This window comes from Mobula birostris, chromosome 11 (genome assembly GCF_030028105.1).
Source record: "Mobula birostris isolate sMobBir1 chromosome 11, sMobBir1.hap1, whole genome shotgun sequence".
NCBI classification, from domain to species: Eukaryota; Metazoa; Chordata; class Chondrichthyes; order Myliobatiformes; family Myliobatidae; genus Mobula; species Mobula birostris.
Window position 1 is genome coordinate 98,602,828 of NC_092380.1, and position 1,153,433 is coordinate 99,756,260.

General features: G+C 41.6%; 2 protein-coding genes and 1 non-coding gene across 11 annotated transcripts; 2 read left to right on the forward strand and 1 right to left on the reverse strand.

Annotated features, from left to right (window-relative positions):
• Positions 1-191,838: 191,838 nt before the first annotated feature.
• On the forward strand, positions 191,839-195,865 carry dbx1a (developing brain homeobox 1a). Its single transcript, XM_072273181.1, is given in 6 exon segments — positions 191,839-192,211; positions 193,034-193,132; positions 194,904-195,106; positions 195,412-195,611; positions 195,613-195,698; positions 195,701-195,865. Coding segments are annotated over 6 exon segments (1,005 nt in total). The 3' UTR covers positions 195,745-195,865.
• A 28,880-nt stretch (positions 195,866-224,745) lies between these two features.
• On the reverse strand, positions 224,746-747,898 carry nav2a (neuron navigator 2a). 9 transcript variants are annotated; one of them, XM_072272750.1, is made up of 39 exons: positions 747,348-747,898; positions 633,794-633,911; positions 616,594-616,646; positions 576,679-576,751; positions 567,470-567,734; positions 563,250-563,318; positions 561,259-561,407; positions 516,070-517,165; positions 510,967-511,079; positions 492,932-493,040; positions 490,697-491,086; positions 437,818-437,940; positions 356,487-356,625; positions 349,150-349,435; positions 343,315-344,008; positions 333,325-333,780; positions 329,933-329,998; positions 322,118-322,162; positions 317,671-317,831; positions 316,221-316,409; positions 307,497-307,549; positions 298,228-298,251; positions 296,102-296,176; positions 269,545-269,628; positions 268,251-268,362; positions 266,208-266,353; positions 262,082-262,260; positions 260,672-260,825; positions 252,892-253,051; positions 251,729-251,826; positions 249,029-249,124; positions 246,777-246,945; positions 241,739-241,974; positions 235,848-236,002; positions 234,728-234,799; positions 233,036-233,232; positions 232,163-232,281; positions 230,409-230,612; positions 224,746-227,316 (listed from the first exon to the last, which is right to left on the reverse strand). In XM_072272750.1, the coding sequence occupies exons 1-39, from the start codon at positions 747,585-747,587 to the stop codon at positions 227,191-227,193; spliced, it is 7,293 nt and encodes a 2,430-aa protein (XP_072128851.1). In that variant the 5' UTR covers positions 747,588-747,898; the 3' UTR covers positions 224,746-227,190. The 9 variants fall into 9 exon arrangements, with proteins under 9 accessions (XP_072128851.1, XP_072128849.1, XP_072128848.1 ...); XM_072272748.1 differs by having other exon boundaries at positions 266,208-266,356; XM_072272747.1 differs by having other exon boundaries at positions 262,052-262,260; positions 266,208-266,356.
• Positions 747,899-1,004,305: 256,407 nt separating this feature from the next.
• On the forward strand, positions 1,004,306-1,004,412 carry LOC140205628 (U6 spliceosomal RNA). Its single transcript, XR_011887896.1, has one exon. It is a non-coding gene; the product is annotated as a U6 spliceosomal RNA (small nuclear RNA).
• The last annotated feature ends 149,021 nt before the right edge of the window (positions 1,004,413-1,153,433 follow it).

Genomic DNA, 1,153,433 nt, shown 5'->3' on the forward strand with positions numbered 1-1,153,433 from the left:
AGGGAGGATTCAGAAATGGAACAGGTAACTTTAAAAGCAGGATGGAAGTGGGTGCCCCCTTAGGACAAAGATAAGGAGGAATTTCTTTTGCCAGTGGATATTGAATCTGTGGAATTCATTGCCACAAACTGCTCTGGAAGTCAAGTCATTCAAGTCATTGGGTCTGTTTGAAGTGGAGGTTGATGGGTTCTTAACTAGTAAGGGCATCAAAGGTAATAGGAAGAAGACAAAAGATTGGCATTTGGAGGGATACTAAATCAGCCAAGACAGAATTGTAGAGCAGATTCAATGGTACAAATGGCCTAATTTTACTGATATGTCTTATGGCCTTATAGTCATAGTCATAGTCATACTTTATTGATCCTGAGGGAAATTGGTTTTCGTTACAGTTGCACCATAAATAATTAAATAGTAATAAAACCATAAACAATTAAATAGTAATATGTAAATTATGCCAGGAAATAAGTCCAGGACCAACCTATTGGCTCAGGGTGACTGACTCTCCAAGGGAGGAGTTGTAAAGTTTGATGGCCACAGGCAGGAAGGACTTCCTATGACGCTCAGTGTTGCATCTCAGTGAAATGAGTCTCTGGCTGAATGTACTCCTGTGCCCAACCAGTCCATTATGTAGTGGATGGGGGACATTGTCCAAGATGGCATGCAAATTGGACAGCATCTTCTTTCCAGACACCACCATCAGAGAGTCCAGTTCCATCCCCACAACGTCACTGGCCTTACGAATCTTAACACGAGAGAAAAACATACAGTGGGAGTGATTAGGATTGTAATATATTGTGAAAGTTAGTTGTGAAGGCAGATATAATTGTAACATTCAAAAGGATTCTGCATAAGTTTCTGAATGGAAAAAAAGTGCAAGGCTATTGGGAGAGGGGAAGTGAATGGAACTAGCTGGGTTACTATATGGAGCTGGTATGACCATAATGGGCCTAATGGCCTCTTTCTGTGCAATAGCCATCCTATGAAATTCTGTATAACCTAAGGATTTAGTTCATCATGTTGCTCACTGCACAGGTGCACACAAAGTCTATTGACAGTTTTCTGTTCAACAATGTCAGCTTTTTTTTAACCTAACTTGGATGAAAGGCAAATGTTTTCTTGGCATTGCTTTCAGAATAGGACAGAGGATTGAGGCAGCCAGTTTGTATTTACTGTTGGGATTAGATGATAACCCCAGCCGTGACCTTTCTGTCATGACCATGCATTATGAAATGTTTTCATGCTTATTTTGAAATGCATGGACTGATAAATGCACAAGGATTGCACACTCATTTGTTGATTTATCCATTTTGGGTTAAAATCCTCAGTGCTTGAAAAGAATTGACTGAACTAGGAGAGACCAAAGGTTGATGGTCTCGGTCTTCATTTTTAAGCCATATACAGCTGAGGATTTAGAAAGCAGACTCTCCTTTCACTCAACACTGCGAGATTCTTGTCAAATTAATGTACTCATTTATGTGATGATAGATAGCGAGTTAGTACTTACCCAATCACTCTGAGATAGTTCATTTAACACTTCTGTCTTATAACCTTCAATTTAATTTGTTTTACTTTGTGAAACCTGCTACCAGATTTCAGTCAAAAATACTTCATAGGGCTTAGAGAATTACGTTTTGTGATAAAGCTCTCCAGGCTGTAAAGCAAAATGATGTGATACACTTTTTAAATTTACACATCATACCAATTCTACATTGTTTTTCATAATAATTATGAGAAATTATTCAGCCCACAATAAATTTCAAAGTTCAAAGTAAATATATTATCAAAGTGCGTATATGTCACCATATACTACCCTGAGATTCAATTTCTTGTGGGTAATCACAGTAGAGAAAAGAAATAGAATAAAATCAAGCGAAAACTACACACAAAGATTGACTATTCTGCCCTCGCTCAAAAGTTTTCCCCATTTCTTAAACTAGACGGATAGATTACTCCAGTCCTGGTGTAGGTGTAGTTGAAGGCAGTTTTATTAATCACCAACGCATTACAGTACACAAAGAGCCGGTGTGAAAAGACCGTACTTCTCAGTGTTGTAACAGAAGATAGATTCAAATATTGATTGAAATTCTTTTGCTTCTAATCAATGAATGAGTATACAAGCAATTTCATATTGGCCAACCTAATGTCGAAGGCTAATTGCTTAACAATGCAATAATAACAACAATCAACAACAGCTGTGAGCTTACAGGTCTTGAGATCTAGTGATTTGAGATAACCAAACCACATTAGAAAAGGCAAAACACTGACAAGCAACTAATGTAAAAAGAAGGCAAACTGTGCAAATAATATGTATACCTGTAGAGAGATAGATAGGCAGGTGGATGATACTGAGAACATGTGTTGTAAAACCTTGAAAGTGAATCCATAGGTTGTGGAATTAGTTCCGTTTTGAGGTGAGTGAAGTTATCCATGCTAAGTAAATAGTCATAGTCATAGTCATACTTTATTGATCCCGGTGGAAATTGGTTTTCGTTACAGTTGCACTATAAATAATAAATAATAATAAAACCATAAATAGTTAAATAGTAATATGTAAATTATGCCAGGAAATAAGTCCAGGACCAGCCTATTGGCTCAGGGTGACTGATCCTCCAAGGGAGGAGCTGTAAAGTTTGATGGCCACAGGCAGGAATGACTTCCTATGACGCTCTGTGTTGCATCTCGGTGGAATGAGTCTCTGGCTGAATGTACTCCTGTGCCCAACCAGTCCATTATGTAGTGGATGGGAGACATTGTCCGAGATGGCATGCAACTTAGACAGCATCCTCTTTTCAGAAACCACCATCACCATAAGAACTGAATTCATGAATATGATTGACACAAGAGGTACTACAGATGCTGGAAATCCAAGCAAATCACACAAAATGTTGCAAGAACTCAGCAGGCCATGCATCAACTATGGAAAAGAGTAAACAGTCGACATTTCAGACCATGATCCTTCATCAGGACTTGTTTACTCCCGTCCATAGATGCTACCTGACCTGCTGTGCTCCCCCAGCACATTGTGTGTATTGTTCATGAATTTCAAAATATGATATGAAAATATTAATAAGATGGTTTGGCTTTTTGGAATTTCCAATTTGGACAGGTACTTGGATGGAAAAGGAGTAGAGGGGCCTAATGCAGGCAAATAGGATCAGCGTAGAAAGACGTCACAATTAACATATAGATGGTGGGCTGAGAGAAACTGTTTCTCTGCTGTACAGTTCTATGAATGTTTCACTTTAATGAAAGTTGACAGCTGGCAGAAATGTTCAGAAGTGAGTTTATCTGAAAACAAATTTAATGAAGACAAATTAATCTCTTGAAGTGCTATTCGTGGAGAATAGGATACGCACTCCTCTCCTCCAATGGACATTTTTGTAAATTGATAAATTGGTTTATGATTGTTACATGTACTGAGGTACAGTGAAAAACTTCATTTTGCATGTCATCAATAAAGATCATTTCATCACATCAGTACATTGAGGTAGTACAAAGGAAAAGCAATAACAGAATGCAGAATATAACGTAATTACAGTTACAGAGAAAGGGCTGTGTACACAGCTAATAATGGAAAATGCCATGACGAGGTAGACTGTGAGATCAAGAGTCCATCTTATCATACACATGGTCTGCTCAATAGTCTTAAAACAATGGGAGAGAAGTTGTCCTTGAGCCTTATGGTATGTCTTTCAGGCTTGTGTATCTTCTGCCCAATGAAGTCATGTAGTGAGTGCGAAGAGGGAATGCCTGAGATGAAGAGGTTTTTTGATTTTATTGCTTACTTTAGCAAGAAAGCAAGAAATGTAGACAGAGGCCATAAAGCCTGTCTCTAACACTCTGACCTTCCCCAGTGAGCTGATTTTTATTTCACCTTCTGCCTTATCATTTTGCTGACTCATGGTGACAACAACTAACACAATCAGGGCACTTGAAACCTGTTAATCTACTTTCACTCTTCATCTGTATAGCTGACTTCCCAGCTACGTAGTACTGTTCAAAAGTCTTAGGCACCCTAGGTTTTTTTTATATGGCTTCAGATGGCATGGCCTCCACAGAGCCCTGATCTCAATATCATCAAGGTTTTCTGGGATTACCTGGAGGGACAAAAGCAAGCAACACAGCCAGAGTCTGCAAAAGAACTGTGGCAAAATTTCCAAGATGCTTAAAACAACCTATCAGCCAATTTTCTTATAAAACTGCACGACAGTGTATCAGAGAGAATTGAGGCAGCTTTAAATACAAAAGGTAGTCATACTAAATATAGATTTATTTAGTTCTTTTTACTGTTCACTGTTCTTCATAGTTTTTTTTGATATTTAGAAACTTTTCATTTTATTATTTTTGAAAGTATCTTCACTTTACAGATATTTTTTATGTGTCCAAGGACTTTACACAGTACTGTATATCTCTACAATTGACCTCTGCCTCTCCACTGCTCATCTGTACTTCTGTCTTCCCATTCACTAGCTGCTTTGACCTCTTGTCATTCTCCCGCTTTCGCTTTCCAGCTCTGCTTCTTTGCCGTAAAATTTGTCCCTTCATGTGCTCTGAAGTCAACAGCAGATGTTATTTCATTGGCCCTTCACTGAGCTCTGGAACACCTGGACAATGAAGATGCATATATCAGGATTCACTTCATTAACTACAGCTCAGCTTTCAACACTATTATCCTCTCATAACCTACCACCAAGCTCGAAAATGTGGGTTTCAATACCTCCCTACGCAACTGGATTCTTGATTTCCTCACTTGCAGACTGCAGTCATTTCAGATTGCCAACTCCTCCTCTACAATCAGCATCAGCACAGGTGCACCACAAGGCTGTGCTTAGCCCCCTGTTCCATATGCATTAACCCTATGTTTATGTGGCTAAGTACAGCTCCATTGCCATATTTGAGTTTCCTGATAACACTACTGTAGTGTATTTACTATTACAGTAATATTTGAGTAATATTATAAACATATTGTTTGATTAAGCATTCTTCATCTGTTTACATAATTCATTACAAGTTATATGTAAGAACTACGTAAATGGCATACATGATTACATCACCACATCATATTTGAGTACTTCACTAAAGAAAAAATACATAGACAAGTTATCATGGAACCTTTGTGTTTTTATTTTGATTAGATTCTCTAGTTACAAAACAGTGGTGACAAGGTAGTTTTAAAGCAAACCTGAGATTACCACCTACATGTTGAAGTATGGCACTTATTTTGTCTTGAGAAGGGGAGAGAGATGTCTGAGTTTTAAAAAAGGCAGAAAGCAAATGAAATTAATAAGCAATGTGTTCGGACATGGGTTCATAAATAGTGAGTGCCACATGATAAATGTCATAATTTTTTTTAAAAATCAGAAATGGCTGCCTATATCAGAACAATAGACACGTTCAATTGCACAACAGATAACTGGGTGATGTATGCTGAAGGAATTGAATAGTAATTTGAAGCAATGAAATATTCAATGAACAATGAGTACCAGTTTTGCTGAGAGTGATGGGGGAAAAGCATTGAGTTTGCTTAGAAGTTCGATTGCTCCAATGACTCTAGCTGAAATGAGTGCATGCTATGTAGGAACATTTAGAACTGAAACCGCTGATGATTGCAGAACGTTTTAGGTTTCATATGCAAAATCAAAAAGAAAGAGATTCTATGTGAGCTTATGTGCCTGAATTGAAGAAATTGTCCAAGCATTGTCAGTACAGTGATGGGCTTAATAATACACTAAGAGATCGTTTAGTTTGTGGACTCTTACAAGAAAGCATTCAAAAACATCTCCAAACTGAAGCACAGCTCACATTTAAAAAACAGTTGAAATCACTGTATCAATGAAAACAGCAAACAGAGATGCAAATAAGTTGCAGTCAGGAATGAAAGGGACCATGAACAAAATTGCAACGACTATACAGAAACCTGCCTGGCCAAACAAACTGTGTTACCATCATGGCAGGGGCTCACATATGTACACCAGACCAATGCAGGTTTAAAGGTGAAACTTTAAAATGGAACGAAGTAGAATAGAACAGAAAATGGAACAAGTAGCTCATATACAAAGAGCTTGTCAGGGAGACAAAAATAAATGGACAGCATAGGGAAGAGAAAAAGATACAAAGTCAAGTTGCAATTTCAGAAAGAGTATTAATCTGTATGATATTGATGAAAAATGTGTTAATAACACAGGACAGCGTAGTCTTGAGATTTCCAATGGGGAAATTAACAAGAGTTAAGCAATATAGCTTATAGCAGAAGTGAATAGCAAATTAATTAAAATGGAATTGGACACGGACTTGACTGTGTCAGTCATTTCACAAAATGAGTTTGAATGGGATTTCAAAGATACTAAATTGAAGCCTGCAGATGTCCAACTAAGAACTTATACTGGAGAAAAAATAACTCCTGTGGGAATGACATTTGTAACAAATACAACAACCAACAAGCCACATTGGGCTTGTATGTTGTTAAAAACAGCAGGACTAGCATTGTGGGGTTGAGTTTGGCCGAGACAACTACAACTTGATTGAACATCAATCCATCATCTACGTGTCACATTCCTGGCAATAGAGTCAACTGGAAGTGAATTAAGAAAGATACTGGATGATGCTAAAGCAGTGATCAAGTATGGCACTGGAAAACTCAAACATATCAAGGATAAAATAATGTTAAGTGAAAATATCACAACCAAGTTTTGCAAAGCCCGTTCAGTTCCTTATACCATCCATGTTAAAATAGCCGTGAGATAGATCACATGGAGGCAGAAGGAATTCTTTCCAAGGTTCCAATGGGCAATGCCAGTGGTCCCAGTAGTCAAGAAGGATGGGTCTGTCGGGATCTACAGTGATGTTAGGGTCACCAACTACCAGGTACTGAAAATAGATCAATACCCTCTGCTCAGGGTAGGGGATATCTTTGCAAACCTTTCTGAAGAGAAACACTTAGCAAAATGAACTTAGCTGAAGCCTACCTAGAGATAGAGATGGAAGAAGAGTCCAAAGTATTTCTCACCATAAACACCCGAAAAGGGCTTTTATCGCTGTAACAGGCTTATTTTTGGAGTAGGATCTGCACCTGCACTCTGGCGGAAAGCTATGGACCAGGTGCTGCAAAGCTGCCCAGGCACTCAGTCTTACCTGGATGACATCATTGATACCAGTGCAGATGACAAAGAACATCTCCAAAATCTCAAGACACAGGATTATGGGCTGAGTGCACAACGTGGCAAGTGTGAAATCTTTAAACCAAGCGACACTTACTGTGGTCACATCATTGATACACAAGCTTTACGCAAGTGTGCTAAAAAAATTCAAGCAGTGTTGGATGCCCCAAGGCCAAGGAAGTGTCCCAGTTGTGGTCCTTTTTAGAATTTGTCAATTACTGTAACAGGTTCCAGCCAGACCTAGCTACTATGCTTCACCCCTTGAACTCATTACTACAGATTGGGAAGAAATGGCAATGGACAAAGCAGTGTTTGGTGGCTTTTGAAAAGGTAAAGGAAATGGTGATGTCAGACGCAGTACTCACACATTATGATCCACATCATCCAGTGAAGCTTGCCTGTGACACCTTGCCTTATGGTAAAGGTGTAATCATGTCACATGTTATGAGTGACGGAAGTGAATGCCACATAGCCTTTGTATCATGCTCCCTTACTGCAGCAGAGAAAAATTACACACGGACTGACAGAGATGTCTTAAGTCTGGTTTGGGGTGTAAAACATTTTAATCATTACTTGTGTGGGAGAGAGTTTACCCTCATTACTGATCATCAACCACCAGTGTCCGTTTTCAATCCACAGAAGGAAGGGTGTTCCACTAACAGCAGCAGCACGAATGCAGAGATGGGCTCTGTTTCTCGGAGAACATAATTACAAGATCGAATTCAAGAGGACAAAGAATCATGGAAATGCTGATGGATTATCCCATTTACTCTTGAATAAGGAAATACCTGAAATATTTACGAAGGAGGACACTCCTCTTGATATATTCTCCTTAATGCAAATCAAAAGTCTCCTTATTATGGGAGAGGAGATCCAAAGTGAAATCAGAAAAGACCCTACACTGTCTCAGATCTACATGGCCAACCAAAGTGACTGGAATATTAGCAGAAGTTCCAATGCCCCAATTTTTACCAGCGCCGGGATGAATTTGATGTGGGTTACCTTATGTGACAATTGAAAGTTGTACCATCCAAGCTGAGAGCTAAAGTATTGGAGGAGCTACATCTAGATGAAAGCATTGGCTCGAAGCTTTGTGTAGTGGTTTAGAATAGATCAGCAGATTGAACAGCTTGCCATGCACTGCTTGGGATGTCAACATGTTCAGAAGATGTGAAGAGCAGGGTCTCTCCATCCCTGGGAAAGGCCTGCATTGACCTGGCAGAGTGACCCCTTTGTCAAGAAAGATGTTATCCCACAAGGGTAAGATATCCTCAACAGCGATGAGAGGCCCTGAATGGGACAATTTAAAATTTACTATGGTTGTGTTATATAGTATATTGTGTATACATGTGTTGTTTTATATATAGACACATACAATGACTAGAGAGCAATACGTTACATATTTGAGTTGAGATGCATTCTATATTGAGTTGGAGTTTACAGCTAAGCAGGGAGGAGTGTAGTGTATTTAATGTTTCAGCAATTTTTGAATAATGTTGTAAATATGTTGTTTGATTAAGCATTCTTTGTTTGTTTACATAATTCATTATGGGTTATATGTAAGAAGTACATGAACAGCATACATCATTACACTACCATGTCATATGTGGGTGCTTCGCTAAAGAAAAACTAAGTAGAAAAGTTATCCTGGACTCTTGTGTTTTTCTCTCAACTCGTTTCTGGGATTACAAAATATTACAACAACTCGTGTTGGCTGAATCAAAAGGTGTGACGAATCTGGGAGATTGAAGATCTGGCTGAGTGGTGCCACAGCAACTTCTCACTCAATGCTGGCAAGACCAAGGAGCTGATTATTGACTCCAGAAGGAGGAAATTGGCAGTTCATGAGCCAGTCATCATTAGGGGATCAGAAGTGGAGACGCTCAGTAACTTTAAGTTCCTTGGTGTTATCATATCAGAGGATCTGTTCGGGACCAGCACTCAAGCTGCATCACAAAAAAGGCACAACAGTGCCTCTACTTTCTTAGACATTTGTGTAGATTTGGCATGTCACCTTCTACTGTAACTAATGTCAAAAGATGACCAGTGAAAGCTATTCTAACTGGTTACATCATGGCCTGGTATGAAAACGGCAGTGCCTAGGAATGGAGAAGTCTTCAGAAAGTGGTGGATACAGCCCAGTCCATCACAGGCAAAGCCCTCCCCACCATTGAGCACATTTACGAGGATCGATGTCCGATTGAATATTGAAAAGCCGAGACAGAGTGGACATAGAGAGGATGTTGTCAACAGTGGAGCTAGTCTAGGATCAGGGGGCACAACCTCAGAACAATTATAAAGAAAAATTTCTTTAACGATAGGATGATGTATCTGTGGAATTCATGACTACAGACAGCAATGGAAGCCAAGTCATTAGGGTGTATTTAAATTGGAGGTTGATATGTTCTTGATTAGAAGGGCATCAAAAGTTATGGGGAGAAGTCAAGAGAATAATCGAACAGCAGACCAGACTCGATGGGCCAAAGGACCTAATTCTGCTCCTATGTCTTATTTCAATTTTACTTATTTTGATGTTTCAATATCCACGTGACAAATAAAGCTAATCTTTCTTTCTTCCTTTCAATCTAATCATTCTTCTGTCTAAAAGAGTTGCACCTATTCAGCAAAGTGTCTTAAGCTTAGCATTGTAGAATATGAATGTGACCTCCACAGTGACCCCTCTTCAAGCAGCAAATTTTGCCAGCTGGACATAACCTTTAACGAAAAAGAATAGACTGGCTTGAGGAGTTCGGAGGGACTTTCTGTTTCCATGCTGGAATATTAATGATAGTTATTTATGGGGCCTGACAGAACAATCTGTTTCACATTGTCCTGTACGAGGCAGCTACTGATTGCATTGACTGGCTTTAGGTGATGGGAGACAGATTGGTGTAAATGAGAACCTGCTGTGAGGTGGTCTGTGTACAGATGATCCCCTCACTCAGACAGCAAGGATTAGATTAATTAGTGTGACTCTTTCCCTTCAAAGGCAGCCAAGAAAGGATTTATTATATTGGATGAGATTTCATAAATGTAAGTGCTTTTTGGTCATCTGTTTTTAAAGTGGTTGTGACTTTTAAGGTATCATTCAAATGAAACAGATACTCTACACTTACTGCAGAAATATTGGAACTAAAATTTAAAATTTAGTTACTATGAGATGTTTTCAGTTGAATTTATTTATTAGCTATTTTGTTTAGCTGAAACAAGAACTCCAGTGAAAAGAAAGGAAGAACGGAGATTAATAATGTGACAAAACTTGCAAAAGCCTGAATTTTTTCTGAGTGCAGTCAGAGTTAGAGTGACCTGAGGCAATATTGTATCAACTGCCTCATTATATTTTTTTCTGCAGATCTTAATTTTCTTTGGCATTCATTTGAGTGCTATAAAGGCTATAGGCCAGATTATGAAGGAGGGTGCTGGAAAATTTTTTTAAATTATCCAACTTAACTATTATCAAGATGCTAAAGAATTTGAGTAAACAAATCCTGGTAAGTGTCATAATGGGTCACCAATGTCGTCCGTAGTACTCTAGCTATCTCCATTATAGATTCAGAGTTATACAGCAGGGTTGCAACACAGAAACTTTGACCCAGCTCATCTAAGTCAATCAAGATCTATCCAAGATTGTCACGTTTGGCCCATATCTCGCTAAACCCAAAATGAAATATCCATCACACTTGGGATTAGAGGTGCCAATGTCCAGTGGAATTATGCATTAGCAAGAGGTAGCATGTCAGGAAGAGGGCAAAAATAATCAAAGGGTGAAAATTCAAGATTCAAGATTGTTTAATGTCATTTCCAGTACACAAGTGTCAAGGAGAATAAAGTAATTGTTACTCTGGCACCAATTCAACACAAAAAAAACACAATAAGATAAAGAACACAATAATTAAAAACACAATAAATATAAATACACAAGATAGCTTACGTACATAGACTGATTGTCATTCATGAAATGATGCTAGGCACAGGAGTGACTGTACATAAGGTGACTGACAGGAAATGATAAAATAGTGGTGCTTGGGAGTGTGGAGGGGTAGGTTAGGGAGTGTTGATCAGTCTTACTAGTTGGGCAAAGTAACTGTCTTTGAGTCTGGAGGTCCCTGTGTGGATACTATGTAGCCTTCTCCCTGATGGGAGTGGGACAAACAATCCATGAGCAGGGTGGGTTGAATCCTTCATGATGTTACTGGCTCTTTTAGAACATCTTTCTATATATACTGCATATCCTTGATGCATTGGACAGTTTTGACGACCTATTGTAGAGCCTTCCTGTCCACTGCAGTGCAGTTTCCGTTCCATGCCGTGATTGCAGCTTGTTAGGATGCTCTTTGCTGCATGCCTGCAGAATGATGTGAGTATAGATATGCATAGTTCAGCTCTTTGCAGCCTCCTCAGAAAGTAGAGGCACTGTTGAACTTTCCTGGTTGTTTAGAATGTGATCCAGGACCATGAAAGGTTGTGCAAGATGTGCACTTCCAGGAGATTGAAATTGCTTGTAAAGAGGAGTGTGAGTGCTGTGAATTCTCCGGAAATCGATAACTATCTCCTTTGTTGAATTGACTTGAGGAAGAGGTTATTTTGCCTGGCACCAGGCCTCAACTTCTCCTTCCTCCTCTATGTAGGCCATCCCCTCATTGTAGGTGATGAGCCCCATCACCGTTGAGTCATTAGCAAACAATCATGTGATTGCTCGAGTGTTTGGCCATGCAATCACTTGCGAGCCGAGAGTAAAACAATGGGCTCAGCACACAGCCGGGGCTGATATCTAAAGAATTATCATTCCACAATAGGTGCCACAGAAAGTGGAAAACTAACACGGATATGTTAACAAAAAATATTTTTTCCATCTTTGAAATACATTTAGACCGTAAGATAAAGGGGCAGAATTAGACCATTTCATCATGGCTGAACAAATTTTTCTCTCAACCCCAATCTCCTGCCTTCCCTCGTATCCCATCATGCCCTGACCAATCAAGAATCTATCAACCTCTACCTTAAATATACATAAAAACTTGGCTCCACAACTGCCTGTGGCAATGCATTCCACAAATTCAGCTCTCTCTGGTCAAAGAAATTGCCCATCATCTCCATAGTTTCTCTGTTGCCAAACAGTATTTTATGACTTAAAATAGATTACACCAGGCCCACAATGCACCGAGGCTTGGTTGTCAACATTCCTGTCAGATAAGTATCAAGAAGACGGTGCCAGCTCTTTAGAATTCTCTCCCCAAAAGGGTGTGGAATCTAAATCACAGGATTAAATCACTAGATCACTATTTAAACTTGAGATCCTGGTCCAGTCTGACCATAATTGTACTGAATGGATTGACCTCAAGGGGCAGGTAGCCCACTTTTATGTTCACGTGAACACTTCCAACAGGAAAAGAAACAACAATTTTTTCAAGATTTTGAGAAAAACTTTTTAAGTTGACCACTATTACCGAGCCCACTCTTTAGCAACCTATAGATTCTGATTGGGTAACCTATCTATGTATATAAGCTACCTTAAATATTTATATTTATTGTGATTTTATTGTTATTGTGTTCATTGATTTATTGTGTTCTTTTTGTGCTGCATCGAATCCAGAGTAACAATTATTTTGTTCTCCTTTACACTTGTTTACTGGAAATAGCATTAAACAATCTTGAAACTTGAATCATTGGTGAATGAACTTAAACCACAGAAGGTCTGTAGGGATCTGCTGGATAGTGCTCAAAGGAGACAGAAACCTCATTGCATAAAATAAATACTTGGCTGACCATTTATGTACATGACAAGGAGCTAGAACTGGGAAGTGGAATTAGGGTGAATAGTTCCCCTAGGCTACCATGGACATAATGGGCTGAAGGGCTTCTTCTTTGCTGTAAAGAGTTATTAATCAAGAGTCTACAGAGGCTCATGATTATGGGTGCTGGAGTGGAGATACGTCCCTACCAAAGGGGGTGTAAGGCGCTCCATCCTTCCGCTAACACGTAGGTCACCCTTGGGCAAGGTGTAGCACCTTCTTAGCCCCTCCACCCAATCAAGGCTACGTGGAGCCATGGGAGCAGATGGTGGGTGGTCGTATGAGCAGCTGATGCATATCGCAGGTCCTGCTTATGCAACCACTGATGACAGGCACACATTCTCTGAAGAGCATTGATAATGGCTAGGATCACCCATCTTGTAAAGACACTGCCCAGAAGAAGGCAATGGCAAGCGACTTTCGTTTAAAAAATTTGCCAAGAATAATCATGGTCATGAGACCATGATCACCTACGTCATACGACACTGCACATGGTGGCGATGATAGAGGCTAATGCTGAATTTCAATAGAATATTTACCACTTACATAGATAGTTACTGGAGTGAAAAAAATTCAAAAACCTGAATACCAACCCAAAACGAAGCTTAAGAAATGTTTTTGACACTGAAACTAACATCCATTTCCTACATCACTGGTGCATAGTATACCTGATCTACAGAATGTAGTACAGCATCTCAACAGGTTTATATTGAGTATACCTCCCAGGCTTTAACTGTCATGTAGGAAAAGAGCAGCCACATCGTAGGAACACCTTCACCCATTTATCTCACAGGAGCTGAGGTTTGAAGCATAATGCTGTTCTGAGATCCTTGGGCACAGAGCTTGGAAAAAGCGACACAACAGACTTTTAACACCATAAATCGGTGAGTTGATTTGGTATGTCTTCCCTCTCACTGTGAAATGGGGACATCTCTTTTTCCCTTATTAGGGAGAGAGAGAGTCTGTGGTATGTAAAATTACCTGGTGAACTGGGGTCCTGCAAGTCTGTGTCTTTATTGATGCTTTGCTGTGCGCTTGAGTACTTGGTGGAAGGTGCAGATGCTTTTTTACTGGTGGGGGGGGTCGTCACTTTGCAGCTGCGTATGCGTGGGAGAGGGAGCTGGGGGGGACTTTGTCGTTCTAACATTTAACTGTCATTCATTCTTTGGAGCACTCTATTTTCATGGATGTTTGCGAAGAAAAAGGATTTCAGGGTGTATATTGTATACATTTCTCTGACATTAAATATACCTATTGAAACCTTTTTTTTTGTCAATGTTAAGTTTGTAAATTGGAATTCCTTCCTTCTCTCTGAGAAAGCCATGAATACATGACCAGGAATTTTCTCCAGTCTGGAATTTCTGACTTGGCTAGCATCATCCATATTCTGAAAATAGTGTAATTAATTTCAAACTTCTGGTTGTTTTACATGTACAGCATGTGGATTTTGCTGGCAAGGTGAAGATTTTTTGATCAGCCCTAATTGTTCTTGGGAAGGTAGCAGCAAAATGATTTCATGTGTAAGTCCTCCCACAGTGCTGTCGTGGAGGGAGTGCCAGGGTTTCTATTGAGTGATAATGAAGAAAACAACATGATATTTTGAATTCAGGCTAATGTATGACTCATAAGGGGGCTTACTGCTCTTTTCCTTTTCAGTGTGAAATGCTGTGAATTTGTGAGTTGAAATATTAATATATCTATGGCCTGCATGACACTTCCTTTAACATTTGTTTCACAGAATCATGAAGGATTTGTTGGTCATGACCAGACCTGTTTCTTCACGTTCTTTCCTTAACATGTGCAAAACAGCATGCCAGTAAATGCTATCAATCCTTTTCTTGGAAATGTTATATAAATGTGGGCTGGGTTTCCTGGAATATGGCAAATAAAATGATAAATGAATGACATTTTTTTAGATATGATGGAAAACTAATGGAGAAGACAGAACAAAATGGTTCTATTGGTTGGAAGCTGAGAATATGAGGCTTATATGCTGAAAGCTTTAAGACATTGATTTGTTTTTATTTAGAGATACAGCACAGTAACAGGCCTGTCTGGCATAATGACCATGTGACCAATTAACCTAATAATGCGTACATTTTTGGAATGTGGAGGGGAACCGGAGTACCTGGAGGAAATCCACGTGCTCACGAGGAAAATGTACAAACTGTTCGGAGACAACAGCAGAATTAAACCTGACTTGCTGGCACTGTAATAGCTACACTTCCCTAACGTCTATTAATTTTAAATCTGAATGGAGGAAGTTTTATTGACTGGAAAACTTAAAATCAGCTATCTTAAGCCCAGTCATCACCAAAACCATCATTCCATCTGAGACATACATATCAACAATGGTACAAAAGATTACCTAATTAACTGGAGACAAACTGTTCCTCTTTTGAAACAACCCAATTACATGGACAAAAATTGGTGGAGCCATAGATATTATAGAAAATTGTCGACAAAAACAGTGGATATGGATCAGCTGGAAAGTTGGGCAGAGCAATGACAGATGGAATTTAATCCAGAGGACTCTGAGGTAATGCACTTTGGGAGGTCAGATTCTGCTCGGATATTTAATGACAGGAACCTTAGGGGTGTTGAGTTATAGAGAGTTCCAGCCCAACAAACCCAGGCTGTCCAATTTCACCCATCATCAGGGAACCCCATCACCCAGGTCATGCTCTCTTCGTGTTGCTGCCATCAGGAAAAAGGTACAGGATTCTCAGTACTTAGAGCATCAGGTTCAGGAACAATTATCACCCCTCGTCCTTCAGGCTCTTGAACAAAAGGGAATAACTTCACTCAACTCCACTTGGCCCATCATTGAAATGTTCCCACAACCTATTGACTCACTTTGAAAGACTTTTCATCTCATGTTTTTGACACTTATTGCTTGTCTATTTTTTATTATTATTATTATGTCTTTTTGTCCTTGCACAGTTTGTTGTCTTTTGCACACTGGTTGAACACCCGATTGGTGTGGTCTTTTATTGATTCTGTTTTGGCAATTTATTGAGTATGCCCCAAGAAAATGAATCTCAGGGTTGTATATGATAACATATATGTACTTTGATAATATATTTACTTTGAATGTTGAACTTTGATCCTACTAACCAGTACGTCTTTGAATGTGGGAGGAAACTGGAACACTTAGAGAAAACCCATGTGGTCATGGAGAACGAACGAACTCCTTACAGACAATGGTGGGAATTCAACCCAGGTCACTGACACTGTAATGCGTTACGCTAAACATTACGTGCTGCCACAAATCTTGAAAATCTTCAACCCACTACTCATTTGCAATTTGATGTAAGGGCAGCATGCCAAAAAATTTCAGATTTACAATCAGTTTAAGTACTGGATAAATATTCTGCTGGGTGCTGCAGTTTCCTTCCACGTTCCAAAGATATATGGGTTTGTAGGTTAATTTTTCATATGGGTGTAACTGGGTGGCACAGCCTAAATGTTATGCTGTATCTCTACATAAACTAAATTAATTAAAAATTTTCACTGTTAATTAAATCTGAGTCTTTAAACGTGATTAATCTCATGTAGCCTTTCCCCATATGGGACATTGAAAATACAGTACTGTGCAAAAGTCTTAGGCACAAATATATAGCTAGGGTGTCTAAGGCTTTTGCACAGTATTGTATTCGTCAATTATGCAGCGGAGAGCAAAGAGTGTTGGGAATGGCGAGGGTGGAGTGCCGCGTGAGAGGTGTGTGACGGAGAAGGAGTGCCAGGAGCAGGGGTGGCACAGGTGCAGACACACCCAGCCCTGAAACACTAGGCAAGGTTATTTGATTCCAAGCGATTGGTTTATTTGTCATTACAGAATGTCTCTGTGGTGCTTCCCACTCCCTCCACTCTCCCTGCCCCTTTCCCACTTACAGTCCACAACAGAGACCCACATCAGAATCAGATTTATCATCACTCGCATGTCATGATTTTTGTTTTGCGGCAGCAATAGAGTGCTATGTAGCATCTGCACCAGAGCCACCAGACTCAAAAACAGCTACTTTCCTCAAGCAGTAAGGCTGATCAGTATCTCCACACCCTCAACCACCACTACTTTATCATTTCCTGTCAGTCACCTTATGTACAGACACCCCTGTCCCTAGCATCACTTTATGGACATACAATCAATCCATGTATATAAAGTATCTTATGTGTTTACATTTATTGCATTTTTGCTTATTATTGTGTTCTTTATCTTATTGCGGTTTCTTTTAGTGCTGCATCAGATCCAGAATAACAAATATTTCATTCTCCTTTACACTTGTGCACTGGAAATGACATTAAACAAACCTGAATCTTATAACTTAGTGCACTGTTTGCAGCTTAAAAGCTTCAATTCTCCCGTTCAAAGCAGCCATTATTTCTTTGTATTGCTAATGTCCTTCAAAAAATACCTTGGCAGCAAAAATAAGTTACCTCTGTGCTCAGCAAATTTGTTTGCAATTAACCTCCGACCTTTATATTGCCACACTATTGTAAAGCCCCATTCAGCCTTTATCTCTCAAACCAATTGTTGTAGTCATGACCAATACGCCCACACTATCCTTCTTGGCAGGGGATGCTTCTGATATCTCTTTCAAAACTATTCCCAACATTTTCACCTTTGAATATTTTGGAGATAAAGAAGAATTTAAGAATAGATCTCTTTGTCATTGCTCTAGACAATGAGATTGCAGTGCTACTCCAGCCTGTACTAAACAGATATTTACAATCCACGCGGTAAAGCTTAGTTTTAAAAAATCCCAGATTTACATGCAACAAATAAGTAGTCCGTAACACTCAAAGGCCATTGACAAGCCAGGGTGTAACACTATTCAGCTGCATAGCAGCCCTCAGGAAGAAGCTGTTTTTCAGTCATACTGTCCATAAGACCATAAGGCATAGGAGCAGAATTAGGCCATCTGACCCATCGAGTCTGCTCTGCCATTCAATCATGGCTGATGCTTTTTTTCTGTCTCCTCCTCAACCCCAGTTCCTGGCATTCTCCCCATAACCTTTGATGCCATGTCCAATCCAGAACCTATAAATCTCTGCCTTAAATACACCCAGCGACCTGGCCTCCACAGCTGCATGCGGCAACAAATTCCACAAATTCACCACTCTCTAGCTAAAGAAATTTCTCTGCATTTCTGTTTTGAAAGGGCGCCCCTCTATCCTGAGGCTGTGCCCTCTTGTCCTAGACTCTCCCACCATGGGAAACATCCTTTTCACATCTAATCTGTCTAGGCCTTTCAACATTCAAAAGGTTTCAATGAGATCCCACCGTCAACCTTCTGAATTCCAGCGAGTACAGACCCAGAGCCATCAACCTTTCCTCATATGATAACTTGGCTGTCTTGGCTAAGATGTTTCTGTATCTCCTACCAGATGGCAAGGGATTGAACAGACAGTGTCCGGGATGGGTCTTTAATGATGTTACGAGCTCATTGTAGGCATTGAGACCTGTAGATTGTCTCCAAGTCCAGTAGTTGAGTCCCAATGATGTGCTTAGCCATCCTAATCACCCATTGGAGTGTTTTGTAATGTCTTGCTGCATTTAGAGAACCACACTCTCATTCTGTATGCCAGTATGTTCTCTGTTGCACATGGATAAAAGTTGGTCAGCAATTTTTGGGCAGATTAGCTTTCCTTAAACACCTCAGGTAGTACAGTTGTTGTTTTGCCTTCCTTACTATTGAGCTTGTGTTGATGGACCAAGGGAGCTCCTCAGTGATGTTCATCCCCAAAAACTTGAAACTAGAGACCCTTTCCACTATCTCACCATTTCTGAATGGTGGGGTTTACTTGGTGCTTCTTGCTTTCCTGAAGTCAATGATCATTTCTTCCCTCCTATCCAACAGAATCACAGTTTGAACATGCATGTGCACATCTGAGGCATCACAGTAGCGTAGAGGTTAGTGCAATGCTATTACAGTTTGGGGTGTCGTAGTTCAGAGTTGAACTCTAATTCTGTCTGTAAGAGGTCTGCAAGTCCTTTCTGTGAGTGCATGGGTTTCCCTCAGGTCTTCGGTTGTCTCCCACAGTTCAAAGACTTATCGGTTATTAGATTAATTGGTCATTGTAAGTTGTCCTGTGATTAGGCCAGGGTTAAATAGGCTGGTTACTGGGGTGAGAGTGGCTTATTGGGCCAGGAGGCCTGTTCCACATAGTTTATCTAAGTGAAACATATGTGGATATGGTATATCCAGGTTCAGAGATAGTGTATTACAAAAGATTGTTATTTTACTTAGGTCTTTATGTTAAATTCTGTGAATATTTTGGTATAGTATTTATGTACAGCTGTTGTTGGGCAGAGTAAGAAAGATCTCAAGAGCATTAGATGAATTATGAAAGCCATGTTATTAATCCTAAACCCTAAATCTGGCATTCAGAACCAAAAGTTAATTCAGTGGAAACACAAAGCAAGCCGGCCAGCATCTGTGAAGAGAAAAAAAAGAGAGAAGTAGTTTTTAAAATGATTTATTAGACCCTATCATGATGGTCTGGGGACACATATGGATCAGGCTAGGCTTGGAAGAACAGGCATATGAAGAAATTAGAAGTCAGGCCAGAGTCTAAGTTTCTGCTCTGCATTTGAAAGCTAGCAACGTGGATGTAGGACCAGCTACAGATCGGGGCGGAGTGTTCAGCCGTGTGTTGGGCTGGCAGACCAGCGTAGACGAGGGCTGATGCCACCCCACCCGCACCCCGCCCCCTCCCACAGGGTGAGCAAGTTGTCAGAGGGCTTCAGGTTCAGGGTTCCATGTGTGCAGGAGGAACGGGGCTTGTTTTGCTGTTGTTGTTCTGTTGCTTGTTGCATTCTGTGTTGTTTTGCTGTTGTTTTATGGGCATGTTATATCGGCACTGAAATGTGTGGCGACATTTGTAGGCTGCCCCCATCACACCCTTGGGGTGTTGATTGTTAACACATATAATGCGCTTCACTACATGTTTTGATGTACATTGTGACAGATAAATAATAAAGGCTAATAAAAAGCTTTATTCTGTACTCTTTTTCATAGATGCTGCCTGACCTGCTGAGTTACTCCAGCATTCTGTGTGTGTTGCTTGGATTTCCAGCATCTGCAGATTTTCTCTTGTTTGTGATTGGATTACTACACTGCAAAGTTCCTTCCAGGGATGCCTGCCCTGAAGAAGTTTAAATCTTGCCTTTGCTGGGAGTTCAGTGAAACTCTCTCTCACTGCTCCCCCTCTGTGATCTATCCTGCCCTCCGACTCTGTGACCATCTTTTTTTGGCAGTACTGATGAAGAGTCTCAGCCCAAAACATTGACTGTACTCTTTTCTGTAGACGTTCCCTGGCCTGCTGAGTTCCTCCAGCATTTTGTGTGTGTTGCTTAGATTCCCAGCATCTGCAAATTTTCTCTTGTCTAATGAAAAGCTACTCCTTTCCTGTCCCACCATAAAACCACAAGACATAGGAGCAGGATTAGGCCCTCTGGCCCATCGAGTCTGCTCTGCCATTCAATCTTGGCTCATCCTTTTTTTTTCTCCTCCTCAACCCCAGTTCTCAGCCTTCTCCCCGTAACCTTTGATGCCATGTCCAATCAAGAACCTATCAATCTCTGCCTTAAATATACCCAACGACCTGGCCTCCACAGTTGCATGTGGCAATAAATCCCACAAATTCACCACCCTTTGGCTAAAGAAATTTCTCTGCATCTCTGTTTTCTGTCCATAAGCTTCTTATCATTCCAATGTTACAATTTTTATCTCTGTTTTTTTACTATTCTTCCATTTTCGTCACTTCTAGTTAGATCAACCATAAGCTTTTGCCACCCTCTGTTATCTGTCTCTAACCATGTCTGTACCATGTCCTGCTTTTCTGACTTGGTGGATGCTGCAGATGGATAATGAACTAGAAAGGTACAGAGAAACGGTCCCTTCGGAATGCTGCAGGGGATGGAGATGAGATGATTTTTTTGGTGGTGGCATCACATTGGAAGTGATGGAAACTATGGAAGATGATACATTGAAGGAGGAGGCTGGAAAGCCAGAAAGTAAGGACAGAGAGAATGCTATCACTGTTCTGGATTGGAGATGAGGTTGAGAGGCAGCTGTGAGAGGTAGGCAAAAATTATTTAATCACAGTTGATCTGTCTAGGGGAGATTTATATCCAAGAATAAAATCTGAGAAAAATAAAAACGATCACATTGGAATGATGAGTTACGAAATACTGTCAATGCTGGAAATCAGAAAAGAGACTCAGAATAAAAGCTCATGGCAGACTATAACATTGTAACAGTGAGCAGTTTGTTTTTTAGTCTCGCCTCTTGCTGTGGAAGGGGACAACACTGCTCTGTCCCTTGTTAATGAAACAGAGAGAGAGAGAGAGAGAGATGAATTTTCTGGTGAACAATAGGTTTTGTTCGACTGCAGATCTTGATCTCTCTTTGGGTTGGTGTTGGGAGTTGATACTTCCTGCTGATATAAGTGGGAGAGGGAGAGGGGGGCCAGTTGATGCTTTTCTGTTGCTTGTGCATGGGAATGGGGGAAGGGGGCTTTAGGGTTCCAATGTTTTTTCTGTCATTCATTCTTTAGGGTGTTCTGTTTTCATGGATGTCTGTGAAGAGTAAGAATTTCAGGTTGTATGCTATTATACATTCTCTGATATTAAATGTGTAATACCCTGGTTAAGATTCTTACTGCTGTGCTGTAGGTATTTCATTTTAACAGTTATGTAAGAGTAGTCTGTTCTTCTTTCACCCTATTTGGGTTTGAGGTAAAGATAAGAGGCTATGTTGTTCAATTTAGGATTCAGCCAATCAGAATGGTGAAATTGGGAGAAGGTTCTAGAGAACAATGGGCGGAGAGGATTTTGTGATGGACAATGGTGTAGGTCGAGGTCTTTTTAGCGGGAGCTGAGAAGACAGGAGGGAAGATGCTGAAGATGCCGTCCCTGTTGCACGAGGTGCTTTGTGCAGAAGACCCAATACTCCTGTGGGGGAGCCCTTTCGAGAGGGATTTCAAGCAACAGTCAGAAGGTGGTGTGTGCTTTCGTGCAGACCATGGATCCAGCGCGTGAGTTAAAGACAATTTCAAGATGAGCTGCAAATTATGTGCACACTGGACTAGGTTAACTATAATGGGCCCTTTTTACTTTTTTCTTCTTTTTTTTCCTACTAACTGTTCAATAAAGCTGAAAACAACAGGAATTCTGCAGATGCTGGAAACTCAAGCAACACACATCAAAGTTGCTGGTGAACGCAGCAGGCCAAGCAGCATCTGTAGGAAGAGGTGCAGTCGACGTTTCAGGCTGAGACCCTTCATCAGGACTAACTGAAGGAAGAGTGAGTAAGGGATTTGAAAGTTGGAGGGGGAGGGGGAGATCCAAAATGATAGGAGAAGACAGGAGGGGGAGGGATAGAGCCAAGAGCTGGACAGGTGATAGGCAAAAGGGGATACGAGAGGATCATGGGACAGGAGGTCCGGGAAGAAAGACGGGGGGGGGTGGGGGACCCAGAGGATGGGCAAGAGGTATATTCAGAGGGACAGAGGGAGAAAAAGGAGAGTGAGAGAAAAAATGTGTGCATAAAAATAAGTAACAGATGGGGTACGAGGGGGAGGTGGGGCCTTAGCTGAAATATACTTTTGTTATAATTGTATGCAGTGTACGATCTGTTATTTCTGCTGATGGGTAATTCAAAGTGAGCAGCATTTACGTGGTATTCGCTCAGGTTGTGGTGCAGATGGTCAAAACATCCCGACTCTCCCGGTCTGGTGGGACCCAAGTCATATCGACACCTAGATGTATGGAATTCAAGAAAGGTGGTTTTCTCACCGCTGAGTCCATTGGCTTGCGAGCGGTGAGGGGCTAACCAGCTGTGTTTCTGGAGACACTCAGTAAAAAGGGGTTTCAAATGGAATCATTGACAGAATGTTGAGCATACTCAACAGCTTAGGCTGTGCTTGTGGAGAGATACTCATTCTCTTACCACCATCGTCCATGTTATACCCAATCTCTTGGATCACATAAATTCCTTTGGTTCTCTCCATCTCTCTCTCCCTTCTCTGCAACTTCAAACGTGTTTTATTTCTAACTTCTCCAAATAGTTTTTTATTTCAGATTTCTAACATCCGCATTTGTTGGTTTTCCTTAAAATCCATGCTTTCTTCAGCATGGATGGTTGAAAACTAGGATCTCGCTCCAAAGCCATTCAACACAATTCAGCCCTTTAGCTGATGTTCTTGTTTTTCATTTTGTCAATTTTATGGATGTTCAGTGTGCAAGAAGAACTATTTGGCAACTTCTTTACCATGACTGACATCAAGTAGAAAAAGCTACATTTTTCACGGCTTTGAAACATTCCAATAAAATGAACAAGGAACATTTGACATGTAATATAGAAAACATCACAGCCAAGTTGTGCACATGTAAAAAATCTGTCACTAGCAGAAAGAATAGAGATACCTTCAGCATTTGTTCCCAAATTGAGATCATTCCAACTCGTATCAAATGATTTGCTATTTATATCCAAAGTAAGCCAAGATTACTAATTCATTACAGATGAAGTTGATTCTTTCTGCATAAGTTAATAGCAATGTTATGTGATGACAAAATGTCCCTCCCTTTTCTTAATTGGCATCACTTTTGAAGAACCAACAAGTTTTCAAATACGTTTTTTGGACTGGTTCAAAGAAATTTTATTGGACTGCTTAGCACACTCAGGACTTTTCAGGCTGATTAAGAAAAGTAGAGGGCTATGCGGTAGGGAAATTCTAGGCAATTTATAGTGTAGGTTACATGGTCGGCACAATATTGTGGGCCGAAGGGCCTGTAATGTGTTGTAGATTTCTATGTTCTATGTTCTATGACTAATACTTTTAAAAGTCAAAAAGAATTGCAGATTTTGGATAACTGAAATAAATCTAAAGAAGCTAGAAACACTCAACAGGTCAGGCAGTATTCATGGAAAGAAAAGGAGGGTTAACGTTTCAGGCGAAGGACCCTTCCTCAGAATGGGAAAGGATGTATTAAAGATAAAAGTAATTTAAACATGTTGAGAAGATGAGCGGGATGGATGGGTCAAAGATTTGTAATTTTCAGAGTTCTATTTTTCTCACTTGCCTTTTACCAGTTATAGTTTTCATTAGTTGAATGTAACAGTAACCTTGTGAAGCTGCTGGAGTAGAATTCAGGGGCCTACCAAGCGTGCAGATCATCTTACCACAGTGGGAGAATTTGGGCAGTACAGTGCCACAACTCGTAAAGTACTGCCTCACGTCATCAAATATTTGGGTTCAACCTTGACCTCAGGTTTGTCCATACTTGGTATAGCTTGTATCTGATCCCAGACCAAATAGAACACAGAACATTACAGTACAGTACAGCACAATACAGGCTCTTCTGCCCGTAATGTGGTGCTGACCTTTTAACCTACTCTTAGGTCAATCCAACCCTTCCCTCCCACATAGCCCTCCATTTTTCTGTCATCCATGTGCCTATCTAAGAGTCTCTTAAATGCCCCTAATATATCTGCCTTTACCTGCGGAACGTTCCATTCACCCGCTACTATCTGTGTAAAAAACTTACCTCTGACATCCCCCTACACTTCCCTCCAATCACCTTAAAACTTATGGCCCCTCATATTAGCCAATTATACCCTGGGAAAAAGTTTCTGCCTAGCTGCTCGACCTATACCTCTTATCATCTTGTGCACCTCTTTCAAGTTACCTCTCATCCTCCTTCACTCCAAAGAGAAAAGCTCTTGCTCACTCAACCTAGCCTCATATTATTTTGTATTGCAATGTACGAGGGGTGATTGATAAGTTTGTGGCCTAAGGTGGAAGGTGGAATTTTAGAAAACCTAGCACATTTATTTTTCAACATAGTTACATGCACATGCAGTTCAACTCTTTGAGTGAAAATGCAGAAAGTTTGAAGTTAATAACTCATCTCCTTCTACCTTAGGCCATGAACTTATCAATTACCCCTGCTGTGGACCACTTTCTGGAGGTCCAAGACGCCGACTTCTACAAAGAAGGGATCCGTATGCTCCACGACTGCTGGATTAAGTGTGTAAATGTAGGAAAAATAAATGAGCTAGGTTTTCTAAAATTGAATCCTTCTACCGTAGGCCACGAACTTATCAATCACCCCTCGTATTTCTGTTTGTATACAGTATTCATTTCAGGGATGTGGGCGCTGCAGGCTGATCCACTATTTAATTACCCATCCTTAGTTGCTCTTGAGAAGGCGGTGATGAGTTGTCTTCTTTAACTGCTGCAGTCTTTGAAGTCTGGGTATGTCCATGTTGATAGGAAGGGAGTTCTAGGACTTTGACCCAGCAACGGTGATGGAACAGTGACATATTTCCAAGTCAGGATAGTATGTGGTTTTTAGGGCAACCGGCAGCAGTTGTGCCCCTGTGCTTTTGTTGTCCTTAACATTAAAGGTCGTGGATTTGGGAGGTGTTGGCTCGGTGAGTTGCTGCAGGGCATCACAAGCTGTGTTTTTTGTTTTGGTATTGGTCTTGTTTTATTATTGTTACATGTACCAGGTTACAGTTCGCATACTGTTCATACAGATCACATCATTACACAGTGCATTGAGCCAGAATAAGGTCAGACAACATCAATGCAGAATGAAGTGTAACAGCTATTGGAAAAGTGCAGTGCAAGTAAATGATAAAACGCAAGATCATAACGAGATGGATTGTGAGACCAAGAGTACATCTTACTGTACAACAGGAATGATAACAATGGGATAGAAGTTGTCCTTGAGCCTGGCCGTACGTGCTTTCAGGCCATTGTATCTTTTGCCTGATGGGAGGGAGGAGAAGACTGTCCAGAGTGGCTGGGGCTTTGATTATGCTGGCTGCTTTACTGTATCAGTAAGAGATGTGGACAGAGTCCATAGAGGGGAGGCTGGTTCCTGTGATGTGCTGTGCTATGTCTGCAGCTCTCTGCAATTTCTTGCGATCGCATGCAGAGCAGTAATGCATCCAGACGGAATTCTTTCTGTGGTGCATCAATAAGAATTGGTAACTGCTACCACAATGTGATGATTAGTGAAAGGCTGTGGACAGGGAGCCTACCAAATGGGCTGCTATATCCAGTGCAGCATCAAACCTTTCAGTGTTGTTGAAACTGTACTCATCCATGTCAGTGAAGAGTATTCCTTCATACTCCTGACTTGATCTTTCTAGGAGGTGAGTTACTTACCATATAACTTCTAGCCTTTGACCTTTGGGATCAATAAAATATCTATCTATCTACTCTTCTAGGCACATTGCTAATACATAATTTCCCTCGGACAGGTTATCGTAAACCATACATTTTGAGGAAGAGCAGGAATGGCCAGTAAGTGAAATAAGTTCAAAGTAAAGTTCTAAGTAAAGTAAAGTAAGTGAAATAAGTTCAAAGAAACGGCGGGAGGAGAAGATGGCAGCGTGCCTGCGTGTACTCAGCCCTTCGGTGAAAAATGATATCGTATCTGTTAAATAGGGGCCGTGGACAATTCTGATTTGATGGAGAATGGATGTGAAAGCACAAAGGAACATCTGGAAAAATTTCTGAAATGCCCGTTCGCTGCTGTCGTTACTGTGTGGTCGGGAATCTTTCAGAGGGTAGGCCTCAAAATCCCCGGCCTTTCCTGCTTTTGATGACCAAGAAGGAGGTCGAATCATTCGGACAGAGATGGCGCTCAGTACTCAGTGTCGGAGAGCTGATCAGAGCTCGAAGTTTTCAGATGACTCAGAGTCAGATTGTGGTCGGCATGGCAGGGAGAGTTTTTCTTCCTTCTCCCATCTGTGTGAGATGTGCGACATTTGAGAAACTTTGAACTTTACTGTGCTCACGGACCTCTTCATCAAGTTATGGTATCGTGCACTGTTGTAGCTATATGTTATAATTATGTGGTTTTGTCAGTTTTTTCAGTCTGGTCTGTCTTGTGTTTTGTGATATCACACCGGAGGAAATAATGTATCATTTCTTAATGCATGCATTACTAAATGACAATAAAAGAGGACTACGTGTCTTCATAATCTAATTATCAAAATACATATATCGCCATATACAACCTTGAGATTCATTTTCTTGCAGGCATTCACAGGAAAACAAAGAAATACAGTAGAATCAATAAAAAAAACTACACACCAAGCATGACAAACAACCAGCTGTGAAAAAGGAAACAAGCTGTGCAAATAAAAAATAAATAATACTGAGAACACAAGTTGTGGAGTCCTCGAAAATGAGTTCTTAGGTTGCAGAATCAGTTCACAGTTGAGGTGAGTGAAGTTATCCACAGTGGTTCAGGAGCCTGATGGTCGTAGGATAATTGCAGTTCCTGAAGCTGGTGGTGTGGGACCCAAGGCTCCTGCATCTCCTTCCCGATGCCAGCAGCAAGAAGAGATGCTGGCGATCCTTGTTGATGGATGCTGCCAGTGATGTCCACAACCTACAAATGAATGAATAAATATTGGACTAACAATGGTAATATTTTACTAAACCTACTTGCTACCTTCACATAGATGATCATAAGAGGGCATCTTACTGCAAATCCATTTTAAAGCTATCACTTGACACAAAGAAGGAAGTGACACCACCTGTAAGTTCACCTTGAAGTCACAGTCTATGCAGATCTGGGAAATATACTGTTGAACCTCTGTTTCTGCTGGAGGGAAATTCTGACATTCCCAATACATCAACACTGAGTGTTCTCCCACTGAGGAACAGCAACATTGCGAGAAGGGTATTCACCACTAACATCCATGAGCAATGAACAGTAACTATGCCACATACACATACAATCCCTGAGCAGTTACATCACCGCAGGCTATTTGGCCCATCAAGTATTGTTATCAGTCCTTTCTCTCTGTTCTCTTCCTAAAATCCCGAATTATTTCCTCTCTTAAGTAGCTGTCAAAATTTAGAATTATCAAAATATATTTAGTTATGCCAGGTATACAATGTATGAGGTTTAGACTTAATAAAATGGATTTAAAAATCTGCCCAATGCTCTTGACATCCTTTCTTACTCTGCTCAAGCAACAGCTGCACGTCAATACTGTACCAAAATAGTCACAAAAATTAACATAAGGAAAAAATTAACTAACGAGCTTCGATAATGTATTCCTACATTTAGACATGCTGTATCTATGTGCATACTCAAACAGTAATCCCCTTGGATGGGAAAGTGATGCAGCTATCTGCTTGCTGTGATATACAGCATCATTACATCCAAACAGACCTTTCGGCCCAACTCACACATACTGACCAAGCTGCCCATTATTGCTAGTCCTATTTGCCTGCATTTGGCCCATATCCTTCTAAACCAGGGGTTCCCAACTTGGGGTCCATGAACTCTTGGGTTAATGGTAGGCGTTCATGGCATAGAAAATGTTGGGAACCCCTGTTCTAAACCTTTTCTAACCATGTGCCTGTCCAAATTTGTTTTAAATGCTGTGTTGCAGCTACCTCTATCACTTACTTCCTCTGGTAGCTCGTTCCATATATACACGACCTTCTGGAAGAAGTTTCCCCTCAGGTCTCTTTTAAATCTTTCGCCTCTCACCTTAAACCAGTGGCCTATAGTTTTTGATTCCTTTTTTCATGGAAAAGCGACTGTGTGACCCCATATTTGGTCCTCCTGATTTTATACAGCACCCTGTTTCTTCTGAAGGCACAGGTTGTTTCCACCACTCCTACAGGCAGTCAATTCCAGATCATGATCACTCCCTGGTTCAAAGTTTTATTTTATATCCTCTTTGTGTATTTTGCCTCAGTTTCACATCTCTGCTCCCTCGTGTTTGAATTATCTTCTGGTGGGAGTATTTACCTCTAATTTTCTTAACTAAATCGGCAATGATCATGTTCACTTCTGATAGATCACCTGAACTCAAATTACATCCAAGAAAGTAATAAAGATTGTCATTTAATATGAATGAATGTATCCATTTGGCTCAAATACCTTTTAGGACTAAAACTTCCTTTAGGTGCCTTTAGCAATTACTTAATTACTGAGATATTTTACTGATAACCACAATTCAAGATAATAGTATATCCCACCCCTTTTGTTTTAATTGACTCCTGATTTTCATGTTTGAGAAATTCAAAATAAAGTTAACTTTATTTCCAGACAACTGATTTAAATTTTATGCCTTTCCTTTTGATTACAGCAGGACACCTGAGCCCTGCACATTTTAGGGAGAGGGAGCACTTTGAAAAAATTCTTTGCAGCGACTTAGTCAACTTTTGTTCCTCCTTTCTTATCACTTAGATATTTTGAGCTGTTCTAATAAACGTCTGAAACCAGATGATTGTTTCCAGATTATAAACTGCAACAGAGCAAAATCAAACAGTTTTGTATGTGTAATTATTAGTAGCATCGATATTGATTAATATTGCTTGCAATCCCATTGATTGATTAACCTTTAAATGCAAACTGTTTTACACAAAAGCTCTTAGATTAGCACTCAATTGCAATGAATGCAATTAAAGTTTATTGTTATCTCACAGTGGTCTGAATTTATGTTGTGGTTCTTTTGAATGTTCTGCAGAACTGAAATACTTCTGTAATGTATAAGTCTCACAAAAACCCAAGGAATTCTTTCCCCCACAAGGTTTGTATTAATCCATGTTTTTTCTTGGCAGCCTTAAAGGGAGTGTTACACAGATAATTGAATTCCTAAGTAATTAGCACTTATAGGAGCATTTGATTTTAATGATATGGGCAATTTATCAGTTGTTTTGAGTAAGTGAAGTGATGATTTGTGCATAAATCTCCACAGGGCTGTCAGTCATATAGCCATGGCAAGATGCTTACTGTAAAAGGAGTCATGTCAGACCTACCACAGTACCAAACTGGGCTCCCACTGTGCCTGAACACTGTTACAAACAGAAGGCCTGAGTGTACAATCACAGCATGAATGGAACTAAATTAGCCAGTGGCTAATGCCGCTTTGCTAACACCTATATTAGTGCTGTATCACTGTGGGGTGGACTGCTGTTGGACAAGCAGTAATCCCATAAGCTGCCATTTACATATCCCTCATTAGCTGATTAAACGTGAAGGAGCCAGGTTTCGCAGCTGGTGGGCCTATTCCAGCACTCATGCTGCCTGGGTGGTTCAGTAATGAAGTAATGAAAGTGAATGTGAGGTTTATATGTATGGAAGGGATTAAAGGCATTAGAATTTGTGTGAACCATTTCGACCATATTCTCTCTACTAGATAACAGTAATTGGATGGGAGGAGAAATCACGGATCCATTAGTTTTTTCTCTGTTTGCTCTAGAGTTGGGCATTGGATTTCCAATTTTGCCTCCATTTGGCTCCTTACTTTTGTTAAGTAGGTCTGCTTTGTTTGGGCCACCTCTTAGTACCCTGTACACTGAGCAAGTTATGGGAGAAGGCGACTTACCCACTGGAAGACAGTGGGTAAAAATGCAGTCTTGTCTCAAGGGCCTCTCGAGGGCAACTTAATCAGACCTGTCTCAATCCTGGGATAGAAAGCAGGAGATAATTGAAATCCATAAACACTTCTGGAGCCTTTTCTCCCTTTATTATTAGTTCTCTATTTTGAGACCGACGGACCTGGCATCAAAAACGCCGCCTTCCACTTAAAAGAAAATTGAAAGATTTATAATTCTTTAGAAAGAGATGGGATTCTCATAAGATTTACGGAAGCTGAGTAATTCTGTGCTCGTTTCCCCCTTATTATTTACACAGCTGGCCTAGTTACCAGGCCTGTAACAATTATACAGTTTATCGGAATTCCAGAAATGACCTGTAGCTGGAGGGTAGCTACATTTATTTAATGTTTGGGATAATGTACAAGGAGTACAAATCTGAGATGCTATGGAAACTATCATTGGCCAATTTCTTTAGCTGCAATATTTTTATTCAGCAACATACCAGGCTAATTTTGTTCAATTTTAAATTTCCAAATTAAATATTCAGATGAAAAACAAGTGAAGTGTCAGCTTTACCTGACACACTTACGCATCTCAATCAGATGTTCGTGATTTAAGATCCACTTCACATAACAGCATGCATAATGTAGGCTGATATTCAATGCATAACTGAGGAAGTGTTGGGCTGTCAAAGATGCTGTGTTTTAGAAGGGATGGTAGAATAGAAGTTCCACTCAAGCCTCAAACAGTAGTACTCTTCTTGTGTAATGACCAATGCTTACTCCTTACCAAAATTTGAAGAATGTGAAATAAAATTATACAGCAATCATTAATAGTTGGCTGTAAAGTGTTTCTGGATGTTTTGAACACGTGATAGTCACAACGAAAAGAAAGAAGGAAGAATGAGATGGCATTTATTCCATGCCTTTTGGAGGTTTGGATCATTCTGAGACTACCTCACGGCCACTGAGAAATGACTGAACTGTCACTTCCTGCTGAAGGTAAATTTGTCATGCCAACACACCACAGCAAATTCCTAATACATGTAAATGTATATTGTGAATAAAGTTGACATGTATCCTGTATAGTTGATCCTGGATGGTTATATTCAAGGTCCCAGTACAACCTTTGGTCAATTGACAAAAAAGGTTTGTAAAGATCAATATTCAGGGGTTTGGTACAAAACTCATTCTCTACTGGGCAGTAGAGATCCTACTTCTTCTTATATGCTTCTGAGAGCTGGACTAGCTATGACAGGCACCTCAGTGTATTGGAAAAGTACCAGAAAATGCTGTCTGTGCAAAATTCTCCAAACACACTGGGAGGATAAGAGAACCAAAGTCACTTATTAGTCACCTATGATGGGCTGGCCACGCCTTTTGCATGCCCAGCACCAATAGATGCTCTGCTTCAAGCTCTTCCTAAGAGGAGATGACCAAGACGACAGAGGAAAAGACCTAAGGATGTGCCAAGGTCCCTAAGATGAAGTGTAGCATCCTCACTGACTTCTGAGAATGACCGACCAAGGACCATTCAGAATAACAGTGAGAAACTTGGTGCCATGCAAAGGCAGCACACTAAAGTCAGGGTCATCAGTGGAATGAGTACATCACCGTGCGCCGAACACATCTAGAAGGAGCATTGCCCATCAGGGAACCCCACCATCTAGACCATGCTCTCTTCTCACTGCTGCCATCGGGAAGGAGATACAGAAGCCTTAGGTCCCACACCTCGAGGTTCAGGATCTACTGTTACCCTTCAATCATCAGGTTCCTGAACCAGCATGGATAACTTCACTCACCTCAACAATGAACTGATCACTGAACACAAACAATGGACTAACTTTCAATGCTTCTACAACTTATGTTCTCAGTAGTATTTATTTATATATATTTTTTCCTCAGCTCAAGCTCGTAAAACCTGAGGTACAGGCATAGCCAAGCACACTCATTTCTCAATTGCTAGGAACTCTAGCGGTGTTTAGTATTATGGTTTTCTGAAGGAGTGAAGGTGGAGGAGGGGTCCGATGTTTTTACTGTTTGTGTGAAGGGTGGGAGAAGGGGGCTTCAGGGCTTCGATATTGCTGTTATTCTATGGGGTTCCTTGGTTTTGTAGATGTCTGTGAAGAAGACAAATTTCCATTTGTATACTGTATACATGATGGCTGGTTTTTCGCTTGCACAGACTAGGAGGGGAAGAAGAGTCCTCAGAAGTGATGGCATGATTGTTGGTGACTGTAGAAGAACACCTATTGTGTTGCCCCTTCTCCGTCGCTGTAGGACTTTTCTTCCTGCCTGCATGTTTATAGTGACCATTGGTGCACGTGGACTGATTCCACTCTTTAGGCCGAGGAACGTTCCACAATGACATAGCGAACTATGACGACTATGGTGTCCACAAGGCTGTAGGTTGAGTATTGGAGTTTTCCTTCTCCTAGACAGGCTGCCTGGCAAGACTAACTAGTCCCATTTATCTGGGTTGGAATTGAAGTTGTCTTTCTCCCAGGCTGGTTGCCAACCAAGGCTAATGAGCCCTGTCTGCCCACCCAGTTATAGCGCTGGACACTTGGTCATGTCATGACAGAGCAAACTCAGTAAAGACAGGGAAGCCACATGAAGGCATTGCTATGAGCACAGTAGTGTAGGAGAGGTCATATGCAAGTGATCTGCAGTTCCAGCATTGCAAGCCAAACAGTGGTCCTGCAGTAATCACTGCACCTGGAAGGGAGTGGCTCTGAAAGACACTTCACCTTCCTTAAGTAAGTAGGACACATCCAGCCCAGGACTCACCCATCCCCATTGTATACATAAGGTGATATTAAATGTACTTTGAAACAAAAATATTGCTGTGTAGGCCTAATTGTTTAATTGTAGAGACTTCGAGATGATAGAAGTTGTAGATATTACTATTGGGACAATGTATACCTTGTTCACGTCTTTCAATTAACTCTTTTAATTCAGCATAATTCTGGGGTTTTTACTTATTAATATCTGTATGTTATGTGTGTTTGAAATGGCTATATCTATTAAATAAATTGTTCTTGCTTGTTTATCCTGTAATTTCATATCCAGCCAATTATTATGGGTTGTCCAATCTGTAGTAATGGATTGGTTTTTAATATAATTTGTAGGATTCTGACTCCAAAACAAGTTCAGGCTTGTGTTTATAGTAAGGTATGATGTCCTTTAGGAATTAATATTTTAAAGCAGGATTTTGGTGAATGATATTTGCCACTTGATTGCACCAGTGTAAGTAATCAGATTGAGTTAAACTGCAGCAGGATCATGTAATGTGTTGGAATGTTTCTGGTTTTTCTTGGCATTTTCTGTACTTATTGGTTGGTTGAATTTTTTGGTCATTTATAATGTATTTTTGAATTTTTTTGTGTGTTAACCACCTGGTCCTGTATTGCCACAAGGAACCCTTCTGTTTCAGGGAAGAGGATTCCAACCCTGAGCCAGGAATTTGGCGCTTCCTTGTTGACCTCTGGTCTGCTCAGATCATGGAGATTCTTCCATGGGGTGGGGGGTCATGCTTTTCCATTGGTTAACTTTTTCTTCTATAGTGATAATGTCTTCATTTTTCTGGGTGGTGCTTTCAATTAGGTTTAATGGTATGTACTTTTCTTGAGAATTGAATATGCTCATGGAGAGTGCCGAATCTTGTTTTCATTGATGAAAATATATCCTTAGAAATGTTTTCTAACTTTTGTGTAAATGTTTAATGTCTGTAATTCATCTACCCCCTTCTGTCCTAGGTAGTGTAAATCTAAGTGTGTTCGAGTGTGCATAGTCTTTTCTAAAATTTGTCATTTCAGTTCTTAATTTTCTTTGTAAATTTTCCAGATCGGTTTCAGACCAAGATAAAATAACAAAAGAATACATTAATATAGGTATATTGAAAGTGTTTGTTGTCTTTGTTATATTTTTACCATTGAGCTCTGTTTGCCAGATTTTCTTAAGCCATGAAGTAAATCCTGTCAAAAGCTTTCCCTTTATCGCAATTTTTTGAATAATCATTATTTGTTATTTGTATTTGAAGTTTGCCTTCTTTTGCTCATTGTTTGCTTGTCAGTCTTTTTGTGCAGTTTTTCATTGTTTCTATTGTATTTCTTTGTTCTACTGTGAATACCTGCAAAAAAGATGAATCTCAGGGTAGTATATGGTGACATATACATATGTTGATAATAAATTCACCAGGATATCAACACAAAAGACTACTGATGCTGGAATCTGAACTAACAAACAACCTGATGGAGTATCTCAACAGTTTGAGCAGCCTCTACGTGAAGAATGGAATTGTCATTAGGATTCAGTGCAGGTTTTTAACCTGAAATATTGACAAGTCCTTCCACCCACAGATCCTACTCGACCCACTGAGTTTCTTCAGCAGATTGTTTCTTTCACCAGGTTGTTGCCTGGAATGGAAGGCCACACTTATAAGGAGGGATTGAAAAAAAATCCTTCTCACGGTAATGACGGAGGCAGAGGGGTGACCGTAAAACGGTTAGTGAGAGGAATAAATGGGGTAGATACCAGGTTCATTGTCCCTGGGTAGAGGACTCAAGAACTAGAATGCGCAGGTTTATGATGAGAAGGAAGAAATTTATAGGAGGTCTGAGGGAGTATGTTTTTCACAAAGAAGATATTGAGTATTTGGAGTGAACTGCCAGAGGAGACCAGATACAATTAAAACATTTCGAAGGCATTTGGACAGGTAGTTTGATAGGAAAGGAGAAGAGCCATATGGGCCTGATGTAGGTAAAGGGAATTCAAGTAAAAGGGCATCACAATCGGTATGGACAAGATGGGCAGTTAGACACTTTTCTATGATTCTATGATCCTTGATCCTAAAAGACTGCTAAGGAGGAAGAAGACGATTAAACTGCAGTTATTATAACAATGTTGAGAGATTATAAGTCCACTTTCCTTTTCAGGAATTGGAGGGGGTATAACTGATAGAGGTACACAAAATTTTGAGGGACATAATTGGGTTATAACAAAGACATCTAAAACTATAGGGCAGAATTTAATGTGAGGAATATTAGAGTTAGTTAGAGGCAATCTATGGACTTCTTTTTCTGCCCAGAAGGTGGAAGGTTATGGGAAGTAAGAAGGAATATGGGGTGGAGAGGGAAAATGGATCGGCCATGATGAAGAGGCAGAGCTGACTTGATGGGCCAAATATCTAATTCTGCTCCTATCTTTTATTGCCTATCTCAGTTTTGAACATAAATAATAAGTCAGCATTCACAGGTTCCTCAGGTAAAAATTGTCCGGGCAAAGAAATTCCTACTTATCGGAGTTCCAAGGAGTCAACTCCTAATTCTAAAACTATAACTATACTTCCAGACCCTCTCACAAGAAGAAATGTCCACGGAACAGCTACCCACAGAACCTCATAGTGTCATTGAGCAACACGGTATGGATACAGGCCCTTCAGCACAAGCAGTCCAATCAATGCAAACACAGTGCCCATCCAGTTTGTCTCAATGTCTTGCATTCAGCTCATATCTCTCTAAGCCCCAGTCCTCCACAGACCTGTGCAAGTATTTATTAAATGATACTATTGGTGCAGATTGTGCCAAGCTCCTCTCTCTGCAGAAATGCAACATTTCTTCAGGATTCCTTAATACAAGATGATCCTACCTGTAAACAACTTCCAAATCAATGGAATAAGGCTTCTAAAAGTACAAACGTGCAGGCTGTGTTCCTCAGAAACTCTGTCAAAATGTTTCTGTAATGCAAATCATTGACAAAAATCAATGTGTTGTTTCTTTCGTATTTGTGTTTATTTAACTATTTACTCTCACATAAATTCCTCAAGTGTGAATTTTTATTCTCTGTTTTAGATATTTTTAGCTGAGATTTGCAAATTCCATTACCTACACCACAATAGGACAGAGTGGATGGGGCAAAGTTGTTTCCCATGATGGGGGAGTCTAGTACGAGAGGGCATGACTTAAGGATTGAAGGGCGCCCATTCAGAACAGAAATGCGAAGAAATTTTTTTAGTCAGAGGGTGGTGAATCTATGGAATTTGTTGCCACGGACAGCAGTGGAGGCCAAGTCATTGGGTGTATTTAAGGCAGAGATTGATAGGTATCTGAGTAGCCAGGGCATCAAAGGTTATGGCGAGAAGGTGGGGGAGTGGGACTAAATAGGAGAATGGATCAGCTCATGATAAAATGGCAAAGCAGACTCGATGGGCCGAATGGCCTACTTCTGCTCCTTTGTCTTATGGTCTTATAACATGGTATATACTGTACAAAGGTCTTAACTCCTGTTTCTGGTGAAGGCTCCGCAGAATTAAAACTACGGAGCTTCCAACTTGGTAACTGGCACATCCCCGAGGAAAATTGATCAAGGAATAAATCAACTCAAAATATGTCCATCGCATCTCATTAGTTTCCTAAAAATAGCACAAAATAATGTGGAATATACCCTCAAGCTAACTTAACACTTGACCTGAGAAAATAAGTATAAGAAATTCTGTACTTTGTACAGAAAATGAGCATAATTAATACTTCTCCACCTATTCCATAGTAATAGATAGTTTTTTCATTTCAATAAAAATGCTCTTTATCAAGCTAAAACAAGAAACTAATGGAAACACTCAGCAGGCAACAATATTTTTGAGGCAGTGAGAGTGATTACTCTGGGTTGTGGATCAAAGCTGGGAAAAGGAGAATGGAAATTGCACAAGTCTGTGATAACTGAAAGAGCAAAGGCTAGAAAACTGAATGCGCAAAGAACTGGGAACACAATCACACAACCCAGGAGTGGGTAGGCCAAAAGGTCCCTTAAGCAAGCCCTACCATTCAATATGATTATGGCTGATCTATGCTGGCATTAACGCCTTTTCTGTGTTCCATCCCCTTATCTCCCAATGTCTCAATCTTTCAATAGTTACTTGTCTCTGCCAAAAGTATATCTAATGATATGGACTCCAACACCCGCAGGGGTAGAGTGTTCCAGAGATTCAGTACCTTCAGAGAGAAGAAATTTACCTTGGTATTATATGACCAGTCCCTAACTTTTTAGCTATGCTTTCTTGTTCTGTGACTCTTCCACAAGTAAACACATCTCAACATCTACCCTGTTAAGCTGCTTTAGAATCTTTTGGGGTGAACTTCAAATATATGAGATCTTAAAGGAACTTAACAGGATGGATGTTGAGATGTGTTTACTTATGGAAGAGCTTCAGGGAACTTGGACTCAAAGTGGCCAACCTCTCTTGATAGGGCAACACTCTCACCCCAAGAATTAGCCTGGTGAGTCTTCTTTGGACTGCTTCCAATGCTGCATTTAGATAAGGGGGCCAAACAGAGTAGTGTATTCCAGATGTGGCCTCGCCAACACCCTGTACAACTGTAACAAAACCTGCAACTGATCAGTCTGTGTGTTTTTGGGATGAAGTTGTAGTACTGAGGTTTCATAAGTCATTGTTCAGCCTGCACTTGGAGAATTGTGAGCAGTTTTGGGTCCCATCACTAAGAAAGGATTTGCTGGCAGTGGAGAGAGTGGTCTAGAGGTGGTTTATGAGAATGATCAAGGAAATAAAAAGGTTAATGTATGAGAAGCATTTGATTGCTCTGGGCCTGTACTCACTGGAATTTAGAAGAATTGCGGGGCGGGGGGGAGAGTCTCATTGAAACCTATAGAATATTGAAAGGCCTACATAGAGTGGGTGTGGACAGGATTGTTTTCTGTAGTGGGGGAGTCTAGGACCAGATTTGGAAATCTTCTGGTAAAAGAGTCTGTGGCAATTTCTTCCTTTCCTATTCAAACCAAAGCTCTTTAGCTGGAATGGGTGTTTATTCCTGTACATGGAAATGTGATTTTGAGCCCTGCATCAACAATGTGTTAATGCATCAACATTTTATGTCATCGGACCATTGTAATGGTTAAAGCTTCACTCTTAGTCACAAGGAAGCTGAATGTGCAATATAATTTTCACACCTGGTCTAGATGGGAATTTCTGGATCTTTGTATCCTCCAGCACATCAGCATCTGAATAGCCCTGATCATCAAGTTAATCCTTTAATCCCTTCACACCTGTTCAGCAGCATTTTTTCAACCTCTTCGTTATTTGATCCATTCTGACAGATGTTTTTAAATAGCCTTTGATTTCTGTCCCTTTAGTTCTTTCTTCCATCATTTCCATTTACTTCATGAAGCTGTTCACAGTTTTCAGACTATTTAATGTCGCACCATTGGTCAGGGGAGGCAGCAATGTCTGTCTGCTGGGCCAATGTAGTTCAAAGAGGCCAACATCAGTAGAAAAGAAAGTGTAGGATGAATAAAAATGTCCCTTGGGGACAAAAAATACCGAAGAATGTAAATGCATTTATCTTTGAATGTGCATGGCCTGCTTTTGTTTGAGATTGTAAACATACAGACCTGCCTAACCCTGGCCCAACTTGTCACCTTCTCCAGTTTAAGTTACGGGTTGCAAGTCCTAGTCTCACTCAAGAGACTTAAAATGTTTGAGGATGAAATTGAGAAGCTGAAAGAGAGAATTGGAATCAGAATAAGGTTTATTGTCACTAAGTTAAAAAATTGCTTTTGTGGCAGCAACACAGTGTATTGTATCAAATGACCTTAAGTTACAATAGTAAATAAATAGAGCAAAAGAGGAAGAACAAGGAAGTATTGATGAATTCATAAACCAATCAGAAACCTGGTGACAGAAGGGAAAAATGTTGAGTATGGGTCTTTAGGCTCCTGTACCTCCTCCCTGATGGTGGTAATGAGAAGAGAGCATGTATGAGATGGTGAGGGTCTTTCGTGATGGATGCCTCATTTTTGAGGCACTGGCTCATGAAGGTGTCCTTAGTGGTGAGGACAGTCGTACCCATGATGGAGCTGGGTAAATCTACAAACTTCTGAAAGTTCTTGCATTCCTGTGCATTGGGACCTCTATACCACATGTTGATGCAGGCGGTCAGAATGCTCTCCATGGTATAACTGTAGAAACTTGCTAGAGGCTTTGGTGATGTGCAAGATCTCCTCAAACTTCTAATGAAGCATTGCTGCTGGCATGCCTTTGTCTTGAATGCATCACCATGTTGGGCTGAGGATCGATCTTGTGAGATGTTGACACCCAGGAACTTGAAACTGCTCCCCCTTTACACCACTTACCTCACAATGATGGTGTTCTCCCGACTTTCCATTCCTGAAGTCTACCATCAATTCTTTGCTCTTACTGATAATGAGTGTAAAGTTGCTAGTGCAACACCACTTGACCAGCCAGTTCAAACTTGGAGCCTACATAGCCAATCTGAATGGAGACTCAACACATTCTGGTAATTTTTATCAAATACTTAATCATTTCTGCCTTAAAATATTTAAATATTGATTATACTTCCACTATTTTTGAGGAAGTGTGTTCCAAGCATTCAAGACCCTCTGATAGAAAACAATTCATCTTATTTTCATCTTAGATTTGAATAAGATATCAAAGCAAGGACAAGTATGCTCTCTCACATGGACATTAAAAAGCATTTTCTGAAACTATTCTTTTGAGAAGTAGGAGTATGAATACCAGTAGTCATCCCTCCTTTAATCAATACTACTAAAATTAGTTATTCTATCACTGTTCATATGATGAAAGACTGGATCGACTAGGCTTATACTCGTTGGAATTTAGAAGATTGAGGGGGGTTCTTATTGAAATGTATAAAATCCTAAAGGGATTGGACAGGTAGATGCAAGAAGATTGTTCCCCATGTTGGGGAAGTCCAGAACGAGGGGTCACAGTTTGAGGATAAAGGGGAAGCCTTTTAGGACCGAGATTAGGAAAAACTTCTTCACACAGAGAGTGGTGAATCTGTGGAATTCTCTGCCACAGGAAACAGTTGAGGCCAGTTCATTGGCTATATTTAAGAGGGAGTTAGATATGGCCCTTGTGGCTAAAGGGATCAAGGGGTATGGAGGGAAGGCTGGTACAGGGTTCTGAGTTGGATGATCAGCCATGATCATACTGAATGATGGTGCAGGCTCGAAGGGCCGAATGGCCTACCTCTGCACCTATTTTCTATGTTTCTATGTTTCTATGTTTTGGAAGATTTCTCCCTATGAAAATCACCTCCTGCATCACACCTTTTTATTTCTGTCAAGCACCCTGGGATATATAGAAGTTGTGAAAAGTGTTGTATAACTGCAAGTTTTCTTTTATTTATCATTTCATGTAATTTGCATGAGAGGGAAATTGTCAACTAAAGCCGAATGTGCATTTTATTTACTTCGGGAATGAAGACCTGAGTTATGTGATCAAAGTAGAGAAGCTGGGACTATTTGGGAGTAATTTTGATAAAACGATTTCCCCTGCTTTATTTTTGAATAAACATACCTAGTTAATGTTATACTTTATTGAAATGTAATGGGACCTGAATCACTTGGCCATGGCCTGGCTAATTCATTGTCAAATTACTGTAGTTGCACACAAGTTAAGTGGTTCATTTCCTCACTTATATATTACAATGTGGTATAACCCTGGAATGTGATGAAATTGTGACTACAAGAAAAAAAGCACAGGTTAAAATTTTCTATCTAAGCATTGGAATTCCATAGCTCTCTGATTTTAAGACCATAAGGCACAGGAACAGGTTTAGGCCATTTGGCCCATCGAGTCTGCTCCACCATTCAATCAAGGCTGATTCCTTTTTCCCCCTGCTCAGCCCCACTCCCCACTCCCCGAACTTCTCCTCATAACCTTTGATGCTGTGGCTAATCAAGAACCCATCAATCTTTGCATTAAATACACCCAACAATCTGGACTCCACAGACAATAGACAAGAGGTGCAGGGGTAGGCTATTTGGCCCTTCAAGCCAGCACCACCATTCACTGTGATCATGGCTGATCATCCACAATCAGTATCCCCGTTCCTGCCTTCTCCCCATATCCCTTGACTCCACTATCATTAAGAGCTCTATCTCACTCCTTCTTGAAAGCGTCCAGAGAATTGGCCTCCACTGCCTTCTGAGGCAGCTGCCTGTGGTAACACATTTCACAAATTCACCACCCTCTGGCTAAAGAAATTTCTCCATCTCTCTGTTTTAAATGGATGCCCTTCTATATTGAGGCTGTTCCCTCTTGTCCTGGTCTCCCCTATCATGGGAAACATCCTTTCCACATCTACTCTGTGTAGTCCTTTCAACATTCAAAAGGTTTCAATGAGATCCCCCTCATCCCCTAAATTCCAGTGAATACAGAACCAGAGCCATCAAATGTTCCTCATATGATAACCCTTTCATTCCCAGAATCAGCGCTGTGAAACTCCTCTGAACCCTCTCCAATGCCAGCACATCTTTTCTCAGATACGGAGCCCAAAACTGTTCATTGTACTCAAGGTGAGGCTTCACCACTGTCTTATAAACAATAGCATCACATCCCTGGTCTTATATTCTAGACCTCTTGAAATGAGTACTAACGTTGCACTTGCCTTCCTCACCACCAACTCTACCTGCAAGTTAACCTTTAGGGTGTTCTGCACAAGGACTTCCAAGTCCCTTTGCATCTCAGATTTTTGGATTTTCTCCCCATTTACAAAATAGTCTGCACATTTATTTCTTCTACCAAAGTACATGACCATGCATTTTCCAACACAGTATTTCATTTGCCACTTTCTTGACCATTCTGCTAATCAGTTTTAGTCCTTCTGCAGCCTTCTTGTTTCCTCAACTCTACCTGCCCCTCCACCAATCTTCGTATCATCTACAAACTTGGCAACAAAGCCATCTATTCCATCAACTAAATCATTGATATACAGAATAAAAGAAAGCGGTCCCAGCACTGACCCCTGCAGAACACCACTAGTCACTGGCAGCCAACCAGAAAAGGATATTTTTATTCCTACTCACTGCCTCCTACCAATTAGCCAACATCTGAACCATGCCAGTAACTCTCTTGTAATACCATGGGCTCTTAACTTGACAAGTAGCCTCATGTGTGGCACATTGTCAAAGGCCTTCTGAAAATCCAAATATACAGCATCCACAACATCCTACTTGTATCTCCTACTTGTAATTTCCTCAAAGAATTCAAACAGGTTCATCTGACAAGATGTTCCCTGAAGGAAACCTTGCTGACTTTGTTCTATCTTGTTCAGTGTCACCAAGTACTCCATAACCTCATCCTTAACAATTGACTCCAACATCTTCCCAACCACTGAGATTAGGCTAACTGCTCTATAATTTCCTTTCTACTGCCTCTCTCCTTTCTTAAAGAATGGAGAGACATTTGCAATTTTCCAATCCTTCGGAACCATGCCAGAGTCAAATGATTCTTGAAAGATTATTACTAATGCCTCCACATTCTTTACTGGTACCTCTTTCAGAACTCTAGGGTGCAGTTTATCTAGTCCAGATGACGTATGTACCTTTAGGTCTTTCAGCTTTTTGAGCATTTTCTCCCTTGTAATGGTATCTGCACTCACTTCTCTTTCCTCACATCTTCACCGCCTGGTTGTTTGTCCATCGTCGTCATTGATGAAGACCTCGACACCATTGTGATGGTGTCGAGACTAGTGCATGATTTGGATTTAAGTGAGGGAGAGTTGCGCAGCGTCAGCCTCACTCTCTCTTCCCAATTCCCATCTGGATCCATTGGCAAGACAGAGTCAAGATGGGACTAGGCGCAGTGGATGACCAGGATGTCTTCTGTGTCTTGTCATGCTCTACACGTTCCACGACGCTTGCAGAGACTGGCTTCATGACCGTTGGACCTTCCACTGGTCTTGTCTGCTCAATCCGCTGGAGTCTGTCTTCACATGCTGGGATAGACATCTCCCTGTCTCACGGAGGGTTTGAGACCCATTGGCTACCCTCACCTGGTTCAGCTGGCTTGTCGAAGCCATTGACCGGGGTGTGGCCACTGTCACATGCAAACAGCTACAGGGAGCCACAGGTGAGATCTGAGTGCCAGGTGGGGACCAAAGATGGACTAATCACCTTGAAAAGGACCCGACATGTTCCCCCACCAGAGGTGCTACCCCTCTCTGACACCCCATACACCCAACAATGCCTAGTACACTGCTAGTGTCTTCCACGGTGAAGACTGATGCAAAATACTCACTTACGTCACTGCCATCTCTTTGTCTCCCGTTATTGTTTCTCCAGCATTTTCTAATGAGCCTATATCCATTCTCATCTCTCCTTTATTTTATATGTATTTGAAAAAGATTTTCAATCGACCTTGATATCGTTTGTAAGCTTACTTTCATATTTCATCTTTTCCATCCTAATGATTCTTCTAGTTGCTTTCTGTAGGTTTTTAAAAGCTTCCCAATCCTCTATTTTCCAACTAATTTTTGCTTTGTCGTAAGTCCTCTCTTTTGCTTTTACATTAGCTTAAACTTCCCATGTCAGCCATGGTTGTACTATTTTGCCATTTGAGTGTTGTGCTGTTTTTGGAATACATCTATCCTGTACCTTCCTCATTTTTCCCAGAAACTCAAGCCATTGTTGCTTTACTATCATCCCTGCCAGCATCTCCTTCCAATTTACTTTGGCCAACTCCTCTCTCATATCATTATAAGTTAATTTACTTCACTGAAATACTGCAATGTCAGACTTTACTTTCTCCCTATTAAATATTAAGTTTTCTAACTGGTTTTATCCATGGAAGAGTCCAAGAAACTTTATCAGGATAGTGTTCAAGAGGTGTTACTTCAGATGCTGAGTCTGTGACAAGGGAGAATAACCTTGGAACTGGAGAAGTACAGCAATAGAAACTTCACTATACCCTCAGTGGTCACTTTATTAGGTATACCTGACAACTGCTTTTTAATGTAAATATCTAATCAACCAATCATGTGCCAGCAATGCAATACATAAAAGTGAGCAGACATGGTCAAGCGGTTCGGTTGTTGTTCAGATCAAACATCAGAATTGGGAAGAAGTGTGATGTAAGTGACTTTGACCATGGAATGATTGTTGGTGCCAGACAGGGTGGTTTGATCTCCTGACAGGGTGGTGCTGATCTCCTGGTATTTTCATGCACGCCAGTCTCTAGAATTGAGAGAGAATGGTGAGAAAAATTAACCAAAAAAAAACAGTGAGTTGCAATTCTGTCGGTGAAAAAGCCTTGTTAATGAGAGAGATCAGAGGAGAATGGTCAGACCGGGTCAAGCTGACAGGAAGGTGACAGTTACTCTAATAACCATGCATTACAATAGTGACATGCAGAAGAGCATCTCTGAATGCACAGCACTTTGAAGCTTGAAGTGGATGGGCTGCAGCAGCAGAAGGTGAAGAAAGTGCACTCAGTGACCACTTTATTAGGTACAGGAGGTATCAAACAAAGTGAGCATTGCATTGGGTGCAAAGAAGGTTAAATAATTTTGAAAATTTCACCTTCAGTATTTGGCTACTGAGGATATTTGAAGGTAAGAGTGTTGGAATTAGGAAGACATAGGGATTGGTCAGGCAAGTGAACTGACTATAATACTGAATGGCACAGCGGGCTCAAAGGAAAATGCTGCCCCCCCCCCCGCCCTGGCTTTGACTTCTTATGTTCTTATGAATGTAATGCACTTCCTGTAATATGTATCCCATTAAACCAATTTCATTAAAAGCATTGCTGCCATTGTATTAGCCGCACCAGATGTGCCGATAACCAAGTTCAATGAAGATGTCTCAGGCCAGAAATTGGCTTCACAGTTATGATTAAGTTTCAAAGGAATTGCAGATCAGTGAGACAATTCAAAGTGCTTGCCAAAAAAATAAATGGGAGTGATGTGAAAATCCACATGATGTGGGAAAGTGTGTACTTGTTACATAGTGACTGTCGGGCAAAGCGATACCATATGTTATGCACAAAAGTGAAGTCATTTCTACATTAATGTATTTCTGGCTTTAAATTTGGTATCTTTATCCCATTCAGATCCACATGAAGCATCAAACTGAACTGCAGCTGGTCTGAGGATCCTTCAGTAATTGGGCCATGAAACTCATTTTCCTGAGCACCTGTTTTTTAAACAAATCCCATTGTTAACAACATTAATACCTCTTCAACTTTTTCCTTCTGTTGCCTTGCATAATAAACAAATAGAAAATCTGTTTATACTCTGAATTATTTATCATGTTTTTGCACCGTATTTTTGCAATTAGGCAACTTCTTATGAAGGAAGCACCAGGAGACTGGAGCAAGAAACTGAAGGAACTCAGCGGGTCGAGCAGCGTTGTGGGAGGGGAACTGTCAACATCAGAACTGAGAGTGAAGAAGGAAGATGACCAATATAAAGAGGAGAAAAGGCCTGGTCAGACTAGAGCCCAAGGTGATTTTAGAATCAGGTGATTTTAGGGAAGAGCAATTTGTGCCAGATAGTGGAGAGGAGGACGTGGAGTTTGGAGACATGGAAAAGGAAAGAGCAGGATGGAGTGAGGTGGGGTGGGGTTGGTAAAGGAGGTGGAATTTTCTGAGAACAATTTCTCAATATTGCAGCAAACATATAGCAAGAAAATGGAAAAGGTAAGGAAGGAAAATGAATGGCAGTGTGGGTGTCCCCACCAAAAGCATAAGACTATAAGACAATGGATTAGAAATAGGCCATTTGGCCCACAAAGTCCACTCTGCCATTTAGTCATGGCTGATTTACTTTCCCTTTCAACCCTATTCTCCTGCCTTTGCTCGTCAAGAACTTATCAACCTCTGCTTTAAATATACCCAGTAACATGGCCTTCACAACCATCTGTGTCAAATAATTCCACTGATTCACTACTCTCTAGATAAAAAAAAATTCTTCCTCATCTCTGTTCTAAAGGGAATCTCTTCAGTTATGAGGCTGTGCCATCTGGTCCTAGATTCTCCCACTATTGGAACCATATTCTCCGTATACACTTATCTAGGCCTTTTCATATTCCACAGGTTTCAATGAGATCTCCTTCATTCTTCTAAACTCCAGAGAGTACAGGCCTAGAGCCATCAAATCGAAGTCAAGGGAACACACACCAGCCCTAATCAAGTAGAAAGGGTGAGCAGTTTCAAGTTCCTGGGAGTCAACATCTCTGAGGACCTACCCGAGGCCCAACATATTGACGCAATACAAGGAAGGCATGACAGTGCCTATATTTCATTAGGAGTTTGAGGAGAATTGATATGTCACCAAAGACGTTCAATAATTTCTACAGATATACCTTGGAGAGCATTCTAACTGGTTGCACCATCATCTGGTATGGAGGGGCTCTGCAGAGGATCGGAAAAACTGGCAGAGATTTGTTAACAACCAGTTCCATCATGGGCACTAGCCTCCCAGCATCCAGGACACCTTCAAAATGCAATGTTGCAAAAAGGTGGCATCCATAATTAAGGACTCCCATCATCCAGAACGTGGCCTCTTCACATTGCTACCATCAAGGAGAAGGTACAGGAGCCTAAAGACACACATTTAATGTTTTAGCTTCTTCCCCTTTGCCATCAGACTTCTGAATGGGCATTGAACCCATGAACACTACCTGAGTATTTTATTCCCTCTCTTTTTGTACCACTTATTTAATTTAATTTTTTCATCTATACTTTGTAATTTATAGTTATTATGTATTGCAAAGTACTGCTGGCATAAAACAACAAATTTCATGAGGTACGCCAATGATATTAAACCTGATTCCCTTTAGAATACCACTAGTCACTAGCAGCTAATCAGAAATGGCCCCCTTTAAACCAGTCTTTGCCTTCCGCCAGTCGGCCAATCTTCTGTCCATGCTAATATCAGTCCTGTGTCTTGTTTAGCGGCATCATGTGTGGCACCTTGTCAAAGGCCTTTTGAAAATACAAGAAAACAACGTCCTTTGACTCTCCTTTGTCGTTCCTGCTTGTCATTTCCTTAAAGAATTCGATCATTCCTTATGGTTATCCTGAGACAGAGGGTACCCCAACAATGCAGAGCATTGGTACCATCTTGAGGACATTTGGGGAATTTCCTGAACTTTTCTATAGCCACTGCAGCATTGTTTACAAACAGAATCAGTGAAATAAGTGCAAGTAACATACAGAGAACATCAAAACGCAGCCTCGAAGTTGGATGAGTTATTGGAATTTAAATAATTGGTCAAAAGTGACCATGGATATGCACTCCATGGTCCCTTCATTCGGAACTTTGTGTCCATAATAAAGTGGCCACTGAGTGAATCTCTATGGTATCCTGTTGCTGTTGCCCATCCACTTCAAGGTTCAGAGATGCTTTTCTGCACACCACTGTTGAAGCACATTGTTAACTGAGTTACTGTTGCCTTCCTCTCAGGTTGAACCAGACTGGCCATTCTCCACTGACCTCTCTCATTAACAATGCATTTTCATCCACAGAACTGCTGCTCTCTGGATGTTTATCGCACCATTCTCTGTAAACTCTAGAGATTGTTATGTGTGACAATCCAAGGACATCAGCAGTTTCTGAGATACTCAAACCACCCTGTCTGGCACCAACAATTATTTCATAAGACCATAAGACTATAAAACACAGGAGCAGAATTAGGCCAGTTGGCCTAACGAGTAAGCTCTGCCATTGCATCTTGTCTGATTTATTATCCCTCTCAAACCCATTCTCCTACCTTCTCACAGCAACATTCACACCATTACTAAGTAAGAAAATATCAACCTCCACTTTAAATATACCCATGATCTTGTTTCCACAACTGTCTGTGGCAATGAACCCCACAGTTTCACTACACTCTGGCTAAAGAAATTCCTCCTCATTTCTGTTCTGAGGTTGTGCCCTCTGGTCTTAGAATCTCCCACTCTAGAAAGCATCCTCTCCACATCCATTCTATCGAAACCTTTCAATATTCGATACATTTCAATGAATCACCCCTCATTCTTCTAACCTCCTGACCCTGAGCCATCAAGCACTTCTCATATGTTAACCATTTCATTCCCAGAATCATTCTCATGAACCTCCTCCCCAAAGCCAGGGTATCTTTTCTTAGATAAGGGGCTGAATATTGCTCCCAATAATCCTCCTATGATCTGAGCAATGCCTTATAAAGGCTGAACATCACATCCTTACTTTTATATTCTGGTCCTCTCGAAATGAATGCTAACTTTACATTTGCCTTCCTTACCACCGACTCAACCTTCAAGTTAACTTTTAGGGAATCCTGCACAAGCAGTCCCAAGTACTTTTGCACCACAGATGTTTGAATTTTCTCCCCTTTTAGAAATAGTCTGTGCTTTACTCCTTCTACCAAATTACATAACCATACACTTCTCTACACAATATTCCATGTGCCTCTTCTTTGCCAATTCTCCCAATCTGTCTAAGTCCTTCTGCAGACTCCCTGCTTCCTCAACACTACCTGCCCCTCCATTTATCTTTATATCATCTGCAAACTTGACTACAAAGCCATCAAGTCTAAATCATTGACATATAACATGAAAAGAAACACTCCCAAAACTGACCCCTGGGGGAACACCACTCATCACTGGCAGCCAGCCAGTAAAGAACCCCTTTATTCCCACTCTTTTCCTCTTGGCTGTCATCCATTCTTCTGTCCATGCCAGTGTCTTTCCTGTAATAGCATGGAATCCTATCTTCTGAAGCAGCCTCACGTGCAGCACTTTGTAAAAGAGCTTCTGAAAATCCAAGTAAACAACATCCACCATCCGCCGACTCTCCTTTGTCTAAACTGCTCATTGTTTCCTCAAAGATTTCCAAAAAGATTTTACAGGCAGATTGCCTCTTAAGGAAACCATGCTGACTTTGGCCTATTTTATCATGTGCCTCCAAGTACCCCAAAACCTCATCCTTAAAAATTGACTCCAACACTTGCCAACTATGAGCTCAGGCTAATTTCCTTTCTTCTGCCTCCCTACCTTCTTGAAGTGTGAAGTGACGTTTGAATATTCCTGTCCTTTGGAACCATACTAGAAAGTGATTCATGAAAGATAATTACTAATGCCTCCACAATCTATTCAGCTACCTCTTTCAAAACCCTAGGGTGTAGTAAATCTGGTCTAGGTGACTTACCTACTTTCAGACCATTTAGCTTCCCAAGCACCTTCTCCCTAGCAATAGCAACTACACTCACTTCTACCCCTTGACACCCTTGAGCCGCTGGCATTCTGCTAGTGTCCTCCACAGTGAAAACCGATGCAAAATACTTATTCTGTTCATCTGCTATTTTGTGATTTCCAATTAATACACCTCTGGCATCATTTTCCAGCATTCCAATATCTACTCTCGCCTCTCTTTTACACTTTATATATCTGACAAAACCTTTGATATCCTCTTTGATATCATTGGCTAGCTTGCCTTCATATTTTATCTTCTGCTCCTTAAGGCTTTTTAGTTGCCTTCTGTTTGTTTTTAAAAGTGTTCCAATCCTCCAACTTCCCACTAATTTTTGCTCTATTATATGTCCTCTCTTTTGCTTTTATGTTGGCTTTGACTTCCCTTGTTAGCCATGGGTGTGTCAAAATGCCTTTACAATACTTCTTCTTTGGGATGTATCCATTCTGCACCATATGAATTGTTCCCAGAAACTCCAGCCATTGCTGCTCTGCCATCATCCTTGCTAGTGTTCCCTTCCAATCAACCTTGGCCAACTCCCTGCTCATGTCTCTGTAATTCCCTGTACTCCACTGTAATACTGATATATTTGACTTTAGTTTCTCCCTCTAAAATTGCAAGATGACTTCTATAGGAGCCCTCCAAAGGGCTCCCTAATCAAATCCGGTTCATCACACAACTCCCAATCCAGAATAGCTGATCTGCTAGTGGGGTCAACATCAAGCTGCTCTAAAAAAGCCATCTTATAGGTATTCTACAAATTCTCTCTTTGTATCCAAAATCATCACCAACTTGATTTTCCCAATCTACCTGCATATTGAAATTCCTCGTGACTATCTTAACATTGCCCTTTTGATATGCATTTTCTATCTCCTGCTGCAATTTGCAGCCAGTATCCTGGCTACTGATCGGAGGCCTGTGTATAGCTCCTATCAGGGTTCTCTTAAACTTGCAGTTCCTTATCTCTTCCCACAAGGATTTGACATCTTCCAACCTTATGTCACCTCTTTTTACGGATTTGATTTCATTTTTTATTAACAGAGCCATTCCATCCCCACTGCCTTCCTACCTGGTCTTTCGATACAATATATACTCTTGGATGTTAAACTCCCAACTATAATCTTCTTCCAACTACGACATAGTGTGATGCCCACAACGTCAAACCTGCCAGTCTCCAACTGCGCTACAAAATCATCTATTCGGAGTTCTGTATATAACTCCCATTATTGTCTTTTCACCCTTGCAGTTTCTTAACCCTACCCACAAGGATTCTACATCTTCCGATCCCATGTCACATTTTTCTAAATATTTGATTCATTTTTAACTATCAGAGCCACCCCATCCCCTCTACCTACCTGCCTGTCCTTTCGATACAAAATGTATCCTTGGATATTAAACTCCCAGCTATGATCTTTTATTTCTTCAGCAGTTTGATCAGGGCACGACTGCACAAACGTGTGGACGTCAGACAGGTGGAACAGTGAGAAGAGTTGAAGAGGAGACAACTTTATAGAACATGTCCTTCTGGCCCAATGAGCCTGCACCACCCAGTTACATTCATGAGACCAATTAAAGCATTAACCCGTATGTTGTTGGGATGTGGGAGCACTCAGAGGAAACCCACGCAGTCACGGGGGAGAACATACAAACTCCTTATAGACAGCAGCAGAACTGAACTCAGGTCACAGAGACAAGACAATGAAGGTCATGTCCAAGTTTTGCAGCTGGGTGAAAAGTCGGTCCATATTCAGGATAGAAATTGATGGGTGGAAGAAGTTAAAATATTGTGAAGAATAAGGAATAGTGTGGATTAATATGCTTACAATAATTTGTTTTTATGGAGGATAATTAAATAATCTGTTCTGATGAAGGGTCTCAGCCTGTAACATCGACTGTTTATTCTTTTCTATGGATTATGGCTGGCCTGCTGAGTTCCTCCGGCATTTTGTGTGTTGTTTGTATTTCCAGATTTTCTCTTGTTTGTAATTAAATAATCAATCCAGTCAACATCTGCCATAATCATTCTAACCATATGATTACAATCTCATGAAAAGTAGGAAATGAACATAATTTCACCCCATTATAACAATATATATCTACCAGAATTCCGAGGCCAGTTTCAACGATATTGCACTTGCATTTCTTTACACTATTTACTTATGAATACAAGCACTTCTGAAGCTCTGAGAAGTGGGTTATGTAACTTTTGCAACAGCTCACCAATGTTTGGGCTGGGATCTGGCCTGATGAAATCCAATGATGTTTACTTGGAAAGAGAACCAAACTACAGGTGTTTATTTATCATGAAAATAATTTGCACATTCTGGAATATACAGTTCAATGCAAGGATTGGGAAGAGTTGGGAAAGATCAATGTGAAGTGTGAACGATGAAGCATTCCATTCATCAATAATCCTATTAAGCCACAATAGAATTTGTACAACACATAATGGAGCAAATAAGTATACAAGTTGACAGAGTTAACTATTTTCACACATACACAGAGTCAGACCAGTTACTCTCTTCCATATTTATTCTGGACATTCATGCAAAACTTACTAAAGATCCTTTGTAAGTATAAATTTATTGTTAAGCTTCTTTGGTCACCAAGTTAGTATGTGCCTGAAATGAATTACATTTGTAGTTTAAGTGGCATGGATTGCTTTTTGTTTTCTAGAAGCACAGGTTGAAGTACAACTTTTGTGAGGTTTGTTGAATATTTGCACTGAGAATAACAGTTCAAAGAGTAGATCAGAAACTGTTCAGGGTAAATCATGAAAATCAAAGGAGGTGCAGTTTCTGGAAATCCATAAGATAAAAATGCAAATCTTGGAAGCACTCAGGTCTTTGACCTGAAACTCTTGTCTCTTCCATTGATATTTGTTGACCTGCTAACAACTTCCAGCATTTTCTTGTTAATTAAAAACAAGGTTATTGCGGTTTAATCATAAGTGTTTAAATTTGACTCATTTGATTTCATAAGTGTGAAAATTTTACCGCGGCTTCCTAAAAGAGACAAAAGTAATCATTTAAAAATTTATATTGTGCCCTCCATAAACACAGAACATCTTCAGAATTTTTGAAGCAGTCAGTGTTGAGAAATAGAAATTATGTAGCAAACTCCTATATTCAGAAATATAATGAGGAACAGAAAATGTGTTTTCATCAAGTTGATAGTGAGATAAAGATTTTCTAAGATTATATTTACTTTTAAACTTCAATAACTTTGGAATAAACTCTTCTGTAGAATTCGTCTGCCATCTCAGACAGGGAGCTAGTGGATTTTAGTTTTGCGTTTCTTTTCAGGAAAGGACCTTCTTGTAGATGAGGTGACAACGCCAGGCCAGATGCATTAAAAAGACAGGATGTCAGGACCAGAGGTGGGGTTTGGGATGGTTCTGCTCACTGCTCTACGACGTTTGTTGTTCTGCTCTTTGCTGCACTAAGGCTCAGGCTGTGGGCCTACTGCAGCTGCTCTGGGCCTCCTGATGTTTACTCTGCTACATGCTGAACTGAGGCTCAGGCTGTGGGCCTGCTCTGGCTGTTCCAGGCTTCATGTCTGAGGACTCACTTTCATTCTAAATGCTGATGCTTGCTTTTATTTTTTGCATTATGTGTTCTTTTTCTTTCTCTGCACATTGGGTGTTTGCCATTCTTCTTTTTTTAAATGGGTTCTTTTAGGCTCTTTGTTTTGTGGCTGCCTGTAAGGAGATGAATCTGAAGGCTGTATAATGTATGCATACTTTGATAATAAATGTACTTTGAACTTGTGAGCTTTGAACTTTAGGATGTAGGAGAAAACTAGGCCCCGTCCAGAGGAAGCAGTGCTCAAGGAGAAAGTGTGCAAACTCGACATAGAGAGCACCCAATGTCAGAATTGAACATGGGTATCTGAGGCAGAAGGACCAGGTACTTACACCACTGTGCAGATCATTGTCAAATCAGGTATCAAGTTTACCTGGTCAGCTAGCAACAAATCAAAAGAAAATAGAAAGTCATGCTGTTGTATTAGGCTTTCCCAAAGGATTCTAGTGCATGAGGTGTGAGGAAATCCCACAGGCACTTGCTTGGGATTAGAACTAGATCCTCAATTTTGCTTTGTGGTTACGCAGCCCTAACCTCAAAATCCAAATCCTTGCAGAAATGCAAATTTTCTGGTGGCATTAATGTTCATAGAGACTGTGGGGAGATGAAAATACTTATTCATCATTAACAATGTCCACAGATCACATTAATGTAGTTATTTTATGAACTTTACATTTTTTGTAGGTATATACGGAAAGGATTTGTGAATGTATACACTAGGAACAGGTCACTCAGGCCCTCAAGCATATCCTGCCTTTCAATAATATTATGGCTGGTCCAACTCTATCTTCTACCCTTCTAACATAGAAATCTTTCAACTCTTGCTTACCAAAAATCTATTGACTTAAAAAATACTCAAACTCTGCTTTGAGGAATAGGGTTCCTGTACACCCAGGTCATTAATAAAATAAATTTTAAGATATCATCGAAGTATGCATACATTACAATATACTACCTTGAGATTCATGTTCTTGCAGGCATAAACAGTAAAACAAATATTATAGTATCAATGAAAAACTACAAAAAAGACTGACAGACAACTAATATGCAAAAGAAGACAAACTGTAGATAGATGGATAGATAGATAATTAGATAGATAATACTGAGAATATAAGTTGTAGAGACCTTGAAAGTAGGTCCATAGGTTGTGAAGTCAGTTCAGATTTGAGGTGAGTGAAGTTATCCACCTTGGTATAGGAGCCTGATGGCTGAAGCCTGTTCCTAAACCTGGTGGCGTGGGATGCAAGGTTCCTATACCTTCTTCCCAATGGCAGCGGTGAGAAAAGAACATGGCATGGATGGTGGTGGTCCTTAACGTTGGATGCTCCTTTCTTGTTGTGGTGCTCCTTGTGGATGTGCTCAGTGGTAGGGAGGGCTTTGCCTTTGATGGACTGGGCTGTATCCACCACCTTTTGTAGACTTTTATGTTCATGGGCTTTGGTGTTTCTGCACTAGGTCAAGATTCAACCAGTCAGGATACTCCCCACCGTGCATCTCTAGAAGTCTGTCAAAGTTTACATTAAGGAAAACAGTCATCCTAGCTTTTAATTTCTATTGAAAACTCGTTAACTTTAAATAGTATTTCTGATTATTTCTCTGCAAATGCTGCCAAACTGCTAAGCATTTCTGGCATTTGTTATTTTTATTTCAGATTTTTGCCACCTGCAGTTGGAGGAACAACACCTCATATTTCATCTGGGTAGCCTCCAACCCAACGGCTTGAATATCGATCTCTCCAACTTCTGGTAATTTTTTCTCTCTCCCTTCCCTATTCTTCAATTCCCCACTCTGGCTGTCCTTGTACCTCTTCTCCTCACTTGCCTATCACATCTCCTATTGTCTCTCCTCCTTCACTTTCTCCCATGGTCCACCCTCCTCTTCTATTTGATTCATTTGTATCCAGTCATTTACCTTATTACCTCCCAGCTTCTTACTTCATTCCCCTTCCCCACCCACCTGGCTTCACCTATCACCTAACTTGAACTCCTTCACCTCCCTCTCACCTTCTTATTCTGGCTTCTTGCCCTTTCCTCTCTCTCTCGGCCCGAAACACCAACTAGCCTGCTGAGTTCCTCCAGAATTTTGTGTGTGTTGCTCTGCAGTTTTTGTTTACCTTTTCAATAGCTGGATTTTTCTGGCAAGGAAGTATGCTAGAACCTATCTGTGATCCTGCTCTGTGATTAATGCTACGTGATGATCATTGCTGGATGGTGGATTCATTATGATTGGCAGTGAGTGGTCAATTCACTGTCAGTGGTAGGTGGTGGATCCTTTGGGTGGTAAGTGTACTGTGATCAGTGCTGGGAAGTTTACTGTATGTATGAAGACCATTATAGGATGGAATTGCAGACAACTTTGGGATGGACTTTTTTTTTGCATGTGCCTGCATGTGTGTGAGTCTGTGCGTGTGTGTCTGCGTGTCCGTCCATGATGATGTCTTTTTCACGGCTTTTACAAGGCGCGGAGTGAGGGAGAGAGAGAGACTGCGCGGCGCGCCACTCCTCACATAGACATTTTCACAGTATTTTCCCTTTATTTTACAAGGCCGAGTTGCGATCTCGACACTCAACCCGGCATGGATGGAAAGTGTACTCGGGAGCGGACCCGACCTCTGCTCCCGGGTCCGGGTCCGGCGCCGATGTCATTGCGTCACCAACCAGCCAGGGGATGGACTTTTCTAATAGTCATGTTCTACTGACACCCTCTTTCCACTGGCCTTAACAGAACATTCCCTGGGAAGCAAGAGGGCATTTTACCTTGAGTGTTACTTGGAATTAAAAGCTCTCATTTTATTTTGTAGGGACATTTTCCCATGAACTTGCACCCCAAGAATCAGATTTATTTCTATTGACATATGTCATGAAATTTGGGTACCCCAGTAGTGCAGTGGCTAACACAATGCCATTCCAGCAACACACATCAAAGTTGCTGGTGAACGCAGCAGGCTAGGCAGCATCTCTAGGAAGTGGTACAGTCGACGTTTCGGGCCGAGACCCTTCGTCAGGACAGCTTGGGGTGTCGGAGTTCAGAGGTCAATCTCCATGTCCTGTCTATGGAGTCTGTACATCCACCCCACGGAATACATGGATTTTCTACAGGTGATCCGGTTTCCTCCCTCAGTCCAAAGACGTACTGGTTGTTAGGTTAATTGGTCATTGTAAGTTGTCCAGTGATTAGGTTAGGGTTAAATTGGGGGTTATCAGGGGTTGCTGTGCTGGAAGGGCCTATTGCATGTTGTATCTCTAATTAAGTAAGAGAACTCGCTATTTTGTGGCAGCAGTACAGTGCAATATATAAAATATATTATCAGTTACAATAAGAAATATATATTAAAATAAATAAGTAGTGCAAAAAGAGGGCAAAATTGTGAGGTACTTTTCATGGGTTGGTTCATTGTCCATTCAGAAAACTGATGGCAGAGGGGAAGAAGCTGAACTTAAAACATTGAGCGTGCGTCTTCAGGCTCCTCTACGCCAACCTGTGGCATTAACTATCGAAGTAAGTTGTGCAAAATTGCAGCATAAAATACTCATCAAGCTCTCCACCTGAACATAAGGGGCAGAGAAACACTGACGATATCCTGGCAGGTGAACTCGTTCTACTTTGATGCTTGCACACTGAAACAGTGAAGGGTCAAAGGTCAGATGTCGGTGCCTCTGACCTCCCACGCTACAGCATGGAGTCAAGCAGTGTGAGCTGAGGAGCAAGTTGTACTTCACATGCAGTCCCTCGGCATTATGCCAAGGGGAGCTGATATTTGAAGCGTTTCTCTGAATAATGATATAACTCAGATAAATAACTTACTGACCTTTACTTCATCTTAATCTTCTATGATGTTTGGAATTAAACAAAATATTTTCTTTAATAGAATTTATGTATTTATGCACATTTTATTCCATATCCATACTTTAACCTCAAATTTTATTTCATAGTTATTTTTTTCATTATAATTGTTGAATGTTGTTGTTTTTTGTTGCATGTCGTGCCAACACATGAGAATAAATTCCTAATACATGTAAATGTATGTGTCTAATAGAGTTGATCCTAATCATAGCAATCTATTCCTAAAGTTCAAAGTTATTATCAGAATACATACGTGTAACCACATCTATTTCTAAAAGTCTTCTTTAATAAGAACCTTTAAGGATATACCAAGGGCCTCTGGTAGCCTTTGGTACCAACCTTAGGTTTGGACGGTCTTCTTGGTCAATCCTTTCAGATCAAGTTAACGTGGGCGGATTCACACCATAAGTCATGTGTTTAGGTGGCACATGGAATCCAGTTCAATCCAGTCCATAAGCGTTTAATATAGTAATCTATTTGTAGGCTTGAGAAAGATATCTATCGACAATTGGTGTAAATTATAGCCACAGGCATCTGACCCAGACACAATGTAATTTTTCATTTATTTTACATGTACACACAGTTAATAGAATGAGTATGAAGCAGACCTTTCCTACCATTATAACAAAACCTTCCGATGGGAACTAAATTGGAAATGAAAAATTAGCATTGTAATAATGTAGTATGTTTACTTGCCCAATATTTAATTAAACTGAACACTAATCACTTGTAATTAGTTAGATGCCACACAAACAATGGTAAAATTCTACATTGAATCCAATTATTCCATGACTTCTGAAAATTTACATTGTTAAACTTGATTGTATCATTTACAATTCACTTTTACAAACAATTTTAAAATATGTTATAAAAACTGCTATTGTGTTACATTAATTATTTCCAAAATTCAAATCAATCCAATGCAGTACAGAAGCTATATTTAAACCATGTTTTTTTTAATAAGATTATGCTTTCAGCATCAACATAGCATGCTCAAAACTTATTAACCCTAACCAGTGTACCTTCCGGAATGTGGGAGAAAATCGGAGCATCTTGAGGAAACCCAAGGAGTCACGGGGAAAATGTGCAAGCTTCTTATAGACAGCAGTGGGAATTGAATCCTGATCTACTGATCATTGGGGCCGTAAAATGTCATGCTAACTGCTCTTTACAGTATGCTTTGGTGTAGTTTTATGGGATAAACAGGAAATCTCAATGCAATTTTTTTTACGTACAACTGATATGTTTGATCATGCTATTATGATCAAGCTATTGCCAGAACTTTTACCTTTGAAGGGTTTCAACCCTGAGAAGATCTGTGGACAGCTTGCTTTCTTGCGGACAGTGAAGCCTCCTGTTATTTGAACCATAATGTTGTCATATATATCACATATTGAAAGGGTGTCATTTCATCTTGTGCCCATAGTAATTGTAAAACTGATTCTTAACAAATAATTTTATTCTTCAGATATTAAACCTCATTAAGACAAAATATATTTTCATTTTTCAGAATAATGCAGCAATTATTTCTGTCTCAGCTGTACAGCAACAACACCTTCTGTTAAAAAGTGCAACAATTTTTGCAAGTGGTACAACAGTCAGTGTTTTGTTCCATCGACACCAATTATAATTTGTTTCTATCTCACATTTTCCACCTCAGAGCACAAAAGAGTCTAATTCGTGGGCTTTGATAGAATTTTCTGGTCTATTGCCATCATTTACTGGTAAAGAGCTCCTCTTGACCTTCCTCATTATTGACCACTTAATTTCTCTTTTCTTAACTCATCCAGCACCGTCTGGTGCCATGTGTCAGGAGTATTGAAGTTAATGGCTGTCTGCACACACTGTCATGATCGGTTGGACCTGGAAGAATGGAGGAGCAGGTGGTGTGTCTAAGCAGTGTCCTGTTAGGAAAAAGGGGAGCCGCTGGTCTGCCCTGTCCCAACCTGCCACCGCTCCCCTCCCTCACAACTGTTCTACTTCAAGACAGCTGACCTTTGATCTGCCTTCCAATTTACTCAATGTTTTGTAAAGTCACAAAGTCACAGAAATTCCCTTTGCGGAATGAATCTTTCCTTTATTCTCGCTTGCCTATTCATTGATTTTTTTTTGGTTGGCGGTGTTAAACAGATCTTTTCATTTTGATAAATCATTTGTTAATAAAGCTGCTGCCTATTCTTTCATTGATATGGCTAATCACTTTTATGCTGCTACTTTCTGACATAATGCTGCCATGGATAATGATCGGCTTTATTTAAACTTATTGAGAATATTGATTGCAGCATAAATTCTCTAGTACACAGCAGATGTATAAAAGATCGCTGACTTTTGACTGTCAGTCTTTCAGCTTGGCAAATGAGATTAAAGCCAATGCAAATATCTTTTTTTGTAAGTAGAATGGCATTTTTTACATTAACCCTATTAGTGTCAGTCCCCATTAAGAACCACAGAGCCAGACACAGAAATAAAGCCTCTTAAGTGGCACACGAATGTTTGAAATGTTCTTCAAGCACATCTTCTTTACCCTGGTTCCTGTCTGTGCAGCAAAATCATTGTGTGCAATATGCACAATCATTATTCGTATTGAGACCAGACGGGCAGGAGATTGTGTTGCTTGTTGTCAAAATAAAGTTTCAGGACAGTAATCCTTTATTTGCACCTGCTAGCCTAGTACAAAGAACTGCAAATATTACCACCGCCACATTAAAGTGGTAATTTCCCCATGCAGATGCATCAGTCCAATTTAGCATTGATCCTTTGTGAATATTTGCCATCAACCTTGCTCTACAGAGAGGCATCTTTTATTTTAAATATGCTTGGGTTTACCATGCCATTGTCATTATCTTTTTCTAATGGCCTTCACTCATTTCCTTGAAAATGTAAGCTCTCTGAATGCTTGCCAAGAAGCGTTTCCGCAGACAGCACCAACTATTCCACTGCTGGATGTGTATTAGTGGATCCTGGGTCTGTCTCCTGGATCAGCTTCACTTGCTTCAGCGCTCAACTGACTCACTTTCAGGGACTCTGCAGCTCATGTTCTTTGAATTACTTGTTTACGTTTTTATTATGTGCAGTCTGTATGTGAACTTGGTGCTGCCTGTTCAGAACGATTCTAGCATCCAGCCAAAGCTAGTTATCCCTTTGTTTGTGCCTCAGAATAATTTCAAGAGTAACTAGCACTAGCTGAAGCTAGCCTGTACCAGTCAAGTCTGTGTTTCTTAAAAAGAAGATGCATCATTGCTTGAAGAACCAGTGGGGTGTAAGTGCAAATGCAAATATGACTTGTTTGAACTTACATGTCACCGCAGAAGGTGGAGAATGGTCTTGCAGTCCTTCCATCAGGGTTATTGTACATGACTCACAAGGATCCTGTGCATTCATTACAAAGGCAAAAGGAGGACTTAGCTCCAGAGCTGAGTGCCTAGAACTAAGCATATAGGGTCTGAATGTAGAGCAGCAAAAAATGCTATCATGGTTCGTCAGTGCTACATTAACCATGGATTAAAGGACAACCCTTCCACTCGCCAAATAACAGCCTCTGACAATTAGGACCAATATCTTGTATTTGTGGGTGGTGGGTTGAAGGTATGTCTCTATATGTCTCTACCAAAGGAGGTGTAAGGCACTCCTTCCTTCCGCCAGCCTGCAGCTCAACCTTGGGCAAGGTGTAGCACCTGCTTTGCCCCCTGGTCAGGGTCACGTGAAAGCATGGTAGCAGGTGGTGAATGGTCTTATGAGCAGCTGGTGGATATGCGACCACTGACACCAGGCAGGCGATCTCGAGAGAGTATTGACGATGGCTGGGGTCACTCACCTTGTAAAGGCACTGCCCAGAAGGCAATGGCAAACCACTTCAGTAGAAAAAGTTGCCAAGAACAATCATGGTCATGAGACCATGATCACCTACGTTGTACAACATGGCACATGATAATGATGACCTTGTATTCCAAAACCCTATTAGAGCATCACAGAGTTAGCATTGCACCAAACCTCACAGCTATATAATTTTGCTGGACTTGTTTTTATTTAAAACAACACTTTCCTTGTTTTTTTTGCATTATAACTGAGACTTGATTACATTACATTTTTTTGCATTATAACTGAGACTTAATTACATTACATACTTAATGAGCATTACATCGTCCCTGTGGAAGGGATGGCTTTGAAAATAACTGGAGCATTCATGAATAAGTAGTGAGGGGAAATACGATAATACTTTTGCAACTAATCCACTCCCCTCACATCCCAAATTTTCCTCATTCTGCTTTCTCTTGCACATGAAGCAAACATGCACATCTTCCTGTTCTAGCTCCTCTCCCTACAGTCTGACCTTTGCACCGTTCCCCCTTTCAGGTATCCAAGATCTTCTATAATCCAAGATGGTGCCGAGCCGGGACCTCCATTGAGTCGTGGCTCAGATATAGTTGTTTTTTTAAATTGTTTTTAAGGTTTGTAAGGATGATTTTGGAGACAGATGGGGAGGTAGGAATCAGCTTAGGGTTTAAGGACTGGGATATGGGGGAATTAGAGTTGAGGCCAGAGTCTAAGTCTCTGTTTCATTTTCAAAGGCCATCAATAACATGGTTGGATGTTGGGCCAACAGGGCATGGACAAAAGCACCTCACCCCTCCTCCAGGTCAGCAAGATGTCAGTCCTTGCGAGCTGGAGGAGCAAGTTCCAAAGAACCCCTGGGTTTGCAAATTAGTGAAACCAGACTTCGAGACCTCGTGTTCGTGGTTCCACCATCAGCGAGTCCAAAGTTTGGGGCCTAGTGCTCGATGATCAGTGTATCCTGGGATCAATGCCAAAGATCACGGCCTGAGGGTTGAATAGGAAGCCTAGAATTCGAAGCCCACTGGTCGGAGTCAAGTCTGCAAATCTCTGCAAGTCCACCAGGGAAGTCAAAACCCAGTGTCTGCAGGCCTGAGTCTGAGTCTGCTGAAAGCTGGAGGCTGAAGAAGACACCTGTCCTGGGGTAAAATGACTGTATATGTCCATGGTTGGGATGGATGAATGGAGCTTGTTTTGCTGTTGATGAGCTGGAATGTGTTGGGACACTTGTGGGCTGCCCCAACGAACCTCCAGGTGTGTTGGTTGTTAACGCAAATGATACATTACACTGTATGCTCCGATGTAGAGTACAAGTGATAAATTAATCCTGAATCTTGCTAACTGATCAAACACATCAAGAGAGATTGGTGGTGAAGTCACATCATTATTTAATTTAATACTCCTGGTCACCCTTTCCAACACCACAATTTCGAGATTAGCTGACAGCCAGAGAGGGAGAAGAGATTTTCTAGTCCAGCTGCAGAGGACTCTGATGATGACTTTGACGTTGCATTCAACAGAAACCCAGTGTACTCAGCAAAGTGGTTAATGAATTGACAAAATCTACAGGAAATTTGCATACATTTCAGGAGAGTATAAGGGACTGGCTCCAACCTTACGTGGAGGAAGCTTGTTGACCATTCTTTCTGATGTGGAATTGCAGTACTAGTTCACCAGGCCATGTCCGGGCCAGCCGGAATGTAATGTTAAGTATGTTGTACCTCAGCTTCCATTGAAGCACCAGCAGAAGTGATCAGATATCAGAGCAGAGGTTCTAGCTGCTGGATCCTCATGGCTATCATCAGGAAAAGGTGTAGGAGCCTGAACACCCACACTCAGCACTTTAGAAACACATTCTTTCCTCCTGCCATCAGATTTCTGAATAATCCAGGAACACATGAACACTAATTTGATACTCCTCTTTTGTACTATGTAATTTTATTGTAGCTTATAGTAATTTGTTATATCTACACTTTACTTCTGCCACAAAGCATCAAATTTTATGACAAATGTTTGACTCTGATTCTGAATATTAATAAACAGAGTAGCCTGGACTATTACAAAAGCGAACTTTGCTATAATAGATTGCAGTGACTGAAGGGGGAGTCCACAAGGGGCGATACAAAGGCTCCATGGAACATGTATTTCTGCCCAGAATGGCAGCATTCTTAACCTCCCTCTCTGATGTCCTCCATGGCCTGTCTGCCAGCTGGCCTAGACATGCCTCTGATCTTTCTGAGACTGTCATCAGAGGTTGGTTCTCCTCACTGGAAGAGGAAGATGGCAGTCATCTATAGTCTCCTCCAGTGCAAATCAGGTGAGGATCAGGGTTAACTCACTCTACTCACTGGAATTGAGAAGAATAAGGGGTGATCTCATTGAAACCTATCGAATGTTGAAAGGCCTTGATAGAGTGGATGTGGAGAGGATGTTTCCTATGGTGGGAGAGCCTCAGAATAGAGGGTCGTCCTTTCAGAATGGAGATGAGGAGAAATTGCTTTAGCCAGAGAGTGGTGAATCTGTGGAATTTGTTGCCTCTGATGGTGATAGAGGCCAAGTCATTGGGTATACTTAAGGCTGATAGATTCTTGATTAGTCAGGACATGAAGGGATATGGGGAAAAGGCAGGGGATAGGGGCTGAGAGGGAAAATGGATTAGCCATGATGAACTGGCAGAGCAAACTCGATAGGCTGAATAGCCTAATTCTGCTCCTGTATCTTAACATTAGGGTCTTACACTCATTGTGCTGCTGCCGTTTTTCAGATCCCAGATGAAGCACAGGCATGGAAAGCAGGCCTTACAGAAATGAATAAGTTTGATGGCTGACGTTTGCATGGCTCTGATGTATCTTGACATGCAACATCTATGTTATGCTGGTTTTACTTTTGCACAATGGACAGACAGTCAGTGTGATGATCAACAGTGGAGATAAGGTAATGTGCACACTGACAGGAATTGGGATCTGGGCTAGCTTTAATTAATCATGACTGAATCTGGAGATGATATTGTCTCAAAGATTCTTCAACAATCAAGAATGAGGCATGAATCTTATGGCTACAGCCATTGTATTAGGTGGATATAACGAAGAATTCACAGTAATCAACCCGCTCTACTGTAAGTTAGAACCAAAGAAAAAAGACCAAGAAAAGGGGAGAAAGAAAGACAAAGAACAAAGAAGTTGTGGTCATCTAAAACTGAAAACCAGCTCAAACTACACAGATAAGAAAGTTCTGTTGTTAAGAACAGCCAATGAGACAGTTCAGTTTATGCTGGTGTGACACAGGTATACAAACAAAGAAACTACAAAAAATACAGAAGCAACTACACTACAAATTACTGAAAATTTATTGAACATTTACAGACAAACAGGTGATTATACAAGCACATAAACTGCAAGGAAAAGGTAACTTAGGTCCTAATCCAATATCACATAGCTGGACCAGATGGTCAGCGACATTCTGGCATAAAACTACGTGACTGGCCTTCTCCAATGTGAATAAAGCTAGTGGGCATGGATTTAAAGTAAATTGTAAGAGACTGAGAGAGAATTTTAGGGGTTGTGTTTTCCACCAAGAACGTAGTGTGTACCTAGAAAACACTGCCAGAGAAGTGGTGGAAGAGATGCCAACAGCATTAAGAGGTGTGTAAATAAGGACCCGACTTTCCTATTATAGGAGGCCATAGACCAGGTCCCAGAAGATGTGATTAATATTGATGAGTGTAGTGTGCACTGGTCAGCTAGGATGCAATGAGATGAATAGCCTGCTTCCATGCTGTATGACTCCACAACTCGACTGCATTTAAGGTAGCAAAATCTTTATTCATTGAGCTATAAAACGCCACAGCACAGAAACAGGCCTTTTGACCCACCTAGTCCATGCAGAGTTGTTATTCTGCTGAGTCCCATTGACCTGCATCTGGACACAAGCCCCACCATAACCCTCCCATCCATCTACTATCCAAACGTAACACGCTGTAAGGTTTCACTGCTAAGGCTAATGTAAATGCTTCTATGTAATGTTCCACTGTTAAGGTAATGGTTTCTCTGTAGCAGCGATGTTTGGGTTATGACTAGAGATAACGGGACTTTGGAATGCAGGGGCTATCCAATGGGAGAAATATCGTTCATTCTTGTGTGTCTGGGAGCCGGGACTTTAGCGGTCTTTTGTCGGGGAGCTATGGAGAGAGAGGACGCAAATGGAGAGAGTCGGAAGACCACCGGATGGAGTGAACTGAGGAGCAAGGGTCCGAGGGCCGGCTACGCTTTGAGGTTGATGGGAACAAATGAACGAGCAGTGAGCTCCAACGATGCGCAATAGACTTTTTCCTTAAACTGGGCCCATTCACTTTTTATTTTCTTCACTAACCTTCTATCCAGATTAAGATTTATCATTTAATTGCTTATGGAGTACTGTCTGATATTTTGCGGTGCAGATTTGTAACCGGACAACATATCACGCAGCATTGGCACAAACGAGATTTCTCAGTTTGGCGGGGCCAGAAGTTTTCTTCCCCTAGACGAACATGTGCTGGCTGAGCCTGAGGATTACACAAATTTTTCTGTAACATTGCGATTGAACCCGCATCCACCACTTCTGTTCGAAATTTGTTCCACACTCGCACCACCCTCTGAGTGAAAAAGTTCCCCCTCATGTTCCCCTTAAATATATCACCTTTCACCCTTAACTCATGACCTCCAGTTCTCATCTCACCAACCTCAGTGGGAAAAGCCTGCTTGTATTTACTCTATCTATACACCTCATAATGTTGTAGACCACAAAAATGCCAAATTCCTATTTTACCATAATCTTTGATGGGATGGCTTTTATTGTAAGCTCTCGCCCACGCGAGTGTGGAGCAACCTGTTCAATAAGAAGCCCTTGTCATTCTTCAGTTCATTGTGGAAGCTCAAAAATCAGCTTCTACAAGAGGAAAGCTGGCTTGTTAACAAGCATTGATCAAAATGCTTAATACAAGAATGTTGCCAGAACTGGAGGACCAGAATTATAGGAAAAGGGTAAGACTTTATTCCGTAGAGTGTAGGAGAATGAGGGGAGATTAGATAGAGGCATACAGAATTATGAGGGGTACAGACAGGGTAAATGCAAACAAACTTTTTTTTCCACTGAGGTTGGGTGATTCTAGAATAGAGGTCATGGGTTAAGGGTGAAAGGTGAAATGTTTAAGTGGAACATGAGGGAAAACTTTGCTCAGAGGGTGTAAGAGTGCGGAACGTGCTGCCAGCAGAAGTGGTGGATTTGGGTTTAATTTCAATGTTTAACAGAAAATTGGATAGGTACATGGATGGAGAGGTGTGGAGGGTTATGGTCTGGGTGCAGGTCAACGGGACTAGGAGGATTAATAATTTGGCATGGACTAGATGAGCCAAAGAGCCGTTTCTGTGCTGTTGTGTTCCGTGATTCTACGCTGTGCTGTACATAGTCATGCAACAGGCATTTAGAAAGCAGCATCTCTTCTGTGCATGGTCCATCTGCAAACTGACATATAGTACGTCCAAAGTGATAGTCAGCAGCATTCTGCACAATTAGGAAGTGTGGCAGAAATAATTCTGCACTCTTCATTCTCCTGTTTGTGAAGGATTATGATATGCATCCAACTTTCTTGGGGTAGAGAGCAGCTCTGAGCTCCTGCACGCAACAAGAAATCAGAATGACAATCAGTATCAGATTTATTATCACCAACGTACAGTATGTTGAGAAATTTGTCATTCTGCAGCAATAGTACAGGGCAGAACATAAAATATGCTATAAGTTATAAAAAGTATTTATTTTAAGAAAGATTGCTTAAGTAATGCAAAAATGGTGAGGTGTTAGTCCTGACGAAGGGTCTCGGCCTGAAACGTCGACTGCACCTCTTCCTAGAGATGCTGCTTGGCCTGCTGCGTTCACCAGCAACTTTGTTGTGTGTTGCTTGAATTTCCAGCATCTGCAGAATTCCTGTTGTTTGAGGTGGTATCATGGGTTCAGTTATCTGATGGCGGAGGGAAGGAAGCTGTTCTAAAATGATGAGTGTGTGCCTTCAGGCTTCCATAGCTCTTCTCTGATGGCAGTGACAGCACACTTGAATCCAGATTTTAAGAGACAAGTGCAGGTTGATGGACATTGATCTTAGAGAAAACTGGGAAAACAGCTTGAAAGGCTTGAATATCTAGTCTGAGTGATGCAAGAAATTTGCTCCTGGGAGATCCTTGTTGTTGTGTATTTAACATTTCAGTAATACTTGAGTAATATTGTGATATAATGTTTGATTAAACATTCTTTGTTGTTTACATAATGCATTGCAGGTTATATGTAAAAGTACATGAATGAAATACATCATCACACCATCACATCATACACACACACACACACACACACACACACAAGCTTAAAGTAAAAACAAAACCAAGATATGTTACTCTTGGCTCTATGTTCATGATTTCTATTAGTTTAATATTTTGGAGTTAAAAAAACAGTGTGCAGCAAGTAAGTTTTAAAACAAACCTGAGATGATTACCAACATGAGAAAATCTGCAGATGCTTGAAATCCAAAGCAATACACACAAAATGCTATAGGAACTCAGCAGGTCAGGCAGCATCTGTGGAAAAGAATAAACAGTCGACTTACCAGTTGAAGTACAGTGAGACTTCTGAGTTTAAAAAAAGCAGCACAGCATGTTTCTCCTCAGAAAAGGAGACAGAGATGATTGAGTTAAAAAAAGAGAAAAAGAACAAATTTACAGGTTTGTTATCAGTGAGTACTGGGTGATGATAATCATAAGTAAAAAAACAGCAGAGATGTCCGGCTACATTGGAAAGATAGACATAATCAGTTGCACAAAAGATAGCTGGAATATGTGTACAGAATAAATTGAGCAGCATTTTGAAGCAAATAAAATAGCCAATGAGAAGCAAGTGCCGATTTTGCTAAGTGCATTGGATTTAAAGGCATATAGCTTGCTTAGAATTTTAACTGTTGCAACCAAACAGCTTTGCTGACATCATGAAAGTAATGCAGGAAAATTTAGAACCAAAGCTATTGTTGATTGCAGAATGCTTTATGTTCTATAAGGGGAATCAACAGGAAGGGGAGTCCATTTCAGTGTATGTGGCTGAATTGAAGAAGTTGTCTGAGGATTGTCTTTTCAGTGATGGGTTTGAGGATACACTGAGAGATCATTTCATTTTGAAATCTTGCAAGAAAGCATTCAAAAAAAGGCTCCTAACTGAAGCATAACTTACATTTAAAAGGACAACTGAAATAGCTGTATCAATGGAAACAGCAGACAGGGATGCAGTCAGGAATGAAAGTGAGCATGAACAAAATTGCAAAAGCAGAAACCTGCCAGACCAAACAAATTGTGTTACTGTTGTGGCAGGGGCTCACAAAAAAATAAAACCAATGCAAGTTTAAAGGCAAATCTTGCAGAAAATGCAATGAACTAGGACGCATACAATGAGCATGTCGGGCAGACAACAATAAATGGCCTACCCAGGGAAGAGAAAAAGATAAAAAGACAATTTGCAATTTGAAAAAGAGCACTGACCTGCATGCTGTTGATGAGAAACCTGATAATGAGAGTGACACAGGACTGGGCAGCCTCGAGATTTCTAATGTGAAAACTAGCAATAGTAAAGCAATAGGGCGTACACCAGGGGTGAATGGAAAATTAATTAAAATGAAATTGGACACTGGCTCAGCTGTTACAGTCATTCTACAAAATTGAACACCATTTCAAAGATACTGAACTGGAGCCTACAGATATCTAACTCAGAACATATTGGAGAAAAGGTAGCTCCTGTGGGAATGTCATTTGTAACTGAAATCCAACAACCAACATGCCACATTGGTCTTGCATTTTGTAAAAAGAAGAGGACTAGCATTGAGACGACTACAACTTGATTGAACATCAATCCATCATTTGCATGCCATATCCCTTGTAATACAGTCAATTAAAAATGAATTAAGAAAGGTACTGGAAGATGCCACAGTAGAGTTCAAAGATGGCATTGGAAAACTCAAACATACCAAGGGTAAAATAGTGTTAAATGAAAATGCCACACCCAAGTTTTGCAAAGCCCATCTGTTTTCTTATACCTTCCGTGATAAAGTAGCCAGTGAGAAAGTTCACATGGAGGCTGAAGGAATTCTTTCCAAGGTTGAATGGAGCCCATGGCCAATGCCAGCGGGCCTAGTAACCAAAAAGAATTGGTCTGTCTGGATCTGTGGTGATGTTAAGGTTACCATCAACCTAGGACTGAAAGTAGATCAATGCCCTCCGCGCAGGATAGAAGATATCTTTGCAAACCCTACCGGAGGAAAACACTTCAGTAAAGTGGACTTTACTGAGGCCTACCTACAGATGGAGATGGAAGAAGAGTCTAAAATTTTGCTCAGCATAAGCACCCGCAAAGGGCTCTATCATTAAAGGGCTTATGCTTGGAATAGCATCAACACCTGCACTCTGGCAGAAAGCTATAGGCTAGGTGTTGTAAAGCTGTCCAGATACTCATTGTTACCTGGATGACATCAAAATAGTGTTAAAAAGTATAGAGGATTATGGTCTCAGAGCACGATGCAACGAGTATGAATTCTTTGAACCAAGCATCAATTACTGTAGTCACACAAGAATTACTGCTGAGAAAAGTGGCGGATGTCCCAAGGCCAAAGGCTGTATCACAGTTGTGGTCCTTTTTAGGATTTGTCAATTATTAATACAGGTTCCTAGCAAACCTGGCTACAGTACTCCAGCTCTTGAATTCAGTAGTACAGATTGTGAAGAAATGGCAATGGACAAAGCACTGTGAGGTAGCTTTCAAAAAGGTAAAGGAAATGGTGACGTCAGACACTGCACCCATACACTATGATCCACATCATCCAGTGAAGCTTGCAATGTACAGTTCAGGACACCAACACATCCAGAAGAAAGGTGTCCAGAATCAGAATCAGGTTTATTGTCACCGGCATGTGATGTGAAATTTATTAACGTAGCAGCAGCAGTTCAATGCAATACATAATCTAGCAGAGAAAAAAAAAATAAATTAAAAAAATAATAATAAATAAACAAGTAAATTAATTACATATATTGAATAGATTATTAAAATGTGCGAAAACAGAAACACTGTATATTAAGAAAAAGTGAGGTAATGTCCAAGATTCAATATCCATTTAGGAATTGGGTGGCAGAGGGAAGGAACTGTTCCTGAATCTCTGAGCGTGTGCCTTCAAGGCTTCTGTACCTCCTACCTGATGGTAACAGTGAGAAAAGGGCATGCACCGGGTTCTGGAGGTCCTTAATAATGGGCGCTGCCTTTCTGGGACACCGCTCCCTGAAGATGTCCTGGGTACTTTGTAGGCTAGTACCCAAGATGGAGCTAACTAGATTTACAACCTCCTCCAGTTTCTTTTGGTCCTGTGCAGCAGCCCCTCCACATCAGACAGTGATGCAGCCTGTCAGTATGCTCTCCACCATACAACTATAGAAGAACCATTTCCTGCAGTTCCAAAGTCAAGTCCTCCAACTCCCATGGAACAGGCCCCAGAACATGAGATTGCTTCACAGCCACAAGTCTCACCTGCCAAGCAGAGTGCTTCTCCCTTGTCAGGAACAATATTATCCCTCAAGAGTAAGAAATCCTCTACAGCAACCACATCTTTTGGCCTGAATGGGATGACTGCCTTCTCTTTTGCCTTCTATTATGATTTGGAGTGTGTAGCTAAATAGGGAGGGGTGTTGTGTATTTAATATTTCAGTAATATTTGAGTAATATTGTAAATATATTGTTTGATTGAATATTCTTTCTTGAATAGTCCATAATACACTGTGGGCTATATGTCAAAGCATGTGAATGGCATATGTTATCACGCCACCATGTAAATATGTGCACGCCTCACTTAAAGTAAAAACAAAAGTAAGATGCATTATTCCTGGCTCTGTGTTTTTGCTTTCAATTACTTCAATATTTTGGATGTACATACATAATACTTGTCCTCCTGAACAAAGCCATTTTCTCACTTCTCCCAGAAGCATATTCCACTCTGTATGCTCTCTGCTTATCTTCCCTGTCATGAGGAATGGCTAGTACAGGCCATCCCCAGGCAATGAACAGAGCCCACTTTCACTGGTTCACATGTTGATTTTATTCATAAGTTATAAAATACACAAATTTCACTTGATGTGGTGACCACATTCTACAATACTGTAATGAATAGCATCAAATTCACATAAAAAGAATTAGAAAGAAAATTCTTAAATTGGAGAGAAAAAGTAAGAGCGAGAGAGAGAGAAAACTAGTTCTGTAGACCGTAGGAAATTATGTATGTATAATGGACTTTTGAATTAAATTATATTATCTAAACTCAATCATTTGTAGTGGGTATCCATAAGTCAGGAGCTGCAACCTAGAGATTGTATATAAACACTCATATCTAGGAGTAACACTCATGTTCTTGGACCTTGAAGCCAACATAAAACTCCATGAACTCCTGGCCAGTTATCTCTATTATTTACAAATAGTACAAATGATCCCTGGAATGAAAGGTTAACATATGAGGCATGGGCTTGAACTCATTGGAGTTTAGAATGAGGGGAGATTTCATCGAGACCTATCGAATATTGAAAAGCCTAGATAGAGGAGAGATGGAAAGGATGTTTCTTATTGCAGGGGTGTCTAGGACCAGAGGGCACAGCCTCAGAATAGAGGGATGTGATTTAGAACAGAGATGAGGCGGAATTTCTTTATCCAGAGGGTAGTGAATCTGTGGAATTCATTATCACATACATTTGTGGAGACAAAGTGAAGGTTATTAGGTACTTAATTAGTAAGAAAGTCAAATATTACAGTGATAAGGCAGTAGAATAGGATTGAGAGGGAAACTAAGCCCCTCTAATTCTAATTCTGCTCCTATGTTTTATCGTCTTATGGTCTAAGAACCAAGCAACTCTCTGACCAAATCAGCACTCTGTAGGAATTGCTTGCATGTTGGTCAAGTAATTTGTGCACTTGAGAGCAGTTTACCAGTGCTGTCACTAAATCAACACAGTGTGGCAGATGCTATCATAATCAATGCTCTGTTGAAGGATCACTCAGTTGAAGCATTACCTCGATGTGTCTCTGGAATCTGGAGCAGCACCTCACTTCATCAGTGGGGGAAAATGGACAGTCAAAATTTTGGGCTGAGTCCTTTCATATCTCCACAGCCCAACCAGTCACCTTCCCTGGCTTTTAACTTTTCTGAATGCCTCTAATACCCAAAAAACACTTAGAAGTTATTATGTGAAATAAGTAGTTGTAAAAGATTGTAAAGTATTAAAATTCCTTTGAAGTGTAGGAAAGAAATCTGCCACAATTATAGTTGAAACAAAAGCATGGAACAAAATCAGTTGGGAAAAAAATGATTTTTTCACATCTTTCTGCAGAATAAGACTAATATTTTCCATTCAAGTGAAAGGATACTGCCTGCACCAGCGCTCCTGCCTACTGCAGGGTCCAAGTGCAGATTCCCCAGAACTTAAGACCATGGAATCTCTAGTGGCAGAGGTTGGTCAGAAAATTCAGAAATGCAGTGCTTGCATGGGTGTCCTGACACTTACTGCTACTTACAGAGATATAGAGTATAGAACATTGAACACTCCATCACAGTACAGGCCCACTTAACCTAGTCTAAGGTCAATCTAACCCTTCCCTCCTACATAGCCTCCATTTTCCTATGTTTCAAATGTCCCTATATATCTGTCTCTACCACTACCCCTGACAGGGCATTCCATGCACCCACCACTCACTGTGTAAAGAACTTACCTCTAACAGCACCCCCCCCATTCTTTTCTCCAATCATCTTAAAATTATGTCCACTGGTGTTAACCATTTCCACTTTGGAAAGAAGTCTCTGGCTATCCGTTCAATTTATGCCTTTTATCACCTTGTCAAGTCACCTCTCATCCTTCATCACTTGAAAGACAAAAGCCCTACCCCGCCCAGCCAATGCTCACAAGACACACTCTCTAGTCCAGTCAGCATCTTGGTAAATCTCCCCTGCACCCTCTCTAAAATTTCTATATCCTTCCTATAATGACGGATCAGAATTGTGTACAGTATTCCAAGTGTGGTCTAACCTGGGTACGTTGATGGATTTTGTGGCTGGAAGAATTGTTGACAAGAAGGTAGATCTCTGCCCGATTTTTCTGCACAGAACTTTACCCAGCAAATTTCAAGTTGCTCTATTTAGAGGTTGTGGGGGGGGGGGAAGCAATTTGGTAAATGTACTTGCATTTGCCTAACATTCACTGTAAAGCACTCTGTGATATCCAATATGGCGATATACAAATGTAAATTATTTTTCACAATGCACGGCCATCCAACCAGAGTACTTGGTATTAGGTCACAGTAAGGTCAGCCAAAAGGCAGCTCTGTGAATGAGTGCTAACAGGAAGAACTCTGGGCTAAATTTAAAGTTAAGAAAAAGCAAGTTATGAGAAATGTTTATTCTCTCCTAAAATTAAAAGGATCATGCTGAGTCGCTCCTCATGCTTGAGTTCTTTTAAGATACATTGTGCAATTGGTAGTTATCTCTGAGTGAAGTGGCCACCTGAGTAAGCTTACTAGTACTTCAGCATCATAAACAAGAGAAAATCTGCGGATGCTAGGAATCCAAGTAACACGCACAAAATGCTGGAGGAACTCAGCGGGACAGGCAGCATCTATGGAAAAGAGTACAGTCAACATTTTGGGCCAAGACTCTTCAGCACGACTACTTTAGCACCATGTCATTTGTGATGCAACTTTTGCACCAGTGTACACAGTGAAGCAAGTGGTGTAACTGAGACTTGGAGCATTCTCTAATGCCAGGTTAAAACCCTAACATAAATGCATTGCCCTTACTAGCATTTGTTACATACTTATAAGACAATAATTAATTCAGGAATTATGATCCAATAGGATGCTTAGCACTAATCAATTGTTATTTCCAAGTTTATTTGTTTGCTATTTTTAATTTCAGTATTATTTATTACTTTTTATATTTTTAGTATTATATTTTAATTTTTCTTTGGAAAAAAATTATTATTGGCGTAATTTGTCCTTTTATGCACATTAGATATTTGTCTGTCTTTGTTATGTATAATTTTTCATAAACTCTATTGTATTTCTTTATTTTCCTGTAAATGCCTGAAAGAAAATTAAACTCATGGTGACATATACGTACTTTGAACTTTGAACTATGGTAAATGACTATCTGTGCTTGCTTTGTTTCATACCCTATTAACCACAGAATTTTCAATATTGCATTTTAATAATATTGTATTTCCCACCAACCTTGCAACTAAACCTTGGACTGTGGACACGACAGTGTTGTCAATTAATAATAGATATTGAACAAAATGCTCCATTTGGGAAAAGGAAACGATCCTAGAAATTGTGGAAACAAAGGAGCTGCTTCAAATGTAAAAGGAGCTTTTGAACAAATCACGATTGCCAGCAATGACTGAGTTGGTAGTTGAGTCAGTGGAATGACCTTCTGAAGGATTCCCCGCAGTCGTGTCAGCTGCTGTGCCACTGCAGTTTGTCGTTATATTGACACAGCCATTTTCATGGTTTCCCTGTTGTAAATTTGTTGTTACATGGTGCGTCTGCCACAAATTGCACGGTATACGTAAATTTTGTGTGTGGTGGTGCTGGCAGGGGAGGGGGTAGGATGGCCCTGAATGGAGTGCATGATGGGGAAACCCGCAGGAGTTCTTCCCCTGATAAATTGTTTACTTGTTAGCGACGGGGCTAAAGACTGGGCCTTGGGCTACAATCTCAGCGGGACAGAAGTGAAAGGTGGACCAACGCCAATTACTAGCCTTTGTGGAGGCTGTGCCCGTGATTGACACCAGTGTTTCCCTCACCCCATGGGTCCATTTAGTTACACAGGAACCACTGAGTCAAGTCTATGCTTCTACATGCTGTTCCCAATTTTCTGTCTCACTTTTTTGGGGAGGAAATTAACCAAGACTGAAGGCCTGAGGGCTGCAAAAGCAAAAGGCAGACCCAAGACCTTTTTCTTTAAAATGTGACACATTTCTCTGCCATTTGCAAGGATGCATTAGAGCAGGGTTGAGGAGGCCAGACAATTAACAATAGCCAAGGAACAACATTATGTTTGGATGGCTAACTTCAAAGTTAATTATCTTCCACCCAGATTGTTGCCTTCTACTGGTCAATGAAGCTCTTTTCTCCTGTATAAAGGAGCATCACTTTAATCCACTAACACTTTGCTGTCCTTTTATAGAAAATGATCAGTTCATCACTTTAGGGCACTGACTTTATTTTGGGAGGCCTGGTGTTTTAGCCTGACTGATTCCAGGAGTTATTCCTCTTCTTCATTTTTCCTCAGTGACGGTTGAATAGCTATGCAAAAAAATTAAGGTATAATGACCCAGCGTTGGTGACAAAACCCTAATTAGTCACGGAAGCCACTGGTTAATGAGCCGCAAAGCAGCTCTTGAGTGTGTAATAACTGTATTTTTTTCCTGATTTCTTCTCCTTTAGTCACAGCCTTGTGTGGCATTTTTAACAAACTAAAACGACACCAGATGCAACAGGGTTCAGACATTTTAACTTGAATTAAGAAACCATATGTTCAGATAAGTCATGGTTTCCTCTTTCCCACAGGCCAGAGCCCTGCGTCTGTGAGGTAAACTCTGGTGGCCAAGAGAGAGTAGGAACTGTTTAAACTGTCATTTAAATCACTGGGCATACACACTATTGAAATAATCAGCGCTGAGTATCAGTCGACATTGTTATGGTACAGAATTACACCAGCAATCATATAAAGCACTTTTATTTAATTACATCGAAAATGGTGTTTAAAGCAAAGATAGGTAACAAACATCAGCCGCTTCAAATGACTTGCAGTATTGATTAAAACTGTACTTCACTCCATCTGTTACAAAGGGAGACACGCTTATGTGCAAGTATTTTCTTTAAAAGCCAGTGCTCCAAAATAATTCCCGGCACAAATGGAATATTGTTTATTTCATCTAAAAAAAAATATGATATTAATACTACCTGGTTTGTTTTCATTTAACTGGCACCGGTCAGAGAAGTGGAATTTTATATTAATGCAGTTCACTCTTGCTATCGTACTCTCGGCAATAAACAAGTTATCAGAGCAATAATGTTTACTTCCCTCAGTTGGAGCTCTAGATTGCCAGTTAAGACCTTGAAGAAAGTGTTTACCAGCACAGGAAAACAATAAGAGTCTTTGTCAATAATATGGTTATACCCCACGTCTCACACGAAAGGAGAACTTTTAAAATTTGCTCGGAGTAGGAGAGATTTTGAAAAAAAAGGCAAATTTTCCATTTTTGATATTCAACTCTCATCCTTGAGAAAGGCATAATGCACAAGCAGTAGTTCTCCGACCAACTTCCCACTCCAGTATCAGTCTGGGTAACTCATTTGCTATCTTTCAGGCAAGGAATACTCTACTGTTAATTTTTCTTTTCTCTTATTCATTTTGTGCATTTTATATAAATGTTTTTGTTGCATATTTATTTTTTTTCCTAAACAAAAATCTGTACACAATTTATTCATTTACAAGCCTGGCTGCTCACTTCCATTGAGCTGCTGCCCACAGCCGGTTGTGGTTATTATCTTTTTTTTATATACTGCACTTCGTGCCCTTGTGAACCTGTTAAGAAGTGCTGAAAGGAAGTTGAAAGTGCCATTGGTTCTGAAAATGCTGCTGACTATAGGGCAGAAAGGGAGAACTCTGGTTTATTCAGTGCTAAAGATAACACCATACAGAATGATAGACTCCTCAGAATTGTTTGTCCCCTTCAGCTATTGTTCTATTGCTGTGAATGAACCTCTTAGCTGCACTTGAAGAGCTGTCACAGGTAAGCAACCAGTAGAGATAATTCCCACCCTATGCTTGATTGCCCCCTTATAGACACTCAGTCATGACTCTGAAAAGCAGCAGACACTCGTGAATAAACTCCTACTCGCTTCCATAAACTTTTTCTCCCACTGAATTTTCCGGGGATGTGAACAGCTCTCAGCCCGGCGAGAGGATGCTGTTGAATGCATCCCTGTTCTGAATCAAAGACCAACAGCTCCACCCCTCCTTACAACATATTGACAAAACTGGAGCCAGAGTGCAAAAAAAAAAGAAGTGCCCATCCTTAGGCCAACGCACTTTCTTCAGCAGGTGAAGCAAACGGCCGGCTCCACAGAGTTTTGATCGCACCATGAATCATTTGGAAATGCTCTGTATGTGCCAAGGCACCCTTACTGTGCTCACTTCTCCCTTTCAGGTGAAAACAATGGGCTTTTAAGAACCGCAGAGTGGCGTCTACAAAGCCCGTACCCAAGCTGTATCAACCTTTTCCTGCTCCCAAGTTTTACTTACAAAGGGAATCAGTTTATGAATTGGATCGGCATGATTCTAATTAATTAAATTTTACTTGATACGTTTCCTTGTTTACACAGGACATGAATTTAAACAGACTTTTCTCTTCCCTCAGAGGCCGACATATGGACAGTGAAACCATGATTACATCATCCATGCATATGCATTATGATGCATCCCAGACGCAGCATTCAACAAAACCTTCGAGAGGTAACCAGTATTTCAGCTCCAATTTTAAACCTTCGGCTCCAGATAGATTGTATTGAGTTAATCTTGTCTGGAACTGGGGGAGTAATCCCTCTAGACGTTTTGTTGTGACTGTTCTATTGAACCCCGCCGCTGGGAGGTATCAAATGTTTTGGCCGCTATGCATGCCGAAGTTTATCATTCAACCCAAAACGTGCAGAAAATCTGAGTAAAAGGACAATAAAAGATGATTTTTGTAAACAATTCAACTCTGAGATTATAAAATGCATGTTTTCCCTTAAAAAATACGTGGAGAAATAAGCTAGTTCCCTCAGTCACAAGATGGGAATTGGGGTGGTGGAGAAGAACATCTTCATATTAACTGTGATAAACACTTCCACATTACAGTTACAATTCTTCCCTTTTTAAAAGTTCAGGAACTTATTTACCTCCAAAGGTCTTTATCTTAGTAATTGACTGAAATATATTCATTGGCCTCCATCTCATTCTTAAAAACAAACATATCCACTCTTCCTGTCCAAGAATTTCAGCCCAAAACGTCATCTGTACTTTTTTCCATAGATGCTACCTGGCCTGCTGAATTCCTCCAGCATTTTGTGTGCGTTGCTCAGATATCAACTCTTCCTTTCCTTCTCACTGCATCAAGTCACTCTACACTTCAATCCTCGGGAAGATGTGAGGAAAATCTATTCCAGGATACTTTGTGGCTATTTGTTTTCGTTAATGCTGGCCCTGGGAAGGGGAAGTTCTGTAAGATCAGGGTAGTGCTGTGTCTGGAGGCTTCAATGCCAATTCCTGCTTCTTTCTCACTGTAAATCTCTCTGTATCCTTCCTTGGGAGAGTTTTGGAAGAGAAAGCACACCTAGGTGCCTTATTATCAAGTCAAGTCAAGTCACTTTTCATTGTCATTTCGACCATAACTGCTGGTACAGTACACAGTAAAAACGAGACAACATTTTTCAGGACCATGGTGCTACATGAAACAATACAAAAACTACACTGAACTACGTAAAACAACACAAAAACTACACTAGACTACAGACCTACCCAGGACTGCATAAAGTACACAGAGTAGTGCAGGCATTACAATAAATAATAATTAAGACAATAGGCACAGCAGAGGGCTGTAGGTTGGTAGTCCGATGGCTTGGGGGAAAAATTGTCTTCTAAATAAACAGCTGAATGGTGGCATCCGGGATTCCATCCGTTTCTGTACTCCCGCCGAGTATTTCTTTGGAGTTGGATGTAGTCCAATTTAATGTTCATTGGAGAGCAGAATGGACAGGAGAGCCGGCCAGCTAGGGCTTGCTTTTTTCCTGGCACAGACTCCTGCCCGCTCGCCTCGCATCCGCTTCCTCGCACACCGCTTACGACATGACCACCTCCGGCCACTGGCATCAGGCAACTCCAAGGACTGCGGGCCTGATTCTCTCAGCAAGCCGAGATCATGCAACTTAACCAGCAGATCTTCATGAAGGTTTGTTTTTGGGTGATCTCTGTATTGTAGCAGTATCTGACGATAGTAGATCGTTGCTCTGTTATCAAAGAGCATAGAATATAGAATAGTACAGCACACTACAGGCCCTTCGGCCCACAATGTTGTGCTGACCCTCAAACCCTACTCCCATATAACTCCACACCTTAAATTCCTCCATATACTGTACCTGTCTAGTAGTCTCTTAAACCTCACTAGTGTATCTGCCTCTACCAGTGACTCAGGCAGTGCATTCCACACACCAACCACTCTCTGAGTTAAAAACCTTCCTCTAATATCCCCCTTGAACTTCTCACCCCTTACCTTAAAGCCATGTCCTCTTGTATTGAGCAGTGGTGCCCTGGCGAAGAGGCGCTGGCTATCCACTCTATCTATTCCTCTTATTATCTTGTACACCTCTATCATGTCTCCTCTCACCCTCTTTCTCTCCAAAGAGTAAAGCCCTAGCTCCCTTAATCTCTGATCATAATGCATACTTTCTAAACCAGGCAGCATCCTGGTAAGTCTCCTCTGTACCCTTTCCAATGCTTCCATATCCTTCCTATAGTGAGGTGACCAGAACTGGACACAATACTCCAAGTGTGGCCTAACCAGAGCTTTATAGAGCTGCATCATTACATCACGACTCTTAAACTCTATCCCTCGACTTATGAAAGCTAACACCCCATAAGCTTTCTTAACTACCCTATCCACCTGTGAGGCAACTTTCAGGGATCTGTGGACATGTACCCCGAGATCCCTCTGCTCCTCCACACTACCAAGTATCCTGCCATTTACTTTCTACTCTGCCTTGGAGTTTGTCCTTCCAAAGTATACCACCTCACACTTCTCCGGGTTGAACTCCATCTGCCACTTCTCAGCCCACTTCTGCATCCTATCAATGTCTCTCTGCAATCTTTGACAATCCTCTACACTACCTACAACACCACCAACCTTTGTGTCGTCTGCAAACTTGCCAACCCACCCTTCTACTCCCACATCCAGGTCGTTAATAAAAATCACGAAAAGTAGAGGTCCCAGAACAGATCCTTGTGGGATACCACTAGTCACAATCCTCCAATCTGAATGTACTCCCTCCACCACCACCCTCTGCCTTCTGCAGGCAAGCCAATTCTGAATTCACCTGGCCAAACTTCCCTGGATCCCATGCCTTCTAACTTTCTGAATAAGCCTACCATGTGGAATCTTGTCAAATGCCTTACTAAAATCCATATAGATCACATCCACTGCACTACCCTAATCTATATGCCTGGTCATCTCCTCAAAGAACTCTATCAGGCTTGTTAGACATGATCTGCCCTTCACAAGGTCATGCTGCCCTAAACCCTAATTGCGCCTTAAAATTAAACTTAAAAACTAAATTAAAGTAGCACCAGATCTGAAAGGCCGCTGCTGCCGTGCCGCGCCGCCTGCTGGATGCTGGATTATGAACAATTCCTGTCAGTTATACACTCTGCGGCCACTTTATTAGGTACCTCCTGTATGTCGTGCACTCAGAGATGCTCTTCTGCACACCACTGTTGTAACACATGGGTATTTGAGTTACTCTCACCTTCAGCTTGACCCAGTCTGGCCATTCCCCTCTGACCTCTCTATTTAACAAGACGTTTTCACCCACAAAACTGTCATTGTGGGATGCCTTTTGCACTATTCTCTATAATCCCTAGAGACTGTTGTGCGTGAAAATCCTTGGAGATCAGCAGCAATACTCAAACCACCCCATCAGGCACCAGCAATTATTCCACGGTCATTGTCACTTAGATCACATTTCTACACAATTCTAATATTTGGTCTGAAAAACGACTGAGCTTCTTGACCATGTCTGCATGTTATTATGTATTGAGTTGCTGTCACATGATTGGCTGATTGGATATTTGCATTATCAAACAGGTATACCAAATAAAGAGGCCACTGAGTATATATTCAGATGGTTCTATTGGTCAGAGTATTCAGTTCTATACGCAAACAAAAGGTTACCTTCCCCAGCTGCTGAGTATGCAAATGGTTATGTATCATTTACCAAAAAAGTTTCATCTCAACAGTGCATGACTCCCTGAAGGTCAAGGGAATATTCCTCTGAAGGGTCTGTTAGTTATTGGATCAATTATTCTCAGGCATATGATAAAAGAGATGAAGTTCCTCAGAGAAAAGAGCCAGGGTTTATCTATCAGGAAAGCAAATGTGAAGGTGTATATCTTAGGGAATGATGAGTAATCTAGGTGTCCTTTTTTTCCAGGAGACATGATTCAATAGAGGCCTTTAGTGACACAGGGTTTTGATCAAGTGAATACAGACAGACTGTTTCCATGTAGGGAAGAGAGAAGAGTATACAGTACTGTGCAAAAGCCTCAGGCACACACATATATATATATATATATATTGCTAGGGTGCCTAAGACTTTCGCACAGTACTCTATTTGTCAACGTGGAGCGCAGAGAAATTTTGAAAATCTGGCGGGAGCAAAGGATGACCTTAATGGGTACTTTGCATCTGTCTTCACTGTGAAGACACTAACAGTGTGCCAGAGGTCCGTGAGTGTCAGGAAGCAGGAGACAGTGCCATTGCTATTACAAAGGAAAAAACTGCTAGGCAAATTGAAAGGTGGATAAGTCACCTGGACCAGATGGACAACATCCCAGAGTCCTGACAGAGGTTGCCAAAGAGATAGTAATTGCATTGGTCATGATCTTTCAAGAATTACTTGATTCTGGTATAGTTCCAGAAGACTGGAAGATTGCAAATATCACTCCACACTTTAAGAAGGGAGGAAGGCAAAAGAAAGGAAATTATAGGCCAGTTAGCCTAACCTCAGTGGTTGGGAAAGTGTTGGAGTCTATTACTGAGGATGAGGTTTTGGGGTATTTGGAGACTAATGATAAAATAAGTCAAAGTCAGCATGGTTTCTGTTAAGGGAAATCTTGCCTGACAAATCTGTTAGAGTTCTTTGAGGAAGTAACAAGCAGAGCGGACAGTGGATGTCATTTACTTGGATTTTCTGAAAGCATTTGATAAGGTGCCACACGTGAGGCCGCCCAACAAGATAAAATCTTATGGCATTACAGGAAAGATACTGGCATGGATAGAGGATTGGCTGACAGGCAGGAGACAGCGAGCAGTAATAAAAGGGGCCTTTTCTGATTGGCTGCCAGTGACTAGTGATGTTCTGCTACTTTTCACTTTGTTTGTCAATGATTTAGATAATGGAATTGCTGGCTTTGTGGCGAAGTTTGTAGATGATACGAAGATAGGTGGAGAGGTAGGTAGTGCTGGGGAAGCAATGCGATCGCAGCAGGACTTACACAAATTGGAAGAATGGGCAAAAATGTGGCAGGTGGAATAGTGTTGGGAAATGTATGATGATGCATTTTGGTGAAAGGTACAATAGTGTGGACTATTCTATCTAAGTGGGGAGAAGGTTCAAACATCAGAGGTGTAGATGGACTTAGGAGTCCTTGTGCAAGACTCCCAGACGGTTAGTTTGCAGGTTGAGTCTGTGGTGAAAAGGCAAATGCGATGTTAGCATTTATTTCAGGGGAAATAGAATATAAAAACAAGGACATAATACTGAGCTTTTATAAGACACTAGTCAGACCACACAGAGCATTGTCAACAGTTTTGGGCCCCATGTCTCAGAGAAGATATGTTGTCATTAGAGAGAGTTCAGAGGAGGTTCACGAAAATGATTCCGGGAATGAAGTGGTTAACATATGAGGAGCATTTGGCAGCTTTGGGCCTGTACTTACTGGAATTTAGAAGAATGCAGGGGGGATCTCATTGAAACCTACCAAATGTTGAAAGGACCAGATAGGATAGATGTGGAGAAGTTGTTTCCTATGGTGGGGGTATCCAGAACTAGAGGGCAAAGCCTCAAGATTGAAGGGCGACTTTTTACAACAGAGGTAAGGAGGAATTTTTTAGCCAGAGAGTAGTGAATCTGTGGAATGCTCCCTGCTGTGGAGGCCAAGTCTGTGGGTATACTTAAGGCAGAAGTTGACAGTTTCCTGATCAGTCAGGCATCAAAGGATATGGCAATAAGGCAAATGTATGGGGTTGAGTGGGATCCGGGATCAGCCATGATGGAATGTTGGAGTGGACTCGATGGGCTGAAGGGCCTATTTCTGCTCCTATGTCTTATGGTCTTATGAATGTTGGGAATGATGAGGGTGGAGTGCAGTGGGAGGGGTGTGGGACAGGTGGCAGAGAAGGAGTACCAGGGGTAGGGTTGGCAAGGGTGCAGACACCAGGGAAGGCCATTTGATTCCAAACAATTGGTTTATTGATCATTACGGAATGTCTCTCTGGTGTTTCCAACTCCGTCCCCTCTCTCTTCCCTTTTTCTCAACCATGATTCCTACTCCCTGCCCCTTCCCACTCTCAGTCCACAAAAGAGACCCATATCAGAATCAGGTTTATCATCAGTCACATATGTCATGAAATTTGTTTTTATTTTGCAGCAGCAGTACAGTGCAATGCATCAAATTACTACACTACTGTGCAAAAGTCTTAGGCTCCCCAGCTACATATCTGTGCCTAAGACTCTTGCACAGTACTGTACCAGAGACCATCATTATGAGGATAGACACAAAGAAATCTGATTAGATATTCAGCAGAAGCTTCTGTACCCCAAAGAGTAATGAGAATGTGGAAGCTACAACTACAAGAATTGGAAGCAAAGGGGAGGTTAGCATGTACCTATCGAAGGAGGGAACAAAGGTTTACACTAGTACGTTTGTAGATATAGATTAGGAAAGAGGAGAGAAGAATCAAGCACAGCATAAACACTATTGAAATTGGTTTGTTATTGCCATGTGTACCGAGATACAGTGAATACCTTGTCTTGCTTACTGTTCATTCAGGTTAGATCGTTACACAATGCATTGAGCTAGAATGAAACAAAACAGTAGCAGTGCAGAATAAAGTCTAACAGCTACAGAGAAAGTGCAGTGCAGGTAAACAACCAAAGTACAGGATTGTAAAGAGATAGATTGTGATGTCAATCTATTTATTGTATTAGGAAACTATTTAATAGTCTTATAACAGCAGGGCAGAGGCTATGCGTGAGCCTGCTGATATGTCCTTACAGGATTTGCATCCTTTGCCTTTTAGAAAAGGGGATAATATAGTATTTTATGGTAGTATTTTACTTTCATTTGGAGATACTGCTCAGTAACAGGTCCTTCTGGCCCAATGAACTTGCACAGCCTAGTTACACCCATATGGCCGATTAAGCTACTAGCCCATACATCTTTGGAATATGGGAGGAAACCAGATCACCAGGAGGAAACCCATGTGTTCATAGGGAGAATGTACCACCTCGTTACTGACAGCATCAGAATGAACCCAGGACACTGGTGCTATAATAACATTCCACTATTCTACTGTGCCACATATTATGATACATTATTAGAATGGATTCTAACTGGTTGAACCGAATAGACTTTTTCCACGCTATATGTTGCATAGATGAAAGCCAGACCTGACTTTATGTCAAAATTTCAGAGGCAAAAGCATCAAGTGTCAACTTTATTCTCTATTCCTATTTATAGTACATGTATTAGGAAATTGCCGTAGCATGTTGGTAGAACGTGCAGCAACAGACAACAACGTTCAACAATTATAAGAATAAAGAATTATATAAAACATTAACATAGAGCTTAAAGTATGGATATGGAATAAAATGTGCATAAATACCATCATGCATTTACAATGCAAACAACATTATTATAAATGGCTTAAAGTGTTCATAGTGCAGTGACTGAGGTAATAGACAGAGGGGGTGGGTGGGGGCTAACTAGAATGGTTGATTAGATTAAGACGGCATGTAGTTCTTGTTTTTAGAGCACTAAAGCAGTTCCCAGAAGGGAGCTTTTGGAAAAAGCATTTTTCACAAAATCAGAGAACATCATGAAGACCTACATTTTATTTCACATACAGATATGACAATTGCTTGTAAGACCAGTGGTCATTGCTTCTCTATAATCCACAAGTAGCTATTCAGGCTCTTTTAGAGTCAGTAATCAGCCACATTGCCGTGGGTCTGGGATCATGGGATCACATGATCTTGGTAAGAATAATAAAATTATTTTGATAAAAGGATATGCAATGACTGGGATTTTATGACAAGAGGTAGAGATTGCATGAGATGTTTTGGTTCATACAGTACTAAATTTTACAATGGAAGTCTCCAAAATTGAATGGGTATCACCTGCTGAGTTACTCTACTCAGTGCAATATTGGTTATAATATAGCTGTGATGTATTATCCATTTGATTCTTTTTCAATGATTTGTCGATATATTCATTCTTTTAATACAGGAGTCAAAAGTAACGGGCCTGCTCCATCATTCATTAAAATCTTGGCTGATCTTTGCCTCCAAGTTATTTTTCTGCACTACTGCCATATTCATTGATTCCTTTAATATCCAGAGGCTTATGAATCTGTTTTAAATGAACTCGGTGACTGAATTTTCACATCTCCATGGGGCAGAAAATTACACACGTCATCACCTTCTTGAGTGAAGAAATGTCTCCTTATCCTCACCCTAAACAACTTATCCCTCATTCTGAGATGGTGATTCTGATTCAAGACTTTTCAGCCAAAGAAAACATTCCCTACATCCAACCTATCAAACCTCACATGAATTTTATAAGCTCTACTGAGATCTCATAAAATAAACCTTAGGGAATACAGATTTGATATGCTCAATCTTCCCTCATATATTAAATCTGCCACCCTTGGAACCAGTCTAATTAAGCCTTATTGCAATCCCTCTAGACCAGAGGTTCTGAAACTTTTTTATGCCATGGACCAATACCATTAAGCAAGGGGTCCATGGACCCCAGGTTGGGAAGATTAATCCTGCTCTAAGACTAGTCTTTCTTGAAAGAGTGTAGGTCTGTGCACAATACCTCAGGTAGTGTTTCACCAGAGTCCGATAATGAGACGTCAAGCCTCCCGCATTTGTTTACAGATAACAAATGCCAATATTCTACCAACACACATAAAAGTTGCTGGTGAACACAGCAGGCCAGGCAGCATCTCTAGGAAGAGGTACAGTCGACGTTTCGGGTCGAGACCCCTCGTCAGAACTAACTGAAAGAAGAGCTAGTAAGAGATTTGAAAGTGGGAGGGGGAGGGGGAGATCCGAAATGATAGGAGAAGACAGGAGGGGGAGGGATGGAGTCAAGAGCTGGACAGGTGATTAGCAAAAGGGATATGAGAGGATCATGGGACAGGAGGCCTAGGGAGAAAGAAAAGGGGGAGGGGAGGAAAAGCCCAGAGGATGGGCAAGGGGTATAGTGAGAGGGACAGAGGGAGAAAAAGAATGTGTGTATATAAATAAATAAATAACGGTTGAGGTACGAGGGGAAGATGGGGCATTAGCAGAAGTTTGAGAAGTCAATGTTCATGCCATCAGGTTGGAGGCTACCCAGACGGAGTATAAGATGTTGTTCCTCCAACCTGAGTGTGGCTTCATCTTTACAGTAGAGGAGGCCGTGGATAGACATGTCAGAATGGGATTGGAACGTTCTTCTCTGTCTTTAATTGCTTGCTGTACCTGAATATTGACATTCAATTACTTATAGTCATGGAAATCCAGGTCATCTTGAACATCACTGCAGCCCAATCTGCCACTATTTAGAAAAGAGAGGGGTGAGCAAAAGAATTTTTCACACTTTTCCACAACTTACCTACCTGAGAAGTAGTTGTTTTTGCCCACTTGTTTATACCCCTTGTAGCCTCATTATATCCTCCACAAACTTGCCAGGTTACACATCGTCAGTAAGCTTGAAAATAGCACATTTGATCTCCTCATTCAAGTCTTGATTCCACTCTGTGTTCATAAGGATCCTTCTGATTGGTCTCCCTTACTATATACATCCTGGTGAATGTAAGGGATTCACTTACAAGGATGCTGCCAGGACTTCAGGAGCTGAGTTATAGGGAAAGTTTGAATAGGTTAGGACTTTACTACCTGGAGTGTTGGAGAAAGAAAAGAGATTTGATAAAGGTAGACAAAATTTTTGAACAGTTAAGAGAAGTTTAGGTAAGTACATGGATAGGAGGGGAATGAGGGGCTATGGTCCAAGTATGGGTTGACGGGACTAGGCAGAATAACAGTTTGGCACAGACTAGATGGGCCAAAGGGCCTGCCTTTGTGCTGTAGAGCTCTATGATTCTATGACTCTATAAATCTACCCCAATTGGTGAACCACAGAACAATTTTAAACCTGATCACATAAATCATACCTAGTCTGGTGTCCTTTCCCAATTGTGATCAGGGCAATGAGGGAGGAACCTATGGGAAAAGTTGGTGAGTTCCATCTCTCTTTCCACCTTCCCACAATCAGTCAACCAGGATCTAATTGTATATCAAAGATTAGATAACAGTATAATCTGATTCACTGCCGCTAATACTGTGTGATCAAGAATCTCCGGAGGGAAGGCCCCAAAATCCCCGGCTTTGCCTGCTGCTGGCGACCGAGGCTGGGGTCGAAGCGTTCGGCAGAGATGGTGCTCGGTACTCAGTGTTGGAGGGCTGGTCGGAGCTCGGACGACTCAGAGTCGGACTGTGGTCGGGCATGGCAGGGAGAGTTTTCTTCCTTCTCCCGTCTGCGTGAGATGTGGGACTTGCGAGAGACGTTGAACTTCTTTACTGTGCCCATAGCCTGTTCTTCATCAAGTTATGGTATTGTTGCACTGTTGTAAGTATATGTTATAATTTTGTGGTTTTTGTTAGTTTTTCAGTCTTGGTCTATTCTGTGTTTCTGTGATATCACACCAGAGGAATATTGTATCATTTCTTAATGCATGCATTACTAAATGACAATTAAAGAGGACTGTATGTCCTCATAATCTAATAATCTAATAATCTAATCTTCCCTTCGTGGGCAGAAATCTATTATCCTATTCTGCTTCCGTGTCTTGTGACCTTAGAGAGGGAACTGGATCAGCCATGATAAAATGGCAGAGCTGACTCAATGGACCAAATAGACTAATTCTGCTAATACGCGGAATTCTGCAGATGCTGGAAATTCAAGCAACACACATCAACGTTGCTGGTGAACACAGCAGGCCAGGCAGCATCTCTAGGAAGAGGTACAGTCGACGTTTCAGGCTGAGACCCTTCGTCAGGACTAACTGAAGGAAGAGTGAGTAAGGGATTTGAAAGTTGGAGGGGGAGGGGGAGATCCAAAATGATAGGAGAAGACAGGAGGGGGAGGGATGGAGCCAAGAGCTGGACAGGTGATAGGCAAAAGGGATACGAGAGGATCATGGGACAGGAGTTCCGGGAAGAAAGACAAGTGGGGGGGAACCCAGAGGATGGGCAAGGGGTATATTCAGAGGGACAGAGGGAGAAAAAAGAGAGTGAGAGAACATTGACTTCTCTAACTTCCGCTAATGCCCCACCTCCCCCTCGTACCCCATCCATTATTTTTATACACACATTCTTTCTCTCACTCTCCTTTTTCTCCCTCTGTCCCTCTGACTATACCCCTTGCCCATCCTATGGGTTCCCCCCCACCTTGTCTTTCTCCCCGGACCTCCTGTCCCATGATCCTCTCATATCCCTTTTGCCAATCACCTGTCCAGCTCTTGGCTCCATCCCTCCCCCTCTTGTCTTCTCCTATCATTTTGGATCTCCCCCTCCCCCTCCCACTTTCAAATCTCTTACTAGCTCTTCCTTCAGTTAGTCCTGACGAAGGGTCTCGGCCTGAAACGTTGACTGTACCTCTTCCTAGAGATGCTGCCTGGCCTGCTGCGTTCACCAGCAACTTTGATGTGTGTTGCTAGACTAAATCTGCTCCTATATTTTATGGTCTTACCCAGCCTGGTAGTATATGACTTCTGATCTGTTAGTATGTTTAACTCACGAATGCCCTTTGCAAAGCCAAGCTAACAATCCAATTGCACAATAACTGTACATTGTAAAAGAGAAGGAATATAAATGGAAGGACCATCCAATGTTAACCTTGAAACTGAATCCAGACATGGCAAAGTTGTTTCCAGTCCTGTTAATATTGTAAAGACAAGACAAACGTCTGGAGATGGCAACTAAATTAGTGAAGCTTTCACAAAAGATGGTTAAGTGATAGCTTGACAAAAATTATCCTCACGGATTCATACCAGAACAAAATATATGAGACCCTTCCATTATAGTTCCTGATCTATCCTCACCCTCTAGTGGGGTAAACCCACCAAAGATTGGTTGTCCACCCTATCTGATGATGACAGTTAGATTTGTGTAGTTCTGTCGTGCATTTGTAGATGGGTGCTGAGTCTAAGTTGTGAGTGACATAGATGTCCACAAAAAGGACAAGAAACCTATGCTGGATCTGGAAAAGGAGCCACTGCCATGGCTTTCCCTCTTTGCCAGGCAGTGATTAATACTGCTTGGGGTCTCTCCTCCAGATTGGTGGGAACAGTTCTAACCAAGGCTCACCGGCCACTCCAAGCATGCGCGCTCTGCTCCAGCCATTTTTGTACAAGCCCAGTGTGTGCAAAGTTAGCTTTTGTACAGTCTTTGAACCTCTTGCAGGGCTTGCCTTGATTCCTCTTGCCCATTTAGCTCACCATTTAGTAGCTGCTTGGAATTTGGGATTCCTTTATGCGTATGAAATGTCCTGTCCACCAAAGCTGTGCATTTATAATCATCGCCTTAACGTTCGTGGTTCCTGCCCTGTAAAGGACGTCTAGATTTGTGACTCACTCCTGCCAATGGATGTCAACGCACACACTCCTCCCCCCTGTCATCTGATTTCTGAATGGACATTGAACCCATGAACACTAGCTTACTACATTTTATTTCTATGTTTGCATTACTTATTTAAATTAACTATTTAATATACATATACTTGGTGTAATTCATGCTTTTTTAAAATTATTATGTATTGCATCGTACTCCTGCTGTAAAGACAACAATTTTCATGACATATGCTGATGATATTAAAGCTGATTCTGATTCTGACCTCAGGCTACGCATGTGGAATCCCTCTAGCATTTTGAGGTGTTTTCTGCATATGGTCCAGGTTTCACATCCGTACAGGTGACTGCTAAGGACAACAGCTTTGTACATCTAAATCCACCAAGGAGGATGATATTAATATATATACACACACCACACAGTATACAGGCTGGAGGAGGTACCTCTGGCAGTTCTCAATCTTTGCTCCAGATATCATGTAGTCTCATGAAATCAGTTCACACATGGGGAAAGAAACCACCTCCTAATAACTCTCTCAGTTGATAAATCAGTGTTCCTCATCTTGTGTAGATCTTGGAAGAAGGGCTGAAAGCAGTTCAAGATTGTTTTATAGTCATTCTTCAGTACACAAGGTAAAGGAGAAAGAAATGATTGTTACGCAGATATGATGCAGCATAAAAACATAATATGCATAAAAACGCAATAAACATAAGCATAAAAGAACACAATGTCAAGAAACTGTTGACTGTGATTGTGTATACTGTACATAAGGTTAGCATTATAAAGATAGACTAATTGTACGTACATAAAGTGCATGGGGGTTAAAGAGTGCTGAGGGACTGTGGAGAGGAGTGTCTGATGTGTCTGTAGCAGTGGAGGATGGTGGTGGGATGGGTTAATGGGTGGAGGTGTTGATCAGCCTGATGGCTTGGGGGAAGTAATTGTTTTTCAGTCTAGTGGTCCTGGCAAGGACGCCGCGAAGCCTCTTCCCTAATGGGAGTGGGGCAAACAGTGCGTAAGCGGGGGGGGGGGGGGGGGGTGAGACCCTTCATGATAATAAGGGCAGAGAATTTACATCAGGCCAGGCCAAGCTGGCCGTGTCATGAAGACAGAGCTGCCAAACTAGATCTGCAGAATGTGAGTGAACCAATTCAAGGAATAAATCAAAATGACCTTGGCCTCGCCAATGAACCTGTGACAGGTGCACCTGCCCTTGATAACAAAGTGATTACTGCACAGCCCTTAAGGGAACAAATTGTCCCCTTCACTCTAAGGACATCCTATATTGTATTATGGAGTACACTAAATGTGCTCCACAGGAGAGAGAATAAGTCTGGCAACTCAAACTAAAGCATCCGTGAGGGACCGCCCAAATGTACCATCTGTAACCTCAGAACCAAGCATACTCTTCATTCTACCATTACTATCGAGGGATTGGTCGGTTCAATATGAACTACAATGTTGGGAGCAGCGCCAGGCACACTCAGAAATGAGCTGCCAAGCTAGTGATGCCTCAGCACAGGACTATCTGCATATGAAAAGCAGCCAATACAGTGGGCAATAGACAGAGGATAATTATCTCATAACCAATGGGTCAGATCAGAACTCTATGTTCCTGCCACATCTGGTCCTGGTATGGACGATTACACAGCTAACAGTAGAGGAAGCTCAAAGGTCACCCACCCCGCCACTGACAAGGAAGGGCAGGGCTCAACATGTGAGTGTGAAGGGAAAGGCTGCAATGCTTGCGACCAGAAATGCCACCGGATTCCGGCTGAGATCTTTGCCATCACAGAAGGCAGTCTCCAAAAAATGAGATTCACTTAGAAGGCAGTCTCCAGATTTCAGGAAAATGCCAAGAGCATAGGATACAGGAAAGGATATGGGGCAAGACTACCTCCCTGCAATGGTACTGACCAATGAACCTCCAGAATAGCCACTCTCCAGCTGAACTGTTCCAGGAAAGTTACAATGCTGCGATCCACCCAGCCATATAAATAGTTGTCCAGTAACTGTATGTCCTCCTCACAAGTAGTTGAACAAACAACAATCTGGCTAAATAATAATCAAATCTGCTCGTGAACGTTGACAGTGCTAGAATGCATTATACACCAAGCAGCACTGATACACTGACACTGGTAGGTTAATTGGTCATTATAAATTGTCCCTTGGCTAGGCTGGGGTTAAATCGGGGATTGCTGGACGGCATGGCTCAAGGGGCCAGTAGGGCATATTCCACGCTGTTATCCCGATAAATAAATAAATATAAATTTCTACAATCATTCTGGCAGAAGGGATACTGCTTTTAATTTGATATTCAGAGCTTTATTGTACACTAATGCCTATTGAATTATGAGTGAAGATTAACTCTCTGGTGCTTCCTGTCACTTTCAAGAGAGATATAGATGAATCCCTACAAATGTTGGATTTTAAGGTATTTCCTTTCTTCGGCGACAGTTAATGGGTAGACTTGACATGGTAGCTTTCAAACCACTGACTAAGCTCTGAGAACCGGCTTTCTGAAGGCATTTTTGCAAATCGTCATTGTGCCAATATAGCATGACTTGTAAACATTAGTGACAGACTGTGTTTAATGAGGTAATGATTGAGGAGCTCATGCAGCTACATTGCATTAATCAGAAAGAACAAAAAGAGCAGCTAAGCTAAACATTAGCTTTGCTTCACAAACTGCAGTTCTTGGTTTAATCAAATTTTCACAGATTCTCCAGTGTAAGGAAGTTTTCCCTCTGTATTGAGAATGAGTACGCTTTAGCTAGAAATTGGACACGTAACTCAAACAAAATCTACTGCGTCCCAAAAGATAAAAGTTTGTCCCATGTGAAACATTTAAGCAGTGAAGAACCATGTCAAGAAGTGATGTTGGAGAACAAATGCAGAACTAAAGTCTCCATTTTAGCTAAGTTGAATATAAGACAGACCTGGGGGGGGGGGGGCGGGATCTTCTTCACTCAGGGTAGTGTGAGAGTGGAACGGGCTGCCAAGCACAAGTAGTGGGTGCAAGTTCAATTGTAGCATTTAAGAGAGGTTTGGATAGGTACATGAATGAGAGAACTATGGAGCGCTACCATGCAGATACAGGTAGATGGGACTAGGCAGAAGACCAAGCTGAAATGGACGAGGCTTGTTTCAGACCTGTAGTACTCTATGACTCTCTAGCAGGTTGTTGATACAAATCCCTAGTCCTGTGAAGATCATGTATTCCTATACATTCTGATGTATAAACCACCCAAAAACCATTTCCAAAGCATCTTTTGGGCAGGAATAGAATTCATTCCTTGGCAGTCAATGTAAAATTAATATCAGAAAGACCCATAAAATAAAACGGAGTATCTTTGCCCAAATACACAGCAGATTCAAGATTCTATATTTTCTTAACAGTTCAGGTATGACTCAATAAGTGGAAGAAGACCTTATGAAATCACAGAGGTTACCAGCATAGAAACAAGTCCTTCAACAAACAACTGTCAAATACTCGTCTGTAGTAATCCCACTATTCCTCTTATATCTCCATCAATTCCTTGCCTTTTCTTCCTTGTTCTGATACCTACATATAATAGGAATACAGTATACACAAGATGTACTGCAGATGAAGAGTTCTCGGCCCGAAACGTCGACTGTTCATTCCCACTCGTGGATACTGCCTGATCTGCTGAGCTCCTCCAGCACTTCGTGTGCATTACAGTAGGAATGATTTTCATTTGTGACTTAGTCAATAGATACTTGTCATATACAAGGGAGCAGGTGCATTCGGGTGAAGACCATATGGTCAGAGTAAGAATACCCAAGGCTGTGATTAAACTCTTTGATTAAATTCTCTGGAGTTGTGAGACAGCAGAGCTTGTATGTTAAACTTCATCTGCAATGTGTCCATTATGCATATCCAGTCCTGGCACATATCATCGTACTTAACTAGATTTTAGTGTTTTTCACTCATTAAAGGTGAACTGGGAAAAGATTTGATGAGCAAAGGCCAAATATTGATTTGCTAGTTGCTTCATTCCACATCTCACAGTGAAAATACAAAGCAAAATTAAACCAATATCAAGACCAGCTTCTATCCCACAGTTATAACACTCTTGAACAGACCTCTTTAGTGATATGATGGAGTCTTTAGCTGTGCAATCTAGCAAGCTATAATCTCGCACTTTATCGTTAACCTGCACTCCACTTTTTGAGTAGCATTTACACTTTATTCTGCATTGTTTACCATATTCTACCTCAATGCACAATGTAATGATTTGATCTGTATAAATAATATGCAAGACAAGCTTTTCATTGTATCTTGGTTCAATGATAATGATAAAGCAATACAAATTGCATCTCGTCTCTATAATAATAATACAGTATTATTATACAGAGATGAGATATAATTGGTATTGCTTTACCATGTATGTAAACATTGTGCTCTGACTATTTAGTGGATTACCTTGCTCAACTCAGACAAAATTACTCCTTAAGGTCTTAACACCTTCCTGTTTGTGGACTAGACTGAGTTAATGAACTGGAAAATAGATCGAGAAACACCTGCTGATCAAGCATAGAATGAACACTTGAGTCCAACATGGTGAATGTCATGAGTCTGTCTGCTTCTGTCATAAGCACAACACCTGCCATATTGGATCAAATCCTTCTGCAGGCATCCAGGGCACTGTACTCATCATAATTTTTGGAATGACTCCTGTTGTATGTGAAAAGGGAGTTGATGGGTGTTTGACATGTGGAGGAATAGGCTTAAAGGGATTATTTTCAGAACTGGAATGGGTATGATGGGCTGAATAGTTTCTTCTGTGGAGTAAAGATGTATCAACATAGGAGTAATTGTCTTCTGTATCTAAAGCAAATGAAGCTTCTGCACAATTTATTATTAGTCTTTAAATTATGTCTCACAAGAAATAGAGTAAAAAAATCATGAAAAATGAGATCATGACAAAAGAATCAATTGAGTCTCAACCTCAGAGGGCTACCAAATTGGATGAACTTGCAACCTTTGTGGAGTGCAATAAAGTGCATTGTCTTCCAGCACCGAATATATAGAAGGCGCCAGAAGCTTTTATTAGATTCACAGATAATTGTGGAACATAGAATCATAGAATCATAGAATTCTACAGCACATTACAGGCCCTTTGGCCCACAATGTTGGGCCGACCATGTAACCTATTCTGGAAACTGCCTGGAATTACCCTACCACACAACCCTCTTTTCTAAGCTCCATGTACCAACAGTCTCTTAAAAGACCCTATTGTACCCATTGTACCCACCTCCACCACTGTCGCTGGCAGTGCATTCCACACACCACCACTCTGTGTGAAAAAACAACTTACCTCTGACAACCCCCTTGTACCTACATCCAAGCACCCTAAAATTATGCCCCCTTGTGTTAGCTATTTCAGCCCTGGGAAAAAGCCTCTGGCTATCCACACGATCAATGCCTATTTCCCTTGAAAGAAATGCCAACATTGCATTTCCCTTCTTTACCACAGACACAGCTAGTAAATTAACCTTCTGGGAGTCATGCACCAGGACTGCAATGCCCCTCTGATGTTTGAGCCTTCTCCCCATTTAGATAAAAGGAACAATAGTGCAGACTATTACCAAAATGCATTATTGTACATTTCCCAATACTGTATTCAATCTCCCATTTTTTTGCCTAAGTCCTGCTGCAAATGCCTTGCTTCCTCACACTAGCTATCCGTCCACTTATCTTCATATCATCCACAAACTTTGCCACAAAAATTGACAAACAATTTCAAAGGTAGTGGTCCCAATACTGACCCTTGAGAAACACCACGAGTCACAGGCAGCTAACCAGAAAAGCCACCGCCCCCCCCTATTCCCACTTGCTGCCCCCTGACGGTAGGGGAATTGTTGGGGAATGTTTCCCAATCTTTAGTCTTACTGAGCTTTTGCCTCAAAGATGTACTTTTCTCATTTGAAATCCGCTGCTTAAATTCCATCATTGTGCTGATTGTAGTAAGTCAGTACAATTTTCCTCGATGCAGTTTTCTTCTGAGTTTATTGTACACAGTCAGTCACTTCAGTCCTTTCAGCAATCACCTGTCAGCTCTGAAAGGAAACTATTGTACAACATTGGACCTTCTTTGAAGGCATAATGCAGATAATGATAGTTCCTATCAGTCATATCAGCAATTTTAAGTCGCTCAACCGTCAGTTGGTACTGTGAGCCATTATATTGACAAGCCCATCTGGGCTACAGTGCACATTCAGTGGCCACTTTATTAGGTACAGGAGTGGAACCCAATGTGGTCTTCTGCTGCTGTAGCCCATCCACTTCAAAGTTCGACATGTTGTCTGGCCAGAGAAGCTCTTCTGCACACCACTGCTGTAATGCATGATTACTTGAGTTACTGTCGCCTTTCTGTCAGCTTGAACCAGTCTGGCCATTCTCCTCTGTCCCCTCTCACTGGATTTTTTTTTGTTTTTCACAGTATTCTCTGTAAACTCTAGAGACTGTTGTGTTTGAAAATCCACGGAGATCTGCAGTATTTGAGATACTTGAAGCATCCTATTCAGTACACAGTCAGTTACTTCAGTACTTTTAGCTATCACCTGTCAGCTCTGAAAGGAAAGTACTGTTCAACAACATTGGACTTTGTTTGATGGCATAATGTAGATATATGCAGTTAGTGAAGGTTCTTAGCAGTAGCAACAGTAGTTGTAATCAATCAACTGTAAATTGATACTGTAGCCCATTGTATTGACATCTGGGTTACCGTGTACACTCAGTGGCCACTTTATTAGGTACAGCGGTGGACCTGTGATCTTCTGCTGCTATAGGCCATCCATTTTGAGTTTCGATGTGTTGAGTTTTCAGAAATGCTCTTCTGCACATAACTGCTGTAATGCATGATTATTTGAGTTACTACCTCCTTTCTGTCAGCTTGAACCAGTCTGGCCATTCTCCCCTGAACTCTCTCATTAACAAGGCTCAGAAATGCCACTCATTAGATGTTTTTTTTTGTTCTTTGCACCATTCTCTGTAAACTGTAGACACTATTGTATGTGAAACCCAGTTTGATCAGAAATATCTGAGGTACTCAAACTACCCTGTCTGACACCAGCAATCTAGATTCCACTTCTTCCACATTCTGATGTTAGGTCTGAACAACTGAACCTCTTGACCATGTTTGCATGCTTTTATGTACTGAGTTGTTGCCACCTGATTGGCTGATTAGATATTTGCATTAGCAAGCAGGCATGTATATGTACCTAATAAAGTGGCCATTGAGAGTGGATTTTCAATAAACTTATAAGTCTCAGTGTTCATCTCCTTTCCACCCACTTTAAACAAAGTAAATGTGCTCACTATGGTCAGAAGCTGAAACCATTACTCCATGTTTCCTATAAGGATATGCTTTATCATTGAAATCTCAGTATTAATTGGTACATTGGAGGGGGTCTAGAAAAGGTTCACGAAAATGATCCTGGGAAAGAAAGAGTTAATCTATGAGGAGGGTTTGATGGTTCTAGGCCTGTATTCACTGGACTTTAGAAGAATGAAGGGAGATCTCATTGAATATAAAATATTGAGATGCCTAGATAGAATGGATGTGGAGAGGATGTTTCTGATAGTGGGGGAATCCAAGACCAGAGGGAACAACCTCAGAATACAAATATGTCCCTTTAGAACAGAGGCAAGGAAGAATTTCTTTAGCCACAGGGTGGTGAATCTGTGGAATTCATGGTCACAGGCAGCTGTGGAGGTTAAATCATTGGGTATATTTAAAGCAGAAGTTAATACTCTCTTGATTAGTAGGGGCATCAAAGGTTATGGCGAGAAGGCAGAAGTTTGGGTTTGGGAGGGATAATAAATCAGTCATGATGGAATGATGGAGCAGAACCAATGGGTGAGTGGTCTAATTCTGCTCCTATGTCTTATGGTCTTATGATCTAAGGTAACTTTTATCAGCCAAGTCTTTAGATTTCACCAATTTTAAGCAGTGATAATGGTGTATTTCACATTTAGTGATCAACACTGAACTCACTCACTCTCTGTATATTCAGATTCCTCTGTATGTCATCAAAAAATCTGATTCCTCAATGGAGAGGAACAGTGAGTTCACAACCAACATCGTAGGGGTTTGCCCAGCCCTTGATGTGTTTATGTTGCCTCTGATGTTTAAGGGATCAAGAATGTGATATGAATAATATGAAATTGTATGACCAATATAAAACTGTATCCACAACAGAATTAGAGTGATCACTGGTACAGCTATCTGACCTCTTTCTCACTATGTACAAAATAAGCACAGACTACCTTCATACTGTAACTGACAACAGATAATGAATGTGTGAAGTAATGTGTGAACCTCTGCTCTGCATAGCTTAACTAGACTTTGACATTTATTATATTAGCGTATGAATAGCTAAACAGCAGTGACAAAGTACAAGATGGCAATAAATTGAAAATGTATTTGAAAAGGGCGAAGATGAACTTCCACCTCATGTACTTTAAGTTTTTTCTTAGACCACGGACTTCTTCCCAGTCTAATAGTTTTTTATATTCTGCATTATTCCCTTAATCTTTCTCATTTATTTTTGTGTGTGGGGAAGGGGGATTTAGAGAATAATGGGCCTGTTCCCTTTTTCGTTTTTTTTTGTGTGGGGAGAGGGGATTTGGGGGTTTATAATCATGCTGCCATTCTTCTTTTTCTTGGTTTTGTGGCTATCTGGAGAAGAAGAATTTCAGAGTTTGATAATAAGTGAACCTTCGAACCTTTGAAGTAAATTAAAATTCAAATGATATGTATATGTCTACAAGCAAGTAATTAAATTGTGTTTTGCAGTTAATGCATCTTAAAGTTAAGAGAAGGGTAATTTAAAATATTGTAATATGGGAAGCATAGACTATATTTGGCGTGAACATGTTCTATTGAGATAAAAGCAACGGACTATTTTCATATATAGATATATATTAAATACTGAAACCATTCTTCACAATTATGAAATGATTATATTCCTGCTGAAAATGTTAACTTTGCTATGGATGCACGGTATTATCTAATTACTGAGTGATTAATTTATTCAAGACTGAAGAATTCTTAAAAATAAATGAATTTTACACTGTTATGCATGTAAAAAAACAGTGTAGAATACCCAACTCTGACCTGCTGCTATTGAAATGCACTTTTTGTTTTTTTAATGTTGGACTTCATTTGTCAAAATGTTACGTGTCACACATCATTACCCTGATCAATCCTTTCAGATCCTGAATTGACAAAGTAGCATGGTTGCTGGATCAGGGAGTCACATCAGGCACAATGTGATCCTCTTTAGCTGTGCCAGAAGCTCAGTGTTACTCTGCCTTTGTATCACCACTACAAACAGGGAAGACTTATAAACATACACTCGGCGGCCACTTTATTAGGTACACCTGTGGCTGCTCGTCAATGCAAATGTCCAATCAACCAATCACATAGCACCAACTCAGTGCATAAAACCATGCAGGCAAAGTCAATAGGTTCAGTTGCTGTTCAGAGCAAATATCAGAATGGGGAAGAAATGTGATCTAAATGACTTTGATCATGCAATGATTGGCAGTGCCAGATGGGGTGGTTCGAGTATCTCAAAAACTGCAGATCTCCTTGGATTTTCAAACACAACAGCCTCTAGAGTTTACAGAGGGTCAGTGTAAAAAAAAACATCCAGTGAGAGGGCACAGAGGAGAGCACAACGATGGAATTTAAGCAGCAGATCTCAAGTAACGAAAGTATATCATTAAGGCAAAAGCTCAGTATGAATAAGGATGGGAAACATTATCTAACAATTGTTTTACAATTATCTGTGAATCTAATAAAAGCTTCTGGCACCTTGTATAATATGCAGTGCTGGAAAATAATCCACTATATTGCACTCCCAAAGGTTTCAAGTTCATCCAATTTGGCACCCCTCTGAGGTTGAGACTCAATTGATTCTTTCGTTATGATCTCACTGTTCATGATTTTTTTCTATTTGTTTTGAGACACAATTTAACGACTGATAATAAAATGTTCTGAAGGTTCAATTACTTTAGCTAAAGAAGACAATAAATTCTATATTGATATATCTTTACTCCATCAAAGAAACCATTCAGCCATCATGCCTATTCCAGTTCTCAAAGCAATCCCTTCGAGCCTACATGTCAAACATCCATCAACACCTCCCCCCCCCACTTAGAAAAGGATTCATTCCAAAAATTATGATGAGTGCAGTGCCCTGGATGCCTTTGATCCAATATGACAGGTGTTGCACTTTTGATAGAGTCTGGCAGACACATGACATTCACCATGTTGGACTCAAGTGTTCACTCTATGCTTGATCAACAGGTGTTTCTTGATCTATTTTCCAGTTCGTTGACTCAATCTAGTCCACAAACAGAAAGGTATTAGGACTTTGGGGAATAATTTTGTCTGAGTTGAGCAAGATTGTCCACTAAATTGCCAGAGCACAATGTTTTCATGAGACTGTATTATTATACAGAGACAAGCTGTAATTGGTATTGTTTTATCATTATCATGTGAACCAAGATTCAGTGAAAAGCTTGTTTTACATACCGTCTTATACAGATCAAAGCCTTGCACAGTGGACTAAACTGGAGTATGATAAGCAATGCAGAATAGAGTGTAAACGCCACTGATCAATTGCAGTGCAGGTAAATGATAAAGTGCAAGATTATAACCAGGCAGATTGTGAGACCTAAGAGTCTTATTATACAAGAAGTCCGTTTAAGAGTGACATAAATGTGGGACAAAAACTGTTCTTGAGACTGGTTTGATCAGAGTGTAAAGATAGCCTTGTGTTTTCATTCACTGTGAGATTTAGCAACCAACAATTATTGTTTGGCCTTTGCTCATCAAATGTTTTCCCAGTTCCCCTTTAGTGAGTGAAAAACACTAAAATCTGGTTAAAATCATAAGATAATACAATGATATGTGCTTGGACTGGATATGCATAATGGGCACATTGCAGATAAAGTTTGAGATACAAGCTATGCTGTCTCACAGCTCCTGAGAACTTAACCAGAGCTGTCTCTATTTCCTGAGGAGACTGAGGTCCTTTAACATCTAAAGGACAATGATGAGGATGTTTTACAAGTCTGTGGTGGCCAGTGCTATCATGTTTGCTGTTGTGCGCAGGCTGAGGGTAGCAGACACCAACAGAGTCAACAAACTCATTCGTAAGGCCAGTGATGTTGTGGGGATGGAACTGGACTCTTTCACGGTGGTGTCTGAAAAGAGGATGCTGTCTATGTTGCATGCCATCTTGGTCAATGTCTCCCATCCACTACATAATGTACTGGGTGGGCACAGGAGTACATTCAGCCAGAGACTCATTCCACCAAGATGCAGCACAGAGCGTTATAGGAAGTCATTCCTGCCTGTGGCCATCAAACTTTACAACTCCTCCCTTGGAGGGTCAGACACCCTGAGCCAATAGGTTGGCCCTGGACTTATTTCATAATTTACTGGCATAATTTACATATTACTATTTAACTATTTCTGGTTCTATTACTATTTATTATTTATGGTGCAACTGTAACTTTATTTCCCCCGGGATCAATAAAGTATGACTATGACTATGACTATTATCAGGACCTTGGGTTCGCTTTCTGTGACCATGTGACCTTCACCAGGCTCTCTTGTTCAGTATTGTGCAAAAGTCTTAGGCGCATGTTAAAAAATTCTGTAGAGCAAAGATGCTTTCAAAAATAATAAAAAGAAAAGTTTCTAAGTATCAGAAAAATATTATAAAGAGCAGTAAACATTAAAAAACTAAATCAAATCAATAATTGGAGTGACGTCTCTTTGCCTTTAAAAATGCATCTATACTCTTAGGTATACTGTCATGTAGTTTTATAAGAAAATCGGCTGGTAGGCTATTCCAAACATCTTGGAGAACTTGCCACAATTCTTCTGCAGACTTTCACTGTCTCACTTCCTGCTGTCTCTCCAGGTAATCCCAGACACCCTCAATGATGACATCAGAGTTCTATGCAGGCCATACCATCTGAAACCACATAAAAAAATCTAGGATGCCTAAAACCTTTGCACAGTACTGTACATAACAAATATCTGGTAGACTATTATCCCTATTGCATGTAGGTATTAGGAGAACTGGGAAGGAATGGCAAGGAGTTGACAGAGACATAAGAGGAATAGTGGGATTACTACAGATGAGTGTTTGACAGTTGATTGTTGAAGGACTTGTTTCTATGCTGGTAACCGCTGTGATTTCATGAGGTCTTCTTCTCACTTATTGAGTCATATCCGAACAGTTAAGAAAATATGGAATCTTGAATCTGCAGTGTATTGAGACCCAAAAAGCTTCTATTTTATTTTAAGGGTCTTTCTGATATTACCTTTTCATTGACTGCCAAGGAATGAATTCTATTCCTGCTCAGAAAAAAGCTTTTGAAGTGGTGTTTGGGTGGTTTATACATCAGAATGTATAATAATACTTCACCCGAACGCTGTTGGAAACAGTTGTAGTAAGCCATTTCAATTACTGTATCACAAACAAGAGAAAATCTGCAGATGCTGGAAATCCAATCAACACACACAAAATACTGAAGGAGCTCAGCAGCCAGGCAGCATCTATAAAAAAGAGTACAGACGACGGTTTGGACCGAGATCCAAGGGATGCTGCCTGGCCCGCTAAGTTTCTCCAGAATTTTGTGTCAATTGCTGTATCAGTGATTTATTCATTGGCATGCCATGACTAATGTAAATGATGTTGCATATTGCGTATGAGTGATTATTAGATATCATCAGAATCTGAAGTAGCTTTATCGTCACTAGTATATGTCAAATTAATTTTTTATTTGTCAAATTAATTTTTTATTTGTGGCAACAATACAGTGCAAAACATTAAGATTCATGTCAGGCATATTATCACTGATACGTGTCATGAAACTTGTTGTTTAGTGGAGCAGTACAGTGCAATACATAAAATGCTATAAATTATTATAAGGAATCAATATTAAAAACTAAATTAAATGAGCAGATCAAAAAAGAGCAAAAATAGTGAGGTAGTTTTCGTAGGTTGGTTCATTGTCCGTTCTGAAATCTGATGGCTGAGGGGAAGAAGCTGTTCCTAAAATGCTGAGTGTGTATCTTCATGCTCCTGTACCTCCTCTCTGTTGGTAGCTAAATTACTATAACTTAAAATAAAAACAAGACAAATTGTGAAAAAGAGGAAAACGTGAGGTCGTGTTCATGTCATCTGGACTCTTTCAGCTGTTTATTAGCAGGGAATCAAATGTGGAGAGAATCACATTTTGTATATCAACGGAAATTATTCAGCAAATTTTTCACGAAAATCACCTCTCGATGCAGAAGTGTTTTAAACTCAAACAATTGTGTCTCCCTACTTCTTTCTACTGGGAGTAAAGCATGATTAGATAGGGTTATTTTTGGAAGGTTTGCTTTTTCTCCTATTCCTCATATCCTCCCTTGTCTTCAACATTTCATTCCTTGTCTCGTTCTGCAGTATATCACCATCAGGGGACCTAGAAATGCTATTCTTCTTTCTGGTTTTAAACAAAATTCTTTGAAAACCCAAAAACTCTCTTCCACCAAAAAAGACTGTTGTTTCACCACTAAAGTTCTCTTTGCTGATTTTATTCAATTGCTTTGAATAATATTAAAAAGGAAGAACTGGGATTAGAGAGATAACGATCCTTTCATTGGATGTAAATCAGAGGAATTTTCAAAGTCTCAAGTTTAAAAAGAAACGAGAAATGTTATCAAAGTTTGTTTCTGTAATGTATGGTACATTCCTCAGCAATAGAATAGAAACTTATATTCAAATAAAAGAATCTTCAAGCAAGGTCCATGTTAGAAAGAAAGGAAAAATAATTTTTTTTGTGTGTTTGTTATAAACTGTGTACATCTCAAAGAGTTTCACAGCTAATGAACTTTTTGGAAGTGTAGTACTATTTCTGCATTGGCAGTTGTGAACAGTATTCAGCAAAGTCTTGCAGTCAAGAAATGGGATAAATGACAGGAAATATGCTAGAACATTTAAACAGTGCATAATGCTGTAGTTTACCTACAATGTTCATAAGCCACAAGAGTTCTTTGATGCTTATTGGAGCTACTTTGTATAATTGGTGCTTTGACAGAGACCAGATAGACTTCAGGCTTTGCCTCACAATGCAGTTTTTAAATCTTTGAATGACACCATGTCTGAGACCTGACTGCCTGTTAACTGAGGGCCCAAACTACAGTTGATTGACACTATCTGTTACAGGCAATGAACTCTACTTGAACATCCTCCTTCTGCTGCTGTGTAAAGTTGTTCAACTGTGACCCCTCCATCTGTTACAGCTAATCTGAAAGTCATTCTGGCCTGCTTCCTCATTCATCCTGAACAAAATGCACTCTCCATTAACCCTTGTATGTAAAGATACCAGTCTGTCAACAATTAAAACCCCGCCGGAGGAAAATGCAAAATAAAGCTTCTTAATCTAGGAACTCTTGCACAAAGATAGTTTTATTTTTGATGGAGGTCACATTTTAACTTTACACAGTAAGAGAACAAGGCTCATTTGGTAAGAGTTAAAATTAATATCACATTTCAATCAATGGATTTTGGTTCTAATTGTGTTAAAACATAACCTGGAATCTATCTAATACAAAATAATAAAGGATATTTACAGATGATTAAACATAATAAAGAGACATATTTATCTCTAATTTAATTAGAAAATGCAGTATTTAATTTTATTCATGACAAGGTTTTGTAGCAGTCACAACAACAGCAACCAATTATTTACTCTTTCTTTGTTAATGTATTGAGACAAAATACACTGAAATGCTGGTAAATAAAGGAAGACTTATGCTCTTTAAAGTTTTTTTGTGGGGGATTTTATCTCAGTACCTCTTTTTATTCAGACAGACATGGCCAAAATCTCTGCTAATTTAAACAACCTTACAGCTGAACGTGTCCACAAAACCTCAGCATTTGATCATCAGGACTGTTATTTATACCATCACATTCAGTAAAGTTGGAAGATGCCTTGACATGAACCAAATCTCAACAATAATCTCAGGGAGTGAAATGAAACATTTCACCTTTAATTATACAACAAAAATGACTGAAAATTCTATAAAAATTATCTCTAGAAAATAGTAGCATTCAGTAAGAAAGGATATTAAATTGTCTTTCACCCATTATGTTGAATTTGAATGGATCTTTCCTCTTCCAAAGGCATCATGTTCCCTACATTGCAATGGCTGCAGTTTACTGAAGGGAGATGCTTAAATTGTTTTGTCCTTATATGGAATCACACTGCAAAAATCTCAGTCTACCACAGGTATCCTTGCTAATTGACACTGTTGGCAAAATGTGACTGCAGACATTTGGTAATAAAACCCCACTCAGGAAGTTTTAATTGATCATCAGTAAGGAGATACGGTTGAAGTCAGAAATTTACATACACCTTAGCTAAATACATTTAAACTCAGTTTTTCACAATTCCTTACATTTAATCCCAGAAAACATTCCCTGTCTTATGTCAGTTAGGATCACTGTTTTAAGAATGTGAAACGCCTGAATAATAGTAGAGAGAATGATTTATTTCAGCTTTTATTTCTTTCATCACTTTCCCAGTGGGTTAGAAGTTTGCATATAATTTGTTAGTATTTGATAGCATTGCCTTTAAATTGTTTAACTTGGGTCAAACATTTTGGGTAGCCTTCCACAAGCTTCTCACAGTGAGTTGCTGGAATTTTGTTCTATTCCTCCAGACAGAACTGGTGTAACTGAGTCAGGTTTGTAGGCCTCCTTGCTCGCACAGGCTTTTTCAGATCTGCCCACAAATTTTCTATCGGATTAAGGTCAGGTCTTTGTGATGGCCACTCCAATACTTTGACTTTGTTGTCCTTGAGCAATTTTGCCACAACTTTGGAGGTATGCTTGGGGTCATTGTCCATTTGGAAGACCCATTTGCGACCGAGTTTTAACTTCCTGGCTGATGTCTTGCGATGTTGCTTCAATATATCCACATAATTTTCCTTCCTCATGATGCCGTCTATTTTGTGAAGTGCACCAGTCCCTCCTGCAGCAAAGCACCCCCACAACATGATGCTGCCACCCCCATGCTTCATAGTTGGGATGGTGTTCTTCAGCTTGCAAGCCTCACCCTTTTTTCTCCAAACATAACGATGGTTATTATGGCCAAACAGTTCAATTTTTGTTTCATCAGACCAGAGGACATTTCTCCAAAAAGTAAGATCTTTGTCCCCATGTGCCCTTGCAAACTGTAGTCTGGCTTTTTTATGGCAGTTTTGAAGCAGTGGCTTCTTCCTTGCTGAGCAGCCTTTCAGGTTATGTTGATATAGGACTCGTTTTACTGTGGATATAGATACTGGGCTACCTGTTTCCTCCAGTATCTTCACAAGGCCTTTTGCTGTTGTTCTGGGATTGATTTGCACTTTTCACACCAAAGTACGTTCATCTCTAGGAGACAGAATGTATCCCCTTCCTGAGCAGTATGATGGCTGCGTGGTCCCATGGTGTTTATACCTGCGTACTATTGGTTTATACAGATGAACGTGGTACCTTCAGGCGTTTGGAAATTGCTCCCAATGATGAACCAGACTTGACATCATTTTCTGACCTCAATCTGATAGAAAATTTGTGGGCAGAACTGAAAAAGCGTGTGTGAGCAAGGAAGCCTACAAACCTGACTCAGTTACACCAGTTCTGTCTGGAGGAATGGAACAAAATTCCAGCAGCTTACTGTGAGAAGCTTGTGGAAGGCTATCCAAAACGTTTGACCCAAGTTGAATAATTTAATGGCAATGCTACAAAATACTAAGAAAGTGTATGTAAACTTCTGACCCACTGGGAATGTGATGAAAGAAATAAAAGCTGAAATAAATCATTCTCTCTACTATTATTCAAGCGTTTCACATTCTTAAAATAAAGTAGTGATCCTAACTGACATAAGATAGGGAATGTTTTCTAGGACTAAATGTCAGGAATTGTGAAAAACTGAGTTTAAATATATTTAGCTAAGGTGTATCTAAACTTCTGACTTCAACTGTACCTGACATGCCACTATTGGGGATTTCTGCCTGACTCTTAACAACTTTCTGAACTATCCTGGTAATTCAAGGTGATTAGCAGTGGGAAGACAATATTAGCCCTGCCAGCAACAGTGCATCACACAGGCAAACAAACGAACAAATAAGTGAAGTTGAGGATTTAATATATATACCCCTCTGGACGTTGCAGTGTTTCATGGAAGGATGCATTGGAGAAAATAATAAAAATGGACATTTATTAATGATATCTAATGGCCTGCTTACTCTGAGCATCCCATATTTGTGACAGTTTGAATTAACGTGGTGTGGTGGATTCATGTGAAAAGGGGTCAGCTGTGTACTGAGATCAGGTTCTTACAGGAGCATAGACAGCCAGCAGTGGTATGTGAATGATTTTACCCTTCTTCAAAATAACAATAGATCTCTTAAACCACTGTAGTCAGCTGTGGTGTGAACAGATGTTTGAACATTGAATGAAAGTTTTGACTCCAAACAAACGAGAATTTATTTTGCTTTCTTGAAGAATATTCACTGTGAAATGAAAGTTTTACATTTACTTCATAACCTGATAAAAGCTTTGTAGGCATAATTTTTTTTGATGAACTGTTGCATAATTCCCCCCAACTTTGTTTCAAACATATGTAACTTCAAAAGTGCTTTGAATTTCAGTGCACAGGGTGTTAACGAAGGCTTTCAGCATGCTGGACTGCATCAGTCAGGGTACTGACTGACTGGTTCCTAGGCGCTGGCAAGTTATGGTTTGGTTGCACAAGATGGCAGTGAGATGACTTTGGGAATATTGTGTTAGTTTTAGTCACCAAGCTATAGGAAAGATGCCCTTATGCTGGAAAGAGTGCACAGGAGATTTACAAGGACATTGCTGGGCTTGTGGGACTGAGTTATGGAGAGAGGTTATGCAGGTTAGAACTTTTTTCACTGGAGCATAGGAGAATGAAGGGTGATCTTATAGAGATGTATAAAATTATAAGGGGTATATGGGGTAAATGTACAGATTTTTTTCTGGGTTAGGTTAAAGGACATAGATTTAAAGTGTGAGGGAAGAGATTTAATAGGAACCTGAAGGACAACTTTTCACCCATTGGGTGGTCAATATATGGAACAAACAGCCAGATGAAATGGTTGAGGTGGATAATTAACAACATTTAAAAGGCATCAGACAGATACATGGATAAGAAAAGTTTAGAGGGTATTGGCCAAACGCAGGTAAATGGGACCAGCTTAGACAGGAATCTTGTTTGGCATTGACCAGTTGGCCAAAGGGTCCATTTCCACGTGGTACGGCTCTGTAAATCTGTGTCACATTGCTGTAAGGCTGTAATCACATTTAAGCCAGATGGGGTAGGAAGGAAGACTCTCTTCCCTCAAGGACATCAGTAAGCCAATGGGATTTTTTCGACAATATGCTAAATTCTTACCATATTGGGTTTTTAATTCCGGATTTACATGATTAATTAAATAAATTCCCCAGATGTCAAATTGGATTTAGCATCCAGATCAATACCCTAGGATATTAAACCACTAATTTAAGAACTATGCTTCCTTTGCTTAATCCATTCCCATTATATCCTGCCCAATTAATGAAACTAATTTGCCCGGCTGTTGGCGCATGTGAGATTAGCGCCAGACTCCGGAGCAAAGGTTCCCGAGTTTGAATCCAGGTCAGGCCACCCCCGAGCACGCTTTCCATCCGTGCCGGGTTGAGTGTTGAGCTAGCCACTCGGCCTCATAAAAGATACAAGGGTCGAGTCGAGTGACCCAGTTAATCCTGACACCATGTGCCAGACAAGAATGGCTGAATGTCTGGTATGACACGCTTAAAAAAAATGAAGCTATTGCAAATATTGTACAGATCAGGCAGCATCTGTTGAGAGAAAAGGAGAGTTAACATTTCAGGCTAATAACCTTTCATTAGATTTTTCTCTCTTTTTGATTTTGTAGCATTGTTTGTTTGTCTGGACTTTAAAACCCTATTGTTGAATAAATGCAGTAAATTAGTGATACAAAGTAATAAAAGGAAGTATTTGTACAATAATTAGGTTATTTATAATAGAGGTGGATCATTCCGCTAACATTTGTAAGTCTTGAATGTTTATCGTGTTTCTTTTAAGTGCAGCCCCCTAGTAAGCCTCAGGCTCGCTCAACTCGCTTTTGTCTAGGGGGAGCAGCCTTCGGCCCCGCCAAACTGGGTAATCAAGTTTGTGTGGATGCTGTGTGATGTACCCCACCCCGCCAAATAACAGACAATACACCATATGAGATTAAATGATTACAATTTATAGATATTACTGGAACTATGTAATTAATAGAGATAAAATATAGAAGGAAAGTAAAAGGCGCCAAACTTATCAAAGTTCAACCATTTTGTGCACAACAGTTGGAGCTCAAGTAATGGGGTCCTCTTTCCACCAATTGATCCCCTCCGACCCCCTAGACCCGCCGCCTGGGACCAACCATGGTGGTCGACCAGACGCTCCACATGAGTCTGTCTTCATCTCCACTCCTTGCCGAAGACCCTGGGCCTCAGACTCCCACTTGGGATCTGTCCCATCAGCCAGCTTACAGCATCGTGTCACCTCTCTCTGTCCCCTTCGCGCCTTCTCCCCCAAAGCCTGTGCAACACAATAGCTTACACACACAAGAAAGAATAACACCTATCCCAATTGGTTCATTCTCTCTCTTATCAATAATATAACCCAAACAAGCAGAGAGAGAGAGAGAACTCCTTACATCGCAGTTATTTCAGAAAAGTCATTTTAATTATAACATAACAAAGAAGCCATTTGATTAGCCTATGCAGTAACATAAAAGAAGAAACCCCTTACATAAGGAAAACCAAAACACTTCATCGTCAATGGGATAGAGGCTGCTCCTACATTACAAAGGGAATTTTTTGAAATAGACATCCTTCAGTTGATTGTGTACAGAAAATAGAAAATGCATAAAAATCACTTGATATGGTAGCCATACCTCCGTAGTATTACAACAAATGCATCAAAAACACATATGACTGACAAGAAAGAACGATAGACAAAGCTTTCTGTCTCTCTGCCTTTCATAGGAACAAATGGTGTAATATGTTGGACATTTGAATGCAATGATATCATGGGTGCACGTTCCTACATTTGGGTGAACACACATCAGGTGTGTTTATTTTATTTTATTTAGAGATATAGTGTGAAACAGGCCCTTCTGGCCCAACAAGTCACGCCACAGAACAACTCACCTATTTAACCCTAACCTAGATCCCAGGACAATTTACAATGACTAATTGACCTACTAATTGGTACATCTTTGGACATTGGGAGGAAACCAGAGCACCCAGACTAAACTCACACGGTCCCGGGAAAATGTACAAACTCCTTGCAGACGGTGCTGGGATTTTACAAGGCAACAGCCTGTACTATTGCAGGATAGCCATAGCTAAATACAGGCAAGTTGGATGCAGTAGGCCAAGTCTCTGGATGCTTTCAAGAAAAAGATGGATAGAGCTCTTAAAGATAGTGGAATCAAAGGTTATGGGGATAAGGCAGGAACTGGATACTGATAGTGGATGTTCAGCCATGATCACAGTGAATGGCGGTGCTGGCTCGAAGGGCCGAATGGCCTACTCCTGCACTATTGTCTATTGTCTAAAAAGCCACGTTATAAATAGATAATTTGACTCAGTAATGTTAATTGAGGAGAGAATATTATTCACATCACTAGGGTGTCTATCCTGCATTTCTTTAAATAATGTGATGGGATTCCACATCTGTGCCACCCCCCTCCCCAGCCACCCATAAACATACAGGCTTAAGTTAACATTACATTGACTCATTTAATTCAGCAATGATATGACAATCAATGTTTCTGTGTTGAACTTGCAGCAGTTTGAATTGACACCATAGGCCTTTGATTTGGAGGCAAGAGGGCCACCAACTGAACCACAGCTGAAATAACAGGAAGAGCTGTGTAATATTTTCTGCAGACAAAGTTCCATGTCAGTGGGACACACATTCACATAAGCTCCATTCCAAAAGACCAGTATGAATTAGCCCAGGAATGCGTGTGTCTTTTTCCCAAACGCAAACAGCACCTTAATATTTCCAATGGACAATTAGCAAAAAATTAAGGAGAATTCACTCACTCCATATTCCATTTTAACACTAAATATGAAAAGCAATATGAAACTTTCATTCCTACTACCATTTGTAATTTGGCTGGAATTCAAAATTTGGTTCAGACTCCAATGGCCAGTACCCAACAGCTCTGGACGATCAGATAGTTCCAGCAGAACTCTTCGATGAGCAATGGATACAAGATTAAACTGGACAGCACTCAAGACCTTTCCTTCAGGCCGTTGACAAGGTACTGCGCACCGCATCCGTGACGGTGTGAATCCATCAACCAGTCAACCATATACACTGGACCCCTTTCCACCATCCACAGGCTCAGGTGGATTAAGTGGTCCATGGACAACGGGCTTGAGGCAGGACACGTGGAAGGTAGCGAAGCACCTTCAATAACTCCAAAAGACTGAGGTTGGGTAAAATACTGAAAGGTTTTTATTCGCTGTACAATACGACCTCCATTGTGAGGGTCTGCCCCCGGACTGAGGGGGAGGGGCAAGGCGAAACACCTTTATACAGGACTCTGTGGGAAGAGCTACAGGGGCAGTCAGCAGAGGGGCGTGTCCAGACAGTTAACCCAGTTACAACATGTATACATGGTTTACCACTGGTAGGTGTAATCCTGCAGACTGTAAGTGATTAGATTGATGCAATGGTGATCTTGAAGGGACCAATGAACCAGGGGGAAAGGATACAAGAGTCAGTGCACAGGGGCAGATTACAGATGGACTGCCAGGCACAATCACCAGGCTCGAGTCGTCTGGTTGGTCATCTCTGGTGGCTGGCCTGGCGACAGTAGGCACAATTGACAGCTAGGATGGCCATCTGTGCCATCTTCCAAGCATTCCAGCAGTGGTTAAACAGGGCCCTAGCAGACAATACCTCCATCGACGGCTCCTCTGCACAGAACGACAGGGGTTTGGTAGCTATGACACACTTCAAAGTGTGACATATCCGTGGCAGAGGGGTGTAGATTGTGGTCCATTTCAACCCAGAGCAGATATTTCTTCCATACAGAAGGGTTTGAGGCAGTGTTTCGTCACAGAAAATTCTGCACTTGCGGAGTAGCTTTTCCTAACTGACTGTTGGTCTGCGGACGATAGCCAGCGAACAAACTCACTGAATTGAGGAGGAAGAGGGAGCAGAAGGCTCACCAGAAATGGGAGATGAATTGAGGGCCAGGGTCTGACACAATGTCCTGAGGAAAAAAGTGGAAGTAATCTACATACACTCGAAAATCTGCAGATGCCGGAGATCCAAAGCAACACACACAAAATGCTGGAGGAACTCAGAAGGCCAGACAGCATCTATAGAAAATAGTAAACAGTTGATGTTTCGGGCTTAGACCCTTCTTCAGCACTGGAAAGAAGGAGAAGTCAACTACATGTTGGAGAACCTGGTCTGCTGTCTCACTAGCTAAAGAAGTTTGGGGAGGGCAATGAAGTTAGAAAACTGGTCCACCATTGTCATGATCACTGTAGCCCCATTGGAAGCTGTGATGAAATCTATGGCAATGTGGGATCACGAGTGACAAGGGTTGGGGTCTCAAGAGCTCAGCGGTCTGTTGGTTGGAGGAATTGGACTGGGCACACTAAGGACAAGCAGTGATGAACTGACATACATCTGCCATCATGGTGGACCACCAGAACCAGTATTGCAGAAAATCCAAGGTCCATCATGCACCTGGATGGCCGGAGAGGGGTAAATAGTGGGCCCACTGGAGTGCCTCAGAGTGCATGGCTGCCCGCACGTGCATGCAGTTATTAGATGCGTTGTCTGGAGCAGTGCTATAGGGCCTGGTGAATCTGGTTCTCAAGATCCCAGGTGATCAGGACAAAGATCTGCAAGGATGGAATGATGGGCTGAAGGTCAATCTCCATTTCAGCTGGGTCAAACTGTTGTGACAGGGCATCTGCCTTAGTGTTCTTAGAGCCAGGTCATTTGTTCTTGAAGAAGGCCCGGTGAGCCTGATGTGGGTTGAGTTGGTGGGTCAGCTGAATGGATATGAGGTTCTGGTGGTGCGTCCAGACCAGGAAGGGCTCAGTGGTCCTCATCAACCAATACCTCCATTCATCCAGGGCCCATTTAATGGTGAGTAACTCCCTGTCTCCTGCTCCATAACAGCACTATGTGAAGTTGAACTTGCGCAAAAGGAAGGCACAAGGGTATGTGTTCCAGTGCAGTCCTAGCTGGGAGAGTATGGCCTGCTGCCCATGTCAGATGTGTCCACCTCTACCACAAAAGATCCGGAAGGGTTCAGTTGGCAGAGAATGGAAATGGCGGTGAAATGTCTCTTGAGCTCCTAGAAAGAGTGGTCCACGGCAGCACACAATGTTATCTGTTAAGGGAGCTAGGGCTTTATCTTTGGAGAGGAGGAGGATGAGAGGAGACATGATAGAGGTATACAAGATATTAAGAGGAATAGATAGAGTGGATAGCCAGCGCCTCTTCCCCAGGGCACCACTGCTCAGTACAAGAGGACATGGCTTTAAGGTAAGGGGTGGGAAGTTCAAGGGGATATTAGAGGAAGGTTTTTTACTCAGAGAGTGGTTGGTGCGTGGAATGCACTGCCTGAGTCAGTGGTGGAGGCAGATACACTAGTGAAGTTTAAGAGACTACTAGACAGGGATATGGAAGAATTTAAGGTGGAGGGTTATATGGGAGGCAGGGTTTAAGGGTCAGTACAACATTATGGGCCAAAGGACCTGTACTGTGCTGTACTATTCTATGTTGTATGTTCTATTATCTGTGAAACATGCATAAAATGCAGGAGGAACTCAGCAGGCCAAGCAGCATCAATGGAAAAGAGTACTGTCAACATTTCGAGCTGGAAACCTTCAGCATTTTGTGTGTGTTGCTCAGATTTCCAGCATCAGCAGATTTTCTCTTGAATGTTACCTGAGAGAGGTGAGAGGAGTGGGGATTTGGCTGGTAGAAGTTGGAGAGGTCCAAGAGGCACAGTAGCTGTCTGGGGGAGTGCCGTCACAGACATTGAATGTTGTGCGCCCTTTCTCTAGGGTCCATGGTTATGACTTGCGGTGAAAGGAAGGAAATGTCTGAGGTATGGAACTGGCATTTTTGTAACTTGCAGTACAGTTGGTCTTTAAGAAAATACTGAAGGACTGAACAAATGTGACAGATGTAGTCTTGGTGGCCCTTGGAGAAGATGAGGATGTTGTTAAGGTAGACAAATACATACCCTTGTTGCGTGTCTGGGGGGCGGTCTCATGAATGAAGGCTTGGAAAATGGCTGAAGTGTTGGAAAGTCTGAAAGGCATCACCAAGTATTTGTAGTGATACTGCTGTGTCTTCCACTCATTCCCCAGGTGGATGCAGATCAGTTTGTACGTGGTCTGTAGATTCAGTTTGGCGAAGATCTGGATCCCACAGAGTTTTTCAAATGTGTTATCCAACAAGACGAGAGGATAGTGGTTCCTAATGGTGATTTTGTTGAGTCCATGGTAGTCAATGGAGGAATGGAGCCACCCATTATTCTTTTGGACAAAGAAGAATCCTGCACTGGCTGGGGACTGGGATTGTTGAATGAAGTTGTGCTGTAGTACTTTAGCGATGTGGTCATTCATGGCCTGGGTCTCAGGAGGGGAGATGGAGAGCGGGTGGCCTCAAGTACCTGGGAGGAAGTCAACCACAGTTTTGTGATCTGCGAGGTGGCAGGGTGCAGGGTGCAGTTACTGAAGATGATGGCTAAGTTGTGATATTCCTGCAGGAGTTTTGGGAGGTCGAAGATTTCCTCCTTCTCCACAGATTTATGGAGTGAGCTCACCCAAGCTTGCAGGCAGGTGATCCAGCAGATGGGCTCCGAACTCAGAAGTGAACTAGGTGACCAGGTGAAGAGAGAGTCATGAGCAAAGAGTCAGAGGTAACCCAAGGTGAGAGGAGAGCTGGCTGAGTCAACAAGGAGGAACTTGATGGACTCGTGTTGCTCTCTGATGCTCATGTGCACAGGCCGTGTGCACGCTCTGACCATCCCAGACCCCAAGGGACACCTGTTAATGACTGTGTTACAAAAGGGGTTCAAGGTAGGCTCAACAGGGAGCTCAAGCTGCACACAGTGTCTGGTCCAGAACGTTGCCTACTCCACAGGAATCCACCAGAGTCTCCCGTTCACATGGAGTCATTGGGGTGTGGAGGAGGACAGAAAAGCGAGCCAGGCTACGGTGCTGGAATGAGGGGCCAGGGTGAGTTTACCAGGTATAAGGTCCCTCGTCTCTACCTGGTGATACCATTTTCCCAGGGGCGGTGAGAATTTGATGCATGGGTGATCAGCTGCTCCATGCTCTGGTCAAATTCCATCAGGACATATTGGAGAGGGAGGTCCAGTGGGCTAAGGGAGCTCTCCCTAAATGGAAGTGTTGATGATGAAGGTGATACAGCCTGAAATAGTTCTGGGGTTCTGACCGATTGTCAACACGAAGAGCCAGAGTGATGATGCTTTTGAGGTCAGTGGGCAGCTCCTGGGTAGACAGCTTGTCTTTCAAGTACTCTGAGAGGCCGTGATGGTAATGGGTCAGTAGCACTTCCACATTCCATTCACACTCTGCCGTGAGGTCCTGAATTGCACTGTGTAATCCAGCACCGAGCATGAGGCTCGATGTCGGCAAAGTATCCAATCCACTGCAGAGAATTCCTCATCTAAATTGCAGGTGGTGTTTTTATTGTCCCTGTTAGCGATGGCCCTGGTTAGCGCTCACCCAGTCAAGAGAGGGGTGACGAAGGCAATCTGGTTTGTAGAATACAAAGATGGCTGCAGCTCGAAGAGCAAGACACAGTGGAACAGGAAGATATGGCATCAGGTTGAGGATCCTCTGAAATGTTCAGCACCAGAATCTGAAGCTCTGAGGGAGGAGGTTGATTAGCACAGGGTTGCTGTCACGAGATGGAGAGTTGGTTGAAAGGGGCAAGCAGATGGTCATCCAGTAGGGAAATGTAGAGGGGGTTTGACCCAAACACAGAGCAGCAGAGATGAATTAGCAGTGAGCAATCACTTTAGTAACAAACTGCAAAATAACAAGCCATGTCGGGCCACAAAACGAAAGGGAACAGGTACTTAACAAGGAAAAGCAACAAGGTAACTGCAGGGTAGAAGCAACAGGTTGAGGCTTGCTGGTTTGATGGGCGAACAAGGATTGTGGATGAGAGCTGGGTTTAAATTGGCTGCAGGTGATGAGTTGGAAATGAATGGCTGGAGACTGGGAGGAGTCTGCTTGTGCAGGCCTGATAGAGATGTTGCTTCCTCAGACTAGATATTGCAGGGGACTGGTGTTATCATCTCACAAGAAGGGATTAAACATTCACAACTGAGAGGAGGAGGAGGAGAGTGCTCGGTAGGAGCAATTACCAATTATGTCCTGATGCAGGAGCTCGGCCTGCAACAAGATTCCTTTCCTCCCATAGATGCTGTCTAACCCACTGAGTTCCTCTAGCAGATTGCTTGTTGCTCCAGATTCCAGCATCAGCAATTTCGTGTGTCTTTTTTGTAACTGTCTACCCCAGAGGACATTAGATGGTCAACCACTGAGAGGCTTCAAGGCCAAAATCATAAATCTTTAAAAACTAAAAGAATGGGCACTGGGCAAGAAATCCGAGGTTTGGGATTAGGCAAAGTTGTTGGCTGTGCAGATTTAAGGGACTGTGCAACCTATTTGCATTTCTAATTCTTATTTTCAAATAATTCAATTGTAACATAATAATTGTTGAGAAGGCAGCAGTTGTTTTCCAACGTGGAGATCCTACACACAGTAGGGGAGAGGGAAAGGCTAGCCAGAAGTCAGATTTTCTTCATATACCTATCATGTAATATTTTTCATCCACTAATAGATATAAGGTATGGTGCCTGGCCTGTTGACTGCTTTCAAAAATGCACCATGTCTTAGTACAAACAGCAGTGTTTAAGTGCTTCAATTGTGGAGGTTCAAATGGCGCCAACTGTCAGTACAGTACAAGTATTAATTCAGCAATAAATGGATCTCAACATCAACAGAGAATGATAATAGACTTGAGCTGCAGGCATTGGTGCTATTTCACTGTCAGTATCAATCTACAATTGACGAAAAGGATCTACAAGAAAATAGCCAAAAGTTTCCTTTATTACTTCTGTAGAAAAGCACATTATCTTGTCACATTTGTGCTTCACCAAGATTAGAGAAATCACCCTATGTACACCCTATTTGAATATCACTGCTTCAGGTAAGACCGAAAGTAGGAAATTTGATTTGTATTAATTTGCGACTTCTGTTGCACAGCACAAAATGCCATTACATGGGTAACTCAGGGGACACCAAGTGGAATTACTCTGCTTCTGTTTAATAACGTATAATATCAGGTTATTCAGTATAAGCTTCTCTTCCTCTGTGGTCACAGCTTACTGTTTCACTGTTTCCTATTATATCTCCTGCTCACATTCTATGGTAATAAAGACTTCCTGCCAAAGCTGTTAACAAAGCTCACATCTATACGAGTTACTGGCTGTATAAGCAGCCTGGACAGAAAAGCATTCATTAGCATAAAAATAGTGCGTTATTTTACAAATCAGACTTTCCACACCACTAGGAAAGACTATGTTACTGTAAACACCAACTCATTATAACACCCTGATGGAGTATTTCTTAAGAATCTACATAATCCCACTTACAAGTTTGTGTTTCCCAAAAGAGCATTATGCTCAAGTGTGGTATTGGCTCAGGAAAACATGATTTGTCAATGAATTATTTCTCAATATATCTTTAATATGTCTTCAATAAAGAAGAACCATTATCTTATCAGCTACAATAATGTATGTAGCACAAAAAGGAGACCTCTACATTAGCAGACCAAACTCAGAACAGGAAGAGAAAAAGAACAATCTTTACGGGATATGTGTGATTCTGACCCTTTAAAATATCCATAGATTATGCGGAAACCGAGGAAATCTTCAAATTCACAAGTCAGATGAATGAAATCAAGTGTTGGAAATTGCAATGTATCCACATTATTTCTTTTAATAGTGTATCTTACCAATATTGAAAAAATAATGAGTCAAGCTGTACTTACCTGGTGGCAATGCCTCTGCAGACAACTGCCAGCTGGAAGTCACCTTGAGGATTCCATATATGTTACAATATAGAGTCTGAACAATCATGAAGGTTAGTTGCAGAGTTATAACCTCACTGCAGGACCCAACAATGAACTCAGCGTCTTCTCCCTCAACGCAATAGAAAATAGAAAACCTACAGCACAATACAGGTCCTTCGGCCCACAAAGCTGTGCCGAATATATCCTTACCTTAGAACTACCTAGGCTTTATCCATAGCCCTCTATTTTTCTAAGCTCCATGTATCTATTCAGGAGTCTCTTAAAAGACCCTATTGTTTCTGCCACCACCACCGCCGCCGGCAGCTCATTTCACACATTCACACTCTCTGCGTAAAAAAACTTACCCCCGACATCTCCTCTGTACTGACTTCCAAGCACCTTAAAACTATGACCGCTCGTGCTAGCCATTTCAGCAAAACCAAAGAGCTGATTATTTACCACAGGAGGAACAACCCAGAATTCCATAATACTCATTAACCTTTAACTATCTGGGTTCTGAATTACTGTGGATCACATCACATCACCTCAACATTGAACTGTATCTGCAAATTATGGACTCACTTTCAATGACTCTACAACTCATGGTCTCAGTATTCATTCAGTCATTCATTTATTTTTTGTTTTAATTTTGTACATGCATAGATTGTCTTCTTTTTCAGATTGTTTGTCAGTCTGTGTGTACTTTTAAAATTGTTACTATTGTATTTCTTTGTTCTACTGTGAATGCCTGCATGAAAATGAACCACAGGTTAGTACTGTAGATGGTGATACGTATACAGTATATACTTTGATAATAAATTACTTTGAAGCTTGAAATTTGAGGGGCCATGTGCACTTTGCATCTCATCCTGATCTTTATCATTTGGAGGATTGGTGCCTCCATTCATCTGTGGGGAAAGGCAAGACCATGCAAGTATCTAATTTATTTTATTTTAATTTTCATATGTTTAATTATCAGTATTTTAACATGTTTCAACTTAATCATTTATAGATTCTTAAATGTATTTTAAACATTTCTGATTATCAAGTGTAAGCTTCAACAGCTGTCAGACATTCCAGGAGTGAGCTACCTTGTTTGAGGACCAAGTCGGAATCAGAATCAGATCCGATTCAGGTTTATTATCATTGATATACATTGTGAAATTTGTTGCCATGTGACAGCAGTGCAGTGCAATACATAAAATGACTATATATTACAAAAATATATAAATAGCGCACGGACAAAAAGTAAGGTCGCGTTCGTGGGTTCGTGAACCTACTTTTATCATTTAACCTCTTCTGCCCTCCAGCCCATCACAGAGCTTCCCATCTGTCTCTCTTCATCTTCATCCCTCTGCTCCACCCCGCCCATGCTTATCTACATTTTGAAATTTGTTCACGTATTTCATTTTCCCCAGTTCTGATGTAAGACTTGAATCGTTAACTCAGAATCTCTTCTCTCGCTCTGCTGATGTTGCCTGGCTTGCTAAAACAGGTCTTCTGCTTTAGTTCAGATTCCAACATCTGCAGTATTTTGGTTTTGGACATTATGGAGCCATGTTCCAGGATGGCTACATTCTGTTCCATTTTGTTTGTGGTACACCATGGAGTTGGATCTAAATAGTGGGATCTTCTTCCATATTACTTCAAAAAACTTCACTGAACTGCACAGGATGAAGGGAAGCATTCCCCACTGTCTTCTGAAGGATAGGAACAGATGAGCTGACCTGGCAGTCATACCCACATCCTGAATGCAAATAATGTGGCAGGATGCCATGGAAACAAGCACTTAGCCCCTGAGCCTGCTCTACCATTACATTCAATCATGACAAGCCTTATGTTTATAGACAACTGTCTTTTCTCCAACCTATTAATCTCTGACTTGGAAATATTAAGTCAGTATTCACAGCCTTGCAATCAGCATTTCAAGCCAGGATTAGGACTCTGATGAAGAGTCTCAGCTTAAAACATTAACTGTTCATTTTACTCCATAGATGCTGCCTGACCTGCTGAGTTCCTCTGGCATTTTGTGAAATTTGTGAGTAATAGGCAGATTTCTTCGACAAACCTTCACTTATCACAAAGATTAAAAACAAAAATAAAAATGAAATTCTGTCCTAGGGTATCAATAGGAATGTAATGTTGAGGCTTTATAAGGCACTACTGAGGCCTCACTTGGAGTGCGCTGATGTTGGAGAGGATTCAAAGGAAGTTCATGAATTGATTCCGGGGTTGATAGGCTTATCATATGAGGAGCATTTGATGGTTCTGGGCCTGTACTCACTGGAATTCAGAAGAATGAGGGGAGGTCTCATTGAAACCTATCAAATGTTGAAAGGCCTCAATAGAGTGGATGTGGAGAGGATGTTTTCTATAGTGGGGGAGTCTAGTACTAGGTGACATAGCCAAAACAGAGGGATGTCCATTTAGAACAGAGATAAAGAAGAATTTCTTTAGCCAAAGAGTGCCGAATCTGTGGAATTCGTTGCCACAGGTGGCTGTAGAGGCCAAGTCTTTATAGATTCCTAATTAGTCAGGGCATGAAGGGTTATAGGGAAAAGGCAAGTGATTGAGGCTGAGAGGAAAATGGATCAGCCATGATGAAATGGTGGAGCAGACTTGATGGGCCAAATGGCCTAATTCTGTTCCTATATCTTATGGTCTTATGATTTAATAAAAAAAATGAAAACAACAGATAAGCCGGAAAGAGTATGATGAATCATTACTTGGATTTTAGAAAGATCAGCTATGCCAAGTGTTTAACTTTAAGAATTTCCCTGCAAGGTAGAATAATTGATTGAAATATAAAACACCAACATCGAATTGAATGGTGTCAATCTGGAAGAAGGTATGTTGCATTAAATTGGTCCTGTACTGAGACATAATGAAATTACTGTAAACTGATACTATATAAAAGGGCAGTGAAGCACCATATCTGCTTAAGTACTGAATTAGAATTCAATCTGTGACCATGGCTAGTCCAAACTTGACTTCGTCCTACAGACAAAACTCAAGCTAATTCCTGAGACAAGATGGTTGCTACATCACCAGTGGGTGAAGAAATTAGATTTTGTTTTGGAGTTTAGAAGAATGAAGAGTGAAGAATATATTTGTCAGAGTGTACACCAGGTTCAATGTTGAGATCACAGAATTACCAGTTTACCTTTTCTAGATGCAGGGAACCACCCAAACCCAGCATTCACACCTGAGGGCTCCAATTGGCAACTGAGCCTCAAAGAGGGTAGCCCACTCCTGGAATACCTGACAGATGTCACCGTTCACCTTTGGTAGTCAGAGAAGTTTCAAATTGTTCATTAAAAATATTTTCTAGAAATTCTATAAACCAAACGACAGCCAATCCAAACTGGACACAACTACAGTCAATACAAACCAGACAAGAACCACAACCAATGCAAATCTAACCAGAACTGCAGCCAGTCCAAACCCAACCAAACAACAGCCGATCCAATCTTGACTAGACACAGCCAATCCAAACTGCACCCAACCACAACATTCCAAACCGAACCAGACAACAGACAATCTAAATGTGACCGTATCTCAGCCAATCCAAACCAGACCCGACCTCAGTCAATCCAAACCCAAACTGACCACAGCTATTCCAAACTGGAAGTGACAAAAGCCAATCCAAAAGAAGACAGGAGGCAGGCAGGTAGTCAGGGAAACCAGAACGTATCTTTCTCTAAAACCAATTCTCCATGTTGGAAACTGTTGGGATGAGCATCCACTTGAGGAATCCAGCCAGAAGCAGGATCATGCCACCATGGCTCATCTGCACATGGGAGGAGGAAAAGGAGTGCAAGAACACAGGATATTGGAGATTTGGTCTTGAGGAGAACAGGTAGATACTTCTGCAGCCATGGACTGGTGTGTCACTTCTCTGATGCCAAAGTTAAGAATGTCACAGAAAGGTTGCAGGGATCTAAAGAGGGAGGATAAACTATAAGACCATATGATCTAGAAGCAGAATTAGGCCATTCAGCTCCCTGAGTCTGCTATGCCATTCATCCTTTGCTGATTTTTATTTCAACCCTCATTCTCATCCTTACTCTGCATAACGTGTAACTCCTTAATTGATCAAAAGCCTATCAATTTCTGCCTTAATTACACCCAGAAACTTGGCCTCCAACACCCTTCGTGGCAACAAATTCCAAGGACTCACCACCCTTCCCATCTCAGTTTTAAAGGGACTTCCATTTATTCCAAGGCTGTGCCCCCTGATCCTGATCTGAGAACAGCCGAAGATTGCAATCCAAATTGGTAGTAGTGGGCTAGTTAAGAAGAGGTGTGAGGTCTTCTAACATGACCTAAGGTACTTCCAGACCTCATAATCCTGCCTCTTTCACCACTTGCTGATCGCCATGGGACTTAATCCAGGATGTTAGGATAGATTCCCTTAATGGAGACTGCCTGTGCATAACTTTGTTAGAGGTAGCGTGGCTAATGCATGGGCAGCCACCACATAGTCCTTGATATATTGGGGTCAGGGTTCAATGGCACAGAATATAACCATATAACCATATAACAATTACAGCACGGAAACAGGCCATCTCAGCCCTTCTAGTCCGTGCCGAACTCTTACTCTCACCTCGTCCCACCGACCTGCACTCAGACCATAACCCTCCATTCCTTTCCTGTCCATATAGCTATCCAATTTAACTTTAAACGACAACTTCGAACCAGCCTCAACCACTTCTCCTGGAAGCTCGTTCCACACAGCTACCACTCTGAGTAAAGAAGTTCCCCCTCATGTTACCCCTAAACTTTTGCCCTTTAACTCTCAACTCATGTCCTCTTGTTTTAATCTCCCCCACTCTCAATGGAAAAAGCCTATTCACGTCAACTCTATCCATCCCCCTCATAATTTTAAATACCTCTATCAAGTGCCCCTCAACCTTCTACGCGCCAGAGAATAAAGACCCAACTTGTTCAACCTTTCTCTGTAACTTAGGTGATGAAACCCAGGTAACATTCTAGTAAATCTTCTCTGTACTCTCTCTATTGCTAGAATGCTAGACCACTGGGGGCCCTTCACTTCTACAGCCTTCCTCTGCCTTCACTGTTGTTGTGATGTGTCATTGTCTTCTGCCATTGAGGTCTTGGTTGGCTCAGCCTTTGTCTGGCACCTCCCCCTTGACCTTACTGCTATGAGTGACCCTATCAGAAGCTAAGCGCCAAATGGCTTATCTCCAGATGTCATCACCCTCAAGATATCAAGAGCTCACCAGGACAAGGCAACGATCCTCAGAGAAGTAAATTGCATCTATGACTGGCAACGCTGATGAACTTAGTTGATCAGCACCTAAGAATATAATATTGCTGCAATCACAGGGATATAGACGGGACTAACAACTCAGTATTACAGGGCATAGGATCTTCAGGCATCACTTGGGTGGGGATTGGAGGAGGGTGGACGATTGTAAGAGAGGAGGCCGCATTTGCAACATTGAATAAGTTGTCCGTTATTGCAGTAATGAAGGATGAGTTTGCAGGAGATTCTTTAAATGAGACCATATGAGTAAATCTTAGCAACAAAAGGGGCACAATCACTTTGCTAGTGGTATACCACAGACTTTCTAACAATCAGCAGGAGATAGAGGAACAGATATGTAAACAGGTCACAAGGAGATAAAGAATTAATAGGGGACAGGGATTTTAATTTCTTCAACCGGTCTCTATGAAAGGTTCAGAGAGGGTGGAATTTTTAAAACAGTGTGGAGCTTTTTAAGCCAGTGTACATATTTAGCCCTACGAGAAAAGGAGCTGAAATGGAGGTAACTGAGGTGTCAGTGGAAGAACATTTTGGAGATTGTGATTAAAACTTTAAGTCCAATATGTAAAGGAAGAAGGAGTGGCAAGACTTGGGTTCTGGAGTCGGCGTTCCATGTGGGCAGGAGAAACGAGTTCTGATGACTCGCTGGGTTCATGAATCAGTAAGACTGCATTTCAAGGCCTGGTTTTCAGAGACCCATCATCAGCACATCCAGAGGCTGGGTATTTGGTGATTGGCTTGTCCTGGAATCGATTCTGAGGGTCGAATCAGAAGTCCAGGAGTCGAGGCTCGGTAGCCAGAGCTAGTTTGAAAATCCCTGCAGTCTGTTGGGGAGATTGAAGACTGGCATTTGCAGGCCTAAGTCCGCTGGAGTCTAGAGGCCACTCTGGGGTTAAAGGACTGTGTGTGTGCATGGGTGGGAGAGAAGAATAGGGCTTGTTTTGCTGCAGTTGTTTTATTCTTTCTGTGTCTGTGTTGCTTTGCCGAGCCTGGTAGGTGTGCTCTGTTTGCGCCAGAGTGCGTGATGTCACTTGCAGGCTGTCCCCAGCGCAATTTCGGATGTGTTGGTTATTAATGCAAACATCACAATTTCCCTGTATGTTTTGATGTACATGTGACAAATAACCTTGAACTTTTTAATCTTGAATATTGAAGAATTAAGGCTAATCACAATATCATAAGACCCCACTTGCAAAAGCACACAGAGTAAATAGGTCTGCATGTAAAAGATAGGAGTCATTCAAAAGCAAGATAATGAGAGCTCAGGGCCAAAATCTTCTCATAATGGCTAAGGATACAGAAAGCAAGGGATACAGAAGGCTGAATAAAGATAATAAGGAACAATATGGCAGATACAGAGAACAGGAAATAGGAGAGGTGTTTCAAGAGTACAGATGATGTAGGGTGTTATAAAATAATAATCTCAATTTGAGCTTTTATTTTCTGATATAATCTTTGAGATGCATCTAGTCAAATGGCTTCTGGAAATCTAATGCTTCTACTAGTTCCCCTTTATCAATAGCATATGTTTCTTCTTCAAATAACTCCAATATATTGGTGAAACAAGATTTCCCTTTCACAAAACCATGTTGGTTTTGTTTGCTCTCCTGAGCTTTTCTAACTGCCTTTTTTATGAGTGCTACTGCACAGACGATTATTTAGGTCTTCAAACATTTCACCTTGGGGTTATGTCCTTTTGAATAAGCCTTTTCAAAAGATTTACCTATATTTGGAAAGCTGCTATAGATTTATTATGGTAGAATATTGTTATGCATACCAAGACACAGTTAAAAGCATGTCTTGCATACTGTTCATACAGATCAGACTATTACAAAGTACATTTGGCTAAAATAAGATAAAACAGTAATAATGTAAAATGAAGTGTAAAACCTACTAAAAAGTGCAGTGCAGGTAAGTGATAAAGTGCAAAATCATAACTGAGTGTGGAACGAGCTGCCAGTACAAGTGGTGCATGCAAGCTCAATTTCAATGTTTAAGAGAAGTTTGGATAGGTACATGGGCGGTAGGGGTATGGAGGGCTATGGTCCAGGTGGAGGTCGATGGGAGTAGGCTGTTTAAATGGTTCAGCATGAACTAGATGGGCCAAAGGGTCTGTTTCTGTGCTGTATTTTTCTATAACTCTATGACCATAACAAGGTAGATTGTGAGGCCAAGAGTCCATCTTATCCTCCAAGTTCCATCTCACTGTCTGATAACAGTGGGATAGAAGCTGTATGTGAGCCTGGTGGGTCATGCTTTCAGACTTTTGTGTCTTGTGTCCAATGGGAGAGAGGAGAAGTGAGAACGTCCAGGGTCCGCAGATCTTTAATTAGACACAGGCCATAGAAGGGAGGCTGATTTCTATGATACGATTGTGGACGTGACATATCCCATCAATTTTCCATATGCATAATTCTGACAACTGTCTTATAATTATATTTTTCATTACTAATTTGGCACTGAGGTTCTTTGAACTCTGCTAAACACAAAATGCTGGAGGAACTCAAGCTGAGAACCTTCTCAGGTATGGAAAGGAAGAAGCCAGAATAAGTTGGGCGGGGGGGGATGCAGAGGGAAAGGAATACAAACTGAAAAGTGATAGGTGAAACCAGGTGAGGGGGAAGGTACGTGGGTGGTGGAGGGAATCAGAATCATCAATCGGAAGATCTTTGCAGAACCAGGTGAGTGTGCTAAATTGCATTCATATTTGAAAACCAGCAAAGTTAGTTTTTGAAATGGTTAACATTGGAATGATAATTCGCAGGGCATAGAGAAACATAACTGCATGAATATGTTGGTGTCTCCACTCTGTATTCCTATTCTTACAGTGAAATTCCATAAACATTTCAGGTTCTTGCATCATATTGAAAATACACTCACCTAAAAGAATGCAAAATTTAGTGTCCAGCTTCTAACATATCATTTTATTTTTGTGCAGTTCGGTATTTTATGAATGAATATAAATTATAAAATTGTATCACACAGGTGTGTACGTTATGCGATAACTTGTTTCTGGAATGATGATAGCATCACCTCACCACCTGTTTCACAAAATATTATGCACCGTATCTTCAAAGTTATGTATTTTTACAAGCAGAAGTAAAGTTCCACTAAGCTGAATTTGCTTTAGAAAGTTGTAGATATTTTCAGAACCATGGTTGCAAAAGATATTCAATGGCCCATTAACCCATAAGGTATGATCTCTTTATAAAACACATTCCAGTTAAAGAACTCCTGTTCTACCTGAACCTGCAAAGGATTTGGTTTGAGACTGTTCCCAAACAGCACAGCTGTAAACTAAGCTCAGGAATCTCCTGGCAACAAGATCCTTGCTAAGAGTATCACAAGTAAATGGACAAGTATAAAATATATTCAACATCACCAGCCTTGAAGGAGTTAAGAAGGTTCCAACCTGGCAACAGCTTGTTCGGACTAAATCCCCCCATGGAAGGTTTTGTTGAAGTGAATAAATTCTATTTTAAAATCCTTCCTTGATCTAAGCTTGCTTAAGTTCTCACTGAGGTCTAAGGACCCTGGGGTCAAGGTCAATAACAAAAGAAAAGAAAATCTGTCACTTTCCCATATTTCTTTGCAGTGAACGAGAAACATTTGTATCTTGAGAAAAAAATCCATATTTTTTATGACCCTGTCAATAACTTTTTTTTAGACGGCTTCTTCTTCATCCAATCCCTTTGAATTACAAGTACCAAGGGAAAAGGTTTATCAAAAGCAATGTAATAATTTTGCCTGTAAAACTGCAGGGATAATAATGACTTAATACCAGTGCCGTGTCAACTCAGTACTGGGGTTGAAACTAGCTCTGTTTGACCACACTGAGTTCTTTGTGGTAACTAGTTCTATGCATCCGTTGCCAATAACAGGCCTCACAACAACTGCAGATTCTAATTACTTATACATGACTTGCTAGAAGTCTATTATACGTGACATTAGGTCCATTTTGTGAGAGTCTCTGTACAATACATCCTATCTTAAGTTGTCTTTCATGACCGTGTTGTGCCCCCTCAAACAAATCAAGCACTTTCAGAAAGAGAAGGGGGTAAAAATTGTCAATATGTAAATTGCCAATATGTACGTGGTGGACACAGTCTCGATTGTTACCTTTTTAAGAACTGTCACAAAGAAACAATCGTCCATGTAACAATGATGAAAATCCACGAGCTAACCCAAGAAATCACATTTTGGGGAGAGGTACAGAATAATTATACATTTGCTTAGATCAGAAGCATTCATTGAGGCTGACAATATTTTGAGGATTTAAGATGTTGGTGTTGTGCCTGTCTCCAAGAAACCAGGATAATTCGGACATTCAAATGCAAAACTGCACCATTTGGAGAGTGTAATGCAGTCTGTTCTGGTCGGTATTACAAATTCTGGAAAGGATTCTCTGGCCCAGACATTAGACACTTAATACCTAAATCTGTTTCCAAATGTAAAGCAGCAAACAAAAGCGTGCTGTATAGTTGAAATGTGTCTCTACTGGTGTAAAAATAATTACAACAGATATGCCTGCCTCATAGAATTGATAAGCCTCTCTACTGACTGACACACTCAACGCAAGTCATTAAAAACACATATCAATCCCCTCTCTGCTCTGCGCATACAATCTATTGAGCTCGCTATAAAGTCACAATTATGGGATGTTTTTGAAGTAGGTGCATCCTGACCAATTTATTGTACATCAGAGTAATATTAGAGGAGTGATTTCCCACTTACTGCTGAATGTTGGGGGTATTAATTCCCTCCAAAAAATTGAATACAACACCCTCTTTTGTTTACATAGGTTTTCAAATTTTACATTTTTGCTGAATTTGCATCGGATATTGCTGTAGGATAATTGAAGGTTAACAAAGTAAGCCTTCTTTCAAAAAATGCATGAATAAAATTAAAATTGGGGTAAGAAAGTAAATCAAATAACAATGCTCCTAAGTGAAAAAGGAAAGCAAATACAAAAATTTTTTGGTGAGAGTTTTCTTGTCAAGCTTTTCTTTTAAAATTTTTGATGTTATTTATTTTTGACTGGATTGCCCCTCATAGGGATAATCAGACTACTCTCGTTTTTCTCAGATTCATGGTGCCCAAAAAGATACAACATTCCTATTTAGATGATTGTGAAACTTCAACAAGGTTGATTAGCAATGATATGTTAATCAGTTCCTAAATCCTTTAAGTGGAAGTACATTAGTCTTCCATCCACTGTCTAAGTAAAGTTGTTGCATGCTTTCCATCAAATAACTGCTTGTGCTTTAATGTAGTAGTACTAGTGGTACGATCACTCGAGTTGAGTAAGATGTTCTCCTATTGGTGGGTCGTCAGGTGACTGTAGAGGCCAATCTTGGATCCACATGTTCTGGTGAAGTGCTGGCTGTGGTTAGTAGTTGGGTCTTTTGGTTGTTCAGTTTCTCCTTTCACAGCTACTGTTGGTCTCTGCAAAACCCTCTTGAACAGATTTCCTTCAAGTGTATCTATTGAGTGCAATGTGTCCCCAGTGTATCGATGTACAGTAAAGTTGAATTTCATCAGGCAGATTTTGAAGCATTTCCTTTGCCTACCAAGGGCTTACTGACCTTCCTTCAACTGGGAGTAAAGGATCTCTCTTTGGGGAAGCCTGAATTGGACAGATGACAGGACCTATCCATTGGAGTTGCTGTTGCTTTATCGTGATGGGGGTGCTGTTCATGTGGTCTTCTCCAGTACACTGGTGAAAGTGTGTCTGTCCTTCCAGCTGATCCTCAAAATCTTTTGTTAGGATCTTTGGTGGCATTGTTCCAGGGCTTTCCGATGTCTATTGTAGGTGGTCCATGATTCACGCCCACCCAGTAATGTAGAAAGGACGATTGCTCTATAGGTGTGAAGTTTCATTTGACCCTGGAAGGCGCAGTCTTCAAAGACTTTTCTTTCATCTTGAATAGGCTTCACCAGCACTCCTCAGGGGCAGTGATTGATCTCGAAGCTGATGTCTGCTTTTGAGAATAAAATGCTCGCAAGGCAGGGAAACTGATCGATTTCAAGTGCGATATTATCAACTTTTGTGGAGGGCTGGATAAGTGGCTGGTTAGTTCGTGGCTAATATAGGACCTGTGTCTTTTTTATATTCGAAACAAGGTCCAGGGCCCTATATGCCTTGGCAAAGGTGTTCAGGATATATTGGGGTGTGCTGTGATGGCATTGTCCATGATACTGGTGGTGTTGACCTAGTTCTTGACCTTGAACCAGTTGAGGTTGAAAAGCCCGCTGTCCATCCTATACATGACTGGGATTCCCTGTGGCCAGTGAGGTGAACGGTGGCAGCAATAGGGTGGGTGCAATGATGCAAACCTGATTGACCCCTGTCTTGACAGTGAAAGGTTCCCACTGTTGCTGAGTACTATGGCTGACATGCTATCTGGCAGTAGTGTCAATATGCGTAAGTACTTGTCAGGCAATCATGTCTTAGTAGTGTACACCACAAGGCGCGGCTCTCGACTGTATCAAATGCCTTTGTCAAATCAATGAAAGTTAAGTTCGAGGGTTGCCTTTGCTCATGGCATGTTTCCTGCAACTGGTGTGCTGTGAAGATCATGCCTGCGGTATCTCTACATGGGCAGAAACCTCACTGTGATTCAGGGAGTACTTCTTCAGATAGCGGATGCAGTCTGTTGACAAGGATACATGCAAGCGCTTTGCCTGTTGTTGACAGGAGGGAGTTGCCTCTGTAATTGCCACAATCTGCCTTGTCTCTCTTCTTGAATGTGGTTACTATTAGAGCATCCCTGAGCTTAGAGGACAGTTGTTCCTTTTCTCAGACCTTTAGGAGCAGGAGTATGTGGTGCAGGAGTGATGGTCCACCTTCTTTAATATATACAATGTATACAAGCATCAGATAATTAACGCTAGCTCTGAAGAAACCAGTTACCCTTAAAATTCCAATACTAATTGCTATTTTATGTACTTAAAGCTTGATTGGATTACCAAAATAAATATCTGGTCCTTTTACTAAACAAATATTGAGAACACTGTTACGTTAACTCAATGTCAGCTGAACAGAGTTGAAACATAAAATTACCTCGTGTTGGTGATGGTTTCCTTAGCGGGAAAACAAGGTATGAAAATAGCAAACCTTAATAGCATAAATAGGGGAGAAAGATGTCAGCAAATTTTGGTTAACCCTTTAAAGTTTTGACACATTAATTTAAATACCTTTACAATTAATGCTTTACTCTGTGAACCTATGAAGCTGGACTGCATGAGAGATTGGTTTTAGGTAGTTGAATGGTTCAACCAGTTGATTCTCTGCCTGTTTTTCCAGAGACTGAAAGGCTGTAAGGAGAAGCTGCTTCTGAAATTATGAAAGTCCTGTTCATCCAAAACCAGCCTCCCTGCCCCCCACCATTGACTCTGACCTATCATGAAAACCAGCCTCTCCTTCAATATCTCTGTCTAAATTTCCTACAGCCAAAATAATGCAAAACTCCTCCCCTCCCAATTCATTCAGATTTACTTATCTATCACATGTACATTAAAGAATACATATTTGCATTAACAACCAACACGACCTAAGGACTTGCTGGGGGAGCTCCGCAAATGTCATCTCACATCCTGGCGTCAACATAACATGCCCAAAACATTTAGCAAAGCAACACAAGCAACAACAGCATGCCAAGTCCCTTTCCCACACCCCAACCCACCAACCTACTTACACATATACATCAGGCCTCCAACCCCAGGACAGGTCTACTCTGGGCCCCCTACCTCCTGCTTCTGGCCTGGACTTGCAAACATTGGGCCTCTGACCTCTGGACATGCCAGCCTAGGGGCATCAATCTTCAGGACCCAACCTCTGGACTTCATGACAATCTTAGATTTTTGGGCTTCGGCCACCAGTCATTAACCTCTGGACTTTGACCTCTAGCTTCAACCTCCAAACTCACCATTCTCTGGACCTCAACCTCCGAACTTTGCTGGCCTTTGGGTATCAACCCCTGAATTTGCTGGTCTCAGGACTTAGGCCTCCAGGCCTCGATTTCTGGACTCTTCGACCAATTGGTTTCAAGCCCAGTACTCGCTGATCACGGGACTTCTGACCTCAGGATCTGCCAACTGACCTTCTTGTGCCTCAGATCCCAGGACTTGCTCATCTTGGACCTCCAACCCCAGGAATCACTGGTCCTTGTTCTCAGGGTTCACAGACCAACACCCTCAGAGATAGCTGGTCTCCAAACTTTGGAGCACTCCATCCCGAACTCCAAACCCTGGCTCCTTCTCTAATTCTATAGTCACCACCCCAGCCTCTCATTTGCCCCCACCCATCCCTGACCCTAAACCCTAACATGACCCCCAACCTCACCGCCCCCCCATGTTGTTACCAAAAGCCATCTCTACGAACTTAAAAAACTAAGTCTGAGTCACAAACCGGATGGACATTGCAGCTTGGCTCCATCTTGTCATGACCTCTGCACATCCCCCATCAGGCAAAAGATACAAAAGCTTGAGAATGTGTATCTCCAGGCTCATTGATAGCTTCCATGCCACTATTATAAGACTATTGAATGGTTCTCCTGTATGATTCTCTACTTCCCTAGAACCAGACTACAAAGTACTGGATGGTGGGATTACAGAAGGTGGACAAACATAGAACAGTATAATACGTTAGCAGGCCCTTCAGACCACAATGTTGTGCAGAACTGATTAAACAAGTCCCTGCTGCCTGCACAAGTCCATGTCCCTCCATTCTCTCCATATCCGTGTACCTTTCTAAGAGCCTCTTTAAACACTTCTATGAATAGAGGGCACAGCCTCAGAATAAAGGGACATCGATTTGGCACAGAGATGAGAAGGAATTTCTTTAGCCAGAGGCTGGTGAATCTGTGGAATTCATTGCCAAGGACACCTCTAGAGGCCAATTTATTGGGTATATTTCAAGCGGATGGTGATAGGTTCTTGATTAGTCCAGGTGACAAGGGTGACAGGGAGAAGGCAGGATAATGGGGTTGAGAGGGAAAATAAATCAACCATGATGGAATAGTGGAACAAACTCAATGGGCCAAATAACCTAATTCTGCTCCTATGTCTTATCGTCTTGTGATAAGTTGGACACTTGGCCTCATAATCTGCATCCTCATGGCATTTTTCCTATTGTCAGTCTGCACTACTTTTACCCTGCACTGTAACATTATATTCTGCCTTCTGTTGTTGTTTTATCCCCTTTTGTAATAACTCAGTATACATATACTGTACATGGAATGACTGCATGCAAACACAGCTTATTTTTCTGTATGCTTGTACATGTGCCAACAATGTCCAAATTGTGTTAATCCTTTAACGAGAGAAAATCTGCAGATGCTGGAAATCCAAGCAATACACACAAAATGCTGGAGGAACTCAGCAGGCCAGGCAGCACCTATGGAAAAAAGTACAATTGATGTTTCGGCCTGAAACATTGACTGCACTTTTTTCCATAGATGCTGCCTGGCCTGCTGAGTTCCTCCAGCATTTTGTGTGTGTTGTGTTAATCCTTTATTGAAGGCATAGTGGCATAATTCCTATCATAATAGAAATAGAAGAAATAAAGAGGAACATATCAACGTGGTAACATGTTACTGAACATGGTAACGAAGTATTCGGCACACACAAGTTCATCAGGGTCTAGAGTAGGGGTTCCCAACCTTTTTTATGCCATAGACCAATACCATTAACCAAGGGATCCAGGTTTGGAACCACTAGTATAGAGGGAAAAAACTTTCCGTTCAAACATGAGATCATTCCTTGGAGGAATGACCCTGATAACAACAATCATTGCGCTTATAATCAACTAGTATTTGGCTCCCCTCTGCCACCAGAACTTCCATATTTCCATCAAAACAGAGAAGCAAAGTGGTAATGTAAATTATAAATCCAGCTGAAACCTGGAAAGACAGAGTGTCGGGATCGGAGGTGAGAGCCAATTTTGTTCGCAGTTCTGCAATGGTCACTCCTCTCTCCGTGGCGCTGAGGCTATGAAGACTGCCCCGGCTGCTGTGCTCTGTGCCCACTAATATAATGGACTGATATTGGGCCTACTTTGGGGTTTCGATATAAGGACTCATTTTGGTTTAGCATGTTGCTTGGTTCTATTGTTTGCATGATTTGTGTTTTTATCCCCTTTCTCAGTGCATCGGGTGTTAGTCTTTATTTTATTTTTTCTTAATTGGGTTCTTTCGGTTTTCTTGTTTTGTGGCTGTCTGCAAAGTCCTTCAGGAGTCCATAAGTTCCACTATGAATCTTAATCAAATCCCACATATTGTGGATCAGATACACTAATTCTTATGGAATGGACTACTGGATTTTCCTTGTTGTCAAGCATGAAATCTCACTCAACAAATATTTAGCCACCATTCACTATTGAAGAAAAACTATCAATGGCTTGGTCTTTCCCTGTCAATTACTTTTAAAATTTTATTGTGCAACCCAGATATTAAAAATAATATGATGTTGGATGTTTAATTTTCATGACTCATGATTATTTTGTCGTCCATCAACATGATCACTTCTTTGGTTCCAGAAAGCAGCCATTTATTGTTAATTTTCTATATCCAGTTCTCTATACCTAGCAGCAACAACAAATAATGTCACCATATATTACCTTGTCAGGTCACTTGTCTGAGTGCTACTGGTACCATGTAAACCAGTGCTACCTGTCGCATGGTCGGGTGGTCGGCGACTAAACTGGCTCCTCCACCAGGCTTGCCTGTTGAGGAGGGTGGCTAGACACCCAGCAGGACGAAAAACAAGACCTGTCAATGGGCTGATGAACCCTCTCGTAGGGTCAACGGCCATCTAGCAAATACGTGCCGTGAAGCGCGGAAAGGGCATCCCTTGCATCGAAGCTTGGTCTGGCCATTCACTGCGACAGAACTTCCCCCAGCCGTCTTGGACCCCACCATGCAGCTGGATCCGGGAGGGGATGCCGAGAGGGTGGGTCTGGACCTGTGCAACCCCCTACTTACCTAAAATTCATTCACACACGCTGTTCTTTTCTGAGTACTGAAAGGAACCATCATCATCCTTTGGGATGCATAGCCAGAGAGAGAGAGAGAGAGATATTACCTTGAGATTCATGTTCTTGCAGGCATTCACAGTAAAACAAAGAAATATAATAAAATCAATGAAAGACTACACATAAATTTTGACAAACAACCAATATGCAAAAGATGACAAATTGTGCAAAATAAATAAAGATAGATGGCTGATACTGAGAACATGTGTTGTAGAGTCCTTGGAAGTGAGTCCATCAGCTGTGGGATCAGTTCAGAGCTGAGGTGAGTGAAGTTATCCATGCTGGTTCAGGAGACAGATGGTTGAAAGGTGATAACCGTTCCTGGGCCTAGTTAGGTGGGACTTACACCTTCTTCCTGCTGGCAGAAGCAAGAAGAGGGCATGACTTGGATGGTGGGGGTCCTTGATGATGGATGATGCTTTCTAGTGGCAGCTCTCCTTGCAAGATGTGCTCAGTTGGGGGGAGTGTTGTGACGCTGATGGATTGGGCTGAATACACCATGTTTTGTAGACTGTTCCATTTTTGAGAATTGGTATTTCCATGATGCAACTATTCAGGATGCTCTCCACTGTGCATGTATCGAAATTTGTCAGAATTTTAGATGAAATGCTGAGTCTGCGCAAACTTCTAAGGAAGTAGAGGCACTGTCATGCCTTCTTTGAGATGTGAGATAGAGCAGGATCCATCAGAGGAGATCTAACCAGTCATCAGAGAACATGCAAACTGCATATGGCCAGCACCAGAGTTTCTGCACACCTTTCGGCGTCAGGAAAGCAACCTTTCCCACCCTAAACATCCTCAGACCACCCCTCCCCCCCCACCCCAACAAGCAGAAGATACAAAAGTGCTTGAAACCATGTCCTACAAGGTTCAGGGGCAGCTTCCACCTCTCTTTTCTAAGACTTTTAAATGATAAAGATGAACTCCTGACCTCACAGTCTTTCTCGGCTTGATCTTTGCACCTTATCATTTGCCTGCACTTTCTTTGTAACTGTAATACTACATTCTGCTTTCTGTTATTGATTTTCCTTTTGTACTACATCAAGATATTTATGTTTTCAAATGACAGCATACAAAATTAAGTTTTTCACTGTAGCGGTACTTGTGACAATAATAAACCAATTATCCATGAACGGAGGTAGGGGTATTGAACTCGGATCATTGTAACTGTGAGGAAGCTGCTCTATTGGCTGGACCACTGTGTCTTTATTATTCCTATGGCTAAGCGTTTCACATGCTTATATCACTCTCTGTGTAGAAAGATTTAGTACAAATTTCCTGGAATGGATCATGAATGAACTGTTCGGGAGGTGAGGAGGAATTTCTTTAGCCAGAGAGTGGTGAATCTGTGGAATTTGTTGCCACAGGAGGCTGTGGAGGCCAAGTCATTGGGTAAATTTAAGGCAGAGATTGACAGATTCTTGATTAGTCTGGGCATGAAGGGATATGAAGAGAAGGCAGGAGACTGGGTCTGAGAGGGAAAATGGATCAGCCATCATGAAATGGTGGAGGAGACTCAATGGGCCAAATGGCCTAATTCTGTTCCTACATCTTACAATCTTATACTTGACAATTTCTTATTCTTGCCTTCTGCATGAATTAGAACTATGCTTCCAAATCTAATTTCCTATTCTTATTTCATATTTCCATTCCTATTGGACTCTGATTAACAGGAGGAGAATTTCTACATTTTTTATGACACAGCCTAAGAATAATGATTACTTGATTTTGATTCTATGATTACATGCTCCAAGATACAAAATAAATACTTACCAAAACAGAATATTATCCCTAGATTAGGATATTGTTAACACTTCTTCCTCTATTAATTGCACTGAGATATTGAAGTTTGCTTCACCCTCTGAGTTTTACATGGTAAATTCTAAGTTCAATGTGCAAAATACAAACTTTGTATTTGATTGAGATTTCAAAATCAGCCTAAGTGTTCACAGGCTGTTAATTGTTGCAAAACAAACTGTACAAACTTGTTTTAAATCCTCCCAGCCAAAAGAATGTGAAATTCTGGAATTAAGACATAAGGTCATGACGAGCAATTTCCATTCAAACTTTTACATCGCACTCGCTTTTTCCAATGCAACTGATACTGTAAAACTCACAATTTACCCTGCAACCAATATGTTTCCCTTTTTTTAACCAGAGGGCATTATTCATGAAACTTTCAGCCATGAAATTTCTCATTGTCGATGCTTAGATGTGGAAATGTCAAGCATTCATGAAAACTAAAGGCATGAAAAATTGATAAAATTACAGTCTGTTCATGGAGTAAAAAGGGGGAAACAAAACAAATTGGGTTTTAGTCTGCATCTGTGAGCATTCTGGTGGCAGTTTTCAGCAGGTGAAATTCTTCACTGGAGGACTGGCAGATGAATAAAGCATGGTGACCCCAGAGAGACTTTCAATGAAAGGAGTCAAGGTTGTATCAGCATTGTAGTTAGACAGGGGCCACATGTTGTAAAATGGTATCTAAACAGGGAGCTTCCAAATATTTGATGATGTCATGTGATGACTTTTATCAAACACAACAACATTTAAGTATGTTTAAACTTGCTTGAATTGTAATCTTCAGGCTTTCAGGGTATGGCTTGTCACATTTATGTGTCCAGCTCCTTAAGAAACTTAGGACAAAGCATTAAATGGGAGAGCAACTTTAGTAAATAAAAGGAATACACAATCCATTCAGCGATTTAGCAGAATGAAGCCAGTTTTTTTGTAACTTTGTTGAGAGTTACATTTGAGAGGGTTAACCATTCAAACAAGATTCCCGATCAGATTTAACTTTTCAATTTAACTGTAGCAGATCCTTCAATGAATTTTAAATTAGTGCCCTGATAATGAAATCATGTTCAGACTGAGGGGTATGTCGAAAAAGCAGACAGCAATTGACCAGCTGACCACATACAAATGGTGCAGTGTGATTGGTGCGAGAGTTTTTGGTGCTTAGAAAATTGAGGGATAGTCTTACTGAAAAATATAAGGTGTCTGGGAGGCACACTTGATCTATACAGTATTACAGCTTTTCAACCAGTGGGAAAGTCTTAAATGGGGAAGACTGTCACAAGGGAGCAGTCATATAACACTGAGGTAAGTCGGAATTTCTTCACATTGGCATTGGTGAAATCTGAAATTCTCCACCCCAGAAAGTTGTGGAAGCTAGGTGACTGAAGGTATTTCAAGGGAAGGTAGATAGAAGATGATAAGGGGCATAGATCGAGTGGACAACCAAAGTCTTTTTCCCAGGGTTAGGTTAGGTCTTTGTTCCCTGGAGTATAGGAGAATCTGGTGATTTGACAGAGGTTTACAAAATTATGAGGGGTACAGATAAGATAAATACAAGCGGGCGTTTTCCACTGAGGTTGCACGAGACTAGAACTAGAGTTGAGGGGTTAAGGGTGAAAGGTGAAATGTTTAAGGGGAACATGAGGGGGAGCTTCTTCGCTCAGAGGATGGTGAGAGTGTAGGACAAACTGCCAGCAAAAGTAGTGGAAGCAGCTTCCATTTCAACATTTAAGAAAAATTTGGATAGGTACATGAATGGAAGGGATATGGAGATCTCTGGTCCCGTGTGCGTCAATAGGGCTGGGCAGAATAATAGTTCAGCATGGACTAGATGGGCTGAAGGGGCTGTCTCTGTGCTGTAGTATTCTATGGTTCTAAATGGCTAATATGAGGGGCATAATTTTAAGTTGATCGGAGGAAAGTATAGGCAAGATGTCAGAAGATAGCTTGTTTTTACATAGAGTGGTGCGTGTGTGGAACATGCTGCTGGGGTGGTGGTAGTGGCAGATACATTAGGGGCATTTAAGAAACTCTTAGATAGGCACATGAATGATAGAAATATGGAAAACTATGTGGGAGGGAAGGGTTAGATTGATCTTAGAATAAGTTAAAAGACTGGCACAACATTGTGGGTTGAAGAGCCCATATTACGCTGCATTGTCTGTCTTCAAAATGTTTGAGAGATCAGGAAATTGAGAGCTATGTAGACCTGGCATAAGGAAGGATTTCATGCCTTGGGCAGATTGGCCATGACCATTTTGAAGAGAGGGCAGGCTTGAATGACCTACTTCTGCTAAAAGCCTGACAGAGCATGCAAGGGACCCATTATCATCATGGGCAGACACATTTTATAAGCGGCTACTCAAAGAAGTTTCATAGAGTCATAGAACTATCGAAAACCTTTCAGCCCATCTAGTCTGTGCTAAACTATTATTCTGCCTAGTCCCGTCAACCTGCACTCAGACAATAGCCCTCCAAACCCCTCCCATCCGTGTCCCTAACCAGATTTATAGAGTCACAGAATACTACAATACAGAAAAACAGGCCCCTCAGCCCATCTAGTCCATGCCAAACTATTATGTCCCCTCAACTGCCTATACTCAGGATAAGTATCTGTTTAAAAGACATACTCTATATGTCAACAGAGAAGCCTCTACCAATATATTGTGTGGTACATTTCTGGCATTGAATGAGCATGTGAATATATCCCACAATGCTGGGCCCTCGGCAACCACTTGGTAGCAGATTAATTCGCGAACTGATTTATTTACAAAAGATACACAAGCAAGCATGCATAGACACAGAATATGTTTTCTTCTTCTACCTCTCTGCACTTACATTCTCATTTAAGGCCTTTATAACAACTGAAACAGAAAATAAAATCCAACTTCTTGGCCTCTTCAACAGTAATCACTGCAATTGGACCACCTGATGGGCCCTCGGGGTTAATTAGAAAATCCCCATCAAGGGGCTTGGAGGCTGATATCAGCTGTCAAAATCCCACATTTCCCTCATTCACCTCTTTCAAGTGCAAAATAACCTGTGCCTGAAAATGGAGGAGAGAATAAAAGGGCACGCTACCACTGTGGGCTTTTACTTGAGCCCATTCAGAGCAGTGGTATTATGAATACAGCAAAATCTCAAATGAAACTTTTAATCTGCACATTGCATTCAGGCCAAAGAAAAAAAAGGCTTCCTTTTTACAATTTCCCCCACAAACCTTTTGTGTTGTTGTGGTCCTATAAAGCTCAGATTTTGCTGTGACCCAGCAAGAGTTTATTACCACAGAAGGCCCCGCAACCAACCCTTTTGTGCTCAGTCACCTAAAAGCCCCCCGAGCCACTAGTAAGTTATGCAAATAGGACCTGAAAGCCAACTATCAAAATAGCCAACAGAATATTATAGCACTGAGTAAACTTTCCAAACCTTTCCTTAACCTGCTTAATTACTCGAGTAACAAGCAGCTGTACTTCCTCTGCTTCTAATTATGAGATAAATTCTCTTTACTATTCAGTGCATTTTTTGATTCTTTTCTTACACATATATATATATATCTGCAACAGACACTACTGATGTGATCTCAAGTGAAGCATTCACTAAGCCTTAGGAGTAACTAATGAAAGTGCACTTTTTAAACAGGACAGAGTGGAAATAATACTCTCAAAAGAGCACAGAAAATTCCATTCTGGAAAATAGCTCCACTCAAAGTTTTATGAGTTCTTTTAAGAATTTTTCCCCCAATATAGTTTCTCTCTTTTCATCTGAATGAGGCAAGATTTCATGACTGACTGAAAATGAAAACACTTAAAAGGTTGAGCTCTTCCCCTTCAAGTGAGTATTCCTGTTATTTTCACTCACTGCAGTAACACCTACATTGTATGCAAGAAGACAGAGACCATTCAGAGTTCGGAAAAGCCATTCATTGACAGACAGCTGGAAAGGCCAAGCGTTCAGCTCCCACTTCACTCATGGATGGGTTTTGTGCAAAGCCATCCTTGGAGGCTTTCCCTCTGCGGATTCTGACAGAGAGTAAGTGTAGCTGCTGAATTCACTTGAAAAAAAACAAGCAGATATTTTATCTGGTCTGCACTCCATTTTATTGCCATTTGAAATGGGAGGAAGATCCCATTGGGCCTCTTGTTTAGAATGAGACAACAGAGAGAGATGGACAAAGACAGTAGCCAATTGGTTTTACAGCCTTAATTTAGTATCAGTCCTGTCTAAGGGACTGGTGAATGAACTGCACCATTCAAAAGAGATCTTTATAGAGTGGTCAGAGTTCAAAAGGTCCTGACTGAATGTTTAAGACCTTTCTGCCCCGAGACCTGGCCAATTGAGAGCAGGAGCAAATGCCACAGAAGCAATGTGGCTGCTCCCTTCATGAAGCCTAAAAAGATGATCCAAAGCCTTTAACCTCATCTATCTTTCCTTACACCCTGTTATACCTACACCTTCCCTGCCATTGTTCCCTTTATTTACCAATGATTAAATTATCCTAAAGGGATCATTTTTAAGTGTTTAGTCACGATGAACTTACAAATGAGCTCATAACTTCACTTTAATCATCCTCACCAATAAAGATGATATTCAATGAATTCTTTTTTAGTAATTCAATGGTTAGGACATGAAATTGAGCATGATAAACTTTAAACCATTTCTTTTTCAAGTTAAAGATGTGAATTTTAATCTCAACAACAATGTTCACATCTGAATTACAGATATTTAAAAGAAACTGTTCTTGATCCATCTTTACATCTTGATTTTCATGTAACCACTTACTTTAAACCATATCTTAAAGAAAATATTTCTCCCCAAATATGCTCAATAGTTAAAAATATGAAAATCAACATTTCTTTATAATGCTTTGCAAAGTATCTATTGACTACAACATACCTGCATAGAGAATCAAATCTTTCCAGGATAAAGAGGAAGTATTAACCCACTAGCAGCTACAGATGTAGCATTTATTTTCTTTGACCTGCGCACAGAGTGAACTGCCTTTACACCCTCAAAATCAAAGTGCAACATTCTCTCAGGAAACTGAGTGTGGTCTACATTGAGACATTGCCTCTGCTGATTGGTTAAAGATCTTCTTAATTAACATTTTTTTGGTGATAAATTAGGCAAAGTTCTGTCCGATTAAGATAAATGACAAATGAGTGATCTTGCCCATATTTACTTGCAAGTGCGAAACTGTTGGTATAAATTAGAGAGAGTAGCTGTGGAACAGGACCTTCAAGTATCAAGTAAAGGTTTTCCCTATGAGAAAAGTACTGGCTCAGACAAGTGGCTGATAGACATATGATCAAGTCAGAAATGGAAAATAACAAATAAAAGATTTAGAAGATAAATACATTTAATTTTAAAGATTGAATTTAACCAGCCAGCCAGGATAGAGATGATTGAGTAATTAACCTGTCAGTCAGGCTTGGAGATAATACTGCTGGAGTGACTGAGGCGGGGTTCATGCAAGTGATCTATATATAACAGCTCCACTCAAGATTTTCATATGAGATAGAGAAATTGCATTGCTCTTGCTGGTTTTTTCTATTCTTAATACAAATGATTATTTAAGTAACCTTTGATTCAATGGGTACCATGGTGTTTGGAATATCTATTATGCATTTTAAAATTTAATATGTTTTGAGTGAATCTGAGAGAATCAAAAATACATACACATTACATTATTATTTTTTGGGCCAGGGTTTTGCTGAATAGTTACTGTGGTAAAAACAGATGCAAAAGATATTTTTAAAAAACAGAAAATGATAGAAATACTCTGTAGGTTGGGCAGCATGTAAAGTGATGATTTGATTAAGAATCAAGGATGAACTTTATTCAGCATATATATTTACATGCATTAGGAATTTGCCATGGTGATCAATGGGTGACATGGAACAAAAGTCAATAATGATTTAAAAAAATTAAGAATTACACTCAGTGCCCATTTTATTAGGTATCTCCTCTACCTAATAAAGTGTCCACTGAGTGCACGTTTGTGGTCTTCTGGCCCATCCACTTCAAGTTTCTATATGTTGTGCATTCAGAGGTGCTCTTCTGCACACCTCTATTTAATGCATGGTTATTTGAGTTACTCTCACCTTCCTGTTAGCTTGAACCAGTCTAAACATTCTCTTCTGACCTCTCATTAACAAGGCATTTTCACGAACAGAACTGCCACTCACTGGATATTTTTAAATTTTTTTGCACCATTCTCTGTAAACTATAGAGACTGTTGTCTGTGAAAATCCCAGGAGATCAACAGTTTCTGAGATACTCAGACCACCTCATCTGGCACCAACAATCATTCCATGGTCAATGTCACTTAGATCACATTTGTTCCCCATTCTGATGTTTGGTCTGAACAACAACTGAACCTCTTGACCACATCTGCATGCTTTTATGCATTGTGTTGTTGCCACATGATTGGCTAATTAGATATTTGCAATAATGAGCAGGTGTATGGGTGTAGTTAATAAAGTGACCAATGAGTGTATATTAAAAAAATAAAGATTTACAGTATACATATATAGAAAAAACTAATATAGTTAGAGGTTAAAGTACAGATATGGAATAAAATTTGCATAAATAAATAAATACCAGCAAATATTTACAATGTAAACAGCATTATAAAAAGTGATTTCAGTATCTACCGGGCCATTCAGTGACAGGAGTGATAGACAGATGGGCTACCTAGAATGGCTGATCAGATTAACTGCCTGGAGGAAGAAATTTTTAATATGGCATTAAGTTTTTGCTTTAATAGCCCTACAGCACTTTCCAGAATGGAGCTTTTGGAAAAGGGAGTTCACAGGGTTGGTAGTGTCCACAATAATTTTTCCTGCCCACTTCTTTGTCCAGGACTCATGCAAATCCTGCAGTGATGGTACACTGCAGCCAATGAGCAAGAGATACAGGGTTAGCATTTCAAGCCTATTAGAGGCTGTTGATCTGAAATAAGGAGGTCAGAACATGCTCAACACACCCTGGCCCGATGACTGTCTCTTCCTTCCCATCACCCACCTTCTCACATGTCCCCACCCCCACAGTTGTCTTGCAGCCAGACTTACCATTTGAGGCTCTCTGCCTCCAACCGAGCTCAGTTTCTGGCTGCTGCACCTGTCCTTCAAGATGAGGTGGATAACAAATATTGATTAGGCAGGTGACAGACCCTTTAAGCCCGTTCCTGCAATCTCTCGACAATGTAGCCAAAGGCCATTGTTTTTTTAAATGTTTCTTACAGAGACATTTGGAAGCTGATAAAATAAATAAATGGGAAATATAAAAAAGGAAAAAAATACTTCAAATCAACTAAAACTACTGGAAATTAAAAATATACAGTGAATATGAAACAACATCAAGATGAATAACTAGGAACAGGCCTGAGCTCATCTTTTTACTCAAGAACTGCAAACCTATTCAACTAAATGCTACATCCAACAAAGCTACATTCAGACCATAGGTTTCTGATCCTCATGGGCCAACTGAAGGAAAATGGGACCTGTTCACTGAGAGAACTTGGGTACATTTACTTAGAAGACAGCTGGAATCTTGGGACATCCGTCCAAAGATAAAAGTCCTAAACTTGCACACAGTTGTTCAACTTTCTCAAGCCAGCTGCTGTATAACTGCACAGGGAAGAAGATTGAACTTAGGGGGTCTCCTTGCGTTCATGCTGTGAAATCCTCCCAGTTGACTCCCCAACAAACCTGTTAATTTCCACTGGAAAAAAACACCTGCAAAAAAGCATGCCCAAGGATGGAAAAACCTACAAAAATTGGTGGATACAGCCCAGTCCATCTCGAGTCCACACCTCAACACCATTGAACCCATCTACAAAAAGCGTCGTTGCAAGGAAACAGCATCCATTATTAAGGACCGCCCACCATCCATGCCATGCTCTCTTCTCGCAGCTGCCATCAAGAAGGAGGTAGAAGAGCTTTTGGTTCAGGAACAGTTATTACCCTTCAATCATCAGACTTCTGAACTGGCATGGATAACTTCACTCACCTCCACACCTACTGCTTCCACTACCTACACAACTCTATAACTCATGTTCTCAGTTGTATTTATTTATCTAGTTATCTATTCATTTGTATTTGCACAAATTGTCATCTTTTGCACATTAGTTGTTTGTCAGGCTTTGTCTATCATTTTTCATTGACTCTGTTGTAGTTATTTGTTCTAGTGTGAATGCCTGCAAGAAAATGAATCTTAGGGTGATTGGAAACATTGGGTTAAATTGTAAACACAGGAAAACATTAGGAATATGAGCTACTGTGACTATAGAATTATTTCAATAATAAACTTACCTTGAACTGCAAAAAGTCAGAGAACAAATGTTTACCTTTCACTGACCTAATTGAGTTTAATTGTTCTAAACAATTTTAATTTTAGAAGTTTCTAAAAGGGTATATTAATAGTTCCTGAGTTCCTGAATGTTTGTAGATAGGAGATAGGGCATAAATGTCTCTTTATGCATATTTGTGGGCATTAGGTTTAGGTTTCGTGTGAAAGGTAAAATATTTAAGGGGAATCTGAGGGGAATCTTTACTCAGAGGATAATGCTAGCATGGAATGAGTTGCCAGCAGAAGTAGTAGATGTGAGTTCAATTGTAACACTTAACAGAAGTTTGGATAGATACATATATGAGAACAGTATGGAGTTCTGTGGTTGGGGTGCGGGTAGATGGGACTAGGCAGAAGACCAGGCTGAAATGGACAGAAATTCTCATGTTTTGTTTATCATCAACCCATTATTGCCACAAACTTCCCAATGAAAAGAATTTTCGTAAGTCTATAAGTCTTGGGAGCAGAATTTGGCCATGCAGCCTATCGAGTCTGCTCCGCCATTCCATCATGGCTGATGTATTATCCTTCTCAACTCCATTCTCCAGCCCTCCAGCCTTCCACCCCTAACCTTTGACGCCCTGACTAATCAAGAACCTATCAACCTCCACTTTGAATATACCCTGTGATTTGTTCTCTGCAGCCATCTGTGGCAATGAATTCCACAGATTCACCACCCTCTGGCTAAAGAAATTCCTCCACATTAATCAGAGTTAAATAATTCCCCATGTTTAATAACTAGGTTTAATTTGGCCACTGCTATTCATAATAATTGTAACATTTCCTCCAAAAAGATAAATGTGCACCATCCAATTATAATTTTAATTTAAAGTAAATTTATTATCAAAGTACATATGTCATCATATACTGTCCTGAGATTCATTTTCTTGCTGGCATTCACAATAGAACAGAGAAATATGACAGAGTCAATGAAAAACTAAACACAAAGACTGACAAACAAGCAATGTGCAAAATAATTCAAATGGTGTTTAAAGGGAAGTTACAGCTGCAGATTGCAGTGGTAATCTTCAGAAGAAGTCTATCTAGTAGTTTTGTGAGCTTCCCTCAAAACATCATTGTATATCACCAGCATCATCTTGGATTAATTAAACATTTTATTTTAAATCAAAATTAAATTATCACTCACATTTGATAAGTAGGGTTAATTTGGCCATTGTTGTCCATAATAATTGTGACATCTTAAAACCTATGAAAACAAAATGATTAAGATAACCTTCACAAAATTAAGAGTTAAAACAAATTTCAATTTAAATTTTAATGGCATTAAATTATCTTAAAGTATCTCAAGTGAGAATCAAAAAAAACTTATCACAGGGTTAAAAGATAATGACCCACGCTGCTTTAATTCTGCATAAAGGAAGATCAACTTTTGCCATGGTTTCAAATAGAGTTAGCTGGATCCTAAACTGACCAGAGCTTTTCCCAACTCATCAAGAAATGAAGAGCACTGAACTCAGTTAGAAAGTGGGATTAACTTCTGTGATTATTCCTGGTCAAACAAAAAAAAAGCAAAAAAACTGAAGGCACACATTGCTTTTCACACCCAAAGAAGCCAGCAGGCATCTTGGCCTACATAATGCTTAGCGTCACTCAGGCACATGCAGGGGAACCTCAAACTGCTGCTCCCTGATGTGGCTCTGTGTAAAAAAAGATGAAAGAAGATTACTGGCTTGATCTCAAAGCAAAAAAAAATGTTAATAATAACCCATAGAATTCTGCATCTGAACAGTTGTTTTAATCTTTGGTGATTTACACAAGTCGGCAGCACTATTTTATCATGGAACCACAAGAGACTGCAGGTGCAGGAATCTGGTTTGGTGTGTAAACGTTTTGAAGGATTTCAACATTGTTTGCTGCCTGCATAATGGTGAGGTGGAATTTCAACACGTTTGGTCATTGTTTATGGACCGGAGTTGAAACCTGCAGATCTGAATTAATAATTTGAGTTCCGTAAAGAAACAGTAACAGTAGTCACATAGCAGTCATAATACGATTATGATGCACTGTTGAAACTCAGGAAAAAGTTCTTTCACTCTATGTTCATCAGTGGACTCTGAACTACCCAACTGAAGGGGTAAAATAAATATCTAGTTGCAGGAGAGTAACGTAAGATAATTAAGAAGTATCAGCCTCCAATTCACATCTAAGAATAAACAAGTCTGTCTTCCTCTTGGACATGCCAGTAGAACACTGAACCTTTGCTACTGTTTTATACATTCAAAAGGCTTGTTTATATTTTATAATCAATATGCAGTCAGCTCCAAAGAGAAACCTTGCAAATCCAGCAGAATATGGTTAATTTATTTAAGATATCAGTCACCTGACTTCAATTTCTTGCTGAACGCTACCTTGCCTTCATCAACTTTCCTGGTAACTTCCTCGAAAAACTCTGTAAGATTGCTTAGGCATGACCTACCCTGCACAAAGCCATATTGCCGATCCCTAATCAGTTGTCTGTACAATTACTTATATGTCCGGTCCCTTAGAATACCTTGCAATAACTTACCTCTTACAGATGTCAGGGGTCACAGGTCTATAATTTTCTGGCTTATTCTTAGAGCCATTCTTAAACAGGACAACATTAGCTACCTCCAAACCTCCAGCACCCATAGATCATGCAGTAAGTTACACTGGAAATATTCATCATGTCAGGTAGTAGACGTGGAGAGACAGGCGGTGTTATCACTTCCGCTGGATGATCTTTCATCAGAAGGGGAAAAGATTATAGATAAAGCAAGTTTTGAGATGCAGTGGGAATAATTAAAAGTTTGTGATGTGGTGCATCAGGAGAGTTTAAATAATAAAAGTCTTTCTCTGCATTATAAAATTCAATCTATCTCTAAATTTTCTGTAGGTCCAGTGATAGGGCCATCAATCTGAAAGGTTAAGTTTGTTTCCCTCTCTGCAGATACTGTTTGACCTTTTGAACAGTTAAAACAATTGCAGCATTTGCTTCAATAAATGGATGGGCAACAGTCATTTGACACAAAAATCTGAATACCTTATAAATGCAAACCAAGGATATTACACACCAAATGTTATACCTATAAGGGTTTAAAAGTTTGTTTAAGAAAGAGAAGGGGAAACAGTGATAACTTTTAACCTTTAGCCAGCAATGAGAAGGTACGGCTGTGGCTATATTTCATTAGGAGTTTAAGGAGACTTAGAATGTCACCAAAGACTGGCAAATTTATACATGGAGAGCATTCAAACAAGTTACATCACCATCTGGTATGGAGGAGCCACTGTAAGAATCAGGAAAAGCTATAGAGGGTTGCAAATTCAGCCACCTCCATCATGGGCACTAGATTCCCCAGCATTGAGTTCATCTTCAAAAGGCAATGCCTCAAAAAAGCAGCATCCATCACCCAGGAAATGCTCTCTTCTTATTACTACCATCAGAGAGGAGGTACAGGAGCCTGAAGACAGACACTCAACATTTTAGTAACAGCTTCCTCCCCTCTGCCATCAGGTTTCTAAACGGACAATGAACACCACCTGACTATTTTTGCTCTCTTTTTGAACTACTTAATTAATTTCATTTTAATGTATATTTCTTAATGTAATTCATAACTTTTTATGGATTGCACTGTACTGCTCCTGCAAAACAACAAATTTCACGATGTACATCAATGATATTGAACCTGATTCTGATTCACTTCCGATGCAACAGACCTTCTAATATGGCAACCATTAACACTTTATCAACCAAATATTCATATGAGATATTGTAGACTTAAAGGAGACAGGTGTGATTACACACAGATACATTTAAACAGTTGGAAAATACGCCCTACATGGTTTGTTATAAAATTCTAGATTATATCACATTGATCAATTTACAATTAGTACACTCTAACACATATATGGAAGTTACAACGTGTCCGTGCGACTTATTTTCCATTGGCTGAGACATAAATTTAACTCTTTAATGCCAATGATGTGAATTAAATAAATGTTATTTCCAATTGATTCAGCAACAAGAAAATGATCCCAGCACAGACAGCAACACAACTGGTCAGGCTTAATCTGCTCTATTGTCTAATTTGGCAGCAGAGCTGTCAGCGGCCTGCATGTGATTCACTGGAATTTCCCTCTAAAACTCAACTACTTAACCAATGCTCACCCTCTCTCTTTTTAAAACTTGTTCAAAGCCCAGATCTTCAAACACATTCCCACTCTTCCTGGCATTCATTATTCTTTAAGCCTATCTTTTTTTAAATTCATTCACAGGATGTGGTTGTCATTGGCAATAAATGGGTTCTTATTGCCCTTGAACTGTTGAATTTCGCAAATCTGAGTCCAGACAACTACATTACGGCAGGTTATGTAAATTGGATCTGATATTAGACCCAGTGTAAATGATGTACATACATTGGATCAGATATAAACCATAATGTGAATGAGGTAGGTTTCCAAGACAATTCAATAGCCATCATTATAGGTATTGGAATCTTATTACTTGTCTATTTAATTGAACTCAGAGCTCTTAGCCACCCTGGAGAGATTTGAACTCCCTTCCTTAGCTCATTAGTCTGGTGCTCTGGATTACTAACTTTGCAATGTAGCCACATACCAAAGCATCCAGTCATATTTTCACACTGATAACACTTTCTAAAGATAGCTTGTTACCACTTGATCTGCTACAAAATATACATTTTATGCATGAGAGATGTTGCTGTATCAGAATCTCACCTCAATGACAGTGAAGTAAATTCCTTTCATTGCTGTGATTTATTATCAGACCACAAGACATAGGAGCAGAATTAGACCATCCAGCCATCAACACTGCTCTGCCATTCCATCATGGCTGAATTATTTTCCCTCTCTATCTCATCCTCCATCCTTCTCCCCGTAATCTTTGATGCCATTACCAATCGAGAACCTATTAACCTCGGCTTTAAATAAACCCAAAGGCTTGGCCTCCACAGCAGTCTGTGGCAACGAAAACCACGGATTCACCATCCTCTGGTGAGATGAGAAATTCTTCCTCATCTCTGTTCTAAAGGAACGTCTTTGTATTCTAAGGCTGTCCCTTTTGACTTTCAAAATTATCTTTTTTTCTGAAAATCAGTCCTGAAAACTCTTTCACAACTATAACCACCAAAGAGAAATAGAAGTTTAACTTGTAATATTTCTTTAAATTTTTAGACTCCACATTTTTATATTTCGTGATGTAGAATTCCCATTGGGAAAAGGGCTTGTTCATGTTGTCAATATGTGCCATTTTATTCGCTCAGCAAGTTGCAGTGAGAGATGTGTAATCATTTGTAAGCCTAAATAGTGTAAACCAAAAGGATGTTGCCAGGACAGGAAACTACATATGAAGAAAGCTTAGACAGACTGGGGTAGTTTTCTATGAAACAGGTAAGAAAACTTGAATGATGTTATAATTACTCAGGGTCCAGGTAAAGTAGGAATGGCTCTTTACTCCTTGCTAATGAGTCAAAAACGCAAGGGTATATGTTTCAGGTAAATGGTAGAAAGATTAGTGGGATGGGAAAAGGGGTGGAAAAGAGAATTCTTTTCACCCACATTGACAGAGAATTCAGTGTGTGAAAGACTGGCATACAGTATGCAGAAACATCCACTGAAATAAAAAGCAACCCACAAAATTGCTGGAGGAACTCAGCAAGTCAGGCAGCATCTATGGAGGAGAATTAACAGTTGACAAATCAGGCCCAAACCCTTCTGGCATGTACTGTAGGACCCATAACCTGCAAGGCTACAACTCAATCACTGGAGGGTGAGACTGAGTTGGGTAGCTGGCTAGCTCAATTTCAATCATCACAGACAGGATGAGCCAAATGACCTTGGTCACATGGATTTTCTAAGACTCAAAATTCATTCGGTCAAAGCATTTGCTATGATTCTTTCTCTGCAGATGTTGTCTGACTTACTGAGAGTTTTCAGCAAATTTTGTTCCTATTATACTGTAAAGGAACCGTTGTTCCCTCTAAGGTATATGAGTGCATGGCTGCGCAGTAACTGAAATGCCCCCACGCATATTGCCTTTGTTGCCACACAGCTGGAATTTTCTTCCATATAATGCTTTATTAAAGAGCTATGCAGTTTTCCGGCCGTGTGAAAATTTCCTGCTCAGAGCAGTGGTTGGGCCGCACGGCTGTAAAGAAAATTAGAGGGGATGTTCAAAGGAACCCACCTGTGAACACTTTGGTTTTGATAAATATCTTTGTAAGTGAGACATCGCTTTTTGCCGTGAAAGGTGGAATGAAAAATTGCCTGATTGATCACCGTAATGCTGTTTGACTGAATATGTAATGATGTTTCCTTTGCAACAGTTATCAGATTCAGAATCAGAATTAGGTTTATTATCATTGACATATATTGTGAAATTTGTTGTTTTGTGCCAGCAGTACAGTGCAAAACTTCAAAATTATTGTTACAATATAGGATAAATAAATAGTGCAAAAGAAGAATAGTGAGGTAGTGTTCATCGATATATCAACCATCAGAAATCTGATGGCAGAAAGGAAGAAGCTGTTCCTAAAATATTAAGTACTTAGAATCATGTACCATCTCCCTGATTTATTAAAGTTCCATGAATCTCCTAGACTTGGGAGTCTAGGGCTAGAGGGCACAACTTCAGGATTGAAGGACGTCCATTTAGAACAGAGATGCAGAGAAATTACTGTAGTCAGAGGGTGGTAAATCTGTGGAATTTGTTGCCATGAGCAGCTGTGGAGGCCAAGTCATTGGGTGTATTTAAGCCAGAGATAGATAGATTCTTGATGAGCCAGGGCATCAAAGGGTATGGGGAGAAGGCAGGGGAGTGGGGATGACTGGAAGAATTGGATCAGCCCATGATTGAATGGTGGAGCAGACTTGTTGGGCTGAATGGCCTACTTCTGCTCCTATATCTTATGGATTGTAGCAATGAGATGAGGGCATCATCTGGATGGTGCAGATCCTTATGATGGATGGTGAAGTTTTTGAGGCATCACCTTTTGAAGATGCCCTTGATGATGGGCAGGTTTTTGCCAATAATGGAACTGGCCAAGTCTACAACCCTCTGTAGCCTCTATCGATCCTGTGCATCGGAGTCTCCATACCAGATGATGATATAGCCAGTCAGAATGCTCTCCGCTGTACATCTGTAGAAATCTGCTAGAGTATTTGGTGACTTACCAAATCTCATTGGACTCCTAACAAAATGTAGCCATGGAACTTCATATGTATGTCACTTCACAAAATGATTGAATTCACTGAGGTCATAAAGATGCCATAATGCCAATTCTACTTTGGTTGATAATTGTTAAATAACTAAAAATATCCAATTTATTTCTGTTTTTAATTTTGTACGGGTGTCATCAGACATAAATTAATCAATGCCAAAAGGATAGACATCAGGATAAAAATAAATAAAAGTCATGGGACCACGGTTTAATGAGAACCTTGAAAGGAAGAAGGATTGGTAAAGAGGTTTCAGGAAGATGTCCTGCATTTGAGGCCCTTCAGCTATTAATGATGGAGTAAAGATATCAAGTGTACCAAACAGGTCAGAGTTGAAGAAACAATTTCCTCAATATGTTGTGGACTTGAAGAACTATGAGGGGTGTTCAGAGTTTTTGAGGTTCAGACATATAGTCAGTATTGACTTCAGAGACTAACTTCAGATCTGAATTTACATTGAAGATTAAATTTAAAATGCTGTTCAGACCAGTAAAATGCAGACCAGACAGACCAGGAAACAGGGACTTAACTAATTGTCTACATACAGTATGCACAAATCCAATCAATATCTCATTGCATGGATACAACAGCAATTAACACTTATTTTGGGTGTGATCGTGGGAAGATCCAGGCATTTGAAACTGGTACATGTAATTCAGAGGAAATATTGTAAATAATGATTTGTTTGAATTGTCCTGAATTTTTCTTTAGTCTTCAGCATATAAAGTGTGGTCTAGTGCTGGGTCTCAATATGATGCCTGCTGTATCTCCTTTTGTTGAATAAAGAAGTTGCTTTACTCTTTACCAATACTTCTCTCCAGTGACTTCATTCATGCAACAACAAGGGATAATTGAAAATACATGTGGACTAAGATGTTACCTGTCCTGTGCTATCACCAGTGGGATCACCAGTTGATCTGCCACCTGTCTTCAGGAGTTTTGGCGCACTTATGATCAAGACTCCCTCGAGGTGGTGAGCCAGCAGTGCTAAAGCGTCACCTCCCACTGATGAGATAAAAACTTGGCATCTGCCTCTATCAGAGTTGTTGGTCACTTCCATCCAACAGATAGTCTGCTCTTCAGGTGTCTATGCAACTACTGAAGGGTTTGCAAAAGATGGATACACTGTCTGACTATCTGCCCCTCTGGACATACTTGGTCTACACCCATGCTGATCCTTTCTCTGCTGCCTCAGCTACAGCCCTGCTGGTTGACTTGATCTCTCTTCTAGTGAAGCCAAGGTCACGCGGCCACTTCTGGAAAGTGAATACAATAACCCCACGGCAGCCTAATTCGAATGGATAGCATGAGACCTTCCATCCTCTGCCTCTGCACTCTGATCTTAATTCTGCATATTTGGTTAACTTGCGCTCATGGGCTTCATCGATGTTGTCTTCCCAGGGGACTGTGAGTTCACCGATAATCACTTCTCCACTGGTGTCAGACCATACGATTATATCTGGACGCAATGTCGTGAAAGCTATTTGCTCCGGGAAACTGCCTTTCCCGTCCAGGTCGGCCTTGACACACCAATCATTGGCTGAAGAAAGTATGCTTGATCGTGAGCCTGCGCTGTACACCCTTGACTTGGAGCCTTCTTTCACAAATGATATGCGATGTTCTATGCAGCATGGGGCATGAGATAAGTTGTGCTGCAGTACTCTCCGCTCAACCGCTTCTGTTATAACTTTGAGAACGTTGTTATGTCTCCAAGTGTACATGCTGCTGGAAAGATTGACTCTGCATGCACTCAAAATATGCATATATTTTGGATATAGATAGGTCAAATGCAAGCAGGTTTTTTCCCACTGAGGTTGGGTAAGACTGGAACTAGAAGTCATAGGTTAAGGCTGAAAGGTGAAATGTTTAAGGGGAACATGAGGGGTAATTTCTTCACTCAAAAGGTGGTGAGAGTGTGGAACGAGTTGCCAGTGGATCTGGTCGATGTGGGGTCGATTTCAACATTTAAGAGAAATTTGGATATGTATGTAGATGGGAGGGGTATGGAGGGATATAGTTTGGGTGCAGGTCAATGGGAGTAGACAGAATAATAGTTTGGCAAGGATTAGATGGGCCAAACGGCCTGCTTCTGTTCTGTAATATTCTATGACTCCGAGGCTGCGCCTTGCAGCTTGTAGTGGGAATTGATTGATATACTTAACGATGAAACAAGTATCAGCTCTGGGTTGAGTAACTTTGTGTATACACCCGTGTATACATATGCAATATTGCAAGACTGTCTTGCTGTCGGTGATGGGAGAGCTTTGGGATCAAGGAGGATAGGATTTCCTACACTTGAAAATTGTTGGTTTGATGGGGGAAAGGCCAGTACTGGACAGAGGCAGCAGTATCATCATTTGGGCTTGTGAAGCAAAGTCCAGTTAATGAGTTGGATAATCCAGTGGAAATTCAGGCCAAAGGCTATGGTTACCTCATCAGGTAACTGAAGAGATCACCCCGGTGTATGATGCAAGCAAGGACACCCAGGATTAAAATGTTAATTTTCCTCAAGAGCCTCAGTATTACAATTAGCAATATTTGATGTAATTGTCAAGTATTGGGTTACTCACCAATTCCAACAACGTGTGTGCTGTCTCATGAGAAATACATTTGGAGTGATTGGAAAAGAATTTCATATCACACTACTTACCAGAATTTGACATTGGAGTCTGCATAAGCAATAATAGGGGAATAAGAGACAGAAGCAGTTGACATGACCCCTGGAAAGATATTGTTCTTTTATTTATACAGAAAGACATATATAAAGAAAGGTGCTGGAAAAGGGCCAGTAACATCATGAAAGATCCCACACATCCTGCTCAGGGACCGTTTGTCCCACTCCCATCAGGGAGGAGGCTAAGTAGCATCCAGGCCAGGACCACCAGACTCCAAAACAGTTACTTTCCCTAAACAGTAAGGCTGATCAACACCTCCACCTACTAACTCCACCACTACTTTATCACTTCCCATCAGTCACCTCATGTACAGTGTGGTGTCACTTTATTTACATACATAGGGTGGCACGGCTGCCTTGTGGTTATCACAACACTTTGAAGTACAAGCCGCTGCCTGTAAGGAGCTTGTATATTCTCCATGTGACTGCATGGGTTTCCTCTGGGTGCTCTGGTTTCCTCCCACAGTCCAAAGAGGTACCAGTTGGTAGATTAATTAATCATTGTTCACTGTCCCATGACTAGGATAGGATTAAATCGAATGGTCTATTCCACGCAGTATCTCAACAAACAAATAACCAATCTAAGTACAGAAGCTGTCTTACGTATTTATGTTTTTGTGTTTTTCATTATTATCATTGTGTACTTCATCTTTTGTGATTTTTTTGAGCTGCATCAAATCGGGAGTAACAATTATTTCGTCCTCCTTACACTTGTGTAAGGAAATGATGTTACAGGAAATGACATTAAACAATTCTCTGAATTATAATAAGATTAGCATTAAGTCAGAACTGTTGACTGTTTTTCCCTTTTATCAGGTTTTCCTCAACCTGACCAGACCAACTATTGCAATGTAATCCTTCAAGTGTAAAAAAGGTGATAATTTTAATCACAGGCTTGCCAAATTGTTTTACTTTTCTCTGTTTTCTTTTTCACTTAATCACCAAATACCTCCGTGCTTTCTGCTTATTTCTGCTCTTGTCCTTTTTATTGGCAGGCACAATGAAAGATATGTTTGCAATGCCAAAGGTTCGCATGTCATGAAAGCACAGACTCCAGTTTTTGCCCTTTGACTAATTCATATTGACCTTCATACAAAATGTGAACAATCTGTCTAAAAAGACTATTGCATCATGTGTTATCTATGAAAGAACTTGTTTCTGGTGCTTTGGCATTAAGGATAGATCAAAGCCTTCCATTGACTTCTTGCTAAGAGATTATTTTCGTGTCTCTTTTCCAACAGCTGTCCTATTCAAGCTAATTTCCCCAAATGGCATTTGTCAATTCTTCCACTTTAGACCGATTTGGTTCTCTCAGTAGCCAGTTCCATTTGGACTCGGGTCATAAATCTTAAACCCTGTTTGCACGGAGATTTCTCACTCTGGAACAAATCCAACACTAAAGAAAATGGTTCTGTATTACCATGACCACTGTTCCCAAGCTTGGACTTACCCACCTCTCCTGCTGGTGGTTTGATTCAGGATTAAACCAAGAGCAACCACACACAAGCATAACCTAAAATATTCCTGGGAGCTTTTAGCAATAGAGTTTTTCTCCCTCCAGTGAAGAAATGGATTTCTAATTCTATCAGTGGACAAGGAACAACTGTACATTTGCTAGTGATATTTTCAACTATCCATCAATGCTTTATGGGTCTGAGGATCTATCAAAGCACTATGGACAGTCTCTAGGTGTAATGTTTCGGCATGGGCAATATTAATTGACGCAACTACCTTCCTTTGATTTCAGAAGACTTTTTATTAAATCTTGGGTTTAATTCTTATATTTTGTTTTATATTTAAACATTGTATTTTATAACATAGGCGTGTGCAATAATTGAATGGGGCCACCGCTGTTCCTTTTAATTTTAGAATTGTTTGTCTTTAGTTCATTGTAACTCTAAATAACTCAGGTATTACTTTAAATGTAGTCATTGTGTTTTTAGGTATTGAATTGCCAGTCTGCTGTTTTGCAATGAATGGAGTGACACTACAATCTCATTGTCCTCAGCAATAACAATAAAGCTCTAACTGACTAACAATGATGGTATGTACATTTCACTTTTGGTTTGATTGAAAGGTTTCATCAACTAAATTCACATTAGTGTTCACTGTCAATTTCATATTGAGCTGTAGAAAAAATATATAAACATTACCTAAGTCAATTTCTCTTGCATTTTTTTAAGGAACTAAAAAGAGAAATGGTTGGAGGGAATTGTAACTAGTGCAGTGTGTGTTTGTCTAAAAAATTAAGTTCAAAGTTTAAAATAAATTTATTATCAAAGTACGTACAGTATATGGCACTGTACTGTATACAACCCGGAGACTGATTTTCTTGCAGGCAGAAATACAATAGAATCATTGAAAAACTACACACAAACAAATACTGACAAGCTGCCAATGAAGAAATGAAGACAGACTATGCAAATACAAAACCAATCAATAAATAAATAGATAAACAGATATACAATACTGACTACACAGGCTACACAGATTTCAATTTTTCTTTTCAAATCAACATTTATCATCAGAATTGTTCTCATTTTACTGGTCTTTGTTGGAAGCAATGGAATACTGAAACAAAACATTGGAAATTATGGGATAACATTAATGACATAAATAATATTTAGAAAAATGAATTGATTATTCTTTCTTTACTGAAAAGAGTTTATGAAAAGAGTGTACATTAAACCCCAAGAATGTTTTTTTTTCCCTGAAACTGAAGTCCCCAAATGTAGGGGGAAAATTTTCCCTGTGACTTGTTGCAGTTGGCACATGACTGATTTGTAGGGATATTCAAGCAGGTCTCAGTTCAGTATGAACCACAATAACTACTGAATTAAGCCATAAATTATGATCTCTCTCTTGTTTTGTTTGGGACTGTAAAACTATATGACTTGTCATATCATATTTGCAGAAGTTCTGCTGTCCATTTTAGGTAACACATTCCTAATGAAACTTCCTATTGACACTTCATCCTCTCTCTATTAGAATCATCAAAATTCCCCCTTAACATTCCCAACAGCAAGGATTCATTGCAGAAGTAGAAAGATGATTAAAATATCTTCTATGCCAATATGTAAAAGATAACTGTTTGCACAGTTTGTTGTATTTTGCTCACTGGTTGAATGCCCAAGTTGGTGCAGTCCTTTGTTATGGTTATTATTTTTTATATTTATTGAGTATGCCCACAAGAAAATGATTCTCAGGTTTGTATATAGTGCCATAAATGTACTTTGGTAATAAGTTTATATTGAACATTTACATTGAACTTTAAATAGGAGATTTTTCATTTAAATGGAAGAGAAGTGTTGTTTGTAGACAGGAAAACTGGATTTTCCTTAAAATAAATTTAGAAAAACTTTACAATGTCTAAGGGGGGAGATTGCAAACGGTAGTGAGATAAATGGTTTAACATATGGCATTTTAATTTTGGCAATGATGCGATGTGAAGCTTCGTTTTGGAAAAGTATCAAACAAAAACAATAGTTTGAAATCATTACCATTTTTTACTGCCAGCTCTTAAAAAATACTTCTGACATTTCAATTGCCTATCAGCTACAAAGAAATTACTTGGGCTATAAAAGAAAATCTTCTAATCCTTTGGGGGTCTTCAGTCTTCCATTCACCTAGATTCTTTTGTGTCGTGGAAGAATAGGAACTCTGTAAGAAATAAATCTTACATATGTACCATCAGAAACTCTGCTTCCAGGAACACACTGAGAGGGGTTGTCAGAATTGTGAATGGTGCTGTTAAACAGTTAATCCAGTTTGTATTAATGAGAAAGATAATTTTGTACAAAATTGTTTGTTGCTCATTGTTTGCCATTGATTTATAATACTGCCAATAAATGAATTTAGCTAGGAGTTTTGTCTTGTCCATTGTAGCTCACAGCTCAGAAGAATGGATAAATAATTCTTAACTTGAGGCCAAAAAGCACACTGAACCCAGCGCTGGAAGGTAGCAAAACACATAACTTGCATTGATGAACTAAAGATGTCTCAAACCATTTGTAATCAATAAAGTATCTTTGAGGGTGTAGTCACTAGGAGATGTTCCTCAGAGAATTGAGATATATTGGTTTGCAATTATTTTTGAAAAGGGTAACCATTCCTGCGAGTTTGCCTGCCTGTGTTTTGTTTCCCCAGACTCACACCTCTGCTCAGTCCTTCACTTTGTCACCACTCCCTTTTTAACTTGCCACATTAACTTCTCAGTATAGCTAGTCTGGTGTTAGGCTTGTATTAGTGATTAGGTGGAATAGTTTCAATGCATGCAGTAATACAGTATCCCAAAATAAGACAAATAAGAACAAGAAAATCCATTATGGCCAATAAGATTATTTCACTTTTAGAGGCCAAGCTAATCTAATCACCTTCCCCACATACCCTTCAATTCCTCCTCTCTTCAGAAATGCATTTGATTGTCCTTTGATTCCAATATAGTGGAACATTTCAAATATTTTCTTTGTTGCAAACAGACCTTGAGTAACAAACTACTCCGCTCACACCCAGAAACGACAACACGTTAAAAATGAAGCATTCATGAAAATGTTGAAAAAAGGAGAGAATTAAATATTGGGAAGTGATGGTGTGGTCAATATGAGAGAGAAATAGAGGAGGAGGGAAGAAGTTATGGGCAAATTAGGAGGGAATTAAGGAACACACATCAAAGTTGCTGGTGAACGCAGCAGGCCAGGCAGCATCTCTAGGAAGCGGTACAGTCGACATTTCAGGCCGAGACCCTTCGTCAGGACTACCTCTTCCTAGAGATGCTGCCTGGCCTGCTGCGTTCACCAGCAACTTTGATGTGTGTTGCTTGAATTTCCAGCATCTGCAGAATTCCTGTTGTTAGGGAATTAAGGAGTGGGTTTGAATTGACAGGAGTGACAGCATTTCAATCCATATCTTTTAATGCTTTAATTATCGATAAACAAAATCAGGGGGCTAAGAAGAAATAGACGGTTTCTACTCTTCTTCAGGTAACCTGGACTTGAAGTCCCAAGTTACGGAGATAGGTTGATCAAGTTAAGACTTTATTCTCTGGAGTGCAGGAGAATGGGAGGGGGGAGATCTTATAAAGGTATTCAAACTTATGAAGTGTATAAATAAGCTGAATGCATATAGGCTTTTCCCCATGAGATAGGGTGAATTAGGAGAATCGACACAATTCTCTGCTGCAAGGTTTGAGAGCTTCGGAGGCTGTATTGTCTGTCTGGTGCCCAGGTTTGGGATATTATAGACAAACTTGGATTGGAAGGGGAAAGAGCGAGTTGGTGTGGTCTGTGTAGGTACCAATGACATAGGAAGAAGAAGGAAAGAGGATCTATCTGCTGAGGGAATTTGAGCAGCTGGAGACGTTGTGATCAGAACTGGCCTGCCCATTGCCTCTTGTCCCAACACCCTGCCTTTTTAATTCATCTGGCTTGTCATTTAAATTGTCCAAACATCAGATCATTCCACACACTGAGCCTGCTTCCTGTCAGCTTGGAACAGCCTGGCCATTTTCCTCTGATATCTCTCATCAATTAGATGTTTTAGCCCACAGAACTGCCGCTCACTGGATGTTTATCTGCTTTTCAAACCATTCTCTGTAGGCTCTAGAGACTGTTGTGCATGAAAGTCCCAGGAGATCAGCAGTTTCTGAGATACCTAAACCACCCCATCTGGCACCACCAAGTGATAGACAAAGTCACTTAGATCATGTTTCTTCCCCAGCCTGATGTTTGGTCTGAACGACAACTAACCTTTTGACCATGTCTACATGTTTTTATGCATTGAGTTGCTGCCACATGATTGGCTGATTAGTTATGTGCTTTAACAAGCAGGTGTACAGATGTACCTAATAAAGTAGCCACTGAATGCATGGTTCTACATGTGTCCCTCACAATCTAGGTTATTATGAGAAGCCTGCTAAATAAGGTGAGACAGCATTAACTCTATCATTTGAATTGGTTGTAATTGTAATGCCTGGTTCGCTGCCGCTGCTACTGTGCAATCGAGAATCTCTGGAGGGAAGGCCCCAAGATCCCCGGCTTTGCCTGCTGTTGGCAACCGAGATCGAGGTCGAAGCGTTCGGGTAGAGATGGTACTTGGTACTCAGTGTCAGAGGGCTGATTGGAGCTCAAAGTTTTCAGGCGACTCAGAGTCGGACTGTGGTCGGGCATGGCAGGGAGAGTTTTCTTCCTTCTCCTGTCTGCGTGAGATGTGGGACTTTTGAGAGACTTTGAACTTTTGTACCATGCTTATGGCCTATTCTTCATCAAATCACGGTATCGTTGCACTGTTGTAACTAGATGTTATAGTTATGTGGTTTTTGTTAGTTTTTCAGTCTTGGTCTGTCCTGTGTTTCTGTGATATCACACCGGAGGAATATTGTATCATTTCTTAAAGCATGCATTACTAAATGACAATAAAAGAGGACTGCGTGTCCTCATAATCTAATCTAATCTAATTGTTTGATCTGTTAAATAATGCATTAGCAGCCTACTTGATAAAGCTGCATCTAGAGCTCATCTTTAAACAGATACTCCCATCTGCCTTGTAAAGTGCTGAACAGGCATCCCCAGATGTTTCTGAAAACACAAGTTTTCATTTATATAGCAAATCAAAAAAAAAACTTCAGGTGCTAGAATCAAATACTCAGCAAGTCAGGCAGCATCTGTGTAAAGAGAAAAGATTTAATATTTCAGGTCTCTATCTCAGAGGCCGACGTCATGCTGTCTTTCAGGCGGGTGAACCCTAACAAGGTGACAGGCCCCAATGAAATACCTGGTAGGGCTCTGAAAACCTGTGCTAACCAACTGGCGGGAGTGTTCAAAGACATTTTCAATCTCTCATTGTTACAGTTGGAAGTTCCCACCTACTTCAAAAGGGCAACAATTATACCAGTACCCAAGAAGAGCAGAGTGAGCTGCCTTAATGACTATCGCCCAGCAGCGCTTACATCTAAGGTGATAAAGTGTTTTAAGAGGTTGATTATGGCTAGAATTAACTCCTGTCTCAGCAAAGACCTTGGCACACTGCAATTTGTCTATTGCCACAATAGGTCTATGGCAAACATGATCTCATTGGCTCTTCACGCACCCTTGGATCACCTGAACAAAACAAATACCTATGTCAGGATGCTGTTTATTAACTATAGCTCAGCATTTAACACCATCATTCCTACAGTTCTGATTGAGAAGCTCCTGAATCTGGACCTCTGTACCTCCCTTGGCAACTGGATCCTGGACATACTAACCACAAGACCACAATCTGTGTGGATCGAAAACAACATCCCCGCCTCGCTGACAATTAACACTGGCGCACCTCAGAGATGTGTGCTTAGCACACTGCTCTACTCTTTACATCCATGATGATGTGGTTAGGCACAACTCAAATGCCATCGACAAATTTGCTGACGGTATAACGATTGTTGGCAGAATTTCAGATGGTGATGAGAAAGCGTGTAAGAGCAAGATATATCAGCTAGTTGGGTGGTGTCACACACAGCAACAACCTTGCACTAAACATCAGTAAGACCAAAAAACTGATTGTAGACTTCAAAAAGGGTAAGACAAGGAAACACACACCAATCCTCATTGAAGTATCAGGGGTGGAAAGGGTAAGCAATTTCAAGTTCCTGGGTGTCAATATTTCAGAGGAACTAACCTAGACAGCTACAAAGAAGGCACAATAGCATTTGTATTTCATTAGGAGTTTGAGGAGATTTGGTATGTCACCCAAAACACTTGAAAATTTCTACAGATGTACCGTGGAGATACATCACTGTCTGGTATGGGGTGGGTGGGGGATCTCTGCACCAGATTGAAGTAAACTGCAGAGAGTTGTAAACTTAGTCAGCTGCATCATGGGCACTAGCCTCTGTAGAATCCAGGACATCATCAAGGAGCAATGCCTCAAAAAGGCGGCATCCATCATTAAGGATCCTCATCACCCAGACCATGCCTTGTTCTCATTGCTACCATCAGGAAGGAGGTTCAGAATTGTAAAGGCACACAGTCAACAATTCAGGAACAGATTCTTCCCTTCTTCCATCCAATCTCTGAATGGACATTGAACCCATGAACTCTACCTCACTACTTTTTTATTTCTGTTTTTGCACTACTTATTTAATTTAACTATTATATATATATATATTCAATGATTCGTTGGAACTTTCACCACGTACATAATATTTTTCAAGCCCTAATTTGCCCAAAGTGGTATATAAACATCTATAAATGAAGATAAAGATTAGCTTTATTTGTCACATGTACAGTGAAATAGGCAGTGAAATGTGGTGTTTCCATCAAATCCAATCAGCAAGGATTGTGTTAGGCAGCCCACAAGTGCTGCCATGCTTCCGGTGCTAGGATAGCCTGCCCGCTACTTGCTAACCGTAACAGTACATCATTGGAAAGCAGGAGCATCCAGAGGAAGCTCACATGGTCATGGGGAAAACTTAAAAACTTAAAAACAGACAGTGGCGGGAATAGAACCCTGATCAGTGATCACTATAAAGTGATGGTGTAAGCACTATGTTACCGTGCCACCCCATGTAGACATCATGGAACTTGAGAAGTATACACTCAGTGGATACTATGTTAGGTACAGGAGTGGAACCTAGTGTGGTCTCCGGCTGCTGTAGCCCATCCACTTCCAGGTTTGACGTGTTGTGTTTCTATGGATGCACTTCTGTGCACCACTGTTTATTTTTCTCTTTCAATATTTTTATTATTAATTTTACATATAAAAATACAGAGTACAAAAGAAAAATATATATCAAATCATTATACTAAATCGCATATAAAGACTCCTTACCCTATATTCATACAGATTAATTAAGTCATAACATTGAAATATAGCAATTTTGTTATATAAAAAAATCTAACCCACTACCAAAACTGAAGCTGATTAGTAAAGAAAAAATGGGAAAAAAAAATTATGAGTCATCATCTGTGCTCTAACAGCAAATCAAAGGTTTTCAAAGTAGTTCAAATAAGGTCCCCACAATGTTTGAAGGTCTTGGCTAGATTCAGAGATTGAACATCGAATCTTCTCTAAATTTAAACATCACATCACATCACGTAACCATTGAGCGTGAATAGGAGGGGCCGCATCTTTTCGTTTAAGCAAGAGAGTCCTTCCGGCCATAAGAGAAATAAAAGCCAAAGTGTGCTAGTCAGATGATTCCAAAATAGTATCCTTTCCTCCAACAATACCAAATTAAGTGGTCAAAAGATTAGGCTTAAGGTTTACTTTGAAAAGTATCGAGAAAGTTTGAAATACTTCTTTCCAATATTTTCCAAGACTCGGGCATGTCCAAAACATGTGAATGAGTGAAGCTTCTCCATTATTACATTTATCACAATACGGAGATATATCTAAATTAAAATGAGACAACTTATCCTTGGTCATATGGGCCCTATGGACCACTTTAAAGTGTAGGAGAGAGTGGCGGGCACATAGTGATGAAGTATTAACCAATTAAAAAATTTGATTGCAAGTTTCCTCAGAAATTGAAGTCTGTAAATCTTGTTCCCAAAGATTTTTAAATTTATCTAAAGGAACACTTCTCTTTCCCAACAGCATATTATAAATATTAGATATAGATCCATTATAAAAAGGTTTCAAATTAAAAATTACATCCAGTAGATTCTTATCAGGACTTTTAGGAAATGTACTTATTTGAGACTGTAAAACCTCTCTTATTTGTAGGTATTGAAAAAAATGTTTTGGGAAAACTATATTTAGTTGACAGTTGTTCAAATGAAAAGAGACTTCCCTCCACAAACAAGTCCTGAAAGCATTTAATACCTAATCTTTAAAAGCCACATCAATCATAGAGGGTTTAAAAAAATAATTAGAAAAAACGGGACTCGAAAGAGAAAATCTCAATAAGCCAAAGTATTTTTAATTTTATTTATTTAGTTTTATTTCAAGATTCAATGAGAAACAGGCACTAGTGACCCACTGAGAGATGCCACCTAGCAACCCATTGATTTAACCCTAGCCTAATCACAGGAGAATTTACAATGACCAATTAACCTACTAACCAATTCATTTTTGGACTGTGGGAGGAAACTGGAACATCTGGACGAAACACACATGCACAGAGAAATGGACGTACAAACTTGCTTACAAAGGATATCGGAATTGAACCCTGAACTCCAATGCCCTGAGACTTAATAGCATTGTGTTAACCGCTGCTCTACTGTGGCATCTGAACGCATAGTGTAAGGCATGGTTATTTGAATTTATTATCACACTCCTGTCAGCTTTAACCAGCCTGGCCATTCTCTTCTGACCACTCTCACTTACAAGTCAGTCTCACCCACAGAACTGCCACTCACTGGATATTTTAAAAAAATTTTGCACCATTCTCTATAAACTATAGAGATGGTTGTGTGTGAAAATTCCAGAAGATCGACAGTTTCCGAGATACTCACCCCACCCCGCCTGGCACCAACAATCATTCCACAGTCAAAGTCACTTAGATCACATTTCTTCCCCATTCTGATGTCTGGTCTGAACAATTTCTTGCCCATGCCCACATTCTTTTATGCACTGAGTTGCTGCAGAGGGTGGTGCAGACAGCCCAGTGCATCTGTAGTTGTGAACTTCCCATGATTCAGGACATTTACAAGGACAGGTGTGTAAGATGATTGGGGACCCAAGCCATCCCAACCACAATCTATTCCAGCTGCTACCATCCGGGAAGTGGTACCGCAGCATAAAAGCCAGGACCAACAGGCTCCGGGACAGCTTCTCCCACCAGGCCATCAGACTGATTCGCTCACGCTGATTTGGGTGTACTCTATATTACAACGACTGTTCTATTTATTATAAGCTATCATAAATTACTATGATTGCACATGGCATGTTTAGATGGAGACATAATATAAAGATTTTTTACTCCTCATGTATGTGAAGGATGTAAGAAATAAAGTCAATTCAATTCAATTCAATAATTGGCTGTCCAGGTGTACCTATTAAAGTGGCCACTGAATATAGTTACTGCTGTATATAAGGAACAGCTGTTACTTATTTACACACAGCAAGCACCCACAAACAGTAGGATGTTAATGGTAATCTGTCACTGTCACTGTCACTGTCACAATATCTGAGTGCACAGAGAACTGGGATCATATTATTTTTAAAGCCAGTGGAAAGCAAAGGATTGGTAATGTTGGAAATCTTTATTTTAAAACCTGCAATAACAAAATGCTGGAAATATTCAGCGGTGCGGGTGGTAAATGTCACTGAGGAGGAGCCATTTAATGTTTAGACCAGGAACAATGAGGCATAGCGTAGCAGTTCATGCAATGCTATTACAGCTTGGACCATTCTGGAGTTTAGAGTTCAATTCTGGTGTCATCTGTGGGGTTGCTGGAGCAGCATGGCTCGACGGACCATAAAGACCTACGCTGCGCTAATTTGTTAATTAAAAATAAAAATAAATTGCCTTGAACTTTATCCTGATTAAAAGCATTAAAGTGGTTTAAAACAGTGACATTGAGTTCTAGAATGCCTCATGCACCCCTGCTGTCAAAAGGATCATTAGAGAAAATCTTTCCTACCAAATGCAATAAGTGTATACAACAGGATAACACACATCATAGTACAACAATCCTGACGAAGGGTCTCAGCCCGAAATGTCGACTGTACCTCTTCCTACAGATGCTGCTTGGCCTGCTGCGTTCCAGCAGCATTTTTTGTGTGTGTTGCTTAAATTTCCAGCATCTGCTGATCTCCTCATGTCATAGTAAAATAGTCTCTGTTCTATTGTTTCGTACATTATTATTGCACATAATTGTAAATTATTTCACATTGGTAAATTATTGCGTACATTATTATGCTGTATTTTATTATCAGTTAAATCTGCACACTGCTAAGTGTGTTTTTAAATGTTGCTACCATAATAAAAGAATTTCCCACTCGAGTTCAATGAAGTATTTATTATTATCATTATTAAAAATTGGCTCTCTCGTGGAACTAATTTTGGAAACAGGAGGGAGTGCACAGCTGCAATTGCATTGCACTTTGATTATTAATGATTGGAGAAAAAAAATGTAAACTTGAAAACCTTCTGACATGTTGTGGTTTCAAGGTGCAAGTAGCCTTTTATACTGCAATTTAACGTTTGTGCCTTTTAGACAAGATTATGAGTAGGCTCAGACAACGGGTGCCTGCGGGAGGACTTGATTTAGACCTGAGCCCAGTTTATCATTTCTCACTGAAAATGAGTAATTAGAGTTGGACAAAAGACGGGCTGAGCTGTGGCCTCCATCAAGATCATGGCTCGGACATAGTTGCTTTTTTTAAGCTCATAGAGCTGGTTTTGGGGACAGAGAGGGAAATTAAGGGCCAGGTTAGGGTTTAGGGACGGTGAAGTGAGGGGGTCGGAGATCAGATTAGGTTTGAGGGACAGGGATGTGGAGGAGTTAGAGGTCAGGCCTCCCCTCTGTAGGTCCGTGTTCAAAATCCAGCAACGTGGATAGGTGACGAAGAAGATCTGGGTTCGAGGTCTCTGCCCTGCACTCGAAGTCCTGTGATATGGGCATGGTGAGAAAAGATTCCCGAGTCCAGGCCTCTGGTCTGTGCTTGAAGGCCAGGGGCATGGACAAGTGATGAAGGACATCCGTGGATACTAGGCAGTCCCTGGTCGGTGGGTCCTGAGATCGGATGTCCGTGCGAGCAAGAGGCATAAGGAGGCACGAAGGCTGGTCATTCGGCACGACCAGAGTTTGAGCCTAGAGTTCCGGGTCCTGTCATTGACTAGTCCAGAGGTCAATACCGAAGATCGGAGCTCAGTCAGAAGTCAGACCCTGATAGCTGAATCCTGGAGACTGGAAAGAGGAGAATGGAGGCCTGTCCTGAAGTTGGAGGGCTGCCCATGTGCGTGGGAGGGAGGAAAGGAGCTTGTTTTGCTGTTGTTGTTTTGTTGCTTTTGTATTTTGCTTTGTTGTGTTCTGTGTTGTTCTGCCCAGCATTTTGGGCATGCTATGTTGACATTGGAATGTGTGGCAATACTTGTGTGCTGCCCCCAGCACATCCCAAGTTTATTAACATAATCGGTGCTTTTCACTGTATGTGTGATAAATAAATCTGAACTTGAAGATGCCAGTGATACCACTTCTGAGCAAATAGACAAAAATAACGACTGCACCTCCATTGTGGAGCGAGGGGACTAACCACAGTCAATTCTATACAAGGGGGCAACATACGCATTGAGGGGAAATCAAGTGTTTGGAGGACTGTCTCTGTGTGTGTGGGTGGGAGGATGGCAGGGATAGCACTGCTGGTGTCCTGTTATTTTTCCTTTAGTTGTTCTGCTGAAAATTGTGGACATGCTATGTTGGCAATGGAATGTGTGGCAACACTTGCAGGCAGCCCCAGCGCATCCTTAGGTTGTGTTGCTTGTTAGCGCAAATGACACATTTCACTGTATGTTTTAATGTAAATATGATAAAAAAATGAATCTGAGTCTGAATAAGACATCATAAGACACAAGACTGAAGATTTTGAAGCCTGGAGCAATAATTCCTTTTTTCCCAAAGACAGTCTCTTTTCTGACCCACTCCCATTAAAGCACAAGATACAAAAGTCTGAAAACAAGTAGCACCAGGCTCAAGGGATCCCACTGTTATAAGGGTACTGAGCAGTCCTCTTGTTCAATAACATGACCTCTCAAGCCTTGCAAATTATCATCTGCCTGCACTGCACTTTCTCTGCAACTTTCTTTGCATTAAAGTTTTTCGCTGTACTGTATCTCAGTACATGTGACAATATAACAGTTTGACCCACTGAGTTTCTCCAGCAGACTGTTGCTGAACTAAAAGTAACCTTACATGTTTTATAGTTCTTCTCTTAATCAAGGATGCTAAGCACTTTACAAAAGTACTTTTTCCACTGTAGTCACAGTTGAGATTTTGGAAATTTGTTCATAATTAGCACCCACAAACTACTAGAGGATAAAGTCCAAATAAAATAGCAATATTGCAATGAAAAACAACTGGCAGGTCACTGATCATAACTTTCTTTGTTGCAAGAAATTATATTTTATAAATTTTATAATATATATATTTATTAAATATATATATATTTCAATTGTGCATAATATATCATATATAATATAAATACATTATTATATTGCATAATTATATATAAATAATTCATATAAAGCACAATGCTTTACAGTACAAGGTACCCAGACCTACCAGCTGGTAGATTAATTGGTTATTGTAAATTGTCCCATGATTAGTCTAGGATTAAATCAGGTGGTTGCTGGGCGGCATACTCAAAGTGCCGGAAGGACCGCTCTGTAAATCTCAGTAAATAAATAAATATTAAGTATATAAAAATATTATATAAATTATATTTTCTTTTTCAAAGTGGTTATTGGCATTTGGAATTGATACACCCAGAAAATTAATTGAACTTTCTTTTGTTTGCTGCCTGAAACTTTTCATTATTTCTGTGTGCAGATTTTTACTGATGCTGGATCTTTGTTCTGTCGCTTCCCCCAGCATTTTTCCAAAGTATGCTTTCACTAGTAAGGCTACTTAAACTTTGAAGCCATGAAAATTGTTTAGTAGAAAGTGATTAATAGAGGTGCTCTTTTATGAGAGAACTATCAAACAGTGCCTATTTTTTTCAAAGAGTAACGCCAAGGCAATGTTTGCTAAGGGACCCCTGCCGGGCAGCAACACATAATAGTCATTTGACGAAATTCGAACTGACATAAATACTGGGCTCACTTTCAACCTGATTACCCAGCTAAGTCACATCAATACCAGCCCGGTCATGAGACGCTGGCGTCCCTTATTCAAGTCTCTCACTAACAAGTGACAACTCCTCCTATATAAACAAGTGCCAACGCTACCACCTCATGCACCCACGCTCAACCATCAACCTCTCTCAATGGGTTCTATTTGACAAGGTGCTTTGCCAGTTTTTCTTTATCCCCAAATCTGCCTCAAACAAAGTAAAATATTGTATTCATGGATCTAAGTTGCAAAACGGCTTACCAAATACAGCATTATGTTCCCTTAGAAACAGACAAGCGTTAGGGTTTAAAGGGCTATATTGATAGAAAACGGCTCAGTCTTTCGTTTTTTTTGATCCGTTGAATGTTGTTGAGATCTGTTTTTTTCCCTCTTTTGTACCCCCTCATGCCATCAGCCAAACAAAGCTTCAGGTTAGCATGTCCAAAGGTCAGTACCAGCCGAAACCTCAGTTTGTTATGAAGCCAACCTCGACCTAAACTAATACTGACAGCCACGTACGGTTCCTTTCAGTGATCACACCTCAGAGCCTGGTTCCAGCAGGCATTTTTTTTAGAACCCCGTGGCATTTACAAAGCTCAGCTAAACAATCTGCCAGGTGCAGAGGGAGAAGCGTTCGCAAACTTTCAGCACGTCACTGCAGTCATGACTGTTCGCTGCGATCAAATGGTAGATGAATACACGTTTGACTGCTTTGTTATACAGTGAGCTCTGTGACTAATCTTGAGCTAATTAAGAGAAAGATTATTTGTCCCTTGGTTCTGAATCATTTTGACCTTGCTCTCCTTGCAAACGGGTAAGGGAATCTGAACAGAAAGTAGTAGCATTTTACTCTGCAGTTGGTTAGTCTGTACTCTAGATTCCTTTCAAGTGAAGCTAGGAGGATGGCAATTGTACGGGATCTAGGTATAGCCAGAGTCTGCTCTCGAGACACGCTCTTGAGGTTGATGGTAGATAGTATAGGTAACTCACAAACATGAGAAAATCAGCAGACGCTGGAGATCCAAAGCAACGCACACAAAATGCTGGAGGAACTCAGCAGGCCAGACAGCATCCTGGGTCTCGGCCCGAAACGTTGACTGTTTACTCTTTTCCACAGATGCTGCCTGACCTGCTGAGTTCCTCCAGTATTCTGTGTGTGTTACCATAGGTAGCTAAAGGGTGTGGATTTAAGGTGAGCGAGAGGTGATTTAGGGGGATCTGGTGGGCACATTTTTCATATGAAGAGGAGTTACTGTCTGGATAGATTGCCAGAGGAGGTGGTGGAGGCAGCAACAGTCGCAACACCTGGACTGGTACTTGAATGAGCAAGGCACAGAGGGATATGAAGTTGACCCAAGCAAGCCAGATTAATTTAGATTGAGTTGGTAATTGGAGAAGATGTGATGTGCTGAAGGGTCTGTTTCTATGCCGCACCAATCTATCACCCTATAATTTGTAAAGAAATTTTTTAAAACACTATTCAAGATGCTAGTAAGACCATAAGGTATACAAGCAGAATCAGGTCATTTGGCCCATCGAGTCTCCTGTGCCATTTCATCATGGCTGATCCATTTTCCCTCTCAGCCCCAATCTCCTGCCTTCTCCCTGTATCCCTTCATGCCTTGACTAACCATGAATCTATCAAACTCCTGTCTGAAGTATATCCAATGATTTGGCCTCCACAGCCATACGTGGCAACAAGTTCCACAGATACATCACCCTCTGGCTAAAGAAATCCCTCCTTATCTCCATTCTAAAAGGACACCCCTCTATTCTGAGGCTGTATCCTCTGGTCTTAGACTCTCCCACCATAGGAAACATCCTCTCCACATCCACTCTATCGAGGTCTTTCAACATTTGATAGGTTTTAATGAGGTCAGCCCTCATTCTTCTCATTTCCAGTGAGTAGACGCCCAGAGCCATCAAACTCTCCCCATATGACAAGACTTTCAATCCTGGAATCATTTTTGTGAATTCTCTCCAATGTCAGCACATCCTTTCTTAATTAACTGGCCCAAAGCTGCTCACAATACTCCAAGTGAGACTTCACCAGTGCTTTAAAAAGCCTCAGCATTACCTCCTTCCTTTTACATACTAGTCCTCTGAGTAACTATAATGTAACATGATTGTTAAGTACATTGTTCCCGCAAGCTGGATTCAAAAGAAAAATAATTTATCTTAAAAGGTCAGATTCCAATTATAAAGGTGGCCTATCATATATCTCACAATGTCTTGAAATAAGTAAAACTTCTATTTCAGAAATAAACTTTAAAAAGAATTGGCTGGTCTCCATGATAAACAAGGTGACAGTCCTCAGGTATTGCAGTATTCGCCATGTGGATCTCTACAGTGGTGCAGCTGGTAGAGCTAATGCCTCACAGTGCCAGTGATCCCGGTTCGATCCTGACCTCAGGTGCTATCTGTGTGGACTGTGGATGTTCACCCCAGGACTGAGTGGGTTCTCTCCAGGTGCTCCGGTTTCTTCCCACAATTCCAAATACATGTGGAAATACACTGCAAAATTATGCAGATTAGTGGCAGAATCTGGAGGAAGCTAAGGAGAATTTGCTGAGATTAAAAAATAGTAGGAATGTAGAATTAGTGTCAAGGGGTGGTTGATGGCCTGTGCAAAGCTGTTTCCATGCTGAAATTTCCTCTGTCTCTATAACTCTATAGTGTGGCACATGGCCAAGTGGTTAAGGTGTTGGACAAGTGATCTGAAGGTCATGAGTTTGAGCCCCAGCCAAGGCAGCATGTTGTGTCCTTGAGCAAGGCACTTAACCACACACTATTCCAGTCAACCCAGCTGAAAACAGGTACTAGCAAAATGCTGGGGATTAAGCTCGCGATAGACTGGTGTTCGATCCGGTGGGGGGGGGGGAGTCTTGTACTCTCAGTTGCTTCACGCCACAGAAACCAGCATAAGCACCGGCCTGATGAGCCAATAAGGCTCGGGACAGACTTTAATTAACTTTTAACTATAACTCTATACTGAGAGAATCAAGAAACAGATGTTCAGTGCAGGAAAGTGGTGCTGAGTAAAAGTTCAGTAATTACTTAATAGGTTGTGGACATGCTATGATGGCACAGGAAGCATGGCAACACTTGCGGCTGCTCCTAAAACATCCTCGGACTGTGTTGGTCATTGACGCAAAAAATGATGCATTTCAGAATCAGAATCAGAATCAGGTTTATTATCACCGGCATGTGATGTGCAATTTGTTAACTTAGCAGCCACAGTTCAATACAATACATAATCTAGCAGAGAGAGAAAAAAATAATAATAATAAATAAAATAAAATATAGCAAAAAATTAAAAAAGTAAATCAATTGAATAGATTTTTAAAAATGTAGAAAAACAGAAATACTGTATATTAAAAAAAGTGAAGTGGTGTCATAAGCTTCAAAGTCCATTTAGGAATCGGATGACAGAGGGGAAGAAGCTGTTCCTGAATCGCTGAGTGTGTGCCTTCAGGCTTCTGTATCTCCTAACTGATGGTAACAGTGAGAAAAGGGCATGCCCTGGGTGCTGGAGGTCTTTAATAATGGACTCTGCTTTTCTGAGACACCGCTCCCTGAAGATGTCCTGGGTATTTTGTTGACTAGTGCCCAAGATGGAGCTGACTAGATTTACAACCTTCTGCAGCTTCTTTCGGTCCTGTGCAGTAACCCCTCCATACCAGACAGCGATGCAGCCTATCAGAATGATCTCCACAGGACAACTATAGAAGTTTTTGAGTGTATTTGTTGACATGCCAAATCTTTTCAAACTCCTAATAAAGTATAGCCACTGTCTTGCCTTCTTTATAACTACATCGATATGTTGGGACCAGGTTAGATCCTCAGAGATCTTGACAAAGAAGAAATTGAAGCTGCTCTCTCTCTACTTCTGATCCCAATGAGGATTGGTGTGTGCTCCTTCGTCTTACCCTTTCTGAAGTCCACAATCAGCTCTTTTGTCTTACTGACGTTGAGTGCCAGGTTGTTGCTGCAGCAGCATTCCACTAGTTGGCATATCTCACTCCTGTACACCCTCTTGACACCACCTGAGATTCTAACAACAATGCTTCTATCGTCAGCAAATTTATAGATGGTATTTGAGCTATGCCTAGCCACACAGTCTTGTGTATATAGAGAGTAGAGCTGTGGGCTAAGCACACGCCCCTGAGGTGCGCCAGTGTTGATCGTCAGTGAGGAGGATATGTTATCACCAATCTGCACAGACCGTGGTCTTCCAGTTAGGAAGTTGAGGATCCAATTGTAAAGGGAGGTACAGGGGCCCAGGTTCTGCAACTTCTCAATCAGGATTGTGGGAATGATGGTATTAAGTGCTGAGCTATAGTCGATGAACAGCATCCTGACGTAGGTGCTTGTGTTGTCTAGGTGGTCTAAGCCATGTGGAGCGCCATTGAGATTGTGACTGCCATTGATCTATTGTGGTGATAGGAAAATTGCAATAGGTCCAGGACCTTCCTGAGGCAGGAGTTCGGTCTAGTCATAACCAACCTCTCAAAGCATTTCATCACTGTCGATGTGAGTGCTACCAGGCGATATTCATTAAGGCAGCCCACATTATCCTTCTTAGGCACTGGTATAATTGTTGCCTTTTTGAAGCAAGTGGGAACTTCTGCCCATAGCAGTGAGAAGTTGAAAATGTCCTTGAGTACTCCTGCTAGTTGGTTGGCACAGGTTTTCAGAGCCTTATCAGGTACTCCATCGGACCTTCTGCCTTGTGAGGGTTCACTCTCTTTAAAGACAGTCTAACATCAGCCCCTGAGACAGAGATCACAGGGTCATCAGGTGCAGCAGGGATTCACTGTATGTTTTGATGTACACGTGACTAATCAAGCTAATCTTTCTTCTTTAATCTTTAGAGTAAGCCTCTTGGCTTCCTGTACCCTTTAATAAGATCATGAGTGATGTTATTGTAACTTTAACTCCATATTCACCATCTACCCAAGATAGCCTTCCTTTCCCTTTCTTACCAACATCTACCGACTTCTATTTTTTAAAAAAATATCCAAAAACTAATTTGAGGAAATTGAATTCAGTCTGTGTGGAGTTTGGATATTCACCCTCAGACTGAGTGGGTTTCCTGAAGAAAATGTCCTGAAGAAAGGTCTTGGCCTGAAACATTGACTGTTTATTCATTTCCATAGACGCTGCCTGTCCTGCTGAGTTCTTCCGGTATTTTGTGTGTGTTGCTTTGGATTTCCGGCATCAGCAGAATTTCTCATGCTTAAGTCTCAGGATGCTCTGAGAGAGAGGAAAAGATCACCTCAGTTGTGTCTTCAATGGACATTTTTAAACCATGACCCCAGTTTTAGATTCTCCCACTGCAGAAAGTTAAGAAAGGGTAGTTAAGAAAACTTATGGGGTGTCAGCTTTCATAAGTCGAGGGATAGAGTTTAAGAGTCGCGAGGTAATGATGCAGCTCTATAAAACTCTGGTTAGGCCACACTTGGAGTACTGCGTCCAGTTCTGGTCACCTCACTATAGGAAGGATGTGGAAGCATTGGAAAGGGTACAGAGGAGATTTACCAGGATGCTGCCTGGTTTAGAAAGTATGCATTATGATCAGAGATTAAGGGAGCTAGGACTTTACTCTTTGGAGAGAAGGAGGATGAGAGGAGACATGATAGAGGTGTACAAGATAATAAGAGGAATAGATAGAGTGGACAGCCAGCGCCTCTTCCCCAGGGCACCACTGCTCAATACAAGAGGACATGGCTTTAAGGTAAGGGGTGGGAAGTTCAAGGGGGATATTAGAGGAAGGTTTTTTTACTCAGGGAGTGGTTGGTGCGTGGAATGCACTGCCTGAGTCAGTGGTGGAGGCAGATACAGTAGTGAAATTTAAGAGACTACTAGACAGGTATACGGAAGAATTTAAGGTGGGGGGTTATATGGGAGGCAGGGTTTGAGGGTCGGCACAACATTGTGGGTCGAAGGGCCTGTACTGTGCTATACTAATCTACGTTCTATGTTCTATAAAGCAGCATCCTCCCATTATCCTGTCAAGATCCCTCTGGATCATTTATGTTCCAATCAGTTGAATCAGGCATCAGACCAGTGACTGGCATCTGGGTAGGATCTATACATGACAAAACTGAGACTGTCCTGATGTTTCTGCAAATCCCTGTTAATGGTGATTTTATCAGGATCAAATCTTTCAGATGAAGGTCACTTTTATTTCCTTCTAGTTTAGATTTTTGATTTAAATGCTAACTAGTGATGTAGATTGTTGAAATGGCCAACTCACATTGTTTGGGTTTGACTCTGAGCCCAGTTTAGCAGCAAGGCTGAATTAAATAGATTTTTTCAATTTCCTGGGCTTTTGTGCACAGTTAAATCTGTAAGTCTTTTGGCTTTCTACAACAGGAGACTTACATAAAATTCCAAATAGACAGAAAGCCACAGTAGATCATGAAAATGCCCAGTTTTGCCAAGGTTCTGTAAACTTTTCCCACATTGTTCACATGCTGCCTATTACTTGCCTGATACCCAGAGTAATACAAAGGGATTCCACTCCCAAAAATTATGCTATTAGGTTCATGTTCAGCCTCCTAACAACAGTCAATATTCACTCACCTTGAGCTTAATAGTCATAGTCATAGTCATACTTTATCGATCCCGGGGGAAATTGGTTTTCGTTACAGTTGCACCATAAATAATAAATAGTAATGAAACCATAAATAGTTAAATAGTAATATGTAAATTATGCCAGTAAATTATGAAATAAGTCCAGGACCAGCCTATTGGCTCAGGGTGTCTGACCCTCCAAGGGAGGAGTTGTAAAGTTTGATGGCCACAGGCAGGAATGACTTCCTATGACGCTCTGTGTTGCATCTCGGTGGAATGAGTCTCTGGCTGAATGTACTCCTGTGCCCATCCAGTACATTATGTAGTGGATGGGAGACATTGTCCAAGATGGCATGCAACTTGGACAGCATCCTCTTTTCAGACACCCCCGTCAGAGAGTCCAGTTCCGTCCCCACAACATCACTGGCTTTACGAATGAGTTTGTTGATTCTGTTGGTGTCTGCTACCCTCAGCCTGCTGCCCCAGCACACAACAGCAAACATGATCGCACTGGCCACCACAGACTCGTAGAACATCCTCAGCTTAATGTTGACCAGGTTGCTAGATCACGGTCTGTTAAGTGGCAGAAGAGCAGACGTCCCATCTGGGAACAATGAGATAGAACATAGAACACAGAACACTACAGCACAGTACAGGACCTTCAGCCCATGATGTTCTGCCAACCTTAAAACCTACTCTAAGATCAATCTAACTCTTCCCTCTTACACAGCCCTCTATCATCCATTTGCCTATCTAAGAGCTTCTTAAATATGCCTAATGTATCTGCCTCTACCCCCATACCTGGCAGGACGTTTCACACACCTACCACACTGTGTAAGAAATCTAGCTCTGACATTCTCCCTATACTTTCCTCAATTCATCCAATTCCTCCAACTCCAACTCTTGTCAAGAAACAGAATTGAAGAATATCCGATAGTGGAAAAGTATTCTGGTAGCACCTGTGGTACTACTGAGCAGACTGCCTGGTTCATTCAGAAGGACTTCTGCACTACAACTTACCAGATTTGAGGACAACTGCTTGTATAACTCAACAATCCTGCAAAATCTGTTCTTAAACTCAGTGGCCATTTTGTTAGGAATGTTTATGGTCTCCTGCTGCTGTAGCCCATTCAATTCAAGGATTGATGTGTTGTGGTGGATGTGAGATGTTCTTCTGCACACCACTGTAGTAATGCATGGTTACCGTTGCCTTTGAGTTACCCAGGATGGGTATTAGTGGGATTTTTTTCTTCAAAATCTTTTCACATTATGGTTTTCCCAATTATTTCTGTTGACTTCCTTTTTCAAGATAGCAGCCATTATATCTCTATTGTCAAAAACGGTCAATATTTTTAATCTTACTCTTTTTGTCCTTCATCTTGGAAGACTTTAGAATTGATACACATTCTGAGAAATATGTGTCATCTGACACCAATGTTCCCACTGCTGCCATGAAAGTTCAGGTGACTTCATTGATGGTTAGGTGACTGATGTCAACAGAGACATCTGGTGCTTCCCAACACTCCTGCAATCTGTTTTTGACTAGAGCTCTGGGAATGATGAGATGTAGTGCCGAAAGAATGGCATTCCACCTCATCATTTGTGTGTGTTTCAAAGGAGAGACACACAATCGTTGCATCCCAGAACAACAGTAGGCATAGACACACAGCCACAAAACACTCCAAGTAACTCTGATAATACACAATGAGCAGAGTCAAACGGGCTGTACATATGATGAGAGACTACAGTATGTCACCAAGAATTCAATGCCCAGACTTGTATGGGCTTGGCTGCCTCAGTGGAAGTCTAGCAGCCCACCAACTCAAACTGAAACTGTTACCTGAGCTATCTCATCTTGAGTATTAGATCCCACCCTATTAGGTTTAGAAACAGTTATTACCTTACAGCCATCACATTTCTGAACTGGCATGGATAACCTCAGTCACCTCCACTCCGAACTGATTCCAAAATCTACAGACTGACTTTCAAAGACTCTACCTCACGTCCTAAGTAATATTTATAAGTATATATATTTTATTTGCATAAATAGTCTCACTTTGCACATTGGCTGTTTGTCAGTCATACGTATAGATTTTCATAAATTCTATTGTATTACTACGTTTTCCTGTAAATGCCTGCAAGAAAATGAATCTCAAGGTAGTATATGTATTTTGTTAATAAATTTACTCTGACTATGACTTGACCTTGACCCTTGGCATAAGGTTCAGTGGAATGCTGCCTCTTTACCCAGTTATTCCTGCTGGATACCCAATGGCTGTCTGAACAGACTAGACCTTCAAATTCAGCATCTCTTTTTCAGGACAGCAATGATCAACACCATTGGGCAAGCTGGCACCTGCAGCATCCTGTACTTAAGTCCATATCTCTGAAAAACTGGACTAAGTGACCTGGCTTCTGAAGACTCTTCCTCTCTGAACCTTGTTCTCCAAAGTAAAACCATAAAATATAGGAGCAGAATTAGGCCATTTGGCCCATCAAGTCTGCTGTGCCATTTCATCATGGCTGATCTATTTTCTCTCTCAGCCCCATTCTCCTGTCTTCTCCCTGAAACCTTTCACTGCCTGACTAATCAAGGACGTATTAACCTTTACCTTAAATACAGCCAATGACCTGGCCTCCATTGCTGCCTGCGGCAATGAATTCTGCCTCTGACTAAAGTGTGGCACCCATCTGTGTCCATGCCAAGTGATTCTAATCTGTGTCAACTTCGCTATTGACATTTTGCAAAAACTGATTTTAACAAATATGATAACTCATTGATCTATAATGTAAACTCTTACACATGGAAATGAACAGGTTCTTCGTTGGTTAATTATTAAAGCTGCATTAAAGCTGCATTGTGCTTCCTAAACTCCCAGTGGCTGCAATAGTTTTCAGCACACATAATAAAAAAACAATATCTAATGTCTGGATCATGCTGAGGATACACTCAGTGACAACTTTATTATGTAGACCTGAACACGTGTTTGTTAATGCAGATATCTAATCAGCCAATCATATAGTAGCAACCCAATGCATAACAGCATGCAGACATGGTCAAGCAGCTCAGTTGTTGTTCAGACCAAATATCAGAATGGGGAAGAAGTGTGATCCAAGTGACTTTGATTGTTGGTGCTAGACAGGTGTTTTGAGTATCAACTGCTGATCTCCTGAAGTCATCATGCATGATAGTCTCTAGTTTACAGAGAATGGTGCAAAAATCGAAAAACATCCAGTGACCGGCCATTCCGTGGGTTAAAACAGCTTGTTAATGGGAGAGGTTAGAGGAGAATGGCCAGACTGGTTCAAGATGACAGGAAGGCGACAGTAACTCAAATAACCATATGTTACAACAGTGATGTGCAGAAGAGTATCACTGAATGCACAACACATCAAAGCTTGAAGTGGTTGGGCTAAGCAGCAGAAGACCACAATGCACACTTGGTAGCCACTTTATTAGGTACAGGAGGTACCCAATAAAGTGGCCACTAGGTGTATAATGGAATTTGGCTCTGGGAATCACTGGACTTTGGATGAAATTGAAAATGAGAATTAGCTGTGAAGAAATCCTTTGCAAATCACTTCCAGAATCTCCATTCATCAAGCCACAACTCTCCTTCGGCCCATAATGGTTCATATATCTTTTACCCAGTGAGGATGAGATATACAAATGAGCTCAGTCTTCTCCAACCATCACAATCTCATATCTCATTTGAAATGCAGGAAATCTCTGCAATGTGGAGCAGAATGAATTGATGACAATTTTGTGTAGCCTGCTGACCATCATAGAAGAATGAGACATTCAATCTGGGGAAATGTAATTAATTAATTTATTTAGAGATGCAATGTGGAACAGACCCTTCTGGCCCAATGAGCCACACTACGCAGCAACCCCCCAATTTAACCCTAGCCTAATCACAGGACAATTTACAATGACCAATTAACTTACTAACCTATCTTTGGACTGTGAGGGGAAGCTGAAGCACATGGAGGAAACCCACGCAGTTCACGGGGAGAACATACAAACTCCTTACAGACAGCACCAAAACTGAACTCCAAAACACCCTGGGCTATAACAACATCATGCTAACTGTAATGCTACCATGGTTTGAGTGCTACTTCAGTGATGAAAATTGGCAGTCAAAAAGTGAAGAATGTGTAAAAAGAAGAAGATGATGAAGTGAATGACTGTGGAAGAGTAATTAAGTGAGAGGGCAATGGTGTGAGGAGTTGTGCAAAGCGAATATTTATGTGACAATTAAGATTCATGAAATTATTGAACATTTTCCAACACTGCACTAAGGGAAGAATAATAACAAGATTTGGTTTATGTGGGCGAACAAGAATTGTCCAGCAAGTCATAATTCTTTAAATATCATTTTTCTTCTAGGCAAAAGTTGTTGAGTTCTTACACAACAGTTTTAATAATGAGACACAAAGCATAGTTTCACCAATTTTTTTTTCTGCAATCAGGATGATATTACTAATGGCAAATTCCCTTTATTCTTTGATGCTAAACTCTTATTGGGAAGGTTTTGTGCTTCTGAAACTGGAAATGTTTTGACAAAAGGAACTGAAATCAAACCAGTTTACTGCTGGCCAAATTTTATAATTAGATCCAATATTATATTCAATATTATAATCTGATAAGGGCAGCTAACAGTACATTTCCATCTCATCAACAACCCAGTTTGCCTCGGTTTGAGGGAAGTTTATACCAAAAGGAATTGGGACCAGATGAAAGTCAATCAAATGTACTTTGATTCTTTTGTAAAGCAACATAATAAAAGACAGTTTAACATCTCCTATGCATTATGTTTCTAGTGAAGTCAATTGAAGTGAATTCAGGAGCAATGAGGTAGCTGGAATGATACTGCATGTTTTACACAACTACTTAATATTAAAATGAAATTCATTAATTCTGGAGTGAAGTAACACTACCAACTATGCAAATTGGCTGTTCCTTTGTAACACACACGAAATGCTGGAGGAATGCAGCAGATCAGGCAGCATCTATGAAAAGGAATATAGAGTGGACATTTTGAGCTGAGACCCTTCATCAGAACTAGAAAGGAAGGGGAAGGAACCCAGAAAAAGAAGGTGGGGAGAGGAAGGAATGCCTGTATAAAGATGCTACAGCAACAGAGGAGGAGGAGAAGATGGCGGTACAACACAGCGTGCAGCGGCCACTCCGGTGATGAATATCTGTTATCTGCCAAGTAGGGTGCTGTGCACAATCCTGATTTGATGAGAGCGTGGAGGAATATCTGGTGAAACTTCTGAAATGCCTGTTTTGCTGCCGCTGCTACTGTGTGATCATGAATCTCAGGAGGGGAAGACCCTGAGTCCTCGGCTTTTCTTGTTGCTCGGCGGCTGAGGTCAGGGTCGAAGCGCTCAGCAGAGATGGTGCTCAGTGCTCGGTGTCGGAGGGCTGGTCAGAGGCTCAAAGTTTTCAGACAGACTCAGTCGGCTGTGGTTGGGTGCTTCCAGGGTGCTGCATTGGCAAGTTTGCGGCGCTTGGAGGTTCATGGCAGGGAGAGTTTCTCCCTTCTACCGTCTGCGTGAGAGGATGGGCTATCGGGACTTTGAGACTTTTTTTTACCGTGCCTATGGTCTGCTCTTTATCAAATTACAGTATTGCTTTGCACTGTTGTCACTATATGTTATAATTATGTGGTTTTTGTCAGTTTTAGTCTTGGTCTGTCCTGTGTTTCTGTGATATCATTCTGGAGGAACATTGTATCATTTTTCAATGCATGCATTTCTAAATGACAATAAACAAGGACTGAGTGTCCTCATAATCTAATCTAATCTAATTCGTGTACTGACATTACTAGCATTTCACCTGATTTGGAAGTCAGTCAGTACAAGAGCTGCTAACTTACATCACCAGTCTTTGGCAATACTCTGGGTACATACAAAACCGCGGGGCCATTGGTAACTTTTAACTCTAGAGCAATCCTCTTACAATATTGTGGATAGTCCTGCTGGCACTCTCAAAACATTTTATTTGTTAAGTGGAGGTGGGGTGGGGTTGGGGGCAGTGGTAGCGATCTCCCATACAGGAACAATCTGTCTGCTGGTCCTCAGAATCTGATGGAGGACCAAGCTTTGGGTCCAGTTTTGCAAACGACAGGTAGTTGACAGCTATTTAACAGGGGTAATGATCCTACTCTATTTATAATCTTCTCAAAGATCGCTTAGTAGAGTAACCGGCATGGCATTTCATATCTCTGCCAACATCTAACTCAAAGTGGAATAAAATTGCCCTCTTGACTCCCAGGACAGTTTATCACTGAGAGAGAAAAAAATGTGTAATTTAATACAGCGCGTTCTCCAAACGGTGCAATTGGGACCAGCTACAGTTCCTGCGCTGCCAACATGTTGTCACCACCGATCAGTAAAGACATTATCGATGAGAAAGTATACGAGGTACGCCGGGAGACAACCCGCTTCTTACAGGCTTCACCTCAGCAAAGCTACCGCGATCTTTCTCTATGTTGCTAATTCCACGTTCCTCGCCAAACCAAACTGCGGGGAACATTGCTGTCTTTTCAAATATAACTTTCCCTAAATGACTACATTTTCTATTTTAATTGCGGTACCGACGCTAAAAACAAAATCTTGAAATGGACGTACGTATTCATCGTGCTTTCTGCCTGAACATTTATAGGACAACGCGGGATCTTTGGCAGAGTTAACTGGCCGTTTCCATGGGTCCCTTTCAAGCGTGGTTTTCTCATTCCAGACTACTGACAGCGGAATCTGGCTGCGAGCGGATAGTTGCTCACGAATCAAGTACGAATTTTACAAACAAAAATCAAATAGGTAGGAGGCAGAAACCATCTCAAGTCATTCCAGTGTGATATCAAACACTTTAGTGGTCGACAAATCAAAAATAAGATTATGTACTCATTACAACAATAATGAAAACAAGCAACAAATAAGAATATTAGTTCAAATGTAATTATATTAAATGTAAAATGCTCATCAACCTGTCCGATTTTGGCAATTGCTCTATCCTTATTTCCTCGTAAAATCTACTTCAACCGTACTCCAACCGAGGCCGTGAGAAGCACACGATGAATGGGGAATTGTTACTTTATTGGTTACTCAAAAATGCGTATGGCCACGAGGGACTTCCATAATGTGAGATATTTTAATTCGTATTACCTTCTAGGAACAATTAGTGGAGAATCGGCGACATAGATTTTCTCCTGTAGCAGGAGGGAGGGAGGGGTGTAACGCAGGGGTTAGTAATACTGTTGAAAAACTTCTTCCTGGCAAATTGAACGAAAGATTCAAGATTGTTTAACGTCAATTCCAGTACACGATTGTAAATGACACCGAAATAATTGTTACAAATAATTGCATAAAAGACCCACAATGAGATAAAGAATATATATATCAATACATAAGATAGTGTGTGTATATATACATAGATAGATTAAAGTGACGCTAGGCACAGGAGTGTCTGTACATAAGGTGACGCAGATAGGATCTGATGAAGTAGTGGTGGTGGGAGGTGTGGTGGGGTAGGTTAGTGGGTGGAGGTGTTGATCATCCTTACTGCTTAGGGAAAGTAGCTGTTTTTGAGTCTGGTTGTCCTAGCGTGGATGCTACGTAGCCTCCTCCCTGATGGGAGTGGGACAAAGAGTAAAGGCCAAGCACGTTGGATTATCCTTCATTTTTAAGCAATCCGTTTCAAGTGACCTCCGTTTTTGTGGCTGAATATTAGTGGGAGCCCCATGCCCATCCGTGAACGTGCTCCATGTTCTCCAACCCCTAGGCTCCCGCAGCTGAGAGTTCAGAGCAAGTGCGCTATACTGGCATCCCTAGGGAGGCTGGCTCTGAAGTTCCTGTTTGTGGAAGCCATGCAATTTTTCCCTGCTCAGCTAGTCCCGGTCAAGGTCGAAGAGGCAGCATTTAAAAACCTATGCTCCACTAATGATCTCAGAAGCCTGGTGCGCCGAATTTAGAGAAGGAAGCTTTCTAACAGCTCTGTCGGTTGGCCAAAAATACTGTACCACAAGGCTTCTCCCGGACAAGCGAAGTAACAAGGAACATTTGCGAGTAACACATTGTTAAATCCTATTTCGAGTTTAATGATACATCTAGGCTTGAAATGTATGTGCTTTACACAATCCCAACGCGTTAACAACATTATATTATATATTGAATTACACACCTGAACTTCAGAATTTAAGTATTAGCATAAACGCCCACTTCACTCACAACGCCATCCCCCCACTAAAACAAAACATTCACCTGCTCAGGTAACACAAAATTACTCAACTCTCTAATAGGTATCATATCCTGAATTTTGCAACATCATTAAAACCTATTTTCTAATGGGAAATACGACCAAATAAACAAAATTTATCGCTTACGTAGCCATACAAAGGGATTCCAACCAGCCACCAGAACAAAATTAGATATTTTTAAAGATACCGATAACTATTGATAATGCTATTTATCTTCCATTCTGTCTATCAGAGAATGGTGTAAATGCCAATAACATAAAATTGATTAGGATTCCAGTTTATAATTTCATATCGTCCCGTGTTTCTTGGTTTTACAGTTTAAGATGAAGCCCTACTTCCATGAAGTACCTTTGCAGCCACCTTGAAATTAACATGCCGCCTCGCTCTCTCTTTCGTTCTCTTTCCCTTTCCTCGGGGTTACAGCTGGTCAGAGACATTTGAATTTTCTTGGGGGAGAAAAGGACTCTCCATATCGTTCCCAGGACAATAGTGCCGCCTTTTCCTGGGGAAATTATGCAGCGTCGTTAACCATGCTCCGAATTTCATTGTCCCTTTAGCAACACTCAATTCTATAGTCAGAAAGAAAAATTGGCAAAGTGGAAAATAAGTTCATATGAAACACTTAAAAGAATTACCTCAAGGCCACATAAAAATGAGATTAGAACACATAAATACACATAGATTCAATATCCTGCCATCGTTTAGTGTATCGAAACCTGCTTATAAACAAGAGTTTCAGATTTCGTTACATATAGCGCGCAGAAGAAATTCCCGCCGTTCCTTGTTGAAGTAACGGTGGTATGATATTGGCACAGAAAGTAAATGTGGTTTAATGAACTGATAGAATTTAACTCGATGGGATTTTTGTTGTTTCAGGCGGGCTGTCTGGCAATGAAATTACTGTTTAGCTCACACAAATGGAGAGCTTACTTTTGAATTGGAGGAATCTTGGATGTTGGCTACAGTTAAAGTGATGACAAAAAATAGCCTTTATGCACAGCCGACGATGTGAATTGAAATTGGCTAATGGATAATTTGACACCCGTCCAGTTTCCCTAACATGTGTTTCAATATTGTCTTTGATTTGCCCTTAGAAGTTAGAGGAAGACGCCAAGTCGAGTTGCTTTTCGGGTTTTACACAGCAGCAAACACTTCTATTTATGTTACGACTACAAATTTCTTCTCTTGATTTTTGCCCGCTCAAATCCTAATCTTCCGATGCTACCTGGAACCTCCCCTAATCACAAACTATGAAGCGCTAGGAGCAGAAGAAAGCCATTTACGGCCTCTAATCGCAGTCTATCCATCTCCGCTTGTTTTCAGATCTCTTCCTGGGATTTTGAACTAATTCAGTGTTTTGGTGAGTAATCTTTTTTTCTAAAGAAGAGAGGTCGCCGTTTTAACAGTTTTTGGAAGTTAAGATACGTCAGTTAAAATTCAAAGGTTTCCGAAGTTATGTAGAGAGAAACATTCACTCCAGAAACTAGTTGGTGATAAATTAATTGCGTGGATCAAAAACAGTTCGATCTCCTTTGCGTTCAAATTCCAATTCAGAGATTTCAACACAGACTGAAGGTTGCCTCCCAAGTACACTGGGGAAAGCTCTGCGGCAAGAATGGTGTCTTATTTGGGCTGAAACCTGTCGTCCTCTAAAATGATTATTCAAGATTCATTGACAGGATTTAGCAGGACAACCTAGATATCCTTACCAATATTTGGCAGCTTTAACCCTAACGTATTGGCCCGATGCTTTCTAAGGGAACAAGCCATGCGTAAATTGATTGTTCCCTTTCAATCATTGCAATAACGACAATTCTCCAATTAGTTTGGGATGTCTTGAGGTCGTAAAATGTCCAATATGGATATAGCCCTTCTTTCAGTGAATATCACTGCGGAAAAGTTCGGCCCAGCGGTGCATTATTTCAGAATCGTTCTTTTATCCCACCAAAGATGCAATACACGGCGCCCTTCGCAATTTAACAGACTTTTCCCTATATATTTCTGTCAGGTACCCTTCACAGGTTGGTCTTTAACACTTTAAGAGACTTCCAGTCATGCGGTAAGTAAACTAGTCAAGCTACTTTATAAGCTTATGGTCATATATGTCATTCTTGTGCATTGCTTTAGATTACGTCCTGAGACGTGGCTTGATATTTTCAGTTTCTTTAACACTGAAGCGATTGAATATAGTGCCAAACTTAGCAAAGATCTGTAATAGGTCAAACCACTAATAGAATAGAGCGTTACCGTGGAAAACTGCAATATGCGTTGTTCTAACTTTTCTACGGCCAGGGACTTTTAAGACGACGTCTCAAAAAGGCAACATCCATCATTAAGGACCTCCATCACCCAGGACATGCGTTCTTCTCATTGTTACCATCAAGGAGGAGGTACAGGAGCCTGAAGACACACACTCAACGTTTCATGGGCAGCTTCTTTCTCTCCGCCATCAGATTTCTGAACGGACAACGTACACTACCTCATTATTTTCGCTCTCTTTTTACCCTTATTTAATTATATACGTATCTATTTCTTTTTTACTGTGCAGTTTTATTATATATTGCACTGTGTAACTGCCGCAAAACAATAAAATTCATGATATATGCCAGTGATATTAAACCTGATTCTGTAGTAGAAAGGTAAAGACGCATACAGTTAAAGGTTCTTTACCTTCACAATGAAATGAAGAAAATTCTAACTGTTGGACCCTCAGCTTTCATTCCTTCCCCCCGAAAATCCTTCTATTGTGTCAATCAAGCAGATGGTTTGCAGGAAATATGGCTTAGCCTCAGTGACCGAAACTAATTTTAACTAGCTTTCTATCCCTCCGCGTTTGTTTTCTGCTTACCAAATAGCGCAAAACAGCTGGCCGTGCGAATTAAACCCATTAAAAGCACATTTATAATAAATTATATTCGCAAGAATGTTGTCCTTTGGCACTGAAAGGCACGCACGGGGATGGCGCATTTGAATGAAAATGTGGGCAACACTACCTTCTTAACATAGTCTGAAAGTCTTAAAACATTTTACTAAATAGATTAACTTGACGATTGTTTGCTTCACATTTATCAGCTTCATTAAGTGAATGGGCGAACAAATATATTACACATGCATGAAAAGCTCTATTGGCCGCACTTATTGTGCTGCAGCCTGACAGGTGGTTAACTGTTTTTACGCAAAAAGAGAGGGAGATCTTGACGAGAGCGCAATGGAGAGACGCCTGCGTAATTTGGCAAGTCCTAAAGTACCAAGTTTAAATTTATATACCAGATCATATCTCAAGATGATCCCATTTCTAAAATTGACCGATATTGTTCTACATAATAGACATATATAGATGAACCTTTGATTTAAAAAATTTTTGAATTGTGCAAGACTTCTAATTTGTGTTTTATAAACAATAAAATTGACGAGGACCTCTTTAAGAGAGGTTGTTTAAACGTTAACAGTTTTGGTTTTACACTTGTTCATATAAAAGGCACCATTTACAGTGGAGTGGATTCATCAGGTAAGACAGACCATCCTGTGAGCGACTCTGAGTTACCCCGGTTGTGCCTCATCACTGGAGAGCATGCGCCTGAGTTAGCCGCAAGTTCCAGTTGATGATAAGGGCATTGAAGTGTCGTTTGCTGACCTGGCGATTTTCCCTCCCATTTAGACAAGGCAAGACGGCTTCAGAAAGGACTCAAAGAAATTATTCATCACTGCGAGAACTTTCTTAAAGGAAAATGACATGTTTCTAACTAGAATCGTATAAACTGTTGGCTCAATATTTTTTCCACCCTTTGGTTCAATTTCAGTAGTTCTAAATTATTAAGAGCGCGGATAAGATCTAACCAAATTTTTGCAAGGTGTGGCTGTGTCTTCACTGACACCAGCGGACTTTGACATGATTTGCTCTACAGAAACTCTTCGAGATTTGCAGCAAGATGTTAAGGGGCGGTTACGTGAGGGAGGAAGAAATGTGGGGTTGATGCTTCTTAAACTTAGTTTTGGGTGAACAGATGCATAAGGATTTTTAAATGGATTCATTTATAGTCTAATAGTGAGTTCAAATGTATCAAGTAACTTTAGGATTAATTCTATGAGGATTAAGCATACTTTGACGTAGAAACCTCTTAAGACGGGGTGAGAGGAGGTCAATTGGGTCGATAATGCAGGAAATTAAGACAACGGAGAGGGTGCGTTTTCATACGGATAGGACTATCGAATTCAAGGCGACAAATGAAATTGTAAGGAGATATGCAAATATTCAACAAACTGTTCAGAATAAATCGAAAATCACAATAAAGATGTGTTCCTTTCGTATTATGCTGCATCCGGGCTTGATTTGTACCAAATCAAAACGAGAATGAATTGATCCCATGAGATTATCTCATTTCATCAAAATTTATCTCATCATAATTTATCTTATCATATTTACAGACAATGGAATTATAGACGACTCAAATTGCAAAATACTACACTACCAACATATGCTACAGATAAACCGCAAATGAAGCTTTCTGCCAATGTGGTGGGGTTGAGCGATCATACTCCAAAGTAACTTTCTTTTTCCTAACCTCAAGAGGCTGCCAGTTCTAATATACTTTTCATCTTACAGCTTGGTCACGGTTTGGCGCCAAGGTGATTTATTATTAAATGATGATACTTAAAAGTCCGTTAGGTGAATTAGGCGCCTTTAGTTTAATGCGAATGTAAACTGACGGTACCAGTTTTTTCCCCCCTCTGCTCCGACCGTGCGCCTGCCAGACAATTTCATGGGGATTAAATCCAACGGCCTGAATTTTAAAGAAACTGTCTCTTCCGTAAACTCTTCTCTTTTAAAAAATTCTGTTCAGCCCTACAAAGAAACCGAGTGACTTTTTTTCTTTTTTTAAAAAAAAAATGGAGATAACTACCCTCAACATGAATGGCACAGCGAACAAAAAGGACGAGCATAGGTCAAACAACATTAGTCACAGATCTCATCAAGGACCACGAACTTCTAAAGGGAACCTTCAAAAATCTGTCGAAAATAAATCTCAGTCAAATTTCATTGCTGCTTATGCTTTATTTTGCTTTGAATGCTTGTTTGGTGCCTTTTTTTCCCCTCCCTTAGAGATTCAGGATTTTTGTTTTGAAAGTTGTCAAGAGTGTGGCACAGGCCCTTACCCAGAGCGTCTACATCCACGTGTGTCACAGCGTGGGCCTGACCCAACCTCCCAGTTAATGTCGTTATCCTGATTTAGTGCCGAGAAACTGCCAGCGGTTGGCCTATACACAGGCGCAACTGTGGAATTTATAGGTACAATGCAGAGTAAATGAAAGCGCCAGAACCAATGGTTACTGGAAAAACAAAATTATCCGGCAAATGGGGCAAGAGTATTGATCTTTAAGTGACCAGATCGCACTGTTTTGGGCAATCAATCAGACATTATTTTGTCCTGATTTTCGTACAGCTAGTTTACAATGTTAAGGATTCGACGTCGTTCCCCGCCCCCAACCCCCTCTCCCTGTTCACGAACAATCACTCCGCTTCGACCCACGCATGACAGGATTCTGATTTGCTTGATCATTTTAGGATTAGGTCATCCGAATCTCATAAATGTTTCGTCGTTCCATTCCTATTCTTCCCCCTAACTTTTTTCATACACTCCTTCAGTGATTTTCTTCAACTTAGACGGTGCTTGTTGCCAATTGAATGGATCATCGTCATCAATGGATCGAAGCAGAATGATTGCCCGAGAAAAAAAAAGAGGACGAGGCACGTGGTAAAATAGCTGTACGAAGAAGAGACAAAATAAAATGTCTGTTGATCGTTTAAACCGAACTGGCCACTAAAGTCCAATGCTCTTACTCCATTTGTCTGATAATTCTGTTTTCTAATAATTATTGATTATATTGATTATAAATAATTATTGTTTCTTGCAGATCACGTTCCTGTTCCCTTTCTGGCTGACATTTGTAATATACTGGTAAATAAGCAGTGATTTAAAAGATTCAAGGACCGAATCACCCCTCACACACAATTGCATGAGTGTATCTGTAATAGTTTTAAAGGGTCGCTTTTATCAACTTGGAAAATGTACATAATTAGCGATGTCGCTTTGATTTATTTCCCGAGAGATATTTTTACTCCGTTTCATGCTGGATATTTCGGTACAACGTGTTGCACCTGGCCGGGCTCATCCAAATGAATGTGTATCTGGGTTTCCCCAATACTGTTCGATATTACAACGATTAACCATCTTGCTCAGTCAATGCAAGTCTAAGTGCTTATTTGGGAACAGCATCTTCTGAAACTATACGGATTTCAAAGCAGAACTGTGATCCTGCCCACTAACTACGCTATCCCTAGTCAATAAAACAACAAGACCATTTCATGAGCAAGATTTTCTCTTGAAACGAGCATAAACTCGCCAGTCGCAAATACAGCCGTGCATTTTATGGGAACAAAACACCCTCCCGATGTCAAGTTTTTAAAAGTAGGATTTGAGCCCTTGTGTCTCTCAGTTTCTAACTGTATCACCTAAATCCCCGGCGCTCCATTCAGAAATGGGCTGATTTGTGTCTCAGTTTTCCAACATACTTTTTATAATATAAAATGGAGTGTAAAATAGGGCGAAATATCTATTTGCATATCCGAAAAAAACATAACGAGATTTTCGATTGTTAACCTTGGGGCACCTTTTTAAATGCCTTTTTCATTTTAATGTGAATTAATATCTCTTCCAAGTTCCACTGCTGAAGTTCAGTTGCAACGTTTGATTCTCAATGGGTTTACACCAGGGATGCATCTTTGTGTGTTGAAGAAACTACGTAAGGATAATCTACAGCTGATGCCGAACACCGAGCAGCCAAAAAAAAACGTGTTTTATATAGAAGTAAAGCTGCTGAACGTCGGCTAACACGATTTTGAAGCATTGTGTTGAGTAAATAAAAACACAGCTGATGGTGACAGTTGATGCTGTTGCCGCGGTTAATGGGATAACGTGGCTACAGTCCATTTGCCGTCGCTTATTAAGAATAAACTAGTGTACGTTTTTTTTTGCTAATCTTAATATTCTACACATCTGTTATTGCGCTAAAGACCAATTTGATCGATTCTAGACGAGGTTTTGTTCTCCGTTAAAATAAGACTCCACGCCTTTTTTTAAAGCCTATTAACTGTTTATCTATGTATCGTCAAGCACCCATGAAACATGAAACAAAAATAGATTCTGAACTAACACTTTTTAAACTAAGCGTCGGATCAAGATATTTTATAGCATTTTTGTTCCGTTGTAATGAAATGAGCCTAGTTTAATTTTTGAGCTGCGTTCCAATAGAGTTAAATCATGTGTTCAACGTCTCAAAGTGAAACGATCTCTCTGTAAGCGGTGTTTTATTTTCACAATTTGTGTAATTCTTAACTATTGCACAATGTTATTTACTTGCAGAATACAATCAACAAAACGTGCTTCTAGCCGTTTAGGCTTTTGGGACTTTAGAAAGGTTAAGCGCAATAAATATATTTTATTATATTTCAATTAGCGGTGCTTTCGACTGAAATTGCATTTTATATAAATATAATTTGTTTCCATTACTTGCGAACAATCTGCTGTTTAAATGTCTCACTCTGCCAGCCCAAGAACCCTTTCACAAGGAGATTATAGTGTAAGATATGAATATTTATTGACCAGTTTTGTTGGCCCAGCGGGGGTATCAAATAAATTTAGTGCTTTCTTTTCATAATTCCTTTCAAACGAGGAAAATGTCATTGGAAACTTGGAAAATTGTCTTTTAATTAGCCTGTGTGTATTGCACCCAAACAAAACCAGCTCAAATCCTACGGCAGTGTATTCAAAAGAGGCGGTCGGTATTCCGAATTAATGGCTACACCTTCTTTGTTGAAGCTCCATTGTGATTGCTTGCTTATGAAGTCTAATCCAATCATAAATTGCTCTAATGGACCAATCAGCGAGCTAGAAGCTCCGAGTGAAAGGAACTCATGTGGAGAACTTTGTTGAACTTCATTGTCAAAGCTGTCACATCTCAAAAGACTTACCCAGGCTGTCTACTATAAAACACATCAGGCAGAAGGAGGCGATGGTAGAAAAGTGCTGGAGGTGTTAGTTGGATCTTACTGAAAGGGAAGTGGGGGTAAAAAGCTCTTTGCTGAATAGGATTGATTGGAACCTCTCTCCCTCTCTCTTCCTCTTTCCTTCTCTCTCTCTCTCTCTCCCTCTTGTTTCTCTCACTGCTGCAGATATGATGTTCCCAAGTGTGATTGCTCCTTCAGCAATGTACCCGGGGCTTTTGAGGCCAACCCCAACTCTGACTCTCCCCCAGTCTTTGCAGTCAGCTTTTTCCTCGCACGCAATGGGAGCGAGCTTCCTGGTGGAGGATCTGCTGAAGATCAGTCGGCCTGCCAGTTACCTGCCCCGATCTGTTTCTGCCACACTGTCTCCATCAACTTCCGAACCCACCACCAGCCCAAGCCCGGTGACAACAGAACAAGTCAGTACGACTTGCTCTGTTACAAGTGGAATATGCTCCCCTCATACCTCCATTTCTACAAGCAGCGATTCCAATTACCTAAAGTTTGGTGTGCACGCCATCCTCTCGTCAACCCCAAGAACTGGTGAGTGCCTTCTTCCTTAAATGCCAGCCAGAAGAGCAATGCAACCATATATATATATATATTATTTACGCGAAGTGGGTGAAGTACTAACTGCAAACCTCCTATTGAACTTTAAGATAATTATCTCCTTTCTGTAATATCTTAAACAGAATAAAAAGTGTTTCAAGTAAAATAGTCGTCACAAGAAAACTATTTTTAAACAATGCAACTTTTTTTTACTGAAAACTTATTTAGTGTGCTTTCCTTGTTCAATTCACAAGATAGGAGATATTTATAACATTCATGATTTAAGGTTAACATGACAAAGTCACTTGAATATTATTTGTAGTGCAATATAAAGTTACCTAAGTATGGTCGCTCAGGAGGCCATAATGTACTTTGATAATATTATCAAAATACATTTTATGATTAACTAAACAAATCCACGATTATCTAACGGTCTAAATGAGGTGTGTTGTCCAAATATTGCAATTTTACTATCTAGATTTATTTCACTCCAACATTGCTATTTTATAGTATACGGTTAACTAAATATGCGATTAACTACGTTCAAAATGAGTTGATCAAAAATCGATATATAGGTCTCTAAATACGGTAGCGTTTATTTTAATATAGATGGTACAAATTTAATTAAGCACTATATATGGTCATCTAAATGCTGCGTAAAATTATCCCAGAAAACAAAATAATGTATGTTTACCCAGCTAATGGGATAGCTAATTCCGTAATTATACACTGCTGTTTGGCTGAGCGATTATTTAATCACGATTTAAAGGTGTGGTTAAAAGTGCGCGTTCTGAGATTCCTTTTGCTTTCTTCCAGAAACTTCCCCTCCACTGATCCAAGGGATCTCGCCGAAAGCCTTCTTCCCTTACTTCGAGGGATCTTTCCAGCCTTTCCTCCGCTCCTCCTACTTCCCAGGTAAGTGCCCCCTCAGCCACCCCCGCGCGGACGCTCGTGGTCCTCTTGTTTCACGCATATTGAGCCAATATTTCGCAGCCTGTCCCGGGGGTTAGAGTGTAGTTCAGAGGTTGTTAGAAGTACAACGGTTCGAAATCAGTCTCGGTTATTTGATGCCCTATTTAGCACAAGCAGTGACGGCTGACATTCTGCTCTGATTCCATGATCTACAAATTAGCAGAAATTGTCACGCACTAAGTTCGAGGCGGGTCCATTCTCAGAAGGACTGTTGGCTTCGCTGCACGGCCGCGGTTTTCCCACAGGGCCCCGCAGTTCACTACTGATTCCTAACAAAGCTTTGAAGACCGTGACCAATCGCTGCTTCATTTTTAGCAACCACACGCAGTCTTAGCACCGGGTACTAACACCACCCCCTCCCTCCTCCCCCCCCACCAAACACCACCACCCCAATCTACCCCCACTCCATCGCATCCCAGCCCCACAAGCATCCTTCAGGTGAACTTTAAACCAAACTCCAGTGCTGTTAATATAGCGTTCAGAGGAGGTTCCTGTAAACAAATTACCAATGTTTTAACGCTGGAACACTCACACGCCAGTGAACTAACTGGTGCTTTCTGTTGAACCAGTGAGAATCAATCAAAGTACAATCTAATGATTCGTCTTGATTTCATCTATATTCAGATTCTCAAAGCCAGCAGTTACGGGTACTTATGAATGGGAAGATAACTACACCAAACACCATATACGTAAACTATAACTCCGTTTTACAACTAATTTTAACGACAATTAACATTAAATTTCCGAATCAATATGTTATTCATTCCATACTCCCGTTCAAAACACGTTTCCTACTCAACACAGACTGCGTTATCCATGTCCAACTTAAATATGTAAAACTATTGGCTATTTTAAAAAAATATCCATTTTGCATTGGCTATTCACGGCCGCCCCGCCCCCACTCACCTTTGTTACCAATAAAGCATTTCGATTTCAGTCGCTGGTGACAGCCTTCCACTTTTAATTGACACGTCTCAAGCAGCTTAACGTTATGGAAGGAACTTTGGTCCCAAATCGACGACAATTAGACCTTCGCCGCCTTTATTCACAAGCTGAAAGTTTCAACAGAAAAACAACTTGGAGTGTTTGAGCTTTCTAAATGGCTTTTCATCTCCGCTTGTTTTTTTCTGGGGGGGGAGTGAAAGTCTGCAGTAATCAGTATTCGCACAATGATCTTGGCGTGCAATTCTGTTAAGATTGTGAATGTGTAGTTTGCTTTTGTTCCAATAATATATGGCTTTAGCAGCCTGTCCTCAGTCTTTTTCTGTTAGTTCATTACTACACAATTACCATTCACGCTTCATTAGAATTTTTTCTGTCTGCTATTAACACTTTCAGAAGGAGAGACTCTCCCTTTTTATAAATCAGACCATTTGAAACCAGTGAAAGTGGTTTATCACCTATTCCTCTCAGGTTTCACACAATACGCGTGCCAGTAAATTTATTTTATTAAACTTTTTCCAGTTATTTAAGTGGCCAGGTAGAGATAAGGCGTAATAAAAATAACGTTGGAATTAGTTAAAGAATATCATCATGAATGACTTTAAAGTATGCATAAACCGGCTGTTTATAAACGTACGTTTGCGTGCAGTACGCGAACTTTCACTCTACCCGCTGTCCCCAGCTTTTCAAGTGATTTAATACCGTCATATGGCCAATATTATTGGAGACTGCCTTTTCTCGAGGTTAAGTAACTGTACTGTTTTCCCTTCAGCCTCTTCCTCTGTGGTCCCCATCCCCGGCACCTTCTCTTGGCCACTGGCCGCTCGGGGGAAGCCCAGGAGAGGGATGCTCCGTCGAGCTGTGTTCTCCGATGTCCAGAGGAAAGCGTTGGAGAAAATGTTTCAGAAACAGAAATACATCAGCAAGCCAGATCGACGCAAACTGGCAGCCAAGTTGGGACTGAAAGACTCCCAGGTAATTCACAACGCGTATTCACAGATCAGTTAGGCACGGGCCTGTGAAATTGTTCACTTACTTGTTCACCCTTTCCAGGGCAAAATACGGCAGAATATGGGGAGAATAAATGGGATTAGTGTAGGATTAGTGCAAATGGACGGTAGACACAGATTCGATGGGTTCGTGCTCCCTGACTATGAGTTCATCCATGAAAAATTCGAAGTAGCAACAATAGGTTACTCGCGGAGAAAGTACCGTTGCCTGGTTGGCTCATTCTTCCTGAGATAACTTTTAAGAAGTAACTACTTTTGATCACTTATCAGGTGAAGATTTGGTTTCAGAACAGAAGGATGAAATGGAGAAATTCCAAAGAGAGAGAACTGCTGTCTGCTGGCGGATGCCGTGAGCAGACTTTGCCCACGAAGTTAAACCCACACCCCGATCTCAGTGATGTGGGGAAATCGTCTCCCTGCAGCCTCCACTCGGGGGACGAGGAGGAAACGGGGTGCAGAGACAGCCCCAAATCATCCATATGTCAATCACCAGAGTTCAAGAGCATGGACACGCACCTACGTCTCATCTCACACCAGCACACCGACAAACACATGTACTTCTCCGAGGAGGAGGACGAGGACGAAGAAATAACCGTTTCATAAATGCATCTCCTCCGAATCATTCTGTGAATGGACGTGGCTTGTTGCTTGCAGAATAGGAAGGAAACAGTCCAGACTTGCATTTACCAGTGAGGCCAGCTTTGCACGGCTTCAGTGACCTGCACACAGCCTTTGTACAAATAATGAGTTGAATGAATATTTTATACCAAGAGTATTATGAATGACTATACATATAGTTTGATTAGATTCTAATTAAAAGTTTGTAAACTGTTTAATGACTTAACTTGAAAATGTAGACTTTGTGGTCATAACTTATAAAGAAATGTTTTTTTTATTTTGTATGCCGCAGTGTATAGATGCATAATGTTTATATCTTAAATGTTTTGTATAATACCAAATAAAAAAGTAGGTATTATGAGATGTGTTTAAACATATGGAAGTTGTGTCTCTCAGACATTTTTAGTTCTCTTGCCTTGGGGAACAAGTAGTCTTGAAGATCATTACTGGGGGCATCCAAGCATGTAAATCCTGCAGAATCAAAATCAGAATTAGGTTTATTATCACAGTTTCCATTTAAAAACATATGGACATAAGAAATGGGAGCAGAAGTGGGCCATCTGTCCCCTCTAGCCTTTCCGCCATTCAATAAGATCACAGCTGATCTGGCTTTGGACTCAGCTCCACCAACCTGCCTTAATTTTTCTGCAATGCAAGAATTTAACTCTGTCTTGAATTTATTTAATGAGGTAGTCTCTATTGGTCCTCTGGGCAGAGAATTCTACAGATTCACTACTGTCTGAGAAAAGCCGTTCTCCTCATCTCGGTCCTAAATCAATTCCACTGAATCTTGAGACTATATAACCCAGTTCTATCTCACTTACCAGTGGAAACAACTTTCCTGCCTCTATCCTATCTATCCCCTTCATAATTTTATATGTTTCTATAAGATCCTATTTTCATTCTTCTGAATTACAGTGAGTATAGTCCCAAGTGACTCAATGACTCCAAGATTGGGGGTGGAGTGGACAGCAAGGAAGGCCATCATGGCTTGCAGAGGGTTCTGCATTAGCTGAAAAAATGGGCTGAAAATGGCAGACTGAACTTAATGCAGGCAAGTGTGAGATGTTACACTTCAGTAGGAAGGGTAGGGCTTACACAGTGTAGGTAGGGCACTGAGGAGTGTGTTAGAAAAAAGGCAACTGAGAATGCTGGTCCATAATTCATTGAAAGTGGTGTCACAAGTAGTTAGGGTCATAAAGAAAACTTTTGGCACATTGGCCTTCATAAATCAATGTACTGAGTGCAGGAGATGGGATGTTATGTTGAAGTCATTGTTGAGGCCTAACTTGGAGTATTGTGTGCTGTTTTGGTCACCAACCTACAGGAAAGATGTAAATAAGGTTGAAAGAGTACAGAGAAAATTTACAAGGATGTTACCAGCTCTGGAGGACCTGAGTTACAAGGAAGGATTGAATAGCTTAGGACTTTACTCCTTAGAATATAGAAGATTGAGTGGAGATTTGATAGAGGTATGCAAAATTATGAGGGGTATAGAGAGGTAAATACAAGCAGGCTTTTCCCACTGAGTTTGGGTGGAACTACAACCAGAGGTCATGCGTTAAGGGTAAAAGATGGAAAAGTTTAAGGGGAACATGAGGGGAAATTTCTTCACTCAGAGGGTTGTGAGAGTGTGGAATGAGCTGCCAGTGCAAGTGGTGCATGTGAGCTCGATTTCAACATTTAAGAGAAGTTTGGATAGGTACATGGAGGGTCGTAGTTGCAGTGCAGGTTGATGGGAGTAGGCAGTTTAAATGCTTTGCCATGGACAAAATGGGCTGAAGGGGCTGTTTCTGTGCTGTACCACTCTATCACTCTGTGACTCCAAGGAACTATATCAACTTTTCCTTTGTAGAAGTTAAGAGCTGCTTGTCAGATTGACATCATAATATTATCCAGCCTGGCAAGTTTCAGACATGAACCAACATAAGATCATATGAGATAGGAGCAGAATTAGGCCATTCAGCCCATCAAGTCTGCTCCACCATTCCAGCATGGCTGATTTACTATCTTTCTCAGCTTCTTGCTCCTGCCTTCACCCCATAACCTTTGACACCCTTACTAATCAAGGTGCTTCCACAGCCACCTGTGGCAATGAATTACACAGAGTCACCACCCTTTTCATCCCTGTTCTAAGTGGATGTCCCTTTGTTCTGAAGCAATGCTCCCTGGTCTTAGACTCCCCCACTGTAGGAAACATCCTCTCCATATCTACTGTATCCAGGCCTTTCAATACTTGACATGCTTCAATAAGATGCCCCCTTCATTCTTCTAAACTCCACTGAGTACAGCCCCAGAGTTATCAAGTACTCCTCATGCATAAACACTTTCATTCCCAGAAGCCCAGAATCATTCTTGTAAGCATTCTCTGGACCCTCTCCAATGTTAGCACATCTTTTCTTAAGTAAAGGATCCAAATCTACTTACATACTCTGAATGTGGTTTGACCAATGCCTGATAAAGCTTCAGCATTACATCCTTGCTTTTATATTCTAGTCCCCTCAAAATGAATGCTAATATTGCAATTGTCTCCCTTACCACCAACTCAACCTGCAAGTTAACCTTTAGGGAATACTACACAAGGACTCCCAAGACCCTTTGCACCTCTGTAATATAATGGGATCTTATCTTATTAAGCAGCTTCACATGTGGTCCCTTGTCAAAGGCCTTCTGAAAATCCAAGTAAACAAGATCCACTAACTCTCCTTTCTCTATGCTGTCTGCTATTTCTTCGAAGAACTCCCAACAGACTGGTAACGCAAGATTTGCCCTTGAAGGAAACCATGCTGACTTTGACCTATTTTATTATGCGCCTCCAAGTTCCCCAAAACCTCATCCTTAATAATGTTCTTTGACATCTTCCCAACCCATGGAGACAGGCTAGCTGGCCTATAATTTCCTTTCTTCTGCCTCCCTCCTTTCTTAAAGAGTGGAATAACATTTGCAATTTTCCAGTTAAACATAGAACATAGAACAGTACAGCACAGTACAGGCCCTTCAGCCCACAATGTTGTGCCAACCCTCAAACTCTGCTCCCATATAACCCCACACCTTAAATTCCTCCGTATACTGTACCTGTCTAGTAGTCTCTTAAACCTCACTAGTGTATCTGCCTCCACCACTGACTCAGGCAGTGCATTCCACACACCAACCACTCTCTGAGTAAAAAACCTTCTTCTAATATCCCCCTTGAACTTCCCACCCCTTACCTTAAAGCCATGTCCTTTTGTATTGAGCAGTGGTGCCCTGGGGAAGAGGCACTGGCTATCCACTCTATCTATTCCTCTTAATATCTTGTATACCTCTATCATGTCTCCTCTCATCCTCCTTCTCTCCAAAGAGTAAAGCCCCTAGCCCCCTCAATCTCTGATCATAATGCATACTATCTAAACCAGGCCGCATCCTGGTAAATTTCCTCTGTACCCTTTCCAATGCTTCCACATCCTTCCTATAGTGAGGCGACCAGAACTGGACACAGTACTCCAAGTGTGGCTAAACCAGAGTTCTCTGGAATCACTGCAGAATCTGATGATTTTTGAAAGATAATTACTAATGCTTCCACATTCTCTTCAGCTACCCCTTTCAGAACCCTGGATAGCCCATCTAGTCCAGGTGACTTATCTACCTTCAGACCTTTTAGCTTCCCAATTATCTTCTCCTTAGTAATAGCAAGTACACTCACTTCTGCCTCCTGAAACTCCTGAATTTCTGGCATACTGTTAGAGTCTTCCACATTGAAGACTGATGCCAAATACTTATTAAGTTCATACACCATTTCTTTGTCCCCCATTACTCCCCTCTAGTGTTATTTTCCAGCATTCCAGTATCCACTCTCCCCTCTCTTTTACTCTTCAGGTGTTAGACTGACAGGACTAACACCAACAGTCCTGCATTCATCACCTTTTTTGATCCCCACCCCCACCCCGTTGCATTCTTCTGCCAGATCATCCTATTTTTACCCCCACTAATTCATGGTACAGGCAGCAATCCAGAGATTACTACCCCAAAGTCCTGCTTGCCAGCTTTCTACTATCTCCCTACATTCTCTCTTCAGGACTTCATCCTTATGTTATTGGTACCAATATGTACCATGACAATTAGCTGTTCATCCTTCTCTTTTAGAATGCTGTGGACCCGATCTGAGACATCCCTGACCCTGGCACCTGGGAGGCAACTTACCATTCAGGTGTCTCTTTCATGTCCACGGAATCTCCTGTCTGCTCCTATACTAAGGAATCCCCTTTCACAACCGAACTCCTCTTCTCCCCCCCCACTTCTAAGCCACAGAGCCAGACTCAGTGCCAGAGACCACCCCCCCCCCAACAGAGGACTTATTATTGAGGGGAACGGCCACAGGGGTACTCTGCACTGGCTGTCTATTCCCTTTCCCTCTCCTGACAATCACCAGCTACCTGCTTCCTGCAACTTAAGGGTGACTACCTCCCTGTAGCTCCTATGAATCATGTTCTCATCCTCATGTATGAGCTCTAGTTCCTTAATACAGTCTCAAAGGAGCTGCAGCTTGATGCACTTTGTGCAGATGTAGTTATCTGGTAAATTAGTGGCCTCCCGGAGTTCCCATATCTCACATGAAGAACATAATTACTAAACCTGGATCCATTCTCAATGCCCTAGCCATGTACCAATAGACAACGAGAAAAAAAACTTACTACAAATGTACTTAGTCCCACCTTTTCTTGCCAAAGCCTATTGATCCAAAGCCTCCCACTCCCACAATGACTATTCTGCTTACACATTTATTGGCCCTTGCTAAAAATTACTAATAACCCAAGCAATCTCCCACCCTGCAGGCAAATTCCAACAGACCCCATTCATTTTTTTAAACTGGCGTGTAATCTCCAGAAGGAACTGACTGCAACTCTCTATGCGATCTCCCACACTGCAGACAATGAAGTTGCATGCATAGTGAAGTGTGTGTAGTTTTTATTTGCGATGATATGGCTAAATATTTTCCTTGAAGGATGTTCGTCAGGTCTATGATATTTATAACATCATTCATCCCAGTATCCCAGCTGTCGGAGGAGTATGTTGTTCAGTTTGCAGATAGAAGGTTCACTCCAGGTTGTTCATTGTTAATGAAATCAGTCTCAAAGGAGACCCATGGAATTTCTGAACAAAAAGTAGCCATTGGTAATTCCGCTCAATGTAGTTTAGTGGTTGAGGGCAGGTGTTCCCAACCTTTTTGATGCCGTGGATCCCTACCATGAATCAAGGGGTCCAGGGACCCCAGGTTGAGAACCCTTGCTCTAAAGAGATAAACTTCATGTCTCACACATAGATTTAAACATCATAGCATACAGTGAAATGTATTAACCACCAACACAGTCTGAGGATGTGCTGAGGGGCAACCTGCAAGTGTCACCATGCTTTCAGTGCCAACATAGCATTTCCAGACTTACTTACCTTAACCCCTACGTCTTTGGGATGTGGGAGGAGACAGAAGCAGAGGAAACACACTTGGTCATGTGGGGGCTCTGGCACTCAATTTCATTAAGAACTGTCCTTTTTATTCTGCTTAGAAGTATTAATAACGATATTGGAGGCATGACTTATAAGACTTATAGTCCTAAAGTCTGAGCATTTCATGCTCTTACTTTTCTTTGGGATCATGACAAACTCTGACACCACAAAATCTGTTGGCCACTTTCCTGTTCAGTAGATTGTATTGCAAAGCCTCATGATCTCCTCAACCTCCGAGTTATATCGGGTAAGGGTACCTGTGAAGGGGTTTTCAATTTGCGAATGATCATGGAATGAGGTCTAGAAAAAAAAAGACATTTACATGTGCTTCCTAGATTACGAAAAAGCTTTTGACCGAGTCAGTCATGAACAGCTGGTCAATTGCCTGAACTCATTGGGGCTGGATGGGAAAGATGTTCGACTGATTGCGAAACTGTACTGGCATCAGAAGGCAGTAATAAGAAATAGTGGTGGAATTCATCGGAAGTTGAGATCCACAAAGGGGCTCACCAGGGCTGCATTATCTCCCCTTTATTATTTAACATTTATTCAGAGGTAATCTTCAGTGTGTTGAACGATGAAGCTGGTGTCCAAATTGGTGCAGTGATGGTGAACAACTTGAGGTATGCAGATGATTCAGTGTTGTTAGGTGAGACTGAGGACGAGTTACTCAGAATAGTAGATAAGATAAATGCTGAAGGTGAACGATTTGGAATGAAAATAAATGCTGCCAAGATGAAGATTATGGTAGTATCACGAAAGAAAGAAGTCCCCAAAATCAGTAACAAAATTAATGGCATAGGCATAGAGCAAGTCAAGAAGTTTGTGTACTTGGGACAGATGGTCACAGAAGATGAGAAATGTGATACAGAAATTAGACGAAGAATTGAGATTGCAAGATCAACGTTCTGGAGCCTGAATGACGTGCTGTGTGACAAGAGGTTGGACTTTGGGCTGCGTTGTAGAATTTGGAAATGCTATGTCTGGAGCAGTCTGTTGTATGGAGTCGAATCGTGGACCCTATGCAAGGAAGCGCAACGACGACTGGAGGCATTTGAAGTGTGGTGTTTAAGGAGAATGCAGAAAATTAGATGGGTGATGAAGGTCAGTAATATGGAAACGTTGAAGAGAGCGAGGAGAGGAAAGGAGTTGCTGAAGAATGTGCAGAAAAGGAAGCTGGAATATGCTGGGCACTTGTTAAGAGGTGGTGGGCTGCAGAAATTGTTATTGGAAGGGATAATAGAAGGAAAGAAGGAAAGAGGAAGGCAGCAAACCACTTGGTACGATAATGTGAGGCAATGGACTGGGTTGAGTTATGCTGAGGCCAGAAAAAGAGTGCAAGATCAAAGAAGATGGACGTGCATAGCCGCCAACCCCGGATTTGGAACGGCACCCACTGACTGACATGGGGGGGCAGGGAGGAGTACAAACTCCTTACAGACAGTGATGGGAATTGAACTCTGAACACTGGGCACTGTAATAGCATTACACTAACTACTACGCTACTGTGATACTCCATCTTGTATGGACTATCAGTGTACAATACATTCTCCACTGGTAATTATATTCAGAATCAAAAACAGATTTAATACCTTTGGCATAGGTCATGAAATTTGTTGTTTTGTGGCAGCAGTACATGGCAATACAAAAACTATAAAATGACATTAAGAAGTATATACAGGATATATATTATATTAAATTAAATAAGTAGAGCAAAAAGAGAGTTGAGTGTGTGTCTTCAAGCTCCTGTACTTCCTCCTTGAATAGTAGCAATGAGAAGAGGGCATGTCCTGGGTGATGGGGGTCCTTATCGATGGATGCAGCCTTTTGAGGATGTGCTCAGTGCTGGGGAGGCTAGTGTCCAAGATGGAGAAGGCTGATTAGGCAGCTTTTTCTGATCCTGTGCAGTGTCGCTTCTATAGCAGACAGTGATATGACAAGTTAGACCGCTCTCCATGGTACCTTTATAGAAATTTGCTGGAATCTTTGATGACATACCAAGTCTCCTCAAACGTTTAAACAAATATAGCTGCTGTCATACCTTCTTTGTAATTGCATTATTATGTTGGGTAGATCCTCAGAGATGTTGACACCCACGAACTTGAATCCACTCACCCTTTCCACTGCTGATCCCTCAATGAGGACTGTTATATGTTCCCTTTGACTTCCCCTTCCTGAAGTCCACAATGAATTCTTTGACCTCACTGAAATGAGTGCAAGGTTGTTGTTGCAACTCCAATCAACCAGCTGATCTATCTCACTCCTACAGCTTCCTCGTCACCATCTGAAATTATGTCAACAATAGTTATGTCATCCGCAAATTTATAGATGCTGTTTGAACTGTGTGCCTAACCACGAAGTTGTGAGTGTAGAGAGAATAGAGCTGTGGGCTGAGCACACATCCTTGAGGTGCACAGCATTGGATTTACTGTGTAGCATTGCAAGAATCAGAGGATGTTGCTGGGACAAATTGCTTACTGCATAATGATCACTACAACCATTATCCCCGAGACTATGTGTACAAGCTAAGTTGCAATTTCCTATCCCTGCACAGTGGCTGTGTAACAGATTGGGCTCGTTGCAAGCTAGTTACCAATCCATACATTTCCATAAGGCCAGAAGACATAGGGGCAGAAGTAGGCTACTCTGCCTGTCCAGTCTGCTCTGCCATTCCGTCAGGGCTCATTTATTATTCCTCTCAATCCCATTATCCAGTCTTCTCCCTGTAACCTTTGACACCCTTACTAATCAACAGTCTATCAACCTCCACTTTAAATATACCCAATGACTTGGCCTCCAGACATCTGTGGCAATGAATTCCACAGATTCACCACCCTCCAGCTAAAGAAATTACTGTTCATCTCTGTTCGAAAGGGGATGTCCTTGTATTCCAATATCCTGGTCATACATACCCTCACTGTAGGAATCATCCTCTCATTCTATCTTGACCTCTCAATATTCAATTTGACAAGACTTCAATGAGATCCCCTCCCATTTTTGTAAACTCCTTTGATGGTCCAGAGCCTCAATTGTTAACACTTTCATTCTCAGGAACATTCATGTGAACCTCCTCTGGACCCTCTCTAATGCCAGCATATCCTTTCTTAGATAAGAGGCCCCAAACTGCTCACTAGTTTCCAAGTTCCGTCAAACCAATGCATTGTAAAGCCTCAACGTTACATCCTTGCTTTTATATTTTAATCTTCTCAAAATGAATGTTAACATTGCATCTGCCTTCCTTATCACCGACTCAAACTGCAAGTTAACCTTTAGGGAACTGCATGAGGACAGCCAAGTCTTTTTGCACCTCTGATTTCAGAATTTGTTCCCCATTTAGAAAATGGTCTACTCCTTTATTCCTTCTACCAAAGTGCATGGCCATGCACTTCCTTGTACTATATTCCATCTGCTACTTCTTTGCCCATTCTCCTAATCTGTCTAGGTTCTTCTGCAGACTCCCTGTTTCCTCAATACTACCTGTCATTTCACCTATCTTTGTATCATCTGCCAAATTAGCCACAATAACCCCTGCAGAACACCACTGGTCACCAAAAGCCAACCAGAAAAGGCTCCCTTTATTCCCACTTTGTCTGTGCCAGTTTGCCAATCTATCATGCTAGTATCTTTCCTGTAATTGCATTAGCCCCTACCTTGCGTGACAAGCTTTTCACTGTGTCCTCGTACTTGTGACAATAGTAAACCAATACAAATTATCATGTATTTCACAACATCTGGACAGAAGTGAGAGGAGTCTGGGAGTTCCTTGCGCGAATGTAATCCATTGCCTCTGCTCAGGGGAGGCATGACAGTATAGTGGTTAGCACAACGCTCTACAGTACAGGCAGCCTGGGTTCGGTTCCCGCTGCTGCCTAAAAGGAGTCTGTACATTCTCTCCAGCTGTGGGTCTCCTCCCTCCCACAGTCAAAAGACCTACCGGTTGGTAGGTTAATTGGTCATTGTAAATTGTCCCATGATTAGGCTAGGATTAAATGTGGGGATTGCTGGGCGGTGTGCCCTTGAAGGGCCTATTCCGCGGTGTATCTCAATAAAAATTCAAATAGTATATACTCCGCGCTGTATCACTCAGGAAACAATAAGTGGTGTCACATCACTCCGATTGACAAAATAATTAAAGCAATTGATAATCACCATGGCTATTTAACATTGCAGTTAAATTGTACACTAGACCAATTTGCCCGCTGTCTCCGGGTCAGAGAGTTCAGCCTGAAAAAAACTCACTTTCCAACACAAAAGCGCATTTACTCCAAATGAGTTCAGGTTAGCGATTATTTCCAGGTGATCTGGTACACAGCGGGAAACTGGCCCAGTCACTTCTGTCCGAGTCTCACTCGCGCAGCTGGTGCTTTCTCCGCTCTTGCCGCCAAGCGGCCAACGCGTCTTCTCCTACCAGCATAAGATGGTGCTTACACATGCAATTTACAAACCGCGTATTATTTACAACGCACCGCCCGGCGTCGACACTGAGACATATAGTCGAAGGGTTCAGCATACAGTATCCGGCAGCCTGCTCAGGATAGCGGAGCCAACGTTGGCGATACTCCACTCACTGGCCGTGGTCTTTTCCTGCCACCCACAACCAAGTGGATTGATGACAACCCGCCCCTCGCGCTGTGTCATGGGTCCACGCACAGCTCAGGTATAGGTTAAAAGGTCGGCCAGGAATGCATGGGAAGTCACTGTATGTGCGTTCCCTCACTTCCATGGTAGTCTTTATGCCTCTGTTCCGTGGCTGAAACGCCTTTAAGGTGTGCCATACCCCCTCGCCCCGCAACTAGCACTACACTGACATGGTCCTTAAGCGCTATAGACTCAGGTCCGGACTGGAGCTTCGTGCTTCAAGTCTTGGCCTATGTTTTTGTGCGTAAAAACGTCGTATTACCACTTTTAAACTTTGGGGTATGCTGAGAACACGGAGAGAAGGTTACGTTCAATTCCTATAAATTTATTTATGCGGTTTTTCGATTTCACTAATGATTTGATTCAATAGTATTTGAAGAAATGCAATCGTGGGAAAGGTTTGAATATAGAACATTACAGACTATTGGGCCCACGATGATGTGCCGTCCTTTTAACCTACTCTAAGATCAATAAAACCCTTCCACGTTGTTCTCAATTTTTCTTTCATCCAGTTTTTCTTTCTACCAGACTTAAATATCCCAAATGTACTGCCTGTACTGCCACCCCGGCAATGCATTCTGTACACTTACCACTTGAGTGATTAAAAAAAAAGCGACCTCTGCCATCACCCTTGTACTTTCCTCCACAGCATGTCCTCTTGTATTTGCTGTTGTTGCTCTGGGAAAAAAGGCTCTGGCTGTCCACTCTGTCTACACCTCTCATCATCTTATACACCTCTATTAAGTCAGCTTTCATCCTCCTTTGCTCCAAAGAGAAAAGCCCCAGCTTACTTAACCTTTCCTGATAAGACATGCTCTCCAATCCAGGCAGCATCCTGGCAAATCTCCTCTGCACCCTCTCTAAAGTTTCCACATCCAACCTATAACAAGGTGACTAGAACTGAACATAATTCTCCAAAGGTGGTCTCACCAATGTTTTATAGCTTAATTCATTGGTTCTCCACAAACAACTTCCATCGGTTGAGTGGCTAGGTCTAAGACTGCAGGTCTAACACTTGAAGCTAGACCTTACAGGAGTGATGTTGAGAATGACTCCTGTACACAAAAAGTTGGCAAAAGTCTGGAAATCTCTCTGCAAAGTGAAAGTACTTTTAATTTTGCAAGCCAAGGTGAGATCATGGAGTAAAGCCATAGATCATTTCTCATTGTATGATGGCACAGGTTCAAGGGACCAGATGGTCTACTCCTATTTATAGATAGCAAGGGAGGTAGAGATAGGTTAGATAATCAATAATTTTTTCCCTTGGTTAGAGATGTCAAATACTAAAGAGGATAGCATTAAAATGAGAGGGGGACGTTTAAGTTTTTACTGGGAGTGGTAGGTCTCTCTACTGGCCACTATGCCACTGGCACTTAGGGCAGCAATAAAGGTTCTCCATCTCCGTTGGTGTTCAGGGCTTCCTTCATCATGTCAGTAGCTTAGTTTTCTCTACTGTCAGTCATGCATGTTCTGATGGAGACTCGGGAATACCATCACACGGAGATGTAGAAGGATTCTTCATTGTTGTTTCCAGAACAATTTCACTTTACCAGTCAGGGTTGTTAACCCTGAGCTGAACCCCAGGACCTGGAGGACTGGTGGACCACTCTTAGTCTGGCCTCTGCCCTTTGACCTGTTTGGCATGGGTGACCCTACCAAGAGCCAAAGCATAAAGCCCTGATTCCAACTGACATAGCTCTCTGGGTCATTGAGGCATGCAAGCCTCCAAACTACAACAAGGTTGTGGTCCTCCTGGAGGGAGAGTGGGTAGGATCGTAGAGTCTAATAGGTACTTAAACAGGCACAGGACCATATAGAAAATGGTAGAATATGGATCATGTGCAGGCAGGTAGGATTAGTTTGATTTAACATTGTAGTCAGCACAGATATTCAGGACAACAGAACCTGTTCCAGTGCTGTGCTGTTCTAGGGTTGATGTTCTATGGTCTATTCCCATAATGGAAATGTGTGTGTTATTTAAAAGGCTAATTATACTGTCAAATCTTTCTCATGGTGATATGTAATGACACCAACAGCAAAAGAGTCTTGTGCTCCTTGGGGAGTTAATTTTAATGCAAGAAGTAATAATATTTCCAATAGAAATAGGAAAATTGAATAATAATGATACACTGGCCTAGAGATATTAAAATTCATCTTTGTATCAGAAATAATACTTCATATAGTGCAAATTGTTCTCACTTCTTTTACATCTTCTTATTCAGTCAATGTGGTTCTACTTCTGTTGGAGCCCATGATTTACATTTTGGTGTGTTTTCGGGTTGATTCAGCAATCTGGCACTTTGCTGTCTCTGGGGGTGTTCCATGAGGCATGTGGCCTCAAGAAGCCTGGAGCCCATGATCAACTCCATTTCTTGCCAATCTCGCTGATTAAGGTGCCAAGGAAGATTGAAGTCATCGAGGCGAGTGCAGAAGGCGAGCAGGCGGGTGTTCAATGCCATCGACCAGCCTCTGGCCCACTGCTCCCGAAGGAAGTTCCCTGCATTCGAATGGTCTCTCTCACTCCCTGCCGGAGGATTCTTGGTCTTGGGCAAGTTTAATAAATACCATAGACTCTGTAGTTCATGTTATAATGTGGGTTTTTTTTGGTTTCTGGTCATTCCTTTTTATTTTGTTGCTATTTTAGGTGATTTTGAATTGGGGCAGCCCTGCAGATATGAACACTGAGCTGAACTGAATATGCCTGGACTCTTTCAATTTTGTGTTTTACATTCGGTGTTTTTCACTCGTTTTTTTTTGTTGCTCTTTTGCAATGTGTGTTTTCTTTACATTTTTTTTGAATGGGTTCCATAGTCGTCTTTGTGCCATGGCTGTCTGAGGGGAAAACAAATCTCAGGGTTGTATACTGCACACGTACTTTGATAATAAATGTACTTTGAATCATTGAACTCAAACTATTGTGAGATAACCCCATTGTCTTCTCTGAGAGTCACTGGATATGGACTGGGGTTAAAGTGTCATTTAAATACTGATGTCCAACAGAAACCATTTCATGTACTTCATAAATTTTTATAAATGTACAAACCTTTAAGGTCATTCTTGATATTTTATTTGAATTGATCTTATCACTTGTCCTTTAAATAATTACATGATATAATATGTTGCAATTACTTCCTTAATTTTGCCATTTTTTCTTTCATTATTTTGTTTACCTATTTTTGATTTGTTTTCCTCTCTTCCCAATTGGCTCTTTAAAAATTCATAACGGCTTCCTTCCAAAGAGGTCAATTATTGGCATTCCCATTGGATGGCTCCATCATTGCTGCTCTTCATCCCTGTGTAACAATTCCACAATCTATCCACTCTTAGTTTGATCCCGACTAGAGGTTTCAGCCCTCTACTACCACTTCTAAACACCATCATTGCCACCATATGACAGCAGCCCCTTCTACCCCATCCCAGCCTCCATTTCAGTTTTTCCCTTTGAATACCTTTAAAGTGAAATTGTATACCAAGACCTGCTCTGTCCCCCGAGGGGAAAATAAATATTATCTCCAAAAAAGGAACGGGAAGTTGTGTATTGGCCAACCTACACTAACATTACAAAGATCACATTGCTGTTTGTCAGAACTGTCTATCGATTGGTGAAAACTTCTCTGATATTATCACAAGAATGGATCAGGATTGTTTCATTAGCTGGGTAGCACTTCTGCACATAAGGAAATTAATATGTTAAATAAGTGATAGTTTCTTTGCTTTAATTTTGATTTTAATTTAATTATTTTTAATTTTGAATATTTTTCAAAACAAAGAAACTCTTAGCACCTTTAAAAGGCAATGCCTCAAAAAGAAGACATCCATTATTGAAGACGCCCAACACCCAGGATATGACCTCTTCTCATTGCTACCATCAAGGAGGAGTTACAGGAGCCCGAACACACACACTCAACATTTCAGGAACAGCTTCTTTCCCCCCAGCGTCAGATTTCTGAATGAACAATGAACCCATAAACAATAGCTCAGTTTTTTTTTGCTCTTTTTGCACTTCTTATTTAATTTTTATATAGACAGAAGTACCCAAAACACCTCATTGCTGTGGATGTAAGTGCCACTGGGTAACAGATATTTAGACAGGCTACCATGCTCTTCTTGGGCAGCTGGGCAACACACACTGCTGGAGTGAGAGGTTGAAGATATCCATGAATACCCCAGCCCGTTGGTCAGCACAGGTCTTCAGTACTCAGCCAGGTACTCCGTCGAGACCGGAGGCTTTCCTTGGATTCATTCTTTTGAAGTCAGGCCGCGTGTCATCTTCAGATACTGACACCAAATGATCATTGGGAGCCCTTGGGGTCTGCGATGGTTGCTCCCTGTTCTGATGATTAAAGTTATGCATAAAATAGACTTTCAACATTGAGAAGCAATCGGCAGCTTCCATTTCTTAGAAGCTATTCAAACTATGAGCTCAGGCACAAGTGCAAACCCAACCATTGTAGCCCACAAAATTTGAGACATGGTTTATTTAAGAATGTTCCTTACCTGGAGATTTGTGCTGAATGATCTTCAGGAGACTAAAGGTATTTTAGCATTCTCTCTCGATGGTGGACACTGCTTAAATCAGAACATTAAGAACTGTCAAACTGTAGTCAAATTAACAGGGACATTGATTTATATTTCTTGTGGTATATGGGATTTCTCCATGAGCACCATGTATGGAGACAAAGAATTAGACCAATCCTGCTGAGGCCTTTGGTAATATCTATGCCACAGTGCCCTCTAGTGGTTCATTGAAAAGCACAACTATACCTTGGGAAAGAGATCAATCATGTAAGGCTGAAACAAGAGAGAATTTCAAATATTCAAAGATCCAAAAAACTTTATTGTCATTCTAACCGTACATCAGCTCTGCAGGGCAGAATGAGACAGTGTTTCCCAGGAGCAGTGCAATCATAACATAACAAATGCAACACTAAATAATAAACATAACAATAACTAGTAAAACACAACAGCCACATGTCAATTAAAATCAAGTTATAAGTGTCCAGTGCAAGTTAAAAGCTGAGTCAGGTAGAGCAGCTATTTAGCAGTCTGACTGCCCGTGGGAGGAAGCTGTTTAGTAGCCTTGTGGTTTTAGTTTTGATGCTCCTGTAACATTTGCCTGATGGCAGGAGAACAAACAGTTCATGGAGAGGGTGTGAGGGGTCTTTAATGATGTACCATGTCTTCTGGAGGAATCTGCAGAAGCTGGAGATCCAAGCAATACACACAAAATGCTCAGTCCAGCCAAAGGGTCTCAGCCCGAAACATTGACTGTACTTTTTTTCCATAGATGCTGCCTGGCCTGCTGTGTTCCTCCAGGATTTTATGTGTGAATCATGTAAGGCTTGTGCATTGTGTACTTTTCAGAAGCAGGCTTCTTATTGACTTCTGTCATGGAACTTACTGTTTTGTGGCAGCAGTACACTGCAAGGCAAAAAATTACTATTAAGTTACAATAAAAAAAAACTGTGCAGAATAGTGAGGTAATGTTCAGAAGGAAAGGAGGGAAGAAACTGACAGGTCTCAGCCCAAAACATCAACTGTTTACTCTTTTCCATAGATGCTGCCTGGCCTGCTCAGTTCCTCCAGCATTTTGTGTGTATTGCCTAAAACACTGAGTGTGGGTCTTCAGATGTCTGGAGTCCCTCTCAGGTGGTGGTAATGAAAAGAGGGCATGCCCCAGATGGTGAGGATCCTTTATGATGGGTGCAGCCTTCTTGAAGAACTGCATTTTGAAGATGTCCTCGATGGTTTGGAGAGTTGTGCCCCTGATGAAGCTCGCTGAGTCTGCAGCCCTCTGCGCCTCTTCTGACTCCATGCATTGGAGCCCCTCTACCAGGCAGTGATGCAACCAGTCACTGCGTTCTTCACAACACATCTGCAGAAATTTGATGACATACCAATTTCCTCAGGCACCCAATGAAGTCTTCGTGCCTTCTTCATGGTTACATTTTAACCTGAACTTCAGCCCTGCTCTGGGACAAAGCACACAGAACAGAATCACTGTGAAACATCAAAGAGGGTGATACAGAATTAGGAATATTTGAATATGGTCAAGCCCACCATGTAGGATTGAAGATATGTAATTCAGAATTTGTAAACAACTCCTCAGGATAGTGCATACACAAAATGCTGGAGAAGCTCAGCAGCATCTATGGAAAAGAGTTAACAGTCAACATTTCAGGCCAAGGCACTTCACCAGGATTTTATGTGTGTTGCTTTGGATTTCCAGCATATGCAGATTTTCTCATGTTTGTGGAACTTCTTAGACATATTTTCTTTCCTACATCCTGTAACAAGCTTAAAGACATGATATGCTGCAGTAGCTGATCTCAGTATCCAGACATTGCAATGGTAGGCTAGCATGGAGCTCTGGAGTAGCTCTGGAGTAGTTAGAGTAGCCAACTTTATTCAAAGTTGTGAATAACTTTGGCCCATGGGCTAATTCCTAGCTGTAGCCTCGTTAACATTTATTAAGCTGATATCTGTGTCCTTATCAAACAGAATATAGAAAGGCTGCTCAGCAGATCCAACAGCGTTACCACCTTCTCATCACTCGACAGAGCAAGACTGCGACAAGCACAACGAACTGTATAGAAATTTGATCACAGTCAGTCTCGCTAAGAATGCTTTATATTAGCAACTTCACATTGTACTTAACTTCTAATCTTACATTCCACTGACTTCAGAAATACAGACTTTCAGCGTGCTCAAATATCCAGGCTATTCTTTCACACAACGTACACAAAAGCCCTTGGAGTAGGAGCAGCTTCCTCCTACTACGTAAAACACCATAACAGCCTATCACCATATACCAGGCACAAAATAGTGGAGGAACTCATTAGGTCGGCCAGCATCAATGGAGGGAAAGAAAACAGTGGAAGTTTTGTGTTGAGACTCTTCATCCTGATAAAGGGTCCCTGCCTGAAATGTCCACTTTTTTTTAGCCTCCAAAGATGCTGCCTGACCTGCTGAGTTCTTCTAGCATTTTGTGTGTGTTGCACAAAATTTCCAGCATCTGCAGAATCTCTTGAGGTAAAAAGACCTAATGATACCAGCACACTAAGCTTCAGCTGTATAAAGTGTTGTTAATGGTAGGGTGGTGGGACTTGCCTGGTAGAAGATCTATACAAGTGGAATAGGGAAAACTGAGCCAACGTGATATGGAAATAAAAAGGTTGGAAAAACTAAGCAAGTTAGACAACATCTGAAGAATAGAAGCTTGATAACAGTGTTCAGAAGAGGGAAATTAGTTGAATTGTGAGAGAGTGCCTGCCTGTAAGTTTTGGGCAGGCTGTGTAATAGTAAAGATGCAATCCTGCCTGCTCGTCCTCACAACTTCTTGCCCACAGATTTTCACAGGGCCTCTGCAATAATTTGCCTTTATTTTTCTTTAGTAATCGAGATTGTTATGAGATGCTTGCCTCCCATAGCCCTTTGATAATCTATTATCACTATCCTGTTTTCTGACATGAAGACCAATCTGCTGTTTTCTCTTTTCCCCATTATAAATTCTGTAGTCTTATCTTCTCAGGGACAAACAGTTAGTTTAGCTAATCCCTGCCAGTTTATCTTTGTGCTCTATTTTCTCCTATTCATCATCATTTTTTAAAAAATCATCCTTTACTGGCTTCTAAAACTTTCTAAATTCTGTAACTTCCCACTAATATTTGTAACATTGGCAGAAGGAGTGATTCAAAATTTTCTGTTTCTACTTCAGGTTTCCAGCAGCTGCATTGTTTGAGAACAAAGAAAATAGAAAATAGAACAGTAAAGTACAGTCTCTTCAGCCCACAAAGTCGCCTTGACCTTTAACTGACTCAAAGATCAATCTACCCCTTCCTTCCTACATAGCCCTCCATTTTCCTTTCATCCAAGTACCAATCTGATGATTTCTTAGATGTCTCTAATGCAGAGGTTCCCAACCTATTAAGCAAGGTGTCTGTGGACCCCAGGTTGGGAACCCCTGCCCTACTGTATCTGCCTCCACCCGTATCCCCAGCACTCTCTGTGGGGGAAAAATACTCTGGTTTACCACTATACCATCACTTTAAAGTATTAGTCATTTCCACTCTGGGAATATGTCCCCTCTATCTATGCTTCTTATATTTTGTACATCTCTATCAAGTCACTTCATCCTCCTTCACTCCAAAGAGAAAAGTCCAAGCATGCTCAAACTGTCCTCATAAGACATGCTCTCTAATCCAGGCAGCATCCTGGTAAATCTCCTCTGCACCCTCTCAGAAGAAATCTTCTCTCAAGGTCAGTGTCTTGAGTGTCAAAGGAAATAAATGTGGCTTGTCCAAGAAGCACAGAAAATAAGCCACAATTCTAGACCTAGAGGTTCTGTTGGGCTGCATAACCTTTTGTTTTGTATGGTGTAAGAAAATCCTAACCAGAACTTGATCCATACAAACATAGCATGCATACTGTGTACTGTATATTTTGATCATGTCTCCAACCATCTCATAGATGGCTCTAACTTTTTTACTGTGACCATGGACTGTTCTTCATCAAGTTATAGTATTGTTGCACTGTTGTAACTATATGTTATAATTATGTGGTTTTTGTTAGTTTTTCAGTCTTGGTCTGTCCTGTGTTTCTGTGATATCACACCGGAGGAATATTGTATCATTTCTTAATGCATGCATTACTAAATGACAATAAAAGAGGACTGCGTGTCCTCATGATCTAATCTAATCTAATCTAATCTAATCTAGCCTGATGCAGTGACGGCAATTGGCACAGAATGAAGGATTGACACCTAAATGTCTTTTAATCACAAGACTCACTAATGTTGGAGCTTCAACATTGAAGTTACTAAATTTCCGCTAATCATTTTTGAATGAACTGTTTATATCCGAGCTGCTGGCACAGAGTCCAAGGCAGTTGCTAATCTGAAATTCTGGTTTTGCCTGGAGCATCACTGCCACAGCATGCTACATGCGGGATGACCATGGCGGGGAAGAGACAGCAGCTCGCGTCTTTGTGGACTGTGGGTTTGCAAAGGGGGTGTGGAGAAAGGTGAAAGGGCCTGTGTCGCGGTTCATTCTGAGCAGCTGCGTGACCAAGGACTCTCTGATCTACGGGCTGTTCCCAGGGGGACGCGTACAGAGACGAACATCAAGTGCTGCTGGCAGATCATCAACTCGTTGAAGGACCCCTTTCTTTGGCCTGCCAAAACCTGTTGGTCTGCCAGCACATAGCTGTCCGTAGAGGAACGCTGGCGCCAGGTACATTCTAGGCTGTGGGAGTACATGCCGAGCGATGCACCGAAGCTTGGTATAGCCACTGCAAGGGTTCAGTGGGGAAGGACCATGGTGTAAGGTTTTCCTTCTACTGGAGAGAGAGATGGGCCATGGGAAGGAAGACCCTCGGTTATTGCAGTAGCATACCACTCAAGGGGCACATGAGTAGCCGTGGTGTTATTGATGTGAGGGAATGTAATAGAACTGTACTGAATGCATTGACTGTGAATGTAAAGAATGAAAAGGTATTGTGCAGTTTATTTCTATAAATGTTTTCCTATTCTGAATAAAGTTTATTTTGTTAAAAGAAATCAGAAGCAAACACACCTACTCCCAACCAATCTCTTCATGTCCCCTCAGATGTCCACCATTCTTCCCCCCGCCACCGAACTCATCTCCAGTGTCTCCAACTTTCCACTTCCACCACCACACACTTCTCCATTGCCTCTCCCAGCTCCTTCTGCTTCTCATCAACCCAACAGCAACCTATTCTTCTCCAACATCCACCCCCCCCAGCATCACTCCCAATCTTTGCTCTAGTTGACTCTCACAACCTGAAAATCATCTTCACCACCCTAATTTCTACAACTCCCAACCAATTTCCACCCCCCCCATCCCATTTTCTATCTCATCCCTTCATCGTAGAGGACTGATGGAGAAATAACTTGGTGCATAATTGCATATGCCGATTCTACTATGATTGTTGCATAAAATAGCACCCAGACTAATACAGATTGCCCAACCCCCCGCAATTCCTCAACACCTGGAATCATACAATGAAGAATTTTAAGGTTCTAATTTATTATCAAATCTCTCAGGATGCTGAATAGAAACATAGAAACATAGAAAATCGGTGCAGAAGTAGGCCACTCGGCCCTTCGAGCCTGCACCACCATTCAGTATGATCATGGCTGATCATCCAACTCAGATCCCTGTACCTGCCTTCTCTCCATACCCCCTGATCCCTTTAGCCACAAGGGCCATATCTAACTCCCTCTTAACTATAGCCAATGAACTGGCCTCAACTGTTTCCTGTGGCAGAGAATTCCACAGATTCACCACTCCCTGTGTGAAGAAGTTTTTCCTAATCTCGGTCCTAAAAGGCTTCCCCTTTATCCTCAAACTGTGACCCTTCATTCTGGACTTCCCCAACATCAGGAACAATCTTCCTGCATCTAGCTTGTCCAATCCCTTTAGGATTTTATATGTTTCGATAAGATCCCCCCTCAATCTTCTAAATTCCAGAGAGTATAAGCCTAGTCAATCCAATCTTTCATCATATGAAAGTCTTGCCATCCCAGGAATCAATCTGGTGAACCTTCTTTGTACTCCCTCTATGGCAAGAATGTCTTTCCTCAGTTTAGGGGACCAAAACTGCACACAATACTCCAAGTGTGGTCTCACCAAGGCCTTGTAAAACTGCAGTAGTACCTCCCTGCTCCTGTACTCGAATTCTCTTGCTATGAATGCCAGCATACCATTCTCCTTTTTCACTGCCTGCTGTAACTGCATGCCCACTTTCAATGACTGGTGTATAATGACACCCAGGTCTCGTTGCACCTCCCCTTTTCCTAATTGGCCACCATTCAGATAATAATCTGTTTTCCTGTTTTTGCCACCAAAGTGGATAACCTCACATTTATCCACATTAAATTGCATCTGCCATGAATTTGCCCACTCACCTAACCTATCCAAGTCACCCTGCATCCCCTTAGCATCCTCCTCGCAGCTAACACTGCTGCCCAGCTTCGTGTGTCACGTACCCCGTGACAGGAAAAAGAAACCAGCAGAAATGGGAAAAACTTTGGAGTCTCGTATTCCTAACAACTAATAATATTTATTAGTAACTACGCAATACAGTAATATAAATGTAGATAAATCAAACAGGTTAGCAATGATTATATATAAAAGTAAGTATGGAAATATATATGTATGAAAACCAAGCTTCTTTAAGTCTAGGGATAAAAAGATACAGTCTTACGATGTTGAGTAAAGTTCAGTTCAGTTCAGTTCGTGGTATTTAGTTGAGCAGTGATGGGGAGAGAGAGAGAGAGTGAGTTGAGTCTTCAGGTGAGCTGATGCCGTCGATCTTCTCGTCGTCCTCCGAAATCCTTTACAGTCACCGACTGTGACTTTAACCGGGGGACCGGTCTTCTGTGGTGGAGTTATCACCCAGGCGAGGGTAGACACATAGACAAGTCCCCACCAGTCAACCCCTTCTTCACCGATGGAATAGAAATTTGGATCGATCCGCCTGATCGATCCTCCAAAACCCACTTTCTCTGCGGGCACAACAATGCTCATTCAGTGTCCAGATCACGTGTCCTGAGGTCTGTATCATCTGACCTCCTATTTATTTCACCAGGCTGAGCATCAGCTGTCTCTCAAAGAGTCCCTCCCTCCTTTGTCTGTGGAGGAGTACAAGCAGGCAACAAGTCCTTGAAGAAATATCAACAATCTGCCTTTGGTCACCATAGCAACTTTCGAGCTGCTCGGTGCTGTCTCCAACTCCAAACTCAGTAGAAATCCAAAGTTACTTCCAATGCCTCAAAGAGACAGTTCAACTGTTGATCTTCATCTCTATCTCTTTTCAAAAGCAACATATCAGTGGTAGATAACTCTGTCTCTCTCTCCTTTCCAAACAAACCATCAATGATGAATGTCTCTCTCCAAACAGTTAATAGGGGCACTCCTGGATCCCCTCATACATGTCATCCGCAAACTTGGAGATGCTGCATTTAATTCCCTCATCTAAGTCATTAATATATGTTGTAAACAACTGGGGTCCCAGCACTGAGCCTTGCGGTACCCCACTAATCACCGCCTGCCATTCTGAAAGGGTCCTGTTTATTCCCACTCTTTGCTTCCTATCTGCCAACCAATTCTCTATCCACATCAATACCTTACCCCCAATACTGTGTGCTTTAAGTTTGCACACTAATCTCCCATGTGGGACCTTGTCAAAAGCCTTTTGAAAATCCAGATATGCCACATCCACTGGTTCTCCCCTATCCACTCTACTAGTTACATCCTCAAAAAATTCTATGAGATTCGTCAGACATGATTTTCCTTTCACAAATCCATGCTGACTTTGTCTGATGATTTCATCACTTTCCAAATGTGCTGCTATCACATCTTTGATAACTGACTCTAGCATTTTCCCCACCACTGATGTTAGGCTAACCGGTCTATAATTCCCCGGTTTCCCTCTCCCTCCTTTTTTAAAAAGCGGGGTTACATCAGCTACCCTCCAATCCTCAGGAACTAGTCCAGAATCTAAAGAGTTTTGAAAAATTATCACTAATGCATCCACTATTTCTTGGGCTACTTCCTTAAACACTCTGGGATGCAGACCATCTGGCCCTGGGGATTTATCTGCCTTTAATGCCTTCAATTTACCTAACACTGCTTCCCTACTAACATGTATTTCCCTCAGTTCCTCCATCTCACTAGACCCTCTGTCCCCTACTACTTCTGGAAGAATATTTATGTCCTCCTTAGTGAAGGCAGAACCAAAGTAATTATTCAATTGGTCTGCCACGTCCTTGTTCCCCATAATCAATTCACCTGTTTCTGTCTGTAAGGGACCTACATTTGTCTTAACCAATCTTTTTCTTTTCACATATCTATAAAAGCTTTTACAGTCAGTTTTTATGTTCCCTGCCAGTTTTCTCTCATAATCTTTTTTCCCTTTCCTAATTAAGCCCTTTGTACTCCTCTGCTGAACTCTGAATTTCTCCCAGTCCTCAGGTGAGCTGCTTTTTCTGGCTAATTTGTATGTTTCTTCTTTGGAATTGATACTATCCCTAATTTCCCTTGTCAGCCATGGGTGCACTACCTTCCTTGATTTATTCTTTTGCCAAACTGGGATGAACAATTGTTGTAGTTCATCCATGTGATCTTTAAATGCTTGCCATTGCATATCCACTGTCAACCCTTTAAGTATCATTTGCTAGTCTATCTTAGCTAATTCACGTCTCATACCTTCAAAGTTACCCTTCTTTAAGTTCAGAACCTTTGTTTCTGAATTAACTATGTCACTCTCCATCTTAATGAAGAATTCCACCATATTATGGTCACTCTTACCCAAGGGGCCTCTCACGACAAGATTGCTGGGGTACTTAGGTGCTTATAGAAACAAATATAGAAATCTACAGCACGTTACAGGCCCTTCACCCCACAATGCTGTGCCGACCATGTAACCTACTCTAGAAACTGCCTAGAATTTCCCTACCGCATAGCCCTCTATTTTTCTAAGCTTCATGTACCTTTCTAAAAGTTTCTTAAAAGACCCTATTGATCTGCCTCTACCACCTTCGCTGGCAGTGCATTCCACGCACCCACCACTCTCTGTGTGAAAAACTGACCTCTGACCTCCCCCTGTACCTACTTCCAAGCACCTTATAATTATGACCCCTCATGTTAGCCATTTCAGTCCTGGAAAAAAGCCTCTGGCTATCCACACAATCAATGCCACTCGTCATCTTATACACTCCTATCAGGTCACCTCTCATCCCCAGTTGCTCCAAAGGGAAAAGGCCAAGTTCACTCAACCTATTCTCATAAGGCATGCTCTCCAATCCAGGCAACATCCATGTAAATCTCCTCTGCACTCTCTCTATAGCATCCACATCCTTCCTGTAGTGAGGTGTCCAGAACTGAACACAGTACTTGGAGCTTAGAACAAAAGAAATGTCATTAAATTACATTAGAGCAGGTATCGTAGAAAGAAGTCAAGAATGTACAACAGCATCACCACTTCCTGAGGAGACTGAGGAAAGTGAGACTTTCCACTCCCATTCTAACCAATTTCTTTTCCAGGAACACCATTGAGAGTTTTCTGAATAGCTGCATCACTATCCGGTATGGGAACTGCAAGGCATCTGACTGCAAGACCCTACAAAGGATTGCAAGAACTGATGAGAGGATCATCAGGGCCTACCTTCCACCCATCCGAGATATTTATAATAAAAATAAATACTTTAATTGATCCCAAGTTTATTTAAAACGACACCCAGCAGTGTGCAGACTTATCTAATAATAAAGTACAGAATAATATACACAATAATTTACCAATGTGCAATAATGTGGAATAATAATGTACAAAATAATAAAAAAGAGTCTATTGTATTCTGTGCGTTCTCCTGTCGCACAGAGATGAACTGTTGTATATGCTTATTGCATTTGATAGGAAATGCACTGATACACCCAACCACCGCAGAGTCATCAGAGAACTTCTGTAAGTGACAAGACTCAGTTTTGCACTGAAAGACTTAAGTGTACAGCATGAACAGAAACAGAGACAGGCCAATCCCTTTTGGCACTCCAGTGCCACTCACCACCATCCCAGATAGAGAACTACCCAGCCATACAAACTGGGGTCTATCTATCAGCTAGTCAGTAATCCAGGAGATAGTGATTTGTCTACGCCCATCCTTTGCAGCTTCTCACTCAGAAAAAGTGGCTGGATTGTATTGAAGGCACTAGAAATCAAAAAAATGTGATTCTCACAGTGCCACCGGTATCGTCTGGGTGGGAGTGAGCGCTCTGCGACAGGTAGATTTTGGCATCATCCACTCCTACATGAGGAGGGTGAGCAAACTGTAGAGGGTCAATGAACATCTCACCTGTGGTCTAAGGTTCACCTTCATCACATGAGATGTGAGGGCAATTGGTCTGTAGTCATTAAGTTCAGATGTTATCAGGGGAATACTGTGTACCCAGGGCCCCCAGTATTGTCAACGATTCCTCCTATCCATCTTGCAATCTCTCTGAGTGTCTACCATCAGGCAGAAGGCACTGTACCATTAGGACAAGGACTGTTAGGATGGTAAATGACTTCTTCCGCCAGGCTGTGAGGCTACTGAACTCCCCGCCACCACCCAGGTCTCATCATTTATGAAGTTCCAGTTGCATTATACCGTCTACTTTTTAATTTGTACTATAAATTCTCCTTATGCTAAATGTCAATCTGCTGGAATATATTTTATTACTTGTTAATTTATTTGTGCTAATACTACTTTATAAGTTTCATGTGAGTTATATGTATTGTATTGTGCACCTAGGTCTTAGGAATGTTATTTCATTTGGTGGTATATGGTTGGCTGATGATAAATTTGAACTTGAATGAAGAAATCCACAAATCTTCCTCTAGGATACCGTTAACCATGAGTTCTGCATGAATTTACTGGCATCTAGTGGACATTGACATTAATACCACCATCACAAGAATTCTCCACCACCAGTCCTGAGGAAAGGTCTCGACCTGAAATCTCAACTATTTACTCTTTTCCATAGATGCTGCCTGGCCTGCTGAGCACCCCCAGCACTAAATGCACCTCTGCAATAAAATGTGTAAATCTACTCCATCGGAATCAGTGTTTTGCTCAACTGTTATGCAAAAGTAATGATTCAGTCTGTGATTATACCTGGCCTTTGCACCTTCCAGAATCAAATATGTTAACAGTATCATTTGTACTAAAGAATGGTTATTATTTCAGCTCAACAAGGTAACAGGAGAAGAGGAACAAAATAAATAAAAAATTCAGATGCTGGAAATCTGAAATAAAATCACAAAATGCCGGAAAACCTCAGCAAGTCCAGGTTCAGAAGAGATTCAGGAGTGTTACTGGGGTGGGTCATTTCATTGATGAGTGGAGACCATTGTCCTTGAAGTAGGAGAGACTGTGAGGGATGTTACTAAATTGCAAAGCCAGAGATATGCCATATACTAAGAAATCTTTCCCCTTGGCACAACCGTCAGTGACCAATGACGTAGCTTTAATGGAAAGGGTAGAACACGAAAGGAGATTTGAGGAAAATTATTTTCTACCCGGCAGTTGGATAAAACAAAGAACATACTGTTTCAGGGAAACTTGAAAAGTATTGAGGTGAACACTTGAAAAACCATGGCATGGAAGGGTTGAGTGTTGAGAAATGGAATGAGCATAGATAGATACTTGAATGGACATGCTGGGCCAAAGAGTCTGTTTTCATACTGAATGACAAAATGACTATGAGATCTTCAAATTGATCCTCCAGGTAAGTGTGCAGAGTTTTTTTCTTTTTCGGTTCTTGATACGTTCTTGCCTGGCATTAGCATGGGACCCCAAGTGTTGGGTAGCAGATAGATCCTTTCTCACTGAAGAATCCACACTTAGTAGATGACATGAACATTCATGATGTTGTAGATTGCAAGGAAGGTTGAGGTTACGTCAGGATTTGGATAGTAGGTCAGATGTAAAGTAATCCCAACACAGGCAAGGTGATTAAAAAAGTTAAAAATAACGTTCAGCACATAGACAGTAAACAGCAAGGCTCAAAGGAGTGCTGATGAACAGAGAGTGGTTCAGAAGGCATATTGGAAACTTGCATTCATTGGCTGGGGCAGAGAATTTGAGAACGGGGAGATTATGGTACAACGAAACAGGGTGGCATGGTAGCATAGTATTTAGCAGAATGGTTTAGTGATTGGGATTCAATTCACGCTGCTGTCTCTAAGGGCTTTGTACTTTCACTCCATGACTGTGTGGGCTTCCTCCAGATGCTCCTTTTCCCTCTCACAGTCCAAAGACCTATAGGTTAGGTTTAGTAAGTTGTGGGGATGCTATGTTGGTGACAGTTGTGGGCAATCCTCAGCACACTTGGACTGTGTTGGTCTTTGATGCAGACAATGCATTTCCCTATATGTTTCAATGTACATGTGACAAATGAAGCAAATTTTAAAAATCTAAGCAACACACATAAAAGTTGCTGGTGAACGCAGCAGGCCAGGCAGCATCTCTAGGAAGAGGTACAGTCGACGTTTCGGGCCGAGACCCTTCGTCAGGATGGATCTAATCCGAGCTACCTAAAAACTAGTTAGGACAAAGCTGGAATACTGTATACCGTCCTGACGAAGGGTCTCGGCCCGAAACGTCGACTGCACCTCTTCCTAGAGATGCTGCCTGGCCTGCTGCATTCACCAGCAACTTTTATGTGTGTTGCTTGAATTTCCAGCATCTGCAGAATTCCTGTTGTATACTGTATACAGTTTTGTTTGCTGCACTATAGAAAGAGTGCAATTCCAATATTATTGTTCTTTCCCAGGCCCAAATAATACTCAGTCTGCTCTACCAGGCAGGAAATTTTGTTCACATGCCTGGTACCAGATTTGCAAAATACTCCATTTCAAGGTCTGGCACCAGAGGAAGTGAGCAGAAGAAAAGATTCGAGGGCAGTATTTCCACCAACTCTGGGGAATCCTGGGCCAGGAGCACTCCAATGGAGGCAGAGTATTTGCAATGGCACTGAGAATCTCAATATAATATGTTGGAAACACACAGGTGGGCATGGAGGAATGAAGCAACTCTGAAACTATCTGCCCATCTATTCTTCCAAACACACCTTGCCCTCAAAACCTGAGCATCCACAACAGCTTTTTCAGTCACCTCTGAATTGGAACATTCTTGATGTGAATGGACTGCTGAAGAAGGTGATCTTATTATGAATTAATTTTTGACTTTGAGACTCATATTTTACTCTCCTTCTGAAATGAATTGGTAAAACCACTCACTGACTGCCTTAATGTTAAAAATACTAACATAGCACTTCCAGTTTGCCTAGCATAAAAATAACAGGAAGAGCAAAGTACAAAGGATGGCAAGCTTCACTATGTGGGCCTCATTGTACGTAATTCTTGAAACATCGACGTTCAACTGCATTGTGCAAAGAAACAAATGCATATTAAACTAAGGAAAACACGTTTAAATGTTAATCAGCATTGTTTCATTTATTTAGTAGTACAGTGCGGAAGAGGCGCTTCAGACCAATGAGCCACACTACCCAGCAGCTCATCCATTTACCACTCGTCAAATCATAGGACAATTCACCTGCCCCTCCAAGAGGACCACAACATTGTCATCGGGTTTGGAGGCCTGTGTATCTGAATGACTCAGAGAGCTATCTTGGCTGGAGTCAGGGCATTGTGCTTTAGCTCTTGGTAGGGTCACCCACCCCAAACAGGTCAAAGGGCAAAGGCCAGACCAAGAGCGGTCCACCCACTGGTCCTCCAGGTTTGGGGGTTGAGCCTATGGCTAACAACCCTGACTGGTAAAGCAAAATTGTTACAGAAACAGCAATGAAGAATCCTTCTACACTGGAGTTCAAAGGAATTCCTGACTTGCATAACCGTCAGTAGTGAAAACCAAGAGGAAGCTATTGACACAATGAAGGAAGCCCTGAACACTGTCAGAGATGGCGGACCTTCATTGCTGTCCTAAACATCAGGGTCAGATGTTCAGCTGAGGGCAAACAACCCTGACCAGATGTTATGGAAACAGCAATGAAGAATCCTTCTACACCGACAGAGATGGAGCGCCTTCAACGCTGCCCTAAACACGGCATAATGGACAGAAGGTAAGTAAATAACTCACTTTCTAACCGGTATGTCTTTGGACTGTGGGAGGAAACCAGAGCTCCTGGAGGAAATCCATGTAGTCATGGGGAGAAAATACAAACTCAAACAGAGGGTCCCAGAACTGAACTCTGTTCTGAGTTATAATGGTGTCATGCTAACTACTATGCTACCATGGTGCCCACTTTATCACAGGTTAGGAGAAAAAGGATTGAAGGCAGCAGAAGATTGAATAAATAAGCATTCATTTTATTGAATCAGGAATAATTTAAGACTGGCACAATAACTTGATTTCTTCCTCAAATGAGACATGGTCTTGTGTAGGCCATATTGAATCCAATGAGTGACCAGAACTTGATTCAAATGGGATGACACATCATACAGTACACAAAATACTGATTTCCTAGTGTTTTAAAAATGGCTAGAAAATTCATCAAAATGCATTACTGTAATCAACTATTTACAATATATGTTACAATGAAAAAATGTACATCATATTAAACACATTCAAAACACTGAAATCACTAAATCCTACAAATAGTCTTCCATTTAACAAGCATGTGAAAATTATCACAAGTAACAAATATGGGTTTGGTACATTAATCATTACTGTGATCAGCATTTCATCACTGAACAGATTTCTCAAAATTTACAGAAAACACCATCTAGAAATTAAGCTAAAGCCATTTACAAGTCTCTTTCAGCCTGTACAATTGTTGGCAGTTTTGAAAAGAAAAAAGGTTTTTTTTTTTGGCTCCCGTTAAGAATTAGCATGAACATTGCATAGCATCTTAAACTCAGAACACCATTAAACAACTAGACACTGTTGACAGGAAAGGACGTAAAGAAAAAAAAAAATTCTGGAAGCATTTTAAAAAATTAATTACACATTTTAAAGAAAGAAAATTGTGCTCAGAAGTAATTAATTGAGCGTTGGCCCACATTCCCTTCACCCCTTCTGAGCTGAACCATGTCATCACAGTTTTAATGCAACAATGGAAAGATTTTGATCAGAGTACAGTAACGACAGTTTAATGGCAGCATTAACAAACCCATTGAGGTATCGAGAAACACATTGATCAGTCAAAGTGTAGGAACACTGGATTGTGTGATAATACATCACATGGAAGCAGGGGGACAACAGCACTGAACGACAAGCACTCCAATTTAAAAATCTATTACTCAGTCACTGGATGATTTCAGTATTTATACATTATTGTAGTGTCTATCAAGAATTTCTTTTGTGTTGCATTGACAGCATCATGGTCTGGACAGATTGTCAAACTCTGCAGTCCGGTGTTTTATTGTTAGGCACATTTACCCTCACAATATCTAACACAGTGAGCTGCTGTTTGATCACGATCCGAGAAATAACCGATTTGCTTCCTTGTTTGTCTTGCTTATAACATATCATTTGAAACAACACTGACTAAAAACAACTCGACTCTTACTGACGTTTTGAGATGAAATTCCAGCCCTGTTTTTTTTTCCAGAAACAATACAAAATAAATAGCAAAATTAAACAACTGGAAAACCAGTACAAAAGAGAGACCGAGAGTAAGGCATCATTTATTTCCAGCACCAGTCGTTCTAAAAAAAAAGGCTTGCATGGATTTGGCTAAAGGATTGCGTTTCTTTTTCGCTGAGGTACAGCTCAATCCAGCTTCTCTTTCATGTTTTTGCAAAGAAAAAGTGCAACTCCAGAGGAGGTGTTACCAGTCCTGGTGAGGAGACAAGCCTTAGTGACAATCAAGGTGTGTGTGTGTGTGTGTGTGTGTGTGTGTGTGTGTGTGTTTTGTGTATATATGCATACATACATGTGCCTGTATGCATGTGTTCTCAATAAGGAAAGTGAGAGGAGGAGAAAATTGGGACTTCCATATTGATTTCTGGCTCAACCACTTGTTCCCAGAGATTATTTCTCTTGGGTTTCGGAGAGGACCGCCCACGCTTTCGGCAGGCAACCTGTCGGCAAGCAACCCAAGCATGCCCTGCGTGCTCGGAGCATGTAGACTGCTGATGGAACAGAGACCAAAATTCTTGTGCCGGCTTGTCTTTCAAACTCAGCCAATTTCCAAACAGCAACATGATGTGGTGATGTAGCACCAAAACTGCCTTCAGCCGAGGGGGGCGCCGCATCCACCTCCTCTTACCCACCAGCCCACCTCCCCTCCCTCGCTCTCCATTATTGAAGGAGTTGGTTGAAATGTCCAGTGTCTGCTGACTGTTTGGCTGAGAGCAGCATAGGATACATTTTTTCAGGGCAGTACATGGCACAATGATGTTAAGTCTATACCTTTCAAAATCAGGTCTTACTAGTTTTATGCAGAGTACAACATTTCCTCATTGGCTTGGCACAACTGCCTCCAGCAATTGAATGAAGAAATAGTGCAGTTCTCAGTTATATAACAAAACAGGCAGGGTAAAAACCCCAAATTTAGTCTCCTTAGGGTTACCTGCACCCACCAGAGCTACAATATTTAAAATTGAACTAAAGTGTCCTGTACTTGAAGCCCCATCTTTTCTTTATAAACCAAGGCTTCTGTCCAGCTGAGCGGGCGAGAGCGAGAGCTATTGGTCAGTTTTCGTTCCTCTTCTGCGTCCTCGCCTTCCACAGAACTGTTCAGAGAAACGTTGGACAGAAGTGACAGATGATTTTGGCAGAACGCTTGATCAAAGTGTGGACTCCAGAGAGGAATCGAGAATATCGTCGTGATGGCTGTTACTATTCGAGTCACTGTCATAGCTGTGGGGACTTGAGCAGTTTGCAGCTTCTTGTAACCTCATTAACATATTCATCTGCAGAGGGGAAACAAAACAGAAACATAGAATATCGAACAGTACAATACAGAAACAGGCCCTTCGGCCCACAATGTTGTGCCGAACCAATTAAATTAGGCATCAAATGGTGAACTAAATTAATCCCTTCTGCCTACACAATGTCTATATCCTTCCATTTCCCTCACATTCGTGTGCCTATCAAAACGTCTCTTAAAAGAAGGGAATTCTTTCAGTTAACCAGGGAAGTTCTAATAGAAGGAAACATTGCCAGGTGCTAAGAGCTTGGTGTGACACAGTGCAGTTTGTAATTTTCCCTTTCTTTAAAGGAAAGTGCGACCTAAGCATTGGAAATTAAAAACCCTTAACCGATAAGCCCCAATACAGATCTACACTCAGTGGCCACTTTATTAGGTACACATTTTACCTGCATGTTAATGAAAATATCTAATCAGCCAACCATATGACAGCAACTCAATACATAAAAGCATGTCGACATGCTCAACAGGTTCAAATTGTTGTTCAAACCAAACATCAGAATCAGGAAGAAATGTGATCTAAGTTACTTTGACAATGGAATGATTGCTGGTGCCAGATGGAGTGGTTTGAGTATCTCAGAAACTGCCGATCTCCTGGGATTTTCTGCACAACAGTCTGTTCAGTTTACAAAGAATGGTGTAAAAAACAAAGAAACATCCAGTGAGCGGCAGCTCTATGGGCAAAAGAGCCTTGTTAACGAGAGAGGTCAGACAGGAATAGACAAACTGGTTCAAGCTGACAGGAAGGCGACAGTATCATAAATAACTATGGTTATCTCTGAATCACAGTAATGTTGAACCTTAAAGTGATTGGGCTACAGCAGGAAAAAAAACCCTGCTCCACTCCTGCACTTAATAAAGTGGCCATTTAGTGCAGATATATTTTCTAATTATTCTGGGCTTCAAGATTATGAAGTTTATGGTACAAGATGATAGTTCAAATACGTTTTAAAAAGCACTCATTGATTTAACATCTTGATTTTAACATGGTGCACTTCTACAAAGAAAATCAAACCCCAGCTACTGCTGTTATTAACACAATATCCTGCTTCACATGGTAGCTTGGTCCTTAGTGAGGATAGTCATAACCTCTCTTTCATGTCAGTTACCATTAACATGAATATTTAGTACCATGCAAAAGTCTTAGGCACATATACTGTATAAAGCTAGGATGCCTAAGACTTTTGCACAGTACTGTATTTGTCAATATGGTGTGGAGAGCAAGTTTGTAAATCTGGCGGGAGCAAGGGATGTTGGGATTGGCGAGGGTGGAACGCCACAGGAGGGGTGTGGGTCAGGTGGCAGAGAAGAAATGGCAAGGGTGGGTTGGGAGGGTGGCACGTATGCAGACTGCGGACACCAGGCAAGGTCATTTGATTCCAAGCAATTGGTTTATTGATCATTACAGAATGTTTCTCTTGTGCTTCCCTCTCCCTCCCCTCTCCCTGCCCCCTTCCCACTCTCAGTCCACAATAGAGATTCATATCAAAATCAGGTTTATCAACACTCACATATGCCATGAAATTAATATCTTCTTGCAACAACAGCAGTACAGCGCAATACATAAAATTACTACAGTGCTGTGCAAAAGTCTTAGACACCCTAGCTATGTATACGTGCCTAAAACATTTGCACTGTAGTGTATAAGACTATTTTCTGGACATCTTTGAAAGGGACAAAAAAAAGGTTGTACACCAATGTGACTCCCTCTGCAACTGGATCCTAGACTTCCTGACTAGGAGACTTCAGTCAGTCCGGATCGGAAGCAGCATCTCCAACACCATCACACTGAGCACGGAGGCCCCCCAGGGCTGTGTGCTTAGTCCACTGCTTTCACTCTGCTGACCCACAACTGTGCTGTAACACACAGCTGGAACCACATCATCAAGTTCGCCGATGACACGACCGTGGTGGGTCTCATCAGCAAGAATGATGAGTCAGCATACAGGGAGGAGATGCAGCGGCTAACGGACAGGTGCAGAGCCAACAACCTGTCTCTGAATGTGAACGAAACAAAAGAGATGGTTGTTGACTTTAGGAGGACACGGAGCGACCACTCTCCGCTGAGCATCGATGACTCCTCCGTAGAGATCTTTAACAGCACCAAATTTCTTGGTGGTCACCTGGCAGAGAATCTCACCTGGTCCCTCAACGCCAGCTCCATAGCAAAGAAAACCCAGCAGCATCTCTACTTGCTGCGAAGGCTGAGAAAAGTCCATCTCCCACCCCACCCCCACCACATTCTGCAGAGGTTGTATTGAGAGCATCCTGAGCAGCTGCACCACTGCCCGGTTCGGAAATTGCACCATCTCAGATCGCAAGACCCTGCAGCGGATAGTGAGGTCAGCTGAGAAGATCATCTCTGTCTTCCCGCCATTACAGACATTTACACCACACGCTGCATCCGTAAAGCAAAGAGCATTATGAAGGACCCCACGCACCCCTCATACAAACTCTTCTCCCTCCTGCCATCTGGCAAAAGGCACCGAAGCATTCGGGCTCTCACGACCAGACGATGTAACAGTTTCTTCCCCTAAGTCATCAGACTCCTCAATACTCAGAGCCTGGACTGACACCAACCTACTGCCCTCTACTGTGCCTATCGTCTTGTTTATTACTTATTGTAATGCCTGCACTGTTTTGTGCACTTTATGCAGTCCTGGGTAGGTCTGTAGTCTAGTGTAGTTTTTGTGTTGTTTTACATAGTTCAGTGTAGTTTTTGTATTGTTTCATGTAGCACCACGGTCCTGAAAAACGTCTCGCTTTTACTGTGTACTGTACCAGCAGTTATGGTTGAAATGACAATAAAATGTGACTTGACTTGACGTGATATCTTTTACCAGACAGTTGTCACTATTTAACAGACTAATGTATGCATGTTAATGTCTTAATCTCCCCCACCACTCAGCCTTAAGATCTTGCTGAGCATTATTTCTAAAAACTGTGTCTGAAAATAAATCAGCCCTATTACTAATGTTAAATAAGCCACCCATCAGGGTCCAGCAGGTTCTGAATCTTGTTTTGCTGTAGTTACTGTAACTAAATTTTAGACTCACAAGAATTTTACCAACTCACAAGGGGGTCTCCCTCAGCATCACTCTGCTGTGTCTGTTTGCTGGAACCACCATTCCGGGCTAGTATGAAACCATCAAAGCCCACATCTTCTGGCCTTAGCTGTAGTAGAGGGGGCCACTCATGCTGCTGTGGTGTAGCAATCCATGGATATGTTTCCATCACCCATTTGGCTGGGTCCTCCCAAGGAGCTCTTCTTCCGTACAGCTGTAAGACAGAAAGAGAAAAGCACAGAGTGAAAAATCTTGAAAAACTGACAGCATACATTTCAAATACCTTTGAAATAAAAATCCATCAAATTAAGGGTAAATCTTAAAATGAAGAACAGTGTGTACAATGAACTAGTACTCAACAGAAATTTAGAACGGCTTCTTCTCCTCCTCCTGAAGAAGTTCTTTGTGATCAAGGATGATTCGCTTCCATTACATTTCTATGGGTTCTGAGATGTCTAATGGGACCTGCAGATTCTGGCACAAGTGAGGTACAAGGTACTTGATGAGATACCAGGGCAGGAGGATCATCTGGAAGCTTATATGTTCTATAAGCTGTTTACAACAAACTTCAGTGCGCTTCTGGAGCATTAGCTCAAGACTCCCAGTGCCACTCCGATTGCTCTTCTCTGCCTTGAGCGGTCATGAGCCTGGGATTCCCGGGAATCTTCCATCCATCTGGCAATCTGTGGCCGTGGTGCAGCCCAGGTTAGAAAGTCTTTTTCAGGCATGCAAACCATGCATACCCATTTGAGCACAAGGATGGTCTGCAAGAAAACACTGCTGTCGGTTCATTTATCCTGCCAGGGTGTTTTTTGTATTTTGTGGAGAAAGTGATATCACTCCAGTATTTTGAGATGCCTGCTGTAAGAAGTCACATGCCATAAACATACAGGAGGGTATGGCTCCTGTATGCATAGTGCCATGTCTGAGGTGTGTTCTAACATTATTTTCTTCTGACAGTTTTTACAAAAGGCCATCATCCTAAAACACCCCGTCATCGCTCCCTCTCTACTGATTTCCTTCTGTTTTATTTCAGAAATCCAGCATCTGCGGTATTTTGGCTTTGCCTGCTCTCTCCCTGTAAAACGGGCGGGAGTGCTGCTGTTGTGTCATTGAACAGTTCTTCATCTTGTCGTGATGGAGAGACCTTTGAGTTCCTGAGACCCCGAGAACAATGCCGTCTGGAGTTTAGCCAACCGGCGCTAAGTTCCTGGTAGGGTCACCCATGGCTGTAAGGTAAAGGAAGAAATTCTCGACAAAGAGAGATTTAGCCAAGACTTTAATCCTGGAGCTGGCAGAAGATGACGACATCACAACAGCAGTGAAGGCAGAGGAAAGCTCCAGTGATCTTGAACTTCATGCCAATGGAAACCTCCACCCCTGACCCCGATCTGCCAGGCAGTATGTAGTGATGTCCGGGTATCATACTCTCTATGTCAAACAAAGCCACTTACATAGAGGGAACAGAACCACCTGAGAACCCACCAAAAGACAACCTCCTAGGAGGGCATCAGGCCCAACTCAAATGATCACACTTCTCCATTAAACAGGTGCTGCAAATGGAATGGAACTGAATTTGAAAAGCAGGGTTCAATGTGTACAGAATACCTTTCACAACAACAGGTGATGGCCTCTATCACAGCATGCTTTACTTATTCACTCTCTGGTGATAAATAGTAGTGTTTGTGCTCTGGAGGAGTCTATTATATAGTCATGAAAAACTCAGCAGCTTTTCACGAGAGCTCTACATGATAAACGACATACCTGCAATCCCTCTCTCACTGCTTCCAGCAGGTAAGGGATGATAGAATAATTCCACAAATCTGTAAACCAAACTCTTGAACCATCAACATCCATTGGACAGGACAGGAACAGCCGAGGACCTAGACAATAAAGCATTGTAGTGAAAGACTGATCAGTATTTTCATTATATGTTTTTTTTAAAATCAGCTTTTTTTATAATTAAAAAAAATCATTGCACCTTGCATTTAACCACATCTTATTTAGAGATACAAGACAGTAACAGGCCACTCCAGCCCAACGAGCCCATGCTGCCCAACTACACCCATGTGACAAATTAACCTACTAACCCCTATGTCTTTGGAATGTGGGAGGAAACCCGTACAGTCACGGGGAGAACATACAAATTCCTTATAGACAGCAGCAAAATTGAACCTGTGATAGCATTATGCTAATTGCTACACTACCGTGCTGCCCCAAATCTTACTCCACCCCTGCTCATCCTCACCACCGCTCTTCCTTCTTCTACCAATCTATCAACTCCCCTCAACCTGGATCCATCTAGCTCTTCCTCCACCCTTTCCTTCACCTTTCTCTATTGGCTACCTTCCCTCTTATCTTTCAGTTCAGATGAAGCCTCTTGAATCTAAAACATCAGCTGTTCATTTCCCTCTACGGATGCTGCCTGACCTGCTGAGGTCCTCCAGCGGTTTGTCTGCTCCTAGCTAACCATTCTGAAACGTACTTTTTGTTTTAGGTAAAGATATTCCTACCTTTAACATTTAAAATGCTTTGTATATTACATCTGATTTTAACTTGAGAATCCTCATAGGAGAAAATAAAATCCCGATGATATTAAAAATATTAATTTCTTGAATGCTCATATGGTATAATTACCAATAGTAACATCAGATGAGCTGTGAGTCTCCAGGAATCTGTTCAAATGATGCCAGACCTTGGGGATCCAGTCAATGATCCTCACCAGTTCCGTGTTTCTTGTTCTTGTACTAATCTCAGTTTCTATCAGCTTCCGACGAAGGTAGCGACCTAAAAAACCTTTAACTGGCTCAGTATGATTAGCACACAGGACCCACCTGTAAAAGATAAGAGGAAAGTTTAAGTGATCCAAAAGTCTTGACACAACAATTAAAATTAATTCTGGGGTTTGGGGTTTTGATTTGCACAGGGCATACAATAATTAGTGAATTCCACTTTTTAGTTTCAAGTCTCTGATTGTCTAGTCATGATATTTTAGTGGAAACCTTCTTTGGAACATCATCCGTTGCTCACTTATCAAGTTTTCGGAGGTAAGGAATGCAACACACAAATACCTCCACGTAACCTTGAACTTTATGCAGCCTACCCATTACTGAATTCACAAATTACCTGAAACAAAGTTATGCACAGATATACATTGACCCAGATTTTCCAACAGTAGTGTTGTTTGCCATTACTACACTGAAAATAATTGCAACCTTCAGGATTTTCACTTGGGGGTAGATAGATTAACATGGAAATCTTAAAAATGTTGTCAATGACTCATTAGGCTTCCAGACTTTATTTGCAGCTTTCTTCACAAGTTTCAAGGGAATTCCTATCAGTGGGTTTGTGATTTCATAAATTAATCATACAGTAAAATATTCTGGCTAACTTAGGCTTTCTTATGAGATTCAAATGAGATTTTAATTATGTATTAAACCATAATCACAGCTAGTACCTGGCTCCATAAACCCAGTCTTATGTTTAAAGGGACATAGAACAATATAGCAAAGAAGCAGGCCCATCAGCCCATTTAGTCCATCCCAGCCTGGTTTTACAACTTGTCCCATCTACTTGCACCCGTACCATAGCACTCCATACCTCTCTCAACCATATACTATCCAAGCTTCTCTAAAATATTACAATTGGATGTTGGTGTATGATAATCCTCATGAATATTTAAAATTGGTGGATCTTAAAATGACTTTTTAATGTTTATTTCAGTTTCCATTTTAATCATTTATGCAGTGATCTTCATTGAACATTTTGAATAAATGTTTAAATTAGGCCAATACTTCTGTGGGAATTCTTTGTGATTGGCCACTCAGTGAGCTTGGTAACATCATAGCTGCTGGACGTCGGTGTCAACTCGAACTGATTCATGACAAGAGCTGCCACTGGCAAAGGGCAAGTTCTCAACTCAAAATTGCTCAACTTTGTGAGGAATGTGCTTCAGAGTCATGGATAGGTATTGTTCTGTTGCTGAGCACAATTCTAGACCAACAGGTAACATAGAAAGTATCATTAATTCAAATAGGCTTTAATGTTTGTGATTACTAATAATTTAGATATAAACACTGCACAACATCAAGAAATCTTGACCAGACATTTAAGTATGAAGCACCTCCAGATAATTAAATGCTATTAATACCTTCAATCAGTAAGATAGGCTTCTACAAGACCATCTGGATGCTTAAAAGTAGAGGCTAATCATGATAACAGTTGGGTTTAAAAAGCTTGAAGGCAGTTTTAATTGTGCATAAGAAATAAAAATGTGGAACCTTATCAAACATTGAACACGTTCCAAAAGGTAACTAGTTTAGAAAATACCTGAAGTTATGATGAAGCTGGAGATTAGGAGTGGACGATGTAGCCTGGTTCATTGTGCCAATAATGTAAGGGCTGAAAAATATATTTTTCAGTATTAGTAATTACATTCACAACACTTGAATTCAGTTCAAAAGATCTGGAATGCAAAAGAGCAGGCATCAGCAAAAGGTTGTCAAGCACTGCAAAAAATCTACTTAATTGGTTACTAATGTCCTTCAGGGATAAAAGAGATTAACCACCATTATCTGCCCTATGCATGACACCATTCTTATTTGACTCATAACTCTTCTGTGACTTAGCACAGTAATCTATTCCGTTGTAGATGTATACCTGAGATAAATACCAAAAATAAGGACCAGCATCATTTTGAGAGTAGTTGATGAAGGATTTAAGTGCAATATTCACATTAAGCACAAACATGGTCTTTCCTGCAGCTTCAGCACCTCTCAAGGCACAACCTGAAAGTGAGTCCTTTGACCTGACATCCCTCTGAATCAAAACCACTGATCAATTGATCAAACAGATCCTGGTTGTTTGTGGTTCCTTTGCTGTATGCACATTAGTTACTGCGTTGCCCACAGAGCCACAAAGACCAAGCCTTCAAAGTGTTTCACTGGATGGGAAGCATCTTAGGACATTATACGTCCTGAAAGTTTCTTATAAATCCAAGCTTCCTCTTTTGTTTTATTTTGGTAAAAATTGCTTGTGAGTATCAGAACTCTGGAACATTTTACCATGCCATTTTAATAAATACTGAACATTTTTCTTGTGCTGACTTTAGGCAGTTTGATAGTCAAGTGGTACTGTGACGAGCTGAGAAACTTCACATTGTCCGATTATAACCCTGGACTGTCTCTATAATTGGTTTACTGTCTTCTATTATATTCTTTACTAACTTCTCCCAAAATCAACGGGTGCCTACACACAGCCCTTGACCTGACTCCAGAGAACCGTACTGCAGACTGAGCAAAAGACAAGATGGTTACGATATGCTTCTAACATTCGCTGCCAAACGTCCACTATTTGGAGAGAGTCCAGCAGCAGGGAAACCGTGTTGCAGCCTAAATCACCACATTTCGTTGAGTTGTACTGGACCATAATAAAAAAGAAATGCCATTACCATTTGTGGTACTTGCAGTTCAAAAGGCCATTGAAGATCTCGCTAAGGGAGCCAACGTGATGTAGATTGTCTAAGATGATCACACTGGGCATATCGACTGCATTGGCTTCACTATTGCATTGATCCGCAAGGTTTGAAAGATATTGGCGGAGCTCCTGAAGAACAAGAACACCTCATTTGTCAGTCTGCACACTTATATTATCTGCCCAATACAGGCATCTTTCTCATAAACTAAATTCAAAAGCTGATGTAAAGTTTATATAAAAGAGAACACGCTGGAAATATTTGAAGTCTGGTAGTGTCTGTGGAAGGATAAAGTTAAGGTTTACATTTAATGTAAGTCATCAATCTGAAATGTTAATTCTATTTCACTCTACAAATGTCACATCTTCTGTTTTATTACAATACCAAATGATTGCAATACAGATTCGCCAGGCTACAGACAGAAACTGATTTGAATTCCAAATCCGTACAAACTAACAATATCTCCGTGAAAGCAACACACCAAAAGCTGATTCAGCAGGTCAGACAGCATCCATGGAGGGAAATGGACAGTCAGTATTTCATCTGGACCAGGCCTGTTGAGTTCTTCAGCGTGTTGCTCCAGATCGCACATCCGCAGTCCCTTGTGTCTCCGTGAAAACCAACCTGCTACTTGTACCTCATCATAGATATTTATCATGACATCTTCAAAGTTTAAAATAATATTGAATAATTTATCCTGAAAATGTCTGTACTGGCAAACATTCAAGTGTTTAAACTGTGGACTGTTGGAATTGCATCGCCTCTGCTGGCACCCTGGCTTTTTTATAACCATATCCGCGGCAACTGGCTGCAAGTGAGTGAACTTTTGTTTCATTATTTCTGTCTTGTTTGCCCTTGCTGATATATATTTACTTAGAGATACCACATAGTAATAGCCCAACGTTCTGCGTCCCCTGTTCCACCTATGTGACCAACTAACCTACTGACCGGTACGCCTTTGGAATGTTGGAGAATTCTGGAGCAACAGAAGGAGATCCACGCAGTCACGTGGAAAACTTACGGACAGTGACGGAATTCAACCCATTGGCAATACAGAGAATTGCCATTGGCATTGTAGTAGTGCTGTGCTAACCACTACACAACTGACTAAAGGGAAGTTGAAAATTAACCCTAGACTTAGCTCCTGATTGGCTCCAGAGAACTGCAATGCAGACTGAGCAAATTTTGTTTGTTTTTGACTTGTAGATAAGTCCTTTCTCAAAATGGAACTCTTAGATACACGTGGAGTGCTTAGATTTACAACTGAGACCACAGTGTGGGTTTCTCTGTATTGGTATAGTATTGTCACATGTACCGTGATATAGTGATAAGTTTTTGTTTGTGTGCCACCTAGACAGATCATGCCAAATTTAATATATTAAGGTCATAAAAAGAGATAACAGAATGCAGAATATAGTGTTGCAGTTACAGAGAAAAAGCAGTGCAGCCAGACAAGTAAAGTGGAAAGGCCACAATGAGCTACAGTGGAAGATCAAATGTTCATCTTCTAAAAAAACAAGAGGTTTATTTGTAGTATTTGTAAAATTAATGAAGAAATTCTTAATTTGCTAGAAGCACATCAGTAACTGCTGTATAGGCTAGTACCCTGACCAGTGGATACAATGATTACAGAAACATTGATGAACTCCAACCATACCATTGACTTTGGACACTGGCCTATGCTCCACTGGGAGCTAACGACCCAAGAAGAAGACGTCAATAACTGGCACTCCACAAGATCTTTCAAAGTCACTAAAAGCCACTGATTTTCATTTCAGTGTGAGAAATAAAGCGTAAAGAATTAAACCCAGCCTCAAGAGGAGTCTCACTGATCTCCCTCTTGGCACTTATCCTTGCAAGCGGAACAAGTTCTACACCTGCCCTTACACTTCCTCCCTCACTATTCAGGACCCCAGACAGTCCATGCAGGTGAGGTGACACTTCACCTGTGTGATATACTGTGTCCAGTGCTCCCGGTGCGGCCTTCTGTATATTGGTGAGACCCGACGCAGACTGGGAGACTGTTTTGCTGAACACCTATGCTCTGCCCACCAGAGAAAGCAGGATCTCCCAGTGACCACACATTTTAATTCCACGTCCCATTCCCATTCTGATATGTCAATCCATGGCCTCTTCTACTGTTGAGATGAAGCCACACTCAGGTTGGAGGAACAACACCTTATGTTCTGTCTGGGTAGCCTCCAACCTGATGGCATGAACATTGATTTCTATAACTTCCACTAATGCCCCTCCTCCCCTTCTTACCCTATCCCCTATTTTATTTATTTATTCAGTTACTATGTCCCCCTCTTTTTATCGCTCTCTCTTTCCCTCTCACAATCACTCCTTGCCTGCTCTCCATCTTCCTCTGGTGCTCCCCTCCCCCTTTCTTTCTCCTGTGTCTCCAGCTTTGTTTCCCTTTTGTCAATCAACTTCCCAGCTCTTGGCTCCATCCCTCCCCCTCCTGTCTTCTCCTATCATTTTGGATCTCCCCCTCCCCCTCCTACTTTCAAATCTCTTACTAGCTCTTCCTTCAGTTAGTCCTGACGAAGGGTCTCGGCCCGAAACGTCGACTGTACCTCTTCCTATAGATGCTGCCTGGCCTGCTGTGTTCTACCAGCATTTTGTGTGTGTTGCTCAAGAGCAGTAAGTGATTTTTAAATCTTATTCAATTAGATTCAACTTTATTGCCATTGTGCTGAGTACAGATACAAAGCCAATGAAATGCAATTAGCATCTGACCAGAATTGCAAAAGAATAGTATTTTTTTTATGATTTTAAGTGGCAACAATGATTTATAGTCCTCAAACTATCACCTGTTTTCCCACTTTACTTGGCCTGTAATCAAATATTTTGCGATAATTTTCCCCAACATTGGTTGAAGAAAAAATAGGTTTGGTGCAGCAATAACGTGTTTTCCATTGCTCCCGTACCAGAGTTAATAGCTTAATTTAGACCATAAGACCATGAGATATAGGAGCAGAATTAACCCATTTTGGCCCATCAAGTCCGCTCCATGATTTCATCATGGCTGATCCATTTCCCCTCTCAGCCCCATTCTCCTGCTTTCTCCCTGTAGTGCTTCATGCCCTGACTGATCAAGAACCTATCAAACTCTGCCTTAAATATACCCATTGACCTTGCTTCCGCAGCCTCCCGTGACAACAAGTTCCACAGATTCACCACTCTCTTGTTAAAGAAATTCCTCTTCATCTCCACCCCAAAAGGGCTGTATCAGCTTAGCTGAAAAAATAGAATGTGATAACATTCTGCAATATGTTGGCTATGGTTGTTGTTCCGGTTGGACAAATTAGTGAAGACAGCAAACAGCTGAGGGATAATAATCTAAACCCACATACGTGCTTCTACCCCCAGGTGGCCATGATGCGACTCAAGGCTGATAGGTAAATGGTGGTCAGTTAGCTCCATTCCTTCTGTAAAACTAAAGGCCACTGATTTGATCTACAGTGGTTGCCAAACAGTGGAAATATGAACGTTTCTGATAAACATTTCATCCCTGACTGAAATTCCATTCTGGATGAGAAAATGCCATTTGGATTCCTCTATTACAACAAACCCCTGGTGGCATGGGAGAAGTCAACTCTATTTTACAAAAATAGTGCAAAGATAAGACCAGAAGACATAGAAGCAGAATCAGGCCATTCAGGCCATCAAGTCTGCTCTGCCAGTCAATCACGCTGATTTATTTTACCCCTCAACCCCATTCTCCTGTCTTCTCCCCATAATCTTTACCTTAGTAACAGGAAGAAGACAGGAGGTAAGGTACTAATCAAGAACCCAATAGCCCCCGGTTTAAATATACCCAGTCACTTGATCTCCACAGCCATCTGTGGCATGATGGAATTAGACTTCTCAGGCAAGCCTGTTTAAGCTGCGGGACCTTTTAGAGGAAAACAGAAGTTAAAAAGTGGCTAAAATTATTGCCATTTTTAATAGGACAGAGATAGTAAATACACTTCCATACACACACAAGTCTTAAACAATTAATCATGAATAAAATACTAAAACACCAATGAAGAAACTTCATTGGGTGATAAATTGGTTGAAACATTGAAATAGTCATGCTCTCTTCTCGTTATTTCCATCGGGCAGGAGGTACATTAGCCTTAGGTCCCACACGACCAAGCTCAGGAGCAGTCATTACCTTACAACCATCAGGCTCTTGAACTGGCATAGATATCTTCATTCACCACAGCTCTGAACTGATTCTACAACCTACAGACTCTCTTTTAAGGGCTCGTTATAACTCAAATTCTCAGCATTATCTATTTAAATTTATTTGAATGATTTGTCTTTTGCACACTGGTTATTTATCAGTCTTTGTTATGTATAGTTTTCTTGTATTTCTTTATTTTCCTGTAAATGTCTGCAAGAAAATGAATTTCAAGGTACTATATAAAGATCAATAATGCACATGCATTGATGGTAAACTTTACTTTGACTTTGAATGAGTTAGCTCAGTCAAGCAGCAAAGTATATAAGAGGAAATAGAATGGATAGAAGGGCTACATTATTTGTTACACCTTTGTTAATGAATTCTCCTTCAAAAATATATTTCCTTTTGATCAAGTACTCCACTCTGGAATTTTGAGATGATCCTGGCTGTACTACCTGTGTGGTTTTATTACCCACAGCAGCAGGCACATCTTGCTGCATTCGTTTTGTTGCCAGAAGCCCAACATTGTCATTTCTTTGGCCCATGAAACATGCAGATTTCCTTTTCCTTCTTGCAGCAGAGGTTAAGGACATATAAGAAGGCTTCCTCTGTGTTTCATTTGTCGATAACAAGGATGGGTGCTCAGTTCTTGTATCCAAGCTGCTTTCTCCCAACTCATATGTAATATTTGCTGGATTCTCACTCATTCTAGAGATTTTCCATGTCACTCAATTTCTTCAAATTGTTCTCCATTTCTTCACCAAGACAATCTGCTTTTTGGTTTTGTAAGTCTGTGGTAAGCAGCAGACCAGAAACTCGTTCAATCTGTGAGCTGCAGTTCTCTGGTGTATAGATTATGGGAGCAAACTCTTCTTTGAAGAGGAGATCATTCTGCTGAGCTAAGCCAGGGTGTGCTGTGGCATGATTATCTGAATTGCTGCATGTTAACGATTGTTCCAGTCTTCGTCTGGAGGATTTGCAGGGAAATCCACTGTCTTCTGTTTGAATTAATGGTAGATTCTCCTTTGATTCTACTGGCAGTTTTAGTTGATCAGGGGATCTGTCATTCTTGACTTCTACAGTTTTCCTATGTAAACTGCTTGATACCACACAGGTAGTACGGCCAGGACCATCTCAAAATTCCAGAGTGGAGTACTTGATCAAAAGGAAATATATTTCTGAAGGACACTTCATCAACAAAGGTGTAACAAATAATATAGCCAACAGAAGACATTTGAAAACTAGATAGTACAATTGAACCAATGCCGGTTACATAGTTTAGTCTTTCTGACCTGTAATTTTTGACCAAACATAGCCACTATCTTGTCAGATTTAATGATTTAACTTGAACTGTGTTCTTGTTCTATAGAAAATGTAGAATAGAAATTTATTTATTTTAAAATGTGCTTTGATTTCCTTCAAAACCTGTGAGAAATTCACTCCCTTTTTTCTGTAAAATAGTGCTTCATTTCTGATGAATAAAATAATTGTAATATGACTTTAAAAAAAATAATGGATAGAAGGGAGTGCAGATCATGTGAGATGAGGTGACAGGAGACATGTGGGAGCAGGGCATAAGCACTGGCACAGACCAGTCTGATTTTATCACCTGTTGCTTTCATGTAAATATCACCCTTACCATTACATTCCCTTGCAACAAACATCCCTCAGAACTCGTTTGTTTCCTCACCTTGCTAGACTTGTGATCCACATTGAAGGTTGCGATGACCCCGTCTGACAGTTCTCTACCTTCCCTGAGCACCATGTACTCAGCGAGCCGGTTGGCCAGGAAGGTTTTCCCAGTACCACTCGGTCCTGACAGAATGATACGGCGATGGTCCGTCAGCAGGGAGACATAACGTTGCAGCATTGGCTTTGGAATTAGTGTCTCAAACACGAGGGAATCAAAGCTGTGCTCTGACAAACCTGCATGAAGCAAAAAAATCAACAAGTGTAGTGGGAAGAAGACAACCAAAGCAAACTTACACTTCTAAAGTATGTTTCTGTCATTTTTCAATTACAAACTATTCACCATTTCATTTTTTTCTGGGCCCAGAAAACCTCTGAAGAACGAAACAAGGAAAAATTACTTATTTTCAAATCTTTTGGGTTTTGGCCCGCTTTAGGTGTTAACAACTCATTCACGGTGTCAAATTTTACACCTTTCATGCTCACTTCTGGAAACGAGTGTAACAATAATTTCTAAATTGCACACAAAGTTTATAAGAGGTTAAAACACCTGTGAATGTGTCCATGCAGGAATGTTCCAGAGATTGAAGTACTTACAGTACTGTGCAAAAAAACTCCTAGGTACATATATATAGTCAGGGTGCCTAAAACTTATGCACAGTACTGAATTTGTCAATGAGGAGTGGAGAGTGAGTTTGTAAATCTGGTGGGAGCAAAGGATGCTGGGAATAGCAAAGGCTGACTGCCGTGGAAGGGGTGTAAGACAGGTGGCAGTGAAAGAGTGTTACGGGCGGGTGTGGGTGGGGGCAGACACACTCAGCCTTGAGACACCAGGTAAGGTCGTTTGACTCCAAACAATTGGTCAATCGAACATTAGAGAATGTCCCTCTGGTTCTTCCTGCTCACTCTCCACTCCCTTTCCTTTTCCCAGCCATGATTCCCCTCTCCCTGCCTCCTTCCCACTCTCAGTCCACAACGGAGACCCGTATCAGAATCAGGTTTATCGTCACTCACATATGTCATGAAATTATTTTTTTTATGGCAGCAGTACTGTGCAATACATAAAATTACTATAATACTGTGCAAGAATCTTATGTGCCTAAGACTTTTGCACAGTACTGTACATGTCTGAACATTGATCTTTCTTGAAATGTTCTTGTAAACTTCTGACAAGTAAAACGCCTTTGTAATGCAGTTAACAAAATAAGGTAAGCCACTGTCAGCACAAGACAGACTCTTTGGCCTATCTAGTCCATGCCAAACCATTAAACTGCCTAGTCCTATGGATCTCAGCCAAACCATAACTCTCCATACCCCTTTTATTAATGTACCTATCCTAATTTCTCTTAAATGTTGAAATTGAACCAACATCCACCATTTACGCTGGCAGCTCGTTCTACACTCTCACCACCCTCTGAGTGAAGAAGTTCCCCCTCATGTTCCCTTAAACATTTCACCTTTCACCTTTAACCCATGACCTCTGGTTGTAGATCCACTCAACCTCAACGGAAAAAGTCTGCTTGCATTTTCATTAGTATTCATTAATCTCACAGCCTGAGGGAAGAAGCTGTTACCCAGTCTGACAGTCGAAGTCCTGATGCTTCTGTAACTTCGTCCTGAGGAATGTGTCAAAGAGGTGGGTGGTAGGGATCCTTAGCAATGCTTTGGGTCCCTTGTCTACAATACTCCTGGTAAATGTTAGAAGTTGGGGGGAGGGAGACCCCAGTGAGCCTCTCAGCAGTTTTTACGATTGTTATACAACTCTGTCAAGTCTCTTCTCATCCTCCTTTGCTTCCAAGGATTTACCCTATCTATATCTGTCATAATTTTGTATTCTATCAAATCTCCTCTCAATCTTCTACAGCATCCAAAGCAGTATACCTGTTGTTGAGCAGAACAGCCACAGTAGTACTCTGCACTGGCTACCTATCCCCTTTCCCCCACCTGACAGTTACCTGCGACCTGCACCTTGGGTGTAACTACCTCCCTGTATGTCCTATCTATCAACCCCTCAGCCTCGAATGATCCAGAGTTCATCCAACTCCAGCTCCAACTCTTTAACATGGTCTGTTCGAGGCTGCAGCTGGATTCACTCCTTGCAGGTGTAGTTGTCAGGGTCACTGGAGGCTTTCCTACCTCCCTCAAGTAGAGCATTCCACTATCCTGCCTGGCATTCCACTGCTTGAAATGTGCAATAGGAAAGAAAGAATAATTTTTAAAAATATCTACCTATGGCCTACACCTCTCCTTGCCAAAGGATCAATGAAATGGCTAGCAAGAGGCAGCATAGTTTTAAAGTGCTTGGAAATAGGTACAAGGGGGATATTAGAGGTAAATTCTTCACGTAGAGCAGTGGGTGTGTGGAATGCACTGCCAATGACGGTGGCAGAGGTGGATACAATAGGGCATTTTAGAGATTCTTAGATAGGTACATGGAGCTTAGTAAAATAAAGGGCTACATGGTAGGGAAATTCTAGGCAGTTTCTAGAGTAGGTTACGTGGTCGGCACAACATTGTGGGCCGAAGGGCCTGTAATGTGCTGTACATATCTATGTTCCTATGCGTCAAAAACTCAACTCCCCACTCACACAATGGCCACTCCCGCTTAACCTAACTTCTTTTTACTGAATTATTTTACTGAATTTACAAAGTGCTTAATTATGTGCATTCCAATGACTTCTTGGAAACTGTGGTACTCAAAATGTGCCAACTTCCCCCACTTGCTTCTTTTAAACTCTCTCTCCCTCCACACAATCCAATGTCTCTTTGGAAACTCTGGCACACAAAATGTATCAGCTACCCCCTTCACTTCTTTTAAACAGTCCCTCTCTGCACCCAAAGGTCTGCTTGAGAACTGTGGCACGCAAAGTGTGCTGCCTGCCCCAGCTCACCTCTTTTAAACTCTCTCTCAATCTCCACAATCCAACAGATTTTAAGCTCTTTTAAACCCTCCACGCAATCAACTGGGTGCAATAGTTTTTATCACACTCCAGTCTCGTCTTTCTACTAATCATCTTTTTTAGATTTAGTGCTGTTTTTATGATGCACCAGAACTTCTGCATTCCTGTGAAGTCACACACATTGGTAAGAGAAATTAAAAAGCAGGTTATTACCTAATTGAAGAGGTACTGTTGTGTGGCCAGGCACAGCTCAAACGTCATCTATAAATTTGCCAACTACACAACTACCATTGGCAGAATTTCGGATGGTGATGAGGAGGTTTGCCGGAGCAAGATAGATCATCTGGTTGAGTGGTGTCGCAGCAACAACCTTGTTTTCAAAGTCAGTAAGACCAAGGAATTAATTGTGGACTTCAGGAAAGGAAAGTTGAGGGATGAGCAGTGGAAAGAGTGAACAGTTAAAAGTTCCTGGGTGTCAACATCTCTGAGGATCTATCCTGGACCCAACACATTGATGCAATTACAAAGAAGGCATGGCAGCGGCTATATGTCATTAGGAGTTTAAGGAGAATTGGTATGTCACCAAGGACACTCGCAAATTTGTACAGATGTACCATGGAGAGTATTCTGACTGGTTGCATCAACGTCCACTATGGAAGGGGTCACTGCACAGGATCGTAGAAAGCTACAGGAAGTTGTAAGCCCTGGTAGCTCCATTACGGACACCAGGCTCCCAAGCATCCAGGTCACCTTCAAAAGCGGATGGCTCAGAAAGGTGGCTTCCATCATTAAGGACCCCTATCACCCAGGACATGCCCTCTTCTCATTGCTACCATCAAGGAGGAGGTACAGGAACCTGAAGAAACACATTCAATACTTCAGGAACAGCTGGTTCCCCTCCGCCATTCACTTCTGAATGGACAATGAGTCCATGAACTCTGCCTCAGTATCTATTTCTTCTCTTTTTGCACTATTTATTTAATATAATATATATAATGTATATATTTAAATATATTTTATATATACAAAAACAAAATTAAATATATATTTCTTATTGTATTTTAAATTTTTTTCTATTTATGTATTGCAATGCACTGCTGCCGCAAATCAACAAATTTCATGACATATACCAGTGATATTCAACCTGATTCTGATTATAAATGAGTGTGGTGTAGAGCGACCTAGGTACTCTATTACATGAAACACAAAAGTTAGCAGACACGTCCAACACGTAGTTAAGAAGGCATACAGTATGTTTGCCTTCGATGCAAGGGAGTTTGGTGTTTTAAAAAGGGAGGTTTTGTTGCTGTTGTATGGAGAATACTCTGCATAGTTTTGGCCTCCTTACTTAAACAAAGATAATGGTAACTTTGGAATCAGTGCAAAGGATATTCACCAGGCTAAATTCCTAGAATGAGAAGATTCTCAAGAGACTAAATACCTTGGGCATTTATTTCTTGGGTTTTGAAGAACGAAGGGTGACCTTATTCAAACAGGTGCTGGTATTTTTTGTTACAAAGAAACTCAGCATTGCCTTTCTGTATTCTGTTATTTAGGAGGAGATTTTCAGAAAACCCCGTGTCTGAATCTAACAATCAAAATCACAGAGTGCACAGCAGTCAGAAATTCTTATGCAGAAAGGTGTGGTAATGCTCAACAGAATCAGCAGAGGGAGACAGGAATCAATAGATTGTGAGTGGTACCAATTTTTATTCAATGAGGAGTAATCAGTGAAATCAGCAAATCCTTATCACAGTGCATTTCAGTATTTTTCAATGCATTCCTTTTCCTTTTGATAAGTATGAACTTTGGTTATTATTGACCATTGGTTCTGTTTCTAGACCTGCACTACTGTGCAAAAGTCTTGGACACATATATATAGCTAGAGTGCCTAAGACTTTTGCACTGTACTGTACATTATGTCTTTCCAATACCAAATAACACTTAAAACTACTGAGCTAAAACAAAGCTAAGTACTCTTATTTCTGTTTCCCAAACACCTTCCTATTTTAATCAATATACAGTACTGTGCAAGTCTCAGGCACTCTAGCTATATGTGCCTATGACTTCTGCACAGGACTGTACTTTCTTGACAATCATTAAGAGGGCAGAAAACTCCAAAACAAGTAATAGTCATACCTTTCAGTGACATTGTGATTGTGTTGCTTTCTCCTACTAAGTAGCCACAGGGTAACAATTCAGGTGTGTCTGCATTATTAGTGCGTATGATATCTCCAATGCTGTAGCCCAGGACGCTGTCTGAGTTCAGCCCCAACTGGCTTACTGGATCCACGTGGATAATATACTCCTGAGAAAAATAGCATAACTAGGTTAAAACAAATAGAACATAGAGCAGTACAGGCCCATCTTTAGGTTGTTCTCTAAGGCCAACCTATTCCTTACTTCCCACATAGCTTTCCATTTTTCTTTCTTCCATGTTCAAAGCTTCATTTTATTATCAAAGTATGTATGCAGAATACAACTCTGAGATTTGTCTTCTCCAGGTAGCCATAAAATACAGAGAACCATAGAAATAGTTGTAAGAAAGACATCAATCCCCTCCGCACGAAAGAAAAAGAAACAAAAGCTCGCAAACACCAAACATTCCCCAACCCCTCCCTCGCACAAAAGCTAAGAAGATCATCCAAACGTATCTAAGGGTCCCTTAAATGTCCTTAATGTATTTGTCTCTACCATCACCCCAGCAGCATGTTCTATGCAACTGTGTAAAAATAAAACTACCCCTGCCATCCCTCCTGTACTTACTTCCAAACATATTAATATTATTGTATATCCTCTTATATTAGCCATTTCCACCCTGGGAAAAATCACTAGCTGTTCGCGCTAACATCTTAAAGTTCAAGTTCATGTTTAAGGTTATCTGACTTTGCATATACTGTATATAACCAAACAAAAAAAACATTCCTCCGGACCACAGTGCAATCCACACAATATACATCACGCACAGCGCATAAACCAAGTGCTGCCCGAGTAATGAGACCTCATTGGTGGCAGGGCATTTATTAGTCTCGCAGTCTGAGGGAAGAAGCTGTTACTCAGTCTGGTAGGTCTAGTCCTGATGCTACTGTAACTGGGTCAAAGGGATTACGGGATGGGTGATGGGGATCCTTAGCAATACATTGGGTCCTTTCTCCACAATACTCCTGGTAAATGTTACAAGTATGGGGGAGGGAGACCACAATGAGCCTCTCAACAGTTTTTACTATTGTTATACAAGTGCATACAAGTCTCTTCTCGTCCTCCATCACTTCAAAGAGAAAATCCCCAACTCGCTCAACCTATTCTCATAAAATATGCTCTCTAATCTATGCAGCAACTTGTCAAATCTCAAGATCCTTCTGTTCCTCTGCACTGGTAAGAATCCTGCCATTAATCCAGTAGTTTACCTTCGTTCGACCTTCCATAGTGTATCAAATGAGCTTACATTTGTAAAATCAATAAAAGGGGGGAATTTCATTGGATAAGTGTAACAAAAATGCATTTCTCAATGGCTTTATTTTAAAACATGACCCTATTTCTCAGATTAGCATTACGCTGCATCACAGCTTCTTTAGCAATTATAAACTTCTATAGCATTATCAGGAATAATTGTAATATCAACAAAATAGTGCAATTTTAATTGATGACATTTTCACAGTTGACACCAATTTGAGCTACTAAACAGGAAAAGTCGACATGCATGGGTGTCAGTGAGGACTAGAACCACCTATATCGCCATGTGGTTCTTGTCATTTAGAAGGCTGTAAGTTCAAGTTCTTTTCCAAAGAAATGGACTCAAAAAGCTGGGATGGGGACAGGGGGAAATGCATACAGCATTATGTACTGCATAGTAAATGGTGCAAATAAGATGTTCTCTCTTTTCAATGTCATATTGCTACTTGTGGGAGTTTGTTCTGTGTATGTTGGTTGCCATATTTCCTACTTGTTTTTAAGCAATGATTCGACATTTAAAGTCTGTAATTGGCTGTAAAGTACTTCTGGATAAATCAAGGCTCTGAAAGCCATATGCAAATACAAGTCATTCCAATATTAAATGCAGCTGTGGTGTCCTCTGAAATTGCTGCCATGCACTGAAATGCTGTGAGAAGATAGCGCCTGCAGGGAGTCAACAGCTTGAGACAGCAGGGACGAAAGAAAAAAACATGAAGGGAAAACTCCAATTGGAATGGAAACTTTGAAGCCCTGTCATATAATGACATAAAGTTGACGGAACAAAGCATAACAGTCAAGACTATTTTTAGCCCTAAACTGCTCTCCAATATTCTGGTCCATATCTAGCTGCAATGTAGATGCTCAAATTAAAAGAAAACCTTTCTCAATCACAGAACTGGCAATTGTATGTTTCAACCTCATTTTCAATCAGGCCTTACCTTAAATAGTCGGCGTACAACTCCATCCAAAACATCCCACTTCGTCTTACCGCTGACACCAATGCAGCCAACTATATACTGGCGGATCCGAGAATCCTGCATTAATGTGAGAAATAGAAATTTGATAGTTATGTAAAATTGACTAAACCCAAGGGATGAATTTCAGCATGAGGCATCTACATAGACCACACAATGTCACAGCCCATTGCGCTGCCACCTCACATCTCCAACAGGCCAAGTTTAATCCTGATCTCCTGTGCTTTGAGTTTGTACTTTCTCCTTGACCATGTAGGTTTCCACCTGATGCTCTGGGTTCCTTCCCCATCCCAAAAACATGCATGTCTGTAGGGTAATTTGCCGCTATTAAGTTTCCATTGGTATATTGGGGAGCAATTGAATCTGGAGGGTAGTTCTGCCCACACTGAATATGGGGACCCTGGACCAACATTAATGAAGGGGACATCCATCATTAGAGACTCCCACTACCCAGGACCTGCTCCCTTCTCATTGTTACCATCAGGAAGGAGGTACAGAAGCCTGAAGACACACACACTATGATTCAGAACAGCTTCTTCCCTCTGCCATCCAATTTCTGACTGGACATTGAACCCATGAACACTACCTCACTACTTTTTTTAATTTCTATTTTTGCACTACTTATTTAATTTAACTATTTAATATGCATATATATACTTACTGTAATTCACAGTTTTTTTCTAGATTTGTCATGTATTGTATTGTACTACTGCAACAAAGTTAACATTTCATGACATATGTCCATGATTCTGACTTCTATCGCCACCTGAAGACACACCAATAGACAACCTCTTTGGAGAACATCATACTCAACTCGAACGATCCTACCACTACCACTACCACTACTTGACGACATGGGGAAAATGAAATTAGATTATTGGAGGATTAGTGTAAGTAGGTGGCGTGCTCAGTGGGCCAAAGAACCTTTTTCTCCTCCGTTTGGCTCTATGATTCTATGCAAAGCAGAGAACAAAATGTCTGCACAGACTTCTACGTCACCATCAAAAGTTCACTGATCAGTTAAGGATAGTAAAGATGGATGTATACTGAACCTTAGTGGATTGAACAAACACTCCTCAAGTTCACTTTCATTCTGAATGAGGACAACATTCCCTTTTATCTACCCACTACCCTGTTGCTTCACCAGTTAGCATTTTGTCCATCTGCAGCGATGCAAATATTCTGGAAACTCAGGATCTGGCTGGTGACATTATGATTGCTGATTAATCAGGCACATCAATAGCTGCACCCAAACACAACCAACGTTGGAAAGAAATTGCTGGAATTTTATGGATCTTCCAACTCCGTGACGGGCACTTTCCCATCACCACCTATACTTCAGACCATAAGATGTAGAAACAGTATTATCTCATTTGGCCCATGGAGTCTGCTCCGCCATTTCGTCAAGACTGATTTATAATCCCCCTCAACTTCTTTCCCCTGCCTTCTCCCTATAACTTTTGATGCCCTTACTAATCACGAACCTGTCAATCTCTGTTTAAATGACTTGGCCTCCACTGCTGCCTATGGCAATGAATTCCAGATTCACCACCCTCTGGATAAAGAAATTCCTCCTCATCTCCTTAGAACGTCCTTCTCTTCTGAGGCTGTGCCCTCTAGTCCTAGACTCCACCACTATAGGAAGCATTCTCTCCACATCCATCCTACTTAGACCTTGCAATATTTGATAGGCTTCAAAGAGATCCTCCCCCTTCCGTCCAGTTGTGCATCACTTTTAATTACTCCATCCATGAAACTAATATTGCAGAAGGACAGTAAGACCAAAAAGGACCATATAACATACAACATACTAGAAATTATTTGTCATTTAAAGGGGTAGTGGATTCTGCAAAGGATATCTCAATCATGAAGTCCTCATATATTTCAGAAGCAGCAGGAAAAGGTTGCGGCACTAATGGGATCCGAGCCAGCTGTCAAGCTGTCATTGTGTTTTACAGCATAGAAACAAGCCCTTTGGCTCACTGCATCAAAGTCACATTGTTCAACAATACTGCACAGGGCCCTATCTCACTGTGAATGTCTTACCCTGATTTAATTTCCCAAAATGCATCACTTTGCACTTTTGTAACACACACACACATTGCTGGAGGAACTCAGCAGGTCAGGCAGCATCTACGGAGAGGAATAAACAGCAAATGTTTCGGGCCAAGACTCTTCATCAGGACTTTGCTCTTTTCTAAATTAAAGTCCATTTTCCATTTCCTTGCCAACTTTCACAGATGTCCTGTATCTTAGACAAACCTGCTCACTGTCCAGAGTTGCATGACATCAGATTGTTGTTTTCCGGATGGACACAGAAGGAAATTTTCAGATTGGTTTAGAAATGACTTTCAGGAATGTTAACTGGCCATTCCTATCTGAATGGGCTGATGAATGACTCCTGGACCACAATAAGCGGCTAACATTTAATGTCTTCTAATGCACTGAAGCAAGCCAGCCTACAATTAGTAACAGTTCACACTCAATGCAATTGCATGGCCCATTACAATACTGAAAGTTTTTTTCCCCATTTTGGCTTTAAATATATTTTTGGAATCTGGGTTTTCCCAAACAGTCTTTCTCACCGTTTCCTAACAGGGTCACATCTCAGTTACATATACCAAGGAGGGTATTCAGCAATGGAATTGGGAGCATTGGACATACCTCTTTCCATCTCATCTCTTCTTGCAAGCAGACTACAATTTTCACATGTCTGCCTTCTTTCCGGGTTGACCCATCTATGTTGTCATCAAGAAGCATATCTGCTCAAGAGTAACAATAATTAGAAGCGGAACATGACTTTAAGATTCAGATTCAGTTTATTGTCTTGTACACTGGGGTGCAATGAAATCCCTCCCTTGCTCACGTGAAGCTCACAGAGTAAACTGTGTACATGGTAATAATAGATACAACAATAAATACCGTGAGCAGCGTGAAGGAAGTTGCAAAGATGTAGTGCTATCTGAAACAGTGCTAAAAGTGATGATAGTTTGAATTAGGAGTAAGCTATTTGGGGCCTCGAGTGTGCTCTACTCTCCAATGAGATCATGACTGACCTTCTACCTCTGTGTTGTTTTCCTAAGTCCATATGTAATTTCCCCTAATAACAAAAGAGTCTATCAAAAAATCTTACTCTGCGAAGTCAGGTCGAAGTCCAAGTGAATTTAAATTATGTTGCCATATACTACTTTGAGATTCATTTTCTTACAGGTGTTTACAGGAATGAACGAGCTCTTAATTTGTGGAGGTGACCCCAGTGTAGACAGCACATACAGGGGAGATAGCCTACACTGTAAGAACGTTTTCACCTTTCAGGAAGATTATCTGTCTTGGTTTTTGAAATCTGGAATGTATAGGGCTTGTCTGCTTAATTTCTCTTTCCATGTTATTGCCATTCAAGGAATCTGTGTTGCAGTTCCTTTATTCCCAAGTATACCTTCGCTTGATAAGACAGCCAAAAACTGTACCTAGTGTTTCAGCTTCAGTCTCAATGGCACTCTGCCGACTCAGCCAATGACTTCATATTCAGACCTGAATTCGCAAAAATATAAGCTATGCAGGAATTAAGTCCTTTGCTGTTTTGGCATGCCCATTGGAGCAGATGACTTTGAACCCTCCGTGTAGAGAGCTGACTATGGTATAGCAATCAAACACCACCCTACATTAATGTAATTGAAGAGTAACTCATCCAAATTCATTGTCTGGGGTAGATGGTCTAATTTGAACTCACCAAGTTCTCCATCAAAGGTGATGCGAGGGGTTGTAATAATACATGTTTGGATATAATCACTGTAAATAAAAAAAGTTATGATTTCCAATTTGCTTACCAAGACTGCTGGACTCTGTCAGGTTAAGGCTGTGCTGGGAAAGGCCGAGTGACTGGCGTGGGGACGAAGAGATGGAAAGCTGTGACTGGGCCCGACTGCAGCTACCTTGAGTCTCAGACTTCAGTCTGTCATTCTCAGCTTTCAGCTTTTCAATTTCAGTCTTGAGGAAAAAAGAATTTTGAAATTAAAACAAGCTAGGCTCACCTTCTTGTGCGTGAGAAATCATGTAAAAAGCCTAGTCTGAAACCGACACTCAGAATCTTCGCATTAACTGCTGGCAGTCACTCTAGAAGTGTTTCCTGTGACAAGCTGTTCAATGCTTTAATTGAGCTTAATAATTACCATTTTGCATATTTGTTACTTCTGAAATGCAGCACTATCAGTTCAGATGAGGACAGCAACTCCAATCAACAACTGACTACAGAAACACTGTCCAGACTGCCATGTATGTAATTCTGCATGTCAACAGGAAAATTGAAAGTGAGACCGTGAAATATGATTTCGAACAACATCAACAAAATGAATGGAATTAGTACAGTGAAAACTGCAGAATGCATTCTGAAAGCTGAAGTATGATAAGTTTACACTAATGGAGTTAGAGTGAAAGCCTTCCCTTTAATCCAAACCTTCTAGATGCTAATTCTAATCTTTCCCAATTATAAATACAGCGTGGTGTGCCGACAACAATCTGGCCCTTAACACCCAGAAGACCAAGGAGATCATTGTGGACTTCAGGCATGCCAGGAGTCACACTCGCGTCCCCATCTACATCAACGGAACTGTAGTGGAGCGTGTATCAAGCTTCAAATTCCTTGGTGTCCACATTTCTGAGGATCTCACCTGGTCCCTGAACTCCTCCATCCTGATCAAAAAGGCGCAACAATGCCTTTACTTCTTGCGGAGCATCAAGAAAGCTCACCTCTGTCCCAGGATACTGACGGACTTTTACCGCTGTACCATTGAGAGCATACTCACCAACTGCATCTCAGTGTGGTATGGCAATTGTCCCGTATCGGACCGCAAAGCACTCCAGCATGTGGTGAAAACTGCCCAGCGGATTATCGGTACCCAATTGCCCACCATTGAGAACATCTTCCATAAATGTTGCCTGGGCAGGGCGAAAAGCATCATCAGGGATGCATCTTACCCTAACCATTGGCTTTTTACTCTCCTCCCATCCGGTGGGCGCTACAGGAGCCTCCGTTCCCGCACCAGCAGGCACAGGAACAGCTTCTTCCCTGAGGCTGTGACACTGCTGAACCTCTCATCACAGCACTAAGCAGTATTGCATCCGTATTGTACTGTCTCAGTACTTTTATATTTGTGTGCTGTAGCACTTTTTTTATTCACAGTTATTTTGTAAATAACACTATCCTTTGCATTCCTGGTCAGATACTAAATGCATTTCATTGGCTTTCTATCTGTACTTGGCAAAATGACAATAAAGTTGAATCTAATCCAATCTAATCTAACCACAGATATTCCTTGCATGATTTGTGAATAACAGCATGTCTTGTGTATTCCCCGTTTCTGGTTAACATACGGGAAAAATCTGCTCAGAATCAGAATCAGGTTTAATATCACTAATATGTGTGAAATTTGTTGTTTTGCGGCAGCAGTACATTGTAATACATAAAAATAAAAACAATAAATTACAGTAAGATATAGATATAAAAATTAAATTAAGTAGTGTAAAAAGAGAGCAAAAAAAGAAAAAAAAATGATGAGGTAATGGACTTGGGTTCTTTGTCCATTCAGAAATCTGATGTAAGTTAATTGGCACACACAGACCATGTGAGTTGCCTTGGGTGAAGCCTACCAATCACATGTAAAATCTGCAGGTGAAACCCAGAAGTCACACTTGACTGTAGGGTACAGAGATAGAACATGGAATGTGGCTTAGCTGGACACACGAGGACGTGGGAGGTGGATGAGCCAGAAGCACCAGCTTCTGTCTCCACAGTACATAAAATCATCAGAGCTCAAATGAATTACAGCCTCCCCACTGAATCCTGCTCTGCAGAATGCGACATATTGCAACCAGTTCAATATCATATTGATCTGGGATTTTGATGCCAAAGGTTACTCATTCCTGTAACTAACAAAATTTGAGTCTCACACGTCTACGAGAGAAATGAAATCTGGAAAACAGCTCCCCTTCTACCTTCAGTACTCCAGCCTCATGATAACATGAACCAAATGATGGGAAAATCCTGTCCTGAAGTCCAGTCAGCAATGAGCGGAGAAGTGTTCAACAGGGTTAAGAAAGAAAATAATTTACAAAGAATGAGCGACTTAAAAGTTACAAATAACTTTCCCGTCTTTGAGTTGATGGTCGATCTTCAATGAGAAAGTGGTCTTTTTCAAATGGAGATGAGAGGGCGTACAGGAGCGAGATATACCAGCTAGTTGAGTGGTGTCAGAGCAACAACCTTGCACTCTAAGTCAGTAAGACAAAAGAGCTGATTGTTGTCTTCAGGAAGGGTAAGACCAAGGAACACAGAACAATCCTCATAGAGGGATCAGAAGTGGAGAGTGTGAGCAATTTCAAGTTCCTGGGTGTCAAGATCTCTGAGGATCTAACCTGGTCCCAACATATTGAAGTAGCTGTAAAGAAGGCAAGACATGGCTACGTTTCAATAGGAGATTTAAGAAATTTGGTCTGTCACCTAAAACACTCGAAAATTTCTATAGATGTACCATGAAGAGCAATGTGACAGGCTGCATCACTGTCTGGTATGGAGGAGGCTACTGCACAGGACCAAAAGAAGCAATAGAAAATTGTAAAATTAGTCTGCTCCATCTTGGGTAGTAGCCTCCATAGTATCCAAGGCACCTTAAAGGAGTGGTACATCAGGAAGGCAGCGTTCATCATGAAGGACCACCATCATCCAGGACATGCCCTCTTCTCATTACTACTGTCAGGAAGGAGGTACAGAATCCTGAAGAGACACACCCAGCAATACAAAAACAGTTCCTTCTCATCTAACATATGATTCCTAAATGGACTTTGAATGTTACCTTAGTTCTTCAAATATATTTTATTACTGCTTTGCAATATTTTTCATCTAACTATTTAATATACAGTGGCATGCAAAGGTTTGGGCACCCCGGTCAAAATTTCTGTTACTGTGAATAGCTAAGCGAGTAAAAGATGACCTGATTTCCAAAAGGCATAAAGTTAAAGATGACATGTTTCTTTAATATTTTAAGCAAGATTACTTTTATATTTCCATTTTTTACAGTTTCAAAATAACAAAAAAGGAAAAGGGCCCGAAGCAAAAGTTTGGGCACCCTGCATGGCAGTACTTAGTAACACCCCCTTTGGCAAGTATCACAGCTTGTAAACACTTTCTGTAGCCAGCTAAGAGTCTTTCAATTCTTGTTTGGGGGATTTTCGCCCATTCTTCCTTGCAGAAGGCTTCTAATTCTGTGAGATTCTTGGGCCATCTTGCATGCACTGCTCTTTTGAGGTCTATCCACAGATTTTCGATGATGTTTAGGCCAGGGGACTGAGAGGGCCATGGCAAAACCTTCAGTTTGCGCCTCTTGAGGTAGTCCATTGTGGATTTTGAGGTGTGTTTAGGATCATTATCCTGTTGTAGAAGCCATCCTCTTTTCACCTTCAGCTTTTTTACAGATGGTGTGATGTTTGCTTCCAGAATTTGCTGGTATTTAATTGAATTCATTCTTCCCTCTACCAGTGAAATGTTCCCGTGCCACTGGTTGCAACACAAGCCCAAAGAATGATCGATCCACCCCCCATGCTTGACAGTTGGAAAGGGATTCTTTTCATGAAATTTTGTACTCTTTTTCTCTCCAAAGATACCTTCACTCATTGCGACCAAAAAGTTCTATTTTAACTTCATCAGTCCACAGGACTTGTTTCCAAAATGTATCAGGCCTGTTTAGGTTTCCTTTGCAAACTTCTGATGCTGAATTTTGTGGTGAGGATGCAGGAAAGGTTTTCTTCTGATGACTTTTCCATGAAGGTCATATTTGTGCAGGTGTCGCTGCACAGTAGAACAGTGCACCACCACTCCAGATTCTGCTAAATCTTACTGAAGGTCTTTTGCAGTCAAACGGGGGTTTTGATTTGCCTTTCTAGCAATCTTATGAGCAGTTGTCTTGGAAAGTTTTCTTGGTCTTCCAGACGTCAACTTGATCTCCACCGTTCCTGTTAACTGCCATTTCTTAATTACATTACGAACTGAGGAAACTGCTACGTGAAAATGCTTTGCTATCTTCTTATAGCCTTCTCCTGCTTTGTGCACATCATTTATTTTAACTTTCAGAGTGCTAGGCAGCTGCTTAGAGGAGCCCATGGCTGCTGATCGTTGGGACAAGGTTTGAGGAGTCAGGGTATTTATAAAGCTTTGAAATTTGTATCACCTGGCCTTTCTTAACAATGATTATGAACAAGCCATAGCCCTAACAAGCTATTTAAGGTCTGAGACCTTGGTAAAAGTTATCTGAGAGGTCAAATCTCGTGAGGTGCCCAAACTTTTGCCTGGTGCTCCTTTCCTTTTTTTCCACTCTAAAATTGTACAAAACAAAAATAATACACTAATCTTGTTTAAAATGTTGAAAAGAATTTTTCACCTTTAACTTTATGACTTCTGGAGATCAGTTCATCTTCTACTCACTATTCACAGTAACAGAAATTTTGACCATTGGTGCCCAAACTTTTGCATGCCACTGTACATATATATACTTTGAGTCATTGATTTACTTATTTTTTCTTTCTATATTATCAGGTTTAGCATTTACTGCTGCCACAAAGTTAACAAATTTTACAGCACATACCAGTGATGACATAGCTGATTTTGATTCTGATGAGAAGCAATTTTGAAAGTATTACTACTTGAAGTGCAAACTTTGCTCTGGTATTCACTGTTTTCTGATTCTTTCAAATAATGGCTGTGCAGATATGCAGCTACAAAGATACCCCAATTGTTTTGCATTCCCCTGTCAAGTGCTCTTGGCTGCAGCACAAATCTCAGTATCTCCTTTCTCCCCACTGAAATGCAGCTACAGGAACATCTGGGCCTCCACTAAATAAAGAGGCTTTCCAAATGTCCGCTGGCCAAACAATTCCACACATATGACTCTCAGACGACCGTACAATAAGGACATCTTTCCATTTGGGATGAGTTCCATGCATGAATAGGCAGGCGAGGTTGGCTGAGCTATACTGTTGTCTCCCTGGGGCTGCTTGAGTCATGCATAACTAGTGAGACACGGGCTCAACTGTAAAAGCAGCATTAACATTTGAGGCTCTCTTAAAAGATTAAATTGAAAACTGTGATAGCGTAATTGCAGATTGCAGCAAATGTGGGTCTAGTGGTGACCCAGAGCTGTCATTTATAGCCTGCACTTTTTGCTATTAATATTCCTGCCTTGGAAAGATTGCCGATTCAAAGGCACCAATAAAACTTCTCTACATTGTAATTTTGAGACACGCTTTCCCTTACTTTCATGAAAGCACACTCAAGGAAATTTTCAGTGTGTCTGAGAAGGGATCCTGAACATCTAATGAAGAGAATATAAATGTAGAAGTGGTTCTAGATAAAGGAGTTATAGGATGTCCTAGTGTTGTCCAAAATGTTACATATGTTGCTCCTTTTTTCTTAAATACCTGAAGCAAGAGCCTAGCAAAAGCTAAGTAAATCAGCGAAGGTAAGACTGTTCACTCACTGGAGGGACAATTTTCTAGAAATATGATAAATGGCAAGCAGAGAGTAGATGGATTGATGTAACTATTTCAAAGTAATCCATGAGAGGACAGGACACACAAACCCAATCGGAACATCGAAAGATCTTTTGCCTTAAAAATGATAGTTGGGTGAAATGCTTTCATAAGTAGAAGCATAAGCAGTTACACACACAAAATGCTGGAGGAGCTCAGCAGGTCAGGCAGTATCAATGGAAATGAATAAACAGTTGACATTTTGGGCCAAGACCCTTCTTTAGGACTGAGAAGGAAGGGGGAAGATGCCTGAATCAGTTACATATCCAATCCTAATTGGTTTTGAGCAAACATTTCTCTCCTGGTCAGAAGGTTCTGGGCATCCTGTTCAGTATGTGGTACAAGATGCACGCATCAGGTAACACCGAATTCTGCTGTATCTGCCTCTATCACCAGTCCTGGCAGCACATCCAATGCACTCGCCATGCGTTGTGTAAAAAAATTCAGGGTAAGGTAAAGAGAGTGAAGAAAAAGAAAGAGGGGAGTGAAAGAAGGGGTAAAAAAAATCAAGGGAAATAAGGAGAGAAAGAAAGAGGGAGAGGCAGATGGAGGATGAATTATGGATACTTACAGTACAGGACCATAGATACTTTGATCCACAAAGTCTAAGCCAATCTTTTTGCTTATTTACGAATCCATTTGCTCATATATAAGCCTGTATCTTTTAATGCCTTGCCTACTCAAGTGCCTGTACAAATACTTTCTAAACATCGTAATTATATCTAATGCCATAACTTGGTCGCCATGGTAACGTAGCAGTTAGCATGATGCTATTACAACTTGGGGTGCTCTGGGATTGGGAGCTCAATTCCGGTGTCATTCTGTAAGGAGCCTCTGTGCGTCTTCCCTGGGGGAATAGCTGGGTTTTTCCCAGGTGCTCCAGTTTCCTCCCACAGTACGAGGATGTACCAAGTAAGTTAACTGGGCATTGTCAATTGTCTCATATTAGGTCAGGGCTGTGGGGTCGTTGGGGTGGTATGGCTCAGAGGGCCAAAAGGGCCTACCCAACGCTGTATTGCTAAATAAATCAATAAACCTCCTGTGACAAGTGTTCCAGATATCAAAAGTCTATTAAAAAAAAACTCTCCTCTCAGATTCGTTTATAGACTCCTTCCTTTGATCTTAAACCTATGCCCTCATTTTTGATATCTATATCATGAGAAAAAGATTTTGCCTATTTACACTACCTGTGCCTCTCATAATTTTATATTACGTCTTCACTCAGCCTCCTTTGGTCCAGAGGCAACAGGCTTAGCTTAGCCAATCTCTCGCTGTAACTGAAGTCCCCCAATCCAGGCAATGTCCTGCTGAATCTTCTCTGTAGAGACTCACCAGGATAGGGAGAGAGAAAAAGGGAAGGGAAGGACAGAGGAAGACAGAAGCATACAGAGAAAGGCAGGAATGTGTACGAATAACGGAAAAGTGTTAAGGGAACAAAGCTGGCAGGGAGAAAGCATCAGACGTAGTGACAGTGGGGAGCAAATGTGCAGACAGACAAAGAAAGATCACCCAGTGTCAGACTGCGCTGGAAGGAGATCTCAGTATTCTGGCCTTGGTCCAGGTTGGACTTCAATTTTATACCTGGGCAGACCTCTTGTCAGGAATCTATCATTATCTATGCTGCCTGCCTTTATTGCCTTTCCACCAGGGTATCATTGGGATTAAGAAGATAGATACTATACATTAATGTAATTTTGATGAGAAGGCAGCTACAGATCAGTGGCAATTAAGCAATTCTTACAATAGTTAAAAGAACTGATGCTTCTTAGAAATTACAGTGGAGTAGTTAGTCTTCAAGTTTTTGGTACTAATCACCAGTGGATGCTTGACATAAGTGAAATCAAGTTGAACACAAAGAATCAATTGCCCACTGGTCAGTAGATTCGCACTGGTCGGCATGAATTTGGTGGTTAAATGGCCTGGTTCCAAGCCTTATGACTCTGTAAGCTGAATTACTCTGCTGCATTTTGCCAATCTAATTTAAATAAAGACAGACTTTATAGAGATGCATTGGAAGGCAGGCCAGCTCACCTGCATCCTGTTCATTGCCTCCCGCAACTGGTCCAGTTGGTGAGCGGAGCTCAGTGCCTCAAGCCGAATGTCAGTCAGCTTCATCTCCTTCTCTCTCAGCTCACTGCGCAGCTGCATAATTGTCTCAGCCTCACCATCGATGCATTCCGAAATGCTGAACAGGAAGGAGGAAGATGACCATAAGATATAGCACCAGGATTAGGTTAACCTTTAGGGAACCCTGCACTAGGATTCCCAAGTCCCTTTGCACTGTTAAGGACAATGACAACAGTTAAAGATTTCAATGAAAAATGAGGAAATCATCATCTAGTTTTCTTTTCAACCCACACACAAAATGCTGCAGGAACTCAGCAGGCTAGGCAGCACCTATGGAAAAAAAGTACAGTCGACGTTTCAGGCCAAAACCTTTCGGCAGAACTTATTTTTCTTTTGAAATGTTTCCAATTTCTGTTTCCCAATCACAGTAGGTTATGGAGTTTTTGAAATAAAGTCTTTGATTAGAAGTACTTAGCTCACTGATCAATTTGCTTCTTGCTTTCTCCCCCATAATGTGAATCAATAAAACAATATTTCAGATCCGCAAGAGATCCTGCAAAAGCTGGAAACCTTCAGCAACACACACAAAACGCTGGAGGAACTCAGCAAGCCAGGCAGCATTTATGGAGGGAAACAAACAGTCGATATTTTGGGCTGAGACTCTTCATCAGCTCAAAATGGCAACTGTTTATTCCCATCCATGGGTGCTTTCTGAATCGTGCCAGGGAGATTTTTATGGTTTTTAAGGATTTGTAAAGTACAGTAGTAGGCCATTCAGCCCAACTGAGTCATGTCAACCAAGAAATTCTATCTGAGCTAGTCCCATTTTCCTCCATTTGTCCTGTGTCCCTCTAAACCAAGGGTTCTCAATGTGGGGTCCACAGACTCCTCGGTTAATCCTAGGGGTCCATAGCATAAAAAAGGTTGTGAACTCCTGCTCTATCCATGTATCAGACCATATTTTTTAAACATTGCAATTGTACACATCTCTACAATTTCCCTGCATACCCATCACCCTCTGTGTGGAAAAAATTCTCCTCATGTCCCCTCAAGAACTATGGCTTACCACAACATTAAAAATTAACTTACATCTAAATCTACCAATCTTACTGGGAAGTTAGTGAGAAGTTAGTGGATAAGTGCAATCATTTCAATCCTCTTCATGGATTTCAATGTTTTGTCTTTTGGTAAGAATCCAGCATAGCAAAATACTGGAGAAACGGACAACTCTTGCAGCAGCTTTGGTACTCTCACATCTAACCTTTGTCTGTCATTCACACACATTCCAACTAACCATGGGCATTTTCCATTCATTACGCATGAACCTAACTGCATCAAGTTTACCTTTCGGTTGTAAATAAAGCATCTACGTACAGCGAATTGGAGTGCGATGTTCTCATCACTGGGGTGGATGGAGTTGATCCGTTATGAGGGAACTTGGGAGAGGATGGCAAGGATGAATCGGGTGTGTTCATTTCCTCAATGTCTGAATGAGATGAAGCAGACTTTGGAGACTTCTTTTTGCCAAAAGCTTGCTTGAAGGAGCTTCTCAACTAAATAACACAAATAATTACATGAGCTGTTAAAGTCAATAAACATGTCTTTAAATTAAATCCATGTTCTTCAAATAAAAATGCTGAAGTCCTTGAACATCTCACATTGATTCAGAGTCCGCAGTTCAAAGAATCAATGGTTAATTGGAAACATGTTAAGAAAATACACCCCAGTATATACGTAGCTTCAAGTACACCATACAGTTGTATCACTACAATGCACTTAGCCTCTGAAATACATTCAAATGAAGAAAATGAAATGAAATTTTTGGAAGTGGCGTAGATCATGCTGATACAACTGCATAACATGTTAAGCAGGACCAAGAAGGGATAAATATTTTCAATAAATCTGGATTAGAGCTTTCCTTGCTCACACCCGGAGTAGCACCACAGATTCTCACAGTCCATAACATCATGCACAGCTAAAATTCCACCCTGATAGCAAACGTTTAGCTTTGACATTGAAAGATGATCATCGGAAATTCAGAAAAAAGTGGATCCAAGACATTCTCCACTGCATTCGTGGCAGGAACCTCTGCAGATATTACACATGCCAATTTGCCCCGACTAGCTGTGAGCATTTCAAATCAGGCATGATGCAACATTAAAAGTGATAACGTCTTTAATGTGATTATCCTTGGTTAAGTTGCATGTGAAATATTACTTATGAACATGAAGTTCATAAACAGATTATTACAGAAAGTATTTCCTTCCAGGAATATTTTGGTTCATCCCATTTGAAATCTATAACCAGATAGGAAATAATCATATTTAATATGTCATTCAGTTGTTCCATTACTGAAGTACAAAAAGCAACAAACAGCATCCTTTAAAGCTATTTTACACAACATGGCACAATATGCCTTTTTTCTGATGTTGGCCCAAACATTGCTAAAGTGCAATTGTATAATATTTTGTCAAATCAAATCGTTCTCACCAGCTATAAAAGCACATCACAACAAGGAACACAGTACAACAAGACCCAAAAGACAAGAAGAACTGAAATGTCAACATTTGAATAAATAAGAACATGAATTGCCTACACATGGGGATTATTTAGAGAAGGTAGTGTGGAAAGTTGACACATTGTTCACAACTCTTAATAGGCAAACCAGATCTTAATAACTTTACTTCTGAAACCCTTGAATGTAACAATTTTGTAGTTATGCATAAGCTCTGTTATCCAACAGAATGAATGTGGATTCATCTCACAGGAGTTGTACTTTTCTTAATGCCACATATTGGCAAACATAAACATTGAGAAGGCTGAGGGAATTCACAGTTCAGAGGCTAGTAATTCACAGTTGTAATGAAGACAATGCATGGACATTTCTCTCATCCCCATTATCCATGGACATTCTACTTGTCCCCAGGGATCAGTTCATGTGTGGCCACCTGCTTCAGTCAGATGGTTCATCCCAAAATGCAAGTATAACTAAGCACCTTGCAGCCAACCACTGGCGCAATGGTGTACCTCTGCTCCCTCTCCAAATAGCTTGCTCCTTATAAAAACTACCATTTCACTGATATTATGATCCTTATCAGGGGGACAAAACATTTATTGCTTATTATTATTATAATAAAATGCTGTAAGGATTTGAACTGGTAGATTTTCAACCAATGATATGCCCCATGCTTCACCAAGTCATCAGGGTGCTAGGATTCTCTTTGTAGCAACAGCCAGAAGCCCACTTTCAGCTTTGTTCCCATCGTTTAATGCACTTCATGTCAACTGGACCCCTGGATGCCAACAAGAGAGTCAGCTACAATGCCAATGGAAATCTACTTCCTCTCTTTTCAAGAGTACCTGATTGCCAATTCTTCTTTCTAGTGTCCTGCTTGAACAAGAAATAACTCCTCGCTCCAGTATCCCACCATAACGCTACACTGCAGCTGGGATAAGAAATATATCACGTCCCAAAGGGCACTGCAGCCCCCTTAATATTTCCAAAGCAACAAATGCAAAATACTTGCGTGAAATCATCACATTACAATTAAGACATGCTCCACAGCAAAGTAGAATAGGATCACGTGATGGACAAGTGAACCCTTTCTATTTAACTGTTTCCTGGTTTATGTGTTGATGACAAGGGTATATTGTGTCAAATTAGGTTTAAGGTGATGTGCAAGCACGAGGTTATACTTACCTCATATACCTGCCGTGAATGTGCAAGCACAAGGAGAGAGAAGAGAAAACAACAAACTGATTTTAATTTTGAACGAAGTAAGAGTATTTGGTAAAGAAATGCCAATGGTAAGGGCGGCTCTTCACGATAAAGCAAGCCAGACCAGTAGAAGATCGGATTTCTACGCTGCTGTGAAAATTTGAGATCTTTATTTTTGGCATTTCTTCACAGTAAAGATGAAAGGGCAGCTCTCGGTTGTAAACCAATTGTATGGGAAGCAAAATGAATATGTGATTTGCTGTTTGAAATAAAATCATGGATCTTGACCATTATTTCAATTGGTCAGAGCTACTCTTCCAGAAGATTAGAATGGTTCTTAAATTACAAACATCAAAGAAATGTTACTAACAACTATAAGTTATATGTTAGTTATTATTGAAAGCATTTATGTTTACACACAGGCCGGACCTGCCCTAAACAATGTACAGCAAGATCAGACCACAATGTAACTTTTCTTACAGCTAAACTACTTTTGAAATATGGTTGAGTCAAAGTGCTGAAGTCACATCAGCCATTTGAAGTTTCAGCTGCAGACTAAATAGCTAAGTTATACTCAGGACAAAGTTCTACAAAGGTCTCTAAATGCAAAAGGGAGTTGCTTATAGATAATAAAGGATAAGCACTCAATTATCTTCTACTTTGGGTATAACTGGCCACTTTACCATAAACTCTCTTACATGCAGAATTTATACCCATTACTGAACTGAATAGGGTCAGTATGAAGCAAAAGCACACGCAGGCCAATGCCCACCAATAACCATAATAAGGTGCTGCAAAATCAGAACATAAACACGTCTCTCCAAGGCTGGGGAACCTGACACACTCAAAAGGTTGAAAACTAAAGCCACAACTTTTTTGACCAATATGGGGATAAATTATATAGAATTACTGCAATGAGCAAAGCAAATTGATAATCAAAAAGTAGAACATGCTGGAAATCTTACATAAAGTAGAAAATGTTTGAAACACTTCACAGTGCAGACATCATCTGTTTGAAAGTTTCTGGACAAAAACTCTTAACCTCAGTCAGAGTTTCGACTTTCATATGGTTTTCAATCTGAAACGTTAACTCTGTTTTGCTTTCTCTAGAATGATATCTGACCTCATGAGTCTTTCCAACATTTTCTGCTTTGAAACCAAATGAACTACTTCTGAAAGAACAAATTAAAATAGCTTAACAGTCCATAGCAATTCGCAAACTCAATGAGCAAAATGCATTCACAAGCCAGCCATGTGGGTGCAGGGAACTATTGATTATTTTGCAGTTCACAATAATTTAGTATTAAACAATTTTCACCGGATCATGGTGATTCAGCTTCAATGAAGGCAATCAGGATCCATCACGCCTGAAAACAGCAATGCCCCACACACATAATAACTATCTTAACTGGTCTTCTCCCTTTCACTAATTATGCCTCTGTCTCAGTTCATCGATCAGTAGTCAAGAACAAGACAGCTTAATGCCACTAACATGGCACTAAGTGAGAAAGCCGTTTTTATCCCGACTGAAAAATAAGACGGTTACATTGAGGGAAATCCCTCCTGCAGCACAATCTGAATGGAAAATGTAACAGCTTCCAATTATGAACCAACAAAATCATAACTTTTCATTGGACATCACAATTATAATAACCTTCATGTAATACTCTGGGGTCATGTCTTACAAGATGCTTCCAATTTCCAGTCCTGACCCAAAGCACATGCAGAGCACTATGGGCTGAAACCTGGTTTAAACATAAAACTTAAGAGGTTTAAATTTACCCAATTCTTCTTCTTCTTTTTCTTGGAGTCGACCTCTGCACTGCTGCCCACACTGGAATGACTGGTGGCACTGTTAATGCTGGACACACTATCTGATGAATGCTGGCGACGGATTCGTAGGTCTGCTGACTGTGCTGAACCGTTTCCTGCTGTGAAGAAGTTGCAGTGACATTAGAACTTGCTCCACACAATTCATTTGAAGCAGAATCAGGTTTGTTACCACTGACATAATGTCGTGAAATGTGTTATTTTGTGGCAGCAGTACAGTGCAAGAATCATAATAAGTTACAAAACACAAATAGATAAATAGTGCAGTAAAAGGATAATGAGGTCATGTTTAGGAAGTGTTCAAAAATCTGATGGCAGAGGGGAAGAAGTTGTTCCAAAAATGTTGGCGTGTGGTTCCTCAGGACTCCTCTCTGATTGTAAGAAGAGGGCATGTCTGGGATGGTGAGTGTCCCTAATGATGGATGCCGCCATTTTGAGGCACCGCCTTTTCAAGATGTCCTTGATGATGATGAGGATTGTGCCCATGATGGAGCTGGTTGAGTCTACAAGCTCTGCAGCCCCTTTCGATCCAGCATCTTGCATTGGTGATGTAACCAGTCAGAATCCTCTCCACTATAGATTACCTACACAAATTTTCTAGAATCTTCGGTAATATACCAAATCTCCTCAAACTCCTAATGAGGTCTAGCTGCTGATGAGCCTTCTTTGTGACGGTATCAACGTGTTGCCCCAGGATGGGTCCTCTGAGGTGTTGATGCCCAGGAACTTGAAGCTCCTCATCCTTCCCACTGCTGACCACTCAACAGGGACTGGTGTGTGTTCTCTTGGCTCCCCCTTCCTGAAATCTGCGATCAATTCTTTGGTCTTGCAGAAGTTGAGTACATGGTTATTGTTGGCATCACTCAACCAGCCTACCTATCTCAGTCCTTGAGAAAACCTGCAAATGCTGGAAATCTAAGCAACACATACAAAATGCTGGAGAAACTCAGCAGGCCAGGCAGCATCTGTGGAAAAGAGTAAATACTCTTCAAGCCAACACCCTTCCTTAGGACACCAGGTCATCAGGTTCTGATGACAGGTCTCGATCCGAAATGTCGACTGTTTACTCTTTACCATAGAGCTGCCTGGTCTGCTGAATTCCTCCAACGTTTTGTGTGTATCTCACTCCTCTGTGCCTCCTCATTGCCATCTGAGATTCTGCCAGCAACAGTTGGTAAATTTATTGATGCTATTTAAGCTGTGCTGAGCTACACAGATATGACAGTAAGGATGCATCTCTGAGGTGCCTTCTGGTGCAGGTCGACACAATATATACATCAATTGTTGTGGACTGAGACATAATTTTGAGTTACTTTTTAACAAGTCCCTTTATCTCTCTTTATCTTGTTATTTCATGCTCTCATTATTTATTGCTATTTACTTACGGTTGCATTTCAAAAGTTTGTTGTCTTCTTCCCTCTTGCTCTTTCATTGATCTTGTTTACAGTTACTATTCTATAGATTTGCAGAGTATACCCACAGGAAAAAGAACCTCAGAGTTGTATGTGGTGACATGTATGTACTCTGATAATAGATTTTACTTTGAACTTTGAACTTGTATGACACCAAGGTATTTGCATGTTGCGGTTCATGGGCAAGCTGCTTTCTGCAAAAGGAAACCTTAGGTTATATCTCTAAGACATGGAGGGACCAGGCATTTAAAAAGGAGATACAAGTTATTTCACGTTAGTAATAGCAAACCCAACAAATTCCTTCATGTGCAAATAGGAAGGTAATATTGAAGAAAAGCACAGAGCTTCTGAGTGACATATTGTGAGTGGCAATAATTTTCAGTTGTGCATTAAACCAAAGAAAGAGGCCTCACCCTAAAACATAACACAGATAAACTATTTAGTCATAAGTATTAGTCAGCTAATGCCTTCATTAGTTCTCATCTATGTTTAGGAATAAAAATTTAATTGAATAAGTGACTCAGAAATAATTATGATAAGAATAGCAGTTGCAGATATGAGAAACGTGTTTGAGAAACTGTACCTTTACAGGAGAGCTCAGGTGTGTTGATGACTCCATTTATAGCTGCCTGGGCTGCAGCATTTTGTTTCTTGAGCAGTTCAATGGTCTTTCTCAATTCATTAAGTTCAGAATCCTAAATATTATAGAAACAAATGGCAAATATTAAAAACAAGAGGAAATCTGCAGCTGCTGGAAATCCGAGCAACACACACACGTAATGCTCAACAGGCCAGGCGGCATCTATGGAAAAGAGTACAGTCGAGGTTTCGGGCTGACACCCTTCAGCGGGACCTACGATGAAGGGTCTTGGCCTGCGGCGTCAACTGTTTTCTCCTTTCTATAGATGCTGCCTGCTGAGTTCCTCCAGCATTTTGTATGTACTTGTTGGCAAGTACCAAAATGCTGCTTATCAACAACAAATAAACATCTACAGGACAACAAAAAAGAAAATTCTTTTTATCTTCTAAAAGTTCCATCATTTCCCAGTGTAATCTTGATTTACTTGTTCCAACAACCTCTCTTTTGCCCAAAAGCTGACCAAAGCTTTTTTATGTATTTATTCAGGGATTACGCACATCTCAGAAAATGTTGCCATTTACTGTGCATCACTGATTGCTCCTGAACTGCGGAACAAATTAAAAACTAACTAGGTTGATAGGTCTGGAGTCTCATGTTAGTCAAACTGGATAAGGAGAGTAGATATCCTTCCCTTCAGGATATTAATTATTCACATGGCTCATTATAACATTCTATTTTGTTTCTCGGTCCAAAACAGTGATTTTTTTTTGTTTCTCTCCATTGATGCTGCCTGACCTGCTGAGTTCCTTCAGCATTTATTTATTTATTGAGATATAGCACAGAGTAGTAGGCCCTTCCAGCTCTTCGAACCGCGTCGCCCAGCAACCCCTATTTTAACCTGAGCCTAACCATAAGAAAATTTAGCTTGCCCAATTAACCTACCAGCCGATACAACTGGGGGAGGAAACCGGGGCACCTGCAGGAAACCCACACAGTCACAGGGAGAACGTACAAAGTCCTTACGGACAGCGGCGGGAACTGAACCTGGGTCGCTGGTTCTGTAAGGCTTTATGCTTCTGTGTCACCCTTTGTGCTAGTAGCTTCATAGTTCCTTCTACTGATAATAGCCTTATTATTTTTTACCACTTGAATCTAAACTGCCTAGCTGCCCACGCTGAGAGTCAAGCTCATGGCTCCAGAGTAATTATTCAGCCCTGTCCATTAGTTTAACCATACACTTCTCAGTGTAGCCCAATATACAGCAGCATTAGTAACAAAGCAAATGGAAACTACTCACCTTCTGTTCAGCCGTCATCGTCAAGCTCTGCAACCTTCCTGTCATATTTGCTAAGCTTTGCTCAAAGGCTGCTACAAGGTGAGCCTGTGTGAAAAAGCACATACAATGTCTGATAAATCACGGCAAACTGAATGATGGTGTCAGCTGCATAGACCATTCTCCAGCTCCGCTCCAATGAATTCAATATTTGCACTTATTTCAATGCCTCATTATTTAATAGAATCAGAAAATCTGTGCACCACCTTTTCAATCAACAGCCTGATCAGTTGGCTGAAGACTATTACATGGCTTGTTTGATGTTACCAGTTCTTAGTGCTTATCCGTGTGTATGGAATGAATACCAACCAGTCACATGTGAATTACATAATTCATATACACGGCAGAGATTCCTCTGTCTGTTCATTAAAAGACACACTGCCTGACTGAATAAAAAAGATAGTCATCCTTAACTCAAAATCAAGGGAATTTAATTGTTTTTTAAAGTTGTCAAAACACTAATCCATGTCTAGAAACTGAAATGGCACAGACTGGATATCATTTTCAAAACATCACTTGATATTTAGGATCTATTATTATTACTTTAAATGCATTTTTTCAATTTTGTAAATATTTTGACAAACACAATGGAGCGTATCCTAAACAAGAGAAAGTCCGCAGATGCTGGAAATCCGAGCAACACACACTCAGCAGGCGGGCGGCATCTATGGAAAAAAAAGTACAGTTGATGTTTCGGGCTGAAACTCTTCGGCAGGACTGGAGAAACAAAGCCAAGGAATAGATCTGAGAGATGGGGAGAGGAGAGAGAAATGCCTGGCAATAGGCGAAACTTGGAGGGGGAGGGATGAAACAAACAGCTAGGAAGTTGATTGGTGAAAGAGACAGAAGGCCAGGGAAGAAAGAAGAAAGGGTGGGGGAGGAGCACCACAGGGAAGCAATGGGCAGGCAAAGAGATAACATGAGAGAGGGATGGGGGAATGGGAACTGGTGAAGAGTGGGGGGGAGGCATTAAGGCATTACTGGAAGTTAGAGAAGTCAATGTTCATGCCATCAGGCTGGAGGCTACCCAAACGGAATATAAGGTGTTGTTCCTCCAACCTAAGTATGGCCTTATCCCGACAGTGGAGGAGGCCATGGATGGACATTTTGGGAGAGTAATAGGAAGTGGATTTAAAATGGGCGGCCACTGGGAGATCCCGTTTGTTCTGGTTGATGGAGCGTTGGCAAAGCACTGTCCCAATCTACGTTGGGTTTCACCGATATACAAGAAGCCACACTGAGAGCATTGAATACAGTATATGACCCCCAACAGAATCACAGGAGAGTATCCTGACTGATTTAATGATGGTCTAGTCTGGAAAAGCCAATGCCCTTGAATGGAAAAGCCGATAGGAGTTAATGCATACAGCCTAGTCCATCATAGGAAAAGCCCATCCAACCATTAAGCACACCTACAGGGGGCACTATCAGAGCATCCATCATCAAGGACCCCACCATCTAGGCCATGCTTTCTTCTCACTGCTGCAGTTAGGAAGAAGGTCCCACACCACCAGGTTCAGGAATGGTTATTACCCCTCAACTATCAGGTTCCTGAACCAGAGTAGATAGCTTCACTCACTTCAACAGAAAACTGATTCCACAACCTATGGACTCACTTTCAAGGACCCTACAATTCAGGTTCTCAATATTATTTATTATTGTTTTTTTCTTTTCATATTTGCACAATTTGTCATCTTTTGCATCTTCATGTGTAGTTTTTCATTGATTTCGTTGTATTTCTTTGCATCTACTGTGGATGTCCGCAAGGAAATGAACCTCAGGTTAGTGTATGATGATATACTGTACAGGATATGTACTTCAGTAATAAATTTACTTTGAATTTAATAGATAAAATGAAAGTTGGAAGGCAATCAAACTGAGATCCAAGTTCAAATAAAACAAGTGTGAACTTTAATTCAGGAAAATGATTTAACATTGCCAGGTATTAGTTCTGAATTCCCATTAATTCAACTGCTGATTTGCTATTGGCATATGTCAGTCAAGTTTTATAATTCCTGTGTAGATTATAGCTACTCTCTAAAACTTAGTCCAACCGATAACAGAACAGGTATTAACATGTTACATCATTTCTTTGCTTTCAAATGATGAAAGTTTTTAACAACAACCAATAAGAGATTCAGAAATATAGAGTGGAACAAAAAACATCTATGACCACCTGTGCTAAGCACACAGGTGAAAGGGTCAAAGGATTAAAGGATAAGCCTCCAGAATATGAAACTGGAAATAGCCTGATCACTTATCAGACATTATCAAGCTGTCTTTGGGCCTTGTGGTACATGTTCTCAAGCATTTGGATTGTGTGCCCAATGGATGGGGGAAGAAGAAAGAAGGACTGGGGTGGGAAGGGCCATTGATCATTGTCAGGTTATCACTGAGTGACATAACTGAGTAATGGTTAGCCTAATATGACACTGTGCCAATGATCGGGATTCAATTGTGCCACCGTCTGTACGTGGTATGTCTGTACCACCTGTGACCACGTGGGTTTCCTCTGGGTGCTTTGGCTTCCTCCCACATTCCAAAGACACATGGGTTAGAAGGGACTAGTAAGTTGTGGGCGTGCTATGTTGGTGCTGGAAGCATGAGGGCACATCTGCCTCTCCCACGACATACCCTCAAATTGTGTTGGTTACTGAGGTACATTTCACTGTCTTTCTCAATGTACACATGACAAATAAAATTAATAATATCCTCCTTCCCCACACCCCACCTTTTTATTCTGGTGTCTCCCTCCTTCCTTTCCAGTTCTGAAGAAGGGTCTTGGCCCGAAACTTTGATTATTTATTCATTTCCATAGATGCTGCCTGACCAGTTTCTCTAGCACTTCCTGTGTGTTGCTTTGAACTTCCAGCATTTACAAATTCTCATGTTTTTAATATTTCAACTTGTTTACTTTTTTGGTTGTGATAAGATAATATGATTATTTTGCATGCCAATGCAATAATCTTACTGAATCAAAACAATGTGACACCAAATTAGTCTGAATTGCGCAATATGGGGAGATTATGAGACCTCTCACACAATGGAAACCGGTATGCTTCGTTCTCGAGTTGCTATTCTGCTCTGAATAGGATAGAGATTTTTAAAGATTAGCTTGCTTTGTCACGTTTACATCAGAACATCGAAACAGACAGTGAAATTGAATTGCTTTTATGACAAAGACCAACGCAGGGGCAGGCCGCAAGTATCGCCGTGTTTCCGACACCAAAATAGCATGCTCGCAACCTACGAACCCTAACCTATACGTCTTTTTGGACGACATGGGAGGAAAGTGGAGTACCAGGAGGTAACCAAGCAGGCATAGGAAGAACATACAAACTCTTCACAGACAACAGCGGGAATTAAACACCAATCTTCCATTCGCTGGTGCTGTAAAGCATTACGTTAACCACTACGCTACTATCCCACCCATAAATGTTACCTTCACAGGAAGCATGTGACAAAATTAAACGTTTTAACATAGGATTCTGTGAAACCAGTGGCACTCCTCTTGTGTGTTTATTGGTGCCAGAAAGAAATATTGGCCCGGGGGGAATATCTGCAGTTATACAAGGAACTGACGGCAACTTCCGGCTTTCCATGAAAATCATGAGTTCTGAATTCCATCTGTTTTTCACAAATTTAATCTGACAGTGAAGTTCAACAAGAGTGTGCAATATTGCATAGATTCATTGCCTCTTACAGTGGTGAATCCACTGGAACAAGTGTTGGGTCAGACCTGCTGGGGAAGATCTCTGTTGACTTCATTTGAGGAGAATGGCTGGGTGGGATTACATTACGTTTGTAATTTTCATATATAAATAATTTTTTTTGAAAATACAGTTTGAAGCTTTTTTACTATTTGAATAGTTTTAAGGGCTCTTAATAGCTCTTGAATGTTTCAAATGTCAGAAAAAATTAGAAATATTCTTGTTTCTGACAGTTTTGACAGCCCAGAGTGGAATATTTAAGTGCCTACAGGAATTCTCTTTGAATATTTCGGACCAGCCAGCAACTGAGACAAAGAGAATGGAACAGCACAGTTATCAACAATCTGCCACCCTAGGTGGTCTCAGACAAACTGAGAAAATCTGAGACATCCTTCACTTCAAACGTGCAGGTCCAGATAACATACAATGATTGTAAAGACTGTAAGGCCAGATCAAACAAAACTCTGAATTCGACTAATGCAATTCCACACCAATATCATCTCCCATCTTCCTTACACCTTCTCCGGAATAGACACATTTTTAGAGAGGGGACATGGAACAATGAAACTCAGCATTTTCTAGACTTATGTTGTACACTCTGTTTAGAGAGATGTCATGGAGGGAAGGGTGTGAGAGACAACTCGGGCTGATATTCAGAATCAGTTTAATATCACTGGCATATGTTGTGACATTTGTAAACTTTAAGACAGCAGTATATGACAAAATACATGATAAATAAGTTAGAGAAAAAAAACTGAATTACAGTAAATACATATACAAATGTGTCTATTAAATAGTTCAGTTAAAATAAGTAGTGCAAAAAAACCAGAAATAAAAAAAGTAGCGTGGTCGTGTTCAGGGGTTCAAACTCCATTTAGAAATCAGATGGCAGAGGGGGAGAAGCTGTTCCTGAATCGTTGAGTGGCTGCCTTCAGGGTTCTGTACCTCCTTCCTGACAGTAACAAAGAGAAGAGAGCATGTCCTTAATGGTGGACGCTGCCCTTTCCTAAATTTGTTCCTGAAGTAAAAGCTAGTGAACCATTAATTGAATAGAATATACTCTCAATGAATTTATCGTTCAATGTCATTATGCTTAGAAATGTACTTTGCGAAAGTCCTCTGGATAACTACGCTGGCAGGTTATCTTCAATGCTTCTGATTCCACAATTAAAAAATGGATGCCAACCTTAACCAAAACCTCCAAGTTGTGACCCTAAGCTTCCAGTCTTAGGTACATTTACATTCCCTTGGGCCTCAGACAAGCTCTAATTATCAGCTGCCTTCACTCAGAGAGGGTGGGGAGAGTGTGGAATGAGCTATCAGTGGAAGTGGTAAATGCAGGTTAATTTGTAACACTTAAGTTTGGATAGCTACATAGATGGAAGGGGGTTGGAGGTATTTGGTCCAGGTGGGACTAGGCAGAAAATTATGTTGGCATGGACTAGATGGGTCAAAGTGCCTGTTTCCCTGCTCTAAAACTATTTCTTCTCCAAAGACAAAGGTCTGCTCCCAGTCTTGAACTCTCCTTTACCACACTTCTAATGGAAGATAACAATTTCGAGGCACGTAGAGTATTCACGAGTGAGATTCGCAAACTTATCCAATACTTGACACTGAATGAGGGAGGGGCCAGGTGCTACAAATAGTACAAGGTATGGGATTGGATGAATTATCTCATATCAGTGTTTCTGAATCTCACAGTACTCGTGCACATGATAATAAACACGATTTGATTTGACTCATCCACTGCCTGAGGGTGAATAAGAGAGAGGCCAGATGTCATTAGTACAGGGTTGGACGCACCATCTCACGTTCTAAGATTCTTTAACAGAGATCTTTTAATACTTTAGTGCCACATCACAGAATGCTCTCCTCTGCTTGGCTAAGCCATTATACTCAGTGAGATCTGAAATAAAAGAAGAAGATACTGTAAACTATCAACAAGGCAGGCAGCATCTGTGGAGAGGGAAGCAGAATGCCTCAGGTCAGAGGTCCTGTATTAATCTGTAAGATTCGGAATTATATAAGAAAATGAGGGACTAAGACCCACAGGTCATTTTCAATTATGTGATTCAACAATTGTTTTATAACCATTACCTGATTAATATTAATTTTTTATCAATTGTTTTCGATTTTGCTCCACCCAACAATACTGTCTCCATACCAGAGCTATTTTTACACTTAATTTCTTGAAGATACACATCTACATTTTTGGAATGTATCAACACCACAAATGGAGAACTATCAATTCATAAAATGAGAACTTGAACATTCTAAAAATGATCAACTTTTGATCTTTTCAATCCACGGCGCTGCGGCTACGAAGACTACCCCGGCCGCTGTGCTCCGTGGCCGCTAACTGAAATCAAGGCTTTGGGCCAACTCCGCGCTGCTCTGGGGTTTGGATTTTAGGGCTCATTTTGGTTCAGAGTGTTGTTGCTGGCTTTTATTGTTTGCATGATTTGTCTTCTTTTTTTCGTTTCTCTGCGCACCGGGTGTTGGTTTTATTTTATTTTATTGGTTTCTTTCAGGTTTCCTGCTTTGTGGCTGCCGGTAAGTAAACAGATCTCAGGGTTGTATAATTTATACATTCTTTGATAATAAATGTGCTTTGAAACTTAGAAATATTGAAACTTTGATTGTGAGAAACAACACAATTTTCCATCCCAACCCGTATTTTATATCATCACTGCTTGGAATGATTTTTTTGAGGAAGTCACTGAGGGCAGTATTTGAGTCCACAAGATTTTTGACAAGGTCCATTTAGCAGATATAAAGGCAGATAAAATGCCTAGACAGAGTAAATAAGAGTGACCTATTTCTCTCAGCTGAGAAGTTATAAACTAGGACCATTCAAAGTAAGTGGTAGAACGATGAGAGGGGAGATAGGAATATGCTTCTTTCATCCAGAGAGTGGTAGGGTTTGGAAATCAATGCCTGTAAAAGTACTTTATTTATGTAGAGGTACAGCATAGTGACAGGCCTTCCAGCCTGTGCCACCCAATTACACCCATCAGACCAATTAACCTGCTAATTCATGTCTTTGGACTGTGGGAGGAAACCCATGCAATCATAGGAAGATCGTACAAACTCCTTACAGGCAGAGGTGGGAAATGAACCCGTGCTGCCGGCACTATAAAGCATTATGCTAACCGCTACACTACTGTGCTGCCTCATTTCTCTCGTGTGCGATAATGTTTTCTGACTAGCACAGGCACAATGAGCTAAACATCCTTCTTCAAGGTAGTACATTTTCTACAGTCCAAGACAGGTTGCACACTTTTCCAACATGACTTATGCACATCCCGAAGGTAACCACATGAGGGGAGAGGTAAATACAATTTGCTTAAACCAAACAAATTTGAGGTCTGACTTACAAAAATTCAAACATGACTTACACAGCAAGTGGATTCAAAAACACGTAGGCATTGGTCTTATCTTGCCCTTGAAAACAATGGGGGCACCTTCAGAACATGGATAGGGACTTACTATACACCTTGCCCTTAATATCAATTTAGATTTGGAAGCTGCTATGTAATCCCTCGTTGCTGGTACAACTTTGATTTTGTGTCTGCTCATCAGTATTGCTGATGCAATTTGCACGGTCTTTATATTAATCAATTTCCAGTTCAGCCACCGTGCAACACAAAGAACTGCTGGTTCAGTGCCCTGATTATGCTTCCAAACACAGATTTGATTGCGTGAATAATTCTGGTGGACCAGCATGTCTGTTGAACATAAAAAAAACAACTACCACAGAAAAATATGAGTAGGATTAGCGAGGCTGCCGGGTGTCAAACAAATCATCACTGTGTCTATCCTGATATCTATCAAATCTCTTCTATCTTTTATGGGCGAGGGATGCTGTTATTTTGACAAACACAGAGAAAGGTCTGTGGATTAAACATGCCGATAAGCATTGATATGGTTGAACTCCATAAAGAAAACACATAGTTATCAGGCACCGAGAAAGACAAACAACATATTTTAAAATATCCATTGATTTTCAGCAGGCGTAAAATATGGGCTTTGGGTATGCACAAAGCTGTCTCCTTGTAAAATAATTAACTATCAACTCCTACAGTTCGCTGAATGGGACCATCACCCTAGCATTTCATCAAGGGACCAGCCAGCACCAGACTAGGTAACTTTGAATACAAAAGGACACAACATTTCATTTCCAAGTACCAATATGTTTCAAAATGAAAAGCAGCAATAAAAGAGGAACATGTTTATTAAAAAAAAGCATTTTAATTTATTGTTTCCTCTGGGAAGACAAGACTGAAATTAATGTCTTACTTTCTTATGATTTTGTTCCATTAAGGCCATTTTCAATGCCCAAAGGGTTGCTTCACTAATGGGTGTGATTAATGGTTGAGTTTTTTTTTCAGTTGGAAGCCATTAACTGACTCTGTTTGGCTTTAAGGGGAAATTTTGTCCAACAGAAAACTGAGAAAATAAATGACTGACATAATAGCAAGTGAAACCAACTGAAAATAGAAAATTTTTAAGGCTGAAAAATGCAGGTGGTTGATAGGACACAAGGTGAGAAGAGAACTCTGCAATGATAACTGAAATAAAATTAATAAATTTACACACAAGCTGAGAGGAAAGCAGTAGTATTAGCCAGTTCCATGATTTGATGACACAAGAGGTACTGCATATATTGGAAATCTAGAGCAATACACACAATCTGCGGAAGAAGCACAGCAGATCAGGCTATGGAAAGTAATAAACAATCGATGCTTCAGACCCAGACACTTCATCACGACTCCTGATGAAGGGCTTTGGTCCAAAACGTCGCCGGTTTCAGGATCAGGTTTAGTATCACCGGCATGTGTCGTGAAATTCGTTAACTTAGCAGCAGCAGTTCAATGCAATACATAATATAGAAGAAAAAAAATAAACAAATAAATTTAAAGTATACGTATATTGAATAGATTAAAATCATGCAAAAAACAGAAATAATATACATTAAAAAAGTGAGGTAGTGTTCATGGGTTCAATGTCTATTTAGGAAACAGATGGCAGCAGGGAAGAAGATGTTCCTGAATTGCTGAATGTGTACCTTCAGGATTTTGTACCTCCTGCCTGATGAGAAAAGGGCATGCCCTGGGTGCTGGAGGTCCTTAATAATGGACACTGCCCTTTTGAGACATCGCTCCTTGAAGATGTCCTGAGTACTTTATAGGCTAGTATCCAAGATGGAGCCGACTAAATTTACAATCCTCTGCAGCTTCTTTCTGTCCTGTGCAGCAGCGCCGCTCCCCCCCACCAATACCAGACATGATGCAGCCTGTCAGAATGCTCTCCATAGTACATCTGTAGAAGTTTTTGAGTGTATTTGTTGCCATACCAAATCTCTTCAAACTCCTAATGATGTATAGTCACTGCCTAGCCTTCTTTATAACTGCAACGATATTGTTGGGACCAGATTAGGTCCTCAAAGACCTTGACACCCAGGAACTTGAAACTGCTCATACTCTCCACTTCTGATCCCTCTATGAGGATTGCTGTGTGTTCCTTTGTTTTACCCTTCCTGAAATCTCCAATCAGCTCTTTCGTCTTACTGACGTTGAGTGCAAGGTTGTTGCTGCGACATCGCTCCACGAGTTGGCATATCTCACTCCTGCATGCCCTCTCATCTTCAACTGAGATTCGACCAACAATAGTTGTATCATCAGCAAATTTATACATGGTATTTGAGCTATGCCTAGCCACACAGTCATGGGTACAGAGAGAGTAGAGCAGTCGGCTAAACACATACCCCTGAGGTGCACCAGTGTTGATTGTCAGCGAAGAGGAGATGTTATCAACAATCTGCACAGATTGTGGTCTCCCAGTTAAGAAGTCGAGGATCCAATTGCAGAGGGAGGTACAGAGGCCCAGGTTCTGTAACTTCTCAATCAGGATTGTGGGAATGATGGTGTTAAATGCTGAGCTATAGTCGATGAACAGTATCCTGACGTAGGTGTTTGTGTTGTCCAGGTGGTTTAAGGTCGTGTGAAGAACCATTGAGATTGCATTTGCCATTGACCTATTGCTGAGGCAGGAGTTCAGTCTAGTCATGACCAACCTCTCAAAGCATTTTATCAGTGTAGGTGTGAGTGCTACTGGTCGATAGTCATGAAGGCAGTTCACATTATTCTTCTTAGGCACTGGTATAATTGTTGCCTTCTTGAAGCAAGTGGGAACTTCTGCCCGTAGCAGTGAGAGGTTGAAAATATCCTTGAATACTCCTGCCAGTTAGTTGGCACAAGTTTTCAGAGCCAGGTACTCCATTGGGACCTTCCACCTTGTGAGGGTTCACCCACTTTAAAGACAGCCTAACATCAGCCTCTGAGACAGAGATCACAGGGTCACCAGATGCAGCAGGGATCTTCACAGCTGTAGTTATATTCTCCCTTTCAAAGCCGGCGTAGAAGGTGTTGAGCTCATCTGGTAGTGAAGCAGCGCTGCCATTCATGCTACTGGGTTTCACATTGTAGGAAATAATGTCTTGCAGACCCTGCCAGAGTTGTCATACATCCGATGTCGCCTCCAACCTCGTTCAAAATTGTCTCTTCGTCCTTGAAATAGTCCTCTGCAAATCATACCTGGCTTTTTGGTACAGACCTGGGTCGCCAGACTTAAATGCCACAGACTTAGCCTTCAGCAGGTGACGTACCTCCTGGTTCATCCACGGCTTTTGGTTTGGGAATGTACAGTAAGTCTTTGCAGGCACACACTCATCCACACAGGTTTCAATGAAGTCAGTAACAACTGCAGCATACTCATCCAGATTCAAAGATGAATCCCTGAATACAGTCCAGTCCACGGATTCAAAGCAGACCTGTAGGTGCTCCTGTGCTTCTCTTGTCCGTACCTTCTTGGTCCTCATCACTGGTGCTACAGCCTTCAGTCTCTGCCTATACTCAGGGAGTAGAGGTACAGCCAGGGGATCAGACTTCCCAAAGTGAGGGCATGGAATAGCAGGGTAGGCATTTTTGATGGTGGTGTAACGTTGGTCCAGTGTGTTGTTTCCTCTGGTATTGCAAGTGATCTGTTGATGGTAATTGCATAGTGATTTTTTCAGACTGGCCTGGTTAAAATCCCCTAAAACAACGGTGAAGGCATCGGGGTGTGCTGTTTTGTGCATGTTGATCCCATTGCTCAGACTATCTAAAGCCTGCTTGACATTGGCCTGAGTGGCCGGCTGGTGGCGCAGTGGCATCAGCTCCGGACTTCGGAGTGAAGGCTCCCAAGTTCGAATCCAAGCCGGGCCACCCCCCGGTATGCTTTCCACCCGTGCTGGGTTGACCGTCAAGCTAGCCACTCGGCCTCGTAAAAAACAAGGGTCGAGTCAGGAACATTCATATTGTGACATGGTTCATCCGAAAGGAAACCAATCCTGACACTACGTGCCAGACAAGAATGGCTGACTGTCTGGTGCGACACCTAGGAAGGACTGGCCTGAGGTGGAATGTAAACTGCTACCAAAATGACCCCAGAGAACTCTCATGGTAGGTAAAATGGACGGCACTTAATTGCTAGATATTCCAGGTCTGGTGAGCAGAATTGGGACAGCACTGATACATTGGTGCATCAAGAAGAATTGATCATAAGGCATATTCCTCCACCTCTGTTTTTGAGAGACTCTATAGATCTATCCTGACGGTGTATAATAAACCTGTCAATCTGAATCGCTGCATCTGGTACAGAAGGGGTTAACCAGGATTCCATGAAACAAGACAAAGGACTGTTTATTCCCATCCATAGATGCTGCCTGACCTGTTGAGCTCCTCCAGCACATTGTGTATATTGCCCATTGTTTGGTGGTTGGGGTTAAGAGGAGGGAGGGAAGAGATTTATATTTTAGGCTTACGCATCTTAAAATTCCTGAAGCTGGGAACACCTTAAATAGTTGAGATTTACATAATGTTCATGAATTATGGAATTGATGCATCATCACAGGTGCAGTTTTACAAAGTAAGAAACAATCAATAATAATCTGATCTCAGAAAGACATGATCCAGACATCATGCTATGCAATAAATTGTGACATTAATGCAGCTGAATAAATGGCAAGAAAGTGATGTAAATGTAATTAAATGTAAAGAGATAATTCTCTATTGATTATTGATTAGTCAAAATCCAAATTTCCAGCTGCTTTCAATTGACCACAGAAACATATGTTAACAAATTACCAAAATGACAAAAAATTAGGTATAACGCTGTGGCCCGTCACTTCCACAAGGAGAGCACACGGTCAATAGATGAATTGCACGGTGGTACCATGGTAGCATCAGACATACTGCACGAAAATGTCAGCACACTGTAGTCGGCCCTCCATACTCATCCCTTCCATGGACTTATCCAAACTTTTCTTAAAAGTTGAAATTGAACCCGAATCCATCAACTTCTGTTGGCAGCTGGTTACACACTCTCAACATGTGGAGTGAAGAAGTTTTCCTTAAACATTTTATCTTTCACCTTTAACCCATGACTTCTAGTTCTAATCTCACCCAACCTTAGTGGGAAGCTTGCTTGCATTTGCCTTATCCACGCCACTCATACTTTTTTTTATACCTCTATCAAATCTCTCCTCATTCTCCTACTCTCCAGAGAATAAAGATGACTGAAACAACTCAATATCGAACAGTGAACCACAAAGGAGATCATTGTTGCACAAAGATATTAATGACAACAGCAGTCCTGTTTAAACAGCTGTCCACCGCATTTACAAAGTACCCTTCATGACTTACTAAGGTTTCATTGATAGCAATTTCTAAACTCTTGATAATTACCAACAAGGACAAGAGCAGCTGATGTATGGGAGCACCACCACTGGCGAGGTCCCCTCCAACTAACACAATCTGCTGATAAATCAGCATTTCTCTCTTACTACCAACTCAAATCCTGAACACCTTAACCAACAGTTTAGTGAGAGTATCATCACTTGAAAGACTGCAGCAATTCAAGAAGGTGACCCCCTACTTCTCTCGAATAATTAAGGATAGGAATAAACATTAACCACGCCAGCAAATCACATTCCAAAAACAAAATAAGAAATATCACTCCCAATATAATCCACTGAAATGTCAACCTAACTAGATGTTAAATCAAGGAAGGGACATGAACATTCAATAGTCCCTCTGTCAGTCATGTATGAAGAATAATAACTATTACTTTTATCATGCTGTATACCAAAAGTTAATGTAAATTAAAATATAGTCAGCATCGTTTTAAATCCAACTCTCCTCCTCAGCTACCTAATGTTTTTTTTTAAAACAGGTTCATACATCAGCACCTGTGTCTGTCTACGGGAGTAATCTATTTGCTAGCTTGTGGGTTAAACTGCTTTCAACAAGGACTGGAAAGTAAGCCATGAATCTTCATTTCCGTGGTAATTTGCTGTCATTAACCGTTGGGAAAGGTATTATCCTGGATAATGGAAGTTCCATATGCAGCGCAGAAGCAGTGGGAAAGTGACTACTCTTGCACTGTTATCGTAACACGTCTCCATTCACGTTTTAATGGCCTTTGTACCAGAACAAATGTTATTCCTGTCAACTGCCAGCTTGTGCTCCTCCCCCTCCTCCCATCATTTCAATCTGCTTTCTGCCCTCTTCCTTCCCCATCTCAGCTTGAAACAGTGACTGTTCATCTGCCTCCATAGATGCAGTCTGATCTGCTGAGTTCTTCCAACATTCTGTTGTTATCAGTCTCTTGAACTGAGCTCTTCTATGATAAAATGGACTCTCGTCCTCATAATCTACCTCATTATCATCTTGTCCTTTATTGTTTACCTACAAATCACTTTCTTCTGTAGTTTATACCCTTTATTCTGCACTTTTATTTTTGTTTAGAGATACAGTACAGGAACAGGCCCTTTTGACCCAACAAGCCCACTCCACCCAATTACACCCATCTGAACAACAACTAACCTACTAAACTATGTGTCTTTGGAAAGTGGGAGGAAACGGGAGCACCCACAGGAAACCCATGTGGTCATGGGGAGAACGTGCAAACTCCTTACAGACTGTGGCGGAAGTGAACTCGGATCTATGGTGCTGTAATAGTGTTATGCTAGCCCCTATGCTGCCATGATACCTTAAACTATTATTTAGCATTGTTACCATTTTTTTTTACCTTGTTCTACTTCATTGGACTGTGTAACGATTTTCGTCGTTATGAACAGTATGTAAGACTGTATTGTACATGTGACAACAATAAACTTATTCCAATAGCACTTTTTCATGTGTTTTGTTCTCCCGTGCCTCCCTCCTTGCCCCAGTTTCTTTAAGCCACATCCATCTGGCACCCATTACCTCAGTCACGCAAGTGACACCATCTCTTCCTTTAAGCAGTCCCAATAATATTGCTGAATTCATGTCAATGTTCCTCCTCAGCTAACCTGTCCCTCTTTTAGCTTTAGCGTTTGATATATACTGTAAACTATTATCCGCAAGACTATGCGTTGGAATTCTTTTGAAATTACTTCCTCTCCAAGTCAAATAAAAGCATTTTCACAGTGATTTATCACTAAATAAGCCACGTTACAGCAACACTCTTAGGAATTCTATGGTCTAATACAGTTTCTTGTTTAGTCTGGGGCACACTGCTGAACTGTTGATCCTTCATTGCTGCAAGAATTTTGACTGCCTAATACTTGAAACCGCAAAATAATGGTACTGAATTTGTTTATTTACCCAGTGCGCAGTTTTCATTAAAGCAACAGTTACAAATTACACCTCTTGAAGATTCTTCCAGAAATCTCTGGGGAAGATTCTAAACAGCAGCAGTGGAATATTAAAAAAGCACTCCTAACAATTGGCTTTTTATTCCTTCCTTCAGAAAACTTAGCAAACACAATGAAAGACCAATCTACGTGGTTATTGAACAACTCTTGCAACTAATAAATTACCTCATTAAGAAACAAATAGACAGCATTTCACTCTGGAAAATAACAGTACACAGACAATAGACAAATCAGTTCATGTTAAATAAATAGTCCCACCTCATTCATTTCTGTAAATGAATACAGAGTTAGATGCTCTTCTGAAAGGCTGTAACTTCCATTGTACTGCTCAGAAGAATAGAGCCTGCTGCTGGGATCTGATTTCTGAGTGGTCCTTCTGTGCACTGAGGGGTAATGGTTCAGGCTGGGCCAGGGCAGCATACTGGCAGGGCTACTAGCGGAGCTTACGAAGGACATTTCAGTTCCACCTGGTAGCTTAACACCAAAGAGTTAACTGAAAGCACATCGTACTAAAGAATTCATGCTGCTTGTAACATCATCTCTAGTAGGTCTAACCAAAGAGTTCCAGCTTCAGTCTGAAGAGCTTGTTGTGGAATGATTTCTTAAAGTTACTGAAAACTTCACTCACAAAAATCCCACTCGGATTGCTCTCCTCCAAGTTATACAGGAGTGTTCTGTTCTCCTGACAGGCTCCCTTCAGAATCAGGTGAGTTGAAATTTCACAACCTCCTTCTCTGTAACTCTCCCTTAGTAGGTGCACCCCAACCCAGCCCCCCTCTGTATCCAAACACACACAGACAAAAAGGTTCCGATTTAAACAGACAGGGCTCCAGGCATTGTCAAATTCCTTCAGGCAGAACCCAGAGGATCAAATATACAAAAACAGCACCAGGATGCGGGTGATAGGAAGCACTCTCTAACCTCTCTGGTAACACAAAACAGTTTCACAGATGCTGGCAAAGCAATGATTTAAACTTGGCAATTAAAACCTATCAATCATTATGCTAACAATTTACCACCGGGGACTTAAGGCCATTTACCAGTTAAACACACAAATTTATGACCTTATTCACAAGTGAAAGTAAGAAAAAAAACATTAAGCAGTCTCACTAAAGAATTTGGCCAATGTAAGTTCACAGCACAAAATCAAGTCCTTCAGTCCAATGAGTCTGTGATGATCATCGGCACCAATTTCCATCAATCTTAGGCTCATCCTATTTAATTCTCCCTACATTCTCTTCAATTACCCCCAATTCTAACTCACCCACACAACAAGAACAATTTACAGTGGCCAAATTAATTGATCAAGCCACATATCCGTGAGATGTGCGAGAAAACCAGAGTACACAGGGAAAGCCATGCAGTGAGAGGGAGAATGTGCATGCACACCAGACAGCAGGAGAGAACGCAGGTTGCTGGACCTGTGAGACAAGACCAACGAAGAACCTCTAACCAGTGTCTCAGACATGGAGATGAGAGAACTTTCCGAGGTCTGCTAATTAAGCAGCTCACCATTTCAACCATTATTGGAATGAAGCCAAATTAATTAGATATTTCTAATGTTACACAGAGACCAAGAGAGAACCCTTGTGAAGCAAAACCATTGTGTGGACTCCAATGAGACTTCAGCATCTCTAGCCAGTCCTTCAGAGCTGGAGATGAGAGGACTTCCCTTTGTTTGCTAATGAACAGGCTCACCATTTCAACTATTAGTGGAATGAAGCCAAATTAATTTGAAATGTTTAAATTACATGATTTTGGTTGTAGTTTGTCTTTTGAGAAGGAAAACAAAGCCCTGCCATTTAGGGGGATTGAATTCTTCCAGGATGCTTTTTCACATGTCTGCGAGATGTGGGAGAAAACCCTTTGTTATCCTCTTATCTAAGTCATCTTTCTAAAACAGACATAAACTTAATTAGTTTTAATACTTGGCTAAGACTCGAACTAACTTCTTGCACATTAGACAAAACAATCTAATAATTATCTTAATCTTGTCAGAAATGGAGGCAGTTTGCAAAATAGCAGACAAAAGAAAAGGTTAGCAAGTATCTCTGAAAATATGACAATTCCAATTAAATTGTAACACAATGCGAAATGTCTGTAATTGGTGTTTTTTGATGTGAAACAGCATGCTTGGCTTCACTTAACACCAGCACAGGTGGGAACAGACAATTCCTGAAGCTATGGTGGAGGAAGCCAGAAATTGAAACCTGGAATACTATATTTGCACAGCTGCTAATTCAGATATACTAAATCATTCACAAATTTCTTAACCTCTGACGGACGCAGTTGCCCTTTGACTTATGGAAGCACATGAATAGCAATTCTTTCCAGTAAAACAGATTCAATGGTGAGCAGCATGTTCTAATTGTCACTTTTTTCCTCAGCAGGTAATGTTTTTTTTTGGTCTGTCAAGAAATTCAATTAACTTTGTTGACATTTCTCTGGCAAAAGCTTGGTCACAGAAATGGAATGAGGTGTAAAATGGGTTTTTAATTAATCTGGAAGATGACCTCTGCTGGTTTGACACTCTTAGTGTTAAATTGGAAATAAAATATAGCCCTTTGTTTGCTCATCCAGAAAGGACGATTCATTTGGAGGTCCAGAATGACAATGAGCTTGAGGAGCAAGGGTAACTTACTATAGAGCCTCATGACACATATGCATTAGTTATGATCTGAGCATGCTTACAGATTTTTACATAGTCATACAACAGGCTTTTCAAGCCTAGTGTGTCCATGTGGCATCAAATACCTCTCCGTACTCATCCCATTTCCCCACACTCACAGCCTTCTATGCCAAGATGCTTCATTCATTTAAATAAGTGCTACATGAGTATCTGCACCTACCACATCCTCAGTGTGTTTCAGACTTCAAATTATGCTCTGAAAAATGTCTCCTTCAATTCTTCTCTAAATCTCTTCACTCTTACTTTAAAATGTATGCCTTCTGAGTCAAGATGTCATTTCTGCTATGACAAAAAGTGGCACATTTTCTGCACAATTAGGGCCTGATTTAGGTCTCTGCTCAGCCTTCTGGACTCTAAGGAAAATAAACCTGCTATATCCAGGTTTCCTCATGACTGAAATGTTCTATCCCAGGTAACAGCCCGATGAATCTCCTCTGCAATGTGAAAAACACCTACCCCAATAATGCTGTGACCTGAACTGTGACCATATTCTTGCTTTATACCAGACAAAAGTTCCGGACTTAAAACCTGGTCTGTCCACTTCCTTCCAGAGATGCTGTCTCACCTGCTGAATGCTTTGAGTTTCTCTGGATTCCGGTATTTGTGTTCCCCTGTGTTGCCACTGTACCATTGTACAATGCCATGGTTAATGAGAGTGGGTTTGACATATGGGGTTAAGAAATCATACTTCAACCTGTTGTTGTCTTCACAGATGCTTGGTTATGCCACCCAGATCCATCTGTTCTTCAATACTTTTGGGGTTCTAGGTCTCATTATATCTCTCCCATGTCTCGGCCCAAAACGTCAACTGTACTCTTTAATATTGATGTTGCTTGGTCTGCTGAGTTCCTCCAGCATTTTGCGTGTGTTGCTCGGATTTCCAGCATCTGCAAATTTTCTTGAGTTTGTGACTGGATTATATCTCTCCTAGCTTTATTTGTCTGCCCAAAAGTCATCACCTGCTGTTTGCTAGTATTAAATTCTATTTGCCGACTGCTCTATTCTTCTCACCAGCTCAGCAATATTGTTCAATAGCTGAAGACCACCTTATTCATTATCAATAATATGACCAATTTTCATGTCAATTGCAAATAATTTATTATAACCTTCCTCACGCACATCCTTATTGTGACATTATATAGCTGACATCAAATGTTTATATGGAAAATATCAGGCATGGAAATGCATCTCACTGAAATTAACACAACACAATCTTGTGAGCAAACAGTCAGCCTTATTCAGAGAGTGAACTACGAACTAGAGGGCAGACTGCTACCTCTGAGATGAGAATAATGGTTCAATGGATCCATTTAATATCGGGGAATGTACACAGTATACAACCTGAAATTCTTATTCTTCCCAGACATCCACTCAGAAGCCGCTGCAAAGCACCAACTCTCCCCCTCCCCCACCTGCCTCAGCAACAGAAAGCCCCCGCACCACCCACCATGCAAACAGTAGCAAAGCCCCAAAGAGACCATGATCTAGAGTCCATTAAAAAAAACACTGTCCATCCCAACACTTTGCCATCCCACAGGCTCTCTCTCCCTCTCACTAATGAGGGAGGGAGGGGTATCACTCCAAGTTATTGTTAGCCAAGTTATGCAAACCAAACTTGCCATGAAATTGTTTTTGAACCAAATAATCGGATAAAACAGTCAATAATAGAAGGGAACAGATATTGGCGCAATTTTTTTTTGGCAAGAATCAACACATTTTGTCCTGATTCAGACACTGATATTATAATGCTGCTTTGTAACCAAGTCAAAAGTTGTTATCATTCATCTTAGTGTCTCCCGTACTTTTTAAACATTAGATACCAAACATGTTATATTGGCAAGCACTTTGTACCGTGACTTACGATAATAAATGAACTCAAAACCAACATGTCCCGTGGAAGGAAAACAACATTCGCTGGTTTAACTGGTTTGAATTAGTCTTCTTGTGCAGATAGATATGCAATTTGAAAGACAGATATCATCAACATAAGAAACCACTGAACATCCTGGCAGAGCAAATCTCTTTACTCATAACAATTCCCGCATGATTTTTCAACCCCTGACATTCTGCTTTCAAAAGCTGAGTCACACTAGGCATGACTCCAAGAATGACTCAGCGCTCCAGGGCTTTAGCCTGGTGTCCACATATCCCTGTCGGTCTGAATGGTGGATATCAAGAAATATTTGGCTGTGGCAACTATCAAAGTATGCAGCCAATTCTGATCTCACCCCCAAGGTGTGTTCAAAAGCAACATCAGCAGAGTGAATAGCAGCCAAAGCCAAATTATTTTCTCCTCCTCTTCCTCAGAATTCTGACATTAACAAGTTATTGTGCTCAGTGCTGCATATCTCAGCTTATACCCAAGGGCCACTTTATTTGGTACACCTGCTCGTTACTGTAAATATCTAAACAGTCAATCATGTGGCAGCAATTCAATACATAAAAGCATGCAGACATGGTCAAGAGGTTTAGTTGTTGTTCAGCCCAAACATGAGAATAAGGAAGCAGTGCAATCTAAGTGACTGTGACAGTGGAATGATTGTCGGTGCCAGACAGGGTGACTTGAGTATCTCAGAAACTGCTGATTTCCTGGGATTTTCATGCACAACTGTCTCTTGAGTTTACAGAGAATGGTGCGAGAAATTAAAAAGAACCAGTGAGTGGCAGTTCTGTGGGCAATCACCTTGAGAGAGATCAGAGCAGAATGGCCAGTCTGGTTCAGCTGACAGAAAAGGCGACAATAACTCAAATAGCCACACATTACAACAGTGGTCTGAAGAAGAGAATTTCTGAATGCACAGCACGCTGTACCTTGACGTGGATGGGCTACAGCAGGAGAAGACCACAAACATACACTTAGTGGCCATTTTACTAGGTAACTAGGGTGGAGATATGTCTCTACCAAAGGAGGTGTATAGTTCTCCTTCCCTCCGCTAGCCTACAGGTCACCCTTAGGCAACGTGTAGCACCTGCCTAGCCCCCAGATAAGGGTCACATGAAGCCACAGGAGCAGGTGGTGGATGGTCCTATGAGCAGCTGGTACATATCACAAGTCCTGGTTATGCGACAACTGATGCCAGGCAGACAATCTCTGAAAAATATTGATCATGGCTGGGGTCACCCGTCTTGTAAAGACACCGCCCAAAAGAAGGCAATGGCAAACCACTTCTCTAGAAATATTTGCCAAGAACAATCATGGTCAAGAGACCATGATCACGCATGTCATACAACATGGTGCATAATAATGATGGTGAATAAAATGGCCATGGAATGTATACTGGACATTGCACTAGGTTTTGTTTTGCTCTGTTTTAATTGGCCAGAGCCACCTAAACGTGAACATTAAAACAGAAGACAAATCCTGAAGATCCACAATACCCATGTTCACTCCAAGCTTGAATTTGACTACTTAGGAAATGTCAGGAGGTGAGAAACAAATTGAAAACAGGTTGATGTAGCATACAACAGAAGTAATTCAGATGGACCAATGCTTTCAACACCTTCTACTTCTAAGACTATGCTTGCCAAGGGTTCCCCCAGGGAATCAGAAGAGGAATAATGATCAAGAATAAAGCCCATCCTAAAATAACAGGCCCTTCTCAGGAAATGTATACAATGCAAAACATCTCCTCTAGCCAAGGTGCCATCAGCTGAACAATGACTTACTCTAGTCCTCCATTCCTTGTATGAAGTTGACATGAAGAAATACTTCAAGTATTTAATTTCAACATTCCCACTTACAGCCTATTTTATTTTATATTTTCACCAATACAAGACTGAGGGAAATAAATTTAGTAAAACTTTAGTGACTGTGGTTATAAACTGATGCCAAACTGCACTTTATCAACCCTAATATCACTTTTTCCCAGATCCCTTTATTTTTAACAGACACTTGAATTTCCATTACGTTACTCCCATAATCCTTTGCCCAAGTATGCATTATTTTCATTCTTTAGTTGAGAACTATAAGACCAAAGTTGACTTATTGAAATGAGTGTTCTTACAGTTTATGAACTACAATGGGTCAGCAACAGAATTATTAGACTTCAAGCTGTGGGCCTACTTACCTGAAATGGATGACCAACATCAACAATAATCGAAAATACAATATAAATGCTGAACTCTAGCATTTAGAGCTGAATGGAATATGTAGTGAGGTATCCAGGAATATCAGTTTGGAACATAATACTTACACATTTGCACAATGATAGGTTAACATGCTTAAGTCTGCAAATAGTAACAGATCTAGTGGCAAGTGAAAATATCAGCTCAATAACTACATCAAATCTTTGTGCAGAACAAGTGTAAGCAGTCAAACAAAAAGCTTTATTTGCTGAAAAGCATAACAAGGAAAAAAAAATAAGATATGATATTAAACTCTAGTAAGATTCAACCTCAAATGTTTTGCCTTGTGGGTTGTATATCTATACCTGCATAGAGCTAAACTTTAGTGAATTTATAAAGGGCCTGGTCAGACTACCAAATGTACCTCATCAGCTTTATTCTCCTTCTTTACCACTTCTGCCAGACAAACTGCACCTTTGCACAGAAGTTACAAAGAAGAGGAAGTTCGTTGTTTTGAACATCATGTGTTCTCATTGATCTCCCACTCAAGCCATAATCTCGTGCAGTAATTTGCTGTGTTTCACATCCCTTTGGTGCTGTTTCCTTGGACTTAACGCACGCCTGGTCGCTTAACCATCAACACTTAACAGCTTCATAACTTTCATGAAAAATAACCCGCTGCTCTCTAATCTTAAATCAATGACATCTGATCCTATATCTAATCTAGACCTTCTATTTCTTTCTGTTTTTTCATCCCTTCATAGTTCTATACACTTAGTAAATCACACCTTAATTCCCTTTTGGCCTCAGTATTTCAAGAAATTCATCTGGATTAAGCAACACAATATTCTGTTTGAAAATCTCATTTTCCTGCTTATAATTATTTATTTTTCATTTTGATCATTCTTTCTTCTTTTTATTCCTTTTCCATGCTGGTGCAGAAAGTAACATGCCATGCAAAATATTGTTGCATCATGTGCCAATAATCAGTTTCACTGAGCCAAGGCTTGGACTTCTTTTGCATGTTCCACTTGACTGCAACAGAACAAGTTGGTTGTAACATTGAGGGGCAAAGGGCAGGAGGTGGCTGACAGACAACAGGCCCAAATGAGGCTAAGGTGAAGGGGTAAGGTTCCACTGCATGGTGTTTGGAGCCTGGTGAGAAGGTGTGGGAAAAGTGATTGGATCCTAGAGAGATTGTGGCACGAGAGAGATCGGGATTGCGATATTGGGGCTAGATCCTGAGATTCATCGTTAGCTGGAGACACAGGGAAGAGGGGGATATAAGTACACAATAAAATTTACCTCAGTGGAAAAGAAGTGATAGTATAATGCAGTTGTCATGGAAGTACCCATAAACTGGTAACATGGACTCTACCTGTGAAGCAATAGCAAATGTCATGCAAGGGTGATTTATATTGGGAAGTGCATAATCTAATTTCCACAGAGACACAAAATGGTTTGGAAAAGGTGATTATTGTGTTTCACTTGGAAAAGTCCATTTTCAACTGAAATGAACAGTGTTAGATGATTTTATTTTAAGCTGTTAGATAACTCATGTTTCATAATGTTCATGAAATTGTTTTCCTATATCAATTGACTACTTTTATTTTCTTTCATCCGATTGAAAATTCTCACTTCCCTATTTACCTATCCTCTCACTTACTCCCTTTTCTTTAGTTAGCTTTGAAAAAGTAACACTGCTTGTTCAAATATTTTCTAAACATGGAATCAGTTGAAAATTTGGCCTATAACCCTGCTATCTGCAGAACCTATGGTGATGGGAAGCTGGTGCTTTTTGACTGCAAAGATTGTACACTTTCTTAAAACAAAGTTTTCAGGATCACTTTGGTTATTATACCCATAATTATATAACTCAAATTAAATATTCTGAATCCTACTTTAAAAGTCACAACTCAGAATTTTTTGAGAAAAAGCTAGCTAACGACTTAAATAAATTTCAAAATCCTATTATAAAGTTACACTCATCCATTTACAAACTTACCAATATTTTATCTAAGCTTTTATGACCTTGCCAGTGACAATCATATCCTGTAAATCAGTTCAACAAAATGATGACAAATACTCGAATTATTTTATTTGAAGCAGCACCACTGTTTTGGAAAAACATTAAGATATCATCTGGTGAAGGTTTTACATACTGAATCAAAGATACCAAAACAGGAAAGCGTGTGATTATAGATATGGTATTAACGAAAACAACAGTGCATGGCCTGTTGTATTTTTGTTCTGGTTTTTGTTTGGTCTGTAAGGCATTGAAAAGTTTCAACACCATCAGGAGATGAAACAATATTTCATCATGCCCTCTCTTACATTAAGATAATTTTTGCTCAGAATGACCCTGTGGCACAATTGATAGAGTTGCTGCCTTACAATATCAAGGTCACAGGTTCATTTCTGGCCTTGGGAGCTGTCTGTGGAGTTTGCAAGTTCTTTTTTGGGACCGTGCAGATTTTTGGCAGCTGTAAACTGCCAGCAGTGAGTTGGTGGGTATTAGAATCTGAAGTGAATTGAAGAGAATGTGAGTAGAACAAAAAATAGGATTAACATAGGATAAGTGTAAAATGGCTGGCTGGTGGGTGGTGCGGACCCAGTGAATCACCTCTGTGCCATATCTTACTATGATTTTGTAAGTATAGAACTTTTTGCCAATTTTTAACTCTTGTCTTCTTTACATAATCCACAGACTTTATAAAACTCCAAACCAGTGTCAGCTAATCACTAGTTGGTGACTTATTTAGTTTTGCCAACTACTATTTTCAACCACATCAATGTTCTATATTATGGGCCATGACACTTCACCTTAGTACATCACTAAAACAAGCAAAATCCTGATTTATTGTTGCTATCAGAAGAAGGGCCAGAGTGTCCTCATAATGGAACAAGGATCAGCAAAGAGTCAAATGACTCAGGCTCTTCTTCACATCCAACATGTGAAACAGAAAATTTAGATGCAATAGGCAATAAGGAGTCAAACATCAGAACAGTAACATCTCTTGTCAAAGAGAGGACTGTGATTCCTATGTTTTGCCAAACTGTGCACTTAAATATCATATATTTAGAGTACTGTGCAAACTTTTTAGGCACACACACACACATATACATATATATATATATATATATATAGCTGGGTGCCTAAGACTTTTGCACAGTACTGTAATAATTTTATGCAATGCATTGTACTGCTGCTGCATAAAAAAAACAAATTTCATGACATATGTGAGTGATGGTAAACCTGATTCTGATATGGGACTCTGTTGTGGGCTGAGAGTGGGAAGGAGGCAGGGAGAGGGGAATCACGGTTGGGAAAAGTGAAAGGGAGAGGGAGAGGGGAGGGAGTGAGAAGCACCAGAGAGACATTCTGTAATGATCAATAAGTCGATCGTTTGGAATCAAATGACCTTGCCTGGTGTCTCAGGGCTGGGTGTGTCTGAGCCTGTGCCACCCCATAACCAACCCCCCGCCCACCACCCAACATACCCAATATCTTTTGCTCTCACCAGATTTGCTCTCCACTGCACGTTGACAGATACTGTACTGTGTAAAAGTCTTATGCACCCTAGCTACATATGTGTGCCAAACCTTTTGCACAGTACTGTACAGTGGCATGCAAAAGTTTGGGCACCCCTGGTCAAACTTTCCATTACTATGAATAGCTAAGCGAGTAAGAGATGACCTGATTTCCAAAAGGCATGAAGTTAAAGGTGACACATTTCTTTAATATTTTAAGCAAGATTACATTTTTATTTCCAGCTTTTACAGTTTCAAAATATCAAAAAAGGAAAAGGGCCTGAAGCAAAAGTTTGGGCACCCTGCATGGTCAGTACTTAGTAACACCCCCTTTGGCAAGTATCACAGTTTGTAAACACTTCTTGTAGCCAGCTAAGAGTCTTTCAATTCTTGTTTGGGGGATTTTCGCCCATTCTTCTTTGCAAAAAGCTTCTAGTTCTGGGAGATTCTTGGGCCGTCTTGCATGCACTGCTCTTTTGAGGTCTATCCACAGATTTTCGATGATGTTTATTTTGGGGGACAGAGGGCCATGGCAAAACCTTCAGCTTGTGCCTCTTCAGGTAGTCCACTGTGGATTTTGAGATGTGTTTAGGATCATTAACCTGTTTGTAGAAGCCATCCGCTTTCCACCGTCAACTTTTTTTCCAGATGGTGTGATGTTTGCTTCCAGAATTTGATGTTATTTAATTGAATTCATTCTTCCCTCTACAAGTGAAATGTTCAAAAAGTTCTATTCAAAAAGTTCAAAGGAACATATAAACAAGCCTGATGCATTTTGGAAACAAGTCCTGTGGACTGATGAAGTTAAAATAGAACTTTTTGGCTGCAATGAGCAAAGGTATGTTTGGAGAAAAAAGGGTGCAGAATTTCATGAAAAGAACCCCTCTCCAACTGTTAAGCACAGGGGTGGATCGATCATGCTTTGGGCTTGTGTTGTAGCCAGTGGCACGAGGAACATTTCACTGGTAGAGGGAGGAATGAATTCAATTAAATATCAGCAAATTCTGGAAGCAAACATCACACCATCTGTAAAAAAGCTGAAGGTGAAAAGAGGATGGCTTCTACAACAGGATAATGATCCTAAACACAACTCAAAATCCACAATGGACTACCTCAAGAGGGGCAAGCTGAAGGTTTTGCCATGGCCCTCACAGTCCCCAGAAATAAAAAAGTAATCTTGCTTAAAATAGTAAAGAAATGTGTCATTGTTAACTTCATGCGTTTTGGAAACAGGTCATCTTTTACTCGCTTAGCTATTCACAGTAACAGAAATTTTGACCGGGGTGCCCAAACTTTGCATTCCACTGTATATCAAACAGATTTCTGAAGAAAGTCAAGTTAGATAACAGTCAATTTGAATGAAGGTGCAAACTTCAATCTTCAACCGGAAGCATTTTCTGTGTGCTTTAAACTACTTCTCACTGTGTTCTGAAATATTTGGAATTTTTATCAGAATATCACTTTGCAAAAAACAGAATGATTAAAATCAACCAATAAAATGAATGAAACTGAAGATCATATAAAATAGCAATTTCTACCAATAACAAAATTACCATATGGATTCAAACCTGCATTCATGAGCTTGAAGATGAGAGGAATCAAATCTTGCAAAATGAGTAAAATTACTACTGCTCAGCATTAACATTTTAAGTTATCGCATTCCCTTTGGGGTGTAAAAGTGTAACAGAGAAGGCAAATGCTCAGTTAGTCTAAGTGTTATTGTTAATGAAATCGGCATTAAATCACTTGGCCCTTCCCCATTCACCCCTCATAATGCTTACTTACATTGGCAGACAACTGCGTTGTCAATGCTGCTACTTTCTCTTGGGAAACATCCAGCTCTCGGCGAAGTTTGCGGATCTGCAAACCGAAAGCAAAAAAAAACTTGCAAACTTGAAGATAGGAAAAATGGAACAAGAGTAAACTATTCAACTACTGGAGACGCTTAGTGAAATCATGGCTGAACTTTTGTTTAACTCTGCATCCCTAAATGCATAATATTTTTCATTAACAGAGAAGATTTAAAGTTAGTTGAACTGTGTTAAGATCCTGCACTGAAAATTCAACATATCTAAAATAGATGTACACCGCAGTTCTGTGACACCTGCAATAGGATGTTGAATCCATCCACTTCAAGCAACGCTTACACCATATGAGACATAGTGTAATCAACTCTCTTGTTGGTTCCACAGATTTCAATCAACTATTTTTTTACTAAAATAAATTATGAATATGATTCCCATCCACTTTTCTACTCTGCTTTTTTCTCTCTCCTTTATGCTGCTGATTTCAAGTCTACATCCTCAAATTGATATCCTATCACTGAGTTGATGGCCTATACTCCCTGTAAGTTTAAAAGGTAATTTCCTTCCTGAGTTCCTCCAGCATTTTGTGTATGTTGCTTTGGATTTCCAGTGAGTTCTTCCAGCAATCTGTGTGTGTTGCATCCTATTACTGTTACAGTTTTTTGTGTCATAATTTTTGAAAGTGTGTGGAATGGGCTGCTGTGGAAAGTGCTGGAGGCAGATACGATAAGAGACTCCTGGATAAGTACATGGAGCTTAGAAAAATAGAGGGCTATGTGTAACCCTTGGCAATTTCTAAAGTAAGTACATGTTCAGCACAGCTTTGTGGGCCAAAGGGCCTGTATTGTGCTGTAGGTTTTCTATGTTTCTAAAACATGAAAGATCTTTATCAAGTCAAGTTCGGGTGAAGCAAACTTAACCCAATTAAAGAAAACGTTTCAATGTCTTGCAACAATTACAAGTTTCAGTCTTGCTAACATTCTGTGAATCTAAAATGGAACATGTTCATGACCTCAAAACTTTTCTAACCATGTGACATCTACAACTATTCAATAAATGGTGGGACCCTGGTGAGCAATGAGAAGATGAAGAAAGGATACAGACCATATGCAAACAGATGTACAGGTATCATGGTCAGCAGAAACATGGAAGGCTGAAGGGCCTGTTCCTATGCTATATTGTTCTATAATCCATACACAATATTAGCAACAGCCTTTTATTTTACCTCTTGGCTTTACAAAAACGTCCCCAGCAACTTCACAGTAATGCCATGCTGAATTAGGACAAATGACTTTCTCTTATTTGAAGAAGGAAGTGAAGTGAAGAGGTTTAGTGAGAGAATTCCACAGCTTAGGACATGGTAGCTAAAGCTACTGCCAGTAATGATGTGAGTAAGTGATCTGCAGGCATTTGGTGGAAGATCCATTCAGAAATAATATCATGGATGTGGGTCTCCGTCTGAAATCATGTAATACCCAAAGGGTCCTGACTAGGTCCTCCGTAAGTTGATAACGATCTCCTTAATTTTGCTTCCATTGCCACAGTATGCCCGTGTACGTGCTTGCACACACATATACACACACGCACAGAGTTCTGTTTACTTCATTCATGGCTATATTTCTTTCTGTGTCCATTTACAAGGGAACCCTCGTTTCCATCGATTTAATTGATAATTATTCAATAATTATCAAACCAAGATAATTTATTTGCATAATGAGCAACTGTTCACTTAAGGTACAGGATGTGAACTTCTCTCCACAATCCAGGAAATTTCCTTTAAACCCAGCTCTGTCCTATGTCTTTTCCATTTACTTACTCATATAGTTAAATACTTACAATTTCAAAGAGCACCTTAACCATATTTTTCTCAAGTAATATTTTATGCAAAATATCTTTTTTAATCCACATAAACAATGACTCTGTTTTTTATTGATTTCTTGTATTTTATGAAAGCATTTACAAAACATAGGAGCTACCTTATGTAAATTGTGTGCACTGACCCAGTTCATGCATCTGGATGCAGTTCCAAGTTTCATTCTGCATCATGAACAATCAATATTTAACAATCAATTTCAAATGTTTGAATTATATTTAAAGTTATCTTACCTCTGACTGCGACTTTTCCTCTGGCTAAAATAAAACAAGAAAAAAAAAGAGGTTACTCTTTTCCCCAAGAAATGCAAATATAAAAAACACTGTCCAGTGAGGGAGTATTTAAATTTTGGAAAAGTGATTTTGCTACATTTGTGGAGTTAATTCAGTAACTTATTCCTTTACTAGGTTTGATTTAGCAATGACTAAATGATGAAGGACCTCAACCCGAAACGTTGACTGTCTACTCTTTTCAATAGATGCTGCCTGACCTTCTGAGCTCCTCCAGCATTTCATGTGTGTTACTCAAAAAAGTGACTTCTCTGGTTTCCTTTGCCCTGTCACAAATAAGAGAAAATCTGCAGATGCTGGAATTCAAAGTAATACACACAAAATGCTGGAGGAAGCGAGCAGGCCAGGCAACATCTAAGGAAAAGAGTAAATAGTCAACATTTTCAGCTGAGACTTCATCAGGACTGGCCTGTGTTTGGCTAAAAAGCAATAATGATGCACGTTTTCACTTATTGGCAATCTTCAGCTCCCAGGAATTCACCCTTCGTTCACAAATCCTGTACATTAAAGTTATCAGCTTTATACATTCTTCCAGATTGTATGCATCTCTAACTATACACATTTGATGGGTCTAGGGCTGTACTTGTTGGACTTTCGGAAAATAAGGTGGAATATCATTGAAAACTCTGGAATATTGTAAGGCCTAAATAGAGTGAATGTGGAGAGGATGTTTCCTATAGTGGGGAGTCCAGGACCAGAGGGCATAGCCTCCAACTAGAAGATGATGAGGATTTTTTTTTTTAGCTAAAAGGTGGTGAATCTGTGGAATTCATTGCCACAGATGGCAGTGGAGGCCAAGTCATTAGGATATATTTAAGGCGAAGGTTCATAGTGTCTTGATTAGTCAAGGTGCCAAAGATTACGGGGAGAGGCTGGAGAATGGAGTTGAGCAGGATAATAAATTAGCCATGATGGAATGGCAGAGCTGACATGATGGGTCTTATGGCCTAATTTTGCTCCTATGTCTTGTTGTCTTATGTTCTAATTAAAGTATGCTCTCGTCTCTGGTTTTATAGCAGCTCAAATTTCAATAATGTAATCATCCCTAGCATTGTGGATTCAATGTCACGGCTGCTTGATAGTTGGCACGGACATTGTCAGTGAAGGGTTTGTTTCCATGTTGTACGGTTGTTCAAATTCTAAAGAGCTTGACATAATTACATTGGCAGCAGAGGTGTTCATTCTTTTGAGTGATCAAAGTCAATTTCTCCATGTGGTTAAACAATGGGTCAATGGAAGAGAGGAGACAAATGCAATATTCCCTCAAGCTCAGTGTAATGGTGCTGTCATCTGCTCCTGCTGAATGATGAGGAAAAACTAGTCAAATTGAATTATGGCCTTTGGGCAATCAGTTCTGATGGCGGGCAGCAAAAAACTAATGTCGCTGATGTGTTTGAGTTCAGTAAAAATCCCATTATAACCTTCCACGGTCTCCGTAAACCAGTTTTAGTGGACAGTGCAAGGGCACTATCTCTTTCCCCTTTCCCTGATATCAAGCTTATTTTTTTTTTCTCTTACCCAGACACCCAGGAGTACAATGAAGAACACACAAAAAGGAGAGTTTGCTTTGCTACTGTTAACTCAGATTACTGGAGTTTTAATTTAGCCTTTAAAAACCACTTATTGGCCTCCTTCTAAAGGATGTAAAGGACAAGAATCTCGACCTTCCCCCCCCCCCGCCAAATCTTGGCTGCTTCAATGCATTCCAATTTCAATGCACATGAGTCAAACTGATCTGAAAGAATTTTGCCGAATTGCATTACCACAAATTCACCATCATACATGTTGCCACTTGGAATGGCTGAAGGCACAAGTAAACATTTAAAAAATGTATCAATTAATTTGCCCAGACACTCAAACTGAGTTCAAATGTCTAATGATGTGAAAATTAAAATTGCAATCCAATATGTGGGGTGCCCACGTGAAAAAGATGATGTGAGACTTCTGAATGCACATTGGAGTTCTACACAACAACAGCATGCTTCTGCTGGAATTAATATGTAGAGAACTCCAGGTCCCTTCCCAGGTCACCACCGAACAGTCAACAGAGTTGAGATGTGAAAAGTACCTCATCTGGTACCACGACGGACGGCAGCTGATACCGTTACTTAGAAATATATTTTCAAAATGTTGTTGTTCATCAGTTTTATGCCCTTCTCTGTGACATATTGCACTTAAGTCGTACAACAACTTGAAATTATTAGATTCTGAGGTGTTTTACAGGGTAGATCCTGAGAGGGTGGATGGGAAGAGGATGTGTCCTTTGGTGAAGAAGTCTAGGACAAGAGGGTACAGCCTCAAAATAGAGGGACATCAATTTAGAACAGAGAAGATGAGAAATATCTTTAGTCAGAAGACAGAGAATCAGTGGTTGTTAGAGGCCAGGTTACTGGGTGCATTTAAGGTTGATAGGTTCCTGATTAGTCAAGGCATGAAAGGTTATGGGGAGAAAGCAAGAGAATAGGGGAATAAGGGAAATGATTAAATGGTGGAGAAGACTTGATAGGCCGAGTGGTCTAATTCTGCTCCTATATCTTATAGTCTAGGGTGTTTCACTTCATATGGATTATTGAACCAGGAGGCTGTTTCAGAGTAAACAGTTGCCCATATAAGGCAGAGATGAGGAAGATTTTCATCTTTTAGAGAGTCGTGAGTTTTTGGACTCTCCTAAGAGATCACTGAATACATTCAAGGCAGAGATGAATTTTTGCTCTATAGGGTTGTTAAGGTTCATGTAAAACACACAGCAAGTGGAGCTAGTCAAGATCAGATTAACCATGACCTTCTTGAATGGTGGAGCAAGGTCAAGGGCTGTGCAGCTTGCTCTTGCTCCAAATTATGCACATCGCATGAAAGGAACATCGATCGCATGGATATGAAGTTAACTAACAGATAACAGATGGTTGTGGCGAATAGTTGTTTGACAGACGAACATTCCCTGAGGATATGAGTTAGAGCCATTGCCAGATTTGGTATATATTATTATTAATTGGGGGCACAAGTCACAATTTGTAAATTTGCAAATGATTTTAAACTTGGTAGCAGAGTGAACAGCACAGTGGACAGTGACAAATTGCAGGAGAATATTAATGGACTGGTAGATGAAGTTTAATGCAGGGAAATTAGTATTTGGCTGCAGAAAACTGTAGCCATCCAAGACTGCATGACATACAAGCAGCCTGAAAGTGCCCAGGCAGTAGCCAGAGAGGTGGTGTGGTCAGGCTGGCTGCTGTCTCCATTCAGAAGAACTGTTTGTAGACGAAGAGGAGAGAGTCCAAAACAAAGCCCTGAGAAATAGTAACAATTTGGATATACTATACTTATGACTGAATGGATATGGGGAGAAGGCAGGAAATCGGGGCTGAGAGGGAAATGGACCAGCATGATGAACTGGTGGAGCAGACTCGATGGACCAAGATGGACTAATTCTGTTCCTTTATCTTATGGTCTTAAGAACTGGATGTACTACTGAGCTGAACCTCAAAGGTGCAGTGAAAGAAAGGATTACCGTAACTCCTTTTCAGAAATTGACAGGGCAAAGGAGGATAATAAGTCCAGTTGAAGGACAGTGTTGAAACTTCGGTTAAGACCACAACTGATGTGTCAGGGCTTGAAACCCAAATAGAGAAAATTTCACAAAGATGATGCACTGCTGAACTCAGATTTAGGATAGATACCTTCAGTCATGTTGGAAAGGAAAGGGAGACTGATGAAGACATCAGAGTTTACGAGGTGGAAGGACTGGAGGGTGGGAATTGTGCAGTAGGCCGTGAAATAACAGCAACAGAAGAATAACTGGTGAAGGGAAATCATTTTTATTTCAACCAGTATGGGGCCTGGGGTTGTGAAATTGGTGGTTGCTAGTTCACTGGCAATGAGGGTCAAGAACAGACGTGGGTTTTAAGAATGAGAGGAGCTTGAAAAGAAACGTCAGTATAAAACCAGTACAACCGCTAAGGAAGCCGCCACTGTCAATATTATTGCTTTAAAGCAAATGTACAACAAAACTGGTTCCCAATTACAAGATCATTTATCAAACTGTGCTTTGAATGCCAGATATACTTCTCTATTAAGTTTATTAACCCATCTTCTCTTGGAAGATAAGTGAAAAACAAACATGCAGGTATATAAACAACTTCAGGATATCAGAGTGTCAGAGACAATGAAGATTAATGTCTGATGCGTAAGTAATGACTATTGTATAGGTTGTTATGCAACAACCCAATTCTATACAGTAATGGTATAAGTGGATGGATAATCTGTTTATCCCAATATTCACTGTGGGATGAACATTGACTGGGAAGTGTTCCCTTGGTCTTTTTAGCTTATTGCCACAGGAACATTTATCAAATTGTAAGTGATTCCATTGGATTAGCACACTGGTAAGACTATATCTCGAACTCTGCCAAATAACAACTTCTAGGTAACTTTCATAGAATTCTGGTAGAAATAAGGGCTACTTGCTTTGCAGCACACATAGTTCTACTCCTAAAGATTGAAAAAAGACCCTATATAAATAAGTCATTAAAACAAAGTGTAATGTAAATGCCCATTGTAACTTGTATGTGGATTCCAAAAAACACTCATTATCATGGTCATGTACCAACTAGACTATTACAAAACTTGCACACACCCTGATCCGATTATTTTTTCTAAATATCACCCAAAATACCTTTAGGTACTTGGCAATAATAATACATTTGTTTCAAAAGAGAATAAAAAACAAGTATCACTTTTCAGACAATAACAATTTAACAGCATACTAATCGTTACTGGTCATGTTCAAAATTCCAGCTAATGAGTCCACCTGCAAAAGGCATTGCACTCACCTGTGAACTTCCTTCAGTTCAGGTATAATATATACAGTGGCATGCAAAAGTTTGGGCACCCCTGGTCAAAATTTCTGTTACTGTGAATAGCTAAGTGAGTAAAAGATGACCTGATTTCCAAAAGGCATAAAGTTAAAGATACACATTTCTTTAATATTTTAAGCAAGATTACTTTTTTATTTCCATCTTTTACAGTTTCAAAATAACAAAATGGAAAAGGGCCCGAAGCAAAAGTTTGGGCACCCTGCATGGTCAGTACTTAGTAACACCCCCTTTGGCAAGTATCACAGCTTGTAAACACTTTCTGTAGCCAGCTAAGAGTCTTTCAATTCTTGTTTGGGGGATTTTCACCCATTCTTCCTTGCAAAAGGCTTCTAGTTCTGTGAGATTCTTGGGCCGTCTTGCATGCACTGCTCTTTTGAGGTCTATCCACAGATTTTCGATGATGTTTAGGCCGGGGGACTGAGAGGGCCATGGCAAAACCTTCAGCTTGCGCCTCTTGAGGTAGTCCATTGTGGATTTTGAGGTGTGTTTAGGATCATTACCCTGTAGTAGAAGCCATCCTCTTTTCACCTTCAGCTTTTATACAGACGGTATGATGTTTGCTTCCAGAATTTTCTGGTATTTAATTGAATTCATTCTTCCCTCTACCAGTGAAATGTTCCCCGTGCCACTGGCTGCAACACAAGCCCAAAGCATGATCGATCCACCCCCGTGCTTAACAGTTGGAAAGGGATTCTTCTCATGAAATTCTGCACCCTTTCTTCTCCAAACATACCTTTGCTCATTGCGGCCAAAAAGTTCTATTTTAACTTCATCAGTCCACAGGACTTGTTTCCAAAATGCATCAGGTTTGTTTAGATGTTCCTTTGCAAACTTCTGATGCTGAATTTTGTGGTGAGGATGCAGGAAAAGTTTTCTTCTGATGACTCTTCCATGATGGTCATATTTGTGCAGGCCTCGTTACACAGTAGAACAGTGCACCACCACTCCAGAGTCTGCCAAATCTTCCAGAATGTCTTTTGCAGTCAAACGGGGGTTTTGATTTGCCTTTCTAGCAATCCTATGAGCAGTTCTCTCGGAAAGTTTTCTTGGTCTTCCAGACCTCAACTTGACCACCACCATTCCTGTTAACTGCCATTTCTTAATTACATTATGAACTGAGGAAACAGCTACCTGAAAACGCTTTGCTATCTTCTTATAACCTTCTCCGTGCTAGGCAGCTGCTTAGAGGAGCCCATGGCTGCTGATTGTTGGGACAAGGTTTGAGGGGTCAGGGTATTTATAAAGTTTTGAAATTTTCATCACCTGGCCTTCCTAATGATGATTGTGAACAAGCCATAGCCCTAACAAGCTAATTAGGGTCTGAGACCTTGACAAAAGTTATCTGAGGGCTCAAATCTTTTGGGGTGCCCAAACTTCTGCGTGGTGCTCTTTTCCTTTTATCCCACTCTAAAATTGTACAAAACAAAAATAATATACTAACTTTACTTAAAATTTTGAAAAGAATGTTTCATCTTTAACTTTATGATTTTTGGAGACTCACTTAACTATTCACAGGAACAGAAATTTTGACCGGGGTGCCCAAACTTTTGCATGCCACTGTATTCAGCCCAGAATATTGTGCTGAACCATCTAAATAGCAAATCAAAAAACACCCAGACATTACCCACATCAAGTCCATATCCCTCCATCTTCCTCACATCCAACAGCCTATGCAAACATCTCTGAAAAGCCTCCGATGTATTTGCCTGTACCTCCATACCAGGCAGTTCGTGCCAGGCATCCATGACTCTCTGAGTAAAAAACTTACCCTTCACATCCCCCTTGAACCTACCCCACCTTCAATGCATGCCCTCTGGTATTAGACATTTCTACCCTGGGAAACAGATACTCTCTGACCACTCTGCCCATGCCTGTCATAGTCTTGTAAACCTCTATCAGATTCCAACCCCCCCACCCCCAGCTTCCACTGCTCCAGAGAGAACAACCCAAGTTCGTCCAGCCTCTCTACCAGATCCCCCCTCAACCTACACAACTCCAGAGAAAATAACGCAAATTTGTTCAGTCTCTCCTGATAGCACATGCCCTCTAAATCAGGCAACATCCTGGTAAACCTCTTCTGCACCCTCTCCAAAGAAACTAATTCTAACAAACTGAACGAGAATTTACACCGTGCCTTACTCAATACTTTATCAAAGCCTCACTATGTAGGAGGACAGTGCCTGGTGAGTACAAAGCCCCTTCGCAGCAATGCTCCATTATGTATGAGGCCTTCAGGAACAAAGGCAAAGTATGCTTCAACCCTCTAGTTAGCATTTAATACAGCGTGTGAACCTGGGGCCAGTGATAGGATTCATCTGTGCAAAGCTTTTCATACAATTAATGCTGAAATGGTTGTTGCAACATGTGAAAGCCTATCACATGCACGCATAATCCAGAATAACAGTCTGCAAATGGACCACAAGTGGAAGAAGTACCCATTCCCATTTATCCATTGGATTTTTCATAAAACTGTATCGCATAAATTCCACCTGCTGAAATTTCCATATCACTATCACTTTTAAAAGAAGGGGGGAAATCTGTTAGAGGACGTCAGTGGGTTAAGCAGCATCGTTTGAGGGAAAGAAACTGTCAACATTTGGATCTTCCGGACTTGCCCTCCACAGGTGCTGCTTGACACCCTAACTTCCTTCAGTGTTTTTTCAGCTGCAAATTCTAAAAACTGCAGTCTCTTGTGTCCCCTAGAAGAAGAAATTGCCTTGCCAATTATTGCATCAGCTCACTTCAGATTCAACTCTCTAATCCACTTGTAAGCCTGATGCCCATAACTCCTAAATCAAAAAATCTCTCTCCCTCAGCCTTGAGTATACTTATTGACAGCCTCCACAGCTCTTGAGGTTGAGAATTAACAAGACTCACAATTACCAGAGAAGAAAATCCTCCTCATCTTAAATGGGTGACACTTTTAGCTTCACATTATCCTGTCTAATTCTATATTTCAAACGTGCCAAGAGAAAACATCCTCACTCCACTTATCCTACTAAATCCTCTCAGAAACTTATGTTTCAATAAGATCACCTGTCTCCTTGCTATGATCTTTACTCTAGTCTCAATTTGTTCCACCTTTCCTCATATAACTCCTTCGTACCATGAATTACTTAAAGTAAAACAAAACTCCTATGAAAGAACATATACAGGAAAGGAGCCTTCACCTCCTTCTAACCTGAATACAAGCAGCACATCTCAGGCAGTACCTACCAACAGTTCCCAGGCTGCAGAAGTCCTGGTGAGTGTGAATGCTGTCATCATACTGGACTTGCTTGATCACGAACTGTTCTAAAGGTCGAAGACAGCAGACGCCACCCAAGCTATCATATTACTTAATACCTGAGAGCATTGCATTCTTACTGGATGAAAGGAGTTCGGTGCAAGCGAGTTAAACACGTACAACAGCCTACACATAACTAACAGGTAAAGTGACATTGTGGGTGTAGTCCTGAGTTGTTATGCTTGCATGTGCAAAGCAAAATTAAATGCTGCTGGTGTAAGCTTCTGACGTAATAACCTGTTTTTCCAAAACAGCTGCTAAGAATCATGAACCAAAGCGCCGAAGAACTACCTATTATGTTTCTGTAGATTTTAGCAAATTGTTAGCTCTTACAGCGCACTGTTACTGATTTTAAAATTATTGAATAAAGTAGCTTAATTCTTATCAAAGCATGTTAAATACCAGTTGTTGAAAGACAACTGCTCCCTGATTGTTCAGCATAAAACTAAAGTTGCTTTGTGAGACTCTGCCCACTCATCTTACTCAATAATACATGTTGCACAACACAGTAAACCAATAATTTATTACTGGAAATAGTTAAGAAAATAATGTGGCTTCCTGAATTTGTGCTGAAAAGCATGCTTCCGCTTTCAAGTTATTATCATAACTTATTGCGACTTAATTATTGCTTCTGCCTCCAGTTTAATTAGCAGGGTATGTCCAATGATGAAAGTTGGTCTATAAACCAATTTAAATCCATACTTCCAAGTACAATTACATTTTTGGCACATCATGATTTGGAAAAACAGACATTATCAAAATATTATTCACACATCTATAAAGCACAAAAATTAGTGCATCCAATTTCATGCTGAACAGCCACATACTAGATTTTCATGCTGAACACACTACATACTGGATTCACCATGAAATGCTCTCACTCCAAAATCATATTGACAACAATAATGTTAAATTTTGGAGGAAGTATACTTTATATCTATTATACAACACAAGTAATGCGACTTATGTGAACTTACTGTACTTATATTACGAACCTTATTGAACTCTGAAAAATGCAGAGGAAAAGATAGAATTAAACTGGAGTCACTTACTGTTGAGTAAATGGAGGATGTGCTGGAGACCAGAGATAGAGATGATCCATGAACTGCAACAAGATTAATGGACCAAAAGAGAAAGAAAAACAGAAAAGTCAGGTCAGGCCAAGTCTTTGTGAAAAACATTTCATCCCAACAGCTCTTGTGTAATGAACCATCGTAGTTAATAATGTGCTTATCTTTCACTTAAGTGAACAGGAATATTTCTTGTCTGGCCTTTTCAATTGCAAATATGGACCTATGCAGAAGCAGAACCAACCGTGATTGGTAATTGGTTTCTAAATGGTACGTGTATCGAGATACACTTTGCTTTGCATACTATCCATACAGATAATTTCAAATCATAAGTACATCAGGGTGGTACAAAGGAAAAGCAACACAGAATACAAAATATAGTGTTACAGGTGTAGAGAAGGTGCAGTGCAGGTAGCCATAAAGGTGGAAGGGCGATGATGAGGTAACATGTGAGGTCAAGAGTTCACCTTTACTGTACAAGAGTTCCATTTAAGTGTCCTATAAGACTGGGCAAAGCCAGGTAGTGTGCTTTCAAGCTTTTGTATCTCCTGCTTGATGGAAGGAGGAAGAAGAGAGAATGTCTCGGGTGAGTGGGACCTTTAATTAAGTTGCTGCTTTCCTGAGGCAGTAAGAAGTGCAGATAAGAGTTTTTGAAGGGAAGGTTGGTTTTCGCGATGGATTGAGCTGTGTCCACAACTCTGCAATTTCTTGCAATCTTAGGCAGAGTGGAGGTTGCCATACCAAGCTGTAATGTATTCAGATAGGAAGTTTTCTATGAGCTATCAATAAAAATCGATTAGGTTCAATGGAGACATGCTAAATTTTCTTAACCTTCTGAAAGTAGAGATGCTGTTGAGCTTTCTTGACTTAATGCATCTACGTGATTGACTGGGACAAGCTACTGGTGAGGTTTATATCTAGAAAATTGAAGCTCTCAAACATCTCCGCATAATCTTGCAAATTATGAAGAAATATAAAAAAAAATGGCTGCAAGTTGCTCATAATGATCATCAAGGGCAAGAGATACAATTTGGTTGGGTGGAGGATAAAATAAGAAGAATCTCATAAGTGGGAATTGTAAAGAATGTAAACGAGACTGCAAGTGCCAAAATCTGGAACAAAGACAGAATGCTAGATCCAACAGCACTTATAATGTAAACTATCAATTCTTGCAGCAAAATTGAAGAGAATCGCTTTTGAACGATCATCTCAGCACAGAATGATATCCAAATATTGGTTAGCCAGATGCTCTTTTTAACTCAGCTCCTTGGACTTTTCCGTTCTATCACTCCATCATTGGAGGCTGTGCCTTTAGCTGACAAAGTCCGTGTATGGTTATTCCATGTCCAGCCCCTCTATCTGTAAATCTTACAGACAGCTTGCCAAAATGACTCTTTGCCTCTACAACAGGGGTCTACAGCCTGGGGTTCATGGACTCCTCAGTTAATGGTAGGGGTCCATGGCATACAAAAGTTTGGGGACTCCTGCTCTAGAATAATTGCAATTCAAAGCTTGCCTTTTTAAATAGAAGGTTTGCTTGCATCACATTGCTTCAATTAAGTCCCTTGTCTATTCTACTTGAGCATAGGTCCCGGTATGTTTGCATCTGCTTGCTGATCAGTTATTAGCATTCTGGTAAAAGTATCTAGAAGCAGTAGTGATGTTGTGCATCATTAACTGAATTCCTGCAATGCATTCCTCCTGAGTAATTTACCATTGTTAACTAATTTTTTAAAAAATTGATAAGCAATATTTCCAAAGCTCAAGAAGCTAAATCAAAGGATTGCAGAGATGTAGACACTGGAAAGGTTCCAAACCTGTGTTGAGCTGGTGAACTTTGCAGGAAAGTGGTATTCAACCTTAATACTTTAGGTATATTCAGGTTTAATATTACTGATATATGTCATGAAATGTGTTGTTTTGCAGCAACAGTATAATGCAATGCACAAAAAACCTATCAATTAGAATTATATATGTATTTAAATAATCAAATTAATTAAGTAGTGCAAAAAAGAGAGGAACAATTTGTGAGGTAGCGTTCGTAGGTTAGTTCAATGTCTGTCGAAAGATGTGATGGAGAGGACGAGCCTGTCCCTAAAATGTTGAGTGTGCGTCTTCAGCCTCCCTGATTGTAGCAATGGGAAGAGGGCATGTCCTGGGTGAAGGGGGTCCGAAATAATGGATGCCGCTTTCTTGAGGCATCACCTTTTGAAGATGTCCTCAATGTTAGTGCTCATGATGGAGATGGCTGAGTTTGCCTTCTGCAGATTTTTCGAATCCTGCGCCGTAGTCCCTCTGTGCCAGGGACTGATGCAACCAGTTAGAATGCTCTCTATGGTACATCTGTAGAAATTTGCTCGAGTCTTTGGTGACGTACCAAGTCTCCTCAAACTCCTGATAAACCACAGCCGCTGTCTCAGTAACTGCATCACTATGTCGGGCTCAGGATAGATCTTCAGAGATATTAATACTTTGGAACGCGAAACTGTTTACCCTTTCTTCAATGGTGCACTTCAGAAGAATGATGGCTACATTTAAAAAGATTTTTGTTTTGAAGGGTCCTTTGAATAAATTCAAAGGGTTTTCCAGGAATAGTTCATTTTAGTTGTTTTGTTCCTGTTACATCACCAGACAGAATAATTTAAAAGAAAATTTCCCTCATTCCTTAGGAAGACTGCATTGTTTCATATTTGAGGTGACCTAACTGAGTAAGATTAAAGGAATGCTAATCAAGCCTACGTCAGTACAACAGGGTAAGGGAAGTTGGCTTACAATAAACATTGTGTCACGATAAGCACACTTTGAGATCAACCACATTTTTTGGAGCATGTTCAGTGAAGTATTTTTAACTTTGAGGTGGAAGAATAATAACCATCAAGCCATGAGTCACCTCAAACATGAAAGGAGCATAATAATGTGTATTGTTTTTTTTTGTTTTTATTTTACCTGGGCATCATTCTCTTGTCCCATCAAGACAGGCGAACCACTTGGGTATTCTTTGGACTTCACAAGAATAAGGGGCCTTTAGAAGAATAAGGGATGACCTTATTAAAACACAAAAGATCCTAGTGGTCATGATGGATTCTGATCAAGGTTTTTGATGTGAAATGTCCTCTCTCCCCCGCAGATGCTGGTCGACTCTCTGAATTCCTCCAACAGGTTGATTGTTGTTCCGGAGTTCAGCACCTGCAATCTCTTCTGTCTCCATGATAGGGAAGATGTTGATATGATTTTATTAGCAAGAGAGTTTTGAACAAGGAGACATAGTTACAAGATTAGGGGCTCTTCATTTAAAATGATGCTGCGTAGAAATTTCCTTTCACAAAGGTTAGTGAATCTCTTAAGTTCTCTACCCCAGAGTGTTACGAAGGCTAGATTATTCAAAATATTTAAGGTGCAGGTTGATAAATTTTCAGAAGATTGTAGAATTGAGGGCAAAAGGAACAAGCATAGAAAGGCAATTTAGGTCACCATAGACCAGCCACGATCAGTGATTAGCAAGGCAGACTTGAGGGCCTTGGTGACCCACTCCTGCTCCTATTTTATTTGGTGTTCTTGTGTTCCGTGTCCCATGACCACGCATAATGGTAGCCAAAGCAAGCTACAGGCAAAACAGAACAAATCTGTTCTGTGGCCCGTGTTGTCACTCCATTCTCCATTTGCTATAAAGCCGTGGGACTTAATAGTCACCCCAATGCCACTACTACTGACCTTTGAACCTTTGTACATCTCCAAATATAAATTAGTTGAAACTCAATTTAGCCTAGATCAGAAAAAAAATTTGTACTTATTTTTGGCATTGTCACATCCTTCGGGAGATTCAACCAGTGAAGGAGAATTGTTATCTATCCTAAAACTTTTCCTCTGGTGTAGAACTCCCCCAAATGATATCAACAATAGTGGAAAAGTCATAAATGATCTCTTCTATGATACTCATCATCACTAGTCTGAGAAATGACAGCACTTAATCACTCACAGAACAACCAGCTTTTACTAACAGTGCCAATTAAATGGATTAGATGTTTGGCCTCACTGAGATCAACACCCTCAGACACTGGCACATGTGAGTCAGAAGAGCTTTGCCCGTGGCTTGTAGGATTATTCTAAATTCCTACTGATGACATCTGCCATATCTCAGTGCCTGGTGCTCGCTCCTCCATTAGGCAAGTCGCCCAAGCATTAGGCGCCATACTCAAGGACAGAAAACTTGACCTCATTTAGCCCTCAGGAGCAGCCACCGGAATTTCCTTGCATTGCGCGCTTTCTCCAATCTACATGTTCATACTCCTTGCAGAGAGTTCTCCTGCTACCTTCTGCCAGAGCACCAGGCTCTTGCCCTGCAAGGTCCCTGCGGCTCTGTTCCATGAAGAACATCTCTCCTTCCTGAGCACGTCTGGCTTCCCTTGACAACAAAGTGCATGATCTCATTCTTTTTTCCCCTCCCATTCGTGCAATGGCTATTCACTCCCCAGCAACACGCCAAGTTGCTGGAAGAGTTCCTCTTCTGTGGTGGGAGGTTCCTTTAAAGATTGGGTGCAATGTTACAGCTACATGGCTAAATGCTGTCCCTAATGAGAACTTGAAATAAATTGATAGACACCATGCACTAAGAGTGACAAAAATGCAAGGCGATCAAACAATGATGTTCTGAGAACCGCAACATTGAAGACATTGCAATTTGGAATTTTAAATTAATGCAATTTTTAAAAAGAGTGGCAGGAAATGTGCAAGGCCACGACAGTATTTAAGCTTCTAACGTGTGAAATTAAACTACAACTGACAATAATAATACCTGTGCTTTGATCAGCCTGAATTATTCAGCCTGTGGATACTGTGAGAACATTACTGAGCCACCACTGCTCACTTGGGGAATGATTGCAGGAAGTTAGTCAAAAGGAGAATCTTCAATAAGCTGGCACACTGCTTATCAGATGGTTGCTGAAAACGACTGGTGAAGCACTGCAATGTCAGTGTTGTAATTTTGTCAAATGAGATTCCCTTTAATAGCTGTAAATTAATTGTTTTATGAGAAGGAACAGTTGGTCAACATGTCAAAATAAAACTTGCCCAGAAATTCAATTCCAAGATGGAATCTACTTCTTGGTATTTCACTGTCTGCTTTGATGTACCTGGGACAAATAAAGCAAATCTTTATTTCAGTTTTTCAACCATTATACAGCTGAAAAATTATTTTCTTCCAGAAGGTAGTAAACTGGATTGGACACTGGCTTTATGGGAGAAGCCACAGAGTGGTAGTAGATAGTTGCCTCTCTTACTGGAGGCCTGTCACTAGTGGTGTGCTGCAGGGATCGGTGCTGGGTCTATTGTTGTTTGTCATCTACATCAGCCATCTGGATGGTAATGTGGAACAGCAAATTTGCAGATGACATCGAGATTGGAGGTGGAGTGGACAGCGAGGAACACTCTCTAAGCTTGCAGCAGGATCTGGACCAGCTGGAAGAGTGGGCTGAAAAATAGCAGATGGAATTTAATGCAGACAAGTGTGAGGTTTTGCACTTTGGTAGACCAACAAGGTTAGGTCCTGCACAGTGAACAGTAGGGCACTGAGGAGTGCGGTAGAAGAAAGGGAACTGGGAATAGGGGTCCATAATTCGTTGAAAGTGGCATCACAGGTAGATAGGGTCGTAAAGAAAACCTTTGGCACATTGGCCTTCATAAATCAAAGTATTGAGTACAGGATGCTATGTTGAAGTTGTATAAGACATTGGTGAGACCTAACTTGGGAGTATTGTGTACAATTTTGGTCACCTACCTACAGGAAAGATGTAAATAAGGTTGAAAGAGTACAGAAAACAATTGCAAGGGTGTTTCCAGGACTGAATGACCTGAGTTATAAAGAAAGACTGAATAGGTTAGAACTTCATTCCTTGGAACATGGAAGATTTAATAGAGGTATACATGGGTATAGATAGGGTAAACACTAGCAAGCATTGTCTACTGAGGTTGGGTGGAACTACAATCAGAGATCATGGGTTAAGGGTGAAAGGTGAAAAGTTTCATGGGAACATGAGGGAAACCTCTTCACTCAGAGGGCTGTGAGAATATGGAATGAGCTGCTGGTGCAAGTGGTGCATGAAAGCTCTATTTCAACGTTTAAGTGAAGTTTGGATGGTACATGGATGGTAGTTCACGGAGGGCTATGATCCTAGTGCGGGTTGATAGAAGTAAACAGTTTTAATGGTTCAGCATGGACTAGATGGGCTGAAGGGCCAGTTTCTGTGTTGTATGTTTTGTATGACTCTGTGACAACATACAGTAACAAGCATTTCTGATTGTTACCCTACGCATTAGAAAATCCACCACACCTTCAGGCATGAGTCATGCATGCTTTCTGACGTAGAGGATGACACCATTCCCTTGTGTCACCCTCTGGATTTGCACTAACCCCAACCACTTTACTTGATCTCATCCTAGAACAGTTTCGCAGGTTCAAGTAGCCATCCACAACACCAAGATTTCTCCCACCTACCATCCATCATTGCTGGAGACACAAGAGACTCAGCATGTTGGAAAGTGAATTCACCAGGTCGAGCAGCACCTTTAAGGTCAAAAGAATGCTTGATGTTTCAAGTACAAAGTAGAAACCAATACACTATGATGCAGGGTTTTGACCTGAAATGTTGACCGCTCCTCTCCATCACGTATGATCAGGCTCCTTTCACTGGAAATCAACTCTCCAGTCCTCATCCATCTCTCAGATCTAGACTCCTGAGACACAGTGGTCCAAATAAAATTCTAGCCACTGGCTATCCTGATCCCATTTTCCAGTCATAATGTGGATGACACACTGGGCATTGCCCTATCATTTTCAGTCTGGGTTCTCAGGCATAGCTGAAGTTTTCATCACCAGGTCATGATCCTCACGCTCCCTGTCCAAAAGTACAAAAACAATGTCTTCACAAAACAAGCTGCAGTAGATTAAGGCATCAGATCGTCAGTTTTCTCCCAAGGATAATTAAGGAGATACATCATGTCTTATTAAGAGATTTTTGGGTGGTGGGATGGAACTGCGTCTCTATCAAAGGAGGTGCAAGGCACCTGCTTTGCCCCCAATCAGGGCCATGTGAAGCCAAGGAAGCAGGTGGTGGATGGTCGTATGAGCAGCCGGTGCATATCACAAGTCATGGTTCTGTGCCCACTGACACCAGACAGACAATCTCTGAAGAGTATTGATAATGGCTTAGGTCACTTGTCTTGTAAAAACACCGCCCAGAAGAAGGCAATAGCTAATTACTTCTGTAGAAAAATTTGCTAAGAGCAATCATGGTCATGAGACCATGATCACCTATGTTAGGAGAATTTGCCATCAATACTTTCATATTATATATATGCAACCAGGTGACCGTTGAATACATTTTTTATTGTTAAAAGTGCACTTATATATTCACCTTGGTAATGCTAAAATAGCTGTCTGTGCCTTTAAGAGAAAACAATGATGTTATTTTGCATTGGTGGAGTAGAACGAAGAGTTGCCATGTTCTAGAAAGGACGACGTTCGAATGCGTTTCCCGGGTTTGGTGAGGAAAGATATTTGCAAGTACAATTGATCGAATAGCGTGATATCGGCCTACTAGCGTGAGGGAGAACTCATTTCAAGGTCTAGCCTAAATGTGTTTGAAAATTAAGCACATGCGTGTCAAATAATTGCCACTATCATATTGGTTTTGTATATTTTGTTTTTGTTATTTTCATACTGCATCCGTAAAAAGGGTGTGGTCTGAAGTTAAGCTGAGATTGTAACAGTGGGAACTTTTTAAAAAAATTTATTTTGTCATTTTTATTTTGATACCCTCTTTCTGAAAAACATCTAAAATAGATAAAGGAATTTAAGACCTGAAAAAGTATTTGTTGTCCTGCGTGTGTATTTTTCCCCAGGCTACAAAATATAGAGAAAGGAAGAAAGTAAAATACTGAGAAATTCAAATAGAACTTTACCAACTCAGAATTTCCCCAGCTCTCCATCGTGTTATTAAAGCAAGCCAGGGTACCTGCCCCAGGTCATTTCTGGCTCTTACCAATCCAGCTGCTCAGACAGGAGAAGTCTCAGCCTGAGGACAGCATGTCTTCACATACATAAATCTTTGAGTGAGGTATGTCAGGGTACTTGCAATGTTTTCACAGGTCACAAGTCGACAGCAGGTAGGTCTTTAAAACATCCTGCAGTTCTTTCTTTTCTGCTGGCCTAAATATTCACTATTTATTACACTTAAACTGATGAATTGAATTTGAAATGAATATCAATGTACACCACCATGTTCAGGAACAGTTATTACGCTTCAACCAGCAGGTTCTGAACCAACATGGAAAACCTCACTCACAACACTGAACTAATTCTACAACTTATAGACTCACTTTCAAGGACTCTGCAACTCGTTATCAGTTTGTTTGTTTATCAATCTATTCATCTTTTTCAAATTTTCACAAGTTATCTTCGTTTGCACATTGGTTGTTTATTTTTAGTTTATCATAAATTATATTGCAATTCTTTATTTTCCCGTGCAAGCCTGCAAGAAAATGGGATCTCAAGGTTGTATGTGGTGACCTGTACGTACTTTGATAATAAACTTACTTTGAATTTGTTATTCCAAAAAAACGCTTTCACTGACCATACTCACTGATAAAAACATCCATTGTTTTGAAATGCCAGCTTTCCTTAGTATGAAATACATTGCAATAGTTGCTAACCTTCCTCGAATCCATCCCGGAATGATCCAGAGCGGCTCATTGTCCTGTGCTTCTCATCCAATGACATGGAACTGTTCCGAAATCTGGAATCGCTGTACGGATCATGTGACCCATCCTGATTGGATACGCTGTGACATCGTAGCATGCTGGGGTTGGAGAGGCTCATTTGGGCAGCAGTGGTTGGACTCGCTGTTGATAAGAAAAGTCTATTTATGACACTGACCAACAGTAAAACGTTAACACTGTACTCTATTATGTAAAATCTCCTCTCAAAAATATGCAATGAGTGTGGAATATATCCCACTGGAATTACTGTTTTAATTTTGAGGTGTGTTTAAAATGGATATATTACGAGCCTCAACATCTTGGCTTCTGTCTCCTCACAGTGCTCTTTCATTCCTTACAAGGAAACCACTACACCCAGTGAACGCCCACGTAGATCCAGGGAGAATGTGCAAAGTCCACAGACAGTGGGGGCCATGCTTTCTTCTTGTTGCTGCCGTTGGGAAGGAGGTAAAGGAGCCTTAGGGATCACACCACCATATTCGAGAACAGTTATTATCCTTCAACCATCTGGCTCCTGAACCAGCGAAGATAATTTCATTCACCTCAACTCAGAACTGATTCCACAAATATGGACACACTTTCAAGGGCTCTACAATTCGTGTTCTTAACATTGTTTATTTATTTGCATAGTTTGTTTTCTTTTACACATTGGTTGTTTGTCTGGCTTAGTTTGTGGGTAGTTTTTCATTGACTCTATTGTATTTCCCTGTCGTACTCAGAATGCCTGTAAGAAAAGGTGACATATATGTACTTGGAGAATAAATTTACTTTGATCCCTGGTCTCTGGCACTGTGAGGCCACAGAGGGCAGTATAGTGGCAAGACAAGTAGAGTTAATGCCTCAGAGTGACAGAGACCTGGGTTCAAACCTGATGCCTGGCTCTGTTTATGTGGAGTTCGCAGATTCTCCCTGGGATCGAGTGGGTGCTCTGGTTTCCTCTTGTAAAGACTTGCAGGCTGGTAGGTTAATTGCCCCTGGTGTGTAGTGAGTGGTAATATCTGGAGGCTTTTGATATAATAGAGGAAAAATGGGATTAATGTATAACTAAATGAAATGGGCAAGTTGACGGTTAGCAGAAACACAGTGGGCCAAATGCTCTGTTTCTGTGCTGCATTTCTCTGTTTCTTCATTTTTACCGTTTTGGTAACCACTTAATCCATTTTATTCTCAACAACGCCCTTTAACCTGCTGAGTTCCAGTGATTCAAATGTCTCAGGAAAATGAGCAAGGGCCAACCTTCTTGTCCATTCTACATATTCAAGCATCAAGCATTTGCTTTTTCAGACATTCAGCATTTCATAAATCCAGCATGGACATCATTGAAATCTTAGCTGACCAAACGATTATGGTAAGTGTGATAAGAGATGTTAGTTGAAACTCATACCTAGTTGGGAAAAGTTAAACCTTGTTCCGGAGGGTGAGGTGATACTACATCCTGGAGAAAATGGTGAATTGTTGCTGTTATCCTGCAGTCCACCCGCAGAGTGTGAACGCAGCCACTCTTTAGTTTCATCATTACCTCGTGGTTGAGATGAAGGAGTATACCTATGGAAACATCAATCATCAGCATAAAATCCCGCATTAGGACTAAGGCAGGAGCTAATATGCCCCGTGGGTTTCCTACTGTCAGCACACACTTTGTAGTAAAGTATAATTATAGGCAACATCATGTGTAGTACAGCTCTTTACAAATAACTTGTCATTATTGTGCAATTCCTAGAAAAACCTCTTGCACTGTTACATTTGTAATTTACAAAAAGGAGGAAAGACCTCATGCCAATAGTTTGATCAGATTGGTGCAACTTTTATCTTCCAGCTCTCTTTAATATTTCTTCACTAGTATGTGTAATATGGATAAACACCCACATTAGGGCAGCATGGTAATCCAGCGAAAGATTATCACACACAGTTAGAGCTGTGCAGCCATGAGTGTAATGGGATTAGCATGTCAGCCATTGGCTAAACCCATTTTGGCATGCATTACTGTGCCCATTTGGCCTCTCCTGCAATTCCATGCAAAAAGACGCTAATGGAGAATCAGGAAGCACAACAGACCAAATTGCAGTTTCATTGCCAAATTAGGTGCTTCAGGAAATTCTGGCCCATTTTCTCAGCACAATTAATTATCTCTCTCTCTCTCAGTAACAATTAGAAGGGCAATTTGCCATATGGTGCAATATAGGTTTACTTCACTGACACCACTTCAGGATTTCTTTTCTAATCAAGCAGAGAGAGAAATAAAGAGACAGGGAAAGAGACCAGTGCGGAAGGATTAGGCTTAGATTGTCCTACCAAGGTTTGTGGGCCAAATTGCTCTCTTCTGCGTTTCAGCTCATTAACAATGCAGCTGTAAATGATGATATTATCAGAAATAGCTCAAGTGAATAGAAAAGGTGTAATTTAGTCTGAAAACATCAATTAGTTAACTGAATCTAAATTCTATGTCATTTGATTGGTGTATCTCCAGCTTAAAAAAATGTTTGTTAAATGTCTATGGATATACCATCCAGTAAGCGGAACCGCAGCATAAAAGTCAAGACCAACAGGCTCTGGGACAGCTTCTTCCACCAGGCCATCAGACTGATGAACTCACGCTGATTTGAGTGTACTCTATATTACATTGACTGTTCTATTTATTATAAATTACTATGATTGCTCATTGCACATTTAGATGGAGACGTAACGTAAAGATTTTTACTCCTCATGTACGTGAAGGATGGAAGGAAAAAAGTCAATTCAATTCAACTCAATAACTGACTTCCTTTTAATTCAGTCTCCTGAAAGTTCTTAGCCAAACTTAAAAAGAAATTTCAACGCATTTCTAATTCCATGTGTAACAACAGCAAATTCAGTGAGATACTAAAAAGTATTAGAGCTTTTATTTACTAACTGCTATAAAGAAAGTCAAGCATCAAGGGATATTCTGAGTTGCTTATAAAGGACTTAATGAGCTTGTTCACACCTCCGACGGGCTAACATCATCATTTGGATAAAACACCAAACCAGAATCCCTTCTGCCTTCACAAGTTGGATGCAAGATATTCTATAAAAACAGTTCAAAGAAGAGCAGAGGAATTGGTCCACGTGTGTGTCTGTATAACCACATGTTATGTACAAATTTATCCAGTGCCAGCATTAAAACACTAATTCTTATTTAAGAAGCACTTCATTGATTTCGGGATGTTCCAAAGTTTGTGAAGGGTGTTGCATAAATGCAAACCTTTCTTTCTAGGAAAAAGCTCACTATGTATTCTGCTTAAGCACTTTGAAGGTAAACAAAGAGCATATAAGGTGATTTGAACAGAATGATGGTTTGGTGGAAATACTGGGATTTTAACAAATAAAGCTCATTTTGCTAATGGTGGGCAATTAGGAACTGGAGTGGTTGGAAGTGGAACAAGAATGGGTGGCGTGGTAGTGTAGCAGTTAACGTAGCACTATAATAGCACCAGTGACGTGGGTTCAATTCCCACTGTTGTCAGTAAAGAGTTTGTACATTATTCCCATGACCATATGGGTTTCTTCTGGATGATCCAGTTTCCTCCTACACTCCAAAGACGTAATTGTTCAAATGGGTGTAATTGGGCCAGATGGGCCTGTTACTGTGCTGTATAACTAAATAACTTTTTTAAAAATAAATAACATTGCAAACATGGGCAATTTTGTGAAGGTCACCCTGGACAAGATAGAAAAGCTGTTTATTTTCAGTGATTCTTGTAAAACCTAGCTTCATGCACTTCACTGTCTGATGACTAACTGTGCCAGTTGTTGCTTAGAAAAGTTGTACTTGGGTTCCGTCTTTAAACTGCTCCACTGCTCCAACATTTCTTAAGAAACTTTTAAACCTACTCATTTCACCAAGCTTCTTGTCACTTAGCTTTGTGACTTCTTCAAATATTCTGGTTAAAAAAATCTTGGGCTGTTTTACCACAATATATTCACTTTCCAACTGTAAGTTCAAACAAACTCAAAGTTCCAACAAACATAAAATAATTCAGTATAGACAAAATTGTTTCAGATTTTGGCACATGCAACATGCATCTTCAAATGAGCAGAGCCATAAAAATCAGAATACAGACTGATGTGCTCCAGTGCCCCCCCATGCACAAGTTAAACAATTTCTCAGCTTAGTCATCTAAAATAGATTTGCTGGACTGAAGAACTTAATTCTAAGTGAAAGATTATTGACATGCTGCAGACCAAAGTAATTTCATCACACGCAGTGCAGTTAATATTGTGAACTGATTTTGCCATTTTAAAAAGCATTTTTAGATCAAATTTTGCAGTTGAAATAATGTTGAGGTTAAGATCTGGGGAAATACAAAATAAAAATTCTAATAATTCTTCTGCTATGGAGACAGTAACTCTCATTCTCCTCCCTCTACACCAATATTATACATTCTACTCAAACCCTGTGAACAATGCTTGTGTTTACTATCTGAGTGAAGTTTAGATTTATGAATAGCTTGAAAGGTCGGACAGCCCAAATACGGGGGGGGGGGGGGGGGAATGACATTTTGATCAGTACTATCCATGTGGCAGCAACTAGCAACATTTTCGGGAAGGAAGAAATTGGAAATTCTGAAGAGAAACTAATGAAAGAGGTTCACATATTTTAAGTGTATTTCTCACAGGATGTGGAAATTTCAGTCTAGAACTTCCTCTAGGTGAAAGTGGCTTGCTTAAAAAACTAAGAGTCAACCATATAAGTATGTGACCATACACCATATAAGTCTATGGTCACATACCAAACAGGTAGAAATGATGGATTTCCTACTGAACCAGATTGATTTTAATGATATGTTCAACACTAACTCTTCAAACAGAATTTATATCCATCAATTTTCATGGGTGGATTTGAACTCACATCTCTGGAACTTAACCATCTCCTGAAATGTTGTACCTACTGGGACCTCTACTTCACCTCTCAAAATCAGATGGGTTGGAATAAAACAATTTGCTGGGTTGCAGGGGGAAAATAAAAGCTTGGGTATCTGACTAACTTGGGTAGGTTTCAGAATTGGTAAGGATGTGATAACCCCAAGGATTTCCTTCTCTTCTATAAAATACGAAGATCTCAAACTGAAACAAATCATCATATTGAAAAATTGCTTTAAAATTATTTCTGGGCAGATTCTTGCAGTTGTCAGAATGGGATTTTTTTTTGCCTGCTTAATAATGTAAACCATTGTGAGTCAGGAGACCAAAGTTCAAACCGAAAATCTGAATTCTGATTTCCTGAAAATTGTACAATGGATCCAAGACAATGAAGGTGTTCCCTCAGAACCACTACTTTCAAAGCAATGGTGGGGCTTGGGGGAAAGGGTGAATCAAAACAAAATCCTCTGCAGTATTTTTTTAATGTGTTATGCACCAGACATTTGGTTCTTTGACATAATGATGGTCGACTACAAATTGGTTCTTTAGAAAACTAACAGTCTGGTTGAATACTCCAAAAGTAGGACTATTGTTCCACTGTTGTTGTCTCCTTAGTTTTCACTGCACTGGAAAGAATTTGGTTAACTTAAGAGTTAATTAAAGTGCGAAAGCAATACAAGCAAACAGGCCTCAGACAAGCCACCTACATCCACTTTTGTAAAAGCACCTTAGAGTCATGCTCACAAAACAAACATTGAGCTAAGCTAAAAACTGCAGCCGCTTAAAACATTCCATAATCCAGCCTGCGTGATCGCACAAAGCAAAATAGCAAAATGAAGATACTGTAGAAGCTCACAAAAATGGATATATGCCACCCACACCAACAGCCACAAAAACAAAGTGCTTGGTGCCAGAGCCACAAAAGCAATTATCCATGAGGGAAGTACCAATACCTGAATCCTTTCTTAGGCAAGGTATTCCTATTAAGCTGTGGATCACTGTAGGGAAGTGAGAAGAAAACTAAGTCCAAATAGGAGGTTAAGTTGTTTTATGACAAAATAAAAGTGTAGAAATTTCATAGCCTCTTGGACATATACGGTACAATAACTTATTCATCAATCAGATTTGAGAAAACAAAATGGTAGTTTGAAGGTTATAATTTTAAATATACATATGATCTTCAAATCCATTAATGCTAAATCTGTGGTATACCAGGTACAAGGATCATATTCTCAGCTGGTCATTGGTCACAAAAAAATCATCTTTAGAGCTCTTAAGAGGAAAAAAAAGCTAAATGTTTTCCTGATTAACAATTAAGTATTTTTAAAATATTTTCAATTGTTACTAATAAAATATAAATAACAGATACTCTCATAAACATCAGCATGCTTGTTTCCTGGTTCCAGAAGCTGAGGTAATCCATTTCACTTACAGTGTTATGCAGTAAAATTTAACACTTCATGACAAAGTAAATACATGAACAACAATTACTAAGCATTATTCAAATTAACACTTTCAAAGTAATAACAGATCAATGTGAACTTCAATACTGGGTCACTTCTGTGGTTAAAGGAATAGTCTTACACAGCATTTGAAATGTATAGTTTCGATTAAGAAGTAATAAAGATCCAAATTATTTTTTAATGACTTAGTTCATCAACATAACAGCCATTAAACATCCATCATTCAAGGGGTTTAGGAAAACTCTTCCACCTAAAGAGTCCCATCTGCCTGCACTGAGGAAACAATGGCTTTATTTTCAAAGATCCACCTACCAACATCTTCCCAAAATGATTCAGCACACAGAACTACCCAAAACCAAACAAATATTTTATTTGTATTGATTTTATGCCTGAAGCAGTTTGGGCTTTGAAATGTTTCAAGCATAAGGGATCAACTGACCTCACTATGACTCAAGCAAGCCACCAGTAACATTAGCCGTACAGAGGAAACCATATTCCTACTTTGGCATTGTAGAAATGACGCTAATAAATATTGGCAGGCCATGGCGAACAATATTGCACAGTATTGTTAGTGCTGTTCTATGCGTACATAATCCAGACTATTTAAAAGTTAAGTTTGAAGAATACCACTTTTCCGTCAATCATCCAAGCCTAAGTATTTCAAATAGTGGTGAAATGGAGGTACCCTTTTCCGAATTAAATGCAAACAGAGATAGTCAATTATACTTTAATAATTATGACAAAAAGAAGCACCTGTTTACTTACGTTTTACTACCTGAATGTTCAAACGTCACAATGATGTAAGTCAGGGAGGTAAGCGTGCTCTAAAATAACAAACTATAAAGGAGTACCACTGAAAATGAAAAGTACTTAGCAGAAGTAACTTTCCTGTCCAATTACACTGGAATGCATTGTCGATTTAAATGTGAAAATCAATATAATTACACTATTTGCACGTGACATCATGTGAATGAAAATGCCTACAGCTCTATCAGTTCACCCGTTTGCTCAAACAATGGATATGGCAACGATGACATTAAAAGGAATCCTCAGAACTTTCAAAATAATAGAAAATAATCTCCTAAAGGCTGCGGGAAGAAAGGGAATTATTTAACACAAGAAGACTATGCAGGACTTCTAAACTGTTGTTAGCTAAATGCACTGTGCGAAGTTTACCATTTATCTTTGAAGCATCAGCCAAATGCTGTGACAAACTTGGCCAATAAATCAACAATAGTAAATGGAATTTAGAAATAGTCACTATCACAAAGATGAAGGTGTAACAGTAATTGTGGTTCTAGTTGCTCACTTGTCATAGAGTCATAGAAAAGTATAGCACAGAAAAGACCCTTCAGCCCAACTAGTCCATACCTAAAACATTTAAATTGCCTATTCGCATCAGCTTGCACTGGGACCATAGCCTTCCATACCCCTACCATCCGTATACTTATCCAAACCGTTTAAACTTTCAAATCAATCTCACATGGACCACTTGTGCTGGGAGCTGTTCCACACTCTCATGATGCTCTGAGTGATGAAGTTTCCCTTTATGTTCCCTTTAAACTTATCCCCTTTCACCCTTAAATATGACCTCAGTGGGAAAAGCCTGCTTGCATTTAGCCTATCTATACCCCTCATAATTTTGCATACTGTGTTGTTACCCCTAGTGTCCATTAGCGATAACCATTAATTGGAAGGAAACATGAAATTGGAAGAGCAGAGAGGAAGAAGAAAGAACAATAACCAAAGAATAAAAGCAAAGAATGGAGACTTGAGCAAGTCTCCATTTTGAAGGAATATCGTTGGCATGTTTGATGACAATGAAAGAGATGGAGGAAACTAATTAGAAGTTATCCAGAAGACTTAAGTAAAGATAAAAACAGAAATAAATGTCTTTTGCCTTAAGACAATGTTGCTGAACAATCCTTGCGATATAGTTCTTGTTTGTAGGGCAAGTCATTCCACATAGCACAGAGACTGCAATGTAACAGCCTCTGAAATTCATCCCATTAACTCTTCTGAGAGGATTACACATAGAAGCAAACTATATAGAATGCACAGTGCTAAGAATCAATGCTTAAATCTTAGGCAAGTTTTTTGTTCAAGAATTATCAGAATCAGGTTTAATATCACCAGTATAACTTTGTGGCAGCAGTACAATGCCATACATAACAGTAGAGTAACAAAACTGTGAATTACAGTAAGTATATATTTATTAAATTATACAAGTAGTGCAAGAAAAGTTAGTGAGGTAGTGTTCAGGGGTTCAATGACCATTCAGAAATTGGATGGTAGAGGGGAAGAATCTATTCCTGAGTGTGTGCCTTCAAGCTTTTGCACCTCCTGCCTGATTGTAGCAATGAGAAGAAGGCATATCCTGGGTGAGGGGGGGCCTTAATGATGGACATCGCCTTTCTGAGGCAGCGCTCCTTGAAGATGTCCTGGACACTATGGAGCTGACTAATTTTACAACTCTCTGCAGCTTACCTCGATCCTGCTCAGTAGCCAGCCATACCAGCTGGTGATGCAGCCAGTTAGAATGCTCTCCACGGAACAGCTGTAGAAATTTGTACGGAATATACCAAATCTCCTCAAACTCCTAATGAAATATAGCCACTGTCTTGCCTTCTTAATAGCTGCATTGATATGTTGGGTCCAGGTTAGGTCCTTAGAGATATTTAGATTATGAGAACACTCAGTCCTCGTTTATTGTCATTTAGAAATGCATGCATGCATTAAGAAATGATACAATGTTCCTCCAGTGATATCACAAAAAAAAGACAAACCAAAGACTAACACTGACAAGACCACATAATTATAACATATAGTTACAGCAGTGCAAAGCAATACCATAATTTGATAAAGAGCAGACCATGGGAACGGTAAAAAAAAGTCTCAAAGTTCCGATCGACTCCCGATAGTCTCCGATAGCAGGTGGCAGAAGGGAGAAATTCTCTCTGCAATAAACCTCCAGGCACCGACAACTGTCGAAGCATTGGAAGCACCCAACTACAGCTGACTCTGAGTCCGTCCGAAAACTTTGAGCCTCCGACCAGCCCTTCCACACCGAGCAACATCTCTGCCGAGCGCCTCAACCCTGTCCCGGCCACCGAGCAACTAGCGAAGCTGAGGATTCAGGGCCTTCCTCTCCAGAGATTCTGGATCACACAGTAACAGCGGCAGCAAAAAAGGCATTTCAGAAGTTTCTCCAGATGTTCCTCCGTTCTCTCACGTCTGTCTCCATCAAATCAGGATTGTGCATGGCACCCTACTTGACAGATTACAGATATCATTCACTGGAGTGGCCGCGCAAGCTGGGTCACGTCACCATCTTCTCCTCCTCCTCCCAGGAACTTGAAATTGCTCACTCTCTCAACTTCTGATCTCTCTACGAGGACTGGTGTGTGTTCCCTCGTCTTATCCTTTCTGAAGTCCATAATCAGTTCTTTCGTCTTACAAATTCTTACCGTTCTTTGGTTTAGTGGAAGGTTTTGCAGCAACACCACGCAACTAGCTCGTGTATCTCGCTTCTGTACGCCCTCTCGTCACTGTCTGAGATTTTGCAAACAATGGTTGTATCATCAGCAAATTTATCGATGACATTTGAGCTGTGGCTAGCCACACAGTCATGGGTGTAGAGAGAGTAGAGCAGTAGGCTAAGTACAGATCCCTGACGTGCACCAGTGTTAATTGTTGGCGAGGAGAGGTTACTTCCAATCCAGTTGCAGAGGGAGGTACAGAGGCCACCATTCTGGAGTTTTTAAATCAGAACTGTTGGCATGATGGTGTTAAACACTGAGCTGTAGTCAGTAAGAAGCATCCTGGCATAGATACTTGTATTGTCTAGGTGATCCAAGGCAGCAGAGGGCCAATGAGATTGTGTCTGTTGTACACCTATTGTGGCGATAGGCAAATCAGAGGGTCCACGTCTTTGCTGAGGCAGGAATTGACTCTAGCTATAATCAAACTCTCAAAGCACTTCATCACCATTGATGAGAGTGCATTGGACGATAATCATTAAGGCAGTCCACTCTGCTCTTCTTGGGCACTGGTATAATTGTTGCCTTTTTGAAGCAGGTGGGCACTTCTGACTGTAGCAATCAGAGACTGAAAACGTCTTTGAACACCCCGCGAGAATTCATCTTCTTGAAATACTGCCCGACTTCAGCCTCCAAGACAGACATCACAAAATCACTGGGTGCAGCAGGGATTTGCACAGGTGTAGTTTTAGTCTCCCTTTCAGAGTGGGCATACAAAGTGGTTGAGCTCGTCTGGGAGTGAAATTATCACTGCCATTCATGATGTTGGGTTTCGCTTTGTAGGAGGTAATGGCCTGCAAACCTTGCCAGGGTTGATGTGCATTTGATGTCGCCTCACTTGGAATTGTTCCTCAGCTCTTGAAGTAGCCCTCCGCAAGAGTCATACCGAGTTTTCTTATACAGACCTGGGTTGCCAGACTTGATTGCCACAGACCTAACCCTCAGCAGACTACAAACTCCTGGTTCATACACAGCTTTTGATTTTGGTATGTCCGGTAAGTTCTCATCCACACGGGTTTTAATGAAGTCAGTGACAGCTGTAGCGTACTCATTCAGACTTGAAAATGAGCTATTCTTTCAATGTACGGAATCCTCAGTGCAGATTGAACCTAGTCATAGTCATAGTCATACTTTATTGATCCCGAGGGAAATTGGTTTGCGTTACAGTTCAGCTTGTCCACAGGACAACCCAATAGCTTCAACACTAATTTTGCCTGTGAACCAGAACATTTCCTTGGAAGTTTAGTCCAGTAATTAAATACATATTTGTATTTATCACTAGCATAACACTGTGACATGATATTAAGCAATTGTCCCATGTATCAAGGATCACCTGAGATTACTCATGATTAATGGGAAGTATTGTGAGGAACATGCCAATTTTATTTTATTTTTAGATTTTCTTACATAAAAATGCCAGCTTTAAAAGGTCAGAAAATTGATATTTGATGAGTATTTCAGGGCATATTTCAAATGAAGGACATGAAGTAACCTTGCTCTCCCAGCATAGCCCAGTTATTTCATTTAATCTACACCTGTTTCTTTCTCTTTCCTGATTTACAACACTTTCTACATTGTATCTCAGTAACGCTCAAGTCTTAAATGCAAAAATTCTGCAGGTGCTGGAAATCCAAAACAACACATACACACAACGTTGGAGGAACTCAGCAGGTCAGACAGCATCAACGTTTTGGGTCGAGACCCTTCTTCAGGGCTGGAAAGGAAGATGACAGGATAAACAGATGGGAGAGAGGAAGAAGGACAGCCGGAAGGTGATAGGTGCAGCCAGGTGGAGAGGAAGGAATGGAGAGGACAGTGGACTATAGGAGAAAGGGAAGGAGGAGGGGCCAAGGGGGAGGTGATAAGCAGGTGAGAAGAGGTAAGAGGCCAGAGTGAGGAATAGAAGAAGAGGGGAGGGAGAGGGCATTTTTTTTTACTGGAAGGAAAAGTTATATTCATGCATCAGGTTGGAGATCACCCAGACAGAATATAAGGCACTGTTCCTCCACCCTAAGGGGTGGCCTCATCTTGGCACATATCGGAACAGGAACTCCTCCACCCCAATAGTCTTGTTACTTTCTAAGTCTACTAGTTTTGGGGGTGGTACGGGGAGAAATGCGAAGGAAGAGGAAACCTAGGAGGAGGTGACAGGCAGGTGAGAAGAGTTAAGAGGATAGAGTGGAAAACGGGGAGGGGGGGAGGGGAAATTTTTTACTGGAAAGAGAAATCAATATTCATGCCATCAGGTTGGAGGCGACCTAGATGTAATACAAGGTGTGGCTCTTCTGCCCTGAGGGAGGCCTCATCACGGCCCAAGAGGAGGTCACAGACAGACATATCAGAATGGGAATGGGAATCAGAATTAAAATATTTAGCCATAGTCAGTCTTGTCTTTGAGTGTTTTATTATGTGGATAAACAGGTGAGTATGTTCTCTATAAGAGCCGGGGGTAAGGATGGGGAGGATAACATAAGGTTGATTTTATCATGGACTCTATGATCCAGCCTATCAAGTAGCACCTACACGGTGTGGCTTCATTTAGAAGGAAGCCCAACTCTTGGGTTGGAAATAGTTTGACTATATAGCCAGTTATCATCCAATGAGGTGTTTCCTGGTCCTTCTATGTATTACTGGGATGTAAAATCCACTGGCCTGCAGATCACAACATTCAACAAGGCAAGTCCACCAAGATTCTTGGCAAGATTGACAGCTGAAAGGAGCTGAGACCACAAGGTGAATGAGTGGGCAAATACAGAAGCAGGCTGGAATTCTCAAAAAAAAATCAAAAATACTTTTTAACTCCTGTTGCCTGCCAGGGGCTTATCATTAAAGCTCGATAATTTCAAACACCATCCCAAAAAAAAAGGACACAGCTGAGAAATATCACCAAGGGTTTCCACATCAATCACCTGTGAAATGAAAGCAATGGTATCATCAGCACAGGCGAGGGCTGCGTTCTGAAAAATGCCAAGTAGAGTGGAGCTGGAAGTTAGGCAAGCTTGTCAATGGAAAGTGAGGAGGTGGTTTTGGGGATGCAAATTATTGGGTGAAAATCCCATTGGATAATCCAGACCCCCATCTCTGATCTAGAAAAAAAACAAGATGAAAATTACCCTTTTAAAAATTTATTTATTCATGTATTGAGATAAAGTGTGCAACAGGCCCTTCTGGCCCTTTGAGCTGCAGCACTCAACGACCCCTGATTTAACCCTAGCCTAATCACAGGACAATTTACAGTGACCATTTAACCTACCAACCAGTATCTCTTTAGACTGTGGGAGGAAATGGGAGCACCCAGAGGAAACCCACATGGGAAAACATACAAACTCCTTACAGATGGTGGTGGGACCTGAACCCGAGTGACTGGACTGTATGGAACTTAAACAAGTGACATGGCACTAGCTTCAACCTTTACCACGGACACTGGAAGTTTACTTAAAGTATGTACTGTGCCACCAAATAAGTTCTGATCAAATTAAATTCACAAGGATTATTCTCACAAAAAAGTTCTTCTCGAGTATTGTGTAATTTAATATCTATTTAAAAACTAGAATTCCATTTGGAAAATATTTCTGCCCAAATGAAACACTACTCAACTCAAAACATTAGTGGGTAATTTTGAGATTTAAGTAGCTTAGCACCAAACAATATAATTTTAAAAATTCTTTCAGAGTAAGCTTTAAGGTTAATTATAAACCCAGATGATCCTTGAGGACAGGACTGCCTTTGACTGAATTAGTTATCTGATTTAGACTATGAGCATTACCTGTCTTGTTTCCTTGGTAAAGTATTTCTGTTGAATTTGGGGCTAGCAGTTGGGGAAGAGAGAGAGCTACAAGGCGAAATCGAACAGTACAGAGAAAAACAGAGAGAAGATAGATTAGCACTTGGAATAGGAAGATGTGAGAAAAAAATACAAAATGTTAGCAGCTCTGAGAATAAGTACATCTACGTCCATAGCAAAATTAGATGTTCGATTTATTTAAAAATTCTAGTAACACAAAATCTAGAACAAGTACGGCAAAAATAAATCTATAAACCATTGAAAATCTATTGTGGGAAAGAACACAGTAAATATAGAAACAAGTTATTCAGAGAACAAAATATGACATGTGGATCTTGTTACGGGTAACGATCAGCCTGAAATTTTCAAAGAACATTGCCACACGGATGGAAGCTGTGGTCTTCAACACCAAGGAGTGTCAGCAATAGGGAATTCTTGGATGTGGTTGCAAGAACTTCTCTGATATGCATTATAACACCACAGAGAAGGTCTGTTGCTTAGAAAAAGACATAAATCTCAAAAACAGAGCATCTGGTATCACAGTGATGTGGGTTAGAAGGGGGAAAGAATTGGACTTGGCAGCATTAGGGAGATAGCAGTGAATAATCAAATTACTGGAGGGATGGGGCAAGGTGCATACTGCTAGATGGCTACGTCCTGATAGCATTGTACAGGCAGTTTGGAGTCTGTCAGAAACTGCGGTGGAGATGGAGCAAGAGGCCAAGGCCAGTGTTTACTTTCCTTGATAATCCCCTCTCTATAATTTTCTGGTTGGGCAGAAATGCATCTGTGATCACGACAGACGGCTTGATGTACAAGTTCCTACTTTAGTGGGAGCAGTAGAGAGTGACAGAAACAAAAGTGACAGCTTAACTGATACCGCTGTGAACTGAAGTGCTTTGTGCTCACAGCTTCAGAAATACTAGCAAGCTCAGTTAAACATTGGGAAGCTGGTAGAACTCCAGTCAAGCAAGTAACACCAGGAAGCGCTTTGGAGCTTTTTAACATTGATAGATTTCTGATTTCCTGACGAACTCATACTTGTGTTGAGAATTTAATTTTTGCCTGTCTCAATATGCTATTTGTCCGCTGATGGAAATTACAGGCAAGTTTTTTTTTAAGCATTTTACTTTTATTATGTTCCCATGTGGCCCATTGAGTCTCTGTCAACTCTCTGAGAAATCCCATTGGTCTCGTTCGCCTCCTCCAACTTGTTTCTGTGTAAATCTGTTCTCATGTCCCAACTTTCTGGCTTTCCACTTACACCTGGGGCTATTTACCAGTTAACCTACCAGCATGTCTTTGGGATGTGGAAGAAAACAGAAGCACCCTTGGGAAACTCATGTGGTCACAGAGAGAGAGGATGCAAACAGGTAATGGCTGAGGTAGGGATCAAACCCAGCTCAGTGAAGCTATGCATCAGCAGCACTGAATTCTGTCAATTTGATTTGACAGTTTGATGGTTTTTGGTTATTTGTTGATGGCAGCTTGCAAAAAAAAAGTCATTTTGCTAAACTCAAGCAGTTGCTAATTTCATCAAATTTACCTAGGGAATTTAGTAGATAGCTTCCATGAGGGGGGAATAACATATTGTTCCATGTGTGCTAACACATATGAAGTGCGGGTCTAAAAATTCATCCTTAAATATTTTATAAAGTAAAAACACGAGAAAGTCTGCAGATGCTGGAAATCCAAAGCAACACAGACAAGGTGGTGGAGGAAGTCAGCAGGTTCTCTGTGGCAATGAATAAACAGTCAACGTTTCGGGCCAAGACCCTTCTGAAAAGGAAGAAGGAAGACGCCGCAATAAAAGGTGGGGGGGGGGGGTGGAAGGAGGTTAGCTGGAAGGTGATAGGTAAAGCCAAGTGGGTAGGAAAGGTCAAGGTCTGGAGAAGAGGGAATCTGATAGGAGAGGAGAGTGGACAATAGGAGAGGGGGAGGGAGGAGTAGTTATAAAATAGTTTCATTTCATTAACAAAGGAACTGTGATGTGTTCATGTTATCCAACAGAGATTGAGTTTCCAGGCAGTGATGTCATGGAGGGGGTGTTAGTGTAACATTTTATACATATGGATGCGGAGTACAACTGATGAAACATATGGCAAAATGTTGGTACACTTAGAAGATTCAATCCTCTCAGAGATCACCAGAACAGTTCACCTCTGAGCATTAATTACATTCAGAAACTGACAGGGGGAGAATTAATTAAGAGTAGGGCAGTCTTGGACAGGAACACAAAACATTCCATGGTTTCAGGAATTTGTAATTCCCAAAACCTGCCACTGTGTGAGAAACATATAGAAATTCATCCTCTGGTGTATTCACTTATTCAGGATTTGAGTTCAATATGCTTTGACGCCCACAATGTGTCTTTGACATAGACAAAATTCCAGCCCAAGACTTCCAACCTAAAGGTTAATAATTATCACAAGGAAGTCTGGATTTATTAATTTTCCTCATTTGCCAGCCAGGAAATTCTCCAAGAATGATCACATATCCCATCTTCAGATGAATTCATTCATACAGGTCATAAACCCTGCCCAGTCCACTATTTCCAAACTATGGTACCACTTTCCACTTCCTCAGTGAAAGACATTTTCAAGGATCTGGTATCACTATATACAAAAGGTCAGAACCTATTTTAAAAGCACAAAATAAACCCAACCATCAACAAAGTTAGAATGAGATTTTGAACTCCTTTGATTTATCTATGGTCAATTGTACCAACCTCCAAGAGGACCACAACCATGTCGTTGGGTTTGGAGGCCTTAATGACCTGGAGGGCTATGTTGGCTGGAGTCAGGGCCTTATGCTTTGGCTCCCAGTAGGGTCACCCATGCCAAAGAGGTCAAAGGGTAAAGGCTAGTCTAAGAGTGGTCCACCCACCGGTCCTCCAGGTTTGAGGGTTCAGCTTGGGCTAACAACCCTGACTGGTAAAACAAAATTGTTACAGAAACAGCAATGACGAACTCTTCTCCATCTGTGTACGACGGCATTCCTGACTTGCATGACTAACAGTACTGAAAACCTACTGACAAGATGAAGGAAGCCCTGAACACTGCCAGAGATGGAGGACCTTTGCTGCCCTAAATGTCAATGGCATAACAGGCAGTAAAAATGGTACCAAATGTGTGCTATAGGAACTTGCTGTGCTCTCCTTTCAATGCTCAGCCTATTGAAAACTCTTAAATGGTTAAAAACTCTTAAATGGAAAACTCTTAAGATGACCAAAGACAAGTTTTTGCCTCACAACATTCTTTTGGCACAAATGAAAAATCAAATTAATATCCATTAAAGAGATTGGCAGTGAAGGAAGCAGCAAATAAATGAGCAATGTTGCATCATGTATTACATGACAATGCTTCATTTCATACCTCTCAGGCAAAGTTGTCTTAACACTGTTCGTCCTCACGAAAGGAGTAAGAGAATCATCTTTGGAGGAAGGGATCAAACCAGTGGAGTTGTGATGACTAAGGCCACCTCCGCTGCCGAGAGAAACGTCAATGGATTCACAGCTGGTATGCAGGCTGTTTACCGATTGATAACCAGGGCCCTCCTTACTAATGGTAGACGAACTGGTCAGACTGGCACCCCAGGGTGCACCATTGGAATGGACTGACGCTGGACTGGAAGCTAAGGGAGACTGTATCATGTCTGTGGTCTTGTTATAGAGTGGGCTGCTTCCTCCGCTGCCTAAGCATGACGGGGGAGAATCCAGGCTGCTCTGCTGGCTCATGGTGGCATGGGGATTGGAGATGATGGTGGAATTCTTCATGTTTTCAGCTGTTGTGACAGGCGCTTGCTTAGCACTTGGCTTGACCCCGAACAGTCTGTTTAACAAAAACGCAAAAGACTTAAGTGGTGTCTTTAATTTCAACAACAATATTCTATTGTTCCACTGGAACAAACACCTGGAGGCACAGGGAGGGTGGAAAAAAATCAGTTTACCAAATGACACAGCTGAGAAGTGCCAATATAAACTTTGACATATTCCAAACCAGCCCTTTGTTAAAAATGATTAAATGACTTTTTTTCAGAGACTTGTTCCTTTTCCCCTATGTCTAGACAGAACATAATACCTAATCCTCTCAATCCATTATTATTTTAAAGAAGTGGTGATGGATGAAGTGAAGGTCTTTTCATCGGGGTAACTTAACCTAGATAATGGTACAAGTGTTAAATTAATCCACAAATGTAAAAAGGTTTTTATCATTTAGATCTTTGTCCTGGACTGCTGCAAACAGTACGATTTTTATGAACCTCACATGTGGAATCTTGATTCAGGATTGTGGTTAAACTCAATTATGGAAAGGCTGGCTTTATCATTTATTAACAAAATAAAGAAAGCATTATGTAATGTCAGTCTTTGGTTCCTGAGGAGATGTCTCTATTTTAAAATAGTGTAAAACATGCATTCACATAGTGTCCTGAAGCATTCAAAATTGTACTAAGGTTTGTCAGGATAGGTACAAGGATGTTTTTTCCCTTGGCTGAAGTCTCTAGTCTTATAAGGAGTGGGAAGGCTCCTCACAGACTGGAAATAAAGTGTGTTGGTTCACTCACTGAGTACATCCCAGACAGTGATAAGGCAGATTTCAAAGGACAGAAAAAGAAAAGGTTTACAAGGATGTTGCCGGGACTTGAGAAACTCAGTTACAGAGAAAGGTTGAATAGGTTAGGATTTTATTCCCTGGAGCGTAGAAGAATGAGGGGATGCAAGCAGGCTTTTTCCACTGAGGCAAGGGGAGAAAAAAACCAGAGGACATGGGTTAAGGGTGAGGGGGGAAAAGTTTAAAGGGAACATTAGGGGGGGCTTCTTCACACAGAGAGTGGTGGGAGTATGGAATGAGCTGCCAGACGAGGTGGTAAATGCGGGTTCTTTTTTAACGTTTAAGAATAAATTGGACAGATACATGGGTGGGAGGTGTATGGAGGGATATGGTCCGTGTGCAGGTCAGTGGGACTAGGCAGAAAATGATCTGGCACAGCCAAGAAGGGCCAAAAGGCCTGTTTCTATGCTGTAGTTTCTATGGTTTCTACATGCTAACAACCTTCAGGCCACTCTACTCTTGACTTGGCGCTAATATTATTTTTTGTGACTCCATGTGCTAACGTGGCTATATATGCTGTGTGTGACTTGATACACTGTGTTTTGCACCTTGGCCCCAGAGGAACACTTGTTTCTTTTAGCTGTACATGTGTATGGTTAAATAATAATTAAAGTTGAACTTGATACACTGTTGAGGTAAAAACTATATTGTGTAAGTCAGTCCCACAAACTGGCATCAAGTTATAAATGGTCTGTTCTGTGTTCAAAGTACAAAGTAAATTTATTATCAAAGTACCTACATGTCACCGAATACTACCCTGAGATTCATTTTCTTGTGGGCATTCACAGTTAATATAAAGAAATACAACAGAATCAATGAAAAACCATACATACAAGCAACCAATGTACCAAAGGCAACAAACAGTACAAATACAAAACGGGGGGAAAAAAGCAAAAAACATTGAGAACATGAGTTGTAGAGTCCTTAGAAGTGAGCCCATAGGTTATGGAATCAGTTCAGTGTTGTATAAAGGTAAAGATTCTGCACACTAAAATCAGAAGACTGAAAACGTCAGGAAGAAAAGTACATAACAGGACATTTTTCTCGGTTACATAAATTACATATTAGCAATGGAGTACTATCCAAAGTTAAGTATGAGATTAGATTAGATTAGATTAGATTAGATTAGGCGGAGGAGGAGAAGACGGCGGCATGACGCAGTGCGCGTGGCCGCTTCGGAATGATATTTGTATTTGTTAAGTAGGTACCGTGCACAATTCTGATTTGATGGAGACTGGCCTGAGAGCGCAAAGGAACATCTGGAGAAACTTCTGAAATGCCCGCTTCGCTGCCGCTGCTACAGTGTGGCTGGAACCTCCGGAAGATAGGCCTCTGAGTCCTCGGCTTTGCTTGTTTTGGCAGCCGGGACGAGGTCGAAGTCGCTCGGCAGAGGATGGTGCTCGGGAGGCTGTATCGGAGGCTTGAAGGTTTCAGATGGACTCAGTCGGCTGTGGTCGGGTGCTTCCAAAGTATCGGCAGTTGTCAGTTGCCGGTGCCTGGAGGTTTATGGCAGGGGAGTTTCTCCCTTTTTGCCGCCTGCTATCGGGGACTACAGGAGTTGATCGAGACTTGAGACATTTTTTACCGTGCCCATGGTCTGTTCTCTTTCAAATTAGTTATTGTTTTGCACTGCTGTAACTATGTTATAATTATGTGGTTTTGTCAGTGTTAGTCTTTGGTTTGTCCTGTTTTTGTGTGAATATCACTCTGGAGGAACATTGTATCATTTCGTAATGCATGCATATGACAATAAACGAGGACTGAGTGTCCTCATAATCTAATAATCTAATCTAAATGAATTTTACGGTTGTATATGGTGACATATATGCATTTTACTAATACATTTATTTTGAACTTTGAAATGTGGAGCAATCCTGTGGGACTGAATGGCAGACTGCTACAATGCTTCCTTATGTTCTTTCATGAACATCTGATATTCTGAGGTGCTTTGAAACCAATGAAATACTTTTAAAGTCTAATTGCCAACGCAACATATGAAATCCAGTTTTCACTCTGTGCATAGGCTGCTCCCACAAACAGCAAAACAAAAATATGCAGATAATTCAGTAAGAGTAACTTTTGATTGCAGAATGTATAAGTAAATGTTCCTGATAGCCAGGTAGACTTGTTTCAGCTGTATTTTAGTGCATCCACAGAAATTGTTTTTTCAGCAACAGGTCTTTTGTTTTATTGATGCAAGTTGCAATAACTAAATAGAGTTTCAAAGAGGCAACTTCCATTTTCTGTTTTACTGATGGAATACATGGAACAAAAATCCTTGGCAAGGCATGTAGGAATTAGTCACAAACTTTTTAAACAGCAGAGAAGATTTGAGGAACAATATCATTGTTGGAACAGCAATACTGGAACAATATGGCTGACTAGTTTCTAATCTTTGGCTCATGTAATTAGAGTCATAAAACACTACAGCACAGAAACAGGCCCCTTGGCCCATCTAGTCCAAACTATTAATCTACCTAGTCCCATTGACCTGCACCTGAACCATGGCCCTCCATACCCCTCTCATCCATGTACCCATTCAAACTTCTCTTAGGTGTTGAAATTAAACCCACATCCACCACCTGAGTGAAGAGGTTCCACCTCACATTCCACTTAAACATTTTCACTTTTAAGTCTTAACCCATGACCTCTAGTTCTAGATTTGTCCAACCTCAACTGAAAAAGCCTGCTTGCATTTATCCTATCTATACCCCTCAATCTCTCCTCATTCTCCTACACTCTTGGGAATAAATTACCAATCTATTCAACATTGAGATGTTCACAAACCCAATGATATCACCTTAAGGACTTTTTAATCATGTTATTTAATATTCTTTCTATTTATTTATCTTTGCATTTGCAGTTTGTTCACTCCTGCACACTACTTGACCTTTCATTGATGCTCTTATAGTTACTATTCTATAGATTTACTGAGTATGCCCACAGGAAAAGGAATCCAGGGTTGTATGTGGTGACATATATGTACTCAGATAACAAAATTTACTTTGAACTTTAATTCAGGTTCTCAAGTCCTAGCAACATCCTTGCCAATTTTCTCTGTACTCTTTTAATGTTATTGACATTTTTCTTGTCGACAGGTGAGCAGAACTGCACGCAATACTCCAAATCAGACCTCACTATCATCTTATACAACTTCAACATAACATCCAATACCTGTACTCAGTACTTTGATTTATGAAGGTCAATGTGCCAAAAGCTCTCTTTACAACCCCATGTACCAACAAGATTTAAGAAATTGGATAGAAACTCTCAATATTATGGATGGAGAGAAGTCAGTTTCTAATGAGAGAAAATTCAAAAAAATACAAGAGAAAATATCGTAAACATGTGAAAGTCTGTAGATGCTGGAAATCCAGAGCAACACACACAATGCTGGAGGAAATTAGCAGGTCAGACAGTATCTATGGAAATGAAAAAACAGCCGAGACCCTTCTTCAGGACTCCAGATGCGATGGAATACATTCTATGATGAAGCGAACAACTGTAAGAGAATTGGAAAGTGAAAAAAAATGGTAAATGGAAGAAAGCTAAAATGATAACACAGTGGAAGCAAATGAGACTGCATGATATGGACAGATAATTCCGAGAAGTGCATGTGGACTGACATAGCGTCAAAACAAGTGCAAGATTTCAAAGAAACACATAGTGATTAATATCAATATTTAAGAAGCAATTCTGTTTCTTTCATGTGGACACTGCAGCTATTAAATTACTAGTAAATCGCAAATATTTCATGTGATTAAATGTGGCAATATGGAAAACAGAGCAGTCGTTAAAGGTAATTTTCATAATAGTGACATTTAGGATCAGGCTTACTTACCAAATTATTTTAATCAGCTTTCAAATTACTCCTCTTAATCACTTTCACTGTATTTTCCCATCAAGATTTTGACTGACTCTGGCTTGTTAGCTGTTTTTGTACTGTGCATTATTGTTCAACTAATGAATCCCAGGGGCTGATTTTTTTTTATATTCTTTGGATTTGCACACTTCAGTTAATTTTTCATATCGTCAGCTCAATATCCCTTCTGAGCTTATAAGTTCAAATAGTACTTAATTGTTCATTAAATGGGCTGGAAGAGAGAGTCAGCCTTTGTCGCGTACACTAAATGCATAATGTTGAGTCCTGTTTGAAGTCAATGGAAGTGAATTTTAGATGGTTTAATATTGACCGAATAACTTCTCACAGAGTTTTGACAAGCTAAATGATTTCAGCAACTGTAAATCCTTGGTTAAACTTAAAACAGGGCATCTCCATTGCAATAAATTATGATTTTCCAACAAATGCATGCCCAGTCAGACCTTATTCCAGTTACACAGGAAGCTTCACAAACAGCATTTACAAAAAAACATTATTTATTGCACAACATCAATGGTGTTTGAAACTTGTCTTACCGCTGGATGTCGACTAAACTGAGCCTCTTAAATTAATGCCTCCCTCTGAGAGAAATTCCCGTGAGGAGGCGTATGAGAAAGACATAATATGATATTGCAGTAAGTGTGTAAACAATGATCTGATTTATCAGGGATTGGTCGCAGAAAACAGTTGAAAAGCTTGATGGTGATTCTCTTGCTTTATGTGAGTTGTATCAGTGATCTGGATATAAGACCATAAGACAAAGGAGCAGAGTTAGGCCATTCAGCCCATTGAGTCTGCTCTGCCATTCCATCATAGCTAATTTATTATCCTCTCAGTCCCATTCTCCTGCCTTTCCTCTGTAACCTTTGACACGAGTACTAATCAAGAACCTATCAACTTCCGCTTTAATTATACCCAATGACTTGGCCTCCACAGCTGTCTATGGTGATGAATTCCCACATAATTACAAGACAAATTGCTTCCAACTGTCCCAAACATTTCTATTTTTTTTTCCAGAGATTTTTATCTAGGGTTTGTCTTTGTAGTCTCCAACAAATTTCACTTCTTGTTCTTTGTCCGCAAGTCTTAAAGTTGTTACTCATCGAATACTCATCCAGGTTTTTTTCAGGTGGAATGAATGTTTCTACAACAATGCCCCTTTAATCAGTGAGTCTCTCTTGTCACCCTCACTGAAAGAGTTTTCTGATTCTATTTTTCAGTACTATTGAAACTATACTCAGTAGAAACTTTATTAGGTACACTTGTATATCTGCTCATTAATGCAAATATCTAATCAGCCAATCATTTGGCAGCAACTCAGTGCATAAAAGCATGCAGACATGGTCAAGAGGTTCAGTTGCTGTTCACAACAAATGTCAGAATGGGGAAGAAATGTGATCTAAGTGACTTTGACCATGGAATGACTGTTGGTGCCAGATGGAGTGGTTTGAGTATCTCAGAAACTGCCAATCTCCTGGGATTTTCACGCACAGCAGTTTCTAGATTACAGAGAATGGTGCAAGAAACAAAAAAAAAATCCAGTGACCAGTAGTTCTGTGGGCAAAAATGTTTTGTTATTGAGAGAGGTTGGAAGAAAATGAGCAGACTGGTTCAAGCTGACAGGAAGGCGACAGTAACGCAAATAACCACACGTTACAACAGTAGTGTGCAGAAGAAAATCTCTGAACGCACAACACTTCGAAACTTGAAGTGGATGGGCTGCAGTAGCAGAAGACCGCGCCGTATTCCACTCCCAGACCTGATAAAGTGAGTTCCTGTCTTATTCAAGATTCCAGATTGTTATTCTTCAGTACACAAGTGTAGTGGAGAATGAAATGACTGTTTCTCTGGATCTGATGCAGTATATTAAAGAAACGCAATAAGCTGAAGAACAAAATTTGAAAAAAAACCAAAACTCTGCTGAGTTATTGACTTCTCTGCTAAGGGAAATGGACCTTCTCCCCCACCCCACCTCCTATTCAAGATTGTTTAAGTTCATTTCCTATATACAAGTGTAAGGAGAACGAAATTATTGTTACTCCGGCTCTGATGCAGCACAAAACTGAAGAAAAAGAACACAATAATACTAAAAAAAAACAATAAGTATAAATACATAAGACATAGATTGATTGTATGTCCATAAAGTGAAACCAGGCTGTACATAAGGTGACGGATGGGAAATAATAATGTAGTGGTGGAGTTAGTGGGTGGAGGTGTTGATCAGTCTTACTGTTTGGGGAAAGTAACTGTTTTTGAGTCTGGTGGTGCTTGCTTGGATGTTACATAGCCTCATCCCTGATGGGGTGGGACAAACAGTCAGTGAGCAGGATGTGTGGGATCCCACATGATGTTAGTGGCCCTTTTCTGACACCCTTCTGTATATATGTCCTTGATGGCGAGTAGACTGGTGCCAGTGATGTAGTTTTGACTTTCTGTTACAGAGCCTTCCCATCCACTGAAGTGCTGTTTCCGTACGAAGCAGTGATGCAGCTTGTTAGGATGCTCCCTACTGTGCATCTGTAGAATGATGTGAGTATGGATGTGCAAAGTCCAGCCTCCTCAGAAAGTAGAGGTGTTGGTGGACTTTCCTGAATGTGTTCTGGGACCGTGAGAGGTTGTGTGTGATGTGCACTCCCAGGAGTTTGAAACTGCTTGCAGTTTCCAGAGCTGTGTTGCTGATGTAAAGGGGAGTGTGAGTGGTCTGAGTTCTCCTTAAGTTGATAACGATCTCCTTCATCTTCTCATAATTTTGTATGTTTTAGTTAAATCTCCACACCTCTTCCTCTGTTCTAAAAGGAACTAATCAGTTGAGCTAATTTTGCCACATAACTAAATTTGTTCAGCTTTGCCAACATCTCCCTCCCACAATAGCCCCCCATTTTTTTTATCCATATGCCATTAGTCACAGGTCCTCAAACTTATGTTTACATGATTGGAATTTTGGCAAATCATAGATATCATTTGCTCTCTGAACAAAACAGATGCAGTCCCAGACAGGTATGAGATAATCTTCCTATTTTAAGGACTGTATCATATTCAATGAGGAATTAAATTATTTGCCTTTTTGAGTAATGTCCAAATCCTGGGTTGTCAATGTTACTTTTGAAATTTAAAATTAATGGTTAAAATATTGTTTGCTTTCTAACTTACCTAAATGCTGGTAAATATATAATGGTATTTATGTGTATTGATGCACATTTTATTCCATATCTGTACATCTAACTTTATTTCTTATATAATTCTTTATTCTTTACAATTGTTGAATGTTGTTGACTTTTGTTACATGTCGTGCCCTGATACACAACAGCAAATTCCTAACACATGTAAATGTATATGGCGAATAAAATTGATCCTTGATCCTTAGATGAAACCATTAATAGAATCATTGGGTGGCAACATGGAGATGCATCTCTACCAAAGGAGATGTAAGCCGCTCCTTCCCTCCGCTAGCCTGGGGGTCACCCTTGGGCAATGTGTGGCACCTGCTTTGCTCCCGATCAGGGTCCTGTGAAGCCATGGGAGCAGCTGGTGCATAACACAAGTCCTGGTTATATGACCACTGATGCCAGGCAGACAATCTCTGAAGAGTTTTCATAATGGCTGAGGTCACCCGTCTTGTAAAGACACTGCCCAGAAGGCAGCAATCGCAAACAACTTCTGTAGAAAAATTTGCCAAGAACAATCATGGTCAAAGACCACGATCGCCCATGTCATACGACACAGTATACAATGATGAATGGAATCTTAACGGGACAAGTTGCCATCTTTGTTTTTTTCTAAATCACATATTTATGAATGTGAAATAACTTCAAAATTATAAATATGCGTACCAACACTGGGCTTCCAGTTGAGAAAAGATTACTTTAAAGAAAGCTTACTTCAATGGAATACATCCTTGGAGCCACATCGTGGATAGGTGGTCATGCAATATTAGTAGCATTACTAATATTACTATGCACTCCATTCCACTTCAGAAAATTGGGTTCCACTTAAGTCAGAACAATCAATTTCTAAAGCAGAACACATCTCACAGCAACACTTAATTCAAGTAACCACAGAGAAATTTCTATTGTTATATGATAACAGTAAAAGTACCAAAGCTTCAATCAATCTGGAATTCACAGTTGACAGACTTCAACATATGACCAACCTACAAGGCTTAACAAACACACTTTTAAGAAAAAAATGTACCATCAAATGCAGCTTGAATTTATGAAGCATTTTGATATACTAAAACATGTCAGAGGAATGTTTCCTAACAACATTTAACTTTGAGTCAAATTGTAGAGCAGATTAGATTAAATTTAGATTCGCTTTAGTTGTCACATGTACATTGAAACACAGAGTAAAATGCATTGTTTGCAATAAAGAATATGTTTTAAAAATTGCCTTTTTGAATATACCCAAATACTAAATTTAAACTTATCATCCTTAAGACTGACCTGTTAATGTAAAGTACTCATTCTTCTTAGAAAATGATGCACTATTTGTATTGAAATGGTATGCAGAAGTATACAGAATGAGTTCAGTTTTGCTATAAAACTGAGTTTTTAAATTGTAGTTAAATTATGTCACCTTAACGAGAGTGGTAATTCTTTCATTTGTATTACCACTGTATGTATGGCCCATGATTAGAACAAAAACTAATCAATGACTGCACTGGATACCTGCAGGGTACCTTGCCCTCTGAGTTCAGCTGTGTCAACTCAGCAGAAACTTCACTGAGATGGAACTTCAGAAGCATGTTCCCATGAACTGTTGGACAGCTTAATTAAAAGACTACCAGCATCTGACAGACAAAGTCAATAACAAAATAAAAACAGCTGAAAGTCATAGCTTACATTCACAAGTGCTAATAATGAAATATTACTTGCCTGCGTAAGGTGGGGGACGCTATGTCAGGGTATTTCGAACCTTGCTGTCGAGCTGTCTGAGAGGTGCTGGTTGCAATTTGTGAAGGATTTGCTTTGACAGAGTTTGACGAAGCCACACTCTCTGTATCAGACAATACACCTTTCTCTTTATCAGTCTGGTTAGGTAACGGAGGCACTGTGTTGCCCGGGGCTACCTTAGATGGCTCTTTCAGTTTTGAAACAGGTAGACCTGCTGATTTACTGCTGATGTTAGAGTCTATGCTGCTAGTACTGGACCGGTTCCCAGTCCCCCGGCTATTTGATTTGCTGGGTCGAGGCAGGCTCCGGTACTGCAAGTTAGTGCGTGAATTTAGTATAAGGTAATTCTCCTCATTGTTCTGGGAGCCGTCGACACTGGCTTTTCGACCAGATGTTCTACCCACAAGGCCTGATGACTTGGGGATTTTGCCAAGGGTTGCAGAGCCACTGGTAATAGTGGCACCACTTGCTGTTATCATGGTGATGCCTCCTGAAGAACCTCCATGCTTCTTGAAACCAAAAGTGTTCGTTCCTCCGGTTGAGCGTGAGGCACTGGAAGGAGGTTTCTTCCCTTCGTCTCCACTACTGCGGCCGACGTCTGAAGGAGAGCGATGAACATTTGTAGACTTCGGGGACAACCTCCCTTTTTCCGACACCTTAGCATCATCAGTTTTTGCTGTTAAAAAAATTACACACAAAACTTCAGTGCAATAATACATCAGCAACATCATGATTAAGTATACTAAAAATCTCCAGATAATACCAAGTGCAAGAGATTCTGCAGGTGCTGGAAATGCAGAATAACACACACAAAATGCTACAGGGACTCAATGGGCCAGACAGTATCAATGGAGAGGAATAAACTGTGGACATTTCAGGCTAAGACCCTTCCTCAGGACTAATGGAGGGTCTTGGCCCAAAATGTCTACCCTTTATTCCTTTCCGTAGATGCTGCCTGACCTACTGACTTCCTCCAGTTACTCTAAATAATGCGATGTTTTTTTCTTTCTGAGTATCATTTACTTTTCCTTGTGATTCCTATATAATTTCAAGTGACTACTTATACCATCTGTGCCATGACCGCTACACTCAAAAATAGCCTCTTCCCCAAGCCGTCAAGCTAATCCACCCATCCACCCGTTAACCCACTTCCTTCACATACACGTCACCGAATGTCACTTTATGTGCATACAATCAGTCCAGTACTGTATATAACAGTTACTTCAACGGACTTTAACTACTGCACAGAGTCTTGTCATCTTCAGAAGTTTTCTGATGACTCTGCCATAGTTGGATGCATCAGCAAGGGAGATGAGGCTGAGTACAGGGCTACGGTAGGAAACTTTGCCACATGGTGTGAGCAGAATTATCTGCAGCTTAATGTGAAAAAGGCTAAGGAGCTGGTGGTAGACTTGAGGAGGGCTAAGGCACCGGTGACCCCCGTTTTCATCCAGGGGGTCAGTGTGGACATGGTGGAGGATTACAAATACCTGGGGATACGAATTGACAATAAACTGGACTGGTCAAAGAACATTGAAGCTGTCTACAAGAAGGGTCAGAGCCATCTCTATTTCCTGAGGAGACTGAGGTCCTTTAACATCTGTCGGACGTTGCTGAGGATGTTCTACGAGTCTGTGGTGGCCAGTGCTATCATGTTTGCTGTTGTGTGTTGAGGCAGCAGGCTGAGGTTAGCAGACACCAACAGAATCAACAAACTCATTTGTAAGGCCAGTGATGTTGTGGGGATGGAACTGGACTCTCTGACAGTGGTGTCTGGAAAGAGGATGCTGTCCAAGTTGCATGCCATCTTGGACAATGTCTCCCATCCACTACATAATGTACTGGTTGGGCACAGGAGTACATTCAGCCAGAGACTCATTCCACCGAGATGCAACACAGAGCGTCATAGGAAGTCATTCCTGCCTGTGGCCATCAAACTTTACAACTCCTCCCTTGGAGGGTCAGACACCCTGAGCCAATAGGCTGGTCCTGGACTTATTTCCTGGCATAATTTACATATTACTATTTAATTATTTATGGTTTTATTACTACTTATTTATGGTGCAACTGTAACGAAAACCAATTTCCCTCAGGATCAATAAAGTATGACTATGACTATGACAAGGACTTGTACATTGTGTATAGGAATGCTTTTCTATTTATTGTGTATTTTTATTATGTTCTTTATGCTTATTATATTTTTTACGCTGCATTGGATCTGGAGTAAGAATCACTTTGTTCTCCTTTACACTTGTGTACTGAAGAATGACAATAAATAATCTTGAATCTTTGACAGCGTCTCCTGTATTCACAGATTCAAGCAGCTCAAAGGGCAAAGGCAATTCTCATATGGGACCACTACCACCAACAAGTTCCCACTCCATGACACATACTACCCTGCTATGGAAATACACTCAGTGGCTACTTTATTGAGGTACACCTGCTTGTTATAGCAAATATTTAATCAGCCAATCACGTGACAGCAACTCAAAGCATAAAAGCATGTAGACGTGGTCAAGAGATTCAGTTGTTCAGACTAGACATCAGAATGGGGAAGAAATGTAACCTTGACTGTGGAATAATTGTTGGTGCCAGATGGGGTGGCTTGAGTATCTCAGAAACTGCTCACCTCTTGGGATTTTCACACAACAGTCTCAAGAGTTTACAGAGGATGGTGCAATAAACAAAAGACATCCAGTGAGCAGCAGTTCTGTTGGCAAAATCAGAGAATGGCCAGACTGGTTCAAGGTGACAGGAAGGTAACTAACTCAAATAATCACCAACAGTGGTGTGTAGAATAGCATCTCTGAATGGACCATACACTGAATCTTGGAAATCGATAGACTACAGCAGCAGAAGACCACAAACATTCACTTAGTGGCCACTCTATTAGATACAAGAGGCCTATTAAAGTGTCCATTGAGTGTATATTTAAATACATTCCTCGTCATGGGATCAGACATGAAGGATAAGCTTCAATGGCAAATCAAGACAATACTTCATCAGGATCTTTTCAAGAACAACTAGCAAGAGGCAACACATCTGGCTTTGCAGAAATGCTCCCAATCCAAAAAAAATACAAAACATTAAAAAAAATCCTGAATAGCTACATGAAATTATACTATTAAATTTATGCCACATTCTTTATTGAATTTTCCTAGTAATCCACTTATGAGTTAATTAACCCATTGCCTTTAGGGGCTGCCTGGTAATATTTGCTTCTTTCATTACTAATTAGTCAAAAAAACAAGTAAAACATCTAATTGCTTTACATGAACTTTCTCTCTAAAATAAAGTTATCTTTAAATTTATTACTGGATAAATAAAATAAAAAAATAAATAAAACTTCTAATTATCTTCTGTCACTACAAGTATGATTTGCCATTTTCCAAGAATCTCTGCACAAGTTCAAAGTTCAAAGTAAATTTATTATCAAAGTACATATGTATACAGTATGTCACTATACACTACCCTGGGATTCATTTTCTTGTGGTCATTCATAGTAACACACATACTGCAGTGAGTTACCAGCCGATGCAATGCTTAATACATTTTTTTTTAAATCAAACTCTTAATTTTAAGTATGAACTTATTTTAGGCTCTGCACTGATGAATTGAGCAGACATTGGCAGGAGAAAACACTGGTTAATGTCCAATTAGGTGCTTTAGATATGGTACTACAGTGGGGATAAGGGAGTGAGTCCGAGCTTAAGAACTTAAATGAATAGCAATGGACGTAATGAGGTTCTGGCAGATATAATCTGCAATGAATTTTTGTCAAGTTTGCTGAGGTTAAATACATAAAAGAGTTGTACAGTATAATCATTAATTATCTTCTAAGTAACTAAGTAATTTTTAAAAACACAATACATTTTAGAACTCGAAAGTCTGCAGTCAGTAGTATTAATGATATGCTGGAGGGACAGTATATATTGTTTCTGAAATTTGGTAATGAAACTTTCAGAAGCAGAGTACAACATGCTGCCTCTACCATACTGTACATTTAGCACAACTGGCTGGAGATGAATTTCTAGGCATTAATATCCCAGGTCTGCTTGTATAACAAGGTGAAAACTTGAATCTGCTCCAGTCTTTTACAGAGCTGTTGGGTAAAACAGATGTGAATCAAGAACAGATTAAACGGGATACAACCTGCTGGGTCTAACCGCAGTTGGACAAGCCTGAATCTGTGCTTTGATTCCATGTGTTAATCAGCAGTCTGCTAAACGTGAACTTTTGGAAGTGGAGGTGACTAGGATTGAGGCAGATAGAAAAACTGCTGACTTTATTATGGGGGTCCAGATTTTTTTTCAACAATCACACCACAATTCAAGAAATCAGATATATTGCTAGACATTTTCACAACTTTTCACTCTTGCATACACATTCTGCGGAACGTCAGAGTTTGAAATCTTTGGAAATTTGGGGTAGATCCTCAAGCAGATGGGTAAATTCTCTTAGCAAAAGTCTGCTAAATAAAGCAACAGATCATTGAATGTGCTTAAATTCTCTGTGATGCTAATTTGTAAAGGCCAACTTATACTTCTCCGTCAAATCTACACCGTAGGTACAGCATAGCTGCATACCCTGCTGCGTACCCTACGCCATAGCCTGACGCACACCTCCCCAAAAACGTAACTATTGCATCGCGGCAACGCAGACCGCAACAACTGTGATTGGTCCGCTTGGTAGCATCGCATTTCCTCCTACACTGCAATAGCTTCCCATTGGGCGACTGAAGGGCAGGGAAGGAACTCTGGCTGCAATGCTTTCCACAAAGCTTTACAGACCTCCAAAATTATGGAGGACCCTGTGCTTGATACCAGTTTGTAGCTAGCTGCTACAGCCTGTCGACTTCCACCTGAAGCTAAAACTCGAATGGTGATTGCCAGTCTCTGTGCGTACACAGATGCCAAATAAATGGTTGGAGACGATGAACCAAATCATCAAATCTACCTGCCAACATCCGAAAATATTTGAAATGCATTTCCTCGTCCATGTCTCTGCGGCCGGACAAGCACAGAAAATTCACCCTCCTTCAGTTTCAGTCGCCACTGTTTGAAGTTTGAGTTTCTTCGTTTTTTGTTTCCACATGAAGAAACTCAACACAGTGGCATAGGAACCCCACCGCCAACTAGCGTTTTGGCGGTGAATTGCAGAGTGACACAGACACACCAACGCACAAGTAAAAATGCTCACAACGGCTAGGCCACTTGCGTAGGCTACAGCGTAGGCTACTACGCAGAAGTATAAATCAGCCCTAACTCTTAAGCTCTTCTCCCAGCGTTTTTCTTTCTCAGCCCAATATCGATGTCAACACTTGAGTGAAGCCCCCAGAAAAACTCAAATTGTCAACTCATTGAATAAACCAACAGTCCATAAATGTCACCATGCTTCTCGTCCAAAAATGCCCAACACTTACTAACCCTCACCGTACATCTTTGGAACGTGGGAGGAAACCAGAGCACCTGGAGGAAACCCACACAGTCACGGGGAGAATGTACAAACTCCTTACAGACAGACTCATATAATGCTGGAACCTAAAGGAAGTTTTGTGGTTGACAGTACAACTCCATTCAAAACCAATTGTCGCTGTAAACTTATAACCAGCCATTCAGATAATACACTGCTAAGCGAGGAGTATTCGTGGCTCAAAAGAGCTTCTCATGAAGGTCAGGAAAAAACATCCACCAACGTTACAACAAAATACTGCATACCATCTTCTCCTTTGCTCCAACCAACATTGGACACATAAATTTTGGGGGCTTCCTCATTATGGACAAAGAGTATTGGATATCAGACAGCAATCAGCCTTACCTGCACCATGCCCTTTGAGTGTGTTCGTAGATGTCTTAGCCCTTGGTGTGGTGATTCCAACCTGAGCTGTCATCCCTCGACGCCACGATCCCGTCTGGGAAATTACTGTCGTCTTCTTATTTGAGCAGCTTTTCTCTGACTCATCAGAAACATCCGATGGGTTACGCCTCCACTTCGTGCTGGAGTCCATCTTTATTCCACTGTCTGATCCGCCGTCCGATCGTTTTAGCTCTTCGCCAGACCAAGTGGAGTTTCTGTCTGAATGCTTCTCTGCATCTGTCTGTAGCTGGATAAAAGACAGAAACCCTTTGCTTTTTATCTTCCAGATAACTTACACATTTAAATATGATACATCAGAATGAGGTTTAATATCACCAGCATATGTTGTGATATTTGTTGTCTTTGCTACAGCAGTACAATACATAATGATAATAATAGAGAAAAAAGTGAATTACAGTAAGTATATATCTATATATTAAATAGTTAAATTAAATAAGTAGTGCAAAAATAAAAAAATTTAAGAACTAGTGAGGTAGTGTTCACGGATTCAATGTCCATTCAGAAATTGGATGGCGGGGGAAAGAAGCTGTTCCTGAATCATTGAGTGTGTGTCTTCAGGCTCCTGTGCCTGCTTCCTGATGCTAGCATTGACAAGAGGGCATGTCCTGGGTGATGGGGGCCCTTAATGATTGATGTTGCCTTTTTGAGACTGAGAGATCAACAGTATGCAGAATGAGGTTTTGTGAAATACACTTTGTGTGTGGTTCTACATTCTTCAGAAAAACCTCTGTCAGTTACTCTATTAAAGTATTAAATTAAAGAGAGTAAGCTACATAAGTTATACCTTGCCATAGTTTAATGTATTAAACCAGGGCCACAGAATGACTCAAGTAGCTCACTCTCTATAAAGCACTAAAATAAAACCCTCCTACTTGCTTGAAATACATTAAGACTTCTTCCGTAGCATAATCTACCAATTTGGTTTGAGTGCTCAGTTCTCTGGACAAGAGAAAGGATTTTCAAAAGGCAATTACTTTGCCAAAGGGAACAGCTGAATTTCTTGATGCAAATAAACCCCTCAGCCAGCAAACTGCTAAACAAGTGAGGGTTACATCTTTCAATTCTGCAATACTTGGTGTATACAAAGTTCAAATGGGATATTTGACTATGAGGAACACACTAACAGAGAACAACTTGACATGACCAAATTGTGGTCAGTAGAATCTTTGGGTAATTAGTCAATAAAGGCGAACTCTTACTGCTGTATACCACATTTTAAAATCAAATACTAAGAATGGAAAATTAAATTTCACCAATATTCATGTTTTGCATTGACAGTCTATGAATTGTTCAATTTGAAAACACAACTCATCAAACTCCCAGTGAAACAGAAGACCTGCAATTATGAAGCATCTTTCGTGGTTACAGTTCACCACAAAGGGATGAAATACTCCTGAAGTGTAGCCCCTGCTGCAGTGTGGGGAATGTAGCGACCTACTTGAGAAATTCACTCTAGAGCAATGTGCTAATAACCAGGGTTAGGTATTCACCAAGAAGCTGGCAACAACTCCCACGCTCTTCTTTCAAACAGAGTGCCCAAATTTAACATTCAGGGAAAGGATGGCATCTTGAAAAGTGTAGCACTCCTTCTCTCATACACTCAACTATCGATCAAGGAGTTGCCCCTCCCCCTACTTCCTGCATCCATATAAACGTATTCTTTGTCACACCAGTCTATTAACTCCCTTTTCAATCTTTCTGCCATCAACCCACTTGGCCCATTCAGACTGCATCCAAAGTCAAGCTTAAACCCATGTCCCCGGAGCCATGGGATAACAGCACCACCACATGCACTAACCTGCCACTTCACTGGATGTAAAATAGGCAGTACTTGGTATATCGCAATAATGCCTAAACAAAATGTAACAAATCTATATTAAAACAATTGTGATGTTGCCTCAACTTTCTACTCATGTGCAAACTATCTCTTTTCCATTGGAACCAACTGAGCCTTAAAAATTGAGCCAAGGATGGAAATTTGGTCAGAATTAAAGATATCCTTTAGCGAAACCATGAAGGAAATCTAAGTGGTCTTCAAAATAGAGATAAATATTCATTAAATCTAAAATGTTGTGCATTTTCAGAGCTCCACCGTATATAGTAGATTTTAACATATTTTACAACTGCTTTGGTAGAGCAGGGTTCTCAACCTGGGGTCCACCGTCCCCTTGGTTAATGGTAAGGTTCCATGGCATAAAACAGGTTAGGAACCCCTGCTGTAGTGATTTGTGAGGGCAAGATGAAGGAACACAAATCAAACCTCGCAGAGAAATCAGAGGTGGAAGTGAGCGAGCAATTTCAAGTTCCTGGGTGTCAATATTTCCAAGGATCTGTGCTGGTTCCAGCATATCAATGCAGCTATAAAGAAGGCAAGAAAACTGCTATATTTCATAAGGAGTTTTGGTTTGTCCCCTAAAACACTTGAAAACTTCTGCACACGTACCACAGAGAACATCCTGACTGGCTGCATTCTCGTCTTGTAGTGGGGGTGGGGGGGGGAGAGAGGGGGGTTGGGGGCCTCTGCACAGGATTGGAATAAGCTGCAGAGCGTTGTAGGATTAGTTAGCTCCATCATGGGTCCGTAGTATCCAAGACATCTTCAAGGAGCGGTGCCTCAGAAATGTAGCTTCCGTCATCAATGACCCCCACCACTCATGGCATGCCCTCTTCTCATTGCTATCATTGGAGGAGGTAGGCACACACTCAACTTCTTCTCCTCTGCCATCTGATTTCGAAATGGACATTGAACCCATGACACCACCTCACTACTTTTTCAAATGTCTGTTTTTGCACTATTTAACTTAATTTAACTATTTAATACACACACACACACACACACATAAATAATTGCTGCAATTAAATTTTTTTATAATTATCATATATTGCATTGTACGGCCGCCACAAAGTTAACAAATTTCACAACATATGCCGGTGATATTAAACTTCATTCTGATTCGCAGTACAAAAACATTAATTTCTTTTAGAATCTATATAGTATGAGGTGTATCTTCCATCAAAATAATTTAACAGACTTAAATTGCAGAAAGCTTAATGATGCTCCTGCCAAAATCATTATAGTAACAGAATCTTTCAATATATTAATCAATCTCATTGCTGACAAAGTGAGAATTTAGTTCCAGACACTGAACAACCAGATAATTATAATCAAATGGCTGAATTTGCTAGAAACTGAGGAGAGGTCAGTTTCTCACAGAAACCAACCTCCCCTCCACAGACTCTGTCTATACTCCTCACTGCTTCGATAATGCAGCCAACCCAACCAAAGATCCCACCCACCCTGGATACTCTTCTTTCTCCCCTCTCCCATTGGCCAGAAGGTACAAATGCTTGGAAGCATGTATCTTCAGGTGAGGATAGCTTCTACCCCATTGTTAAAACAGCAATTGAATAGTTTCTTCATATGCTAAAATGGACTCATGACCTCATAAGTCTACCTTGTTATGATCTTATGCTATGTTGTCTACTTTCTCGGTAGCTGTTACATTTTATTCTCATTCTACTATTGTTTTACCTTGTACTAAATGCATTGTGTAATTAATTAATCAATCTATCTATCTGAATATGAACAGTGTACAAGACAAGCTAATACTTCTCATCGTCCTCCCCACCTTCCTATTCTGGCTTCTCCACTTCTCCTTCTAGTCCTGATGAAGGGTCTTGGCCTGAAACGGCAACCCTTTATTCCCTTCCATAGATCAGGTGTTCCCAACCTTGGGTCCAAGGACCCCTCGTTTAATGGTAGAGGTTCATGGCATCTGAAAGGTTGGGAACCCATGTCATAGATGCTGCCTGACAAGTTGAGATCCTCCAGCATTTTGTGTGTGTTACTTTTTGCTGTATCTTTTTCAAATTCCAAACTAATTCCAGTTCCAAACCCAGTCTCATTTGCCTATGACTGGCCCATATTTGGCAAAACCCTCCTAAACATTTTCTTATCCTGCTGTCTTAGTGTGCAGTTCTATTTGCCACATTATAGGAAAGTTGTGGTTACCCTGGAGTAACACACACAAAATGCTGGAGGAACTCAACAGGTCCGGCAGCATCTATAGAGACGAATAAGCAGAGTGCAAAGTGCACATTGCCTAGACTGGAGGACGGTTAGTTAGAAGTAGATGCTGGATATGCAACTTGGAGCAAAGGAGGTTGAAAAGTGCTCTGGTGGAAGTGGTGCTAGAAAGTTTGTGAACCTTGTAGAATTTTCTCTATTTCTGCATAAATATGACCTAAAGTGTAATCAGATCTTCATGCATGTCTTAAAACTAGAGAAAGTGAACCCAATTAAATAAATAAATATTGGATCATTTTTCTCAATAAATAAATGAACGAGTATAATGTTTTTGTGGTATTTATTTAATTGGGTTCTCTTTATCTAGTTTTATGAAGCATGAAGATCTGATCACATTTTAGGTCATATTTATGCAGAAATAGAGAAAATCCTGTAGAGTTCACAAACCTAGCACGACTGCATATGAAATCAAAGATATAGATATGGTACAGAGTAAGATTCTTTTACCCATGGCAGAGGTATGAAAAGCAGAAGGGCATTTCTGAGAGGAAGGAGTTTTAAAGGGGACTTGAGGGGAACGCATTGTTTTTGCAGAGCATCATTCAGATCTGGAACTCGCTGCCAGTGGAGGTTGTGGGATTAGATACAAATTCAGAGGCACTGAGACAGACACTTTAGGAACATACAGGACTTGGACCAAATGTGTACAAGTAGAATCAGTGTAGTTGGGGAAAAAGGTCGCATGCAAACATGATCAAGAGGTTCAGTTGTTCAGACCAAACATCATAATGAGGAAGAAATGTGATCTAAGTGACTTTGTCCATAGAATGATTGTTGGTGCCAGACAGAATGGTTTGAGTATCTCAGAAACTGCTGATCTCCTGGGATGTTCATCTAGAGCTTACAAAGGGGGCGGGGGGGGGGAGGAGGGAACATTGACTCAGACCATGAGAGGCCTGCCTCGGGCATTTTCATGCCTTACAAGACGCAGATTGGAAGTCTGTGTGGGACGCCACTCCTCGCACAGACACTATAGTAATATGTGTTTAAGTGCCTTGCTCAAGGACACAAACACACTGCTACAGCTGAGGCTCGAACTAGTGACCTTCAGATCACTAGACGAACGCCTTAACCACTTGGCCACGTGCTTACAAAGAATGGCGTGAAAACCAAAAACCATCCAGTGAGCAGCAGTTCTGTGGGCAAAAACACCTTTTTAATGAGAGATGACAGACGAGAATCGCCAGACTGGTTCAAGCTGACAGGAAGGCGACAGTAACTCAAATAACCACACGTTATAACAGTAGAGTGCTGAAGGGCATCTCTGAATGCAAAACACTTCGGACTTTGAGGTGGATGCACTACAGCAGCAGAAGGTCATACTGGGTTTCACTCCTGCAGCCACATCATTAAGTACACTCCTGTATGTAATAAAGTGCCCATGGAGTGTATGTCCATGTAGTATTCTTTAGAAATAATTCACAGGACATTACTGACCCTATATGATCCCAGATAAAAACTCTTATCGTTCAAAATAATCATTTTAAAAAGTAGTTTCCAGATGACCAATAACATGGGTAGTGTTGCACCTGGTTCCTACGAGCCAAGACAAATAAAATGTCGGAGTGTCACATTATAAATGTCCGCTGTGTAAACCCAGTACGATGACAGTCCACGGGTTCCTCAAAGTAAAATACTACAATTACTTAGTGTGGATTAATAACAAATACTGTGAGAACTCAAATGTGCAATATGTTAGAAGTTAAAATGATTGAAGCTGGCTGCTTTCCACAAACCAATTTTCAAAGCATGGTGACACTTTTAATCCATCATAGATAAAAGGCCTGAGTTTATTGGTTAGAAATTGGGTTATAGTTGATTGCATCAATTAATTCTTTCATTGCTGGTTAGAGCAATGTTATATAACCACTAATCCTTTCCAAGATCCTTTCCTTATGTGCCAAACAGCGTGCTAGTATTTGTAGCAACCATTACTCTGAATACTACCATTTGTTCATTACTCACTCCTTTAAGAAGAAAACATGTAAGTATGCACTTGATCTTACAAAACAAACATGGAATGAAACTTTAATATTACAGAAGTAAAAATATTTTCAAAATTGTCATTATGAAAGAGCATAATTTTGCAGAATGCACCCTATATATAACTGTAACAGGAAAATTCTAACAACACTGAAACTCTATGACCGAGAGATTCACTTTCAAGAATTCTTTAAAACTTATGATCACATTGTTATTTCTTTTATTTGCTCCGATTGAATTCTTTTGCACATTGGTTTGTTGTAAGTCTTTGTTATGTATAACTTTACATAAATTCTTTAGTATTCTTTATTTTCCCTGTAAATGACTGCAAGAAAATGAATCTCGGGTAATTATTAATGTTGGTCATTTTAGATGGCCCAGAATTGAGACCCAGTGCAGAGGCATAATTAGTTGCAATGGAAGGTAGCAATTGGTCACGGTCATTCTTATTTTGGACAGTGGTGCTTGAAAGGGATGAGGGAATGAAAGAGGGCAAAGGAAGAAATAAATGCCATGTGTGCAGCAGACAGGAACCAGACCACAGATCTTTCTGCTACCATTGAACTGCTGGCATTCATCCCCAATCAGAATTTAACGATAAACATTTCCAATCACAAACAGTAGAGTACTTACTTTTAATGGATAATTTTCTTTCTACTTTTGGGCTATCATTCAAGAAAGGCATATTGGTCAGGAAGCAGATCACCTTCCTGAGTTAGTTGTCGAAGAATAAGATGTATTTATTTTCAGCACAGCATGGTAACAGACCCTTCTGGCTTAAGGAGTCCCTGCAGACCTATTACACTCATGTCACCTACTGAACTGTATATTTGTGCAATGTGGGAGGAAACTGGAGCTCCTGGAGGAAACTCAAGTGGTCGTGGAGAGAACTCCTTACAGGGAGCGGTAGAATTCAACCTGTTTTGCTGGTGCTGTAACAGCATTATGCTAACTGCCATGCTAAGATGTGGCAAATGGAAGGATCCTTCAAGTAATTTGAGGCAATAAATTCTGTCATGCTTAAAGAAAAACAAATCAACAACTTATGAAGGTGCACATAAGAAGAGGTCAGAACGTAGTCATCAAAATTGAGGTTTTGTGGAGTGGTACCCTACTTCTCTTTACCTCTGGGAAGCACAGCAGACATAAACCCTGAGGTTTGCAGCAATGAATCTGGATGGTTTGCCATTACTGAATGACATTTTACCTGGCTATTGGGGTTTTTCCGGGACGTGGCCGGCGTGTTGGCATACGAACTGATGGAGGAACTTGTGTTGATGTCGTCAGTGCTGAGGTTGTCTATTGTGTCGCTGATTCCACTGCTGACAGAGCTGCTGTCATCCCAACTGAAAGGGAAAACAAGACATAGAATAAACACAGAATAAAAGAAGAACAGTAACCTCAGTAACCAGGCCGAACCCGATATCTCGAAGCCCATGTCTTCCATCTCCTCCTTTCAAGTTTGCATTCAATTGCAGGTAGCCCAGAAATGAAAAGCTATTGTGGACCAGCAGCAGGTGAGGCTGCAAGGAAGTCCTGCAAATCAGTTTGATCAATTATTTTGTCCTGAAATCCATTCCCAATCACCTGCAATAAATGTGGGATGCAGCACTGGCAGGGTATTGTACTCTGTCTCTCAAATTCTAGAGTAACACAGACAAGGTACCGGGAGGTCAGGCAGCATCTATGGGGGGGAATAAACAGTCATAGTTTTGGACTGAGACCCTTCATCAGGATTGGAAAGGAGGGGGGTAAGAAGCCAGAATAAGATCAGGGGGTGGGGGGGCGGTGGGGAGAGGGGGATGGGAGTACAACCTGGCCGGTGATAGGTGGAAAAGGTAAAGGGCTGGAGAAGATGGTATCTGAGAATAGGAGAATGGAGCAAGGGAGAAAGCGAAGGAGGAGGGGCACCAAAGGGAGGTGAGCAGAAGAGAAGGGGTAAGAGGGGAGCCAGAATGGGGAATGGAAAAAGAGAGAAGAGGGAAAAGGTTGAAATTACCGGTGGTTAGAGAAATTGATGTTCATGCCATCAGGTTGGAGGCTATCCAAATGGAATATGAGGCAATGCTCCTCTAACCTGAGAGTGGCCTCATCGTGGCAGAGGGGAGGCTATGGATGGGCATGATAGAATGGAAATGGAGAGCGGAATTAAAATGACTGGTCACTAGGAAATCCTGCATGTCGCAGATGAACACTATCAGGGAGGAATTTATAAATATCTGTGTCATTATCTTACATTAAAATCTAACTATTGTTATTTAAAACATAGAAAAGCATTTGTTAAAAATCTCTTTCAATTTATAATGTACATGTTGATTCCTGCAGATGTTTTACTCTGAAGGATCTAACCTGTGATAAAAAGAAAACTGTCCCATGCATTAACTGAACATTCTGTGAAGGCACCAGGCAGTATTTTAATGAAAACATACAAGCAAAACATTGTTTTCAAATACACTGATTCCTCACTTAGCATTCATAATGAATTCACAGGAGCAAGAGCCCTATGGGAATTAATACACAAAAAATGGCCAGAAGTTTTATAATGGAGATGAGTTACAATGGTACTCCTGCATCACTATCCAGGTTGAGGGCTCGGACCTCTGCTGGATGTCCTGCAGCAAGGACATGGTTAAAAGTAATTTTATTAGTGCACAGCTGTGTGTGGAGGGGATTCAAGGGTAATGAGGAAACAGGCATAAAGTGGACTTCATTCTGTGATCAGATCAGTTATGAGCTCACTGAAAGGAGAGGCTTGTTAAAGGACCCATAGCGAATTCTTCCCTTGTCTTAAAGTTCTCAGAGTGCTTCCTGAGGCTGCTTCTCCTGATTGTGTAGACATTGGAATATTGTGAACTGTTCTGGGTCCCTTATCTAAGAAAGGCTATACGGTATTGGTATTGGAGAGGATCCAGAGGAGATTCACCAGAACAGTCCCAGTACTGAAAGGGTTAATGTTTAAGGAGCATTCAATGACTCTGGGCCTGTACTCACTAGAGTTTACAAGAATGGGTGGGTGGAATCTCATTGAAACCGAAAGAATATTGAAAGACCCAGATAAAGTGGAAATGGAAAGTATGTCTCCAAAAGTGGGGGAGTCTACGACCAGAAGGCATGACCTCAGAAAAGATGGACATCCCCTTAGAACAGAGATGAGGAGGAATTTCTTTAGCCAGAGGGTAGTGAATGGATGGGCGTCAAGGCCAAATCGTTGGGTCTATTTAAAGTTGGTTGATAGATTCTTGATTAATAAGGGCGCCAAAGGTTATGGGGAGGAGGCAAGAGAATGGCATCGAGAGGGAAAATAAACCAGTCAGGATCAAACAATGGAGCAGACTAGATAAGCTAAATGGCCTAATTCTGCAACTATGCCTTACAGTCTTGTAGCTGGAGAGTCAAGAACATTGTGGTCATGGTCTCAGGATATATGGTGGGTTATTTAGGGCAGAGCTGGGGTAGAATTTGTTAGGTGTGTTCAAGAAGGTTTCTTGACACAATATGTAGATAAGCCTACAAGAGGAGATACTGTACTTATCTGGTAATGGGAAATGAACCTGGTCAGGTGTCAGATCTCTCAGTGGGAGAGCATTTTGGAGATAGTGATCACAACTCTATCTCCTTTACCATAGCATTGGAGAGGGATAGGAAGAGACAAGTTAGCAAAGCGTTCAATTAGAGTAAGGGGAAATATGAGGCTATCAGGCAGGAATTTGGAAGCATAGATTGGGAACAGATGTTCTCAGGAAAATGTACGGAAGAAATGTGGCAAATGTTCAGGGGATAGCTGCGTGGAGTTCTGCATAGGTATGTTCCAATGAGACAGGGAAAGGATGGTCGGGTACAGGAACTGTGATAGACAAAGGCTGTTGTAAATCTAGTCAAGAAGAAAAGAGCTTACGAAAGGTTCAAAAAGCTAGGTAATGATAGGCTCGCAGGAAGGAGCTCAAGAAAGAAATTAGGAGAGCCAGAAGGGGCCATGAGAAGGCCTTGGCGGACAGGATTAAGGCATTCTACAAGTATGTTAAGAGCAAGGGGATGAGACGTGAGAGATAAGCACCAATCAAGTGTGACAGTAGAAAAGTGTGTATGGAACCGAAGGAGATAGCAGAGGTACTTAATGAGTACTTTGCTTCAGTATTCGCTACGGAAAAGGATCTTGGCGATTGTAGGGATGACTTACAGTGGACTGAAAAGCTTGAGCACGTAGATATTAAGAAAGAGGATGTGCAGGAGTTTTTGGAAAGCATCAAGTTGGATAAGTCACTGGGACTGGACAAGATGTACTCCAGGCTACTGTGGGAGGTGAGGGAGGAGATTGCTGAGCCTCTGGCGATGATCTTTGCATTATCAATGGAGATGGGAGAGGTTCCAGAAGATTGGAGGGTTGCAGATGTTGTTCCATTATTCAAGAAAGGGAGTAGAGATAGCCCAGGAAATTATAGACCAGTGAGTCTTACTTCAGTGGTTGGTAAGTTGATAGAGAAGATCCTGAGAGGCAGTATTTATGATCATTTGGAGAGGCATAATATAATTAGGAATAGTCAGCATGGCTTTGTGAAAGGCAGGTCATGCCTTACGAGTCTGATTGAATTTTGAGGATGTGACTAAACACATTGATTGTAGTGTATATGGATTTCAAAAGGCATTTGACAAGGTACCCCATGCAAGGCTTATTGAGAAAGTAAAGAGGCATGGGATCCAAGGGGAAATTGCTTTGTGGATTCAGAATTGGCTTGCCCACAGAAGGCAAAGAGTGGTTGTAGATGGGTCATATTCTGCATGGAGGTCAGTCAAGAGCGGTGTGCCTCAGGGATCTGTTCTGGGACGCCTACTCCTCATGATTTTTATAAATGACCTGGATGAAGAAGTGGAGGGCTGGGTTAGTAAATTTGCTGATGACACAAAGGTTGGAGGTGTTGTGGATAGTGTGGAAAGCTGTCAGAGGTTACAGCAGGATATTGATAGGATGTAAAACTGGGCTGAGAAGTGGCAGATGGCGTTCAACCCAGATAAGTGTGAGGTGGTTCATTTTGGTAGGTCAAGTATGACGGCAGAATATAATGGTAAGACTCTTGGCAGTGTGGAGGATCAGAGGGATTTTGGGGTCTGAGTCCACAGGACACTCAAGGCTGCTGCGCAGGTTGACTCTGTGGTTAAGATTGCATCAATCGTGGGATTGAGTTTAGGAGCTGAGAGGTAATGTTGCAGCTATATAGGACCCTGGTCAGACCCCACTTGGAGTACTGTGCTCAGTTCTGGTCGCCTCACAATAGGAAGGATGTGGAAACCATAGAAAGGGTGCAGAGGAGATTTACGAGGATGTTGCCTGGATTGGGGAGCATGCCTTATGAGAATAGGTTGAGTGAGCTCGGCCTTTTTTCCTTTGACGGATGGTGAGAGGTGACCTGATAGAGGTGTATAAGGTAATGAGAGGCATTGATCGTGTGGATAGTCAGAAGATTTTTCCCAGGGTGGAAATGGCTAGCACAAGAGGGCACAGTTGTAAGGTGCTTGGAAGTAGGTACAGAGGAGATATCAGGGGTAAGTTTTTTTTTAAGCACAGAGAGTGGTGAGTGCGTGGAATGGGTTGCCGGCAACGGTGGTGGAGGCAGATATGATAGGGTCTCTTAAGAGACTCCTGGACAGGTATATGGAGCTCAGAAAAATAGAGGGCTATGGGTAAACCTAGGTAATTTCCAAGGTAAGGATATGTTCGGCACAGCTTTGTGCCGTAGGTGTTCTAAGTTTCTAAGTTTCGAAAGACAGATAGATTAGAAAGTTAATTCCAGAAAAATGTAACATTAAACCTGACAGTTCTAAGATCCCATCATTTTTACTAATTCTCATTGGGAAAGGACATCAGCTGACCACTGTGTGATTTTTGATCCACAGCTTTCTGAACTGCCCAGCAAATAACTAATGCTGTCTCTCTCAGCCACACCCTTTTCAGTGAATTACTAAATTCTTCAGACAGTGGGCCGTGAAGTTATGGCATTCTCTCCCAAAGAGCTTAGGCAATGGGGATGCTTAGGCAATGACTAAAGACAGAACTCAACAATTTTTTTTCTTGGAAATTAGGAAATTAAGGGAAATAGAGACGTAAGAATGTAAGACATAGGAGCAAAATTTGGCCATTCAGCTCCGTCATTTGATCATGACTGATTTATTTTCCCTCTCAAGCCTGTTCTCCTGCCTTCTCTCCATAACCTTTGGTGCCTCTACTAATCACAAATTTATCAACCCCCGTTTTAGAGATTAGCTTTACTTGTCACATGTACATTGAAACATACAGTGAAATGCGTTGTGTTGGCATCAACGACCATGACAGCCTGAGGATTGCGCTGGAGAAGCCTGTAAAAGTCGCCGCACTCGTAGCATGCCCATGACTCACAAACACTAGCTGCAGGTCTCTGCACCATCTGAGGAAACCATTGCACCTGGAGGAAACTCAAGTGTTCACAGCGAAAATACATAAACTTCTTACAGACAGCGGCGGAGATCAAACCCCAATCAGTGATCACTGAGGCTGTAAAGCGATTGCGCGATCCACAATACTACCATGGGATCTATAACGTACCCAGTGACTTGGCTTCCTCAACCATTGGTGGCAATGAATGCCACAGATTCACCATCCTCTGGCTAAAGAAATTCCTCCTCATCTCAGTCAGCCAGGGGTTGAAATCAGATTCCTTTACTGAAGCAGATCAGCCATGGACTTACTTTTTCAGTTCTGCTCCTGCTTAGGGCGTGGTTATTGCCCACAATGGCAGCACTTAATGTCTGTGTCCCCATTCCTCCCGAGCTAACAGCTTACAGTCAAGTACTTGATGTGTATCAAGTCGCGCATACCAGATGAGGAGAGATGACAGATTTCCTTTCCTGATTTACCTCAGTGAATCAGAGGGCTCTTACAACAAAGTGGTAACTTCATAATCACCATTTCTGAAACTAGCATAAATTCCAGGTATATTTAACTGCTTGAATTTATATTCCACAGCTGCCATGGAAATTGAACTCATGTTTTGAAATCAATAGTCTAGAATCCTGTCTGCTGGTCCAATCGTTCTACCAATATCCTGCTGCACCCCAAACCTGATAGGATCACAGAACTAGAAAGAACTGCAGATTAATTCCTGCTTATACAGTATTTTTAGTATTATCCTGTACAGAACTCATCTGCCAAGAAAGGGCTAGGAGACAGAAAAAAGGGTTCAGAAATGTCATCTCCGAATCAGAATCAGGTTTAATATGACTGACAAATGTCATGAAATTTGTTGTTTTGCAGCAGCAGTAGTGTATTACATTAAAAATACTATAAATTACAATAAGAAATAATATATAGTATAAATTAAACAAGCAGTGCAAAAAGAAAGCAAAAATAGTGAGATAATGTTCATGGGTTGGATCCCTGTCTGTTCAGAAATCTGATGATCTTAGTTAATTGTTACAATATGACAAATAATATGATGCTTCTGGGACACCAAAAAGAATTGGCTAATACCCTTTCACATTGAGGAACACATTAATTTAATTCCTACTGAAGGCTCCAATTAACATTGATAACTGCATAGAATTCCCAGTCAATTTACTCAGTCAATTCAACCTCAATCTTTAATTCCAATTGCAGTTGTGGATACAATTGGCACCAGCTAACTAAAACATTCAGTGGCCACTTTATTAGGTACACCAGCTGGTTAATGCAAATATCTGATCAGCCAATTGTGAGGCAGCAACTCAATGCATAAAAGCACGCTGACACGGTCAAGAGGTTCAGTTGTTCCGCCTAAGCATTAGAATGGGGATAAAATGTGATTTAAGTGACTTTGAGTGTGGAATGATTGTTGGTACCAGACGGAGTGGCTTGAGTATCTGAGAAACTGCTGATCTCCTGGGATTTCCACGCACAAATTCCTCTAGAGTTTACTGAGAATGGTGTGAAAAACAAAAACAAAAAAAATCCAGTTAGTGATAGTTCTGTGGACAAAAATGCCCTGATAATGAAAGAGGTCATCGGAGAATCGCCAGACCGGTTCAAGCTGACAGGAAGGTGACAGTAATGCAAACAGGTACTCATTACAACAGTGGTGTGTAAAAGAGCATCTCTGAACGCACATATCGAAGTTCGAAGTGGACAGGCTACAGCAGTGGAAGACCACACCAGGTTCCACTCCTGTACCTAATCAAGCGGCCACTGGGTGTACGTTTCAAATGCAAGGTGAGGATATGGATGTCTCCTATAAAATCTCTGCAAAAGTCAGTCATGTTTCCAAAGGAGAGAAGACTTTCAGGTAAATGGAGTGTATGGTAATGACATCCACGGCTTCTCAATGGGCACATGTCCAGTGGATGATTTTTAAACAGGAAATATTCAGTTACAGCAAGGATTCAAATCAGCGTCAGCTGCAATGAGTTTTGTGCTGTGTTTTGCACCTGCAGTTAACAGTGCAAACTGGGCCCCAAGTGTTTCATAAGGTCATATGGGAGCACAGTTGGAATAACAATCCACCCTCCTTTAGTATCTAGAAAGAACATTCCACAAAATTGGAATTTCAGACCATATTTAACATGAATGTGCACTTCATCTCAAATTAATTTTACAACTAAAACTATTAAATTAACATTCAGAAAATGCTAGAGGAAACCAGCAAGTAAGGCAGTATCTATGGACTAGAAAGGAAGGGGATTGAGGTTGTGCAGGATCCCATGTGTTTATATTAACATTCGTATTTAGTTAGTTCCCTCACGTGCAGATATTCTATGGTTCACATTCCATCCTGAAAAAGAACTTGATTTTCTGGCGGGTGTGGCTGTGCTTTGGAAATAAACATTACACACAATACAATAACCAAAGTGTCCAAGAATGACGTGTTACTGGTTACATTGCTAACATGACTAAAAACTCTTGGTATTTGAATTAAAGTGGTGCAATCTCCTCGACGTGCAATACTCCACCGATAGTTTGTTTTACATTTTACAAACATTAGATGAGGGAGACCTCCAAGAGGACTGCAACCTTGTCATAGTTTGGAGGCTTGCAGCCTCAATGACCTGGAAAGCTATGTTGGACAGAGTCAGGGCTTTATGCCTTGGTAGGGCTATCCATACCAAACAGGTCAAAGGGTAGAGTCCAGACAAAGAGAGGTCCACTAGTCCTCCAGGGTTGGGAGTTTAACTCAGGCTAACAACTTTTTTACAGAAACAGCATGAAGAAACCTCTACATCTGAGTGCCACAGTATTTGAGAGTCTCAACTTGCATTACCGACAATAGTGAAAACCAAGAGGAAGCTACTGACACGATGAAGAAAGCCCTGAACACCACCAAAGATGGAGGACATTCATTGCTGCCCGAAATGTCAGCAACAGAATGTCTAGTAAGAAGATGGGACAGAATAAGGTGCACTGTTTCTGAAATTCAAAGAAGATAGAACATTGGACCCATGGTGTTGTGACCCACTAATTAGACTAATGCCAATTTATTCCTCCGCTGGCATGTGGTCCTGCATATCCATGTGCAGATCTCAGGGCCTCTTAAACACCTCTATCACATCTGGCTCCAACATCACTCTTGGCAGTGCACTCCAGGTAAAAGTCCTGTCCTGTACATCACAGCTTAAATGCATGCCCTCTGGTATTAAATATTTCCATCCTGAAAATGGATACCGGCTGCCTGTCTATGCCGCTGAGAATTTTATTAATGTCTATTGGGTCTCAACTCCGTCTCTGGTGCTCCAGAGAAAACAATATAAATTTGTTTAACCTCGCCTTACAGTACATACCCTCCAATCCATGTAGCATCCTGGTAAACTTCTGCTCCCTCTCCAAAGCTTCCAGATCCTTACTGCAGCAGGATGATCAGAACTGAATGCAGTGTTTGAGATGCAACCCAAGTAGAGTCTAACAAAGCAGCAACATAACTTCTTGACCCTTAAACTCAGTGCCTCCACAAATAAATATGAGCATGCCACACCCCTTCTTTACCACCTTACTGGCTTGTGTAGCCATTTTCAGGGAAGTATGAACATGGCAATACAGGAAAATTCAATTCTGGTTATATGAATCGAATCAACTTTATCAAGTTGATTTCAACATGCTGACAATCATAGGTTGAAACTACAATTTGCTGTAGTACCAGAAAAGCATTGAAATTTAGTCTACAACATAAAGGAATCTCAGCACATTGTCATCTCCACTGTCATAGGCATATTTTATTGATCCCAGGGGAAATGGGTTTTCGTTACAGTTGCACCATAAGTAACTAAATAGTAATAAAACCATAAGTAGTTAAATAGTAATATGTAAATAATGCCAGGAAATAAGTCCATGACCAGCCTATTGGCTCAGGGTGTCTGACCCTCCAAGGGAGGAGTTGTAAAGTTTGATAGCCATTCCCCCAGGATCAATAAAGTATGACTATGACACTCTATGTTGCATCTCGGTGGAATGAGTCTCTGGCTGAATGTACTCCTGTGCCCAACCAGTACATTATGTAGTGGATGGGAGACATTGTCCAAGATGGCATGCAACTTGGACAGCATCCTCTTTTCAGACACCACCGTCAGAGAGTCCAGTTCCATCCCCACAACATCACTGGCCTTACGAATGAGTTTGTTGATTCTGTTGGTGTCTGCTACCCTCAACCTGCTGCCCCAGCACACAACAGCAAACATGATAGCACTGGCCACCACAGACTCGTAGAACATCCTCAGCAACGTCCGACAGATGTTAAAGGACCTCAGTCTCCTCAGGAAATAGAGACGGCTCTGACCCTTCTTGTAGACAGCCTCAATGTTCTTTGACCAGTCCAGTTTATTGTCGATCTGTATCCCCAGGTATTTGTAATCCTCTACCGTGTCCACACTGACCCCCTGGATGGAAACAGGGGTCACCGGTGCCTTAGCTCTCCTCAGGTCTACCACCAGCTCCTTAGTCTTTTTCACATTAAGCTGCAGATAATTCTGCTCACACCATGTGACAAAGTTTCCTACCGTAGCCCTGTACTCAGCCTCATCTCCCTTGCTGATGCATCCAACTATGGCAGAGTCATCAGAAAACTTCTGAAGATGACAAGACTCTGTGCAGTAGTTGGAATCCGAGGTGTAAATGGTGAAGAGAAAGGGAGACAAGACAGTCCCCTGTGGAGCCCCGGTGCTGCTGATCAATCTGTCAGACGCACAGTGTTGCAAGCACACATACTGTGGTCTGCCAGTCTGCCACTGGAGTTGAGTTGTGGCATTCTTATGGCTGGCCAGGATGCTGTAGGTTCAATCCAGAAGGCACACACTTGAGCACACAGTCAGTGCAGTATGTGGAACAGCTTCACCATTGAAGGTAGTGCCATTAAACTCAGAATATCTTCACACCCAAGTATACTTAAGTGCTACTAACATATTATTCTAAACAGAGAGGAGCTCTTCTGTTGTCCTGGCCAATAATTATCCATCAACAAACACAAAAAAATCTTTTCCCATTTTGTTAGATCTTACCAGATACACATGACAGTTGTTTTCTTACCTAATCGACTGGAAAACAACTTGGCAGACGCTGAGGTGGTGAAAGGTACTTTTGAATTATTTATAAACAGGAGCACAGCAATGCCTCCAATATGGATGCATCAGTCACTGGAGGCAAAGTGAACGTTTGCACATATTCAACAAGGGTACAAGGTAAAATCCCATTTCACTCCAGGTAGGCAGAGCCTTTGGCCTTTGCAGTGTTGACTCAGATGAACCTCCGACTAAGGCAGTGGCCAGAAAATTTAAAGGGTGTGTTGCACTTTTATGGACATTTTTTTCTGCTGGTATTGTAGATTTAAGATTGCAATCACTGTGCATTATTTCTCACTGGTTTTTCATGCCAAATTGAATAACCCATTTCAGCAATGTGGGCACGTGTTGTTTGGATATGTTTCATCAATTGCAGGTGATGGATTATCCAGACTTGAAAGGTATTTTCCAGGAAGTTACATTGACATGGCAATTTTAATGCAGGAAATTGCTCATGGTGCTTGACAGGTGTGTTATTGAAGTTCAACAACTGACATACAGTATAAGAAGACAAATCGAAATTAAACTAAAATTTGGAAATCAAAACAGAAAATGCTGGAAACACTCAACAGGTTAGGCAGCACCTGTTTCGGGTCCAGGACATATGAAAGTGGCACATGAGTTCTACATAGCAGAGAAAGTAGGCAGGGTGATGAGAATAAAGTGAAAAACAATGGAGCCGTTAAAATAGGATTAGCAACACATTGCACAGACAGAGAGTTTTAATGTCTGTGGTAATATATAGTCTAAGTATACAAAAAACACAAAAATGAGGAAAAAATGCAGGCAAAAATGGCCTCTTTCAAATGTCAATTTATTCTTTGTTTTCCTCTATCCCACTTGCCCCAATAGCCCTTCTCTTCCACACTACCCTCTCAACCTATCCAGTATCCCAACAATTCTCCCTCTCATTCCCCTCCTAATCTATTTCCCTTCATTTCATGGTCCACTATCTTCTCCTATAAGATTACATCTTCTTCAGCTCTTTGTCACCTCCTCCCATCACCTCTCAGCTTCTTACATCATTGCCACTCCCCCGCCCCCACCTACCTATCTCCTCCCTCTCAATTGCATTCACCTATCACCCAACAGCTCTTGCTCCACCCACTACCACCCCCAACCTTTTTAATGGTGCTATACCCCTTCTCTCTTTCCAACCCTGAAGGCCCAAAACATCAACGGTTCATTTCTCTCCAGAGATGCTGCTGGTCCATTTTGTGTGTTGCTCTTTTTTGCTTTCTGTTTGTAAGACAGCCAGTCATTTTTTGTCTGTGAGCATTTTTCCACTCCATTTTCTTTACTGTCAGTTATATAACATTACACAGACCATTCAATATCAGCAATACATTATACAAACAAAATTTGTGATATTAACTACTCCATTGCTTCACCTTGTCTCATTCTCCTCCACACCTTCTCTGCTACCGAGAATAACTTATTTCTCTCTTTCTCAATTCTACTGAAGGTTTGCAGGTCTAAAACATTACAGTTTCTCTTTCTGCATGTGCTGCCTGACCTGACCAACTGAGTTTGTCCAGCGTTTTCTGTTCTGAGATACAAAAGTATTAGGACCAGAAGTTTGGATGAAGAAAATATAAAAATCCTCCTCTGGAAGATCACAGTGATAATCTATACATGAAGCCAGAAGAAATGGGGGAGATCTTAAATGGATTATTTGCATTTATAATAACTCAGGAGACAGACAGAGAGTCTATAGTAGTCAGACAAAGCAGCAGCGAGGTCATGGACCCTATACAGATTACAGAGGAGGGAGTGTTTGCAGTCTTGAAGCAAATTAAGGTGGATAAATCCCCATGGCCTCACATGGTGTTCTCTCGAACCCTGAGGGAGGCTAGTGCACAATTTGCAAGGGCCCTGGCAGAGCCGCTATTAGATTGAAGAATAGCTAATGTTGTTCCGTTGTTTAAGAAGGCCCTAGGAATAAACCAGGAAATTATAGGCTGGTAAGCCTGACATCAGTAGTGCTAAAGTTATTGGAAGGTATTCTATGGGACTGGATATATAAGTATTAGGCTAAACAGGGACTGATTAGGGATAGTCAACGGGGCTTTGTACATGTTAGGTCATGTCTAACAAATCTTACAAAGTTTTTTTGAGGGAGTTATAAGGAAAGTTGAAAAAGGCAAGGCAGTGGATGTTGTCTACATGGTCTTTAGCAAGGCCTATGACAAAGTCCCGCAAAGGAGGTTGGTTCAAATGCTTGACATTGAAAGTGAGGTAGCAAACTGGATTAGACAGTGGCTTCACGGGATAAGATGAGGAATGTAGAAAAGTAGGAGAGAAGCAAGCAATTCAGCTCTTTGATTTCCTCAGCAATCATTGTGTTGAATGATTGTGCTGGGTCCGTTATTGTTTGTTATCTATATCAACAATCTGGGTGATAACGTGGTAAACTTGGTCAGCAAATTTGCAGATGACAGCAAGATGGAGGTGCAATGGACAGCCAGGAAGACTATCAAGGCTTGCAACAGGATCTAGACCAGCTGGAAAAATGGTCTGAAAAATGACAGATGGAATTTAAGGCAGACATGTGTCGCATTTTGGGAGGACCAACCAGGGTAGGTCTAACACAGTGAGTGGAAGGACTCTGAGGAGTGTGGTAGTACAGACTGATCTGGGAATACAGATGCGAGGAAATCTGCAGATGCTGGAATTTCAAGCAACACACATAAAAGTTGCAGTCCTGACGATGGGTCTCAGCCCGAAACGTCGACCATACCTCTTCCTAGAGATGCTGCCTGGCCTGCTGCGTTCACCAGCAACTTTTATGTGTGTTGCTGGGAATACAGATTAGCACACTGGCCTTCATAAATCAAAGTATTGAGTATAGGAATTGGGATGTGACATTAAAACTATATAAGCCATCGATGAAGCCTAGTTTGGAGGGATTGTGTGCATTTTGGTCACCTAAATGCAGAAAAGGTGTAAATAAGATTGAAAAGGTGCAGAGAAATTTTACAAGAATGTTGCTGGGACTTGAGGACCTGAGTTATAGGGAAATGTTCAATAGGTTCGTACTTCATTCCCAAGAACATTTAAGACTAAGGGGAGATTTGATCGAGGTTTTCGAAATTATGAGAGATATAGACAGGGTAAATACATGCAGGTTTTTTCCACTGAGGTTGGATGGGACTACAACTAGAGTTCATGGGTTAAGGGTGAAAGGTGAAATGCTTAAGGGGAACATGAGGGGGAACTTCTTCAATGCAGAGGGTAGCGAGAGTGTGAAATAAGCTGCCGACGCGAGTGGTGAATGTGGGCTGGATTTCAACATTTAAGAGAAATTTGGAGAGATACATGAATGGGAGGAATATGCAGAGCTATGTTGCAGGTGCAGCTTGATGGAACTAGGCAGATTAATGGTTTGGCACTGACTAAATGGGCAGAAGGGCCTGTTCTATCACACTATCATTAACAAGGTGCTGTCACCCACAGAACTGGCACTCACTGGATCTGTTTCACACCATCCTCTGAAAACTAGAGTGCTGTACATGAAAATCCCAGGAGATCGGCAGTTTCTGAGATACTCAAACCACCCCATCTGGCACAAGTAATCATTCTGTGGTCAAAGTCACTTAGATCACATTTCTTCCCCATGCTGATGTCTGAACAATAACTGAACCTCTCAATTATGTATGCATGCTCTTATCAATTGAGTTGCGCTGCAAAATCGGCTGATTAGATATTTGCATCATCAGGAAGGTGTACATAATAAAGTGGCCACTGAGGGTATATGTACTTTAACCATTACTTTGACTTAGGAGGGTGAGGCATAGCTGGGAATAGGCTAGAAAGGATTAGATTAGATTATGAGGAAATGATACAACATTCCTCCAGAATGATCACAAGAAAACCAGTTTGTTATAGCTGATGTGTAGTCCCATCCAAACCAGGACAAACCAAGACTAAAATTGACAAAACCACATAATTAACAGTGCAAAGCAATAATTTGATAAAGAGCAGATGTAGCTCTCTTATGATCGTAAGGCTGAAGGTGAGAGGAATAGATGAAGATAACAAGGATGTGTTAAGCAAAGCAACGTGTCTAATTGCATGGAGGCTGAAAGCCTTTTACCTTCTGGAATCTTAAAGGTCATAATCACATTTGAACACTTTACCAACTCATTTACAGTCATCCTAAATGTATAACCACAGGCAACAGACCACAGTCTATTAAACTTCGAAGCACAGCAGGCAGAAATAGAATCATGCATCTGCATAAGTGTAAAATGCCAAAATAGTTTTGAAGCACTCCACTGTTGCTGATATTATGCAATCTAATGGGAAGATAAAACAAAGCCCAAAAACTAAATTAAATGCAATTAAAAAATTGCAGATTCATAAGTACCACCAGAAAAGCTGTAAACAGTCAGCAGGCACTTACTGGCCCAAGAAGCATGTTAAGTGAGATCCTTAATCGGCCAGATTGTTCAACCTGAGGAACGCAAGTTACTGAACTCTTCCCCCACTGAGCCCCTTAACTTGCATTCTGCAGGTTGAACGATCTGGCCAATTAACTTACTTCTTTGTTCTCCAGATTCTACCTGACCTGTTGAGTGCTTCCAGCATTTGCTGACCTGGAAATCATTCCCCATCTGAAAACAGTCCTATAAACCGGTTAAGACACATTCTGTGCATGGGTTAACTCAAGCAATATTCCACTGAGCTTAAGACCCAAGGCAATAGACTGGTCCTTATCGGCAGACAAATGGAAGAGAACTAAAGAGTTAAAAATAAGTAATGGAGTGTGAAATGATTGACCGAGGACTGGTAAGGATGAAGTTGGAAAAATGTGTGCAGAGATAGGAGTTGTTAACCTTCTTTTGCAAGCTTATCAAATAGACACATCAGCTATAACAAACTGTGTAATGAATGTAATCTCCATTACATACCAGACTGAGTAAATAAATAATGATTGAGCTAAGCAAAAGTATTTCAATGTTACAGTTTTCATTTCATATATACTTTATCGTCAGAATTTTGTTTATGGCTTCATAAACATTCATACATCAAATGACTAATGTGTCCTGCTCAGCAATAATTAAAAAGCCCCTCTTGATATGATATGACTAATTCAGATTTTGAAAGAACATGTAAAAGCCACCCACTGCAAGTTTGCTTAGAAATAGTTTACTCACACTTGAGAAAGAGTTTCAGAGATTTTTTCCTCACTCTTCCAAATGTTACTTGCAATGAATCATCCTGGCATGCTGCCTGCACTGTCCAAAAGCTAATTTTGTAGCGCAGAAGACCTGAAAGTTCGTAACTGACAATCCAAAACTATTCAGCAATACCAGCAAAAACTCATGCCCCAAAAATGAGAAGTCTGATGCAATGGAGAGACAATGCCTTTGAAATACTATCACATGACACTTCCTCCAAAAGTTTTGGGAGTTTTTTTTATTCATTGTGTGAAATATCTGCAAGTGAGAAATCCTTAAAAGGTGTAATAGGTGAAAGAATGTTGGACTTAAAAATGTTGGAATTACAATGTTGGAAAGTGTATGGTTATGCATTTTGGCAGAAGAAATAAATGGGCAGACTATTATTTAGGGGGAAAGAATTCAAAGTTCTGAGATGCAACGGGACTTGGGAGTCCTCGTACAGGATACCCTTAAGGTTAACCTCCAGATTGAGTCGGTAGTGAAGAAGGCGAATGCAATGCTGGTATTCATTTCTAGAGGAATAGAGTATAGCAGCAGGGTTGTGATGTTGAGGCTCTATAAGGCGCTGGTGAGACCTCACTTGGAATACTGTGGGCAGTTTTGGTCTCCTTATTTAAGAAAGGATGTGCTGACGTTGGAGAGGGTACAGATAAGATTCACTAGAATGATTCTGGGAATGAGAGGGTTAACATATGAGGAATGCTTGTCTGCTCTTGGACTGTATTCCTTGGAGTTTAGAAGAATGAGGGGAGACCTCATAGAAACATTTCGACTGTTGAAAGGCATGGACAGAGTGGATGTGGCAAAGTTGTTTCCCATGATGGGGGAGTCTAGTACGAGAGGGCATGACTTAAGGATTGAAGGGCGCCCACTCAGAACAGAAATGCGAAGAAATTTTTTAGTCAGAGGGTGGTAAATCTATGGAATTTGTTGCCATGGGCAGCAGTGGAGGCCAAGTCATTGGGTGTGTTTAAGGCAGAGATTGATAGGTATCTGAGTAGCCAGGGCATCAAAGGTTATGGTGAGAAGGCGGGGGAGTGGGACTAAATGGGAGAATGGATCAGCTTATGATAAAATGGCACAGCAGACTCCATGGGCCGAATGGCCCACTTCTGCTCCTTTGTCTTATGGTCTTAAAAATGTAAGCACTTGTACCATGTCCATTTTTGAAGAGTAAACGGTTCAATTTCCTTAGCAGCACACACAAAAAGCTGGAGGAACTCAGCAGGTCAGGCAGCATCTATGGAAAAGAGCAAACAGTTGACGTTTCAGGCCGAGACCCTTCTTTGGGACTGTGCTAAGAAGGGTCTCAGCCTGAAATATTGACAGTTTATCCTTTTCCATAGATGCTGCCTGACCTGCTGAGTTCTGCCAGCATGTTGTGTGTGTTGCCTTGAATTTACAGTATATAATGCGTTTCACAACATAAGAGCATGGAACAGCCATAAGTATTTTCAATTGTGTAGTCACTGTGGAAAAGTAGGAACCACAGCACATAACTACAAGTGGCATGGTACCATGATACAGTAGCACCTGGTACAGCACCAGTGAGCTGGGTTCATTTCCACCACTGTCTGTAAAGAGTTTGTACATTCTCCCCGTAACCACATTGCTTTCCTCAGGGTGCTCCAGTTTTCTCTCACGTTCCAAAGACATATGGGTTAGTAGGTTAATTGGTCCCATGGGTGTAATGGGCTGGAAGGGCTGTTTACTATACTGCATCTCGAAATAAAATACAAGTACTCATAGAACAACACACCTAAAAGTTGCTGGTGAACGCAGCAGGCCAGGCAGCATCTCTAGGAAGAGGTACAGTTGACGCTCCAAGAGAAGTACTCATATACAGTAATGTGGTGATGTTAATTTATCTGTAAATATAAAATGTGATATTCTCCCTGATCCAAGTGTTCGGATTCTGATCCTATCACGAGGCTCATGAGGTGTGTCCACCTTGTAACATTGTCACATCCAGTCCATGGCATCACTTGTAAATTGTTTAAGTGTTATGTCTAGCAAACAGACTATTTAAATGATAATAGAAAAATAGAAACATAGAAAACCTATAGCACAATACAGGCCCTTCAGCCCACAAAGCTGTGCCAAACATGTCCCTACCTTAGAACAACCTAGGCTTTACCCATAGCCCTTTATTTTTCCAAGCTCCACGTAGCCATCCAGGAGTCTCTTAAAGACCCTATCGTTTCTACCTCTACCACCGCCGCTGGCAGCCCATTCCATGCACTCAACACTCTCTGCGTAAAAAAAACTTACCAATGACATCTCCTCTGTACCTACTTCCAAGCACCTTAAAACAATGCCCTCTCGTGCTAGCCATTTCAGCCCTTGGGAAAAGCCTCTGACTATCCACATGATCAATGCCTCTCATTATCTTGTACATCTCTATCAGGTCACCTCTCATCCTCCGTCGCTCCAAGGAGAAAAGGCTGAGTTCACTCAACCTATTCTCATAAGGCATGCTCCCCAATCCAGGCAACATCCTTGTAAATCTCCTCTGCACGCCTTCTATTACAGCACTGTGCAAAAGTCTCAGGAACATACATAGAGCTAGGGTGCCTAAGACCTTTGCATAAGTCTGGATTGTCTCACATTTGTTTTTCCACTCTCCCATTTCAGCAGGTAATCTGATTATAACAGGTTCATTGGTCCTCCAGTATTATGAATACAAACTCATTTATAGCTCATGAAGTTGGTCAGGATCTGAGAAGGGTATTCCTTCAGGCATTGTCCTACTTTCAACTAATCCTCCCCTTCAACTATTGTTCTGGTGAGAACTACTCAATCAGCTGCAGAATAATGTATCAAATTAAAGTTTCTGAATATTGATGCCACGGCACCTCACAATGTGGTCAATTAACCTACTGTTTCACAATACGAACAGCTAAATACTAGAGATATGGGAAATCTGACAGTAAACTGTGTTCAAAATTCTCAGCAGGTCAACATTGGGGAGAAAAACTATTTATTTAAGGTTGATGATTTTTCATCATTAATTGGGAAAGAGAAGGCTGTAACTATGACAGAGGTCTTTAAACCCTTGTTAAATGTTATATACATGAATAATCTGTATGTAAACGTGAAGTGTAAGATTATTAAATTCACAGATAACACAAAAATTGGTGATGTTGATAATGAGAAGGGTAGACTTTGCTTCCTGAGACATCGATCAGGTGGCCAAAGCATGGCAGGTGGGATTTAATCATGAAAACATGAGGAGGACTAACAACGCTAAAATATACACATGGAATTGCAGAACCTGAGGGAGTACTGAGAAACAGGTGGAGTTCCAAGGATTCTTGAAGCCAGCAACAAACAAAGCATGATAAAAGACCATCATGGATACTGGCCCTTCTTTAGCCAAAACATATTTTTAGCCAAAACATATTTTTAGACAGTATGACTGTAAGACATGGGAGCAGAATTAGGCCATTTGGCATATAGAGTCTGCTCCACCATTCCATCATGTCTGATTTATTATCTCTCTCCATCCCATTCTCCTGCCTTCTTCCCATATCCTTTGATGCCCTCAGTAATCAAGAACCTATCAACCTCACCTTAAATATACCCAATGACTCAGTCTCTACAGCCAACTGTGGCAATGAACTGTGCAGATCCACCACCCTCAGGCTAGCTGGCCAGTGGTGTAGTGGCATCTGTACCGGAGTTCGAGACAAGCAGCCCCTTCTCATTTCTGTTCTAAAGGGGTGTCCTTGTATTCTGAAGCTGTGCCCTCTGGTCCTAGACTCTCCGTTATTGGAAATATGTCCATTCTTTGTAGGCCATTCAATATTTGATATGTTTCAATTTGAAATATTTTAATGTCAAAAATTATCTTTATTCGTAATAGAATATATACAGAAGAAAATGTGTAAAAAAAAAACTTTTACGTTCATGGTCGTTACATTCAGTAATGTAAACTTTTAATGAAAAAAACATTGCATTCAGCTGGCTCCCTGTGGTGATGCCTCTTTCACTGTTTGAGGGGCTTAAAAATGTCAAGGTTATGGCACAGCAAAAGAAAGCCTTCGTTAGGCCACAGCTGAAGGACTTTGTGCAGTTTGGGTCACTAGGTTATAGGAAGGACGGATTGAACTAGAAAGGGTGCAGAGGACAATGCCTGGGATAGAACCATTTCAACTACGAGGAGCGGCAGGATAAACTGTAGAGTAAAGATGGCTAAGGAGGAACCTGATTGGGATACACAGAATTGTAAGAGAAGAGGTGGGTTAGACCCCTTCCCTTGGCATTGATGGCCAGAGGGGATAGGTTTAAGACAAGGGGTAGTAGGCTTTGCAGGAATTTTGATGAAGGTTTTTTTTCCCCACTAAGAGCAGGGTTCCCAACCCCGAGCCCATGGACCCCTTGCTTAATGGTCCATGGCGTACAAAACATTGGGAACTCCTGAGTTAGAGTTTGATTGAAATCTGGAAACCACTGCCTGCGGAGGTAGCACGGGCAAGTTCTCTCAAAGCATTTATGAATTTCAATGAGCATTTGAAAACCAAGGCTACAGATGCAATGATAGAAAATGGGATTAGTCTCGGCAGGTATTTGATGGCCAACATGTACACAGTTGGCTGAAGGGCTAAGTAGGCTCAAGGCTGTTATAAAGTAGTTATTATATTATAGTGCAATGTGTATGTATTAAATATTTGGTAGAAAACATTAGCAAACTCTCCAGCACTAGCATAACATGCCTGAGAGGCCAGAATTTGGGGTGGTGGAAGGAGGGCGGGTGATCTCAGTAATGAACAGGTGTTCGGGAAGGGCTTGGGGGTAGGGGGAGAAGACAAGGGCATGTCCCTTCTCCATATCATTCAAAATAAATTGCACAAGCAGGAGGTTATAGATGTGTGCGCACATATTTGCCCTACAGCATCAAGGACAAACACCTGCACCTTAACTTCAATTTTGGCACACGCAACAGCAGCTGAGCATTCGGGATTGCCCATCATTGAGACAGGGAGAAGTGAGCAAGGTTATTCTTTGTGATCACAATTTGAATGCAAATTGACTAGAGGTGCACACAGCTAGTTTAATGGAACAGTTTGAGGGACTCACAACGACCAATTCCTGGCAGGTTTGCATACAAATCGAGTTGCCTACAGTCAGAATATTAGCAAGTCAATTTTTTTTTGCAAGATGCTCTAAGTTTCAGTGAGACTACAATCATTACCCTGATACCCTTATGCAAAGTGCAGGAAGGATATGCATTTGCCCAGAAGAAATTTGGTGGAATTTCAAAAATACTACTTTAAACAAATTGCTTTAATGCACAACACAGTGCAACTTTGCATGAGTATTTCAAGCACACACGTACGCACACACACTTACAAGTTTTCTGTTATCCATAAGCGCTCAACTTTCCAAACCAATCCACTTTGCCACGAGCAGATCTATGGTACTGCGCTCCACTTCTTTGTAAGTGCATTCTATACCTTCACAATCATTGAACCATGACAAAGTGATTCTTAAAGCCAAGTACAATATTTAAGGAGTCGAGTCACATCCCATCGAAAATAAAACATCTCCAGACAAGACTGTCAGAAATGCAATGAAGCCCTGCATTAAAGGCTAAAACATAACACCACGCAAATTGCTCAGCTACCTGCCCTATCAACGACTCTTGCTTCACATTGACCTGATTAACAATCTCAGAGGTAGAGTGGAAACAAGTCATCCCGCTGAGTCAAAAGAAGATAGTGTAAGTGGATGGCACTGTACCATAGCGGTTAGCACAAAGCAATTATAGTGCCTGCTGCAAGACCAGGTTTCAATTCCTGCTGCTGTCTCTAAGAAGTTTGTACATTCTCCCCATGACTGCATGAATTTTGTCCAGATGCCCTAGTTTCCTCCCACATTCCAAAGACGTACGCTTAGATTAGTGAGTTGTGGGCTTGCTATGTTGGCACCAAACATGGCACTGCTTGTGGGCTGCACAGCACAATCCTTGCTGATTGATTTGATATAAACAACGCATTTCGCACGATGCTTCAATCTGTATGTGACAAATGAAACTAAACTTTAAAAAAAGAAGAAATACTTCCATTTATAACTCAATGGATTATGGTGCCTGCTCTTTGCTAAATCTTCATTGTATCCAGACTTGATGACTTCCAACATAATCCGAGCTGGACTCCCCTCATTTTCCCCCAAAAAACTGAAGTCCCAAAAACTTTATTGTTGCTCTTCAGTATGTGTTCAGTTACCTATACTGGTTCCTAGTTTTCCTTGCTTTTGAGTTACACGTGCTAACTCCCTTCTTTGTCACTGTGATCGCCGCCAGCTCCAGAATATCTTTCCCACAAATGTCAAGAAAACAAAACAGCTGGTCATGGACTTCAGGAAAGAGGGCGTTGCAGATGCAATGGTCTACATCAGTGATTTTAAGGTTGAGAGGGTCAAGAGAGTCAAGTTCCTAAGAGGGAACATTACTAAAAGCATATCCTGCTCCAACCATGTTGATATCACGGTCAAGAAAGCTAACCAACAGCTCTCCTTCCTAAAGAGGCTGAAGAAATTTGGCACGTCCCTGTCGACTCTTACCAATTTTTATCGATGTATCATGGAAAGTATTCTATGTGGGTGCATAATGGCTATGTAAGCTAACTGTTCTGCACATGACCACAAAAAACTGCAGAGTTGTGGACACAGTTCAGCGCTTCACCTATATGAACTCTGTCCATATTTCTTGCTGCTTCAAAGACCTAGACATTCTCTCATTTTCTATCTCCCACCAGGCAGAAAATACAAAACCCTAAGCATATACCGCCAGGCTCAAGGACAGCTTCTAAACCACTGTTACCAAATTCTTGAATGGACATCTTGTACAGTAAGATAGACACTTGACCTCACAATCCACCTCATTATGATCTTGCATCTTATTGTTTACCTGCACTGCACTTCCTCTGGAGTTATTACACATTATTTTGCATTGTTATTGTTCTACCTTATTCTATCGAAATGTCAACTATGTTTTTTTTCCCATAGATGCTGCCTGGCCTGCTGAGTTCCTCCAGCACTTTGTGTGTGTTGCTCAACACATTTTGCTACAATGGGGTGGCACGGTAGTGCAATGCTTTATAGCATCAGCGGTTGGAAAATCAGGGTTCAGTTCACCATTAATCAGCACATCACTGGGGCTCAACTACCCAACCTGGAGACAACCTACAACTCTCGATGCCTACGGCACCACTCATAACATCATTTAAGATCCATCTCATCCCAGACACTGTCTGTTCAACTTCTTGCTGTTTGGTAGGAGATACAGAAACATCTTAGCCAAGACAGTAAGACTGAAAAACAGCTTCTTCCCAAAGGCTGTTGTGCAGCTGAATAATTCTAAGCTCGGATTCCTGATGGACTTTTGAGTCCTATTGACTATCGAAGTCACTCATTACATGTAAGTATGTTTTTTTTTCAATTAGCCCATGTCACATACATTGTAGATATCTATTTCGCATGGACTGGAGTAGCACCACAATCTCATTGTCTTGAGCAATGACAATGAAGTTCTATTCTATTTCCACCGCTGTCTCTAAGGAGCTTCTACGTTCTCCCTGGAACTGCATAGATCTCCTCCGGATGCTCCACTGTCCTCACACATTCCAAAGATGTATGGATTAGGGTTAGTAAATTGTGGGCATGCTATGTTGGCGCCAGCAATATGCCAACACTTGCAGGGTGCCCCAGCAGATCCTCAGACTGTGTTGGTCGTTGACCTAAGTGATACCTTTCTCTGTATGTTTCAATGTGCCTGTAAGAAATAAAGCTAATCTTTAATCTTTCTTCAGTTTTCCGTATCCTTTATTGTATAGTGGGAAGAGGTCATGTCAACAAGGGAAGGGAGAAATTCTCTCCAAGATAACAAAGACCTAATAATAGACCATGATTAACTTGCATTTTTATGGAAAAAATGTAGAAGAAACTAAATGGCAGTAGGTTGCAGAGGGTAAATTATCTACTTAGACATACAATGTGGTACAGACCCATCCAGCCCACTGAACCATATCGCTCAGCAAACCATCGACTTAGCCCTAGTCTAATCATAGGACAATGTACAATAACCAACTAGCCTACTAACCACTACATCTTTGGACTGTAGGAGGAAACCAGAGCCCGTGGAGGACACCCACACGCACACAGGATGAATGTACAAACTTTCTGACAGAGGACGCCGGAACAGAACTCTGACACCCCGAGCTGTAATAGCGTCACGCTAACTGCTACGCTACCGTGGTGCCTCGCACGTTAATCTGTTCATGTGGAGGCATCAGTAATGCAAGCATCTAATCTCATTTATTTCTATTATTTTCTTCAACCCAGAAAATGGCTCTCCATTCAAAAAAAAAACAAAGTGAAGGAGGAACCAGTGGGTCAAACAGATCTCTGGAGCAAAGGGGCGGTCTGTTTCTGATGCACGGTCCTGACCTAAACCGTCTACCAATCCATCCGTTTGCCTCCACAGATATTCCTTCATCCCAAGTTCCTTGAGCAGTTTTTTTGTTTGCTCCAGATACTGGCATCTGCAGTCTCTTGCATATCCATTTGCATCTAGTTTTTGAGGGCTTAGTTCACTCTCTTTGGTATCAGCTTTGATCTCCATTGGTGAAACTCTCATTTCCAAATCAGAAGCTCAAGTCTAGAGGGCCGAGTACAAAAATCTCGGCTAGTCTCCAGTGCAGTATTGAGGAAAACTACACCATCAGCACAACTGTCTTTCAACGAGGTATTAAATCAAGAATTCCTTACTTCTATCAGGTCAGATGAAAGACTGATGAAGTGCAGGGGAGTTAATCACTGGTCTGTACAGTAATATTTATCTAGCCACCAACACCTTGCAGAAGCTTACAGTGTATAAATTGTCTGTGCCCGTTCTATCTCACAGCAGTGAGCATATAGCAGATGTGTTCCTGTGGCAGTCACAGTGAATCCTGTGTTTGACAAATGCACTGAAATGTGAGTATTGCTTTCACTCATTACTTGTGGAGACATGCAGAGAAATCACGTGGATAGATACTGCCTTCATCAGGCATCTCATAAGCGTAAGGAGATTTTGGCATGTTACCAAATACGCTATCAAACTTCTAAAGATGCACAGTTTCAATGTATCGTGCTGACTGGTTGCATCATGGCCTGGTACAGCAATTCCAACGCACGAGAGACTGTACAGAGTAGTGGACACAACCTAGTCCATCATGGCATGGCCTTCCCCACCATTAACAGCATCTACAGGAAGAGTTGCCTAACGAAGGCAGCATCTATCCATGTGGTTTTCCTGAATTTGGGTCATACCCTCTCTTGCTGCTACCATCAGTGAGAACTACAGAAGCCTAAAGTTCCACACCAGCCAGATTCAGGAACAGCTACTTTGCAGCAGCTTCTTGAACTGACGTGGGCAACCTTAACCCTATCCCAGCAATGAACTACTACAAACCACCTCTTGCACCACTAGGGATTTTTCTTCGATTGTGACTTTTTTTTTTGCGCTGTCTTGTTTTCACACATTCCTTTTCTCTCTAATTCTCTTAAGAATCAGAATCAGGTTTATTATCACTCGCACGTGTCATGAAATTTGTTAACCTGGCAGCAGCAGTAAAATGCAATACATGATAATACAGAAAGAAAAAGAAAGTCAATCAATAACGGTCAGTACATATATGCTAAGTTAAAAATAGTGCAAAACAGAAATAATATAATGTACTTAAGCACAGAAATAATAAACAGAAATGAAAAAGTGAGGTAGTGTTCATGGGTTCAATGTCCATTTAGAAATCGTATGGCAGAGGCAAAGAAGTTGTTCTTGAATCATTGATTGTGTGCCTTCAGACTTCTGTACCTCCTTCCTGATGGTAACAATGAGAAGAGGGCGTGTCCTGGGTGATGGAGGTCCTTAATAATCGATGTCGCCATTCCCAGGCACCGATCCTTAAAGGTGTCTTGGATACTATGGGGGCTGACTAATGTTACAACTTTCTTTAGCTTCTTTCGATCCTGTGCAGTAGCACTTCTCCCCAAATCAGACAGCGGTGCAGCCCATCAGAATGCTCTTAATGTCTTGTATAATTTATTTTTATATTCTGTGTGTTGTCACCTTCATGCCTGTGACGCTGTTGTGAGCAATTGTTTCATTGTATCTCACCATACATGAGCACATGACAATAAACTCAAGTCTGCTCCATCATTCCATCATGACTGACAGAAGTACCTGGCTGTACTTCTACTCCCGGCATGGAAGGCAGAAACGAAAGATTGCAGTGTCAGTGGTGAGGACCAAGAGGACCTGGTCAAGGGAGGCGGAAGTGTGCTTACAGGGCTGCTTTGAGCTGGTAGACCAGACAATGTTCGGGGACTCATCTTGGAATCTGAATAAATGTTCCACAGTTGTCACCAACTTCATTAAGACCTGTGTGGATAAGCCTTTGAGAACATACTGTACATACCCAAACCAAAAGCTGTAGATGAACAAATTTGTTGTCTACTAAGGGCTAGATCAGTGGCATTCAAAACCAGTGATTCACAGCTATACAAGAAGTCTAGGTGCATGTATGACCTACGGAAATCTATTTTAAGAGTGAAGAATCAATTCCAATTTAAGTTCGAGATGGAATTGGATGCACGTAGCTCTGGAGCAGTTTGCAGGCCATTACTTCCTACAGGGGAAAATCTATCGTCATGAATGGCCGTGATGCTTCACTCCCAGATGAACTCAATGCCTTTTATGCACACTTTGAAAAGGTGAAAAAAACTTCACCTATGTGAATCCCTGCAGCCTCTTCATCTCTGTCTTGGAGACAGAACATCTTTCAAGAGGGTTAACCCTCGCAAGGAGTCAGGCCATGATGGTGTACCTAACAACAACCTCGCACTTAACATCAGTAGGACCAAGGAATCGATTGTGGACTTCAGGAAGAGGAAGTTGAGAGAACACACACTAGTCCTCATCAAGGGTGAGCAGTTTCAAATTCCTAAGTGTCAACATCTCTTAAGATCTATCCTAGGCCAAACATATTGATGCAATTACAGAGAAGGCATGACAACTGCTATCTTTCATCAGGAGCCTGAAGAGATTTGGTATGTCACTAAAGACTCTTGCAAATTTCTACGGATGTACCAAAGACAGCGTTTTAACTGGTTGCATCACTGACTGGTATGGAGGGGCCACTGCACAAGATTGGAAAAAGCTGCAGAAAGTTGTCAACTCAGCCAGCTCCATCATGGCCACGAGCCTCCCTAGCATCAAGGACACCTTCAAGAGGCTATGCCTTAAAAAGGCACATCATCATTAAGGACCCCCATCACCCACAACATCTCTGCGTCTCATTGCTACCATTAAGGAGTAGGGCAGGAGTCTACCCACACCACACCACCAGATTTCTGAATGGACAATGAACAAATGAACACTACCTCACTATTTTTTCTCATTTTGCATTATATATTTTATTGTAACTTATAGTTTCTTGAATTGTTATGTATTGCACTGTACCGCTGCCTGAAAACAACAAACTTCATATCGTATGCCGGTGATATAAAACCTGATTCTGATTCTAACTGGTTACATTACAGCCAGATCTGGAGGCTTTAATACACAGGATCCCTGGAGGCTGCAGAGGACTGTAGACTCAGCCAGTTCCATCACAGGTGCAAACCTTACAAGCATCAAGGACATCTTCATGAGGCAGTGCCTCAAGAGGGCGACATCCATCAGGAAGAACCCTTCACCATCCGGGACATGCCCTCATTACTAGAAGGTTGCAGAGACACACTCAAAGATTCAGAAACTGCTTCTTCCACTCCGCCATCAGATTTACGAATTGCCCAAGAACATATGGACATGACTTTGCTATTCCTTGTTTTTGCATTATATATTTATTTTGTAATTTATGGTAATTGTATGTCTTTGCATTGTATTGCTGCAGCCTAACAACAAATTTCACATCACAGAAGACATAAATGTGATTCTGATTCTGAATTCTAATTTTGACTCAATGGGTCATAGTCGTGACCCGTGGGGGAATCACAACAGTTTTAAACCTCTTGATTGTGAATTTCTATTGCTTCAGGCCTATGCACAATAGAGGTGGGGGAGGGGGAGCAGCCCTGGTAAGATAGGGCCCCCTTGACTAACACTGAAGGCGGCCTCTGCTCTCCTGGGCATGCTTGCTACTAAGCAAGTAACGTACTATTCATGGGCCTTATACACACACAAGAATTTTGCACAGAGATGTGCACTGCATGGTATTTGCCTTCAAAGAGATTTGTTTTATTTTAACTTTATTTATCACATGTACGCCAAAAGACACAGTGAGATGTGTCATTTTGCATCAAATCAGCAAGGATCGTGCCCAGTATGATTCACACAGCAGATACAATAATTGCACTATATTAGAGAATTTCTATGCCAGTAAAGGCAATAAGAATTTTCCATCTCATTTCTGAGTCCGAACAAGGAAAAGGAGCAGTCCAAAACAATTCAGCGTTTAGAACACAGAACACTACTGCACAGGAGAGGCCCTCTGGGCCACGAAGCTGTGCCGACCTCATAACCCATTCTAAAATCAATTTAATCCTTCTCTCCTTCCTAGCCTTCGTTTTCCCATCATCCATGTTTCCTAAATTTCCCTAATGTATCTGCCTCTACCATCATGCCTGGCAATGTGTTCCATGCACCTACTACTTTCTATGTAGAAACTTTCCTCTGACATCCCCCTGTACTTTCCTCCAGTCACCTTAAAATTATGCCCCCTTGTATTAGCCATTTCCGTCTCTGGCAGCCCACTGGATCTATGCCTCTCATCATCTTGTTCACCTCTATCAAGACAATTTTGCTGAGAGAAGAGAAGCAAACAAACAAGCTAACATCTCCAAAGGAACCACTTTCACAAGAAGTTCCACAGTACCTCACTTCAAACTTAGAAAATGTTAGCTGCAGGAACATCTTGGTTGTGACTTATTTGAATGAAAGTCAGCAGGAAAGTGAACTACCTTCAGAAAAAAACAAGAGAAAATCCTCAGATGCTGGCAATCCGAGCAACATGCACAGGATGCTGGAAATCTGAGCAACGCACGCAAGATGCTGGAGGAACTCAGCAGGCCAAAAGATAGTTATGCCTAAGATTGAACTAATCTACCTCAAGAACAATTTAAATAAAGTATTAAACTTAAGCAAGAGATCAAAGTTGAAAATTGCAGGCAACATGAGCACTGTGCCTGGGGAATCATTATATCTGCAACATTTTCTTACAGCTTTTCTCCCTGAACGTAATCGGAGCCTATATAATACCCTCTGGACAAAAAGGCCACAGATCACACTACAATGAAAGCTGGCTCTGGCAACAGTATCTACAGCCATAAAGCCTACATAAGAAAGGAGGACATCAGGCCTTACCTGCTCATGTTACAGATGCCGCCATACCGGGAGTCAGTCACACAAAGACTATTAATAACAAAACAAGCATTCCAACAATCCCCATATTAACCAGCAGCTACAAAGTCTAGTCAAACGTGTTTCCAGCTGTAGTCAAAAGGCCAGTTTGACAAGAAACAGTGGATTTCCTTTGTCCACTAGGCAGGATCTAGTATTTACCCTTCATTCATTGTAATACAGTTTAGTTTGCAAAGAAGATTCCAAGCGCAAAAACTAGGTAACGCTGAGTTTGGGCGAGATGCGCATCAGATATTTGGTTCTGTGAGCCAAACACAGAACATTCTGTTTGGTATTTGAACTATATTTTACTTCTAACTGGCTGAATTTGCTGTTAACTTTTGCCTTATTAGTAGATAAAGGGTTGAAACTCTTTGCTGCTGCTCCCATGAACTGCATTCCAATTATATCCCTTGCAGATTTTCAGCACTTGGCTATAAAATGCCATTGCCTGTTTGCTTACTCTGTTTTCAGTTTCTTCTCTGCTGCCTATTGGTCCTGATGCACTGGCAGTATCTTTGCTTTGCCACTAAGAAAAGACCTCTGTTTATACAGTTCTTTTACATCATAACTTAAAAAATGTCACAGATCACTATACATCCAAAAAACTATTTTCAAAGTGAATTCACTATTGCAACAGAGTACAAGATAAATCACTTCTAGAGCAGATTCTGCCATCTCCACTTTTCTTTAGGGTTCATTTTGCATTCCATCCATCAATACAAATAATAACTTCACCACAGAATCTTTGATCTGCTTAACATTGATTAGTTACAATACTAAAAGTGACACCAAATGTGCAATCGAGTGAGGGTGAACCTTACGAGTTTGATTACGTTTGTAGTCTGATTTGACAATGTCATGGGATGCTGAAGAACATAGGTAGACAGACCACAAACAAGAGAAAATCTGCAGCTGCTGGAAATCCGAGCAACACAAACAAAATGCTGGAGGAACGCAGCAGGCCAGGCAGCATCTATGGAAGAAAGTACAATCAACGTTTCGGGCCAGACTGACAGACAGAAATTTTATTGATCCCAAAGGAAATTAGTGTCACAGCAGCATTACAAGGGCACAGAAAAACAAATATTATAAGTGAAGTAAGAAAGAATTAAAACTAAGTTACCTCAAACAGTCTAACAGGAGAGCGTCATCATGTCCCTGGCCATAGGTTGACTCATTTGCCAGCATGAACAGGCTGAAGGGTCTGTCTCCAAGCTGCATGATAGCCCTTTCAATCTATCTAACTACGTTGGCTCCGTGTATCAATCAGGTAGTCTCCTATTCTCTCAATGAGGCCTGTAAATTCTTTCAAGTAGATGGATAATTTCAACAACTGGTATAGCTGCAAGTGACAAAACCAGTTTCAATTTATCAACAAAATTAATTATTATTTGATAAATCTGCCTGGTCAAGAAAATCTGTTCCTGCAGCAAGCATGCGTAATAACCTCCAGAAAGCTTTAAACTCCGACGACATAAAACATAGTTTGCATACCGATTACAAAATCCTTCTGGTAAATCATTGCACAAAAACATGACAGATAAATGCAATTCGTTTGCTGTTCAGCTTTAAGCAGTACACATGAGATGAAACGAACCCTGTTAGAATTGCTCAAGCGTTGGAAAAAGTCAACAAAACTACTATACCTTCGACCCACGACCCTTGGCCAGAGCATTTCTCCACTTCACTGATCAGCAGTCAGGAACAAAAAAGGCTGCTGGTTCAACTCAGCATGCCGAGAAGTCAATCTTAAAGTTATCGTGCACATTTTCAGTCGACCTGCAGCTCTACATTTCCAGTGACATTTCTTCAATAGTGGTGGAGCATCACTGGACATATTACGTGCTCGGACACAAGGAAAAGCACTTGAAACCCCTCTGGGAAGGAATCTAAAACTCAGCTGAATTAATCCCCAAAGCTCTGCAAAAGCAAGAGGTCATGGTATCTGCTTGCAACAGATCAGCTGTTAAAAGATGTGGCTGTAGTGGCACAAGAAGCATGTAGCAGACACAGGCTTGGAGGTGGAAGTATGCAAAGGCTTGAGATTGGTGCACAGGAAATGCTGATACACTTGGTTAGACATAACTTCTTTTTCCCTTTGATAAATCTGTAATTCTCCGCCACTTCACTCTCTCTCTGCCTCCCTCTCTTTCTGTGAAACCAGTAGGGAGCTTCACTCTCCTTCAGAGTTACAGGTGAAATAAGTCACCTGCAGATTTATTCTGACGATGCCAAGTTTAAAAAGATGGAACACTAATTGCTACTGATGATGAGATGTTACAAGATATGTTTTAAAAGCATTTAATTTGGACAGTAATAATTTAATTTCATAATTATGGCACAGTACTATAAGTAGTTATGTAGTATTTATATTTTCAATCAGTATAGGGAGTAATTTGGCCCATTATGTTTATACTAGCTTTTAGTGCAATCTCTCAGACTATTTCCCTGCAACCCACCCTCCCTCACATGCTTCTACTACCCACCTATATCAGGGTGAATATTCAGTCATCAATTAAACTTAGAGCACTACAGCATGGAAACAGGCCCTTTGGCCCATCTAGTCTGTGCCTGTTATTCTGCCTAGTCCCATTGACCCGCACATTGACTGTGGCATTGACCTCCCACATCATGAAGACCCTGGAGAGACTTGTTCTGGAGCTGCTCCAGCCTATGGTCAGGCCACACTTAGATCCCCTTCAGTTCGCCTACCAGCCCCGACTAGGAGTTGAGGATGCCATCATCTACCTGCTGAACCGTGTCTACGCCCATCTGGACAAGCCAGCAAGCACTGTGAGGGTCATGTTTTTTGACTTCTCCAGTGCGTCTAACACCATCCGCCCTGCTCTGCTGGGGGAGAAGCCGACAGCGATGCAGGTGGATGCTTCCCTGGTATCATGGATTCTTGATTACCTGACTGGCAGACCACAGTACGTGTGCTTGCAACACTGTGTGTCCGACAGAGTGATCAGCAGCACTGGGGCTCCACAGGGGACTGTCTTGTCTCCCTTTCTCTTCACCATTTACACCTCGGATTCCAACTACTGCACAGAGTCTTGTCATCTTCAGAAGTTTTCTGATGACTCTGCCATAGTTGGATGCATCACCAAGGGAGATGAGGCTGAGTACAGGGCTACGGTAGGAAACTTCGTCACATGGTGTGAGCAGAATTATCTGCAGCTTAATGTGAAAAAGACTAAGGAGCTGGTGGTAGACCTGAGGAGAGCTAAGGTACCGGTGATCCGTTTCCATCCAGGGGGTCAGCGTGGACATGGTGGAGGATTACAAATACCTGGGGATACGAATTGACAATAAACTGGACTGGTCAAAGAACACTGAGGCTGTCTACAAGAAGGGTCAGAGCTGTCTCTATTTCCTGAGGAGACTGAGGGCCTTTAACATCTACCGGACAATGCTGAGCATGTTCTACGAGTCTGTGGTGACCAGTGCTATCATGTTCGCTGTTGTGTGCTGGGGCAGCAGGCTGAGGGTAGCAGACACCAACAGAATCAACAAACTCATTCGTATGGCCAGTGATGTTGTGGGGATGGAACTGGACTCTCTGACGGTGGTGTCTGAAAAGACGATGCTGTCCAAGTTGCATGCCATCTTGGACAATGTCTCCCATCCACTACATAATGTACTAGTTGGGCACAGGAGTACATTCAGCCAGAGATTCATTCCAACGAGATGCAACACAGAGCGTCATAGGAAGTCATTCCTGCCTGTGGCCATCAAACTTTACAACTTCTCCCTTTGAGGGTCAGACACCCTGAGCCAATAGGCTGGTCCTGGACTTACTTCATAATTTACTGGCATAATTTACATATTACTATTTAACTACTTATAGTTTCATTACTATTTAATTATTTATGGTGCAACTGTAACAAAAACCAATTTCCCCCGGGATCAATAAAGTATGTCTATGACTTTGACTATGACATGGGCCACAGCTCTCCATCCACGTACCTATCCAAATTTCTCTTAAATTTTGCAATTGAACCCACATTCACTGCTTCTGCTGGCAGCTCCTTCCACATTCACACCATTCTCTGAGTGAAGATGTTCCTCATCAGTCTGCCCTTCAATATTTCACCTTTCACCTATGAACTCTAGTTCTAGTCTCACCTGACCTCAGTGGGAAAAAGCCCACTTGCATTTACCCGACCTATGCCCCTCACAATTTTGTATACCTCATTTCATTCTCCTACAGTCCAGGGGAAATCCCTAACCTATTTAACCTTTCCCTGTCATTCAGGCCATTGGAAACTGGAACACTGGAGAAAACAACAGGGTCACAGGAAGAAGGTACACGTTCCGCACAGACAGTAAAAACAAAAAATTCTGGAAATACTCAGCAGGTCAATCAGTGTTTATGGGAAAAGAAACAGAGTTCATGTTTTAGGTCAAAGACCCTTTGACAGAACTGGGAAGAAGAAAAAATAAGCTTGTTAAGGGAGGTAGGGGAGGGTAGTTGTCTCTGGTGAGGGAAAACTGGGGTGACTGTAAGCTATAAACAAGATTCTTCCTCCCAGTGTTGAAATATCCAATACCAGAGAGGATACATTTAATGTGAGGGGGTGGAAGCTCAAGGGGACACGTGTGATACAAGTTCATGTTTACAGGGAGCGTTGAGTGCCTGGAATGTACTGCCTGGGTGGTGGGGGAGGAATACTACAAATAGATGGCTGATACAGTCAGAGAAGTCAAGTTAACAGAAATTGTAGCAATCAAAGTTGAGTCCGGAAGGTTATAATGGGGCCAGATGGCAGATGAGGTACTGCTCCTTAAGCTTTGCTTCAGGCCTCAAGGTGATAGTAGAGGGAGCCACAGATCAGTTGTCATAGAATTGTGTAGCACGGAAACAAGTCCATGTTGATCTTTTTGTCCATCTACACTAATCCTATTTGCCAGCATTTGGAATATATCCTTCAGTGCCTTGCCAAAACAAGTGCTTCTCTAAATGCCTCACAACTGCAGGCCAGTCAAAGTGAGACGCAGAATCAAAGTAGCAGGCGCAGAAAGCTCAAGGTGCTCCACAGAGCAGTGACTCCATCTGCATTTGGTTTCTCCAGTATATAGTAAACTGCACTGAACACTGTATGCAGTACATTTGTGTTTATTCATTTAGAGATAATACATGGCAACAGGTCTTTCTGCTCCGACAAACCTGACCTGCCCAATTATCTATATATTTATTGAGATAGAACATGGAATAGGCCCTTCTGGCCATTTGAGCGATGCCGACCAGCAACCCCTATTTTAACCCTAGCTTAATCACGAGACAATTTACAACAACCAATTAACCCACTAACCGGTATATCTGGACTGTGGGAGGAAATTGGACCACCCAGAGAAAACCCACATGGTTATGGGAAGAACGTACAAACCCCTAACAGACAGTGGTGGGAATTGAACACGGGTCAGTGGGGTTGTAATAGCATCACACTACGTTACTGTGCTGGCCACTGGACTGGAAGAAGTGCAAGGCCACACAGACAGTGCCAGAGGTCAGGAGCAAACCCAGATCACTGGTACTGTGATACAGGTGATCGCCCCGTTGATAGTTTGCAGTCATCATTGCTAAGGCCAACTGTTTTTGTCTTTAATTGCAGTAACTGGATTTACTTTCTACAACTGCAGTGGTGGGTTTTGAAGTCAGGCCCCTAGATTGTCAATTTAGACCTCTACATTAATAGTCCACTAACTTAAGAACAGCTGAATCAGAATCAGAATCAGGTTTAATATCACCAGCATCTATCAAGAAAATTGTTAACTTTGCAGCAGCAGTACAATACAATACATGATGAAGAAAAAAACCCTGAATCACAGTAAATATATATATACTAACTAGCTAAATTAAAACAAGTAGTAGTGCAAAAGCAGAAATAAAAAATAAAATAGTCATCATGGGTTTCTTTCCAAACTGTTGAAGGATTCGCAAAAATTCTGCTCACAAGATATTTCAAATCAATGGTAGGACTTCTTAACCGTGGGAGTTGCTGTAAATAAATCTGTGCAACTGGCAGGGAGAACTTCACACCAAACTTGTACAGATCCCATCACTCATGCAGCTTTTAACTACAATCAACAGCATGTCAAACTGATAGAGGGTGGAAGAAGTGATTATGTGGGCTACTGTGAGATGGTGATATGTGTCAGAGTTACTGCCAAGGCAGTACTATCATACAATAGGGCAGGCTACGGCAAAGTTTCCACACTGCAAATTGGCATAGGTATTTCCATAAGAAGTTTCAGATTAAACAAAATACTCATGCTCACACTTGCCACTCAGGAAAAATGCAGAACTCTAGTCTATACGTACTTTCTCTCGGGAAACCAATATTGCACTACTACTTGTTTTAATTTAGCTAGTTAGTATATATATATTTATTGTGATTCAGGGTTTTTTCCTGTAATTATCATGTATTGTATTGTACTGCTGCTGCAAAGTTAACAATTTTCTTGATGGATGCCGGTGATATTAACATAACCAATTTCCCTCGGGATCTACAAAATATGACTATGACTATGACTTTGTTGGCATCTGTCTCTAAAACACTTCTAACAGAATAAATATCCATCTTCTCAATGACAAATTTACAAACTGAACTTCAGTAATGCTGCTAATGTGCATAGTCTTGCCCGCTTCTTATGTTTCAATGTTGCTGCTGCCTCAGTATAAATAGTAATTGTTCACAATCCCAGACATTTTAAGAAATTGTTGGTGCCTCAGACTGCCAGAAACATTGATTATTGAAGGTCAAAGAATGGGAGCTGCCGAGCAAACATTGGTTACATAATACAATGACATCAACTAACCAGCAGACGCTAAACATGCCAAGTCCTTTTCACCCCATCCTCTGTGCTTTGTGACCTATTCTGTCTACTAGTTAAGCAATACAATGGATTCCGGTTGAATGGTCCATCAGTTAATCGGGCCAGCCACTTATTTGGAACAACTCAAAGATCAAAAACTAATTTCGAAAATAGTCAGCGTTCCCTTTATTTATTTGGGACACTATGCCACTTAAATGGGACAGGAGACAGTTGCTGAACCATTTCTAACTAGCGTCAGTCTCACGTACTTGTGCGGCCAATAGACATTACATTGTGCTTAGGTAAACAGTTTTTAGATAGTGTTAGTTGTGTGTGTTTGTCAAAAACCAGTGATTTTTCTCCTTGATAAGAAATGAGCAGCTAGATAACTTAGTATTATTTTCCTCAGTGCGGTTTCAAGCATTCATGCTTTGAGATGCCAGAAATGGCCAGGAGTGAAAATGAAACCATTTCCTTGCTTCAACAAGTTAAGGACTGCAAAGAAGTTGAAGGTTTCAACAATCATCTCGAATGTTACAATGAAAATGAAGATTTGGAGGATGCAATCATCTAAAGCATAATATGAAATGAGTCCATTATCTGCACTAGGTATCTGCGTTAATTTTGTTCATTTACTGTCAATCAAAAGAACACAGTAGTATGTTGGTTGTCTGTCGTATCTGCCAATGACAGTGAAACCCTGTGCAAGAGACTTTTTAAAGTGGAAAAGCTGATGCACTGGGAACAGTTTTACTCATCCTCGGAAGTCCAGGTCCAGTGGTACGAGTAGTCATCTCAAACTGACGTCTTCCTTGGTTGCACAAAGACAAGAAAATTTTCAGACGCTGAAAATCCAAAGGAACGCACACAAAATACTGGAGGAACTTAGTAGGCCAGGCAGCATCTATGGAAAAGAGTAAACAGTAGACGTTCCCCCCCCCACCCAGCTCCTCAGCTTCTTGTTCTAATTTCTCATCTTTTTCTCCTAGTCCTGATGAAGGGTCTTGGCCTGAAACGTCCAATGTTTACTATTTTCCATAGATACTGCCTGGTCTGCTGAGCTCCTCCAGCACTTTGTGTGTAATTCTTCCTTGGTTGCAGTGGATAACCTTGACTTCTTCTGTGCCTTATCATGTCCTTTGATCTACACGAGGTGTTACAGAACCACTGTCTTGGGTCACTGGATCTCATCCACCATAGAAACATAGAAAATAGGTGCAGGAGTAGGCCATTCGGCCATTCGAGCCTGCACCGCCATTTATTATGATCATGGCTGATCATCCAACTCAGAACACCGCCCCAGCCTTCCCTCCATACCCCCTGACCCCCGTAGCCACAAGGGCCATATCTAACTCCCTCTTAAATATAGCCAATGAACTGGCCTCAACTGTTTTCTGTGGCAGAGAATTCCACAGATTCACCACCCTCTGCGTGAAGAAGTTTTTCCTAATCTCGGTCCTAAAAGGCTTCCCCTCTATCCTCAAACTGTGACCCCTCGTTCTGGACTTCCCCAACATCGGGAACAATCTTCCTGCATCTAGCCTGTCCAATCCCTTTAGGATCTTATACGTTTCAATCAGATCCCCCCTCAATCTTTCTAAATTCCAACGAGTACAAGCCCAGTTCATCCAGTCTTTCTTCATATGAAAGTCCTGCCATCCCAGGAATCAATCTGGTGAACCTTCTCTGTACTCCCTCTATGGCAAGGATGTCTTTCCTCAGATTAGGGGACCAAAACTGCACACAATACTCCAGGTGTGGTCTCACCAAGGCTTTGTACAACTGCAGTAGTACCTCCCTGCTCCTGTACTCAAATCCTCTCGCTATAAATGCCAGCATACCATTCGTCTTTTTCACCGCCTGCTGTACCTGCATGCCCACTTTCAATGACTGGTGTATAATGACACCCAGGTCTCGTTGCACCTCCCCTTTTCCTAATCGGCCACCATTCAGATAATAATCTGTTTTCCTATTTTTGCCACCAAAGTGGATAACTTCACATTTATCCACATTAAATTGCATCTGCCATGAATTTGCCCACTCACCCAACCTATCCAAGTCACCCTGCATCCTCTTAGCATCCTCCTCACAGCTAACACTGCCACCCAGCTTCGTGTCATCCGCAAACTTGGAGATGCTGCATTTAATTCCCTCATCCAAGTCATTAACATATATTGTAAACAACTGGGGTCCCAGCACTGAGCTTTGCGGTACCTCACTAGTCACCGCCTGCCATTCTGAAAAGGTCCCGTTTATTCCCACTCTTTGCTTCCTGTCTGCTAACCAACTCTCCACCCACACCAATACCTTACCCCCAATACCGTGTGCTTTAAGTTTGCACACTAATCTCCTGTGTGGGACCTTGTCAAAAGCCTTCTGAAAATCCAAATATACCACATCCACTGGTTCTCCCCTATCCACTCTACTAGTTACATCCTCAAAAAATTCTATGACATTCGTCAGACATGATTTTCCTTTCACAAATCCATGCTGATTTTGTCCGATCATTTCACCGCTTTCCAAATGTGCTGTTATCACATCCTTGATAACTGACTCCAGCAGTTTCCCCACCACCGACGTTAGGCTAACCGGTCTATAATTCCCCGGTTTCTCTCTCCCTCCTCTTTTAAAAAGTGGAGTTACATTAGCCACCCTCCAATCCTCAGGAACTAGTCCAGAATCTAACGAGTTTTGAAAAATTATCATTAATGCATCCACTATTTCTTGGGCTACTTCCTTAAGCACCCTGGGATGCAGACCATCTGGCCCTGGGGATTTATCTGCCTTCAATCCCTTCAATTTACCTAACACCACTTCCCTACTAACATGTATTTCGCTCAGTTCCTCCATCTCACTGGACCCTCTGTCCCCTACTATTTCTGGAAGATTATTTATGTCCTCCTTAGTAAAGACAGAACCAAAGTAATTATTCAATTGGTCTGCCATGTCCTTGCTCCCCATAATCAATTCACCTGTTTCTGTCTGCAGGGGACAATAGTTGACTTCACAAGCTAGAGCAGGCATATCCCTGTTTCACTGCAATAAGACACCCGCCAGCTACCCTCACCTGGTTTAGCACGACTGTCAAAGCGGCGTAACGGGGTGTGGTTGCTGTCGCATGCTAACAGCTACTTGGAGCTACAGGTGAAAGCTGAGTGCTCGGTGGGGACCAAAAGTGAATGAGCTGCCCCAGAATGGACAAGGTAAACCCCTTCACCAGCGGTGCTACCCCTCCCTGTACATCCCATACAGTGAATGAATTCCTCTGCTGATGACTATTAGGAACTAATACACTGTTTTACAGTACTGTAGTAGCATTGGTAACACCTAATTTGTTCTGTATTTCAATTAAATGGCAGTTTGTCTTTTTTATACCTTTTTAACTACAAGTATTTCCATGAAACTTCAGCTAAATGAGCAGCTGTTTAATTGGGCCAATTTGTTATTTATTTGTTTATTACTATTTGTTAATGAGTTATTTATTACTATTTGCATTTGCACAGTTGGTGTCTTCTGCACTCTGGTTGATCTTTCATTGATCCTGTACGGTTATTCTTATACAGATGTGCTGAATATGCCCGCAGGAAAATGAATCTCAGGGTAGTATATGGTGACAAATATCTAATTTGATAATAACAATTACTTTGAACTTTGAAACACACTGGTTTTGATGCGTCCCAATGAACCAGAATCCACTGAATTATGAATTTAAGGTCTTAAGTTAACCAGCAGGTTGTAAATGAGCCAGTTCCACCTCTAGGATATCTTCAAAAGGCAGCATCCATCATTCAGAACCCTCCACCATCCATGACAAGCTCTCTTCTCATTATTACCCTCAGAGAGGAGGTACAGGAGCCTGAAGTCACCAACAATGTTTTTGGAACAGCTTCTTCCCCTCTGCAATCAGGTTTCTAAATGGATAATCAATGTGAACACTACTTCACCATTTTTACACTACTGATTTAATTTTTAAAAATTTTTATATGTTGTAATTTATACTATTGCATTGTACTACTGCTGCACGTAGGTGATAACAGATCTGATTCTGATTCAACCCCAGCTCTGGGATGTATCTTTTCCTCTAATGCTGGCCTCTCCTTTAATGTTGAGCCTTGAAAGCCTTCAATGAAAACCTGGATCCTTCCACAACCTCTGCTGTAGCCGTCGTGTTTTCTCTGCACAATCAGACCGGGGAACACAAACACAAGGAAGGCTGACGCGACTCAGAATCAGAATCAGGTTTATTATCACCGGCATGTGAAGTGAAATTTGTTAACTTAGCAGCAGCAGTTCAATGCAATACATAATGTAGCAGAGAGAGAGAGAGATAAAAAATAAATAAAACATAATAATAAATACACAAGAAAATCAATTACGTATATTGAATAGATTTAAAAGAATGTGCTAAAACAGAAATACTGTATATTAAAAAAAGTGAGGTAGTGTCCAAAGCTTCAATGTCCATTTAGGAATTGGATGCAGAGGGGAAGAAGCTGTTCCTGAATCACTAAGTGTGTGCCTTCAGGCTTCTGTATCTCCGACCTGATGTTAACTGTGAGAAAAGGGCATGCCCTGGGTGCTGGAGGCCCTTAATAATGGACGCTGCCTTTCTCAGACACCGCTCCCTAAAGATGTCCTGGGTAACTTGTAGGCTAGTGCCCAAGATGGAGCACTCCTGTACAAAAGGGTGGTTCTTGACTTCTATATGCACAAAGCACAGTTTTATTCATAAATTTGGTCGAACCACATTGCTATCATCTACCTGACAGTGAGATGATGCAGTTCAGTCCCTGCTTTGCTCCCACACTGCGGCAACATTTTTCATTTGTACAATTTGTCTTCTCTTGACTGTTAACAGTCACATATTTTGATAGCATTTATTTCAGTTAGTTCCAACTTAGTTGCTGCTAGTTTTGAAATTTCAAAAATTATCACTCAGCATGAAAAAAAACATTCAGTGATAGAGACTATGCTGAAGAATCGTAGCCAGAGTGTGTCCCCTTCCAGAAAAGGAGAAAAAAAAATCAGCACATTAAGAATTTGCCAGGCAGCAGAAACACAGTAAGAGATAGAATATTAATGATGAGAACAAACATAATAGAACAACTAACAAAAGATCACAAGCATAAGAAAATCTGCAGATGCTGGATCCAAAACAACACACACAAAATGTTGGAGGAACTCAGCAGGCCAGGCAGCATCTCAGGAAAAGAGTAAACAGATGACATTTTGGGCCGAGACCCTTCTTCAGGACTAACAAAAAAATATTAGTTCATGTAAATTTCTTTCCATTAGTCTTGTTGAGAGCAATGATTTACATCATCATCTAGGCTAGACCCTTTTCCTTGATTTCGTAGGGGTGATGAAACATACAAAGACCTGTTAACTCAGTAATGTTGTCTGAACACATCACAGGGGTTTAAATATGCAAGACAGTAGTAAAAGAACTGTCTGGTTGAGAAGTTCACCTTTCAAGTAGTTTCAGGCTAACGGCTTATTCCCTCCTGCCTGACTTGCTGAGTTCCTCCAGTACTTTGTATATGTTGCTCAAAAGCTGTGGAGTGATGCCTTCAGCACCAGAAGAAAAGTAATGGAGTGAAACAAGACTATTTCTTCCATGTCAAAACTGAAGATGCATGTTTGATATTTAGTACTATGTAACCCTATTGCAAAGAAATCCCAATCTTTGTTACAAAATTTATATCATAATTTGTCATCAATGTTGAATCAATATAGTGCTCTCCAAACAAAAAATACTTTGATAAATACACAAAAGAATACAATTCTAAAATCCAATACTGGATATCATTTTTGCTTCTAAACTGCAGTAAGATCTTTTAAAGTAATTTTAATGCAAATAATCATATAATCACTGAAAAGGCCATCAGATAGTTTCCATTTAAAAGGTTATGCCTGAAATTTGCACAAATGGCAGATTGTGGATCACTTCATTCGTCTTTCTTATGTTTCAAATGTTAATGGAATCAATAAGCTTTTGTTTCTGAAAGTTCATGGTTAGCCTGCTCTATATTGATTACTTGCGGAGATCAGGCTGCACAAAATGTCATACAATACACCATGGTTGACCAATCTGCTGTCCCTTTAGGACAGACAGTTCATGCCATTGAGTCCAGGGGCCTTGTATAAATCGTGAGTAAATATCCCCATCACTTGATGACAGGAACAGATCTCACCTTGGTCATTGTCTAAAGAGTGCTACATTTTGGTAAAAGAATGAAGAGAAACAAAATATAGAGGATTCAGCATCTTGGGATTTATAAGCAGAGGCTCAGTGTCCAAGACCAAGGATATCATGGTGAACCTTTATGCAACGTGTACAGCCACAATGTAAGGACTGTGCCCAGTCCAGAACACCTAATTTTAGAAAAAAATGTAAAGGCGTTGGAGAATACAGAAGAGGTTTATTAATATAAGCCCATAGATGGAAGACTTACAGTATTTTTGTGGAAAAAACTGGAATTATTGCGGCTGTTCTCCTTATTAAAAATTGCAAGGGATCTAATTAAGGCATTTAACATCATGAAGAAACAAAATAGACAAACAGAAAGTGTTTCCATTGACACAGAGAACAAGAAATAGTCCCAACATTGCCTCAAGAGTGACCAACGTTGAAAAACCTTGGGACAACATGGTCCGTTATCACTACACTGGACTACAGACCTTTGATTGCTCTGTCCCCTCCTCCTCAGATCCCCCAACACTGTGTCAATGCCCAGCCATCATCTCTCCTACTGCTGCTCCCAGCCTCCTGAGCTTCTGACCAGCAAATCCCCAAATCGCTTTCAAAGGACTCCAGTCTCCAGATCTGCTCCAGCCATTTAACCTCATTATTAGGCCAAATTTTCAATTTTGGGGCTGATCCATCTTCCCCTTCCCTACAATTCAAGACGCAGTTTTAACCCCCTTCCTACCCTATTTACACATCTCTGACATTCTATCTACCACCACAGCCCCAACTCAGTCAAAGGTCAGGGCCCTAAAGGTTACAAGGAGAATAGGGTTGAAAAGAATAATAAACCAGCCATGATGGAAGAGCAGAGCAGACTCAATGGGTTGAATGGCCTAATTCTGCTCCTATGTCTTATGGTTTTCTGGTCATTTCAGTGACAAGGAGAATATTCCATGCGAGGTGTTTTGTCTGAATGTTGACCACTGACCAGTAGCACATAACACAGTGACATCTTGCAGAACCAAGTGGCTACAGTTGCTGGAATCTGGAGCAAAATAAATATGCTGGAGGAACATTGTGGGATGAAAGGAATTGTTGACATTTCAAGTCAAAACTTCATCAAGACTGAGACTATCTTCTTTCCTCACACAGATCCTGCTCGCCCAACTGAGTTCCTCCAGTGGATTGTTTGTAAACGGCTTGGAACGGAATGGGAGAGCACACTTAGCACTACTTATCTGAGATAAATTTCTGCCACAACCCCACAAGCAGGAAAGCTGGGAAATGCAGAGAACATGTATCATCTGCAGTACAGTCATTGTTGTTCCATTCCGCGCCTCGTTATGCATCGGGCGGCAACCTGGCTGTTTCCTTAATATTTTTGTCTGTTTTACGAGGCTGAGTTGCTAGCTCGATGCTCAACTCAACACAGAGAGAAAGCATGCAAGAAGCCGGCCGGATTCGAACCCACGAACACTCGCCTCAAAGTCCGGTGCAGATGCCATTACACCACCGGACAGCTATTGGCAATTTAGGTTCACACTTTAAAACAAAGCTGAATATCTCCAGCACTTTGAAAGTGAAGGATGTCATTTGAAAGTACTGTCGTTTGCCATTCAGACAAAAGAAAATCTTGAGACGTTCAGAATGTTTATGGAAACTAAAATGGCACAAAGAGCTTTATTATATTCATTAAGACATTAGGCAAATATTATAAAAGTAAGGATTATGACAAATGTTATTAGAGAATTAGTGGATACTTTGTTTTGTTAACACAGAAAGCCTATGTACAATACATGGAAAAAGTACACCACATTCCAAAATATTAGCTCACGGCCTTTGGTATGCAAAGAGAGAGATTTTAAGCCAATAAATAAGGGCAAACAAGTTGCAATCAGATACCTACAAAAACTGAAATGTCCCTTTAATCTTCTCTTGTGCTTTCATTCAAATTTTACACCATAAAATTTTCATCAATGCTGAAATCTGCTGATCCAAAATTGCAAACTCAGGGCTCTAATATGAAAAGGAATTAAATTAATTTCCAGCTTGTAACAGTCTCTGTGTTTTTGAGATTGAACTCTCTTTCCGGTGAAAGCACAGTTTGTAATGTAATTCGCCAGCAGGGGTTTGAAAGCAGTAATGGTTACAAGCTGCCAAACCTTTCCCATGGGACGCGATGCTGGAATATATTAAATGAAAATAAATACAGAGTCATTAATATTAAACCTGTGTCCACATCAGGATATTGGCATATCCATGCGAAGCTGGCATTTACAACCATTGAAACACCAGGTCTCCAAACAGTTGGTGACTGGAAATTTCACCAGTTGTGGCGGAAGTCTTGATGTCTTCATTTGCCTTCCATCCGCCACTCAAAATAGATTATTAATTGCTGTGTTACTGTTTTAATGAGAACTCTGGAGACAATGTCATAGACTCCCGCTCAGATATTTCACACTTTTTTCAAAGTCAAAGTAAATTTATTATCAAAGTACGTAAATGTCATCATATACTACCTTGAGATTAATTTTCTTGCAGGCACTTTCAGGAAAATAAAGAAATATAATAGAATTTATGAAAAACTATATTTAAATACTGACAACCAATGTACAAAAGAAAACAAACTGAGCAAATAAAAAAAATGAATAATCCTGAGAACGTGAATTATAGAGTGATTATAATTATAATGTAAATCTGTAGGTGGTGGAATCAGTTCAGTGTTGAGGTGAGTGAAGTTATCCATGCAGGACGCTGATGGTTAGAGGGTTGTCAGTTACTTTTTCTTCCTTTCAAATGGATTACTGTTCATCGTCCCCTTCTGACACAGACCCCCTCAATCTGCCTTTCCTCTATGCCATTAGCATAGTGATGACAATTGGCCACAAGCACTTTGAAACCAACCAGATTTCTTTTGAAAGAAGAACTGTTAGATAATTACATTGCTGCACATTTACATTATGCTGCCTTCCTGAAGTGGCCATGTTCAATTGGCAGTGAAAACAGACAACATACACATAATAACTGCCAACAGCTGTGCCTCCCTTCAGCAGGATACAGTTTCTTCAAGGTGAACTGGAATGCTGCATCACCACAACAAAGGGAAACACTTTTATGATTTAAAGTGCTGATCAGTGAAGATTTGCCAACACTTGGAACTATCAAGTGGGTGTCATGAGAAAATAACGTTTAAATATTCCTTTTTGCATTTCCAAGTAAAATTGAATGAAAAAGCAATGAGTTAAAAACAGGCAACATCAATTTTACTAAGACATTCAACAGCTCAAATACAGAAAGTAAATATAAAGTTGTTAGAGAATAGAACAGTACCGCACAGCCCCACAATGTTGCGCCAAACTAATTAAATATGTAATCAAATAACTAACTAAACTAAGGATTCCCATCCTCTGTTATGCCATGAACCCCCTACCATTAACTGAGGGGTCAAAGGACTCCAGGTTGGGAACCCCTGAAAAAAACTAATCCTTCAGCCTACCCAATGTCCATATCCTTCCATTTCCTGCACATTCATGTCCCTATCTGAACATTTCTTGAATGCCTCTACTGTAGTTGCCTCCACCACCACCACCACCTCAGGCAGTGCACGGTAGACACCCACCACTCTCAGTGCACCTCCTTCAAATTTACCCCCTCTCACCTGAGATGCATGTCCTCTGGTATGAGACATGTCAACCCTGGGAGAAAGGTACTGACTGTATCTATGTCACTCATAATCTTATTAACTTCTATCAAATCTTCCCTCAGACTCCCTTGCTCCAGAGAAAACAATTCAAGCTTATCCAAGAGCACATGCCCTCTAATCTAGGCAGCATCCTGGTAAAATTCTTCTGCACTCTCTTCAAAGCTTCCACAATCTACCTATAAAGGCATGACCAGAACTGAATACAATACTCACAGATTCATTATATATGCATAGTTTTAATTATGTAGGTATGTGGTTTCTTCCTCCCCTATTGCAAACAAACCATTATCAATAAAGGAACGTATAATCACTGAGTTTTTCTTTATTATTTATTCATGGATGTGGACATTTTCAGTGTCTGAACTGTTCCTGAACTGGCAGACATCCACATTTAATTGGTGTGGAGACATCTGAGACCAGACCAAATGAGAATCGTACACTTATTTTCTGAAGGACACTGGTGAACCAGGCAAGATTTTACCACAATCTGTGCTTTCATTGTGATCATTACTGATGTGAGATTTTTTTAATATAAGGTTTGTTTATTTAAGGAATTTAAATTCCCAGCTGCCATGATGGAGTTCAACTCTATGCCCCTGGATTAATGATTTAAAATTCTGGCCATTAGCCTAGTAACTCAACTACTAATGTACCTCTTTGAGAAGTAAATTTTACAAATTTCATTGGTATCATTAAGTTAATTGCAGGCAGAGGGTCCTACACTGGCACCTCAGTCTTAAAGCAGACATTAGTAGCTCATCAAGTGAACACAAATCATTCAATTCTATTTTGTCAGGAAATAAAAAATAAATACTGTTATTTGAAAAACAGTATTGACTAAAGAATGAATCTTCAATCCCTTCTTTTTGAAGGGATTGTGATGAGTGACCCCCACCCCCAAACACCCTATTCTATCCAATTTTTACAGAAGCACCACTGGGAATATCCTGACCAGCTGCATCATTATTATCTGGTACGGGGACTGCAAGGCACCTGGCCTCAAGACCCTACCAAGGATTACAAGGACTGCTGAGGGGATCATTAAGGTCTCTCCTCCACCTATCTGAGATATTTATCGGAAGTGCTGTGTACACAGGGCCCTTAGCAATGATCCTTCCCATCCGTCCAACTATCCCTTTGACACCTCACCCTTCCGATCAGGCAGGAGGTACCATTGCATTAGTACAAAGACTGTTAGGATGGGAAACAACTTCTTCCCCCAGGCCATGAGACCACCCATCTCCTCGCCACCACCCAGGTTTTATCATGTATAAAGTGCCAGTAGCAAATACTGTTCACTTTTTGGCTTGTGTCATAAATGCACCTTATTATTTGTTAATTTATTTGTAGTAATATTACCTTATGTGTTGATTGTCAGTCACTGTGTTGTGTACCTTGGTCTGGAGGAACACTGTTTTGTTTGATGGTACCACCACCTCTGGCAGAGCTTTCCATGCACACACCCCCACTGTGTAAAAAACTTACCTTTGACATCTCCCCAATATTTTTCCTCCGATCACCTTAAAATTATGCACCCTTGTATTAGCCATTTCCTAGCTGGGTAAAAATTCCTGGTTATCAACTCTATCTGTACCTCTTATCGTCTTGTAGAGCCTATCAAGTCAGCTCTCATCCCCCTCCACTCCCAAGAGGAAAGCCCTAGCTCACCCATAAGACATGTTCTCTAGTTCAGGCAGCATCCTGGTAAATCTCTCCACCCTCTCTAAAGCTTCTTCATCCTTCCTATTATGAGGCAATCAGAACTGAACACAATATTCCAAGTGTGGTCCAACCAGGGTTTTATAGAGCTGCAACATTACCTCACGGCTCTTTGACTCCGACTCCTTCACTAATGAAGACTAACACACCATATGCTTTCTTAACAATCCACTAACGTGTGTGTCAACTTTGAGGGGTCTACGGATGTGGACCCCAAGATCCCTCTGTTCCTCAACACTGCTGAGAATCCTGCCATAAACCCTGTATTCTGCCTTCAAATTTGATCTTCTGAAATGAACCACTTCACCTTCATGTTTCAGCTGGGAGCATGGGATAGAATGGGTAGTCAACCTGCCTCCCATCACAGTTTCTGCATTTTGTAATTGTTTTCCCTCTCACCGTTTCAATGCATGATTGTAATTTAATGATCTTTATGGATGGCATGCAAAGATTTTTCACTGTACCTCAGTTGGTGCGACAACAATAAACCAATTCTTCAATTTACACTGGTAACCTGAAGTTGACTTCTTCAGAACAGTCACATATTTCTTTTGCTTTTTCTTTGGAGAGAATGAACTAAATCCATTCATAGTTAAATATATAAACAATATACCTCACATTAATTTAAAGACTTTGCAAAACACTTCACAGTCAATGAAGCATGCTGAAAATGTAGAACCTAATTGCTGCCTGACAAAATTCCACACACAGCGTAACAAAGACCATCTATATTTGTTTTAGTAATATTAGATTTTTGAGAACGCTGCAACAATTTTAAAGGTTTACTGATATCATGCACTATATTCCTAAAACAAAGAGCAGTAGCAGATTCCGGAACATAACAATAGGTATCAGTAGCATTTCAATTTGAGACAGTTCTAGCACTCATTACTTTCTGGTAAATTAAAGTCGTTATTTACTTCCCATTGACAGAATCAATCAAAAATCTGTCAGGATCAAAGCTCCCTTTTCTCTGCCAATGACAGGAATCCAATCAGTGTCAGCCAGTGAAATAATGCAATGCGCAGAGACTTTGCACAAACATTGAGTCTATTATCCATTATCTAATTTCTGTTACTTCTTCAAATATTTTGGCCACCTCCAGGAAATTCACTAAACCATTAATATAAAAAAATACATTTGAAAGGTTCACATTAATGTGGTATTATATCCAAAGTTGTTTCTGTTTGGAGAAAAATGTCTCAATGTCATGTACCAGTGCCCCATTCAATCAAATTTGGGCTTCTCATTAACACATGGGTTGCAGTAATTGCTGGGAGGGTCACACCTTCCAAACCTGCAGCCCCTAACGCCATGAAAGACAAGCATAATTGACAATGGGCTTTTTCCTCCAGTCACACGTTATCTTTTAATGTCACTGCATCGAAATTGTGGAACTCCACACTCACCAGAGGGACTGCTGTGGTTCATGCAATTGCACTCACTATGCACCTTCTTAAAGATTAGTGAGTATAGAAAAACAGTGGATTCCAGTTAATTGGGATATTTTGGGATCAGTACATTTTGGCCTAATTAAGTAGCTGCCCCTATTAGCTGAAGTTTCATAGAAATAGTTATAAAGATATATAAAATAATACTGTCGAATTATGCAATTAAATGAAACACTGAACAAAGTAGAACACAACCAAAACTACTATTGTACTACAAACAGTGTATTAGTTCGTAACAATTACATGTCGTCTCTTTTGATTGACTGTAAATGAACAAAATTAGTGCACACACCAAGTGCATATATTGGACTATATTCAAACAATACTTCTGACGATTGCATCTTCTAAATCTTCATTTTCATTGTAACATTCAAGATGATTATCAATACCTTCAAATTCTTCATAGTTCCTAACTTGTTGAAGGAATGAAATCGTTTCATTTTCATTCCCGGACATTTCTGGCATCTCCAAGCCTAAATGCTTGAAACTGCAGTGAGCAAAACAGTTCTGAATTGTGTTACTGTTTATTATTCACCACTATCAGTAACAAAAATCACTGCTTTTTGAACACAAACACACGCACGTGATACTATTTAAAAACTACAGGAAAGTTGCAGATGCTGGAAATCCAAGGAACAGTCACACAAGTGCACGTGATTGATGCCAGTTAGAAACTGTATGGCAACAATCTGCTGGCCCAATTGAATGGCATAGTGCCCCAAATAAAGAAAGGGAATCTTGGCTCTTTTCTTGATTTGTTTTTGTTCTTTAAGAGTTGCCTCCAATAACCAGCTTCCCCGATTAACTGATAACCCCACTAACTGGAATCCACAATATATAAATGAAGAACAAGAAGTCAGGTTAACTGCACTAAGAAGGTTCTACAGTCACGACTGAAGGGAAATGGAAGACAAGCAGTCATGCTCATCAAATGGAAAGACAAGGATCTCGCCAAAAAGTTCTATTTTAACTTCATCAGTACATAGGGCTTGTTTCCAAAATGCATCAGACTTGTTTAGATGTTTCTTTGAACCTTCTGAATAGAACTTTTTGGCCGCAATGAGCAAAGGTATGTTTGGAGAAAAAAGGGTGCAGAATTTCATGAAAAGAACCCCTCTCCAACTGTTAAGCACGGGGGTGGATCGATCATGCTTTGGGCTTGTGTTGCAGCCAGTGGCACGGGGAACATTTCACTGGTAGAGGGAAGAATGAATTCAATTAAATACCAGCAAATTCTGGAAGCAAACATCACACCATCTGTAAAAAAGCCGAAGATGAAAAGAAGATGGCTTCTACAACAGGATAATGAACCTAAACACACCTCAAAATCCACAATGGACTACCTCAAGAGGCACAAGCTGAAGGTTTTGCCATGGCCCTCACAGTCCCCTGACCTAAACGTCATCAAGAATCTGTGGATAGACCTCAAAAGAGCAGTGCATGCAAGACAGCCCAAGAATCTCACAGAACTAGAAGCCTTTTGCAAGGAAGAATGGGTGAAAATCCCCCAAACAAGAATTGAAAGACTCTTAGCTGGCTACAGAAAGCGTTTACAAGCTGTGATACTTGCCAAAGAGGATGTTACTAAGTACTGCCATGCAGGGTGCCCAAACTTTTGCTTTGGGCCCTTTTCCTTTTTTCTTATTTTGAAACTGTAAAAGATGGAAATAAAAGTTTTCTTGCTTAAAATATTAAAGAAATGTGTCATCTTTAACTTTATGCCTTTTGGAAATCAGTTCATCTTATACTTGCTTAGCTATTCACAGTAACAGAAATTTTGACCGGGGTTCCCAAACCTTTGCATGCCACTATATTTTAAATAGTTAAATTAAAAATAATACTATCAAAACAGATATAATAAAAGAAAATGAGGTAGTGGTCATGGGTTCAATGCCATTTAGAAGAAGCTGTGCCTGAATCACTGAGTTCATGAATTCCTATTCAACCATCATTTTCATGCCACCTCTTTGAGCAAAACATTCATTTTAAAATTCTCACCCTTAAATTTTAATTTCTCCTCTCCTTCAGGCCTACAAACCTCCAGAAAAGACTCCTCTAATTTTGATTCCTTGAGCATTCCTGAACTTAATTGCTCAACCATGAGCTTTCAGCTACCTAGTTTGTAAACAAACCTCTTTTTCCTCCATATCAATTACTCCTTTGGTGAAACATTTGGTCACCTACCCCACTACCTCTTTTACATTACAGGATTTAATTGTGGCTGATAATTATCCTGTTAACAATGGAATTTGTTATTTGTTAATTAAATCCCATGACATTATCTTTATCCTTTGATCACAATTATACTATCCTTCAGCTGAAGTAAATAGAAAATAAATGTTAATTTTAGTGTATGAGTCATTATGAAACCACAATTTGGTATAGTACTGTGCAAAAGTCCTGGGCACATATGTATAGCTCCAGTGCTTCAGACTTTTGCATCGTACTATATTTCCAATGTGGAGTGCAGAGCGAATTATTTCTCGCAGGAAGAAATAGTGTTGTGAATGGCAAGGGTGGAACACCTCAGGAGGGGTGTGGGACAGGTGGCAGAGAAGGGGGTACAGGGATGCGGCAGTGGCACAGGTGCAGACACGCTTAACCCTGAGACAGAAGGTAAGGTCAATTCTACAGATGAACCGTGGAGAGCATTGCAACTGGCTGCACACAGTCTGGTATGGGGTAGGGGGGCGGAGCTACTGCCCAGGATTTAAATAAGCTGCAGAGAGTTGTAAACTTAGTCAGCACTAGCCTCCGTAGTATGAAGGACACCTTCAAGGAGTGATGCCTCAAAAAGGCGTCATCCATTGTTAAGGACCCACATCACCCAGGTCATGCCTTGTTCTCATTGCTACCATCAGGAAGGAGGTACAGAAGCGTGAACACGCACACTCAACGATTCAGAAACAGCTTCTTCCCCTCTGCCACTCAATTTCTGAATGGATATTGAACCCATAAACACTACTTCATTACTTTTATATTTATATTTTTGCACTACTTATTTAATTTAACAAATTTATATATATATATATCTAGATAGATAGATATAGATATACATATATAGATAGTTAGATAGATATTATATATACACACACACACTTACTGTAACTCAGATTTTCCCCCATTATTATGTATTGTATTGTATTGTACTGCTGCTGCAAAGACAACAAATTTCACAACGTATGCTGGAGATTTTAAACCTCATACTGATTCAGATTCCAATTCCAAACAGTTGGTTTATTGATCATTACAGAATGTATCTCAGGTACTTCCCACTCCCTCTCCTCTCCTTTCCCCCTTTCCCAACTATGATTCCCCTCTCCCTGCCCCCTTTCCACTCTTAGTCTACAATAGAGACCCACATCCGAATCAGGAATCAGGTTTATCAGCACCTACATATGCCATGAAATTTGTTTTTTTTTGTGGCCGCAGTACAGTGCAATACATTAAATTACTACAGTACTCTGTAAAAGTCTTAGGCACCCTAGCTCTTACACACACATACATACATATACACACCTAATACAAACTGTGATAATCAAGCAGCGCCTCGGAACGTCACCTGACCTGAGATGGCCTTAATGAAATGCACTACGCAGTACATATTGAATGAACCCTCACTTTAAAAAAAGTAATACTTTTAAAACCCTGACTTTGTTGATGACTGTCAATAGGGGCCCAGCGAGACCGTCACTGACTGAAAATCAAAAAGCTACATGTTCTGTAAATCTGAAATAAAAGCTGAAAATGTTGGGAACAATCAGCAGGTCAGAAGCATCCGCTTGAAGAGAAACAGAGTTAACGTTGCAGGTCAATGGCTTTTTATCCAGAACAAGATGAAAGCCCCATTTAAGGGTCACATTAAGACTACTACAGTATTAATGTTTCTCAGTGGAGAAAAGTTAATCAAAGGAAGGAGGCTTCCCGACCCACCATGCACATACCTGCCTTTCCTGTTCTTGAGCCAAGTTTTTACCAAAACCTGCAGTTTTAAAGTTGTGGTTTTGCAAACTGCAATGGATGCAAGTGAATGTCACATTGCTTGGATCTGACTCAAAAAGTTTGGTTCCTTTTACACTCACAACGCAATAAATTAAATCTTAATGGTTTGCCACTGAATAGGTTTGCTCGTATTCTTAGGGGTGATGACCTTCTTTCAACTATTGGCAGCATTTCCGGTTTAAAAGCTAGCGTCAAAAACCCATAAAAGTTGTTTCTTTCACATCACAAGTAGTCTAATAGTAAAATTATCTCATTGTTGCCAACTTAATCCTAACTGTTAATTGCCTTTGTCAAAGCACTACATAAAACTTGCTGCCAACAGAATTGCATTGTTAAATTGATGTGAGATGCAAAAATAGGAAAAGGAAGTTAAAACCTCCAAACAATGTTAATTTTATCAGCGTCATCATAAAATAAAGCTTCTGTTCAGGAAATCCAGAATCTTATTTTTGACATAATTGGGCTCTTGTCTTAACTTTCAGCCCACATGTAGTGGGAGAATCAACAGGGATAGCTGACAACTCAGCCAGATTCAAAGTTTAAAACTGAATAATCATGTACGGCGTCTAAAGATTACTATTAACATTTGTGTGAAAAGTGTACACATATTGTACTATAATCAGCTGCAGATGCAATTGGAGCTGATACAGGTGCAAACTGTCTGAACCTTACGGCAGGGAACACTGCAGATAAATTATTTGCTCTGGGACACTGAACAAACAGGTTCCTTTAAGAACTGAATACAGCTTACATTACCCATGCCAGAGTTTACTATTGTAATGATCTTTTGAAGTAAAGACCAAATGGCAGAAATATTTGCTTACTTCTACTCAAACTGTCAATATAACTTTATTGGACAGTTTATGCAGAGAAATACCCATGCATTTTTTGATTAAAGTGGTAAAGTTAGTATTTTTAAAACATTTAAGCTTCCCTTCCAAAAGGGAAAATTGTTTCCTTGAAACAAAAAGACCCAACCTCCCTTACCTCCAACTTTCTTTTAACTGACGTGTAGTCAGATAACCGGTAGACACATCCGAAGTGGGTTGGAGGATCTTTGTACCTTGAGTCTTCAGCATGTTTTCCACAAGATAACCTCTGCTCATTTCCATGCACAGAATGCCAAATGAAAAAGTCCCTGTGCTACTTCTACACCCCACTAGCCTCCATAACTTCCAAATAGTAAGTCACCACTTGGCTAACACGAAGTAACCAGACACTACCCACTGTCCTGACATATTTATAAAAAAAAACTTGTCATAATGAAGCCTTCCTCTTTTCCCTCACCAAAACATCTGGTCCAGTCTTCAGCTGTGGTTTAACACACAGAAACCTTGTGCTACCACCCCTTGGGAGCTGCCTAATATTACGAGACTCCCAGCCCTATTGCCTCCCAGTTGAAAGGCTTAGGTACTCATGCATAACATCCCATTAATTCAGTGCAGGCAGATCAGACAGCTTTGTTCAGAAAGGCTCCTTTCTGTTCACTTGTTTCAAGTGAGAAGTAACGCATAACCCTGCCCAGTGCGCAAGCCCTCAAGCACTGTACATAGCAAACAATGCCTAACAAAGCCACTCCTGCGGTCTGTTCCAGCCAGCAGCAGGAATCCATTCCCAGGCACCACTCCACAATATCCATGAAGTAATACAAGTCAATCAGAAGAACAAGGTTCTTAACTTTGCTTATCTATGCTATTGCAAAAATAACTGTGGAATCCCAAAACACTGCAAAATTGAAATGAAAGTTATTAACCCAGTAAGATCTAGATTTCCTCTTCAGTTCATTTTCACTGAATGTTGTTAAACACAGATCTATTTCTGCTGTGATGTGTCCCAAAAACAAAATAGTATTTGCATGAACCCTCGTATGTAACACAAGTTGAAGAGACTGATGCATTGTAATGATATTCCAGGATGAATTTTACATTTATCAAGTCCACAGCACAAAGTGATTCCAATCAAGCCAAGTGATGTTTATTGTTGTTTAACTACATACATGCATATAATGCATATAGAAATGAAACGTTTCTTCGAACCAGGGTGTAAAGCACATAACATACATAATTTTAACAAAAAAAACTCTGCAAACCATCTTTGAAAAAATGCTTTGCTTTGGATGGACTGGTTCTCAGTATTCCAACACAAATTATTGATCTTCAGACCTAAAGAGCAAAGTGATTTTTCATACTGAAGCAAGAGCATACTGTCTGGTATAGAGGGGCTGGGGCTACTGCACAGAATCAAAAAAAAAATTACAGAGGTTTGTACACTCAACCAGCTCCATCATGGGCACTAGCATCCCCAGCATCAAGGAGAACCTCAAAGGTCTCTGAAAAAGGCAGCATCCATTATTTAGGACCCCCATTCTTCTCATTGCTACCATCAAGGTGGTACAGGAGCCTGAAGACACACACTCAATGTTTTAGGAACAGCTTCTTCCCCTCTGCCATCAGATTTCTGAACGGACAATGAACCAACCCACGAACGCTACCTCACAATTGTTGCTCTCTGTTCGCACTACTTATTTTTAATAAATATTTCTTATTACAATTTATAGTGTATTTTATGTATTGCACTGTACTGCTGCCACAAAACAACAAATTTTATGGCATATACCAGTTATATTAAACATGATTTTGATTTTGCTGCTCAATTATATCACTAAATTACAGACTTAAGCATCTTGGCAAGAGCAAGCTTTGACGGTTTGAGTTTGACCTAGGATAGCCTGAACTCAGAGCTTGAGCAGTGCGGTGGTAAGGAAGGGAAATAGGCAAAAGGGTATATTTTTTGCTTTATGTTAGATCCAAATTTTGTGTAGAATTATTGTTTAATAACTCAGTCATACTTTTGCCACTGATCCTATTGCTTGCTGTGCACAGGAAGTTAAGACCACCTGATCAACATATGTAAAGCCATAGCTGGTTCAGAGAGCGTTAGCAGGAGAATTCAACTCTCCTGAAGAACTGGAGACACACGTCTGTACGATTGGTAGAAACACAATGACAGTCCTTGGGAGTACTTCGGGCAGAATAAGTTACCGGGTTTTAGGGAAGGATTAAGACAATGGAACCGATGAGATGACTTAACTGGGAGTCCACATAGGCTCGAGGGGCTAAGGTCCCCTTTCAGTTCTGCAATGATTGCCCAATTCTTAGTAAGCCTCAGTGGTCAAATCTTATGGAGAGCTTCTATTACTCAAAATCCCTTCAAGTTAAAATTGCCCTGTTCCCCCTGTTCAATATATGTATAGTTGGAAAAGCATAATTAAATGAAGAAAATATGAACTTAAGTGCTGATATCACTCGGAGTTTATTCCTGGCTTTCACCCAGCTTTGTTCAGGAAAGTGGTGAGTCCTGATAAGGGGTCTCAGCCTGAGATGGCATCTATTTATTCCTCTACATAGATGCTGCCTGACCGGCAGAGTTTTGTGTGCGCGTTGTTCAGGAGACTTTTTCCCAGTTTCAAGAGGTATAGGGAAATCCTGGTGCATTCAGGGTTAATAGGCAATACTGAAATAATCAATCCCTGTTTATTTTAGCCCAACATTATCATTTTATAAAGCAATGATAGTTTTTTAAAAAATATTTCTCATGGCTAAACAAGAGCGTTTGAAGCAGAATTGTTTATAGGATCCCAAGAAAACAGGCTGGAACAGGAATCCCAATAACTGAGTGAGACAACATAGCAGGAGGAGATAATGACAATGCAATAGAAACTTAACACCAGCCCAAGGCAACACTCAGACAAGCCCACAAAACAACCTGCAATACTTAGGAGATGCAGAAAAATAAAACAATCTCTTCAGCCTCCGGCCTGACAAGCTTTAAATGATGACAAATAACAGACTACAATTTAAGGTTCCTGCTGAACACTCAACATTTTAGGAATAGCTTCTTCCCCTCCACCATCAGATTTCTGAACTCTTCTGTTCTCGTTTTGCACAATTTATTTATTTTTAAAATACAGTGCCTATAAAAAGTATTCACCCCCCCCACCCCAGAAGTGTTCATGTTTTATTGTTTTACAACATTGAATCACAGTGGATTTAATTAGGCTTTTTTTTGACACTGATCAACAGATAATGCTCTTCCCTGACAAAGTGAAAACAAATTTCAACAATTTGGTCTTAATTTATTACAATTATCAAACACAAAATAATTGATTGCAGAATTACTCACTCCCTTCAAGTCAGTATTTAGTAGATGCACCTTTGGCTGCAATTACAGCCTTGAGTCTGTGTGGATAGGCCTCTATCAGCTTTGCACATCTGGACACTGCAATTTTTCCCCAAAACTGCTCAAGCTCTGTCAGATTGCATGGGGATCGTGAGTGAACAGCCCTTTTCAAGTCCAGCCACAAATTCTCAATTTGATTGAGGTCTGGACTCTGACTTGGCCACTCCAGGACATTAACTTTATTGTTTTTAAGCCATTCCTGTGTAGCATTGCCTTTATACTTGAGGCCTTTGTCTTACTGGAAAACAAATCTTCTCCCAAGTTGTAGTTCCCTGCAGACTGCATCAGGTTTTCTTCCAGGATTTCCCTATACTTTGCTGCATTCATTTTACTCTCTACCTTCCAGGGCCTGCTGCAGTGAAGCATCACCACAAGATGATGCAGTCACCACCATGCTTCACGGTAGGGATAGCGTGTTTTTGTTGATGTACAGTGTTTGGCTTACACAAAACATAAGTGTTTAGTATAATGGCCAAAAAGTTCAATTTTGGTTTCATCAGACCACAGAACCTTCTTCTAGCTGACTTCCACATGCCTTCTGGCAAACTCTAGTCGAGATTTCATACGTCTTATTTTCAACAGTGGCTTTCTCTTTGCCACTCTCCCATACAGCTGCAACTGGTGAAGCACCTGGGCAACAGTTGTATGTGCAGTCTCTCCCATCTCAGCTACTGAAGCTTGTAACTCCTCCAGAGTTGTCATAGGTCTCTTGGTGGCCTCCCTCACTAGTCCCCTTCTTGCACAGCCACTCAGTTTTTGAGGACTGCCTGGTCTACGGAGATTTACAGCTGTGCCACTTGAAGGTTAACTGTACTCCAAGGGATATTCAGTGATTTGGAAATTTACTTGTATCCATCGCCTGACTTGTGCTTTTCAATAACCTTTTTGCAGAGTTGCTTGGCGTGCTCTTTTGTCTTCATGGTGTAGTTTTTGCCAGCAGTTGCACGTTCCCCAGATACAGGTGTATTTTTACTACAGTCAGTTGAAACACCTTGACTACACACAGGTTTATATATAGCTTGGACACCATAACTAATTATGTGACTTCTAAAACCAGTTGCCTGCACCAGTGATGACTTGGTGTGTCATAGTAAAAGGGGTGAATACTCATGCAATCAATCATTTTGTGTTTTATATTTGTAATTCTTTGAGATCACTTTGTAGAGATGTGTTTTCACTTTGACACGAAAGAGTCCTTTTCGGTTGATCAGTGTCAAAGAAAGCCAAATTAAATCCACTGTGATTCAATATTGTAAAACAATAAAACATTAATACTTCCAAGGGGAGGGGGGTGAATACTTTTTATAGGCACTGTATTTCTTATTCTAACTTGTAGCAAATTCTTTAATGTATTTCACTGTCCTGTTGCTGCAAAAGCACAAATTTCAAGGCATATGTCAATGATAATAAACCTGATTCTGATTCAGAAAATCCTGAGCCAAGTATGACTGAAAATACTCAGAGAACATTGATAGTTATCTCAAGAGGATTGTTGTGGAGAAGGGATGAATGTTTTGTTGCTATTATTAAAAGGTCTTATTAGGTGGCAGAGTGGAGATACGTCTCCATCAATGGAGGTGTAAGGCACTCCTTCCCTCCACTAGCCTGCGGGTCACCCATGGGCAAGGTGTAACACCTGCTTAGCCCCCCATTCAGGGTCACATAAAGCCACGGGAGCAGGTGGTGGATGGTCATATGAGTAGCTGGTGCATACCACAAATCCTGGCTACATGACGACTGACACCAGGCAAACAGTCTCTGAAGAGCATTGATAATGGCTGGGGTCACCTGTCTTGTAAAGACACTGATCAGAAGAAGGCAATAGCAAATCACTTTTGAAGAAAAATTTGCCAAAAAAAATCATGGTCATGGAAAGAGCATGATCACCTACATCACACGACACGGCACATGACGAACAAACGAACTTATTCAAAATCAGAGAGCACTACATTCACCGCAGTGTCCTGGGAAAAATATTTTAATCCACGAGAAGGACTAAAATGTTTATTGGACAGTTATTCAACTGCAAAGATAGGTTTCATGGACACTGTCTGTTTTGAGATTTTCCTGCAATGGAAAAAAAGTAAACTGCTAGAGGAATTCTGCTAGTCGGGCAGCGTCTGCAAGGAATTGGACAGCCAATGTTTCAGGTTGAGAATGTGCACCTGGATAGAACAATCTAGATGAAGAGCCTCAATATGAAATGTCAAATGTCCTGTTCCCTCCATAGACACCGCCCAACATTCTGAGTCTCCCAGCAGTTTGTTTTTTACTTGAAATTTTCTTTGTGTCTTTTTTACAGTTTTTGAGGGACGAGAGTTCTTTCTCTGGTATTCAGACTTCTGGCATCTTGCTTTCTACAACAAAAATCTGAAACTTGCTTCTCTCCCAAAAGCAATTGAAGGTAGATCAAATGAAAACTTCTGAACCAAGAAATACAAGATAAAGATTATTAGGCAAGATAAGCAAACAAGAGAAAATCTGCATGATGCAGGGTCCTTTTGAAGGGTTTTGGCCCGAAACGTCGACTGTGCTCTTTTTCTAGATGCTGCCTGGCCTGCTGAGTTCCTCCAGCATTTTGTGTGTGTTGCAAGTGAATGGAGTCACTGTGTGGATCAGTAATAAATCAATTAAAAGTGGAAAACGCTCAAGTAGCCTGCACATACCTCAGGCATTTGTTTGAACAGCAGGTCATAAACACAAGATATTCCGCAGATGCTGGAGGTCCAAAGCAAAACACACAGAATGCTGGAGGACTTCGGCAGATCAGGCAACATCGATGTTTCAGTAGGAGACCCTTCATCAAGACTGGAAAGGAAGAGGGGAGAAGCTAGAACAAGAAGGTGGGTGAGGGAAAGGGGTATGAGCTGGCAGTTGATAGGTGAGGCCAGGTGAGGGAGCAGTTCTGTGGGTGGGGAAGGGAATGACTTAATTTTGCCAATTAAAACTTCCATTGTTCGCCAACTAAAGTGATGAGGGAGATTGAAATATTGGAGTGCCGGCTGCCTGCCTTTTGATCACTGGTGGGATTGCTCTGCTATGGAGGGGGAAAAGGCCTGCCACTGGGCCCTGAGAACATTACCCGGGTGGTCTTCATTTTGGACATGGATTACAGACTTTTTCTCAGTCTTATAGTTTTTCATATTCTGTGTTTTTTTTTTGCCCAACTTGTTTTTTTCTGTGCGGGGAGAGGGATTTTTGGGGGTTGGTCAACGTGCCTGTTTGATTTTTGTTCATTTTTTTTATGTGTGGAGGAGAGATTTGGGGGTTGATGACTTCTTTTCTTTCTTGGTTTCATGGTTATCTGGAGAAGAAGTTGTTGTTGTATATTTTGATTTAAAAAAATGAACCTTTGAGGTGAAATGCTGGGAGGTGATAGATGGAAAAAGTAAAGGGCTGAAGAAGAAGAAGAAATCTGATCGGGGAGCAGAGAGACCATGGGAGAAAGAGAAGGAGGAAGGCACTAGTGGGAGGTGATGAGCAGATCAGAAGAAGGGAAGGGGTAAAAGGGGAGCCAGAATGGAGAATGATAAAAGAGACAAGGGGAATAGGGATGAAATTACTGTTAGTTGGAGAAATCAATTTCATGCCCCCAGATTAGAGGTGACCCAGATGGAATATGAAGTTCTTCCAACCTACGGGTGGCCTCATCATGGCAGTAGAGGAGGCCATGCACCAAAATGTCAGAAAGGGAACAGGAAGTTGAATTAAAATGGGCGGTCAATGGGAAATCCCACCCATTGTGGCCAATGGAGTGAATGTGTTTGATGAAGCAGTATTGAGATTCTACTCAAATACACAGAGCTGCGTAATCAAACCCAATCATATCCCCAGGGGCATAGTGCTCAGCAGATAATATAAGGTCTCCCTAGCCCAGGGCCATGAGGGTAAATTATAACCTTTATAGTTCAACTCCTATCTAAATGCTGGACACCAGGAACCTTTATCATTGTAATTTCAAGCTGTTTGTATGTGGAACTTGTCACTCCTTTGTACTAAGGTTCTTGGCCACTGCCTCATTTGTGATCAGGTGACAGGAGGTAGGGATCAAATTCTCTGTTTGTATGCTTACTTCTGTCTGGTATTTTAATGAGCATGCTAGATGAGAACTCACATTTTCAGCAAATCCCACTGACTTAAACTTGAAAATGAACTGCTCCACTTTACATTTACATTCACCAACTCAAGGTATGTTGAAAATTTTACAAGTATGATTAGCTTCCTTTTGTAAGCACTCCCTTCTGATATTACACTTTGTTTTCATCCTTAAATTATACTGAATGCCACAAAGAGGCAAGACGGGAGCTTTATTTCATTTGGAATTTGAGGGGATTTGGTATGTCACCAATAACACTCACTAATTTCTACAGATGAACTGTGGAGAGCATCCTGACTGGCTGGTGTGGGGGAGTGGGGGGTGGGGGCTACTGCACAGGATCGAAGTAAGCTGCAGAGAATTGTAAACTCATTCAGCTCCATCGTGGGCACTGTCCTCCGTAGTATCCAGGACATCTTCAAGGCATCTTATCCTCAAAAAGGTGGTGTCCATCATTAAGGATCCACATCACCCAGGATATGCCCCCTTCTCATTCCTACCATCAGGCAAGAGGAACAGAAGCCTGAAGGCACACACTCACTCAATGATTCAGGAACAGCTTCTTCTCCTCTGCCATCAGATTTCTGAATGGACATTCACCACTTTTCCTTCTATTTTTTGCACTACTCATTTAATTTAATTATTTTATATATATATTACTGTAATTCAGTTTTTTCTATTATTATGTATTGAATTGTACTACTGCCGCAAAGTTAACAATTAAACCTGATTCTGAATGGGTAACACATACAAGAATGCTGGTGGAACGCAGCAGGTCAGACAGCATCAATGGAGAGGAATAAAGAGTCAACGTCAACCCTTCATCAGGAATCAGGAATGTCATGAATGAATGCATCTTCATTGCATTAAGCCAATGAGTTGGAGGGAGAGAGAGACATATATATAAAAAGAAGCAACACACATGAAAGTTGCTGGTGAACGCAGCAGGCCAGGCAGCATCTCTAGGAAGAGGTGCAGTCAACATTTCAGGCCGAGGCCCTTCGTCAGGTCTAACTGAAGGAAGAGTGAGTAAGGGATTTGAAAGTTGGAGGGGGAGGGGGAGATCCAAAATGATAGGAGAAGACAGGAGGGGGGAGGGATGGAGCCAAGAGCTGGACAGGTGATAGGCAAAAGCGATACGAGAGGATCATGGGACAGGAGGTCCGGGAAGAAAGACAAGGAGTGGGGGGGGGACCCAGAGGATGGGCAAGGGGTATATTCAGAGGGACAGAGGGAGAAAAAGGAGAGTGAGAGAAAGAATGTGTGTATAAGAATAAGTAACAGATGGGGTACGAGGGGGAGGTGGGGCCTAGCGGAAGTTAGAGAAGTCGATGTTCATGCCATCAGGTTGGAGGCTACCCAGACGGAATATAAGGTGTTGTTCCTCCAACCTGAGTGTGGCTTCATCTTTACAGTAGAGGAGGCCGTGGATAGACATGTCAGAATGGGAATGGGATGTGGAATTAAAATGTGTGGCCACTGGGAGATCCTGCTTTCTCTGGCGGACAGAGCGTAGATTTTCAGCAAAGCGGTCTCCCAGTCTGCGTCGGGTCTCGCCAATATATAAAAGGCCACATCGGGAGCACCGAACGCAGTATATCACCCCAGCCGACTCACAGGTGAAGTGTTGCCTCACCTGGAAGGACTGTTTGGGGCCCTGAATGGTGGTAAGGGAGGAAGTGTAAGGGCATGTGTAGCACTTGTTCCGCTTACACGGATAAGTGCCAGGAAGGAGATCAGTGGGGAGGGATGGGGAGGACGAATGGACAATGACGAATGGACGAATGTTGCCCATCCTCTGGATCCCCGCCCCCCCCCCCCTTGTCTTTCTTCCTGGACCTCCTGTCCCATGATCCTCTCGTATCCCTTTTGCCTATCACCTGTCCAGCTCTTGGCTCCATCCCTCCCCCTCCTGTCTTCTCCTATCATTTTGAATCTCCCCCTCCCCCTCCCACTTTCAAATCTCTTACTAGCTCTTCCTTCAGTTAGTCCTGACGAAGGGTCTCGGCCTGAAACGTTGACTGCACCTCTTCCTAGAGATGCTGCCTGGCCTGCTGCGTTCACCAGCAACTTTTATGTGTGTTGCTTGAATTTCCAGCATCTGCAGAATTCCTGTTGTTTGTATATAAAAGGAAGTCTATTTTGTTGCACGCAATCTATTTTACAGAGGTTTTCTTTTACTCTGCAGAGTATTGCTGAACTACAACAGAAAAACTCATGAGCAAAACTACGGGCAAATTCTACCCCTAACAAAATGCAGTGAGGGGAGGATGGCAACAACACATAAATTAGGATTGATTACAAGCAAATAAAGTCTTAATGCTCCTCAACCAGCATAGATAACTTCACTCACCTCAACACTGAACTGATTCCACAACAGATGGGCTCACTTTCAAGGAGTCTACAACTCATATTCCCAGCATCACCAATTCGCTTTTTTAAAATACTTACACAGTTTGTCTTCTTCTGCACTTTGGTTGTTTGTGTGTAGTTTTTCCAATGATCCTACTGTTTTTCTTTGTTCTACTGTGAATGCCTCCAAGAAACTAAATTCCAAGGTAGTATAGTGACATATACATAATTTGCAACTAAACCTACTTTGCACTTTGAATTACTGGCTAGAATGACTTTGCAATTGTAAAGGGGGGGGGGGGCGGGGATACAAAATAATCCATCATTAGCCTATAGCAATCATGTGACCTGTATATATAGTCAAGTGTGATTATTTGAGTTTTCTTCCTTAATTTTTCATCCCTATCCAGAATTTTATCATTAAGTAGTCCATCCAACTTAGCTTCCAGGTTTACCTCTCCCTGGAGCAGGAGATTATGGATTCCTGATTATCGGAATGAGTTGGTAATGACCAATTTCCTCAGGAATATGGCTATTTCTGTGTCAGGGAAACACAAGGGAATGCAATGCTGGAATCTGAAGTAGGGGAAAAAAAACACATCTAGGGAACTCTGTGGGTTAGGTAGTTTTTCTGAAGGGAAACGGGACATTCTGGTTTCAGATTCAGACCCTTCATCTGGTCTCCAGTATAAGGAGGTGAAGGGAAGGGGCTGGGTAAGAGCCGCCAAGTGGATTCAGGTGAGGTGGGTTGTCTGCAGATGGAGTCAGGTATGGGAAAAAGGGTGGAGGTGACAACAGAGGATGGGAGTTGATATTTACTGATTCTGAGAAGAAAGGAAAGTGAAGATTGGAACCAAATAAGGCAATCATGCTGGCCAAATGGGACCAGTCCTTTTTATTCTCAGAAATGTCATATTCTTATGGTCAGGTCACTGATTTTTATCAAAGTCACTGTATTTTTCTTAGAAAAACATTGTGGGCAAGTACATAATGATTATAACCACTGGAGTAACAGCCTGATTTCAGGGCCATTGGGTTCCAATCCCACCATTATAGGTGAGGAAATTTCAATTAAAGTACTTAAAATACATGTGTACAGTACTTTAAAAACAAGAATTCTTGTCAGTGGTAGTAACTCCCAGGTTATTGTGAAGACATGATTGAAGACATGATATATTGGCGAGACCCGATGCAGGCTGGGAGACCATTTCGCTGAACACCTACGCTCTGCCCGCCAGAGAAAGAAGGATCTCCCAGTGGCCACACATTTTAATTCCACGTCCCATTCCCATTCTGATATGTCAATCCACGGCCTCCTCTACTGTCAAGATGAAGCCACACTCAGGTCGGAGGACACCACCTTATATTCCGTCTGGGTAACCTCCAACCTAATGGCATGAACATTGACTTCTCTAACTTCCGTTAATGCCCCACCTCCCCTTCGTACCGCATCTGTTATTTATTTTTTACTATTAATTTTTTTTTCACTCTCTCTCCTTTTTCTCCCTCTGTCCCTCTCAGTATACTCCTTGCCCATCCTCTGGGTTTTCTCCCCCTCCCCCTTTTCTTTCTCCCTAGGCCTCCTGTCCCATGATCCTCTCATATCCCTTTTGCCAATCACCTGTCCAGCTCTTGGCTCCATCCCTCCCCCTCCTGTCTTCTCCTATCATTTTGGATCTCCCCTTCCCCCTCCCACTTTCAAATCTCTTACTAGCTCTTCTTTCAGTTAGTCCTGACAAAGGATCTCGGCCTGAAACGTCGACTGTACCTCTTCCTAGAGATGCTGCCTGGCCTGCTGAGTTCACCAGCAACTTAGATGTGTGTTGCTTGAATTTCCAGCATCTGCAGAATTCCTCGTGTTTACATGATTGATTCTGTTTCCTTTTCTGGTCTGGGCAATATTGGCTTTTAATTATTGCCCCTGTCCAAGGCTGGTTATCGACAGACAATAAGTATCAATGTGCTAATGATTTAATTATTTTTTTATTTAGTGATACAGTGTGGACCATGTTGCCCCAGCAACCTGCAACAAATCCGATGAACCCTAACCTAAACATGTGAGAAGTTACAACGACCAATTGTTTTTGGACTGTGGGAGGAAACGCAAAGACCTGGAGAAAGCCCTCGCATTCCACAGGGAGGACAATCAGAGACTCCTAACAGAACAGCGCCAGAAATGAATCCTGAAATCTGGGATGCCCTGAGCTGTAGCAGTGTATTGCTAACTGCCATGCTACCATGGCACCCGTGGTATCCACTATCTGTGAACAAATCAATAATGAGAGCTACTTATCTCTGTCTCACATCAGTATTAACCCAAAACTTCGATAGCGGAAAGACAGAAATATATATGCACACCAGCAAAATGACTTGCTGCTAAAAAAGCATCTGGGGTAATTAAAGGGTAACTTTAATACTGGGTTAAAATCATGGACCTCCTCATCATAGGATCAGGATGTTTCTGTTTGGTGGCTGGTGTCCAAGTGTAATTCCATGTCAAAGGAAACCACACTTGGGCATCTTCCATTTCTCAATGTACTTGGAACATGGAATGTCAGGACCATCGTGGACATACATCTCCAGCTGTCACAGATCTGAACATTGCTCCACTTCCCTAACAAAAGCTTTGACATCGATAACATAATGAGCAGGGGATGGGCAGCTCAAAGAACAAGGTCAGTAGAGACCACCTGTGGAATATGTAAAATTTGATGACAGAAGTGAAGAAACAAACTGCTAGAGGAACTCAGTGAGCCGGGCAGCATCTTTATAGGGAAATGGTCAGTTGATGTTTCAAGTTGAGACTCTTCATTTGGACTGACTCAGCCCTCCATAATCTGCATTTATGAAGTGACTCCTGACTTCTCCATAAGAGAACACAAGCACCATTCCATGAGAATGACCAGAAGATGCATGAGCTAATTAACTACAAATACAAGGCTTTCTTGGATTCGAAACATCAAGCTTCAAGGACAGGACTTGAAGGCTGAGGTCCAACAAATTAACTTGTGGCTTGGAAAGCAGATGGATGGTGTCCAGCAACGAGCCAACAACCACAACATTCACGAATTCTTCAGTGCAGTACGTGCGCACATGGGGCTCAGGCTGAATGCCAGGGACAGAGGAGAGCTGATCAAAGACACAGAGGCAAACTGTGCACTCCAGAGGGGGCACTTCAAAGGACTTTCCAACTGGGACAATGCCTTGAGCATCCGTGACTCCATCTCACAGAAAACTTCCGTTTCCCCATCTCAAACTGAAAAGAGTTTGCAAGGCCAAATGTTAACTGAAAATCAAAGACATCTGTAGGACACAGATGAAGCTCTTGCTGAAGTTCTAAAGCTTAACAGAGAGCAACTTTGGGCACAAGTTCAGAGCCTCATTCCCTCCATCAGGAGACCCTCAGGAAAACTACCACAACTGTGACCACCTTCAGGGAAGGAGGCAAATCTAATTGCTGTATCTACAGATGCAGATGCAGAGGCAGATAAATTAGGGGCAGCTAAGAAACTCTTGGATAAGCACTTGAATGATGGAAAATGGAGGGTTCTGAAGGAGGGAAGGATTAGATTGATCTTAGAGTCTGTTTAAAGGGTGGTACAACATTGTGGGCCAAAGGGCCCATACTGTGCTGTAATGTTGTATGTTCTAGAGGGGTTTCACTCCTGTCTGCCACAAGGAAAACTTCTGGAATGGTCTTCCTCAACTGCTGCCTCCTATTGGATGCAGAGAAAAACACAGTGGGGATTCTGTCCATGTCACATGACATACTAGACCTTATTAAATACAAATGCTGTCCTAATGAAGGGTCTCAGCCCAAAACATCAACTATCTATTCCTCTTCACAGATGCTGCCTGATCTGCTGTGTACCCATAGCATTCGTATGTGTTACTCAGGATTTCCAGCATCCGCAGAACCTCTCGTGTTTATCAAACGCTGAAAATGTTAATCTACAAGCTCATTCATTTTAACAGAGACCTCCTCAGTTTTTTGTTAACCTTTTCTTCTCCTGGAGGTGCTGACCCTTGTTTGATGTGCTTTCACACGTGCTGAAAACTAGTACAATAGGCTCTTTGTCTCCATTCTCTCATGTCAGAGAACCATCAACACAACAGAGGGCAAGACAGCCAAGCCCAGCCTTGTTCTCACCCAGATTCATTTCCTCTCTCCAAATGAACTCACTAGCACAGAAGTGACGTTGAATCTCGAACCTTTTCTTTTCATGGACAAATCCTCATAAACAAGAGACTACTCTTAAGCACTGCCTTTCCCAATATTAGAGGTCCCGGTGTGCAATGCCAGCATTTAGCTATTTTTGAAGTACAATTTTTTTGTTGGCAGTGCTGGAAATACACCGCGGATTCTTCCATTGAACCACAGAGGAATATCTTCTCTGATCAACTCAACACATGATTAATAACCACACCAATTACATACCCTTTGCATGACTTAAGACCAAGATTCAGAGCCTTTCACTGTGGCAAGGTGAACACTTGCTTGATTTTTTTTTCAACCACTGTTCCCCGTTGAGCATTCTTCACAATGAATGAAATGTTCAACAGAGATAATAAACGGACTACATAGAATGCCACCTCACCAGAGGATTGTGTTGTAAAGTGAAAAATAGGGAAGTCAAGCCATACCGAGGAAATGATTCAGTCCTCCCTCTCTGCTTTAAGAGTTTTAATGCAGTTTGTGTGGTATTGGAAATTATGTTTCCTTATTCTCGCATAAACCCCAGGTAATAGTATTCTTTTTCAAGACATACTGACCCGACAGGTTGAATTATGGTGATGTTTGGGAAAGGCACAAGGACTCAGGTTTCAATCCCTGAGTGTGAGGGGAGGGGGAGGAGCAAATCATCAGGAAAAGCAGACAGACATATCTGTATACTAGCATTTCTTCTAGTTGCATGTTAATTGGATTCTCTTTCTCAAAGTGTATGAACTAATGATGCAATTTATAAAATGTGCCTGTTAGAAAGAATAAATCAGATGAAGCATAGCCATCAGTGCCACACTTTACAGAGCCAGCCCGTGAACAGTGTAAGGTTGGCGTTTGATTCCCTCTATCATCTGAATGTCTGTGCATTCTCTCCGGAACCAAGTTGGTTTTCTGTGGGTGCTCAGGTTTCCTCCCAGATTCCAAAAGATGTACGATTGGGGTTAGAGAATTGTGAGCATGCTATGTTGCTGCCAGAAATGTATTGACACTTGCAATCCCAATCACAACCCTTGCTAAACTGATCTGATGCAAACGTCGCATTTCACTGTAAGTTGTGATGTACGTGCGACAATTAAAGCTAATCTTTATTTGATTGGACTGTTTCTGCATTTACAATTATATTGCAATTATACAGCACGGGAAAAAAGGCCCTGATTTCCAACTCTCATTCCTCATCTGACAGCAGCCTCAGGCTGTTGCCATGCCACTGAGACAATGTAGGCCCAAGATACCCAGCAACAAGCACTCACCTGATTGGAGCACCCAGAGAAAACCCAGGTTACAGGGAGAATATACAAGTTGCCTAAGTCCACCGTGCAAATTCCCTTAATGGCATGGGTGTCTGGTACAAAAAAAGAGCCTGAGGTAATTATTACCATCATGTACTCCATTAAAGATTTTAAAATTGCACTATTCAAAATCAAAACAGTTGAATTCTTTGGCAATAACTTGATGGCATTTTCAACTATGATCTGCATGAGATGCTTTTGACTTGTTTTCTGTCTTTTCATGAATCAACTTCCCTGCTTCCAAACACAGCTACTTCTAACAATTACGCTCAGTGGCCACTTTATTAGGTGCCTCTTGCACCTAAGAAGTGGTTACTGAGTGTATGATGTGTTCTTCTCTTACTATATACACCTGTATAGCCCATCCACTTCAAGGTTCAACGTGCTGTGCATTCAGAGATGCTCTTGTGCACACCAACGCTGAAACGCGTGGTTGCTTAAGTTACTGAAACCTTCCTGTCAGTTTGAACCAATCTGGCCATTCTCCACTGAATTCTCTCATTAACGTGTTTTCACCCACAGAGCTGCCGCTCACTGGATGTCTTTTTGTTTTTTGCACCATGATCTGTAAACGCTTGACTATTATGCACGAAAATCCCAGGAAATCAACAGCTTCTGTGATACTCAAACCACCCTGTCTGGCACGGTAAAAGTCAGTTAGATCACATTTCTTCCCTATTCTGACGTTTGGCCTGAACAACTGAACTTCTTGACCATGTTTGCATGTTTTTATGGACTGAGTTGCTGATTAGATGTTTGCATTAAAGAGCAGGTGTACCTACTAAAGTGGTCACTGAGTGCAAATTCTGAACAATAAAAAGCGTTTTATGGATCCTGCTGACAACTGTCTCACCTTTTCAGAAAGACAGATTGTGAATAGCTGTTCTTAAGTCAATTGTAAATCTCTCATCTTACTGATCCAATTCAACCAAGACCCAACATGTTACAGAAAAGATGTAGATGTGGAAGGAAGGCAGGCTTCTGTCTCTGTTTCAAGATGTGAGCTCAGCTGTGATTTCCCAATGTTTCCATTAACCTGTCCCTCAAACCATTAAATTAATTCTATCTCACTCACACGTTTTAAGACGCTGGAGGGAACTGCAACTTGTAAGGTCTGAACATTATGCTAATAGATCCACGTGTGAAAAGAAATACACAGAACCTGGTAGTGATTAATGAATTCTGACAGAAAAGCAGAATATGATCATCACAAACAACTCCTGAGGGAACCTTCAAAAGATAATTTACTGCAAAAGCTACTGAAAGTCAACCCACTGATTCAACCCATTTGTAGTAACAGACTATTTTAAATTGATGCTCATATTTCAAACAAATTTAAACTTAATTCCTTTAAGCAAAAGCTTTTTAAGCAAAGAGTGTTTTGAAGAATTTTAAAACCAGAATTTTCCCCTGCAGCACTGACGCTCAACAATACAGAGCCAGACTATTGCTGCCTTGATCCTTTGATCAAATTCCTGATTTAGCACATACACGGTGATTGTGCTGACTCTCGGAAAGCTGGAAAGGAGGGTTCTCTGTTTTGAAATCATATGCCAGAATATGTTGTTAAAATAGAAGTTCTGAATGAAGTCTGGAAGGTAAGAATGAACCAAGTGGCTTCCTCAGTTAGAAACCTGACCATCCATAATAGGAATAGGAAAGACAAAATCTAGATTGCATTTTAATAAACACATTGACTATCAGTCAGTCTAATAAAGAAATATAATCTTAAAAGAACCAAACCTTGGAATAAGACCATAAGATATAGGAGCAGAATTAGGACATTTGGCCCATCGTGTCTGCTCTGCCATTTCATCATAGCCAATCCAATTTTCTTCTCAGGCCCTATCTCCTGCCTTCTCCCCGCATCTCTATATGCCCTGACCAATCAAAAATCTATAAACCTCTGCCTTAAATATGCTTAAAGACTTGGCCTCCACAGCTGCCTGTGGCAACAAATTCCACAGATTCACCACTCTCTGGCTAAAGAAATTCCTCCTCATCTTCATTCTGAAAGGACACCCCTCTATTCTGAGTGAGGTAATGTTCATGCGTTTAATGTCTATTCAGAAATCAAATGGCAGAGGGGAAAAACATGTTCCTGAATCATTGTGTTGTGTACCTTCAAGCTTCTGTACCTCCTTCCTGATGGCAGCAATGAGAAGTGAGCATATCCTGGGAGGTGGGGGGTCCTTAACAATGGATGCCACCTTTCTGAGGCACTGCTTCTTGAAGATGCTTTGAATACTATGGAGGCTAGTACCCATGATGGAACTGACTAATTTTACAATTGTCTACAGCGTCCTTCGATCTTGTGCAGTAGCCACCCCACGCCCCACACCAGACAGTGATGCAGCCATTCAGAATGTTCTCCACTGTACATCAGTAGAAATTGTTGTGAGTGGTTTAGGTGACACACCAAATCTTCTCAGTAGCGATGAAGGATTGGGGTACTATTTGCATGTCACATGGCACATCATTTGGAAGGGGCCTGCATACACTAGTGATCCCATTCATTTGGTGCCTGTGTTCTCTGTGGTGACTGATATCGCAGATTTGGGAGGTACTGTTAGTATAATCGCAATAAGCAACTACAATACATTTTGTAGATTGTACACAGCAGATACATAGTGCTGATAGTTAAGGGTGGTGACTGATGGTCTGTCAGTCATTAGCTGCTTCTTTGTCTTGAGCTTATTAATGTACAAAATTACATTATTTATTGCAATATAGTATGGAATAGGCCCTTGCAGCCTTGCCTAGCAACCCCCGATTTAACACTTGCCTAATCACAGGACAAGTTACATTGACCAATCAACCTATTGACTGGTATGTCTTTGGATTGAGAAAGGAAGCCCACACAGTCACAGGGAGAACATACAAACTCCTTACAGACAGTGGCAGGATCACTCATGTAACTTAAAACTATTTGGATCTCTGCCCCAAAGACTTGTTACGGAATTTGCATTACTTTACTATGCCAGCAAGAAGACTGTTCAGGTTTGCCAAGCCCTGTTACATGCTTTCAAAGATATTCCTACAATGTAAAAAAAAATGAGAGGAAAGGACCTCAGACAAGAAACACACTCAACAATGTATATTAACAGGAAACAATGATCTTTCAGTGATGGGTGCAGTGAATTCCTTGTTGGGGCTCTATAATAGAAACCTAACACAAGGCTGAAAAATCGTTCCACATTGCTTCTTGTTGTTTCTCCAATCTAATTGATCCTATCTTTATATCTCTTGTCTAAAGTAAACATAATCTGTATGGAAATTTATAAAAATTGGTTTCCCTTAAGTCTTTTTCATTCTGTCACAAATGAAACATGTTGGAAACTGTCTGAAAACTTAAGTTATGGGGGGGTAAAACAGTATTTCTGGAAATGGTTGGAGGCAAAAAGTAGCATTTCCTTTGATGGGTTGGATTATAAATGCAGTGATGAGTGTGGTGATTGGGAAGGATAAGCCCCAAGCTCCCTCACCAATATGTTACATTAAATGATCTTGCTCAGGGCAAGGTCCAGGGGACACAAATGGTTTAACTGTTCAATGACTATCCTGTGATCGCAGCCTCCAATGCAATGGTAAGTCCCCATTTTCTGCTTCTACAATAGAAAATTACTAAAATCTTTGAAAGGATGTATAGGCACTGTCAAGGAAACTTGCATTGGTGCAATATTCTTGTGGATAAAACAGATGCAGATATAAGCATTTATGTAATTGTAAACAACCATCACCTCAAAATTCACTCCTGAATAGTATAATTAAATATGCTACAAAATATTGAAAGCCCTTAAAATTTTGGTTCTGAAACCGATTTGCACTGACTTCAAAGAAACTGGACTTTGTAGGGTGGGCAATAACTGTATGATCATAATTTATGTAGTTATGCACATATTATTCTATTTTAAATTCATTATTACATAATTCTTTATTCTGAATAATGGTTGAATGTTCTTATTTTTCATTGCATGAATAGCCCACATCGCAGTAATTTCCTAACTTATGTAAATGTATATGGCAAAAAAGTTAATCCTTGATCCTCAAATTGACAGAGAACATGCTTACAGCAACAGACTAGGAATAAGTTGAGACAGATATGTAAATAAATTCTTTTGTATATCTTCTTTGTCCAACTGCCAGTATTTTAAGTTATGGTTAGTTACCTTGACATTTTTCCTTAGCACACTTTCCTGTACATTCCCTCTGTTCTATCCAACCTTCTCCCTCTTTGCAAGTTAAAACATACAGTTTCTCACTTTTACAGTTCAGATGAGAAGTCACTGACTGGAAACAGTGACTGATCCCGCCCTTCGTGGATGCTGTCTGAATTGCTGAGTGGTTGTGGCATTTTCTGTTCTATCATGTAATTAAGCTCCGCTGTTGAAGCAAATCTGTTTGACAAAAACTACTGTAAGGGGGTTTAAGCAACACACATAAAAGTTGCTGGTGAACGCAGCAGGCCAGGCAGCATCTCTAGGAAGAGGTGCAGTCGACGTTTCAGGCCGAAACCCGTCGTTTCGTCTCTTATGTTACTGTGTAGGCTAATTAAAATGCTTCTTTGTTATGTTATACTTGGGAATGCTTCTTTGTTATGTTAAACGCTGAGAAAATCCTTCCCGTTAGCAGTTTGCTGAATCACATTACTGATAAGAAGATGTTATGAACCAATTGGGATAGTTGTTATGTTTTTGGTGTATTTGAAGATACTGTATGCGCGGGGTTTTGGGGGAGAAGGCGGGAGAGCGAGACAGAGGATGGACCAGGTGCTGTGAGTCCGCTAACGGGGTCGGACCCCGAGGAGGGCGTTCAGCAAGGAGAGGAGACGGAGACGGACTCGTGTAGAGCATCTGGTCGACCACCATTGTTGGTCCCAGGCGGCCGGTCGAGTTGGTCCAAGGGGTCGAAGGAAGAAGAAGAAGGGTCTTGAGCTCCAACTTCTTTGTGCACAAAGAGATTGAACTTTGATAAGTGTGGCGCCTTTTATTTTCCTTTTATATTTTATTCTCTATTAATTATATAGATCCAGTAATATCTATAAACTGTAATTCATTTAATTGTATCTGGTGTATTGTCTGTTATTTGGGCGGGGTGGGGTACATCATACAGCATCCACACAAACTAATTACCCAGTTTGGCGGGGCCGAGGGCTGTTTCCCTAGATGACAGCAAGCCGAGCGACCCTGAGGGTGGCCAGAGGAGCTACACTACTTCCAAATCTCTTACTAGCTCTTCTTTCAGTTAGTCCTGACGAAGGGTCTCGGCCCGAAACATCGACTGTACCTCTTCCTATGGATGCTGCCTGGCCTGCTGCGTTCACCAGCAACTTTTATGTGTGTTGCTAGTACATTTAATACAGGTTTACCTAACAATATATCAAATGTTCACATGCAAATAAAAAGATCTGTAGCATTATAAATGGTCCATCAGAGCAAATTAGTTCTAAGTTTCTGTGCATGTGCATTTCAGCTCCTCCATTATTTCAGCGGCCATTTTTCAGTTCATGGCAATATAATTAATATTAATTAAGAAATAGTCCTTGGACACCAACTGAAACAATGCAACTACAGAATTAACATGAATATCAAAATAGGATTTGCAATTTGATTAATACAAAGGGAAGGTTTTTGCATGTTTGTGAAGGTGCATCAATCAACTTCATCGTTAATGCACCTTGCATGAATCCCACATATGTAAATGAATAAATGCAAAAAAAAGTTGTGAAAGAGAAGTCTTGCCCTACTTTTCCATGGAGTCAGGTTGGAGCCAGTAGTTAGTCATTATGAAACTAAAACATAGACAAGTGCAGCACAGGAACGTCCCTTTTGGCCCAGGGTATCTGTGCCAGCTACAATGCCAAATTTAAACTAATCCCACTGCCTGCGTATTACACATATCTCACCATTCCCAGCAAGTTCATGTGCCTGTCTTTTAAACATCACTATCATATCTGCATATTACAGCTAAATTTGATGTTTAAATTCATCGAACAATTCAACGACTTCAGGAGACAGGTCTATGCCTAGAAGTTCATGTCAGGGCTAAATATGCGATGTTGCGACATCGGTATATTTTACTCTGCCGCTCAATTTGGTTCTATGAAACACCTATTGGGAAGATAAGAGGCACATTTTCCAGCAAAACTATAAGCACAGAGTTGAAGAATCCATTTATTTTTACCTTTCATTTTGAAAGGCTCTTCAGTGCCAGTGGTTCGGCAAGAAGATCTGATAGCTCGCTGAAGCACCTTCACCTATTTGGCTACAACGTCAGAAACCAGAAGTGCCCACTGGTGACCACAGGGAACCAGAAGCAGTATTCAGGGCAGTATTCCCAACACACTCAAAAATCACAGAAACACAAGTTGCGCCATAGCTGATTTGCACTTGAAATTTGGCCTCTCCATTGAAGAGCGTATGAGGAAAATTGGGTGGAAAGATACAACAAAATAAAACAGAAACTTCCAGTGTTTTAAGTTTGCCCAGTGAGGTGCTGAACCACAAAACCAGGACAGTCTCAGGTTCATTTTCCAGCACATGCCAAAGGGTATGTGATTAAGGGTCAGGGCCACAGAAATGACATCACAACTACCTCCAGTGTCTCAAGGCAAATGCGGATCTCTGGATACTCTCATGTAAATGAAAAACTCACGACCCTTACTCAAGCATTCCTAAAATCATGGTGCTTCACCTTGTCCACTTTCTCACCTACTCCCTTGCTGCTGATGTTTCAGGTTCAAACAATGCAGGGTTCCCTTGCCCTGATGTAGAGTTTTTACCTTAAAATTGACCATTCTTTTCCCTGCACCCTGCCGTTCCCACTACCACAGATGCTGTTCAAGCCAACGAGTTCCTACAAAAGTTCGCTATTTATTCCTCCTCTGTTTTGTATTAAAGTATTAACCTCTACACTTAGCAACACATAATATTCTAGAGGAACTCAGCAGGTCAGTCAGTATCAATGGAGGTGAATAGTCAATGTTGTTGACAGGATCTGAGTTATAGGGAACGGTTCAATAAGTGAGGACTTTATTCCCTGGAGCATTGGAGAATGAGGGGAGATTTGATCGAGGTATACAAAACTGTGAGGGGTATAGATTATTTAAATGCAAGCAGGCTTTATCCAGTGAGATTAGTTGAGACTAGAACTAGGGATCATAGGTTAAAGGTGAAAGGTAAACTATTAAGAGAAGCCGAGGGGAAACTTCTTCACTCAGAGGGTGGTGCAAGTGTGGAACAAGGCATTCCAGTGAAGTGGTAGATGCAGGATGGATTGCAGCATTGAAGACAAGTTTGGATAAGGCTATGGATGGGAGAATGGTCCAGGTGTGGGTTGGTGGGACTACGCGAAACAACAGTTCAGCACAGACTAGATGGGTCGAAAGGCCTGTTTCTGTACTGTGGTGCTCCATGACGCTATGACATTTTGGCTGGAGATCCTTCAGTTAATTTAGTTTTTGCATCATCTTCTCAAATGCAATAATTCCAGGTGTGCAGCATCCATTACGTCTCCATTATCCAGCATTGAAAGCAAGCATGTATGGACCAGTATGGTGCAACACTAAAAAAGGGGCATGGACTTTGCTTTACGGGCAGGGTACAGTAAATGACAGTGCTGATTAGAAATTGAAGTTACTTTCATCCCTTCCCCAATGCACCCTGCTGTTTACAATCTCAAATACAGTCAAGGAAGATGTTAATTTTGTAAGATAATTCTGCCTCTGACTAACTACATTCTGGATTTTCTTTGTCCTCTGTTACAATGGATCCAGTACAAAGGCTACTGAAAAAAGGAATGCAAAAATGAAGTAAATTTATTTTTGATTTAAAGCGAAAGCTTTGGACCATGAGTCATGGTTTTCATGATAAACTTCAGAATAGTGTAAAAGCAGTGTAAAATAGTGTAAAAACTTTATCGAAAACCTCTTGTACCTAATAAAGCAGACACGAGGAAACCTGCAGATGCTGGAAATTTATGTGTTGCTTGTACCTAATAAACTGGTCAGTGAGTATATGTTTGTGGTCTTCTATTACTGTAGCTCATCCACTTCAAGGTTTGATGTGTTGTGTGTTCAGAGGCGCTCTTCTGCACACCACTGTTGTAACACAGTTACTTCAGTTACTGTCGCCTTCCTGTCATCTTGAAGTAGAGTGGGATTTTCCTCTGGCCGCTCTCATTAACAATTTGTTTCACTGACAGAACTACTGCTCACTGGATGATTTTTTTTTGATTCTCACACCATTCGCTGTAAACTCTAGAGCCTGTTGTGTGTGAAAATTTCAGGAGATCAGCAGTTTCTGAGATACTCAAACCACTCTGTCTGGCACCAACAATCATCCCATGATCAAAGTCACTTACATCATATTTCTTCCCCATTCTTATGTTTGGCCTGAGCATCGTCTGAACCTCTTGACCGTATCTGCATGCTTTTATGAATTGGGTTGCCACCAAATGATTGGCTGATTTGATATTTGCATTAATGAGCAGGTGTTCCTAATAAAGTGGCCACTGAGTGTAGTTAGTGAAATTCCTTAGAAAAGTTACCGTGGTTTAGGTCTGACCATGGGATTAAAGAAACTATAGGGAAGAACATGACATTTCAGAAACTAAACAGTAATTTTCAAAATTTTCAGTTCAAATACCAACTTCAGAATAAAGCTCTTTTTCAAAGGTTCTGTTTAAAGTTACTGCATTTCACTGTAATCTCACTAATGTACAACTAGCAGGAGTCTGGTTTCTTCATAATCCTTTAATTTTGAAGCTGACAATCCTGAGGTTATCAAGCTGACTACTTATTATGTAGAGAATGAAGTGCAGATTTGAAGTAGGCGCATCCAGAAAATAATTAGTTAAGAAAACAATCTACATTTCCCACATTGCTAGAGTCACTGTTTTACTCCAGATATTTTCAAAAGAGATTTGTTATGGAATAGTTTCAAGTTCTTAATATCTGTCCTATTTCACCCCCCACCTCATGTCCCATCTGAATCCACCCTAAGCACTAGTTACATGGTAGGCAATGGATCAGTGCTTCTGGTAAGCCTATCTTCAGTATCCAGAGCACAGAAGCATGACTGATACCCTGCACAAAGTTTTAGCTACCATACACCCACAGGCTTTCACGGAATAGGGCCTTTACACATGAGCTACCATCTGAACATTGAGACACATTTGACTGCCAAGCAAAACACTTGGCACTGCATCCAACACACTATTGCAAGCATTTAAGCCAAGTATTGGAAGCTAATGGGGGAAGTGACAACCACCCTAGTTCCTTCAAATGGTCTCATGCAAGCACTTTTCAAAACAGATGAACAATGAGCTGTAGTTAGTAGGGTTTCTGGAGTATTGTGTCCTTTTCTTAAATTATCTGCCTCACTGTTTATATAAAGGTCAGCCAGTGTGGTATGGTCAGGAAATCCAATTTGGGATGTTCTGCTCAAAGAGCAGATTTACCAATAACCCATATAAAAGAAAACACTCTGGTGCATTGTCAAACCATGAAACATAATGATACAATAATGATACCCTGGACATAAACCTAGTCCTCTTTGGCAGTCACAGTCAACATTTTTGGGACTAGTTATCGGATGATATTTTGGGCTAGAGGCCTCTGATGGATTTCACCTGCTTTGCCAAGAGTACCAGTCTCTCATTAGCACAATCGCTGGTGTCAGGTCAGAGATAATCGCTGATATGTGTGCCTGCTTTAAGTTAAGATTCATTGAGGAGGCTGCTACTACTGACTGAGTTAGCTAGTAGAGTCATGGAATCATAGAGAAGTACAGCACAGAAACAGGCCCTTTGGCCCATCTAGTCCATGCCAAAACCATTTAAACTGCCTACTCCCATCGAACTGCACCGAGACTATAGCCCTCTATACTCCTACTATCCATGTATCTATACAAACTTCTCTTAAATGTTCAAATCAAGTTTGCATGCACCACTTGTGCTGGCAGCTCATTCCACACTCTCACAACCCTCTAGGTGAAGAAGTTTCCCCTCATGTTCCCCTTAAACTTTTCACCTTTCACTCTTAACCCATGATGTCTGGTTGTAATCCCACCCAACCTCAGTGGAAAAAGCCTGCTTGCATTTACCCTATCTATACCCCTCATAATTCTGCATATCTCAATCAAATCTCCTCTCAATCTTCTATGTCCCAAGAAATAAAGTCCTAACCCATTCAATCTTTCCTTATAACTCAGGTCTTCCATACTCAGCAACATCCTTGTAAATTTCCTCTGTACTCTTTCAAGCTTATTTACATATTTCCTGCAGATAGGTGACCAAATCTAAAGCACAGATCAAATATTAGATATTAGCAACTTCTACTTCAGTTAGTATCCAAAGGGTAGACCTGTATCCTCTTGTGTGTGTATTAAATATGCTATGAAATTATAATGGAACCATATTTCAGAAAAGTAACTAAACAAGCATGGGAGAATCAAATGTTATTTTCTTTCCATCATTTTTCTGAAATATTCCCAGTTGCTTGTTTAAACTTCAGAACAGAGAAGGCAAATTTACAGGTTTGGCCTTGCAATAGCCATTTTATCAGCTAAAACACTTGTATTAACTAAGCAAGCTGTAAACAAAATGAATTCATCACTGCGCAGTGCAGAAATAATACTGTTGAGAATTACAACCACAATTCCTTTGATGACAAATTTTAAAATGAGAAGCTTCAAAGTTCTTTTAGTCGTCCATCTAAACAGTGGAAAACTTGCACAACATTCACAGGGGCAAATAAAGAGCATCATCAAACTATAGGATGAATGTTCTAGTACTGGGTTCCTCTTCAGAGGAACCATTCAAATCACAAGGTCAACAGTTACTTTCGTAAGTGCAGAGTCAGGGCACCGTGAATAGTTCTGGTCATTATACAGGAAGGATATGGCAGCATTATGAATGGCGTAGAGATTAACAAGGATTTTGCTGGAGTTGGAGAATTATAATTACGAAGAAAAATTGTTTTCTTTGGAACTAAAAGAGCTGAGCAGAGACTTAATTAAGGTGTATTGAAGTTGAAGAGGCCAATAGAGAGTGGACAGGAAGGACCTATTATTTCATTTAGAACAAATGAACCACATTAAAATGCTGTGCTTATTTTATTCTCAAACAATTTTCAGTTTAATATAGTTTGGTTTTTGATTTTGACCACAAAGATATCCATCTTTTGTCATTTTGTCCTTTAACTCTGGAAGGTATTTAAAGCAAAGGATTATCCCCCAGATGTCTTGTTTACTTTGGCAACAGAAACATGAAGAAGTTCCAATATTTACTTGAATCCATCTGATTTTGCGTGGAATGCTAATGCACAGCTGAAACAATAAATGACAATAATAGTTTTAGAAATGTTTACAGCACCTTGCAAAAACTATTGAGGAGTTACAACTTGGAAAAGTCTAAACCCAAACATAAGAAAAACATGTAAATTTATAGTTTCAAATCTGTTTTGCCTCAAAGGAAGTCCTTTCAGATTTTTTTTGAAAGTGAGCCATGCTTTGCATCACATTGTAATAGAGTAAAGGGGTTCTCAAGTAAAGGGTCTTTATCTTCCATTCTGCCTCCACGTATAAAGAATACCTGGTAAATTCTATCCTTTGAAATTCGCTTATCAGCTGTCTTTATATTATTCTACACCGCTGGCTCTTGATTCCCAGGTGCAAGATAAATTCATTAGATTACATACGAACAAAAGACAGGAAGCGTTGCTTCCAGATTCAACATTCCTCGTTATTATCTGCCGATCCAGCCCCACAGTTCCATTGACAGCTTTTTCTTAACAGTGGCATTGTAATCTGAATTTCGGATGCTTTGGTCATCCTGACATACGCCTTGTTTGTTATGATCAAACCAATGCATTCATCAAGCACCCTGGACAAATGCTATACCTGTCAGTGCTTTGGATTGAAAATCATTTTACAGCAGAGAACATTCAGTTGGAATCTTAAAAGGCAATTTAGCCCCCCTGTCTGAAAACTGGACAACACGTGATGTGAACAGACTTAAGACTTTTCAACCCATTTAGTCTGTCAGATCATTCAATCACACCATGGCTATTCAGTATTTCAGTTCCATTCACCTTTGAGCAATATAAAGAACAAAGGCAGCTGCAGAACAAAAGTCAGAGCAAACCAAAATGGCAAAATTAGTCACAAGAAAGGTGATAAAGATTTTCTACTTCCACAAAATTAGAGGGAAAATATTTTAAAACCATGGTATCTTCAAGGAACTATTATAGCTGTGGACAATAGTACTTCTCAAGATTCCTACCTGTCTGCGTCACCCAGGCCTATGGATGTATTTCGCTGGACATTTTCTCGCACGGCAGCCATTCCATCCGGCAAGCGGTTAAGTCGACGAGTATAGAGTCCCAACCCACCATCTGTCAAGTATCTGGAACAAAAAAAATAGAAACACGTCTTCAGCTGTGATGAACTGCAAAAGTCAAATTTGCCCCTTGCAATAAGATCTTAGCATTCTGGGAGCAGCATACATTGGCAGGGCTCCACATTCAGCTTACTTCCAAGTGATCGGAGGCACATGGCTTTGTACATCTGGTGTAGTTTTCTTGGAAATTATGACCGCAAAGTCTTCAACGAAAATTTATGGCACAAACATGTTTCTAGGCAGTGGTGCAATGATGCTATACCACCAGCATTACACAGTTAATCAAGAGGTTACGAGGAAAAAGAGGAACCTCTGAAAATACAGTTGTGGACCCTGTGTACCTTTCAAGATGTGTTATGTCCCCTTCACCTCCATATACCAGTTGGAAGCAAGATAAGTGCAGCAAATCATTCTCCATGAGATTGCAAAACAATGCATTTATCTTCAATCGCTTTGTTTATCAATTATTTGGTTAGCCCCTTCTGAAAACACTTCAAATACCTAAGATACATTACTGTTTAACTAACTAAACTCTTGCAGAGTGTAGCTGTTCCATTCACTCCTGTTTTCACATTGAGTACCTTTCCAAGTCTTTTAATGAACACAGCTGATTCAGTATCTTTTTCCCATTTTTATTTGCTATTCTGCAGTTTGTTCTTAAGTGCTGATCTCCATTTTCATTCCCCTTCCATAACCTGTACCATCCTAGCTATATCTGCAAAACTCTGTCTCTGGGTCCGAGCTCTGAACAAACAGTTCTTTTAACAAGACTATTACATCTGAGAAACATCATGAGCCAATCAACTTCAGAATTGGATGCCTCATACAAGAGTTCCACTTCACAAATGGCAGACTAAAAATGCAACAAGTGACAGATATTCTATCTCACATTTTTAGTCAATGATGGCTTGCAGAATTGGATCAAAACAAAATCCCTCCCAAGTTCATCATAATAGGAGAGCAAAATAGGTCATGGCAGCCACGTTGACGCCAATGGAGCACAAGCAGGGTGGTGTTTTCATCAAACTCCTCCAGCACTCCATTTGGAAGAATATTTGTATACTCTACTCCCAAAGTTTGTGTATAGAGGGTTGTGAACAAGCCCTTCCATGGGCTCATTGTTCAGTAAGATGTGCAAAACTGTTACACAGTTGAATCTGGCAGCCTAATAAAGCCAGTGAATAGCTAGATTCTCCTAAAGTAATGGAAACAGAGTGCTATTTATAATCTATGAAGGTAAGTTGGACTTTGCTATTGCAGGCCAGTTCAAAACAAGCTGAAGCATTAAATCTTATTGAGACAACATTTAACAAAGAAGCTAGCTGGAATTTCCAGAGGAATTCCACCACAAACTTGTGGGAAGGAGCTACCTCATAGCTGCATGTCCATCTCCATTAACATTAGTATATTCAATGAGACCCAGGTGTGAAACAATCCTCAGATTTCTTTGCCATAGGACAGTCGACTTGACAGGCCACAAGCCATGAGCCAGGGACAGCCTCTTGCTGCGGCATGAAGGAATTTTCAAATAATATTATAAATATAGAAAACTGATGAAATAAATAATCCTGCAAATAGATTGCATTAGCCCACATGGCTTGTCCAACATGAAGTAATACCACCACCTCCATGGTAACCTTGAAATTCTAGAAACATGTCAGCATTCCTTACCTCCAACATTGCTAGAGCACAAATGATGATAAATCCCTCACTTTCACATAGCTTGATTATCTTTGGAATGTTACTTCCTTATTAGGATGCAGGTATTCAATATTCCCAATGCTTCTAGGCAAAATTCCCACCACACATCAATGCAATTCAGCAGAAGAACAATATTACTTTCAAGTTTACTTTTCATTCCAGAAATATTAATTCTATGATATGCTGCAGAAATGCATAAAACATGATGCAATTTCCATTTATGCTCTTATTTATCATGCAACAGAATATTCATTATCTTTTAGGAAACAAAAAAAAGACTTGTCTGTAAACAAAGTTCAAAGTTGAAAGTAAATGTATTACCTTCATACTGTACAACCCTGAGATTTGTTTGCGGACATACTCTGTAAATCCAACAGCCATAACAGAATCAATGAAAGATTCATTTCATTATCGGGCCTGATAATATACCAGGTTGGGTTGTGAAAGACTGCACAGCCCAGCTGACAGATATATTCAACATTTCTCTGGAACAATCCATTGTCCACTTAGTTTTCAAGGTTTTCGGTTTCCAGTGCCAAAGAAGGTAACAGTGACCTGCCTTAATGACTATCGGCTGGTGACATCAACATCAACCATTATGAAATGCCCAAATCGATCTGCTGATGACACAACAGCCTCTGCCCTCCACTGTCCTATCCCACCTGGAAAATGGGGTCTCAAATGCCAGACTACTGCTTATAGAGCAACACACACAAAATGCTGGAGGAACTCAGCAGGCCAGGCAGCATCTATGGGAAAAAGTACAGTCAACGTTTCGGGCCGAAACCCTCTTGTTACTTTTTATAGACTTCAGTTCGGCATTCAACACCGGTGACACTTGTGGGAAAACTGCCCTCGCTGGCTCTCAACATCTCCCTCTGCAACTGGATACTAGACTTAACAGTAAGGCCACAGTCAGTCCGTGTGAGCAGCAACGTCTCTAGTCCCATCATGCTGAACACTGTCTTCCCCCAAGGCTGTGTGCTCAGCCCTTTGCTGTTCACGCTGCTGATGGATGACTGTGCTGCAGGAGCCAGCTCAAACCGCACCATCAAGTTTGTGGATGACTCAACAGCAGTTGGCCTTACCAAAAACAATGACAAGACAGGGTATAGAGAGGAAGTGGAGAAGCTGGTGGATTGGTGTGAGAAGAACAACCTAGGCCTGAACATGGAGAATATAAAGGAAATCATCGTGGACTTCAGGAAAGTGCAGACAAACCATCCCCCTTTGCAAGTACATTGCTCTTCCCTAGAGAGTTAAGTGCGCCAAGTTCCTCGGAGTTCACATCATGGATGACCTTACCTGGTCCCTTAATATCACCTCCCTGAATAAGAAGGCACAGCAGCGCCTCCACTTCCCAAGAAGACTGAGGCAAGCAAGGCTCCTCCCCACTCGCGCCCCCATCTTAACTGCATTTTACAGGAGCACTATTGAGAGCATCCTGACAAAGTTGCATGTCCGCCTGGTATGGGAGCAGTCAAGCATCAGACCAGAAGTCCCTGCAAAGACTGTGAGACCATCTGAGAGGATCATAGGGGTCTCCCTACCATCCATCAGGGACATTTTTCAGGAGCGCTGCGTGCGCAGGGCTTTTAGTATTATTAAAGATCCCACCCATCCATCCAACATCCTCTTTGACTTTCTATCATCAGGTAGGAGACTCTGATGCATAAAAACAAGAACGGTCAGGATGAGAAACAGTTTCTTCCCCCAGGCCATTAGGCTTCTTAACTACCTGCCACATCATATTTGAAGTGTCACTGGTTAATCTATTCTGTACCTTACAATATTTAGTACTAATGCACTTTAGTGTTATATATGTGTGATTCTTCATAAATTATTGTGTGTTGTGTGTTATGTGTACTAGTGTGCTTTACACCCTGGTTTGGAGAACTGTCCCATTTCTCTATACGTCATGTGGTTATATACATGTATATAGTTAAATGACAATAAATGACTTGAATGCACACAAGACGGACAAACAACCAATGTGTAAAAGACAACAAACTGCAAATCCATAAAAGAAAATAATAATAATAAGAAATAAGTAAGCAATAAATAAATATCGAGAACATGAGATGAAGAGTCCTTGAAAGCGAGTCCATCGGTTGTGGGAACAGCTCACTGAGAGAAAAAAAATTATTTGTTTCAAAAATGTCCCTAGTTCTTCAGCTCATCTTCTGCTCTGCTGCATGGAGTTATCTCTTACTTAAATACTAGGTTAGGTAATTCTGCCTAACAGGTTTATGCTACTGTTTAAGTTCCATATTCACCTCCTTCTGTTCCATTTCAACTACTTATCAGTCACAGAAGCAGAAAAAAATAAAATGACCAGGAATTTGTTTACCCCTTTTTGACCAGAACACAATCAATCTTCCAACATTGTCCTTCACGTTGTGACACTGTACATATATCCAAGTAATTCTCTGCCTCTACCGCTCTTCCAGGCAGCTGTGCCAAACCTTGACTATGTTGTCAGTGAACAAGCATTACCTCTTATTACTTCTCACCTTTCAAACTTTTACATTAAATATAATCCCCCTGATTTTAACACCTTTGCTAAGGGAGAATATGTCTATTCTGTTTTTCATCTGTAGGTCCCATAATTTTATATTCTTCAATTATGTCTCCCTTTACTCCGTCTTTGTTTCCCCCTCACTTCATTTATTGTTTCTTCCTTTGCCTTGTTCTATCTTCTCAAATGTTTTATCTTAGACTTCTCCAGACTATATTTCATTTACCACTTTACTGCCTATCTGAACAGACCACCTATGTCCCCTGTCATCCAAAGTTTTCCTTTTCACTGTGAACAACATGGCCAATTATTTTGTAGCACCTGCAATCTTAGTTATCATGTCTCCAACCATTATATCTAAATCATTAACTTTTCCAAAAAAGAAAAAGGGATTAAGTACTAAAGCTTTTGGAATATAACAGGCAATGGCCTGCCAATTATAAATACACCTGTCAATCATCACCCTCTACTTGCACCACTGAGCTAATTTTGGATCCAATTTGCCAGTCATCTTTGGATCCCAGGTACTTTCTCTTTCTCAGCAGTGTGCCGTAAACTGCTGGTTAATGGCCTTGCTGAAATCCATGTAAGCTGTATCAAATATCTTGTCATCAAAACACCTTGTTATCTCCTTAGAAAAAAAATCAATCATGTTATCAGACATGACTCATCTAATTAGATGCTCATCTAACATTGATAAAGCTTTCCCTTTTTAAATATTCCCTAAGAATAAATTTTGATAATTCATTCACAACCAAAGTTAAAAAAGCTGGCCTATAATTATTTTCTCTTCTTTTTTACACAACAAAACAATGTTAGTCATACTTCAGTCCTTCACCCATCACTCCAGGGCTGGATGAAAAATCATGAAGTCAAATAATATTTTTGCTTCTTTTATCATTTTATTTGGCCAATTTATCAAATTTTGAAGATGCTAAGTGGCATAATACTTGAAGCTTATACTATCCATACACGAGTGGTGGGGTGGAGATACATCTCTACCAAAGGAGGTGCAAGGCGCTCCTTCCATCTGCTAGCCTGCAGGTCACCCTTGGGCAAGGTGTAGCATCTGCTTAGCCCCCCCCAGTCAGGGTCGTGTAAAACTATGGGATCATGTGGTGAATGGCCATATGAGCAACTGGTGCATATAACAAGTCCTGGTTACGCGACCACTGACGCCAGGCAGAAAATCTCTGAAGAGTATTGATAACGGATGAGGTCACCTGTCTCGCAAAGACACTGCTTAGAAGAAGACAACAGCAAACCACTTCTGTAGACAAAGTTGCCAACAGCAATCATGGTCATGGAAAGACCATGATTACCCATGTTATACAACACAGCACATAATGATCAAACAAACTATCCATACACTTTCTTATCATTCAACATTTACGGTATCTCACAATTTTGGAAAGACACTTGCAAAATATTTGTAGGAGCCATGCATTTGTTCTCTATCTGCATTGTAATCTGTGTGGTGCATTTATTATGCTTATCATAGTAACTAGTCACATGAGTGGGGCTGTGGTAAAACCGAAGGCAATAAGTCACGTTTTCTTGTTTATTTCATTGCAGGTTGTAGTTTGAGACTGGCAGATATATCTTTTGCTGACCACTCAATAACACTTAATTGTGCTTAGCTCACACTTGTGTACCGCTTAAGTTTCACTGCTTCAAGATTGTATGTTTCCTGATTGCTAATAAAGGATTTGAGTTTTGGGGCAATCATTGGAGCTGGGGGCACATCATGCAAGTATAACATATCAGTAAGGTCTCAGGCAGCGGCAATTGTTTTGGTTTTGGTTTGGTTTGTGTTTGCCGCTACAATATTTATTAAGAACTTTATCCACAAGGCTCAAAGTTTCCTCGCTAGGAAAGCAACAAAATAAAAAAACGCACACTAAATATTTATTCTCTTGGTGGTGCCAGACGCATGGTGATACCTGCGGGCTGCTCAGTGACAATCCTTGCTGATGTGATTTGAAACATAACAAAGCATTTCACTGTATGTTTCGATATTCATGTGACAAGTAAACCTCAAGCTAATCTTGCTGCTATCTTCAACTGAGGAGCTGACTCCCAGCTGAAAAACAAGAAGTAGTACTTCACATCATTGCTTTAAGAACCAGTTAAGTCGTCGTCCTCATTTTACAGTTGAGAAAGCAATTCAAAGCTCAAGGCCGGATGAAGGGTCTCAGCCTGAAACATTAACTCCTTATTCCTTTCCATAGATTCTGTCTGACCTCCAAGTTCCTCCAGCATTTTGTGTGTGTCAATGCCCATGAATTTCCTTAATTAAAAAATAATAATACCAGAGAAAAAAATACATCTAAATGTAGTGAAATCAAAATGATGAAAATTAGCTTGACTGCTCTTCTTCCTCAAACTGATTTTCTTTGTTAAGTAGGCCTGTTAATTGGCTGGCTTATCTGCACAGGTTCATTAGGCATTTCCCTAGAAAAATGGACACCCATGCTCTTTCGCCATGAGGAGCCTAATGCTTGAGCCCAACTGAGCAATCAACAGAAATCCACTGAAGTTCAAGAGTTCCACATTCACTTGGAAGTTACAAAACTTTGTACATAGATTATAGCAGGTAGCCAACTCTTAAACAGAAATTGTCAGATCAAGTTCCTTGACAGTACAGACAGCTTGACCATCACCATCCTGCATATGAACAGAGAAGTACCTATTCTTGGGCTAGAAGTACCTATTGAGAGCACTGCAGCTGTTTTTGCCTCAGTTCTACAATGATGAGTATCTGCTGGCCTGTGTTCTGGCCCCATCAGCAGCATACCTACCCGATAGATGCCTAGGGAACACCGAAAGGCAAGGCCAGAAAGTGAGAGGGTCAGGCCAATCACAGATAAAATGATTACTCCAGCATTGAAGTAGTACTCCTAATTACAAAGAAGAGTTCTACTTGCTTTCAAATACATTAAGAAATAGGAGCAGGATCTTGTTCCCTCATACAATTGGATCATGGCTAATACCATTCCCTACATTGACTTTCCTGCCTGATTCATATATCATCTAATCTAATCTGATACCCTTCATGATTAAAATCTTCCCATTTGTCTTGAATCAACTTAACATATTTGGAGTAGAGTCTTCCAAAATACATAGAAACATAGAAATCTACAGCACATTACAGGTCCTTCGGCTCACAATGTTGTGCCGACCATGTAACCTACCATAGAAACTTCCTAGTATTACCCCACTGCATAACCCTCTATTTTTCTAAGCTCCATGTACCCATGTAAGAATCTCTTAAAAAACTCAATTGTATCTGGTTCCACTGCCACCGCCAGCAGTGCATTCCATGCACCCACCATTCTGTGTGGAAAAACTTACCCCGACATCTCATTTGTACCTACTTCCAAGCACCTTAAAACTGTGCCCTCTCATGTTAGCCATTTCAGCCCTGGGAAAAAGCCTCTGGCTATCCACACGATTAATGCCCCTCATCATCTTATACACCTCTACCAGGTCACCTCTCATCCTCCGTCGCTCCAAGGAGAAAAGGCCAAGTTCATGCAAACTATTCTCATAAGGTACGCTCTCCAATCCAGGCAACATCCTTGTAAGTCTCCTCTACACTCTCTCTATAGCATCCACATCCTTCCTGTCGTAAGATCCTGGATGGTGGTAGGGAGTTCAGTCGTCTTACAGCTGGGGGTTGGGGGGGTGGTGGTGGAGAGAAGCTGTTTCCCAACCTAACAACTGAGAGATTTCTGCTTCACCTAAGTGTGAAATGGATGGAACCCTCTTTCTAAGCCTAACCCCTTTGCTTAGCCTTTAGTCAGAAGAAAACAACTATCAACATCTAGCATGTCAGTCCCCTTCAGAATTGCTTCCCAAAAGTAATACCATCATTCTTCAAATTACAAACAAACCAAACTCCATTCTGCTCAATGGCACTCTTGTCTGAAGTATTCATCAATTTTGTTCTGTTTCATTATATTTCTAATTGATCATGCAGACTTTTATGTATCTTCATCTGGTGGTAATCACTGAAAATCCCTCTCAGACTCACGCTGTGAAGAGACCTAATAAAGAGATTTGGCTTTCCATTTCCATATGCAAGGGACCTGATATTGATCTAGGGGTCTGCTGGAAATGCCTGAAACAGTATTTCGCAAGCCAATTTTAGAATGGATGCTTCTCAGACTTTATAAGGAAAAAAGACAATGGTCCAGGAAAGTGGATTTTTGACTGCATATGTTATACTTGAAAAACACACACAGGAAGTCCAAATGCCGCTGTGTGCTCCTGAGAAATTTTCAACATTGTGCATTGCTACTGAAACACATGGTACATAAAATAGACATCCAATCTGTACCTGATGGTTGGGGAGATTTTTAAGTTTGTTCACAGAGCAGCTTACTTAACCTCATAATGTGATCAAAACAAACACAGATATATGAAAAAAACTATGTACTAATCTCCTCATAAGTATCTGATTATACCATATCGCTGGTTTCACAGGGACTTCTGTTTAGTGTGCCAAAATCATTCTTTGTAAAGCGGGTTATGATGCTACAGAGATCACAGCAAAAATATTCAGTTATACTGCGTGGTTCAGTTATACATTCAGTTATATAAGAGTGATTATAAAGCAAATAGTAAATAATTTATAAAAGCAAAGTAAAAAGAAGCTCAGGGCCAAGGTAAATGACAATAAGCCTATGCGGCCTTTAATTCTGTGACCACAGCAGGGGTCCAACATTAGAAAGCCAAACTTTAATCTCAGAGGAACATGCAGATTAAAAATCAATATGTTTATCATAAAGATCTATATATATAGTGCCCAAAACTTTTGCACAGTACAGTATTTGTCAATGTGGAGCAGAGAGCGAGTTTGTAAATCTGGCAAGAGCAAAGGACATTGGGAATGGCAAGGGTGGAGCACATGGGAGAGGTGTGAGACGGGTGGCAAAGAAGGTGTGCAAGGGGAGGGCGGGGGTTGGATGGCACAGGTGCAGACACACCCAGCACTGAGCCATCAGACAAGGTTATTTGATACTGAACAATTGGTTTATTGATCATTACAGAATGTCCGCTGGTGCTTCATGTTCCATCCCCTCTCCCTTCCCCTTTTCCCAACCATGATTCTCCTCTCCCTGCCTCTTCCCACTCTCAGTCCACAATCGGTTTATCATCACTCACAGATGTCATGAAATTTGTTTGTTTTCACAGCAGCAGTACAGTGCAATACATAAAATTATTACAGTACTCTGCAAAAGTCTTAGGCATCCTAATATATATATACCCCTAAGATCTTGGCACAGCACTGCAGAAATGCCTTAGGCAACCTAGCTATCGATATATTTCTATACACACACCTAATACCTTTGCACAGTAGTGCATGTACTGTATATATGTATGTATGATACTAAACAAGCGATGCAAGAAGAAAGCAGATAAGCTTAGTGAGGTAGTGTTTGTGGGTTGATTCATCGTCCATTCAGAAATCTGATGGTGGGGGAAAGAGGCTGTTCCTAAAATGTTGAATGTGAGTCTTCAGGCTCCTGTTCCCCCTCCCTGACAGTAGCAATGAGAAGAGGGCATGTCCTGGAGAGCTTTGTTGATAAAGGTAGCCTCTCTAAACTTAGATCTTTCAGGATGGAATTCACCAATGATTAGTGGAATTCCAGAAAGCTGCATGCATTCAACTCAGGAAAGTTGTGTTTTTTTTGTCCCGTATCCGTAACAATTCTTACTGCTCAATGAGCACTCATGAATTACTTTCAAAGTTCAAAGTAAAATTTATTATCAGAGTACATACATGTCACCACGTACAATCCTAAGATTCTTTTTCCTGCGGGCATACTGGGCAAAAATCTGTAGAATAGCAGCTGTAAACTGGATCAATAGAAGGGAAGAGCACAGAAAACAACAACTGTTGAAACACAACTATAAATAAATAGCAATAGATAATGAAAGCATGAAATAACAAGATAAAGAGTCCTTAAGGTGAGATCATAGGCTGTGGGAACGTCTCAATAGATGAGTGTAATTATGCTCTTTTGTTCAAGAGTTTGATGGTTGAAGGGTAGTAACTGGTCTTGGAGCAGGTGGTGAGAGTTCTGGGGCTCTTGTACCTTCTGCCTGTTGACAGCAGCGAGAAAAGAGCATGGCCTGAGGATCTTTGATGATAGATGCTGCTTTTCTACAACAGCACTTCATGTGAGTTGGGAGGTTGGGAGGACTTTACCCATTAGGTACTGGGCAGAATCCACTACCTTTTCTAGGATTTTCCATTCAAAGGCATTGGCCTGCCTATACCAGGCAGTGAAGCAGCCAGTCAATATACTTGCCACTGCCCACCTATAGAAGTTTGTCAAGGTTTGTCAGGCAGCAATCACATTTGCTGCTCCGACAAATAGTCATTGGCAGATATAGAGTTTGTCATCGGCACTTGGCAACAGAGTGGGATAAGGATTCAATGAACAAGCAACAATTTCTCCTCCCTCACCCCACTGTGGATGTAGATCGACCTTGTCTATCACCCCAGGGCCCATGAGTGGCAATGGTGCTACGGTTTTAAAGAGCTAGTTAACACTACTGATATTATTGATCATAAATGTAAAGATTTTGCACTGTTTCTTCTTTTATATGTTTCTATTACAGTTCAAAGTTCAAAATAAATTTATTATTAAAGTAGATAGATGCTACCATTCACAAACCCGAGATTCAGTTTCTTGTCGGCGGGCACTCTCAATAAATCTAAGAACCATAACAGAATCAATGAAAGACTGCACCCAACAGGATAGGCAAACAACCAATGCTCAAAAAACAATGAACTGTCCAAATACAAAGATTCAAAGTACATTCACTATCAAAGTACATATGGTGTATATAACAGTGAGAATTGTCTTCCCACCAGACAGCCAAGTCGCAGAGTTGTATACTGCAAATTTGTGAAGGAGGGAGAGAGAGACAGATAAGATAGATAGATAGATAAAATATAATAACTGTTCCTGAATCTGGTGGTGTGAGTCCTGAGGCTCCTGTACCTTCTTCCTGATGGCAGCAGCTAGAAGAGAGCACGCCTTGGGTGGTGAGGGACCTTGATGATGGATGCTGCTTTCCTGCAACAGCACTCCGTGTTGATGTGCTGAGTGGTGGGGAGGACTTTATCTGTGACGGGCCGTCAGATTTTACGTTCAAGGGCATTGGTGTTTCCTGACTCAACCAGTCAATATGCTCTCCACCAAACATTTATGGAAGTTTGTCAAAGTTTTGGATGTCATGCCAAATCTTCACAAACTTCTAAGGAAGTAGAGGCACTGTCGTACGTTCTTCAAAATTGTACTTACGTGCTAGGCCCAGGAACAGTCCAAAGTTTATTATGAAATCTATAAAAATCCACTTGCCAGCTAGAGCTTGAAGCATACAGTTTGATGCCTCTCCATGGATAGTCAGTGCCAACCAACAAGACCTCTACTAAACTGTCAGTACAATCAGTTCAGCTTCCCTATTAATTTTTGTGTGTAGTCTCATGGAAATTCCCTTTCCCTGTCATGACAAAACGCCTCAGCAAATTCCAAATACATGTACATAATGGTGAATAAAGTTGACCCCTGATCCTTTCAGTGTAAGGCCTCATCCTTCCACACTTGCATACATGAACACACCAGTGGCCTGCACAGACCATTGCAGATGAGAATGAATGTAGAGAACTGAACTGCACATCTAGCTACCACCATAAGCAGTCTGATGTTCAAATCTGTCCTACAAAGACTGAACAACAAGATGCATCTTGTTAACCCTAATGCCTGATAACTAGACAGCTATGTTTGCAGTGAATCAGAGTCAGTAGGTAGTAGTTGCACCAGTGAGTCAGAAGGTTGTCAGTTCATATCTCACCTGAGCCTTAAGCACAAAACTTATGCTGCCACTCCAATCCAATCGTCTCACTGTAGACTTGTTTTCAAGGACTCTACAATTCATGTTCTCAGTCTTATTTATTTTTTATTAGCACAATTTGCCTTCTTTTGTAGACTGGTTGTTTTTTCAATTTCTGTTATTTATAATTTTTCATACTGTCTCTTGTATTTTTACTTTCCTGCACATGTCTGCAAGTAAATGAATCTCAAGGTGATATATAAATGTATTTTGATAATAAATTTAATTTGAACTTTGAAGATCTGTTCTGCATTGTTGCACGCTTCTTGAATGAAACATTCAAACCAATTCCCTTTAGTCCTGAAGAAGGATCTCCATCCGAAACGGGAACAGTTTATTTATTTCCTTAGACGCTGCCTGACCTCCAAGAGGACCACAACCTTGCTGTTAGGTTTGGAGGCTTGCCAGCCTCACTGACCCGGTGAGCCATGCTGGCTGGAGTCAAGGCATTATGCTCTTGGTAGGGTCACCCACACCAAACAGGTCAAAGGGCAAAGGCCAGACTAAGAGTGGTCCACCGGTCATCCAGGCTTGGGGGTTCAACTCATGCCTAACAACTCTAACTAGTAAAACAAAATTGTTACGGAACCAGCCAAGAAGAATCCTTTTACATCTGAGGGTGACGGTATTCCTGAGCCTCTGTTCGGGACTTGCAAGACTGACAGTAACGAAAACAGATTGGAAGCTACTTACATGATGAAGCTCTAAACATGGCCAGACATGGAGGCCCTTCAGGCTGCCCTAAACGCTAGTGGCGTAATGGACAAAGTTCAAAGTAAAATTTGTTATCAGAGTACATACATGTCACCAAATACACCCCTGAGATTCATTTCTTTTTCTGCGAGCATACTTAGCAAATCTATAGAACAGTAACTGTAAACATCAGGAACTGTTAACTGTAAACAAACTGTGTAAATGCAGTTATAAGCAAATAGCAATAAATAATGAGCATGAAATAACAATATAACCAAATTCTTAAATGAGTGTAGCTGTCCCTTTTTGTTCAAGAGCCTGGTAGCTGAGGAGTAGTAACTATTTTTGAACCTGGTGGTCCGAGTCCTGAGGGACCTATACCTTCTACCTGATGGCAGCAGCGAGAAAAGAGCATGGCCTGGGTTGTGAGGATCTTTGATGATGAGTGATCCTGCTTTATATGATGGATCCAGGGTCCTCTGAGATAGTGACATCCAGGAATGTAAAGTTACTGACCCTCTCCACCTCTGATCCTCCACTGATTACCAGCTCACAAACCTCTGGTTTTCCTCTCCTGAAGTCTACAATCAGTTCCTTGGTCTTGCTGATATTGAGTGAGAGGTTGTTGCTATCACACCATTCAGTCAAGTTTTCATAGTCATAGTCATACTTCATTGATCCCGAGGGAAATTTGGTTTCGTTACAGTTGCACCAACCAAGAACAGAGTATAAATCACCCTCCTGTATTCTGATTCATCACCCCCTTTGTTACGGCCCACAACATTGGTGCCATCAGCAAATTTGTAGATGGCGTTGGAGCTGTACGTAGCCACACACTCATAGGTATAAAGCAGGGGGCTAAGCACACATCCCTGTGGTGCTCCTGTGCTGATGGAGAGTGTGGAGGAGATGTTTTTGCCAATCCAGACTGACTGGGGTCTACAAGTGACGAAATCCAGTTTCCAATTATACAAGGGAGTATTGAGGCCCAGGTTTGGAGTTTACTGATTAGTGTTGAGGTGATAATGGTGTTCAATGCAATTAGTAAGATGCTGCCAGACCTGCTGAGTTCCTTCAGCATTTTGTGTTTGTTGTTCTAGATTTCCAGCATCTATAGAATCTCTTTTTACTCATTGAAGTGGATATTAAATATTCTGTGGCAATATTTAAAGAGGCCATTTGGAATTCTCCACAATATTCTGTCTATTATTTATCTGTACATCAACAATATGACAAAAAACAATTATCTGGTCATTATCATGCTGCCTTTGTATCTTCCTGTGTGGTGCCACATTTTCTGGATTATAGTATGATGCCACAGTGGTAATGTTTTTGGAAGGATTCTTAACAGTATGGAGGAACAGAGAGATCTTGGGCCCCATGTCCACCAATTCCTCAAAGCTACAGCACAAGTTGATAGTGTGTTTGCCTTCATTAATCGGGAGACTGAGTCCAAGAGGCACATTACTTTACGGTGTTTGGAGGAAAGCATAGGGAAATGTTAGCGGTAGTCTTTTTTTTAAACACACAGAGTGGTAGGTGTATTAAGCGCACTGCTGGGTGGTGATAGAAGTAGAGGCATTGGGACATTCAAGAAACTCTTAGATAGGCAGATGGATGATGAAAAATGGAGGGTTATGTGGGAGGGGAGGGCGAGGCTGATCTTTGTGTAGGTTAAAGAGTCTGCACATGTTAGGCCAATATAGCTTGCACAATTAGAATGGTGCACTGGATATCTTGATTAATGCAGGGAAATTGTAACTAAACCTAATTAACATGCTCAAATACATGATTTCTACACACAGTCTTAGATGTTCCTACCTATTATGACTTTTGAGTAGCATGCAATAACTCAACCTTAAATTTACTCAGTGCAAGCGGTAGTTATAATGAGAACAATGCTGTTGGCTGCTGTCCTACGTTGGTTGATTTTTTTACAAGTCACGAACCTATGCGGTGGCCTTGGAGAGAAGTGCAGAGATCACCAGAATGATATCCGAACTCCAAAAGGGAACTAATAAAGGATAGTACTCCTTGAAATATGGAAGGTTTAAGAGATAATTTGACAAAAACCTTGAAGATATTGACAAGTATTAATGGCTTGCTATATCTGTCACAAGGGGTCATACACTAATACACAGAGCCAGGCCGTTCAGGAATGAAATTAGAAGACATTCCTACACACAGGGTGCAGGAATTTGGAACTGGTCTTCACATCAGAGGACAACAAATTTTGACCCAATGTTAATTCCACATCAGAGGTTGCTAGATTTTTGTTAACTGTAGGATATATATAAAATGAGGGAAATGAGAGGGAAAAAAAAACAGGCAATTGGAGTAAATTCATAGATTGCCCTTGCCCTTACAGAATGGTGAACCAGATTCATGAGACTAAATGCCTTACTGTGAACCAATCTTCTTAGTGCATGGAAAGTTGGATCTCTGTACTCCCAATACGTACCTTGTGGGCTTGCACAGCGGCATTAGATAAGGAAACAGAAAAGAAGTACGCAAGGACTTGATAATGCAGCTCTTCAAAATAAAATTCTGTTTGCTGTCGAGCAATCCTTTACATGAGTTCTTCTACATTCAAAAGGGGACTCATCCAACAAATGGGTAACACAGCGTCTTCAATCATCATCATAAGACCATTTCCATCCTCGCGGTACAATATTTGTGGCGGTGCAGGGTTGCCCGGCACAATCCTCGCTGATCTGATTTGATGTAAATGCTGAGTTTTGCTGTATGTTTCAATGTACATGTGACAAATAAAGCTAACCTTAAAAATAATCATTATATAAATCAAGTGTCTCTCTCCCCTCTATTTCCATAGCGATGAATTAACAAGAAACTCTACGGTGCAATTACTAATTTGCAGAAGTATCTGAGGACATGGCAAAGGAACTCAATGCTCCATTTCTGATCTAAACACAATGCAAAGCTCAAAGGGTTAACCCTGAGGACACTGACAGCTGCAGAGTTTAGCTTAAGTGCACCGACTCCCCTCACTGAAATCTCCAACCAGGATGGGATCCTGCCCTGCAGCCATCATTGGGGCAACAATGCTTCTGCATGTTTACTTTCAATGTGGTTGACAATGCATCCAATTGTTTAACAAACCTGAATCAAAAGCATGACTAAAAAACAAGTTTAGCAAAGCTACAGTAGACCAACAATGTACATGAAGAAGTGCACCAAGATCATTCAACTTTGCTTCAGAGGAAGAACTGATATTGATTTACAAAGCAATTATGTTTCATTCCAGAGTCCTGATCCTGCAGAGTCAAACGTGCTTCAGGGCCCGTCGCTAGGAGCACATACAGACGCTGAAGGAATTTTTTTTTTGGGTGAGTGCCTGCCTAGAAGAATATTATTCAACTGTATCAACTCCGTATTGCTCAATTCACCAGTGAGAAGTCATGTCCGAACATGCACATGGAAGTTTAATCACCAGGAATAATTTGCTCCAAGTTGGACAAAAAATTCTTTTTAAAAAATGTAGCTTGAATTGCAGCAGTTCCCATTCTTAGAACAGCAAGCTAGGCTCTCTCAGAGGTTCACTTTTTTCATCATTAAGGAACCCGAACACCCAGGACATTCCTTCTTTTCAGTGTTACCATCAAGGAGGAAGTACAGGAGCCTGAAGATACACACTCAATGTTTTCGGAACAACTTCCCCTCTGCCATCAGATTCCTGAATGGACAGGAACCTACGGACACTCCTCACCAATTCTTTTGCTCTTACTACTTACTTAATTTAATTTTATATATATAGATAAAGAATTGTAATTTATAGACTTTTTATTATGTACTGCATTGTACTGCTGCCTCAAAGCAATAAATTTCACGACATATGCCAGTGATGTTAAACCTGATTCTGGTTTTCTTCTCTCTTTACTCTATAAGGCATCTCCCAATAGAGATTTAACATCAGAAATCATTTTGAACAAAGTCAGTGACTATAATTACAAAAACTGGGTATCCGATGATCAGTGACTCACCTCCCTGACTCCACAAAGCCTTCCCATATTCTGCGGGGCAATGGCTCAGGATGTAATAGAATACTCTGCTTTCCTGCAGCTCCGGCAACAAACAAGAAACTTGACACCACTCAGGACAAAGCAGCCCTCTTGAGTATCATACAGTTCTTAGTCCTAAACTATTGCTGCCTGCATCGGTGATGCAGTGGTAGAATTATGTGTGCTCTCTACAAATTGCATAGCAATTTCTTGCCAAGGCTTTGTCAAAAGCACAATTCACAAATGTCTCAATCACCAAGGAGGACAAGAAAGCAATGGATACCCGGTCTACACAGTGGCACTCCTCACTTAGCGACAGTCGGTGATTACCTGTCACCCCAAGGATGCAAAGGCAACTCACCCAAACCTTCTCAAAGGCAATCAGAGAATAAAATCCTGATGAAGGGTCTCGGCCCAAAACGTTGACTGTTTACTCTCTTCCATAGATGCTACCTGGCCTGCTGAGTTCCTCCAGCATCTTTGTGTGTGTTGCAGTGAATAAACGCTGGTTTTTCCAAAAGTGACCATATTCCACAAATGAATTAAAAAACACAAACCAAGGTAAAACCTGCTCAAAATGGGGAGGCTTACAGCTCAATCCAAAGTCAATTACAAGTGAATTGTTTAGCTTATGGTATTAATTCGACCAAGTGTCTCAGAAATACTGAACAAGTGAAAGCAGACAGCCATGTGACCTCTGTACTGACGACTGGCTGTTTGAGCAGGATTGGAGAAGGAATCTAACTATGGTGGCTTCCATTATGGACCAAATAGCCAATTCTGCTCCTCTCTCCTTTGTACTCATGATAGAATAGCTTGCTGATAGCACAGGGGGAGGGGTTACACAATCTGGTGCAGTGCTTAGGGAGTGCATCACTGTTTTAGCACCAAGATTGCTCTTGTGTTCATTGTTCTAGCAAGAGACCGAGGAATCGCATAGCACGCCATTTATGTGGGCCACACCTGCAAAATTTTATCAGAAAACCAACTGTTGCTGTTTGCCACACTGTTCTCAACAAGTGCCAAATTGTCTTTTGCTTCTCTATGTACACTTTATACATGGACCAACCCAAAATGTGCACAGTGCCTGTAGTGTATTTGCCTGTAAATAACTCATGTATACATGTAACATAATGACATCACTTTATAAGGTAAGGTAAGATTCAAAGCACATTTATTATCGAAGTTTGTATGCAGTATACAATCCTGAGACTCATCTTCCCACAGACAGCCACAAAACAAACAAAACCAGGGAACCCATTCAAAGAAAAGCATCAACGCCCCCATCCCCACGTACAAAAAAAAGAACAAATCCCACAAATAGCAAGAACAAGTGAAAAAACACAGAATATAAAACATCAAACCACAAGATCGTTGAAAGCATCCAGGAAAGGTCAGTTTAGTTCAGTTCATTTTAGCACTGTGTTGCTCGTTGACTTGCAGGCCGCTAAGCCAGTCCGCCTCTATCAAAATTGTACAAAATAGCAGTAAGAACAAGCAGTAACCAGAAACCAGAAACACATAAAACATGAACTGCAGAGTCCAATCACAAACCACATTGATTAAACCTTCCCCAAGATCCAGGAATCTGGCACAATCTTCCAGCAGCTGTGAGCGTGAGGGAAAAGAGAGAGACCAGTCACACACAGGCATCTTCCCTCGGCAGCAGCGAGTGAGAGGGAGAGAGAACCAGTCACACACAGGCATCTTCCCTGGGCAGCAGCGAGTGAGAGGGAGAGAGAGACCAGTCACACACAGGCACCTTCCCTGGGCAGCAGCGAGTGAGAGGGAAAGAGAGACCAGTCATACACAGGCACCCTCCCTCGGCAGCAGCGAGTGAGAGGGAGAGAGAGACCAGTCATACACAGGCACCCTCCCTTGGCAGCAGCGAGTGAGAGGGAGAGAGAGACCAGTCATACACAGGCACATTCCCTGGGCTAGCGAGTGAGAGGGAAATAGAGACCAGTCACACACAGGCATCTTCCCTTGGCAGCAGCAAGTGAGAGGGAGAAAGAGACCAGTCACACACAGGCACCCTCCCTCGGCAGCAGCGAGTGAGAGGGAAAGAGAGAGACCAGTCACACACATACGCCTTTTTGTTACATGTTGTTATTAGCAATAGTGTGTAACTAAATGCATAAAAGCACATGATGTCGCCTGCAGATTATTTCAGATGGTTGTTAACAGTGCCACTACACTGATTCACAGACCACTACCCAACTGGCAACTTCTAAAGCCATAACAATTTACACATATTGGCTCTGAAGAAATTTTATGAAGTACCTATTAAGCTTTGCTGATAGGTAAATCTAGCCTCAGGACCATACCACTCCACAGCCAAGGTGACAAAAAAAATGGCTCAGGCATCAAAGTTTTCCTGGGTACATGGGTGAGTCAATAAGCCTTCAGAGGGACTGGCTAGTGAGAAAGAAGTAATAGATAAGAATACAGGTTTCCCCCGCCATCCGAAGGTAAAGCGTTCCTATGAAATGGTTCGTAAGCCGAAATGTCATAAAGCGTAGAAGCAATTACCATTTATTTATATGGGGAAAATTTGTGAGCGTTCGCGGACCCAAAAATAACCTACCAAATCATGCCAAATAACACCTAAAACCTAAAATAACAGTAACATATAGTAAAAGCAGGAATGATGTGATAAATACACAGCCTATATAAAGTAGAAATACTTTTCCACAATCATTGCCTGCACTGTTCTCTGTAGCGAAAATCTCACGCAAGCACTGTCGGCAAAAACACGGTGCAAGCGCTCCCAACAGAAAATCTCACGCAAGCGCTGTAGGCAAAAACACTCTCTCCAGTAACCTTTAAGCTATGAAGCTGCCAAATCATACCAAGTAACACGTAAAAATACACAGCTGATATAAAGTAGAAATAATGTATATACAGTGTAGTATCACTTACCAGAATTGGGACAGTGACGAGCACACTGATGATGGTGTGTTAGGCTGAGTCCTCAGAGGTTGGAGTGGTGAAGTGGCTCCCACCCTCCAAGGCGCCAACCGATATCGATCCGCGAAGCATGCAGGGGTACAGCGGTAGCCGGGAGGCAATTGCCTCTGACCTGGGCCGACATTTACGTGCCAGGCGGCACCTAATTAATTAGCATGTTTATTTCGGCTTTTTTCTTAAAGATGTGCTGTGTGCCTCCTGGCTACCGCTACATTCTCCGCGAATCGGAATCTGTCCGCAGCCCAGGGGTTGGGGTGGTGGGACACTGGGGTGTCATCTCATCGTCGTCTGTTTCCATTAGGGCAGGCAGCTCTATGACTGCCCGCCTCGACGTCGAAGGTCGAGGTTCATCATCTGCTGTGGCTGATGTGGAAGGCTTAAAAAACCAACAGTATATTTGACTGCCGAGCCTCGCACATTTTTCTATCATACAGTTCTTTATAAGCACTCAAACCATCTTGCAAATATGCCCTAAACCCACGTACCCTTTCAAAATTAAAGTCATACTTTATCATTGCAGCGAAAATCTCACGCAGTTGCTTCACGTTCAGTTCCTGGACAACTTCACTTTCAGTCCGTTCGCTACTGCATTCGGTTTTGATTGTTATCCTTTCCTCTTCCAATTGCATCAGCTCTTCATCTATCAGTTCTTGGTCATGGGATGCCAAAACCTCTTCAACATTATCTTCGTCAACTTCCACAAGCCAAACTCACTTTGTCCTTACTTTGTTCACCACAATCAAAACGCTTAATTATGTCTAGTTTTACGCTAAGTGTAACACCCTTACGAGCTCTTTTAGGCTTTTCTGATACCTTAGAACTCATCTTGCTAACGGATGCTCACAGGCATGTGTTTAAGCAATGCTGGCTAGAATGCAGTTCCGAATCCTGGGGAGAGCAGCTGCTCAGGGCGCACGCTGCTTTTTGTTCGCGCACTGCCTTTTCTTGTAACAGTGAAAACATCTTCTGTTAGCGAAAACAGGTAACTAATGTAGGTCTTTCGTAACAGTGAGGTTTCGTAAAGCAAACGTTCGAATAGCGGGGGACACCTGTAGTCTGATTCAGGGGGGGAAATGATAGTCTTAAGGAAGAGTAAAAGATAGAGAAGCCTTGAGTTCTGTAACATCAGTGCTCAGGTGGGAAAGCCAACAAAATGGTCGCACGTGCACAGTTGGAAAATTAGTTAAGGTGACCATTGTCATTCTGGAGGAGGAGGAGAAGATGGCTACGTGACGCAGCGCGCATGGCCTCTCCGGTGATGATAGCTGTTATCTATCAAGTAGGATGCGGTGCACAATTCTGATTTGATGAAGGCAGACGTGACAGCACGGAGGAACATCTGGTGAAACTTCTGAAACGCTTGTTTTGCTGCTGCTGCTACTGTGTGATCCGAAATCTCCGGGGGGGGAAGGCCCTGAATCCTTGGCTTTGCTTGTTACTCGGCGGCCGGGCGGGATCGAAGCGCTCGGCAGAGTGGTGCTCGGTGCTAGGTGTCAGAGGGCTGGTTGGAGGCTTGAAGTTTTCGGACGGACTCAGAGTCGGACTGTGTTCGGGTGCTTCCAGGATGCTGCATCGGCAAGTTTGCGGCGCTGGAAGCTCATGGCAGGGAGAGTTTCTCCCTTCAACCATCTGCGTGAGATGTTGGGGCTATCGGGACTTTGAGGCTTTTTTTTACCGTGCCCATGGTCTGCTCTTATCAAATTACGGGATTGCTTTGCGCTGTTGTAACTATATGTTATAATTATGTGGTTTTTGTCAGTTTTAGTCTTGGTCTGTCTTGTGTTTCTGTGATATCATACTGGAGGAACATTATATCATTTTTTAATGCATGCATTACTAAATGACAATAAACGAGGACTGAATGTCCTCATAATTTAATCTAATCTACTCTAATCTAATCTTATGTACAGTTGAACATGCGAGTCCCTCAGAGTATACACAAAAAGGATGTTCTTCATGGGTAATAACTTCCTGCTGAATCTCCAGGACATAAACCCACCCCCAGACTGGGACTCCAGGGCAGACATTCACTCTGCTGGCTGGAGCTCGAAGACTCTGCCACGCTCAAACTGAAATTCCAGGGTGTGCACCACTCTTGCAGAAGGAATTGAGGCAACAGACATTTTACCCTGCTGCATCTTCAGGACATGAAGCTCCCTCCAGACTGGAGCTCCAGGGTAGGCACTTCAAAGTACAAGGTACATTTATTATCAATGTATACATTACACAACTTTGAGATTTATCTCCTAACAGGCAGCTATGAAACAAAGAAACCCAACAAAACCCATGAAAGGAAGACTGTCAAGCACCCAATGTGCAGAGAGAAAAAAAAATCAAATCATGCAAACAATAAACGCAAGCAGTGTTCTGAACTGAAGGCCACAAAGAGAGACGGTCCACGGGCCCCTAGTTCAGCGCAGAGCAGAGTAGTGAGCTAAACCATCCCAACCCTCGCCTCGAACCCCGACACCCTGACCTTTTTGATCTGGCCCATCGTTTAAGTCATCCAAACATCGGGTTCAGTCATTTCAATGCACTCTGGGACCTGTATCCCAACCTTTCCGATTCAGTCTGGTGCATAAATCAATCGAACCTCAGGTTTTCCTCACTCTCCACAACGAGTCCACTGCCTCGTCTCAGTTCTGCCACATCAAACTGCCCTCAAGTCCAAAAGGAAGTTGCAGAGTATTGTTTGCGATGATCGTTTACCAGAAAGAGAGTGATTAACAAAGTATTCTCCTGGTTGAGCTGCAGCATGTATGCCAATCTCTGGCATGCAAGGAGTTACCTGGTAGCATAGCAGCTAGTGCAACACCTCAGTAGCACAAGCTGTAAGATCGAGGTTTGATTCCCAGCACTGTCTGTAAGAAGTTTGTACATGCTACCCACGACTACATAGGTTTCCTCTGGGTCATTCGGTTTCCTCCCACATTCCTAAGACATATGGGTAGGGTCAGTGAGTTGTGGGCATGTTATGTTGGCACCGGAAGCATGGCAGCACTTGCCCAGCACAATCCTCGCTGATTTAACTTGATGCAAACGACACAGTTTATTGTATGTTTCGATGTCCATGTGACAAATAGAGCTAACCTTTAATCTTTGTGGAGCACAACTAGTTACAGTACGCAGCAGTTACTGATAGTGAGCCTCTAACGGGGCCTCAACCTACAGTTTAAAGCCCTCTTGCAACTCCACCTCTCACCATCTGATTATGACATTTCTCCTCCCACATCATCCAGTTCCTCAATTCTACAATACAGGTCCAAAATGGGTTATCTTCCCCAATCTCCTGTCATTCCCCACCCTCCATTCTCTGCATGTACCACAACCTACGTGGGCTCCTCCACCAGCTGTCATTGTGAGTCAAATGGTGAAACACCTCAGTGTGCGTACAAAGTGTGCATGATCTGTTCTGCTGGCCAAGGAACACTGGGGTTGGCCCAGAGTACACTGCCAGCTTTGCATTCCTTTCTGACGAGACAGAGCAGGAAAAATTATTGTGGACGTTACCCACCCAGCAATCTGCCTTTTCCAAAAGCTCCCTTCTGGAAAATGTTGTAGGGCTATTAAAAAAAAATTTCATGCCAAATTAAATTTTCTTCTCCCAGGCAGTTACAGTATCTGATCCACTATTCTAGTTACCCCCTCACACCCTCTGTCTACTACCCCAGTCACTGTACAATACATTTTAAACCACTTTTTATAACGCTGTTTACATTCCAAATACACTTACAATCAACACCAAATTTATTATCAAAGTTTATGTCACCATACACTACGCTGATATTCATTTGGGATACATGTTGGTACTTAAGCATCTATGCACATTTTATTCAATGCCCGTACTTTTAACTTTACTTTTATATACACCTTTATTCATATAATTGTTGAATGCCAGGTTTTTTTTCACATGTATTACCAACACACCACAGCAATTTCCTAATACATGTAAATGTCTTGAGCAGTTTTGAAGCCAGGGAGTTATCCCGGTGTCCTGATTAACCACCATTTTCAAAGTACACTACTCAATGCTTCATCTCCTTGCCATTTTTGGGGGGGGGGGGGGATCTTGCTGTGTGCAAGCGAGCTGTGACTATTGTCCGTGGGACTGCAGTCTGGAAGGTAATTCACTCCCTGTGAAGGACTTGGATCTTCACAGGGATGTTAAAAACCACTTGACAGACATAGGCTCTTTCTCTCACGCTGGGCAAGGCAGTGCACGCGAAGGCAAACCACAGTGCTATTCTCTGCCTGGGGAGAAAATTAGGAATAAAGCAAGTTTTCAAAAATACCTCAAAGATTTGGCCAACCTGCCAGTCTCATAAATCATGTGGAAACCATCACAGCAAGGTATTTTGAGACGTACCACAAAACTGAGCCCACTAACAATACACAAAGTTCAGAGATACGAAGTTACGTTAGGATCTTCATACCTTAGCTTTTATTTTCCCGCAGGAATAATGCAAATCAGGGTGCGCAGCTGGACACAATACAAGCCAATGCCAAGTCTGCTCACATGCAAAGCTTCAAACAGAACCATAAACGTTACAGTGACATACCTTGTGCAGTGAATTCATTCATGTGGTGGCCACAGATCAGCTATTTCCGTCACTGGAGAGCAGTTGTGAGCGTTGACTTTGGTAATTTGTTACCTCGGAAATGAGCTGACTAAATTGAGTTAATGAGTGCTGACACCCACACATTGCTGCATAGCAGCTCCCTGTGACTGAAGGCCTCCCCCACTCCCCCCTCCACCCCCTTGACGATATCACAAACCTGGCTTCCCCAGCTCCACATTCAGAATGTCTGCAGTGTTTGAGGAACTGAGTTGCCAGTGAATTGAAAAGCAAGTTTCTATCTGTAATCACAAGCAGAGGCAGCTGACCTCAGAGAGGAGTGTACAGTACAATCATCAGTTTTTTTTTAAACACTTTAAATTGTACTTTTCCTTCCTTAAAAGCAAGCAGGCGTATATATCTACAGACTAAACAAAAACCATGGTGTGCAACCTTCCCTGGCTTCTAAATTTCACTCTATTCATTCCCCTGGAAGATAGTGGTAATGAAAGAAAGATATCTGATTAAAATCAAACTCTCATACAAATCTACAGAAAATAAAAACACAGCTCATACTCCATAAGCAATGAATCAAATATAAAATTCAAACAAGAATAAAAAGCAAACAAAAAAACTGCCAGAGGAACTCAACAGGTCAGGTAGCATCTGCAGAGGGAAATGGATAGTGAATATTTCAGGTTAAGACCCTTCATCAGAACTGGTATAGACAGTTTGATAAGAACTTCTCTCACTTTAAAATGCTATTAGATTTTATAGCAAAATTGCTTTACCGTAAAATAAAACTGTCAATAGTTTGCTTGAAGCCGAACTTACAAATCAGTTTGAAGTGACCTTAATGGTTGCTGGACCAATCAGTGGAAGAGAACAACGCCAAAAGCCGTTCCACAGGTAATAAGAGAGCCTAATGCACAGAATAGTTTCTCACATCCCGCAGCTACTGCAACAAATCACTGCCAAAGAGCCTCTTTTCAGGACTCTGTCCCCGTGTATAACTCAGCCAACCAAATTAAAAAGGAAAAGCCCCTCAGGTGTTTCCTTGTCCCACCTATGCTTTGTGAGGCTTATCAATGGTTCAACTGAAAACTGCCTGCTTTAAACATTCACCCTCCAAACAACCTCAATTGTATTCCCCCCTTGCCTACAGTACCAACAATATATCAACTCTGTTCAACCTTTCACCAGTCGCCCCTTGTGTCATCAAGAATGTTATCAATCAATTATTAAACGCCAAGTAAAGAATGACCTATTGCAAAGTCTTCAACAGACCAAAGTCTGTGGAATTTCTGAAGCCTAAAACTGACCATTCAACTGGTTTTCAGAAAGTTGCTCAGAGATCAGGTAGAGGTTTTCTGATAACAGAGAATAATGTGTGAGCTGCTGTTGAGCATCTGAGAGTAAAACACAGGACTGAATGAGTGTATCTGTCTACTTCACTCAGTAGCCCTGCCCTGTAACCGATCCTTTTTCTTCTCTAATGAGGTCTGCTTTTCACATGCTGCCTGCTGGATAAAGGATCACCACAGAGGGAGATCATTAGTCTCACAACTGATGATCCAGCTGAAACCCAGATAACTGCTGCTTTAAATTGGAAGGAAAGAAAATCCCACTTTCAGTTATCTTCTCCACAAGAATGAATGTTTATTCTCCAAGTGTTTGGGAAAATTAATTAAATTCTGTTCAAATGTACAAAAAATGATGTTTCAGAGGTCAATCTTAGACTGTTATGCTTTGTCCCCAAACAATATTGTCATAACAACTGTGCTCCTCTCATCTAAATTCCATTACCTTGCATCCTTTCACTTCATCAGATACCAACTTCCCATCTAACTGTTAATTGCACAACTTACACCAGCAAATGCATGACACATCAGGCTCTAGTTAAAAGATCATAAAACATAGCAGCAGAAATAGGCCAGCTGGCCCATCAAGTCTGCTCTGCCATTTCCATCATGGCTGACTTATTATCCCTCTCAACTCCATTCCCTGGCCTTCTGGACACCCTTACTAATTAAGAACCTATCAACCTGTGGTTTGAATAAAACCCATGACATGGCATCCACAGCAGTCTGTGGCGATGAATTCCCCGGATTCACCAACCCTCTGGCTAAGGAAATTCCTCCTCCTATAAGGATTATATATGTGTGTGTGTATAATTTATATATATATATATATACACACACACACCACTGTACGTAATATGCTTTGAGACATTCTAACTTAAGGGAATAAATGAACATGTAAACATAAGAAATATGAGCAGGTGTTGGCCATCTAGCCCGTTACGCCAGCTCTGCCAATCAATTAGATCATGCCTGATGTGGCCATGGCCTCACCTCCACCAACTTGCTTTTTCCCCATAACCCTCAATTCCCCTGCTATGCAAACATCTATTTAACTGTGCCTTAAATACTATATTTATAGAGTTAGTCACTACGGTTTCCATGGGCAGACAATTCCACAGATTCACAACTCTCTGGTGGGAAATGCAGTTTCTCCTCATCTCCATACTAAATCTATTCCCCCCGAATCTTGAGGTTATGTCCCCTAGTTTTAATGAATGCAAGCAAGTGTTATTACCTGGCCCAATGTTGCTTGAGTCGCACTGACTAAAGATTCCAGATGTGAAATTTAATCTGGGCTGAACTGCCTGATGCCAGAAGTGACGGCAACAGAAGCATTACAACTGGGCTCAGCGCCCCCAGGTTTAGGAGGGGAGAAATGCAACTGTTTTCAGAGGTGGGTGTTGGGAATAGATAGCAACAGTGCTCTTTTCTCCCTATTCCTGTAAATAAAATTCTGAAAGCACATACCATCAGGCTGAAGGACAGTTTCTACCTTGCTGTTATAAGACTCCTCCTTGTCATAGGGAAAATCTGACTGAGTGGTGCTCTCACAATGACCTCTTACTCAATGTTAGCAAGATCAAGGAGCTGATTATTGACTTCAGGAGGAGAAAGCCAGAAGTCTCATAGGGCAGCGGTCCCCAACCACCGGGCCGCAGACCGGTACCGGGCTGCAAAGCATAAGCTACCAGGCCGCGAGGAAACGATATGAGTCAGCTGCACCTTTCCTCATTCCCTGTCACGCACTGTTGAAATTGAACATAGGGTTGCCAACTGTCCCGTATTTGCTGGGACATCCCATATATTGGGCTAAATTGGTTTGTCCCGTATTTCCCCCGCTAAGGTAGAGTGTTCCTGTGAAACCTTTCGTGCTGAAATGGTGTAAAACGAAGAAGCAATTACCACTAATTTATATGGGAAAAACCTGAGCGTTCCCAGACCCAAAAAAAACCTAACAAATCATACCAAATAACACATAAAACCAAAAATAAATAACACTAACCTATAGTAAAAGCAGGAATGATATAATACACAGCTTGTATGAAGTAGAAATAATGTATGTACAGCATAGTTGGGAAGATGAAGGCAAAACCGATTTGTGGGAAGAAAAATCGGCATGTATGTGCATGCACACGTCACGCATGCGCACACAGGTGCCCGTGCAAGGCTTCATGGTCACGGTAGTCTTTCCTGGGGTAAAGTGTCCCGGGATTTGACTGCTACTTTTGTCCCTTATTTGGGAGTGAGAAAGTTGGCAACCCTAACTGTAAAAGACATGTTGAGGTGAGTTTAACCCTACTTGAACACCCCTCTCCCGGTCGGCCGGGTCACAAGAATATTGTCAATATTAAACCGGTCAGCGGCGCAAAGAAGGTTGGGGACCCCTGTCATAGGGGAATCAAAGATAGAAAGGGTCATCAACTTTAAATTCATCAGTGGTACCATTTCAGAGGACCTGCCCTGGGCCCAGCATGTAAGTGCAATTACGAAGAAGGCATGGTAATGCCTCTACTTCCTCAGAAGTTTGTGAAGATTCAGTACTTTGACAAACTCCTATCGATGTGTGGTGAAAAGTTTATTGACTGGCTGCCACCACAGCCTGGTATGGAAACACAAATGCCCTTGAATGGAAAATCCTACAAAAAGCGGTGGATACAGCCCAGTCCACCACAGGTAAAGCCCTCCTCTCCATTGAGCACTTCTACACGGAGCAGTGTTACGGAAAAGCAACAACCATCATCAGGCGCAAACACGAGGAATTCTGCAGGTGCTGGAAATTCAAGCAACACACCTCAAAGTTAGTCCTGATGAAGGGTCTCGGCCTGAAACGTCGACTGTACCTCTTCCTAGAGATGCTGCCTGGCCTGCTGCGTTCACCAGCAACTTTGAGGTGTGTTGCATCCATCATCAGGGATCCCCACCATCCAGGTCATGCCCTCTTCTCCCTGCTGCCATCAGGAAGGAGGAACAGGACTCTCAGGACTCGTACTACCAGATTCATGGACTCAACCAGTGAGGATAATTTCATTCAAGTTCACTTGCCCATTCCTGAAATGTTCCCACAACCTATGGACTCATTTTCAAGGACTCTTCACCTCAAGTTCTCAATATTTATTGTTTATTTATTTAGTTAGCTATTATAAATATTATTACTTTTCTCTTTTGTATTTGCACAGCTTGTTATCTTTTGCACATTGGTTGTTTGTCCACCCTATTTGGGTGCAGTCTTTCATTGCTTCTATTATAGTTCTTGGATTTACTGAGTATGCCCGCAAGGAGTCTAATCTCAAGGATATATGCCTGGTCTCCTTCTATAGAGCATGACACAATGATGCTGAGACTTGGGGGAGGCTGAAAATTCTGAGTCAGTGGAGAAACGTCTACATCTTAAGGTTGTATGTTTCAATAGCAAAAAATAACTAGAACATTATAGGCAAATAAAGAAGAAGAATATGCAATTTTAAAAGGATAAATGATAGAGGGCTATGTGGAATTAGCACAGAATACAAGATGGGCCTGCACAGATCCACCATGCTCCTATTGAGGGGGCATAGTTCTGTTTCTCTTCTCACTCTGTGATTGCATTGAAATCTGGGTGACACGGAATTGAAGAAAGCAATTGGTGTTCAGAGTAACACACACAGGATGCTGGAGGAACGCAGCAGCATCCATGGAAAAGGGTAAACAGTCGACGTCTCAGGCTAAGACCCTTCTTCAGCACTGAGAAGAGAGGGGGAGGGGAAAGAAGCAAGCTGAAAGGTGATAGGTGAAGCCAGGTGGGTGGGAAAGGTCAAGGGCTGGAGAAGAAAGTATCTGATAGGAGAGGGAGTGGACAATAAGAAAAAGGGAAGGAGGAGGGGACACGGAGAAGTAATAGGCAGGTGAGAAGTAGTAAGAGGTCGGAGTGGGGAATAGAAGAAGAATGGGGGGGGGATGGGGGTGGATTTTGTTCACTGGAAGGAGAAATCGATATTCATACCATCAGGTTGGAGGGTACCAGACAGAATATAAGGTATTATCTTGGCACAAGAGGAGGCCATGGATCGACACGTCGGAAAGAGAATGGGAATGGGAATTAAAATGTTAAAATGTTGGCCACTGGGAAGTCCCGCTTGCAGCAGATGATGCGGAGGTGCTCGGCGAAGCTGTTCCCCAATTTACGGCAGGTCTCACCAATGTAGAGGAGGCCACATCGGGAGCACCAGACACAATGGGTGATCCCAGGAGATATGCAGGTGAAGCATTACCTCACCTGGAAGGAGTGTTGGGGTCCTGAATGGAGTGGGGAGAAGGTGTATGGGCTGGTGCAGCACTTAGGCTGCTTACAGGGATAAGTGCCTGGAGGGAGATTAGTGGGAAGGGACGAATCATAGCATTTATCCACTTGCAGGTGTTCATGTTCATCATTATGTGCCATGTCAATAGGACGTAGGTGATCGTGGTTTCATTACCATGATCATTCTTGGCAAATTTTTCTACAGAAGTGGATTGCCATTGCCTTCTTCTAAGCAGAGTCTTTACAAGACAGGAGTAATATCAACACTGCCTGCTTGGCGTCAGTGGTCACATAGCCAGGACTTGCGATATGCACCAGCTGCTCATACGACCTTCCACCACCTGCTCCCATGGCTTCACATTACCCTGATCGGGCTGCTACACCTTGCCCAAGGGTGACCTGCAGGGTAGCGGAGGGAAGGAGCACCTTGCACCTCCTTTGGTAGAGATGCATCTCCACCCTGACAACCAGCTGAGGTTCACATTTTAAGAGCAGATAAGAAACCAACTAAAACAGCTTCTCAAGTCTTTCAAAACCCTTATTAATCCTCCCAATGTTATCACCTAACTTAATCCATTCAGGATTAAGTACGGCCCATTTTATCAATGGATCAATATCATTCTTTAGCTTTTGATTATGCTATCAATAACACCACCCGTTTTCATGCCTTAATAATCACACCTCCTGAATTGATATCCATATCATTGAAGTAACAGCAACACACACAAAATGCTCCAGGAACCCAGAAGGTCAGGAACATCTATGGAAATGAATAGACAGTCAACTTTTTGGGCCAAGACACTTCTTCAGGCTGTTTATAATAAACAGCAAAGCTACCAATGGGACACTACTAGAAAAATATGCACAGCACAAAAGGTCACAAACAAGAGAAAATCTGCAGATGCTGGAAGTCTGAGCAACACACACAAAATGCTGGAGGAACCCAGCAGGCCAGTCAGCATCAATGGAAAAAACTACAGTCGACATTTCAGGTTGAAACCCTTCGGCAGGACTCACAACACACACAATATAAAAGGTAATCTGAATTAAAGTTTACGAAAACTACAGAAATCATAAAGTTTTCTGTTTGAGTTCTAGACTATATAACAATTAGATAATGGAAGAGGTCCAAGGAAATTTGGCCAGGACATAGGCTGGAATGAAGCAATACTGCAAGACGTATTAATTTTGGTTAGTTGTTCAAACAGAGAACTTAAGGAATGTTTAAAGTTATGAATGAATGAAGCAACTTTACAGAACCACTTCCGTGATTAAGGGTTCTAGACTGGGGAGACATAGCTGTGAGATCAAATGTCAAAGCACTTGGATATAGAATCGTGACGTGTGAAATCATTCTGTTCATGACGGAACCACAGCCGTTTCATGTTTGGATTGTAAAAGTGGCTGAAGAAAAGTGGAATACAAGTATGTGGGAAGATGGCAGTTAAAGTGGTTGCAACCTCTGCTTGTGGGTGGGATGAACGTACACTGATTCAGTTTCTACATTGTGGTTGCCTCCCGGAGGATGATTATAGAAGTCCAGATAAGGGTATTTAGCATCCTCTCTACATCTATGCTATTTCCTTTTAACAGGACAATTCACTGTGCAATTTACAATTTCCTAAATAATCCCTGGAGCTTTGACATTAGTTGTAAGTCGCCCATGAAGTATATTCATTAGCAAATCCCTTTGGAAATCTCTCTGTGTTACCTTCAATGCTGAATCAATTCCACGTGTATAGAATTTCCAGAGTATCTGCCAATTACAAACTGTGTTTCATCTTTATTTTATTTCCACCCTGAATAGTGTACTCTGTCAAATTTTTTAGTAGCTTCTTCACCTGGAGAATCCACAGAGTGAAAATAGTGGTAAATACGTTTGTACTTGAAAGTGGAAGAACATGTGGGAGAGTGGTGAGCAATAAATATGAGATCCCGGAAACCATTTATGGAGGCACAGAGTACAATGGAAAGTTAAGTTAAACCTGTACAAACTACTGGTGAGACCACAGATAGAATCCAGTTCAGCTTGTTTAAAGAAAGGATGTGAAAATCCTGGGGAAGAGACAGAGCAGGATGACTGCAGGAATGAGAATTTCTCCTCGCCAATGTCGCTGGCTGAAACACCACGGGAGATTGAAACGTTTAGACTGCAAGCAGCGTGCCCTGCTGTCGAAAGAAGGCCCCTGCACTCAAGCAATCTTTCTCTCGATGGTGAATGAGAATCTGTTGGTCCTCGAGTCGAAGGGGCTCGGAGAAGCGACGCGGAAGATTGCAATATCAAAACAGCGAACTGTTGGTCTCCCCTCTCACAGTTGCAGGAGCGGCGCTATCTCTCCCTCCCTCCCTCGCCAGCAAGAGCGAGAGCCTGTCTGAGACGTTGAGGTGTTGCGATGGACATTGGATTTTTTTGGACTCTAGATCATGGTCTTTTTGTGGGCTTTGCTGTTGCTTACGTGGTGAAAGGTGGGGGGTGTCACTGCTTTTGCTGGAGCAGGGGATGAGGGAGGGGGTAGGGTTGATGCTTTTGCTGGGGCAAGGGCGGTTAGGGAGGGGGAAGGATTAATACTTTTGCTGGGGCAAGGGGTTGAAGGAGGGGGGTCACTGCTTTTGCTGGAGCAAGGGGGTGAGGGGGGGTTGATGCTTTTGTTAGAGCAAGGGGGGTTAGGGAGGGGGAAGGATTAATGCTTTTACTGCTGCTTGTGCATGGGAAGGGGAGGGCGGCATTGGGGTTCTAATGTTTTCTGTCATTCATTCTTTAGGGTTTTTTCCTGTTTCGTGGATGTCTGTGAAAAGTAAGAATTTCAGGTTGTATACTGTATATATTCTCTGATATTAAATTGAACCATTTGAATTTGATCACTAAGATAGACTGGTGATACCGGCATTGCTCTCCTTAGGGCAAAGGAGTCTGAGAGGAGATTTGATTGAGAGTTACAAGAATGTAACAAATTTAAAACTGGATAAATAAAGGGAAACTGTCCCCATTACAGGAAAGTGCAAAGACTGGGGACAAAAGATTTTAAAGTCTGGGCTAAAGAGGGGCACGTAAAAACACTTTTGCACTTGGATACTAATGGTGATCTGGAAATTACTGCCTGTACGGGTAATGGAAAGAGACTAGGTGGCTTTAGTCAGGAATTGGAAAACTGAGAAGAAATGCTTTTCTGGGCTGTGTGAAAAAGCGGGGAAATTGGGGTTGACAGGATAGTCACCCTGCACAACACAGACTGAATGAGCTGTGATGTCACAATCAACACACACAAAGATGCTGGAGGAACTCAGCAGGCCAGGCAGCATCCACAGAAAAAAGTACAGTCGCCGTTTCGGGCCGAAACCCTTCGGCAGGACTGGAGATAAAAAGCTGGGGAGTGGAGTCAAACAGTGGGGGAAGGAGAGAGAGAAACACAAGGTGAAAGGCAAATCCTGAGAGGGAAGGAATGAAGTAAAGAGCTGGGAAGTTGATTGGTGAAAGAGACAGAAGGCATGGGGAAAAGAAAAGGGGGGAGGAGCCCCAGAGGGAGGCGATGGGTGAGCAAGGAGACAAAGGCCAGAGAGGGAGAAGGGGGGTGGGAACTTCCCAGCTCCTTACTTCATCCCTCCCCCTTCAGGTTTCACCTATCACCTTGTGTTTCCCTCTCCCCTCCCCCACCTTTTAAATCTATGCCTCAGCTTTTTTTCCTCTAATACTGCTGAAGGGTTTTGGCCTGAAACATTGACTGTGCATTTTTCTATAGATGCTGCCTGTCCTGCTGAGCTCCTGCAGCATTTTGTGTGTGTTGCTCAGATTTCCAGCATCTGCAGACTTTCTCTGGTTTGTGATGCCACAGTATTTTGATTCATCCCAACTGGAATGGCTGAGTGGGGAAGTACATTCATGTGATATGATTTTTGAGCTGCATGATTCGAGAAAATCCAGGTTTGTTCACAGAGTTGTACTCAGTCACATTCAGACTGAGAACAGTAGGGCATAAGGCTGAAATATTGGCCACGTTCTCTGCTCCCTTGATCACAGCCCAGCGACTCTGCTCTAACTGGGTGCAGCAGACCGTGCAACACATTCAAGTTTCACAGAGCAGAATGGCTGATTTCGCAAATTACTGGGCAACTACTGAATATCCCCAAGACAAACAGTAAATTACATTAGACTTTCAGCAGTGTTAGATATGAGACCACTATCGGCGAGATTAGAATTCGAGGTCTGGAGTTTGGAGTTCCACTATTCAGCGATCCCTGTGGCCGACAAGAAGATGAATCAGAAGTCTGAAAGTTCAAGCCCAATAGCCAAAGCCCTGGGTCTGCAAGTCTTTGAGTCCACTGGGGAAGTCAGGGGTCTGATGTCTGCAAGTTCGTGAGGCCAAGGCAGCCTGTGCTGGGGTTGGAGGGCTGTTTGGCTGGGTAGATGGGAAGAAGGGGCTTGTTTTTCTGTCATTGTTTTGTTTTTTGCTGTTCTCCTGAACACTGTGAGCATGCTGTGTTGCTGCAGTAATATACGGTAGGCTGCCCCATCACATCCTTAGGTTGTGTTAGTGCAAGCGCAGACATGGGCCGAATGGCCTATTTCTGCTCCTTTGTCTTATGGTCTATCCCACCCGCAAAAACTCATTTCAGGAAGGTAGCACCATCAATTTGCGGGAGACTCCCTGAACTTCCGGGAGAGGTGGGATGTCTGCAATAGAGTAGCTCCTTAGCAGCTAGCCAGCTAGTTTAAATAATGTTAGCTATGCTAATGAACGAATGACATCTGTTAAACTTACCTCAACATGCCTTTTACAGTCTTAACCCACCATGGCAATAGAAAAGTCACTGTTGCGAACAGTGCAGCGAGCAACACTGTCATTATTTTGACCCCTATTAGGCAGGGGTACACTTTAGTGTAGTCTGGGGTGATGTACATTTTATATTTTCTTTTTTTGGAACACTCTGCCATGGCGCGATCTCGCTCTCTCTCTCTCTCTCTCTCGTCGTCACTCGTGCTTTTGCTTGCTTTCTCTCTCGCTCTCTCACGCTCTCTCTCGCTTTCTCTCACTTGCTCACTCTCAAAAATGATTTCCGTGATATTGTATGTAACTTGCGGGCATCAGGGAGCCACTATTAATATGCGGGAGACTCCCGGAACTTCCCGGAGAGGTGGGATGTCTGCAAACGCTTCTCTGAGGATCGTCACCTGATCGTGGTGGAGAGGCCTGTGAGCTCCTCAGATCCTGAGAGCGATGCCGTCTGGAATTGGGCTCCTGGTAGGGTCACCCGTGGCAGTCAGGTCGAGGGGGAGGATCCAGCAAGAAAGAGTGATCCAAACAAGACCTCAGTGGTGGAGCTGGTAGAAGGTGATGACACATCACAATGGCAGTGAAGTCAGAGGAAGACTGCAGCAGTGAAGGGTCCCCAGTGGTCTTGCATGCCACGACACTGGACGCTGACCCTGATCTGTCAAGGGCTGTGTGGTGGCTGCCTGTACATCAGCCTCCTCACGTTAAACAAAGTCATGCACAGGCATTCTCCATTAAGTGTATATCCCCATGGGAGATCAACATACTCGACTCAAGTTATTGCACTGCTACTGAAACAAACAACCCACTTCACTGTATGTTTCAACGTACATGTGATGAATAAATCTGAATAAGACATTCGGCCTGGGAGAGCATACATCGTATCTGGAGGTGGAGTCTTGGTTCCTGCTGTTATCACTGCCTTCACACCACTAATGCAGCAGCATGTTCTGTCAAGCAATTAATTAAGGGTTCTTTCCAGGAACATTTTTTTGATGCAGTTGATTTGAGCCAGGCACACAACCAAGGCTGATAGCACAGATCTGCTGAATCAAACCTGTGATTCAGTGCTCCTGACAGGGAACCACTGCTTTGAAGAGGCGACCAGGGGCTGCCAAGTTTATGTTCCCATGACCTCAAACAACACCGCTGAACAATAAAGCTACTTTTACCTGACTTCTGACACTTTAAACTAAGCATTACATGTAGCATCACAATTATTTCATTGATGAAGGGAGATAAAGAAGTAAATTCAGAATTAACCCCCCATGTCTTATTCTAATATTGGGTGGCATTTCGTTATCTGGGTGAGTGATCATAGTTGTTTAAAAGATAACTCTTTATATTTTGGAATGGGGCAAGAGGTCAAGAGAAAGGAATGTGTTGACGCCCGAGGTTGGTACCTAAATTCAGAGGTGAAAAGATCAAATAAAGAAAATGAGAAAGTGTAAAGACGTAATGAACTGTGGCGCACAAGCCTTGAAAATGTCCAGAAGTCAATAGAATTGAAAGGTTATGGTTTCACTTTGTAACTGGAACAATTTGCCAACCAGCTCTTTCATTAAAACAATCAAGAATCTGCTGACTCCAATGGCTGGCTTGCCTACTTAACACTTTATCTTGTAACTTTTTAATCAGCTGCTTTTCAGATTAAATGGCCTGCATTTGCCGCTGATCACTAGACGGAGTTTGCATCCCACTGTGAGAACTTGCTGGAAGAAAGCACCCAGTCCTTGGTGGCAAAGAGCTGTGTGGTCACAGGGGCCACTGGCTGTCAGCGTGTTGATCCCATTACACCAGGGGAGGGGTTGCAGAACATGACCCTATCTATGAAATTGCTTACAAGTACCAAGTTGAGCCACATCCCTGGCTTAGCAAGTGGTCATACTGACAAAATAGTTGAATGCTTCAGATAATGAAAAAAGTGTCAATTACTTCAACTTAACCAACTAACAAAATTTGGAAAATGAAATGAAAACTTCAATAAAGCACTCCAAAAGCTGTGGACACATGCAGACTGATCTCCAAATTACTGGCCCTTATGAGAATAAATCCTCAGAGCTACGAACAGGATCTAGTGCAATAACTTTATATAATTGATATGATCAGCTTAAGAAAAGCAAATCCTAAGCTAGATAACAAAATAAAAGTTGGCGTTTTTTACACACATGATTCAAATCATGAACTAATATCACGGCTGACCTCAGAATCAAAATCCGGTTTATTATCACTGACATGTCATGAAATTTATTGAACTGTGGCAGTAATACAGTATAATACATAAAAATACTATAAGTTATAAAAAGAAATATTTAAAAATCTAATTGCAAATTCTACTCCCTACCTCCATCTAAGTACAGTAACAGATCACACCTTTCCTTGTTTTTCTACCACTGCCTCAAAATATTCAAACTTTGCTGCAACAGCCCTTTAAGGAAGTTTCCAAAGACTTATGACTCACTAAGAGGAAACATATTTGCTTCATTTGTTTTCAGAAGGTGAGCTCTTCTCTGTAGATAGTGACCACTTGTTCTGGATGTTCCCAATAAGACCATAAGCCATAGGAGCAGAATCCAACTATTTGGCTCATCAAGTCTGCTCCACCATTCGATCAAGACTGATTTATTTTCCGTCTCGACCCAATTCTTTCAACTTCTCCACCTCTGATACCTTTATTAGTAAAGAGCCTATTAACCTCTGCATTAAATATACCCAATCACTTGGCCTCCATGGGCGTCTCTTGCAATGAATTTCACATATTCACCACCCTCTGGCTAAGTAAATTCCTTCTAATCTCTGTTCTCCGAATGCAAGTGTTGCAGGGTGAGGGGGGGGTCTGCCCAATCAATGCTGATCATTTGCGATGATTGAATAGTGGAGCAGCTTCATTGGATCAAGTGTCCCAATTCTGCTCCGATGTCTCATGGCCAAGACCCCTATATGTCCTGGATATTAGACACTTCAACCAAGTCCTCGCTCTCTCTTATAAACACGAGTGGATACGAGCTCAGTATGTCCAACCTTTTATCATAAGATTGCATGCCTATTCCAGATATTAATCAGTAAACATTGTCCAACCCATCTGCAACCTTTACTTAAGAAGATCAACATCATACTCAGTAAAAAACAGGAATTCTTCAGAAATTCAAGCAACACACATCAAAGTTGCTGGTGAATGCAGCAGGCCAGGCAGCATCTCTAGGAAGAGGCACAGTCGACGATTCGGGCCGAGACCCTTCGTCAAGACTAACGGAAGGAAGAGTTAGTAAGAGATTTGAAAGTGGGAGGGGGAGGGGGAGATCGAAAATGATAGGAGAAGACAGGAGGGGGAGGGACGGAGCCAAGAGCTGGACAGGTGATTGGCAAAGGGATATGAGAGGATCATGGGACAGGAGGCCCACGGAGAAAGACGGGGGTGGGGGGGAACCAGAGGATGGGCAAGGGGTATAGTCAGAGGGATAGAGGGAGAAAAAGGAGAGTGAGAGAAAGAATGTGTGTATAAAATAAATAACAGATGGGGTACGAGGGGGAGGTGGGGCATTAGCAGAAGTTAGAGAAGTCGATGTTCATGCCATCAGGTTGGAGGCTACCCAGACGGAATATAAGGTGTTGTTCCTCCAACCTGAGTGTGGCTTCATCTTTATAGTAGAGGAGGCCGTGGATAGACATGTCAGAATGGGAATGGGATGTGGAATTAAAATGTGTGGCCACTGGGAGATCCTGCTTTCTCCGGCGGACAGAGCGTAGGTGTTCAGCAAAGCGGTCTCCCAGTCTGCGTCAGGTCTCGCCAATATATAGAAGGCCACATCGGGAGCACCGGACGCAGCATATCACCCCAGCTGACTCACAGGTGAAGTGTTTTTGGATCTCCCCCTCCCCCTCTCAAATCTCTTACTAACTCTTCCTTCAGTTAGTCCTGACGAAGGGTCTCGGCCTGAAACATCGACTGAACCTCTTCCTAGAGATCATACTCAGTACGTCAGATATGTTCTCGCCAACTCACGACAGAACTGGAGTATAATCCCCGATTTTTGCATTCAACTCCCGTACCAATAAACAATAACATTCCCTTAGCTCGCCTAATTACTTGCTGAATCAGCATCATAGTCTTTTGTAAGTCAGGTGTTTGGACACGCGCCAAAGTCAGTAATTTCACATTTTAACGACACTACGTCAAGAAATAATGTTCTGCAAAGAACCTGAGCATAAACTTCATCCGATAATTGCCAATTAACTCCTGCACTACTGTGGCATTGCTCATGAATAGAGCTTGAAATTGTGTTTTTGCTCTGTTTGCATTTTGTTTTAAAGTTTCAGTTGTGTTCAGCAAAACTGCTACTTTTAATTACTGAAAAAAGGAACATCCAGGAGATGCTGCAAGTTCCACTGTATAAATTGCATTGTTAATAATAATCTTCAGAGTCTATTTCAGGCTTTACCATAATTATCTAGAATCATAGAACTACACAGCACAGAACAGGTCCTCCACCCCAACGTGTCCAAGCCGACTGTCACCTACTTAATAAACAAATGAGCCTCTGCAGATGCTGGAAAGCTTGAGCAATACAAACAAAATGTTTCATTAGGACCATTGGTTGTTTATTCTCCTCCATAGATGCTGCCTGACCTGCTGAGTTCCCCCAGTATTTTGGGTGTGTTACCAACTTGAGTATTTGTCTGCGTTTGGCCCCGACCCGTGTAAAGCTATCCTGACTGAGCACCTTGCCCTTAATGTCTTTTAAACACTGTCATTGTACCCACTTGTTCCACTTCCTCTGGCAACACATTCCATATATCTATCACCTCTCTGCTCCCCCTCCCCATTTAAATCCTTCCTTTCTCACTTCTCTAGGAAAAAAGACTGTGACCATTCCTCTTATCATACCTTTTACTCAGCCTTCTGCAGGGAAAAAGCCCCAGCGAATCCAGTCTCTCCTTATGACACAAACCCTCCAGTTTTGGTAACAACTTTGTGAATCTTTTAATTTTAATTTTATTTTAAGATACAGCACAATGACAGGCCCTTCCGGCCCAAACTTGTTGCTTTAATTATGCCCATGTGACCAATTAGCCTGCTAACCCAAACGTCTTTGGAATGTGAGAGGAAACCCACCTGGTCACGAGGAGAACGTACAAACTCCTTGCAGACAGCAGCGGAATTATCCTGTGTTGCTGGCCCTGTAATAGTGTTACACTAACTGCAACAATACCTGCACCTTTGACAACATAAAGATATTCTTCCTATAGCTAGGTGACAAGAATTGCCTGCAATACTCCAAGTGTCGTCTCATCATCGTCTTGTACGGTTGTAGCATGATGTCCCAACTCCTTGTACACAGTATCTCGACCGAAGAAGGCAAGCATTTTCTTCAAAATGTTAATTTTGCATCATCTAATCACAAGCACCTTTTGTCTGTTGCCCATTCCCACTGGTAGTGTCATAAGTGAAAAAAAGTTACTTCTTCCAAAGCTTTTTTCTTATTCCACCAAAAAAAAGAAAAATTCATTCCCCACTCATTATTCACAGTAGGAAACTGCTGTTTCATTTTGTTGAGGCTGCTAAATGTTCAGTCCATTGTTGAATTGTGTGGGCAGGATCATTTTCACTGAATCGGCAGTTCATACCGTCTTGTGGTGCTAAAATTCTTGTTCGCGATCCAACAGATTAATAAACATGCAACTGACAGAAACATGATAAATGCAATTGCACTTTGCACAATCCATCAGTAGGTGGCAGCCTATTCTCCACCAACAGCTGACCCAATGCATTGCGCAAGTTGGTTTAGCTCTCACACATTCAAGATTCAAATATTCAAATTACATTTATTATCAAAGTATGGATGCACCATACAACCCTGAGATTCAGCTTCCCCACAGACAGCCACGAAACAAATAAAACCAAGGAACCCATTCAACGAGAAACATCAAGAAGCTCCCCCCCACCCCCCCACCATCCCAAAAGAGTCCAGACACATTCAGTTCAGCTTCATGTTCAGGTGATCTCTTCCTGTTAAATTATCACAGTCTGGATTAAAATTACACTCCCCTTCCTGCTAGATTCATAGATCTTCCCTCTGCTATACCAGTGGCGGCGCCAGAGACTTTTTCTTACTGATGCTACGGAGGGGCAAAATAATTCAGTGATGGTGCTGAGGGATGCACTGTATGGTAATATGTATTCGCAAGGCCAGCCGCGTGGTGTTAAAAAGTCAGTTTCAAGCATTATGTGCCTACTATAAATGCCTCTGTTGATTCACAAGCAACAGCAATTGATAGATCTAATATAGAAGTGAACTGTTACAGTGTCAACGGCATCGGAGACAACCTGGGCAACACGGAGCTTAAACAAAAAAAAAACAAACAGAGCATCCGAGCAACAGCGGACAACGTGAATCACGCACCAATCCGGCAATCAGTGCCAAATGCGTGCTCTTCAACTGAAAAACACAACACGAACCCACTGTATTCCCATTACATAGACAGCAATGCCAAAAGATACACCATTATTAAAGTCAAATAAGGCAAACAACAGATGCAAGACTTTACCAGGGGTTGGAAAAATCGTACTCTGACCATGCAATACCTCAATTAATTGAATTTAAAACAAAAATCAACAGAATTACCGCTTGGAATTCTAAGCAAAACCAGTAGGCTTAATAGCAAAATGTAATATTTTAGGATTTGCAGGAAACATAAGGACTATGGGGTATCCACCACAAAATAATAATAACAATAATCAGCATTAGTCTTGGCCCAAATTTTTAAAAAATCAACTGCACTCACCATTAATGTTTTCAGAGAAGCAAAATCCATCTGTTGTTGTGATTGGTGGTGGAAAAAATCAATGATTTTCTGGATGTCAAGTGCCTTGGTTCTCCCGCTGTTTATGGCCAATAAAGCCAAGTTGCTGTTCTGAGCATCGCCGCTGCTATTTTTTGACGCATCTGAGGCAAGAGAAACTCCGTTCGCATGAGGACCTATACTGACCTATACACGCGTTCTTATCAATAACACACTGGGTGAGTGTCTGTTCAATGCTTTTAAGAAGCGACTCTGCGTCGAACCCTTCTGCTGGAGTGAAGTGTAAGAATTCTTCAAGCACTGTTTCGTTATTCAAATACCGCACAACAACTGATATTTGCTCCTTTTTACTCAAGTCTCTACTTTCATCCACCGTGATGGCAAAATATCCAGCCTCCTTGATTTCTGCACTTATTTGACATCTTACCATATCTGCCATAATACCCATAATTTCATTTTAGATATCGTGATGGGTGTTTTTTGCATTTCCAGGATTGTCCTCTGTTTTTTTAGCTACAGTCTTATCAAACTTCCCAATTACACTGAGCAACTCAACAAAGTTTCCCCTATTGCCAGATCCAACATTCTCCCGGTGACCTCGCTGGGCAATGCCTTGGCACGCAGTTTGGCGTAGAGACTCAACCACTGCTCTCATATATTCACGATTTTCTTGGACAATCTTTGTAGGTCCTTTATCAAGCATATTTCCCAATCTTGAACAGTCTTGTTTTCTCAATCTGAATTCAGCCCATGCCTCCATCGTAAACTTATGAGCTGCACTTACATGGTGGGTTTTGAAAGCTGTTGTAGCTTTCCGCCAGTTGCGGTAACCGGTGACAGTGAAGGTAGACTCAGAATGTAACCCATGTCCTCCACACAGGAAATGCCTGCATGCAAAGCAGAATGTAGCATCTATTGTGATTGAATATTCCAGCCAGGAGTACAGGTCAAACCAGCCACGAATAAAACTCCTTTGCTGATTGCCAAGCTGTTGTGAAGGGTACTTTTTCAATGCTGGCTGACGTCCTCAGGCTGCTGGCTAACATCGCTAACAGTATTCCCACTCGCACTAAGAGCGGCTTCATCCACATTCTCTTCCAAATCCCGCTCCATTTCTTGTTCCTCTACTTCGCCCCCACACTCATTCGATGAACTGCTGTCATCCTCATCCCCACTTACTACTTTCTGCATGTCACTTTCAATTAAGACAGGCTCAGGTTGAGACACCACTGACTCCTCTGGATAAGGTCGTTTTCAGACTAAAAATCGATCCATTTTTCATGCCGGCCAAAATAATGCACGTACCAGGCCCACGCTAGCTTGTAAAAGCACAATGTGCAAGTGTGGCATCCGTTAGTCTCGCAAGACCACGGATGTGCACCTGGATGTATACTATCAATCTCTGGCGTGAGTGAGAGTGAGTGATGTCACCACCTTAAGTGATCTTAATCAATTTAACAGATCTGAGGACAGCAACGGCAAGACATTGACAAAGAACGAATAAACAGAAGTGTAGCGTGGATCTGACAGAGTTTATAACTTTATTGCTGTGTGGGTGCTATGGTAATTGGGGGCGCTGTTTCACTAGATCAACTGGAAAAACAAGCTGTATTCAAAACTATACAGAGGAAGCAAAGCAGCTACAGTTAATTTCTTGGTGGTGCTATGGTGGGGCTATTGCAATTTCTGCTGGGGCTATAGCCCCAGCTAGCACCACCTTAGCGCCGCCCCTGTGCTATACACACAATTTACTTGTACAACAAATAAATCAATAGAACAGCAAATTATAAATAATACAAATGATCGGGTAATCTACCTTTATGTTGACTGAAATGATTCAGATTATTTACCTCAAAGTTCAAAGTAAAATTTGTTATCAGAGTACGTACATGTCACCATATACAACCCTGAGATTCTTTTTCTGTGGGCATACTTAGCAAATCTATAGAACAGTAACTGCAAACAGGGTCTGTAAACTGTAAACATCAGGAACTGTAAACTGTAAACAAACTGTGCAAATGCAGATAATAAAAAAAAGTAATAAATTATAAGCATGAAATAACAAGATACAAGTCTGTAAATTAGTGTAATTATCCCCCTGTTATCCCCTTTTGTTCAAGAGCTTGATGGCTGAGGGATAGTAGCTGTTCTTAAACCTGTTGGTGCGAGTCCTGAGGCTTCTGTACCTTCTACCTGATGGCAGCAGCGAGAAAAGTGCATGGCCTGGATGGTGAGGATCTTTGATGATGGAAGCTGCTTTTCTCCGGCAACGTTTCATGTAGATGTGCTCAAAGGTTGGGAGGGCTTTGCCCGTGATATACTGGGCTGAATCCACCACCTTTGTAGGATTTTCCGCTCAGACACATTGGTATTCCCATACCAGGACATAATGCCGCCAGTCAACACACTTTCCACCACGCATCTTTAGAAGTTTGCCAAGGTTTTTGATGGCATGTCAAATCTCCACAGACTCCCGAGGAAGCAAAGGCAGTGTTGTGCTTTCTTTGCAATCTCATGTCACATAGTGAAATGCGTCAAATGTGTCAACAGCCAACATAACCCAAAGATGAATATATTTGAAGACCATCTGGCCCTGGGGATTTATTGGCCTTTAATCCCTACAATTTACCTAACACCACTTCCCTACTAACATGTATTTCCCTTCTTCAATAAATATCAATGACTTAGATGAGGGAATTAAAAGCAGCATCTCCAAGTTTGCGGATGACACGTATCTGGGCGGCAGTGTTAGCTGTGAAGAGGATGCTAAAAGGATGCAGGGTGACTTGGATAGGTTAGGTGAGTGGGCAAATTCATGGCAGATGCAATTTAATGTGGATAAATGTTATCCACCTTGGTGGCAAAAACAGGAAAACAGAATATTATCTGAATGGTGGCCGATTAGGAAAAGGGGAGGTGCAATGAGACCTGGGTGTCATTATACACCAGTCATTGAAAGTGGGCATGCAGGTACAGCAGGCGGTGAAAAAGGTGAATGGTATACTGGCACTCATAGCAAGAGGATTCGAGTACAGGAGCAGGGGGGGTCCTACTGCAGTTGTACAAGGCCTTGGTGAGACCACACCTGGAGTATTGTGTACAGTTTTGGTCCCCTAATCTGAGGAAAGACACCCTTGCCATAGAGGGAGTACAAAGAAGGTTCACCAGATTGATTCCTGGGATAGCAGGACTTTCATATGATGAAAGACTGGATTGACTAGGCTTATACTCGTTGGAATTTAGAAGATTGAGGGGGGATCTTATTGAAACATATAAAATCCTAAAGGGATTGGACAGGCTAGATGCAGGAAGATTGTTCCCGATGTTGGGGAAGTCCAGAACGAGGGGTCACAGTTTGAGGATAAAGGGGATGCCTTTTAGCACCGAGATTAGGAAAAACTTCTTCACACAGAGAGTGGTGAATCTGTGGAATTCTCTGCCACAGGAAACAGTTGAGGCCAGTTCATTGGCTATACTTAAGAGGGAGTTAGATATGGCCCTTGTGGCTAAAGGGATCAGGGGGTATGGGGGGGAAGGCTGGTACAGGGTTCTGAGTTGGATGATCAGCCATGATCATACTGAATGGCGGTGTATGCTCGAAAGGCTGAATGGCCTACTCCTGCACCTATTTTCTATGTTTCTATGTTTCTATGAGCTGGGGGCAACCCGCAAGTGTTGACACACATTCAAGCGCAACACAGCAGAACACAAGCAACCAGAACAACAAAACCACAGCAGCAAAAGAAGCTCCTTTCCTCCCCCTACCCACTCACTCACATACAGACAGGTCTCCAAACTAAAGACATGCCACCTCCAGGCCTCCAATCTTCAGTACCTGGCCCAGACTCATAGACACATTGACATCGGGCCTCCAGCATCTGGACATGCCAACCCAGGGGCTTTAACCATCGGGCTCTGACCTCCGGACTTGCTGACTTAGGTCTTCAACCTCTGGTATCCCGGGAATCACAGATGTCGGGACTTTGAACTCTGAGCCTCGAACTCCAGACTCGGATGGACATCCGATCCTATGACTCACTGACCTGGGGGTTCTCTGGGCCTCTTGCCTCCTCCTTGCATGGATCTTCGACCCTGTGACCCAGGGGTACTTGCAGACCTGAGGTAGGGAGGTCAACACCCCTCATTCATGGGATCTGCTGATCTTCGACCATGGGGATCACTGATCTTCATTCTTAGAGCCTGCTGGCCTTATATCCATCCATGGAGATCGCTGACCTTCACACGCAGAGCACTCCAAACTGTACTTCGACCACAAGATTCTGCCTCTGACCTCCTACTCCCCCTCATCCCCGTCACTAAACCCTAACTCCCCTCACCGTCCCCAAAACCATTCCTACTAAACTAAGAAACAACCGTCTGAGCCACAACTTCAATGCCATCTTGACAGGGACATGAAAATTAATTAGCCTATTTTAATGAAGTTAATGCCTGTCAGAACACTAACCCTATTCTTCCTGAGAATGAAGGGATCTTTTACACCAGTTGTCACATGAACCAAGTCACCTGAGACATAGCTGGTAGATATGTAGCAGACTTTTATTCCACAAAATGAAACGCAGCAGGTGTCATATTGACACCGTTTCTGAAGAAGAGGCCTGCTCAACCCCATATTAAATGACATCTTATATGCTAAAGATCAAAGGACAATTCTATATTTATAATGTACCTACAATGATCCCTTTGAATTACATACAACTTTCACACCTTTTTCACACCCACACATCAGATGAATGTTAAATCAGCATTGTCTAGTCTTGCAGCTAAGTATGGTTCACAGCTCTTAGGAACTCATTGTCCAGAGCTACATTTTCAATTTAATCTAGAGTCCGTATTCAGATCTGAAGACTGGTGGCTGAAGTTAATCTTTTGCTACACACCCTAAATCTACAATATACTCTAACACACCCAAATGAACAATAAAGATTTACATCAACATAGTGACTGGAAGGTTGCCACTAAATCAGCATCTTTCTAAAATATCAAATTAATCATTTGCTCAGCAACTGGATACAGCTTGATCTTATAACTTTTTAGTCTGAGAGAAAAAAAAGGTGCTGCCCGCTGAAGCAGATTAACAATTATCTCAATACTCTGAAAGAAACTTGTTGATAGAAAGGACACAGAGATTAGCTTTATTTGTCACGTGTTCACAGGAAAAATGGAAAAATCAAAACGTACCAGCATAAAAGAATGGTGGCAGATTTGATATGAGTTTTTTTAAATTACTGAGGGGTATGGATAGGGTAAATGCAAGCAGGCTTCTTCCCACTGAGATTGGGAGGGTGAAAGGTGAAAAGTTTGAAGGGTATATGAGGGGGAATTTCTTCACTCAGAGGGTAGTGAGAGTGTAGAATGAGCTGCCGGCAGGTTTGATTTCAACATTTTAGGGAAGTTTGGTTAAATACATGGATGGGAGGGTTATGGTCTGGGTGCAGGTTGATGGGACAAGGCAGAATAGTAGTTCAGCATGGACTAGAAAGCCCTGTTTCTGTGCCATAATGTTCTATGGCTCTATAAAGTGAAATGTGTCATTTGCATTGAGGATGAGCTGGAAGCAGCCCACAAGTGTCACCATGCTTCTGACGCCAACATAGCAACGTAACAGAGTAAAAGGAATACAGGAAATCTGCAAGGCAATACAGGAAGCAATAGAAGGCTTTCAGGAAAGTCTATCCATTGTCTTGAGACAGCTAAGCTGTAAATTTTATAATTCTCTTTCAATGATTTCTTCCTATCTGCTCAGTATTGTACTTAGCACTAAACTTGTACACCTTTTCCGATACCTCATTGGAGAAGAGCACAATTGGCAGCCAATACTCTAACATCTGTTTTACTGATATGAGGGCAATAAAATTCTTGCCAAAAATGAATGACCTACCTGTTTTTGGGAAACTAAATGACAGATTATTATTCATGGTCTGCAAGTATTGCATTCATTGCCTAAGCAGCTGCTGTACGGAGAACTGTGTCAGGGCAAGCGCTCAGTCGGGGGGCAGAAGAAACATTACAAAGACTGCCTTAAAGCGTCCCTCAAAGGCCTGGGTGTCGACATCAACACATGGGAGACGCTTGCCCTCGACCGTCCAGCTTGGCACAGCAAGATCACCACAGGAGCCCGTGCAGCTGAAGTCAGGCGCATTATCGAGGCGCAACAAAAGCGTGCTATGCGCAAGGCCCGAGCAGCATCCACTGCCACGACAGCACCCACCCACTTGTGTCCCTCATTTGGGCGAGCCTTCAGGGCCCAGATTGGCCTCATCAGTCACCTCCGGACCCACAGCCATCAATCTCCCATTTGACTTTGAAGTCATGGTCATCTTCGACTACGAAGGACGAACAACAACAACAACAACATTTTGAGGTAAACAATGTGCACCCAGGATTCAAGTACAGGTTTAAGGTTCAGAATTAGCCTCAAACATAAGTTGGTGTATAAAGTAACCTGCGCCATTTGGATTCAAGGACCTGGGACACAGACTTACAACTTTGGCCAAACATAAAAGGGAAAAATAGTTCCATTCAGAGATAGTTTGATTCGGTATTCTTGTGGCAAATAGAATCATTGGGTACCTTCTGAAGAGTATTGGCCAGGCATTTGAATAAGAATTCCAGGTTGTATACTGTATATTTTCTCTGATATTAAATGGAAATATTGAACCAATGAACACTGTGCAATCTGTTTTCAACCTCAGGTATTCCACATTAAAGCTGTATGATTTTCTGACAAGGCACATCAGGAACAGAACAAAAAACCCATCAGGAGGAAAATCATCAATATTTAGCAATATTCAATCCTAGAAATGGTTATTAAACTCCAGCATTTAGTAAGCTCTTCCCTCTCAACAGTATTCCACCTTACTCTCCTGAATGCACCAATTCTTTGTTGGAATAAGACAAAAAAAAATGAACATACCTATAAAATTCTTCAAAAGGTCTTCCTTGGGGATCATCTGCCCAGCATTTACATGAGATGTCAATTCAGTTCAGTGCACCTTTCTGATAAGTGTTACCTTTCTTTGCATGAATCACTGAGGCACACACTCAGTGATTCAGGAACAGCTTCTTCCCCTCTGCCATCCAGTTTCTATATGGACATTGAACCCGGAACACTGCCTCACGTTTTAATTGTTTTTAATTCTTTTTTTCTTCAGTCCTACTGAAGGGTCTCGAAACGTCCCATACTTTTTTTCCCATAGATGATGCCTGGCCTGCTCAGTTCCTCCAGCATTTTGTGTGTGTCGCTTGGATTTCCAGCATCTGCAGATTTTCTTTTGTTTTTATTATTTCTGTTTTAGCACAATTTTTTGATTTAACTATTTAACTACTTGCCGTAATTCTTTTTTTCTATATTTATCATGCATTGCATTGTACTGCTGCTGCTAAGTTAACAAATTTCATGACATATGCTGGTAATATTAAACCTTATTCTTATTCTGATGCTGATGAATAGTACTCTTGCCTTTTACAACAACGAAGTCAAGCCACAGACCAGAGATTTATGCATTAAATGTAGTGCTGTCCTGATGACAGGTCACCTTTAAGAAGCTTTCTCTGAAGGATGTAAGAGGTCCCTTGCTGTGTGCAAATCATTCGTCCCATTCCCTTCCAATATGTCAATGGTTACACTTCAGAAGTACTTCGCTGCTTGCCAGTTGCTTTGGGATTATATGACACAATGAAAGTTGTTAATACAAATCAGAGTACTTCTGTCAATCAACTGGGCTCACAGTAGAAACCAATTTAGATGGGCTAGGCTAAAGTATAAGGATCAATTTGCTTACAAATGCACTCTGGATAGTAGCAGCAAGAATATAGACCCAAAGAAATCCTTCATTTTCCTCCTCGAATAACTATAATCTAATTGTTATTGTCTCTATTAAACGCATTAAAAATGTACTGATGTGCACAACTCAAGCTTTCTTCTTCTTCCTCACCACAGGTATTCCTTCAGGATCAAAGGTGATTTGCTTCCATTCCAGTCTGAAGAGAGTGTAATGACATGTTTTAACACGGGGTGTTTAATGGCAATCCATACCGACTTGAGGACCAAAATGACCGAGACCAGCACAGACTTAGACACACATGTACATAGACGCACAGATGCACCTTGGCCCACGTGCCAACACAGACACCGATAAGTGATGGTGGCCACACTCTGGTCCTATCAGCTACCACAACCCCTGACACCACCCCCTCTATTGACATCCTTTGCACTGCACCCTGCATCCTGATAAACTACTGCCCAGTTGTCGCTGAAATCGTGAACATTTTGGATTACTGTAAGCCCTCAACACAAAGAGATATATTTAAAAATAAAGGTATTATCTCTACAGAGGGGGTTCCAAGTTCATTACAATGTAAGGCTGTGATCCAGCTGCAATGGTTCTGATTGGTTGACAGAAGCACTCAGTCAACACACATCAGAGTTGCTGGTGAACGCAGCAGGCAGGCAGCATCTCTAGGAAGAGGTACAGTTGACGTTTCAGGCCGAGACCCTTCGTCAGGACTAACTCCTGACATTAGTCCTGACGAAGGGTCTCGGCCTGAAACGTCAACTGTACCTCTTCCTAGAGATGCTGCCTGCCTGCTGCGTTCACCAGCAACTTTGATGCACGTTGCTTGAATTTCCAGCATCTGCAGAATTCCTGTTGTTTGCGTTTTTAAAAAAGAAGCACTCAGTGTTCAGTGTCAGACACAGACAAGGGTTGCGTACTGTACAGGCATCAATAAATGACATCAGAATGATACAGCTTTCCATACTGCACAGACTGTGTGATTTAATGAGTTCTCTTGGCAATTCGATCCAAAGACCTGAGGTCAAGAGCAAGCTACTGACTGATGACTGACGGCTCCCAGCGCCGACCTTACCCAGCACCTCCGCCGTCTTGTCTGACTTCACCCTGGTCTTATAGTTTCCATCAGTTAATTGCTGCAAAGACTGACACCAGTGTCCCAAGTTCCTATTACAGTCTCTATAATCTTGCCACCAATTCCATTTTCTATTGCCACCATGTCAGACTTAACAACACTGTTCATGGTTTTAAGGTCTTATTTGACATGTAGTTATAATTAGAGTTGAGTAACTGTAAGTAAATATAACTTGGGAGCAGGGGTAAACACAGAAGTTCAAATTTGCTACCTTAGGAGAGCCACACATGCCCCTACACCCTCGAGATTTTTTTTGTTTGAGAGGTGCCCCGTTCCTCACTGTTCTGCACAGCTCCTGTCTTATGCATGATATTATCTTAGATCAAAAAGGACTTGGAGTACGTACTCTACAATGATGCCTCAGAGATACACAGTATGAAGTGACCTTGGCGACAAAGAAACACAATTGCTTTAACTCCTTGTAAATTCACCCTTTAAGTACCTAGTTGAATTTACAAATAGCATTATTTTACAGCTTCCTTAACAGTTATTCACTTCAGGAAAGAAAATCAAAAATCACATTAAAGATCATTGACTGCAATTATACTTACTCAGACTCAACAGACAGAAGACTTAATTCTTCCTCTCCCACTATCCAGTTTCCCAAAGTTTGGAATCAGGGAAGAATGTATGGACCTGACTACACAGCATACTTAACACTGGATGAATTTCAAGGTAAATATCCCATGGACAATTTTCAGCCTCCAACACGAAGCCATCAACTACAGATGTTATATGGGGAGGCAAGTAAAGTCCTAATAGCTCATCTGGTTTCTTAAGGTTGCCATGGTCAGGGGAAGTCGAGGGGATAAGCTCCCAATGGCATGCGTCTGAAATAGCCTCTAACAACCAAGTCCAGCTTCTGGCCTTCACGTCTGGTTTAGCTACTAAGCCTCATAGAGCTGTTTCCACTGACAGGTGAAAGGGCAAAAGCAAGTTACTGGCACCTTAAAACCAGTCACTTTGGGCAGATGGGCTTCGTCAGCCGTAGCTGATAACTCGTCTAGAAGGAAAACTCCAATCTCAAACCTCCGCTGCCTTGTGGCTATGCCCATTCATGGGGAGGGCTTCAGGAGTAAACCCTGTGGAAAAATCCAGAGCTGGAGTCCCCAGGGCACCCCTACGTTGAGTTCAACTCTGACTGGCAACCCCTATGATACCACTCGTGCCAAAATGTATCGGTCTTTGTTCTTCCTTTAGATTCACCCGCTGTGTGGAGAGGAGTAGCCTGCTGACTGGGCAACAGCTTGCTCTCCATACCATACTGCCCTGGTTGCATATCTAGACAGCTAGCATGCAACATCCATGGTCGGCCTCAATACCTCAACAATACAACTACACTTCAACTGAGAGACTCAGCTGCAGCTGTGACAGGAAGGTCAGTGTTCAATGGACACTTGAGAGAGCAGATGCTAGAAGCTGGAGCAACAAATAAGATGGAGGAGCAACTCAGTGTGTCAGGCAGCACTGGTAGAGGGAAGTCAACAGTTGGCATTTTAGATTGAGAACCTTCATCCAAACCCACTTCAGAAACTTGAGCCCAAAACTCTGTTGTAGCACTGTCAGAAATCTTGTTAAATTGAAGCCCTAATCAGAGTGAACAAGAAAGATAACTGAGGAACAGATTATTTCAATCATTATTGTACTGCTGGTTAAGGAAGTCTGCTATGCACAAACTGACTGCTGTTTTTCCAAGATACAATGGTGTCAGTACTTCCAAAGTACTTCGCTGTCCAATACAATAACATGATATCAATTACAAAAATGCTAACTTTCTTTTCCATCTGCTGACAAACTACTTGACCGTGGAAGGTTATTACCCACAGTCCACCCTAGTTTGATTGACACTTGCAGAGGTCATCCAGTCCCCAGTCCATGAGTAACTGAGTCTAGCTACAACACATTAGTGATTTTACATCTCAGATCAGCAGGAGATAATAATCATGGCCATTCCTTCAAAACTCCACAGCAAAAACCTGCAGAGCAAAACAGGCAAAGTTGACCTGTTGAATTAACCTTCAAATTAAATATCTGGCAATAAAGATTAACTTTAAAAACATCTAGATGCCACTGTATAAAGATGTCTGTTCTGCAACTCCAATCATCTTCTTGATCATCAATGAATGTTCACACCACAGCAGGAGGCCATTCAGATCATCATGCCCATGTTAACCAAAGCAGGACTTTGGGAATACAGATCTGACTATAAAGACAGAAAATTTCAAATTTTCTTACCCGCTAGCAATATCATCAGTCCGCAAGTTCTTGCCCAGGACATCTCCGTCACTCATGTATCCAGCTACGTCCATGTTGACACCCTCAAGATCGATCTCATCACCACTCTTGTCGGGAATATCGGAGTGACATACACTGCTGCTGCGTGATGCCAGCTGCCTCCTCAGAGGAGTGGTGTACATATAGCGGCCTGACTCGGGGTGTATATAACGGCTGGCATTGGCCCGTGGAGGATATCCATTTCCCATTGACGGTGCATCTCCCGCCTGGAGGCGAGGACTGGACTGGCCCAGTCGCCATGACAACGGAGTTTGCCTCCCCGTCATGCTGAGTATACTGCGGCCACTGATCTCCGTGGTAACGCTGCTATCAAATGTCGTTTCCAACGTGCTAAAAAGAAAAGGTGAAAGCAACAAAAGTCATTCAATAAAACTTAAGCGGAGCAAAACAAGCTGTTGCCAAAATGGCAGATGAACAAACAATTTACGTTCTTCAGAAAGTGCAAGACAGACATGTTTCTTTCAGCAGTAGGGCACCAATTCCTGCCTTGCTAACACTGATTCACAGTCCAACAAACAGACTCTTTAAGAGGTCCAAAGGCACAAAGAATCCTGTATGATCACAGCAGGGACATCACAGGAAAAGCAAGTGTATAATGCAGAGAATGATGCTCAGCACGAAGTCATAACAACCTAGGTTGAATCTGACAGGGTATTCAGGGGTCATATCACCAACCAGGAGACAGATCAGATATGATAAAAATATCTGAGTTTTTTTTGGGTTGCATAATGTGGTCAAGTTCAAAAGTGATCATTTAAACAATAAACATCAATTATCATGAAGCAAGAGACATTCCATTGGAGCTATCCAAAAAAATTAAATTGGACAGAAGGTACTGCAAACGTGCAGTAGGATTGTCTCCATCTATGGAGAGAGTCCAGGGCAGACACAGTTCAGATTTCAGGTCAATGAGCACATGTCAAAACACATTTCTAATATGAAACATTTATTTTTATTTATTGAGTGATCATTTCTGAACTCCTGGAGAGAAAATAAAACAGAAAGGAGAATACAAAAAAAAATCTGATTTTTTGAAAATCAAAAGCACTGTAGATGCTGGAAATCCAGAACAAAAACTGAAAACACTCAGCAGGTCAGGCAGCAACTGGGTTCTGACAAAGAGGCTCAGACGCAAAATGTTAACTTTATCATTCTCCACGAAGTGCCTGTGTGCTTCTTGCATTTTTTGTTTTAATTCCACCTCATTGTTTTGACCAAATCTTTTTATCCAGACTCCGACAATTGTTCAAACCCAGTTTATATTCAACAAAACGACTCAAACATACAGATTTTACATGCACGAATTACAGCCGATAACCCATCTGATCAAAGCTCTATCCAAGTGCCTTGAAATGCATCTCCACTCAGACACGCTATAGAGTCACATTTCACTCTGCCTCTGGAATTGACTTCTGTCTTGACAATCTTCCCTTGTAGTCAGGAGACTGTGGTTTCAAGCTCCCGTTCAGAGGATTGTCTTTTGGATAAAACATTATGTCAAAGTCCTGTTCACCCATAAAATAGTGCTGGGCAGAACTGAGAATTTTCCTCAAATATCAATCAATAACGGTGCCTTTACCAACAAGCCGAGGATAGAACATCACCATTCCTTTTGCTACTGCTCAGGAACATGTTTTGTGCAGAATGTCTGGCATTTTTGCAAATGTAAAAATGGTGACTACATTTTGAAAGCGCTCATTAGCTGTCAAATGCTGGGGGACATCCTGGGGTTGCAGAAAGTACTATCTAGATGCTAATTCTTTCTTCCTGTTCCACTTTATTTTAAGTGTCTCTAATAGTAGCTCTTTCAAATTGCTGTGCTTACTGTGATAAGATATAATTTGCCTTTTCCTTGAACAGCTACTAAGTTCCACAATTATTCATGTCAGATGCTTATGTTTTATTTAAAATGTCTATTAACAATTTAGTCTGACCACATCTAAGCTCCTGAGCTACTCCAGCAGTCACAGCCTTTCAATTACTTTCCTTGCTAGAGAAAGGAGAGCTGTTTTTGATCTGCATGCAGCACCACTCAGGCAAAGCAATGCTGATGTAATCAGATTCACAGTTGGAGCTCTGAGCTTGCTGCCTGCTTTACTCTTTGCTTCAACACTGTGGGAAACCAAGAGAGGGCACGTGGCTTTGATCAAACCCTTTCACTGAGGGAGCCCGTACCTGTGGGTGATCTGCGTCCCTCGTAGACTGGACATGGTCTCTTCTAAGTTCTGGCGAAGGTCGGCAATGTTCTTGACAGTTCGTAATCTTCGAGTCTCTGGGTCCTCTCCTGTGAAATCAGAAATGGCATTTGACATTTAGCTCTTCCAACCCACTGAAAATCAAAAACTGTGAGACTCAGGAAATTCACTTTGTGCTCCTTTACATTTTCATATCAGAAGTGTCCAATACTGGTTGTGTTTCAAAAATCCCTTAATAAGAAATTCTATTGTTAAAAAGAATCTGCAGGCTTGCAAAATGGTAGCTGTTGGCTTCTCAAATACGGTATCATTCAACAGCACCTTATCTTGAAAACTTATTTCTGATATTTTTAAGAAGTACTGCTACAAACAGCAACTAAAACCCATTTTCATCGTTGCATTTTTTTTGTGTTGAAATATCTTCCAGGGATGTTATTACCATCCATCTTAGGATGTTTCCATATGAGAATACACAGTAGTTGATAAAGGTCTGCAATGCATTGCTAAGGGTAATCAAGGCAGATTCAAGCGGAAGTTGAACGCATCTGAAGGCCCATGGAGAGAGGGCAACTTAGGGGAATCAATGGGATTGCTCGCGTAGAGCATATGAGCCAAATTGCTTTCTTTGATGCTGTAATCATATCCTGGTTCAGTTACAGACTCCTTGCCAATATACAGCATAATGATTAACCAAGACTGCTAGTTAACTGGAGGTTTGGCAATATCTGCCAAGGTAAAGTCAGACCAAGTCACTCCAGTGCACCCAATTGGCCTTGCTTTTTGTACTCTTCTGTTATACCAACATACCAAGAGGGACATCAATGCCAAAAATAGTAGAGACATAAAATATTATGATGTGATGGCACTGGGATTTGATGATCACATATTTTTATTTGGAGATATAGTGCGCAACAGGCCCTTCCAGCCCAACAAGCCTCACTGGCTAGCAACCCACCTGTTTAACGTAATCCTAATCTCAGGATAATTTACAATGACCAATTAACCTACTAACTGGTAGATTGTTGGACTGTGGAAGGAAACTGGAGCACCTGGAAGGAACCCATATGGTTCACGAGGAGAGCGTACAAACTCTTTACAGATGCTCCAGAATTGAACTCCAAAACACCCCTAGCTGTAATAGTGTTGTGCTAACAGCTGTGCTACTGTGGCACCCAATGTTATCAGTGCTTAATCTAATCTAATTGGTTCTAAACTTCCATGGTTGCCTGTTCAGTGTCACTCTGTCAGAGTAATGCCCTTTGTTCCACCCATTCCACATCACTGACCTTCTCTGCTAATGACACAGACCGCTGCAGGAACTCAGTGGATCAGGCAGCACATGCGGAAGGAACTGGACTGTCGGCATTTTGGATCAAGATCCTTCATCTGCTACTGCTAAGTGTCCTTCCCTGTCCACATGAAGGGCCACCCAAAATATCGACTGTCTTCTTCCCCATCATAGCTGCTGCCTGACCTGCTGAGTTCCTCCAACATCTTGTTCTGACTCCGGATTCCAGCATCTGCAATCTCTTGTGTCTCCTCTTGTCTGCTAACAAGATTAATCTGTTTCTCTCTTCCCCAGTTCTGGTGAAAGGTCCCAGACTCGAAATGCTAACTGTTTCTCCTTCCACAAATGCTGTCTGACCAACTGATATTTTCAACATTTTCCCATTGTATTTCAAATTCCAGGTTGTGAATGCCCACAAGAAAATGAATCTCAGGGGAGTACAAGGTGACATATATGTACTTCGATAATAACTTTACTTTGATCTTTGAATATCCAGCATCTACTGTGTTTTTTTCTCAATATTCGTTTCATCGTCATTATCATCATGTGCCATGTAATATGACCATGACTATGTCTATGTCTATGATTGTCACGGCAAATTTTTCTACAGAAATGGTTTGCAACTGCCTTTTCCTGGGCAGTGTCTTTGCAAGACGGGTGACCCAAGCCATTGTCAATACTCTTCGGAGATTGTCTGCCTGGTGTCAATGGTCGCATGACCAGGACTTGAGATATTGTGATAGACACCAGCTGCTCCCACGGCTTCACATGATCCTGACTGGGTGGGCAGGGTAGGCTAAGCAGGTGCTACACCTCGCCCAAGGATGACCTGCAGGCTAGCAAAGGGAAGGAGCACCTTACACCTCCTTTGGTAGAGATGCATTTCCACCCCTGCCATCCCAACACCATTTACTGGTGCTCAGTTAGTCTGAAGCTTCATCAAAAAATAGATGAACGTTATCAAAATATATTCCTGCCATTCTTTAGTTTATCATCTCCTGATGTTAATGACTTTTGTTGAGTAATGAGTCACAGGTTACCAAATGCTTCACCATTCACTATTCTAACATGTGAACTCAGAAACTGAACTATGGTAAGCTATTGGATCATACAGTAGGAGCTATCAGCTCCAAGTTCATCCCTCCCTTTATTCATGCATCTTCCACCAGGGATGAGTAAGCAGCATTGAGAAGAAACGATCCCAGTTAAATTTATTCGCCTTAGTATTTATACATGAAGATTAAAGGAAACATCCCTGCTAATATCCACTCAGGAGTATCCATCCCAGCAACGGAATGGTCCAAGTTGGCATTGTCTTTATATCATACCATTAAAGTAATGGTAACAAAGAATTATCCAACTATCACACTGACAATGCATTATATTTTCAAACTATTAATTCAAGGATTTGCTGGTGCCTTTGCTGAACTGCTGGCCCAATGATACTGAATTAATCATAATTTTTCAACACTAAGAGTTAGAAAGACAGATAATCATTATTACAAATCACAACTAACACAAGAGTGTGTTAAATTACATCCCAATTATGTAGGGTGCTTGTGAGATTGCATACAGAATAGTGAATGCAGATCTGGTCTCCACACCCGTGATGGAGAAAATATGCAACAGATTGACACCTGGGCTGGCTGAGTTGCCACAAGGAAAGATAAAGCAGATTGGGGCTATACCGTCTTAAGTTTATAAGAATGAGAAGCAACCACATTGAAACAAAAGAGCTAGTCATTGACTTCAGGAAGGGGGTAGTGCACATGCGCCTGTCTACTTCAATGGTGTTAAGGTTGACAGGGTTGAGAGTTTTGGGTTCCTATGGGTTAACATCACCAGCAACTAACTATATAGTTCACAGCCAAGCTAACTCATCTATTCTGTTATTGGTTCACTTTGCTCTTCCACAATGCACTGTGTAATGACCTGAGCTGCATAAACAGCATGCAAGACAAGTACTTCACTGTAAATCAGTATATGTGACAATAATAAACTAACTCCAATACCACAAAAAAACACATATATAGTTCTTATCTAGTTGGCCAGCGTAGATGTGAAGTTGACATTACACCTGGGTGATGCATTTAGCACCTGGGATCATAGATTCAAAATAAGGATTTGACTACTTGTGACTGAGAAAGCATTCCTTTAATCAGAAGGTTGTGACTTGTAGAAATTTAAAAAGCAAGAGGACTTACAGACTGAAGGTACAGACTGATAAACTTCTGGGGATCAAGAGAAATCGGACTAATGAAGGCTGAGGTAGAAGGTCAGCCATGATTTTATCGAATGCTGGAGAAGGCACAAGGGGACAAATACCGACTTAGGCTTCTATTCTTAATGTTAATTGGGAATAAACGTAATATGAAAAGGAACTGGCACCTTATCCTATCCTTTTTTAACTTCTAAATTTAGAAACATTCACTAGAACTCCACATGTGAATTTACATGTGCTCTCTCCCTATTCTACACTACAAGGTGCTGATAGCTTTGCACCTTGCATAACCAGTTAACATGAGAATGTTGCATGTATTACTCTGATGAGATTTCTCTCCATCTTTGTTTTTCCCCTGGAACTCCTCAGAGTTCCAGGTTTTATCCCTGACTACCACTGAGAAAGCCAATCTTAGCCTGGCTTTGGAATCGAGCCTATGACCTGCAGGAACAGTTTTTTCCCCTTGTCTATCTATTCTTTTTAATATCTTAAACAACTGTTATTATATCTCTCTCTCTAATCTTTTAAACATAGCTCTGCTTAACTGAACTCTATTGGGTACAAGTTGATCCTCATAATTTAACCCTTGGGAAATCAGGTTTCACTGGTAAATCTATACTGCGCCTCTTTTAATGACATGTTAGGGGAGATATGTGGTCCAAAGTGATGCACAGTGGCTGAAGCATAAGTTCTACTTCATAATGTTTTAGTCTTCTGTATGTAAAGGCCAATCTCCCATTTGACCACTTTATTTTACTAATGTAAATGAGCTCTGAAGTCTCTTAATCCTCACAACTGAATCGAGTTTCTAAACCCCTCTGCTGAACTAAATGCCAGTCAGCTTTGATCAAACATTTGTTGTGCATCAAAGATCATTGATCCACCTTTGATTTCCAGCAGTAGTGTACTTACTGTTGAGGTTCTGATAAACATCTAACATCGTCAGTAGAGTCTGCTCATTGACTTGAGCAATGCCTTCCCACACGCATGTGTGCTGAACGTGCACCTGACACAATTCGTTACTTCGACCCAAAGGCATGTTTCTCTCTCGAGCGGTCTGGCTTAATCCTAGTTTAGTCCGCTGCTCCTGTGCCTTGCTTTTCAATCCACACAATGCAGGAATTTTGCTTACTCTGGAACCAGGTCTGCCTCGGCCTAAGTATCCGCCCTCGGAACCAAGCGCCTTCCGTAAAATCTTGGATGGGTTCAGCTGTGTGGAAGAGGTTGCTGACTTCCCATTCACTCCTCCACTTGATTTAAAATACAGCTTTGATTCCTTCTTGGCTTGGCTGTAACTCCAAGATAGCAGAGGGCTGCTTCTGTATTTTGCCCCATATACTTGAGGGTTTTTAGACATATAAAAGTGACTTGCATCACTGGGTTGATCCATTTTCTGAAAAACAATATAGCTTCCTCTTCTTTCTTCCAATCACTTGTCTAGGTCGAAGGCTGGCTTCTGCGACTTGAGATAGATACTTAAAACTGTTGAATACCGAACAACCCACATTGAGTGTGCCTCTGCTCTTAGAAAAAGTTCTCGTGTGCAATGAAACTAAGCACTGCTTTTCAGATTGCAACTGGGGGCAAGAGCGATCTTTCCCCACTGTCTCCAGATCAAGCTGAAGGCAGCAACAACTTTTCAGCTGGTTCTGCGGATTTGCTTGGAAGTGATTGGTCTCTTTCTCTGGGTCTTTTTTAAGCTGGTATTTAAAATGACCGATGGTAAAAAAAATCCCTGTTGTGTGCTTGGTTTAGACATACAAGAGGACAACTTATTGACAAAACTTTGGTGATTACTGAAGACGGCTTTGAATCCTCACACCGCTTAATATTCATCTGGTGTTTCTCTTTATCATAGTTTTATTTGTCTTTCTCTAAAGAACTGCCATGGCACAAACAGCTAGAAACGACACAATAAGAGCTGGCCAAAGCCCAGACTACAAAACACCCATTCACTACCTTTGATGCACTGGATCCTGCTCTATTGAGGCATCTATGGCCACAGCTTTCATTGTATCTTCCCCACTTTCTGCAAACCCCAACCCCCACCTTTCAAACACAGAGAAAAAGAGACACGGAAAATATCTTTTCCCTATCATAGAACTGGATTTCCGTCATCAGCAACTGTACAGAGATCATGGTGTAGTTAGTTTCCCCAGTAAAACTGGGTCGGACTATTTACTGGGTCATTTTGGAGCTAAGAGGTATTTGTTTGTGGGCGTATTAACTTGTCTAGCGTTTGAGCCACAGCATGCATTAACTTCAGCTGGACTGCCCCCAACTAAAAAAAGTGGGAGAAAATGTCAATTTTGCAATGGTTGAATCAAGTCAATAAAGGTTACCAGAGGCAAAAATAAAATCTATTCGAGATTCACAAAAAAGAACTGTAATTTGCAAATGGTAATGCAGTTTTCAAAATCTACTAACTCCAACTGCCCTTACATCCATTATACCTTTCATACAGGATTTCTTCAAAACTGAAGAAAACCAAAATAAATGGAAAGAAATTCGAGAGCAGTATAATTCAGTTATTCTTTTCTGAGCCTAACAAGTAGAGAAGGCAGATATCAAAGTGTCCGAAGTATAATTGGGTTTGTCATATTCTGTTTAAAGGCACATTAGACAAAATTCCAATTCCAAGTGTTTAAATGCTAAAAAAAATTACACAATAATGGGTTTTAACATTGCTAGAGCCATGAATTCATTTATTACTGAATGCGGACACAGAGGTTTCCAGAAACAGAACCCTGGCCCGGTCAGTGTATTGTTAGTTTTGCTGACAGTAAACACTGGCATCTTTACTGAAGCCTTTTCCCCATCAAAACTTCAAATGTGGTGTTGTTCTACTGATGTAGAAGCCAAACTGAAGAGGGGGAGGGGTTTCTCATTGAATTACAATTGACAAAGGCATGAGGGGAAAACAAAACATGACTCAACAACTGAAGGTCCCGTCAAGTACTCATTATGAACACCCAGCTTCTGGCAGAAACTAGAGCAGGACCTGAATGTACTGACTGGAAGGGCAAAGAAGCAGACTCAATGACAGCACTCAAAAAGCCATAAGAGAACAAGTTTAATTGCAAATCAATTAAACTGAATAAATTTATGAAACAAATCAATTGAATTGAATAAATCTATGAATTGAATTAAACTGAATAAATCTATGAAACAAATCAATTGAATTGAATAAATCAATGTTGAATTACAAATCACTATGAGTGAACAATAACTGAATGAATTGTGGTAAAACTGAGGCTCAGGATGAGACCCTGTGGAGAGCTATGGCCCAGGTGCAAGTCAATGGGACGAGGCAGATCAATAGTTTGGTGTGTCCTAGATGGGCTGAAGGGCCTGTTTCTATACTGAAGTGCACTATGATTCTATAACTCAATGATAGCTTTGTTTCTTAACTTGAACCAATCCTATACTTGACCTGCCAAAGACATCTGTCTCTTGCGTTATAACTTCTTTCTTAATTGGCTTTGCTATCCCCCCTTTTCCCCTTTCCCTTGTCTGCACACTCTATCATTGAGTAATAAGTGCCTTGTCTATCCCCTTTTGAAGCTCATTTCACTTATCACAATTATATCATGGATATCGCAGCCCACCAACCTTAAATACACTACACTTTGTGTATTTACAGTGGCATGAAAAAGTTTGGGCGCCCTGGTCAAAATCTCTGTTACTGTGAATAGTTAAGGGAGTAGAAGAGGAACTGATCTCCAAAAGGCATAAAGTTAAAGAAGAAACATTCTTTTCAACATTTTAAGCAAGATTAGTGTATTATTTTTGTTTTGTACAATTTAAGAGTGGAAAAAAGGAAAGGAGCACCAGGCAAAAGTTTGGGCACCCCAAGAGATTTGAGCTCTCAGATAACTTTTACCAAAGTCTCAGACCTTAATTAGCTTGTTAGGGCTATGGCTTGTTCACAGTCATCGTTAGGAAAGGCCAGGTGATGTAAATTTCAAAGCTTTATAAATACCCTGACTCCTCAAACCTTGTCCCAATAATCAGCAGCCATAGGCTCCTCTAAGTAGCTTCCTAGCACTCTGAAGATTAAACTAAATAATGCCCACAAAGCAGGAGAAGGCTATAAGAAGATAGCAAAGTGTTTTCAGGTAGCCATTTCCTCAGTTTGTAATGTAATTAAGACATTGCAGTTAACAGGAACGGTGGAGGTCAAGTTGAGGTCTGGAAGACCAAGAAAACTTTCCAAGAGAACTGCTCACAGGATTGCTAGAAAGGCAAATCAAAACCCCTGTTTGCCTGCAAAAGACCTTCAGGAAGATTTAGCAGACTCTGGAGTGGTGGTGCATTTTTCTACTGTGCAGCGATACCTGCACAAATATGACCTTCATAGAACAGTCATCAGAAGAAAACCTTTCCTGCGTCCTCACCACAAAATTCAGCATCAGAAGTTTGCAAAGGAACATCTAAACAAGCCTGATGCATTTTGGAAACAAGTCCTGTGGACTGATGAAGTTAAAATAGAACTTTTTGGCTGCAATGATCAAAGGTATGTTTGGAGAACTTCATGAAAAGAACACTCTCCAACTGTTAAGCACGGGGGTGGATTGATCATGCTTTGGGTTTATGTTGCAGCCAGTGGCATGAGGAAGATTTCACTGGTAGAGGAAAGAATGAGTTCAATTAAATCCAGCAAATTCTGGATGCCATCATCACCGTCTGTAAAAAAGCTGAAGGTGAAAAGAGGTTGGCTTCTACAACAGGATAATGATTCTAAACACATCTCAAAATCCACAATGGACTACCTCAAGAGGCGCAAGCTGAAGGTTTTGCCATGGTCCTCACAGTCCCCCGACCTAAACATCATCGAAAATCTGTGGATAGACCTCAAAAGAGCAGTGCATGCAAGACGGCCCAAAACTCTCACAGAACTAGAAGCCTTTTGCAAGGAATAATGGGCAAAAATCCCCCAAGCAAGCATTGAAAGACTTTTAGCTGGCTACAGAAAGCGTTTACAAGCTGTGATACTTGCCAAAGGGGGTGTTACTAAGTACTGATCATGCAGGGTGCCCAAACATTTGCTTCGGGCCCTTTTCCTTTTTTGTTATTTTGAAACTGTGAAAGATGGAAATAAAAGTTAAGAAGGCATATGGTGTATTGGCCTTCATCAATCGTGGAATTGAATTTAGGAGCCAAGAGGCAATGTTGCAGCTATATAGGACCCTGGTCAGACCCCACTTGAAGTACTGTGCTCAGTTCTGGTCGCCTCACTACAGGAAGGATGTGGAAACCATAGAAAGAGTGCAGAGGAGATTTGCAAGGATGTTGCCTGGATAGGGGAGCATGCCTTATGAGAATAGGTTGAGTGATGTCGGCCTTTTCTCCTTGGAGCGATGGAGGATGAGAGGTGACCTGATAGAGGTGTTTAAGATAATGAGAGGCATTGATCATGTGGATAGTCAGAGGCTTTTTCCCAGGGCTGAAATGGTTGCCACAAGAGGACGCAGCAGGCCAGGCAGCATCTCTAGGAAGAAGTATAGTCGACGTTTCAGGCTGAGACCCTCTTCCTAGAGATGCTGCCTTGCCTGCTGCATTCACCAGCAACTTTGATGTGTGTTGCTTGAATTTCCAGCATCTGCAGAATTCCTGTTGTTTGCGCCACAAGAGGACACAGGTTTAAGGTTCTGGGGAGTAGGTACAGAGGAGATGTCAGGGGTAAGTTTTTTACTCAGAGTGGAGAGTGCATGGAAGGGGCTGCCGGCAACGGTGGTGGAGTCGGATACGATAGGGTCTTTTAAGAGACTTTTGAATAGGTACATGGAGCTTAGAAAAATAGAGGGCTATAGGTAAGCCTAGTAATTTCTAATGTAGGGACATGTTCAGCACAACTTTGTGGGCCGAAGGGCCTGTATTATGCTGTAGGGTTTCTATGTAAAAAAAGTAATCTTGCTTAAAATATTAAAGAAATATGTCATCTTTAACTTTGTCTTTTGGAAATCAGTTCATCTTTTACTCGCTTAGCTATTCACAGTAAATAGAAATTTTGACCAGGGGTGCCCAAACTTTTGCATGCCACTGTATATTTATACACTTTTTATTCCTCATAGTCTTGATCTAAATCTATCTAATGCTGCATACTTTACTCCCTATAACTACAATTTTCATTTCCATTATGCACTTTACTGCTTTTTCTATTACTATATCATGGTATGACCACTCTGCTAATTCCATTTTAATATCTCCCCAGTCACACAAGAGAACATCCCCATTAAGACATTGGCATGTTAAAGAAGCTGCAGTCATCGTGAGCAGTTGTTTGTTGGTGAGGCAGCATAAGGTTTAAAAAGAGCTTGGGATGTTTCAGGAATTTTTCGTGGGCTGCAATCATCACAAGCAGTTATTTGTTGGTGAGGCAGCGTGAGATTGAAAAAGAGCTTGGGCCTTTCGGAACTTTTCAGCCAGCTGCAATCATAACAATTTCTTAGGCACTCGGTTGGCAGCATTAAAGAGAAGCAAAGTGTAAGCAGAGAAGCCATTGTTAGAGTGGATAGTGTTAGAGTGGTCAGGCTCTGGCTCGACAGGTTTGGGTGAGAACAGTCGCAGACTAAAAGCTGATTTATACTTGTGCGTCAAATGGACGCTGTAGCCTATGCAAGTGGCCTACGCGCGTTGTGAGCATTTATACTTGTGCATTGATGTGTCTGTGTCGCTCTGCAATTCCGGCACGTCACGCATGTGCACACACCTGCCCGTGCAAGGCTTCATGGTCATGGTAGTCTTTCTCGGGGTAAACAAGTTTAAAGCGAGCGTCTTTTCTCGTAAAAGCGAAATGTGTCCTCCATAATTTCGGAAGTCTGTAAAGCTTTATGGAAAGCATTGCAGCTAGAGTTCCTTCCCTGCCCTTCAGTCGCCCAATGGGAAGCTATTGCAGCGCAGGAGGAAATGCGATGTTACCAAGCGGACCAATCACAGTTGTTGCGGTCTGCATTGCCGCGATGCGTAGTTACATTTTGGGAGAGGTGCGTGTCAGGCTACGGCATAGGGATCCGCGTAGGCTCTGCGTAGGGTTCACGGTGATGCCGTAACTACGGCGTCGATTTGATACAGAAGTATAAATCAGCCTTAACACTTAAGCTTGAGAAGTTAGAGGTATAACAAGTGTAGGCAGGATGGTAGTTAAGGCAGTAGATTGCTCCTCCTATAAGACCATAAGACAAAGGAGCAGAAGTTGGCCATTCGGCCCATCGAGTCTGCTCTGCCATTTTATCATAAGCTGATCCATTCTCCCATTTAGTCCCACTCCCCCGCCTTCTCATTATAACCTTTGATTCCCTGCCTACTCAGATACCTATCAATCTCTGCCTTAAATACACCCAATGACTTGGCTTCCACTGCTGCCCGTGGCAACAAATTCCATAGATTCACCACCCTCTGACTAAAAAAATTTGCATTTCTGTTCTGAATGGGTGCCCTTCAATCCTTAAGTCATGCCCTCTCATACTAGACTCCCCCATCATGGGAAACAACTTTGCCACATCCACTCTGTCCATGCCTTTCAACATTCGAAATGTTTCTGAGGTCTCCCCTCATTCTTCTAAACTCCAGGGAATACAGTCCAAGAGCGGACAAATGTTCCTTATATGTTAACCCTTCCATTCCCGGAATCATTCTAGTGAATCTTCTCTGTACCTTCTCCAATGTCAGCACATCCTTTCTTAAATAAGGAGAACAAAACTGCCCACAGTACTCCAAGTGAGGTCTCACCAGTGCTTTACAGAGCCTCAACATCACATCCCTGCTGCTATACTCTATTCCTCTAGAAATGATCTACAAGATGAGTGACTGCAATGTTCTCCTTCATGACTATATCTGTGGGAAGTTTATCCACCTTCAACTCTTCAGTGACAAGGTCAAGGAACTGGAACTGGAGCTGATGTATCCAGGATCACTCAGGAAACTGAAAACCTCACAGATGAAACTTTTACTAAAGTGCTCACACCAAGAGAGCGGGCTTCAGTTAGTACAATAGATGGGTGACCACCAGGAGAAGTAAGTATATGGTTCCTCTCTGGCCATTCCCACAGCAACAAGTATACTCCTTTGAATAATGCGGGGGGGGGGGGTGGAGAATGACCTATCAGGGCCTAGCAGTAGTAGCCAGGCCAGTACATTGTGGCTGGCTTTGAGGGAAGGGTAAAGTCAAACAATGCGATAGTGATAGAATACTTGAGAGTTAGGAATTGGACAGGAGAGTCGGTGGTCATGAAAGAGACACCAGGATTGTGTATAGCCTCCCAGGTGCTAGGATCCAAGATGGCTCAGATTTGTTGCAGAAGGTTCTCAAAAGGGAGGGTGAAGAGCAAGAGGTCATGTTGCACACTGCACCAATGACATAGGTAGAAAGGGGGGAAGAGGTCCTACGCAGTGAGTATAGGGAATTAGGGAAGAGGCTAAAGAGCAAGAACTCCAAGGGAACAATCTCTGGATTACTCCCAGTACCATGTGCTGGTCAGGGCAGGAATAAGATGATATTTTAATGCAGGAGTGGCAAAGGAACTACTGCAGGGGACAGTGTTTCAGATTTCTGGATCATTGGGATCTCTTCTGGGGAATTACGACCCTGTACAAAAGGGGATGGGTTACATCTGAACCCGATGGGGAGCAACATCCTTGTGGGCTGGTGTGCTAGAGTTGTTGGGCAAGATTTAACTTAAACTGGCTGGGAACTGGAGTGATAGGGCTGGGGATTGGGCAACTGGTGTACAAGTCGATGCAGTGTGTAGTGAGGCTGTGAGGACGAACAATCACGGGGGCAAAATGGAAGAGGGTGTTGAATACAAGACTGAAGGTGTTATACTTGAATGCATCCAGTGTACGAAAAAAGGTAGATGATCTTGTAGAGATTCGCAGGTATAACTTTGTGGGCATCACTGAATCATGGCTGAAAAAGATCATAGTTGGGAGCTTAACATCCAAGGATACACATTGTATTGTAAGGACAGACAGGTAGGCAGAGGGAGTGGGGTGGATTTGCCGGTAAAAAAATTAAATAAAATCCTTAGAAAGAAGTAACATGGGACCGGAAGATGTAGAATCTTTGTGGTAGAGTTAAGAAACTACAAGGATAAAAAGACCCTGATGGGAGTTATATACAGGCCTCTGAACTATAGGCTGGATGCAGGATATAAATTACAATGGGAAATGGAAAAGACATGTAAAAATGGCAATATTACAATAGTAAGGGGGAACCTCCCTGCTCCTGTACTCGAATCCTCTCGCTATAAATGCCAGCATACCATTTGCCTTTTTCATCACCTGCTGTACCTGCATGCCCACTTTCAATGACTGGTGTACAATGACACCCAGGTCTCATTGCACCTCCCCTTTTCCTAATCAGCCACCATTCAGATAATAATCTGAATGGTTGGTGCTGGACCCCAAGAGAGGGAATTTGCAGAGTGCTTTTTAGAGCAGCTTGTGGTTGTGCAATAGGGAAAAGCCAATTCTGAACTGGGAGTTGAATAATGAACCTGATTTGATTAGGGAGCTTAACATAAAGGAACCATTAGGAGGTAGTGATCATAATATGATAGAATTCACCCTGCTGTTTGAGAGGGAGAAGATAAAGTCAGATTTATCACTATTGCAGTGGAGTCAATGGAATTACAGAGGCATGAGAGAGGAGCTGGCTAAAGTTGATTAGAAGGGGATACTATCAGAGATGACAGCAGATCAGCAATGGTTGGAGTTTCTGGGGGCAATCTGGAAGGGGCAGAATAGATACATTCCAGAGATGAACAAGTATTCTAAAGGGAGGATGAGGCAACCACAGCTGACAAGGTAACTCAAAGACAGCATAAAAGGAAAAGAGAGGACATATACTATAGCAAACATTAGTGAAAAGTTAGAGTATTGGGAAGCTTTTAAAACCAACAAAAGGCAACTTAAAAAAGCCATAAGGAGTGAAAAGACGAAATATGAAGACAAGTTAGCCAATAATATAAAAGAAGATACAAATTTTTTTTCAGAGAGATAAAGAGTAAAAGAGAGGCGAGAGTGGATATCAGACCGCTGGAAAATGATGCTATAGACGTAGTAATGGAGGACAAAAACTGGTAAACAATTTTGTATCAGTCTTCACTGTGGAAGACACTAGCAGAATGCCAGACAGCAGAAGTGAGTGCAATTGTTATTACTAAGGAGAAGGTGCTTGGGCATCTGAAAGGTTTGAAGGTTGATAAGTTACTGAACCAGACGAATTACATCCCAGGGTTCTGAAAGAGGTAGCTGAAGGGATTGTTGAGGCATTGGTAATGATCTTTCAAGAATCACTAGGTTCTGGAATGCTTCCGGAGCACTGGAAAATTTGAAATGTCACCTCACTCTTTAAGAAGGGATAGAGGCAGAAGAAAGGAAGTTTTAGGCCAGTTGGCCAGTTAACCTGACTTCAGTGGTTGGCAAGATGTTGGTATCTATTATTAAGGATGAGTTTTCGGGGTACATGAAGGAACATAAAGTGAAATCTTGCCTAACAAATGTGTTGGAATGCTTTGAGGAAATAACAAGCATGAGAGTCAGTGGATGTTGATTATTTGGAATTTCAGAAGGCCTTTGTCATGAGGCTGCTTAAATAGATAAGAACCCATGGTATTACAGGAAAGATATTAGCATAGGTAGAAAATTGGCTGACTGGCAGAAGGCAAAGAGTGGGAATAAAGAGGGCTTATTCTGGTAGCCTGCCAGTGACTAGTGCTGTTCCACAGGGGTCAGTATTGAGACCACTTCTTTGTACATTATATGGCAATGATTTGGATGATGGAATTCAGGGATTTTTGAACAAGTTTGCCAAGAATACAAAGATAGGTGGAGGGGCAGGTAGTTCTGAGGAAGCAGGGAGTCTACAGAAGGATTTAGATCGGGAGAATGTGCAAAGAAGTGACATAGTTTCGGGAGGTGTATGGTTTGCTGGCTGGTGGTATAGTAACATCAGCACTGGACTTCGAGGGGAGCAGTCATGGGTTCGAATCCGGCCAGCTCCTTGCATGCATTCCATCTGAGCTGGGCTGAGTGTCGTTAAAAAAAAACGACAAAATGCTAATGAAGCAGCAAGGTTGCTGCCCGATGTGCCACAAGGCACGGGGAGGAATAACAATGATAACAAGTGTTCGGTCATGGAGATTATTGTCGAAACAGGGAGAAAATTGCCTAAGCTGGGCTCTGGCCCAAAACGTTGACTGATCTTTTCCACAGATGCTGCCCGACCTGCTGAGTTCCTCCAGCGTGTTGTGAGTGTTGCTTTGACCCCAGCATCTGCAGAGTATTGTGTTTACCTTCACTAGGGCGGCTAAGGGTTAAGTGGCAGCTCACCACCACCCTTTCAAGTTAATTAAAGGGAAGGGTAATTATATGCATAGCCACACCCACAGAAATCTGTGAAATATTTGAGGAATATTTGTGAAATGTGAGGAAAATATTTCACTTAGAAATAAAATGCATGTTTCAATGATCATCAGTAAAATCTCCTGGTTCTCAATCTCAAACTACCGTTTAAAAAATATAATCTGGCAGAGTTAGATTTTAGTTTGATGCGGTAATATTTGCTAAAAAGTTGCCCGATTAGCAAGAATTTTATTTTCATTAGTCGATACTATTCCTAAGATGACATATCCCCAAAATATCAACAGTCTTCCTTTGGTTACTGGCCTTGAATTCTACTCCTGCTGCTGTCCATAAGGAGTTTGTACGTTCTCCCCTTAACCGTGTGGGTTTCCTCCCACAGTCCAAAGATGTAGGTTAATCGGTCATTGTAAACTGTCCCATGATTAGGCTAGGGTTAAATCTGGGGTTGCTGGGCACTGTGGCTCAAAGGGCCGTTGGGCCTATTCCACACTGTACCTCGATAAATAAACAAACTCCAACTGTGAGCTGCCAGCTTACATGATAAATGCAATAGTTTCAACTACTAATTTACTTTAAACATTGAATCAATATATAAATTATAATACAGAACAAAGATTATTTAGCTCAGCTGAAGGCAGGCTTGATCTGCTGTCGTGCCTCGACTGAACGCTGGGGAATTGCAGTACACAGATACACCATGAACTCTGACCTTGTTTCCAATTCATTGCGATGCTCAATAGTGTGATATTTGTTTTAATTAACCAAGCCCTTGGGAAGAATGCAAGGTAGATAAACAGGACGATGCAAACGGAGTAAGAATCTGCTTAAAAATGATTGGAGCAGATGGAAGTCAGAACTTGCTGCACCAGGATAGCACCAGTTTCATTCCATAGCTTTTTCCTTGTATAATGATATTCACATGAAAGGCAGTAGAAGTGTCACAACTGGCATCAGAAAGTCAGAAATGAAGGAGAAATAAGAGGAAAGTAGACATTTCCCCAACCTTGTAAGGCACTGGAAGTATCTATCTAGCCCCATTCAGACAATGTGAATGGTATCAAAGTGGTCATCTGAATTGCAATCCAAAAAAATCATACAAATTATTCAGATTTGTCCAAAACCCTCTATGATATCAGAGGAATATTGTGGGAAGAATTTATACAATTACCTAAATCTGAAATTTAACAAGACAGATCACCAATGTGACTATGAAAGCACTGAGTTCTGAAAGTCCATCTGGTTCACTAATGTCCTTTCGGCAAGGAAACCTGACTTCAAGATTCAAGGTTCAAGATAGTTTAATGTCATTTCCTGAACATAAATGTACAGGAGAACAAAATAATTGTTACTTCTGATCCAATGCAGCACAAATAAAACAGAAAATAACACAATAATATTGATATAAAGAATAAATGAAAGACAGAAACCAATTTATAAAAACACAAGAAACAGAGTGGGTAAATATGAGATCTGACAGGCTTACTGTTTAAGAAGGAGGCACACCATCATTTTCTCAATGATGATCTGTGATATCATATGTCATCGGAACAGACTTAGGCAGCTCAGCCTATCAAGCCTGCTCCGCAATTCGATCATGGCTGATTTATTTTCCCTCTTATCCCTGTTCTACTGCCTTCTCCCCAAATTCTTGACACGCTTGTTAATAAAGAACCTATCAACCTCCACTTTAATATTTCCAATGACTTGGTCTCCATAGTCCAGCTGTGGCAATGAGTAACTCAGATTTGCCACCAGCTGGCTAAATAAATTCCTCCTCATCTGTGTTCTGAAGGGACATCCTTGTATTCTGAGAATGTGCTCTCTGGTCTAGACTCTCCCACTATAGGAAACATCCCGTCCACATACACTCTATCATGGCCTTTCAATATTTGGTAAGTTTTAGTGAGATCCCTCCTCATTCTTCTAAACTCTAGTTAGCACAGGCCCAGATGCAGTTCACCCTTTCATTCCCGGGATCATTCTTGTGAACCTCCTCTGGACCCTCTCCAATGCCAACACAACTTTTCTTAGAAAAGAGGCCCAAAACTGCACACCATATTCGAAGTGTGGTCTGACCAATGCCTTATAAAACCTTGAATGAATTAAAAGAAAGTTTGACTGCATAAACAAAAGAGTTGGAACTAGGTAGCAAGTGCTTTTGGTGGGCAATGAAAAGCGAAAAAATGAGGATAAAAGATGTTATTTCAGCTCATCATTCTACAATGTGTTGTCTTGAATAAAATTCAGATTTGTTCAATACCAAATCTGGCCAACAAAAACCTTCAACACAACGCACTGGCAACATTAGTTGTTACACATTTTATTGCAAGTACACTGTAAGACTCTGCAGTAAAATCATTGCTTATTACTTTTGTCTTGAGGAGCTTCTGGTATGAGGTGCTGGTACCAAATACCAACACACTTCAGAGGTGCTCTGCAAATACATGGACCTTAGAAAAATAGAGGGCCATGGGTAACCCTGGGTAATTTCTAAGGTAAGGACATGTTCGGCACAGCTTTGTGGGCCGAAGGGCCTGTATTGTGCTGTAGGTTTTCTATGTTTCTAGATAATGTTACTCACCCAACAACTTCATTTCCAATCTCAAAATGACAACTGCAAATGAGAACAGCTTTAAGAAACAGGAAAGGGGTTTCCTTTTCAAATTAGTATGGAACAGCAGAAATCGCAAATGAAGTCAAAAAAAAGACAAAAGTACAGTATAAAAAAATTTTCTAAGGACTGGGTTTATGACGTAAAATACACTTGATTCAGTTAAACAAAAATTGAGAAACTTGTCAACTCAAGCTTAAATTCCTTCACTTAACACAATCAGTGCAGGAAGGGTGAACAGAGCATCTCCACTGCTAAGACAGGTCTTATTCGATGGAGACTCTGAGAAACTGCAAAGTACTTATGATAACAGTCAACCAAAAGGATAAGCTATCAGCTTCAAGCCTCCTATACATCAGTTTTTTTTCAAATGTATGAATCAAAATCTCCAAGTTATTGGTTATGACAGTGGATGCGTGCTTGCATAATACTGCAAAGATTCTAAGATAAAACTGCAAGTTCAGAAGCTTCATGGGTTTACATTTAACACTGGATCTCTGGTTAATGTGAAAAGCTGGATTTACTCACCAGGCAGATCTTCGATGCAGGTTTGTCCATTTTTGCTGTACAGAACGGTATCCATGTTCACTCCCCCTGTACCAGATTCAGTCATTACATTTCCTTCATTGTCTGTCTGTGACCTAAAAAACAAGGCACAGCAAACATAAACCTGCTTTTATGGAGTGAAGAGCGGACTGTCTGCATAATTGATTGGTCCCTCATGAAGTAATCGTACAGGAACAGGAAAATGCACTGAACCATAGGTAAATCTGTTGCTAGCACGCAAAGTCAGTCGGCACAGTACAATTCATATCATTTCACTTTATGGAGAGAATAGATTTTATAGTTCAAAGGCAGAAAAGTCAAAACAATGCAACTTGAAAATAATACCCAATACACCAGTTATGCTAACCTAAGTTGATTATGTTTCTATTCCAGTTGCTTTTCCCTTTACCTTTCTGCAGCCTCTTTTATAACCATTTCATATCTTCTGTGTATGTGGAAGGGAATGATAATTGTGAATGGACTCTTACCAAACCTCCCTCTGCACCTGACCCACTATTGCTCTATGCTTTCCTGACTGCTTCTTTTTTTTCCTTCCCATGTAGCGTCTCTTTATCTGTCTTTGCCAGTAGAAAGGAAAATAATGAGGTCAGGAGAGCCAGCTGCAGAGAGGACTGGGAGCCACTCCAAACAGGTTACTCACTGCATGAGAACAGAGCAACAATCGGAGCAGCACGCAGCCTTGGCAAAGTGACTTGGGAGAGGAAGAGTGTTATTTCAAGTGCTCACGTCGCAGTACAAAGAGGTTTCCAGGCAAGGTAAATTAATGGTACTTTGGATATTTTCTTGACAGCTTTATCCTCTGAGAGCACCTCCTCAAACACTGACTCCTATCACCTGTGGAAGGACAAAGTCAGTAGGCTAATGGAAGCCCACCACCATGAAGATGCCCTCCACCTCACACAACATCCAGATATAGGAATACATTGTTGCTCCTTCATCATTCTGGGTCTAAATTCGGGAACTCCCTACTCAACAACACTGTGAGAGTACCTTCACCATTCAGGCTACAGCAGATTCGAGATACAGCAGGCGGGTTCTTTTGAACCCTTTGTCACTGAAGGAATTGATGAGTGGCTTGTTTCTTTTTAAAATTTGATCCTCTCTACCCAAGGTTACTAAACCGAAAGTAGTTTCCGAGATTCAGATGGAGATCATGCTGTCTCTGGAACTGGTAATTGGAGAAAGGTTCCTTGAATGGACATATGCATTATGCTTTACAAAGAGTGGGCAGCTAACCAATGGACTTTGAAATTCTTATTGGTGGTGTTCCCTCAGACTGACAATGTTCATGTTACCGGACCAGCTTAGGGAGGCCTAGATAATCAGAGTTTGATGTTGAAGTTTGAACCCACCATGGACACATTTAATTATTAATAACTGGGGAATCCAAACATAAATAATCAAAGAAATAGTTCTGGCATGAAAAGTTAGTTGATAGGGTTCTTAAGTAAGTGTATTGTGTGTTGGTCTTCATTAGCTGGGGGGCTGAGTTCAAGAGCCACAAGGTAATGTTACAGCTCTATAAAACACTGATTAGACTACACATGGGATATCATAACACAAGAAAGTCTGCAGGTGCTGGACAGGATCTCAGCCTGAAAAGTCAACTTTTTATTCTTTTCCATAGATGCTGCCTGACCTGTTGAGTTCCTCCAGCACTTTGGTGTGCTAATTTGGAATATCGTGTTCAATTCTGATTGTCTCTTTATAGGAAGGATGTGAAAACTTTAGAGAGGGTGCAGAAGAGATTGATCAGGATGCAGCCTGGAGATTAGAGAGTACGTCTTATAAGGATAGGTTTGGCAAGCAAGGGCTTTTCTCTTTGGAGCTAAGCAGGATCAGAGGTGACTTGATAAATGTGTACAAGATGATGAGAGGCATAGGTCGAGTGGATAGCAGGAGACTTTTTCCCAGGGCAGAAATGTCTCATACAAGGGGGCATAATTTTACTGGGGGAAAGTTTGGTGGGGGGGGGAGTGAGAAGTAAGTTGTTTTTTTTTAAACACAGAGAATGGTGGGTGCATGGAACGCCCTACTATGGATGGCGGTAGGCACATTAAGGGACATTTTGGAAACTCTTAGATAGGCACATGGATGATAGAAAACTGGAGGGCTGTGCAGCAGTGTAGGGTTAGATTGATCTTAGAGTAGGTTATAAGGTTGGCACAACATCATGGGCCAAAGGGTCGGTGTCAGGCTGTTCTACATTCTATTTTGTAGCTTCTTCGTTACCAGAGTGAACTGAAATAAGCAAATAGATATTTTTTGTTGTAAAAACCCATTTGGTTTATTTTGCCCTTCAGAAAAAAAAAGTCTGCCATCTGAGCCCAGTAGAAGTGGTAGAGGCAGGTTCGATTTTGTCATTTAAAAAAAATCAGATAGGTATATGGACAGGAAAGAAATGGAGGGTTATGGGCTGAGTGCAGGTAGATGGGACTAGGTGAGGGTAAGCGTTCGGCACAGACTAGAAGGGCCAAGATGGCCTGTTTCCGTGCTGTAATTGTTATATGGTTTGGTCCATACGTGGTTACTTCTTTATTAAATTAATTTCCAGAACCTGGGCATTGTGGGAAAAGGCAGTTGTTATTGTCCATGACGAATTGTTCTTGAGAAGGTTATGACAAGCTTTCATGAAGCCTTCTGCACTACTGTCACATGATGTTGTGCAGAGACTTCTAGGGTACAGTCCCAACAATGATGCAGAACAAGTGATAGATTCCCTTGTCACCAACTTGAAGGGGAGCATGCAGGTGGTGGTGGGCCCTCGTCCTTTTTGGCATTAAGGATGAATTAGGAAAATGCTCATGGATCAGTTGGGGTGAGTGGCTGCAGTATACTTGTCGACAACGTGCTGCAACTCTGTGCAGCAGTGATGAATGGAATCTATCTATAGGATGGTTGGCATTGTGTGAATCAAGCAAACTCCTCTGTCTTGGATGGTTCTGAGCTTCTTGAGAGTAATTGGTGCTGCACATATCCAGGAAAATGGAGACACGTGCAAAAGTCTTTCAACTGCCCTCTGCAAAAGCCCACCAAGTTACTCTATCCAGGGGGCATTAAGCATTTTATAAATTTGGCTAGGAATACTGTAAATAAATGCGGCAATGGCTGCAATCACCTTGTGGAAAGTTCATGAGTTTATTTGACCCTCCAGGAAAGCTGATATCAAGATGATCCCTCCCTCTGTTTGGGAAAATGAGGGGGAACTTCTTAACTCAGAGTTGTGTGAGTGTGGAATGAGCTGTCAGTGGAATTTGTGTGTGTGGATTCTATCGCAACATCTAACAGAAGCTGGAATAAATACATGGATAGAAGGGGTATGGAGGGCTATGGTCCAGGTGCAAGTTGATGGGGCTCGGCAAAATAATAGTTCCGCATGGATAAGATGGGCTGAACAGCCTGTTTCTGTGTTGAAGCATTCTATGACTACGTCCTTATTGGGTGAGAAAAGAAGTTCCTGTCTAACTATATATTTTATGTCATATGGTAAGTAACCTCCAAGAGAACCACAACCGTGTCGTGGATTGGAGGCTTGTGTGCCTCAATGACCCGGAGAGCTAAGTTGGCTCGAATCAGGGCCTTATGCTTTGGCTCTTGGTAGAGTCAGTCATGCCAAACAGTTCAAAGGGTAAAGGCCAGACTAAGAGTGGTCCACCAAATCTCTGGGTTCATGGGTTCAGCTCAAGGCTAACAACTCTAATTGTATGGTATTCCTGACTCTCCAGTCCGGACTTGAATGACGAGCAGTAGTGAAAACCAAGAGGAAGCTACTGATATGATGAAGGAAGACCTGAACACCATCAGAGATGGAGGACCTTCATTGCTGCCTTGAATGCCAGCAGCATAATAGGCGGTAAGTATGGATGTAAATAAACAATTTTCAAATTGTGCAAAAAATGCAACTTCAGGACTTAAACAGAGCATGACCTCCGTATTATTAATTCTGCACCAAAACGAATTTCGTCCAGGAATTTTTAGTAATACATTCTTCCTTCTCTTTAGCTAACCCTATAAACAATTTAAGAACTATTTACTGCCATTTTATCTTATTTCTGATCCCATAAATTGAATGAAATGTTTGTTTTAATGTTGAACTGAAGCTGAACTTGAAGAAACTATTTTTTTGGAAGTAAACAATGGAATTGGGAAGTTGATTTTCATTTAACTGAGTGGGTTCAGGCTTCTATCCTGTTGGTTTGGCCTCCCCATACCGGAGAATTTCCACATGGTTGCAAAATCAAGACCAGCGTCACAATACGAGGTCAGGCCTCCAACCGCTCTGTCACCTTCCACTCCCATGCACACATGCACTCACCACGTTGTTTGGCACATTCAGTCACACTGCAGGCTAAAAGTCCATCAACGTTTTTGGCTTGAGAGCCAGCATCACTTCCTCCTTTGCCCAAGTTGTATAGTGATTGCAATCTTCCTAGAAACCACACGGATGAGGAGATGCATCCACACACCAAAATGATGATGCACGTACCACCATGAGCCTCTTCGGACTTCTATTCGCTTGACACCATGTCTGTTGACCTGTTCGCCCACTGAGACCCAGTTACCATGAAGCACCCATCAACACTAATTCAATTTTCTCCTCTCCAGGATCCACCTCAGGTTCTACCACTCTCATACTTGGGACAATTTACAGGTGGCGCATTAACTTATCAAACCATATGCCTTTGGCATGTGGCAAGAAATGGGAGAACCTGGAGGAAACTCAGGTGGTCTCAGTGAGAACAAGAAAGCTCTACATGCATTTTTATTCCTCAGGATTGATGCTGCTATGTTCCTCCAACATTTTGTGGGTGGATCTCTGCATAGGTACCATCAGAGATCGGGAATGAATCTTGGTGCTGAAGCTATGACTCAGTGTGGGCCAGAATCATAACATGTATTTACCAGAGGGCTAACATCTGACAAAAGTTTGTATTTCAGCGATTCTGAAGTCTCCGTCAAATTCAAATTTGTCAAATTCTACTCTCAAAAACTTACTCAATAGGCTACGACACCTTAAGTGACACAAGGAATAATTCCCACCTTGCAATATTCCATGAGACATACCTGTACATGAAGGGAGCAACGGTGGCAGTGTTGGGGTGGCTGTATTGCTGCTGTGGGTGAGGTAGCTGTACACTGACTGTGTTACTTCCCGTCGTTTGGGTTGTGCTCACTGTGGTGGCAGCCTGAACATTGTTACTGTTAACAGGGGGTGTCCCCCCAGCCCCCTTTCCTTCCGAGGAGGCTAAGCTACTGGAACTGGAATTCTTGCTGTCCAACTGCGCTTTCTGCAGTGCGACTCCAACGCCCGGCTTCCCACTTCGCCCTCTCTCGCCATCCTTTGCAGGAGCTTGGGCACTTGTAGATTTCCCGGTGGGTGTTTTCAGCCCTGGTTTTGGTATACCGCTCTGCTGAGGTGTGGCCAGATCTTTCTTGGCTCCACTCAGTTTCCCTCCTTTTGGGATAAAGCTTGAGATCTTGGAGGACTTTTTTGGCATTTCAGAAGCAGCAACCTGCGGCTCCTCTTTGGTCTCCTTGTCTGCTTCAATCTTTTCCGACACGGACGCTCTTTTGGAGACCTCCTTTGCTTTGTCTTTCTCCTTCTCTTTCTGCTTTTCTTTCTCTTTTTCACTGCCCTTGGGCGAGCTCTTCTTATTGCTCAGTGCACGACTGATGGTCCTTTGTGCGATGCCTTTTAGTGCAATTTTTGGGCTGTTCGAGGAAGGCGCGGCACCGCTGACGCCTTTGGCCGGCCCGTCTACGTCACCGAGGTCCATACAGTTAGAAGTGAGTTCCTGTCGCTCGCAGCTGCCGTCGCGAGGCCCTGAGTTCTCCAGGCTGGCTCCACCAGCCTTGGAGCCACCTTTACTGTTGAACAACTTCAGTTTCTCCAGCATGGACTTCTGGTTATTGGCATTGTTCTTGGCAGTGGGCTCAACTGGAGGCTTAGGAGGCTCCTGCTGGGGCTGCTTCACAGATAACATGGAAGACGTGGCAGTGTGCTTGGCATTGAGTGATTTGCTGCGCCAGGGCTTGGCAGAGTTGGGCTGGGGAATGGCTGAGGAGCCTCCACTGTTACTGCTGGCACTGCTGTTTGCAGAAGACTGTACATTCTCATTCATTCCTGGCTGCTGAGATGTGTTGTCTGCTGGTTCTGGAACTGGAACAGAAAAATCATGAATGAAGCAAGTCATTTCATCCTTCAGCCTCCTTCCATATAAGGCTGGATTTAACATACTGAGCTGATGTTCTCTGTTTGTCATCCCTTGGACCAACAGTCTTGCATAGTATTGATGTGACACTTTAAATTTCTTTCTAAACTGAGAACTTTTTTTCAAAATTACATCCTTTATTGGTCTTTAAATTATGGAATCACACAACAACACAAGCTGACCAGGTTTGTAAGGGTGAATGGAGAATTATTGCAAGATGCTTTTCATTGAGTTTATTCATAAAGTAGTCAGAATGATCAAATATCACAGTTTATAAATGTAAATTGATAAGGATAGAACGGAGATGAGGAGGAATTTCTTTAGCCAGAGGGTGGTGAATCTGGGGAATTCATTGCCACAGACAGCTGTGGAGCAAACTTAAAACTGAGGTTGATTGGTTCTTGATTAGTAAGGGCATCAAAGGTTACAAGGAGAAGGTGGGAGAATGAGGTTGAGAGCGAATGATGCAATAATGTAAAGACTCAATGGGCCAAATGGCCTAATTCTATTCATCAGCTTTATGGTCTTTTGAAACATGCCTCTATGACAGGAGTCCTAACTGAGGGCTGGAGACACCCATGCAAGGTATTCAACAATACAGCCATACCCAATTAGAAATTAACCAGAAGAGTGAGGAATAAGGTGAAGGGGAGGGGAATAGCAAAGGGAATCACAATGGATCATTCCTGCCTTCAGGATACACCAAAGTACAACGGCAGCAGCTGCAAAATTTAAACTTATGTGATTAAATAAATCCAAAATCTCAATAAAAAGCTCACCTCTATGTCACTGAGCAAGAAACCACCATTTGTTTAAAAATAATGTCTGGTTCACTAACGCTCTTCAGGGAAGGGAATTTGCCATTCTTGCTCAACGGGTCTGTTCCGGACCCGTGTCTATACTGCTTGCTTCCAACATGAGAGCAACGTCTATGTTTTCAGAAATACTCTACCTCAGTGCCAATGGAGTGCTGCAGCATATCAAGAGATGCTTTAGGAAGGGAGCTTTCTTTTGATTAAGGCACTGAGAGCCTGCCAATGCTGCCAATATATTAGAACTATATGCTGATTGTTGTGAAAATATTTTCTTCAAGTCAGAAGTAGTCTTATGGAACTGCAAGCAAGGGGAGAGGAAAATAGTGATCTACAGTATTTTTGTAAACACGAGGAAATCTGCAGATGCTGGAATTTCAAGCAACACACATAAAAATTGCTGGTGAACGCAGCAGGCCTGCCTGCCTGGCCTGTGGCGTTCACCAGCACTTTTTATCTACAGTATTGTGTTAGGTTCTGTTCACCTCATTATTGGACAGCTTTACATGGAAGAAATGAAGAGGAAATTTACCAGGATGATGCCTGGATTAGAAAGCATATCTTATGAGGATAAGTTAAATGAGCTTGTGTTTTTTACTCTTTGGGGCGAAGGAGGATGAGAGGTGACTTGATAGAGGTGCACAAGATGATAAGAATTTTAAACTGAATGGACAGCCAGAGACCTTTTCTCAGAGTGGATATGGCTAATAAAAGGGGCCATATCTTTTATGTGGGTCACATAGAGGGGATATCAGAGGAAGTTTTTTTAACACTTAGATAGACTCTTAGATAGCATTTTGATTGAAGAAAAATGGAGAGCTATGTGGGAGGGAAGGATTAGATTGATCTTGGAGTAGGTTAAAAGGTCGGCACAATACCGTGGGCTGAAAGGCCTGTACTGTGTTTAACTGTTCTATGTTCAACATTTTTACAGTTAATTACACAATTATTTTCAATTTCCTAAGTTAATTTGGAGTAGTGTTACTCTGAGAGTAACAATGATTACTAATGTCGCCCATTGAGAACCTTTATGGCAAAATAAAATAATTAAAGAGCATGTAGATCAGGACATTGTAGGAGAAAGAGGCAGGATTTGATGGAGGTATACCAAGGATCTCCAGCTTGGGGTCCATGGACCCCTTGGTTAATGGTAGGGGTACATGACATAAAAAGGTTGGGAACCTCTGAGCATATACAAAATTGTGAGGGATATAGATACAGGCATTCCACCTCTCCCGGAAGGTCTGGGAGTCTCCCGCAAATTAATAGTGGCTCCCTGATGCCCGCAAATTATATACAATGTCCCGGAAATTGATTTTTTTTTGAGAGCGAGCGCAAGAGCGAGAAAGTGAGCGCGAGTGAGAGCAACCACAAGCGAGAGAGAGAGCGCGCGTGATCGAGAGAGAGCAAGAGCAAGAGAGTTCCAAAAAAAAAGTCAGAGTGGCAGAGTGTTCCAAAAAAAGAAAATATAAAACGTACGTCACCCCAGACTACACTAAAGTGTACCCCTGCCTAATAGGGGTCAAAAATAATGACACTGTTGCTCGCTGCACTGTTTGCAACAGTGACTTTTCCATTGCCTATGGTGGGTTAAAATGTAAAAGACATGTTGAGGTGAGTTTAACAGGTGTTATTCATTCATTAGCATAGCTAACGTTATTTAAACTAGCTGGCCGGCTGCTAAGGAGCTATTCTATTGCAGACATCCCACCTCTCCCGGAAGTCTCCCGCAAATTGATGGTGCTACCTCCCTGAAATGAGTTTTTGTAGGGTGGGATGTCTGTAGATAGGATAATTGCAAGCAGACTTTTTCCACTGAGGTTGGGTGAGACTAGAACTAGAGGTTATCGGTTAATCGTGAAAGATTTATTATTTAAAAGGGGAACATGTGGGGGATTTCTTCATTCAGAGGGTGCCATGAGTGTGGAACAGGCTGCCAGCAAAAGCAGTGAACGCAGGTTCGACAGCAACGTTTAAGAGAGGTTTGGACGGGTATGTGGTTGGGAGGGTGATGGGGGCCTATGGTGCAGGTGCAAGTCAATGGATTTGGCAGAATAGCAATTCAACATGAATTAGATGGGCCAAAGGACCTATTTCTGTGCTGTATTGCTCTATGACTCTATGATTGCCGATGTCGCCCATTGCAAACATTTATGGTAAAATAATAGTGAATTACAAAGCATGTACAACGGACTGGAATTCCCCACCTGTCGAGGTAAGGCACCAGAAATTGAAGGGCCATCAAGCTGCTGCTTGTTGTTCAACTACTGATTAACTCAAAATGCTGCAACAAAGCGCCATGATGAACCATATCCTTGTCAGTGCTTCGCGAAGCACCTATGCTCTGACTGCCAGAAAAAGCCACCCATTTCAATTCTACTTCCCATTCCCATTCTGACATGTCAGTCTATGGCCTCCTCTGCTGCCATGATGAGGTCACATTCAGGTTAGAGGAGCAACATTTTATACTCTGGGTAGCCTCCAACCTAATGGCATGAACGTCGATTTCTCGAACTTCTGGTAATTGACCAAGCCCCACCCGCCACCATTCCCAATCCCCTCACTCACCTTATCCCCTTACCTGCCCATCACCTCCCTCTTATGCTCCTCCCCCTTCCCTTTCTTCCATGGCCTTCTGTCCTCTTCTATCCTCTTCTATCAGATTCCCCCTTCCCCAGCCCTTTATCTCTTTCACCAATCGACTTCCCAGCTCTTTACTTCACCCCTCATACCTCTCCCCGTTTCCTCTATCACCCACTACCTTGTACTTCTTCCTCTCTTCCACCTACATCCTTCCTCTGACTTCTAAACCCTTTTTTCCAGCCCTGATGAAGGTTCTCAGCCCGAAACATTGGCTGTTTACTCTTTTCCATAGATGCTGCCTGGCCTGCAGTGTCCCTCCAGGAATTTGTATGTATTTCCTTGTTAGTATTGAATGCTACTGCTATGTAAATACAATACACACACTCGCAAAAGTCAGTACACTTACTTCCTGTGAATACAATTTCAGAGGCAGTGAAACAAGCCAATCCTGGCGACATAAGTTACACTGAACAATTACCTAAACATTGAAAATAAATTACTAATATTAGGGCATAATCTGGTTATAATTACTGAATTATATGCTTCATAAATCAAACACCTACTGCCACCATTGAGTATTAATACAAGCAATTTACTTACTTGAAAAACATCATAATTGAATGAAATTTCTTCTGGGCACCATTGGCAGCAAGTAGCACCTATAAACATGGAATTTCTAAGGTAACAATCCCTCCACTGCTTTATTCTTGGCTCTGTTCTTTATGAACCGAGACGATGGATATAAAATATTTGCTGTATGTAGTGAGAGTTGCACACTGCTTCACAGTTTCAGTTGGCAGTCATATGGTTAGACTAACGGCTGCTTTAACAGCTTCACAAATCAAAAGTAAACGGCAGCTTAAGTTGTACATTTCCAGCACTGTCAGGAGCCTATAGGGAAGGATCTGCTTCTCTGCCAAAACCTTGTGTGGTCATTTATTATGATTCTGGGCTGTTTGATCCAAGCCAGATCTCTCTGATGTTCCAAGTCATATGACACTCCCCCATCCCATGTAGATGCGATTTACTGAACGGCAACAGGATAGCCGGCCAAATTCCATGCTTGTTTAATGACATCATTAGCTGACGGGGTGAAACCACTAAAGACAACATTAAGTTCTGCAAGCAGAGCGTGCAGAGCCAATCACAGTAGTCACTGTCTGCTGCAGACATTATAACCAGCTCTAACAAAGATGGATTAATGGTTGAAAACCAAAGTTGCCACAACAACATAGGCATTTGTCTTCTTGGAAGGTACACTCAGCAGCCACTTTATAGGCACACCTGTACACCTGCTCTTTAATGCAAGTATCAAATCAGCCAATCATTTATATATTTTATTTATTGACATGCAACGCAGGAATAGACCCTTCCGGCCTTTCAAGCGGCGTCACCCAGCAACCCCCAATCTAATCCTAGCCTGATCACGGGACAATTTTATAATGACCAATTAATATTACTAAGCGGTATGTCTTTGGATTGTGGGAGGAAACCGGAGCACACGGAGGAAATCCATGCAGTCACAGGGAGAATGGACAAACTCCTTACAGGCAGTGGTAGGAATTGAACCTGAGTTGCCTGTACTGTCAAACATTCTGTTAACCAAATAACCACACATTTCAACAGTGGCATGCAGAAGAGCATCTCTGAGCACACAACATATTGAACCTTGAAGTGGATGGGCTACAACAACAGAAGACAACAAACATAGACCCAGTGACCACTTTATTAGGTACAGGAGGTATACAAGATGTAGGAGATAACTATGGTCTGAGTGTATATTAAGAATAAGTATTGCTTTGGTAGAGAGCTAATGCAGCCACTTACCAATGCATCTTCAAATGATGGAATTGGAAATACCACATTTCCCTATAGCACAGAACTCTGACACTGCTTAAAGTTTGCTCCTCTCTATCCAGTACGGAGAAATACTTCTATAGATGCAATTCACTTAATTTCAGTCATACCAGCTATATGGTAGAAGCTGCAATTAAACAGTGGTGCAAGCTGCAATTTCTAAGTTGCAATCAACACAAAACTTGATCCTATGAATTGCAAAGAGGATAGTGATAAATTGCACTGGAATATAATCAGACTGGTACAATTAGAAGACACATGGCAAACGCAGTTTAGTGCAGAGAATATTAGTGGGAGGAATGAAAAGAAGTCATGTGGAATAAAGGAAACTCTTCTAAACGGATACAGGACGAGACAGAGCTGGAGTCGCAGGTTGGGAATGTGCTTAATAGGGCACAGACAATTCAAGATGTTATTAGCAGAAGCATAGGGTAAGAAAACAGGGACGTCATGGTGAACTTTTGTGAAACATTATGTTACGCATACACAGAGCAAGACCTGCAATGGAGTAGTATGATTAAGTGTTTTTACTCAGTCATGTAATTGTCCAGTGTGTACCATTACTAACATGACTCCGTAAAAACATTCAATCATATTCACTCCATTATAGTTCTTGTCCCCTGGATACGTATCACATTGGTCTGGCCTTGGCTGGAATACTGTGTTAAGTTCTGGTTGCCTCATTACTGAAAAGATGTGGAAGCTTTGGAGAGGGTCTAGGGGATTGTTCACAGGATGAGGAAGTCCAGTTAAACAGATAAGATTGAAGAGGCAGGCACTGTTTTCCTTGGAGAAGGGAAGGTGACAAAAGTTTATAAAATGATAAAATGATTGGACAGAGTGGTTGGTGGGGCACTGACCCTGTTGTTGGAAGGACCAAGGAATAGACACCACAGGTACAAAATAAAGGTAAGAAAAACAAAAAAACAAGACAAGAGAAAGAACTTTCTTACATGATCTGCAGTTGGAATATGTAAATATTACCTGCAGACGTCATGAGGAACAGGCTCTATTGCGGATTCAAGAGGGAATAGTAAATATATAGCCAGGATAGATCAAGGAAGAGGTCACAAGTACAAAATGATGTTAAGAAAAATACGAGAGACAAGAGGAAGAATTTTCTTACACAATCAGCAGTTGTAATATTTACCTATTGAGATACAGTGCAGAATAAACCCCTCTGGCCCTTCGAGCCTCACCACCCAGCAACCTTAGCCTAATCACAGAACAATTCACAATGACCATTTAACTACCAACTGGTACGTCTTTGGACTGTGGGAGGAAACCGGAGTACCTGGAGGAAACCCGCCAGGTCACAGAAAGAACGAACAAACTCCTTCTAGGCAGCAGCGGGAATTGAACTTGGGTCACTAGCGCTATAAAACAGTGTACTCACCACTACGGTACTGCGTCGTCCCTGAACATGCCATACTTTGTCTGTAGATGTACCAAGGAACAGGCTCAAATGCGGATTCAAGAGGGAATTAGTAAATATATAGCCAGGAAAATTTATAAAACTACGGAGAAGGGGATTGGGTATGAAACAAGTGTGGCTCTGCTGGAGAACTGACAAAGACATGATGGGCTGAAAGGCCTCCTATATCCTTTAGCAATTTTCTGATTCTACGAAATTATTTACTCTGGGTTGCTTTCCATCAAGTTAAAAAGATGTGAAAAAGCAACAAATTACATTAGATTTATAAACTAATAAAAATATCAGGCACTTAAGGGGTTAAACAGCAAAACCCTCACTCCCAAACATTAAAGCAGTCTGTCCCCAAGGATCAAAAGCAAATTAACTTAGCTAATGGGGATTGAGGAAACACAATTAACATTTTCACCTGAAACAACGAAAGTTCATTGAATCCTCCTATTTGGTCCTTTTGCCCAAAGGGTCAATAGGATGTGGCCTGTTCCAAAATAACCCAGTTCACAACAAAATGTATTCTGTATCTCCAATTTTTATTCAGGATGTCAAACTGACACACCTTTTTTTAAACAAGAAAAACATGGACTTAGGGTACAAGATCATCCAATGACTAATACAAACTTCTGAGCAGGCTCGTAAAATTAGAATAATCAACATACTAGTGACCTACATGCAAGATCATAAATGGTTTTAGAATGAAGCCTCCAAATGGATTAACAAGGCAGTCTACACTTTTGAGACAAAGATTTCTCTGTAATAAATTTAGATAAACTTTCTAGTTGAGATAAAAAGAGACAAGAAACAGAAGCTGGTGGGAAAATTGATGATCGCTTCATCAGTCTACAACAATCAGGGCTGTCGTAACACATTCCACACAGATACATTGTGGGTTTCAGTCATTGTATCCTTTTAAGTGATCACGACAGTTACTGGTCTCTCTCTATAGTACAAGTAGCATAACTTGAGAATTCAAACCAAGGGAGTTCAGACAAAGAAACGGTCTTCAGCAACAAAATTTGCTACCTCTATACAATGAAATACTTTGAGATTACTAGTAAACAAACTACAGCATTTGCAATTTTGCTGTACCAACCTCTTCAAGAAGCAGAAATCTTTGATCTTGTTACTCAAGGGTAACGCTGACATCATAAAAGGGAAGCACGTTGAGCGAAATGGTCAAAGTGCAAGGTTTCAGTTTGGAAACGTTGCAGCTGCAATTTCATGCCTCTGTTCAGTCACTGGGCAACCCAAGTCAACTGAGACCTTCCTTCAACTTCAAAAACAATGAAAATTAAAGCCCTAATTCCCTTAAAGCTCTAACTGTTTATTGGATACTTCACCCTCTGAGTATCTTCACAGTTTGAATTATTACTCCTGCAGCCGGCAAATCAATAGGACCAGATTGTTCATCATGAAGAATGCATGGCCTTTTCATAACTAATGACCAATAACAAGTGGATTCATTCATATTTCACATTAATGACACCAAAAGAACATGCCTTGTCTTGCTGACTGAATTCAAAGTTATAATAATTTTTTGAAAGCCAGGGTTTTTTTTAAAAAAGTTTTATTTGATAAGGTAATCAAAGAGTGTAATCAAATTTAATAAATAAAATCTCAGGGTAATCAATTTCAACAGAGCCACAATATTAATGAGTCAAATGAACAAGTGAAAATGTAGTTTCCTTTTAGTTTCGGCAATGAACCCTTACAAGGCTTTACTAGAACATAACAGCACAGTTAAGGCCCTTCAGCCCACACTCTTTTGCCTATCTTTTAATCTACTCTAAAATCAATCTGCCTTCCCCTCCCATATATCCCTCTATTTTACTAACATCCATGTGCCTATCTAGAGTTTCTTAAATACCCTTATTCTTAAGAATTTTCATGGCAAAATCCCTCTGTGGCATTTCAGCATACAGTCAGCCTATGGTCCAAGCACTCCACTCTCCTTTAGCACCTCTGCTCTCTGTTTTCAGTGAAGAGTGGGCTGGTTCAGTCTAACTCCAGGGCAGCCACAATTCACCTGGATGTTTATTCCAGTGAGGAGTCAATAGGTAGAATTGTTGGTTTGCCTATTGTGTACGAATGAAAAGAAAGAAGCTCAAGGATTACTCAAGGAAGGGTACATAAATGTTCTGTGTCGTAAATCTCTGAAAAGCAAACAAACTGATGGCACTAATTAAAATGGATAAAGAGCAGATCAGCAACATGCAGATTAGAATACAGAGCTTTCATCTTCATTGGAGGTCCCAGTGAACAGAATAATATTTTACCCTGGCACTGGTAACTACAGAACTAAGAAATGGGGAAATAGCTTTCATCCTGCCCCAAGATGTTCACATGAAGTTTACATGCCTTTTTATACACTCAAGATTTAGACCCAATCACTATGGAAGTACAGCCTTTAACTTAAAGCAAACTTAAGTGGCAGCCAATTTCACAAGAATCTCACAACAAACAGGTGAATGAAAAAGCAGATAATCCACTTCTGATGGTGTTGTTTGAAGGAAGAATGTTTGACAGGATATTAAACAGGTTCACAACACTCAATAAAGCTCTACTGGATCTTGTATATCCCTACTGAAGTACCTTCAGCTTTACTGTTCAGCCAGAATACAGCACTATAATACTCCCTCTAAAATGTGACCAAAATGTCATTTGAGACTATGTGCTCAAGTATGTTGTGTGAAATCAGCAACATTTTTTACCAAGTCCAGGAGGTTGGACACACATATTCTTGGGGAATCTGGTGGGGAGGGGCAGGTGATTGATGGAGATCAGGAGGTGCGGTGTGGGAGACTCATATTTCATATTTCCGTTGTGACATGGGAAAAAAACATTTCTGCTCATCCAGTTGAAATTGTTCCAGGAAGTTTATCATGAAGAATGTAATGCTTTTTCAGGACTATTGGCCAATAAAAAGTGGACTAATTTATTTTTCACATTATTGATACTGAACAAAATCTGCTTTGCAGACAGAATTCAAAATTGAAGTTAAATGAACAGGGGAATAAGCACTATTTGATAAATTAAACAGAATATAATCAAAATTCAAGGAACAAGATATTCTGCAGATACTGAAAATCTTATGCAACACACACAAAATGCTGAAGGAACTCAGCTGGTTAGGCAGGATAAACAGTCAACATTTCCAACCAAACTGGAAAGGAAGAGGGGGAGAAAACAGGATAAGATCCTTGCCTCCATCCCTTTGTTCCATTACCCTCTCCTATTAGAAGTTGGAGGCAAAGCTGGTGAGCTACGCATGGGTGCAGGAAGCAGCACCAATACAGTCGTCGGCGAAGCGTAGGAAAAGTGGAGGACAGACACCAGTGTAGGCTTGGAACAGAACTTTGCCTCCAACTTCCACCCTGCCCTCAAATTTACCTGGTCCATTTCCAACACCTCCCTCCCTTTCTCGATCTCACTGTCTCTATCTCTGGACACAATATATCTACCTACGTCTATCATAAACCCACTGACTCTCACAGCTACCTGGTCTATACCTCTTCCCACCTTGTTATTTGTAAAAACACCATTCCCTTCTCTCAATTCCTCAGTCTCTGCTGCATCTGCTCTCAGGATAAGACTTTTCATTCCAGAACGAAGGAGGTATCCTCCTTTTTCAAAGAAAGGGGCTTCACTTCCTCCACCATTGATGCTGCCCTCAACAGCATCTCTTCCATTTCACACATGTCTGCTGTCACCTCTACCCTACCAGGGATAGAGTTCCTCTTGTCCTCACCTACCACCCCACCAGCCTCCACGACCAGCACATAATTCTCCAGAACTTCTGCCATCTCCAACGGGGTCCCACCACTAAGCACATCTTTCCCTCCCCCATCTCCACTTTCTGCTATCTGCAGGGATCGCTTCCTAGATGACTCCCTTGTCCATTCGTCCCTCCCCTCTGATCTCCCTCCTGGCACTAATCTTCGCAAGTGGAACAAGTGCAACACCTGCCCCTACTTCTCCTCCCTCAGTACTATTCAGGGTCCCAAACAGTCCTTCCAGGTGAGGTGACACTTCATCTGTGAGTCTGTTGGGGTCACATACAGTGTCTGGTGCTCCTGGTGTAGCCTCCTGTATATTGGTGTGACCCAGTGCAGATTGGGAGACCGCTTCACTGAGCACTTATGCTTTGTATGCCAGAAGAAGCAGGATCTTGCAGAAGCCTCCCATTTTAATTCCACTTCCCATTCCAATATGTCAATCCATGGCCTCCTCTACCATCACGATGAGGCCTCACTCAGTTTGGAGAAGCAACCCCTTATATTCCATCAGGGTAGCATCCAGCCTGATGGCATGAACATCAATTTCTTGAACTTACAGTCATGCACCACCAACCCCACCCCCCACTGCTCCTTCACCATTCTCTCACCTCATCTCCTTGCCTGCCCATTCCCTCCCTCTGGTGCTCCTCCCCCTTTTTATTTCCTCTTTGGCCTTCTATCCTCTCCTATCAGGCTCCCCTTCTCCAGCCCTGTATCTCTTTCACCAATCAACTTCCCAGCTCTTTACTTCATCCCTCCCCCTCCCAGTTTCACCTATCACTTTGTTTTTCTCTCTCCCCTTCTCCAACCTTTTAAATCCACACCTCATATTTTTCTCTCCCGTCCGGCTGAAGGGTCTCGGCCCGAAACATGTACTTTTTTTCCATAGATGATGCCTGGCCTGCAAAGTTCTTCCAGCATTTTTGTGTGCATTGCTTGGATTTCCAGCATCTGCAAATTTTCCCTCGCTTATAAAGGGAGCCTTTTTTGGTTGGCTGCCAGTGACAGGGGTCTGTGTTGGGACCTATTCTTTTTACGTTATATGTTAATGATTTGGAAGATGGAATTGATGGCTTTGTTGCAAAGTCTGCAGACAATATAAAGATAAGTGGAGGGGCTGGTAGTTTTGAGGAGGTAGAGAGGCTATAGAAGGATTTAGACCAATTAGGAGAATGGGCAAAGAAGTGGCAGATGGAATACAGTGTCGGGAAGTGTATGGTCATGTACTTTGGTAGAAGAAATGAAAGGGTTGACTATTTTCTAAATGGAGAGAAAATACAAAACAAAATGAGGCACAAAGGGACTTGCGAGTCCTTGTGCAGGATTTGCTAAAGGTTGATTTGCAGGTTGAGACTGTGGTGGGGAAGGCAAATGCGATAATAGTATTTATTTCAAGAGGACTAGAATATAAAAGCAAGGATGTAATGTTGAGACTTTTATAAAGCACCGCTGAGGCCTCACTTGTGAGCAGTTTTCGGCCCCTTATCATAGAAAGGATGTGTTGAAACTGGGGAAGGTCCAAAGGAGGTTAATTAAAATGATTCCAGGTTTGAACAGCTTGTCATATGAAGAGCGTTTGATGGCTTTGGGCCTGTATTCACTGGAATTCAGAAGAATGAGGGGTGACATCACTGAAACCTATCGGATGGTGAAAGGTCTTGATAGAGTGAACATGGAGAGGATGTTTCCTGTGGTGGGTGAATCTAAGAGTAGAGGAAACAGCCACAGACTAGAGGGGTGTCCTTTTAGAACAGAGACAAGGATGGATTTCTTTATCGAGTGGTGAACCGTGAAATTTGTTGCCACAGGCAGCTGCAGAGGCCAATACTTAAGGCAGAGGTTGACAGATTCTTGTTTGGTCAGGGATACGGGGAAAATGCATGAGATTGGGGCTGACAGGAAAAATGGATCCGCTGTGATGAAATGGTGGAACAAACTCGATGGGTCAAATGGCCTAATTCTGCTCCTATATCTTATGGTCTTATCATCCCCCATCCCCCACCCTCCTACATTCCCCTCACTTGATCTCACCTATCACTTGCTACTTATACTCCTCCTCCACCTCTTCCCTCCACTTCCTTATTCTGGCTTCTACCCCTTCCTTTCCAGTCCTGATGAAGGGCCTCAACCCAAGACATAGACTATTTATTTCCCTCCACAGATGCTGTCTGACCAGCTGAGTTCCTCCAGTGCTTTGTGCCCAAACTTCAAGGCGATCAGTTTCAGAAGAACCACAACTTTAATGAGCAAAACTGAAGTAAGAGCTGGGAAGCTGATTGGTGACAGAGACAGAGGGGGAATCTGATTGGAGACAGTAGAAGACCATGGAAGAAAGGGAAGGAGGAGGAGCATCAGAGGGAGGTGATGGGCAGGTAAGGAAAAAGATGAGGGAAATGGGAATGGGGAATGGTGTAAAGGGGGGAGATGGCAATTACCAGAAATTTGAGAAATCTACCACATTCACTGAAGCAGTGACCAGCAGCTCTGCTAGCAATGCCAGAATGGGCTCTGTATTGGAGAGCTGGGGGCCAGGGGAGAGTGATGGGTGAGGTGATTGGGGGCCACATGCGATGAAATGTCTGGGGCGAGATGAGCCCGTGTGGAGGGTGGGGAAGTATGATGGAGGGCTGAGGGATACAAGTTAAATATAGGACTTACATAGTCCTGGTCTAGCATCATGTCATGAAGACTTAGTTGATTCAGGTAAGGCCAGTAATGGTCTTTCCTGTGATCACTTGGTCTAATTACCCTGTGAGGCTTCAAAAGAAAAAGGGTCTTGGCCTGAAGGATTGACTGTTTATTCATTTCCATAGATGATGCCTGATCTGCTGAGTTCCTCCAGCATTTTGTGTGTATTGTTTTGGATTTCCAGCATCTGTAGAATTTCTCGTGTTTATGACTGTACGTATGTCAAATTCAATTATGTTAAATTCGTGCCAATTGCACAAGTCCAAGTCACATCAGGAATTGCTGGGCCAAGTTTCTGAAGTGATGCAAAAGGAATTGAAAACGGGCATTTTTATATTTATAACCATGTAGCAATGAAGTAAATAGTTTCTGGGCTGGAGGTGTTCTGTACCGTTCCCTTGTCTACCATTTCCAAGCTTGAACTCCTAATGCTCCAAGCTGAAGGTCAAAGTTCAGAGCTCAGTGACTCCAGAGGTAGCAAGCCTGAAAAATCGAAGACCAAAGTCAGTAGTGCGGAGGTAGAAGGTGAATATGGGACAGAGACTGGAGGTCGGAAACTCTGCAAGTCTGCCAGTCCAGACCAAGATTTGAGGTTGGAGGCCTGTGAATTTGAAAGAGTCCGGGACCAAGGACTGGAGGCCCAGAGGTGCTCTGTCCTGGGATTGGAGGCTGTGGAAAGAACCTGTTTTGCTGTTGTTGGCTTGCTTGCGTTGTTGTTGTTGTGTTGAACATTTTGGGCATACCGTGTTGGCTTACAGGCTGTCCCCAGCACATTCTTGGGTGTGTTGGTTAACATAATGACACATTCATAGTATGTTTCAATGTACGTGTGATAAATATAAATAATCTGAGTCCATGATCACCTCTTGTTATTTAAGTCAATCCCAGAGCAAAGATTTGCCAACACACTTTCTTGGCAGCATGTTGGCCAGTAATGTAAACAAATTCCTCTCCTTCAGCAACACTTACCTTTAGTCAAAAGTGCAACTGTCAACAAATTGTTCCCACCATTTTCAAAGTAAATCCACCCTTAATGCCTTCATCAATTACTATTTCCTTTCCAATTGATGGCTTAATACTGCAATGCAGAGGTTCCTAAAGTTTCTTGCCCTAAAGAAATAGATGAACAAATATTTGATACCTTAATGACAAACTTCCAAACTACAGGGCTTTCATCTCAGGGATTGCCACAATGGGTAGCTAAAGACCCAATATCCTTCCATTACTTACAAAGGATAGGCATGATAAACTAGACAAACAGACTTAGTCTAATATCAAATGTAGGGGAGTGTCATAAGAAGCAGTCATTGGGTATGATTTAATTAAACATTTGGACAAATATGAACTGATCCAAGAAAGCACAATGTTTGTAAGCCATGCCCAACTAAGCAAGTTGAATTCTTCAAGGGGAAAGCAAAATGCCTTGCATCTATATAGTGACTTTAAAGCCTCACAGCACTTCAAAGAGCTTCATATAAATGAGTTATTTTTAAGAATTGTCTGTGCATAGGAGGCATCAGTAGAGGCAGTACCAACGGATGTTATTTACATGGACTTCCAGATGCATTCATAGGTTTCCATATAAATATGAAAAAGACTTGATGAAGGAAGGAACTGAAAGAAGCATCAAATGAACAGAGAACTGATAGGTTGGTAGAATTCTTAATCAGTTGCTAGCTGCAACCTGCAATGCTGGAAGGCCTTGTACCTGGCCCCTGGTTTCTCACTACATCTAAGAATGATCTGAAAAAGTTTTTCCTTCCACATTTGGCAATCATATGAAGAAAAATAGTAAATCAGGTGAACGGAAGAAAAAAAAACTGCAAGGTGATTGGGTAAATCTGGAATCGATGGACCTCAATGTGGGGAAAATTGAAAATGTTCCACTCAGGATTTGGAAGTACTTCTCCAGGTTCTGAAAACCTTGGATCAAGATTAGCATTCCAGACACAGAAAGCACTTAAACAGAAGGATAGTTATAAAAGAACTGATAATATTGCCTACAATAATGAATAAATTGCAATAGAACTTCACTAACTGTAGAATAGTTGGGGATGTCCAAAAATCATGAAATAATGCAAATCTTATCTTACTGTCTAACCTTGGAATGTTAGTCGTTAGCTCAAGAATACAAAAGGTTGGAGGCTTGTTACAGGTGTAGAGAGTGCTGTTTTCCTTTTCAGTTCTGGAAGAATATGTTGTCTAGATGAGGTGCAGTGCAGCTTCTCCAGAAATATACCTGAGCGTTAAGGGTTAAATTATGAGGATAAATTGCAGAGAATAGACCAGCATTCCCATAAATATTAATGATTATGGAGAAAATGAATTGATGTGCAGCATTAATTCAATCTGGCAAGCTGAGTTTTGGTACATGGAACAAGAGGGTAACCAATCAAAGCAAAGTATGGATTACAAGGGATATTGCAAAATCTGCAACTCCCACTGAACTATTAGGATTCAATTAATTGAAAACTTAGTTGACCCCAACTTTCAAAACAAGTTTAACTATCATGTCAAAATGCCTCCAGGTCCACTCTTTCTCCATCTCGGTAACTTCAAGCTGCACAATCTCCTGGCCGAACTCTCAGGGTTCCCTTGTGTACCCAATGTCCTTCCATTCTACTTCAGTGAGAGACTCCTGTTCACACTTTCCAGAATCCCACTAGAGATCCTCCCTACCTCCCCATGTCCCCTTCCTTCCTGGGTTTTTAGAAAGTGCTGGAGGAGGTCATGGGCACCCTGAAGCCACCTCCATCATTCAATGATCAAAGCTAATCTTCTGAACGGTTGATATTTGAAAGGTGTCCAGAAGTCTAAGCAATCTCACTCTGAATATATGCACCGATAGACCTCTATGTAAAGAAATTCAACAATTTGCAGCCAATTCTTCATCTTAGTTATAAAATATGTAATTATTTATTCGGAGATCATGCCTTCTCATTCTAAATTCTCCCAACAGACCAAAATGTCCAGGCAACTCCTCTATCAATTCCTCTGGTAAAATTAAATTAGATTATGAGGACACACAGTCCTCTTTTATTGTCATTTAGTAATGCATGCATTAAGAAATGATACAATGTTCCTCCCTTAGTGAGATCACCTCCCTTACTCAGCATAGCCATATCTTACTGAGATTTTCTGCAGGAGAGGTGGGTAAAATAACAATGTTTAAAAGACATTTAGACAGGAATATGGGCAGGGGTTCCCAGCCTTTTTTATACCATGGGCCCCTACCATTAACTGAAGTGTCAGTGGACTCCAGGTTGGGAACCCCTGGTTTCGAGGAATCTGGACAAAATACAGGCAAATGGAATTACCTCATGCAGACAACTTGATCAGCATGGACGAGTTGGGACAAAGAGCCTGTTTCCATGCTTTATGGAAACTTTATCACTCTTCAACTCTATAATTCAGCATTGTTTTTAGTAACATCTCTACAATATCTTGAGATATTTTCCTACAATGAAACTAATTCATTATATTATGATGATGGAAAAAAGCTCTCCATACAACTGTGATGTTTCGTATCAACAATGCTGTGTCAATAAAATCAACGGTTCCATCTCAAGTTTTACACAACAGCCACCTCTTTTATTTTACATAATGGTCAGCTTTGTTTAAGGTTTTAAGCAGAGATAGTTGAATCACAGTATCTTTGGAGGAGAAACATTGCCCTTAAAATATAATGGACAATTGTTTTATTTTATGATCATCAGAAAACCTGTATTGAATATTAAATTACTTGAACACCTTTTTATGGAAGAGCAGAAATTTGTTTTGTCAATTAGCCAACTTTCATCCCTCAACTAAACCAACGACAACCTGTATTTACATATAATGGTAGGAAATCATAGCAAATCTGGTACAGTTGCCGCTTCACGTCTCCAGTAGTCTGGGTTCAATCCTCAATTTTGGAGCTGCCCATTTGGAGCTTACACATTTTCCCAGTGAGTGCCCAGGTTTCCCTTGTGCGCTCTGGTCCCTCTCTCATCACAAAGGTGCACAGGGTGGTAGATAAAATGGCTAATGTAAACTGCTCTTTGTGTGTAAGTGAGAGCAGAATCTGGGAGGTTTAAGAAATTGGGGAGAATAAAGGGGATTAAAATAGGATTAATGTAAATACATGATTTATAATTGGACTTCATTTACCACAAACAAGGGTTTCAGTCCGAAATGTCGACTGTACTTTTTTCCATAGATGCTGAGTTCCTCCAGCATTTTGTGTGTGTTGCTTTCATTTGCCACAATCTTGTTTCTAAGGCAATCTTCATCACAATAAAATACTGCAGAAAACCTCACAAGGGTTATTATTAAACAAACATTTATTCAAAACCACATCAGAAAATATTTGGACAATCAATAGCTTGTTTGAGGAGGTAGGTCTCAAGGAACATCTTGAAGGGAGATGTAGTGAAGTTTAGAGCTTAGCAGGACCATGAGAGGTGGCATTATTGCAGTTGAGGTGAATAAGACAACTGTATATCAGAAGATTACTGCAAGATACTGTGCATAAATTTGCCAAGCTATTGATAAAATATGCCATGCTTGAATTGAATAACTACAAGTTCATAATGTTGGCATATAATGACTTTATTTAGTCATACAATTATAAAGCTCTGCTGTACAGAAACAGGCCCTTCTGCCCATTTAGTCTGTGTTGAACTGTTACTTTGCCTAGTGCCACTCAGCTGTACCTGGGCTGTTGCCCTCCTCACCCCTCTCATCTATCGAAACTTCTGTTAAATGTTGCAGTCAAACTCACGACCACCACTTTGGCTGGCAGATCATTCCTCACTCGCACCACCTACTGAGTGAACAAGTTCCCCCTCATGTTCCTATTAAATATTTCACCTTTTACCTTTAACCTATTGTATGGCCTCCAGTTCTCATCTCACCCAACCTCAGTGGAAAGAACCATGCTTGCCTTTAGTCTCATTTCAAAAATAAGTTATTGTATGAGAAAGACATTAAGGCATTTCTGAAGTAGATTATAAAAGGCAATAAATGATAGGAAGAAACATCACTCTTTTGCTGTGATGATCAAGTTTCGCATTATCCAATTGGACGGCAATAGGAAATGCTGAACACAGTAACTGAAGCAGCGTGGGGCAGCCTCGGGCAAAACTAACCCCACTTGTTTGGGGAATTTGGCAGAGGCAAAGACCCTAAAGGAAACAATTTAGGAGTGAAATTTGCAAGCCATTTAAGCTAATTTTGCTTAAATTGCTTGGAAAGTAATCTCTGTTGTTATGTGTTTCAAAGTCCTGATAAATAATGTTCAATGAGGTTATGCTACCAAAATGCTTCTTTATGCTTTGGTGTGTTGATCCTATTGTAATGCAAAATATATGACAATCATATAATGTATCAATTAATATGACAATTAATGTTTCCTGATGAAGGGTCTCAGCCCAAATCATCGACTCTTTATTCCTGTTTACTCTGTATATCTCAGACTTTAGATACAACATTGAGTCATGTCATCTGTAGAAATTCTCTGATGGCTTAGCTACAGTTGGGTGTATAAAAGGAGGACAGGAGGATGGATACAGGACCTTTGTGGAGGACTTGGTCAAATGGTGCAAGCTGAATCATCTGCAGCTCAACATCAGTAAGACAAAGGAGATGGCGATGGACTTCAGGAAGATTAAGCCTGCACTGCTCCCTGTTACTATTGATGAAGAGTGCGTGGATGTGGTGAGGACCTACAAGTACCTGGAGGTACATCTGGCTGACAGACTTGAGTGGAGCATCAACACAGAGGCTGCGTACAAAAAGGGCAAGAGTCGCCTTTACCTCCTGATTTGCTGAGTTCCTCCAGCATTTTGTGTATGCAGACATCCCACCTCTCCCGGAAGTTCTGGGAGTCTCCCGCATATTGATAGTGGCTCCCTGATGCCCGCAAAGTTATATACAATATCCCGGAAATCGGTTTTTTTGAGAGCGAGCGAGAGAGTGCGCGAACACACGAGAGAGAAGCAGCGAGAGCGAATGAGAGCGAGAGAGCACGAGAGAGAGAGAGAGAGAGAGAGAGAGAGAGAGAGAGCAGGCACACAATGGCACAGTGTTCCAAAAAAAGAAAATATAAAACGTACGTCACCCCAGACTACACTAAAGTGTACCCCTACCTAATAGAGGTCAAAAATAATGACAGGGTTGCTCGCTGCACTGTTTGCAACAGTGACTTTTCTATTGCCCATGGTGGGTTAAGACTGTAAAAGACATGTTGAGGGGAGTTTAACAGGTGTTATTCGTTCATTAGCATAGCTAACATTATTTAAACTAGCTGGCTAGCTGCTAAGGAGCTATTGCAGACATCCCACCTCTCCCAGAAGTTCCAGGAGTCTCCCACAAATTGATGGTGCTACCTCCCTGAAATGAGTTTTTGCAGGGTGGGATATCTGTATGTTACTTTGGATTTCCAGCATCTGCAGATTTTCTCGTGTTTATGCTCATTCTCCTAAACCTTCTCTGGACCCTGTCCAATGCCAGCACATCTTTTCTTAGATAAGGGGCTCAAAACTGTTTATAATACTCCAAATGTGGCTCAGCTTTTAGTGCATTGTTTTTGGTAGGTGGCACTGTGCATAAACTGGTATCCTTTACACTTCAGCAAGAGAGCTGTGCTTTAGAATCAGTACTGAGAAAGGAGAATCGACAATGTGAAATTAAACCAAGAGACAAAAGAAGACAAAGTGTAATTCTGCATGATGGTCTTGGCCTTAGGTTTCATGATCACTGTTGAGTGTTATTTAAGAAGAGGTTTCATGGATACACTTGTGAATTGATTGGTCCAATGGCTGCTGTAATTTCTGTCTTTACGTGACTTTTATGGAAATGTGTGAAAATAAATGAAGCGTCATTTAATCTTGTTTAAAAAAAAGTCACCAGTTTGAGCCCTGGACACAACTTGTTTTAGTCTTATGGGAGGAAGGGAAACCTGATCTGGAAAGATTCTGAAGCGTGGGAAAATGGGCTCAAATCTGAGAGGCATTGGCTCTTTCAGTGTCTATGGAAGGGAAAGGAAAGGCAAGGAGGGGAAGAGGGCAGGTCTTTGCAAAGACAGAGTGGACTTCTGGATGAAAAGGCAATGACAAATCTGGATAAGGAAGGGTTCAGTGTCCAACAAAAGCAAACTACTTAATGTTACATTGGCCCTTGCATTCAACCAAATTGGTGAGATAATACTGTACGTCAGCTAATACTTATGGGGTGGATATAGGGCGATGTTTTTCTATGCAGTAAGTGATTATGATGTGGAACTCTCTGAGAATAAGGACTTGGAAAGAGAATCAGTTCCAGGCTTTCTCAAGGATATTGGATAATTCCTTGATGAAACCATCCTCTGCTATTTGTATTAATGTTGGCAACAATTCTCCTACCACACATTTTAAAACAGGGGGAATACAAACCTCTTTCATTCAAACAGACACTGTGTGAAGTTGGGTAAAGTCATGGGGTCCAATCAGAAAAGGGGAAGGCACAGTAGCACCACTCTTCACATTACGCTGTTACAGTGCCAGTGATCCAGGTTTAATTCCAACACTGTCTGTTAGGAGTTCGCACATTCTCCCTGGAACCACATGGATTTCCTCCAGTTCCCTCCCAAATTCCAAAGATGTATGGATTTGCAGGTTAATTGGGCAGCACAGGCCCGAAATGTTGCTAGTGCACAGAGTCTCTAGATAAAGAATATACTCCACCAACAAAGATGAAAGAACACAGCACTAAATTGAACTGAAATGAACTAAACTGAACATTCCTTGACTGCTTCAAGGACTCTACATTCTGATGTTTAATGTTGCTTGTCATTTTTTGTCGTTTGCGCAACTTATTCTTTTCCTTTGCACATTGGGTGTTTGATGTCTTCTTTGAACGGGTTCTATGGTGTATCTTTGCTTTGTGGATGTCTGTGGGAAGATGAATCTCAGGGTAGTATACTGCATACATACTCGGATAATAAATACACTTTGAATCTTTGAAAGAAGATGGAGGGCATTGACATTTTATCCATGTGCTCCAGGCATCGCTATATTACAAAAATGACATTTATGAAAGCACATCAAGAGATTTTGGACTGCAATAATGATGCACCATCCCTCCTGAACTTGTTTCCCTTCACTACAGGTTCAGATATGGATGACTATAGCCTCCCTCTCCTTCAAAGCAGGTCCCAAAGTACTTCAAATGCAAGTGATGTAAAAATACAATTCTACTTCTTTTAAATCCAGACAGCAGCAGTAGCAGCAAATCATAACACAGTTAATGCACGTGACAATAATAAACCATAGGATAACAGTACAATATAGGATTAGTAGATAAATTTATTGTGACAAGACACCTTGACAAGGATAGTTAGGACCTGGTATAAAGCTGGAATGAGAAGTGAACAAAAACAAAACACTATACGATATCTCTAGTTGGGCTTACGATTGAGCACCAAGATTCTGTTCAGGCGTTCTTTAAATACTCAATTCTTGGTGCCCAAAACATGATTGTCAATTAGTGGAACAGTCTAGAACCCTTAAAGGGGCCAATCAGCTATCCATACTCCAGAGAGATAGAGTGTCTAAACCCCGGAAGCTGGCACGGCTCAGTGCATATCGTTATATTTATATCTCGAGGTCATTTGATTGAGAGTTAACGGTTGCACGTTGCAGCAAGGGGATTTCCAAAAAGTGGCACCAGAGAGGGCAAGGAGGACATTGGTTTAAGATTTTATCAAAAAATACACTTTAACCGTGTGGAACTTTCTGAACAGGTTAAAATTATTAGCCTACTGTCAAGAAGCACGGCAGAGAGGGAACAGATCCCAGCTGAATTAGCTGGTGGTAGATACAACAACAAAAGGGGCATTGCTGCTAAACTTAAGTCCTTGTCTGGGAACAGTAGGGGGACAGAACTTCTCTTTTCTGATCATTATTGAGAAAACTCTGCTGAAGAATAGTTGAAGAATACGCTGACCTACGGGCTTGTAAGTAACAAATGGCCACTTAGTCAAGACAAAATGTGCTTAAGCGCCACATAAGTCTACCTCAGCAGTGCTAGTGCATTCAGAAAAGAAGGAAGGAATAGTCAATTGTGTCTTTGTTCACTGCTCTTCACAAGCCAGTTTTAGGATTTGTGTTAAGACCTGCCCCCTGCTGGTACTTTTAGAAAATGCACATGTAAAGAACAACTTGAGAAAGAATGATCAAGTGCTGCCAGAAACAACTTGTGTGACATTTGAGCTGTCAGCATTTACGCAATTACAGTTATATAGAAGTTATTTTTCTGAAGAAAATCTTTATGTCAGTAAGCAATTCAAACAACTTCGGGGATGAAAGCACTATTGTACTGCTTAAAAATCAAAGTAGTTAAACTCTGGCAAGAATGAGGAGCTGAACCATGTTCCCAATTGGAATGCCAGCCAGCAAGGAAGCACAGTTACTGTCCAGCATTTGATAGCACAAAGAGGGGAACAATCTTTTCTCTGCTTCAATCAACTGTGAATCTCAAAATTTTGTTAAACATTAAAATCTTTAATTTTTTGCACTCACATTCAAGATATTTCATCCTCACCATTTCCTTGTTTTTTTTATTATTTGCTACTATTTAAACCTTCTCTATGTGAAAATCTTGGAACCTTAACTAATTTTATGCACTCATGTACCCCTCTCTGAGGAGCAGCAGAATAGCTAGTAAGTTTTCACACTAACAAGTCTAGATTAGGCTCTAGATCTAAGCATGGCAAATAGGGAACTTAATTTCAAGTAACTCAGAATCAGAACCAAATTTAATATCATAAGAGCATAAGACATAGGGACAGAATTAGGCCATTTGGCCCATCAAGTCTGTTCTGCCATTCAATCATGGCTGATCCTTTTTTTTGCATGAGCATATGTCGTGAAATTTGTTGTCTTTGCTGCAGCAGCACAATGTAATTACACAATAATAGAGAAAAGAAACATGAACTACAGTACATATATATAAATAAGATCATTATTAAATAGTGCAAAATTAAAAATATAACTAAAAAGTAGTGAGGTAGTGTTCATGGGTTCAACGTCCATTCAAAAATCGACAAATCTGGAATTTAAATCTTGCAATGATGATCATGAAGCTACTGGGCTGGAGGAAAATTTGTTTATTATGCAATTAAAGGAAGAAGATGAGGCATCTTGGTGTGGTGTGGCATTTTTGTGACTGACTCTTAAATAGACTGAGCAGACTAATCAGTTCAGAGGTACACTCAGTGTCACATTACCAGGCACCTCCTGTACCTAATAAAGTGGCCATTGAGTGTATGTTTGTGACCTTCTGCTGCTGTAGCCCATCATATTCAAGGCTCGACATGATAAGATGCTCTTCTGCACAACCCTGTTATAAGATGTGGTTATTTGAGTTACTGTCACCTTCTTGTCAACTCGAACCTGTCAGGCCATTTTTCTCTGACCTCTTTCATTAACAAGATATTTTTGTGCTTGGAACCAGCACTCAATGGATGCTTTTTGTTTCCCGCATCATTCTCTGTAAACTCCAGAGACTGGTGTGCAGGAAAATCCCAGGAGGTCAGCAATTTCTGAGATACTCAAACCACCCCATCTGGCACGAAAAATCATTCTGTAGTCAAAAGTCACTTAGATCACATTTCATCTCCATTCTGGTGTTTGGTCTGAACAACAACTGAACCTCTTGACTATGTCTGCATGCTTTTATGCATTGAGTTGCTGTCATGTGACTAGCTGATTAATAATTTGTACTAACAAGCAGGTGTACCTAATAAAGTGGCCACTAAGAGCATATAGGAATCCCTGCCTTGTCACGATTAGGTAATAAATAAAAACTATGCCTGCAAACAGTCAAACAGCCCTCCAGATGAGTTGACCATGCAGATATTGTAGCCCAAAGCTCTTTCACAGACACTCCTCGTTCTGACAGGTACAACCAAAGACCAGTGAGGTATCTCTCCTGGGCAGTACTCCTAGACAAACACTGTCCAGCTTAATGCTGACTAATCCTGCAGAGGTAGCAATTAGTACAGCATCCTTACACACTTGTACTTCAGTCAACAGTCAAGAGAAAATGGAGTTTAAACACCACCCTCAAAATCCAATCAAAACTAATCTGTTTGTAATATCTCCACAGATAAATGGAACATAATTTTTCTGTATATTCACTCTGGTTAGAACCCTTTGGAAATCTTACGCTGATACATTCCAGAAAGCTCGCTGAGGTGCAAATGAAATAATAACACATCAGGAACCTTAGCTACTGAACTGACACAGTGACATATTAAACCCATGGATCAGTAAAATGGAAATGTAATAAATGAGCTCACTATATCTGGGTCAGCAGCAGGGATATTGCAACTAGTAAAATACTATCTTTATTTTTGTACAGCATGCATTAGTCCTGCTTCCTTTTTCAGGTGGGAGGAAAAGACAAAAAAAAATTAACCAAATCTCTCAAATGATAAGAGGCCTCACAGGAGGTTTGGCACAACAATCTAAAGAATACTGTACTATCAGAAACATGGTAGTGTTCCTAGAGAGTTTGTGGAGTTTATGAGATTATGGAAGGATTGGAAATTATAATTTTATTCCTTGTCATCTTTTTTAATCTTCTCCTATCTGGCAGGCACTCTTTCCTTTTCTAACACCGTGCAATGCTCTCACTCACTCATATGTCTTATTATGATTTATCTTCATATACTGGTTCTCACCCTGTTGACATAACTTCAAGCCTTTAGTCATATTAATGAACTCTGCATATGGAACAAGTCCTTGCCTGCCTCAGACAATGCCTCGGGAGTCCAAAGTTCCTCTCAGCTGCACAATGCCTCGTGGCATACATGCACCTTCCTTATCTTTCTTTATCTTCTCCTGCTGGCACATGACACTGGAAGTAAACCAAGTAAATTATGACATTCATGGCTTATTTTCTCCCCAGTTCCTATAAAGTAACTGATCAGTATCACGATTCAAGATTGCTTATTGTCATTCATCAGTACGAAGTGTAAAGGAGAACGAAATGATTTTTACTCCGGATCTGATGCAGTATAAAAATAAGCACAAAGCAATAATAACACCATAAATACAAATACATAGCATTATATTACACACACAGACTAATGCAGGTACAAGAGTATCTGTTTGCAAGGTGACTCTGAGAGGAAATGATCAAGTGCGACGTGTGGTGGGATGGATTAATGGGTGAAGGTGTTGGTCAGCCCGATGGCTTGGGAGAACTAACTGTTTATGAGTCTGGTTATCCTGACATGGATGCAGAATAGCCTCCTCCCCGATGGGAGTGGGACAAACAATCCATGAGCAGGGTGAGCGGGATTCTTCATGACATTGCTGATCCTAACTTTACAGCTCATTCCCATTCAGGAGCACTGTGTATGCAGGGCCCTTAGTATTATTAAAGGCCCCACCCATCCAAACAGCATCCACCTTGACTTTCTACCATCAGGCAGGAGACTCTGAGACATAAAACCAAGAATGGTCAGAATAGGAAACAGTTTCTTCCCTCGAGCCATGAGGCTTCTGAATTCCCTGCTGCATTGTATTCTAAGTCTCACCAGTTAATCTATTCTGTAGCTGACCATACTTAATTTATTTACTTTGTTCATGGGTAATTTATCTGTAGATTTTATCCTTACTTTCATAAGTTATTGTATGTTACGTGTACTACTGTGCTTTACATCCTGGTTCGGAGAAATGTTGTCTCATTTGATGGTATGCTAGTATATAGTTAGAGGGCAATAAATTTGTCGACTTCCTATTATTCCTTTTTTGTCAATTTATAATAAATTTATCTCTTATGTCGCTAAACAACAAACTTTCCATCATACGGGTCAGTAAAAAATGTGATTCTGGTTAGGAACCGAGAAGAGTGAAATGCAAGATTCAGTTCTTGATAGGATGGATATGGAGAGGACACTTCCTCTTGTGGTGGAACATAAAACCAGGGGAATTAGTTCAGGATAAGAGGGTGACTACATAAGACAGAAATGAGGTGACATTTCTTTTCCCTCAGAGGGTCATGGTTGGAGCTCTTTTCCTCAAAGGGCAGAAAAGCAAAGGTCCTGAGCATTTGCAAAGCTGAAGAAGATAGGTTTTTGATGGGCAACCAGGTGAGAGGTTACTGACGGATGAAAGCAACAATGAGTGAGGTCAGCTATGTGCTGAATGACCTTCCAAAATGACCAATCAAAGTGCTGTGCCCTGAGAGACAAACTGGATAAGGAGGGCATATTTTCTTTCTGGAAAGACAATAGTGAACTGGATTTTCCTTTTTTAACACAATGTGGTAGTAATAAAAGCACTCAGACATGGTCAAGTGGTCCAATTGTTGTTCAGATGCAACATCAGAATGGGGAAGAAATGTGATCTAAGTAACTTTGATCGTGGAATGATTGTTGATGCCAGACAGGGTGGTTTGAGTATCATATAACCATGTTTACAGCTGTGGTGTGCAAGAGACCATCTCAGAATGCACAACATGTTGAATCTTGAAGTGGATGGGCTACAGCAGCAGAAGACCATGAACATACACTCAGTGGCCACTTTATTAGATACAGCAGGTACCTAATAAAGTGGCCGCTGGGTGTAATTCCCACTGCATTTTTAAGTGGACGAAATGATAGGAATAAACAGAGGAAAGTGTCCAGCTATGGCAAAAAGAGGGACAATGTGGTTAATTTTCCAAAAGCAAAGTAAGATACCACTACAACATAAAGACCCTACACTGTTTTATTGAGCCAAGGTAGCAAGGGAGCGGAATATAAACCAAAGTAACAGTAATTGACCCTTTTCCTTTGCCCAGATCAAAAGGCGTCAGTGTCACAGCCTGGCCACTGTGCATCAACCTAATTAAGCCTTTGTATTGCTTCCAAGATAAATGCTAGAATACTATATATATACACTTTTAGTCATTTACAGGATGTGGGCATTGCCCACTAAGCCAGCATTTATTGCCCATCCCTAGTTGCCCTTGAGAAGGCAGTGATGAGCTGCCTTCTTGAACTGCTGCAGTCCCTGTGGTGTAGGTACACCCACAGTGCTTTTTGGAAGGTAATTCCATGATTTTGATCCAGTGGCAATGAAGGAATGGCGATTCGTTTCCAAGTCAGGATGGTGAGCGACTTGAAGGGTGTTCTCAGGCATCTGCTGTTCTCGTCCTTCTAGACAGTAGCAGTCGTGGGTCTGGAAGGTGCTGCCTTAGGAACTTTGGTGTGTTTGATCTGTTCTGGGACCTCTACTTTCCATGATTTTTATTAACAACCTGGATGTGGGGGTGGAAGGGTGGGTTGGCAAGTTTGCAGACGACAGAAAGGTTGGTGGTGTTGTAGATAGTGTAGAGGATTTTCAAAGATTGCAGAGAGACATTGATAGGACGCAGAAGTGGGCTGAGAAGTGGCAGATGGAGTTCAACCCGGAGAAGTGTGAGGTGGTACACTTTGGAAGGACAAACTCCAAGGCAGAGTACAAAGTAAATGGCAGGATACTTGGTAGTGTAGAGGAGCAGAAGGATCTTGGGGTACACGTCCACAGATCCCTGAAAGTTGCCTCACAGGTGGATAGGGTAGTTAAGAAAGCTTATGGGGTGTTAGCTTTCATAAGTCGAGGGATAGAGTTTAAGAGTCGCGATGTAATGATGCAGCTCTATAAAACTCTGGTTAGGCCACACTTGGAGTATTGTGTCCAGTTCTGGTCACCTCACTATAGGAAGGATGTGGAAGCATTGGAAAGGGTACAGAGGAGATTTACCAGGATGCTGCCTGGTTTAGAAAGTATGCATTATGATCAGAGATTAAGGGAGCTAGGGCTTTACTCTTTGGAGAGAAGGAGGATGAGAGGAGACATGATAGAGGTGTACAAGATAATAAGAGGAATAGATAGAGTGGATAGCCACCGCCTCTTCCCCAGGGCACCACTGCTCAATACAAGAGAACATGGCTTTAAGGTAAGGGGTGGGAAGTTCAAGGGAGATATTAGAGGAAGCTTTTTTACTCAGAGAGTGGTTGGTGCGTGGAATGCACTGCCTGAGTCAGTGGTGGAGGCAGATACACTAATGAAATTTAAGAGACTACTAGACAGGTATATGGAGGAATCTAAGGTGGGGCCTTATATGGGAGGCAGGGTTTGAAGGTCGGCACAACATTGTGGGCTGAAGGGCCTGTACTGTGCTGTACTATTCTATGTTCTATGTTGTTGCAGTGCATCTTGTAGATAGTACACACTGCTGCAACTGTTTGTAGATGGTGGAGGGATTGGACGCTTGTGGAAGGGGTACCAATCAAGTGGGCAGCCTTGTTCTGGATGGTGTTAAGCTTCTTGAGTGCTGATGGAGCTGCACTCATCCAGGCAAGTGGTGAGTATTCCATTAAACTCCTGACCTGAGCCTTGTAGATGGTGAACAGGCATTGGGGAGTCAGGAGGTGTGTTACACACCACAGGATTCCTAGCTATTGACCTGCTCTGGTAGCCACAGTGTTTATATGGCTAGACCAGTTCAGTTTCCTATCAATGGTAACTCCCAGGATGTTGACAGTCAGGGATTCAGTAACGGTGATGCCACTGAATGTCAAGGGATGATGGTTAGAGCCTCTCTTACTGGAGGTGGTCATTCCCTGGTACTTGTGAGGCTTGAATGTTACCTGCCACTCGTCAGCCCAAGCCTGGATATTGTTCAGGTCCTGCTGCATCTGGGTGTGAACTGCTTCACTATCTGAGGAGTCATGAATGGTGCAGGACATTGTGCAGTCAACTGCAAACATCCCCACTTCTGACCTTAAGACGAAAGGAAGGCCATTGATGAAGCAGCTGGAGATGAATTATTTCAGAATCTGAATCAGAATCAGGTTTAATATTACCTGTACATGTCGTGAAATTTATAAACTTTGTGGCAGAAGTACAATGCGATACATGAAAAATATATTTAAAAAACTGAATTACAGTAAGTATATGTATATTAAATAGTTAAAATCAGTAGTGCAAAACAGAAAAAAAATTAAATATTTAAATTTTACACCTTTGTGACTAGCGCTAAATACTCCTCTGTCATGTTCTAAGGTTTAGCACGGAGTATGTTGCCAAGACAAATCTTCCCACAACCGCCTTTCTTCATTTCTACCATCACTGAGGTACAGAAGTCTGAAGACCAACACTCAGATGTTTCAGAAACAGCTTCTGCCATCAGATTTCTGAACTGACTGTGTTCATACACGCTACCCTGTCATTCCTTCTCTTTGTACTATTTGTAAGTTTTATAATTGATGGGTATTTTATGTCTTTGCACTGTACTGCAGCCACAAAGCAAAAATTTTCACAAGGCAGTGATAATAAATCTGATTCTCATCCTTTGTAATCAGGCCACCTCCTTCTATACCTCTCTGACCTTCATAATAAATGACGAGTCATTTAATGGCTTGAGTGGAGATTGTCAATTTAACACCAATTAATGTTAAAAAAAAGGCTGCTTTTGTACTACCAGAGAAGTTCCACAAAAGAGCAGCTCAAAACTGCTCACTTCACAAAAGGAACTAGGTTGAAAGCATGAAATTCACTTCACACAGAAGACAAGATTCAAATGACACAACTTCATCTGTGGAGGATCTCAAAGTTCGAACTTAAAGTTTAAAGTAAATTTATTATCAAAGTGCATACTGTATATGTCACTATATACAAACCTGAAATTCATTTTCTTGTGGGCATTCACAGTAAATACAAAGAAACACAATAGAGTCAGTGAAAAACTGTGCACAACAACCAGTGTACGAAACACAACAAACTGTGCAAATACCAAAGGGGGAATAAGAAACAAATTAATAAATAATAAATATTGAGAAGATGAGTTGTGGAATCATTGAAAGTGAATCTATAGGTGGAATCAGTTCAGTACTCGGGTGAGTGAAGTTACCCTCATCTGGTTCAGGAGTCTTTTTAGCTGTGGGGTAATAAGTGATCCTGAATCTGGTGGTGCGGGTGCTGAGGCTCCTGTAACCCCTTCCTCATGGCAGCAGTGAGAAGAGATGGCGGGACTCTTACAGCCAACCAACAGAACTTCCGCACACACAAAATGCTGGAGGAGCTTCAGCAACAGTGTTTGCAACAGAACTTCTGTTTCAGCAGATCACATACACCCAAGATGACACGTAGCAGTTAACGGAAAAAAAAATTATTACTGATTTAAATACCGGAGCACTCTGCCTAGTGTGAAAGGCCATTATTCTCACAGTCAGACTGCTGACAGCCAATCAGTGCAGTCGATCAGGGTATTAGGCAAGCAGCTGTTCAGCCAGACTCAATCCCATTCATCAGTGGCTCTTTCTCTGACAGAGGAAAGAGGTGCTTAATTAAAAATCTTTAGGAATGGCTGATATTATTGCCCCTGTATTCATTATTGTCCACTGATTCTCTCTTTGACTTGTATTTTATTCTGCCATTAGTAATTTTTCCTGTTACTGCACTGATAGAAAACACTCATTTAACAAGTCAGCCTAATTTTATTTCTCATTATTATCTCATTTGCACCAGTTCATTTCCCTGTTTCTATTCTTCCCATGTTTATGAGAAAACATTTTTATCTTCTAATAATTCAGGAGACAATTTCTAGTTAATAAAGCTCTGTGTTCTTCCTCTTGTATTTCTACAAACAATACTGGTTTAACAACGGGGCCTCAAATAATGCTAAAACCCCGCCCAAAATCAGAATGGTTCATAACATTGAGTCTCTTCAAATGATACTCACTGGAATTCAGAAGAATTAGCCCGGATCTTATAGAAACATAAAATATTTCTGCATGGAATAGATCAAATCAAGGCAAGAAAGCTGTAAGTGAGACCAAAACCAGGAAGCATAGCCTCAAAATTTGGGGGAATAGATTTAGGGCAGAGATGAGGAGAAACAGCTTTTCCCAGAGAGTAGTCAATCTGTGGAATTCTCTGCCCTGGGAAGCAGTAGAGGCTACCTCATTAAATAGATTTAAGTTTGATAGATTATTGTATAGCAGGGGAATTAAGGGTTATGGGGGAAAAGGCAGGTAGGTGGAGCTCAGTCCACAGCCAGATCAGCCATGAACATACTGGATGGCAGAGCAGGCTCGATAGGCCAGATGGCCTACTCCTGCCCCTATTTCTCACATAACATTCCAAACTATGTCCAAAAATAAAAACAACTTGTACAGATATAAACGAAAATCAGAAATAATGCTAATTCAGTAACAGACACAAGAACATAAGAAACAGGAATAGAGGGACAATCTATATATATGCAGTGCCTATAAAAAGCATTCACCCGCCTTGGAAGTTTTCATGTTTTATTGTTTTGCAATATTGAATCACAGTGAGTTTAATTTGACTTTTTTGACTGATCAACAGAAAAAGACTCTTTCATGTCAAAGTGAAAACAAATCTCCACAAAGTGATCTAAATTAATCACAAATATAAAAGCACAAAATAATTGATTGCATAAGTATTCACCTCCTTTAATATGACAAGCCAAATCATCACTGGTGCAGCCAATTGGTTTTAGGCATCGCATAATTAGTTAAATTGAGGTCTGTTTTTGGAGACCCATGTGCCGTCAAGGTGTTTCAATTGATTGCAGTAAAAATAAACCTATATCTGGAAGGTCCAACTGCTGGTGAGTCAGTATCCTGGCAAAAACCACACCATGAAGACAAAAGAAAACTCCAAGCAACTCTGCAAAAAGGTTATTGAAAAGCACAATTCAGGAGATGAATACAAGAAAATTTCCAAGTCACTGAATATCCCTTGGAGTACAGTTAAGTCAATCATCAAGAAATGGAAAGAATATGGCACAGCTGTAAACCTGCCTAGAGCAGGCTGTCCTCAAAAACTGAGTGACCGTACAAGAAGGGGACTAGTGAGGGAGGCCACCAAGAGACCTATGACAACTCTGGAGGAGTCACAAGCTTCAGTGGCTGAGATGGGAGAGAGTGCACATACAACAACTGTTGTCCGGGTGATTCACCAGTTGCAGCTTTATGGGAGAGTGGCAAAGAGAAAGCCACTGCTGAAAAAAAATCTCACATGAAATCTCAGCTAGAGTTTGCCAGAAGGCACGTGGGAGACTCTGAAGTCAGCTGGAAGAAAGTTCTATTGTCTGATGAAACAAAAATTGAGCTTCTTGGCCATCACACTAAACACTATCTTTGGTGTAAGCCAAATACTGCACATCAAAAACACACCATCCCTACTGGGAACCATGGCATTGGCTGTATCATTCTGTACGGATGTTTCACTACAGCAGGCCCTGGAAGGCTTATGAAGATAGAGGATAAAATGAATGCAGCAAAGTACAGGGAAATCCTGGAGGAAAACCTGATGCAGTCTGCAAGAGAACTGCGACTTGGGAGAAGATCTGTTTTCCAGCAAGACAATGACCCTGAGTATAAAACCAAAGTGGAACAGAAGTGGCTTAAAAACAACAAAGTTAAACTCCTGGAGTGGCCAAGTCAGAGTCCAACCCTCAACCAAAATGAGAATTTATGGGTGGACTTGAAAAGGACGGTTCACTCACGATCCCCATGCAATCTGACAGAGTTTGAGCAGTTTTGTAATGAATGGGGAAAAATTGCAGTGTCCAGATGTGCAAAGCTCAAAGAGATATATCCACACAGACTCAAGGCTGTAATTGCTGCTAAAGGTGCATCTACTAAATATTGACTTATAGGGGATGAATCAATTATTGTGTTTTGTATTTGTAATTAATTTATATCACTTTGTAGAGACCTGTTTTCACTTTGACACGGAAGAGTCTTTTTCTGTTGATCAGTATCAGAAAAGCCAGATTAAATCCACTGTGATTCAACGTTGTGGAACAACAAAACATGAAAACCTCCACAGGATGGTTAATATGTTTTATAAGTACTGCATATAAAGTGAAATAAGCAATTAAATAAGCAGTGCAAAAAAAAAAGTAGTGAAGAGGTGTTCATGGGGTCAATCTCCATTCAGAAATCTGAATCTGAAAGTCCCCAAACCCCTGAATCCTCTTTTCGTGCAAATGCCTGTCAGGCTCTACCCCACAGCTGGAAGGTCCAATGTTTCATGAATCTCCGAAATAATTCCTCATCTCAATCTTAAACCCCTTAATCTGAAACTACAGTATGTTACTCCAACATGGGAAACATCTTCTCAGTATCCATCCCATAAATCCCTCATAATCTAATGTGATTTGATTGCATCCCATTTAATTCTTCTGTGCTTCAATGTGGTTTTCCGTTCTTCTGTACTTCAACAGGGCCAACTTGCTCAAGCTTTCTTCATACATGGACTTCTTCATCACAGGAATCATAGAAACATAGAAAACCTACAGCGCAATACAGACCCTTTGGCCCACAATGCTGCGCCAAACACGTATTTACTTTAGAAATTACCTAGGGTTACCCATAACCCGCTATTTTTCTAAGCTCCATGTACCTGTCCAGGAGTCTCTTACAAGACCCTAACGTATCCGCCTTCACCACCGTTACCGGCAGCCCATTCCACGCACTCATCACTCTCTGTGTAAAAAACTTACCCCTGACATCTCCTCTGTACCTATTTCCAAGCACCTTAAAACTGTGACCTGGTGATATCCATCGCACAGGCAGTACAGAGTCTCACACTATCAAGTTCAGGAACAGCTAATTCCCTGCAGCCATTTGTTTCTTGAACCAACCAGCATAGTCTAAATCACTGCAGTTTACCAATATTGTGTACACTTTGATCATTTTATACTAGTTAGCTTTTTAAAATTGTTTTCAGTTGTTCTTTCTTATAAAAATTCTGTATTATTTTTAATTTATGTTTTTCTTGTAAATGCTGCCCATGATGCTGCTGCAAGTAAGTTTTGCACCACACCTGTACATACATGTACTTGTGTATATGACAATAAATTTTGCCTTGGCCTTGGAACTTGCTCTACACTAATGTCATCTTTTGATTTTGAAATAAATTAAATATACTCTGCTTATTAACAGATCAAACATAAAAAATGTTTTAGCTAGCTTATTGGGTGCAGCTTGTTATGAACAACATCACCATGGACTTTATGACATTTTTACAGTCAGTTTTCAGACACCAGTCTATTAATAGTAAGCACATGAATAAGAAGTAACTGTTTCTACTTTTGAATTCTGTCAATTTTTGCCATAATTCTTGGCTAAGGATTTGTAAATGCTCAATTATTGAACATTTTTTCCAAATAATAACATTTTATGAGGAGCTGAAGAAACAAAACGCAGAACAAATTTCAGCCAGACACAAAATCAATAATGTCAAAGAATGAGTTTTGTAATTATAAGGCACTTTAAAATTAGTAGAATGTAATCCATAGAGTTGTAATTCAAAATGTGATCACTATGTAAAAGGTAAACATTAAAGAGGTGATCCAAAGTTTGATTATGGAGGTGGTTTTATGGAAGATTATACAACTGAAGAGGAAAGTTAATTTAGTCTTAAAGGAAAAAGAGGAATGGAGAGAACAGAGGCCTAAGGAATATATTTCAGAGCATGAAGTCTGGGTCTTGACCTGAATCGTCAACTCTTTATTCCTCTCCAGAGATGTTGCCTTACCTGCTGAGCTCCTCCAGCATTTTTTGTGTGGTGCTCTGGATTTCCAGCATCTACCGAATTTCATGTGTTCAAGACAATGACAAGGATGAACTCTTGTTTAAACTGGAAGCCAATGCAATTCAGCAAATATGGGTGTTTGGAACCGGATACGAGGTGTGGTGTATGCAGTATAGCCCTTGAATAACATCAGGCTGAACCAGGGAGAACAGCCAGGACTGGATTTATGGTATAGTCAGGTCTGGAGTGTATTAGAGCAGACAACAAAGGCACACATGAGTCAAGCAAAGGTTAAAAAAAAAGCAACCTTCGTGATGATGTAGATGTGAAGTCCAAAGGTTATTTCAGGACATACCTTGGAAAAATACCATACTTAATAGCAGCACTGAGGAGGTTACAGGTCTTGCTGATTATAGGGACTTGTTAAATTGCAACTTCATGGAATTTCACCTGTGACTTATTTATTGTTTACAGTATATTAAAGGCAAAGGTAAAAAGGAATGTTGTATGCAATGAATATGACAGTAAATATGAAACCATAAAGATTTTTATTTATAAACACAAAATACCCTGCAGATGCTCGGGTCAAAGCAACACTCACAACACACTGGAGGAACTCAGCAGGTCGGGCAGCGTCCGTGGAAACGATCAACATAAGCATCCTTTAATTATAAGTACCCTTTTGTTTTTACTTTCAGTCCTGCAATCAAGTGTCCCCAGCACTTTGCCAAGCTCTTTTACACTGTAACTATGCAACAAATAAAAGATCTTTCATATACAGTAACAGAAACAAAAAAACAATTTGTGTAGGTCCTAAAGGAAATTGAATGAAATATTTAAGCTCATGCAGGTCAAATAGAGGCCAGCAAAATAATGGAAAATTTTGAGAGTGCTGAAATCGCAAAGAATATTTCTTGTATTCCTTTCTACATTTATTTTCATTTCAAATGTAGAGAGACAATGTGAACAAGAAAAGTTTATTTAAATCCATGTCGAAAGATAATTCTGCAGGGGAACAGAATGATGTATTGACATAGACCATACCAACCACACACCGGTTTCAAATAAGATTCATTTCTTGAGAAGCACCAAATTTACATTTTGTGACCTTAAAGATCCTACTTTATCATATCTGGTTGACACTTGCTTTTTTACAATGTGGAAATGTTAAGGATGTCACATTTAATGTTTGCACTTGGGAGAGTTTATATTACTAGCTTTTGCCAATTGCGATCACCCACTGAATTGCACTCCCCAGGTATTTCATCTTGGGTTCTGTCTCATTTAATGTTCCTGCTGAATCAAAAACCATCACAAGAAAAGCCAGAATTGAACACCCTAACCAGTTAATTAATATCATGATAAATTATAAAACATTCAGGATTTTTTTAAAATATAAAAGTAAAATTTGAAGTAACTAACCTAGCAGGACAGAGGAGATATATGGAGAAAGGCTGATAAAATTACGAGTGATTTTCAGGCAGTATCAACAACAGTTTCAATGGCCAGTGAGGGGTAATGGAAATGGAGACATGGTTTTCATTGCAAGAACAAAAGTATACATTGGAAGACTTTTTTTTTTATTCAGAGCATTATCAGGGAACTTTAATTTTACTATAACAAATGACTGTGTTTAATAGACTCCTGTGCCAAAATCCCCAACAAAGAAAGAAGGACCCATAAAGATGTGTGGTATTCATCTGGACTTATTGTACAAGAACATTGTGTGATGTGTTACTGATTTGGACACCAGTTCCTCCTGTTGGGCTACAAAAAGGGGATTAAAAAACTCAAAAGTGATGGATTAAAAGATGGAGTTTAACCTGAAAAACTGTGAAGTGATTCACTATGGTAGGTCGAACTTGAAAGCAGTATAGGGTTAATGGCAGGATTCTGAGCACTGCAGAGGAACAGAGGGAACTCGGGGACTATGTCCATAGATAGCTGAAAATTACCACTCAAGTTTGACAGGGTTGTTCAGAAGGCTTTTGGTGTGTTGGCCTTCATTAGTCGGAGGACTGAGTTCAACAGCCGCAAGGTAATGCTGCAGCTCTATAAAACGCTGGTTAGACCACACTTGGAATACTGTGTTCAGCAATGGTTGCCTCATTATAGGAAGGATGTGGCAGTTTTAGAGAGAGGGCAAAGGAGATTTACCAGGACGCTGTCTGGATACCAGAGCATGTCTTATGAAGATAGGTTACATTAAGCGAGCTAGAGGTTTTCTCTTCAGAGAGAAAGACAAGAGGTGACTTGATGGAAGTGTATAAGAAGATAAGAGGCATAGATAGAGTGGACAGATATCTTCCCAGGGTGGCAATGGCTAAAAAGAAGAGGTATAATTTTAAGGTGATTGGAGGAAAGTAAAGGGAAGGTAAATTTTTTTTACACAGAGAGTGATAGGTACGTGGCACAGATACCTAGGGATATTTAAATAGGTACATGAATAACAGAAAAATGGAGGACTATATGGGAGGGAAGGGTTAGTTTGAACTTAGAATAGATTGAAAGGTCAGCACAACATTGTGGGCTGAAGGGCCTGCACTGTGCTGTAATGTTGAATGTTCTATGTTGTAAAACATGCAGAAATATTGTGCCGTTTTCTGGACCAGAAATCCAACCCCACCCTCATCAACACCAGTTCAGAGACTACTTGATTCTCTGTAAGGAGAACTAAAATTCCCAGAACTTTGCCCTTCCCAAAAAATAAACCTCCAGTCACATTAATCATTCTTCAACTGCTGGGAGCAGCTTTCCAAAGAGATTTCAAAAAGTGCCCATCACCACATGGCTGCGGGATTGAGATTCTTGCCTTTACACAGCCATTACTGCCAGCTTACTCAATATTGGTTATTCAAATATCTTAATGACATTACAACTTCATTGTGACTACATAATGAGCCTAAAAAAATCTTGTCCTTTCTTTCCAATTTCCCCAGATTTCTATAATGTTTTAACTTTCTCCAAAAAGCTGTGGGTCAGTGCAAGTCACACTCACCTTTAAATCAGAAGGGGAGAAAAATTGTACTTCTGTGTCTGAAACTACCACCAAAACCCTAGACTTACAATCCAGTGAACTACTGAGGGAATTTTGGAGATTTTACTTCCAGGATGAATCACCTTTCATTTGGCTCTATGTTAAGAAAGACCATGGTGGTTTTGCCTGGGGTCCTGGCCAATATTGTTCCCTCTTTTGTCATCACTGGATTATCTGATCCATCAACAGCAGGACAAGGGTTCCCAACCTTTTTTATGCCAATGGACCCCCACCATTAACCGAGAGGTCTGTGGACCCCTGGTTGGGAAGCCCTCCTGTAGGACATGTACATGTCCAGGACAAAGAATTGGGCAGGAAAAATCACCGCGGACATTATCCACTCTGCAAACTGCCTTCTCCAAAGGTTCCCTTCTGGAAAGCACTATAAGGCTATTAAACAAAAACTTCACACCTTCTTAAAAGTTTCTTCCCCCAGGTAGTTAACCTGAGCAACCATTCTACTTTGTTGCACTCACAACACGCTGGAGGAAATCAGCAGGTCGGACAGCATCCGTGGAAACGATCAGTCAACGTTTCGGGCCGGAACCCCTACCCAACCTGCTGAGGTCCTCCAGCGTGTTGTGAGTGCTGCTTTGACCCCAGCATCTGCAGAGTATTTTGTGCTTACGATTCTACTTTGTACCCCTCCCCCGCCCTGCTTTGTCTACTACCCGTCACTGCACTGCAAACACTTTAAACCATTTTTTAACACAAGATGTTGCAATCAGTCTTGTCAAAGGCCACACAGAGACGGATGATAAGGTGGAGGGAGAGTGTGCACTGAGAGCATCCGAACCACTGTGTTTGTGTTTAAAATGGGATCTTGCTGTGTGCACAAATGAGGAGGACTTTCTTTTGTCAGAGCCTGTGCCCCTCAGCTATGTGGAGTACTTCACCATGTATTCAACCTGAGCCTGAGGCTCCGGAGGGTTCCTGTACTGTGGAAGACATCCTGCCTCATCCCTGTGCCGAAGACGCTGCGCCCCAGCGGCCTCAATGACTACAGACCGGTGGCATTGACCTCCCACAACATGAAGACCCTGGAGAGACTTGTTCTGGAGCTGCTCCGACCTATGGTCAGGCCACACTTAGATCCCCTCCAGTTTACCTACCAGCCCCGACTAGGAGTTGAGAATGTCATCGTCTTCCTGCTGAACCGTGTCTACGCCCATCTGGACAAGCCACAAGCACTGTGAGGGTCATGTTTTCTGACTTCTCCAGTGCGTTCAACACCATCCGCCCTGCTCTGCTGGGGGAGAAGCTGACAGCGATGCAGGTGGATGCTTCCCTGGTATCATGGATTCTTGATTACCTCACTGGCAGACCACAGTACGTGTGCTTGCAACACTGTGTGTCCGACAGAGTGATCAGCAGAACTGGGGCTCCACAGGGGACTGTCTTGTCTCCCTTTCTCTTCACCATTTACACCTCGGACTTCAACTACTGCACAGTCTTGTCATCTTCAGAAGTTTTCGGATGACTCTGCCATAGTTGGATGCATCAGCAAGGGAGATGAGGCTGAGTACAGGGCTACGGTAGGAAACTTTGTCACATGGTGTGAGCAGAATTATCTGCAGCTTAATGTGAAAAAGACAAGGAGCTGGTGGTAGACCTGAGGAGAGCTAAGGTACCGGTGACCCCTGTTTCCATCCAGGGGGTCAGTGTGGACATGGTGGAGGATTACAAATACCTGGGGATACGAATTGACAATAAACTGGACTGGTCAAAGAACACTGAGGCTGTCTACAAGAAGGGTCAGAGCCGTCTCTATTTCCTGAGGAGACTGAGGGCCTTTAACATCTGCCGGACGATGCTGAGGATGTTCTACGAGTCTGTGGTGGCCAGTGCTATCATGTTTGCTGTTGTGTGCTGAGGCAGCAGGCTGAGGTTAGCAGACACCAAAAGAATCAACAATCTCATTTGTAAGGCCAGTGATGTTGTGGGGATGGAACTGGACTCTCTGACAGTGGTGTCTGAAAAGAGGATGCTGTCCAAGTTGCATGCCATCTTGGACAATGTCTCCCATCCACTACATAATGTACTGGGTGGGCACAGGAGTACATTCAGCCAGAGATTCATTCCACCAAGATGCAGCACTGAGCATCATAGGAAGTCATTCCTGCCTGTGGCCATCAAACTTTACAACTCCTCCTTTGGAGGGTCAGACATCCTGAGCCAATAGGCTGGTCCTGGACTTATTTCATAATTTACTGGCATAATTTAGTTATTACTATTTAACTACTTATGGTTCTATTACTATTTATTACTTATGGAGCAACTGTAACGAAAACCAATTTCCCCCGGGATTAATAAAGTATGACTATGTGAATCTGTGGAATTCAATACCATGGGGTTGAGAGGGATATTAAGTCAGCCATGATCAAATGGAGAAGAGTTTCAATGGGCCGAAAGGCCTAATTCTACGCCAATATCTTGCGATCATCATGTTTTTGACATTTCTGACTGCACTTCAACCATATTACACTGAATGCAAAGTGCTTTTGAATGTTGAGCAATCCATAAAAATGCGAGCTCTCTCTTCATTTACGGGCAGTAATCGATGATTCATGATTTATTATTAACCGAACCACAGCCAAGATTCAATTACAAAACAATTTTACACCTCAGAAGATCTTATGACCTTACATTTAGAAAGTAATTTCCATACCGTCATTCCTTCAGGCTGAAAAAAGGTATCAGCCAAGGGACTAAACAATTTATTTTAATAAGGTAACACTTTCTTCCCGCATGTCATATAGCTTGGCTGAATATCATGTTATACTTGGTGATCAGCTGACATAAATCCTTCACCTTTCAGCAAACCACCATGTCACCGGTGCCAGCAAGATTAAATTTCAACGGCACAACAGTTTTACCTCATTAAAGCCAAAAAGTTGACGGGCAAATTTACTGCTCGTGTGTCAGCAATACTGCTGACTCTGGAATGGTTTATGTTCTGAGTATGAGAAAACTCCAAACAGCTGTTGTCAGTAATTTTCTCCAGAGTTTCATACAGGCAGAAAATTTTATAAGATGACTGAGTAGCAAAATCTGCTCCATATTATAACAATCTATTTTATCAGAGCTACGGTAATAAATTAACACATCATTTAAAAATCTTAATTTTGAAGCAGTATTCTCACTTGCTGTATATTAAAGAAAATTTAAAAAAACAGATGCTGGAAATCTGAAAGACAAGTTTCTGGAAATACTCAGCAGGTCAGGCAATGTTTTGGCATATTCTGCTTTAAAAAAAAATTTCCCACTTACATGAGCATCTTTCTGCCTTTGTACCCAATAGCACACTTCCACCTCTCTTGCAGCACAAGATTGTAATGGCCAAATGCAACTAACTAGATTGATCAAAATAGCATAGCCCTTTGTTTCACAGATAATCAAGTACAAATTTTGAAATATTGAGAAAACAGACCTGATAAGCAGAAGCACAGGAGAAGTTAATTTTAAGAAACTTTGTGAGGACTGAAGCTGGAATGCAGGAAGGTCTTGGCCTGAAACGTTAACTGTTCATTCATTTCTATTGATGCTGCCTAACCTGCTGAGATCCTTCAACATTTTGCGGAGTTGCTTTGGACTTCCAACGTATGCAGACTTCCTCGTGAATATGAAATTGTAATACATTGGGATGTGGGAACGCGTGGAAGACGTTCAGCCTCTGAAGCTTGCGCACTGACTTTTTTGTGAATTCTTTAAAAGTAAATGTGCATCAGGTGCACTCCTGTGAAAAGCTACAGGCTAAAGTACTCTACTGAAATCTCTGTCACAAATGTACATCCACACTCAACTGTTGGTCTGGTTAGCTTCATTAACCACTTTGCAAAACTGCACACCAGATATTCAACTTTTGAATGGAAATGTCTTACCACTTCACAATCCGGGATCATCTTGATTAGGAGATACAGGCTGAACCACGGATTCTTTTAATTGTAGCTACATCACTTTCTCTTATAATCCTGCACAGCCATTTTTCATGTAACACCATAAACGTTATGTCTCTTTCAGACAAACTGTCTACATAATTATCTTTTCTTTTCTATAGCAACACCCTGACTCATCTCACAAATGCAAAATATACCACATGCTCTGAATAACAATGTGGTACCTATGACTATACAGATGAACATTCAGAGGAATAGCAAGATATTTGCAGAACACTTCGTTTGCTATTTATGAATGTGTATGGGGTGCGACATGAATGTGTAGTGGTTAACGCAACACTATTACAGCTCAGAGTGTCAGATTTTGGAGTTCAAATCCAACGTCATCTATAAGGAAACAACAGGAATTCTGCAGATGCTGGATGCTGTCATCTATAAGGAGTCTGTGCATCCTCCCCGTGGAATGAGTGGGTTTTCTCCAGGTGCTTTGGTTTCCTCTCACAGTCCGAAGACACACCGGTTTGTAGGTTATTTTGTTATTGTAAATTGTTCTGTGATTAGGCTAGGGTTAAATCATGGGTTGCTAGGCAGCACGGCTTGAAGGGCAAGAAGGGCCTATTCCGCACTGTGTCTCAATAAATAAAGAAAGAAGATTAGTACTATCACAAAATAAAAGCATAAGAGGGGAGATAATTATTTTTGGAGAGAAGGAGAGTGAGTGTCAAAGAAAGTACATTGGAAGCAAATTCAAAATTAATTCTCAGCAGGCAGATATCTAAATATTTGAAGGGAGAAGTTCTGCAAGACCAGGAATCTAACCATGAGCTTTTCCACAGAGGTTTGTGGCACAGGTATAATATATCTTATTCAGTTTTATTTATCACGTGTACGTGGAAATGTACAGGGAAATGCATCATTTGCACTAACAATCAACAAATCCATGGATGTGCTAAGGGCAGCCTGTAAATGTCGCCACACATTCCGGTGCCAATATAACATGCCCACAATGCTCGGCAGAACATACCAGGCGACAGAACAATAACAGCAAAACAAGTCCCTTACCATCCTCCCTCCCACCCATTACATACACAGTCTTCTAACCCCACGACAGGCTGTCTACGACCTCCAACTGACTCATGGATTTGCAAACACTGGGCTCCGTCTTCCCCAGCAGATTCACAAAAATTCACTGGGATTATCTGGCTTTGCTTTTATATTTGAAGCAACTTCTAAAGATATAAGTAAGATCATAGAGTTTTTGCCCCCTTCTGATAGGAAGCCTATGCCCTGTAGATGACACGAGATAGAATGGAAAGGAAAAAGAAATCAGTAACTCAGTAATTCAACTGGATGAATGGAATTTACACAAAACATAATCAAAATGTTTCTGTTTCTCCACACACTACCCCCCTCTGCTGGCAGGAGTGAGATGGGATCCTCAGCAGAAAAGTCATTGATACAAACCAGAAACCTCCACTGAGACATTTCCAAAGATCAGCATTGTGCACTACAGTATAACTGCTTTGTAAAAATTCTCAGTGGAAAAGACTAAACTGTCAAAATTCAAACAATATAAATTTACTCATTGCATTAAAACAAAAATTACCCAATGCATTACACTCTTAAAATCTCCAAAAGTCCCCAGTAAGTAACTCAAAGATGAAGACAAAGGTTCAGGAGAATGGGGAATATGCTTGGGAAGGCTAAAGGATTAGCTGTATTCTTTCCTCAAAATACAGCTAATCTTTTAGCCTTCCCAAGCATGTTCCCTGTTCTCCTGAACCTTTGTTCACTTCTTAAGAGTTACTTACTGAGGATTTTTGGAGATTTTAACAAAATACTAATATAATGCATATTTCCATGACGTGAATTGGCTCTGACGTGATAGACGAATCAGGGAACACAATCTGCATTCTGTAGATTGCATTGGTTATAGTGTGATATGTGCCTTGAAGGCAACTACAGCCTGTTCTGTTATCACACAGCTTTCTACAACATGAGGATACTTAGGAAAATAACTTTTGCATTATAGCAGGACTGTTTCATCAATAACTCCTGTGCAGGTTTGTAGGTTAACCGTCCTTCTTGTGTGTAGTTAGTGTCAGAACTGGTGGGGGGGGGGGGGGGGGTGTTGGAACAGAATATGGTTACAATGAAAAATGGAATTGGTGTAGAATGGTTGGCAAGGGCTCAGTGGGCTGAGTGGCCTTTATCTCCGTTGTCTGCCTCCATAATTTGACTTTGATTTATCTGAGAGTGTGCACTTTAAATCCAAGTACACATCCACATGAGCAGATTTTAGTGTCTGTTTGGGGCTTCAGCTGAAGTGAGATAACATCAACAGGGGTCAAATCTTCACCAAGAACATTAAGAAGCTGCTGAAGATGCAAATACCTTTGTCATTGCTTGCTGCTGGATTATGACCAGATTTGGATTTATCGAAGGTGTTAAAGCTCTGACTGCGCCTGTTGTTGGCATTGGTGGACACACGAGTCTTGGTCTCACTGCCTGCAGCTGACAATCTCGTGGTGGGTGCTGGAAGCCTGGAGTTAAACAGATAAAAACAGGAGGTAACCAACCAAACTGAAAACCACTAACATTGAACAGAACAATGCGAAGCAAGATTGTTACCAAACAAAAACTCATACCAATGACATAGTTCCTAATTCAGACACATTTCACAGTGCTGACGTCAATATGGTGCCATGAACACTGATGAGGATACACCGCATGCTACTGTATTAAAATCATGTAATCTAAATTAAATGTTTGAGGAGACACATATGCAGCTCATGAATGGAAATCTTGTCCTAACATTTGGTCAGATGGCAGTCAAGTGAAGACATTAAAGTAAATTGAAGTGAATCTTCATTGAATCATACTGGGGAGGAAGATGAAGGAAGTCCCCTCCAACATGACTATGGCATTCAGAGTCCTTGATGGACCGAGATGCAAATGAATCTTAGTATCAACAGGCTGAATTAACATAATTTTAAAGAGCTCCTCTCTAACAAATTAATTTATTGTCTCAAAGACCTCTTACATATGCTTAACAAGGTATCAGAACAGTAGAAGATCTCCAGTCCAAAATATATTGTTCATATATTCAGAATTCTAGCCAAAATGGATTATTACTTTTCCTGCACAGCTCGGTCCCATACATGTGCATAAATATGATAAATGATTATTTTTCAATTGTTGTGCAAAGAATATGTACAGTAGTATAACATTATATGAATTCCAGCAGATATACAAAAACAGCATTATAAAAAGGTTAGGATCAGTACAATCTAAGTTCTTCAAAACTGCATTTCCTCTAGAATTCAGACTGGAGATCTGCTGTAAAACACTGTTCAGTCGTATTCTTCAGACTATTTGCCATTTACAAAATTGAAAAGTAGGTGTAACTGGACACACAAAAGTAAAGATTTCCAATTTTGGGCAAATCATTTTAGCTCTGAGTTCTGTTTACAAAACTGTGAATGATGACTGAGATGCAATATTGTAAAATTTTTCTACTCTTTTAACATTCATATATCTCCAAATTCAATTTTCAACAAACACAGATTAAGAGATTAAATTATTTTTTAAATATTACTCTATCAAGAGTTAGGAGAATATTTTGGAACAGTGTTTTACTGCTATCCACAGCTTTAAACAAAAGCTTTGTACAGAGCAATCAGCACACTCTACCAAGCCAAGGCACAAATACAAGTACTGATCTATTCCTCATTGTGAAACATTTTCAGATCTCTATAAACTTACCAGTTTTGGAGTCCATTAGCAAATTAACTAATTGCACAGCTGAACATTTCAACTTCAGCTAAGGACTGGCTGAAATGTACCACTGGGAGTTAATTAGTCAAGAGTGTAAAGTACTGAAGGGTCTCCAGCAAGGAATCAATTGTTTCAAGAGAGCCGGGGAAGATTACCAACAGAGGTGATACACATATCTCACGCACATCAAAAAAAAGAGGACTGCACTCTTAAATAACAGAAAAAAACAAAGCTGTTCATTGCTGAGCTCAATAAGCATTGCGACAAAAGCAAAATACTCCAGAGTTTGCAAATCTGAAGGGAAAATAAGGAATGCAGGAAACAGTTTGCAAGCCAGACGGCATCTGTGGAGAGAGAAACAGGGTTAACATTTCAGGCCAATGATCTTGCATCCCAAATGTTAATTCCGTTTCTCCATCCCCAAATGCTGCTGCCCAACTTGCTGAGTGGTTGCAGAACTTCTGTTTCTACTTCGGCAAGCACTGCGGTTAGGGTACCCTTGCTACTTAGCAAGCTCGCAAAATGGCTGGCCATGCAGTTACAGTCACATAAGATGCCTCAGATGTTAAAAGCGATCAGTGGGCTAAAAACAAGCAAGACCAGCTGACCTAGAGGTCTTTCTCTGAGTGGGCGCAATTCTTGTGCTTTTGCTTTGTGATGGTAACCTGGATGACACACTGTATGACAGAGAAGAAGAAAGGAAAAATATGATCATGAATAAAAGAGAGAGCATGATAGCATAGCAACAGCAGAGAACATGCAACATGAGCCTTTATAGAACTCCTCGGCTCCAAAGTTCCACTCTCCACTTCCAAAGACCTCAGAAGCTACAAAGCAAATTTTAACCTAGATCCAAATACTTAGAGAATTTTAAGTACAATTCTCAACACTGTTTGACAAAGTAACCTTTCTAGACTCGAAGTTAATAACTGGACCAGGATGAAAGAGTGATGTAGGAATATTTATATCATTATGCTTAATACTAACTGAAACACTAAATGAATATTTATGTTAACACCGTTTCTGAAATAAGGCTTAAGAAATACAGGTTTAGAAGTGGAAAGCGGCTAAGATAAAAACCTTGGCAACACAAACAAAGCACTGGAGGAACTCAGCAAGTCAGACATCATCTATGGAAAGGAATAAACAGTGGACGTTTCAGGCTCAGACTCTTCGTCAGTCCTGATGAAGGTTCTCAACCCAAAACGTCGACTGTTTATTCCTTTCCAATAGTTGCTACCTGACCTAGTGAGCTCCTCCAGCATTTTGCGTGTGTTGCCTTGGATTTCCGACATCTGTAGATTTCCTTGTGTTTGAAGATAAAACTTTCTTAGGTAAAAGATTGTAAATATGTGGAATAGTTTACACATAAAACCAGTGGAAGGAGAGAATGCTAGAAATTCACACAAGATGATGGATAATTATTTTGGAAGATGAATAGATTAGATGCTGTCAAGTTACCTACAGGTGATGTATATTCTTTATGGTTCTGTGTTCCTGAAGACTTCAGGAGAGTTTTATCATGAGTTTTTCTGATATCCTGGAACTTGCCTGAAAATTGTTGAAAATTGGGAAGTGTTTCCCAAAGTTTGTTGTGAACTTGCACTATTTCTTAATTGCAATCTCTAGCAACAGTCATGGTCAGTTTTTGCATTAGGCCACATAATCAACTGGATTAGGTACCCTATTTAACTTTGCATCACTGATAATCAAAGAATCACTTCACTGAGGTACATCACTCCACTGGGAAGGGAAATCAATGCCAAAACAAGCTACCTTCCTTCATCAGCAACAGATTATACTAGCAATCAGTAATTTACAATAACGTTCTGGGTTCTTACACATGTACAAAGCGTCTCAAATGAATGAAATAGATAATACTGGAGGTAATTAGTTGAATTCTGATGCAAATCCAGAAATGGTGTACAGCAAAACTGTCAGATTCTTCCAAAGGTCAGAGAAATTATATCCATTTTCTTTACTATCAAATTGAGAAATGCTTGATCCTTGGGTGCCCTGCTTGGCCCAAAGATTTACAGATTTGGGACAGTGTGGCTGAACAAGTAGGTGCCAACCCACAACTGTAATTTTTTGTAAATCTCTCATGTATCCCCTAGCAAATGGCCAGAGGGACAGTACTGCAACAGATCTTCAGTTTCCCACTAAGCACTAGCTATTGCACACATCAAGTTGGAATGCAACAAGGACAGAACGAGAATAATTTTAACTTAATGCCCTCCCCAATGACTTCTTGTGGAAATGAACCACATGACGCATTGCTGATCCATACAGACTAGCAAGATCCTACTCAGATGCCAAGTTTCGCCTTCAGCACCCACATCAATAATAAATATCGTCTTCTCTCTTGTGCAGTACTACATGCGATGCATTTCCAAAGGCTTCCACGGGGATAATACAGCACAGATGTTGTTTGTCAACTGTGACTAAGAGAACTGACAGAGATCCAAATTTTCATCGCCTGAAATGATACTCAGATCCAACATTAACTCTTTTTTCCTTCCCTGAGTTCCAAATTGCTGCTTGCAAGGTGAAACAAAACCCAGGCAGTGAATTAAATTCACAAAGTAATATCAGGTTAAAACATAATTCGTTTACAAAAACTAAACCATGAAGACAACACAATTGTAAGTCAATAGCTTGCCTCTGCCCTAGTACTACTTTTATCTGGCAGCTTCAAAAATTGTTATACTTGAACTGTTACAATTGAGTATCATTCAATTATTGAATGAGAAATGGGTACTCCAAATAAAAATGCATGAGTTTAAAGTCAGATTTTCTTTGTGTATTTACAAGATGTGGATTCACTCCAGTTTAAGATGGTGTTGGTGAACTTTCAACTGGTGGCTAATGAAACAAAGAAAACAACTATCTGCTTTGTTAATCTCACTTTTTCTGGCAAATGATCATCGCAAGTTATAGTCTGTATCTTCCCTGTAGACTTGGAGGCAATTCGAAGCAGCAGAACAGAGGCAAGGCGGTGGGCCTATCACCGAGAGCAAGGAAGGTTTGATCGTTTTAAGCGCTGTGCGCCGAAGGCCAAATTGAGGTGGTGAGGTCTGGGTACCAGAGCATACTGAAGTGGCTGAACTTGATGTTTGCTGAATTGGAAAGGTTGGTTACAGGCTGAATCAAGGCGGCAGGGTCCAGGCAACCGAGCAGGTCGGGGGCGACTAAACCCGATGTTTGGACGGAGACTTAAGCACAGGGCCAAATAAGAAAGGTCGGGTACAGTCTAAATCGAGGTGGTGGGGTTCTGGCCCCAGAGCATTTCAAGGAGATGTGAAATGCTCGAAATGATGCATTTCACATCAGGTACACATCAATTTAGACACCGGTCCAGATTGAAAAGATCAGGGTGACGGGGCCCGAGGTGAGGGACAGGACAGTTGCACGACTTGGCTCTACGCTGAACTAAGTTGAACTATGGAACACTCTTTGCGGACTTCAATTCAGAATGCCATCTGCTTGCATGATGTGTTTTTTTTCTCTACATACATTGGGTGTTTGACAGTTTCTTTTTTTAATATGGGTTCTTTTGGGTTTTTTTGTTTTATGGCTGCCTATTAGGAGATGAATCTCAATAAAGTATGTATAATGTATACATACTTTGGTAATAAATGTACTTTGAAAAATGCCAAGGCCATTAGTTATTGCCTATTCCAAACCAGCCATCAGATGGTGAGCCACTTTCTTGAACTGCTGCAGTCCATGTTGGGTAGGACTTCCACAGTGCAATTGGATATAGTTTTCCTGGATTTAGATACCACAAGATGAATTACTACATTACATTTAAGTACAATATTTTGTCTAAAATGCACACAGTCCAGGCATTTTTGGATGCATTGTAATAGTACCCATTTCTATCCAACATCTTCAAATATCATTCATTTATCTTTGTGAATCATGTTTGCAAAGCAGCTTTTGCTACCCGCTCTTGGTTGAGGGTGTTAGAATCAACTACATACTGTGAAGCTAGACCAGGGAGGGGTGGCAGTCCCTTTTCTATGTGCCCTTGACATGATTTAATCAATTATTTTTTGTTGAATTGCAATTCACAACTTGTGGTGGATGAGATCAGTACACCCACTACAAATTAGGACAAAGACAATTCCTTGCTATTTGGATCTTTCGAATTATTACCAAAAACAATCTTTATAAGATATGGTTACAAGCAATTATTTGATTTCCGATGCTTCATATGAACTAATGAGTTAGAAGGCAGACTATGGAATTCTACAGCAGAGAGGTGACTTGATAGAGATTTACAAGATGATACGAGTCACAGATCGAGTGGACAGCCAGACTTTTTCCTTGGGAGGAAATGGCTAATACGAGGGGTTCATTATGTTAATATGAATGGAGGAAAGTATAGGGAGTAATGTTACAGCCAAATTTTTTTTAAACATAGAGAGTGGTAGGTGCAAGGAACGCACTGCCTGGGTGGTTATAAAGGCAGATACATTGGAGACATTTAGGAAACACTTAGATAGACTCATGGTTGAAAGAAAAATTAAGGAAGGAAGGAAAGGGTTAGATTAATCTGAGAGCAAGTGAAAAAGTGACACAACATCATGGGCCAATGGGCCTGTACTGTTCTATGTTTCTGAGAAGTAGATCATTCACCCACTCCAGTCCACTATATTGAAAAATTATATAAAAAATTTAAGTTCATTTTCCAAAACACTGGAATGAACCCATCTACCAAGATCACACTTTGGATTTTCCCCATGAGTCTTTATTTTAATAGTAACATCAGTATTTCACATTGAAAAGCATTTCATTTATCAATGTAAAAGTCAAAGCAAACCTTGACTGCATTTCCAACTGTGCTTTCTGTTGGCACTGTGGTTGCACTTGGTGGTGAGGTTGGGTGTAAGGTGTGCCCTGTGCCTGCTGCTGAAGGCCAAGCTGGCACTGGGAATGCTGAGGAGGAAGATGCTGAGGCACCTGCTGCTGGCAGACAACTGAGGGCTGATGCTGCTGCTGCTTCTGTGTCTGCTGTTGCTGCTGCTTATATCGGGAAAGACTGAAGAAGAGACCCAGGATGGCCTTCAGATTTCCATTCCGGATTTCTGAAACAGATAAAGCGTTAATATGTTATTCACAAAATGTTCAAAGTTCAAAGTAAACTTACTGCCAAAGTACAATTACTTCCCATACGGAATCCTTGGATCTATTTTCTTGTGGGTATACTCAATAAATCCATAATTGAATAATAACCATAATAAAGTCAATGAAACACACCAACTTGGGAGTTCAACCAGTGTGTAAAAGACAACAAGCCACAAATACAAAAAGAAATAAATAACAATAATAAATAAATAAGCAATAAATATCAAGAACATGAGGTGAAGAGTCCTTGAAAGTGAGTCCTTAAGTTGTGGGAACAATTCAAAGATGGGGCAAGTGAAGTTATCCCCTTTGGTTCAAGAGTCTGATGGTTGAAGGGGATAACTGTTCCTGAACCTGGTGGTGTGAGTTCTGAAACTCCTGTACCTTCTTTCTGATGGCAGCAGCGAGAGACAGCATTCCAGGATGATGGGGATCCCTGATGATGGATGCTGCTTTCCTGCAACAGTGTGTTGTGTAGATGTGCTCAATGGTGGAGATGGCTTTAATCATGATGCACTGAGATGTATCCACTACTTTTTGTAGGATTTTCTGTTCAACAGCATTAGTGTTTTTGCACCAGGCTGTGATATACTCTCCACTAGAAATTTATAAGTTTGTCAAAGTTTTAGATGTCATGCCGAATCTTCACAAACTTCTAAACAGATGTGTCACCGTTCTTTCTTCATAATTGCACTTAACTGCTGGGCCAAGAACAGGTCCTCCAAAATAATAATTCTGAGGAACTTAAAGTTGCTGATGCTCTGATGAGGACTCTGGCTTCCCCCTCCTGAAGTCAATAATCAGCTCCTTGGTTTTGCGACGTTAAGTAAGAGGTTGTCGTTGTGACACCACTCAGCTAGATTCTCAATCTCTCTCCTGTATGCTGATTCATCGCCATCTTTCATTCAGCCTACAGCAGTGGTGTCATCAGAGGACACTGGCATTGGAGCTGTGCTTAGCCAGTAGAGCAGGGAGCTAAGCACTCAGCGTTGTGATGCAGTGCTGATAGAGGTTGTGGGGGAGATACTGTTGCCACTCCAAACAGAGTGGGGTCTGTAAGTGAGTAAGCCACTGATCCACTTGCTGGATCAAATGTCCAACGTTCATTGTGTCGTCCGTTTTAGCTATCATTATAGAAGTAAGATTATAATTTTGACATTTTTATATAATGTCTCCCCATCTCTACCCTCCAAGGCTCTCTCTTTTATTTCTCCATTTTATTTATTTTGATTTTATTTTGAGATACAGCAAGGTAACAGGCCCTTCCGGCCCAATGAGCCCACATTGCCCAATTACAGCAATGGGACTAATTAGCCTGCTAACCCACGTGTCTTTGGACTGTGGGAGGAAACTGCAGCACCCAGAAGAAACCCATGCAGTCAGAGGGAGAATGTACAAATTCCTTACAGACAACGGCGGGAATTGAACTGGTGCAGAAACAGTGATATACTAACTGCTACACTACCATGCCAGCCAATCTTTCAATCTGTAAATAATTTTGGTTACAGTTTTTTTAAACCATACTCTGCATTGGATTTTCCATCCAAAAGACATTGGAAAACCATATACTAATTTTTGCATAATTTTGTGTAAGCAGTCAATGCAATCAGTGGTCTTTTTTAGTAGGTACAGGAGAGGAACCCTGTGTGGTAGTACCTACTGAATGGTAGTACCTACTCTCCGCTGTGGTAGTACCTACTGAATGGTAGTACCTACTCTCCGCTGACCTTTGTCATTAACAAGTTATTTCTGGCACAGAACTACCATTCACTGTTCTGTATGAAAATAACGCCTGGATGCTATGTTGCCTCCCTGGTGCCAGGATCACGGGTCTCAGATCGGTTTGCATGGCATTCTCAAGGGCGACGGTGAACAGCCAGAAATCTTGGTGCATATTGGCACAAATGACATAGGTAGACAAGGTGAGGAGGTCCTGAAGAGAGATTTTATGGAGCTAGGTAGAAAGCTGAGAAACAGGACCTCCAGGGTTGTTATCTCTGGACTGCTGCCTGTGCCACGTGCCAGTGAGGGCAAGAATAGAATGATTTGCCAGGTGAATGCGCGACTGAGGAACTGCTACAGGGCGCAGGTGTTCAGACTTATAGATCATTGGGATCTCTTCTGGGAAAGATATGACCTGTACAAAAGGGACGGGTTACACCTGAACCCGAGAGGATCCAATATCCTTGCTGACAGGTTAGCTACAGTTGTTTGGGTGAGTTTACACTACTTAGGCAGTGGGGTGGGAACCAGAGTGATACTGCTGAAGCACAGGTAGTTGGTTTACAAACAGACGCAATGTATAGTGAAACTCCTAGCAAAGAGAGACTGGTGGTAGAGCAAAATTGCAGTCAACAGGTTGTGTTGCAACGTAAAAGGTAGACAAAATTAAAAAGGGTGAATACAGGACTGAAGGTCTTATATTTGAATGCACACAGCATACGGAATAAGGTAAATAAACTGGTAGCACAGTTACAGGTTGGCATGCATGATGCTGCAGGTACCACTGAATCATGGTTGAAAGAAGATTATACCTAGGTCCAAAAATACACATTGTATTGAAAGGATAGGCAGGAAGACAGAGGAGGTGGCATTGCTGTGTTGGTAAAAAATGAAATCAAATCATTAGAAAGAGGTGACATAGCGTTGGACAGTGATGAATTATTGTGGATAGAGCTAAGAACTGCAAGGGTAAAGATACCCTGATGGGAGTTACATACAGACTCCCAAACAGTAGTTAGGATGTGGTCTACAAATTACAATAGGAAATAGCAAATGCATGCCAAAAGGGCAATGTTACAATAGTCATGTGGGATTTCAATACGCAGTTAGATTGGGAAAAATCAGGCTGGTGCTGGATTACAAGATGGGAAATTTATAGGATGCCTATGAGATGGCTTTTTAGAGCAGCATGCGGATGAGCCCACTAGAGGATCAGCTATTGTGGATGGGTTGAGAGAGCTGAAGGTAAAAGAACCCTTAGGGACAAGTGATCATAATATGATCGAATTCACCCTGAAATTTGAGAAGGAGAAGCTAAAGTCGGATGTATCAGAATTACAGTGGAGTAAAGGGAATTACAGGGGCATAAGAGAGGAGTAGTCAGAATTAACTAGAAAAGAACACTGGCAAGGATGATGGCAGAACAGCAATGGCTTGAATTTCTGGAAGCAATTCAGAAGGCACAGGATATATACAACCCAAAGAAGAAGTATTCTGAAGGCCAGATGACACAACTGTGGCTGACAAGTCAAAGCCAACATAAAAGCCAAAGAGAGTGTATATAGTAGAGCAAAAATTAGAGGATTGAGAAGCTTTCAAATGCCAACAGAAGGCAACTAAAAAAGTCATTAATAATGTAAAGATGGAATCGAAAAGTAAACTAGCCAATAATATTACAGAGGATACCAAAAGTTCCTTCAGATACATAAAGTGTAAAAAAGAGGCGAGAGTGGATATTGGACCACTGGAAAACAATGCTGAAGAAGTAGTAATGGTGGACTAGATTCTGGAATGGTTTTGGGAGACTGGAAAGTTGGAAATACCACTCAACTCTTCACAGAATGAGGGAGGCAGAAAAAAGGAAATAATAGACCAGTCAGTCTGACTTCAGCAGCTGTGAAGACGTTGGAGTCGATTGTCAAAGATGTGGTTTCAGGTTACATGATAAAATAAGCTATAGTCAGCATGGTTTCCTCAAGGGAAAATCTTGCCTGACAAATCTGTTGGAATTCTTTGAAGAAATAACAAGCAGGATAGACAAAGGAGAGGGCAAGCAGCATCTGTAGGAAGAGGTGCAGTCGACGTTTCAGGCCGAAACCCTTCATCAGGACTTTGTCTTGACGAAGGGTCTCGGCCTGAAACGTCGACTGCACCTCTTCCTACAGATGCTGCTTGGCCTGCTGCGTTCACCAGCAACTTTGATGTGTGTTGCTTGAATTTCCAGCATCTGCAGAATTCCTGTTGTTAGACAAAGGAGAATCAGTTGATGTTGTGTACATGGATTCTCAGAAGGCCTTTAACAAGGTGCCACACATGAGGCTGCTTAACAAGCCATGAGCCCATGGTAACACAGAGAAGACTCTTGCATGGATAAAGCAGTGGCTGATTGGCAGGAGACAAAGAGTGGGAACAAAGGGAGTCTTTGCTGGTTGGCTGCCAGTGATTAGTAGCGTTCCACAGGGGTGTGTGTTGGGACCAATTCTTTTTACATTACATGTTAATGATTTGGATGAAGGAATTGATGGCTTTGTTGCAAAGTTTGCAGACGATATGAAGGTAGGTGGAGGGAAAAATAGTTTTGAGGAAGCAGAGAGGATACAGAAGGACTTTGACAGATTAGGAGAATGGGCAAAAAATTGGCAGATGAAATACCGCATTGGGAAGTGTATGGTCATGTACTCTGGGAGCAGAAATGAAAGGGTGGATTATTTTCTAAATGGAGAAAAAAATACAAAAAAACTGAGGTGCAAAGGGACTTTGGAGAGCTTGTGCAGGATTCCCACAAGGTTAATTTGCAGGTTGGTTCCGTGGTGAGGAAGACAAATGCAATGTTAGCATTCATTTCAAGAAGACTAACACTGGTAAGGCCTTGATTGGAGTACTGTGAGCAGGTTCGGGCTCCTTATCTTAGAAAAGGTGCGCTGAAACTGGAGAGGGTTCAAAGGAGGCTCACGAAAATGATTCCAGGTTAGAGTGGCTTGTCATATAAAGAGTGTTTGGTGGCTCTGGGACTGTATTCACTAGAATTCAGAAGAATGAAGGCTGACCTCATTGAAACCCATCGAATACTGAAAGGCCTTGATAGAGTGGATGTGGAGAGGATGTTTCCTACGGTGGGAGAGTCTAAGAGCAGAGGACACAGCCTCCGAATAGAGGGGTGTCATTTTACAACAGAGATGAGGAGCAATTTTTTTAGCCAGAAAGTGGTGAATCTATGGAATTCTTTGCCACAGGGAGCTGTGGAAGCCAAGTCTGTATGTATATTTAAGGCAGAGGTTGATAGATTCTTGATTGGTCAGGGCATGAAGGAATATGGGGAGAGGGCAGGAGATTGGGGCTGAGAGGAAAAGTGGATCAGCCACGATGTAATGGCAGAGCAGGCTCGATGGGCTAAATAAACTAAGTCTGCGCCAATGTCTTATGGTCTAAAACCCCAGGAGATCAGCATTTTCTGAGATCCTCAAACCACTCCGTCTGACACCAACAGTTATTCCATGGTCAAAGTCACTTAGATCACATTTCTTCCCATTTTGATGTTTAGTCTGAACAACAACTGAACCTCTTGACAATGTCTGCATGCTTTTATGCATTGAGTTGCTGTCACCTGATTGGCTGATCAGGTGCATTATGAAGCAGGTATACAGGTGTACCTAATAAAGTGGTTCCTTAAGGTTGTCACCGGTGAGGGTGGTAGCGACTATCAGCTCCCACTACCTACTAAGTTCTCTCAACGGCATACATCTCAAACAGCCTCTGAAAACTAAGTCCAGCTCCTGCCCTTCAGAATCAGAATCAGGTTTATTATCACCGGCATGTGTTGTGAAATTTTGTAACTTAGCAGCAGCAGTTCAATGCAATACATCATATAGAGAAGAAGAAAAAAGATAATGAAAAAATCAATTGCAGTATACATATATTGAATAGATTAAAAATTGTACAAAACCAGAAATAATATATATTAAAAAAGTGAGGTAGCGTCCACGGGTTTAATGTCCATTTAAGGATCAAATGGCAAAGGGGAAGAAGCTGTTCCTGAATCACTGAGTGTGTGCTTTCAAGCTTCTGTACCTCCTACCTGATGGTAACAGTGAGTAAAGGGCACACCCTGGGTGCTGGGGCGCCTTAGTAATAGACACTGCCTTTCTGAGACACTGCTTCTTGAAGATGTCCTGGGTAATTTGTAGGCTAGTACCAAAGATGGAGCAGACTAAATTTACAACCCTCTGTAGCTTCTTTCAGTCCTGTGCAGTAGGACAGTGATGCAGCCTGTCAGAATGCTCTCCATCATGTATCTATAGAAGTTTTTGAGTATTTCTGTTAACATACCAAATCTCTTCATGTGTGGCTTAGCTACTAAGCTCAGTGGAACCATTTCTTCTGACAAAAGAAGGGGCAAAGGTAAGTTACTGAAGCCTTAAAACCAGTTGCTTCAGGTAGATAGGTTTATTAACCATAGTTGGCGGGTCATCTCAGACGACGAAAACCCTGATCTCAAACCTCTGCTGCCTTGTGGCTATACCCTTTCACGGGGAATGCTTTGGGCAGTAAACCCTGAGGAAAAGTTCAGAGCTGGGGTCCCTCAGACAGTTCTACGTGGAGTCCAACGCTGACTGGCATTTCCTGTAATGCCGCTGGTGCCAAACTGAATCGGTCTCTGCCATTCCTTTGGATTCATCAGCTGCTTGTGGAGGGGGAGCCTGCTACATGGGCAACAGCTTGCTCTCCATATCGTACTGCCCTGTGTATAACACAGACAGCTGAGACGTAACATCCATGGCTGACCCCAACTAATGGAGGGCCTTTGACAAAGTGGCCATTGAGTGTATATCATGCATTATGACACTTAAATGAGCACTGTGTTTTTTTCAGTAACCTCCACATGCCTCCAGAGTTTAGATGCTCCAACAATGTTAGTTTGTGTCACTTAATTTGACGATGGATTTAATATTTTTGATGAAAGCATGCTGTTGTACTGCTTTCCAAACCCCACTGTACCAATTCAAGATGACTTGAAGAAAAAACAAATTCATATTCACATGGTTTAAATTTTCTCAGACAGCCAACACGGGACTTGCCAGTAATGCCCAGATACTGGAACATTAAACCCTGAAACAAAACATGCCATACCTTCCACAGAAAGCTAATTCAGCACCTTTAATCTGTTAACTAATTTTCTGCCACATACAACATTTTGCAGAAGTTATGGCAATAATAATTGTATACAATCTGGAATGAATCTATTCGAGGTACATTATTGTTTATATCTGGAATAGATATACTGGATATATTTGAAAGCATATTTCTTTAAACTTCCCTTTGAAGGTACGGAGTACAAGAATTGCGATGCTATGTTGAAGTTGTACAAGACATTGTCGAGGCCTAATTTGGAGTATTCTGTGCAGTTCTGGTCTCCTACCAACAAGAGAGGTATCAATTAATATTGAAAGAGTGCAGAGAAAATTTACAAGGGTGTTGCGGGGACTTGAGGACCTGAGTTACAAGGACAGGTTGAATAGGTTATGACTTTATTCTCTAGAGCATAGAAAAATGAGAGGAGATTTGACAAAGGTATACAAAATTATGAGGGGTATAGATAGCCTGAATGCAAGCAAGCTTTTTCCACTGAGGCTGGGTGAGACAAGAATTAGAGGTCATAGGTTAAGGCTTAAAGGTGAAATGTTTAAGGGGAACATGAGGGGGAACTTCTTTACTCGGAGGGGGTGAGAGTGTGGAACGAGTTGCCAGCGGAAGTGGTGGATACAGATTCAATTTCAACATTTAATTTGGATAGCTACATGATGGGAGGGGAATAGAGGGCTATAGTCCAGGAGCAGGATGCGGCTGGGCAGATTAGTAGTTCAGCATGGAATAGATAGGCTGAGCAGCCTGCTTCTGTGCTGTAGTATTCTATGACTCCATGACAGCACTGTCTGCAAAAGATGCATATTCAGAACAGGGAACGTTGACTCAGACCATGAGAGGCCTGCGTCGGGCATTTTCATGCCTTACAAGGCGCAGATTGGAAGTCTGTGTGGGGCGCCACTCCTCGCACAGACTAGAGCAATGTGTAGTTAAGTGCCTTGCTCAAGGGCACAAACACGCTGTCACAGCTGAGGCTCGAACTAGCGACCTTGAGATAACTAGACGAACGCCTTAACCACTTGGCCACGTGCCCAACAATCTAGGATTAGTGTTGTGCTTGGAGTACAAGATGGTGGGACCCTGGGAGACTCCCAGCCTCCCCAAGGATTACATTTGCCCCAGGTGCATTGAGATGAGGCTCCTTAAGGACCGTGTTAGGGATCTGGAGCTGCGTTGGAGCGTCGACGTTCCCTCCTCCCATATTCAGAACAATGTTATCAAAAATTACAACAAAGGAATTGATTAAACTAAACTCTTGGGCAGTGGGACTGAATATGTCTGAGGAAGGATTAGATTCAAATCCAAGTTATTGTACTTCAAATGGCCACTTGCATGATATGTCGTATTTTAACCACAAAAACTCAGAGCCGGTGTTTTTGGTTACATATATGAAGACATATGTGGTTTTATATATTTGACAGCATAAGCTGCTTATTTCTATTCTGAATCTTTCACATCCTGAAGACAGGCAAGTATTTCTAGTCCATGTCCAGAAGACACTTCAAGCGTTTGAGCTAACTACATTTCATTTCTCGCTGGGGAAACGTACTGGACTTCTGCTTGAGAGAAAATGGGGTTCATCACCATCAATCTTGGAGTTTTCCTCTTCTCCAAATAACCATCTGTTGCCAGATGATTCTATAGAGAAGATGAGGAACCAGCTCCAAACATCACTAACTCACTGACACTGAAATATGCAGGTTTCAGTGGGCTCAACTGGTTTTACTGTTCCCAGCAAGCGTTGATAATGTGGCATTTGGGAGGTTTAGACAATTATACAAATGTTCTTATGTTCTTGAATGTAGTCGAATTTCAAAAAGTATCTTAGCACTTTGGATACTTAGCTTGCAGTGTTGTTTAAAATATAGTTATGGAAGAAAGCTAAACTAACTAATAGTCCTCCTGCCTACACTGTACACACCATAAAGTGAATTGTAAAGAAAGATTTGAAGTGATAAAGTTGTCCAATACTGGAGATCAATTAACAACATTTCTGCTTAACAACCACAATGTGGCTTGAGACCACATTGTGTTTCTTACCTTCTGCTGAAAGACCCTGTATATTCACTCCTTTGGCAGCCAAGAAACTCAGGCACACATCAATATTTTCAATCTAGAGAAAGATGGACACAAAGAGAAAGAGTAATTTAAATTCTGTTTCACTGAGCAATAGATAAGAGGTTATTCGCTCTACTTCAAATGAGATGTTAACTTCCAAGGACAATTCAGAAGTTTTCTTCAGCTGCGTTCAAGTGACCAACTGATCAACTAAAAATGGGGGTGAGAGAAAAAAAAAATCATCGGAGACTGCTGACTTTTCTTGTCATTTCTCCGACAGGTCTAGCAAAGACTCTAGCTTGTAAATATAAGAATGTATAATTGCAGTCACCACTGCTAAAAAAAAACAGAAGGAATACGACTAAGTGTTGAAGATGAACAAACAGAAGGAAATTCTAATTTTGTCAAAAGGAGATACGACCTTATAAAATACTGGAGGAACTCAGTAGATCGAGTAGCATCCATGGAAAGGAATAAGCAGTTGATGTTTCAGACCGAGACCCTTCATCAGGATGGAGAGGAAAGGAGAAAAGCCAGAAGAAGAAAGTGAGAGGAGAGGAAGGAGTACAAGTTAGAAGGTAATATTTCCAGTTTGTATTTCTAGCTTCTAGCTTGTACATCTTCTCATTGCCCCCGCCCCCCTCCAAATTCTTCTTCTGGCTTCTTTCCCCTTCCTTTCCAGTCCTGTTGAAGGTTCCCAGCCTGAAACATCGCATGTTTTTTTTCCTGTTTATTAGAAAGGAGACTGAAAATTGGGCTGAGTGGTCCTGCAACAGCAAACTCTCACTCAATAGCAGCAAAACCAAACAGCTGATTATTGACTACAGGAGGAGGAAACCAGAGGTCCATGAGCCAATCTTCATCAGGGTATCAGAGGTGGAGAGGGTCAGCAATATTAAGTACCTCGGCGTGATCAATTCAGAAAATCTGTCTTGGGCCCAGCAGATAAATGCCATTACAAAGAAGGCACGGCAATACATCTACTTTCTTCGAAGTTTGCCAAGAGTCAGTATGACATCTAAAACTTCTGACAATCTTCTACAAGATGATGATGGAGAGTACACTGACTGGTTGCATCAAGGCCTGGTATGGAAACCCTTGAATGGAAAGGTCTACAAGAAGTACTGGATAAAGCCCAGTCCACCACATGTAAAGCACCCCCCCACCAACTATTCAGCACATCTACAAGGAGTGCTGTCGCAGGAAGGCAGCATACACCATCCAGGCCATGGTCTCTTCTTCCACCAGGAAGGAGGTATGAGAGACTCAGGTCCCACACCACCAGGTTCAGGAACAGTCATTGCCCCTCAACCATCAGGCTCTTGAACCAGTGGGGACAACCTCACTTAACTTGCCCCAACTTTGATCCCATACCTATGGACTCACTTCCAAGGACTCTTCAATTCATATTCTCAATATTTATTGCTTATTTTCTATATTTATTATGTTTTTCTTTTTGTATGTGCACAGCTTGTTGTCTTTTGCACATTGGCTGTTTGTCTTTCTTGTGTGCAGTTTTTCAGTGAGTCTACTCTGTTCCTTGTATTTTGTATTTATTGTGAATGCCTGCAAAAAATGAAGCTCAGGGTACTATAAGGTTATATACAAAAAGTAATATATACATAGGCATCACTGTAGCATAGTGGCTAGTATGACACAATTACAGCTCTCAGAATTCAATTCTGACATCATCAACTCCATCATATGCGTGGGTTTTCTCTGGGTGCACCGTTTCCTCCTACAGTCCAGAGACATACCGGTTAGTAGGTTAATTGGTCATTGTAAATTGTCCCGTGATTAGGCTTGGGTTAAATCAGGAGTTACCAGGCGGCGTGGCTCGAATGTCTGGAAGGGCCTATACTGCGCCGTATTGCAATAAATGAACAAATGTACTTTGAGAATAAATTTTCTTTGAATTTTGAACAGCATGTTCAAAACAAAACCAGCAGCATCTGAGTTCTATCAGGGCAAGGTTTCATAATTAATGTCAGCTTCTAGGTTGGAATGCTTGAAGTAGTTGTTATTTCAATTTGATTGACAAGTTCACTAATACATAGTAAAAGTATGCAGGCTACTTTATCCCACTGTATTACAAATACAAATCCTTTCGAATCAGGTAACAGGGCGATCTTCTTCAGCAGTCCCTTGTGGCCAAGAATGGCTGTTTCCACTCCAGTTCTGAAGAGAGGAAGATGTCTGTAGATGAATTATTTACTGTGGGGTGTGGACTGACACCAGCTAGCCTTCTGTAATCAATGTTTGAAATGAATCAGGCTTTAATTTGCCCAATTATTTGCCGTTAAATGCATTTCAATGTGTTGCCCATTCTGTACATGTTTCACCATCATGATTATCTCAGTTTTAATATCATAGACTGACAAATGCCTCTGATACACTTAGAGATCTACAGAAAGAACAAAGTATTTGCTCTTTAGAGGGAAATATTTTGCACTCTATCATAATTTTATGAACTTGCACATCACACCACAAATTTTTTTGTTGCCTGACAAGGCTTCTTAGAATTAATCCTATGTAAAATCACAAGGAAAAAGTGAGGCTGTTGAAAAGAATTATGTACTTTGCCGCTGAGAAGACTGACGAGGCAAAAATAATACAGAACTATGTGTATTTTTTTCTATTCCCCATTCTGGCTTCCCTTTTACTTCTCTTCTCCTCTCCTGCCTATCACCTTCCCCTGGTTCCCCTCCTCCTTCCACTTCTCCCATGGCCCACTCTTCTCTCCACTGATGCCGCCTGACCTGCTGAGTACCTCCAGCGTTTGTTACGTATTGCTGTGGATTTCCAGCATCTGCAGAATCTCTTGTGTTTATCAAATAGGAAGTGATGTTAAAAAAGCATAAAGAATTAATGCTTAGCAACATTATATTTTTAAAAGGAAGAACTTGCTTTGATGGCATCTTGCACATAATCAGAATATTTCACAACACTTCAAAGCCAATTAATTGCTTTGGAAGCGCTGTCACTGCTATGAGGTAGATATATGTCGATACAGTACCAATTTACATATAATACAGTCCCACAATCAGGAACAGTATATTTTGCCATGCAACTAGACAGAGTCACATCTTAAAAAGTACCAACTGCAAGAGGGCACAATGAAGAATTCCCTCATACAATCCTGAAAAGCTTGTCTGGATCATGGTCTATGTTTTGTGGTCAGTGTCAAAGTGAAGGCACTTGCCGCTAACCACAGACAAAGCAGCCCAGAAAGGTTCCATTATCTCTGTGGCGGGGAGTTCCCATTTCCTCCTGTCTAATCCTCTCAGGTGATAACTCAAAGGAATGATTGGCATCTAGCAGCTGTGACATCATCACTGGTTGAGAAGTCAATCACACAAAATAGTTCTTCTTGCCAACAAAGAAGTTAATAGTAAGTTTTTAAATTAACAAATTTAACATTTTGCACTGCAATAAGATTAGAACATAAGAAGCAAAAATTAGAATTTGTATTTAATGTAATGGGTACTTCTTTTTATTTAGAGATACTGCATGTTAGCAGACCCACATGCCCCAATTATACCCATGTGACCAATTAACCTGTACGTCTTTGGAGTGTGGGAGGAAACAAGAGGACCTGGAAGAAACCCACATAATCATGGACAGCAACACACACAGAATGCTGGAGGAACTCAGCAGACCTGGCAGCTTCTATGGAAAAAGAGTACAGTTGACATTTTGGGCCGAAACCCTTAATTTGAGCCTTCCCTTGAGGGCTCTTCAAGCTGAGGAGTAGCTTTTTTCCTCCAACTTTTTTTCTCTAGCCCTGCTGAGGGGTTTCAACCTGAAACGTTAGCTGTACTCTTTTCCATAAATGCTGCCTAACCTACTGAGTTCCTCCAGCATTTTGTGTATGTTGCTCGGATTTCCAGCATCTGCAGATTTTCTCTTGTTTGTAATCATGGGAAGAATGTACAAACCCCTTCCGTACACTGAAAGGAATCAAACTCAGAGTGCTGGTGTTGTAATAGTCATGCTTACCACGATGCTACAGTGACGTCCTAAAGCAGTGATCCACACGGGGATCGAACCTGCAACCTTGGCGTTATCAGTACCATATTCTAATTACTATTTTTATTTATTATTTGAATTCTAATCTACAAAAATATAAGGACAAACAGATAGTGAAATAGAAATTATGAATCATTATAATTACACCAATGAAAACTCATTTGCAGTTCATGTAACTAACATTTCAAATTATTTTATCACTTCTATACACCTGAAGCTCGCGAGATCAGTGATAGCAGAAGATGATGCTGGAGAGATCTGTGAAAAATCACACCTTCCAGAGGAACAGGGACCCCTGCAGCAACTTTGGGATTTCCACACCCAGCTGAGTGTTTGCAGTTGCCAAAAAGTTGCCAATTGTTACACAGCAGAATGAAGGGCCACTTGTCTGATCCCCTTTATAAAAACTGCGACACTCTAGCAAATGCAAGGCTTGAATTTCTGGCTGAGGGCACCTACCTTGAGATCATCTGACTAAATCTGAAAGATTTATCATTCAGCATCCTTCCATTGCTCCATTATAGTACACATTGTAAACTGCTGGAAATTTGCAGATTAAAGCAAAAACAGGGACACGTGACTCTGCAGATGATGGAATGTGGAGCCAAATTATGCTCAACCCAGAGTTGCAACTACAGATTAAAGAAAAATCTTTGCCAGATGTTAGATTTCACTCAAATGTCCAAGGGCAAAGTCTGCAGTGACAGCTATTGACAATTTTGCTAAAATTCAATGAACTGCAACATCCTCCGACCAGATGTTGACAAGAGTGAAGCTTTCATCTTTATCCTCAGACACAAAATCCACAGTGTCATAACTAACTTTATCCCCCTCCTCACTCATTGTCCCCAGCTTGGGTAAATGACGTAATCTCAGTGTCCCATTGGAGACGGGATGGCATGGCATGCTACAGGGCCTATGCAAACAAGGACTGTTGCACCTTTCAAAGAATGATCTATTATAACTGAGTGATAAACATATTAGGTACATAGCCAGGCAGCATTTCTGACTTCTCCCTTTCCTTTCCATTCCTGATGAAGAGTCTTGACCCAAAGCATCAACTGCTAACTCTTTTCCATAGATGCTGCCAGGCCTGCTAAGTTCCTCCAGCATTTTGTGTGTGCTGCTTTGGACTTCCAGCAGGTCTTCCTGTGATTAAATTTCAATATAGACACAGTGGGCCAAAGGACAAGTTTCTGTGCTGTATAACTCAATTACATGATCCCAGAAGGAGCTAGAGACATGCAACACAATTGAACAATGCCATCAAAAGACCACAGATATGTGCTGAGTGATTTTCTTTAGAGTTATTATGGGAGTCAGGAGTGTGATCACAAGAAAGTAGGTTATTGTTTCTTCCTGCACCCAGCATAAAGATACAATTGTGAAGAAGGTGTGCCAGCATCTTTATTTACTTAGAAATGTAAGTTGATTTGGCATGTGATCAAAGACTGATAAATTTCTACAGATGTACAGCAGAGACCATTTTGACTGGCTGCCTGGTTTAGAAACTTCAACGGACAGAAATGCAAGAGGCTACAGAGAGTAGTGGGCTTGGTCAGTTCAATGACGGGGACAGCACTCCACACTATCGAGGTCAACAAGAGGCAATGTCACAGGAAGGTGACATCCATCATCAGCGATCCTAACCATCTGGGCGATACCCTCTTCTCAATGCTGCCATCAGCATGAAGACTCAACAACAGCTTCTTCCCCACTGCTTTCAGATTATTGAACCAATCTGGAAAAAACTCTAACACAACCTCAGACTATATCTCTTTTCTCCCTGCCTCACCTTGCACTAGCTCCATTATAAATACAAGAGATTCTGCAGATGCTGGAAATCTAAAGCAACACACACGAAATACTGGAGGAACTCAGCAGATCAGGTAACATCTATGGAAATGAATAAACAATCAATGTTCAATCTTTTACTTGGACTGGAAAGAAAAGAATTCAGAATAAGAAGGTTGGGGGAGGGGAAGGAGTAAAGGTGATAGGTGAAGCCAGGTGAGGGGAGGGTAATGATGTAAGAAGCTGAGAGGTGATAGATGGAAAATGTAAACAGCTGAAGAAGGAATCTTGATAGGAGAGAATAGTGGACCAATAAAAAAAACAGAAGGAGGAAGAGGGGGAGCTGAGAAGGGAGGGGTAAGAGCAGAGACATAATGGGGAATGGAAAAAGAGAGGAGACAGGGGAGAAATTACTTAAACCAGAGGGGAAAACTTTACTCAACTTCACTTGCCCCATCACTGAACTGTTCCCATAATCTATGGACTCATTTTCAAGGACTCTTCATGTCATGTTCTCAATATTTATTGCTTATTTATTATTAATTATTTCATTTTTTTCTTTTTGTATTATACAGTTTGTTGTCTTTCACACACTGGTTGTCTGTCTTTCATTGATTCTATTATGGTTATTGACTTGAAAATGAATCTCAGGGGTGTATATGATGACATACATGCACACTGATAATAAATTTACTTTGAACTTTGATGTGCATACATCAAAGTTGGAGGCTCCCATATCGAATAAGACGTGTAGCTCCTCCACAGAGAGTAGTCTCATTATTGCAGTAGAAAAGGCCATGGACCAACAGAAGTTGAATTGAAGTAGGTGGCCACCAGGAAATCCCACCTTTTGTGATAGACGGTGTGAGGATGCCCCATGAAGCAGTTTCCCAATTTATATAGAGGAGTCCACACTGGTAGCACCAGATGACCGCAACAGACACCAACAGAATCAGAAACAGTTTTAATATCATTGGCATATATCATGAAATTAGCTGTTTTGTGGCAGCAGTACATTACAATGAATTATAATAAAAATCTATAAATTACAATAAGAAATTTATAAAATTAATTTCATACACAGCGAAAAAGAGAGAAAGGAAAAAGAAATAATGAAATAGTGTACATGGGTTAATCTGATGGCAGAGGGGAAGACTAGTTCCATTATGTTTATTTTATCAAGCTAAGTTACATATAATTGTTTGCCATCCTCCAAGAGGACCACAACCTTGTCGTGGTTTGGAGGCTTGTGTGCCTCAGTGACCCAAAGAGCTATGTTGGCTAGAGTCAGTGCTTTGATAGGGTCATGATAGCGTCTTTCCAGGCTCTTAATGGGGTCACCCATACCAAACAGGTCAAAGAGTAGAGACCAGACTAAGACTGGTCCACCTAGTTTGGGGGTTCAGCTCTGGACCATCAACCCTGACTGGTCAAACAGAACTGTTACAGAAACTGCAATGAAGTAATTAAAAGTTTATATCGCACTGTGTCGCTGCTGCAAAACTAATTTTCATTGCATTTATATTTTATGTACGTACACCTATGACAGAAAATTTGAACTTTTCTTCCTAACCCAATTACAGTATTTACACTGCCACCCAGGTTACATTCAGCTCACTTAAGAAATTAGAGGATTTAACCTGGTTCTTTGCCAGCCCAAGTGAGTCCTTTGATCAACCACTTTCATGCCAACACTCACGTAAATAGGTAAACCTACTGAACTTGCTGAGCTAAGAGGGCAGTACCTATTTGAAGCAGTCAATAAAAGACCAATCACTAACAAGAGAAAATCTGCAGATGTTGGAAATCCAAGCAACACACACAAAATCCTGAAAGGGTTCTGATGAAGGGTATCAGCCCGAAACGTGGACTGTTTACTCTTTTCCTCCAGCATTTTGTGCATGTGTTTTACTCAATAGGATATAAATTACCTTACATTCTCAAATGGATTTAGGAGTCATGAAACATGCTCTACGAGAGCACAATAGCAAACAAAACAAATTTGTAAAGTTCTTTATGTGGTTGCTAGGTGTGTTAGCTTTATATGCTGTAAGCTTCTCAAGGAAATTCACTATGAAACATGCTGTCCAAGATCTACCAGAGTTTGCAGCAACCAAAAGCTGCATGAATTCGATGACGTTCTTTACATAAGTATGAATAAATGATAAAGAAAGTAACACGCGCCATCATTCCACAGAAGCTAATTCATCCTTTACACTAACCATACTATTTTCTTCTTCACCCTCTCTCACACAACTCCAGCACTGGTGACATGCATTGTAGGGATCCACACAGCACAACTGACACAATCTATATTACGCGACTACACAGAATGAACCAATACACCACATTTTACACATAATTAACTGTTCATTTGCTGCAGTAAATTATTGCACAATACGTGAAATGGACAATTATTCCAGTAGAACACAAAGTGTGAAAAAAATACTATTTTTCATTCAATGCAATTCAGCTGAAATTTCTATCTGTGAAATAATGCAAGTACAGTTCAAGAATAGCCATTTGGAGATATATTAATAAAGAAACTCACCTGCAGTTATCAAACTATCAGGACTCTAGAGCATAAATCCAAGCTTGATGCCAATAGTGGAGTTAAGCCTTCCACTTGTGCATTTGCCTCCTGGCAACAATGAGTGCCATAGAGCTGATGTAATCCTGGCTTGATTCTGTGCACCTGAGTGTCTAACAGCCAATGCATGGTAATCAGGACTATTTGCAACTCAGGCAGTAAACTGCATGGAGTGCATGCAGCCTGAGCTAGCATGGATTGCAAGGCACATTTACTAATGCAGCAAAATCTGCAGCACTTCCACTGTTGCTTGTAGTGTGAAAAAACACTTCCCCTAACCTGAACAAAAACACAAACAAGAGAAACTCTGCAAATGCTGGCAATCTGAGCAACACACATAAAGTGCTGGAGGAACTCAGTAGGCCTGAAATGTCGACTGCACTTTTTTCCCATAGATGCTGCCTGGCCTACTGAGTTCCTCCAGCATTTTAGTCATAGTCATAGTCAAACAACAGGAATACTGCAGATGCTGGAAATTCAAGCAACACACATCAAAGTTGCTGGTGAACGCAGCAGGCCAAGCAGCATCTGTAGGAAGAGGTGCAGTCGACGTTTCACGCCGAGACCCTTCGTCAGGACTAACTGAAGGAAGAGTGAGTAAGGGATTTGAAAGTTGGAGGGGGAGGGGGAGATCCAAAATGATAGGAGAAGACAGGAGGGGGAGGAATGGAGCCAAGAGCTGGACAGGTGATAGGCAAAAGGGATACGAGAGGAGGTCCGGGAAGAAAGATGGGGGAGGGACCCCAGAGGGTGGGCAAGAGGTATATCCAGAGGGACAGAGGGAGAAAAAGGAGAGTGAGACAAAGAATGTGTGCATAAAAATAAGTAACAGATGGGGTACGAGGGGGAGGTGGGGCCTAGCGGAAGTTAGAGATGTCGATGTTCATGCCATCAGGTTGGAGGCTACCCAGACGGAATATAAGGTGTTGTTCCTCCAACCTGAGTGTGGCTTCATCTTTACAGTAGAGGAGGCCGTGGATAGACATGTCAGAATGGGAATGGGATGTGGAATTAAAATGTGTGGCCACTGGGAGATCCTGCTTTCTCTGGCAGACAGAGCGTAGACGTTCAGCAAAGCGGTCTCCCAGTCTGCGTCGGGTCTCGCCAATATATAAAAGGCCACATCGGGAGCACCGGACGCAGTATATCACCCCAGTCGACTCACAGGTGAAGTGTTGCCTCACCTGGAAGGACTGTTTGGGGCCCTGAATGGTGGTAAGGGAGGAAGTGTAAGGGCATGTGTAGCACTTGTTCCGCTTACACGGATAAGTGCCAGGAGGGAGATCAGTGGGGCGGGATGGGGGAGGGATGAATGGACAAGGGAGTTGCGTAGGGAGCGATCCCTGCGGAATGCAGAGAGAGGTGGGGAGGGAAAGATGTGCTTAGTGGTGAGATCCCGTTGGAGGTGGCGGAAGTTACGGAGAATAATATGTTGGACCCGGAGGCTGGTGGGGTGGTAGGTGAGGACCAGGGGAACCCTATTCCTAGTGGGGTGGCGGGAGGATGGAGTGAGAGCAGATGTACGTGAAATGGGGGAGATGCGTTTAAGAGCAGAGTTGATAGTGGAGGAAGGGAAGCCCCTTTCTTTAAAAAAGGAAGACATCTCCCTCGTCCTAGAATGAAAAGCCTCATCCTGAGAGTAGATGCGGCGGAGACGGAGGAATTGCGAGAAGGGGATGGCGTTTTTGCAAGAGACAGGGTGAGAAGAGGAATAGTCCAGATAGCTGTGAGAGTCAGTAGGCTTATAGTAGCTGTGAGAGTCAGTAGGCTTATAGTAACTGAGAGAGTCAGTAGGCTTATAGTAACACCTCCAAACTAAAGGTGCAGCTATGGGCACCCCTATGGGTCCCAGCTATGCCTGCCTTTTTGTTGGGTTTGTGGAACAATCTATGTTCCGTGCCTATTCTGGTATCTGTCCCCCACTTTTCCTTTGCTACATCGACGACTGCATTGGCGCTGCTTCCTGCACGCATGCAGAACTCGTTGACCTTATTAACTTTGCCTCCAACTTTCACCCTGCCCTCAAGTTTACCTGCCGACACCTCCCTCCCCTTTCTAGATCTTTCTGTCTCTGTCTCTGGAGACAGCTTATCCACTGATGTCTACTATAAGCCTACTGACTCTCACAGCTATCTGGACTATTCCTCTTCTCACCCTGTCTCTTGCAAAAACGCCATCCCCTTCTCGCAATTCCTCCGTCTCCGCCGCATCTGCTCTCAGGATGAAGCTTTTCATTCTAGGACGAGGGAGATGTCTTCCTTTTTTAAAGAAAGGGGCTTCCCTTCCTCCACTATCAACTCTGCTCTTAAACGCATCTCCCCAATTTCACGTACATCTGCTTTCACTCCATCCTCCCGCCACCCCACTAGGAATAGGGTTCCCCTGGTCCTCACCTACCACCCCACCAGCCTCCGGGTCCAACATATTATTCTCCGTAACTTCCGCCACCTCCAACGGGATCCCACCACTAAGCACATCTTTCCCTCCCCCCCCACTCTGCATTCCGCAGGGATCGCTCCCGACACAACTCCCTTGTCCATTCGTCCCCCCCCCATCCCTCCCCACTGATCTCCCTCCTGGCACTTATCCATGTAAGCGGAACAAGTGCTACACATGCCCTTACACTTCCTCCCTTACCACCATTCAGGGCCCCAAACAGTCCTTCCAGGTGAGGCAACACTTCACCTGTGAGTCGACTGGGGTGATATACTGCGTCCGGTGCTCCCGATGTGGCCTTTTATATATTGGCGAGACCCGACGCAGACTGGGAGACCGCTTTGCTGAACGTCTACGCTCTGTCCGCCAGAGAAAGCAGGATCTCCCAGTGGCCACACATTTTAATTCCACATCCCATTCTCATTCTGACATGTCTATCCACGGCCTCCTCTACTGTAAAGATGAAGCCACACTCAGGTTGGAGGAACAACACCTTATATTCCATCTGGGTAGCCTCCAATCTGATGGCATGAACATCGACTTCTCTAACTTCCGCTAGGCCCCACCTCCCCCTCGTACCCCATCTGTTACTTATTTTTATGCACACATTCTTTGTCTCACTCTCCTTTTTCTCCCTCTGTCCCTCTGGATATACCTCTTGCCCATCCTCTGGGTCCCCCCCACCCCCCCGTCTTTCTTCCCGGACCTCCTGTCCCATAATCCTCTCGTATCCCCTTTTGCCTATCATCTGTCCAGATCTTGGCTCCATCTCTCCCCCTCCTGTTTTCTCCTATCATTTTGGATCTCCCCCTCCCCCTCCAACTTTCAAATCCCTTACTCACTCTTCCTTCAGTTAGTCCTGACGAAGGGTCTCGGCCTGAAACGTCGACTGCATCTCTTCCTACAGATGCTGCATAGTCATACTTTATTGATCCTGGGGGAAATTGGTTTTCGTTACAGTTGTGTTTGTGTGTGTTCTCCTAAGTTCAAAAGGGAATCAGCCTTGTGCAACACACATAAAATGCTAAAGGAAATCAACCGGTCACACACGTCACTGGAGAGGAATAAACACGGCCTGATAAGACCCTAAAACATGGGAGCAGAATTAGGCCATTCGATCACAAGAAACTAACAGAACAACAACCCCCAAACCTCCTCCCCTCACACAACAAAATCACAAAGGAATGGGTGATAAAAAACAGTATATAAAAACCGTAAGTCTGAAAAAGTCCACAGTCCATAAACGCAGAACCATGATACAATCCTACGATATCACCAACATTCATTGAAAGAGAAGGACACCACACGAGTGCAGAGGCCTACCCGCCTGCCACAGCAATAGGCCACTCACAGATGCCCCATCTGGCAGTGGTCAAAAGGCAGGCAGTCGACGCTGAAATTTTCGCTCTCCTTCTGCATCATCTCGATGTATCACACTTTAATCAGCAATTAATGGATGCTTTAAACTGCGAAATGAAATGAAACATTGGTTTGTATCTCGTCTTGAGTACACACTCAGTTCCCGGAATCTTCTTGGAGCCAGCAAAGCGCTGGATTACTCAAATGATCTCCAATCTGTAAACCGCAGGCTCCAACAGTTCCAGGAACACATTTAAGATGAAAAACAGGCACACAAGAAGTAAAAAAAGCTATTTCCGTTTGCTAGCTGGAAGACGTCAACCGGGAGAGCATTGTATGCTGGTGCCATCTTGACCAGATCAGATCTCGGTTATTAACAGAAAGGTTATTTTAACATTATTTCAACATTATTTCAAGTAGTCACAGCGATCCAGAAGCCTCAGTTCAGTGCAGAGATGAGTAAACCATGTGATCATTGAGCTGAACACTCGTCCGTCCGTCTCCTCCAGCCTCAACACCCTGACTTTTTCAATCTGGCCCTACACTTAAATTGCCCAAATAGCGGGCTACTCCTCACTCTCAGATCTGGGCCCTGCCACTTCGATACGCTCTCGGCCCGGAGCCCGCTGCCTCGATTCTGCCCATACCGACCTTTCCAATCTGACCTGGCACTTAAATCGGTCAAACATCGGCTTGTTCTTTGCACTCGGGCCTGGGCCCCGCTGCCACTACTCTGTCTCGCCTTGGCTCACCTCACCTCGGTTCTGCCACTTCAAATTGCCTCCAAGTCCGCTCCAGCAATGGCCAAACATTGGCTCATTTCCTGCTCTCGGGCCCAGGCCCCACCACCACGATTTGACTCATACACGCCACATCACAACCATCCTGTACCTTCGAAGCTTCAGTTCATGTTGCAAAAATGCCAGGTTGTATAGCTAGTTCAAAAGCTCATCCCTGAAAGGGAAGCTACAGGCTATGCTTCACCAGGGTCATCTTAAACCGGAAACAGAAATCTGTGAGCTTAACATTTTTAAGGGGAGGGGAGGAGAAGATGGCGGCGAGACACAGCACGCATGGCCGCTCCAAAATGATATCGTATTTGTAGGTAGATACCATGCACAATCCTGATTTGATGGAGACAGACGTGAGAAGCATGGAGGAACACCTGGAGAAACTTCTGAAATGCCCGCTTCGCTGCCGTTGCTACTGTGCGATTGAGAATCTCCAGAGGGGAAGGCCACAAATCCTCAGCTTTGCCTATTGCCTGTTGCCGGGGCTGGGTCGAAGCACTCGGCAGAGATGGTGCTCGGTGCTCGGTGTCGGAGGGCTGGTCGGAGGCTCAAAGTTTTCGGACGGACTCAAGAGTCGGCTGTGGTCGGGTGCTTCCAGGATGCTGCATCGGCAAGTTTGCGGTGCTGGAGGTTCATGGCAGAGAGAGTTTTTCTTCCTTCTACCATCTGCATGAAATGATGGGACTTTTGAGAGACCTTGAGACTTTTTTTTACCATGCCCATGGTCTGTTCTTTATCAAATTAAGGTATTGCTTTGCACTGTTGTAACTATATGTTATAATTATGTGGTTTTTGTCAGTTTTTCAATCTTGGTTTGTCTTGTGTTTCTGTGATATCATTTTGGAGGAACATTGTATCATTTCTTAATGTATGCATTACTAAATGACAATAAAAGAGGACTGCGTGTCCTCATAATCTAATCTAACATTTGACTTCATTATCCACATTGGAGTCAAGGAAAGCAATCTTTGATCCAAAGGAAGGCTGAAGTAAAGTTACACCTGCATTTATTTTCAAAGTTCAAAGTAAATTTATTATCAAAACACATATATGTCACAACAACACTGAGATATGTTTTCTTGTAGGCATTCACTGTACAACAAAGAAATATAACCAAGGTAAACTGTGCAAATACAAAGAAAAAACAAATAATAATAATGAATAAATAGTAAATAGACAATATTAAAAACATGAGTTGTAGAGTCCTTGAAAGTGAGTCTATAGGTTGTGAAATCAGTTCAGTGTCGAGGTGATATTAGTTACCCACTCTGGATAACCAGTTTAATACTGGTGTCAGACTAGCTCTGCTATTGATATTCATGTCTCTCAGTTCTTGTTGAAGATACTGTTGTAGAAACATGTGCACAAAACCCACTTTGGCACTTTGGTTCAGTACTGAGGGAATCATTCAATGTTGCAGAAGAATCTTTCAGACAAGGTGATTGTTAAATCCATCTGCCACCACTCAGAGTCCTGATGCAGGGTTTTGACCTGACAATGTCTTTCCTCCCACAGCCGCCACTTGACCTGCTGAGCTCCGTAAGGCAGAGGAGCAGAATTAGGCCATTCAGCCCATCAAGTCTGCTCCGCCATTCGATCATGACTGATTTATTATTCTTCAGTACTTTTTTTTTTGTTGTTCCAGATTCCAGCATCTGCAATCTCTTGTGTCTGCCCTCATCTGGACTTGCCTTGCCCCAGAGGGTCACTCTAAGTACAGCATGGACACCAGAGGACTCGCAGGTGCTCTGTCACTGAAATTGATTCCATGTTGACCTGTTTCACTGCTGTTTCTGCAAACTTGTTTGTGCTTACTGACTGCTGAGACATCACAAGCAATGAAATAGCCAAGCTCAAACACGAAGAAATCTGCAGATGCTGGAATTTAAAGCAACACACATAAAAAATGCTGGTGAACGCAGCATTTTTTTAAATAGTCAAACTAGTTACTTAACTCTTAAAGAAACAAACTTTGTATTTCCCAATGAGAACCTGGTCTGTAAAGATTTTTAGTCACTTGCTCAGAGGCCATAATGTGGCGGAAAGGACAATACCCACACAGGTGTGTAAATCACTGACATTGTGGCTTTCAGTTCTGCTTAGCCATTCCCATTCTGAAATGTTGGTCCTTGGCCTCCTCTGCTGCTATGTTGAGGCCATTCTCAGGTGGATGAGCAATACCTCATATTCCGTATGGGTAGCCTCCAACCTGATGGCAATTTCTCAAGCTTCTGGTAATTTTTCACCCTCCCCCTTTCCCTCCTCTTCCATTCCCCACTCTGGCACCCCTCTTACCTCTTCTTTTCTCCTCACCTGTCTATCACCTCTTCCTGGTGCCCCTCCTCCATTACTTTCTCCGATGGTCCACTCCCTCTCCTATCAGAATCCTTCTTCTTCAGCCCTTTACATATCCCACCTATCATCTGGTAGCTTCTCACTTCATTCCTCCCTCCCCCACCCACCTAATCTTTTACCTCACCTGGTTTTACTCATCACCTTCTACCTTGTTTACTAACATTCCCTTCCCCCACTTTCTTATTCTGGCTTCTTCTCCCTTCTTTTACAGTCCTGAAGCCTGAAACGTCAACTGTTCATTCATTTCTATAGATTCTGCCTGAAGTCCTGAAGTTCCTCCAGCATTTTGCAAGTATTACTCTTACAGTGCATGTCTTGCACTGTACCGCTGCCTTAAAACAACAAACCTCACAACAGATGGCAGTGATGATAAACCCAATTCTGATGAGCAAAAATAACAGTAATTGCACTGAGTGACGGGTTTACTACCTCAGCAGTTCCCTGACACATGAACCAACAATAAAACCTCAAGAAACTCACCTGTTCCCTTTCTACTCGGTATTTTAGAAACCACTAAATGTGATGATAAAAGAGGGAATAAAAAATCCCGCCTCCTCCTGCTTTGTCTGGTGTTTAAACAAACATGGGAAATTCCAGGAGGTAGAGCAAGGGTTTATGTGCTACACAATGGTTTGGGCACAAAGCATTTGCCAAAGACAATAGTCAATTCACCTGTCCTTTGTGCCCAATGCACATTTACACACGGATTCTTCTGAGTATAGGGCAATGTGTAAATAGTGTTTGACATTACTGCTGCATTTATACCTGAAAAAAATTACAGCAGCCCAATAGGAATTTGAAGGATTTGGATCTATTGAATTAGCATCAGGGAGTATATTAGTGAAACAAACCCAAAAATGATCCCATTTTTTTTTAAACTCACAGGCAATGGAGGGTTAACGTATGAGGAGCGTTTGATGGCTCTGTGCCTATACTTGCTAGAGTTTAGAAGAGTGAGTGTGATGAGTGTCGGGGGGGGGGGGGAGGATCTATTGAATATTGAAAGGCCTAGAAAGACTGGACATGGAGAGGACATTTCCTATGGCGGGTCTAGGCCCAGAGGCCACAGCCTCCGAGCACAGGGACATACCTTTAAGAACAGAGATGAGAAGGAATTTCTTTAACCCTCAGAGATGAGATGGGGTGAATTTCTGGAACTCATTGCTACAGCCGGCTGTGGAGCCTAAGACATTGGGTATATTTAAAGCGGAAGCTGATAGGTTCTTGATGAGTAAGGGTATCAAAGATTATGGGGAGAAGACAGATGAATGGGGCTGAGAGGGATAACTAATCAGCTAAAATGAAATGGAAGAACAGTCTTGGTGGACCGAATAGCCAAATTCTGCTCCTATGCTTCATGGTCATATGGAGGGGGTATATATCCTCACTCATTCTTATCTCAGATGCTCAGCTCCAACATCAAGGTGACTCAATATCCATCAAAGACGTGTGGTGCATATTCCCATCACAGGTCTGGCAAATTGGGCTTAGTTCAGCTCCATCAGCTGATGCCAACTATTCTCAATTACTCCTACTGTGGCTGAAGACTATTCTGTAAATTTCACATTAACTTTATAGCTGAGCTGTGTTTCAGTAATCCTTGTGATCTTTTGGTGATGATTCTTCACTCGTGCCTCAATTGTGAATGTTGTTAAGCACGAGTATTTTGAGCCCGAAGTCTACTAGCTGGTTTCATTTGAATACATATCAAAATCTTTTGTTTTTAAAGACATTAATCTTTAAATACATAAGCCACATAAATAAAACACTCTAAATAAGAAAACAGAGAAAACATAATGACGATAATAAAAAAGAATGACTGTGCTAAGGATAAAAAAGTCAAAGTTAAATTCTAAATATGTTATTCAACTACAATCTCTGGAGAAAATTGGCTTTTCTATCAACTAGACCTTTCCCCTTCTGAGTCTGAAAGTCTCATTTCAAAGTTCAAAGTAAATTTATTATAGAATATTAGAATCAATGAAAAACTACACACAAATACAGTCAAGCCAGCAATGGGCAAAAGACAAACTGTTAAAATACAACAATAATAATAATAAGGCATTTTCCAAGGTGACCCACTATAGTTCTAACTAGTTTTACCTGCTCTCCAGTTTACTCTACACTTGGGGTCATTGTCTTGCTGAAAAACAAATCCTCTCCCAAGTCCCAGTTCTCTTGCAGACTGCATCAGGATTTTCCTCCAGGATTTCCCTGTATTTTGGTGCATTCATTTCACTCTCTACCTTCACAGGCCTTCCAGGGACTGCTGCAGTGAAGCATCCCCACAGCATGATGCAGCCACCACCATGCTTCACAGTAGGCTTGGTGTGTTTATAATGATGTGTGGTGTTTGGCTTATGCCAAAAATAGCATTTAGTCTGATAGCCAAAATGGTCAATTTTGGTTTCATCAGACCATAGAGTCTTTTTCCAGCTGACTTCAGAGACTCCCACATGGCTTCTAGCAAACTCTAGCCAGGATTTCATGTGAGGTTTTTTTCCCCCAACAGCAGCTTTCTCTTTGCCACTCACCCATGGAGCTACAACTGGTGAAGCACCCGGGCAACAGCTGTTGTATGTGCAGTTTTTTTCCATCTTACCCACTGAAGTTTATAACTCCTCCAGAGTTGTCATAGGTCTCTTGGTGGCCCCTCTAACTAGTCCCCTTCTTGCATGGCTGCTCAGTTTTTGAGTATGGCCTGGTCTAGGCAGATTTATAGCTGTGCCATATTCTTTCCATTTCTTGATAACTGACTTAACTGTACTCCAAGGGATATCCAGTGACTTTGAAATTTTTTTGTATCCATACCCAGACATCCCACCCTGCAAAAACTCATTTCAGGGAGGTAGCACCATCAATTTGCAGGAGAGGTGGGATGTCTCCAATACAGTAGCTCCTTAGCAGCTGGCCAGCTAGTTTAAATAACGTTAGCTATGCTAATGAATGAATGACACCTGTTAAACTCACCTCAACACGTCTTTTACAGTCTTAACCCACCATGGGCAATAGAAAAGTCACTGTTGCTAACAGTGCCGCGAGCAACACTGTCATTATTTTGACCCCTATTAGGCAGGGGTACACTTTAGTGTAGTCTGGGGTGACGTACGTTTTATATTGTTTTTGGAACACTCTGCCATGGCGCGCTCTCACCCTCTCTCTCTCTCTCTCTCGGTTGCTCGCGTGCTCTCAAGCGCTCTCGCTTGCTTTCTCTCTCTCACTCGTGTGCTCTTGCTTGCTTTCGTTCTTGCTTGCTTTCTCTCTCGCTCGCTCTTTCTCTCACTCACTCTCAAAAAAATTGATTTCCGTGATATTGTATCTAATTTGCGGGCATCAGGGAGCCACTATTAATATGCAGGAGACTCCCAGAGCTTCCGGGAGAGGTGAGATGTCTGCATTCCTAACTTGTGCTTTCCAATAACCTTTTTGCAGAGTTACTTGGAGTTCTTTTGCTTCATGGTGTAGTTTTGCCAGGGTACTGACTCACTAGCAGTTGGACCTTTCAGATACAGGTGTATTTTTGCTACAACCAATTGAAACACCCTGACTACACATGATGATCTCCATTTAACTAATTATGTGACTTCCAAAACCAATTGGCTGCACCAGTGATGATTTGGTGTGTCATTTACAGGGGAGTGAATACTTATGCAATCAATTATTTTGTGTTTATATGCATAAATAATTTAGATCAGTTTGTAGAGTTCTGTTTTCACTTTGATACGAAAAAGTCTTTTTCTGTTGATCAGTGTCAAAAAAAACAGATTAAATCCACTGTGATTCAATTTTGTAAAACAATAAAACATGAAAACTTCCAAGAGAGGTGAATACATTTTATAGGCACTGTAAATCTTCAGAAACACCACTGGTGTAGTCTGAAAGTTCCCAGCAATTGAGAAATGAGTGTGCTTGGCCATGCCCGCACGTTAGGTTTTACCAGCTTTCAGCTGAAAGAAATGTTTTTAAATAATAATAATAAATAAGTAAACAAATATAACTGAGAGCATGAGCTGTAGAGTCCATAGGTTCTGTTCAGTGATCAGTTCAATGTTGAGGTGACTGAAGTTATCCATGCTTATTGAGGAATTTGATGGTTGGGGCCTAAGGCTCCTGAACCTTCTTCTCAATGGTTGCAGTGAGAAGAGAGCATGGCCTGGATGGCAGGGGTCCTTGACACTGGGTGCTGATTTTATCCTCACAATCTATCATTGGCAAAGCAAAAGGTTCAGAAAGAAGCTTCACTGCATATCCAGGAATAATCCAACACTTGTTTATTTACACTGGTGTTCAAAAGCTCACAAATTTTATAATACTGAAATTATTCTGAAGCAAATTGTGTCTAATCAACATTGATAAATTAGACTCCGTTGCAAACGTCAGCAGAAACTAAGAGGTGAGATTATTTGTTCTTGAGGGACATACAAGTACTTAATAAACAAATTGTGCAAACACCAAATGTCTTGACTGTGGCTGAGTCACATAACTATGACCAACAACTCTTTATTCTTCTATAAATAGACTTCTTTTGGTGCTATTTAAATTCAAGCAGAATGACAAAACTGACAGAAAAGCAGTTGTACAAATAACTTCTATATCAAATATCAGGAGCTAATGAGTCAATTAGGTGGCAGCACAAGCTATTTTAGTGAGAAACAAAACAGCAAAGCTTCATTGCCCCAAACTTCAATTTATTTTAATGTTTTCAGAAGGCTTGAGTAAAATTTGTCAACGTTAATCCCATGAGAATCCTTCACATACTTTTCCCACAACAGTGCATCTTAAAAATACTTGGAAAGTGTGGTTATTTTATTACATTTCATAGATATGTCACAGAACAGAAGGCAGCCCTTTGGCACATTGAGTTTATGCCAGCTTCTATCAGAAACAATTTGGCAGGCTGTAACTTTCCTCAAGTAACTCAGAGTTCAGAGTGTTGACCAAATAAGGAGCTCACAAACCATATATTTTTATACATCTATCCAAGGCTTTTTCTTCAAAAATAAACATTCTCATAGGGACATTGCATTGTTGTGCTCCATCACTTTATCAATGATTGAGATCCCTGGGGAAGTATGACTTAGTTTCAACTCAACTTTCCATTCCCACACAGACTGTATGTCTTTGGCCTTCTCCACCATCATACTGAAGCAAACTGAAACTCAAACCCTGGGGTTTGAGGGTCAGCACAACATTGTGGGCCGAGGGGCCTGTAATGTGCTGTACTATTCTATGTTCTATGTTCAAAGAACAAACAGTTCATGTTCTGTTTGGGTAACCAACAATCTAATGACATGAACATTAAATTTTCCAAAATCAGTCAACCTCCACGCCATGTGACCATATGACATAGGGGCAGGATTAGGCCATTTCTGAGGCCTGCTCTGTCATTCCATCATGGCCGATTTATTATCCCTCTCGACCCCATTCTCCTGCCTCCTCCCCATTATCGTTGGTACCTTTACTAATCAAGAACCTATCAACCTCCGCTTTAAGTATACCCAATGATTTGGACTCCACAGCCATCAAGTTCCAGAGATTCACCACACTCTAGCTAAAGAATTTCCTCTTCTTCAATGTTGTAATGGGGCATCCTAGCATTGAGGCTACGCCCTCTGGTCCTAGACACCCTCATTAAACAAAACACACTCTCCACGTCCACTCTATCTAGGCCTTTCAATATTCGACAAGTTTCAATTAGATCTTCCCTCGTTCTTCTAATCTCCAGCAAATAAAGCAACCATGATCCTTTACTATTCCATCCAGTTCACCTAGATTCCCACAGCCTCTGTTCACCTTTCCCATTTCCATTTACTTATCATCAGCACACCAATACATCTGGGGTTCTTCTCTCTTGGCCCACCCTTCCTATCGCCTCACCCGTAAGGCTTCTATATGCTCATCTTTATTCCACTTATCACCATCCAACCACTGCCTTCCTGTGTCATCCCTCCCCCTCACATTTGTACATTGGCTAACTTTTCCCTGTGCCTCTGTCCTGATGCAGGGTCACAACCTGAAACTCCAACCACTCCTTCGCTTCCACAGTTGCTAGCTGACCCACGGAGTTCTGAGCTCCCCCAGCAGATTGCTTCTTGCTCCAAATTCCAGTATCTGCCATCTTTGGTCTCTATAATTATTCCACTGATGGTTGGGGTAAGGGAAGTCGACTCATGAAACACTTCAGTTTTGGAATCTTTGCTGGAATTCAAAGAGATTGCAGACTGGGTGAACAGTTGCCAAAGTTAATGTCGGCTCCAACTGCACAGAAAATCAAAGGAAAGCCATCATAGTATTCAAAAACATTCATAGAAACATGGCATAAGGAATGCAGATGTTCATGCATTCTAATCAGTTCACCAGCTTTGCCTGCATTTTGACATAAAAATTCTTTAATCTCTCTCACATTTTACTTTATTTAGAAATAAAGAGTGGAGTAGTCCCTCCTGACCCTTCAGGCTTGCAGTGCTAGCAAAACAATGATTTAACCCTAGCCTAATCACTGGACAACTTACAATGACCAATTAACCTACTTTGAAGCCAAGGCAGTGGATGTTGACCACATGGACTTCAGCAAGGTACTTGACAAGGTCCCGCATGTGAGGTTGATCAAGAAGGTTCAGTCGCTCAGCATTCAAGATGAGGTAGCAAATTGGATTAGACATTGGTTTTGTGGGAGAAGCCAGAGAGTAGTAGTAGATGGTTCCCTCTCTGGGCTGGAGGGCAGTGATTAGTGGAATCGGTGAGATTGGTAGTGTAGTTGACAGCGAGGAAGGCCATCAGAGCTTGCAGAGGGATCTGCATCCGTTGGAAAAATGGACTGAAAATGGCAGATGGAATTTAATGCAGACAAGCAAAAGGTGTTGAACTTCAAATGAGCAACCAGGGTAGGTCTTACACAGTGAATAGTAGAGCACTGAGAAGTGTGGTAGAACAAAGGGATCTGGGAATACAGGTCCATAATTCAGTGAAAGTGGCGGCACAGGTAGATAGGGTCATAAACAAAGATTTTTGGCACATTGGCCTTCATAAATCAAAGTACCGAGTAAAGGAGATAGGATGTTATGTTGAAGATGTATTAGAGGCGTAAGGAGTATTGTGTGCAGTTTTAGTCATGCATCTACAGGAAAGATTTAAATAAGTTTGTAAGTGTTCCCTGTACTCTTTCAAGGATGTTGCTGGGACTGGAGGACCTGAGCTATAAGGAAAGATCGAACAGGTTAGGATTTTATTTTTTGGAGCTTCAAAGATTAAAGGGAGATTTGAGAGAGGTATACAAAATTATAAGTAGTATACATATGGTCAATGCAAGCAGGCTTTTTCCGCTGAGGTTGGGGGAGACTACAACTGGAGGTCATGAGTTAAGGGTGAAAGGTGAAAAGGTTAAGGGGAACGAGAGGAAATATTTACAGTCAGGGGGTGGTGAAAGTGTGGAATGAGCTGCCACTGCAAGTGGTGCATGCGAGCTCAATTTCAACATCTAAGGGAAGTTTGGACAGGGACATGGATGGTAGGAGTATAGTGGGCTGTGGTCCCGGTGCTGGTCGATGGGAGTAGGCATTTTAAATGGTTCAGCTTGGATTAGATGGGCTGAAGAGCCTCTTTCTGTGTTGTACTTTTTATGACTCTATGTCTCTATGATGTTACTAACTGGTACATCTTTGGACATGTTCGCAGCCAGGATTTCTCTGAAACAATCTCCACTGGTATAAGAGCAAAATTATTGGACTAACAATTCAGAAACTCAGCCGTTCAAATTCCATCAGCAGTCATAAAATTTAAATTCAGTTAATATTCTGGAATTACCCAAAACTAGTCATCAGTAATGATGACCACAATATTATTGGATTCTCATTAAATCTATCTCCTTCAGGGGAGGAAATCTGCCATCCTGACCTACATGTGAATCCTGTCCATCAATGTCTATATGGTTGACTCTCCAATGTCCTCTGAAATGATTCAGGGAGCCACTCAGTTCAAGGATAATTAGAGAGGCTAGAAATGCTGAGCTCACAGCAGTGACCAGATCCCAAATTATGAATTCAACAAAAACTTGGAAACACTGTTATAAAAATCCCCAAGACACACTGTTCAGCCTTTAAATCCACTATTTTGTAAATATTCCTTTCTTTAATTCTTGACAAACAAGCATTGTAATTTCTTCCAGTCATTTCTCAAATTTTCAGTTTTTGATTTGTCTTCTTGTCTTCTTCGCATTCTACCAACTCTCTAATTATGAACACTTTTCCAGGCCGGCGACACAGTCAAGCTCGTTCCTTATGTTTGCTGCATTCTCTGACTTAAACACTGGGTTTCATTTTTATTTGATCTTCAATTACTCTTTTTCTTCCTCGTACATTTCCTCACTCTTACATTTATGCAGAGATCATAAATCCCGATAATGTGGATATTTTACCTCAGACTGGTGTAGTCAAACTCGAGCTCGAGTTACAGTCTGGTATAGCAATATGTGTGCAGTAGCTCAACATTAAGGAAGCCCTATGATGCCTATTTATGGTACATTTGCACAACATTAATTGCTAAATTGACAGGGACTAGTGTTAAGTGCAAGCAAAAAGAAATCTGCAAGTATTTTTAAACATTGCCCATCTCTGACTACAACTCATTAACATTTCTATTGTGTCAAAGATGCTTTCCAAAGCATTTCCTCAACCAGCAGACAATGGTTGCGTAGTGTAATTAATACAGAAATGTTCATTTAAAGCTTGCTAAAAGGGTGCCGTGAATAATAGTGATTAGTCAAACGTACCGACACTGCATCCAGGAAGGATGAGTCAGCTGCACAATACATGTGGAAGACTAGAATACTCTGTTAATATTTGATAAGAATTAGGTAAAATGTTCCCCAGCTGCACACGAACAGCTGTTAGCAAGAACATTATAGGAAGCAAAAACTTTCGTGCTAGATTGTTTTAAGTCAAGTACTTCATCATGCCCATAGCGATCAAGGAGCTTTTAAGCAAAGTATACACATGCCCTCTTCTCACTGTTACTGCCAGGAAAAAGGTACAGAAACCTGAAAGCATGCACTCAGCGACTGAGGAACAGCTTCTTTCCCTCTACCATCCAATTTCTAAACATTGAACCCATTGACCCTACTTCACTACTTCTTTATTTCTGTTTTTACACTACTTATTTTAATTTAACTATTTAATATACATTTACATACTTACTGTAGATTAGGTTTTTTAAAAATATTTATCATGTATTGCATTGTACTGCTGCCACAAAGTTAATAAGTTTCGCAATGTATGCCGGTGATATTAAACCTGATTCTGATTCTAACAAGACATCCAAATCAAAGAGAAAAACAAATTTTCCTTGCAAAGCAACTGCAAAAAGTTCTGGATTCCAATTCAGTTTAAAGAGCTTGTCTGTTCAAATAAGCACAACTACAGGTATTAAATTTCAGAAAATCTAATTATAGACAGTTAATCAAAAATACTCTATTTGCAATTGCCACCCATGTTAAAACCAAACCACCGCTAACGGCATTTGTTCCTTTTAAGGAAATTGTCTCAAGATGTAGGTATAATGAACTGGTCATTTGTAACCTGGAATCTGACAGTTAAATGTGTTTGGCAGAAGCACCTACTGAGGCTCAGAATGACAAACAAATCAATGGATCTGTCAGAGTAACAGAGAAAATTAAGTGCCCGATAGAACAAATCAAAAAGGTTAGTGCATGTATTGTTGAGACTGGCTGGGCTTGATTTTGGAGTAGACTCAGCTGAGTTTACAATGAGCTAGAAACCATTGAAAAAAAACAGAGATGAGAGAGACACAAAATGCTGGAGGAATTCAGCAAGTTAGGCAGCATATATGCAAGGGAATAAAGAGTCCACACTTCAGGACTAGAACTTTCATCTGGACTGGAAACGAAGAAAGCAAAAGCCAGAACTAGAAGGTTCCTTTCTAATCCTGATGACCTGTCTCGGCTCAAAGAGTCAACTGTTTATTGCCCTTCATGGATGCTGCCTGACTTGCTGAGTTCCTCTAACATTTGTTACTACTGATCGTGAGAAATACTTAGGATTCTTCTTCCATCTTCAGGTGTCGGTAAGCCTTAGCTAAATCCACTTTGCTGCTGTGTTTCTCTCCAGAAAATCTGCAAGGACATCCTCTGTCCTGGACAGAGGGTATTGATCTACTTTCAGTACTGGGTTGACGGTGACCTTAAAATCACGACAGATCCTGACACACCCATCGTTCTTGGCTATTGGGACCACTAGTGTTGTTCATGAGCTCCACTCAAACGTGGAAAGAATTCCTTCAGCCTCCGTGTGATATAGCTCACTGGCTATTTTATCATGGATGATATAAGGAACAGAAAATCTTTGCAAATTTGTGGTTTGGCTTTTCATTTAACACTATTTTACCCTTGATGTGTTTGAGCTTTCCAGTACCATCCTTGAAACTGCTGTGGCATCATCCAGTATCTTTTGTGAACCACTTTCAGTTGACTCTATTGCAGGGGATGTAGCATGTAAACAGCAGATCGATCTCCAATCAAGTTCTAGTTGTCTCAGCCAATCACAGTCCCATAATGCTGGCCCTCCTGTTTTTACCACATACAAGCCCACTGTGCCTCATTGATTGTTGTATTTCACGGTTACAGGGAGTTATCCTTTCTCCAGTATAAGTTCTTACTTGGACATCTGCAGGCTTCAGTTCACTGAAATGCTGTTCAAACTTATTTTGTGGAATGGTTGAAAGAGCCAAGCCAGTGTCCAATGCTTTTTTAATTAACTTGCCGTTCGCTTCTGGTGAAAGCCATGTTACTTATCTATTTTTAAGTTTTCGCAATGTAAATCTCAAGGCTATGCAGTGCTGTGTCACTCTCATCATTATCAGATTTTTCATCAGTTGTTTTCAGATTAGTGGCCTTTTTGAAAATGCAACTTGAATTTTTTTTAATCTTTTTCTCTTCACTTTGCCGTTCATTTATTTTTGTCTGCCTGACATGCTCTGTGTGTCCTACTTTGCTACATTTTGTGCAAGATTAACTTTTAAACCTGAATTGGTCTGGTGTTTGTGAGATTTTGCCACTATCAGTAACACAATTTGTTTGGCCAGGCACTCATTCCTGACTGCAACTCAACTGCATCTCTGTCTGCTGTTTCCATTTGTACAGCAATTTCAACTGCTCTTTTAATTGTGAGTTGTGCTTCAGTTAGGAGACGTTTTTGAATGCTTTCTTAAAGGATTCCACAAACTAAACGATCTCTCAGTGCATCAGTAAGCCATTCACTGAACTGGTAATGCTCAGACAACCTCTTCAATCCAGTCACAGGAGCTGAAATGGACTCCACTTCCTTTTGATTCCGCTTATGAAGCCTAAAGCGTTCTGCAATCAAAAGTGATTTCAGTTCTAAGTGTTGCTGCGTTACGTTCATAATATCAGCAAAGCTAACTTCAGCTGGTTTGGTTGGAGCAGTTAAACTTCTAAAGCAAAACATATGCTTTTCCACTAATTGCACTCAGCAACATTGGCACCCATTTATCATCAGCTATTCCATTTGCATTAAAATATTGCTCAATTTGTTAAGTATACATGATCCAATTATCTGTTGTGCAATCAAGCATGCCTATCTTTTTGATGTAGCCAGCCATTTCTGCTTTTTTTTAAATGTATTATCATCACTTTAATATATTATTATTAAACTCCATCGTCTCTTTCTCCCCTTCTGAAGAAAAAATGTGATGTGCTTCGTTTTTTAACTTGAATGTCTCGCTACACTTCAATAGGTAGGTATTCCTCTCAGATTCATTTTAAAACATACTCGTCGCCACTGTTATGTTCTGTTACTCCAAAACACAACACTAATTGAAAGAAAAACATGGAAACCTGGGATAACATATATGCTTAGTTTCTCTTTTAGTGAGACATGCAAATATGATATGATGGCATAATGACGTATGCCATTACTTCTTACATATAGCCCGTTACGAATTATGTAAACAAATAAAGAACACTTAATCAAATAATATATTTACAATATTACTCAAATATTACTGAAATATTAAACTTTTCAGTCTTGATGAAGTGTCTCAGCCTGAAATGCTGTTTATTCTTCACGGGCAATGCTGCTTGAGTAGCTGAGTTTCTCCAGCATTCTCTGTATATTACTCTGGATTTCCAGCCTCTGCAGAATTTCCTGTGTCACATGCAGCCTTCTCTGAGCTCCCAGGTGGAGGATCATGGGCATTCGCAGCACAGAGGGACATCACCAGAACCACCACGGCCACTCACGCCAAAGATAATTTGATGTGCTTAATCCTAGTCCGCACTTCTTGAATACCAACTATGTAGGTTAGAAAGACTGGAGATGGAGAGAAAACTGGGGTGGCATGGAAGCATAGTGGTACCAGTAACTGGTTTCAAATCCCGCAGCTGCTGGTAAGGAGTGTATAGGTTCTCCCCGTGACTGTTTGGGTTTCCTCTGGGTGCTCTGGTTTCCTCCCACAGTCCAAAGACAAACCAGATAGTAGGTTACTGGTCATTGTAAATTGTCCCATGGTTAAGGTAGGGTTAAAGTGGGAGAATTGCTGGTGGTGCAGCTCAAAGGGCTGGAAGAGCCTATTTCGTGCTGTATCGCTAAATAAATAAATAAATTAAATGAAATTGGAAGTTTTGACAAAGGAATCCATTGCCTAGCAAAGATGTGCAGCTTGTATCTACCTTCTCCACAGCCTACAGTCTGCTTTAAACCTTTTGCTTTAGACCAGGAGTTCTCAATCTTTTTTATGCCATGGACCCCTCCCATTAACCGAGGGGTCCATGGACCCCAGGTTGGGAACTCCTGCTTTATACGGTTCTTTGACCACAGAATATTGCTTCCTGCTTTAAAAATCAAAGACACTGCAGCTGTAAATCAAAAATCGAACCAGAAAATCCTGGAAATAGTCCACTACTATGGCAAGAGAAACAGGTACCATTTCAGGAGGAAGACTCTTTGTCAAAAGTGAGAAAGAGAGAAAATCTTTTTTTTACATTGCAGTCGGTGGGATGGAGAGCGATGTCTCTGATTGGATTAAACATTTCGTCTATGTTCTGCTATTGATGTTCTCACTCTCTTCTATCAAGCAGGTTATCAAGCAGTTTAGCCCATGGTCTACCTGGTTTTACCCTCCCAAAGGGAAATGTGGTTAGTGCTGGAAATTGATGCTGTGGCATGGATCCTGATGAATGACAAAGCAGACTTAAAGGACCAGGTAACCTACTCCTAGTTCAAAGTTCAAAGTAAATTTATTATCAAAGTACATATACGTCACCATACACAACCCCGAGATTTGTTTACTTCTGGGCAATCTTAGTAAATACAAGAAACACAAGAGAATCGCGTGTAAGCAGCCCACAACACATCACCGTGGTTGACCAGTGCCATCTTGGAATTATATTCTTATGAAAGATCTAAACGTCTTGAAGTGTTTGACAAAAAAAAAGAACAGACATCAAAACTCCAGTGGGGAACTGTATAACCAACAGAGTAGGAGAAACTCCAATGTATCGTTTTATTGTGGGAGTGTTTTTACAGTGTGGGATATTATTTAAGAAACAGCTGCTTACAGGAACCCTTAGGTCAGCGTTGTTGGTTTTGAAGATAGCTGCGAATGAAGTACATGGCTAATTAAATTGAAAATATTCTGCAAAGTCTGCATTGTTTCACTTGGAAGGAGAGCTTGGGGACCGAATAGCAGGAAGGGAGGAGGGAATTGCAAGAGGCTGCAGCGAGTTGCAGACTCCAGCACAGGTACAACCCTCACCACCATTAAGGACATCTTCAAAGGGCAGTGCCACACAAAGGTGGAATTCAGTATTAAGGATCCTCAACATCTGGATCACGCCCTCATCTCCTTACTACCATAGGTGAGGAGATACATGAGTCTGAAGACCCACTCCCAACGTTTCAGATACTGCTTCTTGTCCTCCATCATCAAATTTCTGATTGGTCTATGAACTTACGAACACTGCCTCACCATTCTTTGTTCGTATTACTTATTTATTTATTGTAAGTTATAGTAAATTTTCTGCCTTGCCAGGGAACATTTTTCACGACAGATGACAGTGATAATAAACCCGATTCTGATTCATGTGATTGTATGGGAACAGGAGAAATGAAAAATACGCCATTGTATATTATAGAGGCAGCAAAGTATTTGCAATTCTGATAGGGAGGGACTTAATGTTCATTGGTAATATTATACAGAAGTAAGTGGCAAGGACTGTACAATCCACTGAATACGGAGGTTGTTGGGGTGCCAAGGAAATTTATTGTGTCCTGGACAAGAGGGGAAAGGGTGAGAGTAGAATCATAATAAAAGGGATAGATAAGTTTGTATATCCAATTAGCTACAGTGGAGGGCAATATATGAAATATGAGATATCCCGCTATTCAAAGTGGCACATTGTCAGCTCAGATGTAACTTAGGCACATAGAATTGAGAAATTCTGCAGAATCTTATCAGGACGAGGGTAAGAAAAAGGTCATTAAGTTAACTTTTAAAGAATGGCTCTATTTGTCACACGTACATTGAAACAAATAGTGAAATGCATCACTTGTGTTAACGACCAACGCAATCCCAGGGTCACCACGCTTCCGCACCAACATAGCAAGCCCATAATTTACTAACCCTAATCCAAGATGTTTGGAATGTGGGAGGAAACTGGAGCACCCAGAGGAAACCCATGCAGTAGCGGGGAGAACATACAAACTCTTTTCAGACAGCGGTGGGAATTGAAACCCAATCTTACTGCTGGCGCTAACCACTATGCTACTGACCCACCTGGGCACCATGGAAGTCAGTGGCCCATTGATTAATATGGATAATCAGAATAACACGAAAAACAGAGAGAGTGGAAGTAAATATGATAGGGGTGAACCACGTGCTGATGATGGAGGCATGAAAGCAAGCAAATTTTCCAGCTAACAATGAGACAGAAAATGGCAAGAATAAACTATTTTCTGAAAAATGAGTGGAGGCCAGACTCCAGCAGGACTGTTCTACAACTATCACAGAAAGACAGCCATAACAAGGGATCATTAAATACATATTAATTACTTGCCCCATCCCACTCTAACTCTGAGCCTTCTGCCTTCAATCTGCTACACTCTTCATTTAAGCTCAACGAGTCACACTTCACCTTTCATCAGCTCTGCTCATACCTCCCGAAATATTAACTGTGGCTCACTCACCACCTGCTACCTTAACTGCAGTGTTTTTCTAACTCTTTATATTTTATTTCCAATTTTCTACATCTTCACTATTTTGCTTTTGGAGAAATGTTACACAGAAGCAATAAAATGGGAGTTGGATTGCACACTCAGCCTTTCAAATCTGCTGCATCATTCCACACAATCATGACTGACCATCATGATGCATTAGCATTAAGGTAACCCTAACCCTAACACGTGCACGCGTGTTGGCGCATGGACAAGTGGTTAAGGCGTTCGTCTAGTGATTTGAAGGTCGCCATTTCGAGTCTTGGCTGAGGCAGCATGTGTATCCTTGAGCAAGGCACTTAACCACGCATTGCTCTGCGATGACACCGGTGCTAAGCTGTATGGGTCTTAATTCCCTTCCCTTGGACAACATCAGTGGCGTGGAGAGGGGAGGCTGGGCAACTGCTGGTCTTCCATACAACCTTGACCAGGTCTGCGCCCTGGAAACCTTCCAAGGTGCAAATCCATGGTCTCATGAGACTAACGGATGCCTAAAAACACGTCCCGATGAAGGGTCTCAGCCTTAAATATCAACGGTTTACTCTTTTCCATAGAGGCTGCCTGACCTGCTGAGATTCTCCAGCATTGTGCATGTGTTGCTCTGATTTCCAGCATCTGCAGATTTTCTTGTGTTTGTCATCCACTTCAATATCCCCTCATCTCTCTCAATTCGTTTCGCTTTAAAAACAATGTCTACCTGGAATATATATAATAACTTAGTCTCCATTGCCCCTGTGGTGAAGTGTATAGATTCATATTAATGAAGGAATTCCACCCTATCTCAGTCCCATGATGAGGGTCCCCAGGTCCTTGACTCTTCAGCCTTCAGGAACATTCTCAATGCATCACCTGTCTAAACTGGTGAAATTTTATAGGTTGCTATAAGAGTCCCCTCTCATTCTTCTGAACTCGAGAGAAAATAAGACTCATCAATCCATTTTCTGCACAGACCTAGTCCAAGGAACATAACAGAATATAGGAATCGGAGCAGGAGTAGACCATCTGGCCTGTCGAGCCTGCTCCGCCATTCAGTAAGATCATAGCCGATCTGGCCATGGACTCATCTTTACCTACCTGCCTTTTTCTCATAACCCTTAATTCCCCTACTATGCAAAAAGGAATCAGTGAAGTCCACCTTCATTGTACTCCCTCCAATAGCAGGAATATTCTTTCATGATAAAGACACCAAAACCCTAAAAACTCCAGATGTGGTCCCATTAAGGCCCTGTACATCTCTACCTTCACTTCTATGCTCAAATTCTCTTCCAAAACAAAGTTCGAAGTAAATTTATTATTAAATTATGTATATGTTACCATACACGAGGAAATCTGCAGATGCTGGAACTTCAAGCAACCCACATAAAAGTTGCTGGTAAACACAGCAGGCCAGGCCGCATCTCTAGGAAGAGGTACAGTAGACGTTTCGGGCTGAGACCCTTCGTCAGGACTAACTGAAGGAAAAGCTAGTAAGAGATTTGAAAGTGGGAGGGGGAGGGGGAGATCTGAAATGATAGGAGAAGACAGGAGGGGGAGGGATGGAGCCAAGAGCTGGACAGGTGATTGGCAAAAGGGATATGAGAGGATCATGGGACAGGAGGCCCAGGGAGAAAGAAAAGGGGGACGGGGGGGAAGCCCAGAGGATGGGCAAGGAGTATAGTGAGAGGGACAGAGGGAGAAAAAGGAGAGAGAGAGAGAGAAAAAGAATGTGTGTATATAAATAAATAACAGATGGGGTACGAGGGGGAGGTGGGGCATTAGCGGAAGTTTGAGAAGTCAATGTTCATGCCATCAGGTTGGAGGCTACCCAGACGGAACATAAGGTGTTGTTCCTCCAACCTGAGTGTGGCTTCGTCTTTACAGTAGAGGAAGCCGTGGATAGACCTATCAGAATGGGAATGGGACATGGAATTAAAATGTGTGGCCACCAGGAGATCCTGCTTTCTCTGGCGGACAGAGTGTAGGTGTTCAGTGAAACGATCTCCCAGAAACGATCAGGGTAGTATGTTACCATATACTACCCTGAGATTCATTTTCTTGCAGCCATTCACAGGAGAACAAAGTAATACAATGGAATCAATGAAAAGCTACACACAAAGACTTGACAATCAAAGTGCAAAAGAAGACATTGTGCAAATTCAAAAATAAACAGATAATAAACAGATAGATCGATAGATAGATAGATAAATAAAACTGAGAGGGCAAGTTTTAAAGTCCTTGAAAGTGAGCCCATAGGTTTTGCAATCAGTTTAGTGTTGAGGTGAGAGAAGTTATCTGTGCTAGTTCAGAAACCTGATGTTAGAAGGATAAATACTGCTCCTGAACCTGGTGACGTCGGATGAGTTATTACCCTTCCAGCACCATTCTGCACATTTATCTCTTATGTGTAACCTTATCAAAGCCCTCAAAGTCCGCAGCATATTCTCTGGTTATTTCATATCTATTTTATGACTGAATCATCAAAAGAAATTCAATAGATTTTCACCCCAATTTCCTCTTCATAAATTTAGACTTAGCCCAATCCCATTAATGTGTTGTAAGAGATCAATGATTTTTTCGTTAATTCCTAGATTTATCTAATTACTTCTAATTCTCTCATTGTTCATTTCACTACCATGACATCTGTGTGTACTCAACCTGACTTTGCCAGCTGTTTGCAGAGGAAACCTTTCCCACTTTGTTGCTGCCAGTAAGAAAGGAAGCTCAGTGCAGTACAGCAGCTCACAATCACTACAGCACGATCAAAATACTCCGCCATTGGAAATAGCCAAATTGTGCAGTCATGCTTTTCCATGAGGAGCTCTAAGTAACAATTAGGGGCAGGAGTTAGGGTGAAACCATCACCCTTCTCTATTCCACGAGTACTGGGATCTCCTTCATCAGCTGGTTGTGAGAATGGCCCGAGGACCACATCGAACTCACTCCTAAGCTCTGAAGCATGAATAGAAATTGCAATCACATACAAACACATTAACTGAATTTAAACATTTTCCTTCTTCCTTATGACTCACTTCTCAAATATATCTGGCTAACAACTTAGATGCAGTTAGCAGATAAGTTGATCTCTCGGGACATGGGCTGGTAGGTTGGTTATTGAAGAACAAAAATATCCAACAATCCTGTGCTGAGAAGACTTACTAAAATGCATTGAAGATTGAAGAACTTCAGCTAGGCTGAAACTGTTTTCTCTGGAACAGAGCAGTCTGAGGGGACATTTGATCAGAAGTGAAGATATGGAAGCATTAGAGGGCAGCCTGGGAAAAGTTGTTTCGCTTTGAGAATGGGTGACATCCGGAGCTCATGCTTTTCAAATGTGGTTGGTTGAGAGTCCTTCCTAACACTTAAAATAACAGTTTGAATAAATTATGTGCCAAAGCCTACAAGGTTTGATTTCAGCATCAGTTCACTCATCTGCATGGGTATGAAGGATCAGCTGGTCTCTTTCTGTGCTAAAAGGTTCCACGGTTTTATGGAAAGGTAGCTTCAAAATGAAATCCAATCCAGTTTCAAAGAAGACCAAAGGGAAGGTCATGGAACCTTATCCAGCACTGAGCTCTTGACGGATGAGGATCATGGAAGGTGTCATGGAGTTACACAGCACTTAAACAGGCCCTTTGGACTACCAGATCCAAGCTGAACTGTGAAAATCCATCTGCACTCTGAATCCTATTTCGTTCTTTCCACATTTTCAACTACCTCCAGATTTTTAACATACACCAAAACATTCTGGATATTTTATAGCTAATTACCCCCCAAACCCACACATATTTGGGACATGGGAGGAAACCGGAGTACCCAGGGAAAACATACAGAGTCACAAGGAGAATGTGGCAGAAGTTCAACCCGGAGAAGAAGTGGCAGATGGAGTTCAACCCGGAGAAGTGTGAGGTGGTACACTTTGGAAGGACAAACTCCAAGGCAGAGTACAAAGTAAATGGCAGGATACTTGGTAGTGTGGAGGTACAGAGGGATCTGGGGGTACATGTCCACAGATCTCTGAAAGTTGCCTCACAGGTGGATAGGGTAGTTAAGAAAGCTTATGGGGTGTTAGCTTTCATAAGTCGAGGGATAGAGTTTAAGAGTCGCGATGTAATGATGCAGCTCTATAAAACTCTGGTTAGGCCACACTTGGAGTACTGTGTCCAGTTCTGGTTGCCTCACTATAGGAAGGATGTGGAAGCATTGGAAAGGGTACAGAGGAGATTTACCAGGATGCTGCCTGGTTTAGAAAGTATGCATTATGATCAGAGATTAAGGGAGCTAGGGCTTTACTCTTTGGAGAGAAGGAGGATGAGACGAGACATGATAGAGGTGTACAAGATAATAAGAGGAATAGATAGAGTGGATAGCCAGTGCCTCTTCCCCAGGGCACCACTGCTCAATACAAGAGGACATGGCTTTAAGGTAAGGGGTGGGAAGTTCAAGGGGGATATTAGAGGAAGCTTTTTAACTCAGAGAGTGGTTGGTGCGTGGAATGCACTGCCTGAGTCAGTAGTGGAGGCAGGTACACTAGTGAAGTTTAAGAGACTACTAGACAGGTATATGGAGGAATTTAAGGTGGGGGCTTATATGGGAGGCAGGGTTTGAGGGTCAGCACAACATTGTGGGCCGAAGGGTCTGTACTGTGCTGTACTATTCTATGTTCTATGTGCAGACTCCACACAGACAGTACCAGAGGCCAGGACTGAACTCCGCAATGCTTGAGATGACTTGTAAGACAGTAGTTCTATTCACATTTATCATGCTGCCACGACTCTCCTGCTTTCCGGGTGGCTTCCGAGCCTATTATTTGACATTGAATGCCATCAGTAAACAAACTCAAAAACCGAACAACAAATTTTTTGAAAGTGTTGCTTCCTCTGAATTTTATTGTGATTATAGTAGCCATTTGAAACTGAACAGAAATATAATTTCAGACTACTTGTATCAGATAGGAACTTGGAGAAATGAGAAAGCAAGGTTCATTGAATATAATGCGTTTAATTACATAATGGTGCTGATGCTTTGCAATAGTTCAACTAAGCTAAAAATGCTTTCTGATGATTTTCATTTGTAGTCAGTGTGAGGCTTCTTGCTTAAGTGTCCAACAATAATCAGCCAGCATTGATGGATTCCAGTTGCCCTGATACCGATCCTCCATGACCACGAAGTCCTAGTGAAACCTTACACAATGCTCGTCACTGACAGCGCCAAGATTTGCAGGGAAGAAGTCTTAATGGGAATGCACCAAATGTAAGGAACCCAGGATTTGTCTTGGTCATCAACTTTACACCCAAAGTAGAGCTCATAGGCTTTCTTAACAAGAGGAGTCAAGCTCTGTCTTTGAGATTTAGTATATGCTCTCCACTAAATATTGCGACTGTTGCAACAGTGGTGAGACATCTTGCCATCACAAATACTCCTGAAAACGCAACTACTTTATTATAATTAGTACACACAATATCCTATGCGTGTATAGCATGCACATCATTGTGATCACAAACTGACGTACACATAAACTCAATGCATAGAACAGTGTGCGAGTGATGCTTTTATAGCCTTCCTAAATCCTGTCCTGCCAGGCAGCATTCACTCTGCCTAAGCATGCCCAGTCATGCCTGAACAAGATAGAAAACTTTTCAGCTTACATTGTGAGCAACATTTTAATTGACTTGAATTCGGAATTGAAATAACAAATATAGGCAATCACAAAAAAAAAAGTGCGTGATAAGGAAATTGCATGGCACTTTTCATCATCAGCAGCCCAAAATCCTTAAGGTACAACCAAAAGAATTCAGGAAACAAAATCTTTGTCGTTCAGTGAAATTGACTAAAACATCCCTTACAGGGAGAGGGGTTGGAAATCTTGTACATTTTGACTTGAAAAAGCTTCAGCCCGAGTGAATCAAACACAAGCCCAATGAATGATTGGGAATGATGTTGAGAATGAAGAACTATTCTTGGATGGACAGACCTCAAAGCAAAACTCAAAACTGGAGATTAGGTTGAAGCTTTGAAACTATATTAAAGGTGGATGTATTTTTGTTTGGACATATTTTGCAAGGATATATGGCCTTCTGCACCCTTAATTGTTGAGATTAAGAAGGTGATGGCATGGGGTTGGGGCTGTACAGTAGCACAGCGGTTAGTGCAATGCTTTGAAGCGCCAGCGAGCCGGGTTCAATTCCCATCATTGTCTGTCAGGAATATGTACACTCTCCCCGTGACTTCCTCCCACATCCCGAAGACGCACGGGTTAGTAGGTTAGTTGGTCACATGAGTGTAATTGGGTGGCCTGGGCTCATTGGGCTTGAAGGGCCTGTTATCGTGCTGTATCTCTAAATAAAATAAATCGTATAAAGCCAAAATTTCAGCTGCATAGTGAAGTGTACATGAGTTTGTCCACATAGTGTAATTATTGTAAATTATTAGAATTAAACATTTATTGATCTGAACAGAGGGTGATTTTGAGCAAAGTTTACACATCTCCAGAGTCTGCACTAGATTTAATGAAAACTAGGAGAGCTGGAAAGTTACACACATAAAATGCTGGAGGAACTTGGCAGGTCAGTGGTCGCATAACCAGGACTTGTGATATGCACCAGCTGCTCATACGTCCATTCACCACCTGCTTCCATGGCTTCACGTGACCCTAATCGGAGGCTAAGCAGGTGCTACACCTTGCCCAAGAGTGATCTGCAGGCTCGAAGAGGGAGGGAGTGCCTCACAATCTTCTTTGGTAGAGACACATCTCCACCTCACCACCCAAAAATACTTTTATAACAGCAGGATAAAGCTGTATATCAGCGATTCAGGAACAGCTTCTTTCTCTCTGCCATACTTATCATGTATTGCATGTATTGTTGCTGCAAAGTTAACAAACTTGATGATGTATGCCAGTGATATTAAACCTGATTCTGAATCAGGATTCTGTATCTTTTGCTCGTCAGAAGGAAGGAAAAGACAGAATACCCAGGGTGAGAGGGGTCTTTTATTACACTGGCTGCTTTACTGAGGCAGCAAGAAGTGTAGACAGACCCCAGAGAGGGAAGGCTGGTTTCCATCTTGTGCCGAACACTCTCCACAGCTCTCTGCAGATTCAGGTACAGCATTTGCCATACCATCTAAATAGAATGCTTCCTGTGGTGCATCTATAAAAAAGATGAGTGTCAATAGGGACATGCCAAACTTCTTTAGCCTCCTGAGGAAGTAGAGGCGCTGGTGCACTTTCTTGGCCATCTAAAAAAAAAATCACAGGCATAGGTATCCTAAGCCTGGAAAGCTGCATTAAATGAGTGGCATTGGTTTCTATAAGGATCAAATGGTGCAAAGCTTTTTTGCATACTAAGACCAGTGCTGTGTGCAATGAAAATTGTCTTATTCAATTAATAAGTTCAAAGACTTTTCCCTTATTTGTCCACTTCGAGCAAGATAAAAGCTTGGCACAATATTGTGGGCCGAAGGGCCTATATTGTGCTGTGATGTACTACGTTCTATATTCTGAACTTATTTGGTTCATCAATATTACTTTGAGGAAGAAATCTGTTCACTGATTCTTAACTGCTTTCTGAAACAAGTCTAAAGGGAAGTGCTGACCTTGCCAGCAATATTCCCACATAGAATGTAAAAAGGGAGAAGGATCCCGTTGCACCTATGTTACCATACACAGCACATCACTGGATTTGTGCAGGGGAAAGGCTCGGAGGAAGCCTCTAGTTTTTTTAAAAAAAGGATATACAGTGCATGTTCCGTACACTTGTTCAGGATAGGTCAATAGTATTTTTCTATGCTTTAGTCAAAGTTTAAAGTTCAAAGTAAATTTATTATCAGAGTACATATACAATATATCATCATATACTAGCCAGAGATTCATTTTCTTGTGGGCATTTCCAGTAAAAAAAACAATAGAGTCAATGAAAAACTACACAGAAAGATTGACAAACAATGTGCAAAAGACAAACTGCAAATAAGAGTAATAATAAACGAGTTCTCAGGTGATGCTTTGTCTTAGTTTGGAGAAAATCTGAAGTTGAACTCTTGATCGTTGATTTGATTTCGAGAAAAGGTGGGGTTCTTTTGCCCGCTATCATCATCTGATTTGAGTTAACTAATATGGTTTCCTTCCGATTTTCATTTAAATGGATTTGAGTTGGCGGATTGACGTTTTTCTTTTTTGGAAGTTTGTATGACGTGACGTATTGCTCCGGGGTTGTGCTCCCAATGGGTTTATTTTTTCCTGTTTTTTTTTAAAGTTAGTAGGGGTTCTTTTTTTTTCCTCTCTTTTTTTCCCCCCAAAACATTCTTCACACTTTATATTTTCTTATTATTATTGATATATTGCTTAGCTTTGTTAATCAGTTATTTGCTAATTTAATTCTTTATTGTACATATTGACATATTGACTTGATTATTTTTATGTATTTTTTGTTGCTCTTTAATAATAATTAATAAATAAGATTTTAAAAATGAAAATGAAATAAACAAATAAATAATGCTTAGTCCAGACCAGCTTCAGTTAAAAACTTACCTGCTCCTAACAGCTATCCTCTATTTATGCTGATCACAAGAAGATCACCCAGGTCACAATGCAGAAGTGAATTAATGGTGACGATCTCCTCAGCTAAAGAGGACTGCATCCCTCCATCCAGTAACAGAGAGTGGGGTTTTAACAGTTGGGCTTGTTATGCTTCCTCACAGAATTTCACCACTGAAACCTCCAAGTTTTCCCCTTTGCTTATTTATACATTCACCATCTATCCAGGCATGTGAGCATGACAGTCATTTATTTCCTGCCTTTTGAGTCAGCTCATCGGTCATCTCATCTCTGACTCTCCAACTAACTTTAAGTTGATTTTCCATTCTTGCCTCAGACATAGCAATCCTAAATGGGGATCAGGAGTAGGTTCTTTTGTCAGTTGTAAAGCTTTAAGTTTCTATTGCTACATTTGTTTTACCTTAGCCACTAATTAACAAAATGCAAACCCAAACTAGAAGATATACAAATCATTCTGAAAATTGGATCAATCAAACAAAAGATAGTTTGTGTACATTAATACAACAAAGGGAATATTGGTATCCTTGAAATTTTCACAACAATCTTGACAGGCCTAATGTTTTATTCTGTCTGAAATATTACTCACATGATAATCCAAACAAATGATGAACTAGGTTGTTTTATTTGGATTAAAGTACCTCAGCTCACCAATTTTGACTCAAGCTGGATTACTTGAAAACCTATTACAGTCAAACTGTTCTGAAAATAAACCTTTCTAAAATAAGAGACCAACGTCTGAAAGGCAAGAGGAAAAGAAAACAGGCCACTTACCATCTGTGATCGATTCTTCGGACAGCCATTGATATCTTCAATCTTTTCATTCGCTGAAATAAAAAGAAAATAATCCTTGTAGCATATTCAATGCAGATAACTTGGGTTTACAACGACAAGCAGTCTGGGGTAATGGCTGAGTAAAATTTGTTGGTAAAGGATCAAGCAACAAGTAACTGTAACAAGGCAGTGAATACTCATCAGCAATATGCACAACTTTCTGCTGGGTAGTGCCTACCCACCCCACAGCAGCTGAGGAGCAAGGTCATCCTCTAAAAGCAGACAAGTGTATGACAGCCTTTAACCCTTTCTGAGCCCATTACTATACAAGTCTTTCTGCACTGCCAGCTGACAAGAACCCCATTGGTAGTGGGTCAAGCTTGCTACGATGACATGAGCAGCATTAAGGTTTCATAAGCACTCTAGGAAGAATCAGATTCAGGTTTCATATCACTGGTTTATGTCTTGAAGTTTGCTAACTTTATGGCAGCAGTACAATGAAATACATGATAAATAAATATAAAGAAAAACTGAATTACATTAATATAATATACAAGTTAAAGTAAGTAGTGCAAAAAATACAGAAATAAAATGTAGTGAGGTAGTGCTCATGGGTTCAATGTCCACTTAGAAATCGGATGGCAGAGGGGAAGAAACCATTCCTGAATCGTTGAGTGTGTGCCTTCAGACTTCTGTACCTCCTTCCCAACAGTAACAATGAGAAGAGGGCATATCCTGAGTGGTGGGGGGGGGGGGTCCTTAATATGGATGCCGTCTTTCTCAAACACTGCTCCCAAGGCACAGAAAGTCTAAGCGGGCTCAGATGGAAATAACATTAAGTGTCAGTGTAATTAGCTGCTGGAGTTACAGGGTGTTGTTTGTCTCTTGCTGTTGCCCTTTTCGATCCTAACCTGCTGCCCATTATTAAACCATTGCCAAGGATTATTTGGATTGACAGCCCTTTCCAAACTATGTTGTCACTTGCCTACACATAATGGCACAGGCCCAAGGTGATGTACGGTGAGAAATACAGCAGACGCAATCTCAGTGGCTCTCCACACGGCCTTAGACCACCTGGACAACACAAACACCTACGTCAGGATGCTGTTCATCGACTATAGCTTAGCATTAAATACCATCATTCCCACAATCCTGATTGAGAAGTTGCAGAACCTGCGCCTCTGTATGTCCTTCTGCAATTGGATCCTCGACTTCCTAACTGGAAGACCACAATCTGTGTGGATTGGTGATAACATATCCTCCTTGCTAACGATCAACACTGGTGCACCTCAGGAGTGTGTGCTTAGTCCACTGCTCTACTCTCTATATACACACAACTGTGTGGCTAGGCATAGCTCAAATACCATCTATAAATTTGCTGACGATACAACCATTGTTGGTAGAATCTCAGGTGGTGACGAGAAGGTGTACAGGAGTGAGATATGCCAACTAGTGGAATGGTGCCACAACAACAACCTGGCATTCAACGTCAGTAAGACAAAAGAGCTGATTGTGGACTTCAGGAATGGTAAAACAAAGGAACACATACCAATCTTCAAAGAGGGATCAGAAGTGGAGATGTAGAAGAAGGCAAGACAGTGGCTAGACTTCATTCAGAGTTTGAAGAGGTTTCGCATGTCAACAAATACACTCAAAAACTTCTATAGGTGTACCATGGAGAGCATTCTGACAGGCTGCATCACTGTCTGGTTTTTGGGGGGGGGGTGGGAGCTACTGCACAGGACCAAAAGAAGCTGCAGGGGGTTGTAAATCTAGTCAGCTCCATCTTGGGTACTAGCCTACAAAGTACCCAGGACATCTTCAGGAAGCTGTGTCGCAGAAAGGCAGCGTACATTATTAAGGATCTGCAGCATCCAGGGCATGCCCTTTTCTCACTGTTACCATCAGGTAGGAGGTACAGAAGCCTGAAGGCACACACTCAGTGATTCAGGAACAGCTTCTTCCCCTCTGCCGTCCGATTTCTAAATGGACATTGGACCCTTGGACACTACCTCACTTTTTTTTAAAACATACAATACTTCTGTGTTTTGCACATTTAAAAAAAATCTATTTAATATATGTATACTGTAATTGACTTATTTATTCATTTTTTTTCTCTTCTATATGATGTATTGCATTGAACTGCTGCTGCTGCTAAGTTAACAAATTTCACGTCACCTGCCGGTGATAAAAAAATCTGACTCTAATTCTTCTTCTTTGATAATAATTTACTTTGAACTTTAAAGCTTCACCTGCAACCCTGTAGCTCTCTATGACCCCCATGCTCCTCCAACTTCTGCCTCATGCACATTCCTAATCTTCATTCCTCCAACACCAGTGACTCCCTAAGCTGGGTCCAGGAATTCCCTTCCTAAAAGTCTGCATCACTCCTTTTTCCCTTTACAGTGAATCTTAAAATATCCCTTTAGAACAGAGATGAAAAGGAATTTCTTCAGTCAGAGGGAAGTGAATCTACGGAATTCATTGCCACAAATGGCTGTGGAGGCCACGTCATTAGGTATATTTAAAAAGGAGATTGATAGGTTCTTGATTAGTCAGGGTGTCAAAGGTTACTGACAGAAGGCAGGAGAATGGAGTTGAGAAGCCATTATTGAATAAGCAGACTCATTGGGCTAAATGTCCTAATTCTGCTCCTTTGCCTTTTGGTCTTATCTCTTTCTGACTATGGTTTCAGTCATCTCTTTCAAAATCAAAGAGTCAGAGAGTCACACCATATAGAAACAGACCCTTTGGCCCAACTGAGGACTACAGTTCCCATTTAGCTAGCATAACGCTTTATAGCGCAACTGACTGGGGTTCAATTCCTGCCGCTGTCTCTGAGGAGCTGCACATTCTCCCTGTGGGCTTGTGTGTTTCCTCCGGAAGTAGTATGGGTTAGCAAGTTGAGGGCATGCTATGTTGGCACTGGAAGCATGGTGGCACTTGTGGGCTGCCCCCAGCACATCCTTGACTGTGTTGGTCATTGACGCAAATGACACATTTCACTCTGTTTCCAGGTTCATATTAAACTAAACTTTCTTTCTAATCTAGTTCTATTTGCCTGCATTTGGCCGATATCACTCTGAAGCTTTTCTATCACTTTACTTGGTTCTTCTCCTTTGACATGCCTCAGGAAGTTTAAAAGAGTTATTGTTGCAGACACAGCTACTTAAATGGTTTCAAATATTATTTTCTCGCTTCACACCTCTCCCACTGGTTGGGAAGGACACAAGTGGAAAAATACAGTGGATCGCAATGGAGATAGTTGCCATCTGAATTCAATAAAATGATAAGACCATAAGACCATTAGACATAGGAGCAGAATTAGGCCGTTTGACCCAGTAAATTCTCACCACCACTCCATCATGGCTAATTTATTATCCCACCCCCATTCTTCTGCCTTCTCCCTGTAACCTTTGATGCCCTGATTAATCAATATCTTATCAATCTCTGCCTGAAATATACCCAATGACTTGACCTGCACAGCTATCTGTGGCAAGTATTTCCACAGATTCACCACCCTCTGGCTAAGGGGCCCAAAACTGCTGACAGTACTCCGAGTTTTGCCTTATAAAGCCTCAGCATTACATCCTTGCTTTTGTATTCTTGTCCTCTCAAAATAAATGCTAGCACTGCATTCGCCTTCCTTACTACTGACTCAGTCTGCAAGTTAACCATGAGGCAATCCTTCTTGAAGGCTCCGAAATTCCTTTGCACTTCAGATTTTTTAAGTTCCTTCCCATTTAGAAAGTAGTGCATACCTTTATTCCTTCTACCACAGTGCATGACCATTCACTTCCATACACTATATTGCACCTGTAACTTCTTTGCCCATTCTCCCAATCTGTCTAAAGTCCATCTGCAGATACCCTACTCTCCTCCACCTATCTTCATATTGTCCATGAACATGGCCACAAAGCCATCAACTCCTTCATCCAAATTATTGATATATAATATGAAAAGAAGGGGTCCCAACACCGATCCTAACGAAACACCACTAGTCACCACCGGCAGACCATATCTGTATAAATGAAAATACCAACAAAAACAGACACTAGAAATACGAAATAAAAAGTAACTGCTGGAGACACTCAATCAATATCTGCGGAAGGAGGACAGGAGTTGCACAGCACAGGAAGGGTGTCTTTGGACTCTCACGTCCTTGCCAACCATTTTGCCCATTCTCACTCATCCCACCTACCCACATTAGGGCCATATCCTTCTCTGCCTTTCCTGTTTACGTGTCTGTGGAAAAAGGGAAGAGATGAGAAAGCCATGCTGGCGATAGGGAGAGAAAGCCGACTTTTAAAAGTGTAGCGTTAAGAGATATTCTGTATATCCTGACTCAGTTTAAGATGGCATTCAGAGTTTAGAAGTTGGTTAAGAAACAGGGCTAAAAGCTTCAATACCCACAGTCTATTGATGTGCGGACAGGGTGGACGATGACCTCAAGAGTGGTGAGAACTTACAGCTAATAATGTCACCAAGACTGTCTCAAAAGACAAATGGGGAAAAAAAACATTGTTCTTCAGCCTTCCAGTTTGCAGATAACAATATGAACATAGAACAATATTGTAGGAGCCATGTAGCTATTTTCTGTTGCCCGGTTTATGAGTTGCAGTATTTGTTACATGGGTCAGGGTGTGGTTGAAGCAAATGAGTGTAGTCATGTGTTCACACTTTGTCTCCGTTAGTTTGAGTTAGCCATAGGGAGTGAGCCAGGGATGATACTTGTTTGTTGACCGCTAATTACGTTTAATTATGCTAATTTTAACACTAATTACTCTTATTCCATTACATTGCTAATTTAGTTTCGTTAATATCTAATGTCACGATAAGATCGTTCATCTTTGCTGGTTTCATGATAAAGGATCGAGTGTACTTTTTTCCAACTTGGAACTCAGTACAGTATTTGGAAGTGTACATCGTACATAGAGTGTCAACACCTGTACTCAGCCTCTCGGCATTTTGGTTTGTTTTCAAGTAACTGCTACAAATATGATGTGTCTCATGCTGCAGGATTTTTGCAAGCAATATTCAACTCAGCCATTATATTATTCATGATGTGTCATCGGTTGCATTTTTTCATAACGACAAGAGCGTTATACCTTTCAACACATTACACGTGCAATGCTGAGTACAAAAGTAAAATTCATTTCCTGCCTTCTCTTCTTTTCTATTCCCTCACCCCCTCTGTGTCAGTCTCTCTGCTTTCACCTTACACCCATTCGATCTTTCTTTCTTTGCACGGCTGAAGCCCAAACCCAACTGTCACGCTGACTTATCTGATGGCTGCACATCAATTTTATCACCTTTTTCTCCCAACAAGTTTCCCTGTAGATCTCTTCATTAGTGTCACATATTACCTTATTGATGCATTTTACAGGTGTCAGCCGTGCATTAGTATAGCATTCTTACCTCTTGAATCATAAAACATGTGGTTTTAAGTCTCAAGTGACTCTAGAAAAACAATCTTGAGTTACATCGCAGTGAAGGAATGCTACACTGTCAGAGGTGCTGCCCTTCAGTATTAAACAGGAGCTTGCATCGCTTTGTCGAGCATCTTTGCTCTATCCGCCACAACAAGTGCGATTTCCCAGTGGCCATCCATTTTAATTCTACTTCCCATTCCCATTCTGGCGTGTCTGTCCATGGCCTCCTCTGCTGCCAGGATGAGGCCAATCTCACTTGGAGAAAGAACACCTCATATTCTGCTGGGACAGCCTCCAATTTGATCTTATGAACATCAATTTCTCTAATTTCTGGTAATTTCTTGCCCCTCCCCTTCTGTCCTTTCCCATTCCCACACTCTGGATCTCCTCCTTCCCCTTCCTTTTTCCTTACCTTCCCATCACGTCCCTCTGCAATTTTCCCCTCTTCATTCCCTTTCTCCCATGGTCTACTCTCCTCTGTCAAATTCCTTCTTCTTCAGCCCATTCCCCTCTTCCACCTATCACCTCCCAGCTTTTCACTTCATCCCCTTCCCCCTCACCTGGCTTCACCTATTACCTGCTAGCTTGTGCTCCTTTCCCTCCCTCCCACCTTCTTATCCTGTCTTCTTCCCCCTTTCCAGTCCTGATGAAGGGTCTCAGCCGAAAACATCAACTGTTTATTCATCTCCATAGATGCTGCCTGACTTGTTGAGTCCTGGCAGCATTTTGTGTGTTGCCCTTAGTCAGGTGGATGTGAAAGACCTCAGTAAGCCCCATTTCCCAATGCTCAGCACTCAGCCAACTGTATTAAAATATACCATTTGGTCATTAAAGTTTGTTGGAAAAAAATAGTCTGCCGCATTTCCTGCAAAACTCACATCAGCAGAGTACTCAAGAAGACATTAAAGTAACATCATTATTGCAAGTTGTTCTTTTGGGGTGTGAATTGTTGTAAGGGTCAGGTTGAAAACCTTGTGTATATCAGTGAACTCTGGCTTCAAGAGTTTTAGCACTTCAGGTGCTGTTCGTGCAGAGTAGGCATGCACCGTCTGTCTTTCCTGCAAGTGGTTCGGTTTCTTCTCACATCCTAAAGATGTTGCCCAAGGGTACTTTTTTTTTGCCCAAGTGTAGGTTAAATGGGAGCTTCTGGACATGATTGAGAGAAAGATCACACCTGGTGCAAGGAATTGAGGAAGAGGAGGAAAGGGATTATTTAGATTCGTTCCCTGACAGCTGGCATAGACTCAACGGGCCAAATAGCCTGTTTCTGTGTTGTTATATGTACAAGAGGAGTGACTGAGTGCCTTTATGTACATAGTTTGCAATAATTTTCTAGTCCATAAAGATTTGTGGGCAAGTTGTAGCAAGCCACATTAGATCACAAGACACAGCAGCACAATTGGTCCATTTGGCCCATCAGTTCTGCTCCGCCATTCCATCATGGCTAATTTATTAACCCTTTCAACCCCATTCTCCTGTCTTTTTCCCGTAAGTTTTGACACACTTACAAATCAAGAACCTATCAACCTCCGCTTTAAATACACATAATGACTTGACCTCCACAACCAGCTGTGGCAATGAATTCCACAGATTCACCACCCTCTGGCTAAAGAAATTCCTCATTTCTGTTCTGAAGGGACATCCTTGTAATTCTGAGGTGGTTCCCTCTGGTCCTAGACTCCCCCACTATAGGAAACATCCTCTCTATCTAGGCTAGGGGTTCCCAAACTTCTTTTATGCCATTGACCAATACCATTAAGCAAGAGGTCTGTGAGGAACCCCTGAAGGCCCTTCAATAGAGGTTTCAATAAGATCCCCTTTGCTCACGTTCATATATTCTGAAAGTGAAAAAGCATAAACTAAAAGATCAAAACATGAGTGATATAATGCAATTGAGTTTATTTCAGTCATTTAACAAGTGATGTTATCTTGAAGCTGGGGGAACTACAACAATAAAGCAAACAGCCAATGTCACTGGAGTAGAAAGTCAGTGGGAAATGGCATTGTGTGGGAGAACTGTGGCAACTGGTTCCTGCAATACTGAGAAAGACTTTTTGTCTACAAACTTGATGCATTTGTTGGTGCAAAGAGCACACTTAATTACCTTTTGTGTGGTTGTGCACACTTAGCTAGAATTTAAATTGTAATATTTTCAATTTGGTGAAAAACTGCTGTATATTGCACCAATGGAAAATCAGAAAAAAGATCACAAATTTGGCCACATTCCTGTGGGAAAGAGCGTTTGGGTGGCTTATACTAAGAAATCAGAGCTTAACTAGGATTTGCGCAATTCCTGATGGGGTCATTTTGTTTCACAACAATCAGGGGAAAGCCTCACTCATATGTCATCCACACCATAACAACTCACTGCTGAGGAGACAGAGGCTGCAAGAAAAAGGAAGTCAGTCTCCATATTCACTCAAAATGCCATGCAAGTCTTGGTCAATGAGGTACAGGCCTGGAAGGAGAGCCTTTGCCCTGGGGAGTGGGGAATGAGATCAAGTATGTACAGTACATTTCAAAAGGTTGGCATGTTGTGGTTACAGAAGAGTCCGTCAAGAATCCCAACACAGTAGAGAAGTGTTGAAAGCAAGAGGAGTTCCTACTCATACAATGCAGATCAAAGTGAATACTATGTACGCCTGCAGTATGGAAGTCGACGCCCAGGCTAGCCAACTTTGGGACCCTAAACTCCAGGCTTGGGCTCTGGGTTTGCTGACCGACTGGCCCTCATGCCTCCTGCCTGCATGGACATCTGATTCTGGGTCCCTCTGACCTGAGACAGGCCACTATCCATGGATGTTCTTCGTCACCCGACCATGCTGCTGGCCTTTGAGTGCAGATGTCCTTCATTACCCAACCACATCACTGGACTTCGAACGTGCAGCAGAGGTCTGATCTCTAACTCCATGTCCCTAAACCCTAATCAGACCCCTATTCCTGCAGATAACTGTCCCCAAGCCTTAACCTGACCCCCAACTCCCCCCTCTATCCCCAAAACCACAACTTGCATGTCGCCTTGAGTTCTCCTCTGTCTCATCAGCTGTGGGTTGCTTCAGTATGGCTGACCATCCCTATGAACCTAGAAAAATAACTCTTATCAGGATGAAGGAATGACGTGTCCTTCCTAAAACATGGGAATTACTCTGAGGAGATTCTTCACATAACACGGCAAAATCCATACTCTGAGGGAGTGCAAAGCCTTTCTGTCCATAAATAAGTCTGGGTTCACAGTGGAGATCCCTACAGTGACACAAATACAGTCAACAGCTGCCTGCACTGCTGGAAGATGCCTGAAATCCCAATGCAACCGATATTATAGTTGTTCATCAAAGCAAATGAAATAATTTCTCTCTAAATGCAGAGGCAGAATATCCTCTGTACTGCAGCAATGGATCTGCTGCATTAGGTTGGAAAGTTCCTGCTACAAATAATTTGAGAGTTAAAGTACACCTTGATCTCAGCTGGCGTAACTGTGCAGTCAAAATTCCCTCAGCAAATTCTCCAAGATTAGATTCTTCATTACCGACTTGTCCTTGCTTCTTGTCCCAAAGACCTAAGCCCCGCTCTGAGTGATCAGCCGCAGGTATAATGCCACCCCCAGTAACGGAGTGTGCTGCCAGGTGTGATAATCCTGAGGCAGCCGAACAACTGCCCTCTCAGCAGGTAAATGGTGATTGCTGCAGCCTGCAGTCAGTTCTGAAGCCGCAGTCAGACTTCCTAACATCTGCAAAGAGTCCCTTTAAGCATTCAGCCAATGCACAAGCCAGAATGCTCACTCCTAATTCAACTGAAACTATTCCCTAATGTCCATGGTATGAAACATTTAGCTTCAATTAACACTAGCATGGATAGAACATTGTGGTGTGTAACCAGTGTGATCCAGAGAACTTCAGGTGAACTAACACGGATTATATACAAAAGTTCCGAAAGTACCTTGTACAAAATGTATCTGACACCCAGGTGGCCGGGGGGGGGGGGGGGCACGTCAGAGGCAAGTTTTTTAAAAAAAAACAGAGTGGTGAGTGTGTGGAACGCCCTTCTAGGGGCAGTGGTAGAGGCAGATACATTAGGGGCATTTAAGAATCACAATCAGGTTTATTATCACCGGCATGTGACGTGAAATTTGTTAACTTAACTGCAGCAGTTCAATGCAATACATATCTAGCAGAGAGAGAAAAAAAATAAATTAAATTAAAAATAAATAAACAAGTAAATCAATTATGTATATCGAATAGATTTTTAAAAATGTGCAAAAACAGAAATATTGTATATTAAAAAAAAGTGAGGTAGTGTCCAAAGTTTCAATGTCCATTTAGGAATCGGATGGCAGAGGAGAAGAACTGTTCCTAAATCGCTGAGTGTGTGCTTTCAGGCTTCTGTACCTCCTACCTGATGGTAACAGTGAGAAAAGGGCATGCCCTGGGTGCTGGAGGTCCTTAATAATGGACGCTGCCTTTCTGAGAATATAGCATTCTCAGGAAGTATAGTATTCTGAGAATTTCTAAGAATATAGTATTCTTATAGAATATACTGCATATATTGTATTTGTGTGACTGTATATTTACTTGCGATTTATGTGTGCTACACGTGCCTTACGCTCTTGTGCTGTGTATAACTGCTGGTACTGTGTTTTGCACCTTGGCCCCAGAGGAACACTTTCATTTGGCTGCATTCTTGGGTATTCATGTATCGTTGGAGGATAATTACACTCAAACTTAAAATTTAAGGCACTACATAATACTTTATACTTTATTGTCGCCAAACAATTGATACTAGAACATACAATCATCACAGCGATATTTGATTTTGATTTGATTTGATTCCAATTGTATCAGCATGAATTGCTAGAACCAGAAGGCCCAACCTCAGAATAGAAGGCTGTACCTTTAGAACAGACATGAGGATGAATTTCTTTTGCCAGAGGGTGGTGAATCTGTGGAACTGATTACCACAGATGGCTGTGGAAGCCAAATCATTGGGTATATTTAAAGCGGAGGTTGATGGCTTCTTGATTAGTCAGGATGTCAAAAGTTACGGGGAGAAAGCAAGAGAATGGGGTTGAGAAGAATAATAAATTAGCCATGATAGAATGGCAGAGCAGGCTTGATGGGCCAAATGGCCTAATTCTGCTCCTATATGTCTTACGGTTTTATTTCATACCACTGATCATTATCAATCTTTATTTGAAACACCCAAGATCTAAAAGGGTCTTGGCAGTCTGGATGTGGAGGGGGTGAGGACAACAGTAATGAAACAACCAAATATCATATGACATATATCAATGATAATAAACTTGATTGTCTTGTGGGAGAATCCATTTAAGACAAAGATGAGAGGAAAGTTCTTCTCTTAGAGTCACGAGTCTTTGGAACTTTCTTCTTCAAAGGGCAATTTAAGCAAGGTTTTTGCTTATTTTTCAGGAAGAAGCCAATTCAATAAGCAAACGTATTAAGGATTGACAAGACTGTGGACTTGAAGTTATGGTCAAATTCACCATGATTTTATTAAATGGCAGAGTAAGTCTGTTTTTGGATCCCCTATGTTGGTATGCAATGAGATTGTGAGGGCAGAAGTGGCTGCACGTTTTTCTGTGTATGGTCCCCATGTTCCTCTACGGTATAAATGCCAGCAGAAGTATCGATGGTATGTGGCACAATGACTCACTGGCCATTGAGTATCGCCAATGTATGACCAGTGTTCTTTATGTACAATCCAATAGCAGGAGCTGGCGATCTGAAATAAAAGCACTAGAACTTCTCAATTGTAAGAACGCAACAATGGAGAATGAAAAAGAGTTAATATTTCAAGTTAAAAAACTTTTATCAGAAATTTTTCTACATACGTCACTCAATCATTTCTTGCCAGTCACCTTTTGCATAGTTACCTAGCGTACCTAGCACCTAGTGTACCCTTATGTACTATGTTCCCTCCAAGCTGTGCGCGTATGCGCGCACAAACACGTTTTTCAACCAGCACAGGAAAGAAATTAATGTGCGCACAAAAGGTTAGTTACCTAAAATAATGTATTAATTAATAATTATACTTATTCAAAATAACCTTTTAGCTAAATGTTTCTGTTAACTAGTTAGTCGGTTTTTCAAATACCACAATGCATGTCACTAATTTACGTCACCTCACCTTTCCTGTTCCGGTTTGTACAGCTGCATCACGATGGCAGCCATCTTTGGCGGACAGTGTTCATATCGTAAAGTTTACAAAGATCTGTTTCAAATCCTGTAGATAGCTTACTAGGTTTTTATTGAAAAAAATATTGATTCACTATGTCAAATTCAAAAGAAGTGAAGGGCGTGAAGCGCAAATGAACTTTGCAGGTTTTAAGTGATGTCTTTGATGAACTGGCTGCACTGTGCAAGATTCTGTAAAAGAGTGGCCTGACACCGATTGATCCACTTCATCTTGCGTGAGGCAAAATTAACAAGATAAGAAAGCAATATCTGGGAGACAATGTTTCATGAAGTGACAAAGTTAAAGTTTTGCTAAGCCAACACGTGAAGAAAACGTCGCAATAGATACAAGTTCGCTGTTGACTTTTATAAATAGTCTTTGCGTTCATTTAGAAGAAAGGTTTCCTGAAGATGAGGTACAAGAACTGTCAGCTTTTGATTTCTCCGCAATTGCAGATTGTGACTTCACATTTGGCGATGAACAAGTTAATACCTTATGTCTAAAATATCATGATTTTCTAGCTGAAGATACTGTAATAGTTAAACAGTTTAACGATTTCAAATTTTCCGTGCAAGAAAAAAATTAAATCCAAACTGATTTCAAACTTTGCTCAAATGATGGCATTTGTACTTCAAAATGAACAGCTTTGCGACCTTGCACAGTTGATGGACATTGAGGGAACCTTTCTTGCATCTAGTGCGGACTGTGAGCAAGGTTTTAGCCCAATGAATCAACTCAAAAACAGGCTGAGAAACTGTTCAGGTGAATGTCATTTGGATATGTTAATAAGAATCAAAAGCTATCAATTGGATGGAAGATCTATTAGTCTAGATAGTTTACAAAGAGTGGGTAAATGCCAAAGACAGGAGAGAGAAAAAAAATAACTGAGTGACTTAAATATGTACGTTATTTTGTTGTTATTCTGTGCCGTTTTATGTCAAATATTTTATAAACCTAAATAAACTGTGCCATGTGTGCATTCAGTGCGCACATACTTTTGTCACAAGAAAAAAATTTGCACAACATGAGATTTTTGCGCACACTGACTACTAAAAATTGGAGGAAACACCGCTTATGTACATACAATCAGTCTATGTGTATAAGCCAATTCTATGCATAGATAGCCACACAGTTACTTATACATGGTGTCCAATAGGATTGCTTTTATATTTATACTCAATGTGTTTTTTTTTTAAGCAGAGTGTCTTTATGCTGCATTGGATCCAGAGTAACAATCATATTGTTCTCCTTTACACTTGTGTACTGAAGAATGACAATAATCAATCTTGAATTTCAAAGTACAAAGTACATTATTATTGCAGTATGTATACTATATACAACCTTGAGATTCGTCTCCTTACAGTCAGGGTGTCAAAAGTTACAGGGAGAAAGCAAGAGAATGTGGTCGAGAAGGATAATAAATCAGCCATGATAGAATGGCAGAGCAGGCTTGATGGGCCAAATGAACTAATTCTGCTCCTATGTCACAAAACACAGAAACCCAGTGGAACCGATTTAAAAAAAAACTGTCTAACACCCAATCTGCAGGAAAACACAAAATTGTGCAAACAATAAAAGTAAGCAAATAATATTCAGAACTGAAGTTCACAAAAGCGAGTTCACAGCCACGAAGCCAGTCATGACTGCAGCCAGTCCAGGAGCCTGTTATTTATAGGCCACAGCTTCAGTTCAGTGCAGACACGAGTAAACCTCACTGAGCAGTGAGCTGAACCCTGACCTATTCCTTGCCTCTGGCCCCGACATGCTGACCTTTTCAACCTAGCCTTGCAGCTTTGATACACACTCAGGCCCAGGCTGCACTACCCTGATTTGGCCCGCACCCGACTCTTCCAATCTGGCCCAGCACTTACAGACATCCCACCTCTCCCGGAAGCTCCGGGAGTCTCCCGCGTATTAATAGTAGCTCCCTGATGCCCGCAAATTATATACAATATCCCTGAGATCAATATTTTTGAGAGTGAGCAAGCACGAGAGAGAGTGCAAGAGAGAGCGACCACAAGAGAACGCGCAGGAGAGGGAGAGAGAGCGAGTTCGCGCCATGGCAGAGTGTTCCAAAAAGAGAAAATATAAAACGTACGTTACCCCAGGCTACACTAAAGTGTACCCCTGCCTAATAGGGGTCAAAAATAATGACAGTGTTGCTCGCTGCACTGTTTGCAACAGTGACTTTTCTATTGGTGGGTTAAGACTGTAAAAGACTTGTTGAGGTGAGTTTAACAGGTGTCATTCGTTCATTAGCATAGCTAACGTTATTTAAACTAGCTGGCTAGCTGCTAAGGAGCTACTCCATTGCAGACATCCCACCTCTCCCGGAAGTTCCGGGAGTCTCCCGCAAATTGATGGTGCTACCTCCCTGAGATGAGCTTTTGCAGGGTGGGATGTCTGCCCTCAAATCAGTCAAACATCGGCTCATTCCTTGTTCTTGAGCCTGGGTTCCACAGCCTTGACTCTGACTTGCTTTGCCTCGGATCTTCCACTTCAAATCAGCTCCAAGTCTGCTAAACATTGGCTCGTAATTCAGTTTTTAAAAAATATTTATCATGTACTGCTGCTGCAAAATTAACAAATTTCACGACATATGCTGGTGACATTAAACCTGATTCTGATTATTACCTATTATTACTTTGCTTTCTTTTTGTATTCACACAATTTACTGTCTTTTTCACATTGGTTGTTTACCTTTATTTTGTTTAGTTTTTCATTGATTCTATTGTGTTTCTTTGTATTTACTACGCTTCCCCCCCCCCAGAAGTACCGCACAGAAACTGGCCCTTTGGCCCATTTAGTCCATGCTGAAACCATCTAAAATGCCTACTTGAAACGACCTGCACCAGGGCCCTACATCCCATGTACCTATCCAAATTTCTCTGAGGCATTGAAATCAAGCTTGGATGGACCACTTGTGCTGGCAGCTCATTCTACACTCTCACAACCCTTGAGTGAAGAAGTTTCCCCTCACGTTCCCCTTAAACTTCACACCTTTCACCCTTAAGCAGTGACCTCTGGTTGTAGTCCCACCAAACTTCAGTGGAAAAAGCCTGCTTATATTTAGCCCAGCTATACCCCTCATAATTTTGTATACCTCAATTAAATCTCCTCTGTTCTAAAGAATACAGTCCTAACCTATACAATCTTTCCTTATAACTCAGATCCTTTGGACTCAGCAACATCCTTGTAAATTTTCTCTGCACTCTTCCAACCTTATTTACCTCTTTCCTGTAGGTAGGTGACCAAAACTGCAACACAATACTCCAAATTAGGCCTCACCAATGTCTAATACAATTTTAACATAACATCTCAAGTTCTGTACTCAATACACTGACTTATGAAGGCCAATGTGCCTTTCCAACAAACAACAAAGGACCCTGCTGCAATCCCTGCAGCACACCACAAGTCCCAGGCCTCCAGTCAGAGAGGCAACCCTCTATGGCTATGCTCTGGTTTCTCCCACAAAGACAATATCTAATCCTATGTACTACTTCATCCTGGATGCTGAGCAACTAAACCTTTTTGACCAAACTCCCATGCCGGACCTTATCAAATACCTTACTAAAGTCCACACAGACAATATCCACTGCCTTGCCTTCATATACTTTCCTGGTAACTTCCTTGAAAAGCTAAGATCGTCCATCCAAGTACTTAATTATCTGGCCCGTTGGTATTTCTTCTAATAACTTTCCCATAACTGATATCAGACTCACTTGCCTACATTTTCCTGGTTTAAGTTTCGAGCCTTTCTTAAACAGCAGAAAAACATCGGCTATCCTCCAATCCTCTGGTCCCTCTCCTGTCACTAAGGATGTTTTAAATTTTCATGCTAGGGCCCCGACAATTTCTGCACTTGCTTCCCAGAGGGTCTGAGGGGACACCTTGTCAGGTCCTAGAGATTTATCTATCCTGATTTGCAAACACCTCCTCCTCTGCAGTCTGTACAGGGTCCATGAAGTTGATGCCACTTCGCCTCACTTCTATAGACTCTATATCCATCTCCCGAGTAAATACAGGTACAAAGATTGCATTCAAGATCTCCTCCCTCTGATTTGGCTCCACACATTGATCACTATTCAGGTTTTCCAGAGGACCAATTTTGTCCCTAGCAGCTTTTTTTTTTGCTCTCAACATACAATACCTGTAGAATCCCTTAGGATTCTCCGTCACTGCTCAGCTCAGGCAATTTCATGCCTTCTTTAAGCCTTCCTGATTTTGTTCTCAAGTGTTCTCTTGCGTTTCTTATACTCCATAAGCACCTCATTTGTTCCTTCTTGCCTATACCTGCTATGCACCTCCTTTTTTCTCTTAACCAGGGCATCAATATCTCTTGAAAAACCAAGGTTCCCTACACTTGTTATCTGTACCTTTTATTCTGACAGGCACATAAGCTTTGGACTCTCAAAATTTTGGTTTTGAAGACCTCCACCTTTTAAAGTACATCTTTGCCAGAAAGCAGCCTGTTCCAATCCACACTTGCCAGATCATTTCTGATACCATCAAAATCGGACTTTCTCTGATGTAGAATCTCAACCTACAGGCCAGACCGATCTCTTTGCACATTTACTTTGAAACTAATGGCATTGTGGTGACTGGATGCAAAGTGTTTCCCTGCACAACCTTCTATCACCTGCCTGTCTCACTCCCCATTAGCAGATACAGTATTGCACACACTGTTGTTGGGACTCCTACGTACCGATAAAAGAAACTTTGACAAACTGTATCTCATCTAGTCCTTTTACAGTATGGGATTCCCAGTCAATACGTGGAAAGTTAAAATCACCTACTGTAATAACATTATGTTTCTTACAAAAGTCTGTGATCTCTTTACAAGTTTGTTCTTCTAAATCCCTAGGACTATTGGGTGGTCTGTAATATAGCCCCATTAATATGGTCATACCCTTCTTATTTCTCAATTGCACCAATAACACCTCACTGGTTGAGTTCTCCATTCTGTCCTGATGAAGCACACTGCTATGACATTTTCCCTAACGCCACCCCTCCTTCTTTAATTCCTCCCACTCTGTTACTTCTAAATCAACAGAACCCCGGAATACTGAGCTGCCATTTCTGCCCCTCCTGCAACCAAGTCTCCAATTTCATAATTCCAGGTGTTGATCCATGCCCTGAGCTCATCCACCTTTCCTACGATACCCCTTGAACTGAAATATATGCAGCTCAGGACACTAGTTACTCCATACTCAACCTTCTGACTTTGTCTGAGGTCTTACCAACATCTGCCTCTACAACCTCTCCACTAACTATTCTAGCACTCTGGTTCCCATCGCCCTGCAACTCTAGTTTAAACCCCACTGTGCCACATTAACAAACCTTCCCACTAGGATATAAGTGCCCCTCCAGTTCAGGTGCAAACCATCCCTTCTGTACAGGTCCCACCTTCTCTGGAAGCGAACCCAATGATACAAGAATCTTCTGATGATAAATTTGCTTTTGAACTTTGAAATGATTTAACTTTGCAGCATTTGAAACAAAACGTGCTCAGCAAGCATCTTCTTCCTCACCCCACCAAAAAAAACGACTCTACCAATGATGGGAGAGGCAGCACATACCCACAACCTGGATGATCTCAGCCAGTAGAACCCCATCCGTCACATCCTGCTGTAGGTCTCTGATGAGCCGCTTGTGGCCAGACTTTGCCAGGTAATGATTGGCCCAGTCGGTGTAAATCTGTAACAAAATGAGGTTCAATATTACCCAAATTATAAGAAAAGGTTGAATAGGTAGATACTTTATTTCCTAGAGCACAGGAGGAAGTGGGGATTTGACAGAGGTCAAGAGTGTGGAACGAGCTGCCATAGAAACCATAGAAACTACAGCACAGAAACAGGCCTTTTGGCCCTTCTTGGCTGTGCTGAACCATTTTCTGCCTAGTCCCACTGACCTGCACACGGACTATATCCCTCCATACACCTCCCATCCATGTATCTGTCCAATTTATTCTCAAATGTTAAAAAAGAACCCGCATTTACCACCTCGTCTGGCAGCTCATTCTATACTCCCACCACTCTCTGTGTGAAGAAGCCCCCCCTAATGTTCCCTTTGAACTTTTCCCCCTTCACCCTTAACCCATGTCCTCTGGTTTTTTTCTCCCCTTGCCTCAGTGGAAAAAGCCTGCTTGCATTCACACTATCTATACCCATCATAATTTTATATACCTCTATCAAATCTCCCCTCATTCTTCTATGCTCCAGGGAATAAAGTCCTAACCTATTCAACCTTTCTCTGTAACAGAGTTTCTCAAGTCCCGGCAACATCCTTGTAAACCTTCTCTGCACTCTTTCAACCTTATTAATATCCTTCCTGTAATTTGGTGACCAAAACTGAACACAATACTCCAGATTCGGCCTCACCAATGCCTTATACAACCTCATCATAACATTCCAGCTCTTATACTCAATACTTTGATTAATAAAGGCCAAGGTACCAAAAGCTCTCTTTACGACCCTATCTACCTGTGACAGTACTTTTAGGGAATTTTGTATCTGTATTCCCAGATCCCTCTGTTCCACTGCACTCCTCAGTGCCTTACCATTAACCCTGTATGTTCTACCTTGGTTTGTCCTTCCAACGTGCAATACCCCACACTTGTCTGTATTAAACTCCATCTGCTATTTTTCAGCCCATTTTTCCAGCTGGTCCAAGTCCCTCTGCAGGCTCTGAAAACCTTCCTCACTGTCTACTACACCTCCAATCTTTGTATCATCAGCAAATTTGCCAGTGGATACAGGTTCACTTTTAACATTTAAAAGAAATTTCGGAAGGTTTACGGATGGTAACAGTATGGAGAGCTGTGGACCAGGTGCAGGTCAATAGAACTTGACAAAATAATAGTTCAGCACACTCTGCTCCTTCAGTGTCAGAGAAGACTTGGCTGCAATCATCATGAGAAAACGTTGGAGAGGGGTTGGGCACATGATGAGAACACCATAAAAGAAGGAAGAAACACAGAAGACCAAAGGCAACTTGGCACACGAGGCAGAAACGAGGACCTTGAACCACACCTGGGACACAATAGAGAAGATGGCCAAGGACAGTCAGAGATGGAGGACTTTCATTGCTGCCCTAAGTGCCAGTGGAATAATGGGCTGTAAGTAAGTACATACAGACTAAATGGGCTGAAGGACCCGTTTCAGTGCTGAATTGTTCTTTGACTCTACGACTCCTTTCATTTCATTCATTCTATCAGTTGAGAAACTCAACACAGTGTGTGCTCAATGGCAAAGCAAGTAAGTGAACACCAAGCAAGTAATGGATCGCCTTCAACTAAAAGCTTGAATTTCAAGTGGAGTTTGTCAGAAATACGCTCGAAGTTGCAGTGCATTCACATTCCGATCACTGTGCTGCATAATGATCAAGTACTGTGACTGTATTCAGCCTTTTGAGAACAGTGCTCAGAGAGAACCAAAGGAGTCCTTTAAAAAGCAGTGGCTTGTTGAGACAGGGAGATCACTCATCGATACAACAATAAAACAAGGGCCGTACACAAGCCCCTGACCTCAAATTTAACTCTGTCAGAATAAAATTATACATTTATATTCTGCAAGTGTCTCGTGCAGTTATGGTAAAAACTCACAGAGATGTCCAGGTATCGTTCGAGACCATATTTATTCTTTGCAAATGTGTGTTATATATAATCAGCATCTAACACGTTTATATTGTGTGACACATTACATTTTGCACACTCCATTCAAATCATGCTTCACCATAAAGTCTACCACCTACCTCCAGAATACACATAGAGCACAAGACATACACACACTCTCTTGTGCTGAGCCGCCCACCCATCTATGTGCAAGTGTGTTTCATTTACATGTCATGAATTCCTTCCAACAATGACTTTTCAGGCTTGCAGTAATGAGCTTTCTCTATATTCAAGAGCATTTAGTATTTTGGCACCATTAATATTTTGCATGTTACAATAAGCCTCATGCATTCAAACAGTCTGGAAACGTTCCAGGATTATCTCTGTTCAATTTTGGCTCAGGGAAGTTAATTTCAAATTGTGTATTTTGCTTTTTCTCAGGCATTTCATACAACTTGTCTATCATTAGAAAAGAATTTGTGCGTGACAGATTCAGCTATGGAATCCAGATGGGTTACAGTTAACATTCTAGTGTTTCTTGCACACCTTAACAATATTACGATGAACCCAAGAGATTCTCAAGATGCTGGAAATCCAGAGTAAAACACAAAAAATGCTGGAAGAAGTCATCAAATCAGGCAGCATCTCTGGAGAGGACAAAAGGGGTGACATTCTAGGCCGAGACTCTTCACCAGGACTCAATATTATAATGAGGATGTTTTTCCACTGTGGAAGGCACCACAGCTTCTCTGCTGCCAGCTCAACGACTATTCTCTCTTGCATTGGTCTTTAAACTGAAACTGGGTGAGGGTTGGTTCATGGGGTCATAATGGGATTCTTCAGGTGACTGTGGTAATTCTACAACTGATGGATTGAAAGTTAATCTGATCAATCAACCGTGTCTATCGCCTCAGACACTCACTGGACTGTAAAGACAGCTGCCCTTCAACTCTTCAACACTCCTCCCTCCTCTCAGATTCCTTCTTCTCCAGCCCTTGACTTTTCCCAACCACCTGGCTTCACCTATCACCTTCCAGCTAGCCTCATTCCCCTCCCTCCACCTTTTTAGTCTGGCGTTTTTCCCCCTTCTTTCTCAGTCCCCATGAAGGGTCTTGGCCCGAAACATCAACCATCTATTCACTTTCATAGATGTTTCCTGGCCTACTGAGTTCCTCCAGTATTTTGTGTGTATTATAAAACTATTTACATTGTAAATACATGCTGGTATTTATGCATATTTTATTCCACATCTGTACTTCAATTCAATTGTCATTCAACCATACACAATATGCACCACTAAACAAAACCTCGTACTTTAACCTCTAACTTATTTTTATATAATTCCTTATTCTTTAGAATTGTTGAAGTTGTTGATTTTTGTTGCATGCCGCACGAACACCCAACAGCAAATTCCTAATACATGTAAATTTATATGGCGAAGGAAGTTGATCTTTGATCTTCCCAGCACAGAAACAAGTCTAAGCCATTTGTATCCTGGATGCCTCAGAGAGACGCCAAGTGCTGGGTTTGTCAACTGAATTCCAGGGGAATAAGTGAAGCGGTAACAGTAGAGACAAGATTCAAAAGAAGCTGCTTAGATTTACACAGGGTTTTAATAAATAAAAAAATAACAGCAATTGTTCAGAATGGTTTGAATGTCAACAACCAGATAATATTATACTATAGTTAATATTACTAGCAAAAAAAGCAGTGACAATGTGATTTTTTTCACGATGCAGTGAAGTTAAACCATCATAGGTAACGCTTAAGATTGTACTAGGAGCTAATTCAGTTGTATAAAAGGGAATTGAATATGTACTTGGAAAATGAAGTTTTGAAAATGGTTTATTATTTTCACATGTACCGAGGTATAATGAAGAAATGGTCTTACATACCATCCATACAAGGCAAAACAATACCAGTGCAGAATAAAGTGTTACTGAGGACAAGAAAATGAGATTGACCTTCCATGTCCAGCCCAGGTAAGTGCAGGTGACTGGGGCAATGCTTGGCTTCAGCACAGTCTGCTCACAGGAGCTTCTGTTGCTGAGGTAAACTCAGATTTCTACACTACAGAATCTTGAAACACAAGAAGAGGCCTGTTGCCTACCCATAATGGCCTTTTGAAAGGGCACTCCAAATTGTTCCATTACTCTGCAACTACCATTAATGTGTAAACTCATACAAAATACTGGAGGAACTCAGCAGGCCAGGCAGCACCTACGGCAAGGAATAAACAGTTGACATCTCAGGCTGAGACCAATTAAGGGTCTCGGCCCTGAATGTCAACAGTTTATCCCACTCCATAAGTGCTGCTGAGTTCCTCCAGTATTCTGTGTGTTGCTCTGGATTTCCAGCATCTGCAGAATCTCTTGTGTTATAACCTGCAAACTATTCCTTTTCAAGTATATATTCAATTTCCTTCTAATACTCATGACTGGATCAGCTCCCTAAATGCTGTCAATGTCTTATGGACTGTGTCATCTCAATGCATCGAAAAAAAACCTCATTTTCACTCGAGTTTTTTTACTATGAACTTTAGCAGCAGGTAATCTGGTTACTGGCCTCCTGCCTTTGGAAACATTTGCTCTCCAGTTCATCAAAACCTTTTATAATTCCAACACCTCTTTTTGAAACTTTCCTTTACCATTTATGCACAAGAAGATAATCCCAGTTCTCCCTATGCTCCCCACATAAACGGTCTGTCAACCCTGGCATCAGCATTGTGTTTTGCGTCCAATGTTTGTAATTAATCATCTTATATTTATTCTGGAAAGCATTTGCTTCATGGAGGTCCTGGCTAATGCAAGTCTGAAACCCTTCCAGCACCATAATTATTTGTGGCAGAATGAAGGGCAAAGCATTGTTTTAGCTCTTGGAGCAGTAGTTGATGTGTCCCATGAATCCTATTCAAACATTTCTTTTTATCCCAATTTAACAGCAAATTAATGACCACCTCTGAAATCAATCTCCTGGTCACTATCTGAAATAGATTTCACAGCCAGCAATAACTGAAAGATAATTTATATTATGAGGAAAAGCACTGAGGAAAAGCCCTCCCCGCAACAAGAAAGCAGCACGTTAAGGACCCCCAGCATCCAGGCCATGCTTTGTTCTCACTGCTGCCATCGGGAAGGAGGGGCAGGAGCTTTAGGTCCCACACCACCAGGTTCAGGAACAGTTATTACCCTTCAACCATAAGATTCTTGAACCAGTGTGGATAACTCCTCGCACCTCAAAACTAAACTGATTCACAACTTCAGGACTCACATTTAAAGACTCAGCAACTCATCTTCTCAGTATTATTTATTTATTATTATTAGTCTTTTTTTGTATTTGCACAGTTTGTCTTCTTTTGCACTTTGGTTGTCAGTCTTTGTGTGCAGTTTTTCATTGATTCTATTGTATTTCTTTGTTCTACTGTGAATGCCTGTGAGAAAATGAATCTCAGGGTAGTATATGGTGATAAATACATATTCAGATAATAAATCTACTTTGAACTTCTGGACTTGGCCTCCAAGAGGACCACAGCCTTTTTGTGGTTTGGAGGCTTGCATGCCTCAACGACCCGGACAGTGATGTTGGCTGGAGTCAGGGCCTTATGCTTTGGCTCTTGGTAGGGTCACCCCTGCCAAAGATGAAGAGTGGTCTACAAATCCCCAAGGATTGGGAGTTCAGCTCAGGGCTAACAACCCTGACCGGTCAAACCAAACTGTTACGGAAACAGCAATGTCCTTCTACATCTGAGTGCGACCATATTCCTGAGTCTCCACCCGGGACTTGCATGGCTGACAGTAGTGAAATCCAAAAACGAGCTACTGACACAATGAATGAAGCCCTAAATACCGCCAAGATCAAGACCAAAATTGTTTTCTGGAATATACAGAAAACTGGCAAGCTGGAACAACTAACTGCAGAAATGCGTCGTTACAACCGATATGTACCGGGCATCAGTAAAAGCAGATGGACAGGGTCTGGCAGACTAAAGGCAGCAACTGGTGAAGCAGTTTTATACTCAAGAAGGGAAGATGGTTAGCATCATGATGGTGTAACTGTTATTTTGACGAAAGGCATTGAGAAGTGCTCGCTGGAGTGGAAACCAATCAACTGCTGATGAGAGTCAGGCCGCAAGGGATGCAACTGAACATGATTGTGATCTGGTGTCGTGCTTCAACTAATGACAGTGACATTGAAGAAAAGGACATCTTTTTACAGACAGCTGCAATCAGAGATAGAGTTAACATCACACCATGACATAACCATCGTCATGGGAGATCCAAATGTCAAAGTCAGAAATAACAACTCATACTTTACTAGAGTCAGGGGAATGTATGCAGGTGGAATGATGAATAACAATGGTGGAATTCTATGCCATGAACAATCTGGTCATAGGAGTGACTTTCTTTCCACACCGTGAAATCCACCAACTGACATGGTGCTCACCCAATGGACGCAAGAAGAACCAAATTGACCAGTTGATGATCGATGGTATGTGGTGACGATCCTTGCAGGACGAAAAGGTGAAGAGAGGAGCAGATACAGGAAATGATCATCACCTACTTGTAGCAGTAATGAAACACAAGCTGAGAGGCAGTGGGACCAGAACACATGTATAAAGACTGTTTGATGTTGAGAAACTGAAGGATACTAATGCGAGAACTGCCTTCACCACTCAGCTTAAGAACAGATTTCAGGCTTGCAAGACCTTGATAAAGATATATCAGTAGACAAGATCGACACAATGTGTAAACGGATTATGTCAGTCTCCAAGGAGAGCAATAAGGCTTTTCTAGGATACAGAACTGGAAAGAAGAATAAAGAATGGATACAGCAGGAAATATGGACGATCTTAGAAAGAAAGGTAAAATTATGAATAAAGTACCAGATGCAAAGTCAATGACTTCAACTAGCATACACAAAGCTAAGAAAGTGAAGAGACTTGAAAGAAAGGATTAAGAGAGTCTACATGAAAGACCTTGCAGTGCAGCCCAAAGAAGCAGTCAATTGAGCTGGCCAGGGAAATACATACAGGATTTCAAAATTGGTATGCAGAAAGTTCCATGCCAGATCCAGTGTTCCTGAGAGAGATGAGAACTGGCTACTTTTGACAACAGAGAAAGACTACCACCAGATGAAGATCTTAATGTACAAGAGGCAGCAAAGAACCTCAACATCGACACAGATCCACTCAAGAAAGAAGAGATTGTTGCTGCAATTTAATTACTGAAGAACAGCAAATCTCTAGGACATGTCAATTTTAACACTGAACTGTTCAAAGCTGAACTGAAAGTTGCAACAACCATCCTGCAACCACTGTTTACTATCATCTGGGAACAGAACCAATTCCCAAGGACTAGATAAAGGGAGACATTGTTAGAGTTCCCAAGAAAGGAGTGCCAAGTAATTGCAACAACTGGCATGGCATCACATTTTTGTCAGCGGCCAGCAAGATTCTAGCCAAAGTCATTGTCCAACAGATTACAGATACTATCAATGTGTGCTTGAGGAAGGAGCAGGCTGGCCTCAGGAAGAAGAGGCTGTGTTGGCCAGATCTTCACACTGCATAACATCAGAGGAGTGCACAGAGTGGCAACTGTGTGTAAAGTTCACGGACTTTGAAAACGTTTTCAAAAGCATCCACAAGAAGAGCCTCCAGCAAATTCTCAGATCATACAGGATGCCTTCCAAAATTGTCCAGCTCTTCCAGAGTTTCTGTGCTGACTTCACCTGCACAGTTGGATAGAGCAACTTGAAATTTGAAGTCAAGACTGGAGTCAGGGAAGGCTGCGCAATGTTGTTTAACCTGGTGATTGACTGGGTTATGAGGCAAAAAAAAACAATGCAAGATAAGCACAGCAGCATTTGGTGGACTCTATTCTGTGGAAGACTTTGACTTTGTGGTTGACCTCACATTACTATTACATAAACACCAGCACATGCAGGAGAAAATTCAGCGGCCTTGTGCCTTCAATGAACAAGCTGGACTCAGTCAGCCAGAGTAAGACTGAGAACATAACCCTCAACGTAGCATCCCCTCCTCCCTTCAAGGCATACGGCATCGACTTACCCAGCACCAGCAGATTCACTTACCTGGGCAGCAGCATTCAGCAAGATGGAGGGACTAAGGGCAACATCCAGTGGTGACCCAGCAAAGCCAGAACTGTCTTCAGATTAATGAGCAACGTATGGGGATCAACCAAATACAGTATCACACCAAGGTGAATCCGTGCCAGAGTTGTGTTCTGTCCACACTCAAAGTGCTGGCGCATGACAGACAGTGCCCTTGCAAAGCTGTTGTCATTCCACATCGCAAACCACCGTAGCTCCTAGCCAAGAAAGATCTCCAACCACTCCCTATTCCTTCAGTGTCATCAAGAGGACATGGCCACAATTATCACGAGGAAGCGTTGAAGATGGATTAGCCATGTGATGAGAAGAGAGGTCAAATCTGTCATCAAGACAGGACTTTACTGGACCCCTGAAGGGCGGAAGAAACATGGGAATCCAAAGACAACTTGGTGCTCTACCATAGACAGAAATGAGGACCCTGAACACAGCTGGGGCATAAGGGAGATGGCCGAAGACAGATGGATTCAAAGTACATTTATTTTTAAAGAATGTATAAATTATACAATTTTGAGATTTGTCACAATCATTTCTGCCCTAAACGCCAGGGCATACGGGCAGTAAGTTTGAAACTTTGAATGAACTGTGAGCAACTTTAATAAATACAAAGCACTCCATATGTCAGTTTCGATCAGAGAAAATGTTACATTATTGACATCACCATAAAGTTTGTATTAATGGCACACATTTGGCAAGAAACTAAAATTTAAAGTCCTTGTGTCTTTAAGGAGTAATTCTAGATTTCCTGATGAGTTATTGGATCATGCAGACTGGGGAAGCATGATCATCATCATAGCTTGTCACACCAGACAGCCAGCCACTCTAGTGTTGTTTGGTAGATGTTGAGCAGGTCAATGTCAGCTAAATCAGGCGAGAGTGGGCAGTTGCGCAGAACGTGTTCAATGTTCTGCACCCTTTCGCCACACTCACAAGATTTGCCAGTCTTTAAACCCCACTTCACCATATTGTCTCCCGTCCTACAAACTCCCGCTCTGGCTCTGTTGAGAGTGCACCACTTCCGTCTGTCAAGCAGTGCCCCGTCTGGTAACATTTCTGTGGGGTCTTGCACTGTATTGTATGGTGGGGTTCTGGCTTCTGTTTGTTGCCAGAGGCCAATCCTGTATGTTTGGCGGGATGTTCCGTGCGGTAGTTCCTCCACTGTAGCAAAGCTTTTCCTCGATTTTAGGCAGATGGAAACTGGCACGTGATGATGTAGTGGGTGCCGTGGATCCGAGTTCTGTTTACCTTTTTCACTTTTTGTTGTAGTGTGCCTTTGGATCTCTGGGCGAGCAATGCCTTCAAGTCTGTAAACGATGTTAGTGGTTGTGGGGGCGCAGTGTGCCCGTGATTATTCGGCAGGCTTCATTAAACAATGGGTCTATTTTCTTCGCACGGGCTGATCTGCCCCACACAGGTGCACAGAATTCTGCAGGTGCATAGCAGAGTGCTGGAGCAGTTGATCTACGTGTGTGAGCATCTAAGCGAGGGAAGCATGATAGTGTAACACCATTACAGTACCAGCAACCTGGGTTCAATTCCTACCACTTCCTGTAAGGAGTTTGTATGTTCATTTGCATGATTACGTGAGTTTCCTCTGGGTGCTCCGGTTTCCTCCCATAGTCCAAAGATGTACAGGCTATTAGGTTAATTGTTCACGTGGGTGTAATTGGGTGCCGCATGCCTACTGGGTGGAAGGACCTGTTACCATGCTGTGTCTCAAAGTAAGTAAATAAATCTAAGATTTGGATGCTGCTGCAGGGTGAAGGAATTGTTCTTGTTCTTGCGCTGGGTGTGGGAGGCAGAACCAGAGACTCACATTCCTATGGTCCAGAAATCTTCAGCGGGGTAAGGTATCCATATGACAGCACTGGGCTTTCCCAGTGTAAAATAACCAGCGTACACTTTCTCCTGAAAACGGGCCCACTTGAAGAAATAAAGACTTACATTCCATATCATCTTTGACTAACTCAGGACGTGTCTATGTGCATTCTTACCAAATACATCTATTTTTAGTGCGCTTACAATTGTAGTGCAGGAACTGCAACCGACAAAGTTTAAAACACTGCAAAATTCCACACAGTGCAGGATGGCAATAACCAGATAAGCTGTTTAATGTCGACGAAAGGATAAATTTTGATCCGGACACCAAAGGGAACTCTCCTGCTTTTCAACACAGGTTTGCTTCCCAAAGGGGAACAAGGAAACCCACACTCTTGTTTTGTGATAATAGTACCAGTAACATCATCCTATCTTACATGACTACTCATCTCGCACTTATCTCAACCTGACAACCCTCAGGCAGGCTACTCAGGGACTGGTGTTAATATCATGGCTGGATTGCAACTACTGTATATGTGCTGTGTGCAACTGTATGTACCTTGGCCCCAGAGGTACAACATTTCGTTTAGCTATATACATGTGAATGATTATTTATTTAGAGATACAGTGTAATAACAGGCTCTTCCGACCCAACCAAATGCATGGCCCAGCGACCCATCTATTTTACTCCAGCCTAATCACAAGACAATTTATAATGACTAATTAACCTACTGACCAGTACATCTTTGTGGACCATGGGAGGAAATTGGAGCACCCAGAGAAAGCCAACACATTCACGGGAAGAATGTATGCTGGAAGTGAACTCTGAACATAGAGTTACATAGAAAATAGGTGCAGGAGTAGGCCATTCGGCTCTTCCAGCCTGCACCACCATTCAGTACAATCATGGCTGATCATCCAACTCAGAACCCTGTACCAGCCTTCCCCCCATAGCCCCTGATCCCTTTAGCCACAAGGGCCATATCTATATGAACTCCGATGCACAAGCTGTAACAGTGTTGCACTAACCACTACGCTACCACACTGTTTGAATGACAACAAGCTCAAACTTATAATTGTGTATAAAAGACAACAGAGCAGCTTTTCATCAGTAATGCACTGAAGAGCCAAACTAGGCTTTTTTGCACCGTGGACTGGTTTAATATTGACAATATTCTTGCGGACCGGCCGACAGGGGTGGAGGGGGGTGATTCAAGTTCAACAGTGCGTAACGGAATGAGGAGAGGTACAGCTGACTCATATCGTTTCATATTGCCAAATCATATCATTACTCTCTGCCCAGTAGCATACGCTTTGCGGCCCGTTGGTTGGGGACCACTGCTCCGGACTGACTTCTGAGGTGACAGTGTTACCACTGACTCTAATGGCCCACCCAAGGCTGAAAGCACCTTGTCTTTGGTTGCTCGCCAACATTTTGCCAATACAGAAAATCAAAAAATGTCATTCACGTCACTTTGGCCTGAAACATTAACTTTTATTTTTCTTAGCAGAGATGCTACCTGACCTGCTAAGTGTTACCAACATTTTCTGCCATTATTTCAGATTTCCATTATCTCCCTTTCTTTATTTAAACTTTCATTCATCTTTTGTATTTTTCCTTAAGATAGTGTTAGTGCAAATTGACTACTCCATGTCTTACCTTAGCAACACTTCTCCAGTAATTCAATCACACACAGAGTTTTATAGTATCAATCTCATTCCACACACAGTTAAATGTCCCCTTTCTCAGTGATGATAAGGACACACTGCAGGTTAAGCTTTGCAGTTTCCATACAGTACCTCAGCCACACAAAGAAAAACACAGGAAATGAATTGGGAAATTACAGTCAGAGTGATTATAAGTGACTAATATTTCCCTTCATGCTAAATATAAAGCCTATTTACTTGATCAAATGCCTAGCCCACAAGTCATCAATGAAACTCCGGCTATCACACTTGACAGTAAAACAAACTGATTTTCTTTTTGGTTTTAAAGTACTGCATCGTGCCTAGCTGAGTCTGACTCCAACAGTCTTTGCATAATATTTAGATCTGTCAGAGAAAAGGGAAGCTAATCTCTGTCAGTGAATTTACAGAGGTACTTAACCAGTTTGGGACTTGAGCAGAAGGACAAATAAACGGGAGAGATTTCAGAGAGATACCTTTATACTAGTTACAGCTACTGCAGGATTCCTGATCAGCATGAGGGAGGTGAAAAGCTACTTACCAATTCAAAAGATCAATCTGAACTTAAGTGGCAGGCCCCGCTTCTGGAAGTAAGTTTTCTGCCCCTCTTCCAAATGGCAAGCAGTATTCAACATAAATCAAATCAGTGTGTGGCACAGCAGACAAGATGTACTCAGCTGAAACTCTGAAACAATCTGTTACGTTCTCTGTATCATAACTTGCTGTGTACAAAGCACTTTCATTTACAGTTACTCTGCTGGCATTACTCACTCTGGCCAACCGATACCACAAATCTCATATTACAAAGGCCAGTCTATTCCTCCATCCTCAATAAAATATGCAAGCATGAGCTGTAGAATTTGCTTCTTAAAAAACAAAACCAATGCTTCTTCTAACTTTACACATGGCTTTTGTTCCATTAAAGGTTAAACATTTTAATCTAAATAGGCCACCGATCTCAACTTGACACAAACACAAACCAAGTTTCTTAAAAGGCCAATGAACGAGGTTGTTCACTCTGCATTCAATCAGATATGAGAGAGTGAGGCAACTCTATGAGTGGGTGAACTTCTGATCAAAACTTAACATCAAGCAAATAGTTGAGTATTTATTGTACAATAAGCCTACAATAAAGTAGCATCACATGATTCACAGAATTTTAAATACTAAAGGAATCAGGGGCTAATGGGTTAATGCTCAGAAGTAAAAATTAGTTGTTATCTTACTGAACGACAGAACAGGCACGAAGGGCCAAATGACCCAATCCTGCTTCTATTTCCTGCATTCCTAAGGAATTCAGAGCTTAGTTCATCTGTCTAGATGCACTTTAAACTGCATGAGGGATATATTCAAGTCAAGTTTATATTGTTCAATCAAACGAGGCAAATGAAGGACACTATTCCATCTAAATGTTACAGTGAAGTGTTGTTGATGGCATTTTTTTAGAACTGATAGGATTGGGCAAACCTGCTTACTTTGCTTAATTTTATTACAAACTTTCAATAAAAATTAAATTTGGAGACTTAAAGTGAAAATAAACAATAACAGAAATAACTTGAGAGTTTCAGAATCTAGAAGGGCCAGGATCTCCTCCCACAGTCCAAGCACCAGCTGATGTTTTAGAGAGAGTTTCCTATGCTGGCAGTGAAACAGGAGGCAAGAAATCCTATCCTTCTCATTGGCTTCACCTGCCATCTGGCAAAAATCTCACTTCCCTTCCCAAAGAGAAACAAAAACACACTTCTGTCAAGGTCAGGTCTAGAGTGAACAGGTGGACATCTTCTTCATACACTCTTAATAGCTTTCCAACAGATGACCAGATTAACATGCACATCTGTGCCAAGCTCAGTGCTGCAAATGAAAACTTGTGGCACCAACTTTAAAGAAAACCATCAGCTCTGTAAAAGTCAAGCCATTCGCTGCTTTCCCCCACTCATTCATACTTCTAATTCCTGATTTATATCTATAAAAATAATTTTTAACCACTTATTTTAATCTCCTACCATGTTAAAATTTTCACCACAATAGATGATTTTATCCCAAGCTGGTAGACCTTGTTCTTCATCTGGAGCCATTTAATATGCTCATCTGATACTGCTGGAGATAAAACAATTTTGCAGTATAAACAGTGATTTAAAATGGCACAGCAGTGTGGGGTCAAACCAAGCTCAAGACAATCTTCCACACAACCAAATAATTCTTCATTGCAACACTATATCACTCCTTCAAATTAACACCCACAGTACAAATAAGCCCCACCCCAAGCTAGCCCCTCCACTAATCACCAGGTGCATCTCATTTGATCTAAGCCTGTGCCTGCCTTCTGAAAACAGAACAAACAGCCTTAATTTTGCACAGCTTTGTTGGAAAGACTGTTTCTAAACTTTATAGTCCAGCATGATGCATTAATGTGTAAATGGCATTTGCAGGAGCTCAAAGAACAAGTCAGCTTTGCCAAATGCCAATTTAAAAACATCAAAGTGAAAAGTAAGGCTTTGGAAATTGAGACATAGGCTTGGAACAACCTAAAAGTGAGGTTGCTACCACAATATACTGTAAACTGGTATTCGCAAGGTTTCAAAAACATACAAAATTTCAGAAAGAGATCCATTATTTTCCAGCTATAGTACTTAAGGATTCTGAATTAATTGATTCAGTTTATCCACAGTGGTATAGGTTACTTAACTATAGCAGAATGAATGAACTGTGCAGTGTATTTAATATTTCAATAATATGGTAAATATATTGTTTGATTAAGCATTCTTTGAACTGTACTGAACTAAACTTTATGAACAGTCCTAGACTGTTTCAATGACTTGATGATTTATATTCTGTGTTTTTCACTCATTTTTTTGCCATTTGCATGATTTGTTTTTTTTCCTGTGCGTTGGGTGTTTGATATTTTCTTTGAACGGGTTCCATTGTGTTTCTATGTTTCATTCCTGCCTGTGGGAAGACAAATCTCAAGGTTGTATACTGCATTCATACTTGAATAATAAATGTATTTTGAATCTCTATTGCTTATGTAATCCATTATGGGTTACATGTAAGAAGCATGTGAACAGCATACATCATTATGCCATCACATCATATGTGAGTGCCTCACTAAAGTGGAACAAAGTAGACACAATATCCTGAGCTCCCATGTTTCCCTTTGATTAGTTTTTGGAATTATAAAACATAACAATGGTGATGAGGAGGTTTTTAAATGAACTCAAGATGGCTATCTACCTGTTGAAGAGCAACAAGACATTTCTGTTTTAATACAGTACAGTACCTTTCTTCAGAAGGGGAGAAAGATGGTTCAGTTTAGAAAATAAAAGCAGAAAATGGACAAAATTCATGGATTCGTAAACAGTATGTACTGGGCGATAATAATAATTAAAATAAAGCCGAAATTGCTGACTACACTGGAAGATAGATGCATTTGATTACACAACAAATAACTGGATGGTGTACACTGAACAAACTGAGCATCATTTTAAAGTAAATGAAACAGCCGGTGAGAAATGAGTTCTGGTTTAGCTGAGTGCAATTGGTGGAAGAGAATACAGTTGGCTTACAAGTTTGATTGCTCCAACTAAACCAGCCAAAATGAGCTTTGCTGATATCATGACTGTTATGCAGGAACATTTAGAACCAAAAACACTGTTGATTGCAGAATGCTTTGGGTTTCATAAGCAGAATCAAAAGGCAGGAGAGTCCATTTCAGCAAGAGTGGCTGAATTGAAGAAATTGTCAGAGCATTGCCAGTTCAATGCTGGGCTTAATGATGCACTGAGAGATTGTTTAGTTCATGGAATCTTACAAGAAAACATTCAAAAGTGGCTCCTAACTGAAGCTCAATTTACCTTTAAAAGAGCAGTTAAAATCACTGTATCAATGGAAACAGCAGCCAGAGACACAATTGAGTTGCAGTCTTGAAGAAAGGTGAGTGTAAACAAAATTGCAACATCTAAACAGAATCCTGCCTGGCCAGACAAATTGTATTAAGGCAGGGCTCACATACACCAGACCAATACTGGCTTGAGGGCAAAACTTGCAGAAAATGCAATGAAATAGGACACATACAAGTAGCATGTTGGTCAGACAAAAATAAATGGACTGCTCAGGGTAGAGAAAAAGATAGAAAGTCAAGTTGAGGTTTCAAGAAGAGCATTCATCTACATGTTGTTGATGAAAAACCTGATAATGATGAGAATGTCATAGGACTGAGTAGCCTTAAGATTTATAATGTGAAAACTAACAAAAGACAACCAATATGGCTTACACCAGAAGTGAACAGCAAATTAATTAAAATGAAGTTGGCATCTTGGATATGGATATGGACTTGGACTATGGATTATGGACTTTATTTTTCAATCTTAAAGTTTTTTATATTCTGTGTTTTACGCCCAATCTTTCTCAATTTTTTTTGAGCGGGTCAGGGGGATTTAGGGGTTGATGTTTCTGTTCCATTGTTGTTCAATTTTTTGTGGGGGGGAAGAGGGATTTGGGGCACAGCGGCAGGCCACCCCACAGCAGAGTGATTCCACCAGCGATGAAAAGGCGCTCACCTTCCGCATTCACTTTGATGTTTCAATTTCACTCATCACCTTAATTGGCAAACGATGGAAGCTTTAATCGGTGAAATCAAGTCGAGCATTGGCTCACACCCCCTGCAGCCTCCTCACCAAGAGGTTCTCGCTTGCTGCCTCCCAGAATCCTCTCAGAGACAGCAAAGCACTGGGTCACCCAAGTGAACTCCAAATTGCAAATCACAGGCTCCAAAAGTTCCAGAAACACATTCAAGACAAAAAACAGATCTAAAAGACATTAAAGAAGTGAAGTAAATATTTTAGTGGTCTATCCAGATGAGGTCGACAGTGGGAGTGTTGTATGCAGGCACCACCTTGACCAGATGGAAATGGAAGAAGAGTCCAAAGTGTTTCTCACTATTAACACTCACGAAAGACTTTATCGTTATATTAGGCTGATTTTTGGAATAGCATCTGCACCTGCGCTCTGGCAGGAAGCTACGGAGCATGTGCTTCAGGGCTGCCCAGGCACTGTGCCCAACATCATTGTTACTGGTGAGGAGGACAAGGAACATCTCAAAAATCTCAAGACATTGTTAAAAAGATTAGAAGATGATGAGCGCAGAACATTGTGCAATAAGTGTGATTTCTTTAAACTAAGCATCACTTACTGTGGTCACACCATTGATGCAAGGATTACATAAGTGCGCTGAGAAAATTCAAGCAGTGGTGGATGGCCCAAGGCCAAAGGACATGGCACTTTTTAGGATTTATCAATTTCTGTAACAGGTTCCTGGCAAACTTGGCTACTGTGCTGTCTCCCATGAACTCATTACTACAGATCGGGAAGAAATGGCAATGGAGAAAGCATTGTGAGGTGGCTTTCCAAAAAGTAAAGGAAATGTTGACGTCAGACACCGTACTCACACATCATCATCCACACTGTCCAGTGAAGCTTGCCTGCAACACTTTGCCTTATGGTAAAGTGTAGTCATATCACATGTTATGAGCAAAGAAGTGAATACCCCTTACCCTTTACATCATGGTCTTCTACTGCTGCAGAGAAACAATTACACACAGATTGACAGAGAGGCCTTGAGTCTTGTCTGGGGTGTAAAATGTTTCCATCAGTGCCTTTATGACAGAGAGTTTACCCTTATTACTGATCATCTATCACTATTGTCCATTTTTAACTCTCAGAAGGATATTCCACAAACATAAATGCTGAGATGGGCTCAGAGGACACAATTAGAAGACTGAATTCAAGAGGACAACTAATTTTGGAAATGCTGGAAAAGGAAATAACCATGAAAAAGGAAGTAGCTGAAAGATTTACTTGGGGACACTCCTCCTGATATACTCTCTCTAATGCAAATCGAAGATCTCCTTATTATGGCAGAGATGATCCAAATGGAAACCAGAAGTGACCCCACACTGTCTCAGGTCTACATGCCCACTCAAGATGGCTGGAATGTTCAGCAGAGGTTCCAGTTCCACCATCTTTACCAGTGCCAGGATGTACTTGCCCTTCACCGTGGGTGCCTTGTGTGGAGATTGAGAGTTGTTGTGCCATCCAAGCTGCGAGCTAAGGTGTTGGAGGAGCTACATGCCGGTCACCTAGGCATAGTCAAAATGAAAGCAATGCCTCAAAGCTTTGTCTAGTGGTCTGGGATGATTCAGCAGATCAAGCAGATTGCCATGCACTGTTTGGGATGCCAACAGCAGCACCTCTTCATCCTTGGGCATGGCCTGCATTGCCCTGGCAGAGTGAATCGTTAGAGAAGAAAGGTGTCCAGAGCTGTCAGGAGAGCTTTCTGCAATCCCAGTGTCAACTACTACCACCACCACGGAGGAGGCCCCTGAGTCTGAGATTGTTTCACAGCCACAAGTCTCTCCAGTCAAGCAGTGACCCCCCACCCCCTTATCAGGAAAGATGTTATGCCACAAAAATATGAAATTCTCTGCAGCAATTAAATCTTTAGGCCTGAATGGAACAACTTAAAAGTTTACTATGCAGTGGGTGTCTATAGTATACTTTGCATATACTGTGACTAGAGAGCAAAATATTGTATATTTGGGTTGCGAGGCATTCTATATTGAATTGGAGTTTATAGCTAAGCAGGGAGGAGCGTAGTGTATCTAATATTTCAGTAATACTGTAAATATATTGTTTGATTAAGCATCGTTTGCTGCTTACATAATTCAATATGGGTTATTTGTAAGAGGTATGCAAATGGCACACGTCATATGTGAGCACTTCACTAAAGTAAAACAAAGTAGACACATTATCCGGGGTTCTCGTATTTTCTTTCGATTTGTTTTTGAGCTAGAAAACATAACAAACTGCCAGATAAATTACTGCAAACTAGTGCAGACATGATGCCTCACAGTCCTAAGGATCTGGATTCAATCCTGATATATGGTGCTGCCTGAGTGAGGTTTGCACGTTCTCCCTGCAACCACCAGGTGCTCCAATTTCTTCTCACATCACAGTAAAATTGTCCTAACAGTAGATGGATGGTGAAAGCTGTAGTGAGAATAGATTCATCATCATTATCATCATCAGGTGCCGTGCCCAGTTTGAGCTTTGACTGCCACGGCCCACACGCTCCTGTTTCGGGTCAAGTGGATCAATTCATTGGTATTCATTTCCAGTTCTCTGGCTGCTGTCTGCATCATCATTTGTCTTTGTCTTCCCCTTGCTTTCTTCCCTTCAATCTTTCCCATAATTACTGTGCATTCTAACCTTCCTAATCACATGTCCAATGAAGTTACGTTGCCTTTTCATGATCTCGTACATTATTTCTCTTTTTGTGTTTGCTCTGTTCATGACATGCTTGTTAGATATAGATCACAGGAACCATGAATGAGTGAATGGGATTTCTCTGTGGGGCTCAATGAACTAAACTCCTTCTTTCTGTGTCATGAGCAATTTGGCTAATATGGGAAATTATGCCACAGTAACTGCAACTGTATGATAAAATACTGAATTTATCAAAGGGTTTTTTTTAATCCAACACTTTGGGATTTAGTCTGCAATGCAAGGAATGAAAAATGCAAGGATAAAAGTGATTAAAACAACTCTGCTCAGTCGAGCTACAAAAATTAGTTTGTCAAAATAACACTTTTCAATCCAGTTATTACAACAATATTTATAAGAGACTGTTAAAGCTTAAGTTAATAGCTGTCATTCTGCAGATTTTACCAAAGGATTCAGGAAAGTTTCTTCAAACATGTAACCAATATTTGATTTTAAAGTAAAGAAAAAATGTCTTAAGATATTTTGCTATTCACAAATTGACAAGAGTGACCAAAATATTTATCGAGGTACAAAGGGACATAGCTTTAGAACACCAGAAGGTACAAGTTACAATGGTGAGAAAAATGTGGCATGGACTCACAAAGTAAATAAGTAGTTCTCCTTAATGGACGACCTGAATTACAACTCAAAGTTCAAAGTACATACACATCACTATATACAACCCTAAGATTAATTTCCTTGTGGGCACTCACAGTAAATTCAAAGAAACACAATAGAATCAATGAAAATGTGCACGCAAGATGGACATATAAACAATATGCAAAAGACAACAAAATGTGCAAATACAAAAAATTAAAAAAGAACAAAATAATAGTAAATAAATAAAGAGGCAATAAATATCAGGAACATGAGTTGAAAAGTCCTTGAAAGTGACTCTGTAGATTATGGGAACAGTTCAGTGTTGGGGTGAGTAAAGGCAAGTGAAATTATCCCCTCTGGTTGAAAGGTCTGATGGTTGAGGGGTAATAACTGTTCTTGAACCTGGTGGTGTGGGTCCTGAGGTTCCTGCACCTCCTTCCTGATGACAGCAAGGAAAGGAGAGCATGGCCTGTGTGGTGGTGGTCCTTGATGATGGATGCTGCTTTCCTGTGACAGCGTTCCACATAGATGTGCTCAATCATGGGGAGAGCTTTACCCGTGATGGACAGGCAGCATCCATTACTTATTGTATGCTTTTCCATTCAAGACATTGGTGCTTCCTTGCCAGTCTGTGATACAACCAGTCAAAATGCTCTCCACTGCACATCAACAGAAGTTTGCCAAGGTTTTAGCTAACGTGCCAAATCTTCACAAACACCTAAGAAATTCGAGGTACTGTTGTATTTTCTTTCTAATATGTTGGATCGAGGACAGATCCTCCGAAATGGTAACACTGGGGAATTTAAAGTTGCTGATGCTCACCTCCTTTGATCCTCCAATGAGGACTGGCTCATGGAACTTTGGTTTCCTCCACCTGTAGTCAATAATCAGCTCCTTGGTCTTGCTAACATTGAGTGAGAGGTTGTTGTTATGCTACCACTCAGCCAGATTTTCAGTCTCCCTCCTATATGTTGATCTGTCACCATCTTTGATTCAGCCAATGATAGTGATGTCGTCAGCAAACTTAAATATGGCATTGGAGCTCTGCTGAGTTTCACAGTCATAAGTATGTATAAAGCAAGTAGAGCAGGGAGCTAAGCACATAACCTTGTGGTGCACTCGTGCTGAGGGAGTTTGTGGAGGAGGTGTTGCCAATCTGAACTGACTGGGATCTGTAAGTGAGGAAATCTGGAATCCAATACCACAAGGAGGTAATGAGGCTTAGGTACTGGAGGTTATTGATTAGTTTTGAGGGATGATGGTACTGAATGCTGAGCTGTAGTCAATGAAGAGCATCCTGCTCTATGCAGCTTTACGGTCCGAAGTTCCAGCGTTGAGCAAAAAGTCAATGAAATGGCATGTGCAGTTGACCTGTTGTGATAGTAGGCAAATTGGAGTGGATGCAAGTCACTCCTCAGGCAGGAGTTGATATGTTCCATCACCAACCTCTCAAAGCACTTCAAAGCACTTACCCACCCTGAATGCCAATTTCCATGGATTTATATTTAGGATGGACTCAGTAAGAATGGCAGATTTCCTTCGGTGAAAGGCATCAGTGAACCAAATTAAATTATTATATTGACAATCCAATATATTTATTGGTATCACTACTGAGAGTGAATTTTCTTTAATTGCAGAATTAACTGGTGAGATTTGAATTCAGATCCTGGTTTAGATCTCCAGCTGCTGATCTACCAACTTCGCCACTACTCTACTATATCCCCTGTTCTGTTTGTTCCATGACAACTCATACTGGACCTCATAAACTCGGTGTTAAAGTGTTGTGGAATGCCCTGAGAGTGTGAAAGACTCAGCATTATCTTTCTGTAGGACAGCTAATGAGAACAGGATTATAAGGGATCGGCGAGCTTCAAAAGCCTTGCTGAAATATTCTTGTCGTTGTTCAGGTGGTCTGCACATGGGGAGCTGACTCCAAACCAGCTGGCATCAATTGCAGACATCCAGGATTCTGCAAGATGCCAGGAGATACAGTAGTGTTGATCTTCATTTCATCCATGAAACCAACAGTGCCCCACGCCAAAAGCTGAACTTCAAAGTTTTGCATCCAACCTGTGTTGCTGTTTCCACTTAGAAATGGTCGTTGAGAAGCATAACACTGGGAGCTGCAGAAGTGCCAAGACAACAGGGGATTTTGACTTTATATATACAGTACCCTGCTTAATAGCATCAATTAAGTGTTGCCATCTGTATTTCTGTTCAGACCATGAGGAAATCATCACATTTTCCACAAATCTTTACCCTGACAAGGCACTACTTCTGAAATTTCAGTATATTATTTCAAAGTTGTGGAGTTGGGCTCTTGTATTTCTCTGTTGCAGCATGAGTCAACATCACTATATTGCACATTGGCTCCATATCATTCACAAAACAGGAAGAACATTCACACATAATTCAATTCATGTGCAAAAAATCTACTTTATGATATCCAAGCCCTTTCGAAATTTTAAATGCTAATATACATAAGATTGCCTTGTTGGCTCTTAGCTACCATTTCAAAATGTAAGGGCCAGACTCGTTAACTTGTGTGATGTTAATATTTCAAGGCTTGCCATTGCAATTTTGTTATAGCGCTTGTGAAGTGCCAACAATCTCCTGAAGACAGCCTCACTTTTGACTCTCAAACACAATAGAGGTCACCAGTTCAAATCAAAGAATTAATCTGGCCTAAAGGACTAGACTTTCCTCAGAAAAACAACACTCTTAAATACCAGGTATGAAAATAACTTTTCTTACAAAAGATGAATTTGGTTTAATGAATTCTATTTGTCAATATTTCTCTTGCTCAGTGGTTGACACTCAGAACTCTTCCACCATGTGTTCCAATTTTCTCCCACAGTCCAAACATGTACTCGTTAGTAGGTTAACTGGTCATTGTAAATAGTCTTTTGACTAGCCGAAGGTTAAATAGATGGATTGCTAGGCAGCGAGTCTCGTTGAGCAGGATAGGCCTGTCCACGCTATATCCCTAAGCAAAACAAAAATATCGGCCTATTCCGTGCTGTATTTCTAAGTAAGTCAAAAATATATGTTTTTACAATTGATGTGTCCATTTGTATCATTCAACAATCAATTACATGAAATCCTTCCACCTAATTCAATTGGCTCAGGGTTGTTATAGCCATGGTGGTAATGGGAACAAGCCCCCGCTACATATTAAATGCTCCGAACGGTGTGTGCCTCAAATAGCCTCTGACAACCAAGTCCAGCTCCTGACCTTTACGTGTGGCTTAGACACTAAGCTCAGCAGAACAGTTTCTACTGACAGGAGAAGGGGCAAAGGTGGGTTACTGGCACCTTAAAACCAATTGCTTTAAGCAAATGGGGCTCGTCAGCCAAGGCTGGCATTTCATCTTGGAGAAGGAAAGCTCTAATATCAAAACCCCACTGTTTTGCAGCTATGCCCACTCATGTGGAACGCATTAGAAGTAAACCTGAGGCAAAAAAAAACAGAGTTGCTGTCCCTAAGTCAGCTCTATGTTGAATTCAACACTGACTGGCAATTCCTGCGATGCTGCTGATGCCAAACTGTATCGGTCTCTGCCATTCCTTTGGATTCATCAGATGCATGGGATGGGGTGCTTGCTACATAGGCAACAGCTTGCTCTCCATATCGTACTGCCAGCCTTGCATATCTAGACAGCTGGGAAGCAACACCTATGGTCGACTCTGACCAACAGAGGCCTCAGCTCAATTCAACTGACAGGGTGCAGTGGAAGAGTGGTTATATTAATAAGTTTGTAATGAGGAGCAGCAGACAAATGAAGTTATATTTCTAACTGCACTTTGGTAGCTGTGGAATTTAAACTAATTTAATCAAAGAAATGTGGAATTATAAGGATCTTTATTGGTGAATCTCTTTGCCACCTACGACCAACTGAAGGAAGAGGAACTAGCTGAGAGAATTAGAGAGGTAGAGGCTGCTAATGAAGACAAGCAGCATGGAGAAGCAAGGCGCCTAGTCAATGAAATCAGTGGACGGAAGAAGTCCCCATCAGATCAAATAAGTGGTAAAACAGCAGAGGACCATGTCCAGACATGGTTTACCCACGTTAAGAACCTGCTGGGAAGCCCTCCAACGATCACAGAAGAAGAAGAGGACATACCCACGATACTAACGCAAGTCGACATCGATGACGGCCCATTCACCATTGAGGAACTGAAGAAGGCCAAATATGAACTCAAACAGGGCAGGAGCGCTGGACCAGATGGGATACCACCAGATGTCCTGAAGAACTGTGACCCGGACGACATCTTGCTGGACATATGTAATACGGCACTGATGAAAGGTGACAAACCAGAACAGTGGTCACTCTCAAACATTATCCCAGTCCCCAAGTCTGGATCCCTCACGAAAACAGATAACTACCGTGGTATCAGCTTGACCTGCATCTTGGCAAAGTTATACAATCGGATGATCTTGAACAGGATTCACACTGCCATTGACCCTAAGCTAAGATTCAATCAGAATGGTTTTCGGCAGAAGCGCACAACAGTAAAGCAAATACTTGCTCTCCGTAGAATCATCGAGGAAGTCAAGAAGAACAACCGTGCTTACTTAAATGGATTTTCGCAAAGCTTTTGACTCCATTCACGGAGGTAAAATAGAAGATCCTGAAAGCTCATGGAGTGCCAGACCGTCTACTGAGGGCAATAGAGTCCAGCTATACCAAAACCATGGCGAAAGTTGTATCACCAGACAGAGAAACAGCAGTGTTGGAGCTCCTAGCTGGTGTGCTGCAAGGAGACACTCTGGCACCCTACATCTTTATAATCGTCCTTGATTACGCTCTGCATCAAGCTATCAAAGATCATGACAAGCTTGGTTTTACCATGAAACCAGGACGAACCAAAAGGGTCAGACCAGTTACGCTCACGGATCTCGATTTTGGAGATGATATAGTCCTGCTCTCTGACCAGATGGAGGAAGCACAGCAGCTATTGACAAAAGTGGAAATTGAGTGCAATAAAGTTGGACTTCATCTAAATGCTAAAAAGACAGAGTATATGGTGTTTAACTGTGACGAGGGTACTCTCAAGACCGTAAAGAATGATACCATTAAGAAAGTCTTTGACTACAAGTACCTCGGGTCAAGAATGATGAGTTCGGAGAAGGACATAAAGATACGGAAGGCGCTGGCGTGAAGGGCTATGAACGGCTTGAAGGAAATCTGGAAGTCGAACCTGACCAGAGGGCTTAAAAAGAGGATTTTCATAGCAGTCATAGAGTCCATTCTCACATACGGATGCGAGACGTGGACACTCACCAAGACTACACGAAAGTATCTAGATGGTTGCTATACACGAATGCTCCAGATGGCTCTTGACGTGAGTTGGCAACAGCACATGATGAATGTCGAGCTCTGTAACAACCTACTGATGCTCTCCACTAAAATACAGGCAAGAAGACTGCAACTAGCGGGGCACTGTCTACGCCACCCAAAGCTACCTGCGAGCCTAGTCATCATATGGGGGCCCAAGCATGGTGCACTCCCAAGACTATGGTCAACACGCTCCTAGAAGACAGCGGCACGGCTAATGTAGATGAACTGAACACACTGATGAGGGAGAGGGAGACGTGGAGAGTCCGTCATCGTGCCCGACGCCGGCCCCCTAGGCCTGAGTCGACGTAGTAGTAGTAGTTATTGGCGACTCCTTAGGATCAGATGATACGATACCTACTGGTTCCTCAAGGGAAGTAAATTTGCCATCTTTACCTCAGCTGGTGGAGACACTTCTCCAGACTCATTAATGCGGCCAACTCTTAATGATTTTCAGTGGCCTAACAAGCCAGTCAGTTCAAGGCCATTTTAGGATTGGTAATAATTGCTGGCCTTGCCCATTCCAGAGATCATCTGCATCTACAAGGGTGAAGTTCATAACAGCAATCAAAAGATGGCTTTCTTTGAGTCAATGGTGAGTCCTGTTGCTTTACCACTAACCACAAATTCCAAGCCCTTGTAACACTAGGATACGGTTTCAAATATCAAAATATTTATATTTGTTAATTCCACCAATGATGTCCATAACCAAACAGCTGTTGTACAGATCGGACATTGTTTGTGCTACATCTCATCAGATCAGCCATTCTAATTGCATGACACTGCAAATTAATGTAATTTATTCTGTAAAAATAATTTGAAGAAAAAAACTGAAGGTAAGGTTAGTGCAGCTAGAGGGCAGTCAATCAGACAATTGCTGGGATCTCAACTAACCACGATATTTTTCTACAGATTATAGTCACTATCGTGCCAAGTTTTAACCGTGGTCTATGGTTATATATAATTACTGAAACGCTCCAGTGTTGCATATATTAAATCCACGCTGCCTTCAGAATTTTATGACTTCAATCTGCTGATATATCAGCAGATTAATGAAAACTGTCAATTAAATTTAGAGAATCATAGTCACTTGGTAACAACAGGCAACTATTTAGCCCATTGAACCTGGGCCAATTCCTACTAAGTTTTTCCATAATCTTGCAAGCTATATCATTTGAAAGTTCCTATGAATCTTTTTTAAACAAAATCCATTTTATTCACAATAAAAATTATTTACAAGGTTACAATATTTCATGCTTTTCCATTCTTTCCATAAATGGTCAATGCTTTCTACGCTGTTCTAATACTGCCACCACTCACGTGGCACTCTAGGTTTTTATATTAAATACTACAATAATTGAGGGGCTCCCTCTCCAGTCGGAGAAGAACCCTACCGTGTGGTCCTTCCCTACCAATCTCTTTCAGTGGCTGCACCAAGCTTCAGTGCATCCCTCAGCACGTACTCCTGCAACCCGGAATGTGCCAGTCGGCAGCATTCTTCCAAGGACATCTCGATCTGCTGGTAGATCAACAAGTTTCGGGCAGACCGAAGAGCGTCTTTCACCAGGTTGACGCCAGCAGCACCTGATGTTTGTCTCCTTGTGCGTCGCTGGGAACAGCCCGTAGAACAGGAAGTCCTCCGTCATGCCACTGCTCAGGATAAACTCGACAAAGGCGCTTTCATCTTCCTCCACGTCTCCGCAAACGCACTGTGTGCTAAGAGCTACTGTCTCGTCCCCAATTCAATCAACCCACAGGCAGCAGGTTGTGGGGATGATGCTCCAGGCATGCAGGAAGGATCTGACTGGGAGGGCCCGTCTCACCACCAGCCTGGCAAGGTCTTGGTGCCTGTTGGTGAAGCCTGGCAATGAGGCATTCTGCTGGACTATCTGGACAAACTGCTGAGAGAACCACACCACTGTGTCCATCAAGTCCTTCTGCAGTGTCTGCAGGATATTCTGTGCTGACCACTGCCTGACGCTTGTGGTCAAAGGTGTTAGTCAGGAAGAACTTTTCCACAACAGAGGGGTAATGCAGCAACATCCATCTGACTGGGACGCTGTGTGGGAACAGGGTCAGACCCATCCTTCGCAACACTTTGTTTGGCAATATATTTTGGATTATAGCAGTTATGGTGTAGTGGTTAGCACAATGCTTTACAGTACCGGGAAGCTGGGTTCACTTCTCACACAGTAGTTTTGTTTTCATTTTACAGCAGCAGTACAGTGCAATACATCAGCGGTCCCCAACCACCGGGCCGCAAAGCATGTGCTACCGGATCGCCAGGAAACTATATGAGTCAGCTGCACGTTTCCTCATTCCCTGTCATGCACTGTTGAACTTGAACATACGGTTGCCAACTGTCCCGTATTTGCCGGGACATCCCTTATATTGGGCTAAGTTGGTTTGTCCCATACGGGACCGCCCTTGTAGATAGACAGATAGCTAGATATACTTTATTGATCCCGAGGGAAATTGGGTTTCATTGTACTGTATTTCCCCTGCTAAGGTACAGTGTTTCTATGAAACCTTTCGTACCAAAATGGCATAAAGAAGCAATTACCATTAATTTATATGGGAAAAATTTTTGAGCATTCCCAGACCCAAAAAATAACCTACAAAATCATACCAAATAACACATAAAACCAAAAATAACACTAACGTATAGTAAAAGTAGGAATGATGTGATAAATACACAGCCTATATAAAGTAGAAATAATGTATATACAGTATAGTCGGGAAGATTAAGTCAAAACCGATTTTTAGGGAAAAAAAAATCGGCAAGTATGCGCATGCGCACGTCACGCATGTGCACACAGGTGTCCGCGCAAGGCTTCATGGTCATGGTAGTCTTTCCTGGGGTAAAGTATCCCAGGATTTGACTGCTACTTTTGTCCCTTATTTGGGAGTGAGAAAGTTGGCAACCCTAACTGTAAAAGACATGTTGAGGTGAGTTTAACCCTATTTGAACACCACCTCCTCCCCCGCCCCCAGGTCGGCCAGTCTGCAAGAATATTGTCAATATTAAACCGGTCCATGGTGCAAAAAGGGTTGGGGACCCCTGTGATAATAAAAGATTACTATAGGTTACAATAAGAAACACACTCAGTGGCCACTTTGTTTGGTACACCTACACGTTAATGCAAATATGTAATCGGCCGATCATGTGCAGCAACTCAATGCATAAAAGCATGCAGACATGATCAAGAAGTTCAGATCAAATATCAGAATGGGAAAGTGACTTTGATCGTGAAATGATTGTTAGGCCAGGCAGGGTACCTCTGTATTGAGTATCGCAGAAACTGCTGACCTCCTGGGATTTTCATGCTCAACAGTCTCTACAGAGTTTACGGCGAACAGTGTGAAAAACAGAAACATCCAGTGAGTGGCAGTTCCGTGCGCAAAAACGCCTTGTTACTGAGAGAGGTCAGAGGAGAATGGCCAGACTGGCTAATGCTGACAGGAAAGCGACAGTAACTCAAATAACCACGCGTTACAACAGTGATGTGTAGAAGAGCTTCTCTGGATGGGCAACATGTTGAACTTTGAAGTGGATGGGCTACAGCAGCAGAAGATCAGGAACATACACTTAGTGGTCACTTTATTAGGTACTGGAGGTAACTAATAAAGTGGCCGCTGTGTGTATAAAATAAATAAATAGTGCAAAAAGAAAGCAAAATAGCAAGCTGGTGTTCATGGATTCACGAACCTCTTGATGAAAAATTAACTCAATTTCTTTCTTCACTGATGCTGTCAGAACTACTGAGTATTTCCGACATTCCCATTAAATTTCAGATTTCAAGCTTCCACAAATTTTGCTTTCATGTCTAAGTATGAAACTTGATTCAATGTGTAACATCCCTGGCCAACGACGACAAGAAAAAAAAATTAATTTGTTATCTATTCAAGGAATAGAATGAAACTAGATACACGTATTGAGGAGACAGAATAAGGAGAAAAAGAGAAGGAAAAAATTACAAAAACTGATAAAAGGATTTTTTTCAAATTAAAATTACAAACACACCAGATTTCCACAATGCTTGCCGCTTGACTGATTTCACAGCCGCAGTCCTGCATTTATTTAAATATTTGCTAATTCTCACTTTCTAACTGAGCAGCTGTTCAAAGATGCTCCATGTGAAAATTAAAAAGGCAAAAGAAAAGGTTTTTTTTTCCCCTTTGAGTGGCGTCACTGGAAGGCTGGTGGCAGAGGACAGAAACAATGGCTTGGAGCGGAGATTAGCGCCAGTCACCATTATTCCTGTTACTGCTAACCAGATAAGACATCTGTTCTGCATAACCAAAGAATAAAATTGTAATTAAGTTACATTCAAATACTTTTGCTATCTGTTTGCCTGGTTTTGTAATCTGCTGAGAAAAATTGCTCATTAGTCCATGGACCCATGTGGGACATAGTTATTTCCTAATCATACAATTCATTTGGGATCATTTTGACATAAAAGCCTTATTGGGTCTATGTCAATCTTCATTGAGTTACGCTTTTCAGACTGGTAAGAGACAGCTGGGAAAGTGAGCTCTGCCCTCGTTTTTGTATTCCCATATATTTTTGTATGTACATGCAAAATATTACCCTATTTAAACACAATAAGGGGAACCATTAAAAATATCAACACAATGCTGTTTCATTGTCCAGTATATCCACGACCAAATATTTTTATAGTCGTTAAGGAGATATGAAAGGGAATATGAATAAAAATGGTTACGAACGTTTTCCTTGATGGAAATAAATCTTGAATATCCCCAACCGTCAAAAGAGTGATTAGAGAGTGAAGTTTCTCGAGATGGCTACCAACAGCAGTAAAGTTAGTTAGAAGATTCAAATAAGCAAAAGATTATCACTGAATCTGTGGGACAGCCCACACTCTAACTTACTTAACAGCACAAGATGATTGTTCATTGGCAAAATAAGGAGCTGGTTCATTCACAAGCTCTGGATAGATGGAATTGCTGGGAATTTAGGTTCTTTAGAAGAATGCTCCTCAACTCTTGGTTGCTAACCATGTTAAGTATGTCATCATTGCATATACAATTATTCCATATTTTCATAATACTGATAATATACACAATTTTAATCTATTATAGCATTTTAATAACAGGAAAAATTTCCAGAGCCACCTGACAGAATCTACCATAAATGGCAGCTAGGACAAACGAAGGAAAATAAACCAGCCATGAATGAATGCTGGAGGAGACTCGACAGGTCATGTACGAGCCAAACATCTGTCCTCTATCTACATCGTATTCTGTGTTGTGCATTTATGTTTATTGTGATAACTAGTCACATGAGTAGGGACATGGTAAAAGTGAAAGGAATAAATTAAGTATTCGTGCTTTGTTCGCTGCAGTTTACGGCTGATGATCAACGGATGTTGTATCTTTTGTTGACCATTCAATTATGCTTAATTTCACTTAATTTACACTTGGATATGCTTAAGTTTCATTGCTTCAAGATTATATGTTTGCTAATTGCTAATAAAGGATCGAATACATACCTTATATTTTTGGAGCAATCATTATTGCAGCTGAGGGCGGGTCATACAAATGTAACAAATCTGTGGGAGTCACCAGCAGCAGCAAAGTGGTTTGGTTAGAAATGGCCGCTACAAGTCAAACAGCCTAATTCTACTCCTATATCTTAGGGTCTTATAAACAATGGACAAGGTATTCATTTATTTAGCCAGGGAGTGGTGAATCTGTGGAATTCTTTGCCACAGACAGCTGTGGAGGCCAAGTTTTTATATATATTTAAGGTCGAGGTTGATAGATTTTTGATTGGTCAGGGCATGAAGGGATATGGGGAGAAGGCAGAAGATTGGGCTGAGAGGAAAATTGGATCAGCCATGATGAAATGGTGAGCAGACTCAATGGGCCAAATTGTCTAACTGTGCTTCTACATTTTACGGTCATTTGGTTTTAATTACGGTAGGAATAACACCTTTTGATAAGTGGGTAAGGGCCAGAAAGCCAGCCAAGAGGGCATGGCACAGTCATGCCTGAAAGCAGATACAACATGACTGAGGAGGAAATAGAGAGACTAATGAAGGGTCCCAGCCTGAAACGTCGAATGTTTATTCCCCTCCATAGAAGCTGCCTGACCCACTACGTTACTCCAGTATTTTGTGCATGTTGCAATGGAGGGAATGGTTAGATGGGCAGAACAGAAAAAGAACTAGAGAAGTATGAGGTTATATATTTAAGACAAAGGAATATAATAATAAAAAAGGATATTGAGAAGTGTGGCAAAAAAGGGGACATTGGAATGCACATATGTCTTCAGATTTATGAAGATATCAGGAAGACAGCTGGTTATAAAAGGGTTAAGGGATGATTACTCTATTATCTAAGACCCAGAATAAGAGCAAGTTTATATCGGAATTGTATACTACACGTGAGTATTGTAGAGCTGGTCACCATTTGATAGAAAAGATATGATATTTTGTTTCTTCTGTGCAGAGGCCCTCAGGTATTATCGACAAATCCAGTGTGTTCAGAGTGAGCCATGTCTCCGTGAAACAGAAAACACAGCAATTCCTCATTTCCCACCAATACAGCAATCTTTCCCTTTGGTCCCCAATCTTGTTCTCCAGCAACAGTGCACCTGCTAACAAGTAGAGCTTGTGTTCAAAGTCAATGGATTTAGTCATTCAGACAGAGGCAACTCTGACTTGCCTAATATGAGGCATGGATGGTACGTCTTAAAATACCAACAGTGGTTTTGAAAGTTGAGAGATGGATTTGAAATTCAGACAGATTTCATCAGTGTCCAATATAGCACCGAATTCCATATCAGGTGACAGAAAATGCTGAAAACACTCAGCAGAGTAAAGAACTTCTGGTGAAATGTCTCAGATCAAAGATCCTTCATCAGATCTCTGCTTTACTTTCCCCAGATGCTGACTGCTCCACCGAGTGTGTCCTTCATTTCAATTGCTATTTCAGACCTTCAGCATCTAGAGATATACTGATTTGCATACCTGGAGATGTTATCACCATGGAACAGTCTTGGAGAACAAAAATAATTACTAAGTTATTTCCTGAAGTTTGAAATGAAGATAAATGCAATGCCACGACGAATATAATAATGATACAGTGACACATGTTGCTTTGTAATTGAGAAACCTGTCCAATATAATTGATTAAGTTCTAAAAATATTGTGCCCTAGTAGCAAAACTCCTCAAGGGTCTGAAATGGAAGTATATGGTGTATTAAAACCACAGTGAGCTGACGTCAGGCCATTATGGAACACAGCACAGTACAGCACAAGAACAGGACCTTTGCCCAAAACTCACGTCCCAACCATGATGCCGATCCAAATTTCATCATGCCAACCTGGTCAGTCTGTAGAGACTGCAGGGCTTTCTTCCATGTCAGCTGCAGCAGAACCTAGCAATGCTATAGGGGGCGGCATAGTAGCACAGCCATTGGCACAACGCTTTATAGTACCAGCGACCGAAATTCAATTCCCACCGCTGTCTCTAAGGAGTCTGTACATTCTTCCCGTGACTATGCGGCTTTCCTCCAGGTGCTTCAGTTTCCTCCCACAGTCTGGTAGGCTAATTGGTCATTGCAAATTGTCCCGTGATATTCAGTTAGGGTGAAATTGAGGTTTCCTTGGCAGCACGATTCGAGGGGCTGGAAGGGCCTGTTCCATGCTCTCAACCAATCAATAAATAAACAAATATATCCAGGTAATCTCCCACTTACACTGCATGTTGATATGCTGCTATTTACACATTTACCACCTCATAAATATTCTCAAACAAATTTCAACTGTGGAAAAAATTTGCAAGTTACCAACAAGATCATAACCATCTCAAAACTGTTGGCATCCTATCACTGATACTGAGTTGGGATAAACCCTGTTTCTCTGAACCAGTATTATTTACATATTGCAAAGAACCTGGATATGCATTCAACATTCGTTATCTTATCCCAAAAAGCTCAAACGTTCTTAACCTTATCTTTTCATTATGAATCAAAGAGTCACACGATAAAAATTTACGCATATCACCACTACAGCACTCTACCATTAATAGCTCTAACCCATTGTTATGACAGTTCCTGAAATTAAATGAGATACACCATTCTAACTAAGAAAGAAAGTCAACAACACAAATCACTTTCTTATGTACTCGTAGGGCCAGTTTAGAACGATGCACAAATTTTGGCAACCGTACCAGTTTCATGGTGACATTACTCTGCTCCCAGTGCCACAGCATCATGGACATTGTCTGTATACCACCGATCACTCATTAGCTTGTCAGATCCCAGGGACTGCCAGAAGTTCCCATTTAAAATCCAGGTCACTAGCATTATCCAAGCGTACAGGACAGTGTTCCCTCAAATCCGCACTGCTCCAGACAGATTGTCATTTTCAGGAGGGGGTCTGCTGGGGGGAAGGATCACGCTGCCAATCTGAACAACTTTCTGGGAAGCAATGCGAGGGCTGTTGTTGAGCTTCAGGAGGGAAGCCAAGTCAAGAAGCTTTCCCCTCCCCCTGTAAGCACAAAGCTGTAATGAGATTGGGTGTCCCGATTCCTTAGGGCTGGCTGACTCTTCAGAGGATCTGCCTATGCACAACATCAAGGAAACTCCCTTTCAGTTTCAATTGCTACAGCGTCGGACTCTGTCCAAGCGGCACATGCTGAATAATTGGGAAAGAGTTGTGAGATTCTCTCTCTTCAAGGTATAAAAATAATTCATAGCTTGAAAAGGGAACACAGCCAATTGCTCTCTCTGAGGAATACAAGAATCCTGGTTGTGCTGTCCAAAGTTAAGAAAGCACAAATGCAGTCGAAAACAGATTTTGTGCATGAAATAACTCATTGCAAGCAATCACCCCTCCAAAAAAAAAGCCATCAGGCAAAGATCAGAGCCAGTGTTTATAGACCAAAGGTCACAGCCTCTTGAAGACCTTGAAAGGGAGAGTGGCGATCACTAAGTCCCTGGGGTAATAGGTCTGCAAGCAGTTTACATTAAGAACAAGCTGAAAAACCATGGAGAGAACAAAATCTATATCAGAATATGCAAATAAAGGTAGTCCAAGTTTCTTAAAGGTGACTTTCTAGCAATTATTTCCCCCCATCGCTTCTTTACATAGCAGAACTATGTAAAAGACAATTTTATTCATTAGCAAGAGAATTCCTAAAGCAACAAGGATAGTTAACAAGGATCTAGCTGTTTCAATGCATGTGTCAGAATTACTCATTTATCAGTAACTAACATTTAAATTATTTACTTATTCTGTCTGTATGACATATGGGGCACGTGTACAGTCAGAGCTGCAGCGTCCTCATGGAATAGCATTCCTGTGTCACCAGTAGTCAGATGACAGAGCAAAAAGTGCCAAAAAATGACGGGAAACAGATGGTTGAATTGTATGAATGAATCCGAGCAGCACAGTCATTGTTATCGCAAAGGCCATTAACAGCAAACTGAGGCGGATATCCGTTCGGTAACAGTTCATTGTTTGAATGGGAACATAGCCAGGAACATTTACATTATCCAGCATAGTCCCACTGCAGCTCTGTACTTCCACTGGGTCCATTAAATAAAAGTAGGATATGATTTTATAATTAAAAAATAAGTAAGCAAACTGTATTTTTAGTTATTATTACTGGCACACGTTGTTCAAAACAAATTTGTGTGGAGTTGTAATTCAAGAATTCATTCACAACAGGACTCACTGGAACTAGGAAAAGACCATTTAAATCAGAGTTGGATTTCCCAGTCTTCCAATGTAACTAAAAATGCATTTTCACTCATTGGACATTATTGTTCCTTTTATACTCGTCTATTGACAAGTATAACACCAAATAATTGGACAGATATCTCAGCACAGATTTACTCTATTAATGGTGCACTGGCCCTACATTATGCTGAACAAAATTCTCAATATTAATTTCATACCAAATGGACATGAAAGCCTTGAACTAACTGCAGAGCCATCAACACCTGCCAAGATTCTTCTTCAGAATCTGCTACAGCTTCCAGCATCTACACACCGGTGGCTAACTACAGGAATAGAGGCAATCTTCGGAAGTGCGTTGCTCAAGATTTTGGGAATATGTAGAATCTCTTGTGCCATTGGGGACAATTGATCCGATGAGGAGAGCAGAGGGGAAGGTGAGGTGCGGCACTGGATTTATCCAAAAATAAGGTGAAGCTGTACACTGGATTACTTTCAAAGTTCAAAGTAAATTTATTCACAAAGTACATATATGTCACTGCATACTGTACAACCCTGGGATTAATTTTCATGCAGGTGCACACAATAAATTCAAGAAACACAATGGAATCAATATCAAGAACAGGAGATGAAGAGTCCTTAAAAGTGAGTCCATTGGTTGAGGGAACAGTTATTAGATTAGATTATTAGATTATGAGAACACTCAGTCCTCTTTTATTGTCATTTAGAAATGCATACATGCATTAAGAAATGATACAATGTTTCTCCGGAGTGATATCACAGAAAACAGGACAAACCAAAGACTAACACTGACAGAACCACATAATTATAACATATAGTTACAGCAGTGCAAAGCAATACCGTAATTTGATGAAGAACAAACCATGGGCACGGTAAATAAAGTCTCAAAAGTCCCTGAGTCGATCGACTTCCGAGTTCCCGATAACAGGTGGCAAAAGGGAGAAACTCCCTGCCATAAACCTCCAGGCACCGTCAACTTGCCGATGCCTTGGAAGCAGCCGACCACAACTGACACTGAGTCCATCCGTCCGAAAACCTCCAGTTCAGTGATGGGGTGAGAAAGGTACAGTGAAGTTATGCCCTTTGGTTCAAGAGCCTGATGGCTGAAGGATAATACCTATTCCTGAACCTGGTGGTGTGGGTCCTAGGGTTGCCAACCGTCCTGTATTAGCCGGGACATCCCATATACAGTATTGGGCTAAATTGGTTTGTCCCATACGGGACCACCCTTGTCCCTTAATTCCCCCGCTAAGGTAGAGTGTTCCTATGAAACCTTTCATGCTGAAATGGCGTGAAGTGAAGAAGCAATTACCATTAATTTATATGGGAAAAATTTTTGAGCGTTCCCAGACTCCAACAAAACCTACCAAACCATACCAAATAAGACAAAAAACCTAAAGTAACACTAACGTATAGTAAAAGCAGGAATGATATGATAAATACACAGCCTATATAAAGTAGAAATAATGTATGTACAGTGTAGTCGGGAAGATGAAGTCAAAACCGATTTGTAGAAAAATATCGGCATGTACATGCATGCGCACAGTGGTGTCTGCGCAAGGCTTCATGGTCATGGTAGTCTTTCTCCGGGTAAACACAAGTGTCCCGTATTTGACTGCTACTTTTGTCCCTTATTTGGAAGTGAGAAAGCTGGCAACCCTAGTGGGTCCTGAGGCTCCTGTACCTTCTTCCTGATGGAAGCTGCAAGAAGAGAGCATGGCCTGGATGATGGGGGTTCTTGGTGACAGATACTGCTCTCCTGCAACTGTACACCATGTAAATATGCTCATTGGTGGGGGATTTACCCATGATGGATTGAGCCATATCCACTAAGTTTTGCAGGATTTTCTGTTCAAGAGTATTACTGTTTCCATACCAGGCCGTGATGAAACCAATCAGTATACTCTCCACCATAATCTCCACCACACATTTTTTGAAGTTTGTCAGATTTCAACAGTTAAAGAGCAAAACAGTTAAAAAGCTAAACAGCAAAAATAGCGTACAATAGATAGCATCAAACCAACTCACTAGTGGATCTGATAAAAATATTGAGGTTCTGACCAGTAGAGGATAATTGGCTATAACTTGGAGGATAAGACTTCAAGAACATTCGCAAAGATGAAGGGGGCCAGCATGCAAGTTAGAAAAGGCAAGGTTGAAGCATACAATCCATGGGAAATATGCAGCTTTGTGGAAGTAGCTTCATCAGAAGGACTGCAATGATTCAACAGAGTGGCTCGATATCATCTTCTCAAGGATAATTAACTATGGACAATAAATGGTGGACTTGGGCAGGGGTCCCCAACCTTTTTTGCGCGGTGGACCGGTTTAATATTGACAATATTCTTGTGGACTGGCCAACTGGTGGGGGGGGGGGTGTTCAAGTAGGGTTAAACTCACCTCAACATGTCTTTTACAGTTAGGGTTGCCAACTTTCTCACTCCCAAATAAGGGACAAAAGTAGCAGTCAAGCCCGGGACACTTTACCCCAGGAAAGACTACCATGACTATGAAGCCTGGCGTGGGCACCTGAGTGCGCATGTGTGATGTGCGCATGCACGTACATGCCGATTTTCCCCCCACAAATCGGTTTTGCCTTCATCTTCCCGACTATACTGTACATACATTATTTACTTTATATAGGCTGTGTATTTATCATATCATTCCTGCTTTTACTATATGTTAGTGTTATTTTAGGTTTTTTGTGTTATTTGGTATAATTTGGTAGGTTTTTTTGGGGTCTGGGAACACTCAAAAATTTTTCCCATATAAGTTAATGGTAATTGCTTCTTCGCTTCACGCTATTTCGGCACGGAAGTTTTCATAGGAACGCTCTACCTTAGCGGGGGAAATAAGGGACAAGAGCAGTCCCGTATGGGACAAACCAGTATAGCCCAATATACGGGATGTCCCGGCAAATACAGGACAGTTGGCAACCCTATGTTCAAGTTCAACAGTGCGTGACAGGGAATGAGGAAAGTTGCAGCTGACTCATATGGTTTCCTCACGGCCCGGTAGCACATGCTTTGCGGCCCAGTGGTTGGGGATTTGGGCATCCAGATCCCGAGAAACAAACAAAAACTGTCATATTCACAAAGAGGACTCCTCTCTCCATTCCTTGGTCTCTGATAATCCCAAAAGACTCATTTTTGCTGTATTGGTGCATGACAAATTGTACTATGCAATGACAATAAAGATATTTCAATTTCAATTTCAAGACATTTCTTTCTGTTCAAATGTCCAATCTCAATCAGAAGACCTGTGCAATAAAGCAATTCCCAACTGAGAAAACAGGGAGATTAAAGATTAGCTTTATTTATCAAATATATATTAAAAGGTTGAAACATACAGTGAAATGTATCATTTATGCCAAAAATCAACAGAGTTCGAATATGTGCTGTGGGCAGCCCACAAGTGTTGCCATTCTTCCAGCACCAACATAGCATGCCCACACCTTACTACCTCTAACCCGTACGTCTTTGGAATGTCACTGTGGTCACTAGATACAAAAAGTATTCCCCAACACAAACTCTGTGACCTGCCCTGTCTCATTCCCTAACAGCAGATCCAGTATCGCATACTTGCTTGTTGGGACTTCTATGTACTGATTAATGAAACTTCCCTGAACACATTTGACAAACTCTATCCCATCTAGTCCTTTTGACGTATGGGGTTCCCAGTCAATATGTGGAAAGTTAAAATCACCAATTATAACAATCTTATGTTTCTTGCCAATAGTCTGCAATCTCTCAACAAACTTGTTCCTCTAAATTCCTTGGACTGTTGGGTGGTCAGTAATGTAGCCTGATTAATGTGGTCATACCTTTCTTATTTCTCAGTCCCACCTATAGCACCTTGCTAGATGAGTTTTCCGGTCTGTCCTGATGGAGCACATCCATGATATTTTCCTTGACTAGTAACACCACCCCTCTTCCTTTAATCCCTCCCACCCTGTCATATCTAAAACTACAGAACCTCGTAACATTGATTGCCAGTCCTGCACCTCCTGCAACCAACTCTCACTAATGGCTACAATACCATAATAATTCAGGAGAGGTGTTCAAGCTGAAAGGGACTGGTAGTACTGGCTGCCCAACCAGATAAATCAAGGAAGGCTATCTTTGTGAAGCAGCAAAAGGCTTGTAACATCTATGAAACCTCACTTGAACAGTTGTAACTTGCAAGAGGGAGAAAATAGTCTTTCCACAAATGCACTATTCTGACAGTTGGGAAGAAAATGCAAGCACAAAATCAGTGTCAAACAACTGTTCGAGAATTATCTTGATCACCTGCAGGAAAGAGCCTGAGGAACAAAAACCAGGCATTCATTAAATCTGAAAATAAAAGACTTGTCAGGTCTCTGACTAACAACGGTGATTTATTTAACACTTGTCTTTCCCTTCAATGTTGCACAATGCAACAGACTATCCCAGACTTTTGTTGAAATATATGCCAAAGTTCAAAGAACATTTATTATGAAAATATGTATACTTCTGCAGGGGTTCACAACTGTTATTATGCCATGCACCCTTACCATTAACCGAGGGGTCCATGGACCCCTGGTTTGGAACCCTGCTTTGCAGGCAGCCACAAACAAAGAAACCCAATAGAACCCGTTAAAAAAGACCATCAAGCACCCAGTGTGCCAAAAAAAACCGAAAATTGCGCAAACAATAAAAAGTAAGCAAATAACTTTCAGAACTAAAGTTCACGAAAATGAGTTCACAACAATGAAATCAATCATCACTGCAGTTGGTCCAGAAGCCTCCTGGTTGCAGACCACAGCCTCAGTTCAGTGCAGCGACGAGTAAATCTCGCAGAGCAGAGAGCTGAACACCAGCTCTTCCCTCACCTCTGGCACCAACACCCTTACCTTTTCAATATGGTCTGGCTCCAATCGGCCAAACATCAGCTCGTTGCTTGGCCAATGCTGGGTTCCTCTACCCTTGCCCAAGAATGCAATTGAGACGGGTATAATAAAGACATTTAAGAAACATTTGGATAGGTACATGGATAGGAAAGGTTTAGAGGGATGTAGGCCAAATCCGAGCAAATGCACCTTAGATGCTATGGACAAGTTGGACAGAAGGAGGTTCCTTGCTGATTACTCTATGGCTATGACTTTATCTTTTTACAAGTGTTTAGTGGTGGTGACTAATAGTGATTTTCTGTAGATGGTCAAGAGGAATTTGTAAAATTGCTGCAAATGTTCAATGCTGAAGAACCATCCAACAATGTATATCACACATCAACATGTAAACTATCTCAAACCATTCTTAATTATGTAAACACTATTAAATAAATGCATGCATCCAGGTGCTTAATTAGAAATTTAGCAGGCTTATGTATGGTTGTGTAATGGGCTGAACCATCTGTTTAATTTCCTTCTTGTTCACCTGTGCAATTTCCCCCAAAGCCAGCAAAGGGAGAGTAAGGGATTGTTTAATTTTCAAAATAGATTGAGTATTCATAATCTTTATTGCTAGTTTAGAAAAACATTGGGCTTATAACAAAACCATTTCTAGTTCATATCAATCATTTGCATGAAGCTATGGCCAGTGGACATCAGTTGCATGGACATCAATGTGCATTTTAAAGGTTTTTGAATATATTTTTCTTGGGCAAGAAACCATCCAATTCATTTAAAGACAGAGCTGGTGGATTAAGCAGTCTAACTAAAGGAAAAAACTACTCCCAGCTCCCAATACAGTGGTACAGGACGCAGGCAGACCTTTCGTAAGGGTTCTTCAGCTGTGTCTTATGAAGTTCGGTTGTTTATGTATCTAATGAGCCAACAGGTCGGATGGGTGGAATAGTTACTGTGTGCCTTCTGTTGCCCCACATCTCCACTGACCACTCTTAAATCTATCAAGCTATATTCTTAATGCAGAAGTGTCCAAAAAATACACTTAGTGTCCACTTTATTAGGTACACCTATACTCCTGCTTGTTAATATAAATATCAAATCAGTGAATCATGCAGCAACTGAATGCAAAAAAAGCATGTAGCCATGCTCAGGAGGTTCAGTTGTTGTTCAGACCAAGCATCAGAATGGGGAAGAAACGTGTTCTAAATTCAGTTCAGTGAGGCGGGACTGCGCAGGCGTGTGACGTCGGGCAGTGCAGCGTGGCAGATTTAAAAGGGCAGAAATCCTGCTTCGGGTTTGATTCGAAGAAGGAAGTCTGAGAGTCAGAGCAGGAGTGCGGAGGAAGACATTTTTGAAATTTTCGTTTTTTTTTCTCCAACGGCGTTCAGAGAGGCGGGACCGCACAGGTGTGTGACGTCGGGCAGTGCAGCGCGGCAGATTTAAAAGGAACAGAGCCTCATACAGCGGGCAGCGGAGTTTGCGGGTGGCGGAGTGAGCTGGGAGCAGAGTGAAGACTTAAGGGCTTCGGCTCAACGGGCTTAGGCGGAAACGGGCGAGGCGAGGAAGGTTTGGTATTCATTTTCTGATTTTATTTGAGGAGAGGGGTAGTATGAGTGTGAGGGCAGTTTGTTGTTCTCGGTGTCGGATGTGGGAGGCCCTGGAGTCTCCAAGCCTCCCGGACATCTACATCTGCGCCAAGTGCATCCAGATGCAGCTCCTAAGGGACCGCGTTACGGAACTGGAGCTGCAGCTCGATGACCTTCGTCTGGTCAGGGAGAGTGAGGAGTTGATAGAGAGGAGTTACAGGCAGGTGGTCACACCGGGGCCACGGGAGGCAGACAAGTGGGTCACGGTTAGGAGGGGGAAGGGGAAGAGTCAGGTAATAGAGAGTACCCCGGTGGCTGTGCCCCTTAACAATAGGTACTCCTGTTCGAGTACTGTTGGGGGGGACAGCTTACCCGGGGGAAGCGACAATGGCCGTGCCTCCGGCACAGAGTCCGGCCCTGTAGCTCAGAAGGGTAGGGAAAGGAAGAGGAGGGCAGTTGTGATAGGGGACTCAATAGTAAGGGGGTCAGATAGGCGATTCTGTGGACGCAGTCCAGAGACCCGGATGGTAGTTTGCCTCCCTGGTGCCAGGGTCCGGGATATTTCTGATCGTGTCCAAGATATCATGAAGTGGGAGGGTGAGGAGCCAGAGGTCGTGGTACATATAGGTACCAATGACTTAGGTAGGAAAAGGGAAGAGGTCCTGAAAGGAGAATATAGGGAGCTAGGAAGGGAGTTGAGAAAAAGCACTGCAAAGGTAGTAATCTCGGGATTACTGCCTGTGCCACGCGACAGTGAGAGTAGGAATGCGATGAGGTGGAGGATAAATGCGTGGCTGAGGGATTGGAGCAGGAGGCAGGGATTCAAGTTTTTGGATCATTGGGACCTCTTTTGGCGCAGGCATGACCTGTACAAAAAAGGACGGGTTACACTTGAATCCTAGGGGGACCAATATCCTGGCAGGGAGATTAGCGAGGGCTACTGAGGTGACTTTAAACTAAAATGGTTGAGGGGTGGGAATCAAATTAAAGAGGCTAGGCGAGAAGAGGTTAGTTCACAACAGGGGGATGGGAACCAGTGCAGAGAGACAGAGGGGTGTAAAGTGAGGGTAGGAGCAAAAAGTAGTAAGGAGAAAAGTAAAAGTGGCAGGCCGACAAATCCAGGGCAAGCATCAAAAAGGGCCACTTTTCAACATAATTGTATAAGAGCTAAGAGAGATGTAAAAGAGCGCCTGAAGGCTTTGTGTGTCAATGCAAGGAGCATTCGTAACAAGGTGGATGAATTGAAAGTGCAGATTGTTATTAATGATTATGATATAGTTGGGATCACAGAGACATGGCTCCAGGGTGACCAAGGATGGGAGCTCAACGTTCAGGGATATTCAATATTCAGGAGGGATAGACATGAAAGAAAAGGAGGTGGGGTGGCGTTGCTGGTTAAAGAGGAGATTAGCGCAATAGAAAGGAAGGACATAAGCCGGGAAGATGTGGAATCAATATGGGTAGAGCTGCATAACACTAAGGGGCAGAAAACGCTGGTGGGAGTTGTGTACAGGCCACCTAACAGTTGTAGTGAGGTCGGAGATGGTATTAAACAGGAAATTAGAAATGTGTGCAATAAAGGAACAGCAGTTATAATGGGTGACTTCAATCTACATGTAGATTGGGTGAACCAAATTGGTAAAGGTGCTGAGGAAGAGGATTTCTTGGAACGTACGTGGGATGGTTTTTTGAACCAACATGTCGAGGAACCAACTAGAGAGCAGGCTATTCTAGACTGGGTTTTGAGCAATGAGGAAGGGTTAATTAGCAATCTTGTCGTGAGAGGCCCCTTGGGTAAGAGTGACCATAATATGGTGGAATTCTTCATTAAGATGGAGAGTGACATAGTTAATTCAGAAACAAAGGTTCTGAACTTAAAGAGGGGTAACTTTGAAGGTATGAGACGTGAATTAGCTAAGATAGACTGGCAAATGACACTTAAAGGATTGACGGTGGATATGCAATGGTAAGCATTTAAAGATTGCATGGATGAACTACAACAATTGTTCATCCCAGTTTGGCAAAAGAATAAATCAAGGAAGGTAGTGCACCCGTGGCTGACAAGAGAAATTAGGGATAGTATCAATTCCAAAGAAGAAGCATACAAATTAGCCAGAAAAAGTGGCTCACCTGAGGACTGGGAGAAATTCAGAGTTCAGCAGAGGAGGACAAAGGGCTTAATTAGGAAGGGGAAAAAAGATTATGAGAGAAAACTGGCAGGGAACATAAAAACTGACTAAAAGCTTTTATAGATATGTAAAAAGGAAAAGACTGGTAAAGACAAATGTAGGTCCCCTACAGACAGAAACAGGTGAATTGATTATGGGGAGCAAGGACATGGCAGACTAATTGAATAATTACTTTGGTTCTGTCTTCACTAAGGAGGACATAAATAATCTTCCAGAAATAGTAGGGGACAGAGGGTCCAGTGAGATGGAGGAACTGAGCGAAATACATGTTAGTAGGGAAGTGGTGTTAGGTAAATTGAAGGGATTAAAGGCAGATAAATCCCCAGGGCCAGATGGTCTGCATCCCAGAGTGCTTAAGAAAGTAGCCCAAGAAATAGTGGATGCATTAGTGATAATTTTTCAAAACTCGTTAGATTCTGAACTAGTTCCTGAGGATTGGAGGGTGGCTAATGTAACCCCATTTTTTAAAAAAAGAGGGAGAGAGAAACCGGGGAATTATAGACCGGTTAGCCTAACGTCGGTGGTGGGGAAACTGCTGGAGTCAGTTATCAGAGATGTGATAACAGCACATTTGGAAAGCGGTGAAATCATTGGACAAAGTCAGCATGGATTTGTGAAAGGAAGATCATTTCTGACGAATCTCATAGAATTTTTTGAGGATGTAACTAGTAGAGTGGATAGGGGAGAACCAGTGGATGTGATATATTTGGATTTTCAAAAGGCTTTTGACAAGGTCCCACACAGGAGATTACTGTGCAAACTTAAAGCACACGGTATTGGGGGTAAGGTATTGATGTGGATAGAGAATTGGTTGGCAGACAGGAAGCAAAGAGTGGGAATAAACAGGACCTTTTCAGAATGGCAGGCAGTGACTAGTGGGGTACCGCAAGGCTCAGTGCTGGGACTCCAGTTGTTTACAATATATATTAATGACTTGGATGAGGGAATTAAATGCAGCATCTCCAAGTTTGCGGATGACACGAAGCTGGGCGGCAGTGTTAGCTGTGAGGAGGATGCTAAGAGGATGCAGGGTGACTTGGATAGGTTGGGTGAGTGGGCAAATTCATGGCAGATGCAATTTAATGTGGATAAATGTGAAGTTATCCACTTTGGTGGCAAAAATAGGAAAACAGATTATTATCTGAATGGTGGCCGATTAGGAAAAGGGGAGGTGCAACGAGACCTGGGTGTCATTATACACCAGTCATTGAAAGTGGACATGCAGTACAGCAGGCGGTGAAAAAGGCGAATGGTATGCTGGCATTTATAGCGAGAGGATTCGAGTACAGGAGCCGGGAGGTACTACTGCAGTTCTACAAGGCCTTGGTGAGACCACACCTGGAGTATTGTGTGCAGTTTTGGTCCCCTAATCTGAGGAAAGACATCCTTGCCATAGAGGGAGTACAAAGAACGTTCACCAGATTGATTCCTGGGATGGCAGGACTTTCATATGAAGAAAGACTGGATGAACTAGGCTTGTACTCGTTGGAATTTAGAAGATTGAGGGGGGGATCTGATTGAAACGTATAAAGTCCTAAAGGGATTGGACAGGCTAGATGCAGGAAGATTGTTCCCGATGTTGGGGAAGTCCAGAACGAGGGGTCACAGTTTGAGGATAAAGGGGAAGCCTTTTAGGACTGAGATTAGGTAAAACTTCTTCACACAGAGAGTGGTGAATCTGTGGAATTCTCTGCCACAGGAAACGGTTGAGGCCAGTTCATTGGCTATATTTAAGAGGGAGTTAGATATGGCCCTTGTGGCTACAGGGATCAGGGGGTATGGAGGGAAGGCTGGTGCAGGGTTCTGAGTTGGATGATCAGCCATAATCATAATAAATGGCGGTGCAGGCTCGAAGGGCCGAATGGCCTACTCCTGCACCTATTTTTCTATGTTTCTACGTTTCTATTACTTTGACCGTGGAATGATTGTTGGTACCAGAGGGGGTGGTTTCAGTATTGCAGAAACTGCTGAACTTCAAGGATTTTCACAAACAACAGTCTCTAGCGTTTACAGAGTTTGGTGCAAGAAACAGAAAATATCTAGTGAGCAGCAGTTCTGTGGGTGAAAGCTAATGAAGAGGTGAAAGGAGAATGGCCAGACTGGTTCAAGCTGACAGGAAGGCGACAGCAACTCAAATAACCACGCATTACAACAGTGGTGTGCATAAGAGTATCTCTAAACACATAACACGTCAAACGCCTAAGTGACTTGGCTACTACTGCAAAAGATCACAGTGAGCTCCAGTCCTGTACCTAATAAAGCAACCACTGAGTTTAAAAATTGGACCAATTCATGACAGGTTCTGCAGTTAATTTTTAATAGAAATTCAAATGAAAAAAATTTTCAAACAACCCCGTTTGAGGCCACATTTGTACAAGTCATTTCAACAGAGAAAGTCTGCTCCATTCATCTTAAAATTGATTGAAGGACAATACTTCAGGAATTATTTGGGCAACAGCATTAAGATTGTACACAAATGTTCAATAACTTTTAAAGGAGACCTCTAAGTTTCCTAGAATTGAGCTGCCAGGAGTATAAAAGCTGTCAAAGATATATACACTCATTGTTGGATGATTCACAACTATAATCTTTGACTAAACACAATGTTATTTGGCTTAGCCAGACATAGAGATTGGCATTTTGACACTTGGCCATGGTATTTAGTAACATGAATAAACTATAAAATAAATTCTGACTGTGAGCTGTGCTTTGGAGGATAAGGGAAAGGGAATTGCAGCTGAAAGCTCAGATCCTTCAATACGGCTACTGTCCTGTTTAGTCTGGTTCACTACAATTTATAAATAGTCAGTAACCACAAATCCTAACACCTCCTATCTCAATAACAGTTTCACTTTTGTCTGACAACATTAATAAATGATGGATGTGTTCATCCAACCAAAGCTTTAACAGAGGAAAAGTCTTGTTTCCCAGAATGGGAATCAGAAGCAGGTTTAATATCACTGGCATATGTCATAAAATTTGTTGTTTTGCATCAGCAGTACAGTGCAATATGTAAAATAACAATAAATTACATGAAGAAATATACAATCAGTGACCACTTTATTAGGTACACTTGTTCGTTAATGTAAGCATCTAATCAGCCAATCATGTGGCAACAGCATGCAGACATGGTCAAGCTGTTGCTCAGACCAAACATCAAAATGGGAAGAAAGGTGATCTAAGTGATCTTGTCTACAGTATGATTGTTGGTGCCAGACAGGGTGGTTACAGTATCTCAGAAACTGCTGATCCCCCAGGATTTTCACACACAATGAAACTAGTGACGGGCAGTTTTGTGGGTAAAAACACTTTGTTAATGAGAGAAGTCAGAGGAGAATGGCAGACATCCCACCTCTCCCGGAAGTTCTGGGAGTCTCCTGCATGTTGATAGTGGCTCCCTGATGCCTGCAAATTACAAACGTATATACAATATCCCAGAAATAGATTTTTTGAGAGCGAGAGAGAGAGAGTGAGAGAGCGAGAGAGAGCAAGAGAGAGAGTGTTCCAAAAAAAGAAAATATAAAACGTACATCACCCCAGACTAAAGTGTACCCCTGCCTAATAGGGTCAAAAATAATGAGAGTATTGCTCGCTGCACTGTTTGCAACAGTGACTTTTCTATTGCCCATGGTGGGTTAAGACTGTAAAAGACATGTTGAGGTGAGTTTAACAGGTGTCATTTGTTCATTAGCATAGCTAACGTTATTTTAACTAGCTGCTAAGGAGCTACTCTATTGCAGACATTCCACCTCCCGCAAATTGATGGTGCTACCTCCCTGAAATGAGTTTTTGCAGGGTGGGATGTCTGGAATGGCCAGACTGGTTCAAGCTGCCAGAAAGGCAACAGTAACTCAAAAAACCAAGGTTACAACAATGGTGTGCAGAAAATCTCTGAATGTACAACACGTTGAACCTTGAAGCAAATGGCCTACCACAGCAGAAGTCCATGAACATACATTCAGCTGCCACTTTATTAGGTGCAGGAGGTACCTAATAAAGTGGCCACTAAGTGTACATAAATAAAAAAATTGAATGAAATAAGTAGTTCAAAAAAAGAGCAAAAATAGTGAGGCAGTGATCATGGGTTAGTTAATTGTCCATTCAGAAATCTGATCGCAGAGGGGAAGAAGCTGTTCCTAAAACACTGAGTGTGTGTCTTCAGGCTCCTGAATCTCCTTCCTGATGGCAGTTATGAGAAGGGGCATTTGTTGGGTCCCTGTAAGGCAGGTGAAAATTGACTGGACAATAATAGTCCATTTCTATTAGTACCAGAGTGTGATGGGAAATTTGACACCTTTTTGACAGGAAATTTGTTTACTTGACAACTCGTTCCCAACATAAAACTGCCCAGAATGTCAGCAGGAATGAAACATGTGAAATTTATCTCCAGTGTGATTTTCAACTTCACTGGTCTGTAAAATGACTCATGGAATAATCAGCTTTTACTATAGCCATTTTCCTTGATGCCGTTTAATTTAGAGGGCCAACACTTCAGCTGCATTCTTTGTGACCTGTAGCCTCAAGTATATGATAATAAGGCATCCGTTAAACTTGCGAGACCATGGATCTGCACCTGGAAAGTCTTCACTCTCCAGGGCGCAGGTCTGGGAAAGGTTGTATGGAAGACCAGAAGTTGCCCATGCTGCAAGTCTCCCCTCTCCACGACACCGATGTTGTTCAAGGGAAGGGCAAGGGCTGATACAGCTTGGCACCAGTGTCCTCGGAGAGCACTGCATGGTTAAGTGCTTTGCTCAAGGACACAACACGCTGCCTCGGCTGGGGCTCGAACTCACGATCTTCAGGTCACTAGTCGATTGCCATAACCATTTGGCAACGTGCCCAGCAAATATAACAGCACACGTATGCCTTAACTGTTTTGTCCAGGGAGGTCAAGGTCAAAGTCAGGGACACTTCTGGCCTCTAAGAATACAATGAATGCAGGTTGTTGCTCCTGATTTCTGTCATCTCAAAACTTGATGGTCAGTGGTCACACAAACTCCAAGTCATGCCAACAGTCTGCTATCCAATTATTTGCAAATCACAATGATTATATTTGCTAAGCTGAGCACTTTTTCCCAATAAAAACTGCTCCAATTGTCAACAGGTATGCAACACCTGAAATTCATCTCCAAATTCATCTCCATTGTGATTATGCTCACCAGGATTTCTTTCCACTCACTTGGGTCATGGTTCCTACACTCATCTCCACTCATCAGAGCCCTAGTTGTCAGAGTCCCTCTAACACACCAGGATCGTACTTCATTTGCTCTCTTTCCACTCACATTCCTTATTTCATTCACCATGCCTCATTCAACTGACCTGGTTCACTAGGAAATTTGTTGTCACTGAGGACTGGGGCATATGGGACCCATAGAGACTTGGAGATTGCATTTCAACTTGGCTTATTGTAGAAATGGAGAGGGTTTATTCTGACTGGAGATCTGACCCAGTAATGTTCTCCAGGTATCAGTGTTGGATTCTCTGTTGCTTAGTGATTTGTATAAAAATGTAGGTGGGCTGTTTAGTAAGTTTGCAGACAGCATGAAATTGTGGTTAGTCAAGAAGAACATCAGTGGAAATTTAGAAGAAATGGCAATGGAATTTCATCCAGGGAAGGGTGAGGTTCTGTATTTTGGGATGTCACATTGGAGAGACACAGCACTGAGGACTACCATCTGCACAGTGCTGAAGACTCACTTTTGGGGACTCTTTTTATTGCTTTTTATTGTTTGCACGATTTGTTCTTTTTTCACACCTTGTGAGTTTGATGGTATTGTTGTGTGGGTGGTTTTCTTTGAAATAGATTCTATTTGTTTCTTTAGGTTGTGGCTGCCTGCAAGAAGACGAATCTCAAGGTTGCATACTGTATACATACCTTGATAAGAAATGCACTTTGAACTTTTTAACTTTTGAAAGTATGCAGCGAATGACAGGATGTTTAGGAGCATTGACAGACAGAGAGATTTTTGGGGGCAAGTCCATAGCTCTCTCAAAGTTGAAAACAAGATTAAGGGTGAAAGGTGAAATATTTCTTCACTTAGAAGGTAGAATAAACAGACAACTGAAGTGATGGATGTAGTTTAGGTTGCAACATTTAAAAGACGTTTGTATAAGAACATGGATAGGAAGGGTATGGAGGGCTATGCTCCAGGTCAATGGGATCATGCAGAATAACAGTTTAGCACAGACTAGATGGGCCAAAGAACCTGTTTCTGTGCGGTAGTGCTGTATGACTCTCTGTCATTATAAGTAGATAGGGTGGAAAAGACACTCGCCATACAATGCCTATAAAAAGTATTCACCCTCCCCCCTTGGAAGTTTTCATGTTTTATTGTTTTACAACATTGAATCACGGTAGATTTAATTTGGCTTTCTTTTTAAAACACTGAGCAACAGAAAAATACTCCGTATCAAAGTGAAAACAGATCTCTACAAAGTAACCTAAGTTAATTACAAATATAAAAACTCAAAATAATTGATTGCATAAGTATTCACCCCCTTTGTAAGTATTCACACACCAAACATCATGCTTAGTCTGATGGCCAAAAAGCTGGTGCAGCCAATAGGTTGAAGAAGTCACATGATTAGTTAAATGGAGATCACCTGTGTGCAATCAAGGTATTTCAATTGATTGTAGGAAAAATACACCAGTATCTGAAAGGTCCAACTGCTGGTCAGTCAGTACCCTGGCAAAAACTACACCATGCAGACAAAAGAACACTCCAGGTAACTCTGCAAACATGTTACTGAAAAGCACAAGTCAGGAGATGAATATGAAAACATTTCCATCTCACAATATCCCTTGGAGTACAGTTAAGTCAATCATTAAGAAATGGTAAGAATATAGCACAGCTGTTAATCTGCCTTGAGCAGGCCGTCCTCAAAAACTGAGTGGCATACAAGAAGGGGACTAGCGAGGGAGGCCACCAAGAGACCAGTGACAAATCTGGAGGAGTTATAAGCTTCAGTGGCTGAGATGGGAGACTGCGTATACAACAACTGTTGCCCGGGTTCTTCAGCAGTCTCAGCTTTATGGGAAGTGGCAAAGAGAAAGCCACTGTTGAAAAAAACCCTCAATAAATCTTGGCTAGAATTTGCCAGAAGGCATGTTGGAAGTCAGCTGGAAGAAGGTTCTCTGGTCTGATGAAACCAAAATTTGGCTTTTTGGCCATCAGACCAAACACAATGTTTGGTGCAAGCCAAACACCATACATAATCAAAAACAAACCATCCCTGCTGTGAAGCATAGAGGTGGCTGCATCATGCTGTGGGGATGCATCACGGTAGCAGGCACTGGAAGGCTTGTGAAGATAGAGGGTAAAATGAATGCAGCAGTTTCAAGTTCCTGGGTGTCAAGATCTCTGAGAACCTAACCTGGTCCCACCATATCGATGCAGCTATAAAGAAGGCAAGACAGCGACTATATTAGGAGTTTGAAGAGATTTGGTATGTCAACAAAAACACTCAAAAACTTCTACAGATGTACTGTGGAGAGCATTCTGACAGGCTGCATCACTGTCTGGTATTGAGGGGGCTACTGCATGGGACTGAAAGAAGCTGCAGAGGATTGTAAATCTAGTCAGTTCCATCTTGGATACTAGCCTACAAAGTACCCCTGACATCTTCAAGTAGCATTGTCTCAGAAATGCAGTGTCCATTATTAAGGACCTCCAGCACCCGGGACTTGCCCTTTTCTGATTGTTACCATCAGATAGGAGGTACAAAATCCTGAAGGCACACACTCAGCGATTTCAGCAACAGCTTCTCCCCCACTGCCATCCGATTCCTAAATGGACATTGACCCCTTGAACACAACTCACTTTTTCAATATATATTATTTCTGTTTTTGCACAACTTTTAATCTCCAGGTTGGGAAGACAGTTTGTCCGACAGTTCCGAGTCCAGGACCAAAGAACACAGCCTCCGAGTACAAGGGCGTGCCACTAGAACAGAGATGAGGAGGGATTTCTTTTGCCAGAGGGAGGTGAATCAGTGGAATTCATTGTCACAGATAGCTGTGGAGGCTAATCCACTGGGTATATACAAAGCAGAGGTTGACAGGTTGTTTAATAAGGACGTCAAAAGTTATGGGGAGAATGCAGGAGAATAGTTTTGAGAAGGAAAATAAATCGGCCATGATTGACTGGTGGAGTAGATTCAAGGGGCTGAATGGCCTAATTCTTTCCCATTATCTATGGTTTTGTGGAAATATCAAACACCAGAGGTCACATTTTTAAGGTGAAAAGAGGAAAGGTTAGAGGAGCTTTCTGAGGCAAGACTTTAACACATAAAATGGTAGGTATCTGGAACGTGCTGACAGGGTCCATGAACACTACCTCATTACTCAATTTTTTTTTCCACTCACACTCGATTTGATTATGATGCTTCAAAATGACAGGTTCCATGACATGTCAGTGAAAACAAACCTGATTCTGAACATCTTCACCGCTGCACATCAATGCAGTAAGATTAGCTCAGTTCACAGAAGGATGGGAGCCTGGCCTTCCTGCTCTGGCAACCAAAGCGAATTGAACTAGTTGGAACAAGATGTTTTACTTCCACGATTGAAACTCTCTTTCTTCAAAAGAAAATAACTATAACATGTTCAGCTGCTTGATGTCACTGGGGTTTGAATAAAGGAATGTGAAGTTTGAAAAATACCCATACATCAAAGAAGATGAGATGGTCCTGGCTAAGTCATTTATTTGGATCACTGTAAGTCCTATGGTGATGGATGATCAGTCACACGCAGTAATAGCAATGTGACTTAGCTGACACGGTATGTAAAGATTCTTTCAGCTCCTACTCTGCACCACCTTCCCCAGCCACCGCCCCCACCAAATACTTCAGACAAATGGAACCACTTCTTTGCGATGAACTCAAAGATACCATAATTGATAGACGTGATTCATTTATAGAGCAGATTAAAAAATCCTGACTTCTGCTGAGTCACATCCTGTTTTAGAATGAAATTATCCTCTGAATTCTTTGCTTCTCCTTGACATGTAGCCCCATGGGCCTAACTATTTGTAATTGTATACAGGTGCATGTCCTGCACTGCCAATCACTGCATTTTGGAGAGCAGAGCTATAGATGCTGGAAATCTGTTATAAAAACTGTGCATACTTGAAGTTCAATTTTACAAATTCATCTCAGAGTTAAAAGCTAACCTTCCTTCAATTGTACTGAACAGACATTTTTAACATAATTGTATTGAACTGCACTTCCACTCAAGTCAGTGGAGCTGAATTTTGGAAAGACTATAAAATAAACAGCCACTATAATATGCAATGACAAATTTCAGCTCCAGCATCATACAGGTATTAGTGTAGAGCATTAGTGAATATTGCATCAGGCTTCACTGCAGAAGAGACTAACAGTTTACTGGAAATTTGAGAATGTCAGGGGGCAGAAGTGTATGCAGTTGCCTTTACTAGGGAGAAGGTGCTTGGGAAACTGAAATGTCTGAAGGTAGATAAATCACCTGAGATCAGACAGTCTACACTCCACGGTTCCGAAAGAGGTGGCTGAAGAGATTGTGGAAGCATTAATTGATACTGGCATGGTTCTTGAGGACTAGAAAATTGCAAATGTCACTCCACTCTTCAAGAAGGTAAGAAGGCAATAGATGGGAAACGATAGGCCAGTTAACCTGACCTCAGTGGTTGGAAAGATGTTTGGGTCAATTGCTAAGGATGAGGTTTTGGATTACTTGGAAGCACATGATAAAATAGGCCAAGGTCAACATGGTTTCCTTTACAGAAAGTCTTACTTGACAAGTCTGTTGGAATTTTCTGAAGAAATAACAAGCAGGATAGACAAAGGAGAATCAGTGGATGTTGTATACTTGGATTTTCAGAAGGCTACATATAAGGGTACTTAACAAAATAAGAGCCCATGGTATTATAGGAAAGATCCTAGCATGGATAGAGCATTGGCTGATTGGCAGGGGGCAAAGAGTGGAAATAAAGGGAGCCTTTTCTGGTGACTAGTGGTGTTCCACAGCAGTCTGTGTTAGGACTCTTTTTATGTCATATTTCAGTGACTTCAATGACAGAATTGATGGGTTTGTGGCCAAGTTTGTGGACAATATGAAGATAGGTGAATAGGCAGGTAGTATTGAGGAAGCAGAGATGCTACAGAAGGACTTAGACAGATAAGGAGAATGGACAAATATAACACAGATGGAATACGGTATCAGGAAGTGTATGGTCATGCACTTTGGTAGAAGAAATAAAAGTGTAGACTATTTTCTAAATGGTGAGAAAATTCAAAAATCTGATGTGCAAGGGGACTTGGGAGTCCTTGTGTAGGATTTCCTGAAGGTTAATTTGCAGATTTAGTCGGTGGTGAGGAAGGCAAATGTAATGTTAGCATTCGTTTCGAGAGGACTGGAATATAAAAGCAAGGATCCAATGTTGAGGCTTTATAAAGCATCAGTGAGGCCTCACTTGGAGTATTGTGAGCAGTTTTGGGTTCCTTATCTAAGAAAGTATGTGCTCACATTGGAGGGGGTTCAAAGGAGGTTCAAAAAAATGATTCCAGGATTGAAAGTCTTATCATATGAGGAGTGTTTGATGGCTCTGGGTCTGTACTAACTGGAAATCAGAAGAATGAGGGGGGATTTCATTGAAGCCTATCGAATGTTGAAAGGCCTTGATAGAGTGGATGTGAAGAGGGTGTTTCCTATGGTGGTAGAGTCTAAGACTAGAGGGCACAGCCTCAGAATATAGAGGGACGTTCACTTAGAATAGAGCTGAGGAGAAATTTCTTCTGCAATGGAATTTGTTGCCACAGGCAGCTGTGAAAGCCAAGACATTGGGTATATTTAAGGCAGAGTTTGTTAGGTTCTTCATTGGTCAGGGTATGAAGGGTTACGGGGAGAAGGCGGGAGTTTGAGGCTGAGAGGGAAATGGATCAGCCATGATGAAACGGTGGAGCAGTCTCAATGGGCCAAATGGCCTAATTCTGCTCTTATACCTTATGGTCTTATGAATGGGATATGATTTTCTCATTGTTTCCAAAAATGCAGCAGTTACATGAACAACATGAATAATATCAGATTTATATTATTTCCAACATTGCTACCTCACGAATTTAGCTTTAAATGCTTTAGTGGAATTTGATAGGTTTTTACATAGTAAGGGAATTAAGGGATATGGGGAAAAGGCAGGTAGATGGAGCCGAGTTTACGGACAGATCAGCCATGATCCTATTGAATGGCGGGGTAGGCTTGATGGGCCGGATGGCCTACTCCTGCTCCTATTTCTTATGTCCTTATGTTCCTATAAATTCATGGCCTGGATCTTCTGGATACTTTGGATCTGTCTTCACTAGGGAAGACACAAACAATCTCCCAGATATAATAGTGGCCAAAAGACCTAGGATAATGGATGAACTGAAGTAAATTTATATTCAGCAGGAAATGGTGTTGGATAGACTGTTGGGTCTGAAGGCTGATAAGTCCCCAGGACCTGATGGTCTGCATCCCAGGGTACTTAAGGAGGTGGCTTTAGAAATCGTGGACGCATTGGTAATCATTTTCTAATGTTCTACAGATTCAGGATCAGTTCCTGTGGATTGGAGGGTGGCTAATGTCCCTCTCTTCAAGAAGGGAGGAAGAGAGAAAACAGGGAATTCTAGACCGGTTAGCCTGATGTCGGTGGTGGGAAAGATAATGGAGTCAATTATAAAAGATGAAATTACGACACATCTCGATAGCAGAAACAGGATCGGTCCGAGTCAGCATGGATTTACGAAGGGGAAATCGTGCTTGACTAATCATCTGGAATTTTTTGAGGATGTAACTATGAAAATGGACATGGGACAGCCAGTGGATGTAGTGTACCTGGACTTTCAGAAAGCCTTTGATAAAGTCCCACATAGGAGATTAGTGGGCAAAATTAGGGCACATGGTATTGGGGGCAGAGTACTGACATGGATTGAAAATTGGCTGGCTGACAGAAAACAAAGAGTAGCGATTAATGAGTTCCTTTCGGAATGGCAGGCGGTGACCAGTGGGGTACCGCAGGGTTCAGTGCTGGGACCGCAGCTGTTTACAATATGTATTAATGATTTAGATGAGGGAATTAAAAGTAACATTAGAACATTTGCCGATGACACGAAGCTGGGTGGCAGTGTGAAATGTGAGGAGGATGTTATGAGAATGCAGGGTGACTTGGACTGGCTGGGTGAGTGGGCAGATGCAGTTTAATGTGGACAAATGTGAGGTTATCCACTTTGGTGGTAAGAACAGGAAGGCAGATTATTATCTAAATGGAGTCAAGTTAGGAAAAGGGGAAGTAGAACGAGATCTAGGTGTTCTTATACATTAGTCACTGAAAGCAAGCATGCAAGTACAGCAGGCTGTGAAGAAAGCTAATGGCATGCTGGCCTTCATAACAAGGGGAATTGAGTATAAGAGCAAAGAGGTCCTTCTGCAGCTGTACAGGGCCCTGGTGAGACCACACCTGGAGTACTGTGTGCAGTTTTGGTCTCCAAATTTGAGGAAGGACATATCTTGCTATTGAGGGAGTGCAGTGTAGGTTCACAAGGTTAATTCCTGGGATGGCGGGACTGTCATATGTCGAAAGGTTGGAGTGACTGGGCTTGTATACTCTGGAATTTAGAAGGCTGAGAGGGGATCTTATTGAAACATATAAGATTATTAAGGGATTGGACACGCTGGAAGCAGGAAGCATGTTCCCGCTGATGGGTGAGTCCAGAACCAGAGGCCACAGTTTAAGAATAAGGGGTAGGCCATTTAGAACAGAGTTGAGGAAGAACTTTTTCACCCAGAGAGTGGTGGATATATGGAATGCTCTGCCCCAGAAGGCTGTGGAGGCCAAGTCTCTGGTTGCTTTCAAGAAAGAGATGGATAGAGCTCTTAAAGATAGTGGAATCAAAGGCTATGGGGATAAGGCAGGAACTGGATACTGATTATGGATGATCAGCCATGATCATAGAGAATGGCGGTGCTGGCTCAAAGGGCCGAATGGCTTACTCCTGCACCTATTGTCTATTGTCTATTATTGATACATATCTGGATTGCTCGCTGAACAACACAACCATTAAACTACAATACATAAACTAAATCTTGCAACACATTGATTTAAGAGAAATGACTCAAAATATGGTTGATTTCTTGTTTGCCTCCATAACACAAGCACCATTTTGAAAAGGCCCATTCAGAATGACAAAAAGCACCTACCTCTACCAGGTACTAGGCTCCTTTTAATATTGAACTTCATAGTTCTACGTAAATGGGATTCCAGGACTCACACATCCAACATGAGTTTCTGCTCCCTCAGGAGCAGCCTCACCAACACAAGCAATATCACTCAGGTAGAACCAGAAAGGAAATGGTAATGTTAAACAAGGCAGAATGAGGGTGGTGAGAAGAAGATGGTGTTTATGCAGCATTAAATAATAAAACAAATAACCCAGAGGTCTGGATAATCAATCCTGAAATGCCAAGGCAGCTGTAAAATGTAAATTCAGTTACCATTGTGAAGTTTATTACAAATTTTAGTTGTTTCCTTTTAATGATCACAAGTCTACTGGATTGCCATAGTAACCCATTTGATTCACTAATATTGCTTTTCAGGGAGAAAAGTCTGTCATCTTTATCTGATCTGGCCACTATGTGACCCCTGATGAGCAGCAAGGTTGACCCAGACACGAGCAAATCTGCAGATGCTAGAAATTCAAGCAACACACACAAAAAAATGCTGGTGGAATGCAGCAGGCCAGGCAGCATCTATAGGAAGAGGTACAGTCGATGTTTCGGGCCAGGACCCTTTGTCAGAACTAACCCAAGGTTGACCCAATAGGCTATTCGGCTGTGCTATAATCCAGCAATTAAAATTGATAAAGGATACAGTTTTTTTTCCAGATTAGATTAGATTATGAGGACACTCAGTCCTCATTTATTGTCATTTAGAAATGCATGCATTAAAAAATGATACAATGTTCCTCCAGAATGATATCACAAGAAAACACAGGACAAACCAAGACTAAAACTGACAAAACCACATAACTATAACATATAGTTACAACAGTGCAAAGCAATATCATAATTTGATAAAGACCAGACCATGGGCACAGTAAAAAAATGTCTCAAAGTCCTGATAGACTCATCATCTCACGCAGGCGGCAAAAGGGAGGAACTCTCCCTGTCATGAACCTCCAAGCGCCGCCAACTTGCTGATGCAGCACCATTGGAAGCACCCGACCGCAGCCGACTCTGAGTCAGTCCGAAAACTTCGAGTCTCCGACCAGCCCCTCTGAGCACCATCCTCTGCCGAACGCTTCGACCTCGCCTCGGCTGTCGAGCAACAAGCAAAGCCGAGGACTCGGGGCCTCCTCCTCCGGAGATTCTGGACCACACAGTAGCAGCAGCAGTGAAGCAGGCATTTCAGAAGTTTCACCAGATGTTCCTCCGTGCTCTCACATCCATCTCATCAAATCAGGATTGTGCACAACACCCTACTTGACAAATAACAGACATCTCCACCAGAGTGGCTGCTGCGAGCTGCGTCGCGCTGCCATCTTCTCCTCCCGTCTCATTTTGACCTCAATGCCAAATTTAGACATCATTGCTCTCAGCAAAGTCAACCATGCAAAATCCTTCCCTAAATGGGAGAAGGGAAGCAGGCACATGGTAGCACCAACAAATAGCGTACCATCCTAGCTTGGAATTAGCGCCTTTGTCACTGGATCTAATTCCTGAAACTCCCTCCCAATGGCACGGGGGTGGGGGGGGTGGTCCTTCACAAGGAGGACTGCAGCATCCCAAGAAGATAATTCATTACCACCTTCTCAAGGGGAGTTAGCCATGAAGTATAAACACAGGCATGTGTGGGAGAGGAACAGTACTATGCTACTTCACTTGCCTGCTTCAATATACAAAAACGTGAACCCAATTAGCATAAGATTAATTTCTCACTAAATGTGACTGAAGGCTGGAATATCCAAAAAGCACAAACCAATAGCTTTTGCTACATTTTGCAAATGAATAAGGAAGTAAAAACCAGGGGGCCATTCTGTAATTTTATGTGTTTTGCCAAATTCAATGGAAAATTTAATCTTAATTTAAGTACAGATGTGCATAGAAACCTCAATAAAGACACATGGGAATGGATGAATTCAACATGCAAGACAAAGGCTAAAGACAAGCACCACAAGTCTGGTAGTAGGCGTCAGTTAACATAATCAAGGTAGCCAAATGGATATTCATTGCTACAATCAGGGAAGAGGTACAGAAGCTGGAAGGCACACACTCAGCATTTTAGGAACAGTTTCACCCCTCTGCCATCAGATTTCTGAATGCACCATGAACCCATGAACATTACCTCATTATTCTGCTCATTTATAAATGACTTATTTTTAATATATTTCTTATTGTACTATTAGAGACATGCCTGTCCTAGCATGCAAAGCCAGCTCTGGTGGACTGGGCAGGTAGATCTACAGTGAGATCCGACAACCAGGAAGGTGGTACTGCCACACTGTCGGGAATTCATCATGGTCATCCACTGCAACCAAGGAAGATGCCAGTTTGTGCTGCTTGTTCGTACCACTGTTCCTGAACTTCAGTGGGCAAGAGAGTGGAACTGCCCCAGTGCAGTGGCTTTTCCACTTTAAAAACCCTCCTGCACAGGTTTCCTGTCATCGTCGGACACGATGGACAGCCACTGCATTGTAATATATATAGTCATTTTTTTATGTATTGTATTGTATTGCTGCTGCAAAACGACAGATGTTGTGACATCTGTCAGTGATAATGAACCTGATTCTGGCATGGAAGGGTCAATACCCAACAAACTAGAAAATCTCAGAAAGTTCCAAGTTCAAAAAGAATTTCATAACCAACTATTTTCGGAAAAAAAAATGAACATCTGTTCTCCTCTGGTTTACCCCAATTACAGTATCTTGGCCAAGCATTAATTCTACGGATGTTATGCTCCTTTCAGACAGTCAGACAGTGGCAGGAATCGAACCTGGATTGCTGGCGCTGAAAAGCATTATGCTTGACCAAGAATTCATTCTACAGGCTCTATGCTATTGTGCAAAACAGCACTTCTTAAAGCCAGTATGATTGCCACTGTAAGAAATGCTGCTTTGCTTTACGTTAGTCCATAGATACAGTATTGATTTCGATGATTCACTCTTTGCCAGTATCTTCAGGATTAAATGAGGGATTAAAAAAATACACTGAGACAGGGACTGAGCCCAACTCCTTAAAAGTACTGTAATACAATTAGTCCTTAGCAGGTAACACACATAAAAGTTGCTGGTGAACGCAGCAGGCCAGGCAGCATCTCTAGGAAGAGGTGCAGTCGACGTTTCAGCCCGAGACCCTTTGTCAGGACTGACGAAGGGTCTCGGCCTGAAACGTCGACTGCACCTCTTCCTAGAGATGCTGCCTGGCCTGCTGTGTTCACCAGCAACTTTTATGTGTGTTGCTTGAATTTCCAGCATCTGCAGAATTCCTGTTGTTTGAGTCCTTAGCAGGTAATCACATTTTCCAAAAGGTACAGAAATACAAAAGCAAAGTACTGCAGTTACCGGGAAACATTCAGATCAGGCAGAAACAATAATGAAAACTGGAATATAATTAGAGCTAATACAAATTTCTTATGTTCAAAAAGAATTGGGAGATCCATATAGGAAAGAACAAATGGGAAGATCTCTGAAGGTAGAAGGTAGGAGACACAGAGGGACAGATTGCCATCCATCAAAGTTTCATGAACGTTTCCATAGTTCTCATGAAAAGACACCAACCTTGAATCTCCACAGATCCAGTTTAACCTACTGAGATTTCAAGCAGCTCCAGTATACAGTTGCTAAGCGGGAGGATATCCACTGCCTAAAACTGGCCTAATGAGATCAAATCAATTGCTGAAGGAACTCGGTGGGTCAAAATGCATCTGTGAAAGGACGGCAATCGCCAACAATTTATTCAGTTTGTGTAGCGTTCCAATGTGTCAGCAGGCCATTTGGCCCAATGAGTCCGTGCTGTGTGACCAATTGTTAACCACTGTTAACGCATATGACTTTGTAACGTGGGAGGAAACCAGAGTACCTGGAGGAAACCTACATAGTCCCAGTGAGAATGTACAGACAATGGCGGGGATTGTACCCAGATTGCTGGCACTGTAGGGCATTACGCTAACCATCATGCTATGGTGCAGACCCTATTTTTGCCCCAATTTGAGTCAAATCCCCAAATCAGGACAGAGTTTCTCCAACTGAGTGTTTGTTGCTCTAGATTCCACATCCATAATCTCTTGTACCTCTGGAAGGAGAACAGATTCTGGTTTGCTCTTGCACCAAGTCACTCCTCTGGCAACACCTTAGGAAGGAGGAGGAGGATGGGAAGGATGGGAAGAGCCAAGAGGAGATCTGATAGAGCTGTATCAGATGATAAGAGATATTCATAGAGTGCAACACACAAATAGAGTGGACAGCCAGAGACTTTCTTTCCCAGGGTGGAAAAGGCTAATACAAGAATGCATAATTTTAAGGTGATTGGAGGAAAGCAGAGAGGGGATGACAGAGATAGCTTTTTCCCCCCACACAGAGTGGTGGGTGCATGGAACACACTGCCAGGAATGATGGTAGAGGCAGATTACATTGCAGGTATTTAATACACACTTGGATGGGTCCATGGATGAACAAAAAATGGAGGGCTGTGCGGGAGGAACGTATTAGATTGATCTTGGAGCAGGTTAAAAGGTCGGCACCTTTCACCCTGGGCTGAAGGACCTGTACTGTTCTACGATTCTATGCACGTATCTTGTGCAGTCTCCAATAATACATTTAGTGACTTCTAATGAGCTCACTCAAGGTCTGGGTTAATAAGGTGGAACACACAGGAAGTGAGCTCTTTTCCCCTACATAAAGATAGAGTACTGTGCAAAAGTCTTAGGTACATACAGTATATAGAGCTAGGATGCTTAAGACTTTTGCACAGTACTGTATTTGTCAACATGGAGTGGAGAGTGAGTTTGTAATCATGGCGGGAGCAAAGGATGTTGGGAATGGTGAAGGTGGAGTGGGACAGGTGGAAGAGAAGGTGTGCCAGGGGTGGGAGGTGGGTGATGCAGGTGCAGACTCACCCAGCCCTGAGACATCAGGCAATGCTGTTTGATTCCAAACAATTGGTTCATTGATCATTACAGAATGTCTCTCTGGTGCTTCCCACTCCCTCCCCCTTTTCCCAACCATGATTCCCCACTCCCTACCCCCTTTCCACTCTCAGTCAACAAGGGACCCCCATATCAGAATCAGGTTTATCACTTATATATGTCATGAAATTTGATTTTTTCTGCAGCAGTACAGTGCAATACATAAAATTACTACAGTACTGTGCCAAAGTCTTAAGCACACTATCTATCTATATATATGCTGAAGACTTTTGCACAGTACTGTAGTAAATTGCCAAAATATCAAACATCTGCAGCAGTTCTGATGAGAGATTATTGAACTGAAACACTATCTTTGTCTCTTCACAGATGCTACTTGATCTGCAAGACATTTCCAATGTTCTCTGGTTTTATTTGTAACAGATTAACTTTCAGTTTTCTCTCACACCCCAAAGGTGGGCAGGTTGGTCAAGTGGTCAAGGTAAATTGTCCTTAATGTGTAAGCGAAGAGTAGAATCAGGGAGCAACTGATGGGAATATAAATCAGATTAAGCGGGATCAGTTTCGGATTAGTATAAAGGTGATCAGCATGGCTGCGTTGGAAAGATAAAGATTTAAAGATTATCTTTATTTGTCACATTTACATCAAACATTATCGCAAAATGTGTCAATTTGCATCAAATCAAATCAGCAAGAATTGCACTGGGCAGCCCGCAAGTTTCGCCACACTTCTGGCCCAATATAGCATGCTATAACTCACTAACCCTAACCATACAGTTTTGGTATGTAGAAGGAAATTGGAGCACCTGGAGGAAACCCACGCAGTCACAGAGAGAACGTATAAACTCCTTACAGACTCCTTATAGAACATATAAGCTCCTTACAGACTCTTTGCATTGCCAGTGATTGGGGATCGATTCCCAATTACTGGCACTGGAAAGTGAGGTGCTAACCACTGTGCTATTGTGCTGTCAGTTGCTGTACGATCCCATGGTTCTGATTGCTTGACAGTAAGCTGAATTTCACCCTTGGTGATGAAAGTACACTTTGGATCCAATTTTTCCACTTAACTTGTAAGCAAGAAGTGTTTGATCACTCTGGGCCTGTAATTGCTGTAGTTTAGGGGATTACAGTGAAAGCTATCGAATATTAAAAGGCCTAGAATCTGGGTCCGAAATGGAGTGGACATGGAGAGGATGTTTCCTATAGTGGGAGAGTCCAGAACCAAAGGGCACAGCCTCCGAATCGAAGGACGTCCCTTTAAAACAGATATGAAGTTACAGGGAGAAGGCAAGAGAATGGAATTTAGCCATGATGGAAACGGCAGAGCAAGCTCAATGGGCTGAATGGCCTAGTCCTACTCCCATATCTTATGGTCTAACCAGCCTGGGCTCGTTCATTCACTGGAAGCACGGCAAAGGTTACTATATCATCCGTAAATATGGAAAATTCCGGAGTCGCACATGCTTCCATTGTTTTTGAAGCAATAACAAGAACAGGTGCTTAGTGCTGTTGGAACACTCTGCTGCACTGAAGTCCAACTGGCAAATGGGTAATGCACAATGAGGTTGCCCCCAACACCCTCAGGAGTTGGGGGTAGGAATTGCCAAGTCACTTCCGCAATTCTGTGAACAATCTCCAGTCAGGCAGCCAGGACGTAGGCTGAATAGTTTTTTTTCCTCCTTTTATGTCTGAATGTTGTTGCCGTGCAAACTCCTGCAGCAACACATGGCTTAGTTAACCCTTTATTCACCCTATCAAGTCCACTTCACAGATACCTTGGTCCTGAATGCTGCCAGTCTGATTAAAGACTGCAAATGAGACGTCGAGGCCGCTTGAACGAACTAAAACAATTCCGCCATAATTTTAAAAGATTTCTTTAAGGGTGAATAAAAATGCATTTTTGGCAGCCCTCCCTGGGGGGAAAAAGACTATGTGCTTTCACCCTGCCTATGCCTCTATCAGGTCAGCCCTCAATCTCCTGCATTCCAGTGAGTAAGGGGCTTGTTTTGTTGTCGTTATTTGCTGCTGCCTGTGTAGTTCTGCTGAACATTGTCCACATGCTAACATGGCGCTAGAATGTGTAACGATGCTTGTGGGCTGCCCCCAGCACATCCTTGGGTTGTGTTGGTTGTAAATGAAAAAAAAAACGCATTTCACTGTATGTTTCAATGTACATGCGATGAGTAAATCTGAAACTGAATCTGAATGTTGAAAAATGGAAAGCAAAGAAATCCTCAAGAGTTGTGCTCAAGAGAAGTTTACAGAAAGAACAAGATTCTAGTGGATTTAAAAACAAATGTAAAGATCTTAAGAGTGATGGTTGTGAAGGATCTGGGTTTCAAAGTGCGAAAGTAAACAAACTCAGTACATGTGAGGGTAGCAGGAGCAGAATTTGTATGAGATGAAGTTCTGAAAGGGGAGGGGCCAAGAAGGCATTTGAACGGTCATGGTCGCATTGTAGTTAGCACAACGCTTTACAGTGCCAGCAACCCAGGTTCATTTCTCACTAGTGCCTGTAAGGTGTTTGTACATTCTCCCTGTGACTGTGAAGGTTTCCACTCACAGTTCAAAGACGTACTGGTTGGTAGGTTCATTGGTCATTGTAAATTGCCATGTGGTTAGGCTATGGTCTAAATTGGAGATTGCTGGGTGATAGCTTGAAAGGCCAGAAGGGACTATTCTGTGCTGTATCTCCATAAATAAATAATGAGAGCTTCTGCAGCAGAGGAAAGAAGAAGAAAGGCAATGCTTCTGAAGTGGAACCAGCTGGCTTTGGTTGTAGAGTAGATCCTGTAGCAACTGGACAACTCAGTGATATAGTATGACTCAGGATGAAAAGGTACTTTAATTGTAGGCCTCAATGGCAGTACACTGGACAAGCAAAGAAAATCCTGAGTTAATGAATGTTGCTCTGAATGTACAAGGAGTGAGTTCAGTCTAATTTTGTTCCTCTACCTCGAATATCCACCGATGATGTGGAATTCACTAAAGAACACTGCAAATAGTAATAGATGTGGCCCAGTCCATCACGGGTAAATCCCTCTCCACCAGTGACTACACCTATATGAATCGTTGTCACAGGAAAGCAGCATCCATCATCAGGGACCACCACCACTCAGGTCATGCTCTCCTCCTGCTGCTACCATCAGGAAAAAGATACAGGAGCCTTAGGACTCACACCACCAAGTTCAGGAACAGTTATTACCCCTCAACCATCAGGCTCTTGAACCAAAGGGAATAACCTCACTCAACTTCTCTTTCCCCTATCACTGAAATGTTCACACAGCCAATTGACTCACTTTCAAGGACTCTTCATCTCATGTTCTTGATATTTACTGTTTATTTATTATTACTTTTTCCTTTCTGTCTTTGCACACTGGTTGAATGCCCAAGTTGGTGCAGTCTGTCATTGATTCTACTACGCTTTTACTGAGAATGCCCACAAGAAAATGAATCTCAGCATTGTATATGATGACATACAGAATATGTACTTTGATAATAAATTTACTGTGAGTTTTGAATGAATAACAGGAAAGGAATATATAGTCATAGTCATAGTCATACTTTATTGATGCCGGGGGAAATTGGTTTTCGTTACAGTTGCACCATAATTAATTAAATAGTAATAAAACCATAAATAATTAAATAGTAATATGTAAATTATGCCAGGAAGTAAGTCCAGGACCAGCCTATTGGCTCAGGGTGTCTGACCCTCCAAGGGAGGAGTTGTAAAGTTTGATGGCCACAGGCAGGAATGACTTCCTATGACGTTCTGTGTTGCATCTCGGTGGAATGAGTCTCTGGCTGAATGTACTCCTGTGCCCACCCAGTACATTATGTAGTGGATGGGAGACATTGTCCAAGATGGCATGCAACTTAGACAGCATCCTCTTTTCAGACACCACTGTCAGACAGTCCAGTTCCATCCCCACAACATCACTGGCCTTACGAATGAGTTTGTTGATTCTGTTGGTGTATGCAAAATCATCTCAACTTCTTGCCCCAATTTACTGCTAGTTTGAGAAGGTTGGCATTACAAATGAAATCTTGTACATTCATTAACACAAGAAATTCTGCAGATGCAACACACACAAAATGGTGGAGGAACTCATCAAATCCGACAGCATCTACAGAGGGGACTAAACAGTTGATGTTTTGGGCATGATGAAGTGTTGACTGTTTTTTCCACTCCATAGATGCTGCCTGACTTGGTGAGATCCTAAAGCATTTTGTGTGTCTTGTTCATTCATTGACTGGCATTCAAAAGCTATGGAACCTGGTCTGAAATAACATCAGCTGTCAAATCATTAGCTCAATCAAGCTTGCCAGGCATGGTAGTGTAGTGGCTAGCACAACGCTTTACAATGCCAGCAACCCAGGTTCAATTGCCACCACTGTCTGTAAGGAATTTGTACATTCTCCCCGTGGCTGCATGGCTTTTCACACACAGTCCAAAGACATAGCAGTTGCTATGTTAATTGTTCATTGTAAATTGTTCCAGGATTAGGCTAGGGTTAAATCGGGGGTTGCTGGGTGGCGGGGCTGAAGGGCCTATTCCGTGCTGTATCTCAATCAATCAATCAATAAAGAAGCAAATAAGTAAATAGATAAATAAATAAATGTATTTTGGCTATGAGTATTATTTTAACTCTCTTGGCTCAGTAACTTGTCAAAGCCAATGACCCTGAATAAAATTAACAAAATCATCATCAGTGAGGCTTTCATAAGACCATAAGATATAGGCGCAGAAGTAAGCCATTCGGCCCATTGAGTATTGCTCCACCATTCAATTCTTCCAGTCATCCCCACACCCCTGCCTTCTCCCTATACCCTTTGATGCCCTGGCTAATCAAAGACCTGTCTATCTCTACCTTAAATGCATCCAATGACTTGGTCTCTACAGCCACTAGTGGCGGCAAATTCCACAGATCCACCACTCTCTGACTAAAGTAATTTCTCTGCATCTCTGTTCTAAAGGAACGAACTTCAATCCTGAAGTCATGCACTCTTGTTCTAGACTCCCCTACCATGGGAAATAACTTTGCCATATCTAATCTGTTCAGGAAATTGACATTACATCTGAGGTATAATTTCAATGACATTACATTTGAGATGTGGTCATACTTGTAATTCAGGCAACAGTACAGCCAATGATTGCCCTAAAGCAACAGGGGGTAATGACTAAATCATCTTCCCTAGTGTTGTTATTGGGATTAAAAATTGCCACTCGACAGAGGGTGATCTCCCCCGACTTGTACAAAATAACGTCTTGCTATCTTTTACATCCAAATGTATGGAAGCCAGGACTTTGTATGAAGGTCCTTTTGATTATGAGGTATGGTGTCAGTATTACACTGTGGATTTAGCACTGTTGAAGAAATACAGGATGTGAATACAGATTACAAGATATTGTTTCCTGTGTGGGTACACTAGGTCAAGTCAGACCAAGCCAATTAAATATTAAACCCTTCCCAGCAAAATGCCATTCAGGGTAAGGCAACTTAGAATTCCAATAATAGATTCTTGTTAGGTAAGGTCATTAAAGGATTGAAGATTCACTTCAGTCATTATCTAAGTGATGGCATTAAAGGTTTAACAGGCTACACAGCCTCCATTTTCTGTATTCTGATCAAGTTGCTGAAGTTCATGTGATTCATGACTGGAAATAACAGAACAGAATTTTTAAAAAATAATGCGATAACCTGAGATTTTCTCATGAAATAACTCCTTACCTTTAATGCACCCTGTGTATTAAAGCTTGAATAATTTTCATTATTGTTTTATTTCAAGAACATACTTTATTCATAAATATATACTCACTAGCCACTTTATTTTTACAGTGGTACACCTGCCCATTAGTGGAAATGACTAATCAACCAATCATGTGTAGAGGGCAGTTTGTTAGGGAGAGCACGCGCAGAGTCACCAGTTACCGGCACCATCTTAACGTGGCACCAACTCAATGCGTAATAGCATGCCAACGTGGTCAGGAGGTTCAGCTGTTGTTCAGACCAAACATCAGAATGGGGAAGAAATGTGATCCAAGTGATTTTAACCGTGGAATGATCGTTAATGCCAGTTGAGGAACTGCTGATCTCCTGGGATTTTCATGCACAACAGTCTGTCGAGTTTATAGTGAATGGTGCAAAAAACAAAAAAAAAAACATCCAGTAAGTGGCAGCTCTGTGCACCTCGTTAATGAGAGAGGTCAGAGGGGAATGGCCAGACTGGTTCAAGCAGACGGAAAGGCAGTAAGTCAAATAACCACGTGTTGCAACAGTAGTGTGCAGAAGAGTATCTCTGATTGTACAACACTTCGAACCTTGAACCTTGAAGTGGTTGGGCTACAGCAGTAGAAAACCACAAGCATAGGGTCAATGGCCACTTTGCTACATACCCCCTGTACCAGATAAAGTGATCACTGAGTGTATATAGACATTTCGCTGGTTATGCAAGGATTTCATTATGAAGAACTCTCCATAAACTGATTTTTCCATATGGCAATGTAAATCAGCAAGTGTAGGCCTTATTGGCAAAAGGGACTTTGTTGGGAGTTGGAATATATATAAGCAGTGTTTTGTTTTATATTAATTCCACAGCAATATTATATTTTATACTAGAGCTAATGCAACCTACTGCAAATGGCAATTTGCTCTCTCATGCATTAAAAAGAGAATTATTATTGATATTAATGTGGCATATTTCTAAAAGCCCACCTAATGATTCACCCACAAAACAAGGTTTCGTAAAATCAAATTACATTGTACTATGAAATGGAATTCAAATGTCCTGTACTGCTGAATAGAACATAGTACACAGCACAGGAACAAGCTTTTCAGCCCGCAACATCTGCGTCCAACACGATGCCAAAGTCAACTAATTCCTCCCGCCTGCATGTGATCAATATCCCTCCATTCTCTGCATATCCAATTGCCATTCCAAAAGTCTCTAGAACACCACGACTGTATCTACTTCCACCAGTACCCAGGCAGCGCATTTCTGACATCTACACTTTCCGTGTACAAAAATTTGCCCCGCACATCTCCTTTGAACTTACCCCTTTCACCTTAAAGCTATACCCTCAAGTATTTGACATTTCTACACTGGGGAAAAGATTCTGACTGTGTACCCTCTCATAGATTTAGAAACCTTCATCAGGTCCCCTGTCAGTCTCTTGACACGATGCAGAAAATAATTCAAGTCTGTCCGACCTCTCCTAGCAAAAACCTTCCAATCCAGGCAGCATCCTGGTAATACTTGTTTGCACCCTCTCTGAAGCCTCCACATCCTCCTGTAGTCAGGTGACCAGAACCACACACAAATGTGGCTTACTTGAAGTTTTATACATGTAATCCATGAAATAATATCCTTTTGCTACTCACCAATCTGACCGTTTACTTCTTCTTACCTGCCTATTACTTCCCCCAGGATTCTCTCCTCCATTTTCTCCTATTGTCCACTGTCCTCCCCTATCAGATTCTTTCTTCGCCAGTCCTTGACCTTTCCCACCCACCTGGCTTCACCTATCATCTTCCAGCTATCCTCTTTCCCCTCCCCCCACCTCTTAATTCAGGAATCACCTCCTTCCCTGTCAGTCCTGAAGAAGGGTCTCGGCCTGAAACATCAACTGTTTACTCCCTTCCATAGATGCTGCCTGACCTGCTTTGTATGTGTTGCTTTGAAATATATCTATTTGTTAGACTCTCTATTAATTGAGACACCATATCATAACATTCTGCATACATTTCCGATAATTGAATCATTTCATTGAGTACCTTCCATATTTACTGTAACATTAACTAAATTATAATTAAATAAATTAAACATATACTAGTTCCTAAGGTTGTCATAGCCGGGGGTGGTAGTGGGGATAAGCTCCCACTACCTATAAAGTGCTCCAAATGGCGTGTGTCTCTAACAGCCTCTGACGACCAATTCCAACTCTTGGCCTTCACCTGTGGCTTAGCTACTAGGCCCGGTGGGGAAAAAAACTGTTTCTACTGACAAGAGAGGGGGCAAAGGCGGACCACTGGAGCCTCAAAACCAGTTGCTTCGGGCAGGTGGGGCTCATCAGCCTTGGAAGGCAGCCCGCCCAGGAGAAGAAAAACTCTGATTTCAAACCTTCGCTGTCTCGTGGCTATACCCACCCATGGGCAGGGCTTCGGGAGTAAACCCAGGGGAAGAAATCCAGAGTCGGGGTCCCTAAGGCAGTTTGATGTTGTTTACAACTTCACTTTGGCATTAGTCCCAAGCTGTATTGGCGCTTGCCCTGCTCTTGGACTACATCAGTGACGTGCAGAGGGAGAACCTGCTGCATGGGCAACAGCCGGTTCCTCAAATCTCCCTGCTCAGGCTTGCACCAGAGGTGCAAACACATGATCCCCGAGTATCAACGGCTGCCTACAACGACTACTAATACTGTAACCATTTATTAATGAAAACTAGTTTAAATTTTTGTAATCAACCTTCCTATCCTGAAGAATTATTTAAACATTTGCGGGAGAATATCTGTTGGATTTCCATTAGGTCTTCTGTAACTAGGGGAGTCCCAGGACATTAACAGATTTCGTACACATCTTTTTTTGGTTGCTTTTATTAATCGAGACACCAGGTGGTGCAAGTTAGCCAAAGCTCATTGCCACCAGCCCACTCATTCTCAAAGCGCAGTTCCCATGTAGCAGTTAAATAAATATTCTGGACTAGAAGGAAATTCATTCAGCTCAGTTAGCTCACCTCAATGAACTGCACTGTTAACCTGGATCTCTCCTAATGGAACAACTAAGATCAGGACCAACATGGGAATTATGAGCACCAATCTGTATCCTCTGTTAATTCATAGTCCTTTCAACCAGAAGTTTCAGTCCATTGCTTACAAGTAGAACTATCAATTATTCATCAATGCATTGCTGGAAATGATATTTTCACTGGAACGCTCTGACTACATTTGAATTACCTCTTTATTAGGTACGCCTGAATACCTGCTCATTAATGAGCAGGTATTCAGACTGGATACTGAACTTTTTACTGTTGGCCTTCGGCCACATTCCACCGTGATACAACACTGGCAGTACGGGAGGTCGATCCTGCCTGTGGCCATCGAACGTGCAGCTCCTCCCGTGGAGGGTCAGACACCCTGAGCCAATAGACTGGTCCTGGACTTATTTTCCATCTGGCACAGTTTGCATTTTGTTGTTTGATTGTTGGGGTTTTTTGTATTGCTATATTTACGCTCTATTCTTGGTTGGTGCGGCTGTAACGAAACCAAATTTCCCTTGGGATTAATAAAGTATATCCATCTATCTATCTATCTATCTAATGCTTATATATAATTAGCCAATCATGTGGCAGCAACTCAATGCATAAAAGCATTAAAAGCATTATGTGGTCAATAAGGTTCAATGTTGTTCAGCCAAACATCAGAATGGGGAGGAATGTCAAAAGCTGTGGTTTGAGTATCTCAGAAACTGCTGATCTCCTGGAAGTTTCACCCACAACAATCCCTAGAGTTTACAGAGAATGGTGCAAAAAACAAAAGTACAAAATCCAGTGAGCAGCAGTTCTGTGGGCAAAAAAAAAGCCTTATTAATGAGAGAGGTCAGAGGAGAATGTCCAGACTGGTTCAAGATGGCAAGAAGGTGACAATAACTCAAATAAGCACACGTTACAACAGTGCAGAAGGGCATCTCTGAATGCACAACATGTTGAACCTTGAAGTGGATGGGCTACATCAGCAGAAGACATGAACATACACTCAGTGATCACTTTATTAGATACAAGAGGTATCTAATAAAGTGGTTGCTGAGTGCACATTCCAGGGAAAAATAGTCTTGCAATAAATTACAGAAATATGCATCTTCTGCCTATACAAGCTACTGCCTCAAACAATTGCTGTGGCGAATCCTCTATGCCACAGTCCTCTGAAGGAACTTTCTTAGTCTTTGTTGGTAGATGAGTAATGCTGAAGCCACAGTATTCAATGTTCATCCTGAGCTTTCAAAGATGGTATTGGAAGAGTTGTATGCTGGCAACTGTTGCCAAAATTTGGCAACTCTTCAAACTTTGAATTTTGAGCTTGAAGATGGGCAGAAGTGAGGGAGGCTTTCTAAAAATCACCAGCCTTGACAGTAATTTTCTAAAATTGTGCCACAAATCATCAGACTCTGATTGATGGGAATGCTTTAAGTGGGACCTGAAGGGGAGCTTTTTCTACACAGAGGATAGTGGGGATGTGGACTGTGCTGCCAGAGCCTCCTTTGCTGGCTCAGAGTAGATTCATGTTCTTGTTACCATTTGCACAATTTCTTTTTTTGCTGGGGATGGGGTTGATGTTTTTCTTCGAATGGCCTCCATGGTCTTCTTTGTTTAATGGCTGTCTGGAGAAGACGAATCTCGGGGTTGTATACTGCATACAGACATTGATAATAAATGTACCTTGAACACCTTGGTAGATGTGGGGACAATTAAGACATTTAAAGGGCATTTGACAGTTCCATGAATAGGGAATGTTTAGAGGAACATGGGCCAAATGTTGGCAAAGGGGATGAGTTTAGTTGGCACAGACAAGTTGTGCTGATAAGCCTGTTTCTCTTTCTTATGACTCACTGCTTTGCCTTGGTGGAATTTGAACTCAAGGTTATGAAGTCACTGTGACCTTTCTCCCAACATCCTTCTCACTCTCTCAAATGCATTTTAATTTCACCAGCTCATGAAATAGTCTCGTAATTCAACAGTTTACTGATGAACATCCAGAAAACTGGGCATCATAGTGGTATAGTTTTTAAATCTTCTCCGAGGATTGTCACCTTCTGTGGTGGAGAGGCTTGTGAGTTCCTGAGGCCCTGAGAGTGACTGCATCTGGAGTTTGGTCATCTGGCTCTTAGCTCCTGGTAGGGTCACCCACGGTGGTAAGGTCAAGGGAAAGGTTGCCGACAAAGAATGATCCCACCAAGATCTCGACAGTGGAGCTGGTGGAAGATGATGACACATCTTGACAGCAGTGAAGGCAAAGGAGGGCTGCAGTAGTGAGGAGGCCCCAGTTGTCTTACATTCCATGTCACTGGAGTCCATCATGGGTAAATGCCTCCCCTCCTTTGAGCAAATCTATATGGAGCGCTGTTGCAGGAGAGCAGCATCCATCATCAGGGACACCCACCACACAGGTCGTGCTCTCCTCTCACTGCCTGCATCAGGAAGACCATACAGGAGCCTCAGGGCTCTCAGTATCAGGTTCAGGAACAGTTATTACCCCTCAATCAACAGGCTCTTGAACCAGTGGGGAAAACTTCATTCAACTTCACTTGCCCCATCACTGAAATGTTCCCACAACCTATGGGCTCACTTTCAAGGGTTCTTCATCTCATGTTCTCAATATTTATTGCTTTTTTCCCCTCCTCTTTCGTATTTGCACAGTTTGCTGTCTTTTGCATATTGGTTGCTTATCCGCCCTGTTGGGTGAGGTCTTTCATTGATTCTATTATGGTTCTTGGATTTACTGAGTATGCGTGCAAGGAAATGAATCTCCGGGTTGTGTATGGTGACATATATGCATTTTGATAATAAATCTATTTTGAACTTTTGAACCAAATCTGTCAAGGACCATGCGGTGGCTACCTGTGCCTTCCCACGTTAAACAAAGTCATACACAGGCATTCTCCATTAAGGGCATCTGCCATAATATCCTGGATTAAGTCCCTGGATCGGCCTCTGCAGTCACCTGAGGATCTCCAACAGACAACCCCTTTGCAGAACATCATACTGGACTCAAGTTTTCACTACAAGCTGGTAAGTAGCTGGTAGAGTTATTACCTCACTGCACCAGCCACACTGGCTCAATCCAGATCAAATTCAGAGGGTGCAGTTCTAACAAGAGAGGGAGATATGTAGGCCATGTTTTCTGGCACGAAATTCCTGGAACCCACTGTCAGGGGTGAGGTGGAAGCAGGCACAGTACTTATTTTTACAAAGCATTTAGACAGGGAGTGGAGAGATCTAGATCAAGTGCAGGCAGTTTCATTTTGGGCACAGAGGCCATAGGCTGAAAGCCCGGTTCCTGCGCTGACCTGTTTTATAATCTATGTTCCAGTCAGTAGCCTCTGATTCGGCTGTTCTGGATGGGTGTTACCTTTTTATCAATAAATTTACTGCTAGCTGGTAGACAGAGTCCAGTACTTCAGCTGACCACTGTCTTCCCAATTGTAATGTAGAATTCAGAGATGAACTGGAGTTTATGTCCCAACAAATAGAAAAATTCTCTTGTGGTAGTGATACAACCATATTTTTGTCAAACTCAGTAGGAAAATAACAGCATACGTATACCTAATTGTTGCCATGGCAACACAGAATTGACGTTCCAGAGGAATTTAGAGAATCACTATGACAATGAAGGAGACATATGGCCCATTATATCAATACCAGCTCCCATGTAAAGCAATCCTTTAAAACCCAATCACAAGCTCATTTCCCATAGCCAAGATAATTATTTTTCCTCATGTGCCTGTCCAATTCCTTCGTGATTAAAACCCTATGGAACTGACTACTGTAAATTACTTTCTCCCATATCAAAAACTGTCTTCAAAGAAGAAAGAATAAAGACACACAATGAATTACTGTTGGATAATGATATCTTTTAAACCACAAAAACATATCTGTACTAATTCTCAATAACAAATTCCTTTTATATAAATATATAAAAATACTGGTCGACTGAAATAGGCTCTGAGGTACTTGGTAATATTTTCAATGCTACATTTTCCAATCTTTTCTAAGCAGTTTTAAACAAGCTTGTGAACCTTCTCAAGAAAATGTACAGTTACAGAAAACCTATTGTATTCAGGTCCCAACTCATGACTGAGATTATAGTCTCCGAGTAATTGCAGCAGAAGAGCTCCCTGAGCTTGGGACCTTTAGAAATAAGCCACAGGTCAGAAAGGCAACTTATAGGAAGTGTCAGATGAAATGGAATCAATGAACACAAACGGCTGTTGGTGCTGGAATCTGAAGCAAAAGGAACTCAGCAGGCCCGGCAGCATCTGTGGAGAGAAATGGACAGATAATGTTCATTGACACTGAAAGAGTAAAGGGGAGATGGCCAGTGTAAAAAGGAGGTAAAGTGGAGGGGGCGGGGCAAACTCTGGAAAGTGATAGGTGGATCCAGGTGAGGAACATTTGATTGGCAGATGGAATCAGGTGGGGAAGGGAAGGGTGGAGACAGTACAAAGGCTGGAAAGTGATAGGCGGATCCAGGTGAGGAACATTTGATTGGCAGATGGAGTCAGGTGGGGAAGGGAAGGGTGGAGACAGTACAAAGGCTGGAAAGTGATAGGCGGATCCAGGTGAGGAACGTTTGTTTGGCAGATGGAGTCAGGTGGGGAAGGGAAGGGTGGAGACAGTACAAAGGCTGGAAAGTGATAGGCCGATCCAGGTGAGGAACGTTTGATTGGCAGATGGAGTCAGGTGGGGAAGGGAAGGGTGGAGACAGTACAAAGGCTGGAAAGTGATAGGCGGATCCAGGTGAGGAACATTTGATTGGCAGATGGAGTCAGGTGGGGAAGGGAAGGGTGGAGACAGTACAAAGGCTGGAAAGTGATAGGCGGATCCAGGTGAGGAACGTTTGATTGGCAGATGGAGTCAGGTGGGGAAGGGAAGGGTGGAGACAGTACAAAGGCTGGAAAGTGATAGGTGGAGGCAAAAAGTGCTGCTGATGATGATATCTGATAAGAAAGAAAGGTGAAAAGGACTTACATAATGGGAGTGACTTTAATCTAATTCACAGTATTGTATTTCATTACTTACGATCCATAGGGCTTTTTGGGGTAATTTAGCTTTCACTTGAAAAAAGAAGTAGGAAGAGTTTTTTTCCCCTATTCTCTACACTACACTCTAGTCCAGCTGGTGGTGATAATGCACCTTTAATGTTGGACTGCCAAACGGAATTAAAAGTCAGAAGAAAAAGAAGAAGAAGAAGGATCCAGATCGGAGAACTCTCATGGGTGGTCTCTGTCCAAGCTGTCTCACTTCCACTCTTTCAGTCCAGTTGCAGGGTCTTGACCTGTAATGTCAGCTGCAGATTTCCTTCCACAAATACCGCCTGACCAGGTGAGCTCCTGCAGCTGCTTATTCTTTGAATTACAAGAGGTAACCCGTTTCAACCTTAAAAACTGGTAACAGGAGTGAAATTACAGTACAGTATTACTGGTCTGCTTAGTGTTCCTAGAGCCAAGCATACAAGAACTGGTGATGTGACCTTTTAATCTTAAGCACCAAAAAATTGAAATACTGAGATACACTGGGCTTGTACTGTGGAACACTTCTAAAAACCTACTTCTCTAATTTGGCCTGCTTATAGGATACCTTAATGCCTGTTGATGTTGATTACATTTATATAACTTGGTAGATTCAATTACCTTTTATTTTATATAATAGGATCATTAGACTATAAGATATAGGAGCAGAATTAGGCCATTTGGCCCATCAAGTCTGCTCCACTACTTCAACATGATCCATTTTCCTCTCAGCCCAATCTCCTGCCGTCTCCCCCTGTACCCCTTCATGCCCTAACCAATCAAGAATCTATCAACTTCTGCCTTAAATATACAGAAAGACTATGCCTCCACAGCTGCCTGTGGTAACATATTCCACAGATTCACCACTCTCTGGCTAAAGAAATTCCTCCTCATCCCTGTTTCTAAAAGGATGCCCCTCTATTCTAAGGTTGTGTCCTCTGGTCATAGACACCATAGGAAATGTGCTCTTCATATCCACTCTTATCTTTCATCAATCAATAGGTTTCAATGAGGTCACCCCTAATTCTTCTGAATTCCAATGAATACAGGCCCAGAGCCATCAGACGCCTTTCATATGACAAGCTGTTCCAATCTAGAATAATTTTTATAATATTTGTCTTTACATAAGATTTTTTTCATATTTTTATGACTATAGTGATTTAGCTTCACAATCTATGTAAAGCTCTTTGAGACTGCATCTTAATGTATGAAAGGTGCTATATAAATAAAGTTACTATTATTAATATTGGGAATTGCTCCCGACAGCAATTGTAAAATAGATTCATTTTGAAAACAAAAGCAATAAGATGTCATGCTTGCAAAGGTTACATGACCAGAAAAGTTTACTTTTAGTAACCTAAATTTTTCGGGGTTACCATGAAATAATGGTGATGCTATTTTGACAGCAATAATTTAACATACAGTACTGTGCAAAAAAGTCCTGGCCATATATATATATATATATAACGAGGGCACCTAAGACTTTTGCACAGTACTATATTTGTCAACGTGGAGAAGAGAGCGAATTTGTAAACGTGGTGGGAGCGAAAGGTTTTGGAGATGTTGATGAAGGAGAGGTGTGGGATAGGTGGCAGAGAAGAAGTGCTGGGGCAGTGGTTGGTGTGGTACATACACACCCAGCCCTGAGACACCAGGCAAGGTCACTTGATTCCAAACAATTGGTTTATTGATCATTACAGAATGTCTCTCTGATGCTGCCTGCTCACTTTCCTTTCCCTTCTCCATCTCCGAACAATGATCCACTCTCTCTGCCCCCTTCCCACTCTCAGTCCACAATAGAGACCCATATCAGAATCAGGTTTATCATCAGTCCATATGTCATGAAAATCTTTTTTTGTGTGGCAGCAGTGGAGTGCAATACATAGAAGTATTACTGTACTGTGCAAAGGTCTTGGGCATCCCAGCTATACATATGTGCCTAAGATTACTGCACAGTATGGTAAGTTTGACTTTACTGTCTTGTTTAGAGAAACAACTGAATTATATCTAAATCAACAACCCTCACCCACTCCCTTCTTGGAGATACGGACTATGTTAAAACATAGAGAGCAGGATATCAAATTGAAAGTCACTCAATGGCACTTTTATCTCCACCCTTCACAGGATTAGTTGACATTCCAAAGGACTTTTCAGTCAGGGGGATTTCTAATATCTTATACAGTACACAGATTTTTAACAAAATGGAAGTCACTGTTTCCTCTAATTAAGTAGCAGAATGAATCACATCAGAACACAAAATTTGGTTGAATAAGTCTATTCTCCTTGCGACTTCTTACACACAGGGAAACTTAGCTCAAAATAAAGCCAGTTAACTTTCACAAAAAAAAGTCTAAATGACATGCACTGTTCCAGTCAACTGTCTGATCAATGACATGAATTCCTGATATTATGGATAGAAAACCAGAAATATTTCCTTTGAATCTATGCTCATGTTTAAAAGCACATCTGAACCGGAATCAAATTCAGCTTTAATATCACTGTCATGAAATTTGTTATCTTTGCGGCAGCAGTACAATGTAATACAAGGCAACTTAGAGGATATACTGTGATTTACAGTAAGTATGTGTGTATATCAAATAGATAAATTAAATAAGTAGTGTAAAAACAGAAATAAAAAAGTAGTGTTCATAGTTTCAGTGTCCATTTAGAATTTGGAGGCAGAGGAGAAGAAGCTGTTCCTGAATCACTGAGTGTGTGCCCTTAGGCTTCTGTACCTCCTCCTTGATGGTAACAATAAGCAGAGGGCAACTTGGGTGATGGGGTCCTTAACGATGGACGCTGCCTTTTTGAGGCACCGCTCCTTGAAGATGTCCTGGATACTACGGAGGCTAGTGCGTATGATGGAGCTGACTAATTTTACAACTCTTGGCAGCTTACTTTGATCCTGTGCAGTAACCACCCCTCCCACCCCACCATACCAGACAGTGATATGAACAGAATGCTCCCCACGGTACATCTGAATAAAGTTTTGAAAGTTTTGGGCGACATACCAAATCTCATCAAACTCTGAATGAAACAAAGCCACTGTCTTGCCTTCTTTATAGCTGCATCGATGTGTTGGGTGCATTTTAGGTCCTCAGATTTATTGACACCCAGGAACTTGAAATTGCTCACTCTCTCACTTTTGCCCTTTCTGAACAATCAGTTTTTTGGTCTTAATGACATTCAGTGCAAGGCTGTTGCTGATTAACTAGCTGATATATCTTGCTCCTGTACGCCCTCTCATCACCATCTGAGATTCTGCCAACATGAAGCATATTCTAATAAAAAAGACCATCTCTGTCATTTCTGATTGAAGGTTTTTCACAAGTCTTTCCACTTAACATGTACTATAATATGATTACAGCAATAAAGATTAACCAACCTTACACAGATGTGACTACAAATGCCTTGGGGGGGGGGGGGGAACCTAATGCTGTTAGGTTCACATGACTTCTTAACTCTAGCACATCAACCAGATCAAAAATCTGGGCAACTTGACTAACAGAGATTTTTCTCAGCAACACACACAAAATGCGGGAGGAACTCAGCAGGCCAGGTAGCATCTATGGAAAAGAGTAAACAGTCGACGTCTTGGTCTTGGCCCGAAATGTCGACTGTTTACTCCTTTACATAGATGTTGCCCGGCTTGCTGAATTCCTCCAACATTTTGTGTACGTTGCTTGGATTTCCAGCATCTGCAGATTTTCTCTTGTTTAGGGATTTTTCTTCTTGCAGTCAATGTGGGAAATGGCCTCCTGAGTCTCAGCAGAGGGTTAAAACATCCACAGATGAGAATAAGAGCAAAGGCTCCTCTCATATCTGGCTGGAAAATCTGTGTCAACATTGCAAACCACACCACTTCATGAGCAAAGAGATTTTCCGAACCCTGCAGCTCACCAATACTGCAGGATTCGGGAGCAAGCAACTTTCCTAACCCTGCAGCAAACATAAACTCCTACTGTGGAAAATACACTGACCACAATGAGTTCAAACCATGTTTTTTAACCTTTGGCTGACACCTTGCACTGCAATAGTACGTTTATGCATTAATCTTGAGAGGACAGATAATACAGGAAAGCAAGCTAATTAAGATTTACAGACATGATAAATACCTTTAAAAAAGAGAAAGAATTCTGTCTTATGAAGAAAAATGTTATGTCCTTCCAGTGTGCATGAGAAATGTGTGCACTGACCTGACCACAAACTCCAAACCTCTGTAACACCTGCATTCCCCCAACCCACAATGGAAGTAACTCTACAGAACTAAATCTTGATTTATAGTTGGATATGCTATTATGCTGCAAAGATAACTGCTGTGTTGCAGGGCAACACTCACAAAATGCTGGAGGAACTCAGCAGGTCAGACAGTACAGTAAATACAGTTAAATCAGTCTTGTGCTACAAAATGCTGACATAGCCTCCCTCACTGGACTATTTAGCAGAGGTGCAACAGGTTTAAAGACTAGTTGATTCCTGGATACAGCGGATAGCGAGAAATATTTTCCCATAATGGAATCATCAGTAGTAGAAAATGTAAACCGTTTCAAACGCCTGGGAGTGCACATCTTGCCCAACCTTGCATGGTCCCAGAAGACATCCTACACAATTATAAAAGCTCACTTTCTAAGGAGGCCAAAGAGAGCTGAACTATGCACATCAATACTCACCACCTTCCACGGGTGTGCAATAGTAAGTATCCTAACATGTTGCATCACTCTATGGTACAGAAAACACACTGCAGCAGATAAGAAGTCTCTACAATGGGTAGTCAAAGCCATCCAATGCATCACCGGCACCAGTCTACCCACCATAAAGGACGTATATACAGAAAGGTGTCAAAAAAAGGCCAGCAATATCATGAAGGATTTCTCCCTCCCTGCTCTTGGATTGTTTGTCCCACTCCCATGAGAGAGGAGAGTATGTAGCATTCACGCCTGGACCACAGACTCAAAAACAATTACTTTCCCCAAACAGTAAGGCTGATTAACACCTCCGCTCACTAACTCATCCCACCAAACCCCACAGCACTACTTTATCATTTTCTGTCAGTTACCTTATGTACAGACACTCCTGTGCCTAGTGTCACTCTATGACAATGCAATCAGTCTATGTATATAAGCTATCTTATGCATTTATATTTATTGTGTGCTTCTTATATTATTGTATTCTTTATCTTATTTTGTTTTTATAATGATGTATTGGATCTTGAGTAGCAATTATTTCATTCTCGTTTAGCCTTGTATACTGGAAATGAGATTAAACAATCTTGAATTTTGCATAAAAATGAGTAATCACTGAACAATTTGTATGAAAACTTCTTAATTCACCAAAATTGTCAACAACATTAAACAATCTTGAATCTAAAACCGGAGGGCAAGGGTTAAGGTGAGGAGTGAGATGTTTAGAAGGGATCTAAGGTAAATATTTTTCACCCAGAAGTGCGAAATCCCCACATAGACAGCACCTAAGATCAGGACTAAAGCCGGTTCTCTGGTGCTGCAGGGCAGTGTCTCTACTGGCTGTGTCACCGTACTGACTCTGCACCACTGTGCCAGACGCAACAGCACTGGGCCAAAATATCAAGTCTATTCCTGGACTTCTTAAAGACAATGAGGACTTGAATTAGAATCACTGCAGCAAACCTTGTAATCTTACAGCAGACTCGGAATAAATAAGGTTCACTAAGCAGATGCCAGCTCCAAGAGCTGTCCAATTAGTCTCACCTCTTTGCTTTTACCAATACCTTTGCATTTCCTTTCTTTTCAGGTATTGATCCAATTTCCTTTGGAAAATATGCATTGAACCGTCTGCAACTCTAGATCATTATGCAATGAAGTGTAAGAAATACCTTCTCATCTGTTCAACATGCTGAAATGTTGAACAAATAACTTTTGCCTGTTTCCTAATGTTGTCAACTCTATTGCCAAATCTTCCCACAACTAAAAAATAAAAAAAGTGTATTTGAAAATAACCATTACAAACCACATTGTTTAAACCTCTCAAGTGTAAATAAGAAATAAAATCACTCAGAAAATGACAGGAGAGAAAACTGGCAGAATTCAAGGGAACTCTGTGGATTCAAAAGGTCATCTGTTTAGACCAGTCAACCTCATTATATGAATATAAGGATTTAATGAAAAGCTCATGTCAAATAAATAAAATAAAGCCATCTAGGAAGACAAGTGGTAAAGAAAGATGTGTATTAAGATTGGAATGGTGATGCTCCTTTGCGGCAACTTGGCAGTTATCATTATGCTCAAGGTACCACACAATGCAAGGTATTACTGATGGTGTAGGGGACTGGTGCCTTAAAACCAATCACTTTGAGCAGATGGGGCTCATCAGCCATGGTTAGCAGATCATCTAGCTAGCCACAGAAACCTCTGCTGTTTTGCGACTATACCTACTCATGAGGAAGGCTTTGGGATAAAGCCCCGAGGAAAACTCCAGAGTTGGGAGTCCTTAACGCAGTCCTTCTCTGAGTCAGTGCTGACGGGCAACTCCTGCAATGCCGCTGGCGCCAAAATTATCGATCTCTGCCGTTCCTTTGGATTCATCAGCTGCATGGAATGGGAGAGCCTGCCACACGGGAAATAGCTCGCTGTCCATATTGTACTGCCCTGGCTTACGTACAGGCGGCACTGCACCAACAATGTAGTCACCTGGGATGCAACATCCTTGGTCAACCCCAACCAATGGAGCAGTTCAGAGAGATGCAAGTTCACTGGCAGAATAGGCTGCAGCATTTACTACCAATAACACTGCCAAAGCACAGGATAATACTGCTTTGTGTCAGGATGCCGTTCACAGCTTTCATCTTGATCACGTTCTGAATTAACTTCCCTGAGATGTGAATGCAAAGTTAATTTTACATGTCTGATGTTTCTTCCTTTGCAATATACTGTATTATTTATTTATTGATTGAGATACAGCACGGAATCAGTGCCCTCCCGACCCTTCGAGCTGCACCGCCCAGCAATCACAAGACAATTTTACAATGATCATTTCACCTACCAACCTGTATGTCTTTGGTCTGTGGGAGAAACCGGAGCACCTGGTGGAAACTCATCTGGTCACGGGCAGAACGTACAAACTCCTTACAGGTAGTGGCGGGAATTGAACCTGGGTTGCCTGCACTGTTACACATTGTGCTAACCACTACGCTACCATGCCGTCTATTATAAGTGAGCTACTATTATAAAGCTTGCTTAACGTACTCAACACGGTCATAAAATTAATGTTCTAGTACCTATAGGGATTTCAGGAAAAGTCAGTTGAATCTGGATTTCATTTTTTCATCCTGGTTTCAGTCAGCCACTGTTTAATCTTTCATTTTTATTTCAGTTATAAATCTTTGCTATCAGCAGGCTTGCCTTCTTCTGGTCCTCTTTTGCATCAATGGCTTAGTAGTTGTCAGTGGAAATGTTCTGTACTCCTCACTGATAGCACCACTCTACAGAATGGTTACTCTCTAGCTACACGATAAGCAGAGACCATTGCACTGTATGTAGAAAGGGTCAAGAACTGACCACTGGCAGACAAAGCCACCAGTAATTCTACCATGACTGGTTATTTGTGAGATTTTATTGCAAAGTACTAAATATCTTAATATGGTAAATATACTTAAGTTTGCTTAAAGAAATAGATGATAAAACACTTGAAGAAACACATAAAATAGATCAACAAATCATGAGCCTTATTTTTCACAGTACTCATATTTGTTAATGAAGTCTTAGAGTCATATAGGTACAGAGGCTCTTTGGCCCATCCAGTCTGTACCAATTGTTATTCCGCCTCGTCCCATCAACCTGTACCTGGACAATAACTGTCTGTTCCTCTCCCATCCATGTATTTATCCAACCGTCTCCTAGATTTTGAAATTGAACCCACATCCACCACTTCCTCTGGAAGCTTATTCTACACTCACACCATCCTCTGAGTGAAGAAATTCTCTCTTAAGTATTTCACCATAACCTATGACCTATGTTCTAGTTTCAGACAACCTCAGTGGAAAAAGCCTGCTTGCCCTACTAACTCTATCTATACTCCTCATGATTTAGTATACCTCTATCAAATCTCCCCTCACTCTCCTACACTCCAGGGAATAAAACCCTAACCTATTCAACTTTTCCTTTTATCTCAGGTCCTCAAGTTCTGGGAACATCCTTGTACACTTTCTCTGTACTTATTCAATCTTATTGATATTTTTGCTGTAGGTAGATGACCAGAACTGCACACAGTACTCCAAATTTGGTCTCACCAACGTTTTATACAACTTCAAGATAACATCCCAGCTCCTGTGCTCAATACTTTGATTTCTGAAGGCTGATGTGCCAATATACCATCTTTTTAATGTTTCTTCAAAATCGACGATGATAGTTTGCGCTCCAATTTTGACATTCCGAGATGGCTGCTTGGGTGGAGTCGCAGGCTCTTTCATAGATGGGGGTGGGATGTGTCCAATAGGACAGGAAGGAGGATAGCAGGTGATGCACTCTTGTTGCTTACCATGACTTTCAGTGTGTTCCAGGTTCAAGATTCTCAACACCATCTCAATGCTCTGTCTTGAGTAGGCACAGTTGAAGATGCCCTGCCAGTGTATTTTTCTTAAGAAAATTTGAGAACATCTTTGAATCTTATATTATTCTGTAGAACAATATCTGAAGGAGCAAATGCGCAAAAGCCCAATGAAATGAATATAGGTGATTTATTCTGTGGTCATAACTTGGCCCCCACAATACCAGCAAATGTAGACAACATGTTTTGGTGTTCTGCATTTCATAGGGCATAAGATACTTTGTTATGATCATTACAGAAGTAGGAGCACACTTAGGATCAGAAATGCCCATTCCTCAATCCAGAAAGTCTTCACAGTTTACTGCAGGACACAAAGGCAACCAGAGGATGTGGGGATATGACAGCAAAGTGACTGGGGTCTTGGATCAGTCACAGTCAAATGGAATGGCAGAGGATGTGCAAAAAGATCTCTTCAGCAAGACTCAAGTTCACAAGTTCTTAAAATGACTGAAGTTCCTACTTGTAGAGTGATGTTTTACATGCAACACCTTGTTTTGGATATTAAAGAGGAAGGGAGATCCATAGGGGAAATACAGTGATAGAATTATTAGCTTTCAAAGAAAGAAATTGAGGATACACTGCTGACAGCATCAATCAATACGTAAGTTAACAGAGCAAATTGTGGATTTGCACTGTTAAAAATAAGGATCATTCTCAGCGGAATGCGTGGTTATGAGTGACTACATTGCAGTTTTATTAAGTTACCTACTCCCAAGCTCAATTCACTACAGAAACAACAATTACAACCAGATACTGATTGTGACAACCATCGCTAGAATGAACAATAAACATATCTTCAGAACGGGAATCAATATCTATGAAACAATAGTAACTATTGAGTATTCAATGTAGATAGAGGTGAACAGAAATGGATCTGCCAAGAGAATCTATACCACTGGGAACAGCATTGCCATAAACGCCATCATTATATGTCTCAATAATTTCAAATGCAGGCTGTACTTTTCAATTCCTAAATCAAAAAACACTTGTGAAGACACATTGAAGACTCGTATCCTAGAACATTGGATTAGATTGCATAGCTCTTCTTCAACCATCAGAGGCACTACGGGCCAACTGGCCCCCACTGTGTGATACATTCCCTATGATTCCACGGAATAAAGGTTGTTAAGAATGTTTATGGTTTGTTGGCCACTGTTAGGCAAGGCGTTGAGTTCAAGAGCTGTAAGGTAATGTTGCAGCTACATTAAAACCTGGTTAAACTACACTTGGCATATTGTGTTCAGTTCTGGTTGCCTCATTATAGAAGGACGTGGAAGCTTTAAAGAGAGTGCAGAAGAGATTTACCAGGATGCTGCCTGGTTTAGAGAGCATGTCTTTTTTTTATATAATTTTTATTGAGTTTTCAAAGTGATACATGAGAAAAAAAAATCTGCCCTCCCCCCTCCCCTTAACCCCCCCCCGATATATACTTCTACCTAAAAAGAAAAGAACAAGAAGGAGGAACCGCCTGAATATTGGAAGGTTTGCACATGCTCCATAGGATAAAAATAAATTTAATATATATTTGTTACTTTCCCCCAAGGAACCAACATCTTCATCATCGGAGCTATAAATAAGGGCTCCAAATATTCAAAAGTGTTACATATTTATCTCTTAAAATCTAAAACATTACTTAGCTTCTCAACTCTCATAGTTCCCTGGGGAATCTCTTTGAACTTCACCATGTTGCTATGTGTTTCCCTCCCAATCATCCAGGCAAAAAGAAAAAAAAGACAGATAAGATACAAAAACAGAAAAAAACAAAATACCCCCCCCACTAATGTTGTGAATGAAAAGATACACAACACTACCCCTCTCCATTGTGCGGGTCGTGGCTGTTGCCACGCATGTCTTATGAGGATAGGTTAGGTGAGCTAAGGTTTTTCTCTTTGGAGAGAAGGAGGATGAGAGATGATTTGATAGAGATGTACAAGACAATAAAAGGTACAGATTAAGTAGATAGACTTTTTTTTCAAAAGTGGAAATGCCTAATACAAGGATGCATAATTTTAAGGTGTTCAGAGGTAGGTATAGAGGGGGATGTAAGAAGTAGGTCTTTTACACAGAGAGTGGTGAGTGCATGTAATCTGCTGTCAGAGGTGGTGGTAGAGGGATATTTAATAAACTTTTAGATAGAAAAATGGAGGGCTAAGTAGGAGGGAAAGGTTAGATTGATATTAAAGTAGGTTAAAAGTTCAGCCCAACTTCAAAGGGCCTATACTGTGGTGTAATGTTCTATGTTCTATGAACAATTTGTTCTTTGATAACTTTTATACTCAGATGAAACTCAAACAACAGGAATTCAGTGTAAAGGTCGATTTGAAGCAGAAAAACATTATCTTGATTATTTTCTTACCCAAGAGTTCCAGAATAACTTTGTTAGGTTAGAACTGCTCTCCTTAAGATCTATACGTAACTATTTGTTGACGTGAAGGAGTCTGCAAATTTGACTCGGTAGGTATGGCATCTTGTAGTGGGTTGACCATTGCCAGAAAAGACGGCCAGGTGGACCGCAAGCCAGATTAAAGCATTGAGGCCCAGGACCAGAAAACGAACCAGTGTTCAGCACCACCATTCCGTGCCAACCAAGATCCCACACCTGAGGCCATCCCATTTGACCCGAATCCCTCTCTTCTCACTAGTACCATCGGGTGGGAGGTGCAGAAGTCTTGAGTCCCTCACCACCAGGTTTAGGAACAGCTGATGCCCTACAACCATCGAGCTCCTGGACCCACTTCAGTGGCTTCACTCCCCTCAGTGCTGAATTGACTGCACAGCCTGTAGACTCACTGTCAGGGACTCTGCCTGTGTTACATAGAGTTTTTCATGAATTCTATTGTATTTCTTTATTTTTCCATGGGTGCCTGCAAGAAAATGAATCTTAAAATTGTATATGGTATAAATACTCTTGATAATAAATTTATTTTTAAACTTTTGGCCATTTTTCAATCTTTAAAATACTGCACTGATCAAACAATTCTGAGCCTGGTGTTAACTACACAGTCATGAAGAGTACTGCATTCCCCTCTCCACTAAAGATGAGAGAATCCTGCCTTTAAAACTTCAGTAGGATTTTATGAAGGGTAGTTATGAAGAGAATTAAATCATTTGAGGTTCTGCGGTTCTATTTCTATCCATTATGCAATATTAATGCACTCTTAACAAGTATGTAAAGGTTTAAAAAAATTACCAGCGATACTATATTAAAGCTGTATAACATTTTACACACCCCAACCGGGAGTAACTAGAAATAAAACTGCTCTTTTTATAAGACAATTAGAAAACACTGGACTGGATTTTGTTGGCAATTTAATTTTAATTTCCCCATTTAAATGTAGCAATTTTTCAACTTCCATAAAGAGCCCAATATTGCAGAATGATACTGGACATTATGTCTATCAGAACACACCACTTCTGGAAACCTTGTGAAGCCCAGAAGTATGGGGCAATACTTCTGAGAATACCTAACACTTATGCTGGGGAATTGGGTCTTGGATCAGATCTCACTGCAACTCTATGATTTCAACAGAGACAGTTGGGCTTCAGAGAAGAAAGTAAAAGAGAAGGTAAATTCCATTCCTTTAAAAACAATTAGTTCACAGTTACTTAATGTTTTCTGATTATTCATTATTTTTAATTAGTGCTGATCTGTAATTTTTTAATCTTCTGAATGACTCATCTTTAATAAGTTTGAGCTCTTTTTGAATATTAAAGATTTCCAGAGATATTTAAAAGTCCCAAGATGAGCCGGCAGCTGACAAAGCTAAGTATATGCCAGTAAAGGCTCTGAGAAGAGCTTAGGAATAGGACTTCCTCACTTCTCATTGTGGACCTGACTGTCACCACTCAGGGTTCACTGCTGGAGACCAGTATGCTTCAAACCAATTGAAAGGGCTCCCTGCATTTGCACCAACACACACAAAATATTGGAGGAACCCAGCAGGTCAGACAGCATCTATGGAAATCAATAATGCCCTGTATTTGGACTGGGTATGCTCAGAAATAGATTGAGCATGGTATGGGGTGAGGATTGGCAGCTGATTTGTGCAAGGAAGATTTAACTCATACAAAATGTGGTACTACTATCATATTTTTGGCTGGCATGGTATAGAACAGCACCCAAGATTCCATATCTAATAAGTTATAGATTTTCTTTTAAAATATTACATTCAGTTCTTGAATTAAAATAATTATGGGTGGCCAGACAGAGGTATGCTTCTGTCAAAGGAGGTGCGAGGTGCTCCTTCCCTCTGCTAGCCTGCAGGTCACCCTTGGGCAAGGTGCAGCACCTGCTTAGCACCCCCCCCCCCCCCCAATCACCCAATCAGGGTCAAATGAAGCCATGGGAGCAGGTGGTAGATGGTCGTATGAGTAGCTGATGCATATCACAAGTCCTGGCGATACGACCACTGATGCTAGGCAGACAATCTCTGAAGAGTGTTAATAATGGCTGGGGTCACCCATCATGTAATGACTTTGCCCAGAAGAAGGCAATGACAAACCAATTCTGTAGAAAAATTTGCCAAGATCCAAACATGGTCAAAGACCATAATTGTTCATGTCATAGGGACATGGCACATAACGATGAAGAAGATGAAAAGAATTAACTATCATAAGATTTAATAGTGTTCAATGATAAAAATAATTAAATTCCATGTTGACCACTATCAAGATCTGGCAATAAAGGTTTGTAAATTATTCTCTCTTCCCTGTTCACCCTTTTGTCTGCCCCATGCACATTTGTATTTCTGCACAACCATTCATCCCAAAGATGACTTTAATCGCAACTTCATTTCGTTTATCAGCTAATATACAGCCTCTGTGGAGAATCCATCACTGTGACAAACACAAAATTGAAACCTGCCATCCATTGAATGCTGTCCCACAAATCATCAGCAACCAAACATGCATATGTAACTATTATAGCTCCCTTGTATGATGGATTAAAAAGTATGACTACCCTACCATAATAAGTGGATGTGTCTTTGTCCTGTTACATTCTAATAGGTGTATATTATACAACAATTCTAAATCAATTTCTTGCAATTTTTTTCCCAAATGGCCCCCAATGAATCACAATTTTTGTTGTAACTGTGAACAAAGTCATTAAGAGAGACACTGAATCTGGTGGATATTGGTCTTTATTCAGCCAAACAAGCAGGAATCACACTGGAGACACTCTTGAAAAAAGAGACCTGCCTGACGCAACATTACATGATGTTTTCATATGCTAATGATCAAAGATAACGGCAGTTCAATTCTATATTTACAATATATCTGCAATACTTCCTTTGAATCACATATAATTTTCAAACAGCCCCATCCTCACACCAACATTCCAGACACCAAAAATAAATGTTAACCTCCACTGACTTGGACAGCATTCATGCATATGCAGACATCTCAAGCCAAATAGAGTGCTGTTTTGATTCCAATGAACCCCAGTCTGCAGCTCCAAGAGCACCATTGTTCTGGGCTGCATTTTAAACTCAATCTACAATCCACGTTCAGATCTGAAGACTGGTTGCTGTTGAAATTAATAGTTGCTATATACCATAACTCCAAAATACACCCTAACAATCATATAGAAATATCCCCCAAATTTCCATTATTATGCCCCAGTGCAGAGATAAATATATCATAACTGGTAGACAGATCCAAATGTCCCAATATTGATGTAGATCTCACCTTCAGTAAATGACAGATCAGGAAGCTTGCTAGTTTTGAAAAATACACTGCATTTTAATGCTCAGGGGTTTATAAAATATTACACATCATGCAGATTTGACAGGCTTTAAGCTGCTTACGACAGAACTTCAAGTTGGCACAACATTCAAAAGTTATAATTTGCATATTACTGTAGATCTGTCAATCCAAAACCTAGTTTATATTTTTTTGCTATGTGGGTGAAGGGATGTTATTCTCAATGCTGATAAGTTCTCCTTCAGACCTTTATCTCTCTCAAGGACTTCCTTTACAGAGTAGTAATTCTGCAAGACCTTTCCCTTGTAGCAACAGAAAAGCTGCTGGCCTGACAGGCTACCAAGAAATTATTTTGCCTTTCTATTCCATCTCACTTCTGCCACTGAATTCAAAAGCTTGTTCAGCACTTGACAGTTTGAAATGAAGGATCAAAATTAAAGTTAAATTTTCATTTACAGAGGTAATATGGTGCTACTATGGCTGTTCTCTCTCAAGTCTAGCAACCAGAGACCAACTCTCACCTTCAGTGCTGTGTGTGTTAGTATAGTCACCCCATAACAGTACAGATTTCTTGTGGGTACTGCTACGTGGGTGTCAGTTGCCCCTTGTGAATATGATAGAAAGGACGGGAGTAGGATGGATGTCGATCAGGTTCATTATCACTGAAATATGTTGTGAAATTTGTTGTTTTGCAGCAGCAGTACAGTGCAATGCAACACACCTACACCCAGTGGCCACTTTATTATGTATACCTGTACACCCACTTATTAATGCAAATACCTCATCAGCCAATCTTGTGGTGGTAACTACATGCGTAAAAGCATGCATACATGGTCAAGAGGTTTAGTTTTTGTTTAGACTAAGCATCAGAAGGGGCAAGGTATGTGATTTAAGTGGCATTGATGTTGAAATGATTGTTGGTGCCAGATGGGGTGGTTTGAGTATCTCACAAACTGGTCTCCTGGGATTTTCAGTACAAAGGTATCTAGAGTTTACAAATAATAATGCAAATAAAAAAACAACCAGTGAGTGGCAGTTCTGTGAGGGAGAGGTCAGAAGAGAATAGTCAGACTGCTTCAAGCTGACAGGGTGGCCACAGTAACTCATATAAGCAAACGTCACAACAGTGGTGCGCAGAAGAGAAATTCTGAGCACACAATACGTCAAACCTTGAATTAAATAGGCTACAGCAGCAGAAGACCATGAACATCCACTCAATGGCCATTTTATTAGGTATAGGAGATACCACTGGGTGTACGTTTTGGGGAGCTGGGGAACATTGGTGGTCAGCAGAGAGAAAAAAAAATTAAAACACCAGAGGCAGGAAATCTGTTTCAATATCGGATCCTGGGAATCATTTCTGGGAAAAATCAGAACTGAAGTACATGTTGAACTGTTTCACTCTCTTCAACCTCAACCACCCTAGCCTTTCTTCTCCCATCTCATTTCAAAGGCGGGAGGAGAAGATGCGTGTGCGCAGCCCTCCGGTGAAAAATGAAGTTGTATCTGTTAAATAGGGACCGTGGACAATTCTGATTTGATGGAGAATGGACCTGAAAGCACAGAGGAATATCTGGAGAAATTTCTGAAAAGCCCGTCCGCTGCTGTCGTTGACTGTGTGGCCGGGAATCTTTCGGAGGGAAGGCCTCAAAATCCCCAGCCTTGCTTGCTTTTGGCGACCGAGAAGGAGGTCGAATCGCTCGGACAGAGATGGCGCTCAGCACTCGGTGTCGGAGAGCTGATCAGAGCTCGAAGTTTTCGGATGACTCAGACTCGGATTGTGGTCAGCATGGCAGGGAGAGTTTTTCTTCCTTCTCCCGCCTGCGTGAGATGTGGGACATTTCAGAAACTTTGAACTTTACTGTGCTCACGGACTTCTTCATCAAGTTATGGTATTGTTACACTGTTTGTAACTATATGTTATAATTATGTGGTTTTGTCAGCTTTTTCAGTCTTGGTTTGTCCTGTGTTTTGTGATATCACACCGGAGAAAATAATGTATCATTTCTTAATGCATGCATTACTAAATGACAATAAAAGAGGACTACGTGTCTTCAGAATCGTTATAAATGCCCCTTCAGGGAACACAGAACGGTACAGAAGAAGACCAGGTCCTTTGGTCCATGTTAGCAGGAGATACCTAATAAAGTGGCCACTGAGTGTAGGTTCAGTCTCATTTGGCATCCCGTTCAGAGCAGATTTTCTGCCTCTGGTGTTCTAACTTTTTTTTTCTGCTGACCGCCGATGTTCTCCAGCTCCTGTACATGTGCCGCATGCTGATTATTTAATGGCCAGAGATCGAGCAGCGTAACATTAACCTGACTCCACAGCAACCCATGCTGTAACTACACAGCTCCATTTGCAGAGTGTAATGACCCACTCAACAATTTTAATAAGCAACAAACATGACTGAGTGGGCGTGCCTGCTCACGCACTCCGAATGCTACAAATGAGTTGTCAAGGAAACCTGAGAGAGCTAAATATACACCAAAGCGCACTCTGCAATACTCCCATTGCATCTCACTAACAATCACACCGGGGTCCACCTACTGCATAATGAAGATCTTCTTGCAGCCGGTCTGCCAAATGACAACATTTCCGTCAAGCACATATCTCAAAATGGAATCTACCCTCCAACTATGGCGTTTAACATTAATAAGTTACATAATATCTGTTGGAACGGTGCTAAAGACAGGAAATCACTCAGCAGTTGATATAACTGTGTGGAATATGTGGAAGTAATAGGATGCATTTTTATTTCAATATGGTTGCATGGAACATGAAATCTGGGAAGAATTAAATTTAGGCCTAAGTTAAAGCAGCACTAAAATGTGCAACTTGCCAGGGCTGCTGTTTTTAGAGATTACAGCCAGCTCTTCCTTCAGGGATCATTTGTTAGTCAGATGGCATTAGAAAGAGTGTTGTGGCTGCTGATAATGCTCTAGACATATTTGACCATGTATTTGGCAACTACTTCATCAAAGATCAGTAGATCGTTGGATATTAGGAGGATCAGGAGATCTGGGATTAGTCTTTGAAACTGACGTCAAGGTAAATCATCAGTCCTACCAAGTGTCAGGGGCTGAAAATCCAATTCCCAGGTCTGTCTTGTACATAAAAAGTGAGTGATCCTGTTTATCAAACATAGACACCTTATGTACAGATACTCGTGTACCTAGCATACTTTATGCACATAGTCTATTTACGTAAACCAGTATTATGTATTTAAATTTATATTTATTGTATTCTTTTATGCTTATTGTGTTTTTTTTAATGCTGCACTGGACTTCCAAGATGGCGCCTGCGTACAACACTCCTTCAGTTGACACCTTCTGGATAGATCGGAAAACCATATATTTCATTTATTTTAAGTCTTACATTTATTTTTCGTCTTGGGTGTGACTCTGGGACTGTTACAGCCATGGTTTGCTGTTTGGAGATCGTTTGGATGTTCCAGCGCTCAGCAGTATCCAAAAAGGATTCCGGGAGGCAGAGGTGGCGAGCGCGGGCAGGCTGTGGGACGGAGTGTGAGCCAACGTTCGACTCCAGTTCACCAATTAAAGCTTCCATTGTTCGCTGTTTGAGGGAGATTGAAACATCGAGGCAGATGCAGAAGTTTGGAGATAGTTTGGGTGCTTCAGTGCTCTGCAGTCACCGAGAGGATTCCAGAAAAAGAGGCAGCGTGCATGAACCTCATGGTGGGCAGACTGCAGGATGGTGTGCAAGCTGCCATTTGATTCCATTTCACTGATCAAAGCTTCCATTGTGCTCTGATTAATGCGACGAGGGAAATTGAAGCATCGAGGTGAGAGCGAAGAGTGAACGCTAGGCTGCTTGTCCTTTGATCGCTGAGGATCACTCTGCTATGCTACCAGACAGGGGAGAGCCTGCCCGGAGAATATTACCCCGGTTTTCTGCGTTTTGGATATGGACTTGGACTATAGACTTTTTTTTTCCATTCTTAGAGCTTTTTATGTCCTGTGTTTTTCGCCTGATCTTTCTCATTTTTTTGTGTGGAGAGGGGTATTTGGGAGTTGATGTGCCTATTCCATTTTGTTCAGTTTTTTGTATGGGAGGAGGGATTTGGGGGTTGATGTGCCTGCTCCATTTTTTTTTTGAGTGGGGAGGGGGTATTTGTGGCTTGATAACCATGCTGCCTTTTCCTTTCTTTCTTGGTTGCATGGCTACCTGGAGAAGAAGAATTTCAGAGTTGTATACTTTGATAATAAATGAACCTTTGAACCTTTGCGTAACAATCATCTTGCGCTCCTTTACACTTGTGTACTGAAGAACGACATTTGGCAATCTTAGATCTCGAATCTTAAGTCAACCCATATGGAAAGTAACCTGAATGGTTCACATACAGTCAAGCATGGAAACTCAAGTTTATTTGACATTGTCAGATATTCGACACACTTCCCAATTTTTTTCAACTTAGTATTTTTCCCAATGATGTTAGAGATAATTTTCAATGGTTTGTCTGTCTGTCTAGGTACCATATCCGATGCGGACGTTGGTGACCATGGTTTTCCATATAGATCTATCCTTTGGTAGGAACACCCATATCAAACAGGTCAAAGGGTAGAGACTAGACTAAGAGTGGTCCATCAGACCTCCAGGTCAGCTCAGGGCTAACAAACTTGACTGCTCAAAAAAAATTGTTGTGGAAACAGCAATGAAGATTCCTTCTACGTGACCAAGGACAGACAAGGGTGGAGGACCTTCATAACTGCCCTAAATGCCAGTGGCATAACAAGCAATTAATAATGTCTGTCTGTCTAGGTACCATATCCAATGTGGACTTTGGTGACCATGGTTTTCCATATAGATTTATCCTTCGTTTTTTGGATGACTTCCATTTCCTCAATGTGCAGCCACCTGGCTATGCTTTTGATGTACATAAGCCGAGGTCTTCCTCTAGGTTTGCTCCCCTCAATCTTTCCAGAGAGTATGAGTTTTTCTAGTTCATCTTTCCACATGATGTATCCTAGGAAATTGAGTTGTCTTTCTCTTATTGTTGGTATGAGTGATCGAACTGCTTGGGCTCTTCTGAGAATTTCTTCATTTGATGTGTGTGTGGTCCATGATATTTTTAACATTCTCCGGTAGAACCATAATTCAGCTGCATCTAGTCTCTTTTCCATTGCTGGAGAAATGGTCCAGCATTCACTTCCATAAGTCAGGATAGAATAAATGTAGCACTGCAGTATTCTGTTTTTAGTGTACGTGCTCATCTTTCTGTCTGTTAATATGGTCTTCATTTTTTGGAAAGCTTCTTTCGCCATTGCTATTCTGTATTTGATATCCGTGTCACACCTGCCATTACTTGTTATTAGGCTGCCAAGATATTCCAATGGTAAATATTTAATAAATGCGACCCGTAATTCAACAGCTGTGAGGCAACACATAATAGATTTTTACTCCCTCATGTTGTGAGATGGATGTAGGAAATACTAATAAGTTTAAAGTTCAAAGTCCATTTATTATCAAAGTATGTATACAGTACATACTTGAAGTTCATCTTCCTGCAGGCAGCCACAAAACAAAGAAACGCCACAAAAACTGTTTAAAGAAAAACCCACAGAACAAGACCATCATACGTGTGAGAAAATAAGACAAATCACGCAAACAGCAAAAAGCGAACGAATAACACACAAAATATTAAACATCAAAACACAGAGTCCCCCAAGAGCCAGTTCAAAGCCACAAGCTACAAAGGTGAGTGAAGCCAGTCCAGGAGCCAATGGTCGTGGCTATTTATTGAAGCTAATACTTCAAAGTGTTACAATATTTTCATACAAATATCTTTCAGAGATCAATATTTTACTATACATACAGACATAGAGTGTGATGCATTTGTAGGCATGATACTTAACAGGCTATTGAAACTCAGTTGTGCTGTCCAGAAATTATCAGCAACTTTAAAAAATGCTACACGTAACCAATGATAACTTTATGAATGAAATTACCTCTCAAACTTAGGAGGTAATTTCACACAGAATGCAAGAAATAAACTGAAATCCAGTAGAAGCCTCAGTTTTTTGAAGGATCAGTGTTTCAACATTACCCTGATTAAATTATCATTCAGATCATGACTCAAATAAGAATCACTGGGGAGCAATTGGAAGGAGACTGTTGAAGATTATAGTCAAACATTCCTATGTTTTATGGGACAATGTCTTAGCAATGGGAAGCATTTAGTAGACGGGTCTTGGTGGCAGGTCCATAGAAAACTACACACTATGGCCACTTTATTAGGCTACTCCTGTAACAAGTGAGGTGGCCACTGGGTCCATGTTTGTAGTTTTCTGCTGCAGTAGCCCATCTAGCTCAAAATTCAACATGTTATGCATTCAGAGATGCTCTTCTGCACACCATTATTGTTTATTTGTGGTACTGTGGCGTTCCGGTTAGCTTGAACCAGTCTGGCCATTCACTTCTGACCTCTCTCATTGACAATGCATTTTCTCTCACAACTGCTACTCACTGGATGTTTTTTGTTTATCGCACCACTCTAGACTGTTGTGTGTGAAAAACCCAGAAGATGAGCAAGTTCTGAGGTGCTCAAACCACCCTGTTTAGTACCAGCAATCATTCCACAGTCAATGCCACTTTGATCACATTCCTTCCCCATTCAGACCTTTGGTCTGAACAACAAATGAATCTCTTGACCATGTCTGCATGCTTTTATGCACTGAGTTGCTGTCACATGATCGGCTGATTAGATATTTGTATCAGCAAGCAGGTGTCCCTAATAAAGTGGCCATTGAGTAATGTCAGTGCATTGTATTGCACAGTACTACTGCCACAAATCAACAAATTTCACAAAATATGCAGCTTTTGAAGGAAAAAAACAGAAGATCCTGGAAACACTCAGCAAATCAGATAGCATACGTGAAAGAAAAAGAGAATTTATTCCCCTTTTCTGGTAGACCCTCTCTCTCCCAGTTCTGATTAAAGGTCTCTGACTTGAAATGTTCACTATTTCTCTTTCCTCAGACTCTGCCTGACTTGCTGAGAGTTGCCAGGATTTTCTGTTTTTGTTTCATATTTTCAGCATATGGAGTTTTCTTGATTTTCACTGAGTGGTTTTTGATTTTGATGCATTATGAAACAAGCCATAATTATTTCTGTAGGGAGGCTCCCAATGCTATTTCTCCTTAGTTTCTGCAATAACAGGAACTTTAGACCAGCTATGAATATAAAACACCAACATGCTGTTTATATATTTATTTTGCTTTTTACCAGAGCAAAATAAATGAAAGGTTTGTTTTCCGCTGTTTTATCTATGGAGGATTTATTTTTCCTTGTTTAAATTGGACCAATTCAATAGATCACTTTACATAAATCCTTCCTGAGCATTTTTACCTTTAGGTACCTTGGCTTGAAAAAAATGCAATCAACTTTCATTGGTAACAACGGTCCAGTATTTAAGTCCTCTACAGCACTGCCAGCATCTCTTGCAAATACTGAAGAAGTCATAGTTCAAAATCTCTTTACTTTTTAAGTTGTATCTCTGATAATTGCAACTTCTAATGCAACTACTCGGGTACATCTGATTAAAATGACCATCCTTTGCCTTATGTAATCCTTATCACAATTATGACCCAATTCAGAATCATCACCATTTCTCCATCTATTGAGATGTTCCCACAACCAGTGATCTCACATTAAGATCTCTTGTTATCTTGTGTTTACTGCTATATAGTTGTTTGCATTTGGACAGTTTGTTGTCTTCTGCACTCTAGTTGATCTTTCATTGATCCTGTTATAGTTACTATTCTATAGATTTGCTGAGTATGCCCACAGGAAAATGAATCTCAGGGTTGTACATGTGGCACATATGTACTTTGATAGTAAAATTTACATTGAATTTCAACATTGAATTCATATCAATATATTTAAGGCAAACTAATTCTATTTGCTCGATGATTCACTTTTATCAGTCTGCTATTTCTGTTCTTTTGCTTAATTAAACATATTAGGCATAATTTTCTATTTTTCTGGCACTTTGGGCACGTGGCCAAGTGGTTAAGGTGTTCGACTAGCGATCTGAAGGTCGTGAGTTCGAGCTCCAGCCGAGGCAGCGTGTTGTGTCCTTGAGCAAGGCACTTAACCACACATTGCTCTGCGACGACACCGGTGCCAAGCTGTATGGGTCCTAATGCCCTTCCCTTGGACAACATCGGTGTCGTGGAGAGGGGAGACTTGTAGCATGGGCAGCTGCCAGTCTTCCATACAACCTTGCCCAGGCCTGCGCCCTGGAGAGTGAAGACTTTCCAGGCGCAGATCCATGGTCTCACAAGACTAACGGATGCCTTAAATTAAAAGGACCAGAAAATGTTGCTTATCATAACTTTTACTTCTGAAATTGTACTGAATCCTTCATTTTTCCTTTCTAGTCTTCACTTTCTATCCATGGGGTGAAATACCTATTCATTTCAATGTGGTTATTTTTAATCTGGAATCTGATACCAGATGCAATTTTGAAAGCCCGTACAACCACCATAGCTGCAGCTCACTTATTAATGCTCTTTCAAATAATTCTGTAAATGTGGTCACTATAAAAGCCTGGAAATGTCTCAATGCATGCATGTATTTCCAAGCATCATTCTGCAATGTTCCAATGTCACTTTGAAGTAAGACCTGACAGATACAATACTTTAACACATCCAACGTGCAAAACATTAATACTGTTGTAATTAGCATCCCTGGATCCGCACACAAAGCTCACAATGAACCTTAAATCTTGGTTTAGAGCACAATTTTGCTACAATCTACCAGAACAACATGATCTCTTGGATTAAAACACACAAGATGCTGGAGGAACTCAGTAGGTTAGGCAGCATCTATGGAAAGGAATAAGTGTTGATGTTTTGGGCTGAGATACTTCAACAGAAATGATCAGAGCCTCAGCTCAAAACATTGACTCATTATCGTCTCTAGAGATGTTTCCTGACCTGCTCAGTTCCTCCATCATTTTGTGTGTTGCTCTGGTCCTTCAGCATCTGAAAAATCTCTTGTGTTTACGATCTCTTGGAGCACTTGTTCTGATGGAAATTTCTGCTTGAATGAGTGTGGCTGCACTGAGGGATATTTTAAATGCAAGAAAGTCTGTAGATGCTGGAAGTCCAAAGCAACACACACAAAATGCTGGAGGAAACTCAACAGGCCAGGCAACATCCACGGAAATGAACAAACAGTCGAACATTTTGGGCCAAGATGATTCTTCAGGACTGAAAAGGAAGGGGAAAGCACCAGAATAAAAAGGTGAGGGGGATGTCATTCCCTCTCATTTGTAATGACCAGTGTGCGGAAAAATCTTGTGCTGAGCAATTTTTTTGCCCAGCGACAAGAACATGTGCGCACTGAATAATTTCTTCAATAAAAACAGCATAAATTAACCAGTTCTTAAAATATGCAGACAAATCATCGCAAACTCCATGATGTCAACACCGTCCTCCTCAGAAACCAGAAAAGGAAATGTGTGCGTGTGTGTGTACGATCATGATATATACTTAACAGGCCAATGATGTACAGGGTGACAACCTTTTGTGCGCAGTTTAAATTCCTTTGTGCACTTGTAGCAAAAGATGCGCATGTGCACACACCTTAGTGGGAACATTGTGGGGGGAGGGGAATGAGGATAGGTAGAAGGTGTTAGGCGAAGCCAGGTGAGTAGGAAAGATAAAGGGCTGGAGAAGAAGGAATGTGATAGGAGAGGAGAGTGGACCATAGAAGAAAGAGATGGAGGAGGGGACCCAGAGGGAAGTGATAGGCAGTTGAGAAGAGGTAAGTGGCCAGAGTGGGGAATAAAAGAAGAGGGGAGGGGGAGGGAAAATATTTTTTTAACTGGAAGGAGAAATCAATATTCATGCCATCAGGTTGGAGGTCTGATTGGAGGGATGTTTGTCCTCAAGCAGTGGTAAGTAGACAGGAATATGAGCAAGGGTATCTTGCTATTCTGAAGACTGAAGACATATTGGCTATTGGAATGAGTTATTGGAGCCTCCTGGAACTCAAGGAATAAGGGATCTTGCTGGCTGAATATTTTCAATGTTAGATTCAATGCAGAATCTATTTGGGTCTCTCCTGTAAGTAATGCAGAGCAGGATGAAGCCAACAGCTTGTGTCGAGTCCACATCATTTGCTGCTGCATATTCATAGTAACGAAACCCAAGAGTGATATCAATTATACATCGCACAGCAACTGATATCACTCAAATGCTCCCAGCTGTGTACATAAGCACATTACATGCAGAGTACTACAAGTATATTTCTGAAAATACACTATGTGTGTACATGGTGCCCAATCACATTTCATCAATCTTTATTCTAAATACAGTCAGCTAAAAATATTGCATTAACCAATAGAATTTCTAGCTTGATAGCTATAGGGAATGTGTTTGACAATGTTCTTCAAATGTAAAGCAGGTTCATCTTACAGACTCACAGCTCATCACTGAGAGAAGATTAAGTGTTTCCCGACTTTCTGGGTTATCCAGACTCCTTTCACCATCCTCAAGTCCTTTGAGATGACTTTCTTTTCATGAAGTTTTCAAAACTTACAGTCAAAGAATCTATTATTTATTTTCAAAATTCTCTATAATGCATTGGTTTGTTAACCCTGAATTTATGTAATTTTTCTCAGTCTCATTTCTTTAAAAACACTTCAGAAACTGTAGTGCAGCAACCTTTCAGAGTTCTATATTTGGAACATGCACCTCCTCTGTGAGGCAAAGTACTACTGCCAATTCTAATCCTATTTCCTTTATTTTCTAATAACACTTAGAATAATTGTTATGGGTACCATGAAAAATCATTTGTTCTGCATGCCATCCGGACAGATCAATGACTGGAATGAGGTCAATGGGAGATCAAGCATTCCAGAGTTCAGCTTATGGTATATGAATGGTCCTTTCAAGAGTCTGATCCCAAATGTCACCTTCCCCCTTCCTCTTTTTCCCACTCTGACCTTTTACTTCTTCTCACCTGCCTATTACTTCGCACTGTCCCCTTCTCCTTTGGTTCTCTTTTCCTCTCCTATTAGATTACAGTCTCCTCCAGCGCTTGACCTTTCCCACCCACCTGACTTCACCTATCACCTTCCAGATAGCCTGCTTCCACTCCACCCACCTTTTTATTCTGGCATCTTCCTCCTTCTTAGTCCTGAAGAAGGGTCTCGGCCTAAACGTTGATTAACTATTCCTTTCCATAGATGCTGTCTGACCTGCTGAGTTCCTCCAGCATTTTTGTGTGTGCTGCTTTGGATTTCCAGTATCTGCAGACCTTCTTATGTTTCTGATAACATGTTTTTTGAGCTACTTTAATCGCTAATTTTCTTGACCATTCTTAACTTTTCCAATATCTTCTCTAGCCTTTTATAATGTACATAGTTTTGTTATTGTCATTATCCACCCCATATTCATTATGTGACTTTAAATTTTGAAAACTACAATTGGGTATTACGTCCGTGAGTCTTCTCCCAGCATCATCACCTTCTTCCTCATGTACTTCCCTGGCTTTGCCTCAAATGCATTGATACCATTCACCTTACCTCATATATGTCACAAAGCATCATTTGAGATGTTGTTTAAGTTCTATATTCCAGTTATGCTTTGGGTAAAGAATTTTTTTTCCTGAATTCCTTTCTGGATTTATTCATAACTTCTATATCTGTGTTCACCAGTTTTAGAATGCAAGCTTCTGAGTTATTATTGAAGCCTCCATGCTTCTACCTTTTCCCCATAACCAAATATAAACTCAGTGGCCACTTTATTAGGTACACCTGTACTTCTGCTCGTTAACGCAAATATCTAATCAGCCAATCATGTGGCAGCAACTCAATGGCAAAAATGCATGCAGACGTGGTCAAGAGGTTCAGTTGCTGTTCAGACCAAATATCATAACGGGGGAAAAATGTGATCTGAGTGATTTTGACCATGAAATGATTGTTGGTGCCAGAATGAAACCGCTGATCTCTAGGAACTTTCATACACAACAGAGTCTAGAGTTTAAAGAGAATGGTGTGGAAAACAAATAAGCACCTGGTGAGCGACAGTTCTGTGGGCAAAAGTGCCTCGTTACTGAGAGAAGTCAGAGGAAAATGACCAGGCTGGTTCAAGCTGCAGGAAGGTGACAGCAACTCAAATAATCGCACATTGCAACAGTGGTGTGCAGGAGAGTGTCTCTGAACACACAACATGTCAAATCATGAAGTGGATAGGCTAGTCACCAACAAATACTCAGTGGCCACTTTATTTCCTAATAAAGTGGCCACTGAGTGTACGTTGCTTCACTTCGTAGTGGAACTTTTGTGGTGCATTTCTATAGGAGAGGAATTCTCCATCAACTTACTATCAGACTAAACTGTTAAGAGCCTGAGCTTGAACAGCAGTGGAATTTTTGTGGAGCATTTCTAGAAGAGAAGATTTCTTGTGGAGAGGATTTCTCCATCAACTTGCAATCAGACTAAGCTGGTAAGAGTCTGAGCTTAAACAGCTGAAGTTATGCAGTCTTTGTTGAATGAATAAAACATTGCATATTTGCTTCAGAATGACTTCAATGGAATTGAGTGGATACAAATCCACTTGAATGCATTTTAACCTGTACTCATCTATGTAAATGAACATTTTTCTATTCCACTCAAATGTTGTCAGGAGGCCTAAGGATGTCATTCAGCTCTATGTGGGCACTAGCCTCCATAGAATCCAGGATATCTTCAAGGAGTGATGCCCCAAAGGGTGGCATTCATCACTAAGGATCCCCATCACCCAGGACATGCCCCCTTCATGCCCTCTGCTACCATCATGAAGGAGGTACAGAGCCTGAAACTGTAACAGCTTTTCCTAAAGCTGGAACAGCTTTTTCCCCTCTGCCATTCAACTCCTGAATGGACATTAAATCTATGAACACAAAATCACTACTTATTTAATTTAAATATTATGTATACTTACTGTAATTCAGTTTTTAGATTATTATGTATCATATTGTACTGCTGTAGCAAAAGCAACAAATGTCACAACATATGCTGGTGATAGTACACCTGATTCTGATCAGTCATTAGAGGAAACTTTGTCTCTGTTCTGCTCTCTGGGATTCACTATTTATATGGCCAGTCCACTTAAATACCAAACATAAAGAAGGTAGAAATTTTGGAAAGCAAAATGGAATGATATAATTGAAATATTTCTGATAAAATTCAACAGTAAGCTTCAATATGTGGCATTGCAAAGTGGATAACCATTGGCTTAAGGTTAAGCTTAGGCATCCATTCCATAATTAGCAACCACTGAAAAAGCATTCAAATTGGCAGATGTTCCATGTTTTTGGAAAGATAGAACCTATTTGCAAATTCCACATGCTTCACAAAACAGAAGGCAGGATTTTAACCTGAGATGGATGACGCGAGAAAGTCAGAGGAGCAGTCAACAGAATGAGCATATGCTCAATCGTACCACCAAGCAGGAAGCTATGAAGGTGCATGTTAACAACAGGAAAGAAATAATACTTAGTAGCTTTATTTTTTAGTTGCACATCGAAACATTGAAACACACATTGAAATGCATCGTTTGCATCATTGTGAAGCCTGTAAGTGTCGATGAGCTTCCAGTGCCAACATAACAAACCCACAACTAACCCTAACTGTACGTCTTTGGAATGAGGGAGGAAAATGGAGCACCCAGAAGAAACCCACGTGGTCATGGGGAGAACGTGCAAACTCCTTGCAAATGGCCGTGGGAATCAAACCCTGATGAATGATGGCTGGCACTGTAAAGCAACCGTGCCAACTGCTACATTTCTGTGCCACCCCATTATTAAAATAGTTGGACATATTCTCCAATGAATAAAATTAATTAAATACAAAAGAAAATAAACATATTTAAAATTAAGGGACTGAAATGCTGAACAATGAAAAATACAAACACAAATGTCACTTGTGTCAAGCAAATTCAGATTACAGTGTCTGCAGCTTAATATTCCGAGGGGTAAAAACGATAAGTGGTATTTCAATACAAGAACGAAATTCACAATTGACAATAGGAATTTAGCCACCTTTACAAATAAAAGTTTTCTTTTAAAAAAATCTTACTCCCAAAGGCAATTCATATAAAGCTATTTGAGTAAAGTAGATATGTACTCTAACCTGCTGAAGCTCATTAACCAATATATTGCACAATTGAATATTGCCCTAGAGTCATTGTGTAGATAGGTGGTATCAAGTTAGATGCAACCTGAACTCAGCGGGACTCAATTGTCTCTGCTCCTCTCTTTGGCATATGGTTCACAACATAATAAATATCTTGCTCGCTGCCTTGCAATACTCAAAAGAAGTGCCACTGAAAGTTCAAAGTACATTGTTATCAAAATACAGTATGTACACTTTATACAACCGTGAGATTCATTTCCTTACAGGCAGCCACAAAATAAAGTAACACAATAGAACCCATTAAAAATAAAAGACCACCAAACACCCAGTGGGCAGACAGAGAGAGAGAGAAAACAAACCGTGCTAACAGTACAAGCAAACAAACAGCATTCAGAACTGAAGTTCAGAAAGCCAGGCATCACTGCAGCACAATTACTATGTGACGAGTACATTATTATTATTATCCACAGAAAGTGCTGGATACTGCCCAGTCCATCACATGCAAAGTCCTCTGCACCACTGAGCACATCTACAAGGAATACTGTCATAAGAAAGCAGCTTCCATCATCAAGGGCCTCCACCATCCAGGTCATGCTCTCTGCTTGCTACTACCATTGGGGAGGAGATACAGGAAACTTAGACCTCCCATCCCAACCATGTTCAGAAAGTTATTACTCTGCAATATCAGGTTCCTGAACCAGCATGGATAACTTCACTCACCTCAACAATGAAATGATTCCACAACCCATGGACTCACTTCCAATATCTCTACAACTCATTCTCAGTATTATGTATTTATCATTTTTATTCCTTTCCTTTTATATTTGCACAGTTTGCCTTCTTTTGTACTTTGGTTATTTGTCAGTTTTTATTTGTGTGTAGCTTTTCACTGATCCGATTGTATTTCTTGGTTCTACTGTGAATGCCCACAAGAAAAAGAATCTCAGGGTAGTACATGGTGACATACATGTACCCCGATAATAAATTTACTTTGAACTTTGAATTACATACTCCGGATCTTGGCCATAATCTGGAAATGCACATGGAGTTAATGTAGTTGAGTAAATAAAATTTGCAAGATAAAAATAAGCCTTCACCCCTCTGCCTCAATTTGAGCTAGCAATCTAAAAACAAATCTAACTGCCTCTTAACATGTGGGACACCTTCTGCCTTCGCCAGTCCTGAAAGCAAAGCTCCAAGGTCACTCAGGGTAAAGATGCCTCTACTCACATCTCACTGAAGTTGTGGTAGCATTTTAAAACGATGAACCAGATGAAATTGTTTCAACACCTCAAGTCTCTCCTCATGACTACAGTGTCTTACCCCCATGAAGCAACCAAAACTTCAAAAGTTATCCAAACTGCAAACTCACATAGACTTTGTGTAGCTGACTTCACTCTTGCACTTCATGTGCCTAAATTCAAAGTCCAAAATCATGGCGTCATCTCTTTTATTTATATTTATAGTTTCATGGAATTATGGACTTGAAATTTTTGTTCATCTTTCTTCTTTCTGCCTATATCCCCTTAGTTATACTTTGCCTCTTCTTGCTTCTGAACTATTTGCAACTAATCACAGAAAGTTTTTGTGGCACAGAGTCAACTGTGGCACAGTCTTCGACAGTCTGAGTCAAAACACAGCAGGTTCAAGGCCCGCTCCAGTGGTCTGAGTGAAATATATCAGCTGACATTTCAATACTGTACTGAGGAGGTGCTCCCCTGGTGAGATATTAAGTCAAAAGTCCTGATCCCCTTTACTAGTGAATATAAAATGAGCATGGCAGGACACCAAAAAAGTGCAGAGAAGTTATCACAGGTGAATATTTATTGCTCAGTCATTGTAAATCAAAAGGGATTACCTAGTTTTTATCAGATTGCTGTTTTAGCAACACTGTTGTGTGCCCCTTTGCCACTACAGGTCCTATACTACCGGAGTGACAACATTTTGAAAACACCTCCAGTGGCTTCAAACTGCTTAGGATGCTCTGAAAAGTCACTTTGTAAATGCAAGTGTGTCTTCAGCCACCTACAGAATCTTTTTGCTGAATACAGAAGAAGGAATAAGTAGGTGCAACTGCTAAGAAATGTAGTATTTCAAACCTTAGCTATTTTGTGCATTCCAGTGGATTTCAAGGATCAAAGGTCAACTTTATTCGCCGTAAGTATTTACATATATTGGTGTGACATGTAACAACAAAAAATCGACATTCAACAACGATAAAGGATGAAGAATTATATAAGTAAGTGCAGATATGGAAAAAATATGCATAAACAACCAATGTGCAAAAGGAGACAAACTGCAAATATATAAAAAACTAATAATAAATAACTTAATAAATAATATTGAGAACATGAGTTGTAGAGTCCTTGAAAGTGAGTCAAGGCTGTGGAATCAATTCAGAATTGAGGTGAGTGAAGTTATCCATGCTTGTTCAGGAGCCTGATGGTTGAGGAGTAATAAATACCAGCATGTATTTACAATGTTAGCAGCTTTATAAAAAGTGGTTAAAAGTGTTTACAGTGCAGTGCAGTGACTGAGGTAATAAATAGAGGGGGTGGGTGGGGGCTAACTAGAATGGTTGATCAGATGACCGGGGGGAAGAAACTTTCATAAATTCCATGGGAAATTTCATTCTATAGCTACACAAGAGTTCTCAAGGTTACACAAGAGTTCTCAAGGTTGCACAAGCTGATGGTTCAGTCAAACAATGTAATTTGTGCCATTCCACCATAAAAAAAAAGTCTCCAGGATCAAATATTCATCTATGGCATGAGGTAACTCCAACTCGAGGAATGGTATGGATTACCTATCAGTACAAAGTAAATTTATTATCTAAGTTCAGATATTTCACGATATGCTACCCTGAGTTTCATTTACTTGCAGGCATTTACAGTAGAACAATGAAATACAATAGGGAGGCCACTCACAAAGACTGACAAACAACCAATGTGCAAAAAACAAACTGCCAATACAAAACAAACAAATAATAAATAGCTAAATAAATGATATTGAGAACATGAATTGTAGAGTCCTTCAATATATATCAAGGCTGTGGAATCAAATCAATATCGAGGAGAGTGAAGTTATCCACACTGGTTCAGGAGCCTGATGGTTGACTGTTCTTGAACCTGGAGGTGTGGGACTAAATGCTCCTATATCTCCTTGCCAATGGTATCAGTCAGTAACACAGGATGAGAAGAGGTTGGGCAACATGAGAGGGGTAGGGGTGATGATTAGTTTGCTTGGACGGCAAGAAACCAGGAAAAGCTCCAGCTAAGCATGGGGATCCAATGGACCCAGGTGCAAAAAGTCTATTTAGTGCCTTCAGAACTTTATGCATGGTCAGCAGTTGTAACTATAAACTTCACTCTGCTTCTGAAATTAAATTCCAATGGAATTGAACTTCAGAAGCTCTGTAGAACATGCAGTCACTTTAATATTCCATGCTTAGTGCTACCAACCGGGGATGAATTACAAGCCAACAGCTTTGATATACAGCCAATTGTAGGGGAGCCCATGTAAAGAGCTGTGATCAGTTCAGGCTACTAAATGACTAGTCTGTACTCATAGATTTAAGCTATCAACAAGTGTTCTTAGTTTCCAACCAATGTATCGTAAACATTGCCTGATCCCTTTATAGTTCAGCACACAGGAAATTTAGTGCTTAGGAAACTCACGAAGATGCTGAAAAACATCTTGAAAAGTTTAGTTTGAAGGGGAAGCAGAGGTTTTAAGAATGTTTCCTTTGTTGTTTCAGTTATGTTCAATCCTCTTCCTCAGACTTGATACACAGGACTGATGTAACTGCCCGACAGGTCGCAGGGATCAAGACAGCTGAGTCTGAGCTCTTTTGTGATTTCAGTCCTCTCACGATATACGGCCATCCCCAAACTGAAGACAACAGACAAGTACACCGATTCTACAGCAATAACCTTCTGGCCGGCACGTGGGAACAGATGAGTTCATTGATTTCGCATTTACCTCTGGGCACCATTCTCAATGACATTTATGAATACTCCGTGTACACAATCAGCAAATGCAATTTCTTGCTGTACCACCAAACAGTGCAGTGTTGGAACTTCCCATCCCCTTCAGGAAATATCGTAACAGAGGAATTACACACTTATAAAGACTCAAATATATTGCAGCAACAATTTTGAACTTCCGGCTACAGGGAACAACTTGTAGGATCAATAATTATAAATTTATTCCAATAAATATTTTTTACTTTTATTTGCTTTATTTAAAGATACAGCACAGTCACAGGTCCGTCTTGCCCAATGAGCCCACACTGCTCAATTACACCCATGTGACCAATTAACCTGTATGTCTTTGGAATGCAGGAGGAAAGCGAAGCGCCCAGAGGAAACCCACACAGCCATGGGGAGAATGTACAACCTGCTTACAGACAGGCAGGAACTGAACCAGGGTAACACAGAAAAACACATTTTTGACACATAAGTATTTATTTTGCTCTGAACTTGTTATGAATATAGCAGCGAGTTTTTAAAGATTCAAAGTACATTTTTTAAAATCAAAGTATGGATGGTGTATTTGTCTTCCTACAGACAGCCACAAAACAAGGAAAACTATGGAACCCACTCAAAGAAAAAACAACAACCCCTCCCCTGCAAAAGAAAAAAAAATCCAAGTTTTTCCAACTACTTATAGCCAATACTCTCAACTCCAGACAGCATTTTGATGAACCTCCTCTGCACCCTCTCCAAAGCCTCCACATCTTTCCTGTGGTGGGACAAGCAGAACTGCATATGATGTTCTGTGATTTATGATTGATTGAAGCCATCAAACCCAAGGCACGTCAGGAAAGCAACGACAAAACTTTCCATTTACTTCCATCACATGGTTGCAACATGTCCCATTTGTAAGATTCACTTCAACAAACCACCAAGGTTCATTAAAAAGCAACTCCCAAGCCTATGACTGTTAGCAGAGGGCAGCAACATATGGGAATATGGCCATCTTCAAATACTCTTTCAAGCAGAAACACCTTCCTGATTTGGAATTATATTCTGTTCCTTCCACTCTGTTAAAGTTCTGTAACTTCCTACTCAAACAGCACCCGTACCACAAGTTAATGAAGTCCAACATAACTCAGGTTGAGATCCATTTTATTTTTCACATGTACATCAAAACGCACAGTGAAATGCATTGTTTGCATTAACAACCAACACATTCTAAGGAGGTGCTGGGGGCAGCCCACCACTGTCACCACAGATTCCGGTGCCAACATTCCATAACATACCCACAATGCTCGGCAGAACAACGCAGAACGCAACAGAGAACAAGCAACAAAACAATACACAGCGAAACAAGCCCCATTCTTTCTTCACACCCACCCATTCACACACATACACAGTCCTCCATCCCCAAGAAAGGCTGACTCTGGCCTCCAGCTTCCACAAGCAATCAAAGATGGGTAATAAATGTTGGGATTGGAAATGAATGGCGATTGCTCAACAAGCAGAATCAGGTGCATTTTTCTGTCTAAACTGCAGTTACAAGCAACTGATACAGAAAATATTATCTGCACACAAGGCATCCTTCCTCACACTCAAGTGAATTAACAAACCCGATTGAAAGGCCAGGTGAAGTTCAAAATTTCTACAGATAAATAAAATGCTCTGCATTTTGTTAGTAGAAAACATAAGGGACCTAGGGTCAAATAAATCAGCGTTGGAAGATATAGACCTGGCTGGTTATAATGGAAATGTCTTCATCGTTTACAGCATTTATACTGCCATTGCCACACTTACAAATAATGATCATGACCAACTTAAGAAAAGTCAGCGATACTTTCCCCTGAAGCATGTGTATTAAAAATAGCACCAGCACCTGCTAGATGGGGTGAGAGAAATACACTTGTTGCAGTAAATATAGCAAGAATTGGTTTTAATGCACATTTTAAATGGGCACAGCAGTTAGTGATAAGCTTTACAGTATCAGCAATCAGCAATCCCAGTTCAATTCCCACCGCTATATATTTTCTCTGTGACCGCGTGGGTTTCCTCCCACATTCCAAAGGCATACGAGTTATGGTTAGTAGGTTATGGGCATGCTCTGTTGGCGCTAGAATCATGACAACTACTTGCTCATATTCAGACTATGTCGGTCGTTGATGCAAAATGAAGCATTTCAATGTACATGTGACAAATAAAGCTAATCTTTATTTTCATAAATAAAAACATATTCTAAATATAATTTTTATGTTTATAATTTTTATAAAGATTTTTCATTATTATCATACCAGGCAGTGACAGCTTATGTCATTTTGCACAGACAATCAATCATTTGTTCCAAAACTGTACATGTTTATTAAAAGTCAATTGGATAAGTATGTACATGGATAGGGAAGATTTAGAGCCAGAGTTCCTAACCTGGGGTCCATGGCAGAAAAAAAAGTGGGGATCCCCTGATTTAGAGGGTCATGGGTCAAGCATGGGCAAATGGGACTAGCTTAGGTGGACATTTTGGTTGGCATAGACTAGTTGGGCCAAAAGGCCTGCTTCCATGGCAAATAACTCTGCTTCTTTACAGTACTGTATAAAATTATTAGGAATATATAAATATAGCTCGGGTGCCTAAGGCTTTTTCACAATACTGTAGTCATTTTATGTATTGCACTGTACTGCTGCAGCAAAAAAAAAAACAAATCTCTTGATATGTGAGTGATGATAAACCTGATTCTGATAATGGGTCCCTATTGTGGACTGAGAGCGAGAAGGGGAATCAAGGATGGGAGGGGGGAGTGGGAAGCACCAAAGAGACATTCTGTAATAATCAATAAACCAATTGTTCGGAATCAAACAGCATTGCCTGATGTCTCAGGGCTGGACGCGTCTGCACCCGCACCACCCCCGCCTGGCACTCCACCTCTGGCACCTGTCCCACACCCCTCCCACAGAGCTCCACCCGCAACCATTCCCAACATCCTTTCCTCACTCCGGATTTACAAAACTCACTTCCCTCTCCACAGTATCCTACTGCGCCTAAGTTTTAGGTACCCTAGCTAAATAAACGTGCCTAACACTTTTGCACGGTGCTATATCCTTGCGTATGTGTATCGTCTCTGAGCAGCCGTTCCATACGCATAAACTTTCAGGACAGGCAAAGTGTTTCCAAAGAGGTGGGGGGGGGGGATACAGTGTCAAGCTGGGAGGTGATAGGTGGAAGAGGCAAAGGGCTGAATAAGAAGGAATCTGATAGGAGAGCAGACTGGACCGTGAGAGAAAGGAAAGGAGCAGGACAACCAAAGGGAGCTGTTGGGCAGGCAAGGAGAACCGAAGGGTTAAGAAGGAGCCAGAATAGGGAATGGAAAAGGCGATGGTATCGGAAATGCAAAAAGATTATACTGAAACTTTGCAAAACAGTGATTGGGCCACAAATGGAGAATTGTAGTCAACTCTGGTCATCAAAATTTCGGAAGGATGTGCACTGGAGTGACCTCAGAGAAGAAAAAATTAGATGAATCTAAGAGAAGCAGGATCGCATTCCAGGGGACAAAAAGGAGATATGATGGAGTAGAACACCATTTTAACTTGTTAGAGAAGGAAAGTACATTGGATGGAGGTTATTCTGATTAAGGAATATAGATATAAAATTTGGGACAAAAAATAAAAAAGTGTGTGTGTTAAAATTTGCTCTAAGGCCAACTGTGATCAGAAAATTAAGCTTGCGAGAGGGTTGAAGCAGAAACAATTAATACCTGCAGAGGAACACTGGGTATGTGCTTGATAGAGAATAATTTTCAGGGCAATGAGGAAAATGGGACTGATACAATTGTTCTTCCAGAAGCTGGCAGAGGCATATTGGGCTGAATGGCCCCCTTTTTGTGCTGTAACAAAATTCCAATTCCAACTGGATGGAGGAACACGAGAAGCATGTTTCTGTTGAGTGAATGAATGAATGGAAGTGTTCGGAACTTAAACAGGCAATGCACATACTATGAAACAATGTAACTACACACAATACATAAATTGGCTACATCTACAAGATGGCAAGTTGCCTACCATCATGTAACCTGCACAGTGGTGCTCTGCAGAGCTAAGATCATGCAATGCAACAAACACCAAATGGGGGGATGGTTACAACTGGATATCGGCCACAGGACAGGAACATTACAAGAAAATACAGCAGAGAAAAAGGCCATTTGGCCCAATCAATCCATGTTGGTGTTAATCCTCCACTTATCCATCTTGAGTCCCAAATCCCTTTATTCATCCTTCCTTGAACTATTCATCCCAATTTACTTGGAAGGTTTCCGGTTCTGCTGGCTTCACATTTCTCTGTCTAAAGTAGGGGGTTCCACTTGGAGTCCTACGGATTGGTCAATGGCATTAAAAAGGCTGGGAATCCCTGGTCTAAAGCCTTTTCACTGGTCTTTACTCCAAATCTCTTAACATTAATCTGGTTCTTATGTCATTGGTTTATTTATAACCCCTCAGCCACTTGAAGCAAATGAATTGCAGTATAATCTCCCCTATCTCTTTATAATTCAGAACTTTATCACATCACCTTTTTAACCTTCTATGTTCTAATAAGACCCCCAATGTTTCAAAAATATATTTTCCCATCTCTTGGCTCAAATAAATCATACTGTCTTATGTGGCATCCATTAGCATTTTAATGGCATCTTCAACTTAGGTCATTCCTTCAGTCATTTTTCGGCACCAAATCCATCTCTAATGTACCAACATAGCAATGTCACATTTCAATTGCTGTCTTTTAACTGCAGTGAGCTCCAACAGCCATCTTTCTTTCTGAATGATCACCAGCCTTGAACCGGCTCCCCTCAGCACAGTCTGATATCTCCCGCTAGCCAGTCTGACAGAGCGCAGGCATTTCTCAGTTCTCCCTCTCAGTACGAAGTGATCTAAATTATAATCTTTAAGTAGAATTTGGGATGGACAGGCCAAGAGGAAAAGCATTCTTGTCAGCACAAATAAGCAGTTCACACCTTCAATCATTTATATGATAGAGAGAAACATTAAATGAAATAGCTTTTATTTTGAGTTTGCACTAGAATATTTTGTGGGTTAAAAGACATAAAAGCTTGACTTTCTTTTCCATATCATATGACATTCTCTCAATTTTATTTGCCCAAAATAGGCAATGCTGCTTTACAACAAATGAAAGCTCATAGCAACCCCGGTCATTAGCTGGATACTATTCAGAGTACCAGATGAAACATTACCTAATTTAGCTTTCCTTGAAAAGCCACAGAAGGCGACATGAAACTACAGAACAAATCTGACAAGATCTTCATTTCAGTTTATACAATTTCAGGGAAGGCATTGCATTAACACAGCCAAAGCCAAGACAGGCTGTTGTCATTTAAAGCATGCAGTTTTAAAAATGGTTGCGGGCATTAATTGCCCTCGTCCATATTCACTAAACTGGCCATCATTGTTAGCATGCATTTTACTGACGGGGCGAAAACCACAGCATTTCGGAACAGTCAGCCTCTGTTGGTTTAACTGTGTGGGAGTCATTTTTGGGAAACAGGTCCATGAAGAAGATTCCAGCACTATCATTACACAAATAATGGTGCCAATATTAGCCACAGGCACAAACCGCTTCAGATTCTGGCGTGGACCCAACAATCTACCCCTCATACTGTAGCTCGACATGTCACACTGACCAGCAGTCACAGTAGAATATGCTGCTGACAGTGAACTGCAAGGCACTTGGCCAAATACAGCCAAACATGCTGTCACAGTACATTGTTACTGATTTCCTTTTTTTTGCTAAATGAAGATCGACAATGTAAAGATCCTGCTGTTTGGCACCACGGACACACACACACAGATTTTTTATTTAATCTTGCTCTGATGACAGAATGCACTGCTCTAAGTAAGAGGATGTCATAATTGCACTGACCTGAGTATCAAAGCCGTTTTCAGCAGAGGCAAGCTTTCCTTGCAGAATTCCTTCCCATTCCGCATCCAGTCCATGTGAAGAGTCCGAATACGTTGCCTTGGTCACCTCCTCCTTGGTCCCCAGCTTCAGGTAACAGGGCTGCTGTAAAGCCCGGGCTGCTGTGTGCGGGATAGGAGAGGCACTGTGAACGGGCTTGGGCAGCCCCGACTTCATCTTCGAGGCCACGAGAATTGCTGGCATTTTCTGTCCCCCTTCCTGACACGTTTCTTCTAACTCAAGACAGAAGAAGGAGCAGCGGCAGCAGCAACAACACCAGGAGAGAAGCTACGTGCTTTGAAATCCGTTCATGTAAAGCAGCCTGCACTGCTCGGAAAGAAAACTCACGCACAGTTTAGGTGATGAACAATCAGGGCTGGATGGTTTTCCCACTGTTTGGTCAAACAGGAATACTTTATTTTATTCTCCCCCTGTTAGTCAGCCAGCTCTTACTCCTCCCTTTTTCAGCACATGTCTGTGTTTTAGCAGCTGGCTGCACTAAACGACTGTACACTGTAATTTTCCACAGGCAGAGGGAAAAAGCACAGCTCGAGAGATTGCTGGATTTCTTTTTGTATTCACTGTCCAGTCATTCTGCTTTTGAAATCACTGCAGCCCAATGGTTAAAAAAAAACATCCTGCTTTCAGCGATCCTTCAGCACAGGCATGCATGAAGTGCAGTGTGAGTGAATTTGCAGCTCAAAAAAAGCCCGGTCTCTTTGGAGCTTTAGTCCAGATGCAGATGCAGCTTAGTGTATTAATGACCAATGTCCTTGGAACAGTGCATTGAGGAAAGAATCCCCTCAGCCTGACCAGCTCCAGTCCCGGTCACCAGACGAAATGGGGACAGAAGGGTAAGCTGTCCATTTAGTCTACCAGACCACAAGACAAGGAGGATTCCTGCCTACATATATATATAAAACTTCATAAATTGAGCTCACCTGAACGGCAGTCAGCTGTACAGCAGGCAATGCTGCTGCTGCTGACAGATTACTGTACAGGGATTTTAAACAGAATCAAACAAAACCCAGTCAGGACAGCTCATCCATTTATATCAGCACATTCGTGACTGCGCTGAAGGAAATGCAGTTGGGTTCAGGAGAAGGCAAAGGGTCTGACAGTGGTACAGTGGGAGCTTTTGATTGGTCCAGCTCTCTCAAATCAGAAATACAAAATTTCACTGCAAGAAGGGAGTGGCCAAATATACTGGTTAAATTTGCCATTATTTTACAGTGGTACAAAGATTACTTGTAGCTTCAGGAGATATCATGGAAGAATAATTATGATGTGTCACTAAGTATGAATCAACCTCAAGTCAGTAAATCTATAAAAGGAAGATTGAAGAATCAAGTCAGCAATGACTAACCTGCATTAAAAGTAGGACAGAAAATTTGTGGGAATTAAAACCACCAATTCTATAACATCAGCTTCAGAGCCATACCTGGGGAGAGATGATTAACCACTCTGCATTTCCACATGGCTTCGTCCAGAGGTTAAGTGGGAAAGTACCCAGATTAGTAGGGCAAAATGACATCTGGGTCATAAGTTGTTTCTGCTCAGTAAGTTGTATGAAAAACTTCCATGTCAAATTAGATGCCGCTTTCAGTGTGCCTAAACTTGATACACATTTAGAACTGGATGTCCAAGTTATTTTTAAGATGGGTAGAGGAATATCGACAAATATAGCTTTGCACTTGTTCTTAACCACGGTATTTGGCATTTCAGTTCTTTTATATAAATAGACTGTTGAACTTGTACAGTACTTCAACAGTTTATGACAGCAGCAACACTATAAAATGGACTTTAAATTCCATCTTATTCATGTCCATTCTCAGTGCTCAAGGCAGGTACCTTCAATTACAAAAATGCATCAGTTTGGTGCTTTTCAACCCAAGCAGCAAGTTTTTACTTCTTTCACTATATTTTGCAGAATACATGTCGCTGCAAGTTTCCCAGAAGAGATCTGATATTAAGCAAAGACACCAACATTGGAAGAGTTCAACCAGCCGAATGGCATCTATGAAAGGAAAAACGTCACCATTTCAAGTCAAAGACCCTTCTTCAGAACCGAGGAAAGAGTGGAGTTTTTCCCCCCCATTTTTGAAGCATAGCTGGGGGAAGAAGTGAAGTTGGAGACTAAAGATTAAAGGGAGACCAAGGTTAAGTCGGATCAGGTGCTAAGAAGCAAGTGTACTGAGGCGGTAACTGAGGCGTTTAAAAGCAATGGGCTGAGAAAGGGACATAATGGGAAAATGGTGAGGCAGCAGTTTACGTTCGGGTGGATAATTCAATGTCCATCTCAAAACGTTGCACTGTGCAAAATGTATATCTAAGATTTGCAAAACAAATATCTGGTTTGTCATTTTTTTAATGACTAAATTGGGACGCAATTTAAGAAAACTGTAGGGAGAAATATGCTCAAGCAAGAATTGATTTTCAATACATTTTAATCAGTGCTAATGGGGTTTGCTCATTGGGAACAATGTGGCAAATAGAATGATGTCAGTTTTGTTAAAATGCTCAGTTTAAAAGACGTTTTAACTCTTTATTATAAACATCACAAGTCCAAGTTTTGGTGTCACTAATCTAAGTTGGCAGTTATTCACAATGCTCTACTTTGTGTGTGAAGCTGACCCAAGTGACCTGCAATTCCTGCTTCTCCTCACCATTCATCCAGAACTTACAAGAACAAAAGGAGAAACACAACTTTTTTTTTTAGCTCTTATCTGCATATTGGATCTGCTTTGAAGCAAAACGGCCTTAACTCCATTCCATTCATTCTGGCCAATGTGATTGGCATCATTTTATCCCCGGGGTTACCCGAACGTTTGTGTTTGGATGGCTGGAACAGAAAATGGGGCAGAATTGCTCCTGGCAATTCCATACACTGGGCTTGTGCACTGACATCAAATGACATGATTTTAATCAATGCAAACACGAGGAATTCTGCAGATGCTGGAAATTCAAGCAACACACATCAAAGTTGCTGGTGAATGCAGCGAAGGGTCTCGGCCCGAAACGTCGACTGTACCTCTTCCTAGAGATGCTGCCTGGCCTGCTGCATTCACCAGCAACTTTGATGTGTGTTGCTCAATTTTAATCAACATCACAAAGTTTTACCATGCATACGAGTCAGGTATTTGCCAATCACGAGTCCTAATCTGGCACAGTAGAGTAGCAGTTAGTGTAACTCTTTACAGTACCAACAATCGGAAGATTGGGGTTCAATTTTCACCGCTGTCTGTAATAAGTTTGTACTTTTTCCCTGTGACCATGTGAGTTTCCTCCAGGTACTCTGGTTTCCTCCCACATTCCAAAGATGTACAGGTTTAGGGTTAGCAAATTGTGGGGATGCTGCTTTGACAACACTTGCGGGCTACCCTCAGCACATCCTTGGACTGGTCTTTGACACAACCAGTCACTGTATGATTTGATGTACATATGACAAATAAGGTTAATCTTTATAATCATTAGCGCACCAAGGATGTATCTTACTCCATCCTCTTTTTGATTATCATCCATTTTTTCCAAGCGCGACACACACAGTCCTCCCTCCACTGTCATTGCTGCCAATGTCCTCAACCGATCACCGGTTATCCCTGTGACTGCAGGGGATTGCTTCCATCGCTCTGGTCTCCTCCCACATCCAAACGACATGCAGGCTGGTAGGTTTACTAGCCGTTGTAGATAAATCCAAGCGTGAAAGTGAACTGTTGTTCCTGAGGGTGTCGATTGGAATGAGGAGAAAATAAAATGGGAGTGCTGCAAGATTAGTGCAAATAGATGCTTTATGATTATGGTTACCATGGACTGTGTGGGCCAAATGACCTGTTTCCATGCTCTGCAACTCAATGGCTCTATAAATCCTCTGGTTTCCAGAGCTGGTTCAAAGCTAAGCCTTTTTTTTTTGGAGTCACTGCTTATTTATTATTATTATTATTATTATTAATCTTTTCTGAGCACAAGCTGGTAAAACCTGCATGCTGATTTCTCGATTACTAGGAACTTACAGACTATTCGAGTGGTGTTTAGTATTGTGGGTTATTATTTTTTTTTGTTTCTTTTTCTGTTTGCCCAGTTTGTTGTCTTTTGCACACCGATTGTCCACCCTGTTGGTACAGTCTTTCATTGATCCTATTATGGTTATTGGATTTATTGAGTATGCCCACAAGAAAATGAACCTCAGGGTTGCATATGGTGATATACTTTGATAATAAATTTATGTTGAACTTTGAATCTTTTGAATTTTGAGAAGGTGTGGGAGGATAACCAGAATGGGGAATAGAAAAAGAGAGAGGATGGAGGTAGGTGTGTGAGGCTACCAGAAGTTTGAGAAATTGGAGATATCAATATTAAGAAACAACACATGATAGAATAGTAAGCTAATTTTCTACTTATTTCATTTAATCTTTATATGTTAATATGTTGCTAATGCTTTTATATTTGAATATTTTTAGATTTACATGAATGCCAATGACATTAACGGACATTCATGTTAAATGGCAGCTTTAATGCCTTTTGATTGATCCTGGAGACATGGACAAATTAGCTTTGCAGGCCATCCTGGAGGAGGAGGAGGTGTGGTGTTTGTGGGGGAGCACTGGCTGGAGGAAGAGCTGGAGGCCAGAATCTTTCTTGCCTGGTGAGGCCTGCACAACTCTGAGCCTCCCTGATCAGTCAGGAGCTAGCAACCTAGTGAAAGCTGACAGTTCTGTCACAATGATTGGCATGCCCCATGGGCAGAAGAGCTCAGGCAGCACCTAGTCAGAGTTTCCTGTACACAAGGATGCCATTCAACCCAATGTGCTGGATCTATGCAAGGACATCTACTTCCTTCACCATACCCCTCCCATGCTCTATTTCTCATCAAGTTCCACTTTTTAATGCTACAACTGAAGCAGCCTTCTCTTGCCTTGCATTCTTCGCAGGGCATTCCAGATCAGAATCAGAATCAGGTTTATTATCACCGGCATGTGCCGTGAAATTTGTTAATTTAGCAGCAGCAGTTCAATGCAATACATCATATAGAAGAGAAAAAAATAAAATTAAAATAGAAGTAATAAATAAATAGATTACAGTATACATATATTGACTAGATTAAAAAACATGCAAAAAACAAGAAATACTGTATATTAAAAAGAAGTGAGGTAGTGTCCAAGGGTTCAATGTCCATCTAGGGATCAGATGGCAGAAGGGAAGAAGCTGTTCCTGAATCGCTGAGTGTGTGTCTTCAGGCTTCTGTACCTCCTACCTGATGGTAACAGTGAGAAAAGGGCATGCCCTGGGTGCTGGAGGTCCTTAATAATGGACGCTGCCTTTCTGAGACACCGCTCCTTAAAGATCTCCTGGGTACTTTGTAGGCTACTACCCAAGATGGAGCTGACTAAATTTACAACACTCTGCAGCTTCTTTTGGTCCTGTGCAGTAGCAACCCCCCCCCTCCCCAACCCATACCAGACAGTGATGCAGCCTGTCAGAATGCTCTCCATGGTACATCTATAGAAGTTTTTGAGTGTATTTATTGGCATACCAAATCTCTTCAAACTCCTAATAAAGTGTAGCCACTGTCTTGCCTTCTTTATAACTACATTGATATGTTGGGACCAGGTTAGATCCTCAGAGATCTTGACATCCAGGAACTTGAAGCTGTTCACTCTCTCCATTTCTGATCCCTCTAGGAGGATTGGTATGTGTTCCTTCATCTTACCCTTCCTGAAGTTCACAAACAGCTCATTCGTCTTACTGACATTGAGTACCAGGTTGTTGCTGCAGCACCACTCCACTAGTTGGCATACCTCACTCCTGTACAGCTCCTCGTCACCACCTGAGATTTTACCAACAATGGTTGTATCATCAGCAAATTTATAGATGGTATTTGAGCCATGCCTAGCCACACAGTCATGTGTAGATAGAGTAGAGCAGTGGGCTAAGCACACACCCCTAAGGTGCACCAGTGTTGATCGTCAATGAAGAGGATATGTTATCACCAATCCGCACAGATTATGGTCTTCCGGTTAAGAAGTCGAGTATCCAATTGCAGAGTGCACTACAGAGGCCCAGGTTCTACAACTTCTCAATCAGGATTGAGGGAATCAAAAACACAATGCACTTAAAAATTTCCCTGTGTCATTTTAGTTTTTCTACCAATCACCTCCTCTCTAATATTGCCGGCCCTTCCAAAAGTGTAATGATTTCTGACTATCTATTCTGTCTAGGCCCTTCATGACATTAAACACCTATATCAAATTTCCACTCAACCTCCTCTGTTTCCAGAGTGAACAAAAACTCCCCCTCACCCACCAATATATACACAGTGGCCACTTTATTAGATACCTAGATGCCGTAGCCCACTCACTTCAAGGTATGACGTGCTGTGTATTCAGAGATGCTCTCTGCACACCACTGTTGTAGCAATGCATGGTTATTTGAGCTACTGTCGCCTTCCTATCAGGTTGAATCAGTCTTGCCATTCTCCTCCGAACTCTCCCAATAAAAAGGTGTTTTCACCCATAGAACTGCTGCTGACTGGATGGTTTTTGTTTTTCTCACCATTGTCTGTAAACTCTAAGAAACTATTGTGCATGAAAATCCCAAAAGATCTACAGTTTCTGAGATAGTCAAAACACCCCGTCTGGCATCAACAATCATTGCACGGTCAAAGTCACTTAGATCACATTCCTTCCCTATTAAGATGTTTGGTCTGAACAACAACTGAACCTCTTGACCATGTCTGCATGCTTTTATGCATTGAGTTGCTGTCACATGATTGGCTGATTAGATATTTGCATTAACCAGCAAGTGTATGGGTATATCAAATAAAGTGGCCATTCAGTGTATGATGGCAAGGTAATTATTGTTGAAGTCACTGGTTGTCATTACAAAGACAAACTCAGAAGTTAGGGTCACTTAGCAAGATTATATAAGACCTTTTGATGGGAGTAGACAGCCTGTATGGGTTTGGGGAGAAGAGTCGGCGTGGGCCCTGAGAACTATATCCTTCAAATGGGTCCCACTTTAATATATCTTACGGAAACAGCCATGATCTTTGTCATTCATACTGTGACATAGAAAGACACAGCATTTGAACCAGTCCTTTGCCCACCGAGACTGCACTGACCACTAACCCATTTTTTCCCACACATTCCTATCAAGGGTAGACAGAGTTTTCCCTCCACACCCCCTCAGGTTGAAACGTCAAATTCCAGAGGGCATAACATTAAGGAGAGAAACCCAAGGCCATAAGTGGAACGACAGGCTGGACTGCATGCGTACTGCCGGGAACTGTACCATCAATTTGCGGGACATACTGCTCAGGGTCTTGGGCTATGAGTGTTTTTTTGCATGACCATGTTTTTCTGATCACGATTTTGAATATGCTGTGTATGCTTTGCACCTTGGCCCAAGGAGAACACTGTTTTGTTTGGCTATGCCCTGGTATGGTTGAATGATAATTAAACTTGATTTTATTTTGATTTGATTTGATCAGTTTTAGGAGCAGAATTAGGCCATTTGGCCCATTGCGTCTGCTCTGCCATTCAATCATCGCTGATTTATTACGCTTCTCAACCCTACTCTCTTGTTTTCTCCCCGTAACCTTTGATATCTGTTCTAATCAAGAAACCATCAACCTCCGTTTTAAATATTCCCAATGACTTGGCCTCCACAGCTGTCTGTGGCAATGAATTCCACAGATTCACTGTCCTCTGGCTAATGAGAGGGGAAAATTTAAAGGAGATTTATGAGACAAGTGTTTTTAACCTGGAGAGCAGTAAATATCTGGAACATGCTGCCAGGGGAGGTGGTGGAAATACATACAATACCAACAATTAAGAGGCACTTAGACAGGCAGGGTTGGAGGGAAATAACTATGTGCAGGCAGATATGACTAACTTCAATTGGCATCATGGTTAGCACGGACATGATGGTCTGAAAGGCCTGTTCCTTCGCTGCATTGTTCTATGTTCTAATTCCAACTACTGTCCCCTCAGAGCCTTCCACTCACTGCATACTAGGAACAATTAACCTCCTAGCCCACACATTTTTGGGCACATGGAAGGAAACAGGAACACCTGGAGGCCAGTCATGCAGTCACAGGGGGCACCTGAGGTCAGGATTGAATCCAGGTCTCTGGACGATAAGGCAGCAGCTCCAATTGTCCTGCCACAACACTGCTCAGACATCCCACCCTGCAAAAACTCATTTCAGGGAGGTAGCACCATCAATTTGCGGGAGACTCCCGGAACTTCCGGGAGAGGTGGGATGTCTGCAATAGAGTAGCTCCTTAGCAGCTAGCCAGCTAGTTTAAATAACGTTAGCTATGCTACTGAATGAATAATACCTGTTAAACTCACCTCAACAAGTCTTTTACAATCTTAACCCACCATGGGCAATAGAAAAGTCACTGTTGCAGACAGTACAGCGAGCAACACTGTCATTATTTTTGACCCTATTAGGCAGGGGTACACTTTAGTGTAGTCTGGGGTGACGAACGTTTTATATTTTCTTTTTTTGGAACACTCTCCCATGGCGCGCTCTCGCTTGTGATCGCGCTTGCTCTCTCTTATGGTCGTGCTCGCTCTCTCTCTCGCTCGCTTTCAAAATATTGATTTCCGGGACATTGTATATAATTTGCGGGCATCAGGGAGCCACTATTAATGTACAGGAGACTCCCGGAACTTCCGGGAGAGGTGGGATGTCTGCACTGCTCAACTCTCCTACATGACTGTATTTCTCCCCTTTGATAAAGTGTTCAATTCAACACTGATGGTTGGATCTATCCAAATACAGGCAACAGAAGGATCTAAACAGTTATCCCATTAAGCCACAAAAATTTCAAGTGAGAAACCAAGTAGCAAGGGCATTGCCCATAGAAAAGGATCACAAGAGCTGATGGAAGCCATTTGCATGAAAATCTAACCACACTTCTCTCTCTCCATGTATCCTACCTGGCTTGCATTACCAGTTTATAATCTTAAATTTCCAACAGTTGCAGCATTTTTCAAGTCAAGTCAAGTCACATTTTATTGTCATTTCGACCATAACTGCTGGTACAGTACACAGTAAAAACGAGAAAACATGAACTACGTAAAACAACACAAAACTACACTAGACTACAGACCTACCCAGGACTGCATAAAGTGCATAAAGTTTCTTCGGTAACATGGAAAGAAATGACCACATTAATAAAGGAACACCAAGCTAACATCTACAATATAGAAACGTACAGCACAAGACGGATTGTACTGGCTGCTCAGTGAAGACAGAAAGAGCTGTAGGCAAAATAAAAACTTGTTTTTTTTTAAAAAAAGTCCTTGACAGGAGAATTGTGAAACAAAATTTGACATTGAGCCATCAGAAAAGATTTTGGGGCATTTTTCCAAAGATTTGTTCAAAACAGTGTTTTTTAAAGGAATTTCTCCCATCAACAGAAAATGAGAGGGGCAAAGATCTCAGCAAAGAAAAACTGGAGCAGTCAGTGGTAGGGGCCTGCACCAGATGCCAAAATTGGACAGAGATCAAGGAGGTACTGAAGTCTTAGTTCCCGCATCATGAAGTTCACAAACAGCTATCACCCTTCAACCAGCAGGCTCCTGAGCCAACATAGTAACCTCACTCACCTCAAAGCTGAACTGATCACTCAACACAACCTCTGTACTCACTTTCAAGAACTCTACAGCTCATGTTCTCAGTATTATTTATTTACTATTTGTTTTTTTCTGTATTTCCACAGATTATTTTCTTTTGTATATTGCTTGGTTGTTAGTCTTTGTTTGGATGTAGTTTTTATTGATTCTATTGTATTTCTTTGTTGTAATGCGAATAAGATCATAAGACACAAGAGCAAAATTAGGCCACTTGGCCCATGAAGTCTGCTCTGCATTCCATCGTTGCTGATCATTTTTTCTCCCTCTCAGCCCCACTCCCCAGCCATCTCCCCATAATCTTTGATGCCATGTCCAATCAAGAATCTATCAAGCTCTCCCTTAAATTCACCCAACGACCTGGCCTCCACAGCTGCCTGTGGTAACAAATTCCACAAATTCACCACCCTCTGGCTAAAGAAATTTCTCCACATCTCTGTTTTAAATGGATGCCCCTCTATCCTGAGGCTGTGCCCTCTTGTCCTAGACGCCCCCACAATGGGAAACATCCTTTCCACATCTACTCTATCTAGGCCGTACAATATTTGAAAGGTTTCAATGAGATCCCCCTTCATCCTTCTAAATTCTAATGAGTACAGACCCAGAGATATCAAATGTTCCTCAGATGACAACCTTTTCATTCACAAAATCATCCTTTTGAACCTCCTCTGAAGCCTCTCCAATGCCAGCACATCTTTTCTTAGATGAGGAGCCCAAAACTGTTCACAATATTCAAGGCAAGACCTCACCAGTGCCTTATGAAGCTTCAGCATCACATCCCTGCTCTTAATTTCTAGACCTCTTAAAATGAATGCTAACATTTGCCTTCCTCACCACTAATTCTACATGCAAGTTAACCTTTAGGTTGTTCTGCACTCCCAAGTCCCTTTGCATCTCAGATTTTTGGATTTTCTCCCCATTTAGAAAATAGTCCGCACATTTATTCTACTACCAAAGTGCATGCATTTTCCAACATTGTATTTCATTTGCCACTCACTTGCTCATTCTCCTAATCTGTCTAAGTCCTTCTGCAGCCTACCTCTTTCCTAAACACTATCTGCCCCTCCACCAATCAACTGCAACCTTGTCAACAAAGCCATCTATTCCATCATCTAAATCATTGATACACAGCATAAAAAGCAGCGGCCCCAACAACCACCCCTGCGGAACACCACTAGTCACAGGCAGCCAACCAGATAAGGATCCTTTTATTCCCACTCATTGCCTCCTACCAATAAGCCAATACTCTAACCATGCTAGTAACTTTCCTGTAATAACCATGGGCTTTAACTTGGTAATCAGCCTCATAGCAACATAGAAAACCTACAGCACAATACAGGCCCTTCGGCCCACAAAGTTGTGCCAAACATTACTAGGCTTACCTATAGCCCTCTATGCTTCTAAGCTCCATGTACCTATCCAAAAGTCTCTTAAAAGACCCTATCGTATCCGCCTCCATCACCATTGCCGGCAGTCCATTCCATGCACTCATCACTCTCTGAGTGAAAAACTTACCCCTGACTTCTCCTCTGTACCTACTCCCCAGCACCTTAAACCTGTGTCCTCTTGTGGCAACCATTTCAGCCCTGGGAAAAAACCTCTGACTATCCACAAGATCAATGCCTCTCATCATCTTATACACCTCTATCAGGTCCCCTCTCATCCTCCGTTGCTCCAAGGGGTAAAGGCTGAGTTCACTCAACCTATTCTCATAAGGCATGCTCCCCAATCCAGGCAACATCCCTGTAAATCTCCTCTGCACCCTTTCTATGGCTTCCACATCCTTCCAGTAGTGAGGCGACCAGAACTGAGCACAGTACTCCAAGTGGGGTCTGACAAGGGTCCTATATAGCTGCAACATTACCTCTTGGCTCCTAGATTCAATTCCATGATTGATGAAGGCCAATACACCGTATGCCTTCTTAACCACGGAGTCAACCTGCGCAGCTGCTTTGAGCGTCCTATGGACTCGGACCCCAAGATCCCTCTGATCCAAAACACTGCCCAGAGTCTTACCATTAATACTATATTCTGCCATCATAGTTGACCTACCACAAATGAACTCCATCTGCCACCATCAGTCTAGTTTTGCATCCTTTCAATGTCCCGCTGTAACTTCTGACAGCCCTCCACACTATCCACAACACCTCCAACCTTTGTGTCATCAGCAAACTTACTAACCCATCCCTCCACTTCCTCATCCAGGTCATTTATAAAAATCATGAAGAGTAAGGGTCCCAGAACAGATCCTTGAGGCACACCACCGGTCACCGACCTCCATGCAGAAAATGACCTGTCTACAACCACTCTTTGCCTTCTGTGGGCAAGCCAGTTCTGGACCCATAAAGCAATGTCCCTTTAGATCCCATGCCTCCTTATTTTCTCAATAGGCCTTGCATGGGGTACCTTATCAAATGCCTTGCTGAAATCCATATACACTACATCTACTGCTCTTCCTTCATCAATGTGTTTAGTCACATCCTCAAAAAATTCAATCAGGCTCGTAAGATACAACCTGCCCTTGACAAAGCCATGCTGACTATTCCTAATCATAGTATGCCTCTCCAAATGTTCATAAGGCCTGTCTCTCAGGATCTTCTCCATCAACTTACCAACCACTGAGGTAAGATTCACTGGTCTAAAATTTCCTGGGCTATATCTACTCCCTTTCTTGAATAAAGGATCAACATCCGCAACCCTCCAATCCTGCGGAACCTCACCCGTCCCCATTGATGATGCAAAGATCATTGCCAGAGGCTCAGCAATCTCCTCCCTCACCTCCCACAGTAGCCTGGGGTACATCTCATCCAGTCCCGGCGACTTAACCAACTTAATGCTTTCCAAAAGCTCCAGCACATCCTCTTTCTTAATATCTACATGCTCAAGCTTTTCAGTCTGCTGCAAGTCATCACTACAATCACCAAGATCCTTTTCCATAGTGAATACTGAAGTAAAGTATTCATTAAGTACCTCTGCTATTTTCTCCGGTTCCATACACACTTTCCCACTGTCACACTTAATAGGTCCTATTCTTTCACGCCTTATCCTCTTTTTCTTCACATACTTGTAGAATGCCTTGGGGTTTTCCTTAATCCTACTCCAAGGCCATCTCATGGCCCTTTCTGGCTCTCCTAATTTCCTTCTTAAACTCCTTCCTATTAGCCTTATAATCTTCTAGATCTCTAACATTATCTAGCTCTCTGAACCTTCTGTAAACTTTTCTTTTCTTCTTGACTAGATTTATTACAACCTTTGTACACCATGGTTCCTGTACCCTACCATAACTTCCCTGTCTCATTGGAACGTACCTATGCAGAACTCCACACAAATATCCCCTGAATATTTGCCACATTTTTTCAGTACTTTTTCCTGAGAACATCTCTTTCCAATTTAAGCTTCCAATTTCCTGCCTGATAGTCTCATAATTCCCCTTACTCCAATTAAACACTCTTTTAACTTGTCTGTTCCTATCTCTCTCCAATGCTATTGTAAAGGAGATAGAATTGTGATCACTATCTCCAAAATGCTCTCCCACTGAGAGATCTGACACTTGACCAGGTTCATTTCCCAATACCAAATCAAGTACAGCCTCTCCACTTGCAGGCTTATCTACATATTGTGTCAAGAAACCTTCCTGAACACACCTAACAAACTCCACCCCATCTAAACCCCTTGCTCCAGGGAGGTGCCAACCAAATGCCAGCCTCATGTGTGGCACTTAGTCAAAGGCCTTCTGAAAATCCAAATATACAACATCCACTGCATCCCCTTTATCTATCCTACTTGTAATCTCCTCAAAGAATTCCAACAGGTTCGTCAGGTAAGATTTTCCCTGAAGGAAACCATGCTGACTTTGTCCTATCTTGTCCTGTGTCACCAAGTACCCCATAACCTCATCCTTAACAATTGGCTATAATAACTTCCCAACCATTGATCTATAATTTCCTAACTGATCTATAATTTCATTTCTGCTGCCTCCTTCCTTTCTTAAAGAGTGGAGTGACATTTGCAGTTTTCCAGTCCTCTGGCACCATGCCAATGATTTTTGAAAGATCATTACTAATGCCTCCACAGCCTCTACCACTACCTCATTTAGAACTCTAGGGTGCAGTTCATCCGGTCTTGGTGACTTATGCACTCTTATGTCTTTCAGCTTTTTGAGCACCTTCTCCTTTGTAATAGTAACCGCACTCAGTTCCCTTCCCTCACACCTTTCAACAGCTAGTACACTGCGAGTGTCTTCCACAGTAAAAACTAATGCAAGATACGCATTTCGTTCATCTGCCATATCCTTGCCTCTGTTACTATTTCTCTGGCCTCATTTTCTAGTGGTCCTATATCCACTCTCATCTCTCTTTTATTGCTTACATACTTGAAAAAGTTTTTACTATCCACTTTGATATTGTTTGCTAGCTTGCTTTCATTTTCCATCTTTTCCCTTCTAATGATTCTTTTAGTTGCTCCCTGTTGGTTTTTAAAAACTTCCCAATAATTTTTGCTTTGTTGTATGCCCTCTCTTTTGCATTTACATTAGCTTTGACTGTCCTTGTCAGTCACAGTTCTACTATTTTTCCATTTGAGTATTTCTTCATTTTTGGAATACATCTATCCTGCACCTTCCTCATTTTTCCCAGAAACTCACACCATTGCTGCTCTGCTATCATCCCTGCAAGCATCTCCTTCCAAGTTACTTTGGCCAACTACTCTCTCATACCACTGTAATTTCCTTTAGAACCATAGAACCATAGAAACTACAGCACAGAAACAGGCCCCTTGGCCCTTCTTGGCTGTGCCGAACCACTTTCTGCCTAGTCCCACTGACCTGCACACGGACTATATCCCTCCATACACCTCCCATCCATGTATCTGTCCAATTTATTCTTAAATGTTAAAAAAGAACCCGCATTTACCACCTCGTCTGGCAGCTCATTCCATACTCCCACCACTCTCTGTGTGAAGAAGCCCCCACTAATGTTCCCTTTAAACTTTTCCCCCCTCACCCTTAACCCATGTCCTCTGGTTTTTTTCTCCCCTTGCCTCAGTGGAAAAAGCCTGCTTGCATTCACTCTATCTATACCCATCATAATTTTATATACCTCTATCAAATCTCCCCTCATTCTTCTACGCTCCAGGGAATAAAGTCCTAACCTATTCAATCTTTCTCTGTAACTGAGTTTCTCAAGTCCCGGCAACATCATTGTAAACCTTCTCTGCACTCTTTCAACCTTAATTATATCCTTCCTGTAATTTGGTGACCAAAACTGAACACAATACTCCAGATTCGGCCTCATCAATGCCTTATACAACCTCATCATAACATTCCAGCTCTTATACTCAATACTTCGATTAATAAAGGCCAATGTACCAAAAGCTCTCTTTACGAGCCTATCTACCTGTGACGACACCTTTAGGGAATTTTGTATATGTATTCCCAGATCCCTCTGTTCCACTGCACTCCTCAGTGCCTTACCATTAACCCTGTATGTTCTACGTTGATTTGTCCTTCCAACGTGCAATACCTCACACTTGTCAGTATTAAACTCCATCTGCCATTTTTCAGCCCATTTTTCCAGCTGGTCCAAGTCCCTCTGCAGGCTCTGAAAACCTTCCTCACTGTCTACTACACCTCCAATCTTTGTATCATCAGCAAACTTGCTGATCCAATTTACCACATTATCATCCAGATCATTGATATAGATGACAAATAACAATGGACCCAGCACTGATCCCTGTGGCACACCACTAGTCACAGGCCTCCACTCAGAGAAGCAATTCTCTACCACCACTCTCTGGCTTCTTCCATCGAGCCAATGTCTAATCCAATTTACCACCTCTCCATGTATACCTAGCGACTAGATTTTCCTAACTAACCTCCCATGCGGGACCTTGTCAAGGGCCTTACTGAAGTCCATGTAGACAATACCCACTGCCTTCCCTTCATCCACTTTCCTGGTAACCTCCTCGAAAAACTCCAACAGATTGGTCAAACATGACCTACCACGCACAAAGCCATGTTGACTCTCCCTAATAAGCCCCTGTCTATCCAAATGCTTGTAGATTCTGTCTCTTAGTACTCCCTCCAATAACTTACCTACTACTGACGTTAAACTCACCCGCCTATAATTTCCCCGATTACTTTTCAATCCTTTTTTAAACAACGGAACAACATGAGCCACTCTCCAATCCTCCGGCACTTCACCCGTAGACAGCGACATTTTAAATATTTCTGCCAGGGCCCCCGCAATTTCAACACTAGTCTCCTTCAAGGTCCGAGGGAACACTCTGTCAGGTCCCGGGGATTTATCCACTTTAATTTTCCTCAAGACAGCAAGCACCTCCTCCTTTTCAATCTGTACAGTTTCCATGGTCTCACTACTTGATTCCTTCAATTCCATAGATTTCATGCCAGCTTCCTTAGTAAATACAGACGCAAAAAACCTAGTTAAGGTCTCCCCCATTTCCTTTGGTTCCGCACAAAGCCGACCACTCTGATCTTCAAGAGGACTAATTTTATCCCTTACAATCCTTTTGCTCTTAATATACTTTTAAAAGCTCTTTGGATTATCCTTCACTTTGACTGCCAAGGCAACCTCATGTCTTCTTTTTGCCCTCCTGATTTCTTTCTTAAGTATTTTCTTGCACTTCTTATACTCCTCAAGCACCTGATTTACCCCCTGTTTCCTATACATTTTATACAACTCCCTCTTCTTCTTTATCAGAGTTGCAATATCCCTTGAGAACCAAGGTTCCTTATTCCTATTCAATTTGCCTTTAATCCTGACAGGAACATACAAACTCTGCACTCTCAAAATTTCCCCTTTGAAGGCTTCCCACCTACCAATCACATCTTTGCCAGAGAACAACCTGTCCCAATCCACGCTTTTTAGATCCTTTCTCATTTCTTCAAATTTGGCCTTCTTTCAGTTCAGAACCTCAACCCTAGGACCAGATCTATCCTTGTCCATGATCAAATTGAAACTAATGGTGTTATGATCACTGGAACCAAAGTGCTCCCCTACGCAGACTTCTGTCACTTGCCCTAATTCGTTTCCTAACAGGAGATCCAATATTGCATCCCCTCTAGTTGGTCCCTCTATATATAATGATTTAGAAAACTTTCCTGAACACATTTTACAAACTCTAAACCATCTAGACCCCTAACAGTACGGGAGTCCCAATCAATGTATGGAAAATTAAAATCCCCTACCACCACAACTTTATGTTTCCTGCAGTTGTCTGCTATCTCTCTGCAGATTTGCTCTTCCAAGTCTCGTTGACTATTGGGTGGTCTGTAATACAATCCCACTAATGTGGCCATACCTTTCCTGTTTCTCAGCTCCACCTATCAGGACTCAGTAGACAAGCCCTCTCATCTGTCCTGCCTGAGCACTGCTGTAATATTTTCCCTAACAAGCAATGCTACTCCCCCACCTTTCATTCCTCTGCCTCGATCACATCTGAAACATCGGAACTCTGGAATATTAAGCTGCCAGTCCTGCCCCTTCTGTAGCCAAGTTTCACTAATTGCTACAACATCATAATTCCATGAGTCAATCCACGCCCTCAACTCATCCGCCTTCCCCGCAATACTCCTAGCATTGAACTATATACACCTCAGAAGATTTTTACCCCACTGAAATACGCTACATCAGACTTTCTGTCAAATTTCAAGTTGAACCCAATCATATTGTGATCACTGCCTCTTAAGGGTTATTTTACCTTAAGCTCCTTAATCACCCCCAGTTCATTACATAACACCCAATCCGGTATAGCTGATCCCCTAGTAGGCTCAATGACAAACTGTTTTAAAAAGCCATCTCATGGGCATTCAACAAACTCATTCTCTTGAGATCCATTACCAACCTGATTTCCCCAATCAACTTGCATGTCGTAATCTCCCTTGACTATCATAACATTGCCTTTTTGACATGCCTTTTCTATTTCCTGTTGTAATCTGTGGACGATATCCCAGCTACTGTTGTTATATACCTGTATATAAATGCCATCAGGGTCCTTTTACCCTTGCAGTTTTTTACCTCAACCCACAAAGATTCAACAACTTCTGATTCCATGTCATATCTTTCTACTGACTTGATGCCATTCTTTACCAGTACAGCCATGCCACCCCCTCTTCCTACCTTCCTATCCCTCTGATACAACGTGTAACCTTGGATATTCAGCTCCCTGCTGCAACCATCCTTCAGCCACAATTCAGTGATGGCCACAACATCATACCCGACAATCTGTAATAATGCAGCAAGATCATCCACCTTATTTCTTATACTCCATGCATTGAGATATAACACTTTGAGTACTGTATTTGCCACCCTATTTGATTCTGAAAGAAAATGAATCTCAGTGTTATACATTGTGACATATGCATACTTCGATAATAAATTTACTTTGAACTTTGAGATCTTGGTGAGTTACAGGATAGAGAACAGAAACACTGTGGCCTGGTTTGAAAGATTTAAAAATTACCTTTATTTGTCACATGTTCATCAAAACAGACAGCGAAATGCATCATTTGCATCAACTCAAATCAGCGAGGATTTTAAAGTTAGGATTTTGCTGGACAGATTGTCAGTGAAGATGGGTTTGAAAGATGACCAGGGCTGACTGAAGGTCAGGATATAGGGGAGAAATTTCAGACAAAAACAAGTTCCTGGAAGATACACACACACGTAAACAGAGAAGATCCTACATATGCTGAAAATTTTGACACCACACACACAATGCTTGAGGAACTCAGCAAGTCAAAGATTAATAACACACACAAAATGCTGGAGGAACTCAGCAGGCCGAGCAACATCTATGAAAAAGAGTAAACAGTTGACGTTTTAGGCCGAGACCCTTCATCAGGACAGGTAAAAAGAGATTAGAAGTCAGAGTAAGAGGGTGGGGGGAGGGGGTTTAAGAGAAAGAAGTACAAGGAAGTAGGTGATAGGTGAAACCAGGAAAGCAGAAAGTGGGTGGGGGACAGGGGAGAGGGAAAGATGAGCTTGGTGGTGGGATCCCATTGGAGATGGCAGAAATTACGGAGAAAGATTAGCTTTATTTGCCACACGTTCACTGAAACGTCAAAAAAAGATGTCATTCTGCGTGAAATCAAACCAGCATATACTGTGCTGGGTAGCCTGCGAGTATCGCTATGTTTCTGGCTCTAACATAGCATGCCCACACCCCACTAACCCTAGCCGTAGGTTTTTGGAATGTGAGAGGAAATCAGAGCACCAGAGGAAACCCACATGGTCACAGGGAGAATGTCAGAAAATTGTTCACAGACAGAGGTGGGACTCGAACTCTTACAGCTGGTTGCTGTAAAGTGATGCACCAACCGCTACGCTATATGGTTGACGTTTCAAGCCAAGTCACTTCAGCAGGGGTCTCAGCCCAAAACATTGACTGTTTCTTCCTCTCCATAGATGCTACCTGACCTGCTGAGTTGCACCAGCATTCTGTGTGTGCTCCAGGTATATACAGGTGCTGACCATTGGAACCCGCACATTTAGGAGTGGTAGAGGGGTCCATCAGCAGTTTGAATTGGGGCAGAGGTGCAGATGAAAAATTCTACTGAGACAGTGGTAAAGGGACAAGATGTATATTTCTCAACTCAATAAGAATGAGTACATTGCAGAACCCAGACTTTTTTCCAAAAAGAATCAGTGAACTGAGTGAGTGGACATGCTAGTCAGCTGTATGATCGGGGTTCGATTCTGCTGCTGGCTGTAAGGAATTTGTATGCTCTCCCCGTGACCACTTGGGGTTCCTCCAGGTGCTCTGGTTTCCTCCCAAGTTCCAAAAGACATATGGGTTCGTGAGCTGTGGGCATGCTATGATGGTGGTGGTAAATATGGCAACACTTGCAGGCTGCCTTCAGCACAAACCTTGGGAATCTGATTTGACACAAATGACATTCTTTATTGCATGCTTTGATGTAGAAGTGGAAAGAGTGAGCAATTTCAAGTTCCTGGGTGTCAATATCTCTGATGATCTAATATGTACACAACATAACAATGCAGCTGTAATGAAGGCACAACAGCAGTCATAGTTCATTAGGAATTTGAGGAGAAATGGTATGTCACCAAAAACAATCACAAATTTCTACAGATGTACCATGGAGAGCATTCTAACTGGCTGCAGCAACTCTGGATAAGGGAGGAGGAGTGGCTGCTACACAGGATCAAAATAACCTGCAGAGAGTTGTAAACTTAGTCAGCTCTATCATGGGCACCAGCCTCCGTAATATCCTGGACATCTTCAAGGAGTGATGCCTCAAAAAGACGGCATCCATCATTAAGGACCCCATCACCCAAGTCATGCCTTGTTTTCATTGCTACCATCAGGAAGGAAGTACAGAAGCATGAAGGCACACACTTTATGATTCAGGAACAGCATATTCCCCTCTGCCATCCGATTTCTGAAACTGAACCCATGAATGCTACCTCACTACTTTTTTAATTTCTATTTTTGCACTACTTATTTACAAACGTGTAACTAATATATATATATATATATATATATATATATATATATATATATATACATATATATCTTACTGTAATTCACGTTTATTTTCTATTATTATGTATGACATTGTACCGCTGCAGCAAACCTAACAAATTTCACAACATATGCCGGTGATGTTAAACCTGATTCTCATTTTGTACACTTGACAAATAAAACTAATCTTTATCATCATCTATTACAGGTTTTCTACTCCTGTGGCAAAATCAGCAGAAGTTTTGTCTTCACACAAATAAACCCGTATTTCACATACTTTAAATAAAATAAGTCAGTTTATCCACCTGTCAATCTTGAGATTAATTAAGTCAAAAGCCTGATGAATATTCTATCAAGTACCGTACGACCATTCAGTGTTACATTCTGATGCTCAGAAGCATAGACCTTAATTATTTTTAATTGGTGACCATACTTAAATACACTGGAAACCATAGTGACAATAGTAGGATTGTTAAAATTCATAGGGTGCTGTAGACTAGGACATGCCCACACAATATATTGCTTTGTACTGCACAGTTGGCCTCCACTCTGATGTTAACAGTGCAGGTGTCATTCGGCAGCCTGATTCCAAAGTTGAGGCAAGCCAAAATAAATGCCATAGTGGAAAATATACTGGCAGGACAAAAGTGTCAGTGTAGAAATGAGCCAGGCGGGAACTGCGAGACTCAATCTTCCACCTTCAGATCAGCGGACAGTTAACCTGCAAGACTACCTTCCAAGTAAAATACAGCCAGCAAGTCTTTAGTATCACCAAGTACAAAAAATACTGTGATTTTACAAGTCAGATGTAGTAACAGTCAATGGCAGCACAGATAGCCCCAAACTAACAGCAGTTGCAAAATTCTTAAGGTTATCTCACATTTAACGAAACATGCAAAGAGGACAATGGCTTCAAAAGCAGATTAAGGTCATGATGCACCACCTCCATACGGCTCTGTGAGAAACCCGCAGGACAACTCATTTTTTCTCTAAATCACAAGAGATTCTTTCGATGCTGGAAATCCAGGGCAATGCACAAAAATTGCTGGAGGAGCTCAGCAGCGATGGAAAGCAATAAACAGTCGATGTTGTGGGCTGGGGCCCTTCAGCAGGACTGGAAAGGAAGAGGGAAGAAGCCAGTAAAAGGTGGGGGTAAGCTTGTTCCCCCTTCCTTTCCAGTCCCAACGAAGGGTCTTGGCCTGAAAGGCCAGCTATTTATTCCTCTTCTTAGATGCTTCCACACCTGCTGAGCTTCTCCAGCATCTTGTGGGCGTTGCTCTAGATCTCCAACATCTGCAGCATCTCTTGTGTTTGGCCCAAAACATCTACTGTTTATTCCTGTTGAATTCCTCAGTTTTGTCTTTTATTTTTCCTTCAGTTTACCTTTGCTTTACTAAAGTGTTCCCTGAAAAACAGTGTGCACACAAACCAATAACCATGCTTGGGAATTGTGCTTTTTGTTACAACTATAGGGAAAGATAACTTGTTTGAATCAAAGTACATGACGTCAAACATCGGGCAGGATGTTTGTATGTTCAAGTAAGTTCAAGAACAGCTGCTTCCCTTCAACCTTCTGTTCTGAACAAACTGGTACAACCCTAATCATTGCAGGATAGCAACACTATGATCTCTTTGATCACTTTGCACTAAAATGAACTTCTTGTTTTTGTTCTAATTGCATTCTTGCTTGTAAAAACTATGTATAATTTATGTTTAATTTGTTTTTGTGGATGCTAATTATATGATACTATCTGCTTATGATGCTGCTATAAATAAGTTTTTCCTTGAATCAAGCATACATGCACTTGTGCATAGAACAATAAACTTCACTTTGATTATTATTGATCGACTATTTGTTAAAATAGAATGAATTTATATAGTAGTTTTGACCTAGCAAAATATCAAAAGCACTGTACAGGAGAGATTTTTTTCAAAAGTTAAACTGATACCAAACCACATCACGTATTACTGAGGATATTGACTAAAAACTTAGTTGAAGAAGTTGATTTTCAGAAATACAAACACAAGAGATCCTGCTGATGCAGGAAAACTTGAGCAATACAGATAAAATACCGGGGAGCTCATCACCTGACTAGCTGAGTTCTTCCAGTATTTGTGTGTGTTTTAAGCACTACATTCAAGGCCAAAAAGGGTAAGGAACTAGGGTTGGCATGGTAGCAGGGGCAGCATGGGAGTGTAGCGGTTAGCGTAATGCTATTACAATACCAGCGACACGGGTTCAATTCCCCTGTTGTCTGTAAGGAGTTTGTACTTTTTCCCTCTGATTGCATGGGTTTGGGATTCCAGGTGCTCTGGTTTCCTCCCACATTACAAAGACATATAGATTAGTAGGTTAATTGGTCACATGGGTGAAACTGGACGCCACGGGCACGTTGCATCACGGTTGTTATTCTGTTATAGATTTATTGAGAATGCCCACAAGAAAATGAATCTCAGGGTTGTATATGGTGACATACATGAACTTTGATAATAAATTCACTTTGAACTTCAACTGGATAAAGAGGTGATGAAGGTTACAGAGGTACAGAAGGGTGAGACCAGGGAGTGATTTGCAGAAGGCAATGAGAATTTTAGAATGGAATATTCACCAGATCAAGAGCCAGTGTGAACTGTTATGTACCCAGGATCAGAGGAGCATAACTTTGAGGGCAATCAACTACATATCTGAAGCAGGAGCTAAAGAAAACAAATATTTATCTCTCTTCATTATCTGTACAGTGGCTTTGCAGTCTTCCCCTTTAACACTAGCAATTATTACATGCACAATTTTACCAATGAGATGCGGTATTTTCTCTATATTGTCCATTTTTCTCCAGCAGAAAGTTAAAGCAGAGTTAACAATAGTCTAATTTTTTCCCCCCAGCAGTATTATGGTACATTTTGATTGACCATCCCCCATTATAAATAAAATTCACCTCTGCAGAAGAACAGTCCCACCGGTATTAGGGAAAGGCAGATAAATAAGTAAGGCAAAAGTTCAAAAACTTTTTTCAAAAGTAACTGTTACGATATATGGGTTTTGACCACATGGGGAAAAATGGCTGGAGTCACTGAGCATTTTTGTGCGTTTATTAGATGTGTCAAAAATTAGCAAAAAATAGCAAAAAGAAAACAGTGAATATTTACAAGATGATATCTACCAGAAAACAACAATTATAGCTACATACTATGACCAGTGTGAACTCCTGGCAGCTCGATTTTTCTCTCTCTGCGTCAAGAGCAAACCGCCCCACAATTTTTAAGACACCAGAACATACCATCTTTAATTACCCACAAAGTTAACTTAAGACTACACATGAATTAGAATACGATGCACTCCATAATGTAGTTACAATCACGTTACAAAATAAACAGAAGGAACTACCTTAAATACATATGCACATTTACAAATCCCCATTACTAAAGTAATGGAATATTCTGAAGTGTATGGTGGGCAAGGCACCATAAAACCAAACCCATTAGAAGAACATACTGGAGGAAGTTCTGCGCACACTCAGAGCAAAAATAGCAGAATGACAAGGCAATGTCTGTGTTTGTGGGTCTATGTGTGCGAATGTGCATGTGTACGGAGAGCGTTTATCGAACACTCTCTATCATAGTGACTTTATTAACAAATTACAAATATGTCACCATATACTACCCTGAGATTCATTTTTTTGCAAGCATTGACAGTAGAACAAAGAAATATAATAGAATCAATGAAAAACTACACGTAAACTAAGACTGACAAACAACTAAAGTGCAAAAGAAGACAAACTGTGCAAATACAAAAAAACAAGTAATTATAATAATAAATAAATAAATAATGTTGAGCATATGAGTTATAGGATCTTTGAAAGTGAGCCGTTAGACTGTGGACTCAGTGTTGAGGTGGGTGAAGTTACCCACGTTGGTTCAGGAGCCTGATGGTTGACGGGTAATAACTGTTTCTGAACCTAGTGATATGGGACCTAACACTCCTGTACGTTCTTTCCAATGGCTGTAACAAGAACAGAGCATGGCCTGGATGGTGATGGTCCTTGATGATGGATTCTGCCTTCTTGTGGCAGCACTCTTTAACAACATTGCTCAGTAACATAATGTCATTTAAATCTTATTTTTCACAACAAAATCACGGGAATTCCTTCAACTGTTTTTTTCCCCCATCTAAAATAATGGACATTTATAAAATAATCTCAGAGAGTTATTTGACTCGGCTTTCTGAGATACATACAAGAATGACCTTGTTTCTGAAGAACCAGCAGCATTTCAACAATAATGACTTTTGCTGGGATGTTCTCTTGCATTGATTTTTGTAAAATGCAATTTAAATGAGGCAGCCACTGTTTCTTTTAATTTTAGAGTTGTTTGTTTTTAATTCAGTTGTAACTGATGTCATTCTAAATAACTCAGACATTATTTTAAACTTAGTCATTGTGTTTTTAGCAATTGAATTGCCAGTCTGCTGTTTTGCATTGGTTGCAATCTCGTTGTTCTCAGCAATAACAATAAAGCTATAACCAACTAACTGAATCTCACCAACTGTCACAAATAGCAATGCAGTTTTTGGTTGTGTTAGTTTGAAAATGATTAATAACCTAGACACCAAAACTCTATATTAAGCAATATACTTTATTGGAAATGTGATAATGTGCAAAGATTGAGACTTCAAACAAGGCATCAGTCCTTCCTTTGTGCTTTTATTTCAGTATCTTCAGTTTTTTTTTGCTTTCTCTCACTCTTACTTCACCAGATTCAAATTCCTGGCCCAGTCTGTGCTTGGAACTTGAACCAATGATTTGTTAGCTCTCTCCAACACAATGGGCTCAACAGAAAACTACTAACTCCACTACTTTGAGGGTGACACCAAGGAAGGGCAAAGTAAGTAGGTTACTTAAAGGGAGACCAACCTGAAGAAGGCTCCTGACAAGGACCGTTCACATAGCTCTTTTTTAATTGATGTGCTTCAGGAACCTTGCATGCATTGTGAAAACCTATTTTTGCTCAAGTTTGCCACATAAGGAGCAGCCATGCAAGATTGCTCAATGAAATCATGAAGAAAGCATCAAGACTGCATTGAAATCAATAAATCATATGTCAGAAACAAGGGAGAACCACAAGGAAAATCATGGACTTTTGTTTGCCACTTACATTGTCTCCAATTTTGCTTCTCTGTATATTTTTTCTTGGAGTTCAAATCCACAAAAAAAAACATGTGATCAAATCTTCTGGCAAGGAATTCAGTTCGAAGGCAAGGAATAAGATACAGAAATATCCACGCTCATTATGTGGCAGTGGGAAAATTATACCTCTTGTGTTTCTTGATCTCACTACTGGAAATTCAGTGCCATATGGCCCTGCAACTTTGATCTGGCCCACACCTTCATTAACCAGGTCCAACACTTGCTTTCATTGGGAACTTCCTCCTCTTTCATTCCTACCTGTGGCCATCAAACTTTACAACTTCTCCCTTGGAGGGTCAGACACCCTGAGCCAATAGGCTGGTCCTGGACTTATTTCCTGACATAATTTACATATTACTATTTAATTATTTATGGTTTATTACTATTTAATTACTTATGGTGCAACTGTAACGAAAACCAATTTCCCCCGGGATCAATAAAGTATGACTACGACTATGACTATGACTATGACTTACACAACTTTTAAGGTTTATGGTTAGGAATATGCTCAAGTGTTGGGGTTATTACTTATGGTTGGTGTGGAGGGTGAAGTTCGATTATAGAGAATGAGTGCTCAGGTGTGGGGAAGTGTAGGCAAGTTTTGGTCTGGGAGTTTACTGAAGACCTGTGCCAACCAACTAATGTTGGATTCATGGATATCTTCAACCTCTCACTCCAGTAGTGTGTGGTACCCATTCGCTTCAAGCAGGCTTTAATTGTACCGGTGCCCAAGAAGAATTTGTTAACAGAACAGTTACTACCCCTCAACCATCAGGGTCTTGAACAAAAGGAGATAACTACACTCAGTTAAGGACATTTAAGGAGTCCATTATATTGTTATTTCATGCTCATTACTTATTGCTTTTGCACAGTCTGTTTACAGTTAACAGTTCCAGACAACCCACCCTGCAAAAACTCATTTCAGAGAGGTAGCACCATCAATTTGTGGGAGACTCCCGGAACTTCCGGGAGAGGTGGGATGTCTGCAATAGAGTAGCTCCTTAGCAGCGAGCCAGCTAGTTTAAATAACGTTAGCAATGCTAATGAACGAATGACACCTGGTAAACTCACCTCAACATGTCTTTTACAGTCTTAACCCACCATGGGCAATAGAAAAGTCACTGTTGCAAACAGTGCAGCGAGCAACACTGTCATTATTTTTGACCTCTATTAGGCAGGGGTACACTTTAGTGTAGTCTGGGGTGACGTACGCTTCATATTTTATTTTTTTGAAACACTCTCCCATGATGCTCTCTCTCTCTCTCTCGCTCTCGTGGTCTCTCTCGCGCTTGCTCTCTCTCTCTCTCGTGGTTGCTCTCGCGCTTATGCGCTCTCTCTCTCTCTCTCGTGGTCGCTCTCGCGCTAGCTCTCTCAAAAAAAATTATTTCCGGGACATTGTATATAATTTGCAGGCATCAGGGAACCACTATTAATATGCGGGAGACTCCCGGAACTTGCGGGAGACTCCCGGAACTTCCAGGAGAGGTGGGATGTCTGCAGTTCCCAATGTTTACAGTTACTGTTCTATAGTTTTGCTACAGAAAAAGAATCTCAGGGTTGTATATGGTGACATGTAAGTACTCTGATAATAAATTTTACTTTGAACATTGAACCTTGTAGGCAAGGGTTAGGTTTAGGGTTAGGGCAAGAGTTAGGATGTAATTATGTGGGCAGTGGGAAAATTATGCCTCTGGTGTTTCTGATCGCTTTACAGGAGATTCCAACTGATGAAAAGCCAAAGTACAGGGAATCCAAGTATGATGTTTACACACACATTGGTTACCACAGTGAAACTTACACATGGGAACAGCAGAATTGTTCAAGGGGGTCAATGGAGCTCCGGTACCGAAAAAATAACATCTTCGGAGCAAAATCTGGCCAATCTTAAGACATTAATGTAAATGATGTATCGGGTGTCTGCGTCAATTGAGGTGAAGTCACTTATGCTTGACAAAGTGGTTCACTTCTGCTACATCATCTGTCAACAAATGAAATGTAGCAGAAATTATAACCTTTGATTTGCAAAAGGAATTTACCAAAACACACACAATGGAAAGCTGGAAAGAAATAGAAGCCACTGAATTAAATCAATACAAAATGGTTGTTTTGCTAGTGTGGTAACCAGATACTTGTACTTCACGAGGGTTATCAGCAGACTGGCTGCTGTTTCATGATTATTCTAACCAAAGCTACCCACTAGCAGGATACACTGGGAGAGACAGTCAGCAGCCACTTTAAGATACAGGAGTAGAACCTGGTGTGGCTTTTGGCTGCTGTAGCCCATGAACTTCAAGGTTTGATGGGATGTGTGTTCAGAGAAGCTCCTCTGCACACCACTGTTGTCAACACGTGGTTTTTTTTTTGAGTTACTTTCACCTTCTTGTCAGCTTCCACCAGTCTGGCCTTTCTTCTCTGACCTCTCTCATTAACAAAGCATTTTCACCCACCGAACTGCCACTCAGTGGATGGTTTTTTTGTTTTTCGCGTCATTCTCTGTAAATTCTAGAGCAGGCGTTCCGAACTGTGGGTCCACGGACCGCTCGGTTAATGATAGGAGTCCTTGGCATAAAAAAAAATTAGGAACCCTATTCCAACGACTGTTGTGCTTGAAAATACCAGCAAATCAGCATTTTCTGATAATGAAACCATTCCATATGGCACAAACAATCATTCCACTTAGTTCACATTTCTTCCCCATTCTAATGTTTGGTCTAAAAAACAACAGAACCGCTTAATCATGTCTGTATGCTTTTATGAGTTGCTACCACATGATTGGCTGATCAGATATTAACATTAAAGGTGTACCTAATAAAGTGGCCACTGAATGTAGTCCTAGTCCACAAGCTTAAAGCGATGGACGATAATGGACCCAAATGCTTTCTTAACCCAATATTCTGAAGATCTTTACTTCAACATAGGCATTACTTTGAGGGCAATTTGCTCCATTGTTCAACCTCCAAGCATTTCTTACGTGTCTTAGAGCATATATTAAGGCCAACACCCTGGACCTTTTAGCCATGTGTTTACCCAGACCTGCTAGATAAGCCACATATACCGCCTTGTACTTCTTCATTCCCTCCTCCCCCACCTTTTTGCTCTGACTTCTCATCTTTTATTTCCAGTCCCGATGAAGGGTCTTAGCCCAAAACATCGACCCTTTACTCTTTTCCATAGATGCTGCCTGGCCTGCTGAGTTCCTCCTGCATTTTGTGCATACACCCTGGACTCCTGTCAGACAGAGGCATCCGCTGTGATCACGGCAATAACCTGGGGCAGGGTATCTTGTTAAGGCTCCTGACCGTTCAATCGCACAATGATACATTCCAATCAGACCTGGTGGCTTTCCAGATTCAAGGTTTAAAATCCAAGTTTATCTGTCACGTGCACATTGAAACATACAGTGAAATGTGCCATGAGTGCACCAACCAGCACACCCGAAGGGCAAGTTGGGGGCAGCCCACAAGCGTCTCCACACATTATGGCCCCAAAGCAGCATACCCACAATGCTCAGCAGAGCAACACAGAACCTGACAAGCAACAGAACAACAACAGCAAAACAAGCCCCATTCTTCCCTCCCACCCATGCACATACACTGCTTTCAGAGTCTGCAGTATTGTAATGTCTGATTGCCGGTTTGTGGTGTCTACTCCTTGGTTATCTTATTGGCACAATGAGACGGTTTCATAGCAACATTACCCTGGCTAAGCTTCCAAGCCTCAAACAAAACACAGACAAGCTGAATTATACAAATACATTTCTGGTAGACAGGGCGAAGGAAGTTACAACATGAACCGCTATAGAATACCAGCGAGTTTGCAGTGTGAAAATACTAGTATTTGCTTTTTATTCACTCTCCCACATTACTGAAGAACTCTGAAAAGGAACAAGCAGTCTCAAATTAAAAAAAAACTGGCTTGTGAAAATAATCGGTGACCTATAATGGAAACTTTATAATGAATTCAAGATATTCAGATTTGTACCATGTCCAGCCAGCCATGTACTGTAAAACTTAAATTGTACTTCAAGGTATAACTTATTGAGAGAAGAGGCTGAAATTCAAAGAGATCTAAATTAGAATCAGCATACTGATTAACATTCTGAACAGAATATGGTGTGGTCAATGGTTAATAAACAATCAAACATCACTTAACTCTGCTTATATTCTACATAAAATGAGTAATCATCCTACAATTTGTCAAAAAACTTTCTTAATTCACTAAAAATGTCAACAATAAATGACATTAATTTATTATCAGTGAGCACTTGATCAAACACAAAGTGGCTGTATTACATTAAAATAGTTGCATAAATCACAACATTAAATATTGGTGATGTCAGAAGTCATGATCATGATTAACAATCTTCATTTTATGAATAAACTCTGAAGATGCAGGTGATGATCAACTTGAGACTTTTTTCTCCGCAAATTTATGCCAGTGCAAAAGAAGTGCTAAGAAAACCTTGATAAGCAATGCATATTTAACTCAATGAAAAGTCATTGGGCACTCTTGCTGATTCAATGAGCTGAAGGCAATAGTTGGGAATGTTATGCTGTAAAGGAGGTAGAAAATGGATTCAAGATTATTTGTCACGTGTACATCGAAATATACAGTGAAATGCAACATTTGCATTAGCAACCAACACACCTGAGGGTGTGCTGGGGGCAAACCACAAGTGTCAGCACACGTAGCAGCACCAAAATAGCATGTCCATAATGCTCCGAAAAGCAACAGAGAACACGACAAGCAACAAGCAGCAAGAGTGAAAATGAGCCACTTACCTCCTGCCCACCCATGCATATACACAGCTCTCTAACCCCAGGACAGGCTTCCAGCCTCCAGAGTCCGGCAGATACAGACTTGAGCCTGCAAACACCGGGCTTCGACCTCCCCTGCCGACTTGCAGAGATTTACGGACTCGGCTCCAGTCAACAGCTCTCAGGTTCCACGCTTCCGATTCAACCATCGGGCCTTGATCCTTGACATCAATCCCTGGAAACGCTAATCACCGAACACTAGCCCTTGAACTCTGATCTCACCAATTTGTGAACCCAAGGGGTCATCAGAACCTGCTCACCTTGCCCGCAACGAACTCTGACTCCAGAATCTGCTGACTATTCACTGTCCTGGGGAGGAGGGGAGCCTTCGTCCATTCTCTCTCGGTCCGATACCTGACCACAGTTGTCCCACATCTGCGTCGCTGATCTTCGAACATGGAGCACAGACTTAGACAGTTCTCTTTTACCATTTTGCACATCTTTCATTTCAAATTGGTGCCTCTTGACATTTTTAAACTATAACCTGAATTAAAATGAGGTTTCATTGAACTAGACTAAATGTGTTATAAATATGAATATTTTGGATTTGTTACAAAGTTTCCATGAGAAGTCATGAATTGTTTTCACAAGCCAGATGTTGTTTGAGACCACATTCTGCTCTGCAGTGATGGGGAAAGGAGTCGGTACCAATGACTGTCTGAAGACTGTATTCATGCTGCTCCTCGGGTTCATACAGAACTCAATAATATCATCACCTTCACGGCCAATTTCCACCTTGTTTCACTTCCACATGATCCATCTCTGACTTTTCCATTTTTTGACTTCTTCTCCAGCTTAGGCGAAAGAATTAGCAAGCCAATATCCACTGTGAAACCCACAATGTCCCACAGACATCATGGCCACACCTCCTCTTACCCTGCCTCTCGTAAGGACGCCACTCCATTCTCCAAATGTCTTCTGCTCTGACTCAGCTGCTCTGATACCTTTCACACCAGGGCTTCTGAAATGCCTTCCTTCCTTTAAAAGTTTTTCTTGTGATCAGAAGACCCTGTGGATGTCGGTAATACAAAATACTGCAAGTTCAGTTCATTAGTTCATTGGCAAGTCCAATGGCACAGGAGTTGCGTGACCTTGGGGTGCTGCACAGAGCAGGCCCACTTGCCGCGGTGTCTGGGGGAGGAGGCGGCGTGGGAGAGAACAGAGGCGTGGTGGGCGCGCTGGAATCTGTGCTGGGTTGGGGTCTAGCACCTGAAAGCAAACTCTCCCATTGGTGCTGCTCTCCAGTATTCGTTCCCTGGAAGACAAACTGGATTGCCTTCATCTGCAGCTGACCCGGCGTGAGATGAGGAACTGCTGTGTACTTGTTCTTGCAGAAATGTGGCTCTAGGACAACGTCATATAGACAGACCATCGATTGTCAGACCATACCACTCAGGGACTTGTGCTAATATTATTTTGTGACTGTGTGTGCTGTATGCTGTGAGTGGGGTTGAATGCACTGTGGCCCTGGAGGCACAACATTTTTATTAGCTGTATACAAATGTATGCTTCAATGATAATTAAACAAACTTAAACTTAATTGTGGCCTCCCTTCCACTGCAGCTGAAGACTCTCAATCTCTCCCGTTTCCTATCTACATTCTGAAAGGGGCCACAAGTCCCAGGGGCATTCTTCTGGCTCTACCACTGTTCACTCTTCTTTACGGTGAACACTGAATCACTTGTATTTCTTCAGATTTAGAATACAGTGTGGTTTCCTCAACACTGGTGAAACAAAGAGCAGTGGTGCCAATTTGCACAACACTTCTGCTCTGTCCATAAGGATGATCCTGAGCTTCCAGTCTCCAATAGTATCTCTGCATTTGGCTTGCCACACCACTCCACTGCAGCCATGGAAAGCTGGAGGAGCAACATCTCAGAAGACCATAAGACAATAGAGGGGAATTCCCATTGAGTCTACTGTGCTATTGTCCCTCTCAACCCCACCTAACATTAGCCTTCAGGCTGAAATAGAGAAATCAACAGTCCCAATTTGTATCAGAGTGAATCCTAGCGCAAGAATGCTACAGCTGCTTAAGATGGTCAGAAGGCATCTGTGAAGCGGGACCTATGAACTTCTTTGGTAGAGATGCTGGCCCAACAACGTCAGCTCTGAGTCTTCTTCTGTGGATCTAACCTTGCCTCCTGGACGCTTCCAGAATGTTGCACTTGTTTCATATTCACAGAATTTGTCAGGTTTTTTTCGCCTTTCATTGTCTGACGCAATTCATAGAGCATAGAACAATACAGAACAGCACAGACCCTTCAGCCCACAATGTTGTGCTGACCTTTTAAACTACTCCATGATCAATGTAACCCTTCACTCCCACATGGGACTCAATTTTTTCTTTATCCATGTGCCTATCTAAAATGTCCCTAACGTATCCACCTCCATCCACACACTTACCACTCTGCGTAAAAATCTGCAGTGCTTGTAAAAGTATTCATCCTCCAACCCTTTCTTCGCATACAACCAGGGATTTCGATCATTTTAACTGAGAATATTTAATTGTGAGTCACACACTCCTTTTTTCACAATAGATCCAAAAAAAATGAAAATTGTAAAGCATGAAAAACTAAAAATTCAAAACCTGAAATGTCAGCAGTTCAAAAGTATTCATCCCCTTTTGTTCAGTACTTAGTTGAACCATCTCTGCAGCTATTACAGCTAGTCTTTTTGGATAATCTCTATTAACTTTGCACAAAGTGATGAAGCAAGATTTGCCCACTCCTCCTTGCAAAATTTGCTCAAGTTGTGCCAGGTTAGTTGGAGAGCGGCAGTAGACTGCAATCTTGAGGTCTTGCCAGAGATGTTCAATCAGATTAAGGTCAGGACAGTTACTGGACCACTCAAGGTAATCAATTTTCTTCATTTGAAGCCACTCCATGGTTGCCCTGGCAATGTGCTTTGGATATTGCCCTGCTGAAAGACAAACTTCCTCTACAGTTTAAACTTTCTGGCAGAGGCTAGCAGGTTTTTATCCAGGATCCCTCTGTATTTAGCAGCATTCATCTTCCCATCAATCCTGACCAGATTTCCAGTCCCTGCTGCTGAAAAGCATCCCCATAGCATGATGCTATCTCCACCATACTTTACAGTAAGGACAGTGTACCTTGGCTGATGTGTAGCATTAGATTCATACCACATGCACCACTTAGTGTTGAGGCCAAAAAGTTCCACTTTAGACTCATCCACATCTTTAGACTATCTTCTATAAAGCACTTTGAAAGTCTTTATGGGCAAGGATATGCTTTTTTATTGCCAGGGCTTCTTCCTTGTACTCTTCCATAAATACACTTCTTGCGCAAGGTATTAGTGATTGTGGAGCCATGAATTTCATCTCCAGTTCCAGTTCCAGACTTCTGCAGCTCACTCAGTGTGATGGGTGACATCACAGTAGCCTCTCTTACAAGTGCCATTCTTCTCCAGCAACTAGATTTTGAGGTGGGCCTGACCTAGGCAATATGCCTATAGTTTCATATTTTTTCCTCTTTTTCAGGATGGCCTGCACTGAGCTCTGAGATATGCTCTGTGCCTTTGAGATGGTCTTGTACCCTACCCCAGATTTGTGTTTCTCTATAATCTTTTCCCTGACTTGTCTTGAATGCTGTTTTGTCTTCATTTTGGTTTGGTCTGTTGAAAATCTATCATACTGTTGAACCTTACAGAGGGAGTGTATATATTCTAATGAATTCACTGAAAACAGGTGATCCTCCAACATGAACAAATCAGGTGAGTTGACAAGGTATCACAGCTAAGGAAAGTTAGCGTACTAATTACAAAGGGGACCAATACTTCTTCCCTCAGAATTCTGGCTTTTAATTTTTAGTATATTGTTGACAGGGTTTGGAAAGTTTCTTTTGGTTTGACATGATGCACAATGCTTTGTACGTTACCTCAAAATTCCGACTTCAACATATTTTAAATTTAGAAAATGAAACAGAAAAGTGTGACAATAGTCCTGGGGGCTGAATAATTTTTCAGACACTGCACCTCTGACATCCCCCTTATCCATTCCTCCAATCACCTTAAAGTTATGGCTTCTTATATTTGCCATTTCCATTCTAGGAAAAAGGTGCCAGTTTTCCACTTTATCTATGCTTCTCATCATCTTATATGTCTCTATTAGTCAGCCCTCTTTCTCCTTCGCTCCAGAGAGAAAATCCTCACCTCACTCAACATTTTTTCGTAAGACATGCTCTCTAATCCAGGCAACATCCTGGTAAATCTCCTCTGCATCCTCTCTAAAGCTTCCACATCCTCCTGATAACGAGGTGAGCAGATCTGAACTCAAGTGAGAGTGGTAAACGAACTTCAGAGAAAATAACTTCCTGGACTCTGGGGAAAGAGCAGAGAGATGAAACTGAGTGGATCAAGTTGACACCGACTTTGCCTGTGCCATACTGTTTACACAAATTCCATCCCAATTTTTATTATTTTTAAATTTTTGTTGACATACACCGCAGAGTTGGCCGTTCCGGCTCTTTGAGCTGTGCTGCCCAGCAATCCCCCAATTTAATCCTAGCCTAATCATGGAACAATTTACAATGACCAATTAACCCATCAACCGGTACATCTTTGTTTTCATTCCCCCTGTGCAAGTGACATATTTATGATTTCTCTGAACTTTCAATAATAAATTTAGTTAGGTTCCATGACCATAAATAAATAATATTACCAAAATGACAGAGTTAATGATTTCCACCTTTTTATTCTGGCATCTTCTCCCTTCCTTCTCAGTCCTCAAGAAGGGTCTTGGCCTTAAACATTCACTGTTCATTCTTTTCCATAGATGCTGCCTGACTTGCTGAGTTCCTCCAGCTCTTTGTATGTGTTGCTTTGGGCTTCCCGCATCTGCAGACTTTCTCATGTTTATAAAATTAACAATATATGCACTCTGGATTGAATCATGAATAATTTTCTTCACCTCCACCACATCTGTTCCCAGGATGCAGTTTTCTTTTCCTGGACATCAAAGAATGGGGTTTCACTCCCTCTACCATTGAAGCTGCCCTAACCTGCATCTCCTCGGCTTTCCATGCATCCGTGCTCACCCCATCTTCTTGCCATCGTAATTGTGAAATAGTCCCTCTTGTCCTTACCTACCATCCCATCGGTCTCCATATCCAATATATGATCCTTCCCAACTTCCGGCATCTCTAAAGGGTCCCTACCTTAAAATATATCTTTAGCTTCCCCCCCCCCCACACTTTCCGAAGGGTTTGTTCCCTGCACGATTTCTTTGTCTATTCGTCTCTCCCCACTAATCTCCCTCCAGGCACTTCTCCCTGCAACTGTGCTAAGTGCTACACCTGCTCAAGCACCTCCTCCCTCATCTCCATTCAGGGCCCCAGGCAGTCCTTCCAGGTGAGGCAGCACTTCACCTGCAAATCTGCTGGTGTCATCTCTTGTGTCCAGTGCTCCTGATGTGGCCTCCTCCACAGTGGCGAGACCCATCATAAATTGGGGGACCCTTTCGTTGAGCATCTCTGCACCATCTTCCACAAGTAGGACTTCCCAGTGGCTAAACATTTTAATTCCAAGTCTCATTCCCATTCCAACATATCGACCAATGCGCCTCTTGTGCCAATAGGAGGTTACCCTCACGGTGAAGAAGCAACACCATATACTCTATCTGGGTACCGCCCAACCTAATGGTATGAATAGTGATTTCTCCTTCCAGTGAAGGAAATTCCCCTCCCCTGCCTCTATTCCTGACCTTCTGAGTTCCTCCAGCATTTTGTGTGTGCTGCTTCCAATAATTTTTAAAAATGCAGAAAATAATATAATTTGTGCAATACCTTCACAATTTCCCTTTTTGTTTTATTTTAACAATAGATTTATATTTAAAAAACTGTCTCATAAGGGAAAGGAGATAATTTCATTTGCAAAATTCATGAGGCACATAATGCACAGCAGCTACACAAGTATTACCATGCAATTTGCATTCCAGAGCTTAAGTCTCCTGCAGACTGATAAACTCAGATCGACAGTCAGCCCAATTCCATCCCAAGTCAACCACAGGTGCTTTCAGAATCAATTTAATTGAATATGTCATATTTGCCATCCCAAACCACTTCACCCTACGTTTGCAGAATCGCTCTGAAGCTTCATCCAAGAGCCAGAATAGTGGAATCTGAGCCTGACAGGATACCTTGCAGGAGAAGAAAGGAAAAAGCAAATGGCCAAGACAGGCAAATCAGTGTAGCATGCTGAGATGTCATTAAAACAATACAGACATCTGCTGCTTGAGTAGCAATGGCAGAACTCTCGTGTGTGGAAGCCTGCTGCTCCGAAACACCAGTTATAGAACAGATCTTCAAGTAAGTCTTTAAGGTTACAATTAAATGTCTTTTGTAAAGGCATCAATCATATTCAGTGGTAAACATAGATTTTGAAAGGAACTAAAGAGCCAGCTCCCCAAAGATCAAGAAAGATATGAAATTAAATATGCTTTCAGGTCATGTGACACACAATTACATATTTTGTTTAAACATTGAAGATTTTTGAATCCAGTTACAATCGTAGTTATGCAAAAAAGATTTACTGTTTTACTAGACAGTTAAGAGTGACATTTGACCAGCAAGTTCACAAGTCACCAATTCAATACAATGTATGATTTACCACGGTCATGTGGTTTTTGTATAAGCCATGAATTTCTGCAAAGCTGGAGCCGCTGATAATTTTGCAGCCTCTCATAAATCTGAACTACTGGCTTACAAAATGAACTTATGTACAGTATTTTATACATTACAGCACCCTGCACAATCCATGAAGCTATTAGATAACCTAGTTCCATCAATAAGTTTATTTATCAACCTAGTTCCACCAATAAGCTTATACTACTAAATCTCCATGTGAATAATGTATATGAAATGCTGGAGGAACTTAGGTCAGGCAGTATCAATGGAAAGGAATAAACAGTCGATGCTTCCATCCAAAACCCTTCATCAGGACTAGAAAGGAAGGGGGGGAGGAGCCAGAATAAGAAGGTAGAGGGAAGGGAAGGAGTACAAGCTAGAAGCTGATAGGTAAAGCCAGGTGGCTGGGAGAACCATGTGAGAAACTGGGCAGTCATAGGTGGAAAAAAGGTAAAGGGCTGAAGATGAATGAATTTGATAGGAGAGGAGAATTGACCATTGGAGAAAGGTAATGGAGGGTCACCGGGGGCAGGTAACAGGTAGGTGAGAAGAGAAGTAGTAAGAGGGGAGAAAGGATTGAAGTGGAATGGAAGAAGGCAATGTCGACAGTTTATTTCTCTCCACAAATGCTGCTTGACCTGCTGAGTTCCTCCAGTATTTTCTTTGTGTTACTCTGGATATCCAGCATCTACAGAACCTCTTGTGTTTATGACCGCATGTGAGTAAACTCATTTTCAGGTTACATCCTGCACAAATAAATAATTTGTTGGGATGATCATTGCTACATGTGTTCACTTGTTATATGAAATCCATAATCTATGATTTGGAAAGAAAGTGTACAGACAGCAACACCTGTTCATAGGTACGGAAACAAAGCAGTAAAATCCAGAGATTAGCAAAGAAAAAAACTCAGCTATTCATCCAGAGGCATATATTTAAATCCAACACAGCATCTGAAAATTTTCCAGTCAAATAATCAAATAAAGTTTCAGTGATGGTGAAACTGCCAAATAGTTACAACAATCCATCTGGTTCAATAATTTCCTTCAGGGAAAGAGATTTGTTTTTCTTGTTCAGTCTGACCTACCTGTGACACCAGACCCAGTAACTAGTTGGGTCATTGCTGCTTCCTCAATTTGCAGTTAGTCAAGAACAGTTTAATTTTCTGAAGGCTTAATTTTCAAAGGAGTCTACATCCCATGGTTTGTCCTCTGCTTCTTAAAATACGCTACACTGAACACAATTGGTAACCTCCGGGTTGAGTCGGTGGTGAAGAAGGCGAATGCAATGTTGGCATTCATTTCTAGAGGAATAGAGTATAGGAGCAGGGATGTGATGTTGAGGCTCTATAAGGCACTGGTAAGACCTCACTTGGGAGTACTGTGTGCAGTTTTGGGCTCCTTATTTAAGAAAGGATGTGCTGACGTTGGAGAGGGTTCAGAGAAGATTCACTAGAATGATTCCAGGAATGAGAGGGTTAACATATGAGGAATGTTTGACCGCTCTTGGACTGTACTCCTTGGAGTTTAGAAGAACGAGGGGGAACCTCATAGAAACATTTTGAATGTTGAAAGGCATGGTCAGGGTGGATGTGGCAAAGTTGTTTCCCATGGTCGGGGAGTCTAGTACGAGAGGGCATGACTTAAGGATTGGAGGGCGCCCATTCAGAACAGAGATGCAAAGACATCTTTTTAGCCAGAAGGTGGTGAATCTATGGAATTTTTTGCCACGGGCGGCAGTGGAGGCCAAGTAATTCGGTGTATTTAAGGCAGAGATTGATAGGTACCTGAGTAGCCAGGGCATCAAAAGGTTATGGTGAAAAGGCGGGGGAGTGAGACTAAATGGGAGAATGGATCAGCTCATGACAAAATGGCAGAAAAGACTCAATGGGCCGAATGGCTGACTTCTGCTCCTTTGTCTTATGGTACCAAAATTTAAATCCTGAAATCATACATTTATGTGCATAATGATGCTTAAAGGCTTGGGAATTTGCCATTTACACACAGTGGCCACTTTATTAGGTACAGGAGAGTACAGGGGTAGAACCTGGTGTGGTCTTCTGTTCCTGCCGCCCGTTCACCTCAAGGTTCAACGTGTTATGCATTCAGAGATGCTCATCTGCGCACCACCTTTGTAACACATGGTTATTTGAGTTACTGTTGCCCTCCTGTCAGCTTCAACCAGGCTGGCCATTCTCCTCTGATATTAATAAGGTCTTTATGCTCACAGAATTTTTTTTTTTGTATTTTGCATCATTCTTTGTAAACTCTAGAAATTGTTGTGCATAAAAGCCCCAGGCGATCAGCAGTTTCTGAGCTTCTCAAACCACCTCATCTGGCACCAGCAATAATTCCATGGTCAAAATCACCTATATCACATTTCTTCCCCATACTAATATTTGAACTGAGCAGCAACTGAACTTCTTGACCATGTCTTCATGCTTTAATGCACTGAGTTGCTGCCACATGATTGGTTGATTAGGTAGTTGCATTAACAAGCTGGTGTACAGGTGTACCTAATAAAGAGGCCAATGAGTGTGCATGTTAATAGCTTTAAAGTTACATCTACGGAAGTCACCCCCTCAATGGCTTTTATAAAGTTCCCTCAGCTCCTACATGCAGCTCTACTTTATGTCAACACATTTTCTAATCTGCAACCCCCTGCAGACACTGCATCACAAACTGAATATTAAGACCATAAGACCATGACTTAGGAGCAGAATTAGGCCACCCAGCCTATCATGGCTGATCCATTTTCCCTCTCAGCCCCAATCTCCTACCTCCTCCCTGTACCACTTCATGCCCTGAATGATCAAGAATCTATCAACCTGGGCCTTAAATATAGCCAATGACTTGGCCTCCACAGCTACCTGTGGCAGGGAATTCCACAGATTCACCGCTCCCTGGCTAAAGAAATTCCTAAAAGGACACCCCACTATTTGAGGCTTGTCCTCCAGTCTTAGACTCCCCCACCATAGGAAACATTCTTTCTACATCCACTCTATCAAGGTGTTTCAACTTTCAATTGACTTCAATGAGGTCACAACTCATGCTTTTGAATTCCAGTAAGTAGAGACCAAGAGCCATCAAACACTTCTCATATGACAGGCCTTTCAATCCCAGAACCATTTTCATGAACCTTCTTTGAACCCTCTCCAATGTCAGCACATCCTTTCTGCTCACAATACTCCAAATGAGGCCTCACCAGTGCTTTACAAAGCCTCAACATTACATCCTTGCTTTTATATTCTAGTCCTCTCAAAATGAATGCTAACATCACATTTGCCTTCCTTACCACTGACTCAACTTGCAAATTAACCTTCAGGGTATCCTGCACGAGGACTCCCAAGTCCCTTTGCACCTCAGATCTTTGAAATTTCCCTCCATTTAGAAAATAGTTATGCTTTTATTTCTTCTACAAAAGTACATGACCGTGCACTTCCTGACATTGTATTCCATCTGCCATTTCTTTGCCCATTCTCCTAATCTGTCTAAGTCCTTCTGCAGCCTCTCTACCTCCTCAAAACTACCTGCCCCTCCACCTATCTTCATACCATTCACAAACTTGGCCTCAAAGGCATCAATTCTGTCATCTAAGTCATATAACGTAAAAAGAAGTGGTCACAACACTGACCCCATGGAACACCACTAGTCTTCAACAGTCAATCAGGAAAGGCTCCCTTTAATCCCACGTTTTGCCTCTTACCAATCAGCCAATGTTTTATCCTTGCTAGTACCTTTCCTGTTAACTTAACTTGTTAAGCAGCCTCATGTGTGGCATCTTGTCAAAGGCCTTTTGAAAATCCAAGTGCACAACAACTACCGAGTCTCCTTTGTCGATACTGCTTGTTATTTCTTCAAAGAATTCCAACAGATTTGTCAGGCAAGATTTTCCCTTAAGGAAACCATGCTGACTGCAGCCTTTTTCATCATGGGCTTCCAAACACTCCGAAACCACATTTCTTTTGCATATTTTTAGCATTTTCCTTACAATCAGCTCTATGAAAGTTTCCTTCTTCCTAGGGATCCCACAAAACAATTGTTCACTGCAATATAAACTCACACCATCAATGTCAAAAAAAGCAGCTAAAACATTTGGTTTCCATCCAGTCCAAAGTAATGAAAGGAGCATTATTTTCTATCTCTTGGTCGCTGGGGGTAAGTAAATACTGTGACTGGTTTTAAAGCCTGATTTAGACTTGTGCGTACGGGCTACACCGTAGTCTACACCATAGTCTACACCATATGCCTGATTTATACTTTTGTGTACCCCTACGCCATAGCGAACATACGCAGTTGTGTCTGCGTTGCTCTGCAATTCACCGCCAAAACGCTAGTTGGCGGTGGGGTTTCTATGCCACTGTGTTGAGTTTCTTCTTGAGAGACATGGACAAGGAAATGCATTTCAAATATTTTCGGATGTCGACAGGTAGATTTGACGATTTGGTTTATTGTCTCCAACCATTTATTTCACATCAGTGTACAGACATGGCGGAGAAAAGCAACCGGAAATGTGTAGGACGAAATGCGATGCTACCAAGCGGACCAATCACAGTTGTTGCGGTCTGCATCGCCACGATGCGAGAGTTACTTTTTTGGGGAGGTGCACATCACCCTACGGCGTAAGGTATGCAGTACCTACGGTGTACAATTGACGCAGAAGTATAAATTGGGCTTAACAGTCTAGTAGTCCCCAGTGATCAATATTTTTGGGCGTTTCCAAAGTGCCCCAAAAACTCTGCAAATGTATTTATATATTTGCTGTTCATGAACAGTTTAGCTCAGGGGACCCTCAAGGATGGCTGGTAGAAAAAACAAATATGAAATGGATTTTCTGGGATTGATTTGACATATTATTAATGTGGAGTAAAGGAGCTTTGTTAGGACACTACTCTTGACCCAGGACAACCTAATGCTCAGAAGCTGTTCTATCCTTAGCATAACCCCCTTAAGATACACAACAAAGTTCATGTTAATATAAAAACCTCAAAGTTAAACCACGGATGAAAAAAAACAGCTGTGTTTTGTTCACAAAGTGTGAGAGCTAATAGAAAAAACCTGGATTTCATCTGCACCACTCTTTCTGACAACCAATGAGTGAGCAATGGTATAATCAAACAAGGTTGTTTATTTACATTCCTCCCTTCAAATGGAAAGTAACTGAAAAATTACTATAATTATTATAATCCAATCATTTGCTGGGAACAATTAATTAATCCAGAGTTCCTTTGAAGTGTATTATAGGTAGAGTTTGCTTTTTAATGATGTTCTCAAAATATACAATTTCTAGAATTCACTAAACAAGTGCTATGTTTTACACATCCTGAAAGCTTTTGTCAGCTAACATCTGTCATTTGCCTCATCTCCTAATTTGCTTCACCAAGAATGAAGATTTTTAATGATTAATTTTATTGTAAACTTGATTTCAATATCTTAATTTACTTCTGTCACTATGACACACTTTGCTGCAATAAATTAGAAACTTAAACTTGTGCTATAATCACCAGTCAGTGCTTTAGGCCCTCACTTTTAAAAAATCAAATTGTAGCTCTCAGTTGAGTCATTAGTTGCATGAACAATTTGTATTTAGATTAGATTATGAAGACACGTAGTCCTCTTTTATTGTCATTTAGTAATGTATGCATTAAGAAATGATACAATATTTCCTCTGGTGTGATATCACAAAACACAGTACAGACCAAGACTGAAAAAACCGACAAAACCACATAATTATAACATATAGTTACAAAAGTGCAACAATACCATAACTTGATGAAGAAGTCCATGAGCACAGTAAAAAGTTCAAAGTCTCTCAAATTTGCATGTCATCATGACTAACGTACAAAAGCTGAACTATTGGATAGGGTACCTCAGTAGGAGCAAATAAAGTGAGGAAGGAAAAATTCAAATGATTTTGCAAGTGTTGAAAATCCAGAGCAACACACACAAAATGCTACAGGAACACAGCAGGCCAGGTAGCACCTATGAGGTCCTCCGTTGGTCATGATCAACCATGGGTGTTGCCTCTTATCTCAGTACACAAACCAGGGTAGTACAATATGGAGAGCAAACTGTTGCTCCTGCGGCAGACTCCCGCTCTCCATGAATACAAAAGAACAGCAGAGTCGATGTAGTCTCGCATCAGCAGTGTCGCAGGAGTTGCCAGTCATTGTTGAACTCAATGTAGGACTGCCTTAAAGGACTCCAGCTCTGGACTTTTCCTAGGAGTTTACTCCTGAAGCCTTCCCCATAAGTGGGTAGAGCCACAAGGCAGTGGAGTTTTGAGATCAGAGTTTTCCTTCTCCAAAATGAGCTGCCAGCCATGATTGGCGAATCCCATCTGCAGTACCTACAGAGAGGAATAAACAGTTGACCTCTCAGGCTGAGATCCATCATGAAGACTGGAAAGAAAGGAGAAGAAACCACAATAAGGAGGTGGGCAGTGCAGGGAAGGAGTACAAGCTAGCAGGTTTTAGGTGAAGCCAGGTGAGGGGGAAAGTGGAGGAAGGAGAATGAAGTGAGAAGCTGGGAGGTGACAGGTGGAAAAGGCAAAGGACTGAAGAAGGAGGAACCTGATAGAGAGGAGATGTACCATGGAGAAAGGGAGACAGGTGGAACCAGAGGGAGGTGATACCCTTCCTTTCTAGTCCTGATGAAGGGTCTTGACCTCTCCGTAGATGCTGGCTGACCTGCTGAATTCCTCCAGCATTTTGTGTGTGTTGCTCAAGATGAGGAATGAGCTGTGCCCAAATCACATCTCCTGTTGAGTGACTATAAACCAAATGCACGGCTAGCGATGAGGCTGACCCTTCTTGCCAATAAGTGGTCCTTCTCTGTCTTCTCCTCCTTGACTCGGAGAAATACCACTTAGGATATTGGTGGCAACCTCCAATATCACCAAACTGTCAGACTGTCTGTCTGGCATCAATACTTAATAACAAGAGATTTCCTCCAAAAAAGTAGCAACATTCAAAAGACATGTAGGTGTTCTGCTAAATAGGTGGATTAAAGAGGATCAGAGAGATCAGGGCCAATCACTGAGCAAATTGTGCTTCGTGGGCATCATGGTCACCATGGACGAGCTGGACCAATTTCTGCAACAGACAAGTCGTTCGTCTGCATCACTGGAATGTATATTTAGATTATAGGAATTCTACCTGCGTTTTGGAAATCCTTTGTGTTTAGAAGTGGTTCATAATTTGGAAGTGTTTCAGATAAAAATACACTGGAAGTTTTACATATGATATAAGAGTGTGGTGTGGGTTTAAACGTGTATCATTGTAAATAAATGAACTGTGTTTTAAAGTGCTGTGTCAGCTGGAAGTATCTTCTCCTTGGTAGGGAGAGGGGACTCCCCACTCAAATAGTGGGTATTGATAATTAAACTCACCATGGTGAATAAATAGGGAAGTCTTTGAGATTAGGTAGTTACAGTAGTGAGGTAGTTATGTAGTTACACTCCTTTCAGTGAGAGTAATGTGGCTATTTATAACTGATAGGGCTTAAGGTCTTACCTTGAGTTTGGAATTTTGCAGTCAGCAAACTCAATACCATCACAACAGGATGCAAGAAAAAAACCATAAAGAGAGAAAAGATATATGAAGGTAAGCTAGCCAATAATATAAAAGGGGATCCCAAAAAATTTCTTCAGGTATATAAAAAGAGAGGTATGAGTGGATATTGAACTGCTGGAAAATGACACTGAAGAGGTAGTAACGGGGTACTAAGAAATGACAGACGAACTTAAGTATTTAGTCAGCCTTCACTGTGGAAGACCTCTATCCAAAAATATTGCTTGCAACATTAAATGAGATAGATTCTCAAGATTAGATACAATTTTCCCAGCTGTACCAACTAACTTTAAGTGTATATTGACAATTGGTCAGAAGAAAGAGTATTTTGGCAATAGTTTGGAATAATAATGTATTCATTGGACAGCAAGTTAAGTAGAAGGCTGAGTGGGTATTCATCAAGGGACAAATTCACTTAATTTACTTAATTTACTGTTATTTAAAGCTTGAAGAACATTCACAGAATTTTGCAGCAAGCACTTTCCAGAAACTTCACTCTACCAGGAGCATTAGATCATGGAATTATTCCTTGGTTACTAAACTGTAGGATTCTTCCAGGGTTCAAAAAAAGTAGGTAAAATTTTATCCAACAGAACTTGCTGTTGTACAAGGCTTTTCACAAATATTTCAGGGAGTTCCAATGCTCTTTAGAATTTTTTTGTTCCCTATAGTAAGGGTACAGCCTCAGAATAGTCAGCCATCCCTTTAGAACAGAGATGAGGAGGAATTTCATTAGCCATAGGGTGGTGAATCTATGGAATTCATTGCCACAGGCAGCTATGGAGTCCTAATTATTGGGTATATTTAAGGCTGAGATTGATAGGTTCATGATTAGTAAGGATATCAAATGTTGTGGGGAGAAGGCAGAAGAATGGGGTTGAAAGGGATAATAAATTAGCCATGAAAGAATGGTGGATTAAAGGGCCTAATGACCTAATTCTGTCCCTATGTCCTAAGGTATTTTGAAGTGTAGTCTCTCTTGTATAAAGGAAACATGGCAAAGAACTAATAGGCAGCAGTCTCCCACTAAAAGCAAAGTAACTTTGGCCTGAAAACCTGCATTAGTTCTGTTAATGGATAAATGTTGGCCAAAGCCCAACGATAACCATTCTGCTCCTTGAGATAGTGGAAAGGGAATTTCTATATCTGGTATATCAGGCAGCATGGTAGCATAACAGTTAGCACCATCACTTCACAGCACCACTGACTGTAAAAGCTTTTATAGATATGTAAAAAGGAAAAGACTGGTAAAGACAAATGTAGGTCCCCTACAGACAGAAACAGGTGAATTGATTATGGGGAGCAAGGACATGGCAGACCAATTGAATAATTACTTTGGTTCTGTCTTCACTAAGGAGGACATAAATAATCTTCCAGAAATAGTAGGGGACAGAGGATCCAGTGAGATGGAGGAACTGAGCGAAATACATGTTAGTGGGGAAGTGGTGTTAGGTAAATTGAAGGGATTAAAGGCAGATAAATCCCCAGGGCCAGATGGTCTGCATCCTAGAGTGCTTAAGGAAGTAGCCCAAGAAATAGTGGATGCATTAGTGATAATTTTTCAAAACTCGTTAGATTCTGGACTAGTTCCTGAGGATTGGTGGGTGGCTAATGTAACCCCACTTTTTAAAAAAGGAGGGAGAGAGAAACCAGGGAATTATAGACTGGTTAGCCTAACGTCGTTGGTGGGGAAACTGCTGGAGCCAGTTATCAAAGATGTGATAACAGCACATTTGGAAAGCGGTGAAATCATCGGACAAAGTCAGCATGGATTTGTGAAAGGAAAATCATGTCTGACGAATCTCATAGAATTTTTTGAGGATGTAACTGGTAGAGTGGATAGGGGAGAACCAGTGGATGTGGTATATTTGGATTTTCAAAAGGCTTTTGACAAGGTCCCACACAGGAGATTAGTGTGCAAACTTAAAGCACACGGTATTGGGGGTAAGGTATTGATGTGAATAGAGAATTGGTTAGCAGACAGGAAGCAAAGAGTGGGAATAAATGGGACCTTTTCAGAATGGCAGGCAGTGACTAGTGGGGTACCGCAAGGCTCAGTGCTGGGACCCCAGTTGTTTACAATATATATTAATGACTTGGATGAGGGAATTAAATGCAGCATCTCCAAGCTTGCGGATGACACGAAGCTGGCGGCAGTGTTAGCTGTGAGGAGGATGCTAAGAGGATGCAGGGTGACTTGGATAGGTTGGGTGAGTGGGCAAATTCATGGCAGATGCAATTTAATGTGGATAAATGTGAAGTTATCCACTTTGGTGGCAAAAATAGGAAAATAGATTATTATCTGAATGGTGGCCAATTAGGAAAAGGGGAGGTGCAACGAGACCTGGGTGTCATTATACACCAGTCATTGAAAGTGGGCATGCAGGTACAGCAGGCGGTGAAAAAGGTGAATGGTATGCTGGCATTTATAGCAAGAGGATTCGAGTACAGGAGCAGGGAGGTACTACTGCAGTTGTACAAGGCCTTGGTGAGACCACACCTGGAGTATTGTGTGCAGTTTTGGTCCCCTAATCTGAGGAAAGACATCCTTGCCATAGAGGGAGTACAAAGAACGTTCACCAGATTGATTCCTGGGATGGCAGGACTTTCATATGAAGAAAGACTGGATGAACTAGGCTTGTACTCGTTGGAATTTAGAAGATTGAGGGGGGATCTGATTGAAATGTATAAAATCCTAAAGGGATTGGACAGGCTAGATGCAGGAAGGTTGTTCCCGATGTTGGGGAAGTCCAGAATGAGGGGTCACAGTTTGAGGATAGAGGGGAAGCCTTTTAGGACTGAGATTAGGAAAAACTTCTTCACACAGAGAGTGGTGAATCTGTGGAATTCTCTGCCACAGGAAACAGTTGAGGCCGGTTCATTGGCTATATTTAAGAGGGAGTTAGATATGGCCCTTGTGGGCTACGGGGATCAGGGGGTATGGAGGGAAGGCTGGTGCAGGGTTCAGCCATGATCATAATAAATGGCGGTGCAGGCTCGAAGGGCCGAATGGCCTACTCCTGCACCTATTTTCTATGTTTCTATGTTTCTATCACCGATTGGGATCTATTTCTGTTCCCCCCCGTGACTGTGTTGGTTTCCTCCACGTGCACCAGTTTCCTCCCATGTTCCAAAGATGTACAGTTAGGTCTAGGGTTAATATTCCAAAGATGTACAGTTAGGCCTAGGGGTAATATTCCAAAGATGTACAGTTAGGTCTAGGGTTAATTTGGGCATGGTCAGGTATGCAGGGACAACAGGTCGAGCGAGGAGCAATTTCACAAAACAGTCACAGCTCCAGGATTTCACCAAAAGTGATTAAATATCCTAATGTTATTAGTGGTATTTTCTCCACCAGCCACCACTCCCTCTCCCCAATCCCCGGTTCCGTAAAATTCCCTCTCTTTAATATGCGGCCGCTGTTAAATTCCCCGCTTGTTTATTTTGACTTTTTTTTTGCAGAGGTGCCAGAGCGGTGCTCCAGTGAGCTCCGGCAGCACGGCTCCCCTGGGCATGGTACGCTGGAGCCGGAAGTGTGGTGACACTCACTGGCTGCTCCAGCAAAACCCCCGCAAATTTGATGCATATGGTGCATTTCACTGTTTTGATGTTTCGATGTACACCTGACAAATATAGGTAATCTTCTTTTTCTTCAGCGGAGCCAGCAGAAGGGCTCTTGGTTGCACAATTCATCTGAAGGACAAGACTTTCCACTTTACTGAACGAGATGCTTCACCTGGACCGAGAAGTAACCACAAAATGGTAAGGACTGATAAATCCCTAATAGAGAGAACATGCGAAAAAGAAGCAGGAGTTGGCCATTCAACCCCTTTTCCCTGCTTCCCAACTCCCTTGGGCATGGTACACTGGAGCCGGAAGTGTGGTGACACTCACTGGTTGATCTTTTATTTCAGCCTCACCTTCCTGTACTAAACCCACATACCTTGATTCCTAATATCTAAAAAATCTATTTATCTCTGTACTGAATGCACAGGAGACTTGCAGAACGAAAGAAAGCAGGAAAATTCACACTTGAGCCGCCCATTGTTTTCCAAAACAAGATTATTGCACGCGGTTGATGCAGACCAACAACAGAAGCTTGTCATTTCCTCCAATCATGGAGCAGTTTCAAAGCATATTCCTTCCAGTGTCAAGTTCAGTAGTCCTCAGCTGGGGCACCATTAATCCACTTAATGAGCACTAAAGTCAACAGTTATAGCATTTCACAGCACAGTTACAGAGTTTACAGTGTGGAGACATGCCCTTTAACCCATCAAATCTACGTCAATCATCATGCCTGTCTATACTAATCCCACTAGCCTGAATTAATTCCATATCTCTCTGTCATCATCATCATGTGCGGTGTTGTATGACACAGGCCATCACGATTGTTCTTAGCAAATGCTTCTACAAAAGTGGTTTGCCATTGCCTTCTTCTGGACAGTTTCTTCACAAGATGGGTGACCTCCCCCACCCCCCCCCCCCCCAGCCATTATCAATACTCTTCAGAGATTGTCTGCCTGGCGCCAGTGGTCACATAACCAGGATTTGTGATATGCACCAGCTGACCACCCCCACCTTTTCCCATGGCTCCATGTTACCCTGATCAGTGGTGGGGGGGAGGGCTAAGCATGTGCTACAGCTTGACCAGGGTTGATGTGTATGCTAGTGGAAGGCAGGAGAGACATACCTCCACTCTGCCATCATACATCCCTCTACGCCCTACTCATTCAAGTACGTGACTATCAGCCTCTTACATTTTGTTACTGTTCCTGCCTTCTCCATCTCCTCGGGCAGCTCATGTCAGACACCAATACTGTGAGCAGAAGACCTGTACTTTGCTGTTCTATGTTCTTTGTGTAAAACATTTACCCTTCACATTCTCTTTAAACTTCATCCCTCTCACCTCTCGAGCTTTAGACACCTCTACCATGGAAAGCATTTTGCTATCGACCCATCTATTCCTCTCATTATTTATATAAGTCTATTACATCTCATCTCAGTCTCATTCGCTCCAGGAAAAACAGGCCAAACCTATTCATTCTCTTCTTTCAGCTCAAGTCTTCTAATTCAGGCAACTTTGTAGTAACTCTTTACTTTCTTTAGGTAAATCATGTAACAACAACAAAATCCTACGACGGTTTATTCAGAAATCATCAGTATAATGTTTTTCCTTCTTAAGGAGGGGCAACGTATGACTAGCAGACATCCCACCCTGCAAAAACTCATTTCAGGGAGGTAGCACCATCAATTTGCGGGAGACTTCCGGGAGAGGTGGGATGTCTGAAATAGAGTAGCTCCTTAACAGCTAGCCAGCTAGTTTAAATAATGTTAGCTATGCTAATGAACGAATGACCTGTTAAACTCACTTCAACATGTCTTTTACAGTCTTAACCCACCATGGGCAATAGAAAAGTCACTGTTGCAAACTGTGCAGCGAGCAACACTGTCATTATTTTGACCCCAATTAGGCAGGGGTACACTTTAGTGTAGTCTGGGGTGACGTACGTTTTATATTTTTTTGGAGTACTCTGCCATGGCACGCGCGTGAGCGCTCTCTCTCTCTCTCTCTCTTTCGTGGTCACTTGCGTGCTCTCAAGCCCTCTTGGTTGCTTTCTTTCTCGCTCGCTCTCTCTCCCTCTCTCGTTCGCGCGCTCTCTCTCGCTTTCTCGCTCGCTTGCCTTTGCTCTCACTCGTGCACTCTCGCTTGCTTTCTCTCTCGCTCTCTCTCGTGCGCACTCTCTCTCATGGTTGCTCTCGCGCTCTCTCTTGCTTTTCTCTTGCTGGCTCTCAAAAAAATTGCTTTCCCGTGATATTGTATATAATTTGCGGGCATCAGGGAGCCACTATTAATATGCGGGAGACTCCCAGAAGTTCCGGGGGAGGTGGGATGTCTGGACTAGGGACAACTCATCAAGCACTGTCTTACTTCTGTACAAAATTACCAAATAGTTTAAACTGATAAGATTCCAACAGATGACTATTAAATTGCTTTACAAGACAGGAAATTCCCCATCAGCAGAAGGTAAATAAGGCTATTAACAATAATGTATTCTTAATGTGAAAGGATAAAACATAGAACGTTACAGCACAGTACAGGCCTTTCAGCCGACGATGTTGTGTCAACTTTTTAACCTACTCTGAAATCAATCTGACCCCTCCTTCCCTCCCACATGGCCCTCCATTTTTCTATTATCCAGCTTCTTAAATGTCTCTAATGTATCTGCCTCCCGCAGCGCCCCTGGAGGGTAGTTCAAAGCACATACCACTCCTTGAGTAAAGAACTTTCCTCTGACATTCCTCCAATCACCTTAAAGTTATACTCCCTTGTATTAACCATTTCCACCGTGGGAAAAATCTCTGGCTATCCACACTACCTGTGATTTTTATAATCTTGTACATGTTTATCAGCCACCTCTCATCTTCTTTTGCTCTAAAGCCCTAACTCACTCAACCTATCTTGGTAGGACCTGCCCTCTGGTCCAGACGTGAGGGATAGGGAACCATAAAACTGCAGTTAACATCAGATAGGGTAACCCCAGTTACCGCTTCACTACAAATGAAATTTGACGACTAAGGCATTCTCTCCCTATTGCATTCAGGTATCAGTCAAGATCCGAGCACACAGGTCCTGGAGCTAGACTTGAACTTGAGGCTTTCTGAAGAGCAAATTATAAACAGTCTGATAGTGGTAATGTAATATGAAGGCACAGAGAGCACAGCTGCAATTAGATACTACTGTGATTAGAGATACACACAAAACACTGCAGGAATTCAGCACATGGGGCAGCATCTATGGAAAAAGAAACGATTGACATTTCAGGCTGAGACCCTTCTTCAGGACTGGAAAGGAAGGGGGAAAATGCCAGAATAAAAAGGTGGGGGGAGGGGGAGGAGATAGCTGATCGGTGAAGCCAGGTGGGTAGGAAAGGTAAAGAGCTGGGGAGGAAGGAATCTGATTGCAGAGGAGAGTGGACCATAGGAGAAAGCGAAGGAGGAGGCGAGAAGTAAGAGAGAAGAGGTAAGAGTCCTGAGTGGGGAATAGAAAAGGAGGGGAGGGTGAGGGAATTTTTTTTCAATCGAAAGAAAAAATTGATATTCATGCCATCAGGTTGGCATTGCAGGTCTCTTGAATAACGCATTTTGACATTGTATGAGTATCACTGATACTTCTCCTTACATGAATGAACATTAGGTTAATAGATTACAGCACAGAAACTAGAAGTGGCGCTGAACCACAAAAAAATTAATGCTCTCTTCAATCTGATGTAAAATTAAGCAAATAAATTCAGATCTGCTCTTTAAAATGTTTTCTTTTTTAATGCCCTTTTACTAGTGTTGCTTTGCTCTGATCATTAGAGGCTCCCATTTTATTGCAGCACTGAGACAATCCTGCATGGTCAGAGGCAACACCTTCCTTCTGACAGATTAGCCCAAGAGCCCAGCTGCTCTCTTAGTTAGCTGAGTGCATCGCCATCTTACTTCCACCGCACTTGGCCACAGTGGCCACTCTGGGTCTAATCAAAGGTATATTTGTTAGTTTTGTATGTTTTTTTAACAATCGCAAGACACTGCTAGATACTAAGGACATCTCATCAGGACTATCTCATCAGTGATTTAATTGATAGTGACTGAGCTGAACTTATTGTATACCATTCTTGCGTTGTTGCCTGGAACTGTCACGTACCATTGGACGGTGCCCAGTTAGTGATTGTCTTGGACATTTTTATTGTGATCACAAGACCTTGTTGGACACTGGTAACGTAGAATACTATGCCAGCTAGTGTAGTGGCATCCACAGTGGACTTTGAAGCGAATGGTCTTAGGTTCGAAACCGGCCGGCTCCTTGCACGCTTCCCATCCCTGTTGAGTTGAGTGCCGAGCTAGCGACGTGGCCTCATAAAAAAAGACAAGCGATAAAGAAATGGCAAGGATGCCACGCCACAAGGCATGGAGTGGAATGACAATATAGAATACTGGAGTCCGGTTCACTGGCTCATTGGCAAGACTGACGGTGGGGGAGCTGCACTGCCTCGGTTGTGGCAAGGACTAGTAGAGGTCGCCTGTTGCAGCCGACGAGGACAGGAGATGCTGATACGGTGTGGGAGAGGGCATGCTGGAATCCGTCCTTGGGTTGGGGGCTGACTGCTCCCATTGGTGCTGCCCTTTGGTGGAAGAACAAGGTGGTCCAGGACAATCAATTCTACAGTCAAGCCATGCAAGGACTTGCAATATTTATTTTGTTCCTTGTGACTGCATGTTTTTATGAAATCGTAAACAAATGTACTGTTTATGCTATGTGCAATCTGCAGGACGCTGTGCGCTGTTGGTAACGTGCTTCGCACCTTGGCCCTGGAGGAACACTGTTTCATTTGGCTATATTCATGTCTGGTTGAATGATAATTAAAACTTGAATTCAAGAGATCTCTTGGCTCTATTTTGAAGGAAATCAGGTTCACTCAGCCCAACATCAAGATCAGTATTTAGCAAACAGTCACAAAAGCATAATCACACTGCCTGCAAGAACAGGCTGTGTGTTCATCGGCTACTGCCAATCAACTTTAACAGTGCAACACTTCAAAAATATTTCATTGGCTGCTTGGTTCTGGATTAGTAAGGATCTCAAAGGTTATAGGGAGAAGACTGGAGAATGGGGCTGAGAGGGACAATAAAACAACCGTGATCAAATAGCAAAGCGGACTTAATGGGTGAACAGCCTAATTCTGCTCCTATGTCTTATGGTATTCAGGCATATGCCTCATCTGCCACTGGCTATATCAGTAGGTGTGTAGACAAAGTTGGTACCTCAAGAAGTGTTACCTTACATCCCAAACAAAAACCCCTGCCTAAAACCCGATTTTCACGCTCTATTAAAAGCCCGGGGTGCTACCTTCAGGCCCAGTGATAGAACAGCCCTCAGAGCAGCCAGGTGAATCTCATCTTGGACATCAAAAGGACAAAGAACACCAATGCACAAAAAATTCAGGAACACCTGTCCAATATCGATCCCTGGCATCAAAGGCATTACTGACTCTGCAAGGGAAAACAGCGTCAACTGCGCCAGTGACACCGCTCTCCCTGATGCTCTAAACAACTTCTATGCAACAAAATGCCAGGCATGAGCTGCTATTGTAACAGAAGCAAATATGAGAAGTACTCTACAGAGAGTCAACCCCCATAAGATAGCCAGACCAGTCAATGTCCTAGGCCGAGTACTCAGGGAATGTGCACAGCAGCTCACTAACTTCTTCAAGTACATATTCAACACCTCACTCATCCAGACGGCTATCTACACAAGCTTCAAATCAGCCACCATCATCCCTGTACCAAAGAACTCCACACCTTCAGAACTAAATGACTACTGCCCAGTGGTACTGACACCAGCCATCATGAAGTGTTTTGAATGGCTGATAATGGCACATTTCAAAGACTCCATTCCTGCCACGCTGAACACTCACCAATATGCTTACTGACAGATACCAGAGCATCTGTCATGCACCCGGCCATGATACACCTGGAAAACAAGGACACTTACGTCAGAATGCTGTTTCTGGATCTCAGTTCAGCATTCAACACTATTGTCCCACAGACATTACTGAACCATCTCCTACTCCTCAGTCTAAATACAGCATTGTGCAGCTGGGTGTTGGGACTTCCTAATGAACAGATCTCAGACAGTCAGGAAGCACAACCATTCCTCCCTCCCCATCATCCTCAACATGGGTGCCCCCCCGGGGCTGTGTTCTGAGCCTGTTGCTGTACCCTCTGCTCAGACATGACTGTAAGGCCAAAGACCCAAGTAAACACTCTATCAAGTTCATCAACGACAGTGGTGGGACTCATCACCAACAACAATAAGACAGCCTACAGAGAAGAGGTGGGAGAGCTCGAGGCCTGGGGCCAGGTTAATAACCTATTCCTTAAAGTCAACAAGACAAAGGAGATGGTTATTGACTTCAGGAGAACTCACACCTCCCTTTACATCAGCAACACAGCAGCGGAAACTGTGAGCAGTTTCAAACTCCTCGGAATGCACATCTCGTACAACCTCTCATGGTCCCAGAACACATCCTACACAGTCAGGAAACCCTAACAACACCTCTACTTACTGAGGAGGCTGAAGAGAACTTGACTATGCACATCCATACTCAGGTCATTCTACAGATACACAGTAGAGATCATCCTAACAAGCTGCAACACTGTTTGATATGGAAACTACACTGCAGCAGACAGGAAGCCTCTACAATGGCCAGCCCCACCCCCATCAGCCAGGAGGCTACATAGCATCCTTAAGTATTTATACTTACTGTGTTTTTAAAAATTATTATTACTGTGTTCTTTATCTTTTGTAGATTTATTTTGTGCTGCGTCGGATCCGGAGTAACAATTATTTCATTCTCCTTTACACTTGTGTACAGGAAACGACATTAAACAATCTTAAGCTTTGATCTTATGGCTGAAGGGCACTTTACAATCTGAATGAAAAGTGTAATTGGGCTCAGAAACTCCTCCCCTCTGCTCACCACTCTGCTCGCTCCGACTCCATCTTGAACACACTTTGACCTTCTTCCGACTTTGCATTACACCCACACTTTTTGATCCACGAGTCAGCCTTGTCCTTGTTCACACCTTCATTGTTTACAATGACGGTTTGCCACAATTTTCCACAGAAAAAGTGTTATTAATGAAGTACTTAGTTGTATTTCTTGCTTTATGAACCATCGGTCAGTTGTCATCCATTTTCAGTAGCGCCATCTTAAACCATCAACCACTTAACATGGGTACGAGTCACTCTCATGTTGCTAACTGCAGGAACTCATGGGGAAACTCTGCACACTAGAAACATGCTTCAGAAATACTTAATCAGCTGTAAGATACCTCTGGTATATGCTGAAAAGGATGTGGCAGGCATTATGCAAACGTAAGTCTTTAAGAAACCAAGGGGATAACTGAGGTGGAAAAAAAGACATATTTTATCAGATACACATTGAAACAGAGTGAAATGCATTTTTGACACCACATCAAATCAGCAAGGATTGTGCTGGGCGGCCCTCAAGTCTTGCCATACTTCTGGCACCAACAGAGTTGATGAGAATGTGGGCAGAATAAAACAAAGGGATTAACATACATGAATAAACTCTTCTTGGGTTTCCAGCCAGGTACAGGTATTGATTTTAACCGACGTTTCAATGGCAAACACTGCCATCTTCATCAGGGATGATGCCTGGGCATGTCTAGTCCAATAGTATTTATACCCCCACCACCTGTCCCTCCTGATTGGTTAGTCCTCATCCAATCAGGTTTCCACTGTCCCATCTTGCTTACAATCGAATTCCAGTTCTTACTAAGAGTGGGACCTTCGTCTTTGTTAAAATTCTTTTCCTCTAGTTTTATTTCAATGGCTCCCTATACCAGGCCACCCCAGAAGCCACTGCCGTGGCACAGTCGTTTTTTGCTGAAGTCAATCCCATGGCCATTGCGAATGCAACGTTCTGCTACTATCAATTTCTCCAGGTAACCCAAATGGATACACTTCCTGTGCAAACAACAGGAATTCTGCAGATGCTGGAAATTCAAGCAACACACATCAAAGTTGCTGGTGAACGCAGCAGGCCAGGCAGCATCTCTAGGAAGAGGTGCAGTCGATGTTTCAGGCCGAGACCCTTCGTCAGGACTAACTGAAGGAAGAGTGAGTAAGGGATTTGAAAGTTGGAGGGGGAGGGGGAGATCCAAAATGATAGGAGAAGACAGGAGGGGGAGGGATAGAGCCAAGAGCTGGACAGGTGATAGGCAAAAGGGGATACGAGAGGATCATGGGACAGGAGGTCCGGGAAGAAAGACAAGGAGGGGGGGACCCAGAGGATGGGCAAGAGGTATATTCAGAGGGACAGAGGGAGAAAAAGGAGAGTGAGAGAAAGAATGTGTGCATAAAAATAAGTAACAGATGGGGTACGAGGGGGAGGTGGGGACTTAGCGGAAGTTAGAGAAGTCGATGTTCATGCCATCAGGTTGGAGGCTACCCAGACGGAATATAAGGTGTTGTTCCTCCAACCTGAGTGTGGCTTCATCTTTACAGTAGAGGAGGCCGTGGATAGACATGTCAGAATGGGAATGGGATGTGGAATTAAAATGTGTGGCCACTGGGAGATCCTGCTTTCTCTGGCGGACAGAGCGTAGATGTTCAGCAAAGCGGTCTCCCAGTCTGCATCGGGTCTCGCCAATATATACAAGGCCACATCAGGAGCACCGGACGCAGTATATCACCCCAGCCGACTCACAGGTGAAATGTTGCCTCACCTGGAAGGACTGTTTGAGCCACCTCCAACGGGATCCCACCACTAAGCACATCTTTCCCTCCCCCCCCCCTCTGCATTCCGCAGGGATCACTCCCTACACAACTCCCTTGTCCATTCGTCCCCCCCATCCCTCCCCACTGATCTCCCTCCTGGCACTTATCCATGTAAGCGGAACAAGTGCTACAGATGCCCTTACACTTCCTCCCTTACCACCATTCAGGGCCCCAAACAGTCCTTTCAGGTGAGGCAACACTTCACCTGTGAGTCGGCTGGGGTGATATACTGCATCCGGTGCTCCCGATGTGGCCTTGTATATATTGGCGAGACCCGATGCAGACTGGGAGACTGCTTTGCTGAACATCTACGCTCTGCCCGCCAGAGAAAGCAGGATCTCCCAGTGGCCACACATTTTAATTCCACATCCCATTCCCATTCTGACATGTCTATCCACGGCCTCCTCTACTGTAAAGATGAAGCCACACTCAGGTTGGAGGAACAACACCTTATATTCCGTCTGGGTAGCCTCCAACCTGATGGCATGAACATCGACTTCTCTAACTTCCGCTAAGGCCCCACCTCCCCCTCGTACCCCATCTGTTACTTATTTTTATGCACACATTCTTTCTCTCACTCTCCTTTTTCTCCCTCTGTCCCTCTGAATATACCTCTTGCCCATCCTCTGGGTTCCCCCCCACTTGTCCTTCTTCCCAGACCTCCTGTCCCATGATCCTCTCGTATCCCCTTTTGCCTATCACCTGTCCAGCTCTTGGCTCCATCCCTCCCCCTCCTGTCTTCTCCTATCATTTTGGATCTCCCCCTCCCCCTCCAACTTTCAAATCCCTTACTCACTCTTCCTTCAGTTAGTCCTGACGAAGGGTCTCGGCCTGAAACGTCGACTGCACCTCTTCCTACAGATGCTGCCTGGCCTGCTGCGTTCACCAGCAACTTTGATGTGTGACACTTCCTGTGCTCCTTGATTAACATATAATTAATTTAAATGGACAGTTAATGGTCTGTGTGGACTTGATGGGCTGAAAGGCTTGTTTGTGTGCTGTGTTTCACGACGACTCTCTGTTAACCCACACACAGGAGAATCCTGGTTTCACTGTTCTCTGGTAGTGAGGGAAACTACATCTCCCTGGTAATTCACATTAGTCTTTCTTCCTGACTGCCTTAAGCCAGTGGCTCTCATCACTACAATGCCAAACAAATGTTACATATTAGCATTGCTTGTTATTAATGGTTCAGGGACCAGGGCTAAAATTTATGACAAATACATAATATTCCCTGAAGGGAACATTTTATTCCATTTCCTTCAGTTCTTTGTGCTTTCACTGGGAGTGAGAATGAAAATTGTGGAAACCGCAAGGCAGCTCTTTGAAACGTACAAAGTTCTGATGCAGCTCTATAAAGTTATTGTCTATGAAGTGATGCAGTCACGTGTGGGGCACTGACCTCAAACAAGGATACTTTGGCCATGGAAGACTGCAGCAGTGGTTCAAGTTATATAGGTAAGAATGAAGAATATAGAATTAAGCATAAAATGTTAATTTATGAGGACAAGTTGTATAGGTAAGTTTTAAATTCCCCTGCACACTCAGGAATATAGATCAGCACAGGTCCTTCAACCTGCAATGTATTTACTCTAAGATCAATATCGAGATCCCTCCCACAAGCTCTCCTTTCTTCCATCATCCATGTGCCGATCTTAAATGTACCGGTGAATCTGTGTAAGCCTTTGTCACAGGCAGCTGTGGACGCCAAGTCTTTAAGTATATTTAAGGCAGAGGCTGATAGATTCTTGATTGGTCAGGACGTGAAGGGATATGAGGAGAAGGCAGGAGACTGGGGCTGAGAGGAAAATTGGATCAGCCATTTTGAAATGGCGGAGCAGACGCGATGGGCCAGATGGCTAATTCTGCTCCTATACTTTATGGTCTTACGGTCTAGTGTACCTGCTTCCAATGTAGGTGGATAATGTGAATAAAGGTCAATAAGGTAAAGAGAAATCCTACGGGATTGGCAGAACAGGGATGTAAAACCAAGGGAGACATGATACTGCGGAAGCTGGAATCTTGGAACAACTTGCTGGAGGAACTCAGATTGTTGAACATCTGTGGGAGGGGTGGAGTAAAGTGATTACCACATTACATGTTGAAACTCTGTAAGGGGGCGCAGTCTAAAAATTAAAAGCTGAAATCTCTCCTCCAGAAAGATTTTGAAGTCATGACAATTTTTTTTAAGATTACCTTTATTTATCATATGTATAGCAAAACATACAGTGAAATGTGTTGTTTTTGTCAAATCAAATCGGCGAGAATTGCACTGGACAGCCCTCAAAGGTCGTAGCAATGCCAGTGGCAACAAAGCATGTCCACAACTTACAAACCCTAACCATATGTCTTCGGAACAGGGGAGGAAACTGAAGCTCAAGGTGGAAACCCACAAGGTTGCAGGAAAACCAAACAAATTTTAAAGTCAGGATGTCTATTCATCTGTGGTTTCTGGCATCAAGCAGGTTTAAGAGGGTCAGGGACCTGTTAGGTTCATGATTACACAATCAGTTCCATTAGTCTCTTTGCCAGGGGTTGCAGTTAGCTAATGTCAGGGATCCACGGTAAAGATATAGATTTGCCACAATATTTAGTCAATGGTAGGGGTAAACTAAGGACCTTTAATTTGGGGGCTGAACTAAGCACCTTAATTCACAGATAATTTATGGCAAGGTTCAGCTTGGACCCATTGAATTTTTCTTCCATGTACCTTTGACCATGTTTTGCAGGAGACGTGTACTACTGCAGCAACTGGTTTGATGGAGCTGATAAGCTGAACACCAGTGAGCATCTCTACAAGGAGAGCAGCCACAAGAAAGCAGCATTCCACGATCAAGGAAACCCACCACCCAGGCCATGATCTGTCCTTGTTGCTGCCATCAAGGAGGTAGTACAGAAGTTGTATGTCCCACACCACCAGGTTCAAGAATAATACTTCAACCATCAGGTTTCCGAACCAGTGTGGATAACTTCACTCACCTCAACACTAAACTGATTCCACAACCTATGGCAAACACGAAGAAATCTGCAGATGCTGGAATTTCAAGCACACACAGAAATGTTGCTGGTGGATGCAGCGGGCCAGGCAGCATCTCTAGGAAGAGGTACAGTCGACGTTTCAGGCCGAGAACCTTCGTCAGGACACAACCTTTCAAGTACTCTACAACTGATGTTGTCAGAATTATTTATTACAACAACAAATTTCATGACAAATGCCAGTGAAGATCTGGGACAGGTGGCAATGATATTAAACCTGATTCCAATTCTATTTTTGTTTGTTTCTTTTGTAGTTACAGTTTGTCCGCTTTTGCACACTGATCATTTGACAGTCTTCGTGTGTAGTTTTTCATTGCAATTCTTTGTTCTACCGTAAACACGTGCAAGAAAATTAATCTCAGGGTAGTCTATGGTGAGATCTACGTGCTTTGATAATAAACTTACCTTGAACTTTGAAATGGGTTCACTGCGGAACTTCCGTGATTCAGAGATGCACTCACACTGCCAACTAAGAATGCACAGGTACAAAATGGGATGGGCAGAATGCAAAGAGTAGCTTGCACTTCTGCTCTTACAGCACTGTGCAAGAAGTCTGAGGTACATATATATAGCTACGTTGCCTCAGACCTTTGCACAGTACTGTATTCGTCAATGTGGAGCAGAAACCAAGTTTGTAAGTACATCGGGAGTACAGGACGTTAGGAATGGTGAGAGTGGGGTGCTATGGGAGGGGTGTGGGACAGGTGGCAGAGAAAGAGTGCGGGGGGGGGGTGGGCGGCAGGGGTGGTGCAGGTTCAGACACACCCAACCCTGAGACACCAGGCAAGGTCATTTGATTCCAAACAATTGGTTTATTGATTATTACAGAATGCCTCTCTGGTGCTTGCTTCCTCTCTCTCTTCTCCTTTTCCCAACCAGGATTCCCCTCTCCCTGCCCCCTTCCCGCTTTCAGTCCACAACAGAGACCCATATCAGAATCAGGTTTATCATCATTCACATATATCAAAATTTGTTATTGCAGCAGTAATACATTGCAATACATAAAATTACTACTATTAAACACATGTTCTCTCCATATCCACTATTTCAAGCCTTTCAATATTTGATAGGTTTCGATGAGATCCTCTCTCATCCTCCTAAACTCCAGTGAGTACAGGCCCAGAGCTATCAAATGCACATCATATATTAATTCTTTTATTCTCAGGATCATTCTAGTAAACCTTCTCCGGACCATCTCCAATGCCAGCACATCCTTTGGTACGTTGACTCCCTGGTGCTAGAGCTAAGTGTGTCACGGGGCAGCTGCAGGGCAACCTGAAGAAGGGACGTAAAGAGCCAATGGTTGTGTTCCTTTGTAAGAACCAGTGGTTGTGGTATATTTTGGTATCAATAACCACAGTTTAAAAAAAAGGCCTGGAGAGGGTTCAAAGGAGGTTCACGAAAACGATTCCGGGATTGAAAGGCTTATCGTATGAGGAGTGTTTGACGGCTCTGGGCCTGTACTTGTAGAATTCAGAAGAATAAGGTGGGATCTCATTGAATCCTATTGAATGTTGAAAGACCTCAATAGAGTGGATGTTTCCTATGATGGGGGAGTCGAGGACTGGAGGACACAGCCTCAGAATTGAGGGATGTCTATTTAGAATGGAGATGAGGAACAATTTCTTTAGCTAGAGAGTGATGAATCTGTGGAATTCCAGGCCGAGTCATTGGGTATATAGGTTAGTCAGGGCATGAGGGGTTACGGGGAGAAGGCAGGAGATTGGGGCTGAGAGGGAAATGGATCAACCATGATGAAATAGCAAAGCAGACTCTATGGTCCAAATAGCCTACTTCTTCTCCTATATCTTATGGTCTTAAATTTAAGGAACTGGAAGATAAATGAAAAAAGCCAGCCTCACAAGGTGGTAGCAAACTTCACAATATATGGCCGGTGATACAAAAACTGATTCTGATTCTGAACCTCAAGATTCTTAGGGAACCAGAACAAAGTCAGTGCGGGGTGATATCTGGACAAATGGGATGGATTATACCTAGGCACGACCTGAATCAATGTCCTAACCTAGAATGAGTAGTCACTATGATCTAAACTAGAGTGACAGGGAGAAGGATAACAATGCCAAAAGACAGAAGAGGAAACTAGCATAAATAAACACATTTATCAAAAAGAGTGGCAGAGCTAGTACAGCTACAGCCTCAAAGTGCCAGAGACCTGGGTTCAGTCCTGACCTCAGGCACTGTCCGCATGCATTTTGCATGTTGTCTCCGTAACCTTGTAGTTTTGCTCTGGGTGCTCCCACATCCCAAAGATGCACGGATTGTAAAATTAATGGTCTCAGCAAATTGCTTCTTGTGTATAGATAAGCAGTGGAATCCGGGGACAGTTGGTAAGAAGGCAGGGAGAACAAGAAGAATATTAAAATGAAGGATTAGTGTAAATGTGTAGTTAATCACCCAGCATGAACTCCAGTCGGCCGAAAGCTCTGTTTCCATGCTTTATCTCTCTATACCTAAAAAGGGCTCAGAGAGGAAAAGCACTCGAGCAAGACCAGAAAATGAACAGCAATATGCAAGGCCACAGTGCAGGATAATGGTAAAAGGACTAAGGCTGTTAAAAATTCAAGCCTAAAGGCTGTGTGTGTTAACGTGCAGAGCAGTCACAATAGAGCGGTTGAATTAATCCCACAGACACATACGAAGGGGAATGATATGATTAGGATTACGGACACATTGCTGCAGGGGACCAAGGATGCCAGCTGCCTAACAGGGTTACTGAATATTCCGGAAAAGCAAGAGGAGGCAGGGTAGCTGGTTAAAGAGGAGTATTAACATAACCATGAGGGAGGATATTAGCTCAGATAATGTGGGATCTCATGGGGAGATCCAAGAAACATCAAGGGGGCAGGAAGTGTAAATGGAGGTTGTTTACAGACCCTCAAACAGCAGTTTGTGCATAGCATTTAACAGAAAATTGGACGTACAGAAAAAGGACAACTGTAATCATGGATGACTTTCATTTACACATAGACTGGGTTAACTAAATGAGTCACATTACCATTGGGAGGGGAATTCCAGAATTAATTACCAATCTTGTAACGTAAGGCCCCCTGGAGATGATAGAGAGTGTCATAATGGATTCTACAATAAGGGCCCTCAATCGAAATCCAGGAAACTTCAATGGTAGGGTGAAGAAAGATTGGAGAGCATTATTGATAGATGGCTCAGTAATTACACAAAATTAAATAGGTTGTTTATTGATTCATTTATTTATATTTAGTCATACAGCATGGAGCAGGCCATCCTGACCCTTCAAGCCACATTGCCTCAGCAACCCCACAACCCTGATTAACCCTAACCTAATCACGGGCCAATTTACAATTAACCCACCCGGTATGTCTTTGGACTGTGGAAGGAAACCAGAGCACCTAAGGAAAACCCACACATTCCACAGGGAGGACATACAGACACTACCTACAGAATGGCACCAGAATTGAAGCCCATACTCCGGAATGTTCTGAACTGTTATAGTGTCATGCTGACCACTACACTATCCTGATGACAACAATTCTTTCCTGACCATGGCAATGTTGGAATATGATTATCAAGGGCAATTAGAGACAGTATTGGACTGTAGGAAATCGGATACAAATTGACCAGGCAAAATAACGAATCTAAGGCTGGGCATCAGTTCAAACAGCAACAAAGGGCCCAGAGGGAAAAAGTCGAGTGCAAAGGTATGCTAGCTGTGCATATATATTGACTGAAGATTTCTGTAGATGCACATAGAGAAAACGATTGGAGAAGACAAATGCAGGTCCCTTACGATCAAAGATGTGGAAGTTATAATGGGGAAACAAAGAAATTGTGGCACAACCGTATAAATACTTTTGGGCAGCACATAGTGTAGCGGTTCAGGTGACGGTATTACGACACCAGGGACCTGGGATCAATTCCATCACAGTCTGTGAGGAGTTCGTAGATTCTCCCCATGACCTTGTGCGTTTCCTCTGGGTACTTCAGTCTCCTCCCACATCCCAAAGGCGTACAGGTCAGTGGGTTGATTGGTCACACGGGTATAAATGTGTGGCATGGGCTCACTGGGCCAGAAGGGCCTGCTATTGCACTGTGCCTCAAAAGATTTGTTGTCTGATGTCATTTCCAGTATGCAAGTGTAAAAGGGAACAAAATAATTGTTACTGTGGCTCTGATGCAGCACACAAAAAAACACAATAAGATAAAGAAGACAATAACAATAATAATAAGCACAATAAATATAAATCATAAGATAACTTATATACATAGATTGATTATATGTCTACAAAGACACAGTAGTATCTATACATAAGATGACTGACAAGAAATGATAAAGCAGTGGTGGTTGGGGATGTGGAGGAATGGGTTAGTGGTTGGAGGTGTTGATCAGCCTTACTGGCTTGGGGGTTAAGGATAGACAGACAGACAAATAGACAGATGGTAGAACAATTGAACAATACTTTGGAACTGAAGTCACAAAGGACAAAAATAACTTTGCAGGAAATGTTAGTGTTAAAAAGTCTAGGAGCAGAGAGGAACTGAAGGAAATTAGTTTTAATTTTTTAAAAATGCTGAGGTATATTGATGAGATTCAAGGATAATAAATCCCTCGTTCTGATAGTACATGAGGAAATGATTCCTGGAACAGTGGATTCATTGGTTGGCATCTTCCAACAGGCTTGAGACTCTAGATGAATACCCATGGACTGGAAGGTAGTTAATATAGGAATGTTATTTTAAAAGGAGGGACAGAAAGCAGCGAATTATAGACTATTAGCCTGACAAATATGGTGGGAAAGTGCTAGTATGCATCAAAATGCACATCGGAGGCAGTGTGGGAGAGAACAGAGGCGCAGTGGGCACGCTGGAATCTGTGCTGGACCCTGCTGGCCAGCTCTCCTGTCAGTGCTGGACTACAGGAGAAAGAGGAGGAGGAGGAGGGGACTCAGGGGAAGATAATATGCAGGTGAGAAGAGCTAAGAGGCCACAGTGGGGAACTGAAGAAGAGGGGAGGGGGAGGGAATTTCTTTTACTGAAATGAGAAACAATATTCACACCATCAGGGTGGGGGCTATCCAAATGGAATATAAGGTGTTGCTCCTCCACCTGGAGGGTGGCGTCATTTCTCCTATGGTCCACTCTCCTCTCTTTTCAGATTCCTTCTTCTCCAGCCCTTTGCCTTTCCTACCACCTGGCTTCACCTATCACCTTCTAGCTAGCCTCCTTCCCCTCACCCCACCATTTTATTCTGGCGTCTTCCCCCTTCCTTTCCAGTCCTGATGAAGGGTCTCGGTCTGAGGCGTTGACTATTTACTCATTTCCATAGATGCTGCCTGACTTGCTGAGCATTTTGTGCGTGTTCTCTGTTGACACAAAACTCAGGGAAACGAATGGCATATTCCCTTGATTGCATGACAACAGAGTGATAACTTATTTTTGCATCACAACAGAGTGACAACTTGCAGTCAGGATACTCCTGCACAATTTCCAGGGATTGTTGAATGCTCGACCAAACCAGTAGACTGCAGCAATTCAAGGAAGTATCACCCCTGACACCACGTATCCAAGGGCATTTGCTAGGCTTGTCAATAATGTCTACTGCTCATGGATGAATAACATCTGACTGACTGCATGAAAAGTGCAGCAGTACCCACCTCTGATAAAGTTAATTCTGATTTTATTTCACAATTTGAAAAAAGGGTCAGAGAGAGAGTATTCAGCAATGCAGATGTTGAATGGGAGTGAGTGGGGGTTTTAGTGCTCGCCACTTTATTGAAGCTTTAAACTAGAGCTGCAAGGGGATGGGAACCAGGGCAACAGAACAGATCGCGGAGTGGTTGTGGAGAAAGATGTTGTCAAGCCTACATAGAAAGCCAGGTATCAAAAGGTTCAGCATGGTGGGATTAATGTCGTGAGCTGCATATAGCTCAATGTGAGGAGCATTGCAGGAAAGATGGATGAGCTTAGAGCATGGATCAGCATATGGAATTATAACACTGCAGCCATTAGTGAGACTTTGTTGCAGGAGGGGCAGGACTGGCAGCTCAATGTTCTGGGATTCTGATGTTTTAGATGTGACAGAGCAGGAGTGGTGGCCTTACTAGTCAGGAAAAATGTCTCAGCAGTGCTCAGTCAGGACAGACTGGTGAGCTCATCCACTGAGGCTTTATGGGTAGAATTGCGGAATACAAAAGGCATGATCATGTCAATGGGATGATATTAGAGAAGGCCCAACAGTCTGTGAGATTTATTGGAGCAAACTTGTAGAGAGATCGCAGACTGTTGCAAGAAACATAAGGCTGTGATAGTAGGTGATTTTAACATTCCACATATTGACTGGGATTTCCATATTGGGAAAGGGCTGGATGGGAAAATGTTTGTCAAATGTTTTCAGTACATAGAAGTCCCAACTTGAGAGAGTGCAATACTAGATGTCAGGAATGAGACAAGGCAGGTGACTGAAGTTTACATAGGGGAAAATTTTGCATCTAGTGATCATAATGCCATTAGTTTCAATATAATTATGGAAAAGGACAGGTCTGGTCCTCGGGTTGAGATTCTAAATTGGAGAAATTCTAATTTTGATGGTATCAAAAGGATCTGGAAAGCATGGATTAGAACAGGTTGCTTTCTAGCAAAAGTGTACTTGGTAAGTAGGAGGCCTTCAGAAGTGAAATTTTGAGAGTATAGAGTTTCAATGTTCCTGCTAGAATAAAAGGCAAGGATAACAGGTTTAGAGAGAGACATTGAGGTCCTGGTTAAGAAGAAGAAGGTGGCACATAGCAGGTATAAGCAGGAAGGAACAAATGAGGTATTTGAAGAGTATAAGAAATGCAAGAAAACACTTACAAAGGAAATCAGGAGGACTAAAAGATGGCATGAGGCTGCTCTAGCAGACAAGGTGAAGGGGAATTGTATGGGCTTCTATAAATATACTAGAAGCAAAAGGATAGCAAGGGACAAAACTGGTCCTTGGGAAGATCAGAGTGGGAATCTATGCGTGGAGCCGAAAAAGATGGGGGAGATCCTAAAAGGATTTTTGCATCTGTATTTACTCAGGAGATGGACACAGAGTCTATAGAAGTGAGGCAAAGCAGCAGCGAGGTCATGGACCCTGTACAGATTACAGAGGAGGAGGTATTTACTCTTGTGAGGCAAATTACAGTGGATAAGTCGCCAGGGCCTGACAAGGTGTTCCCTCAGACCCTGTGGGAGGCTAGTGCTGAAATTGCAGGGGGTCAAGCAAAGATATTTTTTAATAAACCCTTAGCCATGGATGAGGTGCTGGAAAATAGCTAATGTTGTTCTGTTGTTTATGATAGGCTCCAAGAATAAGCCACAGGAAATTATATGCCTGTGAGCTTGACATCAGTAGTGAAAAAGTTATTGGAAGGTATCCTAAGGGAATGGAAGTACATGTATTTGGACAGACATGGACTGATTAGGGATAGTAAATATGGCTTTGGGATGGTAAGTCATGTCTAGCCAATTCTATGGAGATTTTCGAGGAAGTTACCAGGAAAGTTGATGAAAGGAAGACAGTGCATGTTGTCCACATGGACTTTAGCCAGGCTTTTGATAAGGTCCCACACGGGAGGTTGGTCAAGCAGGTTCAGTTGCTTAGCATTTATGACAAGGTAGTAAATCGGATTAGACATTGGGCTTGCGAGAGAAGCCAGAGAGTGGTAGTAATGGTTGCCCCTCTGTTTGGACGCCTATGACTAGGGGTGTGGAGCAGGGATCAGTGCTGGGTCTATTGTTGTTTGACATCTATATCAACGACCTGGATGATAAAGTGGTTAAATGGACCAGCAAACTTGCAGATGACACGAAGATTAGGGCAGTAGTGGACAACGAGGAAGACTATCAAAGCATGCAATGCGATCTGGACTAGCTAGAAAAAAGGCCAATGGAATTTAATGCAGACAACTGTGAGGTGTTGCACTTGGGAGGACTAACCAGGGTAGCTCTTACATGGTGAACAGTAGGGCACTGAAGAGTGTGGTAGAACAGAAGGATCTGGGAATACAGATCCATAATACCTCGAAAGTGGTGTCATAGGTAGTAAGGAAAGCTTTTGGCACATTGGCCTTCATAAATCAATGTACTGAGTACAGGAGTTGGGATGGTATGCTGAAATTGGACAAGACATTGGTGAGGCCTAATTAGAAGTACTGTGTGCAGTTTTGGTCACCTACCTACAGGAAAGATGTAACAGGATTGAAAAGGTGCAGAGAAAATTTGCAAGGATGTTGCAGGGATTTGAGGACCTAAGTTATAGGGAAAGGTTGAATAGCTTCGGATTGTTTCCCCCCTAGAACAGAGAAGATTGAGGGGAAATTTCATAGACATATACAAAACTATGAGAGGTATAGATAAGGTAAATGCAAGCAGACTTTTTCTGCTGAGGTTGGGAGTGACTACAACTAGTGGTCGGGTTAAGGCTGAAAGCAGAACATGAGGGGGAGCTTCTTCTTTCAGGGGTGGTGAAAGTGTGGAACAAGTTGCCAGTGCAGGTGCCGGATGCAGGTTCGTTTTCAATATTTAAGAGAAATTTGGATAGGCACTGCACATGGATGAGAAGGGTATGGAGGGATATTATCCAGGTTTAGGTCAATAGGACTAGGTAGATTAATGGTTCAGCACAGACCACATGGGCTGAATAGCTTGCTTCTGTGCTGTCGTGTTCTCTGATTCTTTGGCTTGTACACCTGCTCGTTAAGGCAAATATCTAATTAGCCAATCACGTGGCAGCAATTCAATGCATAAAGGCACACAGAGGAGAGGTCAAAAGGTTCAGTTGGTGTTCAGACCAAACATCAGAAGGTGGAAGAAATTTGACCATACAATGATCGTTGGTGTCAGATGGTGTGGTTTGAGTATCTCAGAAATGGCTGATCTCCTGGGATTTTCATGCATTACAGTCATTAGAGATGATAGAGAACATGTGAAAAATAAAAAATATCCAGTGAGCGACAGTTCTTTGGTTGAAAATGCCTTGTTAATGAGAGAGGTCAGAAGAGAACGGCCAGGCTGTTTCAAGGTGACAGGAAGGTAACAGTAACTCAAATAGCACACACACTGCAGTGGTGTGTAGAAGAGCATCACTGAAAGCACAATGCATCAAACATTGATGTGAGTGGTAGCAGGAATTCATGAACATACACTCAGTGGCCACTTTCTTAGGTACAGGAGGTACCTAATAAAGCAGGGGTCCCCAACCTTTTTTGCACCGCGGACCGGTTTAATATTGACAATATTCTTGCCGACCAGCTGACCGGGGCGGGGGTGTTAATCATGACCGGAATATAGGTGATGATAAGTCAACTATAAGTCACTTATAAGTGGCTAATACATTCAATTTCATTTCTAAAAAGGTTTATCTAACGAATTTAATATTAATCACACAACACATATTTTCCTCACATGAATATTGATAAGTCAATTATAAGTCAACAGCATCATAACATTTTAAGTAATGTTTGGATATTAAACACACAGCGCATATTTTCCTCGTATGAACATATAAAATCATTGCAACACACCAATATCACTGAATCAGTGGGAGCCCTGGGCACGTTTTCCTGCAACGACATGGTCCCATCGAGGGGTGATGGGAGACGATACTCGAAGGGTATCTTATGTCCAGTCTATTCCGCAATTTAGTTTTTGTTGCATTCATTGCAGAAAACTCTGCTTCACAGCGATATGATGTTGGAAATGGAAGCAGCGTTTTCAGTGCTTTCGTGGCTATCTCAGGATATTCAGCCTTGACTCTGATCCAGAATGCCGGCAGAGATGTTATGTCAAACATACTTTTCAGCCCATCGTCATTTGCAAGCTCGAGGAGTTGATCTTCTTCCCGCACTGACATGGATGATTCACCCGGGATATTCACAAATGGGTCACAGACCCATTCTTTTGCACATCTTGGGTCATTTGCGTCTTGGGTCACCGATGACCTCGCGTGCATTCAAGTTCAACAGTGGGCGTGACAGGGAATGAGGAAAGGTGCAGCTTTCTCATATCGCCAAATCATATCGTTTTCTTGCAGCCCTGTAGCACATGCTTTGCAGCCCGGTACTGGTCCGCGGCCCAGTGGTTGGGGACCACTGTAATAAAGTGTCCATTGACTGCAGAGCAGGCAACCATTTCTGGTCATCATTGTAGCAGAAAGAAAGTGGTCATATGTATATTGTTTGATTGCTTGGGCCATGCTTTAGGGCGTTCATTAAAAGGAAAAGGCAATTCGTGCATAGTCTGGAGCTGGGTGATGATTTGACATTTCAACAAGGGAAAAAAAACCTCTGTCTCCTGGGATAATGCAGATGCTTTGCCCTAGCACATTACTGCAGAAGCAAAAGCCACAACTTAAAAGGAGAAAATGTATGTATCTTTTTAAGTGCCACACATCTGGTTAATAAAAATGCTGACTGCTGTAAACAGGGACAGGAACCAGCTTCAGCCTTGAACTGATACATTAAGGGACATCATTTATTTTCCCACTGTAGAGTTCAGTAGATTCTTCAATAAAAATAAATCACCATTTGATTCCGTCACTTCGTAGTTCATAACAATTTGAGTTCTAATTTGTTAAAAACACCAGCCTCTCATAATTTGAGGGAACTTGCCTTGGTCCCATCTTTTTCTGACTGTCTTTATACCTGCTATCACGTGACACCGGTAAGGACAGCAAAATTAAGCACCTTTCTACACAAGATGGTTATTCTTGCCACAAAATCTTCTGTCATAGCACCTTTGTCCAGATTAACAGTAATAGGTTCTAGCCATTAGCTAAAATTACTCCTGAAAACACAGGCAAAAGGGTTGTAATAGTACTTGTAATTTTGGAAAATTGAAATAGCCATTTTATAAAATTAGTCATTTCGTAATGCTGCAATGTCAAAACAAAAGCAACCGTACAAGATACAGATCACAGCTCTATTCTGTACTTTTCAATGGGAAAATAAATTACCTTTCCTTCAATTCCATTTTCAAGGAATGAGTGCATTAGTATAACATTTCCTCTCAGAAAATGTACTATCAGCCATTATAAACACGAACCACAACAGAATGCTTTTATAATCCATCAATTTTCTCCCTTCTAGCATTATACAATAGCTTCCGTATCTCAACAATGTCAATTTTTTATAAGTGGGCATTGAGACTTCAGGCCCACTTTTACTGTCTACTTATACTTTTCTATGTATTAATATTTTCTTTGAACGTTAAAACATAGAACAGTACAGGAACAGCATTTTGACCCACCATGCCTGTGCTAAAGTTCAAAAAGTTCAAAGTAAATTTATTATCAAAGTACACATACGTCACCATATATAGCCCACAGACTCATTTTCCTGTGGGCATACTCAGTAAATCTACAAAATAGTCACTATAGGATCAATGAAAGATCAACTAGAGTGCAGAGACAACAAACTGTGCAAATTCAAATATAAACAAATAGCAATAAATAATGAGAACATGAGATTATGAGATAGAGAGTCCTTAAAGTGAGATAATCGGTTATGGGAAAATTTCAATGATGAGGCAAGTGAGTGTAGTTACCCCTTTCATTCAGGAGCCTGATGGTTGTGGGATAGTAACTAGTGGTGCAAGTCATGAGGCTCTTGTATCTTTTACCTGATGGCAGCAGTGAGAAGAGAGCAAGGCCTGGATGGTGAGGATCTTTGATGATGAATGCTGCTTTCCTACGACAACATTTTACGTAGATGTGCTCAATGGTTGGGAGCCCTTTATCCATGATGTATAGGGTTGAATCTGGTATCTTTTGTAAGATTTTCAATTCAAAGGCATTTGTGTCTCCATACAGGCCTTGAAGCAGCCAATCAATATATTCCCATCATCTAACTAATCCCATCTGCTTGTAAATGATACATATCCCTCCATTCCCTGCCCGTTCAAGTTCAATTATCAATCGACCATACATAAATTCCCATGAATACAGCCAAACGAAACAGCATTCCTCCAGGACCAAGGTCCAAAACACAGTACCAACAGTCATACACAGCACAAGGCACATATACCACATATAAGACAGCAGTACAACATGGAGTCAAACTAAAAAATATAACATAGCCCAAGCCCCTGAATGAGATGACCTGTAAGTTGATGGTGCATGGGTGTATTTTGCAAAAATAAGCAATTCTCAGCAGTCCACAAATAAATGTACACACGCAATCCAGCTTATCATTCCACCAATCAAACACTCGGAGACAGCACTAATGGGAGAGGCCAGCCCCCAACCCAGGATGGATGCCAGCATGAGCATCACTTCTCCTGGACTGCTGCAATAGGCAAGCCTGCAGCTTGAGGCCTAGTCCTTGCTTCAACCGAGGCCGCGCAGCTCCCTGTCGTCTGTCTTGCCAACAAACAAGGAAAACGGACTTGCTGCATTTTATATTATCAATGCGCAACAGGGGCTTGTGATCACAAAAGAAACATCCAAGATAATCACTCGCAGTGGACTGCACACCACCTTTGCGCATTGACTCCAGTGCCTTCATGTAGCCAACAGTAACATGGTCTGCATCAATTCCAACAAGCAGCTCTCCGACGGGGTAAACCTTATACTGGGCCGTAGCCTTAAGGTAGACCTTACAGTTAATGCAGACATGGTGGGCAGAAATGCTGTTCCTGTAGTGTCTACCCCAGCAGTGAGCTGCTTAATGCCCAGCATTATCCCGTGATCATAAAAATAAACGTTTACAAAAGACAAAACCCATTTGCTTGGCCCCTGAGAGGCCGCTGCATCTGAATGCTCCGCCATCTTACCGGAAGTCAGTAAGACGGCACATTTGTCTGTCCAAATCCCTCTTCAATGTTACTATCACTTCTGCATTTACCACCACCCCAGGCAATTGTTCTGTCTGGAAGAGACATCTCGAGTTTGTGTGTGTTTTAACTCCCATTTATCCATCCACCTACTTTTCTTCTTTTTCTGTTCATCCCTCCCAACACCTACCCTCATCTGGTTCCTATTACCCATCATCCCCCTTCCTATCTGGCCGACAAATCATCTACCAGCATCCATCCCACCATTCCCACCCCAACTCTGTTCCATCTGCCCATCATCCTCTCCCCATCAGGATCCACCTCTCACTTGCCAGCCTCTATCCTACACCCCTCCCCCTCCATACTACGTACTGACAGTGTTTGCAACACTGTGTGTCCGACAGAGTGATCAGCAGCACTGGGGCTCCACAGGGACTGTCTTGTCTCCCTTTCTCTTCACCATTTACACCTCGGACTTCAACTACTGCACAGAGTCTTGTCAATCTTCAGAAGCTTTCCGATGACTCTGCCATAGTTGGTTGCATCACCAAGGGAGATGAGGCTGAGTACAGGGCTACGGTAGGAAACTTTGTCACATGGTGTGAGCAGAATTATCTGCAGCTTAATGTGAAAAAGACTAAGGAGCTGGTGGTAGACCTGAGGAGAGCTAAGGTACTGGTGACCCCTGTTTCCATCCAGGGGGTCAGTGTGACATGGTGGAGGATTACAAATACCTGGGGATACGAATTGACAATAAACTGGACTGGTCAAAGAACACTGAGGCTGTCTACAAGAAAGGTCAGAGCCGTCTCTATTTCCTGAGGAGACTGAGGTCCTTTAACATCTGCCGGACGATGCTGAGGATGTTCTACGAGTCTGTGGTGGCCAGTGCTATCATGTTTGCTGTTGTGTGCTGGGGCAGCAGGCTGAGGGTGGCAGACACCAACAGAATCAACAAACTCATTTGTAAGGCCAGTGATGTTGTGGGGATGGAACTGGACTCTCTGATGGTGGTGTCTGAAAAGAGGATGCTGTCTAAATTGCATGCCATCTTGGTCAATGTCTCCCATCCACTACATAATGTACTGGGCGGGCACAGGAGTACATTCAGCCAGAGACTCATTCCACCGAGATGCAGCACAGAGCGTCATAGGAAGTCATTCCTGCCTGTGGCCATCAAACTTTACAACTCCTCCCTTGGAGGGTCAGACATCCTGACCCAGTAGGCTGGTCCTGGACTTATTTCATAATTTACTGGCATAATTTACATATTACTATTTAACTATTTATGGTTCTATTACTATTTATTATTTATGGAGCAACTGCAACGAAAACCAATTTCCCCCGGGATTAATAAAGTATGACTATGACTATGACTATGACTATTTCCTGTTCCCTCTCACCCCTGATGTAGGATCTTGACCTGAAATGCTGTCATACACCTCTTGCCTCCCCAGATGCTGGTTGACGTGCTGAGTTCTTCTAATGCTCTGTTTTTGAATAAGCATTAATTGTCTGACTTTTTAATTTGCCCAATGGTTGAAACAGAAGAGGATCAGATTCACTGAAATTCTATTCTTCAAATTTTAACTTGTAAAATATTATTCTTTAAATGGTAATCCAGAAGTCATAAACACACTCAGACGATGCTTGCAGTTAAAGGGGCGTCAATGTTCCAGAACACTGATGAGAGAAGGCATCATGCAAAGTGTTTACCAGTGGGTAACATTCCTCTATGGACAGCTCTATCTGCTAGCAGACCAACATGTTTCAACTGACCAAGAAGTGACTTTCATCAAGTTGATGATCTTCCAACAGCACTTGTTGTCAGTCTGTGTGTGTGTGTGTCCCTGAGAACAACTCGTAGATCAAAGAGTCCCCTGTCACGCTGCTGCTTGGGATGAACTGTGACACAAGCCCAATGCATCTTTCTCCACTCCCTGCTGAGAGAAACGGCATTAGGCGTTTAGCTGCAATGGCTACAGGTGTTCATTGGGGTGTCCAACAATTCATTCCGCTAAGGTCTCCAGCTTGCCTCTTCACAGTGAAGGTAGCCAGACAAAATCAAAATGTTTTCCTATGGGAAGAAGGATTGGGTTGGAATGGTTGCTATAAAGGCGTGTTTATATGCCTCTTGAACAAACGACCAAGAGTTGGACCATTGATCATAGTCTGAACAGTTTCTGTGTGAGGGTAGCCTGCAAAGTTTGGGGAAAGGTTTATACCATGTTGTCATTGTTTATTGCTATTTACTTATATTTGCATTTGCAGTTTGTTGTCTTCTGCACTCTAGTTGATCCTTCATTGATCCTGTTATAGTTACTATTCTACAGATTTGCTGAGTATGCTCACAGGAAAATGAATCTCACAGTTATATATGGTGACAGATATGTACTTAAAAATAAAATTGATTTTGAACTTTGAAAAGATGTGTATTCTTATGGTGACTTACTGCCATCAGGACAAATATGGATCTGTGTGTGGTGTGATCTTAGTGGATTTAAAAATACCCTGGAATATGTTCATCATTTATAAAATCATGTGCTCCACTGTTCAGAGAAAACACCAGGTAATTTTTCCCACCAATCATTTTTAGCCATCATCGTCTTCATTTTAACAGCTTTGTTGTCAAATGTATTTAAATATTCAACAGGAAAAAGCAATTAACTATCACTCAGCATAAATCCGATAGTCAATTATGTTAATAGGAGTGCAAAACATCAAAGATGAATAATTGATAGGTTGAATACAGTTCAGTAAAGAAATGACTGAACATCTATTCACACAAAATTACCGCAAAAAGTACAACGTGTCCTTTGATTGTTTAGACAGAATTCTGCACAGACAAGTGACTAGCTATCTATACGTTACAAGCAATGCTTCTGGGTGCAGATCCTATCAGCAGACAGAACATTTCTGTCCTACAGACTGGCATAGTCATCGATTTCATACAAGCAGTGGCCAGCCTGTGTCAGCTGAGTCATCTCCAAAGAAGCATTACCTTAACGAGAAAAAAAATTCAGCCTTTTCTTTCTGATCATTACATCATCCCAATCAGAGTGCATGCATTAAACTAATGAAGCTACCAGGTGCTACGTAGGAAGCTGACTTTGCTCAGCTCTTGTCGCAGCACTTGAGCACTGGAGCATCTTTAAACCGAGGATCACTGAGAGTCGCACCACTTTCTTACGTAGAACCAGTAAATCCTCCACAGTCATCGGGGCTGCAGCATGTGTGCCAATGCGAAACCTGTCTTATTCCATTCAAAATTCAATCTGTAGGACCCACCAGTTAAGACATTTTTCATCACCGTGCAATGCAAACTGGACGTCCTGATATCAGATTATAAAACAATCATGGTTTTAAATGACAAAATCAGGTAAATAAATGATATGTGTTGATCGAATTGGAGAAATTTAAGCCAACATGCACCACATTATAAATCAGAGAACATAACACCATTCCTCTTCAAAAACAGAGACTAGAGAAATATAAATTATATGAGAGAGAGTAAATAATAGTGACAGGGCAGTTTAATGCACCACTCATATCCAACATTGTAATTTCTAGACCTCAAGAACAAAATGGAAAGAGGGACATTCAGTCCCATGGAATTACATAACCCAGTTGCTTGCTTTAGCTTACCATTTGTAGAAAGCTATGGGAATTATGGGAATGAATAGCAAGCTCAGCATTTCAAAGGTTCATTTTATTGTCTAAGTATGCATGTACAACACAACTCTGATATTGGTCTTCTTCAGTTAGCAACGAATAACATCAACCCCTCCCCCTCCCTGGCATGAAAAAGAAAAAGCAAAACTCGCAAACCCCAAAATCCCCAACCCCTCCCCCTCAGAAAAGAAATAGTGACATTTAATGCCAATCCCTAATTTAAAGCTGCTGATAGGTCAGAGCATCATAGGTTACAGGGAGAATTCAAGAGAATGGGGCTGAGAGGGAAAATAGACCAGCTATGATCAAATGGCAAAGCAATTTCGACATGCTGAATGGCCTAATTCTATTCCTATGTGTCATAGGCGAATTGCTTTTGAGAAAGTAATGATAAGTCACTTGCTTCAAAAACCACATACAAAATGCTAGAGGAACTCAACAGTTCAGGCAATATCTATGGAGAGGAATAAACAGTCGATGTTTCATGCCAAGACTCTTCATTCAGTCCTGATGAAGGGTCTCGGCCCAAAACATTAACTGTTAATTCCCCTCCATAGACGCTGCCTGACATGCTGAGTTTCTCCTGCTTTTTTTGTGCGTTGCCCTGGATTTCAGAATCTTTTAAATTCAAAAAGTCATATTCCTTCCAATGAAACAACAAAGAATCTGTTGGAAGAATGCAGTGGGTTGGCCAGTTTCTATGGGTGAAAAGAAACTGTCAATGCGTCAGGACTCAGGGCTTTGACCTGCAAATATTGACAATCCCTTCCCCCCAGTGTCCCTTCTGCTGCTCATCTTGCTGAGTTCCTTCAGATTACTGTTCCAGATTCCAGCATTTGCAGGCTCGTATTTTTCTTCCCTCCAATGAAGGTAGCCAAGTAAGGAGCTTCAGAATTTAAAATCTTGTGATAGTGAAAAAACAATGATATTTTTCTAAGTCATGATGATGCACGACTTGGAGGACAACCTTGCAGGGGCTCCCCTATAGCTGCTCCTCTCGTCTTTACGATGGTGGAGGGATTGGGAGGCACTATCCAAGACCAGCAAATAGTTGGAGTGAATTTTTGTAGATGGTGGAAACAACTCATTAATAGTGGAAGAAGGTGGAGGTCAAGATCAAATGAACAGCTTTGAGTTTTGCTGCAATAATCCAGGCAATGGAAAGCGTTGTATCAGACTTCTGTTTTATCTTATAGATCGTGGTAGAAAGGGTGTAGCATCTCAAGGGGTGAGTTACTCACCTGAAGATAACCTGCTTCTACCCTGTTCCTCTTGCCATATTATTGTGGTAGCAAGTCTAGAATATAAAAAGTAGTACAGTAGAGGTCCTTCGGCCCACAATGTGTGTTGACCTTTTCACCTACTCTAAGATCAATCTAACCTTTCCCTCCTACATAGCCTTCCAGTTTTCTTTCACCCACGTGTCTACCTAAGAGTTTCTTAAATATCCCTAATGTATCCACTACACCTGGCAGAACACTCCACATACTCACCACTCTGTGTTAAAAAATTTACCCCTGACATCTCTCCTACACTTTCTCCAATCGCCTAAAATTAAGCGTATTATCCATTTCTGCTCTGGAAAAAAAATCTCTGGCTATCCACTTGATCTATGCCTCTCATCTCCCTGCTCCAAAAAGTCATTTGAATTCTGGTCATTGTTGACCCAGGAAACTTTTATCATGGGAAATTTGGTGATGGCAAAGAAACATCCCAAATTTTGACCTTATCATAGACAGAAGATCATTGATGAAGCAGATGGATCACTCCCCTGACTGATGTTCTGAGGCTGAGGAAAATGGCTACCATGCAACCCGAAACTTCATTCCTTTGAGATATGACTCTAGCCAGGGAAAAATATCTCTCAGTGCCTCCTGACTAAAATTCTAATAAGAGATCTGTATTCCACCTTGGTCAGAGCTGACCTGATGTCAAGGGCAATCGTTCTCATCTCATCCTTGGATTATACTGAAAGACAAACTGAGAAAGAAAAGAGCTCAAGTATGAGAGAGAAATTTTTCTATCTTCCCAAATCTCTAAAAGATAGTGAAGCTAATATTTTTCCCTTTTTCCTCCCTTCTTCGTCACTCAACACCAATGTTTATAAACATTTTGGGAGAAGCCTCTGATCTCTTTTTCCTGTTTTGGTGAGGTACGACTGTAATTACCTTCCCCTCAAGGCTAGGTATTAAATGAATATTCATGTTCTAAAATGATGCATTAAAGTTGGTCTATCTCTTCAATGATTTTCAGCATGAAAGAACAGAAGCCAGACTTTGATACAACCAGAGAGTAACTAAAGTAAGAAAACCAAAACAATTTAAATAAACACTCTTCAGTAGCTCAGATAATCAATAGGTACTACACAGTCTCTCTGTCATGCTGCCTTACCGCGCACCAATTTTTCCAAAAGTCCTTTTCTGGAATGCAATATTGGGCTAAAAAACCTTCAAGCCATCTTAAAAGTTTCTTTCCTCCAGTCAGTTAATCAACCACTCAAGTTAGATACCCCCAACCCCTCTATTAACTCAGTCACTGCACTGCACTGTAAATACTTTAAACCACTTTTTATAATGCTGTTTATATTGCTGGTATTTATGTATTTACGCACATTTTATTCCACAGCCATACTTTAACCTGTAACTTTGTTTTTTTTATATGTTCCTTTATCTTCATAATTGTTGAATGTTGTCAATTTGTTGCATGTCGCGACAACACGCCATAGCAAATTCCGAATGGTCTCGGCCCGAAACAGCGACTGTTTATTCCCATCTATAGATGCTGCCTGACCTGCTGAGCTCCTCCACCACATTGTGTCAATTTCTCTAGATTTCCAGCACCTACAGTACCTCATGTCTATGATTTACTGTTCCACTGCAAAGTCTTTTCGAAGTATGCCTACTCAGAAAACGTTTAAATCAAGTCCCGATTAAGGGTCTCGGCCCGAAATGTCTATCATTTATCACCATCCATAGATGCTGCCTGACCTGCTGAGTTCCTCCAGCACATCGTGTGTATTGCTGTAGATTTCCAGCATTTGCGTACATGTGTAGTGCATGTACGAATGTTGCCTAAGTCTTGCTCCATACAGGCATGACCACTTCATAAGATGAAGAATTGCAATTCCTTGACCCTTAAAAGAATGGAAGCAATAAACTTACTAAAGATGATAGTAAAGTACTTAAACTGATAAAGAACTGTCGAAAGCTGGGGGAAATGAGAATGCAGCTAGAATTGTTGGATAGCTTCACCACTGATCCAATGAGCTTAATGGCCCTATTACCACATTACATTACTCTACAATTCTAACGTGTCACAAGTCAGATGTTTCCACTTTAATTCTGTAGCTAGCTCTGAGCAGACTGGCTGGTGACAGTCAGAAGTTTCAAGGTAGCAACAAAAGGCTTTTGATAAGGGAATGAAATGAAACAGGAGACGTGAAGAATCACATTCTTAATCGCCATTTAGTAATTCCTAATGGAGTGCACTGCACAGGAAAAAGATAAGTTAGCCAAACAAAGCATCCAATTTGACAAATTAGTGTTGGAGTACAGAAAGTACTAGCAGTCTGAACAATGCTCATATTGAAGGTGTATGTTATCAGGAAAAATGCAGCAAAATTTAGCAGAAGTCTGCTGCTTCAACTCGACCACTATGACTTCTCACAAGTAAGGACCCAGAACAAAGCATTTTTAAAAAAATCACCTCAGCAGTTAATAGAGAAAGGTCATTTACTAAACTTGAGCAAAACTCAATAAAGTGATTAATTTTGTACAATTCCTTCACTATAATTGCACAAATACATCAAATAAACCAAGCTAAATTAGCAATTCTTGTAGAAGCTCGTTGAGCAACTAGAGGAGGGATATTAACAATTGGTGGTTAATCTCAATCAAATTGCAATGGGATACAAGGTTTGTGCCAAGATAGTTTTTTATCAAGATAGTTTGTGCCTATGAAACAAATGTTCAGCATTACATCATCGCATAGATAAAGGAGAAAACCTAAAACCTCACAATGTATAACTGAACTTGGGACATGGCAACATTAATACATGATTCTTAACATTTGGCATTTGCTGACAGACAGCAGGCATGTCAACAGGCTGCTGATGTGACCTTGGGTACGTGAAACACTGGGTCCATTCACAGTGTCTGTCAACTACACAATACTGTGTAAAGCCTATAACAATTGCCACTCTGGCATTTGAGAGCGAGATAAATGGGATATATTCCAATCTGCCAGTCCATGTTAATTATCCCAGTTTGAAAAGATTCTTTTTGCTTCTCCACATCATTGAGAGGTGATATTGGCAGGGTAGCAGGAAGACAGATGAGACTGCATTCATTTCCTGGCTTGTGGCATGCTGAGGATAACTCAAGGTGAATCACAACCCATTATTCTGAAGTGCAGTCACTGTCATTTCAGAGGCAAATGTTGCCCATGTAAAAGTATTAGAATTACACTGTTCAAATAGCTCCAAGCATTTAGCGTGGAAAAAAAAAGGTGCTCAAATAGCTGCAAGCATTTAGAGTGGAAAAAGAAAAGGATCATTAGTTTAGCAATTCCAAATTCAATAACTTTCAGTCCTCTCTGAAAATCAACTAAACGACAACATATTGTATTGTGTAATCATTTAAAAAGGCATTAAAATTAAGCATACAGTACAATCTGATCATTTTAAGCAATAACACAGCAAAATTTAATCACACTCCAAGCAGAAGAAAAGAAAATCAACCAATTCACAGACAATTAAATTGTCACCTAAGGGAATTTTCAATTGGAATGCTTTTGGCTTTCATTGTATTAACCTACAGGGTGTGAGCGTTGATGGAAATGCCACCATTATAGTTGATGTGAAGAATTAGTTAAGAGTTAACCATGTTAGTGGCACTGCAGATCAGATGATGAGGACAAATGTCCTCCACTTAACATGAATACACCAGAAGCTCATATATATATAGGCATCTGTTTGTCTTGTGAGACCATGGATTTGCACCTTGGAAAGTTTCCAGGGCGCAGGCCTGGGCAAGGTTGTATGGAAGACCGGCAGTTGCCCATGCTGCAAATCTCCCCTCTCCACGCCACCGATGTTGTCCAAGGGAAGGGCACTAGGGCCAATACAACTTGGCACCAGTGTCGTCGCAGGGCAATGTGTTGTTAAGTGCCTTGCTCAAGGACACAACACGCTGCCTCAGCTGGGGCTCGAACTAGCGACCTTCAGATCACTAGACCGACGCCTTGACCACTTGGCCACGCGCTCATAGTTTCATGGTAACTAATTAAAACAAGCTTCAGTTCCAGATTTATGTAATACCTGGAACTTAATTTCCCCAGTTGCTATGGTGAGATTCAGTCTTCTGCTTCTGAATCAAGACGTTGCTATAGAACTGGGTGTAAGTCTGGCCAAATAATTTTCCCAACTAAGATTACTGGTTGACACAGTGGAATCAATACTTCCATTAACAACTTATAACAGCAATTCAATCTCTATTTTTTCTGCAATAGGTGAGACCAGCTATTGTGGCAAGAGGCAGATCATGCCCGACTATCTGTTTGTTGCTTAAGGACATCCACTAATTGCATGTAATCTTGTCCAAGCCAATCTGGGAGATTTTCACTGAAACTATGACTTTGGGGACTAGGCACAAGTAGAAGATTTCTTTTCCAATAGTCCATCAAATTCAATAAATTTGATTGACCTAGATGTCACTGGTGCATAAGTCTGATCAAACCTTCCCTGCATACACCTTCTATTATCGAAAAATCAAAGAAAACATCAAATACCCAACCTGCAAAAAAAAAAGAACAAATTGTGTAAACAGTAAAAAAACGAGTGACTAGCACACAGGATCTTAAACATCAAACCACAGAATCCTTGAAATAGTTCAGGAAGGTTTAGGTTAGTTCAGTTCAGTTCAATTTAGTTCTGTGTCATCCGTTGACTGCAGGCCACAGAGCCAGCCAGCATTGAAGCACCCTGATCAAAATTGCGTTAAATAGCAATAAAAAAGTGTAACCAGAAACACATATAACATGAACCGCAGAGTCCTCTAAAACAGAGTCCAATCCACAAGCCGCTCTGATCAAACCTTGTTCAATACCTAAGACCTTTGCACTTTCCTCCAGCAGAGCAAGAGAGGGAGAGGGAGACTGGTCAAATCCAGGCAGAGAGCACTGAACACCTGCTTGCTTTCTGCTCTTGTCCTCATCACTCATTGATTTCTATCTTGCTCGATGCTTTAATCGGCTAGTAATGGACCCAATTATGGGTTAGCGCTGTGCCATTAGGCTGCATATTCCTTTGTCAACCTCGCTCCCAACCACACCGAATCCCCTCAGGGACAGCAAAAGCACAGATGACTCAGTCGCCCCAAGAACACATTATCAAAGTGTAAATTACAGGCTCCAATCACAAGCAGATTCATAGTAGAAGTATATTTAAAAGAAGAAAAAGAAGTAGTTTTGAGAACCATCTGCAGGACATCACCACTGGTCACTGGCCTCATCTTGCATGATGGTTATGAGTCATTTTGTACATGAACCATGTTGCACATAAACTTCTTGCATGAAATACAATTACAAAATTAAGGAAGACTAACGTAAAACGTTACACACCTCATAAAAAGTTAACTTAATAAAAAATGGAGAAGTATTAATTCAAGTTTTAGTTGAAAACGTTGTTATTAACCTTCAGAAATAGCAATATGACATTACCAAGAATGAAAACAATTCCTGCAAATGCTGGAAATGTGGAATAAGATGGTGGGGTATACACAAGAATTTACATTGTTCGATAAACAGATATATATATAAAGTGCTGGCATCTGTGGTTTTCAAGGACTCAGTATCAGTTTTAACTTTAAATTTATCTGTTGGATATGGGTATCATCGGCAAGCCGCTTATTTGTAATGTCTTTGTGAGCCACCTTCATGGATACACTGTGATCCCTCTGGTGAAAGTACTACCACAGCGTTGTTGGTCAGCTAGTTCAAGGACCAACTGTGATGGATGGTTCATGACATACTTACAGATCAGACTGGTGGGCGGCTGAGCAGAACACATCCTTGTCTGTGACCGTGACTACGGGTTTGTGGAACTGCCCCGGAGCAGCATTGTTGAGTTGCTCTGGTATACACAACAATCTTCAGCAGTGGAGGGATGAAAGAAACGTGGAGAGAGGAACACTGCTCTTTCTCTCTCCACAGCTGCCATGTGACTGGCCGAGCACTTTTCTGATTTTAGTTTGGATTTAGAACATCAGGTGTTATTTTTTTTTCCTCAAGCATGCTTCTTTCTGATGACCGAATGGTACTGTGAATCTTTCAGCATTGCAATAGGGTGAAACAGTGGTCCCAACCATTTCACTCCCAAATGGCAAGATTCTGGAGAGGGAAGAAGTTATGCAAACAAAATTGTCCGGCACAGAGCAAAACAGTACAATTATGGACCTGTGAAAGACTCTCTTTGATGAATGGCCTCGACTGCTCATGGTTCTAACAGTAGTTTTCTTTATTGATACAATTTACATTCAGTGAAAAGATCAGTAAATCTGCAATGCAAAATAAGAAGGGAACAATCTATTTATTCCATATAGACATTAATGTACTTTGAATGTATTATTCCAGAGACGGTCACAAGCCTTTTATTGTATTGAACCCGACGATGGAACAGAACATGATGAGTCAAATCTTCCCGATGGTGGCAAGCAGTTTTGAAGCAAGCATTCAATGGAAGTTAGTCTTAGAATGTGAACCTATTCCTAGATTTGTCTCGGGATGATCCTTCTTCTGTTGGAACTACAACATTGTGGGCCGAATGGTCTGTACTGTGCTTCACTGCACTAAGTTCCCTTCCACCTCTAAGCTGCAGCAGGAATTATTAAGTTAGATCAGGTTATGCTTTGTAACTTCAAAACATTAAACTAGTTCAACAGAAGACACCAGGAGTCCGGGAATGTGGGTCTAACTTCATGTTTTACTTTAAGCAGGGCATGCACATATCGCGTGGTAGCAGATGATGTATGCAATTCACGTATTTGTACATATAATCCAAAATTTATTATTTAAGTGAACAAGAATGCTTAATCAACCTATATATACGCACACGCACACACACACACACACACACACACACAGGTCCAGTTGAGCGCAGGGATCTAGAAAAGCCAATTAGTGATTCCAGGTCACATGACAAATCAAAGCCGTTCCAAGCCATCGATTGGCTAATTATCATTAGTTTTGGAGCTGTATTCAAGTGAGATTTACCATACTTGAAAATGATTGGATGAATAAAGTCAAGAGAAACAGAGTGTAAAACAAGTTCTCTGTTAACAATTCAAAATTTTAAAAAAAGGCCAGCTATCTAGCAGCATCTGTGGAAAGAGAAACAGACATTTCAATGTAATGACTGTTCATGAAAGTCTTTTATATGGAAGTTTTGAGTGTCTTCACTGCTTGGGATGGTAACCTTCTTGTAGTCACATCCTTCCCAAGCAGCACAAAAGCAGGATAAAGGAGAAAGGGCAACATTGCCTAATACCAGATCCGATCAGGAATATCTTAGTTAGGTTGAGAATTGACAGAAGACCACGTAATGGAAAACAGCATCAATCAAACATGGACACAAGAGAAGGCAGATGCTGGAATCTGAAGCACAAAACAAATTGCTGGAGGATCTCAGTGAGCGAAGCAGCATCTGTGGAGGCAAAGGGATGGTCAATACTTCGGGTCGAGACCCTGCATCAGGTCTTGACCCAAAATGTCAACTACCCTTCGCTTCCACAGATGCTGCTTAAATTACTGAGTTGTTCCAGCAGCTTGTTTTGTGGCCTATCAATCAATCAATCAATCAATCAATCCATAATTAATAACAATAACTTAAATAACTTACAGAGCACTTTTCATACAAAGGATGCATTGTAAACTGCTTTACAATGGGATAAAATGCAAACATTAAAAATCAAAGAAAAATAAAAGTCAAAATGATTATTCAGAATGTATTCCAATAAAAGTTCCTGTTGAAGGGAGACAAACTTAAGACATCAATTCATAAACACAGTGCTACAGATGCTGGAAATCTTGAGCAACACACACACAATGCTGCAGGAATTCAGCTAGCTGGGCAACATTTATGCAGGGAAATAAACTGTCAATGTGTCAGGCCAAGGCATTTCATCAGGCATGGGTCTGAGCCTGAAGCATCAACTGTGTTTATTCCCCTGCATAGGTGCTGTCTGACTTGCTGAAGTCCTTCAGCATTTTGTGTATGTTGCATAAGAAAGCAATTACCAGCTTGCACAAGATAGTTTCCATTCCATGCGCACTGTCACCCTCTCCACCCACCCCCCATGACCGCAATGTGATTCCAGTGCCTTAAGTCGCACAATGTTCCCTGAAGCCTGCGGACACAAATTTTGCTCTCTCCTAAATATATTTGTTTCATTTTAAGATAGCTGTGGTAATTGTGCCCAGAAGCAAGCAAGACGCAGTGACCCAATGCAACGAAAATTTGACAAAATTCAACATACAGCAAAATAATCACCGGGTAGAAAGGAATCATCTGTTGTGTGCTGATTGGTCCTGAAGGTGATGTATTTACTTCAAGTTAATAAAGTTTGGGTGTGATAATTCCTATTGGTTTATATTTGTGAAGAAATTGAAAACCAAGACTGGTGTAACACCAGGCTCCTTAATTGATGTTATTGAAATAAAAGAATAGGCTTTAAGGCAGAAAAGCAAAGCATGGCTGCTCTCCAAGACAGTCAAATCATGTAAAAATGATGCTCTTCTTCCACAAACAAGTGCTGGCCTCACTAAATGAATCCAAATTTGCACTGGGCCTGGCTTATTTGTGATGACAGGTCCAGTGTCTCTTCATCGACATGTGCTGCATGTACTTACGCATTCACAGAAGGAAGTTAATCAGCCTGTGACCTTCAATATGCTGTTCATCTTATGAAACAATGCAAACCATATTTGTGTTTTATCCTGGCTGAGACTGTTAAAGCAATTATATGCTGCCAGAGTCCAGAGTAAACACACACAAAACGCTGGAGGGGTTTAGCAGGTCAGGCAGCATCTATGGAGTGGAATGAAGAGTCAATGTTTTGGGTCAAGACCCTTCATCAGGACTGGAAAGGAAGGGGGAAGAGGCCAGAATAAGAAGTTGGGGGTGGGGGGGGGAGGGAAAAGAGTATTTGGCTCATCGAGTCTACTCTGACATTTCGTTATTGCTGATCCATTTTCCTTCTCAGCCACATTCTCCCTGTAACCTTTCACACCCTGATTCATCAAAAATCTATCAATCTCTGCTTTAAGCACACCCAATGACTTGGCCTCCACAGCCAGCTCTGGCAACAAATTCCACAGATTCACCACTCACTGGCTAAAGAAATTCCTCCTCATCTCTGTTCTAAATAAACATCCTTCTATTAAGGGCTTGTGCTTGCTTCTCCTAGGCTCCTCCACTATAGGAAACATCCTCTCCACATCCATTCTATCAAGCTAGAAGGTGATTGCCACAGCCTGATGAGGGAGAAGGTAGGTGAGCGGGGGAAGGGGAGATGAAGCGAGAAACTGTGACGTTATAGACGGTTATATACACGTTATTTGTTGGGCACGTGGCCAAGTGCTTAAGGCGTTCATCTAGTGATCTGAAGGTTGCTAGTTAGAGCCTCAGCTGTGGCAGTGTGTGTCCTTGAGCAAGGCACTTAATCACACATTGCTCTAGTCTGTGCGAGGAATGGCGCCCTACACAGACTTCCAATCTGCGCCTTGTAAGGCATGAAAATGGACTGAAGGAGAAGGAATCTGATGGGTGAGGAGAGTGGACTATGGGAGAAAGAAATGAAGGGGGACCAGAGGGAGGTGATAGGTGAAGAGAAGAGAAGGAGTAACAGGGGAACCAGAATCGAGATTAGAAAAAATAGAGAAGGGTGAAGGATGAAAATTTACCAGAAATTATAGAATTTGATGTTTGTGCTGTCAGCTTGGAAGCTACCCAGACAGGATATGAGGTGTTGCTCCTCCAACCTGAAAGTGGCCTCATCGTGGCAGTAGAGCAGGCAATGGACCGACACGTCAGAATGGCAATTGGAATTAAAATGGCTGGCCTCCGGGGAATCCTGCTTGTTGAGGAAGGAGCGAGGGTACTTGACAAAGTGATCCCCCAACCTGCTACAATCAATGTAAAGTGAAGCAGGTGCACATTCTGGACTCATTTGCCTCAAGTATTTTCTCATTACTCGGGGTATTAGAATATCTACCACTTTCTATAGCAAACTTTAACCTTATGCTTGCATAATACCATGCCGAAAAGCTTCGCAGTTTGGTAAAATGGGGACCAATGCAGATTAACTGGAATTTACTTACGAAAATCAGAATATTAAAATCTTAACAAAATACACCCTTCTCACCGTCCCACAAGACAAATTATTTGAAAAATCAAGTCTGCAAATTAAAAAAACATTCACCTTTTTACCTCCTTGACGTGCTCTGGTCATTATGATGGTTACAGTCCTCTTATGCCTGAGATAACATAGCAGAGATATAGTGCTTGCTAAATATAATTACTATCCAGCTTTATAATTAAAGTAACAACCACAGTTCCTTTGTCTCTGACATAGCCATAGCAACTCCCATTAAAATCATTACTCCACATGCTGCCAAATAAACCATTAAAGGATGTGGAAAGCAATGAACTTGGTTGGTTTGAAAAAAAACACTGTAAATATTTTATTCCTCCTTTGGTCTTTTAAACGGGGGTGCTATACTGCGTCCGGTGCTCCCGATGTGGCCTTTTATATATTGGCGAGACCCAACGCAGACTGGGAGACCGCTTTGCTGAACATCTACGCTCTGTCCGCCAGAGAAAGCAGGATCTCCCAGTGGCCATACATTTTAATTCCACATCCCATTCCCATTCTGACATGTCTATCCACGGCCTCCTCTACTGTAAAGATGAAGCCACACTCAGGTTGGAGGAACAACACCTTATATTCCCTCTGGGTAGCCTCCAACCTGATGGCATGAACATCGACTTCTCTAACTTCCGCTAAGGCCCCACCTCCCCCTCGTACCCCATCTGTTACTTATTTTTATGCACACATTCTTTCTCTCACTCTCCTTTTTCTCCCTCTGTCCCTCTGAATATATCTCTTGCCCATCCTCTGGGTCCCCCCCCCTTGTCTTTCTTCCCGGACCTCCTGTCCCATGATCCTCTCGTATCCCCTTTTGCCAATCACCTGTCCAGCTCTTGGCTCCATCCCTCCCCCTCCTGTCTTCTATCATTTTGGATCTCCCCCTCCCCCTCCAACTTTCAAATCCCTTACTCACTCTTCCTTCAGTTAGTCCTGACGAAGGGTCTCGGTCTGAAACGTCGACTGCACCTCTTCCTACAGATGCTGCCTGGCCTGCTGCGTTCACCATCCACTTTGATGTGTGGTGCTTGACTAAGTTAATCTATCTCTGTGAATGTTTTCTATGCATGCTTATTAAATAAAAAAATCAATTTTCATTGCAGTTTATCTATGCCATAAGTCTTATGGCCTTCCCACCGTCTGCTGAGAGTACCGCATCCATAATTGCTCAGTTGGCACCAATGCTGAGCCTCACAGTCAACACACTATGACTGCTCCAACACCCATAGTGGGTGGGCCTGTGTGTATTGCGATGTTTGTGCATAAGAGACTTCTCCCACCCCACTGCCAAACACCATTAACAAACTGACTCTGTTCCATCTTTATCCCATGCCAAGTGCTTAAACGCTGTCGTATTGAACAGTTTTTCAGCACTTCATTTGCTAGATGTCTGACAATAAAGTAACAGACATCCCATCCTGCAAAAACTCATTTCAGGGAGGTGGCACCATCAATTTGCGGGAGACTTCCGGGAGAGGTGGGATGTCTGCAACAGAGTAGCTCCTTAGCAGCTAGCCAGCTAGTTTAAATAATGTTAGCTACGATAATGAATGAATGACACCTGTTAAACTCACCTCAACATGTCTTTTACAGTCTTAACCCACCATGGGCAATAGAAAAGTCACTGTTGCCAACAGTGCAGCGAGCAACACTGTCATTATTTTTGACCCCTATTAGGCAGGGGTACACTTTAATGTAGTCCGGGGTGACGTACGTTTTATATTTTCTTTTTTTTTGGAACACTCTGCCATGGCGCGCTCGCGCTCTCTCTCTCCCGTGGTCTCTTGCGCTCTCACTTACTTCTCTCTTGTGCTCTCGCTTGCTTGCTCTCGCGCTCTCTATCTCGCTTGCTTTCTCTCTCGCACGCTCTAGCTTGCTTGCTCTAGCGCTCTTGCTTGCTTTCTCGCTCGCACGCTCTCTCTGTCTCGCTCTTGCTTGCTTTCTCTCGCTCACTCGCTCTCAAAAAAATTGATTTCCGTGATATTGTATATAATTTGCGGGCATCAGGGAGCCACTATTCATATGCGGGAGACTCCCGGAACTTCCGGGAGAGGTGGGATGTCTGGAATAAACAAAAGTGACCCAGCAGATTCAGTATCTCGCACAGTACAGCAGAAGTGCACAAGACCACTGCATTACAATGCCGTTCACAAATCTCATCATCAGATCTTCCAGCAGATGTCAATGCTAATGCCAGGACTTACCCAGGTGATCTGTGGAAATCCTAGTTTCCACAATCAGTGTCGGTTTCACCCAGCACCTGCCAACAGTGGCTACCACTCAAGGTGTTTCCCTCCGAAAGGGTACAGGACCAATGACCTCTCCCATAGGTTTCTCAGCTTTCATGCTGGGAAATCGGTATTAATCCTACACCGAACTTTTAACTTGGCACAAACAAATGAATGGGATAAGGAAATTAAAGTTTTAAAAAAATAGAAAGCAGATGCTAAAAATCCAAACTAAAGTCATAAAATGCTGCAAATATTCAGTAGGTCTGCTATCATCTGTAGGAATTGAATTGAATTGAATTGAGTTTACTACTTACATCCTTCATATACAAGAGGAGTAAAAATCTTGACGTTACATCTCCGTCTAAATGTGCAATATGCAATTTATAATAAATATTATGTACAACAGGATAGTCATTATAACATAGAAATAAAGTTGAATCAGCATGAATTAAGTAGACTGATGGCCTGGTGGAAGAAGCTGTCCTGGAGCCTGTTGGTCCTGGCTCTTATGCTGCGGTATTGTTTCCCAGATAGTAGCAGCTGGATCAGTTTGTGGTTGGGGTGACTCGGGTCCCCAATGATCCTTCGGGCCCTTTTTACACACCTGTCTTTGTAAATGTCCTGAATAGTGGGAAGTTCACATCTACAGATGTGCTGGGCTGTCCGCACCACTCTCTGCAGTCCTGCGATTGAGGGAAGTACAGTTCCCATACCAGGCAGTGATACAGCCAGTCAGGATGCTCTCAATTGTGCCCCTGTAGAAAGTTCTTAGAATCTGGGGGCCCATACCAAACTTCCTCAACCGTCTGAGGTGAAAGAGATGCTGTTGTGCCCTTTTCACCACACAGCCAGTATGTACAGACCACGTGAGACCCTCGGTGATGTTTACACCGAGGACCTAAAGCTGTTTACCCTCTCAACCCCAGATCCACAGATGTCAATAGGGGCTAGCCTGTCTCTATTCCTCCTGTAGTCCACAACCAGCTCCTTTGTTTTTTGTGACATTGAGGGAGAGGTTGTTTTCTTGACACCACTGTGTCAGGGCGATGACTTCTTTTCTGTAGGCTGCCTCATTATTATTTGAGATTAGGCCAATCAATGTAGTGTCGTCAGCAAATTTAATTAGCAGATTGGAGCTGTGGATGGCAACACAGTCATGGGTGGACAGAGAGTAAAGGAGGGGGCTTAGTACACCACCCTGAGGGGCACCTGTGTTGAGGGTCAGAGGGGCAGAGGTGAGGGAGCCCAAGCTTACCACTTGCCGGCGATCTGACAGGAAGTCCAGGATCCAGCTACTACACAAGGCAGGGTGAAGGTCGAGGCCTGAAGGGAATGATGGTGTTGAGTGCTGAACTGTAGTCCGAGAACAGCATTCTCACTTAAGTATCCCTCTTAAGAGACCTATTTAGGCTGCAGGTGGGAGACCCTTTTTTGGAACTATAAAACTGAGCGAAGAAGCTTGTTAATCTGCAGGGCTGTTCTCAATGCGTCTTTTCATTCATTCATTGACCGGAAAACCTTGTTTAGCTTATCCCATGGTCACCCTGATTTTACTCTATTGGAGACATTCCTCTCCCTAACCTTCCTGCAGGTTAACAATATGCATTTCTCACTTTCCCAATTCTGATAAAAGGGTCTTCAATCTGAAGTGTAACAGTACTTCCCTTCCCAGTGGATCTGCTGAGTATTTGCAACATTTTCTACTTTTACATTATAAATTAGCAGGAAATATATTGCCTCCTAGAAAGACCATAAGACATTAAGATAAATAGACAGTTAGTTGTTGTGTTGATTGTATATTTGATTTAATTTCAACAATTCTAATTAATGCATTCATTCATTTTTAATCTTAATATTAAAATGTTTATTTTTACTCTTTAAAAATATAACAAATATTTAATAGTTCAAATTACAGCTTTGATCAGCTAAACCCTTTCAACCACCAGGGCTCTTCCATCAGTGCAGCCAGCTACCTGGTCTGCGATTTTCCCTGTGCTTTCCTGGCCACATAGAAATGCTGGGCACCAAGGCTATGCTGGGGGGGCTAGAACAAATACCATTGGACAGGGCAAACAGAAGGCAAGTTTAGAATAAATAAAGATCTATCCCAATACAACAGATGCTGGGGACAATCTATTGGGGCTGAAACGTAAAGTGATATTACCGAGATACAATCAAGCAACTTCAGTTTACCTCAGGATCAAATGCAATAGTTTTAACATCTTAAAAACACCATTCCCTTTCTCGCTTCAAACTTAAACTGACTTTTGCCACAGATGCAAATTTATTTGTTTGCATCACCCTCTGGTACGGAGCTGCCAATGCACAGGATCGGAAATTGCCGCAGAGGGCTGTAAATTCAGCCAGCTCCATCATGGGCACCAGCATCAAGGACATCTTCAGCAGATGATGCCTCAAGAAGGGGGCACCATCACTCAGGATCTTCATCATCCAGGACATGCCCTCTTCTCATTGCTACCATCAGGAAGGAGGTACAGGAGCCTAAAGACACACACTCAAAGTTTTAGAAACAATATCTTCCCCCCACCATCAGATTTCTGAATGGGCCATGGACACTACCTCACCTTTGCCCTCTCTTTGCACTACTTATTTATTTTTTATATTTCTTCTTGTAATTTATAGTAATTTTTATGTATTGTGCTGTACTGATGCTGCAAAACAACAAATTGCATGGCATATGTCAGTGATAATAAAGCTGATTCTAATTATTTCATGAGCCCCAGCGTTTTCCAGCTTTTTAATTGTAATTTCAAGCATCTTGCTTTTGTTCCCCTCAGTAAACAGAAAGACGCGTTAATTTGTATCCGTGATTTCATCAACAGTACAAATGCTAAAAAGAAATGAAATTTAGCTGGACGTTAATTATGGTATGCTATAAATGGATTCTGAACTTATTGGAGGCACAAAGGGGATTCACAATCAACTTCAAATATATTTACTGTATGTTAAAATTAGATCAGCTCAGTCCATTGCATTTTACCAAAATAAAATCCATTCATGTGCAGCCAATTTCTCTTTATTATTAAATTGAGCCAGCCTTTAAAGAAAGCACTGTCTGCATCAAAAAAATAATTGCCTATGTTCTTTTTGTTTGAAGAGGGGGACATTTTATTGTCAGGAGCATAACTAAAGGATGGCTTATTCTACGGATACCAGTTTGGTACAGACCATGCAGAAATCTGCTGTTAAGATTTTCAGAGTGGGTATCACATGCTCTGAGTAACAAATTTTAAACCATGACCATATGAATGAACATTTAGAGGAACAGCAATATATTTGCAGGGCACTGTGTTTGCTGGTTATGAACATGAAAAGAATGCAAATCATATGCCAACTTTTTTTTAGAAGGTTCCTTACACAACACTTGAAGTTGCTAAGTTACGGGCTGTGGGTGCTGGAAATCTGAAACAGAGTCAGGAAATGACAAATACACTCATCAGGTAGCAACTATGGAGAGAGAGATAGAGTTAATTTCCGGTCAGTGACCTCTGTGAGCCATGAAACAAAGGCAAATATCAGAAGTTTCTTCCTAAGGTCAGAATAACGGTCCAGGTAAAGCCCTCTCCACCACTGAGCACTTCTATACGAAATGCAGTTCAGCAGCATCCATCATTATGGACCCCCACCACCCAGGACATGGTCTCTTCTTGCTGCTGCCATTAGGAAGAAGGTACAGGAGCCTCAGGACTCACACCACCAGTTCAGGAACAGTTATTACTCCTCAACCATCAGACTCCTGACCCAAAGGGGATAACTTTGCTCACCCCATCATTCAACTGTTCCCACAACCTTTCCACTCACTCTCAAGAACTCTTCATCTCATGTTCTTAATAATTACTGCTTATTTATTTATTATTATTATTATTTCTTTTTGTATTTGCACAGTTTGTTTACACTGGTTGAACGCCCAAATTGGTGTGGTCATTCGTTGATTCTGTTATGGTTATTATTCTATTATGGATTTACTAAGTATGCTCACAAGAAAATGAATCTCATGATTGTACAGTATAGGGTGACAGGTATGTACTTTGATAATAAATTTACTATGAATTTTGATTGACGATCATGAAATTTTAAGAGGCTTTTCTGCCACCAACTAGTGAAGATGTCGAAAAGAGAAATGGTAAATTCAGTAAAGCTGTCTAAGTAAGCAGATATTAACCCCTGCACCATGGGCCAGCTGGTGGCGCAATGACATCAGCACCGGACCCGGAAGCGGAGGTTCCCGGGTTCGAAACTAGTCGGGTCCGCTCCCGAGTACGCCTTCCATCCGTGCCAGGTTGAGTGTTGAGATCGCAACTCGACCTTGTAAAATAAAGGGAAAAATACTGTGAAAATGTCTGTGTGAGGAGTGGCGCGCCACACAGTCTCTCTCTCGCTCCGCGTCTTGTAAAAAGCCATGAAAAAGACATCATCACGGACGCATGCACGCACACACACGCACAGACTCGCACGCATGCAGGCATATGCCAAAAACAAAATCCCTGCACCATAATGCGGTATATCTTCGGGTGTCATTCGAGAAGCCCATATTCCATGCCTACAATAAGCAACAATCAGAAAATCAGGGAAGATAAAATGATTTTAATGCATAAGCAAACCATACCCTATCATCCGCAAATAAAAATAAAAAATAAAAAATAACCATCAAAAGCAAAGATTTTAGCTCACCAATAGCATTTAACCAGAATATTGATATTACCAACAGAAAGTGATATTATTGAAAAGATGGTGTTCTCATTTCATTGGTCACCTTTTTGAAAAGGAACATTTGAGAAAGGGTTAACGTAGACAGCAAGAAAAATATTTGCTTTGATCAGAGGATAAACTTCAATATATTTCAACTTGGGTAAAACCAAGTCCAAAGGTATGGTAAATTATCACATTTTAGACCAGTTTGACAGAGCAGACTGGATTCAAGGTGCAAACACAAGAAAGTCTGCAGATGCTGGAAATCCAAAGCAACACACACAAAATGCTGGAGGAACTCGGCAGGTCAGGTGCCATCTATGGAAACAAATAAACTGTCGACATTTCAGCCCGAGACCCTTCTTCAGGTTTCAAGATGACCTGTCTTCATCATCAAGATTATCATGTGTGCACAAATACAATGAAAAACAAACTTGCAGCAGGCACGTAGCACCATATAAAAGTTTCCACAAGAAAAACATAAATTATACACAATTTTTACGAAACAGAATACAATGAGAATCAAAAAGGTTCATTTTAGTGCAAAGTGATCAAAATGATCACAACGTCAATAAACTGCAGTGATTAAGGTTTCAGTTTGTTCAAGAACCAAATGACTGAAGGGAAGACTTGTTATTGAACCTGGTCAACACACACAAAATGCTGGAGGAACTCAGGAGGTCAGGCAGCATCTATGGAAAAAAGCACAGTCGACGTTTCAGGCCAGACTGGAGACAGGCGAAAATAAGCTGAGGAGTAGATTTGAAAGGTTGGGGGAAGGAAGAGAGAAACACCAGGAGATAGGTGAAACTTGGAGGGCGAGGGACGGAGCAAAGAGCTAGGAAGTTGATTGGTGAAAGAGACAGAAGGCCATTGAAGGAAGAAAAGTGGGGATGGGGGTGGGAAGGAGCACCAGAGGGAGGTGATGGGTGGGCAAGGAGATAATATGAGAGAGGGAAAAGAGGATGGAAAATGATGAAGTGGGGTGGAGGCATTACTGGACGTTAGAGAAGTCGATGTTTGTGCCATCCGGTTGGAGGCTACCCAAACGGAATATAGGGTGTTGTTCCTCCAATCTAAGTGTGGCCTTATCTCGGCAGTGGAGGAGGCCATGGAATATATCATATGACATATCGGAATGGGAATGGGAAGTGGAATTAAAATGGGTGGTCACTGGGAGATCTCACTTGTTCTGGCAGATGGAGCTTAGATGCTGAGCGAAGCGGTCTCCCAGTCTACGTCGGGTCTCACCAATAAACAAGGGGACACAGCAGGAGCACCGAACACAGTATTTGACCCGAACAGACTCACAGGTGAAGTGTTGCCTTACCTGGAAGGACTGTTTGGGGCCCTGAATGGTAATGAGGAAGGACTTGTAGCACTTGTTCCACTTGCAAGGATAAGTGCCAGGAGGGAGATCAGTGGAGAGAGTCAAATGGATAAGGGAGTCGCAAAGGAGGCGATCCCTGCGGAACCTGGTGGTGTGGGACTTTGAACTTAAGACCGTGAGACCATATGACATAGGAGCAGAATCAGGCTATTCAGCCCATCAAGTCTGCTCCACTATTCCATCATGGCTGATCCCGGATCCCACTCAACCCCATAACCTGCCTTCTCACTATATCCTTTGATGCCCTGACTGACCAGGAAACAATCAACTGCTACTTTGAATATACATACGGACTTGGCCTCCACTGAAATATGTGGCAGAGCATTCCATAGACTTACTACTCTCTGGATAAAAACATTTCTCCTTACCTCTGTTCTAAAGGGTCGCCCTTCAATTCTGAGGCTGTTCCCTCTAGTTCTGGATACCCCCACCACAGGAAACATCCGCTCCACATCCACCCTATCTAGTCCATTCCACATTCAGTAGGTTTCAATGAAATTCCCCCGTATTCTTCTAAATTCCAGTAAGTACAAGCCCAAGGCTGCCAAACACTCCTCATATGTTAACCCCTTCATTCTTGGAATCATCCTCTTGAACCTCCTCTGAACTCTCTCCAATGACAACTTCTGTACCCCCTGCCCGATTGTTGCTCTGAAAAGATGGCATGGCCAAGATAGTGTGAATCTTTGTTGATGGAGGCTGATTCCTTGAGGCATTGCTTCCTGTAGATACTATCGATGCTGGGGAGGGATGTGGTCATGATATACTGGCCAGCCCACTACTACCTGCAGCTTCGGACATTCCTCTTCATTCGAGTTTCTATAAAAGGCTATGATGAAGCAAGTACATTTGTAGATGTTTATTACAATGTTCAGTGATGTGCCAAGCCACTTTAACATCCTAAGAAAGTAAAGATGTAGGTATGCTTACAAATAGCCTCAGTGAGTTCCACAGCCACCACAATGCCCAGCTTTGCTTCTGTCGCCTCCATCTCCAAGCCCTCTTCTCGCTTTTACCTCCTACCCAAGATCCACAAACCTAACTGTCTGCATAGGCCAATTGTCTCTACCTGCTCCTGCCCCACTGAACTCGTGTCCTCATACCTCAAATCCATTCTATCCCCTCGGTGCAGTCCGTTCCAACCTACATCCACGACACTTCTCAGGCTCTCAATCTCCTGAATAGTTTTCAATTCTCCGGCCCTGACCACCTCATTTGTACCATGGATGTTCAGTCTTGATACTCTTCTAACCCCCATCAAGAAGCCTTAAAGCTGTCTGCTTTTTTCTCGGTAAAAGAACTAGACAGTTCCCCTCCACCAACACCCTTCTCCGTCCAGCAAAACTGGTTATCACCCTCAACAATATTTACTTCACCTCCTCCCACTTTCTCCAACTCGAGGGGTAGCCATGGGGACTCGTGTGGACCCTTGCTATGCCTGTCTTTTCATTGGTTATATAAAGCAGTCGATTTTCCATGCATTCCACGGTAATGCTCCGCAACTCTTCCTCTGCTACATTGATAATTTCATTGGTGTGGCTTCACACACCCATGCTGAGTTTGTTAATTTCATCAGCTTTGCCGCCAACTTCCACTCTGCCTGTAGCAACAAAACCAAAACAAACCACAACTATTGCCAATGCCTGTGACCCTACGGACCTATTATACTTGTATGACTCATCTCCCAACCCCAATAAAATGATCCCCAAAAGTTGAATCCTTTATTCGATACTTCGTTAACAATTAGCAAACATACAATCTTGAAGCAATGAAACTTAGACATACCCAAGAGTAAGCTAAATGTAATTGAGCATTACTGAGCGGTTGGCAAAAGATATGACATCCACCAGTCCCAAACTACAAACTGCAACCAAATAAGCCAGAATATGTCACTTTAACCATGACCGCAATCATGTGACTAGTTACTATAAAAACATCATAAACCCGGAACACAGAATACAATGCAGATAGAGAACAGATGCATAGCTCCTACACTGCCCTTAACTTCACCTAGTACATTTCTGACACCTCCCTCCCCTTTTTTGATCTCTCTGTCTCCATTTCAGGAGTCAAACTGCCAACTGACATCTTTCATAAACCTACTGATTCCAACGGTTATCTTGATTACCTCTTCCCACCTTGTCTCCTGTAAAAATGCTATGCTGTTTTCTCACTTTCTATGTCTCCATTTCATCTGCTCCCAGAATGAGGCTTTCCTTTCCAGGACATCAGCCTCCCCTGACGTTCCTCCTCCAGCATTGTTGCTGCCCTCACCTGAACCTTCTCCATTTCCCGAACATCCGCACTCACCCCATCTTCCCACTGCCTTAATAGTGATAGAGTTCCTTTTGTGCTTACCATCACCCTATCAGTCTCTGCACCCAACACAAAACTCTCTGCATCGTCAGCCATCTCCAAAGGGATCCTACCACCAAAACTATCTTTATCACCCGCTCTCTCTGTTTCCAGCAGGGATTGCTCCCTCCATGATTGCCTTGACCCTTTGTCATCTCCCCACTAATCTCTCTCCCGGCAGTTATTACTGCAAGGGGCCAAATTGTGACACCTACCCATCCACTGCCTCCCTCACCTCTGTTCAGGGCCCCAGTCCTTCCAGGTAAGGTAACACTTCACTTGCAAATCTGTTGGGATCGTCCACTGTGTCCAGTGTTCCTGATGCAGCCTCCTCTATCTTGGTGAGACCCATCATAAATTGGGGACCGCTTCATCGAATATCTCTGCTCCATCCGTCAAAAGCAGCAGTTCCCGGTGGCCAAGTATTTTAATTCTGATTCCCATTCTCATTCCCATTCCAAATGTCTGTCCATGGTCTCCTCTTGTGCCATGATGAGGCCACCCTCAGGGTAGAGGAGCAACACCTTATATTCCATCTGGGTAGCCTCCAACCAGATAGCATGAATATTGATTTTCCTTTCCATTAAAAAACAATTTCCCTCCCCTTCCCCTCTTCTTCTATCCCCACTCTGGTCCCTTACCTCTTCTCACCTGCCTATCACCTCCCCCGGTCCCCTCCTACTTCCCTTTCTCCTTTGGGCCATTCTCCTCTCCTAATCGGGGGATCTATCCTTCTTCCCCTCCCTCCACCTTGTTACTCTGGTGTCCTCCCTTTTCCTTTATAGTCCTGAAGAATGGTCTCAGCCCAAATCATCAACTGTTCATTCATTTCCTTTGATGCCGACCGATCTGCTGAGTTCCTCCAGCATTTTGTGTGTTGCTTTGCATTTCCACCGTCTGCAGACTTTCTCGTGTTTATGAAATGGCAAAATTGCCATGGCAACTTCTTCTAATAGAGAATTTTTAAAGCGTGAGAGATGATTTCATGGAAGTGTCAAGCTTCGGATGGATTAATATCACTAAGCAAGTTTCTTCAGGCTGCAGCGTCTGAAACTGGTGTCAACATATCTAATTCAGGAAGAAAATGAGGACAAGATGTACAGGAATGAAGTGGCAAGGTCGGCGAGGCGGAGAAGATTATGGGCAAGCTATGTTGGCACTGGAATGTGTGGCTGCCCCCAGCCCATCCTTGGGTGTGTTGGTTGTTAATGTAAACATTTTTCACTGTTTGTTTCAATGTACATGTGATAAATAAATCTGAATTTGAATCTACACTACCTAATTTATTTATTGAGTATGGAGTAGTGCCTTCCAGCCCTTGAAGCCACACCACCCAGCAATCACCCCCCCCAACCCCGATTTAACCCTAGCCTAGTCATAGGACAATTTACAATGAATAATTAAGCTACCAACTGGTAAATGCTTGGACTGTGGGAGGAAATTGGAGCACCCAGAGGAAACCTACGTGTTCACGGAGAGAACGTACAAGCTCCTTACAGACAGCGGTGGGAATTGAACCCAGGTCGCCTGCACTGTAAAGCATTGTGCTAACCGCTACACTACAGTGTCACCCCAAACTAATGCCTTAAGGGACTGAGGGGCTCACTCTGCTTCTAGTTCTTATGTTCCTATAAGTATAGCATAGTTCAGTGAAAGGGTTAATAAGCCCCATCCTTTGAAAGCACAAGATAAAATAAGTTAAGCTAATTCTAGAAGTATTAATTGTCAAAGGGAGTTTTTTACTACTAACTTCAAAAATGAAAGAAATAAGGTGGAACTCGTCGGCTAAGTGATTGTTTGAGGTTAACGGTCTGATTAAATGAAGTGCGTAAAACCCACTGCATTAACAGACCCCTGGAAAAGTGCAGCAGTACCTCTGAGACTACGTCCTGGAGAAATTCCAAAGTTTCTTCAAGGCTGTAGTCACTCTCAGGAGGACTTTTACTGTAATGTTTTCTGTATTTATGTGCTTTCAGATGGATGTTTCTGAAACCACACATCAACTGCCTACAGTGTATCCATTCACAAAAATTCTGGAGTTGTGTTGAAATTTCCGCCATTTGACCACTATCTTAAAGGAAAACGAGTATATCAGAAGAGGCAATATTAAGGCAAGCAGAAAACTTACTTTTACCTATTTTAATACAGTTCAGTTACTTTTTCAAATTACATCCCAGGGAATTTCAAAAGGGGCATCAAAATACATTTTCCATGCATCATTAATCCTGTGGCTTATTCCCTACCCGTCTTTGATCTCTGTCCAAAATCACAAAACCAGGGTGCTGTTATTTTTACTGCAAAGTGTGTCGGAACATAAATTATTACCATATTGCACAGTGCAGCCATGGTTGCTGGTTTACATAACATGGAAACTGAATGCTACCATTAAGAGTCGATTATAAAACAGCATCTTCATTACTTCACAATCAAGACAGCTATTCCAGAACACAGTCTTTCAGTAACTTAACTGTCCAGTTCAGAACCAGAGAAGAACATAAGATCAGAAAGAATTGGATATCTTGACACTGGGATGCTAGTGGCAGGTAAGATCGAGTCATGTTCATTTTAACAGATTTATTACTTGCTTTTCATGGGCGGTCTATTATTTAGAGACCTAGAACTTTTGGTTTTATATTTTTGGTTCACATTAGTGGTGTAAATTCCAGCGTTTATTAATGTTTGGCAAAATTAGATATTTTTTATTATTGCGATATTATTATTACATGATGCATCAAATTTTATTCTCACGAAAATGCAACTACACGCAGTGGCTATTAGGTACCTCCTGTATCTAATAAGTTGGCCACTGAGCATATATTCATGGTCTTCTGCTACTCTGGCCCACCCACTTCAAGGTTCGACATGTTGTGCGTTCAGAGAAACTCTTCTGCACACCACTGTTGTAACACACGGTTATCTGAGTTGCTGACACCTTCCTGTCAGCTTGAACCAGTCTGACCATTCTCCTCTGACCTCTCTCATTAACAAGGCATCTTCACTCACAGTACTGCTGCTCACTGGATTGCTTCACAGGTTCACTATCCATGCCGTGACAGAAGATTATCAGAATAATCTGACAACCAGTCACTTGGTCTGTTTGATCAATCTCCAGGAGCGCTTGGGGGTGGTCTCTAATAGCTGCAAAGAATCACCCTGGAGACACCCCCTCCTGGACTGTCCTTTGGATGTGGCCCTCTGATTTGTGCTCACTCCCCATTCAGGCTGGGTGGTGCCTTCAGATGCTGTGTGCAATTTCTTCTCTTTCTCAGTCTACCTTGCCAATGAGGTTGTGATTCGAACAAAGTGTGGAACCTGGCGTCTCTGCCATAACTCAGACCACTCCCACCTTTTTTCCTAGTACCTTTCTATTCTGTTCTATACAACTAATCAAAAACCTTCAAGAATTGCTACCGTTTAATTTAACGTATTATTCACAGCTTATTGTTACACTCTGTCTGTACCTTCTGCATTTGAGTTCCCATTCTTTTTCATTCCCAGGTCTTCTTCAAATCAGGAGATTGATGTTCATTATTTAGGTTTCCTGTAATGAGATGGTTACTCTCACTTGGGTTGCCTTCTCCCTCTTGTTCCTTGTGGTCAGCAATGGTGAACTGTTATTTGCATTTTATCTGACAGATGCTGGGCTTCAAACATATTCCGCACTCAAAATGTAGGAGACAGGAATGACATGAATCCTGATTACACATCCACCATTCTCTATAAACTCTAGAAACTGTTCTGCGTGAAAACCCCAGATCAGCAGGTTCTGAGATATTCAAACCACTCATCTGGCACCAACAATCATTCCATAGTAAAAGTCATCTAGATCACATTTCTTCCCCATTCTGATGAATGGTCTGAACAACAACTGAGCCTCTTGACCATGCCTACGTACTTAATGTTATTGAGTTGCTGCCACGTGATTGGCTGATTAGATGTTTGCATTAATGAGGTGTACAGGTGTACCTAATAAAGTGACCACTCAGTGTATATAAAAAAATAAAGAATTACAGTATACATATACAAGAAAAGCTAATACAATTAGAGGTTAAAGGACAGATATGGAATAAAATGTGCATAAATAAGTAAATACCAGCAAATATTTACAATGTAAACAACATTATAAAAAGTGGTTTAAAGTGCCTACCGTGCAGTGAAATGATAGGGGTAATCGTGGGGCAACCTAGGATGGTTGATCAGATTAACTGCCTGGAGTGAGAAACTTTGAAATTGGCAACAATTCTAATCCACGTACATTTGTAGTCATGACCAGCAATAAGTCGCTGATCAAGATATTGCACTAACTAAATGGGTTCAGTTAGTGATCTGTACGTGCATTTTAAAGCCTTGGACAGCTTTCTTAAGCAAAACTGAGTGAAAGTGTAAAACTTTCCAGCAATGAATTTTACTAGTGAAATAAACTAAAAGGCATTTTTTTACAAGTAAATCTCAAGGAGTATTTATTGCTTACCGCTTAGTTGATGCCAAAAAACCAAGCACTGCCCACTTATAACTCAATAACCAGACTATAAGGAGAGAACAAATCTAAAAAAGGGACTGTTGATTTCCATTAAAATTATTATCCAAAATGGATTGCTTTACCAATTTGTCTCCTAACCTATGCTTCACCTTTGAAATTTTGATTGTACCTTGCAATGTTTTCCAACATTATAAAAGCAATTCACTCTTTATTTTGTTTCAAAGTACATTTTCTGTAGAATTTCAAAACCAATTGCACAGAGGATTAATGCAGCTATTTCTCTAAATTGTACTTCACTGACAGCTGTTTCCATTATAGTAATCTCTGTTGAACAGTAAACCACTAACTCAGTTCACAGATGTACCAAGGAGCAATAAATATTAAGATAATTCACACATTTGCAAAATACATACTTATTCATATTTTCACATTTTTTTAAATTGGCATCCATTGGCACTAAAGTGGCAATATAAATTTTATTTCCATAAGCTTTTAGAAAAATTCCACAATCAAATCACAGGAATTAAACAAGTGAATTTCTATATTTGCTTGTATCATGCACTTGTACCTATTGATTTTCAGAATCAGATGCATTTTTCAAGTAATCTACTCAGTAATTTAAGCTCATTTCCAACAACACTGACAATTTCTCTATGGAGTCTGTTCACATCAGGGTGAGAGATCAAGGCACCTTTATATTTTCACATATTTGTAATCTGGGCATCAGTGGCAATTTATTGCCCATTCCAAACCATCATGAATAAAGTGGCAGATAGTGTCCTGTATTCCTTCAGGTGCAGGTGCTCCCACTGCTCTGCTAAGACTGAGTTCAGAAATCCAGGAGTTAGAACCAGCAAAGATGAAGGACCAAAAGGGTATTTCCAAAGTCAGGATCAAAGACTTGGCAGCGGGATCAGCACCTAAAGGAGTTTGTCAGACTCTTAGCTGACATGCCAAATTTGTGCAAACTTATAAGAAATGCAGCTTATAGGGGAATCTTCAGGAGGTGCTATACTGCCCATTTACCTCCTCCCTCACCTCCATTCAGAGTCCTAAATAGTCCTTCTAGGTGAGGCAATCTTTCACCTGCGAATCTGTTGGGGTCGTCATCCGGCGCTCCCAATGCGGCATCTTCTACAACCGTGAGACCTGTCATAAACTGAGGGACCACTTCATCGAGCACCTTCATTCCATCCACCAAAAGAGGCCAATTTAATTCCAATTCCCATTCCCATTCTGACATGTTGCTCCATGACCTCCTCTTGTGCCAAGATGAGGCCACCCTTTGGGTGAAGGAGCAACACATATTCTATCTGGATAGCCTCCATTCTGATGGATTGAATATCAATTATTCCTTCTGGTAAAAAAAAAATTCCTTCGCCTTCTCCTCATCTTCTATTCCCCACTCTGGCCGCTTACATCTTCTCACCTGTCTATCATCTCCTGCTGGAGCCCCTCTTCCTCCCTCTCTCCTATGGTCCACTCTCCTCTCTTGTCAGTTTCCTTCATCATTTACCTTTCTTATCCACTGGGCTTCACCTATCAACTTCTAGCTAACCTCATTTCTCTCCCCTCCCATCTTTTTAATCTGTCGTCTTCCCCCTTCCTTTCCAGTCTTGAAGAAGGGTGTCGGCCTAAATGTCAACTGCTTATTCATTTCCATAGCTGCTGCCTGACCTGTTGAGTTCCTCCAAAGTGTGTGTTGCTTTGGGTTTCCAGCATCTACAGATTTTCTCGAGTTTATGACCTTCAGGAGGAGACCTTTATAGGCACCTGCTGCCTTAAGGCTGATTTATACTTGTGCATATGGGCTACACCAAAGCTTACACTGTAGCCTACACAAGTGGCCTACGCCGTTTTGAGCATTTATACTTATGCGTTGATGTGTCTGCGTCGCTCTGCAATTCACCACCAAAACGCTAGTTGGCGGTGGGGTTTCTATGCCACTGTGTTGAGCTTCTTCCTGTACTTCAAACAATGGCGATTGAAACTGAGCACATCCTGTTGGAGTTGGACAAGAGTTTCTTCTCTCTCAATTCCGAAATGGCAGAGAAGAAGAAGCAACCAGAAATGCGTAGGAGGAAATGCGATGCTACCAAGCAGACCAATCACAGTTGTTGCTGTCTGCGTCACCGCGATGTGTAGTTACATTTTGGGAGAGGTGTGCGTTAGGTGACGGCATAGGGTTCGGCATAGAGTACAGCACAGGGTACTCGGCTACACGGTACCTACGGTGTAACATATAACGCAGAAGTATAAATTGGGCTTTAATCCTTCTTGTTGGTTGAGATTGCAGTTTGGGAAGTTGTCAAAGTAGTCTGGATGACTAACTGCAGTGCATTTTATAGGTGTTACACACTGTAGCCACCGTCTGATGGGCTGGGTGAGAATTAATGCTTTGGACGGTGGGCATTGTGAATTGTTTGGCCAAGGATGGTGATGAACTGATTGGTCCAGGATGGTGATGAACTGATTGGTACAGGATGGTGAGGACACGATTGGCCCAGGATGATGATGAACTGATTGGTCCAGGATGGTGATGAACTGATTGGTACAGGACGGTGAGGACATGATTGGCCCAGGATGATGATGAACTGATTGGTCCAGGATGGTGATGAACTGATTGGCCCAGGATGGTGATGAACTGATTGGTCCAGGATTGTGATGAACTGATTGGCCCAGGATGGTGAAGAGCTCCCTGAGAGACTTCAGAAATGTATTTATACAGGCAAGTCAATCATGATTCTTGCAGAGGGTGGGATGACCCGCCACAGAATAGTCAGCCTCCAATCTCCTCATAGAGCCACAGTATTCATGTGGCTGGTCCAATGGAACTTCTGGTCAATAGTGATCAATAGGACAACGATAATAACAAAGGTAACGTTATTAAATGTAAAGGATAGGTAACTGGTCTCACTCTAATTGAATATGGTTAACAAATGTTACATAGCTTCACTGCAAGACTTGATCTTATAGTCTATGGTATATGCTCAGGCTAAAGCAGACAGGAAAAAATCATCACAGACACTACCAACACTGCATATTGCATTTTCCAAAAGCTCCTTTCTGGAAAGCGCTATAGGGCTATTAAAACAGAAACTTCACACCATCTTAAAAGTTGCTTCCCCCAGGCTGTTAATCTGATCAACCATTCAAGTTAGCCCCCATCAACCCTTTTATCACCACGCTACATTGTAAACACCTAAACCACTTTTTATAATGCTGTTTACATTGCAAACACAATACTGTGCCAAAGTCTTTGGCACATATATATAACTAGGGTGCCTAAGACTTTTGCACAGTACTGTAGTAATTTTATGTCTTGCACTGTACTGCTGCCGCAAAAAAAACACAAATTTCATGACATGTGAGTGATGATAAACCTGATTCTGATATGGGTCTCTGTTGTGGACTGAGAGTGGGAAGGGGGCAGGGAGAGGGAAATCATGGTTGTGTAAAGGGGAAGGGAGAGGGAAGAGAGTGGTAAGCACACAAAGAGACATTCTTTAATGATCAATAAACCAATTGTTTGGAACCAAATGGCCTTGCTGGTACCTCAGAGCTGGTGTTTCTGCACCTGTGCCACCACCCCCCGACGGCACGCCTTCTCTTCCACCTGTCCCACACCCATCCCACGGTGCTCCATCCTCACTATACCCAACATCATTTGCTCCCAACAGATTTGCAAACTCGCTCGCCAAGCCACAATGACAAATATAGGGCTGTGTAAAAGTTTTAGGCACTCTAGCTTTATATATGTGCCCAAGACTTTGGCACAGTAGTTTACATGCTAGTATTTATGCACTGTGTATTCCATATCCATACATTAATCTCTAACGTTATTTCTCACATAATTCTTTATTCTTTATAGTTGTTGAGTATTGCTGTTTTTCGCTGCATAATGCAGCAACACGCCATAACAAATTCCTAATACATGTAAATATGTACTGCAAATAAAGTTAATCTTCTTGCCACCTTTTAGCCCATGCATGAACGTTGCGCAAGTCTTGCTCCATGCAGGAATGGGCCGCTTCATAAACTGAAGAATTGCAAATGGCACTGAACAGTGTGAGGTCATCAGTAAACATGGCCGCCTCTGATCTTATGCTGGAAAGAAGGTCATCAAGGAAGCAGCTGAACACAGATGTAACAGCTAAAACAGTAGTGAGGAAGGGAGTATTTTATTTCAAGCCTCAGTCAGCAGGAAGGAGTCTAGATCAGACTCTACCCAGTAAGCTATTCCACTCTGTCTTCATTACTACTTTGCACCGTTTCACAAGACCGCCAATTAACCTCACCAAGGTGACACTCCTTCAAACTGCACTTCAGCCATCCTGCGCCCACTGAGAATAAAACGGACAATTCACTGCAAAACTTGGTGAATGCATCATGCAAACGATTCTGGGCAAGGGTTGAGACCTCTCAACTTCTCAAAGGTGCTTTGCAATTAAAATGAAGCAAGTTGGATTTAAACTTCGGTTTCAGGCAAACAAGTTGTGCGTCAGACCTGCTGCCCCACCCAACCTCACTTTGTATGCACACTTCCACATCTAGCTGTTTGATATTGCAGTTATCAAAGCCAAGGGTTCAAGTAAAAACAAAATTGCACAATATTTTATCCTCTAGATTTCCAATTACATATCACTCAAGAAATATAATTTATTGAAACAAATCTCTCAAGGAATAATTGCACCAGCTGCACAGCTGATGGTGAAAATGTAGATGCATTAACCTTCACCAATAATTTCTTGCACCCTTGGATCCACATTTACTAAAGTGCTCAACAGAGTAGATGGGGCTTCTTCGCTTCTAATATTACAATTGTGGAGGTCCTGTCATTTACGGTCAAAATTATCTTGTAATACCACAGGCACCATGACATAAAATGAATATTCCTCCGCAATAAACGCTACATCGAATCTGAAGGTGTGGGATCAGTACCACAGAAACGTAAGATATGTTTGTATTCCTGAAGCAACAAGACTTGGTTTGAAACGCACAATAGACTATGTGCATGAGATAAAGAATGTATGCAAATGCAGACAGTGAAGTTGAGAAAGGTGTAGACAAAATGGAAATTTTCCACAAATGGTGCATGGAATGGAGCAGTTCCAGGTGCTCCCTCTTAACAGACCAACAGAAACCAAACTCGGCCGCCAAGAGTACTTAAAGAATAGCCAAGAATAACATTCAGAATTTTCATTTTGTGAAAGGGAATATGTTCTTCTGCTCATACTTACTGGAGCACCTTTGTAGCTGGTGTTTGTGAACTTCGGGTCATAGAGTCTCTGAAGTAACTTAAAATTAGTCAGATTTTTATGTACCTCTCACTCAAATGCTGTAATAAAGATCCTGTGATTTAATGCTAAAAATCTAATTCTGCTCTTCCAAGGGACATTCAAGCAGGCGAATGCCAGCACTCCTTACTTAAAGTTGCATTTATGTAGAAGAAAGGTAAAGAATGTCATTACATATTTCAAATTAAGTGTGTTAGTCTTGGCTCAGTGGGAGGCATGCCTCAGTCAAATAGTTTAGGTTTTACAGACTCAAAGGCCTATAACCAAGCTGTGCTGCAATCTTATGATGATACAGTGAACGGAGGTCCCATCTGTTCTCTCAGGTGGCTATAAACATTTATGTGGCAGTGTTTAAAGAGATGCATTAAAAACCCTATACAAAAAGAAGTCATCATTAAGGACCTTCACCATCCAGGACATGCCCCCATCTCATTGCTACCAGCAGGGAGATAGTACAGGAGCCTGAAGGCACACACAATCAACATTTTAAGAACAGCTTCTTCCCCTCCGCCACCAGGTTTCTGAACAGACCATGAATAGTACCTCACTTTTGTACTACCTACTTATAATTTATTTCTTATTGCATTTTTATTGTATTTTTATGCTACCACAAACTAACAAATTTCATGTGATATTTCTGTGATAATAAACTTGGTTCTGATTCTGAATCCATGTTTTACCTCTGATGTTTAAGGCTTTACTATGCACAAAATGGCTGTCATGACAATCTACTGCTGACCTCAATTTAAAAACACACAAGGCAGTGGAATATGTTGGGACATCGTAGCAAATGCATTTTCCCCCTCAACTCTTGCCTTTCTGACGAAACTCATATTTTCTCAATCTACCAGAATATAATAATGATCTACAGTGTTCATTCTTTTCCAAAGAGCGGACTGGGAACACTTTCACCACGCAGACTACAACAGTGTGAAGTGGTGGCTTACAACCACCATCTCAGGGGCAATTAGCAATGAGTAGTAAATGCTGGCCTGCCAGTGAAGCCTACATCCTGTATACAATGAAGAACAGGTACAGCATGGACTGGTTGGGCAGAATGGCCTGTTTAACTATTACATATCATGCTACATTTTTTTGTATATATGTGAACACCTGCTCTACACAGCAAATATTGGGGCAGCAGCATGGTAGTGCAATGCTTATAGTACCAGCGATCAGCGATCGGGGTTCAATTCCCACTACTCTTTGTAAGGGGTTTGAATGTTCTCCCTGTGACTGTGTGGGTTTCCTCCAGGTACTCCAGTTTCTTCCCACATTCCAAAGAAGTGCAGGCTGTGAGGTGTGAGTATGATATAATGGTGCAGGAAGCATGGGGACACTTGCAGGCTGGGCCCTACCACAATCCCTAGACTGAGCAGGTCATCAATGCAAATAACACATTTCACTGTGTGTTCTGATATGTCAATGCACATGTGACACATAGAGCTAATCTTTCAACTTTAAAACATGCTTATGTTGGAAATAATTCAGAAAATGCGTAGCTCCTGTGGTTTATGGTTGGGTTGAGTTGTTCTCCAATCTTGGCAATCCATTTACAAACGTTCACCACCAAACAAGGAGACATCATCACAGCGCTGTTCATTTGTGGTGTGAATGCTTGGCCTTTATACACTTACCAAACAGTTGATTGGGCCAAACATTTATAGAACACACCACAAATAAACAGTGCACTGTATGGTGACAAATGGATTGCCAAGTAGGAGAACATTTCAACCCAACCAAATTTATGTGTCTAATTTACTGTATTATAATAATGATCTACAGTGTTCACTCTTTTCTAAACAGCAGACTGGGAACACTTTCACACACAGATTGCAACAGTGCTACTGTATTTTAATCTCTCCAGGTTTTTACCCTGTCACTTTCTTTTATTTTCTCCCTCATCCAACTGTACGCACATCACAAAACCTCTTCAATCAATTCTCGTGAGGGTAGTCAATCTGAAGCATTAATTGTGTTTCACTCTCCACAGATCCTGACCAAGTTGCTGGATATTTCAGCTTTCGATAACGCATCACTGTCAAATTGCTCCAATTAACTGGATATTAAATTAGTCAAGTAAAATAATACCAGGGGAACAATAAAATGCCAGGAACTGACTTACAAAAGACGTTTTAATAAATGCGACACAGCAAGCCAGTAAACAAGATTATAGATGACTGTAATATCCTGGCATTGATTAGGCTGTATAATGGACTTTGAAGCAGAAATAAATAGATCATTTTCAGGCTGAGAGACTTTGGATGCTGAGGTTGTTACCAGGATCAATTCTGAGACCCAAATAGTGCAAAGATTTGGATGAGGAAATCAATATGAAGTGTAGAGCATAAAATGAACGCAGAGAACTTCAGGGAAATATAGAAAAGTTACATGAAGGACAGGGACATGTCAAAAATAATAAAGTGTAGAAATCAAGTGTCACCATTTACTTTGGTGGAAAAAAATAAAATGGGACTATTTTTTAAATACTGAGTGAATGCAAGGTATTGTTACACAGAAGCCCAGGATATCACAAACCGCTGGAAGTAATAACAAGCAATTGGAAAGGCAAATAGTATGTTGGACTTCATTGAAAGATAGTTTGAATACAAGAAAATACCTTGCTTCAATTATAAAAGGCCCTAGTGAGATTTTCCTTGGAATATTGTTGAGGTTTAGTTTTCCCCTGTCTATGGGTACAGCTCAGTTTGCTGGGAATATCTCACAGTCTTGTTGCTGACTGAGACAAGAACTACTTTATACTTTATTGTCGCCAAACAATTGATACTAGAACGTACAATCATCACAGCGATATTTGATTCTGTGCTTCCCGCTCCCTGGATTACAAATATTAAATATTAAAAATAGTAAAAATTAGTAAATATTAAAAATATAAATTATAAATCATAAATAGAAAATAGAAAAATGGAAAGTAAGGTAGTGCAAAAAAACCCAGAGGCAGGTCCGGATATTTGGAGGGTACGGCCCAGATCCGGGTCAGGATCCGTTCAGCAGTCTTATCACAGTTGGAAAGGAGCTGTTCCCAAATCTGGCCATACGAGTCTTCAAGCTCCTGAGCCTTCTGCCGGAGGGAAGAGGGACGAAAATTGTGCTGGCTGGGTGAGTTGTGTCCTTGATTATCCTGGCAGCACTGCTCCGACAGCGTGCGGTGTAAAGTGAGTCCAAGGACGGAAGATTGGTTTGTGTGATGTGCTGCGCCGTGTTCACGATCTTCTGCAGCTTCTTCCGGTCTTGGACAGGACAACTTCCACACCAGGTTGTGTTGCACCCTAGAAGAATGCTTTCTACGGTGTATCTATAAAAATTGGTGAGGGTTTTAGGGGACAGGCCAAATTTCTTTAGTTTTCTCAGGAAGTAAAGGCACTGGTGGGCCTTCTTCGCAGTGAACTCTGCTTGGTTGGACAAAGTCAGGTCATTTGTGATATTGACCCTGAGGAACTTAAAGCTTTTGACCTGTTCCACTTGCGCACCACCGATGTAAATTGGGTCGTCCAGTCCGCTACTCCTTCTGAAGTCAACAACCAATTCTTTCATCTTGCTGATGTTGAGGGATAGGTTATTGTCTTTGCACCATGCCACCAGGTTCTTAATTTCCTCTCTGTACTCAAACTCATCATTACCCGAGATACGGCCTACAATTGTTGTGTCATCAGCAATCTTATATATTGAGTTTGATGGAAACTTGGCTACACAATCATGGGTGTACAGTGAGTACAGCAGGGGGCTGAGTACACAGCCTTGTGGGGCACCGGTGCTCAGAGTGATTGTAGAGGAGAGCTTGTCCACTATTTAACAGCCTGGATCCTGTCTGTGAGGAAATTGAAGATCCAGCTGCAGATCTGAGTGCTAAGGCCCAGGTTCCAGAGCTTAGGAATCAGTTTATTTGGAAAGATGGTATTAAAGGCAGAGCTGTACAATTACTCTTAAACAACCATTAACCCATTTGACCAGTTCTCACCTTACCGAAGGTACTCCCTTTACTCTATACCTCTCTCTCAACTCTTTTCTGCAACTTAACTTTTCTTTCCTCACAGATATTCTCCAACCTGTAATTTTAACGTTGTTTCTCTTTTGAGATGCTGCCTGACCTGCTGTTTCCAGCATGTCTGTTTTTATGTCAGATTTTCAGCAGCTGCATTTTATTTTATTTCATTTACTGGGAATGTGGCTTTGAAGAAGGATAGAGTGAGTACAGAATTGTTTAACGACTCAATTTTTTGGATAATGGGGGTTTGTCATGAAAAGAAAAAATAAGTGAATGTAACCTATGTTCTCTTTAGTTTAGAAGAATGAGAAGGTTTCTAGTTGAAACATAAATTTATATGGGTTGGTAGGATTGGTGTGAATCAATGTTTCCCTTGGCTGGGGTATGAAAATCCAAGTGTTGCAGTCTTAGAGTAAGGAGTTGGCTCTTCAGGATGAAGTTGTCTTCACAGGGCTAGTACTGAATCTTTGGAATTATTTATCTATGTGGCAAAACTCTGTCACTAAATATATTCAATGCAGATTTTTAGATATTATGGAGCTTAGTAAATAAGATAGTTAGGTATGAGAGAATAACTTGCAAGCAATTGGGGAATAAAATGAGAAGGATTGCTGCTGATGAGATTACTCTGCTGAAAAACAGAATTGTTTCAATAAGTCAAATAGGCATGTGTCATAATAATAATATTTAATATATTCAAGTAATTCAAAATTTTACATTTAATATTTTATATTATTTAATTATAGCTTTATGTTATTAATTTTATAATGTTGTTTAATAATAACATTTAAAATACAATTTAATACTTAATACTAAAATAATAATAATCACAGCAATAATAAATGTGTTATATGGGGTTAGTTTAAGAAAGTGGTGCTGAGGCAAAAGATCAGCTGTGATATTTTGCAATGGGTTTCAAAGGACCTGCCAGGGTTCTATTTCTGATGTTTTCATGAACTGACAGCTATCCATCATCAAGGCCATTTACTCATACCTCTGCTTCATGAATCATGGGCTATTCTTATAATCCTATTCTTCACAAAGCTGAATCCATATCCGCTTTCATTATTACTCTAATTACTTACCAAACTCTATTTGTTCTCAGGCCCAGAATACAAACATTTTGTGCTGTCTCACCATTCCTTATTTCTCGGTCCCTATTCCAACCCAGCCCTCATCCACATCCATCACAAGAGCTGCCTTCACCCCAATCATTGGAATTTCTTTGTGAACACCTTTATGCTGCTGCTTTTCCCTGCCCATCAATAAAAATTCCTTTGCAGTCCATCTTTTTGACAAACTTTTCTCATCATCTTACTGCTCTATTAAATAGTTCCTAAAAATACCTTGACGGTCTAATAAGTTCTGTCTTAGAAATTTATCACCCTGGATCTTGTAAAGAATTTTTTCCAAATAGATACCAGCTAATTGAAGTATGTACTGAATATATCCATTGGTAATACCTTTTCAGTGAAAACCACAGGCATAACTGTGTAGACATTGCATAGTACAATTTTATTTATTTTCCTCAATGCATCAACATAATAATTCAGAAAGTTTTGTTAAATAATCAGAGGAAACATGTTGTAGATGACCATTCTTAACTCTGGTCAAGATTACCTCATGCACAATTTCTCCCTTTAAAGAAGTCATGCTGATTTTGCTTGATTAGGTACGAATTTTCAAGTGTGTTGCTGTTCCTTCCTTCAAAATTGACTCTAACCTTCTCACAGCTGTAAACGTTAGGCTGACTGGCTTTTTACCTGCCCCTCCCACCATCTCCCTCCTAACTCTTTGAACAGAGTGTCATATTGGGGGACCTCTCATCCTTTGGCATTTCAGTTACTTCCTCTATGATCATTGGGTATAAGTCACCCAGGCCAAGGCTTTATCAACTTATAGCCACATTGGTTTGTTGAATACTAATTCCCTGGAGATGATGACGGCATTTAACTCCTCCCAGGATTATCTGTATGTGTAGGATAGTCAAAGCATTTTGTACTTTGAAAGTATCACTAACGTTTTAAAAATGTGCCCTGCGTCCCACCATCTTTAAAAGTTACCTACCTACCACCAACCAAATTTCCTCTATCCAACATCAGCTCCCAGTTTGTGTTCATCTTCCTTGAACCCATTTAAATCTCTGGTCAGATATCTGTCCCTGCAATGTCCACTCACCCCTGTGCTTGCTGAATTGTGCTGCTTTGTACCAGTACTCATGCCTTAATAGTTCCAGTTGAAAATTAACATCCACATTTTTATTGGCTTCCATGGACTCAACCTTCCCAAATGCTAAAGTCCTTCACCCAGCCTTACGTTCCTCCAATTCCACCCTCTTGTCCTTTCTTTCTCCCCTTGCATCACAACTGGGTGATGTTGTTTAGCTGCCAAGGTTGATACATCTCATACCCCTGTATCAGGCAACATAGTAGCGTACTGCTATAACAGCGCCAGCGATTACCGACAGGAGTTCAATTCCCACTGCTGTCTGTAAGGAGTTTCTACATTCTCCCCGTGACCACGTGGATTTCCGCCAACATTCCAAAGATGTACAGTTAGGGTTAGTGAGTTGTGGGCATGCTATTTTGGCACCGGAAGCATGGCGACTCTTGTGTTAGTCGTTACAAGAAGCAACGCATTTCAATGTCTGTACAAATAAAGCTGATCTTTATCTTTAAATGGGCCGTGTATGTTTTCAAGCCCTTCACTCTGGTTCAATGTACAACTTCAATCTAAACTTTTTCTGCCTTCATTCGTTCCAGCTATTCAAAAAGCACAATAAATATGTGACAACCAAGAAGTACTCAATACAATGAATAAGTGAAAGGAATTACACTATGATGTCTTTTAATAAATCGTCTATTCACCAAACTGCCTCACCAGGCAGAAAGATTAACCATGGTTTTTCTCTCAGACTGCTAGCTGCCATGTGAGATTCACAACTGTGAAACTTGTATGCAGTCAAGGAAACAATAAATTAGCCAAGAAAAACTCAAGGCAGCAACCTGACCTTACTCACTTGTGTAAGTGAGCCGTCCAAATCAACAAACGGCCCAACTTTGATTCCTAGATAGTGCTTATTTAGCCGATCTCAGCCAGGATCAGAACAGAGCAGGCTTTAGCTAATGTTAGCACACCTGGAGTATGAAAGAGGAAAATCATGCATCATTCAGGATCTTATTTTTTAAAAAAATACATTTACTTGATGCAGAGTCAGAATTCATTGCTCCTCTTGAAATGCTCCTCAACTGAAAGGCTTTCTTATTCATTTAAGGAACAGCAATATTGGTGGGCTGTGGAGACATATAAATGCCAGAACATCTAAGGGTGGGAGATTTCCTTCCACAATAGGCAGAATTAACCAGGGAGTCATGATGATCATCTGCACTAGAGATGGTGAGATTTGATTGATATCTCCAGACCAATAGTCTTGTTTTTTTGATGCCAATCCACATTATGCTGACAAACCCCATCTGATATGGAGGGAAGTTTGCTGGATTAAAGTCATTAGATGACATGATGGGCTTAGACATCATCCCTAGTATCAAAGAACTTATTGCCAAGTCTTGGGTAAAGTACCAACTAATAACTGCTTCTATAGTAGAAATGTACTCTTACCTGCAGTCAGGAAGAAAATGGAGAAGGGATAAAATTGTCAATAAAAGAACTCCCATTAAAATGTAGTACTGAGCATGAATACTTAACTCTAATGGGAGACATCATTACATCTCATTTCAAATTGATTTATTGGCTATGCAAAATGACAGGAATTTGTAATACCTGCATAACTTAGTCAAAAGTCCAGTTCATATTGTGTGCATTTATTATATTGAGAATGTGAGCTATAGAGTCCTTGATAGTGAGTCCATAGGTTATGGAGTTAATTCGGTGTTCAGGTGAGTGGAGTTATCCTTGTTGGTTCAGGAGCATGATGGACTGTTCCTGAACCTGGTGGGTTGGGACCAAAGGCTCCTGTACCTCCTTTCCAATTGCGCAGTGAGAACAGATGTTGGGGTTCTTAATGATGGATGCTTTATTCGTGTGGTAGTGTTGCCTGTAGATGTGGTCAGTGCTGTGGAGGACGTGTCCTGTGATGGAATGGACCTTACCCACTACTTTTGTAAGCTTTTCCATTCTTGGGCATTGGTGTTTCCATACCAGGCCATGACAACCAGTCAGGACACTCTCCACAGAGGTTTGTTAAAATTTTAGATGACACACCAAATCTGCGCTGACTTCTGAGAAAATAGAAACACAACTGTGTCTTCTTTGTAATGGCACTTAAATGCTGGTCCCAGGACAGACCCTCAAAAATGATAATGCCAAGGAATTTCAAGTTACTGAGCCTCTTCACCTACATTTTTCCTGTCTTTACCTGTCTTGAAAAACACTTTAAAACATTTATGGGATAATTTGCTTTAAACTGGATTTCCAGAAATGAGGACTTCTGTAAGCCAGGTGTCCTGTAATTGTAAATTTGTTTCTCATTTTGATTTGCCAGTTTACATGAGCCTCTAGGGCAAGGATTCCCAGCCTGGGCTCTACAGACTCCTGGATGAATGGTAAGGGTCCATGGCATTAAAAAGGTTGGGAACCCCTGCTCTAGAGTTAATGCAGCTTTGCTCAATACTTGGCTTCACAATAAATACCTGGTTCCCTACCTCTTAGTCTCTGAGCTATGAGATACCACAGCACTATACCAAAAGAAACTTGCAAGTTCTCATCACCCTAGCAAATTCACCCTTCCTCAAATAATCTGAATTAAGGCAAGCAAACTCATCCATAGCAAAGCAATGCCTACAGTTCTGCTGATTATGCCCAGAAGATCAGAAGGTTTGCAAATTCTAACCCAGGCCTTTGAAGTTACAACAAGCAAACAGAATACTTTGCCATGCAAATCAATGCTTCGTACAAACAGTAAACCTAATCCCAAATGCCTGCATTGTTCCCCTATCACCATATCCTCCTTCCCACCTAATAGACCCTTAAAAGTTGACAGGTCTCTCTACCAGTTACTAATTCTGACAATGCATTCCATAGCTTCATACCCCTCTGATCTCTGCTTTAAATTATTTATATCCAATCTTTTAATTAGATCCACAAGAGAATCTGCAACCGCAAATCTCTTACCATGTCATAAAGTGAATATTCCTTAACGCTTCAGGGGATTTTCCCTTCCAAGCACACAGTTCCCTAAAAACTTCAAAACCATGAAGGATTAGAACATTCACCAGCCTACCCCAATTTGCAGAACAAATAACACTAACACTGAGCATTTCAGCAACCACAACTGAAGGAAGCCCTACAAATATTATTTAAATTCATCCAACCTTCAAAAAGAGGGCCTGAAACAAAACAAAATAAGCTTTTTAAGTCAGGTTGGACCAAAAATAAAGAAATAAGTGTAATTTACTTGCCATATACATTCACATGTGTTAGGAATTTGCCGTGGCATGTTGGCGTGATATGCAACAAAAAACAACAATGAGAAGAGTAAAGAAATATATAAAATAAACTTAGAGGTTAAAATATGGATAGGGAATAAAATGTGCATGAATACATTAATACCAGCATATATTTACAATGTAAAGAGCATAATAAAAAGTGGTTTCAAGTGTTTGCAGTGCACTTCAGTGACTGAGGTCATGGATAGAGGGGGTGGCGATGGCTAACTGGAATAGTTGACCGGATTAACTGCCAAAAGGAAGAAGCCCTATAGCATTTTAAAGAAGGGATCTTTTAGAAAAGGCAGTTTGCCTGGCGGGTGGAATCCACAATGATTTTCCCTGCTTGCTTCTTTGTCCTGCCCACATACAAGTCCTGCAGTTACAATAGACTGCAGCTAATGATAGTAGAATTGTTAATGACATGGCTTAAAAACCATTCATAATTAAAAGTTTTAATGAATTCTGGATCTGTACAACAGATATAATGGAGGATCATTATGAGCTATTAATAATTAAAATTTGCATAAAGTATTAAATTAAACACTGGTATTGTACATACTTACATATGTTTCTTTGTTAATGCATTTAAAGCAGCTCCTAGGTTGAAAATTGGACAAGTAAGTTATCTTATAAGGACACTTTCAACAGGTTAGACTTGTATCCACTAGGTTTTAGAAAAGTGAGAGAGAACTTGATTAAAACTTGCAAGATCTCGAGAGATTTATATGGAGTAGATATGGAAAGAGTGATTTGGGAAAGGCTAGAATGAGGGGTCACTGTTAAAAATAAATGCAATGCCCTGGTAAAGGTTTCACTGCTAACATAATGGTCTTCCTGTAGAAGCAGTGTTTGGGTTATGGTTAGAGCTGACGGCTGCTTTGGAATGTGAGCCATCTAATCAGGGAAGCAGGGTTTCTTTGTGTGCCTGACACCGGTGTGAGCTGGGGTGTTTGTTCAGCGGGAGATGAAGACAGAAGACACTGGAGAGAACCAATTGTAGGACTTGACCCAGTGGGGGACTGTGATTCAATGGAGCAAGGTGTGGAGATCGACCAAGGATCAGTGAATATGACTTTTGGAAGAGTTGAGCTCCAACTTGTGCACATATGACTATTTAATTATAATGGCCCTTTTTGGGTTTTTTCTTTCTTTTCTTTACTAACCCTTTAGTTAAATTAACATTCCCAAATATAATTCATTTAATCGAATGCAGTGTGCTGTCTGTTATTTCCTGGCACCGAGTAGCAAATTACGGAGTATTCACATATGGGATTTGGGGGGGCAAGAGCTGCCCAATCTCATGGATATGGCGGGACCAGAGTGTGTATTCCCTAGACTTACGCAGCCCAAGGAAACTGGGGTTTCATCAAGAATCAACCATTTGAGATACAGATCTGGCACTTCTTTTCCTCACACTGGTAATGAGACTTCGGAATTCTCTTCCACAAAGAGTGATGGAAGGAAAAACTTTGCATATTTTAAGGCAAGGTTAGATAGATTCCATCTCAGTATAAGCAAGAGGCAAATACTCACTGCCATTTCTCTGCTCAAATTTCCATCTGTTCTCCTCCATCCCGCATATGTGGAGTTAATTTACCATTGTAAATTGCCTTTAATGTGACTGTAGGTAGGACCTGTAAGCTGATGGAACTGTGCAGAGAATACAATAGTCTACTTATTTATTTAGCAATACAGCGCAGAATAGGCCCTTCTAGCCCTTTGAGAAACGCCACACCGGCAACCGCCGACAAACCAAATTAACCCTAATGTAATGATGGGACCATTTACAATGACCAAATTAACATGTGGTACGTCTTTGGACTGTGGGAGGAAACCAGAAGACTCGGGGAAAACCAATGCATTCCATGGGGAGGACATATAGAGACTTCTCACAGAACAAAGCCAGAATTGAACTCTGAACTGTGGAACACCTTGAGCTGTAACTGTGTCGCGCTAACTGCTACGCCACCGTGGCACCACAGTTTAACAGAGAATTCAAGTAAAAATGGCTATTTGATGGTCAGTATAGATTCAATGGACTGAAGTTCCTGTTTCTTGATGGGGATCAGTGCAAAATTTGGGCAGAAAATAGGAGCTGGAGTTTAATCTAGACAAATGGGAGGTGATACATTTTTGGAGATCAAATGCCAGAGGAAAGAGTACAGTAAATGGCAGGTCCCTTAGAAGCAATGATATACAGTGGGATCTTAAGGGTGCAAGTTTGGAGCTCTCAGAAAGTGGCAACGTGAGTGGATAGTGTGTTATCCACATGCTTACCGTGTGCAGGCAGATGGATTAGCTAACTGGCACGATGGTTGGTGTGGGCATGATGGAGCAAAGGGCCCCTTCCTGTGTTGTACTGTTCTGTTTTTAAACGTGGAGTTCAGATTACAATCAGATTGATCATTATCTCACGGAATGACTCATCAGACTTGAAGGGCTAATGGTCTATTCCTGCTCCTAATCTCTACATTTCCACGTACGTTGGAAATATAATGGAAACAAACAACCAATTACACTTTCCAACTCAACACAATAATAAAGAGACAGGAATCAGGAATCATGTTAAAGGCCAAACTGTTAAATTAATGCGTCAATTAAATATATATATATAGAACAATATCAGTTTTCAGACCCTTCCTATCTAGGATGTGCCTCTCATTACACAGTGAAGATCACATCAACCTTGCCTCTGGTTGGGTGAAATCTCGCACAAACATTAGAAAATCTGCAGACGCTGGAAATCGAGCAACACACACAAAATGCTGAAGGAAAATTGCCATTACTTTTTGGGTAACAGCATTTTAGTCACTGGATGCAAGTGGTTGAGAAGGACCCGGAAATGCTGTTCAACAAATATCTCTCAATTTAAAATTGGCAATTGAACGATTTAGTGAGGAGTCAAATCCAGCCAATAATAACTGCAAATTTTATACAGCGACTTTGTATCACAATATGCTTTCCGTCTTGCATTAAATGCTGTATATTTTTGTTGATGCTTTCAGCTATTTGCCAAGTATTCACAAGCAAGAATTTTTTTTTCCACTCAGGGAGAAAGTAAAGAAGCCTGAAGACCCATACTCAACATTTTAGGACCAGCTTCTCCTCTACCATCTGATTTCTGAACTAACCATAAAGCCAAGAACACTATCTTGCTATTCTTTTGCACTATATATTTATTGACACTCATTGTGATTTTTATGAATACCCTGCCATGAAACAACACATTTCGAGACATGCAGTCCGTCAGTGATAACACAGCAGATTTGGATTCTGATTCCATATATGTCCATCAGAAAAATGGTGAGATTTATCAGCTTCAATGTCATAGTCGGTCACAACTAGAATTGAGCATGAAACCCCTGGACTGCTGGTCACATGCCAACAAGAATCAACTTCATTCGCCAGATACATTTACATGTATTAGAAATTTGCTGTGCTGCGTTGGCACAACACACAACAAAAAACACATTCAACAAATGACGTTTCCAATTCCAAGGCCCTTCTTCAGAAGAAGGATCCTAAAGAAGGGTCTCAGTATAGAACGTTAACTGTTTGTTCATTTCCATAGATGCTGTCTGACCTGCTGAGTTCCCCCAGCATTTTGTGTGTGTTGCTTTGGATTTCAAGTATCTACAGAATTTCTTGTGTATAACATTCAACAATTATAAAGAATAAACAATTATAGAAAGCATAAAATTCAAGGTTAAAGTATGGATGTGGAATAAAGTTTACAATTTTACAATGTGAATAGTATTATAAAAAGTGATTTAAAGTGCTTACAGAATAATGAAGTGACTGTGGTAATTAGTAGAAGGCGTGGGGGTGGGGACTGGCCAGAGTGGTTGATCAGATTAACTGCCTGGTGTAAATGTTTTTATTTTAATAGCCGTATAGCACTTTTCAGATCCTTTGGAAAAGGCAGTTTGCAGGACAGGTAAAAATATCCACACAAATACCATCACAAGTCACCATTACCTGATCAATTCAAATTTGCTCAATTACCAATTTTTTAAAACTTTTATCATTAAATGCAAATTACCACAGCTGGTAACAAATATCCCCAGATCCCAACCTGTTACGATTATTAAGAAACATAGAATTAATTGAATTTTAAATTATTTCAAGTATAATCAAAAGCTGACCATAAGGTAATTTTACTCTCTTTCGGAGGATTATAAATGGAAGACAAATTCATTTGAGGTAATGTCAAATTAGATTAGATACAACCTTATTGTCATTGTGCTGAGTACAGATACAAAGCCAATGAAACACAGTTAGCATCTGAGCAGAAATGCAAGGAACAGTGTTATTTACAAAATAACTGCGAATAAAAAGTAAGCGCTACAGCACACAAATATAAAAGTACTGAGACAGTACAATACGGGTGCAATACTGCTTAGCGCTGTGATGCGAGGTTCAGCAGGGTCACAGCCTCAGGGAAGAAGCTCTTCCTGTGCCTGCTGGTGCGGGAGCAGAGGCTCCTGTAGCACCTACCGGATGGGAGGAGAGTAAAAAGTCCATGGTTAGGGTGAGATGCATCCTTGATAATGCTTTTCACCCTGCCTAGGCAGCATTTATGGTAGATGTTCTCAGTGATGGGCAATTGGGTGCCAATAATCTGCTGAGCAGTTTTCACCACACGCTGGAGTGCTTTGCAGTCCGATACAGGATAATTGCCATACCACACTGAGGTGCAGTTGATGAGTATGTTCTCAGTGGTACAGCAGTAAGAGTCCATCAGTACCCTGGGACAGAGGTGAGCTTTCTTGATGCTCCGCAGGAATTAAAGGCGCTGAGTTCAGGGACCAGGTGAGATCCTCGGAAATGTGGACACCAAGGAATTTGAAGCTTGATACACACTCCACTACGCTCCGTTGATGTAGATGGGGATGTAAGTGTGGCTTCTTGCATGCCTGAAATCCACAATGATCTCCTTGGTCTTCTGGGTGTTAATGGCTAGGTTGCTGTCGGCACACCACGCAGCCAGGTGCTGGACCTCATCCCTGTAGGCCGTCTCGTCATCCCCTCTGATCAGACCAACCACTGTGGTGTTGTCTGCGAACTTGATTATGGAGTTAGAACCATGTACAGGAACGCAGTCTTAGGTGAAAAGGGAGTACAGAAGAGGGCTCAGCACACAGCCTTGAGGCACGCTGGTGTTCAGGGTGAGAGTGGAGGAGGAGAGGTTGCCTAATTTAACTGATTGGGGTCTGTTGGTCAGAAAGTCCAAGGTCCAATTGCAGAGGGATGAGCTGATACCAAGCTGGCGAAGTTTGGAGATCACAGTACTGAATGCCGAACTAAAGTCAATGAACAGCATTCTGACGTAAGAGTTGGGGTTGTCCAGGTGGGTCAGGGCAGGGTGAAGTGCAGTGGAGATGGCGTCCTCTGTTGACTTGTTGGTGCGATAGGCAAATTGATGGGGGTCTAGGGTAGTGGGGAGACAGGATTTCAGATGTGATAGAACCAGTCTCTCAAAGCACTTTGCAATGATGGGGATGAGTGCAACTGGGTGGAAGTCATTCAGGCCCGTGGCAGTGGAATGCTTCGGCACTGGCACGATGACGGTGATCTTGAAGCTTGTGGGGACTACTGCCTGGGCCAGGGACAGATTAAAAATGGGCTCATTACCAATAATGACACTAAAAGCCGATAAAAAAAATTCACTGCATAATCATTACCAAATCTTAAATGATTCTTTTTAGAAATTCAGGCAGGGTCCTCATATTCCTAAATTATCCAACTAGTGACTCCTATCTTCAGCACTATGTAGGATTAACATTTAAATAAACAGCAGCAGGGTAAGATAAAGAGATCAGCAGAACATGAGAGCTGAGAAGAATGTATTGCCAACGCTGTAGCTGGAAGCTACAGAGAAACAGAAGGTCAATAAAAATGCATGATAAATCACATTAATGGTTTGAAATAAAATGTAAAATTTAGCTGCGCTTCAAATCTAGCCCAGCCTCTGATGAACTGTCCTGCACAATTTATGATGTCAACCGATCTAAGATGTGCTTTGTGGCAGTCTGGGGCATGATTGTAAAGTCTTGGCCAGTAGCTTAATGGATAAAAGGAAAGACTGGACTAAAGCACTAAAAAAGCTCTACACTGACTCACATTCTTTTGTTTTCCTCATCAACATTATACCTGACACTTCTAATTGTTTTGGGAAAAAGAAGTGTAATTGACGATTTAAGTGATGTGAAAGGGACCAAACACTCACACAATCTGTTGCCACATTCCAACATTACTCAAGTGTGATGAAACAATTCTTTTTCCCCAAAGGCTCTTGAAGGAGCAACGATGAAAATAATGAGCAAAACCTTATATTCTGTCTGGGTAGCCTCCAACATTATGTCATGAACATCGATTTCTTCAACTTCCAGTAACTGCCTCTCCTCTTCATCATTCCCCATTTCTGTTTCCCTCGCACATCTTTTCTTCTTACCCACCCATCACCTTCCTCTTGTGCTCTTCCCCCTTCCCTTCCCTTTCTTCCATGGTTATCTGTCCTCTCTGATCAGTTTCCCCCTTCTCCAGCCTTTTTACTTCTTTCACAAATTAACCTCCCAGCTCTTTACCTCACCCCCTCCCCTCTCCCAGTTTCACCAATCATCTGCCACCTTCGTCCTCCCCTCACCCAACCTTCTTATTCTGACTCCTTCCCCCTTCTTTCCAGTCCGAATGAAGGATCTGGGCCCAAAATGTTGACATAGATGCTGCCTGACCGGCTGAGTTCCTCCAGCACTTTGTGTGTGTTACAATGAAAATAAACACTTCTTGTCTGTGAATGCTTGGCAACTGGCTGAAAGCATCAACAAAAAATTAATGCAAATGTGAAGCTGTATAAAATTGTTGTTGTGTAAAATTTGCAATTATTGTTGACTGGATCTCATTAGAGACTCTTCACCAAATTGTTTGATTGCCAATTTTAAATCTGAGTTGGGAGATACTTGTTGAAAATAATTTCTGGGTCCATCTCAATCAATTGCATCCAGTGACAGAAGTGCTATTACCCAAACAGCAATGGCGATTCCGTCCAGCCCAGAGGCACAGTTGATGTGATCTTCATTGTGCAACAACTCCAAAGGAGTAGCAGGGAGTATCATAGCTGCTGTATGTGGCCCATTTAATCTTTATTAAGCCGTAAATTGCATCATTCTGGAGGGACCATGGAACAATTCTCCTCAAAATCAGCTTCCTACAGAAATTTATCTCCATCTTACAGTTCTCTTCATGATGGCATGCCAGTCATAATCCTAACTGATGAGTCTACCAAAGAGCTATGTTCAGTGAAAACTAGAGCCATTCGAGGATGAGTGATTGCCCCAACACATATCTCAATCTTTCTCACATTCCTACTATGCCTCACCTTCAACAAACTTTCTGCAGAATTTGGAGATCATCTTCAGAACAATGAGAAGCTTGCATATCTCTGTGGGGCTGCTGCGGAAGTTGAAGGCCCAAAATCTGCCATTCCATGAATCTGATGGATGTTGGAGGTGTAAGAAGATGGCCTGTCCTGGGATTAGAGGATGGTGTATGTGCATGGGTGGATGGGATGGAGGAACAGGACTTTTTTGCTTTTGTTGCTTGGTACAGTGTTTGGTACAGTATGTGATGTTTTGTTGTGTTCTGTGTTGTTCAACCCAGTATTATGGGAATGCTAAGTTGTTGATCTTGTGGTCTGCCCCAAGCACATCTTTGGGGGTGTTGGTTGTTAACACAAAAGACACATTTCACTAAATGTGAAATGGACCGATGTACACGTGATAAATAAATCTGAATCCAGAACCAATGACAAACACAACCCATTCATGACTTCATTCAAACTATTCATTCATGAGAATGGGTCTTACACTCGACATCTGCAAGAAAAGTAAAGCCCAAAAAGCTTGCAGATACTGGAAGTCCGACATAAAATCCGGGTGCTCCAGTTTCCTCTCACATCGCAAAGATGTACGAGTTAGTAGGTGAACTGGTCACATGGCGGTATGGCCTTGTCGGGCTGGAAGAGCCTGTTACGCTCTGTTCCACTAAATCACAAAAGCTTGGAATTTTAAGTTCTCCAAACTCAGCAGCAAAATAAAAGAATTTGCCTCAATCTGTGAAGCTGCAAATATGAATGATGGTTAACTTCTTCAGTGCAATTATTACATATATTTAATTAAGAATTACCTTCCCTGAACATACAGAAGGTTTTATGTTCTGGTGATACAGCACATTTAGAAGCTAAATTAATTTCCATTTGTCAAGGTATCAATTAGGGTGGTCAGAGAATCAGAAATCTGAGTCATACAGGTCCTCCCCAGATAGTGGCTGGGTTCTATTCCTGTGAACTATTCATAACCCAGCCAAAGGGCCTGTCCTGTTCTGTAATGTTTTATGTTCAATGCTTTGAAGAGAAAAGTAATATGCTAGACACTTATCTTAAGAGTTAGCCCTTCACCATAACCTTACAAGGAGGTTGTTGGATTAATGCAACTGACAAAGTCACAGAAACATCCTTAGCTTCAAAACTGAATGCCAGCTATGGAGTTAACTTACAGGTCCACACTCCTGAGTTAAGTGGCACAGTCCAAAATGCCACACTCTGCTGAGTAGTTCCACAGGGGCAAAGGTCTTGTTGTTCATTGCATTCAGAACAGGAGTTCAATATACTACCATACTCTAGTTCACCGGCTCCATCACCAGCACAACCTCTACGCCCCACCAATGAGGACATCTTTTCAAGGTGATGCCTCACGAAGATGGCAACCATCAATCAGCATTCATCCTACCATCAGCGAGGAGGTACAGGAGTCTGAAGACTCACACAATTCAGTCTAGGAACAACTTCTTTCCCTCTGCCATGAACACTACCTCACTCTTCCTCTTTTGCACGATTTTTTTTTACTACACTGTACTGCTGGCACAAAACAACAAATTTCAGGACTAATATCAGTGACAATAAACTTGATTCTGATTTTTACTGTGCATGTACTGAGGACAACTTTTTAACCCTTTGCATGATCCAAATGCACACTGAATTATAGATGCTTAATAAAAATGACTGATTTATATTTGTCAAGGGCCCAAGAGAACACTAAATGATTTCCTTTTTTCTCTAGATTCTTGCAATTGCTTCAGGTAGACCATTTTAGGATATTGGAGCCACTGTTCATTCTTTAAAACACTATAAATACAGAAATCATCCACAGTTAAAATATTTGAAGTTAAAACTACTTATGAAGCATGCTCAGTAATATTTTGTGACTTCTATTTCTGCACCAGAAACAGCACAAATGATGCAAACTATAAATGAGTTCCTCTGTTTCACTTTTCTTAGGAGATGGCTAGCTATCAAATCTAGGGTTAATGCAAACGAACGTTTGCAGCAAAGTTTCAATATACAAATATTAATTTTGTAAGTACAGTTAGATAAAGAACAATATGTTTGGAGTCATCTCTTTCAAGCCGCATTGCGTTACTCGGAGTGATAAATCATCCCACTATTTTCCCTTGCAACCAACAGAAATAGGTTTCTTCACATTTAAGTGGTTCTGAACAGTGATATCTTGAAATCTTCAATAAATTATGTTAAACTGTTAAGAATTAGGTGCATTGAGATGCCATTGCTATGGAAACATTTGGTTGCTTCACAGATTACACTGTTTTAAGTGGGCAACAAGATGCATCATTTCTAAAACTAGTCATTCATGGATTACATAATAAGCTTCACTGCAGCTAAGTAATGCTAAATTAGTGCGTCATTTATTGATAATTTCTTTAATGTTTATGGTGAACATACTATACAACTTTTAAAACACATAAATCTAAAGATAAAATTTCTGAAACTCCAAAGGGAAAAAATGAGAAAACAACCGAATTCTCTTTTTTTTCCCATGGCCATCTGTCCTCTCCTATTACATTCCCCCTTCTCCAGATGTTTATTTCTTTCACCAGTCGAATTCCCAGCTCTTTATTTCACCACTCCCCGCTCCCGGTTTCACCTACCATCTTGTACTTCTTCCTCCCTTCCCCCCAGCTTCTTACTATGAACTCATCTTTCTTCTCCGCTGATGAAGGGTCTCAGCCCAAAACATCGACTGTTTACTCCTTTCCATGGATGCTGCCTGACCTGCTGAGTTCATCCAGCATTTTGCGTGGGTTGCTTCGGATTTCCTGCATCTGCAGATTTTCTCTTGTTTGAAATTCTCTTTTTTTTTGCTTAAACGGTCACATAAAGCAGTCAGAATTAAAACTTCATTTCCTCAGTTGAGACTTTTGCCGACAATGCACCAAGATTCAAGATTGTTTAATGTCATTTCCAGTACACAAGTGTAAAGGAGAATGAAATAATTGTTATTCCAGACCCGATGCAGCACAAAAAATACATTAGATAGCTTATTACACAGATAGATTGTATGTCCATAAAGTGATGCTAGGCACAGGAATGTCTGTCCATAAGGTGATTCTGACAGGAAACGATAAAGACCAAAAGGTGGCTCTGACAGGATATGATTTAGTAGTGGTAGTGGGGAGTAGAAGGGTGTGTTAATCAGCCTTACTGCTTGGGGAAATTAACTGTGTTTAGAGTCTGGTGGTCCTGTTGTGAATGTTGTGTAGCCTCCTCTCTGATGGGAATGGGACAAACCAAATCCATTTATTGAATAACACCATTCAGCTAATTCAGAATGAGATATATTATATTTCCTTTAAGAAGAATTTTAAGGAATGGAATGAAAGAAGATCCTCACACTTGCCTGCTGATCTATTGTATAATTATCCAGTTTAATTCTTATGCATATTTTTGCCAGTCAGGGGTTTTAGGATTATATTCATTAATTGTGTCTGTGAGTGATTATCACAGCATCCAGGAGTAATTCTGCCATTTCCTTAAAATCGGCCATCTTCCTTCCATTTCCAGTCATGGGAGAAGTGGTAAGTCACAAACACGAGAAAGTCTGCAGATGCTGGAAGTCAAAAGCAGAACAATCAAAATGTGCAGAAGCTCAGCTGGTGGTAAACAGTCAACGTGTAGGGCCCAGATCCTGAAAGAGGGTCTTGGCCCAAAATGGCGACTGCTTCTTCATTTCCATAGATGCTGCCTGATCTGCTGAGTTCCACTAGCATTTTGTGTGTTGCGCATGGGAGAAGTGGTTTTGGAGAGAGCTTTTATGAACACCATCATGGTGTTAGACAAGGATTAAATGATGCAAGTAAGAAGATCACATTGTTTGTTCCATTCAGGAGCTGAGGAAATACCACACAATTTCATGCTGAGAGATGGCCTAAAAGTGTCCAGTACTATTCTATTTAAGATCCCTAAGACATTTAAGAGGAAACATTCAATGCCCTGTTGAATTTGATTTAAATTAATGCAAACAGAATCTACACTAGTAAAATAATTGCTGTGGAAGAGCTGCAGCATAATCCTCCTAATGAAGGAAAACAATTAAGTAAGCATGGTAAATTTGCATTAAGCAGCCAATCTCAAGCAGGGTCCAGCAGGATGCTTTATCACGTTCACGCAAAGCAAGAGGAATGCTTTAACCTTGATTTGTTGGTGAAAATATTAAATCTGCATTGAAATTATACAAAATGTAGGTCTAATTTGAATAAAGAGGCGAAATGGGGTTTCATTTCCACAGTTCTTAACACATCCCTGCCAGCCAATGGAAGAAGAGTACAGGATAATCACTCTGCTAATGCAGGAAGCATTCTGCACACTGCAGACGCACACAAGCAGCAGCAGTAAAGATCAAATCATTCATTCTGCTTATAAACATTTGCCAACAGAGCCAAGTGACTTTTAAAAGAGAGGAAAGGAACACTGGAGGGTGGGGGAGGGAGGAGTTCACTTTAATATCTCACCCAAAAGACTGCAAACCAAAAGAACAAAGTACAACATAAACACAAGATACTCTGCAGCTGCTGGAAATCCTGAGCAACACGTACAAGATGGTGGAGGAACTCAGCAAATCAGACAGCACCTATGGAGGTCTTGAAGAAGGGCCTTGGCCTGATATGCCGACTGCTTATTCTCCTCCAAAGATGCTACCTGATCTGCTGAGCAAAGAGCCACACCAACTTTCTTTGGGATAGACTTTGAGAAATTTCTGCTGCCTCATAAATTCAGCCCAATTTATTAATCTCTATTAGTGTTTCTTACTAAACATGGATTGATTTATCTACATAAACAAGCAAATTGTTGTAACACACAGAAAATACTGGAGTTACTCTGCAGGTCGGGCAGCATCTATGGAAAGGAATAAAGGGTCAGTGTTTCGGGCTGAGACCCTTCATCGGGACTGGAAGGGAAGGAGGAAGAAGCCAGAATAAGGCGGCAAGGGAGGGGCAGGTGGGTGGATGAGGAAAGGAAGAATGAAGTGAGAAGCTGGGAGGAGATAGGTAGAAAAGATAAAGGGCTGAAGAAGAAGAAATCTGATAGGTGAGGAGAGTGAAGCATGGAAAAAGGGAAGGTGGAAGGGCACCAGAGGAAGGGATAGGCAGGTGGGAAGAAGAGATAAGAGGGGGTCCAGAGTGGGAAATGGAAGAAGAAGGGAGGGGGAGGGGGTAAAAAAGCAAATTGTTGAATTGGCAACAACTACCTATTTCTCACCCTCACTCTCCAAAGCTTTGAACGGAATAGAAACACATTCAAGCACCGATGCAGGCATTAATCTGTTGCAGTTAAAGACATACCTCAAAGACTTATATAGTTTCAATAGGTACATTTAATAAGAACATAAGAAATAGGAGCAGAAGTAGGCCATTCGGCCCATCGAGCCTGCCCCACCATTCAATAAGATCATGGCTGATCTGTCTGTAAACTCAGCTCCATCTACCTGCCTTTACCCCATAACACTAAATTTCCTTACTATGTAAAAACCTAACTGTTTCTTAAATATATTTAGTGAAGAAGCCTCAACTGCTTCCCTGGGCAGAGAATTCCACAGATTCACCACTCACTGGGAAGAACAGTTTCTCCTCATCTCCGTCCTAAATCTTCTCCCCTGAATCTTGAGGCAATATCCTCTAGTTCTAGTCTCACCTACCAATGGAAACCACTTTCCTACTTCTATCTCATCTATCCCTTTCAAAATTTTGTATGTTTCTATAAGATCCCCTCTCATTCTTCTGAACTCCAGACAGTATAGTCCAGGTGACTCAATCTCTCCTCATAGGTTAATCCCTTTATCCCTGGAAGCAACCTAGTGAACCTCCTCTGCACTGCCTCCAAAGCCAGTATATCCTTCCTCAAGTACGGAGACCAGAAATGCACACAGTACTCCAGGTGCAGCCTCACCAGTACTCTGTATAGTTGCAGCATGACCTTCCTGCTCTTGATTTCAATCCCTCTAGCAATGAAGGCCAACATTCCGTTTGCCTTCTTAATAACCTGTTGTACCTGCAAGTCAACTTTTTGCGATTCATGCACAAGCACTCCCAAGTCCCTCTGCACAACAGCATGCTGCAATCTTTAACCATTTAAATAATAATCTGCTCTTCTATTATTCCTTCCAAAGTGCATGATCTCGCATTTACCAACATTGTACTCCATCTGCCATTCCTTGGCCCACTCACTTAACCTATCTATATCCTTCTGCGGACTCTCCATATCTCTGTACAATTTGCTTTTCCACTCAGTTTAGTGTCATCAGCAAATTTTGCTACGCTAAACTCAGTCCTCTCTTCCAAACTATCAATGTAAATGGTAAACAGCTGTGGGCCCGGCACCGACCCCTGCGGCACCCCACTCACCACAGACTGCCAACCCGACAAACACCCATTCATACCAACTCTCTGCCTTCTATCGGTTAACCAATCCACTATCCATGCCAATACACTTCCTCCGACTCCAGGCATCCGTACCTTATTTATAAGTGTCCTGTGCGGCACCTTATCGAACGCCTTCTGGAAATCCAAGCACACAACATCCACCTGTTCCCCTCTATTCACTGCACTCATTATGTCCTCAAAGTACTCCAGTAAGTTTGTCAATCAGGACTTGCCCTAAAGTCAGAAAAATGTATATAATATACATCCTGAAATTCTTTGTCTTCTTAGTGTCTGAGATTTAATCTGATGTCAGCCATTAATACATTACCATAGCAGCAATGAGCTTCTGTAAATTTAATACGGGATAATATTTCCAGTTCTATTTTTCTGCAAACTAATTGAACAGCACTTCTTTACCACTAACTCACACTATTATCTGAAATGGTAACCATTAGCAGTTAATCATAGAGGTGATAAATTTGAATCAACTTCTTAAATTACAGATAAATAAACTACATTTATAAAGGAGAAACTCAGGAGACTCTGAATTCTGATGATCTGAGATATAACTGACAACTTTTGGCAGCACTGGCATATTTAATAAACTCACTTAGATTAATGAAGGCCTACACGGATTTGAGATCCACCTAATGACTAGGGCTATAAAGAAAAATCACAGTGTTATCCTAAAAGTTACATTTGAACACATGTAGGTGCTGGATTAAATATTTCTATTTGATTGGCCATGATGGCTGCATCCATGTTTATTAAGAGGGAAAAAAAATAAATGCCTTGAGCCTTGTGATGATGAAGGTTTGCACAAAGAGAAACAGAGGCCCTTCAGCAGGTTAGAATTTAAATACTCGGTACAGCCAATTTTGATCATTATTGTTGAAATAGATAAAACATAGTAAAGTACGAAACACTGTGTCCAGGTTTACCAAGAGTCTTGGAGGTAGCATTGCTTGTTGCTAATTTTTTTTCAACTTCTTATCAAAGGGCATAGGTGGCAAGGGAAGTATAGATGGCCCATCCTTTAGCACCTTAAGATGTTCATGGTGAGCCACCTTCTTTAACCACTTCAGTCCATAAACCATAGGGCCTCAAGATACAGAAGCAGAGTTAGGCCATTTGGGCCACTGAGCCTGCTCTTCTATTTCAACATGGCTGATCCATTTCCCCTCTCAGCCCCAGTCTCCTGCCTTCCCCCATATCCATTCATGCCCTGATCAATCAAGAACCTATCAACATCCACCTTAAACATATGTAAATTTTTAGCCTCCACAGTCACCTATGGCAAAGGATGAAAGTCAATGTAGCTGGGTGAAAAGATCCAGGATTCAGAACAGGGACATTTTTTAAAAAAATCTGGATAAGCAGGAGCACAGGATGTTTTACCATTTGCAAAATTTAAAAACCGATTTGGGAACATGTGCAGAAAGTAATGTTCATTCTGGGTGTGCTGACCTCCTAACTCTCTCTGCAAATACTGAACTTTTAATAGATTATTCAGTAACAAATACACAGAACAGTACAGCATGGAAAGAGGCCCTTCGGTCCATGATGTTAATTAATTTACGCAGATTCTATAGTCTCTCTTTGTTCTGTGGCTGCCTGCAAGAAGGCACATCTCTATATTGTATACTGTATACATACTTTGACAATAAATGTACTTTGAATTTCGAAGAAGGCACACACAAAAATTTTGTTGGCACCAGCCATGCAGTGCTGTACCTTGATTCTTTAAATCCCACACTTAATAAAAAGATAAGGATCATCTTTACTACCAAAGAAAATAGTGAATGACATTTTACAACCTGACAGCAGAGAGATGTTTTCACTGGAAGTGTCTCACACCGGCTTGGCATCAGTTGTGAGAACACATGAAATGCTTTGAAATCCTTGCAGACCTGGTGTACACATCAGTATTTGGACAGTAAATGGTTGGGCAAGTTGGCATTGGTTTCGCTCTGCTGATATTTTTTTTCTTCTGTTGTATGTGAGTGAATACCGGATATTCAGTGATAATAACAGTAAATACTGGATGGAGTTTAATGCCTCCATGAATATTTAATTTTATTTTAACATATTGTATTTATATTAGCAAAACTACATTATTTAAGTTTATCAGTGAGATATTTTAAAATTGTGTTTACCCTTTTCATCATATTCAGAATGTCAGATACAACAGCAAAGAATTCGAATCAGAATGAGGTTTAATATCACCAACATATGTTGTGTCATTTGTTAACTTTGTGGCAGCAGTACAATGCAATACTTGATAAGTATGGATACACCATCAATAACTCCAAAAGACTGGAAGTAGAGTAAGTACTCAAAAGGCTTTTATTCGCAGTAAAATGTGACCTCCAGCATGCTGAGTGTCTGCCCCTGAACTGAGAGGTGGAGCCAAGGCCCAATCGCCTTTATTCAGGGGTCTGTAGGAGGAGCCACAGGGACAGTCAGCAGAGGGGTGTGTTCAGACAGGTAACACAAGTATACATATACGTAGTGAGGTAGTGTTCATGGGTTCAATGTCCATTTGGCAATTGAATAGCAAGAAGGGAAGAAGCTGTTCCTGAATCACTAAGTGTATGCCTTCTGGCTTCTGTACCTCCTTCCTGATGGTAACAATGAGAAGAGGGCACGTCCTGGGAGGTGGGGATCCTTAATGATGGATGCCACCTTTATGAGGCATCGCTCCTTGGAGGCTAGTGCCCATGATGGAGCTGACTAATTTTACAACTCTCTGCAATTTACTTCGATCCTGTGCAGTAGACCCCCCTCCCGCATACCAGACAGTGATGTGGCCAGTCAGAATGCTCTTGACTGCATATCTGTAGAAGTTTTTGAGTGTTTTAGGTGACAAAGAAACAAAAAGATTCAAATGATGGGAGAAGCAGCAGCGACTTTCAGGAGTGGTGGAGTAAAAGATTTGGCATGATTAAGAAGGTCGATAAACCATCATACATCCTATATTCCCAAGCAGTGCTGTGGAGACCTTCGTCCTTGAAGCAACATTTTAAACCTGTTCATCAATGTCTTTGTCAATGGGCTTATCAATGAGGAGATATACAAGTTAGTTCAAATTTAATTAAATCCATTAGGCTGAGATTGACAACTAAAGAAAATAACAAAAGAACTTTGGTTTGTGGAAATCTGAAACAGAAAGAAAATACTACAAACGTTCATCCGGTCACACAACATCTGAGAAAAGAGAAATAGGGCTACATTTTCAGGTCAAAGATGCTTTGCCAGAACAGGTAAAGTGAGAAAAGTAGTTATTTTTACACAGTGAATGGGGGAGGGCCGAAGAGGACAAATGGAATAGACCTGATCAGGTGGGGGTGCCATTGCCATGACGATAGGCTGTTTACAAAAATCATGACAACACTGGCCTCGCCCTATCCATCACCTCTGCAACTCCAGACTGACTTGTTTCCTCCATTTCTGATACACGGTTTTCAGTCTGCAATATTAATTCTGATGGTACTTCACCCACTCGGGATTTCCAGTATTTTCCAAAGACAATTAAAGCCCTACTCTCATCTACAATAAATTACCTTTGGGGCAATATGATTTAAGATTTACGAGCAAACTAAAAATTCTTCTGACAATGCAGCAGTTCCTCAATCATGCAACTTGTCCCAATAAATTAGCTGGCAAAATATGACCAATTTCCTAATTACTATTTGCTCATTTCCTCCAATCAAGCTCTAGATGTTGGAGAAAATCTACCACTGATATCAGAGGATTGGGAAGGAAACATGAAACACCATACACAGCACTTAAAGCAATACGCCCACCAAATATAACTAATTGCTTCCAGTTAAGTTGGGTAGTTAAAAATAAGTCTTTTGTAAATGGAATCGCATGATGAACAAAAGCAAATTGCAATGATAATATACTTGTGTTTTCCTAAGAATTCCTTTCGAAGGTCATGTAGAGCTATGCTGTATTTCATAGCAAATTTAAGCAAAACAACTTTTTATAATGTTAAAAGCAGTTTAGTTTGAGATTAAGCACTGTTGCATGATAGATTCCTGTGAAGATTTCTAGATGTCTGAATGGAGGCAGACTTTAGAAATCAATATTTTATCATTGCTATCAGGAGTGTTGTGTGCTCCATCCTTTAACGGTTAAAGAATAATGCTCATTTAATTTTCTATGTATGGTTAAGTATCTTAAGCATTTCAATAGGGATGGAAAAAGCGTGCAAATCCCAGACCTCATACTCTGCCCGGAGTCTCTTTAGACAAGCTAGTCAGCCAGAAGTATGCTGTGTGTTTGCCAGAGCCACATAGGGTGGCTGGAGTTAAATAAACACAGGATTTTGAGAATCAAATTCAAAGGCTTACTAATCTAAGTAAACGATCTTGGGTGAGGACCTGGCTGAAAAAATTTGCTGATCCCCTAAACCGGGAGTTCCTAACCTGGGGACACACACCCCTTGATTAATAATAAGAGTTCATGATATAATTAAGTTTGGGAACCCCTGCCCTAAACTCTTCCTGGAAATGCCAGATGTAACATCTCCCTTCTCTTACCTGTAAATTAAAAAAAAATCAGTTTGCCTTACAATTTACATTTTGAAATGTCATTCCTCTACCAGTATGTCAGAGAATTAACAGCATTTGCCACATCTTTGCAAAGGTGCTTTTGAAAAAGATGCCAGTAGGAATTCCACATCATTGAAAAACTCACTATTGAAGAACGTTATCAGCGGAAAACAATCATGATGTACCAGGTTCTCAAGGACATCTCTGGTTTTCCCTCTCTCTAGTGAACACAAAAGATCCCACAGTACTATTCCAAGAAAGAGCACTCCTGCCATCCTGGATGATGATTACCCCTCAGTTCTGTGAAGGTTTGCTGAATGCACATTAACAGTGACTATAGGCACTGCACAGACAGTAAAATGTTTTGGAATGTTCCCACAGACATGTGAAAGATGTTTCACAAAGCAAGCCTTTCTTTCTCTTTTATGGTTTTAGAAAGTCTCCACACTGCCTTCAAATTCCGATTAACAATGGACAACACACAGAACGCTGGAGGAACTGAGCGGGTCAACCGCAGCATCAATGGAGGGAGTTGTAGAGCTGATGTTTCAGGTTGGGACCCCTCAACTGGACTGGTCTAAAAAAATCAAAAAGTCGAAGTAAATTTACGATCAATGTCTGTAGATGTCACTACATACTACCTTGAAATTTGTTTTCTTGCAGGCATTTACAGAAATATAATAGAATTTATGAAAAACTCTGCATAAACAAAAACTGACAAACAACCCTTGTACAATGCAAGACAAATCAACTAAAAGGAAAATCAATAATATTGAGGAGATGAATTGTAGAGTCCTTGAAAGTGAGTGGAGTCTGTGCAGTGTTGAGGTGAGTGGAGTTATCCCCACTCATTCAGGAGGCAGATGTTGTAGAGCAACAACTGTTTATGAACCTGGTGGTGTGGGTCCAAAGCTCCTGTGCCTCCTGCCCATTGGTAGTAGAGAGAAGAGAAGCTGCCTGTCCTGTTGAGCTCCTCCAGTCCAGATGAAGCGTCTTGACCCAAAACATCAACTATCCACTTCTATCCATAGATGCTTCTACGGAATGCAGCATCCGCTGTCTCCTGCATCTCCAATCAATGACCAGTTTGGTGTAAACCAATACTAAATGAAATGTATGAGGCCCTCCATTGGCCTTGCTCAACCACAGATGTTATATCCCAGCTGTATATGCAAGCTAGCTCAGTACGATATGGGGAGCAAGCTGTTGCCCAGATAGCAGGCTCCCTCTCCATGCAGCTGATGAATCCAAAGGAACAGGAATTCATTGCCAAAGATGGTGGTGCAGTCTAAGTCATTGAGTATATTTAAAGTGGAGGTTGATCAGCTCTTTATTAGTCAGGGTGTTAAAGATTATGGGAAGGACACAAGACAATGGAGTTGAGAGGGATAATAAATCAGTCATGATGGAATGGCAGAGCAGACTCGATGGGCCAAATGGCTAAACCCTGCTCCTGTGTCTTATGGTCCTAAAACACTGGGATTTCTGCATCACTATTATGTCTAATTCCTGGTTCTTCCTTCCCAATTGCTCTGCGGGGGTACCCTGGCCACAAGGACCACAGTGATTCAAGAACGTGGCTCACCGCCACTTTTCCAAGGGCAATTAGTGGTGAGCAATAAGTACTGGACTTGTTAACAAGGCCACAATCTTTCAGTACTAAAACATAAGCATTTTTCTCTTCTCAATCCAAGCCTCTGGCAGATATTATGAAAGAAGGTAAATATTTATTTGTTTAACTGTCTAAGAAGATCACCGTGCTCTAAAGAAAGCTGGTCCGGTGTCATGCAAGTGGAGATAAATTTTCCAGCTGTAATGTGTGTTAAAGTGCAGCAGAAGCAGGAAGAATCTTTCTCCGTTCAAACAAGATAAATAGAGTTTAACTGCCACTGATGAGATGCATAAACATAAGGCTTCAAGTGTCCTTCAGCAAAGAAAAATATCACTCATGGTCTAATCCCTGGTGCAAGCATTTCAAGAAACCCATCCATGGTTGTGATATTGCTGAAGTTGGTGGTGTTCATGGCTGGAGTAGGAGATATTGGGGTGGACACAAAGAAGATGTGCAAAGTGCACGTTTGCTGGGTCTGCTTCATCATTCAATACAATCATTGCTGATCCCTTATTTCACTGTCTTATTCTTCGCTCCTCCTACCCTCTTCAATGCCTTCTTTGTCAAGAAATCTAACTTTTTTCTTAAATGAGTTGCCCTCCACAATCTTCTGTGGCAGAGGATTTTATCGGTTCACCACCCTGCTAGTGAAGACATTTCAATTTCGATTTCAATCTGAAACATCAGCTGCAACCAAAATTTCAATTTTAGTCCTCATTTCGATCTGAAATATCTTGCCTGCTGGTTCTACACTGCACAGTTACGAAAATATCCGTACTGTGTCTGCTGGCGTTGTAAAGCGTTACTCTGTTGGTCAAGGTCGACCATGGATGTTGCACCCTAGCTCTCCATGTAAGCCAGGGCAATACAATGTGGAGAGCAAGCTGATGCCCATGCAGAGGCTCTCCCTCTCCATGCAGATGATGATTCCAGAGGAAAGACAGAGCCCTATAAAGATTAACACCAGTGGTGACACAGGAGTTGCCACTCCACAATGAACTCAACGTGGGACTCCACCTCTGGATTTTTCCTCGAGATTTACTCCCAAAGCCTTCCCCATGAGCGGGTATATCCGTAAGGCAGCGTAGGTTTAAATTCAGAGATTTCTTCCTTCTAGACGACCGAAGTGTTCTGGCTGCCCAATGCGACTGGTTTTAAGGCACCACTAAGAGTTACGTTACAATGCCATCCAACTTACAGTATACTGGCATATCTTGCCCAATAGAATACCTTCCAATACAGTAATTTACTCATGACTGATTTCAGGCTCATTGGCCTATAACTTCCTGGCTTGCCCTTCAAGCCTTGCACAAGTGACAGAACAACATTTGCTATCCTCCAATCCTCTCACCCATGGATAAGGACCTTTTAAATATTTCTACCAGGACCCCTGCAATTTCTGCACTAGCCTTCTGCAAGGTCCGAGGGGGGAATCTTGTCAGGCCCTGTGGATTTATCCAACCTAATTTACCTCAAGGCAGCAAGCACCTCCTCTGCAGTAATCCGGATACCGTCCATGACCTCATTATCCTTATACTTCAGTTCTACAGACCCTGAGTCTGTCTCCTGAGTAAATATAGATGGAAAAAAAATTACTTAAGATCTTCCCCCATCTCCTTTGGCACCATGCATAGGTGACATGCTTTAATTGCATGGGCCAAGCTATTATGGAGAGACACAAGAGACTTTGGTTGTAGGAATTTTGGAGCAAAAATCAAACTGCTGGAGGAACTTAGTGGGCAAGGCAACCTCTGGCTGTGTTGATGTTTTGGATCGAGTCCCTGCATCAAGGCTGAAAATGTACAGGGGCAATGGACGGTATAAAGAGGTGAGGCAGAAGGGTGAGACAAGGGCTGCTCAGTGAGGTGAATGGTGATGGCAAGCCGTGAGGGGGAGGGGGGTGTGTGAGAGTGAGAGTGAGGATGAGAGTGAGAGAAAGAGAGTGTGAGTGAGAGAGAGAGAGAGAGAGAGAGAGAAATACAGAGATAGATAGATATGGGTGACAGATAAAACAGATAAGGAAGAAAAAAACTGGGCTGATGGGACCAGGCCCAGAGAAAAGAAACCCAGTGTGAATAGGTGTATGGTATTATATTATCCGAAAATCCAAGTACACCTCATCCACTGGTTTCCTCATAGTTATCCTACCAAAAGAGAAGGTTGAATAGATACATGGATGAGAAGGGTATGGAGCCTATTGTCTGGGTGTGGTAGATGGGTCTGGGCTAGGGTCGCCAACTGTCCCGTATTTGCCGAGACATCCCGTATATTGGGCTAAATTGGTTTGTCCCATACGGGACCGCCCTTGTCCCGTATTTCCCCCGCTAAGGTACAGCGTTCCTATGAAACCATTCGTAAGCAGAAATGGCATGAAGCGAAGAAGCAATTACCATTAACTTATATGGGAAAAATTTTTGAGCATTCCCAGACCCAAAAAATAACCTACCAAATCATACCAAATAACACATCAAACCTAAAATAACACTAACATATAGTAAAAGCAGGAATAATATGATAAATACACAGCCTATATAAAGTAGAAATAATTTATGTACAGTGTAGTTTCACTTAACAGAATCGGGAAGATTAAGCCAAAACCGATTTGTAGGGAAAAAAACCGGCACGTACACGCATGCACACGTCACTTATGTGCACATCATGCATGTGCACACAGGTGCCCGTGCAAGGCTTCATGGTCATGGTAGTCTTTCTTGGGGTAAACACAAAAGTCCCGTATTTGACTGCTACTTTTGTCCCTCATTTGGGAGTGAGAAAGTTGGCAACCTTAGACTGGGCAGAAGACCATATTGGCATGGACTAGATGGGCCTACAGGACTGTTCCTGTGCTGTAGTACTCCAAGACTGAATGACTGTCTAAAGAAATCCAGTAGACTTAACCAACACCATGTACCTTTCAAAGATCAATGTTAACTATGTCTAATTCCGCTGATATTTTCTGAAATGCCCTGTCACCATTTATAAATATCAGCATTTGCCCTTCCACTGATGTCACACTAACCAGTCAGTGCCTCCTATTTTCTGCCTTCCTCCTTTTTTTCACAACACTGAGGCTGCATTTACCACTGTCCAGTCAACAGGTACCATTCCATCCCCTCTGGCACTTTATGAAAGCTTACAACCAATCTGCCCACTGTTTCCATGGCTACCCCTGCAATGCTGAGTTACTGAATTCTTTCTTTATTTGATTCAGGAACAGATTCTTCCCCTTTGCCTTCCAATTTCTGAATGGACATTGAACCGATGAACACTATCTCATTTTTAAAAAATTTTTTTTTGCACTACTGATTTAATTTAACTATTTCACATATTATATATATATATATGTTTTGTAGCCTGGGGAAAAGTACACATTCAAGACAACAAATACTTTTTCAGGTTTTAATTCCTTTATCTGTTTTAGATGTTTTAGTGCCGGAAGAGGGTCTCAAAACAAAATGAACTAATACAGAACTAATACGGTAGTGGCAATTCTACTTGGCTGGTAAGGAACTTTGCACAAGCCACACTATCCAGCGCCGATGCGTTCACTCATGAAAATCTCTCCTCACTATGCCCAGTATGTCTGGGAGGAACTTAATCCCAAAGCTCTACCAGCTTTTTCTGCAGAAAACAAAAATGGTCTCCCCACTATCCCACGTGTGCGTAATGACATCACCGTCTCCACTTAAAGGCACAGACAACTATTCTAGCATTACCCGGACGGATGCCTAAGTACACTTTTAACGAAAGTGAGTAAGATTCAACGGTCACCCAGTTACATATGAAATTATCTATGTATACACACACACACATATATATATATATATATATATATATATATATATATATATATATATATATACACACACACATACACACACACACACATATCCCACTTCAGTTCTGGTCACCTCACTACAAGAAGGATGTGGATGCTGCAGAGAGAGTGCAGAGGAGACTTACAAGGATGTTGCCTGGATTGGGGAGCATGCCTTATGAGAATAGGTTGAGTGAATTTGGCCTTTTCTGCTTGGAGCGACAGAGGATGAGAGGTGACCTGTTCGAGGTGTATCAGATGATGAGAGGCATTGATTGTGTGGATAGCCAGAGGCCTTTTCCCTGTTTTCCCAAAAAAGTATTTGTTGTCCTGAGTGTGTACTTTTCCCCAGGCTACAAAACATATAAACATATAAAATATGTGAAATAGTTAAATTAAATCAGTAGTGCAAAAAAATAGAAATTTCTCTGTTATTATGTACTGTGTTGTACTACTGTCGCAGAGTAAACAAATTTCTTGACATATGCCATTGATATTAAACCTGATTCTGATTTATCTTTATTCACCATGTCTGTTAATTTTGACATGCTTTACAAAGTGACACAGCTTCTCTATATCTCAACCCCTCCCCCCACAATCTTGCCTTCAGTTGGACAGATGTAGAAGGGAATTGCTCACATTGGCGTTGACTAGGAAACTGCCCTGAAGCTTTCATTCTGTCACCTTTAAACCTTCACTTCTCTCAGCTTTCCTGAACTTCCCAACTCACACATCATGCCATTAAATTATTTTTGAATCTCTCCAGTGTCTCTTTGCAGATGTGACGCATTCTATTGTTAAATCTCACAACAATTTAGCTTCCATGATTGAGAATATAACAAGGGAAGGTCAAAGAGAGAAACTAACTCAGTGAGCAGCTTACAAACACTACAGGGCTTCCCGGGTATCTGGCTCTCCAAGGTTAACTCAATGCCTAAAAACATCAACAGTAAAAGCAGAAAGATATCACACAGACCCACTCATGGTTCTGTCATGCAATAAGGTCATGGCTGATTTCTCTTCCTTGTACAGCTGTCCACCAGTCTCAGTATCTATGGGTTCCTATGTTGTCCAAGAACTTATTGATCTCAGCCTGAATATAAAGCAACACACACGAAAATGCTTGAGGAACTCAGAATGTCAGGCAGCATCTAAGGAAATGCTGACATTTCTGGCCAAGATGCTTCTCCAGGACTGAGAAGGAAGGGGAAGATGCCAGAATAAAAAGTTGGGGGAGGGGAAGGAGGCTAACTGGAAGGTGATAGGTGAAGCCAAGTGGGTGGGAAAGATCAAGGGCTGGAAAAGAAGGAATCTGACAGGAGAGGAGAGTGGACCACAGGAGAAAGGGAAGGAGGAGTGGACCCAGGGGTAAGTAATAGCCAGGTGAGAAGTGAAAGGTCAGAGTCTGGAATAGACGTGGGGTGGGGGGAGGGGAGGGATTTTGTTTATTGGAAGAAGAAATCGATATTCATGCCATCAGGTTGGAGGCTACCCAGGAGGAATATAAGGTGTTGTTACTCCACCCTGAGGGAGGTCTCATCTTTGAACAAGAGGAGGCCCTGGACCGACATGTCGAAATGGGAATGGGAACGGGAATTAAAATGTTTGGCCACTGGGAAGTCCTGCTTGTGGTGGATGGAATGCAGGTGCTTGACAAATATAAAGTAAAGGCATCCGTTAGTTTTGCGAGACCATGGATCTGTGCCTGGAAAGTCTTCACTCTCCAGGGCGCAGGCTGGGCAAGGTTGTATGGAAGACCAGCAGTTGCCCATGCTGCAAGTCTCCTCTCTCCACGACACCAATGTTGTCCAGGGGAAGGGCATTAGGACCCATACAGCTTGGCACCAGTGTCGTCGCAGAGCAATGTGTGATTAAGTGCCTTGCTCAAGGACACAACACATTCCCTCGGCTGGGGCTCAAACTCACGACCTTCAGGTAGCTAGTCCAATGCCTTAACCACTTGGCTACGTGCCCACAATATATTTATGAGATTAACATTATTTGTCACATGTATATTGAATCATACAATGAAATACATTGATTGCATTATATCATCCAGCAGGGATTAGTGCTAGGTTGCCTGCAAGCATCACCAGTCTTCCAGCGCCAATAGCATGCCCACAACTAACTAACCACAACTGTATGTCCTTGGAATGTGAGAAGAAACAGGAACAGTCGGGGGGAAAAAATCCATGTGGTTACGAGGAGAACGTACCATCTCCTTTTAGGCAGCAGTAGGAATTGAACTCCAATTGGTGATCACTGCACTGTAATAGTGTGACATAACCAGCTACATTACCATGCCGCCTGTTAAAATAGACCTATTCAAAGTCATAAGACCGAAAGGTTTTGATGAGTGATTAAAACCAGAGGCAGAAGATAAAGTTAAAAACAATTACTCAAATATATGACAAACCTTCCTCCATCTGACCGGCCTCCAAAAATAGCACCATTAAATGTTACAAATGATTAATGTGGCTCAAGGTAATAATCTGAAATGTTCTGTACACTTTGTTCACAGATAAGGCATCCCATTCAGCAGTAGCTGTGGGCTGACACAGTGGTATCAAAAGACCATGTTAGTAGTCTTCTCAGCCAAGCAAATATATGGACGCATAACAATTATTGACATTGTTAATGAGAATGTTTATTCCACCCAAGGAGGGTTGAATGCCTAATTTAGAAGTAACCTTTTCACTTTTGATTTAAAGCAAGTCATTTAGGAATGGAAGTAAATTAGTATTCAATGTCATCTGCACCATCAGTAATCTATACAACTGGTCTGTCCAAATGTTGTGTCGTTTTTTGCTAAAAATGAGAAAATAAATTAACATGCAAATCTTGTTCTTGTATATCGCTGCTACTTTTGCATCTTCAGGATGTGATATTGATTTGAACAGCTTCAGGGCAGCAATCGTTACTTTCATGATTGACGGCAGTTAGGTTAAAGAAGGTGTATAAATGAAATCTCCTTCATTTTGTTTGTTGATGTTTATTTCATTGACATAAAGGTGAAAGGCATAGAAACAGAAGGAGGCCACATGTTGGATCCTCGTGATTTTGCAATCCAAGGGTTCTTTGGAAATCAAGAATGAGGTGTAACACTTGCTGGTTAAAGCTGTTTATTCAGTCTTATCAGAGTAAAGAATGGACAAAGAAAAAGACAAAAGAATAAATAAGTCATGGTCATCTTATCAAAGCAAGCTCAGACTAGAAAGATAACAAGATATGATTACAAATAAACTATGAAAAGGCCAGATTCAAGTGGCATGACACCAACTGCAGAAAATTAAAAATCTCCTGGAAAATATAGAATTAGGTATACTACACTTACCAGAAAATTCACTGAACAATTACTCATATCAATGGGATTATATGCCGGCCCGTGGTAAACCGGGATGAGGCTATGTAGCATCCACACCAGGTTGGGTGAGGAAGCCCACCCGATTATTGCAGTAGCATCCCACCCCAGAGGACCACATGAGCAGCAGCAGTGCTATCGATGTGTAGGAATATAATAGAACTGTACTGAAAGCATTGACTGTGAATGTAAAGAATAAAGGAATTGCACAGTTTATTCTTTATCATCGTCATCATCAGGTGCCACGCCCAGTTTGAGCTTTGACTGCCATGGCCCATACACTCCTGTTTCGGGTCAAGTGGATCAATTCATTGGTATTCATTTCCAGTTCTCTGGCTGCTGTCTCCATCATCATTTGTCTTTGTCTTCCTCTTGCTTTCTTCCCTTCAATCTTTCCCATAATTACCATGCATTCTAACTCCTCTTTCCTAATCACGTCCAATGAAGTTACGTTGCCTTTTCATGATCTCATACATTATTTCTCTTTTTGTGTTTGCTCTGTTCGTGACATCCTCCTTAGGTATTCATTTTGTCCATGATATTCTTTGCATCCTCCTCAAAAACCACATCTCTGCCACTTCAACTCGTTTCCTCATGTTACTAGATATTGTCCAACATTCTGAACCATATAACATAACTGGATAAACATAACATTTCAGTACTCTGAGGTGGGTTGTCATGCCTTGTATTTGTCAGTATGCTCTTCATTCTCATAAAGCTGTCTTTTGCCATCTCTATTCTTCTTTTGATGAACCTGCCACCTTCATGTTGCACCTGCCATCTGATGTCACCCAACTTCCTAAGTAGCAAAAGTTCTGTACTTGTTTATTGTCTTCCTCATTTATTCTCAGCCTGCAGATAGGATTTTCCTTCTTTATGGATATCAGCATACATTCTGTCTTTTTGCAATTGACAGACAGACCCATTTTTGCACTCTCTTCAACAATTATATCAATTAAGTTTTGTAGTTCTTCCTCTGTACTTGCAAATTACACAGTGTCATCTGCATATCTGAATTATTGATGTTTTCATTCTTTATAGTAAATATTTTTATTATGAATATATTTCATGTTGATAAAATAATAATCTGCTGTTTATTATAATTGTCAATTGAGCATCACTTGCAGAAAGATCCCAATGATTTTTGAAAAACGTCATGAGACTTTTGCACTCTACTGTGAGAACAGATGGGACCTTAGCTTAAATCTCCTCAAAACGACACAACCTCCAATAGTGTAGTACTCCTTCCGTACTGAACTGAAGTGTCAGAATAGAGTGGAACAGAATGGAGAGTTCTACGGAATCGACTTAAATCCAAGTCCTTCAGACTCACAGGGGGGACAATGCCGTCTGCTGATCCACAGCTGCATCTAGGGAAAGGGCTGCAGGAAACCCAAAAAACATTTCCTGAGGAAATGTAATGGCTTGTCAAATGTTTGAAATTGAGGGTCATTGTTGGAAACAATCAGATTAATATGCCAAATTGCCTTTTCTGTGTTCAAGGCTGTTTTTTTCCCATTTTCTTCCCTAACATCTGATAAAAGAGAAAGAAAACAGATGTTTAATTTTGAACTACAAGTATTAGAAATTTAAGCATTTCTGGTTGAGTTGCTGCCTTACACAAGTGGGACAAATTAGATGAGGCAAGTAGTATGTTTAGCCTCTTCAAAACAGTGTAAATTGTCATCATCGTCATCTTGCAGGAGGAACTAGAGATGCTGTTAACTGTGGAATCTTAAGGTATTGATATATCATTAATGATTATGAGAAATTCTGATGTGATCTGACTCTGAAAATGTGCACTGAAAACTTGTGTCAAAATCACATTGCATAAACTGCGAAGATATTGAAGGAAGGTTGGATTTTGTCTACATCTAATTTTATATCCACAACTATAAGGGGTGCAGGTGCTTGAAAACATGATACATTAATGCAGTTCACATCCAGTATCATTTGTTTAACACTAAAAGCATAAGCTGTAAGAGCAGAATTAGGCCATTTGGCCCATCAAGTCTGCTCTGTCTTCTATCACGGCTGATTTATTGTCCCTTTCAACCCCATTCTCCTGCTTTCTCCCCATAACCTTTGATACCCTTACTAATCAAGAACCTACCACCCTCTACTTTAAATATGCCCAATGTCAGCCTCCACAGCCATCTGTGGTATTGAATTCCACAAATAAATTCCTCCTCATTTCTGATCTGAAGGGACATCTTTCTATTCTGAGGGTGTGCCCTCTGGTCCTAGATCCCCCTGCTACAGGAAACATCTGGTCCACACCCACTCAATCTTGCAATATTGGATAGGTTTCAATACGTCTCCCCCCTCATTCTTCTAAACTCTAGCACATACAGGCCCAGAGCAATCAAAAGTTCCTCATACATTAACCCTTTGATTCTCAGGATCATTCTCATGAACCTCCTCTGGACCCTCGCCTGTACCAGCAAGGCCTTTCTTCAATAAGGGGCTCATTTGCTGTTCAGATATATCTCCCTCCATTCTCATAGTGTTTCTACATCAACTACACAAGAATAATGGCTCTTTATTTCACAGCACAACTATTCCCACAGTCTCCCTTAACCAAACTTATAATTACGTGCCGACACACAGCGAATGAGCACTTGAAACAGGTTCAAGATTACTTCAGTATATTTCACATTGGACCATTACAGAATGAAGACATCCACCCAAAGTCCATGAAGAATTAAAAACAATCACATCCTGTGGCAAGGAGGGGGAGGAGGAAGGAAGAGTGGGCTAGCCCATTACACCCATTTACAATAAAGGGATTTATTTGACTACAGCTTAAAACATTTATAACACTCAACTAACCCTTATGTCTTTTTTTTACAGAGTGTACTTCAAGAGGAAAATGAAAGCACTTTTGCAAAGATCTAGTGTGGGAAACATCAAAAGCCGGGCTGTACAACATCCATCAAGCAGCTCTGTTGGCTTCTGCAGCTGAATCAGGTTTGTCAGTACTCCACCGGATTGGTGCCTGGGACAAAGCCAGAAATGTGGGTTTGGATTTTGTGGCAAATGCCTACAAGTCCAAAACATCTGTGAATGTGCAGTCAAACAAAATAGTTCTATTGGTATTAACTGGCACCATTTCTGTCAATTCACTTCACGACTGGATTGCCCAATTTGGGGAGACTTCTCAGCGAGCATGCCCCCAGAACCTCCACACCGCCTTAGACCTGTCACTGGATCCACGACCCATTGATTGTACGGCTGCAGAGAAGAAAGCAAAAGGGGAAGGTATGTTCTGTTCCAAAATAAAACTAAACCAAAGCAGCGTTAAAGCTATTGAAATTTTTGGTGTTTTAGCCAATTTAATTCTAAGTATTTTTTGAAATCTTTTATGTCACTTTTAACAGGTTGTATGTGTTTTTAAACATCAGAAATTTCAGAGCTATTTAAAGCCCCAGCAGATTTGACAGCCAGAAAAGTTGGTTGTCATGCCTTTGCCGGCTGTCAAAATATTAAGCATTATTTTGTGGGAGGGGGCTCACCCAGCACATCACTGAGAAGCCTGTCACATCACAGACCACAATGGTGTTGTGAATAAATGGATATAGATAAACACGAACAATGTTTGCCAGCATCAGATTCGTGTGAGTTTCAACTTCCATTGCAGGGACTGAATTCGCATTGTCTTTTTAGTTTTATGCCTCTGACTTTCCCACGTTACTGTACCTTAGCCATGTATACAATATATATTGGAACAGATATATCTGTTCCAATAGCCAGATTTTCCATCCAAGTTTTTACAACCATAGAAAGTAACAACAAAGTACAATGCTAATTTAAAAGGTCAGCTTTAAATATTTGTACTTTTTTCTGCACATACTATACACTTTATACAAAATGAAATGCTTTTTGCACAGAAATGGCAAAAAACATTTCATTTTGTATAAATGTCAATACAAATATTTGTTAAATGTCAAGAGGACATGCATTTTATGTGCATGGTAAGTAATTTACAGCTGGTGCTAAATCAAGAGCTGAAAAGAAAATTGGTTGATTTGGGAAACTATTTATAGCCAATAAATTAGTCTTTAAAGTTTGGCCAACGGCTTTTTATTTTTAAAGCACATAAAATGTGCTTTTCATTAAATAGACTGAAAACTAAAAAGAATGATGGTTCAAGAAATATCGTAACATCAAGAACAATTAAGAGCAGAATCACTTTACACAATTAGTATTCAAAGGTTTTGCGAATTCTCCTGTAAATACAGGTAGTGGCTGTGGTGATATCACCTGTGAGAATGTGATTGGAGAGTTCTGAACATGTGCAGAAATGTTAGAATGATCTGGAACATGGCACCATTGTCTGTGAAAACTTCATCAGGTACACCATGTCTGGAAAAAATTGATTTCATGCATGTAATTACATTCTCTGCAGTTGTTGTACTCAGACCATACACTTCAGGATACAATAAGTAGTAATCTGTTAACAATAGATAATCGTTGTTGACAGTTACAAAAAGATCAACACCTACCTTCTGATAAGGTCTCTGAGGACTAGGATGTGGATGCAGTTGCAGTGGCTCTTTAGGATTACTAGGTTGGTATTTAAGGCATATTTGACAAGAAGTCACCAATTGTGCAATTTCTTGATTCATCCTGGGCTAAATGTTGCTGTAAACAAAAGTTCTAATTCTTTTAATAATGTGTGGGCATGTGGCCAAGTGGTTAAGGCATTGGACTAGCAACCTGAAGGTCGTGAGTTCAAACCCCAGCCAAGGGAACGTGTTGTGTCCTTGAGCAAGGCACTAATCACACATTGCTCTGCGACGACACTGGTGTCAAGCTGTATGGGTCCTAGTGCCCTTCCCTTGGACAATATCGGTGTCATGGAGAGGGGAGACTTGCAGCATGGGCAACTGCTGGTCTTCCATACAACCTTGCCCAGGCCTGCGCCCTGGAGAGTAAAGACTTTCCAGGCGCAGATCCATGGTCTCGCAAGACTAACAGATGCCTTTAATTCTTCCAGAATATGATTCTTTATTGTTAACCCACAGTACGTATAAATATAAAGAACACAACAGTGGCTGTGTGATGCAGGATAAAATATACACTAGACTGTATTTTATCTCTGTTAATACAAGCTGCCATCAATTATGAAACAAGCTTGACAACCTGTTTGTAGAATTCAAATCAAATATTCGGTAATGAGTTTAATCTGCTCTTCCTGATGAAGATAACCAATAATGGATTCAGCAGTTACACAGTATCTATCTTCAACTTTATGAACCGTACACAGTAGTTTTCTAATCCAATTACTGCTCCAAACAAAAAAGCATTTCTCGAACTATTTAACAATCTTTTGTCTCCAATTAAATTTATATTAAGTTTTAAAATGAAAAGTGCCTCTCTTTGTAGAAATGTGATTTTTCAATAAAGAAATAACTATTTTATAGAAAGTCAGTTTGTTATTCTATGATTATGCTCCTTTAAATTATTTGCCGTCTAAACCCTGCATAAAACATGCCATTGTATTACATTGCAGAGTAGCAATACTTTGGATTTTCTCTAATATAATTTTATATTAAGTTAATTTTTTTTATCACCTCCACAGAACAATAGCAAAGTGGTTAGCACAATGCTTCACAGTACTGGTGACACAAGTTCAAGTCCAGCTACTGCCTGTAAGGAGTTTGGACACTCTCCCTGTGACCGCGTGGGTTTCCTCTGAGTGCTCTGGTTTCCTCCAACAGTCGAAAGTCGTACCATTTGGTAGGTAAATTGGTCATTGAAAATTGTTCTGTGATTAGGCTAGGATTAAAATTGGACAATTGCTGGGCTCAAATAGCTGGAAAGGCCTAGTCCATGCCTTTTAATAGAATAAATAAAAATTAAAATGCAGTGTTTAAAAACTGGATTTGATTTTTGCATGTAACTTGTCTCTGAAGAATGTTTACCCGAGAGCATCACTGAAGTTTAATGATGTGCAATTTGATCCATTCTCCCATATCCGAGTGGGAACAATTTCCTTTCTCGCTACTCAAAAGATCTGATATAAACATAATCTACCCTGCAAAGTTCATGTTCAAACATGATAACTTTTTGAATTTTATGATGGCCAATTCAAACCAATCTTAATAAACATACGCACTGAAAAGCCAAGAGGAATTACCAAAACAAGCATCTGTTGACTCAGTAGCCACTTTATCAAGTGCCTCGTTTACCTAATAAAGTGGTCACTGAGTGTAAGTTTGTGGTCTTCTGCTGTTATAACCTATCCACTTTAAGTTTCAAAGTACTGAGCATTCAGAGATGCTCTTCTACACACCACTGTTGTAATGTGTGCTTATTTGAGTTGCTGTCTCCCTCCTCTCAGCATGAATAAGTCTGTCCATGCTCTTCTGATCCCTTTCTAATTAACAAGATGTTTTCACCCACAGAACGGCTGCTCACTGTATGTTTTTTTTCCTTTTCACACCATTCTCTGTAAACTCTAGAGACTGTTGTGCATGAAGATAAACTGTATCTGAGGTATTCAAGTCAAGTTCAAATTTAATTATCATTCAACCATACATGAATGTAGCTAAATGAAAAGGCATACCTCCAAGGTGCAAAACACATTACCAACAGCACAAATAACACACATGGTTAAGATTTCAGAAAAACATAGTAACAAAGAGATAACAAAAAAATAAAGCCCAAATCTCTGAGTTGTCCTAGTCCAGCTTGTTCTTCCACTGAGCGAACACTGGAGAGGAGCACCGACAGGAGGGGCCAGCCCCAAATCCAGTAGCACATAGGCAACTCCAGTGTCTCCTTTGCCAGTGACCGCCACAGGCAACTCTGAAGCTTGAGAGCCTTGTCCGCACAACAACCGAGGTAATGTAGCTCCCCCGCTATCTGTCTCACCAGTGAACCGGACATGCAGTATTGTATGTTACCAATGTTTGACTGGGTCTTGCAATCACAGTCAAAATGTCCAAGACAATCACTCACACCCTTTATTTTGGAGCCCGCATCATCTCAGCACAATCGTACACAAGTCCAGGTGGCAACACAACAGTGATAGCCAGTAAGTGCAGCTATAGAGCTGTCGAGCAACTCGTTGATGGGATAGCCCTGCAGTAACTGATTTTCTTAGTATCCGACAGTGATTTGCAATTGTAAAGGAGATGTAGAGGAAGAATAAATACACCGGAGTGGCTGCTGTGTCCGCATGCACCGCCATCCCACCAGAATCAAGGGAGCAGCCCCATTGGGGCACTGACAAGCTGGCCCATCTGGCACTAACAAACGTTCCGTGGTCAAAGTCACTTTGAGCAAATTTCTTCCCCCATTCTGATGCTTGGTCTGAACAACCACTGAACCTCTTGACCGTCACCGCATGCTTTTATGCACATTGAGTTGCTGCCACATGATTGGCTGATTAGATATTTGCATTAACGAGCAAAATGTGGCCACTGAATCTCCAAGCTGCAAAAATGAAAGATACAGCAACAGTAAATTCCATGCTCAGCAAAACTTCTGCCAACAGACTTGCCGACTGTTCTACATATTCATTTGATCAGTAACATAGCCAGATATTTCCTTTCAAGTAATAAATAAACTAAATTAGTAGCAATTAAAGTGTAAAGTGTGCAGAAGGTGAGGAAAACTATCAAGGTGTGGTCAAGCAATCATTCACTGGTATCTGAAATACATTTCATGTACATAGTTCCCTTAAAATGGAGGCACAAATAGGAAGGGTGGTGGAGAAGGCTTTTGGCAAACTGATCTCCATTGGTCAGACCAGCAAAATATGGGACCTGGGACATCATTTTGCACTGCTCAAGTCGTTGCTGAGACCACATTTGGAGTACCAAGCTTAATACTGGTCACTTAGCTATAGACATTAAGCTGTAAAGGATGAAGAAAAGATTCACAAAGATGTTCGCAGGTTTTAGTTATAAGGAGAGGGTGGTTAGGCTGGGATGTTTTTCCCAGGAGCGTAAGAAGTTGAGAAGAGACCTCATATCAGTGGCAACAATAGCCTGAATGGCCCCTCTCTTTTTCCCAGGGTAATAGGATCTAATGCTAGAGGATGTAGGTTTAAGGTGAGAGGGGAAAGAATTTGAAAGTGACCCGACAGGCCAAATCTTCTGCACAGTGTTTGGTGGATACATGGAACAAACTGCCACAGGAAGCTGCAGAGACAAGTCCAATTACAGCATTTAAAATACATTTCAACCAGGGGTTCCCAACCTGGGGTCCACAGACCCCTACCACTTGGTTAATGGTAAGGCTCATTGACACAAAAGTGGTTGGGAACCCCTGCTTTAGAGAGATTTATAGACAGAAAATGTTAAAAGGGACGTGGATCAAACACAGGCAAATGGGACTAGTTCCTGACATCCCAAGAGTGATGCTGTCTGGAGCTTAGCTCCTGGTAGGGTTACCCATGGCGGTAAGGTCAAGGGGCATTTTCCAGACCAAGAGTGATCCAATCAAGTCTTCAACAGTGGAGCTGGTGGAGAGTGATGACACATGACAGCGGCAGTCAAGGTGAAGGAAGGCTGTAGCAGTGAATGATCCCTGGTCGGCTTGCATTCCATGCCTCTGGTTCCTGACCCCAATCTGTCATGGACCGCGTATCAGGCTCCCCAAGTTAAACAAAGTCATGCACAGCTTTTCTCCATTAAGGGAATAACCCCTTAGGAGAACATCATACTCAGCTCAGGTGATTGCTCTATTATCAATTTTAAAGTTTTAATTAATGATGAGAATTCAACAATGTTTAACTGAATTGTACTTTTGGATCCTGGACACAAGTTCATACATCATACATTTCATCAAGAACAGAGAAGTGCAATGGAGGTTGCTTCCATCTCCATTAAAGTTAATGGAGAAGAGTTTGTAATGGAGAAACAGTTAACACTATCTGGCCTAACGGTGAACTAACAGACCAATAAAATTCTACATCATTTTCGAGTTTATGAAGTGTTGGTATTTCACTTTGGGCTGTGATAAATAAGAGAGGGAGAATGGGGAGGGAAAGAGGGGAGAGTGGGAAAGAGGGGGGAGAGAAGGAGAGGAGGGAGAGAGAGAAGGGGATAGAGGGGAGAGAGAGGGAGACAGAAGAGGAGAGAGAAAGAAATGAAGACTGATACAAAGAGAAATTAATAATGCATTTGAAAACACCTTTAAAATAAAAGCATCCAATGACACTCCACAAATGAACAGATTTTGAATATAATAGCAATATCACAAGAAAATTCTCAGAAACAGCAAGTGACCAGTCAGGAGAGGGACATTACCTATAATACTGAGAAAAGTTGCAGGTGTGGGCATTATACTTACTGGAAATAATTGTCACCAATTTAAATGTGACCTTTTGAATGTCATGGAAATGTTCTGGAGTTTGTTCTGACTGCAATACAACATCAAATTAGTATAAAGTAACATCCTCACAGGTGTTCATGCTTTTAAGGTTAAATCAGATGGTACAAGCTTTTTGCCATATTGTGAAGGGAACTGTTTTCCCAATAGTACTAACTCACAGCACAGTACAATTTTGAACACATACAGTACTCAAGTTGGATGTCCCCTTATGGCTCCCACACATTTGAAGAGCATGACACAGTGACTACCCGAATGCCTGAATGAATATCTGAAGCATCACAAATACCTTTTGAGGTGCAGCAACAGATAATGTATGATGCAAGATCAATTAAGCATAATGTTGGCAACGGAAATTCCCATCCTGAGGAAAGTGCTTTTAAATGTAATTTTTGCAGGATAAAGTTACAGTGCACCTGGTTGTAAGGTCTCTTAATCATTCAGGAGAATGCAATATTATATCCTTCTTTAATTCAATATATTTGCAGAAGCAAAATGCAACAATAAATTATGAAGAGCAAAGACAATTAAGGCAGAGAATACAAATGGTAATCAAAATTAAGTTCAAATTCATTTTGGGCTGCAATTTTCCATCGGTATTTACTTAGAAAGCTCATCATGAACTGCAGGTGTGAAGAAGTATACAGGCACTTCTGAAATCTGCCACATCTGGGAATTCCTGTGACAAAAGTACATTGCAATTCACTGCCCTGCTCTTGAAACAAAACATCTGGACTCCAGGGCACAAGATTATTCCCAATAACACAGAACAGGGAACACTACATATGCTACGGGCCATTCTTGATCTATACAAAACTCCGCGATCAATCCAACCGTTCCTCCTAGACATTCCATATCTCTGCATTTTTCTTAAGAATCTTTGTCATTGTTCCTTTTTGTGCCTTGGGCAGTATTTGTTGCTATTCCTTTAGCATGTATCTGTTTTTTTATGAGGCCAAGTTGCCAGCTCACCGTTCAACCCAGCACAGATGGAAAGCACGCAAGTGGCGGACCAGATTCGAACTTGGAACCATTCGCCTCAAAGTCCAGTGCTGATGCCACTACACCACCAGCCAGCTTAAGAGTCTTTCGAACATTTTTTTTTAAAAACCTTTTTGTGTATAAAAAAAACACTACATCTGACATCTCCCCAAAGCTTTTCTCCACTCACCATAATCAGATGTCCTCTGGTACTGTTGCTCTGGGTAAAAGGTGCTGGCTATCCACCATGCCAAGATAATGACAAATATTTTATATATATATATATCATGCAGATGTTTCTGTAAAAAAGAATAAGAAAAGATAGAGCACAGAATAGGCTCCATCATTCTAGCCAAAACATTAGGGGAAATCACAATGCTGTGAATGGTTTCATTTTTACCTGCCAGAGCAGGTTGGAGTTTGGTTTGTCTCATCTGAAAGCTAAAGGAATATGCGGAAACAGAAACATAGACATCTACAGCACACTACGGGCCCTTTGGCCCACAATGTTATGCCGACCATGTAACTTCTCTAGAACCTGCCTAGAATTTCCCTAGCGCGTAACACTCTATTTTTCTAAGCTCCATGTACCTATCTAAGAGACTCTTAAAAGACCCTATTGTATCCACGAAAACAATAGCATAGGAAAGTAAAAGATAGGTAATACAGATCAACTTTCAAAGATTCAAAGTACATTTATTATCAAAGTATGCAAGCAATATACAACCCTGAGATTCATCTTCCCACAGACAGCAACGAAAGAAAGAAACACCAAGGAACCCATTCAATGCAAAGAAAAACATCAAACTACCAACACGCAAAAAAAGAAAAAAATCACGCAAATGGTCAAAAAAGAGTGAAAAGCACAGAATATAAAACACCAAACCATCAAGGTCATCAAGAGTGTCCACAAGAGATGCTATATTAATAAAGAGACTCATACATACAATTCAGGACAATGTCCTTATGTCACAAATGCAAGGCTAATAGATCTATGAAGCTGAAACATCACCTGTTTCTCTTTCCATCAATGCTGGAAACACTCAGCAGGTCAGACTGTGATTTTTATTTTTATTTCAGCTATTTATTGGCCTTGTGGTACTTATTTTTAAATAACAAGGTTTATAATTTCTTGAATTGTAATTTTTAATATTTGAGATAAACATCTTACTATACTGTATATTCAGTACAGTATATTCACTATACTGTATATTCAGGACCCAGAGCGATAGAGCAGTGAAAGAAATGCATGCAGTAAAGCCAGATCTAACATATAGAGAGGCTTTGAGGAAAGAGAAGCAGAATAAACGGTGTAGAGACAGTAAGGTAAAAGGGCTGAAGTGTGTGTACCTCAATGCAAGAAGCATCAGGAACAAAGGTGATGAACTGAGAGCTTGGATACCTACATGGAATTATGATGTAGTGGCCATTACAGAGACTTGGCTGGCACCAGGGCAGGAATGGATTCTCAATATTCCTGGATTTCAGTGCTTTAAAAGGGATAGAGAGGGTGGAAAAAGGGGAGGAGGGGTGGCATTACTGGTCAGGGATACTATTACAGCTACAGAAAGGGTGGGTAATGTAGCAGGATTCTCTTTTGAGTCAGTATGGGTGGAAGTCAGGAACAGGAAGGGAGCAGTTACTCTACTGGGGATATTCTAGAGGCCCACTGGTAGCAGCAGAGATACAGAGGAGCAGATTGGGAGGCAGATTTTGGAAAGGTGCAAAAATAACAGGGTTGTTATCATGGGTGACTTTAACTTCCCTAATATTGATTGCAACCTGATTAGTTCCAAGGGTTTAGATGGGGCAGAGTTTGTTAAGTGTGTCCAGGATGGATTCCTGTCACAGTATGTTGACAGGCTGACTGGGGGGAATGCCATACTAGATCTAGTACTCGGTAATGAACTGGGTCAGGTCACAGATCTCTGAGTGGGTGAGCATCTGGGGGACAGTGACCACCAGTCCCTGGCCTTTAGCATTATCATGGAAATGGATAGAATCAGAGAGGACAAGAAAATTTTTAACCGGGGAAGGGCAAATTATGAGACCATAAAGCTGGAACTTGCGGGTATGAATTGGGATGATGTTTTTACAGGGAAATGTACTATAGACATGTGGTTAATGTTTAGAGATCTCTTGCAGGATGTTAGGGATAAATTTGTCCCGGTGAGGAAGATAAAGAATGGTAGGGTGAAGCAACCATGGGTGACAAGTGAGGTGGAAAATCTAGTCAGGTGGAAGAAGCAGTGTACATGAGGTTTAGGAAGCAAGGATCAGATGGGTCTATTGAAGAATATAGGGAAGCAAGAAAGGAGCTTAAGAAGGGGCTGAGAAGAGCAAGAAGGGGGCATGAGAAGGCCTTGGCGAGTAGGGTAAAGAAAAACCCCAAGGCATTCTTCAATTACGTGAAGAAAAAAAGGATGACAGGAGTGAAGGTAGGACCGATTAGAGATAAAGGTGGGAAGATGTGCCTGGAGGCTGTGGAAGTGAGCGAGGTCCTCAATGAATACTTCTCTTCGGTATTCACCAATAAGAGGGAACTTGATGACGGTGAGGACGATACGAGTGAGGTTGATGTTCTGGAGCATGTTGATATTAAGGGAGAGGAGGTGTTGAAGTTGTTAAAATACATTAGGACGGATAAGTCCATGGGGCCTGACGGAATATTCCCCAGGCTGCTCCACGAGGCAAGGGAAGAGATTGCTGAGCCTCTGGCTAGGATCTTTATCTCCTCGTTGTTCACGGGAATGGTACCGGAGGATTGGAGGGAGGCGAATGTTGTCCCCTGGTTCAAAAAAGGTAGTAGGGATAGTCCGGGTAATTATAGACCAGTGAGCCTTACGTCTGTGGTGGGAAAACTGTTGGAAAAGATTCTTAGAGACAGGATCTCTGGGCATTTAGAGAATCATGGTCTGATCAGGGACAGTCAGCATGGCTTTGTGAAGGGCAGATCGTGTCTAACAAGCCTGATAGAGTTCTTTAAGGAGGTGACCAGGCATATAGATGAGGGTAGTGCAGTGGATGTGATCTATATGGATTTTAATAAGGCATTTGACAAGGTTCCACATGGTAGGCTTATTCAGAAAGTCAGGAGGCATGGGATCCAGGGAAGTTTGGCCAGGTGGATTCAGAATTGGCTTGTCTGCAGAAGGCAGAGGGTCGTGGTGGAGGAAGCACATTCAGATTGGAGGATTGTGACTAGTGGTATCCCACAAGGATCTGTTCTGGGACCTCTACTTTTTGTGATTTTTATTAACGACCTGGATGTGGGGGTAGAAGGGTGGGTTGGCAAGTTTGCAGACGACAGAAAGGTTGGTGGTGTTGTAGATAGTGTAGAGAATTGTCAAAGATTGCAGAGAGACATTGATAGGATGCAGAAGTGGGCTGAGAAGTGGCAGATGGAGTTCAACCCTGAGAAGTGTGAGGTGGTACACTTTGGAAGGACAAACTCCAAGGTAGAGTACAAAGTAAATGGCAGGATACTTGGTAGTGTGGAGGAGCAGAGGGATCTGGGGGTACATGTCCACAGATCGCTGAAAGTTGCCTCACAGGTGGATAGGGTAATTAAGAAAGCTTATGGGGTGTTAGCTTTCATAAGTCGAGGGATAGAGTTTAAGAGTCGCGATGTAATGATGCAGCTCTATAAAACTCTGGTTAGGCCACACTTGGAGTACTGTGTCCAGTTCTGGTCGCCTCACTATGGGAAGGATATGGAAGCATTGGAAAGGGTACAGAGGAGATTTACCAGAATGCTGCCCGGTTTAGAGAGTATGCATTATGATTAGAGATTAAGGGAGCTAGGGCTTTACTCTTTGGAGAGAAGGAGAATGAGAGGAGACATGATAGAGGTAAACAAGATAATAAAAGGAGTAGATAGAGTGGATAGCCAGCGCCTCTTCCCCGGGGCACCACTGCTCAATACAAGAGGACATGGCTTTAAGGTAAGGGGTGGGAAGTTCAAGGGGGATATTAGAGGAAGGTTTTTTACTCAGAGAGTGGTTGGTGCGTGGAATGCACTGCCTGAGTCAGTGGTGGAGGCAGATACACTAGTGAAGTTTAAGAGACTACTAGACAGGTATATGAAGGAATTTAAGGTGGGGGCTTATATGGGAGGCAGGGTTTGAGGGTCGGCACAACATCGTGGGACGAAGGGCCTGTACTGTGCTGTACTATTCTATGTTCTATTCTTGCCAGCCTTAAGACCACAGTTTTAATTTCCTTATTGCCATCTGATGACAGTTTCTACAGCTAATTTACTGATAAAAAGTTCTTTATTACTTCAAGACCATTTTATCCCGAGACATACTTCTCCAGCTTCTCTCATTTGGTCTGTCATAATTAAGAGGTTATCCAAAACACTGCTTCCCATGTCAGAACTTGCACTGTCTTCTTCACCCATCACTTCTATGCTTACCGATCCACATGACACTTAGTTCAGCAATGGTTCAAATGTAAGTCCACAAACTATGTTCAAATCACCTTAGAGCAGGGGTTCCTAATTTTTTTTATACCATGGACCCCTACCATTAACCGAGGGGTCTGTGGACCCCAGGCTGGGAACCCTTGCTTTACAGGCTTGCTACTTCCTACCTCTCCAACATTCTCCAGAATGACATCCCTCTTCTTGATCTAGTCTCTTGATCATCCACAAGTTTAATTCCCACAGTATGGGCAGCACTTGGCTCAAAGGACCGTGTGGCCTACTCTTACAAATGGAAAAGGACAACAAATGCTAAACTGGTTCATTACAGAGGCACAGTGAAAACATTTGCCCTGCGTGCCACCCATACAGAGCATTTGATCGAGGAAGTACAAGGGAAAATAGTAACAGAATGCCAGACATCCCACCTCTCCCAGAAGTTCCGGGAGTCTCCCGCATATTAATAGTGGCTCCCTGATGCCCGCAAATTATATACAATATCACAGAAATCAATTATTTTGAGAGCGAGCGAGAGAAAGCAAGAGAGAGCGTGTGCGAGAGAGAGCGAGAGCAAGCAAGCAAGCGAGAGAGCGAGAGAGAGCGAGCGAGAAAGCAAGCGAGAGCGCTTGAGAGCGTGCGAGCGACCACGAGAGAGAGAGAGAGAGCGCGAGCGAGAGCGCGCCATGGCAGAGTGTTCCAAAAACAATATAAAACGTACGTCACCCCAGACTACACTAAAGTGTACCCCTGCCTAATAGGGGTCAAAAATAATGACAGTGTTGCTTGCTGCACTGTTGCAACAGTGATTTTTCTATTGCCCATGGTGGGTTAAGACTGTAAAAGACATGTTGAGGTGAGATTAACAGGTGTCATTCGTTCATTCGCATAGCTAACGTTATTTAAACTAGCTGGTCAGCTGCTAAGGAGCTACTCTATTGCAGACATCCCACCTCTCCCGGAAGTCTCCCACAAATTGATGGTGCTACCTCCCTGAAATGAGTTTTTGCAGGGTGGGATGTCTGGAATGCTGGTCTTTCAACTGACAAGATTCCAGGCAGGAACCTGTTTGAAGATTGTCACCTATTTTGTTCAGAATTGGCAACTTCTGAACTAAATTTAAAATACAATCTGTGCACAGCAAGCTTCCCTAGTGTGCAACGTGCATTCAGCTCCTGACAAGCAGGCTTGTAAATCCATTATTAAATCCATGCAAAACTGCGCAGTACAAAACACTATATTGAAAAGCAAGCATAGTCTTCGGGGCACTGAAATGCTCTTGGTGAGTTATGACATGAAATAGAAAACATGTTTGTCTAGTAATACATCACAGGAGCCTCATGACTCATACCATCAGGTTCCGGAACAGTTATTACCCCTCAACCATCAGACGGGGGTAACTTCACTCATCCCAACTGAGCTGATTCTACAACTTATGACAATACAACACAATGTGCTGGAGGAGCTCAGCAGGTCAGGCAGCATCTATGGATGGGGATAAACAGTCAAAGTTTTGGGCTGAGGTCCTTCACTAGAACTGGAAAGGAAAGAGGAAGAAGTCAGAATAAGAAGGCAGGGGGGAGGGGAGAAAGAAGTATAAGGTGGCAAGTGACAGGTCAAACCGGGAGGGGGAGGGGGTGATGTAAAGAGCTGGGTAGTTGCTTGGTGGAAGGGATAAAGGGCTGGAGAAGCGGGAATCTGATGGGAGAAGACAGAAGACCATGGAAGAAAGGGAAGGGTTATTATCCTGACTTCTTCCCCCTTCCTCTCCAGTCCTGATGAAGGGTCTCAGCCTGAAACATCAACGGTTTATCCCCACACATAGATGCTATCTGACCTGCTGAGCTGCTCCAAGTGTATTGCACGAGATTTCCAGCATCCGCGGTACCTCCTGTGCCCACAACCTATGGACTCACTTCAAAGGACTCCACAATTCATCTTCTCGATCTTTATTGCTTATATATTATTATTGTTATTTTGTATTTGCACAGTTTTTCATTGATTCTGTTGTGTTTCTTTGTATTTACTGTGAATGCCAACAAGAAAATCAATCTCAGGGTTAAATATTATATATGTGTACTTTGATAATAAATTTATATGTGTTATATACGTACTTTGATAATAAATTTACTCTGAACTCTGGACGTGTTCGAGTGGCTTCACCGCGTGGCACTATCATTTCAATGGAGTGAATGAAGTCTAGAGCCAAAGCACAGTGCACAGAGATGTTACTGTACAGAGTATGTGTGGTGCTTTTCAATATAATCCAATGCCTTTTTAAAATTCACACTCGTTTCACCCTGATACTTATATTAACATTTATCATGAATAGGTATTTTCATGCATACTCTCACCACTAATTTCAGAATCGTCATGTTCCTTTTCAAGGTTCAGGATTGTTTAATGTTATTTCCAATACACAAGAGTAAAGGAGAACAAAATAATTGTTACTCTGGATCCAAATCTGGAGTATGGAAAAAATCACAATAAAATAAAAAGATCAATAATAATAAAAATCACAATTACGATTTGTTTCCTGCGAAACAAAAAGCAGCTCTTCACATCACGATATTCCTCCATAAGGTTGCTTTTTAATAATGGTCTTAATTATTAAAAAACCTCCCAATTCACAAAATCAGACAGAAACATAGCATGGAAAAGATTAGATTGGAGGGCAAGTGCTTGAATAAGGAGGTCAATTTGAAAAGGGATTTAGATTAGATTAGATTAGATTACGAGGACCCGCAGTCCTCTTTTATTGTCATTTAGTAATGCATGCATTAAGAAATGATACAATGTTCTTCCAGAATGATTATCACAGAAACACAAGACAAACCAAGACTAAAAAAAACTGACAAAAACCACATAATTATAACATATAGTTACAACAGTGCAAAGCAATACCATAATTTGATAAAGAACGGACCACGGGCACGGTAAAAAAAGTCTCAAAGTCTGTCGAAAGTCCCATCATCTCATGCAGATGGTAGAAGGAAGAGAAACTCTTCCTGCCACAAACCTCCAGCGCTGAAAACTTGCCGATGCAGCACCCTGGAAGCACCCGACCACAGCCGACTCTTGAGTTCGTCCGAAAACTTCGAGCCTCCGACCCGCCCTCCAACACCGAGCACCATCTCTGCCGAGCGCTTCGACCCCGGCCCTGGCAACAGGCAATAGACAAAGCCGAGGATTTGGGGCCTTCCCCTCCGGAGATTCTCGATCGCACAGTAGCAACGGCAGCGAGGCAGGCATTTCAGAAGTGAAATGAGAGAGAGAGAGAATTCCGGAGTTTCAAACTTAAATGGTGAAGGCAGAAGGCAGGAGAATGGGGTTGAGAGGAATAATAAATCAGCCATGATGGAATGGCGGAACAGAATGGCTGAATGGCCTAATTCTACTCCTAAATCTTATGGTAGGACACAGAAAGTGAGGGCAAACAAAGTGCAAAGTGGAAGCAACTTAAAAGTCTTGAGGAATTGCAGATGATAGAAGAAATAGGGACAGGATCTAGTTTCCCAGCAGATCTTTGCATGGCAGGTCCAACTCCAGGTCGGAGCAGTGCTACTACATAAAGCACTGCCTCTTTGGCAGGTACAAGCAAATGCGACTCTTTCTATAACAAACCGTATCTGCTGAAGTCCACACAACAGCTTAACAAAGCAAAATATTTTAGACGAAGACATTAATATAGAAAATACTGCGAATACTCAGTGGGGTCAGGCAGCATCTGAAGAGAGGGAAATAGAGTTAACTGATTTATGTGAACCTCAATTTTGTTCCTGATAGATGGTACTTGATAGAGATCAGGTTTTCAAACAAAAACAGAAAGCTCTGGAAATAGTCAGCAAGTCTGGCAATGTCTGTGGAAAGAGCAATAGAGATAACAGATCAAGGAAACCTTCATCGGAGAGAAAGCATCAACTTTGTTTTTCTCTCTGCAGAACCCGCCAAAACTACTTAGAGCTTCAAGCTTTTTCTGTTCCATCAGTTTCTTGGTTAAGATTCATTTCTGAATGAACACAATAAAGGTCAGGCCTTTTATTCTTATGCGCAGTTCATCATAAAATTAATTTCTGGCTTTTAATATTCCACTGGTTAGGATAGCTCTAATTTGATAGGAGATTCATTTTTCCTCATATCTGTCACAACCATTCTCACCCTGACATCAAAGCAAGGAAATTGATCATGTATGCAGTAGAATCTTCAGCTCAGGAGAGATGCAAATACACATTCAACGTACCTCAGCCCAACAGTTCTCCAGAATCAGGCTTTCAGACAAAGCTGAGGGAAATAATGAACAGAAGAGGCGACTCAATAGAGGCGTACATGATTATGGGGCATAGATCAAGTGGACAGCCAGAGACTTTTTCCCCTCGGTGTGCAAACAGCTATTATAAAGTGACTGGAGGAAAGCATAGGGGGGCAATCAGAGTTAAGTGTTTTACACAGAGAATGGTGGGTCCGTGGAATATACCTCCGGGGATGGCAGTACAGACAGACACATTAAGGTATTTTAAGAGACTCCTAGGTAGGTAATGGAGGGTAGAAAAATGGAGGATAATGTGGGAGGGAAGGATTAGGTTATCTTGGTGTAGGTTCAAAGGTCAGCACAACATCATGGGCCCAAGGGCCTGTACTGTGCTGTAATGTTCTATGCTTAAGAGGAATGGCCAAATAGTCCATCATACTTGTCACAGGCTCAAAAAATAATGGAATGATAATGCATTTAGAATTCAGAGCACATCTTTTGGCGGAATAAAAATATTGCTTTAATCGAAAATGCTAAATCTCAACTTCATCAGTCTACAAAATTAAATCCAACTACACATCATTCCCAGGTTGGACAGGGTTCTGTTCCTGTGACCTGCAGTCGTAACATCTGCATTTTCTTTCCTTCACACAGCTCCTAGTTCAAAGTTTTCCACTTTGTGACAATCAACAACCATCACTTCATAAAATCAAAAGAAGTTTACAAAATAGATACAATTATTTGAAAAATCTTCTTGAAACACTGCACCTCCCACAGTAATGCACTTTTGCCAACATTCATATGTAGATTATACTTCAGTCAACTGACGCTAAGGATTATAAGAAACGAATTAGAAGAAAGCATCGCATGCATGAAATCAAAAGAAATCACATTTCTCTATCGATACCTGTTCTATGTTTCATTAAAAATACATACTTTACTGTCTTTAAAGGAAATATTATACTTTGCAAGGAAAATTGCATTATCGTTCAAAATCTGTAACACATTAGCTAATTTCCTTTCCATCTCCAAAATCTTGGCTTTAGACAATGATCTAGCTCCTCCATCTGCTTATAAAGGGAACTGCAACGTACCATAAACCCAACAGACGGCAAACCTGCCTTTGAGCTGTTCCCGTAATCTGTGGTGGCTTCAACATTGGTTGGCAGTTGCCTGGAAATAAATAACCTCTTCTGGGAATCTCCAAGAGTTAAACCTAAAGGGTGAGCAATTTCAAGTTCCTGGGTGTCAATATCTCTGAGGATCTAACCTGGATCCAACATATTGATTCAGCTACAAAGACAGCATAACTGTGCAGCTATATTTCATTAGGAGTTTGAGGAGGTTTCGTGGGTCACTAAAAGCACTCGCAAATTTCTACAGATGTACAATAGAGAGCATTCTTACTGGCTGTATCACCGTCTGGTCTGGGGGTGGGGGGGCGGCTATTGCATAGGGTTGATATAGGCTGCAAAGAGTTGTAAACTTAGTCAGCTCCATAGGGCGCACTAGCCTCTGTAGTATCAAGGGTAGATAACTCAGAAAGGCAGTGTCTGTCATCAAAGACCCCATCACCCAGGTTATGCCTTGTTCTCATCAGGAAGGAGGTACAGGAGCTGAAGACGCACACTCAAATGATTCAGGAACAGCTTCTTCCTCTCTGCCATCTGATCTCTGAATGGACATTAAACCCATGAACACTACCTCACTGCTTTTTTATTTCTAGTTTTACCCAACTTATTCAATTTAACTGGAGAGAGAAAGGGAGAGTATTCACAGCTTCTTCTCTATTATTATGTATTGCATTGTACTGCTGCTGCAAAGTCAACAAGTTTCATGACATATGCCAGTGATATTAACCTATTTATCCACATGTCCATCATACAACCCCAGGGGATGCGTGTTTCACACACAGAGAAAATGCTGGAGGAACTCAACAGGTCAGAAAGCATCTATGGCGGGAAATGCAGAGTCAACGTATCTCAGCACACTTAAATCAATAAAGGCATCCATCAGTCTTCCGAGACCATGGATCTGCGCCTGGAAAGTCTTCACTCTCCAGGGCGCAGGCCTGGGCAAGGTTGTATGGAAGACCAGCAGTTGCCCATGCTGCAAGTCTCCCCTCTCCATGACACCAATGTTGTCCAAGGGAAGAGTATTAGGACCCATACAGCTTGGCACCGGTGTCACCGCAAAGCACTGTGTGATTAAGTGCCTTGCTCAAGGACACAACACACTGCCTTGGCTGGGGCTCAAACTCACGACCTTCAGGTCGCTAGTCCAATGCCTTAACCACTTGGCCACGTGGCCACACTCAGCACTCAGCATACTTAATGAAAAATAAAAACCCAGGCAACATTGGAAAAGAAATGGTTCATTTTAATTGCTTCCCTTTGGAAAGTTACATGGTAGTGAAACGTGCACTAAGCACCGTCCAAGCATTGTGATTACAATTATTTTACATCCATTTTGATTGCCAGTCAGCCCACCCACACTGCCATGCTACAACATGCAGTGCTTGTGAAACTACTGCTGTTCTGTTTTACAGAATGACTGACATTAATTATGTGGTCAGTGGTAAAGGAGCTTGTTGAAAGCAGCCAGTGCAAACCATGGTATGGATTCCCATTTTTCTGGACCTGGCCACTGTCAGGCACCAGGTTTAAGTGGATCTCTGGGACCCAGATAACAATGAGATCATCAACATGAAATGTTCGACAGGGCTGGAGAAAAAGGAATCTGATAGGAAAGACGAGTTGGAGAGCAGCAGAGATCACAGAGGAGGAGCAGTAAGAGAGGGTTTCACTGAGTTCCTGTCGAAGAGAAGATTTAAACTTCTTCAGGGTAGGCATCCCTCGAAGAGACTTCGCAGTGGAGCGACAAATCATAAGCACAGGAGATTCTGCAGATGCTGGAAATGATGGAGGAACTCAGCAGATCAGGCAGCAACTATGGAAATGAATGACTAGCTGTTTCAGCCCAGGACCACGACTGAAAAGAAAGAGAGGAAGACGCCAGAATAAAAAGGTGGGGAGAGGGGAAGAGGCTAGCCAGAACATGATAAGGAAAAGGCAAGTGGTGGGGAGGGTAAAGAGCTGGCGAAGAAGGAATCTGATAGGAGGGGAATGTGGACCACAGGAGAAAGGGGAGGAGGAGGAGATCCAGGGGAAAATGATAGGCAGGTAAGTAGAGGTAAAAGGTGAGAGTGGGGGAATAGAAGAAGAGGGGAGGGGAAGGGAAAATTATTTTTACTGGAAGAAGAAATGGCAAAGAAACAAGTCTTTTGGCCCGATAAGTTTATGTTATCAGCTATGCTTTCCTTGGTGACTAGTTCGATGATTCTTTTCGACATTTTGTTGCACAATCAAGGTTTGATCTTAACTTCCTTATTTGTCAATTCTACTCGATTGAGTTTAAGAGCTGCGAGACAATACTGCAGTTCTATAAAACCTTGGTTAGACCACACTTGGAATATTGTGTTCAGTTCTAGTTGCCTCATGATAAGAAAGATGTAGAAGCTTTAGAGAGGATGCACAGGAGACTTACCAGGATGAGGTCTGGATTAGAAAGTATACCTTATGAGGATAGGCTACTTGAGCTAAGGGTTTACTTTTAAAAAAGAGAAGGAGAATAAGAGGTGATGTGATAGAGGAGTACAAGATAATAAGAGGCATAGATGGAGTGACAACCAAAGATCTTTTTCTGAAGGTGGAAATGACTAATACGAAGGGACATAACTTTAAGGTGATTGGAAGAGCATAGGAGGGATGTCAGAGCTAGGTTTTACACAGAGTTGTGGATGCATGGAATGTGCTTGCTGGAGTGGTGGTAGAAGCAGAGATAGACGTGGAAAAAGAAAAATGGAGGACTATGTGGGAGGGAAAAGTTAAGATTGATTTTGGAGTAGATTAAAGAGTCAGTACATCGTGGGCTGAAGGTCCTATACTGAGCTATACAATTCTATGTTCTTTTCCTCAGGAAGTAAAACTTCATACTGATTTGCTTTTCATGGCATTGCAAACCAGTGGTGCAACCTCAATAACTAGTGTGTTTGTACTCCGAGATCTCTTTATTCCTTTACTCCACTCAGACCCACACCTTCCAAGCAGTCAATGCCTTTCCTATTCCTCCTACCAAAATGCACTATCTTGAAATCATCTGTGTAAAACTTCATTTGCCTACTCTGTAATCAATTCATGTCCTATAATGTGTTATGGAGTTCCCCAGTACAGGCCAGTTCCTTCATCCACGATTTGGGATTAGGTACAAATTCAGAAAATGGCTTTTTGATTCCAAGGTCTGAAATATTAATGTGAATTGGTTACAGCAGTTTCATTCTGGAACACCACCACCATTTTCTTCCAGTGTGAACAACCCTTTACTACAATTGTCTGCTCTCTATCCTGAAGTCAGACAGTAATCCATCTGCTACTTGGTTTCGAAAAAGCATCCTCCAATGAAAATAAAGAAAAACTTCACATACTGGAAATCAAAAGCAAACTTCAACCTGACACATTAATTCTACGCCCACTGATGCTGTCTAGCCTGCTGAGTGATTCCATCATTTTCTTTATCAAGTATTTTCCAACCACAAACACAACGGATTCTGCAGATGCAGGAAATCCAGAGCAATGCACATAAAACAATAGAGGAATTCAGCAAGTCAGATAATATCAATGGAAAGGAATAAACACAGGATGTTTTGGGCTGAGTCTCTTCATCGGGAATGGAAAGGGAGGGGGAAGGAGCCAGAATAAAAAGGCCGGGTTGGGGAACAGCACAAGCTGGCAGATGATAGGTGAGACTAGCTGAGGAGGAACGTGAATGGGTGCAGGAGGAGGGGGGTGAAGTAAGAAGCTGGGAGGTGATAGGTAGGAGAGGTAAAAGGCTGAAGAAGAAGGAATCTGATATGAGAGGATTGTGGAGCATGGGAGAAGGGGAATGGAAGGGCTTGGTACAGTGCTGTAGCTCTAAATAAATAAATAAGTATCTGTACTTGTACGCAGTGCAGTGATGGTGCACAATGACAATTTCATGGCCACTACAACCATTTTATCTATCTATTTATTGAGATACAGCATGGAATAGGCCATTCCATCCCTTCGAGCCACACCACGCAGCAACCCCTGATTTAACCCTAGCCTAACCACAGGACAATTTACAAAGACGAATTAACCTAGTAACCGGTACATCTTTGAACTGTGGGAGAAGACCGGGGCACCCAGGGGAAACCCACGCCATCACAGGGAGAAAGTACAAACTCCTTATAGACACCAACAGGAATTAGGAATCTCCAGTTGCCTCTTCTCCATCCATGTTTCCCACTGATCTACATCCTGCTGTAAACTTTGGCATCCGTCCTCCCTACCCAGAACTCCTCCAATATGTGTGGCATTTGCAAACTTAACAGTCAGGCCACCTACATTTTCACTCTAAACATTTATATATATATCGCAAGCAGCATCACACCACTGTTCACTGGTGAACCCTAGTCACAGAACTCCCAGTCATAATAACACCCCTCCATCACTACCTACTGTCTTCCATTGTCAACCCAATCTATCAAATCACTGTAGATACCATGTAACTTATCATTCTGGGTTGCTATATCATAAGGGATCTTGTCAATGCTTTACTGAAGTCCATATATAGTTGATGTGGTAATGCGATCACTCAAGTTGAGTATGATGTTTTCTTATGGGGTCATCTATTATTTCCTTAATGGAGAATACCTATGCATGACTTTTCACACACAAGAGAAAATCTGCAGATGCTGGAAATCAAAGCTATACACGCAAACTGCTGGAGGAACTCAGCAAGTCAGGCAGCATCTATGAAAAAGGGTAAACAGTCAGCATGTCAGACTGAGACCCTTCATCAGGACTCTGATGAAGGTCTCAATCAAGGGTCTCTGCCCAAAAAGTCGACTGTTTATCCTTTTCCATATATGTTGCCTGGCCTTTTGAGTTCCTCCAGCACTTTGTATGCATGACTTCATTTAACATGGAAGGGGCTGATGCAAGGCAATAACCACATGGTCCTTGGCAGATTGGGGTCAGGGTGTGGCGGCATGGATTGAAAGAAGACTAGGGACCCTTCCCTGCTGCAGCCTTCCTCCATGTTCACTGCTGTTGTGATGCCTAATTATCTTCTGCCAGCTCCACCAAAGTCTTGTTTGGATCACTATCTCTCTGGAACCTCCCCCTTGACCTTATCGCCATGGGTGAGTCTGCCAAGAGCTGAGCGCCAGATGGCTAAACTCCAGACAGCATCAATCTCGGGATCTCAGGACTCACAAGCCTCTCCACCAGGATATGGCGACAATCCTTGAAAATGTTCATATATACAACATCCATTGCCCTACCTCCATCAATCACCCTCATCACTTCCTCAATCAGTTGCATTATAATGACCTTCCATGCACAAAGCCATTACTGTCCCTAGTAAATCCATACTTTGCCAAATGAAAGTAAATCTATTTCCTAAGAATCAGTCTTAGTTCATAGTTTGCAGTTGAGTAGGTTCTGATAAAGACATGGCAAATTGAATGTAGCACTATTGTTGTTAATAGTATTGGCATAAAGAAAAATACAGCTCCAGTCTTCCCTTGAATAACGAATTTGAATTATTTCAACCAGAAATCCAAACAGCTGAACCAGCCAATTTCAGATCTGTTATACTGTATGTAGACAGCCGAACAGCTCAATAAAATAGATGTGAAATTCTAGTCTTAAGAAAAGAATTATCATCCTTATGGTAAAAAAAAGGCAAAGCAGGGAAAAAATTATATTATGGATCCAATTAGTGATAAAATATAATCACTTCAATAAGATTTTAAATATTGTCTTTTAACTTGTCCAATTCCAATTAAGTTTTAGAGATACTGCATAGGTAATACAAGCCAGTATGCATTTATGTCTTGATTTGATAAATGCCTGGCATAGATTCTGCCTACTAAAGCAGGAAGATAACTTGCAAGGTTGAAACTAGTGAAGTTCATGTCACCCTTGTTTTGTATAAAGGCCAACAGTGCATGTAATGAAAAATAAACTGTATTGAAAAAAGTTCAGAACGAGCGAACAGCAAGAGTTGCCAAGATTTTAAAGAGATCTGGTTGCCAAGTAATTCCTGAGTTCAAACTGTGCTTGGATCATAAGCCAACACTTCTTATTTCCAGAAAAATAAACCTTTTCAAATCTTTGATACAGAAGTCGCCTTTTGACCTCAGCTACCGTTGCAATTTTAATCATGGGTATATTATACAACCTGAAAAGCTTTTTATGAACATTCATATGGTGTTTAAAATATTATGAACATTCTTAATTTTAACACAAATATAGAGATTGCTGTTAATGAAATCTAGACATTCTGCTGCTATATCAACTGTTAACTATCACAGCGGCCAGCAGCCAAAAATTACAGAGGTCCAGCAGCTCCCTCAAACTTCATCTCATTCTTACTCCAAAAATGTCTCCACAAACTGAACCATGTGCCTTCACAAATGCTGCTTCAATGTCAAAGTAAAATTATTATCACAGTACGTATATGTCATTATATACTACCTGGAGATTCATTTTCTTGCAGACATTCAGAGGAAAATAAAGAAACACAATGGAATTTATGAAAATCTATGCATAAATAAAGACCAACAGACAATTAATGTGAAGAAGAAAAAGAAAATACTGAGAACATGAATTGTGGAGTGCTTGAAATGAGTCTGTGGGTTGTGGAATCAGTTCAGAGTTGAGGTGAGTGAAGCTATCTAGGCTAATTCAGGAGCCTGATGATTGTCGGAACCTAATTGTTCCTGAATCTGGTGGTGTGGGACCAAAGGCATCTGCATTGGCTGCCCGATGGTCATAATGAGGAGAGAATAACCAGAATGGCGGGTGTTATTGATGACAGGTGCTGTTTTCTTGTAGCATTGCTCCTTGTAAATAGGCCCAATGGTGGGGAGGGCTTTGCCTGTGATGGATAGGGCTGGATCCGCCACTTTCTGTAGACTTGACGAGCTGGGTTCCTCCAGCTGTTTGCTTCTTGTTCTACAATCCAACATCTGTAGTCTCTTGTTCACTCCACTGAATTTCAGAGAATAAATCTCTCATTCTCTTCTCATTTCTACATTCAGTGAGGAGGTACAGAAGCTTGAAGTCAACATTTTATGACGAGCTCCTTCAATTCCACCATAGGATTTCTGAAAGGAAAATGAACCCATGAACACAATCTCATTAGTTTTGCTCTCTTGTTGCACTACACATTTAATTTAATTTGGTCATAGAAACAGGCCCTGTGGCCCATCTTGATATATGTTACTGTAATATATCTCTTATTGTTAAATAAACTCTTCTTGGGCTTCCAGCTGAGCGTAGGTATCGATTTTAACCAATGCACAGATGACAAACTCTGCCATCTTCATCAGGGATGATGCCTTAGCATGTCTGGTCCAGAGGCATTTATACCCCCATCGTCCAATCCTCCTGATTGGTTAGTTCTCACAATCAGGTTTCCGCTGTCCCACCTTGTTTGCAATTGAATTACAGTTCTTACTTAGAGCGAGACATTCATTTGTTAAAATTCTTTTCCTTTGGTTTTCCTTCACCAGGCGGTCCCAAAAGCCACAGTAGTTCATTTGTCATGTATGCCAGGAAAGCACTAGATCCTTCTTCATTTCTTAATGTTATTTATAGTTTTTTAATATATTGCACTGTAATATTGCCCCAACATCTGTTACTGATAATAAACCTGATTCTGATTTCCTTTGTTCCAAAATGAATTTGAAATTGAAAGCCCCAAAATGAAATGATTTAAGATGCTGCCACTTTGGCCCAAATCAAGCAGACAAGTTGCTTTGGTAAATTTTCATGTGTTGTTATTCCCAAACCAAAGACATTATTTCCAATTCACAAAAATAAAGTGTTGCATTTACATGGTACAAATTGTTGCATTTATATAGCACCGTATGCATTCCTTTCAGGACAATTCAAATGTTGTGAAGTCAATTACATACTTCAGAGCAGTCACAGCTGTATTGTAGGAATACAATAGCCAATGTGCAAACAACAAGCATCTGCAGACAGCAGTGATGACCTGTTCCACTGAAAATGTTTGGGGAAACAGATAATTGTCAAGAAATCCATAACCAGCTAAATGAGTGTCACAGACTATGTTCTGCCTCCCTCAGTCTGTGCCGGACGCAACACAGCTCGGTTTGGCACCTGCTATGCCTAAGACCACAAGGAACAGCAGGGAGATGTAAACGCAGCCCAGTCCATCATACAAACCAGCTTCTGCTCCATTGACTCATCTACTCTTCCTGCTGTCCTGGGACAGCAGCTAACATAATCAAGGACCCCTCCCATCCCAGTCATTCTCTCTTCCATCGGGCAGAAGATACAACACCCTGAGAGCATCGACTGTCAAAGTCAAGGAATGTTAGGTTGGCCTATTAAAGATAAAGGTAAGATGACAGTCCGCTCAGACTGAGCAGCCTCCATGGGGTGTTATTGTCTTTTTAATTATATCTTTTTACAATTGCAAGAACCCGCTGGATATCACGAACTTCAAGTACAGCAGATCTATCCCATACACTAGAAGATGAACCCTTGGTCTCCCCCCATGTCCAGGCACTTCACTTGCCTGTCTACACTGCACTTTCTCTGTAACTGGTACAGCATATTATGTTTTATTTTTATTGCTTCAACATATAGTAATTACCTATGGCTTGATCTTTCCGGATGGTATGTAAAAGAAAATCTCTTCACCATATCTCATGTACTGAGACAGCAATAAACTAAACATCTTATCCAAAAGGACGCAGCACCTCTAACAATGCAGCATTCTCTCAATGGCACGCTCGTGCATCAGCCTAGGATTTTATAGTAGGATTCTAACGTGGGAATCAAACGAACAAGTTGCTGACTCAGAGCTCATAGGGCTGCCAGCTGAGCGACACTGTATTAAAAATGTGCACAGAAATTGATTCAGCAGCATCCAAAAGCCATTAGAAACGTTAGCTCTCGAGGCTGCCAAAGGTCCTGATTGAAAATTCCGTGGCCAGCATGAAGCCGAGAGCTGATCTGAAACATGAACTTCCAAAAAATAAATCTTAAATTAAACGATGCGATATCTACTGAGACACCAGCTGGACTTCCTGAATCTGCAGGAAAATACGCAGTCTAATCAACACCTCAAAAGACAAACGTAAGCAACAAAGCTTCTAATATTTCAATAATCATTTGTTTATGTCCCAGAAGTTATTTAATGCACAATCTGTGACCAATTTATAGGTACCTACTGTACTTAATAAAGTGGGCAGTGAATGTATGGTTGTGGTCTTCTACTGCTGTAGCCCATCTGCTTCAAGGTTCAAAATGTTGTGTATTCAGAGATGCTCTTCTGCACACCACTGTTGTAAAGTGTGGTTAATTGAGTTACTGTTACCTTCCTGTCAGCTTGAACCAGCCTGGCCATTTTTCTCTGATCTCTCCCATTAAAATAACATTTTCTCCCGTAGAGCTAACACTCACTAGATTTTCTTTTTGTTTTGTGCACTATTCTCAGTAAACTCTAGCGACTGCTGTATGTGAAAATCCCAGGAGATCAGCAGTTTCAGAGATCCCCAAACCACTCTGCCTGGCACCAATAATCATTCTGGGGTCAAAGTCACTTAGATCACATTTCTTCTCCATTCTGATATTTGGTCTGAACAACAACTGAACCGCTTGAACATGTCTGCACGCTTTTATGTATTGATTTGCTGCCACATGATTGGCTGATTAGATATTTGCATTAATGAGTAGATGTATGGGTGTTTCTAATAAAATGGCTACAAAGTATACAGAACATTACAGTTTATTTTCAGCATTTTTATGTTCAAGATCGAATTTAATTGTCAATCAAACATACATGAATACCCACAAATACAGTCAAGTGATACAGAGTTACTCCAGGGCCGAGGCTCAAAACACTGTACCAACAGACATATATAGCACAAGGCACATGTAGCACATATCAGATATCAGTAAAATACAGTCACACAAAAGAATATAGTCTAAGTCCCTGAGTCCATGAGCGTTGCAGCAGTCTGCAGTTGAACACAATACAGCTTGTCTTCTGCAAGCAAATACTTGGGGGCAGCACCGTCTCCAGCACAGACGCCTCGCCACACCTCCACCGACACTCCGGTGGAGTGCCCAATTCCGACACCCCCCCCCACCCCCGGGTGGCTGCAAAAAGGCAAAACCACAGCTTGAGGCCTAGTCCTCGTTGGTTTATTGGTCCAGGCCTCCTATTGCGCCACAATGAGGCCACCCTCAGGGTGGAGGAGCAACACCTTATATTCCATCTGGGTGGCCTCCAACCTGATGGCATGAATATCGATTTCACCTTCCCCCTCCCCTCCTCTCTCTGTTTCCCATTCTGGCCTCTTATTTCTGCTCACCTGCCTATCACCTCCCCCCCCCCAGTGCCCCTCCTCCTTTCCTTTCTCCTAAGGTCCAGTCTCCTCTCCTAATAGATCCCTTCATCTCTAATCCACCAACCTGGCTTCACATATCACCTTCTAGCTATTCTTTTTCCTTCCCCACCCCCCACCATTTTACTCTGGCGTCTTCCTTCTTCCTTTCCAGATCTGAAGAACGGTCTTGGCCTGAAGTGGCGACTATTTCTTCATTTTCACAGATGCTGTCTGACCTGCTGTGTTCTTCCAGCACTTTGCTCTGCATCTGCAAAATTCCTTGTGTTTAAGAAAAAGTATTGTCATCCACAGTCTTATCAAACTAGATAAAGCATTTACTTGATTACAAAGAACCACATTCCATCATTTGAACTCTGCAGCATGCTCCTCCCAGCTCTCCCCTTGGTAATAAGAGCTAACTGGAGGAATCGCAAGTACAAATGCCAGTATTACAAATTCAAATCTCTGATTTGATGCCACGGCCAATTACTAATCCTCAAGCACTGTTAATCTGTTAAATATTCTAGTACAGCTGGTATCCAAACTAAGTGCTACATTTCCTACCAGGGAGCATTTTGATTCATCCTACATACATTATTGACACTTATAAGCTACCATAAAAATCAATGTACAAATTACAGCAATCTATAAATAACTCCTCCCTCTCAGAGACTTTAACTTCAAAACATCTTTCTCTTGAACTCAAAATACTTTCATCTCTTCCCTTTACGTTTCAAAGCGATAACAATAATATCATTCAAGTTTTTAAAATATTTTTTCCTTCTATGTGTTTATTTGTAGAGATACAGTGTGCAATCAACCCTTCCCGCCCTTCCAGCCGCACTGCCCAACAATCTCCCAATTTAATCCTCACTTAATCATGGGACAATTTACATCGACCAATTAATCTACCAACCACTATGTCCTTAGACCATGGGAGGAAACCAGAGCACTTGGAGGAAACCAACATGATCACAAGCAGAACATACAAGCTCCTTAAGACTAATTTATACTTGTGCGTCAAATCGATGCTGTAGGTATGGCGTAGCCGCGTACCCTACACCGTACCCTACGCCGTAGCCTGACGTGCACCTCCCAAAAATGTAACTATGCGTCGCAGCAACGCAGACTGCCACAACTGTGATTGGTCTGCTTGGTATCATCACATTTCCTCCTACACTGCAATAGCTTCCCATTCGGTGACTGAAGGGCAGGAAAGGAACTCTGGCTGCAATGCTTTCCATAAAGCTTTACAGACCTCCAAAATTATGGAGGACCCTGTGCTTGACACCAGTTTGTAGCTAGCTGCTACAGCCTGTTGACTTCCACCTGAAGCTAAAACTCGAATGGTGATTGCCAGTCTCTTGAGTATACTGTGCATACACTGATGTGAAATAAATGGTTGGAGATGATGAATCAAATCATCAAATCTACCTGCCAACATCCAAAAATATTTGAAGTGCATTTCCTCGTCCACATCTCTCAGTGGCCGGACAAGCACAGAAAATTCACCCGCCTTCAGTTTCAGTCGCCATTGCTTGAAGTTTGAGTTTATTCGTGTTGAGTTTCAACACAAAGAAACTCAACACAGTGACACAGAAACTCCACCGCCAACTAGCGTTTTGGCAGTGAATTGCAGAGCGACGCAGACACACCAACGCACATGTATAAAAGCTCACAACGGCGTAGTACGCAAAAGTATAAATCAGCCTTTACGAGCAGTAGTAAGAAATGAACCCGGGTCGCTGGTATTGTGCTAACCACTACATTACCCAGCCACCCCATAGAATGATATAATGCTTGACAATTTCATTGCTTTAAAGAAGCTTACTGAATATAGACAAATAAAAAATATGTATCAAATTCTGCCAAGCCCAATTTGTTAAAGGACCACGTTAGTATATGAGTTGCATCAGTGTATAAATCACATCCTCTTTTTGGCCCTTCTGACAATATTCCATATTGATTTCTTGGAAGGATTTTATGGTAATGTACGTCTTTTTCACTGATGTTTGGAAGGAGTTTGTATGTTCTCCCTGTGACCCTGTGGGTTTCCTCCCACAGTCCAAAGCTGTAGCAGTTGGTAATTTAATTGGTCATTGTAAATTGGACTAGGATTAAATTGGGGGATTGCTGGGTGGCACAGCTTGATGAACTGGAAGGGACTTTCCACGCTGTATCGCAATCAATAAATAAATAAATATTGATAAGCAAGAAATAAAAATAAAGTTAAAAATGTCAGAATATGTCTGTTTAAAAATAAACCTAGAAGGTCTTCCAAGTAATCTTACCAAACAACGAACAAAAAATTTGTTTTGGTTTTATGCAAGGTCCTTTCTGTATTTGGGCAAGGTCAAATTGCTCCACCATTCCTCATACATATCAACTGAATGGTTTTGTACATGACTAATGGAAACATTTTAAAAATTAGATAATTGCATATTTGTTTTCCTTCGATGAGGAAAGAGACCATTTTCTAAGCTTTCACAAACTAAGAGCTATATTAAATGTGAACCAGCTCAATAAATAAACCAGCAGCCACTTAAGTAGTTTTTCCAATCAAAATTAACAGATGCTATTAAAGCAGAAGTTAGCACAGGAATTGATTCTTCCTTTTATTTTATTAAGAAAGCACAATATATTCTGCACCATCAGAGAGTTAGTAGATTCAAAATAGACTATTGGACCAAATAATGCTGATATTTAAAGTCTGTTCTGAATTGTCAATGAGTCTTTTAATCATAAAAAGCATCAGATGTGATCCTAATCTGGTTTTGCTTTTGTACCACTGTATATTTTTAATTTTAACAGACGTCACCACATCCAGTACATACCAACAGGAATTGTTCACACCTCCCGAGAAAACTGGGACAGCCTGAAAGGAGAAAGTCAGAAGGGAAAGTTGTATTTCCATGGCAGTTTTCATGAATTCAGGATGCTCCAGTCAAGCACACATCAAGTTAGCTGTATTGTTTTTGTTAGTTGCTCAGAATAAAATATGATGTCACATAAAATGGTGGACACCCTGCTACCACCCACTACACATAATTTATGAGTATATAACTGTATGTCGTATGTCTACTTTATGTCAACTTGTACATCTACATAATACTGTTTTATCTGTTAATATTGTGTTAATATTATTTTATGTGCTGTACGTGATATATGTACTATGTTTTGCACCTTGGTCCCCCGAGGAACATTGTTTTGTCTGGCTGTATACATGTCTGCAGTTGAATGGCAATAAACTTGAATGTGAACTTAAAGACACAAGGATAAAGCAAAGTGTATGTATCAAACAGGCAAATGGGATCAAATTAGGATGCGGGATACTATAAACTTACCCCTATGCACACAAAGAGAATTTATAATCTTTCACTCGTGTACAAGGTAGGTGTGCTTTTGGTCTTGTGCAGACCAATTGTCCAGTGTCCATTTCTATCTGGTGCTGGATGAACAACTGATTTAATTGCTAGATCTGTGCTGCAATGCATCTTTGGAATTGTCATTTAATACCAGCCTTTCCCAAGAACCAGAGTCACAAAAGTAAACTGGAAAGATGGAAGATGATAGCCCGTGGCCACCCTGCTGACAAGCACGTCACCAAATCAGTGGCCAGATGTCAAAAAAGCAGCTTCTTATTTAGAACAGCGTCAAGGAAGAACATTCTCAGGAAACACTCTGAAGTTGGTTGCCTTGGCAACAAAGACAGACGCCAATTTTAAGACAGCGATGCCCAAGGCCAGGAAAAGAATAACTGTATAGTTAATCAGGGTCTGGAAGTTATGCAAGGCATCTCAGGAGAATTTAGCATCGAGGAAATAAACAATGGCTCTAACAATTACATTGGTAAATTCGGTATAATATTGTCATCCATGTGAATGTCAATCCTTTGCATCACTGTCTTGTGGGCAAAAGTTTAAAAATTAAAGATGCTCAAGACCATCAATCACCAGTTTTTCTCTATTAGTATTTATTGTGCTCATAATATTTTGAGTCAGATTATAAAATGTGCTGGAATAAACCACGCTAAGCTTTGGAGGATCACTGTATTAAAGGTCAGCACTGATTATAAAGAAAACCTCAAATATCAATACACACAAAAAGCTTAAGGAACTCAACTTGTCAAGCTGCACCTCTGGAAGGGAATAAACCGTTGATGTTTCAGCCCGAGACCCTTCATCAGGACTGCAAAGGAAGAGGGTGGAAGCCAAAAAAAAGTGGTGGGGGGATGTGGGGTGAGAAGCGAGGACAAGCTGGCAGGTGATGGGTGAAACCTCAACATTACACATTGGAATTATCAATATGCTGACAAGCCGACATTTCTTTTTCAGAACTTCAAAATACATAGATTGAGAAACATTATGTGTAAAGTATATAAACGTCCATCATGACTGAATTTTCATGAAAGCATTTTGATGGAAAAAGTAACAAAGAAAATTACTATTTGAAGTTTTCCAGCTCCAGTCCATGCCTGATTCACCAACTAAGGGAGAAGTTAGCACCAAGGCATTGCCCCCCTAGTGGAATCCATCGGGCACCACTGTCATTTATTTTGGTTCATGCATGAGCAGTCTGCAGATGACATGAATACATTTGTAGATCTTCATTGTGTTTTTAAGCTCAACTTCAATATAACTCAAAGGTACCCTATATGAACACTTCCCAGACTTTGGAGTGTGACAGCTTAGATTAGGACTTCTTTGAGAAAGAGCACAGAATAGACTTTTTCGGCCCTTTGAGCCATGTCACCTAGCAATCCTAGATTAACCACAGGACAATTTACAATGACCAATTAGCCTACTAACTGGTATGTCTTTGGACTGTGGGAGGAAACCTGAGCACCCAGAGGAAACCCACACAGTCAGAGGGAGAACAGACAAACTGCTCACAGGCAGCAGCTGGAATTGAATCCGGGTAGCCTGTACTGAAAAGTGTTGTGCTAACCACTACGCTACCATGCTGCCCAATAACCCATGATAAAGAAACACTTTTTTTTTGGAGTTGAGTCAGCAGCGGTTGATATGACGTGTGTTGGCAGCAGGAGGAGCAGGCTATTTGGTCCCGAGGACATTCCAGCACTCAACAAGGTCACAGCTGATCTTACACTTCAAACACCATTTTCATGCCCTATCATAATCCGTAACTACTTTATTATTCAGAAATCTATTGATTCTGTGCTGAATACAATCAGTACCCTCTGTATATATAATTCCACAGATTCTACACCATCCAAGTGAAGAAATTTTTCATTATTTCAGTCCTAACTGGTCTGCCCCCATCTTGAAATCATGACTCTGAGTTCATATCTCCTTCTCCGTTTGTCTGTTCAGCCCTCTGAGAACCCTTTGTCTTTCAGCAAGATCATTTCTCATGTCTTCCAAGCTCCAAACAGAAGATGAGTTGTCTTAATCATTCCTCATGTTACAGAACCTCAATCCCTAGAACAGTGGTCCCCAACCTCAGGGCCACGGACCAATACATTGTCGTGAAGAATGCAGCGGTGCAGCGGTGGCCGGAACGCACCCAGCACATCTTTAAGAAAAAAGCCAAAATAAACAAGCTAATTAATTAGGTGCCACCCGGCATGTAAATGTCGGCCCAGATCAGAGGCGACGCTCTAGAACCAATCAAGTTAGTCTTCCAGTGAGATCGGCTCCCTCACAGCCCCAGAGATCCAAGTTCGATCCTGAACTCTGGTGCTGGCTGACCATAAGATACACGAGCAGAATTAGGCCTTTTGGCTCATCGAGTCTGCTCCACCATTTCATCAATTTTCCTCTCAGTCCCAACCTCCTACCTTCTCCCCATATTCCTTCATGCCCTGACCACTCAAGATTGCACCAACCTCTGCCTTAAAGATGCAATAAGGACTTGGCCTCCACAGCTGCCTCAGGCAAAGAATTCCACAGATTCACCACTCTCTGGCTAAAGAAATTTCTCCTCATCTCTATTCTAAAAGGGTACTCTGAGGTTGTGTCCTCTGGTATTAGACCACAGGAAAAACCCTCTCCACATCCACTCTATCGAGGCCTTTAACCATTTGATAAGTTTCAATGAGGTCACCCCTCATTCTTCTGAACTCTATTGAGTACAAGCCTAACAGGCCCAGAGCCATCAAATGCTCTTCATATGACAAGCTATTCAATCCCAAAATCATTTCTGTGAACCTCCTTTGAACCTTCTTCAATGAGAGCATATCCTTTCTTAGACAAAGAACCCAAAACTGCTCACAATACTCCAAGTGAGGACTCACCAGTCTTATAAATCCTCAGTATTATACACTTGCTTTTATATTATACTCCTTTTGAAATGAATGTTAACATTGTATTTGTCTCCCTCACCACTGACTCAACCTGCAAATGAACCTTCAGAGAATGCTCCACAAGGACTCCTAAGCCCTTTGCACATCAGATATTTGAAGTTTCTCTCCATTCAAAGAGTAGTCTGTGCTTTTATTTCTTCTACCAAAGTATATGACCAAACACTTTCCATTACTGCATTTCATCTGTCACTTCTTTGCCCTTTCTCCTAATCTGTCTGAGCCCTTCTGTAGTCTCTCTGCTTCCTCAACACTACCTGCCCCCACACCTATTACTGTATCATCTACAAACGTAGCCACAAAGCCATTAATTCTATCATCCAAATCACTGACATATAACATTATGGGGAGAAAGCAGGAGAATGAGATTGAGAATGATGATAAATCAGCCATGGTGGAATGGCAGAACAGACTCAGTGGGTTGAATGGCCTGATTTATATATTTATTGGGATACAGTACGGGACAAGCCATTTCAGCTCCTCAAGCTGCGCTGACTAGCAACCCCTGATTTAACCCTCGTCTAATCACGGGACAATTTACAATGGCCAATTAACCTACTAACTTGTACGTCTTTGGACTGTGGGAGTAAACAGGCTTTTTCTTCACATTGATTGTTTGTCAGTCTTTGTTATTTATAGTTTATTTATAGATTCTTTTGTACTTCTTTATTTTCCTTTAAATGTCTGCAAGAAAACGAATCTTGAGGTAGTATACAGTGACACTTTGAGAATAAATTTACTTTGAAATTTGATGGCAAATCTTCAGATTTTTTGATGACTTGATGATGAATTTGTTGCCACAGATGGCTGTGGAGGCCACGTCATTTGAGTATATTTAAAGGGAAGGTTAATAGGTTCTTAATTAGTAAGAGTGTTACGAGGAGAAACCAGGGAAACGGGGTTCAGAGGGATAATAAATCCCCCATGATGCAATGGCAGAGTAGACTTGATGGGGGGAATGGCCTAATTCAGCTCCTTTGTCTATTCCCAGGCCATATGATGTAATTGCTGACATATAACACCCTCCTCTCGTTGCTGCTGAACTACGAGCAGTTAGTTTGTAGGTATGGAGACCAAACTGGGAAATTTCCTTCCATGGAAGATAGCAACTTGAGAAACTGTTCTATGTTGTCAAAATCCTCTTGCACCCATGTCTGACCATCCAACCAATACAGAGTTCTGTGAAATTTGGAACCTGTTAAAATTGGCAAATTATTCAATGAGTAGGATGAGATTTTAGAAAATGGAAGTAGTTAATGATCAGTGATATTGTTGAAAGTTTATTTAATTACTTGAAGTGGAATTCTCAATTGCCACGGGGGGATCCAATCTCAGGGTGTCTAGAGAAACTTCGATGAAGTATCCAAAGCATTTTGTCCTAAATTCGTAAATCCACAACATAAAAGTTCTGTAACCTTAAAATAGAATGATACACACTGAATAATTGCAGATTTAACAGATTCTAAAATTCACAGAACCGTGTATAGGCACAATGGTCAGACAGGGACACAAGAAAATTTTGTCAACACAGCACAGTTTCTCCAGTCCTCAGTGAGGCTATTTCACCACTATGAATGCTCTGCAATTTATTCTCACAACCATTGCCTATGATATTCACAGTGAGGAGAAGGCTGAAGCAAGATGCTTTAAGAATGGAAAATCTAATTACTAGCTTTTCTGGCTATCCAGAGGAAACCTGTAGTGTTAGTGTTCAGCAAGCAATTCTGAAATAAGCCTCCAGATTACTGGTCAATCCAGTGAATGTATGCTTGTACAATAATGACCGTCACCAATTCAATCTGACATTTTCTATAAGGCTCATGACTTAAATTTCATTTTCGCTGAGTTGAATTCTGAAAAAGCTATTGAGTATGATTGTAGGCCTGAGCTAAAAACCTTTCTAACTTAGTTACTACAGTTAGAATTTGTCTGTTGTTACAGTTCTTTAAGCATTGTAACTATTTAATAAAATACTGCAAATATCATAGAATTATAATCATAGAGTGGTGAGAGAACAGAAACAGGTCCTTTGCCCCACTATGCCCATGCCTCCCACCAAGAATATATGGAATTTGGTCCATAGCTCCTCTCGATAACTAAATACCATGAGAGTCACTGCTTCCACTGCCACTCAAACAGTACATTCCATGTCCAACCCCACCCTCTGGGTCAATGCAAAATATCATCTGCCGATGTCCTCTAATCTATCCGCAATAGCCACAGCTCTACATACCGTCCTTACACATCTGGAGAAGAAGGATGCTTATGTCAGAATGCTGTTCTTGGACTACAGTTCAGCATTCAACACTCTAGTTCCATCCAAGCTCAACAAGAACCTCAGAGACCTCAGCCTTGACCCTGCCTTGTCAAGCTGGATCCTGGACTTGCTGTCAGATCGCCGGGTAAGAGTGGGCCCCCTCACCTCCAACCCTCTGACTCTCAATACAGGAGCCCCTCAGGGCTGTGTACTCAATCCCCTCCATTACTCCCTGTATACCCATGGCTGTGTCGCCACCCACAGCTCAAATCTGCTAATTAAATTTGCCGACACTACATTTATTGGCCTTATCTCAAACAATAATGAGGTGGCCTACAGGGAAGAAGTCATCTCTCTGACACAGTGGTATCAAGAGAACAACCTCTCCCTCAATGTTACAAAAACAAAAGAACTGGTTGTGGATTACAGGAGGAATGGAGACGGGCTAACCTCTATTGACATCAATGGATCTGGGATTGAGAGGGTAAACAGCTTTAAATTCCTCGGCATACACATCACTGAGGACCTCACGTGGTCTGTACACACCAGCTGTGTGGTGAAAAAAGCACAACAGCGCCTTTTTCACCTGAGATGGTTGAGGAGGTTTGGTATGGGCCCCCAAATCCTAAGAACTTTATACAGGGGCACAATTGAGAGCATCCTGACTGGCTGCATTATTGTCTGGAATGGGAACCGTACCTCCCTTAATCGCAGAACTCTGCAGAGAGCGGTGTGGACAGCCCAGCGCATCTGTAGTTGTGAACTTCGTGTGATTCAGGACGTTTACAAAGACAGGTGTGTAAAAAGGGCCCGTAGGATCACTGGGGACCCGAGTCACTCCAACCACAATCTATTCCAGCTGCTACCATCCAGGAAACGGTACCGCAGCATAAAAGGCAGGACCAACAGGCTCCGAAACAACTTCTTCCACCAGGCTATCAGACTGATTAACTCACACTGATTTGAGAGTATTCTATGTTACATTGACTGTTCTATTTATTATAAATTATTACGACTTACTATGTTTGCACGTTGCACATTCAGATGGAGTGTAACGTAAAGATTTTTACTCCTCACGTATGTGAAGGATGTAAGAAATAAAGTCAATTCAATTCAATTATCCCTTAGCCTTACTCTTAACCTTAACCTTAACCTTAACCTACACTCTCTAACCTGTCCTTCATTCTTTACCTTTAACCAAAACATTCTGGTTCTAGGCTAATGAGAATAGTTTCAAAGTTCAACATTCGAAGTGAAGTTATTACCAAAGAACATATATACCACCATATACAACCCTGAGATCCACTTTCTTGCAGGGAATCGCAGCAAACACAAGAAACACAATAGAACCATTAAAAGACCATACCCAACAGGATGCAGCACAACCAATGTGCAAACAAGAGTAACAAACTGTGCAAATACAAAAGGAAAGAGAAAAAAATGGAATAATAAGAAGTAATAAGTAAATAAACAAGCAAACAAACTATAAATATCAAAAACATGAGATGAGGAGTCCTTGAAAGTGAATCCATAGGTTGTGGGAACAGTTCAATGATGGGGCAAATGAAGTTGAATGAAGCTATCCCTCTTGGTTCAGGAGTCTCATTGTTAAGGGGTAATAACTGTTCCTGAAAGCGGTGGTGCAGGTCCTGAGGCTCCTGTTCCTTCTTCCTGATGGCAGCAGTGAGAAGAGTGCACGGCTCAGATGGTGACAGCCCTTGATGATGGATGTTGCTTTCCTGCTACAGTGCTCCGTAGAGATGTGCTCAATGTGGGGAGGGCTTTACCCATGGTGGATAGCCATATCCATTATTCTTTGTAGGCTTTTCCATACAAGGGCACTGGTGTTTCCATACCAGGCTGCAATGCAATCAGTCAATGTACTCTCCACCACACATTTAAAGTTTTAGATGACATGCCGAATCTTTCCAAACTTCTAAGAAATTAGATGTACTGCCATGCTTTCTTACTATCTCCCACATTCACACCCTTCAAAATTCTGTATATTTGGACCAGGTCCTTCTCAGCCTTCACCACTCCAGGTAAAGGCTCTCTTCATAAATGAAATGCTCCTTTCTAGGCAACATTTGGTGGATAGGAGATCCACCTTTTCCAGTACAAACACATGCATCTGACAGTGGGATGACAGAACAGTATACAGCATTCCAGCTTGGCCAAACCAAAGTTTTATGAAGTTGCACCATAACCTTATTTTTTCTTTTTTTTTTAATTTAGAGATACTGCACAAAACAGACACTACTGGCACAAAGAGCCACACCATCCAGTAACCCACTGATTTAACATTAGCCTATTTATAATGACCATTTAGCCTACTAACTGATACTTCTTTGACCCACGGAAGGAAACTGAAACACTTGGTCACTCCTTACAGATGGCTCCCAAATTGAACTCCAAACTCCAGAATGCCCTGAACTGTAATAGCATGCACTAAATGCTACACTACTGTAGCTCCCTAAAGATAAAACTAAAATAAAAACTATGTCTTGGTAAATGAAGCATGGCATCTTGAATGCCTTCTTTACCAACGTATGTACTTTTGGTGCCAACTCCAGGGATCTTAAAACTTATAATTATCGTTCCTCAATACTCCCTAGGACCAGACCATTCATGTTATGCGTCCCACCAAAATTAATCCTCACGAAGTACATCACAAAACACTTGTCAGGATTAAATTCTATCTGCCACTGCTCTGCCCATTTTGGTCAATATTATTCTGTTGCAAATGTCTACCTTCCCTACTATCAATAACATCATTGATTTTATGTCATCTTCATATTTATAAATCATACTTATTCATGTCAAAATCATTAATGTTCATAACAAACCATGAGGGCCACAGCACTAATCCCTGTGATAGACCACTCGCCACAGGCTTCCAATCACAAAAATAAGCAGTTATCATCACCCTCTGCCTCTGATTACCAAGTCAATCTTGGACTTAGTCTGCCAACGTGCCTCAGGTTCCATGTGCTCTAAACCAGTTTGACCGGCTTCCCATATGTGACCTTGTCAAAGACCTGACTGAAGTACAGACTACAGAATCAGGTTAATGTCACCAGTATATGTCATGAAATTCACTGTCTTTGCGGGAGGAGTACAATGCAATACATGATAAGAGAGAAAAGAAACACGAATTAGAGTAAATATACATACATATATATATATATATATATATAAAATAGTTAAGTTATGTAAGGAGTGCTAAATTAGAAATAAAGTAATGAAGTCGTGTTCATTGGTTCAATGCCCATTCAGAAATCTGATGGGAGAAGGGAAGAAGCTGTTCCTGAATCATTGAGTGTGTGCCTTCAGGCTTCTGATGCCAGCAATGAGAAGAGGGCATGTCCTGTGTGATGAGGGTCCTTAATGGCAGGAAAGACGGCAGAGCAGCAGTGGCTGAAGTTTATGCGAGAAATGAGGAATGTGCAAGACAGGTATATTCCAAAAAAGAAGAAATTTTTGAGTGGAAAAAGGATGCAACCGTGGTTGACAAGAGAAGTCAAAGCCAAAGTTAAAGCAAAGGAGAGGGCATACAAGGAAGCAAAAATTAGTGGGAAGACAGAGGATTGGGAAGTTTTTAAAACTAAAGGAAACTAAGAAGGTCATTAAGAGAGAAAAGATTAACTATGAAAGGAAGCTAGCAAATAATATCAAAGAGGATACTAAAAGCTTTTTCAAGTATATAAAGAGTAAAAGACAGGTGAGAGTAGATATAGGACCGATAGAAAATGATACTGGAGAAATTGTAATGGGAGATGAGGAGATGGCAGAGGAACTGAACAAGTATTTTGCATCAGTCTTCACTGAGGAAGACAGCAGGATACCGGACACTCAAGGGTGGCAGGGAAGGGAAGTGTGCGCAGTCACAATTACGACAGAGAAAGTACTCAGGAAGCTGAATAGGCTAAAGGTCAATAAATCTCCTGGACCAGATGGAATGCACCCTCGTGTTCTGAAGGAAGTAGCTGTGGAGATTGCGGAGGCATTAGCGATGATCTTTCAAAAGTCGATAGATCCTGGCATGGTTCCGGAAGACTGGACGATTGCAAATGTCACTCCGCTATTTAAGAAGGGGGCAAGGAAGCAAAAAGGAAATTATAGACCTGTTAGCTTGACGTCGGTGGTTGGGAAGTTGTTGGAGTCGATTGTCAAGGATGAGGTTACAGAGTACCTGGAGGCATATGACAAGATAGGCAGAACTCAGCATGGATTCCTTAAAGGAAAACCCTGCCTGACAAACCTATTACAATTTTTTGAGGAAATTACCAGTAGGCTAGACAAGGGAGATGCAGTGGATGTTGTATATTTGGATTTTCAGAAGACCTTTGACAAGGTGCCACACATGAGGCTACTTAACAAGATAAGAGCCCATGGAATTACAGGAAAGTTACATACGTGGATAGAGCGTCGGCTGATTGGCAGGAATCAGAGAGTGGGAATAAAGGGATCCTATTCTGGTTGGCTGCCGGTTACCAGTGGTGTTCCACAGGGATCAGTGTTGGGGCCACTTCTTTTTACATCGTACATCAACGATTTGGATTATGAAATAGATGGCTTTGTGGCTAAGTTTGCTGACAATACAAAGATAGGTGGAGGGGCCGGTAGTGCTGAGGAAACGAAGAGTCTGCAGAGAGACTTGGATAGATTGGAAGAATGGGCAGAGAAGTGGCAAATGAAGTACAATGTTGGAAAGTGTATGGTTATGCACTTTGGCAGAAAAAATAAACGGGCAGACTATTATTTAAATGGGGAAAGAATTCAAAGTTCTGAGATGCAACGGGAATTGGGAGTCCTCGTACAGGATTCCCTTAAAGTTAACCTCCAGGTTGAGTCAGTAGTGAAGAAGGTGAATGCAATGTTGGCATTCATCTCTAGAGGAATAGAGTATAGGAGCAGGGATGTGATGGTGAGGCTCTATAAGGCGCTGGTGAGACCTCACTTGGAGTACTATGGGCAGTTTTGGTCTCCTTATTTAAGAAAGGATGTGCTGACGTTGGAGAAGGTACAGAGAAGATTCACTAGAATGATTCCGGGAATGAGAGGGTTAACATATGAGGAACGTTTGTCCGCTCTTGGACTGTATTCCTTGGAGTCTAGAAGAATGAAGGGAGACCTCATAGAAACATTTCGAATGTTAAAAGGCATGGACAGAGTGGATGTGGCAAAGTTGTTTCCCACGATGGGGGAGTCTAGTACAAGAGGGCGTGACTTCAGGATTGAAGGACGTCCTTTCAGAACAGAAATGCGAAGAAATTTTTTTAGTCAGAGGGCGGTGAATCTATGGAATTTGTTGCCACAGGCAGCAGTGGAGGCCAAGTCATTGGGTGTATTTAAGGCAGAGATTGATAGGTATCTGAGTAGCCAGGGCATCAAAGGTTATGGTGAGAAGGCGGGGCAGTGGGACTAAATAGGATAAAATGGATCAGCTCATGATAAAATGGCAGAGCAGACTCGATGGGCCGAATGGCCCACTTCTGCTCCTTTGTCTTATGGTCTTATGGTCTTAATGATGGATAGCACTTTTTTGAGGCATTAGTTCTTGAAGATGTCCTGGTTACTACAGAGGCTCGTGCCCATGATGGAGCTAAGTTTACAACTCTCTGCAGTATGTCTTGATCCTGTGCAGCTCCCCCTCCCCCCGCTTCACTGCCCCATACCAGGCAGTGATGCAGCCAGTTAGAATGCTCTCCATAGTACAACTGCACTGTCTTCATTAAATTAACTTATTACTTAAAACTTGATCAAATCTGTTTGACAAAGCAATGCCAGCCAGCATTGAACAATCCCTGCATCTTCAGGTGTACCACAAAACTGTCCTTCCCATTAACTTATCTACTTTTAATACTAGACCTCACAAGTTTGTAATGACCTGGTTTATTCCTGCTGCCTTTTTAAAATAAAGGCATCACATTTACTGATCTCCAGTCACCTACAGCCCTACCTGTCCCCAGTGAGATTTAAAAAGACCTGTCATGGCCCCAGACATCTCCCTAAGTAACTGGATGAACATCACAGCAGGCCCTGGGAATTTATCCAAAGTTAATTAGTTTATCATCGTCACATGTACCATGATAAAGTGAAAACCTTTTGCTTGCATATGAGCCAGACAATTCATTACATACATATTTAAGTACATGCATTTAACAAAAAAATTTTTTTTTTATTTATCAAATGTACGTGAAAACATACAGTGAAATGTAGCATTTGCATCACACCGAAGCTGTGCTGGGGCCTGCCCGCAAGATTTGCCATATATTCAGATGCCAACACAGCATGTCTACAGTGTTCAACACAACAAAACATGCGACATAAAACAACAACAATAGAACAACCAAGACAACAACAGCAAAACATGCCCTTTCCCCACCTTCCCACCCCCTCAGACACACAGACAGGACTCCTAGCCGGGACAGGCCACTTACAGGCCTCCAATCCTTTGCATCGGACCCTCAAACTCACAGACATCGGGCCTCCAACCTCCATTCTCCGGCCTGGACTCTCAGACAATACAGAATGTTCATTAAAGCAGCTATTGCCTGCTCCTTTTTAATATCACATAATGTAGGATGTTACCATTCTCTCCTTGGATTTTCCTATTACAATGTCTTTCTCTGGTGAGTGTAGACCAGCTGTATTCATTAAAATGTCTCACCTACACATCCTGCTCCACACACAAGACTGTCACCTTCCTGTCAGCTTGAACCAGTCCGGCCATTCTCCTCTGATTTCTCTCATTAAAAAGGCATTTTGTCCACAGAATTGCCATCCACTGGATTTTTTTTTTTGTTTTCCACACCATTTTCTGTAAACTCTAGAGATTGCTGTGCATGAAAAACCCAGAACATCAGCAGTTTCTGAGATACTCAGAACATCCCAGGTGGCACCAACAATCATTCCACGTCAAAGTCACTAAGAGCATACTTCGTCCCCATTCTGCTGTTTGGTACGAACAACAACTGAACCCCTTGACCATGTCTGCATGATTTTGCGCACTAAGCTGTTGTCACCTAAGGAAATGGCCACCGAGTGTATTTCACCTTTCACTCTTAACCTATGCAACACACAAAACACTGGAGGAACTCAGCAGGTCAGGCAGCACCTATGGAAAAGAGTAGACAGTTGACATTTCAGCTGAAACCCTTCTTCAGGACCGAGAAGGGGGAAGATGCCAGAATTAAAAGGTGAGGGGAGGGGGAAAGAGTCTAGCTGGAAGGTGATAGGTGGAGCCAGACGGGTAGGAAAGGTCAAAGCTAGAGAAGTAACAGGTAGGTGAAAAGAAGTAAAAGGTCAGAGTAGGGAATGGGGGGGGGGGAAGAATGTTTGGCCACTGGGAAGCCGTGCTTGTGGCGAATGGTGTGGGGGTGCTCAACAAAGTGGTCCCCCAATTTATGTCGGCTCTCACCAATGTAGAGGAAATCACATCGGAAGCACCAGACACAATAGATGGCCCCAGCAGGTTCACAGGTGAAGTGCTGCCTCACCTGGAAGGACTGTTTGGGGCCCTGACTGGAGTTGAGGGAGGAGGTGTATGGGCAGGTGTAGCACTTAGGCTGCCTGCAGGGGTAAGTACCAGGAGGGAGATCAGTGGGGTGGGGGGGGTGAACGAATGGACAAGGAAATCACGGAGGGAGTGACCCCTGCAGAAATTGGGGGGGGGGGTAGATAATGATATGTTTTGTAGTGGAAACCACTAATCTATGACTGCTGGTTGTAGTCCCACTCAACCTCAGTGGAACTTGCTTCTGGTTAATTGCTTCAATCACTGTGGAAGTTTAAAGTCAAACATCACCAGAGTCACAGCCATAAGGAGGCGTGGTGTGCTCAATGAAATGTGGGAATCCTGGATGAAAAGCAATGGAAGAAGAAATCATCGGGAAATTGGGCACAGCTTGGAAGCAAAGTACTTGGATCATCAGATTTCATACAACTGAATGCCTGGCAGTTTATTGCAATCAGTTTTCAACCCACTTTTGTTGCAGAACAAACCATGCTGTACAAGGCAAAGGGAGAACGGAGTCAACATGAATATCAATGCATTTTGTATGAGTGCAGCAGAAATGTATGAAGGTGTACGAAGCCACTTTACATTGTATGGAATATGGATAAAGGTATAGTGGTGGGCGACTCAGAGTATAATGTTGTTCAACCATAAGGCTTTTTAGTGGCTTGACAGACTAAATTTGATTGTCTGGGCAAAGCACGCCAGATTTAATGCACAGCAGATTTGTGGTAAATATGATCGTGTAGTTTAGGCTGAAGTGGTGACAGAGCCTTAAACAACTCACTTATTCTGCAGAATGCTGTTACTCTAATCATATACCCACTCTTCCCAAGGTTGCAGACATCTTCCAAAGGCACTGCCTTAAGATCATTGAAGATCCTCACCACCTGGAGCAGATTTCTTCTTGTTAGAGGAGCCTAAAGATCTTCAGTCAAACGTGAGAACCTTGCTGCGGTTTACTTATACTGCCACCACCAGTCAGGTTTCAAGGTTGCGGAGAAAAATCGAAGCACTGATTCTGACCAGAAGCAACGACTGTCAACCATTTCCAGCAAGTTTCAGGGTGCCGTGCACTCACTGTCAAACACCAAAGCTGATATGTTACTTGGCCACATAACACAACGCTGCACCTGCTATTATGCTCCACTGTAAGGATTCTCCAAGCCGAGCACAGTCTTGCAATTTCCTCACAATACTCTTTCTCACTGTAGATTTCAGACTTGCGGATTAAGATACAATATATATTCTTCTGAAATTATTTTAGTTCAGTTTAATCTTTTAATCATTTCTAAATCAGTAGTAATATTTCCCAGAAGAACAGTTTTAATTATTTACTTCAATTCTGATAGTTTTAACTGTTAAGTAAAGACTATAAGAAACTGTCATATTGGCGCGTGGCCAAGTAGTTAAGGCGTTTGTCTAGTGACCAATAGCTGGTCTCACCTATTGCAGAAAAAATAGAGATTGAATTGCTGTTATAAGTTGTTAATGAAAGTATTGATTCCACTGTGTCAACCAGTAATCTTAGTTGGGAAAATTATTTGGCCAGACTTACACCCAGTTCTATAGCAACGTCTTGATTCAGAAGCAGAAGACTGAATCTCACCATAGCAACTGGGGAAATTAAATTCCAGGTATTACATGAACTGAAGCTTGTTTTAGTTAGTTATCATGAAACTATGAGCACGTGGCCAAGTGGTTAAGGCATCGGTCTAGAAGGTCACTAGTTCGAGCCTTGGCTGAGGCAGCGTGTTGTGTCCTTGAGCAAGGCACTTAACTACACATTGCTCTGTGACGACACTGGTGCCAAGCTGTATAGGTCCTAATGCCCTTCCCTTGGACAACATCGGTGGCATGGAAAGGGGAGACTTGCAGCATGGTCAACTGCCAGTCTTCCATACAACCTTGTCCAGGCCTGCACCCTGGAAACCTTCCAAGGGGCAAATCCATGGTCTCACGAGACTAACAGATGCCTATATATAAGAGGATATAATAGATGAGAAAGGATATCAATAGTTTTTTAGACAGAGACCAGCACAGTAGCAAGGAGGATTATAAAGAAAGGCCTATTACAGTGGAGAGCAGTAGGAGTCAGTGAGACAGATGAAGTGCACCGAAGTGAACTGAAGTTAGCGTAGAGTATGGTGCTGACGGCTAATAAAAATTCCTGAAGTGAGAAAGTCATGGGGAGATTGTGGTACTACGGATGAGAATGAAACATTTCACTCACTGTTGCCGAGGTGGAAATGAAAGGCTCTGAGAATATTAAGTCACCCTCAACTTGGGCACCAACATCTCATCTCAGAACCCAATATATTGATACACTGACAAATGAAGGCACACCAGTGCCTACCTGCATCAGGAGTTTCAGGAGACTTGCTATGTCACCAAAGATTCTAGCAAATTTCTATAGGTGTAGAGTGGAGAGCATTCTGACCGGGTGCAGCACCATCCTGCAGGGAGGCTTCGGTGCACAGGTCAAGCGGCCACAAAGGGTGTTGAATCAGCCAGCTCCATCACATGCACAAGCCTTCCCACCACCTTCCAAAAGTGGTGCCTTATGATCCTCACCATCTGGGGCAGGTGCCCTCTCTCCCTTGCCCTCTCTCTATCTATTATTGTAACTTATGGCAATTTTTATGCCTTATTCTGTACTGCCACAAAACAACAAATTTCATGACATACATCAGAGATTCTGTAGTAGTAAGTAAGAATTGTTATAACCTAAACAACTTTTATCAGTATCAACCAGAGCACTCTAAGGTAAGATCTCAGCTCAACACTGGTGAGACATCCCAGGTACATTGAGAGAGACTGGTGAGATCTCCCAGAGACATCAAGAGATACTGGTAAGACATCCCAGAGAGACCGAGAGATACTTGTGATACCTCCCAGAGAGCTCCAGAGATACTGGTGAGTCCTTCCAGAGAGTTTGAGAGATATTGGTGAGTCCTTCCAGAGAGCTCAAGAGATATTGGTGAGTCCTTCCAGAGAGCTTGAGAGATATTGGTGAGTCCTTCCAGAGAGCTCGAGAGATAGCATGGTCAGCCCCAACATTTAGCCATGATGAGTAGAGAGCCCAAGGAATCATAAGCAGCAACCTGGGTCTAGCACAGTTCAGTTCATTGTGTCAGCCACGGTATCGTTATGTGACAGACTAAGCTTATTACATACACTACAGAAAAATAACTGATTTAATTACCAGTGTTATCACGAGCTGTTTTGTGCTAAAAACTGGCCCCAGATCAACAGGTTTTATCTGTTTTTTCTGTTATTAAACTGGAAATAGCTGTTTTGATATCAATCGTGAAAATTTCTGGAACTCTAGTAAGCTAATAGTTTACACATGGATAACACATATTAACAAATTCCCAGCAGGTGCCCATGTTGCTTTCTGTCAAACAATGCTTGATAAGACTGACTGTTTGTCCTTGCGCATTATCTGAATGATTGACAACTACAGCTTATATTCTTTTAAAGAAAAAGTGTACTTGGTTTACGACCTGAATCAAGTTGTTTGTAAGTCCCACTTCAAAAGAACAGAATGTTTCAAAACAGAATATTAATTTAACAACAGTTTTGGGAACTTCTATTGTTTGAGTACCCAAGTGGCTTAGTTTCCCTGCAACAAAGGAAGCTATTATAAATTGAATAGCTCAGTGGTATAAAAATATAAATGCTAAACCTCTGTGCCAAAAATTAAGTTTTCTTTGAGAATGCAAGACCATTTAAAGTTCCTCATAAAAACTAATTAGTGAGAAACACCGGCTGATAATATATGCCTTGATTTAAAAAAAACATTTGCTCTGAATAATTATTTATCTATTCTTATGCACTAAATGTTTATTGCTGTGATAAATGTACAGTTTATTTCTTGTGATAAAATATACACAATGTTGGAAATAAGTCGGAAAATATATAGCTCGGGGGCGGGGGGGGGGTTTAAAGGTTGGTTTCAGTTGCTCCCCAATTGTGGCAAAATCCATCAGATCCCAAACTCTCACAGTAACCGCCCAACTGCACACAAGAAGAGTGGAGACACACTCTTCATGGCCGAGCTCAAGGATAAAGAGGAGAAACATCTCTTCAAAGTATTCACAAAGTATTTATGATGATGGCTACAGGGTCGACAATGCACTAACCAAGAAGCAACTAAACAGGTTGTCCTTCCATACATTCAGAATATCTTGGAATGACAGCCCGACTGCTCCGGGAACGTAGAATTTCGGTCACGCATAAACCAACAGCAACATTGAGGAGAGTACTCAGCAGACCCAAAGAACAAACCAATCTATTGGACAAGACCAAGGTGGGGGCTGCAGCAAATATTGCTTTGGCAAACTGGGAGAAAATTATCCTCAAGTGTCCATAAACGTCAACTGGCTGTTAAGCAGCATGACCAACTCTCCCTAGTCTCCAGCCATGAAGATTGAGAGGGGCATAAATTTGGCTGGGTGTAATGAAAGTCATGGTGCAAACAAGCAGGCAGCATGCAAGAGAATTCCTAGAAGCATGGTTTTCCACAAACAGTTCTAAAATCAGACAAGTAGACCTCGATCCCATTTATAAGCCAATGCAGGCAAAATTTCAGGCAACGCACAGGGTTCACCACGCAACCAATCAGAGACAAGACCCCCCTCCCTTCATCACAATTGGGTCTCCATAATGATGACCAATCAACTGATAAGTATATAAAGATCAAGCTTTTAGAGGACATACCACAAGTGAACAGCACACTGATGATGTCATGCATGGTGATGAAACGTTGACAAAATGGATTGCCAAGATCAGAGAACAACTGAACCCAACCATAAAGGATATTCATTAATGAATAAAGGAAAGACTGGAAACCAGAAAAAAGTATAAGATTTGAAAACTGACTACTTTAGGAAAGTTTAAACTCAAGTTTATTGTCATTATAGGGGGAGGAGGAGAAGATGGCCGCGCGACATAGCGCGCGCAGCCACTCCGGTGGTGATGTCTGTTACTTGTCAAGTAGGGTACCACGCACAATTCTGATTTGATGGAGGCAGACGTGAGAGTACGGAGGAACATCTGGAGAAACTTCTGAAATGCCCGCTTCGCTACCGCTGCTACTGTGTGGTCCGGAATCTCCGGAGGAGAAGGCCCCAAATCCTCGGCTTTGCTTGTTTCGGCAGCCGGGGCAAGATCGAAGGCGTTTGGCAGAGGATGGTGCTCAGGAGGCTGTATCGGAGGGGCTGATTGGAGGTTTGAAGTTTTCGGACGGACGGACTCAGTGTCAGCTGTGGTCGGGTGCTTCCAATGCATCGGCAGTTGTTGGTGCCTGGAGGTTTATGGCAGGGAGTTTCTCCTTTTGCCGCCTACTATCGGGGACTCGAGAGTCGATCGGGACTTTGAGACTTTTTTTTTTACCATGCCCATGGTCTGCTCTTTATCAAATTATGGTATTGCTTTGCACTGTTGTAACTATATGTTCTAATTATGTGGTTCTGTCAGTGTTAGTCTTTGGTTTGTCCCGTTTTTCTGTGACATCACTCTGGAGGAACATTGTATCATTTCTTAATGCATGCATGCATTTCTAAATGACAATAAATGAGGACTGAGTGTTCTCATAATCTAATTCAATCTTATACATGTATACTGCCAAACAAAACAATGTTCCTCTAGACTAAGGTGCCCAACATAGTACATATAATTCTCACACATACACACACAAAAAGCAATATTACCACAAATAAATGAAAAAATAATAAAATATATTCTAGAAGCACACATCATGTACTCTTGCACTGATGTTAAACATGTTCAATTGTTATCACTGTGCTCCTCCTGGACCTCTCATCACAAATTATCGGCTCTTTATTGCCGTCCATTCTGAATTTTAAAGAAATTGCATGAAACTGCATCTAAAACAGTAAATGTCACTGCAAACTGTGCTAACTTCTTTTAAATGACAGGTTGATCACCAATGGTGGATGCATTGATGTTATGACTGGGGAGTTATTCCACACATTTCCAAAACTTATCCATCGAATTGCTTCAGACACTGACAAGAAACACATACATGGAACGGATTTTGGCATGCAGTCAGACTGATTCAACCGTGGATCATGGTCGAAACAGAGGGATGCAACGGTAGAGGGGCACAGTGGTAGCGTGGTAGTTAGCACAACGCTATCAAAGCTCGGAATGTTGGAGTTGGAATTCAGTTCTGGCCTCTGCCGTGTGGAGTTTGCACATCCTCCCCATGAACATCTGGGCTTCCTTCGGGTGCTCCAGTTTGCTCCCACAGTCCAAAGATGTACCGCTGAGTAGCAGGTTAACTGGTCATTGTAAATTGCTCTATGATTAGGCCAAGGTTAAATAGATGGGCTCCTGGGTGATGAGGTTTGTTAGGCCAGAAGGGCTTGTCTGCACTGCATCTCTAAATTAAAAAAAATCTGACCAGGTGTGATCCTTTCTACTTGAGGTCAAAACCTAGTTGTTTGAGTTCAGGGCCCCAGATGAAATTTATGTTGTGCGGAACACGTTCCTTTTTCAGCCATTCAGCCATTGCTCAGCGATGATTGGGAGAGTTTTATAATCTTATAAGGTCATTTCTAGATGGGATGGGATAGCTTCTGCCAGATTTCTAATGATATGGTTCAACGTAGTGATCAACAGCAGCTTAGAGACAGGATGGTTTTCTCAAGGTGACTTCTGATTCCCCTACTAAGTGCTGTGTTTCCAGGAGAAATCAGTATTTTAAATGTCTTCAAAAGGCCAGTGTACACTGGCTCATTGATTGACCTTTAAGATACAAGATAATTTTATGGATTAAGGATGGTAAAACATAACAGTTAAAATGTCGCGCATAGTGGATTATGCTTTTGGGAACTGTCATATATATAAAAGTCAAAATTAGATTCACGCCAGGTTACCGCGTCATGGAAGTATTCTGTTCCTGTGAACTGTCTGTAACCTAAACAGTTCACGTCAGAAATACGGCTTCAAACCGAGTTCCCACACAAAAAAAATGCCAGCAGCCGCAAATCTGTACTGCCTGTCTACTAAATATTCATTCAGCTGCACAGGCTGTACACAGGTCGAGTGTTTGTAAACTGAACAGGAGCTGCACGTAGCTTGAAATTTTCTGTTTTCAATAGCAAGGATTATTTTTACATCATGCAGTTCAATGGAGTTGCCAGTAGAGGTCAGCAGATCACCAAGTACACACACACATTTATCTAACTTTCCTGTACAAAATTGTAAAAAAAAACTTCCACAGCAAAAATATTACACTCAATATAATCAAAAATCTCTCTTCTTCTGGAAAAAAAGAAAGCTAAGGATGTGGTCTAAGATATAAAGATTGAATTACACAAGGTTGGCGCTGTAGAGACCAAAGCAGAATCATAAACATGGGTGAATTACTAACAAATCCAACCGGGACTTCAGAAGAAATAGTTGTATCCAGCACATGGATTGAACGTGAAAATCGCTTACAAAAAGAATTCAAAAAGCACAATTCTGCTGAATGGAACCGCAAAACACCAATGGGGAAGGAAATAGGAAAGAAGCCAGAGGTGCCAAAGACAATATCTGGCATTCAGTAGCTCCCAGGTAACCATGTCCAGGTCTTACACAGCTCTGTCTTGTGACCTGGATATGTTGTCTGTTAGATGTTGGTGCACCCTTAATTGGTGCACCATTGCAGGGTTCTACAGGGAGACTACCGCAGTCAGCATTGCTGATGTCCCAGACAGTACAGCCCGGCCCGGACATCCAATGCCTTGTGGGGGCAGGGGAAGGAGTATAGGCTGGCAGATGATGTGAGACCAAGTGAGGGTGACAGTGGTTAGGGAAGGGGTGGGTGAAATAAGAAGCTGGGAGGCGATAGGTGGAAGAGGTAAAGGGCTGAAGAAGAAGGAATCTGATAGGAGAGGAAAATGGATGATGGGAGAAAGGGAAGGAGGAGTGCACCAGTCAAAGGTGATGGGCAGATTTTCATGCCCCACCTCCTTATTTTACCATCTTCCCTTATCCTTTCATGCCCGGAAACATTGACTCAATATCCTCTCTGTAGCTGCTGCCTAACCTGTGGAATTCCTCCAGCAGTTTGTGTGTGTTGCTCTGGATTTCAGCATTTGCAGAATCTCGTGTGTTAGTCCTGCTTCACCATTCAGTGTTGAGAACTTGTCACAATCGATTTCTCCCATCCTTATTGCACTGCTGTCAATCTCTGCTTCAAATATGATAACTGACCGATGAAGAGAATTCCAATGAGTTACAACTTTCTGCATGAAGAAGCATTATTCTCATCTCAATCGTAACTGGTTGCCTCCTTTTCCATTGATCGCTCTTAATTCTAGACGCTCTAGACTGGGGAGATAGCAGGTCTCCAGATACCCTGTATGTGTCAATAGGATCACCTCACTTTATTAAACACCTGACCATCAATCTTTATTCAAAGCTCAAAGTAAATCCATTATCGGAGTATGTATACAGAGGGTTCCTTAAGTTTGTTATAGCCAGGGGTGGAATGGGGACAAGCTCCCACTACCTATTAAAAGCTCCCAATGGTGTGTGGCCCAACTAGCCTCGGACAACCAAGTCCAGCTCCTGGCCTTCACATGTGGCTTAGCTACTAAGCCCAGTGGAATTAATTCTACTGACAGGAGGGTTAACGGCGGGCTGCCGGTGCCGTAAATCCAGTTGCTTTGGGCAGATGGGGCTCATCAGCCGTGGTTGGCAGCTCACCTAGGAGAGGGAAAACTCTGATCTCAAACCTCCGCTGCCTTGCAGCTATACCGACTCATGGAGGAGGCTTTGAGAGTAAAACCGGAGGAAAAATTCCAGAGCTGGAGTTCCTAAGGCAGTCCTACGTTGAGTTCAACCCCGACTGGCGACTCCTGTGATGCTGCTTTTGCCAAACTGCATCGGTCTCTGCCGTTCCTTTGGGTTCATCATCAGATGTGTGGAGAGGGGGAGCTAGCTACACAGGAATCAGCTTGCTCTCCATATCGTACTGCCCTGACTTGCATATCTAGACAGCTAGGATGCAACATCCATGATCAATCCTGACCAACAGAACCTTTCCTGTGCCACGTAGCCTTACTATTAACCACGGGTCCGTGGACCCCACGCTGGGAAACTCTGGTGTACAGTATTTCATCATATACTACCCTGAGATTCAATTTCTTACAGGCATCACGATCAACGTGGGCAAAGTCGGCTTTATTCTGTGCTGTACCAGGTGAAAAGCAGTGACCTAAGCTACACAATTCCTTTGATACGGTTGTAATCCGCTGTCCATTTGCTACTTCCTCGCAGATAATTTTAGTTGCCAATGGCAGCACCAGGACACCGACAAGATCAAGTCTTTTACTCTTGAATAAATAAAGCTAGATTTTGTGCAATAAATGCAAGGAATCTCTCAGATCCTTGCTTCCTCGCATCCAAATTCAGCGACAGCAATAGGATGTAACTAAAGATGACACAGAGCCTGGGAGTCTGCATTCTGAAAACTAAAAGGCCCATTTAGATGAGGTCCCAGTGGGTTACTGGTGCCTATGCAACTGTCTGCGATTTTAGGAGAGTGAGGTATAAATGTCAGAGTCTATGGGGAAGAAGGAGAAAGCAATTACATCACTAGTGAGACAAATTAAACTGCTAAAGAAATTCCTCTGTGGAAAATCACAACATAAAAAACTACTCCATGCAAGCGTGCATGACTTTAATTTACAACCGTTCATCACTTTGGACATAATTGCTATGAGAAAGATATCTAGTTTCCACACCCCTAAAACAAAAGATGTGCATGCAACATTTCATTTTGGAAGCTACCACCCCAAGTTTATTATGATTTTAATATATGTTCATTGAATTGAAAGCTGTTAGCGCAGTACAAATAATATTGCGATTATGAATGAAGTTGGGTGTGGACCATGAAATTAGTAAACACAGCCACAAAAAGAAGATACTTAACTCTAGCAACACACATCAAAGTTGCTGGTGAACGCAGCAGGCCAGGCAGCATCTCTAGGAAGAGGTGCAGTCGACTTTTCAGGCCGAGACCCTTCGTCAGGACTAACTGAAGGAAGAACTAGTAAGAGATTTGAAAGTGGGAGGGGGAGGGGGAGATCCAAAATAATAGGAGAAGGCAGGAGGGGGAGGGATGGAGCCAAGAGCTGGACAGGTGATTGGCAAAGGGGATCTGAGAGGATCATGGGACAGGAGGCCCAGGGAGAAGGAAAAGGGGGAGGGGGGAACCCAGAGGATGGGCAAAGGGTATAGTCAGAGGGGCAGAGGGAGAAAAAGGAGAGAGAGAGAGAAAGAATGTGTGTATATAAATAAATAATGGATGGGGTACGAGGGGGAGGTGGGGCATTAATCCTATAATAACCTAGTGTTCTCTGAGCAAGAATGAACGAAAATTAAACCCACTGCTCTTTTCCTATCACCCATCATATCTTTGCTTTCCTCTGAGAGGAAAAGCTGACCAACAATTTAACTAATCTGCTGAAACTCATGTCAGACTAATACCCCAAAGGAAAGGGTTCTTCTTCTGTATTTCCATCTACATTTTTTACTGACACATCCTGAACTGACATTGAGCTGAGTTGCTTGCTAGTCCATTTAAAAGTCATCCTGTTGTTGAGACTGAACATACCTCGTGAGAATGGCAGATTTCATCATCTAGTGAACATCAGTGAACATGATGAGTTCAGGGTTCGGGGTCTCGTCATCAACAAGTCTAGTGGTCAATACCAAAGATCAAATCCTGGAGGTGGATTGAAAGGCTGGTAGTCAATGCTCGATGGCCGAAGACTGGAGACTGCAGGCCCAGAGGCCTGGGGCTGGAGGCCTGTCTGTCTGCGGGGATGAGTGGGAGGGAGGAAAGGGGCTTGTTTAGCAATTGTTGTTTCGCTGCCTGTTGTGTTCTGTGTTGTTCTGCCGAGCAGTATGGGTATGCCACATCGGCGCCAGATTCTGTGGCGATACTTGCAGGGGCTGCCCTAGCAAAACCTTAGATACATTGGTTGTTAACACAAATGATTTAGTTCAAAGATTCAAAGACATTTTTAATCAAAGTATGTGTGTAGTAAATAACTGAGGTTCGTCTTCTCCACAGGCAGCCATGAAACAAAGAAAACCCATGGAATCTGTTCTAAGAAATACATCAACCCCCACTCCCCAACTTGCAAAAAAAAAATCGTGCAAATGGTTTCAATATACATGTCATCAATAAATTAATCTAAATCGGATTTGCGGTCTTATGACAATTCAATAACACATACAATAGTATGGTATGGTCACTGACCCTTTGACTCACAAGAAATTTGCTGAACACAACAGATTTGTCATCATGTTGAAATGTCTAGATTAAGAACCAAATTCAAATTCAGCAACTGCCAAGATTTGAATTTGGGTCTCTGGCTTGTTAGTCCAAGCCTCCAGATTACTGTACTAGTTAAATAACTTCCCCACTGCTTCAGCATCGTTCCCCATCACCCATTCCGATGCCCTGGAATTAACGCTTTGGGGCAAATCTTCTGTCAGGGAAAACCTCCCCACAAGTATTTAGCAGTCTGCACAGTTAGGGCTTCCTCCTTTACCAAACCCTGCAGTTTCCAACACCAGTTCCAGTGGTTCCCCCCACCCCATCCCTCCAACATTGAGCTGTCTTGCAGCCAATCACTTTCAGGGACTTACAAACATATTTGCGAAAGAAAATTACCATTTCATAAAACTATAATTTTATGGGCCAGGTAACTTGCCAAGCAGTAATTATGGTTTACCAAACGATAGTAGGCCATTAACATCTCACAAGGCAAGTTATAATTAGTCTGAATTCACATCAGTTGATTGGGGGAAAGATACAAAAAGGGCAGCCTGCATCTGCACTATATGTCACAGATGATCTCCTCTGAGGATCATCCCCTTGTCATGGTGAAGAGGCTTGTAAATTCATGGGATCCAGAGAGTGATGCCATCTGGAGCTCAGGTTCTAGAAGGGTCACCCATGGCAGTAAGGTCAAGGGGGTAGATCTGGACAAACAGCAACCCAACCAAGGCCTCAGTGATGGAGTGGCAGTGAAAACAGAGGAAGGCTGCAGCAGTGAAGAGTCTACAGTCATCGTTCACTCCACGCTAATGGACCCTGACCCTGATCTGTCAAGGAGCATGTGGTGGCTGCCCGTACATCAGCTCACCACAGTAAACTTCATGCGCAGGCATTCCGCATTAAGGGAATCCATCCTAGATCAAGCCACCCACCAACAGGCAAGCCCTGAGGAGAATGTCATACTCCGCTCGAGTGACCGCTCCACTAATACTACCTCACTGCAAGTAACTTCAGAGCTTCTGCTTTCATCTACATCTGCACAAGAAGCCCCCAATAGTCATTGGTTTCAGAGCAATGAAGACAAACACCAAGAACCTTCAACATCATTAGTGGACCATTAAACTCCTCTTAAGCAGCCCTGCTCCAGTTTAAATGCAAGGCAAAAACACTGAAGATGATGGAAATTTAAAGTCAATAGAACACAGAACAGTATAGCCCTTCAGAACATGATCTTGTGCCATTCTACTCCAAGATCAATCTAACCCTTCTCTGCCACATAGCCCTCCATTTTTCTTTCATCCTGGGGCCTAACTATGAGTTTCTTAAAAATCCCTAATCTATCTGACTCCACCACCACCCTTGGCAGCACGTTCCATACACTTACCCCTCCATGTAAAAAATACAAAATATCCCCTCTACAGTTTTCTCCAATTACCTTCAGTGTATGCTTTTCTTGTATTAGCCTTTGCCGCCCTGGGAAAAAGGTTCTAGTTCTCCACTTTATCGATGCCTCTCATAATCTTATACATCTCTCCAAGTCGCCCATCATCCTCTGTCACTCCAAAGAGAGAAGTCCTATCTGGTGTAACCTTTCCAAAGCAAAGGAAATATTCAGCGGTTGATGCTTTAAACAGTCATATTAGCTCTGTTTCGCTTCACACAGATAGTGTCTGATCTACAGGGTAGTTCCAGTATTTTACTGGATCAGTTTAAGTTAGATATAATCATGGGGGGGAAACGTCAGAGAGATTGGTGAGCTTTGAAGTGACATAAGATAGACCAGACAAGATGCCCATACCATATCCCTCCAGCCTTAAGCACCAGTTTTGCGCTGTACAACAGACAGAGCAGACACTGGAGTAAAGTGCACACACAATGCTGGAGGAACTCAGCAAGTCAGGCAATATATATGGAGGGAAATTGGAGTATTCACAGGTCTGATGAAGAAATGATGAAGAAATGTTACTGCTTATTTCCACAGTTGTTGCCTTCCCCGGTGAGTTCCTTTCATTCTTATGCCTGCCTTCTAGAAATTCTCAGTACCTTTAAAGGCTTCTTATAACTTGACGCCCAACATTATATAAATTATTCTCACAGTTGCCTTGCTACTGGCTTACCTAAATATCATTACGTTCTGGAGAGTAAAGACAGAGAACTAAGTAGTAAGCTAAAAAGTGGGCCCTCAAGGGTGGTAGTCTCTAGATTGCTGCCTGTGCCACAATGATCCCATTGCCCTTTAAAGTCATAATTAAATGTACTTATTAAAAGTAAACTTTCCTACTGAGGTCAAAACTTTGATGTACCTACATCAGAAGTTCTGAAATTTCCTTAACTTTAATTTCATTGGTTACAAAAAGAAATTTCAACCATGTCTATGAATTAAAATCAAAAATAAATTTTCCTTCAATTTCAACTGATTTTGGTAGATTTGGTTCTTCAAACTTGTCCAATCAACCATGAATCAAGGGATTCTTTATATGAATTTGGTTCTGTGATGACTGACATTATATAGTACAATGCAGACACGAGGAAATCTGCAGATGCTGGAAATTCAAGCAACACATGAAAAATGCTGGTGAATGCAGCAGGTCAGGCGGCATCTATAGGAAGAGGTACAGTCGACGTTTCGGGCCAGGGCCCTTCCCGGCTGAAACGTTGACTGTACCTCTTCCTATAGATGCTGCCTGACCTGCTGCGTTCACCAGCACTTTTTTTCTGTGTGTTATATAGTACAATTACATTACATAATCTGGAACTAAAAGAAAATGTGACTCAGCCTATTTCTGTTTACCACAGTGATCATAATTCCCAGGTTGTAACACAGAACTGATCCTCAAGAACTTGAGGTTTCACTTCTAGGGTAGATACCAGAAGCTAATTCAGACCGTTAATCAATCTTCTTTGAAGAAGTACATCCTGATGTCAGTCTTTAAAATGGATCAAAGAATCATCGTTATACAATTCAGAGAAACCATTCAGCTCATCGTGCGTTGATGAGCTGTGGCAACTATTCCTACCTTCCGACCCTGTAGATTACTGGATATTGAAAGGTACTTGTCAAATGTTTGAGTTTCTCTTTTAAGCAGCAAGTCTAGACTTCAATAAACCAATAATCAACTAAATTATCTAAAAAATTTTTTGGTGTTACTTTTGTATTAATATTTTAGAACTGTTTACATTCTCTGAAACTGGCATTGATTTGCTGTTGTTTTGTCTCTTGCTGAGTTCTGATTTATTGTGTTTCTGTTTCAAGTTCCTGGGTGTCAATATCTCTCAGGATCTGTCCTGGGCCCAACATATCGATGCAGCTACAAAAAAAGCACAACAGCAGCAATATTTCATTAGGAGTTTGAGGAGATTTGGTATGTCACCAAAGACACGTGCAAATTTCTACAGATGTACCGTGGAGAGCATTCTAACAGGCTGCATCACAGTCTGGTATGGGGGGTGGGGGGACGCTGCTGCACAGGATACGAATAAGCTGCAGAGAATGGTAAACAGTCAGCTCCATCAATAGCACTAGCCTCCATAGTATCCAGGACATCTTCAAGGAGCAACACCTCAAAAAGGTGGCATCCATCATCAAGGACCTCCATCACAATGGACATGTGTTGTCCTCACTGTTACCATCAGGACGGAGGTACTGGAGCCTGAAGGCACACACTCAATGATTCAGGAACAGCTTCTTACCCTCTGCCATCTGATTTCAGAATGGACATTGAACCCATGAACACCATCCCATTTTTGCACTACACATTTAATTTAACTATTTTCGTATACATATATAGAGAGAGAGAGAGAGACAGACAGACAGACACACACACACACACACACACACACACACACACACACACACATGCTTTCTGTAATTCACATTTTTTCTACTGTTATGTATCACATTGTATTGCTGCTGCAAAGACAGATTTCACGGCATATGCTGATGATATTAAACCTGATTCTGATTCCTTTTTTAAAAGCGCAAACACGAGGAAATCTGCAGATGCTGGAATTTCAAGCAACACACATAAAAGTTGCTGGTGAATTCAGGCAGCATCTCTAGGAAGGGGTACAGTCGACGCTTTGGGCCGAGACCCTTCGTCAGGACTAACTGAAAGCTAAACTGTGATTGTAACAGCAAGAACTGGTTGTAAATTAGTTCATTTTGTTTCGCGACCCTCTTCTGACACTTAAACATCGAAAACCGATAAAGGAATTAAAACCCGAAAAAGTATTTGTTGTCCTGAGTGTGTACTTTTCCCCAGGCTACAAAATCAGTTAGTCCTGACGAAGGGTCTCGGCCCGAAACATCGACTGTACCGCTTCCTAGTGATGCTGCCTGGCCTGCTGCGCTCACCAGCAACTTTGATGCGTGTTGCTCTGATTCCTTGTTGTTCTGCCCAGCATTGTGTACATATTGTGTTGGCACCAGAATGTGTGGGGGCACTTGTGGGCTGCCCCCAGCACATCCCCGGGTGTGTTTGTTGTTAAGGCAAACAGTACATTTCACTGTAAGTTTAGACATGCATGTTGTAAATAAATCCAAACCTTGTATTTGTCCCCTGTGCTGCAATATCAGAGTTTACCTATCAATAGTACTTGGAATTGTACTTTTTACCAATACAAGTCTCGTCCAATTTCTGGTGCAAGCAGGTAACATGTGGAGTCCTTCTGCAAGTGAAGCAATACATTTTAATGTAGAACTAGCACCTGGTAAGTCAGGTGATAATATTTCTGGTTGGGGCCCATCTATTTAATAAATTGTCTATGGCATGATAATTCAAAATGGGGGAGTGGGAGTAAGCATGATTCATACCTACACAAGTCAAGTTAAATCCTTCACTTCATTTTCTGTCCTTCATCTTGTTCATTGTCTCTTTTTGTCCCCCACCCTTCTTTATCTTCTCCTCCTTTCCTACCTTCCCTCTTTCTACTAGGTGCATTTAAACAATTATTCTCTTCCCCTCATTTATTTTTAAGATTTTACTCTGTGACAAATTATCTTTCGGCTTCCTTGCATAAAACATGTCAAGGTAAGAGATTTTGTACAATACTCTACACGCATAAATCACAATCAGTCCGTATTTAATGCTGGTACATGTGAATTGGAAATCTAGGCAGGTCCACGCTGTTTTTCCAACGCCATGGTTGGTAGCTGAAGATGTCAGCTGAATTTTGATGGACGTGTTTATTATTTACAGAATATTACTGGGCAACCCATTCTCCATCTGCTTTATCACCTCTTTTACTGGTGGAAACAACAGGACCACTTGGCCAGGGGCAAAATTGTTTGCCTTAACCATCCCCATCAGCCCTGCAGGGTTCAGGCAGTTTCACATCAAACCATCTGCACAGCGTACGTCTGCATTTGTGCACACACACAGATCACATCATTCTGTGCAGATGAGTCCACCTCAGTGACCCATCCTCCCCTGTGTTTTGATCCCCGCTCATAAATAATTTAAACAGCCAACTGAGGTCACATTTCCAATTTTCCAGTTGCAGACAGAAAACCAATATCAAGTGCATCTTCCTTTTCATTTTGTTGCATTAATTTTTTTAAAAAAGAGAGAATTGAAGTATTTCTTCATGTTACTCGCCCCAAAGTGGAACAAATAGATCAGAGGTAGGGAAGCAATCACCTCAGCGTAAGTTGATCATTCATCCCCATTTTGTCAGTCATTTGAATGCAATTGGCACAGTCCTGAATTATCAAGGACATTGGTTTTATTTTGCAGGGAGAATTATGAATATCCATATATTAAGTGTTTACTTTGCTGTTTGTTTCATTTTTAAAAAGAACATCTGGATTTCCAAATTATATATACAATATGTTCCAACTCAACATAATTTGTATGCAGCCTTCACACTAAATTGAACTGAGTGTAGACAAGAACTGACAAGTATTTATAGTCATCTTCCTTTGGCATCCAGTCTATCTCTAAAGCTAATGTTTCAGTTCAATGGGCAGAATCATCCAGGATTCAGCCTGCTGTCCAAACTTAACACCTATTGTCACCTCCTACCCATATTATTGTCAGCGGTATACAAAGAACAGCTGAGCTGATCCCCTATAACAAGAGTTGTCCTAAAGAGGACTGTAAGTGACCTCAAACGACTTACACTGAAACAGCGCTCAAGAAAGCTGACAGCCTTTAGAGTACTGACACGTGGACTGCATCAAAAAAATCTCTAAGCTACTTCAAAACTGTTCAAATAATAATTAAAATAAATCATGTTAAAATAGAAAACAAAATTAAAACACAGTAATTCAGATTAATTTAATAAAAGCCAGTCAGGTAGCATGTACTGAAATGCATTACCAATAAAAATGGAAAATAGAAACAAATAAATTGAACCATTATATTGGTCATTCAATGATTAAAAATGCCTGACTTCTGGACAACCTACATAAAAGCTCTCAGAATATTTGTTTAAATTCAGAAGTCCAATGTAATACATGCAGTCATTTCTATGAATGATAGAGCTATTTCCTCTCTCTCCGATTTTAGTAATTGTTCTTTCTTATCAGTATTATGCTTTCTTGATGCCATTTATTACAGTACTGTGTGGAGGTATGGTTACCATGTCAAAGGTTCAAAGTTCAAAGTAAATTTAATATCAAAGTATTTAGATGTCACCATATACTTGCTACCTTGAGATTCATTTTCTTGCTTTCACGGGATTCAAGTGATTTTTTGATTAATATTGACTTACGGACATCTGTTAAAACAGAACTCACTCTTCAGCCAGGGGTGGCCTTCTTGGTTAAATAATTCAATCATGTACCTACACTTTCCCCATGTGATTAGCTACCCCATTCTGGTGGTGTAGCCCCGTCACAAAATGCCTTTCCACATTACATCAGTGATCTGCTGCTGGGGTCAACACTGAGTCTACTGGCAGAGCAGGAGCTCAGAGGCATCAACATCCCAATTTGTCCCAGGCACCTCAGTCTGGCAGGGGCACAAACGGAAGTCCAGGATGAGCTCAGCATCAAGAGGCTGACAGACAGCCGCTCCCTACAGAACCACCAGTTGGATTCAGTCTGCTGAGCTACGGGGTGAAGGTGGGGTCACAGAAGGGCAGAGTCAGAGCGCGGGGGGAGCCGAGGACATGCAAGGACCACTTAAAGAACCCGAGGATTTTACACTTAGTGTCTTGGGAGGGAGGCTAGGTGAGGTGGGAAGGTTAACGGGGAGGTCAACAGCAGTCAAGGAGGTTAGGACTGGTGATCAAATACTGATCAAGGCCCTTATAGAAAGAAGCATCTTAGAAATCAAGAGCTGCACCAAAAATGTAAGATTGTATGATCACAAGTATGTTTGTCACTAATATTAATATTTATAGACAGTGCTAACCATGTTTAGTACATTATTCCTTTCATTACTTACAGGACTTTGTGCTACCAGGTTGAAAAATGCCTCTCCCCAAGAAACTGAAAATAACAAATATTGCACGTCAGTGCACTGCTAACAACTCCCAGTGACAGCAACTCTAATGTACTAAATGGACTGCTCAAATTTCAAATTCTATCAACACCTAATTAATGGGACTCAGGTTCTGACCCAACAACATTTAATAAATACTCTGACATTTGGCTCTAGTCTGTGCACTCAGTTACCTGGCAGCAGAATGTATATGCCCCTTGACAATACAATTAAATCAATTCAGGAAAATATGCACTTCACACAGTAAAACACTCTCCATGTATTTGGTTTTATAAAGGTCATATAACCTCAAGGATCACATGGTTTGGACAATTTTTATCGTTTTATGCCTCTTTTTTCTTTTCACGTTAACTCTGGACAGAAGTAACAAAAGCAGCTTATTATGGTTAATGAAGCGATCTGGTCAGTGACAGTTACCATATTACAGCACTGAGGCCCAAGTGAGACTTCCAAGAGGGCCACAACCTTGTCGCTGGGTTTGGAGGTTTGCATGGCTCAATGACCCACAAAGTTATGTTGGCTGGAGTCATGGCAAAAAAAAGGCTTTATGCTTTGGCCCTTCCCATACAGTTCAAAGAGTAAAGGCCAGACTAAGAGTGGTCCACGGGTCCTCCAGGTTCAGGGGTTCAGCTCAGGGCTAACAACCCTGAATGGCAGAACAGAACTGTGACAGAAACAGCAATGAAGAATCCTTCTACATCTAAATGAAACTGTATTCCTCAGTCTCCATCCAGGACTTGCATGACTGACAGTAGTGAAAACCAAGAGGAAGCTACTGACGTGAGGACGGAAGTCCTGAACACGGCCAGAGACAGAGGACCTTCATTGCTGCACCAAATGCCAGTGGTGTTACAGGCAATAAATAAGTATGCCTGAGAGAGAAAAATGAACTCACGTTTAACCCCACTACTCAAAGAAGATGAATCTCAAGGTTGCATATGGTATACATACTTTGATAATAAATTTACTTTGAACTTCGAAGTTACTTGTGCAGTAATCTCAAGCAAATGCACAAAGACATTAGCACAGACACTCACACAATGCTGGAGGATCTCAGGAGGCCAGGCAGCAGCTATGGAAAAGAGTGCAGTTGATGTTTCAGGCTGAGACCCTTCACCAGGACTGGAGAAAAAATGATGAGGAGTCAGTGTAAGAAGGTGGGAGGGAGGGGAGGAAGAAACACAAGGTGATAGGTGAAACCAGGGGTGGGGGAGAGGGGGGAAGAGGGAATAGGAGAGGACAGAAGGCCATGGAAGAAAGAAAAGAAGGAAGATGATGGGCAGGTAAGGAGATAAGGTGAGAGAAGGAAATGGGAATGGGGAATGGAGAAGGAGGGGAGGGGGGAGGCATTACCAGAACTTTGAGAAATCGATGTTCATGCCTTCAGGTAGGAGGCTACCCAGCCAGAAAATAAGGAGTTGCTCCTCCAACCTGAGTGTGGCCTTATCATGACAGAAGAGGTGGCCATGGACTGACATGTCAGAATAGGAATGGGAAATGGAATTAAAATGGGTGGCCACTGGGAGATCCTGCTTTTTCTTGCAGACGGATCATAGGTGCTTAGTGAAGCAATCACTGATATACAGGAGGCCATAGCAGGAGCACTGCATACAGTAGATGACACCAACAGACTCACAGGTGAAGTGTCGCCTCACCTGGAAGGACAGTTATGGACCTTGAACGGTAGTGAGGGTGGAGGCATAGAGGCAGGGGTAGCACTTGTTCCGCTTGCATGGATAAGTGCCAGGAGGGAGATCAGTGGGGAGGGACGAATGGACAAGGGAGCTGCGTAGAAAGTGGAGGGGGGGGGAGGGGAAGATGTGCTTGATGGTGGGATCCTGTTGGAGATGACAGAAGTTACAGAGAATTACATGCTGGACACCCAGGCTGGTGGGGTGGTAGGTGAGTACAAGAGGAACCCTATCCCTGGCGGGGTGACGGAAGGATGGGGTGAGGGCAGATGTGCACAAAATGGAATAGATGCAGTTCAGGGTGACGTTGATGGTAGAGGTCAGCAGAGACGGGCTCTTTCAGATCCTCTCTTAGGTAGGCTGCCACCAAGATGAACAAATCCTTCCACAACATGGAGGAGGTTGTGGAGTACACCAGCAGCTCTTCGGAGCCCTTTGACAGAAGCAGCGGCATTAAGCAAGGCTGTGTTCTCACCACAACGCTCTTCAGGATCTTCTTTGCCATTCTCCAGAGGGACACATTTGGCACTGCAACAAAGGGGATCTACCTCCACATTAGATCAATGGTAGGACTCGCACCACCAGGTTCAGAAACAGTTATTACCCATCAACCATTTGCTACCGATGCTCTCCACTAAAATCGAGGCAAGAAGACTGCAACTAGTGGGACACTGTCTACGCCACCCGAGCTACCTGCCAGCCTAGTCATCATATGGGAGCCCAAGCACGGGAGGATGAACCCTGGGTGCCCTCCCAAGACTATGGTCAACACGCTCCTAGAAGACAGCCGCGCGGCTAATGTAGATGAACTGAACTCACTGATGAGGGAGAGGGAGAAGTGTGGAGAGTTCGTCATCGTGCCCGACACCGGCCCCCTAGGCCTGAGTCGACGTAGTAGTAGTAACCATTTGCTCCTGAATCAGAGAGGATAACGTTACTCAACTTCACTTGCTCCATCACTGAACTGTTCACACAACCTATGGACTCACTTTCAAGGAACCGTCATTACATGTTCTTGATATTAATTGCTTATTTATTTATTAATCTGTTCATGCAGACTTTCATTGATTCTATTATAGTTATTAGATTTATTGATTATACCTGCAAAAAAATGAATCTCAGGGTTGGATATGGTGACATAAATTTACTTTAAGCTTTTGAACGTTGAAGGCTCAACATCTTCCATTTAAGGTGCCTTTGTCACATCTTGGGCATCTCCTGGAAAGACAGAGTACCAAATGCTGAGATTCTCTCGTGCTGGCCTCCCAAGCATGTACACCTGCTCAAGCAGAGTAGGCTGTGCTGGCTGGGTCATGTCTGCCACAATCAGGACGGCCACATCCCAAAAGACATTCTCTACAGTGAGCTGCTTCAGGCAAGAGAACCGCTGGCCATTGGCAAATGCACTGCAAGGATGGTCTGTAAGCAGGACATGAAAGTGCTGGATATCGAATCCTGGGAGGAACTTGCAGTCGATCTCACAAGATGGAGAAGCACCCTGAATTAACACCTTAAATCAAGCAAGGAAAAGTTCCTGAAAGCGGCAGAAGTCTTTGGGTATACTTAAGGCAGAGGCTGATAGATTCTTGATTAGTAAGGTTGTCAAAGGTAATGGGGAGAAGGCAGGAGAATGGGGTTGAGAAGAATAAAAAAATCATCCATAACGGAATGGCAAAGCAGACTCAATGGGCCAAATAGCCTAATTCTGCTCCGATGCCTTATGGTCTCAATGTATGAATGTTGACTTCATAAACAGACATCAATAACATTTGTAAGAAGGAAATGGGACTGTATGTGCTTAGGTTCTCGAATGGGGCTTGAACTCAAAGCTTTCTGTTCAAGAGGTGAGTGCCACTAAAAAGCCATTCCCATTCTGGTTGATGAAACAATGAGGGAGCTAAAAGCTTTCTCCGCCAAAATTAATGGACAAGTATTAGAAAAAATGAAGTGCTGACTGACATATGCAAGTGACACTTCACTCAAAGGTTCGGTGAAGTTCACAGTTCAGCCTAAGTGTTCCATTCCACTTTCTAATTACTGAGTCATGCTTCTCCGAAGAAACGTGATTGAAGGAGGCGATTTCCAGTCATCATCAATTTTGAAATCAGTCTTAAGCCATCATCTGTTTTCCCGCCGGCTAGGAAGAATACTTTCTAAAAAGGGACCCAAGCCAGTACAGTTTACTCAAAGGTCTCATGCACTTGCAGAGCAAATCCAGTGACACCACATTTAACTACAATAAACAAAGTTGCACTAAGAAGCTTAGATGCTATCATAAGCCTTAAAACATCAGCACAAGTTAAACAGGAATGATTTGTTTTCTTTGGCCCAGGCATCAGAATTCTAAATCAAAGTGACTGCTGTACATTTCAGAACCTTACAAAAACACAGTCATATTGGCTTACAATGTTTTCTCTTAACTTTGAGCCAAATTCTCAGAAGACAAAGTGCGACTGTGCAGTTCAGGGCCTGGTCATAAACCTTCAGACTGAATCCAGGCAGATCCAAGTTTTATCCACAAAATCCGGGGATCAGGTAAAAAGGTTCCAAGACATTGGCGTTGGTGGAAAAGTGGAAACAAAATCTCCTCTGTATCTGGTTTCTTTTAGTTAGTCAAAGCCAACATATCTGCCTTGATAATATATAAAACGTTAATAGCTATTTATGGAAAAACGGATGTGTTTACATTTTGATTCACAATACTCACATTCCAATCTATAAGCCACCATCAGAAAGGACATGGGCTACCGATGGCTTGCAGGTTTAATATTCCCTATTGACAAACCATTTTTTTTCACCTCTCTAATATGATCCTTCATTAAACCACTCACTTAGCAACACTTCGCCTCACACCTCCTCATATGTCTCCTTTGTTTTCAAGATCTATTTTCCCTTTTATAACAGCCGTGCCTAAATTGTAAAAAATTGTTACTTCGATTTTGATGTTTCAAGTGTTTGAAAGGTACAAATTGGCAAAATTAGGGAATCTGTGCATTCTTTGTATGAGTATTGCATAACACTTACAAACACTTAAAGATCCATGTGTTCTTTGAAAGACCAAGTAGGTGCTAATTCTAATTTTATAACACATTCAGCAGGACACAATTAAAGGTACCCTTAGTGGCCACCTTTTTAGCTACCTGGTGGGACTCAATGTGGCCTCCTGTTGCTGTAGCCCATGCACTCCAAGGTTGGAAGTGCTGTGCATTCAGAGATCATCTTCTGCATACCACTGCTGCAACACACGGTTCTCTGAGTTACTGTCACCTTCTTGTCAGCCTGAACCATCCTGGCCATTCTCCTCAACCTCTCTCAGCAACAAGGTTGGACAGATTTTAGCATAGCAGGGGAATTAAGGGTTTATGGGGAAAAGGCAGGTAGGTGGAGATGAGCCCATGGCCAGATCAGCCACGATCTTATTGAATGGCAGAGAGACTCGACAGGCCAGATGGCCACCCTCTGCTCTTATTTCTTATGTTCTTATGTAACAAGGCATGTTCACCCACAGAACTGCTGCTCACTGTATGTGTTTTGTTTTTTGCACCATCCTCTAAAATCTCTAAAACCTGTTATGCATGAAAATCCTAGGAGATCAGCAGTTTCTGAGATACTCAAGCCATCCTGTCTAGCACCAATATTCATTCTACAGTCAAAGTCACTTAGATCACCTTCCTTCCCCCATTCTGAAGTCTGGCCTGAACGTCAACTGAAACTCTTGATGATGTCTGCATGCTCTTATGCGTCGAGTTGCAGCCACATGATTGGTTGATTAAATATTTGGATTAACTAGCAGGTGTGCAGATGTACTTAATAAAGTAGCCACTGAGTGTAAATTTAATACAGTACCCCAATTCACAAAAAAGTTCATTTGCCTGAAAAATTAATTCAATTTCACCACTAATGTGGTGTCACTAGTTTCTCTCTATTGATGATGCCTTCTCTTCTCAGTATTTCCAATATATAGTTTTTTTCTGGTTTTATATAGAACTTTGTCTACTAGCAGTTAAATCTGTCTTGAACATATACAATTTAGACTTATTAAGAAAAAAATGAAAATGTTATATTCATAGCATATTACCATATTAGTTCCACACTAACTTCGGCTGTATAAACAGGGACACCTTTACAAATCTCTATATCAGTGCACTAATTGAAATGCAGCCTACAATTATGAAAAAAGCAAGGCAGCACCATTATTTCCTTAGAAACATCTATAGATGTGTGGTGGAGAATATAATGACTGACTGCACTACAGCCTGGTATGGAAACACCAATGCCCTTGGACAGAACACTCTACAAAAACAAGTGGGTATAGACCAGTCCGTCACGTAAAGCCTTCCCCACCACTGAGCAATCTACACAGAGCACTGCTGTAAGAAAGCAGCATCCATCATCAAGGACCCCCACCACCCAGGTCAAGCACTTTTCTGACCTGCCATCAGGAAGAAGGTACAAGAGCCTCAGAACTCACACCACCAGGATCAAGGACAGTTATTACCCCTCAATCATCAGGCTGTTGAACCAGTGGGAATAACTGCACTCAACTTCACTTGGCCCATCACTGAAATGTTCCCACAACCTACGGACTCTCATTCAAGGACTCTTTACACTAGTGGTCACCAACCTTTCTAAACCCAAGGTCCCCTAGCTCGGCCTTAGTGAAAGGCAAGACCTACCCACTAACTCGTTTAGAGAAAAAACAACTCAGATTGTACTTCCAACTTGAGGCCTTTTATTTGGGCTAATTGTATTTGAATTACATAAAATGTTTCTGTCAAACCTTCAAATTAATTCAACCAAGAAAACACTGTAACTAGCATATCAAAAAGGCCATAGCTGTCTTTCTTTAAGAATATTACAATACTTCATACCTTTTGTAGTAACTTCTACTTTGAAAAAGGACCACTCGACAACTTCATGTCCAAAGCAACAACTTTATCTGGGACGAGAAAACCAATGCGGCAGAGGGGCTTATACACCCATGCACAGAAAAGACCGGACGTAAAACCCCACAACCCCAGAAACAACCTCTGTTTACAAACAGCTTTCTGTAGTGGGAGTATTGCTATATTATCGTTATCTGAATTGGTATTAACTTATCTTTATAATGCTCACATTACAACACTTCTCCCCCTTTAAATTCCAACATTCCCCAAATGTAAAAGAACTGGGAAACAAAAAACAGTGGTGTTATCTTGCGTACCTCTGAAACTTATACTAGTGTCTCGGTAACAGTTTACCAATACAAAACGCCTGAAAAACGTGGCGAATTCAACATTCAGTCTAACGAAGGAAACTGTCCATTCAAATATTCAGTATGTCAGGAGGTTTGCGAGGGCGCTGTGCTGCAACAGATGAAAATGACAAAATCTAAGTACAGGAGCTGTCTTACTGACAGACACCTCATAGACTGTCTCAAACTGGCTATCTGTATTTATGAGCCAAATTTCAGGGAACTAGCAGAAAGTATTCAGCCCCAGTCATCACACTGAGTGCAACAGTCAATTTTTATTCATTTATTTTTCGTGTTGAAATAAAATTAGATAATGAAACATAGAATTAAAGGTGTTGTAATGTGAGCATTATAAAAATAAGTGATACTAATTACGATAGTATTTCCAGGTTGCGGGGTTTTACTTCCAGTCTTTTCTACCGCGGTGCGTGGCGGGGGAGCTACACACACGCGCACTGGGCAGAAAGAACGGAACTAAAACCCTGCAACCCGGAAACAATCTCTCTTTACAAACAGCTTTCAGTAGCGGAAGTATTGCTATATTACCATTATCCTAATTAGCATTACTTATTTTTATAGTGCTCACATTACAACAGTATTTGTGTATTTATTTTTCTTTTTTTTTTCGGGATCTACTGGGAAAGTTTCAAAGATCAACCGGTTGATCGTGATCGACCAGTTGGCAACCACTACTTTACACTATCAGCACACTGAAGTAGTACAAGGGTAAACAATAACAGAATGCAGAATGAAGTGTTACAGTTACAGAGAACATGCAGCCAGTAAGGTGCAAGGCCATGACAAAGCAGACTGTGAGATCAAGAGTTCACCTTAGCATTCTAAGGGACCATCGTAACCATAAGATAGAAGCTGCGCTTGAGCTTGGTAGTATGCTTTCAGGCTCGTCTATCTTCATCGATACACAAGGTGCTACCTGGCCTGTTGAGTTCTTCCACCATTTTGTGTGTGTTGCTTGGGTTTTGAGCATCTGCAGACTTTGTCTTGCTTGTGTATCTTCTGCCTACTGGGAGAATGGAGAAGAGAGAACATGCCGGGTGGGAGGGGTCATTCATTACATTTGCTTCTTTCCACTGAGGCGGTGAGGAGTGAATGCCATAAAGAATATATTCTCCATTGGCCAGGTAACGGTGGTCTTTCACAACTCGAGAGTTACACAGGCAAATTCACCAACCAACCACAAACTGAAAAGGGCTGCAGAGTACAAACTGGGAAGGAAGGACAGGCCTTCAGAAGAGGCAAAACAAAATTGTGAACTATCATCATCTTCTGTTTTAAAAAAACATTCTTCAAAATATTTTTTCAACTTTAGGGAACTAATAGAATGTAATAGCAGAGCGGTTAGACTGGAATCATGTTATCCAGGTCATGGCATGAACACTGTATACTGTTCTAACCAGTACTGTACAAAAAAGAGGCTAGTAAACTGGAGGGCATGCAGAAGAGATTCAAGAGGGTGTGGTCTGGACTGTAAAGTTTTAAGTTCAAGGAAAGATCCATCATGCTGGGGTTCTTTGCCTGTGAAATAATGGAGGCTGACAGAAAGCTTAAAATTGTAAAAGGTATAAATAATTAAGGATCCATTTCAGTTAGCAGAGGAGAAGACACTGATCTAAACCAGGGGTTCCTAACCTGGGTTCATGGACCCCTTGCTTAACAGTCTTGCTCCATGGCATAAAAAAGGTTGGGAACCCTGGTCTAAACTAACTGATTTGAGGGGGGACAATACGAACAGTTTTCAGCCTGACAGTGGTGGGGACAGAAACTCAGTGCTTTAAAGGTGGAAACCACATCACATTGAGAAAAATTCTTGGATATCAGGCAATGGTCCTAAAGATGGTTGGTAGAAGGCGGCTGTATTTCAAATTAGGTTATTAGAATTAGGATTCTTTGTCAATGTAATGGGCTCAAATGGATTCATTCTGCAGAGTAAACCCTTTTATGACTATGATCTCAGATTTGAAAAAAAAATTTGAATCCAAATACAAACATAAGATGCTTACATACAGAGAGAGAGAGACATTCACTTTTCTCTGCAGTGATACATACAGCCCAGCTAATAGCTGTTCTCCACTGATAAAATGGAGAAAATTAGTCTCAGGGGGTCAATAAATTCCACCATCATAGCTGCCTTGTTTGACATTTCCCGGATAAAGAGTCACTGTGCGCTGTTATTAACCACTGTCTCATCCTTGACATGAGTGTATGGATTGTAACAGACGGCATTAAGGTGGTACAAAAGACAAGCTGCTGGAGGAAGTCCACAAGTCAGGTTCCGGCAGCTGTTGGCTTTTTGCTCCAGATTCTAATATCAACACTCTTGATGTTTACTGGAGTCAAGTAGCTAAAACAACAGATAGATGTTTGCAGAATTAGTTCTGCACTTACATAACCTTCAAACTATCTTCAAAGCTGGTGGGCAGCACAATAGCATAGTGGTTGGCGCCTTGCGTTGCAGCACCAGCTGTAAAACTGGGGTTTGGTTCCCGCCGCTGCCTCTATAGAATTTCTAGCACACGTTCTTTCTTTGACCGCGTGGGCTTCCTCGGGCGCTCCACTTCCCTCCCACATTCCAAAAGCGTACGGTTGGGGTTAGTAAGTTGTGGGCATGCTGGAAGAGCGGCGACACCCGTGGGCTGCTGAGCACAATCCTTGCTGATTTGAGTTGACTCAAACGATGCATTTCCCTCTATATTTCAATGTACGTTTGACAAATAAAGCTAATCTTTCTCTTCAACTGAGAAGCTAGCAGGAACATTACGAGATCCTAATGCTAAGACAATGAGAAAGAAGCAGAGTTTCTGCAAAAGCACAAACTAAAGGTTGTTTATCCGTAACAAGTTTCCTAGGCTTTAAATTACACACGGAATAAATTCCCCTGTGTCATCTGCATACCAGTTGTCATCTGCTCTGTAGTCATTCTCAATGTGTGACCTGTGTATACAAGACTTGTCCATAAAAACATATGACATAGGAGCATAATTAGGCCATTCAGCAAACCGTCTGCTCCACCATTCCAGCATAGCTGCTTTATTTTCCCCCTCAACCCCTCAGCTAAGATTTACAAGGATGTTGCCTGGATTTACAACCCCCTTGACTTAGATTTACAAGGATGTTGCCCAGATTGGAGGGTGTACCTTTTAAGAATAGGTTGAGTGAACATGGCCTTTTCTCCTTGCGACGGAGGATGAGAGGTGACCTGATAGAGGTGTATAAGATGATGAGGGATATTTATCTTTTTCCCAAGGCTGAAATGGCTAACACAATAGTTTTAAGGTGCTTGGAAATAGGTACCGAGGGGATGTCAGAGGTAAGTTTTTCACACAGAGAGTGGTGGATGCATGGAATGCACTGCCGGCGACGATGGTGGAAGCGGATACAATAGGGTTTTTTAAGAGCCTCTTAGATAGGTATCTGGAGCTTAGAAAAATAGAAGGTTATGTGCTAAGGAAATTCTAGGGACCTTCTAGATTAGGTTACATGGTCAGCACAACATTGTGGGCTGGAGGCCTGTAAAGTGCTGGAAATTTCTATATGTTCTATATGTTAACCCCATTCTCCTGCCTTCTCCCTGTAACCTTTGACATAATTACTAATCAAGAACCTATCTACCTCCACTTTAAATATACTTAACAACCTGTCTCAACAGCCAGCTGTGGCAATGAATCCAGAAAATTCACCACCCTCTGGCTAATGATCATCCTCCTCATCTCCATTCTAAAGGGACATTCTCGCATTCTGAGGCTGTGCCCTCTGATCCTAGACTTCCCCCCCCCCCCACTATAGGAAACATCCTCTCTATGTCCACTCAATTCATCAGATAATTATGACCAGTGAATGAAACTGTGTGTTTAGTGTTGGTTACTAATTTTATTCATCTTACTGCCTGTTGTTCAGGGGTACTGCATATGCATCAACTCTTTACTTTCTTCTTTCTTTAAAGACTAGCTTTAGTCCAACCTTTTTATCCCCAACTATCCTTTTACATGTTAAAATGTCAAGTGAAGAGTCAGTTTTCATGCCAGTGTCAACTCTCATATGAAGTATCTGAGAACATCTTATTGTATAAAATAAGCCATATGAATACTGTTGGCTGTGGGGCTGATGCTGAGTTATAATTGCTACTTCTTAAGGTGAACTAGAAACACAACCAACAAACCAACCGTTACAATTTACCGTATTAATGCAATGACGGAAAAACTCTGGCCACACAGTGCGGCAGCTAACAGAGCCGCTGCCTCACACCTCCAGCAACCCAGGTTCGATTCTGCCCTCAGGTGCTTTCTTTGTGGAGCCTGCATGTTCCCATTGTCTTTCTGTGTTTCTTCCAGGTGCTCTGGCTTTCTCTTGCATCCTAAAAATATGCAGGTTGAGAGATTAATTGGCCACTGTATATTGCCACTAACATGTGATTGGGTGGCAGAATCTGGGAGGAATTGATCCGAGGAGTGCGAGGAGAATGAAATGGGTTCAGGTAGGTAGAATGAATGTCTATGTTTGGCATTATTCAGCGGGCAGAAAGGCATGTTTCTGTGCTATACCCCTTTCTGACTTTATGACCAGACTGGAGAAGGGGTCTCCTGGAAGTGCAGAAGATCAAGTAAATACTTAATAGAGATAATGTTAGCTGGCAGAAATCAATTGAATATGTTTCTACAGGCAACAGTTCAATAACTTTGGGTTATTGGTAAAAGGAGCACACGGAAAATGAGTTTTGATTGTCCTACAGGTTATTAGATCTGGTATCTATTCCCTGAAACAATAAGGGAAATTGAATCAATAGCTATTTTGAAAGCGCATAGAATGAAAAGCAGAGAATGGAAAATTAGGCAAAGAGCAAGAACTGTTATAAACGCAAGAGGTACTGCAGATGCTGGAATTCCACAGTAACAAACACACAGAACGCTGGAAGAAATCAGCAGGTCAGGCAGCATCTATGGAGAGGAACAAAGAGTTGAGAATTCAGGCCGAGGTCCTTCATCAAGTCATGTTGAAAGGTCTCGACCTGATACATTGACTCTTTATCCAAACTGGACCACCTACAATACGCCTACTGACGCTACCGATCAACAGACGATGCTATAGTCACTGCTCTACATAGAACCAAAGAACACGACAGCACAGAAAACAGGCCATTCGGCCCTTCTAGTCTGTGCCGAAACATTATTCCGCTAGTCTCATTGACCTGCATCCAGTCCATAACCCTCCAGGCCTCTCCCATCCATGTACCTATCCAATTTATTCTTAAAACTTAAGAGTGAACCTGCATTTACCACGTCAAATGGCAGCTCGTTCCACATTCCCACCACTCTCTGAGTGAAGAAGTTCCCCCTAAATTTTTCCCCTTTCACCCTAAAGCCATGTCCTCTCATATTTATCTCTCTTAATCTAAGTAAAAAGAGTTTATTCACATTTACTCTGTCTATACCCCTCATAATTTTGTAAACCTCTATCAAATCTCCCCTCGTTCTTCTACGTTCCAAGGAATAAAGTCCTAACCTGTTCAATCTTTCCCTGTAACTCAACTCCTGAAGACCCGGCAACATCCTAATAAATCTTCTCTGTACTCTTTCAATCTTACTGATATCCTTCCTATAGTTAGGTGACCAGAACTGTACACAATACTCCAAATTTGGCCTCACCAATGTCTTATACAACCCCCCCATAGCATCCCAATTCCTATACTCAATACTTTGATTTATGAATGCCAGGATGCCAAAAGCCTTCTTTACAACCCTGTCTACCTGTGACGTCACTTTCAGGGAATTATGTATCTGAACTCGCAGATCTTTTTGTTCCTCCACACTCCTCAGTGCCCTACCATTTATTGTGTATGTCCTACCTTGATTTGTCCTTCCAAAATGCAACACCTCACACTCGTCTGCATTGAATTCCATCTGCCATTTACTGGCCCATTTTTCCAGTTGGTCCAGATCCCTCTGCAAGCTTTGAGAGCCTTCCTCGCTGTCCACAACACCTCCAATCTTACTGTCATCAGCAAACTTGCTGATGCAATTTACCAAATTATTATCTAGATCATTGATATAGACAACAAACAACAATGATCCCAGCACAGATCCTTGAGGCACACCACTAGTCACAGGCCTCCAGTCTGATAAGCAATCATCCACTACCACTCTCTGTCTTCTCCCACACAGCCAATTTTGAATGCAGTTTACAACCTCTCCATGGATACCTAGTGTCTGAACCTTCTGAACTAACCTCCCATGTGAGAACTTGTCAAAGGCCTTATCAAAGTCCATGTAGACAACCTCCACAGCTTTTCCTTCATCTACTTTCTTGGTAACCTCCTCGAAAAACTCTACAAGATTCGTTAAACACGATCTACCACGCACAAAGCCATGCTGACTATCCTTAATCAGCCCTTGGCTGTTCAAATACTTGTATATCTGATCTCTCAGAACACTTTCCAATAACGTACCTACTACTGATGTCAGGCTCACCGGCCTGTAATTACCTGGCTTACTTTTGGAGCCTTTTTTAAACAACGGAACAATATGAGCTACCCTCCAATCCTCCGGCACCATACCTGTGGCTAAGGACATTTTAAATACTTCTGCCAGGGCCCCTGCAATTTCTACACTAGTCTCTCTCAAGGTCCGAGGAAATATCATGTCAGGCCCGGGGGATTTACCTACCTTTATTCGCTGTAAGACAGCAAGCACCTCCTCCTCTTTAATCTCTATATGTTCCATGACACTGCTGCTTGTTTCCCTTCCTTCCATATACGCTATGCCAATTTCCTGAGTAAATACTGACACAAAAAGATTGTTTAAGATCTCCCCCATCTCGTGAGGCTCCACACATAGACGGCCACCTTGATCTTCTAGGGGACCAATTTTGTCCCTTACTATCCTTTTACTCTTAATACCGTCCTTACATACCTGGAGAAGAAGGAACAAATACCAATCCTCACAGAGAGATCAGAAGTGGAAAGAGTGAGCAGTTTCAAGTTCCTGGGTGTCAAGATCTCTGAGGATCTAACCTGGTCGCAACATATCGATGTAGTTATAAAGAAGTCAAGACAGCGACTATACGTTATTAGAAGTTTGAAGAGATTTGGCATGTCAACAAATACACTCAAAAACTTCTATAGTTGTAACGTGGAGAGCATTCTGACAGGCTGTATCACTGTCTGGTATGGAGGGGCTACTGCACTGGACCAAAAGAAGCTGCAGAAGGTTGTAAATCTAGTCAGCTCCATCTTGGGTACTAGCCTACAAAGTACCCAATACATCTTCAGGGAACGGTGTCTCAGAAAGGCAGCATCCATTATTAAGGACCTCCAGCACCTCCTTTTCTCCCTGTATACCCATGACTATGTCGCCACCCACAGCTCTAATCTGCTAATTAAATTTACTGATGACACTACATCAAACAATAACCAGGTGGCCTACAGGGAAGAAGTCATCTCTCTGACACAGTAGTGTCAAGAAAATAACCTTTCCCTCAATGTCGCAAGAACAAAGGAGCTGGTTGTGGATTACAGGAAGAATGGAGAATGGCTAATCCCTATTGACATCAATGGATCTGGGGTTGAGAGGGTAAACAGCTTTAAGTTCATTGGCATCCACATCACCGAGGACCTCACGTGGTCTGTACACACCAGCTCTGTGATGAAAAAGGCACAACAGAGCCTCTTTCACCTCAGACGGTTGAGTAAGTTTGATATGGACCCCCAAATTCTAAGAACTTTCTACAGGGGTAAAATTGAGAGCATCCTGACTAGCTGCATCATTGCCTGGAATGGGAACTGTATCTCCCTTAATCGCAGGAGTCTGCAGAGAATGGTGCGGACACCCCAGCGCACCTGTAATTATGAACTTCCCGTGATTCAGGACATTTACAAAGACAGGTGTGTAAAAAGGGCAGTAAGATCACTGGGGGCCCGAGTCACCTCAACCACAATCCATTCCAGCTGCTACCATCTGGGAAATGGTACCTCAGCATAAAAGCCAGGACCAACAGGCTCCGGGACAGCTTCTTCCACCAGACCACCAGACTGATTAACTCATGCTGATTTGAGTGTATTTCTATGTTACAATGAATGTTCTATTTATTATAAATTACTATGATTGCACATTGCACATTTAGATGGAGACATAACAAAGATTTTTACTCCTCATGTACATGAAGGATGTAAGAAATAAAGTCAATTCAATTCAATTTAATTCTTTATTCCTTTCCATAGACGCAGACTGACCTGCTTCGTTCCTCCATAAAATACTATTAACTGGATTCAAAAAGGATACATGATTATAATATGCTTTCTGAGTTCTGTGATTTTATTTTGTTATTTATTTATTTAGAGATACAGTGTAAAACAGATCCTACTGGCCCAATGAGTCGCACTACCCAGTTACCCACCTATTTAACCCTAGCCTAATCACAGGGCAATTTACAATGACATATTCATCTATTATTTTTTATTTTTTTTAGATTATGAAGACACGCAGTCCTCTTTTATTGCCATTTAGTAATGCATGCATTAAGAAATGATACAATATTTCCTCCAGTGTGATATCACAAAACACAGGACAGACCAAGACTGAAAAAAAACTAACAAAACCACATAACTATAACATATAGTTACAACAGTGCAACAATACCATAACTTGATGAAGAAGTCCATGAGCACAGTAAAAGTTCAAAGTCTCTCAAATGTCCCACATCTCACGCAGACGGGAGAAGGAAGAAAAATTCTCCCTGCCATACCCGACCACGGTCCGACTCTGAGTCATCCGAAAACTTCGAGCTCTGATCAGCTCTCCGACACCAAGTACTGAGCGCCATCTCTATCCGAACGATTCGACCTCCATCTCGGTTGCCAACAGCAGGCAAAGCCGGAGATTTTGAGGCCTTCCCCCTGAAAGATTCCCAACCGCACAGTAATGACAGCAGTGAACGAGCGTTTAGGGGTATGCCTTTCGAGCATGGGAGGAAAGGAAACCCAGGCAGTCACGGGGAGAGTGTACAAACTCCTTACAGATTGCACTGGAATAGAACTCTGAACTCGCCAAGCTGTAATAGCATCACATGGACCACTACGCTACAACGGCGTGCCAAAATTTTACTCTTTTGAAGTGAGCTGATTTATAGGATTTTAGCTGATAAATGTTGGAAATATTCAAAGGTACATCATATTATTGGAAAGAAAGGAAATGAAACACATGTAAAACATGCATTCATTTTGCTTTGTTAATTAAGGAATCATTATAAGCCATTAGCTGGATATTTGCACTTTGCCAAATCCTTGTGCTTTGGGTCTGTGAAGTTCTTTAGGATTTGCTTATGCTGGGATCACGGCAAAAGTAGCTGCAATTAGGACAGACAAATTCAGAAGATCTTTTACGTCAGTGAAAACTATTCCCTTTTGTACATAATCAGAAACTTCTGTTTCTTTGCTACAAAACTGATGTGCAGAGGTCAACAAAATTAGCAGATGAAAGATACGGGGCTACAAATAAGGTGTCGATCTTTGCAAGTGCAGACTGAAAAACCTAAACAAGGAAACACAGTATAGCGGTGGTGCTGTACTTCGGCACATTATACTTCCAATAGTCAAACAGAGATGCAGATGATGCTGAAAGCAATAAATACTGCATTGTGCTGTACCCCATGCTGCTAATAGTCACTTATTTTTCCAAATCTACTTAAAGGCTAACAGTAAATTCTTACCAATTAGTATCAACTGTTAAAACTCATTTATAAAAACTATCTGGATGCTATTTAAGTGGGTATTAACTGTTGAAAATGACATTGAGCTTACCACAAACAAGAGACCTGCAATCACTGTCATAATGTAGTTGCATTTTCCATTTTTAACTACTGAAAACTGAATGCACTGCCTTCACTCCAGTAACAGAACCTTATATCTTTATATTTCTTCAACATGAACAGGTCTGCAGATGCTGGAAATCCAAAGCAACATGCATAACACGCTGGAGGAACTCGGCAAGTCAGGCAGTGTCTATGGAAATGAATAGATAGTCAACGTTTCACGTCGAGATCCTTCTTCAGAACTGATAAAGAAGGGGGAAGATGCCAGAATAAAAGGGTGGGGGGAGAAAGGGGAGAGGAAAGAAGCGAGCTGGAAGGTGATAGGTGAAGCTAAGTGGGTGGGGAAAGGTCAAGGGTGAAGAAGGAGGAATCTGATATGATTGGAGAGTGGACCATAGCAGGAAGGGATGGAGGGGAGGACCCAGGGTGAAGTAATAGGTCAGAGTAGGTAATAGAGGAAGGTGGGGGGCAGGGGGGTGGAAGGTAATTTGTTTACCAGAAGGAGAATTAGATATTTATGCCATCAGGTTGAAGGGTACGCATACGGAATAAAATGTGTTGCTCCTCCACCCTGAGGGTGGCCTCATCTTGACACAAAAGGAGGCCATGGACCGATATGTCAGAACAGGAATGAGAATCAGAAGTAAAATGTTTGGCATTTTAATTAAAATATTTCTTCTCACCTTGCCCTCCTACCCTGGGTTTCACTCTTTGGGTGGCAAATTTCAACCACAGTAATACGAGAATGAAGTACTGACGTTATATAAGTAACCTCACAGCAAATAGCTCTAGAATAGTGGAAGGTAAGTAAAGATGTCAGCAACTAGCATAACCAATAATGAGAAAGACTGTTTCCCCTCCTTGTCTGCAGTTAATGACACTCTTAAAATAGGATCACTGTTGCGACATCAATGATTTAAACATAAACAATCAATAGGAATTCCAACACTCAGCAAAAACCTCTGAATACTGAAGAGAATTGCTGAAAATGAACCAAATTAATGGTTTAACAAAATCCTTTTCTTTTCCAAAGAGATTGTTCTTTTTTTTTGGTTTCTTGATTTTTTTGATTCAATTCTCTTTGAAATGACAATATTTTGCAGAAAAGGAGCAAAACTTTGATGGAAGTCATTTGAATGGTTTGTTCTCCTCTAGCACAGAGGTTCTCAAACTTTTTAATGCCAAGGACCCCTGCCATTAACCGAGGGGGTCTATGGACCTCAGGTTAGGAACCCCTGCTCTAACATGTGAATCGTATTAATTTCCATTCACTGATACAGGGTGGTTAGTGCAGAGTGGTGGGGTGGGGCGCGGCCTGGGATACAAGTAGGAATTGCCGGCTGAGATTAGAAGTAGATAGTGAATGTATGAAAAATATTAACCACAGGAAGTAAATAGAGCAAGACCTTGATTGCTCCAATGAGCTTTGTGTTTTGTCTTTATATTTTGTTTCACTGATAATGGTTTCTTTGCCTGAAGCAGTGGTAAGACAAGCTTGCTGTAAAAACTATACATATAAAAACCTGCAACAGCTGTGGAAAGCATTGAACCCAAAGAATAGTTCAAACTATGCATACTGGTACCAACACTGCAAACAAGTAGAATTGTACTTAATATAGGTTGAGCATCCCTTAACCAACATTCCAAAATTCAAAAACCTCTGAAATCCACAAATCTTTTGAGCACTGCTATGACGTCACAGATGGAAAATTCCACAAGGTGCTGGGAAGGTTCCCAGGCGATGCACAGATTGTTGCACACCAAAGACAGTACTCAGAAGTGACCCCACATATGTAATGAACAGAAATTAATGAAATTTAGGAAAAAAACACAGCATAAAGTGAAAAATTAAGATCTCAACTGTGTAGAAAGAGTATATTCATCAAAGTCAGAGTGAATATATGCTACTTAACGATATACTCCATCATGAAATAAGCAAAGATCTAGCATGACAAACTGAAAATTGAACGTAATTGTGAATATTGCAGAAATTTAAGGGAAATTAAATTTAAACATTTAATTTTTAAAGATTTAAATTAAGTTTTTAAAGATTTGTGGTGATAAAGTGTCTGCTGATTATGAAGCAGCAGAGAAATTCATTGATGAATTTCCCAAGATCGTCACTGATGAAAATCTAACACACTGAATGGCTGCATCAGTATGTAGGTGTGGCGAACATGTATAAGACCAAGACAGCTTATCGATAGTACATCAGTACAATTACGGAGAAAGCACAGCAGTGCCTCGACTTCCTTAGGAGTGTGCGAAGATTTAGCATGGCGTCTAAAACTTTGACAAACTTCCCCAGATGTGCAGTGAAGAGTATATTGACTGGCTACACCACAGCCTGGTATGGAAACACCAATGCCTGTGAATGGAAACTCCCACAAAATAGAACAGATACAGTCCAGTCCATCATGGGTAAAGCGCTCTTCACTATACAGCACATCGACACGGAGTGTTGTCGCAGGAAAGCAGCATCCGTCATTCGGGACCCCTCCACCCAGGTCATGCTCTTTTCTATCTGCTGCCATCAGGAAAAAGGTACAGAAGCCTCAGGACTCATGCCACCAGGTTCAGGAACAGTTATTGCCCCTCAAACTTGAACCAGAGGGGATAAATTCATTCAGCTTCACATGCCCCATCGCTGAACTGTTCCCACAACCTATGGACTCACTTTCAAGGACTCTTCATCCAATGTTCTTCACACTTATTGCTTATTTATTTATTATTATTACTTTTATTGTTCTTTCTTCTTGTATTTGCACAGTTCGTTATTTTTTGCACACTAGTTGTACCCCTAGTTGGTGCAGTATTCCATGGATTCTATTATGGTTATTGGATTTATAGAGTATGTCCACAAGAAAATTAATTTCAAGGTTGTATATGGTGACATATATGTACTTTGATAATAAATTTACTCTGAACTTTGAACCTTAAGTTCAGAGTCAGCAATGATGACAATGCCAAACAGCCACTGACTGTCCAACTGGGTAGCCAAGGTAGCGATAGCTATTAAAAATATTATATAAAGCTACCTTCAGAGTATATGTATAAGCTCTATATGTAATGTAAATAGATTTCATGTTTAGACTTGGGTCCCATTCCCAAGATACCTTGTTATATAGATACCAATATTCAAAAATCTGAAAACATCTGAAGTCCGAAGATTTCAGATAAGGGGTGCTCAACAATAGTAGTTGACCGTACTTAACAATAGCAAAAAGTAGAAAGCTTCTTCCCCTCTGCCATCAGACTTCTGAACAGTCCATGAACTCAAATGTTCAAAGTAAATTTATGATCAAAGTACATACACGTCACTGTATACTACTGAGATTCATTTTCTTACATGCATTTGCAGCAGAATGAAGAACTACAACAGAATCAATGAAAATCTGTATGTAAAAATGGACAAAACTAATATGCAAATACAAAAAAATTATAATAAATAAATAAATACATACATACATACTAAGGACATGAGCTGTAAAGTCCTTGAAAGTGAGTCTATAAGTTGTGCTCAGTGATCAGTTCGGTACTGAGGTGAGTGAAGTTCCCTCATGAACATTTCTTCACAATTCCTTTTATGCACCAGTTATTTTATTTTTGATTCTGATTTATAATATTTACTTATTTTTGTCTTGCACTGTACTGCTGCCCCAAAACAACAAATTCTACAGCACACGTCAGCGATACTACAACTAATTCTGATTCTAATACACTGGATTCTAGTTAATTGGGCAGCCACTTATTTGGCATAACTCTTAAGGAACAAATTCATCACAGTCTAGCCATGAACTTCCAGATTTCTTTGCATATATTATCCATTTTAATAAATGCCTTAAGAATCAATACACTAATTGCAGTAATGGCATAAGGGCATGTTCATTTCCATAATAATATCCTGGTCTTTATCCTATCCTGGCATTGTGGACATTATTCCCTGGACCGTAGGAGAACTTGGGGAGCTTTGATAGGATTATACAAATTTATAAGGGGAATAGATAGGATAAATGCAAGCAGACTTTTCCACTGAGGTTGAGAGAGACGAGAACTAGAAGTCATGGGTTAAGGGCGAAAGGTGAAATGTTTAAGGGGAACATGAGGGGAAACAGCTTCACTCAGAGCAGGGGTTCTCAACTGGGGTCTATAGACACCTTGTTTAATGGTATTGGTCCATGGCATTAAAAAAGGGTTGGGAACCCCTGAGTCTAAGGGTGGTAAGAATGGGAATTGAGTGGAACAGGTGGGTGCAGGTTTGATTTCAAACTTAACAAATAATTGATAGGTACATGGATGGGAGGGGTATGAAGGACTATGGTCTGGGTGCAGGTCAATGGGATTAGGCAACGTAATGGTTTAGCACAGACTAGATGGCCAAAGGGCCTGTTACTGTGCTGCGGTGCTCTATGGTCTAAATCAGTGCCCAATTACTTTCACTCCATGTCATCTTGAAGCCTAGGTCATAGGAAGCGTTGAAGAGTAGCTGATTGCTGTGTGGAATACCTACAAGATTAAACCAGGTTTATGTTTCCCTGGGCACATTAGTTTCTCATGTTTAGCTGCCCACTCGCTGAAAGCATTAAAATCCCTCATAATACAAAATATTCTGTGGCCACTTTATTAGGGCAAGAGTCAAACCCAGTGTGGTCCTCTGCAGCTGTAGCCCATCCACTTTGAGGTTCGATGTGCTGTGCGTTCAGAGATGCTTCTTTGCACACCACTGTTGTAACACGTGGTTATTTGAGTTACGGTCGCCTCCCTGTCAACTTGAACCAGTCTGACCATTGTCCTCTGACCTCTCTCACAAACAAAGCATTATCACCCATAAAACTGCTGCTGACTGAATGTTTTTTTGCTTTTCATATGTTTCTCTGTAAACTTAGAGCAGGGGTTCCCAGCCTAGAGGTCTTGGACCCCTCAGTTAACGGTTGGGGTCAACGGGAGGGGTCCATGGCATAAAAAAGGTTGGCAACCCTTGCTCTAGAGACTACGGTCCATAAATATTGCACGAGATTTGCAGTTTCTGAGATAGTCAAGCTAGCCCGTCTAGCACCAACAATCATTCCACAGCCAAAGTCACTTAGATCGGGGGTCCCCAACCTTCTGCGCACCGTGGACTGGTTTAATATCGACGATATTCTTGCGGACCGGCCGATGGGGTGGGGGGGGGTTGTTCAAGTTCAACAGTGCGTGACAGGGAATGAGGAAAGGTGCAGCTGACTCATATCGTTTCATGTCACCAAATCATATTGTTTCCTCACAGACCGGTCGCACATCTTTATCTGGTTGGTGATCACTGACTTAGGTCATATTCTTCCCCATTCTGATGCTTGATCTGAACTGCATCTGAACCCCTGCATGCTCTTATGCATTGAATTGCTGCCACATCATTGGCTGATTAGATATTTGCATCAATAACCAGTTGTACAGGTATATCTAGTGACTACTGAGAGTGTCAAGTTCTCATGCTTTGGTGCCCATTCTCTGAAAGAATTAAAATCCCTCATAAGGCTAAAAGTACACATTTCACTGATGTGGTCGTGTCCCTTGTATCTTTGGAACGACACAAAATACTTCACAGCCAATTGCTTACTTAGCAACGTTGATGGCAATCACATCATCTTCAGCAGTTCTTCATGATAAAGATTGACTTTATCCACAATAGTTTTAAAGACAAGTTTTTCATGTTACATGTACATCAAAACTTACAGTGAAATGCATTGCTTGTGCCAACAACTAGCACAGTCTGAGGCTAGCATGCCTACAACTTATTGACCCTAATCCGTTCGCCTTTGGAATGTGGGAAGAAACCAGAGCACCCGGAGGAGATCCACGTGGTCATGAGAAGAACACACAAAATTCTTACAAACTGCGGTGGGAATCAAACACCTATGGGTGACCTCTGGTGCTGTGATGTGATTGCGCTAACCGCTACAGTGCCACGCTGCTCACAATTGTGCGTTCTGATATAACTAAAGAAATGAAAATGGGAATCAAACTGGTAGTCATTGGGTAGCCAAACTTGACAGTGCGAATGTTGTTCATAGGCTTTCTCCATTCGCACAGGTTTTTGCAAATTTGCTGAAATGCGAAATATACTTCCAGTCAAATATTCTTTATTGATGTCAAATAACAACAGTGGCTGATTCAATGATGTAACGACAGTTTTTATACATAATACATGTCTAATACATTACACAAGGGAGAGAAAATAAAGAATATTATTTTGCCATCAGTGCCAACTTCTGTAAAGTGCAAAGGTGCTATAGCATTAAGCTCGCCAGTTCCGATCTATGATCAGGAAGCCCATCATTCAGTCTTTGAGGAGGCATGTTATCTCCAACATGGTGTAAATAGCTCAGTGAAGGTAGGCTGAAGGTGAGAAAGTGGTTCCAGCATTTCATCATTCCAAGTAGGGTGGTGAAACTCATGGTACTCATGCTGACAATTTACACAGAGTAGTGCATTTTGAGAGGGAGTCTTTTCTTTGAATAAGTCCACTAGAAACTTGTATTGAAATACCCAGAACAATCTGCTGAGGCAATGATCTTGATGGTTACAGTGTCACAATGATAGGGTTGATGATGTTGCAATGAAAAACTGCTCAGAAGGACCAAAGAATGGAATCAATGTTACAATGAGCATAACAATGAAACTGGGGTTTATACCTGAGGGGGACAATTTTCAACCTGTAAGTGTAAAGATCTAAGCCACGTGGAAGGGAGCAAGTTTACATGAGAATGTGACTATTTCTGAAGAAAGTGAACAAATCTACTGTACCGTTCTGCACCACTGTAAATCAGCAATCAGAAAACTGATGTCTATGTACAGGGAAGCAGGTTTAATCTGCTCATCTATGACTTTGGATAAAGGTTATTCTTGACAAAGTTTGTGCTTGGGGAGACCAGGGCGAATGTTTGAGAAGAATAACCTTCCACACTTTTATAAATAAATTATCCTTGCAGAGCATATAAAGTGGCAAAATGGAAACATCAAACTTCATGCTAAATTATGATGACAAGTGAGATCTGAGGGGAATGACTCTGAGAATAAAAGGACTCATGTATGACGAGTATTTGATGGCTCTGGGCCTATACTGACTGGAGTTTAGAAGAATATGGGGGGTGGTTTCTTATTGAAACCTATCGAATATTGAAAGGTCTACTTAGAGTAGACATGGGGAGAACGTTTCTGTTAGTGTGAGAGTCTATGACCAGAGGGCACAATCACAGAATAGAAGAACATCCCTTTGGAACAGAGGAGGAAGTTCTTTAGCTAAATCATTGTGAGTCTGTAGAATTCATTGCCACAGACAGCTGTGGCAGTCAAGTCATTGGGTCTATTTAAAACAGAGAATTACAGGTTCTAGATTAGTCAGAGTGGCAAAGGTTATGGGGGAAGGGAGGAGAATGGGGTTCAAAGGGAAAATAAATCAGCCACGATCGAATGGCAGAGCAGACTCAAAGGGCCTAAGTCTGCTCCTCTGTGTAATGGTCTTATGGGACAGTTGTGGGCGGGTAACTTAAGGGGAAAAAATTCAGGTGTGCTTTTTTAGCAATACCTACGGCTGATGCTTATTGATTACAGCTCAACGTTCAGCACAATTATTATTGCTTGGATTTCCAGCATTTGAAGATTTTCTCTTGCTTGTGACACAATCATTCCCTCAGTTCTAATCAACAAGCTTCAAAACCTGGGCCTCTGTACCTCCCTCTGCAACTGGATCCTTGACTTCCTCTGAGAGACCACAGTCAGTACAAATCAGAAATAACATCTCTTCTCTGGCAGTCAACATAGGTGCATCTCAAGGATGCGTGCTTAGCCCACTGCTCTACTCTCTCTCGCGACTGTGTGGCTAGGCACCACTCAAATTACATCTGCAAATTTGCCAATTGTGGGCAAGAATTTCGCATGGTAATGAAGAGGCATAGAGGAGCGAGACAGATCAGCTGATTGAGTCGTATCATAGCACAAACATTGCACTCAACGTCAGTAAGACTAAGGAATTGATTGTGGACTTCAGGAAGGGGAAGTCAGTGGAACACCAGTCCTCATCGAATGATCAGCAGTGGAAAGAGTGAGCAGTTTCAAATTCTCTGGTGTCAATGTCTATGAGGATCTATCCTAGGCCCAACATACTAATGCAATTACAAAGAAGGCACAACAGCAGCTATTTTTTATTAGGAGTTTGAGAAGTCTTGCTATGTCACCAAAGACTCTCACAAATCTCTACAGACGTACCTCGGAGAGTGCTCTAAATGGTTGCAGCACTGTCTGATACGGAGGGGCCACTGCACAGCATCGAAATAAGCTGCAGAAAGTTGTAAACTCAGCCAGCTCCATCATGGGCACTAGCCTCCCCAGTATCGAGGGCATCTTCAAAAAGGCAGCATCCACCGGTAAGGACTCCCATCACCCAAGATGTGCCCTCTTCTACCATCAAGAAGGAGGAAGAGCAGACTGAAGCTACACACTCAATGTTTCAGGAACAGCTTCATTTCCCCCCCCCCATCTCATCATCAGATTTCTGAAAGGATAATGAACTTACCCATGTACACTACCTCACTATTTTTTCATATTTTCTCTCGGTTTACACTACTTCATTTAAACATTTATATATATTTCTTATCGTAATTTAGTTTTTTTTATTATGTATTGCAATGTGTTGCTACTGCTAAACAACAAATTTCATGACATATGCCAGTGATATTAAAACTGGTTCCGATTCTCATTTTGTTTCTAAATGAACCATGATTCCAGAGAGATCAAGTTTGTTCCTAAACAACAGCCATTTCAGCAAAAGTACAAAATACTCCATGGATACAGAATGACAGGAAGTACGTTAATAGCAAACCACAAATTTCAGGTCAAACCAAATGCTATTGTTGGCTTTGCTCTGTGTCTGACCCCATGAACTGTACTTGAGAAGTCAGCTCATGATTTTTTGTAAGCAGGTGAATCTTCCAATCTGTTAATCTTCTGCAAAAATCTAATCCAATCAATTTGGGTTCCAAAGGGTAGGAATTATGCTTCTGCACATCTTGCCATGATTGTATTTTCTGACCTGTGTTGCTGGGGTTTCATTTTCGATGAATGGATTTAAGAAACACGAGTGGGTTTGCAGTCAATCAGAGTAACGTGCACTTACAAATGACACACAGAATATCCAGCAGTGTAGGTCTGTTGCCAACAAAAGGTTTTAACTTGCTGAGATGTATTGCTCAGATATAATTCTCCTCAGAACCTCAAAAAAGGGGTTTCTGTCTGCTTTCAGAAATGCGTGGGTTCCAGTGCACTGGATGTCACGTATCACAGGTGTGGTTTCTGTAGTTCATGAACAAAAAAGCGCTTCAGATGCAACTTGCTTATTATCAACTACACTCCTCAGGAAACAATATTCTGTTACCATGGCAACAAAGCTTTATTTGCTAGATCTGGCCATTATTAAAAAGGATTAGGCTGCTTTCCCATACAGCACTATCCAACACAAATTATTGCTTGTCGAGGCGGATACTATTTTAATCAGAACAAATATCTTTCACTGTAAGGTTTAGAATATTAACACAGGACAGTCTTGGATGGAAACCAAGCCAAATATCACAGTGACTGAGTTCATCAAACAAACAGCTCTGACATTTTGTGAACAGACATGAGAATATGCCTCTTATGGTGCCTGTTGTGTAATGTGTTGGGAGTAAATCATAGCAAGCTCATTGCTTATGGTGAGAGAAAACACCTAATTATTGAACACAAACGTGACAATTTTAAAACATGCTGCTGGCAGTGCAATGAAAAGCTGGTAGATAAGCAGCAGCTGAGGCAAAGGTCTAGCTACAGGTCACCTGCCCTCCCCCTCAGTGTAATAATAATGCAGGCTGCAAGCAACACCAAACTAGGGGGTGCTGAAAATGAAGGCAACAAAAAAGAAAAATTCTAGTGACAACACAAAATATAACCAGACCCCAGATCCCGGCATTAGTTTTCTTTATATAAAATACTGAAATTAAGAAATGATTTTTGGAAACACTGAGTGATGCTCAAAACAGCAGCACTGTAGAATCTCGCCTCTCTCCCACAGGACAGATATCCAATGGTTTTCATCCATTATATATTGCACAATTTTGGGGTACATTTCTAAACTTAGGAGAGCTCAGAAATGACCTCACATACTTATCAAAGCCCAGTTTAGATTGCAATAGGATTGCTTGGATCTACATTTCATCACAGCTTTTATCAAAATATGGACCATAACACTTAATTACATAGAAGAGGAATGACTACCCTTGGCAACAGAAAAGCATTTGGTTGAACATAACGTGAAGGCATCTTGGTGAAACTGAAGACAGATTCACATGCAAATTTGGATTAAACTATTTATCACATGTACATCAAAGCATACAGTGCATCAACCTCAGGATGTGCTGGGAACAGCCCGCAAGTGTTGTCATGCATTCCTTTGCCAACATAATGCACCCACAGTGCCAGCAGAACAACACAAAACACAACAAGCAACAAAACATCAACGAGCCCCTTTCCCCCCTCCCACCCACACACCCAGAACAGGGCTCCAGATCTCCAATGGACTCACAGACAATTTCGCCTGTGATCTTCAGACTCCAAGACCAGGGCTTTGGCTTCCGATCAACCTTCAGGCTCCAATCTTTGGAATCAACCCCAGGATGGGCTGAACAGGGCAAAACACTCAAATAGCTGGACTCATACACAAAGGGAGATAGTTGTGGTTGGCAGAGGTAAATAATCCCAGATCTACGTGATCCTCAGTGCACATCACGGACTATCCTCCCATTGTAAGGTTTGAAGTGGAGTTGTGCTTTAATGGTTACACTATCGTCAATCTCATTTTCAAAATTCAGACAATGAAGCAGTTCATGTCTGCATTCATCGGGACTTGGGCAATGTGCAGACATGGCTGATAAGTGTCAAGTAATAACTACCACCAGAAAAGACCCCAAACCACCTTTCCTTGGCAGTCAACACCATTAACCATTCCTGAGGCCCCCATCATCAAACATGCTGGGGTTCCGCATTGACAAAACATCAACTGGGGCAAACACACAAACACCATGGCTAGAAGAACAGGTCACCAAGTGCATCACTCAATAGCTCTCCTACAACATACAGGAGATAAACCATCGACCACCTTTGATCTATCCGCAAAAAGCAGGATTTCCAGGTGGCCAACCATTTTAATTCCACTAAAACAACAGGAATTCTGCAGATGCTGGACATTCAAGCAACACACATCAAAGTTGCTGGTGAACGCAGCAGGCCAGGCAGCATCTGTAGGAAGAGGTGCAGTCGACGTTTCAGGCCGAGACCCTTCGTCAGGACTAACTGAAGGAAGAGTGAGTAAGGGATTTGAAAGTTTGAGGGGGAGGGGAAGATCCAAAATGATAGGAGAAGACAGGAGGGGGAGGGATGGAGCCAGGAGCTGGACAGGTGATAGGCAAGGGAGGAAGGTGGTAAGGGAGGAAGTGTAAGGGCATGTGTAGCACTTGTTCCACTTACACGGATAAGTGCCAGGAGGGAGATCAGTGGGGAGGAATGGGGGGGACGAATGGACAAGGGAGTTGCATAGGGAGCGATCCCTGCGGAATGCAGAGGGGGGGGAGGGAAAGATGTGCTTAGTGGTGGGATCCCGTTGGAGGTGGCGGAAGTTACGGAGAATAATATGTTGGACCCGGAGGCTGGTGGGGTGGTAGGTGAGGACCAGGGGAACCTTATTCCTAGTGGGGTGGCGGGAGGACAGAGTGAGAGCAGATGTACGTGAAATGGGGGAGATGTGTTTAAGAGCAGAGTTGATAGTGGAGGAAGGGAAGTCCCTTTCTTTAAAAAAGGAAGACATCTCCCTCGTCCTAGAATGAAAAGCCTCATCCTGAGAGCAGATGCGGCAGAGGAGAAATTATTAAGAGTAAGGACTAATTCCGCTAGACGGAGCAGAGTGGTGGTAGAGGGGAACTGATTAGGTCTGGAATCCAAAAAGAAGCGTAGAGCTTTGAGACCTTCCTGATGGGGGATGGAAGTATATAGGGACTGGACATCCATGGTGAAAATAAAGCGGTGGGGGCCAGGGAACTTAAAATCATCGAAAAGTTTAAGAGTGTGAGAAGTGTCACGAACATAGGTCGGAAGGGATTGAACAAGGGGTGATAAAACCGTGTCGAGGTATGCAGAAACGAGTTCGGTGGGGCAGGAGCAAGCTGAGACAATAGGTCGGCCAGGACAGGCAGGTTTGTGGATCTTGGGTAGGAGGTAGAAACGGGAAGTGCGAGGTGTGGGAATTATAAGGTTGGTAGCAGTGGATGGGAGATCCCCAAGCGGGTAAAGTCGGTGATGGTGTGGGAGACAATGGCCTGGTGCTCCTTAGTGGGGTCACGATCGAGGGGTAAATAAGAGGAGGTACCCAACTCGCGGAAAAAGCTCTATGCTTCTTTTTGGATTCCAGACCTAATCAGTTCCCCTCTACCACCACTCTGCTCCGTCTAGTGGAATTAGTCCTTACTCTTAATAATTTCTCCTTTGGCTCCTCCCACTTCCTTCAAACTAAAGGTGTAGCTATGGGCACCCGTATGGGTCCTAGCTATGCCTGCCTTTTTGTTGGGTTTGTGGAACAATCTATGTTCCGTGCCTATTCTGGTATCTGTCCCCCACTTTTCCTTCGCTACATTGACGATTGCATTGGCGCTGCTTCCTGCACGCATGCAGAACTCGTTGACTTTATTAACTTTGCCTCCAACTTTCACCCTGCCCTCAAGTTTACCTGGTCCATTTCCGACACCTCCCTCCCCTTTCTAGATCTTTCTGTCTCTGTCTCTGGAGACAGCTTATCCACTGATGTCTACTATAAGCCTACTGACTCTCACAGCTATCTGGACTATTTCTCTTCTCACCCTGTCTCTTGCAAAAACGCCATCCCCTTCTCGCAATTCCTCCGTCTCCGCCGCATCTGCTCTCGGAATGAGGCTTTTCATTCTAGGACGAGGGAGATGTCTTCCTTTTTTAAAGAAAGAGGCTTCCCTTCCTCCACTATCAACTCTGCTCTTAAACACATCTCCCCCATTTCACGTACATCTGCTCTCACTCCATCCTCCCGCCACCCTACTAGGAATAGGATTCCCCTGGTCCTCACCTACCACCCCACCAGCCTCCGGGTCCAACATATTATTCTTCGTAACTTCCGCCACCTCCAACGGGATCCCACCACTAAACACATCTTTCCCTCCGCCCCCTCTGCATTCCGCAGGGATCGCTCCCTATGCAACTCCCTTGTCCATTCGTCCCCCCCATTCCTCCCCACTGATCTCCTTCCTAGCACTTATCCGTGTAAGCGGAACAAGTGCTACACATGCCCTTACACTTCCTCCCTTACCACTATTCAGGGCCCCAAACAGTCCTTCCAGGTGAGGCAACACTTCACCTGTGAGTCGACTGGGGTGATATACTGCGTCCGGTGCTCTCGATGTGGTCTTTTATATATTGGCGAGACCCAATGCAGACTGGGAGACCGCTTTGCTGAACATCTACGCTCTGTCCGCCAGAGAAAGCAGGATCTCCCAGTGGACACACATTTTAATTCCACATCCCATTCCCATTCTGACATGTCTATCCACGGCCTCCTCTACTGTAAAGATGAAGCCACACTCAGGTTGGAGGAACAACACCTTATATTCCGTCTGGGTAGCCTCCAACCTGATGGCATGAACATCGACTTCTCTAACTTCCGCTGATGCCCCACCTCCCCCTCGTACCCCATCTGTTACTTATTTTTATACACACATTCTTTCTCTCACTCTCCTTTTTCTCCCTCTGTCCCTCTGAATATACCCCTTGACCATCCTCTGGGTTCCCCCCCACTCCTTGTCTTTCTTCCCAGACCTCCTGTCCCATGATCCTCTCGTATCCCTTTTGCCTATCACCTGTCCAGCTCTTGGCTCCATCCCTCCCCCTCCCGTCTTCTCCTCTCATTTTGGATCTCCCCCTCCCCCTCCAACTTTCAAATCCCTTACTCACTCTTCCTTCAGTTAGTCCTGATGAAGGGTCTCCGCCTGAAACGTCGACTGCACCTCTTCCTAGAGATGCTGCCTGGCCTGCTGCGTTCACCAGCAACTTTTATGTGTGTTATTTTAATTCCACTGCCCGTTCTCATTCCAAAATATCGGTCTGTGGCATTTTTATGCCAATGATCCCTACCATTAACCAATGGGTGTGTGGATGCCAGGTTGGGAACCCCTGGTGTATGACCTTCTCTACTGCCATGATAAGGCCACTTTCACGCTGGAGGAACAAACCTCATATTCTGTCTAGGCAGCCTCGAACCTGCCGGCAGGAACATCAATATCTCTAACCTCTGGTAATTTCTCCTCCTCCGCCTTCTCTCCTTTTCCATTCCTCATTCCGGCTCTTCTCTTACCCTTTCTCTTCTCACTTGCAGATCACATCCCTCTGTTGCCCCTCCTCCTTCACTTCTTCTCATAGTCCACTCTCCTCTCCTATTGGATTTCTTCTTCTTCAGTCCTTTACCTCATCCATCGATCACCTCCCAGCATTGCACTGCCCCCTCATTTGATTTCACCTGTGACCTGCCAGCTTGTACTCCATCCCTTCCTCCCACTTTCATTTTCCAGCTTCTTTCCCCTTCCATTTCACGGCCTGAGATGTCGACTGCTTATTCCCCTGACTTCCTGAGTCCCCCCAGCATTTTTTGTGTGCAACACAGGGCATAAAACAAGAGTGTGATACAATACTCCCCACTGGCCCAGATGAGTGGATGTCCAACATCTCTGAAACCATTCAGGATAAAGCAACTCATGTGATTGGTACCCCTTCCGCCACATAATATATTCATTCCCTCTACTACAAGTGGACAGTGGGTGTAGTTCTCCACAAAATGGATGACAGTTGCTCACCGTGGATACTTTACCAATGTTGCCTAAACCTGTAAGCTCCACCACCAAGGCTGAGGGGTACAGGGCACTGAAATATTACCAGTTACAGACTCCCCTGCAAATCAGGAACTACCTTACTTTGGAAATACTAAATCAGCCCTTTTTCATCACATCCTACCAAACAGCACTCTGAGAGAACCTTCACCAAAAGGACTGACAAAATTCAAAGAGGCAACCTTCTCACCTTCTCATTGGATAATGAGGATAGGCAACATAATATGCTCTTGTCAGCCAAGTCCATATCCCAGAAACTTAAAAATATGAGGCTTCTAACCAAGCTGCACAAGCCTGTGTTCCACTAAGTATAAATCTGGGTTACCAAGACAGAGCACTGCTTACCAACATTCTGCTTTACACAAAATACTCTGCAGATGCTGGGGTCAAAGCAACATTCACAACACGTTGACTGATCGTTTCCACGGATGCTGCCCGACCTGCTGAGTTCCTCCAGCATGTTGTGAGTGCAACATTCTGTTTTACCGCCGCTACAAATTCAGCATCCACTTGCACTGATAATGAAAATCTACGCTCTCAGTACTTACAGAAAGGCGCAGAAGTAAAGTTCCCACTGGGGAATTTATAGTCATACCCATTTTGCCACCATAATTTAACAGAAAATGTGCTTTCAAACATACCATATTATGTCACATTTTGCATCCTCAGAGTATTATCTGTAATCCTCCAAGTATGTTCGATGGCAGTTTGAACCTTCAAAAAAAAACCCTTCCCAAATAACAAACATAACATTTGGTCAGCAGCCACTAATAAATCATCACAGAGTAAATTTTGGTTTCGATTAGAAGTTCACTGTAGGCGATAGGGGTGATAGGAAATCTCGCGCAGTAAAAATCATCCTGAAGTTGTCATCCTGTTTCCCGACTTTGACATGAAGCATTTGTCACAATCTATGCAAGAGCTTGGCAGGTACAAGATTACCCAAATAAATTACTATAATTTAAGATCTGATAGCTGCAGAATTTGTGCACTGTATAAGTGCTACAGGTGCTCTGCCAAATCCAACTCAGTCCTTACCAAGCTGGATATGAATTTATAGTAGCATTTTCAGTTTCAATTATTTCCCTCTCATATTCCAATTACTCTACTTCAATATGCCCAATTCCAAATTCTGTGCATACTCACAGAGACAAAGATCAAACTCGAGATTGCTGTGATCTGCAGTTTAGTTCCACAGTGCCACAGACTAAGCCAAATAGCATGTCAATATTTGCTAACATTGCAGAACTTGCCTCTCAAGCTTAATCACTTGTATATTCTGAACATATCCCACATAATCCATCTGCCTTACCTGGAAGAAATGACTTGCCACACAATCTTCAATTTGTGGTTGAATAATTAAGGTGTGTAGTAATTTCTGTGATTATTAACGCAATCTTTAAGGCACTGAGGATATGGTAATAATATAGTCAATAGGTGCTTTCATTTACAAAATGTCAGTTTTGTTCCAATCCCTTCAGGCACTCAGTTATTTTTTTAACTATATTAAGCAATAATCAACACAAACACACCTTAAGGATGCGTGCTTAGCCCACTGTTCTCATGTCTCTGCACTCATAACTGTGTGACACGGTATACAGGACTGTACAAAAGTCTTTGGCACACATATATATAGCTATGATGCCTGAGACTTTTGCACAGTACTGTAGTGATGTTCTGCTTTGCACTCTACTGCTGCCGCAAAATAAAAAACTAAATTCATGACATACGTAAGTGATTTTGATATGGGAGGTGGGGAACCATGTTTGGGAAAAGGGGAAGGGAGAGTGGAGGGAGCAAGAAGCACCGGAGAAACATTCCGTAACAATCAATAAATCAATTGACCTTGCTTGGTGTCTCAGGGCTGGGTATGTGTGCACCTGTGATACGCCCTGCCCCGGCACTCCTAATACTTTTGAACAGTACTGTAGTTAGCCAGGTTGAAAGGGTTAAAGTATGAGGGGCATTTGATGGCTATGGAGCTGTACTAATTGGAGTTTAGCCTTGAAGCTTATTCTATATAGAAAGGGCTAGATAAAGTGGGTTTAGCGAGGACCTTTCCTACAGTGAGGGAGTTTAGTACCAGAGTGCACAGTCTCAGAATACAAGGATGTCTCTTTAGAAGAGATGAGGAGGAATTTCTTTAACCAGAGGTTTGTGAATCTGTGGAAATCATTGCCACAGACAGCTGTGACGGCCAAATCATTGAGTACATTTAAAGTGGAAGTTGATAGAATCTTGATTAGTAAGGGCATCAAAGGTTACGGGGACAGAGCAAGAGGATGAGGTTGAGAGGGATAATAAATCAGCCATTAAGCAACAGCGCCTAAACTCAATGGACCAAATAGTCTATTACTGCTCTTATGTCTTATGGTCTTGTAGCTCAAGCACCATCTATAAATTCTCGATGACACCGCTATTGTTGGCAGAATCTCCAGTGGCAATGAGGATGCGTATAGGAGTAAAATAGGTTATCAGGTTGACTCGTGTAACAACAACTTTGCACTCAACATCAGTAAGACCAAGGAATTGAGAGTAGACTTCAAGAAGGGGAAGTCAGTGATGAGTTGTCGTTGAGGAGTCCGCGGTGGAAGGGGCGAGCAGCTTCAAGTTCCTGGGTGAAATCTTGGAAAATCTATCTTGCAATTATGTCACTTTATTTGAAACTTATGCACTTGTGGAAACATCTCAACATCTACATGTTCCTGAATGTTGCAATAAAATGACCCTTCATTCTACCAATCTCCAGAGCATAGAAATGCCAACCGTCTAATCCCAGTAATTAATCTAGTAAATTCCTTTTGGACTGCCCTCAATGTTTATCCTTTCTTAAATAAAGGAGAGAAATTGTGCACAGTGTTCCAAATGCACTTGAGTTAGTAAACTGGACTCAACATTGCCTTCAGGGGAAAAGTCAGAGAAAGGTAGTAGATGGTTGTCTCTCTGACTGGAGGCTGTGTTTTAAAGAAGAATGCTGGGTCTGTTGTTGTTTGTCAGCCACATCAATGACCTGGATGATAATATGGTACACTGGATCAGCAAACTTGATGATGACACCAAGATTCAAAGCGTAGTAGACAGCGAGAAAGGCTATCAAAGCTTGCAGAAGGACCTGAACCAGCTAGAATAATGGGCTAAAAAGTGGAAGATGGAATTTAACGCAGACAAGTGCGAGATTGGACCAACCCAGGTAGGTCTTACACAGTGAACAGCAGGGTACCAGTGTGTGCAGTAGACAATAGGGATCTGGGAATATAGATCCATTATTCCTTGAATGTGATGTCATAGGTAGATGGGGTCGTAAAGAGAGGTTTTGGCCCACTGGCCTTCATAAATCAAGTTACTGAGTATAGGAGTTAGGATGTTATGCTGAAGTTGGATAAGACATTGGTGAGCCCAAATTTGGATTTGTGTCACCTGCCTACAGGAAAGATATGAATAAGATTGAAAAAGTACAGAGAAAATATACAAGGATGTTGCCAGGACTTGAGGACCTGAATTGTAGGGAAAGGTTGGGTAGGTTAAGACTTTAATCCCACCCTAGTAGTCACCCATTCACCAGATTCCCATTAGGGAGATGCTACAGGTCCATCACCACCAACATGACACATTATCTTCAAAGCTTCTTTCATGTAGCTATTCAGATTCTCAACAAAACTTACTCTGCTGCAATACCTTAACTGTCCCAGTGCAACATCCATTAAATGGTCTTTCCTGCTCTCCTTGTTCTGTTAATAATTACTGGGCCTGTTCATATGTTCACATTTATTAAAGTTTGATTAATGAGATTTGTGCATGTGACCATTCTGCTAATTGTTGATTGCTCTGACTGTTTGCACTATTGTACTGTAAACTGTTGGTTGTTATTGTGTTGTCTGTTATGGTATTGTCCTGTATTTTATGATTGGCACCGAACCACAATCAATTCTGGTTTGTTTCACACACTGGGAACAAAGTGATTCTGATTCTGATTCTGAGCATAGGAAAACAAGGGAAGATCTACAGAGGTATACAAAAACTTGAAGGTATAGATAGGGTGAATACATGCAGGCTTTTTTCCATTCAGGTAGGGTGTAGCAGGGTTTAGGATGATAGGTAAAATATCTAAGGAAAATGAGTGGAGATTTCTTCACTCAAAGGGTAGTGCAAATGTGGAGTGAGCTGCCTGCAGAAGTGATGGATGTGGGTTCAATTAGATTATGAGAACATTCAGTCCTCTTTTATTGTCATTTAGAAATGCATACATGCATTAAGAAATGATACAATGTTTCTCCAGGGTGATATCACAGAAAACAGGACAAACCAAAGACTAACACTGACAGAATCACATAATTATAACATATAATTACAGCAGTGCAAAGCAATACCATAATTTGATGAAGAGCAAACCATGGGCATGGTAAAAAAAAGTCTCAAAGTCCCCAAGTTGATCGACTCCCAAGTCCCAATAGCAGGCAGCAAAAGGGAGAAACTCCCTGCCGTAGACCTCCAGCCACCGTCAACTTGCCGATGCCCTAGAAGCAGCCGACGACAGCCGACACTGAGTCTGTCCATCCGAAAACTTCGAGCCTCCGACCAGCTCCTCCAATACAGCCTCCCGAGCACCTTCGACCTCGCCCCGGCCGCTGAAACAAGCAAAGCCGAGGATTTCGGGGCCTTCTGCTCCAGAGATTCCGGTTACCACACAGTAGCAGTGGCAGCGAAGCAGGTATTTCAGAAGTTTCTCCAGATGTTCCTCCGTACTCTCACGCCTGTCTCCGTCAAATCAGAATCGTGCACGGTACCCTACTTGACAGATTACAGATATTATTCACCGGAGAGGCTGTGCACACTGCCGTCGCGCCATCTTCTCCCCCTCCATCCTCCAGTCTCCAATTTCAAATTTTAAGACTAGTTTGGATAGCTACATGCATATCAGTGATATGGAGAGCTATAGTCCGGGTGCAGGTAAATGGCATTAGGCAGAGTAATTGTTCAGCATGGACTAGATGAGCTGAAGACCCGTTTCTGTGCTATAGTGCTCTACGACTGTGCAGCTTCAGCCTGTACACTATTTCAACAATAATTCCCTCTTCCAAGATACACATTACACTCGCCTGCTAACATTATGAAATTATTTTTTTTACTTAGAGACACAGCATGGTAACAGATTCCTCCGGCCCAACTACATGCATGTGATGTGACCTATTAATCCTCCAGTTTCTCCAGCGGAAACACACAGTCGCGGGGAGAACATACAGGGCCCTGACAGACATCAGCCAGAATTGTCACTGGTGCTGTTAAACAGTGTTACGGTAACTGTGATGCAACTGTGCCCCCTCCCCCAGAAATTCATTCACAAAAACACCTGGAGCCCTCTGTATCCTGCACCCTCCTCCCCATATACACCTCATGCAGAAAATTCAAACCCAGATACATAGTGACTTTCCTCTGCACAGTTGGAGGGATGGAAGGTCAAGATGGGTAAGGGAAGGTGCCTACCAAAGCCAGTGCAATGCAGTCTGTCTCTTTATGTATGAATGCAGGTGGCACAGTAATGCAGTGATTAGCCGAATGCATTACAGTCCCAGCATTCACTCTTAGGGTTCAACTCCCGCCGCAGCCCGTCAGGGGTTCATACGTTCACCCCGTGACCACGTGGGTTTCCCCGGCTGCTCGAGTTTCCTCCCACATTCCAAAGACATATTGGCCGGTTTTAATAAGTTGTGGGCATGCTATGTTGGCACTGGAAGCATGGCGGCACTTATGGATTGCTGCCAGCACTTTCTTAGCCTGTGCTGGTCGTTGACGCAAATGACTTAACTCACTGTATGTTTTGATGTATATTTGAGAAGGAGAAGCCAATCTTTCAAAATCTAGTCTTTATTCATACTGAGATCCCATTGAACAAGAGCGTCACAAGATGTGCATTCTTCTCTGCAATGTAATATTGTCATCTACATATTCAGTCTTCACTGACCTGAAGTCACAACGTGCAATTATATTTGCCGTCTTGCAAATCACCTCTCCCTCTTTGGACATACATCCGAGAATTTACAAACAGGATGCAGAACTCCAAAAGAAAAACTTCAGTTTCATCCTTTCCATTCATTGCCTTCTCGGACAACTGGTTTAAGTGAGGAAGATCAGCAGCAGCCTCAGTTGCTTGAGGATATTTGCTGGCAATCAGAATGAAAGCAATACATGTATCTCGTGTGTGGAGGGTGCGGTTGTTATTCTAAGGCTGAGTAAGAACCCATATTATTAGGACTGGTACATGCACTACATTACTCAATAAAGAAGTATGTGCGATATGCAGTATTATACATGTATTCTGTGCTCGGGGCTCCTGTACCTCATAAAGTGACCTCAGAGTGTAAATTTGTGATCTTCAGCGCTGTGGCCCATCCACCTCAAGAATTGACATAGGTACACCAATCAACAGGAATTCTGCAGATGCTGGAAATTCAAGCAACACACATCAAAGTTGCTGGTGAATACAGCAGGCCAGGCAGCATCTCTAGGAAGAGGTACAGTCGACGTTTCAGGCCCAGACCCTTCGTCAGGACTAACTGAAGGAAGAGTTAGTAACAGGCACCCCCCCTCCTGTCTTCTCCTATCATTTTGGATCTCCCCCTCCCCCTCCCACTTTCAAATCCCTTACTCACTCTTCCTTCAGTTAGTCCTGACGAAGGGTCTCGGCGTGAAACGTCGACTGTACCTCTTCCTATAGGTACACCAATAATCATTCCAATCAAAGTCACTTGGGTTACATTTTTTCCCCACTTTGATGGTTGGTCTAACCAACAACAGAACCTCTTGACCAGGTTTGCATGTTGCAATGCATTGAGTGACTGCCACGACTGGCTAGTTAGATACTTGCCTCAACAAGCAGGTGTATAGGTGTACGTACTAAAGTGGCCACTAAGGGTATATTCTATATCAGGGGTCCCCAACCTTTTTTGCACTGCAGACCGGTTTCATATTGACAATATTCTTGCGGACCAGCCGACTGGTGGGGGGAGGAATGGTTGCCAACGGACAAGAGTAGCAGTCAAATACATTGTGTTTACCCCAAAAGGCTACAACAACCATGAAGCCTTGCGCGGGCACCAGTGCGCGTGCGTGACTTGCGCATGCGTGCACATGCCGATTTCCTTTCTACAAATCGTTTTTGGCGATTCTGTTCGGGGGGGTGTTAATCACGACCCGAATATAGGCGATAAGTGGCTAATACACTCAATTTCGTTTCCAGAAGGGTTTATCAAACGAATTTAATATTAAACACACAGCGCATATTTTCCTTGCATGAATATAGCGATAAGTCAATTATCAGGGGAGGACAGGGGAGTTTGAAGTAAGTGTTGAACAAACTTCCAGTAGAAGTGGTAGAGGCAGGTTCGATATTATTTAAAAGAAAAATTGGATGAGTATATGGAGAGGAAAGGAATGGAGGGTTATGGGCTGAGTGCAGGTTGGTGGGACTAGGTGAGAGTAGCGTCCGGCACGTACTAGAAGGGCACAGATGTCCTGTATCCATGCTGTAATTGTTATATGATTCTGTAAGTCACTTATAAGTCAATAGCATCATAACATTTTAAGTAACGTTTGGATATTAAGCACACAGCGCATATTTTCCTCGTATGAACATATAAGATCATTGCAACGCACCAACATCGCTGAATCAGTGGGAGCCCTGGGCTGAATACTCGTTTTCCTGCAACAACACGGTCCTATCGAGAGGTGATGGGAGACAGTGATACTCGAATGGGTTCCCTATGTCCAGTCTATTCTGCAATTTAGTTTTCGTTGCATTCACTGCAGAGATATGTTGGAAATGGAAGCAACGTTTTCAGTGCTTCCGTGTCTATCTCAGGATATTCAGCCTTGACTTTGATCCAGAATGCCGGCAGAGATGTTATATCAAACATACTTTTTAGCCCGTCGTCATTTGCAAGCTCCAGGAGTTGATCTCCTTCCCGCTCTGACATGGATGATGCGTGCGTAATGAGCTCGCGTGCGTTCGAGCTCAACACAGTGCATGACAGGTAATGAGGAAAGGTGCAGCTGACTCATATCACTAAATCATATCGTTTCCTCGCGGCTCGGTAGCGCATACTTTGCGGCCCGGTAGTTGGGGACTGCTGTTCTATATATTGTACACGTATTCAATAACTATTACTTAATCAAGCACATGGCATGAAGGAATATTAAACAACTTGATAATACATAGATCTAAGTCTGTCAGCTGAATCTGAGCATACAAGTTCGGAGCAGTAGAGCACTCAGCTCTGCTCTCCCATTCAATAAAATCATTGCTGACCTGACAATAAACTAAATTCCACATTCCTGTCAACCGACAGCAACCTTGCTCTCTTGGCCTTAAAAATATTCCAACATTCTGTTTCCTCTGCCCTTTGAGGAAAAGCTCCAAAGACTCATGAACCAATGAAAAAAGAGACTCAGTCTTAGATAAACAACCCCTTATTTTTAATATCACAAGAGAAAACATCCTCTGCCACAAGAGAATCACCCCCCAAACCCCCAGTCAAAACCCTTCAGTATCAAATATGCTTCTATCAAGTCTGCTTTCACTCTTCTAAATTCCAGAAGGTATAAGGCAATGCTGTCCAATTTTTTCCTCATAAGAAAACCAAGGCATTATTGTGGTAAACCTTCTTTGGACTGCTGCCAAAGTATTAAGATGCTTCCTAAAATGAGGAGAACTATGGTGTACATAGGACACTATAGGCAGTCCTACCAATGCTCTATGTAACTAAAATATAACCACTTCACTTCTGTTTTCAATTTTCTGAACAATACTGTTGCTAATCCTTTTGCAGCTCTATAAAACCCTGGTAAGACCACACTTGGAGTATTGTGTTCAATTCTGGTTGCTTCATTATAGGAAGGATGTGGAAGCTTTAGAAAGGACACAGAGAAGATTTACCAGGAGACTGCTTGGAAGAGAGAGCATGCATTATGAGGAAAGGCTGAGTGAGCTGGGGCTTTTCTCTTTGAAGTGAAGGATGAGAGGTGACAGATTCGAGGCGTACCAGATGATAAGAGATACTGATAAGAGTGGACAGTCAGTACTGTTTTCCCAGGGTGGAAATGGCTAATACAAGAGGGCATAATGTTAAAGTGCTTGAGGGAAAGAATTGGGGGATGTGAGACGTGGGTTATTTTACACAGAGAGTGCTGTGTGCATGAAACCTGTGGTGGTGGTAGAGACAGACACATTACGGACATATAAGAGGCTCTTAGATAGGCTTATAGATGAAAGAAAAATGGAGGGCGATGCATGAGGAAGCATTAAGTTGATCTTGGAGTAAGTTAAAATGTCGGCACAACATGGTGGGCTGAAGGACCTACACTGCACTGTTACATTTTGTGTTCTAAATAACTTCACTAATTACTTGCAATACTTGCACACTAAACTTCTGCAAACCATACAGGGTGATGTCCAGATTCCTTTGAACTTCACAGCAATGTCTGACTTTTAGGTATAATAGTTTCCTTTTGCATCTTGCCTGCAGAAATGGACAATTTTACATTTTCCCACAAAACACTTCATGTGCCAGATCACTGCCCACTCATTTATCTATATCCATTTGCAGCCTCCTTAGGTTCTCTTTACAACTTGCTTTCATATGCTACATTCTCTTGTGACAACGGAGGCCATTCAGCCCATCAAGTCTATACAAACTCACAGATCAATCCCATTCCCTTCAAATTATCTCCGGAATCCATTCTCCACACGTTCCCAACGATTCTCCCAGTTTTTGCCACTCACACCAGAGACAACTTACAGTGCACAATCAGCCCATCAAGCAACATGTTTTTGGGATTTGGGAGGAAAGTGGAGCATCCAAGGGAAATCCATCTGACATGTTCACTCCACACAGACAGTACTGGAGTTAGGATTCAACCCAGATGACTGGACATGTGAAGCAGGAGCTTTATTAGTGAGAACACAGAGAGAACTGAAGGAGCTAGAGTGATCACACCTGTCACTGTCCTTTTTAAACAAATATTTTCACAATCACAAGACCCTGCTGAACATTAGGAACTTAAAGTACTGCAGGTCTACCCCATCGGTGAGTTGCTTGTAGGCCAACAAACTGAAGGAGTTGGATATGGTACAGATTGTGCTACTGCCCACGTATGGGAAACACTGGAGGAGTCAGTGCATGAAGTAGTGTGGAGTCTATTAACCAGTGATTGTCTTAATTGCTTTTCTTGTGATCGCAAGACACTGTTGGACGTTGTTAATGTGGAATGCTGCGTCTCTTTCACTGATTTTTTGGTGCTGCCTAGCCTCAGTCGTAGTGCGGACTATGCCTCAAGCTGCGATGTCGCCTGTTTACAGCTGCCCAGGAGAGAAGCGAAGGAGGCAGTGTGGCGTGGCGTCCAAACTGGACAGAGCGCTGCCCTCCAATGTTCGTTCTACAGAAGACAAGCTATATGTGTTCGACCGTAAACTGCTGCAAAATTCATGGACTCGGAGTCTAGGATTATACTTTTTTTGTGTGACCGCTGTTTACTGATATCTTATATGTGCCTTGTACTATGTGTTGATACTGTTTATTGCACCTTGTCGCCAGAATAAGACTGTTTCACTTGTCTGTGTTCATGGTTAATCATGTATGATTGAATAACAATCAAATTTGGTATTTGATTTGACTAATCCCAAAGGATTAAAACTGCAACATCCAAATCACTAAGACGCGAATGGGCCATTCAACCCAACAAGTCTGCTCTGTCATTCAATCACTGTTGATTTATTTTCCCGTCTCAACCCCATTCTCCTGCCCTTTGCGCATAACCATTCATGCCCTTAATGATTATCCATCTGGTTCAAACTGCAGATTAAGTAGCCTGACATCCTTTTTGCTTTAGATGTATAGCGCATTAGGACACCAGATCCAGAACTACCATGAACAACATAGCTTACTTCATTTTAAGAAAGGATACTTCTAATACTGGGGGAGCCTACGACCAGAGGGCACAGCCACGGAGTACAAGGATGTCCTTTCAGAAGAGATGAGAAGGAATTTCCTGAGGCAGAGGGCAGTGCAACTGTGGAATTTATTGCCACAGATGGCTGTGCAGGTCAAATCATTAGGAGTTTAACAGGTTCTTGATCAGTAAGGATATCAAAGGTTATGGAGAGAAGGCAGAAGAACGGGGTTGAAAGGTATAATAAATCAGCCATGATGGAATGGCAGAGCAAAACAGGCTGAGTGGCCTATTCCTGCTCCTACGTCTTATAATCTAACTCTCTTTATATTGTCACCAAATCTAACAACCCATATCCCTGGTGTTTTAATGCAAATTATTTATGTAAATTATATTTAAAAACTATGCTCTGGAAATAAATCTATGTTATATGAAGGTACAAGCCCTGTATTTGCAACAGAGATGAGAAAGAAATTGCTCCACAAGTCGTTTGAACTGCAGATTATGTAGTCAAGTCAACCATGGGAAATTTGCAAATCAGAAATGAGAAAAGTGAAGGAGCAAGAGTGAAAAGGCCAATCCCAAAGGATTAAAACTACATCATCCATAGCATGGAAGATGACAGAGAGTTCGAGGGAATATTTGCTACTTGATTCATACATCTGGATGCAATGACTTAATGGGACAGTTACCGCAGAAATAAAATCTATATCATCATCCAGACACAAGAGGAAATGAAGCAAACCTGAAATCTAAAACAGAACATAGGAGAGCAAATTAATATCATATTTCAGCAGAGGCAAAACTCTGTAACTTGTAACAACGCATATCAGAGGAATACACAAGGGGAATGAAGTCAGTTCCATGCTCTGTATCACAGAAAGAGGTAAGCTTGCTATCCTGGATTGTAAAAATGGCAAAGAACCATGCCTGACTTCAGTAAACCATTAAGCAAGAGGTGCATGGACCCCAGGTTTTGAACCCCCATATTAATGAAACAACTAGATATCCTGTAGATTCTGATAAGCACATTATCCTGGAAGTCTAAGCAAAATCAATGATGCACCCACTATTCTCTACTGACTGAGTTCACACTCAGCTAGCGCAGTCAGAAGAGCATGAGACACTTAATCTCAGGGTCATGAGTTCGAGCCCCATGTTGGGTGAATTACTTAGGACAGTACAGAAGTGTAGAAGTTAGTGTAATGCTATTAGAGTGCCAGCAATAACTGAGTTTTGCCTCTATTTGCTGTAATATGATGTTAATTTGCTCTCCTACGTCCTGTTTTAGATTTCAGGTTTGTTTCAATTCCTGCCACTGTCTGCAAGGAGTTTGTACGTTCTCTCAATGACTCTGTGGGTTTCCTCTCAGCACTCCAGTTTACTCTCACATACTGAAGACGTATGATAAGGGTTAAGCCCAGTTTATACTTCCGCGTTAACTGGACGCCGTAACCTACGCAAATGGCCTACGCGCGTTGTGAGCATTTATGCTTGTGTGTTGTTGTGTCTGCGTCGCTCGGTAATTTGCCCACGTCACGCATGCGTACTCACCTGCCCGCACAAGGCTTCATGGTCATGGTAGTCTTGGGGTAAACAAGATGCGAGCATCTTTTTTCGTAAAAGTGAAATGTGTCCTCCATAATTTCAGAGGTCTGTAAAGTTTTATGGAAAGCATTGCAGCCAGAGTTCCTTCCCTGCCCTTCAGTCGCCCAATGGGAAGCTATTGCAGCATAGGAGGGCATGCGATGCTACCAATCGGACCAATCACAGTTGTTATGGTCTGCGTTGCCGCGACACGCAGTTACATTTTGGGAGAGGTGCGTGTCGCAGTTACATTTTGGGAGAGGTGCGTGTCACAGCAACACAAGCTCTCGTGTAGGGTTCCGCGTCGGCTTGCGTAGGGTTTACGGCGACGCGTTGACGCAGAAGTATAAACCAGGCTTTAGTGAGTAGTAGGCAATCTACGTTGGCACTGTAAGCATGGAGATGCTTGTGGGCTGCTCAGCACCATCCTCACTGATTTAATTTGATGTAAATGGCACGTTTCAGATGTACATGTGACAAGCTAATTTTTATGTAGATCTCTGATTGGGCTGGAGAGCTTGAAAAAGAATGTCACAAAATAAAACAGAGCTAAGAACCAAAGATATTGAAGTCTCAGGCCGTATAAATCCCATTGTGGTAAAAAAGAAACGTAATGATTTGCCCTAAGGACTTGCCTTGACCCAAAATCCAGTCATAAAATAGTACCCACACCCAACTCCAATTCTAGAGAAAAAATAACATCAGCAAATGCAGAGCCCAAAGGCTTCAGATGTGAGGATTAATGAGAAACCTTCACCATAATATTTAATATATTATTTACAGCAGACTGAAATGCTTGAGCATATAGACATTTAAGAAAGAGAATGTCCTGGGGCTTTTGAAAAGCATTAAGTTAGATAAGTCACTGGGGCCGGATGAGATATACCCCAGGCTTCTGTGGGAAGTGAGGGAGGAGATTGCTGAGCCTCTTGCAATGATCTTTGCATCATCAATAGGGACGGGAGAAGTACCGGAGGATTGGAGGGTTGCAAATGCTGTTCCCTCGTTCAAGAAAGGGAGCAGAAATAGACCAGGAAATTATAGACCAGTGAGTCTGATCTCTGTGGTGGGCAAGTTGTTGGAGAAGATCCTGAGTGGCAGGATTTATGAGCATTTGGAGAAACATAATCTGATTAGGTTTAGTCAGCATGGCTTTGTCAAGGGCAGGGCCTGCTTTACTAGCCTGACTGAATTCTTTGAGGATGCAATAAAACACATTGATGAAGGTAGAGCAGTGGATGTAGTGTATATGAATTTCAGTAAGGCATTTGATAAGGTTCCCCACACAAGGCTCCTTCAGAAAATAAGGAGGCACGGGATCCAAGGAGACTTTACTTTGTGGATCCAGAATGAGCTTGCCCACCAAAGGCAAAAGGTGGTTGTAGATGGTTCATATTCTGCATGGAGGTCAGTGACCAGTGGTATTCCACAGGGATCTGGTCTGGGACCCCTCCTCTTTGTGATTTTTATAAATGACCTGGATGAAGAAGTAGAAAGGTGGGTTAGTAAGTTTGCTGATTATACTAAGGTTGGGGGTGTTGTGGATAGTCTGAAGGGCTGTCAGAGGTTACAGTGGGACATTGATAGGATGTAGAACTAAGCTGAGAAGTGGCAGATGGACTTCAACCCAGAAAAAGTATGAAGTGGTTCATTTTGGAAGGTCCAATTTGAAGACAGAATATAATATAAATGGTAAGACTCTTGGCAGTGTGGAGGATCTGAGAGATCTTGGGGTCCGTGTCCATAGGACACTCAAAGTTGCTACGCAGGTTGGTTGACAGTGTTGATAATAAGGCGTATGGTGTGTTGGCCTTCACTAACCGTGGGATTGAGTCAAGAGCCGTGAGATAATGGTACAGCTATATAAAGACCTTGGACAGACCCCACTTGGAGTACTGTATTCAGTTCTGGTCACCTCACTACAGGAAGGATGTGGATACTATAAAGAGAGTGCAGAGGAGATTTACAAGGATGTTGCCTGGACTGGAGGGTGTACCTTACGAGAATAGGTTAAGTGTACTTGGCCTTTTCTCCTTGCAGCGACAGAGGATGAGAGGTGACCTGATCAAGGTGTATTAGATGATAAGGGCATTGATCGTGTGGATATCCAGAGGCTTTTTCCCAGAGCTGAAATGGCTAATATGAGGGGGCATAGTTTTAAGGTGCTTGGAAACAGATACCGAGGGGATGTCAGGGGTAAGTTTTTCACACAAAGAGTGGTAGGTGCAGAGAATGCACTGCCGGCGGCAATGGTGGAAGCAGATATAACAGGGTCTATTAAGAACCTCTTAGATAGGTACATGGAGCTTAGAAAAATAGAGAGTTATGTGCTAGGGAAATTCTAGGCAGTCTCTAGAGTAGGTTACATGGTTGCTACAAAACTGTGGACCAACAGACCTGTAATGTGCTGTAAATTTCTATGTTCTATGCATAATATTTAATATATTATTTAGATGATACAAGTTCCATTAGGTCTTAGTACATGCGAGCATGAGCTCCAGCAGAAAGTCGACTCATTGAGGATGCTAGGATGCATTGCAGTTGACATTCAGATCAATGGATATCACAGGAGGCTGCAGACACTGGAGTCTTAAGCAATGCCAGAATCAGAATCACGTTTATTACCACTAATGTATGTCATGGAATCTGTTATTCTGCAGCAGCAGCACAACATAACACAAAAAACATACTATTGATTATAATAAAACATTATTACATTAAAATATTGGTGCTCGCTTCGGCAGCACATATACTAAAATTGGAACGATACAGAGAAGATTAGCATGGCCCCTGCGCAAGGATGACACGCAAATTCCTGAAGCGTTCCATATTTTTTAAAAAAAAGTATTATATTATGTAAAAAAGATAATTAGTTGTGCAAAAAGAGGGCAACAATGGTGAAGGAGTATTCATTGTCCATTCAGAAACCTGATGTCGGAGGGGAAGAAGCTGTTCCTAAAATGTCGAGTGGGTGGGTTCAGTCTCTTGTACCTCCTCCCTGTCGGTAGTAATGAGAAGAGGCATGTCCTGGGTGGTGCGGATCCTTTATGATGGAAGCAGCCTTTTTGAGGCATTTTCTTTTGAAGATATTCTTGATGCTGGGGAGGCTGGTGCCCATGATGGAGCTGACTGAGTTTACAACCTTCTACAGCTTTTTCCAGTCACTGCCCCTCCATAACTGACAGCGATGCGATCAATTAGAATGATCTCCACAGTACAGCTGCAGAAATTTGCTTGGGTCTTTGATGACATACCAAATTTCCTCAAACCCAACACACAAAGCACTGGAGGAACTCGGCAGGTCAGGGGCATCCATGGGGAGTTGGCACTTCAAATCCGAACTTTTCATCTGGACTGGCCAGTCCAGAGGAAAAGTCCCGATCTGAAATATTAGCTGTCCACTCCCCACTGTAGATGATGCCTGACCTGCTAGGTTCCTCCTGCACTTTGTGTGTTGCTCCAGTTCTATGCCATGGATTACCAATCACATAGACACAATGAAAAGCAGATGCACGAGCTCAAACTGAATACATCGTAATGGAACGAGAAAGCTAGTTCTTCAGGATGGCATGTGCTCCAGCTGGAGTGTCGTCAAATCGAGGAAAAGTCACAGCTTTAGTCACATGGAAGTACCGAAAGCCAGATCTACATCTAAACTGAACCAAATAGGGTGTCAAGGTGGCATACTGATTAGCGCAAAGTTTTACAGCACCAGCAGTCGGGGGTTGACTCCTCCCTGTGTCTGAACGTTCTCCCCGTGATCACGTGGGTTCCTTCCGGTGCTCCAGTTTACTCCCACATTCTATACTTGTACGAATTAGCATTAGTAAGATGTGGGCATGCGATCTTGGCGCCTGAAGCGTAACAGCACCTGCAGGCTAACCCAGCACATTCTTGGACAGTGTGCTGGTTGCTGACACAAATGACGCAGGTGCAGGTGACAAATAAAGCCAATCTTTAAAAAAGAATCCTTTAAAAAACATTTTTTCACTCCTTTTACGTCAGAACACACATCAAATCTGCGAGAAGTATAGAAAGAAGATGTTAGCACTAAAGGTTATAGTCCAAAGAACTCAAGAAAATGGTGTGCTCAGATATTAGTCACACTACAACAGAGAGGTAGTGTGGATATTTGACATGTTGCTTCCATTAAAGTCCTTCACTACCCCTGTGGACTGTTCCAGTAATTTCTATATAACTGGCCATGCCGGGAATCCGCCCATGAAAGCTAAAGGAAAGAAATGCGTAACAGGAATATTGACTCCGATACGGACTTTCAGCATGAATGCTAACCTTCCCTTCCTGCAATCCATGTGGCACATGTGCACTCCTCAGTTACAACAGATGTGGTTGACATGCATAACTCCAATTAGTCAGCTCCATCATGGGTACTAGCCTCCAAAGTATCTAAGGCATCTTCAAGAAGCAGTGGCTTAGGAAGGCAGCGTCCTTACCACCACCCAGGACATGCCCTCTTCTCATTGTTACTGTCGGGGACGAAGTGCAGAAGCCTGAAGGCATGTGCTCAGAAATTCAGGAATAGCTTCTTCTCCTCTGCCATCTGATTTCTAAATGGATATTGAACCCATGAACACTACCTCACTACTTTTTTTTATTCTTTGCAATACTTATTTTAACTTAACTACAAACGTATTTAGTAGATATATATATACTTAAGTGTAATTCAGTTTTTTTCTCTTTATATTTATATATCTTGTATTTCATTGTACTGCTGCCGTAAAGTTAACAAATTTCACGATTTGTGCTGGTGATATTAAACTTGATTCTCATTCCGATACCTTCCCTGCCCCACCATGGCTGTCATGCATCACCGTCACCCGACAGGCGTGAGTGAAATGTGCACCTCACTGGCATTCATTTCTGTTTGCTGAGTTCATCCTCACTATTGAGGCTCTGATGCCTTTTGTCATGTCACTGTCACAATTGGAGTACAGAGATTACGCAGACCCTTCAGCCCAAACAGTGTGTCTTTATCCACCATGCTGGCAATAACCCTAATCCTTTGTGACAGAGCTCCCTTCATACTCCTTAATCTTCTTAAACAACCAAACCAACTACTTTCATTTTTTTAAGAATTCTATTACCATTCCAAAAATCAATTGCTCTGACTGAAAAGAAAGTATCCCCTGCCTCTGTAAATGAGAAACTGCAACCAGTAAAGGAAGCTCACTTGAACTGCTTCATGCATGTTGATATTCGTCTGATTGAGATACAGGGCAAAACAGGCGCTTCCAACCGTGACGTCCAACAATCCCCCAATTTTAATCCTAGCCTAATCACGAGACAATTTACAATGACTAATTAACCAATGACGGTATGGTACTGTTTTGTTTGGACTGTCGAAGACAACCAGAGCACCCGGAGGAAACCCACACGGTCATGGGGAGAACGCACCAACTCCTTACAGGCAGGGCAGGAAATGAACCTGGTCACTGGTACTGTATAGAGTTGTGCTAAGCACTATGCTACCATGCCACCCTGTAGAAGCTGTAATTGTTACCTGCCATGTCTTTAAATAACACATTATTACCAGCCAGAATATAGCAATGTAACATGATTGCAGCATTTGCTGCTCAGCTTTTTAATTTGCCTGCAGCCTACCACTGTGTTTTAGACCATAAGACTGTAAGACATAGGAAGAGAATTAGGCTATTTGCTCCACCATCCCATTATGGCTGGCTTATTACCCTCTCAACCCCATTCTCCTGCCTTCACTCCATGATCTTTGACACCCTTACTAATGAAGAACCTATCAACCTCTGCTTTAAATAGAGCCAATGACTTGAATTCCACAGCCGTCTGTGGCAATGAACTACACAGACTCACTACCCTTTGGCTAAAGAAATTCCTCCTCATCTCTGTTCTAAAGGGACATCCTTCTATCCTGAGGCTGAGGTCCGAGACTCCCTCACAACTAGAACATCTTCTCCATGTTCAGTCTAGCTAGGCTTTTCAAAATTCCATGGAGTTCACTTTGATACCCACTCTCCCTCATTCTTCCGAACTCCAGCAAGTTCAGGCCCTGATCCATCAAATGCTCCTCCCTTGCTAACCCTATAATTTCCAGGATCACTCACATAAACCTCGTCTGTGCCTTCTCTAATGCCAGCACAGTGAGGATTTATATACAGTGAAGATGTATCTTTTCACAAGCACGGAAATGAAACGACAACAATCATGTCATACCGAGTGCAAACAGCATTTGTTACCAGATGTTCTAGTTCAGGCACTTGAAAGGCAGATAAGAACGAGGTAGCAGAGAGGAAAGTACTCAAGTCAAGAATATAAGCAAGGTTTAGGCAGCTGTTTCCCATTAGAACATGACACGGTTGCAAGGATTTCAGATACTTCTTCAGAGTATAATTGACTTAGAAAGTGCAAACAACATTTGAAGTCGTACACTGTAGGTTAGAACCATAGAACCATAGAACCATAGAAACTAGAGCACAGAAACAGGCCCTTTGGCCCTTCTTGGCTGTGCCGAACCATTTTCTGCCTAGTCCCACTGACCTGCACACGGACCATATCCCTCCATACACCTCCCATCCATGTATCTGTCCAATTTATTCTTAAATGTTAAAAAAGAACCCACATTTACCACCTCGTCTGGCAGCTCATTCCATACTCCCACCACTCTCTGTGTGAAGAAGCCCCTACTAATGTTCCCTTTAAACTTTTCCCCCTTCACCCTTAACCCATGTCCTCTGGTTTTTTTTTTTCCCTTGCCTCAGTGGAAAAAGCCTGCTTGCATTCACTCTATCTATACCCATCATAATTTTATATACCTCTATCAAATCTCCCCTCATTCTTCTACGTTCCAGGGAATAAAGTCCTAACCTATTCAACCTTTCTCTGTAACTGAGTTTCTCAAGTCCCGGCAACATCCTTGTAAACTTCTCTGTACTCTTTCAACCTTATTTATATCCTTCCTGTAATTTGGTGACCAAAACTGAACACAATACTCCAGATTCGGCCTCACCAATGCCTTATACAACCTCATCATAACAATCCAGCTCTTATACTCAATACTTCGATTAATAAAGGCCAATGTACCAAAAGCTCTCTTTACGACCCTATCTACCTGCGACGACACTTTTAGGGAATTTTGTATCTGTATTCCCGGATCCCTCTGTTCCACTGCACTCCTCAAAAAACATACATTAACCCTGTATGTTCTACGTTGGTTTGTCCTTCCAACATGCCATATCTCACACTTGTCAGTATTAAACTCCATCTGCCATTTTTCAGCCCATTTTTCCAGCTGGTCCAAGTCCCTCTGCAGGCTCTGAAAACCTTCCTCACTGTCTACTACACCTCCAATCTTTGTATCATCAGCAAACTTGCTGATCCAATTTACCACATTATCATCCAGATCACTGATATAGATGACAAATAACAATGGACCCAGCACTGATCCTTGTGGCACACCACTAGTCACAGGCCTCCACTCTGAGAAGCAATTCTCTACCACCACTCTCTGCCTTCTTCCATCGAGCCAATGTCTAATCCAATTTACCACCTCTCCATGTATACCTAGCGATTGGATTTTCCTAACTAACCTCCCATGCGGGACCTTGTCAAAGGCCTTACTGAAGTCCACGTAGACAATATCCACTGCCTTCCCTTCATCCACTTTCCTGGTAACCACCTCGAAAACTCCAATAGATAGGTCAAACATGACCTACCACGCACAAAGCCATGATGACTCTCCCTAATAAGCCCCTGTCTATCCAAATGCTTGTAGATTCTGTCTCTTAGTACTCCCTCCAATAACTTACCTACGACTGACTTTAAACTCACCGGCCTATAATTTCCCGGATTACTTTTCGATCCTTTTTTAAACAACGGAACAACATGAGCCACTCTCCAATCCTCCGGCACTTCACCCGTAGACAGCGACATTTTAAATATTTCTGCCAGGGCCCCCGCAATTTCAACACTAGTCTCTTTCAAGGTCCGAGGGAACACTCTGTCAGGTCCCGGGGATTTATCCACTTTAATTTTCCTCAAGACAGCAAGCACCTCCTCCTTTTCAATCTGTACAGTTTCCATGGTCTCACTACTTGATTCCCTCAATTCCATAGATTTCATGCCAGCTTCCTTAGTAAATACAGATGCAAAAAACCTATTTAAGATCTCCCCCATTTCCTTTGGTTCTGCACAAAGCCGACCACTCTGATCTTCAAGAGGACCAATTTTATCCCTTACAATCCTTTTGCTCTTAATATACTTGTAAAAGCTCTTTGGATTATCCTTCACTTTGACTGCCAAGGCAACCTCATGTCTTCTTTTAGCCCTCCTGATTTCTTTCTTAAGTATTTTCTTGCACTTCTTATACTCCTCAAGCACCTGATTTACCCCCTGTTTCCTATACATTTCATACAACTCCCTCTTCTTCTTTATCAGAGTTGCAATATGCCTTGAGAACCAAGGTTCCTTATTCCTATTCAATTTGCCCTTAATCCTGACAAGAACATACAAACTCTGCACTCTCAAAATTTCCCCTTTGAAGGCTTCCCACCTACCAATCACATCTTTGCCAGAGAACAACCTGTCCCAATCCACGCCTTTTAGATCCTTTCTCATTTCTTCAAATTTGGCCTTCTTCCAGTTCAGAACCTCAACCCTAGGACCAGATCTATCCTTGTCCATGATCAAATTGAAACTAATGGTGTTATGATCACTGGAACCAAAGTGCTCCCCTACACAGACTTCTGTCACTTGCCCTAATTCGTTTCCTAACAGGAGATCCAATAGTTGGTCCCTCTATATATTGATTTAGAAAACTTTCCTGAACACATTTTACAAACTCTAAACCATCTAGACCCCTAACAGTATGGGAGTGCCAATCAATATATGGAAAATTAAAATCCCCTACCACCACAACTTTATGTTTCCTGCAGTTGCCTGCTATCTCTCTGCAGATTTGCTCTTCCAAGTCTCGTTGACTATTGGGTGGTCTGTAATACAATCCCACTAATGTGGCCATACCTTTCCTGTTTCTCAGCTCCACCCATAAGGACTCAGTAGACAAGTCCTCTAATTTGTCCTGCCTGAGCACTGCTGTAATATTTTCCCTAACAAGCAATGCTACTCCCCCACCTTTCATTCCTCTGCCTCAATCACATCTGAAACATCGGAACCCTGGAATATTAAGCTGCCAGTCCTGCCCCTCCTGTAGCCAAGTTTCACTAATTGCTACAACATCATAATTCCACGTGTCAATCCACACCCTCAACTCATCCGCCTTCCCCGCAATACTCCTAGCATTGAAATATATACACCTCAGAAGATTTTTACCACCACTCACAACCTTTCTATCAGTGGATTTGCTTAAACTTTCAACATCATTTACTTTCACCCCAGCCACACTGTCAGCTCTGGCACTCTGGTTCCCATCCCCCTGCAAATCTAGTTTAAAGCCTCCCCAATAGCACTAACAAACCTCCCTGAAAGGATATCGGTCCCCTTGTAGTTCAAGTGTAACCTGTCTCTCTTGTACAGGTCCCACCTGCCCTAGAAGAGGTCCCAATGATCCTGAAATCTGAAACCCTGCCCCCCACACCAGTTCCTCGGCCACTTGTTCCTCCTCCAGAGCATCCTATTCCTACCGTCACTGGCACCTAGCACAGGTAGCAATCCTGAGATTACCACCCTTGAGGTCCTGCTTTTCAACTTCCTACCAAGCTCTCTATACTCACTGTCCAGGACCTCTTCACTCTTCCTTGCTATGTTATTGGTACCGATGTGCACCACGACATCTGGCTGGTCACCCTCCCACTTCAGAATGTCATGCAATCGATCAGACACATCCTTGACCTTGGCACCCGGGAGGCAACAAACCATCCTGGATTCTCTGTCATGACCACAGAACCTTCTATCTGCACCTCTAATTATCGAGTCCCCTATCACTACCGCTCTCCTCTTTTCCCCCCTCCCTTCTGCACTGCAGAGCCAGACTCAGTGCCAGAGATCCGGCTACTGCAGCTAGCCCCAGGTAAGTCATCCCCGCCAACAGTATCCAATGTGGTATACTTGTTGTTGAAGGGAATGGCCACAGGGGAACCCTGCTCTGCCTGCCCTTTCCTCTTCCCTCACCTGACAATGACTCAATTTCCTGTCCTCTGCTCATTTGGCGTAACTACCTCCCTGTAGCTACGATCTATAATCTCCTCATTCTCCCGAATGATCCGCAGGTCATCCGCTCCTGCTCCAGTTCCCTAATGCGGTTTGTCAGGAGCTGCAGCTGGATGCACTTCTTGCAGGTGTCGTTGTCAGGGACACCGGAGGGCTCCCTGACTTCCCACATCCTGCAAGAGGAGCATTCCAACATCCTGCCTGGCATTCTCACTGCACCGAACAATTTGAACAAAAAACTTACCGGAACCTACCCTTGCCTCTGCCTGTTCTTGCCGAAGCCTGTTTGAGCCAAAGCCGCCCCACTCTGACTCAGTCCGCTCCGACGATGGCTGCTACAACAATGGCCGCTGTATATGGTGGTCTGCTTTTTAAACCTTGGCGCGCTACGTCATGCGCCTGCGCAGTGCAGACCCTTCTCCCCGAGCAGTGTTTAAAAAAAAACGACTTTTTCTACCCGATTTCTTCACTCCTTCTCAGCTGCTTGCTTCGACTGAAACAAGAACCGTTGAAAAAAAAAAGGATTCTCAATAACTCGTAATAGAATTATTTTTAAGCATGTTCCTACCACCTCTCTGCCTTATAACCAAGAGGAAGCTAAATTCCACACTTGTCCCCGCCAGGAGATTGCCTGCATCAATCTATATAGTAATCTGGTAGAGCCTGAAACAAAATTTACTGCTATAATGCTGACAACACTGTCAATGTACCATTGCAAACAATATCCGTGCAAACCATCTTCATTAAAAATCAAGATTTACATTCACCTAGGAGTAATCTAGAGATTACTATCTTGGAGGTCCTGCTCTTTAGCCTCTACCCTAACTCCCTATAATCACTGCACAGGTCCTCTTCCCCTTCTCTACCTATGTCATTGGTATCAATGTGTACCACGACCTTCTACTGCTCAGCTTCCCCCTTGAGAATCTTCCAAGAATTCCCAAACCCTTGCACCTTGTGGGTAACACACCATTCACGCATCTCTTTTGCAGCCACAGAATCCCCTAGCTGTCCCCTTGCTATCAAATCTCCTATCACTATCACTCTGCCTGACTTTATCCTTCCCTGCTGAGCCTTAGAGCCAGACACAGTGCCACTGGCCTGGCTACTGCTGCTGTACCCTGATAGATTATCCCCCCCAGCAGTATGCAAAGGGGTATACTGCTGCTCTAATAAACGCACACCATCATCTCTGCACTCTGTGACTACAATGCCTTGTGCTTTGCCAGTTTCAAAACCTTACAGGGCATCACTTTTCTGTACCTTCATTCTTTTCCATCTTATAAACCGTCGGCGAAAGCTGTCTACTTCCTTTTCTAGATTGTTGAGCCTTCCTTATTTATTGATTGATTGATTGATTGATTGACTGAGCTACAGCATGGAACAGGCCCTTCTGCCCTTTTGAACAACACTCAACACTGCCCAGTAACCCCCCAATTTAACCCTAGCCTAATCACAGGATTGGTTGCTCCATGGTTTTTGGTTGGGTGCTGGACGCTCGGAGAGTTTCGGCGGGGGGGGCGGGGGAGGGGGGGGGCGGGTGTCCAGTGCTCGGCCAGGGGCCGTGGTCGGGTGGTCAGCAACTTGGACCAGCTCCCCCACCAGGCTTGTGAGAATACCCAGCAGGACTAAAAAATAAGACCTGACAAAGGGCGGATGAGCTCCTTGTGAGCCAAAGGCCATCTTCCGTGGAAGAGATTAAAGCCTCACCATGTATCTATGAATCGTATGCTATGCACTGAGTTAGAAGAGACATGATGAACTTGGGCGCTGCACCGTGTGCCTGGACCTGCCCGAGGCCTCCGCCTAAGGAAGGACTGAGCTCGAAGAAGCGGCCGTGGCTGGAAGCTGACATGGCCTCAGGCTCAAGTTCAGCGGGGGCGGCGATGGGTGGTGCCAAGGGGGTCAGCGAGAACAAGCTGGAGGAAAGGCTGTGCTCGGTGCTGTCGCAAGATCGAAGAAGATGGAGGTGCATAGCTGCCAACCCCGGGTTTGGGACAGCTCCCACTGACTGAATGAATCACAGGACAATTTACAACAACCAATTAACCTACCAACTAGTATATCTTTTTGGACTGTGGGAGGAAACTGTAGCACCCAGTGGAAACCTACGCAGTCATGGGGAGAATGTACAAATTCCTTACAGGTAGTGGCAGGAATTGAACATGGCTTGCCTGCCCTGGAAACCGTTGTGCTGATCACTACACTAATGTGCCACCCTACTGCTCCGCTGGAACTTATTAAAACTAACCTCTTTGAAGAAACTTAGGGCCATCCGTTTTGAAATCATCATACAGGGGTCAACATCAATGAGGTACCTTAACGAGATTCTTCAACATGAAAACTGCTTTGAGATTGAAGATTATATTTATTAATCACATGTACATTAAAAAATACAGTGAAATGTATCATTTGCATTAACATTCAACACAGTCAGAGGATGCGCTGGGGGCATCCTGCTAGTGTTGCCACACTTCTGACGCCAACATAGCATGCCCGCAATGTTCAGCAGAACAGCACACAGCCAACATACAAGACAGACACAACACTAGCAAAACAATTCCCTTCCTACTTCCCTCCCCCACCAGTTTGGGACACTTTGACCTCCCAGATGGTGGTGAATCTGTGGAATTCATTGCCACAGATGGCTGTGGTGGCCAAGTCAGTGGATATATTTAAAGCAGAGGCTGATGGGTTTTTAATTAGTAAGGGTGTCAAAGGTTACAGAGAGAAGGAAGGAAAATGGGATTGAGAAGGTTAATACATCAGCCATGATTGAATGGCAGAACAAATTTGATGGGCTCAATTGCATAATTCTGCTCGTATGTCTTCTGGTCCGGATCTGTCATACTTAGTCCTCCAACCCCAGGACATGCCATCTTGAAAGTTTCTTGAATGCTGCTCCCCTTGTCAGCTCTTTCAGATGTAAATTCAAAGAAAGCATGTGAGATTGGTGTTTTCGTTGCAAATACAACCCCACTTGTTTTTAAAATGTTGCTGCAGTAATGAAAGAATTTCTCATTCGGATCAATAAAGTATTTATTATTATTAATACTATTATTACTTGAACCAGCTTGGTTACAGAAAATCTGCACTATTATGCTTAAGGGTTTATTAGAATTAAAACACCATTTATTTTTAAAAGTGTTGTAGCCGAATATTCAGTTCTTTCCGAATATCTATGCAATATTAGCAGCAACAACAACCTTACGCTCAACATTACCAAGATAAAGGCATTGATTGTGGACTACAGAAAGTCAGTACCAGGAGAACACACACCTGTGCTCAGTCAAAGGGTCAACAGTGGAAAGGGTGATCAGCTTCAAGTTCCTAGGCATCAGCATCTCAGAGGATCTATCCTGGGCCCAACAAGCTGACGTAGTGATGATGAAGGTATGTCAGCAGCTGTACTTCATTAGGATTTTGAGATTTGGTATATCACCAAAGAATCTGGCAAACTAATATAGCAGAGACTGGAAAAAGCTGAAGAGGATTGTAAACGCAACCACCTCCACCAGGGGCATTCACCTCCCCACCATCTTCAACAGCAGTGCTTGAAGAAGGGGCCATCCATTAGTAAGGACACTCATCGTCCAGGGCTTGCGCTCTCCTTATTACTAACATCAAGAAGTTGGTACAGGAGCCAGACAATGTACACTCAACAATTTAGAAATAGCTTCTTCCCCTCTGCCATCAGAAATCTGACCATGAACACTCCGGCACTATTTTGTTCAAGCTTAAGTTTAACTCAAGCATACATGAATACAGCCAGACAAAACAGTGTTGCTCTGGAGCCAAGGTGTGAAGCACAGCACCAAGAGTCATACACAAAACAAGGCACATAGAGTATATATAACGTAACAAGATATCAGTAAAATACAATCATACTAAAAAAAAATCCAAGACTCTGAGTCCATGAATGTTTCAGCAGACTACAGTCGAACACAATATGGCTTGTCTTCTGCCGAGCGAACACGGGGGGCAGCACTGACCCCAGCTTGAACGTTATGCCACACCGCCCCGGGCGCTCCAGTGGAATGCACCAACAATGCCTCTCTCCCAGGCAGCTGTAAACAGGCGACACCGCGACTTGAGGCCTAGTCCACGCAACAACTGAGGCTACGTTCTCTTCTTGCACTACTTAATTATTTTTATCTTTCTTATTGTAACCTACAGTGATTTTCTTATGCACTGCATTGAACTGCAATCAGAAAAATAACAAATTTAATAACATATGTTTGTGATAATAAACCTGATTCTGATTATGTATCACAGATATTCAGAAACATATAGTTTTTAAACAGGTGTGGAAGCCAATCAAGCTGGCTAAGTTGGCTGGCAAATATTTTTCTGTATATTCATAGGTGAGGCTTGTCTTGCAAACCTCCTGATTTAGTTACAAGGTCATAACATCACACAATCCTTGTAAATATAATGCTTTAAGATCAAGGATCAGACAGTTTATGAGCACAGGTGGACAAAGGTGGGCAATGCTTGCCGCAAAGTGTAGCAGCAAGCACGGTGGCTCAATGCAGCCACAAAACATTAAACCCTCAATCTGTCTCAATGGAGATTGGATCTGGGTCGATCAAGTATTCCAACCGAAATCTAATCTTAGCTTTAAAAAAAAATCAGAGTACAACTTGAAAAGTATGTAGCTGATTTAGTCACTTCCAAGCAACTCCCCAAGTAAATGCAGAACCACATCTAACACTTGGAAAGTACAAGAAAATACCTCTGACGTTTCATCCAGTATCAAGTATTAGTCCTTGCATTTTATGTTTCTCTGAAGGTGCCACATCACCATTTTCTATTTTACAGTCAACAGACGCTGTACTTTTATGTGTATGGAATATCGCTCGAAGTGCTCGGCAGAGGATGGTGCTCGGTGTCGGAGGCTCGAAGTTTTTGGACGGACTCAGAGTCAGCTGTGGTCAGTAGCTTCCAGGGTGCTGCATCAGCAAGTTTGCGGCGCTGGAGGTTCATGGCAGGGAGAGTTTTTCTTCCTTCTACCGTCTGCGTGAGATGATGGAGCAATTGGGACTTTGAGACTTTTTTTTTACCGTGCCCATGGTCTGTTCTTTATCAAATTACGGTATTGCTTTGCACTGTTGTAACTATATGTTATAATTAAGTGGTTTTTGTCAGTTTTAGTCTTGGTCTGTCTTGTGTTTCTGTGATATCATACTGGAGGAACATTGTATCATTTCTTAATGCATGCTTTACTAAATGACAATAAACGAGGACTGAGTGTCCTCATAATCTAATCTAATCATAGACATGTATAAATTATAAATTTATGGGGTGGCACGGTAGCGTAGTGGTTAGCACAATGCTTTACAGTACAGGCGACCAGGGTTCAATTCCCAACACTGCCTGTATGGAGTTTGTATGTTCTCCCCATGACTGTGTGAGTTTCCGGTTTCCTCCCACAGTTCAAAGATGTACTACCAGGTAATGGGTTAATTGGTCATTGTAAATTGTCCCATGATGAGGCCAGGATTAAATCAAGGGATTACTCTTCAGTGCAGCTCGAAGAGCCAAAGGGCCTATTCTGCATTGTATCTCAATAAAAAAATAAGCAACTGTAAAAACCAGATTTTTCAGGGCAATAGAAATAAAAATTTTAACTATATTGATTACACGTTTTGGATTAGAGTGTAAAATTGCTATTTTTTCATTGTAGTTTAACTTTGTCTATGTTTGCTTATAATTTTATATTATCACCCTGTGTGCACAGTACTATATTTGTCTACGTAGAGCAGAGTTCTAGTTTGTAAGTCTGGTGGGAGGAAAGGACGTTGGGAATGGCAAGGATGGAGTACTGCGGGAGGGATGTGGGACAGGTGGCAGAGGAGTGTGAGGGCAGGTGGTGGTGCAGGTGCAAACACACTCAGCCTGGGTCACCAGGGAAGGTCATTTAATTCCAAACAATTGGTTCATTGATCATTACAGAATGTCTCTCTGTCGCTTCCCGCTCCCTCCCCTCTCCCTTCCCTTCCTTTCCCAACCATGATTCCCCTCTCCCTGCTCCCTGCCAGCTCGCAGTCCACAATAGAGACCCATATCTGAATCAGCTTTACCATCACTCACAGATGTCATGAAATTTTCTGTGTCTTTTGTGGCAGCAGTACAGTGCAATACATAAAATTACTACAGTACTGTGCAAAAGTCTTAAGCACCCTAGCTACAGTATACTGTGTATATGTGCCTAAGACCTTTGCACAGTACAGTATATAGTATAGCTGATTCTGTATTTTCTTGAAGTTTCTCTGCTGCATGGGTCATGCCACAGAATCTGGCTTTTTCATATCTTGCATCTTATGACAGGAATATGTTTTATCTCTCCAGTAAGCCAGTTTGCAGTATAAGACAACTAAACTTTGTTTTTTATTCTCTGTTCTCCTCCTTCGCTTTCTGTCTCTCCCTTACAGTAGAGTGAGTAGGTTACTGCTGTATTTTTTTTATTGTTATGAGCTAATAATAAATACGGCTATAATTACAAGATTTACAAATCTTTCTTGACTTCTGAAGAACCTCTCTGAATCACAGCCAAGTTAATTTACAAGTACACTATAATCTGATTACAATTGATTAAAAATCTACAATTTTAGTAATATTGCTTTAACACAATAAAATAAAGATTAGAAGCGGGAAATGAGGAAACATATTTTGCAACACTTCATGACTGCAGTTCTTACAATAAAGTTTTATCTTAAACATGTCACCTACAAATATTGAAACTATATTTATTCAAGAGTCATCGACTTCACAATTTTAACAGCCTTTAAGATAAATAGGCAGTCAGTCTCCTATTCCATCAGGCATCTGAAACATGACAACTAGCAAATGCATCCTCTTCCTCTCAGAGCGCTAGAGATGGCACATCATGACAAGAGAATAAAAAGATTACTTTCTTCTCCCGCGGATAATTTGCCTGCTTAGTTCTGCGGAAGAAACTGTACGTGCAAATAGCAGGATTAGTAGAAGGTAAACAGAGAAAAGAAGTCCCCTCCCCCGAAAATAAAACACTTGAACTGCGAACAAAACAACATGAAGCCAAGGCAGATGTGCCAACAGCAGGAAGGATATCTTAAAGCAGAGTTGATATGCACACAAGTCTTTTCTCTCAGTAGGTCACCTTGCACAGATTGTGGAGATGAAATGCACCGTTAATAGCTATAAAGTATGTCTATTAACAAATGTATATAACCAGGCATCTGGTTCTTATTCATCTAAAACTCCAGGAATGGCTTACTGTGCCCTGTTATTTGAAACATACAGCCATTAGCAGGTTCTACCAACTGGTTTTACACTCGTCCCCCAGAGCTCCTCGTATCAAGCTTATAAAAACAAAACAATTAAATCAGGACCATATTTGCATGGCTTGCCAACCACTATGGGAGCACAGAATTTTGTTTTATTTTATGAAATGGAATGTGGTATTTTTGTGAATAATGCATTAGCAAAAAGAAAATGTTTTACAAGGTCACAAGAGACAAAGCTGAAAATAATAACTTGAAGGAAAGTGCATTCCATGTAGATGCGTAGGGGCTGACTGAAGGTTGTCGGCAACCTTCTTGATTTGTATCAAATATTGCCACCCCTGTTCGGCAGGTCTTGGGATCAGGGGTCTGTATGGACAAGAGGCAAGAGTTCAGATGGTCCCCTGAAGAGTTCAGAAGGTCGGCAAGTCGGCAGGCTCGGAGTTCGAGGCCTGAGGTACAGGGTGCAGTCAGCTGTGAGTCCTGGAGGTGGGAACGAAGACTGAAGACAGAAGTTGGTGAGTCTGGAAGTTGACGCCCAACAGAGTTGAAGTCTGTGAGTCCACTTGAGGTTGGTGGCCCAGAGGTGGCCTGCCCTGGGATTGCAGGCCTGTCTGTGTGAATGTGGCGGGTAGGATGAAAGGGGCTTGTTTTGCTGTTGTTGTTTTACTTTGTTGTTGCTTGTGTTGCTCTTCTGAACGTAGCGGGCAGGTTGACAGCGAAATATGTGGCAAAACTTGTGGGTGACCCTCAGCACACCCTTAGGTTGTGTTGGTCATAAACGCAAATGGTGCATTTCCCTCACCATCGTCCTCTCGGTACTCATCATTAACCTGAGGCTCTGTATTTCCTTCTGGAAATGGATCCTTGATTTCCTCATCTGCTGACCACAGTCACTCTGAATAAGAAATAATATCTCGTCCTCAGTGACAACCAACACAGGCACATCTCAAGGATGTGAGCTTAGCCGACTGCTCTAATCTCTCCACGCTCATGACCGACGATGGAACTCGGCGAGTCTGGAAGTAACTTGGCACGGCTCAAACTCCATCTATAAATTCACTGAGGACACCACTGCCTTTGGCAGAACGTCAGGTGGCATTGAGGAGGCATATGAGAGTGAGACAGCTAGGGTGGTTGAGTTGTGTCGCAGCAACAACCTTGCACTCAATGTCAGCAAGACCAAGGAATTGATTGTGAACACACCCTCATTGATGGGTCAGTAGTGAAAAGGGTGAACAGCTTCAAGTTCCTGGGCATCAGCGTCTCAAAGGATCCATCCTGAGCACAACACATTGCTGTAAACATGAAGAACGCATACCAGTGATTATAATTCACTAAGATATTGAGGAGATTTAGTATGTCAGCAAAGACTGCAGCAAATTTCTGCAGATGAACCATGGTGACCACGGTGAGTATTCTGACTGGTTGCATTACTGACTGATAAGGAAGCTCCAAAGTGCAGGATGAAAAGAATTTGCAAATTCGGCCAGTTCCTTTGCAGGCACTTTTCAAAAAAATATATAATATTTCTGTTTTTGCATGATTTTTAATCTATTCAATATACGTATACTGTATAAAGTATACGGAATAAGATTTATTTATTTATTATTATTATTTTATTATTTTTTCTTCTATATTATGTATTGCATTGAACTGCTGCTGCTAAGTTAACAAATTTCACATCACATGCCGCTGATAATAAACCTGATTCCGATTCTGATTCCTCTCCATCATCAAATTTCTGAATGGTTTATTATGAAAACCTCACCATTTCCCATTTTGTAACTTATACTAATCATTAAGTCTGGCACTGTACTGCTGCTGCAAAGCAATGAATTCATGATAAACTTGATTCTCATCTTATCACAATCTCACAGTTCTGTACATCAATTACTCTAAGTACTTCACACTGAAGACGAACAAGAAGAAAACTGAAGAAGTTAAGATGAGAAGATAATGTAAAAAACTTGTGTAAAATGTGACTCCACAGTCTGTGGACTCATTTTCATGTTCTCGGTATTATTTGTTTACTTTTATTTATTATTTTCATGATTTGTGCTCTTTTGCACATTGGATGCTTGTCGGTCATCATTGTGATTTTCATGGATTCTAGTGCATTTCTTTATTTTCCTGTGGGTACCTGCAAGAAAATGGATCTCAGGATTCAATATGGTATACACACTTTGACAATAAATTTACTTTGAACTTTAAAGAGAAAAGGGGGCACTGAAGTCATACATTACAGAAACAGACACCTTAGGTCTCCATACCAACTTGTCTATGCTCATCTAATTTTCTAGCCCTTGGTCCACATACTTCTATGCCTTGACATTTTGAGTTGTAATGAGTTTGGAAATGTGAGGATTGGAGAGACACAATATGGTTAACGGAGGTCTGGCTGAACTTTGATGTCTAATGGTAGATCTTTCAATGAGATGTATATAAATGATTAGAGAAAGCATCTGAAAAAAAGATTGTTAAAATCTTACACAGATGTAGGTTTATAGTGAAATGTAAAAATAGAACATAATTTATGCAATAATCATATTTCATTCAAATACATGTGCAGTGATTGTTGCTGATGATTATTTGAATACAAAATCTTAAAAACTGGAATGAACAGGTTTGGCAATAGTATACAGTCTTCCTCAACTAAGCTGCCAACTCATTGCAATTGCAAATGTTGAAGTCACTGATAATTAGATGAAAGGGACTGCGCTCGAAGCATTTGGCTTCATGCTTAATAATTGATGTCATGGTTTAGGATTCGATCACATTTTTTTCAAAGTAGGGATTTGGAAATAGTTAACTTTAATTAAAGAAATTGGACTCACTAAACTTTAAAAGGAAAGCAATGAGATGAAGGGTGGTTAAAATGTAAATGGCATAGGGGATTCAAGTTATTTTTGCCAACGACTGCAAAGTGCAAGCAATTTGTTAACCTTGGCGGTCACTAATCAACACCATAAACATTCCTGGCCTGGGGTACTCAGAGTGGGCTACCTAACAACAGGTTGTTAATCTCCCCTGAATCAAACCACAGACTTCCAACAGTCAGACTATCAACCAAAAGAAAGAGAGCAGGCTGTAGCTAGATTCGGAAGATGAGAATAAACAAATCTGAAGAGTCATTTTGCTTTGTACAAATAAGATTGCCTACTGATATGTTTCGTAACTTCAAAACATTAAACTAACTCAAAGAAACTCACAGGAGTCCGAAAATACTGGTGTAGTTCGAGCTTATTTTAAACGAGGGGCGTATGCATCACATGACAGCGTGATGACATATGCAGTTAACATACTTTTACATATAACCCATAATTATATTAATGAACAAGAATGCTTAGTTTAAAAATATGTATACAAGATTACTTAAATATTGAAATGTCAAATACATAGCAACCCATTGATATGAAAAAGCCTATTTTTGTCTACAGCTTTATTATTTTGCATAGTCAATATCCAATATATGCAAGAAAAAAGATTAAGGATTAGCTTTATTTGTCACACGTTCATTGAAATATCGAAACACACAGTGAAAAGCGCTGTTTGCGTCAACGAGGCAACACAATCCGAGGGTGCGCTGCAGGCAGCCCACAAGTGTCACCACATTTCTGGTGCCAACAGAGTATTCCCTCAATTTACTAATCATAAACGTATGTCTTTGGAACATGGGGTGTGGGATCCCACAGGGTCAAGGAGAGAATTGAAACCCATTGTTATAGCTAGCACTGTAAAGCGTCACACTACCCACTAGGTAACTGTGGCGCCCAACTTATTTAGTATGATTATAGTCATAAATAAAGCATAAACAAGGAACTTGAACCATCACCTATCTGGCTGTCTGCTGATCTCACCCATCAGTCTCATTACCAGTTCCTTTGTTACAGCCCTATAATTTATTTCCCCGAATCTATCAGTTGTCTGTAATTTATTTTAAATTCTCTTGTATTAAACAATCCCCTTCTGGCCTTACCATCGAAACTGTCTGTTGTCAGAATTAGTAGATGTGTGATTGACATTAATATCCAGCTTAGATCACAAGTGAATGCTATTGTTCTATCTGTGAATTACCCTGCCACCTCATTAGATAACTAAATATTATTTACAAAACTCTGTCTAGCAGATGATAAGATCACACAGAAGTGTAACAAGCAGTAGTGTTGCTCAGACAATACACAAGACACATGTTTGTTAAAACTGGTTTTCTATCAGCTAGTCTTGCATGAAGTAAAGAAAAATGGGAGAGATGTGACGTGCTTCAGTAATCATGCCTTTCCGCACCGTTAATGATTTTCAGAACATATGCTTCTTAATAGTATTTTTGACTTTAAATTTACTGCAATGTTCACAACGTATAGTATTTTTTTAATCAACAAGGTTGGTCTGACGGTAGCAGGAATTGGAAAATAGCCAATATTTAGGGCCTAGAATGATAAGGTGGAAAGTATAAATCAAGAAGTCTTGATTTCCTAAAATAACCCTGAAACGTCAAAGTGATGGAATGGACCTTTGACAATGCTGTCAAGCTGTGTGTACTCACTAATAACTTGGACCTGGAGCCTCAATGAGTCCCACCAGGGCTATTCAGCTCCACAAGTCATTCGAGCCTTAATCCAATCAGGTGCCGCTGTTAAGTAGCAAGTTACATTTGTGATACAAAAGTCTTGAGTCAATAACCATCTCCATCAAAGAAGAGCCCAGCTACTTACCCATGGTATTGCAGTTGACAATTCTCTTACCATCAACTTCCTGGTGCGCATTTTTAATCAGGCATTTTGATCATGTTAAAAGGCAAATAACCCAGAAATAACAGGAAGGTTCAAGAAGGCAGCTTACAGAATCTACTCAAGGGCAACGAGGGATGGGCAATTAAAAGCTGGCTTAACCTGCGAAGCTCACATCCATTGAATGATCATATTAAAAAAAATAACAATCCAGATACCTGAGTTTATGACTGCTATGAAATTTAAATTCATTCAGTAATCTGGAATTAGTGGCAGGGTGGAGATTCGTCTCTGCCAAAAGGAGGTGTAAGATGCTCCTTCCCTCTGCTGGCCTGCCAGTCACTCTTGGGCAAGGTGTAGCATCTGCTTAGCCCCTCAATCAGGGTCATGTGAAGCCAAGGGACCAGGTGATGGATGGTCATATGAGCACCAGTGCATATCACAAGTCGTGGCATATCACAACCACTGACACCAAGCAGACAATCTGAAGGGTATTGATAATGGCTGGGGTCACCCGACTTGTAAAGACACTGCCCAAAAGAAGGCAATGGCATGCCACTTCTGTAGAAAAATTTCTACAGAACAATCATAGAAAGACCATGATCACCACGTCATATCACACAGCATACAATGAATGAAGAAACCATCTGGAAATTTCTTTTTTAAAAAAAGGTTCACTAATGATGGCCAGAAAACTGGTGAATTACCAAAAAAAACATATGGTTCCCTAATGAATCAGAATCACATTTATTAGCATCAACATCTGCCGTGAAATTTGTTGCTTTGCAGCAGCGGTAATGTATAAACTCTAAATATCTCCCATTCAACTTCCCACTTTTCCAGAGCAAGCAAAAGCAAACAATGAAAAACAGAACCACATTAGCCAGGTGACAATGGCAATTACTACTTTAATCAATGCTGCTTTTAAACATACAAACCCAGATTTTATTGAGTACAGCCTACCACTCATGCTCTCTGCTAAAATATAGCAATGTCACACTAATCTTGGTGGCCTAGACAGTCTTGGGCAACCAAGATTCCCAGCAGTGCCAGAGCTTCATGTAATGCAATTAAGTGAAGCAGGTCAGTCGACAGCATTCCCTAACCTAGAAACTGCTGAGGAAACTTTGACTTCCAAAAAAGCCACTCCTCCAGCTTTGCCAGCTGTCAAAAAACATTAAGGTTTTTCAATGGTACTGAATGTCCCTGACATTCAATTGTATGTAAATAGTGGTGAAAAATAAAACATTTCATTTAAAAAACTGCAAATTACTTTGAGTTTCTCAAGTTAACCACTGAAAAACACTTCAATTACAACAAGCACTGAAAATATAGCTAAAATAGTTGAACAAATTCTTCCTCTTCTTTGTCATTGCTTAATAGACTCCAATAAAGGAATGGGCTCACATACTGCATGTAAGTTTAGTCCTGACATGTTTTCTAGTGTAAATGGTGGCAAACATCGGTAAAGAGCTGTTCCTCCATGTGGTCCTCATAGCAGAATTTAGAGGGAAAACAGCTAGCAAGTTCCAATCAGTGAGTTCAAGGCTTTTGCTTCCTACAGGTGTCCCAAATGTATTGGCACTTACACTGAGCAATGCCTGCAGATTCTCATGGAACAGAAACTCAGCAAGCTACAGACCACAGAGATTTAAAATATGCTGATATTAAGAATGACAGATGCAAGGAAATGCCTTGATATTTTTAACTGGCTGGTCTAATTCATAAATCAACTCACTATACAAGAGGTATTACGTGGTACTTTTGCACTTGACATCAAATGTACATTTACAATTCAATTTCACTCTATTAAAAAGCAATCAACCCCAAATAAGATATAGGAGCAGAATTAGCCCAATCGGCCCATCGAGTCTGTTCCTCTATCCAAAAATACTGCCTGTACAACTGAACACTTTCTAGTCAGAGACACAAAAAATTCTGTAGATGCTGGAAATCCAGAGTAACACTTACAAAATTCTGGAAGAACTCAGTAGCTCAGGTAACATCTATGGAAAGGAATAAATCATTGATGTTTCAAGGCTGAGGTCATGTAATGAAGGGTCACAGCCCAAAATGTCAATTGTTTATTCCTTTCCATAGATGCTGCCTGATCTGAGTTCCTCCAGTATTTTGTGTGTGTTACTCTGAACATTTCCAGCATTGTTTTAAGCTTAAACTTAAAGCTTCTGCAGTGTTCCTCTTTTAATCAGCTTACTGTAAAGGTGATACAAATATAACTGGAATCAAACCTGCATGTCCCTGTTAACCTGGCAATACATTTCTAAAATAGTGTGCAATTTCTGCATCTCTTGACATAACTTTCCTCAAAGAAAAAAAACAAATGGGAGAAAAATGCAATCACACTTTAAAAATGTGTACAACATTCAATAAATCATGCCTCCTGACTGTAATCAAACATCACGAGTATGATATATGTGCTGGCTATTAGATTAGTATCTTCGACTCCTGGGTCTCATCAAAACCATGAAGAATGTTGCATTTAATCTATTATTTTGCTGAATGCTCCCATGATAATCAGGTACAGTACCTGCACTGCAGTTCATATTTTCAGAAAAATAACCATTTCTTCCATATCAGGATCTCCTGAAGTGGACAATGCACTGCAAATACTGTGATTGCTCATCTTCTGTTGTATGGGCTGGTGTTAACTATTGCCTTCCTCCTGCTCCTATTTCTTATGTTCCTCACGGAGATGCAATGATTTTGCACAGATTCCCCTGTTTCTATAGGTGGAGATTAATGTTCTTGTTTTAAAACTTTATTTCCTTAAGTTGATTTACAGGGAAAAAAATGGTATTGGGCGAGAGCCATATTGTATATTATAAGGTTCCTTAAGGTTGCTATAGCCGGCGATGATAATGGGGATAAGCTCACACTACCTATTAAATGCCCCCAATGGCCTCTGACAACCAAGTCCAGCTGCTAGCCTTCATGTGCGGCTTAGTCACTAAGCCCGGCAGAACTGTTTCTACTGATAAGAGAAGGGGCAAAAAAATGTGTTATTGCTGCCTTAAAAACAGTTGGGCAGATGGGGTTCGTCAGCTGTGGTTTGCAGCTCATCTGGAAGAAGGAGAACTTTGATCTCAAACCTCCACTACCCTGGGGCTATACTGACTCACGGGGAAGGCTTTGGGAGTTAACTCCAAGGGAAAAATCCAGAGCTGGAGTCCCTAAGGCAGTCCTTATCCACTTTGGTAGCAAGAACAGGAAGGCAGATTACTATCTGAATGGTGTCAAGTTAGGAAAAAGGGAAGTACAACGAGATCTAGGTGTCCTTGTTCATCAGTCACTGATAGTAAGCATGCAGGTACAGCAGGCAGTGAAGAAAGCTAATGGCATGCTGGCCTTCATAACAAGGGGGATTGAGTATAGGAGCAAAGAGGTCCTTCTGCAGTTGTACAGGGCCCTGATGAGACCACATCCGGAATATTGTGTACAGTTTTGGTCTCCAAATTTGAGGAAGGACATTCTAGCTATTGAGGGAGTGCAGCGTAGGTTCACGAGGTTAATTCTCGGGATGGAGAGACTGTCATATGTTGTAAGATTGGAGCAAATGCGGTTGTATACGCTGGAAATTAGAAGGATGAGGGGTGATCTGATTGCAACATATAAGATTATTAAGGGATTGGACATGCTAGAGGCAGGAAACATGCTCCCGATGTTGGGGGAGTCCAGAACCAGAGGCCACAGTTTAAGAATAAGGGGTAGACAATTTAGAATGGAGTTGAGGAAAAACTTTTTCATACTGAGGGTTGTGGTTCTGTAGAATGTTCTGCCTCAGAAGGCATTGGAGGCCAATTCTCTGGATTCTTTCAAGAAAGACTTAGATAGAGCTCCTAAAGATAGCAGAGTGAAGGGATACGGGGAGAAGGCAGGAAAAGGGTACTGATTGTGGATGATCAGCCATGATCAGAGTGAATGATGGTGCTGGCTCGAAAGGCTGAATGGCCTACTCCTGCACCTATTGTCTGTTGTCCTACTTTGAGTTCAACACTGACTGGCAACTCCTGCAACACTGCTTCTGCCAACCTGTATCGGTCTCTGTCATTCCTTTGGGTTCATCAGGTGTGTGGAGAGGGGGAGCTTGCTCTCTACATTGTTCTGCCCAGGCTTGTGTATCTAGACAGTTAGGATGCAACATCCACGTCCACTCTGACCAATGGAGGCCAGGAGATGCCCTTATTTTGTGGAGGACGGAGCGAAGGTTCTTGGCGAAGTGGTCTCCCAATCTACGTCAGGTCTCACTGATATACACGAGGCCACATTAGGAGCACCAGAAGGTGGTACAGGAGCCTGAAGACCCATCCTCAAAGCTTAAGGAAGAGCTTCTTCCATTCTACCAGATTTCGGAACGTTCTATGGACACAACCCCACTATTCCTCTTTTGCACGATTTATTTTGATTAAAACTTTATGCTTGTTCCTTGCTGCTGCTACAAAACAATGAATTTCATGATTTCTGACAACAAATATGATTCTGCTTCACCTCCTCCCAAAGCAGAGCAAATAGTCGGAAATCAATTTAATGCCATACTCTGTTTTCAAAACCACTAACAAATCTCAATTTAGACTCTTAAGCCAACATTCCTTTACTATTTAGGTCCATCCATACTTTAATAATTCAATCATACCTGCTTCTTCATCCTCAGAGAAACTTGTTTTATTCTCAGTGCTTGTCAGTGAGCAATCAAACCTCCACTGAGCATTCATCATGTCCCGTGTGCTGGATACAGCCCAGTCCATTGCAGGAAAAGCCCTTCCCAACATTGAGCACACCTACAAGGAGCACTGTCATAGGAAAGTAGCAAGGACCCCACACTATCCAGGACAAGCTCTCTTCTCACCGCTGCCATTGGGAAGGAGGCACAGAAGCCTCAGGCCCCACACCACCAGGTTCAGGAACAGCTATTACCCTACAACCTGATGGCATTAAATTGAGTTATGACTACTTGCTCTGCTCGGAATCATATTTATTGTCATTGATAGAAGTTGTGAAGTTTGTTATTTCTTGGCAGCAGTGCAGCCACAAAAAATTACTATAAGTTATAATAAAAACCAGTGTGGATAACTTCTAAAGACTCAATTCATGTACTCAGTATTAGGTATACATTTATTATTTGTTTTTGTGCAGTTTGTCTTCTTTTGCACATTGTTTGTTGGTCTTTGTGTGTAGGTTTTCATTGGTTCTGTTTGTTGTATCTCTTTGTTCTATTGTGAATGCTTGCAAGAAAATGAATCTCAGGGCAGTATATGGTGACATATATGCATTTTAATAATAAATTTCCCCTGAACTTGATAATTATGTTTTCCAATTTCTTTGCCCTAGCCTGCTCTGTTTCAGTCTAAAATATCCCAGAAAGATCAAAGTTCAAAGTACATTTATTATCAAAGTAACCTTGAGATTCATCTTCTTGCAGGCAGCTACAAAACAAGGAAAGACAATACAATCCACAAAAAAACCCACACAAAGACCATCAAACACCCAATGTGTGAAAAAAGTACAAATCATGCAAACAATACAAAAAGTAAGCAAATAATACATAGAACATGAAGGGCAGAGTCCCCAGCCACAGAGCTGAGGCAAATGCAGCCATCCAGGAGCACAATGGCTGCAGGCTGCAGCTGCTGTCTCAGTTCAGCACTGAGGTGAGTAAGGCACGGAGCAGTGAGCTGAACACCTATTTCTCCTCCTCCTATGGCAATGACATCTTAATCTTTTAAATTTGACTCGGTGTTTAGATCGGCTAAACATCGCTTCATTTTTTGCTCTCTGGGCTGGGCCCCACCCCGTTATTCCGGCCCGAAGTTTTCAATCTGGACCAAAGTCCACTCTAGCAATGGCTGCAGCTGTACCCGCATTCTCAGGAGTTCAGTTCGCCAAATCCTTCAAGATACCGCAAAAATGTCAGATTGTTCGGAAGGTTCAAAAGCACAGGAAATTACAGGCTTTGGATTGCAGTGATCGTAGTCCAGAAAAAGTAGAATAGTTAGTAGCTTTTTTAGATGACTGAAAATTTTCACAGTATTTCACCAACATCATTGTGGTTTCTCCAGCAGTAATAGTTTCCTACTCTTGACAATCATCCAAGTTTTTACAAAATTACTCAGGAAGGGCAAAAGCTGCAGTAATTAGTAGACTAACCAAGGCTGAACCAATGCTGTTGTCAAAAAGCAATCACTTTACATCACCTGCCTCTATCCAACAACCACACTCGTTCATTTTTATGGTTTTACTTGCTGGTATTTAATGTGTCAAAAGCACTATACATTAGGAACTGCAGTAGGTCCTGTAAAACGCTGGCTGAGTTTATAAATCAGCCACTGACTAGCTGGTTGTCTGACTTAAAAGATTAGTATGGATTGCCGAGGCTTTATAAGGCATTGGTCGGACTTTGAGTACTGTGAGCAGTTTTGGGCCCCTTATCTAAGAAAAAATGTGCTGCATTGGAGAGGGTCCAGAGGAGGTTTGCATGAATGATCCCAGCAATGTAAGGGTTAACGCATGAGGAGCGTTTGACGGCTCTGGGCCTGTACTCACTGGTGTTCAGCAGAATAAGGAGAGATCTCGTTGAAATCCATCAAATATTGGAAGGCCCGGATAGAGTGGGCATGGAAAGAATGTTTCTGATAGCCGGGGAGACTAGGACCAGAGGGCATAGCCTCAGATAGAAGGAGGTCCCTTTAGAACAGAGATGAGAAGGAATTTCTTTAGTCAGAGGGTGGTGAATCTGTGCAATTCATTGCAACAGGTGGTTGTGGAGGCCAGGTCATCGGGTATATTTAAAGCGAAGAATGGTGGGTTATTGTTTAGTTCAGCAAAAAAGGTTACAGGGAAAAAGCAGGAGAATGGGGTTGAAGGGGATAATAAGTCAGCCATGGTGGAATGGCAGAGCTGACCCGATGGGCCAAATGGCCTCACTATATTTCTATGTCTTATGGATATGTGTGTCCCAAGCTTTTACAATGATGCAAGCTGAAGTCAACAAAATATTTATTTCACCACAAAATTAAAAGAGGGAGAGCTACACATCCATGTGGTGTATGTATTTAGGGCTTCCTAAATCTATAATAACTACAGATTTAATTTATCTTATGAAGCATGATCCTTGTCACATTGCAGAAGAACATGGCAGCCAACGTGGGTTCAGTAAGATCCCTCATCTAACAACCAAATTATCTTTAATATTTTTTTTAAAATTGCATTAAGTGAGAAATACTTGATATAGATTTGAATACACTAAAAAAAGAATTATCATTAAGTCAAGTCACACAGCAGAAAAAAAGAAATCATGGGCACAAAAGGTTCTCCAGATACTGGAAATCCGGAGAAACACACACAAACTGATGGATGAACTTAACAGGTCCAAGCAGCATCTCTGGGAAGGAATAAAGAGTTGATGTTTCAACTGAGATGCTTCATCAGAACTGGAAAGGAAGGGGAAAGAAGCCAGAATAAGTAGGTGGGGGAGGAGGGGGAAGGAGTACAAGCCAGAAGGTGAGAGGTGAAACCAGATGAGGTGAAGGTAAGTGGCTGGGGGAGGGGGGGGGGGGATAAAGTGAGAAGCAGTACAGACTAAAAGGTGATAGGCGAATCCGTAAGAACTTTGGAAGGGTCTCAGCCTGAAACGTCAACTGTTTATTCCCCTGAATTGATGCTGCCTGACCTGCTGAGTTCCTCCAGCCCTTTTTTGTTTTACCCTATCTAAATTACTGGTGTTTAAACAAATCAAAGTGCTCCAGAATTGGCAGGCAGCCTTAATTCTGTTTCTCCTTCTGTTTGTTAATGGATTGCAGAATTGCCTTTGGAATCCAACATTTAACTCGTTGTTGGAATCTGACAATTTTCAATGTCTGAAGGTACATCATCTCTACAGATAGTCTGGTATTGGCTCAAAACAGACTTTCTCGAAATGCTCTGGAGTATGTTCACTAACACTGTTCAATGGCAGAGGAACACATGACGCCACTTGCAGGTAGCCCCCTAATACTCCCACAGGTGTGACGACTGTTACAAACACATTTCACTGCACGTTTTGGTGTACATAATAAATAATTTGAATCTTGAATCTTGGAAGAGCAACACCCCATATTCCATCTGAGTAGCCTTCAACTTGACAGCATGAACATCAATTTCTCTAGTTTCTGATAATTCCCCCCCATCCCCCCTCTACTTTTCCATTCCGCATTCTGGCTCCCCTCCTACTTCTTCTCCTCCTCACCTCCCTCTGATGCCCCTCCTCCTTGCCCTTCTCCCATGGTCCACACTCCTCTCCTCTTCTGTCCTTTACCTTTTCCATCCATCATCTCCCAGCTTCTTACTTCATCCTACTGCCCTACCCACTTATCTTCCCCCTCACTTGGCTTCACCTATCTCCTTCCAGCTTGTACTCCTTACCCTCCCCCCCCCACCTTGTTCTTCACGCTTCTTCCCCCTTCCTTTCTAGATGAAGGGTCCCGGTCTGAAAGGTCGACCATTTCTTCCCTTCCATAGATGCTGCCTGTCCTGCTGAGTTCCTCCAGCATTTTGCACTTGTTACTCTGGATTTCCAGCTTCTGCAGAATCTCTTGAATTCTTGAATCTTGAATCCATCTGTTGAAATGAGTAACTGTAACAGATTTGAGTTTGTACCTTTATTGCACAGAAAGTTTGCCAAAGTGCAGCGCAGTTCCTTTCAAGAATGCTAATTCACGAGCCCTGCATTATTACACATTGTAACATCAAGCACATAATTACAATGTCTACTAGTCCTCAAGGCAAAAAAAAATCAATCATATAAACTGGATGGAAGTTAATTCCAGATAAGATGGGACACAGATATTTAAATTGCAGCAGCTTTATTAGGTTATAATGCACTGTATTTTTAACCCACCTGTCATTCCATACTAACGCAATTACACCATAATCACCAATTACTGTCATCTGTTAGTATTTCATCTCAGGACAAGCAGCATTCATTGAATTCCTGTTCATAATTTTGAAACCACTGTTTTATAACTATTGAATAGTTCCCTGTATGATAGGATGGACTTTTGACCTCACAAAGTAACTCATAATGAATTCGCACCTTACTGTCTGTACTGAGCTCTCTCCTTCATAAAACACTTTATTCCACACTCTGTTATTCTCTTACCTTATGCTACCTCAATGCAGCTTTGTAATCAATTGATCTGTGTGGACTGTATCCCAAGTTTTTCACTGTACTTCAGTACCTGTGACAATAATAAACCTACTTACCAAGTTAATAAAGCAAAGGCTTTATTAAAGCTAAGTGACGTACTAACTAACATCTGCTCATAGTCTTAACATTACAGACTGCACCGTTATGGATACCCACATGATGCATCAATAAAATAGGGATTCATTTTTACAACATAGGCTACTAAGTGCAAGTTTAATTGTCACTCAGTCATACATGAATACCCAGGAATGCAGCCAAATGAAACAGCGTTACTCTGGGAATGATGGTGTAAAACGTAGTGCACAGCATAGAAGATATCAGTAAAATACAGTCACAAATGAAAAGTATATAGTCTAAGTCCCGGAGGCCATGAATGTTGCAGCAGTCTGCAGTTGAACACACACAGCTTGTCATCTGCCAACCGAACACATTGGGGGGGGGAGGGCACAGCACTGACTTGAGTATGGGATGCTACAACACACCACCACTGGCATTCCAGTGTGCACCTGACTCCAACCCTCCCCCAGGTAGCTGCAAACACACGACGCCCCAGCCTGAGGCCTACTCCTTGCTATGACCGAGGCCACGGGAAGTTTCTCTGCCACCTGCCAATAAACCAATGAATTGGACTTGCAGCATTCCACACTACCAATCTTCAACAGCAACTTGTGATCACAAGGAAAGCGACAAAGACAATCACTCGTTGTTGGACTACACACCTCCTTTCTCCACAGATGCCTCTCAACAGCATCACAGTCCACACCAAGTCCAGCTCCTTCAGTTTTTCCGCCAACAAGCAACTCGCTGATGGGGTAGACCTGTTCTTAATATAAGTTCTTAATATCCAGCAGGGTGTTGCGAGAGTAAAAAATATGCTTAAAAAGACAAAAACATCTTTGGTGTTATTAATCTGTAACAAATAGATTTACCAGAATTTCAACTCTCCACCCATCACCCATCTTCCTGAACTAAACACCAACAACCTCGCTCTATCACCCTCAGACAAGTTCACTTTAAGCACAGTGAATCACATCGACAGCACTTAGATCACAAACTCTGAGAATTTAAGCCATCCAGTTAACACAGATTAGCAAAAGATCACTGCTAAGCGCCTTACAAGCGTGAAGCCAGGCCTTTAATAGATCAGAGCCTATTAGAGATTGGCAACAAATAATTGGTTTGCCAAGCCTCAAGTTCAACTCATAGTAAGGAGATTTATGGCACAGGATGACTTCATCAAGAAAAGATGGAGTTGGGACCTCCAATACAAAGAACCAGATGAAAACTTAGTTAGAAATTTGTGATATGTGAAATCTTGCTAGCAAATGAAGTTTATATTATTGAATATAGCATCCCAAGCACATTGCATGCAAGAACAGGAGAAAAAGCATCAGAGTGTAGAATACTCTTGAGGAACAGCACAAGAGTTAGCCATTCAGCCAAACACACCATCATTATGTGCCGTGTCATATGACGTAGGTGATCGTGGTCTCATGGCCACGACTGTTCTTGGCAAACTGTTCTACAGAAGTGGTTTCCCATTGCCTTCGTCTTTAGAAGATGGCCATTATCAAGACTCTTCAGAGATTGCCTGCCTGGCGATAGGGGTTGCATAACCAGGACTTGTGATATGCAGCAGCTACTCACACCACCATCCACCACCTACACCCGTGGCTTCACGTGATAGTAATAGGAGGGTTAAGCAGGTGCTACACCTTGGGTGACCTGCAGGCTCGCGGAGGGAAGGAGCACTTTACACCTCCTTTGGTAGAGACGTATCTCCACCCCACCACTCAGCCAATTTTGCTCCTGAAATATTGATCTATTTATTTTTTATTCAGAGAAATGGCACAGTAACAGGCCCTTCCGGCCGAACAAGTCAGCACCACCCAATTACACCCATGTGATCAATCAACCTACTAACCGGTATGTCTCTGGAAAGTAGGAGGAAACCGCAGCACCCAGAGGAAACCTACTCGACCATGGGAAGAATGTACAAACTCCTTGCAGACAGAGACAGGAATTAGTAACAGAATAACTTGGACAACTGAACTAAAATAGTGCGGAAAAGGTATAACCAGGCTTTTGAAGCTCAGTTGCCAAGGTGGTAGTATCAAGTGGCAAAGTCAAGGTAATCTACAACTCTGTGAGGAATCTACGTTAGAGGACAGGATCTTTAAAAAAAAAAGCAGCATTTCTTTATTTCTGATTTGGCACTGTTGAAATTTGACTGATTTTGCTATTTCTTCCAAATCCCTAATTTTCAGCAATGTTCCCTCGAAGGTGTGCATCTTTTGCTACTAGGGCACAAAGGAATTTAAATGGCGCACAAATGGTTGTCACCCCCTACCTCGTTGGCATGTTAAGTATATTTCATGATCGTACACAATCACATTACCTTTTCCAATTTCTGATGTGGACACTGTTAAAAACATGGATTTTCTGATGAATTCTCTGCAAGTTTTAGAACTGGCTTATTTACACTCTTTTTATTGAAGAAATTATTCAGTGCACACATGTTGCTGTCAATGGACAAAAAAAATTGCACAGCGCAAGATTTTTGCACACACTGGTCATTACGAATTAGAGGGAACATTGATCTTCAGACCAAGAAAGAGAACGTTACAGTGCTATGAGACAACACCATTTCTCCAAGGCAAGCTTTGCTATTGATGCTTATTGAAGAGAATAACTTTTATTTGTCACATGTACATTGGGACATCGAAACATTCAGTGAAATACATTGTGTCCATCCAATCAAATCAGGGAGGATTGTGCTGGGCAGCCCACAAGTGTCACCACCCTTCCAGCGCCAACATAGCATGCCTACGACTTACTAACCCTAACCATATCTTTTTTTTTGGAATGTGGAAAGAAACCAGAGCATGCGAAGGAAACCCACATAGTCACACGGAGAACGTACAAACTCCTTACAGAGAGTGGCCGGAATCAATCCCTGATCAAAGATCCATAGCACTGTAAGAGCATTGTGCTAACCACTACAGTACCTTGCCTCCCTCATTATACAGATACGTACCACTATGGGACGTCCGGGTGGAGATAGGTCTTTACCAAACGAGGGGCAAGGCATTCCTTCCCTCCATTAGCCAGCAGGTCACCCTTGGGCAAGGTGTTGCACCTGCTTAGCCCGTCAGGTTCACATGAAGCATCGAGTGCATATTACAAGTCCTGGTTATGTGACCACTGACGCCAGGCAGACTATCTCTGAAAAGCATTGGTAATGGCTGGGGTCACCCATCCCGTAAAGACACTGCCCAGAAGGTGGCAATGGCAAACCACTAAACCACTTCTGTAGAAATATTTGCCAAAAACAATCACAGTCATGGGAAGACCATGATTGCCCCTGTCATACAACACAGCACAAAACGAACAAACGTGGCACATATCCATACCATTATAAGGATATTTATTACTTTAAGTATATTGTTATATAACTTATATATTGTCAGTAATAAGGATACTTATTATTGGTAATACTTGAATTAGCGTAGCAGAGTGTCCTCTTGTTCATCCAAGGAATATGGGCTTCACAATTAATTGCCAGTCCTTGAATACCTTTAAGAAGGTGACAGTGAGCTGTCTTCTAGGACCACTGCAGGCCATGAGGTGCAGGTGTACACACTATGGTATGTGGGACTCAATTCCAGGACTTTGACCCAGTAACAGTGAAGGAGCGGAAATATAAATTTTCAAGTGAGGATGGTGTGTGGCTTGGAGGGGAAACTGAAGATGATGTTCGCACCCTTTTGCTGTCCCTGTCCAAAGTTCAAAGTTTATTTATTATCAAAGCATGCCTGCATTATACAACCTTGAGATTCAACTCCTTACAGGCAGCCACAAAATAAGAAATGCAAAAGAACACATTAAAAAAAATCCAACCAACACCTAGTATGCAGAGAGAGAGAGAGAGAGAGGAAAAAAAACAAATCTTGCAAATATTAAAAGCAAGCGAGCAGCATTCAGAATGAAAGTGAGTCCACACAGACAAAGCACTCAGCAGCTGGAGCACGTCCATAGCCTCAGCCTCAGTTCATCACATGTCCGAGCAAAATATTGCAAAGCAGCAAGCAGAACCAGCCTGACCCTCACCTCTGATACGACACGACACCTATCCTTCCGGCTAGTAGTGGCTATAGGATTGGAAACTGCTCTCTAATGAGTGTTGGTGAGTCTCTGCAATGCACCCTGTCGATGACACACTCACTGCTGCTACTATGCAGCGGTGGAGGAGTAAGGTGAATGAATGCGGGTGGGGTGCTCATCAAACAGGGTGCTATGTCCCTGGTAGTGCTGTCTATGTCTCTTTGAGTGTGGCTGCAGCTGACTCATCCAGGCAAGTGGCAGCTATTCCATCACCCTCCTGGCTTGATCACTGTAGACAGTGGACAGGCTCTTGGAAGCAAGGAGGGGAGTTACTTGCTGAAGGACTCCTACCCCCTGACCTACACATGGCATCCACATTGTTCACAAAACTACTTCACTTCATATCAACAGACAATCGGTGCAGGAGTAGGCCATTCAGCCCTTCGAGCCAGCACCACCATTCACTCTGATCATGGCTGATCATCCACAATCAGTACCCTTTTCCTGCCTTCTCCCCATATCCCTTCACTCCACTATCTTTAAGAGCTCTATCTAACTCTTTCTTGAAAGAATCCAGAGAATTGGCCTCCACTGCCTTCTGAGGCAGAGCATTCCACAGATCCACAACTCTCTGGGTGAAAAAGTTTTTCCTCAACTCCATTCTAAATTGTCTACCCCTTATTCTTAAACTGTGGCCTCTGGTTCTGGACTCCCCCAACATCGGGAACATGTTTCCTGCCTCTAGCGTGTCCAATCCTTTAATAATCTTATATGTTTCAATCAGATCCCCTCTCATCTTTCTAAATTCCAGTGTATACAACCCCAGTCACTCCAATCTTTCAATATATGACAGTTCCGCCATCCCGGGAATTAACCTCGTGAACCTACACTGCACTCCCTCAATAGCTAGAATGTCCTTCCTCAAATTTGGAGACCAAAACTGTACACAATACTCCAGGTGTGGTCTCACTATCCTGGTCAAAATTAACCACCAGGGTATTGATGGTGGGGGCTTCAGTCCTGGTACGTAACCTCCCACCTTATCAGGCCAACCCTGGATATAATCCAGGCCCTTCTGCATTTGGATGTGGACTTCATTATCTGATTCAGATTCAGATTCATTTATTTATCACAACTATATTGAAGCATACAGTGAAATAAAGCACTTGCGTTATCAGCCAGCTGAAACTAAAGATATGCTGGGGTAGGCCACACATTCCGGCGTCAACAGAGCAAGCCCACCATGTTTGCAGAAAACACAAGCAACAACAACAATAACAGAACAGCAGCATCAAAACAAGCCCCTTATATCTTCTTCCCAGCCACTCACGCACCAACTCACACAACCTTCTGACCCCAGAACAGGCCATCTCCAGCCCTCCATCTTCCATTGGACTCAGGCTGAACACTGTCCATTCAGAAAACATCTTTACTTCTGACCTTCCGACTGAAGTTAGGTCAGAGATGAAGTAGCCTATAATAACTGGGCCTGGGACACCATCCTAAGGAACCCTACAGAGATGTCCAGTGACTGAGATGATTGACCTCCAACCATTACGATCATTTCCCTTTGAGTGAAGTATGACTCCAACCAACAGAGGGCGCAGCCCTCCTCCACCCAACCCATACCTAAAGAAGCTTATAAAACAAGTCTGGGGCAGCACAATAGCGTAGTGGTTAGCATGTTTTACAGTACCAGCGACCCGGGTTCAATTCTCACTGCTGTCTGTAAGGGGTTTGTACATTCTTCCTGTCACTGCGTGGGTTTCTTATGGGGGCTCCAGTTTCCTCCCACAGTCCAAAGAGGTACTAGTTGGTAGGTTAAGTGGTCATTGTAACTTGTCCCACGATTAGGTTAGGATTAAATCAAGGGATTGCTGAGCGGTGCAGCTTGAAGGGCCAGAAAGGCTTATTCCGCACCATACCTCAATAAATAATTAGATAGACAGAAAACTAGACAGATAGATAAATATAGGTAGATAAATAAATACATCATTGTGAGAACTTTACAACAATTAATGTAAAAGAAAGCATTTAAACTCAGTGCCAGGTCACAATGGTCAAGCGACGACATGGCTACTTGCCCGCAGTTAATGGGACATTAGAATGAACATAATCATGGACAGAATGGCTGCAACAATTGTATTAGCAGAAGAAACACTTTCAATCAAAATTACAAGAGTGCTCCTGTCTTAATGAAGGGCTTCAACCCAAAACATCGGTTGTTTTATTCCTTTCTGTAGATGCTGCCTGACCTGCTGAGCTCCTCCAGCATTTTGAGTGTGTGGCTCTGGATTTCCAGCAACTCCAGGATTTCCTGTCTTTATGATTTGCTGCTCCGCTCCAAAGTCTCTTTGAGGTATGCCTATCCTGAAGAAGTTTCTTCTTCAGCCCTTTACACATTCCATCTATCAATCCCCACCCCAGCGTCTCACCTTATCCCCCTTCCCCGTCTCCACCTTTCACTTTCTAGCTTGTACTCCTACCCCCCACCTTCTTATTCTGACTTCATACCCCTCCCTTTTTAGTCCTGATGAAGGGTCTTGGACTGAAATGTCAACCGTTTGTTCTTTTCCACAGATGCTGCTCCTCCATCATTTTTGTATGTGTTATCTTCAATCAAAATGCTGTTTGATTAGTCTGAAATTCATGAGAAATTTATGTGTTGCTCTGGGGAGATGTCAGCTCATCATTTAAAACACAAAACATTATGGAAAAAGGGGTGGAATAGTAAACATGCTAAAAATGCAGAATACCAAATATCAGCAGATCAAGAGCCATGAGTAATGCATTCGATTTTTAGATCCACTGTACAAATGAGGACAGACAGAGAGCGTATACAAACTGCTGAGAAACAATGGATTATGACTAGAGTTCCATGTTTTCATTAAGCTTTAATTTATAAGGGCGAGCAAGGTTAATATATTCATTTCTATTCCCCAGAAATACTGAATTTCAACTGATTAAATTAATCATCGAATCAATAAATGATGTTGTTCTCTTTCATGAAAATTCTCGTGGTTTGGAAGAAGAAAAATTTAACATTTTGATAATGAAAATATCTAGTAAATTAAGGCAGTGTATTTATATATAACATTCATGAAAGCTTTTTTGCATTGAATGTTAGCTGTTCCAAGGATTTTTCTGCTACAAACTTCACCCCCAGTTTGGCATTCTCCTTTTGATTACCGTTATTATGTACCACTACACCAGCGAGTAGGAAAGTAACAGCTCTCATGAATGGTTTCTATGGCAATACCACTGTAACTACACAGACTCACGCAACAATGGAAACCTGCTCGTCCATTGATATCCTTCATGTCTTCAGCCTATCCTGAATGTAACACTCTAGGTTCAATTTTGACTCCATTACATCATTCATTCTTTTCTCTGACACAAATTATCACAGACCAGAAAATAAAAATGTGCTAGAGCTTCAACAGTCTAACTACAAAAAGGCACTATGGGTTACAAAACAATGTAACATTACCTGTACTAGACTTAGAGCTTCATTAATATATAAATGAAAGCAGGGTGATAAAAGCAGAAATTTCTCTAGTTGCTTGGAATAATTAATCTCTCATATTAAATTAGCTGCTAATAACATGGGCAAGCTGATGATGCTATTGTCTGAAACTGCACAACATACAAGGAATTTTTGTGTGGCAATTTCAACACTCAAAATCCAAGAGGCAACAAAGACGTACCATTTTCTGCAATCGGACGATGAAATAATAAAAATAAAATCATAATATATTTATCCAATTCATCCTTGAAGTATGATTTTAACCACATTTCAATTGGTGGAATAAACGAACACAAGGAGACTGGTTCTGCGGACTATGTTCAGTGTGTGTGAAATGATTATCACAGGTATTTCTTCTATACAGAGAGTGGTGAGTGTGTGAAATGCCCCTGTTGACCGGGGTGTAGAGGCAGATACATTAGGGACATTTAAGATACTCTTGGATTGACAAATGGATGATAGAAATATAGAGGATTATGGAGGAGGGAAGGGTTGGATTGATCTTAGAGTAGTATAAAAGGTCAGCTCAATCAAAGCTTCATTTTATTATCAAAGTATGCATGCAGAATATAACTCTGAGATTTGTCTTCTCCAGATAGCCATAAAATACAGGAGAAACTATAGAAGTAGTTGAAAGAAAGACATCGATGCCCACCCCCACCCTCGCATGAAAATAAAACAAAAACTTGCAAACCCCAAACCCCTCCCTCGCAGAAAAACTAACAGATCACCCACATGGAGATACAACAGCAATACCACCAAACCCCAAACCCCCAGCCTGCCAAAGTTCAAAGTTCAATTGATTATCAGAGTCCATACGTGTCACCACACACAACCTTGAGATTCTTTTTCTACAGGCATACTTAGCAAATCTATAGAAAGGTACCTGTAGACAAGATCAATGAACAACAAACTGTGCAAATGCAAAAATAGATAAATAGCAATATATAATGAGCATGAAATAACAAGATAAAGATTCCTTAGAGTGAGAACATTGGTTGTAGGAACACCAGAAGTAGAATGAGTGGTAGTTATCCCCTCCGTTCAAGAGCCTGATGGTTGAGGGATAGTAACTATTCTTGAACTTGGTGGTGCAAGTCCTGTGGCCCTTGTACCTTCTACCTGATGGCAGCAACGAGAAAAGAGCAAGGCCTCGGTGGTGATGATCTTTGATGATGGATGCTTCTTTTCTATGACTATGTTCCATGTAGATGTGCTCAATGGTTGGGAGGGTTCTACCTGTGATGTACTGAGCCAAATCCACTAGCTTTTGTAGGATTTTCCACTCAAAGCCATTGGTGTTCCCATACCAGGCCATAATGCAGCCAGTCATCACACTTCCCACAACACATCTATAGAGGTTTGCCAATGTTTTTGATGACGTGCCGAATCTCCAGAGACTCCTCAGGAAGTAGAGGCACTGTTGTGCTTTCTTTGCAGTTATATTTATATGATGGGTAACAAGAAATAATGGGGAAGAACACAAAGAAAACATAGAACTAAAAGAGGCCAGTATAAACTACAGTTAGAGTAAACTACAGTCCAATCCATAAATCTCAGAATTTCGATAACATTACCGGGAGCATCAGGAGCCAGTGGCCCCTCCGAGGGCTGAGACATAAACTAGTGGCCCTTCCGAGGGAAGCAACTCAAACCAGCAGCCCCTCCGAGGGCAGCAACTCAAACCAGCAGCCCCTCCGAGGGCAGCAACTCAAACCAGCAGCCCCTCCGAGGGCAGCAACTCAAACCAGCAGCCCCTCCAACAGCAGCAACTCAAACCAGCAGCCCCTCCGAGGGCAGCAACTCAAACCAGCAGCCCCTCCGAGGGCAGCAACTCAAACCAGCAGCCCCTCCAAGGGCAGCAACTCAAACCAGCAGCCCTCCGAGGGCAGCAACTCAAACCAGCAGCCCTCCGAGGGCAGCAACTCAAACCAGCAGCCCTCCGAGGGCAGCAACTCAAACCAGCAGCCCTCCGAGGGCAGCAACTCAAACCAGCAGCCCCTCCGACAGCAGCAACTCAAACCAGCAGCCCCTCCAAGGGCAGCAACTCAAACCAGCAGCCCCTCCAACAGCAGCAACTTGAACCAGCGTCGTTTCCAAGGGAAGCAACTGCAACCAGTGGCCCCTCCGAGGGCAGCAACTCAAACCAGCAGCCCCCCCGAGGGCTGCAACTCAAACCAGCAGCCCCTCTGAGGGCAGCAACTCAAACCAGCAGCCCCTCCAAGGGCAGCAACTCAAACCAGCAGCCCCTCCGAGGGCAGCAACTCAAACCAGCAGCCCCCCCGAGGGCTGCAACTCAAACCAGCAGCCCCTCCGAGGGCTGCAACTCAAACCAGCAGCCCCTCCGAAGGCAGCGACTCAAACAAGCAGCCTCTCCAACAGCAGCAACTCAAACCAGTGGCCCCTCTGAGGGCAGCGACTCGAACAAGCAGCCCCTCCAAGGGCAGTGACTCAAACCAGCGGCCTCTCTGAGAACCATTCAGTCTCCTTCACATTTGCCTCAAAGTTTCAATCTTCCTCGATGCTTTAATTAGAGAGAAATGTAATTGATCATGGCCTCTCGTCTCGTCTCTAAGCATCTCCTCAGGGTAGCTCATGCTCGCACTTCTCCCCTGGAGTTTTCTCGGGACAGCAGAGCGCTAGCTCACTTGGCAGAACTACAGACTGCAAGTCACAGGTTCCAACAGTTTCAAAAACAAAATTAAGATAAAAAGAGTAAGTAGAAGACATAAAATAACTGTAGTGATTGAACATCTGGAAGATGTTGTCCGAGGAATCGTTGTTCACTGGTACCACCTTTGTGTAAAAAACTTTGCCAAGGTTTTTTGCATAGTAGGTAATTAAAGGTTTTGGGGAAAAGACAGGTAGGTGGAGATGAGTCCGTGGCCAGATCAGCCATGATCTTATTGCATGGTGGAGCAGACTCAAGGGGCCAGATGGACTACTCCTGCTCCTATTTCTCATATTCTTATGTTAGGCTGGGCGTAACATAGACAGACTGCAGATACTGAAATCTGGAGCATGAAACAGTGGGTCAGGCAACATCTGTGGAGGGAAATGGGCTGTCAGCATTTTGAGTCAAGGCTACCCCATCAGTCAGTTTCAACTGTCTGACACTAGTTAGAAAATGTTTGGCAACAGTCTCCTGTCCCAACTAAGCAGCATAATGTGCCAAGTAAACAAAGGGAATACCAGCTATTTTCTCAGTCAGTTTAGGCTCCTTAAGAGTTGATCCAAAGCAACACACACAATATGTTGGAGGAACTCAGCAGGCCAGGAAGCATCTGTGGAAAAGAGTAAACAGCCGATGTTTCAGGTTGAGACCCTTCATCAGGAAAGTGGCCCACTTAACCAGAATCCACTGTATACCATCAGGAATGGTGAGTACAAAACTCACAGACTACCATGAAAGCCAACAGTTATGCTTTAAAGAAAGAAATCTGCAATCATTGCCAGTGGGTGTAAATGACTTCAGATCTACAACAATATGTTCTGTCTCATAAAAGGCCGAGCAAATCGGTTCAGTTCAGAAGTAATTTTGGATGATCTGTAAATGCTGATCTTGCCAGTGATGTCTCCATGTTGTTAATGATTCAAAACATGTCCAATCCAAAGTCATCAAGGCACAGTAATACAAATACTTGCTGGTTATATTAAACCTGAACTCCTCAATTTTACTCTCATGTTTTTAGCTTCCTTCAAGAAGCTGGTACCACGGTAATGTAGTAGCCAGTAACACTTTACAGCGCCAGTGATCAGGGTTTAATTTCCACCGCTGACTGTAAGGAGTTTGTACATTCACCCCGTAACCATGCAGGTTTCCTCTTGGTGCTCCAGTTTCCTCCCACATTCCAAAGACGCAGGGGTTACTAAGTGGAAATTTGTCGCAGACATACTGTGTTGGCACTGGAAGCATGGCCATACTTGAACTGTGTTGGTCGATGATGAAAACAAAGCATTTTCCTGTATGTTTTGATGTATACGTTACAAATAAAGCTAATCTAGAATCTGATTTTCTTTGGCTATGTAATAGACAATGACAATACTTTGGAGCAACATCACAAGCTATTCTTGTAAAACACCTGCTCTTGCAGTTCATTTACTTACTTTTGTTTTTTTTTGGCATGTGCGTGTGTGTGCAATGTTGGCGAGACAATGTCTTTTTCATGCCTTCATAAGGCGCGGAGCGAGGGAGAGGCTGTGTGACATGCCACTCCTCACACAGACATTTCACAGTGTTTTTCTCTTTATTTTACGAGGTCAAGTTGCGATCTTGACAACCAACCCGGCACGGATCGAGGGAGCAACCCTGACTGGATTTGAACCCAGGAACCTTCGTTCCGGAGTCCAGCGCTGATGTCATTGCACCACCAGCCGGCCCACCATTTACTTACTTTTGTAAACGAACTCTTAACAGTCAGTGGACTCACTGGACAAGTGGCATATTAGGAATTAAATGTTTTCATTTCATCTTTCCCACTGCGGTGACAAAGAAGCAGTCATGTGCCTTTCATCAACATGGTTGTAGGAACAAGCTGTGGATGACTGGAACACACACATTGCGCATAGGAGGAAGTCAGTTTTAAGCCAGATCACTGGGAGAGTGCCAGTTTCAGCTTGAAAACATGGAGGATTAATTTCACAAGTTATTAATTTCTCAGCTGCATTAACCTTGGAGATGCACAGAGGGAAATGTTTCATCCATTAACATGTACCACAGAGGAAGCAGAAAAGAAAACAAGCAAATGTACGCCATCGTAAGCCCATACAGATATTCTGGACTGGATTCTGGTGTTCTGTTCCAGTCAGTCCCAGTGGCGTTTAGCTACATGAAAAGCGGAAAATCTAGGACTTCTGAGCATCCATTATCATTATTAAGGACCCCACCACCTAGTTCATGCCCTCTTCTCATTGTTACCATCAGGGATAAGGTACAGCAGTCTAAAGATACATACACAACATTTTGGGAATATCCTCTTTATTTATTTATTGAGATATAGTATGGAACAGGTCCTTCCGGCCCTTCGAGCCATGCCACCCAGCAACTCCCAATGTAACCCTAGCCTAATCATGGGACAAGTCAGAATGACCAATTAACCTACCAACCGGTATGACTTTGGACTGTGGGAGGGAACTGGAGCACCCAGAGGAAACCCACACAATCACAGAGAGAACATACAAATTCTTTACAGACAGTGGTGAGATCCCCTCCGTTATCAGACTTCTGGTCAGTTCATGAACCCACAAACATTACCTTTGTGTATTGCACTGTACTGCAGCTACAAACCAGCATGTTTCACAACATACACTCAGTGACCACTATATTAGGTACACCAGTACACCCACTTGTTAATGCAAATGTCTAATCAGTCAATCATGTGGCAGCAACTCAATACATAAAAGCATGCAGTCATGGTCAAGAGGTTCAGTTACTGTTCAGACCAAGCATCAGAATGGGGAATAAATGTGATCTAAGTGACTTCGTGGAATAATTGTTGGTGTCAGACGGGGTGGTTTGAGTATCTCAGAAACTGCAGGTCTTCTGGGATTTTCATGCGGAACAGTTTCTGGAGTTTACAGCGAATGGTGCAAAAACAAAATACATTCAGTGATCGCCAGTTCTGTGGGCAAAAATGCCTTGCGAATGAGAGGGGTCAGAGGAGAATGGTCAGACTGGTTCAAGCTAAGAGGAAGGCAACAGCAACTCAAATAAACACGCTTTACAAGATTGCTGTGCAGAAGAGCATCTCTGAATGTACATGTCAAACCCTGAAGCAGATTGGCCACAACTACAGAAGACCAAGGCAGGTTCCACTCCTGTACCTAATAAATGGTCACTGAGTGTATGTCAGTGATAATAAACCTGGTCCTCTTTCTGATTCTGGGCATCTGCAAGTTTCAATTCTCTGCCTGAATTGAAGGCTGAATTTGTTTGGTCTCTCCACCCTGAAGTCAAAATCCAAAGGCGGAGCCCAGTCATGTAAGGGTTCCCCATGTTGCGCTGGGGAACTGTCTCTTAATTAGAGCTCTCTATCAAACTTGGCACACACTCTAACAGCCCACTGATTTCCATGGGGATGGGCAGCAAAGGGGAAAGTTAACCTACTTTCCTTTAATATTTTTAATTATTAATGTATTTAAACTTGTTTTAGTTATGTTCCTCAATTATAATTCTCTTCTGTACAGTATATGAAAAGCTTTGAATGTCTCTGCACCTATTCAAAATTACTTTAATCATTTACAGCTTGCAAGGCTGGGCTGGGGCTCTACCAGTTTTCAATGGAAGTATTTTGAGGGGAGAGCCTATTCACTCCAGCCCAAGGCCGGGTCACCACTTAGCCCACATCAGCAGAATCCGGTGTAGTGGTGCCAGGGTTACCACAGATGGCAAATGCTGGAAACTGGGAAAGAAACATCAATCCAACAGCAGGATTTCGAACTGAAACATCGACAATTCCTTTCCTCCGCAGATGCCGTTCGACCCCCGCTGACTTCTTCCAGCTGATTGTATGTTGCTCCCGATTCCAGCATCTGCGGCCTCTAGTCTCTCAAAATAAAACAGTTCCTTGTTCCAGCTTTACAGGCCAAACATTTAGGAACTACAGTATAATTCAAATGAGTCATGTGTCCTTGCGGCAGTTCTGCAAGCATGGACCTTAAAAAAATGCAGACAAGCACAATCACAACACGGGGACATCTTTCAACCTTGAAGTCTGAGATCACACCATTTTGTTAACAGCTGACTGGGTCACATTTGTCCCTTTCTGAAGTGATCACTGGCAAAGAACAAGACCAGAGGCTCATTTTCTTTCCAGCTTATGTATACCACATCCTATAATTGTGGCCTAAAAAACCCCTCTGCCAAGGTCAGGCAACTCAGCAGAGAGAGATTCAAAGATTCAAAATACATGTATTATCAAAGTGTATATGCAGTAAATAGCCCTGAGATTAGTCTTCCCCACAGACAGCCACAAAATAAAGAAAACCATGGAAACTGTTCAAAGAAAAACATCAAACCTCCTCCCCCCATGCACATAAAAAATTCACGCTAACTGCAACAAAAAAAAAGAGCAATAAAACACAGAATATTGAAAGAGCCCAGGCATATTCAGTTCTCAGTATTGAACCTACAACCTTCTGATGTACCTGTTGTTGCTCTGCACAACAATAAAGGAAGTCATTTTGGTGTTTAATATTTAATTATGGCAATTAAACATTCTTCAAAAATAGCTTCCTTTTCTCCCAAAATAAGCTCTTTTCCCTCCAGAATGTTGTATTTCTCAACAGATCTGGTAACTAGTTCATTCTTCAACCCCAAATGCGTTATTTAACCAACCGTCAAACAAATATTTCCAAGGGATATTTCAACATCTTCATTTCTACAACATCAACCAATCACTCTTGATAGTACAATGACAAAACCATAGAGGTCAGGTATTCAAATGTTGACTCTGGATTTTGTCTAGAATCATGTTAGAGAAAATACTGTGAGAATTCAAAAAAAAACTTCTGCTCCTGAATTCTGTTCAGCGGGTCAAGGAACATAATCAATGAAGTTAAACAGAGTGATAATAATGTCTCTCTCACACAAGAGAGATACCATGGTATCTTTCTCCATCCAGCAATAATCAGTGCCTGTGTGAACGGTTGGGGAAATGTGAACATGGAAACAAAGATAACAGACAAAAATAAGTTCACATCTTTCGTCTTTTAATTTAAAAATTAATGTGAAGCTCCTGCTAGTAATATTTATATTTTTATCTTTGTCAAGCTGCTCAGATAATCACAGGAAACCATTCACTAATATGAGAGTCTTGCACTTTTTTAATTTCTTTGGGGACAATTAAACTTACTGGCTGCTTCGTTGCCAAATAAACATTACTTTCCACTTCCTTCCAACTCCACCCTATTATTTTTTATATGCTTGGAGCTACAAATTGCTTTTAAATTAATTTCAAGTACTAATGAAGGATTTACAATGTAATATAATTACAGTTGAAGGCAGCCAAATGTCCAACTTTAGTTTATCCCTCTACAGATATCTTAACACCCCACCTCCAATTTATTGTACATCCAATTAATTATTTTTACTTGTTGGTACCCACTGATGTAAACTACTGTAATTCATTAGACACAGTGTATTGTGCACAAGCTGATATCAACCCCAAGGTTAACTTTACTGTACCTCCACCCCATGTTCCCAATTTGTACTTCTGGTGCTAAGTCATCAACAATATTCTTTACAGGACTGCATCTTGCACATTTCCTTCGTTGCCTGTCAAAGAAAAATTTATGCTGTAGGATAGACTTACTCCTCTACATTGGGCATCAATATAGAAAAATTCGCTTGCCATAGAACATAACTGCCCTTTGGCCCATGATGTTGACTGACCTTTTAACCTACCCCAAGATCAATCTAACCCTTCCCTTCTGCATGTCTCAATCACTTCAATATTGTTCTCCTATTTCTCAGCAGTCAGATTTCGATACTATCGACAGACCTGAGTAACGTAGAACATAATGCCTAAAAGGATATTGTGGTGCCTTGGCTACCAATATGAATGTTCAGTCTTTTTTTGGCTAACCATTGCTCTGCTTTTTCTTTTGAAACAATTAGCACCAAATCATAAAGATTTTGAGATAAACTTTTGGCTTCACTGGAAAACTAACGTTCCTCTGGTCCCCATACTGACCACATTAGGGTTCAAAGATGAGGAAGAGGAGGAGGAAACTTACGTTCAGTCGCCGGAGATAATGAAGTCCATGAGTACCAAACAGGGCTTGTCCTTTGCTCTAGAAGTGGAGCTCCAAGAATATGATGGCTATTAATTAAAGATGAATTTCTCTCCCCTCAGGGAACCTGGTCACATGTTTTTATTCCTTTACAGCACGCTAACCCAGGAACAGGCTGTGGTTCCAATGAGATGGGGAACAGTCTTGAGCAAGCAAGGAGGGGGCTGGGTCTTTAGATCAAGCTGTGTTGGTCTTTGAATGATTTGGGGCAAGGTTCAGTTGGCAGAAGTAGAGTAAAAGTAGAGGATTTGGTTAACATGGAGTATTCAATCCTTCAATCCTCATGCCTAGCCATAATAGTTACAGTTCTCCTTGCATCTGTCAGGCTGTGAGATCTGGCAATCCAGCAGTAATGATTAAAACAAGAAGATACATCTGGCAAAACTCCCGAACATTTAAAGCAGATCCCACGCACCACCACAGTGGGCAAACTGGAGTTGGATCAAGATTTAATATTTTATTGAAATATTTCACACAACTCCAAACAGTTATATAATATCAGCAGACGAATGTAGTGAGAAAGCTACAGAACTCTAAAATTTAACCTCTGTGGAACTGTAAATTCCTTACTTAAAAAGGGCCTGAGAAAACTTCAAAGAATTAAAACTAAGCTTATAAAATTACAAGAGGCATAGACAGGGTAGAGTCTTTTCTCCCCAATGGTACCAATGCTAAATACTGGAGACCTGAGCTTTGAGGTGAGAGGAGGAAGATTCAAAGGAGAACTACAGGACAGGTTTCTTATTTTACAGCAGCAGTAGATGCCTAGAATGTGCTACAAAGGTTGGTGGTAGAAGTAACAGCAACACTTAGGAGGTATTCTAACTGACACGCGAACAGCAGGGAACAGAGGAATACAGACTACTTGGAGGTGGTGGGATTAGTCTGGAGTGGAATCATGGCCAGACGAAGGACTCATTCCTTTGCTCTTTCATGATCTGTGTAAGAATAGCAAGGAAAACTGCAGTCTTTTGTCAAGTGCATGGTTGTTGAATATTAAGAGAATTTTTGCTTAAATTAGGGTAGTATGGTGTCAGAAATTAGAATACAAGCTGACAATAAGTGCATGTTTAAGGAGGCAGAACAGAATAAACAGGAGTAGGTGGAGGCCATTTGACCCAGCAAGCCCACTCTGTCATTCAACAAAATCATGGCTGGTCTCTAACTTCATTGCCATTTTCCTGCACTGTCTCTATATTCCTTGATTCCCATTAATGTCCAGAAATCTATTGCACCTCCCTTTGAATAAGCTCAGTCATCAAGCCTCCGAGTCACTCCAGAATCACAAACTCCAAAGATTCGGTGAAGAAATTGTGCATTCCAGTCCAAAATGGCCGACGTTTATTCGGAGAAGATGATGAAGAATGACATTGGATTGTTTTTTTTACCCCATCAGCGGACAAAAAGTTTCCAAGTTATCAAGCTAAGGAGCTTCAATCATTTTCAGGTCAACATAGGCGAACTATTTTGAAGAAAAGTACATACAACTGCTAGGAAAGTAGGATGGCTGAAACTTAACTTTTCTTATACGGAAGTAGCACATTAGTGCAATGATTAGTGACGTGGGCTTAATTCCCACCACTGTTTGTAGCGAGTTTGTATGTTCTCCCCACAACTGCTGGCTTTCCTCCAGGTGCCCTGGATTCCCTCCACATTCCAAAGACATATGGGTTAGTAGGTTAGTTGGTTACATTGGTGTAATTGACACCACAGGCTCGTTGGGCCGGAAGAGCCTGTTACCACACTGCATTTCTAAATAAATAATAAAACAGAGACAAGTACTATAAGTGCAGTGCTTAGGAAGGCCATGAGGGCATTGGCTCTGGGCCTGTACTTACTGGAGTTTAAAGGAACAAGGGGGGAATCTCTTTGAAGCCTACCGAATATTGAAAGGCCTACATACAGCGCACTTGGAGAGGATGTTTCCAATAGCGGGACCAGATGCCACAGTCTCAAAATAGAAAGACATCCATTTAGAACACAAATGAAGAGGAATTTCTTTAGCCAGAGGATGGTGAATCTATGGAATTCATTGCCACCGGTGGCTATGAGGGCCAAGTCCTTAGGTATATTTAACGCAGAGTTTGACAGGTTCTTGATTAGTAAGGATGTCAAAGGTTATGGAGAGAAGGTAGAGAATAATGTTGAGAGGGAAAATCAGACATGATCAAAGTGTGGAACATATCCGATGGGCCAAATGGCCCAATCCTGCTCCTATGTCTTATGGTTTATGACCTCCTAGACAACTAGATGATCTTAGACAACTTAGGCCATCTGGCCCATTGAGTCTGCTCCACCATTCAATCATGGCTGATCCTTTTTTTTCTGCTCCTCAACCCCAGTTCCCAGCCTTCTCCCCATAACCTTTGATGCCATGTCCAGTCAATAATCTATCAATCTCTGCCTTAAATACACCCAACGACCTGGCCTCCACAGCTGCATGTGGCAACAAATTCCACAAAATCACCACTTTTGGTTAAAGAAATTTCTCCACATCTCTGTTTTGAAAGGGCGCCCCTCTATCCTGAGGTTGTTCCCTCTTGCCTAGCCTCTCCCACCTTTCCACATCTACTCTGTCTAGGCCTTTGAACATTCAAAGGGTTCCAATGAGATCCACCACCCCCCCACCCCCGTCCTTCCGAATTCCAGCAAATACAGATCCAGAGCCATCAAATGTTCCTCGTATGATAACCTTTCATTCCTGGAATCATCCTTGTGAAACTCCTCTGGACCCTCTCCAATGCCAGCACATCTCTTCTACGATGAGGGGCCCAAAACCGTTCACATTACTCAACGTGAGGCCTCACAAGTGCCTTGTAAAGCCTCAGCATCACATCCTTGGCTCTTGTATTCTAAACCTCTTAAAATATATGCTAACATGGCATTTGCCTTCCTCACCATCGACTCATCCTGCAACTTAACCTTCAGGGTGTTCTGCACAAGAACTCACATGTCCCATCTCCTTGTCCCCCGTTATTATTTCTCCTGCCCCATTTTCTAGCGGTCCTATATCCACTCTCTTTTCTCTTTTATACTTGTAAAAACTTTCACTATCCACTTTGATATTATTTGCTAGCTTGCTTTCATATTTCATTTTTTCCCTTCTAATGATTTTTTTAGGTTCTCTCTGTAGGTTTTTAAAAACTTCCCAATCCTCTATCTTCCCACCAATTTTTGCTTTGTTGTATGCTCTTTCTTTTGCTTTACAATAGCTTTGACTTCCCTTGTCAGCCATGATTGTACTATTTTATCACTTGAGTATTTCTTCATTTTTGGAATACATTATGTCCAGCACTTTCTTCATTTTTCCCAGAAATACATGCCATTGCTGCTCTGCTGACATCCCTGCCAGCAGCTCCCTCTAATTTACTTTGACCTACTTCTCTCTCATACTGTTGTAATTTCCCTTACTCCACTGAAATACTGCGACATCAGACTTTACTGTTGTCACTTGTGATCCACCTGCCAGCCACTGTTGGAAGGCCTGTATATAACTGCCATCAATGTCCTTTTACCCTTGCAGTTTCTTAACTCAACCCACAAGGATCCTACATCTTCCAATCCTATGTCACATCTCTCTACTGATTTGATGCCATTCTTTGCCAGTAGAGCCAAACCACCCCCGCTGCCTACCTTCCAATCCCTCCGAGATAACACATAACCTTGGACATTCAGCTCCCAACTACAACTATCCTTCAGCCACGAGTCAGTGATGGCCACAACATCATACCTGGCCATTTGTAACAGTGCAATGAGATCATCCACCTTATTTATTATACTACGCAGATTGAGATACAACACCTTGAGCACCATATCTGCTAGCCTCTCTGATTCTGCATTCCTAATGATTTGATACTCCGCCTGTTGGCTGCAACCAGGTCTCATCACCTGCCTGCCCTTCCTGACAGTCTGACTGCACGCTACCTTCACTTTTTAACCATCTGTCTATATTGAGACCCTTCACTCCGGTTCCCACCCTCCTGCCAAATTAACTTAAATCCTCTCCAACAGCTCTAACAAACCTGCCCCCTCGGGTTCAGGTGCAACCCGTCATTTTTGAACAGGTCATACCTCCCCCAGAAGAGATGCCAATGATCCATGACTACAACTCTCCAACTCCTGAATCCAAGACCTCGATCAAAGCTTGTGGGTTTTCCACCATCTATATATTTCACTCCAAGTCATATGCCATCCTCTCCTGGAAATATGTTTGCATTTTTTATTTTATTTAGCGATACAGTACGGCAACAGGCCCCCTCAGCCCACACCACCCAATTTTACCCATGTGACCAATTAAACTACTAACCCGTCCATTCGTCTTTGGAATGTGAGAGGAAACTGAAGCACCTGGAGAAAACCCATGTATCACAGGGAGAACATACAAACCCCTTACAGAGAGCAGAACAATTAAACCCGGGTTACTGGCACAGTAATAACACTACTTCACCATGCCACTCTTACATATACTGGCATTCTTTCTTTTTATTTTGGTCTAAGTGCTACAACTACCCTCCCAATTGGAATAAATTTTACCCGGAAGATGGCAGCAATCACGAAAACCTTCTCAAGGCCAAGGAGGAATGGATATTCCTGATTACCTGACTGGCAGACCACAGTACGTGTGCTTGCAACACTGTGTGTCCGACAGAGTGATCAGCAGCGCTGGGGCTCCACAGGGGACTGTCTTGTCTCCCTTTCTCTTCACCATTTACATCTCAGACTTCAACTACTGCATAGAATCTTATCATCTTCAGAAGTTTTCAGATGACTCTGCCATAGTTGGATGCATCAGCAAGGGAGATGAGACTGAGTACAGGGCTACGGTAGGAAACTTTGTCACATGGTGTGAGCAGAGTTATCTGCAGCTTAATGTGAGAAAGACTAAGGAGCTGGTGGTAGACCTGAGGAGAGCTAAGGTACCGGTGACCCCTGTTTCCATCCAGGGGGTCATTGTGGACATGGTGGAGGATTACAAATACCTGGGGATACGAATTGACAATAAACTGGACTGGTCAAAGAACACTGAGGCTGTCTACAAGAAGGGTCAGAGCCGTCTCTATTTCCTGAGGAGACTGAGGTCCTTTAACATCTGCCGGACGATGCTGAGGACGTTCTACGAGTCTGTGGTGGCCAGTGCTATCATGTTTGCTGTTGTGTGCTGGGGCAGCAGGCTGAGGGTAGCAGACACCAAAAGAATCAACAAACTCATTCGTAAGGCCAGTGATGTTGTGGGGATGGAACTGGACTCTCTCACGGTGGTGTCTGAAAAGAGGATGCTATCTAAGTTGCATGCCATCTTGGTCAATGTCTCCCATCCACTACATAATGTACTGGGTGGGCACAGGAGTACATTCAGCCAGAGACTCATTCCACTGAGATGCAGCACAGAGCATCATAGGAAGTCATTCCTGCCTGTGGCCATCAAACTTTACAACTCCTCCCTTGGAGGGTCAGACACCCTGAGCCAATAGGCTGGTCCTGGACTTATTTCATAATTTACTGGCATAATTTACATATTACTATTTAACTATTTATGGTTCTATTACTATTTATTATTTATGGTGCAACTGTAACGAAAACCAATTTCCCCCGGGATCAATAAAGTATGACTATGACTATATTAAGTGCTGGCTCTGCCAGCAGTACTCATTCTGTAGGTGTATTGTATAAGGTTCATCTTTGTGCTTGTCAAATATTTCACCACCACTGTGGCCTTCAACGTAACAGAACTTTGATTGCTACTCTGGGAATTCAACTAAGGTTGGGAACAGTGCTGCAGACTGAATGGGAGGTGTGCTGCAGTGAGAGGGGCCCACACACACCTAGATAGTGTTTTAATGCTTGCTCTGTTCTGTGCTAGTGTACTTAGTTTTGTAGTTCTAATTAGATAATTGGAGTTTGTGTATTTCTGCCTTAACTAAGCGGATCCAAAAACCTTTCCACGAAAAAGTAGGTGAATGCATCTTAGTGGCCAACACTGTAAATGTTCAGACAAGAGGCAGCATTGCAAATTTTGGGCAAAAATATCAAAGTTTTTCCTCACAGATGGAGAATTCCTTAGAAAATTCTTCAAACAACAATAAACAATATAAAGAACAATTTTGTGATTTACTTATTATTATGTCTTCATGTTGCTTTGATTACTACTTTTGGCTTACGGAAACCAAAAGAAAAATCCCAGCATAATAGAATATTTTAAATGATCAGCTGAGTAATTTAAGTAGTTCTGTGGGAAGCTACTTCTGACCAATCAGCCAGGACTGGTGGCTTAGACAGGTTCATAATACTTTCTAGATACAAAGGATACCTGCGGTTGCTGGAAATCTTGAGGAACACACACAGAAGGCTGGAAGAACTCAGCAGGTCAGGCAGCATCAATGGAAGAAAATAGACAGTCAATGTTTCAGGCAGAGACCGTTCACGTCCTGATGTCCAGAAACACTGACTATTTATTTCCCACCAAGATGCTGCCTCACCTGCCGAGTTCCTCCAACATTTTGTGTGTGTTACCACAATAGTTTCTCAGTGGCAATTTCCATTAATTTCCTGGTCTTTTGACTCTGAACTCTTTAATATGCTACTTGGTGCTGAGTAGCGCAGGGAGAGTGTTACGAAATGAAAAGTGTTATTAAGAGTGACAGCTAAGACAGATATGAACTACATCCAGGACATTGAATGCATTAAGACAAATATATCATTGGATGGACAAGTACTAGATTGATTTGGCAACTCTCTGCTAAATGGTACGTTATCTATTCTAAAATTCCTATGTGTTGCAAAACAAAATGGGTATTAATATTTCAAAGGGTGACCTGTGATTCTTTCGTGAGGCAAATTTAGAGCAAAACAAAAAAGATTTTATTTTCACTCTGTAAAGTTAAATAAGAGGTAAATAGAATTTTGGAATAACAATAGTGCTGCTGGTATGAAATAAATCTCTCAACAATGCCATCCAGAAGTGATTACCTGATCTGTTGTTTTACAGATAGTTTTGCATTTCTCTCCACTTTACATTTACATTATCTTCGGTGCCCCACTGTGCCTCACTGCAAGAAAAGCTGTCAATCAAATGTAGAAATACTTTCAGAGGTGGCCATTAACTGCAGATTACTGACAACATTACACACTTTCCAAAATAATAATTCTAAAAATTTAGTAGCAGGTACTCAGGTTCTTTTCCCCTGAAGCACTAATTCATATTAGACACGTTCATGTAAACAGAACCAAGCATAAATGTCATGTTTTGACCCACAACAAAAGACAATGTTCTTGAAATTACCTTTCTTCATTTAAGTGAGAGAATATCCAGATGAAATTAATTAATTTATCTATTTATTTCTTGGGATACAGTACAGAATAGGCCCTAACGGCACTTCGAACTATGCTGCCCAGCAAGCCCCAATTTAATCCTAGCCTAATCGCGGTACAATTTACAATGAACAATTAACCTACCAACTGGTACATCTTTGGACTGTGGGGAGAGACTGGAGCACGCAGAGGAAACCCACGTTATCACGAGGAGAATGTACAAACTCCTTACAGGCAGCGGCAGAAACTGAAGCCAGGTCACCTGTACTGTGAAGTGTTGTGCTAATCACTGTCTTAAAGGAATTTCAGATCAGCTATTATGACAACCAGATGGATTCATGAGCTGGGTCTATACGCCCTTGATCTGTAGAGATACTTAACACACATAGGTATTTGTTTGCTGTTTGTCTCTCAAAGCCCCTCATAATATTCAAAACGATGATCAAGTTTCCACATTTCCTTCCCTCCTCCAAACAAAGGCATAATCCTGCTCCTGTTTCTTATTATACCGCGGAGCGTCAGAGTTTGGAACTGTAAGGAGTTTGCACGTCCTCTCATGAACCCATGGGTTTCCTCCAGGTGCTCCAGTTTCCTCCCACATTCTAAAGACGTACCGGTTAGTGGGATAATTGGTTAGTGGGTAAATTGTTCAGAGATTAGGCTAGGGTTAAATAGGTGGATTGCTGGGCGGTGAGGCTCGTTGGGCCGGAAGGGCCTGTTCCCCACTGTATCACGAAACAAAACGAAATATGCAGCCGCCATCTCGCCCATTCTTTCTGCAGGGATCTATTGTACTGCAAAATCTGTTAGCTTTCTGCCAATATCTGTCAGGGCTGCAACTGCATTACACGGCAATTAACACACAGCAAATCCCCAGGGAACGTGCACATGTGCTAAGTGTGCCGAGCATTGCCTCTACAGATAGCTATGGTTAGTTTCTGAGTATTTCCATGACATTTACAGCATCCACCTTCACCTAGCTGCATGCAGTAGAAAGAAGGCATCCACTTTGTAAGGGGGGGAGAGATGGAAGGGAAAAAATAAACAAACAAACTCAAATGGAGGACCATTTACTTTGGGGGCCCACTCAGCTAGTAAATCACAGAGGTGCCTTCCACTGCCAATACAAAATGGTTTTACCAGCTTGTGAATCAATGTTCACAGCTGCAGCGATCTTATTTTGCAATAAGCCTTCAAGAGGAGATAGGACAATGGCAAGGTCAATACAACAAAATAAATCGAAGACAACAAGAGCCTGACAGGGCCAGGGTTATGACTGGGTTTGGAGGACAGCAGGATGAAGTTCAAAGAAAATTGATATTGAATTTATTATGTCACCATATACAACCCCCAGATTCATTTTCTTGTGGCTAATCACAGTAAATACAAGAAACACAACAGAATCAATGAAAGACCACACCCAACAGGGCAAGACAATGACCAGTTCACAAAAAACAACAAACTGTGCAAATACAAGGAAAGGAGGAATAGTAATAATAATCAAGCAATAAATATTGAGAAAAAGAGCTGAAGAGTCCTTGAAAGTGAGTCCATAGGTTGTGGGAACAGTTCAGTGATGGGGCGAGTGACGTCGTCTGAAGTTATCCCCTCTGTTCAGGGGTGTGATAGTTGGGTCATAACTGTTCCTGAACCTGGTGGTGTGGGTCCTGAGACGACTCCTGATGGCTGCAGTGAGAAGAGAGCATGCCCTGTATGGGGGGGGGGGGGGGTTCCCCGATAATGGATGATGCTCCCCTGTGTAGACATGCTCAAATTAATCATAATGTTCATAATTATGAGGAGTTTTGAGAAGCTAACAGCAAAGCAGATTTCTTCTAGCATGGAAGTTTTGTTTTCAGATAGAAGCATAGAACACTGCAGCACAGAAGACAGGCCATTCGGCTCTTCTAGTTTGTGCCGAAACATTATTCCGCGAGTCCCATTGACCTGCATCCAGTCCATAGCCTTCCAGACCTCTCCCATCCATGTACCTATCCAATTTATTCTTAAAACTTCAGATGGTTCAAAAGTACATCCCATAAAGGGAAATTGGAGGCTGCAGACTGCAGGTCAGAAGAAATACACCTCATAGTTTTGTGACTTGTTTCAAATTGTTGCATTGTTCACCAGCGCCATCTTCAAGAGAACCAGCACTGGCAAATAAAGCTGAGTGGGCTTTTTCCGTGCTGATTCCAAACAGCATCTAGGAAAATGTGACTGATGTCCAGCTTCAGGTGCAGAATTAAAATCACCCATTTGGAAAGGTAGACTTCCATAGCCGGATTACTGTCCTTGTTACAATTGATTTCCCCTCACTATCTCCTTGAGTCTCTATAATACAGACAGTTGCAGCTTGCATTATCCGGTCTTCAAAGCCTGTATACAGAACAGGCGCACAAAAACTAGGGACTAAATGAAGGAATATTCCTGTTCTTTCTTGGGATTTCCTCGGAAGCATTTGAAGATCAGGAGGATTCTTTTCAATCACATTAATCATTTCTAGCGTGAAGTAAATGAGGTGTGAACAGCAGACTCTTAGCCATCTGGGATTGGTTTGTTTGCGACGCACGACCTCCAGAGAACCTATTTTTCACGTCTGATGGGAGGCTGAGAATTTCTCCTCAACATCTGAAAATCTGCAGATTTATTGCAAGATCATAAAAAGAAATTAACTCAGACATCAACGAGTCTTCCGAACAAAATCTAAATAATTTACTCAAATGTAGTCTTTGATTCAACTTATTCTGATGAACGTCATTTTAAGTAACAGTGATTGAGGCTTGTTTTATGGCAGTACTCACAAGTATTTGAACATTAGTTGAATCTTCAGCAACACTGAACAATGTTTGTAAATAAGAACAGACCTATTATAACAATTACTGAGCAGACTAATGAAGCAGTTAATTAGTCAGCTGCTCCATAATCTATTCCCTATGGTTGACAGCTATTATACCAAGTGCAACCACAAAGTAACATACACCTGAAAACTGTTCAGTTATTTATATTATAGAGTTCAAACTTGGCCAAGTTTATTCTCTTTGAATCAGCATTTCCCTCCCCAATGAGTTTAAACAATGTACGACCGCACACAGCACAGTGGGGCAGCTAGTAAAGACAGGGCTTTACATTTCCAGTAACCTGGATTTAATCCTCAAGATTGGTGAGGTCTGTATAGGGTTTGAACCATGTGGGCTTCCTCCAGATACTTCGGTTACCTCCCACATCCTAAAGATTTGCACAGGCTGGTTGGTAACTTGCCACCAAAAGACCATAAAACATAGTCCCAGAATTAGGCCATTTGGCCTTCGAGTCTGCTCCACCTTATTATCCCTTTTAACTCCAGTCTTTTACGCCCTCAACTAATCAAGAACCACCAACCTCTGTGCTAAATATACCTAATGAATTGGCCACTACAGCTATCTGTGGCAATTAATTATATATATTCACAACCCTCTGGCTGAAGAAAATCCTCTTCATCTTTGTTCTGAAGGGATGTCTTTAATTCTGAGGCTGTGCCCTCTGGTCCCAGCTTCCCCCACTAATGGAAATATCTTCCTAACATCCAAGCTATTAGACCTTCCAATATTCAATAGGTTTCAATGAGATCCCCCCACCCCCCATTCTTCTAAACTCCAGCAAGTACAGTTCCAGAACTATCAAGTGGTGCTCATATCCTTTCATTCCCAGAATCATTCTCATGAACCTCCTCTGGATCCTCTCACCCTTTCTTCGATAAGGGGCCGAAAACTGCTCACAATACTCCAAGTGTGATCTGACCCATGCCTTATGAAGCCTCAGCATTACATCCTTGCTTTTATTTGGTAGTCCTCTTGAAATGAATGCTAACACTGCCTTGGTTTTCCTTACTAGCGAATTGCCTTTAGTGTGTAGACAAGGGGTAAAATCTGGAGAAAGTTGACGGGTATGTGAGGGAATGGGTTAGAACAGGTTTAGTGTTAAAATGGGCACTTGATGGTCAACACAGACTTGGTGGGCCAAAGCACCCATTTCTGTGCTGTCTCTCTCAGTGATGCCCTGAGAAAATTCTTGAGCCAAAAAAAGGCATAGCCGGCATGTACATGGTGCTGCTTATTAGTTCAGGCTCAAATTGTCAAAGCACACATTTCAAAATTAAGTCTTGAACTGCTGAAATATATGAAAATGAAGCAAATAATTTGCAAACAATAACCAGATAAGTGTTAATGGTGATAGTGATGGAGAGAACGCTCTGTAAATGCACTCCTTACACACATACACACACGCACACACACACACAGCCTTTTAATTCTGCTGCCATTGTGCTGAATATTCAAAGTTCAAAGTAAAATTTATTATCAAAGTACATACATGTCACCACATACAACCCTGAGATTCTTCTTCTGTAGGCAAACGTAGCAAATCTATAGAACAGTAACTGTAAACAGTATCTATAAACTGTAAACAAACTGTGCAAATGCACATAATAAATAAATAACAATACATACTGAGCATAAAATAACAAGATAAAAGAGTCCTTAAATAAGTGTAGTTATCCCCTTTTGTTCAAGAGCCCGATGGTTGAGGGGTGGTAACTATTCTTGAAGCTGGTGTTTCAATTCCTGAGGCACCTGTACCTTCTACTCGATGGCAGCAGTGAGAAAAGAGCATGGCTTGAGTGGTAAGCATTTTTAATGATGGGCACTCCTTTTCTACGGTAACGTTAGGAGGGTTTTGCCTATGATCTACTGGGCCAAACCCAGTTCCTTTTGTAGGATTTTCCACTCAAAGGCATTGGTATTCCCATACTAGGTTGTAATGCAGCCAGTCAACACATTTTTTACCACACGTCTATAGAAGTTTAACAAGGTTTTTGATGACATCTGATTCTCCGCAGACTCCTGAGGAACTTGAGGTGCTGTCGTGCTTTCTTCACAATTATATTTATATGATGGGTCCATGACAGGTCCTCTGAGATAATGACACCCAGGAATTTAAAGTTAATGACCGTCTCTACCTCTGATCCTCCACTGATTACTGGATCATGGACATCTGATTTCCCTGTCCTGAAATTTACAATCAGTTCCTTGGTCTTACTGACATTGAGTGAGAGGTTGTTGTTATTACACCACTCAGGCAATTTTTCAATCTCCCTCCTGTATGCTGATTCATCACTACCTTTGATACAGCCCACAACAGTGTTGTCATCTGCAAACAGTGGTGCACACTTCAATGTCTTCCCATGTATATCTTCATAAGAGTTGATGTGCTCAGGTAGGCATTATGGTGCCTTTCCTGCAATCATGACAGAATATTCCATTCCTTTAATAACAGGGATGTGTAAATGTGTGTGTGGTACTTGTATACTGTATTTAACGTAGATACTTCAGTTTATTTTGTAATATGATTGTAACTACATTGTAGAGTGCATCATATTTTAATTCATGTGTAGCTTTAGGTTAAGCTTGTGGGTAATTAAAGTTGGTATGTCCTGGTGCCTAATAAACGGGGTTGATATGAGAGTGAGAGAGAGAGCAAGAGAGATTGATTGATTGAGATGCCAGGAGTTCAAAATGGACAAAGTATGGAGCTGTTATCGTGTAATATTGGCAGTTTTCTTTTACTATTTTTGCTAATTTTTGTTGATTTTTTGACACACCTAATAAGCACCCTTGAACTAAAGTGCTAAGCAACTCCAGCCATTTTTTCTTTGGTCATAGCCCACGTACCTTTCAGTGATGTGGGCTGTGTGATAAACATTGGGCAATTTGAGCTTGATCTGACTCATACTTTCAATGCAGCCACACTTACCTCCTGAGCCCCTGCAGGATGGATTGGTCCAGGGCCCTGGTTGCTGCAGCCATTTTGCAAGATGGAGGTACAGGCAGCAGATCCTGAGGCCCACTGCTGTCAAAAGATCTTTTTAATTGTTTTTTTTTAGTATATTCATTAAATTCCCTTCATCCTTGAACAGGATCTAAAAGAATTTAACTAATTAAAATCCAGATTAAAATTTAATAACCAATTAAAAATAAAAAATGAATTAAAAATTAAAAATATATAAAAAACAAAGTACAAATAAAAGGCAAATTAAAAATTAAACCTGTTTAACTGGACTCAGCGTTTTAATATCAGGCAGAGATCCATGGAAAAGTGAGTTATCCTGCATAGATCAGCTGCATACGTACAGTGGTAAGGACAGAGTCAGATTCACAGGCATCTAACCTCCAGCACATCCTTGATTTCTGTGTTTCAATGAGCAGGCTGATGATGAGCCAATCTCAAAAGAGCAGCAGCAACAGATGACAATGAAACTCTGGCCAGATGTGGATAAGATTTGTATCTGTGTCTACCCCTAAGCCAACCACCCACAGAATTGTGAATGCCCAATGAACAACTCGAAGGTGGGAAACTCAAGAAGGCCAAATGCTATCCAGTATGAAGGCTGGAATGTAGCCTCATGGGTATCAATTGAGAGCTGGGTCAGGTCTGATGCAAACAAACAACTAAACAGTCATCGGTCGCACTTAGCCACTCAAATGAACTATCTAACCTCAACACAACACTCCAGCAACATGAGAGGAGTTGTTGAAGAGAAAACCATCCCCTTTCCATTTCATTTGCTTCTCTTGTAAGCAATATTATACATAATTCAGTGGATGAGAATGACACATTGGAGACGTTAAAGTGGAATATTTAAATTTATCCCAATGGAAAAAAAAAGAGGCAGCTGAAACGTGCTTTGACTAAAGATGCCCCATTTTTCAAATTAGTAACCTTAATTAAACATTGACTGTACCACTTCTCCATAATGATTCATTATAAATATTCAAGTAAATATTTCAAACTCTTTTAAAAGTCATGCCAAGCGAGATCAAATCAGCAGCAGAATGCACTCCTGTGGATCCTCATTAGAGCATTCACACATATCAGGCTCTTGGTTCAAAGGCTCCGTCTTACTGGCTCAGGGTGGTTGTTTTAATTATTGTCCTGATCAATGTACATTCCGACTCCAACTGCACAGCACAGCATAAACAGGCAAGAATAAAGGTGACACTATTGTTCATTTAGAAATGCAACAAAATAGATGGAATAGCAATGATGTTGGGAGGGGTGTTGGCTGGAAGGAAGGAGGCATATTCAGGGGTTGTAGGTGGGTGAGATGGGGGCAACTTTCATTGGACTGGCAACCAGAGTTCAAAGTTTAAAAGTTCAAAGTAAAATTTTAATTATCATATATGTCACCACATACAACCCTGAGATTTGTTTTCCTGTGGGCATACTCAGCAAATCTATAGAATAGTAACTGTAATAAGATCTATGAAGGATCAATTAAGAGTGCAGAAGACGCCAAACTCTGCAAATACAAATATAAAGTAAGTAGCAATAAATAACAAGAGCATGAAATAACAAGATAAGGAATCATTGGTTGTGGGAACATCTCAGTGGATGGGCAAGTGAATGTACAGTAGTTATTCCCTTTTGTTCAAGAGCAGTTGCTGTGAGTCTTGAGGCTGTTGTACCTTTGGCCTAATGGCAGCAGCAAGAAGAGAGCATGACCTGGGTGGTGAGGATATCTGATGATGGATGCTGCTTTCCTACAATAGCATTTCATGTTGATGTACCCAATGGTTGGGAGGGCTTTGCTCGTGATGCACTGGGCTGAATCGACTACCTTTTATTGGATTTCCCTTTCAAAGGCATTGGTGTTTCCATACCAGGCCGTGAAAATTTGCTAATGGGAGAAGCAGGGGTGAGGAGAGAAGAAAGCTGACAGACGAGAATAAATTTGAATATATCATCACTGGCTCAGTCTGATAAATTGGGGCTGCAGTATAAACAGACGCATGGCGATGAATATGAAACATACATATTCATCACCGCACTCACCCAATGCCTGGCACATCACCCTTACCCACACACCCCCAAAAAAGTAGGCTTACAAAAGACGACAATGTAAACCTATAATAAGCCTACATTTATGACTGGAAGTAAGTATGCATAAATTGCACAAATGTATTTAATGACATATAAATTTTCTAACATCCTTTACAACTTCTGGCAATATCTCCCAACAGCAATGAAAATAATATTAAAACTGCTCAGTGCGAGGGATTCAATTTATTCTTTGTAATATTACAGGTTCATGCATACCCACCATACAATTGTTTCGCCCATCACCCAGGACAGTTTTTAAAAAACACACCCAAAAACCTCATCGGCCAAACCATAATGAAAAAATGAATGATCAAAATTTTGCATTTCCACTGCATTTTTCATGTTAAACATCCACAAAGTATTTAATTCACAGTGATCTCAGAACCCCAACAGTGGCACAGAAGCTTCTTGTGATAGGGCTGGAGAAGATGCAGAGAGATTTTCACAAGGATGGAGTGTTTTTGTTACAAAGAGACTGGTTCATCACAAGAAAAGCCCTCCATTGAGCACACCTACAAGGAGCAGTGACACAGGAAAGCAGCATCCATCATCAAGGACCCCCACCATTCAGACAACGTTCTTTTCTCACTGCTGCTATTGTGAAGGAGATACAGGAGCCTCAGGTCGCACACCATCGGGTTCAGGAACAATTATTACTCTTCAACCACCAGTGTCCTGAACCAGCGTGGATAACTTCACTCACCTCAACTCTGAACTGATTCCACAACCTAAGGACTCTACAACTCAAGTCCTCAGTATCATTCGTTAATTTGTCTATTTAATTATTTATTTGCATTTGCACAGTTTGTCTTTTTTTTGCACATTGGCTGTTTGTCAGTCCTTCTGTGTAGTTTTTCATTGATTCTATTATATTTCTTTGTTCTACTGTGAATGCCGCAAGAAAATGAACCTCAGGGTTCATTTATGGTGACTTATTCATACTTTGACAATAAACTTACTTTGAACTTTGAAAGTGGAGGCTAGGTCCGATTTCCCTGGAGCAAAGGAGACTTAATACAAAATGACTTGAGGTCTTTAAAATTATGAGTGGTATTGGTAGAGTAGATTACAAGAAGCCTTTCCCCTTAATAAATGTGAATAAAGCTAGAAGACAAACGGCAAGAGATTTAGAAGGGATCATTCTGAGAGCTTTTTCACCCAGAGAGTGATGAGTACTTGGACTACACTCCCTGACAGCATGGTGGAAGCAGACTCACTGACAGCATTTAAGAAGCATCTGGACAAGGGCCAAGCGGCACAAGGACAACTTTTACCCCACTATTACAAGACTATGAAATGGTTCCCTCGTACTATGAGTTCTGATGCAGGGTTCCGGCCCAAAACATCTTGACTGCTTATTCCCCTGTTAGAGCTCCTCCACCATTTTGTATGTGTTACTTTTGATAAAATGGACTCTTTAACCACACAATCTATCTCGTACACCTTACTGTTTACCTGTACTTTCTCTGCAGCTGTTACACTTAATTCAGTATTATAATTTTACCTTGTTCTACCTCAATACACTGTGTAAAGATTTGATCTGTATGAACGGCAAGCAAAATAAGCTTTTCACTGTTTCTTGGTACATGTGGAAATAAACCAATACTTGAATTGCCTTGGCATAGAAGGCTACAGGACAAGTGGTGGAAGAGGGGATGGTGCCACCTGGTAGTCCTGGGTTTGATGGGCTGAATGGCCTGTTTCCCAGTCATCTGTTCTACACAGGTCACAATTAAGTCATGTGCCATGAAGTTGTGCGGGATGACTGCCTTCCTATTCACACTTAAATCCACGAGATGAATAATAAATGCAGATATTCATAACTCTGTGACTCTATGACATGCAGCCAGTAATCAGGGTGTTACTTAATTGATGTCTTAAAAAAAATTCAATCAAAATAAAGCTAATTGAAGTTTCCCATTTTCTCACTGGATTATTAAAAAGGATACATGCAAGACAGAGAGCAGATTTGAGAAAGATCAACCACCACCAATGATCTTCATTTCACCAGTACTTTCCCCCACAATACCCAGAAAATGGTTTTGGAACTCAGCAGGTCAGGCAGCATCGATGGAGGGAAATGAACAGTCAATATTTCAGGCCAAACACTTAGGGTCCAAAACTTCAGCTTTTTATTTCCCTCCGTAGATGCTGCCTGACCTGCTGAGTTCCTCCAGCATTTTGCATGGGTTGCTCAAGATTTCCAGCATCTGCAGAATCTTTTTTGTCTATAAGTTTCCCCACAGTGTTTCATATAACAAAAATCAAATGTATTTCTTTTAACTGGGTAGCTTTTAAAAGTGGAATCCAGAAACACAGCATTGTGACAACACTTCTACTCAAGATTAATGACAACCTCTTCTCATTGTTACCATCAGGAAGGAGGCACAGAAGCCTGAAGACACACACTCAACGATTCAGGAATGGCTTCTTCACCTCTACCATCTGATTTCTAATTGGACATTGAACCCATGAACACTACCTCACTACTCTTTTTTTATTTCTGTTTTTGCACTACTTTTTATAAGAATTTAATATACATATATATACTTCCAGTAATTCATTTTTTTCTCTATTTATCAAGTACTGTATTGTACTGCTGCTACAAAGTTAACAAACTTCACAACATATGCTGGTGATATTAAACCTGATTTGGATTCTGAATTAATATTTCATCGGAATATTTTCCCTGTTCTACACAGATCACAATTACACCATGTGCTACAAAGCTGTGGAGAATAATTGCCTTTCCTGTGCAAAGGTTCAAAAGTTCATTTATTAATAAGGTATACAACTCTGAAATTCTTCAATTATCCAAATAGCCATGAAACCAAGAAAGAAAAAGAAAAGAAAGGCAGCACGATCATCAACACTCCCCCCCCCCGCCCCCAAATCCCACCACTCTACAAAAAAATGAGCAAGAATGGAACAGGCACATCGACCCCCAAATCCCCCTCTCCCCACAAAAAAACAAGATCAGGCAAAAAAACATACAACATAAAAACTACAAGACTGAAAAATAAAGTCTATAGTCCAAAGTCCAAATCCAAAACACAGGAAAACCTTGACAATACTCTCCAGGCCCGTACACAGCAGCAGGCTCTCCCCTCTCTGGTACAAAGCAACTGATCAAAAGACAGGCAGCCAGCACGCATCAGATCATCCACTTTGGAAGGAATAATAGAAGAGCAGATTATTATTTAAATGGTGAAAGATTGCAGCATGCTGTTGTTGCAGAGGGACTTGGGAGTGCTTGTTCATGAATCGCAAAAAGTTGGCTTGCAGGTACAACAGGTTATTAAGAAGGCAAATGCAATGTTGGCCTTCATTGCTAGAGGGATTGAATTCAAGAGCAGGGAGGTCATGCTGCAACCATACAGGGTACTGGTGAGGCCGCACCTGGAGTACTGTGTGCAGTTCTGGTCTCCGTACTTGAGGAAGGATAGACTGGCTTTGGAAGCAGTGCAGAGGAGGTTCACCAGGTTGATTACAGGGATGAAGGAGTTAACCTATAAGGAGAGATTGAGTTGCCTGGGACAATACTCTCTGGAGTTTAGAAGAACGAGAGGGGATCTTATAGAAACATACAAAATTCTGAAAGGGATAGATAAGATAGAAGTAGGAAAGTTGTTTCCATTGGTAGGTGAGACTAGAACTAGGGGACATTGCCTCAAGATTCGGGGAGAAGATTCAGGACGGAGATGAGGAGAAACTGTTTTTCCCAGAGAGTGGTGGATCTGTGGAATTCTCTGCCCAGCGAAGCAGTTGAGGCTTCCTCACTAAATATATTTAAGAAACAGTTAGATAGGTTTTTACATAGTAAGGGAATGGGGAAAAGGCAGGTAGATGGAGCTGAGTTTACAGACAGATCAGCCATGATCTTATTGAATGGAGGGGCAGGATCGATGGGCTGGATGGCCTACTCCTACTTCTTATATTCTTATGTTCTCTGCACTCGCTTCGATGTTCCTCGTCGCTTTAATCGCCGAAATGGAGCCAAACATCGGCTTGTGCCCTGTCCTGCAACCAGCCTCCTGGAATCCTCTTGCAGACCTAAATCAATCAGATAACTAATAATCCCAGCTATTTATGCTCCATTAACAGAGACTGTCAAAAACTTCAGACTGTGAGAGCCTCATTAACAATATTAATGGGTTATTTTTACAATTTAATCCATTACAATCTTTATTACATATTATAGTAGTAAATTTCCTTTACTCAACCCATATCTTGCCACTTACTTTGACTGTAATAGTCAAAAGAGGAACAAAAGTCATTTGCCATTGTCTTCACCTAACCAAATATGAGATAGTAGGGTATCTGGAACAGAGAACATTCATGTCTAATTTTTACTGATGAGGCTGTCTGCTGGTCAGAGATCAACATTGGACATTGTGTCCCAGCTGTCTACATGATACAAAAGCCAATACACAAACCAAAGCAGTACGATATGGAGACCGAGCTTTTGCCCAGGCAGCATGCTTCCCCTGTCCACACAGCTGATGATTTAAAGATTAAAAGTGTATTTATTATCAAAGTACATTTGTGGTATACAACCCAAGGTTAGCCTTCTCCACAGACAGCCACGAAACAAAGAAAACTATGGAACCTGTTCAAATAAAAACATGAATCCCCACCTCCGCCACACACACAAAAAAAATCACTCAAATGGCAAGAAAAAACAAGCGAGAAACACAGAATATAAAACACAAAATTGAAAAAATCTAGGCATATTTAGTTCTGCTCAGTGAATCCAAAGGAACAGCAGTGATCCATATAGTTTGCCACCAGCAGCATCCTAGGAGTTGCCAGTCAGCATTGACCTCAATGCAGGGCTGCCTGAGGGACTCCATCTCCAGATTTTTCCTTGGAGTTTACTCCCAAAGCCTTTCCCATGAGTGGGTATAGCCGCAAGGCAGCAGAGGTTTGAGATCAGAGTTTTTCTTCTCCTTGATGAGCTACCAAACACGGCTGATAAGCCCTATCTGCCCGAAGCAACTGGTTTTAAGGAACCAGTAACCCACCTTTGCCCATTCTCCTGTCAATAGAAATAGTTCTGCCGGGTTTAGTAACTAAGCCACATGTGAAGGTCAGGAGCTGAACTTAGCTGTCAGAGGCTAATTCGAGATGCATGCCATTGGGAGCATCTAGAGGTAGAGGGAGTTTATCCCCACAACCTGGCTATAAGAACATTAAGGAATTTTTACTAGGCATGAACATTCTAACTACATAGCAGCTGAATTCAAAAGTCAACATTGAAAATATAAAGCTTTGCTATTTAAAATGAACAAAACATGTAACAATCACTCAATGCTCCATCATTTAAGAAAGGCTCTAAAAATAGGCTGGGAAATTATAGGTCAGTGAGCCTGACATCAGCAGTGGGAATGTTACTGAAAGGTATTCAAAGGGACCACATATACAGTATCTGGTTAGACAGGGACTGCCAGGGATAGTCAACATGGTTTTGTGTGTGGTAGGAAGGTCATGCCTAACCAACCTTATAGAGCTTTTCGAGGATATTACAAGGACAGTTGATAAAGGCAAGGCAGTGGCTGTTGTCTAGATGGACTTTAACATGGCCCTTTTCAAGGTCCCACTTGGGAGGTTGTTGAAGAATATTCAGTCACTTGGCATTCAGGATGAGGTAGTAATTGTATTAGACATTGGCTTCATGAGAGAAGCCAGAGAATGGTAGTAGATGGTTGTCTCTCTGACTGGAGGCCTCTGACTAATGGAGTGCCACAGGGATCAGTGCTGGGTCCATTGTTGTTTGGCATCTACTGTATATCAACATTCTGGATGATAATTTAATAATCAGCCAATTTACAGATGACTCCAAGACTGGAGGTGTAATGGACAGCAAGGAAGGCTATCAAAGCTTGCAGCTAAATCTAGAGATCAGCTGGAAAAATGGGCTGAAAAATGGCAGGTGGTTGACAAGTGTGAGGTGTTGCACCTTGGGAGGACAAAGCAGCAGAAAAATACCCCAGTTTACACAGTCAGCAGCAGGGCACCTCGGAGTGCAGTAGAACACAGGGATCTGGAAATACTGATCTATAATTGCTTGAAAGTGGTATCAAAGGTAGATAGGGTTGTAAAAGGAACTGCTGGCACCATGGGCATCCTCAATCAAAGTACTGAGTACAGGAGTTGGGATGTTATGTTGAAGTTGTACAAGACATTGGTGAGACCTAATTTGGAGTATTGTGTGTAGTTCTGGCCATTTAACTACAGGAAAGATGATCAACAAGATTGAAAGAGTACAGAGTAAAATTTACAAGTATGTTGCCGGGACCTGAGTTACAGGGAAAGGTTGAATAGGTTTGGACTTCATTCCCTGAGAATGAGGGGAGATTTGATAGAGATACACAAAATTGTGAAGGGTATAGAAACATAGAAACATAGAAACATAGAAAATAGGTGCAGGAGTAGGCCATTCGGCCCTTCGAGCCTGCACCGCCATTTATTATGATCATGGTTGATCATCCAACTCAGAACACCGCCCCAGCCTTCCCTCCATACCCCCTGACCCCCGTAGCCACAAGGGCCACATCTAACTCCCTCTTAAATATAGCCAATGAACTGGCCTCAACTGTTTCCTGTGGCAGAGAATTCCACAGATTCACCACTCTCTGTGTGAAGAAGTTTTTCCTAATCTCAGTCCTAAAAGGCTTCCCCTCTATCCTCAAACTGTGACCCCTCGTTCTGGACTTCCCCAACATCGGGAACAATCTTCCTGCATCTAGCCTGTCCAATCCCTTTAGGATCTTATACGTTTCAATCAGATCCCCCCTCAATCTTCTAAATTCCAACGAGTACAAGCCCAGTTCATTCATTCTTTCTTCATATGAAAGTCCTGCCATCCCAGGAATCAATCTGGTGAACCTTCTCTGTACTCCCTCTATGGCAAGGATGTCTTTCCTCAGATTAGGGGAGCAAAACTGCACACAATACTCCAGGTGCGGTCTCACCAAGGTCTTGTACAACTGCAGTAGTACCTCCCTGCTCCTGTACTCAAATCCTCTCGCTATAAATGCCAGCATACCATTCGCCTTTTTCATCGCCTGCTGTACCTGCATGCCCACTTTCAATGACTGGTGTATAATGACACCCAGGTCACGTTGCACCTCCCCTTTTCCTAATCGGCCACCATTCAGGCAATAATCTGTTTTCCTATTTTTGCCACCAAGTGGATAACTTCACATTTATCCACATTAAATTGCATCTGCCATGAATTTGCCCACTCACCCAACCTATCCAAGTCACCCTGCATCCTCTTAGCATCCTCCTCACAGCTAACACTGCCACCCAGCTTCGTGTCATCCGCAAACTTGGAGATGCTGCATTTAATTCCCTCATCCAAGTCATTAATATATATTGTAAACAACTGGGGTCCCAGCACTGAGCCTTGCGGTACCCCACTAGTCACCGCCTGCCATTCTGAAAAGGTCCCATTTATTCCCACTCTTTGCTTCCTGTCTGCTAACCAACTCTCCACCTACACCAATACCTTACCCCCAATACCATAGGCAGGGTAAATGCAAGCAGGCTTTTTCCACTGGGGGGGGGGGGGAGGTGAGCCTAGAACTAGAGGTCACGGGTTAAGAGTAAAAGGAGGAAATATTTAAGGGGAACATCTTCACTCAGAGGATGATGAGAGTGTGGAACAAGCTGCCAGTGGAAGTGGTGAATTCCGGTTTGATTTCAACATTTAAAGTAATTTGGTAAGTTACATGGAAGGTATGTTTATGAAGGACTGTGATCTGGTGCAGGTCAATGGATCTAGGCAGATTATTATTTTGGCACGGACTAGATGGGCAGAAAGGGCCTCTTTCTGTGCTGTAGTGTTCTATGACTCTTATGAAAGATATGTGCAATTATAGATACTGGACTATACCAACACTTGCTGACATGACATTTGAATTAATTATACTCATTAAAATTATAAATATCCTTATAGTGGATTGCAATACAATACTCCATATTAAGCACTTACTGTGTGGTAATCACATTACTATGCAAAGGGCTCACAGAAGTGCGATAAACAGACCTAATTCTAATAGAGCAAGTACTAAATGATAATTGTTACATTTGAAAAGAATACACCATTTAAGTAATACAGGAACTTATCCTGAGTATTCCCAGTGAACTGATGAAAATATGATTATGGCCCGCTGCCAGCATGCACAGAGACAAGTTCTTCACAAATGACCTGTGGTGAATGAAACTGCACAGCAAGTCCAAACTAACATTTATAGAAGGATTAGAGGTTGATAGTCAAGCCTTGAACAAAACACAATAGAACAGGCCTTTTACAATTAAGTAAATAAGACACAGTTATTAAAAGATAGGAGAAAAAAATTACCTCTGAACTTTACCATCTTTATGAAAGTGCCCCAATGTGCAGCATGAACAATGGTTAATTTTCATGGCAGAGTGACAGACTTACGCATGGAACTGTGAACATAAGCCAATCTGTCTTTCTCGCCAGTAGGCTTGAGAAATGGAAGGAAAGCAGAATACACCTGGGTGTGAATCCTCTTTTGATCCTGCGCAGCAAATCTTAAACGATAACCATTTTGACCTTTACATCAGAAGGGCAACAACAGTGAAGAAGATTCCTGCAGAAAAATACCCCAGTTTAAATTCAGAGATCAATAGCTCTCAGAACTCATCACTCCATGGACTCTGGCTACACTTGTCACTGCCCCAGTAAAACAGACGAAGATCACACCCACCCCAAACGATCCCTGTTCTGTTTTTCCATCAGGGAGAGGATACAAAAACCTGAAAGGCTGTATCACCAGACTCAAGGATAGTGCCTACCCTGCTGTTATAAGACTGCTAAGTAGTTCCCTATCGATGTTGGATTCCTGACCTCACATTCCACCTTAATATCCTGCACTTTATTATTCACTAGCACGGTTCTTTCTCTGTAATTGCATTGTTCTGCATTTTTACTACAAGAGCAACATACACAAAATGTTAAGAGGAACTTAGTAGGTAAGGCAGCATCTATGGAGAAGAATAAAGAGCCAACTTTTTGGACCAATACCCTTTGTCAGGTTCTGATGAAGGGTCTCAGCCCAAAACATTGACTGTTTATTCATTTCCATAGATGCTGCCTGATCTGCTGAGATCCTCCAGCACGTCCTGATGAAGGGTCATGGCCCAGAAATGTTGACTATTCGTTTCCTTAGATGCTGCCTTATCTGCTGAGTTCTTCCAACATTTTGTGTGTGTTATTCTGCATTTTTATTGTTTTACCTTGCCGTTCTGGCATACAGTTCATACAGATCAGATCTGTATCTGACCTGTATGAACCATGTACCAGAACAGCTTTTCATTGGATCGCGGTACATGTGACAATAACAAACCAATTCCAACCACCATTTTCATAATAGAAATTTTTAGGATGAAATTGTTGCCTCTCTAATTGAGAAGAAATGGTTTTGCTGCTGGTGAATGCAATTACCCTTCTGGAGTAACATTGTAAAGGTTTCTTCACATTATGTTAAAAATTTCTTCCCCTCGGTAGTTAATTGAATCAACCATTCTGTTAGCCCTACCCTACTCCCCGCCAAGTAAACAATTTAAATCACTTTTTATAATGCTGTCTAAATTGTAAAAACATGCTGGTATTTGTGTATTAATGCACATTTTATTCCATATCTGTACATTGGCCTCTACTTTTATATAATTTTTTATAATTATTTAACGTTGTTGCATGTTGTACCATGACCAACACACCACTGAAAATTTCTAATACATGTCAAATAAAGTTGATCCATAATCAGAGGCAACTGAAACACAAGCAAACTCTTTCTCTTTGCACTGAAGAAACGTCTTGCACTATTTGGTCTCTCTTTGCAACAGGAATCAAAGACCTGAAGTCAAGGCATCAAGCTCCCTCAACTGTCAACCAAGGGAGTGAAAATATTTCCTACCTCTTGGCAGTACAATCATATCCCTAACCCATTTGTTCTGAGTGTGTTGACAATTTTCTCACCAGTATACTGTGCCAGCTGGCTTCCATACCCAATCACCCTATCAGCTGCAGCAAGTATTAGCACTGCATGAGGGCTACTAACTACACTGGTATCCAGAGGCTTGGAGCAGACGTCTAGAGAAAGCTATTCAAACCTCGAAGCAGAAGTTGGGAAAGTAAAATTCAAAACAATTAAAGTTAGAATTAAAAATTAGCTTCACTATAGTGATTGCAAACTGCCAGACTGTTGGAAAAATCGATCTGCTACAATAATTAAATGGTTCCCTAGAAGAAGAGGGACTCTTGACCTCACAATCTATGTCATTATGATTTTGTATTAAACATCACTCTGCATTCTATTGTTATTTTACTTTGTTCTACCTCAATGCACTCTGTCATGATCTGATGTGTAATGATTACACTCCTATGTCATTCGGTCTTATGGACAATTAATCGACCAATCAATTGCAAGTTCAATATTCTATATTTGCTCCTACAATGCATTGAGAGGAATATTACAAAGTCAAAGAGCACTACAACAAAGAATCTGGCCCTTCAGCCCATCTCATCCATGCCGATCTGGATTTCTGCCTAGCCTACCTGCACTCAGCTCAGAGTGCTTCACACCCCTCTCGTCCATATACCTGCATTTCCCCACCATCCAGGCCATGCTTTCTTCTTGCATCGACCATCAGACAGGAGGTTCAGGAATCCTTAGTTCCCCACCACCACCAGGTTCAGGAACTTGATGGTTGTTATAACCCAACAACCATCAGGATCTCGAACCAGCATGGATAACTTCACTCACCTCAATTCCGAACAGATTCCACAATCTGCAGACTTACTTTCAGGGACTCTATAACTCACGTTCTTAGTATTATTATTTTTTTTATTTGCACAGTTGACTCCTACTGCACATTGGTTGTTCATCAGTCATTGTTTTTGATAGTTTTTCATATATTCCATTGCACTTCTTTATTTTCCTGTAAATGTCTCTAAGAAATAATCCAAATTTCTCTTAAATGTTACAATTCAACTTGCTTCTTCTACTTCTACTAGCAGCTCATTCCACACTCGCACCAACTGGAGTGAAGAAGATTCCCCTCAGATTTCCCATAAATAGTTCATCTTTCAGCTAAACCTAGTTCTAGTTCCACTCAACCCAAAGGGAAAAGTTTATTTGTACCTTTCCTCATAATTTTATAAACCTCTAACATCTTCCATTTGCGCTCAAGGGAGTAAAGTTCTAACCTATTCAACCATTCCCTATAACTCAGATCTTCAAGTCCAGGAAATATCCTTGAAAATGTTCTTTACACTCTTTCAGGCTTATTAGTATCTTTTGTGGCCTGAACTTCACACATACTCTAAATTTAGCCTCATCAATGTCTTATATATCTCTAACATAATAACCTAATTCCTATACTCAGTAGCCTGATTTATGAATCTAAAAATCTAAATCTACCTTTGATACCACTTTCCACAAATTATGAGTCAGCATTCCCAGGTCCCATGGTTCCACCACAAACCTCAATGCCCTACCACTCACTGTACAAGCCCTGGTTTGTCCTCCCAAAACGCAATACCTTACCCTTGTCTGCCAATATTCAGTCCATTTTCCCAGACAGTTCAGTTTTCTATGCAAGCTTTGAAAGCCTTCCTCACTATCCACTATATCCCCAACCTTGGTGTCATCTGAAATTTGCTGATCCAGTTTACACATTATCATCTAATTCATTAATACAGATGATAAGAACAGATAATTGATATAATTGAAAATAGCAGTACATCACAGATTGATCAACCATGGGAATAGTCAAAAGCAGTGGGTAAGAAGCACTGCACTGACTGAAGCTTGCTAATGGTGTTTACATTTTAATTGAAAGGCAACAGGCCAAATTCTACCAACTCCTTAGGCATTAACTACTTAATTGCCATCACCATCACGACACACCACAAGAGAACAGAGAGAAAACCATCCTTACAGCACTCTCAAATGTAAATTTATCCACACCATTAGCAAGTTTTGATCAGTACTGTGCTTTTTAGTCACTGGACACCACAGACTTTAATTACTAGCCCTGTGATATGCTACTTTCGTCGATAAAGCATTCCTCTCGAAGCACCGCACAAAGCAGAAGGGAAATGTTGAAGCTACAATCAGTGACTACTTTGTTAGATAAGCCCATCCACTTCAAGGTTTGGCGTGTTGTGCATTCAGAGATGCTCTTCTGCACGCCACTATTGTTTTTTTTTATTTTATTGATACTCAGCATGGAATAGGTTTTTCTGGCCCTTCAAGTCACACCACCCAGCTATCCCCTACTTTAATCCTAGCCTAATTACAGGCCAATTTATCAATGACCAAGCACCAACAATCATTCCACAGTCAAAGTCACTTAGATCACATTTCTTCCCCATTCTGATGTTTGGTCTGACAACAACTGAACCTCTTGACCATGTCTGCATGCTTTTCTGCATTGAGTTGCTGCCACATAATTGCCTGATCTGATATTTGCATTAATGAGGTGTGCAGGTGAACCTAATGGAGTTGTCACTGACTGTATATGGTCAAAATGGCCAATGAATGCATAATTGATCAGATGATTAATTGTCCTACGGTTTCTTAAACCATGAAGATGTACACCATCATCCACTATTGGGAGATGATTGTCCATGGCTAGCACTAAAAATGATGTAGCAAAGAAGTAAACAGATGAGCAGTACTGGCTGGAACAGCAGACTGTTGACCTAATCAAGTTTCAGGAGAACTTTCTAACCTTGAATTTGCCTCATCAGCTATCCAGGGAGGCATAAATAAAATATTCCTTAGGATGCAATCATCTTTGTCTGTAAGGAACAGCTAAGGAATGACTGAATGGAGCCATGAAAATTCAAGATTCAATCTGGTAAAGTAAAGGACTAATGTTTTGAGAATAGGTGATATAATTGGTTTAACCCACCTGACCAGGGATGAAATACATCTGTCAAGATTGGTACCATTGACATTCATCTGCTATACAGTGACTAGTGAAGGAAATGGTCTTTGTGTTTACATAGTATGCAATGTTCTAGCAGAGGCATCAAAAGAACACTCCAGCATTTCAATACTTGAAGAGAAAAAAAACACAATACAAGAGAAAGGAAAAATAATTCCCACATTATTTGAACCAAAGGTGAAAGAGAAGAAATTTTAAATTTCTTTCCAATACATAATAAAGCACAAGAACAAGATTCTACAGTGGAAAGGAAATACATGCTCTTATCTTATTGAGTAATTTGTGTGGCAGTCAGTCCAATGCTGCCATAATTTAAAACTTGTCAATAGCAGTCACTCTTCCTGATCTTAATCTAATTAAGCAGCTAATTCTGAGAAAAGGAGACATAAGACCATAAGACAAAGGAGCAGAAATCGGCCATTTGGCCCATCGAGTCTGCTCCGCCATTTTATCATGAGCTGATCCATTCTCCCATCTAGTCCCACTCCCCCGCCTTCTCACCATAACCTTTGATGCCCTGGCTACTCAGATACCTATCAATCTCTGCCTTAAATACACCCAATGACTTGGCCTCCACTGCTGTCCGTGGCAACAAATTCCATAGATTCACCACCTTCTGACTAAAAAAATTTCTTCGCATTTCTGTTCTGAATGGGCGCCCTTCAATCCTTAAATCATGCCCACTCGTACTAGACTCCCCCATCACAGGAATGCCTTTCAACATTTGAAATGTTTCTATGATGTCTCCCCTCATTCTTCTAAACTCCAAGGAATACAATCCAAGAGCGGACAAACGTTCCTCATATGTTAACCCTCTCATTCCTAGAATCATTCTAGTGAATCTTCTCTGTACCCTCTCCAACGTCAGCACATCCTTTCTTAAATAAGGAGACCAAAACTGCCCACAGTACTCCAAGTGATGTCTCACCAGCGCCTTATAGAGTCTCAACATCACATCCCTGCTCCTATACTCTATTCCTCTAGAAATGAATGCCAACATTGCATTCGGCTTCTTCACTACCAACTCAACCTGGAGGTTAACTTTAAGGGTATCCTGTACGAGGACTCCCAAGTCCCGTTGCATCTCAGAACTTTGAATTCTTTCCCCATTTAAATAATAGTCTGCCCATTTATTTTTTCTGCCAAAGTGCATAACCATACACTTTCCAACACTGTACTTCATTTGCCACTTCTCTGCCCATTCTTCCAATCTATCCAAGTCTCTCTGCAGACTCTCCGTTTCCTCAGCACTACTGACCCCTCCACCTATCTTCGTATCATCAGCAAACTTAGCCACAAAGCTATCTATTCCATAATCCAAATCGTTGATGTACAATGTAAAAAGAAGCGGCCCCAACACTGATCCCTGCGGAACACCACTGGTAACCAGCAGCCAACCAGAATACGATCCCTTTATTCCCACTCTCTGTTTCCTGCCAATCAGCCAACGCTCTATCCATGTATGTAACTTTCCCGTAATTCCATGGGCTCTTACCTTGTTAAATAGCCTCATGTGTGGCACCTTGTCAAAGGCCTTCTGAAAATCCAAATATAGAACAGATATAGACATGTAGAACAGCCACCTTAATCCACTGATTAGTCAGCTACATTATGGGCACCAGCCTCCGTAGTATCCAAGACATCTTCAAGGAGCGTTGCCTCAAAAAGACGGCATCCGTCATGAAGGTCCCCACCACCCCAGGACATGCCCTCTTCTCATTGGACATGGGCCCCAGGCTGCCGGGTCACTCGCGTTTCAGCTGCCAGAGGAGAGGCATCCATGCCATCGCGCTCTACTGGGGGCAGCAGAGCACAGTTGTGGCGACTGAAGATTTAAATTGGACTGAGGGGTCAGGATTATATACATATATACTTGTCTGGTTGTATTTTTACTAATCTATATGTGCTTGTATATGCAAGGTCTGGGCCTCAAAGCCAAGGACTTGCCTAATGAGAGTCAAACATCGGGCGAGAACGAGGCCTCAACGCCACGACATTGTCAAGCGGGCATCAGGGTTCAGTCAAAAGGTGATATCGGTGGGCTGCGGGGGGAGGGTGGTGTCTGGACTATGCATATTCTGCATTGTTGAATTGTTACTGATATTCTATATGAGTTTGTTAACTCGTATGCATCAAACCGCAGCATCACGGGGTCGGGGGGGGTAGGTGGGTGTCGAGGACTCGTATTATGTGCTAATGAACTTGTGTGTGCTTACTGTGTGTGACCGTTGGTAATGTGTCTTTGCACCTTGACCCTGTAGCAAAGCTGTATCATTTGGATGCATTCATGAGTATTCATATATGGTTAAATGACAATTAAGCTTGAATTGGATTGAACTGAATTGACACACAGTGTAAAGTGACTCACCTCCTGCCCCCTACAGTTGACCAGAAACAAACAATCAAGTGTGTAATGAATACTCTCCACTTGCCTGACTGAGTGCAACCCCAAGAGCCTACTGGGTCCATCACCGTCTATTATGGGTGGGGGGAACTACACAGGTTTGCAGAAAGCTGCAAAAAGGTGCAGACTCAGTCAGCTCCATCACAGGCACTAGCCTCCCCAGCATCAAGGCTATTTTCAAAAGGCAATGCCTCAAAACAGCAGCATCTGTCATAAAGGACTCCTATCACCCAGGATATGCCCCCTTCTCATTGCTACCATCAAGGAGGAGGTACAGGAGCCTGAAGACACACACTCAAAGTTTTAGGAACAGCTTTTTCCCCTCTGCAATCAGATTTCTGAATAGACAATGAAAACTACCCCACTATTATCTTCCTCTTTTTTTGCTCTTTCTTTTCACTTTTTGCACGATTTAATGATTTATTATATATTTCTTGTAATTTATAGATTTTTTATTATGTATTACAATGTACCTCTGCCACAAAACAACACACTTCACGACATATACCAGTGACGTGAAATCGAATTCTGATTCGAAGTTCGGCATCCACCCGACCAAAGTGCGATTAGAAGCTCCACCTATTCCCAAACATCTCATTCCCTCTTCCTTGCACACAGAGGCTGCAATGTGTATGCACTGCAGTCACTGGAATGCTCTAGCAGTCCTTCCCAAAACCTGTAGCCTCCAAAGCAAAATAAGGACTTCAGGTGCAGCAGAACACCACCACCTGCAAGTTTTCCTTCTGAATCACACATCTGGGAAACAACCTGGTGATCCTTCACTGCCATTTGATCTTGATCCTGGAAGTGCATGGTGGAAATACGTTCACCACAAGAAGTGCTATGGTTCAAGAAGGTAGATCACTGTCATTTTCTCATGGAGAATTACAAATGGGCAATAAATGCTGCCCTTGTCAATGATGTCCAGGTGCTGAGAAATAAATAACTTGTCTCTGAAGTTTAAGTGCATGTTTCATCCACTGGCCCATAACCCCTTCTTCTTTTCAGACTTTGGCAATTTATGCTTGCACACTCCTTCAGAGTCAGTGAGGCAGGCCTCCAAGGTCTCTATCCGAATGCAGTTCCTTGTACACGAGCTTATATAGAACGGTTCTGCACTACATGACCATGTGAGCCATCAGAAGCAAACTCTTAATTGTCCATCAATCCCCACTTTCAATCATGATACCTGGACATTGGTTGGTATCAAAACATTGGTAGGCACCCTGAGGGGCCAGCAAGACAGAAGGAGAAATTTACTGGCATGACAGGTTGCAGACCTTTGGAATTCTCTGCCCATGAAATTCCAATTGCTTACTTAACTGGCATTGGTTTATTACTGCCACGTGTACCACGATATAGTGAATAGCTTGTCCTGCACACTATTCATACAGATCAAATTATAATCATAGGAGGAAGGAGGAGAAGATGGCGGTGTGACACAGCATGTGTGATCGTTCCGAATGATATCGTATGTGTTAACTAGGAGGCCGTGCACAATCCTGATTTGATGGAGACAACCGTGAGAGCACGGAGGAACATCTGGAGAAACTTCTGAAATGCCCACTTTGCTGCCGCTGCTACTGTGCAATCGAGAATCTCCGGAGACAAAGGCCCCAAATCCTTGACTTTGCCTATTGCCTGTTGCCGGGGTCGGGGTCGAAGCGCTCGGCAGAGATGGTGCTCGGTGCTCGGTGTCGGAGAGCTGGTCGGAGGCTCGGAGTTTTTGGACGGACTCGGAGTCGGACTGTGGTCGGATGCTTCCAATATGCTGCATCGGCAAGTTTGTGGCGCTGGAGGTTTACCATCTGTGTGAGATGATGGGACTTTCGAGAGGCTTTGAGATTTTTTACCATGCCCATGATCTGTTCTTTATCAAATTGCTTTGCACTGTTGTAACTATATGTTATAATTATGTGGTTTTTGTCAGTTTTTCCAGTCGGTTTGTCATGTGTTTCTGTGGTATCATTCTGAAGAAACATTGTATCATTTCTTAATGCATGCATTACTAACTAATTTCTGTGTATATTCAAGGCATAGACTGACAGAGAATGAAGGAACTGGGGACATCGGGATCATATGGGAACATGGATAAGGCACAAGATTAGCAGAAGTTTTAATGAATAACAGAGCAAGCTCAAATGCAGCCTACTGCAGCATCTGTTTCTCTGATCCAATAATTCACTTCACCCGATGCAGAAATTCTCAGATTCAAGCAGATATTGTGATCCCATCAGAAATCAGCAGGTCTGAAAATTGTGCATGCTGTCCATCTGGTCTGGAGAACAAAATCATGGGACTGATACCACTAGATCCACAGAGATGCGTCAGGTATCCTAAAATTAAATAAAGGACCAACAGCACCTCACTAAGCAACAGGCACGATGAGCCATAAGGCATGAGCTCAGCTTCTAACAGATATGCCCAATAAAGGCAACTCTGCAAAAGGAAACTAGATCAAATCAATGAAAGATAGCACTTCATGGCCACCTTCCAGTTGGTGCACTGATGAAGCAAAATGTCACAATAAACCATCTGGCTGCCATCTTAACTCTAGCAATTCAAATATATCCATGATTTATCCAGTTACTGAGTTTCATTTCCTCTCCAACTTGGCACCACTGTTCAGAAAAGGCACTCTGTCCTCGATCCATAACACTGGAAAGCACAAAGCTGAAGAGAAAATAAAGTGAGACTGAAGTGAGAATAAAGTGAGAAGGAACTGGATATCCGATTAAAAGGAAAGGTTTTAGAGCCACAGAGAAAAGGGGCAGGGGTTGCTGAAGGAAGAGGTCCAGCTACGTTGCCTGGAGGCAGGGCCTTGTGCTTTGGCTCTTGGTAGGGTCACCCATGCCAAACAGGTCAAACAGTAGAGGCCCGACTAAGAAGGGTCCACTGGTCCTCTAGATTCAGGGGTTTCGCTCAGGGCTAACAACCATGACTGGTCAAAAGAAAATTGTTAAGGAAACAGCAATGAAGAATCCTTCCACATCTGAGTTCAATGGTACAGAGATGGAGGACCCTCATTGCTGCCCTAAACGCCAGTAGCGTTACGGGCAGTAAGTACGTACGTACTATGGCTGTGCCACTATACACTTACAGACACAGTGTTCTTGCAGCTTTTTCTACTTTTATTTCAGGTCCTTAGCTTCATTTCTGCCTTTTGAAACAATCCTCAATGGGTTCGCATCACATGCTGCACAAGATGTAATCTCATCAATAGCAACCTCAGCGTATGGAAAGTACAGCTGAAACTCAACTAAGCTACCACTTCTCTCTGATGAAGCTGTTCACAATGTGACAGCAGTGCAAAATAACTACTGAAATTTAGTTCAGGTCTGTCAGGAGTAACAACAGTACCACATTCAGTTCATCGTCTGTATTTGTGATTTATGTTCACCCATGTCTAAACACTTGTAACGGGTTTCTTCTTTTATGTTACTGCGAAGGCTCTTAAAATGGCTTCTTTGTTATGTTAGAATTAAACATGGCTTGTCTGTAATAAATACTGCGATGTAAGGATGTTCTCTCTCTCTGCTTGTTTGGGTTATATTATTGATAAGAGAGAGAACGAAACAATGAGTGTCCATGTTATTCTTTTTGTGGGTGATATTCTGTCTCATACGGCTGGGAACCGGGTGGTTTGGCGGGCTTTTCGGGAGGAGACCTGAAGAGGAAGGACGTGCTGGAAGCGCTCAGGTCGACCACCGTGGTTGGTCCCAGGCGGCGAGTCGAGGGGATCGGAGGAGATCGAATGGTGGAAGGAGGACCCCATTAATTGAGCTCCAACTGTTGTGCACGAAGTGGTTGAACTCTGATAAGCCTGGCACCTTATTCTTTCCCTTTTATATTGTGTCTCTATTAATTACATAGTTCCAGTAAGACTTATAAAGTGTAATCTATAAATCGTACATTGTGTGCTGTCCGATATTTGATGTGTGAGCTTGTACCAGGTGGCATTACACAGCAACGACGCAACCGTGAGACACGGTTGGGCGGGTGGACGGGATTTCCCCCTAGATAAACACAAGCCGATAGACCTGAGCATTACACACTCTTTCAACTTACTCCACTGTATTGGAGTTCACTGGAATAAGGCAAAGTTACTCCAAAAGAAGTCATTAATACTGAATTAAAAGGCCACTGGAATTCTTTAACAAAAAATTATATTTAAAATGGGTGGATGTGAGCAGTGGGATCCCCAAATACCCTGTAATATCAGTCTCTGAGGCTGATGTGTTTATTTACTGAGATAGCACAAAGAACAAACCCTTCCAGCCTTTCGAGCCTCACTCCCCAGCAATCCCCCGATTCAATCTGAGCTTAATGACGGGGCAATTTACAGTGACCGGTTAATTTACCAACCGGTACATCTTTGGACTGTGGGAGGAAACCAGAGCACCCGGAGGAAAGCCATGTGGTCATGGGGAGAACATACAAACTCCTCACATGCAGTGGCGGGTATTGAACCCGGGTTGCCTGTACTGTAAAGCTAGGCTACAGTGCTATCCCAAGGAGAGCATTCTTCATGAGTGTGAATCCAAGGAAAGCATCTGGCCCAGATGGGGTATGTGGCCGAGTGCTAAAGAACTGCACCAATCAACCAGCTGGGATGCTCGCTGATAACTTTAACCTCTTGCTACGGCAGTCTGAGGCCCCCACCTACTTCAAGAAGGCTTCAATTACACCAGTGCCTGAGAAGAACATGCTAACCTGCCTCAATATCTATCAATCAGTAGCACTTATATCCACAGTGATGTAACATATCGACTCCTGCCTGAGAAGCAACTTGGATGCATTCCAATTTGCCACGTCACAGCAGGTCAACAGCAGATGCCACTTGCTTGGCTCTTCATTCAATCCTGGAAATCTTGGACAGTGAAGATACATGCATCCAAATGTTCTTCACTGACTACTGCTCAGAATTCAGATTCAGAATCAGAATCAGGTTTATTATCACCAACGTGTGTCGTGAAATTTGTTTACTGAGCAGCAGCAGTTCAATGCAATACAAAATATAGAAGAAGAAGAAAAAATATAATAAATAAGTAACTCCATTACAGTATATGTATACAGAATAGATTACAATCCTGTAAAGAACAGAAATAGCATACACTAAAAAGGTGAGGTAGTGTTCACGGGTTCAATGTCCATTTAGGAATCGGATGGCAGAGGGGAAGAAGCTGTTCCTGAATCGCTGAGTGTGTGCCTTCAGGCTTCTGTATCTCCTACCTGATGGTAACAGGGAGAAAAGGACATGCTCTGGGTGCTGGAGGTCCTTAATAATGGACGCTGCCTTTCTGAGACACCGCTCCCTGAAGATGTTCTGGTACTTTGTAGGCTAGTACCCAAGATGGAGCTGACTAAATTTACAACCCTCTGCAGCTTCTTTTGGTCCTGTGCAGTAGCCCCCGACCTCCCCCCTCCCCACCCATACCAGACAGTGATGCAGCCTGTCAGAATGCTTTGCACAGTGACAGAATACTATTATCCCCTCAAAACTAATCAATAAGCTTCACGTCCGAGCCCTCAATACCTCCTTGTGCAACTGGACCCTCAATTTCTCCACATGCAGACCCCAGTCAGTTCGGATTGGCAGCAACATCTCCTCCGCAATCTCCATCAGCACAGGTGCACCACAGGGCTGAGTGCTTAGCTCCCTGCTCTACTCACTTTATATCTATGACTGTGAGGCTCAGCACAGTGAGGCTCCAATGACATATTTAAGTTGGCCAACAATACCACTGTCATTAGCCGTATTGAGGGTGGTGATGAATTGGCATATAGGGGCAAGATTGAAAATCTGGTTGAGTGGTGTCTCAACAATCTCTCACTCCATATCAACAAGACCAAGGAGCTGATCTTTGACTTCAGGACAAGGAACCGGAGGTCCATGAGCCAGCCCTCATCGGAGGATCAAAGGTGCAGAGGGTCAGCCATTTTAAATTTCTTAGTGTTATCACTTCAGACGATCTGTTCTGGGTCCAGCACCTAAGTGCCATTATGAAGAAAGCACAGCAGTGCATCTACTTTCTCTGAAATTTGCAAAGATTAGGGACGTCATTTGAAACTTTGACAAACCTGTAGGTGTGTGGTGGAGACTATATTGACTGGTTGCATCATGGCCTGGTAAGGAAACACCAATGCCCTTGTATGGAAAATCCAACAAAAAGTAGCAGATAAGGCCCTGGGCAACATAGGTAAAGCTCTCCCCATCACTGAACACACCTACATGAAGGGCTGTCACAAGAAAACAACATCTATCAAAAAGGACCTAACTACCATCCAGTCCATGCTCTCTTCTCACTGCTGCCATCACGAACAAGGTACATGAGCCTCAGGACTCACAACACCAGGTTCAAGAATAGTTATTACCCCTCAACCATCAGGCTCTGGAATCAGAGGGGATAATTTCACTCAACTTCACTCACTCTATGGACTCGCTCTCAAGGACTTTTCAACTCATGTTCTCAATATTTATTGCTAATTTAGTGTTTTCCTCCTTTTTTATATTTGTATACTTTGTTGTCGTTCACATATAAATTGTGCCATTATGGTTCTTGGATTTACTAAGTATGCCCACAAGAAAACAAATCTCAGGGTTGTATATGGTAACATGTATGTACTTTGATAATAAATTTACTTTGAACCTTGAACTGCAAGCTGCAAACATGCATCCAGTTACAGCGTGCCAGTTTCACCAGGGCCAGCAGTAAGGAACCAGAATAAAATCAGGTTACAAACACAAGAGATTGTTCAGATGCTGGAGGTGCAAAGCAACGCACACAAAATGCTGGAGGAACTCAGCAGGTCAGGCAGCATCTATGGAGAGGAATACAGTCGACATTTCCGGACTAGACACATCATCCAGATGGGTAAGGGGTGGAGGGGGGAGGAGCCTGAATAAGAAAGTGGGGGAGGGGAAAGAGTACGTGGTGGCAGGTGATAGGTGAAGCCAGGTGAAGGGGGGAGGGGGAAGGTGGGGAGGAGGGATGACATGAGAAGCTGGGAGGTGATAGGGTAAGGGTGAAGAAGAAGGAATCTGAAAGGAGAGGGCAGGGGACAATGGGAGAAAGGTAGAAGGAGAGGGCAGCAGAGGAAGGTGATAGGCAGGTGAGGTTAAGAAAAGGGGTAAGAGGGTAGCCAGAATGGGCAATGAAAAAATAGAAAAGGGGCAGGGGGAGAAATTACTGAAAGTTAGAGAAATTGATGTTCATGCTGTAAGGTTAGCGGCTACCCGGACAGAAGTTCAGGTGATGGTCCTAAATTTATTGATTTAGAGATTCAGCGCAAAATAGGCTCTCCTATCTCTTCGAGCTGTGCTGCCCAGCAATCCCTGACAGCCCCCATTTAACCCTAACCTAATCATAGGACAATTTATAACAACCAAACAACCTACTAACCAGTGGGCCTTTGGATTATGGGAGGATACCAGAGCAGCTGGAGAAAACCCACACAGTCACGGGAGAACGTTCATACTCCTGAGAGAGGATGCCATGATTAAACTCCAAATTCCAATGCCTCAAGCTGTAACTGCGTCACACCAAGCACAATGCTACCATGGCCCCCTAAGTCAATAAATCAGTCTATCAGTTCTCCAAGTTCTGTCAGCTCTGGGTTTTTTTGCAAATAAATATCACAGGACTTCAAAAATACTTACCAACACAATGGAAACTGCTTTTATATTATGGCTCTTTTAATTCTGATTCTGGGAAACTAGTTGCATAAAGTAGATCTTACTGATCACACAATCCCAGAAGAGAGATTCATTACTGAAGATACTCCACTGCCCTGAGTTTAAGTTCACTGCTATCACAGGCATTTATGTCGTTAACAGGGGATACATGTCATTAAAATGAGCTTTTTGCAGCAGCAGCACAGTACATTACAAGACAAGGACAAACACAGTTAACATAATCTTAAATTAACATAAATTATATGTAACTAATAGATGCAAGACTGAGGGAGAGAAAAAGTATTCGAGCTAGTCAAAATCAAGATAAATATATTATCAAAATAGGCCCATGTCACCTTGAGATTCATTTGCTTGCAGGCACTTGCAGGAAAATAAAGAAATACAATAGAATTTATGAAAAACTATAAACAACCAATGAAGGACAAAACAAGATAGATAGTGTTAAGTTTGCCAGTCATTTGGAGTGGGCAGAGCTCTATCTACCACCACGGAGCTCCATGCAATACATGTGGCAGAACAGTGAAACCCACTGCAGACCGGAGCTTCTCCCATCAAAATGACTGACTGCACTGATAGAATGGCTTTTACAGCCAGTGAGGCCCAGAGTGCCAGGTCTCTGGCTCTGTGTCTCAGAAGGGAAGAGGGGAGAAGAGGTGAACTGTAGTGATAGGCAATTCTTTGGTTAAGGGACCAGAAAGGAGGTTCTGTGGACAAGAACTAAATTGCCAGATGATATGTTGCCTCCTGCTTGCCAGGGTCAGGGGCATCTCAGATGGAGTCCACAGAATTCTCAAGTGGTAGGGGAGCAGCCAGAGGCCGTGGTCCACGTCAGTACCAATGACATGGGTAGGAGGGGTGACGAGGTCCTGCAAAGTGAGTTCAGTGAGACAGATGCTAAAATAAAGGACAGGACCTCCAGGGCTGTGATCTCAGGATTGCTACCCACACTATGTGGTAGGGAGGACAAAAATAGGACGATTATACAGTTTAATACGTGGCAAAGCAGATGGTGCAGAAGCAAGGGCTTCATATTTTTAAATCATTCTTCCAGGGAAGGTGGGTCCTATACAGAAGGGACAGTTTGTACCTGAACTAGAGGGGGGGCAGATTTCCTAGCAGAAAGGTTTGCTTGTGCTGCATGGGTGGGGAGTTTAAACCAGAGTTCCCGGGGTATGGGAAACAGAACGCCAGAACAGATAGTGGAGTGGTTATGGAGAAAGATATTGTTAAGCCTACATACAATGACAGGAATCAAAAAGTTGAGCATGATGGGAATAATGTTCTGAGCTGCATGTATTTCAATGCAAGGAGCTGCATATATTTTATTGCAAGGAAAGGTGGATGAGCTTAGGGCTTGGATCCCCATGTGGAATTATGACATAGTAGCCTTCAGTGAGACTTGGTTGCAGAACGGGCAGGACTGGAGGCTCAATGTTCCATGGTTCTGTTGTTTTAGATGTAATAGAGCAGGAGGGATTGGGAGGTGAGGGTGGTCATGACTAGTTAAGGAAAATGTCATGGCAGTGCTCAGTCAGGACAGACTGGAAAGCTCATCTACTGAGGCTTTATGGGCTGAATTGAAGAATAAGAAAGCTATGATCATGTTAATGGGATTATATTATAGAACCCTCCTCCCCCCCCCCACAACAAAGCGTGGGATTTAGAGGAGCAAATTGTAGAGAGGTTACAGACTGTTGCAAGAAACCCAAGGACGTGATAGCAGGTGATGTTAACTTTCCACATATTGCCTGGAAATACCATCCTGTAAGAGGGTTGTATGAGAAAGAGTTTGTCAAATGTGTTCAAGAAAGTTTCCTTGATCAGTACATAGAAGTCCCAGCTAGAGAGAGTGTGATACTGGATCTCCTATTATGAAATGAGACAGAGCAAACAGATAGGAAGGGACAAAACTGCTCCTCTGGATGATCAGAATGATAATCTATGCATGGAGCCCAAAGAGATGGAGGAGATCTAAAACGGATTTTTTTGCATCTGTATATACTCAGGAGATGGATGCCGTCTATAGAAATGAGGCAAAGCAGCAGCGAGGTCATGGATCCTAGACAGATTACAGAGGAGGAGGTGTTTGGTGTCTTAAGGCAAATTAGGGTGGATAAATCACTAGGGCCTGACAAAGTGTTTTCTTGGACCTTGTGAGAGGCTAGTGCAGAAATTGCAGGGATGCTAGCAGAGATACTTAAAGCATTCTTAGCCATGGGTGAGGTGTCAGAGGATTGGAGGATAGCTAATATTGTCCCTGTGCTTACGCCAGGAGGTTATAGGTCAGTGAGTCCAACATCAGTAGTGGGAAAGTTATTGGAAGGTATTCTAAGGGACTGGATATATAAGTATTTGGATAGACAGAGACTGATCGGGGATAGTCAGCATGGCTTCGTTCGTGGTAGGTCGTGTTTAACCAATCTTATGGAGTTTCTTGAGGAAGTTACCAGAAAAGTTGATGAAGGCAAGGCAGTGAATGTTGTCTACATTGACTTTAGCAAGAGCTTTGACAAGGTCCCACATGGGAGGTTGGTAAAGAAGGTTAAGTCACTTGGTATTAAGATGAGGTAGTAAATTGGATTAGACATTGGCTTCATGGAAGAAGCCAGAGAGTAATTGTAAATAGTTGCCTCTCTGACTGGGGGCCTGAAACTAGTGGTGTGCTCCAGAGATCAGTGCCGGGTCCTTTGTTTTTGTCATCTAAACCAATAATCTGGATGATAATGCGCTAAACTGGATCAGCAAATTTGTGGATGACACAAAGATTGGGGTGTTGTGGACAGTGAGGAAGACTATCAAAGCTTGCAGCGGGACCTGGACCAGTTGGAAAAATGGGCTGAAAAATGGCAGATGGAATTTAATGCAAACAATTGTGAGGTGCTGCATTTTGGGAGGACCAACCAGGTGAGTTTGTAGGGTACTGAGGAGCGCAGTGGAAGAGGGATCTGGGAATACAGATCCATACTTCCTTGAAAGTGGCATCACAAAGAGATGAGGTCATAAAGAAAGCTTTTGGCACATTGACCTTCATAAATCAATGTACTGAGTACTGGAGCTGGGATGTTATGTTGAAATTGAGTAAGACGTAGGTGAGACCCAATATGGAGCACTGTGTGAAATTTTGTTCACCTACATACAAGAAAGATGTACATAAGATTGAAAGATTTACAAGGATGTTGCTGGAACTTGAGGACCTGAGTTATAGGGAAAAGATGAGAAGGTTGGGACTTTATTCCATAGAACATACAAGATTGAGGGGACATTTAATAGAGGTATACAAAATTATGAGGGGTATAGATAGGGTAATTGCAAGCAGGCTTTTTCCACTGAGGTTGGGTGAGACTATAACTAGAGGTCATGAGTTAAGGGTACAAGCTGAAATGTTTAAAGGGAGCATGATAGGGAATTTGTTCACTCTGAGTGTGCTGAGAGATGGAACGAGCTGCCAGTGCAACTGGTGCAGGGGGGTTCGATTTCAACACTGAAGAGAAATTTGGATAGGTGCATGAATGGAGAGCACTGGCTGGTGGCGTAGTGGCATCAGCGCCGGACTTTGGAGCAAAGGCTCCTGAGTTCGAATCCAGCCCGCTCCCTTGCACGCTTTCCATCCGTGTTGGGTTGAGCGTCGAGCTAGCAAATCGGCCTCGTAAAAAATAAGAAAGCCTGATTTTAAAAAAACGTTGCCATGACGGTGTCCTGATGACTCCACTCAGAGTTCAGGGCTTTCTTCTTCTTCATGGATGGAGAGCATAGTGGAATATGGTCTGGACGCAGGTCAATGGGACTGGGCAGATTAAATGCTTCAGCACACACTAGATGGGCCGAAAGGTCTGTTTATGCAGTGTAGTTTTCTATGACTATGACTTAGGCTCATTCATTATCAGAGCTATCATAGAATCAAATGTTTGGCTTCAGTCATCGCAAGCATTCAGAAACACCAGGAGGACTGGATAAAAAATAAAAAGTTTGAATTAACTTAAAATATTACGACATGAAAGAAGTGCATGCTCAGGCAGAAGGGCAATCAAACACATTTAAACTAACCAAATAAGATGATTTACCACTTTCCCTAGCAGCTGTCGCTTCCCATTGACTTCAATGGAGCCACTGTACTCTTGCCAGGTTTTGGCCTCTGTCATGGAACAAACATTTTAAACCCTGTTGGTGGACCTAATGAAGAATCAGCAACAGCTTTAAAATTTCCCAAGGCACCCTATAGAAGAATCTGCAATTTGTATTGAGCCAAGTAAGGAAATATTATGACTGATTAACCAAAAAGCCTGTTAATCAAAGAGGGTCTCCAAATCGAGAATATGTGAACCCACAGAGAGCCTTCGTTCATATACTCTTCAGACAGAATCCAAAATGATGCAAAAAAAATAGACATAACACCTCAATGCCCCAAGAAATCTGTGCACAGCAATATACAGCCTTATTAGCAGCTAGCTATTAATGTGTGGCACCTATGGAGTGCAACACACACAAAATGCCTGAGGAACTCAGCAGGTCAGGCAGCATCAGTGGAGAAGGATAAACAGTTCCATATTTCGGGCCAGAAGCCCTCATCAGGACACTGAAGGGGTCTCGGCCCAAAATGTCAATTGCTGATTCTACTCCATAGGTGCTGCCTGACCTGTGAGTTCCTCCAGTACCTTTTATGTGTTTGCTCTAGATTTCCAGCTTCTGCAGAATCTCATGTGTTTACTTATAGTGAGCCTCTTTCATTTCACACACACTCATGCAGAATACAACGTAAAAAATAGAGACATCACTTCAATTCCCAACATAATTCCCACAAATTCTGTGCATCGTAATACAGTACACAACATTATGGGACTTAAAGAGCTGAATAAAGTAAATGAGAAGAGGAATAGACGGGTATACTTAAAAGGTAAGATGAAGTACAGATGAAGGAAAGTCTTGATTGTATCAGAAGCACCATTGTTGTGCACTTCAGTATTAGAATCGGTTTCAATATCACCAACATACACACGGTGGCCACTTTATAAGGTACACCTGCTCGTTAATACAACTATTGAATCAGCCAATCATGTGGCAGCAACACAATGCATAAAAGCATGCAGGCATGGTCAAGAGGTTCAGTTGTTGTTTAGATCATATATCAGAACAGTGAAGAATTGTGACCCAAAAGTGACACTAACCGTGGCACTGGCTGCATATATTTAAGCCAAATGTTGATAGACTTTTGATTAGTCAGGACATGAAGGGTTACGGGAAGAAGGCAGGAGACTGGCGCTATGAGGGAAATGGATCAGCCATGATGAAATGGTGAAGCAGATTCGATGGGCCAAATGGCCTAATTCTGCTCCTATACGTTATGGTCGAAGTATTTAAAGAGTGTTCACAAGGTGGATCAAAAGAATGACGGTTGGAGCCAGATGCAGTGGTTTGACCATCTCAGAAACTGCTGACATCTTGGGATTTTTACGCACAACATTCTTTAGAGTTAATGGAGAATGGTGCGAAAAACTAGAAAACATCTAGAGAATGGCAGTTCTGTGGGCGAAAATGCCTTTTGAATGAGAGCGGTCAGAGAGATATGGCCAGACTGGTTCAAGCTGACAGAAAAGCAACAGTAACTCAGATAACCACGCTTTACAACAGTACTGTGCACAAGAGCATCGATGAACACACATCAAACCTTGAAGCAGCTGAATCACAGCAGCAGAAGACCATGAACATGCATTCAGTAGCCACTTTTCTTTTGGTACAGCAGATACATAATAAAGTGGCCACTGACTATATATCGTGAAATGTTTTGCTTTGCAGCAGCAGTACATTGCAATACATAAAAGTAGTGCAAAAATAGATCAAAATAGTGAGATAGTGAATGTTTGGCTCAAGATGCCCTTTTATGCATCCCAATTGTTCATGCAACCAAGGTAGGCGCTCCTCATAGCTAAGCAACAGGGTAACACAACTCAGAAACTCAGTTGCTTCTCTAGCTACACAGTAATACCTCAAAAGGCTTTATTTCCTGACCTTTAAGTTTTGAGAGCTTTAATGCATCCATGTGCAAAAAATTATTTCTGAAGCAGTTTCACAAAAATTGACAACTTCTGATGGAAAAATTCCAATTGCAACATCTCGTGGCATGTTACTTGTAAATTAAGAGTTGTGGGTTTTGTTAGACCAGCTATAATATAGAACCTCAGCATTGTTCAGGAATGAAAATCACATACAACTTTTTCAGGTATATAAATCTGATGATAAAACAGACAACAAATCAGATCTCAAATAGCAGGGTGGCCAAATAAACCAAGAACTGTTTAGACAGAAAAAATGGTTTTCATATATTAAATAAATAAATAAGCAAGCAGCATTTGAACTTGCACTTCAAGCATTTTGATTTCTTTGGGAATGATTTTTGCATTTGTATAACTTAATATCATTTAGTAATAATACAACTTGAGCTACATTTTCACACAAGATATCCATGATAATCAGGTATCGATAATTTTTACATTTTGTTCTATCACTTTGAGGGGTAAAAGAAAATTAACATGACTGGCTTAAATGTCCTGAATGAAAAAACAATAATTCTAAACAATAGGTGTTAAACTGTGAGATGAAGACTGTAAAGAATAAAATGAGGTTGACAAGAAGGACAGAGGATGTCAGCGATCAGGGGTGTTATCTGGGTGTGTGGGAGGGGTGAGTGTGTTTGTGGGCCAGTGATTGAGAGGGGAGACTGGTAAAAGCGTTGAGGTCTGAGGCTGGTCAGATAGGCTGAAGTCTATACTGCGAGAGATCTGGAGGTGGACAGAAAAGTGGGAGCAAATACCACTCAAAGCACCTAAACAGCAGCAGCACCTAACCAGTCCATTCCATTGGAGCAAAAGGGTTTAACTTACTCCAAGGCTTGGTGTTATGATTAGGGATCCATTAGCTGGCACCAGGTGCATGTGCAAACATTGCCCAAGTGATCAATTTATTTATTTATTGAGATACAGCATGGAATAGGCCCTTCTGGCCCTTCGAGGCTGCTACTCAGCAATCCCCGATTTAACCCCAGCCTAATCACAGGAGAATTTACAGTGACCAATTAACCTACCATCTGGTAGGACTTTAGGAGGAAACCAGAGCACCCGGAGAAAACCCACACGATGATGGGGAGAACGTACAGAACGTACAAACTCCTCACAGGCAGAGGCCGGAATTGAACCCGGGTCACTGGTACTGTAAAGCGTTGTGCTAACCACTACGCTACGGTGCTGCTCACATCAGGAGGTACTCTGAACAACATCAGACATTGCTGAGGTTTCCCCAGTGCTCTCCCTGTGTATTCACCCAAGGATCGAGAACAAGTTTTCTGGATCACAATCCACAACCAAACTTTCTTTCAAAAATATTCTGCCATGCCACAGAATTTCTTGCTCCATGCCTTTCAAGAAGGAATAACAGAAAGCCAGAGAGCCTACTAAGCATCGAGTACCTGAGCTGGGGAAGGGCCGAAGCAGCTCATACCTTTCATGCAGGTTATTGAAGTACCTTATTTGATATCTATAAGGTTCTAAGTGGTATATACATCAACAGATCAATCATCAATTGTTGACAAAACTACACTCAAGCCAGGAGGTGAAAGATGAATGGTTCAGATTCAATTTCGCACAAAGAACGATGGAAGCAGACAGATGCTGAGAAAATAGAAAGGCGTAATCTCATCAGATTCAAGATATGGACGCATAGGTGTTGACAGAGAGGGGAACAAATACTGAATTTGGGAATAAATCACATGATTTATGTTTTTTAACCCGTTCTATTATTTGTATACATCAATTTGCAGTGGACCGTGAATTTTATTAAAATACCAGAATGAAGTAATTTGCATTTATTAAGTGTCTTATGTGAACTGAGGATATTCTAGAGTATGTCACAAGCAATTTCATATTTTAAATCTGTAATGTAGAAAAATGAAGCAGGTAATTTGCACACAGCAAGGTACCATTAAACGACATGAAATAAGGGATCAGATCATCTGTTTTGATTATTGCTGTTCGAGAGCTAAACGTCAAACAAGACGCTCCTTTCCTCTTAAAATAGTGTGGTGGATTTTTTTTTCGTTAAAACACACATGAGGACAGCTTAAAGTCTCATCTGACAGATAGGCCCTCAGACAGTACAACATTCTCAGGGTAGTTTAACTCCACTGAAGTGTTGGATGACACTTTTGATACTAGTAACTTGTGGGGAGCACTGAGAGACATAAAGATGATACGCAAGCCCTCTGCCCATCGAGAGTCAAACAAAAAATGGAAGCGCACAGCCTTAGGCAAAGGACAAGAGAAACAGAAAAGTCTGAGACACACGCACAAAATGCTAGAGGAATGCTTGATGTCTCAGGCTGAGACCCTTTATCAGGACTGGTGAATTGTCTTTGCTCAAAATGTCGACTCTTTATTCCCCTCCATAGATACTGCATGGCTTGCTGAGTTCCTCCAGCATTTTGTGTGTGGTACTCTGGAGTTCCAGCTTCTGCAGAACCCTTTGTGTTAATGACAAGTCTGACACAAGGGAGGGAAAATGGACAACATGGAGAGAGGGAGAAAGGAGGGGATTGGCACAGCAACAATCGTTGCAAAAAAGAAAAACGGAGCTGTAATTGTTTGAATTGGAACCACCAGGGCACTTTGCTCAGCATATGTTATGGCAGTTTAGGAGCTGGAACAGAAGACAAATACACAGACTTGTAAATTCTTTAGCCTCATGCAATTTTTTTTTTCATGCGCTCTGCACAAAAATGTGATCTCTAAAAGAGAAGCAGTGTTTATTACGTAATTATTCTTGAGCATCAAAATGCCTGCTGGACAAAAGAAAAACTCATTCCTATGACAACACTGTCAGTCAGATTAAAGTGTCCAGTCGCATCAACTGCACCTTTCCGTCTGGAACCTGCAGCAAAGGCAGAGATAGTCACAAAGATAACGGTGACACAGTCTGTGTACGTTTGTGTGGACGGCTGGCTCTGCTGTGAGCTTTGGGGAAAAACCCGCAGCAAGGAAGAAGTGATAATAATGTGAGCTGCAGCTTCGGTGGGCTCGACTGGCCCCAGGTCTGTCTCACATGTCAGATGGATCATTGTCGGCTCTTGGTGCTGGGCCGGTCAGCACTGTGCTTGCTTTATATTCCTCGTTATCAGCCCTATCGGTCCTGGTTTCAGGCTAGTAATCTCCTTTGTGTCAACACTCCCAAACCACATGAAAATTAGCATTAATATATCAACAGCCTAGCTGTTACCGTGGTAATGGAAATGCTGCCTGGGACAAAAGACTGGTTTCAGACTCCTCGCAGATGGTCTTATTACCAATCCACAGCTTTGCTGTCATGTTAACAGAATCAACTCTGATGTTATCGAAGCTGAGCAGCAGTGGAGAAATCCGACTCACACCAGCTGAATAATCCAACCTTCCTTGGGTGTCTCACACACCTATGAGCCTCTGGCCTTCATTCCACCAAACGTCTTGGCTACCTGTTCAGACTGAGGCCAGAAGGGGCAAGCTTTTGTTCAATGCTCAATGCCATGTTTAATAGACTTCATATCTGGTCAGATATGCTGCATCTTGCAGGCTTACCTTCCCTTTGCTCTGGGATTTTAAGTCACGTTATCTTCACTGCACAAGAAGATTTTGCCAACACTCTTTACAATTCCCTTTCCCCATATTGAACATGCCATTTGATGACTGCTTTCAACAACATGCATCAATCATCAGAATCGGGGTTATTATCACTGGATATGGTGTGAAATTTGTTTTTTTTCAATTATACATATAAAATTAAATATGTAGTGCAAAAAGAGAGCAAAAAATATTATAACTTAGAACAGTACACTGGGCTCATTGGCCCAAAAGGTTGTGCAGATCAATTAAATAGGTAATCAAATAGCTAACTATGATGTTGTGGCCACTACAGAGTCTTGGATGGTTCAGGGGCAGGAATGGTTACTTAGAGTGCCAGGCTACAGATGTTTCAGAAAGGACAGGGAGGGAGGCAAAAGAGGTAGGGGCATGGCACTGTTGATCAGAGATATTGTCACGGCTGCAGAAAAGGAGGTAGTCATGGAGGAATTGTCTACTGAGTCTCTGTAGGTGGAATTTAGAAACAGGAAGGGGTCAATAACTCTAATAGGTGTTTTTTTTTTAATAGACCACCCAACAGTAACAGGGACATCAAGGAGCAGATAGGGAGACAGATTCCAGAACAGTGCAATAGTAACAGAGCTGCCATGGTGGGAGATTTTAATTTCCCAAATATTGACTGGCATCTCCCTGGAGCAAGGGGTTTAGATGGGGTGGAATTTGTTAGGTGTGTTCAGGAAGGTTTCCTGACACAAAATGAAGATAAGCCTACAAGAGGAGAAGCTGTACTTGATCTGGTATTGGGAAATGAACCTGGTCAGGTGTCAGATCTCTCAGTGGGACAGCATTTTGGAGATGGTGATCACAATGCTATCTCCTTTACCATAACACTGGAGAGAGATAGGAACAGACCAATTAGTAAAGTGTTTAATTGGAGTAAGGGGAAATATGAAGTTATCAGGCAGGAACTTGGAAGCATAAATTGGGAACAGATGTTCTCAGGGAAATGCATGGCAGGGGTGACAAATATTTAGGGGATATTTGTGTGGTGTTCTGTATAGGTACGCTCCAATGAGACAGGGAAATGATGGCAGGGAACAGGGACCGTGGTGTACAAAGGCTGTTGTAAATCTAGTCAAGAAAAAAAGAAAAGCTTATGAAAGGTTCAAAAAACTAGGTACCGATAGAGATCTAGAAGATTATAAGGATAGCAGGAAGGAGCTTAATAGTGAAATTAGGAGAGCCAGAAGGGGCCATGAGAAGGCCTTAGCGACCAGGTTTAAGGAATACCCCAAGGCATCTACAAGTATGTGAAGAGCAGGAGGATAAGACCTGAGAGAATAGGACCAATCAAGTGTGACAGTGGAAAAGTGTGTATGGAACCGGAGGAGATAGCAAAAGTACTTAATGAATACTTTGCTTCAGTATTCACTATGGAAAAGGATCTTGGCGATTGTAGGGATGACTTACAGTGGATTGAAAAGATTGAGCGTCTAGACATTCAGAAAGAGAATATGCTGGAGCTTTTGGAAAGCATCAAGTTGGATAAGTCTCCAGGACCAGACGAGATGTACTGTGGGAGGCGAGGAAGGAGATTGCTGAGCCTCCAGCAATGGTCTTTGCATCATCAATGGGGACGGGAGAGGTTCCAGAGGATTGGGGGGTTGCGGATGTTGTTCCTTTATTCAAGAAAGGGAGTAGAGACAGCCTAGGAAATTATAGACCAGTGAGTCTTTCTTCAGTGATTGGTAAGTTGATGGAAAAGATCCTGAGAGGGAGGACTTATGCACATTTGGAGAGGCATAATATGATTAGTAATAGTCAGCATGGCTTTGTCAAAGGCTGGTCATGCCTTACGAGCCTCATTGAATTTTTTGACGATGTGACTAAACACATTGATGAAGGTAGAGCAGTATATGTAGTGTATAGGGATCTCAGCAAGGCATTTGATAAGGTACCCCATGCAAGGCTTATTGAGAAAGTAAGAAGGCATGGGATCCAAGGGGACATTGCTTTGTGAATCCAGAATTGGCTTGCCCACAGAAGGCAAAGAGTGGTTGTAGATGGGTCATATTCTGCATGGAGGTCGGTGACCAGTGGTGTGCCTCAGTGATCTGTTCTGGGACCCCTACTCGTTGTGATTTTTATAAATGACCTGGATGAGCAAGTGGAGGGATGGGTTAGTAAGTTTGCTGAGGACATAAAGATTGGAGGTATTGTGGATAGTGTGGAGGGTTGTCAGAGGTTACAGCGGGACATCGATAGGATGTAAAACTGGGCTGAGAAGTGGCAGATGGAGTTCAACCCAGATAAGTGTGAGGTGGTTCATTTTGGTAGGTCAAATATGATGGCAGAATATAATATTAATGGTAAGACTCTTGGCAGTGTGGAGGATCAGAGGGATCTTGGGGTCTGAGTCCATTGGACACTCAAAGTTGCTGTGCAGGTTAACTTTGCGGTTAAGAAGGCATACGATGCATATGGCCTTCATCAACCGTGGGATTGAGTTTAAGAGCCAAGTGGTAATGTTACAGCTATATAGGACCCTGGTTTGACTCCACTTGGAGTACTGTGCTCAGTTCTGGTCACCTCACTACAGGAAGGACGTGGAAACCATAGAAAGGGTGCAGAGGAGATTTACAAGGATGTTGCCTGGATTGGGGAGCATGCCTTATGAGAATAGGTTGAGTGAACCCAGCCTTTTCTCCTTGGAGCAGCAGAGGATGAGAGGTGCCTGATAGAGGTGTATAAGGTGATGAGAGCCATTGATCATGTGGATAGTCAACGGCTTTTTCCCAGGGCTGAAATGGGTAATATGAGAGGGCACAGTTTTAAGGTGCTCGGAAGTATGGCACAGAGGAGATGTCAGGGGTAAGTTTTTTTTTACGCAGGGAGTGGTGAGTGCATGGAATGTGCTGCCGGCAACAGTGGTGGAGGCAGAAACGATAGGGTCTTTTAAGAGACTGCTGGATAGGTACGTGGAACTTAGAAAAATAGAGGGCTATGGGGAACTCTAGGCCATTTCTAACTAAGTACATGTTATATGCCTTCTTAACCACCCAATTAACCTGTGTAGCCATTTTAGGGAGCTATGAATTTGGACCCAACAGCTCTGTGCTCATCAACACTTTTAAGAGTCTTACCAAGGTGCAACACTTCACATTTGGCCAGGCTAAATTCCAACAGCCATTTCTCTGCTCATACCTGCAACTGATCCATTTCCCACTGCATTCTTTGCCAGTTTTCTATGATATCTACAACACCAATCTATGTAACATCTGCAGACTTACTAACTCACCATCTACATTTTCATCCAAGTCACTTATATAAATCACAAACAACAAAGGTCTCTGCATGTCACCACTAATCACAGAACTCCAGCTGGAATAATTCCCTTCGGCCACTACCCTCTGTCTTCTACGGGCAAGTCAGTTCTGAATCCAAACGGCCAATTCACCATTGCTCCTATCTATATACTACTGAAACTCTCATGCTCTGTCTGTCTGTTTGTGACCTCCAATTAGCACAAACGGTACATTAGAGCGGCACTATTTTTGACTAAATCGAATTAAAATGCGCTAACTTACAGAATGCAGGCAAAGTTTAGGGCTAGATATTCGTATAATATTGCTCATTCACCAAAAATCAACAGGCTGCCTTTCACCCAAGACCCGGTCGGCCATCATGGAAATCGGGACACCACAGCCCGACGCATGCGCACAGCCAGCCTCAGCAGCGCCTCACGATGCTCACAGAGCCACTTCCACCTTCCATGGAGACCGCGACGCCACAGCCCGACACATGCGCACGACCAGCCTCAGCAGCTTGGACGCTTTGGTGTTACTGCTTCTTATCTTCTATCAAGCATTAGGGTAAAAATATATGGATAGCCTAATTATGCCGTGTGGAAAGAGAAGGGGGACATTATGGTCAAGAGATGATGCCAAATGTCACCGGAAAGCGGCAAGGAGAGGGAGAGAACAACAATCGGATCAGGCCAGGGCTGCACGACTCCAGGATCAGAGAGAAAGAACAAATGGTAGAAGAGATGAAGAGACAAAGGATGAAAGGGCTGCACGTCTCCAGAATGACAAAAACAGGCAGAGAAGGAGGAGAGAGGAAGAGACAGAGGAGAAAAGGAAAGATCAACTCAAGAATATGTGGCACAGAGTAATTATTGCGAGAATTGCTGAAGATGACAATGGCCACTTTCGACGATGATATCGCGACAGAGAAAGAGCAAGGCAAAATGCATGACTCGCATACCGTCACATTTCTGCTGATGTTGGTTCGATGACCAGAGTATGCCCTCACTGTCGCGCCTTCCTATTCACTGGAGAAACCTCACATTTCTGCAGTATGAAGGGACAGGTCAGGATAGGCAATTTGCAGCCTCTACCTAATGAACTCCTCAATTTGTACAGCAATGATGAACCTATTGCAAACGAGTTCAGGAAGAACATCAGACAATACAATTGCCTCTTCCAAATGACATCCTTTGGTGCCAAAGAAGTCATTCCAACTAAGAATCGATTGAATCCTTCTGTGATTATTCAAGGCCAAATCCATCATTACATCGGACACTTAATTCCAGACCTGACCCAGCAAGCCTGATTACTTCAAATTTACTTCATGGATACTTAATGTTCATTCTGGTCACATATTTGTCTTCTTAATAAACTGAGTTTTTCTGCTTTAATTTCCAAATCAAAGAAATAGCAATAGCATTCAGGAAAACTTAATGTTCATTCTGGTCACATCAGACTGCATTACTCTTCTCTCAACAGGTGCCCCAACGGGTCACCCCATTGTCTAGTACATTTTAATCTTCAGGATGAGCCTCCCATGAGGAACCTCGTGAAACCTTCACCAAAATCCATGTGAACAAAATCCACAACTCTACCTTTATCAATCACCCTCATTACCTCATCAAAAAACTCAGTCAAGTTAATAAGACACAATTTGCCCGCGCAGACCGATGCTGACCCTCTCTGATTTGGTCATAGTTTTCCAAATGCTCACAAATCATATCCCTAAGATTTCTCTCCAGTAATTTCCCTACAACTGACGTGAAACTCATCAGTCTATAGTTTCCAGGTTCCCTTCTTCATTAATGGAACAACATTAACTACTTGCCAGTCCTCCAGGACTTCACCTGTGCCGTGGTCACATGACCCTTGCTCAATAATCATTCATTGTTCACAGCTTTGTTAAATGCTCAAAAACAAGACCTGGAAGACAAGGCAAGCCACTGTAAACTGTTACTGTCATCAGATTAACATACATTTTGCAAAACTGATGCTTGAATTTTGTAGGTCAGTGGTGAAAAATGCACTGCAGTGACAGGGGTGAAAGAAAGGTGGTCCTGAAAGAAAATGATTTTCCAAAGAAATAATTAAAGCAGACCCTGAACTAGGCTTTCTTAGAAGGCTAAAGAGGTCCGGCATGACCCTCAACACTCCAATGAACATCGAAAGATATAGTGTTGAAAGTATCCTTACTGATAGTGGAGAGGTTGTGGAAAACAATGTTGTTAAGGTCTCAGACAAAACGTTGCGCATGGTGTGACTAATGTTCGGAGCTGCATATATTTCAATGCAAGGAGTATTGTAGAGAAGGCAGATAAGCTCAGGGCATGGATCAACACATGGAATTAAGATAGTATAGCCATTAATGAGACTTGGTTGCAGGAGGAACGGGACTGGCAGCTCAATATTCCACAGGGTTCTGTTGTTTTAGACGCGAGAGAGCAGAAGGGATTACAGGGGGAGAGGTGGTGTAACTAGTCCGGGACAATGTCACAGCAGTGCTCAGTCAGGACAGACTGGAAAACTAATCTAGTGAGACATTATGTGTGGAACTGAGAAATAAGAATGGTATGGCAACATTAACAACACTATATTACATCAGCCAACAGTCTGCAGGATTTAGGGGAACAAATTTGTAGAGAGATTGCAGGCCATTCCAAGAAACATAAGGTTGTTATCACAAGGTGATGTTAACTTTACGCATATTGACTGGGACCCTCACACTGTAAAAGGACTAGATGGGATAGAGTTTGTCAAATAGGTTCGGGAAAGTTTTCTTAAGAAGTACATAGAAGTCCCAACAAGAGAATGTGTGATACTTGATTTGCTATTAGGGAATGAGACAGGGCAGGCGACAGAAGTTTGTGTAGGGGAACACTTTGTATCTAGTCATCATAATGCCATTAGTTTAAAAGTAAATGTATGAAAAGTTAGTTCTGGTCCGTGGGTTGAGATTCTAAATTGGAGAAAGGCCAATTTTGATGGTAACAGAAAGAATCTGGCAAGTGTGGACTGGAACAGGTTGTTTTCTGGCAAAGGTGTACTTGCTAAGTGGGAGGTCTTCAAAAGTGAAATTTTGAGAGTACAAAGCTTGTATGTACATGTCAGAATAAAAGGTAAAGATAATATGTTCAGGGAACCTTGGTTTTTAAGAGATATTAAGACTCTGGTTAAGGAAAGAAGGAGGTGCATAGTAGGTATAGGCAGGTAGAAACAAATTAGGTGCTTATGGACTATAAGAAATGCAAGAGGACACTTAAGAATAAAATCAGGAGGGCTAAAAGAAGGCATAAGTTTACCCGAGCTGACAAGGTGAAGGAGAATCCTAAGGGATTCTACAGATATGTTAAATGCAAAACAATGGAAATGATAGCTGATGTTGTTCTGCTGTTTAAGAAAGGATCTAAAAATAAGCCAGGAAGTTAAAGGCCGGTGAGCCTGACATCAGTTGTGGGAATATTACTGAAAAGTATTCTAAGGGACCAAGTATATAAGTATTTGGATAGACAGGGACTGGTTAGAGATAGTCAGCATGGCTTTGTGCATGGCAGGTCATGTTTAACCAATGTTATTGAGTTTTTCAAAAAAGTTACCAGTAACATCGAAAAAGGCAAGGCAGTGGATGTCGTCTACATGGACTCTAGCAAGAGCTTTGACAAGGTCCTGCATGGGAGGTTGGTCAGGAAGGTTTAGTCGCTTGGCATTCAAGAACAGTTAGCAAATTGGATCAGACATTGGTTTTATGGGAGAAGCCAGAGACTGGCAGTAGATGGCTGCCTCTCTGATTGGACACCTGTGACCAGTGGTGTGCCGCAGGAATTGGCGCTAGGTCCTTGTTGTTTCTCATCTGTATCAATGATCTAGTTGATAATGTGGTTAACTGGATCAGCAAATTTGAGGATAACACCAAGATTGAGGGTGTAGTGGACAGCAAGGAAGGCTACCAGAGCTTGCAGAAGGATCTGGACCAGCTGGGAAAATAGGCCGAAAAATGGCAGACGGAATTTAATGTAGAGAAGAGCAAAATGTTGCACTTCAGGAGGACCAACTAGGATAGGTCTTACATAATAAACGGTAGGACATTGAGAAGTGAGTAAAACAAAGTGATCTGTGAATATAGGTCGATAATTAATTGAAAGTGGCAGTACAGGTAAAGTTATAGAGTATAAAAAATATAACACAGAAACAGTCCCTTCAGCCTATCTAGTCCATGTCAAACTAGGGTAGACAGGGTCGTAAAGAAACCTTTAGGCACAGTGGCATTTAGGCATAAATCAAAGTATTGAGTACAGGAGATGGAATGTTATGTTGAAATTGTACAAGACATTGGTGAGGCCTAATTTGGAGCATTGTATGCAGTTTTGATCACCTATTTATAGGAAAGACATAAATATGCTTCAAAAAGTACAGAGGAAATTTCCAAGGATTTTGTTGGGACTACAGGACCTGAATCATAAGGAAAGATTGAATTGGTTTGCACCTTAATCCGTGGAACGTAGAAGATTGAGGGGAGATTTGATAGATACGTACAAAATTATCAGGGTCAATGCAAGCAGGCTCTTTCCACTGAAGTTGGGTGGGACTACAACTAGAGGCCATGGATTAAGGGTGAAAGGGGGAAAGTTTAAGGGGAACATGAGGAGAAAAATTTTCACTCAGAGAGGATCGTGAGAGTGTATAACAAGCTACAATTGCAAGTGGTGCATGTGAGCTTGATTTGAACATTTAAGAGAAACTTGGATAGGTACATGGATGGTAGGAGTATGGATGGCTATAGTCCAGGTGCAGATCAATGGAATTAGGCAGGTTAAATGGTTCGAAGGTGGGACGAAGGGCCTGTTTCTGTGCTGTATTTTTCTATGATTCCATGATTGCTTCACGGTCTTGTGAAACAATTCAAATGCTCTGAAATGCAAAAAGCTGCACAGAGTAGTGGATTCAGCTCAGTACATTACACACACATTCCTCTCCACCATCAGTAATTTCTAATAGTAGTAGTTCAAAGTGCCAACAACTATCATCTGTGCCATGCCATCTTCTTGCAGCTACTATCAGACAAGAGGTACAGGAGTCTGAAGTCACACACCACCAGAACAGCTAATTCCCTTCAATTATTTGGTTCGTGAACCAGCCTGGGCAAACCCAATCACTACCTCAGTATAGCAACACTATGACCACTTTATCACTTTGTAGTAAAATGGATTTTGTTCTTTTTTTGTTCTAATCATTTTCTTTCCTGTAAAGTATGTATTATTCGTAATTTTCATCTTTTTGGTGAATTCTGCTTACCTGTGATGCCACGGCAAGTAAGTTTTTCTTTGCATTTGCAGATACATTTACGCATGCATATGACAATAAGTTTGATTTAGAGTTCTTATAATTTTAATGATTTTGTTTTAAAAAAACATCTTAAAGAAACTGAATGATGATAAATCCAAGTGAAGGTTTTTTTAAATGACTAAAAATATTGGAACAAAAATCTGAAGAATCATTCAAGAACCCAAAATAAAAAAGGAACAAAAACATATTTCGCCGGCTCGCTTTATTCCCAAGTGTAGCAACAAGTGTCTCCCCAATCACATACCCACCACTCTTTGCAATTGACAGTAGGCCCCTCCCCCATGGATATAAACTCACATTATTCAATCTATTGGCTTCAGACTAAAATTCAGAATTGAAGTAGCTGCCACAGAGCTCTTTGCACAGTGCTTTCACTACCAGTGGCATCAGACTTCTCAAGTGAATAAAAGGTTAAATAGCCACTCCTGTTGGTCCAACAAAGCTATAGACTGTAACTTCTTCCACGCTACTGAGCATCATCTCGGCTGGTTGCATTGGGTTTTCATACCCTGTATGTGTATAAAGGCATGGTAGAGACGAATATTTGAAAGACACTTATCCATTAAACATCAAGCCCCTTATATCATAAGATTTCAAGATTCAGGATTGTTTATTGTTATTGTGATTGTAGAGAGCAAAATGATTGTTAGTCCAGATTCTCTGCAGCACAAGAAAACACAACAAGCATAAAGAATACAATAAAAAAACAAAAAAACACAATATATATACAAAAGCAACCATATAAACTGCCATGTAGAAGTAACTGTTATACAATCAATAACCACTTTATTAGGCACACCTGTACGAAATCCAGTATCAGTCAATCATGTGGCAGCAATTCAATGCATAAAAACATGCAGACATGGTGAAAAGGTTTAGTTGTTGTTCAGACCAAACATCAAAATGGGGAAGAAATGTGATCTAAGTGACTTTGACCCTGGAGAGATTGTTGGTGCCAGACAGGGTGGTTTGAGTATCGCAAAAACTGCAAATCACCTGATACCTTCACACACAACGGTCTTCAGAGTTTATAGAGAATAGTATGAAAAACAAAAACAAAACATCTGGTAAGCAACAGTTCTGTGGACGAAAGTGCATTGTTATTGAGAGAGCTATAGTGTTTCTTAGATTTACTATGTAGGTCTGCAAGAAAATGAATCTCATGGTTATATATGGTGAAATATATATATATACTTTAATAATAAATTTAATTAGAACTTCGAACTCTTTCAGTGTATCAGACCAATTAAATTCACCAACTCAGATCAGTTATTACCCTAGAATCATAAGGCTCCTAACAAGCGCAGGTAATTTCACTCACCTCAACAATGAACTGGGTGCTGAACAAAACCTATGGACTCACTTTCAATGACTCTACAACTCATATTCTCAGTATTATTTATTTATTCATTTATTTATTTATTTGCATTTGTGCAGTTTGTCTTCTTTTGCACATTGGTTGCTTGTCAGTCTTTGAATTTTTCCACTGATTCTATTGTACTTCTGTGAATACCTGCAAGAAAATGGATCTCAGGGTAGTATATGGTAACATATAGCCTTTATGTATTTTAAAAACAAATTTACTTTGAACTTTGATATATGCTGTCTGTCCTCCTGTGTTCCTCCAGCATTCTGTGTGTGTTACTCTAGATTTCAAGATTCTGCAGAATCTTTTGTGTTTATGCTGTTGAATTTCTTTCTATGTATCAAGACAATTCAACCCAAGCACTTCTTGCAGAATTTATTCGCACATTCTTGAGCATCGATCTACTGCAGTGCTTCATGTGTAGAAATATGCCTCATTGTTTAGAATTCTACTCTAGATTTTTCCAATTAACTCTGCAAGCCTCTCACATAAACTGATGAGTAAATTATTTCAAGTTATGTGGATGAAAGTGTCGTGCTGTTTAGGAAAGCTGAATGATGCATTTTCTACTGGCTGGGAAAGGATAGGAACAACATCAAATCAATCACAGCTTGCTTTCTCAGTCTTGGAATGTATAGCCAGGATCACAATGCTTCAAAAGCTAAAACTAAAGCTTAACAATGCTGCTGCCATACAGAGGATCCTGCATTGCCCTGGGTCCATCATGGACTCCACTATGAGAGTTTCTGTCACTTAGGCTAAAAGTTGGTGAGACCTGTCGTAAATTGGGGGCAAGCTTCATTGAGCACCTCCGTTCCATACACCAAAAGCAGAACTTCGCAGAGACCAAACATTTTAATTCCAAATGCCATTCCCGCTCAAACATGTTGGTATGGCCTCCTCTTCTGCAAAGATGAGGCCACCCTGATGGTGGAGGAGCAACACCTTATATTCCTGTCTGGGTAGCCTCCAACCTGATGCCATGAATATTGATTTCTCCCTCTGGTTAAAAAAAATTTGCTCCCCCCCCCTCACTTTTTCGATACCCCTCTCTAGCCTCTTATCTATTCTCATCTGCCTATCAACTCCCCCTCCCTCCCTTTCCCCTACGGCCCACTCACCTCTCCTATCAGACTCCTTCCTCTCCAGCCCTTTACCTTTACACCCACCTGGCTTCACCGATCACCTTCAATCTATCCACCTTCCCTCGGCCCACCTTTTTATTCTGGCCACTTCCCCCTTCCTTTCCAGTCCTGAGGAAGGGTCTCGGCCCGAGATGTTGACCATTTATTCATTTCCATAGATGCTGCCTGAGCTGCTGTGTTCCTCCAGCATGTTTTGTGTGTTGCTCTGGATTTCCAGCATCTACAGATTTCCTTGTGTTATTGAAATTAGAGAGTTGTCTTGTTCTTTGCCCGAAATAGGTTCTTTCACCAAGAGCAGACAGGTTGAAATAACCTCCTCCACTGTTGCATGTCTGTTGAAATAGAGCCCGATTTCAGCAAATTTCTTAGCAAAGGTACAATGCTACTGCGTTGAATGTCAGTTACAGTATGTCACGTTATATTTTCTAAAATATCTGCACTGTCAGCAATATTTTGGTGATTCAACATTGTAAGACATTAATGGCCATAAAGAGCAGATTACATGATTATAGGGGTTGGAATCTTATAGCACAAAAGAAGAAAGTCAATGAACATGCACTGAGACGCGAACAGTCAATTCTCTTCAAGTGTAATGGATCAGATTTAATCACTGCACTTAAGTGTTATAAAGCAATCAAGTACAGTGATCAGCACAAATAACCACATGAAGAGCAGGATAGTCTCAAAAACATTCAATCCTTGATCAAAATCACACTATTTATATTTGATATTTATAAGTTGTGGTCTTAACTGGAATATATCTACTGTCAGGTGCAACACATACAAAATGCTGGATCAGCAGGCCAGGCAGCATCCATGGAGAAGAGTAAACAGCCGATGTTTCAGGCCGAGACCCTTCATCGGAACCGGAAAGGAAGGGAGGAAGGAGTCAGACTAAGAAGGTGAGAGACGTGGCGGAGGAAGAAGTACAAGGCGGCAGGTGATAGGTGAAACTGGGAGAGGGGGAGTGGGTGAAGTAAAGAGCTGGGGTTGACTGGTGAAAGAGATGAAGGACTAGAGAGGGGGGAAATCTGATAGGAGATGACAGAAGGCCATAGAAGAAAGTAAGGGGGAAGGAGCACCACAGGGAGATGATGGGCAGGTAAAGAAAGAAGGTATGAGGGGGAAACAGGAGTGGGGAATGGTGAAGGGGGGGGCAATTACCGAATGTTTGAGAAATCACTGTTCATCAGGTTGGAGGCTACCCAAACAGAATATATCCTATCAGATGCACTTTGTTTTGTATTAGAAATCTGACAACTTGAAGTTGAGTTATTAATGTAATCATTTAATTCTGCTGTAAAGCTACAAGTAACCATACCTTCTTCTTACAAGTTTAATACAGTACAACACAGGTCCTTTGGCTCACAATGTTGAGCCGACCTTTTAACCTTCTCCGAAATCAATCTGATCCTTCTCTACTGTACAACTTTCCATCTTTCTGTCATCCACGTATCTAATCTAAGAGCTTTTTAAATGCCCCTAATGCATCCACCTCTATCACCACCACAGGCACTCACCATTCTCTGTATAAAGAACTTACCTCTGAAATTCCCTGTATACTTTCTTCCAATCACCTTAAGATTATGGTTTCTCGTATTAACCACTGTTGCCCTGGAAAAAAACCCTGGTTGTCATCTCCATCTAGGTCTCCGATGGTTTTGGTACACTTATGACTGGCAGAGTGGAGATATGCCTCAACAAAAGGACGTGCAAGGCATTCCTTCCTTCCACTAGCCTGTGGGTGGCCCTTGGGCAAAGTGCAGCACCTGTTTAGTCCCCCCTCCCCCCCCCACCTGGACCAGGGTCACGTGAAGCCACGACAGCAGGTGGTGGAGAGTTGCCTGAGCAACTGGTGCATAATCACAAGTCCTGGTCATGCGACCACTGACACCAGGCAGAAAATCTCTCAAGAGTATTGTTAATGGTTGGGGTCGCCCACCTTGTAAAGACACTGCCCAGAAGAAGGCAATTGCAACCCACCTCGGTAGAAAAATTTGCCAAGAACAATCGTGGTCATGGAAAGAGAAAAGAATAAGTTCAGATTGAAGACAGACGGAAGACCATGATGATGATGATAATTAAACGCTTCTACTTCAGGCAACTTCACAAAACAGCTTTAGAATAGGCGGGTTTCATACAGCCTCTCTTGCTTGTACCAATGAGATCTCATCCCACCTGTAGCCTAACCCCTTCCAGCTCTTATAAATGGTTTAGTACCTTCATACAGTCTCATACAGAAGTGAGAAATTGGGGATCAATTCTTCTTTGACCACTCATATAAACAAGAGAAAAGCCTGGCTACCCAACTCAAGCTCAATGGGACAGACGACACCAAGTGCCTGGTTTGGGTCAGCCTGCACGCGCGTTTGGGTTGGTAACAATCGCAATGTTGCTATACCAACCCAGGTCAAGAACTTACTCAGTGACGTTCAGAAATCTGAGTTATAGCTTGTGAAGAGTTGGGACTGTCCCAGGGATCCCAGAAGTTAATAAACGGGGCCAGCGTTTCAGCCTCAAACTTTGACTCTTTAGTACCGTCCATGGATGCTGCCTGACTTGCGGAGTTTTTCCAGTATTTTGTGTGTTGGTATTTTTTTTATATACATTTTCACTTGCATTATTAACTTTTTTACTAAACTACCACAACTTTATTCAAGCCCTGCTGTAATTTTTGAACGCACCAAAAGATATGCCACTGCTTTACATAATACTGAAATTAAATCTATTATTACTGTTCCATTTATTTTCCTATATATAGAAGTATGGTCATGCACAGAAATCGTGTGATGCCTAGCTTATAGCAAGCGATGCACACCAGAATAGCCTCAGGTTCAGTCTGCAGGCTTTGCTAACTTTTTGCAGAAGGGAACACAGTAACTAATCCCAGGCTGAGGGACAGAGAGAAAAAACAATGTCTTAGGTCCCAAAGGCAATGCAAATTTAATAGTGGTATGGGGGGCGGGAAGCTGTTGGGTTCTGCTAAGGAAGAGACCCCAGAGTAGATCTGGCAGTTCAGTAACTTTAAAGTCAGAGTCATGGAGCACCACAGGACAGAAACAGGCCTTTCTGCCCACCTGGACCATGCCAAAGTATTATTCTGCCTAGATCATTTGACCTACACCTGAACCATAGCCCTCCATATCCTTCCCATCCACGTACATATCCAAATTTCTCCTAAGTGCTAAAATCAAACCAGTATCCACCACTTCTGCTGGCATCTCGCCTCTCTCTGAGTGAAGAAGTTCCCCCTCTTGTTCCCCTTAAACATGTCTCCTTTCACCCTTAACCCATGACCTCCAGTTCTAGTCGCACCCAACCCCGTTCAAAATGGCTCTTGCATTTATATCCCCGATAAGTTTGAATGTTATTTAGCTAAATAATCTGAGCACACGATGAATTGGGTTTGAGAAAGCAGTCAAAAGAAAACTGCTTGCAATTTAGATGACTGAAGATGGCAAATGAAGAAAAATCAAACATGCCACATGGATTATTTATATATTTAGTTGTTTATTATTGAGATGCAGTGTGGAATAGGCCCTTTGAGCCATGCCGCCAAACAACCCCTCCCCGATTTAACCCTAGCCTAATCACGGGACAATTTACAATCAGCAATTAACCTACCAACTGGTAGTTGTTGGACTGTGGGGGGAGGGAATGGAGCACCTGGAGAAAATCCACATGGTCACAGGGAGAACACATAAACTCCTTACAGGCAGTGGCAGGAATTGAACCCATAAAGCGCTGCTACCCTGCTGCCCCAATAAAAGATACTGCAAGAGATTGAGGTTCATCCAAAATAAGTGAAAACGGTTACACTAATAGCACATCACACTGAATATAGTGTTACACCTGACCTTCAAAATCTACCAGTGAGAAGCAACACATTAGCTAGAATGGCTACCGCACCACCCCAAGAACCAAAATACCTCAGTGCCTTAATCTGCTAACTCAAAAGCAAGAACACAGCAATCAGGACTGTAAAATGAGCTACTGGATTTTGTTTTAAAGGTGCAAACTCACAAAGCATTTCAGCTTTTGCTGCAAGAATGATCTAGCCTTTTCCGTCCCTTTCTCGGTATCCACCATCACAAGCACACCCACCCCTGTTTCACCCCTGACATACAGTTTCCCAAGGAGATATTAACAGCAGGAGCTAGCGATTGAGACAAAAACATTCCCCGAGGTATACCACCTGCCCTTGCATTACGCATCCCAGCAGCTGTGTATAGGCAGTTTTGATATGCTGTTCACCGGGCCAGCCCCTTGGGACGGTATTATCACAACATTACCAGTCACCCCCACCTCATCATCATTCCTCCCCACTATTCCAAAGTAAAGTAATGAGGGAAAATACAAGGAAGGCAAGTGCACGCACACACACACTAAAAAAAGCAGCAGCTGGTCAATGGGACTAGCTTTCCGCCTCTAATCTCACCCTGTGCTGTCACTGAGAAAGATGCCATAATTTGCATGACAACAGTCAAGTCAACTGAATAATTAACAGCAATTCTGCAGCCTCAAGATTAAACAACATACAAGCAGAGAAAAATGAAGCCTGAAATTCACATTCGCAAATTCAAAATGCAATTTGCCTGTCACCCAGCTGTTAGCCCTCATCCAACAGACAACACGACTTTTTGATTAAATAATTTTGTTCAGCCAATTCTGAGTCCACATGAAACTTCCACATTCTTTGCATAAGGAAAATCTAATTTATGGATAGAACAACAAGAGGAGGAGGGCATTTAGTCTCCTAAACACTTGAAATTCTGCAGATGCTGGAAATCCAAAGCAACACACACAAAATGTTAAAGGAACTCAGCAGATCAGGTAGCATCCAGGGAGAGGATTAACCAGTTGACAGATCAGGCCTGAGGCCCTTCATCAGGACTAAAACAGAGGGGGAAGACGCCAGAATCAAAAGGTGAGGAGAGGGGAAGGAGGCTAGCTAGAAGATCATGGGTGAAGCCAGGGAGGTAAAGGGCTGGAGAGGAAGGAACCTGATAGTGGACCATAGGAGAAAAGGAAGGAGGAGAGCACCGGGGGAGGTGATAGGCAAGTGAGAAGAGGTAATAGGCCAGAGTGGGGAATAGAAGAAGAGGGGAGGTGCGTTTTTTTTTACCATAAGGAGAAAACTTTCGTGACTGTATTGCCATTTGTGATCTATGACTTAAACATACATGGATAACTTTACTCCATATTCCTTCATATCATTAGTTTACAATAAGTCAAAGATCTGACAATAGCAATTGCCTCAACATCCTATTTACAGAGGAAGTTCCAAGTTCTTCTCTACCCTCTGGATGTAGATAAATTTAGTATTAGCATGCATGTATAAACAGTAGCTTTTAGCCACAAAAGGGAGACAGCGGAAAGCATGGTGGAAAGAGAGGTCATGCCAAAAATTTAGTTCAAAAATGAAAAAAATTGAATTACAGCTCATGAACAGACAGGTGTAGAATACTATGAAATAGATAGTAAAAAGCCAGTTCAATAAAGTATCATTTTATCACAGAACACATGGGAGTTAAATTATTGACAGCGGTTATGGAGACATGATCAGATTTATCTGACCAATCTGAGAGGCAACACTTCTGCTTAGTATTTCAGGATAAGATTTGAATACACCAACAAAGGGGAGACAACCACATGTGTGGTTCAAAATAAAATGGACTTATTGCCCCTCATTTAGAAGGATTAGATTAGCTTTATTTGTTACATGTGAAATACTTCGCAAAAGTCTTAAACACATACACATAGCTAGGATACCCAAGACTTTTGCACAGTACTGTATTTGTCAACGTGGAGCAGAGGGTGAGTCTGTAAATCTGGCAGGAGCAAAGGATGTTTGGAATGGCAAAGGTAGAGCGCCACAGGAGGAGTGTGGAACAGGTGGCAGAGGAATGCCAGGTGGGGATGGTGCGGGCGCAGACATCAGGCAAGGTCATTTGATTCCAGGCAACTGGTTTATTGATCATTACAGAATGTCTCTCTGGTGCTTCCTGCTCCCTCCTCTCTCCCTTCCTCTTTTCCCAACTACGATTCCCCTCTCCCTGCCCCCTTCCCACTCTCAGTCCACCATAGAGACCCATATCAGAATCAGGTTTATCATCACTCACATCTGTCATGGATTTTGTTTTTGCAGCTGCAGTACGGTGCAACACATAAAATTACTGCAGTACTGTGCAAAAGTATGAGGCTATATAATCTAGCTATACATATGTAAGACTCTTGCAGGGTATAGTACATCGAAACACAGTGAAATGTGTTGTTTTTGCGTCAACAACCAACACCAATGAAATGTGCTGGGGGCAGCCCACAAATGACACCATGCTTCTGGTGCCAACATAGCATGCCCATGACTTCCTAACCCTAACCAGTCAAACTTTCAGATGTGGGAAGAAGCCAGAGCACCTGGAAGAAACCCATGTGATCACAGAGGAACATGCAGACTCCTTACTGTCAATGGCGAGAATTGAACCCCGATCTTAAGGCGGTACAATAAAGTGTTACACTAACCACTATGATAGCATGTCACCAAATCTCTTCAAGGTTTTGGTTTTCTAATCCAAAATATCTGCACAGCAATAACTCTAATGCCTTGAGCATCTCTAATTACTGGCAACGATCCCCTTAACTGCCAAAGGCCTACACTCTGGAACTGCCTTATTATCCTCTCTTGCTTTACTCTCCAGCTTTCCTCAGCAAAACCTCTGTTTTCTCGTTATAGTGTATAATTAAGTTCACTTTGCAATATGTCAAGGTGCAATACTGATGACAGTTGTCCTTGTCAACTGCAAGAAGAAAAACAAGAATCAACAAAGAGGTACCTAATAAAGTGGCCACTGAGAATATGTTCGGAGCTTCTGGGGCTGCAGCCACCCACTTCAAAGTTCAACATATTGTACATTCAAAGATGCTCTTCTGCACAACACTTTCGTAGCACGTGGTTATTTGAGTTACTGCCACCTTCCTGTCAGTTTGAACCAGCTGGCCTTTCTTCTGTGAACTTTCTCATTAACAAAGCATTCTCAACCACAGAACTGCAACTCACTGGATGTTTTTTTTCTGCACCATTCTCTGAAAATTCTAGAGACTGTTGTGTGTGAAAATCCCAGGAGATGAGCAGTTTCTGACCCTATCTGGCACCAGATATGTGGTCAGAAGCAATATTTGTGTGTAGATTCATTGAGAAGGCCCAGTTGAGGTTTTATTTTGTAGGTGGTCCTTAGTCTTTGATTCAGTGTAGACAGGATGGTAGTTAGGGCAGTGGAATGCCTGGGAGGTTCAAGAGGCTCTTCGACAATATGTGGAGGAAATGGAAGCATATGGACATTGTGTAAGGTAGAAGAGATTACTTTAGTTGGCATCTGATTACTAATTTAATTAGTTTGGTACAGAATTGTGGGCTAAGGGGCCCGTTCCTGTACTGTACTGTTCTAAGGGGACAAAAATACCACTGGAAACTGCATACAGCCTGGTTCAGGCTCAGACACCAGTCAGGCGACAGGATAGACTATGAGACTGAAGAACAGGGATCGTCACGAATGCCAAAGAAGTGGGGTTTCACTTCCTAATTATTACTGGATAATCAACACACACAAAAAGCTGGAGAAACTCAGCAGGTCAGGCAGCATCTATGGAAGTGCATAAACAGGCGATGTCTTAGACTTAAGCCCTTCATCAGGTCTGGAAAGGAAGGGGAAAGATGCTAGTTGGATGCTGTATTAACATAACATTTCTCAGCTCACTATTTTAAATAATAGGCTGATATTATAAGCCCATAAGACATAGGAGCAAAATTAAGCCATTCGGCCCATGGAGTCTGCTCCTTCATTCTGTCACAGCTGATTAATTATCCCTTTTGACCTATTCTCCTGCCACTTCCCCATAACCTTTGATGCCCTTACTTAAGTAGAATCAATCAACCTCCACTTTAAATATAACCGATGATTCCCTCTACTGCCCGCTGTTGCAATAAATTCCACAGATTCACCACCCTCTGGCTAACGCAATTCCATATTCTCTATTCTAAATGGATGTCCTTCTATTCTGAGGCCCTCTGGTCCTAGACTCCCCCTGCACGTCCACTCTATCTAGGCCTTTCAATATTTGCTAGGTTTCAATGAGGTCTTCCCTCATTCTAAACTCCAGCAAGTACAGGCCCTGGTGCTATCAAACACTCCTCATATGTTAAGCCTTTCGTTCCTTTCACATCCTTTCTTAGATAAGAGGCTGAAAACTGCTCATATATGTAATTACTATATATAGAAATGAGACATGAGCCAATCAAGCATTCACCTCTTCATCCCGAGAAGAGCAATGTCTAGGCTAATGAATTCAAAAAATGAAGGAATTTGACCAGACCTATAATCTTTATTGAGTTCAAAATTACTCAGTATGCATATTTAAACACAGTTCAGATTTCTATTTAATTTCATGGTTAGTTAATTTTTCTTTTTTCTCTCTTTGCAACATGCTCAGTAGTGTGTCTGTATGTTACACAATTTGACACTAATTAATGTCTTCAAAAATAATTGGATTATTGAAGCACTAAGCAGTAACGCATTATACCACAGTATAATAAAAAAGGAGGCTTTGAATCAAGACACAATTGCATGTCACTTAGATTTAATGATACATAGAGTGATGTTTAAAAGATAGCAGGAACTATGATTCTTTGAAGAAAAATTCTTCTCAACTTCCTATGTCAGAAACTTTCCTGGTCGTAAAGTCCAAAGTCTTTCAAGGTAATGTCTACAGCCATGAGGTTCAAAATGGCCACATTTATGATGAGGTTATGTCATTGGTACTCAATTATCTGTGAAATACACTAGATTGTGCAAGATAAAATGAACTTAAAGTGCAGTCACCTGTACAATAATCTGTCATGGATTATTAATGATATGCTAGGGCTTTGGATAACACTGTTTTTGCATAATATTTACTGGATGCTAAGTATGAGTAACATATCAGTTACTCATATCATTTACTCATATCAGCGCTGAGTCTGTGAGGCTGCTCGGGCTGCTACACACTTCGTATCTGTGAGCTTTGCGCCAATTCGTTCCACTATGTGATGGAACTGAGACTGAGGCTATGGGCCTTCTCTGGCCTCTGGGTCTATGGATTCTATTTGATTCTGAATGTTGTTGCTTGCTTTTATTATTAGCATGATTTGCTTTTTTTTCCTCTTTCTCTATGCATTGGGTGTTGGTCTTTTTTTAAAATTGGGTTCTTTCAGGTTTCTTGCTTTGTAGCTACCTGTAAGCAGATGAATCTCAAGGTTGTATAATTTTAAGGCATCCGTTAGTCTTGCGAGACCATGGACCTGTGCCTGGAAAGTCTTCACTCTCCAGGGCGCAGGCCTGGGCATGGTTGTATGGAAGACCAGCAGTTGCCCATGCTGCAAGTCTCCCCTCTCCACAACACCTATGTTGTCCAAGGGAAGGGCATTAGGACCCATGCAGCTTGGCACCAGTGTCATCGCAGAGCAATGTGTGGTTAAGTGCCTTGCTCAAGGACACAACACATGTTGCCTCGGCTGGGGCTCGAACTCACGACCTTCAGGTCGCTAGTCCAATGCCTTAACCACTTGGCCACGTGCCCACATATTTTAATAATAAATATACTTTGAAAGCTTGAGGGGAACTCAAGGATTTTAACATAAATATGATGCAAGAATATATTGAAAATTCTCTCTCTCACACACACAAATTTCACATAGCCTCACGTATGACAGCCAATGAAGCGTTAAATGTCATCTCTCCAGAAATCTGGACCAATTTCAAAACGGCTAGTGAGCATTTTATAAATAAACAGGAGACAACACACATTGAGAACATTTGCAATTAATAACATTTTAAATTTGAGTGCCTTAAGGATGCAATGGTATTAAGCATTAAAAGATCTCTGTGGATCTATCCTGAGCCCAACATATTGATGCAATTACAAAGAAGGCACGAAAGCGGCTATATTTCATTTGGAGTTTGAGGAGACTTGGTATGTCACCAAAGACACTCGCAAATTTCTACAGATGTACCGTGGAGAGCATTCTAACTGGTTGCAACACCATCTGGTATGGAGGGGCCACTGCACAGGATCGGAAAAAGCTGCAGACAGTTGTAAACTTAGTCAGCTCCATCAGTGGGTCTAGCCTCCCTAGCATCCAGGCCCCCTTCAAATAGGGATGCCTCAAAAAGGCAGCACCCATCATTAAAGATCCTTATCACCCAGGATATACCTTCTTCTCATTGCTACCATCAAAGGAGTGGTGCAGAAGCATGAAGACATACCCTGAATGTTTCAGGAACAGCTTCTTCCCCCCCGACCAGAGTTCTGAATGGACAATGAACCAATGAACAATTCCTCAAGATTCTCTCCCCCCCCCCGCTTTTCAGTACTTTTTTTTATATATTTCTTATTGTAATTGAGTTTTTATAGATTTTGTTATTATGTATCGCAATGTACTGGTGTCGCAAAACAATGAATTTCATGACATACGCTGGTAATATTAAATCTGATTCTGATAAAAGGAAAGTTTAAACTCAGAAAACCAGCCCTCGCTGTTACTAAAAGAAAACCTGCTCACCTGTTCAGTGCTTTCAACATAGAAAAATATGACAAGATGATCAATCAATACCAATAGAGATCACAGAAAGATGACAGAAACTTAGTCCAGACAGGGTTTTAAGGTGCTTTAGTAAAAGGGAAGAACACAAAGTTTCAATGTATTTATTTAGCAGTACAACATGGAAAGGACCCTTCCAGTCATTTGAGCCACAACACCCCAGCAAACCCACAAACCTGATTTCACCCTAACCTAATCACGGGACAATTTATAATGACCAATTAACCAATCACCTGGGACATCATAGGATTGTGGGAGGAACCCCGAGCACCCAGGGGAAACCAGCATATTTCACGGGGAGGACATACAGAGACCCCTTAGAATATGGTGCTGGAGTTGAACTCTGAACTCCGGAATGCCTCGTGCTATAATAGTGCCATGGTTAGCCATTAACCACTACATTAGATTAGATTAGATTAGATTCAACTTTACTGTCATTGTGCCGAGTACAGATACAAAACCAATGAAATGCATTTAGTACCTGACCAGAAATGCAAAGAATAGTGTTATTTACAAAATAACTGTGAATAAAAAAAGTGCTACAGCACACAAATATAAAAGTACTGAGACAGTACAATACGGATGCAATACTGCTTAGCACTGTGATGAGAGGTTCAGCAGTGTCACAGCCTCAGGGAAGAAGCGCTTCCTGTGCCTGCTGGTTCGGGAGCGGAGGCTCCTGTAGCGCCTACCGGATGGGAGGAGAGTAAAAAGTCTATAGTTAGGGTGAGATGCATCCCTGATAATGCTTTTCGCCCTGCCCAGGCAGCGTTTATGTTAGATGTTCTCAATGGTGGGCAATTGGGTGCCGATAATCCGCTAGGCAGTTTTCACCACACGATGGAGTGCTTTGCGGTTCGTTACGGGGCAATTGCCATACCACACTGAGATGCAGTTGGTGAGTGTGATCTCAACGTGGTACAGTACTATGGTAGGAAGCAAATCTGGGTGGCACGGTAGCATAGCGGTTACCACAATCACTTTACATCGCAACCATCACCAGACAGGGTTCTATTCCCGCCATTCCATATAGGGAGTTTGTAATTCTCCCCGTGACCGCATGGGTTTCCTCTGGGTGTTCTGGCTTCCTCCCACTTCCAAATACGTTCAGTTAGGATTAGCAAGTTATGGGCATGTTAGGTTGGCAGTGGAAGCGTGGTGACCCTTGCGGGCTGCCCCCAGCAGTTCCACAGACTGTGTTGATCGTTGAGACAAAACGACGCATCTCACTGTGACAGAAAACCTGATCTCTCTTTTTAAATTTTTAGGTAAGAGTTATAAAGTGACACGTGCAGAAATTGTTATGCACAGGTAGTGTGAAATTGTTCAAGTTAATGTAACCCTCTCACCATGGCTCGTAATAAACTAGGCTCGTTAGCCAACTCTGGATAACAGCCACGTGACTCTGCATTGCATGGGTAATGGTGAGACGGCCACTTTCAACAGGCAACACACAAATAGTCGGTATGATTCAGGCTCAGCCAAACAGGAAAGCTGGAATGTTCTGAGAAGGGTCTGGAAATTATGGTGAATGCTGTATAAATACTGCATCATGCAAAGTTATCGTTCTCAAGGAAATAGCAAAACTTACAATGGCATAAACTTAAAATGGAAATATTTTTACAGATATTTCAAATTTAACAAACAGTTAACAGAAAAAGGGCCTATTACAGTTAAACCAGTCAATAATGTGCACATAAACTTTGGAACTCATTGCTGGGTAGTTGGGTGCTTCACTCAGCGCTGAACACACATTCTGTCTGAAAGACACCAGTCACAGTTCCATTACGAAAGAATTAGCCAGCTCTGAAGTATGGGCACTTCCTCCTTGGAAACGTTCATTTGCACAAAGCACTTTCTACAATGGTGTCTCTTCTTCAGGCGGGGTTCCGCAAGTGTCTTCCCTTGTGCTCTTCTCCGCACCTCCATCTTCTTCCAACACCTCCCAAAACACCCAAAACCAATCCACTTTCTCCTTGAAATTTGATGCCCACAATCTCTGTCAAAATGTTCCATGCCATCCCTCTGGACAGGATGTCATCGAGACAAACCCAATTGGCTGACACATCATTCCTAAATTCATTAAGTGACTCCCTATCTTAGCAGAAACCAAAGTACTGGACCATGAAGTTTAATTAACAGAATGCACTGTGTTTTGCAGAAAATAAAATACCTACCAGCATCACAGTAGGAATACAATCAAACATGTTCTGAACCAGAGCATTATGATAAGAAAGCTATATTTCTCGAGTTGTCAGAAAGGAACGGTTTCAAAGGGCAGGCCTAGCAAGCAAAGATTTAAACAAAAAATGAGAATTTTAAATTGGAAACAACATTCGGAATGGGAGCAAGGAGAGTGGAAGGTGGAAGTAGACAGACCAAGGAGTAGTTGGGAACTTGTTCAATTTGCCATGAGATGCATTCTGCACGTCAATGGGAGGGAACAAATAGCAGTGTGATGTAGTAATAGTAAAAATATAGACAGTTAAAGGGAACACAATACACATCTTGCAAAGGTAAATTAATGGTACCTCACAAACTTTGTTGCACAGCTCACTAGCTTTATAAAACTGTAATTTTCTTTATTCATCTTCCAGGACATGGGAACAACTGGCAAGACTTCATTTGATGTAGATCAAGGCGAGCTGGTATGCTAATTAAAATAAACTTCAAGCTTCAGTTGATAGCTATTTGAAGTCTTTTCCTGACCCCAAATATGCAAAATAGTAGTGGCTGCTCATTTAACTCCACTTCCAAGTATTAGTAAATCTGCATGTTAGACAAGTGGGTTGGCAGAAATGTCTGCTGAAAGGTGCCTCCATATTGAACATCTGGTCCATGAAAAGGACCAGTCCTTTTCCTTGCTTTACATGTTCAAGCAAGCAAACAACAGCAAACATCCTTTCATGTCGTGGAATAATCAATTGTTCCTGCAGAAACAGAATCAGGTTTATTATCACCAGCATGTGACTTGAAATTTGTTAACTTAGCAGCAGCAGTTCAATGCAATACATAATCTAGCAGAGAGAGAAAAAATAATAATAATAAATAAAATAAAACAGAATAAAAAAAGTAAATCAATTTCATATATTGAATAGATTTTTTAAAAATATGCAAAAACAGAAATACTGTATATTAAAAAAAGTGAGGTAGTGTCCAAAGCTTCAATGTCCATTTAGGAATTGGATGGCAGAGGGGAAGAAGCTGTTCCTGAATCGCTGAGTGTGTGCCTTCAGGCTTCTGTATCTCCTACCTGACGATAATAGTGAGAAAAGGGCATGCCCTGGGTGCTGGAGGTTCTTAATAATAGACGCTGCTTTTCTGAGACACCGCTCTCTAAAGATGTCCTGAGTACTTTGCAGGCTGGTGCCAAAGACGGAGCTGACTAGATTTACAACCCTCTGCAGCTTCTTTTGGTCCTGTGCAGTAGCTCCTCCATACTAGACAGGGATGCAGCCTGTCAGAATGCTCTCCATGGTAGAACTATAGAAGTTTTTGAGTGTATTTGTTGACATGACAAATCTCTTCAAACTCCTAATAAAGTATAGCCGCTGTCTTACCTTCTTTATGACTACATCGATATGTTGGGACCAGTTTAGATCCTCAGAGATCTTGACACCCAGGAACTTGAAGCTATTCACTCTCTCCACTTCTGGTCCCTCTACGAGGTTTGCTATGTGCTCTTTCGTCTTACCCTTCCTGAAGTCCACAATCAGCTCTTTCATCTTACTGACGTTGAGTGCCGGGTTGTTACTGCAGTACCATTCCACCAGTTGGCATATCTCACTCCTGTATGCCCTTCTTGTCACTACCAGCGATTCTACCAACAATGGTTGTATCGTCAGCAAATTTGTAGATGGTATTTGAGCTATGCCTAGCCAGACAGTCATGTGTATACAGAGAGTACAGCAGTGGGCTAAGCACACACCCCTGAGGTGTGCCGATGTTGATCATCAGCGAGAAGGATATGTTATCACCAATCCACACAGATTGTGGTCTTCCGGTTAGGAAGTCGAGGACTCAATTGCAGAGGGAGGTACAGAGGCCCAGGTTCTGCAACTTCTCAATCAGGATTGTGGGAATGATGGTATTAAATGCTGAGATATAGTCGATGAACAGCATCCTGACGTAGGTGTTTGTATTGTCCAGGTGGTCTAAAGCCGTGTGGAGAGCCATTGAGATTGCATCTGCCATTGACCTATTGTGGCGATAGGCAAATTGCAATGGGTCCAGGTCCTTGCTGAGGCAGGAGTTCAGACTAATCATGACCAACCTCTCAAAGCGATGAAGATGATCACACATTACTCAAATGTTTCCTGTTGCATTATATCATCAAGGCTTTATCAAAATTACCAACAGTTAACCAAAATGATAGGAAACTGTTTTGATTCTGGGTTCAGAATGAGAAAACAGACTTAAAGCAACCATTTTCAGGAGGACCTGAGATAGTCAAGTAGATCCTACGGAAGGAAAGAAGCTGTTGATATTGAATTGATCCTCAGAATAGAAGGACATCCCTTTTGAATAGGGCAAGTGAATCTGTGGAATTCACTGCCACAGACAGCTGTAGAAGCCAAGACATTTGGATATATTTGAAGTAGCTGTTGATAGGTTCTTGATTTGTAAGGGTGTCAGAGGTTACAGGCAGGAGAATGGGCTTGAGAGGGAAAATTAATCGGCCATGATAGAATGGGGAGGCACACTCAATGGGCCAAATTACCTTATTCTGCTCCTATGTCTAATGATCTTATGCAAACACTACATCAGATTTTGAAATACCAACAAACCCTTTCCTTCCACAACCACCACTCGACCTTGAGTTCCTCCAGGTTCTAGCATCTGCAGTCTCTTACGTCTTCATAGATATAAAGCAACTCATTAGAAGTGCCAAGATGAAAAAAAGTGGTAGAACCAATTCAGATCATTCTATCTCAATAAATACCCAAGATTTTGGAAAGGGGCAAAAATAACAGGGTTGTTATCATGGGTGACTTTAACTTCCCTAATATTGATTGGCACCTGATTAGTTCCAAGGGTTTAGATGGGGCAGAGTTTGTTAAGTGTGTCCAGGACGGATTCCTGTCACAGTATGTGGACAGGCCGACTAGAGGGAATGTCATACTAGATCTAGTACTAGGTAATGAACTGGGTCAGGTCATAGATCTCTCAGTGGGTGAGCATCTGGGGAACAGTGACCACTGCTCCCTGGCCTTCAGCATTATCATGGAAAAGGATAGAATCAGAGAGGACAGGAACATTTTTAATTGGGGAAGGGCAAATTATGAGATTATAAGGCTAGAACTTGCGGGTGTGAATTGGAATGATATTTTTGCAGGGAAATGTACTATGGACATGTGGTCGATGTTTAGAGATCTCTTGCAGGATGTTAGGGATAAATTTGTCGCGGTGAGGAAGATAAAGAATGGTAGGGTGAAGGAACCATGGGTGACAAGTGAGGTGGAAAATCTAGTCAGGTGGAAGAAGGCAGCATACATGAGGTTTAGGAAGCAAGGATCAGATGGGTCTATTGAGGAATATAGGGAAGCAAGAAAGGAGCTTAAGAAGGGGCTGAGAAGAGCAAGAAGGGGGCATGAGAAGGTCTTGGCGAGTAGGGTAAAGGAAAACCCTAAGGCATTCTTCAATTATGTGAAGCAAAAAAGGATGACAGGAGTGAAGTTAGGACCGATTAGAGGTAAAGGTGGGAAGATGTGCCTGGAGGCTGTGGAAGTGAGTGAGGTCCTCAATGAATACTTCTCTTCGGTATTCACCAATGAGAGGGAACTTGATGATGGTGAGGACAATATGAGGGAGGTTGATGTTCTGGAGCATGTTGATATTAAGGGAGAGGAGGTGTTGAAGTTGTTAAAATACATTAGGACGGATAAGTCCACGGGGCCTGACGGAATATTCCCCAGGCTGCTCCACGACGCGAGGGAAGAGATTGCTGAGCCTCTGGCTAGGATCTTTATGCCCTCGTTGTCCACGGGAATGGTACTGGAGGACTGGAGGGAGGCGAATGTTGCCCCTTGTTCAAAAGAGGTAGTAGGGATAGTCCGGGTAATTACAGACCAGTGAGCCTTACATCTGTGCTGAGAAAGCTGTTGGAAAAGATTCTTAGAGATAGGATCTCTGGGCATTTAGAGAATCATGGTCTGATCAGGGACAGTCAGCATGGCTTTGTGAAGGGCAGATCATGTCTAACAAGCCTGATAGAGTTCTTTGAGGAGGTGACCAGGCATATAGATGAGGGTAGTGTAGTGGATGTGATCTATATGGATTTTAGTAAGGCATTTGACAAGGCTCCACACGGTAGGCTTATTCAGAAAGTCAGAAGGCATGGGATCCAGGGAAGTTTGGCCAGCTGGATTCAGAATTGACTTGCCTGCAGAAGGCAGAGGGTCGTGGTGGAGGGAGTACATTCAAATTGGAGGATTGTGACTAGTGGTGTCCCACAAGGATCTGTTCTGGGACCTCTACTTTTCATGATTTTTATTAACGAACTGGATATGAGGGTAGAAGGGTGGGTTGGCAAGTTTGCAGACGACACAAAGGTTGGTGGTGTTGTAGATAGTGTAGAGGATTGTCAAAGATTGCAGAGAGACACTGATAGGATACAGAAGTGGGCTGAGAAGTGGCAGATAGAGTTCAACCCGGAGAAGTGTGAGGTGGTACACTTTGGAAGGACAAACTCCAAGGCAGAGTACAAAGTAAATGGCAGGATACTTGGTAGTGTGGAGGAGCAGAGGGATCTGGGGGTACATGTCCATAGATCCTTGAAAGTTGCCTCACAGGTGGATAGGGTAGTTAAGAAAGCTTATGGGGTGTTAGCTTTCATAAGTCGAGGGATAGAGTTTAAGAGTCGCGAGGTAATGATACAGCTCTATAAAACTCTGGTTAGGCCACACTTGGAGTACTGTGTCCAGTTCTGGTCGCCTCACTATGGGAAGGACATGGAAGCATTGGAAAGGGTACAGGGGAGATTTACCAGGATGCTGCCTGGTTTACAGAGTATGCATTATGATCAGAGATTAAGGGAGCTAGGGCTTTACTCTTTGGAGAGAAGGAGGATGAGAGGAGACATGATAGAGGTGTACAAGATAATAAGGGGAATAGATAGAGTGAATAGCCAGCGCCTCTTCCCCAGGGCACCACTGCTCAATACAAGAGGACACGGCTTTAAGGTAAGGGCTGGGAAGTTCAAGGGGGATATTAGGGAAAGGTTTTTAACTCAGAGAGTGGTTGGTGCGTGGAATGCACTGCCTGAGTCAGTGGTGGAGGCAGATACACTAGTGAAGTTTAAGAGACTACTAGACAGGTATATGGAGGAATTTAAAGTGGGGGCTTATATGGGAGGCAGGGTTTGAGGGTCAGCACAACATTGTGGGCCGAAGGGCCTGTACTGTGCTGTACTATTCTATGTTCTATGTTAAAAGCTCCAAGGGTACAGAGAAAGAGCAATATAAAATCGAGCTGCTGGAGGAACACAGTGGGTCAAGCAGTATCTATGGAAGGAAAAAGACTATGCTCAACTCAGATTCCTTTTTATAAATGCATGACACTCCTTTGGCATTCATTCCTTCCAAATAATTGGATAAAATGTTACCAGTGAGATCTTACCGCAATGTTACCGTTTCGGGTTGAGACCCTTCATCTGGACTGAAATATGGAAAGTTTTCGGAATGGTTGTAAATGGATTGTTCTTGGGGAGGGCTAGCACAAGCTCAATGGGGCCAAATAGCCATGTCCTGTACTGGCTGGAACAAACATTCAGCTTTCGATGCGGAGATGAATCTCACTGGTGCCTTTTTATCCAATCATTCGGAAGGAATGAATGCCAAGGGGCGTTATACATTTATAAAAAGGAATTTGAGCTGCGCACAGAATGCAAAACTTTTGCTTACTAATGAAGGCAAAACAATGCCTGATAATCCAAGATATAGGGCAACTGTCTGACTGTAGCATTGCCAGTTTCACACTTTGCATTCAGTAGAATAAATTGCACCCTGTAAAACAGAAAGACTTCCTTCTATAATCTATTTACATCTCTATTGTCAGGGGAATTACCTCATTACGCAACTATTCCATGCTAACAATGGCTTTATAGTTGATAAATGCGTCAATGAATGTACTATGCATCAAATTCACAATTTCAGTACACATGCTCCTTCCCTGAATATATACCAATGTTTTCTAGTTTATTCTATATCTTCAATGAATAATTTAATAAATTACAGAAATAATATTCCACACTTTATGAATGATTTTGCATATATTCTAATGATCTGTATGCTCTAAATTCCTATTGAAATACATTAAATAATTGAATATTATCTTACATTATTTTCTACATGAACCTACTTTTAACTCAGTGACACCACAAAATATTCATTAATTATAGTGTAAAGTTTAGTAACCAACTATAATCCTAACTTCTTCATTTTCCTCTTCCTCTATTTGCCTGATTCACATGAAAAAAAATCTTCATGGCAGCTTTGTAACCAAGCCTGCTCTTGAAGCTTTGTTAGTTCCCAACGGGATTTAAAACTGAATAGAATCTAAATATTCAACTGCAAAGGTACTACAGCAGCTCACAACTTCTCTCAGTCATGTCACCCATTCCCCAGTGAGCCACAGGCTTAGCTGAACATTGCAAGCAAAGCTTCATTGCTTCAGTTATCTTGCTGAAGTTTCAAAGTCAAAATATATTAAATTGATATGACTAGGATTTGTGATAAAGCCAGCCATTCAAGAACAAGCCTTGGGCTTTGCAGCCCTGACAGCACCAAACAATGGTGCATCTGAAAATGCACTGCTATACAAGTTGAAAGATTCAGAACTCTGATATCAGGTCTTAGTTTCTACACTGCGCCATGCACCTTCAGTAGTGGCAGGAATGTTAACATTTCTGATTTCAAACTACATGAAGGCACGATAAAGGCTTCAGCTTTGTACTGAGAAGGTATGTGATTAGTAATGTGATAGCAACACAAGTTTACTCCAAATACTACAGTTCAGTTTTTATAGGGTTCGCCCTTCCATTTTTAAACAAGATGGGAGGGCACAGGAAAATGGGGAGAAACACAATGTACTCCTGTATCATGGTAGTTTGGGTAATAGAATTTCACTCACGTAATTTGTGAAGCCTAACAAACACTTCATTAGGTACATCTGTTCATTAATGCAAATATTTAATCAGCCAATAATGTGACAGCAACTCTGCATAAAAGCACACAGACATGGTCAAGAGGTTCAGTTGTTGTACAGGCCAAGCATCAGAATGGGGGAAGAAATGTAATCTAAGTGACTTTGACTGTGGAACGATTGTTGGTGCCAGACATGGTGGTTTAAGTAGCTGAGAAACTGCTGGGCTCCTGGTATTTTCACACATAACAGTCTCTAGTGTTTGCGGAGAGAATGGTGGAAAAAAACAAAAAATATCCAGCGAGCAGCAGTTCTGTGGTCAAAAGCACCTTGGTAATGAAAGAGGTCGTAGGAGAATGGCCAGACTGGTTCAAGCAGATAAGAGGTACCTAAAAGAGTGGCCACTGAGTGTAGAATGGTATAGCACAGAAAATAGTATAGCACAGTGAAAAGGTTCGTCCGCCCAATTTAAACTAAATTCCTTCTAACTGCACATGGTGTATATCCCTCCATTCTCTCTGCATAATCATGAGCCTATGAATGTCTTAAATGCTTGTCGTATCTGCCTCCACCAACATCCCTCACAGTGCATTCTGGGCTCCCACTTCTCTCTGTAAAAAAAAGAAATCTGCCCTGCACATATCCTTTGAACTTTCCCATTCTCACCTAAGTTGTGTGCCTTCTAATATTAGAGATTTAGACCACTGGAAAAAGATACCGGCTGTCCGCCTACGCATCTCATAATTTTATAAAGTTATCAGGTTTGCCCTTAGCCTCTAGTACTCCAGAGAAAACAGTCTTAGTTTGTCCAACCTCTCCTTGTAGCACATACCCTCTAATCCAGGCAGCATTCTAGTAAACATCATCTGAACCCTCTCCAATGCCAGGTGACCAGAATTACATGTAATACTCCAGAAGCAGCCTAACTAGAGTTATATAAAGCTAGAAATATACTTTACTGACTCTTAAACTTAATGACTAGACAAATAAAGGCAAGCATACCATATACCTTCTTTACCATCCTATCAATTTGATCAGCCACTTGAAGAGAGCAATGGACTTGAATCCCAAAATATTGGAGTTAAGGAATTAAATTCACTCTTACAAAATCTATATGAGAAAAAAAATAACTAAATAGATGAAAAATACCAAAGGAACAACAAATTTGTTGACTTTATCAAGGACTCGTTCTGTAAATTGCAATAATGGAAGGATTTCTGGGAACTCAACTCCTCTTAAACACTGGGGTGTACTGTAGTGAAGAATGCAGTCCATTACTTAAGAGTTACCATAGAACATTTATTCATTGTCTTTACTTATTTCACATTATGTTTTGCAAATTGATTGGCTGAGGGAGACTGCTAAATCCAGTGGACTGAGCATTTCCTAAGCATGTTCCACTTCACTCAATCTTTACTACAATTTATATCAATCTTGTTTAAAGCATTCATCACCAAATGATGAAGTAGAGAAAACAGCAACCACTGAATGTCAGATGGACAAGCATCTAAAACAGAAACCAAGAATACACTGACTTGTCTGCACATATGATCAAGCAGTGCATTAAATTGATATGTTGTTAATAATTTGTGACAATTGGATATGTAGGAAAGCAAAATCCAAGTTCAAACAGTTGTCTAATGGCTGACCTATCACTGGGATTATGGTGCACTATTCATAAAACCAGAGAGAACAACAAATTCATAATTCACCCTATAATCAATAAAGGAAACATATCCAAATACCAAGGAAAGTGAAGGTAAAAACCATTCCCACGGTGACATGATCACAAACTACAAATGAATCACCTGGATGCCTCTGTACATATAAAGGGTAAGATTACATACCGAGAAAAACAACATTTGTCAAGATCAGAAGTCCTTTAAAAGCCATCCATCTAAAAGTTGACATCAGCCTCCAGGTTTTATTTTTAAACTTTCACACCAACATCTTGATCTGACACAGAAACAAAATACTCAAAAATGTTTTATCATTGAATGAGCCTTTCATACCAGGGACTCTTGTGGCCCTGGCAAGATAAAAATTTGACTTTTAGAACCTACAATATCCCATAAGTAGTCAATTCAAAGTTACCGATTTGAGCACACTTAGATATGGAAAACATGGCAATGAATATTAGTAGTGGATAGAACATTGATTTTCCATTTCCCCCAACCACTGCCCTCTTCAGATCTCTTTCCCTTCCAATTGTAGGAACTACAACTTCTCTTTTGTCTCTTCCCTTTCAACCAAGCAGGAATACAAAAACATCCTTCCTGAAGCCAACTTGCACATCACCCAAAATAGTTTATTGCATTCAGTGCTGATCCTGTCGTCTCCTTTACAGCAGAGATACTAAACACAGATTAGGTGAGCACATTGTAAAGCATCTCCATTGACCTCCTAAGGATGACTCTAAGCTTCCAGCCACATTGACCACAGTCTTTGGCCTCCTATATTCTCCCAATGATGTCTAAGAATAGCAACTTCTTTAGGCATCAGTCCTTTCTTAGGAATAGCAACTTCTTAAGCGTCATTAACTTCTGGCGATGAATCAGCATGTAGGAGAGAGATTGTAAATCTGGCTCAGTGGTGCCACAATAACCACCTCTCATTCAGTGCCAGCAAGACCCAAGAGCTGATTATTGACTTCAGGATAAGGAAATTGGAGATCCATGAGCCAGTACTCATTGGGGAATCAGAGGTGGAGATGGTCAGCAAATTTAAATTCCTCTGTGCTATCATTTCAGGGGATCTGGCCTGGGTCCAGCATGTAACTGCCATTACAAAGAAAACACAGCAGTGCATCTGCTTTCTTAGAAGATTGCAAATATTCGGCATGCCATCTAAACCTTTGACAAACCTCTATAGATGTGCAGTGGACAGTATATTGACTGGATGCATCACAGGTTGGTATGGAAACACCCATGCCCTTCAACAGAAAAGCCTACAAAAAGTAGTGGATAAAGCCAGCCCATCACAGGTAAAGCCATCCCAGCCATTAAGTCCACCTACATGGAACACTGTTGCAGAAAGCAGCATCCATTATCAAGGACCTCCGCCATTGAAGCCATGCTCTCTTCCTGTCCATAGCTTTCTGCCAGGTGTGTCGTTTTAGATGCTACTCCAAAAATAAGCCTATGATGATGAAACCATTCCTGAGTGTTTATAGTGAGAAACACTTTGGACTCTTCTTCCATCTCCATCTGTGGGTAAGTTTCAACTTAAGTCCACATTGCGGAAGTGCTTTCCTCCAGAAAGGTTTGCAAAGATATCCTCTATCCTGGGCAGAGGCCATTGATCTACGTTCAGTACTGGGTTGACGACAACCTTAAAATCACCACAGATCCTGACAGATCCATTCTTCTTGGCTACTGTGCCCACAAGCTTCAATCAACCTTAGACAGAATTCTTTTAGCCTCCACATGATCTAGCTCACTGGCTGCAGTATCACAGAAGGTATAAGGAACCATATGGGTTTTGCAAAATTTGGGTGTGGCATTTTCATTTAACACTACTTTACTCTTGATATGTTTGAGTTTTCCAGTGCCATCCATGAACATTACTATGCATCATCCAGTAGCCTTCTTAACTTGCTTTTAGTTAACTCTATTGCAGGGGATGAGGCGTGCAAATGGTGGATAGATCTGCAATCAAGTTGTAGTTGTCTCAGTCATCACAGCCGCATAATGCTGGCCCTCCAGCTTTTACAACGTACAAGCCCAGCGTGGCTTGTTGGTTGTAGTATTTCACTGTTACGAATGTCATTCCCACTGGAGTTATCTTTTCTCCAGTATATGTTCCTGATTCGATATCTGCAAATTTTAGTTCAGTATCGTTGAAATGCCATTCAAACTTATTTTGTAAAATGAGAGAAACAGCCAAGCCAGTGTCCAATTCTATTGTAATTAATTTGCCATTCACTTCTGAGGAAAACCATATTGCTTGTCTGTTATTAGTTTTCACACTGTCAATCTCAAGGCAGCACAATGCTGTGGCAGTCTCATCAATATGAGATTTTTATCAACAGCATTTAGATTAATGCTGTTTGAAATTGCAACTTGACTTTTTATCTTTTTCTCTTCACTTTGTAGTCCATTTATTTTTGTGTGCCCAACATGCTCTTTGTATGTATCCTACTTTGTTGTCTTTTCCACAAGTTTTGCCATGTACACTAAAATAGACTCCAACTTCTTTTAATTCTGCTTATGAAACCTAAAGCATTCTCCAATTAACAATGGTTTTGGTTCTAAATGTTCCTGCATTACCTTCACGATATTAGTAAAGCTCATTTCAGCTGGTTTGGTTGAAGCAGTCAAATTCCAAAGCCAACTGTATGCCTTTAAAACCAATGCACTCAGCAAAACTAATACTCGTTTCTCATTGGGCATTTTATTTGCTTTAATCCAGTTATCATTTTTGCAGTCAAACATGACTATCTTTCCGATGTAGCCAGCCATTTCTGCATTTTTTAAAATCTATGATGATTATCCCCTGGTATGCTCTCTTTATGAACCCATGAATTTGTCCATTTTCTGTCTTTTTTCAAACTCGAATGTCTCTGTCTCCTCCTGAAGAAGCACATGCTGTGCTGTTTTACTTTTACTCAACTATTTCCCAATACACTTTTTTTATGTTATTCAACAGGTTGGTAGTCATCTTGAGTCCTTTTTAAAATTCCTTGTCGCAGCTGTTATGTTTCGTAACCCAACAACAAAAAGTAATTGAAAGGAAAACAAAGGAATCCAAATTGCAGGGGCAGAGTAGCTCTGCACTATATCACTAAATAAGATAAATAAAAATAACATTAAAATTCCCAGCTCTGTTACTAACATCAACCTGTTATATTAGCACAGTTTTCATCATTTCACAGATGCTTCTTAATCAGTAGTTTTTATTTTAGAATCTCAGGAACTGTTCCGTTCTGTCCCTCAGTTTTATTTCTCCCTCTCAACTACTTCATTCAATTTCTTCTATTTACACTCTTCCAGATAGTTCAGTCAAGATTAACAAGCATTCATCATGTTCTCTAGGACATCACCAACACTATCTGACCAGGAAATCTCCGTCCCCACTCGTTCACAGACAGTCCATTTGTTCCCTTCACTTTCCCCATCTCTGCAATATAAAACACCACTGTTTGCTTACTTTTTACAGTTCTACTGAAAGAACATTAACCTGAAAAGGTCACTCATACTGTTTCACTCTCTCTCCAAAAATGCTGCCTGACATGATGAGCATCTCCAGCAGTTTCTGGTCTTACTTCACTTCTCTGCCACCACTTTCTTGAACCACTGCAGCCTGTGAGGGTTGGGTACACCCACACTGCTATGTCTTAGTAGGGTACAGGAGGGCTGTAATCTGCTGCTATTAGACCATAAGCTAGAAAAGAGTTTGAGGTCTAGATTTTTAGGATTCTTCAATTGACCAAAGGATGTGCTAGCACAGTCTACACAATAGCTGATTTCATCGCTCCCTTCCATCTTTGCTGAAAGTGGCTCCTTACTAATGAGAAGTGGTCCACATTGCCTAGGGCCTTGTTGTGGATAGTGTCAGAGTCATAAAACACCACAGCACAGAAGCAGGCCATTTGGTCCATGTAGTCCATGCCAAACTATTAATCTGCCTAGGCCCATTGATCTGCACCCAGACCAAAGCCCTCAATCTCACTCCCATCCAGGCACTTAACTAATTTTCTTTTCAACGTTGAAATCAAGCCCAAATCACCACTTCCGCTGGCAGCTCATTCCACATTCTCACCATCCTCTGAGTGAAGACATTCCGCCCATGATCCCCTTAAACATTTCATCTTTCCTTTAACCCATGACCTCTAGTTATAGTTTCACCTAACCTCGGTGGAAAAAGCCTGCTTGCATTTACTCTATCTATACTCAATTTTTGAAACCTCTATCAAATCTCCCTTCGTTCTACATTCCAGGGAATAAAGTCCTAACTTTCAAAACAGATCTTTGTAGTCGAAGCAGATAGCTCTGCTTTGTAACGTTAAGTATAAATCCCACTCTCTGGTGAACTTCAAGATACAATTCAAAGAGCAAGCTTTTCAAGTACAAACATTTCCCCAAGTGGAGGAAATCCATCACTCTGCCCAGGAAATATAACTCATACAGTTTTGGACACAGGTCTACCTTGGATGGCACTACAATTCCATCTATCGCTGAGAAGCCAGTCAAGAGCTTGGGGAAGGTCTTCGACTGTGGCCTCAGAGATGCAGCTGCCATCCGATCAACTTGCAAAGACCTTGAGATCTGGCTCACCATGGTGGACAAATCAGGCCTACCTGGAAGGTTCAAACCCTGGATTTACCAGCATGGCATCCTACCCCAAATCCTGTGGCCGCTACTGGTATACAAGGTGCCTGTGACAACTGTGGAGTTGCTGGAGAGGAAGGTCAGTAACTACCTTCGAAGGTGGCTGGGCCTACCTCGTAGTCTGAGCGGTGCAGCACTGTACGAAAGGTGCAATAAGCTGCGACTTCCCTTCAGCAGCCTGGACAAGGAGTTCAGGTTTTCCCGCACAAGAGGGGTGCTGCAGTACAGGGATTCCAAGGGCCCTAAAGTGGCAGCAGCAGGTATCCAGGTATGGACGGGCAGGAAGTGGAAGGCACAGGAAGGGCTGGTGGTAGCAGAGTCCCAGCTGAGACACAGGGCTCTGGTGGGGACAGTGTCAACTGGGCGAGCGGGGCTGGGCTCCATTTCACAACCTCACTATGACAAGGCCAGAGGCAAAGTCAGACGCCGATGAGTCCTGGAGGAAGTGCGGCCTAGCGTTGAGGAGGAGAGGAATAGCAGGATGGTGGGCATGTGGCAGCAGGGAGCATGGACAAGGCGGGCAGGTGCGGAAAATCTCCTGGTCTGACATCTGGCGGGCAGAACCCCAGTGCATTAAATTTATGATCCGGGCTGTCTATAATGTCTTGCCAAGCCCTGCAAACCTCCATGTCTGGGGCAGGAGCGATAAACCAGCATGTCCTCTCTGTCCAGGAAGAGGATCACTGGAACACATCCTTAGCAGCTGCCCTAAAGCCTTGGGGGAAGGTCGCTACCGGTGGCGTCATGACCAGGTGCTGAAGGCAGTGGCAGAGAACATTGCGATGGTCATGACCACCAGCAAACAGAGTGGTCAGAGGAAGAACATCTCCTTTGTCAGAGCTGGAGCACAGTCCCTACGTCAGCCCAGACCAGCTTCATCATCGGGCCTGCTTAGCACCGCATCAGATTGGCTGCTTCAAGTTAACCTGGGGAGGCAGCTGAAGTTTCCCAACCAAATAGCAACAACTTCACTGAGGCCGGATGTGGTCCTTTCTTCAGTGTCCTCGAAGCAGGTTGTCCTCACTGAGTTGACAGTTCCCTGGGAGGGATCGCATTGAGGAGGCAAATGAGCGGAAGCGGGCTAAGTACAGGAGCTGGTGGAGCGGAGCTGGAGGCAGGGCTGGGAGGCTCGCTGTGAGCCCATCAAAGTCGGGTGTAGGGGTTTTGCCAGCTGCTCACTCTGCAGAGTCTATACCCTACTTGGCATCACTGGGGCTGGCAAGAGGGAAGCTATCAGGACCATCACAGAGGCCGCCGAGAGAGCCTCCAGTTGGCTATGGATCAGGAGGGGTGATCTGTGAGCCAATGCTGCTGAGGCACAAGCTGGTGTCTGATCAACCCCGGCTGGGTCACCTGGGCGAGGATGTATGATGTTGAAAGACCCGAAACACCCCACGACCCCAGGTTACATCACTGATGATGTGTCCCAGCACATCTGCAGAATGTATCTCAAAATCATTTACAACAATACTTCTATTCTAAAATAAATAATATACCAAAGACCATACGATATAGGACCAGAATTAGGCCACTTGGCCCATCAATTTTCCTCTGACATTCAATTATGGTTGATTTATTTTCCACGTCAACTCCATTCTCCTGTCTTCTGACCACACCTTTGACACTCTTACTAATCAAGAACCAATCAATCTCTGCTTTATATATACCCAACGACTTAGTTTCCAGATGTCTGTGACAACGAATTCCACAGATACACCATCCTCTGGCTAAATAAATTTCACGTCATCTATGTTCTAAAAGGGCTTACTTCTAATCTGAGGCTGTGCCCTATGGTCCGAAACTCCCCAATTATTGGAAGCACCCTCTCCACATCTGCTCTGTCTTGGCCTTTCAATATACTACAGGTTTTCAATGAGATTCCCCCCTCCCCCATTCTTCTAAACTGCAGCATATGCACATCCAGAGCCATGAAACATTCCTCATATGTTAACCCTTTTATTCCTGGGATCATTGCAGCTCTCCGGTGAAAATGATATCGTATCCGTTAAATAGGGGCCGTGGACAATTCTGATTTGATGGAGACAGACGTGAAAGCACAGAGGAACACCTGGAGAAATTTCTGAAACGCCGGTTCGCTGCTGTTGTTACTACACGGTCGGGAATCTTCCGGAGATTCACGGTCGGGAATCTTCCTCAAAATCCCCGGCTTTGCCTGCTGCTGGCGACCGAGACTGAGGTCGAATTGTTCGGATAGAGATGGTGCTCGGTACTCAGTGTTGGACTGTGGTCGGGCATGGCAGGGAGAGTTTTCTTCCTTCTCCCGTCTGCGTGAGATGTGGGACATTCGAGAGACTTTGAACACTTTTACTGTGCCATGGACTGTTCTTCATCAAGTTATGGTATTGTTGCACTGTTGTAAATATATGTTATAATTATGTGGTTTTGTTAGTTTTTTCAGTCTTGGTCTGTCCTGTGTTTTTGTGATATCACACCGGAGGAATATTGTATCATTTCTTAATGCGTGCATTACTAAATGACAATAAAAGAGGACTCCGTGTCCTCATAATCTAATCTAATCTAATCATCCTCGAGAACCTCCTTGGAACCCTCTCTCATGCCAGTACATGCATCTTTGATAAGGAGCCAAAACTGCTCACAATACTCCAAGTGCAGTCTGATCAATGCCTTATAAAATCTCAGCATTACATCCTTGCTTTTATATTCTAATCCTCTCAAAATTTATACCAACATTGCATTTGCCTTCTCCGCTATCCTGCAAATTAACCTTTAGGGAATGCTGCACTAAGACTCCCAAGTCCCTTTTCACCTCTGACTTCTGAATTTGCTCCCCATTTAAAAAACAGCCTCTGCCTTTAATCCTCTACTAAAGTGCATGACCATATACTTCTCTTTACTATATTCTATCTGCCACTTCTTTGCCCATTCTCCTAATCTATCTAAGTCCTGTGTGGCTAGGTATAGTTCAAATGCCATCTATAAATTTGCTGGTGACACAACTGCTGTTGGTAGAATTTCAGATGGAGATGAGAAGACATACAGGAGCGAGATATACCAGCTAGTTGAGTGGTGTCACAGCAACAACCTTGCACGCAACATCAGTAAGACCAAAGAGCTGATTGTGGACTTCAGGAAATGTAAGACAAGGAAACATGAACCAATCCTCATTGAGGGATCAGAAGTGGAAAGAGTGAGCAATTTCAAGTGCCTGGGTGTCAAGATCTCTGAGGATCTAACCTGGTCCCAACATACTGATGCAGCTATAAAGAAGGCAAGACTGCGGCTATATTTAATTTGTCACTAAAACACTCGAAAACTTCTATAGATGTACCATGGAGAGCATTCTGACACTGCATCACTCTCTGGTATGGGGAGAGGCTACTGCACAGGACCAAAAGAAGCTACAGAAAGTTGTAAAATTAGTCAGTTCCATCTTGGGTACAAGCCTCTATAGTATCCAAGACATCTTCAAGTGCCTCAGAAAGGTGGTGTCCATTATTAAGGACCCCCATCATCCTATTGTTGCCATCAGAAAGGAGGTACAGAAGCCTGAGACACACGCTCAGCAATTCAGGAACAGCTTCCTCCCTCCTGCCATCCAATTCCTAAATGACGTTGAACCCAAGAACACTAACTCACATTTTTTGAAATATTATTTCTGTTTTGCACCATTTTAATCTACTTCGTATATATATATAAATATAAAATTCATTTATTTATTACTTAATGTAATTGATTTACTTTGTTTTCTTTCTATATTATCAGGTACTGCATTGCATTGCTGCTGCAAAGTTAATAAATTTCACGACACATGCTGGTGATAATAAACCTGATTCCGATTCTGAAAAGCTCTCTTCTTACTACTGCCATCAAAGTGGAGGTACAGGAGCCTGTTTTCCATCAATGTTTTCATAACAGCCTCTTCCCCTCAGTCTTCAAATTTCTGAATGGACAATGAACCAACTCATGAACGCCACCTCGCTATGTTGCCCTTTTTTGCATTATTTATTTAATTTTGATTTTTTATATATATATATATATACTTATTGTAATTTATAGTGCTTTTTGGGATTGCACTGTACTGATGCTACAGAGCAACATATTTTACAACATATGTCAGTGATATTAAACCTGATTCAGATTCTGATTTCTCGATCCATTCCACATAAACATCAGCTGTAAAGAAGTCAAGTGGTTGGGATAACTCAGTGTGGACAGGGAACAAAAGTTGCCGCACAGATACAGATCAAATACAAAACCCCACATGACAATTTATTCTCCAGTAATAATTTGCCGTATAAATACCAAAACCACAGTTGTGCCTCAGGTTAATTCAGATCAATCCATTCCATACCAGCCTTATACATAGAGGATGAATGTTCAAATAATTATCCTTTTAAATTCTCCCTTATCCCAAAAACTGTATAGATACAGATCAAATATAAAACCCCACATGACAATTTATTCTCCAGTAATAATTTCGCATATAAATACCAAAACCACAGTTATGCCTCAGCTTTATTCAGATCAATCCATTCCATACCAGCCTTATACATAGAGGATGAGTGTTCAAATAATTATCCTTTTAAATTCTCCCTTATCCCAAAAACCGCACCTCTTGGAAGTGGCAGCATATGTTTCAGTACATGTCTAATGGCACCAATTTACTTTTGTTAAATGGCCTGGGTGGCTGTTCTTCCATGTGTGAGCCCAGATGGCTATTCAACCAATTTGGGGGGGTAGGGTGGGGAAGGGAGGGGGGGTTGATGAGGAAAGAGGGGGAGGAGACACCACAGCTGAGCTTGGTCTGGTTCCCTCTTGGGCATCACATGTCTGTGCCTATAGGATCACAGTGAGGAATGGGAATTATTCCAAGTTTTCAGATCCACCCAACCTCGCTAAAGCAAATAATTGCAACCCCTGCTGACACCCCAGCTGAGATCAATGAAGCCAGGCTGTGAAGCAAGACAAGCTTGACTCAGCACCACATGGCAGTGCATTTACTCCCCAACCAGAGCGAGAGGCCGTCTCAGATTAAACTTTGACAGCTAGTTTATATTTTATCAACAATTTCATTCAACCTACTGGGGAAGATTCTCATTTGGACTGACGAATTCCTTCCTGCAGTAGCATAGAAGGGACCTCACCTGATTTCGCCTTTCACTCGCCAGCTTGTGCTCCTTCCCCTCCCCACCTTCTAATCCTGGCTTCTTCCCCTTTCTTTTCTAGTCCCAGCCCGAAACGTCGATTGTTTATCTCCTCTCCGCAGATGCCCCCTCTCCTGCTGAGGTCCTCGAGCATTTTGTCAGAATCTGAATCAGGTTTAGTATCACTGACATGCACCGTGAACCTTATCATCTTGCAGCGGCAGTACAGTGCCATACATAAAATTACTATGAATTATGATAAAAAATTATATATTTAAAATTAAATTAAATAAGTAGTACAAAAAGAGAGCAAAAATAGTGAGTTAGAGTTTGTGGGCTGGCTCATTTTCCATTCAGAAATCTGAAGTTTTTTCCTAAAGCGTTGAGTGTGTGTCTTCAGGCTCCTGTACCTCCTTTCTGAAGATAGTAATAAGAAAAGGGTGTATCCTGGATGGAGGAGGTCCTTAATGATGGAGCTTTGTGTCTTCTGTGTGTGTTGCTTCAGATTTTAAGCATCTGCACGATCTTGTGTTCATCAAAAAAATGCTTACAAGAGCCTCTTCTTTTGCACTGAGACAGCAGGGGAGGCTCCATCACCGAGTTCAAGTCTCAAGTTCGAGAAAGGAAAACCATATACGCTTACCCTTCCTAAATGCAATTCAGTGACCTTTGTCAGGAATCTTTTACGCATGGGGGCAACAACCTCCCCACAGGCATGCTGTCTGTTAATGTTCTCAATCAAGGTTCACCTGAACAATGGCAGCTGAAGCCTAACAAGAGAGGGTAACCTATACTGGCAGAGGAATTTAATGAGCTATGAATGGGGAGGGGAGGGTTGGAAGAACTAAGTAAAAAACAGCAGGAAAAAAATACTATGTTGCAGAGAATCACAGAAATGCAACTTAAAATGATGAAAACTACTTGTGCTGCTGGAAATTCTTAGCAGCCAATTAGCAAGACATCTCACAGTTTTATGAAGCCTTCCAAGTCCCTCACTTTATCATTTCACGTTCACTGGATTCAGAGGTCACAAAGACAATGTCAAAGTAAGTTCATTATCAAAGTACATCTATGTCACCAAATACTGCCTTAAGATTCATTTTCTTTCAGGCATTTACAAAATTGATTATAGAGAGCTCTGGTACCTCAAAAATGGGAGCCAGAGTAGACAATTCAGCTCCTTGACCCTGCTCTACCATTCAATAGGATTGTGGCTGATCTGTTATTTTCTCTAAACACTCAACCTGTTTTCTCTGATTAAAAATCTACCTGTCCATCCCCGATTATATACAGCGACCCTGACCCCAGAAGCCTGCTTGCCCTTGAACACAATCACGGCTGACCTACTCCAGGCCGACAAGAACACAACAAGTCAGCCGTGTTGATAACAAAGAGGGTAGTCGTTGGCAACAGAATGATATTGATCAGTTGGTAAAATAGCAGTGGTAATTTGATTCTGTAAAATGTGAGGTGATACAGTTTGAGAGGAATAGTAAGACTTTAACATAAACTGAATGGTAGAGGACAAAAGAAGGGGGTCTTGACACACAAATCCAATGATGCATGAAGTCAGCAGCAGAGGTTAAATCAGATGAGTAAGAAACAATGAGGGTTATTTGCCTTCATTAACTGAATCACAGAATACACAAGCTGCAAGGTCTAGGTATAGATGTATTAAATATTGATTGGGCCATGAAGGGAATATTATTTGTAGTAATGCTCACCACACCATACAAATGATGTGACTGCACTGAAGATTGCCTGGAATGACGTATTTCCGTTATGAGGTGATAATGAATCAACTGAGCTTGCTGTAGATCAGGGGTTCTCAACCTTTTTCATGCCATGGACCCCTACTATTAATCGAGGGGTCAGTGGGCTCCAGGATGAGAAGTCCTGCTTAAAAGGCTGAGGTGACCTGACTGACAGAGAAACAAACTTAAGAGGGACATAGATAGGGATCTACATTTTCCTTTAGCAGGTGTCTGCAATCACAGGGCATTGTTATGTCAGGGAGTAAAAGATTTTGAGGAAGAATTCTTTCGCCCAGAACGTGGTTGAAATCTAGAATGCACTGTAAATGAGGGGTGTCGAAGGCAGGTACTCACACAATATTTAAGTACTCAGCTGGGCATCTGAAACACCAAGGTACAGAAGGTTGTTGTAGACACAAGAGTTTCTGCAGATGCTGGATATCTTGAGTAACACACGCACAAAATGCTGGAGGAACTCAGCAGGTCAGGACTTGGTCTGAAACATCAACTATTCAGTTCCCTCCATAAATGCTGCCCAACCTGCTGAGTTCCTCCCGGATTTTGTGTGTGTTACAGACAGCTATTGACCCAGTAGAGAAAAACATAATTAGTATAAATAGGTTCCTGAAAGACTTTGGGGTGCAGTGGAGTGAGAGGCCTGCTGCATGACTCTAAGTGATCGGTTCTAATACTGTTCCATCTCTAGTTTCTGGGCAAGTGGCCTGTGGCCTGCAGTTACTCACTTTATGCCTCCCATCCTATTGAATAGGGATGTCACAATGGCAACTTTCTAACCCTCCGGGACATCTGCAGACTTCAGCATTTTTGGAAGATTATAACCAACGTATCCACTTTCTTGGCACCCAATTCTTTGAGAGGCCTTGGACATAAGCCATCCAAAGACAAATGGGCCTTCTGCCCCATTAGTTCACTCAATGCTATTTCTTCTGTAATGGTGAGAGTACTCAATTCCTCCCTAGCATTATACTACGTTTCTGGCATTTTTGCTATAAAGTCCAATGAAAAATATTTACTTCACTTCTCCTTAACTACTTCCCCCATCTCATTCCCTTCAGGGCCTATGCTCACCTTGACACCTTTCTTTTCTGCATATTTATTGGTTTAGGCAATGTGGACACAAGACCTCACATATCACGCTCTTGAAGAACAGGGGAATTATCCCAATGTCCTGGTCAATATGTCCTCACTCGATAATAACGATTAAAAGATCAGTAGTATCCTTATTACATTTCTCTGGGCTAACTTCCTGCCATAAGACATGAGAGCAGAATTAGACCATTGAGCCCATTGAGTCTGCTCTGTCATTCCATCATGGCTGACTTATTATCTCTCTTAACTCTATTCTCCTACCTTCTCCCCATAACCTTTGACACCCTTACTAATCAAGAACCAATCTACCTTCACTTTAAATATACCCAATGACTTGGCCTCCACAGCTGTCTGTGGTAATGAATTCCACAGTTCCACCACCGGCTAGCTAAATAAATTCCTCTTCACCTCTGTTCTGAAGGCTGAGTATCCTTGTATTTTGAGGCAATGCCCTCTCCCCCACTGTAGGAGAAATCCTTGCCAAATCCACTCTATCTAGTTCTGTCAATACCACACTTCCTACACTCTAACAGTGACTCCCTTCAAACACAGGTGAAGAGATTTGGCATGCCTTGAAAGGCACTGTTTATATGTTAAAAAAAATTGAAATCTGTGAAATTCTTTGCCACAGATGACTAGGATGAACAAATCATTCGGCATATACAGTATAAAGCAGAGGTTGATAGGTTCTTGTTAGTAAGGGTGTCAAAGGTTACTGGGAGAAGGCAGGAGAATGGGATCGAAAGGGATAATAAATCAGCCATGATAGGATGGTGGAACAGACATGATGGGCCGAATGGCCTAATTCTGCTCCTATGTCTTTCAGTTTTAAAAGTATACCATTGCCTTTAGCTGAAAAAATCAAGGCCAATTCAACCTATCGAATGTTAAAAGGCCTCTATAGAGTGGATGTGCAGAGGATGTTTCATATAGTGGGGGAGTCGAAGACCAGAGGACACAGCCTCAGAATAGAGGTGCGTCCCTTTAGAATGGTGATGAGGAGGAACTTCTTTAGCCAGAGAGTGGTGAATCTGTTGACTTCATTGCGATAGGCGGCTGTGGAGGCAAAGCCATTGGGTATATTTAAGGCAAAGGTTAATAGATTCTTGATTAGTCAGGGATACGGGGAGAAGGCAGGAGTTTGGGGCCGAGAGAGAAAATTGGATCAACCATGATGAAATGGCAGAGCAGACTCGACGGGCCAAATGGCCTAATTCTGTCCCTATATGTTATGATCTTTATGGGCAAGCAGCAGAGGGGACAAAGTATATGAGAAACTCAGCCTAAAACCCATGTTAAATATCAAAACGGTAACGCACATTTCACCTTCACAGAAGGACTTGCTGTGCTCTGTGTTTTATTTAGGTCTTCAAACTGCCATCAGTGTTCTGTGATCAGCTGGCAAGAGGCAATAATTTAAGCAGGACAAGATGGACATCAGTCTTTATGCTCCCCAGAGGCTGTACATCATTTTAACATGACACACCAACCAGATGTCTGGAAAAAAACACCGATGAATCGTCAAGAACAAAGCTGGTATGATTCACCTCCTCACACACAGACCCAAGTGATAAAACCCCGGGATATCGTCAGGAGCCAGAAGCTGCCTTGCTACTGCTTCTGACAATTTTTTGCCTTCTAACGAAACATCAAGTCGGCCATGTGGGAAGAAGCTCTTTGTAACCTTGAGCCTTCTCATTAACGACACATAACACCATGTGACACTGTTGTAACAAACCCGCAGATCTTGCTGGCACTGATATCCACTGAGGAAAATTGAATCTATAGTCCTCAGAAAGGTCTAAAGAGTTCTTGAAATTGACAGGAAAGGAAGAAATAATAATTGGCTTTCCAGCACCTTCATTTACACAGAATTCACTTACTGCTTTGGTACTCTGCATTCAACTACTGCAAAGAAAAAGTACAACCTAGAAAGAGTGATAATCCTTACATCTGAAAACACAACCACTCATGAAGTCTATGTGCAGACCACTGAAGAGGTAGATAAAGTGTTAAAAAGGCAGATTGCTCATGAATTATACTAACACATGTGCCCAAAGAGATCATGCTGTAACTATCCTTTCTGTTCTGTAACTTCTCAAATTTCTTTCCACATTGTCCCTTACAAGTCATAGAGCACAACAGCACAGAACTGTCACATCCCCAGAGACTTGTAGAAATCTTCAGGCGCAGGACAGCTCCAAATGGACCAGTTGAATCAGAAAAAATATTGAGAATCTCAAGACGAGTACACAGAAGCCTAACTGGTAGCACATCTTCCCCCCTTCCTATCCAGCATCATTTATTCCACCTCTGGCAGAGCCTGCAGGTCCCACCTGGGCATCATCAGCCACCTCAAAGCCCACTGAAAGGCAAGTAAGTCATCCTCAATCCCATGAGGCATATTTCTATTGTGCCCATTAATCAAAAATTAGAACAAAAAAAACCCCAAAATGAAACATGCAGATAATGATGGCATTTAATCAGTGATCGCTTCTCCACGTGACTTCACCAGCAGCTTGCATTACTGGAAGCCAATTCCATTTTACCTGGCCTCCTGCAGCACCATCAGCTAACTACATCATTAACAATCCAGCAAGGTAGCACTATTCCTGGTGTCTTTCCGCACAGTGTGAAAAACCCTCAGGAGCAGGGGTTCCCGCCTTTTCTACGCCATGAACCAAAACCATCAAAAGCAAGGGGTCCTTGGACCCCAAGCTGGGAACCCCTATTCTGAAGGAACAGCAACAAAAAGTAAACAGAATATGAAGCCTTGCTCAGATCTCAAAAATCGAATCATTCTGCACCCTGGCTAATCTGCCTCAGTGCTTTTCAACAACAAAGGCTTTTGATAAGATTTTTAAGATTAGCTTTTTTTTGTCACATATACATTGAAACATACAATGAAGTGTACGGTTTCCATCAACGACCAACACAATCTGAATATTTCCGGCGCCATCATAGCATGCCCACAACTTATTAACCCTTAACCGTACATCCTTAGAATATGGCAGCACCTGCAGGAAACACACACAATCATTAGGTGAACGTACAAAATGGCCTGTGGTAGGAATTGAACCCTGATCGCTGGTATCGTAAAGTATCGTGCTAATGACTACGCTACCATGCCGCCCAGCAAAATGAGATTTAAAACCGTTAACGCGAATGGCTATCAAAGCACACAGACCAAACAGCCTCAATTTGATGCCGCTGGTTTACACTGGTGAATCTTTCATGATACTTGTCATTATGATTCAAATATTTCACAGTTAATCTGTCTTGCAATGGATTTCCTAAAATCCACTGACCAATCCTAAGATGTTATTTGTGCAGTGGGAACTGAATAAAGGCATAAAGAATGTCTAATTTCTCAAAAACATGTTGTGAAACAAAATGTAATTTTCAGGAACTCATTTTGCTGTCATACAGAGAAATTATTGTCAACCTGTATCAATGTGTTGTAACACTGTCATGGTATCTTACGCTTCAGAGCCAGGGAAGCTGTGTACGCTTGTATTGTTATTTTTAACTGTTTATGGCAAAGACTTCTTGTTTTCACCAGGATTTTCCTTGTTAAAACAATGAGAAAAATAATTGGAGCAAAGTATTTGTAAATATTCATGTCTTGGCTCAAAAAGAGTGGCAAAAAAAACCCGGAAAAACAAACTAAAATATGCTGCTTGTTGGATATCCAAAATAAAAGCTGAGGCTGTGGAAACACACAGCAGATCAGACAGCATCTGTAGAGAGAGAAATAGGCCTAGAAACTCCTTCACACAACTCCAAAACTGACACTGTGCAATTGAACATTAGTTTAATGGAGAGTTATGCAACTTTGCCCCATTTCCAGGTGCTTTTATACCTGTAGGATTGGTGTGGTGGACCTTTGAGAGAATTGCCCAAATTGGCAATTATCTTCTAAAAATTCCCTCGTATGCTGTTTGGCGCAAGGGTGGTGAACATTCAGAGAGCATGTGCCCAAACTGGTGATTATCTTCTAAAAATTCTCTCCTGTGCCATGGTAATTTTGAGCAGAGATCATCATTAATGAACTAGTAACAATAATCTCACTGCTCTTGGGTTGTAAAAAATCATTTGCTGCTTTATTTGGCAGTGAAGATAATCATTCTCTTTATTAGTATGGATGGGGTTTAAAGAATTGTTGCACGCTTGCCATCTTGGACACATGATTTATAGATTACACCTCACCACGCCTACTGGACTGCTGACCAGCAAGCAGATTTTTTTTTTTGTCTTAGCACCTTTCCCCGGCAAAACTGCTTCAAAATATCTCGTAAGATAGCCAGTGAGACTTCTCAACCTAAAATGGGAGAGTCATAATAACTTGCATTGGACTAACAAGTTTTACTAACTTCATTTCCCTAGAGACTCTGCTCATGAAAGGGCTGACACTAAAACTGCCCTCACCGAGATCTGCGACTTCCAATGGCCTGAAAGTCTGACTTGCTCAAACACTGACCTGCATCGTGCTGCCTGAAGAGATCAAGGTCACAGTCAATCGAATCTTTCTTGCCTCAGGATTACTTCAGGCTGCTACTACTGATCTCCATCAAACCTGACAATCTACTGCTCACTGCTGCACAAGGGATGTCACCCACGCTCCATTACATGGACAGAAGCCTTCATCTACTTTATGCTCAGAAAGGACAAATGTAGGGAATTGCCTGCATCGCGGACCGCCTCAAAATGCAGGCATTTTCAGGCTGCACACGTGTGGTATTATGCCTCACGGACACTTTGCTCTTACTCACCTGCCAAGAGCACCTAGTTGTAGACTAATGTCTCTCCATGCGCTCTTTGCACCAAGAACATGCCTGCTGGAATCACAGATTCATAGTGACAAATTGGACCGTTATCCCAAGTCTGTGCCAATTGATAATCACCCAAGCCCAATTTACTGATTTATTGGCGGACAGAAGGGGTAGACGGCGGGGGAGCTGCTTGGCCTTGGTCGGAACAAGGGCTGGTCTCAAGCCGCACTGTCGCCTGTTTACAGCTGCCAGGAGAGAGGCGTTAAGAGTCAGTGTGTTCCACCAATGGGGCAGTGCAGCACAGCGTCCAGGCTGGAGTCAGTGCTGCCCCCAGTGTTCACTCAGGAGAAGACAAGCTGTAAAGTAGTCAACTACAGATTTCGCAAACAACACGGCCTCCTTTCCACGGCCTCCTCTACTGTAAAGATGAAACCACACTCAGGTTGGAGGAACAACACCTTATATTCCGTCTAGGTAGCCTCCGACCTGATGGCATGAACATCGACTTCTCTAACTTCTGCTAATGTCCCACCTCCCCCTCGTACCCCATCCGTTATTTATTTTTATACACACTTTCTTTCTCTCACTCTCCTTTTTCTCCCTCTGTCCCTCTGACTATACCCCTTGCCCATCCTCTGGGTCCCCCTCCCCTTGTCTTTCTCCCTGGGCCTCCTGTCCCATGATCCTCTCGTATCCCCTTTGCCAATCACCGGTCCAGCTCTTGGCTCCATCCCTCCCCCTCCTGTCTTCTCCTATCATTTTGGATCTCCCCCTCCCCCTCCCACTTTCAAATCTCTTACTAACTCTTCCTTCAGTTAGTCCTGATGAAGGGTCTTGGCCTGAAACGTCGACTGCACCTCTTCCTACAGATGCTGCCTGGCCTGCTGCGTTCACCAGCAACTTTGATGTGTATCTTATTTGTGGTTACTATCTGGTATGGGCTGTGTACTGTGTGTGACTGTTGGTACTGGGTTTTACACCTTGGCCCCGAATGATCCCCGGAATGCTGTCTCATTTGGTTGGATTCATGGGTATTTATGTATGGTTGAATAATAACTAAACTTGAATTGAATTTACATTAATCCTATTTTTTCCTCTCCCTTTCACCAATCTACTCCAAGAATCTACCACTCACCCACACTCGGAGTGAATAGTTTAAATACCTTAAACTACTTTTTATAATGCTGTCTTTATTGTAAATAATGCTGATATTTAAATGCTTAGGGACATTTTATTCTATATCCATACTTCTAACGCTACTTTTAGCTGAGGTTTTATACTGCATCTAAGGATATGCTGGCATTGGAGAGGGTCCAGAGGAGGTTCATGAGAATGATCCCAGGAATAAAATGGAGCCCCCGGTAAGCCTCAGGCTCGCTCAACTCGCTTTCGTCTGGGGGAGCAGCCTTCGGCCCTGCCAAACTGGGTAATCAAGTTTGTGTGGATCTGTGTGATGTACCCCACCCCACCAAATAACAGACAATACACCATATGAGATTAAATGATTACAAATTTATAGATATTACTGGAACTATGTAATTAATGGAGATAAAATATAAAAGGAAAGTAAAAGGCGCCAAACTTATCAAAGTTCAACCACTTCGTGCACAACAGTTGGAGCTCAAGTAACAGAGTCTTCTTCCCACCATTCGATCCCCTCCGATCCCCTCGACCCGCCGCCTGGGACCAACCACAGTGGTCGACCAGACGCTCCACATGAGTCTGTATCTGTCTCCTCTGCTCGCCGAAGACCCTGGGCCTCAGACTCCCACTCGGGGTCTGTCCCATCAGCCAGCTTACAGCATTGCGTCACCTCTCTCTGTCCCCATCGCGCCTTCTGCGCCAAAGCCCGCGCGACACAATAGCTTACAGACACACAAGAAAGAATAACATTTATCCCAATTGGTTAGCAAATGAATATAATTCTCTTTATATCCCAAACAAGCTGCTAGAGAGAGAACTTTCTCAGCAGCTAACATAACAAAGAAGCCATTTTAATTAGGCTACTCAGTAACATAAAAGAAGGAACCCCTTACAAAAAGGATTAAAATTTGAGGAATATTTGATGGTTCTGGGCCTGTACTCACTGGAGTTTAGAAGAATGAAAGGATATCTCATTAAAACCTATTGAATATTAAAAGATCTTGATAGAGTGGATGTGGAGAAGATGTTTCCAATTAAAGGAAAGTCTAGCAGTAGCGGGCACAGCCATTTAGGACAGAGATGAAGAGGAATTTCTTCAGCCAGTGGGTGAGGAATCTGTGGAATCTATTGCCACAGATGGCTGTGGAGGCTTAGCCATTGGGTGTATTTAAAGTGGAGGTTAATAGTTTCTTTATTTACAGGGGGTTAAAGGCTATGGGAAGAAGACAGGAGAATGGGGTTGAGGAAGAAAATAAATCAGCTATGATCGATGGAGAAGCAGATCTGATGGGCTGAATGGCCTAATTCTGATCCTATGTCCAATGGTCTTTGGACATAGGATGTTTGAGGAACAGGACCTCACAATCAGCACAATTTTCATGGTCACAAGACAGCACTGATTCCAATTCTCCCATGGGTTTTTGAGATCTGGATTACCTACAGCAAACACAGCCAGGCACTGGAAAGATACCACCTATTCTTGAACCATGAGTCATAGGTCACATTCATTCAAAATGGATGTACTATTTGGAAGAGATTGGGATGCTGGGTAGGTGAATGCTTCATCATGAGCACTAGCCTCCCCAACATCCAGGACATCTTCAAGAAGCAATGTCTGAAAAAGGTGGCGTCCATCATTAAGGACCCCCATTATCCAGGACATGCCCTGTTGTTAAGGATGTTGGAGAGGAGAAGATGGCGTCGCAACGCAGCGCGCAGCGGCCACTCCAGTGATGAGTATCTGTCATCTGTCAAGTAGGGTGCTGTGCACAATCCTGATTTGACGGAGACAGATGTGAGAGCATGGAGGAACATCTGGTGAAACTTCTGAAATGCCTGCTTTGCTGCCGCTGCTACTGTGTGATCCAGAATCTCCAGAGGAGAAGGCCCCGAGTCCTGAGTCTTGGTTGTTGTCCAGCGGCCGGGGTGGGATCGAAGCACTCGGCAGAGATGGTGCTCGGTGCTCGGTGTCTGAGAGCTGGTCGGAGGCTTGAAGTTTTCGGACGGACTCAGAGTCGGCTGTGGCCGGGTGCTTCCAACGGTGCTGCATCAGCAAGTTTGCGGTGCTGGAGGTTCATGGCAGGGAGAGTTTCTCCCTTCTACCATCCGTGTGAGATGATGGGGCTATCGGGACTATGAGACTTTTTTTTACCGTGCCCATGATTTGCTCTTTATCAAATTGCACTGTTGTAACTATATGTTATAATTATGTGGTTTTTGTCAGTACGTGGCCAAGTGGTTAAGGCATTGGACTAGCGACCTGAAGGTCATAAGTTCGAGCCCCAGCCGAGGCAATGTGTGTTGTGTCCTTGAGCAAGTCACTTAATCACACATTGTTCTGCGACGACACTGGTGCCAAGCTGTATGGGTCCTAATGCCCTTCCCTTGGACAACATCGGTGTCATGGAGAGGGGAGACTTGCAGCATAGGCAACTGCTGGTCTTCCACACAATCTTGCCCAGGCCTGCGCCCTGGAGAGTGAAGACTTTCCAGGCGCAGATCCATGGTCTCGCAAGACTAACGGATGCCTTTACTTGTCAGTTTTAGTCTTGGTCTGTCCTGTGTTCCTGTGATATCATACTGGAGGAACATTGTATTATTTCTTAATGCATGCATTTCTAAATGCCAATAAACGAGGACTGAGTGTCCTCATAATCTAATCTAATCATTGTTACCAACAGTTAAGAGGTACAGGAGCCTGAAGGCACACACTTCAGGAATAGCTTCTCCTTTGTTATCACATTTCTGAATGGACAATGAACCCATGAACACTACCTCACTACTTTTCTTTTTCTTTTTGCACTACTTAACTTTTTAAATATATACACATATACTTCTTACTACAATACACGGTTTTTATTATGTATTGCATTGTACTGCTGCACTTATCAACAAATTTCACGACAAATGCCGGTGATATTACACCTGATACTGATTTTTTGAATCCATGTATTGGGGAATTTAGAAGTGGAGACCAAATACCAGCAGTAGCACACCTCTCTGCACTCCAAATTTACAAGAGTTACATTATTAGCTGAAGCAGTTAACAGTGGAGAACTGAAACCCAGTCCAAAGCCACATACCCAGTGCCCAGTTGAATCAAGGAACTGATAGCAAAAACGTGAGACTCATCAGTGGGACAAAAGTGGTATTAATATATATTTCTTCACTCCTCACTCTTTAATGCCCTTACTTTAGTTGTTTTACTCTCAGAGATTTTGCACTCCATAGAAATGAGAGATTTGCAAGTAGATGATCACCTTCTTGGACAAGCTTTCCAACAGCAAGCAGGAGGTAACTATGGAAGCAGGGTGTATTTTCATACTAAATGGAACAAAAAGCGTTCAGAGTTTTAATTACAGCTCCTCACTATCAGTGACTGTTGGCACAGATCCCATTACCACAGAGAAATGCCCACAAAGAAATGCCAGCAATTACCGAGCATCTCAAAACATACAAGGCTGATACTCAGTGGGGTGATCGTGTCTCCTGTATATGAGCTGTGCCAAATCCAACAGGGCTAGAATGCTTGATTAACCAGAAATTGTTACTGCACTATAGTACAGTTGATGCGATGAGCAATTGGGGGGGAAAAAGATTGCAACAATTGTTATTGAAATGTAACCAACAATCAAACCATGCCAAAATATTTGACCCCGAAAGCTTCTAGCAAATCTTTTCATCCCAAAGTTCAAAGTAAACTTATTTTCGAAGTACACGTCAAATATTACCCGGAGATTCATTTTCTTGCAGGCATTCACAGTAGAACAAAGAAATAGAATAGAATCAATGAAAAACTACACAAAGACTGACAAGCAACTAACATGCAAAAGATGACAAACTGCACATTATAAAAAGAAACAAATATAATAATAATTAATTAATAACACTGAGAACATGAGTTGTAGAATGCTTGAAACTGAGTCCATAGGTTGTGCTCAGTGATCATTTCAATGTTGAGGTGACTGAAGTTATTCACGTTGGTTCAGAAGCCTGAAGGTTGAGGGGTAATCACCTGAACATGGTGGTATGGGACCTAAGGCTCCTGTACTTCCTACCTGAATACAAGAGCGAGAAGAGAACATGGGCTGGATAGTAAGGATCCTTGATGATGGATGCTGCTTTCTTGTGGCAAGCTCCTTGTAGTTGTGCTCAATGGTTCTTCATTGGGACTGAGTCCCACAAATTATATAGCAGAATTCAGTCCCAAGTTAAATAACCATTTAACAGATTCCCATTAAGTCAATATACTGATGTAAGCATTATGAACTTCTATACTTCACTTTTACTCTTTATGTTAGGATATTTATTTTATATTAAAGTCTCCCTAGAACACTGCGCTGTGCAGTGGAAATTTACTAGGATGCTGCCTGAAATAGAGAGCGTGTTTTACGAATATAGGTTGAGTGAGTTAGGGTTTTTCTCTTTGAAGCAAAGGAGGATGAGAGGTAACTTGATAGAGGTGCACAGGATGATGAGGTATAGATAGAGTGGATAACCAAAGACTTTTTCCCAGGACAAAAATGGTTAATACAAGGAGGCATAATTTTAAGGTGATTGGAATAAAGTATGGGGGGGGGTGTCAGTGGTAAGTTCTTTACACTGGGAGTTGTGTGAAAATGGAATGCTCCACCGGGGTGGTGGTAGAGGCAGATAAATTAGATGTATTCAACAAACAGTTAGATAGGCAAATGGAAGACAGAAAAAATGGAGGGTTATATAAGAGGGAAGAGATAGACTGATTAGCACAACATCATGGGCTACAGTGCTTGTATTGTGCTGTAATTTTATATGTTCTGTGTGCATAGTTCACTTGAATGTAGAACAGACACATAGAACATGGAACAATACAGGGCCCTCGGCCCATGACGTTGTGCTGAACCTAGTAAATTAATAATTAAATGCCCAACTAAAGTAATCCTTTCTGCCACATAAAGTCCACATCCTTCAATTTCCTGCACATACATGCGCCTATCTAATAGCCTCTATCACATCTGTCTCCACCA

What these genes read in the sequence shown, in the direction of transcription:
- nav2a (XM_072272747.1), bottom strand. Translation starts at nt 747,587, where the DNA reads ATGCCAGCAATTCTCGTGGCCTCGAAGATGAAGTCGGGGCTGCCCAAG. An exon ending in TTACCAAGGAAACAAGACAG is followed by an intron (nt 322,163 to 329,932) that starts GTAATGCTCATA and finishes ACTTCCCTACAG; the next exon opens with TGATCCACAGCTTAATAGGA. An exon ending in ACCTGAGCTCTCCTGTAAAG is followed by an intron (nt 266,357 to 268,250) that starts GTACAGTTTCTC and finishes ACTTCTTCACAG; the next exon opens with CAGGAAACGGTTCAGCACAG.